The 962541-nt window shown below is 42.2% G+C and overlaps 1 protein-coding gene, 1 long non-coding RNA gene and 1 other non-coding gene across 3 annotated transcripts; all 3 read right to left on the bottom strand.

Moving 5' to 3' along the window:
* Positions 1-80990: 80990 nt before the first annotated feature.
* Positions 80991-623933, bottom strand: LOC124776913 (filamin-C-like). The gene is made up of 21 exons (XM_047252124.1): positions 623880-623933; positions 471786-471910; positions 395826-395956; positions 381575-381788; positions 381229-381346; positions 341760-341947; positions 333439-333594; positions 333173-333301; positions 291860-292078; positions 253571-253796; positions 228241-228363; positions 217557-217661; positions 179979-180238; positions 169910-170138; positions 168502-168633; positions 133004-133180; positions 118140-118292; positions 106263-106401; positions 106081-106160; positions 103195-103362; positions 80991-81059 (listed from the first exon to the last, which is right to left on the bottom strand). Exons 2-21 carry the CDS (start codon positions 471801-471803, stop codon positions 81040-81042), a joined length of 2985 nt encoding a protein of 994 aa, XP_047108080.1. The 5' UTR covers positions 471804-471910; positions 623880-623933; the 3' UTR covers positions 80991-81039.
* Trnas-cga lies at positions 572334-572407 on the bottom strand. Its single transcript has one exon. It is a non-coding gene; the product is annotated as a tRNA-Ser (tRNA).
* A 136-nt stretch (positions 623934-624069) lies between the features above and the next one.
* On the bottom strand, positions 624070-788245 carry LOC124777971. The gene is made up of 3 exons (XR_007015814.1): positions 788179-788245; positions 658966-659086; positions 624070-624132 (listed from the first exon to the last, which is right to left on the bottom strand). It is a non-coding gene; the product is annotated as an uncharacterized LOC124777971 (long non-coding RNA).
* Positions 788246-962541: the final 174296 nt, after the last annotated feature.

Here is a 962541-nt window from a genome sequence, read left to right as displayed (position 1 = left end):
TCAGCATTTGCTGAAACAACTGGCGCATACACCATGACATTTTCCTTTAGCTTCAAAAACGAATTTCAAAAATTGGAACACGAATATCGATATTTCACAAAATAATGGAATTTACGTTTGGCTCGATATTTACAATTTTATTTAAATACCCATACTGGTACAAATTAACAGAAGTGAATGGCGCGATAATAACAGTAAGCAGACGAAACACGAATTTATTTTCAACATGTGGAAATAGATTCTTGACCGACATAGTTGCGTTTTTCCTCGCACTGTTCGTTCCTGCCAACATTACAAGAATAAGAGTTGTGTTACAAAGTGATGTTAAACACAAACATTTAAAAGAAGGAAGTAATGCCACCTAAAAGCTGAAAGCTAAACTCCAGAAAATCACGCCGTGTCACCCTAGGCGGATGCGGCATAGAGGGTCACGGGGCCATCACGCTGCTGCCGCGTCCGCTGGCGACTTCCACACCGGCTGGCGACCGTCAGCAGCTCTCAGTCGGTGTCACGGACGTGACTGCATCCCGTCGCCGTGCTCCCACGCTGAAGGACCTGTGGCGCTACCGAGAACTGAACCTGGACCCGATGCGCTCAACAGTCGGCTACGGAGGTGGACAGAGAGTGACATCATCCTCGGAAAATAAGTACTGTAGGGCACCTAATGACGAAAAACACAAAATTAAATTTACATTTCTACAGCCAGAATAATCCACCTCCGCAGTCCAAGTCCCTAGCCGACGCCTGTGCAATGGTGGTCAAGTCGGCGGTAAGCCGATTCGAATCCCGGAGGTGTAAAGTTTTCAATGCCAGTGTTTGGCTGACAACAGTAAGAGACATGGCTCTTAAATTTTCTGACCACCAGTATTCTCGTCTAAATCCGAAAGTAAATTCCAAGTATCGCTGCAGTGCCTCACGGAGGAGTTGTCGATGACGATCCGTTCATCGGGGTGGGACTGTAAGCTGTTCGACAGGGGTAGGCACCGCGGAACTTAGACTTTCGTAGCCACAACATTAGGGATTGCAGTACTTGTGGACAATGCGTAGCTCATAAGAAATGAAAGATTTCAAGTCAACAGACTCTGGGAATTACTAATAGGGTGTAATAAATTGAAACTGTCAATCGATTGAGTGAGGAAACTACTACGTGTGCACATCGTCCCATTAAGTAAGGAAAAAGTTACTCTCACAGTATCCCACGTCATTATAGCTTACAAACCTCAAGTAGTTATTGATGTAGCAAAAAGTTGCTCGGCAAAAGCCTTCTCTTTCAGAATGGGTAAAAAACGTCGGCACTGATTTAAAGTAGTAGGCTGTGTTATATTTCCTTTCGTTTGCTGAAGGGGTCTACGCATATACTGTGTGGCCGCAGATCGGTACTTGTTGGTAAAAGTAGGGAACTACTTGAGTAATTATTGTACAGTACCCTTCAGTTCGTCAATTTCACAACCACTACTGTAAATAAGTATCACAGCTGAGCTGAGAACGAAAGCCTCTGCAGTGCGTTGTCAGGAAACACAGGTGACCGCTACGGCGCGAGTGTGGATGAATCTCGATTTGTCCACGGCCAATAATGAGTTGTAAGTAAAGAGTTACGCGGAAACACAGTTACTTATAATTTTGTGCATTGTGAGCTGCAAACGGATAGTAAATAGGGCGAAAACATTACCAATACTCGTACCCGATTTGTACCCTCGTTAACTAATCAGAACTGAAACGGACGGAATCCATACACGTTATAAAAATGAACAAATATATGTGTGTGTATATGCATGTAAGTTCTTCGTCTCCTACTAAACCACTGGACCAATTTTACTAAACTTGGTACACGTATTACTTCCTCTCCGGAAAGAATCTCTGTGGGGATAAGAACCACCTACCTATCAACGGGGTGGGGTGGGGGTGGGTGAAAAAGAGGTGCAGCCCACGATGCACCAACGCCCAGTCTTTATTCGATCAGTTTTTGAGAATGAGTGCACTTTGTGACTTGCAGCAAACCTCATACTACACTTCAAACATGTATGAAACTTGTTCTCGCTGACAACCTCTACAAAATCATAAAAAGAAAAAAAAAAGTCTCTCACTACGTTTTCGCTATTCATGCAATGAAACTGCCGCTCGAGGCATGATACTTTAATTTATTACTTATTAACTCTGAATGAATTCGCGACACATTTCTCAGACAGTTTTCACCTATACCACAGGACGTAACAGCAAAATTATGTAAGTGTACGACACGTAGTTGAGAAGACAACAGTGGGACGTGTGGTAATTTGCCGCATCGTGCGTGGCGTTTAAATTTATTATTTCTTTGCTACCTAACTCCATTCACGGCAGTATCCACATATGCCGGTGAATGTACCTACAAAAAATATCACGTAGTTCAGGCGATAAGACGTCAAATACTGAGAGGCACGGAAAACTGCCGCATTACGCACGATGTTTAAATTACTACGTGACCTCTAACTCTATTCGCAACACATTTCGCAGACAGGATGCACATATATCACTGGATAAAACTAAACTAAACTCCTCCTAAAAAGGCCACGAAGGCCCAACGGTACCGACCGGCCGCAGCGTCATCCTCAGCTCATAGGCATCATCACTGGAGGGGCACGTGGTCGGCACACCGCTCTCCCGAGACCGGAGCCGCTACTGCTCAATCCAGTAGCTCCTCAGTTTGCCTCACAAGGGCTGAGTGCACCCCCCGCTTGCCAACAGCGCTCGGCAGAGCGGATGGTTACCCATCCGAGTGCTGGCCCAGCCCGACAGCGCTTAACTTCGGTTATGTGACGGGAGCCGGTGTTGCCACTGCGGCAAGGCCTTTGGCTATATATCACAGGATGCACCTGCAAAATCATAACATTCTATATATCAGGTCAGGAGATACGATCTTATAAACACTGATAGGCGTGAAAATAAAACTGCAGGGTGATTTCGCTACCTGTACAGACGATATATGTGAATAGTATAGCTTGGCGGGTTTTGGTCGAGATAACGATTGTCTCACATACGTGTCAGGTTTCACATCCAGTGTCAGGTCAGGTACTTGGCTCCCTGCCCCTTGGGAAACCACCAGGAACTGATCAATGACACCCAGTCTTAAGCAATTGTGCAATAATGGTCACGTGACATAAAATTGGAGGGAAATACCTCCCTATTTCTCTGAGCCAATGGCAACACAATAAACTGGCGGGAAACCCAACTAACCAATGACAAATCAAGCACTGCTGCCCAATTCCAACTTTTATAGCTCAGGCTGTGTATATTTGTTAGTAACAAATTGTACTAAGGCTGCCGTCACACTGGCACTGGTACCGCTGATAATTGGGACATAGTTCGGAATCTGTGGCCTCAAATCGCAGGTTTACTGCAAACCACAAATAGGCAAAATCTTTATAAAAAATTTTAGGTGTAGAGTACAGTCTCGAAAAATAATTTGTTCGAGTGACAAGTACGGCGTGTCTTGATTAAAGTTATTGTAGTGGATCCTTTTGCGTTTTGGTAGGTGGGCATTAGATGTCTGCAAATTATTATTAGTGCTTACTGGCTTTTATGCCAGTAGGCTGGTGATTCAGTTGCATGAAGTGGTTTGGAAATATGGTGTGTGTACGTTTTTCCACTTTTCATTGCGTTAGTGTTCTGAGTATCTTATTCCAAACTTCATGTTTGTCCATCCCACTTAGGCTGAATGATTGGCATTGAAGGTTAATTGGAGTATGTCTGCACACCTTCAAATAATTCGACAAATGAATTTCGAGCTCTATTAAAAAATTCGATACTGACGTTAAAGATCCAGTTCTGGCTCAACTAAAACTAGAACTGACACTGATATTTGACATTTAATCTTTACAGTAATTAGGCCTATACTATGTTCTGAAAATTAGTTTCAATGTTTTTGTGTGATGTGTAGGATGGTGTATACAATGCCCTAAATACTTATTTAAAAGCTAATATTTTCACTCTTGCACGCCAAACAGAATTTTTTACTTTATTCTATGCCGAATTTTGGAACTATGCTTCCTGACAGAGCACTAAAAGACACTGTAATATTTATTAAAAGCTGCACTCAATCTGAAATAATACTGCCACAAGAAATTTTGTCACTTCCTTTCTCAAATACACTGGGCAAGTGCTTAAATATCAGTGAAGTTTTCAGTGCTAGAATCCGGTTATCTCAGTATAATTCCAGTATTGCATTAATTTTCACAATTTTTAGAACAGAGTGAGCTGCTGTGAAACCACAGTTCTACCTTTCATTAATTAAATGCTCGCTTACTAACACACAATTTTACCCGTGTATCGTACAATAGAAACATCTACTTCCACCATGTAAATTAGACATCATGTGCTCATTATGTCATTGGCAAAACCATTATACACCTAAGTCCTGCCACTGTAGCCTAGCAAACCACACTCTTGGTGTGGGGTTATCATTGAAACTACATGTCTTTGTAATACACATGTTATCTTCTTCAGAGGTAGCGATCCCTCGTGATGCTAGTCGGTAGTGAGTGAAAGAAAGTGACATCACAAAGTTACAGCATTTTTAACTACTGTGGTATGTTTTTTTCTTCTCTCATATATTCGTAAAACTTGTCTGGTAAATCCAGTAACTGAAGACAAGAGTGTACATTACTCGCAACGATCTTTTTGGAACAGATATAGCTCATTTACACGGATCGGCATCTTTTTAATAGCAGACGCCGCTATGCAGCACCCGTCTCCAAACACGGACGAGTTGTAGTATCTATCCCATCCTTGGAGGTTAAAATCTCACCTAACCTCTTCAGCCCCACCAAAAACTGACGAACAATATGAGACGCGCAGCGGCCGAGCTGTCTGCGAGCTCTGGCGAGCCGTCCGCCGACCCCTGTCACCGCCACCATGGGCGAAGCCCAAGTCCTCTACCTCGAGATTTATTTGTTACTAACAATTTAATACTCAGTCATTCGAGGCGCCGCCAGAGACAGCACCCTGGCAGTAATATAGGTCTGTACTCTTTCTCACTATTCCACAATTTTACTTTTTTATCCATATTTATTGCATTTTCCCCATTTTCATATTTTACCCATATTTTCCACAATTTTTTGTTTCATAATTGGTGCACTTGAATGAGTACGGTTCACTGTGGAGCTTTCCGGAACACGGAGAGGATCAGGCAGTGTTTATTTGTTAATAACAAATTACATTAAGTAACATCAAACGAGGTCTTTAATATTATGTGATTCGAGGCACCACAGGTGGCCACACCAAGCAAGACAAGTAAATACTCCCATTGTTCCCCAATTTTGTGTGTTTCAACCCATTTGCGTACTTTCCCCTTTCTTTCCATAATTTTCTTGGTTTATTCCTGCGGCACTCTGCAGCTGGACAGCGTAGGGAAAGGTTGTACACTGTGTTTATTGTTAATGACAAATTTTGTTAAGTCATGTCATTCATGTTAATAACAATTCAATATTTAGTCATGTAAGGTACTAGCCGAAGCAAAACCTACGCAAAGTCTACCCCAACTTTAGGAATTATTCACCTACTTCCGTATTTTTTCCCACAATTTCCACATTTTATGCAATTACGCAGTATCCACCGCACTGTTCTCACCGTCGCGTCGATGTTATGATGCTCTCAGCCAATCACAATGCAGCTTGGGCCCAATTTATTTATCATTGCTAAACCACCATTTCTTTACTAGGGTTTGTGCAACGTTATAGTGTTACGAACGAACCCATACGTAGAAATAAATGATGTCACAGCAAATTCTATAAGCACTATCGATTTTACACCAAAGATAATGAATAAGAAATTCCACACAGCGGTAAACCCCATGCTACAGTTGTTACCACTGCATTACTAGATTGCATGACATCACGTAAATTCTGAGAATTAGCAACTGCTAACCAAAGATGTTACAGGTATACGAAATACCACATCACGACCTGCTAAGCCACCACCACATCACAGTAAAATTCAGAAATTTCCATTCAAAGACGCTGTGTATGTATGCAGCACAGCGCTACAAAAGAGATACGTATCAAGAGAGACAGCTGAATAGTATTTCTGTATCTGATTCTTCTGACATAGTATATGCTTGCAGTCTGTTAGTTCGTCCACACTTCTAGGTGAATTGTGTTCATTCATCGCCTCCGTGAGGTTAGCTTGGTGGTAACACCTAGCAGAAATACTGCAGCTCAGTTCATAAACTATTGCAGAGGCAACACCCTTCAAATTCCGACGCATGGTGTTTGGCTACAAACACTGCTCAACTCCAGCAATGATCGATAAAGTTGTAAAATTACAGGTTTATTTAATTAATCGTATGGTGATTTTATACAATATACAGTTGATATAAGGCAAATGATTTTATACAATATACATATGATATAAGACAAGATTAAACCTTAAAGTTCGTGTTTTTCAACCAGTTAATTAAGCTGGGTGTGAGAGTGAACACGTCATCGGGAATTCCAGGGTATGAATGAAGTGGACAGCGATGGACTAAATGTTCAATTGTCTGCTCTTCTTGATTACATTCACACATTGGTGAACTGATCCAGCCCCATTTATACCTGAAGGTTTAGGTGTTCGTTTTTCCCGCGCGCTGTTCGGGAATGGAACGGTAGAGAGAGAGTATGATTGTGGTTCGATGAACCCTCTGCCAAGCACTTAAATGTGAATCGCAGAGTAGTCATGTAGATGTAGATGTAGATGAAGTAGCTACAACAACCATGTCCAGTCCTTAACCTGTTGAGGAGGCACCAAAGTTTCCTTGGTAGATCAAAACCTTTTGGCTTCTTTGTGGGATCAAGGTGATGGGCTCTTGTTCCCAATGTTTTGTTGTCCATTCATGCTTCCAACTTTCATTTAGATCAAAACCATCCACGATGAGTTGTCCTGCAGTAACACTTGCTGGTCTTCTTGATCGCAATCGTTGATGTGGCAGATGACAGAATTCCTGGTGCAGTGGTAGAGAAGGTGATACAGAGATTTTCTTGGCCTCCCTCAGTAGAGCTTGTTTCCACCTTAAGTGAGGTGGAGGGATGTGACTCAGTACAGGTAACCAGTGGCACGGGGTTGATTTGATGCAACCAGTAATGCAGCGCATTGTGTCGTTAAGTTTTGTGTCTACGTTCTTCACATGTACACTTTCCAACCAGACAGGTGCACAGTACTCGGCAGCAGAGTACAGTTAGACGCAGACGGTCAGCAGAGGTCCCCAGGTTGTGCCACTGAGCTTATGTAGTATGTTGTTCCTTGCAGCAACTTTATGAGAAAGCTTGGTGATGTGCTATTTGTAGCTCAGGGTTCTATCTAGAGTGATTCCGAGATATTTTGGGACAGGATTGTACCTCAATGTTTGTCCATTGAGCAGAACTCTTGGTTTGTAGTTCGCAGCACGATTCGCTAGATGGAAACAAGAGACTTCAGTTTTTGATGTGCTTGGGATTAGTCTCCAGGTCTTAAAGTTAATATCTTCCGTAAGAATTCGTTCACCATCTTCGAAATTACTGCTCTGTTCTACCTGTGCGATGTCATCAGCATAGATGAATTTAGTTGATATTGTGGTTGGTAAATCATTAATGTATAAATTGAATAGTGATGGGGCTAAAACAGATCCTTGTGGTAGTCCATTATTTAGTTTCCGTTTGTGGCTTTTAGAGCTGCCTAGAAACACTTCAAACTGCCTTTCACTAAGCATGCTGGAGATTAGATCCACAGCTTTTCAACTTGGTACAACTTGCAGTAGCTTTTAGACCAGTCCCTGTCGCCGGACAGTGTCATACACGGCTGTCAGGTCGATGAAGACAGCTGTTGATTTCAGATGGCCTTGAAAACCTGCTTCAATATGGGTAGTTATGGCAAGAACTTGATCGGTGCAGCTGCGTCCTTGTCTGAAGCCAGCTTGTTCAGGAGCGGTAGCAGCCTCGATGAACGGTGCTATTCTGGTTAGGACGATTCGTTCTAAAAGTTTGAATGTACAACTGAGCAGTGCTATAGGGCGGTAGCTTTCAGGGCTGTCTTCAGGCTTGCCAGGTTTGAGAGTGGCTATAACTTTCGACAGTTTGAATTGTCTGGGAAGTTTGTTCTCTTTGAGAATGTAAGTGAAGAGCGAAGTGAGCCAGCGTATGCAGTGTGGGCCCATGTTCTTAAAAAATTCATTAGAGATGTTGTCGGGGCCAGCAGCCTTACCGACTTTCAGTTTCTTGACAGCACTTTCTACTTCCGCTATGGAGAAGGGCCTGGAAAGCGGCTAGTTTCTTGGGGCTCTGCGCTTGAGGTTAGAGAGTTTACAGTTTACTGCTCTGGTATGATTCTTGTCTCTGTTTGTCCTTGTGATCCGGTTGACAATGAGGTTGGGACTCAATTTAGGATACGGATTTTTAAGGTGTTGCTTGCCAGTTAGCCCATTCAAGACTCTCCATGCTTTCCTACTTGACTTGGCAAGGTTCATTTCTTTGAGTACTGCTTCCCATTTCTCTCGTCTGTTTTTGTTTAAAGAGAGGAGTAGCTGTGAGCCCACCGTTTGGTTTCCAGAACTTTGGTATTCTTGATATAAAGCCTCACATTCTTGGTTCCGGCCAGGCACATATTCCTTTCTGTAATACCTAGGAATGTTTGACTTAGCAGCTTTGATAGCTAGTCCAACGAATTCATCGTAGTGGTTTGCTGTTGTCTGAAAGTTCTACGCAGCTAAGTTGGAGTCAAGGTCTTTTGAGAATCCATCCCAGTTAGCTCGTTGAAAATTTCGTCTGGGTAGGGGCATTGAGTTCACAAGGGGAAATTTTAAACCAATTTCTGTCATAACAGGACGGTGTTGGCAGTTTGGGAAGTTAGACAGAACAGTGCGAGTGGCGTTAAGTGGTTGATCTAGCTGATCTTTGGGCACAAATACCAAGTCTGGGTTGCAATCCTTATTCCAGCGTGTAGAGTAGAAGGTTCCCTTGTCTTTCACATCAGAGACCAAGTGCATGCTGGTAGTTTTTGCCCAATGAGCTAGTAACTCCCCATTGACATCGACGGTGTCGTACCGCCAGTCCGTGTGATGGCTGTTAAGGTCTCCAGTGTATATATAAGGGTGATCGAAAGCCGGCAGAACTGTGGAGGTCCAATTCACACTTGAGGGCTTGTACAGGTTGACAATTTTTAAGTCGTTTACCTGGATTACTATTGTGTAGATGTGGTTAACGTCTGTAGAATCAATTACTTGCACTCCATTTAGGCTTGACTTCACATAAGTGGCTGTTCCATATTGTGGATGGTGGATAGCTTCGACCAGTGTACCTCGCTGACACCTTTGCAATTAAACGTTGTTAAACAGTTTAAGTGCCAAGCAGTCTCCTCTGCTCCTCCCCATTCTCCGAACCAATGAGAAACAGTATCCCGCTCCTCCTCCAACCATCCATACTCCAATTAACCTTCAATGCCAATCACTCATCGGCAGCTGAGAGGTGTCGTAGCAACGCTAATCTCTGAGTAAATAAAACATTTAGTCCCAGGGATCCACATACTCAAAGTATGGGCATTGGCCGACAGCAATCACGGGAACACATCCTGCGCAAACTGATAAATGGGAGAATATCTGACCTGCGCGTTGTGAGCAGTAATGGAAAAGAAATTCTTACTTACCGCCTGTGATCATGGCGTCCAGAACACTGACACCAATCCACAATTATAAGCGAAACAGAAGCCGAGCAGTGCCTACACACTGTGAGTGAGTCTCTAATCACTGGAAGCTCTTTGATAGGCATACCAGTGTGTCATCAACTAATGCAACCACAGGACACTCAACGAATAAAACAGCCGGAAGTGTTCTTGTTACACATCTCTCTCTCTTTCTAAATACTGAAAATACCAATAATGAGATGCTACTAATCGTTCAGAAATGGTTCAAATGGCTCTAAGCACTTTGGGACTTAACATCTGAGGTCATCGGTCCCCGGACATCACACACATCCATGCCCGAGGCAGGATTCGAACCTGCCACCGTAGCAACAGCGCGGTTCCGGACTGAAGCGCCTAGAACGGCTCGGCCACAGCGGCCGGCTACTAATCGTAGCAGACTTCATCTGCACTGGGAGAATTTATTAAGTCAATTGCACTACGAATGTTCCACAGTAACTTGTATTTACAGTCGTTATGTGAGCCATCAAAAAATGCGTTCTCACTATGTATGTATGTATGTATGTATGTAGTAGTACATTACGATCAATGTATGACAAAGCAGACTACAACAGTTTTTCCGTTGTTGCTGTTGTGGTCTTCAGTCGGAAGACTGGTTTGATGCAGATCTCCATGCTACACTATCTAGTGCTAGCCTCTTCATCTTCGAATATCTCCTGCAACCTACATCTTTCTGAATTTGCTTAGTGTATTCATTTCTTGATCTTTCTCTACGATCTTTGCCCCCCACACGGCCCTCCAACACTAAACTGAAGATACTTCGACGTCTCAGAATGTGTCCTATCAAGCGATCAATTCTTTTGGTGAAGTTGTGCCACAAATTTCTTTCTCTCGCCAATTCTAATTAGTATTTCCTCATTAGCTATATGATCGACCCATCTAATATTCAGCATTCTTCTGAGGACTGAAATGATTCTCGGTATAGATTGGCTAGATAAAGAAAAAGTTATTATTGATTGTAGCCAGGAAGGGGTCAAAATTAACAATGCATCTACGAATTTGGAAATAAAATTTGAGGAAAATGGGAAGGTGTTCGATTCAGAAATTGGTTCTTTATTGTTGGAGATTGACCAAGGGTATGATGGTTTTACAAACATGTATGAAATGTACCATGTTAAGAGGTTAATAGATGAGAGTGACAGGCAAGGGACTGGTTTCGAAGAAATTATGGAAAATTTGAAGGAGATATCTACTGATCAGAAAATAGAATTCCTTGATCTTTTAGAAAGTAATAGCACCGTGTTTTCGGACAAACCTGACCTAGTTAAGAACTTCGAATACCAGATTGAGACATTAAGGCATAAACCTTTCTTTGTAAGACCGTTTTCGATACCCATATCAAAGAGGCAGGCCGTTCAAGTGGAAATAGATAAAATGATAGAATGGGGCAGGTTTATATCGGACTTTGAGAATGTCATGAACATCTTACATCATGAGTCTACTGGGTTCCCACCGGAAGAAATTTTGTTAGCCAGCAGAAGTAAAAGTTTAATTGAGGAAAAGCTAGAGTTTCCGCCTTGTACAAGTTTGTGGTTGAGTCAAAAGAAAAAATTAGTGAGAAAAAGGGCAAAGCAAAAATCTGAATCTAGATCTAAAAGACATGATAAAAACCTGGAAGTTTCAAAATTTAAAATTGGGGATTATGTTCTTTTAAAAACCCACGAAAAATCTAGTCAATTGAACCATGAAATTTCCAAATTTAAATATATTTATAATGGACCGTATATAATACAGAACATTCCACACGATAATGCTTACTACCTGATTTACCCAAAAGCCAAGAGACCTATAGGTGTAAGAAACGTTGTGGACCTGAAACTGTATGTTCCTAGGAGTGAGTGACCTAAGTTCTCTCAGAAAGCAATCTGCAGTTAATGTGCTGTATCTTATGATGAAACTATTTTATTCTAAATGTAACAAATCTTTGTAAATGTATGTATACCAATGCCAGTGTGCTAATGTACTTATGTAAGTTTCAGTTTACCAAATGTACTATAAATGTAAACATGTATGGAAAAAAGGGCTGAAAAGAAAAAGCAAAGGCTGCAAGCCAAATAAAAGATGGGACTGCCAAAAATCAAAGGGGGCAGTACGTGAGTCGTGATATAAAGGACTGCCAAACACCAAAGAGGGCAGATAAATAGTCAAAGGAGAATTGTAAGTGTGGTACAGGTAATGTGATAAAATGATGCGAAATGGACTGTCCAAATCTGAATAATAGGCAGCAAATATATGTAGTGATTTTTATAAATAGTATTGTGTTTATTAGTAAAAAGTGAAATGGACTGACATTCAATGCAAGCAGCAACAAATTGTTTTATAGTGTATATAGGTATTTGTATATGCTTTGTAGTTAAGAGTTACGGTTCCAAATTCTGACTTTATTTCCCTGAGAAATTTAATGATAATAAGTAATTTGCTAATTAAAACATATTGTGATAGCAGGTTGGGCTGTGCCAAAGGCTCTTAAGTAAATGATAGGCAAACATTTCTTGATATATTAAAAGATATAGATATAGGTAGAGATATATCAGTTTAATAAGTCGCGGCTGCAAAATACTAACGCGGATTTTTTACAGACGAATGGAAAAACTAGTAGAAGCCGACCTTGGGGAAGATCAGTTTGGATTCCACAGATATATTGGAACACGTGAGGCAATACTGACCCTACGGCTTATCTTAGAAGCTAGATTAAGGAAAGGCAAACCTACGTTTCTAGCATTTGTAGACTTAGAGAAAGCTTTTGACAATGTTAACTGGAATACTCTCTTTCTCATGGCTACACTCCATGCAAATACGTTCAGAAACGACTTCCTAACACTTAAATCAATACTCGATGTTAACAAATTTCTCTTCTTCAGAAACGCTTTCCTTCCCATTGCCAGTCTACATTTTATATCCCCTCTACTTCGACCATCATCAGTTATTTTGCTCCCCAAATAGCAAAACTCCTTTACTACTTTAAGTGTCCCATTCCCTACTCTAATTCCCTCAGCATCACCCGACTTAAATAGACTACATTCCATATTTCTGGTTTGGCTTTTGTTGATGTTCATCTTATATCCTCCTTTCAAGACACTGTCCATTCCGTTCAACTGCTCTTCCAGGTCCTTTGCTGTCTCTGACAGAATTACAATGTCATCGGCGAACCTCAAAGTTTTTATTTCTTCTCCATGGATTTTAATACCTACTCCGAATTTTTCTTTTGTTTCCTTCACTGCTTGCTCAATATACAGATTGAATAACATCGGGGAGAGGCTACAACCCTGTCTCACTCCCTTCCCAACCACTGCATCCCTTTCACGCCCCTCGACTCTTATAACTGCCATCTCGTTTCTGTACAAATTCAAAAATGGCTCTGAGCACTATGGGACTTAACACCTGCTATCAGTCCCTTAGAACCTAGAACTACTTAAACCTATCAAACCTAAGGACATCACACACATCCATGCCCGAGGCAGGTTTTGAACGTGCGGCCGTAGGAGTTGTGCGGTTCCGGACTGAAGCGCCTAGAACCCCTCGGCCACCACGGCCGGCTGTACAAACTGTAAATAGCCTTTCGCTCCATGTATTTTACTCCTGCCACCTTCAGAATTTGAAAGAGATACAATATGTGGTCAAAGTATCCGGACACCGGTCTAAAATGACTTACAAAGTTCGTGGCGCCCTCCATCGGTAATGCTGGAATTCAGTATGGTGTTGGCCTACCCTTATCCTTGATGACAGCTTCCACTCTCGCAGGCACACGTTCAGTCAGGTTCTGGAAGGTTTCTTGGGTAATGGTAGCCCATTCTTCACGGAGTGCTGCCCTGAGGAGAGGTATCGATGACGGTCGGTGAGGCCTGGCATGAAGTTCGGCGTTCCAAAACATCCCAAAGGTGTTACACAGGATTCAGGTCGGGACTGTGTGCAGGCCAGTCCATTACAGGGATGTTATTGTCGTGTAACCACTCCTCCACAGGCCGTGCATTATGAACAGGTGCTCGATCGTGTTAAAAGACACAGTCGCCATCTCCGAACTGCTCTTCAACAGTGGAAAGCAATAACGTCCTTAAAACATCAATGTAGGCCTGTTTAGTGATAGTATCATGCAAAATAAGGGATGCAAGCCCCTTTCTTGAAAAACACGACCACATCATAACACCACCGCCTTCTAATTTTACTGTTGACACTACACACGCTGGCAGATGACGTTCACTGGGCATTCGCCATATCCACACCCTACCATCGGATCACCATATTGTGTACCGTGATTCGTCATTCCACACAACGTTTTCCCACTCTTCAAGCGTCCAATATTTACGCTCCTTACACTAAGCGAGGCGTCGCTTGGCATTTACCGGCGTGATGGGTGGCTATGAGCAGCCGCTCGACCATGAAATCCAAGTTTTCTTGCCTCCCGTCTAACTGTCACAGTACCTGCAGTGGATCCTGATGCTGTTTGGAATTCCCGTGTGATGGTCTGGATAGCTGTCTGCCTATTACACATTATGACCTGTAATCCCTGACACAGTACTCGTTAAAGCTTGTGCTATGGTAAGTGAGCGGGATTCACCTTATGAGAAAGGATTTTCGCATAGATATCGACGCGTGTACCTTAATGGTGGCAAATCAGACTTACATCCACTCTGTAATAACAATGATACGTCAAGTAAGTTCGAAATGCAATCACACGTCAGGATGGATCAAAAGCAAACCAGAAGATGCTACCAATGTGACAATAATACGGTCGCCAGCCTAATTGGGCATTAACTGAGTTTCTTCCCTTTACAAGTTGGTATATATTCATGTAAAACAACAAGTTGTAACAGTGCATAATATAGTAGAATTTTAGAACCAGAAATTCTATTGAACTGATAGTTTCACGTTCTGTATTGATATGGAAAATCATGAGTACATAAAACTACACTATAATGTTTACTACAAAACTTTGTACTGTCTGTTAATCTGATTAAAATCGGGCGTAGGTAGGAAATTGTACTTTCATGCCACACACAAAATGTCAATTTTGATAAAGATAAATAACATTTGCTAGTCTAATCAATTTAGAAAACTTCAGAATTCAAATGAATGAAAGGGGGGGGGGGCTGAAACTGTTATGATCGCTGTATTTAAACAAAAACAAAAAAAAAAAAAAACAAAAAAAAGATTACTGAATTTATTATTCATTCAAGATTTCCAGTATATAAGTTACTACTCTTTTCATCTTATTTGCTGCTCATTTAAATGCCTTTAAATGTCTCGAAATAGTAAACTTCATTACTATATCAATACTAAAGTTATCTTTCGACTTCGTTAGATCTTCGCTGGCCACGGCAACAGTTGAACATTTTCTGTATCCAGAAAGGCCCGTACAGGACCTGCAACATGCGGTCGTGCATTATCCTGCTGAAATGTAGGGTATCGCAGGGATCGAATGAAGGGTAGAGCCACGGGTCGTAACACATCTGAAATGTTACGTCCACTGTTCAAAGTGCCGTCAATGCGAACAACAGGTGACCGAGATGTGTAACCAATGGCATCCCATACCATCACGCCGGGTGATATGCCAGTATGGCGATGACGAATACACGCTTCCAATGTGGGTTCACCCCGATGTCGCAAACACGGATGCGACCATGATGATGCTGTAAACAAAACCTGGATTCATCCGAAAAAATGACGTTTTGCCATTCGTGCACCCAGGTTCGTCGTTGAATACACCATCGAAGGCGCTCCCGTCTGTGATGCAGCGTCAAGGGTAACCGCAGCCACGGTCTCCGAACTGATAGTCCATGCTGCTGCTAACGTCGTCAAACTGCTGGTGCAGATGGTTATTGTCTTGCAAACGTCCCCATCTGTTGATCGAGACGTGGCTGCACGATCCGTTACAGCCATGCGGATAAAACGCCTGTCATCTCGACTGCTAGTGATACGAGGTCGTTGGGATCCATCACGGCGTTCCGTATGACCCTCCTGAACCCATCGATTCCATTTTCTGCTAACAGTCATTGTACCTCGACCAACACGAGCAGCAATGTCGCGATACGATAAACCGCAATCGGGATAGGCTACAATCCGACCTTTATCAAAGTCGGAAACGTGATGGTACGCGTTTCTCCTCCTTACACGAGGCATCACAACAACGTTTCACCAGGCAACGCCGGTCAACTGCTGTTTGTGTATGAGAAATCGGGTGGAAACTTTCCTCGTAGGTGTCGCCACCGGCGCCAACCTTGTGTGAATGCTCTGAAAAGCTAATCATTTGCATATCACAGCATCTGCTTCCTGTCGGTTAAATTTCGCGTCTGTAGCACGTCATCTTCGTGGTGTAGCCATTTTAATGGCCAGTAGTGTAAGTAAGGGTATTTCCCGTTTAACATACGTCTTTCTTTAATATGGTGGGCAGCTTCCTCTCTAAGTATATAATGTAATAATTTATTTAACAAAAGTTTTCGGTCTGTGTGAACGACTTTAGAATTAACAGTCTTTCGAGTTCCGTGATTTATCCCCTTCAAGTGTGCATGCTCTGATTCGTGACAGGTATATCCCACGCAAATCGCGTATTGTAATAGGCCTACCAGAACCAGTCTGCAGTCCGAAACTTGTACGCTTGGCGCGCTGCCGCATCGGTGATGCATCTCGTAATGGGGCTTAACTGTGATAATGTTGCCAGGCGAGCCTAGATAAATACTACTACATTCGCACGTAAATAGAGACGGACAACTAAGTAGCTAAAATTTTAACAGCTTCAACAACTTTTTTGCGAGACCCTCACAGGTGCGAGGCCGTCGGCGGTCGCCGACGCCTAACGCCGCCACTGCCACGAAACTAATCGTAGAAAAGGCAGATGCCAAGCTGAGAAGACAGATGCCAAGCTGAGATTCGTAGATGTATTCTTCACCAAATTTAGTTCATCCGTGAAAGACATGTTTTACAAACAGTTGCTCGACTGTCTCGAGTATTGCTGATCAGTCTGGGATCCTTGTTAGGTCGAATTCGCAGATGAAGAAGATGTACGGAAGACGGTGCGTGTGGTGACGGGGTCGTTTGGTAGGCACGAGAATCTCTCGCAGATGGTCGACAAACCTGAGTGGTAGGCGGAGGCGCTACAAGGGAGTCGCTGTGCCTCGCACAAAGATTTACTATTGAAATTTCTGAAAAGTATCAGTCGCTGTCGTACCCGCCACAGAACATCAGCACGACGAGAAAACGAGCAAACTACAGCTAATACTGAGCTGAATTACAGTCTGTCTCTGTGTGCGCCCTTCGTGACTGGAAGCAGTTGGAGGCAGCACGATCTGGCCTGGCCGCCGCGACTAACACCTCGGCTCGGCTCGGCTCGGCTCGCTGGTTTCCCTCGCTAGCAATGCCTCCGCCGTCCGACTTTCTCGGTAGCAGGCAGCTCTATAGGCCTATACTTAATAAAGTCTAGGGTTGCGGATGCACGCGGCGCGCGATGCCAGCTCGGAATGTGATACCGCGACCATCTTTAAAGTTGTCACAAAAAAAGTGAAAGTAAAGTAATTGTTAAAAATTGTGATACGGTTTCTGGAACTATTCGCCTTTAAATTTACTTTTTCATGCCTTCGAACATACTCCAGGAACTTCTCCTTCCACTCAGTTGTATTTCACCTCAGAAGTATGCTTTTTCAAGGACTCACAGACTCACGAGATGAAGAAAGTCGCATTTTTTTTTTTTTTTCAGCCGACTTGAGTAAAGGAACAGGTGTGGTCAAGTGAGAGCTGAACGACAGGAACAATACGCGCACTAGTCCTTCAACTGTACGCATTTCTCTCCCAATAAGGATCGTCTGACGCGCTCCGTGACACTGGCCATTACGACGTTTCCTGTTGCATAATTGTCAACATCAGTGAAATTCTACAACAGCCGTGTTACTGAGATCTTATTTTATATATTTTTGAAGGCTACCAGTTTCAGCATTACACTATGCGATCTTTAGGTGGAATGCTGGAACACCCTTCAAAATAAAATAACATCTCAGTAACACAGCTGTTGGAAAATTTCATTGATATTGCTAATTACTTAACCAGCCACTGTTCGCTGTCCACGATGGATCGGCAGAGATTTCCTGTTGTGGGTGGTGAGCAACGATCGCGACGTGTCCCGTGTAGCTGCACAAGTCGAGACACACTTTTGCCGCGAAAGCTTCTCCGAGGAACGCGTTTCGTCGTCTCGCTGCCTACGGTCACACGCGTACAGACGGTCGCTGCACACTTGCCGTTAAGTTTCGTCTCGTGTTACGATCGATGCTGCATAAATATTTTGCACTCCGTCGGTCGAATCTTTTTTAGTATTTCCTTCCACCCATTGAGGCGAGCATGTTTCTGACCTTTTTCAACCCACTGGCAGCAGCAGGCAGCAGCCAGCAGCTGAAACTTCGTACACAGTGTAAAGTGTACGTGGTAGCGCAAACTGTTTTCTGTGCCACTTCGTCTCTGCAGGTTGCATACATTCAGGGCCAAACTTCACCTATTGTACTGTTGATTGATTTACGACTCCCGAGGTCGATTTGTGCCCCCCTGCGGAGGATCTGTATTTTTGAGAAACCCCGCACCCCTACCCCTCTCCTACCATCCCCACCACCCCTCTGGGAACACCCCTCGCCCATATAAGCACACTTCTGATATCAGATGAACTAATTAATTAATTAAATAGATAAATTAATTAACTGCTCCCCTTTGGGAAATACCTCCAACCCCTCATCACCCCACCCCCTACTGAAAATTGCTGGGAAAACGATTCAGTCTCTGATAGAGCAGCAGGATCTCACGACAGGAAATTTAATTACATACCTAAGGATATATTGTTTATTTATAAAATTGAATTTGCAGAAGTTGGATCTCTCTTTGATTTGGTGGGAAAAGCTCATCATTTTCTACTGCTTCGGAAGATGCAGGTCTTCTGAAATACATTGAGATCTTATTTTATATGTTTTTGAAGGCTACCAGTTTCAGCATTACACTATGCGATCTTTAGGTGGAATGCTGGAACACCCTTCAAAATAAAATAACATCTCAGTAACACAGCTGTAACAATTACATAGATCACTTTTTTCCGGATCGCTCGAGGAATACAGATGTAAACAAAACTCGTCACACATAATTATACACTTAAAAACCTTTTGAGCCTATGTTCACAGGCGTGCCAGCCGGGACGCAGCATTCCCACGTGCCGAACACTCTGCAGAGCTGCATTACGCGCCGGCGCCGGTGTCCGAGTTGCCGCAGTACGTCTGCTCGAGCACCACGACTGCTGTCGGCCACCGAACCGACGACCATCTCGTGGCATTAGCACGCCCCAAATGGCTACCTCCTGTCATGTGCCACAGCCTCGAAGAATTCCGAGCAATGCTATCGGCAGAGGGCAACTGGCCACTGAGAGAAGCAACCCTGCATGTCTCCTTCTCCAGTTCCCCCCTCTCCTACCCCTCACCTTCCAGTCGGACAAAGCATCAGGTGGCAGCAACTCTTTGACACAGGTGGCGGCAACTCTTTGAAATTGATACCTGGAAAATTCCTCTCGAAACATTCTCTCTCTCTCTCTCTCTCTCTCTCTCTCTCTCAAGTGGCTACTTCCTGCCCAGTGTGATACCATAATCCCACCGTTGTCCTGAACTAACTAATGAATACCTGATAAACGACCAGGATGTTTTCAAAATATTCTCGCACCCTATCATATTCATTGACTAATTAATTAAATCGATATCCTTTGTGTGTAGACAGTTTCTCATTGCATCCTATCCATGGATACTACAACCGATACATGTACTGTCATTTGATCCTGCAACTGCCCGGTTTCCAAATCCTATTCTTCCCCTATTCCAGATTTTGTTCTCCTTGTCTCCTATTGGTACAATCATGTCATTTGGTAGGAAACCCATTACGTTTGATGTAGCTGAAAATTTCATATTTCAGCTCAATTGCATGCTATGTCATGAAACATTTTGTGGCAGCGATGGACAGATGCATGCCCACAGTACGACTAGCGGAAACAATCTACTGAACAATCGGAAATATGACGTTGTGACTGCATTTTAAAGCACTATAGACTTCCTAAGTTGGTTCTCTCCACAGCATTTGGAAGGAAGAGGAAGGGCCAACTGCACGATAGGATAGAGGCAACAACAAATACTACTGCAAGACAGAGTCTTGTCATATCCATAACTCCCCCCCCCCCCCCTCATGATCACATGTAGTCATTTTCTTTAGACATGTCAGAACACTGTCCGCACTAACTTTACATCCAAACACTTACTTTATAAGCCCGCTGATCAAAGCGAATCTACAACATACTCTCAATTGAATATAATACTTCCTCAATAACTGAATGCTGGTGACACCAAACAATATCACAAGATAGACAGACATGCTCGATTTGTTTTCCTTGCAAGTGGTACCAACCAGCTTGTCTTAGGAAGAGAGACGTAATCGTCTTATAAGTGACCATCTATTGAATACAATATTTCAACTATAATGTTACTGTCACCCTGCATAAAAAGTGGTCCTGGTTCTACAGCCATACACAAGTATTGCTAATGATATCCATGTTAAAAACTACACATTATTTATAAATTGGGGTATGGTATTGCTCCCAAATGATATAGTCTTCCACACAAATACCACAAGATTGAATATAGACAATGATGACGGGAGTGTATAACAGACCGAAAGTGCGGGTGCACGTCGCCAGCGGTGTAAGTTCGTAATAAAATCGCTTTTCTCACCGAATTTGGAAAGTGACTGGTTAAGAAACGTGCTATTAAACCAATATTGGCAATACCCTGTTGCTGCTGCTCTAGATATTTCCCACGATAAAAAAATTGTATTTCTAATGCATTCTACACTCCTGGAAATTGAAATAAGAACACCGTGAATTCATTGTCCCAGGAAGGGGAAACTTTATTGACACATTCCTGGGGTCAGATACATCACATGATCACACTGATAGAACCACAGGCACATAGACACAGGCAACAGAGCATGCACAATGTCGGCACTAGTACAGTGTATATCCACCTTTCGCAGCAATGCAGGCTGCTATTCTCCCATGGAGACGATCGTAGAGATGCTGGATGTAGTCCTGTGGAACGGCTTGCCATGCCATTTCCACCTGGCGCCTCAGTTGGACCAGCGTTCGTGCTGGACGTGCAGACTGCGTGAGACGACGCTTCATCCAGTCCCAAACATGCTCAATGGGGGACAGATCCGGAGATCTTGCTGGCCAGGGTAGTTGACTTACACCTTCTACAGCACGTTGGGTGGCACGGGATACATGCGGACGTGCATTGTCCTGTTGGAACAGCAAGTTCCCTTGCCGGTCTAGGAATGGTAGAACGATGGGTTCGATGACGGTTTGGATGTACCGTGCACTATTCAGTGTCCCCTCGACGATCACCAGTGGTGTACGGCCAGTGTAGGAGATCGCTCCCCACACCATGATGCCGGGTGTTGGCCCTGTGTGCCTCGGTCGTATGCAGTCCTGATTGTGGCGCTCACCTGCACGGCGCCAAGCACGCATACGACCATCATTGGCACCAAGGCAGAAGCGACTCTCATCGCTGAAGACGACACGTCTCCATTCGTCCCTCCATTCACGCCTGTCGCGAAACCACTGGAGGCGGGCTGCACGATGTTGGGGCGTGAGCGGAAGACGGCCTAACGGTGTGCGGGACCGTAGCCCAGCTTCATGGAGACGGTTGCGAATGGTCCTCGCCGATACCCCAGGAGCAACAGTGTCCCTAATTTGCTGCGAAGTGGCGGTGCGGTCCCCTACGGCACTGCGTAGGATCCTACGGTCTTGGCGTGCATCCGTGCGTCGCTGCGGTCCGGTCCCAGGTCGACGGGCACGTGCACCTTCCGCCAACCACTGGCGACAACATCGATGTACTGTGGAGACCTCACGCCCCACGTGTTGAGCAATTCGGCGGTACGTCCACCCGGCCTCCCGCATGCCCACTATACGCCCTCGCTCAAAGTCCGTCAACTGCACATACGGTTCACGTCCACGGCAAACTGGCTGACACTGACGGCGGCGGTGCACAAATGCTGCGCAGCTAGCGCCATTCGACGGCCAACATCGCGGTTCCTGGTGTGTCCGCTGTGCCGTGCGTGTGATCATTGCTTGTACAGCCCTCTCGCAGTGTCCGGAGCAAGTATGGTGGGTCTGACACACCGGTGTCAATGTGTTCTTTTTTCCATTTCCAGGAGTGTATATCTCCAGCATCTGACACATATCCATCCTGCAAGGTTTGTATCCCACCCATTACTGAGACAAACTTTAAGTAGATGAAACTAATTCCTTCTACAACAAAGAAAAACATCAATTTTTTTGTCACACATGCACAATACAGCTTTCCGGAGGTGTATAGCGCCCATTGTTCACATCTGAATATGGTTCAGAAATTATGCCATGCGCACGTTAGTCCTATGAAATGATCATCAGCAATGGAAAATGAATCTTAGAAGGAAACGGACAAATACACGGCTGCGGAGTTTGGCATGTGAAATAACGAGCCACGCTGCATTACGTGAACACAGAAAAACCTCAAGGAGGGGACGCTAAAGATATCTTGAGCTACCTTTACTTTAACCGTGAAAAAAAAAAAATCAAGTCACTTGCAAAGTTTAAGAAAGTTTTATTTACACTGATTATACACACATACAAGACAACTGGGTCTTATGATATAAAAAAGTTACAATTGTGATTCTCTTCCTTAAATGATGAATTCTGCGTGCCTATTCTTCCTGGAAAATTGGTTAATTATATCGTCAAAAGGACATTCAATATCAGGGTGAGTATTGTGAGTTGGGGATGGGAAACTATTGTTGCGTTATTAGTAAAAATATTGTTAGGAGTCTAGTAACAATATTTTTACTGAGAAATTTCTATGAATTACTATTATTAATACTTCACGATCAACTGATCACTCTCACTCTTGACTAATCTTCACACTTGCACTTGCTACAACTACGACGTTTTACTTATTCATTCTTCAGTCTTAATATTTCTGCTTCTGAATGTAACTAGCTTCCTATTCGACGAACAGTCCGTATTTATAACGCTCCGATTCGAAGGGTCTCTGTACAAGAAAACAGTAGAATATTCGCGACTTTTCTCGAACAAATGCCAGACAGAATAACGTATCGAGATCACTAGGAGAAGAAAGAAAAAAAAAGAAAGATTCAAATGGCTCTGAGCACCATGGGACGTAACATCTCAGGTCATCAGTCCCCTAAAACTTAGAACTAATTAAACCTAAGTAAGCTAAAGACATTACACACATCCATGCCCGAGGCAGGATTCGAACCTGCGACCGTATCGGTCGCGCGGTTCCAGACTGTAGCGCCTAGAACCGCTCGGCCACCAGCGGCCGGCGAGATCACTAGAATGGCCGACTTTTGTCGTAGGTATCTCTTAGTTATCTATGTACCAGACAGAAATGTATAAAATACGATGACGCGGACGCGCGTGCTATATACGAAAGTACATCTACTCGATAACTCGATTCAGTCGAATCGACTGACGAAAGAGACGAACGAATAGCGTGCTGGATGAGTGGCAATGAGGGCGGCCCGTGCCCCCCCCCCCCCCCCCCCACCCCCACCCAAATATGCACCCGCCGCTGTGCGCTGTGTATACACAGGGTTTGCAGCACCTCATAAGCCCAAGCAGATATGAAACTGAAGGCTATTTCTGTACAAGATGTGGGAGAGAAATGGAATACTTCACGTACATCTTCATTCGTCTAGAGGAGGGTGTTGAAATAGATTTTCCATCAATGGACTTGATTCATTCCACATGCATTGGAAGTCATCTGCTGACTGTGGTATGGAGAGGTTAGCTGTTAATGACTGAAGGTAGGTAGCGCCCTAAGTCACACACAGAATACTTAATTGTATATGAATCGAACAACAGTTATACCACACAACTGATGTAACCCGAGAGGACAGTGGGGGAAAAAAATTGTCAAATGCGTGAAAAATTAACTGCTGCAACATCTCCCTCTTTCTCTAGAATCCATCATAAGTCTATCATTAAATCATACCTCGTTAAAATCCCTTCATCTACTTCATATCATCCTTTAACATGCATGGATCCATGTCAATTTAGAGGCAGATGGTTCTGTTTTCCAGGTAAGCATCACAGACAGCAGTCAACTTGCATATATCCCAATTACCTCAACAGACATATAGCTGAATGTTGTTAAAAACCATGCAACAACTGTTTTATAAGGTATTTGTTAGCTGACCCTGCTTGGTTACGATTGGTAGCGGGAACAGAGAAGCACGTTGTAAATATTTTTTGTTAGGGCTTAAAACACAAACTGTCTTCCACAGGGTCAAACACGCGATCCATTCTGTACTTGTTTCTTGTAGTCCACGAGGAGGCAGTACAACGCTGTTCAGCCAAGGACACTATAAAAGTCCACAACTTTGTGGTCACATCTGGGCTTGTGATCCGACATATGTACATTTATTACCCAAGACTTGGTGGTCATCCATGTTAAACAATCTCCACCATCCATCTTATAAAAAAAATGACTGTTTCCCTGTTCTTGGTGTTTCCATGTAAACGTTTTCTCGTATTCCTCTTTCTGTCACATATTCGTTCCCACATACAAGATCTTTTCTGCAACAAGCAGAAGACATGCAAGTACTCCCTCATTCCCCCTCAATTTTCCCACATTTTGGCGTATTTTCCCTTAATTTACACATACTTTCCGTCTATATTTGTAATATGGATTTTATGTCACTTATATCCATGTGAACATGATATAACCTCTCGCCACGTATTCTACAATTGCTTTTAAATGTAGAATAGTCGTCAAAACCTAGCGCAAATGCACTATTTTTCCGTAAGTGTGTATGCAGCGCATTATGGTCGCAATAGGATGTGATGGTGGGTCCATCATGCATTAATGCCACGGATAGGGTTCGGAGGTGGATCCACCACACGTTACTGCCAGGAGAGGGTTCAAAGATGGATACACTTCCTACACGTCCATGGTGGTGTCCGAAGATGGATTCACCGATGATAGGTTCCGAGTATGGTTGGGGAGGGGGTGGAGGCCAAGTGAAACTAATAAAGGTACACACACATGCAGAAATATAATGCATTTCCGCTAGTTGTTGACAACTGTAGCACATTTACAAGAAATTTCTGAATACGTGGCGACAAGTTATGTCAAGATCCCATGGGTAAAAGGGGCATAAATCGATAAAATTAAGAAAACTAACGGAAAATAAGTATAAACTGAGGGAAAATGCGCAAAAATACAGGAAAATTGAGGGGGATGAGGGATTACAAGCATGTCTTCGCTTGGTGCAGGGAAGTTCTTATACGTGTAAACGAGAATGTGATAGAGACAGGAATACGAGAAAAAGTTTACGTGGAAGCACCGAGAACAGGAAAACAGTCATTTTTCGTGGGCGGCGATAAGACGGATGGAGAAGATTAACATAGATGACCACCAAATGTAGAGTAATACATTTATATAATATGTCGGATCACAAGCCCTGGTGTGACCCCAGAATTATCTATAACCACATTATACAGTTATAAAGTGTCCTTAGCTAAGGAGCGTTGTATTAACAGCAGGGAGATAGCAATATGGAACTACAGAATGAATCGTGTTTGACACTGTCCAATATTATTTAGGCTTTATAAGCCGAAACAAACAATACTTACAATGTGCTTCTTTGTACTCTCCACCAACCACAACCACGCTGTATCAGCAACAGATACCTTACAGAACAGTTGCCGCATGGTTTTTAACCCTTACCTCACGAGGTGTGGCCTCTCAGACAGCGCGAAAATTTTCGAACTCGCTTTCCACGGGCAGTTGTGGCGGAATGCTTCTATAATCCCCTTACCCTCCTTAAACTGCCGAGCCTACGACGTTCTGTTATCGGTTGCATTATTGCCTTCTGTGTTTATTGTTGACACTTGTTACAGTGCAGGAGTCTCCGAGACCGAGCCTCGTGAACTGTGTGCCAGTTTTCTTCAGTAAGGCAATGTATAGCTCAAAATGTGTTCGCACGAATGTGTTAGCTTTAACTTTCCCGAGTTTGATGAAATTGTTAGTCTGTCTATGGAGGTGTCAGTGATATAGATCGAGAAATAAACGAAAAAGACGACGATTTTACATTAGCTTGTGATTTCAGTTGCGCTATCGAACAAGAGTATCGTTCAGAGGAAGAACTTCAGGAAAGTTGTAATGGGGATCTGCATGTTTCTTCAATGAAATACTTAAAGTGTCTGTTAAAATCGAATGTGTTCTGAGATAAAGAAAAATGTAGTTTCCAGCAATGAATGTCAATTTGACATTTTGTACCTATCGGGTGGAAATTTATGCACAAATTTAAAACTTGGAATTTAGTTTTATTTGGAAATTCGTTTGCTACAGAGATTGTACAATCTTCCAAAATGAAAAATTCAGTATTATAACAGTCAATGTATGTGTATTATTTAAAAGAACCACACAAAATTATGTGCTTTTGTGTGATGAATAGAAAAATAGAGCAGGAGAGGCTTTGTTTAATGCAATGAAATAAACTAGTAGCATTTAAACAACACCTAAATAATAGTAAAAATAAATGTCATATAGCATAAATTTAAAATGATTTTTGTCTTAAATCCCGGTTTAAACATAGGCGTCCCACAGAGCCCACCTTTTGTGGTATGCATTACAGAAAAATCACCTCGTGAGTTAAGGGTTAAAAACTTTCAGCTCTATGTCTATTGAGGTAATACAGATACATACAAGTTGACTGTTGTCTGTGATGCTTTCCTGGAAAACAGAACCATCTGCCTCTAATTTGACATGGATCTGCATTGAAAGATGACAGAAAATGGATGGAGTGATCAGTTGAATGTGGTTGTAATGATTTAATGGTAGGCAGATGACACATTTTAGAGAGAGGGAGATGTTGCATCAGGTCATTTATCATGCTTTTAGTCATTCTTTTCTTCCGCTGTCCTCTTGGGGTACATCAGTTGTGTAATATAACTTGCGCTCGATTTGTATATAATTAAATACTTAGAGTATTTAGACTTAGAGTGCTACCTGTCTGCAATCGTTAACAGCAAACCTCTCCATGACACAGTCAACAGAGGACTTCCAATGCATGTGTGATGAATCCATCAATGAAAAACCTATTTCAGCACCTTCCTCTAGAGGAAAGAAGATGTGTGCGAGTAGTCCATTTCTCCACCATATCTTGTACATAAATCGAGTCTTCAGTCCCATAACTGTGGTGATTCTAAGTTAGTGACAGGGGTTTGTGAGGTACTGCAAACCCTGTGTATACATGTCAGGTGTGCATGTCAGGTGTTGGATATATTTGTCCTGCATTACAGAATTAAGAGTGTTGAACTGCACATGACTAATATTTCACAAACCACATGGCTTTAACATTGTAGTATGTTTAAGTGCAGAACCTGGTAGCCTTTGGGTTGCATGTGTCTATGTTATCCCATCATCGCTCTCTTGCCAATCCCTTCTTGGTACTGACCCCAGACACTAGAACAACACTTTAGCACTAAAAGCACAGGTGATTTATGTAAAATGCTTTAAAATCCATCTGGCTGTCATGCATAAACCACAGGTTTTTCCTTAACCATCTGTTATATCAACACAACACTCTCATATCTACTGTACACCGAAAGGGGTGATAAACTCCTCGACACCCATCTTGTGCACTAGGATGCCTACCATGAGTATGATTGATGTGGAACAGTCTTCATTGAACAGCAGTTATGGAGTCAGCTCACTCTGTTCCTTCACAGGAAGTAGAATGTAGCAGATTTAGAACCCCTCCTACGTGTGGTTAGTTGCAATTTAAGTTGGGGACAGTGTTGCAGGAAGGGATGTTCAAAAACAATGTGGGTAGGTGTTTCAATCTCCAACTTTATACTATGAATGCGAGAATAATGTTTGACTCCCATCCTCATGTGGAAAGATGGCTTGTTGTAATCATTAAGTCTGCACTATGAGCAAAGTGCTAGAAATATGTAGGATAATGTAACTGCATCAGTGTAGGTTGCTCTCTGGTATGCTTTCAGGTATATGTACAAGAATTAACCATGAGTGAGTGGATGTACTGTACGGTCATATTAGTACATTCACAATCTAGTATATGGTACATGCAGAGTAATTGGCGGGTGGTTTAGCGATGATAGAGAAATTGGGAACCATGCTGTACGTTGGTGTTGAAGTTACGGAGAAACTGGTAAAATGCTAAAATTAATCACACTATCAACTGCGGTGCCTGTTACAGTACATTAATCAAGGATGGTTGTAATGCATAGTCATCTGTCTACATTCGCAATCTACGAAGGTAATCCTAAAAGTAAGGTCTCCTGTTTCTTTATAAGTACATAGACTTGTTTATTTCTACAATGGTGTACATCAGTTTACAGCTTGAACATTTAGCTATTTTTCGACATTATCACCATTTCTGTCATTGCATTTTTGTAGACGCTGTAGCAATTTTTGTATGTCCATGTCATACCAGCTCGCCGCTATGCTGTTCAGAAAGTTATGAACCTCTTCTTTCACCTCGTCCTATATCGACAGTGCTTTTTTCATCCCATCTATGTCTGCTGAATACCACATAATGACGGACTGACACCACTTGCTTTAGACAGAGTCTTGGTGGGAGGAACGCCTTTAGGATTTGGCGAGTACTAAAAGAGTGATTGCTTGTATGGCTACAATCTGAGGAGTCGGTGCTCATGGTCTCCTCGAAATGGAATACCTACACATCTGCTACTCCACCACTGCGGAACATGAGATTAATTTTTGGGGCCACCACCTTTGGATAGCTGTTTGGAAATGCTCCACAATGCTGCACAGTTTCCATATGTTGCGATGTGCTCCACATTTTTGTCAATAAGAAACAGTTCTCTGACTATTATTTCAGACATCCTGTGTGTTGTACGAGGAGCATAGTTACACCACGTGATGTCCACGTTTTTGTGAGAGCCAATGGATTGAAACGTGTTAATGCCAAGTTTAGTACTTGACACAAACCTCCATCGTGGAAAAAAAGAAAAGGTATGGCAGTGTACAAAGCTGTAATCACACATTGCTTGGGTGTGTTACAGCAGAAAGGCAATGAATCAAACAGCTATTGAAAGAACAACACAGGGACCCTCTCATGCGATTGATAATCTGTTGGCATTGTTTCAGGGTAAAGTCAAGTGCCGGTGTGACGGTACAGAATGGAAGAGCAGAGAGGGCTGAGAGACGATGTCAGCCATAAGTATGCTGACAGACCTCTCTCTAGGTCGACACCGAGGCAGGAACAGCCTCTGAACAAAGAGAATGTAAGCGCCCCGCTGCCTAGTCACAGCCCGAGTGGAAGACGAGCTTTCCTACGAATGCTACTGCAGTCACTTATGAACTGTATCGTTTTGCTTATATTGGAATTGCATGTACTGAAGGACATTGATTATTTGCAAGTCGCCATTTGCTTGCGACACACCTTGGTGAATACGAAAAGTTAAATATTGTCATTTATCTTACTGTAGTAAACTTCATTACTAAGATTTGCTTGAATTGTTGTCTAGCGGTCTGAGAAAGCAGGTTTCCTAGGTACCCTATATTAGATGAGTGGGCAGGACACAGTGGGTATGGCCTACACTACAGGCAACGAAACATTACACTGGTCTGTGCAAGCGACATCGATCACTGGCCACTTGCTCCAATGGACCAATAGTTGTATATCTAATAGGATGCCAGCTAGCAGATGGTATTTGTTTTCAATATGTCAGAAGAAAGGGCATGGTAATAACTTACTGAGTTCTCTACCAGGCTACAGTAGGAAAATTTTACAGTTCATTGTTTTTGTCTATTGGATGGTAAAAAACAACAAGGAGAGAGAGAACGTTTGGCTGACAGACATGAGAGCATCCTGAGATATGCACATCTGCTTCAGACTCCAGTGCCTGTATACAGTTTGGAAACACATCGCAATGCAGTAGCAGAATTCTCATCATCGTTCTTCCAGTTCCCATAAGATGCGAAATCTTCGTAATTTTCTCAATAAGAAGCACCACTGTAACTGCTTGTACCGTTTTTCTGCTACGTCGGCTTTCAGGAGAAAGCTTCACTCGGCACTCGCCTTACTCACTGTACACAGCTTGCGGAGCTTTGAGAACATGTTCCAGTTGCCACCAAGTGGTCAAAACCTGGTCCTCTTGCATCAGCCCTGCTCCCACTGTCTGTCCGTGGCATGCAGAAGGTGGTACAGCGTTCTCCGAATTCCTCTCAGTTTCGGCTTTAATTGCAACGATCACATGGAGAAAGTGGCTGGGAGGGCGGGGTACATACTGAGGAACAGATACAAGATGCAGAGGGAATGCATAAAACCACGCTGGAGTTTCGCTGTACGTGGTCCTTAGCAGATAGATTCGAACAAGGTGACTCGTTTTGAGGCATGAGAGCACAACAAAAATGACTCACCGGTGGCTGTAATAATTTAAAGACATCTCCACTGTGTGTGGCTCAACATGGGAAACTTAATTCCAAAATGCAGACAGAATTTCTACCAGAAAGCATAACGCTATAGATCTGAAAAGCCAGTGTATGTGTCATAGGATTTTGTAGATTTCTTACGGCTTCAATCTCGTGTGGCATTTTTAAAGTGTTTCCTCACATTGCACGCCATCTACTGTATGTGATCATTCTCAACCAACTATCATCCAGCCTTGCCTATAGCCCCGTCGATATATAGCAGAACCCCTGTTGCAATGGGTACATCACAATGAGAGAGAATGCATTAGAAATAATGTGTGTTGCCGTGGGAAATATCTAGCAGCAGCAATAGGGAATTGCAAATATTCGTTTAATAGCACGTTTCATAGCTGATCACTTTCCGAATTCGGTGAGAAAGGCGGTTTTATTACGAGTATAGACTCTGGCGACGTGCACCCGCACTTTCGTCTGTTAATACACACCCCGTGATCACCACGTATATTCAATATTTCGGTATTTGTTGGAAGACTACATCATTCGGAAGCGATATTATACCCTGATTTATAAAGTATGTGTAGTTTTTAACATCGATATCATTAGGGATGTTCAAATGTGTGTGAAATCTTATGGGACTTAACTGCTAAGGTCATCAGTCCCTAAGCTTACACACTGTTGTTGTTGTTGTGGTCTTCAGTCCTGAGACTGGTTTGATGCAGCTCTCCATGATACTCTATCCTGTGCAAGCTTCTTCATCTCCCAGTACCTACTGCAACCTACATCTTTCTGAATCTGCTTAGTGTATTCATCTCTTGGTCTCCCTCTACGATTTTTACCCTCCACGCTGCCCTCCAATACTAAATTGATGATCCCTTGATGCCTCAGAACATGTCCTACCAACCGATCCCTTCTTCTGGTCAAGTTGTGCCACAAACTTCTCTTCTTCCCAATCCTATTCAATACTTCCTCATTAGTTATGTGATCTACCCATCTAATCTTCAGCATTCTTCTGTAGCTCCACATTTCGAAAGCTTCTATTCTCTTCTTGTCCAAAGTATTTATCGTCCATGTTTCACTTCCATACATGGCTACACTCCATACAAATACTTTCAGAAACGACTTCCTGACACTTAAATCTATACTCGATGTTAACAAATTACTCTTCTACAGAAACGCTTTCCTTGCCATTGCCAGTCTACATTTTATATCCTCTCTACTTCGACCATCATCAGTTATTTTGCTCCCCAAATAGCAAAACTCCTTTACTACTTTAAGTGTCTCATTTCCTACTCTAATTCCCTCAGCATCACCCGACTTAATTTGACTACATTCCATTATCCACGTTTTGCTTTTGTTGATGTTCATCTTATACCCTCCTTTCAAGACACTGTCCATTCCGTTCAACTGCTCTTCCAAGTCCTTTGCTGTCTCTGACAGAATTACAATGTCATCGGCGAACCTCAAAGTTTTTATTTCTTCTCCATGGATTTTAATACCTACTCCGAATTTTTCTTTTGTTTCCTTTACTGCTTGCTCAATATACAGATTGAATAACATCGGGGAGAGGCTACAACCCTGTCTTACTCCCTTCCCAACCTCTGCTTCCCTTTCATGTCCCTCGATTCTTATAACTGTCATCTGGTTTCTGTACAAATTGTAAATAGCCTTTCGCTCCCTGTATTTTACCCCTGCCACGTTTAGAATTTGAAGGAGAGTATTCCAGTCAACATTGTCAAAAGCTTTCTCTAAATCTACAAATGCTAGAAACGTAGGTTTGCCTTTCCTTAATCTTTCTTCTAAGATAACTCGTAAGGTCAGTATTGCGTGTGTGTGTGTGTGTGTGTGTGTGTGTGTGTGTGTGTGTGTGTGTGTGTGTGTTTGAGGTTTACGGGCGCTAAACAGCGTGGTCATCAGCGCCCAAACGCATAAAAACAGGAACAGAGGCAGTGAAGGGACTAAGATGGACAGAAACAAGGAGAACGGCTAAAAGACACAGACCTGACGCAGTTCCACATCCTCACAGACAGAAGCAAAACAAGAGGAGAAGAAACGCACGAAAAAAGGAAAGGAAACACAAGGAAAAGAGAACAGAAACCGAAGGGAAAGAAGGAGGTAATAGTGACTGGCGGACCTCTTACCTAAATCTGGGTGAGCCAGTCACCCAGCAGCACATTAAAACCCTCTCCCTAAAATCCGAGGCAACAAATTGGACAGGACACAAAACCGTAAGACCTTAACCACAGTCGTTGCGTCGTCTTGCAAAATAGAGGGCAAATCCGGTGGCAAGGAAACCACCGCCCTCTGGTCAGAGAATAAAAGACAGTCAAGTAAAATGTGACGGACAGTAATCTGGACGCCACAAGCACTGCAGATTGGGGGGTCCTCCCGCCGGAGTAAAAAACCATGCGTTAAGGGACTGTGCCCGATGCGGAGGCGAGTGAGAAGAACCTCATCCCGCCTGCATGACTGGCAGGACGTACGCCATGGCCGCGTGGTGGCCTTGACCAGACGCAGCTTATTGTCCCCGACTGCCAGCGACTCCTCTTCCCATTGACGCATAACACGAAAACGCAAAAGGGAGGTAACAGCATGGATGGGGGCGGCACATTCAACAACGTGAGGGAGGGAACATGCATCTTTGGCAGCCACATCCGCCAGTTCGTTTCCCCTAATACCCACGTGCCCCGGCACCCAGCAGAAAGAAACCTCCTTCCCCTGCCGTTGCAGGTGGAGTAGGGCATCATGGATGTTCTGGACGACCGTATCCGCTGGGTACAAGTGTTGCATGGTCTGAAGGGCACTCAGGGAGTCAGAACAGATGAGGAACTTAAGACTGGGAACACATATCATATGCTCCAAAGCCCGCAAGATCGAAAACAATTCGGCATCAAAGATGGTAAACGCCGCAGGAAGTCTTAACTTGACGACTCGAACAGGGAAAACAACAACACAACCAACAGAGTCCCCCTGTTTAGAGCCATCCGTAAATACTGGTACATGGTCGGGATGCTGGTGTAAAATATCGGAAAATAAGGAGGTAAAAACAAACGCAGGAGTGCAGCTCCTCCGGTACTCCGACGAGTCTAAAAGGACGCTGGGCCTCTGGAGCAACCAGGGAGGCAGGCGGGTAAAACCTTGTCGTTGGGGGGCCACACGCTCCACACCAAGGGACTCAAGCAAATGCTTGGCACGAATCCCAAATGGTCTCGTTGCCCTGGGACGACTGGAAAAGAGACGTTCCATAGGCGGTCGGGCAACGGTAGGGTGCGCAGGGGAGGTAGGACAGGCAAGGAATTGACACACCCGTCGCACCATGAGTATTTTCCGCCGGATAGCGAGCGGCGGTTCCCATGCCTCAGCACACAGGCTGGGGATGGGACTGGTACGGAAGGCACCAGGGGCCAGCCTGATACCCTCATGGTGTACTGCATTAAGAATCTTCAGATACGAAGGCCTCGCTGACCCATACACGGTGCAACCATAGTCAAGACGCGATCGGACGAAAGCCCTATAAAACTGCAGCAGACGCGCCCGATCTGCTCCCCAGGATCGATGGCTCCGACTTCAAAACATTCAGTGCCTTCAGGGCCCGCACCTTGAGGTCTTTAAGGTGAGGCACCCGCGACAACTTCGAATCAAAAGTGAGGCCCAGGAACCTCACAGTGTCTCTAAAAGGAAGAATGGTGTCCCTCAGACGCAATTCAGGGGAGGTAAAAAGACGTCGAGAACGATTAAAATGAACACACACACATTTGTCTGCAGAAAAGGTAAAACCCGTCTGCGCAGTCCATGCCTCTAATCGCTTTATCGTAAGCTGCAACTGCCAACTAGCAGTGACAAGACTGGAGGAAGAACAGAAAACAGCAAAATCGTCCACAAACAAGGAGCATTGGGCAGGACTCCGGATAGTGGACGTGGTACTGTTAATGGCGATGGCAAAGAGGGTGACATTTAAAACGCTTCCCTGAGGAACACCATTCTCCTGCACGTACAAATCAGAAAACACAGTACCAACCCGATATCGAAAGAGGCGGTGGGAACGAAAGGACCGAATGAAGATGGGGAGACGGCCACGAAAGCCCCACTGATGGAGTTGATAGAGGATAAGGCGGCGCCAAGTAGTGTCATACGCCTTATTAATACCAAAGAATACACCTAAACAATGCTCGTTAGATAGGAAGGCCTGCTGGGTGGCCGCCTCAGGCAGGGTCAAGTTGTCTACAGTGGAACGACATCTCCGAAAGCCACACTGAGAGGGGCTAAGGAGCTGCCTGGTCTCTAGCAGCCAAACCAGGCGACGATTGACCATGCGTTCCAACGTCTTCCCGACACAGCTCGTCAAAGCAATACTCCGATAACTACTGGGATGCGTTCGGTCCTTCCCTGGTTTGAGGAGGGGAACCAAAATCGCCTCCCTCCACGAGTCAGGGTACGTGCCGGATAACCATATCATATTAAAACAATTCAGGAGAACTTCCTTGGAAGGCAGTAACAAGTACTGCAGCATGCTGTACCAGATTTGATCATCACCAGGCGCAGTATCATGAGCCACAGACAGCGCCGAATCCAGTTCCCACATTGTGAAGGGGCAGTTGTAGGGTTCAGAATTTGGAGACCGGAAGTCCAAGTGACCCCTCTCGATGGCAGTGCGGTAGCGGCAGAAATCAGGATCACAGTTAATAGTGGCGGTAGATGCCGCAAAATGCATGGCCAGTGTCTGGACAATGTCTCTCGGCGCCGTGAGAAGACTTCCCTGATGCAGCCATGGCATGACAGGTAGCTGGCCGAGTTTCCCGGAAATCCTCCTGATGGCTTCCCATACTTTCGTAGAACTAGTGGAGCGGGAGATGGAGTTCAAGAACGATTGCCATGACCGTCGTTTGCTCTCTTTAATCACTCGCCGCGCTTTGGCCCTTGCTACCCGAAAGGCCGCAAGATTGTCAGCTGAGTGACGGCACTTGAAGCGGCGCAGAGCTGCACGGCGGGCTCGGATGGCTGAGCGGCACTCAGTCGTCCACCAAGGGACAGGACGCCTCTTGGGAAGACCGGATGACCGTGGGATTGACAATTCAGCAGCATGGGAGTTCACGGCTGTAACATGGTCTACCCATTCGTGGACGTTGGCTCGGTGTTCCAAAACACCCAGTTGGCTGAAAAGTGTCCAGTCAGCTCTGCAGAGGTGCCACCGAGGCGGCACTGGTAATGCCATAGCCTCATCCAGGAGGCGAATCCAAAGGGGGAAGTGGTCACTAGAATGGAGGTCAGCAGCAACCTCCCACAGAGCAGAATCCGCGAGTGCTGGAGAGCAAAAGGAAAGGTCAATAGCCGATGACGACCCAGAAGCAATACAGAAATGAGTGGGAGCACCAGAGTTGAGGATGCACAGTTCTTCAGACATCATAAGGTTTTCCAGAATGCGACCCTTGGGGCAAGTGGTCGAAGAGCCCCATAAGACATTATGAGCATTGAAGTCCCTCAGAAGAAGAAATGGGCAGGGGAGTTGGCTAATAAGGTCTGTGAGAGCCTCAGAGTCTATCGCATCCTGTGGTGGTAAGTAAAGTGAACAGACTGTGAGCCTCCGACCCACAGGAAGGTCAACTGCAACTGCTTGCAAGTCTGTAACGAGAGGGAGCTCAGATGAGGGGTGCATGTCACGGACAAAAACCGCAACACCACCCTTTGCCCTTTCCCCCATCAGATCATCTTTCCGATATACGGTATAGCCCCATAAAGAAGGAGCATCAGTGGCCCGAAAATGTGTCTCCTGGAGACATAAGCACAAAGGGCACTCTCGTACAAGGAGTTGTAATTCAGCCACATGCGTCCTGAACACATTCAGGTTCCACTGTAATATGGGAGCCAGTGATCTGGGTGGCTGTACTTTCACCCTGCCTCTGTGTTTTGGAGGAGAGCCCGTACTGGCCGGAGATTTATTCCTGGGGCGAGAAGATCGCCCCCGGTCGACATCAATGTCCATCAGCTCCGATGACGACCCACGGGAGATGTCAGACAGTACGATGGCCTCGTCATCGGACCGACCCTGACCAGTCTCCTCAGGTGGCAAAACCTTCACCTTCGGCGTCTTTGTCCTGGGGGGCTTAGAATGTACAGCCTTGTCAGCAGTTGGAGATTTACTCGCCTGGGCAGAAGGCGCCATATGGGAAGAGGCAGGAAGTACCCCAATGTCAGCAACCACGGCCTTGTCCGACGTTGTGGAGAGAGCCGCAGGTTTCAAAACAACCGCAGCAGCACAAGTGCACTGGCAAACGCAGGTATTAGTGCTAACACTAGCAACCTCCATTTGCGTAGCAACAGTGGCCATTTGTACCGGTTTTTTCAGAGCGGAAGCGAAAGATGTCGTAAACACAGGAGGTTGCATGGCCTTAAAAAGAGCTTCTTGGCCTCACCATAGGGGATACGCTTTGATGTTTTGATCTCCTGTATCTTCCGTTCTTCGAGATAGATGGGGCAGACCCGGCTCCAGACAGGATGACTCCCAGAGCAATTCACGCACTTCACAGGCGATGAACAATCGGCTACTTCATGGGCAGGCTGACCACATTTACCACAAGTGGCTATCCCATTGCACCCCAACGTAGTATGCCCAAAGCGCTGACATTTAAAACAGCGCATTGGGTTGGGGAAATATGGTCGTACCGGCAAACATAAGAACCCCGCTTTAACATGCTCTGGGAGTCTCGGGCAACTGAACGTGAGAATAAACGAGTTGGATCGACGAGGTCCCATCGACTCGTTTCATAATATTCTGCACGTCAACAATACCTTCGTCAGCCCACTCAGATTTTAACTCTTCTGTGGAGATATCCACCAAGTCCCTACATGTCACAACACCCTTACTATAATTCAAAATGGAGTGGAGCTCGGTCTCGATAACGTACTCTCCGAGACAGGTTGGTTTCTGAACAGAAGCGACTTGACGGGAACTAGAAGTCTCAACTAACAGAGTCCCATTGCACAGTCGCTTCACAGATTTCAGTATTCCTGCAATACCCTCAAGACCCTTGTGGATGTAAAAGGGAGAAACCCTCTCAAAGCTACCCTCCTTCCGTTTAATAATCAAAAACACATTCTGATTAGCAGCATGTGCTCTGTTACGACAGTCTGATAAATCTCTAGCAACACCAGGAGCTGGAGGACTCGCAGCACGAAGTCGCTTTTTCGAAGGGGTGTATTTTCCTACCAGTGGCCCACCCAATCCACTGGTAGGGGGAAATTTAGAGGTCGAAGGGTCCATTGCGGTCCCACGAGCAGCTAGGGAACTAAAGGTCCGCTCAGACAGAGCCCTGCGTGCCTGAGTAAGCCTTATACAACTGGGGTGCGGCAGGTGCCCCAGAGGTTGCCCGCTTGCGACTGTTCCACCCCAACAGCCATGCATCTCATACGCGCGGAGCACACCGTAAGATTGAGGGTTTTTCATAGAGGTTGGCCTTCCTCACAATCCAGGCGGTCAAGCCAAGATTACCATTCCCCGCAGCACACAACATTCCACCGCTGCGCCATACGGTGGTCGCTGAAGCATGTCCGGGGGTTACGGTGACAGGAGACTGGCGGCGCAGACCAGTCCCCAGCTCAGGACCCCGGGGTCGCCAAGCCCGTAGTCAGCAAATGAATGCTGAACCCCTGGGGAGGTCAATATTGCCTCACGTGTTCCAGTATTTCTATGGAATCCAAACTGATCTTCCCCGAGGTTGGCTTCTACCAGTTTTTCCATTCGTCTGTAAAGAATTCGTGTTAATATTTTGCAGCTGTGGCTTATTAAACTGATTGTTCGGTAATTTTCACATCTGTCAACACCTGCTTTCTTTGGGATTGGAATTATTATATTCTTCTTGAAGTCTGAGGGTATTTCGCCTGTTTCATACATCTTGCTCACCAGATGGTAGAGTTTTGTCAGGACTGGCTCTCCCAAGGCCGTCAGTAGTTCCAATGGAATGTTGTCTACTCCTGGGGTCTTGTTTGGACTCAGGTCTTTCAGTGCTCTGTCAAACTCTTCACGCAGTATCGTATCTCCCATTTCATCCTCATCTACATCCTCTTCCATTTCCATAATATTGTTCTCAAGTACATCGCCCTTGTATAGACCCTCTATATACTCCTTCCACCTTTCTGCTTTCCCTTCTTTGCTTAGAACTGGGTTTCCATCTCAGCTCTTGATATTCATACAAGTGGTTCTCTTTTCTCCAAAGGTCTCTTTAATTTTCCTTTAGACAGTATCTATCTTACCCCTAGTGAGATAAGCCTCTACATCCTTACATTTGTCCTGTAGCCACCCCCGCTTAGCCATTTTGCACTTCCTGTCGATCTCATTTTTGAGACGTTTGTATTCCTTTTTGCCTGCTTCATTTACTGCGTTTTTATATTTTCTCCTTTCATCAATTAAATTCAATATTTCTTCTGTTACCTTAGGATTTCTACTAGCCCTCGTCTTTTTACCTACTTGATCCTCTGCTGCCTTCACTACTACATCCCTCAAAGCTACCCATTCTTCTTCTACTGTTATTTCTTTCCCCCATTCCTGTCAATTGTTCCCTTACGCTCTCCCTGAAACTCTGTACAACCTCTGGTTCTTTCAGTTTATCCAGGTCCCATCTCCTTAAATTCCCACCTTTTTGCAGTTTCTTCAGTTTTAATCTATAGTTCATAACCAATAGATTGTGGTCAGAGTCCACATCTGCCCCTGGAAATGTCTTACAATTTAAAACCTGGTTCCTAAATCTCTGTCTTACCATTATATAATCTATCTGAAATCTGTCAGTATCTCCAGGTTTCTTCCATGTATACAACCTTCTTTTATGATTTTTGAACCAAGTGTTACCTATGATTAAGTTATGCTCTGTGCAAAATTCTACCAGTCGGTTTCCTCTTTCATTTCTCTCCCCCAATCCATATTCACCCACTATGTTTCGTTCTCTCCCTTTACCTACTCTCGAATTCCAGTCACCCATGACTATTAAATTTTCGTCTCCCTTCACTATCTGAATAATTTCTTTTATTTCATCATACATTTCTTCAATTTCTTCGTCATCTGCAGAGCTAGTTGGCATATAAACTTGTACTACTGTATTAGGTGTGGGCTTCGTATCTATCTTAGACACAATAATGCGTTCACTATGCTGTTTGTAGTAGCTTACCCGCAAACCTATTTTACTATTCATTATTAAAGCTACTCCTGCATTACCCCTATTTGATTTTGTGTTTATAACCCTGTAGGCACCTGACCAGAAGTCTTGTTCCTCCTGCCACCAAACTTCACTAATTCCCACTATATCTAACTTTAACCTATCCATTTCCCTTTTTAAATTTTCTAACCTACCTGCCCGATTAAGGGCACACACTACTTAACCTAAATTATCCTCTGGGCAAACACACACACACCCATGCCCGAGGGAGGACCCGAACCTCCGCCGGGACCAGCCGAACGGTCCGCGACTGCAGCGCCCAGACCGCTTGGCTAATCCTGCGCGGCTCATTAGTGATACTTGTGTGTGCCTGTAGAACCAAGACCACACGTTATGCAGGGTGACAGTAACAAGGTCGTTGCTATGGTGTTTTTAAGAGATGGTCGCTTGTAAGACGATTACGTACGTCTCCCTTCCTAAGACACACTGGTACCACTTGCAAAATTTTTAGCATGTCCATCGAACGAGAATTTCTGCTGAGTTATGTTTGGTGTTGTGACGTCGCAAGTTATTACGTGACAACATTTATTGCAGTAAGATACGTAGATGTGGAGCCGGTGGCTGTGAGGAAACTGCAGGAAGGCGCCTCAGCTACGAATCACCGCGCAGCTGACGCTATGAGGCCGTGCGCACGGGCTGCCGTGTCACCTAGTACAACCGTATATTCATACCCCTACTAATCTAAATAAATCATAGTAAATAATAACCAATTGTTTTCAATCTTGGTATACTACTTTTTGTTATTCAGTAGAAGATCTCATAAAAGTTACAGCTTTCTATAATAGTTTCGGAGATTGAGAAAATTACCTTCAATCCATAAAACCGATAATTAGTGTGTAAAATTCAGTTAGGAACAATAAGCGTTTGTCTTTTGTTATCAATTGAAAACATAACCAAAGTTCTCAGTGTGTAGAATCATTTGATAGGGATATTTATTTTCAAAAACTTCAATTACTTCGCATTTCGTAGTATGAAATTCATGAAAAATTTATAATTGTTTATTATGTTGTTGTGAGAATAAATGGGAATGAATGAGAGTGTGCATGCGGGACATACATGCAATTTGATATTACTTTCTGTAAAACAATTACGCAATCGGATTGTGGGAAAGCTGTGTTGTACCCACACTGCTGATGACGTATTCCAAGGTGTGATTGCTTTTGTAAGAAGACAGCCAGAATATCAATTTGAAGTGTAATCCGTTTCTAAATTAATTTCAAGATTATTTTTCTTTTCGGTATTTTTATTAAGCATTATATTAATATTTGCATTTTAGAATGACGCAAATTACTTTCTGAAGAGAGATTGGCTTAGCCAAGTTTCAGCTGGAGAATGATCTCGAAGGATCATTCGGATTGGTCAGTCAGACTCATCAGCCAATAAGCTGTTCCCGCATGCAGAAACTTAGGTATGAAAAGAGTGGGGAGGCATGTAGAGAGTCGTCTGCCAGCTACTGGACACGAAAGGTCATGGTAAATGTCGCGGTGCTCATTACTTGTAAAATGAAGAAATATTGAGTCCTCGCATTTAGTACGAGTCATGACTAAAGCTGTCGCAGTTACGAGCATTTTGATGAAAGTTTGAAGCTTCTGGATTGTTTTGTTGGAAAGCTACTAGCGTATGAAGTTACGGCCTTAGTGTAAACTCGGCGTGGCGTATTCTATATTCATTTAAGGGGTATTTGGCGAGCACGTCTTTTATGTAAGACCACTGAATGAGATTGAATGTAGAACTCACAAATAGTGATGAATCAGAGACTGTGAGATCGCAAACATGAACAGGTCGGACTTGTGTAGACTTCTGGCAGCTTTGCGTGTGAAATTTGTTATTTGACTGGGAACTGAGAATGATAGAATAGTACCTCACTAAATGTGGACTTGATAGCCATAAACGTGTGTTATTAAGCAATAAACGTTACTGGTCTTGAAATTTTAGGACGCTTATTTCAGTGAAAAATACGCCATATTACCACCCGAAATCTTGATAAATAGGATCTTTCGGGAACTGTTTCCACCGCTAGAGTTACGTGGACTCTTGTGGGTAGGTATTAGGCGACGTTTTTTTTCAACGCTGCTTGTTCGCCGCCTAGCAGGCACCCACGATTGCCGAGTGAAGGGACGTCGAACGGAAGCTGTACTGAGGTAGGTGGACATTTAATACGAACAGTACGACGAATGTTCGAGACAAATATTTTGCCCTGCCCCGCCGCAATTGGTGCATTAGCGGCCAGGAATAACAATCGGGTGTGCAGGAACTTCAAAAAAGCAGCAGTACGTATGTAAATGAACTTTAGTCGGAAAACAGCATCATTTATTAATTGGCGAAGTATTGAACTTAGTTGCAGGTGTGTGATAGATTCACCATGACCAGATGGCTTATAAAGTATGTGTTGGGATGTGAAGTTTTGATCAGTGTTCCAACATGTGCAAAGAAAGTGAGTATGTTTAGTCATAAGGGAGGTATGTATTTGATGTGAAAAATGGTGATTTCAGTGAATCAATGGCAATAAGGAGGATTGATGAGTTTATGCATACAATTATGTCCACTCATAAGGAGGATATAGATATTGATCTTTCAATGTGAGATTTTTCCCTGAGCCACAGATATCAGCAGGAGATATTTCCTTCACTGTTGAATGTCACCGGATTGGGGCTACAAACGTAACATTTAATTGTAATAATTACAGTGATAAATATGTGACTGTTTTCCTAGGACGACACCGGTTGGTACGCGGGGTACATGGCAGAGGTAGACAATGGTCAGAAGAAACTGATATTTCTGGCTAGAGGCTGTCACGAGCAGCAAGTACAAAGAAAAGTTGCAGCTGGCTGGCTAGTCAGTTCTTGCCCACACCTGTGGGGAGAAGTCGTGGTAGTTGCCTTCACAGCGCCCTCTAGTCAGATAAATAGTAGCAAACTAATACTTAGTATGCATTCGGTTGTCTTCACAATCATGTGTGTTGCAGGTATTCTCCGTGGAAATTTGAGTAAATTCAATATAGTGAGTTTTGGCCATGGACATACTTATAACATCCAAATTACTACCACTCCAATCATCCCCTGATGCCCTCCACAGCTGGGGTGGTGCACTCTGGCATACACTTCCGTCCACAACTGCTGTCGCAGCCACGGTGGCAGAGATTCCCGACCTCTGAGCGTTGGCGGTGTATGAGTGGAAGGGTGCACTGTGTATGCACACCTGGTGGGTGAGCATGTGGGATGTGCAAGTGTTTCAGTAATTTCTGACATCTAGTCATGACAACAGTATTGGGGCTATGTATGTTCTACCCCAAAGTACTGTTATCCAAGATGGCGGTGATGACATCATCCAAGATGGCGACATGTAGACTTGGCAACAGCATATGACGTCATCCAAGATGGCGGCCGTGACGTTAGTTGATGACGCAACTGTCACGCCCCCCTAGAGGGAAGTTTGAATTTTGGCGGGAACATAGGTCACTTGGGCTACCACCACTAATCTAAGCCACCCGACCACCACCACCTGCTGCGAACTGGCGACAAGTTTGAACTTTGGCGGTGAAGAACGGTCACTTGGAGTTTCTCTACCTACCTAAGAAAATTGTGGCAAACAAAGCCCTACTTCCACTAACCTAAGTCACCTGGCTGCCACTTCTTCCTAGGGTTTGGTGGGAAAAGGACTTGACCAGTGCTGGGCTGCTGGGGAGAGGAAGGAGTGTACTTTACTCATTTTGGAACAATTTATTTAGGGATGGAGTATATTTATCACAGTGATAGAGGACACACGCTCTGGCATGCCACACAGCATACAGACCTGCAAACACCTCCTACATAACTCCAGTATAATGCTCTACACATGCCCTTCGTAATCATAAACAGTCAAAAAACGCATTGCACAGCCTACACACATGCAAATCACTCGTAAATAATGCAATACATTTATGTCCAGAGAGCCAAATAACTCGTAAATTGTCAAAATAATAATCCATCTAAAAGACTTTGCAAACATGTTTGCTAATCATCAACTGTCGAAATCATGCACTATAGTTGAATTCTTTTATCTTGGCGGCTCGCGCATGCCCGCCCAGACGCGGGAGATTGCTGCGTTGCCAGTTGCACACGATGCACGCGTCAAGAGAAGCAGCGCCATAGTATAGCATAGTTCGCAAGCTTACGTGTAGGGGGGAGCGCGCAGTTCATGAAGTAAAGCCATCACGGCCGCATTAACCCTTTCGCTGCTACAAAGACGTGCTCCCTGCATTCCGCACTGTGCGCGATTTTGTCACTGCACTGCTCGCCTGTGCAGACCCATGGTGTTCTGACTGCTTTGACACTCTTATCATTCGATTCCACAAAAACTATTTGGCCCAAAAATTTGATTTTTACACATCTTCCTGACTGATACCTTCTCCCCATAAATGACTTAATTTTGTTTCGATGTTCAATGCAGTTATTATGCAGCATTAAATATAGTAAACAATTGCACGAAATTTTGAAGAGTTTGCAGATGTAAAAGTCCATAGAGTATACTTTCCGTATGGTCGATTTTAGTTGCCACAATGTTGAGAATGAAATGTAGACAGGATACATAAATTTCATATAAAATTTACTGTATAACAATATCTCATTTAATTTAAGTACCACATAGGTGTCGTATGTAATATTGAGAAATATTCCATCTTTCACGACTGTAACAAAAGTTTTATTTACACCGGACACGTTTGGCTTTATTTTAAAGCACTTCAATCAATCAAAAGGAAGTAGACAAAATACATTAAATATAACTGGGGACTTCCAAAAACATTAGGACTTGAATATACCGTCTATCAGTGAAGTGCTCTGAGCTATGTCAAATATAATTTTTGTGTGTGGCACACACAAACAGCATTTATTTGCTAAAACACTGATCAGCCGACACAAACGTTGAATATTGTGTTAGCAAAGCACAAAACTACGAAAGGTGACTTGGCAATGGAGGAGACAAAATACTGTCCACTGAAGATGCTTCAAAAGAGAGAAACGCGTCTGGTCTAAATAAGTCGCTTATTACAGTTGCAGAAGAGGAATATATCTCAATACCATAGGTAAAACTGCGACTGTGGAACAAAAACAAGAAAGAGAACATGAGTACCATTGTGTGTGTACCATAACTTTCATTGATTGAAGTGCTTTAAAATAAAGTCAAAACCGCCTGGTGTAAATAAAACTTTTATTACAGTCGCGAAAGATGGAATATTTCTCAATATTACATACGACACCTATGTGGTACTTAAATTAAATGAGATACTGTTATACAGCATATTTTATATGAAATTTAGGTATCTTGTCCACATTTCATTCTCAACATTGTGGCAACTAAAATCGACCATATGGAAAGTACACACTATGGACTTTTACATCTGCAAACTCTTCAAAATTTCGTGCAATTGTTTACTATATTTAATGCTGCATAATAACTGCATTGAACATCGAAACAAAATTAAGTCATTTATGGGGAGAAGGTATCAGTCAGGAAGATGTGTAAAAATCAAATTTTTGGGCCAAATAGTTTTTGTGAAATCGATAGATAAGTGTGTCAAAGCAGTGGGAACACCATGTGTCTGCACAGGCGAGCAGTGCAGTGATGACAAAATGCAGGGAACACGTGTCTGCACCAGCGAAAGGATTAATGAAGAGACAAAGCACTAGAAATTTCAAAAAACTCCATTCAAACGAATAAAATTCGTGAAGTAAGATATTTCGATATTGTTTTTAAATAAAGAAAAATTTACACACCACACAAGGTTTGAACTCATAATCTTTCGCTTATTAGCTCAACACTTTAACCGTTACGCTAACGCAACTCGTCTGGAAATTTTACTCCATAAGGATTCTAATATGTCAAGCAAAATACTGACAAACACTATTGGTATGACTATGAACTACTCATGCTTCGTCGAAGTACAATAGAAAATAAACAAGTACAGCTGTTCTTTATTGTGAAAAAGCGGTTCGTGAGATTGATACAAACACCTTTCCTTGTTATCACCTAAATTAGGAGTCTTATTGCTTGTTTGATTTAATTAATTAATATAATATGAAGCAATTGGTATAAAGAACACTTTTTCCAAACTTTCTATAAAAGAAAGTCTGCTATCAAGACATTGCTTTTGTTCTATTACTTTATTTATGGCTGAACGTTTCTAAAACTGGAGACACTCGTCCGTGCTCTGCACTGCAGTCGAGATCTGGCAACGTCGTTCTCTGTTCATTGGCTGACTGTGTTTTGTGACGTCAGATGCGCAGAACGAACCTAAACTCGGCCGCCAACATAAATGACGCACACTTTAGTCTTTATTTAAACAATTAGAGGCAGCACCACCATCCAGTGTGTTCGCCATGAGGTACGCACTCGAACTGACCTAGTACACAGTACCACCACCAGAGAGAGCTGTTGCTGTTCTGTGATGTAATCCAAAATGGCAGCCATAACATCAGCTGATCACGCAAGTACCATGATCAAAGATGGCGGTAAACAGTGTATTCACCAGGTGGTCTGGACCTAGTACACAGCACCACCACCAGAGGGCACTGTCGTCCGTTTCGTCACATAATCCAAGATGGCGGGGGGAAATGGCGGGAAAACGACCCTACCTGTGCTGGACATAAGTTTTTATTTTGCAGGCAGTCTCCCCATGACAAGATCTAGAGTCCAACTGACCTAGTACACAATACTGCCACCAGAGGGTGCTGTCATCCATCCTGTGACATAATCCAAAATGATAGTCTGGGGTGGGGGAAAATGGCGGGAAAAGGATTCTGCCTGCGTTGGACATGAGTCTTTATTTTGCTGGCAGTCTCTCCACCACGAGATCTAGAGTCCAACTGACCTAGTACATAGTACTGCCACCAGTGGGTGCTCTCATCCCTCCTGTGACCTAATCTGAGCTGGTGGTTTGGAGGGGGAAAATGGCGTGAAAATGACTCAGCCTGGGCTGGGCTACTGGATAGAGTAAGAAAGGAGTGTAATCTATTTATTTTGGAACATTTTATTTAGGGATGGAGTATATTTATCACAATGACGCAAAAACACTCGCCCTGATGTGCTTAGGGTCACAATACACAGTCTGCAGACCTGTAAACTACTTCTAAATATGCGCTCTCCAGACACACAAACAACTCCTAATTTTCCAAAATAATTTCAGCACAGAAATACTTAACGTGCGGTTTTGTAGGAGTTTTCATGATGTCGCACCTTGTATGGACGGAAATTCTTTCCCTATGATGTCGCACCTTGTATGGACGGAAATTCTTTCCCTAACAGAACCTGTTTACGAAAATAGCGCAGAATAACATTGAATGCACTCTTCCCAGCAGTACTAACATGATACTCTTCCTGCCCTCAATATACGCAAACGTTCTCACCGCTTTGTAGAGACACCTATATCCCAGCACAAAGGATGTCTTGCGAATGAATCAAGCATTATGATTGCCTCTTATAGATTTTACTCGCCGAATTACTGATGCTGTTGGTATCGAAGCACTATCCACCTTTCTTTCTTTCTGCATACGGGACTTTTAGTGGCAAAATTATTTTGTACAGATCGCTAAATTGCCCTGACAGTTAAACTCGCAAAGTCATCTACACATCATCAAATACATACGAGACTCACAAGAATATTGGAGCCAGGAAGATATTTACCAGTATAACTACTGTTAAATATTACGATTGCTGCTACAGTCTGACACCGATTGATGTACAGGTAATGTCTCTTCTTGACGACTGTGGTTCTGGAACGAATCTCAGTATCTATAGTGCACATTATTTGCCATGTAAAACATCTCTCTCATACCCTCACGGTTATTGATGTGCTGAAGCTATACGTCCCTCACGATAGGACACCCAGTCATGCTCTCTAGACATGCCACAACATAAACCATAGTAGCTTTACAATGCAATATATACACATTTTACACAACATAAGCCACAGTAAATTTACAGTACAATATATAAACATTTTATACAAATAGTGCAGTTATCTTTTATATCTGTACAGCACCCGAAAAATTATGGTATGCCTACATGCACACTGGCTATATGCCACGATGCTCTTCAGTCCTAGGGAAGCCAGACGTGACATTAAGTGGCAATAAACTATTTTACGCTGATCACCATATTGCACTGACCTTGCAAAGAGTCATACATATCGTCAAATATGGAAAGACTCTTACTCAATTACACTGCTCTTCCACTGAGGACAGGAGATTGAATATTAGAGCGTGAAACCAATTTCCAACCCTGCAATATATCACTGCGTACCATGTCGATGTAGTAAACATACAGTTCATATCCTCAGCCATACAAAATGATCCTGTTTACATCAGAGCACCCTCAGCAGTTCGATGTCGCTCTCAGAACTGTTCTACAAATTCAGGATCGTTTCCCCTCGGCACAAACGCGTTACTGTTTGTGCTCCGAACCTGCTTCCTTGCTTGCTCGCTTTTTTATGCACATCTCCAGACTTGGTGATTACAAGAATGCACTATTTTCGCATGATGCACCATAATATTGTACCATTTTTGCGGTACCTCTTGATACCAAGCACTTGGAAGTATCCTACCGATTGCTAGCGCAACATAATTCCCAAGATATAGACTGGAAATTATTTCTCTACAAAACCCAAACTTTAGTGAGGTGCAGCGTGCTGTAAACCACTAACAAGGACACCTCCCCATCGCACCCCCCTCAGATTTAGTTATAAGTTGGCACAATGGATAGGCCTTGAAAAACTGAACAAAGATCAATCGAGAAAACAGGAAGAAGTTGTGTGGAACTGTGAAAAAAATAAGCAAAATATAGAAACTGAGTAGTCCATGTGAAACATAGGTAACATCAAGGAGAGCGTAAGCTGAGTATCGCCGTGGTCCCGTGGTTAGCGTGAGCAGCTACGGAGCGAGAGGTCCTTGGTTCAAGTCTTCCCTCGAGTGAAAATTTAATTTCTTTATTTTCGCGAAGTTATGATCTGTCCGTTCGTTCATTGACGTCACTGTTCACTGTAATAAGTTTAGTGTCTGTATTTTGCGACCGCACCGCAAAATCGTGCGATTAGTAGACGAAAGGACGTGCCTCTCCAATGGGAACCGAAAATATTTGATCGCAATGTCATAGGTCAACCGATTCCTCCACAGAAAAACACGTCTGATATATTCTATACGACACGACGGCATGTGCGTCACATGACAGGAATTTGTTGTCGACCCACCTAACTTGTACACTTGGCGAATGGGTAAAAAGATTCTTCTACCTTGCCCGATTTAGGTTTTCTTGTGAATGTGATAGTGACTCCCAAAAAACTGATGAAAACATAATAGTTTGTCACATAAACTGAAAATAAAGAATTAAACTTTTCACTCGAGGGAAGACTTGAACCAATGACCTCTCGTTCCGCAGCTGCTCACGCTAACCACGGGACCACGACGTTCTGGTGCTAGTATTGTCCTTGATGCTGCCTATCTTCCGCACGGTCTATATATAAACTGATATATATTTTGCTAATTTTTACATAGTTCCACACAACTTCTTCCTGTTTTCTCGATTGATGACTGTTCAGTTTTTCAAGGCCTATCCACTGTGCCAACTTATAACTAAATCTGAGGGGGGTGCGATGGAGAGATTCCCTTGTAAGTAACTAGAAACAAATAGAGGGAACTGATATTTTCACTGTCGAATACCGATGTCGGTGATGTAACAGAGTCCAAATCACCCCTATAATTTACAAGCCAACTAAGGTCTTTCCCATGTCTAGAGAACAGGCAAGCATGTCTTCCACATGCTAGATGCACACACCACAATCGATCTTCTCTCAACTAGATAAAGGTGCGAAATGTGCAGAAACAGTCAACCAAACAATTTACATGGGAAGGAATAATGGTCCAGTGCAAATGCATCTCCATATACAATCTTCTCACATTTCCACTTGATCTCGAAAGCCACCCAACACATGCTAAGTATTAGTTCGCTATTCGGCGTCTGGAGCATGGCAAAGTTAACTCAGATACGTTCCTACACTCCAACAGGCCTCTGCATTCGGACGGCTGCTGCCGTTGACAGGAAACATGAATCATTCCCACCACAGGCCATGCATACACGGAATTATTCTAGAAAACCAGTCTCATATATGTTTTATCATTATACTTACAATTAAATGTTACACTCGCACTCTCAATTGAATGGCATTCGACAATGAGCGAAGTATCGGAAATACACCCTTCTGAAGACTGTGGCTCTGGAAAAGGAAATATCTGTACCTTCCTTACGACTGGACACAGTCATCTCCTTTACACATGTCGGAACACAAACACATACATTATAAGCCCGATGCTCAAATGCGAACATTTCACGCAACCCCCCCCCCCTCCCCCGCTACTACTAAGTATAATACTTGACCAATAAATGATGCCACACAATGCAAAATAATACTGACCAAAAATCAACAATGGGTGGGCATGTCTTTTAGGTTTTTCTTGCGAGTGCTACCATTGTGTCTTAGAAAGAGGCCAGATGTTAAAAAAAAAACCTGACCGCAACAACTACTGCACGTTACTGTCACAGGCAGTCTTGGTTCTACAACTGCACGCAAGTATCCATATTAAAAGCTATACCCGCTTTACAAATAGAGGTATGACATTACCTCTAAATGCGGTGATTTTTTCCGGACAAATAGTGTGATGGTGATCGTAGGAATGTGTATTATCTGACGAACATGTAGCCCACCACGCAACCTCATGATAAAACTACCATATTTTGAAATTTATTTGGCTAAGGAACGAGATATGTAAGCGGTATTTGCGACTCACCTACACCGCCCCAGATAGATAATTCGGTAGTATTTGTAGTGAATTCTGTCTCGATACCATATCAGAGGTTCCGCGATATATCCACCGAGTTATAGGCAATGGCTGATTGAGAAGGAACACAAACAGTAGTAGTAGATTGATGTGCTGATTGAGGTCGCAAGAAAATGTACACTACCTTCTCAGATCTCTAGTGTTATGCTATCCGCTAGAAATGACGTCCACGATTTGGAATCACGTCTTTCCATTCAAGCACATACCTATTGACAATTCCTTTAATGATTACGACCACCACTCAATCATATTTCTGGCAGTCTCATATCTCACGACGAGTCACCTTCCTCAAACCTGTCTGCTACAGTAAAATTACAACCTGGTTTTAGTCAGTCCCTATACATCTTGGTTCAAATGGCTTTGAGCTCTATGAGACTTAACATCTGAGGTCATCAGTCCCCTAGACTTAGAACTACTTAAACCTAACTAACCTAAGGATATCACACACATCCATGCCCAAGGCAGGATTCAAAACTGTGACCACAGCAGCAGCGCGGTTCCAGACTGAAGCGCCTAGAACCACTCAGCCACAACAGCCGGCTACACATCTTGCAACTGATACAGAAGGTGTCACCCATCGACAAAACTCTTTCCCCAACACAAACAAGCATTGTCAGTCAATCTTTATGTGGTAACCAACAGCGCGCCGCGCCAATGCGTGGATGGGATGGAAAAGACGCCGCCAATGTACCATAGTGATAAGCATCACAGTTGATAGCGCGAACAATTTTAGCAATTTTACAGTAACTTCAACAGCGGCCAATGATGTGGCAGCATGTTTCCTCAATTTCGCTATTATAGCTAAATCATCCGTTCTCCACTTTGCGAGTATAACTGCGAACGTGGATAGATGACTGTGCAGTACATCCATTCAGTGTTAATTCTCGTGTATGCCTCACGGAGCTGTCCGTGAGGCATACATATGCACAGACATACAGAAAACACAGCAAACGCTCTCTGAGTCTGGAGGTGACTGGATACAGTCGAGTACAGTGCTATATTACGGCTCCCGATCAGTGCATTTGGGCTAGGTGTTGATAGCTGTTCTACATTTACAAGCAATTTTAGAACACAGAACGAGATGTTATGTCATGATCGCATGGATAGATCTGACATAAAATCGATAGACTTTCGAAATATGACAAGGGAATAGGTATAAATTGACCGAATATACACTGAAATGTAGGGAAATTGAGGAAGTACTAGCATATATTCTGGTTCACGCCAAACAATTTGTACACGGGAACAAGTATGGGGCAACAAGAGGAATCCGGGAAAACGTCGACATCCAAACGAAGGGAAACAGGGAAGCAGTCAATTTTTTTCCGTCGAGGCATCATTATACTGTATATCAATTGAGGTAATAGTGATAGAAGCAAGTTGACTACTGTATTTGGTGCTTTTCAGGAAGACATTCACCTCTAAACTTACTTGCATCTGCATTAAAAGATAACAGACATTGGACGGGGTGATCGATTGAGATGGAGCTGTAACGAGGTACGATATAATGGTTGACTGATGATGCATTCTAGAGAGGGAGAAGTTGCTGCAGGTCAATTTTTCCACTCTTCAGTCAGGATGCATCAGTCGCGAGGCATAGCCTGTGTTCTACTAATACAGAGCTACGTGTTCTACATGTGGTTTAAAGCACTGTCTACTTGCGATTGTTAACGGTAAACCTGTCGGTCATCAGCGGACTTCCATCTCATGTATGATGAGACGTGACACATTACTCTAAACGAACTTCGATTTATGCGATGTACTCCATTCCCCATGTCGCATGTCGATCTAAAATCGAGACTTCAGCGTCATAACTAAATTAGCGAGAGGTGCTTGTGATGCACTGCAATCCCTGTGCACACATTTGGCTGACAAGTGTGCTGTTTACAGAGTTAGTGGCAGAATGACCTGTAATTTTCACATGTCTGACGCTGCTGCTATGCGTTTATCTTTTTCCTTGTAGGAGGTATCCCCCACTACTGACGATCATTTTATACAGGCCTGATGCACGCATTGTATAATTTCTGAACTGTGATCGGATGTGAACAATGGACACTATATGTCTCTGGAAAGCTATATTGTGCTCGTATCACGCAGAGCAAATGTTTCATGGAAGTAGTTTTTTTCGTTTTACGGTTGTGATGGACTCTGCCTTGCAATGGTATTTGTTGACATCTCTGTATGATCATGCAGTGGTCCTTCCTCCTCCCTCAAATGTAGTGAACAGAACGAACTCAGGAAATCTACAGTGCTTTAAAAATGCAAGCACAGCTTCCAATTTCCGATTGACCAATTTACTGTTGCTGATAGTGGTATCGCAAGCATGCATCTGTCCAGCCCCTCCTGCAAATCGTTTAAGGACATAACGTGCAATTGAGCTGAAAAATGAAATTTTCAGCTACCTTCTACGTAATCGATTTGTTACCAAACGACCTAACTGTACCAGTAACCACCAATGGGAAGCAAGTGGAAAAAAATCCGGAAGGGGGCAGTGCACGGTTTGGAAACCGGGTAGTTGCAGGATCGAATCCTACCACATATAACAGTCCTAGTACCCACTAATAGGATGCAAGAAAAAACTGCTCACACACAAAGGGTATCGATTTAATTAATTGATTAGTCAATCAATCTGATAGAGTGACGGAATATTTCCAAAACATCTACAGTTGGTGACTTACCAGGTATTCACTACTTTGTTCAGAAGAAAGGTGGGATTAGTGTAGATAGATAGATAGATGGATGGATAGAGAGAGAGAGAGAGAGAGAGAGAGAGAGAGAGAGAGAGAGAGAGAGAGAGGGAGGGAGGGAGGGAGGGAGAGAGCATATATTTTTAGAGGAATTTCCCAGGTATCAATTTCAAAGAGTTGTCGTCACCTGTGTCAAAGAGTTGGTGACACCTGATGCTTTGTCCAACTGGAAGTAACCGGAGGGGCGAGGGGGAGGAGTGGGGGGAATTGGAGGAGGAAACATGCAGGGTTGCTTCTCCCAGTGTCCTCTGCCGATGATATTGTGAACTAAGTCAGTGACTGTACAGCATATAGAGCAGCTGTTTCCACTGACCTGGTGTGGGAGAAGTGTGTTTGGGGACCGACTGTGCAGGCGCTGCAACCAGAAGTGGCCACTCGATGTGGCAAAGAACAGTGCCGTGAACAAAGAGGACTGCAGTTGTAGGGATGAGCTGGCTGCCGGTCGGTCCCAAAAAAATTAGTGCAGTATTCTGAGAGACTGTGGTGAGCTGGTTTGGACGAGTTGGTCGGAATTCTTACAAGCAGTGGCCCACGATATGAAGCAGCGACTTGTGGTGTGCTGGCGCCAGGGCCGGAGCAGACGTGGCAAGGGCACGGGGCAGCCTGGAGATGTGGTCGATGTGCGGCCACACAAAGTTCCAACCAGCACGGGTGTGAAGACGAGATTGGAAGATTATTACGGTCTAAATACGTACAGCGAATGATGTTCACGTCGATTTCGAGACAGTATAACTTGTGCGATCGGGAAAAAGAGTGATCCATTTCATTACTTCCTTTCGACGTATTTTACAAGACCTGAATCTTCCGAAACAGGAGATAATGATGAGCTTTTCCACACAAATAAAAGAGAGATCCAACGCCTGCAAATTGAATTTTCTAAATAAACCGTATACCCTTTGCTGTGTAATTGAATTTTCTGCCATGCGATCCTGCCTCGTCTGTCAGAGACTGCGTCCATTTCCCAGAAATTTCCAGAAAGGGTGGAGGGTTGGGGGAATTTTCCAGATGGGAGGGGTCAATTAACTTACCGAGTTAATTAATTAGTCAATTAATTTGATACCTGGTTGTATCGGCGATGTGGTCGCTGGCTACTTTACGTTTCGTTCGTTTTAGGTGAGATGTTGCTGCGAACTAAATATAGCTGATATATATCTAATTTGGAACGAAAGCCATATCTGAGTACAATATGGAGAGAACAGAATTTTAAGTATTTTATTTGTGCGCGCTGACGCCGGGGGGCGACACTCGCGAATACTGCGCGTAACCTGCAGCCCGGTAGCGGGCGTTTCGTGGAAGTACGCGCACCTGTTTCAGTTTGATGAACGCGAATTATTATTGCACTTACTTCTGGAATGAAATGATGAAGAAGAAGAATACATTCCACACCAAGAGTTGCGTAACGCAATAATTGAAAAATCTTTAAGACGAGGCAAGAGAAAAATTTCACCTCGGTTCAGACAGTTCCGGAACCTGTACAAAAATTTGAATAGAGATCAACATAAAAATCTTTTGCGCCCTTTTTACTGCTCACGAAAACCTCACATTGCATTTTGTACCACCATACAGCGAGACCTCCAGAGGTGGTGGTCCACATTGCTGTACACACTGGTAGCTCTAATACCAAGTATCACGTCCTCTTGCATTGATGCATGCATGTATTCGTCGTTGGTCCAGATTGTTCTACTCCTCAACGCTGATTCGGCGTAGGTGCCTCAGAATGGTTGGTGGCTCATGTCGTCCATAGACAGCCCTTTTCCATCTATCTCAGGCATGTTCGATAGGGTTCATGTATGGACAACATGCTGGCGTCTATAGTCGAGCGATGTCGTTGTCCTGAAGGAAGTCATTCACAAGACGTGCACGACTGGGGCGCGAATTGTCGTCCACGAAAACGAATGCCTCGCCAATGCGCCGCCGATAGGGTTGCACTATCGGTCGGAGGATGGCACTCACGTATCGTACAGCCGTTACGGCGCCTACTGTGACCACCAGCGGCGTACGCCGGCTCCACACAATGCCACCCCAAAACAGCAGGGAACCTCCACTTTGCTCCTCTCTCTGGACAGTGTGTCTAACGCGTTCAGCCTGACCGGGTTGCCTCCAAACACGTCTCCGACGATTGTCTGGTTGAAGGCGTGTGCGACACTCATCGGTGAAGAGAAAGAGATGCCAATCCTAAGCGGTCCATTCGGCATGTTGTTGGGCGCATCTGTACCGCGCTACACGGTGTCGTGGTTGCAAAGATGGAGCTCGTCACGGAAGCCGGGAGTGAAGCTGCACACCGTGCAGCCTATTGCGCACAGTTCGAGTCGTAACACGACGCCCTGTGGCTGCACGAAAAGCGTTATTCAACACGGTGGCCTTCCTGTCAGGGTTCCTCCGATCCATAATCCGTAGGTAGCGGTCATCCACTGCAGTGGTAGTTCCCGTCTCTCTGTATCTCCTCCGTGTTCGAACAACATCGCTTTGGTTCACTCCAGACGCCTGGACACTTCTCTTGTCGAAGCCCTTCCTGGCACAAATTAACAATGCGGACGCGATCGAACCGCGGTATTGACCGTCCGTGCACGGTTGAACTACAAACAACACGAGCCGTGTACCTCCTTCTTGGTGGAATGACTGGAACTGATCGGCTGTCGGACCATCTCTGTCTAATATGCGCTGCTCCTGCACGGGTGTTTACATCTTCGGGCGGGTTTAGTGACATCTCTGAACAGTCAAAGGGATTGTATCTGTGGTACAATATCCACAGTCAAAGTCTATCTATCGGTGTTCTGGGAACCGGGGTGATGCAAAACTTTGTTTGATGTGTGTATAATCTGCATCACCCGTATAGTACAAGAACTTGTACTTGCTCACGAATTCTATAAGTTTTTTCTGTTTGCGCGATTTGCAGTGAGTACGAAACGCGCTCGCCGATGCGACAGTTGTGGCCGCCGCCGCCGCCGCCGCCGGCGTGACGTGAGGTGAGAGTGCGGCTGGAGGCGGGCGGCGGGCGGCGGCGTGCGGTGTGGCCGGGCCTGCACAGCACCGCGACGCTGGGCCGGCTGGTACACGCCGAACAACTCTCAATTGAAAATGCAAACGAGGCGTCATTTATTTATCTAATCGCAAGAAAGTGGCTGCTGAAAAAGACGACTTTTATTCCTCGTTCTAAAAATATTTCAATTAAAACAGAAAGGAAATAACAACACGGTTATGCAGATGACCTAGTTTTGATGTTACTACATGCCTCGCATCAGCATAGTGTAATTTCCAAATTCGAAGAAAAATTCGTGTGCACCAGAATGTAGTTCTCCACCTTTATTTGTCCATTTCCTTGCCCTTAAATAAAATAACTAACTTCAATCAAAACAATTATAATGGAATCTTATTCTTTTATTAACAATGCTTTTCACCTTCTCGGTGTATCTTTAGATATCTATAGGTGTGACAAAATAAGGAACAATCAGGGTACGGTTCCAGCATGCACAATTCTGAATGTGAGTAAGGGACTGGCACTGGCCCTAAGATTTTCCTTTTACAACATATTAAAAATAATATGACGAATCTCTGCTACACTGAAGTATAGGGCGAATCGGTTGAAACCGCAGAGATCTAGTTTAAAAAAAAAGACTAATATACCATCTTGCAACCGCGGTTTACAGATATTGTTACTGCTGGTTCATCTTATTCGTCACGTGCTTCAGTCTAGCACAGAGCCGTTTTATAATTTTTAATACGTTGTGAAAAGAAAATTTTATGGACAGTAACAACTAATTTCATCATCCCTACAGGAAATCTGAAGATGCCCCGGAACGGCTAGACACGTTGTTAATAAAAGAAGAAGTTACAACCGAGGCTATTTTAATTCAAATATTCTACATATGGTTGCTGTACCAGGCGGCCTAATAGAGTGAAAGATATTTTTAAAATGAGTTACTGAAGCCAAATTTGGTTGCATTAGTATATGCAGTTAAGATCTAGTTTAAAATGATCAGCTCATTCTTCCTTATTTCAATTATTTTGGGAAATTTCAAAAACTGATGGCAAAAAAACAGAAACTTTGGACATTCGTTTTCTCGAATGAGTTTCAAATTAACTGAGAACAAAGTGTGAATACTGAGTTCTGTCTCTAGAAATTCAGGACGACTGGTCATCTTAATCTAATAATCAAAATTATGGTAGCAGATTTGCACTGTTATACCGATGGATGTTGGTGCGACTGAATTGGGCGGAGAGGGGGGGGGGGGGGGAGTGGAGGCGGGAGGGGGAGCGGTGATATCGGAGAGGCCGGTGCTGTTATAAGAGAGAGAGCGGTGCGACTTTCCAGCTCTCGGCTGGGACGGGTAAGCGCCCAGCAACGGCGCTGAACCGCGCACCGGCCGGCGCAGGATCTGATTTATGCGTGACATTAGCTAAACTGACCATTGACGTAAGCACAACCACGACGAAACAGTCTCTTCCGAATGTGAGGAAGTACCAGAAAATGAATGATGGGATTCTAGGAATTGCTGGAGACAATCCTAAAAAATAAAATACAATAAAATATTCGGGTGTAATTCCCTTATTTTGACAATAGTTCGTCTAGTCGTTCGCTGTAAACAGGCTACATAAGCTGTTCGCGCATTCTCTGTGTTTTAATACTTACAAATTATGAATTATGAAAAACTGTCACATCCGAAAACTGCCATCCGCTTGCGAGCGTCGTATAACAAATAATGACGCGACTAGACTACTTTCTGCCTGCTATAAAATGGATGGAAACACTTCGACGTGCACAGAGCGTACGTTTCACAGAACACGGTGACACATTAAAATTTCAGGCTCACGAAGGAACATTTCCAAGTTCTCTGCAATACAGGACGGAATTATGTGCTTAATTGTAAGGGTAGAGTAAGACGGGCGCCACACGCTTCCGGTTGCCGTTTATTTCCATTTCGTGTGAGCCGCTGGGGATAAAGACTTTCTCTCATCGTCCGGAACCAGTTTTGCGCGATAAGTAACGGAAACGACAGCCTGACTGGGAGAGCTTTCCGGGTTGGGGCAGATACCTGTAAGTGCAGGCGGAGGCGCGCCGCTGCCCAGTGACACACTGCCCCTGGCGCGGAGGGGCCGCCACAGAAGACACGCCGGAAGGGGACTGCGCGCGGCGCTCCCCGTGCCGCTCCTAGCTCAATCGCTCAACTATCTTCTACGTGCGTCTATGTCGAGGTTAACTACCGACGCCTTCGGAACACAATACATAGGGGTGTCGCTGACTTTGAAGTCAAGTATCTCGAAAACACGTGAGGCAATACTGACCTTACGCCTAATCTTAGAAGAAAGATTAAGGAAAGGCAAACCTACGTTTCTAGCATTTGTAGAATTAGAGAAAGCTTTTGACAATGTTTACTGGAATACTCTCTTTCAAATTCTGAAAGTGGCAGGGGCAAAATACAGGGAGCGAAAGGCTATTTACAATTTGTACAGAAACCAGATGGCAGTTATAAGAGTCGAGGGGTATGAAAGGGAAGCAGAGGTTGGGAAGGGAGTAAGACAGGGTTGTAGCTTATCCCCGATGTTATTCAATCTGTATATTGATCAAGCAGTAAAGGAAACAAAAGAAAAATTCGGAGTAGGTCGAATTAAGTCGGGTGATGCTGAGGGAATTAGATTAGGAAAGGAGACACTTAAAGTAGTAAAGGAGTTTTGCTATTTGGGTAGCAAAATAACTGATGATGGTCGAAGTAGAGAGGATATAAAATGTAGACTGGCAATGGCAAGGAAAGCGTTTCTGAAGAAGAGAAATTTGTTAACAGCGAGTATAGATTTAAGTGTCAGGAAGTCGTTTCTCAAAGTATTTGTATGGAGTGTAGCCATGTATGGAAGGTGCTACAGAAGAATGCTGAAGATTAGATGGGTAGATCACGTAACTAATGAGGAGCTATTGAATAAGATAGAAGAGGAGTTTGTGGCACAACTTGACAAGAAGAAGGGACCAGTTGGTAGGGCATGTTCTGAGGCATCAACGGATCACAAATTTAGCATCGGAGGGCAGCGTGGAGGGTAAAAATCGTAGAGGGAGACCAAGAGATGAATATAGTAAGCAGATTCAGAAGGATGTAGGTTGCAGTAGGTACTGGGAGATGAAGAAGCTTGCACAGGATAGAGCAGCATGGAAAGCTGCATCAAACCAGTCTCAGGACTGAAGACCACAACAACAACAACAACAACATCTCGAAAACTAAGATCGATGGATGAGTGTAACAAATGATATGTACAGTGTAAAACTGTAAGAATTTTACATATAGGTTTGGAAATAGTTCGAAAAACTGCCAATAGATGGCACTGTAATAGCAAAATGTAATGCCTATGACGAGTGCGCTGCAGCTCGAGAGCGACCCGTTCAGACGTTAAAACGTGAAAGCAGGTTAGCGTACCGAGGAAGAAGTCGGTATTGTGTACCACATTAAACAACGTGTTTTTCTGGAAACGTGAAAGCAGGTTAGCGTACCGAAAGTTTGTGTATTCCATTGAACAACGCGTTTTTCTGGCACTGGAATACCACTGGTTAGAGCACAGTCGTACGGCAACGAGGCGCACTTTTCAAACACGATTTAAAATTCCAAAAGGTCCCAAAGCAAAAACACTTGGCCAGCTCTTCGTCAAATTTCAAAGGACAGGCCGCGTGGCTGATGATATAGTGGGGAATGTTAGCCCCAGACGAACTGTAGTCACTCCTGAAAATGCTTTTGTTTTAATTATTCAGGAAAATCCGAGGAAATTCGTCCCAAGAAAATCAGCAGAGACTACTTCGAAGCTTTCCGGCATGCAGAAAATACTGACACAGCTTAAACATGTTTCCAAACGAAATCCATAGTTACATGTTGATACCTATGCAAGTTGTGCGACAGAGGGCTGATTTTGCAAACCAGATTCTCAAAATGACTGATATGATGGATCTGGTCTCGGCTGTATCTGGTTCGCCGGCCGGTGTGGACGAGCGATTCTAGGCGCTACAGTCTGGAACCGCGCGACCGCAACGGCCGCAGATTCGAATTCTCCCTCGGGCACGGATGTGTGTGATGTCTTTAGGTTAGTTAGGTTTAAATAACATCAGAGGTCATCAGTCCCCTAGAACTTAGAACTACTTAAACCTAACTAACCTAAGGACATCACCCGAGGCAGTAATCGAACCTGCGACCGTAGCGGTCGCGCGGTTCCAGACTGAAGCGCCTAGAACCGCTCGGCCACACCGGCCGTCACCGAACAGGTGTTTCGCTTCCTCGACGTATACTTCCGGAATACAGCCAGTGTGTCGGTTTAGTGGCAACTTACTCGTGCACGAATGAATTCGCCTCCACATAGTGCCGACGCGGCTCCTGTCGACTGCTTTTTGTGGGCCGCATCGAGAGACTCCGTCCCACTACGCCGGAGCAGCTCGAATCGGCGCCTGCGCGGCATCCGAGTCCATTTCCGTCGCCAGGATACGATGACAAATTCCTGCTAGTGGTGGACGTTTCGAAACATTGTGATGCAGTTTTAAACGTCGGCCGCAGGGAACGAGTTTAATTATGCACACTGATACCGTATGAGCTGCACGACGCCATCTGTTTCGAACCATTTCGATAATTGTGTGTAACTTGCGAATGATATTCTTACAGCTTTCGCAAGAAACGTTCTTTTTGTTGCGTTAGCCTATCGATCTTAGTTTTCGAGATCTTTAATTTTGAAATGGAAGACTCGTTCGCTGGACATCCTGTATAACTGCTTTGTGATGAGTGCAGTAGCATCGAGACTGTCACGTTTGTACTGACACAATGGAACGTACGTCACGCCCGCGGCTTTTTACGAGAGGCCGAAGGTGTGACAATGAAGAGAGAGAGAGAGAGAGAGCTCTAAATAGCACCTTCGCAACATCACAGTGCAGAAGTACAGGGAAGGGGGTTACTGTCGAGATCCCTCCGCTCACTATCCCAACATCGTTAAGTGGCTACACAGCGGAGAGCTCCATCTGTGCTCGCCAGGCACTCAAAGCTGCGCTTCAAAGCACCAGATGCGTCGCAGAAGCTCGAAATTTGGCTCATAAGAGCCTAAAATCTTTGTCTCGGGACGTCGCCCTCCGGAAGGCCGTCACATTGCCTTTTACCCACGTTTCGGGCATCGTTTTTACGCCTCTGCGATGGAGATTAGAATCGCTACGTGCAGCGTCGAAATCGCGCGGTTTCCTAACGGGTGGCTGAGGAAGACGTTTCAGCCACTACTGCCGCTCAGAATCGTCACGGTGTGTCGGAAGGGATGCGCGTCGTGCCGAAGCCTGGGAGCTGTGACCGGCTGTGACCGTACAGCGACATTCCAAAACGAGTGAGGAAGGCGCGCGTGTGCTGCCGGGTTGGCGTGTCTCGTAGCGGACCTCTGCGCTACAGTGAAGCGTGTGTCAATGTCGCACGGCCCTCCCCGCCTCCTGCTCCCCTTCCCCACGCACACACCGGTCACGAAAGAGGGGGCAGAAAAAGCACGAATACCTTTCGTTGCTTCGGATCACGTTCAAATTTCGTAGAATCGTTTTCGACGGCCCATATGGGTTACACCCTGTACATCGTAACAAAAATTGCGGGCGAGCTACACTCGAAAAGGGTGAGGTCACATTCACTGCCTTCGAAGGCCCGTGACGTCCTTATAAGTTGAATCGTCTCTGGGGCGTCATTAGTGTCACAGGTTCTCGACAAGTTCGTCCTGACGCTCAATGCACTTCCAACTGTCATTTTCGACCGCAGAATGAGTCAGAATCGGCGGCCTAAAGAAAGTGGTGGTTACACTGGTCGCCTTTATGGCAGCTGCAGCCTATCATCAGCGGCAGTGCGTCTGAAATATTTTTCGTCGGACACCCTTAACGAAATCGCGTGATTTCGACGCAGCGTGTCGCGGTTCTAACGCCTATCGCAGAGGCGTCAAAAGAATGGTGCAACTGTGCACAGGGTGGAGCTGTGGCCCGCGCTACACCTCGCCTCGCCTCGCCTCGCCTCGCCTCGCCTCACGTCGCACTGTGCAGCGCAGCCGAGCGCCAGCCTGAGACGTTGCGGGCCGCCGGGCCGCCGCCACACTTTCGGGTCCACACACACGCAGATTTTAACCTCCTTCCAATCGGCGTTGCAACGGGAGACAATTACGAGGTTTCCAAACAGTCAGGCTTTAATTGTGCTGCGCAGCCTACACTCCACAGTAACAGGTACGATGCTGCGCACATCACACACCACATATCTTGGCACACAAGCGGCCTCGAGCTGCATCGCCACGCTCAGCGATGTGTGCTGTCGGCGTCTTGCGGGTCGCCGCTTCAAACCCGACCGCCGTCAGTTATTTGTTATTTAATGTTTATCATTTCTGGAAGGTTCTCCAAATATCTCGTGTTCGTAATGTTAGTTTATTCTGTGCCGGTCGGTGTGGCCATTCGGTTCTAGGCGCGTCAGTCTCGAACTCGAATCCTGCCTCGGGCATGAATGTGTGTGTTGTCCTTCGGTTAGTTAGGTTTAAGTAGTTCTAAGTTCTAGGGGACTGATGACCTCAGATGTTAAGTCTCATAGTGCTCAGAGCCATTTTTTTTTGTATATTCTGTAATTTTCCATATTTGTATAAACAGCTCGACGCTCTGTCCGGGAGGTCAGTTCTGTTACGGCTGTACGCCGTGTTCTTAATGGAGGCGGTTTCACGGTAAAGTATCGTGATCGTTTGACGGCCCAGTCTTCGTCGAGTGCGATTACGGCGTGAGACACAGTGGGGTGGAGCCAGCCCGTCGCGGCCGCAGCCAGCCACGGCCGAGCGAGCGAGCGCCGCCGCCCGCCGCCCGCCGCCCGCCGGCCCCGGCGCGCCTCTACCAGCTGCAGAGGAAAACGCCTTCCACTGCAGTGTCTGTAATTCTGTCTGTGTTCGTCGCACGACACCTACACGAGTGTAAGTTAAAAGAGCTGGGCGAACTGGAAGATATTTAAATGGCAACCTGACTCAAAAATGTGTGTACACACGTAGAGAGACGTGTCGAGGGAGATAGGGTTCTCGCAGAGTCGCGCTCCCGGGCGCCACCACCACACCAAAGTACTCACGGCGAAGGCCGATATCGCGCTGTAGTCGAGGACCACACGTACGTCGAGCTTCTTTACGGGTGGCGAAAAATGAGGAGAGTGCGACGCCGGTGCAAGTGCAGGGCCTCGAGCTGAGACTGTGGTAAACGCTTCCGACACGGGAAGGATACCCCGAACGGAGCGCCACGCGGGTCGGTGGCTGACCAGAGGCACGGCAGCGAGCCGGAGCGGCGCGCGCCGTCACGACGGCCGGCGACGCGCGGGCCGAGGCTGTCGTCGGCGTCGCAGCGCGCCCCGAGTGGCTGCCAGAAGGCAGCACGTGTACACAAACTGCTCGCAGACTCGATCCACCCCGTGTCACAGGTCCAACTTTTGCTGCAATCACCAGGCAAAGGAGCGGCTCGTGGAAGCACAGTAGGCCACGGTAGGTAGCGACAGGCGTCACACGGTTGCGAAAGAAGCCTCGGTCGGCACTCGGCGGCTGCGGCTGCTGCGGACGGGGGGCGGCGTCGGCCCTCCGCAGCGACACTCGCCAGCGCCCACTTCTTGCACCCCCTCACTGACTACACTTATCCACGGTGTGATGTCTACCAACACGACAATTCGAACGCCGTTTCTACGACTGCATCCTCTCGTTCCCCTACCGTGGGTCGTTTATTCCGGGCTCTTTTCAAATCAAATCCCACACGAGTCACACTTTTTCTCGTAATTTCTTTTCTAGCCTTCGAGGGCTGTTCTGTGACATAATAGTTGTTAAATTTTCCAAAAGTTGGTACGGTAATGGGTTTTCTGTTCGTGGAAAGCTTTCGGGTTTCCAGCCGAATGGTAGCACTGAGACACTGTGACGTCACGTTTTCGAGAAGAGCTTTTCGTCAGTACTGTAAGCCAGGAATATGTACTCGCACGCGACACATTATTAGCAGAGATCAGCAACGAGCACACTACTTTTAACTCTGCACTTAATTTCAGCCGGTGCTTACATAACTCGTTTAGTCACTACTCGTTAACGACAGCCCGTAAACCGCGTGGCAGCTGTCAGTCGTAAAATATTTACAGGATACTCCTAACGACTATCCTTCTGCATTCGGCGTTTTCGTAAGCGGAATAAGGGGACCGTACCCTAACCGCGAAAGGCATTCCCGTTCCGCAACTTCACCTCTCCCGCACTTCACTGTCGACAAACACCTTCCTCTGGACATTCGCCAAATGCAAATTCTTCCATCTAACTGCCACTGCGTTTGGCGTGATTCGTCGCTCCAAATCACTCGTTTCCGACCGTCCACTGTCCACTACCATTGCTCTTTACAACACCTAGCCTCTCACTTAGCACTGACGACACAAATGTGTGCCTTACGAGGAAGCGCTCGACCGTCCTGCCCCATCCTCTTTAACTGTACGTGCACAGTCACTGTGCTAATTGGACTGCCCGTAGCATTTTGGAACTGCCGATACGGCGCGATTCTGCGCAGCCACCCTACAATGCTCAGTTTAGCCGAAGCCGTTCCCTCGCATTTGCACTTCACAATCACATCTCCAATGGTGCACATGCGCAGCTTTAAAAAGGTCCGAGTATACCTGATGGATTTGTTACGAAGTTGAAATCCGACAAGGATCAGTTGACGTCTCCAGGTCACTGGCGACCCCCGATCCACCTACTCTGCTGTCACTGCTTCTCTGTTGCCAAAACAATTACTGCCCGCCTCCTTTTACTCTGTCGTCACATTTGGTTGGTCAAATCTGCAACACACAGCGTTGTCCGGATACTTTTTCTTCACGTCGTGGACAGCGGGAATAATATTTCTCTCGAGATGTTCTCGTTACGGTTAAATGAACATTAGATCTTTTGTTTGGATGTGTCATTCGTGGCTGGTGTTTATATCCACGTCTCTTTGCGCCGACTATTTGCTTATGGCATTTTCAATTATTGCCCTTCAGTTAATGATTTCATTGTGTGCATTCAGATGTTTTGCATTTACGTTTTTCTTTTACCCGCCGCTCGAGCTATTTAGAAATAATACACTTGCATATTTTTATGACAAACGTGCCTTCGAGCATTGCAGTGCAAAAAATTATTTATACAGTTTTTGTTGTTGCTTTACTAAAGATGTGAGGTAGTATGTTTGACACTGGGCTTCACACGTGACACTGGACTTTTTATAGTTTTATTCTGCAACTCTTGTGAGACTTCCAACGTATGTCACGGTACCAAGTATTTACAGTGTGTCATGTTTTCTGTGAATCTTTTTCAGAATTCACTGATTCTTCACTTTGTGCACTTCCCAACTTGAATGAAACGGTTGTATGATACAAACGTAAAAAAAATACTGCAATGGACAATAGTCTGAAGGCAAAGAATAATGATTTTTTTTATCTTCCATTTTCTCTTACTGATGACACCATGCACCGAGTTTTTCACAACCCTCGAAAATAAATCAGCATTTAACTTTCTGTCTACAACGTCACTGAACAGAACGCAGTAGCCTAGTTTTCCAAATATGGAGCAGGTCTGAAATTCAACATCTGGCATACAATGGCAAACATAAATTAAGAAGGCGTCACCTGGGTTTCAATGTATATAAGAAGAAAAAAAGTTAGTTTGAAAATGGCCACTATTCTTCTTCTAACTATTTAACTACCGATTCTATCTAACACTGCAAATAATTACTGTACGTAACTTTTCACAGATCACCATCGGAGGTCTATATAGGGCGTACTGGTAAAAGTGATACCTGTACGAATATTAGTATAACCAATTTACAGTCCAAATATTCTGATAAATTACAGGAGAGGCTATTAATATATTCTTTCACTTTTGTTTTCAATATTTGCGGTTTCTGTTTTCTTGCCTCACGTCTACTAGAGACATGTTCTACGTCTACGTCTATACGCTGCAAACCATGAAGTGCGTGGCAGAGGGTACGTCCCATTGTACCACTTATCAGGGTTTCTTCCTGATGTATTTACGTGTGGAGCGCGGGAAGACTGATTGATTGAATGCCTCTGTGCATGCAGCAATTATTCTAATCTTATCTTCACGACCCCTATGAGCGACAAGTAGGAGGTTGACGTATATTCCTAGACTAATCATTTACATCTTCGCACGAGTGATTTGTAAGCAATCTCTTTTGTGGACTTACTCCAGTTCCCCAATATTCTACCAATAAAACGAAGTCTACCACCTGCTTTACCGACAATGGAACCTATGTGATAATTCCATTTCGTATCCCTACGAAGTGTAATACCCAGGTATTTGTGTGAGTTGTCTAATTTCAATGTGACTAAAGAAATAGGATATTGGCCTTTCTGGTGCAATTTTGATATCAAATTGATATGCAAATTAGCTAAGTGGATCCATTAATTACTTCCCCCATACCCATATTGAATAGGATTGGGGAGAAGAGGAGTTTGTGGCACAACTTGACAAAAAGAAGGGATCGGTTGGTAGGACATGTTCTGAGGCATCAAGGGATCACCAATTTAGTATTGGAGGGCAGTGTGGAGGGTAAAAATCGTAGAGGGAGACCAAGAGATGAATACACTAAACAGATTCTGAAGGACGTAGGCTGGAGTACGTACTGGGAGATGAAAAAGCTTGCACAGGATAGAGTAGCATGGAGAGCTGCATCAAACCAGTCTCAGGACTGAACACCACAACAACAACGACACCCACCAACCCCCCACCACATAAAGCCCCGCGTTTTTCTCATCCTGCATGTGGGCCCCAGCTCTCTCCCCCTCCCCAACCCATCCCCCTCCACTCCATACGCTATTGGAGAGAATTACGAATATTATCGGGAATTTCGAATTTTGGGAGGAATTTCGAATTTTTGTGGGTATTTCTTTGTTCCAGGGCTCTGCTGACGCCCCCCTCCCCGTCCTCCAACTGGGGATTAGCGGGAAATTAAAAATGGTAATGCCTTTTCTGGAACTCGAACCCTGGTCCTTCTGGACGGAAACCCCAAGTGCACTCCCCAACACATGGAAACTGTCCAGATGCAGTAGAGGAAGGTTAGGTTAGTACCTCATTTATTTTTGTTTGGAAACTGGAGTAAACATTGGTCCTAATCATGTAATTAATCGTGCAGATCAGTTCTAATTACACAACTACATGCACAGCGCTACACAAGGACTACCTAAAATCGCAATACAGCTCAAAATTTGACGATGCTATACAACTGGTGTTATCCTGATGGAAAAAAATTTCACAATACCACTCGAAACTAGTGGCAGACGCACTCAAACTCTTCCCTTTACCTACACGCTGGCGGGCAAAAGGCTGGGGTGTAAGGTATTATCTTTTTTTGTGGGAAATATATTCAATTGACGAGATGCTAGGGCCAGATAAAGGGGAATTTAATAACTGTATTAGCTGTAAGCATGCAGCTGAGGACTGTATCTATCGCTGTTTGACGCCACAGTTCGCTACATGTTCCTGTTCGACAATCGTACTGCAGCCAAAACACGTTACCACAACCGACAGAAAAAGTGCAAGCTGTTCTAATTACACTTTGAAATTGTTGTGAAAAAATCAGCACTCGTAAAGACTGCACAGGTAGTGGCAGTCTCGAACTAACCAATTTGAGGGACTCTTATCCCCCTCCCCTCTACTCACAAAGTCCTGTCCTATCTTGCTGCTGGTGGTCCACAAAGAGATCCTTCAAGTGGCATTAATATACTGTCACCACTCTGCTAAAATCATTCACAGACAGAAAAACACAAGAATAAGACGCTTCTTCCACTATGTTAAATGTATGTGTCAGAACGACGACGACTTGACAAACAGGAATCCCTCCATCTAAAGTGACCGCAGACCCCACCGTATGGCAGCTCAAGCTCGCCACAGTCACTCACCGCCTCGCCTTGAGGCGACGTCCATCGCAAACACAAAAGCATGCATTGACAACTAAACAATAGGAAGTAAATGGACAGCCGCCCCAAGAGAAACTTTTTCACGTAAAAGATAGTGACACGTCCCCACCCCCCTCCCCCCGCTAGTCTGTGGCCCGGCTGCATTGCCGACCTCACACCTCAGACTAGGCATGCCTCTCGTTCTGTGATGGAGAACACTTTTATTTAATGTCAACACATCTCTTATAATCAAGCATCTATTACCAAAGGAAAACACAATCGTGGCGATAATAAGTGTACTCTTTCCACAAAAATAGGTGCAGTCCACTTTCTTTTAGTTCTTACAGGGTACAATACGCATCTCATTATTTTTGAAATCCACCAATGTGCACCACTGCCGATTATAGCTATCACCACAGAATGTCCTAGTTATTTCGAAAGCATCATTGGAGTAAAGAAAAAACGAGAATTTAAATTCCAAAGACAAAAAAAATTCTTTCAGCTTGATGGCCAAATCACACGACCTCACAGCGTCTCTCACATTCAAATAAATGTCTGTAAATAAACTCTCATGCACGTGTGTATTACAAACATTTCATACATATGAAATAACACTAAGGAATACATTTACATTTTTAACGCCATTAGCTGACTTGTTCGGGAAATGTTTATGTTTTATGTTCAACAACAAAATGCTACAATTCAAGAGGACGTTGCTATTTTTTGCGCTATGGCAAGTCGTGTTCCACTGGCGCTTACGAAACAAACCTTGAGAACCTGTCTTGTAATGGAACCTCCTATAATAATTTTACCACGTCTCTCTCTCTCACTTCCGTTACATCAAAACCAATTACCACCTGCATGCTTTTTGTTACTTTTGCCCGCCAAGGTGACCGAGCGGTTCTAGGCGCTACAGTCTGGAACCGCGCGAACCCTACGGTCGAAGGTTCGAATCCTGCCTCGGGCATGGATGTGTGTGATGTCCTTAGGTTAGTTAGGTTTAAGTAGTTCTAAGTTCTAGGGGACTGATGACCTCAGAAGTTAAGTCCCATAGTGCTCAGAGCCATTTGAACCAGCCATTTGATATTTTTGCTCCATAGCTCCCCTCTACTGACATGTCTGTAAACTTTCTATCATGCAGTAGATTCTTGTGTTCTAATTTTGTAAGCTATTTGATCATCACAGCCTGTTTCATGCAATTGGGGGAAAAAATGAACACTATATTTTTGGATTCCACAATGAGCTATAATTCAAGTGGTGTCTGTTTTATAATTAGAAGATATGAAGTATGAAATGACACAGGACTTGCGGTAACACCTATTTTTTAAACATGCCATCGTGACAACAATAAGACAAACATTTGTGATCCCACAAGAATAGATACATCCGATTTCTACTAGTTTTATGAGCAAAATGGGTGTAGTTTTGAGATAACTACCTGCATCCCAACTTTAACCAGTTATACCACTCCTTGTAATAGAACCTCTTACAAGACTTTGCTGCAACTCTCTTCCGATACATCGAAAAAACAAATACCATCCGCACGTTGACATCGAGCATATTACATGTACACATATCCCTCAATTGGAGCACGTGGTCAGTGCTTGAAGGCTTCCACAGATCTTAAGTCTTGTCGACCTGGAGGAAGACCATATCCAACAGACTTTCAATCACAAGAGAGCGTTCCTGTATTGGACCTTCATAAGCAGTTTTATACATTGTTTCTTCAGCTGTAACACATCGAAGCAGGGTACGACTACAGTTTTGTACTCTGCCATACACTTTGTTTTTATGCTATGATTTTGAGATGTGTGTCAAGTGCTAAAATGATGTTAACACGTTTTGATCCTGTCTCTCACAGAAAGTTGAACATTGCATGGTGCGAATTATGCAGCTCCCACAACACACAGGTCGGTAGAAATAAAACACAGAGCCGATGTTTCTCATTGACAAAGATGTGGAAGACATCATAACGTATGGGAACTAGAAGAGTTTGTGGCACTATAGAGCATTTCCAAGAGCTATCTGATGGTGATGACCTATACAGCTAATCTCATCTTGCACAGTGACGGGTTAGCAGATGTCTTGGTGTTCCGTTTTAGCAAGCATTGTTTCCTCATTTTTCAGTCATGTACATGATTACTGTTCCGTTGTTGACCATCGCCGGAAGGTGCCGTTCACAACACATGCCAGGTAGTAGAAATAAAAAGAGGTATTTTTAACTTACTGGTGAAGAAAAAAAAAACCATGTGAAGGGATGAGTGTGCAGCATTGAGGAACATTTCTAAACAACAGTATGAAGGTAATGACCTCTACATTTAAACCCATGATCCAAAGTGACAAGTAGCAGATATCCAGTGTTCCACCAAGGCTCCCTCCATCCCAACCAAGTGGTGTCAGTCAGTCATTATGCGGTAATCAACGGCATACCAGTGGATGGGTGGGTTGGGAAAGACACTGTTGATATGGGACGATGTACTGTAGTACACACTGCAGTTGAAGGTGTGAGCAATTTTAGCAATTTGACGAGTTGTTCCGTAATTTCAACGCCAGCCGATGACACAGCAGAATGCTTCCCAATTTCTGCATCATCGCTAAATCACCCCTACACTACTTTGCAAGTACCATGTACTAGATTTCATATGCAGCTACATGACTGTGCAATACGTCCATTCAACTATATACACCAAAGTATACCAGACAGTGTCCTCTACCAATGTAATTAGGTTATCTACATATTTCCAGCGCATCGATCATAGTGCTGAATGTACGGTGATGACTGTCCATCTTCCTCTGTGTGGATGGGCGCCACAGAGTACACATGCATTTCTTAGATAAAGTCGGAGATTTGCACACCCCTCCCACATTGTCCTTGACCAATCCTCCCTGGAACACCAATCTTACCCACAAAATCCATCCAAAAGCACAGTATCTCTCCAGAGGAGGGTAGCGCTTCTTATTGGTGTATAGTAGACTTGAAAGTGTTGCAGTGATATAACAGAAACGTGTGGTTTCTAGATGAGATGGATGGCGTCTGAGACATTCCATGTAAATCAATGCTGTTATCGAATCTGAAGCATTATTCCACTGTCTCGAGTCAGTACCAGGAAGAGAAATGAGTTGAGAGAAATGAGTGTAAAACATAAACACAGGTTCCTATGGTTACACGATTCTGCACCTAAAAATTGCTATATTGTTAATGACATACGGTTTCCGAAGTATAAGTCGCGCAGAGTGCAACACTCTCAATACTCTAATGCAGGATATATTTGTCCAACATTAGACATACAACCACCCCGCAAGATTCCTTCCCCTATCACTACGGCGGAAAACTTTAAAATGATAAAACTACTTCCTTCTACACTATTATGGTGCCATAAGACCACATTGTTAGTGTATATCCATTGCTCGAGCTGCTTTTAAACCAACTAGAATGAAGACTGGAGACTGCTGTTCTCTTTATTAGATAAATTAAAGGGTTTTGTACATCTTCGTAAGTCAAAAACATACGAATCCTCAATCACACTTCTTGCATCAGTCGTGCTCATAATTAGTAATAGTATCGGTTTTGATGGATGCGGCTATATCTCATTAGGAAATAGAGGGAGAAATACCAGACATGAATATTTTCGACAGCTGATAGATTGAAGTACCACCCTGCTGCACGAAAATGCACACGAAGAAGCAGCATGATCAGTAGCAAAAGGAGATGTAACAGTCTTATTGCTGTTTACAGTAGCATCACCACAGCTCTGGCGGCATTCCCCTTGTACAAAGAAGTCCTGGTCTGCTGTTAGGTGAAAATGAAATGTCATGTGGCTAGGGCCACCCGTCGGGTAGACCGTTCGCCTGGTGCAGGTCTTTCGAGTTGACGCCACTTCGGCGACCTGCGCATCAATGGGGATGAAATGATGATGATTAGGACAACAGAACACCCAGTTCCTGAGCGGAGAAAATCTCCGACCCAGCCGGGATTGACATTCCGTCTTGCTGACCACTCAGCTACTGGGGGTGGACTGCTGTTAGGTAGTGTTGCTTAAGTGTAGGATAATATACCAATTTCATCCTAATGCCACATATCTCGAGTACAGCCCCCCCCCCCCCCCCCACACTCACACACACACACACACACACACACACACTATTGAAGATGATACACGTGACATCAGTCCACTCTCCTGCAGAACACACTACACAATGGCTTAAGTGTGATAAACGCACGGGTTCTTCTCCTTAATACTTAAGGAATAACATTGTTTGTGGGAACCAGGAGTAATTTGGCAATATCTATAGCCTACTCGACTGCACATGTGAGAACACAGTTATGAATTGGGATAAGTATGTTTTGAATGCTTTAATATAGTGCCTCTGTGTAAGACTTACATCACCTTTGTTGGAGGATGTGTTACGAAAACCCATGTATTTTTCAGGTTAAAACTGAATGTAACCAGAGCATAATTTTTAAGCTTTTCTCAATGTTGAGTGCCCGTGTACCCCTAACCCATCTCAATTCCCCACATTTTGTGCTACTTTTTCTCTAATTTTATGTATTCTCAGTTAATTTACGTAATTTGGCAAGTTTTTTTCTCGATTTTACATATTTCATCGTGTTTCCCTCAATTTTATGTATTTCTCATCAATTTCATTTGAAGTATGTGTAATCTCTACTCTTTGTACCCTATCTGTTAGGTATGATTAAAACCAGCCATTAGCTACCCCTCTTATTTCTAATGCTTCTAATTTATTTAATAGAATCTTGTGGTCAAATGCATCAAAGGCCTTACAAAGATCCAAAAATATGCCTGTGACACACTCATCTTTATCAAGAGCATCAAGTACAACTTTTGTGAATTCTACTATTGCTGACTCCGTATTTTTGCCACTTCAGAAACCAAACTACTTTGATTCACTTCAAAGATTGTATTTATTCAGGTAATTCATTAATCTGTCTTTCATAATTGCTTCTATTATTTTTGAGAATGGTGGCAGCAGGGAAAGGGGCTGGTAATTTTCTATGTCTTCTGCATTACCTGGAAGAACAACTTCCAAAATTCCGTAACGTTAAGGACCTCGCTGTAACAGGTTTGAAAGATATACATTGGCAAATTGCACTACATGAAGATAACCATAAGTGCACTGCTTATGTACATGGGGGCAGAAGCTATGAGTTCTGTGCTCTCCCGTTTGGTTTACGTATCAGTGCAGGCATATTTATTTCCACTGTAGATTGAATATTAGGGCCTGAATTGTTAAGTAGAGTCACTGTGTATGTGGATGATTTACTGACTGCTACCCCCAATATGAATATGGAGTCACAGCCAATCTAATGAAGTCACATTTCAGTAAGGAAAGAGTTAACTTTCTTGGACACATAATATCATCTCAAGGCATATTTCCAGACCCTAAGAAGCTCGATGCTATCAGACACTGACCTGTACCTCAAAATAAAAAACAGTTGAAGGCATATGTTGGATTAGTATACTTCTTCAGAAAATGTATACCACAGCAGCTCTTAAGCAGCAGTGCTCTATTGAACCTTCTGCAGAAGAACCATCCCTGGTTTTGGAGCAAGCAATGCTAAACTGATTTTGACAACATTAAAGAAGCTCTTTTGAATTCCATCTTACATCATCCTCACATGACCCAGGATTTTTGTCTGTGTACAGACATGACCTCGCAAGGGCTGGGAGCTTGTTTCTTCCAAATCACTGACATGAATGGGGAGCTTACTCAGGTGAGAAAAGGTAAGGCTAAAACTGCTGAAGAACAACTGATGACAGGTTAAAAAAAATTTTCTATGATTTACCAAGTTGTATTGTTTCACCAACACCACCCAGAGCAGAGCCAGTAGTGTGTTTGTTTACCAGAGGATCATATTAATGACTTTATATTATACACACACAATATTTGGGGACACTATGGCATCTCCAAATGCCTTAGTATGATATGCACTTATTGTTACTACCCAAATTTAAGATGAAAACCTCTGCACATAATACAGAAATGCGTTGTGTGTCCAGGTTTCACCCAAAAGCCAAGGCCCACAGAGGGGATATTTCAGGAATTTAACAGATTTAACCAGACTTACACCCTTCACAAACACACAAGGTGGATCGAATATGCCACTCCATTCGAGAAGCTGTTAACAATTTCCCACATAGTTAAACTGGCTTTACACCTATGGAATTGCTGTTTGACAAAAGACAAGTAGATGATTGAGAAAAACCTATACCCAAGGTCTCTTGGACAGAAATATTGCATGAGGAGAAAATATATTGGACACTGGTCAGCACTGAAGAAAAGGCAGACTATATTCCATGAGGAGAAAATACATTGGACACTGGTCAGCACTGAAGAAAAGGCAGACTATAGAAAACAATTGCATGATAAGAAGCTAGGAGGCACTGTAGAGTATCATATGGAACAATAGGTACTCCTCAGAAAATCAAAAAAGTATAGTAAGTTGAATTGCAAGTGGCAACTGTTGAACACAGGGCCATTTGTTATATCAAAAGTCACTCACCCTGAAGCCTATAAGCTGATAAACAGTGGTAAGGACTACAGAACTAAACACAATTAAGCTGAGGAATATATAGACACACATACAGAGGACAAAGTAAACACTATCTACAGAAAATTAGCTACACATCATGATACTATGTACAAGATATTTTACATTTATAAAAGTGGCTATTTAGACACTACTCCAGAAGGGGATATCTACATGAGGAATAAAGGAATATAAATTAAGTCTCGAATATACTACAATAACAGGATTCTGCCCTGCCTATGACAACACTTTTCTTTCCAGGTGCAGAAAGGTAAGCCAAAATGACAACCACAGTACAAAGATGTGTGCTCGTACAACCCAAAAAATGATAAAGAATGAACTGCATACTGCCGTAAATTGAAAATATGAATATTGGAAGTGGGATGCATTAGTAGCCAGTCAGCAACTATGCATTTAGTTTTAAGTTACTGTCCTTCCAGTGAGTGATGCATAGTCATGTCCTGGGTAAAACAGGGAACACAAAAGTAAGCTGTTTGGTACTAAAGCATAATGGCTGCACTGAAAATAAATAATTATATGTATATGTGTGAGTGTGATAGTGTGAATGTGTGTACGAAAAAAAGCTACAGTATGCCACGTGTATAAAAAGGTTGAACTTAGGTCTTGTGCTACCAAATTCAAAGAGGTCAGGCCACACATCATAACCCCCTGTGACTGAGAAGAGCACCAAGCAAGAGTTATTACAGTACATTTGCACACGAATACAAGTTGTCTCAATATTTTCAATAGAGCAATACCATGGAGCAATAGGAAGTATAAGTAACCATTACTGAAGTACATAGTTTACAATCGATGGTGACACTCGTATAACACAATGCTATACTGCTGAATGTATCAGGAGATAGTAAACATGAAGACACGAGTAGATGGTCATGAAATGACACACTCAAGAGCTCTCTCGTGATGAACAAAGGGTAGCAATATTAAAGTAAAAATGAATGCTTCATCATGTTCATAACATTTCCTGTAGACCAGTAGACACACTGTAGTAAATTGTCAGTGACATAGCTGAGCATAGTTATGTAGGCTTATTGTGATTTCTTGTTATGAACCTTTCCTTCCTCAGCATGTGTAACGATGGATACTTGTGTCAGATGCAGTGTATGAATACAAAACTTATGCACATCATGTGATAATGTTGTATGTGAATATTCTGCCAGTACTGGAAAATGAGATTGAAAAAATGATAGTCTGCATAATGTTAAAGTAAGATGAGACTATGAACACAGATTGTTAACAAATGAACATTCAAAAGGGTAATGCCTGAAGCAAAATGTGATAAAAATGATTATGTAAAAATTGAATAATTTCAAGTGACAGAAAATCACCATAAATGAACATAATATTAACTGTTTTGTGTGTATAATTTCTGTACAGTGTTTATGTAAATTTTTATACAATATTTATGTTAAGAAATGTAAATGCCATATGAAAATGTGTATGTACAGACTAAGAAATATGCAAACTCAACATGTCAATATATTTTAAAATGTAAATACTTAGGTTGTCATAAAAATGAAGAAATGTAAAAACTATGTATATTACACAATGTAAAGCTGAATATGTTTTCCAGGACTGTACGTGTGAGTTAATAAGTGTAAATACGCTACAAAAATTTTGTGAAGGCTTGAAATCTGTAATTCTGTGTACTCCCATAAAAATCATGTGCCAGTGCTGGGCAGTAGGGAACATTTATATCCTTGGTGGACTCAGATATTGACAAGACATTCTACCATAGAGACAGTATGGAAACGAATAAAGGCATTGGAGACTTACGTTGAACCCATTCGGGTGTCTCTGGGTTGCTGATACTGTGAGCCTGGTTCAACTACTGAAACATGTTGATTATGACAAAACTAAGGCCTGGGCTGTAAGTGATGAACCTCCTCACCACAACATCAATGATTCCACTATGCACAAGCCTCAGCACACCAAACTGCAGCAATGGAATGAACACTTTTATTGACTGGATAAATAAGCAAAAATGTAGCATGCTCACGGACAGCTCAACTTACTGTTTGGCCACAATAATGTGACGATTTCGCTAGTGCCAGAAGCGGAGAAAATTGCCACTACTAGGAAGATATTCATTTGTCTCCGAGCATTGCCAACATTCAGCTGCCACTAGGTGCTAAGTTGTACTTGAGATGCTGAGAAGTCACCACTGTTCTTGTATCATTATTAATGAATAAAAATCACAACGAAACATGAAACCCAAAAATATAAATAGTACATATTGACGAAACCAGGAAACACTATTCAGTTAGCTAAAGTTAGAGGCCTTAATTTGGATTAAAAGCTTCACAATATTCCACGAACTCTGTGATTGTATGGATAATGTGCCATCCCACAGCAGGAAGTCTGACACAGTGTCTAATAAATATGATTTCAGGATTACGATGTTACAGTGTTTGCTAGAGAGGCAAATAAACTGCAATGTTCAGTGACGAAGGCTGAACTGTTATCTACAATAGAGGAAGACAAACCAGCCATGAAAGTGTATCTCATTGATAAAACAGGTGACAGCAGAGGTCACAAAGTACTGCGCTTACTGCCCTACAACTATGATCTAAATCCAAGCACACTGGACTCACATTCGGGAGGATGACGGTTCAATCCTGTGTCCGGCCATCCTGATTTAGGTTTTCCGTGATTTCCCTAGATCACTCCAGGCAAATGTCGGGATGGTTCCTTTGAAAGGGTATGGCCGACATCCTTCCCCATCCTTCCCTAATCCGATGAGACCGATGACCTCGCTGTCTGGTCTCCTCCCCCAAACAACCCAACCCTCTAAATCCGATATAACTGGCATAGGCCAAAATAAAACATAATTTCAGGGATAACAGTGTCACTGGTGACATGTCAAAGGAAAGACTGCAGAATTTGGTTAATGTTGCTTTTCTTTCAGTTACAGCACAGGACCTCAGTGCAGGAATCTGCAACAGCTCAAGCAAGAGCATTAGATACGAGACGGAATAATGGAAGTGACCACTGATGAAGTTATCATCAATACCACATCCTCAAGTGAGGATGATTATGATGGTGATCTTGAATCAAACACAAATGACAAAGCTCTTTAGTGAACATCATTCTGACAGTTCTTCCAGGCATGCGTAATGCGGTGGCACGACCATTCCCGACGGCCGCTGTGCCAGTTGTAAATTTATTGTGGACAGACAGTAACTGCCGCATAAAAAAAAACAAGTGTACATGCAGCATGCATCATATGAGGTATAAGCTGGGCAATCCTGCAATAGCAGTGGTTTAATTCCAATAATCAAACTACAGACTCTGAATTCTAATGCGCATGTTGACGCAACCTTTAAAAAATTTTGTGAATAGTGGTAGTAATAATTTGTAAAGTGTAAATTAAACAAAATTAGATATATGTATTATGTAATAACATGTTCTGGAAGTAAAAGAGGTAAACTTGGCCACAAATAAAGGTCTCAGTACCGTGACAGGCCAAGAGTTTTAAAGATCCAAACAGTGCAATGCACCACCGCTGTATACTGATGTCCAGTGATATGGATCATGCCAGCATACAGTGGAGGAGGAGGGGGATGCAGTTGTGTAGGGTCTCTAAATGGCCTACACATATCTCTGTATGGCAAAGTTATCATAGGGATGTATGTTTATATCTATATTGACAGAAAATTCAAGAAAGAAAATAGCAATTATTTTATGTAGCTCAATAGCCTTTTTTCACCAAATTCAGTGGCTATTGGTCTTCTCAATTGGTGTGAGAGAAATTCATGTAATTGAGTCCCAGCATTTTTTACTAAGTAAAAGTTCTAATATGAGGAAGTAGCAAGTTTTCATTCTATTACTGTCTTATGTCCTAATTTCCTTCTCCCGATGCAATGAGAACTTGCATTTTTAAATGCAAACATTCGGAGACAAAGTTATTTACAAAGAGAGAACAGCCGTTGCAGCCACACCAGCACTTTTGTACATTATTATTAGGGAGGAAGGACAAACTATCAAGCTGCACACCAAAACCACGAAATTAACATGTATCTAATGTTTTAGAATGGACATATGCCTGTGCACTTTTCTCAGCAGACAATTTTTAGTGAGGCTTCTCAATAATTGCATATCTCTTTCTAACCAACAATATACCCATTACAATGAAATCCAGACCTTTAGCTGCTTACAAATGTTGATAAACGTCAATGGGGACAGTTGAAAATGTGTGCCCCGACTGCAACTCGAACCCGGGGTCTCCTGATTACATGGCAGATGCTCTATTTGACTGAGCCACCGAGGACACAGAGGATAGTGTGACTGCAAGGCACACTCCCTGTGAGAGTCACACTTCCAGCTCACTGTCCACACACACTACATTTGTAGTGCCCCTGCCAACTATACTCATTACTCGCAGCAGTCAATCTACAGATTCCTGTAAGAGTTCGGGCAATGTGAGTGTATCTGCACCGAAGATCATTGCCTGGTAAGCCTTATCTATAGGAAGATGGTATCTTTTCTTTTGGACGTGTCCGGACATGTGTTCACATTGGCTCAGTCAGATAGAGCATCTGCCATGTAGGCAGGAGATCCTGGGTTTGAGTCCTGGTCGGGGCACACATTTTCAATTGTCCCTGTTGATATTTATCAATGCCTGTAAGCAGCTAAAGGTCTGTATTTCAGTGTAATTTCATTCTTCGAGAGCTGCAAGTTCACCGATGGTATCGGTTCTTGAGAATAAGTCCGAAATAACAGATACCATCTTCATATAGATAAGGCTTACCGGCCAATGATCTTCTTCAGTGCAGATGCACTCACATTGCTCAAACTCTTACGGAAATCGGTAGATTGAATGCTGTGAGTAATGAGTATAGTGGGCGGGAGCACAACAAATGTAGTGTGTGGACAGTAAGTTGGAAGTGTGGGTCTTACGGGGAACATGCCAGAGTTAAGTCCCTGCATTCACACTATCCTCTGTGTCCTTGGTGGCTCAGTCGGCCTGAGCATCTGCCATGTAAGCAGGAGATCCCAGGTACAAATCCCGGTCGCGGCACACATTTTCACTGTTCCCGTTGATAAATATCAATACCTGCAAGCAACTAAAGGTCTGTATTTTATTGTACTTTCATTCTTCAAGAGCTGCAAGGTCACCAATGGTATCTGCTCTTTTGGACAAGTCTAAAAGAACAGATACCATCTTCGTATAATATAACCATTAGGACAGATTAAAGGAAGATATCGACACAGGTCAGAAGCAGGCTGCTGGATTTGTTGCATAGAGCTCTAACTGACAAGCAAGTTAACTCACAACTATCCTACAGTCGCCTAGTTCTATTTCACATGAGAACCACAAAAATAAGTTAAGGAAACTGATGCTTTGTATGGAGGTATACAGACAGTCACCCTTTGCTCACTGTATTTGGTAACGGAAGGTGAAGGGAAATGACTGGTACTGGTAGAAGGTACCCTCTGCCACACACCATATGGTAGCTAGTATGTTTGTAGATGTTGATTTAGATACGGGCAGTGCTGACAGAACTGTGGTTGTGATTCCACCACATTAGTCATTGTGAGGCACCAAAGAGAAGCAAGATAATGACATTGGTGAGTGAGAGGTGGTTGTCAATGTTCCACATTATTCACTCATTGTAAAGGAACATAGGGAAGCAAGATAGATACAGTGCCTAAATTACTGTATATACACATCAAAGCACACCCTTCCAAAAGACACACACAATGCATGCAACAACTACTACAAATACACTGAAAAGCAAAAACAAATAAAATGATGACAATAACTACTGTTAGTGGTGGGGTCAACGATCACTGAAGGTGAACAGTCTTTACAATGCACTACTTTTATTTACACAGAGACAGTTGGTTACAAATCACAAAGAAGTTTAATTATTTACAATTGTGAGATTCTCAAAAAGTTGTTTCGAACCTTATCTGTTCTGGGTCGGCATGATGTGGCGATGGCGGTAGAAGCAGTTTGAAGTTGGTGATATTAATCCTATAAGTTCATTCAGTTGTGGCCTTTGCATTAATATATCCTCTTTCCTTACATCCTGTTTTGGCTGGTGGTGGTAATAATTCATTGTAGGCCAGGAAAAAGTCACTGTTTATGCACCACTTGAAGGTCGTATTACATCAGCTACAACTTTCACACACAATAGATTGGCACAGTCCACATGTCATGTTCAAATTAACATTCCATTTGCCATAATTTGCCAATTGTGAAGGTAGACAGTCCATCTGCTGTTTATGGTTCACGATAACAAGGTCCCCACAAAAACAGTCACTAATGTAGCAACACAGTACACAGTTTCCACATTGATGACTTGTGTTTTAGCTTACGTCATATTTTGTTGTCAAGAAAATTAGCAATATTAAATTCACAGCAGCTGAATTCTAAACCGGCAACAGTACTGCCTGTTCATGAGTGCATTCGCACTGCCACAAGCATCGTTCAACAAAAACCAACAGCGTTCACATAATACAATGACCGTTTAGAATGTCCATCATGAAGTCAACTTTCAAACCGTGTCTAACACATGAAAGTCCAGTATTAATATCATGACTGACTGTCACACTGTTCGACCCGACCTCTCTCGTTCCACACTTCTGCCTATTGCATTCCATTTCACACAATAATGAAACTATCTGAAAGATCATAAAAAAAATTTAAGTCCTTACATAAGGAACTCGTATAGAAAACAGCAAAGTAAACGTAGTCACACTTGATGTTCTACAATATATAACCAAATGAAAAATATTCTATGTCATCAGAAATATATCTATCAGGTACAAGGTAGTAAAAGAAAGGGGGAAAAAATATATATATCATTTTAGTCATGGCATCACATGTGCCCCCCATTTTATCATGAGATTTTCCAAAGAACGTCTCAAGGTAAAATGTCCTTGATATGTTCTTTGACTACATCAATTTAAATTTTAAAATTACCTTTCACAACATGTAGCCTCAATAATCCAATATATCATGACAAAGTATGAAACTTATCCAGTAATAATGAAAGAGTATATTACAAACTTCTTATCAAAGAATATCAAAAGTTCCACAATTAAACATGCCATTGGGTTTATGACCCCAAAGAGAGTAACAAGAAATCTACATCTACGTCTACATCTACATCCACACTCCGCAAGCCACCTGACAGTGAGTACCTATATCGGTTCTCCCTTCTATTCCAGTCTTGTATAGTTTGTGGAAAGAAGTATTGGCGGTGTGCCTCTGTGTGGGCTCTAATCTCTCTGAGTTTATCCACAAGGTCTCTTCACCGTGAGATATACGTAGGAGGGAGCAATATACTGCTTGACTCCTCGGTGAAGGTATGCTCTCATAACTTCAACAAAAGCCCGTACCGAGCTACTGAGCGTCTCTCCTGCAGCCTTCCACTGGATTTTATCTATCATCTCCGTAATACTTTTGTGATTACTAAATGATCCTGTAACGAAGTGCGCTGCTCTCCATTGGATCTTCTCTTTCTCTTCTATTAACCCTATCTGGTACGGGTCCCACACTGGTGAGCAGTATTCAAGCAGTGGACGAACAAGTGCACTGTAACCTACTTCCTTTGTTTTCGGATTGCATTTCCTTAGGATTCTTTCAATGAATGTCAGTCTGGCATCTGCATTACCGACGATCAACTTTATATGATCATTCCTTTTTAAATCACTCCTAATGCGTACTCCCAGGTAATTTATGGATTAACTGCTTCCAGTTGCTGACCTGCTACATTTTAGCTAAATGATAAGGGATCTTTCTTTCTATGTATTCGCAGCACATTACACTTGTCTACATTGAGATTCAATTGCCATTCCCTGCACCATGCGTCAAATTGCTGCAGATCCTCCTGCATTTCAGTACAGTTTTCCATTGTTACAACCTCTTGATATACCACAGCATCATCCATAAAAAGCCTCACTGAACTTCCAATGTTATCCACAAGGTCATTTATGTATATTTTGAATAGCAATGGTCCTACGACACTCCCCTGCGGCACACCTGAAATCACTCTTACTTTGGAAGACTTCTCTCCATTGAGAATGACATGCTGCATTCTGTTATCTAGGAACCCTTCAATCCAATCACACAATTGGTCTGATGGTCCATATGCTCTTACTTTGTTCATTAAATGACTGTGGGGAACTGTATCGGACACCTTGCGGAAGTCAAGAAACACGGCATCTACCTGGGAACCCGTGTCTATGGCCCTATGGGTCTCGTGGACGAATATTGCGAGCTGGGTTTCACATGATCGTTTTTTCGAAACCCATGCTGATTCCTACAGAGTAGACTTCTAGTCTCCAGAAAAGTCATTATACTCGAACATAATATGTGTTCCAAAATTCTACAACTGATCGACGTTAGTGATATAGGTCTATAGTCCTACACATGTGGGCTGCAGATTCCTCGACTTGCGCCATAGGGTGGTGGGGTTTCGGGTTCCGCTGGGTAGGTCAGGAGTCCACTACACACAGCAGGTGGCTACACAGGTAGCAGGGGTGTGGCATGGACTGGGCAGTTTTTTAGGTTAGATGGCCTCGGGCAAGTACAGAAAGGGCAACAGCCTCAAAGTGTGTGGGGAAAAGTTAGGACATGCGGGGACCAAGCAGCAATCGGTATTGTAATTGTAAACTGTCGAAGCTGCATTGGTAAAGTACCAGAACTTCAACCTAACCTAACCTAACCTAACCTAACCTAACCTAACAAGCGCTGATAGAAAGCACCAAAGCTGAAATCATTATAGGTACGTAAAGCTGGCTGAAGCCAGAGATAAATTCTGCCGAAATTTTTACAAAGGCACAGACGGTGTTTACAAAGGACAGATTGCATGCAACCGGTGGTGGAGTGTTTGTCACTGTTAGTAGTAGTTTATCCTGTAGTGAAGTAGAAGTGGATAGTTCCTGTGAATTATTATAGGTGGAGGCTACACTCATCAACCAAGCTAGGTTAATAATTGGCTCCTTTTACCGACCTCCCGACTCACCAGCATTAGTGGCAGAACAACTGAGAGAAAATCTGGAATACATTTCACATAACTTTTCTCAGCATGTTATAGTCTTAGGTGGAGATTTCAATTTACCAGATATAGATGTTTAGGATGGGTGGTAGGGACAGAGCATCGAGTGACATTATACTGAGTGCACTATCCGAAAATTACCTCGAGCAATTAAACAGAGAACCGACTCGTAGAGATAACATCTTGGACCTACTGATAACAAACAGACCCGAACTTTTCGACTCTGTATGTACAGAACAGGGAATCAGTGATCATAAGGACGTTGCAGCATCCCTGAATGTGGAAGTAAATAGGAATATAAAAAAAGGGAGGAAGGTTTATCTGTTTAGCAAGAGTAATAGAAGGCAGATTTCAGACTACCTAACAGATCAAAATGAAAATTTCTGTTCCAACACTGATAATGTTGAGTGTTTATGGAAAAAGTTCAAGGCAATCGTAAAATACGTTTTAGACAGGTACGTGCCAAGTAAAACAGTGAGGGATGGGAAAAACCCACCATGGTTCAACAACAAAGTCAGGAAACTACTGCGGAAGCAAAGAGAGCTTCACTGCAAGTTTAAACACAGCCAAAACCTCTCAGACAAACAGAAGCTAAACGATGTCAAAGTTAGCGAAAGGAGGGCTATGCGTGAAGCATTCAGTGAATTCGAAAGTACAATCCTATGTACTGACTTGAGACAAAATCCTAGGAAGTTCTGGTCTTACGTTAAATCAGTAAGTGGCTCGAAACAGCATATCCAGACACTCTGGGATGATGATGGCATTGAAACAGAGGATGACACGCGTAAAGCTGAAATACTAAACACCTTTTTCCAAAGCTGTTACACAGAGGAAGACCACACTGCACTTCCTTCTCTAAATCCTCACACGAACGAAAAAATGGCTGACATCAAAATAAGTGTCCAAGGAATAGAAAAGCAACTGGTATCGCTCAACAGAGGAAAGTCCACTGGACCTGACAGGATACCAATTCGATTCTACACAGAGTACGCGAAAGAACTTGCTCCCCTTCTAACAGCTGTATACTGCAAATGTCTAGAGGAACGGAAGGTTCCAAGTGATTGGAAAAGAGCACAGGTAGTCCCAGTCTTCAAGAAGGGTCGTGAAGCAGATGCGCAAAACTATAGACCTATATCTCTGACGTCGATCTGTTGTAGAATTTTAGAACATGTTCTTTGCTCGCATATCATGTCTTTTCTGGAAACCCAGAATCTACTCTGTAGGAATCATCATGGATTCCGGAAACAGCAATCGTGTGAGAGCCAACTCACTTTATTTGTTCATGAGACCCAGAAAATATTAGATACAGGCTCCCAGGTAGATGCCACTTTCCTTGACTTCCGGAAGGCATTCGATACAGTTCCGCACTGTCGCCTGATAAACAAAGTAAGATCCTACAGAATATCAGACCAGCTGCATGGCTGGATTGAAGAGTTTTAGCAATCAGAACACAGCATGTTGTTCTCAATGGAGAGATGTCTACAGACGTTAAAATAACCTCTGGCGTGCCACACGGGAGTGTTATGGGACCATTGCTTTTCACAATATATATATAAATGACCTAGTAGATAGTGTCGGAAGTTACATGCGGCTTTTTGCAGATGATGAAGTATACAAAGAAGTTGCAGCATTAGAAAATTGCAGCAAAATGCAGGAAGATCTGCAGTGGATAGGCACTTGGTGCAGGGAGTGGCAGCTGACCCTTAACATAGACAAATGTAATGTATTGCGAATACATAGAAAGAAGGATCCTTTATTGTATGATTATATGATAGCAAAATAAACACTGGTAGCAGTTACTTCTGTAAAATATCTGGGAGTATGTGTGTGGAACGATTTGAAGTGGAATGATCATATAAAATTAATTGTTGGTAAGGCGGGTACCAGGTTGAGATTCATTGGGGGAGTCCTTAGAAAATGTAGTCCATCAACAAAGGAGGTGGCTTACAAAACACTCATTCAACCTATACACTTGAGTATTCCTCATCAGTGTGGGATCCGTACCAGGTCGGGTTGACGGAGGAGATAGAGAAGATCCAAAGAAGAGTGGCGTGTTTTGTCACAGGGTTATTTGGTAAGCGTGATAGTGTTACAGAGATGTTTAGCAAACTCAAGTGGCAGACTCTGCAAGGTAGGCACTCTGCATTGCTGTGTAGCTTGCTGACCAGGTTTTCAGAGGGTGCGTTTCTGGATGAGGTATCGAATATATTGCTTCCCCTACTTATACCTCCCGAGGAGATCATGAATGTAGAATTAGAGAGATTCGAGTGCACACGGAGGCTTTCCGGCAGTCGTTCTTCCCGCGAACCACATGCGACTGGAACAGGAAAGGGATGTAATAGCAGTGGCACGTAAAGTGCCCTCCGCCACACACTGTCAGGTGGCTTGCGGAGTATGAATGTAGATGTAGATGTAGATCTGTTCGACGTCCCTTCTTGAAAATGGGGATGACCTGTGCCCTTTTCCAATCCTTTGGAATGCTACACTCTTCTAGAGACCTACGGTACATCGCTGCAAGAAGGAGGGCAAGTTCCTTTGTGTAAAATCGAACTGGTATCCCATCAGGTCCAGCAGACTTTCCTCTTTTGAGCGATTTTAATTGTTTCCCTATCCCTCTGTCATCTATTTCGACGTCTATGTATACAGTAGTAATAATTAATTACCATAAATTTACCTCCTAAAACTGAAGACATATTCGATCAGTTCTTTACCTACAAAATCATATTACACAACACTTTTCATCACAGCTTTGAACATCTTTACTACTGCTTCACACTAATGGCTCTATATCAGCACGTCCCATTTATAGCAATGATTGTTCTCAATCATTAAATTCCTTTACAGATAGTCATTGCATGTGTTTTTCTTATAATATGTCATATTTCTTCGAAGTTATATTTCTTCGAAGTTATTGCTTTTCATCCTATGCTGTAACAACTCAAACTCAATTATCAAATTACTAATTAAATATCTCGTCATATTTCCAAACCTCTCATCCCATCTGTCAGCTTACTTTTTCATTATTTGAAATCACAATACTACAAAATCTCACATGCAGGAACTCCTCTTGAACCATTTCTTTTGATTAAGCCATCAATATTGTAAGTACGTTCTCCATCTTGATGCTGAGTACTACTTTCAACTACCCATTCATCAAATTTACCTTCTAGTCTTTCAAAGCAAAATTATACATTCTATCACAACTCATTCCTCCTGGATCCCAAATGTTACTCTCAACAACAATTCTCATTTTATTCATGCTCATTTTCTTGTCACTGTATTATTACATGGTTTCAGATCTACTGTATTCTTAAGACCAAATTTCTTCTTTGACTTTGGGTAAACCAAATAGAATGCATTTGGGTATGGTATACTTATTACCTCAAATGGACCCTTATACACATGCAAAAATTTTAAATCACATTATTTATCTCTTTAGATTTTTCACATGTCTTCCTTAAGACTAGATCACCTACTTTAATATCAACCTTATTTATTTTCTCATCATGTCCCCTCCTCCTTTCCTCCAACTTTTTTTCTACCAATTCTTTCCTTGTTTTCTTTTTCTCATCCCAACTTAATTCCTCTCTGTGTGGAAAAGACAATTTCTCCTCAACAAAACCCAAAGATCTCTTTCCCTTCATAATCTCATAAGGAGTAAATCCCGTTACATCATGACTTACGCTATTCATTACATCCTCAATATTTTCCACAATATCTCCTCATGAACTATGGTTGTTGCTACATTATGTACAGCACAGTCGCCCATTTTCCCTCATATAGTGCCCTGCAGGGTTTTCTGCTGGATTGTAAGCTGACATATATATTACTGTTATTCCATGGTTGGGGCCTTCCTCCCAATTCTTACTCGTAAACTGTGAGCTGTTATCAGGAAGTATAGCCTTCAGTTTATCAAACAAAACAGTCCTTTTCTAATTTAGTCAAAATCACTTTGCCAGTTGCTTTACACAAAGGATAGAGTGTTATAAACTTAGAGAATACAACCAACATTACACAGATATAAGCAAAACCTCCTTTTGTTTTCGGCAAAGGGCTATAAAAATCCACTGGTGACAATTCCATTAAGTCATGTGGTTTGACGCTGTGCGTGGGAAGTCTGCACTTCTGATTAGTGACCTTTGCTCTTTGGCATTTGTCACATGTCTTAATACAGTTGTTTACTCTCCTCACCATGTTGTCAAAAATTCGCTCGCTTTCAATTTTTATATATATCATCTATGTACTCACTGGGTCAAAACACCTACCAATCCCCTGAATTTTCATTAGTTTGCCTACATAAAACCCCACCATGCACCTTGTAATATTTGGCAATTTATTATTAGTACCTGCCATATCTAAGTCCCTCTTTATCATTTTCCATATTTCATCATGATTCTGATACCTCCTCGTGTACTTACAGATGCCTTCTATTTTCTTTTCTCCCAAAACTCCCTTTATATAGAACAAGTTAACATGTTCCTCACCTACTTCCTGTCTTGCTTCTCCACCTTCTCCGAATGGTAACCTTGCAGAGTGTTTGCTACTTTGTGTTGTGTGCCCTTAAAGTATTTTACTTCAAACTCAAATTGTTGCTTAAACACTGTCCACCTCATGAATCGTGTATGCATCAACCTAAATTTCTTATTAATATAAGAGCTCTTTGATCAGAGTAAATGACAGTTTTGTTGCCCCCAAGGCAGTCTCTGCATTTTTTGAATCCCCAAATTATTGCCAGAGCTTCTCTTTCAGTCACACTGTAATTTCTTTCATACCTCATTAATGATCTGCTTGCAACTATGATCTTCCTTTTTACCATCCCCAAAATTTTGAAATAATTCAACTCCAATACCATAACCACTAGAATCAGTGGTTCTGGGTCTGATGGTGCAAAATCCTATCCTCTTTAAAGGCCTCTTTAAGATGGTTAAACGCTTCTTCATATTAGGACTTAAAATTTGTTTAAGCATGGGTTGTTGAACACTTGTCCAGATACAAAATTTCTATAAAAATTACACAAACCTAGGAATGACTTCAACTGCTTCCGAGTCTCTGAAGGTGAACACTCTTTAATTGCTTTCATCCTTTCAGGGTTAAATTTAATACCGGCAGTAGACAAGATTCTATCCAAGAATATTATTTCTTTTAACCCATATTTTTTAAGCCTGAGGTCATGCCCCTTTCCTCAAAGCTTGACACACCTCATCCAACAATCTACAATGCTATTCCCAAGGCTCAGTGGCAACCAACAGATGACGCTAATACACCATTATTTTGGAACTCAACTCTCATCCTAATACTTGGCTGAGGGCCTAAGTGAACACTGACACACTAATATTTACAACAAATGGAACCACAGTGTATTGGTAACATTTCCCATTTACCAAAAAAGCAGTATATTTTCTATATTCCTTTGCGAGTGGGTCTTGTCAGTACCCAGCTGTCTGATCGAGACAGCTCATATAATTCATATAATAATATTTTTGCAATATTCCATCCATATTGTCAGGGTGATCAGACTTTCTACTCACTATGGTATTCAACATCCTAGCATCTATGACCACTCTTACACTACCATCTTTCTTGCCAACAACTATTAATGGACTATTGTATTCTCTTTTACTTCTCTCTATAACACCACACTCTATCATCCTCTCAATTTCTTTATGTACAGCTTCTCTCAAAGTGAATTGTATAGGAAAAGGTCTTTTTTCAAAGGTTTCAGATCTTAACTTTACCTGGCTTATCTGAAAACACTTCTCTTAGCTCATCCTTCTGTTGCTCACTTAACTCTTCTACCTAGTCCATTTGGATCTTCAACCCTTCTATTGCTCCTCTCTCATCTTCACTACCACCACAGTCTATGTTCAATTATAAATCTCCAACATCCATTCCTATTGGCATCACTCTTATCTTCAAGTGTCCTACTAAATTATTGTTATCTATCACCATACCCTCAAAATTCACCCTCATTTCCATCCCACAATTATCAAAAATGATAAAACCATCCCCACAATTAATTTGTGCTTTGCACTCTATTAACCAATCCATACCCAAGACAATATGCACACTCAGACCAGGCACCACAAAAAGTTGTGTACACCCCCTAGTTCAAATTCTAAAATAATCTGACACTTAACAACTTTCCTCAGTTTACCTGTGAAACATATTATTTTTAAGCCTATCACTGGTACATCCATTGCCTCATTACCATCTTTTATACAATTATAGAATTCTTCAGCTACTGCACTAATTTCACTACCATAGGCTCCCAATTCTACAAAAGATTGCCCAGCTTCAATATCATCAACATCCTCTTCCTCACGTAATAAATCTCCTTCAATATTGCCATGTTCTCAATCTCTACAACATAATCTCTCATTTACATCCTCTCCCGATTCCTTCCAAATTGCTCACAAGCTCCTCTTCATTTCGTTACAAGTAGTCACCCCCTCATTCTTACCAATGATAAATACATTTACTCTCTCCTCTTCTTTTTGCTTATACCATGGTTCATAAAATTTGCAGAAGTCTCTGCCTCAATAATTTCAGAAATTTGCCCTTTTCCTTCTATATTATCTCCCTGCAAACTACTATGTACGAGAAATTCATCTCCTTGCACTCCTTCTTCTTCCTCTTCACTATAGCTACTCTCCTCACTTTCAACACTTTCAATTTGAATTATATTACTTTCCTTTTCTCCATATCCCTATACCCCTTCATATTCTTTAGTTCCTACATACATATGAGAAAACATTTCAATACATGAACCTTCTGATTCTACATCATTTCTACCATTAACTTCAGGTACTTTCCTTCCAATCACCAAGTTCTGACTTTCACACTTGTTATCACCATGATCAGAATTATCCATATTATACATCACTAAACATCTTGCCTCATTATGGCAACTTGCAACACCAGTGGACCCAGACACTTGACTCACCCCAGCATGGGCCTTTACTGTTGTGGGGTATCATTTTCTGCATGAGAATTTCCCCATCTACCATGACCTCTGTTACTACCTCTAAAATCCGATCAACCTCTTTCTCCTATACCTCTCACATTTACTTGATTCATACTGTTAATCTGCTCTCTGTCCTCCTGATACCTCTCAGAATCACTGTTTTCATTAAATGAACAATTTGTTTGCCATCTATCCACATCCCTCACTCTATTCAGAGAATCTTTTACATTGTTGTTATGCCCTATTAGTCCACACCTCTTATTGGGAGGTAACTTCCCCATTAGCACCTCTATAGCATCCCTGTCGCTCCACGTACCATCCAAAGGTTTCAGCCTATTAATCCACCTTCCACAATATTCTCACATACTCTCTCTGTTTCTTCTATGATACCATGGAGTGGTCTTAAAGGCCCCAGTAACATCATTTTGTTTTGCTTTGGACCAGTACTCACCAGTAAAAGCTACATCAAATTCCTCAAAAGTTTCGTATTTATTGGGTGCATCTGCCCCCCAATCTAAACTCTCACCTTGTAAACAAGCACTGGCCCTTCTTAGCTTGTCTTTCTCTGGCCAGTCTGCTGTGAACTGACCTTTTGAACTAATTACAAAGGACACCAGATGTACATTCCCCTTGGGATCGAACACTATATTATTAAAACTACTATTATCTCTCACATGCACCACCACAGCAAAAGCTGTCCTGTACTGTTTTTCTATCGTCCCTACCCCAATCTCAATCACAGAAGTGGCCTCTTTAATCTCTTTCACTTATACTTAGGTTTTTTCCCTGTGTTTCTCAACAGTTTGATTACAATACTCCTTTACCTCAGTCTTTCTTTGTTCACACTCTTTAGATTGGGCTTAATTTTTTCTCCACCCTTTCCTCGAATTTTGTTTGTTTTTCTTTTAAACTGAATTCTGTTTCCTTAAATGTCTCTTTCACATCATCCTTAAACTTTTCAAAATCTTTTCCCATGACGAATCTGACCTCAGAAATTCTCCTTTCCAGTCCCTGCTCAAGCTCCTTCTTAAAATCCTTCAACCTTTGTTCAAATCTCTTGTCTAGACCCCCATGAACCATAGACCTTGCCGTTGGTGGGTAGGCTTGCGTGCCTCAATGATACAGATGGGCGTACCGTAGGTGCAACCACAACGGAGGGGTATCTGTTGAGAGGCCAGACAAATGTGTGGTTCCTGAAGAGAAGCAGCAGCCTTTTCAGTAGTTGCAGGGCAACAGTCTGGATGATTGACTGATCTGGCCTTGTAACACTAACCAAAACGGCCTTGCTGTGCTGGTACGGCGAATGGCTGAAAGCAAGGGGAAACTACAGCCGTAATTTTTCCCGAGGGCATGCAGCTTTACTGTATGGTTAAATAATGATGGCTTCCTCTTGGGTAAAATATTCTGGAGGTAAAATAGTCCCCCATTTGGATCTCCAGGCGCGGACTACTCAAGAGGACGTCATTATCAGGAGAAAGAAAACTGGTGTTCTACGGATCGGAGTGTGGAATGTCAGATCCCTTAATCGGGCAGGTAGGTTAGAAAATTTAAAAAGGGAAATGGATAGGTTAAAGTTAGATATAGTGGGAATTAGTGAAGTTCGGTGGCAGGTGCAACAAGACTTTTGGTCAGGTGAATACAGGGTTATAAATACAAAATCAAATAGGGGTAATGCAGGAGTAGGTTTAATAATGAGTAAAAAAATAAGAGTGCAGGTAAGCTACTACAAACAGCATAGTGAATGCATTATTGTGGCCAAGATAGACATGAAGTCCATGCCTACTACGGTAGTTCAAGTTTATATGCCTACTGGCACTGAAGATGATGAAGAAATTGATGAAATGTATGATGAGATAAAAGAAATTATTCAGGTAGTGAAGGGAGACGAAAATTTAATAACCATGGGTCACTGGAATTCAAGAGTAGGTAAAGGGAGAGAAAGAAACATAGTGGGTGAATATGAATTGCGGGAGAGTAATGAAAGAGGAAACCGACTGGTAGAATTTTGCACAGAGCATAACTTAATCATAGCTAACACTTGGTTCAAGAAGCATAAAAGAAGGTTGTATACATGGAAGAAGCCTGGAGATACTAAAAGGTATCAGATAGATTATATAATGGTAAGACAGAGATTTAGGAACCAGGTTTTAAATTGTAAGACATTTCCAGGGGCAGATGTGGACTCTGACCACAATCTATTGGTAAGTGACCTGTATATTAAAACTGAAGAAACTGCAAAAAAGTGGGAATTTAAGGAGATGGGACCTGGATAAACTGAAAGAACCAGAGGTTGTACAGAGTTTCAGGGAGGGCATAAGAGAACAATTGAAAGGAATGGGAGAAAGAAATACAGTAGAAGAAGAATGGGTAGCTCTGAGGGATGAAGTAGTGAAGGCAGCAGAAGATCAAGTAGGTAAAAAGACGAGGGCTAGTAGAAATTCTTGGGTAACAGAAGAAATATTGAATTTAATTGATGAAAGGAGAAAATATAAAAATGCAGTAAATGAAACAGGCAAAAAGGAATACAAACGTCTCAAAAATGAGATCGATAGGAAGTGCAAAATGGCTAAGCAGGGATGGCTAGAGGACAAATGTAAGGATGTAGAGGCTTATCTCTCTAGGGGTAAGATAGATACTGCCTACAGGAAAATTAGAGAGACCTTTGGAGAGAAGAGAACCACTTGTATGAATATCAAGAGCTCAGATGGAAACCCAGTTCTAAGCAAAGAAGGGAAAGCAGAAAGGTGAAAGGAGTATATAGAGGGTCTATACAAGGGCAATGTACTTGAGGACAATATAATGGAAATGGAAGACGATGTAGATGAAGATGAAATGGGGGATATGATACCGCGTGAAGAGTTTGACAGAGCACTGAAAGACACCGGGAGTAGACAACATTCCATTAGAACTACTGACGGCCTTGGGAGAGCCAGTCCTTACAAAACTCTACCATCTGGTGAGCAAGATATTTGAGACAGGCGAAATACCCTCAGACTTCAGGAAGAATATAATAATTCCAATCCCAAAGAAAGCAGGTGTTGACAGATGTGAAAATTACCAAACTATCAGTTTAATAAGTCACAGCTGCAAAATACTAATGCGTATTCTTTACAGACGAATGGAAAAACTAGTAGAAGCCGACCTTGGGGAAGATCAGTTTGGATTCCATAGAAATATTGGAACACGTGAGGCAATACTGACCCTATGACTTATCTTAGAAAATAGGTTAAGGAAAGGCAAACCTACGTTTCTAGCATTTGTAGATTTAGAGAAAGCTTTCGACAATGTTGACTGGAATACTCTCTTTCAAATTCTAAAGATGGCAGAGGTAAAATACAGGGAGCGAAACGCTATTTCCAATTTGTACAGAAACCAGATGGTAGTTATAAGAGTCGAGGGGCATGAAAGGGAAACAGCGGTTGGGAAGGGAGTGAGACAGGGTTGTAGCCTATCCCCGATGTTATTCAATCTGTATATTGAGCAAGCAGTAAAGGAAACAAAAGAAAAATTCGGAGTAGGTATTAAAATCCATGGAGAGGAAATAAAACTTTGAGGTTCGCCGATGACATTGTAATTCTGTCAGAGACAGCGAAGGACTTGGAAGAGCAGTTGAACGGAATGGACAGTGTCTTGAAAGGAGGATATAAGATGAACATCAACAAAAGCAAAACGAGGATAATGGAATGTAGTCTAAGTCGGGTGATGCTGAGGGAATTAGATTAGGAAATGAGACACTTAAGTAGTAAAGGAGTTTTGCTATTTGGGTAGCAAAATAACTGATGATGGTCGAAGTAGAGAGGGTATAAAATGTAGACTGGCAATGGCAAGGAAAGCGTTTCTGAAGAGGAGAAATTTGTTAACATCGAGTATAGATTTAAGTGTCAGGAAGTCATTTCTGAAAGTATTTGTATGGAGTGCAGCCATGTATGGAAGTGAATCATGGACGATAAATAGTTTGGACAAGAAGAGAATAGAAGCTTTTGAAATATGGTGCTACAGAAGAATGCTGGAGATTAGATGGGTGGATCACATAACTAATGAGGTGGTTTTGACTAGAATTGGGGAGAAGAGGAGTTTGTGGCACAACTTGACAAGAAGAATGGACCGGTTGGTAGGACATGTTCTGAGGCATGAAGGGATCACAAATTTAGCATTGGAGGGCTGCGTGGAGGGTAAAAATCGTAGAGGGAGACCAAGAGATGAATACACTAAGCAAATTCAGAAGGATGTAGGTTGCAGTAAGTACTGGGAGATGAAGAAGCTTGCACAGGATAGAGTAGCATGGTGAGCTGCATCAAACCAATCTCAGGACTGAAAACAACAACAACAACAGTGAAAACAGTAAAATACTCTGAAGTTAATTTGATAAATAAGGACAGTATACTGTAATTTTGCTTGCCAGTAACAGTTAAACTCAGATAAACTTGCATCTAAACATGAATGAATGGAAATATGACGTTAAGTGGCATGTAAACAAAAATCGTGTACTCTAATGTCTCAACTTCAACCAATGGTGAGTAAACTATTTCTTTGTAATTGGTCAGTGTAAATAACTTTAATGGCGGATGCCTCAACTTACACGTCTGGTCACATTTCACAGTACAACACATAAATTCTCCTGCCTAAACTACTGTATATACACATTGAAGCACACCCTTTCAAAAGACACAAACACATGCAATGGCTATTACAAATACACTGAAAAGTATAAACAAATAAAATGATGACAATAACTACTGTTAATGGTGGGGTCAACAATCACTGAAAGTGAACAGTCTTACTTTTATTTGCTGAATGTCTTACTTTTATTTACAGAGAAAAACATAAAGAGATAGTTTGTTATGAAGCAGAGAGAAGTTAAATTGGTTACAACAGTGAGATTCTCAAAAGGTTGTATTGAAACTTATATATGCTGGGTCGGTGCGATGTGGTGAAGGCAGTAGAAGCGGTTTGAAGTTGCTGATATGAATCCTGTAAGTTCATCCAGTTGTGTCCTTGACATTAATATATCTTCTTTCCTTACATCCTATTTCAGCTGGAGGTGGTAATAAGTTGCGTAGCATCCATTTGTCGTAGGCCGGAACAAAGTAACTGTTTATGCAGCACAATAAGTTCAACTGCAAGTTTCACACACAATAGATTGGCACAGTGCACACATCATGTTTAAATTAACAGTCCATTTGCTATAATTTGCCAGTTTGTAAAGTTGAACAATCTGCTGTTAATATTGATGGCTCACAATAGCAATGTTCCCGCAAAAACGATCACTTATGTAGCAACACATTTCACAGTTTCCACATTGGCGGTTGTTGTTTTAGCATACATCATATTTTGTTGTCAAGAAAATGAGCAATATTAAATTCACGCTTTATGTAATGCAGCTCAATTCTAAATGGACAACAATACTGTCTGTTCACAAGTGCATTGTCACTGACACAAGCATCGTTCTACAAAAACCAACAGCGTTCACGTAATAAAACATCTGTTTAGAATGTCCGTCATGAAGTCAAATTTCAAACCATGTCCAACACATGAAAGTCCAATATTGATATTGCATTAAGCACACACCAATACACCCAGTACTGCCACGTTCACACACCTTCCATGATTGACTGCCACATTGTTCGCCCCGACAACTATTGATATCTCTCTCGCTCCACAGTTCTTACAACACTTCTGCCTATTGCATTCCATTTCACACAATACATTTAATAAAACTATTTGAAATATCATAAAAAAAATCTACGTCCTTACATAAGGAACTCGTATAGAAAACAGTAAAGTACACATAGTCACACTTGAAGTTCTACACTATATAACCAAATGAAAAATATTCTACATCATCAGAAATATATCTATGGAGTACAAGGTAGTAAAAGAAAGGGAAAAAAATATTTCGTTATTAGTCATGCCATCACAGTCTGTTAAGGATAACACATAAAGAGCATAGTACAACCTATTTTTGTATACTGCTCAAGTGCTGGATTAAAGGAAGGCAGCGAATCAAATCAGAGACGGGCTGCTAGAATTGTTACTGATAGCTTCACCAACACACAAGTATTAATGGAGATGCTTTGTGAACTCAAATGGGAATCCTCGGAGGGAAGCTGGTGTTCTCTTTGCAAAACACTATTGAGAAAAACTAGACAAGTGCCACCTGAAGTTGACTGCAGAGCATTTGTACTACCACTAACGTAGTTTTTCCATGAGAACCACAAATATAAGGTGTAAGAGAAATTAATATTTGCATGGAGACTTACAGATAATCATTTCTCATGCTCTCTATCTGCCAGAGAGAACAGGGTGGGAAATGCACAGTAGTTGTATGAGGAACCATCTGCCATGCTCTGTACAGTGGCTTGTTACATATGTATGCAGATATAGACATGGAAAATGTTGAGTGAGTGGTGGTTGTGACTGCATCTCCTTATTCCTCATTGTTAGGCAACAAGAGAAAATAAGTTAGGGTTGGTGACGAGTGAGTAGTGGTTGAGAACACATCAAGTTATTCACTCATTGTGAGGCACAAAAGATAGGCAGAATAGGAACACTTGTGAGTGAATGGTGGATGTGAGCACTTCATCTTATTCACTCACTGTGAGGCACCAAAGGGTAGCAGGGTAGGGACAGTGGTGAGTGGTGTTTGTGAGCACTTTATATTATTCACTCACCATGTGGCACCAAAGGGAAGCAGGATAGGGGCAGAGGTGAGTGAGTGGTGGTTGTGGTGGCAGTACTACTACTAATGTAGTGGTGATGGTGGTGGTAGTAGTAATAGTTGTAGTTGTAGTTGTAGTAGTAGTAGTAGTTGTTGTTGTTGTTGTTCCGGTCTTGGATTCATGAAATCAGTAAGAAATTGTTGTTGCATTGCATGTATGCAGTTTTACTTTTTATGAGGCAAAAAGAAAGGTTCCCCAACTGATAGTGAAAGGGTGTGGTTTTTGTTTGAAAAGTGGCCTTATTTATTGACACAGTCCCTTTTTTAAGTCAGTGCATCTGATCCAAAAGTTTTCCAGTGAGAGGATTTCACCACTGAATTTATGTGTGGCTGTGTGTATGTGGGAAGTCAGTTTCGAAAACACTTATTCTTCTGCAATTGTAGCCTCTTCGTGAACCCAGATAATCCCTAAACACAAATTTCTTTAGATGCCGGTATAGATGGACACAAGGGGGCCAAATCTGGATGCTAATTTCTACTTTAATTTCCTTAGTTTTCCAATAGCAAAGAATCTTTCCTTATCATTACGGTGGATGATTGTCTCTTAATAGAATATTAACTGGAATTTTCCCAGCAGACAAAACTGACTTAATCCCTTTTTGTGTGGTACCATCAACATCCACTAAATGCTCTGACTGATGTTTCATTTCTGGTAGACAGTGGAACCATATCTAATCTGAAGTGTTCATAGATGCACAAAATTGAGTTGGTGATTTTCAGAACAATTTGAAGTTTCATTTGTGCATTTGCTTTAGATCAATGTTCTACAATAGCAGCACCAATTTTTGCACAAAGCTTTGTAATAGTTAATTCTTCATGTAAAACGTATCATAGTCTTTCTTCTAATATGCCTGTGGTGCCACTTTTTTTTTATTTCTGTTCGTACACCATAAATTCTGCTTTTTCTCACTGCTACCACATTTTACTGCATTTTGAGATGTCTTCCATGTTGAGAATAAGTCAGCAATTGAACTTAGCTGTGCATTTAATAACTGATAAAAATTAAGGAGTGAACTCCACACAGTCTTCAGCAATTTGGTTTCCATTGCTGGTGAACTGTTCAAACCATATAATTTGTTTTCAGAATATTCCAAAACACACAACGTGACTTCTTTACAAAGAATAAAAGTATTCAGCACGTCAATTTGACATTCAACTATTGTTATAGTGCCATAATTATCAATATAATAACAAACAAAATTTCACTGATATATCAATGCCACCCCAATTTCCAGACCAGAAATGTTCCACCTTTCCCACACCTTGTCCACAGCTTATGGACTAGTGGTTAGTGTCCCTGCCTCTAGATCGCAGGTTCTGAGAACTCTATAATGTCAGTTGCTGTTGCTCAGTTGGCCATAGTACCAATTTGATCATCATATGCCACTGTGATCATCCTGGAGGGGCAGTTTTTGTACGTAGGCTATCGTCAGTATTGGTCACACTTACAATACATACAGACAGTTTGATAATGGAAAGTAGTCACCATTGAGAAATGAAAAAAAAGATACTTCCCAATGCAAATTATGATAGAGCTATAATCATATATGAAAATAGTACCTGTTCCCAAAAGAACAGATATCACTGATGGCCGTGCAGCTGCTCTAGAGTGAAATGATAATTAAATCGACACCCTAGCTGCAAACAGGTGTTGATATACATCATTGGGGTCATGTTGAAAATGTGTGCCCCAACCAGGACTCGAACCCAGGATCTCCTGCCTACATGGCAGACACTCTATCCATCTGAGCCACTGAGGGCACAGAGGATAGTGCGTCTGCAGGGACTTGCACGCTCCCCGTGAGATGCACATTCCCACGTCCACATCACTACATTCATAGTGTGCCCAATAGATGTTTGCCCATCACACTTATTACTCATGGCAGATTAATCTACCAAGTCCCATATGAGTAATGAGTGCGATGGGCAAACATCTATTAGGCACACTATGAATGTAGTGGTGTGGAAATGTTGGGAATGTGCATCTGACGGGGAGCGTGCAAGGGATAAGTCCCTCTGCAGATGCACTATCCTCTGTGCCCTCGGTGGCTCAGATGGATAGAGCATCTGACATGTAAGCAGCAGATCCCGGGCTCGAGTCCCTGTCGGGGCACACATTTTCAACATGTCCCTAATGATGTATATCAATGCCTGTTTGCAGCTAAGGTGGCGATTTAATTATCATTTTATTCTAGAGAAATTGCACAGTCATCAATGGTATCTGTTCTTTCGGGAACAGGTACTACTTTCATGTATAGTTAAAATGTGGCTACCAAGCCATTGACCTTCTTGCGTGAATGCACATGCTATGCCCCAACTCATAAGGGGCCTGGTAGATTAATCTGCCATGAGTAATAAGTGTGATGGACAAACATCTATTAGGCGCACTACGACTGTAGTGGTGTGGACATGTTGAGTATGTGGGTCTCACGGGGACTGTGCAGGGGATAAGTCCCTGCAGACGCACTATCCTCTGTGCCCTCAGTGGCTCAGATGGATAGAGTGTCTGCCATGTAGGCAGGAGATCCCGGGTTCGAGTCCTGGTTGGGGCACACATTTTCAACATGTCCCCAATGATATACACTCCTGGAAATTGAAATAAGAACACCGTGAATTCATTGTCCCAGGAAGGGGAAACTTTATTGACACATTCCTGGGGTCAGATACATCACATGATCACACTGACAGAACCACAGGCACATAGACACAGGCAACAGAGCATGCACAATGTCGGCACTAGTACAGTGTATATCCACCTTTCGCAGCAATGCAGGCAGCTATTCTCCCATGGAGACGATCGTAGAGATGCTGGATGTAGTCCTGTGGAACGGCTTGCCATGCCATTTCCACCTGGCGCCTCAGTTGGACCAGCGTTCGTGCTGGACGTGCAGACTGCGTGAGACGACGCTTCATCCAGTCCCAAACATGCTCAATGGGGGACAGATCCGGAGATCTTGCTGGCCAGGGTAGTTGACTTACACCTTCTAGAGCACGTTGGGTGGCACGGGATACATGCGGACGTGCATTGTCCTGTTGGAACAGCAAGTTCCCTTGCCGGTCTAGGAATGGTAGAACGATGGGTTCGATGACGGTTTGGATGTACCGTGCACTATTCAGTGTCCCCTCGACGATCACCAGTGGTGTACGGCCAGTGTAGGAGATCGCTCCCCACACCATGATGCCGGGTGTTGGCCCTGTGCGCCTCGGTCGTATGCAGTCCTGATTGTGGCGCTCACCTGCACGGCGCCAAACACGCATACGACCATCATTGGCACCAAGGCAGAAGCGACTCTCATCGCTGAAGACGACACGTCTCCATTCGTCCCTCCATTCACGCCTGTCGCGACACCACTGGAGGCGGGCTGCACGATGTTGGGGCGTGAGCGGAAGACGGCCTAACGGTGTGCGGGACCGTAGCCCAGCTTCATGGAGACGGTTGCGAATGGTCCTCGCCGATACCCCAGGAGCAACAGTGTCCCTAATTTGCTGGGAAGTGGCGGTGCGGTCCCCTACGGCACTGCATAGGATCCTACGGTCTTGGCGTGCATCCGTGCGTCGCTGCGGTCCGGTCCCAGGTCGACGGGCACGTGCACCTTCCGCCGACCACTGGCGACAACATCGATGTACTGTGGAGACCTCACGCCCCACGTGTTGAGCAATTCGGCGGTACGTCCACCCGGCCTCCCGCATGCCCACTATACGCCCTCGCTCAAAGTCCGTCAACTGCACATACGGTTCACGTCCACGCTGTCGCGGCATGCTACCAGTGTTAAAGACTGCGATGGAGCTCCGTATGCCACGGCAAACTGGCTGACACTGACGGCGGTGGTGCACAAATGCTGCGCAGCTAGCGCCATTCGACGGCCAACACCGCGGTTCCTGGTGTGTCCGCTGTGCCGAGCGTGTGATCATTGCTTGTACAGCCCTCTTGCAGTGTCCGGAGCAAGTATGGTGGGTCTGACACACCGGTGTCAATGTGTTCTTTTTTCCATTTCCAGGAGTGTATATCAACACCTGTTTGCAGCTAGGGTGTCTATTCAATCATCATTTCAGAGCTATAACCATTAATTTCATTTCATTTCAATTCATCTCTCACCTTCACAGATTTGAAGCTGTATTCCCTTGATTTACTGCCCCACTGTGTCAGTTAAATTATCAGACCACACTGCTTGCCTATTGTTTGTAGATATGAAGTATGTTTTGTATTTTCACATATTGTATTAGCTTGATTTGCATTTTCTTCATTGTTGTGTGTGTAAACTTGTCTGAAAAGTATTTGTACATCACTAGTGATAGTGCATATTTAGCCTGTTGTCAGATGTCGGAAATGTTACATGGTTTGCTAGTAATGGCAATTATTTACTTTGTATGATTTGTATTAAATTTTGCTGTAAGAATGGAATAACACAGAAAAGTTTTACAAATACTGAATATTACTTTTGGTGTGCCTCATATGAGCCAATGGGCTTGCCGCTGTGGTAACAGCGGTTCCCATCATATCACCGAAGTTAAGCACTGTCAGGCTTGGCTTGTACTTTGATGGATCACCATCCAGGTCTGCTGAGAGCTGTTGGCAAATGAGTTGCACTCAGCCCTTGACACTGGTCACAAAAACTGACACTGGCTGGGAGAGCGGTGTGCTGACCACATGCCCTCCATATCTGCTTCTGGTGATGCCTAAGAGCTGAGGGTGACATGGCAGCCAGTCAGTACCATTGAACCTTCAAGGCCTGTTTGGACAGTGTTTGTTTGTTTCTTTGTGTCTCCTATGAGTAAAACAAGGTCTTATGAGAGGTGTATAGATTTCAAGGAAGAATGAACATGATGAGGACCAAAAGCGCCCCAGCACATTACCAGCTGATGAAATCATGGGAAAATTGAAATATATGATTACGAATTATCAGCAAACCACAATGAAAGATGTTGCTGATTATATTGACATATAAACTGTCTCATGACCATGAACTTCTTTCCCTCATGTTTTGGTACATAATGTGTGTGAGCAAAACGTGTCCAAAATTGTTGAATTTCACACAAAAATGGTGGCGAATGCAATTTGCTCACGAGTTACTATGTGAATTCAACAATAACATGGAAGTAATTGCCTGGTGATGAAAAAATGATTTGTGGATGTGAAATTCAAACTAAGGCTCAGTCATCCCATTGAAAGCATTCTGAATCAAAGAAATTGAAAAAGATAGGCAAATGTGGACAAATGTGAAGTACTTGTATCTTTCAGTAGTGTACCATGTGTTGTTGCCACAATGTAAAATGGTCATTAAGGAGTACTACATATAAGTTAATGCCATTTGCATGAAGCAATCAGGGGGAAAAGATTAGATTTTTGGCAAAACAGTTGATGGCAGTAAGGCACCTGCTCACATTTTCTTGGTTATCTTGAATTTGTAGCCAAAAACAATACTGTAATGCTAGCCCAGTCTCCATATTCACTAGACATGATCCCAGGTCAGTTTTTTCTGTTTACAAAAATAAAGAAAACCTTACAGGGACATCATTTTACTAGCATACTTGAGATGAAGAACACATCACTAACAGAGATATGGCTATCACAAATATTGAGTTCTAAAAGCGTTTTGGTTATTGGAAAAATAGCTGGCATAAGCTTACAATATTTAATGGGGGACTAACTTGAAATTGATGGCATTGATGTAAAAGAATAAATAAATCATTTCCAAAAAATAAAAATTCCTGTTATTTCTTTCAATTCAGCCCAGGTGTTGGTCTCCTGTGTAGGTAAGACTTACTGTACATAGACACAGTTAGTGGTTAAAAGGTAAGGCTGCCTCACAAAGTCGGTAGTTTTCTTACTAGCTCATAAACATGTGCAAGAAGCTCTGCAAACATGCACTCAAAGAGCATTTCAAAATGTTTTACACACCAATTAATGGATGCATTCAGTAATCGCAAAGTTATAAAACTGTTGGATAACATTGCAATGAACTACTTCTATCACAACAGATGTGGTTGAGAAAAGATAACAGAATGAAACTTGCATATACCATAATCATTTGTTTCTGAGAGAGGGAATAAAAAAAGACTGACAACACTTACCTGGGACCACTTCTCCATTGAATTTCATCTCAACCATATGACTTAGTGCTTCATGTGGCACAAATGATGCCAGAAAACGTTGGTTACCCAAGTTCCGGACAAAGCTGGTAACGTGGCCACCATTGACTAGAATCTCCAAGTTGCCAGACCCAGCTCCAGAGCCATCAACTAAACGAAAACAAACATAAATCAAACAATGAAAAATCCAGGATGGAATGTAACAATACCAGAGAAGGAAAGTTGGTACTCACCATATAGCAGAGATGCTGAGTGGCGATAGGCACAACAAAAAGATTCACACAATTAAAGCTTTTGGCCATTAAGGCCTTTCTCAGCAGTAGACACAACACACAAACAAACAAACACACACACACACACACACACACACACACACACACACACACACACACACAAAATCACATAGACGCAACTTCTCAGGTTATCAGCCGAGTGGTGGCGTCGTCTTGTTGCAACGTTTCAATGAGTTTCGTACCCGTCATCTTCTGGTGAAGTCAGGGATTTCATGTTTGGCAGCGTGTTCAGAAACAGGGTGGTCCACTTGTTTTTTGGCCACAGTTTGTCGGTGGCCATTCATGCAGACAGACAGACAGCTTGTTGGTTGTCATGCCTACATAGAATGCAGCACAGAGGTTGCAGCTCAGCTTGTAAATCACATGACTGGTTTCACTACTCCAGTCTGGTCACTAACATCACCTATCCCATCAAAAGCAGGGCTACCTGTGAAACCAGTCATGTGATTTACAAGCTGAGCTGCAATCTCTGTGCTGTATTCTATGTAGGCATGACAATCAACAAGCTGTCTGTCTGCACGAATGGCCACCGACAAACTGTGGCCAAGAAACAAGTGGACCACCCTGTAGCTGAACACGCTGCCAAACACGATACCCCTCATCTCAATGACTGCTTCACAGCCTGTGCCTTATGGATCCTTCCCATCAACACCAGCATTTCTGAATTGCATAGGTGTGAACTTTCCCTGCAATACATCCTACATTCCTGTAACCCCCCTGGCCTCAACCTTCATTAGTCATTGTCCTCACCCATCCAGCCCCATCCCTGTTCCCATTCCAGTACTACACAGTCATCATTTCACTGCCACACCCAGTCTTTTAATTTATATTTATTTTTATATTTATTTCTCTCCTTTCTGCTACTTACCCCCTCCTTCCTCTGCACCTTCTCTCCTGACCTCTGTCTAAACTGCTACACTTGACTAACGCCACTCCCACCATACTATCCCTCTCCCTCCCTGCCCCAGCCTCCTCCTTACCGTCACCCAGTCGCCAGTCCCATCATGCACTTGTGCTGCTGTTCGCAGTGTGGTCTCAGCTCTCTCAGACTGCAGATGTGTGTGCAAGTTGCGTTTATGTGAGTGTGTGTGTCTTTATTGTCCCTATCGTGACTCAGAATCTCCACTATATAGTGAGTAGCAACCTTCATTCTCTGGTATTATTTCCTACTCATAATATTGTTACATAACAATGCAAATCGATATGAAACGGAATGGGGACGTGAGGACTATGGCAGGGAAGGTGAATGATCAGCTTTGGTTTATCGGGAGAATTTTAGGAAAGTCTGGTCCAGCTGCAAAGGAGGCTGTTTACAGAATGCTGGTATGACCTATTCTTGAATACTGCTTGAATGTTTCAGATCCCTACCAGGTCAGATTGATGGAGGACATTGAAGCAATTCAGAGGCGGGCCACTAGATTTGTTATCAGTAGGTTCGGAGAAGGTGTAAGTGTTATGCAGATCCTTTGGGAATCCCCAGAGGGAAGGTGATGTTCTTTTCATGGAACACTTTTGAGAAAATTTAGAGTCCCAGCAGTTGAAGCTGACTGCTGAATGATTCCACAGCTGCATCACGGCATCTGAAGTCTGTAACTATAGGCTAAAACAGTTTATGACTGTCTCATAAAATGAGTCATTGTGCCAAAACAAACAATATTTTATCCTGTTCTACAATATCGTGATATCTTATCTCATTGGACTTTTTAAGATTTCTCAATGGTAACAGGAGACAGCTTTTCTGTTACTCCTCATTCACTCACAGTACACTGATGTTGCTTCATCTGTCTTTTTTAAAAAAATTTTAATTACTAGAATATTAATCATGCACTAAAGAGACTACATTCTTAAGGTTTGTGTAGTCCCGACACCAGGGTACTAACATCTTGATCTTCTTCTTGACGGAATGCAAGCAGTATCTTTCAAATCTTCATCTCCATGCGGTAATTGAACTGTGTGATCTTTATAAATGTCTTTACTCAAGATATCAATCACATCTGTTATATATTGGCTCTTTTTTACATATTTTGAAGTGGAAATCTTGCATCTGCTACTCATTTATATCATTCCCTACAGGAACAAAGGACCACACAATAAAATCTATAGTTTTACCTTGTTTAATTCTTAGTTAACAAGGAAGTAGTAAACAGATTTATTAAAATTACTGGCAGCAAGTGTTATAAAACAGAGCTACAGAATGAAGGAAAGTAAGCATTTTCCTAGCAGTGATTCAGTTTTTCTTTGTGATTTTCTAAGGTCACTGAGTTACTGTCTTTTCTTTAGTGTGCATGGTAATGTGATTTCTGTACCGATGATAAGGCTATACTGGAAAGAGTTCATAGAATTAACACTCTATGCCTTTGCAAGCAGTTTAATGCATACTAGATCATTTGTTTCACTTTGCAGTGTAGAATGCACTACAGTGAATTTCTGAACCGTTTAAAGGCTTGTGATTTTCTAAGACTGGGACCCAGATCATGTTTTACAACAGCTGAACTGATCAGCTCTAGTGCATGATGCTTTATAGCATACCTAAAAATAAATCTGCGTGCATTCATGCAGTTCCTTTCACACTTACTTTCAAATTCCACAGGCTGTCCAACGACTCCATTTGGTATTCTGCCAACCTGAATAGCTCGTGCATTGTAGGCATGTGTCCTAAAATAAAAAAAGTCTTTATACAGTTTTTTAACAGACATATGAAAATAAATCAGTAAATGCATTGGGACTGATGGAATAGAAACTGGTCTACATTCTTACCTGAATGGTGATCCAACAACTCTCGAATCTTTTACTCGTATATCAATAACATGTTCCCCTATTTCAGTTGGTGTAAAATCAACAGTCAAATGACTGCCACTTCTAAACAACTTAACTGGAATACTATGTCTCGAAGGTGCTGGAACAGAAATGGTTAGTAATTCACTAAATATATGGACTTAATATTTCAATGGAACTCTGTACAGAGTTGTGCTTTTGGAATTCTAATAACATTTTTTGATAATGGAAATTCCAGGATTCAAACAACAAACAAAAATGAACAAATGCAGATGACTGATTGGGGGATTTGGGGGGGGGGGGGGGTGCACACAAATAATACCTCAAAAATTTATACCCTCTTTCCCTCTGCATGTGTACGCACAATTATTTGTCGCATGTGTTTTTTTGTGTAGGCATATATGAATAGGCCCACTTAAGACGAGAAAACAAGAAAAAGAATGAAAGCTGGTGCAATTTTCAGAGGTGTTACAGGTGTTTACACGCAGCCATAAATCATATGCAGGTAACTGTCTGCCGTCCATCTTTACTGTTTGTAATTACATCCTTGAAATTGTTACATTTTTAGATAAATCTTAAAAAACTTAAACGTGTTTTAGCTGCACTTAAATTTCTTAAACGTATATTATGAAAGATACTTTTGTGTCTCTATACAAATGCAGTCTCAGTCTTCTTAGTTTGTGGAATTCATATTTCTTCATCAGGTTTGAAAATTCTTTGTGGCTGAAGGACATTACTGAGAGCAAAATGTGCAGTCAATATTTTGCTTCACCTGTATACATTTACAAGAAAGTACGCCAGATGCACTGTTAGTCATCAAAGACAGAACTCGTTGTCAAAAGTTCAGATTAAATATTTGGTTGCTATATCTTTGCATATGAATTTTTCATTCTTCAATCTTATGGTCATATACATCATAAAAGTTTTCTTTTGTTGAAGATTTGTTAACTAGGATAATTTGAATTCCTTGTTTGAAGGATGTTCCAGGCTTTAGTAAAAAGTGTGTTTCACAAGAGCTAATGGGACTCGTCCTGATTTATTTGCAGTGAGAAATACATAAATGATTTTCTTCAGAAACAGCACAAAGTAACTTGAATCCATATTCCAAAGTCAAGTTCAGTCCCTGCTATATCAAACTCATGTCTATGACAAACAGAGTCAATGCTAGAAGCACCTAAGCCAAACCAGTAGCACACTCATTGCACACTCCACAGATCACATCACAACTGATACATATTTACTGCGTGCCTTATATGCCAGATTCTGGTACAATCTCAACAAAGAGCACTCCTCATGAGCAGTGCCTTCTGGGCAGTGGTGCTACAGGGACCAACAGTAATGTTGCACCAGCTATTTGGTTTCAATAGTGACATCTGGTGGTGCCACTATACAGGCAGAAAAATAAATCAATATCCACATAACAGAGTACTTGACTGCAACAGTGTAATGAAGAATATAATTCTGTATAAGTACCCAAAAATCAAAAAGTAAGTACAGAATACAGTCTGGCTGTTCATTTGCCATAAAATTTTTATTCTGCACTACTGGCAAGCTTAGACCCTTGGTCATCAACAAATGCACCAACAATAACTCACGAAGGTCAATTGTGGTTTTGCCGTGGTGTCAGACCAATCTCAGTTGTTGAGGCTGTGTTGGCCCTGTGAATGGCCATGGATCAAAACATATCAGCAGTGCAGAGTAATGGATTTATTCCAACTGAACAGCAAGAGCAGAAATGATTTTGTCTTTCATGGAATTTATTGAGGCTGTGATGCCCAACTAGAAGGAATTAACTGAAATATGGAGGCTGCACTGAACATTTTAATAGGCTATGTGAGATCAGCAAATGCAGATCACATTGTGACAAAGCAAGCAGAGATATTTCTACTTCCCCCCTTGTTTTGCCATCTGCCTCCTTAAAATTCATTTTTTTTTTTCAATTTTAACTAATTACCATTAACATAAGTGAGTATAATCTGCATTTTCATAAAATGGCCCTCAGTTTTAAAGAATGTAACACCAGATCTAATTTAGTGCTTAGTTTTGACTGTTCCTAGTTAGTATCTTTTGTTATAGGGTGGGATCAGTAATTGTTTTGTAACTTAAATTCTATTTCTAAATTATAAACAAATATACACTCCTGGAAATTGAAATAAGAACACCGTGAATTCATTGTCCGAGGAAGGGGAAACTTTATTGACACATTCCTGGGGTCAGATACATCACATGATCACACTGACAGAACCACAGGCACATAGACACAGGCAACAGAGCATGCACAATGTCGGCACTAGTACAGTGTATATCCACCTTTCGCAGCAATACAGGCTGCTATTTTCCCATGGAGACGATCGTAGAGATGCTGGATGTAGTCCTGTGGAACGGCTTGCCATGCCATTTCCACCTGGCACCTCAGTTGGACCAGCGTTCGTGCTGGACGTGCAGACCGCGTGAGACGACGCCTCATCCAGTCCCAAACATGCTCAATGGGGGACAGATCCGGAGATCTTGCTGGCCAGGGTAGTTGACGTACACCTTCTAGAGCACGTTGGGTGGCACGGGATACATGCGGACATGCATTGTCCTGTTGGAACAGCAAGTTCTCTTGCCGGTCTAGGAATGGTAGAACGATGGGTTCGATGACGGTTTGGATGTACCGTGCACTATTCAGTGTCCCCTCGACGATCACCAGTGGTGTACGGCCAGTGTAGGAGATCGCTCCCCACACCATGATGCCGGGTGTCGGCCCTGTGTGCCTCGGTCGTATGCAGTCCTGATTGTGGCGCTCACCTGCACGGCGCCAAACACGCATACGACCATCATTGGCGCCAAGGCAGAAGCGACTCTCATCGCTGAAGACGACACGTCTCCATTCGTCCCTCCATTCACGCCTGTCGCGACACCACTGGAGGCGGGCTGCACGATGTTGGGGCGTGAGTGGAAGACGGCCTAACGGTGTGCGGGACCGTAGCCCAGCTTCATGGAGACGGTTGCGAATGGTCCTCGCCGATACCCCAGGAGCAACAGTGTCCCTAATTTGCTGGGAAGTGGCGGTGCGGTCCCCTACGGCACTGCGTAGGGTCCTACGGTCTTGGCGTGCATCCGTGCGTCGCTGCGGTCCGGTCCCAGGTCGACGGGCACGTGCACCTTCCGCCGACCACTGGCGACAACATCGATGTACTGTGGAGACCTCACGCCCCACGTGTTGAGCAATTCGGCGGTACGTCCACCCGGCCTCCCGCATGCCCACTATACGCCCTCGCTCAAAGTCCGTCAACTGCACATACGGTTCACGTCCACGCTGTCGCGGCATGCTACCAGTGTTAAAGACTGCGATGGAGCTCCCCATGCCACGGCAAACTGGCTAACACTGTCGGCGGCGGTGCACAAATGCTGCGCAGCTAGCGCCATTCGACGGCCAACACTGGGGTTCCTGGTGTGTCCGCTGTGCCGTGCGTGTGATCATTGCTTGTACAGCCCTCTCGCAGTGTCCGGAGCAAGTATGGTGGGTCTGACACACCGGTGTCAATGTGTTCTTTTTTCCATTTCCAGGAGTGTAAATTCTGTACTAATTATAAAAATTTGGAGAAACTACTAATAGCATTCTATAAGTAGTTATTTGGCTCTCTTTGAAAACATGTTAGCAAAGCTAGCTCTTAATTAATTCCAAAGTAACTACCAGTTTTGTCAAAAGTATTGTTTGCATAACTTAAACAAACAATTCGGTCTAACCCTTTTAGTACCCATTATTGTGCAGATATATAGAGGCCTGATTTTTGGTCCTGAGACAGTCAGTCCACAGCCGAGTTTTAGACAAGAAACCTGTCTTTGTTAGAACAATAACAATGCATCAACTTAACTGTGAAATAAGTGTAACACAATTAGGCTGTGTATTGAAACAATGACAGTGTCTGTTCAATATGTACCGTTTTATTCTGCAAGAACTGTGAACTATGTGATTAGGTTTATTATTGCTCATAGATATTCAACAGTAAAATATTGTAGCAGTATGCTGATGTATGCCTGCAAACTATTAATGAGGCTTATTAAAAGTTGCCAATAGTTAACTGGCCATGTAACTGTATTATTGGGGGGAGGGGTGTGTGAACAGTGAAAGTAAAGAACTGTGAAACGCGAATGTGCACCTGTTGGTTACATCATTTGAAGTAGTCAGCGTTGAACTTACACTCCCCCCCCCCCCCCCCCCTTTTCAGCCACTATAGCAATGCAGTGCATCGCCACTGCGGACAATCAATGAAGAAATAAAGCAGGTGAATGTCACAATGTATGTAGGTCATGAAAAGCAGCTAACTAAGAACTTGTACCTTGAGAAACTGTTATCTTTTTTGCCTCCATATTCTGTGCTTAGCTTTACTGCTACGATTCTGCTCATGTTTGATCCATGTGCTCTCTATTAGGGTGATAACATTACACAAGGGTACCATTTACGTGTCGAAATTGCGGTTTTCCTTTTAAAATTTTATGATTCACATTATCAAAGTTCATGTAAAAGTCCCTGAGAGTACCAAAAGGATAAGTTTTGTTACTTAATTCTGCTGACAAAACATTTCTAGGTGTCTTATTTGGTTTTCACTGGAAGGAAACCTTCACAGATGTTGGAAGTCTTCCATTATAGATGTTTCCATTATAGGCAAAAAGCCTGTAGCGAGATGGTTCTGTAGTTAGATGTAATCAACTAATCTTTGTTTCTACAGATTCACTTTGATTGAAGACCAACATCTTGCATGACATCATTGTGATCCAGGTCATCATGCTGATGACTGAACAAAGAGTGTTTCTCGTGGAGCATGTGTTCTGCAATGGAGACAAGTTTACCTCAGCAGTAGAAGCTGCATTTGCAGCAAAGTTCCCATGAGTGAAGTTGCCTACCCGGAATGCCATACAGAACCTCGTCACCAAGTTTTGAAAGACTGGAAGCGTTCATAATGCTCCAAAATCAGGCAGGCCTTCCACATCCACATCCAAAGAGAATGTGGCAGAGGTGCAAGACATGATTCTGCAAAGTCCAAAGAAATTGGTTAGATGACTAGCTCAGCAGGCCCACATGTCCATACATTCGGCTCACAAGATTCTGCGGAAATCACTGTACGTGTTGCCGTATAAGATGTAAGTTGTATATAAAATGAGAGACACGATCACCTGCTGCACGTGAACTTTTACAACTGGTCTCTGTCCTTCCTGCAGGATAATGGTGAGGGGATTCTTGACACAATGTTTTTCATGGTTTCACCTCTCTGGTTATGTGAGTAGTCAGAATAGTCATGTATGGACTACGGAGAATTCGCATGAATTTAAGGTGTCCACACTTAATGATGAAAAGCTTGATATTTGCTGTGCAGTGACTCGTAAACACATCATTCGGCCGATCTTCTTTCACAACACCATAAATACAGAATGGTACTGTACCTGCATTGTGGAGCCCTTCCTAGGTGCAATGAATGAGAACAAAATTGAGACTGCCTGGTTCCAACAGAATGGGGCAATTGTGCATGCAGCCCACAAGGTGATGAACTTTTTAAAAGACATCTCTGATGACCACATCATCTCTCGAAGACTCTGGACTCCATGTTCACCCAACGTGGCAACAATGGATTACTTTCTATGGAGTACGTTGAAGGGAAATGCCTATGAAAGCAATCTGCACACCATACAAGAGCTCCAAGCCACACTGACATGCCACATTGGATGCAGAAACCTGAGTAACTGTGTCGTCAAGTTCAAGGGGAACACTTCACTTCCAGCATCTCTTATAACTTCTGTGACTTTAATACAGCAAGTTATGAACTGCATAGTTACTTACTGAACACCATCTAGTTGGCTCTTAATAAATAATACATATATTTAACCCTTGGAAGGAACTTTAATGTGGCAAACAATCCACCGCTAAGTTTCATTAGCTCCATGTGTCCACAATCACTATTATTTGATAACTGCTTGATAAAACTGGAAATATTTCCCACTAGCCACCCATGGTTGATGGCTTGAAGAGCTGATATTTTGGTAGTAGCTGTGTCAAACTCAACAATATTTACTCCTCTCTTTCGGTATCAATTTCCATAATGAAATTATTGTGGAAACTCTGGAACAGGCTGGATGGATAGTTTTGACCAGACTGAACACTTGTGACAATAAATGGTGCTAGTTGCATATTACCAGAAGACCATCCCAACTGCAACCTGTGTGTGTGAGGAACTCTTCAAACCATCACACACTGATGTGTGGCTGGCTTTGCCACCTCCTCCTCCTCCCTTTCAAGGCCATCTGCCTATCCCATCTTCTAAGCAATACACTGAAAGCTCTGTATTTTAGTTCAGAGATTCAGATAGGTTTCTTTTACTGAACCATTCAAACAGAAACATTCTTAACATTAGTGCCAGAATGATAGACATATCATTGGCATTGCCAATACTGTAGTTCCCACCACTGGGGTGTGGTTTGACAATACATCCATAACACATAATTACTGAACAACTTAATTTGAAACTCACTGTATGGCAAATAATCCGCAGATACAAATGAGTGACTTGAAAACATGCACATATTCATGCCTATAGGCACCAATACATATGTGGACAAGGAAAAAAATTCCAGGGTTTTTCCTGGGTGAAAAAACACTTTTTCCATGTCAAGTGACAGTATACTTTCCCTCAGAACCATAAAACGTATCATTCTTTTGCATGGTTAAGGTTTTATGTACTTGCATAGATCTTCCCGGCACTTTAGAAAACAAAACTTCTCCTCCCCCTCCCTCCCCTCTCAAAAAATGCCCATTTAGGAAAGATCTTTGACATGCAGCAATATGTACACTGCATATTTTCGTATTATGGTTTAAATTAATATACTCAGTGTAGCTACAATAAAAGCTAAGCTTTCACATATAATATTAGTCTTTGTTTGCATGTAGTACACTTTAATATACATCACACAAATGTGCCAGTAAAATTTTATATGATGACATAAATGTCTGGTCTTCTGGGCTTGAAATTCTTCTGACATAAGTGGCTGGCCCTCAACATGTTGAGCTTTAAATGAGAATCAAATGCTCTGTAATTTAAGAAATTCAAAACACATTTGCACACATAACATAATTCATCTTGCATAAAATGAAATTTAATTTGAAAGTAATGCATTTCAACCACCATTTACAATATTTTTCTGCGACCATTAGAATTTGCATTAGCAGTTATCAGAGAGCACTAGAAACTAGCATAAGCGCATGTGCGCAGCTACAACAACTAGGGTGCTGACATGTTTGTACCTACATAGCATTAAAAGACCTTACATTATGTGATAAACACAACAGGATACTCCAAGAGCATCGGAATTTCGTAAACCACACTAAAATGCATAATTCGGCTGAAAGTGCACATTCTATGTCCAGATTTACAAAGAAGTAGGCTCCAACCTGATATTATACTTCTCAGTGTGGTTTTTGGTCTGCAGATTTTCTTGAGTACCAGTGCTGTATTATCTCATGTTTGGTTCTTTATTATGGCATAACATCATACCTGCCAGAAGACAATAACAGGCACTTGCACAGAAGTCCATGTAAGTTTGTTTGGACTCAAAACTGTCATGATCAAGGAGCTTCACTTCACCTGACATGTGAATCCTGTGATCTCTTGGTACAAACAATAAGCTTTTGAACAGTCAGAATAACCTACAAAAATCCATTCTTTGCCTTTAAGATTGAACCTTCTTTTGTCTGATGAGTTATCCAGGATGACAACCTTTTGACCAAATACACCAAGATCAGATAGGTCAGGTTCCCTCTTCAGCCACTTCTCATGCAGAACTCTATCAAACAGTCCTGCAGATCTAGTTGGCTGAGTTGATTGTTTAGGCACAAAATGATGGCAGTAGTCTTGACTCAAGCAGCATGCAACATGCCATTTCAGCTAATGAATGATTCTTTCATTTGGTGACACCATTCTGCTGCATTGCGTGTAGAACCATTAGACATCACTACATTCTGAGGATGGAGTCCATTCTTTCATTGCAGTACTCTGTAATGTTGTCTAACTGAAAGAATTTAATTTTATGTCTAATTTCAACTGTGTTTTTAAATTCAGCAAATTTGTCTACAACTTCTCCTTTATTTCAAAGGAAATAGACTTGAAACCAACTGCTATGGTCATTTATAAAGGTCACAATAAATTTTGCATAACATTGAGATGTTTCTCTCATTGGCCCACACACATCAGAGTGGATTAACTCCCAGAAGTTCATTTGAGTTCCCTTCTCATTTGGTGGAGTAACTTGACATGAGTTTTCGATTAAGATGTATAAGGCATTTAATGAGATTAACGTCACTGAATTTTAACTTGTCATATGCTCATTTTTGACCATTCTGATCATATCTCATGAGTTCAGGTGGAATAATCGAGTATGTCAGATTCACATATCACTTTTCATAAGTTTCAGCTTGACAATGGCGAATGCCTTTGGACTATTTTCTGGTAAAGAAAACACATTAACAACCCTATCTGCAAGCACTTTGATTTTGCTGTTAGTATGTCCTATAATTTCATGAGGTTCCTCAAATGTCACTCTGTAGTTGCTGTCCACACCCTTTGCCACAGAAATGAGATTGGTTCTGAGTATTGGCATGTACAAAATGTTTCTGCATTATGGAGTTGACACCACTGGCTGCAGCTGTGATGTGTTCGTCACCTTTACCTGTTACTGTCATCTGCAAGCATTAAATTCTCTTGCATTTTTGTCACATGTGTCAATGTTTTTGGATTGTCACACATGTGTGATATGCATCAATTTATGTTTGTCGTATAAATCGCTAATAACTTCACCATATCTAAGTATTTGGTATTGCAGGAATCTACCTGGTACCTGCATTTGTGTTCCAAAATTCAGCTTCTTTGTAGTAGCTACTTACCAACACTAGGTCACAGCGACCTTAAAACAGGTAATTATGTGATGCAGTGGTTGGCACACTCTCCCTCACAATCAAATTTTCCCATGCTTTTTGCATAGTATACTATTCTCTAAGAACAGATACATTGCATTATTTAATTTATAAAAACTTTGGTTATGTTTTGTGTTAAAATAGTTGAAGAGGAAGTGAGATTTATGAAAAATACTGTTTTATTCATACTGTCAGACGGAATTGATGTAAATTTTGTTTTAGTTTCAGGTGTAAGTTACCCATTGTAGAAAGTTGAGATAAAACATGGAGGTGTTTTCTTAACATATGTAATTATTTAATGATTATTCTTCCCTTGATAGGTACTTAACAGATAAAAACATCAATTAACTCTTTGGACATTATATTCAAATTGAACGTCTGATTAAATATTCTAGGCATAAATTGCAAGGAAACTACATGATCACGAGTATTAAGCCTTCACACCTGTCATTGTTGGGAGACAAATGATACTGGTGTTCTATAATATTTAGTTTGCAATACTTTACCCTTAAACTTAAATGGGACACTTAGCTAATCTGAATGTGATAAATTCTGTCTGTATCCCTACATTAGCAATCCCAAGCCAGAAAGATGTTTGCAACATCATAAGTGGGGAAAAATGTTGAATCCTTTCACTAAAATATTCAGCATCCGTTATGCTAAGAGCAATGTAGACCAGTGTTCTTCAAATTTATTTTTGTATTTCACAGAAACTAGGAAAAAGTTTTAGAGGGCTGGCTAAGACCGAAACAGGACTGAAAACAAATGCAGGTCGCACTTTATCAACTGCATCCAATGGTATAACTTTTTCATGGCATATTTTTTATATCATCAGCATTACTTTTCTCCTGATTTCTTTCCATACATACAATTGTCATACCATAATTTAATGGCTGCGACAATCAAAATTATTTAAGTCTTCACTCTCAACAGAAAATAACACTACTGTTGTGACTTCTGGTCATACCAACTGCCAAAGAAAGATGTGGAATGAACGTTGTGCCACACCGTGATCGATCTGTGTGAAAGCTCTCATATTTAGTTCTGTGTATGTGAGTGGGAAACAATAAAAATGAGGTGGCCGCCAAAAAGGACTTACTAAGCGAGAAACCCTAATATTAAGAAATGTAGTAATGAGATTACACTACTTGTATATTTTAATGATGCATCATTTAGTGTCCTACACAGAATGTAACTTTGTGAATTGTGTACATTTAAAAGTCTTCAGTGTTATTGTATGTTTGCCTAACTTTTGTAAATTTTGTAACTATGGGATTATGCTGTACTCATTTATTGTAGGATGTGTCACTTTTTGCCTTGCACATAATGTAATTTTGTAACTTACATCCATTTAAATACATGATTTTTATATTATTCAAAAGACTTACATTTTATTTCAATAAATAAAATGTTTAAATTACCAAATTGCAAGGGGCAGGCACAGATGGACGTTTTTGGGATGGGAAAGGTCACCATCCAGGCTTCAGGTTTTGAGAGGGTCATGATTCGGTATAGTCATTTTGTGTGAAATGAATACAACAATAACAACAGCAATAATAATAATAATAATAATAATAATAAAGTGACAAAGTCTAGAAATTTGTAAATCATAAATATAAATACTTTATTATAATGTGCGGATCATGACTCAATGCCTCTGACTCCCCTGCTCCCTTGGATGCGCACTTGACAAGGGGAGGCATTTTAACTTTTTTGCCCAGGACAGTGATAATGCTAGAGTGGGCCATGCTTGATGGGATGCAGTTTGACAACACATGCACAACACATAGTTACCAAACAACTTCATTCGAAACCCACTGTATGGAGAATGACACAGAACGACTAACAATTGACTTGAAAACTTGCTCATAAAAACACCAAAGATATTATATGGTGGTAAAATTCTCAATACAAACTATTGTCTTAGCATCATCATCTTTGTCAAGAACTTTGAACCTTTCAAATAACTAAATAAATGACATTTTAAAAAATCTAATCAAACAATGGAAAATCCAAGATAGAATGTAACAATATTGTGAGAAGGAAAGTTGCCACTCACCATACAGCGGAGATGCTAAGTCATCGATAGCATCTTCACAATATTTTAAAAGATTTGAATTTCTTTAATTCCGAAGGTAATTTTCTTTATGTTATTGTCAGTTGCCTACAATTTTCAAACATCTTTATTTTTAATTATTGAATGGCATTAACACTAGACAAAATGTTTACAGTCATGGACAATCAATACAATAGTAAGCAACATCCAGTGATCACTGGTAATGGTAATGATGTGTTTTAACGAATGACAGGTGAAAGCTATGGCACTCATGTTATGTCCAGATCTCTGTGTTAGTGTGAGGCAGACTAATAGTTAAAGAGTTGATTAAACTGCATATAGGGAAAATGTACACCTAGCAACTTGTTTTTGGTCAGATACTGACAAGTTCTGAAGATGACATGAAAAGTATATGAAAAATAATCAAACTGAGAGATATGTAAGTACTATAAATTACATAAAGAGGATTCTTACTGGTTCCAGAAAGAGAGCAGAAAAGAAGTCTAAATGTGAGACAAAATAAACTTAGAGCAAAGGGTTACCTTAATAAATAACAAGAAGATATACAATAAATAAACATCAGATGTTATTTTCTTAGAAGTCGCAGTAACAACAAAATAATATAGCATAAAAATCTAAAAGATTCACTTGTGTTTAGGTGGAAAACATGAGATTAAAGTGTAAGGGGAAGATTTAGATAGGAAACCAGTGTATGATATACTGTCATTTGGTAAGTAAGTACATTCTATATCTTTATTTGGTTGTTGTTTAATATTGGATATTTCTTTCCTTTGTATGATGTTCAAATTATGATACATCCATATTCATTTTTAAAACAGTTTCAACTTAAAGAACTCACATGTGATGTTGACAGAGACATCAGCTAAGTCTCCACCACTTTCTGGTAACTCCATGTCAAAAGACGACTGCCTGTTGACTGGTACCAGCTTTAGAGCATCACCAGTTACAAAAGCTTGTACAATTCCCAGGCCTGTTGGTGAGTTACGATTACCTGAATTAAGCAACATACAAAAATGAGTAATGAGAAAGAGTTGAATGAAAATAAATGTAATAATAAGACTAAGACTGTAGCTAACATGTAGGAAAAAATGTTCATAAAATCTACTGTCCAAAAAATCAGAGATAAAAAAAATTGCTTTTGGTTCTAATAATACATTATGTTTGCTTTTCATTGTTAAAAATGAAGTTGCTCTACCAGGAATTAATAGAAGAATTCATTAATAAAAAAGGCAAAACATTTTATTTAATGATTCATCCGCTAGTTTGTCAGCTAACATACAATGTGCCAACAATGTAGGATAAGACAGACTGTTACCATAAGAAGACATGTGAAACTTCAGACAGGCACAATTAAAAGACACTTACATAAAGCTTTCAACCATTGCCTTCATCAGCAGAAGAGAAACAATCACCATTCATACTCACAAAGTACATCCAACGCACACATGACTGCCTACTCCAGCATCTCTGGCAGGAATGCAACTATTACATGAAATGCAAGTAGAAATCTGTATGGAGTGGAGAAGGGGAAGAGATAGTAGTATATGGGTGGAGAGAGAGAGATGAACACTGTCTGATGGAGTGTGCAGAGACTAGAACACCAACAAGCACAGCATTGGAAGTGCTGGGTGGGTGGATTGGGCAGGTTCTGATCCTGGGTCTTCCACAGGGATATGATACTTGTGGCGAGGGGTCGGGATTAGGAGTGGCATAGGGATGGACTAGGCCGTTCCAGCCCGAAGTTGTACTGGGTGATGAAGGGGACTCTCCTTTGTGGCTGGTTCTTGTGGGTGGTGGGAGGATTGGACTAGGTCTGGGAGATAGTGCCTGTCTGAGAAGGCCATGGTGAGACCCTCAGCATACTGAACAAGGGAGTTCTTGTCACTGCAGATAAACTGTTCCTTGGTGGCCAGGGTGTATGGGATGGATTGTTTGGTGTGAAAGGGATGACAGCTGCTGAAATGCGGGTAATGTTTGTGGTTGGTGGGTTTAATGTGGACAGAGGTTCAGATGGAGCTATCAGAGAGGAGGAGGTCAACATGCAGGAAGGTGGCACACTGGGTTAAGGAGGACCATGTGAAGCAGTAGGGAGAGAAAGTGTTGAGGTTGTGAAGCAACAAAGTTAGGGAATCTTGGACCTGAGTCCAGATCATGAAGGTATCATTAGCGAACCTGTACAAGACTAGGGGTTTGGCGTTGTGGGAGGCTAGGAAGGTTGCCCCTAGATGGACAACAAAAGACAACAAAAAGGTTGTCATAGTAGGATGCCATGTAGGTGACCATGGTTGTACTGAAGGTTTGTTTATACACCTTCATTTCAAAGTAGAAGCAGTTGTGGATTAGGATAAAGTTAGTAAGTTGTATGAGGTAGTGGGTTTGGAGTGTGAAGGACATTGGGAAAGGTAGTGTTGAATAGTGGAAAGACCATGGACATGAGGGATGTTGGAGTATAGGAAGTTGGCAGCAACAGTTACGAGTAGGATCCAGGAAATAAAGGGGTGGGGATGATGGAGAGTTGGTGAAGGAAGTGGTTGGTGTCTTTGATGTGAGAGGCTAGATTATGGGCAATTGGTTGGAGGTGTCATTCGAGGAAATTCTTGCAGTGGGGACACAATAACCTGGTACAATAGGGTGTCCAGGATTGTTGGGTTTGTGGATTTTGGGGAGCTTGTAGATAGTGGGTGTGCAGGGTGTCATACAAGTGAGAAGGGAAATAGATTCAGGGGATAGGTTCTGCAAAGGGCCTAGGGTTTTAAGCAGGGATTGAAAGTTGTGTTGGACTTCTGGGATGGAATAACTCTGGCAGAGTTTATAGGTGGAGGAGCCAGATAATCGGCAAAGGCTTTCTGCCAGGTAGACACAGTGATTCGTAACAACAGTGGTGGTACCTTTGCGGGTACGATGATTAGGTCAGAAATCATATTGAGTTTGTGTATGGCTATTCTCTGTCCTACTGAAAGGTTGGTGTTCTGAGGTAGGATCCTGGTGGAGGATGGTGAGACTGAGGTGGAGGTAAGGAATTCCTGGAAGGTGACGGGTGGTTAGGTGGAATGGGGGAAGCATCACAGTTTGATGGTGATACAAACTGGAAGAGGCAGGGTTAAATGTAGGAATTAGGATGATTTTGGTTTGGGGGATTGGTGGCAAAGAAGTGCTTCCATTGCAGGGACAGGGAGAAGGGCAGTAGATGTTTGACAAATCCAGCATGGTTAAAATTGGATGTAGCACTAAAGTTGAGGCCTTTAGACAGGACTGAAACTTCTGTGGAGCTGAGGGTTTTGATGAAATTGTTAACAACAGCATTACAAGAAAGTTTTGGCTCTGAATTTGGTGAAGAATTGGTAGGGAAGTTTGGGGATATATCTAGGCAGGGTTGAACTGCTATGAGGAGTCGATGAGGAGGAACACGGAGGGTACAATATGGGTTGGATAGCAGTGCCCCGAGGCAGCAGTAGGATGTGAGCAAGTTTGATAGCTTATGGAGATGATGTCTGGAATGCTCATCCAGGTACTGGAGAGCAAGGGATTCAATTTCACAGACCTGATGAATGGAGTAGGGATTGCACAATAGTAGTATCTTGCAGAGGGAGCAGAGGTGGTTCTTGGATGCCTGTGTCATGGAGCTGTGTATTTACAGTACCAGTTTGTGATGGCCAGGGATTGGCAGAATCAGAAAAGGTGTAGGTCATTGTAAAACAAGGGGTGGGATCCACTGAAAGGAATCTTTTTATGGTTAGGCCATTTTGGAGGATGCCATGGTTTAGGCAGCATTTGAGAAACAGGATGTGGGACTGAATTTTAGCCAGGTGAAGGATACTTTCCTGAACTGGTGAGGAAAGATGAAGAAGGGGTTCTTTGTGGCAGGAATGGTGCTAAGGGAAATGGGCAAAATAGACGTTGATGGCTATGAGAGGGGCTGGATAAGGGAAAAGATGCATAAAAAATATATAAAGACATGCAGAAACATACAGAGATGCAAAAATACGCCAAGATACATAAAAGAACGCTCAAATATATAAAAATACAAAAACAAATGTGAAATTGTGTAAAAATGTGTAAAAAATGCACAAAGGCATTAAAAACATACAGAAACATAGGAGAAAAGGAATGATGAGTTATGGGAGTGTGTGTGTGTGTGTGTGTGTGTGTGTGTGTGTGTGTGTTTTGCAATAAGTGAAGACAGAGGTAGGGGGGATGGGTCAGGTCAAGGATCAAGAATTCCTGTGGCACAGGCAGGTGTCGATAATACAACACTAAAGTATGTCAGCGTGAGATATGAGGGGAGGTCAATAGAAATAAATATAATTATCGGAGGAAAGAATCTGGGGCATCAGATGATGCAGCAATACGCATGGTCACGAAGTCTGTGTTGTGCACAGACGATCAGTTTGGTTCGGAAGTGCATGCTGTTTGGAAGGCAGTGAATAAACACAGGAGAGAAGAGCAGGAATGGACACTGAGAAGAGCAATACTTTAGAGAATGGTAACAAAGAAAACCATCACAAGGCTGTAAGTTGGAAGAAAAGCCGTTTGACAAAATCAAGCAATGGAAACTCCAGGTAGGAATATCAACAATGTAGGTAAAGACAGATTGCTACTTACCAGAAGACACATTAAGTTGCAGACAGGCACAATTAAAAGACACCTAAAGCATTCAGTCACAGCCTTCATCACAAAAAAGAAACACTCACCATATATCCACACAAGCAAGGACACCTTTTGCTCACATGACTGCCAACTCCAGCATCTCGGGCAAGCTGCAATCTGAAGGGAGTGGGGAAGAGGAAGGGATGGCAATCTGGATGCCCCACTGTGGCTGGTTATTGTCTGTACACTGAAAGAATTTTGGCCCGCACTGACCAACACTTCCAACCAATTGCCTGTAATCTAGCCTCCCACGTAAAAGACACCAAACACTTTCTTCCCCAGCTCTCCACCATCCCCACCCTTTTGCCTCCTAGATCCTTACTCATCACTGTTGAAACCACCTCCCTATACTCCAACACCCCTCATACCAATGGTGTTACCGATATTGAACACAATGTATCACGAAGTCCTTCAAACTCCAAACGCACTACCTCATACAACTCACTACCTTTGTCCTAACTCACAACTAATTCTCCTTTGAAGAGAAGGCATACAAACCTGTGGCAGAGCCATGGCCATTTACATGGCACCCCCTATGCCAACCTTTTTATGGGCCATCTACGGGACATCTCCCTAGCCTCCCAAAATGCCAAACCTCTAGTCTGCTCCGGGTTCACTAATGATATCTTCATGATCTGGACTCAGGGCCAAGACACCCTGTCTTCATTCCTTCACAACCTTAACACTTTCTTTTCCATCCACCTCACATGGTCCTCCTCAACCCAGCATCCCACCATCCTCGAAGTTGACTTCCTCTTCTTTGATGGCTCCATCCACCTCTCTGTCCACCATACACCCACCAACCACTAACAGTACCTCTACTTCGATAGCTGTCATCATTTTCAAATAAAAAAATTCCTCCCATACAGCCTGGCCACCCAGGGATGGCGCATCTTTAGTGAGAATAACTCCATTGCTCAGTATGCTGAGAGTCACACCAAAGACTTCACAGATAGGCACTGTCCCCAGACCTAGTCTGCAAACATATCTCCCTTGCCATTTCCCCTCACACCTCCAAGAATCAGCCACAAAGGAGTCTCCCCTTCATCACCCAGTACCACCCCAGGCTGGAACCAGTGAACCACACCCTACACTAGGGCTTTGATTACCTGTCATTGTGCCCTGAAATGAGTGACATTCTACCCAAAATCCTTCCCACCATTCCTAAAGTGGTGTTCCTTTCCCCTCCCAACCTCCACAACACCCTAGTACATCGCTATGCCACTCCCAATCCCAACCCCTTGCCACAAGGATCAAATCCCTGTGGAAAATGCAACTGCAAGACCCACCCAATCCCCCCATCCCCTTCCCCCTCACCCCTCTCCCCACCACTTCCTATTCCAGTCCTCTCACAGGTTCATCCTACCTCATGAGGGTCTGGCCACCTGTGAAAGCAATCATGTCATTTACCAGCTCTGCTGCAATCACTTCACAGTGTTTTATATCGCTATGACTACCAAACAGCTGTTCACCAGGATGAATGGCTGCCGCCAAACTGTGGCCAAGAGTAAAGTAGACCATCGTGTGGCATAACATGCAGCTGAACATATCACACTTGATTTCAATGGCTGCTTCACTATCCGAGCCATCTGGATCCTTCCTTCACCACCAGCTTTTCTGAGCTGCACAGACGAGAATTGTCCTTACAGCACATTCTATGCTCTCATAATTATTCCAGCCTCAACCTACAGTAACATACTGTCCCCACATCCTCCACCCAACAGTTTCCACCCCCTCTGTCTTATCATATATTCCCCATTCTCATCTCCTACCCTATTTATTTGTCACCCTCTGCCAATACTCTCACTCATCTTTCCCCACCTTCTCTTTGTTGCTCCTATTTCCCCAATCTCAATTCCCCACTGCAATACTGTGCTTAGCATTCTAGTCCCTGCGCAGTCCACCAGACAGCATTCATCTCTCCCCCCACCCATAAACTACTATCCCTTCCCCTCCTCTGCCCTCTCCATATTGCTGCTTGCATCCCGTGAGACTGCTGCATTCTGGCCTGAGTTGCTGCAGTTGGCGGCCATGTGTGCATGAGGTGAGCTTGCTTCTATGTGTGAATGGTGTGTGTTTCTCTTTTACTGATGAAGGCTGTGGCCAAACTTTTTTTTATAAGTTTCTTTTAATTGTGCCTGTCTGCAACTTAATGTGTCTTCTCACAGTAAGTAGAGCAATCTGTCTTTTCCTACATCATTGATAATCCTACCTGGAGTTTCCATTGTGTGATACAGTGGACCAACTTATATGAAACATGAAAGCTAGAAAATATCTTTATTTTAAATAAAATGTAACTAGTTCTAGAAAACTAACCATGCTAACCTTACATCCATGATGATACAATGGGGAAAGAAAACAGGGTTGCTGTAAAGATGACATTCATTTTAGATTGACAGCAGTTTTGTGGTAATATATAGAATTTGGGATTGTGTACAGTACCACAATGTTCTGTGTAATATCCTGTGTTCACGTATCACATATCTGTAACATTGTTCTGTAGAAAATAAGATACTATGAGGAGTAGCTCTAATGAGTCTCACAGTCCACAGGCAGCACACCTGCATCTTGACCTAGCAGCAGGGCACCAGCTTGCAGCAGCTGTAAATACCTCCTCACACATTGACACAGGAGCTCAACTACCACCAGGAGAACAATAACGTGCCATCACCAATGAGAAGTAATATGAACCATACTATGTGAGATGGTTTTTCTGATGAGCACTTGTGTGTACACGCTCCCATCACTTGCCACTGGCACCACTCTGTCACTCGTCAGCTGTGGTGTTTCGTAGTCAATCAACACAATGTCCCTAACATCTTAGGCAAGGATTTCTTTAATGCATTCCACTTCTCTGTTGTCAATGTCTGTACATGTGGTATCAGAAGTCATCTCACTCTGAGAAATTGGTGATATCTGCACTATTTTTCTATTCCGGCTCCATCAGGTCTCTGCTATCCCCCCCCCTCTCCACACTTACCCTCCACCCATGAAAAAACAAGATATTGCACAAGCTGGACAGATCTCTCCTCCTCCATGCAGACTTTAGAGCCACAGTCATTGGGAAAGTGGTGGTAGTCACCTATCACCCCAACCACAGGGATTGTTTTTGCATCTTGCGATAGGGCATCTTTATTTCAAGTCTGACTTCCCCAAAATATTTTTCAGCATCACCACCATTTGGCCTGTTTTCCAGCAGTTCCTGACACAACACTTGGCCTATATTTCTCATTTACCAAGGAGGAAAACCAAGAAAATCACTATGCAATTTAAAATGAGTACTCCCTCTGCTACAATAAATAGTCTGCAACAGAGTATATAGAACTGCACCTCTTTAACAACCTAAAGCTGAATACCAGGGACATATTATGGGCAAGGACAGTGTGGTCAACAAAGGCCACAGGGTATACCAAAACCAGACTGCAGTTATATAAGAATAGAAGAAGGAGAAACAAGGTCAGTATTTGAGAAGGGAGTGAGACACAGTTGGAGCCTGTCACTCATGTTGTTTAGTTTGAAATTTGAGCAACAGCAAAGGAATACAAGGAGACACTGACAAGGGGAATTAAATCTCAGAGAGAAGAAATAAAATATCTGACATGTGTCAATGATATTATAATTCTGTCAGAGATGGTAAAGGTCTCTGAAGATCAATTGGATGGGATGGATAGTGTCTTGAAAAGATATTATAGGATGAACATCAACAAAAATAAAACAAATGGAATAGAATGTAGTCAGTTTAAATGAGATGATAACTACCAAAATGATATTACAGCAGAAGAAGCGAAGACATAAAAATACAGTATTTCAATAGCAACAAAAGATTTTTGGAAAAGAGAATTATGTTAACATTTAATACAAATTTAAGTTAGGATGTCTTTTCTGAATGTATTTATCGGGTTTATCTTTAAGGAGAAGTGAAATGTGTATGATACACAGAAAAGAGAAGAAACTTTTGAATTTTTGTGCTACAGACAAATGCTAAACATTTGATGGGTGGTCTGGATAGCTAACGAACAGGTACCAAATTAATTTGAGGAGAAAAGAAATTTATGGCATTGCTTGGCTAAAAGAAAGAATATGTTGCAGGACACATCCTGAGGCACCATGAGTTGTGACATTAATAAGAGTGGGGTAGGGGTAAAAATGTAGAGGGAGAGCAAGGGTGTGACTACAATAAGCAGCTCTAAGCGGAAGTAGATTGTAATAGTTATGCTCAGCTGAAGAGTCTTGCGCAGGATGTATTGGTGCAGAAGGCTACACCAAAACCAGTCTTTGACTGAAGACCCATAACAAAAACAAAATAAGATGGTAGTGACAGATGCAACATCACACTCCCCATATGTGGCCCAAATATTCTCGACCTCAGCATTGCTCACCATTTGCATATTAGCCTGGTCTCAGATGATGCACCTCAATTCAATTGCCAGACATTTGAGTCCTATTGTGCCATTAACTATCTACTTTATTCCACTTCTCTTCCAAAAATCCAGAATCCTCCAGGAGGCCAATCATGCAGGAGTCATAACATGTGATCTAAGTGCATACTACACCACACCCATCAAGGGGAAGAGTCCAACTGAGTTACCCCATGGGCACTTATCACAGACAGCACTTTGCCTACTTCAGCCAGACAATGAGCAATTGTCAGTGTGTGAACACATTTCTTTGAACTGCAGGACCTAGTTCTCGTCTGCAGCTTTGGACAATGAACTCACTTGGTACCACTGTTGAGCTCTTGGGTGCAGCTAAGCCTACCTGTGTGGGAATTTAATGGTGCTACATTGACCATTTGAGCTGCTGTCAGTTGTTCATGTCTATCAAACAACTTTCACTGACAGTTACAGAACTGGCTACCAAACAGAACTACGGCAATTCACAGTTCTAGGCAGCCATCCATAGCACAATGGAATGGCCCACTGCCGTAATGTTTTCTGCCAGATTTTGCACCTCCCACTTTGCCCAGTAGCATGTGTGTGGACTGCCTCCTCTGGCAGTGCTTGCCAATTGGTCACTAACTGCTGCTTGCACTTGTATGAATTATCCCTACCTAACAAGGCTCAAAATCATCATCACTGATATTACAAGTGTCACTAATTAATGAGTTGTAGCTGGAACATCCTGAGGAATACCTCTCCAGAACTAGAAATCTTGAAGTACTTAATAAGTAATATATTAACGAAAATAATCAAGTTTTGGAAACACAATGTAATTGGGTAGATAAAAAATTTATTCTCCGAGTGGTGGCAGAAGAACACTCTTATAAAGATATTAAAATCTGTAAGGTTTTGGCAGAAGAGTTAAAGGGGAAAGAAGAGGGGTGAAGGATATTGGCTGGTGACATTTAGGAAATGGGGAGAATTCAGAAAAGTTTCCCAGAACCCAGGTCTGGAGAGTCTTACCAGATGAGATGTGAAGGAAAGACTGATTGCCAGGGGGCTTCCACCCTCTTCCTTCCCCTTCATGCATTCTGCCAGAGGAAGAAGACACTGGCTCTGAGAGCTTGCAGACTTCAATATCTTTATATATGTGTGTTCTCGTGTCACTGCTTGGTGAGTAGATTTTTTGTTTATCCAATTATATTAACACATAAGTGGTTTTTGTAGACAGAAGGATCCATATTTGATAGGCATTTGTTACAAGTTACAGTATCCTTTCTTTAAATAATTATTCTTTTTGCTTATGTTTTTATGATCTTCATCTTGAAAAAAGATGAATTTTCTGTTTAATTTAACCCTTTACATGTTTGTATTCTTAAATAAATTCTTCTTCTTCTTCTTTTTCTTTTTGTCAATTCCATGCAATTGTAGATCATGTAAAATAATCACTAAGAGGAACTATTCTTTTGAATAAGGTTGTTCTTCCTATTTCCCCAGTGCTTTTAAGTTTTTTGCTTTGTTTTGAATTTTCCTCTGCTTTGAATGTATTCTTCAGTTGTGTTCATTTTGCCTAAGTCTCCTTGTGTGCCTTTGTTCCACTGATTTTTAATTTAGGGAGGTTCCTTTAGTTAGGGTGTTGTCTTCCAGTCTTTTCACGTGTCCAAAGAAACTGACCCATTTTCTTTAGTTTGTGACAGAGTTTGGGAATTTTTTGATAGAGTTCTTTCTTGCTTCTTAACTTGGGTAGATGCTATTTTCATGTATGATAGGTCCTATAACTTTTTGAAGGATCATCCTCATTTTATCTTCTTTTTTTCTATATCTCTTACTGTTAAGTGTAGCAATGAATGAGCATTTGTGGTGTTACAGCTGCTTCATGGTGTCTAATTTTCACATCAATGGAAACTGATTTGTCTTTGTAGATGTCCTTGGAAGATTCGTACACCATCTCCATCTTCTAGGATGTGGCATTGTTGGTTTCTTTATTCAGTCTTTTTGTTTGAATGATTTCTCCAAGGTATTTAAATTTTTGAACTTATTAATTTTCCTGAAATCTATTTACAGTGCTCTGGGGGGGGGGGGGGGGGGGGGGGGGGGGGGGGGGGGGGGGGGCTCTGACAACATTCATCATGTACTCTTTTGGATGTCAAGATCAGTAGGTTTGCTTTCTCTGATACTCCTTCAGGGACCTTCATTTGGATGGTAGCTGAGTCTATATTTTGTCAAAAACTAAGAGGTTATTGACAAGGTTCAGGCAGTAAAGCACTTCCCCATTCTCCAAATTTTTTTTTCAAAATTCAGTTATAGAATGCAGTAAGAGTCCATCCTCTTATTGGACTCCTGTTTTGATTTCACGTGATTCAGAAATTTTGACTTGGAATTTTTTTTTACAAATTGTTTAATCACGCTAAGTAATTTACTATCTACTCCAAATTAATGCAGTGTAGAGGATATGGTTGGACAACAGCATTGTAAGCTTTTTTAAAATTCACAAAGCTGATGACACAGTTTTGCCTCACGATCATGTAGTGACCTATTGTTGAGTTGACGTTGAAGACTTGTTCCACACATGACCTTTCTTTGTGAAAACAGCCTTTAGTTTCCCCCGCATGTTTATCAAGTTGCTTTTCCAGTCTTTTAACTATTGCACCAGAAAGAATTTTGTATGTTTCTGTAATTATTGCCACCTGTTTTACCTCTGTTTTGTAGATCAAACGGATTAGTGCACATTTACATTCATCTGATATATCTTCTGTATCCCAGATCAGATTGTCCTATACTCCAAAACCATGTTTTGACTTAGGTCTTTCAAATTCTTCTTGCAGTAACACATCTTCCATCTCATCTTCATCTGCTTCCTCTTCCATTTCTCGAATTTTGCCAAGTTCATTCCCTGGTATTTCTTTGAGATTACAAGGTGAAGAATTTACATTTTGTTTTGCAGGCAGTACGAAGGTCAACATTTCCTTTGGATCATTGTAACTGACCAGTTTTTCACAGTTGTCAGCCAGCAGTTCACAGTTCTTTGAGTTATTCAGTATTATTTCTCTATTTTCTTTAGTGAAACATAAACTCGGGGGCTGATATACCTGTAGCTCTTTATTAAATGTTTTGTAAAAGCTTGTTGTGTTTTTCTTCTGGAAGAATTCTTCAATGGATTTTAATTGCTTCATGTCAAATGATCTAGCATTTCCTTTATTTTGACAGTCCATTTTTCTTTGAAGTTTTGATAATTTTCTTGGGCTTTATTACTGTACCAATTTTTTGGTTGGTTGGTTGATTTGGGAGAGGAGACCAAACAGTGAGGTCATTGGTCCCATCAGATTAGGGAAGGAGAGGGAAGAAACTCAGCTGTGCCCTTTCAAAGGACCCATCCCAGCATTTGCCTAAAGCAATTTCGGGAAATCGTGGAAAACCTAAATCAGGATGTCTGGATGTGGGTTTGAACCATCGTCCTCCCGAACATGAGTCCAATGTGCTAACCCCTGAGCCACCTTGCTTGGTAACATTTTTTTTGCATGACAGCATCCTTCCATCTAGAGCTTCATTACAATCTGCATTCCATCATGTGTGTTTCAGAGAACCGCCATTTCCTAGGCTAAAAGTGTAATACTTCTGGAAATACAATTTTTCTGGAAATGTGCATCCAGCGTTAACTGTCAATTTTGTCTAATAGTTATGCATAAATAAGGGAGAGTTTTGAAGTTTTCTTCTATCAATCTTCTGTACATTTCAGTTTTCAAGTAAGTGTTTGCTCAAGGTATAGACTGGATTTTTATTTTGAATAGCTAAGCTTTACTGTATGGGTAAATGATGATGGCATCCTCTAGGGTAAAATATTCTGGAGGTAAAATAGTCCCCCATTTGGATCTCCGGGCGGGGACTACTCAGGAGGACGTCGTTCTAAGGAGAAAGAAAACTGGCATTCTACGGATCGGAGCGTGGAATGTCAGATCCCTTAATCGAGCAGGTAGGTTAGAAAATTTAAAAAGGGAAATGGATAAGTTAAAGTTAGATATAGTAGGAATTACTGAAGTTCCGTGGCAGGAGGAACAAGACTTTTGGTCAAGCGAATGCAGGGCTAAAAATACCAAATTCAAATAGGGGTAATGCAGGAGTTGGTTTAATAATGAATAATAAAAATAGGAGTGCGGATAAGCTACTACAAACAGCATAGTGAACGCCTTATTGTGGCCAAGATAGACACGAAGCCCATACCTACTACAGTAGTACAAGTTTATATGCCAACTAGCTCTGCAGATGCTCGACTGACATCTCTGCCCAAACTCTTTGCCTTTACAAATGTCTGCTTGTGTCTGTATATGTGCGGATGGATGTGTGTGTGTGTGTGTGTGTGTGTGTGTGTGTGTGTGTGTGTGTGTGTGTGTGTGTGCGCGCGCAGCGCGCGCGCGCGCGCACGCGCGCGAGTGTATACCTGTGCTTTTTTCCCCCTAAGGTAAGTCTTTCCACTCCCAGGATTGGAATGACCCCTTACCCCCTCCATTAAAACCCACATCCTTTCGTCTTTCCCTCTCCCTCCCTCTTTCCTGATGAAGCAACCGTTGGTTGCGAAAGCTTGGATTTTTTGTTTGTGTTTGTGTGTCTATCAACGTGCCAGCACTTTCGTTTGGTAAGTTACATCATCTTTGTTTTTAGATATATTTTTCCCATGTGGAATGTTTCCTTCTATTATATTCATATCATTAATATTTGCTAACTTTGACAAATAAAAATAAATGTAAATGTAGGAGGATTCTCTTGATTACAGGTTCTTTCTTTGAAACAGTAAAAGTAATCAGTTTTCCCAATATCAGATCATATTAACGTAAAGTGACTTCAGTAAATTTTTTTCCATCCCAACTTAATGGAAATTGTGAAAATCTCCTCAGCATTGTGATTTCACTAATGTAAAACAAATAACTAACAAAACTCAACTGCAATAATAAATGCAGCTGTACAGCTATATATCTGGAATTTTCTGTGTTGGGGATGTCCTTTAATATAAAAACATCAAGTCAGGCAAACTATCTGTGAGAATTAAAATATCCATGGGTGTGCTGCCGATCTATAGTGTCCAACGGGCACAATATTTCGGCGATCATACATGTCGCCATCATCAGGTGAACTGACGGACTGAGCTCCTGTGAACGTGCCGGCACAGAGATCCGTATGCTATGGCTGCTCAGAGGGAACTGGATTCGGCCGCGACCGAACCCAGTTCCCTCTGAGCAGCCATAGTGTATGGATGTCCGTGCCGGCACGTTCACAGGAGCTCAGTCCGTCACTGCACCTGATGATGGCAACATGTATGATTGCTGAAATATTGTGCCCGTTGGACACTATAGACCGGCAGCACACCCATGGATATTTTGATTATCAAATACGCCGGGAGAAACTCAAGAATCATATCTGTGAGAAGTAACACAACTTAGTCACTGACCTAAATAATTTTCCAGTTGTGAAGCAAGCAGAATAATACTAATTCCAACTTTTCATAACATACAAATAACAATACATAAAAAAGAACCACCACAGCACACTTGAATGCTGAGGTATTTTTAACGTAAATAAAAGGAAACAATGTAATTCAGGTCGCGTAGGGTTATTGCACACAGAATTTTCTCCAACAATGATTCAGAATGCTCAGAAAACGGAGAGTATGGTATGGTTTCAATGATATGGAACGGCATGATAACGTTGTTATAATTGTTTTTATGACCAGTAAAGTAGAGAAAATAGAAACAAATGGGAAAAAATTCAGAGTTGATGGTTCAGCCAAGTGGTCTTCTGCACTGCAGTCCACAATGCAACCTCTAAACCACTGAAATGAATGAAAGAGGATTATGTGGTTAGCGTATTTCAAAATACTTGCTTCTGTTATATTTATCAATGCACATGGAATAGTCATAGCAGTTTAAAGTAGTGTCTGGTAGATACCAATTTAATACGAATTGCACAGTTACCGCTAGTCGAGCCAAAAGAGGCCACGTACAAGTGATGAATCATTATTGACTGCTGTCAAAATTCACATTCTTAACTGTTCACTGCAAATATTTCCAATGTTCCTTTTCTTACTCTGCTGCCAAGTGTCTATAAAACACCTTTGAACTAATCACATAAATTACGAGTCATCTGCTAAGAGCTGTTATGAAACTGATCATTAAGTACACATGGTAGCCAGTAATTTCCTTATCCTAAACTTCCAGTTTGAAAGAAAGTATATGAGAATCAGCAGCATGGGAATTACGTAGCCACATATTTTCTTGTCATTTCTTGTGTTACTAACAATATTTTTATTACTTAAATTAATATGCGCTAAAAACAAAAGAGATGAATCATAGTGCCACTAACAATTAGAGCTGAACCTAACTTTGAACCATGAATTTTCAACAGTCAAAGATGATCTGACTTCATGGCAATATAATCTAGGATTAATGATTATACAATGCAGATTTCCAGGTTAAGATTGATCTGAGGTTATTTTCTGCCTTAGCCTAAGGTTAAATACTTTATACAGTTGGCTTTCTCTCACACACACACACACACACATACACACACACACAGAGAGAGAGAGAGAGAGAGAGAGAGAGAGAGAGAGAGAGAGATCATATTTAAATTAATTATTGTGGTAAACAAACCACTGTGCTTTATAGCATATTTTCGCACATGCACGTACCACCAGCTAGAAGATCTCCTGATGTGCGCTGACTGTTGATAACAGTATTGTTGTATGTTTCAGCACTAAATGGTGAAGCGACTCTAAAACGGCTGTGGGTTGCATCAGGTTCATCAACGGAACTGGAAACTGGATGGTGAATGGAAGTAGTGTGGTTACCCTCATGTTGGAGGAAATCTGGAAGCAAACAAAATGAGCATAATATTTTAATTTTCAGTCAGATGCATAATAGAAAGTGTATACATTTTGTGAAGCTTGTTGAACATGATGGTTCAGGATTTCAACAACTGCAGTAATTAATTGTAAACAAACCACAGCATCAGTTGCAATTTTACTTTTTAACACTACAGCCAATGAAGCCATTCTCAAGTGGTTATATGAATAAGTACACAAAACAATGCCAAAAAACAAGGTACATATGGAATAAATTATATGAAATGATAAAGTAATAACAAACTTCATCAAAGCAGGGCAGTGTAGTAAAATAAATATCGTTGAATAACAACTCGTCCAAAATTTAATAAGGTAATGGATGTAACACACAAATGCTAGATCCTGGCATTGTAGGTGTACACAGATGCAGATTGGTAAGCAGATGAAACAGTGCTAAAATAGGGGAAGAGAACATCACACAGAGACTCTGTAGAGGCCAGGAAAAATGGACTGGAGGAAGGAAATATTAATGACATAAGTACAATGCTTTGAAAATAAAATAAAATACAATATTACATGTCATTTAAAAGATTTGCATAGAGACATATGAGAAAACATCATAAAAAGAAGTAATACAAAAACATATAGGCCACAGATGATGCTCAGAGAATGTCAACAAAAGAAATGTTGAGGCCAGAAAGTCAGCAATAAAATTATTGTTAATATGAGTAACACAGTATCCCTTTGTGATTTGGTGGTAAGCAAAGGAGCATTTACCTTGTGCATTTTTTCTTCCTGTTTTTGCATGTTCCAAGTATCTGATTTAGAAGTTTCTGCCTGTTTGGCCAACATAAAAAGCTTCACATTCACTACAGTACATTTTATATATACCTGCAATTGCAAACTTTTTGTTGTCAGTTCTAATATGTACAAGTAACTGATCTAGTATTATAGCAGTTTTGAAAACAATTCTAACATTAAACCTGTGGAACGATCCACTAAGATTATATGAAACATTACCCTAGAAGGGAAATGAGACAAATTTTAAAGTTTTGGCACGAACATCATTATATTTCTTGGCTATATTCTGAAAAACTTTTAAGTTCATATGTTTAATGTATCATCTTCTCCAATTTTGGATAGGTCATTATAAGCATTATATATTTCATTACGCAGTATGCCGTTGGGTATGTCTACTGTTAGTTTCCCTTTTAATAGCACTTATTCCATTTGTACTTATGTATCATTATCCAGACAACCACTTAAAATGGCCTCGGTGGTTGAAACTGGTCACAGTGTCAGAACATAAAACTGTAACAGCCACTTTAATTTGTTTCCAAATATATGTGTCTTCAGTAATAAAAGCAAGAAAGAATTCAAGTTTGATGCATAAGCATGCCAGCAGGGTGGCTAGCTGAACATAACGAGTCTGTACACTCCGTGAAATAGTTGTGATGAAGTTATAATCTGTAGCACAGGAACCCATTCCCAGCTGCTTTGTCAAATGTCCCAGAATACTGACCTCCTGTCATTTATTACAGGCTTTCTATCAAACAATGGAAAATCGAGGATGGAATAATGACAACAATGTAAAATCAAACAGTGGAAAATCCAGGATGGAATAGTGACAATATTATGAAAAGGATAGATTGCTACTCGCCATATAGCAGAAATGTTGAGTCGCAGACAGGCACAAAAAGAAGACTGCTAAACAAACGAGCTTTCAACGAAAGCTATCAGCCAAAAAGAAGTTCTTCTGATCTAGCCAACATAAACGCACCTATTCATGCAAACACAACTTGTACACACGTGACCAATGTTCCTGGCTGCCAATACCATACTGTGAGCAACAGAACAGGGTGGGAGAAGCAGTCTGAGTGGTGGGGGTAAGGAGGAGTTTGGGACAGGATAATATGGTGGACTGGGGATGGTAAAGTGCTGCCTTGAGGGGGGGGAGGGGGGGGGGGGGCAGAGAAGGGAAAGTGCTGGAATGGCAACAGGGAAAGTGACAAGTGGGTGATGGTAGTGACTAACAGAGGTTGAGGCCGAGAGTGTTATAGGAACCTAAAATATATTTCAGGGAGAGTTCCCACCAGTGCAATTCAGAAAAGCTGGTGTCGGTAGGAAGGAGCCAGATGGCACATGCAGTGAAGTGGTCTTTGAAAAGAAGAACGTTTGTTGGACAGCATACTCAGCAACTAGGTGATCCAGCTCTTTCTCAGCCACAATTTGTCAGCAGCCATTCATGCAACAGAGAGCTTGTCACTTGTCATGCCCATTTCAAACACAGCACAATGGTTGCAGCTTAGCTTGTATATCACATGACTGGTTTCACAGGTAGCCTTGCCTTTGATGGGATATGTGATGCTTGTAACCAGACTCGAGTAGGTGGTAGTGATGGGAGGATGTATGGCATCGGTCACCAGTCTTGCATCTCGCCTATCACAGAGATATGACCCGTGAGGCAAGAGGTCGGGAGCAGGGATCGTGTAGGAATGGATGAGGATATTGCACAGCTTTGGTTGGCAGTAGAATACCTCGCCAGGAGGGGTGGGAAGGATAGTCGGTTGGACGTCGTGCTCTGTTGCTCGCAATCTGGCCTCGGCAGCCGGGGACAGTGTTCGTATGTGTAAGACTTGCAATTGCGTGAATATATGTGTGTGTGTGTGTGTGTGTGTGTGTGTGTGTGTGTGTGTGTGTGTGTGTGTGTGTGTGTGTCATCTAATTTGAGGAAGGTCTTTTGACTGAAAGCTCACATATTTAGCAGTCTTTTTGTTGTGGCCATCTCAGCATTTCCAGTATATGGTGAGGAGCAATACATCCTTTTCATAAAACTGTCTATATGAAATCAGATAGATTGCTACTCACCACAAAGGGTAGGCACTGAGCAGCAAAAAAGTACATTTAAAAGTATTCTATACAATTGCATAAATTCCTTCTTCAGAGGTATGCTATATACATACAGTGTGTCTCTCCTGAGAATCACCTGGCACACTTTCCCTGGTGTTACAGCAGAAGTTTGTAGTTTCGTTTCTGCATTGCGTAGCTGGAGTCAGCCCAAACAAATAGTGCTCACCACATCGTTCAGGCAACACCTGGTGTTGACAGAAAACGTCATTTTGTTTGTCGTTACAAACAAAATGATTGTTGAAGTGAATTTTACAGGCACCTTCAATAGAGCAGTCACAGGTTAATGTAGTCACACATTTGTTTTATTGACATGTATTAACAGGAACAATAAAACTTGAAGAATAATCAGTACTCCAGCAGTAACAGCACTGCCCTAGCCCACACTAACTCACCAAGCATGGAGTGTTACTGTATCACTGCTGGATTGTTGTTTATTCATTTTTCATGCTTTACTGTAATTGTTAATACCTATTCATAAAATGAATATTAGACTAGACTAATTTGGGAGCACTCTATCAAATGGGCATGTAAAATTTGATCAATCGTTTTTTTATTTTTATTTATTTATTTATTTATTTTTTTTATTTTTTTCAGGGAACAAACACAGGTGTCACTTGAAAGGTGTGATGAGCAGTAACTGTTTGGGCTGCCTCCAGCTACACACTGGAAAAATGTAATGAGTATCAGCACTGTGGGATTTATAGCTTCCTAGCTCCAATAGGAGTGGAGTGGGGAGATGGGCAAAAAGTGTCTTTTAAACCCCTGCAGTACAGGCTGCCCTGCAGCCAATCATGTTGTTTAGAATAGTAGAGGCCAGTTTTGTTGACCTCCTTTGCATGACACGCAACGTGAAACTGTCCTGTACAACACGCCTGATGTCTCGGACTAATATTAGCCTGTTTTACTGACCTCTTTTGGAGGTACTAAACATACAGCATTGCGAGGGGGCAGGGTGGGGGGGGGAGATGGATGTTGCAAGAGGGTGGAGGATGAGCTGGGCAGAGAGATGACAGAGGAGGAAGAGGAGGAGTTGAAGGAGAGGGCAGACAGAGAAGGTTGTGGAGGTGGTGGACAGACAAAGGGGGAGGAGGAGATGTACAGAAGAAGGCGGGGGCAAGATATGGTCAAAGAGAGGAGGTGGAGGATATGGACAAAGAGAGTGAGAAGGGGGAGATGGACAGATAGAGGTGGATAGACGTGGTGGATGTAGACCCTTTTTGATAGTCAATATTAATGGAATAAAATGATGTGCTGTTGCAATTCTTGTATGGGGGAATGTTATTTTACATGTTCAAAGTGACCCCCATTAGCAGCCAAACGACATCGAGCTGCTGAACTGTTGAATTAACTGTGGGTGTCGGTGTCAGCATGATAGACACAAAGGATGTCTCAATGGTTTCTTGCTGCTCATTTATTGTAGCTGACTTCTATTGATAAATATCATTTTTCACAGTCCCCCATAGCTAGTGTCAAGAGGTGTAAAGTCTGGATACCATGGTGGGTACCCAACAGCTGCTCTTCGATCTATCCATTATCCAGGTAGATTCTCATCCAAGTAGGCTCTGACATCTCTGTGCTAGTGAAGCAGAGTGCCATCCTGCTGTAGGTAAAATCTTTCCTTTCCAAACACCTTTTAAGATAGCAGGAAAAATTGATGTTTGAAACATACGGAGATACATGTAACCAATCATGGTACCTTCAAAGAAGAATCAACCCACACGTTGAAACACCACACAACACATTAACACCAAGTAGGTTAACATGTTTGTCCACATAAATGCAGGATTTATAGATGCCTAGTTTATGCAGTTGTAACAGTTTACAGTACTGCTCAGCTTGAACTGCACCTCTTCAGACCAGATAACCATCCCTGCAAACCGTTCATCCTTGAGAAGCATGCTCTCAAACCGTTTGCAGTACTCCATCCTTCGATGAGGGTTGTCCTTACTGATAACGTGCAGTGATCTTGGAATGTACACTTTTCACATTGCAGACTGTAGGATTCATAATATGCTTGATTGTCTTACCCTGCTTTCACAATCACCCTGCCTCACAGACTTTTTAGGTGACCTAGTAAAATGTTGCAACACAGCAGCGCTGGAAGCTGGACTTGTTGATGCTTTTGGTTGGGAAGACTTTTCCTTATGCACATCCTGAACAGTACCGTCAGCTTCAAATTTATCCCAAATACAATAAATTATTGAACACATTGGTGGCTGATTTCCATACACATTACTCTATTGTTGTTGTACCTCCATCATGTTTTCTTACTTCCAATACCAGTTCAATATGGCCTTGCATTGCTCAAATGACAGTCGTACTTCATTCATTGCTGTGCTGTCATCTGCTGGAAAATGTGCACCAAGATCTGTTGAGAAAACAATGGACTATGCTACCACACAAAATTCCAACAATATATCATTTTGTTCCAAATATATTAACTATCAAATAGTGTCTACATTTTTCTGGACCCCTCTGTATGTCTCGGAACTCCCCCAAACCACTGGACCAATTTCAACCAAATTTGCTACACAATGAGCAAACTTCAAGAGCGACAGAACTGTGAGGTTTATAACCTCCTATGTCCAACAGATTTGACAGAGCACTAAAAGACCACAAGGCCCCCGGAGTAGACAACATTCCATTAGAACTAATGACAGCTTCGGAAGAGCCAGTCCTGACAAAACTCTACCATTTGGTGAGCAAGAATTCAAGAAAAATATAATCATTCCAATGCCAAAGAAAGCAGGTGTTGACAGATGTGAAAATTACCGAACTATCAGTTTAATAAGTCACAGCTGCAAAATACTAACGCGAATTCTTTACAGACGAATGGAAACACTGATAGAAGCCGACCTCGGGGAAGATCAGTTTGGATTCCGCAGAAATGTTGGAACACGTGAGGCAATACTGACCCTACGACTTATCTTAGAAAATAGGTTAAGGAAAGGCAAACCTACATTTCTAGAATTTGTAGACTTAGAGAAAGCTTTCGACAATGTTTACTGGAATACTCTCTTTCAAATTCTAAAGATGGCAGGGGTAAAATACAGGGAGCGAAAGGCTATTTCCAATTTGTACAGAAACCAGATGGCAGTTTTAAGAGTCGAGGGGCATTAAAGGGAAGCAGCAGTTGGGGAGGGAGTGAGACAGGGTTGTAGCCTCTCCCCGATGTTATTCAATCTGTATATTGAGCAAGCAGTAAAGGAAACAAAAGAAAAATTCGGAGTAGGTATTAAAATCCATGGAGAAGAAATAAAAACTTTGAGGTTCGCCAATGACATTGTAATTCTGTCAGAGACAGCAAAGGACTTGGAAGAGCAGTTGAATGGAATGGACAGTGTCTTGAAAAGAGGGTATAAGATGAACATCAACAAAAGCAAAACGAGGATAATGGAATGTAGTCAAATTAAGTCGGGTGATGCTGAGGGAATTAGATTAGGAAATGAGACACTTAAAGTAGTAAAGGAGTTTTGCTATTTGGGGAGCAAAATAACTGATGATGGTCGAGGAAGAGAGGATATAAAATGTAGACTGGCAATGGCAAGGAAAGCGTTTCTGAAGAAGAAAAATTTGTTAACATTGAGTATAGATTGAAGTGTCAGGAAGTCGTTTCTGAAAGTATTTATGTGGAGTGTAGCCATGTATGGAAGTGAAACGTGGATGATAAATAGTTTAGACAAGAAGAGAATAGAAGCTTTCGAAATGTGGTGCTACAGAAGAATGCTGAAGATTAGTTGGGTAGATCACATAACTAATGAGGAGGTATTGAATAGAATTGGGGAGAAGAGGAGCTTGTGGCAAAACTTGACTAGAATAAGGGATCAGTTGGTAGGACACGTTCTGAGACATCAAGGGATCACCAATTTAGTATTGGAGGGCAGCGTGGAGGGTAAAAATTGAAGAGGGAGACCAAGAGATGAATACACTAAGCAGATTAAGAAGGATGTAGGCTGCAGTAGGTACTGGGAGGTGAAGAAGCTTGCACAGGATAGAGTAGCAAGGAGAGCTGTATCAAACCAGTCTCAGAACTGAAGACCACAACAACAACAACAACAACTTGTCCAACAGGAGCAGAGATAAGGGCAATAAATAATTTTTTTTCATCCTCTGCCATACAGGCTGCCCTGAACAAGAGGCATGTTACTTGGGAATAGTATTGGCCTGCCTTATTGGCTAGCTTTGCAGCGTAGCATATGGTGCAAGAAACAGTTTTCCCACCTCTGACATGCAGGCTGCCTTACACGACAGGCACGTAGTGTAGCGATAGGAGCAACTTGTTTTATCTACATTACTGAGGCGTTTCCATTGATACATTTTATCTTTGTATATACAAAACAGGATTTATGTATGTGGTTAATCATTCAAATAATGGTACACATACCACCTGCTACATGAGAATGAGCACTTTGGAGGTTAGAACCTCCTAACTCTAATAGGAGCACAGGTACTAAAAATAAAGTGTTTTGTGTCCCTGACATGTAGGCTGCCCTTCATACTGTGTGGGTAGTATTGTCATGCCTTGCAGGTGGTATATGTGCAGATGAGCACAGCTGGGCAGGGAGAGAGGAGGGCATGAAATGGATAGGAGAAACAGGATGTGGATGAGTTAGATGGATAGAGGTGGGAGGATGAGGTGGACAGAGAGAAGGGGAAAGGTAGAGGCAGAAATGGAGAGGGAAAGGAGGAGACATATGCAATACATATGTCAAACTCTTATGCAAGTTAAGCCATGAGGAAGAAGTTACACATGCACAACTCACAACTCACACACTCATGGGCACTGTCATCTACAGACACAAAGGTACTACTGCAGTGAGCAGCAGTCTCAGTTGGAATGAGTGTGGGGACAGAGCAGGAGAGGGATAGCAGGGCACGGATGGGGGCATATGCATTGATGGGCCAGGGACAGCATGGTAGACTGTTTGGCGCAGCATCAGAAGCCTGTGCTGGGGGGGGAGAGTGAGGGAGTGGAGGAGACTGGACAGAAGCAGAGAAAGAGAAAAGACTATGTGGGTGCACTGGAGGAGGAGAGGGTTCTATCAGTGTGCAGGGGGAAGGGGGCTTTTATCATGCAAACAGGGAGATACAAACCAATAAAAGGTAGCACTACAGAAAGAAATTAGTCATCAATTTACAACCATTCACTGTAAAATTTCCTTGAGACATTAAGAATTAACCTAGTCACACCTGTCTAATATATAATGAAAAATGAGCACATCCATTGCCAGCAAGCAAAATCTGTGACATGAAATGTGTAACAATCTTACAGCATAGATAAGTGTGGTTGTTTCAGTAAATAATACCCTCTTTCAAATACTATCTTATGCAACATTCCTAACTGTGTTCTGACACTGGATTAAAGATGAATCTACATCCTTGTTAATAATATACACTCTGAAAAACCAGCTTTACTGTGAATATGTCAATGTAAACTCCATTTGTATTATTCCTGTGTGTATACAGCATGCTTGCAACAATAGGCAGTACTGTTGGCAGGATGAGACCTGAGTTTCTCCTGGTGTATACAATTTTCAAACAACTTACAGGAATTAAGCCAGGTAGTATTAACAGCAACCGCCGATATTTTGGGTGGGAGCACACCCCATCATTTTCAAGGCAAACTGCAACGGACAAGCAATGTACAGGCAAATTTAAATCCTCAGTTCTCGGACTAATGTAGGAAAGATAACACACACACACACACACACACACACACACACACACACACTGAACACTAGTGCAACCAAAGATGACCAAAGTCAGAGATATTGATAGACTATGGACTAGCAGGTGAGGTAACATTGACTATCTACCTCTGTTTTTTGACAAGGGAGAGAGCAGGATTCCAAAAACAGTGTGTGTGTGTGTGTGTGTGTGTGTGTGTGTGTGTGTGTGTGTGTGTGTGTGTTATCTTTCGTGCATTAATCCGAGAACTGAGGTTTTAAATTTGCCTGTACATTGCTTGTCCATTGCAGTTTGCCTTGAAATTGGTGGGGTGTGCCCCTGCAGAAATATCAGCAGTTGCTGTAAATACTACCTGGGCACCATTTTGTGTTTAAGGGATCTCTGGCATAATATGATTAAAAGAGGGGCTAACTCAGCCACAAAACTGTACAGAATCTGACAGGGATTGTTTCAGACCATGGAGGTTTGTTCAGTTTTAATGTTTTTAGCTTCTTCTGGACATTTCTGGCATTGACATGTATAACACTAACTACTGCAGTGGTACAAAGATTAAATTTGGCTGATACTCCTGTCTTTCCTTTGTAAAGTTACATTCAAAAACAAACTTAAGAATATTTGCTTTTGCTTTGTTACCCTCACTTTCAGTTCCAGTCTCATTTGTTAGTGTTTTGACATAAAATCTGCTGCCACTAACAGCTTTAACTTACTACCAGAACTTGTTTATGTTTTGTGAGAGGTTTTTCAATATATTCTGCTACAATAGTCGTCAAAGGTGGAAGGCAACAGACATTGCTCTCCTGACAGCTGAATGAGTTTCATTCATCATCTCTCTATGTATAGGTCAATACTTTCAGAGCTATTATGCAATAGTCTCTCTTTCTTTACAAGTTTCCTTATGTTAACTACTGCCTATCATGAACTGTTGTGCTATGTAGATATCTGTGAAATGCCACACTATTTCTATGGGCTCCTGTCTAGAGCACACTGCCTCTTTATCTATTGCTGAAGATATAAATGCTATAACAAGAACAAACACAGTTTATGGAATATAGTACTTTATAAAGCAACACGTAAGATACAATGAAGTGCAGGAAATAACACTGAAAAATCACTGGTGCCATGAAAAAAAGCACTTGCCTCACAAGGCACTGAGATTACAAGTCACAGAAAACACGAATGATGGCACCGACGTCCATTTTATCGAACGATGATGGTGGCTGCTGCAGCACACGGCAGGCAGGCACTCGCAAGTAGGGACGGAAGTAATGAAGGGGGTGGGATGGCGTGCCATCCTCCTCTCACAACAGGCCGTAGGGCAGGACAGGGAACAGTGCCTCCATAACTACATCCTTGTTGAGGTCAGCAGTCAGCAACAGAGACTTCAGGACCCAGCAACAGAGGTGAAGTCAGGCGCAGTTGAGGCTGCACTGGTGATGGCAGTTTAGGAGTGGGGGTGTGAGGCAGGAACCTCAGACAGCAGTCTGGCAGGGTGCAACCCGTGCTGCAGTGTGACAATGGTTGTGGGGGAGTTCAGCCGGTGGCCAAAACCACGAGCCCAGACAGGCACACCTGGACAAAACCGTTGCAAAGAAGCAGACACCTGCAGGTGCGGCATGGGATGCAGCAAGTAGAAGATGTTCTGTGGATGGTGTCCGTGTGGCATCTCTGCTGGGCTCTTGTCCCCCACTGCATTGAAATGGTATGAACTCAAGAAGGGTCTAAAGCAGCATCAGAGAACCTGACAGTTACATACTTCAGCATCTGAGTTTTAAATTTCTGAACTGTGCATTCAGCCTCACCATTAGATTGAGGATTAAAAAGGGTCCAAATTCAAGAAACAGACTGGGGGCTATTATCAGCAACCATGGTAAATGGAAGCACCTCAATTGCAAAAATCCTAGACAGGGCCGAAATAGATGCTAATGTGGATGGACGATGAAGGGAAACTTGTAATGGGTGTCCACTACAATGAGCAATACTGATTTAGGAAAAGCCCAGCAAAATTGACATGTAGGCACTCCCGTGAGCACTGTGGCATCGGCCAGGGGAAAAAAGATGGCTGCGGGCCGCCTGCTGCTGAACACAGTGAGCACAAGCGGCAGTAACCCACATAATGTCCCCACATATGCGCAGTTCATACACTTGCCGGTGCACCGAAGCTTTGGTGTGAGAACTCCCTCAATGACTGACACGGAGAAGCCGCAGTACATTATGGCATAAGCAAGTGGAATCACAACCTGGGGAGCAAGATCCTCTGTAGCTAACAAAAGAACCCCATCAAAGACAGAAAGACAGTGCTGGAGGGAGAAGTGATTACGCAAGGGATCTGAGGCACAGTCCAGGGCCAATTATGTAGCCCAAAAGACAGGACCCAATTAAGCACAGGACTCGTGGCAACAGCTGATGCCATCGTGACACTAGTGATGGGGAAACAGTCGACTATATTCTGGTTCTTAATTTCTAAGTAGAAAGAAAGCAATTCATCCCAACTGAATGCCAGTCCTGGCGTGTTGTGCCATCGGACGGTAATGGATCTGATAACGAGAACAGGAGAGGAAGAGAGTCCACCCCTGCAAGTGATGCACTGCCTTGTTCAGCATGGAAGCCAAAGGGTTAAAATGAGCAACCAACAGCTTGTCATCCATGATCAATGGAACTTAGAACCATAAAAGAAGACATGAACCTCCTTGAGGAAAAACACAATTACTTAAGCCTTCTTTTCAATATGAGAATACCACTGATGAGTGGGAGTTAAAGTCTTGTAAGCATACGCTATGGATTGTTCAGACCAATTCATATTTGGGTACCGACACTACATGAAGACCGTGCTGAGAGGCATCTGTAGTCAACACGAGATGATGACACAGCTGAAAAGTGGCCATCAACACGGCATGAAGACCGTGCTGAGAGACATCTTTAGTCAATACGAGATGCTGCCACAGCTGAAAAGTGGCCAGACGTGGGGCAGATTGAAGCCTACATAGTCAATTGAGGACTTAAAAAACTGAGATTTGGCAAGATTCCACTCAAGACCTGCAGACAGTGGAAGCTGGGCACAGAGGCTGTCTGCTGTTCTAAAATGATTACGAAAGATTGTGTGTGCGTTAGTGATGCCAAAAGGCAAGTATTGACACCGGTATAGGCTGAAAGGTGTACTGGCAACAGGATGGCACCTAGTGGCCTCATCCGAGGGGAGTTGGAGGTACAGTTCTGACAAATCAGTCTCGAAAAATTACTAACTGCCTGATAATTTTGCAAGAAACCAATCAGGACAAGGCAAAGGGTCCGTACCTATCACGGACTGTGCATTAATCGTTACACCGAAGTCGCCGCAGAGGCGAAACTTACCTGTCGTCTTCTTAATGGTGACCAGTGGTGTAGCCCATTAACTGGAAGAAATAGGTTGAATGACATCAAGTGATGTCAAATGGTTTAATTCAGCCTCAACAGACACGCAACATGACAGGCACCTGCTACGCTCAAAATAAACAGGGGCGGGCGGACTCTTTCGTGGTAATGTGGGCCTGAAAGCTGATAGCACAACCGAGTCCAGGGAAAATAGAGACAAAAAGTCCGAACAGGGGTACTTCAATTTCTGATACAGAACTTGATCTGACGCTAATGGTACCTCATTAGCAATGGAGAAACCATAAGAGTTACATGCATATAACACATACTGGTCTGTGGTATGGGGATGATCCACAACAAGGAAGGTCAGAGAGTGAACAACAGATTTGTAAGACACAGGAGCAGAGAGCTGGCCTAGGATCTGAATCTGTTGTTTATTGCAGTTAACCAACTTCTATGAAACCTGTGTGAGTGGACACCCAATCCCACGTATTGTAGAGATACAATTTAAGTTTATCAGGACTACTGTGTCCATTACATTTGGAGAGGAGTTACACACCAATGCAATGTGGCCTTTCTTCGGACACTTATTGCAAACAGCCCAATGCTTAGTGCACGAAGCATGGTCACATTGAATAAATAGTATGGGTAAGATGAAAGGGGGGCATGTGGCTGCTGTTGTGACATGGCCTGCTGCTAATCAACACTGCCCCGTGCGATGCTGAGACAAAGGTTTTGCTGCATCTCATGACACTTCAAAGGACTGTCCTACATTGAGCTGTGCGGGATTAGCCAAGCGGTCTAAGGCGCTACAGTCGTGGACTGTTCGGCTGGTTCCGGCGGAGGTTCGAGTCCTCCCTCGGGTGTGGGTGTTTGTGATTGGCCTTAGGATAATTTAGGTTAAGTAGTGTGTAAGCTTAAGACCTGATGACCTTAGCAGTTAAGTCCCATAAGATTACACAGTCATTTTTTCCCTATATTGAAGACATCCATAAGTGTCCAATTCTTACACTGAAATGCTTCTTCATGGGCTTTCCATTCCAAGTACAGATGAATAATAACATCAAGTATCATGTGATCATGTGATTATTGTAGGATTTGTAATGGGTACTAGTGAGAAATTTACAGTGACAGCTTAATCCATGCAATTCTGCAGCTCCGGCTTTGTAAGATTGGTTTGAGCATTTCCGACAATGTTAAAATTCTACAGTGTTGCAGTGACAAGCATTCTGTCACAATAACAGGTATACAGAAGCTTACAGATTCCATCAACTGATAAGCTGGCGAGTTTTTGTAAAGGCACAAGTTGACACAATTAACTGATAAATATGCAGTGAAAGCCGGGAAAGAAAGAATGCCCTACACAAGTTTGTGTGAAAAACCCAGAAATGTTGGCACAACTGTGTCTCATAGGAGACCCAACCTTCAGCTGATTCATCATATGCTGCAAAGGGTGACAGTTGCACTGATGGGAGAGTAGCCTGTCGCGAACATGCAAACGCTACTCGATTGAGAGCGGTAGTGAGAGCCTGCTGCTGTTCCGTGAAAGCTTGCTGTTGCGCAATGATATGTTGAAGTATTTCTTCCAAAGATATGTTTGTCGACTGACTGACAATAAGATGTAGAGAAAATGTAATCCCATCCTCATTGCCAAGTTTTCTGCAGCAAGAACACGATTTATGGAATGTAGTACTTTATAGAGCAACATGTCAGATACAATGAAGTACAGGTTGTGTGTAGCACTGAACACACTGACTGGACAACAGTAATACAGGTAAGAGAAGAGACTGAACACTTGTTTGCATCATATAAATAATACTGCTTCTTTGGCTGCCCACAGGAGCATGACAGGGGGACCATCCCATCACCCCTATAAGAGGGCCTGAGAATTGTATGGATGCACAATCTCTGAAATCGCATACATCATGGGTGAAGTTACCTCAATAAATCTTTTTGCTTGTTTCAGTTGTTCTTTATATTTCAACAATACAAGCGCCTCATTGTCACTGAAGCCAGTTTAAATGTGTTTTGTTGCCATTAGGTCAAATACATTGCCATCATGAGTGGCTTTTGAACTATCTGTCCTAAGTAGTTTTCAGAGAATGCATTTAGTGGAGGTTTGTCAGACATCTTGACATGCTTACCACTTTTTGCAAAACTGGAACTAACCCAATTGATTTTTGGCTAATTTAAGCACGACTGATGAATGTACACACTAGTGAAATGAGGTTTTCTCAATAGTTTTTGGTTATATCTAGAGGTGAGTTTAGTGCCTAATAGAAAGGCCTAACTACAGGTTAATGCCTACCCCTAATAATGAGTCATGCCCATGGATTCTTGCATGCAGCTTCAATTTCTGTCTTGGTGGATTTGAGTTCCTGCTGCTACAAACACATCACTTACATTCCATATTAGCTTTTCCTTTCAATATACACTTACATTTTCCCTAAAAATGTCATTGCTCTTAATTTCAGGTTTCAACCAGCTATTTCATGACCTCCTCTACTTTTTAGGAACATTAGACACTACAGCTCTATGATACTTCAGCAGTTAATCACTATGGTTTTATTTTAATTACCTTCCCTTTGAGAGATATTGCTTATGATCTTACACGAATACTTCCAGGTCTCCTACATCTATTGTTATCTGGTTAAATAAGAAGTCATCCCATCCCGAACACAGTCAGCTACCTGAGTAGCAATCTCTGACTTTTATTGCATACCTGATTCACTTATGGGGACTCTAATGTAGTAATAATAGATCCTGTACTTCCTACAGAGGAAACAGCACTCACACAAGAGGATAGTTCTCAAGATACCTGTTATGTAACTCTCAGTAGCCCTCAACCATACACCCACTGGTAGCAGCTTCCAATCTGTTGACATTACTTCCTGCTGCTCCCGAATGTCAGCTAATTCATCCCATGGTCGAGAACAGTATTCACAGAGCAGCTGCACTGTGTATGGTGCTATGTTTTACAGAAGAGTAAACATGTAACTTTAAACTGAGCCTTGTTTGCTAAGCCTGCTGATTCTATTTTAATTCCTGGGTCTGCTATGTTACACATATTAACAGTTGCCTTTAAGATCTGAAGTGACTAACACACAAAAAGAGATTTCTGTTATGACAACAGAAAAACTTGCATTAAAAATGATTTAATGCTATGGTCACTAAAAAATTTAAAAATAGCATTAACACACAACAAATGCACAATTTGCATCCCTATGACACGAGAAAAGTAAAGGTAACACAATATGTCTGTAAAGTAGCTACAGTACTTAAAATGTCAAATTCCAATTTGTGACAAAATATCAACAATTATGGAAAGGATAGATTGCTACTCACTGTAAAGATGACACACTGAGTTGCAGACAGACACAATGAAAGAACACTCAGATTTCAGCCAGTGCTTTCTTGAGAAAAGTAAGGAAAACACACAAACATTCATTCAAGCACGGAATGCCTCATGACCACTATCTCTGGCTCTTCAGGCTAAACTGCAACTGTTACATTGAACAAAAGCAATGAGGCAGAGAAAACGGGATATAGAAAGGAGGCAGAAGTGTGCTGTCTGACAGAGCACACAGGGACTAGGAAGTGGCAAGATGAGACTGCCAGGTGTAGTGTTGAGAGACTGGGCATAAGAGAGGGGAGACATGAAGAGGTAAAGGAGAGAAGCAGAAAATGGGAACATCAGAGGGTCCCAGAGAGCAGTGCACAGTGAGGGTGCGGAGGTGGTAGGACAATTGGGGAGAAAACTGTTGGGTAGTGGGTACTGGGAAAGGCGAGTATCTTAGGTTGAGGCTTGGATAATTTTGGGAGCAGAAAATGTGTTGTAAGGATAACTTCAATCTGCAGAGTTAACAGAGGTTGGTGGTGGAGGGGAGGATCCAGGTGGCCTGGGTTGTGTAGCAGCCTATGAAATCAAGCATGTACAGAGTGACAGTTATTGAACACTGTGAAACTAAATTGTCATAACTTCTGAACTGTTTGCATTAGGGCATTAAAACTGCACGGTTGGCTGTGGAGCATGATGGGAATTAGTATGCGCCATATGGTTCAGTTCAGCAATGAAGCCCACTTTCATTTGGATGGGTTCATCAATAAGCAAAATTTGCGCATTTGGGGGACTGAGAATCCACATTTGCAATTGAGAAGCCTCTGCACCTTCAATGGGTGACTGTGTGATGTGCAATGTACAGTCACAGAATAATATGTGTGATATTCCTTGACGGCACAGTGACTACCGAGTGGTACGTGAAGGTTTTGGAGGATGATTTGATCCCTATTATCCTAAGTGACCGTGATTTCAGCAAGATGTGGTTCATGCAAGACGAAATTTGATCCCATTGGAGCAGGAGAGTGTTTGATGTCCTTGAGGAGCACTTTGGGGACTGCACTCTGGCTCTGGGGTACACAGAGGCCATAGGCATGGGCACTGATTGGCTGCCATATTCTCTGGATCTGAACACTTGCGACTCCTTTTTGTCAGGCTATATTGAAGACAAGGTGTTCAGAAATAACCCCAAAACCACTGCTGAGCTAAAACAGCCATTCAGGAGGTAATTGACAGCATCGATTTTCCAACACTTCAGTGGGTCATGCAGAATTTCACTAGTTGTCTGCGCCACATTATCGGCAATGATGGGAGGCATATCAAACATGCCATAACCTAAATTTGAATATAGTGACATTTACATGTTGAATAAAGTGTGTGCACACTGTAGTTTGTAACAAATTTACTTTTCTTTTTTCACATAGGTCAATAATTGTCACCCTGTATGTTCAGCTGCATATTATACCAAAGCGTGGTCCACTTTGCTCTAGGCCACAGTTCGGTAGTGACCATTAATCTCGATGCACAGCCGGTATATCGATGACTGCTTTCACAGGTGGCCCAGCCTCTGATAGGGTAGGATAAGCCTGTGACAGGACTGGGATAGGAAGTTCTGTGTGGGTGGACTGGGCAGGTCTTCCACCTGGGTCTTCAAAAGGGATATGATCCCTGTGGCAAGGAACTGGGATTGGGATTGGCATAGGGATGGACAAGGATGTTGTGGAGTTCAGGTGGGTGACAGAACACAGCATTACACGGGCTGGGAAAGGATCTTAGGTAGGATGTCCCTCATTTCAGGGCATGATAAAGTCCTGAAAAAAGGATGTGGTTCAGTTGGTTCAGTTGGTTTAGTCTGGGTCGGTACTGGGTGACAATGAGGGTGCTCCTTTGCAGCTTGTTCTTGGGGGTGGTGGAAGGATTGGGGGGGTGTTGTGATGTGGCATGTGCCAAGCCACCTTTGAAAGCAGACTTGTATTGCCCTGCTGCAATCACTGCCAACTAACAGTCTGCCATGATGAATGGTCATCACCACACTGTGGCCAATAGCAAAGTGGACCACCCTTTGGCGTAACATGCAGCTGAACATAAAATTTTTAATTTCAATGGCTGCTTCACAACTAAGGGCATCTAGATCCCCCATCCCCGTTAACCGCCAGTTTTTCTGAATTGTGCAGATGGGAGCTATACTTACAACACACTCCCAAAATGATCTCAGCTACAATCTACAATAGCCACCTCTCACAGCACCCTTGACCTAACAGTTTTCTTCCCCTCTGTCATACCACCTCCTTCGAATTCATGTCCCCTCATCCTCATTGTGCACTGCTCTCTGCCAAAGTGTCCACGAGCCTTTTCCACTCTTTGCTCCTCTCCTTGAAGAAGGAAGATGAAAGAAGATTGGAGGCATTAGAAATATGCATATGGAGAAGAACAGAAAATGTGAAATGGGAGGACTGAGTATGGAATGAAGAAGTATTAAGAAGAGTTGGAGAAGAAAGAAACATGCTCAAAGTCATCAGAAAGAGAAAACAGACATTGTTTGAGGAGGGACTGTTTATTGAAGGAGGGAATAGAAGGGATGATGGAGGGAAAAGGGGGAAGAGGAAAAAGAAGATATCAAATGCTGGACAATATCAAAGGCGACAAATATTCAGAAATGAAAAGACTGGCTATGCACAGACAAAAGTGGAAGAGGCTTAACCCATGACAAGACCTGCCATAAGGTGAAACACCATACTAATACTACCTCTCCTTTTCTGCTCCCCATTTCCTCCTCCCCTTTCCTGATGGCTCCCTGATGCTGCACATGGCGGCTTTGTCCTGCCGCCTTATAATACATGCGTGCTCCACCATGCCCTCCCCCTACTCTCTCTTACCCGTATTGCTGCTTTCATTCAGTGCAACAGTTCCAGTAAGGCCTGAAAGGCCAGAGATAGTGGTCGTGTGTGTGTGTGTGTGTGTGTGTGTGTGTGTGTGTGTGTGTGTGTGTGTGTGTGTGTGTGTGAGAAAGAGAGAGAGAGAGAGAGAGAGAGAGAGAGAGAGAGAGAGACTTGCCTGCTTGAGTGAGTGTGTAGATGTTGTTTCCTTTTTTTCTGAAGAAGGCTTTGGCTAAAAGCTCAGTGTCCTTTTGTTGTGTCTGTCTGCAACCCAACATGTCACCTTGATGGTGGGTGGAAATCTGTCCTTTTCATAACTATTGATATTCCACCATGGACTTTGCGTTGTTTGTTTTTACTACAAAATATGTTATGTGCATCAGTATCCAGTATCCAGCCTGATCTTATTATCCAACTGGGACAAGACAGTAGGTCAATATCTGGTGGAAACTGCATTTTCATAAATTATGAAAACTAACCTTTTACCTGTGGATGCAAGCAGCACATATATTGCACCCATATGCTCTTTCCACTTCTGTCTGTTCATCTCTTCCTCTTTCCCCTGTTTTTCCATTTCCTTCTTCCCTCATCTCTCTGTCCATCTCCTTCTCTGACCTGTCTCTGTCAGTCACCCCCTTTCTCTCTGTCCACCCCCTCCTCCTCCCCCCCCTCCTTATCCGTCCCCTCTTCTCCCCACTCTCTCTGTCCATCTCATCTCCCCACTTGTCTGCCTGCCTCCTCCTCCCCTCTCTCCATCTCCTTCTTCCCCATTCTCTATGTCCGTCTCTACTCCCATCTCTCTTATACTAAAATGTAGACTTTCACGGGCGGAAATATTATGTCCATCATAATTATCCGGGCTGTTATGCCGTGGTCGCACTGCACTGACGTTCTCAAAACACGTGATGTCACGCCACGGCGTGGGAGCGCGCGGACACGGAATTTAGCGGCAGTCAGTAGTGAGCCAGTGGGTGTGTTTGACCTTCCATCGAGCAACGGACCCCCTTGAAGACGTCTCCCGCAGTCGGAGACGAAACGTTGGGAATTGACACAAAATTCATCAACCGACCACAGCATAACAGCCCGGATAATTATAATGGACATCCCATCTCTCTGTCCAGCTCCTCCTCGCATTTTCGCTATTCATCTCACCTTCCTGCTTCTCACTACCCATCTTCTCCCCTCCTCCTCTCCCTGCTCAGCCTTGCTTATCTGCATGTGCAGCACCTGCAACCCATGCTGCTGCTGATGGTGATATTTGGTTTGTGGGGCACTCAACTGCATGGTCATCAGCACCCGTACAAAGTCCCAGTTTGTATACAGTCCAATTTTTACACAATTCAATCTAGCCACTGTCACGAGTGATGATGATGATGAAATGATGAGGACAACATGAAGACTCAGTCCCCAGGCAGAGAAAATCCCCAACCTGGTTGGGAAGTGAACACGGAATTCCGTGATCCAGAGGCAGCAATGCTAGCCACTGGACCACAAGTTGTGGACCCACGCTGATATTACCTGCACAACACACCTGTCATGCAGGACAGCCTAAATGTCAGCGGTTGAAAGCCTTTTTTAACTGTATCTCCACTCTCCTATGGCGGCTAGTGGAGGTAACACCCACAGTACTGATTCTCAGATAGCAAGTAGTATGTGTACCAGATTTGGTTGAAATTCATCCAGTGGTTTAGGAGAAGATGTTGTACATACACATTTACGAGGGCATGCTGAAAAGTAATGACTGAATTTTTTATTCTGTTCTCAATATTGGTTGAGGTATTACATGTCCCACATATTACTCAGTCAAATTGCCTACTTCAATGATGAAACCTGCAACCATCTCCCACTAGCGAGCTCAGAATTGTAGTATGGAACATGGCGATGTTAATGTACTGTTTGTGCTTGAAAAATAGCATTCTATAATCTGTTGCAAAAACTTAAGGAACATCTAGAAGGATTTCATTTTGATAGTGTTGGAGCATTTCAGGCAGAGCTCTGTCACCAAAGTCAAACATTCTACAGTGATAGAATCAACAAAATGGTCTCTCATTGTGGAGAGTAAGTTTATTGGCAGGGTGACTATGTTGAGAAATAAATACTGTGTAGAGGTATGAAAAGTAAAGATGTATAATGTTAACATAGTTTGTTTTATTTAAAAAGATTTAACAGTTAAACTGCTTACTTATGAAAGGTCTCTTGTTATATTTTTTAATAAATATACTTTTGTAAGGAAATGAGATCTTAATGCTTCCATACATCATTTGTTTGTGAAAGCTTACTTCTCCATTGCTCCAACACTGTCATTATATCATAAGTAAAATGCATTTATTTAAGAAAGGCCTCCTGGCACAGACAAGAGGCTTTTCATAAGTAAAAGTAGCTGGACTGGGAATCCATTTTTTTGGTTAATTTAGTTCTATTGTGTTGGTCAAATTGTTTTCTGTTGAAGTTTCCTGGGCATTCACTTCGTATTTACACTCTGACTGTGCAAAGCAAGTTTCATTTTAGTTTTTTTATAAATATTGTTTTTAAAGTGTTCTGTTGCCCAATCACTCTGTGGATCATACAAATTCATTTAACATTTTTGTAATTGTTGGAGAATTTGGACGTATGGCATGTAAGAAAGCTTTTTAAATCTGCGCGATATTGGTGAAAAAAGAGTGAGACAGCTAAAAGAGCTATGATTGATGGGTAAGAGCCCTAGAAATCGCATATAGAGTATCGGCTGCTGATATGGGGACATTCTCCTCACATGACTGAAATTCTACAAATTCGAAAGAAGGCAGTATGGGCAATGAGCAATGCCGGTAGATGAGAGCACTGCTGGCCACTATTCATACAGTTCAAAATATTAACAGTAATTGATCTCTAGATATATGACTAAGCAATGTATGCGAAAAACAATATAGCAGATTTCAAAATGAGGGAAAACATACACCATCATAACACTAGTTGCAAAATAAGATCAGATATACACCTAGCCACAGGCTGGCAAGAATACAGAATCTATAGCTTAAGAATATTTAATAAACTTCCATTTTATGTTTGGTCAGTTCACTTAACTAGCATCAGGAGCAAGCTACTTATTAATTCTTTCTACGATATAATTGAATTTATGAATACAAAATTAATTTACATTAATGTTTAAGGTTTTCATTTTGTGACATCATTGCCTGTATTTATTTATTATTTTATTGTTTAACATATCATTTCTAGGTACTATTTGGAATGTGTAACGCTCATTTAGTTTTAAGGTACTTCTGAAGGAAAACGTAATATGCTATCAATATAAAATGCCTATTCCACGCATGGTTAAAGAAAACATTAATTCATTTCCTGTGAAGGCTAGTCACTATGCTTCCAAGGAAGTCAAGTACTTAGACATAAAGTTTGACTTTAAAATGAGGCATTCTTCATTCAGAGAAAAATACAGTTTAACTGATTCTGATTGTAAATACAGTTATTATTATAAAATTTATGAGGGGCATCTTTGAACTGTGAATTGTTTTATTCATCTCATGACGTGCATTTGCAATCCATTTGTTTTGTGTACAGGAGACATGTAAAAAATTTATAATTCAGTTACAATGATTTTTACACTAATAAATAATAGCACTAAAACAAGTAATAACACTATAAGGACATATCTTGGAATACTTAACACATTGTATTCAGCTCAACTTTCCAGTTTGCCCTGCATGAATTCATTCACTGAGAAATAACATTTCAGTATCAGTGCCTCATGTAGCTTTCTTTTAAATGGACCTAAATTCACCTGCATCAAATTATTCTCTTTTAATTTATTACAAATTTAATTCCCATTTATTGAGGTCCCTGGGCATACAGTCTCAGGCAGTGGGTGGGAAGCACAAAATTTTCTTTGTTTCTATTAAAATGTGAATGGACAAAATGGTTTCCCCCAAATAATTCATTTCTGGTGCACAAACATATAATAATCTCATTTATGTATAGGAATGGCAAAGTTCATATTTAAAATTTTGTAAATAATGGATGACATGGTTCTTTAGTATTTACAGTGCACATATTTCAAATGATTTTTTCTGTATTTTTTAGTATACATACTATGTTTGTGGCAAAAAACAATACCATACCCAATAACGGATTCAAAGTAGCTTTTCTATGCTACTTTTCATGTGTCCATGTCAGTTGCAGTTGATAACATTTGCATTGTAAATGCAAAGCTGCTCAGTTTGTTTGCTAGGAATTATGTTTGCCTGCTAGTTCAAATTTTTATCTACATTTAAATCTAAGAATTTGATTGAGTCAGCTTCTTTTATATTTTGATTAATGTGAACAATCTTAATCTGCTTACATTTTGACTGTTTGGTTCGAATTGCATCATGTGAGTCTTGGATTGTTTCTTTCTTCTACTGAAAAACTGGTGTTCTGAAGAAGGGACGGACCTGGGGAAGGATGATGAGGCTAAGTCAGAGGTAAAGATTTCTTGGAAGGTGATGAGCAGATGGTAGGATGAGATTGGCGGAGAGTCATGATTGGATGCCGGTATGAAAAGGAAGAGGCACGGTTCAGTGATGGAATAAGGGTGGTTTTGGTTGGAGGGATTGGTGGCAAAGAAGTGCTTCCATTGCAGGGATAGGGAGAAGGACAGTAGGTTTTTTACAAGTCCAGCATGATTAAAATTGGGTGTAGGGCTAAAGCTGTGTGGTTGTGATTAAATGGTTAACAACAGTATTATGAGAATGTTTTGGCTCTGAATTTGGTGAAGAGTTGATAGGGAGGTTTGACAAATTAGACAGCACAATTCAATAGCAATTATTGTTTTATCTAAAAGTCTGCATTTAGAAGAATCTTCCCTTACAATTCAGTTATTCAAAAACAGAAATCTTTAGTTGTATCATGAACAAAGCCAGCGAACAACACTACCTAAGAATAGTGTTAATTCTTGTAAACCTATGAAAGAAACAGTTAACAGCCATTTGAGTCAGTCTGTGGGAGGTTGTGATATAAGCAATATCTGCACCTGAAATTACTGAACAGTGTACCACAGACAAGTTAGCACAAAGTACAGTTCATGAAAGGTGGCGAGTTTTATCTAAATTCAATGTCTGAGGGTTTATACAGTGATTGTTTTTCAATGACTGACTGAATTAACAATTAATCTTAAAAACTGTGTTCATTTTCAATAATGTTTTCTGTAAACTGTGGTAATGGTATTGGACTGTGAACTACATTATTTCCAAATGGCATTGGTGTGCAGATCTTTTCATTTTTATATGACTGTCTACTTAGAAGAACAGTGTAACTAGTGACTGTGTTAATGATTTACTTGCCACACACAAACCTTAGTCACCTCAGTCAAACAGTTACATTATACGAAATTAATCGAGTGCAGTACGTGGCTAGCTGTTATCCATGCATAAATTATAATAAATGGGACTTGATCTGATAAACTGTAAGTCATTCAACAACAAAATGCTATTAAAGTATTTGGACTGAAAACCTGGTGTGGACCACACCATTTAAAATAGCCTGATTTAGACAATCACTTTTCAGCCAGGTCTGATGAAGGCACAGCTATCTATTAAGGGCATATTTACACAGGTTATTATGGCTGTGGTTCAGCATCCAACCTATTGTCCAAAATCTAGCATCCATGTCAAAGATACCAACCATTTCCTTCACTGACTCTCCACCACAGTCACTCCTTTAAGTCCTGGATCACTACCGGTCACAGTTGACACTACTTCCCTTTACACCAACACGCCTCATGCCCATGACCTTGTATTATTGAACATTACCTCTCCTAACATCCTTGAGACTCCAAACCCACAACCTCATTCCTCATACATCTTACTAACTTTATCCTAAATCACAACTACTTTTCTTTCAAAGGGGAAGTGTAAAAGAAATCCATGGCACAGCCATGCACACATGCATGCCACCCTCCTGTGCTAACCTGTTTAGGGGTCATCTAGAGATAACTTTCTTAGCCTTCCAAACCTCCAAACCACTGCCTGGTTCACATTCATTAATGATACCTTCATGATCTCTGACTCAGGGCTAAGATAATGTAACCTCATTTCTTCACAACCTCAACACCTTCTTCCCATTCATTTCACTGGGTCCTTCTCAACCCACCTACCTGGACATCAACGTTCTCCTCCCTGATGGCTCCATCCACACCTCTGTTGACATTCAACACACCAGCCATTAACAGTACCTGTATTTTCACAGCTGACATCCCTTCCACATTGAAAAATCCTTCCCATACAGCACGGCCACTTGCCAACAGTATACCTGCTGTGACAAGAAATTCCCTGCCCAGTAGCCTTCAGAGTCAGGCACTCCCCCCCCCCCCCCCCCCCCCAGACCTAGTCTGCAAACAGCTTTTCCTTGCCATATCCCCACACACTCACAATCCTCCCACTACCTCCAAACCCCTGGTACAAAGGAGCACACGCTTTGTCACCCAACACCACTTGTGATGAAGCAAACTGGGATCTCTTTACTTCCTCTCTTGTTTTGTCATCTGCCTCCATAAATTCATTTTTGCCTAATTACCATTAACATGCATGAGTATAATCTCAATTGCCATAAAAAGAAAAGTTTGGCACTCAGTCTTAAGGAATATAGCACTAGGTCTAATTTTGTGCTTAGTTTTGAGTATGTAACTAATTTCCTAAGTTATTTTGACCACTCCTAGTTAACATCTTTTGTTGTAGGGTGAAATCAGTTATTGTTTTGACTTAGATTCATTCTATTGTTGACTTATAAACAAATATACATTGTGTACTAATTATAAACATTGGCAAGAAGAACTACTAGGATTCTTCAAGTATTTATTTGGCTCCATTCGGAAACATATTAGCAAAGCCAGCCCTTTACTAATTCCAAAATAATTACCAGGTTTGTCAAAAGTATTTTTTGTATAACTATATCTGTTAATTTCATTATTTAAACAAATAATCTGGCCTAATTTTTGTGATAGAAGAAACTGATAAAAAGAAGGAATTTTTTCATGTATTCCATTAATTGAATAAGTTACATTTTAATTGTAATTTCTGTCACTTAAACACTGAACAATGAATCGTTGCATTGCCTATTATTGTGAGGATATATAAAGGTCCAATTTTCGGTCCTGAGACAGTCAGTCCGTGGTCGATTTACAGAGGGAATTATGTACTGTTTCAAGTAACAACAATACATCAACTTAACAGTGGAATTAGTGTAACACAAATAGGCTGTGTGTTAAAACAATAACAGTGTCTCTTCAATTTGTTTGATAAATAGTGTCACATGTTCTGTATTATTCTGCAAGAACTGTGAACTGTGTGGTTAGGTTTTTACTGCTCGTAGATGTTCAACAGCAAACTATTGTAGGAGTATGCTGATGTTTGCCTGCAACCTATCAAGGGGGCTCATCACAATTTACCAATAGTGTACTGGTCACATAACTGTGTAATATTGGGGGGTTGTGAATACTGAAACGCAACTGTGCAACTATCAGCTACATCATTTACATTAGTCAGTGTTGAACTTCCACCCCCCCCCTCAACCCCCACCCCCCCATTTTCCAGCCACTACAACAATGCAGTACATCAAAACTGAGGACTATCAACAAAAAAATAAAGCAAGTGCACGTCACACACATTGGACTGGAACAACTGAACCAATTCCTTCAGCAGGGCTTAGGTAATTTATCATCATTCCCTGAAATCAAAGACATCCTATGCAAGATCATTCCCATGCTTCCAAAAGCAGTGTTCTGTCATGCAACCAACCTCCACAACATCCCAGTCCAGCCCTATGCCACTCCCAATCCTGCCCTTGCCAACAGGATCATATTTCTGTGGAGGACCCAGGTGCAAGAGCTGCCCAATCCACCCACCCATTGACCTACTCACCTGTTCCAGTCCTGTCACAGGCTTATTCTACCACATCAGAAGCTGGGGTATCTGCGAAAGCAGCCATGTCATATATGTGCCACTATTGCAATGAACCAATCCTTCTAGATTCTCTCTTTCACGAGTAGATTTTCTGAATTGTGCCAACGGGGGCCATCCTTTCGACACATTCTCTGCTTCTGAAATTATCTCTGCCTCAACTTATTTGCTGTTCTCACCTCCTCCCAATTCATGCCCCCCCTCCCCCCCCCTCCCACCGCTCTCTGTCAATGCACCTACTGGTCTCCCCCACCTCTCTCCTCTCTCTCACCCCCCTTGCTGCGCCTGGAAGCTTTGCCTGGCTAGCATCTGGTCCATGCACACTCTGCCAGGCAGTGCTGATTCCTCCCTGCTCACGCATACCCTGCTATCCCTCCCCACTCCCTGTCCAACTGCTTGCATTCAACCGGAGACCTCTTGTATTCTGGCCAGAATGGCTGCAGATAACTGTCATGTGCACCTGAGGTGCACTTACTTGTGTCAACAATTATCTGTCATCTTTTCTGAACAAGGCTCTGGCTGGAAGCTATATGTGTAATGGAGTTTTAAAAGCAGTGTATAAGAGGTAGAATGGGATGAAGTATACACAGAAAATGATGCTGATGCCAAATTCAATTTATTCCACTGTAAATTTGTCTCAATATTTGACAGTTGTTTTCCTGAAACATTATCCAAAAGCCAAAGTCAATTAAGCCATGGACTACTAAGGGAATTACGATTTCATGTAAGAGGAAGAGGGAAATATATGGACAGGCCAGAATAAGTCAGGATCTGACGTTACTTGCTTACTACAAAAGATACTGTAATATTTTAAGGAAAGTCATTATAAAGTCGAGAAGCCTGTGTGTTCTGACAGAAATTAATAATGTGGATAATAAAATTAAAAACTATACGGAATACTGTCAAACCGGAAGAAGGGGCAGCTTGACAGTGCACAGTGTACCATAACAATAATGCTACATTATGATGTTGTGAGTGATAATTCGCAAGTTGCAAGTATTTTTAACTATCACTTTCTGAATGTAGCAGCAAAAATAGGGCTAAAGGGGTCACCTAAGAAGCAAAAAATGTGTTAAAAATGTCATTCCCCAGGACTTTATGCCTTTAGAAATAGCACCTACATCCCCACTGAAATTAAGGGAATTATAAATATACCGAAAAAAAGAGCTCACGTGGTGTCGATGGAGTCTCTTAACACAAGTTCTAAGTGTTGTTCTAATTCAATAAGTGGAGTCCTTAGTGATATATGTAATGCTTCGTTGGCAGAGGGAATTTTTCCAGACAGACTGAAATATGCAATTGTCAAACCTCTTCATAAGAAAGGAGACGAGAGTGATTTAAATAATTATAGACCAATCTCTTTACTGACTTCATTTTCCAAGTTTCTTAGTTTATGTACTCAAGAGTAGTCTCACATTTAAGTGAAAATAATTTACTCAGCGTGTCACAGGTCAGATTCCGGAAGGGTTACTCGACTGAGAATGCTATCTACTCATTTACCCATCAAATAGTACAAGCCCTAAATAACACATTATAGCCAGTTGGTCTCCCCCCCCCCCCCCACACCCATGAACCATGGACCTTGCCGTTGGTGGGGAGGCTTGCGTGCCTCAGCGATACAGATAGCCGTACCCTAGGTGCAACCACAATGGAGGGGTATCTGTTGAGAGGCCAGACAAACGTGTGGTTCCTGAACAGGGGCAGCAGCCTTTTCAGTAGTTGCAAGGGCAACAGTCTGGATGATTGACTGATCTGGCCTTGTAACAATAACCAAAACGGCCTTGCTGTGCTGGTACTGCGAACAGCTGAAAGCAAGGGGAAACTACAGCCGTAATTTTTCCCGAGGGCATGCAGCTTTACTGTATGATTACATGATGATGGCGTCCTCTTGGGTAAAATATTCCGGAGGTAAAATAGTCCCCCATTCGGATCTCCGGGCGGGGACTACTCAAGAGGATGTCGTTATCAGGAGAAAGAAAACTGGCGTTCTACGGATCGGAGCGTGGAATGTCAGATCCCTTAATCGGGCAGGTAGGTTAGAAAATTTAAAAAGGGAAATGGATAGGTTGAAGTTAAATATAGTGGGAATTAGTGAAGTTCGGTGGCAGGAGGAACAAGACTTTTGGTCAGGTGACTACAGGGTTATAAACACAAAATCAAATAGGGGTAATGCAGGAGTAGGTTTAATAATGAATAAAAAAATAGGAGTGCGGGTAAGCTACTACAAACAGCATAGTGAACGCATTATTGTGGCCAAGATAGATACGAAGCCCACACCTACTACAGTAGTACAAGTTTATATGCCAACTAGCTCTGCAGATGACGAAGAAATTGAAGAAATGTATGATGAAATAAAAGAAATTATTCAGATTGTGAAGGGAGACGAAAATTTAATTGTCATGGGTGACTGGAATTCGAGTGTAGGAAAAGGGAGGGAAGGAAACATAGTAGGTGAATTTGGATTGGGGCTAAGAAATGAAAGAGGAAGCCGCCTGGTAGAATTTTGCACAGAGCACAACATAATCATAGCTAACACTTGGTTTAAGAATCATGAAAGAAGGTTGTATACATGGAAGAACCCTGGAGATACTAAAAGGTATCAGATAGATTATATAATGCTAAGACAGAGATTTAGGAACCAGGTTTTAAATTGTAAGACATTTCCAGGGGCAGATGTGGACTCTGACCACAATCTATTGGTTATGACCTGTAGATTAAAACTGAAGAAACTGCAAAAAGGTGGGAATTTAAGGAGATGGGACCTGGATAAACTGAAAGAACCAGAGGTTGTACAGAGTTTCAGGGAGAGCATAAGGGAACAATTGACATGAATAGGGGAAGAAATACAGGAGAAGAAGACTGGGTAGCTTTGAGGGATGAGGTAGCGAAGGTAGCAGAGGATCAAGTAGGTAAAAAGATGAGGGCTAGTAGAAATCCTTGGGTAACAGAAGAAATATTGAATTTAACTGATGAAAGGAGAAAATATAAAAATGCAGTAAATGATGCAGGCAAAAAGGAATACAAACGTGTCAAAAATGAGATCGACAGGAAGTGCAAAATGGCTAAGCAGGGATGGCTAGAGGACAAATGTAAGGATGTACAGGCCTATCTCACTAGGGGTAAGATAGATACTGCCTACAGGAAAATTAAAGAAACCTTTGGAGATAAGAGAACGACTTGTATGAATATCAAGAGCTCAGATGGAAACCCAGTTCTAAGCAAAGAAGAGAAAGCAGAAAGGTGAAAGGAGTATATAGAGGGTCTATACAAGGGCGATGTACTTGAGGACAATATTATGGAAATGGAAGAGGATGTAGATGAAGATGAAATGGGAGATATGATACTGCGTGAAGAGTTTGACAGAGCACTGAAAGACCTGAGTCGAAACAAGGCCCCAGGAGTAGACAACATTCCATTGGAACTACTGACGGCCTTGGGAGAGCCAGTCCTGACAAAACTCTACCATCTGGTGAGCAAGATGTATGAAACAAGCAAAATACCCTACTAGTAGAAGCCAACCTCGGGGAAGATCAGTTTGCATTCCGTAGAAACACTGGAACACGTGAGGCAATACTGACCTTACGACTTATCTTAGAAGAAAGATTAAGGAAAGGCAAACCTACGTTGCTAGCATTTGTAGACGTAAAAAAAGCTTTTGACAATGTTGACTGGAATACTCTCTTTCAAATTCTAAAGGTGGCAGGGGTAAAATACAGGGAGCAAAAGGCTATTTACAATTTGTACAGAAACCAGATGGCAGTTATAAGAGTCCAGGGACATGAAAGGGAAGCAGTGGTTGGGAAGGGAATAAGACAGGGTTGTAGCCTCTCCCCGATGTTGTTCAATCTGTATATTGAGCAAGCAGTAAAGGAAACAAAAGAAAAATTTGGAGTAGGTATTAAAATTCATGGAGAAGAAATAAAAACTTTGAGGTTCGCCGATGACATTGTAATTCTGTCAGAGACAGCAAAGGACTTGGAAGAGCAGTTGAATGGAATGGACACTGTCTTGAAAGGAGGATATAAGATGAACATCAACAAAAGCAAAACATGGATAATGGAATGTAGTCTAATTAAGTCGGGTGATGCTGAGGGAACTAGATTAGGAAATGAGACACTTAAAGTAGTAAAGGAGTTTTGCTATTTGGGGAGCAAAATAACTGATGATGGTCGAAGTAGAGAGGATATATAATGTAGACTGGCAATGGCAAGGAAAGCGTTTCTGAAGAAGAGAAATTTGTTAACATCGAGTATAGATTTAAGTGTCAGGAAGTCGTTTCTGAAAGTATTTGTATGGAGTGTAGCCATGTATGGAAGTGAAACATGGACGATAAATAGTTTGGACAAGAAGAGAATAGAAGCTTACGAAATGTGGTGCTACAGAAGAATGCTCAAGATTAGATGGGTAGATCACATAACTGTTGTTGTTGTTGTGGTCTTCAGTCCTGAGACTAGTTTGATGCAGCTCTCCATGCTACTCTATCCTGTGCAAGCTTCTTCGTCTCCCAGTACTTACTGCAACCTACATCCTTCTGAATCTGCTTAGTGTATTCATCTCTTGGTCTCCCTCTACGATTTTTACCCTCCACGCTGCCCTCCAATGCTAAATTTGTGATCCCTTGATGCCTCAAAACATGTCCTACCAACCAATCCCTTCTTCTAGTCAAGTTCTGCCACAAACTTCTCTTCTCCCCAATCCTATTCAATACCTCCTCATTAGTTACGTGATCTACCCACCTTACCTTCAGCATTCTTCTGTAGCACCACATTTCGAAAGCTTCTATTCTATTCTTGTCCAAACTAGTTATCATCCATGTTTCACTTCCATACATGGCTACACTCCATACAAATACTTTCAGAAACGACTTCCTGACACTTAAATCTATACTCGATGTTAACAAATTTCTCTTCTTCAGAAACGATTTCCTTGCCATTGCCAGTCTACATTTTATATCCTCTCTACTTCGACCATCATCAGTTATAGTACTCCCTAGCTAGCAAAACTCCTTTACTACTGTAAGTGTCTCATTTCCTAATCTAATTCCCTCAGCATCACCCGATTTAATTTGACTACATTCCATTATCCTCGTTTTGCTTTTGTTGATGTTCATCTTATATCTTCCTTTCAAGACACTGTCCATTCCGTTCAACTGCTCTTCCAAGTCCTTTGCTGTCTCTGACAGAAATACAATGTCATTGGCGAACCTCAAAGTTTTTACTTCTTCTCCATGAATTTTAATACCTACTCCGAATTTTTCTTTTGTTTCCTTTACTGCTTGCTCAATATACAGATTGAATAACATCGGGGAGAGGCTACAACCCTGTCTCACTCCTTTCCCAAGCACTGCTTCCCTTTCATGCCCCTCGACTCTTATAACTGCCATCTGGTTTCTGTACAAATTGTAAATAGCCTTTTGCTCCCTGTATTTTACCCCTGCCACCTTCAGAATTTGAAAGAGAGTATTCCAGTTAACATTGTCAAAAGTTTTCTCTAAGTCTACAAATGCTAGAAACGTAGGTTTGCCTTTTCTTAATCTTTCTTCTAAGATAAGTCGTAAGGTTAGTATTGCCTCACGTGTTCCAACATTTCTACGGAATCCAAACTGATCTTCCCCGAGGTCCGCTTGTACCAGTTTTTCCATTCGTCTGTAAAGAATTCGCGTTAGTATTTTGCAGCTGTGACTTATTAAACTGATAGTTCGGTAATTTTCACATATGTCAACACCTGCTTTCTTTGGGATTGGAATTATTATAATAATAACTAATGAGGAAGTATAGAATAGGATTGGGGAGAAGAGAAGTTTGTGGCACAACTTGACCAGAAGAAGGGATCGGTTGGTAGGACATGTTCTGAGGCATCAATGTATCACTAATTTAGTATTGGAGGGCAGCGCGGAGGGTAAAAATCGTAGAGAGAGACCAAGAGATGAATACACTAAGCATATTCAGAAGGATGTAGGTTGCAGTAGGTACTGGAGATGAAAAAGCTTGCACAGGATAGAGTAGCATGGAGAGCTGCATCAAACCAGTCTCAAGACTGAAGACCACAACAACAACAGCCAGTTGGTATTTTCTGTGAGCTTTCCAAGGCATTTGACTAGTAAAACTCAGGTTTTATGGAACTGAAGGCTATACACACGGCTAGTTTGAATCATACTTAATAAAAGAAAGCAAAAAGTTATTCAGCATAACACAAATAATGTTGGGAGGGTGGTAAATTCTAGTGAATGGGGAGTTATCACAAAAGGAGTACCACAGGGTTCAATTTTGTGTCCTCTGCTGTTCCTTATTCACGTGAATGACCTCTCACTTAATGTTCAGCAAGCAGAACTAGTACTTTTTGGTTCAAATGTCACTGAGCACTATGGGACTTAACTGTTGAGGTCATCAGTCCCCTAGAACTTAGAACTAATTAAACCTAATTAACCTAAGAACATCACACACATCCATGCCCGAGGCAGGATTCGAACCTGCGACCATAGCGGTCGCGCGGTTCCAGACTGTAGCGCCTAGAACCGCTCGGCCACTCCGGCCGGCTGTACTTTTTGCAGATGACACAAGTGTTATATAATAAATTCCATTCCAGAAAAAAGCAGCTGAAGCTACTGTTAAGGATGTCTTTCAAAGAATTATTAAGTGGTTCTCAGAAAATGGACTCTCCCTTAATTTTGAAAAAACTCACTGTATCCAGTTCTGTACACTGAATAGAGTCATACTGACAATTAATGTAGCATGAGAATAGGGCTCAGTTAACAGAGTAGATTTCTGCAAATTTTTGGGTGTTCACATTGATCTTATAATCCTATCTGCAGACAAAGGCTCCACCACCGTAATTGTGAACTACGCGGATTACGTGGCAGAAGGACTCTGTCAGCTGTCAGATTCTTCCACCTACAAACCATGCCACAGTGAGCCCATTCCAGCAATCCAGCAGGATCTCCAGTCACTACACAATTCCTTAGGCCCATCCCAGAACCTCTCCCCAGAGTCCATCTCTCTACTTACCCCTACCACTCCCCGCACTCCCACCTTCTACATGCTTCCTAAAGTCCATAAACGCAACTACCCAGGACGCCCCATTGTGGCCGGTTACTGTGCCCCCCACTGAGAGGGTATCTGCTCTCATAGACCAACTCCTTCAACCTATTACCCGGAACCTATCCTCCTATATAAAAGATACCAACCATTTCCTCAACCGACTCTTCACAGTTCCTCTCCCTTTACCACACGGTGCCCTGCTCATCACTATTGATACCACCTCCCTGTGCACTAACATTCATAATGCCCATGGCCTTACTGCTATCGAACACTACCTTTCCAGACACCCTATGGATTCCAAACCAACAACCTCCTTCCTAGTCTCCATGACCAAAACTATATCCTCACCCACAATTACTTCTCCTTTGAAGGCATTACCTACAAACAAATCCGTGGTATGGCTATGGGCACCTGCATGGCACCATCCTATGCTAAACCTATTCATGGGCCATCTAGGGGAATCCTTCCTAGAAACCCAGAATCCTAAACCCCTCACCTGGTTCAGATTCATTGATGACATGTTTGCTACCTGGATGGAAGGTGAGGACTCCTTATTCGCATTCCTCCAGAACCTCAACAACTTCTCCCCCATTTGCTTCACCTGGTCCTATTCAACCCAACAAGCCACCTTCCTAGATGTTGACCTCCGTTTCAGAGATGGCTACATCAGTACACCCATCCATATCAAACCTACTAACCACCAGTAATACCTCCACTTCGACAGCTGCCACCTGTTTCATACCAAGAAGTCCCTTCGGTACAGCCTAGCCACCCATGCTCATCGCAACTGCAGTGACGAGCAGTCCCTCTCTAAATATACCGGGGGTCTCACTGAAGGCTTCACTGACCACAATTATCCTCCCACCCTTGTAAAAAAACAAATCTCCCGTGCCTTATCTTTCCAGTGTCCCATCACCTCCCAAAGTCCCACAGTCCGGCCACAGAGGAGCATTCCCCTCATAACTCAGTACCATCCAGGACTGGAGCAACTGAATTATAGGGTTTCGATTACCTCTCGTCGTGCCCTGAAATGAGAAATGTCCTACCCTCCTACCGTGGTATTCCGCCATCCACCGAACCTACACAATATACTCGTCCATCCTTACAGGACCCCTGCTCCCAATCCCTTAGCTCATGGCTCATACCCCTGTAATAGACCTAGATGCAAGACCTGTCCCATACATTCTCCTATCGCCACCTACTCCAGTCCAGTCACTAACATTACCTATCACATCAAAGGCAGGGCTACCTGTGAAACTAGTCATGTGATCTACAAGCTAAGCTGCAACCACTGTGCTGCATTCTATGTAGGCATGACAACCAACAAGCTGTCTGTCCGCATGAACGGCCACCGACAAACTGTGGCCAAAAAACAAGTGGACCACCCTGTAGCTGAACACGCTGCCAAACACGATACCCCTCATCTCGAAGACTGCTTCACAGCCTGTGCCATATGGAGCCTTCCCATCAACACCAGCTTTTCTGAATTGCGCAGGTGGGAACTTTCCTTTCAATACATCCTACGTTCCCGTAACGCTCCTGGCCCCAACCTTTGTAAGTCACTGTCCTCATCCATCCAGCCCCCTCCCTGTTCCCATTCCAGCACTAACAGCCATAATTTCACTGTCACAGTCTTTTAATTTTTTTATTTTTATTTTTATTTCTCTCCTTTCCACTTCTTACCCCCTCCCTCCCGCACCTTCTCTCCAACCCTCCGTCTAAACTGCAACACTTCACTGTCTGCCACTCCCACCATACTACCACTCCCCCTCCCTGCCCCAGCCTCCTCCTTACCCCCACCCAGTCACCACTCCCATCATGCACTGGTGCTGTTGCTCACAGTGTAATTTCAGCTCTCTAAGACTGCAGATGTGTGTGCAAGTTGTTCTTGCATGAGTGTGTCTGTGCGTGTGTGTATGTGTGTCTACTGCTGACAAAGGCCTTAATGGCCGAAAGCTATGATTGTGTGAATCTTTTTATTGTGCCTATCGCGGCTCAGCATCTCCGCTATATGTTGAGTAGCATCTTTCCTTCTCTCGTATTGTAACATTCCATTCTGGATTTTCCAGTATTAATGTAAAGTTGATCAACATCCAGAACAATGAATACAGAGACACACAATACAGCATGAAGTCTATAAATATTCTATAGGCTATGGGTTTTGACTACATGTGTCGAATATGATATCTATAACAATAGTAGCAATGACTTGAGTGATACTTACTTGATGTGCTCTCAGTTTTGGATGCGAGATTTGCCAGACTCTCAAGGCTCCCATATGACAGGAGGGACTTTGTTTTGGCAATAGCATCCCAAGAGTCTGCTCTGTGGTTGAGCCCACCAAGCATTGCAGAAACTGTAGTGACAAATATGAAAGCCAAAATTGTACATGCAAAAAATTATTCAATCAAAAGAAGTTAACTTTCAATAAGGTAACAGTATGATACAGTTTTCTAAAGTTGCTTTGTCTCAAAAAAAAAGAAACAACACACACACACACACACACACACACACACACACACACCAACTTTGTGCAAATGCTTTTCCGACACTGTTATACTCGACTCATTAGTTTTTCTCCCTTCACCTTTCCAGATTTTCAAATCTGTATTGTTGCATTCCATTGTTCACTTCCACATTGTGATGTAACACTGGCCGACTTTTTCTTTTAGGTGTACAAAAAGCCAAAACTCACTCTCTTTCTATCCCTGCTCTATTTTCGCTGACTCAGGAACTCCTGGTTTCATAGCTTTGAGTGCCATTCAAATCCTTGTATATGATTACTTTTATGCCACTAGGATGCCACAGTCTGATATCGGACAAGTTTTACTTTTCTGCCAACATTGTAAGACTTGTCAGAACTAAGATAACAAAGATAACTTCTCTCTCTCTCCCTCTCTCTCATGAATGTGAATTTCCCCTAATTCTAATTATAAGATGGTCAATACACAGTGCCCATTAAACACAAAAAAGATGGTGATTCTTCAGCAGAGCATTATTAAAGAAAATACATGAACAGGAAGTGAACATTGTGACGCATGAGGAGGTGTGACATAGCAAACTCATAAGAATGGTGGAGAAAGTAATCAACAAAAATACCAGAATGAGAAATATAATCTGGTGACGAATTATTATTTTGAAGAAAGAGCAGTTTGATAGTTATAGTGACTACAATGTTTGGCTGGTATTAAGACATTTGGATTTCAAACCTAGCAAGCATATGTATTTTCAGATGTTCTGAATGTAATATTCATTTTTTATTGTTTTCAAATATCAAGAGCTCAAGCTTCACAGTGTCTCAAAATACATATTGACTACAATTTCACTGGAAACAGGTAGGAGAAATGTGATCTTCATGCTGTTGTCCAGTGATACTGGGTGAGCCTTCCATTTGTTTTCAACTAGGGTTAACGTCATGATTAAAAGAAATGATAGTCGCTGGGTGTGGCATACAAGAAACATTTTTAAAGAAATGTCTTTTGGATTATAATGTCAAAATAATGATACAAATGCCTCATTTGCACTAAGTGTCATATACAGTACATGCGTATTTCTGCATTTTATTTTTTCATTGAGGTTTCTTTGAATAATATAGTTTATAATCAATAAAGCTATTATATGTCATGTTTTACCTCTCACATTAGATGATGTATCCACTCCTTTGTCATCAAGCAAGTCCAGTGATCCTCTCCTCACTCTGCTGTTGCTGCTTTCAAAATGCCGACTCTGAGTTTCGTAATGGTTACTATTACCATTATATTGTAAAGTTGGACTGTGTATAGGGCTTTTGAATGCTTGCGGACTTTGCCGTGAACTACTTTTGAAGTGTGTTGGGCTATGGATAGGGCTGTTTGAAGCGATCTAAAACAAATAATTTAAACATTCATTCAGTAAATTGTCATAAATTTTGTTAAACATTACAAACTGAGAGGCCATGGTTAATGTATAAAAGTATTTACTAACATTGCAGCCCCATCTGCTGAAGACATCTTTCCAAATAAAAACCCAGGACAGCAGTTGGCAGTGTTTTATGTCTGAAGATGTCTCATGGAGACAGGGAAAAAATTTCAGTGTCTTATGTCTGGAAATGACTCATTCAGGCACGGAATGAAATAGTATTATATACTTACCAAAGCCCTGCTGGCCTTAAGTTTTAATGGAAGGAAACACCAGCTGTGAAAGGCTTCATTGCATTAAAACTTTTCATATACAGGGTGTGATTCAAAAGTTTCAAGATTTAACTCAGAACTAGAAATTTATTGGACATTTGAGTACAGCACACTAAAATTCTTCAAAATAAGATCCTGCAGCATCAACACAGTGCTGCCAGTGCGTCTTCCACTGTTTGTAGCCCTTATGGAAGGCCTTGGGCATCATGCTGTAAAGGGCTCTCGTCAAAGCCTACAGGATGGCATCAATGGAGTCGAATCACTTCACTTTTAGGCCTGTCTAGAGTCAGGGGGAAGAGGAAAAAGTCACTTGGAGCCAAGTCGGGGCTGTAACGTGGCTGCGGCAGTGTTGTCATGTTGAACTTGACCAAAACTTCGGCAGCGGCACACGATATGTGAGCGGGCGCATTGTCATGGTGGAGAATCCAATCACCCTCGATCACCGGGCAGATGCGGCGAACTTGATCCCTCAAGCGGCAGAGCACTCCAGCGTAAAAGTCACCTGTGACAGACTGTCCATGAGCAACAAACTCCTTGTGATTCACTCCTTTACACACAAAACAACAACAACAACAACAACAACAACAACAACACTCAGGTCTGTATTTGTAGACCCAGGTCTCATCACCAGTAACCACTTTTTCCAGAAGGTTCAGATCAACATTCAACTGTCGGTGCATTTCCTGGCAAACAGTCATGCGCTGTTTCTTTTGAACCACCAACAAAACTTTTGGCTCCAGTTTGGCACACACTTTTTACATAATCAAATTCTCCATCATAATCCTCGACACCATACTCTGACTGAGTCCCAGTTCATTGGCAATTAATCTAGTACTAAGGCAATGGACATCCTTTAAAAGTTCCCGCACACTCTCCACATTTTGATCCATTCAGGTTGATGATGGCCTCCCAGAGTGGTCGTCATCTTCAACATTCCCGCGGCTATCTTTGAAAAATTTGTGCCACATGAAAACTATTGCATGGGACATGTCCTCTTCCTTAAAGGCCTCTTGAATCATACCTATAGTCTCCGTGGCGGTTTTGTTTGGTTGCACGCAAAACTTAATTGCACAACGATGCTCCAAGTGCTGCACAATTTTTGCCTCTCCCACTTTTCGACCGAGGTCAATGACATGCACTCACACTGCAAGTAATGCACTCTCTCCAGGGTTCCGGAAGCAACTGCTGCAGCGTCAGTTCTTTCCCTGAGACCCCCCATTACTTTCCCCACCCAGCAGAACCGGTCCACACGCGTTCCCCTACTCAGAAATGAATCAGTCTGGAAACTTCTGAATCACACCTTGTACACAATACTGGATCCTTATTATGCAATGTAATGTCCCTCTGCATTTCAAAGCTTCACACCTGATTTGAAGTTTTGCAATCCCTCTCTCTCTCTACTCAGATTGCCTCAAGGATATGCCTATAATTATAATGTCAGTTTTAAAACTTATATACAAAACAGAAACATTTGTCCTGTCTTATGACCTCCAGGATAACCGGACACAATGCAAGTGAAACAAGTGAATGGCCTTCCTCAAGGCCCTAGGACAAAGACCATGGTATCAATCTAGTTCATCTGCCAATTTCATATAGAAAACACAAGCAGACCAAAGAGTAAATGGTTATCAAAGCTTCTTTTAGACCATGACATTAACATCCTTTTAATACAAGGAACACACACTGCAGACAAAGCACACCTCCAGTCGAGAGGAAAAATCCCAGGGTACGGATTGATTGGTGCCACATATCACCTAAACTATGGCACCACTACCTACGCAAAGAAAAATATTGATAATGTGAAGCTTGTCTTCAGATTTGACAGTAATAATATTCATAACACTGCTATAAAAGTGGAGATTTAACTACCATTAACATAAGCAAACCTCCTGCTGTTTCCTGGCCAGCATATCAGCCTCCACTCATCGGCCACCCTGCCCTGATTGCAGGTGATTTTAATAGCCACCATACTGAATGGAAGTATAAAGAAAACAATGCAAATGGGCTGACTATTATGGAATTGGCAGAGATGCAGAACACGCACCTAATTTATAGCCATAAAGACATGGTATCCTTCAAACCAGCCAGATGGAGTTGGAGACAAATGCCGACCTATGTTTTGTTTCCACCGACCCAAGGGCTAAGCCAATCCTTGTTAACTGTCACATCGTTAGACACTTCCCGCAGAGCCAGCACAGACCAATCTTTCTTGAGGTGGGCATACAGATCCCCGTGATCCTTACATTTCCACTGCCCCAGTGGAATTTCTCCAAAGCTGACTGGTCTGGCTTTTCGAGAGACCTGGACTCTAACATATGATTCATACCTCCTCATCTTGAGCATTACCAAAAATTTGCTGACACAGTTATAAAGACCACTAAAAAACACACTCCTAGGGGTATTAGAAAGCAAGATGGAGTGAAGCTAGTGAATGGCTGCATGAGGACTACAAAAAGAGCAGAAGATCTGAAGTTGCAGATGACCTCCTGCATAGTCTGGATGAAGCTAGGAGGGTCAACTGGAGGAACACCATTGATAAACTGGATTTTAGAAGCTTTAGCAGAAAAGCATGGTCCTTCTGAAAAAACTAGGAGCTAATTCATATGTACCACAAACTAAATCAAGTATTACACTAGACCAAATTGCCAACAACATAGTCAAAATGTCTACAGCACCTGTCGATAAAGAACACTCATGTAAAATAAAGAAAGAACTCAACACATTAAAGAAAAACGGTTGTGAACAACAAGACTTGTCAAAACCATTCACAGTCACAAAAACACTAAAGGGCCTACAAGGCATAAGAAACGGCAAGGTCCCTGGTATCGACAACTTACACCCAGACTTCGTAACACACTGTAGACCTGAAACAAAAGAAGAGCTGACAAAATTTTACTCCCACACACTTCCAGTCAAGAGTTTGGCCAAAAGAATTCAAGAGGGCATAGATCATAGCTATCCTCAAAACAGGAAAGCCAGACAATAAACCAGAAAGCTATAGACCCAACACTCTCTTGTTGTTGTTGTTGTTGTTGTGGTCTTCAGTCCTGAGACTGGTTTGATGCAGCTCTCCATGCTACCCTATCCTGTGCCAGCTTCTTCATCTCCCAGTACTTACTGCAACCCACATCCTTCTGAATCTGCTTAGTGTATTCATCTCTTGGTCTCCCTCTACAATTTTTACCCTCCACGCTGCCCTCCAATGCTAAATTTGTGATCCCTTGATGCCTCAGAACGTGTCCTACTAACCGGTCCCTTCTTTTTGTCAAGTTGTGCCACATACTCCTCTTCTCCCCAATTCTATTCAATACTTCATCATTAGTTATGTGATCTACCCATCTAATCTTCTGCATTCTTCTGTAGCACCACATTTCGAAAGCTTCTATTCTCTTCTTGTCCAAATTTACCGTCCATGTTTCACTTCCACACATGGCTACACTCCATACAAATACTTTCGGAAACGACTTCCTGACACTCAAATCTATACTTGATGTTAACAAATTTCTCTTCTTCAGAAACGATTTCCTTGCCATTGCCAGTCTACATTTTATATCCTCTCTACTTCGACCATCATCAGTTATTTTGCTCCCCAAATAGCAAAACTCCTTTACTACTTTAAGTGTCTCATTTCCCAATCTAATTCCCTCAGCATCACCTGACTTAATTTGACTACATTCCATTATCCTTGTTTTGCTTTTGTTGATGTTCATCTTATACCCTCCTTTCAAGACACTGTCCATTCCGTTCAACTGTTCTTCCAAGTCCTTTGCTGTCTCTGACAGAATTACAATGTCATTGGGAACCTCAACGTTTTTATTTTTTCTCCATGGATTTTAATTCTTACTCTGAATTTTTCTTTTGTTTCCTTTACTGCTTCCTCAATATACAGATTGAATAGCATCGGGGAGAGGCTACTACCCTGTCTCACTTCCTTCCCAACCACTGCTTCCTTTTCGTGCCCCTTGACTCTTACAGTTGCCATCTGGTTTCTGTACAAATTGTAAATAGCCTTTCACTCCCTGTACTTTACCCCTGCCACCTTTAGAATTTAAAAGAGAATATTCCAGTCAACATTGTCAAAAGCTTTCTCAAAGACTACAAATGCTAGAAACGTATGTTTGCCTTTCCTTAATCTTTCTTCTAAGATAAGTCGTTCCAATATTTCTACGGAATACAAACTGATCTTCCCCGAGGTCGGCTTCTACCAGTTTTCCACTCGTCTGTAAAGAATTCGCGCTAGTATTTTGCAGCTGTGACTTATTAAACTGATAGTTCGGCGATTTTCACATCTGTCAACACCTGCTTTCTTTGGAATTGGAATTATTATATTCTTCTTGAAGTCTGAGGGTATTTCACCTGTCTCATACATCTTGCTCACCAGGTGGTAAGAGTTATGTCAGAACTGGCTCTCCCAAGGTCGTCAATAGTTACAATGGAATGTTGTCTATTCCCAGGGCCTTGTTTCGACTCAGGTCTTTCAGTGCTCTGTCAAACTCTTCACGCAGCATCATATCTCCCATTTCATCTTCATCTACATCCTCTTCCATTTCCATAATATTGTCCTCAAGTACATCGCCCTTGTATAGACCCTCTATATACTCCTTCCACCTTTCTGCTTTCCCTTCTTTGCTTAGAACTGGGTTTCCATCTGAGCTCTTGATATTCATACAAGGGGTCCTCTTTTCTCCAAAGGTCTCTTTAATTTTCCTGTAGGCAGTATCTATCTTACTCCTAGTGAGATAAGCCTCTACATCCTTACATTTGTCCTCTAGCCATCCCTGCTAAGCCATTTTGCACTACCTGACAATCTCATTTTTGAGATGTCTGTATTCCTTCTTGCCTGCTTCATTTACTCTATTTTTATATTTTCTCCTTTCATCAGTTAGGTTCAATATTTCTTCTGTTACCCAAGGAGTTCTACTAGCCCTCGTCTTTTTACCTACTTGATCCTCTGCTGCCTTCACTACTTCATCCCTCAGAGCTACCCATTCTTCTTCTACTATACTTCTTTCTCCCATTCCTGTCAATTGTTCCCATATGCTCTCCCTGAAACTCTGTACAACCTCTGGTTCTTTCAGTTTATCCAGGTCCCATCTCCTTAAATTCCCACCTTTTTGCAGTTTCTTCAGTTTTAATCTACAGTTCATAACCAATAGATCGTGGTCAGAGTCCACATCTGCCTCTGGAAATGTCTTACAATTTAAAACCTGGTTCCTAAATCTCTGTCTTACCATTATATAATCTATCTGATACCTTCTAGTATCTCCAGGATTCTTCCATGTATATAACCTTCTTTCATGATTCTTGAACCAAATGTTAGCTAAGATTAAGTTATGCTCTGCGCAAAATTCTACCAGGCGGCTTCCTCTTTCATTTCTTAGCCCCAATCCATAATCACCTACTATATTTCCTTCTCTCCCTTTTCCTACTCTCGAATTCCAGTCACCCATGACTATTAAATTTTCGTCTCCCTTCACTACTTGAATAATTTCTTTTATCTCATCATACATTTCTTCAATTTCTTCATCATCTGCAGAGCTAGTTGGCATATAAACTTGTACTACTGTAGTAGGTGTGGGCTTCGTGTCTATCTTGGCCACAATAATGCGTTCACTATGCTGTTTGTAGTAGCTTACCCGCACTCCTATTTTTTTATTCATTATTAAACCTACTCCTGCATTACCCCTATTTGATTTTGTGTTTATAACCCTGTATTCACCTGACCAAAAGTCTTGTTCCTCCTGCCACCGAACTTCACTAATTCCCACTATATCTAACTGCAACCTATCCACTTCCCTTTTTAGATTTTCTAATCTCCCTGTCCGGTTAAGGGATCTGACATTCCACGCTCCGATCCATAGAACGCCAGTTTTCTTTTTCCTGATAACGACGTCCTCTTGAGTAGTCCCCGCCCGGAGATTCGAATGGGGGGACTATTTTACCTCCGGAATATTTTACCGAAGAGGACGCCATCATCATTTATCCATACAGTAAAGCTGCATGCCCTCGGGAAAAATTATGGCCGTAGTTACCCCTTGCTTTCAGCCATTCGCAGTACCAGCACAGCAAGGCCATTTTGGTTAATGTTGCAAGGCCACGTCAGTCAATCATCCAGACTGTTGCCCCTGCAACTACTGAAAAGGCTGCTGCCCCTCTTCAGGAACCACACGTTTGTCTGGCCTCTCAACAAATGCCGCTCCGTTGCGGGTGCACCTACAGTACGGCCATCTGTATCGCTGATGCACGCAAGCCTCCCCACCAACGGCAATGTCCATGGTTCTTGGGGAAGGAACACTCTCTTAAGTGTAGCATATACACTGCTTGAGCATCTCCTTTACAACAGATTAAATCCAATGATACTGGAATCTCTGTCTGTCAACCAAGCTAGCTTCAGAACCAGTTGAAACTGTGAGGATCAGGTCCTCGCATTAACAATATTCATTGAGTGGGGCTACGAACTGACACGGGGCTATGAACAACACCCAAAAAGTTGTGCGGTTTTCGTTGATTTGACAGCAGCACATGACACTGTCTAGAGATAGGGTCTAACATTTAAGTTCCTAAAAGCTACTAGATGTAAAATGATGACATCTCTTTTAGAGAACATGTTGTCAAATAGAGTCTTGCAAATCTCAAAGGGTGGCTCTTTCAGCAAATCAAAATTCCTGAGTAATGGTATCCCCGAGGATCAGTGCTTGCACGTCTGCTGTTCAATCTCTATGTAGCTGACCTACCAACCACTTCATCCAGAAAATTTATTTACACAGATGACATCATTCTTGCATGCCAGCCTACTAATATGACTGCTCTTGAACAGACTATCACCCAAGATCTGGAATTTATGACTGAATACTTCAGGAAATGGTGACTAATCCCAAGCGCACTTAAAACGGAGACCTCATGCTTCCATCTAAATAACAGGCTTGCTGGAACACCTCTACACTGTGCTTCCTTACAATTCCCATCCAAAATATCTGGGAGTAACATTGGAAAACACCTATCAAACCTGGCTGCAAAACTGAAATCCTGAAACAAGATCCTCCACAAATTAGTGGGAATGACCTGGGGAACTGGTGCAGAGATACTCTGTACCACCGCTGTAGGCTCGGTCTACTCAACAGCTGAATATTGCGCATCAGTGTGGCTAAGCAGCCCGCACTTGGGAAAAGTAGACGTGATACTAAATCAGGTGATGCGAATAATTGCTGCAGCTATTAAAACCACTCCACTCTACTGTCTACCAGTCCTCAGGAACATTGACTGCCTGATACACTCCTGGAAATGGAAAAAAGAACACATTGACACCGGTGTGTCAGACCCACCATACTTGCTCCGGACACTGCGAGAGGGCTGTACAAGCAATGATCACACGCACGGCACAGCGGACACACCAGGAACCGCGGTGTTGGCCATCGAATGGCGCTAGCTGCGCAGCATTTGTGCACCGCCGCCGTCAGAGTCAGCCAGTTTGCCGTGGCATACGGAGCTCCATCGCAGTCTTTAACACTGGTAGCATGCCGCGACAGCGTGGACGTGAACCGTATGTGCAGTTGACGGACTTTGAGCGAGGGCGTATAGTGGGCATGCGGGAGGCCGGGTGGACGTACCGCCGAGTTGCTCAACACGTGGGGCGTGAGGTCTCCACAGTACATCGATGTTGTTGCCAGTGGTCGGCGGAAGGTGCACGTGCCCGTCGACCTGGGACCGGACCGCAGCGATGCACGGATGCACGCCAAGACCGTAGGAACCTACGCAGTGCCGTAGGGGACCGCACCGCCACTTCCCAGCAAATTAGGGACACTGTTGCTCCTGGGGTATCGGCGAGGACCATTCGCAACCGTCTCCATGAAGCTGGGCTACGGTCCCGCACACCGTTAGGCCGTCTTCCGCTCACGCCCCAACATCGTGCAGCCCGCCTCCAGTGGTGTCGCGACAGGCGTGAATGGAGGGACGAATGGAGACGTGTCGTCTTCAGCGATGAGAGTCGCTTCTGCCTTGGTGCCAATGATGGTCGTATGCGTGTTTGGCGCCGTGCAGGTGAGCGCCACAATCAGGACTGCATACGACCGAGGCACACAGGGCCGACACCCGGCATCATGGTGTGGGGAGCGATCTCCTACACTGGCCGTACACCACTGGTGATCGTCGAGGGGACACTGAATAGTGCACGGTACATCCAAACCGTCATCGAACCCATCGTTCTACCATTCCTAGACCGGCAAGAGAACTTGCTGTTCCAACAGGACAATGCATGTCCGCATGTATCCCGTGCCACCCAACGTGCTCTAGAAGGTGTACGTCAACTACCCTGGCCAGCAAGATCTCCGGATCTGTCCCCCATTGAGCATGTTTGGGACTGGATGAGGCGTCGTCTCACGCGGTCTGCACGTCCAGCACGAACGCTGGTCCAACTGAGGTGCCAGGTGGAAATGGCATGGCAAGCCGTTCCACAGGACTACATCCAGCATCTCTACGATCGTCTCCATGGGAAAATAGCAGCCTGTATTGCTGCGAAAGGTGGATGTACACTGTACTAGTGCCGACATTGTGCATGCTCTGTTGCCTGTGTCTATGTGCCTGTGGTTCTGTCATTGTGATCATGTGATGTATCTGACCCCAGGAATGTGTCAATAAAGTTTCCCCTTCCTGGGACAATGAATTCACGGTGTTCTTATTTCAATTTCCAGGAGTGTATATGACGATGCAACATACTTGTAAGAGAATTTAAAAAGATCTCCAGTAATACAGCCCTGCTAGTCCACCAGAACCTTACTGTATTTAGAAGACTCAAATCCAGAAATGGCCCTGTGAAGCCTGCACAGCAACTTTTGAGCCAAAACTACAATGGCATTGAAATCTGGTAAACAGACTGGAGAAACAGAGCCAATCCAAAATGGCATACTTTATTTGAGACACCCAACCATCCAGCGGGCTTTCAGCTCTCAAGGAAAACCTGGGTAACACTGAACAGAGTACCGACAGGTCACCGCTGATGCAGATCCTTGATGTACAGGTGGAACTTGAGACCTGACCCTGGGTGTGACTGTGGTGCCAAAGAACAAACCACAAGCTGTGGAGTGGCTGTAGAGTCTACGTGTGGAATTGTGATTGCTGAAAATACTGGAATCTGAACGTTATGCAGTCTTACTGTTTTGTAATATACTTATACATTTATTGTGATATGCCAATGTTCAATCTACATTATTTCATTATGTTTGTATCCTATATTTTAACTTTATATATTCTCTATTATGCTGTTTAATGTAGTGTGTCATGCCATAAGCTAAATAAATATATAATTGTTCTGTTCCATAATAAATTTTATGGTGTTCATTAATATGCAAAACTGGCACACTTTCTGTCAAGAACTTTTTGACATAGGGGGTACCTCCTGTCCCCCCCCCCCCCCCCCACACACACACACACACACACACACACACACACACACACAGAGAGAGAGAGAGAGAGAGAGAGAGAGAGAGGACATGAATAATATATTAATCAATTACAATACTTACAAATATCTACTTACCTTATTGAAAGTGGGACTTGATGTAGTTCCCGGTTTATATATCGGACTGAATCCTGGTTTATTAAATGCAGTGGGACTGCTGTGGTTTGGACTGCTCTTTTCTCGGTCATGGTGCAAAGCCCCTCCAATAGGACTTGGAGAATTCTGTATTACTGGGCTGGGCCCTCTTCCGTTAGCTGGGCCTCGTGAGGGAGAACTTATACGTTCTTCAGAAATGTGTGTACGGTTCAGGCGATGATCAAGAGAACTGAAGCCGAGTTCTGTGTCCAAATAAAAAGTTACATATTTCAAAATGTAGGTCAAACAATAATTTAAACTCCTGGATGGAACATACCAGATAGCACACTCACAGTGATCATGCAAAACATGCATTTGGATGTGTGTGTGTTTGTTTGTTTGCGTGTGTGTGTGTGTGTGTGTGTGTGTGTGTGTGTGTGTGTGTGTACTGTTGCTATAAAAAAGGGGAAGAACTCAAAAGGTAGTATGAATACTGTTTTATGTTACATGTACCTGTGAACCACACATTGGTTTGCTACAGGTGAGAGCCTGCCTTCCAATTATTTTACATATTTTTTGAAATGTATGTCATAATACAAAAATCAATACTGTGATCAGTGGTACTTATAGGCTGATATTATAGTTAAAAACATAAATGCTTGAATTTGACTTCTACAACACATTAGAACAAACTGATAAATTAAGAACAAAAGTCCTTTCAGAATGTAAATAATTTAGGACTAAACGAGACCACTCACCAAAAAGCAGAAACACTGAGTTGTTGATGGGCGTACACAAAAGACAGAAAAGTTGTTAAAACACACACACACAAAACATGTGCATAAGTGCACCTGTGTCCATACATGTTGCCTGCTGTCTATCTACCCAACAACATGAAGGGGCACAGGTGCACTTACACACCTGTCTCTCTCTCTCTCTCTCTCTCTCTCTCTCTCTCTCTCTCTCTCTCTCTGTGTGTGTGTGTGTGTGTGTGTGTGTGTGTGGTTAATATCAATGAAAATAATCAATATTTGAAAGTACAATGTAATTGGATAGATAAAACAGTTACTCACTACACAGTGGCGGGAGAACACGCATAAAAAAGGTATTACCAATGCAAGCTTTCAGATACAGTGGCTCCTTCTTCTAGCAGAAAGGAAGAGGGGTGAAAGAAAAGGGCTGGTGAGGGTTAGGAAATGGAGTACAGTTCAGAAAAGTCACCTGGAGCCCTGGGTCAGGGTAGACTTACAGAACAAGTTGAGAAGGAAAGACTGACTGTGGGAGACTGCACTGGATGAGATTGGAAAACATGAGTGCTGAAAGGAGGAAGATAAGGTATTATGCAAGACAGAGATTACTGCTAAGACATCATGCATGAGTTAATAAGTGCAAAAAAACTATTACAGAGAGGTGGTTGATGTTGAAAAATAGACAACTCAGGAAATGAAAGATGCAGAACACCAAAATGGAGTGAAGAAAGGAATAGTTACTGGACAAAAATGATGAGAAAAAAGAAATTAACATAAATTAAAGCCAGGTGGATGGTGGTTGTAGTGCCAATTCCCACCTGCGGAGTTCTGGGAAACTGGTGTCTGGGGGAGGAATCCATACGGCACACGCGGTGAAACAGGTACTGAGGTCATGACTCTCATGTTGTAGTGCATGATCTGCAAAAGGATATTGTGTGTAGTCAGGATACACTCTCTACCTACGCCCATTCATCCTAACTAATAACTTGATGGCAGTCATGCTGACATAAAGGTAAAAGACCAAACAGTACTTACATTACAGGTGGTATATTACATGTGTCATTTCACAGGTGGCTCTGCATTTGATAGTATATGTTTTGCCACTTACAGGACTGGAATAGGTGATGGTAGGAGGGGACGTAGGGCAAGTCTTGCAGCAGAGATGGTGATACAGCTAGGAGCCCTAGGGTAGGGAGATGGGTACAAAAGCAACGTAGGGTCTGCAAAGGATATTGCAGAGATCGGGAGGGCAACAAAAAGCTATTCTGGATTTGGTGCACAAAATCTGACAGAATGGACCTCATTTTAGGCATGATTTTAGGAGGTCATGGACTTTTCAAAGTTGCTGATTAGTACCATCAGTAGAAGGATACTGCTGAGTGACCAGTAGTGAACTCGTAAGTGATGTTTTGGAGTGATCAGCAGTATCAGGATTGGATGTGATGGCCCGGGTAGTTACATCCAGTAAAACTGAAGTGAGAATGGTGGTGTATTGCTGTGAACAGTCTGTATCCAAGCAAATATGTTTGCTTCAGATGCCAAAGATGTATTGGAGGGACCATTTGGCATGGAAAGGATGGCAATTGTCAAAATGAAAGTACTGTTGTTTGTTAGCAGATTTAATGTACCTGGCCTTCAGTGAGGATGAGATCAACATCAAGTCTATCCTTAATTTATGTTAGTTTCTTTGGTCTCGGCATTTCTGCACAGTAACTGTTTCTTTCTTCATTCCATTTCAGTTTTCTACGTCTTTCATTTTCTGTCCTGTCTTTCTTCGCCATCCCCTCCCATCTGTATCTCACACAATGCACTTAGCTTTCTGCTCTTATTAACTCGTGCATGATGTTTTAGCAGTAATCTCTCTCTTGCATATTACCCTATCTTCCATCTTTCAACTCACAGGTTTTCAAATCTCATCTGGAGCAGTCCCCAGCAATCAGTCTTTCCTTCTCATATCATCTGGTAAATCTTCCCTGAGCCACAGTTCTGGGTGACGTTTCTGGACTCTACCCCATTTCCTAACCCTCATCAGAACTTTTCCTTCATCCCTCTTCATTCCCTTTCAAGCATTCTGCCAGAACAAGAAACCACTGGCTCCAAAAGCTTGCCTACATAATACTTTTTTATGTGTGTTCTCCTGCCACTGCTTGGTGGTAGACTTTTTATTTATCCAATTACATTAGGTTTTTATGTTTAGTTCGTTATTTTATTTCACCTCTTTATGAAGCTCCAAACGATAAGTGTGTGGATGTAGGGTGCTATATGCGCACTAGAACCTCTGACAGTTGATCTATGACATGGTTGAAAATGAATCATTTTATTACACAGAGTGAATTTACAGCACTTAAGCATAGTTACAATGTCAAGAATACAAGAATGCACTTAAGTCTCTTTCAAAGATCCTCTCCTTGGAACATCACACAGGTTTTGACCTCTCGAAGCTCTCTTATGTTCCAGCAAGTGAATATCCAACCTTTTGTTTTGAATTCTTGTATTTATCATTCAAAATCACAACAATTTTTTAATACAAACAGTATTCACATTTTTAAAAAAGGAAAACACATGTATGCCATTCACAATATTGCATTTCAAAATAAAACCAAATTCTGGATAGCAGAATGGAGCATGCCGTGTCAAACATTCAATACAGAAGAGAAGTTTCCCTTACATTCACACCACATTCAGAAGCAGCAATTTACTCAGTGTCATCAAACCAAAACACAAGCTAATCTTGACTTCACATAGTATTTAACAGTTTGCTTACTACATGGAGATGAACTTAACTTACTTCAAAACGTTTAGTTGGTCGCTGCATCAGCATGTGGATTTAAGGTCTAGAATGCATTGTTTCTTTGGTTTGAGAGCAATGGAATTCAGAATACTGTATGACGCAACCACAACAGATGCAAAAAATTGTCTGAGTGACGAATTTTGGCTATGCATTTATAATGACAACAGTTTAATTAACAATGTAGGAAAAGATAGATTGTTACTTACTGTAAAGAAGACAATTAAGTTGCAGACAGGCACAATTAAATGAACCTTACATAAAGCTTTAAGCAACAGCTTTCATCTGCAAAAGAGAAATCTCACCATTCATACACACAAGCAAGCACATCTATTGCACACATCTCAGGTCAGAATGCAAAGATTATGTGCGATGCAAGAAGCGATCTGGACGGGGACTGGGAATGGGAATGGATAGTGGGGAGAGAGACGAATGCTGTCTGGTGGAGTGTACAGGGACTACAATGTCAACAAGCACAGTGTGAGACTGTAGTGCCCCAAGAATTTTACGAATGTCTGGAGTCAGTTGTGTTCCAGCCACTTTGAACACACGTTATTTTGTAGTGGGTTGTAGCATAAACAGATACACACTGCTGCAGAATGTTGTTTGTGCAGGCTAACCGAGAAAGAAAACCAAAACCAGGCCAACAAGTGACGCGCTTGGCTGTAGCAAAGAAAAAAGAAAAACTTCCGGCCCAGAATTCCATGGACGAATTTCATGCACGAAAAAACATTGGTGATTGTTGTGTGTTGGGGAGAGACAACAGAAGAAAAAAAAAAGATTATTATTAATAGTGACTTGGTCTCGAGCAGACGGACATGTATATTAGTATTGTATCATTGAGAAAAAATGTTATTTAATTTGGAGGAATTCAGTCGTGTGGGAATGCCCTAAGAAAGTGTGGGCTTACTGTTTAATGTGGCAGTGAAATGGTATATTGAATTTTGAATATAGAATATGTTAATAGCAACTGAATTTTGAGAGAGTCTTTATTTGGACTAGATAATAGGATTTTGGAATAGTAGATGAATTTTCACCTTCTTCAAAATACAGAATCTTCGGAGAAGAGTTTGATGCAAGTAAAAGATGCCGGAGCTGCAAGGAAGCTGAGCCTGTATCCGGCATTTAGATAAGTTCACACGGACAGTCCAAGGAGCGCAGCTCTAAGTTTTAGAGAAAATACAACGGGGCACTGCATAATGTGGTGACCGGTAATGAAAGGACCTGTGAAGAAGGTGGAAGATAAATGAAATCAAGTTGAAAAGATTGACGAGTGTTGCCATAGCGACGAGTAATAGCGAACAAGATTCGAAGATATTTATCGAAAATTGTCCTGTTGGTTAGTGGTGATAGAAGCAAGGAAATCGAGTAGAACGAACACCACAGTCAATCCATTAATTCACAAATGCTGCCGCCGCCATTCAAAAACGCTAACACTGCCGTCTACAATGCTGACACCGCCTTCTACAATGCTGACGCCACCGTCTACAACGTCGACACCACTGTCTACAACTCTGACGCTGCCATCTACAAACGCTGCCGCCGCCGTCTACACCAACACCGACGCCGCTGGTAGCAGATTGTCAAGTCACACCGGGTGAGCGAACTTTGACTTTTGTTCAATTGTGCCGTCTAAGACTTGTGAGTAGGGGGTACTTGACTCGACTTAAGGTTACGAAGAATAAGAAGGAAGGGGATAATCAACAATCAGAAGAGCATGTTGGGACAATGCAGATAGGAAACCGAGGACTTAATTTGGGTGAATTAATGAAGTTTATCAAAAGTCAGTTTGAGTCACAGAACACAAGACAAGACGAACTGAAGGCAGAATTAAATTCTAAACTAGATTTACAGAATTCAGAATTAAAGTCTAAATTAGATTTACAGAACACTCAAATGCAACACCTCAAGTTAGACTTGAAGAAAGAATTGTCTGACTCTCTAAGTGAAAGAGTAAATATTTTGTTTAAAGGCTTAGAGGAGAGACAGGAGAAATTATTTATGGGAAATAGCCCAGAAATTAGAGTATGATGTTGACTGGAAATGTAGTAGCCTAGAAACCAGAGTCAACGAAAATTTTGATTCCTTGAAAGATGTCTGCAAGGTCACATTTTATGTGGTTAAACAGGAATTAAGTAACATTAAAACAAATGTACATAAACAAGATAAATAACTCCCATTAGTTCAGGTGCAAATTTCAGGAGTTAGCCCACATTTAGAAACTGTAGAACAAAATCTCAAAGAAAAGTTAACTACAACTGAGTTGATCAATCTAACCAGTATAGAGGAGCAGGTGGATGAGCTAATAGAACGAAAACTGGAAGAAAAATTAAGCGTTAACATTCCTTCACCTATAATGACCTCGAGAGCACAATTCTCATCTAACCTCGGTCCAGTAGCCATGCAGGAATTTGTGCCCAGCAACAGCTGTGGAACAGTGGGTAACACTGTACCGACCTTTGGAAATGGGCCCGTGGTTGCTACCCGTGAGGAAAATGTGGAGCGATCTGGACCCAGGGCCGGGGCCCAGATCATCAAAATTCATCGAGAGGCCTAAACAGGAGTTTACAGGTTTCCTTTATGCACAGAGTACCTACAAAAGAGTGGTTGCTGCAGGAGGAAACGAATGAAATAGCTACAACACCGCACCCTATAATAGAAGGAGAAATAGAGAAACACAAAATAGAAATATTTATCGATTCTGGTAGTGAAGTGTCTCTAATTTCTAAAGAATATTTTGATACATTAAAGACTAAGAATAATTTACCTGTATTACTTGTAACAAGTGTATATATCATTGGAATAATGGGAAAGAAAAGCAAGGTTGTTAAGAACGAAACCTTAGCCAACTGCCAAATAGGTAATCTGAATTTTCGACAACCTTTATTAGTGGTAGAAAACATCAATAGAAAGGTATTGTTTGGCATAGGCTGGTTAACTAATTTCAATGTTATACTAAATTTTGATGAAAACTGTATTTATGTGGGAGAACTAAAGGAGAGGCAGTGCATTATTCGTAACTGACAGAAATGGGTATATACAAACAACTGAACACCAGCGATTACAGCTTACTGCATCAGCTCAGTTGTCTCCAGAGATAAAATCAATGTTTACACCATATCAACGAGACGATTTCAGCTAGAAGGTAAATGAATCAGAAGTATTAAATGCCGAACAGTAGACAGATTTAGTAAAAATTTTGTCCAAGTACGATTCGGTATTCTCAGAGAATCCCGGTATCATTAGTGATTACGTGTGCAAGTTTAAAATTAAGGATGAGACTCCGTTCTTTTGCAAACCTTACCCGATACCTGTGAGCCTTAAGGAAGCTGTAAGAGAAGAGATTAATAAAATGATTGATCAAAATATTGTTGAAAGAAGTATGAGTGTTTATAATAATCCCATGGTAGTAGTGAGGAAAGCTACAGGTGGAGTATGATTGGTGCTAGATGCCCATACTCTCAATCGGCATATTGAGACCGAACGAGATCGTCCCATAAATATAGATGAATTACTCACTAAGTTTAAGAATGCCAAGTATTTCAGTTTGGCTGATTTGACTGCTGGGTACTGGCAAATCTGGTTACATCCTGATTCGAAAAAGTACATTGCTTCTTTGTTTGATGGAAAATCTTACCATTTCAATGTACTACTTTTTGGATTACATGCATCTGTATCAGCATTCATCAGAGCTCTGGATAATGTGATTGGACAAGAGTTATTAAGAGAACTAGTTGTTTATGTAAATGACATTTTGATTATTTCACCTACTTGGGAAGAACATTGTAGGATATTGGACAAAACTTTAAAAAGATTTAAGGAAAAGGGTATCACTTTAAAGTTAAGTATTTGCGAGACAAGAGTTGAAGTTCTTATGCCATATTATAGGAGTAACAGGCATTAAGTCTCACCCCGAGAGAATTGAAGCTATTAAAAACTGTCTATCTCCTCGAAACATTAAACAACTAAAAGGGTTTCTGGGAATGGCAGGTTACTATTGACGTTACGTGCAGGGAAAGAAATGAACAACCCTAGACTACTAAGATTATTACAAAAAGGTACAGCATGGAATTGGGACCAAGATACCCAAGAAGCATTTGACAAACTAAAGCAAGCTCTAGTAGATGCTCGGATCTTACAACATCCAGTAATGAATGAACCTTTTAAGATAGCCACTGATGCATCAGATTATGGAATTGCAGCAGAACTATTTCAAGGTGAATGGGGAGTAGAGAACTATGATCACCGATCTATAGCATTCATTAGTAGGAGCCTAAATAAGCACGAACTAAATTATACCACTACTGAAAAGGAATTGTTAGCAATAGTATGGAGTATACAAAAGTTTCAAACTTTAATATGGGGTTCGGAAATCTACATATATACCAACCACAAAGCTTCATCATTCCTGATGACAAGCAGACTGTTACATAGCTGACTAATGAGGTGGATGTTGTATCTACAAGAATACAATATCAAAATACAATATGTTAAAGGATCCGAAAACATAGTACCTGATGCCTTATCGCATCTACCACAAGATATGACTGATCTGCAGTATACAGAGGGACCTGGAGTAGTTTTTGCAATCAATTTTATAACGGTTGAATGCCCAGCCCAGGAAGTACAAAAACTAGCCCAAGCCATTACGGAAAACATTAAGCATGACCCTTATTTTACTGATATCTACTCTATGTGTATACGAGAATCATTACCAGTAGATAAGAAAGAAACCTGGAAAGTCGTAAAGTATAATTTGTTCTGGAGAAGCAATAACGAATCAAGGTATTGGAGATTATGCATACTCCAAATCACGGAGTCTCAATTAATACAGTACATTCATAGTGGATATGGTCATTTTGGAGTGAAAAAATGTATCGCTCACATGAATAAATGTTATTATTTTAGACGATTAGGCTGTAAGGTAACTGCGTTTATTAAAGTATGTGACATCTGTCAGAAAGTCAAAGAAAATAACACCCATGTAAAGTATAGAACGTATCCTATTATTCCTAAGGCATTACATGATCTCACTGCTGCTGACTTTTTTGGGCCTATACCAAAAGGAAAAGGAGGGGTAGCATATATCTCAGTACTTATCAAATGTTGGTCAAAATACACTCCTGGAAATTGAAATAAGAACACCGTGAATTCATTGTCCCAGGAAGGGGAAACTTTATTGACACATTCCTGGGGTCAGATACATCACATGATCACACTGACAGAACCACTGGCACATAGACACAGGCAACAGAGCATGCACAATGTCGGCACTAGTACAGTGTATATCCACCTTTCGCAGCAATGCAGGCTGCTATTCTCCCACGGAGACGATCGTAGAGATGCTGGATGTAGTCCTGTGGAACGACTTGCCATGCCATTTCCACCTGGCACCTCAGTTGGACCAGCGTTCATGCTGGACGTGCAGACCGCGTGAGACGACGCTTCATCCAGTCCCAAACATGCTCAATGGGGGACAGATCCGGAGATCTTGCTGGTCAGGGTAGTTGACTTACACCTTCTAGAACACGTTGGGTGGCACGGGATACATGCGGACGTGCATTGTCCTGTTGGAACAGCAAGTTCCCTTGCCGGTCTAGGAATGGTAGAACGATGGGTTCGATGACGGTTTGGATGTACCGTGCACTATTCAGTGTCCCCTCGACGATCACCAGAGGTGTACGGCCAGTGTAGGAGATCGCTCCCCACACCATGATGCCGGGTGTTGGCCCTGTGTGCCTCGGTCGTATGCAGTCCTGATTGTGGCGCTCACCTGCACGGCGCCAAACACGCATACGACCATCATTGGCACCAAGGCAGAAGCGACTCTCATCGCTGAAGACGACACGTCTCCATTCGTCCCTCCTTTCACGCCTGTCGCGACACCACTGGAGGCGGGCTGCACGATGTTGGGGCATGAGCGGAAGACGGCCTAACGGTGTGCGGGACCGTAGCCCAGCTTCATGGAGACGGTTGCGAATGGTCCTCGCCGATACCCCAGGAGCAACAGTGTCCCTAATTTGCTGGGAAGTGGCGGTGCGGTCCCCTACGGCACTGCGTAGGATCCTACGGTCTTGGCGTGCATCCGTGCGTCGCTGCGGTCCGGTCCCAGGTCGACGGGCACGTGCACCTTCCGCCGACCACTGGCGACAACATCGATGTACTGTGGAGAACTCACGCCCCACGTGTTGAGCAATTCGGCGGTACGTCCACCCGGCCTCCCGCATGCCCACTATACGCCCTCGCTCAAAGTCCGTCAACTGCACATACGGTTCACGTCCACACTGTCGCGGCATGCTACCAGTGTTAAAGACTGCGATGGAGCTCCGTATGCCACGGCAAACTGGCTGACACTGACGGCGCCGGTGCACAAATGCTGCGCAGCTAGCGCCATTCGACGGCCAACACCGCGGTTCCTGGTGTGTCCGCTGTGCCGTGCGTGTGATCATTGCTTGTACAGCCCTCTCGCAGTGTCCGGAGCAAGTATGGTGGGTCTGACACACCGGTGTCAATGTGTTCTTTTTTCCATTTCCAGGAGTGTATGTGAAACTGTTCCCTATTAAAAAAGCTAAGACACAAACTCTTGTAAAAGGTGTGCAGGAATATTTTACAGTAGTAAGTAAACCAAGGCATTTTCTCTCTGATAATGGACCTCAATTTACCTGTCAAGAATTTAAAGACTTTTTAGCCTGGGAAAGTGTAAGACACATCTTAATATCCAACTATAACCCATCCTCGAACCCTTCAGAAGAGTAATGAAGGAAATTGGAAGATTATGCTGTACTTATTGTTACAACGCTCATACCTCCTGGGAAACTAAAATTAAGGACTTTGAACTTATCCTAAATGAATTACCGCACTTGTCCACAGGAATGACACCCATAGAAACTATTGGCAAACCATTTATAGGAGAACCCTTAATTAAATGTTTTAAATGGCCGGAGCAAAAGCCTACTGATCACCAAGTAATTTAGGAAAAGGTTAGGAGGAATTTACACGAAAGTGCACAACAAAGAGTAGAAAAATATAACGCAGCTGCAAGTGACCCCGAGTACCACATAGATGACTTAGTATTAGTGAAGCAACATCTTCGAAGTTCAGCCCCGAAAAAGGAAACACACAAATTCTTACTTAAATATATATGACCTTATCGTATTCAATCGATAGTCCGCCCGAAAGCCCTATATTTAGTAGATCCTCTGACAGGAGAGGAGAAAGGAATGTTTAATGTTAAAGACATAAACAGATATGTACAAAACCCCCAGGGACGTTGACATTCTGTGTTAATGGGCAGAGTGACGTCCGCCGGTTCCCCGAGTTGGATTCAGTGTTGTTTCTATTTTAGTTTTCCTGCACCAGATTCCCTTCACTTCTTCAACTATTCTGTCATCTATTCTCACACTATAAATCTATAACCGGTTGTTTTCATGTCAGCCTGAAACTACTGTACTGACAACTGGGTTCAGGGTTATCTCATTTTCGAGCTCTGAAAAGGTAATACCCGTAGATGTAATCTACGAAGGCTAGGTCCCCCACAGACTTGACATAAATTTGTCAACGTTGAAACTGCATTTGGACAAGGATATATTCTGCTGAGGAAGCGTGCCAAAAACAGAAGGGTAATCTCATATGTAAGCTCCGCAAGGGTAAAGCCCGGGGAGTGTGTTCCTGAGAGTGTTACCTGGTAGTCTCTGTACTTCTAGACAGAACATTATAAGTGTTGAGGGAATGACATAATTCAGTGGTACATGATGTTTAAATTTTTATAAAATGTTTTGTACCTTTTGTAAAGCATGATGTGATGGGGGAGGGTTTGTACTCAAATTTGTATAAGGGGTGGGTAGTGTAGGCATAGACATGACCAACACTACACAAACACCACACCCTTCATACAGCCCTCGCAAACAAGTGTGACTGGTTCTTCATCATTTGCCATTCCATAGGAGTTGCTAAGATCTTTTCTTTGGGGACTTCTAAGGTGACAGTGAGAACGTCCGTTCTGTAGGAGACGCCAAACATCATACCTCCTCCGGCTTCTCACCTAAGTACTGGTGAAGTGGGGATCCTTGGGAAGGGGGGGAGGGAAGGGTTTCCTGTCTTTGGGGCTATCTTCGTTCTTTCTTTGATCTTAGCAACCAATTCTGTTATTTCCTTTCTTACTTCTCTTTAGAGTACCAATCTATCTTTCTCTCTATCGACATTCATGTACTTCTATTGCTGAAGTCCTTCCCTTTTCCGTGATTTATATAAATCTTCAACTAAGAACCTAAGCTGGCCGAAGAACCAGGACACACGATCACACTTTATCACTCAGACAATTGAAGACAATAAGAAGTGACAATTGTCACGTGTAAGAAGGGGAAGTCAAGGACTAGAGCACTTAGTTATGAGGATGACGGTTGCACTTCTCAGAGGGAATGATGCATTTAGAGTAAGTTAAAATAAACTGTTCCTATGATGCGTTTAGAGTAAATTAAAATAAACTGTTCCTAGATGTGGTAGTACCTTGTAGAATAAGTAGAACTAAGGGAACATAAAGTTAAGCCAGAGAAGAAAAACACTACCAGAACATGTATAAACAGGTGGAGTTCATAAGTTCCTGAGGATAAGAATAGGACTGCGGATCCCGAATAGCCTGAGAAGAAACAATAGAGTAATAAAAAATAGGTGGAGGATAATTAAGTGTTAAAGCTATTGAAGCGATCTGTAAGAAAAAGGAATCAAGGAGGACATGTATGTTTGAACAGGTAATTTTAAAGAGAATTTTATGTAGACGTATAAGCCAGAGCAGTGATTATGAACACTGTTGAGAGAGGATAAGAAGGGCGCAACCAATATTGTTGAAATGAGAGAAAGTGACAGGTAGGCAGACCCGGAGGAAGCTGACCTATACTGTGCGGGCAGGGGCACCAGAAAAGGATTGACCTGTACCATAGTTTTAAGTAAGTGGAAGGGGCGTACCTACCTGTACGCGAGGAAGAAAATTATGTTCATAGAATCATACCTTATGTCATTGATAGATATTGTACCCACAAGAAATGGGAGGTATCATACTTCTAATGTATTGTAGAAAAGTTTCCCCTGGTAACTTTGAATTCTTTTTTCCTTATCTAGAGACGATGCATTCTGAAAGAACAGGTGGTTACTGTTGCAACCATAGAGTAAAGAAGGAAAGAGTTATTTGATGAGAACAACACCTGAAATTTGTGACTGGCTAAGGGGAGGGATTTATTTTGCACGATCCTAAAATAGCCTCGAAGGAAGGCTTATATTTGATTAACTGGTCAAGATTTGTTGTATCTTAAATTGCTTGTGCAACTAAGTCTATTGGTAAAATGACTGACCATCGGAAGGAACAGTAGCAATGAGACAAATGTATTTTTTATTTCTGTGCTAAAGGTTTTGTGTGAATAATAAGTGCAAAAGATATTATATGTTGTATCTAAAATAACGAGTGTTCGAGCTAAGGGGAGGGATAGGTAGTGCCCCCAGAATTTTACGAAAGTCTGGAGTCACTCGTGTTCCAGCCACTTCGAACACACGTTATTTTGTAGTGGGTTGTAGCATAAACAGATACACACTGTCGCAGAACATTGTTTGTGCAGGCTAACCAAGAAAGAAGAGCAAAACCGGGCCAACAAGTGACGCGCTCTGTTGCGGCAAAGAGAAAAGAAAAACTTCCGGCCCAGAATTCCGTGGACGAATTTCACGCACAAAAAAAACATTGGTGATTGTTGTGTGTTGTGGAGAGACAACAGAAGAAAAAAAAAAGATTATTATTAATAGTGACTTGGTCTCGAGCAGACGGACATGTATATTAGTATAGTATTATTGAGAAAAAATGTTATTTAATTTGGTCGAATTCAGTCGTGTGCGAATGCCCTAAGAAAGTGTGGGCCTACTGTTTAATGTGGCAGTGAAATGGTGTATTGAATTTTGAATATAGAATATGTTAACAGCAACTGAATTTTGAGAGAATCTTTATTTGGACTAGATAATAGGAATTTGGAATAGTAGATGAATTTTCACCTTCTTCAAAATACAGAATCTTCGGAGAAGAGTTCAATGTAAGCAGAAGACGCAGAAGCTTCGGGGAAGCTGAGCCTGTATCCGGCATTCAGATAAGTTCACACGGACAGTCCAAGGAGTGCGGCTCTAAGTTTTAAAGAATATACAACGGGGCACCGCAAGACGGCTGTGTGGCAGGGAAGTGGGAAAAAAGGAGAGGAGCAGTGAAAGATGGGTAGGTGCATTGGCACCGAGTGGCAAATAAACAAAGTGGAAGATGGGCATGGGGAGGAGATGATAGGACATAGGGGGTAGAAACTGTTGGGTGGAGGGTGTGGGGACAGTATGTTACCATAGGTTGAGGTTGGGATAGTTATGGGAGTGGAGAGTGTGTTGTAAGGATAACTCCCATCTCCACACCTGCTGGTGGTGGAGGAAAGAATCCAGATGGCTCAGGTAGTGAAGCAGCCACTGAAACCAAGCATGTTATGTTCAGCTACATGTTGTGCCACAAGGTGGCCTACTTTGTTCTTGTCCACAGTTTGGCGGTGGCCATTCATCCTAGTGGACAGCTGGTCGGTAATCATGCCAATACAAAAGGCTGTGGAATGATTGTAAATGACATGGCTGCTTTTGCAAGTGGCCCATGCCCTGATGGGCTAGGACAAACCTGTGACAGGACTGGAAAAGGAAGTGCTGGGTGGGTGGATTGTGAAGGTTTTGCACCTGTGTCTTCCACAGGGATGTGATGCTTGTGGCAAGGGGTTGGTTTTGGGAGTGGCATAGTGATGGACTAGGATGTTGTGGAGGTTGGTTGTGATGGGGGTGAAGTGGGCAACAGAATACCAATTTAGGAAGGGTGGTAAGTATCTCAGGTGGGATGTCCAGTCCATGGTGATACTGGGTGATGAAGGGGACACTCCTTTGTGGCTGGTTCTTTTGAGTGGTAGAAGAATTTTGGGTGTGAGGGGAAATGGCACAAGACATCTGTATGTGAACTAGGTCTGGCTGATGGCTGTGTCCAAAAGCTTAATGAAAGTGTGTCTTAATTGTGCCCATCTGCAACTTAATGTGTCTTCTATCAGTAAGTAGCAATCTGTCTTTTCCTAAATTGCTGATATTCCTTCCTGGAATTTCCGTTGTTCAGTAGTTTAATTAACCACATTACTTCACCTGGTGATGAAACCCAGCCTTCTGAAACAAACAGTGTTGTAACTAAACAAATTCACAATGTTGGAGGTTGAACATACTTTTTATCACTGATCATTCTCCAAGTACGAGTGTCACCAGTTGATTTTCTCGAGGCACTTATATTTGTTTCTACTTGTTTACAGGGATGTGAGATTTTTCCGAGTAGTTGATGCTGATTTTGATTTCATAACTGACTTCTAAACAATTATGACTGATAATAATTGACTGCAAAACTCAATGTATTTGACACTGAGGTAAAATTATTAATTTGTAGATTTGCAGAAAAAGCAAGATTCAAATACTTATCATACTATATTTATCAATAAATAAATAAATCCAGCTATAATTAACATTACATGTCCCAATACTTTTTATCTTCAGACTGTCAAAACAACATTTCTGAGAGTAGCTTCTCCTTCAGTGCACCACTTTGCTGACAAGATAGATAAGATGTTATTCTTCAGATTCTCTCCAATATTGTGTATTGGTTGCATTCCAGATAGTTATTGGGATTACTTTACTCCTTGCAATGTATTTTTCTATGTAAATTTCATGAGTAGCTACTTCTCCAAGCTACAGGATGCCAAAACATATACCAGATTTGTAATACCTGTTGCTGCTAGCACAGATGATCACTAGCATGACAGTTAGTCATGTTAATGATTTCTGGATGCAGCTGTAAAAAATTTTTCAGTCATGCAGAATATTGAATTTCATCAAATGGATATATTTTCACACTTCATTTGAACCATGTTACAATTCTTGCTACAGCAGAAATTAATTCAGGCAGTTTGTCAGTCTTTTCTACAGATCTTTTTGCTACCAGATTGACTATTTGGGCATAACACAAAATGTGACTTTTTCCAAATGCTATTTCTACTCCTTTAACCATATTTGCTCCTGCACAGCCTTCTGAAATACCTTCACAAAAGAAGATGAAGTAAATATTCCAGAATTCAAATCAAGAACCGGTGCCCACACGAGTAACATAGAAGTAAATATCTTCTGAGTGGTGAAGCAACTTAAATCACTTAATAAAAGCAAGTCTTCTGGTCTACACTGTATACCAAATAGGTTCCTTTCAGAGTATGCTGATGCATTAGCTCCATACTTAACAATCATGTACAACCGTTCACTCGATGAAAGATTCATAACCAAAGACTGGAAAGTTGCACAGGTAACGCCAATATTCAAGAAAGCTGGTAGGAGTAATCCACTTAATTACAGGCCCATATCATTAACATCGATATGCAGCAGGATTCTGGGACATATATTGTGTTCGAACATTAAGAACGACCTTGAAGAAAATGGTCTATTGACACACAGTCAACATGGGTTTAGAAAACATCGTTCTTGTGAAACACAACTAGCTCTTTATTCGCATGAAGTGTTTAGTGCTACCGACAAGCACTTTGTAGTGAAATTGCATGCTTGTGGAATATCATCTCAGTTATGTGACTGTGTTTGTGATTTCCTGTCAGACAGGTCGCAGTTCATAGTAATTGATGGAAAATCATCAAGTAAAACAGAAGTGAATTCTGGCGTTCCCCAAGATAGTGTTATAGGCCCTCTACTATTCCTTATCTATATAAATGATTTTGGAGACAATCTGAGCAGCCGTCTTCAGTTGTCTGCAGATGGCACTGTCATTTATTGACTAATAAAGTCATCAGAAGATCAAAACAAACTGCAAAATGATTTAGAAAAAATATCTGAATAGTACAAAACGTGGCAGTTGACCCTAAATAACAAAAAGCATGAGGTCATCCACATGAGTGCTAAAAGGAACTTGTTAAACTTCAGTTACACAATAAATCAGTCTAATCTAAAAGCCATAAATTCAACTAAATACCTAGGAATTACAACTACGAACAACTTAAATTCGAAGGAATACATAGAAAATGTTGTGGGGAAGGCTAACCAAAGACTGTGATTTATTGGCAGGACACTTAGAAAATGTAACAGACCTGTTAAGGAGACTGCCTACACTACACTTGTCCATCCTCCTTTAGAATACTGCTGCATGGTGTGGGATCCTTACCAGGCTGGACCAGATAGGACTGATGGAGTACATCGAAAAAGTTCAAAGAAGGGCAGCACGTTTTGTATTATTGTGAAATATGGGAGAAAGTGTCAATGAAATTATACAGAATTTGGGCTGGGCATCATTAAAAGAAAGGTGTTTTTTATTGCGACAGAATCTTCTCACAAAATTCCATTCACTGACTTTCTCCTCTGCATGTGAAAGTATTTTGTTGACACTGGCATAGGGAGAACTGTCACCATTATAAAATTAGGGAAATCAGAGATTGTACAGAAAGATATAGGTGTTCGTTCTTCCTGCACGCTATACGAGGTTGGAATAATAGAGAATTGTGAAGGTAGTTCAATGAACTGTCTACCAGGTACTTAGATGTGATTTGCAGAGTATCCATGTAGATGTAGATGTAGATGTAGTTGTAGATATAGGAACACAACTCACACACATGACTGCAGTCTCAGGCAACTAAAACCACACTGCAATGCCTGAGACTGGTGAGTAGCAACTTTCATGATATTTATTGCCCATTCATTACAATTCTGTAATAATATGCTTGAAATATATTCAGCAGTGTGTGTTCCTAACAATTCAGGGGTCCCAATAGTAACCATTTCCATTTTGTTGTAGTTGTTGTGGTCTTCAGTTCTGAGACTGGTTTGATGCAGCTCTCCATGCTATTCTATCCTGTGCAAGCTTCTTCATCTCCCAGTACTTACTGCAACCTACATCCTTCTAAATCTGCTAAGCGTATTCATCTCTTGGTCTCCCTCTACGATTTTTACCCTCCACGCTGCCCTCAAATGCTAAATTTGTGATCCCCTGATGCCTCAGAACATGTCCTACCAACCGGTCTCTTGTTCTTGTCAAGTTGTGCCACCAACTCCTCTTCTCCCCAATTCTATTCAATACCTCCTCATTAGTTAAGTGATCTACCCATCTAATCTTCAGCATTCTTATCTAGCACCACATTTTGAAAGCTTCTATTCTCATCTTGTCCAAACTATTTATCATCCATGTTTCACTTCCATACATGGCTACACTCCATACAATTTCCATTTTATCACCATCAAAATAATAAACAATAATTCCCAATTAACCACTGCACTGCACTGTGTCTGTGCAAATATCTGCCACGAGTGTTAAACTGTCCATGTTCTGAATTTTATTTCTGAAGTAGTCCTCAGTAGCGTCAAATTGGCTTTCCAGAATCCTCCTGAATGCATGTCTCAAATATACTACAATGTACACTGCCTGACAATAAAAAGTGAAGCAAGCAGCAGAAATGTTCAGATGTCAATTAAGTTAGCATATGTACACAACAGTAGCAGGTATGTAAATTATTAGAGTGACAGCTCTCTCTGACAGGTAGAATGGCCATGAGAGTGTACTAGTTTTGTTGTACATAAGAGGCATAAACAGTGTCAAATTTTGTGAAATCACTTTGAAGAACACAGGGATGCTGCATACTCAAGAGAGATAGTGTTGTCAGCACCTGACAGAGTTTGAAAGAGACTCACTGTGGGTCTTCATTTGGTAGCCAGCTGGTAGAGTCCTGCAATATCCCCATTTGTGGAGTATTCAGATGTGACAGTGGTCTGAAGTCAGGCTGTGTGGTAATCTGAGGGTAGGCATACTCATCATCAAGATTCCAGTCGACCGTGTCTAATCACCATGAGGGCCACTTGTGTCAGGCACATCGTAACCCTTTTAAATCTGTAGCTGCTACCTACGAACAAGTAACTGACTTCCTGCAGAATACTGTATAACTTCCCACCCTTGCTCAAAGACTAGCACCAATTGCACTCGGTAATTATAAATTATCATTTCAGTTATTCAAGTGTTTTCAAACCTAAGATCACAGGTGAACAAAGGTTTCCTCAAATACAAAAAAATATCTGCTCAAATAAACAAAAGACTTTGTAGCTGTCATTATACACTGCTTGATTCTGGTTTCCATTTCAGTGAATCAGTGAACTAAAAAAATACATTTAGGATCAAAAGATTCACAAAATTTTGTGGAAATGTATTGAATCATATTTTTTCGTTCTATTCTGTTCTTATATACAAACTATATGTAAACTGAATGAGTTATAAAATCTGCCAAACATAAATTAATGAGTTGTTTTGTGGCAAGGATAATGTTTTGATACATTGTTAAATATTTGTATGAAACAGAATATAAAATGCGCTCTCCAGTTTATTAACTCCTGAATCTTCACCTTTTTGTTTCGAGAAGTGGTAGCGTATGGACATATGCTCTGGTCTGTCGTGTCAGTATTGTTAAAAATGTGTATGTCGATCGTTCATTAAAAATGTTATAAAAAGGTATTGGAAAATCAATATTTATTCACACAGTTAAGAGTTTGACTCCTGTCTGTTCATCATTTCACTCACCACAGAAAGGTTCAGAGCAGACGAGAAGAATTTATGCGGTATCCGGAGGAGCATTGTTATAACTTCAATTTTAACAAATATACTTCAAGGAAGACGCAATACATGAAAGTCACAGATCAAGTAAACAGAGTAAGACGTGTGTACACTTTAACAGTCAAATCATAACTGAGTCCGAGTCTAGCGGCCGCTGGCTGGCTGGCCGCTTAGGTGGCAGACAGCGCCGCATGTAGAGGACACGCGTAACTGCACGGCGGCACTTTGAAAGATCGGCGACTCACAACACTTTTCCCCCCTTTGAAGTTTTTGCACAGGTCCTGATGGAGGTGGCCTGTAGATTGCTAATGTCCATAGGTGTTGTTTCACTGGCCGTAAAGTCTCGAGGAGGCGGCTTCCCGTACGGATGGAAGTGTCCCCGATGAAAACGGGTCGAGTTGACAGGAGACGTGGGGGTCGAATCTGCTGGGGCCCCGTGCCCCAATCTGCCTATTGCGACAAGTCCAGTTGTTATAACAGGAGACATGGGCGATGTGTCCGCATCCGTAGGAGAAGGGGGTGAGTAGAGTTGCTCCGAGAGATGGTGGTCATCTGGTTCCTGCATGGGCATGTCTCCTGGTGGCGTCAGTTCTTGTGCTGGTGAGAGGACTGCGTTGTGAGTAATGAGAGATTCCAGTATCCCGAGCATCAGGTAGAGCCGAAGGTGGTGTAGCGGCATCTGGAATAGGCGTTGCCAGCACACGAGGCCGAAGCTGGTCCGCACTGCAACACCCGTGTCCGTCTGGATTTCATACAGGCGTCGGCCACGGTGTCGTAAGATGCGGCCAGGACTCCATTTTGGCCGCCTGCCTTATCCATGTACAAGGTCATCGGAGGTGAACCGGCCAAGTGAAGGCACCCGCGGCCATAAGGTGGAAGACCGCAGAAGATGAAGTAGCGTGCGGGGCTGTCGGCCATGTAAGAGCTCAGCCGGGCTGTGGTCGCCCATGGGGGTGAAATGGTAAGAAGCCAGAAATTGGAGAAGCGCATCAGCAGCAGCAGAAGAAGTCAGGAGTTTCCTCATCTGGGCCTTAAATGTGAGGACGAGTCGTTCAGCCTCACCGTTTGACTGTGGATGGAACGGAGGGGCTGTGACATGCCATGACGGGCACAAAAATCTGCAAAATCGGAAGAGGCAAATTGCGGACCATTATCAGTAACAAGAGTAGAGGGAAGGCCTTCCAAAGAGAAAATGCAAGATAGAGCATCGGTGGTTGCCGCGATGGAAGGTGACATGCAACGGACAATGAAAGGGAAGTTAGAGTAGGCGTCAATAACGAGAAGCCAATAAGTACCTAAAAAGGGTCCCGTGAAGTCAGCATGAATGCGCTCCCAGGGCTTCTCAGGCGAAGGCCACAGTGAGAAAGATGACACCATCTCTAGCCGTGAGGCGGTAACGCAAAGCGTAGTAGTTCCGCAGCGGGTCAGAAGTCTTAGCAGACGGACGATCTGGCCAACACTTCTGAATACAACGTAAAAGCCTGGAGAGGGTGGGGTCAGAACCCATAGCAGCCGCCAGCTGGTCCCTGGTGATGGGGAACCCACCCACAACCCGCTCTCGGCAACATCCAGGTGGAAACACAAAAGTTCATCCCCATCGAATGCCAGATCAGGAACCATGGGAAGGCGAGACAGTGCATCAGCATTCGCATGTTGAGCCGTCAGCCGGAAATGAATCTCATAATTGAAACGAGACAAGTAAAGAGCCCAATGCTGGAGGCGGTGTGCAGCCTTGCTGGGAAGTGACATTGATGGATGACACAAGGTAACAAGTGGTTTGTGATCCGTAACAAGATGAAATTTGGATCCATAGAGAAAAACACCAAACTTATGAAGAGCATAAATAATGGCCAAAGCTTCTTTTTCAATTTGAGAATACTTTTGTTGGGCATCCGTGAGCGTTTTGGAGGCATAAGCAATGCTTTGTTCGGAACCGTCAGAAAAACGGTACGCAAGGACTGTACCGACCCCGTATTGAGAGGCGTCTGTGGCAAGAACAAGATGTTGGCCAGGTCAATAAGTAGCCAGGCACGGGGCCTGTTTCAGCATAGTCTTCAATTTCTGGAAAGACGCATCGCATGACGCGGACCAGTCAAAGGGCACGTTTTTATGCAACAGGCTATGCAATGGCTGAGCCACCAAAGCCGCAGACGGTAAAAACCTGTGATAGTACAGTAGAGCATCGATTATCCGAAGTAATTGGGGGACATGGGTGTTCGGAACTGGTTTGTTTGGATAATCGAACTGTACATGTTTATTTGCCAAAAAGAAGTACTGTACAGTAAATTTATTCATAAAAACAGGCATCTCTTTTAGTATTACAAAGTAACATACAAAGGCAATTTCAGTAGGAATACACAACACGTTTACATTTAAGCATTTTGTATCGTCAAGTTCACTTCTTCAGGCAGCAGCACACAAGTGGTCGTAACAGAGAACAGAAGGTGACTCTTTGCACCGTGAGAAGCTCTTCTTGGGGGCGCGCAATCCTTCAAACTGCGCGGAGCGGCATGCCTCAACTCTTAGCTGGCGTGGCTGTTACTGTGAACAGCTTTGATACTGCCGCTACTTCTACTGCCAGTGCCGAGCCGACAGAAGTGTGCTGATTGTTGAAACACAGTGACTGGCGGCTTGGCCGGCAAGCAGCGCCTTGTGAAGGCCCAATTAGAAGCAATGTTCCACCAGCGGTGGCCCAGTGCGGCGACTACTGTAGGAAACTTGGTTTGGGAGTGAGGGGGATGATGGACGGTATGGTGGGAGAGCAACAGGTGCGAGCGAGTACACAGTTCGGTTAAGCGGTCGTTCGGTTGATCGACGCTCGGATAATCGATGCTCTACTGTATGCTATTTTCCCCAAGAAGGTCTGCAGTTCCTTAACAGATGTAGGGCGAGGGAGGGCATTGATCGTACCGACAGTTTGCTGAAGTGGATGAATACCATCCTGAGAGAGTTGATAGATGCCAGAAAAAATTTTGATTTCTGAAGATTACACTTAAGACCGGTAGTCTGTAAAACATGAAAAAGTGCGCGGAGATTTTGAAGATGTTCGTCAATGGTGGAGCCAGTGACAAGAATGTCATCCTGGTAATTTATACACCCAGGGACAGTGAGCAATAATTGTTCCAAGAATCGCTGAAAGAGAGCAGGGGTGATGGCAATCCCAAATGGCAATCGTTGGTATTGATAGAGGCCGAAAGGCAGGTTAACGACCAGAAACCGCCGGGAAGCAGCATCGAGAGGAAGTTGATGATACGCTTCTGACAGGTCAAGTTTAGAAACATACTGGCCTCCAACAAGTTTAGTGAACAATTCTTCAGGTCGGGGCATAGGGTAAGTGTCGATGAGGCACTGAGCATTTACAGTGGCTTTGAAATCGCCACAGAGACGAATATCACCATTTGGCTTAGTAACGACAACGACAGGAGAGGACCACTCACTGGAAGTGACAGGAAGCAAGACCCCTGAAGCAGTGAGACGATCCAGCTCCCGTTTGACCTGATCGCGAAGGGCCACAGGAATGGGCCGAGCCCGAAACAACTTAGACCGAGCAGTGGGTTTGAGCATGATATGAGCTTCAAAGTCGTTTGCATGGCCTAACCCAGGAGAAAAAAAGGGACGAAAATGTCGTCAACAAGGAATCCATTTGAGCATAAGGGATAGCATCAGAGACGATACTGACAGAGTCATCTATGGAGAACCGAAAAACATGAAAGGCATCGAAACCAAAAAGATTCTCCGCATTACTATGGTCGACCACAAATATGAGAACAGTGCGAACGACAGATTTGTAAGATACCTCAGCATCAAATTGTCCCAAGAGAGAAATCTTCTGTTTATTGTAAGTCCGTAATTGCCTAGTGACAGGTGACAGGATTGGAGAACCCAACTGAAGATACATCTGAGAATTGATGATAGTGGCAACAGAACCAGTATCCACCTGCATGCGTACATCTCGACCAAGTATTTGGACAGTGAGGAATGGTTAGGCCAAGGCTGGGGAGCGTACTGCGGCCACATCGGCAGGCGCGGACACGCCACACGCTTCGTCAACATCGCACAGAGGTTGTATTTTCCCGACGTCGCCCCATGCCTCTATTTGCGCTCCAGCGGCACAAGAAATTTCAAAAGACAGAGCAATGTATAGGACTTCATCTAGAGTCGGATTTGCCAACTGAAGGGCACGTTGCCTAACTTCTTTGTTGGGTGCCGATCGGATAATAGCATCCCGTACCATGGAATCAGCGTAGGATTCTTTGTGAACTTCAGTAACAAATTGACAATTTCTACTGAGGCCGTGAAGTTCAGCAGCCCAAGCGCAATAGGATTGATTCGGTTGTTTTTGACAACGATAAAAGGCAACTTGAGTGGCTACCACATGCGTTTGCTTTTGAAAATAGACGGACAGAAATGAGCACATTTCAGCAAAGGACAAAGACGCAGGATCTTTCAAAGGAGCCAATTACGACAACAACCGATACATTTGAGGTGAAATCCATGAAAGGAACAGAGACTTACATGTTTGTTCGTCCGGGACATGAAATGCCAAGAAGTGCTGTCGAAGATGTTTTTCGTAACCAGATCAGTCTTCCGCTGTCTCATCGTAAGGAGGAAAAGGAGGTAGAGACAACATGCCGTGACAAAATGTAGCCATGTATGTAAGTGAAACGTGGACATTAAATAGTTTAGACAAGAAGAGAATAGAAGCTTTTGAAATGTGGTGCTACAGAAGAATGCTGAAGATTAGATGGGTAGATCAAATGACTAATGAGGAGGTATTGAATAGAACTGGAGAGAAGAGAAATTTGTGGCACAACTTGAGTAGAAGAAGTGATCAGTTGGTAGGACATATTCTGAGGCATCAAGGGATCACCAATTTAGTATTGGAAGGCAGCATGGAGTGTAAAAATCATAGATGGAGACCAAGAGATGAATACACTAAACAGATTCAGAGCATCAAACCAGTCTCTGAACTTAAGACCACAGCAACAACAATCTCACGTACGAGACTATACACAAAAGAATTAATGTGAAGCAATACATAATGTAAATTATGTTTATTGACCTTGAATGTATTAATATTAAAGGTCTGTTAATACTGGTATCAGTTAAAGTTCACCCAGGATTGTGCACAGATTCATAATTTACTTTCAAATCTCTTTCAACTCTTCCTTCCAATTAATTTTTCCTATTATTCAAGCAATTATTAATCAATTTCCATTACCACATCTATATTCAATGGTGACCATTTAGTCGATGGTGACGATAAAATTTTTTGGGATAAATGATTCATATTATTATTATGAGAAACTAACGACATTTTCATTGTAATTGTAAGATGTCCACAGGACTGGTAACGATAAAAACATTGAAGGAGCAAACTAAAATTAAATTCTGCCTACAAATGAGATGAGCCAGAAATGCTGATTTGAGCACTAAATGTAGAAAGCTGCTACACTGTATGCTTACATGGTCGCACTTGGTGCCATCTCTCTGGCAGTAGACTATCTCCTTTCCTTCTGATTAATATCCTTCTCGGAAAGTGCATTTCTACAGAAAAGCTAAAAATGTGTACAGAGTCATCATTAAAGTGCAAGGTAAGTCATTGAGATTCTATAAGACTGTCTCACATAATGATCAGGTTCATTAGTGAATACGCAGCTAAACCTACTTTAATTGAAAAGTACCAATAGAGACAAAATTTTATTCATAATTTCGTTAAAAACTATTCACAATAGAGTCAAAGGAAATGGTCATTGTTGAAAATTCATTACAAAATGCAATATGCAAAGATGTCAGAAACTGAGCTTGGCAACAGTTGAAGGTAACACGCCAACTCGTGAACTGGCTGATGGCAACCAAAGCAACGATGTTGGCATCCTACTATCAATACAGGATGACACTGGCAATATAACTAATCATGATGTCACTTTAATTATAGTCAATGAAACAACTTCTCAGTTCTCACCAGGAACAGTTTTTTGAAGTACTGAAACTGAAAGGCCTGATAGCAAAAATGCCTTTGATTGCTTGCTCATGACACCACAAACGCAAGGACAAGAAACAGTTTGTAAAAACAATGTAAATAGTAGTGAGACACACAGTTTGATACTACTCATGCAACAATTAACACAACAGTTAACAAAACAACAGGAATTTCAGGAAAATGTAACACAACAACTTAAGGGTATACGACAACAGTTTACACAGAAAAATCACGCATTTAACGATTTCAACAATAATATTATTCAACAGTTCAGTGAGGTGAGCAAAAGTATACGCACTGAATTACCTGATGAACTATCCAGGAAGTTGACAGAGCTAGGAAAACAGGTAAAACAAGAAATAATTACTGACATATCCTGCAACATAAATACATTAATGGAAAGAGTATCATCTGTAAATGAGAAACAGGAACAACTTGCAGATGAGTTACAGAACCTTAGTGAAGCATATTTTCAAATTCACAAGATGCAATCCCAAGTGGATGCATCGGCAAAAAATGTGACAAATGCAGTCAGCGAGCTGCAAGACCTGTGCAAAAACTTATCTACAGAAGTATAAAAGTTAAGTCTAAGAGTGTACCGGTTAAGTTTAGAGTCAAAATTTGCCAAAAAATAGAAAGATAAGGTATGTGCAGATGTAATGTAAACAACTGAAAAAGCTGAAGCCAGGATGCTGAATAAAGGCAGTACCCCTGCTGAAAAGATAGTGTCAGAGTGCAAAATTTATCTAGATACAATAGAAGAAGCTCTAAAAGAGAAAGAAAGTCAATTTCTAACTAAAATAGATTCAGGTTTAAAGGAAGCAGAGGAAAGGTTACAAGGCAGTATTGCTAAAACTACTGACATTCCAAACCAACATTTGGCAGAAAACTAATTCATGCTTTTAGAGAAGTTTGATACTTTGACTGGTTACCCACAATATGTGGTTAGCTCATCAAGGGAAAATAGTCAAGGTTGCAGAATGCAACAATGCTTTCTGGCTCCTATTCCTGTCAAGCAAGTGCAATTGCCATGTGCTTTGCCACAGGCAAAGATAAACCTGCCTGTCACTGACAGCGCAGTGTGTTTGTCAACATACTTGAAGATGAGAAATTACGTAGGCATCAACAGTTTCTGGTATTAACCTCTGAAGGGAAGAGAACTAACCCCATGGCCATTATCAGAGCATTTTGAAATGTTTTACCTCATAAGTGGACCAAAGCCCAGAAAAATAGATTCCTTGTTGGATACAAACAGGGTGATATTCTACTACGGGTTACGGACATGGTGGAATGTTGCCACTACCATGTTTGAGAGTGACTTTCTGGGTAAATATTGGTCTGAGGCTATATAAGAGAGGCGCAGACATTAAGTATTGACCTCAGCTCCATTCAACAGCAAACATAGAAGGTTAAGGGGCTATTTTGAAAAATATTTGAATAAAACCAGATACTGGACAGACCTAGTATCTCAAGTAGACATGCTGAAAATTTTAAAGAGCCATCTTCCTGCCCACAGTAGGGAAAAACTCATTTCCATTTTGGAACACAACACCGAATATTTTCTATCAGTACTGGACTCCATGGATTTTATATACAAAGAGAGATCAGCACAACCCAAGCCTGATAATACACCGATAGTGCCACAGAGATTTATGGACCAACAAGGGAACAATGGATACATAGTCCGACACAGATGGCAACCTTACCCCACACAGACCTATGGTAACGGTAACAGTAATCACAACGGCAATGGGAAAAGCCATAAATTCAAGGGCAGATATAAAAGAAATGGGCAAACATTTAACAAAAACAACTACAAAAGCAAGTGGAGTATGGCCAGCCTGTACAATATGAACAGACACAAGCTACCAGCAATGATCAGCTGATTGCTTGGCAACCACAAAACTATTCCAGACAGTCAAATAGTCCACAGGCAGAAAAATTCAGCCAGCAAAGTAATGCACATATGCTAAATAACATACAAAGGCAAAGAGAATTTCCGTTGAGAGTCTCACAGGATACTAATCAGGATACTAATTGGTGTAATCAGATCCATATAGTAGAAGTTACACCTAACCCAGAGACCAATGCTACCATGGGCTGGAAAACTTGAACCGATCATGGTAGGCTCCTGTTCTGTGACCTGTGGGGCAGGGGGGGTGGGGGGGGGGGGGGTGCATGAGCTTGATTGACACTTGCTTTATCAGATACAATCAAGGTAGTGATGTGAAAGATGATCTGTCTCACAGTAATAAGGGTACACAGGAAAACTTGGTCATGGTCAAGGGCAAGGTACAAGCTGCTATTAAAGCCAAAATAATTGCCACTGATCAGAAATCAAAAGGAGCCAAAATTCAAGCCTTAAATCCCATCCAATTAGGACAGTTTTCTGTATGATGCAATTTTTTGACAGTAGAGAAATTAATAGTTGTTTGTTTAATTGGTATGGATAAATTTAGGACATACCAAATACAAATTGATATAGGCAAGGGCCAATGCCATTTCACAGTAAATTATCAATTATTTGCAGTAGATCTAATCAGGGAAAGTACTGATAAGACATAAATCTGAAGTTACTCATGACTTTGAGGTTTAATTGGTAAATCCCATAGTCATGTTTGTCAACACATTCAATAACAAACAGTCGGCAGCAGAGAAGGTAAACATCGATACAAGAAACACAAAGGTAAGTGAATCAAAGTGCCCAACTCAAGAACAGCAAGAAGAACTTAGGGAACTGATACTTGCTTATATATCGTATTTACTCGAATCTAAGCCGCACTCGAATCTAAGCCACACCTGGAAAATGAGACTCGAAATCAAGGAAAAAAAATTTTCCCGAATCTAAGCTGCACCTGAAATTTGAGACTCGAAATTCAAGGGGGGCGAAAAGTTTTAGGCCGCACCTCCAAATCGAAACAAAGTTGGTCCATTGTAGTATGAGACACAATTTAGGCCGAATGAATGACGATACAGCTACAGTAGTTTGGTTCGAGTCGTAAGCTTAGCAGTTAAGCTTTATCAGGTAGCCATTGCTATGCATCAGGCACTCCGTCCATATTTTTACGGGTACCCTTCCTTTTTCATGTGCTTCATCTGGTTTGAATTGATTGCTTATTTTTCATTGATCTGATAAGTGCCGTTCTCTTTGTTGTAGGTGTTTACATCATTCTAAGCTGAAAATGCATTACTGTACTGTGTCATGATTGATTGTCGCATTCTGATAATGTGTGTTTACGACCTGTCGCCGCTCGAGGCATTGCTTGCTTTTGTGCACGCTACCGCCGCTTACAGTTAAAAAACAAAAGAGAGGAATCATCTCATTAGCGAAACAATGGCAAGAGACTGCTATTTGATGTTACTTACACTGCTGCTTTCTTCGATAATGATCAACAAGAACCAAATAATAGACTGTGTATGATAGAAGATGTTCTGAATGAGAATTTAGCAAAAATTTTTCTCCGTTTGAAAATCTTTGCATACGGCTCTTTAGTACATTACATTCTGCACAAAAATTAGTCATCTTAGATTTAAAAATCTAGTCAATTGCCATGCTTCATTTCTGACTGTACCACTATTAGGCATAAGAATAATACGAATATAAATATGACACGATATGTATATTCTTAAGCGTTTGCTGTTGTCTCACTCTAGTTTCATAGTTTATTAGGCAGACAGGATTTAAATGAGATAGCAGCAAACACAAAACAATACATGGCAAAATGTTTATATTCGTATTATTCTTATGGTGAAGAGAATACTGCATGTGATTCACAATATATAAAAGTTCCTATTAGCAACCATCTCTTCTCACAGGTAGGAAAAAATTCAGAACGTAGAGTTGGCCATATTGACAAACATCCCAAACAGTCTTGTCAGTCGGATTTTCGTAGTACATTGAAATGCTGCTACATTCGAAGATGAACAATACGGAATTTGTATTTACTTCGTTGGATAATGTATGAAAATGCAGTGGTTGAAACTAGGAGCAGAGAAAAAAGCTCATCTTCCATCTTTTCTTTTTTTTTAAATTTATTTACTGACTCAGAGGTTTTGGTGCCAGTATTTATCTTTGTCCCTGCAAAGCATGCCTGTGTAGCGCTACATATATTCAATGGCATAACTTAGTTGTGGTGGCACCTACCAACATTTTTCAGAACTTCCGCTTACTTTGCACTCGATTCTAAGCCGCAGGCGGATTTTTGGGTTACAAAAACCGGAAAAAAAGTGCGGCTTAGATTCGAGTTAATACAGTTCATGTATTTGAAAAAATACAAGATATCATTAAGGATTTAGTGCAGAAGATGGAAGTATACCCTCACAAAATTTTTTTTCTACTTCATACCCTATACCATGGACAAAGAGGGAAGCAGTAAGAATATAGATTAACAGGATGTTTTCCCCTTACTGTAGTTCTATTTTGTCCATGAGTAGGGCAGATGGCAAGCTGTGCTTGGTCCTCAATGTACATAACATCAATAAGATTATTGTACCAGTTCAAACACATCCAGACAATTTAGAGGAACAGTTTATGAAATTCCATGATGCAAAATTTCTTACTATAATCGATCTCTGATACTCATATTGGCAAATAAAACTAAATGAAGAAAATCAGTAGTATACCACCTTTGTATGTGGATGGAGGAGCTTCAAATTTCAAGTATTACCATTTGGACTGAATGTAAGTGCAAGTGTATTTATCTGTGCTCTGGACAAAGTGTTAGGGCCCGAACTTGTGTGTAAGGTAACAGTATACTTGGATGACCTTTCAGTTGCCACACCCACTTGGGTAGAATAAGTATTGACCCACTTTTCCAAACGTGGAGTAACAGCAAAGCACAAGAAATCTAATTTCAGACAAGAAAGGTAAAATTTTTAGGACACATAATCTCTTCTGAAGGCATACTGCCAGACCCTGAAAATCTTGAAGCCATTAGGAACTGTCCTGTTCCTCAAAACAAGAGGGAATTAAAGGCATACTTAGGCTTAGTTTTATTTTCAGGAAATTCATCACTAACCAATTTATGAACAGTAATGCTTTACTCAAACTTCTCTGGAAAATCAGACCTTGGTTATGGGACAAGCAATGTCAAACAGATTTCAAGAACATCAAGCAAGCCTTATTAAATGCTAATATTTTATCTCAACCAGTCATGAAGAAGGATTTTTGTTGATGCACCGATGTGTCTTCTCAAGGTCTGAAAAAATGGTATAAGAAGAAGGAAAACTCATCCCTAAAGTAATGAACTTCATCAGTTTCACCTTACCTGAAGCTGAATGTTCATATTCATTTATGGAGTTGGATGGTTTGGCTGTAATTTGGTTCTTTTAAAGGTTAGAATATTTCCTTTGGAGTAAACACACAAAACTATGCTGTGACCATCAGTGCCTATAGTTTCTCTTAACTTGTAAATTGCTACACTGACAGATAGCCAGATAGTGTATGTATCTTCAGTAATTTGATTTTGAAATAGTGTACAAAAAGGAAACCAAAATATAATAGCTGATGCTCTTTCTTGATTACCACAAGGTTCTTTTAGAGCAGGAAGGTGAAATAAGAGCTATGTTGATGAAAGCATAAACCCTCTGATCATACTACATCCACATGTGTAATTACATGGAGCAATTACAGGAAAACTTATGCAAAATAGTGATGAAAAGGTTTTTCACTATTCACAAAGGTGTTCTGTTCCATAGGAACCATCCCGAACAAGAACAATGGCACGTGTGTTTGCCAGAGGAATATCTGCATGATTTTATATTATACACACACAATACTTGGGGCCATTATGGCACTGCAAAGTTCACTGACAAAATAGGTTAATATTGTTATTTCCCCAACCTTAGATGAAGACTACTACAGATGGAAAGAAAGTGTATTGTCTGCCAGAAAACAAAACATTCTAACATCTCCAAACAGATTGAACATCATCCCATTGTGGTTAAAAAAATCTCTAGAAAAGGTATTGTTGGAGGTGGCTGTAACTTATCCCAGGGGTAAGGGGGGAGTAAAGTATATAGTAGTTCTGTATGATATTTTCACCAAATACAAAAAACTGCATGCTATACAGAACATTACAGCCAGTTCAAAATAAGATGAATCAAAGAATATTATTTTGCAAGAGTTGGAAAACCAGAAGTCATGTTAACAGAGAATGCCTCATATTTTGTTGGATGTAAATGGAAACAGTTTGCAGATTCCAACCAAATCAAACACATTTTAGTACCCAAATTTCATCCCGATGTATCTCCCATAGTAATGGTGTTTAAGGAATTCAACAGGTTTGTGAGGACATATATACCTTGTAAACATACCAAGTGGATTGAATATGTTGCTCTCTTCTTACAGGTTGTAAATAACCTTCCCCATACATCAACTGGAGTTACACCAAATGAGCGGATGTTCAATTGCAAACAAGTGAATGAGTCGGAGAAACCTTTGACTGAGATACATATAGGAATTATCACGGCAAGCAGTAATCAAGCTTGAAATCTGGGCTAAATAAAGGAAAGGAATTTATGACAGAAAGCTGAAACATACAACACAATTTTATACAAGACAAAAGGTGTTACTTAGAACACATCCCAAATCCACAAAAATTGGGAAACTGAACCATAAATGGCAAATACTACACACTGGACCATACATAATCACGAAAATCTCCAACCCAGGAGCATACAGATTACTACACATGAATACGGAGAAAGACGAGGGCCTTTACCCACACAAAGACTTGAGAATGTTTACATATTGAAGAAGGGCTGTATGTCCTCTAAGCTGTATATATGTATAATAATATTAGACGTAGGATGCTGGAAAATCACATTCCAGAATTTATGTTGTTAGTTGATAAGGAAAATTTGTGTTTGTGTTTTTTGATATACGTCAAATGTATAAATGATGAGTATATGTAAAAAGGAAGAATTTTACTTTTATGTGTCTAGAGAGGACGATACTCTAAATACAAAGCTTCATCTTGTGCATGGCCCAGTTATAAACAAATAAATGAACATGCGAAATGCATGGTACAGTGCAATGCAATACACAACTTGCCACGACGTAAGTGGTATTGGAGCAACACAGTGCATGCACATTTTGGAGCAAGCTAGCCAACAAACTGCAAGCACGTGCATGCAGACAGGCACAGCTGGAAGTGTTGGAGCGACACAGAGAAATAAGAGAGTCTATACTACAACTATGACTACCTGCACAATACACAAGCACAAAGATAAGCTGAGGGATTATAACCACAGGAAAGGGATGGTAAACTATGAGATATTTACTTAAGCTACAATTCTATATACATTATATCTATATATGCACAATATTTACAACTTTAAATACTGAAATGGCACGCACTAATTACATTTGATAGATGAGAAAAGTCTTGCTGCAGGTAAACAAGCAAGTACAGTATACGTGGCAAATTGATAAGATATTGCACCATGCCTCTAAAACAATTTATCTTTCAGATTTATGAGGTAGGTAGAGATGCACATATGACATTAAATAAGTTTTTTGATAGCATGATTGCACACTGAAATGAATGAATACATGGCTGAATATATGAAATAGGTATTAGTAACCATTGAGCCACTATACACTTATCTATGAAGATTTGGTTTTAAGTTAGTATTAAGATTTTTCTTCCAGGAAATGATGCATTGACACATCCAAAAATGAAGAAAGATAAATGCTTATAGAGTGTTGGATACCAAATAAACATAAGAAAGGACTGCACCACAAGTAAATATAGTTGTAAGTTTATGATATGTATGAATGTAATAGAGTGAAAGTATATGAAGAAGAAAACAGTTGCACTACATCACATGTCATGATGCTGAACTAATAAGGTTGAGTACTACCACATAATTAAGGGGTCAAAACCGAACTACTGTGAGTGTTGACTACCCATGAAAGCATCAGATACCTGAATTACATGAAAATTTTTATGCACATTTGTTACTTATGTAAACATTGTTTTAGGATCACTATAGGTAACATATCATATTTATGATAAAACTCTGTAAACCTCAGCTGCACACACATGCATGCGGATGGATGTGTGTGTGTGTGTGTGTGTGTGTGTGTGTGTGTGTGTGTGTGTGTGTGTGTGTGGGCGCGCGTGCGAGTGTATACCTGTCCTTTTTTCCCCCTAAGGTAAGTCTTTCCGCTCCCGGGATTGGAATGACTCCTTACCCTCTCCCTTAAAACCCACATCCTTTCGTCTTTCCCTCTCCTTCCCTCTTTCCTGATGAAGCAACCGTGGGTTGCGAAAGCTTGAATTTTGTGTGTGTGTTTGTGTTTGTTTGTGTGTCTATCAACATACCAACACTTTTGTTTGGTAAGTTACATCATCTTTGTTTTTGGATATATATTAAAAGAAGCTGACCTGCCTATAAAAATTGATAACCATTCAAAAGGATAACTCCAATCGGCTATGCCCAAACCGGCCAGGATTATCAACCTTCAAACAGGGAAATAAGCTAAGGCACTGTGCACCTCTGCATGATGTCAGTGCACAGTAGGGGAGGGGGGCGGGTGGTAATTGTTGTATTAAATCATATTACATGTTCATTCTTTTCTTTTATATAAGCTACATGTAAACTGAATGAGTTATAGACACCACCAAAGGTAAATTAATGAGTTGCTTTGTGACAAGGATAATGTTTTGATACATAATTAAATATCTGTATGAAACAAAGTAAGAAATATGCTCTTCAACTTATTAATTCCTGTATTTCACACCTTTGCCTCCAGAAGTGGCAGTGTACAGACATATGCTTTGATCCATCACACCAGTATTGTTAAAAATGTGTATCTCAACCATTCATTAAAAATGTTATAAAAAGTTATTGGAAAAGCATTATTTATTTGCACAGTTAAGTAGTCAATTCCTATCTGTTCATCATTTCACTCGTCGCTGAGATCCTGCATCAAGAGGTTCGGTGCAGAAAAGAAGAATTTACACGGTATCCGGAGGACCGTTCCTGCACCGACATTATCACAATCAAGACTAAACACAAAGGGATTAATGTGAAGCAGTATGTAATGCAAAAAGTGTTTTGAACTTCAACGTATTGATATAAAAAAAACATGTAAACTCCATCCACAGGCCCTGCTGGACCCAGCGGTACCGACCAGCCACCAAGTCATTCTCAGCCCACAGGCATCACCAGATGCGAATATGGAGGGGCTTGTGGTCAGCACACCGGTCGTATGTCAGTTTCCGAGATCAGAGCGGCTACATCTCAATCAAGTAGCTCCTCAGTTTGCCTCACAAGGGCTGAGTACACTTCACTGGCCAACTGTGCTCGGCAGACCAGATGGTCACCCATCCAAGTGCTAGCCCAGCCTGACAGTGCTAACTTCAGTGATCTGACGGGAACCAGTGTTAGCACTGCGGCAAGGCTCTTGGCTATTGATATTAAAGGTCTGCTGATATTGGTATCAGTTAATGTTCACCCAGGATTGTGCACAGATTCATAATTTACCTTCAAATTTGTTTCAATTATTCTTTCCAATCAATTTTTCCAATTATTCAAGCAATTATTAATTTCCATTACCACATCGCTATTCAGAAAGCAGTATTGAACAATTAGATACTAGTAGTTCAGTATAGTATTTTCCACTGAATAAAAAGCAAATATTAGAAGCAGAATTAATAGCAACCAAAGGTACAAGTCAACTAATAATGCAGAAACACTTACAGTAACTAGAAATGAAGTGAATTCACATTTATAGAAAGTAGACTCAGTGTCAAATCTTCTGATAGTGAAGAAACTGATTATAATACAGATTTGATAGATGATAAGTCACCACCTTCTTATTAGTGATAATTTACCATATTCAGCTATGACTGAAAAATTATCTCCTATTATTAATCAGAACTTACTACTATTTGTTAGTACTGAGAAGTCGGTATCTTCAGTTATTACTGACAATTTACCAGTGCCTATTATTATTGAGATTTTATCATAATCTTTTACTACTGGGTATTTACCAGCCCCATTTAATACTGAGAATTTATTATGTTACATTATTATTAAGAAGTTATTAACAAAAATTTACTATGTATTGGTATTAATGATATATATTTGCTCTACAAGTGAAGTTTGGTACATCATTAGCTAGCTTTAAAGACTAGAGATCTATTACACATTAATCTCATAAAATTAATTACTTAAACTATGGATACATTATACATGAAATTATTATACAGTTACATGATTTATGATTTGGACACAAGCAGTGTGTGTTCCATGAAAAGAAATATTATTACTTCAAAATTATGTTTAGTATTGTAAAGAAAACTGAGAGAACATGTAGTTTACATCAGACAGTGAGAACAGTTGCTACAGTTGTGCATAATTTTTATTTTTAATAATAGCCAGAACCCTTTGCAATTTGATGGCTGTACATCACATTGGTCCACTACCTCATAGCTCAGGAATGGCAGACATTTCCACTGGAATGCATCTGTGTGGTGTACATACAGATAGTGACCAAAAATTTTACAGAAAGGGACACACAAATACTGACAACATGTATCATTGATATGACATTTAAATACTTGCAAGAATATAATAGAACTGAAAATTATTAAGAAATGTTAATCAAGTGACCAACAGGCCCTGTTCAAAAGTTATGCTACTGAAGTATCTCCAGAATCTTCAAACTGTGGTTGATCATTTGGTGAGTACAAACATTTAGTAGTTTCATAGGTAACCACATTTATATTTTCTAGTATCTGTAGGGGATTGCTACAAAAGAAAACACTGATTGGATAATCATAATGTCATAATGTGATGCCTGGGAAGGCCAGCTAGAAACCAACATCTGTACTAAATAACACACAAGTGAGTACGGTAGTGTGGCTAAGGTGTTTGCTCTGTTGATGTAGTCTGATGAAGAATACAAGTTTATAAGCTGAATTCACTAGCAAAATCTTGTTTATGGGTATATCTACTGCTCAATTCAAAACCTTTTCCATATGATGAGTGAATGTAGTTTCACAAATCATAATTTAATTTTAATGAGTAATGAACACAAGGAGTCTAAAAATTACTAAGTGACATGTTAAAAATACCACTGACAGTAAAATAAAATAGAAAATCTCATGTTAGAGACAGCAGAAATTGCACAGAGTATGTATTTTTCATTATTTTTAACAGATAACTTGTTAACACAGATTTCAAGAAATGTAAACAGTATTCTGATTTAGGAAAACTCAAGAATTTCTGACAGCATATCATTCCATGAAACAGGCAGTATTGTACTTATTCCGAAAAGGGCTGAAAATTGTCACCATCATCATAACTCCAACAGACAAGCACATTTGCCTGAATTCACCAATAACAATGATTTTTTCTAGTGATGAGACCTATCAAAAGTAAAGAGAAAAGCAGTAAAGGATAGTTACTTAGCCTATTTTTTGGCAGATACTTGAGTCTTCAAAATATCAGGCATTAACTATAACAAAATATCACTTAGTGGTTTAACTTTTACAAGCTTTCAGAGCCTGGTATTCATCCAAAAATGTTGGTATAGAGGGAGATCGCATCAATGGTGACAAGCAAAGTGTGTGATGGGAATGGGACAGGCACAAATTTCAGGTGAATTAGGAAATGGTTGGTATCATTAATATAGGAGAAAATTTTTTGTTCTAAGGGTGATCTTCAGAAGAAGATAAAAGGCAGACTGTATGGTTTGGGTGGGATAAGAAGTTCTTTGGATTGTGGTGTAAGTCCTTGTGAGGGGGCTGAGGTGTTTAAGAGGGACTGCAAGTAACTTTGGATCTTAGGAAGAAAGTAAAAGGCTGAGGTGCATGGTTTGGGTGGACTAAGAAGTTCTACGAATAGACGTTTACACCCTTCTGAGGGGCCTGAAGCTTTTAGGAGGGACTGCAGGTCATTACCCATAGTACAAAGATTTCCCTCCTATATTAAAGATTGCATCCATTTCGCAGATCATCTGAAATCCATGCCCATCCCACTCTCACTCCCCAGCAATCATTCTTTCCCTCTCATCCATTCCGGTAAGTCTCCCCTAACCTGTGATTCTGGATGACTTTTCTGTACTGTAATCCTTTTTCTAAACCTCTCCAGTCCTTTTCCTTCATCCCTCTTCCTTCCCCTTCAACTCTTCTGCCAGAAGAAGGAGTTACTGCCTCCAAAACTTGTGAGAGTTAAACATTTTAGTATGTGTGTTCTCTTGACACCGTTTGGCGAGTAGATTTCTTATCTATCCATTCAGATTATATTGTCGATAATTGATTATTTTTATTGATATGAAATATCAGTTAGGATTTTCACAGGAATTGCTAAATAATTCTTTTGGAAAATCATAATTTATAGTACCCAGAATGTTTAACAGCCCCTGAAACATACTTACCAGTCGAAAAGTAACTGTCTGCTGTTGGTCGAACAGAAGGAGTTGGAGGGGTGATTTTGACGTATGGGGATGACAACTTTGGTGACTGACTGTGCTCTCTTTCATCTAATCGAAAGACACAACAAATGATTAACATCATAACATATTTATCAACACTTGACACAATATGATAGATTCAAAGGATGAATGCCTTCTAGATGTGCTAAAGGATCTAAAAATACAATCTTGAAACAATTTATATGCAAAACATTAAAGAGATTCACAAACATAGTTTAATAAAGGGAAACAGATAAAAATCTTTTACGAATGTGTTTTCTTTTCTTTTCCATTAAACTGTCATAGAAGGAACAGAGCAAATGTCCAGCTGAAAGCAACAACAGGATGGGTCCCGTCCACCACATCAGAATCAATGTTGCCACTGGGCAGAGGGCCGCTGCAGAAGACACATGATAAAGCATACTGTCCCAACCCAACAAAATACGCTATGCTGAGAAAGGGTAAAACATGTCTTTCAAAACCTGCATAATAATTACTATGTGCTGAGTCACTTTGCTCATTCAACTGTTATCCTGGGTTTTTAGCAGGTGAGCATAAATCTCAAGTCCTTCAACCATATTCAAATCTACATCTACATCTACATCTACATCTACATACATAATCCACAATGCACCATACGGTGCGTGGCGGAGGGTACCTCACACCACAACTAGCACCTTCTCTCCCTGTTCCACTCCCAAACAGAATGAGGGAAAAATGACTGCCTATATGCCTCTGTACGAGCCCTAATCTCTCTTATCTTATCTTTGTGGTCTTTCCGCAAAATATAAGTTGGCGGCAGTAAAATTGTACTGCAGTCAGCCTCAAATCCTGGTTCTCTAAATTTCCTCAGTAGCGATTCACGAAAAGAATGCCTCCTTCCCTCCAGAGAATCCCACCCGAATTCCTGAAGCATTTCCGTAACACTCGCATGATGATCAAACCTACCAGTAACAAATCTAGCAGCCTGCCTCTGAATTGCTTCTATGTCCTCCCTCAATCCGACCTGATTGGGATCCCAAACGCTCGAGCAGTACTCGAGAATAGGTCATACTAGTGTTTTATAAGCGGTCTCCTTTACAGATGAACCACATTTTCCCAAAATTCTACCAATTAACCGAAGATGACTATCCACCTTCGCCACAACTGCCATTACATGCTTGTCCCACTTCATATCGCTCTGCAATGTTACGCCCAAATATTTAATCGACGTCACTGTGTCAAGCGCTACACTACTAATGGAGTATTCAAACTTTACGGGATTCCTTTTCCTATTCATCTGCATTAATTTACATTTATCTATATTTAGAGTTAGCTGCCATTCTTTACACCAATCACAAATCCTGTCCAAGTCATCTTGTATCTTCCTACAGTCACTCAACGACGACACCTTCCCATACACCACAGCATCATCAGCAAACAGCCACACATTGCTATCCAGCCTATCCAAAAGATCATTTATGTAGATAGAAAACAACAGCGGACCTACCACACTTCCCTGGGGCACCCCAGGTGATACCCTCACCTCCGATGAACACTCACCATCGAGGACAATGTACTCAGTTCTATTACTTAAGAAGCCTTCGAGCCACTGTCATATTTGGGAACCAATCCCATATGCTCGTACCTTAGTTAGGAGTCTGTAGTGGGGCACTGAGTCAAACGCTTTTCGGAAGTTAAGGAATATGGCATCCGTCTGATACCCTTCATCCACGGTTCGCAAGATATCATGTGAAAAAAGGGCGAGTTGCGTTTCGCAGGAGCGATGCTTTCTAAAGCCGTGCTGATGCATGGACAGCAACTTCTCTGTCTCAAGGAAATTCATTATATTCGAACTGAGACTAGGTTCAAGAATCCTGCAACAAATCGATGTTAAGGATATTGGTCTGTAATTTTGAAGGATATTGGTCAGTAATTTTGAGGATCCGTCCTTCTACCTTTCTTATATACAGGAGTCACTTGCGTTTCTTTCCAGATGCTCGGGACTTTACGCTGGGCAAGAGATTCATGATAAATGCAAGCTAAGTAAGGAACCAATGCAGTAGAATGCTCTCTGTAAAACCAAATTGGAATCCCACCAGGACCTGGCAATTTATTTATTTTCAAGCCATTCAGCTGCTTCACAACCCCAAGGATATCTATCACTATGTCCTCCATACGGGAATCTGTGCGAAACTCAAATGGTGGTATGTTTGTATGATCCTCCTGCATGAAAGATTTCTCAAATGTTGCTGTTGTTGTTGTTGTTGTTGTTGTTGTTGTGGTCTTCAGTCCTGAGACTGGTTTGATCCAGCTCTCCATGGTACTCTATCCTGTGCAAGTTTCTTCATCTCCCAGCACCTACTGCAGCCTACATCCTTCTGAACCTGATTAGTGTATTCATCTCTAGGTCTCCCTCTTCGATTTTTACCCTCCACGCTGCCCTTCAATACTAAATTGGTGATCCCTCAATGTCTCAGAACATGTCCTACCAACCGAGCCCTTCTTCTAGTCAAGTTGTGCCACAAGCTCCTCTTCTCCCCAATTCTATTCAATACCTCCTCATTAGTTATGTGATCTACCCATCTAATCTTCAGCATTCTTCTGTAGCACCACATTTCGAAAGCTTCTATTCTCTTCTTGTCTAAACTATTTTTCGTCAACGTTTCACTTCCGTACATGGCTACACTCCATACAAATACTTTCAGAAACGACTTCCTGACACTCAAATCTATACTTGATGTTAACAAATTTCTCTTCTTCAGAAACGATTTCCTTGCCATTGCCAGTCTACATTTTATATCCTCTCTACTTCGACCATCATCAGTTATTTTGCTCCCCAAATAGCAAAACTCCTTTACTACTTTAAGTGTCTCATTTCCCAATCTAATTCCCTCAGCATCACCCGACTTAATTTGACTACATTCCATTATCCTTGTTTTGCTTTTGTTGATGTTCATCTTATATCCTCCTTTCAAGACACTGTCCATTCCGTTCAACTGCTCTTCCAAGTCCTTCGCTGTCACTGACAGAATTATAATGTCATCGGCGAACCTCAAAGTTTTTATTTCTTCTCCATGGATTTTAATACCTACTCTGAACTTTTCTTTTGTTTCCTTTACTGCTTGCTCAATATACAGATTGTATAACATCGGGGATAGGGTACAACCCTGTCTCACTCCCTTCCCAACCACTGCTTTCCTTTCATACCCCTCGACTCTTATAATTGCCATCTGGTTTCTGTACAAATTGTAAATAGCCTTTCGCTCCCTGTGTTTTACCCCTGCCACCTTCAGAATTTGAAGGAGAGTATTCCAATCAACATTGTCAAAAGCTTTCTCTGAGTCTAAAAATGCTAGGAACGTAGATTTGCCTTTCCTTAATCTTTCTACTAAGATAAGTCGTAGGGTCAGTATTGCTTCACGTGTTCCAACATTTCTACGGAATCCAAACTGATCTCCCCGAGGTCGGTTTCTACCCGTTTTTCCATTCGTCTAAAAAGAATTCGCGTTAGTATTTTGCAGCTGTGACTTATTAAACTGACAGTTCGGTAATTTTCACATTTGTCAGCACCTGCTTTCTTTGGGATTGGAATTATTATATTCTTCTTGAAGTCTGGGGGTATTTCGCCTGTCCCATACATCTTGCTCACCAGACGGTAGAGTTTTGAAAGGACTGGCTCTCCCAAGGCTGTCAATAGTTCTAATGGAATGTTGTCTACTCTGGGGGCCTTGTTTCGACTGTGGTCTTTCAGTGCTCTGTCAAACTCTTCACCCAGTATCATATCTCCCATTTTATCTTCATCTACATCCTCTTCCATTTCCATAATATTGTTCTCAAGTACATCGCCCTTGTATAGACCCTCTATATACTCCTTCCACCTTTCTGCTTTCCCTTCTTTGCTTAGAACTGGGTTTCCATCAAAGTGGTTCTCCTTTCTCCAAGGGTCTCTTTAATTTTCCTGTATCTATCTTACCCCTAGTGAGATAAGCCTCTACATCCTTACATTTGTCCCTGCTTAGCCATTTTACACTTCCTGTCATCTCATTTTTGAGACGTTTGTATTCCTTTTTGCTTCCCTCGTTTACTGCATTTTTATATTTTCTCCTTTCATCAATTAAATTCAATAGTTCTTCTGTTACCCAAGGGTTTCTACTAGTCTCTGTACCTGTTTGATCCTCTGCTGCCTTCACTATTTCATCCCTCAAAGCTACCCAATCTTCTTCTACTGTATTTCTTTCCCCCATCACTGTCAATTGTTCTCTTATGCTCTCCCTGAAACCCTGTACAACCTCTGGTTCTTTCAGTTTATCCAGGTCCCATCTCCTTAAATTCCCACCTTTTTGCAGTTTCTTCAGTGTTAATCTACAGTTCATAACCAATAGATTGTGGTCAGAGTACACATCTGCCCCTGGAATTGTCTTAAAATTTAAAACCTGGTTCCTAAATCTCTGTCTTACCATTATATAATCTATCTGATATCTTCTAGTATCTCCAGTTTTCTTTCATGTATACAACCTTCTTTCATAATTCTTGAACCAAGTGTTGACTTTGATTAAGTTATTCTCTGTGCTAAATTCTACCAGGCGGCTTCCTCTTTCATTTCTTAGCCCCAATCCATATTCACCTACTATGTTTCCTTCTCTCCCTTTTCCTACTCTCGAATTTCAGTCACCCATGACTATTAAATTTTCGTCTCCCTTCACTACCTGAACAATTTCTTTTATCTCATCATACATTTCATCAATTTCTTCATCGTCTGCAGAGGTAGTAGGCATATAAACTTGTACTACTGTAGTAAGTGGGGGCTTCATGTCTATCTTGGCCACAATAATGCGTTCACTATGCTGTTTGTAGTAGCTTACCCGTGCCCCTATTTTCCAAATCATTATTAAAGCTACTCCTGCATTATCCCTATTTGATTTTGTATTTATAACCCTGTATTCACCTGACCAGAAGTCTTGTTCCTCCTGCCACCAAACTTCACTAATTCCCACTATATCTAACTTTAACCTATCTATTTCCCTTTTTAAATTTTCTAATGTACCTGCCCAATTAAGGGATCTGACATTCAATGCTCCGATTCGTAGAACACCAGTTTTCTTTCTCCTGATAATGACATCCTCTTGAGTAGTCCCTGCCTGGAATTCTGAATGGGGGACTATTTTACCTCCGGAATATTTTACCCAAGAGGACGCCATCATCATTTAATCATACAGTAAAGCTGCATGCCCTCGGAAAAAATTATGGCTGTAGTTTCCCCTTGCTTTCAGCCATTCGCAGTACTAGAACAGCAAGACCATTTTGGTTAGTGTTACAAGGCCAGATCAGTGAATCATCCAGACCGTTGCCCCTGCAACTACTGAAAAGGCTGCTGCCCCTCTTCAGCAACCACACATTTGTCTGGCCTCTCAACAGATACCCCTCTGTTGTGGTTGCACCTACGGTATGGCTATCTGTATCATTGAGGCACGCAAGCCTCCCACCAACAGCAAATTTCAGCTTTCGTTTTGCTGTCTTCCGTTGCCAGGCCAGACTGATCAGTGAGTGACTGGATGGAAGCCTTCGACCTGCTTACCGATTTTATGTAAGACCAGAATTTCCTTGGGTTTTCAGCAAGATCTTTTGCTAAGGTATGACGGTGGTAGTGGTTGTATGCTTTGCACATCGCTCTTTTTACAGCAGCACGAATCTCTAGTCTCTTCTTCCAATCTTTCTTGTACCGCGAGTGCAGCTGTCTTTGCTTCCTGAGCATTCTCCGAACTGTTCTGTTAAACCACAGTGGGTCTTTTCCATCTGTAATCCACTTTTTCAGCACATACTTGTCCAATGCGTGATTTACAACGAGTTTAAAATTTGCCCATAATTCTTCCACGTCCATCGTACTGGAAGTAAATGAAGTCAATTCATTTACTAAGTGGGATGCTAACAACTGCTTATCTGCTCTTTCTAGTAAGAATACTCTCCTAGCCTTCTTGACAGACTATTTAACTTTTGTAACCATAGTCCTAATGACAACATTATGATCACTAATCCCTGTCTCAACACAGACACCATCGATGAGGTCTGGTCTGTTCGTGGCTACCGGAACTCTTTGGACCTCTATGCAGTATTTCCTTCTGTACTCATATTGAACATGGTTTGTTTTGCTATTTTTTATATGGGTCCCAAATATTTCCTATTATTGTGCTCACAATGTTCTGCAAACTGGATCTCACTTTTACCTCCTTTGGCATATATAATATATCCTACAGTCTGCACACTTTATTTTATAAACACCAGAATTATTAAATTGGTTCTTTTGTGCCACACTCCGCTCATGCCTTAATCTGTATGCAATTTGCTCTTCATTCCAATATGCTACAGCTATATTTTTTCCAGGCAACCAATACAATAATTTCAGTGTGTATAAAATCAAATGTGCAGGTGGGTAATAAATATTACACAGGCTAATGTGGGCTGAAACTTTTAAGATCTATTATAAAGAACACTGTGGGCACGATAACAGAACAGCATTTGGAATATACATAATAAACAACAAACGTGAACTGCAAAGAGCATGCTAATGAATGAAAATAACGTACACAATCCCAAAGAGTTTGAATCTGAATGTTCTAGAATAAATTGAGGGTTAAGCTCACTGGATAAAAATCTGGGAGAACTGTTCAATGAACAAAATGATTCTGCACATAGTAAATATTATGAAATTTTGAAAGATCAACGTATGTTTTGCTATAGGTAGAGAATGCTTCACCACACATCTGCTGTGGTGGTTCACCACGCATTGGCAGAGCTGAATTTGGCATGATGGTGCTACTCTCAGCCTGGCTCTTATAGAGTTCCATTTATGCAGGTTAGTAGAAAAGGAAAAACAGGCTACACACCTAAATTTTTTAACTAGGCTATCTCCCTTTATTAAAATATATTTGTTAATCTAGGAAATTCTCTGTAATGCTTTATGTTTAATGCTCTGAAATTTTTTATGTATAAATTATTTCAGGACTGTAGTTTTAAATCCATCAGTAACACTACACACTTTTGACACCAATCAAATTTCTTTTAAAATTTCAATATAAAGCATCAGCATAGAACTATGGCTTATGGTACCTTACAGTAAAACTGATAGTTCTGTTAAAACTAAATACTCTGCAAATAAAATGAATATATTTTAATTACAAAGAATTTTTTTAGTTCTGTAATATTGCAAACATAGGATCAGAACCCATGCTATTTAAGAGATCTTGATGGGTAATGCTGCCTCATATTAGGCAGTTTGAAATAATAAAAACAGAAATTGGCAGATGGAAAATAAGCCTATTTTAATTTTATTTGCATAAAACAAGCTTTCTGTAAGCTACATTTCTATTAATCGCAGTTGAAAGAAGCAAAATATGCTTGCATACAATGTTTTAGTTTTGTGCTATTTATCCAATTCTTTAAGGCTGTGGATTGTAAAAACTATCAGTACAAAAATCCTATTATATTTTGTTGACTTAAGATATTATAAAGTTGTGAAATATCTTTTTGACCAAAAAAATATTCCTCTATCTTTTACAGCAATACAGTGACACACAGTGATGAGATAAAGCTGGAATGAAGCTCAACCTGCTTACTCTTAGTAATAAACATTAGAACTACTTTGTTATATGCGTTGAGCACTTCCAATCATGCTTTTACAGCAACACAATTTTGGGTCACGACACATCAAAGAAATCTATTAAGAGTGGTAGAGATGTAAAATTACAAAATATATCCTATTACTTAGCAGAAGAAAGGGAAGATTATTGCTATTTAAAGGCCCATCAACAACAAGGTCACTAGAGACAGAGCACAAACTCAAACCATGAGGCAGGAATCATTGTAGCCTTCATTTTAAATGATTTAGGGAAACCATACTAAACCTCAATATGAATAGAGAGACAATAATTTGAATTTTGGTCCACCCAAATAGAGCAACCATGCCTTTAACACACATAATTCTAAGTTGAAAGGAAGATTCACTTTACACGGCCTCAAGTATTCTGCAGATAAAAGAAAAGGTAAAGTGGATAAAAAAAATGTCAATGTCATATGACATTGAGGTAGGGAGGTAGGGGGGTTCAACTGCCAGTTGGAAAGCATGTTCTTCCTCTGCACACATTGGCTTTCCTTGTGGATATGTGAGAGATGTGTCACATGTGTATTTGCAGAGTGTAGGTGAGTGTTTAGGATGCATGGACAGTACAGTGTTACGTTTGAGTTGTGTGCTGACGGTGAGAGAAGGGAGGGTGAAACCTGGTGCCCACAGGTGCCCTGGTGCTATCGAATAGCACCGAGGCAGCTGCTGTCACATGCTCTCACTTTGTGAGATACAACAGAGAGGTCTGAAATTAAATCCACAACATTGGCTCAAATACTGTTGATCAGGAACTTCATGATACCACCTTTCATCCCCTTGCTGGCAAAATACTGGCAGTTGCAGTAGATCAAAAATATTTTAAGGGTTCCAGTGAACTGTGAATCACAGACACTGATGAATCCCAGAGAGTTATGTGCAAGAATTATAAAGTTGCTGTTCGACTTCTTTTTTCTTGCAGTTTTAGCAAAATATTAGAAGTATTTTCCAAGACAATTTTTGACTGATTCTTGACTTGGATTTGCTAGAAATCAGATGCTTGTTAACATATATATGTTAACATAATAAATAATTGTGGAAGTTAATTGAGACACAACTTCTGTGTTCTAATTATTCTCAACCTAGACAATAACACATATTTTACAATTATTTCTTTTCAAAAAATTTGTCACAGTAGTTTTGTGCTACAGTGTAACATTTGTGAAGGCAAATACATAGGACAAAGAAGCAGGACATTTTATGTCAGATACAATGAACACATGAGAACCTGGAAATATGGGAGAAACCATTCCACATTTGCAGAACACCTAAGAGAATATAATGACAAACCAGCCAATGGAGAAGAAGACATGAAAATAATTAGAATAAACAATAAAAAACACCTCCTAATCCTGCAAGAAAACTATCACATACAGAAAACTAAAGCAGAAAGGAAAACCTATTGAATGATCAAGTACACATGCCAAACAATTCATTGTTTACACAAATAGATAAAATAATTGAATAACACTCACAAAGATGATATCTAATATAATAATAATAATAATAATAATAATAATAATAATACCACCAAATACCATAATACTATCACCCAACACCCTTTCACTCACTTATCCATGAATCCCTCCATACAACATTGAAACCAAAAGTCAAATCAGCTGTCACCAAAGATTTCAACCACTCTCTAACAGTTATTACATTCATAGTCAACACTCTCAACTCAAACCACCAAAACAACCGCCTCCCCTAGTTCACACACACACACACACACACACACACACACACACACACACACACACAGAGTTATGAACATCATGAATAGAAGGTGGTTTCGAATGTATACTTTATTAGGTTGGCAACATTCAGGTAAACAAACCGAAGAGGAGGAAAAACATAATGAAGTAGCAATACTTGCATTGTTAAAAGCACAGTGTTCGAACAAATAGCTATATCTAATGGCAAAAGAATAATAGCACACCACAAAAAAGAAGAAACAACATGGTGAACAGTGTGAAAAAGTTCGGAATTGAAAATTCTGCTTATGTTTCAGAAATAAAATGGTAGTGCGGTCTCCAGACCAGATGAGAGAAACTGCAGATCAGAGCAAACCGTAAGTATTTACTTATTTACATACAAAACTTGATGTGAACTGTTTGATAATCTAAAAAACAAACTGTATCGTTATAGATCCCATTGAAGATGCCTTAGATCAAGAAAAAGGTGAAATGTGTCTGGGAAAAATAAATTAAGTTGCAGCAAGAAAAGACAGTTTTATTTACAAAACAAATAGAACACTAGTATCTACATGAAAGACCATTGACAAGATCCAGATTTAGAGTGCTGTAGTTGTCTCCAATGAGAAGTTCTGATACAGCAGGTCACTATTTCTCCACAAGATGGAGCAAATTTGCATCCTGGCTGGCATAGACGCAGCATAGCACAGTGGTTAGCATTGCTAACTGGTTACTGTGGCTTGTCAGTTGAAACCCAACCACCAGCAATTATTTCTTACCTAGTGTTTAACATTTCTGGAAGGTTCTTGAAACCTGTTTGTATATTCCGGAATAATCACTTTTGTATAAATAGCTGGATTCCGGAATATTTGATGTTCGTATAAACAGCTATACTCTCCACCCAGGAATATAGTTCTGTTCCATGAACATAAGGAATGAGCTTTCAGTGGTAAGTGATGTATTTCACTGATGACTCTGCTTTCAGATCTTGACTTGAGTGTGGTGAGTGTGGTTACAAGGTGACATCAGTAAATCCTAATACCGGAAGTTTCCCCCCCCCCCCCTCCCCCCTCTTAAACAACAAAACATTATGCATATTAAGAGAAATGGACATTTGCAGTAAGAGATACATTCGAGCTAGGATTCCTGAGGGAAGGTCAGTGGATCAGTGGAGCATCTTGTCTCGAGGTCAGAGAATAGGATGTTGGTGATAATGTAACTCACATTCATTAGAAAATGTTAATAGATAGCTGGAGGTGGAATTATCTGAGGATTTGCTCTCTGGAAGTACAGTATATACTCCGGTAACCTAATTACTTACCATGTCGAATACTTCGTTCTTTCCAGGAGTCTTGCTGTACATTGGAACTATGGTGGTGCACAGTTGGAGAAATAGATTTGTCTCTTGATCTCTGACTTCCAACACGCAAAGTAAATGGAGATCCTGCATGAAAATATTGATAAGTAGATCTTAAATAAATATGGTATTTTGGTAACTAAAAAAAAAAGTAATAACTTGTCTTAAGATGAAAGCTTGCAGATGTTCCTCAAGATTGCAGTTTTTCCTTGAATGTGTACTGAATAAGCAATTACAGTCAAATTTTTCTATAGTTATCATGTTTTCTCTTTTAGACAAACTTACATTTTCATTTCAAGTTCTTCAAATTAATAATTAAGACGAAGACTCATTTTCATCCTCACTGCAATAGTAATTATACACGATGGAGCAGAGGAAAATAGTGATTTTTAAACCATTAATACTCAGCAGGGAGTGGGAGTATTGATCTTGGGCGACCTCTTGCAGACAGCAGAGACAAGGCAGTTTCAGTCACCATGCAGCATAGAGTATTACTTGTTTGGTGTCGACCAGTTTTTTAAGAACAATGATTTGCTGGTCCCAGTTCAACATGTCCAAACTCTGGAGCAATGTAGACAGAGTGAGAAAAGCAGTTTTCATTAGTCTGAAATGATCCATTAGGCAACAGGCTGTAACACTGGGTACGTAACATCATTCGCTTCATCACACCTTACATGATGATCTCAAATTTCATTCATACAAAATAATGATCATCCATTTTTTGTGCAACACACAGAATATTATGACATAATGGACATCATTTCTAACAATGATGAGCAAGGAAGCCCACATCTATGTGGATGGCTACATTAATGTATAGAACTGGCAATAATGGGCATCAGAAAACCCATGAGAGCTACAATAAAAACCTTTCCAAAGTTCAAAAGTAAAAGTATCACTAACATAGAGACTGTCAATCCCCACTTTTTTGAAGAGGGGGGAATTGCAATTAATGTGACATCTGCACACTAGATCGAAATCCTGCATGTAGAAATGGAAAGGCATCATGTGAACGTCATGGAAATGTGGTTTCAACACTATAGTACCACAGATTACATGGCAAGATCATCCACAGAAGCAGTTCAATGAATGTTTCCTCAACATACCATTTCGTTATTCAATGATGCTCTTCCTAAATCTTGATAAAAATTTTAATTGGAAGGTACACATAGATTACTTAGCAAATAAACTGAACAGCTTGGCATTTGCAATGTGCATTTTGTCAGGTGCCACAAACATGGATACCAGAAAGATAGTTCATCACTGCTACTTTGAGTCAGTTATTCGTCATGGCATAATCTTCTGGGAAAATTTAGCAAATGTCACTAGGCTCCTGGTATTACAAAAGAAAGTAATTAGAAACATGTTTGTTGCAAAAAAATGGGAATCATGTCGACCACTGTTAAAAAATCTGTCCCTTCACTTTACATATATGAAGTGGTGGTGTTCTTATATAAAAATCAACATACACTAGACACTTTCCGTTTTGACCACAACTACAGCACTCGCCACAGAGATAATTTCAAACTTCCAACACATTGTTTAAAACTTTATGCCCAAATGCCAGAGTACATGGGGTTAAAAAGTTTCAATAAAATAAAAGGCAGTAATATATTTAAGATGGAGCTTGGTTCACTGAAAAGGATGCTCTTTACTCTTCTGGTGGAAAAGTGTTTTTATTCTGTCAAAGAATCCATTGAGGACAGCTTCACAGTCTGAACACACGGATTGTATTACATATATTATTTTATGTATTTGTGTAGCTGTGACTTAGAAATGTAAAACATAATGTAAACTTTTGTATTTCTCTTAAAAAAGAGAAAAAAGTTTCTTTTTGTAAATCTTAACATGTCTCCTGTACATCAAATCAAATAAGTTGAAAATTGTATGTAATGAGACGAATAAATCACATATTGATTTGTCGCTTCTTTTTGTAGGGATACCAAAATTGAGAGTGTATGTGAACAACCCAGACACAGACTTGAAAATGCCCATTAATCCAGATGTTGAAGCTGCTTTGAGTGAAATGTAGTAGGCAGCTGTGCAAAGCTTTCAGGGGAGGCTCCAGATTTGCATCCAACAAGAAGCATGTCATCTTAATAATGTTATTTTCCAAACCTACTATACGTATGTAGATTTCAAAAATTCAACTATGTACAATTTTTTTTTGTTTTCATTCATAATTTTTCTAGTTTTACTACTGACAATAAAGTCAAAAAAAAAAAAAAAAAAAAAAAAAAAAAAAAAAAAAAAAAAAAAAAAAAAAAAAAAAACGAGAGCTGCTGCTTCTGAGATTGTTGAAATTAGTAAGCTTTGCCTTGACCTTTAGGCGCATAAAGCTTCTTATGAATAATTATGAATAACTACTTTTACAAAAAATTATGCAATTTAAATCTGAAAAGAAATTTCGGTTGAGACATTTAAAATAATTCTAAACTGACTACATCCTGTTCTGGAAAGATCTGGAAGCTATGTTCATAATACATAACGTAATTTTGGCATGAAGCATGTTACAGTTACTTAAGAGTAGTATGAGATAGCTCAGAGTTGCTTTAGAGTAGTGTCAATAGTGTTGAGGGTTGCTTTCGAGTTGATTCAGACATGTTAAGATTGAGAGTGTGGATTCAGTAGCTCTTGAGTTTGATCCATGTGACAATCTGAGAAATTACAGTCTTTGTCTTGTGTAGAAATGTTGCACAATGTACTTACTTATCAACTAGTGTCATAGAAAATGTGTCAAGAATGTAAATATAAACTGATATGATGATAAAAAAGTAACAATATTCCAGTGGCTTCATATTGCAACACCTTGGACCTATTAACTGGAAAGCATAAACAGGAATAAAAAAGACTCACTAGATGAGATAGGCATAGCAAGATAAGTAACATTTATCTGCTAATATAATGTTTATTCCCTCTAAAAACTATTTAAACATTGAAGCTTTCTGGCAGATTAAAACTGTGTGCCGGACTAAGATTCCAACATGGGACCTTTGACTTTTGCGGGCAAGTGCTCTACCGACTGAGGCAGCCAAGCACAACTCACAACCTGTCCTAGTGTTGTTGTCACATTGACGACACTAGGATAGGCAATTCAGCTAAATAAATTTTATGTCTGTATATCAAGGGTCATTTAAAAGTAAGGAAGGGAACATTATATGTGAATGCTTGTCTGTGATTAAAACAGTATCAGCTGGAATATTGATAGTGTTCTCATTTCAGAAAAGAATATGAAAAATGTTGATACCAAATAACTTTTTCTGCATATTATGGGCCAAAGAAACATAAATTGTGGATATGATGAAGTAATGGTGCAAGTGGGAAAAGTGAAATGGAACCTTAAGTGTACACAGACTACGAGTAAATGAAAACCAAGAAAAATGAAACAAATCATAACCAGAGTCAATGGATGAAAATATAAGATAAGCACAATTTACACAAAAACTACAGTGCTATGGGGAAATATGTTTCTGCATAAAATTAAAATGTTACAATCCAAAGGTCAAATTATGTGGGAAAGGGGTGGGGGGTTCAAATACTTGTCAGTATCTGTCTGACAATAGAGGTGACATTGCTGTGGATAGGTAAGAAAGAAGATAGGGGGTTAGTTTAAATTTAATCTCAAAGAAAGTGAGAGGACTGGACACACAAATTGCCAACTTGAAAATGGAAAATGAAAATAATATTTACATAAAAAAACAATTAAGTTCCAATTTGGTAGATCAAATATCAGAATGGAGGAGAGCGATGGAAGCAGGTTTTAAAAAGTGAATGATAAATTAGACATTGTTGGAAATAGAATTACAGTTATCACAAACTACGTAAAAACTAGTCACAGTCCAATTGTTAAAGAAGAACAATATGTTGTAGAAACTGGTAACACAATCCCACAAAATCATCACTTATCTAGCACTGCTCACATGGTGACAAAACTAAAGTTGCTTCTATTAAAAAAGACAAAACAGCATAAGATCTGCTTAGGACAAATGAAGACTCAGCAATAGTAGCCAATAAGCTTTCTGAATCAGTTACCTGTAAATCAGTATGGAGAAAAGTATATGAAGTTTTCAAACACAAATTTTTTCCTCAAAAACTTTTGTCATTCTCCAATAAATTACAGTGTGACTGGTGGACATTGTAACAAAAAGAATTTTGTAATCAGTTTAGGAACAGTAATTTATATGTTTGGAATAATATTGCAACTCATTAACTGCTTACAACTGTATGATGATAGCAGTGACATGAGAAATAGTTAGTTTTGGTAGGAAATGGCTTAGATGTGCCAATTATGGTATTGCCAACTATAAAGTATTAATACCCTGTGAAAATCTTCAAAGTTGCCTTACAAAATAAAGGCATAGCTGCATATAATTAAAAAAAAGTGGAGGATGGTTTGGTGTAAAATAAAATAGTGGATTATTTTTTTGTTCATTTTTGGAACACAACCTATGACCAGCTTAGAGACTTTTCTGCAGGACCTAACTGTCATTTTGCAGGACAGTGCTAAAACACGTACAGAGCAAGCTGATACTGATTTGTTTGACTGATAGGGCTGCTAAGTCTATACCACCTACTGCATTCCCCTGACTTAAGCCCTCGTAAGTTCAACTCAATTTCTAAACTGAAGGAAACACTTCACGGCATTCACTTCAGAACTGCTACAAATTTGTCGGGCAATGGACCATGCTGCTAGAAATGTCAACACAACTGGCACTGCTAAGAGTATACGACTTCCACATCACTGGCAACTGGTTATATACAGTGCTGGTGACTACTCTGAAGGTCAGTAAAACTTTGAAACACGTATTTATTTTGTACAAGCTGTAAATAAATAGTTGCCACTATTAAAGTTCCAACCCTCGTATATTATTATGCCTCAGTTTTCATGTCAATAAATTTCTTTTCGCATTTATAATTTGTCTAATGGTAATTCTAAACTAACTACATACCCTTGTAGAACGATATGAAAGCTATATTTGTAATATTTAATGTAAGTTTGGCACCAAGCACAGTACAGTTGCTCGAGAGTAGCATGAGACAGCTTCAGAGTTGCTTTAGAGTAGCATCAGATAGTGTGGAGAGTTGCTTTAGAGTTGCTTCAGACATGTTAAGATAGAGAGTGTGGTTTCAGTAGCAATCGATTGCAACACATCAGACCTATTAAATGGAAAGCATAAATAGTAACAAAAAAGACACCCTAGACAATGAGACAGTCGCTGCAAATAAGTAACATTTATCCGCTAATATAATGTTCAAAAATTATTTAAATGTTGACAACACTTGACTAGTCAATTCAACATAATAAGTTTTGCTTCTGTAAATCCATGAACATTTAATAGTGAGGAAGGGAACATTATAAAATGTAGGTTTAATGAATATAAAGCCCTTATGATAAATTATTACTTGACATCAAAGTTGTGGTTTGCTGTACTTTGGACACAGAAAATGATTTAACATTAAATTATGAATCCACTTATTCAAAGCTGTTAGTTCCCTTTACGATACACATTAATTCCCAAAAATGAGAATATGAAAAAGTTTACCTTCAGCTAGAGTTCTAACAATTTTTATTAGTAATCTCCCAATATAAATCATGGCTGCTGACAGCCAGCATATATTTAAAACTACCGGCATGTGCCTATTATTCTCCACAGCTGAGCAGATTACTCTGTCCTTCATATCTGTTATATTATAAGAGGTAAAAAGGGAAAGAAGCAAACAATGTGAAGAGCTATAAACAGACATGCTGCTTTTCTTTTGTGTTTCTTAGCATCCCTGCTTAATGTACTGTCGACTTACTGCCATAACACAGATAACAACAACTAGAATTATCTGTGTGTTGCTGTCATGGTCTTCAGTCTGAAGACCACTTTCATGCAGCTCTCCACACATTCTAACCTGTAAAAGGCTCTTCACCTATGTGTAACCACTGGAACTCACATCTTCTTGAAGCTGCTTACCATAATCAAGCCCTGGTCTCCCACTCCAACTTTTAAATCCCACACTTCCTTCCATTATCAAACTGATTCTGCCTAGATGCCTCAGGATGCATCCTATAAACTGATTCCTTCTTTTAGTCAAGTTTTGTCTTAATTTTTTTAAATCCAGAATTCAGTCCAGTATTTATTCATTAGTTATTTGATATATCCATTTCATCTTCAGATTATTTTGTATCATGACATTTAAAATGGATCTACTTTCTCCTTATCTGAGGTACGCATTGTCCACATTTCTCTTCTACAAAAGGCTACACTACAAACCAATACCTTCAGAAAAGACTTCCTGATATTACCAAATTTCCCTTTTACAGATATGCATCTCTTGCTATTGCCAGTCTGCATTTTGTATCCTCTACTTTGGCCATTGTCAGTAATTTTGCTGCCAAAATGGCAAAAGTCATCTACTTCTCTTAGTGTCTCATTTAGTAATCTAGTTCCTTCAAAATCACATGATTAAATCTGACTACATTCTATTACCCTTGCTTTACTAATTTTCTTTCTAAATTTCTCCTCTGTTTTTTCACAGCTCTCTTAATACACAGACTGAATAAAACTGAGGATAAGCTACAACCCTATCTTTCTCCCTTCTTTATAATGAAAGTCTGGTTGCTGTACATATCCTCAGAGTCTCTCGCAGTGGCACACCTGAATAAAATCTTTTTAATCTACATTGCATGTCACTTCAAATTAAATGTTCATGCTTTTGATAGCTGTCTCTGCCGCCATCATCAGGAGTACAAAACCACTGAGTGCAAAGGCTGGCACAGTGCAAAAGCACCATCTGGGACATTTGAGAGAGGGCTGAAGTGACAATGGATAGGCAGCTGAGATGGGCAGCTCACAACAGCACTCATCTGCTGCAGGACCAGTGATGTGAGGGGGTGCGAGGGTTTGACACCACATTTGAAACTGTTGCTCCCACTTCCCTACAAGTGTTAGGCATCTGTCTCTACTTTGCTCAATTTACAGAGCCTACCCCTGCAGTTTACTCCAATCTTGGCTGCACCCTTTATAAGAGAATCTAAATATGATGATGCATATGCCAAGATTCTCATCTTTTCAAGTGGTATTTTATGTCCATTTTGCAGGCAATGTTAAGTGCAGTCAAATTCTAAAGGTCCCTTTTTTCAGCACATCACATGCGCTTGGCAGAAAGGTCAGCAACAGTGCAAATAGTTTGTACTATGTATATGCTACTGCATTCACATGTGATAACATACATGCCAGGAATTCAAAGACCTACATTGTCTTTAATGGAGTGTAACGTATCTCACATCTTGTAGGTAAGCAGAAACACTGATATCAACCTCTGCAGCACACGTCCTGTCTTGTCGATCACTGTCCCACAAGGGATCCGGCCATCTAGTCCTCGTCCGTCAATCTGATAGACATCTTTCATCAGTGACACCTGAAAGCATTAGCAGTCTCAACCTTACTGTATCCATTTTCTCCGAATACATGTCTCGAATGCCACAATTCAAACTGTGTACTAACACATTTAGGACCACGTCTTCCTATACCGAAAGAGAGCAAAGACAAATGTCTGATGCTCAGACCTGCGACGAGATGCCCAACTCATCTGCCCCGTCGAGCATCTCTCTGTCCATCTGTGGAAGGTTCCAGATGCTCGTATCGCACCTACATTATCTCGTCAATAGTATACGGACACCTATCGGTGGACAGTAATACAGAGTGTGTCCACCCGTAATCTTTACGACAGCTCGAACTCTTCTGGAGACACTAAGAATGTCTGAATGCACGTGGAGGAAAGGCAGCCTATTCTTCAAGAGCTGAACCAAAAAAAGTAGTGATCACAGATGTTTGGGTCTTCAGCAAACTCATTGTTCTGACTCATTGTAAAAGTGTTTCATTGGTTTTAGGTCAGGACTCTGAGCAGGCCACTCCACTTCAGGAATGTTATTGTCTATAAAGCTTTGTCTCACAGATGTTCCTTTATAGCAGGGTGCACTGTCATACTTATACAATCATCATCTCTGAACTGTTCCTCTACTACAGGCAGTACACAATACTGTAAAATGTGTTCACATCCTTCTGTATTCAACATGTTCTTAGTTACAATAAAGGGACAACACCCTAACCACGAAAGACACCCCACACCATAAGACGAGCTGCTTCTTATTTCACCGTCAACTCTATACACGATGGCAAGCAATTTTCTCCAGGCACCCGCCAAAGTAAAACTGTTCTGTTGGACTACCACAGAGAATCCCATCATCAAGTCATCCACATCCAGTGGCATCACTCTTTTGACAACCTCGTGCATCATTTAGAACTGACTACAGAAATGTGTGGCTTATGAAGAGGAACTCCATTATTTTTAGCATCCTAAGCATAGTCAATGTGCTAATGGGACTGCTGGCAGTGCTTTGAATTTCAGAAGTGATTCCTTCCACTGATTTCATGTGATTTTTTACAACCACCCTCTGCAATGCCTGGCAGTCCTAGTCCATCAGCACATGAAGGCCTTCCTGGTATCAGTATAGCTGTGTTCGTTCCTTCACATTTCCACTTCACAGTCATATTACTGACAGTTGACTTAAGCAGCTTTAGAAGGTTTGAGATGTTCCTCACGGATTCATTACTCAGGTGACATCTGACAACCAGTACACATTTGAAGTCACTGAGCTCTCCTGACCGACCCTGCTCCTTTACTGACGACAAAATATTCCCCCCACCCTTTTAAACTGATGGGAACTTTTGATGTGACATCTTGTGGCCAATTCTGCATTACATAGGGGTGTCTAGGTATTTTTAATCATACAGAGCAGTACACTGTACCAGCCCCGGCAGTCGGGGGTTCTTTACTCCTCGTATCAATTGTGCAGTCAGCTATAAAAAGATCGAGTGTTTTATTCACAGTGATGTGACTTGTGAAGCAAAAAGATTTTATTCGGGTATGCCACTGTGAAAGACTGAGGACACATATCTTCCCTCTACAGTCAGAACACAATGCGCAGGGTGTGACTGTTACAAAAACTGCTGCAAAGGGATTCGTATCTGGTGAGTTCTTTACCATTCTTATACAGCTGTGGGGACAAGGATGTAGTTTATCACTTTGCAATACTCGAGTATCACATTTGGACTGGTGCATTAGACAGAATTTTAATGAAGACTAGTCGTACCGTACTGACGTGGATACAACAGACGAGGTATTAGCTCGAGTTAATGGCAAAAATCTAAAACCTACTTGGCTGTCATCTGTTTCTGGTGTAAAACTTTACACCATTTGAATGGTAGTGGGTAGATGTAGCTACAGCAGTACAACAGCATTTGAGTTTGTGCAAGACATTGTCTAAACAATGTAGCCAGATTGACTTGTGGAGGTGTCAACGTCAAGCACAACAAGGTCCACAAACAACACTTAATCTTTTCAACTGAGAACTGGACAATAGCATTGTTGCAGAACTGAGTAAAATGCCTAATTTTTCTCCCCAAAATGTATGCCAATACTGGATACTGTCAGAGAAACAGAGCAGTGGATTAGGCTTCTCTCACATTATGCATCTGAGGATGTCAGGCTACCAAGATGTTACCTAAGCCAACAAACTCTAACATTAACCAGACAGGAGGACTCGGTTGTCTTGCCATCCAAAAAAGGAAATGCCACTGTGGTTCTGAACACTAAAGACTACCACCTGAAGATGCAACATTTATGCGGGGACAATCTGTACTGGAAGGCCAGTCACGATCCAACACAGGCCGTCATCAGATAGATGGCGAAGGAGTTAATCGCCTCTAGTATGCCAGAGAAAGTGATGAATAAATTAATGTTGAGTGCCACCAGATGCACCGGACCTATGTATTGATGAAGACACATGAGAAATGTGCCTCTCTTATGCCCACCGTTTGTCCACCTAGTGAGCAGCAAAACATCTGGCAGGGTTATTACCAAACAAACTGGGACACTGCAAACAGCATTGTCATTCACAGTCATTAGTTGACACCTTCAGGAAAATTAACATAGTCCAAAATGACACAATGGTTAGTTTGAAATCGGTATCAGTTTTTACAAGGGTGCCGGTAAAAGAAACACTACATCTTTTAGCTGAACTGTTTTCACCTGGGATCATCAAGATTTACACCATGCTTAATGACAACGTACTTCTTCTATCACAAAAAATATGTTGAGTCAACATATGGCATAGCAATGGGATCCACTCTCTTTCTGGTGATCAGGAAGTACATCATGGAGCACTTTGTGGAGCAAGCTCTGAACTCTGTGATGTTGCATCCATTTTGCTTCCTAAGAAATGTAGGTGACACATTCCTGATATGACCACACGGTGAAAATCCACTGCAGCAGTTCATCGATCATATTAACGGTGTCTATCCCTACATTAAATCTACTGCTGAGGTGGAGAGGAATGGTAAGAAACTGTTCTTGGATGTTTTACTTGAGTGAAGTGTATAGGAAACCGATGCACACTGACTGGTACTTGAATGCACACGGTTTTCACCATGACGTACACAGGAGAGTGACACTGAACATATTGGAACACAGGGCAAAGATTATTTCTGAAAGTGACCATCTACAATTTGAATTGCATCATTTGAAACATGTCTTCTGGGAAAATTGGTACAGTAAGGGAGACATTGATATTGCTTCCAGTTCTACTGATGAAAGATGTTGTACTGAGCACATCGACATATCGAACAGAGGGAAATTGGGAACTTGGCTGGGCTGAACATTATCTGAAAAACTGACATGAAATACAATTTACATCATGACATTGTGATTCCCTTATAATGGAGATTAGAATAAACTATAACAATTGTAACAATGACCGGGGGTACATAGGAAGCAGGGAACGAGGGTAGGCTCCATATATCAGATAAAAGTAAACACATACTCTCAATGCTTCTACGGAAGCAGGGTTGACAGTTTCAAATGTGATGCTGCCCCCGCATTCCACCTGACATCAGTAGCTCTGCGGTGGGCCTCAACAGCTGTGATCTACCCAGCTTGAGACACTTCATCCCCCTCTGGAAGGTTCCAGATGTTGTTATAAAACGAATGCAAGTGTAACATTGTGCCAGCCCTAGCAATCAGTGTTTCTTTACTCCTGATAATACGGCAGAGAGAGCTATCAAAATCTGGCGTGTTTTGTTCAATGTGATGCAGCTTGTTTCTTTACTCCTGATAATACGGCAGAGAGAGCTATCGAAATCTGGCGTGTTTTGTTCAATGTGATGCAGCTTGAAAACTGAGAAGATTTTATTCTAGTTCCTGTACAAGTAGTTTATGACCTTTTGCTAACTGTGTTTTACTCCTACTGTCAGAATTTAAATGAATGTAGTCAAGTCAACAATGCCAAAAGCTTTCTCTTAATCTACAAATGTTACAAATGTAGATTTGCCTTTTTTTAAAAATATACCTTAAGTTGCTGGTTCAGTAATGCCTACATTTATCCAGAGCCTAAGCTGATCTTCCTGCTCTCATGAACCAGCAACCTCAGTTTATTATCCATTACCTACCCTCCTAAATAAAAGACACCAATAATTTCCTCCACAGACTCTCCACCAGGTGGACTGCTCATCACTGTCAATGCCACATCACTCTACACTAACACCCTCAATGCCAGTGGCAGATACATATGGAGGGCACGTGGGCCATGCGGCCCCTCTTGCAGGGCCGCCCGCATTGCCACCCGCACCACCCTTGCCAGTCGACCCGCACGGTATTCGTTCATTACTTTTGTCAGTCGAGTTGACCAAATCGAGTTATCGAGTGGTTGTACTTTCCTATGTAGCACGTGTGTCCACATCATCATATTTTACACATTTCTGTCTGCCACATAGATAGCTAACACGTTCCTAGAAGAAAAGTTGCGGCCATTCTAATGATCTCGATACGTTATTCTGTCTGGTATTTGTTCGAGGAAAGTGATGAATAATCTACTGTTTTCATGTACAGAGAACTTTTGATATGTAGTGTTATAAATATGGACTATTCTTTGAATAGGAAGCTAGTTTACATTCAGAAGTAGAAATATTAAGACTGAAGAATGAATAAGTAAAAAGTTCTTGTTGTAGCAAGTGCAAGTGTGAAGATCAGTCAAGAATGAGAGTGATCAGTTGATTGTGAAGTATTAATAATAGTAATCCATATTATAATAAAAATTGTTTCCCATACCTAACTCATAATACGAGTTAGGTATGGGAAACTACTGACATGTATATCTCCAGTAAAAGTGACTTTCAAGAAGTATCATATAAAGGCATTGTTACTATATAGGCCCTCTATTGAATGCACTAGAAAGGAATGGAATCAACAATACAAGTTCACAACATATAAATTGCTGGATGACATCATCTTTGGAAACTCGCTCTTATATTATATGTCATAAGGTACATATTCGCTTGTCACTTTCACAGCAGATATTTGTTCACACTCCATAAAAGTCTGGAAGTGAACACTCTGGCAGAAAATGTTCTTGAATCAACCGAGCCACATATATAAGGGAAGCAGAGTCACTTCCAGGTAGTCATTTTGAAAGCTACATTCATCACGATAACATGGAAGCAATAAGAAGGTAACAACTGTGATTATTGGCTATTACTATGGACTTCAGTCAGTGTTGTGATTAGTGATATTAGAAATATGCGAAGTGTGACCGTGTGTGTTTTAGTGCTGAGTGTACTAGTGTTGCATTTTTCGGTGTGAATAAAGTGTTTATTCGAGAATAACTGGCATTTAATTTACCTATGTCATAACAGTATAATAAAATGCATCATTATGTAATGAGAAAAAGAAAAGTAGAAACATCTGAAGATTCTGGTCCCCATTCAGCCATAAAAATGCCACCAGATGTACAAGCAGAGCCGAGCACTTCACTGAAAGTTCCACAGCAAAGTTCACTGACTGATTCCTTTAATCCCATGGATATTGCCAATTATTTGGATATAGTAACATTAGGAAATATTAGTGATGATATAAAACACAATCTTCTCACAGCTCCAAGGAAACCTGAAAAAGGTTCTATCTTTCCTACTTCTGACAAGGGGAAGGCCTCAGACACAGCCAATCGTTTCGGCTCAGATTTGGCAGGTCGCTTGCGTAGAACCTAAAACAAAGGACTCTAAGATATTTTGGGTCAACACCCCCGCGTTTTTGAGAAAATCACCCCTAAAGGTTATGATGAGCAATAGACTCAAAACTGGACAGATCGATAGATAATTGTAAATAGAGCATTTTTCACCATCGGGTATGGGATCCGCAATCGCATACTTTTCCAGAAATCAAGGTAAGAAACTTTTACAACTGCTGCTTCTGTACCCACGTGGTAAATGCCTTTCGCCGACAGCAATGATAGCGTCGCCGGCACGGTAGCTAAGTGTGCTCAGTCAGATTGCTGGCTGGTCTCTGTAATAAAAAAACTGAGTGAACAGATCAACAACGAATTCAACAGATGTCATGTGACGTCTGCTATGACAAAATACAATGAACAAAAAAAAAAACCACACTTGCAAAGGGAATCTGAGAACCCAGGTTCAAATCTCAAAGAAACCTAGCTGATGTTCTTCTTTTCGTTTGTATTTTTCCATATCTCAATTGATAGGGATAGGAGGGTTAATAAGGTAAGTAAATCAATAAGAAGTGATAATAATAAGGTAGGTAAACTAATTTCCCAAATGCCGTGAGTTAGTAAAGTATTAAACTTTTAACCTTTGTCACATGAAAACAACTCCGAGTAAGAGTGCTGCAAATTCCTCATGAGGGGTCACAGATAGCCAACCGCACAATGCTTGTTTACAGCGAGACACAGAACAGAATGCATGCGGGGAGAGTTATCTTTTCCTGGTTGCCTCTTTGTCATATCGTAGTTGTGAACCGGTAAGAGTGAAGGTGTCCAGCACGAGCATTATAGAAGTCAAATGGAAAGAGTTGTTTTCCATCACTAGGCTGCCGTGAACCTCATGGATGCATGTAGTGATTTTTCCATCGTTAATGCACTGAATGAAATACGTTTTGTGGATGAATAGAGTGTTCTTCCATAAGTAACAAATGACGAATACTGTATGTAGTTTGTAGTAATTAGCTCATCTGTTTATGCCGTAGTAACTAGTTATTGTTTGTTGTGTCATATCTTTCAGGTGCATAATCTGAATAATGGAGGATGTACACCCTTCGAATAGCGCTGTAATATATAGTTGGGAGCCTGTCACAGACGATGGCAAGCGGGAAGTTTTCAATGCTGTGTTTTGGTTTGTAAAAGTGTTGCAAGGCAGATGAATTATCAATGCACTACCGGAAGCAGGCAGTTCTGTTTCTTGGAGTTTCAGATTGATAGGAGCGTCTATCGTCGAGCGATTTTTGGAGCTGATGAACGAAATTACTTTTGTTGATACTGAAGTACTATACCATGAAGGCAAAGCAGAAAGTTATTCAGTGGAAGATATCCTGACTGGTCAATCGCAAAATGGTCATAACACTTTTGAAATCTCCACGTCACTGGGAATATGTGCTTCATCTGTTCCCTATGAGTATTAGGAACCGGTTACTATACTCCTTGAGGTAAAAGTAAAGGCGGTAGTGCTAGCCAGGAATCATCCAAATTGGAACTTACAAACACTGCAAAAGATTGGAGCAACAACAGCCCTGAAAAGGAAGACAGACTTGAAATTGTGGAAAAGTGATATCGTTAAAGGAGAGACAAGATACGATAAATACCAGGCGATAAATAAGTGGACATACGACCGATTTGTCAAATCTCATTGTCGTAATGATAATATTTCAGGAGTGGGCTGCACATGCAGCGCTTCAGTATACGGCCAACAAGGATTTCATGTTTGCTGCAACATTATCTTTGGCAATAAATTTCAAATCGGAGTATAAAATTCGTCAACAGCACGTCACTAAATACTTCTCTCATAAGGAGGTACAAAATATAGAAGATATACAGAAAGTGGTGGCTCTTTTCAGCACACAAACGGTGTCACTTACGACCGGTTTTAATCGTGATTACCTGATCAACAATGATCAAACAGGATGCGAGTATTGGGTGAACATTCGACTCATGTTATTGCATAATGTTGGTAGTAAAAACAAACTAACTCATTTGTACACGGCGCAATATGCCATCCCAGCCTCTGGAAAAGTGTTGCATAAGGTTTTCCTGTGTTTACAAGAAACGAATGTTACATTTGGTCCTCAGGTTATAGAAGAGGTCAAGCGTTTAACCGACTAGTTCAAAAATGTGTACATTACCTGCTCCAAATCCGAGAAACTGACAAATTCGATTTACAGAACATTTCTTGACAATGTTTTAAAACCATACATTTCTGATAATAAGTTTTGTCTAATATTGGATTCCAGGAGTGGACAAATTAATACTACAATATATGACACAATGTTTATCGATGGCAAGGGTTATCCAATGTACACAGTAAAAGTAATACCGCCAAACTGCACACCTCTGTGCCAGCCATGTGATGTTTATTTCTATCGTCAGGTTAAAAACTGTATTTACAGGCTTCAGAATTGCAGTGTGCTTCTGGAAACCCAGTGGGAAATGCACAACCGCATGGATGCCATAAGTATTCACAGCATAATTCATAACCAACTTTCAGCACCGATTTTTCTGGCTAAGATATCATATGCGTGGTATGCATCAAAATTAATTACCGAAAGAGACATTTTTAAATGTAAACCAAGTTTGTTTTCTGCCGACTCTTCAGAAGGAACAGTGTAGCTGTCGAAAGATTGCATTCATCAGATGTTCTTGGTGCCATGAGTATATTTGTTTCGAATGTTTATATGACAAGTACCATCCATCCAGTTGTTGGAAGTAAAGTGAGGACATGTAACAGTGACTGGAAGAGCCATTGAAAAGTGACTTGGAGTATCATTTTAGTTGTTTACTATCCCAAGAGGTTTCAGAAATTTATTTGCCTAGCTTATTGTTATCACTTTTATTGATTTACTTACCTTATTGACCCTCCTATCCCTATCAATACAAAGGGAAAGAAGAACATCCGCTACGTTTCTTCGAGATTTGAACCTGGGTTCTCCAATGCCCTTTGCCGTTGCACTATTTTTTATTTCATCGTAGCGGACGTCACATAACATCCGTTGAATTCGTTGTTGATCTTTTCACTCAGTTTTTTTATTACAGAGACCAGCCAGCAATCTGACTGAGCATGCTGAGCTATCGTTGCTGTCGGCGAAAGGCGTTTACCACGTGGGTACAGAAGCGGCAGTTGTAAAAGTTTCTTACCTCAATTTCTGGAAAAGTACATGATTGCGGAACCAATGCCCGATGGTGAAAAATGCTCTATTTACAATTATCTATCGACCGTCCAATTTTGAGTCTATCGCTCGTCATAACTTTTAGGGGTGATTTTCTCAAAATTGCGGGGGCGTTGACCCAAAATATCTCAGAGTCCTTTATTTTAGGTTGTATACAAGCGACCTGCCAAACTTGAGCCAAATCGGTTGGCCGTGTCTGAGGCCTTCCCCTTGTGAGCATAACAAGAGGGGACATGTTGAATGCAGACAAATGTACGATAATCACTCTGAATAGTATCCGTGGCTGGTGTTCTCACAAGTTAAAAAGGGACTTCTTTGCATTAACTGTTAAAATTTTTATGAATAATAAAATGGTTGAAAGAAAGAAATCCATTACCGCCAAGAAACTTGTGACTGAACCACTAACAAAGTCTGCCAAACTTATTTGTTTACATGCCACGTTCTGTAAGACCAAATTGAGGAGCAAATATCCAAGTTTGTGGAATATGCCAGTACATGAAACTACAACATAAAAGTAATAACAGATAAAAATAAAGTGTTTATGAACCCAAAAAATGTCAAGCCACAAGTTTAAGTAAACACAAACAAAAATACAACAAGAATCAGATTAATTTTTCAAGGAATTCCTTGACAGAATAGAAAGAGTGATCCATGAGGAAACTCTTCAGTTTCAATTTGAAAGTGCATGGATTACTGCTAAGTTTTTTGAATTCTAGTGGTAGATTATTGAAAATGGATGCAGCAGTATACTGCAGAACTATCTGCACAAGAGTTAAAGAAGTCCGATCCAAATACAGGTTTGATTTCTGCCGAGTATTAACCGTGTGAAAGCTGCTTATTCTTGGGAATAAGCTAATATTGTTAACAAGAAACGACAGTAAGGAATATATATATTGAGAGACCAATGTCAAAATACCCAAACTCATGAATGGGAAGAGTTATCCCAAAATATAATACCATATAACCTAAGTGAATTAAAATAAGTAAAATAGCCTAATTTTCATGCCGAATGATGACATCAAGTCTTTGAACAAGATCCTGAAAGTGGGCTTTCCATGACAGTTTCTATCTATCTGAACACCTAGAAATGCTTCACTAATCATAAGCCCATTCTGTGAAATTAAAACGCCAAGATTTGTTGAATTGTGTATTAGAAACTGTAAAAACTGAGTCTTACTGTGATTTAGCATTAGTTTATTTTCTACAAGTCATGAACTTATGTCACAAACTGCACTATTTGAAACTGGGCCAGTGTTGTACACAACATCCTTTACTACCAAGTTAGTGTCATCAGAAATTTTAGAGTTACCCATAATACTAGAGGGCATATCATTTTTATAAATAAGGAACGGGAGTGGCCCCAACACTGATCCCTGGGGCACCTCGCACTTGACTGTACCCTGCTCAGACCCCACATCACAGCCATTCTCAACACTGCGAATAATGACCTTTTGCTGTCTGTTGCTAAAGTAAGAGGTGAACCATTTGTGAGCTACTCCCCGTACTCCATAATGGCCAACTTCTGGAGCAATATTTTGTGATCAACACAATCAAACACCTTAATTAAATCAAAAAATATGTCTAGCATTCAAAACTTTTTGTTTAACCCATCCAGTACCTCACAGAGTAAACAGAAGACAGTATTTCCAGTTGTTAAAGGACTTCTAAAGACGAACTGTACATTTCATAGCAAATCGTGTGATCTAAAATGATCACTTATCCTTACACACATACCCTTTTCAATAACTTTAGCAAACACTGATGACATAGAAATAGGTCTAAAATTGTCTAAATTATCCCTTTTTCCCTTTTTATAAAGCAGCGTTACTAGTGAGTACTTTAATCATTCAGGAAACTGAGCATTCCTAAAGGAAAAATTACAAATATGGCTAAGTACAGGGCTAACATGTGCAGCACAGTACTTTAATATTCTGCTAGGCATTCCGTCATACCATGAGAGTCCTTAGTCTTCACTGATTTAATTATTGACTCAATCTCCCTCTCGTCTGTATCACAGAGGTGTATTTCAGACATCAATCTTGGAAAGGCATTTGCCAAGAGAGTTTATGATTCCCTGTAGAAACTAAATTTTTATTTAATTCACCAGCAATGCTCAGAAAATGATTGTTAAATGCTGTACATATATCTGATTTATCAGAAACAGAAATAATTTTACTGCAAACTGACTTTATATCATCGATCTTGTGCTACTGACCAGACTTTTCCTTCACAACTGACCATATGGTTTTAATTTTATCCTGTGAATTAGCTATTCTATTTGCATACCACATACTCTTTGTCTTATTAATAACATTTTTAATCACCTTACCTGTTTGTAATGAGCTACTGTACCTTCTAACATTTTCATACAATTCCCACTTTGTTCTACATAATGTCCTTGTCCCACTAGTCAACCATCCGTGCAGCCTTTTACTGCTAGTACCCCATTTAGAACATTCTAATGGAAAGAAACTCTCAAAGAGCATGAGAAATGTGTTAAGGAAAGCATTACATTTATCATCTATGTTATTGCACTATAAACATCCTGCCACTCTTGTTACTTGACAAGGTTTAAAAAACTCTCTATTGTCATTGGATTAACTTTCCTACATAGTTTGCAATTACATGTGACATTTGTTTGAGAACAAAAGCCTTTTAGTGTTAAAATTTCTGCATCATGGTCTGAAAGGCCATTCACCCTGTTACTAACAGAATGCCCATCTAGCAATGAAGAAAGAATAAAAATATTGTCTATGGCTGTGCTACTGTTCCCCTGCACCCTAGTTGGAAAAAACACAGTCTGCATCAGATCTTGAGAATTTAGGAAATCTACCAAGATCCTTTTTCTTGAACCATGATCTACAAAATTAATAATGAAGTCACCACATATAACTAATTTCTGATACTTTCTATACAATGAATCAAGAACCCTCTCTAGCTTGAGCAGAAATGCTCTAAGGTCAAAGTTAGGGGACCTATTAACAACAAAAATTAGAAGTTTAGTTTCACTAAATTCAACTGCCCCTGCACAACATTCAAATATCTGTTCAGTGCAGTGCCATGATAGGCTATGGACTCAAAGGGAATACTGTTTTTTATGTACATGGCCACTCTCCCACCCCGCACGGAACCCCTTGAGAAACAGCCAGCTAATCCTGGTAAAGCAAACCTCTGAACTGTCAAATTAGTTACTTAATGGTAAAGATTGTGACCTTGAGATCCACTCTCAGCTCAAGTACCACATTGAAGCATAAACACATGCAAAATTATTTTTGGTGACATGAGACAACTGTGAACTTGACACCATAAATCAGTTGTCAAGACAGAGAATGGAAAGCATTAGAGAAAACAGAGACCATCTTGTACCTATAATAAAAACAATCATATTTCATGGAAAGCAAAATATTCCTCTGCGGGGGCATAGAGATGGTGGGAGTCTATTAGAAAACGAAAATGATCGTGAAAGTATAGCGAGTAATGAGGGAAACTTTAGAGCTCTTCTAAGATTTACACAGCGCACATTGCCCAACTAAGCTTAACTGCAAGATATGTTGATGGTGATGGCAAATAACATGAAAGATTATTGGGTTTCATTGACATCCATGAACACAATGGTTGTAGTGGAAATATTGATGATGAACCTCAAGTGAGTCAAGATGAAGAGCATAGTGTTACTGGTGAAGTATTAGATACTACAATTGTAAGGAGAATGGGAAGCCTTTCTCTGTCACTGAAGAACTACTGTGTGGGTACAGGCTATGATGGTTTTTCAGTTAATATGTCAAAATTGAAAGGAACTGAGGCTACAATAAAAAAAGAAAGCAATCAACATGCAAGTAGTGCAGGTCAAAGTCATTAGCTCAGTCTCGCTGTCTCTTGCAGCTGCAAAGTTACAAGTGTGAGAAACTCACTTGATACTATTGAAGAAGTAGTAATGTTCTTTACAGCATTAGCAAGCGGTTTGCAATTTGAAGAGTCAACTAGAACACATGCTGCAGTCACATTTTCAAACAACAGCTGATCTCGGAACAGCCTGCAAAGTTCTTAAAGGAAGACAGTGTTGGAGGGATACAACAACAGCTGCCAAAGCCAATATTCTCCTCCAAGCTCTCTAATTGTGAGTTTACTATCACTCTGTTTACACTGAGTGACATTCTGAGCATAACATATCCAGTCAGCAAAATTTTAGAGGACCCTAGCTTGGACGTCACAATGGCAACAGCAAAATTAGATTCGACACTTAAGATGTATGACGGCATGAAAGCTAATGCTGATAGCCACTTTACTCATGTTGTTGAAGAGGTGAAGGCAGTTATGGAAGAGTTAGATGTGGAGATGAGTGTTCCTCATCTTACAGGCAGACAAAGACACAGGGAAAACTGTGATTATAATGATAATGCTATGACATATTGGATAAGGACTGTTTTTATTCCAACACAACTGACACGAGAGAAAATATTAATCATTTAAAATTCAACATACTTTTGCCCTCACAACTACTGAAACATGAAAGTAAGGATCTGGTACACAAACTGAATCAATGCTTGACTGAGCTACTATTCTTTGAAGAAGAATCACTTTTTCTGATTAAAAAGAGGCCAATGGGAGGGATTCTTCAATACAAGCAAATGAGCATAAACACCCTTAATGGTCATGATTCCATTATGCAAGTGTTGTCTGTTTGTCCTAGATCTGACAATTCTACTTTGAACACACTTTGCAAAATATTTGTTTGTCTACCTGCATCTAATGCTACAATAGGAAGAAATTTTTCAACATTGTAGTGTACAAACACATTGCTCAGGTTGACAATGAAGGAGGATTGACTTAATGGCTTAGCTCTGTTGAACACTCACCCTGATGTTGAGTGCCCTATTGATGAAGTAATTAATCAATTTTCCAGGAGGAATAGGCACATAGAATTCATCATTTAAGGAAGAGAACCACAGCTGTAACTTTTTTGTATCATAAGATGGCATTTTCTTGTGTATGAGTAGAATCAGTTTAAATAAAACTTTCTTAAAATTTTGCATGTCACTTGATTATTTTTTATTATGGTAAAAGTAAAGGTAGTTCAAGATTTGTTTAGCACTCCCTCTTTGAGGTTTTTCTGTATCTGCCACTGCCCAATGTTGCTATTCAATACTACCTTCCTTAATGCCAAACTGACTCCAAATTTACAATCTTCTTCCAGATAATCATGACAGCTATATCCTCACCCACAATTACTTTTCCTTTGAAGGGATCGCCTACAGCTAAATCCAGGGTTCAGCAATGGGCACCTGCATGAACACATTGTATGCCAGCCTAATCATCCAGAATCCCAAAACCCTCCCCTGGTTCAGATTCATTATAGAATCCTCGTGATCTGGACCTGGTTCCTCCAGAAACTCAACACTTCACCTCAATTCATTTCACCTGGTCCTCTTCAACCCAATGGCTACCTTCCTAGATGTTGCCCTCTACCTCAAGGATGGCTACAACACTACCTCTGTTCACATTATACCTGCCAATCACCAACAGTGCCTCCACTTCGAGAGCTGCCACCCATTCCATACCGAGAAATCCTTTCCATACAGCCTAATTTACCAGAATCATCACATCTGTAGTAGAGAGCAGTCCCTCTCCAAAAATGCCAAGTGTCTCACTGATATCATTACAGACTTAAATTACCCTCTCAATGTTGTTCTGATATAGAGTTACTGTGCCTTGTCTCTCCAGTTCACTACCAGCCCCCATGACCCACTGTCCAGGCACAAAGGAGCACTGCTCTCGTGACTCATTACCACCTCAGATTGGAACAACTGAAACACGTTCTCTGACAGGGTTTTGACTACCTCTCGCCATGCCCTAATGTGAGGAATATTGTACCCATTATCCTCACCACCCTGTGGTATTGCCCACTCATCGTACTTATGCAATATCCTTATCCATCCCTACTCCACCTCTGCTCCCAACCCTTTGCTTCACGACTCATACCCCGGCAGCAGCCTGTGCTATACATCTGCCACCACTACCTACTCCAGTCCTGTTACAGATGTCTCCTATCCCATCAAGGACAAGACTAACAGTAAAGGAATCATGTAATTTACAAACTAAGCTACAACCACTGTGCCACTTTCTACATAGCATGACAACTAACAGCCTGTGTGATCACATGAATGGCTGCTGCCAAACTGTGTTCAAGCATCTGTTGTGCTGAACACTCCGCAAAACATGATGGGCCTCCCTTCAATAACTACTTCGCAGCCTTCACCAACTGAATCCTTCCTGCCAACAACAGCTTTTCTGAACTGCATCAGTGGGAACTCTCCCTACAATCCCCTCAAATGGCCTGACCATCAAATTACCCATCTCTGGCAGCAACCTCTCCTTGCACAATGTCTTCTACCTGTTTAAATTCTGTCTGTTAATAGCCTTCAGGAATCTAGTCTTGCATAACCATATTAACCAGTCCCAAACCTCCTTGCAATACTGCCTCTCCCTTTGTTAAATTCTCCTGCTCTGCAATACCTCATTTCTGCATCACATCTTCAAGATTGAAACTCTTCCTCTCCAGGAACTGGAGCATGGTGCACTATGGCACCTCAAAAAACTCACTGACCAATTCACTTCCTACTCCCATCTCAGACTGCCACTATCTACCAACTCTAAAAGAGCCACCAAAGCTCCCCTGCATTCCCTCATAGCTGACAACCCCTCTGTTGCAGACCACCTACATTTACCTCACCCTCAGGAACTCCTCCCACAACCACACAGAATCCAGATTTGAAACAAAGTCATGAATCTGTCCTCCAAAAGGCACAATCGCACAGAAGTATCAGTCCTTTCCAAAGGGCTTCCATATTGCCCCACTCCCAAATTCAATCATGCTGGACTAGTTAAAGACCTTCTCACCTTCTCCCAGTCCCTACAGTGGAAAAACCTTTTTGCTACCAATCCTACCACTCATACTCCATCCAAAACAAATATAGAACACTGACTGACTCAGTTCACTCTTCCACCCCACCATAACCCATCCTCACTGCCCCCAAATGAGCCCCTCTTAACTTTTCAGAATTGTATAATCTTGAACCTTACCTCACAATCATTCGCCAAATACCTCAACATGGAAATCAACATTACATCTGCAAAAAGAACTGCAAATACACAATCTAAAAACTGATCTCAAACTTATAGTCCTACCTGCTGACAATGGCTACACCATTGTGGTTGCGAATCACCAAAATCACCTGGTGAAGGGACTCCACCAGCTGTCACAATCATCCAAGTCCAGAAATCCAGCAGGATCTCCTGTCCCTCCTCAAATTCTTATGCGCATTCCACAACTTCTCCTCTGGCTCCATATCTCCCCTCACACTTACAACTCCCCAAGCTCCTACAGACTACATGCTTCCTGAAGTACATAAATCCAGACATCCAAGATGCCCCATTCTAGCCAGTTACTGCGCCCCCACAGAGTGAGGCTACCAACCACCAACAATATCTCCACCACATCAACTGCCACCCATTCCATACCAATGAGTCCCTTTCATACAGCCTAGCCACCCAAGGTTGCCACATAAAATATTCTAAAGGTCTCACTGTGGTCTTTGTAGAGTGAAATTACACTCCTAACACTCCTTTGTCTGCCTCTGCTCCGCCACTGCTCACAACCACTTGCTTCAGGGCTCATCCCTGTAAAAGTGTAAGATGCAGACCTGTTCCATACACCCCCACCCCCCTTCTCCTCGTTACCACCTACCACCCACTTTAATCCTGTTACAGACATCTCATATCCCGTGAAAGACAGCAGCCATGTGATCTACAAACTAAGTTGCGACTGCTTTGTTGCCCTTCTACATGGGCATGACAACTAAAAATTTGTCTGTCTGCATGAATGACATCTGAACCACCCAACTGCTGAACATGTTGCCAAACATGATGCACTTCACTTCAATGACTGCTTCACAGCCTATGCCATCAACATCCTTCCTACCCAGCTTTCCTCGACTGTGCAGGTGGTAATTCTGCCTACAACACATCCTCTGTTCCCTGCAACCCCCTGGCGACAACCTTCGCTAGTCCCAATCCTCCACCTAACTATCCCTTCCCTGCTCCCACTAGCGTTTTTCCAATCTTTACTCCTCCCTCCTTCCTTCCCACAGCACAGTGTCCAGGCTCTGCATTCTGTGGCCCTATCCTGGCTGCACCACGTCCCTGCATGCTCACACAGGCAGTACAACACCTTGCCCTACTCCTACCCTGTTATCCCTCTGCCTACTTGCCTGATGATTCCTTCTTACCCCCACCACCCATCCTGAATTGCTGCTCACATCAGACACAGTTCAAGTTCACAGTCAGGCTACAGTGATTGAAAACAGTGGCCACGTGTGTGTTCATTGTGCTTGTGTAATGTGTGTTCTTTTTATTACGCCTGTTGCGACTCAACACCTCCCCTATGTGTTGAGTAGCCCTCTACATATTCCTTTCCCCTTTTAACTTTCCCTTCTTTGCTTAGTACAGGATTGTAGTCTGAACTCTTGACATTGAAAGAGATGCTTCTTTTCTCCCCAAAGATCTCTTTGATTTTTCTACATCTGGTATCTATCTTTTCCCTAGTTATGTATGCTTCTACAACCTTACATTTGCCTTCTAGCTCTTTGTGGTAAGACATTCCACACTTTCTGTCAATCTCATTTTTATGTATCTTTACTCCTTTTTTCCTGCTACATTTTCATATTTAATATAGGATCAAACAACCAGAGTTATCTCAGTTTACACCAAGCTTTCACAAATTTCACACGGCATGTAGTCTGTAACAATACTGGGTCTACAAAAATGATAGTTCTCCAAGAAAAAGTTTAACAAGAGAGACATAAAGAGAGACAACGTGCAACAATAACAAAAGGTTGATATCTAAATGAAAAAATGAAATATGAGATAAGTATCAAGTGATTAATAGGAACTGGAAGATGAATTTTCTATGAATACAGAATAAAAAAGTTTTCACATAATTTAACAGTTAAAAATCTTATATCTTTACCTTTAACATCTATTCCATTGAAATAAACATATATTCGATGCTTGCCAGCTTGTTGTGGTACAAATGAAACTCTGTAGATAGAATTTCCAAGGTTTTCAATTCTATGTGGTACAGACCGACCACCTGACACTATATCCAAGCAGATATTTCCAAGACCTCCAGTGCGGGTAGCATCCACAGTAAAACTGAATGGTTGACCAGGATTAGCTCCCTCGAGCCCATGGAGCTAGCAACAATAAAAAGTGTTTTATGAAAATTAAGGTTGTACAAACTACTTAAGCAGAAACACTTCTGAGTTCCAACATGTATTAAGTGTTACATGTGATCGGTATGATAACTGTTAGTCGCAAAAATTTCAAAATTTGCTCTAGTTCTTTATTCATTTATTTAATTATAGTGACATAAATAATTCTGAAGAAATATCTGTGCAACAGTAACAGCCCACATAACTAGCAACAACAAAATGTGTTTTATGAAAATAATGGCTGTACAAACTACTTATTCGGAAACACTACTGTATTTGCATGTGTTAAAATAGCACAGTTCTAAGTGTCAAACAATGGAAAATCCATGATGGAATGTAACAACATTATGAAAAGGAAAGATGGTGCTCACCATACAGCGGAGATGCTGACTTGCAGATATGCACAACAAAAAGACTGTTACAAATAGAACTTGGGTCAACAAGTTTCCTCCATCAATTGTAAGAGTCTATGAAGAAACTGAGATGCTGTGATATAGCATCTCCACTATATGAAACTGGAGAAAATTTATTCAGTGCCATCCATACACAATGCACAACAACTGGAGCTACAGATATCATGCCATTTTCTGTATCTTCATGGACTCTTACGATCGATGGAGGAAACTTTGTTGACCCAAGTTCTATTTGTGACAGTCTTTTTGTTGTGCCTATCTGCAAGTCAGCATCTCTGTTGTTTGGTGAGTAGCATATTTCTTTTTCATAGTATTGTTACAACTCTAAGTGTAACGCATAAGAGAGTTCTAGCATGTATCAAGTGTTATGTGTGTAACTGCCCAGTCCCAACAGTTTCAAAATTTGCTCTTTGTCTTTATTTATTTATTTAATTACAGTGACATAAATAATTCTGAAAAAATATCTGTGCAAGAGTAATCATAAACACAAATAAAACAAACATAGTATTAAGAAAACAGTCTTAATAGCGTTTTTTATTTATTTAGTGCCAACCAGTTTCAGCCTATCACAGGGGCCATTTTCAGGGCAGACGTACTGTGAAATTACAATATATATCTTAGACAAAACTAATAACAACCATCTTATAAGAGTGGATAACGTAAATATTATGTTTTACCCGCTGTTCGACTGCTGGTGGCATCATGCCTACCAAGGTGTGGCAGGAGACTGTAAAGAATCTACCTTATGCCTGGGTTTATATAGCAAGCTATGAGCACAAGCACGCCTCCAGTGGTGACCAATGGTAGACGTTTAGCCTTAAAAATTGAGGTATAAATACATTTTGTGTGAAGTTTACAATTTAAAGAAATCATGTTCATTTTTAAAAAACACTGTTTAATAAAAAAATATAAAAAAAGTATGTGAAACAACTTTTCAATGACAAATTTATAAAAGAATGTTAGTAAGTTACCTTATCTTCATTCGTAATATACTACGGGGCAGGAAACAATTTCCTGCCTGTATTCTATTTTATATATATGAAAAAAACTTTTCTGTCAAAAATAGTTATGAAGTTGCAACAAGTATACATAATGTTGCTATAACAATAAATGCTAGATTTGCTACATTAGATATTAAAAACTTATACACCAACATCCCGGTGACAGAAACAACTGAAATAATTAGAGAAAATTTGTTGCGTCATAACATGCTTAATCATAGCGAATTGACCTCCTTGAGGTTACATTAGGTTTCAATGACTATTCCTCTAACAATCAAATATATCAACAAAAGGATGGCCTAGCTATGGGCAACTCATTACCAAGAACCTTAGCCGACATCTTTGTCAACAATAAGGAAGTCAGATTTTTTAGAGACCATCCACACATATATACTACAAATGATATGTTGATGATATTTTAATATTATTTGATGTTACGATGGATGAAATAAATAATCTGATGGATATGCTGAATGATATACACCCAAAAATTAGTTTTACAGTCGAACATGAACAACAAAAGACTAAATTATTTGGAGCTCACCATCTCCAATGTTAACGGACAACATATGTTTTGTATCTATAGAAAACCTACCACAAGAGATGCTACTATTCATGCTAGATCATGCCATCCTAACAGATATAAGAGAGCTTTCTTATTTTCCATATTAAATAGACTGAATAGGATACCACTAGCACCAGAACAAAGAAAGAAAGAAATTAATATATTGAAGCAAATAGTGATAACTAATGGATATGAATCAACTAGAGTAGAGATACTACTACGTAAAATACAGGCAAGTCAACCTCAGCGATCCGAGAAGAGGATTTTTTCAAAAATGCAATATATGGGTAACATATCTGATAAAGTGAATAGACTTTTTAGAAACTCAGACATCACAAGGGCTTTCTCCTCAAACACACCAAACTGGGAGTCTAGAAACGGTTACAGAATGTATCTCTGCCTACGTAGAACACCACCTTCAACCCATTACATGCAGTCTCCCATCCTTCATCAAAGACACCAACCACATTCTCGAACGCCTGGAATCCTTACCCAATCTGTTACCCCCGGAAACCATCCTTGTAAACATTGATGCCATTTCCTTATACACAAATATCCCGCACGTCCAGGGCCTCGCTGCGATGGAGTACTTCCTTTCATGCCGAACACCTGCCACCTACCTAAAACCTCTTTCCTCATTACCTTACTCACAACTTCTTCACTTTCGAAGGCCAGACATACCAACAATTAAAGGGAACAGCCATGGGTACCAGGATGGCCCCCTCGTATCCCAACCTATTTATGGGTCGCTTAGAGGAAGCCTTCTTGGTTACCCAGGCCTGCCAACCCAAAGTTTGGTACAGATTTATTGATGACATCTTCATGATCTGGACTCACAGTGAAGAAGAACTCCAGAATTTCCTCTCCAACCTCAACTCCTTTGGTTCCATCAGATTCACCTGGTCCTACTCCAAATCCCATGCCACTTTCCTCAACATTGACCTTCATCTGTCCAATGGCCAGATTCACACATCCGTCCACATCAAACCCACCAACAAGCAACAGTACCTCCATTATGACAGCTGCCACCCTTCCATATCAAACGGTCCCTTCCCTACAGCCTAGGTCTTCGTGGCAAACGAATCTGCTCCAGTCCTGAATCCCTGACCCATTACACCAACAACCTAAAAACAGCTTTCGCATCCCACAACTACCCTCCCAACCTGGTACAGAAGCAAATAACCAGAGCCACTTCCTCATCCCCCCAAACCGAGAACCTCCCACAGAAGAATCCCAAAAGTGCTCCACTTGTGATAGGATACTTTCTGAGACTGGATCAAATTCTGAATGTGGCTCTCCAGCAGGGATACGACTTCCTCAAATCCAGCCCTGAAATGAGATCCATCCTTCACGAAATCCTCCCCACTCCACCAAGAGTGTCTTTCCACCGTCCACCTAACCTTCGTAACCTCTTGGTTCATCCCTATGAAATCCCCAAACCACCTTCCCTACCCTCTGGCTCCTACCCTTGTAACCGCCCCCGGTGTAAAACCTGTCCCATGCACCTACTCCAGTCCTGTAACCCAGAAGGTGTACACAATCAAAGGCAGAGCCATGTGTGACAGCACCCACATGATTTACCAACTGACCTGCCTACACTGTGAAGCTTTCTATGTGGGAATGACCTGCGACAAAAAGTCCATTCACATGAATGGACACAGACAGAGAGTGTTTGTTGGTAATGAGGATCACCCTGTGGCTAAACATGCCATGGTGCACGGCCAGCACATCTTGGCACAGTGTAACACCGTCCGGGTTATCTAGATACTTCCCACTGACAACAACCTATCAGAACTCCGGAGATGGGAACTTGCCCTTCAATATATCCTCTCTTCCCGTTACCGACCAGGCCTCAACCTCCGCTAATTTCAAGTTGCCGGCGCTCATACCTCACATGTCATTCAATAACATCTTTGCCTCTCTACTTCCGCCTCAACTGATGTCTATACCCAAACTCTTTGCCTTTACATATGTCTGCTTGTGTCTGTATATGTGCGGATGGATGTGTGTGTGTGTGTGTGTGTGTGTGTGTGTGTGTGTGTGTGTGTGTGTGTGTGTGCGTGTGTGTGTGCACGCGCGCAAGTGTATACCTATCCCTTTTTCCCCCCAAGGTAAGTCTTTCCGCTACCGGGATTGGAATGAATCCTTATCCCCTCCCTTAAAACCCACATCCTTTTGTCTTTCTCTCTCCTTCCCTCTTTCCTGACGAAGAAACCGTGGGTTGCGAAAGCTTGAAAATTGTGTGTGTGTTTGTTAAAAACCAAAGATGATGTGACTTACCAAACGAAAGCACTGGCAGGTTGATAGATACACAAACAAACACAAACATACACACAAAATTCAAGCTTTCACAACCAACGGTTGCTTCATCAGGAAAGAGGGAAGGAGAGGGAAAGACGAAAGGATGTGGGTTTTAAGGGAGAGGGTAAGGAGTCATTCCAATTCCGGGGGTGGAAAGACTTACCTTAGGGGGAGAAATAGGACAGGTACACACACGCACACACACACACACACACACACACACACACACACACACAGACACACACACATGCACATATCCACCTGCACATATACAGACACAGGCAGACATATTTTTCCCACATGGAATGTTTCTCTCTATTATAGAGGGAAACATTCCACGTGGGAAAAATATATATAAAAACAAAGATGATGTGACTTAGCATACGAAAGCGCTGGCAGGTCGATAGAAACACAAACAAACACATACATACATACAAAATTCTAGCTTTTGCAACCAATGGTTGCTTCATCAGGAAAGAGGGAAGGAGAGGGAAAGACGAAAGGATGTGGGTTTTAAGGGAGAGGGTAAGGAGTCATTCCAATCCCGGGAGCGGAAAGACTTACCTTAGGGGGAAAAAAGGACAGGTATACACTCGCGCGCACACACACACACACACACACACACACACACACACACACACACACATATCCTGATCTGGTGTGAAAAAAGGCGAAAAAGTGTTAATTATAGCTGGGCTGTGTTGATCCTGTGGTGAACTTGGGTTGGTAGACAACGATGTGCATAAAGGTTAGGTGGTTGTGTTGCCGCCAAAACACGTTAAAGGGTAGAGAAATTCGGGTAAATTTCGAAAAAACTACGTGTAAATGTATTAAAAGGAGTGGTTTTGTGGTGGCAGATTATGAGAATGAGGCTAACAATTGTCTGACGAAGAAATAATGACGTTAAAACCTGTGGGAAGCAGCTAAAAATGATCAATGATGTGGGAAAAACGGAAATGGAAATAAAGTGAAAGTTATTAGAACTAGCCGAAATGGTTGTTTAATAGGTGAAAGGAACTGTTTGTGAACTAGAAACGGTGGATTTTATAGCAGCGGTAGTGCTGAAAGCGGAGAAAAAAAAAAAAAAAAAATTTTATGGTTTGGAAGTGGGTTACGTATTATTGATATAGCCGGGATAAAATTGTATAGTAGATTACGGTAAAAAGGAGAAGGTGAATACAAAGTGAACCTACTGGCAAAAACAGAAAGAGAAAATAAGACAACAGAAAAGATCCCAAAATGCAACAGTGACAATAACAAACGTGATTATTGCGTTCAAATGAATGATATGAATATAATAGAGGGAAACATTCCACGTGGGAAAAATATATTTAAAAACAAAGATGATGTGACTTACCATACGAAAGCGTTGGCAGGTTGATAGAAACACAAACACACACATACATACACATGTGTGTGTGTGTGTGTGTGTGTGTGTGTGTGGCGCGCGAGTGTATACCCGTCCTTTTTTCCCTCTAAGGTAAGTCTTTCTGCTCCCGGGATTGGAATGACTCCTTACCCTCTCCCTTAAAACCCACATCCTTTCGTCTTTCCCTCTCCTTCCTTTTTTCCTGATGAGGCAACAGTTTGTTGCGAAAGCTTGAATTTTGTGTGTATGTTTGTGTTTGTTTGTGTGTCTGTTGACCTGCCAGCACTTTCGTTTGGTAAGTCACATCATCTTTGTTTTTAGATATATTATTCCTACGTGGAATGTTTCCCTCTATTATATTCATATATATATCTCCTCTTCCCATTACCCACCAGGCGTCAACCTCCACTAATTTCAAATTGCCACCCCCGTACATCACTTGTCACTCAACAACATCTTTGCCTCTGTACTTCTGCCTCAACTGACATCTCTGCCCAAACTCTTTGCCTTTACATATGTCTGCTTGTGTCTGTATGTGTGGATGGATGTGTGTGTGTGTGTGCGCGAGTGTATACCCGTCCTTCTTTCCCCCTAAGGTAAGTCTTTCCACTCCCGGGATTGGAATGACTCCTTACCCTCTCCCTTAAAACCCACATCCTTTCGTCTTTCCCTCTCCTTCCCTTTTTCCTAATGAAGCAACCCTGGGCTGCCAAAGCTTGAAATTTGTGTGTGTGTTTGTTATTGTCTCTATCAACGTACCAACGCTTTCTTTTGGCAAGTTACATCATCTTTGTTTTTAGATATATTTTTCCCACATGGAATGTTTCCCTCTATTATATATATGATGATTACCATTATGTATTTCTTTGTAACTGACGTCCATAAATTTTCTAGTTACATGACATCTAACTATGACCTTAAGACATTTACTTTAAGTTTTACATAGCTTTATCATAATCCTACGTGGCACATAGCGCGAGGGTGTCCTAATGATGATATCCATACCATAAAACAGTAATGAACATAGCTTATACTTCTCTCAGCATAATGTATAGTTTGACAACTACATAACTACTTAGAAAATATTTTTTTTTTTTATGCAACTAACAGGAATATGACAACCGACATCCGTTAAAATAAAAATCAATACATTGTCACTCACTAAATATCGTTTATACATTCATATTATACATAAAGACAAAATGTTTGTAGTTTTGGGTGGACGCCTCTATACACAGTGTGGGCTGCCAGTATCTTCTGCACTACGATGACGGATTCCCTCCGAAGTGTGGTATTGATCCTATTGTTGTCTAGGTGACAGACAGCAGTGTTACAAAGGGGGCAGCAATATTGCACAGCTGCCATGACAACAGGATTCGTAGGACCTGGACTAGACCACAGATAACATCAAAGCAGAGAGGACAGCCACGTTGTGGCTGCCGCCATGGCAACGGAGTCTGTATTACCTGGACTAGAGGGCTCTGTATATACGATTACACGTAGACACACTTCTACTTGTTATGCTATTAAATAATAGAAATAGGATACAAATAAGCACATAGTAAATAGAATACAGACAGGAAATTGTTTCCTTCCCCCATAGTATATTATGAATGAAGATAAGGTAACTTACTAACATTCTTTTATAAGTTTCACATTCAAAAGTTGTTTCACACACTTTTTTTTGTTTATTTATATAACAGTGTTTTTTAAAATGAACACGGTTTCTTTAAATTGTAAACTTAACACAAAATGTATTTATACTTCAATTTTTAAGCCTAAATGTCTACCATCGGTCACCGCTGGAGGCGCTGCTTATGCTCATGTACTCATAGCTTGCTACATAAACCCAGGCATAAGGTAAATTCTTCTTACCTCCTGACCACCCAGCAGAAAGCCCATTCTCACCTCTGCCTCCTGAAACTCCTGTCTGTCCAGACATGGGGACTGCATCCTTCCACCATCCTCCACACCTACAAATTCCTCATCCGTCCTATCCTCTATCATGCCAGTGTTGCCTGAATCTCTGCACCCACCCACTTTTACAAGGCCCTCCAAATCCTTGAACATCATGCACACCACCTTGCCTTCTGTATCCGCCTTCCTTCCCCCACACGGCTCCTATATGACATCATCCCCTTCCCGCACCTCCTCCTTTTCCTCCAACATCTTCGCATCCTTTACACTGTCTGCAAGCTTGATCCCCCTACCTCCTGGTTTCCTCCATCCTCTCTGCCCCTGCCAGTTGCAGCACCTCTATCACTGTATCCGTATCTCCACCTCCACACCCACCATCTCCTTCATTAGGGCAATTTCCGGCACCTCCTCCCCCCCCCCCCCCCCCCCTCCCGTGGATGTTGAACTTCGCTGTGACATATACCCTTCCTTCCAACTGTAACCTGGTCTCGTTCCCCTCCTCCCCAGGGCCCCCTTTTCTTCTCCCCTCCTTCTCCCAGAGCGGATTTTCTTCCCCCCACCCAAGTCCCTGCACCCCATTCTCGCCTCTTTCCCTCCCACGTCCTTCCCTCCCAGGCCCTCTTCGGCTCGCCTCCCATCCATTTCCCCCCCCCCCCCTTCCCCTCCCTCCTTGCACCTGGCAGATCCTCCATTTTGCTCATCGTCATCAGTGTGCTACGTCATGTTGTGTTTGGTGCTGTTGTCCTGTGCATCAAGAGGTGTGATTTTAATTGTGTGCTGGACTTGTACATAGCGTTCCTGTCAGTGATTGTTACGTGCTACGCCATCCGTCGGTACTTTTGTGCTCCATTTGTACTTCGCCTTGTGTTCTTTTAACTGTCCCAGTGTGTGATTTGTTTGTGTACACTGCTTTTTCACGATTTTTATCTCCATTTTACAGTCTTCCATAACGTTCCCCCTTTTTTTTTTTATCTCTATGTACATCATGTTTTCTCCTTTATGTTATTTGTAAATATCTTCTTTTATATGTTTCATGTCTTTTGGCTGAAGAGCAGCGCATATGGTGCTGCCAGCCCACCCCGATGGGGAATTGAAATACAATAAAGGAAAGAAAAAAAAATTATTTACAGTCTCCTGCCACACCTTGATAAACGTGATGCCACCAGCAGTCGACCAGCAGGTAAAATATTATATTTATGTTATCCACTCTTATAATATGGTTGTCATTAGTTTTGTCTAAGATAAATATATTGTAATTTTACAGTATCTTTGCCCTGAAGATGGCCCCTGTGATGGGCTGAAACCAGTCAGCACTAAATAAATAAAAAATGTGGTTAAAACTGTTTTCTTAATACTAAGTTAATTTTATATCAATCACTTTTACTAAACAACCATGTTGTCCAAATATCTACAAATAAAACAGTTACAATTAAATTGGAGTACTGGATGGTGGAGACACGTGCGAATGAATCATGTTCCTGCAAAAAATGAAAATAATAATTGTAAGGAAGGAAAACAAATGGAATTAAGGTAAACTGCTTGGCTTTTGCGGATGATTTCGCAATACTTTCAGAAAACCTGACAGAAGCAGTTACTCAAATAAACATTCTGGAAAAATTAGCAAACAGAACTGGTCTCAAAATTTCAGCTGAAAAAACAAAATTCATGACAAATATAAAAAATGCACCAAAATACATAGAAACACAAACAGGGAAAATAGAGTGAGTAAATAAATTTAAATATCTTGGAAAAACTATACAACAGAATAGACTAGAAAAATCTGCAATAGATGTAAGAATTAACAAAATGGAAAGAGCATATGGTTTGACCAAAAATATTTACAACAAGAAATGTATATCTAGAAAAACAAAACTAAAACACTACACCACAGTGGTACGACCAGAATGTTTATATGGATCTGAATGCCTAATGATGAACTATAAGACGGACAAACTAGAGGTACTGGAAAGAAGGGTTATTAGAAAAATAATGGGTGCAATGAAAACTGCAGATTGTTGGAAAATAAGAAGTAATGAGGAGATCTACAAAAATATAGACAAAGTATCTGAAGTAATGGCCAAACGAAGATTAACCTTTTTTGGACATCTCTACCGAATGGATGGAAATAGACTAATAAAACAAATACTCCTATATTTCTGGAAGAAGAAATCGACAATAGCATGGATTACAGAAGTGAAAAAAGATCTTGAAAGAAACAACATCAAAGAATCAGAAATAGCAGAAAGAAACCATTTTAAAAACAAAATACTAAATTTGGAAGGCTTTCAAAGCAGAAGAAATAAAAAAATCAGGAACAAATGGACAGAAGAAAGGAAGAGACCTCATGGGGAGAAAATGAGGGAATACTGTAAAAATAGGAAAACAACAACAAAGGAAGAAGAGGAGAGGAACTGAAGTTGTTAACGTGATCCTAGTTGGTCAATACAATTGTAAAAAAAAAAAATTGTAAAAGTAAAATGTAGGAACCAAATCATGATGGTAAATGAGCCAATCGCCATTGCATTGAGTGGTGGTATAATCAAACTTCAAAAAGGAAATGAGTGGGTCATTAACTGAACAAAAGTCCTGTTTTCTGTATAAAAACTCAATTGACTAGACTGAAATATGATATGACAATAGATGTTTGATCAGAAAAATTATGGCAGGGATGGTAAAAAGTGAACAATTGGCAGTTATAAACAAATTTAAAATTCTTTCTGTAAGTGAAGAGTCCAAACTGGTAAGTGGAAGTGAACTTCTAAGCTAAACCTGTCTACAGAAACATTAAACAAAGTTGAAAGCCGGCATTAGGGAAGACAAGAATGGTGAGAAACTGTGCATATCATTTAGTGTGCATAGTAATGGAATTGTCAACAAAAATGTATTGTATAGCACAAAAACAAATGTACTGTATTATTTTTGAGGAACAGCAATAACAACCTTGTTATAAGACTTTTCTGAGTAACACAGTTAACTGCTACACAACAGTTATTGTCAAACCAGCAACAGCAACAAAAAATATTATTGATGTTAATCTATGTGATAGAATCCCTGACACCAGTTTCTCATGGCCCTACAGGTGGGAACTGGTGTTACAACACAGCACATGGCCTAAATGTATGTTAATTTCTTCAGTGTCAACATTTCTCTTCAGTAAGTATTCCTTTTCTTTGTTCCCTTTCAGTTTTCTATATATTTTGTTTTCTGAACTGTCTCCCTCCCAAACCACCTGTCTACCATATATAAAGCACTTACCTTTCCACTCTTACTGACTCTTGCACAATATTTTGTCTGTACACTCTGTATTTATTATTCCCCTGTCTTCCACCTTTAATCTTGTCAAGTGCAGTCCCCAACAGTCAGTCTTTCCTTGTCATTCTGTCCAATAATTCTCCCCTGAGCTGAGGTTTTCGATGACTTTCTCTAACTCCCCCCCTATCTCTAAACCTTTTCTCTCATCCTTCTTCCTTTCTCTTCAAACCTTCTGCCAGAGGAAGGAGCCATTGGCTTTGAAAGTTTGCACTTTTCTACAATGTTTATGTGCTTTCTTCTGCTGCCACTTGGTGAGTAGATTTTTATTCATCCAATTATATTATATTTTCAAAAATTGATGAGACCCAATGTTAGGAAAGAGACTCAGCATTTTCATAGTAAATCACAGGAGAGAAAAGCCATCCAAGTGTGTAAAACTTCTCTCTCACATATTCAAAATGGAGCCTCAGGTACCCAAAGCAGAACTAACTATAGTGTACTCAGAGAAATTGCTGTTGTGACAAAAAAAATCATGTTAATGCAAAGGTGAACAGGACTCAAACTTTGTCTGTATTCCAACAAAATATACGAGTGAATCTAATATATTATGTTTATCTGAGCATCATATGACCAACAAAATTCACGCATTACACAGCAAAAATTTTGGTTCACTGCTAATTATTGTAGATCAAATATGGGAAATGTTGAGTCACAGTTTTTGTTACAAATAATGTAGTGTACAAATCACTAGATTTAATCAAATACTGTGTGAAACAGCTCATTTTAGGTGTGTGGTATTGAGGTGAAGGCAGCTAGTGCAATAGTTATTGTGATGGCAATTTACAGGGAACCTGCTGGAAATTTGAACATTTTTCTGAGACACACTGTTAACACTCTTGTCACCCCTATGTAGAAAAACTGATTCATTGCAATAGGTGACTTCAAAGTAAAATTCTTAACAGCAATTAGAAACAAAATAGACAGCGAATATCTGATGTCCTCTTACAATTTCCTATTAGTGTTAGACTCTCCAAATAGCATACAGCAGTTCCAGATAACATAGCTATAGATAAGGGTAGATACAATAATTTAACTGTGAATAATATTTTAAATTGCCTCTCTGACCATGATGGCCTGTTCTTAACTATAAAACAAGTAAACAGAAAGGAAAAGCACATTTCATTTGGAAAAACTTGAGGCTTATAAGCAAAAATACCATGGAAAATTTTAATCACCTTGCTTGTGGACTTGCTTGCAGCTTGTGGACTGGTCTCTTGTACATGTTACTGTTAGTATTAACTCCAAATCTAATACACTTATTAATGAAATTGTAAGTATATTTGAAGAAAGCTTTCCCATAAAGTTAGCTGCAGAAAACATGTTTAAATCAGTTAACATTGAGTAAGTGTTTAAGGAGACCCAAGGGGTCATCAGTCCCCTATTCCCCCCACCCTAGAACAGAAGCAGTACGCACATTCTGTTTACACACAGAGGAAACTTTGTGTGCAAGTGTGTGAAAGGTTATTAATTGTTTGCATAGGATGTACTCAAGGCGAAACATGGGAACCAGCCCAGTATTCATCTATTGGCCAGCACATCAAGGCTGGCTGGCTGGCACACTGACCCCTGCTGTTAATCAACTGGGCAAATACAATCCAGGCCCAGCATACTACCTCATCCTGGAAGCACGAGGCTATCTGAGCAGATTCTTGGATTACTGGGGGCATCAAAATTTCTTGTAAAACAAAAAAGAAGCTTTATGTAGCAGTCAAGAGACCAAATGACCCTAATAAGATTAGGCATTACAAACAATAGAATTCTTAATAAGACCACACATGCAACAAAGAACATATTCCTGAAGGCAGAAATCAGTAACTAAAACAATAAACTGATAACCACTTAGAATTTTGTAAAGAAGGAAACAAGAAAAAGTGCAGTTTATAGAAAATTATAGAAATAAAAAAATGAGGATCATCTCATTAATCATCCAAAAACAGTTGCTAATATAGTCAACAAACATTTCTTTACAGTAACAAAGAATTAGTATCACGAGGTTCCATAATTCAGACTACGAAATTTCTGAATGGCAGTGTACTAGTATTGTACAACAGATCCAAGTAAAAACAGTCACTATATAGGTAACTGAAAATTGTTAAGTCTACATAAAGTAAAAATGGTACTGGAACCGTTAACATATCTAGCAAGTTATTAAAATACTGTTGTAACCATTTAAGCATCGGTGTCCATGGAAAATTTTCCTGAAATATGGACCAGTGGCTGGGGCCTTAAAATTATCAGTTTTGATACAAATGAGTTAGTCAATTTTGATACATTGCCATGTAACAAGAACTAATTTTGGTAGGTGACAGAAAAACTTATTATATCTTAGAGAATTGATGGTTTTCCACTCATTATATGATAAAATGTCTATCCTCCAGATTCCATGGGTAGGTGGAGAGGGGACTTTGAAGGGAGAATTCAATCAGTGCCAGTTTATGGTCCAAACAACAGAAGCCTCCACTGCAGGTGCCAAGATGTGAGGGGAACAGGGACACAGCAACTGTAAGATTTCTGTATAATTATTGCAGGCACTTGAGGCTGAGGGGGCACCATGGGCACTGATGTGCAAGATTTGTATACAGTTTGGATCACAATTGGTAGCAAAAACTAGCACTGGTGAAGTGGTATGAGCGAAAATGTTGTGTGGGGGGAGGGGGAAGGGGGGTTGCACACCATAAGATGCTTGTCTGGAAAAACAGGCTTGAACCAACCCTGAGTGGTATGGTTGCAAACAAAATGCTTTATCACATTTTTGACACATCACTTGAGCAAGATACTATTATACAGTCACACTACTCACAAGTTTTTGTGAACTTTTAGAGAAACTAATACATGCCAGGATTGCTAGGCACCTTAATAATCATAATATCTTCAGCTAATGTCACTTCAGATTTCAGAAAGGGTTATCAACAAAAGAAGAAATATTTGCATTTGCTGCCAACATTTTGGAGTCTATCAATAACCAAATGAATATGGTCAGAATATTTTGCTACCTGACAAAAGCACTGACAGTGTCAGACACCAAATACAAAGCTATGTTACCTAGGTAAAACTGGTGCAGCAAGGATTCATATACCTTCTTAACACAAAGTAGAAAGATGTATTGCATAGTCTAAAAGATATCTCAACCTCATCAGAATGGGGTATCATCACATGTGCAGTGCTTCAGGACTCAATTCTGGGCCCCCTACTTTCTTGTGTTTTCATTAATGAGCTACATCTTTGTACAGAATATTGTAAATTCACCATCTTTGCTAATGACACAGCAGTACATCATTAGAGAAACTTGAGGTCTTAGTTGATAAGTTTTTTAAGGATACTGTGAACATTTTAACACAAATGGTCTTTCCACTTCTTATAGTAAAATGAGCTTTATTCAGTTTCAGGCAATCTATAAAGATGAAGAAATAGGAGGAAAAACTAGGTCGCCAGCATATAGCTAATATGAATACCTGAGAATCCCTGAGCTTAAATAGTGACCAAACGAAACTGATCAAGCCACATCTGCAAAAAACTGAATTCTGAAACTTATGCAGTGAAAACTGCAATACAGAAAAGAAGGAAATGGTAAACTATATTAATAACTATTTTTAAATGTACCATATTCACTAAACGTAAACTTCACAAAACAAAAAATAATACATGCTCCAAGGGTTGCCTGCAGCATGAATATTCCTTCAACAAATGAACAGGAAGTAATTAGAGTGATTAGAAGCTTAAAACCAAAAATGGCAGCAGCTGTTGATGAAGTAGCAGTTTCAATCATAATAAGGACTGCAGTGCAGATTGTAAAACCTTTCGCACATATTGCAAATTGATCCTTTAGTGAAAGTGTGTTTCCTTAGCGACTGAAGATCTCAAAAGTGAGGCCACTATTTAAAAATGGAGACAGACATAAAATATAAAACTACCATCCCATATCACTTCTTCCTGCTTCCTCTGAAATATTAGAGAAACTGATGAAATTGAGAGTCACTAGTTACCTAGACAATAATAAACTTTGGAATAGTAATCAACATGGTTTTCATGCAAAATGAAGCACAGAAACTGCAGTTATAGTCTACACCCAAGAAATAATTAAATATTTGGAGACAAAAAAAAGTGTAGTAGGAATCAATTTAGATCAATCTAAAGCTTTCGATATGGTCTGCCATGAAATCCTCCTTGATAAGCTCGAAGCAGTAAGTATTAGAGGAAGAGTTAAAATGTGGTTTGATTTGTATCTCAAAAACAGATCTCAGATTGTAGAGCTCACCACTGTAAATTCACATCAAAAAATAAGGTTAGTTTCAGAAGCAAAAGAAGGTCCTTTAGTAGTACCCCAGGGCAGCATCTTAGGGCCACTACTCTTTCTCATATGTGTCAATGATTTACAGTTACAATATGATACAGCCAAAATAGTACTATATGCAGATGACAAAAGTCTGATAGTGAGCGACTTTAAAAACTTGTTACAGTCAACTACTGACAAAATCCTAAAAAGTATTGAGACTTGGTTCAGTGCAAATAAACTTACACTCGATGCAAAGAAAACAAATTACATACAGTTTGGTAAAATGATTCAGGATGAAGACATTAATCTAGAACTGGATGACAGACTAATAGAGAGAGTGCATTTTGCAAAAGTATAAGGAATGCATATTGATGAAGTTATGAATTGGAAACACCATGTAAAATTTCTTACACACAGACTTAATCCAGCCTGCTTTGGACTGAGAGCTATTGCAAATGTTTGCACTCTAGAAGGCATCAGAATGGGCCAGCTCAAAATAAAATTTGAAAGACATTTTTATTTTACAAAAATGAGCTGTTTGAATAATTACCCACAGTCCGACACAAGCTCACTGTGGACCTCTTTTCACAGCGTTAGGAATACTTACTCTGCCATCAGTTTATATACTTAAATGTGTACTTTTAACCAAAGCTAATCTAAGCAATCTCCACACAAATGCAGACTGTCACAACTATAACACAAGGAACAAGAATGATCTCCACATAGAACAAGTAAGAAGAACACGAACTCAGAAGCATGTAAGCCACATGGGCATTAAGCTCTATAATGCATTGCCTCAGTACATTAAAGAGTTAAACGACAATACAAATTTTAAATTGGAACTTAGAAAATTTTTAATTGATAAATGTTGCTACTCAATAAAAGAATATCTTGAATACCAAGAAAATGACTTTACAAACTAACCTCCAAAATTTTCTATCTTCGTTTGTTTCGGCTTTTATTATACTTTACCATCTATGGTACTAGTTATATATTGTTACTGAGAAACAAATTACTATACACCATTTATATGGAAAGAAACTGTAAGTTTGCTGTCATTTATTATAGACAATTTCATTTTGTACATTCTATATTTTAATTTCTGTGTATGACAAATCCAATTTTAGACTGTTTCATTTTGTATATTCTGTATCGTTAATTTCTATGTATGACAAGTCCAATATCGTTTGTACAATGACACTGATGCTAAATAAATAAAAATAAATAAAACAAGATCTCATCATCTCAAATTATAAAGGGAGGGCATTAAAAACCTTACAGCCACTGAAGTGGCTCCCCTTCTGCATCAACTCGGGTTTGCATGGATGTCTTCTTTTAGTATCATGACTGTGATACACACTCTTAGGTTTAAAAAGTGGCTTTTTTCCCTTGTGAAACATATCATAGAGAATATGTATTGTGCAATGGATGTGAGGATTTCAAGTCCTGTAGTAAGATTTCTGCATGTGGTTCTAGAGTGGACTTTACTCATGGTTGTTCAGACACTTTTCTGTGCACACAGCACTTTTCTAGCCAGTGGCTGGTTTCCCCAAAATATGATTCCATATGTCATAATGACATGAAAATAACCATAATAAGATGATTTGTTTACACATGAACTTGGAACTAGATCTTTTCTGAGTGGTATGCTTGATAATACCACATTTAGATTTTTTAAATTATTCAGGGCCCTTCTAGCAGATCTGATGGCTTCTCTCGTGTTTTTTTGGAAGACATCATTTGCACCACCAAATATTAAAACAACATCCTTTTTAGTTAGTGAGCCTGCTAGTGTTTTGCAGTCCTGTGCGACTTCATTCATTGAAGCACCCGGCCTAACTATATCAGTTACATTAGCTTGTAGTTCTTTAAACATTTTTGCTATTTTTCGTACGTGACTGTCAGCAAAAATAAGTATTTCGCCTTAAAATCCAATGTGTCCATTTGTATTGTATTTGTGTTCTGGTCTGTCGCTTTTTTTTTTTTATAATGTTCACCTTTATTTGCACTGTTGCTTATATCAACACATTCCATAACACACACACACTTGAGTCTATTGCTGTTGTATTTAGGCTTCTGAACCATTCATTCTGCGTTTCTTTTCCACTATTTACAGTTTTCGTAGGTTTTGTTTTGGATGACCCACGGAATTTCAGGTAACTTAGCAGTTCAGTATTTTCCTTTCGAAGTTTTATTATATCACTCTTTAAAGAATGAATTGCTGATTGAATATTTACGATACATTCTTTTAGATATTCAGTATCAGCTACACACTTCGTACATGGCATATTTTTACCTCCAATGGCTGTATTTTTGTTCTGAGAAACATCACACACTTCTTGCACAGGAACCATTTTCTTTCATTTCTTAAGTGACACTATTACACACAATAAATTTCGGATCACAATAGACACGGAATCTTTCGCATATTACACATTTTTCATACTTTACGTTTATATTTTCAGGCTAACACACTCGCATTTACTTACTGACCATCATTTAAGAAACTTAAGTCAGTTTCTATTGCAAGGGTCATTTCACACTACAGAAGAGCTCCTGTGCAACAATGTATACCTGCAGCACTTAGATAAAATCCCAGATCCTTATTTGTGTGCATTAGTGTTTATAATTATAAACAATAATGCACAGAAAACTCTGGTTGAGAATTTCAAATTATTTAGGATTAACAATATTATGAAAAGGTTAGTGCCTCCTCACCATGCAATAGAGATGCTGAGTCACAGATAGGTACAACAAACAGACTGTCAGAAAATGAGCTTTTGGGCAGCAAGACCTTCATCAGAAATAGACAACAATATGTACGTGCATGCAAAACCACCTCACCCTGGTCCCCAGTACTTTCATGTGGACCAGAAAAGAGTGGGCAGTTGGGTTAGAACAATGTTTATTCCTGAATAATGCATATTACTATAAACATATTTAAATAATGTAAGTCTGCAGGCTTTTGTGGCTGCTGTCACTGAAGCTAAAATCTACTGAAATCTACTGGGTTGTTAGGAGGCATCTTATTTCTCCTTTATGATTGTTGTTTTGATAGCTTTGCTGGGATCTTCTTCAGGATGTCATGGTGTCCACTGTTGACTGAACACACAGTTCAGTTCCTTATAATGAGTCACCTTCCTCTAACATTACTTTCTTTTTATAGAAATAACCCATACCAAGTATACTATAGATTCTTGCATAGGTTCAAATTATCTCAGCTGTATCATTAAAAGAATTCATATGATTTTGTATACGATGCATTATATCCAGGCTAAAATGTATTAAAAATAAATTAATATGTTACAATCAATATGTAATAGCAGTTAAAATTCCTGGAATACTTAAAATTAATATTAATTTTCCAATGTAGCACTAATTATTAAATTTTTTTCTGGATTTATTTATGAAATAATGATACAATTTGGTAAAGATCCTTCTCCTGTCAAGAAAGTTTGTATACTTGTCAACAACAATGTAATATTTGGTGTGATAGAAGTGAAAATTGTTAAGTTGGTGTAATTTAGAAGAATGGGATAAAAATACAAGAAAATCATAGCAACAGGCAAATCTTCATCAGTTATTTGGGCTGCAGGAACCTGTTAAACAGAAATTTCAGCTGCAACAATATACTCCTAGTCAAGACTTTGAGCCATTGACAACAACAATGAGATAATAAAGACAAGTAAAAAAGTTCTTCCTTCATGATCTTACTTTTCTCAAAATTTTTCAAAATTCGTGTGAAGAATGAGAACTGTAATGGTGATCTGTGGGAGGATAAAGACTACAAGTGGTGGCATCAGCTGTGATCTGTTGACTGATAATGAAGTTTTGTCTGTTGCAGAAGAAGGATGGATTTTGGATATGTGTATTTGCAGCTTTTATGTAAATGAAAATTTGGAAGCTTCAATTACTCAATGAAAGAAGACCAGATCTGCCCCCAAAATTTTATCAACAGTGATGAGAATTTCATATAATATCAACAATGATGGACTGGATCAATTGAAAGAGGATTTTACACGTATGATGAAGTACATCAGAAAAGATAAGTACAAACCATTTCTGAAATTAATTCTTCACGTGGACTCGTGTGATTGCTAGCAAAATCAATAGAGGCAAGGGTAGTGGTGATGAAGTGAAAACTTTAGTATGTAGCCTAGTCATGTCTGAATCGAGTGAAAGTGTAGAAAGCAGCGAAGCAGTGAAAACCGAGATTATGCCATTGAGTTTGGCAAAATTGAATGCAGTTAATGATCAGTTAATAGAAATAAAAATGGAGAACAGTAGCAGATTTATATGCAGTCAATGATCAGTTAATGGAAATACAATCTGAAAGCAATGATGAAATGGACAGGGTACAATACCAAATAGACTAACTAAGTAATCAGAGCACAACATAATCATAGCTAACACTTGGTTTAAGAATCATGAAAGAAGGTTGTATACATGGAAGAACCCTGGAGATACTAAAAGGTATCAGATAGATTATATAATGGTACAACAGAGATTTAGGAACCAGATTTTAAATTGTAAGACATTTCCAGGGGCAGATTTGGACTCTGACCACAATCTATTGGTTACGACCTGTAGATTAAAACTGAAGAAACTGCAAAAAGGTGGGAATTTAAGGAGATGGGACCTGGATAAACTGAAAGAACCAGAGGTTGTACAGAGTTTCAGGGAGAGCATAAGGGAGCAATTGACAGGAATGGGGGAAAGAAATACAGTAGAAGAAGAATGGGTAGCTTTGAGAGATGAAGTAGTGAAGGCAGCAGAGGATCAAGTAGGTAAAAAGACGAGAGCTAGTAGAAATCCTTGGGTAACAGAAGAAATATTGAATTTAATTGATGAAAGGAGAAAATATAAAAATGCAGTATATGAAGCAGGCAAAAAGGAATACAAACGTCTCAAAAATGAGATCGAGAGGAAGTGCAAAATGGCTAAGCAGGGATGGCTAGAGGACAAATGTAAGGATGTAGAGGCCTATCTCACTAGGGGTAAGATAGATACTGCCTACAGGAAAATTAAAGAGACCTTTGGAGATAAGAGAATGACTTGTATGAATATCAAGAGCTCAGATGGAAACCCAGTTCCAAGCAAAGAAGGGAAAGCAGAAAGGTGGAAGGAGTATATAGAGGGTCTATACAAGGGCGATGTACTTGAGGACAATATTATGGAAATGGAAGAGGATGTAGATGAAGATGAAATGGGAGATATGATACTGTGTGAAGAGTTTGACAGAGCACTGAAAGACCTAAGTCGAAACAAGGCCCCCGGAGTAGACAACATTCCATTGGAACTACTGACGGCCTTGGGAGAGCCAGTCCTGACAAAACTCTACCATCTGGTGAGCAAGATGTATGAAACAGGCGAAATACCCTCAGACTTCAAGAAGAATATAATAATTCCAATCCCAAAGGAAGCAGGTGTTGATAGATGTGAAAATTACCAAACTATCAGTTTAATAAGTCACAGCTGCAAAATACTAACAAGAATTCTTTAGAGACGAATGGAAAAACTAGTAGAAGCCAACCTCGGGGAAGATCAGTTTGGATTCCGTAGAAACACTGCAACACGTGAGGCAGTACTGGCCTTACGACTTATCTTAGAAGAAAGATTAAGGAAAGGCAAACCTACGTTTCTAGCTTTTGTAGACTTAGAGAAAGCTTTTGACAATGTTGACTGGAATACTCTCTTTCAAATTCTAAAGGTGGCAGGGATAAAATACAGGGAGCGAATGGCTATTTACAATTTGTACAGAAACCAGATGGCAGTTATAAGTGTAGAGGGACATGAAAGAGAAGCAGCGGTTGGGAAGGGAGTAAGACAGGGTTGTAGCCTCTCCCCGATGTTGTTCAATCTGTATATTGAGCAAGCAGTAAAGGAAACAAAAGAAAAATTCAGAGTAGGTATTAATATTCATGGAGAAGAAATAAAAACTTTGAGGTTCGCCGATGACATTGTAATTCTGTCAGAGACAGCAAAGGACTTGGAAGAGCAGTTGAATGGAATGGACAGTGTCTTGAAAGGAGGATATAAGATGAACATCAACAAAAGCAAAACAAGGATAATGGAATGTAGTCTAAGTCGGGTGATGCTGAGGGAATTAGATTAGGAAATGAGACACTTAAAATAATAAAGGAGTTTTGCTATTTGGGGAGCAAAATAACTGATGATGGTCGAAGTAGAGAGGATATAAAATGTAGACTGGCAATGGCAAGGAAAGCGTTTCTGAAGAAGAGAAATTTGTTAACATCGAGTATAGATTCAAGTGTCAGAAAGTCATTTCTGAAAGTATTTGTATGGAGTGTAGCCATGTATGGAAGTGAAACATGGACGATAAATAGTTTGGACAAGAAGAGAATAGAAGCTTTCAAAATGTGGTGCTACAGAATAATGCTGAAGATTAGATGGGTAGATCGCTTAACTAATGAGGAAGTATTGAATAGGATTGGGGAGAAGAGACGTTTGTGGCACAACTTGACCAGAAGAAGGGATCAGTTGGTAGGACATGTTCTGAGGCATCAAGGGATCACCAATTTAGTATTGGAGGACAGCGTGGAGGGTAAAAATCGTAGAGGGAGACCAAGAGATAAATACACTAAGCAGACTCAGAAGGACGTAGGTTGCAGTAGGTACTGGGAGATGAAAAAGCTTACACAGGATAGAGTAGCATGGAGAGCTGCATCAAACCAGTCTCAGGACTGAAGACCACAACAACAACAAGTAATCAGGTTTTGGAGCTAAAAAATGGATTAAAAATCATGAATGAAAATGTCAATGTAGTAGAAAATAAATTTATTATTTTGGAAAATGAGTTAGTTGCATAATCTTCATAACAGCAGAAGAATGTTAATGACATTAGAATTCAACAGGTCATAGAGGAAAAAATGTAACAGAACTTCAGTAGTCTAGATCAAAAAATTTTAAACGTTGCAAACAATATGCTGAATAATGTAAATGTTCTAAATCAAAGAAATTCAGTAGTTCAGGAAAATTTCATTCACAAAAATCTGTATTCAAACAATGGTATTGGGTGGTTCAACATTGTAATCAAAAGTTTTCCATCAGACAATTTACGTCCAGAGGATTTTCTGCACTACTGTAGGGGTAGTTTTGTGTCAGGTGTGAGTGACAATCAAAAGATTAAATTTATTAAAAGATATGTTGAAGACAAAGCTCTCTCTTGGCTAAATCTAAATTTAAGTAAGGGGGAAACATACATTTAGATCAGAGGCTGAACGAGGGAGAATTAAAAGTGAATTTCTGAATTTTCCAAATTATAGGAATAGAGATGGTACATTGAAAAAGTTCTGTTAAAAATCAACTCAAGAAATTAGCACACCTTGACACGCCATTTGACAAAATGACATTAATTCATGCACTAAAAAGGAGATTACCAGAAAGGTTGCACTGGGATTTAGTACACGGACCAGACGATTGCCTTGAACAATTTTTAAGATATGTTGAAATGCTGGATAGGACAGTAGAAAGAAACATGTACCATAACAATTGAAATGATAGAGATTGCTGTGGTAACAACTACAGAAACAGGGATAATGGTAATTTCAATCAGGTTCAAATGGTAATAGAGATAGAAATTTTGAACCTCAGAAAAACAGGAATAATGGGGACAGCGATAGGCAATATAATAGGAGAAACAATCACAAAGGCAACTATTCAGGAAACGGTGGTCCACCTCAATGAAGGTCCACAGTTTTGGGGTGAGGAAACACAACTACCACAGGACCCCCAACGTACACACACATTTAAACAATAATAATAATATTAATAATGTGGCAGAGGTATCTGAAGTCGAACAGAAGGAACATCAGATTTATCATTTATGTTTTGATCAAAAGTTTCAGGATTCTATGTTTAGTTATAGCCCACATCCTTTCGTCTTTCCCTCTCCTTCCCTCTTTCCTGATGAGGCAACAGTTTGTTGCGAAAGCTTGAATTTCGTGTGTATGTTTGTGTTTGTTTGTGTGTCTATCGACCTGCCAGCACTTTCGTTCGGTAAGTCACATCATCTGTGTTTTTAGATATATTTTTCCCACGTGGAATGTTTCCCTCTATTATATTTAATTATAATGATGTAGATACTAATCACAAACCAGAATGTAAGAGTAACAAGAATTTTGATGTAGTGTGTACCAATGATTTCTTCTCTTGGTCAGAGAAAAGTGTTATTGATGTATGTAAAACAAGTGATGACTGTTTTGGATGTGAATTAAGTGGTGTTTGTGATGTAGGTGCTAATAAAAGCTGTCAATTGAGAGGTTGATAAGTATGAAACTGGTAGCTTATTGCAGATGAATGTAAGTGAGGTGTGTAACTTTGATAGTGATGAGAATTGTGATGTTAATGATGTTGTTGATAAAGTAATTTTGGGTGGTGATGATGATGTTTCTGTGGAGTTTAAGAATACTGAAGTTTCAGAGTTAGTTGCTAACACAGGTTAAGGTAAGTGATGTTTGTGATGAAGTAAGTGAGAGTCATGAACTACCAGTCCAGTCAAAGCAGTTTTTCATTACTGTCAAGCAGAGTAATGATCCAAACAGAAAAGGTGAGTTATATGTAAGCCTAGAGAATAACGATGAAAATTTTTTGAAATTTGTTTGGAACCATATTAATTATAACATAGATAAATTTGCAATATGGAGTAAGTTAGCTGTGGTTAGCCAGAATTTGTATCCAAATTGATGGAATGAAAGGAAGAAAGATCTCAGTAGGAAATGCAATTTTGACAGTAATATATTTTGTGTTCCTTCTATAATAAGTGATTTTAACTGTGCTATGAAATCCATTCAGTGTGTTCAATCTTTACCTGACAACATGTACAGGGCTATTACAAATGATTGAAGCGATTTCATAAATTCACTGTAGCTCCATTCATTGACATATGGTCACGACACACTACAGGTACGTAGAAAAACTCATAAAGTTTTGTTCGGCTGAAGCCGCACTTCAGGTTTCTGCCGCCAGAGCGCTCGAGAGCGCAGTGAGACAAAATGGCGACAGGAGCCGAGAAAGCGTATGTCGTGCTTGAAATGCACTCACATCAGTCAGTCATAACAGTGCAACGACACTTCAGGACGAAGTTCAACAAAGATCCACCAACTGCTAACTCCATTTGGTGATGGTATGCGCAGTTTAAAGCTTCTGGATGCCTCTGTAAGGGGAAATCAATGGGTCGGCCTGCAGTGAGCGAAGAAACGGTTGAACGTGTGCGGGCAAGTTCCACGCGTAGCACACGGAAGTTGACGAATAAAGCAAGCAGGGAGCTAAACGTACCACAGCCGATGGTTTGGAAAATCTTACGGAAAAGGCTAAAGCAGAAGCCTTACCGTTTACATTTGCTACAAGCCCTGACACCAGAAGACAAAGTCAAACGCTTTGAATTTTCAGCGCAGTTGCAACAGCTCATGGAAGAGGATGCGTTCAGTGCTAAACTTGTTTTCAGTGATGAAGCAACATTTTTTCTTAATGATGAAGTGAACAGACACAATGTACGAATCTGGGTGGTAGAGAATCCTCACACACTGGTGCAGCAATTTCGCAATTCACCAGAAGTTAACGTGTTTTGTGCAATCTCATGGTTTAAAGTTTACGGCCCCTTTTTCTTCTGCGAAAAAAACGTTACAGGACACGTGTATCTGGACATGCTGGAAAATTGGCTCATGCCACAACTGGAGACCAACAGCGCCGACTTCATCTTTCAACAGGATGGTGCTCCACCGCACTTCCATCATGATGTTCGGCATTTCTTAAACAGGAGATTGGAAAACCGATGGATCGGTCGTGGTGGAGATCATGATCAGCAATTCATGTCATGGCCTCCACACTCTCCCGACTTAACCCCATTTGATTTCTTTCTGTGGGTTTATGTGAAAGATTCAGTGTTTAAACCTCCTCTACCAAGAAATGTGCCAGGACTGCGAGCTCGCATCAACGATGCTTTCGAACTCATTGATGGGGACATGTTGTGCCGAATGTGGGAGGAACTTGATTATAGGCTTGATGTCTGCCAAATCACTAAAGGGGCACATATCGAACATTTGTGAATAACTAAAAAAACTTTTTGAGTTTTTGTATGTGTGTGCAAAGCATTGTGAAAATATCTCAAATAATAAAGTTATTGTAGAGCTGTGAAATCGTTCCAATCATTTGTAACAACCCTGTATAACCAAAGTAATGCTATGATACCAGTAAAGTTGTTAAAACCTTGCAAAAACAGTGCAGCTATAGCATTTCATGAAATAGAAAGTGATCTTTTATATTGAGTGTCTAATAACAGGGATGACGATTCAGATTTTAGATGTCCTTAAATCAAGATTAAGATAGATCAGTGGGAAGATAATTGTTTGATTGATACAGGTAGCTCAATTTGTGATATATAAGAACAATTTAGAGACAAAATCCAGTATAGTAAGAATTTTGTGGAAATGTCCATTGCATGTTGTGGTGTCACCGCCAGATACCACACTTGCGAGGTGGTAGCCTTTAAATCGGCCACGGTCCGTTAGTATACGTCGGACCCGCGTGTCGCCACTGTCAGTGATTGCAGACCGAGCGCCGCCACACGGCAGGTCTAGAGAGACTTCCTAGCACTCACCAAGTTGTACAGCCGCCTTTGCTAGCGATGGTTCACTGACAAATTACGCTCTCATTTGCCGAGACGATAGTTAGCATTGCCTTCAGCTACGTCATTAGCTACGACCTAGCAAGGCGCCATTATCATTTGCTATTTATCTTGTGATGCATGTACCGTCAAGAGCTATGTTCACCACTTATGGATTAAAGTTAAGTATTCCAGCAGCTTCGTACTTTATTTGCTAGTCTCAATTACTTTACCTGTTCCAGACCTCACGCCAGCCTGCGTGAGCTTAAACGCGTGCCTTTCGGCTTCCTCTCATAGTGACTTGGCTGTCTTGCCAAGTCACAACATTTTGGTGATGAGCTAAACCGCGTTTGTACCAAAACTGTTGCCCTGATTTACTTGTGTCATGGCTTCGCCACAATCTCCAGATGTACTGTCCGAATTTTATCGCTTACAAAATCAGCAGACGCAGGCCTTAATGGATGCCCTTGGACAGCTCGTCCAGGGTCTACGTGCTCTGAAAAACAATGCGGCAGCCGCCGCTCCACCGCTACCGCAGTCACAACACGCAGTTGCACCACCTTTTCGTCCTTTTGATGCAGCACTGGAAAGCTGGACGGAGTGGACACGCCAATGTGGATTCCATCTCGCCGCCTACAGAATTCAAGGTAATGAGCGGCAGCCTTTTTTGTTAGCATCCGTAGGCGTCCAGACGTACCGTGTGATAGTGAAATTATTTTCCCGACACGACGTAGCAACTCTGTCCTACAATGAAATTTTGTCTGCATTAGATGCTTATTTCAAAGAATCAGTCAATGTAGTTGCGAAAAGGTATACCTTCTTTCGTACAAAACGTACGGCCGGTCAGACTAATAGGGAGTGGGTTGCAACCTTGCAAGGCCTTACTAGGGATTGTGCTTTTGAGTGTGAATGTGGACTCCCTTATTCAGATACTATGGTACGTGATGCTATTGCACAGAACGTTTCTGATGTTCATATAAGGGAACAGATTTTAAAACTAGTCAATCCCTCCCTTCAACAAGTGATGGACATATTCGATCGGCAGGACACACTGGACTTTGCTCAGGAATCATTTGAAACTTCGCCACCCGTGTGTCAGGTTCACCGGCCGACCGGGCGTGCTGCACGGAACAGTAAACAGCCCTCGCGCCCGTCCGCGCAGCTGCCGCCAAGACCTCAGTCATGTGTGCCACGCAAGCAAGCAAATGCAGTGCTAAAATCATGCCCGCGGTGTGCTACTAGACATTCGCGTGAGAATTGCCCGTCACGCCAAGCTATTTGCTTTTTCTGTAATAAAGGAGGACATGTTCAGAGTGTTTGCCAGAAAAAGATCCGATCGGACACTCACAAACATTCCAGGCCCTTTGCTTTGCGCCGGAATCGGAATCGAACCCCGAATACTCAGGCTCGTGAACCTTCGCCCATGGAAATTCATGTAGTTCATTCCACTCCGCCCAGTGCCACTCTCTCTAACAGTGACTGTGTTCGTCCCACGAATGGTGTGCGTCGACATCACCGGAAATCCTGTCAAGTCGCAAGTGATTCTGTACCAGTGTCAGATCACATTGCACGAGACAGTCGCTCTTGTCGTCAGCAGGACAATAAACTTTTTGTAGACTTGGACATTCACGGCAATGTGATAGCATTCCAGCTCGATACCGGAGCTGCAGTTTCCTTGATCAATCACGACACGTACAAACAGCTGGGCCCACCTCCGTTGCGAGCCGCAAATGTTAAGTTAACTACATATTCAAGTCACGGGCTCCCTGTGTTAGGACAGTGCAGCCTTCTTGCAACATACAAGGGACGAACAAAACTTGTGTCATTGTACATCCTTCATTCTTCTTCTGCAGTGAACTTGTTTGGTTTCAATTTGTTTCAGTTGTTTAACTTGTCTATAGCAAATCAGGTCCTCTCAGTGAACCAGACTGTGCCTTCAGCCAGTGTTTCTCGTCTATGTGAAGAATTTGCAGACATTTTAGCACAGGGCCTCGGTTGCGCTAAGAACTATAAAGCACATTTGGAACTGAAAGTAAACGCGCAACCGAAATTTTTCAGAGCGCGCAATGTTCCCCACGCATTGCGTGATGAGGTCGCAAGAACATTACACGATTTGGAATCACAAGGTGTGATTGAACGTGTGCAGGCTTCTCTCTGGGCATCACCCTTAGTAATTTTGCAAAATCCTTCCGGAAAATTGAGACTTTGTGTGGACTTCAAGGCAACAGTGAATCCACAACTAGTGATTGCAACTTTTCCTTTACCCCGCCCGGAAGATCTTTTTGACAAACTGTGCCCGGTTAAATATTTTTCGAAATTGGACCTAGCAGATGCGTACTTGCAAATACCGGTGGACGAAGAATCCCAGCGCGTCTTGGTGGTTAACACGCATCTTGGTTTGTACCGATTCAAACGATTGCCATTCGGGTGTGCATCCGCCCCTGCATTGTTTCAGCAATATCTGCACACTGTTTGTGTGTCGATCCCTACTGCAGCAAACTATCTGGACGATATTGTGATCTCCGGAAAGACGGAAGAGGAACATTTAGCCAATCTCAGAACATTATTTCAGGTCTTGCGACAAAATGGTCTGCGCTTGCGGAAGGACAAATGTGTGTTTTTTGCTCGGGACTTACCCTATCTGGGCCACGTACTCCATGCCCAAGGCATACATCCCAGTCCAGAGCACCTCCGTGCCATACAAGACTTGCCTTCGCCGCAGAATTTGAAGCAGCTACAGAGTGTGCTGGGAAAAATTATTATCATACATATGTGCGCCACGCCTCTTCCATTTCAGCTCCACTTCATCGCTTATGCCGTAAAGGTGTTCCGTTCGTCTGGACGACGGAATGCGAACGCGCCTTTCGCCAGTTGAAATCGGTGTTGATTTCCAATACTTGCTTGACGCCATTCGATCCCCAGAAGCCCCTTTTGTTGATGGTGGATGCATCGGATTTCGGGATCAGTGCTGTGCTTGCGCACAAAGATGGTTCGCACGATCGCACGATCGCCCTATTGCCTTTGCGTTCAAATTGCTCTTGTCTGCGCAAAGAAATTATTCACAGATCGAGAAAGAAGCTTTGGCTCCCGTGTTTGGTGTTACTAAGTTTCATGATTTCTTGTATGGTCGTCACTTTACCATCATCGCAGACCACAAACCTTTGACATCGCTTTTTCATCCGAACAAGCCTGTACCTCCACGTACAGCACAGAAATTCATTCGCTGGTCTATTTTCCTCTCGCAGTACCGCTACGATATCTTGTATCGGTCCACTGCTAAGCACGGAAACGCCGATGCGTTGTCCCGTTTGCCTGTTGCTGAGGATAGAGCATTCGATTCCTCCGAACTTGCTTGCATGTTCATTGATTCGGAAACCGATGACGTGGTCGAATCGTTTCCGATTGATTTTCGTCATGTAGCTACAGCCACAGCTGCTGACCCTGTCCTTGCTACCATTTTGCGTTTTGTTGCTACGTAATGGCCCTTGTCAAAGTCACGGATCAAGGATCCATTGGTTCGCCGATTTTGTGCTCACAAGGAGAGACTTTTATTCGACGTGGTGTTTTGCTGTTGTGTTCTGATAATGATCAGTCCAGGGTCGTGGTCCCCCGTTCGTTACAGTCCTCTGTCTTACGGCTTCTCCAAGGACATTGGGGTATAGTGCGAACGAAACAACTTGCACGTCTGCACTGTACTTGGTTCAGAATCGATGCCGCGATTGCGAATATGTGCTCTTCTTGCATGGCGTGTGCCGAACAACAATCCGCACCACCGCGGAAATTCTTTGCATGGCCGAAAGCCACTACCCCTTAGCAACGCTTACACATCAATTTTGCTGGTCCATTCTGGAATGCTTGATGGTTGGTTGTTGTCGATTCATTCAGTAATTTTCCTTTTGTTGTCCAGATGTCTTCCACGACGTCATCTGCCACCATCCAAGCGTTATTTGCTATCTTTTGCATTGAAGGTCTTCCACAGACTATTGTTTCCGACAACGGCCCACAATTCATGACCGCAGAATTTCAGTCATTATGCGAAGCCAATGGTATTCAACATCAAACGGTGCCGCTGAACGACTGGTCAGGACTTTCAAGTCCCGGATGTTGAAGCTGAAAGAGTCACATTCTCGGGAGGACGCACTATTGCTCTTTTTGTCCACGTATCGCTCTCAGACCCGAGATGGTCGCTCGCCAGCTGAGTTGCTTCACGGTCGCCCTCATCGCACCTTGATGTCTTTGCTACATCCGTCGCATCAGGTTCCTGTGCAGCAGCAGACACCTGCTTTTGCCCCTGGCGACGTTGTCTACTATTGCAACTATCAAGGTTCACGGCGTTGGCTCGCAGGGCGCATTCTTCGCTGCCTCGGCTGCACTATGTATCTGGTTTTGGGGGCCTCTGGTGAGGTGCATCGGCATCTCAATCAGCTGAACGACTGGTCAGGACTTTCAAGTCCCGGATGTTGAAGTTGAAAGAGTCACATTCTCGGGAGGACGCACTATTGCTCTTTTTGTCCACGTATCGCTCTCAGACCCGAGATGGTCGCTCGCCAGCTGAGTTGCTTCACGGTCGCCCTCATCGCACCTTGATGTCTTTGCTACATCCGTCGCATCAGGTTCCTGTGCAGCAGCAGACACCTGCTTTTGCCCCTGGCGACGTTGTCTACTATTGCAACTATCAAGGTTCACGGCGTTGGCTCGCAGGGCGCATTCTTCGCTGCCTCGGCTGCGCTATGTATCTGGTTTTGGGGGCCTCTGGTGAGGTGCATCGGCATCTCAATCAGCTGAACGACTGGTCAGGACTTTCAAGTCCCGGATGTTGAAGTTGAAAGAGTCACATTCTCGGGAGGACGCACTATTGCTCTTTTTGTCCACGTATCGCTCTCAGACCCGAGATGGTCGCTCGCCAGCTGAGTTGCTTCACGGTCGCCCTCATCGCACCTTGATGTCTTTGCTACATCCGTCGCATCAGGTTCCTGTGCAGCAGCAGACACCTGCTTTTGCCCCTGGCGACGTTGTCTACTATTGCAACTATCAAGGTTCATGGCGTTGGCTCGCAGGGCGCATTCTTTGCTGCCTCGGCTGCGCTATGTATCTGGTTTTGGGGGCCTCTGGTGAGGTGCATCGGCATCTCAATCAGCTGAACGACTGGTCAGGACTTTCAAGTCCCGGATGTTGAAGTTGAAAGAGTCACATTCTCGGGAGGACGCACTATTGCTCTTTTTGTCCACGTATCGCTCTCAGACCCGAGATGGTCGCTCGCCAGCTGAGTTGCTTCACGGTCGCCCTCATCGCACCTTGATGTCTTTGCTACATCCGTCGCATCAGGTTCCTGTGCAGCAGCAGACACCTGCTTTTGACCCTGGCGACGTTGTCTACTATTGCAACTATCAAGGTTCACGGCGTTGGCTCGCAGGGCGCATTCTTCGCTGCCTCGGCTGCGCTATGTATTTGGTTTTGGGGGCCTCTGGTGAGGTGCATCGGCATCTCAATCAGCTGCGCCTCTGTCGTCGCACGGGTTCTGCCGCTCCCCGTCTGCTTTCAGCGACGGTGCCATCCGGTCAGCGCCCTGGGGACCCATCTACTGGCTCGCCTCAGCCCCAGGTGTTACCGACACTGCCTTCCATTTTGCCCCATAGCGACGCGCCGCCGCCGGCGACGCCCGCAGTGGACACGTCGCTGCAACCTCCGGGCGCCTCCCTGGGTTACGCGCTGCCGATCGCTTCCCGTGACCAGCTGTCCTCCGACATGGAACTCTTGCCCGCTCCGGACCACATGGCGTCTTCGCCCATCGGGTGCCCCGACCCGATGGAGGTCGACCCTTCGGCCCCTCCTGTCTCTAAACGGGCGCGTACACCGCATGTTGGCGTGCACCCTGGACTAGGTTTTCAGGCGTTTCCTAGCTCCCCTCGGACCGAATGGCAGGGTGCGGGTGGCACAGCCTCGCCTGTTGTTAGGCTCCCCACCTCATCGCATATGTCACCATGGGGTCCTCTCCACGGCGGACGGAAGCCTTATACCACAACCGTCTGCCGATTTGCAGGGGAAGAATGTGGTGTCACTGCCAGACACCACACTTGCTAGGTGGTAGCCTTTAAATGGGCCGCGGTCCGTTAGTATACGTCGGACCCGCGTGACGCCACTGTCAGTGATTGCAGACCGAGCGCCACCACACGGCAGGTCTAGAGAGACTTCCTAGCACTCGCCAAGTTGTACAGCCGCCTTTGCTAGCGATGGTTCACTGACAAATTACGCTCTCATTTGCCGAGACGATAGTTAGCATTGCCTTCAGCTACGTCATTAGCTACGACCTAGCAAGGCGCCATTATCATTTGCTATTTATCTTGTGATGCATGTACCGTCAAGAGCTATGTTCACCACTTATGGATTAAAGTTAAGTATTCCAGCAGCTTCGTACTTTATTTGCTAGTCTCAATTACTTTACCTGTTCCAGACCTCACGCCAGCCTGCGTGAGCTTAAACGCGTGCCTTTCGGCTTCCTCTCATAGTGACTTGGCTGTCTTGCCAAGTCACAACACATGTGTAAAGGTAAGAGGAGCTACTGGTAAGCAAAGCAAGTATGTAAAATGCCAAGCACTGTTAACTTGTGGTATAGATGACAAGGTATGTGAACATGGATGAATAATGACACCTAATTTAGAAGAAAATGTTCACTATGTCTGCAGATTTTTTAGATTATGTAACTGTGTTTTTTTTACCATGAATGTAGTATGTAAGATCATGTACTTTTGAAGTTCTGTCATATCTATTAACTGAGGAAGATGATGATAAAACTGGGAGATAGGAGAAAGTAGAGACATGATGGTAAAGGTAGATTTTACAGGTTTGAAGTAGATCTTGTGTTGGTGAAAGCCAAAGAGAAATCTAAAGTATTGATCGACCTGATCCAAAAGTATCTAATTTTTGTTTGTTTTTTTTTTTTTTTTCATTGTCATGAATTTAGTATGAAAGATGGTGTGATTTCTAGAGTCCTATTTTATCCATTGACTGAATTTAAATCTATCTGTAGATTCATACAACTATATAACTGTGTTTTGTTTGTCTTGAATTTATTATGTAAAATGTTATTTTTAAAGTTTTGTCTTATCTACTGACTGAGTTAAAATCTATGATACACTATATAGTTGTGTTCTGTAATTTATCTGTGCTTTAGAATTTAATATATAGGAGCCATAAGACTAAATGAGTAGGGCTTTTTACAGTATTGAAATGGGACAATAGTGGGTAGTGGTTTGCGACATCATTTAAAGCTAATTTATGACTATGTTTAACTGAATTTATCCTGAGTGTTGCAATATTGAATCTGATTGGATTTTGAGTTATAGTCAGACTCATGCTTAGCTCTGTTTTGGTACCCCCAGTCATTGCGACTGACTCTCTCTCTCTCTCTCTCTCTCTCTCTCTCTCTGTGTGTGTGTGTGTGTGTGTGTGTGTGTGTGTGTGTGTGTGTGTGTGTGTGCGCCCAAGGAGAACATACAACCACTGATTGAAGCTAAATGCTCCTCAGAATTACTCGTTGCATATAACTGACCTCATTGATATGATTATGCACTTTATTCATTTTGTTGTGCTGGAAGATTTTTTGTTGGTTTTTACCTGGTGTGGTTCGGATTCATGGGTCGATCCCCACATCGTAAACTTAGGCTCTAACACTTATCCATTATTTTGTTCTCTTGTGAGTCAATATATCCTTGAATACTATGGTTTACATGGCTGATTAATTCCTACTCGTGACTGAGTATACTTTTGCTGGTCTGTACCATTGTGAGTTTTTCAAGTCGGCTCACTCATTGTACACTTAAATGAAGGTTTGATGTTATAGATCTTAACTTAAATTTTATAAATTCCAGTAATTTACATTGCCTCTGAAATTATTTCTATAGTTTGGTGGTGTAATGTTGTACCTTTGACCTTATTTGTCTAGTGACAGTAAGTTCCATAGATCTGAAAATCTGAATACCATATCCTGCTATATGCATAGATTATGATTTTTATAGTAGATATTTATCTTAATTTTTCTGTAATATGTTACGTATCAGATGCTCTATACATCTATCTGCTATCCTGGGCACCATTTTGTATACTGCTTGACAAACCTTATAGTCTGTCACAAAATATTGTAAACATTCTGTTTCCAAATTTTTTGAAGAGGATATTGTGAAGAGTCACCCTCCTCTAACATAACCTTTTTCTTTATAGAAATATCTGATACAATGTATAATATCGATTCTTGCATAGGTTCAAATTATCACAGTTGTTTCATTAAAAGAATTCATACGATTTTATACACGATGTATTATATTCAGGCTAAAATGTATAAAAAAGAAATTAATGAGTTAAAATTGATATGCACTAACAGTTAAAACTACTCTTCTTTTAGGAATAATTGAAATTGCACAATGTCTGGAATACATAAAATTAATATTATTAATTTCACAATCTAGCACTAATTACAAAATTTGTTTCTGGATTTATTTATGAAATAATGATATAATTTGGTAAAGATTCTTCTCCCGTGAAAAATGTTTGTAAGCTCTTTTTCTTTGGAAACTCTTTGGAAATTGTAAGTAAGGCAGAATGTAAGTAGTGGTGGGCATGTCTCTGATCGAAGTAGACATTTTTCTAAACTTGTCAACAACAATGTAATTTCTGGGGTGATAGAAGTGAAAATTGTTAAGTTGGTGTGATTTAGAAGAATGGGATAAAAATGAAAGAAAGTCATTATGACAGGCAAATCTTCATCAGTTATTTCGTCTGCAGGAATCTGTTAAATAGAAATTTCAGCTGCAAGAATATACTTCTAGATAAGATTTTGAGCCATCAACAACAATGAGATAATCAAGATAAGTAAAAAAGTTCTTCTTTTGTAATCTTATTCCTCTAAGTTTTTCAAAATTTGTGCAAAGAACGAGAACTTAAATGGCGATGTATGGGAGGGTAAAGATCACAATACGAGATCCTGAAGAGGATCCTAGTTGAGGAGTTGAAATATCAATTGTATAAAAGAAACATGATGCAGCCTAACATCCCAGAAAATTTTACCTTCATAGTTAATTTATTTTTCTGTTACAGAATCTAAGTTCTAGACACTTTAACATGAAACTTATTAGTACCATGTATGAAATACCGTGGAATGTGACCACAAAAATCTTGTAGAACTGGCACTTCCCATTTCCTGTGATAGATTCACAACATGAATCACCAGTACACAAAATATGAAATAAATAAACTGGAAAAAATACAAAACGTGATGCAGAATACCACAGTCTGAAAGGAACTTGTGGTACACATAGACAATATTTATGCGCATCATGAAAATTTAGAAGTCCTCATTACCAAAAGAAACATCTTTTTTTATCAAAAGAAGAGAGTGTAAAGGAAATTGGAATATCTGTAGATATGTTCTACTTATTTCAGCATCACATGGAAATCACAGCTAGAGAAGATTCACACTGAAGGACACAAGCTAACTTAATAATGTAAAGTAAAAGGACAATGAAGAGTCAAGGCCAAGACTCCACACCTTAACTGGCAGTTCTCTGCAACTCTTTGAATGCTGTACCACAAATTGAGATAATTCTAACAGAGCAGGATCTACCAATGAAAAATGTTATTGCAGTTTCCAAGAAACTGATCAGACTCTTAATCAGATACTGAGGATCACTGAAATATTTCTGTTACAAATGAGAGAATTCTATCTCTCTAAGTCAATAACTGAGCATTACAACACACACACTTCCATTGTTCATAGAAAAAAGAAAAAACTGAGGATAAATACAAATTATAACAAAAAAATTGAAGAACACATTTGTAAATTCTGTCAATAGCTGCATGCTAAACTGCAAAACCATTAGTGGTATACAAAATATTCTCAACAGAACAATAAAGCTACATTGCCTTCGAGGCCACACGTACTGTATTTACTCGAATCTAAGCCGCACTTTTTTTCCGGTTTTTGTAATCCAAAAAACCACCTGCGGCTTAGAATCGAGTGCAAAGTAAGCGGAAGTTCTGTAAAATGTTGGTAGGTGCCGCCACAAGTAACTTTTGCCGTCAAATATATGTAGCGCTACACAGGCATGCTTTGCAGGCACAAAGATAAATACTGGCGCCAAAACCTCTGCATCAGTAAATATATATATATATATATATATATATATATATATATATATATATATATATATATATATATATATATATATAAAGATGAGGTGACTTACCGAACAAAAACGCTGGCAGGTCGATAGACACACAAACAAACACAAACATACACACAAAATTCAAGCTTTCGCAACAAATTGTTGCCTCATCAGGAAAGAGGGAAGGAGAGGGGAAGACGAAAGGAAGTGGGTTTTAAAGGAGAGGGTAAGGAGTCATTCCAATCCCGGGAGCGGAAAGACTTACCTTAGGGGGAAAAAAGGACAGGTATACACTCGCACACACGCACATATCCATCCACACATAATTTTTCCCACGTGGAATGTTTCCTTCCATTATATATATATATATATATATATATATATATATATATATATAAAATTTATACAAAAAAGGTGGAAGACGAGCTTTTTTTCTCCGCCCCGAGTTTCGACCACTGCATTTTCATACATTATCCAACGAAGTAAATACGAATTCCGTATTGTTCATCTTCGACTGTAGCAACCTTTCAATGTACTACGAAAATCCGACTGGCAAGACTGTTTGGGATGTTTGTCAATATGGTCAACTCTATGTTCTGAATTTTTTTCTACCTGTGACAAGAGATGGTTGCTAATAGGAACTTTTATGAATTGTGAATCACATGCAGTATTCTCTTCATCATAAGAATAATATGAATATAAACATTTTGCCATGTATTCTTTTGTGTTTGCTGCTACTTCATTTAAATCCTGTCTGCCTAATAAACTACGAAACTAGAGTGAGACAACAGCAATCGTGGAAGAATGTACATATCATGCCCTGTTTATATTAGTATTATTCTTACGCAGATTAGAGATGCAGTCAGAAATGAAGCATAACTGACTAGATTTTTTAATCTAAGATGACTCCAATTTCTGTGCAGAAGGTAATGTACTAAAGAGGCATCTGCGAAGATATTCAAACGGAGAAAATTTTTCGCTAAACTCTCCTTCACAACATCTTCTATCACACGCAGTCTATTATTTGGTTCTTGTTGATCATTATCAAAGAAAGCAGCAGTGTAAGTAACAACAAAGTGCAGTCTCTTGCCATTGTTTCGCTTATGAGACAATTTTATTTATTTATTTATTTTTAATTATTTATTTATTTTTCAATTGGAAGCGGCAGTAGCACGTACAAAAGCAAGCCATGCCGCAAGCGGCGACAGGTCGTAAACACTCATTATCAGAATGCGACAAACAATGCGTGACACAGTACAATAATGCATTTTCAGCTTAGAGTGACGTGAACACCTATAACAAAGTAACGGCACTTATCAGATCAAAGAAAAATAAGCAATCAATTCAACCCAGACGAAGCACGTGAAAAAGGAAGGATACCCGTATAAATATGGACGGAGCGCGTGACGCATAGCAATGGCTACCTGGTGAAGCTTAACTGCTAAGCTTACGACTCGAACCAAACTACTGTAGCTGTATCGTCATTCATTCGACCTAAATTGTGTCTCATATTACAATGGACCAACTTTGTTTCGATTTGGAGGTGCGGCCTAAAACTTTTCTCTCCCCTTGAAATTCGAATCTCAAATTTCAGGTGCGGCTTAGATTCGGGAAAATTTTTTTTCCTTGATTTCGAGTTTCCTTTTTCAGGTGCAGCTTAGATTCGAGTGCGGCTTAGATTCGAGTAAATACGGTAACTGAGCACTCGAAGTGAATTACATGGCCAGAGAAAAACACAGAACATCAGTCTACATATATGGCATAAAAATTATAGTTACCACTTAAAATATAAATAAACAAATAATCTTAATGGACTGGATTTCTTTTTGGGTTTTGGTAAATATAAAATTACTTTGGAGCTCTTATAGTCAGTAACATAATATACCCCACCTTTGCCACAAAATAATATTAGCCAAATTTATTTTTATTAGAAAATTCCTTGTGTGAACATCAAATGTACCCAGTGCTTTGTTAATACACATGCTGCTCCAGTGACAGATTTCATTATGGTTGACCCGATACATATTTTTTCTAATCACTGGTAACATAAGGTCTGTGTAACATTAACACACAACAGAGAATTTTTCCATTTTATAATTGGTTGTATAGATACCTTCACAGCATTTGGATCAAACACAAAGCATGTGAATGGTCCTCCTTGGATATGCTCTCCACCATGGGTCACAGCAATGCTCCACTCTCCTGCTTCATCCGGCTGAAATGTCGCCGTATACACACCATCATTTTCCTGCACTGGACAATCCAAGCTACGGCCAGTGGGAGATCGGGCTAAAACGTCTATTTCCCTACTGCTAGCTCCATTTGAATTTATCTGTAATGGACAATTTACTTCATTTTGGTACAAAAATTTTAAGGTTTTAAGCTGATTAGCAATTCTCTCTTACAACTCATCAAACACAGTGTACATCACAGGTTGAAGGAAACAGCAATCAGCCACTGTTAATAATGCTCTTTATTCACATAATAGTGCTGTTACTAGTTTTTAACTGACAGGTTCATCTTCAGAAAGCTGTTCTTGTTTAGATGCACATTTGTAGATATTTACATTAGCTTTCAGCTCTTTATTACCCACTGTTGTGAAAGTTCCTTGGATTGTTACAGAAATTATATTATGTAAATATTGTGTTACACAGGGAGCAAAATAAATGATGACAAACAATTGTACAAAAATAAATAAATAATATGGCAGAGGACATTACATTAAGATGTTTTGGAAATTTAAATTAATCTAACTGTTGTATTAAGATACGATTAAGTAAGTTATAATATTTTAGTGTAGTGTTCCGTGCTGTGGGACTGTCTGCATATGGTTATTCCCAGTGGTAGTACTGTTTATGTACTGTATGTTTCAAACTGAAAAACTGGTGAATCAAATTTTGAACAAAGGCTGCATTGGCTAACTCACTCTGTTCACACAGGAGATGATGAAGTGATTTGGATTTATGCACACACATTTCTATCTCTCTGAAGGTTTACTTTTTCAATGTGATGCAATACAATAATAATCATTATTATTATTATTTTATTATTATTATAACTTTATTCACCATCACATGACATAAGGGTCATTATTATGAATTTGTAAGTTCACAAGTGAATACACATATGCACTTTTTTTTTAAAACAAAAAACAGTGATACAATAAGATAGGTTTGAAAATAATTCACTTATACACGATGCTTGATTTGCAGGTAGATAGAATTTCACTACAGCAACTATGATTTATTTTCAATTAGTTATTTAAGAAATGACTGAACAAAAAGTTGATGATTAAGTGTTTACATTAAATACATAATGAAGCCTGTACAAAATTCCTTTATTCTGTGCAAAAAAATTATACTCATCTAGTGAGTAGCGTCAGTTGGCAATCAACATTCCTTTACTCGGGGGTTTAAATTTGCAGTAGGAAATGACGTGACTGAACTCTATAATGTATTTTCATGTCTCAGTCCTGTGTACACTTGGTTTCATTGATTAATTACAGTTCTATGATTTATGAGATGACTGATCCTTCTTCTTGTTTATGTAACAGAACATGACGTGAGTCTTTTGGTTTTGCACCACAATTTGTCCTTACAGCTTTCTCCTGTAACTTTAAAAGCTTGTAAAGGACTAGAATGAAATTTTCACTCTGCAGCAGAATGTCCCGATTTATAACTTCCTAGCAGATTAAAACTGTGTGCTGGACCAAGATTTGAACTCAGGACCCTTGCCTTTCGTGGGCAATTGTTCTACCAACAGAGCTACCCAAGCACAACCTACGACCTCTCCTCACAGCCTTACTTTCACCGGTACCTCATCTCCTACCTTCCAAACTTCACAGAACGTCTCCTGCGGTCCTTGCAAGCCTAGCACTTCTGGAAGAAAGGTCTGCTGGAGTTGTAGCACCCTGTACTTCTAACTCATAGTTTATAACAGACGTAATCAATGCATGATAAGCAGCCTGTAGCACATAGGTCTCATTGCTGTATCTGCCAAGCATATTTACTGCGTTTGGGCAGTTTGCATGCCAGAGGGTGAACATGTATATCCTACCGAAGTGTATCTTGTATTTTTATTCCCAGGGACCTTACATAGTTTTCGTTGATAGCTATGTCAGGTCCAATGCACAACTGAATTTCAAAACCTGTCATCTTGTCGACTTCACTGACCATTACTGCCAATTTCTTGGTGCTAACACTAAGATGTTTTTCACTGAATTACTGATTTATTTCATTTGTAATATGGTTGTGCAAGATTTATAATTGGTCATAATATTTATACATCCACACAATAGATGTGTCACCAGCTTGGAGTATGATCTTTGAATCTGGTGTGAAGTATTTAACATCATTTACATAAACAAAGAAAAGAAGTACTTCACATGTCATATCGGTAATGTTAGATCTGTGTGTGCCACTTACCATTCTTAACAGCACAAGCTGCTTTCTCTTAGATATGATTTTATTAGACCATGATCAATGCCTCTGATGCCTATGTTCCACAACTTCTCTTGAAGTACTGTTATAATGACACAGTCAAATGCCTGTTCAAGATCAAGGAATGTGCCTGTAATATACCCTTTGTTCTCAACAGCCAATATTACCTCATCAATAAATGGATTGGCAGCTGCTGCAGTCGATTTGTTCTTAATGAAACCATTCTGATTTTCCAAGATCAGACTATGTTTACTCAAAACTGTGACAGGTCTGTGTGTTATTACCTTTTCAGACAAGATAGAGATTGATTTATTATCTTCTATTTCAATCTGCATCCTTCCTTGAAAGTAGGGGGCTACCTGGGCTATTTTCAACAGATCAGGAAAACTTTCTGGTGGTAAGACCCTGTTAATTCTGTAAGAAAGGAGTCCAGATGTGTTGCAAAGAGTTTTGTGTTGCCTTTACTATGCTTTTTATTTCACTGTTGTCTGCTTGGGTGAGGTACATGCTGTAAGTAGAAGCATTGCCAAGTTATATTTACGGTTACTGAATGTATCACTGACAGATTTACCAACAGAGAAGAAATAGTCACCTAAGATATTTACAATGTTCTATTAGCATTCTGTTATACTACCATTTCGGTTTATAATGATTTCGTTATCGAAATTATTCTTTCCAACTAGGGAGCTATTTATAACATTCTGAATATTAGCAGGAGTACTGCTTCCATTATTTTAGATGTGAGCTACATGTCTACTCCTTGTGTGCACTAGTAAGCAATATTCATAATATCTACTTCATGTTTCTTTCACCTTAACATCTCATGTTTTATAATGTTTCACACTGAAACAGTGTTACTTTTTTTCTTACTTGTACACCTTCACCATCTATCCAGGTACTTTTCTACATATTTTATTTATATGTTTTAGTGGGCACGTGATGTCAAAAAGTAGAAGACACCAACAGAAAAATATTCATAAGTGTAATAGTTAACTTCAGGCCATGATGCACTTTCTAATATGAAGTGGAAGTTTTTGATGGCCTCAACATGTACTGTTCTTTTTGTTATGTATCTTTTCATCTCACTAGCTTGTGGCTTTATATTAGACAAACAGAAATTCCACAGCATGATGGCCAGAGATAGCAAATATGAGAGTGTTTTACAAATAAACTTATCCATGTTAGTGGTAATATTACACAGATAGGTGCCACCTACTTCTCCAGTTGGTTCCTTAATTAGTAAATTTGTGTAATAAGAACTGTAATACAGGAGGAATTCTCACTCTGCAGGAGAGTGTGCACCGATACAAAACCTCCTGGCAGATAAAAACTGTATGCCTGAGTAGGACTTGAACCCAGGACCTTTGCCTTTGAGAGGCAAATGTTCTACAAACTGAGCTACCGAAGCATGACTCATGACCTCTCCTCACAGCTTTACTTCCAACAGTACCTCATCTCCCGCTTTCAAAACATCACAGAAATTCTTCCACAAAACTGGCGGACCTGGCACTGTTAGAGAAAAAGATATTGCAGGAACATGGCTTAGCCACAGCCTGGGGGAATGTTTCCAGAATGAATTTTCACTCTGCAATGAATTGTGCACTAATATGAAACTTCCTGGCTGATTAAAACTGTATGCTGGACTAGGACTCAAACCAAGGAACTCTGTATTAGATGGGCGAGTGCTCTACACTTCTCTAGGGCACCTCCCCCTGAAAGACAAAATCCTGGGTTTGAGTCCTGCTCTGGCACATAGTTTTAATATGGCAGAAAGTTTCAACAGTGGTAATCTTTTTGTGGTGGAATTATTGGGTTAGTGTGTTAATACTGATGTCACCTATTATTATTACAGTTACCCAGTCATTACTATACGTGCACATGGAGGTCTGTATGTACTCAGAATTATACATGTTGCCTTTCCCACCCATAGTTTATCACAGGCAGTTCAGTGACACCTTCAATGCTTAAGGAATTTACATCTATGGTACAGTAGCTACTACCAGTTTTTGTAAATATTGCAGGACTACAACATAGTTTGATTTCCCCACTTGAAAATGAGCTATGATTCATTGTTGACAAGTTTGTAGTGAGAGTTTTTTCTTCAGAATGTCAGTGCTCTGGTATAGCCAACAAATCTACTGTAACACACACGATGGTGTCCAAATCATTGTGCTAACTTCCCAGGTTTCCAAAATTCAGTGGATAATCTTAAAACTGATTATTTCTTTAAGTTAGACTTGGTTGCATAGTCTTTTGTAACACAGTGTTATATCAGTGTCTAAATTATTAATTATGTTACTTCAGTGACAGCCAGTGATCATGTACTAATGGGATGCAGCATGCAGTGAATATTGCATTTGAATTATGACACTTCTCTTCAAATGTGAGCTGGAAACTGCATTAAAAGTATGCCATTTCTCCTTGAATGCATACTGGTATGCAAATAAGAGGAAACAAAGGGTGTTATTAGGAAAGAGACATGTATTAAACTATCATGCATCATCCAACCGGGAACTAATTACATGTGGGGTCCCACAAGGTTCAATTTTAGGGCCCTTCCTTTTTCTTGTGTATATCAATGACCTTTCATCAGTAACATTACCAGATGCCAAGTTCTTTTTGTTTGACGATGATACAAATATTGCAATAAATAGCAAATCAAGTGTAGTCTTAGAAAGATCAGCTAATAAAATATTTGTGGACATTAATCACTGGTTCCTATCCAATTCTTTGTCACTAAACTTTAAAAAAATAGACTATGTGCAGTTCAAAACTTGTAAGAAGTTTCCCACGAGTATATGCCAAACATACGATGACAAGCAGATAGAAGAAGTGGACAGTATTAAATTCTTGGGATTACAGCTTGATAATAAATTCAACTGGGAGGAGCACACCAAACAACTGCTGAAGCATCTTAACTAATCTCTATTTGCAATGCGAATTGTGTCAGGCATAGGGGATATAAAAATGCAAAAGCTGGCATACTATGCTTACTTTCAGTCCATAATGTCATATGGGATTATTTTTTGGGGTAATTCATCAAGCCAAGCTTAAGTTTTCTGGGCACAAAAACGTGCAGTAAGAGTTATGTGTGGTGTGAACTCAAGAACATCCTGCAGAAGCCTGTTTAGGGAACTAGGGATTCTAACTACTGCTTCCCAATATATCTATTCCTTAATGAAATTTGTCATTAAAAATATATTGCTTTTTCAAACCAACAGTTCAATTCATGGAATCAATAATAGAAATAAGAATAATCTACACAAGGATTTAAAGTCACTTACTCTTGTACAAAAAGGTGTGCATTATTCAGGAACACACATTTTCAATAACTTGCCAGCAGCCATAAAAAGCCTAACAACCAATGAAATTCAGTTTAAGAGAAGCCTAAAGCATTTATTGGTGGCAAACTCCTCCTACTCCATTGATGAATTTCTCAGTAGAGCCAACTAATTTCTGCACCATTTCAGTGAAGTAATATGTTCATTGTAAATAAGTGTGTGTGTGTGTGTGTGTGTGTGTGTGTGTGTGTGTGTGTGTGTGTGTGTGTGCGCGCGCGGGCGCGCGTGTGTGTGTAACTACAATCTAACTTCTGCACCATTTCAGTGTAGTAATGTGTTCATTGTAAATAAGTACTGTAGTAGTTCTATTACATGTTCATTACCTTATAAATAAAAAACCCTTTTTTTTAAATTCACTGCATTAGTGTCCGTAAAACAATTCATTCATATAGTGTTCATTAAAAAAATGATGATCATTCTACTTGGGACCTGTGGAAGGTACATTAGCTTATTTGTCTCAGTTGTAAATATTTGTCATGTATTATTGTTTTCCTGACATGTTCTACATCCTGGAGGACCTCCTCGTTACGGATCAGTTGGAATGAAGGTAAATCTAATCTAATGACAACATGACTTTTTAGTGCTGTATCTGTGATATCTAGAAACCAGTAGTGAGTGCTAAAATTATGGTCAGCTGCACTACAATCAACTGAGACAAGGGACACAGCTGTCTGTTTTTGCCTGCACGTGCTTTGATGTGCCATCATTCATTCTGACACTATGAATGCTAAGTTGCTCACAGTACCAGGGCACCAATTTTTTTTCTTTTTTTTTCGAAACTGCATGCAAAATATTGAGCAAGCAGAAAGTGTACGGGATTTTTTGGGTAGCAGTTCACTTTATGGGTCCATATCCAAGTGATCAATCAACTGACCACTCAAGTTCGATCCTCAGTGCTACCATCTTTTTTCCATTTTCCTATTCCCTGAAAATTCAAACAATTAATTCTAAAATTTTAATACATTTAAAGAGTTCAGTTTATATATGTAAAATTAATACATCCAATTTAGTTATGATTACTACCCTTGTAAGTCAAAAGGCTAAAGGTGGTGGTAATAAAAGTAAGTATATGTGGAAATTTAGTATGAAAGTGTACAAAAACAGGTGGATCCGTGGGTGTGATGTTCACAATGTGCTTCTTTGCTTTCTATGTTTGTTATTCAGGAAGAACAATGCATGGGGTACAGGTGGACTGAAAAATATAGGGCACACTAATGCATTACTAAAACAACATAGAGGAGATCAGAAACATACAAATGACATACTTTATCTTAATGCATTAGGTAGAGCTAATATCACAACAATATTAAGTTGCACCTGCCATGACAATGTAGTGAAACACAATCTGTGAGTCAACATTGTAGGATAATGATAAAATTTTGCATGAGCTGCCACTGCGTCATTTAATATATTATTTCCAAGCATATCACTTATCTTGTGTGTGTCCCCTTCCTTCTCCCTCTGACTAAAAATCTAGTTGTTGTGTCTGTTGAGAGATGTGTGCATTGCAAATGTGAATTTTGATATGTTGTTCAAACATATGGAATCCAAATTATCTCTGTACTGAGTAGTATAGGCAACTCTGACAACTTTAATTGTACACTACTGGCCATTAAAATTGCTACATCAAGAAGAAATGCAAATGATAAACAGGTACTCATTGGACATGTGATTACATTTTCACGCAATTTGGGTGCATAGATCCTGAGAAATCAGTACCCAGAACAACCACCTCTGGCCATAATAATGGCCTTGATACGCCTGGGCAATGAGTCAAACAGAGCTTGGATGGCGTCTACAGGTACAGCTGCCCATGCAGCTTCAACACGATACCACATTTAATCAAGAGTAGTTACTGGCATATTGTGATGAGCCAGTTGCTCAGCCACCATTGACCAGACATTTTCAGTTGGTGAGAGAGCTGGAGAATGTGCTGCCCAGGGCAGCAGTCAAACATTTTCTGTATCCAGAAAGGCCTGCACAGGACCTGCAACACGCGATTGTGCATTATCCTGATGAAATGTAGCGTTTCGCAGGCATCAAATGAAGGGTAGAGCCACGGGTCATAACACATCTGAAATGTAATATCCACTGTTCAAAGTGCCGTCAATGCGAATAAGAGGTGACTGACACATGTAACCAATGGCACCTCATATCATCACGCCGGGTGATACGCCAATATCGCAATGATGAATACACGCTTCCAGTGTGTGTTCACCGCGATGTCGCCAAACACAGATGTGACCATCATGATGAAGTAAACAGAAGCTGGATTCATCCGAAAAAATGACGTTTTGCCATTCGTGCACCCAGGTTTGTCGTTGAATACACCATCACAGGCGGATCTGTCTGTGATGCAGTGTCAAGGGTAACCACAGCCACGGTCTCCGAGCTTATAGTCCATGCTGCTGCAAGCATCATCGAACTGTTCGTACAGATGGTTGTTGTCTTACAAACGTCCCCATCTGTTGACTCAGGGATCGAGACATGGCTGCAAGATCTGTTACAGCCATGTGGATAAGATGTCTGTCATCTCGACTGCTAGTGATACGAGGCTGTTGGGATCCAGCATGGCATTCCATGTTACCTTCCTGAACCCACCGATTCCATATTCTGCTAACAGTCATTGGATCTCAACCAACGCAAGCAGCAATGTCGCAATACAATAAACCGCAATCACGATAGGCTACAATCCGACCTTTATCAAAGTCAGAAAATGTGATAGTACGCATTTCTCCTCCTTACACGAGGCAATACAACAACGTTTTGCCAGGCAACTCCGGTCAACTGTTGTTTGTGTATGAGAAATCGGGTGGAAACTTTCCTCATATCAGCACTTTGTATATAAGCTAATCATTTGCATATCACAGCATCTTCTTCCTGTCAGTTAAATTTCATGTCTGTAGCACGTCATCTTCGTGGTGTAGCAATTTTAATGGCCAGTAGTGTATATACCTGATCTTTTGTATGGGGTTGTTACTATTCCTTAAGTTATGAATGATAAGCTGCTATGTTTGTATTTTGAGTGGAAGCTTCTCCCTAAAAATTGAAATCTGGTGTGAAGCTTTACTGTCTTATATATAAGACAGTTAAGCTTCACACCAGATTTTCAAAATTTCAAGAGGGGCTATATCACATCCTATCCAAACGTTTACACTCTGTATCTTCTTTCTGTTTCATAATCAGCTACTAAATAACATAAAAGGCTAACTCTTAGATAAAATGTATGGGTGGCTTATTTATCCCCCAACATCACATGTCCCATCAGTTTACAGTTAATTGTACTAAAAGACACATTTTTGAGAGATCTTTATGCAATGTATGTTAGCTTCATTGCATGCTTAATATTTTTGGTATTTTAGTTTCTAAACTTCAAACTGTTCTGTGCACTCAAATCACAGTGTTTTTGAGTTAGCATCATGAAATGGTGATGTTTCTATGATGTCACAGGTCTTGTGCTGTGGCTGTCTGGCTGGCATGACCAACTGTCATGGTAATTTACAGATGGTATTTGTCATATCGATAACTGTGTTTTACAAAAATATGCATACCAAGTGTTATAGTGCACACAACCCCTCAGCTGCATTGTACTTTGTTCTGTTAAAATTGTGTGCATACCCTAGCCTGGATCTGCAATGTTTTTGTTCTTAATTCATGTTTCTGGGTGTAAGTTCCTTCACTTTCTTCCTAACCACATTCCAAAATAACACCTGATAAATTGCACACTAAATTCTGAATTAGTGGTGTAATGCTACTATTAGTAAGAAAGTAAAACTCACTAAACTCATGCATAATACACTCTCAAAAAAACTTGCTAATAAGGCACTTTACACACAGTCAGCTAGCAAGGAAACCAAGGTAATGGGACTTATTTCGGACAGAGGTATACTTTGCGCGTTTTTTTTTTTTTTTTTCTCTTATCATTTGTGAAACTCCTGCTAGGTGATAATACGTATGTTACCATACTCTAGTACACTCTGGCAAGACATTTGCAAAGTAATTCCACTGATGGATACAATAGCATATGGGAAGGAAAAAAAATAACTCTTCAAAAAACTATCACAACAATAATAATAAACATGGATTAATGATGCATCAAAGCATAGAGGTATAGTGAGACAGGGATTCTACAGTGAAGTTTCAGCAACTTTGTTCATTCCGTTTTGATGTAAACAATGAATCATCAGAGCCTTCGGGATGCCCGCAATAGCAACAGTCCAAAGAAGCCACACCCCTAGTTCCAAAAACATTGTCCAGGATTATTTAAATCTGTGTGGGAAAAATGTGAAATGCATTCTGATAATTTAAATACAGTGATACGTTATTAACAAATTGATTTTAATATATATTTTGGGATAGCTCTGCCTCAGAGTATATATATGGAATTTTATGTAGTGGATTCAATGTGCGCCTAAAATATACCATTTTATCTTGGTATGGATGATAAATGAGCTGTTGAAGTAAACATCACTGGCTGTTAGTTTCCTATAAATTTCAAAATAATGTATAAGGTTTTGCTGGAGATCTTTAAGTCAAAGAAGTTGATTTTGTTATTAGTCTAACGCTGGAAGGTAAATTTAATGTTTTTGTGCTTATCATATGAAAATCCACACTAGCAATGCATACAACTATCAAAACGCATGGAGTAATAAGAAAGATGTCGAAACATATGTGCATAAAAGCAAATCACCACATCATCTCCTCCATGAAGTGACTGCATTAGCCAATGCAATCTTTTGAAAAATTTTATTCACCTGCTTTCTAATTTGAAACATACTTAAACACTACTTCCTTTGACCTTAACAACATGCCAACAGTAATTGAATATGAAACACTACATTCAAATACAACAGAATGCTTAGTCATAAATTAACAAATAGTTAGTTTAAATTTTCAAAAATGTTAATAAGATGTCCACTGTCGTAATTTTTATTTTCTGTACAATTGTTTCTCATAATTTACTTTGTTCTCTGTGTATACCACAATATTTATGTACTATCATTTCTGTAACATTTCCACATGAATTGTATTTTATTCATGATCAATGCTCACTGAATCTAAATTTGTTTACTGTTTATACTCAGTAAATTTTCTGCTGGCACATCACTGTAAACTTTGTATCATTAATGAGAGAGAAATGCTTTGTACCTCTGATATTTGTGATGTTTTAATCTTTGTATACAGTGTGTGTGTGTGTGTGTGTGTGTGTGTGTGTGTGTGTGTGAGATTCTTCGCACTTACGCACATACATTTAAGTACTTCATTCAGTCTTTCAGTCTTCATTATTTTGTGAACACAAGCAGTCACCACTGGAACATAATGACATGGGATTTTCAAAGTAAGTAATCTAAAACAAAACATATTTCCCCTTAAAGATATGATTACATTATGCTCTGTCACATTAGTTACAGTCAAACAGTCCACTTCTCACATCAGTTTTTTCTGTAGGGCACTGCCATACCAAATAACTTTCTCATCAAGGGGAAATAAAGAGCCAAAAGCTAATGTAAACATCAACAAAGGTGCATCTAAACGTGAACAGTCATGTGAAAATGTACCTTGTAGCATGCAATAAACTCTCTGGACCATTTATACTCTCAAATTTATGATCTCATCCTCTTTTTAATCTTATTTGAAATGTTTTAAACTCTGACTGTATGGTAGCAGATGTCATGCTAACACAATTATAAAATTTTCTCTGACACCTATAAATTTAATTTATCTAAAAAAATTCACACTGGAAAAATACACTTAAAATCTGATACTTAATACTAAACTTATCCAACAAACTAAAAATGCCTAATTAAAAAGAGAAACACAAAAAATAATTACTTCGTAAAAATCTTGCAAAATTGAACCTCTCAGATTAAACAATAATTTCATAAAATTACTGTGCTGCAAAAAGATAATTTTTTTTATGAGAATATATATTATCATAGTTGTTTTATCATGGTGTTGAGTGAATTTCATTTTCTGTAAATTATTTTCGACTTAATGTTCTATCCTTTGATCTTAGTATGACTCTATCTTTACTGATGTACTTTGGAACAGTGTTAACTGGGTGCAAGTGGTTTGTGTTGTGTGTTTTCTGGTGGCGAAGAAGGAAGGAAGGACAGAAGGATATAAAGTTTTTCTCTTGTGCTCAGTTATAGGACATATTGTAAATTTCAGCTGCGTACAAATAGAATGTATTTCGCTGAATGAACATTGTAATTGATGGCAGCAAGGCTTTATTGTTGTTGTTGTGGTCTTCAGTCCTGAGACTGGTTTGATGCAGCTCTCCATGCTACTCTATCCTGTGCAAGCTGCTTTATCTCCCAGTACTTACTGCAACCTACATCCTTCTGAATCTGCTTAGTGTATTCATCTCTTGGTCTCCCTCTATGATTTTTACCCTCCACATTGCCCTCCAATTCTAAATTTGTGATCCTTTGATGCCTCAGAACATGTCCGACCAACCGGTCCCTTCTTCTTGTCAAGTTGTGCCACAAACTCCTCTTCTCCCCAATTCTATTCAATACCTCCTCATTAGTTAAGTGATCTACCCATCTAATCTTCAGCATTATTCTGTAGCACTGCATTTTGAAAGCTTCTATTCTCTTCTTGTCCAAACAATTTATCATCCATGTTTCACTTCTATACCTACACTCCACACAAATACTTTCAGAAACAACTTCCTGACACTTAAATCTATACTCGATGTTAACAAATTTCTCTTCTTCAGAAACGCTTTCCTTGCCATTGCCAGTCTACATTTTATATCCTCTCTACTTTGACCATCATCAGTTATTTTGCTCCCCAAATAGCGAAACTCCTTTACTACTTTAAGTGTCTCATTTCCTAATCTAATTCCCTCAGCATCACCCGACTTAATTCAATTACATTCCATTATCCTCGTTTTGCTTCTGTTGATGTTCATCTTATATCTTCCTTTCAAGACACTGTCCATTCCGTTCAACTGCTCTTCCAAGTCCTTTGCTGTCTCTGACAGAATTACAATGTCATCGGTGAACCTCAAAGTTTTTATTTCTTCTCCATGGATTTTAATACCAACTCTGAATTTTTCTTTTGTTTCCTTTACTGCTTGTTCAATATACAGATTGAATAACATCGGGGCAGCAAGGCATATAGACCTATTAAATATGAAAATTACCTACAAATCAATTTGTCATCTATGTTACTCAAAAAACTTGTCAACCTATTAGGTTTGCAGACCTACAAGAGAATCTGGGTTCCAGACATAAGAAATTCAAGCAACAGATTAAAGGAGATCCTCAAAAAACAAGATGAGTATTTTTTCTTTAAAACTACCACTTGACCGGCCAATATTTTTTACTCCATGAACATTTATTACGATTAACATTCATCTAATTGTGTGTAACAAAGGAGGTTGTTAAAAACTGTCGTTCAAAACCAGTACCAGTATCAAATTTGTGAGAATAAACAGCATCATTAACCCTTGAGCTGGCATGCCTGAATATACAGTGTGTCAACACAAATAATATCTTGTACCATTCCATTGCTGCTTTACAATTGTGAGTCCTTAACTGTTCCTTCATTATTGCTTCAGCTAACACAATGCTAAGTTGTGCTGTCATAAGTTCAAGTCACCAGCAGTAATATAAAATTCAACAGTCAGATAGGTGAGAAAAAATTTATGATTCATGCAAGAAAATGATGCAGATTCCAAGTTAATATCATAGCCCCACAATGAGGCAGTTGTATATTAGATAATTAGCAATCAAATAACCATTTGGGTGTGATATGATGCTACATACTTTTTAATGCTTCAAGTGTGTCATCACTGTTGGGAAACACGCGTACCCATCAGAGTGATATAGTGTTAGTTTATTTTATTACTCTTTAATTAAACAGTGATTTAGGTCATATAATGTAAGTTTATTTTATCATTGTTTAATTAAACTAAGATTAAATTGTAATTTTGCTCATACATGTGTACCTCAGTAACACAGCAAATCTCTATGTTTGTATGAAGTGCGCCATGCGCCTGCTCATGTTACAAAAAACAGCACATCCACTCGAAGGTTATTGACTGGTATCTCTTTCCTTCTTTGCGGTAATCAGCCTGCATTTTGTACGCAGCCATGGTCTCAAAACATCAGTTTTTAACAAAATAGTATGGTATATTATCATTCATAAATGGCAAACAACTCTGAAATTTGCAGCTCCTCAACACAGACAAGGTGGATTAAAACACAATTTTCATCTCTTTTGAAAAAAATCTAGTTTTTTTATATTTATTTTTTATTCAATGCTTTTATTCTGTTTAAAAAAACTATCAAAACCAAAAGCAGACAGAAGGTCATACAGGGAAAATTAAATACTTTAACATACTAACAAAACTGAAGATTTTGATGGCATAAAATGAGAAAATAATTTCAATATTGGTGTTAGGAGAAAGAAATAAAAGAAAATTAGGGATATAAATCTTAGACTGGACTGCAGGCGCTATTAGTTTAAGTTCAATCAAATTATCAAACAGGATTTTTATTCTGAAAAGACACAAAAACAACACTCAGTTGAGGTTGCCAGTGATGCCATAATTGAATTGTTCAGAAACCTGAGACAAACAAACTGTCATGTGATCCAAGACTATACCCAGGAGTGTGCCTGTTGTTGTGCTCTTCAGTACAACGACTGGTTTGATGCAGCTGTCCATGCTACTCTGTTCTGTGCAAGCCTCTTCATCTTCAAGTAACTACTGCAACCTACATCCTTCTGAATCTTCTTACTGTATCCTTCTCTCAGTCTCCCTCTATGATTTTTACTCCCCACACTTCCCTCCAGTACTAAATTGGTGATCCCTTGATACCTCAGAAAGTGTGCCACAAACTGATCCCTTCTTCTACTCAGGTTGTATCACAAATTTCTCTTCTCAATTCTCTTTAGTACCTCCTCATTAGTTATGTGATCTACCCATCTAATCTTCAACATTCTTCTATAGCACCATATCCCAAAAGCTTCTACTCTCTTCTTGTCTAACCTGTTTATCATCCATATTTCATTTCCATACATGGCTCCACTCCATACAAATATTTTCAGAAAGCACTTATCTACACTCAATATTAACAAATTTCTCTTCTTCAGAAACACTTTCCTTGCCATTGCCAGCCTACATTTTATATCCTCTCTACTTTGACCATCATCAGTTATTTTGCTCCCCAAATAGCAAAACTCCTTTACTACCTTAAGTGTCACAGTTCCTAATCTAATTCCTTCAGCATCATCTGATTTGACTACATTCCATTATCCTCACTTTTCTTTTGTTGATGTTCATCTTATATCCTGCTTTCAACACACAGTCCATTCCATTCTACAGCTCTTCCAAGTCCTTTGCTGTCTCTGACAGAATTACAATGTCATTGGCAATCCTCAAAGTTTTTATTTCTTCTTCCTGGACTTTAATTCCTACTCCAAATTTTTCTTTTGCTTCCTTTACTGATTGCTCAATATACAGATTGAATAACATCGGGGATAGGCTGCAACCCTGTCTCACTCCCTTCTCAATCACTGCGTCCTTTTCATGCCCCTCGGCTCTTATAACTGCCATCTGGTTTCTGTACAAATTGTAAGTAGCCTTTTGCTCCCTGTATTTTACCCCTGTCGGCTATTGAATTTGAAAGAGAGTATTCCAGTCAATATTGTCCAAAACTTTTTCTAAGTTTACAAATGCTCTAAACAAAGATTTATCTTCCTTTAACCTATCTTCTATGGCAAATCATAGGGTCAGTATTGCCTTGCGTGTTCCAACATTTCTCCAGAATCCAAACGGATCTTCCCTGAGGTCAGATTCTACCAGTTTTTCCATTCTTCTGTATAGGATTTATGTTAGCATTTTGGAACTGTGACTTACTAAACTGATAGTTTGATAATTTCCACAACTGTCAGCACCTGCTTTCTTTGGAACTGGAATTACTATACTCTTCTTGAAGTCTTTGGGTATTTCACCTGTCTCATACATCTTGCTCACCTGATGGAAGAGATTTGTCATGGCTGGCTCTCCCAAGGCTATCAGTAGCTATAAAGGAATGTTGTCTACTCCCGGAGCCTTGTTTTGATGTAAATCTTTAAGTGCTCTGTCAAATTCTTCACACAGTAGCATATCTCCCTTCTCATATTCATCTATGTCCTCTTGCACTTACATAATATTGTCCTCATATACTTCCCCCTTGTATAGAACCTCTATATACTCCTTCCATCTTTCTGCTTTCCCTTCTTTGCTCAGGACTGGTTTTCAATCTGAGGTCTTGATATTCATACCTTATCTCCAAAGGTCACTTTAATTTTCCTGTATGGAGTATTAGCATCTATTTTACCACTAGTGATATACGCTTCTATGTCCCTACATTTGTCCTCTAGCCATTCCTGTTTAGCCATTTTGCACTTCCTGTCAATCTGATTTTTTAGACATTTGTATCTTGTTTCACCTGCCTCATTTACTGCATTTTTATATTTTCACATTCGTTGATCAAATTCAACATCTCTTGTATTACTCAAGGATTTCTGCTTTACCTATTTGGTCCTCTGTTGCCTTCATTATTTCGTCTCTCAAAGCTACCCCTTCTTCTTCTGCTGTATTTCTTTTCCATGTTCTTGTCAATAGTACCCTAAATGCTCTCTCTGAAACTCCCTGAAATCTCTGGTTCTTTCTGTTTATCCAGGTCCATTCCTTAAATTTCCATCTATTTGCAGTTTATTCAGTTTTAATTTGCAGTTCATTACCAATAAATTGTGGTCTGAGTCCACATGTGCCCCTGGAAATGACTTATAATTTAAAATCTGATTCGAAATCTGCCTTATCATTTAATATATAAGCAGTCTCAAACGTTCTGGTGTCTCCAGGTATCTTCCATGTATACAACCTTCTTTCAAGATTCTTCAACCAAGTGTTAGCTATGATTAAATTATGCTCTGTGCAAAATTCTACCACATGGCTTCCTCTTTCATTCCTTTCACCCCAGTCTACATTCACCTACTATTTTCCCGTCTCTATCTTTTCCTACTATCAAATTCCAGTCCCATGTAACTATTAAATTTTTCTCTCCCTTAACTATCTGAATAATTTCTTTTATCTCATCACACATTTCCTCAATCTCCTCCTCATCTGTGGAGCTAGTTAGCATATAAACTTGTACTACTGTGGTGGGTGTGGGCTTTGTGGCTATCTTGGCTACAATAATGCATTCACTATGTTGTTCGTGGTATTTTGTTATTCATTATTAAACCTGCTCCTGTATTATCCCTATTTAATTTTGTATTTATAACCCTGTATTCACCTGACCAGAAGTCCTGTTCCTCCTGCCACCAAACTTCACTAATTCCCACTATATCTAACTTTAACCTACCCATTTTCCTTATTTAATTTTCTAACTTACCTGCCTGATTAAGAGATCTGACATTCAATGCTCCAATCCGTAGAACACCAGTTTTGTTTCCCCTGATAACAATATCCTCCTGAGTAGCCCCGGCCCAGAGATCTGAATGGGAGACTATTTTATCTCTGGAGCATTTTACCTATGAGGATGCCATCATCATTTAACAATACAGTGGAGTTGCATGCCCTTGGGATAAATTACGGCTGTAGTTTCCCCTTGCTTTCAGCCATTTGCAGTACTAGCATAGCAGGACCATTTTCGTTAATGTTAGAGGGCCAGATCAGCCAATAATCCACACTGTTGCTCCTCCACCTACTAAAAAGGCTGTTGCCCATCCTCAGGAACCACATGTTTGTCTGGCCTCTCAACAGACACCCCTCTCTTGTGGATGCGCCTACAGTACAGTTATCTGTATCACTAAGGCACGCAAGCCTCCCTACCAATGGCAAAGTCCATGGTTCATGGGGGTAGACCCAGGAGTAGGATGCTCAGAATAGAAAAAGGCCAAATTCCTGAATACCTTGAAACATCACACAGGATAATTAAATCGGTGGTTCTAATGCACAGGTTCTCTGAACTGGATGTGAACTAATATTGGGTCCACAAGAGATTTGAACCAGAGGTGCAAAGGAGAACATCTACTAAATCTGTATAGGAACCTGCCTGACAGTGGACAACATTTAGTTCAAGAACAGGGATTCCAATACGTGCATAAAATTCAGCTGGAGCAACGAAACTGTGACAGTAATAAATCTGCATCTATGTACACTGATTAGCCCGAACATCATGACCACCATCCTAATATCAGTATAAACCCATCCAGACAATAGCAACATCACCTGGTGAGGAATGACTGCTAGTCAGACACATACACAATGCATACAGCATCAGTCATCATATTGTCCATCTGTAGAATGGGGGAGGTGCGCTATCTATCTGAGTATGACCGAGAGCAGATTGTCAAGTTTTCGAGGAATGCTGTGGAGAGTGTCTTCATCACATGGCAAAACCGATGTGACACCACATCTAGATGATGTGGGGTTCGTTGGGTTCAGCAACCACCCCTCATCACAAATTTCAGACGTCATAGGCTGGGCAGACTGGTAAAACACAAGAGGCAGCAAACTGTGGCAGAACTAACATCAGAATTTAACACCAGGCAGAGTACAAGTGTGTCTGAACACAAAGTGTACTGAACACTCCTAACAATGCATGTCCCCAAATGACCCATGCATGTGCCAGTGTTAACATCAAAAAATCGGCAACTGCCAACTCCTATTCTTGTAACATCCCTACAACATCTTAATCTTATCTTTTCAATGGCCTTTATATGGGCTTCTCTTCCACTAGTTCATTCATCATCTCTTTCCTTATTCTATGCATTTTAGGAAGTCTTATTCTACTTCTTTCAAATTTCATCTCCCTCACCTGCCTTTCCTACATTATTTGCATTTCTGAAGCATTGGAGCATAATATGCTCATTATCATTTCTTGATTTTTGTCATTGCTCCCTACAAGGCTTCATACATACTGCAGGAAACTGTGGGCTTAACTTTCCCTTTCACTTGTCTCCTTGTCATTCCTCCTACTGTCTTCTATTATGCTCCTCTGGTATCTGAAACTTTCCACTTTCTGTAGTATTTGCCCATAACACTTACATCCTTTGCTACTCATCTCCTCATTGTCACCATCACTTCACATGTCCTTGCATTAAATTTCAATCCATATTGCCACATTACTTCCTCCCTTATGTTTAGCCTTTGTTGTAACTCTCTTTCTTCATTTCCTCTCACCATTGAATCGTCTGTGAAGACCTTTGGTTTTACATTTTCATCTTCTATTCACACTGCTGCCCCTGTCATCATCTCATCCTTATACTGATGAAACTTAGAGGGGCTAGTGCACTTCCTTGCTTAGTCCATTTTTCTGTTCAGATGAGTCTATCATCTCTCGTCCTGCTTTTATGCAATATCCACTTCCTTAATACATTTCTGCTATTCTTCTCGCAATCAGCCTTCCAATTCACATTTTCTGAAGGATTTCCCAGGTCTTGCCTCTTTTCTTGCTACCGTATCCTTCTCAATGTCCAGGAACACCATTACTAATTTCTTACAATATTTTTAGTGTCTCTTTTGGAGCTACCTTATACAAAAAATTAGTTTGACCTTCCACATTTCCAGTCTAAACCAATATTGTTGCTCTCTCTGATGTACTCCTATCTTCCGTACTCTCTGTTCCAGATTCTGGTCTTATACCTTGACAGCATGACACATCATAGTAATTCCCCTATCCAATAGTGTAAAGGTTAGTTGCTACCCACCATATAGCCACATGCTGAGTCACAGACAGGCACAACAAAAAGATTGTCACAAAATAAGCTTTCAGCCAAGGAGGCCTTTGTCAAAAGTAGACAACACACACACACACACACACACACACACACACACACACACACACACACACACACACACGACCAGAGTCTCTGGCAGCTGAAGCCAGAGTACAAGCGGCAGCACATGATGGGTGAGGGTAAGGAAGAGGTTGAGGAGAGGAGGGGTAGGTATAGCAGGTTAGGAGTGGGGGACAGTAAAATCCTGCTGGGGAGGACACTGGGACAAGGTGGTGTGAGAACAGGGCAGCTAGGTGCAGTCAGGAGGTTACATTGATGGCAGGGGAGAGGGAGGTAGCGGGAAAGGAGAGAAGTAAAAAGATTGGCTGTGTTGATAGGATAGAGGGCTGTGTAGTGCAGGAATGGGAACAGGGAAGGGACTAGATGGGTGAGAACAATGACTTATGAAGGATGATGCCAGGAGGGTTACGGGAACACAGGACATAGGATGTTTTGCAGGGAGAGTTCCCATCTGCACAATTCAGAAATCTGGTACTGGTGGTAACACACACACACACACACACACACACACACATATACTGTATTTCAGAACTGATAGTATTCAAGGATACGACAGGAATGATGATTCGAAACAAAAAAGTCAAATAAACATGGGCTCTAAAATGCATATGTTAAGGGCTACGGGCAATTCTTGATCTTTGATACTGTGAAACAAATCTCTTCTACTGCAAGTTTTTTGATTCCCATATTTTTGGAAGTGGTAATATGGACCAAAACAAGAAAAATAAGTCCAGTAAACTTGTACTTTAAAATGCATACCTGAAAAGGAAATTTTGGAAATTTGTGATAAGATCTTATGGGACAAAACTCCTGAGGTCATCGGTCCCTTAGCTTACACTTTACTTAATCTAACTTATGCTAAGGACAACACAAACACGCATGCCCGAGGGAGGGAGGGAGGGAGGACTCAAACCTCCGACGGAGGGAGCTGCATGAACAGTGGCAAGGCGCCTTAGACTGCACGGCCTAAACCTGAAAAGTTATGAGAACTTGTTCATTAGAAGAGTTGTGTTTCAAAACAGCAAAAATGAACAAGTGCTCAAAGCTCTTAAGGTATACATTTTAGAACCCATGTTTACCTGAAATTTTTTTGTATCAAAAGATCATCCCTGTCATATCCCTGGACATTGACCATCACTTCTGTCTGTCTGTGTGTGTGTGTGTGTGTGTGTGTGTGTGTGTGTGTGTGTGTATGTGTGTGAGGGTGCGCGCGCGCCCGTGTGCGTACACACTCGGAAAGTTACTTCAAATTTTTATTTGATACACAAATAATTGTTTGACCAGACATATACTGCATATCAATATATTTACACTATGTAAATGGAAAATATTATTAGCAAAAATCTCAAAAAGTTCTTCACTGTTTTACTTCAAATTTTTGCACAATAAACATTCAGACAGACATATGCTACAAATATTTTAAGCATTGGCTCATATTTAGTCAGGTGCAACATGTGCAGCTGCACAGGGCAGAGGAAATTTGGGGATGCCAAAATGTTGCCATTGGGGGAAAACAAAAAGTTGAGTATAATTTAAATTTTGATTGCATCAGCATTCAGGTATTCAATAACTTATTGGCAAAGTGTTGACAAATATTTGTACCTGCCATTAAACTTTATTTTACTACTAGTCGACCTGTAAAAGATCTTCCATGCATGAACAAATTAAGGGTCTGTCAAATGCAGAATGCACAATGTGCCCAGGCAAAGATGTGGTTTCTGTGTTGCATGCTATGCTATAGCATCATCCTGGTCAAACGGGAGGCACGTGCCTGTGCTACACTACCCTTGCCTGACACGTGCAGCTGACAGGTTGTGATTTTCTACAAAGTCCGTGGCAGACAAGAACGTGCAATATGGTGCAAGAAACAGAAATATTGATTGATTTGGTATGTGCAAATTTATTTTATGAATGATATATGACTCTATGGTTAAAAAAATGTGATGAAAAAGATGGCAACAAGGAAAAAAAATTAACACAAATGTACATCAAACAGAGTTATTTTCTATGTTTATAAATAAATGCACAGTTGCATGATATAGTATCAGATGAATATCATAGTGTACAATACAGTTCACTTGAAATAATAATGTGCTTGCACAAACTAGTGGTGGGATTATAGTATAATTTAAGCTACAAATATACCACTTTCACAGTGACAGAGTTTTCAAAACTTGTGCTGTTACAGTGTCTGCTATAGCTGCCCATGTCAATAACCACAAAGATCTAATAATGATCAATAACTGCAAGCAGTAAATTAAAAGCACTTTTCTGTAACAAAAATTATCTGAGCCATTGTTTTTAGGAGACTTTATTCTAACATGCTTTCCATCTCTGTTGCCAGTGCAATTAGGACATTGCCACTATTCCATCAATCCCATCTCAGTTTTCTTCCACACTTCCTCTGTTGGTTAAGGTAAAGATAGTGGTTGTAAAATGTTGCACAGTTCTTCATAAACATATCTGGTTACGCTGAAGACAGTTGTCCTTCCCATGCAGTATTAAAAAGTGATGGTGTGGTGTGAATCACTAGTGGCCAAATATATGTACTATTTGTTAGTAGTAAATACATGAAGTTTGGAACCTGCGAACGTTCATGAACGTCACACAGATGGACAACACTGTAGTCACATTCCTGGACTCTAAGAAGGCCTATGACTCCATAGACAGACAGGTTCTCTTAGAAGAATATGTAATAGACAGAAAAACTAAGACATTCATACAACCGACATTTACAGACACCACATCCAAAATAAATTTTGTTACAGAACACTCAGACCTGTTTGAGGTAGGTACACAGTCAGACAAGGAGATGGTCTCTTACTGCTTTTATTCAACATTTTCTTGGAAAAAATTATCAGACAATGGAAAGAAAAAGTAAAAGGAATTCAATTAGGAAGAACACATGCAAAAAAGACAATCATAAAATGCCTGGCATTTGCAGATGACCTGGCAATACTCAGCAACAATACACAAGAAGCATTGGAATACTTACATGAAGTCTCTGCAAATAAGGTCTACAGATATTGTATGAGAAGACCCATTACATGGAAAGAAAGAAGAACAACCACCAAGCATTGTAAGTAAAATATGGGAAGGTCAACAGATTGTAAAAATTCAAATATCTTGGGGAATACATACAAATAGGTGGATCAAACAAGGCATCCAACATACAAAGAACAGAAAAACTTTAGTAAGCATACAAACTGACATGGACGCACTACTATAAAATAAACATTTCAAGACAGGCTAAACTCAGGCACTACAGTACAGTACAGTACATTTGCACTGTCAGAAGCACTCTGCACATTAGAAACAACCACAATCAGAGCATCAGGCATCACAGAGACAGAAAAAAAAGAACATAAAATTCTCAGACATATTTTTGGAGCAGTATGCAGATGTGGTATATGGATGAAGACCTAACCAAAGAATTATATGACCTCACAGATAGAATCACAGACACGATCAGAAAATGCCATAACATTATGAATAAGAACAGACTCACGAAGAAGATTTTTTATGTAGTAAACAGTTAAATAAAAAAAAACAGTTGGTTTCATGAAATAGACGACCTAAAACAAGCTGGGATCAGTATTGAAATGATAAATGAAAGAGGCACATCCAGAAACAAAGTAATGAACATGAAATTTGAAGTAAAATAAAGGAAGAAAACAGGACAAATATGGACAGAGCAAAGGAAACAGGAACAAAACCACAGAACAAAGAGGTTTTGTGAAGAGAAAAAGAAGGAAACAATTAAAAAATGAATAATTGTGTAACATTCAGGTTAATAATAATAAACCCATCATATGAAGTACAATAATTTGGATATGACTAGAATGACAGATGAAGTTGATCGAGCAAACTGGGAGAATCCACGAGACTCTTACAGCAAACACCAAAAATTAATAAAGGCAAGCAAAGGTTCAGCCAAGAAGTATCAGAATTGGCCATGGGCAGGTCATTTGTAGCTTCTTCATGACACACTGTCACCACATCATACATCATAAAGTGTATAAAAATCAGAGGAACCACTTCCTAACGATGAGGACTGGGAGGAAGAAGCTTAAATGAATCAATAATGTCAGTTCACCTGGCAAAAAAGCCAAAGTGAAAAGTAATAGATGAAGATGTAGCTGCAGTCACAAATTATTAATAAACCATATGAAAATGACAACAATGACAATGAAGAGGAAGAAGAAGAAAAAGAAGAATGTTCAGATGATGATTTTTCAGGGAATTTGAAGGTCAGTTACATTTTATAAACTAAGAATTTTTTTAGTCTGGCTTTGCAATCTAATAATGAAAATGATAAAAATGTTATTTTTTAAATAAATTGCTTAAAAATTAAGGTGTATCTTATACTCTATAGTGTCTTATGGTCCATAAAATATAGTACAGCACTATAAGTGCATGCATAATCAGATGTTGTACAGGTATAGTGCACTGCAAGTACATGTATCATCAGGTGTTTTATATGTATGTTGCTCAGTTCTGCCATCCTGATTTGGGTTTTCCATTGTTTTCCTATATTGCTAAGGCAAATGCTGGGATGTTTCCTAAATCAAGACCATGGCTGATGACCTGTCCTGTTCCCACACACTACCTATCCTATCCTCATAAAGCATGTTATGTATGCTGTGTGTTGTATATTTTGGCCTGTTGATTTGCGTTATATTACATACACAAACCATATATCAGTGTGAGATGATCCTTGGATGAATAAAGATAAGTAATAAATAAAGTAACTAAATGATATATAGTCCTGTGTGAACTCTCTAAGCCCTAACTCTCCTCCTCTCCCTTCAAATGAAAAAGCTCTGTTGATGCATTTAGTTTAAAATTTCTCCTTGAATTTTACATAAATTAAATGTAACTCACATCATCCCTAACTTCTTTTAATCAGTTTCACATTCCATTAATTATTTGCACGATAAATCATAATAATGTGGAATGACGTATTTCATATTCACATCGCAAATTATTTTGTAAAATGCATTCATGCTGACCATTTACAGGTGTTTCTTCTCCTACTTTAAAAAAAAAAAAAAAAGACACATATGTTTGTGAGTCTATCATTCTTGCCCACCACCTTTTACTCATTAGGAGTAATAGAAATACTCCAGTGGAGGAGAAGAAGTTATTAAGGACGAACTTGTTTGGTTTCTTTTCAAATTTTAGTTTGCTGTCTGTCAGACATTTTATATCACCAGGTATGAGAGAAAATTTTTTGATTGTAACTGAGCACCCCATTTTTCACTAAAGACAAGCTTAAAATAGTATAATGAATGTCATATTTATTTCTGGTATTGTAGTTACGCACACCATTATTCCTTTTGAACTGCAATGAATTATCTACAACAAACTTCATGAGGGAATAAGTATACTGTGGAGCAGTAGTCAAAATGCATAATTCCTTAAACAGATGATTGTGGATGATCACCACATTTTATTCTTACAACATGTTTCTGAGCCATAAAGACTGTTTATATTAAAGAGTTTCAACATGTCACCACACATAAACAATTCAACTAGAATAACAAACACCTCCAATAGCCTCATAGATAACATTTTCTCAAATATGTCAGCAACTGACATAGAGGTAACAAACATAGATTTAGGATTGTCTGACCTCAATGCTCTCACCGTTGAAATCCCTTTAAGATCAAAGGAAGATAAAGGTGTAAATAATATTTACAAAAGAAACTTCTCTGTGGACACCTGTCATCAGTTCATAAGTATCTTAGAAAATAAAAATTGGTTAGATGTTATGAAACAAACAAGTACAGATGAGGCATATAGTGTATTTGCATCAATTTATATGATGAACTTTGAGATGTATTTTCCAAAGAAACTGACCAGAATCAGGTCTACTGGACACAAACTCAAGTTACTGGCATTAAGAAATCATGTGAAAACATGAAAAAACTGAATTCAGAGTTGAGGGGGTGTGCAGATACTGATTTTATAGAATATGTAAAAAGGTATAGGAAAATATACCGCAGAGTAATTGCAAATGCAAAGTTACTAAGTAATGATTTGAAAATAAAACAGTCCAGAAATAAAACTAAAATAGCATAGGAAATTGTGAGAAAAGAAACTGGGGTACCTATCAAAGAAAAGGAAATTATTCTAAAAATGAGGAGAATAAAATGGTAGATAAATATGCCATGTCTAATTATATAAATAATTACTTTTTAAATGTACCCCAGACAGGAAGCAGGGATTTTGGGGAGCAGATTAAGATGGAAGCACCCAAATCAGCCAGCAGTATGATGGCAGTTCCAACAATTGAAAAGGAAGTTTTAAAAGTCTAAAGTCCTCACCATCTAAAAACTGATCCTGACCCACCTGATCCTACCTGTGGACAAAGGCTCCATCACTTCTGTTTCAAACCATAAGGATTACCTGGTGGAAGGACTACAGCTGTCAGATACTTCCACCAACAAACCTTGCCACAGTGACGCCATTCCAGTAATCCAGCATTATCTCCAGTCACTACTCAAATCTTTAGGCCCATCCCAGAACCTCTCCCCGGAGTCCATCTTTCTGCTTACCCCTACCACTCCCCACACTCCTACCTTCTACATGCTTCCTGAAGTCCATAAACCCAATCATCCATGACGCCCCATTGTGGCCGGTTACTGTCCCCTCACAGAGAGAATCTGTGCTCTCATATAACCACACCTTCAACATATCACCCAGAACCTACACTCCTATATAAAAGATATCAATCATTTCCTCCATTGACTCTCCGCAGTTCCTGTCCTTTTACCACACGGTGCCATGCCTATCACTACTGATGCCATCTCCCTGTTCACTAACATTCCTAATACCCATGGCCTTACCACTACTGAACACCACCTTTCCCAATGCCTGATGGATTCAAAAACCAATAACCTACTTCCTAGACACCATGACCAACCAATCCTCACTCACAATTACTTCTCCTTTGAAGGCATTACCTACAAATAAATCCAGGGTATGGCTATGGGCACCCACATGGCATCATCCCATGCCAATCTATATATCGGCCAGGTAGATGAAACCTTCCTAAAAATCCAGAATCCTAAACCCCTCACCTGGTTCAGATTCATTGATGACATCTTTGCTTCCTGGATTGAAGGTGAGGACTCCTTATTCACATTCCTCCAGAACCTCAACAACTTCTCCCCCATTTGCTTCACCTGGTCTTACTCAACCCAACAAGCCACTTTCCTAGATGACGATTTTCACCTCAACATCAGTACCTCCATCCAATCAAACCTCCTAATCATCAGCAGTACCTCCACTTGACAGCTGCCACCCGTTCCATACCAAGAAGACACTTCTGTACAGCCTAGCCATTCATGGTCGTAGCATCTGCAGTGATGAGCAGTTCCTCTTGAAATATACCAAGGGTCTTCTCACTGAAGGCTTCACTGATTGTAATTATCCTCCCAATGTTGTACAAAACCAAACCTCCTGTGCCTTATCTTTCCAGTCTCCCACTACCTCCCAAAGTCCCACTGTCTGGCCACAGAGGAGCATTCCCCTCGTAGCTCAGTACCACCCAGGACTGGAGCAACTGAATTACATTCTTTGCCAGGGTTTCGATTACCTCTCGTCATGCCCTGACATGAGAAATGTCCTGCCCACTATCCTTCCCATCCCTCTCACAGTGGTATTCCGCCGTCCACCGAACCTACGCAATACACTCGTCCATCCTTACACAACCTCCAATCCCTTACCTCACGGTTCATACCCCCGTAATAGACCTAGATGCAAGACCTGGCCCATACATCCTCCCACCACCACTTACTCCAGTCCAGTCACTAACATCACCTATCCCATCGAAGGCAGGGCTACCTGTGAAACCAGTCATGTGGTCCACAAGATAAGCAGCAACCACTGTGCTGCAGTCTACGTAGGCATGACAACCAACAAGCTGGCTGACTGCATGAATGGCCAAGAAAGAAGTGTACCATCCTGTTGCTGAACATGCTACCAAATATGATATTCTTCATTTCAATGACTGCTTCACAGCCTGTGCCATACGGATCCTTCCCACCAACACCAGCTTTTCTGAATTGTGCAAGTGGGAACTTTCCCTGCAATACATCCTATGTTCCCGTAACCCTCCTGCCCTCAACCTTCATTAGTCACTGACCTCACCCATCCAGCCCCTTCCCTGTTCCCATTTCAGCACTATGCAGCTGTCATTCCACCACCACAACCAGTCTTTTTATTACTCTCCTTTTCTTTTACTTTGCCCCTCTCCACCCTTCCCCTGCCCTAAATCTAATCTGCAGCACTTCACTGTCTGCTAACTCCACCATACTATCCCTCTCCCTCCCTGCCCCAGCCTGATCCTTACCCCCATCCTGTTACCACTCCCATCATGCACTGGTGCTGCTGCTCGCAGCGTGGTTTCAGTTGCTTGAGATTGCAGTTTTTGTGTGTGTGTGTGTGTGTGTGTGTGTGTGTGTGTGTGTGTGTGTGTGCGCGCGCGCGCATGTGTGTGCCTATGTCTGACTTAACAGCTGAAAGCTATAATTGTGAGAGTCTTTTTGTTGTGTTAATCTGTTACTCAGCATCTCTACTCTATGGTGAGTAGGAACTTTCCTTCTCATAATATTGTTACATTCCATTCTGGATATTCCATTGTTTGATTCATTTAGATTCAGTCAAGGATAAAGCAGGTGGTCCACTTTGGTTTATTGGTAGAATAATGGCGAAGTGCAATCAGTGTACAAAAAAGATTGCTTACAAATTACTTATGTATCCCATTCTAGAATATTGTTCAAACGTGTGGGACGCATACAAGATAGGACTAACAGGGGATATTGATCATACACAGAGAAAGGCCATACGAATAGTCACAGATTTGTTTAATCCATGGGAGTATGTCACAGAGATAATGAAAGAACTGAACTGGCTGACTCTTGATGAAAGTCTTAAACTTTCCAGAGAAAGTCTATTAACATAGTTTCAAGAACAGATTTAAATGATTACTGTAGGTATATATTACAACCTCCTATGTATCATTCACATAAGGATTGTGGGTATAAGAGCAGAATAATTACTGCACTTGCAGAGGCAGTGAAACAATAATTTTTCCCACACTCCATATGTGAATGGAAGAGGAAGAATCCCTAATAACTGGTACAATGGGATGTATCCTCCGCCATGTCCCTCTGGTGGTTTGCAGAGTATAGGTGTAGATGTAGGTATCTCAGAGAGCAGATGGTTATCTGCTCAGTATCTGTTATATCTACAATGTAGGAAAAGACAGATTGCTACTGACTGCAAAAAAAGACATGTTAAGTTGCAGACAGGCACAATTAAAAGACACTGACATGTGCCTGTCTTTAATTATGTCTGTCTGCAAGTTAATGTGTCTTCTTTATGATAAGTAGCAGTCTGTCTTTTCCCATATTGTTGATATTCCTACCAGAGCTTCCGTTGTTCAGTATTTGTTATAGATATATTACCTTGATACTTCAAAAATTATAATGATTTCACTATTACGTTCAGAGTAAACAATTTTGTGCTATTAAAATGATTACAGATGTGACACATTTTTGAAGTTGATGATGTGAAATTATATCTTATTGTGATTAAATATGACATACAACTAACAAAGTGGTTACTAAGTTGGGAAATATAACAATAAACTATTTAGAAAAGATATTTTATTAATATACCAGTAATATTAAATTGATACTTAATGTGAAAATTCTGAAGCAGGAAAAAATTAGACAAATATAAGCTAATCTTCCTGGAAACTGAAAATGCAGAGAGCAAATTTTAAACATGCTTATACTCTGTGTCTATCACTCTCCTTACGAAAAATGCATCTATGGATTTTCACAAAAATGCAGTTTGAATAATGTCAAATTAAAGTTTACAAATTACAGTTTGAAGTAATAAAATAGATAATTATTTTGCAGAGTTTCATTCAGTTGTGCATGTAGCTGTAGGCAAAGCAAGAGCAATTAAGAGGGGCTTTTTAATGGAAGGAAAAATATCTGTACACTGATATTAGTGATTGATAAATTTATAGATATTTGTGCTCTCCTTTTCCAAAAATCATACCGCTGTGTTCCTTCAGAGAAGAAGTTATCAATATTAAAACATTTTTTAACTACTGTGGCTCCAGAAACACATAGCTTTGCTGAGCTGTAAATTATCACGGAATACTAAATTTCTTAACTGCGTTCCCAAGCGCCTTAAAAAGGCCCTGAAAAGGCTATAACTTTCCAAATCCCTTGTAAGGGCCCCTAAAAAGGCCATATTTAAAAGTTTAAGTCCCCAAAAATTGTTTAAAAGCCTTTTTCTAAGTTTCATTACTTGTTCTCTTAGTATACTTGTGGAAAAATGGTTCATGTATGAGACAACAGGCAGGAAGGAAAGCAAAAATTTACTGCCATATATAGTTTGACTACAGAAAGAAAGCAGGTGGATACCATCTGGGGAAATGGGATGTACAGATGGCTGTGGTGAAAGGGCCAATGCTAGCAACTTATGGATGGGCACACCTCCTACCATACAGCAGCCACAATATTTTGTACTCACAGTTGTAACTAGGGTTCACACATACATGATATAGAGTGTGAGCAACAGATGCAGTATCAGAATTTTTTATAGCAAAACATGTGAAATTAGATCAATGACCCCAAGCATCCATTACTGTTAGATCACTGAGCTTGGCAAATTGGCAAATGGCTACTGTTGTGGGTTGGCAGGAGAGCCAATACCGGGTTACAAGAGGAAGCCGAAAGGCACACGTTTTAGCTCACGCAAGCTGGCGTGAGGTCTGGAACAGCGGCCGATTTAAAGGCTACCACCTAGCAAGTGTGGTGTCTGGCGGTGACACCACAGCTACAATCAGAACAGAGGACAGGTAACATGAAAATCAATGTAATATGCTGATACACAAAGAAGAAGTTGCCTTCTTTCCATAATCAAGGCATAGAAGACTTGCCTAATTCAGTGGCAAATTGCTGGAATGTGTGATGTTACATTCCTTCCGCCCATCCACAGTGGTTTTCTTTGTATATCGCTACTGCTGCTAGATTTGGACTAGTAAGGAGGGTACGCGTCTTCATTGGTACTCACCAAATTTTCTGTGTTATGACATAAATAAATGTTCTATATCGTGGGTTGCCTTTCCATTCAGTCCTTTTTCGTCAGTACCCTGTGGATTAGTGCCCTTTTAGTTCTGTAATGCAGATTTTGTTAAGTGCTACTGCCCTTTAGTGAAAATTTAAAAATTCCATAATGGGTAAATGTCTTTCTAATCATCTTTGGGGATGACTGAGAGGAATGCTGTGTAGCTTTGTATGACTCAGCTGTGGCATCACTTACATAGGAGATCGGAGATGCCACGAGGATAAGTGACTATTCTGTAGTGGCAGTAGTTGTCACATAGTATGCTAGAGGCACTGCAGATTATACAGCAACTACGGCCAAGAGAAGAAATACTTTAAAGCCCATGGTGTCTTCAGTCTCCATCTATGCATATGATATCAGGGCAGAATCTACAGCTGAAGAAGTTTGTGATAAGTAGTTAACACCGAACAGCCTGTCAGTGCTCACTGGTTATGGACTTAATCTGCCAGGAAGTTTCATATCAGCGCACACTCCACTGCAGAGTGAAAATCTCATTCTGGAAACATCCCCCAGGCTTTGGCTAAGCCATGTCTCCGCAATATCCTTTCTTTCAGGAGTTCTATTTCTGCTAGGTTCGCAGGAGAGCTTCTGTAAAGTTTGGAAGGTAAGAGACGAGGAAGTAAAGCTGTGAGGACGGGGTGTGACTCATGCTTGCGTAGCTCAGTTGGTAGAGATCTTGCCCGCGAAAGGCAAATGTCCCGAGTTCAAGTCTCGGTCCGGCACACAGTTTTAATCTGCCAGGAAGTTTGACTTCAGATAGTTCCAGATTAGAAAAAGATACCCAAAATATCACTTCAATTTGAGACTATAAACATCACAGGTATTTCTGCAGACAATGAGGGTATTGAGATATCCTGCTCGCAGGATATATGACGAGAAACAAAACAAACAGAAAGTAAGTGAAATCATTCTCATTGTTTTCATTTAAAATACTGATCTGTATAGTTTCTGGTTTGCATAAGCTTTTCTTATTCTGGTATTCATTCTTCGTGCCAGACACCCTATATTTTTTTTCTTTTCTTAAAAAAGGATATCTGAACATTTAAAGGGATCATTTGTATTTTTTTCTGGAAGATGCATGTTTCTTTTCTGCAGTTTTCTGACAGAAAGAGTAGATAGAAATACATTTTTCTTTCTTTGCCATTGTTCTCATTAATGCAAGAATGTAAACGAACTGGCAAACAATCGACTGCAAGTAAAATATTTCGAACTCACATTAAGAGATACCATAAAAACTGTTTTACTTTTGGCATATAAGCATTTTTTTGTCTCAAAACCTACAAATCACCATGACTTTGTGGTTAGATGTAAGGTTCATTTGCTCTAAAACTTTTAATGCTGCAGCCACACCTGCATCTATCATCATAAAGCTTCACGCAATCATATGAAATATGCAAATGTTACCAGCTACCATCACAAATATTGAGGCTGCATAGCAGCTATCACCCCAATGGCGATTACTTTGTGGCTTAGCATGCTAAATATTCCGCTGCGTGGATGGATTAGCATTGCTCATATCGACTATTGTTCTTGGACTGACTACGTGTTCTGACTAAATGAAAAGGAATTATTGCACTACATTCATACATGCATGAAATAATGGTTGGCACAGTTCTAGAAGTAAAAAAACTTGAAAAAATCTTGGAAATTGTATCACAGGCATATTGGATAATTGCAAGATAAAATTACAAAGCCGTTAATATGACCACTGCATTAGCGTGCCTTTTAGCAAGCAAAATATACAAAGCTTCAGCACACACTGCTTCGCCATGAGAGGTGCAGGTGTGGACTACACCTTGTCCAATGGGCATGCGGTAAGGGTTCTGATGCCACGCTTAATAACCTGCTACGTCTAAAATTAGGGCTCAAAACAAACAGTTTCCTGAGTACTTTTGATTAATCAGGCGCACCTCAACAGCAAAATTTGATACCAAGATATTGAGCCACAAAAACTGTGAAAACAGGCACAAATCATTTGACTCTGAAGCAGTGCACACAATATACCTGATTGGCAGCAACCAAGAGCCAAGAAGAACACAGTTGGTTCACATGATGCAAGAACTGCACTCCTAGAAGATGAAACTACTGGAAACTACGACAAAAAAAATTTATGTCGGGGGAGGGGGGGATAAATCTCATTGCCTTCATTTATGGACTGTACAAAATTTTATTTATTAATTCCGCAGCATTGCACGGAGGAATTTGTAATAATTGGACCACATGAACATTGGCTTAAGTCCGGGTTTGAGAAGTTGTGGTGTGTTATAAAAATTTGATGAAATCATCGAACTATATGATCTTTCAGAAAGAGCCATAATAGTAAATGTGTAACCAAATTTAACATTATTGCCATAAAACTGCATATACTTATGTTAGCTAATGAAAATTACATTTTTATTTTCTTTTTTAGGTAAGGTACCTATGATGCTAATGGTAGCAAAAGAAACAGCTGTTGTGAACTTAAAATAGCTTTTTAACCAAAAAACTAAAAAAGAAACTAAAACACCCAATTCTGTAATTTCCAAACAAAAAGAGAAAAACGTTAATGAATCAGTAGAATGAGTGGCTACTCTATCAAGACACATTTTTAAAAATTCAATGTTAAATGCTGAAATAATATGGGCAATAACATGTGTAACTAATAGTTTTTCTTGTAAGGATGTCAGTTATGTTTTTGAGCAAATGCTTGTAGACAGCAACATGGCAAAAGTTTTCATGTGGACCAACTGAGTGTGCATACTTGCTCAGCTTTGGAGTAGCTCCATATTTCATTAATATACTGCATGATAAAATTAATAATATGGGCATTTTACCACTGTGCTTTGATGAAGCATTAAATAAGTCTTTACAGCCAAACAAATGGATTTACACATCCATTACTGGGATGATGTAAACAATAAAGTAGAAACACAACATCTGCCTTCTGCTTTCTTAGGTCACAATACTGCCGGGGATGCTATGAAAGCATTTTATGATCTAACAAATAAACTAGACTCACAAAAGTTAATTTAGATTTCAGTGGAAGACTCGGCTGTTAATTGGAAACAATTTGGTAGGATTCAAGGGAAATTAAATCAAGAGCTCAATAAACAGCTGCTTAATTTCGGTAGCCGTGGCCTGAATGTGATGAATAATGCTTTTAAGGAGGAAACAGAGCACCAGGGTGAAATTTAGATGGTTTGTGCATAGAACTTTACTGTCTGTTCAAGGATTCTCCCTCTTCATCCAGTACAAAAATGCAATGTAAATTTTGTAGCCATAATTGACTTGAAAATATTCCAGCAGCACAGAGGATATAAGAGATGTGGTAGGATGTGAAACACGCAATTTAACAATCCAGGCTCAAAATCTTATGAGACCGTAGAAAAAGCACCAAAATTGCATTGACAACTGTGAAATTTAATTTTTTCTTCTCTTTTGCTAGAATGTTAACCCCATTGTTAGAAAAGTATTAAAACAGTAATCCAATGTTACCTTTTTTTGCTGGGATCTAAGAAGGTTTTTTCTTGACCATTTTTTAAATTTTAATATAATAAAAAAGAATGCACAGATAAACTGACATCTGCAAACAAACTTCCAAAATCTGATTTCAAAGATACATCTACCCATACAAAAATTCATAAAATTGGTTTAGGTTTTTCGGAAAACTTAATAGCAAAAAAACTTACTTTTTAAGAAAAAGTCTCGAAGAAAGATATCTTTAATTTAAGATCTGATTCTCACAATTTTTTTATTTCATAAGTTAAAAAACAAGCTAGAAAAATCTCTAATTAAGTCATTAATGGTCCAAAGCTCATCTTCTTTAGATCCAAGGCAAATAGCATTAAATTGCACTGATTGTCACGGTAAAATAAAATTGGTGTTAAGAAACCTTACAAAGGCTAAAGTTATTAAGAGAATGTGAGTGAAGTGAGCAAGTATCATCTAACTATGTTCTCTTTAAAGCTGTTAATCCTTCAGAGGAAAGATGTGATCCTTTTTAAGTAAGTTCTTGACTCCAAATTCTTCATAGCTGTACAGTGGCAACAAAAAGTTATTGATTTTATCTCATGGTCAAGCAGATGTAGAAATAGGTTTCTCATTAAATAAATACACATGAGTGGAGAATATGAAAAGTGAAACATTTATGGCCCAGAGAGAGTAATAACTGATCACCTAAAATGTACTAGGGGATTAGCTAATTTTGAAGTGAACAACGAACTTCATTTATCTGCTGTTAATGCCAGGCAAAAATGTACAGTGTATTTTGATGAATGGAAAAAATTGAGAAAATCTGAAATGCAAGGTTCTAAAAGAAAAGCACTGTTAGATGAAACAGAAGGATTGGAAACCAAAAAGAGGGGATTAGGAGATGCTATTAGTGAAGTACAGAAATGTACTGATGATTTGGCAGAAAAAACTGAAAATATGGGAGATATGAAATATACACACATCAAAAAAGTTTTCCACCACCTCAGTTCCGAGAGTTCCAGAACCTGTACAGAAAACAACATAAACGTCATTTCTGCAATTTTTATTGCTCATGAAAACTACACTTTACTTGTTGTACCACAATACAGTGAGGCCTTCAGAGGTGGTGGTCATGATTGCTGTACACACCGGTATCTCTAAAATCCAGTAGCACGTCCTCTTGCATTGATGCATGCCTGTATTGGTTATGGCATACTATCCACAAGTTCATCAAGGCACTGTTGGCCCAGACTGTCTCACTCCTCAACGGCGATTCGACATAGATCCCTCAGAGTGGCTGGTGGGTCACATCATCCATAAATAGCCCTTTTCAATCTATCCCAGGCATGTTTGATAGGGTTCATGTTTGGCGAACATGCTGGCCATTCTAGTCGAGCAATGTTATCCTGAAGGAAGTCATTCACACGATGTGCACAATGGGGGCACGAATTGTCATCCATGAAGATGAATGCCTCGTCAATATGCCGCGGATATGGTTGCACTATCAGTCAGAGGATGGCATTCACGTATCGTACAGCTGTTGCAGCGCCTTCCATGACCACCAGCAGCATATGTCAGCCCCACATAATGCCACCCCAAAACAGCAGGGAACCTCCACCTTGCTGCACTCTCAGGAAAGTGTGTCTAAGGTGTTCAGCCTGACCAGGTTGCCTCCAAACATGTCTCCGATGACTGTCTTGTTGAAGACATATGCAACACTCATCAGTGAAGAGAACTTTATGCTAATCCTGTGCGGCCCATTCAGCATGTTGTTGGGCTCATCTGTACCACGCTGCATGGTGTCATGGTTGCAAAGATAGACCTTGCCATTAACGTCAGGAGTGAAGTTGCACATCATGCAGCCTATTGTGCACAGTTTGAGTCTTAACACGATGTCCTGTGGCTGCATGAAAAGCATTATTCAAAATGGTGGCATTTCTGTCAGGGTTCCTCCGAGTCATAATCCATAGGTAGTGGTCATCCACAGCAGTAGTGTCCCTCGTGCAGCCTCAGCGAGGCATGTCATCGACAGTTCCTGTCTCTCTGTATCTCCTCCATGTCTGAACAAAATTGCTTTGGTTCACCCCGAGATGCCTGGACACTTCCCTTGTTGAGAGCCCTTTCTGGCACAAAATAACAATGCGGACATGATCAAACCGCAGTATTGACCATCTAGGCATGAACTACAGACAACACGAGCCTTTAGCTCCTTTCTGGTGGAATGACTGAAACTGATCAGCTGTCAGACCCCCTCTGCCTAACATGCACGGCTCATGCATGGTTGTTTACATCTTTGGGCAGGTTTAGTGACATCTCTCAACAGTCAAAGGGACTGTGATACAATATCCACAGTCAACGACCATCTCCAGGAGTTCTGGGAACTGGGGTGATGCAAGACTTTTTTTGATGTTTGTATTTTTCAATCAAACAGTTTCATAAGATCAGCCAAGGAAAAAAAGGAGAAGTGACAGGAATAAACACTAAAATTAAATCCACACTGAAAGATATGAAAGTAAATTAGAATATATATTTATGATTAATGTGTATATAGATAAAGAAATACTGTGTATATAAAATTAAATGTAGTTATATTTTATGTATTTTAAAGTGGCTCATAATGCCTTTCAATTGGTTTTGCTAAATAAAAAAAGATATTAAGTCAAACTTGTGAATATTTTATTTTGTCTTAAATTTTCAGTTTATTTTCTAAGTTTTCTCCTTGGAATGCATGTATTCAAAGGTCCTGAAAAGGCCCTAATTTTCAGATCAGGAAAAGAGTGGGAACTGTAGAAATATTGGTACCCATTCAATGCACATCCAGATGTCAAGTAAGTGCAGAAAATTGCACAGTGAACCTAATCAGTATTGTGATTTGAGAAAACTCATAAAACACAACTAACAATATTGGTAGACACCTATATTGTCTTACTGTGTTGACCACACACATTGCAGTCGGTCTTTGGCCTCACCAATCAGCCTCCTCCAGCACCTCGGTCCATGTATTCTTCTTCAGACAGCCCCAGCATACTCATATCCTCTCTGACCTGATCAATCCATCAGAGTCGTGGCCTTCCCTGTGGTCTTTTGCCTCTAATATCTTCCTCCACTACCTGCCTGATGATCTTGCCTTCTCGACACATTAAGTGTCCATTCCACTTCAGTCTTCTTCCTTTGATCACTGCCACGGTGTCCATTGACTTGTAAAGCTCCTGCAATTCATGGTTTTTCTTCTCCTCCATTCATCTCTGTCCTTTACTGGCTCAAAAATATGTTTGAGGATGGCACTCTCAAATGTCAAGAGGTGTCTTTCCATCTTTTGGGTGATGGTCCAGGTCTCTGCTCCATATAAGACTACAGGTTGTATTATTGTCTTGTATATCTCAGTCTTTGAGGATCTCGATAGATGTCGGGACTTAACAGCTTTCCCAGAGCGAACCTTGACCTGTTTCCTACTTGTATTCATGTGGTAATTTTTTGGTCTATCTCGTTTCTTTCACTGAGTATAGCCCCAAGATTTTTAACGTCTTTTACCCTTTCAAAGACTTTGTCCTCCATCTTCAGGTGTCTGTCATCGTTTATTCTGCTAACTACGAGGTATTTTGTCTTATCCATATTCAACTTCAGGCCTGCTCTCATTGCCTCTTCCATTAAAGTTCTTGTCATCTGAACCAAGTCTTGCTCTTTCTCTGCTATTAAAACTACATCATACGCATAGGCCATTCTTCTTGCCAGCTGTATTGCTGTCTCTAGGCTTGCTACCTTTCTCAGGGCTCTCTCCAGTACCATGTTAAACAGGAGAGGGGAGAGGCAGTCTCCTTGTCACACTCCAGTCCTCACCTTGGACTTCTTTGATATGTTTCCATTTACTTTCACCATGCATGTTGTCTCCTGGGTGCACATCTGTGTCAGTTTTATAAGTTTTCTGGGAACTTGAGCCCTTTCAAGTTCTTGCCATATTGCTTGTCTGTTCACACTGTCATGTGCTTTTTGGGAGTCCACAAAAGGCAGTGAACATTTTTGCAGAATTCCCAGCTCTTTGCTAGCACTTGCTACATTGTATGTAAATGGTCTTTTCCTTTCTGAAACCTGCTTGTTGGAATCCCAGTACTTTTTTGACATGTGGTGTTAGTTGCTTCAGTTACAACATGATCGAGATCTTATAAGCTGTACATAGTAGTGTGATTCCTCTATAATTGCTACATCTCATTGGGTCTCCTTTCTTTACTATAGGGCAAATGACGCACTCCTTCCGTTCTTCTGGGGTCCCTTCCTTCTTCCAAATTAAGCAGATTAAGTGTTATAGCCTCACTTGTAGAGTATCTCTTCCCTCCTTCAGCATCTATGAAGGTATGCCATCTATTCCTGCCGCCTTCCCCCTCTTCAGCAGTTTTATGGTCGCTCTTACCTCTTCCATGCTTGGTAGTTCATACTCCACCAATGGTACAGTATCTCTGTTTTCTCTATAGGATTCTTCTTCTTCATTTTGTGTTGTAGCACTCATGGTGTTGACATCCACATTCAGGAGGTTTTCGAAGTAGTTTTTCCATTCCTCCACAGATTTCATTTCATCTTTGATTATCTGTCCTTCTTGACCTCTGATTAAGTCAATCCTTGGATCGTATACTTTCTTGAAGAACCTGACTGTCCTGTAAAAGTCTCTTGTATTTCCTACTGTCTGGTCTTCTTCTGCCAGTTTTATTTTACTATTTATGAACTCTCACTTTTCTGTTCGAAGGACTTGTCTTGCTTCTCTAGCTGCTTCCATGTATCTCAACTTTGTTCTTTCATCCTGTTCATTTGCCATCCACAACAGTTTTGCTGCTTTACTCTTGGTGACTGCATCTCTACACCTATCATTAAACCATCCTCTGCTCTTCCTCCTTTTCTACATTGGTTTCAGCACCTCACTTACAGTATCTTTTAAAACTATCTTGATTTTCAACCAAAACTTTTCAACATCATTTTCATCTTCTTCTTCAATGGAAGCAATCCTGTTTCCAATTTAGAGTACATATCTTTCCCTGATATGGTCCTCTTTCAGTAGATCTGCATTTATTTTCTGGTCTGCTTCTCTTCTCCTGCTGTTACCGCTTTCTATTCTCTCTTGTTTGGTTGTCACCACAAGGTAATGGTCTGATCCTATTTCTACACCTCTTTGAGATTTTACATTCTGGATAGCACTTCTCTGTCTAGCATCCACAAGTCTGTGGTTTATTTGGTTCTGAGTCTCTTGGATAGGTGACTTCCATGTTATCTTATGAATGTCTCTGCGAGGAAAGTAGGTACTCATAATTATTAAGTTTTTTGAAGCTGCCAGATTGCCTAATCTCATTCCATTGTTGGCAGAGGAATCATGCAGACTGTGAAGGCCAGCATAAGGTCTCAAAATATCTTCTCTTCCTTCTTTAGCATTGGCATCACCAAGGAAAATCTTCACTTCGTATGATGGTGCATCTTGATACACTGATTCTACGTTTTTGTAGAAACTGTCTCTTTCCCTGTCATCTTTATCTTTTGTATGTGCATGGAATGAAACCAGAGTTATGTTGTAGAATTTTCCTTTTATTTTTATCCACCACATTCTTTTATTAACAGCCTTGAAGTCCATGTAATTTCTCCTTACTCTGTTGGCTACTCCAAAACCCACTCAAAACTGATGTTTACCTTCTTTATTTCCACTGTAGACATAGCTATACCACTTTTCTTTATGCATTTCTTCTCTGTGCCATCTCATTTCTTGCCGAGCCACTATGTCTAGCCTGTACCTATTCAGTTCTTCATCAAGGACCTTCACTTTTCCAGATGAGAATAGTGTTTTTACATTTCAGGTGCCACACTTCACTCTATGTTTGTTCTGTAACCTCCTGGCATTAACCTTTGACTTGCTGGGGTCGTTTCCATTGTTCAGTGCCAAATCTGAGGCTATTTCTTGGTGTTTCATAACAATCATCTTTTTTTATGGTGTCGGGGTGTTGGCCCCACACCCAACTGCCAACCTGGAGGACCAGGCTGTCCCATTTCACCTGGAACACCACCTTTGACCTGTCTGGTTTGGGAGACCCTACTAGTAGCAAATTCATCCCCCAGCCTAGCTCTCAGGATCAGTTGACCATGCAAGCCCCACCCCACCTACACTGCCTCTATTACCCAAAATCAAATCGAGAATTTTGGAGGGAGTGTATCAGAAGTGAATGTTTCTAAAAAAGAGAAAGGACTAACAGTGAACTCACCAGTGAATGTGAAACTGACTACTCAACCATCTCCCTATGATAGAGATATACTTCCATATCCTCCAAAGTCCAAAATACTGAGAAATGTGTTGAGTGATGAATTGTTTACCACTTAAAACAACCATCACTGACTCCTGCCAGGCCTTTGCTCCTGGCTTTAGCTTACTGAAGTCCATGAGATTAGCCTCGCTTTGAATCTGAACATACGGATCTGGCATTAGTGCTTCTTTGTTCTTAAATAAACGCAATACACTAAACTAACACCGAGCTCCCTTACGCAGGCTATGCTTTTGTCAAGCACTATGAAATTACATAAGGTACTCTCGAATGTCTTCTCATGCTGAAGATGACAAAGCTGCTGTGAAACCAATTGTTAAAGCACAGCAGAGTGTATTGTATGCGGTGCTGCGAGTGGTGTTCTGTGACACCAACGAACTGCTGCATTTAGCAGTTGTCGATTAAATTAAGAAGAGTGATTCTGCTACAGTTGTGATACTCCTCATAGCCAGTCTGACAACAATACTTCAGAGCAGTGTGCTCACTATTTGTAACGAGAATGATTCACAAACAATTGAAGTCCATGCTCCATAACTGTGAGTCAAGTATTACACTTTCTAAAGAGAAAATGGTAAACACTATGGTACTGTTCACTACGATTGGCAATGTAATGTTACAATTGGCTAAACAAGAGGTTTATGTGGAATTGTGGGACATCACTTCTAGAAGTGTATAAGAATTCTGTAAAGAATAAGAACTCCAGAGTCCACAGTGAGGGGGAGGGGGGGGGGGGCACCAATGGTAACAATGAGTAGACAAAAAATGAAAAAATTACCTCAGTGCAGTAGTTTACTGTGCAAATAATAGTATATAACTAAATCAGAAATAATATAATGATATACAACAACAGTGCACGAAGAAAAAATTTCATCTCACTAGACAAAACTTTTTCTTGCATAAAAATGCTGTGACCATCTCTAAGCATGAAGCATCACTTCATAATTACCAGAACTTCCACTATAGAACCTATAGCACACGGGTCCATTCCTGGGAATGAAATCTTGGTAAGTTCTGGAGCAGCTCGGATGTTTATGGGGCAACCTCTGACAACTTCACCTTCATTGTATACAATCAGCTGCAAATGCAAAACAAGATTGTAGGTTACAGTAACAGCAGTGGTTTGCAAAACATTTTCAATTATTCAAATATCATTACAAAGTTGGCAATAAGGTTCACCATCATCATTTTAAGCATCTCACATTTGACATTTACCTTATGCATTCCTACTTCAGTAGGTACAAATGTGCCTTTCCCACCATTTGGATTCAGTGTCAGTCTGCATTCCACTTTCCCGGAAGGGCCCAACACTTCTGCTGTCACTTCCTTTGGGTTCACATCAGTTGACAGGAAGTCAAGTTTGAAATGCAACTGAAATACAAGTAGTGAAAAATCAGGTATTTCAGATTTATTTGTTTCTACTAGATAAAACTTAAAAGATATCAACAATCCAGGAAAAGATGGATTGCTACTTACCATAAAGAGTACACACATCAGGTTGTAGACAGCCACAATTAAAAGACATTCACATATAGCTTTCAGCCACAGCCTTCATCAGCAAACACACAACATTAACATTCATATTCACACACACACACTATATATATATATATATATATATATATATATCTAAAAAGAAAGATGATGAAACTTACCAAACAAAAGATATATATATATATATATATATATATATATATATATATATATATATATATATATATATATATATATATCTAAAAAGAAAGATGATGAAACTTACCAAACAAAAGATATATATATATATATATATATATATATATATATATATATATATATATATATATATATATATATATATATATATATAAAAGGATGCACACCTCATGCACACATGACCGGCAACTCCAGCATCTCGGGCCAAAAACTATATGTGAGTGTCTTTAAATCGTGCCTGCCTTCAACTTGGTGTGTCCTTCGTAATTTCAGGCATATTTTATGTTACTACTACTTTTAGTTTATCTTTTCTTCGTATTTAATTTTTTCACACTCTTTTATGTACAGGAGCTAACTATTGCTCGACCATTTCTTATTTCATTTTAGTAAAACAATAGTTCTGTAATCAAAAAATGTGAGAATTTCACCATTGATTACACTTTCTAGCATTTACTTCTTCCACCACAAATAGTGAAATTATTCAGACAGTTAAAGAAGTTGCAAATTTAATTATGAAGGGTGACTTCAATTCAGTAGTAGGAAACAGAAGAGAAGTGGAAATAGTAGAACATGGAAAGAGAAAGAATGCTGTTCAGTAGAATTCTGCACAGAACAAAATTTAATCATTACTATCTCTTGGTTTACAAATTATATACACATCATTTAAGAATTCCATATACACGGAAGAGACCTGGGGCCACTGGAAGGTTTCAGATAGAGTACAAGTATAATGGTACAACAGATATTTCAAAATTAGATTTTGAACCATGAGAGACATCCAGGGGCAGATGTGGATTCTGACCATAATTTATTGATTATAAACTGCAGACTAAAGCTGAAGATGGGAATATGGTAGGAAATTAAGGAGGAAGTGACAGATAGACATTAATGCACAGCTTTGAAGTTTAATATCCCAATGCCAATTAGATACACAGCATAATCAGTTATCAGCATTGACAATTGATAAGTGGACTCATGCCAGGCAAAAACAAGAAGATAGGCATCCATCATACCAGCAGAATTGAGAAAATGGATAAATAGCACAAGGGAAGCAACATGACCCCGTGTCCTGGTACCATAGGCATTATGGTGATCAGGGCATAAGTTGCACAGCTCTTTCTGGATTCCCAAACAGCCTCAGCAGCCTGCAGTAGATTGCAACAGGCCACAACTTTCCTCAAGGGTGCCAGATTATAAATGAAGGTACATCACAGGTACTGAAGAATCAAAGTTAATTAAGACACAGTATTCAAGGTTGTACAAGTTATTAATGACAGGCTGAGTAGATATGCACCAAGCAAGTCTTGCTTGCTCACCTTATTGCACCAGCTGTATGTAAGAGACAGAGAAGCAAACCATTGCTATATGATTGACTCAAGTTCTGATGTAAGTACTTATATGCTACTATACAAGCAGAGTAAGAACACAATGACAGGTCACCTTAATGTGATCGTGAAGTGATAGCTGATCTGGGTTTCTGTAAAAAGTTACGAGTGGAAGTTCATGCTGGCGAATGTGGTTGAGTTGGTATTGGGAGCAGATCTTATTCATCAGCAAAGGCTGGAGATTTAAATCCATTAGGATAGAGATTAAAATGAACAGTGAGGTGATCACAGGTAGTATAGGCAGAGGTGCTTACCTGTACTACTATCTCACCCCATAGCTCAGTTATACCTGAAACCAGACAGGGAGATAGTAGCCAATCTGGTAAGGTGCTGCATGCCAGGGTGCACCATATTGAGACAACATGTCTCTCACAACAACCACATAATTCTGTGGATTTTGTTAAACGCCTTGATAGCTTCAGGTTGGATGAGTCAGATATCATGTGAGTTTTGGCGTCGTTTCCTTGTTTACGAGGGTACCCCTCCGAGAGTCACTAGAATTAATTAGTCAGAAGTTTGATGAGAAGACCACTGAACTTTTTAGGCATGTCTTGACTTCCACGTATTTTCTTTTTAATGGAGAAAACTATGAACAAACGGAGGGTGTCGCCGTGGGTAGCCCACTCTCACCAGTGGTAGCGAATTTATACATGGAGAACTTCGAGGAGGAAGCCCTCTCGTCATCCAAATGGAAACCTACTTGCTTTTTCCGTTACGTGGACAACATGTTCGTCATTTGGCCACATGGTATGGATAAACTCCTTGACTTCCTTACAAATCTAAACTCCATACACCCCAACATCAAATTCACTATGGAGACTGAAACGGAGGGTAAATTACCTTTTCTTGACGTCTTGGTCAAGAGAAGGGCTGACGGCACCCTAGGTCATGGGGTGTATCGGAAGATAACGCACACTGATCTGTATTTGCACACTGACAGCTGCCACCACCCTTCACAGAGGAATGGGGTACTTAAAACTCTAGTACATAGGGCACGCACTATCTCTGACGCAGAGAGTCTACCCCAGGAATTGGAACATCTGAGAACTGTATTTCAAAAAAATGGGTACTCAGAGTGGCAGATTCAATGTGCTCTCCGCCCAACTACTACAGCACAACCTGTGGAGATGAATGAAATCATGAGCGAGGAGGTAGGCACAGCGTTTATTCCATATACAGGCGCACTCTCGGGGAAAATCGCCCGCATTTTGAAGAAACACCGGGTCGGAACGGTGTTTTGTACTTCAAATAAAACTCGTGCACTGGTGGGGAGCACCAAAGATGACCTCGGTTTGAGGAAGGTCGGCGTGTACCAGATTCCATGTCAATGTGGCAAGTCGTATATTGGTCAGACGATGCGTACCGTCGAGGATCGATGCCATGAACACCAGAGGCACACTCGACTGATGTATCCCGGCAAGTCGGCGGTCGCCAAACATTGTTTGTCGGAAAATCACACTATGGAGTACGAACACACGAGGATTCTGGTACAGACGTCGAAATACTGGGACAGCGTTGTTAGAGAGGCCATCAAAATTCGCACCAATGACGACCTCATAAACCGTGACTTTGGCTATAATCTTAGCAAGCTTTGGAACCAGCGATTGGGTTAATCGAGAGTAAATCGAGCAAACGTACAGTTGTGACAACCACGGCGGACAGAGCCATCACTCCAACATCACCTCAGACGCCGTCGCAATCTGTTCCACCGCGCGACCGTGGCGCGGGGCGCGAACAGCGGAGGGAGCGCGCCGCGGGCGGAGGGTATTTAGATTGGCCGCCACCACGACCGAACCCAGTTCCCTCTGAGCAGCCATAGCATACGGATCTCCGTACCAGCACGTTCCGTACCGTCAGTTCACCTGATGATGGTGACATGTACGATCACCGAAATATCGTGCCCGTTGGACACGGTAGACTGGCAGTACACCCGTGGATATTTTGATTATCAAATACGCCAGGAGAAACTCAAGAATCATATTATTTTGTGTATTGTGCTTAGACCCACACCCAGACCGTTCATGTCTGAAATGCTATGAAGAGCATTTTTTTACAGTATCCATAACCTCACACAAACCCAGCACAAAAACCAATGATGGAGAGGCTGGTGTGGGCCAGTACAAAGAAAGAATGTCACCAGTATGCAAGAACATGTGTAGCCTGTCAGCAGTGTGAAGCAGCCAGGCACATACAGGAGGCAACTGGAGAATTATCAGAGATAGCAGGGTGTTTCTTCCAGGTCCACGTAAACGTAGTGGGTCTGCTACAGCCATCAGAGGGGTCCCGTTACATATTTATACCAGTAGACAGATACACTAAATAGACATAGGTGATTCCTAGCAGTGACATCTCAGCAGACATAACAGCAAGGAGCTTTTCAAAACCCAGGATTTTCCATTTTGGCTGTCTAACTCATGTCACAACAGATCCGGGATGACAATTGGAGACAATGCTGTTCCTTGATTGTCCCAGTTGTGCAGTTCCCAACACCACCATACAACCAGCTACCATCCTGTAAGCAACAAGATGGCAGAATGCTGGCACAGAACATTAAAGGTCACACTTCTGTGCTTTGGAAACAGTTGGTCCTCTGCACTGCTGCTGGTCTTATTGGGCCCCCACGCAGCTTGTAAGCCAACCATTGGAGAATCAACAGCAGAGATTGTTTATGGAGAAACATTACGCATGCCATTGGAGTTATCTTATCATTACAGCAACTATCAGTGGAGAAAAAACTCATATTTTCTGCAAAACTACCATATCTGCTGCAACAATTTAAACTCAAAATTTCCAAGCTATGCCCTTTACCAGCATCCAGATTTTGTACATAAGGACCTTAAAAGATGCTCTCACATCATGTTAAGAACAGACACAGTGCACCACTGTTACAACTGCCATATTTGGGCCTTTCGAAGTACTAAAATGTGATGAGCACTGAAAAGCCACTGAAAGTGTCGCTGGAGCAGGTCAAACTGGCACATTTGCTACAACAGATATCCCCATATAGCATCAGGAATCCAATGCCTCGACGTCAGGGGCTTCCAGTCAAAATAGTATTGGAACTGAGCAAACCACCCTGGTATCAATCTCAGCTTGCTGCACAAACCCTCATGTAGCCACAGAGATGCTAGCAGTCTACCCACCGCTCTACCATGGGGAGGCTGTGTGGGAAGCATAGACTTTTAAAGTTTAAAAGTGCTTATATTTGTACAAGGGCGATGTACTTGAGGACAATATTATGGAAATGGAAGAGGATGTAGATGAAGATGAAATGGGAGATACGATACTGCGTGAAGAGTTTGACAGAGCACTGAAAGACCAGAGTCGAAACAAGGCCCCCAGAGTAGACAATATTCCATTGGAACTACTGACGGCCGTGGGAGAGCCAGTCCTGACAAAACTCTACCATCTGGTGAGCAAGATGTATGAAACAGGCGAAATACCTTCAGACTTCAAGAAGAATATAATAATTCCAATCCCAAAGAAAGCAGGTGTTGACAGATGTGAAAATTACCGAACTATTAGCTTAATAAGTCACAGCTGCAAAATACTAACACGAATTCTTTACAGACGAATGGAAAAACTAGTAGAAGCCAACCTCGGGGAAGATCAGTTTGGATTCCGTAGAAACACTGGAACACGTGAGGCAATACTGACCTTACGACTTATATTAGAAGAAAGATTAAGGAAAGGCAAACCTACGTTTCTAGCATTTGTAAACTTAGAGGAAGCTTTTGACAATGTTGACCGGAATACTCTCTTTCAAATTCTAAAGGTGACAGGGGTAAAATACAGGGAGCGAAAGGCTATTTACAATTTGTACAGAAACCAGATGGCAGTTATAAGAGTCGAGGGACATGAAAGGGAAGCAGTGGTTGGGAAGGGAGTAAGACAGGCTTGTAGCCTCTCCCCGATGTTGTTCAATCTGTATATTGAGCAAGCAGTAAAGGAAACAAAAGAAAAATTCGGAGTAGGTATTAAAATTCATGGAGAAGAAATAAAAACTTTGAGGTTCGCCGATGACATTGTAATTCTGTCAGAGACAGCAAAGGACTTGGAAGAGCAGTTGAATGGAATGGACAGTGTCTTGAAAGGAGGATATAAGATGAACATCAACAAAAGCAAAACAAGGATAATGAAATGTAGTCTAATTAAGTCGGGTGATGCTGAGGGAATTAGATTAGGAAATGAGACACTTAAAGTAGTAAAGGAGTTTTGCTATTTGGGGAGCAAAATAACTGATGATGGTCGAAGTAGAGAGGATATAAAATGTAGGCTGGCTATGGCAAGGAAAGCGTTTCTGAAGAAGAGAAATTTGTTAACATCCAGTATTGATTTAAGTGTCAGGAAGTCATTTCTGAAAGTATTCGTATGGAGTGTAGCCATGTATGGAAGTGAAACATGGACGATAAATAGTTTGGACAAGAAGAGAATAGAAGCTTTCGAAATGTGGTGCTACAGAAGAATGCTGAAGATTAGATGGGTAGATCACATAACTAATGAGGAAGTATTGAATAGGATTGGGGAGAAGAGAAGTTTGTGGCACAACTTGACCAGAAGAAGGGATCGGTTGGTAGGACATGTTCTGAGGCATCCAGGGATCACCAATTTAGTATTGGAGGGCAGCGTGGAGGGTAAAAATCGTAGAGGGAGACCAAGAGATGAATACACTAAGCAGATTCAGAAGGATGTAGGTTGCAGTAGGTACTGGGAGATGAAAAAGCTTGCACAGGATAGAGTAGCATGGAGAGCTGCATCAAACCAGTCTCAGGACTGAAGACCACAACAACAACATATTTGTTCTTTGGGTTTTTTGATCTAGTTACTGATTTTTGCTTTGTTAGAAAGTTCTGTATTTGCTTGCAGTTGTTAAGTTGCATTTTTCAAACTGTGTAAATTACAAACCATTTAATTCAAATGCTGGTGAACCACTGAATTATTAACATGTGGATTATGGAGAAAATCTATATACTTAAATGAACTGGTGAGAAAAGGAATTTTGGCACAACTTGACTATATGAAGAGGAATTGTCAATCTGGTACTGGAAGGAAGTATGAGGGATAAAACAAAATATGGCCAAGACTGTAACTCTACGAGTTATCATAATAATGGTCCATTAACGGTAAGTCTAACCAAAAGTAACTGAGGGATAATGTACACTGAAGTGCCAAAAAAATTGGTACAGGCATGGGTATTCAAATTCAGAGGTATGTAAACAGGCAGAATGTGGTGCTGCAGTTGGCAACACCTATATAAGACAACAACTGTCTGGCACAGTTGTTAGATCAGTTACTGCTGGTACAATGACAGGTTATCAAGATTTATGGGAGGTTGAACGTGGTGTTATAGTCGCACAAGCGATGGGACACAGCATCTCCGAAGTAGTGATGAAGTGAGGATTTTTCCGTATGACCATTTCATGAGTGTACTGTGAATATCAGGAATCCGGTAAAACATCAAATCTCCAATGTTGTTGCAGATGGAAAAAGATCCTGCAAGAACAGGATCAATGATGACTTGAAGAGAATCGTTCAACATGACAGAACTGCAACCCTTCCACAAATTGTTGCAGATTTCAATGCTGGGCCACCAACAAGTGTCAGCATGCAAACCATTCAACGAAACATCATCGATATGGGCTTTTGCAGCCAAAGGCCTACTCATATACCCTTGATGACTACATGACACACAGCTTTATGCCTCATCTGGGCCCATCAACACCAACATTGGACTGTTGATGACTGGAAACATGTTACATGGTTCGACAAGCCTCATTTCACATTGTATTGAGTGGATTGATGTGTGCATGTCAGTAGGGGAACGTTAAGCCGGTGGAGGTTCTCTAATGGTGTGGGGCATCTGCAATTGGAGTGATACGGGACCCCTGATATGTCTAGATATGACTCTGACAGGTGACATGTATGTAAGCATCTTGTCTGATGACTTGCATTCATTGATGTCCATTGTGCATTCCAGTGGACTTGCACAATTCCAGCAGGACAATGTAACATCCCACACGCCCAGAATTGCTACGGAGTGGCTTCAGGAACACTGTTCTGAGTTTAAACGCTTCTGATGGCCACCACACACCGCAGACATGGACATTACTGAGCATATGTGTAATGCCTTGCAATGTGCTGTTCAGAAGACAGGCCTACAGGATTCATGGTGTCATTTCCCTCCAGCACTACTTCAGACATTAGTGAGTCCATGCCATGTCACATTGTAGCATTTCTGCTTACTTGCAGGGGCTACACGACATTAGGAAGGTGTACCAGTTTCTTTGGCTCTTCAGCATATAATGAAAATGTTAACTAAATAAGAACAGTTCACACAGAAGGAATGCGTTATTATTTACTAATAATGTTTCTACATGGAGAAATATTGGAAGAAGTTTTGTGCACAGCAGGTGTTATGAAACATAGTCAAGAATCATTACAACATAATACATTACTTACTGCTTTGTTAACACGGGTAGTGTTATGATCACACAAAACTGAGACACGATCTCCTGGTTTTTGGCGTGGTTTAATCCATTGAAAATTTGCAGCATATGCCATTATTCCCAGATGCTCAACATTTCTGTCACACATATCCTTTGCTTTCAGAATTGGTTCCACACCAAGTTTCTCGCCACCTCTAATCCCTGCAACATTAGACAGCACATTAGCTACCAGTTTGAATTTTCATATTTATGGATACATAGAATTTCATAAATATAAAGCAATCAGATGTCATGTGACAAACATCATACATACAAAGAAATGGTTGGCTTGTCAGTGAAATAATAATCTTGTTGAATTTTGCAGCTCTTATTATTATTTTTACCTGTGTTTGTGAAACAAATCTACCGGGTGATCGAAAAGCCAGTATAAATTTGAAAACTGAATAAATCACGGAATAATGTAGATAGAGAGGTTCAAATTGACACCATGCTTGGAATGACATGGGATTTTATTAGAACCAAAAAAACACAAACATTCAAAAAATGTCCGACGGATGGCGTTTTATCTGATCAGAAGAGCAATAATTAGCATAACAAAGTAAGACAAAGCAAAGATGATGTTCTTTACAGGAAATGCTCAATATGTCCACCATCATTCCTCAACAATAGCTGTAGTCGAGGAATAATGTTCTGAACAGCACTGTAAAGCATGTCCGGAGTTATGGTGAGGCATTGGCATCGGATGTTGTCTTTCAGCATCCCTAGAAATGTCGGTCGATCACGATACATTTGCGACTTCAGGTAACCCCAAAGCCAATAATTGCACGGACTGAGGTCTGGGGACCTGGGAGGCCAAGCATGACAAAAGTGGCGGCTGAGCACACGATCACCAGCAAACGACGACACACGCAAGAGATCTTTCACGCGTCTAGCAATACTCTCTCTCTCTCTCTCTCTCTCTCTCTCTCTCTCTCTCTCTCTCTCTCTCTCTCTTTTTTAATAAAACCTCATGTCATTCCAAGCATGTATAATTTTTACCTCTCTATCTACATTATTCTGTGGTTTATTAAGATTTCACATTTATACTGACTTTTTGATCACCCTGTATATTTTTAGAGCACCTCCTCATGAAGAATAAGAAACAAGCATGTATTTTGAGAACAAAGATGGCATGTAGGTACCAGTAACCTTAAACGTGCCAGAGTAATAAAAGAAAGAAGATGTGGTGATTTGCAGAAGGCCTACACTATCACTTATTGTAACTGTAACTAACAGCAATTTTAAAATGGAATTCATACATATGAAATTACAAGGAAGATGTTAATGGTCCATCAACAGTAAACTATATATTTTACACCCCACACTCTTTAGAGAAGAAGGAAATAAAACCAATCAAGAAACACTAAATTGACAGTACAATTTCCAGGTGCAGTTGTTACTACTTGCCAATGACTACTAGAGACAACCTGGATATGTCAGGCACTAGCCTCAATGAAATATAGTGGGATTTACACAAGATTCAGCAGCAGCATGCCAAGCGGGCATACAGCCACTCTTTTCTCATAACTCTGCTGTCTAGCTAGGTGACAGTGATATTTGTATGTGTGTACGTTTCAGTTATGTTGAAGTACTCTGTTCAAGTAATTTTCATTTTTTCTACATGCCTGTGCATTACTCAGTGCCTCTTCTATTACTTAAGTAGTGATCTGTCCTCATATATAGAATACAAAGTGTCTAGTTTGTAAAGCACCAATGACCTTGCTGCAGTGGTAATACCAGTTGCTGTCAGATCACAGAAGTTAAGCACAGTTGGGTTCGGCTAGCACTCAGAAGGATGACTGTCTGGTCTGCCAAGTGCTGATGGTAAGCAAGGTGCACTCAGCCTTTGAGAGGCAAACTGAGGAGCTACATGATTGAAAGTAGTGTCTCCACACACAAAAAATGACAATGGCCAGGAGAGCAGTGCATTGACCACATACTCCTCCGTATCGTATCCAATGAGGCATACGGACTGAGGAGGACACTGTGGTTGGTCAGTACCATTGGGCCATCGAGGCCTGTTCAGATGGATTTTAGGTTTTTTAGTTTACTTTAGTGTTTAAACCATGTACTGCCACAACTTATTTCTCAGTATAGTGTAGACAAAAACACTTTTTGCATTACTTTCAATATTGTCCTATAGTGTGCACTGTCTAATGATGTAAGTTCACATTTGTCTAAGGACAAATTTGTCTAATGATGTAAGTCCATATTTGCAGAGTATTTTCTGTATGGTGCATTTTTTGAATCACTTGTCATGTTTCAGAGGTCTGCTGGATTCTGAAGGAAGCATGAAGAATGACTGAATTCTGTTTCTCTTCAGAAGTCTGCCTCATAGAGGAGCACATCACCCCAACATTGAGATGCAGAATGGCAGAAAAGCAACCTCAAAAGCGTTCATCCTGTACATCCTTTCCAAAATTACATTAGACATTTGTAAAACATAAATCATCTTTCTGACCACTTTATGTAGGTGGCTCAGAACTTGGGGAAGGTTCTAAGTATTGTATACAGCCTTAATATAATATACTAGCATCATCAGATCATGAACATTTCTTCTAATGGGAAGTGGCTGAGGCTATACAGACTAAAGTGTCTGTGCTCTGGTTTGCTATGTATGCTGAACCAGAGGCACACATTGCTGTTGCACTGAATGTTGAGGAGAGGCTCCCTTCGCAGATCTGATGTAGCAGCGAATAACAATGATATTATGAAAAGGACGGATTGCTGCTCACTGAAAAAATGTCACACTGTGTTGCAGACAACGAAAAGACTGTGACAGATTTAGTCTTCAGGCAGAGGCTTCTCTGAAAAGGAAAATGCATACATCTTCACACAAGTAATTACACTTCACACACACACGACCACGATCTCCAGCTGCTCCCACCCAGATGCAATGTTGATGTGTCGAACACAAGCACCAGTATACAGTGGGGCGGGCAAGGAAAAATGATAATTGAGAAGGGCAGAAGAGGCACTGCTGCCCATTGAAGCGGGCAGGACAAAAGCAGCAGTCTACAGTCGGGCAGGGAAGAAAAACAGATACTGGCGAAGCGGAGAAGAGGCACTGCTGCCCAGTGGAGCGGGTAGGACAGAACCAGCAGTCTACAGTGGGGCCGGGAAGGAAAACAGATTCTGGAGAAGGGGAGAAGAGGCACTGCTGCCCAGTGGAGCCGGCAGGACAGAAGCAGCAGTCTACAGTGCGGCGGGGAAGGAAAACAGATACTGGAGAAAGGGAGAACAGGTCCTGCTGCCCAGTGGAGCCGGCAGGACAGAAGCAGCAGTCTACAGCTGGGCGGGGAAGGAAAACAGATACTGGAGAAGGGGAGAAGAGACACTGCTGCCCAGTGGAGTGCGCAGGACAGAAGCAGCAGCCTACAGTGGGGTGGGGAAGGAAAAAAGATACTGGAGAAGGGGAGAAGAGGCACTGCAGCACAGAGGATCGGGCAGGACAGAAGCAGCAGTCTACAGTGGGGCAGGGAAGGAAAACAGATACTGGAGAAGGGCAGAAGAGGGTCTGCTGCCTAGTGGAGTGGGCAGGACAGAAGCAGCAGTCTACAGTGGGGTGGGGAAAAAAAACAGATACTGGAGAAGGGGAGAAGAGGCACTGATGCCCAGTGGAGCGGGCAGGACAGAAGCAGCAGTCTACAGTGCGGCGGGGAAGGAAAACAGATACTGCAGAAGGGGAGAACAGGTCCTGCTGCCCAGTGGAGCCGGCAGGACAGAAGCAGCAGTCTACAGCGGGGCGGGGAAGGAAAACAGATACTGGAGAAGGGGAGAAGAGGCACTGCTGCCCAGTGGAGTGGGCAGGACAGAAGCAGCAGTCTACAGTGGGGTGGGGAAGGAAAACAGATACTGGAGAAGGGGAGAAGAGGCACTGCTGCCCAGTGGAGCGGGCAGGACAGAAGCAGCAGTCTACAGTGGGGCAGGGAAGGAAAACAGATACTGGAGAAGGGGAGAAGAGGGTCTGCTGCCCAGTGGAGTGGCCAGGACAGAAGCAGCAGTCTACAGTGGGGTGGGGAAGGAAAACAGATACTGGAGAAGGGGAGAAGAGGCACTGCTGCCCAGTGGAGCGGGCAGGACAGAAGCAGCAGTCTACAGTGCGGCGGGGAAGGAAAACAGATACTGGAGAAAGGGAGAACAGGTCCTGCTGCCCAGTGGAGCCGGCAGGACAGAAGCAGCAGTCTACAGCTGGGCGGGGAAGGAAAACAGATACTGGAGAAGGGGAGAAGAGACACTGCTGCCCAGTGGAGTGGGCAGGACAGAAGCAGCAGTCTACAGTGGGGTGGGGAAGGAAAACAGATACTGGAGAAGCGGAGAAGAGGCACTGCTGCCCAGTGGAGTGGGCAGGACAGAAGCAGCAGTCTACAGTGGGGCGGGGAAGAAAAACACATACTGGAGAAGGGAAGAACAGGTACTGCTGCCCAGTGGAGCGGGCAGGACAGAAGCAGCAGTCTACAGTGGGGCGGAGAAGGAAAACAGATACTGGAGAAGGGGAGAAGAGGCACTGCTGCCCAGTGGAGCCGGCAGGAAAGAAGCAGCAGTCTACAGTGGGGCGGGGAAGGAAACCAGATACTGGGGAAGGGGAGAAGAGGCACTGCTGCCCAGTGGAGCAGGCAGGACAGAAGCAGCAGTCTACAGTGCGGCGGGGAAGGAAAACAGATACTGGAGAAAGGGAGAACAGGTCCTGCTGCCCAGTGGAGCCGGCAGGACAGAAGCAGCAGTCTACAGCTGGGCGGGGAAGGAAAACAGATACTGGAGAAGGGGAGAAGAGACACTGCTGCCCAGTGGAGTGCGCAGGACAGAAGCAGCAGCCTACAGTGGGGTGGGGAAGGAAAAAAGATACTGGAGAAGGGGAGAAGAGGCACTGCAGCACAGAGGAGCGGGCAGGACAGAAGCAGCAGTCTACAGTGGGGCAGGGAAGGAAAACAGATACTGGAGAAGGGCAGAAGAGGGTCTGCTGCCTAGTGGAGTGGGCAGGACAGAAGCAGCAGTCTACAGTGGGGTGGGGAAAAAAAACAGATACTGGAGAAGGGGAGAAGAGGCACTGATGCCCAGTGGAGCGGGCAGGACAGAAGCAGCAGTCTACAGTGCGGCGGGGAAGGAAAACAGATACTGCAGAAGGGGAGAACAGGTCCTGCTGCCCAGTGGAGCCGGCAGGACAGAAGCAGCAGTCTACAGCGGGGCGGGGAAGGAAAACAGATACTGGAGAAGGGGAGAAGAGGCACTGCTGCCCAGTGGAGTGGGCAGGACAGAAGCAGCAGTCTACAGTGGGGTGGGGAAGGAAAACAGATACTGGAGAAGGGGAGAAGAGGCACTGCTGCCCAGTGGAGCGGGCAGGACAGAAGCAGCAGTCTACAGTGGGGCAGGGAAGGAAAACAGATACTGGAGAAGGGGAGACGAGGGTCTGCTGCCCAGTGGAGTGGGCAGGACAGAAGCAGCAGTCTACAGTGGGGTGGGGAAGGAAAACAGATACTGGACAAGGGGAGAAGAGGCACTGCGGCCCAGTGGAGCGGTCAGGACAGAAGCAGCAGTCTACAGTGGGGCGGGGAAGGAAAACAGATACTGGAGAAGAGGAGAAGAGGCACTGCTGCCCAGTGGAACGGGCAGGACAGAAGCAGCACTCTACAGCGGGGCGGGGAAGGAAAACAGATACTGGAGAAGGGGAGAAGAGGCACTGCTGCCCAGTGGAGCGGGCAGGACAGAAGCAGCAGTCTACAGTGCGGCGGGGAAGGAAAACAGATACTGGAGAAGGGGAGAAGAGGCACTGCTGCCCAGTGGAGTGGGCATGACAGAAGCAGCAGTCTACAGTAGGGCGGAGGGGGAGGAAAAAGATACTCGAGAAGGGGAGAAGAGGCACTGCTGCCCAGTGGAGTGGGCAGGACAGAAGCAGCAGTCTACAGTGGGGTGGGGAAGGAAAACAGATACTGGAGATGGCGAGAAGAGGCACTGCTGCCCAGTGGAGCCGGCAGGACAGAAGCAGCAGTCTACAGTGGGGTGGGGAAGGAAAACAGATACTGGAGAAGGGGAGATGAGGCACTGCTGCCCAGTGGAGTGGGCATGACAGAAGCAGCAGTCTACGGTGGGGCGGGGGCGAGGAAAACAGATACTGGAGAAGGGGAGAAGAGGCACTGCTGCCCAGTGGAGTGGGCATGACAGAAGCAGCAGTCTACAGTGGTGCGGGGGTGAGGAAAACAGACACTCGAGAAGGGGAGAACAGGCACTGCTGCCCAGTGGAGTGGGCATGACAGAAGCAGCAGTCTACAGTGGGGCAGGGGGGAGGAAAACAGATATTCGAGAAGGGGAGAAGAGGCACTGCTGCACAGTGGAGCGGGCAGGAAAGAAGCAGCAGTCTACAGTGGGGTGGGGAAGGAAAATGGATACTCGAGAAGGGTAGAAGAGGCACTGCTGCCCAGTGGAGTGGGCATGACAGAACCAGCAGTCTACAGTGGGGTGGGGAAGGAAAAAAAATACAGGTGAAGGGGAGAAGAGGCACTGCTGTCCAGTGGAGCGGGCTGGAAGACGCATCAGTCTACAGTGGGGTGGGAAAGGAAAACAGATACTGGAGAAGGGGAGAAGAGGCACTGCTGCCCAGTGGAGTGGGCATGACAGAAGCAGCAGTCTACAGTGGGGCGGGGGGAAGGAAAACAGATACTCGAGAAGGGGAGAAGAGGCACTGCTGCCCAGTGGAGTGGGAATGACAGAAGCAGCAGTCCACAGTGGGGCGGGGGGCAGGAAAACAGATACTCGAGAAGGGGAGAAGAAGGCACTGCTGCCCAGTGGAGTGGGCATGATGACAGAAGCAGCAGTCTACAGTGGGGCAGGGGGAAGGAAAACAAATACTCGAGAAGGGGAGAAGAGGCACTGCTGCCCAGTGGAGTGGGCATGACAGAAGCAGCAGTCTACAGTGGGGCGGGGGGAAGGTAAACAGAAACTCGAGATGGGTAGAAGAGGCACTGCTGCCCAGTGGAGTGGGCATGACAGAAGCAGCAGTCTACAGTGGGGCGGGGGGAGGAAAACAGATAATCGAGAAGGGAAGAAGAGGCACTGCTGCCCAGTGGAGTCGGCAGGACAGAAGCAGCAGTGTACAGTGGGGCGGGGAAAGAAAACAGATACTGGAGAAGGGAAGAACAGGCACTGCTGCCCAGTGGAGCGGGAAGGACAGAAGCAGCAGTCTACAGTGGGGCGGGGAAGGAAACCAGATACTGGAGAAGGGGAGAAGAGGCTCTGCTGCCCAGTGGAGTCGGCAGGACAGAAGCAGCAGTCTACAGTGGGGTGAGGAAGGAAAACAGATACCGGAGAAGGGGAGAAGAGGCACTGCTGCCCAGTGGAGCGGGCAGGACAGAAGCAGCAGTCTACAGTGGGGCAGGGAAGGAAAACAGATACTGGAGAAGGGGAGAAGAGGGTCTGCTGCCTAGTGGAGTGGGCAGGACAGAAGCAGCAGTCTACAGTGGGGTGGGGAAGGAAAACGGATACTGGAGAAGGGGAGAAGAGGCACTGCTGCCCAGTGGAGTGGGCAGGACAGAAGCAGCAATCTACAGTGGGGTGGGGAAGGAAAACAGATACTGGAGAAGAGGAGAAGAGGCACTGCTACCCAGTGGAATGGGCAGGACAGAAGTAGCTGTCTACAGTGGGGTGGGGAAGGAAAACAGATACTGAAGAAGGGGAGAAGAGGCACTGCCGCCCAGTGGAGTGGGCATGACAAATGCAGCAGTCTACAGTAGGGCAGAGGGGGAGGAAAAAGATACTCGAGAAGAGGAGAAGAGGCACTGCTGCCCAGTGGAGTGGGCAGGACAGAAGCAGCAGTCTACAGTGGGGTGGGGAAGGAAAACAGATACTGGAGATGGCGAGAAGAGGCACTGTTGCCCAGTGGAGCCGGCAGGACAGAAGCAGCAGTCTACAGTGGGGTGGGGAAGGAAAACAGATACAGGAGAAGGGGAGATGAGGCACTGCTGCCCAGTGGAGTGCGCAGGACAGAAGCAGCAGTCTACAGTGGTGCGGGGGTGAAGAAAACAGATACTCGAGAAGGGGAGAACAGGCACTGCTGCCCAGTGGAGTGGGCACGACAGAAGCAGCAGTCTGCAGTGGGGCAGGGGGGAGGAAAACAGATATTCGAGAAGGGTAGAAGAGGCACTGCTGCCCAGGGGAGTGGGCATGACAGAAGCAGCAGTCTACAGTGGGGTGGGGAAGGAAAAAAAATACAGGTGAAGGGGAGAAGAGGCACTGCTGCCCAGTGGAGCGGGCAGGAAGACGCATCAGTGTACAGTGGGGTGGGAAAGGAAAACAGATACTGGAGAAGGGGAGAAGAGGCACTGCTGCCCAGTGGAGCGGGCAGGACAGAAGCAGCAGTCTACAGTGGGGTGGGGAAGGAAAACAGATACTGGAGAAGGGGAGATGAGGCACTGCTGCCCAGTGGAGTGGGCATGACAGAAGCAGCAGTCTACAGTGGGGCGGGGGGGGAGGAAAACAGATACTGGAGAAGGGGAGAAGAGGCACTGCTGCCCAGTGGAGTGGGCATGACAGAAGCAGCAGTCTACAGTGGGGCGGGGGGAAGGAAAACAGATACTCGAGAAGGGGAGAACAGGCACTGCTGCCCAGTGGAGCGGGCATGACAGACGCAGCAGTCTACTGTGGGGCGGGGGGGGAGGAAAACAGATACTCGAGAAGGGGAGAAGAGGCACTGCTGCACAGTGGAGCGGGCAGGACAGAAGCAGCAGTCTACAGTGGGGCGGGGGGGAGGAAAACAGATACTCGAGAAGCGGAGAAGAGGCACTGCTGCCCAGTGGAGTGGGAATGACAGAAGCAGCAGTCCACAGTGGGGCGGGGGGGAGGAAAACAGATACTCGAGAAGGGGAGAAGAAGGCACTGCTGCCCAGTGGAGTGGGCATGATGACAGAAGCAGCAGTCCACAGTGGGGCAGGGGGAAGGAAAACAGATACTCGAGAAGGGGAGAAGAGGCACTGCTGCCCAGTGGAGTGGGCATGACAGAAGCAGCAGTCTACAGTGGGTCGGGGGGAAGGTAAACAGATACTCGAGATGGGTAGAAGAGGCACTGCTGCCCAGTGGAGTGCGCATGACAGAAGCAGCAGTCTACAGTGGGGCGGGGGGAGGAAAACAGATAATCGAAAAGGGAAGAAGAGGCACTGCTGCCCAGTGGAGTCGGCAGGACAGAAGCAGCAGTCTACAGTGGGGCGGGGAAAGAAAACAGATACTGGAGAAGGGCAGAACAGGCACTGCTGCCCAGTGGAGCGGGAAGGACAGAAGCAGCAGTCTACAGTGGGGCGGGGAAGGAAACCAGATACTGGAGAAGGGGAGAAGAGGCTCTGCTGCCCAGTGGAGTCGGCAGGACAGAAGCAGCAGTCTACAGTGGGGTGAGGAAGGAAAACAGATACCGGAGAAGGGGAGAAGAGGCACTGCTGCCCAGTGGAGCGGGCAGGACAGAAGCAGCAGTCTACAGTGGGGCAGGGAAGGAAAACAGATACTGGAGAAGGGGAGAAGAGGGTCTGCTGCCTAGTGGAGTGGGCAGGACAGAAGCAGCAGTCTACAGTGGGGTGGGGAAGGAAAACAGATACTGGAGAAGGGGAGAAGAGGCACTGCTGCCCAGTGGAGCGGGCAGGAAAGAAGCAGGAGTCTACAGTGCGGCGGGGAAGGAAAACAGATACTGGAGAAGGGGAGAACAGGTCCTGCTGCCCAGTGGAGCCGGCAGGACAGAAGCAGCAGTCTACAGCGGGGCGGGGAAGGAAAACAGATACTGGAGAAGGGGAGAAGAGGCACTGCTGCTAAGTGGAGTGGGCAGGACAGAAGCAGCAGTCTACTGTGGGGCGGGGAAGGAAAACAGATACTGGAGAAGAGGAGAAGAGGCACTGCTGCCCAGTGGAATGGGCAGGACAGAAGCAGCTGTCTACAGTGGGGTGGGGAAGGAAAACAGATACTGAAGAAGGGGAGAAGAGGCACTGCCGCCCAGTGGAGTGGGCATGACAAATGCAGCAGTCTACAGTAGGGCAGAGGGGGAGGAAAAAGATACTCGAGAAGGGGAAAAGAGGCACTGCTGCCCAGTGGAGTGGGCAGGACAGAAGCAGCAGTCTACAGTGGGGTGGGGAAAGAAAACAGATACTGGAGATGGCGAGAAGAGGCACTGTTGCCCAGTGGAGCCAGCAGGACAGAAGCAGCAGTCTACAGTGGGGTGGGGAAGGAAAACAGATACTGGAGAAGGGGAGATGAGGCACTGCTGCCCAGTGGAGTGGGCATGACAGAAGCAGCAGTCTACAGTGGTGCGGAGGTGAGGAAAACAGATACTCGAGAAGGGGAGAACAGGCACTGCTGCCCAGTGGAGTGGGCATGACAGAAGCAGCAGTCTACAGTGGGGCAGGGGGGAGGAAAACAGATATTCGAGAAGGGTAGAAGAGGCACTGCTGCCCAGGGGAGTGGGCATGACAGAAGCAGCAGTCTACAGTGGGGTAGGGAAGGAAAACAGATACTGGAGAAGGGGAGAAGAGGCACTGCTGCCCAGTGGAGTGGGCATGACAGAAGCAGCAGTCTACAGTGGGGCGGGGGGAGTGGAAAACAGATACTCGAGAAGGGGAGAAGAGGCACTGCTGCCCAGTGGAGCGGGCAGGACAGAAGCAGCACTCTACAGTGGGGAGGGGAAGGAAAACAGATACTGGAGAAGGGGAGAAGAGGCACTGCTGCCCAGTGGAGTGGGCATGACAGAAGCAGCAGACTACAGTGGGGTGGGGAAGGAAAACAGATACTGAAGAAGGGGAGAAGAGGCACTGCCGCCCAGTGGAGTGGGCATGACAAATGCAGCAGTCTACAGTAGGGCAGAGGGGGAGGAAAAAGATACTCGAGAAGGGGAGAAGAGGCACTGCTGCCCAGTGGAGTGGGCAGGACAGAAGCAGCAGTCTACAGTGGGGTGGGGAAGGAAAACAGATACTGGAGATGGCGAGAAGAGGCACTGTTGCCCAGTGGAGCCGGCAGGACAGAAGCAGCAGTCTACAGTGGGGTGGGGAAGGAAAACAGATACTGGAGAAGGGGAGATGAGGCACTGCTGCCCAGTGGAGTGGGCATGACAGAACCAGCAGTCTACAGTGCGGCGGGGAAGGAAAACAGATACTGCAGAAGGCGAGAACAGGTCCTGCTGCCCAGTGGAGCCGGCAGGACAGAAGCAGCAGTCTACAGCGGGGCGGGGAAGGAAAACAGATACTGGAGAAGGGGAGAAGAGGCACTGCTGCCCAGTGGAGTGGGCAGGACAGAAGCAGCAGTCTACAGTGGGGTGGGGAAGGAAAACAGATACTGGAGAAGGGGAGAAGAGGCACTGCTGCCCAGTGGAGCGGGCAGGACAGAAGCAGCAGTCTACAGTGGGGCAGGGAAGGAAAACAGATACTGGAGAAGGGGAGAAGAGGGTCTGCTGCCCAGTGGAGTGGGCAGGACAGAAGCAGCAGTCTACAGTGGGGTGGGGAAGGAAAACAGATACTGGAGAAGGGGAGAAGAGGCACTGCTGCCCAGTGGAGCGGTCAGGACAGAAGCAGCAGTCTACAGTGGGGCGGGGAAGGAAAACAGATACTGGAGAAGGGGAGAAGAGGCACTGCTGTCCAGTGGAACGGGCAGGACAGAAGCAGCACTCTACAGCGGGGCGGGGAAGGAAAACAGATACTGGAGAAGGGGAGAAGAGGCACTGCTGCCCAGTGGAGCGGGCAGGACAGAAGCAGCAGTCTACAGTGCGGCGGGGAAGGAAAACAGATACTGGAGAAGGGGAGAAGAGGCACTGCTGCCCAGTGGAGTGGGCATGACAGAAGCAGCCGTCTACAGTAGGGCGGAGGGGGAGGAAAAAGATACTCGAGAAGGGGAGAAGAGGCACTGCTGCCCAGTGGAGTGGGCAGGACAGAAGCAGCAGTCTACAGTGGGGTGGGGAAGGAAAACAGATACTGGAGATGGCGAGAAGAGGCACTGCTGCCCAGTGGAGCCGGCAGGACAGAAGCAGCAGTCTACAGTGGGGTGGGGAAGGAAAACAGATACTGGAGAAGGGGAGATGAGGCACTGCTGCCCAGTGGAGTGGGCATGACAGAAGCAGCAGTCTACGGTGGGGCGGGGGCGAGGAAAACAGATACTCGAGAAGGGGAGAACAGGCACTGCTGCCCAGTGGAGTGGGCATGACAGAAGCAGCAGTCTACAGTGGTGCGGGGGTGAGGAAAACAGACACTCGAGAAGGGGAGAACAGGCACTGCTGCCCAGTGGAGTGGGCATGACACAAGCAGCAGTCTACAGTGGGGCAGGGGGGAGGAAAACAGATATTCGAGAAGGGGAGAAGAGGCACTGCTGCACAGTGGAGCGGGCAGGAAAGAAGCAGCAGTCTACAGTGGGGTGGGGAAGGAAAATGGATACTCGAGAAGGGTAGAAGAGGCACTGCTGCCCAGTGGAGTGGGCATGACAGAACCAGCAGTCTACAGTGGGGTGGGGAAGGAAAAAAAATACAGGTGAAGGGGAGAAGAGGCACTGCTGCCCAGTGGAGCGGGCTGGAAGACGCATCAGTCTACAGTGGGGTGGGAAAGGAAAACAGATACTGGAGAAGGGAAGAAGAGGCACTGCTGCCCAGTGGAGTGGGCATGACAGAAGCAGCAGTCTACAGTGGGGCGGGGGGAAGGAAAACAGATACTCGAGAAGGGGAGAAGAGGCACTGCTGCCCAGTGGAGTGGGAATGACGGAAGCAGCAGTCCACAGTGGGGCGGGGGGGAGGAAAACAGATACTCGAGAAGGGGAGAAGAAGGCACTGCTGCCCAGTGGAGTGGGCATGATGACAGAAGCAGCAGTCTACAGTGGGGCAGGGGGAAGGAAAACAGATACTCGAGAAGGGGAGAAGAGGCACTGCTGCCCAGTGGAGTGGGCATGACAGAAGCAGCAGTCTACAGTGGGGCGGGGGGAAGGTAAACAGAAACTCGAGATGGGTAGAAGAGGCACTGCTGCCCAGTGGAGTGGGCATGACAGAAGCAGCAGTCTACAGTGGGGCGGGGGGAGGAAAACAGATAATCGAGAAGGGAAGAAGAGGCACTGCTGCCCAGTGGAGTCGGCAGGACAGAAGCAGCAGTCTACAGTGGGGCGGGGAAAGAAAACAGATACTGGAGAAGGGATGAACAGGCACTGCTGCCCAGTGGAGCGGGAAGGACAGAAGCAGCAGTCTACAGTGGGGCGGGGAAGGAAACCAGATACTGGAGAAGGGGAGAAGAGGCTCTGCTGCCCAGTGGAGTCGGCAGGACACAAGCAGCAGTCTACAGTGGGGTGAGGAAGGAAAACAGATACCGGAGAAGGGGAGAAGAGGCACTGCTGCCCAGTGGAGCGGGCAGGACAGAAGCAGCAGTCTACAGTGGGGCAGGGAAGGAAAACAGATACTGGAGAAGGGGAGAAGAGGGTCTGCTGCCTAGTGGAGTGGGCAGGACAGAAGCAGCAGTCTACAGTGGGGTGGGGAAGGAAAACAGATACTGGAGAAGGGGAGAAGAGGCACTGCTGCCCAGTGGAGTGGGCAGGACAGAAGCAGCAGTCTACAGTGGGGCGGGGAAGGAAAACAGATACTGGAGAAGAGGAGAAGAGGCACTGCTGCCCAGTGGAATGGGCAGGACAGAAGCAGCTGTCTACAGTGGGGTGGGGAATGAAAACAGATACTGAAGAAGGGGAGAAGAGGCACTGCCGCCCAGTGGAGTGGGCATGACAAATGCAGCAGTCTACAGTAGGGCAGAGGGGGAGGAAAAAGATACTCGAGAAGCGGAAAAGAGGCACTGCTGCCCAGTGGAGTGGGCAGGACAGAAGCAGCAGTCTACAGTGGGGTGGGGAAGGAAAACAGATACTGGAGATGGCGAGAAGAGGCACTGTGTCCCAGTGGAGCCAGCAGGACAGAAGCAGCAGTCTACAGCGGGGTGGGGAAGGAAAACAGATACTGGAGAATGGGAGATGAGGCACTGCTGCCCAGTGGAGTGGGCATGACAGAAGCAGCAGTCTACAGTGGTGCGGGGGTGAGGAAAACAGATACTCGAGAAGGGGAGAACAGGCACTGCTGCCCAGTGGAGTGGGCATGACAGAAGCAGCAGTCTACAGTGGGGCAGGGGGGAGGAAAACAGATATTCGAGAAGGGTAGAAGAGGCACTGCTGCCCAGGGGAGTGGGCATGACAGAAGCAGCAGTCTACAGTGGGGTGGGGAAGGAAAACAGATACTCGAGAAGGGGAGAACAGGCACTGCTGCCCAGTGGAGTGGGCATGACAGAAGCAGCAGTCTACAGTGGGGCGGGGGGAGTGGAAAAAAGATACTCGAGAAGCGGAGAAGAGGCACTGCTGCCCAGTGGAGCGGGCAGGACAGAAGCAGCACTCTACAGTGGGGTGGGGAAGGAAAACAGATACTGGAGAAGCAGAGAAGAGGCACTGCTGCCCAGTGGAGTGGGCATGACAGAAGCAGCAGACTACAGTGGGGTGGGGGGGGGGAGGAAAAAAGATACTCGAGAAGGGGGGAAAAGGCACTGCTGCCCAGTGGAGTGGGCAGGACAGAAGCAGCAGTCTACAGTGGGGCAGGGGGGAGGAAAACAGATACTGGAGAAGGGGAGAAGAGGCACTGCTGCCCAGTGGAGTGGGCATGACAGAAGCAGCAGTCTACAGTGGGGCGGGGGGGGAGGAAAACAGATACTCGAGAAGGGGAGAACAGGCACTGCTGCCCAGTGGAGTGGGTATGACAGACGCAGCAGTCTACTGTGGGGCGGGGGGGAGGAAAACAGATACTCGAGAAGGGGAGAAGAGGCACTGCTGCACAGTGGAGTGGGAATGACAGAAGCAGCAGTCTACAGTGGGGCGGGGGGGAGGAAAACAGATAATCGAGAAGGGAAGAAGAGGCACTGCTGCCCAGTGGAGTGGGCAGGACAGAAGCAGCAGTCTACAGTGGGGCGGGGAAGGCTAACAGATACTGGAGAACGGGCGAACAGGTAATGCTGCCCAGTGGAGTGGGCAGGACAGAAGCAGCAGTCTACAGTGGGGCGGGGAAGGAAAACACATACTGGAGAAGGGAAGAACAGGTACTGCTGCCCAGTGGAGTGGGCAGGAAAGAAGCAGCAGAGTACAGTGGGGCGGGGAAGGAAGACACATACTGGAGAAGGGGAGAAGGGAAACGGCTGCCCAGTGGAGTCGGCAGGACAGAAGCAGCAGTCTACAGTGGGGCGGGGAAGGAAAACAGATACTGGAGAAGGGGAGGAGAGGCACTGCTGCCCAGTGCAGCGGGCAGGACAGAAGCAGCAGTCTACAGTGGGGCGGGGAAGGAAATCAGATAGTGGAGAATAGGAGAAGTGGCACTGCTGCCCAGTGGAGCTGGCAGGAGAGAAGCAGCAGTCTACAGTGGGGCAGGTAAGAAAACAGATACTGGAGAAGGGGAGAACAGGCACTGCTGCCCAGTGGAGCGGGAAGGACAGAAGCAGCAGTCTACAGTGGGGCGGGGAAGGAAAACAGATACTGGAGAAGGGGAGAAGAGGCTCTGCTGCCCAGTGGAGTCTGCAGAACAGAAGCAGCAGTCTACAGTGGGGTGGGGAAGGAAAACAGATACCGGAGAAGGGGAGAAGAGGCACTGCTGCCCAGTGGAGCGGGCAGGACAGAAGCAGTCGACAGTGGGGCAGGGAAGGAAAACAGATACTGGAGAAGGGGAGAAGAGGGTCTGCTGCCCAGTGGAGTGGGCAGGACAGAAGCAGCAGTCTACAGTGGGCTGGGGAAGGAAATCAGATACTGGAGAAGAAGAGATGAGGCACTGCTGCCCAGTGGAGCGGTCAGGACAGAAGCAGCAGTCTACAGTGGGGCGGGGAAAGAAAACAGATACTGGAGAAGAGGAGAATAGGCACTGCTGCCCAGTGGAGCGGGCAGGACAGAAGCAGCACTCTACAGCAGGGCGGGGAAGGAAAACAGATACTGGAGAAGGGAAGAACAAGTACTGCTGCCCAGTGGAGTGGGCAGGACAGAAGCAGCAGTCTACAGTGGGGCGGGGAAGGCAAACAGATACTTGAGAAGGGGAGAAGAGGCACTGCTGCTCAGTGGAGTAGGCAGGACAGAAGCAGCAGTCTACAGTGGGGCGGGGAAGGAAAACAGATACTGGAAAAGGGGAGAAGAGGCACTGCTGCCCAGTGGAGCGGGCAGTATAGAAGCAGCTGTGTACAGTGGGGCGGGGAAGGAATACAGATACTGGAGAAGGGGAGAACACGCACTGCAGCTCAGTGGAGTGGGCAGGACAGAAGCAGCAGTCTACAGTGGGGCGGGGAAGGAAAACTGATACTGGAGAAGGGGAGAAGAGGCACTACTGCCCAGTGGAGCGGGCAGGACAGAAGCAGCTGTCTACAGTGGGTTGGGGAAGGAAAAGAGATACTTTAGAAGGGGAGGAGAGGCACTCCTGCTTAGTGGAGCGGGCAGGACAGAAGCAGCAGTCTACAGTGGGTTGGGGAAGGAAAAGAGATACTTTAGAAGGGGAGGAGAGGCACTGCTGCCCAGTGGAGCGGGCAGGACAGAAGCAGCAGTCTACAGTGGGGCGGGGAAGGAAAACATTCTGGAGAAGGGGAGGAGAGGCACTGCTGCCCAGTGGAGCGGGCAGGACAGAAGCAGCAGTCTACAGTGGGGCGGGGAAGGAAAACAGATACTGGAGAAGGGGAGAAGAGGTACTGCTGCCCAGTGGGGCGGGTAGGACAGAAGCAGCTGTCTACAGTGGGGCGGGGAAGGAAAACAGATACTGGAGAAGGGGAGAAGAGGTACTGCTGCCCAGTGGGGCAGGTAGGACAGAAGCAGCAGTCTACAGTGGGGCGTGGAAGGAAAACAGATACTGTAGAAGGGAGAAGAGGCACTGCTGCCCCATGGAGCGGGCAGGACAGAAGCAGCTGTCTACAGTGGGGCGGGGAAGGTAAACAGATTCTGGAGAAGGGGAGGAGAGGCACTGCTGCCCAGTGGAGCGGGCAGGACAGAAGCAGCAGTCTAGAGTGGGGCGGGGAAGGAAAACAGATCCTGGAGAAGGGGAGGAGAGGCACTGCTGCCCAGTGGAGCGGGCAGGACAGAAGCAGCAGTCTACAGTGGGGCGGGGAAGGAAAACAGATACTGGAGAAGGGGAGAAGAGGCACTGCTGCCCAGTGGAGCGAGCAGGACAGAAGCAGCAGTCTACAGTGGGTTGGGGAAGGAAAAGAGATACTTTAGAAGGGGAGGAGAGGCACTGCTGCCCAGTGGAGCGGGCAGGACAGAAGCAGCAGTCTACAGTGGGGCGGGGAAGGAAAACAGATACTCGAGAAGGGGAGAAGAGGCACTGCTGCCCAGTGGAGCGGGCAGGACAGAAGCAGCGGTCTACAGTGGGGCGGGGAAGGAAAACAGATCCTGGAGAAGGGGAGGAGAGGCACTGCTGCCCAGTGGAGCGGGCAGGACAGAAGCAGCAGTCTACAGTGGGGCGGGGAAGGAAAAGAGATACTGGAGAAGGGGAGTAGAGGCACTGCTGCTCAGTGGAGCGGGCAGTATAGAAGCAGCTGTGTACAGTGGAGCGGGGAAGGAAAACAGATACTGGAGAAGGGGAGAACAGGCATTGCTGCCCAGTGGAGCCGGCAGGACAGAAGCAGCAGTCTACAGTGGGGCGGGGAAGGAAAACAGATACTGGAGAAGGGGAGAAGGGGCACTGCTGCCCAGTGGAGCGGGCAGGACAGAAGCAGCAGTCTACAGTGGGTTGGGAAAGGAAAAGAGACACTTTAGAAGGGGAGGAGAGGCACTGTTGCCCAGTGGAGCGGGCAGGACAGAAGCAGCAGTCTACAGTGGGGCGGGGAAGGAAAACAGATACTGGAGAAGGGGAGAAGAGGTACTGCTGCCCAGTGGGGCGGGTAGGACAGAAGCAGCAGTCTACAGTGGGGCGGGGAAGGAAAACTGATACTGGAGAAGGGGAGAAGAGGTACTGCTGCCCAGTGGGGCGGGTAGGACAGAAGCAGCAGTCTACAGTGGGGCGGGGAAGGAAAACAGATACTGGAGAAAGGAGAAGAGGCACTGCTGCCCCATGGAGCGGGCAGGACAGAAGCAGCAGTCTACAGTGGGGCGGGGAAGGAAAACATTCTGGAGAAGGGGAGGAGAGGCACTGCTGCTCAGTGGAGCGGGCAGGACAGAAGCAGCAGTCTACAGTGGGGTGGGGAAGAAAAACACATACTGGAGACGGGGAGAAGAGGTACTGCTGCCCAGTGGGGCGGGTAGGACAGAAGCAGCAGTCTACAGTGGGGCGGGGAAGGAAAACAGATACTGGAGAAGGGAGAAGAGGCACTGCTGCCCAGTGGAGCGGGCAGGACAGAAGCAGCAGTCTACAGCGGGGCGGGGAAGAAAAACAGATACTGGAGAAGGGGAGAAGAGGCACTGCTGCTCAGTGGAGCGGGCAGTATAGAAGCAGCTGTGTACAGTGCGGCGGGGAAGGAAAACAGATACTGGAGAAGGGGAGAACAGGCATTGCTGCCCAGTGGAGCCGGCAGGACAGAAGCAGCAGTCTACAGTGGGGCGGGAAAGGAAAACAGATACTGGAGAAGGGGAGAAGAGGCACTGCTGCCCAGTGGAGCGGGCAGGACAGAAGCAGCAGTCTACAGTGGGTTGGGGAAGGAAAAGAGATACTTTAGAAGGGGAGGAGAGGCACTGCTGCCCAGTGGAGCGGGCAGGACAGAAGCAGCAGTCTACAGTGGGGCGGGGAAGGAAAACAGATACTCGAGAAGGGGAGAAGAGGCACTGCTGCCCAGTGGAGCGGGCAGGACAGAAGCAGCGGTCTACAGTGGGGCGGGGAAGGAAAACAGATCCTGGAGAAGGGGAGGAGAGGCACTGCTGCCCAGTGGAGCGGGCAGGACAGAAGCAGCAGTCTACAGTGGGGCGGGGAAGGAAAACAGATACTGGAGAAGGGGAGAAGAGGCACTGCTGCTCAGTGGAGCGGGCAGTTTAGAAGCAGCTGTGTACAGTGGGGCGGGGAAGGAAAACAGATACTGGAGAAGGGGAGAACAGGCATTGCTGCCCAGTGGAGCCGGCAGGACAGAAGCAGCAGTCTACAGTGGGGCGGGAAAGGAAAACAGATACTGGAGAAGGGAGAAGAGGCACTGCTGCCCCATGGAGCGGGCAGGACAGAAGCAGCAGTCTACAGTGGGGCGGGGAAGGAAAACAGATTCTGGAGAAGGGGAGGAGAGGCACTGCTGCTCAGTGGAGCGGGCAGGACAGAAGCAGCAGTCTACAGTGGGGCGGGGAAGGAAAACAGATTCTGGAGAAGGGGAGAAGAGGCACTGCTGGCCAGTGGAGCGGGCAGGACAGAAGCAGCAGTCTACAGTGGGGTGGGGAAGGAAAACAGATACTCGAGAAGGGGAGATGAGGCACTGCTGCCCATTGGAGCGGGCAGGACAGAAGCAGCAGTCTACAGTGGGGCGGGGAAGGAAAACAGATACTCGAGAAGGGGAGAAGAGGCACTGCTGCCCAGTGGAGCCAGCAGGACAGAAGCAGCAGTCTACAGTGGGGCGGGGAAGGAAAATAGATACTGGAGAAGGGGAGTAGGCGCACTGCTGCCAAGTGGAGCGGGCAGGACAGTGGTGAGACGGGGCTGCCAGATGCAGCGTGCAGTGTCGGGAGTCTTTGGGGAGGGAGGGATGGGGGTGCTGAAAAAGAGCGGAGCTGGAAAGGGGAAAAGAGTAACATGAATTCAGAGGAGCTGTTAGGATAGGTGATGGGATGAAAACTGTCAAGTGGAGCGCATGGAGACAGTCGGTTACTGTAGGTCAAGGTGGGACAATTCAGGAGCAGAGAATGTGTTATAAGAATAATTTCATCCGTGCAGTTCAGAAAATGTGATGATGGAGGGGAGGGTGCACATAGCCTGGGTTGTGAAGGAGGCATTGAAATCGATCATGTTATATTCGGGTGCTGCCTTGGGCCACAGGGTGGTCCGCTCTGCTCTTGGCCAAAGTTTGGCAGTGAATAACATTAAGATGCCCCAGGAATTCTTCGACGCCTGAAGCTGTGTCTAAACCCTACGAGCCACTGAAGATCTGTGAGGCTCTTGCATTGACTACATGAACATTTGATTAAATACATTTCTTTTCTTCCCTACCAGTCTTATCTTGTAATGACTCCAAACTGATGAGCAATAATCTCGAACTGATCAAATAGAAAGCTGCCTCTTTTGATAGTGAATTACATTTTCTTAGTATTATTCCATTTATTTGCACATTCATTCATGTTCTGTAAATCATACCAAGTAGGGGAACCTTTGGGGATGTAGAAAAACTCAAGTTATAAATTACAAAAATCAAGCAAATCATATAAACATAATTTGAATACTGTATTAATAACAATACAATAACTATAATGCTTAATGCAACTAAATTTAATTGAGTATATCAGGATGAAAGCAACCACTATCAAACAAGTTACTATGTCCTCAGCTATACTCGTAACTGCCGTTTATGTACTGTTCTTGCTGCCGCGGTTTTGCTCCCCACACTAGCCTACTCTGTACAACCCTCTCCCCTTCTGTGTAACTACCGCAACCTATGTGCACTTGGATCTGTTTACATTAGTCTTTCTCTGGAATCTGTACCCACCTCCATCACGATAGTGACAATTCCTTGATGTCCTATCAACTGATCCATTCTTTTCCTCAAATTGCCCCATAAATTTATTGCCTCATCAGTATGATTCAGTACCTCTTATATCCCATTGGTAATTTAATATTTACTTGATTACATCTGTAAAGATTGAGTCCTGTTTACAGTGCTTTAGCACTTGTCACACAGCTTTACAACTGACACTGCTACTTACCTTGTAGCAAACAGAACTTTTCAATGTTTGAATCTAGGTACTCAGACAATTTGTAGAAAGAGTGGTAAATGGGGTACATCTTTAATTTTTTTGTGAATTGGTAGGGATTCCCAATTTCTTGCTTCATGGTAGATGGGATAGTGTTCATTACCTTTACAACAGAGTATAAAACTCCACTGTTAAGGCAAAAACCATGCAAAAAAAGTATTTTTGTGTCACGTACTGTGACTGTGTGTATCACAGTTCAGTGTTTTGTATGGTCAGTCACATAAACCATTAAGGAATAAAATTTTGGCAAGTGAGTGTAAGAATTCCAAGATTTTTAAAAAGATTTCTGCAACTTTAGTGTTACCTACTCTACACAAAATTTTTTCTCAGTGCTTCTGCTGAGCAAACACTTTAAGAGGCATTTTCACAAAGTAAGTTTCCTACATTTTTATATTTTTTCTAGAAAAAGTGTATTTGAAAAAAATATTGTTTATACACTTGTTAACTATTTTTCTACATAATCACCATCTCTTTCAGTGCATGTGGCAAGCACTGGCAGAAGCTTCTTCATGCCCTTCTTCAAGAGCTCTCCCACCTGCACCTCCCTACCATTTCCGAGCCCCTTTCTCCACCTGCTCATCAGCTACAAATTTTGTTCCACTCATGTATGTCTTAAGGAAGGAGAAAAAATGATAAAATGAAGGCATCAAGTCAGTAGAGTACAGGGGAAGGTTCAAAACATCCTAACCAAAAGCGTACAAGAGTGCCTTGTTTGTTAAGGCTGTGTGAGGAAGGATGTTGTCCAGCAACAAGCACACTCATCAGCATTCCTCTTCTTTTGTTTTTAATGCTTCTTTTGAGTTTTTTAGGGTCTCACAATATTGTTGTACATTGACTGTCTCCCCCTGAAGCAGAAATTCCACCAGAATGATGCCTTTTTGGTCCCAAAACACAGAGGCTATAATTTTACTGGCCAAAATTGTGGTTTTGAATCTTTTGGTGGATAGGGAATTGGTGTGATGGCACTGTGATGATGACTGCCTTTTTGTCTCATCCACTCATGTCTCATTTCTAGTCACAATAGAGCTCGGAAAATCGTCACCCTCCAATCTGAGTCGCTCAAGAAACTCATGACCACTAGTGACCAAATTTTTCTCATTCTGCTCTGTCAGTTTTTCTGGACCCATATTGCACACAGTTTCCAGTATCCTAGCATTTCTGTGAGTTTCTCATACAAGAGAGTTCTATAGAGCTGTGGAAACACTGTAGAAATTTCATACACAGTCAACTAGCGGTCTACATGAACTGTTTCCTTGGTGTTTTCCACCAACTCATCAGTCAAAATAATAGGTCTCCCACTCCTCTGTTCAGTGAGAACACATGTTCTGCCTCCAGTAAATTCCTACAGCAATTAAACACACTCACTCTGTTTGTAACAACTTCACTGTAAACCTTTTTTTTTCAGTAGGTGTTATTCCATCTGTGAGTAGGAGGCTCACATATGGCAGGATTTATTACTGACACCATTCACGCAACTGGACACTACGTACTACCATGTTCTTGCAATGTTCACTCTCGTCAGGAGTTCCTATCAACCATTCAGTGTCAGCAACACTCAAAAAATTAAAAAAAAAAATGCAAATCGCTTACTTTCATAACATGTGTCTATTTACATTAAAGACAATATGGAAAGGACAGATTGCTACTCACCACATAGAGAAGGTGTTGTGCCACAGACAGACACAGTGATGAAGAATACTATAAATATTTACTCTTTTGGATGAAGTCCTTCCTCAGAACTAGAACTACCATGCATTCACACAGCAACATCTCACATACACGCGGTTACTGTCTCCAGATGCTACAGTTACTGCTTCTGGATGCTGAGGCCTGATCAGTGATTCGCTCTAGGTGCACTGCTCCACACCGGAAAATAATTCTGCATTGTAACAGGGAGTGAAAATACAGAAAGTAAGCCATCTCCATTTTAACTTGTAAACCAAAGAAATTTTATGTGTGGTGTTTCATGTAGTGTACATCCAACATTTATGTCTACTTCCGGTGCTGATAATTCATGACGGATTCTTGAAAATCATATAACATGAGCCTTTGTCAGATAAATACTTAAACTTACAATGAATCTCCATCCAGTATCTGATCCACCTGTTTTTTCTGAAGCTACTTTTACATGGGCACTTCAGTTTAGGTCATTTAGGACGCGAGCTCTATATTATTAGTGCTTGCCAATTCTATAATTGTGTAATTTTCTAGTTGTTCTCATCTATCTAGCCACAGAATGAATGTGTCATGGATGTAGTGGTAAAAAGAATTTGGCTTTAGTGAAGTCATACTGAAGGTAATGTCTTCATAATTCTCAACTGACAGGATTGCTACAGGTCACCTAGTGCGCTATCCACTGTAACGCAGTTCAAATTTTTGTAATACTGAGTCACATGTGAAATATGATGAAGTTAAATTGAGCTTAAATTATTGACAACAGCATAAAAATGTTAGAGAACGATTTTGCTGTTCTCGATAGGTACCACACGTCTGAGACAATAATGGTGTCAACTTCACCGAGTCAAAGACGTTTAAGCAACTCGTGAAATCAGAAAACTTCTTAGTTCACTTATCCTCATTAAGAATAAAATGACTGGCTTAGTGTTTGCTAATTTTATATAAACATGATGAAGGTGGTCTTTTTCTTGCTTGTCTTAAGAATCTGCATTAAAACACAGACGGTTTATACTCTCTTCTGGCGATAAATATCTGACAATGTTCTGACATCCACTTCATTATTCTTATTGTTGACTGCTTGGATATTTTTCGTACATGACTTGCTGTGGCATTATTTAAATCTACACAAAGTTATTGTGTTCCATTCTCAGAGCTTAGTTACCTTTTATCCTGTTAAGAACTGGCAGTTTGGACATCAAAAAGATTTTGTTCAGTTCATGGCAAATTTAATTTGTTGCTTCACAGAGTATCCTGTAAATCCCTTGCTGAATGATGCCACTATAGTATCCAATAATAACAAACACATTCTCTATTTATCTATATTTTTTTACATTAAATTGTCACATAAGTTGTCAGTCATGTAGCTTGATGATAAAACAAAACCTCTTATTTCTGTTCTTGAAGCAAAGAGGCACACACATTTGACACTCAGACCCCAATGATAGGCATTAATACTTCTTATCTACGAGGGTCAGTCAAAAAGTAATGCCTCCTATTTTTTTTTCTACGTTTAATTGTCAGGAAATTTAAATGCAATTACATAGGTTGAAAACCACAACATTGAGGATCATTTTGTCATTTTTCAATGTAATCTCCGCCCATCTCTACAGTTTTGGTCCATCTTTGAACAAGGGCATGTATCCCAGCACGGTAAAAATCACAGCTCTGCTTCCTAAGCCATTGATGCACGGATGTTTTGACGGCCTCCTCATCTTCAAAATGAATCCCACGATGAGCTTCTTTTAGTGGCCCGAACAGATGGAAGTCTGATGGTGCCAGGTCAGGGCTGTATGGGGGATGAGGCAAAACTTCCCATCCAATTTTGACAATCTCGTCAGAGGTGTGACGACTGGTGTGTGGTCTTGCATTGTCATGCAAAAGAAGAGGTGCCAGGTCAGGGCTGTATGGGGGATGAGGCAAAACTTCCCATCCAATTTTGACAATCTCGTCAGAGGTGTGACGACTGGTGTGTGGTCTTGCATTGTCATGCAAAAGAAGAACATCTGCCATTGATTTTGTTGGGCGAACTCGCTGAAGACGTGCTTTAAGTTTGTTGAGGGTTGTGACGTATTGAACAGAATTTATTGTGCATCCCTGCTCCAAAAAATCAACCAGAATCACACCCTCTGTATCCCAGAAAACTGTTGCCATAACTTTCCCTGCCGATCGCACAGTTTTGAATTTTTTCTTCCTCGGCGAGCTTGTGTGACGCCACTCCATTGACTGCCTCTTTGATTCGGGTTCAAAAAAATGCACCCATGTTTCGTCCCCGGTCACAATTTTTTTCAGAAACTCATCTCCCTCCAAACGGAAGCGCTGCAAGTGTTGGGAGGCTATTGTTTTCCTTGCCTCTTTATTCTGATCGGTTAACATTCTTGGAACCCACCGTGCACAAACTTTTGAGTACCCCAATTGTTTAATAATCGTGATCACACTGCCTTTACTAAGAGAAAAAATGCGACACACTTCATCTGCAGTCACCCGACGGTCACCACGAATGATGTCATCAACTTGCTGAATGTTGTGTGGAGTCACTGCACTCACCGGCCTGCCGCTCCGCTTTTCGTCAGTCAACGGTGTTTGCCCTTCAGCTTCCTTACAACGACGAACCCATCGTCTAACAGTGCTGACATCCACTGTCACAACACCATACACCTTCTTCAGTCTTTCATGAATCCGTATGGGCGTTTCACCTTCTGCATTCAAGAATTCAATCACACAACGCTGTCTCAAACGAACATCGATGTCAGCCATCTTACAAACTTCTGCTGTGCTGCCACCTGTTGACACAGAAAGTTACTACTGCAGTGGATTGCAGAAGAAGGTTTGAGGAATGGCGCCAAATTCAAATTTTTCACTTAACTTAATTTCTTTAAGTAGAAAAAAAATGGGAGGCATTACTTTTTGACCGACCCTCGTACTTCATGTTCATCAATCAAATTTCAGTACTACATTCGTGTCAATATATTTTTGTGCCCCACATTTCGAGCTTCACTATTGTCTTCCTGCTGCACCTAATCCACTTGTGATCTGATAATTTAACTGTTATGAGTCGCCAGTCTTTCAAAGTGCCGCTGCGCAGTTACACGCGTCCTCTACATGTGGCGCTGTCTGCCAGCCGTGCAGCAGCAGCGCCACCTAAGCGGCCAGCCAGCCAGCGGCCGCTAGACTCGGACTCAGTTATGATTTGACTGTTACAGTGTACACACATCTTACTTTGTTTACTTGATCTGTGACTTACATGTATTGTGTCATCATAGAAATATATTTGTTCAACTTGACGTTACAACAATTGGCGACGACGTAGTGAATTTTTCTTTTTCATCATTGACCCACAGTTTTCCATGGCTACTTTAGAGCAACTATTGCAAGGTCTCATAGAACAGGAAACGCTTCTCACATCTGCGATTCGTGATTTCGTCGCGGCATCCAATGCGGGGCGTCTCTCGTCATTGTCTCTACCTCCTTTTCCTCCTTACGACGAGACGGTGGAAGAATGGTCTGATTATGAAAAACATCTTCGACAGCACTTCTTGGCATTTCATGTCACAGACGACCAAACATGTAAGTCTCTGTTCCTTTCACGGATTTCACCTCAAATGTATCGGTTGTTGTCGCAATTGGCTCCTTTGAAAGATCCTGCATCTTTGTCCTTTGCTGAAATGTGCTCACTTCCGTCCGTATATTTTCAAAAGCATACGCATGTGGTAGCCTCTCGTGTTGCCTTTTATTGTTGTCAAAAACAACTGAATCAATCCTATCGCGCTTGGGCTGCTGAACTTCATGGCCTCAGTCGAAAGCGTCAATTTGTTACTGACGTTCACAGAGAATCCTATGCCTATTCCATGGTACGGGATGCTATTATCAGGTCAGCGCCCGACAAAGACGTTAGGCAATGTGCCCTTCAGATGGCAAATCCGACTCTAGATAAAATCCTATCCATCGCTCAGTCATTTGAAATTTCTCGTGCTGCTGGAGCGCAAATAGAGGTATGGGATGATGTCGGGGAAGTACAACCTCTGTGCGCTGTTGACAAAGCATGCAGCGTGTCCCCACCGGCTGACGCAGCCACAGTACACTCCCAAGCGCAGCCTCGGCCTCACCATAAAAAAACCTCTAAGAAACTGCAGCAAAACCCACGGCAAATTCCTTCATGTCCACGGTGTTTTATTAAACATTCATGGGAGGATTGTCCCCAACGTTGGGCCGTGTGTTATAAATGCAAAAAGAAGGGTCACGTGTCATCCGTTTGCAAATCCGACCGCATACCTGACGTTCATGAACATGACGCTGATTCTGCTTCTGTGTTGTCTGTCAATGGTACTTCTTCCATTTCAGGGAAGTTATTCCTCACTGTCCAAATCCTTGGTCGGGATTTTCGCATGCAGGTGGATAACTGGTTCTGCTGCCACTATGATCATTTCTCAGATGTATCTTCAGTTGGGTTCTCCAATCCTCTCACCTGTCACTAGGCAATTACAGACGTACAATAAACAGGAGATTCCTCTCTTGGGACAATTTAATGCTGAGGTATCTTAATATAATCTCTGATGCTATTCCTTAGGCTCAACTGGATTCCTTGTCGACGACATTTTTGTCCCTTTTTTCTCCTGGGTTACGCTGTGCAAACGACTTTGAAGCTCGTATCACACTCAAACCCACTGCTCGGCCAAAGTTTTTTCGGGCTCAGCCCATCCCTGTGGCCCTTCGTGATCGGGTCAAATATTACCTGGATCGTCTCACTGCTTCAGGGGTCTTGCTTCCTGTCACTTCCAGTGAGTGGTCCTCTCCTGTCACTGTCATTGCTAAGCCCAATGGTGATAATCGTCTCTGTGGCGATTTCAAAGCCACTGTAAATGCTCAATGCCTCATCGACACTTACCCTATGCCCCGACCTGAAGAATTGTTCACTAAACTTGCTGGAGGCCAGTATTTTTCTAAACTTGACCTGTCAGAAGCTTATCAACAACTTCCTCTCGACACTGCTTCCTGGCAGTTCCTGGTCCTTGACATGCCTTTCGGCCTCTATCAATACCAACGATTGCCATTTGGGGTTGCCACCGCCCCTGCTCTCTTTCAGCGATTCTTGGAACAATTATTGCTCCCTGTCCCTGGGTGTATAAATTACATGGACGACATTGTTATCATTGGCTCCACCACTGAAGAACATCTTCAGAATCTCTGCACACTTTTTCATGTCTTACAGACTGCCGGTTTTAAGTGTAATCTTCAGGAACCAAAATTTTCAGTCATCTATCACGTCCTTGGGGTTTCAACTCTCACGGGATGGTATTCGTCCACTTCAGCAAACTTCCTCGCCCTACATCTGTTAAGGAACTGCAGGCCTTCTTGGGGAAAATAGCATACTATCACAGGTTTTTACCGTCTGTGGCTTTGGTGACTCAGCCGTTGCATCGCCTGTTGCATAAAAACGTGCCCCTTCACTGGTCCGCGTCATGCGATGCGGCTTTCCAGAAATTGAAGACTATGCTGAAACAGGCTCCATGCCTGGCTACTTATCAACCTGGCCAACATCTTGTTCTTGCCACAGACACCTCTCACTATGGGGTTGGTGCAGTCTTTGCGCACCATTTTTGTGACGGTTCTGAACAACCCATTGCCTATGCCTCCAAAAAGCTCACAGATGCCCAACAAAAGTATTCTCAAATTGAAAAAGAAGCTTTGGCCATTATTTATGCTCTTCGTAAGTTTGGTGTTTTTCTCTACGGATCCAAATTTCATCTTGTTATGGACCACAAACCACTTGTTTCCTTGTTTCATCCATCAATGTCACTTCCCGACAAGGCTGCACACCGCCTCCAGCGATGGGCTCTTTACTTGTCTCGTTTCAATTTTGAGATTCATTTCTAGCCGACAGCTCAACATCTGAATGCTGATGCACTGTCTTGCCTTCCCATGGGTCCTGATCTGGCATTCGATAGGGACGAACTTTTGTGTTTCCACCTGGATGTTGCTGAGCAGCGGGCTGTGGACGGGTTCCCCATCACCGGGGACCATCTGGTGGCTGCTATGGGTTCTGATCCTACCCTCTCCCGGGTTTTACGCTGTATTCAGAAGTGTTGGCCAGATTGTCTGTCCGCTAAGACTTCTGATCCGTTGCGGAACTACCACGCTTTGCGTTACCACCTCACGGTGAGGAATGGTGTTATCCTCCTTTCCACCGACAATGCTTCGCCGCGTGTTGTGGTACCTGCATCTTTGCATGCTTCAGTCTTGCGCCTTCTTCACCAAGTGCACTGGAGTGTCTCTCGCACAAAATCTCTGGCACACCATCATGTGTACTGTCCCGGCATCGACTCTTAAATCACACACATGGTCGCTGCCTGCGGCCCTTGTGCATCACAAGCCGCCGCCCCGAAGTCATCTTTGTCACCGTGGCCTTCGCCTGAGAAGCCCTGGGAACGTATTAATGCTGACTTCACGGGACCCTTTTTAGGTACTTATTGGCTTCTCGTTATTGACGCCTACTCTAACTTTCCTTTCAATGTCCGTTGCACGTCGCCTACCACCGCGGCAACCACCAATGTTCTAACTCGCATTTTCTCTTTGGAAGGCCTTCCCTCTACTCTTGTTACTGATAATGGTCCGCAATTTGCCTCTTCTGATTTTGCGGATTTTTGTGCCCATCGCGGCGTCATGCATGTCACGGCCCCTCCGTTCCATCCACAGTCAAACGGTGAGGCTGAACAACTGGTCCGCACATTTAAGACTCAGATGAGGAAACTCCGACTTCTTCTGCTGATGATGATGCACTTCTCCAATTTCTGGCTTCTTACCGTTTCACTCCCACGGGCGACCACAGCCCGGCTGAGCTCTTACATGGCCGACAGCCCCGCAAGCTACTTCATCTTCTGCGACCTTCCGCCTCACGCCGTGGGTGCCTTCACTTGGCCGGTTCACCGCCGGCGAACTTGTATGGGTACGGGGATATGGCAGGCAGCCAAAATGGAGTCCTGGCCACCTCTTACGACACCGTGGCCGACACCTGTATGAAATCCAGATGGACACGGGTGTTGCAGTGCGTCATTCGGACCAGCTTTGGCCTCGTGTGCTGGTAACGCCTGTTCCGGATGCCGCTACACCACCTACGGCTCTACCTGACGCTCAGGATACTGAAATCTCTCATTACTCTCAGCGCAGTCCTCTCACCATCAAATCGGTGCCAGCACAAGAACTGACGCCACCAGGAGACATGCCCATGCAGGAACCAGATGATCATCTGTCGGAGCAACTCTACTCACCTCCTTCTCCTACGGACGCGGCCATATCGCCCATGTCTCCTGTTATAACAACGGGACTTGCCGCAACGGGCAGACTGGGGCACGGGGCCCCAGCAGATTCGACCCCCACTTCTCCTGTCATCTCGACCTGTTATCATTGGGGACACTTCCGTCCGTACAGGAAGCCTCCTCCTCGAGACTTTACGGCCAGTCAAACAACACCAATGGATGTTAGCAATCTACAGGCCACCTCCATCAGGACCAGTGCAAAAAATTCAAATGGGGGAAAAGTGTTGTGACTCGCCGATCTATCAAAGTGTCGCCGCGCAGTTACTCACGTCCTCTACATGCGGCGCTGTCTGCCAGCCATGCAGCAGCAGCGCCACCTAAGCGGCCAGCCAGCGAGTGGCCATTAGACTTTGACTCGGTGCTGATTTGACTGTTACAGTGTACACACGTCTCACTTTGTTTACTTGAGCTGTGACTTACATGTATTGTGTCATCATAGAAATATATTTGTTCAACTTGAAGTTATAACATTAACCACATAAATAATCATACAAATTTCTGGAGTGCATGAAAGTTACTTTTATTTCCAAAAGTGGAAGACAGGATGACATTAATTACAGCAAACTTAAACTAAAAAGCACAGCAGTTCTATATAATGGAAAGATAAAAAACAAAACATGTAAGAGTGTTCACATGTATCCCCTGCTACACATATGTACCACTGACACAAAGCCCCGTCACCCACTCCCCTTGCAGTGCAGAGCACCTGGGGTATCTCGCTACTTGAACTTGATCTGCTGACCAGCTACTGTGTAGGTCAGGCGCAGTCGTGGTGGCAGCGATTGAGGTTGCTGCAACTGTGTGTCCCACAACTGTGGAGTGAGTTGCCTTGTAACTGAGAAGTATGATTCAGTTGCTCTGGACTGGTCATGCCTCAATGTGTTAGCGAGGTGTCTGAGATTGCTGAAGGTAAAATCCATGTCAGTTTAACACATTCAGTTGATACTTTCAATGCAATTGTACAGCACAGGGAACAGGCAGTGTACGGTAGCCGTAGTGGTGACATAGCTGAGTCTATTCACAGTACCACATGCGAACAGCTGTGCAAGTCTTTGTGTACAGAGACCTGATGAACTGTCATGGTAAAAGGGGGTGCGCAGCATGTATTGGTGCATTGGTGCTGTAACTGTTGCACAAATTGTGGAAGTTTCCATGTCTGGCAATAGTTCAGGTACTAAGTAGTGTGGCAAGGTTTGTAACGGCTCACCATAAATCATCACTGCTACGGACAAACCATATATACATGGTATATATACCATATAGTCAGCATAAGTTTTCAATATGGCGGAAAGTGAAGTTAGCAGATTATGTGAAACATCTAAGAAAATAGTAAAACAAATGGACAAAAGTGAGATTTGTGGATTATGGTGTGGGAACTTGTTTCACCGTGAATGTATTGAACTTACCAACAGTGAAGTTCACCTGGTAAATAGTTCAAAAGGAAAAATTAAGTTCTGCTGTGATGCATATGAAGTCAGTTTACACAAAAGACCTTTGAAAATGGCCTCTACAGCAAAATATCAACAGCTTGTTACTGGAACCAGTCATTGCAGCAGTGATGAAAAAGTGAAGGTAGGTGATGATATAACAACAGTGATGAATGCAAAAGATCTGATATGCAAAACAACTCACAAAAACAAACCTGTAAAGGACGTGGAGTTGAACTGCTGGAAACTGAAAACAGTGCTTGTGATGTAAATAATGTGAAAAACCACTAGAGATTAACCAGTGCAGTTGAAGATTTAAAAAAAAACAGTAAATCAACTAATAAAAGAAAGTTCGAAAATGAGAATGTAACAGTAAATCAACTAATAAAAGAAAGTTCGAAAATGGGAATGCAACTCAGTACAGTAATCGCCACAAACTGTAGATCAGGAAAGCTAGCATCACATCTGACATCATCATCTCGCAAAAAAAGTGGAAAACCCCAAAAAAATATCACACTGATTGCTAAAAATAGCAAACTAAATGTCTAATAGCAAATCTAGGGTCGACTGCTGAACCTGTAACACACGGCTCTGCTTCATTTATTCAAAATTCAAATGTAAGTTCATTACAACCTCCTGTATTACTTGAAAAAAAAAAAAAAAAAAAAAAAAAAAAATAACTGAGTGTGCAAACGAAAAAAAAATTTAACCACAATAGGCGAGTTGGAACAAATAAACGATAGTGAATCAATAACCCACAATGTAAACCAGAAACTCTGTTTGAATACTACCAGTATTTCCTAGAAAACATTGCAACAATGACAGATGCATGTAACAAATCGGAACAAACAAATAGGCCTACCATTAAAGAGCTTACAGTCCATGAAGCGACAGAAGATCGATGTGTTAGCAATACTTCTTTGAACATTTCGAAAATTGGAGCCAGTATAAATGAAACCAGTCCTTACATCTTCACCAGACCTTCAGATGAGAAACCTTCACCCAATACAGATACAATTTGGCATGATCTACAGCGTAGGAAAAGAACTTTTCGATCTACACATCAGCAAGTATCATTCACTACATGAAAACTACAAACCAACAACATACACAAAACGAAGCAGAACGAGTCTGCACAACCAAAAATGCTGTATGCAACTTCACTAAAGAAAAGTGTAGAGGAAGAAAGACCTCCAGCATCTACAATAGCATCAGTCAGAAATTCAAGTACTACAGAAAGAAAACATCAGATAATAGGCACTGGTGGAGAACAAGAAATGCTATATGGTGAGAAAAGAGCATGGTTTCATTTAGGAAAAGTGAAAAATGGCACAACAACTGAAAATATAACCAAATTCCTTGAGAAAATCTTTCCAGGATATAGCATCTTTCATGCAGAAAAACTGGAAACAAAGAGTGTGAACAGCAGCTTCAAAATTGGTGTGGACTTCCATCTAAAGGACAAGGTGATGGACACAACACTATGGCCAAAGAATATTGTTGTCAGGCATTTTTTATTCCGGACATCGACCAGTGCCCCAGTAAAATAGTGCCTGAAATAAAAACCCAAGGCCCCATAATATCTCACAGAAGTAACAGTAGAGATGATAGTTATATGCCCATAGTTATAGCAGTTGTTAATATACAGTGTTTAAGAACCAAGGTGGACCTTCTATCATTCTTTGTAGAAGGAGTCAAATCAGATGTTTTATGTATCTGTGAACACTGGTTAGATGAAGCAGAAGGTGACTATTACAGAGCCATTGAATATTTGGACATTGTAAATTCATGGTATCGAACTACTACAGTTCATGGTGGTGTATCTGTATATGCAAGCAAGACTCTTAGTGTAAAGGAAATAGACTTAAAAAAATTTTCCACAGACCTAGATCTAGAGTTAGCTTCACTAGTGTTAATAGATATTGACCTTATTATTGTCTCTGTGTACCACTTACCAGATGGTAATTTTGAAAACTTTATTGCACAAATGGAAACCTGTTTGTCCTAACACGCCTTAAATCTAAAATTGCACTGTGTGGAGATTTCTACATACATATAGGTGATGGAAGCACTAAAGAGAGAGTCTTCATGACTTTTGTTGCAAACTGACTGCCAACAAGAGGTGATGCCTGCCTAGACACAGTTATCACTAACCTAAATATCTGGGACTATAACATCAGTATAGTTGAACCAATGATTGCTGACCATAGTGCATTAGTAATGGAATGCTCAAGTCAACTGCAACCAAGCTTATGTCACTCCAGTTACACATTTAGCAAAAGGATCATAAAAGAAGAAAGACTAAATGATCTTAAAAAAAATCCTGTCAAGTGTAAACTGGCAGCAAAAAACTGCCAGTGCTTCATTCGAATGTCTGTTCCAATCATTAAAAGCTAAATTTGATGATTTATTTCCAGAAATCCACAAGAAGTATCCTACAGGCAGAGCTAAAGGAAGGGACAAACCTACTACAGGGAAGATGTGGTATACCCCTGAGCTAAACAAATTAAAATGTATTGTGCTAATTTTCAGGGACCATATGAAAGCCGCTAGAGATCTCTCATCACTGTTACTATGTAAGAGCCAAACAAATTCACAGAAAGCTAGTGGAGGAGGCAAAAAAGAGATATAATGACAGGTTCATTAAAGAGGCTCACAATCCATGCAACACAGCTTGAAATCTGGTAAACGAGTGCAGAAAAAAGCCCACCTCAGCCTTAAATCCTGGTAGCCCTGACGCCTTCAATCAGTACTTTGTTAGGATAGTGAAAGACACTATTAATGAAATACCTGACTCAGGCTTAGTCCCCACAAGTCACATGAGAAATATAACCAGTGGCACTTTTGGAAACTGGAAGGAAGTGCACCCTAAGGATATCGTAAAAATAGTTAAGTCATACAAGAATTCAGAGAGCGAAGATATCTACGGTATGTCTTGCACAGTGCTGAAGAAAATTATTCTAGAGCTTGCTCAGTCATTATCTATAGCAATTAACAAATGCTTATCCTCTGGTACCTTCCCAAAATTTCTTAAACTAGCGCGGACAGTACCAATCTACACAAAAGGTGACCTGTGTGAAGTGTCCAGCTACAGACCAATTTCTGTCATTCCTATTCTAGCTTAAGTTATGGAGTCTGTTATGAAACTCCACTTACAGAATTATTTTGAAGTAAATAAGCTCTTCCAGGACACAGCATAGTTTTCGCAAGAGAAAGTCAACGTTAACGGCAGCACTGGACTTAACCAGAAATATAAGGCAGGGATTCGAAGACAGAGGAAGTGCGACACTGACACTCTGTGATCTTAGCAAGGCATTTGACTGCATTCCCCACAAGATACTGCACAATAAATTGAAGTGTTACGGTGTCGGAGGTGTTGTTCTGGCAACTTTTCAGTCTTATCTGGGAAGCTGGAGACAAGTGGTACCAATTCATGGAGCAACATCACAAGAACAAAAGCTGGAACATGGAGTACCCCAAGGGTCTGTCATAGGGCCTCTCCTGTTCCTTATTTATGCCAATGATATGGGTTATAACAACAATATGCTACAGTTTGCTGATGACACCACCCTTTTTGCCAAAGGAAGAACTGCTGCAAAATCACTCCAAGAAACAGATGTACTCTTCCAAAACATTAAAGAATGATTCATCAAAAATAAAATTAAAATGAATGAAAAAAAAACACAACTTCCGATATGCACCGTTAACAACATCGGGAGAATATACTGCAAGCTGTCCAAGTACGAGAAACAAAATTTAAGTCTGCTGAGTACGACATCAGCAAAATGTTGCATGTCTAGGAGGCAGTTTTTAGACAAAAACACATGAATAAAAATTGAAATAAACCAAATAGCAGGATAACTGCAGCCCTCTAGATGTATGTTTCTTATGGTCAAGGCTACTAAACACACTTGCACTGGGCAGTGTGCATTTGAAGTCCTGCATGTTGGGCATGGGCACCAGATACGTGCCCAGAATTGTTCTCGCGTTCAAAGGCTGTGCCCTCCATGTGCCCTCCACATGCCCTCTTTTTTGTGAGCCAGGGGTAGGGACAGCAAGTAACTCCAGAGTGTAACATCTAAGAAATCATCTTCTTCTCTGTCAGTCATTCTGGTGCTTTTACGCATGCGCATAGTGAGACAGGTTGTCCTGCTGTAGTGTGGATAACAGGCACTGTATTGTATTTGACATCACTGTGGTGAATGCTACTTGCAACTGTACTACTACTACTACTACTACTACATCTATCTCTTGTAAACCACAGTGAAGCACAAGGCAGAGGGTATGTCCCATTGTATCAGTTGTTTCCCATTCCATTCACATAAGGAGCACAGGAAGTAAGATCATTTAAATGTATCTGTGCATGCTGTAAATAATCTAATCTTGTCCTCACAATCCCTATGGGAGCAATATGTAAGGGGGTGTACTATATTCCTAGTCATAATTTAACGCCAGTTCTTGAAACTTCGTACATAGACTCTCTCATGATAGTTCAAGTCTACCATCAAGAGTCTGCCAGTTCAGTTCCTTCAGTATCTCTGTGACACTTTTCCATGGATTAAACAAACCTGTGACCATTTGTGATGCCCTTCTCTATAAACATTCAATGTGACTATTTTTGATGCCCTTCTCTATACACATTCAATGTCCCCTGTTAATCCTATCTGGTATGGGTCTGAGACACGGGCACAATATTCTAGGATGGGTCACACAAGTGGTTTATATGCGGTCTCCTTTGTAGACTGATTACATTTCCCATAACTGAAGTCTGCCATCTGCTTTACCCATGACTGAGCTTAAGTGATCACTCTACTTCATATCCCTACGAAGTGTGACACCCTGGTATTTGCGAGTTGAGTGATTCCTGCTGTGACTCACTGATATTACCGGCACAGGACACTACAATTTTTTTTTTTCATGGCGTGCACAATTTTATGTATCTGAACATTTATGGCAAGTTGCTAACCTTGGCACCACTTTGAAATCTTATCAAGATCTCCCTGAATTATTTGAATTATTATGCAGCTTCTTTCAGACAGTACTTCATTACAGAAAATGTATCATCTATAAAAAGTCTGAGGTTATCATTAATATTCTCCACAAGGTCATTAATACGCAACATGAACAGTAAGGGTCCTAACATACTTCTCTGGATTACATCTATATCTTTTGATGGCTTTACAGCTGAGGTAACTTGCTGTTTCTTCCCTACCAAAAAATCCTCAGTCAAGTCACAAACATTGATTGACACCCCAACAATTTATTTTTGATAATAGGCATTGATGTGATACAGAGTCCAATGATTTTTGGAAATCAAGAAATACTGCACCTACTTGACTGCATCGATCCAAGGTTTTCAGTATGTCACATGAAAAATCACCGAGTTGGGATTCATGTGATTGATATTTTCTGAATCTATGTTAGCTGGCACGTATGAGGTCATTCTGATCCAGATACCCCATTATGTTTGAACTCAGAATATGTTCTAAGTGTCTACAAGAAACTGATGTCAAGGAAACTGGACTGTAGTTTTGTGGATCACTTCTATTACCCATCTTGCAGATGGACATGGCCTGTGCTTTTTTCCAACTCACTTAGTGACTTACTTTCACAATCATCAGAAATCATCCACGTTACAGTTGTGATAAGTTTCTTCGAGAGGCTTGCATTCTCTATCCTCTGTGACACACCATAAGCTTGATGGCCTCATGCTCCTGTTATGTATTGTTGTCCACTAAGCATAGCAACTGTATTCCCTGCAGTCCAACATATGCTAGGAAGATGGCACCTAATACACGTTTGGACACATCGGCGATTACGGAAGACCACATGAACTGACTGTAGAAACCAATTTCGACAGTGCACACCTTGTATCTGTAAGTGTCGATCGTGGAATTATTAACTGCCATCAGCTGTGGTTGAACATCCTGCTTGTCATGCAGTGTGTGGCTGACAGGAAGTATGCTGAGATCTGAGCCAGTGTCTACAAGTTATGTCATGCCGGTATGCCTATCTGACACTTAGTCTTTTCTGCACTGTCATCAGGGTTTCTTGTTGCAGTGGTGTCAGTTTGAACTGGTTGGTGCCTTGACGTCTCTGCTGCATGTGCAACTGAATTCTCAGTGCTTCCACTGTGACCCCAAAGTCTCGAATTCCTTTAGAAATGCTCTATGGGCATCACTGTGTGATGGCAATGCAGTCTGGAGTTGTAGCCTTGCATGATTTTGGCTGGCAGACGTCAGTTTTGTCTGGAAGGTCTGCCAATGTCATTGTACTTGTTGCAGGTGGCTTGTGTGTTACATAGACTCTTTCTGTGGCCTGCAGTAATTTGTTGAGTGATCTATCGTAGACTCTTTCTGTGGCCTGCAGTAATTTGCATCTATCATAACTGCAATCATGTGGGGTGACCAGCTGCATGGTCTCATAGTTTATCCACATAGATAACAGCACTTAATTCTGGGATGTACAAAATTATTTTCATTTCTGAAAGTGGAAGATACAGTGACATTAGATAATAGCAGACTTAAGCTCAAATAGCATGAACATCTATAACATAGCAAAGACAAAACACAAATCATGTCAGAGGATTCATGTGTACCACCTGCTTTTCTTATGATGCACAAGTATACAAAAACATATCACTGCAACACCTTATTATATTTATATATTTACTTAGTTTATGTCCACATTGGAGCATTACAATAAAGCATTATACAACTGAGTCTACAATGATTACACTTAGATCTTAGCAGTCAACAATTTCTTCCTTTCCCAAAGTTTCTCCATTTAGTGTAATCTGGTGGCTCGATCTACTCCAGATATGGCATACTTGTTCCACTGTGATGTTTGGAATGTCAGTCAAATGTACTTGTTCTTCATATGCAGCTGTCCTCTCTTAACAATAAGGGCATTCCTAGTAGTTCGAAGACTTGACACTAAATTCTGAATCTTACTTTTCTATATGCTGTGCATTTCCATAAATGCCTTATAACAGACTACAACATCTACCATGCCATCCCCTATTTGTCCTTGAACTCCATCCTACAGGTTGCATTGTTAAATCTTTCTTCATTACCTGAGATAAGCCACCATACTTTTTTCTTTTCTTCGTTAGTTGCTGACCTCCTTCCACACTTTCACTACAGGCATTACTTAATGACACACATTCTGTACTTTCAAAGAATTGCAGACGCTTAAGTGCACTATACAAAGACCTGCACACAAGAGCTTAATGTACCAGCAATGCACATAAGTACAACAATGTTTGACAACAACTGTTCACCAGGGCTGCAACCTGTATCATTATTTAAAGGCCAGCACTTAATGGACTAAGCCTTTTATTTCCCCATTTCATATGGACTGAACTCTTTCTTTTCCTGTACTGCATTTTTTTTTCAAACATCATTTACAGAACAACTGAACTTGCTTTTACCTACTTACTACAGAAGGAAATTTTGGGTCTGTTTCATATACTGGTGAAACCTCAAAAAATGAAAAAATGGACTCAGCTCATTCTTTTCCTGGACCCTTCAATCATATGTCCCATACCTCTTCTTTTTCAGAATTGATACATCAGATACTTATTACACCTACCACTCTAAACATTAAAATGTGCATCTCACTTCCACCTTTATCAAGTACTCAAGTTTTCTGTTTCCTATAAAAGAACTTGAAGTTTTAACATATTCTGGTGTGGTGTGTGTGTGTGTGTGTGTGTGTGTGTGTGTGTGTGTGTGTAAAATGTTGATGAACTCTTTCACTGGATTTAATGGCGCAACACTAAGTGCCTCATATGAAAAAATAATAACATGAGTTACAACCAATGATTTGGAATTCTTGAGGTAGTTTTCATTAGTAATTAAATGTGGATTTCACACTAAGGTCTTCCTACATGGTTCACTATAGGTCCTAAATATTGGGATGACTTTATGGGAGACAGATAGTGAACAATAAATCCAACAATTTCCATTAAAGAACAAAGGCTGCATTAAATTCTGTACTTGGGTAACTGTTGAAATGCAACATCAAGCAGCTGTATTTGTGCCACAATCTGTGACATCATATCACAAGTAATAAACCAGCTAGTTGTTGATGAAAATTTTGAATTTATTTTTAAATTGCTTACTCATTAACATTAATATGTGGCATATGCAAAATGAAAATCTTGTATCATGAATGCTATACTCACCTTTGCTGAGATTATTCTCCCAAGAGCTGGGATCTGTTGACATTGTCTCATATCCTGGCACAGGACCACCCAGTGACCTCACTATGGAGCAGAGTACAGTTCCATCATTCCAGTCTCTCTGAAATTAAACGTGCAGAGTTCAGGAATCTCATCACACAACTAAAATGAACCAAGCTGAATAAAATCAGTGCAGAGTGGTCTCCAAAAAGACAAGTCAGAAAGCAATGAAAGTGGAAGGAGGATAAGTAAGAAAAGCAAAATGAAAGTGGCAGTTTTGAGAGAGAAGGGAGGTGAGAAATATCATATCAAAATTTAAATACTCCAAATGCTTTCCAAACATACTCACAGTGAAATTCCGCACGTTAAGTTCAGGTACTTGACTGTTCACCCATCGCAGGGTAGCATGATATCCTGGACTGTCCTCTTTCATGAAATATGACAAATACGTCATACCTGACAGTTCATCAAGGAAAGGAGAAGCTAAATATTCTGGTTCAAGGACCATTGGTATCTGGAACTCTCTTCTTGCTATCTCCATAGCATTACGGCAGTTTTCAATGCTGTAACATAAATTAAAGTTGCTTCTTGCAAAATAGTTTTTATTAACAGATTATACTTACTTAGCTGGTGAATACATACTACAAACATTTAATACGAACTCTTTTAAAAACATCTTCAAATTCTAACATATTTTGTTGTTCTGGCCTCCACTGAACAGATAGTGCAACCCACTCCCATTTGAATTTGCTCAGTGTAGTCAATACATAGTCCTCTTCCTCTACAATTTTATCCCTCCCCCCACTCCATCCCACCTCTCTCTCCCCCCCCCCCCCCAATTCCTCTCCCCCACCTCCATCACCCAACTGATCATTCCTCGATGCCTCAGGACATCTCCCACTGTAATGTTACAAGTTGAGACCACTTCACCACGTATTGAGGCCCTTACATGAAGGCTCGCATGAGGTCAACTAAAAGAGAAAGAGATCATCAATTAATTGACATCAAACCAATATTCCTACAGAATATTGATTCCTTCATTAGAAATAACACTCTGGTGTATTTCATTTTTTTAAATATTAATTTTATTTTGATACTTATATCCCTTCCCTCTCTGCCAGACAAAAATAAAATAGTAAAGAGACAATTGTAGTCAGGCTCCTTACATACTGCAGAATGGGATCCCAGAAAGTGCTCTATGATATGACCAATGTAAGAGAATTTAGCAATTTCTCTGTAATGGTGACATCTGTTAGAATCTGAATAAAATTTAAACAGCTCCTTCTTCAAAGAGGTGTCTTGATAAAGATGGCTTCCTTCTTTGCATTGGTTGGCACCTATCACCTATTCAGAATAGGAAACTTCTGAGAAATGAAAGAATTATCTGCTTTCTTTGTCCCAACAGGCAGAACTAAGCCACTACCTTTCTCACAAGTTGTCAGGAGACCTATTGTTTAGTAATGAAGGTTTACTGAAGGCTGGTCACACAGGGGCCACTAAAGTTTTGCTGTAGCTGCCTCATCCCTGATCTGCCCACGTGAAAATTAGTAGTCGCATTTATATGACGTGCTTGGAAGATGCCAAATTCACATTTGGTTACTGGCACTCGATGCTTAGTCTTGTTACAGTTTTGCTGTTCATTATCTCAGACAAAAACTGTAACAATGCCAGCATTTTAATGCAGCAATAATAGGAGCATTGTAGCAGGCTTCTACATGCTGCAAGCCACCACTGACATCAGACATTGCAATCACCTCCCTTTGTCAGCTTGACCAAACTCTCATTAGCAAAATTATCTCTCTGGCTTTCCCCACATCTATAGAGTAGAGCTTGAATTTAGTTTCCAAGGTAATGGCACACTGTTTAACACTTTGTAACCAATACTCAGCTAGTAATTTACTAGCACTGCTTGATTCACTTTAAGTGACAGTATTCTGCTGTGAAATCTTGACTGCAATCATATTGTTGTGAAGGCTGTTCTCAGCAATGTGAAAGACATAGGGTCTATTATATGAATATTTTAGTGATAACCTTTGTCTTTATGTGTTGTAATCTCTGAACACCTCCTCAGTTTCTTAACTGATCAATTTAGAACCCCTGCAAATAGTGATGAATTCAGTCACCTTATGCAGTTGAAACTAACACTGGAAATTGTAAATATTTTCTCATGGGCAGGGTATGACATGGAGGCACTTCCCTCACCTCACTCAAAAGGAGTGAATCTCTGCTGAGCAAAAAGCTACCAAACAGTTACACCATCACTCACTTCCTTCTTTTAGAGGTACCATAAATTTCTCTTTTTTTCCCCAGTTTGATTCAAAACCACCACATTAGCTGTCCGAATTTGCCCAGCCAGCCTTCAGTACCATTTCAAAAAAAACTATTCTCTCCTAAGCTAAACTGTTTATCATCAAAACTTCACTCCCATACAAGGCTACATTTCAGAGGAAATTTATTTTAAATGTTAATAAATTTCTCTCATGGTATTGCAATCTGCATTTTACTTCCTCTCTACTTTGGCCACAGTCAGTTAATTTTCTCATAGATGTCTATTTCCTAATTTAATTCCCTCCGAATCACATGATTTAATTTAGCTACACACCATTACTCTTATTTTACTCTGGTTGATGTTTACCTTGTAACCTCAAGATGTTATCTGTTCCATTCAACTACTCTTCCAACTCTTATGCTGTCTTTGGCAAATTTACAGTGTCATCAGCCCAACTCCTTTCTAAGGAAAGGCTACAACCCTTCTTACTACCTTCTGAACTACTACTTCCTTTTCATGCCCTTAACTGATGTAATATTGTCAAAAACTTTATATAAGTCTACAAATACTATAAATGCAGCTTTGCATTTCCTCAGTCTAACTTTTAAGGTAAGTCAGTGCATCAGTAGTGCTTCACACATTCCTGTATTTCACCAGAAGCAAAACTGATCTTCTCTGTCGTTAATTTCTACCAGCACTCTTCTAAAAATAGATCAACTCAGTATTTACTGAGCATGAGTTATTAAACTGATAAAGTAATGAGCATGCATGTCAGCAACTGTCTTCTTCAAATAATAATTATGTAATTATCAAAATCTGAGTTTTTCATCTGCCTCAGGTATCTCACATACCAAGTGGAACAGCTGAAGGATTCAATAATTCTAAGAGAATGTAGCTACTCCACCACAAACACTCAAAAATCATGTGTTCCCCATAGTTGTAAAAATCTCTCTAGGCACTGTAGAAAATAGTCTATAGTACTTTTTATTTCATAAATGAGAAGCCTGATGTGCTAACCAATTTTGATAGTTGTTCACAGCCTATAACACTTGGTGTGTAAGCAAGCAGCTTGCAAGCTCTAATATTAGTAGTAGACAATAACAGACAACAACCAATTTCTATTGTAATGTTATGTGTAAGGACTGCTCCATTAAAATTTAACACATGCCACACACATTTCAACAGCACATAACCTGCAGCACATAACTTGCAATCGGTAGCAACACGCTGCAACCCCTATCAGTCGAGACATCAGCTTTACTGTGTGTATACAAAGAAACAAGTACACCTGCACATACACTAGGCTTTAATTTTTTGACTTGGACATATTGTCCCACATTTAATTAAAAATAGTTCCCATCTCCTGGTTGTGACCTATGTTTCCAAGAGGTTACCCTTCATTGTAAGGCAGATACCGAAACATGAAATCCTCTCCCAAAAACATTACCAATTAGGACTCTCTCTCCTCCACTAACATCTCACTCAGTATTTGGCTGAAAAGTCCCTAATTCTATAATGAGTCTTTGCTAGAACATCCCATTATACCTAGGCAGTAATAAACAAAAAATATTCACCCTTCCTTCAGGGACCACACTAGCATAGGTATTTGTAAGTGTATGCATGTGGGGGAGGGGGGATGTTAATCTGTTAGCTTCAAAAAAGATATTTTTATCACTGTTTAGTTTTCCGAATATCTTGTGTATGCATCTGTCAACCACTAAATGCCTCAACTATATGGTGAATGGTTATATCACTTCTTATACTGTTTGTCTTCCACACAGACCTTTCAAACTGTATCAAGTTTCAAAGAGAAGAAGAAGTAATAAAGTTGGTACTTCTGTGGGGGAGAGAAATAATTAATAAAACAAGGGACTGACCCAAAAAGATGTCAATAGCAAAAATCCAAACAGCAAACTAGTATGGTGGTAATGAGACCAGATGTTTCTTGTATTCCTCTCTTAATTTACACTGATTAGCTAAAATATTACAATTCTTTCCTGCCACCAGACTGAATGTCACCTGGTGTCATTGTGGCCATGAGAAATAGTCAGAAAATTATATACGCAGAGCAGAGATGAATGGGGTTCACTCAAGTGATAAGGGCTGCAAATGGGGAAATCCACTGGCAGAAGTGACTCTGATGAACTAAAGATTGTTATAGCCCGGCACCTGTTTCACCTATTAAGGTTGACATAATATCTTCACTTATTTTCTTTTGAAAATTCTGATGTTAAAGTTTCCATATTAAGCACACATCTTGCAAATTATCAGATTGCTAGAAATAAATTCACTCCACAAAACTTACTTATTCATTTTGTTGACCTGGTTGCAATGAGCTAAATAGTTTCATCAGAAATGATAGCAATCAAAAGTGACTGCAATTACAAAACTTCATACCTCCGTCCACAGAAAAAAATCTTATGAGCTAATAGGGAAATATAAGTATAGCTGAACTACCATAAATTTCCAGGATCTTTTGGTATACTTCTGATTGTCTGATTTTTCTGAATATATTGACAACCATATTAAGGAGCCTTAGTCCCTAATCAAAAATATACTATATTTTATCACAGAAGATGGATCTCATGTTCATAAACCCATGATTCCCACTGCATAGGCATAAAATAGTATTCCATAGCCTAACAGATACTGCTCATGAGAAACAGTATACAAACAAAATATAATGACAAAATCAACAGCTGGTAAAAGATCAACTTTCTGACCAAGGAATTTGTAAACTATTATAAATTAACAAAGTTCAGTGATATCCTGGAGTGAGCCTTTATAAGGCTAAAGCTTGCATCATTTCAGTCAGTGTCCTATTAGGTTTCTGTCATCCTGTTTATTTTGCTATCAGTCTCCAGCTGGTACAGCAAGTCTATTCTTTAGCCCAGCATTGGAAGCCTTTTGCATCTATGTTTATAAAAACTGGGTTGAGAGCACACGTTTTATAGTAATGAGTAATAGACAATCAGAATGTGTATTTCGGGTCAGATCAACTACAGTTCTGTGGCTTTTTCTATGTAATTGTGAATATTAATAATGTGGAAAAAAATAGATTGCTACGCACCATAAAGAATACATGTTAAGTTGCATACAGGCATAATTAAAAGAACACTTACATAAAAGGTTTCAGCCACAGCCTCCAACAACAAATGGGAAACACACACACCATTCATACACACAAGCAAGCACATCTCATGCACAAATTATCGGCAACTATGGCAGCTCCCTTAATCGGGCAGGTAGGTTAGAAAATTTAAAAAGGGAAATGGATAGGTTGAAGTTAGATATAGTGGGAATTAATGAAGTTCGGTGGCAGGAGGAACAAGACTTCTGGTCAGGTGACTACAGGGTTATAAACACAAAATCAAATAGGGGTAATGCAGGAGTAGGTTTAATAATGAATAGGAAAATAGGAATGCGGGTAAGCTACTACAAACAGCATAGTGAACGCATTATTGTGGCCAAGATAGATACGAAGCCCACACCTACTACAGTAGTACAAGTTTATATGCCAACTAGCTCTGCAGATGACGAAGAAATTGAAGAAATGTATGATGAAATAAAAGAAATTATTCAGATTGTGAAGGGAGACGAAAATTTAATAGTCATGGGTGACTGGAATTCGAGTGTAGGAAAAGGGAGAGAAGGAAACGTAGTAGGTGAATATGGATTGGGGGACAGAAATGAAAGAGGAAGCCGCCTGGTAGAATTTGCACAGAGCACAACATAATCATAACTAACACTTGGTTTAAGAATCATGAAAGAAGGTTGTATACATGGAAGAACCCTGGAGATACTAAAAGGTATCAGATAGATTATATAATGGTAAGACAGAGATTTAGGAACCAGGTTTTAAACTGTAAGACATTTTCAGGGGCAGATGTGAACTCTGATTAAAACTGAAGAAACTGCAAAAAGGTGGGAATTTAAGGAGATGGGACCTGGATAAACTGAAAGAACCAGAGGTTGTACAGAGATTCAGGGAGAGCATAAGGGAGCAATTGACAGGAATGGGGGAAATAAATACAGTAGAAGAAGAATGGGTAGCTTTGAGGGATGAAGTAGTGAAGGCAGCAGAGGATCAAGTAGGTAAAAAGACGAGGGCTAGTAGAAATCCTTGGGTAACAGAAGAAATATTGAATTTAATTGATGAAAGGAGAAAATATAAAAATGCAGTAAGTGAAACAGGCAAAAAGGAATACAAACGTCTCAAAAATGAGATCGACAGGAAGTGCAAAATGGCTAAGCAGGGATGGCTAGAGGACAAATGTAAGGATGTAGAGGCCTATCTCACTAGGGGTAAGGTAGATACCGCCTACAGGAAAATTAAAGAGACCTTTGGAGATAAGAGAACGACTGGTATGAATATCAAGAGCTCAGATGGAAACCCAGTTCTAAGCAAAGAAGGGAAAGCAGAAAGGTGGAAGGAGTATATAGAGGATCTATACAAGGGTGATATACTTGAGGACAATATTATGGAAATGGAAGAGGATGTAGATGAAGATGAAATGGGAGATACGATACTGCGTGAAGAGTTTGACAGAGCACTGAAAGACCTGAGTCGAAACAAGGCCCCCGGAGTAGACAATATTCCATTGGAACTACTGACGGCCGTGGGAGAGCCGGTCCTGACAAAACTCTACCATCTGGTGAGCAAGATGTATGAAACAGGCGAAATACCCTCAGACTTCAAGAAGAATATAATAATTCCAGTCCCAAAGAAAGCAGGTGTTGACAGATGTGAAAATTACGGAACTATCAGCTTAATAAGTCACAGCTGCAAAATACTAACACGAAATCTTTACAGACGAATGGAAAAACTAGTAGAAGCCAACCTCGGGGAAGATCAGTTTGGATTCCGTAGAAACACTGGAACACGTGAGGCAATACTGACCTTACGACTTATCTTAGAAGAAAGATTAAGGAAAGGCAAACCTACGTTTCTAGCATTTGTAGACTTAGAGAAAGCTTTTGACAATGTTGACTGGAATACTCTCTTTCAAATTCTAAAGGTGGCAGGGGTAAAATACAGGGAGCGAAAGGCTATTTACAATTTGTACAGAAACCAGATGGCAGTCATAAGAGTCGAGGGACATGAAAGGGAAGCAGTGGTTGGGAAGGGAGTAATACAGGGTTGTAGCCTCTCCCCGATGTTGTTCAATCTGTATATTGAGCAAGCAGTAAAGGAAACAAAAGAAAAATTCGGAGTAGGTATTAAAATTCATGGAGAAGAAATAAAAACTTTGAGGTTCGCCGATGGCATTGTAATTCTGTCAGAGACAGCAAAGGACTTGGAGGAGCAGTTGAATGGAATGGACAGTGTCTTGAAAGGAGGATATAAGATGAACATCAACAAAAGCAAAACAAGGATAATGGAATGTAGTCTAATTAAGTCGGGTGATGCTGAGGGAATTAGATTAGGAAATGAGACACTTAAAGTAGTAAAGGAGTTTTGCTATTTGGGGAGCAAAATAACTGATGATGGTCGAAGTAGAGAGGATATAAAATGTAGGCTGGCAATGGCAAGGAAAGCGTTTCTGAAGAAGAGAAATTTGTTAACATCCAGTATTGATTTAAGTGTCAGGAAGTCATTTCTGAAAGTATTCGTATGGAGTGTAGCCATGTATGGAAGTGAAACATGGACGATAAATAGTTTGGACAAGAAGAGAATAGAAGCTTTTGAAATGTGGTGCTACAGAAGAATGCTGAAGATTAGATGGGTAGATCACATAACTAATGAGGAAGTATTGAATAGGATTGGGGAGAAGAGAAGTTTGTGGCACAACTTGACCAGAAGAAGGGATCGGTTGGTAGGACATGTTCTGAGGCATCAAGGGATCACCAATTTAGTATTGGAGGGCAGCGTGGAGGGTAAAAATCGTAGAGGGAGACCAAGAGATGAATACACTAAGCAGATTCAGAAGGATGTAGGTTGCAGTAGGTACTGGGAGATGAAAAAGCTTGCACAGGATAGAGTGGCATGGAGAGCTGCATCAAACCAGTCTCAGGACTGAAGACCACAACAACAACAACATGGCAGCTCCAACCCAAGTTGCCAGAGTTGGCAATCATGTGTGCATGAGGCATGCTTACTTCTGTGTGTGAATGGTTTGTGTGTTTCTCTTTTGCTGATGATGTGTATTTTAAGGAAGTTAGCAGTCATGTGTGCATGAGGTGTGCTTACTTGTGTATATGAATTTTTTGTGTGTGTGTGTGTGTGTGTGTGTGTTTTTCTCTTTTACTGGTGAAGGCTGTGACCAAAAGGTTTATGTGAGTGTCTTGTAGTTGTACCTGTCTGCAACTTAATGTTCCATCTTTATAGTAAGTAGCAATCTATAATTTCCACAGAGTGGATATTCCTACCTGGACTTTCCATTGTTTAATTGTGTGCGAAGCAACATATGTCCACTTCACCTATCCTGTATGGAGTTTTACTTTTTGAAGAAATATGAATTATGAAACTCCACATATCTCCATATTAGCTACCAGTGTGTAAACTTGTAAGATACCTTGTCATCACCAATAGGATCTTAGAAATGTGATATTGGTAACCTTCCAGTTTTTAACTTAAACAGAAGCTTTTTACTACACATTTTAAGGATTAGTCATACAACAGCACTTTCAGGTGGTGACCCAGTCAAACTGTGCAGTTACTGAGGCTTATTCCACAACAGATAGGACTAGTTTATGTGACAAATTCAGTGGAAATCAGTTAGAATAATTAATAATTCCATATAAATGGTTTTAAGAACAGTTTACAAGAGATAGCTTGGGATGAAATTTATAATGAACAAACATAAAATTTAATCTGTTCCATGAGAAATTCAGATCATGATTTGAAAATAACTTTCTGCAGAAGCTAATCAGGAAAGACATTGAACATCCCCGTAAAAAAAAATGGAAATGTATGTGTTGGCAAGAAAAAGTAGAGACACTGCAGTATTTTCACACTACAAAAACTACTCAAAATGACTAAGAAACATCATTAAAAAATCAAAGGCTATGCACATTATGTTAGATATCAGTTATTCTGACAACAGACTTAAGGTTATGGTATGTAATGAAGCAAGAGGCACTACAACCAGGCACAGAACAGGATACAGAACTGACTGCAAGGGAGGAGGAGGAGGAGGAGTGTTTAACGTCCCGTCGACAACGAGGTCATTAGAGACGGAGCGCAAGCTCGGGTGAGGGAAGGATGGGGAAGGAAATCGGCCGTGCCCTTTCAAAGGAACCATCCCGGCATTTGCCTGAAGTGATTTAGGGAAATCACGGAAAACCTAAATCAGGATGGCTGGGGACGGGATTGAACCGTCGTCCTCCCGAATGCGAGTCCAGTGTGCTAACCACTGCGCCACCTCGCTCGGTGACTGCAAGGGCTTTAAATGATGAGTCACAGATATATTTAATAACCATTTCTTAAATATAGTAGAAAATATTGGGACAAATTGTTCAAGAGGAAAAACACAGCAGTATGTTGAAAAAGCAACTCTCATAAAATTCACTTCTATGAATGTATCACCAATTTCTCCTTCTGAAATTAAGGAATTATATATTCTCTCAAAAATAAAAAGCATCTGTTTTTGATGGTGTTTTCCATACAGTACTAAAGATTTGTTTCCATATAATAAGCCCTGTCTTACCTGATAATCAATAACTCAAGGCATTCAACTTGTTTCACAACTGACATAATTTTCCAAAATTTTTGAGAAGATTATTTACTCTGTAATAGTATCTCACCTGGTCAACAAAACTATTTTCAGCGAGTTATTCTTCTGAGAATGCCATTTACATTTACACTCACTAAATTTACAAACATTAAGTAACAAAATAGTGCCGGCTGGAATTTTCTGTGACCTATCAAAGGCCATTTGACTGTGTGAGTAACAATATTCTAAGATAAACTGAGGTTTTATATGACTGTTGGTATAGCCAACCTGTGGATAACATTATATCTAACCCAAAACAGCAGAAACTTGTACCTAGTAATGCAACAAATGTAATCAGAGGACATCATTCTGGCAGAGGATAATTCGTGTATAGGGTTCCACAAGGCTCAATCTCACGTGTGCTAGTTCCTCCTATACATAAATGATGTTTTATCAAATATACAGCAAGCACAACTGGTTCTTTTTTCACATTCAACTAGTATTGTAATCAATCCAAGCATACATATAGCAACAGAAGAAATAGTAAACAATGATCTTAAAAGTATAGTTGACTTGTTTTCTGCAAATTGTCTCACCTTCAATTTTAAAAAGATGCAGCACATTCAGTTCTGCACATCTAAGGGCACTACAATATGTGTAACACACAGTGAGGAAATAATAAATACAGTGGGTCTACAAAGTTCTTAGGTGTTCATATTGATGAGAATTTAAATAGAAAAAAGCACATTTTGGAATTCCTAATACAACTTAATTCAGCCATGTTTCCACTTAGACTCATTGCAAATCTTGGAGACATACAAATCAATAAGGAGACATGTTTCCATATTTTCTCTCAATAATATCACATGGAATAATGTTCTGGGGTAGCTCATCTTTAACAAAAAAGTCTTCATGGCTCAGAAACGTGCTGTAAGAATAATAGACAGACAACTGTTTAAGGAGTTATAACGACTTTATTATGAAAATGATAGATTGCCACTCACCGTATAGATCAGATGCTGAGTCACAGACAAGCACAAAAAAAAAAGACTTTATACATTTAAGTTTTCAGCCAAAAAGGTCTTCTTCTAAAGTAGAAAACACATACACACACCAACACACACACATTCATGCAAGCACAACTCAGACACACATGACCACTGTCTCTGGCCACTGAATTCTGGCTCCTTCGATTTATTCAGGTTCCATCTTTTTGGTTTTTGGTTTCGATATATCTGTCTTACTATTACAAAATCAACACAAAAACTTCCAGTATTCCCAAGCCTCTTCCACGTGTACAACCTTCTTATAAATTTCCTAAACCAAGTGTTAGTAATTGTTAAGCTGTGCACTGTACAAAATTCTACCAGACAGCTTATTCTATCATTTGTTTCCCCCCAGCCCATATTCTCTTACTATTTTTCCTTCTCTTCCTTTTCCTACAATCAAATTTCAGTCCCCAACCACAATTAAATTTTTGTCTCCCTCTACTAACTGAACAATTTCTTCTGTCTCATTACAGATTCAATCTCTTCATCATCTGCAGAGTGGGTCGGCATATAAACTTACACTACTGTGGTGAGTGTCGATTTTGTGTGTATCTCGGCTACAGTGATGCATTCGCTACAGTTACCCCAGTTTGATTTTGTGCTGATAACCCAATTCTCACCAGACCAGAAGTCCTGTTGTTCCTGGCATTACGCTTCACTAATTTTGACTAAATCTGACAACAACCTATCCACTTTCTTTTTAAATTAAGGGGTCTAACATTCCACACTCCAATCTCTAGAATGCTGGGTTTTGTTTTTACTTATGACAACATCTTCCTGAGTAGTTCCCACCTTCAGACGGGAATGGAGGGAAGATATTTTACCCCCAGCATATCTCACCCTAAAGGATGCCATTATCATTATGCCATACTGTAGAGCTACATGCCCTTGGGAAAAATAACAGATGCAGTTTCCCCTTTCTTTTAACTGTTGCCCCTAGAACTGATGCCAATCTTCAGGAACCACTGGTTAGTCTGGCCTCTGCACAGATACCCTCTGATGTGGGCCACAGTTCATGAGAGACTACATGAACACTATTGTGGACCTCTTGTACGCCTTCATGTTTGACGTATTCACTGGCGGTGATGTTGTCTTCTGGCAGGGTAGGTGTGTCACAGTGGCACAGTTGTCATATGGTGGTTTGAGGATGCAATAATAAACGCACTTCAATGTCTCAACCACTAAATTCAGTGACAAAATACATTTGGGACACTAGCTGGCACAAGCTCATGTGCTCACAGATCACCTGCCTCTAAATTACAGGCACTGCATGACCTACGGGAAGATGTAGGGTGCCATGTACCTCCGGATAGTAACAATTTTTTAGATCATTGCTGTACTGCAGTATAAAGATGGACCAACATGCTGCTAAGTGGCCATTATGTTTTAACTCAATAGTATATATTTTTAATGTTGCTTTGATTTATTTGTGGCAAATGCATGCATAAACATATATTTCCTGGTTCCTTTTTTTTCCATCTTTAGAACCAAACAGAGAATATCTGGTTTTCAAACTCAGGTAATTATTATTCATTTGCTCATAATTCAGGAAGATTTAACACTGCTTCTCTAGGAAAACGTGTGTAAGAGAAAGTTTCTACTCACCATATAGGAGAGATGCTGTCTTACAGTTAGGCGCAACAAAAAGACTCTCACAATTATAGGTTTCAGCCATTAAGGCCTTCGTCAACAATAGACACAGATACGCACATGCACATTCACTCACACAAATGCAACTCACACACACGAGTGCAGTCTCAGGAGTGTGGTTTCAGTTGCCTGAGACTGCAGTTGTGTGTATGAGTTGAGTTCCTTTGAGTGTGTGTACATATGAATGCGTATGTGTGTCTATTGTTAGAGGTTAGATTAGATTCAGTTTTCATTCCATAGACCCAAAAAATGAGATGATTCTCAAGGGTGTGGAACATGTCAGAAAGTATAACATAAAACATTTGAATGTAATACTTATTACCTTGATCATTTGTCAAGAGATTGTCAAAATAGGTGAAAACAATGCGGTAAACTGGAACAGCTAATATTTACATACTTAACATGCTGTCAGAATGAAACATTGTTATGCACTATTAATAATTTATCATACAAAAAATAACAAATCTTGATGTTGTGACCAAGTGCTGTCAAAACTGAAATCTAAAACGACATTTTTACTTAAACTGGCTTAACAATCACTGTTAAGATATTCATGTATAGAATAGAAGGAATCACCTACCATAAAGTCTTTCAAAATCTGTTTAAACTGTGCTTTATCTGAAACCAAGTTTTTAATGGTTGCTGGCAATTTATTGAAAATGTGTGTTCCTGAATATTGGACCCCTTTTTGGACGAAGGTAATTGATTTTAGGTCTTTATGTAGATTGTCCTTATTCCTGGTATTGGTACTATGTATTAAGCTATTTGTTGCAAAAAAGGATATATTACTTGCAGCAAATTTCATTAAGGAATAAATATACTGAGTAGAAGAGGTTAGAATACCAAGTTCCTCGAACAAGTTTCTACATGATGTTCTTGAATTTACAGCATAAATGATTCTTATCACACACTTTTGCACCCTAAAAACTTTCGCTCGGTTGATAAGTTACCCCATAATACGATCCTGTATGACATAATAAAATGAAAGCAAGCAAAGTATGCAAGTTTTTGATATTTATATCTCCTACATTTGACATCATTCTCACTGCAAATACAGACTCGTTTAGGCACTTAAGCAATTCTGTGATATTCCCTTCCCAACTGAATTTATTACAGAGTTGTAAGTGCAGAAATTTAACAATGTCAACCTCTCCAATCTGCATGTATTCGTATGTTATACACATGCTGGAAGGAAATCTCTTACAACTTCTGAACTGTATATAGTGGTTCTTCTCAAAGTTTAATGTCAGTGAATTAGCTTTAAACCATTTATTAATGTCAGTGGAAATTTCATTACCAGCTATTTCTAAATTTGTACTTGACTTGCTACTTATTGCAATGTTTGTATCATCTGCAGACAAAACAAACCTAGCATCTGGTAATGTAACAAAAGAGAGGTCATTAAAGTACACAAGAAATAGCAATGGATCCAAGATGGAGCCTTGAGGAACACTGCATGAATTAATTCCCAGTCAGATGAAGACTGACTCCTTACTGCACAGGTATTTTGCAACGACAACCTTTGTTTCCTGTTAGGTAGATAAGACTCAAACCAATTCGCAGCATTGCTGGTGACAACATAATATTCTAATTTACTTAAGGGAATGCTGTGGTTCACACAGCCAAAGGCTTTTAACAGGTCACAGAAAATTCCGGTAGCCTCTAATTTATTATAAAATAAATTAAGTACACTCTCACTGTAAGTGTAAATAGCTTTCTCTATACCAGAACCTTTCAGAAATACAAACTGTGACTTGGACAATATGTTACGTTGACGAAGGCCTTAATGACTGAAAGCTATAGTTGTGAGAGTCTTTTTGTTGTGCCTCTCTGCAATTCATCATGTCCACTATATGTTGTTTCTGTTTGCATCTTATAATGACGGTACTCCATTTTATTGTAAACCTTTTGTGTACATCTCAAATTTATATTGGGCTTCACATTTTAATAAGAAATTATGTACACTGCATATCTTACCTGTCTCTTGGGTTTAAGCTCCTCCAGTGTGGAAACAGTCCTGGTTTGCAATAATCCAGAAGAGCACTGAGGTAGATTCCTGAATTCCAGTCTGTGGTGAAGTTGCTTATCCTGCACTCTGGGAGCACTGCCTGTCAATAAAACCATGTTCCCTTGTAAATAACAAGTGAATTTGTACACTGTAACAAAACTTGCCTACAGTGCTTTTTTTCCTTCCATTTGGCACTTATCAGTACAGAACAACAGAAATGAATATAATCAAGCTCCAACATTTCAAATTTCTCTCTGAAACACTTATAGCAATAGTTTTTATACTTGCTGCATACTTGTCTCTGCATTTCATTGTGTGTTAGAAAACTGGCAGCAGCACTGTTTACTGTTATTACGTTCCTGCTTTTGGAGAACTGAGCATAGGACCCTACATCATAGAACTCTACATAAGAGAAATCTACTGTTTTGGCCACAGATTAACTTCACTGTATAACCTTAGGAAGGAGTAAAAAATGATAAAAAATTAAGTTATTTACGAACTAATGAAAAATTTTAGTACACAATAAAGACTCATCAATATGTATTGAGTCATCAACTGTACAGCTCCAAATAAATTTATAAAAGTAAGTGAACTCATTGGCTCCTATGGCAAATCAGATACATTACTGAACTCAAAAGCCATACAGTGGCAATACCTGCCAACCAAAGTATTACAAACTTTTAACACAAAATGATCAATAAATCTCACTTCCAGTAACTATGTCAAAACATTTTGAAATATTGTTCCTCTAATGACATATTCTGTGTGAACTAGTTCTTTGTGTGTGTGTGTGTGTGTGTGTGTGTGTGTGTGTGTGTGTGTGTGTGTTTCTGAAAAACAACTGTTTATGTTCAAACAATGTCTTTAAAGCTATCTTGTCAAAAGTAGATGTTACAAGAATTGTGGCTGTAGTACAACTATAAAATTTATAATGTTTATAATTTATAACAGCAACCAGGCACACGTATTGTTTCAAAACATTTGTTTAAATCAAACCTTTACTGGTTTCACATTTATTACAAATCAGTTTCCAGAACTAGTAATGGTTTAATTTAAATAAAGTGTTTTAAACCATAGTTGTGGCTGGTTGATGTTGTAAATTATATTTCTGGTAAGTGTCTTTTTACCTCAGCAATACATGAGTGTCTCAATAGTACTATAATTCAAATGGCAAATAACAATTAACAATACATATAATTTTAGATTTATGGAAAGCTTTTCACTTCATTGATCACAAAAGCCACTGAGGAAAGAAGGTGAAACCAACTGCAGGTTTTAAATCACATTGAAATCAATAATAACTGCTGTTTGTGGTCCGAGGTCATAACTGGATTGGGAGAGAGAGCTGAGAAGACCAAGAAGTTTCAGTGAGGCTCACCATCTACATTATTGTCACAAGAACACATCATGGCCCTTTGGTTCTTACACGAGTAGTAGAAGTGTGCAAAGCACACAAGGGATGTTTTAGCTTCAGTCCAGGTACTGACAGCAGTGGGAGACCCCAGAGTACCAGTTTGAGATACATAGATATTGTCTCCATAGGTGAAACTACTACAATCCATAACGATCAACAGCGATAGCAGTTGCTATAAAGTTTCAGAATTGAAGCAGTCCTAAAAAGCAGTGGAGCTCATATAATACTAGGAACAGGAAGCTAACTAAAGCCCAACTAAAGCCCAAAATTGACAGTAATGAGATTTTAGAGTTGGATCTCAACATATATCGAAAGGATAGGCTAATGGATATGCAGATGATGTATTTGTCACAGCAGACAAAAAAACTCAAATTCACTAAGATATAAACTGTGGGTGCATACATCATTTTTTGGGCAAGGCTCAGTATCAATGATAGGCATAAACTTTTAGTCAAAATTTTTTCTATCAACGACTATGCTCACCCTCACATGTAACCGAAAACTTTACAGAAAACCTCAGTTTGCTATTATGTATTATGGCGAATTATAAAGTTTTTGTTTGGAGAAGACTGTAACTATCCAACAGTAAGTTGGAAAAATTATAGTTTTGCACGTGGTGGACATGACAAGACCACTTGTGAAGCATTCCTAAATGCCTTCTTTGAAAATGTAGACCATCAGAACAGAAGTTCAAGAGCCCACACAAGAGGGAAATACACTAACTGGCTCAGTCCAAAGCTTTCAGTTCATCATGTGAGGAAAGCACGAGTGGGGTTTCACACGATCGATATTTTTGGAATCTGTGTTGGCTGGCATGGAGGAGGTAATTTTATTTGAGATGCCTCATTATGTTTGAGTTCAGAATATATTCTAAGCTTCAACAACAAATTGGATAGTGGTTTTGTGAATCACATCTGCTACCCTTGCTGTATGTAATTGGGTGTGACCTGTATTCTCTTGCGCCTACTGGGCACAGACTTTTGTTTGAGGGATCTGTGATACATTATAATCAAAAGAGGGGCTAGCTCCACCCAATTTCGGTGTAGAATCTGATAAATATAGAATCTTATCATAAAAAGCCAGAATTAGGCATCCCTCCAACTGAAGACTCCATTATTGTTCTGGAGGCCACAGTCTTTGAATAATCAAGATTGTTGTTGTATACAGACCTTTTCTCTGGAGTGAGTTATTTTGTTGATAAATAACGTTCAAATACCTACTACCCATTTGTCACACCAGCAAGAAAATTAATGCTTAAAGTTTTATAAGTAACAGAAAAAAGTAATAAAATTTTCTAGAATAAGTGTGAAAACTGTTATTGACACGGGAGGAATATATTCAGTCATTTGAAGTAACTTATACGAGGACTGGAACTTAAATAGTGGCAACTATTTATTCAGAACCGATACAAAAGAGTTACATGTTTGCACCTGTTATTGTCCTTGAAAGTAGTCACCAGCATTGTGTAGAACCCATTGCCAGTGATGTGGGGGGCATAGTATACCGTTAGCAGAGCCTGTTCTGTCGGTGGTGCGAATGGAGTGACCTACTGATTGTCAAATCTCTAGAACAGTTCTGAAGCAAATGCCATGAACTGGTTCCTTCATCTTAAGTCTGGGGAGTATGGTGGATGGTACAGTACTTCCCAGTCCCATCAACCAAACAGAGCAGCCACAGTTTGCACTGTATGCACCAGTGCTGTCGTGCAAAATTACGGGTGGGTCGTGCACGAAGTGTCACCGCTTCTTTCGCAAAGCTGGTCGCAGGTGATGCTCCAAAAATGAACAGTAATACCGTGCACTGACAGTCTGCTGTGGAGGAACATAATGCATTAGGATAACACCATTACTGTCACACATGAGAATCACCAACAGGTGCAAACATGTAACTCTTTTGTATCAGTTGTGAATAAATAGTTGCCACTATTTAAATTCCAACCGTCATATGTCAGGTTGTATAGTTTTGTTATGGCTTGCTATCTAATTTTCCCTGTAGCCATGCATGCTCCTACAGCCTCACATTTCTCATCCAACCATTCCCCTTTCTGAACTGTGCACATGGTAATTCTCTCTGCAATATATCCTACATTCCAGTAACCCCTCTGACCCCAACATTTGCTAGCCCCTGACCTCTACTAACCTGTGTCCTTCCATGCTCCCAAGCCAGCACAACACAGCCTTCCATTCCATCAACACACCCACTTGTCATTTTCCCCTTCTCTCTTTTTCCAATCTGCCCCACCAAACTCCCAACTGTACCCAGCAGCCCCACATTCTCCCTGCATGCTCCCACAAACTGCACTGCACCTTCCTGCTCCCACCCACAACTCAAGTCCAGCCACAGTGTCCAGAGACAGTGTGTGTGTGTGTGTGTGTGTGTGTGTGTGTGTGTGTGTGTGTGTGTGTGTGTTTTGTGCTCATCTGTGTTTTCTTCTGTCAGAGGTCTTTTGGCTGAAAGTTAAAATGTACAGCAGTCTTCTTGTGCATGTCCGTGACTCTGCATCTCCTCTATATGGTGAATAGCCTTTCTCATAATACTGTTGTCGTTCTTCTTTGGTCATTTAGCACATTCTGTCAATCTCACTTTTTGGAATCTCTATTTCCTATCACTTGCATTAATTGCTACATTTTTATATCTTCCCTTTTTGTCAATTAGACTCAATATCTTATGTGTTATCCAATAATTTCTCCCTATTTGATGCTTGGCTGCCTTCACTATTTCATCACTCAAAGCTACCCATTCATCTTCTCTAGCAATTTATTCCATATGTTTCAGTCAATTACTGTTTACTCCTATCTTTGAAACTCTCAAGAAATTCAGTTCTTTCAACATATTCAGGATCAATCTCTGTAATTCGCCCCCCCCCCCCTGTTTTCTCCCTCCTTTCAGCCTCTTTCGTTTTAATCTGCAGTTCATAAACAGTTAATGATGGTCAAAGTCTACATCTATCGCTCAATACTTTTTGCTACTTAAAACCTAAAGGTCTCTTCCACATACTCTAACTTCTTTCATGACTCTGAAACCAAGTGCATTAGAACCTCGAAAATTGCTCATGCTTGGGGATCTGTCAATGCTGGGTTATCAAATATGCTGGATTTTTGAGGTCATTTTTAAAAACTTAGTTTAAAAGGGGGGTAAAAGCAAAATGAACTTCTTATTAATCTGTAGTCCATATGACAATTATACAAATAGCTGAATAGCAATGACTTTACTGAATAACTATTAAACAAAAACACACAGCACTCATGCTAATTAAAGTGCTGTAAATTTAGGTCTAGTGAATATAGTCATTGGCACTAGTACGAAGCTAACAAAGCAACTGGCATATCTCAGTGACAATACAATCACTCAGTGAACCAGACAGTTGTTAACTGACGAGGCGTCACGCCGAACTAAAAATACGGGATAATAGTGTTGCCACAGACTGCAGTCGTGTGTGTGTGTGTGTGTGTGTGTGTGTGTGAGAGAGAGAGAGAGAGAGAGAGAGAGAGAGAGAGAGAGAGAGAGAGAGAGAGAGAGTCGTCTATTTTTGACGAAGGCCATACTGGCCGAAAGCTAATTTGTGACTGTCTTTTTGTTGTGCCTATCTGCGACTCAGAATCACCGCTATATGGTGAGTAGCAACTTTCCTTTTCATAATATTGTTACATTCCACCCTGGATTTTCCGTAGTTTGAATACGGGGTGATTTCTGGTGAGTGCCGAATTATCGGCTGTATAATCATAAATACTCTCTTGTAGTGTCAAAATTGGACAAACGTCAGTGAATTGTATGCTATGTGCAAAAAAAGTGTCAAAAGGTGTTAAAATATGTGTAGTGGCACAAAAATGGTATCATTCTTGTTGTTTCGCGGAAGCAAATCTCGGTCAACATAGGCCTACATGTGACTGTGGAACTGAGTGCAACGGTCTTGAAATGTGCAACGCTGGACTCGAAATTAGTGTGAGGGAAGCACTGCAAAGTGACTTAAGTAAAGCTAGACAATATGCAGAAATGCTGAAAAGCTTGATCGACTATATGGAACTTCCCACAGATGCGCAAACAGGCAAACGAGAGTGTGTATATATTAGGCCTGAGAAAATCTCACGACCTGTCTTAAATACCAATGGTTCAAATGGCTCTGAGCACTATAGGACTTAACATCTGTGGTAATCAGTCCTTTAGAACTTAGAACTACTTAAACCTAACTAACCTAAGGACATCACACACATCCATGCCCGAGGCAGGATTCGAACCTGCGACCGTAGAGCTCACGCGGTTCCAGACTGAAGCGCCTAGAACCGCACGGCCAAACCGGCAGGCTTTAAATACCAATGTTTTTCGTGTTCCACTAATGAATAAATACTGTTCTAAATGCAGACAGTTCAGAATCGCGGACAAAAAATCTCAGTGTAACAGGTAACTCCTCAGAAAAGATCTGTTGAACAAATAAGTGCCAGCAGAAACATGTTACCATCAAATACCATTAAACGAAAAAATCGTGTGAGAGCAACTTGTGATAAAACTGAATACGAGGCAATAAAGGAAACAATGAAGAAGAAGGAAGAAATATACATATTATCGACGAGTCATGGTAAGGGACTGGCTAGAATCATGTCTGATATGCAGTCCGATTATAAAGTGACTGGAATTTCGAAACCTGGTGCTCCTCTACGGGAAGTGTTGAAAAACTGTGAAAGTGCCGTGAAAAGCGACGTCAACTGTGTCATAATCGGAGGAGGAAATGATGTCTATAAAAACGAAAGCACCCTTGCTGTAAGAACACTGAAAGAATCGCTAGGAAAAATTTCACAGGCGGAGGTATTTGTTGTAAACATTCCCTACAGACACGGCTTAACAGAAGACTCATGTGTAAACAGAGAAATCGTTGCAACAAATCGGAAATTCAGGAAGATTTGTAGCGGTTTTGTGCACACAACTTTCATTGAAGCAACGAGTTCAGTAAGAGGGCATTTTACTAGACATGGACTACACAGAAACAATCTAGGCAAGAAAGTGCTGGCCATAGAAATTCTGCAGGTGATAAAGACAGCAGGCGTATATAAAAATAGCACTATCTGCAACAGGTTTTTTGCCAGTGACAACAGAAAAGAAAAGTGCACCAACAGCATATGAGGAAGAAACATCTACAGATACACTCTATGATGAAAAAATTACGTCTGTCCAAACATGTAAAGCCTCACAGTCACCAGTGACATCATCAGTAGCAGCAGTGGAAAAGGAAGCAACAGTAGCAGTAACAGCAGAAGTTTCACCAGCAACAGTAACTACAGTGCCTCTAAAAGGAGAAAAAGAGAACTGCAGCAGGAGAAGCAGCATCAAGTGTTACGAGTAGACGGAAAACAGCACCTCCAATCCGTCTAAATGATTTTTTAGTGGAAGGCAGCAACATGAAGAATCCCACGAGATAAGTAGTGTAACAAATTTCATAACACCTCACCAAAACGTTCAATCTAAAATAAACAAAATTATGCTCTTAAAATTTGCTATCTTAATGTTCTAGGACTAATAGATAAAGAATTTATTGTAAACAGTTTTGGACTAGATAACAAATTTGATATTTTTTTGTCAGTGAACATTGGGTTGGTTACTGAGAGCGTACTTCCAGTTGTCAAACTTGATAACTATAATGTAGCAAATAGTTACTGCAGAAAATTGCATAAAGAGGTGGTATGGCAATATATATTAACCAGTCATTCAGCTGCTCCATTGTTAAGTTGGACCTAGATTATTTGTGTGAGGAACAGAACATTGAAGCCACTGGTATAGTTATGTTTTAAGTTAGTAATAGTATCCCTTTACAGGTCACCTAAGGGTATCATCAATGTATTTCTAGAAAAACTGGACATGCCGTTAGATGTACTAAGAGGGACCATATGGTTGCATTATGACACAGTAATTGGTGGAGATCTGAATGCAGATTTTGATATAACAACACATAAATGTACTGTGACTGAGTTGAAAAACCTTCTAAGACAGTGCAATTTGCACTCAATAACAGGCCCACAACAGATGAAGCATGTCTTGACAATATTTTTGTCAACTTTAAAACTACAGGAGAATCATGTGATGTTACAGCGTTTCCATTTTCAGATCATGACTCTGTATCTTTAAACTACACAAGTAGGTTCTGTATTGATAAGAATAATATTCCTAAGCCTGTCCCAAAAGTTATAATCACCAGATCTGTCACAGATGACACAATTGTTCAGCTCTGTAAGTCCCTTCCTGAGAGAGACTGGTTCAACCAATGTCATGGTGACACAAGTTATAGTCTTAGTGCTGATTTGTCAGGGACACTATTAATGTAAGTCCCTTCCTGAGAGAGACTGGTTCAACCAATGTCATGGTGACACAAGTTATAGTCTTAGTGCTGATTTGTCAGGGACACTATTATTTGAGAGATTTTTTAAAACATTTCTGACGCAATTTAATGACAACATCCCCATAAGGATATGCACATTAACTGACAAAGGCTTTACAAACAGGGCTACAAACAGACAAAATCCAGGGTACACTAAATGATTATCAAATATGGAAAATCAAGTTATGGTGTTGCACAATATATGCAGCAATCAGAAAACAGAACATGGCAGATTAGCCTATATAAAATGCAGGAATGAGTATAAAAAAGCCACTGTGGAAGCCAAAAAAGCATATAATTTCAATACCACTGATAATTCCACAAATAAGTGCAAAGCTGCATGGAAATTAATAAATGGTGTCGCTAAGATGTAAGAAGAAAAGCATTAATATAAATCCCCAAAAATTCAATGATTTCTTTATTAAATCTGTTGAAGATGTAGGAACTACTATAATCAAACCTGATATCAGTTCATCAGAGTTACTTTTTAAAAATGTTTGCAGAACACCAACAGGCACGTTTATGTTCTCCGAGGTCTCACCTAGTCTTATCCTAAGCATTGTAAAATGGTTGAAATCCTCAGACAGTGTAGACACAGTGTAGATATATATGACACATCCTGTAATATACTAAAGAAAGTAATAGACTATATTGTGTACCCCTTAACATTCTGTACAAATAAATGTATATCTGATGGATATTTTCCCGAAGAACTCAAAGCGGCTAGGGTAGTTCCAATATATAAAAAGGGAGATATACTCACCTTCCAGTTACAGACCAATCTCCGTAGTCCCAGCCTTTTCTAAAATACTGGAATGTGTAATTTACCAACAGCTATCTGTTTACTTTGAAAAATTAGGAATAATTAGTGAATCTCAATATGGTTTTAGGAAAAAGTCGTCTACTGTGGATGGTATAGACTTTGTCGTCAAATACTTACATCAAGTATTTGAGGATAAGGGCTATGCTCAACTCACATTTTGTGATCAAAACAAAGATTTCGACTGTGTAAAGCATAAGCCACTCCTAGAAAAACTGGAATTCTATGGCATTAGACATAGCAGCCTTAAATTAATAAAATCATATCTTCAGAATCTTAAGCAAGTTGTTTGTGTAGGGAAAGAAATGTTGGGTATAGAACAAGTCAAGTTAGGTGTTCCGCAGGGATCTGTACTGGGCCCCTTTTTGTTCCTAATAATGATAAATGATCTGCCATCATTTATCAAGTCCACCACTGTATTGTAGGCAGATGATACAACATTTCTTCATGCTAGTGATGATTTCAATAGCTTTAAAACTTGTGCAGCAAAGACAATTGAGCAAGCATCCTATTGGTTCAAGGCAAATGGATTCTTGCTGAATGATAACAAAACAAAACATAGCAGATGGTTTGTAGTCTTAGAGATAAGCTTCTGTCAGATGATCCAAGTTATGTCAAATTTTTTGGGGTATACATAGATGATAAATTATCTTGAGGTCAACATATACAATATAGTAGTGGTAAGTTGTCAAGAGTTATTTACCTGTTAAGGCGACTTATGGATTGTGTTCCTGAAAAATATGTTAGAACACCCTATTTTTCATAACAACATATGGAATTATTTTGTAGGGGAACTCTAGCTGTGTACATGACATATTAATACTGCAAAAAAAGCTATTAGGATAATTACTGGTTCTGCATATAAGGCACACTGTAAACTATTGTTCTGCGAACAAAAAATCATGACTGTTATAAACTTATACATATATTATGTTCTAATTTATACAAAGAAGAAATTGCCAGAAACAAAAACCAGAAAAAATGTACATAGCCACAATACAAGAAGGAGTAGGTGGCTCTATAATCCTTACCACAGATTGTCAAAATCACTCAACAGCTATGAAATCATGGGGTACAAATTATTTAATAATCTTCCTCAATCTGTTCCAGAATTACCTAAACAATTATTCAAACAAACGATTCATGACTGGCTAGTCCTCCATCCATTCTATGATATAAGAGAATTTATCAACAGTAATACAATACTATAACATTAACAACTAACCTGTTGTTTCTTTCAAACTATTAATTGTATTTTAGTATGTATATGATGTTGTCTATTGCTGTAATGGTCGAATGACAATAAAATTATTATTTTTTCTTTTCTCAGACGTTGTGTCTGGTTAAACATGGAAAGTGACACGGACCTTGATCAAGCGTGACTTCTTTTTAACTGTATGGTATATGTTACATTGCATTTAGGAACTTTCAGGTAATTGAACATGTATCAATAATTACAGACTTCTGTAGTTGTACATATACATTTGGATGTAGCTGTATTGTGTTGATGTACTTGTGGATACTGTGTGGTGTGACTCCTGTAGTTGATAGTATAATTGGTATAATGTCAACTTTATCCTGATGCCACATGTCCTTGACTTCCTCAGCCAGTTGGATGTATTTTTTATCCTGTTTTCTTTTGTATATATGTTGTATTGGGTATGCATATTTCGATTAGTTGTGTTAATTTCTTCTTTTTATTGGTGAGTATGATGTCAGGTTTGTTATGTGGTGGTGTTTTATCTGTTACAATGGTTCTGTTCCAGTATAATTTGTATTCATCATTCTCCAGTACATTTTGTGGTGCATACTTGTATGTGGGAATGTGTTGTTTCATCAGTTTATGTTGTATGGCAAGTTGTTGATGTATTATTTTTGCTACATTGTCATGTCTTCTGGGGTATTCTGTATTTGCTAGTGTTGTACATCCACTTGTGATGTGATCTGCTGTTTCTATTTGTTGTTTGCAAAGTCTGCATTTATCTGTTGTGGTATTGGGATCTTTAATAATATGCTTGCTGTAATATCTGGTGTTTATTGTTTGATCCTGTATTGCAATCATGAATCCTTCCGTCTCACTGTATATATTGCCTTTTCTTAGCCATGTGTTGGATGTGTCTTGATCGATGTGTGGCTGTGTTAGATGATACGGGTGTTTGCCATGTAGTGTTTTCTTTTTCCAATTTACTTTCTTTGTATCTGTTGATGTTATGTGATCTAAAGGATTGTAGAAGTGGTTATGAAATTGCAGTGGTGTAGCCGATGTATTTATATGAGTGATTGCTTTGTGTATTTTGCTAGTTTCTGTTCGTTCTATAAAGAATTTTCTTAAATTGTCTACCTGTCCATAATGTAGGTTTTTTATGTCGAGAAGTCCCCTTCCTCCTTCCTTTCTGCTTAATGTGAATCTTTCTGTTGCTGAATGTATGTGATGTATTCTATATTTGTGGCATTGTGATCGTGTAAGTGTATTGAGTGTTTCTAGGTCTGTGTTACTCCATTTCACTACTCCAAATGAGTAGGTCAATATTGGTATAGCATAAGTATTTATAGCTTTTGTCTTGTTTCTTGCTGTCAATTCTGTTTTCAGTATTTTTGTTAGTCTTTATCTATATTTTTCTTTTAGTTCTTCTTCAATATTTGTATTATCTATTCCTATTTTTTGTCTGTATCCCAGATATTTATAGGCATCTATTTTTCCCATTGCTTCTATGCAGTCGCTGTGGTTATCCAATAAGTAATCTTCTTGTTTAGTGTGTTTTCCCTTGACTATGCTATTTTTCTTACATTTGTCTGTTCCAAAAGCCATATTTATATCATTGCTGAATACTTCTGTTATCTTTAGTAATTGGTTGAGTTGTTGATTTGTTGCTGCCAGTAGTTTTAGATCATCCATGTATAGTAGATGTGTGATTTTGTGTGGGTATGTTCCAGTAATATTGTATCCATAATTTGTGTTATTTAGCGTGTTGGATAGTGGGTTCAGGGCAAGCCAGAACCAGAAAGGACTTAATGAGTCTCCTTGGTATATTCCACGCTTAATCTGTATTGGCTGTGATGTGATATTATTTGAATTTGTTTGGATATTAAGTGTGGTTTTCCAATTTTTCATTACTATGTTTAGGAATTGTATCATCATCATCATCATCATCATCATCATCATCATCATGACACATTCACACTTACTAAACGAGATTTGAAGAAATATACTACTCTCTTTGGATTTTCTTCATTTCCTTTATAAATTCTACCTGGCTACAGCCCCAGACTGAGCAGCTATATTCAAGTATCAATTGAATGTGACTTTCTTAAAGCAAACTCCTTCGTGAGATGACTATGTACACTCCCTGAGAGTCCTCTCTCTCGGTGGATCCGAGTCTAACATCTCCCATGGTTTGCATACAGTACATAAGTAATGCAATATCAGCGAATTATATTGGGAACCATAAATGTTATGCTCTAAATTGTTGCAACATTTACTTCATAATTATATTTTCATATCAGTGCAGCGTGCTGTCCACTGGGCCTGATCACGTAGAGGAAGAGGATATGTAACCTATTGTGTACATACGTAAATTTAACTGGGACACCAGAAACTGTGTGTTACAACTTTTCTGTAATTTCTGTTTTATTACTTTTATTTTCAAAGTAACTATGTATGAACTTATTAATACTTTCATGCTGATATGCAGTGTGTTGTTAAACATATAGAGGTTAAATTCCAATAAAGTTATATGTAACAACAACAAATTTAAGAAACTTTCTGGCGGATTAAAACTGTGTACCGGACTGAGATTCTAACTCAAGACCTTTGCCTTTCACAGGAAAGTGCTCTACCAACTCCATGACATCTGTTCAAGCTCATCGTTTATACGTTCACTCAGTATTTTATTACAGAGGGGAGCCAGATCTCTGACCGAACACCTGAGCCACCGTGCCGGCTCCAACTGAGCTACCCAAGCGTAACTCATGACCCCCCCCCCCCTCTCTCTCAACTGTACTTCCGCCAGTACCTTGTCTCCTCATCCATGATTTGAATCTGTAAAACAGGTTTTGAAAATAGAACATTCATTTGTTTTCTTGTTTTGATAATGGGCTAGGTAAACACATCCCCTTGTTAGCCAAAAATTGGCTACTGCCTCCTTCCCTTGTTTATTCTTGAGTGCTCCATATATTCTTGTACGATTGCCTAAATTTTCGCTTTTGAATCGCTTATTAAGTCTGTTATATGGGAAGTCATAATTGTTAGGTGAATAAGTTGCTCAAGAGTGCTAGATGGAATGAGTTTCTTGTTAACTTGTATATGTATTCCTTTATGGCCAGCAGTCTCGTTTGTCCTTCAGTTTCAACATTTCACTGACAGGAAACAGCAACTTTATTGAAATTTCTTAGAGCTTTTACTACTGATTTTGACTTGGTAACAGGCATGTGTGGATTGTGGCATTCATTCTGCTAACATTTATAGAGCACGTGTTGCCAGTCATTGCTGATTATTAAGATCAGGCACTGTCAGAGCAGTCCCAGTAGGCCAGGCTTCAAAATGAACCTGTAAGGCTTTGAAACTGGTCGCGTAATAGGTGCTGCAACTGTTGACAGAACCGTTAATAAACGCTTTAAGGAGTTTCATGTGTGTCAATTTCTACTTCTGGAGGCACCCATTATTGATTTATTTCTGTCCATGATATAGAGGGTGATTATAATTATAGTTAAACTTTCAAAACGCTGTAGAAATAAAAGCACTGGTCAGAATGACGTTAAATCGTAACGGAATATTATCGGAGAAGGGGAAAACGTATGGCAGAAGGGAAAAAAAAATAGTGTGAAAACTGATGAGTAGATGTCGCTGTATGTGTGAGAATACGTAAATGAAAACACTCGTCATGCGTAGGAGCCATTGAGTTTGGCATAAACACGGCGGGTACGCGACTTTCCCTCCTTCCGCGTCTGCGATGTTCGCCATGGCTGTCTCAATGCAGGATCGCGCTGTGCTTGTAAGGCTGTAATACAAGAATGATCACTGTGTACACGTCGCTCTGCAGAAGTTCCGGACACTGAAGGGTTTGAAAAAAGGCGTTGGTCTGATGACTGCCTTTGGTCTGGAGAAAATGATATGGAAAGACGGGTTCTTGCAGTGTGCAACCTGGTAGAGGGAGGAAATGAAATGATTCGACGTCAGTGGAAGCAGTGGCCACAGCAATGCAGGAGGAGACGAGTGGTGGTGAGCAAACGTGTAGTGCACCGAGAATTGCACGAACATTGTACGTATCCCTGAGCACGGTGCACAAAGTCCTACGAAACATCCTTCTTTGCTATCCATTCAAAATTACCCATGTGCAGGAGTTGCTTACTGTTAACCTGTCAGCAAGAGAGACTTTTGCTTTAGAATTTCTTTCTCGCACGGAAGTGGACAAAGATTGGCCGTGGAAGATTTTCTAGACGGACGAAGCTCACTTTCTTCTGTCAGGATACATCGATACACAGAACTGTCGAATATGGGCAACGGAAATTCCACACGCTAATCTACGTGTGCCACTTCATCTTGAAAAGGTGACTGTGTGTTGCGGGTTTACGGCATCATTTATCATTGGGCCACATTTTTTAGAAGAGACAGGTGCTTCCGGTCCTGTCACCTGTACCGTCACTGGCAAGCGCTACGAGTGTCTTTCGCGGAACCACGTCATTCCAGCTCTCCAACAGCGTGGATGTGATCATGCATCATGCAAGATGGCGCACCTCCGCACATTGCAAAACCATTTAAGAAGCTGCTGAAGCGCCATTTCCCTACGGCCTATCCGTCCCGATCGCCTGATCTTAATTTATGTGACTTCTGGCTGTGGGGCTATCTGAAAGATGACGTGTTCAGTGTTACGATTGTAAACTTAGCTGCATTGAAGGCATGCATTGCACAACACATTCTGAATGTGACCATGGAAACAGTTGTGAAACATGCTGTTTCTCGATTTCGACTTGTTGCAGAAAACGGTGGACAGCATATTGAACGCGTTTTGCGCCAGTCACACGGAAATTAATAATCCGATTTGATTTTGAATGATGCTTTTCATGCGATTTTTGGCCTTAGGACAATTAAAAACCGATGTGAGTGATGCTTTTTATGTAGTTTTTGGTCTCTGGACAATTAAAAACTGATTTTCCCATCCAATGTGATATAGCCTAGCCGTGGTGGAGGAGCTTACGTAACTAACAGTATCACACCTGTACACCCATGCACACTGAGCAGTACAGTTTGTTTAACGTCAAACAGTCAAACGTACACCATAGGCATTGTTGTATGATTCATTTGTCATTTGCAGTCGGCCAATATTAAATTATAATGCTTAAGCGCCATCTATTGCAACATTTTGTAGCTATTCATTTTTCTTCTGCCATATGTTTTCCACCTTCTCCGATAATATTCCGTTGAAATTTGACGTCATTCTGACCAGTGGTGTTATTTGTGCAGTGATTTGAAAGTTTAATTTTGATCACCCTGTATATGAAGGCTCGTACCTACGGTTGTTGTTCAAAAGCGGACTAAAGGGGTGAGGGAACGGTGGGAGCGATCGCCCATCCCGAGAGTTGAAATTAAATTAAAAACAAATGGTAATGTTTGTAATCTGCACCAAAGTTAAGCACGCGAATTTTTGAGTCATTTAATTCAGTATCCCCCACGCCACCTTACTTTGTGCGTCCGAGAGGATGTACCGCCTGGCCTGTACCAGGGACTTGTGCTCTCCCTCCTGGTGGAATTGTGCGCCCCCCGCTCCGCCGCAGTTTGGACGCCTCCTCGTGACACCAGCCCTCAGCCCGCGCGAGCAGCAGTGCGTGCCTGCCTGCCTGCCTGCCTGCCTGCCTGCCACACGGCGCTACCCTGCGCCGGCTCTGCGCTGAGCGCGCCGGCCGCTACTGGAGAGAGTACCGGCTCCTTTGTCGCCGCTTTAATCTGCCGCGACGCCGCCTGACGAGCAGGATGCCTTTCTTTTACTTCCCTTTCCGAAAAAGAGACTCGGAGAGAGGCAATTAAAAAGTAAATCTTGGACGCCACTACTTCTCGAAGGAAGACTTGTTAAAGGTTTATTAAAAAGGCGGCCAATTTACCCGGCGGTGTGGCGGCTACAACTGGTAAACACATACGTGCTACCTCGAGGCAGCTAATGTGGCTCTCTTTTTTAGAACAACAAAAACATTTTGTCGATATTGTTACTGGTCATGTGTGATTCCCACCACAGATTCACTTTCGTTGACGTTGGAGCAAATGGAAGATCGTCAGATTCATTTGCGCTCAACAACTGACAATGAAACTAAATTTCCTAAAAGAAGGCACTTGTACGTAGGCTGTGATTACTTTCCTCTCGTAATAGTTAGTGATTAAGGCTTCGGTATGTCATCTTTCTTACCACGTTAATACGGGGACAATTTCTTTCCAAAGAGTCTACAGATCCAGTCTCTGTACGGCTAAAAGATATGTTGAATGTATTTTTGGAATTCTTCCTAAAGAGTGCAGTCTTTTTGCTCGGTCTTCGAATGTATCTCCAGAATTTGCTGACGATATTGTACTGAAGCGCCAAAGAAACTGTTACAGGCATGCGTATTCAAATACAGACACATGTAAACAGGCAGAATACGGCGCTGCGGTCGACAACGCCTGTATAGGACAACAAGTGTCTGGCGCAGTTGTTACATCGGTTACTGCTGCTACAATGACAGGTTATCGAGATTTAAGTGAGTTTGAACGTGGTGTTACAGTCAGCGCACGAGCTATGGAACACAGCATCTCCGAGGTAGCGATGAAGTGGGGATTTTCTCGTACGATCATCTAACGAGTGTACCGCGAATATCAGGTATCTGGTAGAACATCGAATCTCCGACATCGCTGCGGCCGGGAAAAGATCCTACAAGAACGGCATCAACGATGACTGAAGAGAATCGCTCAATGTGACGAAGTGCAACCCTTCCGCAGATTGCTGCAGATTTCTGTGCTGCGACATCGACAAGTGTCAGCGTGCGAACCATTCAACGAAACATCATCGCTATGGGCTTTCGGAGCCGATGGCCCACCGATGTACCCTTGATGACTGCACGACACAAAGCTTTGCGCCTCGCCTGGACTCGCCAGCACCGACGTTGGACTATTGATGACTGGAAACACGAGACTTGTGACATCACTCGTTTCAGATTCTATCGAGAGGATGGACGTGTACGAATATGGAGACAACATCACGAATCCGTGGGCCCTGCATGTCATCAGCGGACCGTTCAAGCTGGTGAAGGCTCGGGTGTGGGTCGTGTGCATGGGGGTGATATGGGACCCCTGATACGTCTGATACGACCCTGACAGAAGACACGCATCCTGTCTGATCACCTGCATCCATTCGTGTCACTGTGCAGTCCGACGGACTTGGGCAATTCCAGGAGGACAATACGACACCCACGCGTCCAGAATTGCTACAGAGTGACTCCAGCAACACTCTTCTGAGTTTAAAGACTTCCACTGGCCACCAAACTCCCCAGACATGAGCATTATTGAGCATATCTGGGATGCCTTGCAAATGTTGTATACAAGAGATCTCCACCCCTCATAATCTTACGGATTTATGGACAGTCCTGCAGGATTAATGATATCAGTTCCCTCCAGCACTACTTGAGACATTAATCGAGCCTACACCACGTCGTGTTGCGGCACATCTGCGTAATCGCGGAGGCCCTACACGATATTAGGCAGTTGTACCAGTTTCTTTGGCTCTTCAGTGTATAAAAACTTGCTGTGTGTTGCACAGTTTAGTTCGTGATGGGGACTGATACAGATTGGAGACACTTTGAATACGTGTATGGCACGTCAACAGACCCAACACAAGCGGGAAGAAAGGTGAGCGACGCTCGCCGAGTGTCGTCTTCTCTCAAGTAAGTTTGTAGGCTGCAACCTAAAACTTTTATTTTCAGCTGTTTATCTGAATATGCCTCTCACTGCATTTTGTATATCGATAAATGTTTTACGGCTTAACAGATGAACGGGCATTGACTTCCATCTCTGGTCAACAGTATGACCTATGCGACAGTACTACCAAATAACAGTGAGCAGCAATTCCATTACGTCACAAGCCGACTGATAACACGCGGCGTTACCCGCTTGGCCGGTCAGCAGCGCCGCGGATCCGCGTCGTATGAAGGCCGTCCGCTTTACTGCTACTGCTGCTGCTGCCCCCCCGCTTCTACTAGCTGACGTCACGTGCCGACTTTTCAGTCGCCGAACCGAAGCTTGGCCGGTCAAATGCGCCACCGAGTGGCGTTATGTGTGTATTATGTTGACCAGTGCTTTTTGTGCCTACATTACTTAATTTCGGAATTAATGTTGGTAAAATAACATTATTTGAGATTACTCACAAATTTTTACACTTTATCGTCCATATTTAAAGAAATTTAAAACTTTTTGATCTAAAATCAAAAACATTTTTGCAATTGTTTGATATTTTAAAGTATCATAACAGATTAAAACAGTAGTTTTTGAAGGAATTTTTCCTTAACTTTCAAGGGGAGGACCCCTGGATCTTCTTTCTCTTCTAGGCAAATGTTTCAGTGGAGAGGTTTCTTGAGATAGCTTGAACGGCTGTTCTAGACACAACAAATATTACGTATCTTATAAATAAATTGATTCTGTATATAAGTTCGTTAACTGCTGCTTGTATTGCATGTATTTCAGTGTGAAAGTTTTTCATACGTTCCCCGGGAGGGGAATAATGAGAAAACGGATTTCAGTGCACTCTGGCTCCAGCTGTATCATTAATCTGTGTCCTTATACATTCTGAGCCATTGTGGTTTCGGGTATTCTTGCTGTAGCGCCTTTATAGCAGTTGTTTTTCAAACTTTATCTGGAGGTTCCTTGTTAGTACTGTACTCCGTTGTCAACTGGTTCCTTTATGTTCATGTAATGTAATGGACTGAACATTTTTTTCAGAGTCTCTGTATTTTCATCGATATCCAGGCCGTTCAGTATCTTTTTATATGATTCTGTCGGTGTCGCTTGTGTTTTTAAGCAACTCGTAGGGCAGATTTGGGTCCAGTATGTTTTCTGTGACATGTTCATTTTGATGAATGTACTTACAACTTGTTTCTTTATTTCTTTTGCAATGGAAGGGTTTTTTGTGTAAAGTTCCATGGGAATAGTTGGTGTAGTTTTTATCACCTCTGTTATGAGGTGAAGTGCTCGATTCTGAATTTTGTTTTAAATGTCTATCTGTTTTTGTGCTCTGGAACTCAAAATTTCACGCCCACAAGTAACAGCAGGTTTAACTAAATCCGTCCGAACAGGCCTCGACAAGCCCATTGGTACCGACAGACCGTCGTGTCATCTTCGGCCGATGGGCATCACTGGATGCAGATACGAAGCCCGGCCACTTCACAACCAAGTAGCTCCTCAATTGTCCTCACATTGGTTGAGTGCACCCTGCTTGCCAACAGCGCATCGCAGACCAGGATGGTTACCCACCCATGTGAAGCCACGCCCGACACCACTTCTCTGATCTGACGGGAATCAGTGTTACGACTGACGCAACGCTGTTGGTAATAACACGTTTCAAATTTTGAATGGTTTGCTTTAGCTGTTCTGACGGTATGTCATTTCCTGCAGTTAATCTTTTCAAAATTGGTAACCTTATTTGTATTTCTTAAGCGAAGTCTACCGTGTTGATGAAGCTTAATTTATAATCTAATGCTACACGTAGGTATTTGGTGCAGTTACTCTTTCGAAGCATTTTGTTGTCGATCTTTAGACTGAAGTCTTGTTTTTTATGTCATAAGGAAAAGAACTGATATGTCGTTTTTGATTCATGTTATGTAAAGACTAAGTTTGTCTAAGGACTTGTTAATCGTTTCTTCTAGTTGTGCTTTTCATTTTTACAGTTTTTCTCAGTGGCCCATAATATGATGTTATCTGAAAATGTGCTCCCATGTATATTTTCAATGTTCTTCAGTATTTTAAACTTTGTATAAATAAGTAAAAATAAATGTGTGACAGAATGCATCTTGACAGAATGTGCATGGCATCTATGGTAGAACATCACAAAAATTCTGTGAAATGACACCCAACTGGAGTCTGAAATTTTTTGTGCTTAGTAAGCAGAATCAATAGGCTAACTGCATTAATAACTTGTTTTGTAACTAAAACTCCTTTTCTTGCTGCAACTTGATTTATTTTTGCCAGGCGCATTTCGCCTTTTTCTTGCTCTAAGGCATCTTCAGTGGGATCTATAGCGATACATCTTTGTTATTGTTAGATTATCAGGCAGTTCACTTCGCGTCTTTTTGTGTAAATAAGTAATTACTTACAGTCTTCCGTGAACTGCGTTTCTTCGTATCTGGTATAGAGGTCGCACTACCACTTTTATTTCCGACACATAAGCACAGTTTTGTATTCCAAACTTTTTCTCACTCGTCATCATGTTTCTCCTTCTTCTTTGTGGTGTGTGTTATTCTTTTACCACTAGACATAACTATTTGTTCGAACACTGTGCTTTTAACAACGTAACTATTGTAATTTCCTACTCTTTGGTTGTTTATCAACATGTTGCTAAGGTATTATTATTATCTTTGGTGGTATTATTGTTATTATTATTGTTAACCCTAGGACACCTAAGGGGGGGGGGGGGGTTCGTTGAACCCATAATTTTTTTATGTCCCCTGCTTTTGCCCAAGTAACTTTCATACTACATATTCCCTTTGAGTTATTGTTTGTTGGCTATTCTACGAAACGTTAGTGTCAATATATATTTTATAGAAAATTCCTGAATTCCTGATTTGAAAGAAAAAATAAATAAACTTATTATGGGTCCAACAACCCCCCCCCCCCCCCCCCCCAATAGGCTTCCATGCTATAGAAAATTTCCCTTAGTAGGATTTCGTATTTCTCATCTCTACAACAATGTAAGTTAGTTTCTTGTTGGTTGGTATTCTTGATATTCACAACAATCGGTTTACTTTCAGAGGAAGTGATTGTTGATGTCAGTCAGCTGCTATTTATCTTGTAAACTTGCAGTGAGTTAGTACATTTCCCAACACATAGGCCTCCAGTAACTTTGGTGTCCTACACAGCAAAAACGAAACCAAGTAAAAACTTACTGATGTTGTCAATAATGCACCAAGATAAAGGCACTGTTGGAGGAGAGAAGAATTAAACCGAGATAAATGCATATTATAATTCCACTAAAGGTGGAATTGATACCATTGATCAAATGGCGCGTATGTACACCTGCAAGAGGGGAACAAAGAGATAGCCCCTACCTGCATTTTACTCTCTCATCGACATTTGTGCTATCAATGCAACCCCCATATTCATCCAGCAACATCCAAGAAGGAATGAGAAGAAACATAACAAACGGAAACTTTATCTTCTGCAAGCTGGGATGGAACTAGTGAAATTGCAGGTAGAAGAAAGAAGTGCCAATACAAGAGGGTTATCTAACCAAATTGTTCAATGAATGGAGACTATTCTACAAAAGAAAATCAAAGAAGTGACAACAGAAGCACGTCAGCCTCCTGCAGGGAAAGGTCAGTGCCATATTTGTGTAACAAATGCTAAAACAAAGAAGCAGAAGTACAACAATCTAAGTAAACCAAAACTGTATTGTGGACAGTGTCATAAACATGTGTGTAACACACATTCAGAAAAAATTGTGAAGTGTGTCTCTTGCCTTGAAGTTGAGGACTCAGAGTAGTCTATTGTATATGAACACATCTGTATTTCGTGTTGTAATATGTCAATGTTTTATTCACTCAGACCAATATTTATATCAATTAACAACATTACTAAACCGATGCCTTAGTTAAAATACATAAACCATTTTGAAAGTTGTAATTTTTCGTCAGTCAACTTATTTAATAACTGTGGGCTCGCTGAACTCCCCCCCTCCACACCCACTCCCCCTTAGGCATCCAAGTTAGAAAAAAAGGCTTGGGTGTCCTAGGATTAATATTATTTATCCTCTTTCGGAGCGTTATTCAATTATTTTATGTAAAAGATATACAACTTTGCTCCCACCGTTTGCTGATAGGTGGCGACAACGGAAGTACCTGTCGAAAGAAACAGATCGCAGACGTCAGGCGGTTATGTTGGACATCGGTCAACATAACCTCATTCAAACATTAGTAGATTTGTGTCTGCACCATAAAGTTGTTCTTCATTGAAAATGTCAGTTTACGAGCCTAATTCTCGTCATTTGCGCGAAGTGTTACTGTTTTCTTTCAATATGAAGAAAACAGCGGCTGAGTGTCATCGAATGTTCTCAAGTATGTAAGGTAAGGACGCTATTAGTGAAAGAACGCTTCAAGAACGGTGATTTTAACATCTTAGACATGCATAGTGGTGGAAAAGAGAATGTTTACGAATTGGCACGATTAGTGGAAGTGACACAGCAAGCCATTTCAAAACGTCCCAAGGCTATGGGCATGATTCAAACGAACTTGGATCCCGTGTGTGCTGAAACCATGAGATGTTGAATGGCGTTTGTGTGTTTGATAACACAGAGGCAAAAACGGAAGGGATTTCTGAACCGGATTGTGACGGGGGAAGAAAAATTGATTCATTACGATAACCCTAAACGCAAAAGGCCGGCCGGGGTGGCCGAGCGGTTCTAGGCGCTACAGTCTGGAACCGCGCGACCGCTACGGTCGCAGGTTCGAATCCTGCCTCGGGCATGGATGTGTGTGGTATCCTTAGGTTAGTTAGGTTTAAGTAGTTCTAAGTTCTATGGGACTAATGACCTCAGAAGTTAAGTCCCATAGTGCTCAGAGCCATTTTTTTAACGCAAAAAATCATGGGGATATCCCGGCCATGCTTGCACGTCGAAGGCCAGACCGAATATTCACGGCTCCAAGATCATGCTCTGCATTTGGTGGGACCAGCTCGGCGTCGTGTCCTATGAGGTTGTTAAAACCAAGTGAAACAATCACAGGCGCTTCCTATCGAACGCAATTAATGCGTCTGAGCAGAGCATCAAAAGACAAACGGCCGCCATACAGCGAGAGGCACGATAAAGTGATTTTGCAGCACGACAACGCTCGACCCCACGTTGCAAAAGAGGTTGAAACGTTCAAATGGGAAGTCGTACTTCACCTGCCGTATTCTCCAGACATTGCTCCCTCTGACCATCACCTGTTTAGATCAATGGCGCATGGTCTAGTTGACCAACACTTCCGATCTCATGAAGAAGTCACAAGTTGGATCGACTCGTGGATCGCTTCAAAAGATGAACAATTTTTTCGACGCGGGATTCGTACACTGCCCGAAAGATGGGAGAAAGTTGTGGTCAGCGATGGAAAATACTTTGAATGATACATTTGTAACCTATTTGTTTCATTAAAGCCTTAAATGTTGGGGGGAAAACGGCGGAAACAAAGTTGTACGGTGTAAACAATGTATTGTTTGGCATTTCTACTTGATCATTCAACAGGCCTTTCCTTTCTACTTTGGGTTTTTGTATGTAGTAATTTTCTTGAAGGGTTACTAGGTGTTTTTTATTGTTGATTCTAATTATTTTCGTGTGTTCTTGTCTAGTGGTTGGTTTGTGGTTATGCTCTCTTAGGTGTTCTGCAAATGTGGAGTAGTTTGTCCCATACTTCCAGGCTCTCATGTGTTCTTTGTATCTATGTATCTTTGTGTTCTATGACATCAAATGTTCTACTTGGGGTATCTGCCCTCACAAGTGTTACACTGTAGATGATATGTACCTGCTTTCTGGTATATGTCTGTTTTTGTCAGTTTTGACGTGTATTTTTGTATATAATAGTCTGTTGTGTATGCTATGTTTATTCCCAGTCTTTGGGAAATATTGGTGATTTTATGTGAGAGTTTGTGTTTGTATGTCATTGTGTACCATATAGTTTTTTCTTAGTTGTGCTACTTCGTGTTTGTGTTTGGTTCTGTTGTGTTGTTGTCTTTGGTTTCGTGCTTTCTGCTTTTACTTTACTTTTAATTTTCTGTTTAGCTTTGTGACCATTGTATTGTGCTGTCTGCGTTATTATGTCCAGTTTTTTTTCTTTTTTTGCACTGTGCTGAGTCTACGGAGTATGTCTCGAAGTGCTGATTGCTTTGGCTGGTAACCCGAGAAGAATTTATCAGTGGAATACGCCGAGAAAGTCTGCAATCGCATATGCTTATTGCTTTTTTTATTGCTTTATCCAGGAAGTTATTCTGGTTACTATGTTCTCCTTCAATTATGAATTTTATATTTTTATGTAACTTGTTGATGTCAGTATGCAGTTCTTCAGTTTTTGTTTGTGAGTCATCTATTAAGCAAAGGATGTCATCCATATACCTGAGCAAATATAAAATGTTGTATTCTTTTGCTACTATTTCTGTGTCCAATGTGGTTTAAAAGTAAATAAAAATCATTATTGAATTGGACGTAATTTTGTTCTGTTATGAGCTTTATTAATGTGCACATTTCCTTAATCGGTTCATCAGGGAGTTGACAGGAAGTTTTCAAGTTCTCATCTATGATTTATATTATTTCTGTTACTGGTATGTGGGAATACATGCTTCCTTCATCAAATGGCTGGCTCTGAGCACAATAGGACTTAACATCTATGGTCATCAGTCCCCTAGAACTTAGAACTACTTAAACCTAACTAACCTAAGGACATGACAAACATCCATGCCCGAGGCAGGATTCGAACCTGCGACCGTAGCAGTCTCGCGGTTCCGGACTGAGCGCCTAGAACCGCTAGTCCACCGCGGCCGGCCTTCATCAAATAAGAGGAGTGTTGCTGTGTCTGGGATTATTATAATTTTTATTTGTTGTATTAGCTAAGTATTGTTTTTTTAATGATTCTGTTTCCTTGTACTTTAAAATTTTCAGCCAGTAATTTCAACATGTATCCTGCAAGCTAGTAAGTAGGGGATTTTCTTAAAATTCACAAGAAGATCTGTTTTGTAGATCTAGGCTGGCTTCGGAGGATAGGTGCAATGGGATTAATCTGTGTAATCCAGTATGATGTATATATTTTTCAGAGAGTTTTTTTTTTTTTTTTTTTACTTTTCTCTGGAATCTGTTTGTTGGGACTGATTTCAGTTTTGTAATATTTTGTGAGATGAATTCTTGTGTTTTCTTTTCAATGTATTGTTCTTTGTCTATCAGTACAACTCTGTTCCCCTTGTTTGCTTTTGAAATAACATTTTCATTTTGAGGTTTTCTTCTAAGTTTTCTGAGTGTAGCAGATTCTGCGGTTTTGCTGCTTTTGTGTTATTGTATTGAAGCTCCCGCGAGTTGCCGCGCTTTCGGGGTTTGGCAGCATGTAATTGCGCTTGACTTGCTATGATAGTTTCTGACACGGTGTCGCGGACGGGAAGCATTAGCTGGCGCACATCAAGGGCCCGTTTCGCCTGGTGACCGTGTCGAGAAGAAGGCGCGCCAACATCCAGCTTCTGCAACAGCGACGGCCGACAATCAGTGACTGTCCCCACCTCCTCGATCGACGACTTCAATCAAACCTTCAATCAACCAACAAGGAAGACTAAAAGCACGTAAGGTTTTAGAACTGTATGGCAGACCTCAGATTTTAAAATTTGCCTTTAAATTACAGCAACGTAGCATGAACCTTTGTTGCTCATTGTCCCAATTGCATTACCAAGCAGGGTCCCTTCCTTTTCCGGAATGAACCCGAGTGTCGTTGAAATTAAAACGCCAGCATTAAAGTAATATCATTCGATTTCACTGTTTTAATTTCAAAGTTCAGTTAAGGTATTCATAGCTGGCTACAATATTTAGATTACACAAGCACAAATTAAGAGTGCGAGTTTTGTTACCATATTTTAGCTTACCTGTGACTGCAGCTCAGCTTGGTACGTACTAAATTTTACTATTGTTAACTGTTCAGAATCATTTAATTCAGGTTCAAAGTTAAATCTCTTTTTTCTAAATTGCGTAGATTCAAGTAGCTTTTGAAATGATTGTTGAGGTAGCCCAAGACTAACCTTATTTTACTGAATTTCGTTGTACTTCAGAAACAAAGCTCATTATTAATTTCAGTCACTTAATTAACTTTCAATTTTCCGGTTTTATTAATTCTTCTGCTAAATTAAGTCAGAGTGTAGCAAAATTTATTACTTCTGACAAACATGCAGTTTTCACACAACATGTGCCAACCTTCACTTGCCACGCTTTTAGTGCTAATTATATGTGCAATAACCTTTCTTTTTCAGTTATTATAGTAGTTGTCCATAGGACTGGCGACCGTAATTTTCCCCAAATCTCAAATATCTAATTAACGCCAATTAACTGTTAACGTAACGACCGCACATTTACTTTCTTTATTAACTGTACCCCTTTTCAAAATTAATTTCGACCAGTTTCATTTGCATTTTTCCTTTCATTTACATGCAACCCTTTCCTCCCTCTTTACCGACAGATTGACTTCGGTCACGATTGCTTTTCCCAAATTTCCATTAGGTACACGCGGTTTAATTTTTACTGTCATTAAGGTCGATAAGTGAGGGGGAGGTTACACCATAGCTAGTCCAATGTTGACATTGCTGTCTTCATTACTATCCTCCTTTGTCAAAACACTTTCTGCTTCTATAACTAGATATTCTATGTAATCTTCATCCATTTCTCAACTTACGTTGTATTTTATTCGTTTCTCCAACAGCTGTCTTTCTTTATTACTTAATTGTGTGTCTGCAAGGTTCACTAATGTTGGGTAGAATTTGTGTGTGCGTTTCTCTTGGTTGTGTGTAAAGGTATTGTGTTGTGACTGGATTTTTTCCATTCTTTGTACAGCACTTTTGTGTGGCTTTCGATCTTGTTGACTAGATGGGAGAAAACTGTCATATGGTGCAAATGTGTCTTATATAACTCGTAGTTTAGCTCTTGGTTTGTAGAGTATGGGGATTTGATTTCGTATTTTAACAACATTTTCTGAGCAACTGGCATTGTTTTTTGGGCGCTGGGTGAACTGTTTTTAATCTTTACATTGATTTACTTGCGGAGAAGATCGTTACATTTGAATTAATATGTCAAAAATCCGCCTCAGTAGCGAAATGTTACTGGTCTTTACCCAGGTTTCAGCTACAGTAATCTAGCCTTCTTCAGAAGCATAAAATAAACTAATAGATGCCAGAATAAGGACCGCGCCTTATTCTGGCATCTATTAGTTTATTTTAGGCTTCTGAAGAAGGCTAGATTACTGTAGCTGAAACCTGGGTAAAGACCAATAACATTTCGCAACTGAGGCGGATTTTTGACATATTAATTTATCACAGTTGCTGACAGGGCTACAAAATGTTAAAAATTCTTCGTTACATTTGCATAAGTTGTTGAATTTTATGTGCTGTATGGTTTTATGCACGTTCAGATGAAGTCTTCTGAATTTCCGGTATAGACCACATGGAAATGCCTGGCATGGCGTGAGTAATAAGTTCGTTTGCATGGCCATCCTCCGCAGCAAGCACAGAAATACTTGTTTTGTAAATAAAACGCCTTTTCTTGGTGCAACTTTATTAAATTAAATTAATTAAATAGGTAATTACTTATAGTTTGCAATATATCAATGGAAAGATTAAAAACAGTTCGTCCAGCGCCCAAGAAACGATGCATACTGCGAAGAAAATGTGGTTAAAATACGAAATCAAATCCCTAAAAAAATGGTTCAAATGGCTCTGAGCACTATGGGACTTAACAGCTGAGGTCATCAGTCCCCTAGAAATTATAACTACTTAAACGTAACTAACCTAAGGACATCACACACATCCATGCCCAAGACAGGATTCGAACCTGCGACCGTAGCGTTCGCGCGGTTCCACACTGAAGCGCCTAGAACCGCTCGGCCACTTTTTTTTTTTATCTCATTTTGTTCGTTTTCGTTCGTTGTATCTGCTCGGGGCGGACGTCGCAAGACAGCCGTTTCAGTTCGTCGTTAATCCATTACCTCAGTTTTTTTATTACAGAGGGCAGCTAACCCCCTGACCGAACACGCTGAGTTACCGTGCCGGCTTTATGAGTTACATAAGACACATTTACAACTTGCAAACACCATTAATAATGAGCGTCTTCTCCCATCTGGTCAGCAAGGTCGAAAGACACACAAAAACTGTTGTACATAGAATGTTGCATTGGCAACACGTAGGTAAACAACCAAAGAGTAGGAAACACATAACGAAGCTACAATATTTAGGTTGTTATAAGCACAGTGTTCGAACAAATAGCTTATCTAGTGGTGAAAGAATAATAACACCACGAAGAAGGAGAAACATGGAGAACAGTGTGAAAAATTTCTGAACACAAAATTATCTGTCGGAAGTAAAAGTAATAATGCGAGCTCCAGACCAGATGAGAGGAAATGCACATCACGGCAAACTGTAAGTAATTACTTATTTACATAAAAAACGCGAATTGAACTCTTTGATAATCTAAAAATAACAAAACTGTATCGTTATAGATCCCACTGAAGGTTTTTATAGCAAGAAAAAGGCGGAATGCGTCTGGGGAAAGATAAATTAAGTTGCAGCAAGACAAGGTGGTTTTATTCACAACACAAGTATTTCTGTGCTTGCTGCGACGAAACAAACTTGCATTAATAACGTTTTATTACCATCTGTTATTTTAATATTGAAATTAATTCAAGTGTTGGAATGGTTCATCCATTATGAGAGACTGGCAATAATACAAAACAGTTTCACTTTAACCCATTTTATTTTGAAAATATTGGATTCCAATGTGAACAAGTAGACAAATTTTAAATTTTAATGAAAATATACCAGCCTTCGTTTAGTATCTCCACCAGCAGACATGGGTACTGGAGCAGATTAATGGAGAATGCTATTGCCGTGGGCACGTGCAAATTGTGGTATGGTCAGGGCCACTGACTCAGACGTTTACCTGGCAGTGGTTTGAGTCTGTCCTCAAGCTCATCTCAGATCCCACCCTGTAGACTGACTTGCACACTGCGTTTTGGTTCTCTCTTCTGTGGCTCAGCTCTCCAGCTTTATTGCCCAGCCACCGACGGCTCGTACACTTACACATGTGCTTATACTGACGGTTTCGAATCATCGTCACGCCTCTTATGTATACAGAAGCCATGACGTATGATGTTCATACATGTGGTACGCTTTTGTTTTTTGTTTTTCATGCTGTTTCAATTATTTTAATTTATTTTTATTTTTTTAAATTACCTGGTTGCTTTTTCACATGGCTCTGTATATTCCAGAAAGGATAATTTATAGCTCAGATATGTGAATGTATTCACTCACTCCTCTCAGAAGTGTTACTTTTCAGGCTAATCTTATTTTTTACTGAGTATTTTCCACAGAAGGCCACAGTCATGATGTATTTCTCAGGTATAATCAGCAAATTGTGTACAGAACACTGCAGGTTGTCCTCTGAAGATGCTGCAAAAGCTAAATTATCTGCAAAAACTAAAGCATCTAACTTGGTGTTTATTTATACAGGGTGTATACGCGGACAACGAAAAAAAATTCCCAGCTTTTTCCCGGATTTCCCGGTTAAAAATACACTTTCTCCCGGGTGAAAACACACTTTTTCCGCGTTAGGTGACAGTATATTTTCCTTGCAAAACTTATTAATCCTTTGAATGTTTATGGGTTTATACACAGGCGTTGAATTTCCCGGCACTTTAGAAAACGAAACTCAGGAAAAAAGACACGTTTTGGAAATATCTTTGATGTGCAGCAACATGTGGGCTGCGTATTTTCGTATTGCGAAAGTATACATTGAAATTCCACCAAACACCGCATAGTACTTTCCGAATCATTGAAATAGAGATTGCGATGCGCTTTTGTAAGCCGGTCTAGCTCATGTCACGTGATCTCGCCAGCCGATGACAGCGGATATTCAGAGCATAGGACACGTGATGTAGTCAGCCGACAGCAACGTCAATGTTAAGAAGCACGAACACACAAACACGGGAAGTTAATACTTTAAATTAATATACATAGTGTTGCTACAAGAAAAGCAAAGCGTACACATATAATATTGGTCTATTGGTCTCTAAAGTTAATAAGCTACAAGAGAAGCTAAGCTTTCGCATATAATGTTGATCTTTTTTGCGCTTGTTACACTTTAAGATATATCACACAAATGTGCCAGTAAAATTTTTAATAATGACAAATGTCTGATCTTCAGGGTTTGAAATTCTTCTAAAGGACTCATCATAAAAGAGTTGATTTTTAAATGAGAGTCAAACGCTCTGTAATTTAAGAAATTCATGGTACATTCTCGCACATAGTTCAACTTACGTAAAAGGATATTTACTTTGAAAGTGACGCTTTTCAAAGCAACATTCGCAACATTTTCCCGCGACCTGTTAGAAATATGTTCGTTTCAGCAGTTGCCAGAGAGCGCATACAACAGGCGACACCGCGCTTGCGAAGCTACCATGTCGTAGGAAGCCCGTATGTACGTACGGGTAAAACATTGAACGATCATAGATTATGTCATATAAGAAATAAGACATCAGAGGATACTCCAAGAGCATCGGAATTTCGTGAACGATACTAAAATTTGCGCATTTAAAATGCATACTTAAAGCGCACAAAAAAAATGGTTCAAATGGCTCTGAGCACTATGGGACTTAACATCTGTGGTCATCAGCCCCCTAGAACTTACAACTACTTAAACCTAACTAACCTAAGGACATCACACACATCCATGCCCGAGGCAGGATTCGAACCTGCGACCGTAGCGGTCACGCGGTTCCAGACTGAAGCGCCTAGAACCGCACGGCCACACCGGCCGGCTTTAAAGTGCACATTCATATGTCCAGATTCCCAGTGAAGTAGACCTCGACCTGATATTAAGCTTTTCAGTGTGGTTTTCGGGATGTAAATTTTCTTGTAACACCAGTACTGTATTATATCATGTTTGGTTCTTTATTATGTCATAATGCCATACGTGCTAGAAGATGAAAACGTGCACTTGAAATGCAGCGAACAGTTAAAACTAGCCAGTACTGTGGAATTAAACATTTCGTTTCAAATACATTGACTGCCTCTGCTGAAAAGGTTAATAAACGTCAAATTTCTTTAGCAAACAGACAAAAATAACTTCACTGTTCTGCAAGGCGATTAAGTCTGAAACTAATAACATATTTTCGCCTTCCGTAATTATGTGAATGTATTGTAATTCACTTGATAGCGCCTGGCCACAGATATCCGTTTTGTTTTCATTTTACGTGAGAGTAAACGAAGGAGAGACAGCAAAATCACTAAATGTAAACACGGGTCACTATTAACTCAGACTGCTCTGCGCATCAGCCCAGGATCTACGATATTTGCTAACCGGGTCAACACTAAAAAAATCGAATTTTCAAAAACTGTTCATCTTGAAGCGCACATCTTCCTGAAAAGTCTGAAACATAAAATATGTGTGTTCGAGGAAATGAAAGACATGTTGTTTGGTCTTAAGCATGCCAAAGTGCAGTGCCACAGCTCTTCAGACAGCCTTCTTCTATCGTGTATGTTTTGTAATGGATGCCATCAATCTATATTCAGGACAGTGGAAATTGAAATGTCCTGTGGTGCCTCTCCTGCTCCCATTCGGCCGGTTTGACAGCCTGCCCCCCTTTTAAAAAAAAAAAAAAAAAAAAAAAAATCTCGCAATTAATTGTGGATGGAATTTTTTGTAATCGGGAGAACAAGACCTCTTCAGAAAATATGCACTCTTTATTGCCTATTAGCTAATAACTTGGTGTTTTGTGTGACATGAAATTAAATATAGGGTATATAAAATCAATAAAGAGAAGAGACAAGCAAGAAAGTACACGTTTCTTCAATTCTTAGCTCCTTGCCTTTTTTTCTCTCTAATATTGCTATAGTATACATGGCGAGCTTTCCTTTCTGCGAAAGGATCTATTACCTCATCAAAGGTCGTCAAACGTTTTGCTACATGAATAATCGAAATACTGAAAAAGCTGTTGATACAAATAATACCCAAGACTGGTGTGGTTTCTCGATTTCATTACGTCTATTTTGTTTTTGTCTGCTAGATAAAACAAAATAGGCCTTTCTAATATTGCAGCAATTTTGTAACACACACCAAATAAACGAGACTGTTTTGGCACAAATGGTCATTTTTATAAGACGACAGAATATAATTCACTAAGTACCAATATCAAATGCCTCTTAGGCCTACTACAAGCAAAAAGGTTTATGTTAGGAAACAGTTTCACATTTCAGTCACACACACCACTTTCTCAAGCATGAGATCGAAAAGTAATATTACAAAATTTTTATATAAATTTGGAATCGTCTTATTCTTCCATCATTTGTGTGATGTCCCCGTTTCTTCTCCTTCCTCGTTCTAACAAACAATCTTGTCATCACCAATTCTGTAGCTAATCCTGCCATTGTCATAATTTGTTCGCCGATTAACTTCACAAATCCGACCCGAATTACAGGTTTAGTTATCGCACGATTATTCTCCGGTTAGGCGTTGTTACGTGTTCATACAAAACGTTTTCTGTGTTACTTCCAGAATAGAACTTAAGCGGCTACTAGGCGGGGACTGTACAACTGGTCCTTACTATTGTAGCGATCTGGCTAAAAATTTTCTGAATTTCATTTTCTGGGATACACCGAGAAGATAATACGTAATCTTTCTCACCTGTTATTGCTGTTAGTCGTTTATTTCCATTTTGGTAGTGTGAATCTACGGATTTCGCTAGTAATTATAACAATGCTGATCATTCGCAAACCCAATCAACAACATAATCAGACGGCGACTGACATTCATCCGTTAGGCTTTACTCCGCTCAGCTCGTACAGCCCCATCCCCTTTTGACTGCGGAAAGTTTATTTCTAGATGCGACGAGGATTCTCCTACGGCTCTGAGCACTATGGGACTCAACTGCTGTGGTTATCAGTCCCCTAGAACTTAGAACTACTTAAACCTAACTAACCTAAGGACATCACACACATCCATGCCCGAGGCAGGATTCGAACCTGCGACCGTAGCAGTCGCGCGGTTCCGGACTGCGCGCCTTGAACCGCGAGACCACCGCGGCCGGCGATTCTCCTACCAGAGACATCACGTACACTACACACATTCAAAAATCAACTTATGATTCATTCAGAAATCAAAATGTGTTCAAAAATGTTCAAAAACCAACAGGGATGCATTTCAAAATCACATGAATAATCGATAGACCAACGTGCGCTGGATGGTAAGCACTTTGTGACACAAGCTTTTTTCCCCTCAAGAATATTAATTTGGCGACCCCTCTTACCGGTAGCATCTAGCTGCTTGCTGCGACTACTTGCTCAGCCAACAGCCACATTCCTGAAGCCAAAAGCAGGCGAATCTACTGTTCAAACGCGACTCAACTGCGCATGCGCGTGAGCCCGCTCGTAACTGCTAAAACGAATCAAATGTAAACAGTTGTGACTTTACGCTCATCAGAGGCTATTTGTTGTTATGAAGCATTGCATAGTCTTCCTAAAGCTTTTGACACATTTTGCTGTTGGCACACGCTTGCATGAGCACTGCGTGTCGTTGCATACGGCACATTTCCTTTGCAATTTAAGTTATTTTCGTTTTTTTCTCTCGTTTATGTTTTATTGTTCAAGTATTATTCTGCAGTAGCGGTATACAGTAATATCCTTTGTTAGAGTATTGGTTCTTAACGGTCAAAATTACAAAAATTTAACAGAAAATTAAAACACTGAAAAATTCCTGGAATTCTAAAAAAATTCTAAGGTTTTTCCCGGTTTTCTCCCGGATGAAAAACTTCCCGGGTTTTTCCCGGATTTCCCGGGTCGTATACACCCTGTTATAATTTGGGGGTTAAGGAAACAACTCACCAAAAAACAGAAGCATTGAGTTAAGATGAACACACAAAAAGAAAGAAAACACATTAGCTTTACACACACACACACACACACACACACACACACACACACACACACGTGTCCTGCTGTAATTATGTAGTGGCGCACAGTTTCGTGTTTGTGTGTGTGTATTGGAGGGGGGGGGGGGGGGCGTGTGTCGGCGCGCACTCGTACTCTAGCTCAACAAAGGATTTATCCCTAAAGCTAGCAAGTTTTCTTTCTGTTTTTTGTGTTTCCCTGTCGATGACTCAACGCTTCTGCTTTTCAGTAAGCGGTATCCTTTACTACCAAAGCAATTAGATTCTACCAGAACTTTCCTACTATACTTAGCTTTGGGTTCCAGCTGATCTGAATAACGCTGCATCGAATTCGACTCCACACTTGAATGATTTTATTCATATAAATAGCAACAGGTAGTGAAAGGCCGCTCCTTGTATTTTGACTTGGATTCTGCCACAATATGATAATTTGTTCTCTTTCTTAATAAAGATTAAATTATATATACAGGGTGATTCAAAAAGAATACCACAACTTTAAAAATGTGTATTTAATGAAAGAAACATAACATAACCTTCTGTTATACATCATTACAAAGAGTATTTAAGAAGGTTTTTTTTCACTCAAAAACAAGTTCAGAGATGTTCAATATGGCCCCCTCCAGACACTCGAGCAATATCAACCCGATACTCCAACTCGTTCCACACTCTCTGTAGCATATCAGACGTAACAGTTTGGATAGCTGCTGTTATTTCTCGTTTCAAATCATCAATGGTGGCTGGGAGAGGTGGCCGAAACACCATATCCTTAACATACCCCCATAAGAAAAATTCGCAGGGGGTAAGATCAGGGCTTCTTGGAGGCCAGTGATGAAGTGCTCTGTCACGGGCTGCCTGGCGGCCGATCCATCGCCTCGGGTAGTTGACGTTCAGGTATCATAACTAACCTTTTTCGTAGGACTCTCCGTACAGTTGATTGTGGAATTTGCAGCTCTCTGCTAGCTCTGCGAGTCGATTTTCCTGGGCTGCGAACAAATGCTTGCTGGATGCGTGCTACATTTTCATCACTCGTTCTCGGCCGTCCAGAACTTTTAGCTTTGCACAAACACCCATTCTCTGTAAAATGTTTATACCAACGTTTAATACACCACCTATCAGGAGGTTTAACACCATACTTCGTTCGAAATGCACGCTGAACAACTGTCGTCGATTCACTTCTGCCGTACTCAATAACACAAAAAGCTTTCTGTTGAACGGTCGCCATCTTAGCATCAACTGACGCTGACGCCTAGTCAACAGCGCCTCAAGCGAACAAATGTACAACTAAATGAAACTTTATAGCTCCCTTAATTCGCCGACAGATAGTGCTTAGCTCTGCCTTTTGTCGTTGCAGAGTTTTAAATTCCTAAAGTTGTGGTATTCTTTTTGAATCACCCTATATATATATATATATATATATATATATATATATATATATATATATATATATATATATATATATATATAATGTTTCTAGACGAAACTCTCAACGTTTTGCTATTAGCAAATTCAATGAAAACTAGCCATTACAGCATGTTCTTTCTTTTCGAAAGTCATTTTGTTTCCCACCCATGTCTTACAATTTATTTTTGATAATGTTAGCTAAAATTTTATGTGGTGATTACAATGAGCTTATTCCTCAGCAGTTATCAGAATTTTTCTCGTGTCTCCTTTTTTGAGGATAGGGATGATAACTGAATTGGTCCAGCTCTCAGGTGCATCATCTCGTGATCAGATCACATTTAAGAAGTTCATAAATCCGTCTATTAATGATTTAATTGCACATTTAAAAAGCTACAGATTGATTCAATTGTATACTGAGGCTTTGTTATTTCTTGTTTTGTTTAAAACTTCTTGAAGTTTACACTTAGAGATGGTTTCTCTGGAGTAGTTCCCTGGCTGTTGGTTTGTAAGAGGCTCTGATTTCTGAGACCACCGGTTCTGAAAGTACTGCAACCACTTAGGTAAAGGGATGGTATTCACATGGTCATTCCCTTTTATTTTCTTTTAGCTTTTCAACAGTTTTGAACGTTTGCAATTGGGGCTTGCATATGTCATTTTCTAAATTAGCCTCAAATTATTCCCAACTTTGTGTTTTCCATATATTTTTCTTCTAGTGAATTAGCTTTTCCTATGATATTCTATTTTATCTTCGTGTTTCCCTGTTGCCAGATATTTCATAAGTGCTCTTGTTTGTCCTCTGTAGCCCGTTTATTACCATCATCCCATTTTCTGTCCTTTCTTCCTAAGTCATTTTGTTTTTCTGCCAAGGATTTGATTGCATAAAAAGGCAGGTTCGCATTGCATCCCAACAATCAAATTTTAGACATTCCCAATAGGAGAATTTATTAAAAAAAAACAGAAACTTAATCAGAACATACCACAGAAAACTTGTTTCTAAAACTGCTGCTCAAGAGCTTGCTTTCTTATAACTTTGCATCCAGAATAAGAAAGAAATCAAAGTGTTCTTATGTGTATTTTATACACATTAGGCAACTTGGAGTTCTACTGCAAAAGGTTTGCCTACAATAAACAAGGATTTAAAAAATAAATTTTGTGAGTTAGCTCTCATTTTGATGGAGTCACCGTATCTTTGATTAACTTGGAAAGGAAATTATTTCCACAACATTAACAACTGAAGATAACACGAGTAAACACAGCATATGCAGAGTTGGAATTTTGGAGTAACAATCCTTTTTCCTTTTAAATGTGTCTTACTTTGGAGAGGTAATGTTTACTGTAATGTAGGACCTACGAAGCAGTGCATACAGAAAGTCTTCCAATATCTGAAATTCGAAAAACAAGAAAGTATAGATACTCATGGAAGATATCTGAGCCATCTTTGTTTTGCTGAGGGCATTGCATTTTTTTATCTTTAGTGGAGATAATCGAGAAAAATCTATCCCTCAGATAGATTGGAAGGTGAGAATTTGGTCATGAGTTGTAGAAACCGATGAACGTGAATGTTAAATAAAGGTTGGCCTATAGTACAGCTGAATATCTACATTACATACATAGATACTATGAGCTACACTTTTGGGATCTCAACATTTATTCATGCTTTAATTTCAGCTCTACTTCTAATGTACATTACTTCATAAATGAGTTTGTATTTAACCATAATAATATGGTTATATAATATTTGATGCTAATAAACTCCTTTATCATGTACAACATACGTTATCATTTACATGTAGTTTACATGTATATTTTTACAATAAAACTTTATGCACTTTTGTCAGTGACCACAGAAGAATTTTGCTTGTGTTATTTCTTCAAAACTGCCAGCTCTAGAGAGCAAGTGTATAGGTACGTAAGGAAAAGCCCCAACAAGCTACGAGGAAAATTTAAAACCAATGATGATGATCATTAGCGCGGCCGCTGTAAGCGCCGATAAAGATATATTTTGCTACACCGGAAGGCGGATAACAAATGATAAAAAGTTCCATTCAATTTTTTTTGTTAATAGAGACTCTGACTTTAGTTCTCGAGTGGAGAGGACGTATTTTCGTAAGATGTGTGTGGTAGCCATTTGTGTTGTTTGAATAGTAATTATTATTTGTGCAAAACTACGAAAGTTTTAGTTTCTTCCGCTCATTATCTCAATGTCGGGTCCCCAAGCGGCCTGCATTCGGAAGAAGTAGTTCGATTAAGTACTGTTATAGACAAGGTCAGCATATATATATATATATATATATATATATATATATATATATATATATATATATTCAAGTAATGCACAAATTTTGAATTATATATATATATATATATAATTCAAAATTTAAAACCAATGATAATGATCATTAGTGCGGCCGCTGTAAGTGGCAATTCAAAATTTGTGCATTACTTGAAAATAATTGATTTCTATTAATCTCTTTATTTATGTATCCTTCTTCTTCTTATTGTTATATATATATATATATATATATATATATATATATATATATATATATATATATATATATATGCACATACATTAAATTTGCACAACTGGCGACCTGGTGACATGACATTGAGTAAGCCTTCAAACCAATTGTGTAAATTATTCAAAATTGATTATGACATGATATGAAATTTTTTTGCACGTACTGATTGTTTTCAAATTTTCATGTGCAACATCACGACTGGGAGCAAAATAACCAGAACCGAATATTCTTGTGGAGAAAATCAATTCAAAAAGGAAGCAAAAAGAAACCGGAATTTGCGGAAAATTTTGGAAACACGCTGTTTGTTTCATCGCACAAAAGGTAGGACCGCTACGCAACCGCTAGCTTAGCTATGCTTAGTAGCGTCTCGTGCGTAATAATTAGAAGTACTTTTCCTTAATTTCCTTTCCTAAATGCATTGTAGTGAATTTTTCAGAAATTTTACGTAAGAGTAGCGGGAGAAAAGTTTAAAGTTTCAGAGTCAACATTTTCTGCGTCACAAAAGTTGATAACTAACGCTTGACGACACGTAAATCGTATGTTTAAATTCACAAAATAACATTTTCTGTTTTCCAAAAATTTTAATTGAAATATTCAAATAAAATGGCACAAAAATCAGTTTCCATTATTGTTGACAATGGCGAAAGCGCAATGAGCCGAGATGCCGTACAATTGCAGGATAAAGCATCTGAAGTACCAGCGCCATGTCTTCCACAATTAATCGTATTAAATAGTTCAGAGATGAACATAACCGAAATGACAAGTGCTAGTGAGCTTTCACAGGGCTCTAACTTTGATGATACGTTGATGACAATAGATGAAACTACATCACGTATCTCCGCGAGCAACATTCTGTTCGCACAGGAAAACATAGAAAGCGCAGATAACATGATTTTTGACGACACTTTACCGTCACCCATCACACGAAATTCAAATGTTGATTTGCAGAGCACAGTTGTCAACAACCAAAGTACATTAAATAGCAACCAAAATGACGCACTTGCCGTAATACTTCAAACACTGGATAGTATGAACACTAATTTGCAACCTACAGAGCACAGGATACGCAACTACTTGGGTGAAACTGATACTGAGACACATGTTGTCCACATAAAGTGCCAGCCACAACAAACCAAACCAATGTAAGCACACAGATCGTTGCAAACCCTACAAGCAATGCCAATAGTAATGACAGACCACAAAGTGTAAGTTTATATGGCATGACACCAGAACCAGTAACTACGAGAAATGTAAACAATTATGACAGCTATGTAAACATAGCACAAAGTGCAAACAGTTTGTCCACTATATTTGCTGACGAAGGTCTATTAAGACACTGTCAGTTTCCAACATTTACGAGCGAAGGTAAGAAGATGAATCCTGTTGTGTTTATTAGTGCTTTTCGACGTGTGTTTCGTAGAAATTGGACGGAAGCACAAAAGATCAGGTTTGATGTTGAGTACACCCAAGGTTATGTACTTTTGTGGGCGACCGAGGTAGCTGAGCGTTGTACCACATATTTACAATTTGAACGGGCATTTCTTGACAAATACTGGTCAGAAGTCGTACAGGAGAGACTTAGGCGAGAGGTTTTTAACCCCGCCCCTTTTAATAGCAAATATGGAAGCTTGCGAAGATATTTTGAGAAGTATCTCAACAAAACACGTTATTGGACGAATCCTATTTCTCATGTGGATGTTTTAAAAATTTTAGAAAGTCGTTTGCCATCACACATTCGTGAAAAATTAATTACTACACCTGAGCACGACACAGAATATTTTCTATCCATTTTAAATGCAATCGACCTAATATATGAAGAGAAAGTAGTAACAAATAGGGCGTAAGACAGCCAAACATCACAACAACGTAACTTGAATGGTCAATACAAAAAGCCAGACAGGAAGAAACAGCAAAGCTGGTACGCGCAACTGCAAGGATACATTAACCGTGGTAATGGATACGGGAATGGAAATGGTAGAAACAAGAGATTTAAACAAAACTTTTCGATTAACAGGAACGATTACCATCCACAAGCTAATTTCAATTCCTTCTCTCAAAATTATGCACCGCGTGTAAATGAAAACTGTCGGCCGCATCGGTGGCCGGCGCGCAGCAACAACAATAAAATACAACACGGCGTACCGCAGCCAACCTTTGCGCAGCAAAACCAAAGTGCGGCAACATTTCACAACAGCCATATGAACACACGAGAAAGCATGTTGCGAACTGGAAATGAAACACACACCGGAGAAACAATCACACAGTACAACTGACAGAAGTTGTCCCTTGTACCGAAGTAGATCACACTACACCGCACGAAAACCCGAATCGGTCGTAGTTGAGCCCCATACTCTAGACCTTATAAGCGATGGGGGCACACCAGATTTGCAAACATGTTTCGTACGATTCGATGAACAAGGAGACATAAACGACGATCTATACCAACATGAACTAAAATTGGCGAAAAATACACTGGAAGAACAAGTGCAAGCAGTAATCAGAATGAGAATTTTTGGTGTAGACACACAGTACTTGATACAGGGTCCACAACTAATTTAATGTCTGAAGCATTTTTCACTGAATTAAAAAGACGGAATAAATTTCCTGTTCTGCCAGTGCAAAACTGCAAAGTAGAAACCGCTACAGGCGGCAAAATCAAATTAGTAAAACACCAAGCTCTTATCACCGCGAACATCGAATAATTTTCTGTGCAGTGTAATTATTTAATAGTAGACAACCATATAGTCAACTGCTTCATAGATATGGACACATTTAGAACCTACAAAACTCAAACAGACAAAGGTAATGGTAAGTGTCATTTCTTTGTGAAAGACCAAAGATTTTCTATCAGCCTGATTACCACACCACAGAGGTACGAGAAAGTAAACCCAGAACCCCATGTCACTGTGCAGTGTTCATATCCCACCGTGTATTTTGTGAACAAATGTGATAACGAACACGAGACCGACACTGAAGTTAACCAGGAACTAGTACAACAAAAATTGAACGAATTAAATATTCTAGATGCTATCAACAACAAGAGTTTTCTGACTTACTTTATAAATATGCAAGTGTTTTTAAAAAGAATCGAGGAGTAATCAAAGATTATGAAAATAAACTTAAATGTCTATCCTCACGAAACATTTTGTGTTTGTCTTACCCTATACCGTGGGCAAAGCAGGAAACAGGAAATCAACAGAATGTGCGAATGGGGAACCATATAGCCATCATTTTCTCCAATATTACCTGTTAGCAAACCTGATGGATCAGTACGATTAGTTTTAGACGATAGAGGCATAAACAAAATCCTAGTACCAGTAAGAACAAAACCAGATAATTTAGATGAACAATTGCTAAAATTTCATATGTTGTTGTTGTCGTCTTCAGTCCTGAGACTGGTTTGATGCAGCTCTCCATGCTACTCTATCCTTTGCAACCTTCTTCATCTCCCAGTACCTACTGCAGCCTACATCCTTCTGAATCTGCTTAGTGTATTCATCTCTTAGTGTCCCTCTACGATTTTTACCGTCCACGCTGCCCTCCAGTACTAAATTGGTGATCCCTTGGTGCCTCAGAACTTGTCCTACCAACCGGTCCCTTCTTCTTGTCAAGTTGTGCCACAAACTCCTCTTCTCCCCAATTCTATTCAATATCTCCTCATTAGTCATGTGATCTAGCCATCTAATCTTCAGCATTCTTCTGTAGCACCACATTTCGAAAGCTTCTATTCTCTTCTTGTCCAAACTATTTATCGTCCATGTTTCACTTCCATACATGGCTACACTCCATACAAATACTTTCAGAAATGACTTCCGGACACTTAAATCTATACTCCATGTTAACAAATTTCTCTTCTTCAGAAAGGCTTTCCTTGCCATTGCCAGTCTACATTTTATATACTCTCTACATCGACCATCATCAGTTATTTTGCTCCCCAAATAGCAAAACTCTTCTTTAAGGGTCTCGTTTCCTAATCTAATTCCCTCAGCATCACCCGACTTAATTCGACTACATTCCATTTCATTTCACAACACCAAATATTTCAGCATCCTTGACCTTAAAAAATCTTACTGCCAAATAAAGTTACATGAGGAGAGTAGAAAATACACAGCATTTGTCTGCAATTGCAGGAGTTACGAATTTCAATGTCTACCCTTTGGCTTAAACATTAGCGCAAGCGTATTTATATCAGCCTTGGACAGAGTCATAGGGCCTGAATTGTTCAGTATTTTCGCCTTGTTACACGCAGTAGGTTACACTTACTAATATTGAGAGATAACTGCCAGTCATTACACCACGCATTTATTTTCTGCAAATCCCCATTGATTTGTTCACAACTTTCGTGTGATGCTACTTTCCTGTAGACAACAGCATCATCGGCAAACAGTCTAATGCCTCTGTCAATAACATCAACCAGATCGTTTATGTAAATCGTAAAAAGCAGCGTACCTATTACGCTGCCCGGGGGCACACCTGAAGTTACGCTTGTTTCTGTTGGAATCACCCCATTCAGGACGACATACTGCTCTCTGTTTGTTAGAAAACTGTCTTTCCAGCCGCATATATCATCGGATAGACCGTAAGCGCGGATGTTTTGGAGCAAGCGACAGTGTGGAACTGAGTCGAACGCCTTTCGAAGGTCGACAAATATGGCATCAACCTGGGAGCCGAAAGAGGGCCAGCCGTGTCTCGCATGGCCGCTGTTTCCTAAAACAGTGCTGGTTTCTGCAGATGAACTTCTCAGAGGCTAGAAAGGTCATTATGTCTGAACACAAAATATGTTCCATAATTCTACAACAAATCGACGTCAGTGAAATTGGCCGGTAATTATTGGCATCCGATTTTCTACCCTTTTTATAGATTGCTATGACCTACGCCTTCTTCCAGTCCTGTGGAACTTGCCGCTGTTCCAATGTTCTGTGATAGATGAAGGATAAGAGTGGTGCTATATTTGTAGCACAGTCAACACATAATCTTACGGGGATGTTGTCTGGGCCAGATGCCTTCCAGGTGTCCAACGATCGTAACTGTTTTACAATCCCAGATACACTAACCATAGGTCAGCCATCCTTCCGTTTGTTCGGTAATTGAGAGGGGGAATGGTACTACAGTCCTCTACCGTAAACAAGTTTTTGAAAGCTAGGTTCAGAATTTCGGCCTTCTGTTTATCATCATCCGTTACACTACCCGCACTGCCAGCAAGAGAAGGTATTGAATCAGTAGCGTTCATAGATTTTTAAATACGACCAAAATTTTTTGGGGATATTTTTAGAATCTGTATATAAAATATTTCTTTCAAATCCATTAAAAGAATATCTCATTGACCTTTTGACAGCTGCTTTCATTTCGCATAATTTCTGTGAAAAATTCTCTGCTTTCTCAGCAACTTCCTAATATGTTTGTTGTACCAAGGTGGGTCCTTTCGCTTCCCTATATTTTTGCTAGGAACGTACTTTTCTAGTACGTGGTGGGCAATACTTTTCCCACGGTGAATGCTTGGAGCTGACTATGAAGATACTCATTAATGACATTTTTATTTTTTATTTTTATTTTTATTTTTATTTTATTTTTTTTTTTTTTTTTGCAACTTCCACTGACATTGAAGCCACAACGACATTATGGCCGATAATACCTTCTTCTAGATTAACTTCCTCAAAAAGATCAGGCCTGTTTGTCGCCAAGACATCTAATATGTTCCCACCTCAAGTTGCTTTTCTAGCCAATTGCTCATGGATGTATGTTGAGAGCGCTCCTAGAATAACATCACACGAGCCCATGCTTCTGCCCCCTGTGATAAACGTGTATCTTTCCCCGACAGTGGATGGCAGATTAAAGTCTCCACCTATAACTAATGGATAATTTGGATATTTATTTCCTATGTACTCAAGACTTTCCCTGAAACGTTCTGCGACGTTTGTTGCAGATGCTGGTGGTATACAAAAACATCCCAATACAATGCAGTTTCATTCGTGTAGTAGTGGTAGTCGTTCTCGTTGTCATCTTAGTAGTAATAGTAACAGTAGTGGTGGCTGTGACGGTGGTTGCCGTAGAAGTGCTCGTTACGAACACTGTCGTCGTTGTTGTGGTCTTCAGCCCTGACACTGGTTTGATGCAGCTCTCCATGCTACTCTATCCTGTGCAAGCTTCTTCATCTCCCAGTACTTACTGTAGCCTACATCCTTCTGAGTCTGCTTGGTGCATTCATCTCTTGGTCTCCCTCTACGATTTTTAACCTCCGCGCTGCCCTCCAATGCTAAATTTGTGATCCCTTCATGCCTCACAAGGGAACCTCCCCATCGCACCCCACTCAGATTTAGTTATAAGGTGGCGCAGTGGATAGGCCTTGAAAAACTGAACACAGATCAATCGAGAAAACAGGAAGAAGTTGTGTGGAACTATGAAAAAAATAAGCAAAATACACAAACTGAATAGTCCATGGCAAAGATATGCAACACCCAGGAGAGTGTAACCTTAGATGCGCCGTGGTTCCGTGGTTAGCGTGAGCAGCTGTGGAACGAGAGATCCTTGGTTCAAGTCTTCTCTCGAATGAAAATTTTATTTTCTTATTTTCAGACAATTATCAAAGTTCAGGCACTCACACGTAATCAACTTCTCTCTCCAAAATTCCAGGACATGTTCAGATTTGCTTGGACATATGCAGGATTTGACGGTCTACACACGGAAAAATTTGAAAACGTTAAAAACATATGTTTTGACAGAGCACAGGGAAACTGTGCGACTGTGAAACTGTTGCATTCTTTTTTTGCAGTTTATGTGACAAACTCTTATGTCTTCATCACTTTTTTGGGAGTGATTATCACATCTACAAGAAAACCTAAATCGGGCAAGGTAGCAGAATGTTTTTACCCATTCGTCAAGTGTACAAGTTAGGTGGATCGACAACATATTCCTCTCATGTGACGCACATACCGTCACCAGTGTCGTATAGAATATATCAGACGTGTTTTCCTGTGGAAGAATCGGTTGACCTATGACCTTGCGATCAAATGTTTTCGGTTCCCATTGGAGAGGCACGTCGTTTCGTGAACTAATCGGACGGTTTTGCGGTGCGGTCGCAAAACACAGACACTAAACTTATTACAGTGAACAGAGACGTCAATGAACGAACGGACAGACCATAACTTTGCGAAAATAAAATTTTCACTCGACGGAAGACTTGAACCAAGGACCTCTCGTCCCGCAGCTGCTCACGCTAACCACGAGACCACGGCACTCATGAGCTCACATTATCCTGGATGTTGCCTATCTTGCGCATGGACTACTCAGTTTGTATATTTTGCTTCATTTTTTCATAGTTCCACACAACTTCTTCCTGTTTTCTCAATTGATCTGAGTTCAGTTTTCAAAGGCCTATCCACTGTGCCAATTTATAACTAAATCTGAGGGGGGTGCGATGGGGAGGTTCCCTTGTCAGAACATGTCCTACCAACCGGTCCCTTCTTCTTGTCAAGTTGTGCCACAAACTCCATTTCTCCCCAATTCTTTTCAATATCTCCTCATTAGTTATGTGATCTACCCATCTAATCTTCAGCATTCTTCTCTAGCACCACATTTCGAAAGCTTCTATTCTCTTCTTGTCCAAACTATTTATCGTCCATGTTTCACTTCCATACATGGCTACACTCCATACAAATACTTTCAGAAACGACTTCCTGACACTTAAATCTATACTCGATGTTAACAAATTTCTCTTCTTCAGAAACGCTTTCCTTGCCATTGACAGTCTACATTTTATATCCTCTCTACTACGATCATCATCAGTTATTTTGCTCCCCAAATAGCAACACTCCTTTAGTACTTAAAGTGTCTCATTTCCTAAACTAATTCCCTCAGCATCACCCGACTTAATTCGACAAAATTCCATTATCCGCGTTTTGCTGTTGTTGATGTTCATCGTATATCCTCGTTTGAAGACACTGTCCATTCCATTCAACTGCTCTTCCAAGTCCTTTGCTGACTCTGACAGAATTACAATGTCATCGGCGAACCTCAAAGTTTTTATTTTTTCTCCATGGATTTTAATACCTACTCCGAATTTTTCTTTTGTTTCCTTTACTGCTTGCTCAATATACAGATTGAATAACATCGGGGAGAGGCTACAACCCTGTCTCACTCCCTTCCCAACCACTCCTTTCCTTTCATGCCCCTCGAGCCTAATAACTGCCATCTGGTTTCTGTACAAATTCTAAATAGCCTTGCGCTCCCTGTATTTTACCCCTGCCACTTTTAGAATTTGAAAGAGTGTATTCCAGTCAACACTGTCAAAAGCTTTCTTTAAGTCTACAAGTGCTAGAAACGTAGGTTTGCCTTTCCTTAATCTTTCTTCTAAGCTAAGTCGTAAGGTCAGTATTGCCTCACGTGTTCCAACATTTCTACAAAATCCAAACTGATCTTCCCCGAGGTCGGCTTCTACCAGTTTTTCCAATCGTCTGTAAAGAATTTGCGTTAGTATTTTGCAGCTATGACTTATTAAACTGATAGTTCGGTAATTTTCACATGTGTCAACACCTGCTTTCTTTGGGATTGGAATTATTATATTCTTCTTGAAGTCTGAGGGTATTTCGCCTGTCTCATACATCTTGCTCACCAGATGGTAGAGTTTTGTCGGGACTGGCTCTCCCAAGGCCGTCAGTAATTCTAAGGGAATGTTGTCTACTCCTGGAGCCTTGTTTTGACTCAGGTCTTTCAGTGCTTCTGTCAAACTCTTCACGCAGTATCGTATCTCCCATTTCACCTTCATCTACATCCTCTTTCATTTCCATAATATTGCCCTGAAGTACATCGCCCTTGTATAGACCCTCTATATACTCCTTCCACCTTTCTGTCTTCCCTTCTTTGATTAGAACTGGGTTTCCATCTGAGCTCTTGATATTCATACACGTGGTTCTCTTTTCTCCAATGGTCTCTTTAATTTTCCTGTAGGCAGTATCTATCTTACCCCTAGTGAGATAAGCCATCCTTACATTTGTCCTCTAGCCATCCCTGCTTAGCCATTTTGCACTTCCTGTTGATCTCATTTTTGAGACGTTTGTAATCCTTTTTGCCTGCTTCATTTACTGCATTTTTATATTTTCTCCTTTCATCAATAAAGTCAATATTTCTTCTGTTACCCAAGTATTTCTACTAGCCCTCTTCTTTTTACCTACTTCATCCTCTGCTGCCTTCACTACTTCATTCCTCAAAGCTACCCATTCATCTTCTATTGTATTTCTTTCCTCCATTCCTGTCAATTGTTCCCTTATGCTCTCCCTGAAACTCTGTACGACCTCTGTTTTAGTCAGTTTATCCAGGTCCCATCTCCTTAAATTCCCACCTTTTTGCAGTTTCTTCAGTTTTAATCTACAGTTCATAACCAATAGATTGTGGTCAGAGTCCACATCTGCCCCTGGAAATGTCTTACAATTTAAAACCTAGTTCCTAAATCTCTGTCTGATACCTTCTAGTATCTCCAGCATTCTTCCATGTATACAACCTTCTTTTATGATTCTTGAACCAAATGTTAGCTATGATTAAGTTATGCTCTATGCAAAATTGTACCAGACGGCTTCCTCTTTCATTTCTTACCCCCAATCCATATTCACCTACTATGTTTCCTTATCTCCCTTTTCCTACTCTCGAATCCAGTCACCCATGACTTTTACATTTTCGTCTCCCTTCACTACCTGAATAATTTCTTTTATCTCATCATACATTTCATCAATTTCTTCATCATCTGCAGAGCTAGTTGGCATATTAACTTGTACTACTGTAGTAGAAATGGGCTTAGTGTCTATCTTGGCCACAAAGTGCGTTCAGTATGCTGTTTGTAGTAGCTTACCTGCACTCCTATTTTTTAATTCATTATTAAACCTACTCCTGCATTACACCTATTTGATTTTGTATTTATAACCCTGTATTCACCTGACCAAAAGTCTTGTTCCTCCTGCCATCGAACTTCACTAATTCCCACTATATCTAACTTTAACCTATCCATTTCCCTTTTTAAACTTTCTAACCTACCTACCCGATTAAGGGATCTGACATTCCACGCTCCGATCCGTAGAACGCCAGTTCTCTTTCTCTTTCTCTTGAGTAGTCCCCGCCCGGAGATCCGAATGGGGGACTGTTTTACCTCCGGAATATTTTACCCAAATGGACGCCATCATCATTTAACCATACAGTAAAGCTGCATGCGCTCGGGAAAAATTACGGCTGTAGTTTCCCCTTGCTTTCATCTGTTCGCGGTACCAGCACAGCAAGGCTGGTTTGGTTAGTGTTACAAGGCCAGATCAGTCAATCATCCAGACTGTTGCCCTTGCAACTACTGAAAAGGCTGCTGCTCCTGTTCAGGAACCACACGTTTGTCTGGCCTCTCAACAGATACCCCTCCGTTGTGGTTGCACCTACGGTACGGCCGTCTGTATCGCTGAGGCACGCAAGCCTCCCCACCAACGGCAAGGTCCATGGTTAATGGGGGGGGGGGGGGGGGGTACGCTAGGTATATTAAAAGGGAGGAAAAGGCAATTTTCCAATGTATTTCCTGGCCTCCCCAGTATTAAGGTCCATGATCCGCCACTGATACAATTACATTAAAAGATGACGCTTGGACTCACTGTTCCAAGAATATTGCAAATACGATCTATTACAAAAGAATATGTTCTTATAGTAAAACCTGAAGGCATGATACACCGTAGTTCCACAAGTAAGCCACCAGTATGCTAGAAACATAGTACCAAACAACGATCGATAGTCGCGTTCCAACTGAGTGGAGTTTTCAGTGTCAGGAGTCGCCGAAGAAATTGTGGGAACTAGAGACCGACCAGTGAAGTGCACTGTCTGTTCCTTGGATGAGTAGCTGATTGCAGTGGTTTGATGTTTATTCTTTGTTTTTCGTTTTTTGTTTAGAGCTGTACTTCCGACGTTACTCCAAGTAAATAAATGTCTCTAAACAAGGGAACCTCCCCATCGCACCCCCCTCAGATTTAGTTATAAGTTGGCACAGTGGATAGGCCTTGAAAAACTGAACACATATCACTCGAGAAAACAGGAAGAAGTTGTGTGGAACTAGGAAAAAAATAAGCATAATATACAAACTGAGTAGTCCTTGTGCAAGATAGGCAACATCAAGGTTAGTGTGAGCTCAGGAGCGCCGTGGTCCTGTGGTTAGCGTGAGCACCTGCGGAACGAAAGGTCCTTGGTTCAAGTCTTTCCTAGAGTAAAAATTTTAACTTTTTATTTTCAGACAATTATCAAAGTTCAGGCACTCACACAAAATCAACTTCGCTCTCCAAAATTCCAGGACATGTTCAGATTTGCTTGGACATATGCAGGATTTGACGGTCTACACACGGAAAAATTTGAAAACATTAAAAACATATGTTTTGACAGAGCACAGGAAAAACTGAGCGACTGTGAAACTGTTGCATTCATTTGTTGCAGGTTATGTGACAAACTCTTATGTTTTCATCACTTTTTTGGGAGTAATTATCACATCCACAAGAAAACCTAAATAGGGCAAGGTAGAAGAATCTTTTTACCCATTCGCCAAGTGTACAAGTTAGGTGGGTCGACAACATATTCCTGTCATGTGACGCACATGCCGTCACCAGTGTCGTATAGGATATATCAGACGTGTTTTCCTGTGGAGGAATCGGTTGACCTGTGACCTTCCCATTGGAGAGGAACGTCCTTTCGTCTACTAATCGCACGGTTTTGCGGTGCGGTCGCAAAACACAGACACTAAAGTTATTATAGTGAACAGAGACGTCAATGAACGAACGGACAGATCATAACTTTGCGAAAATAAAGAAAGTAAAATTTTTACTCGGGGGAAGACTTGAACCAAGGACCTCTTGTTCCTCAGCTGCGCACGCTAACCACGGGACCACGGCGATCCTGAGGTCACACTATCCTTGACATTGCTTATAATGCTGATGGAATTGTCAGTTTGTAAATTTTGCTTATTTTTTCCATAGTTGCACAAAACTTCTTCCTGTTTTCTCGATCGATCTGTGTTCAGTTTTTCAAGGCCTATCCACTGTGCCAACTTATAACTAAATCTGAGGGGGGTGCGATGGGGAGGTTCCCTTGTAAGTATATGTTTCTGACCTACATAATTGGTGACCCCGAAACAAGACCGGTTTAAGTTGCAACGTCATTTTTCGGATTACATCCGTTAACCAACAGAGTCGCAAATAATTATTTATAAATAATTGGTGACGTGGTCCTGCAGCTGCAACAAGAGACTGAAGTTTTAAAACAGTCGACGCTGAGAAGCGACAGCAAGACGGACACGACGAGGTCACCAACTCCAGCGATGACTACAGCGCCGCGAGCGCCCACACGCTTCGAAAATTTTCCGCACGCAGTTTCGTTCGTGTCAACTGCGTCGTGCCTACAATATTGGGGGCACCATTTACGCCCTCACAACCGGACATATGGTTTGCGATCTTGGAAAGCATTTTCGCACAACAACGGATCACAGTGGACCGTGAACAATTAGCAATTTGTACCAGAGAGCGACGACAATAGTTTCCGATGTGATCCTACACCCACCGTCCGCAGCTCGTGGTCGTGCGGTAGCGTTCTCGCTTCCCACGCCCGGGTTCGATTCCCGGCGGGGTCAGGGATTTTCTCTGCCTCGTGATGACTGGGTGTTGTGTGATGTCCTTAGGTTAGTTGGGTTTAAGTAGCTCTAAGTTCTAGGGGACTGATGACCATAGATGTTAAGTCCCATAGTGCTCAGAGCCATTTGAGCCTACACCTACCCCATCAACGAGCAGACCTCGCCCTGAAGACTTCCCTAATCACTCGCTGCACGAAGCTACACGAGCAGAGGCTTTCACAAGTGCTTTACCAGGAGAAAAGTGGGGAGAGAAACCCGTCGGAATTTTGGAGACATTTGCGAGCGATAGTGGACTGTTTCGTAATATCTAATGAGTTGCCGCTACATATCTGGCGACAACAGCTCCCGTCTCACGTACAGTTGACATTAATAGCGTACGAACGACAACCATTGGATAAATTCCTGCAAGTAGCTGATAGAACATATGCTACACTGGAGGCAACTACTGTGACAAGCGTAGCAGCGACGAATACGAGCTTCACAACATGTGACAAACACGCGTCACAGTTTTGGTGGAGCCGATGCTGAATTGTGCCGCCGCGTCTTGTCGACAATCACCGGAGATCGCTGGAAACTCCGAGAGTTACGGACCACAATGAGGCAAACTGTCACACAGTTAAAGAACTTGGAGTTACGGACGGACGCCGATAAGAGGACGCGGTCGCCTCGTTCATCCAATCTATGTTCAACAATCAGACACCACTCGAGGTCAAACTACTGCCGATGATATCTGCTGGTACCACAGACGGTTCGGTGCCCGTGCTACAAAGGTCACGAAACCATGTAAATACCCATATGGCAAGGGCAGTTCGAATTAGGCGCCACGGGTTGCGGCATACACAAACGCCGACGACGACGTAAGAAGCGTCAAACTGCAGCAACGCACACATGGACAAACGGCAAAGGTAAGGCCCGTCACGGCATACTTACTACTTTTCCGACGAGTCACGGCACGTAATCGCGTCGGTTTCACGTGACTGATAAGATTTCAGGCTTCAGATTTTTAATAGACACTGGTTCAGAGGAAAGCACCCTTCCAGTTACGGGCACAGTTAAGACGACAATGCGTGAGCCCTTACAGTTGTTACCCGTCAACAACACCAGCATCAAAACGTATGGGCGCAAAGACATGACGATAGACATTGGTTTTCCTATTTGAGGACATGCACCGGGCTGGTGTTATACGAATGTCAGACAGCCCACGGCCAACACTGTTACACCTGGTGCGCAAAAAGGACGGCTCATGGCGCCCCTGTGGCGATTACCCCAGTCTGAACGCAAGAACAGGTAAGTACCCCCTTCCTAATATCCAAAAATTTACCTATTCTCTGCCCGGTGCAAAAGCTTTCTCAGTGTTGGATTGCTGGAAAGCTTTCAGTTAGATCGCAGTGGTGCATACCGATGTTGCAAAGGCGGCAGTTATTACACCTTTCGGCCTGTTTGAGTTTTTGTTTATTCATTTGGTCTTAAAAATGCAGTCCAGACCTGGCAGAGCACTGACGAAGTGTTAAAAGGCTTACCATTTTGCTTTGCGTGTTTAGATGACTTATTAATATAGTCAGCTGATACACAAGTTCATTACAAGCATATTCGTGAAATGCAACAGAGGCTTTGTAACTATGGAGTGGTGCTAAATGAAGACAAGTCCGTCATGCTCAAAAGCGAGGTAACTTTCCTAGGCCAATGGGATCCGACCTTTGCCTGAAAAGATTGCCACATTGCGTAATCTACCAAAACCAAACTTAAATGATTCTTAGGAATGGTTAATTTTTACCGCTGTCATTTGCCGGCAACACCTGCCACCCAAGTACCACCGACGGGAAAGAAAGACGAGAGCAAGCGACTGTCACAATGGACACCAGATGTGAGTAACGCTTTCAGCCTTGAAGACGCAGTGTTGTTTGCCCACCCTGTTCCGGGTGCACACTTGTGGTCGACGTCAGCCAGGTCGCAATTGGAGCAGCACTACACCAAGAAGTGATAGGACATTGACAGCCTTTGAGGGCCTTTTTTTTTTTTTCAGAGAATGTACTGAACAGACAGACAAAATGTATAGACTGGCGATGTAAGAGAGTGTGAGGCATTTTCGGCCTTACCTTGAAGCCCGACCAGTGACAGTTGCACGGATCATAAACCTATCGTGTCATCATTCCGCAACATCAGCAATAAATGTTCCCCACGTCACTTCCGACACAGATAGTTTGTCGGCCAATTCACTACGGGCACACGGCATATTAGAGGGGCAGAGAACATAGTCGCTGATTATTTTTCTCGAGTATGCAGCGTAATAAGCATCTTAATTTACGACGACCTCTCCACAGCACAAGAGAGATCAGGAATTGGAGGAGTTACTAACAGATCGACACACAGGATTGCGGCTGGAACAAACAGAAGTGTCAGGAAGCATGACCAAATTATGGTGCGACGTAACAGAGGCCACGGCCATACATTACACAGCGATTCCACAACGTGGCTTTTGACGGTGTCGACAACTTAGCACACCCAGGTACAAACACGACTATTAAGCTGATAACTGAGCGGTTTGTGTGGCCGTCGATTAAAATGAATACCAGGAATTGAATCGTTCGTGCTTTCAATGCCAGCGTTGTAAAGTAGGACGACATGTTCACGCAGATGTCGGAAATTTTGCAGGTTCGCCGACAAGGTCTGGTCACGTTCACCTCGACATAGTGGGCACACTTCGACCCTCAGAGGATTATAAATACTTGTTCACGGCGCTGGACAGATGCACAAGATGGGCAGAGGCTATACCAGTGACAGATGTAGCAGCCGAGACAATAGCAAAGGCATTGGTTGCACACTGGTTACAAGTTTCGGATGCCCCCTTCATATTACAACAGATCAGTGACGACAATTCGAATCTAATCTATTTAATGAGCAACGGGATGGTGGAAAGGTGGCACAGAACACTGAAGAGAGAGTCGGACAGAGGCGCTACCACTAGCACTTGTAGGTTTACGGACTGCGTACAAGGCGGATATAAGCGCATCAGTGGCGGTGATGGTTTACGAAGAACCATTGAGAATTCCTGCAGACTATCTCACAGCGGCACCATTACAACCACAAACGGAGCTACCACTGCTGGTACAGCGCATTCCTGACAATGTGGCACGGGTGAGAGGGCCACCGGCGTCCCGCCACGGTGAACATCCGGTCTTCGTGCACAAAGCGTTGGCGGATTGCTCGCACGTCATGTTGCGCACAGACGCCGTACGGGCTCCCCTACAACCTCCTTATACTCGGCCCTACCAAATACAGCGACGTAATGCCCCTACTATAGACATCTCGCAAAACTGAAAAACTGTCATGGACCTTACCAACGCCAAGATGCCAGTCATACCTGTGCTCATACCGACACATGAACCGGTCGTCCGTACAAGAGCTGAGCTGCAAGACACGTCAAATTCATGTAGGGATTGGGGGGGGGGGGGGGGGGGAGGAACAAGTAAGTGCATTATATTGTAACAAATAAGCCCTCGGTCACAAATATTAAGTCAAAAATTGACCTAGTTTCGACGCTACAATGAGTGTCGTCTTCAGAATTAGACTAACTGTACTAAAACATTAGGTATATAGTACATTAATAAAATAAAAGTTTGTACTGACTCGAAAAGATGCAGTACTTACAAGTCACATATTAAAAAAGATCTCAGCCGGAAAGGCGACGTCATGAACACTTGTCAGATGGCGAGCCGCTAAGGGCTGCTCGTACTGTGAACAAGGGTTGCAACAGGACTGATGTGCCCACTTTAGAAAGTGTGGGCAAGTAAACATAGTGTTGCTACGAGCGCCATCTAGTAGCCGCAGAAACAACTATGCTACTGTACATTCAAAATTAGACACATGAAATTGTGATGCAGCTGATTCAGGCATAACGTAAGCATTAATAATAACAGGATGAAGTTACATATTTATCTGCTTTAAATAGAGATACATTTTGTACCGCAAAAACCTTAGTTATGATATAAAAGAAAACAGCAAAGATGTGACAAGAAAACAACATTTCGGTAAACTGCATGAGGAAATCTGAATCAAAGATCAAGCAATGGCTTTATACAGTCAAAAAAGTTTTTATTTCGCAGCTGCAGCTGTTCAATGAGAATGAGGCCATCATAACGAGTGAGATGTTTCAAAATCTCCAATTCCTCTGAGACATCTAACCTACACCCCTTCTTTTCGGTATGCAGAATATTGTTATCGCCTATGGCTTTTGGCACGTGTCCAGTAATTAAGAGATGATCGGCAAAGGATGAATTTAGGGGACTGGTTCCGTTCTTTCTCAAAAGATGTTCTTTATAACTGACGGTGAAAGCACGTCCGGTTTGCCCTATATAATAGGAGGAGCAGGTATCGCAGATGATCTTATAAACGCCAGAACTTTCTGTAGGGGAGCGAATGGATTTCAAATTATGAATGAAATTTCTCTTTAGATTATTATTAGTAGAGAAGGCAAAATTGCAGTTGTATTTATTGCACCAGTCCCCTAAATTCATCCTTTGCCGATCATCTCTTAATTACTGAACACGTGCCAAAAGCCATAGGCGATAACAATATTCTGCATACCCAAAAGAAGGGGTGTAGGTTAGATGTCTCAGAGGAATTGGAGATTTTGAAACATCTCACTCGTCATGATGGCCTCATTCTCAACGAACAGCTGCAGCTGCGAAATAAAAACTTTTTTGACTGTATAAAGCCATTGCTTGATCTTTGATTCAGATTTCCTCATTCAGTTTACCGAAATGTTGTTTTCCTGTCACATCTTTGCTGTTTTCTTTTATGTCATAACTAACGTTTTTACGGAACAAAATGTATCTCTATTTAAAGCAGATAAATATGTAACTTCATCCTGTTATTATTAATGCTTACGTTATGCCTGAATCAGCTGCATCACAATTTCATGTGTCTAATTTTGAATGTATAGTAGCCTAGTTGTTTCTGCGGCTACTAGATGGCGCTCGTAGCAACACTGTTTACTTGCCCACACTTTCTAAAGTGGGCACCTCAGTCCTGTTGCAACCCTTGTTCACAGTACGAGCAGCCCTTAGCGGCTCGCCATCTGACAAGTGTTCATGACGTCGCCTTTCCGGCTGAGATCTTTTTTAATATGTGACTTGTAAGTGCTGCATCTTTTCGAGTCAGTACAAATTTTAATTTTATTAATGTACTATATACCTAATGTTTTAGTACAGTTAGTCTAATTCTGAAGACGACGCTCATAGTAGCGTTGAAACCAGGTCAATTTTTGACTTAATATTTGTGACCGAGGGCTTATTTGTTACAATATAATTCTGACACGGTCACTGAACCTTAGCAGCTATGTTCAAAGAAGTGCATTTTCTGTTCCTTGGACGAGTCGCTGGTTTTGATGGTTAATGTTTATTGTTTGTTTTCCGCTTTTTGTTTAGAGCTGTACTTCCGACGTTACTCCAAGTTAATAAATGTCTCTCAGTTATGTGGGCTTCATCTGTGACGAGCAAGATGTTAGGTTCGCCTTTGATGTAGCTCTTTTCATTTAAGCAGGGAGGCTGCATCTTTATGGGATATGAAATCTTCGAGGGGAGACAGGAATTCGGAAAAAATTGCCTGTGGCCTATAGTATGGTACCAACCTCGGCATTTGCCTAAATTGAAAATGGGAAACCACAAAAAACCATATTCACTATTGCCGGCGGACGCGTTCGAACCACCTCTTCCCCTGAATCCACCCAAGCCGCAGAAGGATATAGGTGCCCACTTACAATGACTGACCTCTTTAAACGTTGGCTAGAAGCTATACCCATTACGGACATCTCGGCAGATTCGGTGGCTGCAAACTTTCTCAGTGTACGGATGGTCACATTAGGAGTCCCAACCGTGGTGACAACCGATCGGATACGCGAGTTTGCGAACTTTTCACGAGCCTGCGATATTATGCGGAAATTTCCCGTTTGTGGATTACAAGCTATCATCCTGCCAGCAGTGGCACGGTAGAAAGACTCCATAAAACCCTCAAAGCTGCACTCGTGTGTTACCAGGAGACGTGGACCAAAGCTTTGCCGGTAGTGCTGCTAAAACAAGATACCGATCTAGCACCAAGTCAATTGGTTATTAGCGAGCAGTTTCGTATTCCCGCCGATTCAATAGAAACAGATACCGATCTAGCACCAAGTCAATTGGTTATCAGCGAGCAGTTTGGTATTCCCGCCGATTCAATAGAGCAACGAAATACGACGGTACCTTCCGCTAGCATGCTACAAGACTTCTCACAAGAATTACAACGCTCTACGCAAAAACGTCGTCCATAGGCTCGTCTGCGTCATGGTACAAAACCTACATTTATTCACAAAGATCTTCGTCAGTGTTCACATGTGTGGTTACGAGTAGATGCAGTCAAAGCACCATTGTGCCGCCATATGTGGGAACATACCGAGTCTCGAAGCGTAAGACACATACTTTTTGTCATAGGGCAAGAAGGCAAGGCCACGACAGTATCTATAGAGAGACTAAAACTAGCGTATGTGGCACAGAAGTAGGACACAGTGCAACCTACAACACTCGGAACCACAAACAATCGACAAGGTGGAGAGACATTAACATTCGACAATACAGTGGTCTTTACAAGCGAGGAGAAAAGTAGTTCACAGACGTGTCAGAAGGAAGAGGGCGGAATACAGAAGGCGGGCAGGAAGAAAAGTCGTGCTGCCTCCAGCAGCCACGGGCACAGCAAAGACCCCGTGGGCACCGGCTGTGGTACATTGATCGACAACAGAACAGCGCAAGGAAGTGTTCTCCCGAGCTGGACGTCGCATTTATCCTACGTGTCCACAGGTTCCAGGCGCACCAGGATTACAGAAGAACATTTTTACGGTCGGAAGAGAAGAAACAGCAGCCACATTCTCCAGAGAGTTGATACACAATGGTATCTTCATGCCCCAGATTCAAAAATTGGAGCCTACTGTGGCGACGTATTACAGTGACAATAGTCCAGAGGCGATAGTTGAGACGGCTGAGAAATTCACGGACGTTGTTAATTCTTTCTAATATACTGGTTATTATAGTTCATTGTTTATCGGAGTGAAATGAAATGTCGTGTGGCGACGGCCTCCCGGCGGGTAGACCTGATCGCATGGTGCAAGTCTTTTGAGGTGACACCACTTCGGCGAGTTGCGCGTCGACGAGGATGAAATGAGGATGATGAAGACAACACGAACACCCAGGCCCTGAGCGGAGAGAATCTCCGACCCAGTCGGGAATCGCACCCCCCCCCCCCCCTTACCCCGGCATGACAAGCTGGTGCGCTGTCCACTGGCGGACCTTTATCACAGTAATAATAAAGATTTGGTTTTTGAGTTCGACACGAATGTATTGAGCCACTTATTTCGGAGAGTAGTGAGCGGCTACACAGATATATAGCTATACAAAAAACATAATGAAATTAGCAAAGAAGCTACGAACTAATAAATCTTCTTTTGCTTTGTACGCAAAGATTAAAAGTATAAGACTATACAGGCCAAAAGCGATACACAATTGAGTGCTGGCACAGACTGGAATGTTATATGGAACTGCTGAATGAACTGAAAAAAAGGAATAAAAAGAGAGAGAGGAGAGGGGAGAGAGAGAGAGAGAGAGAGAGAGAGAGAGAGAGAGAGAGAGAGAGAGAGAGGGAGAGAGAGAGCGGAGGGTCAGGGCTGAGAGGAGGAAAGAGTCGATTTATAAGCTCCCTGAGTCTTGGATATTATATGGGGTAATTAATGACTATTATGTTACAATCCTCTTGTTGTAGTTGACCGTGTATATCGACACTTCGTTCATTGTTAAATGCAATATTGTGGTACTAACTGATGGAGACGCATTAAGTTGTTGTTGTTGTTGTTGTTGTGGTCTTCAGTGCTGAGACTGGTTTGATGCAGCTCTCCATGCTACTTTATCCTGTGCAAGCTTCTTCATCTCCCAGTACTTACTGCAACCCACATCCTTCTGAATCTGCTTAGTGTATTCATCCCTTTGTCCCCCTCTACGATTTTTACCCTCCACGTTGCCCTCCAATGCTAAATTTGTGATCCCTCCATGCCTCAGAACATGTCCTACCAACCGGTCCCTTGTTCTTGTCAAAATGTGCCACAAACACCTCTTCTCCCCAATTCTTCTCAATATCTACTCATTAGTTACGTGATCTATCCATCTAATCTTCAGCATTCTTCTCTAGCACCACATTTCGACAGCTTCTATTCTCTTCTTGTCCAAACTATTTATAGTCCATGTTTCACTTCCATACATGGCTACACTCCATACGAATACTTTCAGAAACGACTTCCTGACACTTAAATCTATACTCGATGTTAACAAATTTCTCTTCTTCAGAAACGCTTTCCTTGCCATTGCCAGTCTACATTTTATATCTTCTCTACGTAGACCAGCATCAGTTATTTTGCTCCCCAAATAGCAAAACTCCTTCACTACTTTAAGTGTCTCATTTCCTAATTTAATTCCCTCAGCATCACCCGACTTAATTCGACTACATTCCATTATCCACGTTTTGCTTTTGTTGATGTTCATCTTATACCCTCCTTTCAAGACACTGTCCATTCCGTTCAACTGCTCTTCCAAGTCCTTTGCTGTCTCTGACAGAATTACAATGTCATCGGCGAACCTCAAAGTTTTTATTTCTTCTCCATGGATTTTAATACCTACTCCGAATTTTTCTTTTGTTTCCTTTACTGCTTGCTCAATATACAGATTGAATAACATCGAGGAGAGGCTACAACACTGTCTCACTCCCTTCCCAACCACTGCTTCCCTTTCATGTCCCTCGACTCTTATAACTGCCAGCTGGTTTCTGTCCAAATTGCCCGCATCTCGTGGTCGTGCGGTAGCGTTCTCGCTTCCCACGCCCGGGTTCCCGGGTTCGATTCCCGGCGGGGTCAGGGATTTTCTCTGCCTCGTGATGGCTGTGTGTTGTGTGCTGTCCTTAGGCTAGTTAGGTTTAAGTAGTTCTAAGTTCTAGGGGACTGATGACCATAGATGTTAAGTCCCATAGTGCTCAGAGCCATTTGAACCCTTTTTCTGTCCAAATTGTAAATAGCCTTTCGCTCCCTGTATTTTACCCCTGCCACCTTTAGAATTTGAAATAGAGTATTGCAGTCAACATTGTCAAAAGCTTTCTCTAAGTCTACAAATGCTTTCCTTAATCTTTCTTCTAAGATAAGTCGTAAGGTCAGTATTGCCTCACGTGTTCCAACATTTCTACAAAATCCAAACTGATCTTCCCCGAGGTCGGCTTCTACCAGTTTTTCCAATCGTCTGTAAAGAATTTGCGTTAGTATTTTGCAGCTGTGACTTATTAAACTGATAGTTCGGTAATTTTCACATCTGCCAACACCTGCTTTCCTTGGGATTGGAATTATTATATTCTTCTTGAAGTCTGAGGGTATTTCGCCTGTCTCATACATCTTGCTCACCAGGTGGTAGAGTTTTGTCAGGACTGGCTCTCCCAAGGCTGTCAATAGTTCCAATGGAATGTTGTCTACTCCCGCGGCCTTGTTTCGACTCAGGTCTTTCAGTGCTCTGTCAAACTCTTCACGCAGTATCATATCTCCCATTTCATCTTCATCTACATCCTCTTCCATTTCCATTATATTGTCCTCAAGTACATCGCCCTTGTATAGACTCTCTATATACTCCTTCCACCTTTCTGCTTTCCCTTCTTTGGTTAGAACTGGGTTTCCATCTCAGCTTTTGATGTTCATGAAAGTGGTTCTCTTATCTCCAAAGGTCTCTTTATTTTCCTGTAGGCAGTATCTATCTTACCCCTAGTGAGATAAGCCTCTACATCCTTACATTTGTCCTCTAGCCATCCCTGCTTAGCCATTTTGCACTTCCTGTCGATCTCATTTTTGAGACGTTTGTATTCCTTTTTGCCTGCTTCATTTACTGCATTTTTATATTTTCTCCTTTCATCAATAAATTCAATATTTGTTCTGTTACCCAACGATTTCTAGTAGCCCTCGTCTTTTTACCTACTTGCTTGATCCTCTGCTGCCTTCACTGCTTCATCCCTCAAAGCTACCCATTCTTCTTCTACTGTATTTCTTTCCCCCATTCCTGTCAATTGTTCCCTTATGCTGTCCCTGAAACACTGTACAACCTCTGGTTCTTTCAGTTTATCCAGGTCCCATCTCCTTAAATTCCCACCTTTTTGCAGTTTCTTCAGTTTTAATCTACAGGTCATAACCAATAGATTGTGGTCAGAGTCCACATCTGCCCCTGAAAATGTCTTACAATTTAAAACCTGGTTCCTAAATCTCTGTCTTGCCATTATATAAGTTCTGGTAAAATTTAATTTATTTCCTTTATCACACCGCACAAACATGAACACACTATTATTCAAACTGTGTGCCACTACTATTAAAAAGAGATAAATCCTTCGCTACGCAACCGCCTTTGGCTCACGCAGCGTACACCTTCCACAGCCTCTCAACAACTGCCTCTGCTTGCGACTCTCTGCGCCACTGGGCACTGTCGCTCTCCAAAGAACAACCACTTACAGATACTACACACCAGTACCCTCATGTGGGTGGAGAACAATTATACAATTTGCAACAAGCTTGTTATCATATGGCGAGAAAAATATTACCCGGCTTCAACAGTTGGAAGCAAGAAGGTGCCTAAAACATCAATGTAGGCCTGTGCTGTGATAGTGCCACGCACGACAACAAAGGGTGCAAGGCCCCTCCATGAAAAACACTACCACAAGCGTAACACCACCGCTTCGAATTTTGCTGTTGGCACTACACACGCTGGCCGATGACACCACCGGGGATTCGCCATACCCACACCCTGCCATCGGATCACCACATTGTGTACTGTGATTCGTCACTCCAGACAACGTTTTTCCACTGTTCAGTCGTTCAGTGTTTACGCTTCTTACAGTACGCGAGGCGTCGTTTGGCATTTACCGGCGTAATGTGTGGCTTATGAGCAGCCGCTCGACCATGAAATCCAAGTTTTCTCACCTCTTCCCTAACTGTCATAGTGCTTGCAGTGGATAATGACGCAGTTTGAAATTCCTGTCGATCTCTGTCAGTCAACAGACGAGATCAGCATGTACGCTTTTGTGCTGTACGTGTCCCTTCACGTTCCCACTTCAGTATCACATCGGAAACAGTGGACCTGGGGATGTTTAGCAATGTGGAAATCTCGCCTACAGACGTATGACGTAAGTGCCACCCAGTCACCTGACAACGTTCGTAGTCCGTGAGTTCCGTGGAGCGCCCCATTCTGCTCTCTCATGATATCTAATGACTACTGAGATCGCTGATAGTGAGTTACCTGGCAGTAGGTGGCAGCACAATGCACCTAAATGAAAAATTATGTTTTTGGGTGTGTCAGTATACTTTTGCTCGCATAGTGTAAACTACATTTCTTTGAAGACGTCCATATTGAGTCTTTTATTAATGACTGTGAGACAGTTGCAGCAACAATGATTATGAAAGCACAGAGAGCAAGTGAAAGAATGATATATTGAGTTAACTAAATATGAGTGAAATAAATGTGGCATAATGTCGTATGTAGGAGCTCGAAACATTTAGCTCCGGGCTGACAAAATGAATATCCTTCAACAGGCAAATAGATTAGCAGAACACTTATCAAACAACTCCGTACAGAAGCAAAAATTTAAGGCAGGCTAACTTGAAAAATTTCTGAATCAGTACTAACTGAAGGATTTATAAATATTCTAAACCCCTTACATACCGCTCTCAAAGTAATGAGAAGTCAATATTAGAATAATCATAGTGCGCAGAAAGGCATTTAGACAACCATTCTCTCTGCGCTGAATAAGCCAATGGAACAGGAAAAAACCCTAAGTACTTGTACGCGGAATTGTACCCTCTGCCATGTACTTCAGTGGTTTTCAGAGGATGATATACTTTTTGATGTGGATACACATATCTCAAATGTAAATACATCTCCATAACACAACATTTATTTATTTATTTATTGCTTATTTAGCCTGACCAGTTTAGGCCTAAAGTCCCTCTCTCACATCTGACCAGCAACATCCCATACCAAAGATATTACAAAAAAATTTACAGAAATAATAATAATAATAATAATAATAATAATAATGATAACAGTAATAATAATAAAATTATAATAACTGAACCTGAAATGATAATAATAATAATAATAAAACTAAACTCTTCCCGAAGAGGCCATAAAGGCCCAACGGTACTGACCGGCCGCCGTTCATCTTCAGCCCACAGGGGTCCCTGGATGCGGATATGGAGGGGCATGTGGTCAGCACACCGCTCTCCCGGCTGTATGTCAGTTTCCGAGACCAGAGCCGCTACTTCTCAACCAGGTAGCTCCTCAGTTTGTCTCACAAGGGCTGAGTGCACCCCGCTTGCCAACAGCGCTCGGCAGAGCGGATGGTTACCCATCCAAGTGCTAGCCCAGCCCGACAGCGCTTAACATCGATGATCTGACGGGGACCGGTGTTACTACTGCGGCAAGCCCGTTGGCATAATGATGATAATAATAATAATAATAATACTAATAATAATAATGATGAAAATAATGTATTACATTGGTGTCCAGAATTAAAGCAAGAAACCGCTGCTTCCTCGTCCCCTGTTTAATTCACGATATAACCGTGCAAACTATTAACAGATGTCCATACGATCGTGTTGTACATGGAAGATGGCATTCCAGTCAATGGACAAGCACCCCAACGACGACGCCCACATCCACACTCGCTGTGTACACAGTCACAGGTGATGGAGTGTGGGACAGAGGAGACGGCTACCAGAAGTCTGTGATGGAGGACCACAGGAAGAATTGAAGCAGTCGCAAACTGATGTGGCCCGGTGGCTTAATGTGAACCGTTCTGTTGTTTCTAGGATGCGGCGGCAATTTATGGAGAGCGAAGCTGTATCCTAAAGAGCAGGGCCAGGCCAACCACGTGTGACATCACAAAGAGAGAACCTTTATTTGGTTGAGAGGGCACAGTAACTGGCATCTGACCTCGCGGCATCCACTGGACGAGGCAAACGGCGGCCTTTATTGTCGGAGACCTGCTGTGTGTGTACCTCTGACGCGTCTTCACGGAAGGGAACATCTAGAGTGGAGTCGCCAACATGCCACCTGGACCGTCGAACAGTGGGCCGGTGTTCTTTTCACAGACGAGTCTCGATTTGGTCTGGAGAGTGACTCTCGACGGATTCGCATCTGGAGGGTACGCGGAATAAGGTTTCGTGACCCAAACATTGTGGAAAAGGATCGATATCGAGGACGATCTCTAATGGTGTGGGCAGGGATTGTGTTGACCACTGGAATATCCCTTCACGAAATTGTACAGGTGAATCAGCAAGGTTTAACTGCCGTCAGGCATCGTAACGAGACCTCGGGAGTGGACCTCGCGTGCATTTGTCGCGAGGTGCTGTGGGCTCAGACTCCGTACTGATGGACGACAATGCTCGACTTGATACAGCACGAGCGGCTGACTTTTCTAGGAGAGGGAAGGTGTCGCACGCATGGCGCGGGCTCAGCGCTCCGTCGATTTGAATCCCACAGCGGTGGGGTGCATTAGGGAGACTACCTGCATCCACCAACCACTCTCTAAGATTTTCGAGCAGCTCTGCACAGAGAAGAGGCATTATTGACTCAACGTGAGAGTGATGACGTCATTCACAGCATTCCCCGTTGTCAGGCCTGTATTTCTGCAAATGGCGGTCATACCCTATACTGAGCACATAAGCGGTTGTCTGAATGTGTGTGCAAATCCGTTAAGTTGGAAAAAACGTACATCATTTTTGTCTACCTTTATGCGCGTTATACTTGTTTACGTTCTGTATTCTTTACATTGTTTCTACTTTAGTATCGCCTATTTTTTATTGCTTTATGGCAAAATAAACGCAACCTTCAAAAATTTCCGTTTGGTGCTTTAATTTTGAACATCAGTGTAGTTGACACCGACAATAATAAAGATAATAATAGTCACGATCGTCTGATGATACGAATACGTTACATAGTTATGCGTCAAAGTAGAACTGAACACGTCCTGTGTGAACGAGCGGTAATATAGCAGATCCAAGATAAGTGCAGATACGATTACGGTATATAGCGTGGTTTTATTCTATGCCATCTACATCTGTGCTCAAACAGTTTAGTTGTACAGATTTCATACTTCTTGAACTGTGTCGCACCTGAGTTTGTTGTCATACTACAGGTGCATTCGACAATGGCAATAATGCCACAATGATCGATAGTGCAGAATGTAATATTTGAGGGCACATTCGTCCTAGAGTGACCGAACATCTTTGGTACAAGTGGTGTTGAGTGCGAATGACTAGATGCTCTGTACTAATGCTCTGTTTAATAAGAGTAACCACACGATCCCAGTGTCTTCTCTATCGGTGTCTTACTACCGCCGTGGTATCCCTCTTTCTTCATCAGTGACCCTGTGCCAACCGCTAATATGCCTAAATTCGTCTCCGAGCTCGACCGTGCTTACTACGTAGTGACCGTGTGGCCGTTGTACGTCACTTCACCGAGCACCGTACCTGCATCAACAGATGCCGCTCACAGGAATGCAGTGCACGATCAGTGTGGTCAGTGTGTGAAAACCGAGTATTAGTTATCACTAGCCAACAACGGCGGCATGCAACGAACCCGTTAACTGACTTAAATCGAGTCAATTCCACAAACTCTTTCGAGTGTTTTCTCGATTGTATTTACCTCTGCAATGTCATGTTCGCGTTACTCGCATCTTCTGTGCCACTCAATGTATTTCAAAATTCGCAATCTGCCACGCAACAACCAACCGTGTACGAACAATCGACAGCCATCTTAGACACTTCGTGGACTCAGTGCGGCCACCTATAAATTGATATGTTCAGGAGGCCGTCAGCTCAAAATACCACTTTTCGAAGCGAAGAATCCGACAACCAGCATTTTCGATGACCGATAGAAGTATATGCATCTGATGAGCCAGCCGGCGGGCCACTCGAAACTAACTTATGATACAATCAGAGAATAGGTACAAGACAGCCAAGGCTGTGCTCTTAGAGTGACAGTCGCGCACGCTGTAACAGCAGCTTCAGGAGTTCATGTAAGAGATCAAATTAGTTAGAGAATACCACGACATCTGTGCACCTCAGCCGGCACAGCTCTTACACCGGATGACAGCCTGCAGTCGATCATACTGCTCACGGAGCCGCAGCTCGCCACCATCACGAATGAGGTTAAGAGCCGACTGGACAGTGCGCGGTTATGACTGACAGAATGCTCACTGGTAAAAAGCAACAGCGTCCCGGGATTGGACTCAGTGAAGTGGGCAGCAGATCCCACCTCCCGAGCAGCACGTTCGCAGGCCGACCAGACACGAAAGACCACAAACGCGGCACACGGCAGCACTCCTAGTTGCCTGCGCGGCTACAACGTCGTGCAATCCTAACCGGCTCCAGGTCACGCTTCCAATACACAATTTGTGGACGCTGCACGCAAGTGTTGGGACCTTTGTGAGTAACCAAACTCCACAAGCGGGTCGGAGTAGCAGCCCACAACGATTCACTTCACCGAGTTGCCTCTATCCCACCAGAATAAGTAATACACACACACGCCCGCCTCGGCCTTTGCTTACGGATGTCTCTTCGTCTCGAACAAAGTATCGAACCGATATCTACTAATCGACACGGGCTCTAACGTTAGCTCACTTCCACGCTCCTCCACTTCGACTTCTGTACCTTAAACTGCCGTCGAGCTCCAGGCTGACAACGACTCCGATGTTAGTGTATACGGCACAGTCGCAAGCCCTGTGCACCTGCAGGTTGTGCTCCAGTGTCCGTGGAACTTACCGGTAACCGAAGTGACGGAACCAGCCGTCAGCATCGACTCTTTACATCATCACCAGATCTCCCCCGACGTCTTACAGTTCACAATCATTCGTCACATTCTGGCTGTACAAGTGCAAGCTCTCTCCACCTCACTGTGCCTCCACAGCCGGTGCCTGTCACGCTTCCATTTGACTGCGCCGTGGATGACAATCTCCGCGAATGCACCAAACTTTCGACGAACATCGTCCACACAGACGCAATCATTCCGTACAGAAAATGATGTGCTTCGATGCCGCGGCGCCAGCAGCAGCATACGAGCAGCTGTGCACGGCAGACAAGTAGCGTCCCTCGCGTGACCCCGCCCACGAGTTAACACAGACGCTGCCGGAAGCCGCCGACCACCCCGAGCCCAGCAGGCCGCTGCACACAGGTCCGGTTACAAGTGCTCCCAGTGCCGCCACGTCACGCGCACGTGCACACGCCTGTGCTGTTCGCGACGGAGCCGTGCGTCGCCTGATAACCACGGACGGACATCCAGTTCGACATAACCCGTGACGGTAAGCCTCGGCAGATCTACAACTTTCCGAAGCTTTAACTATTTGGAGCAGGAAATGTTTGCCCTTCAGATAGTTCCCGGACCTCCGGGATCAACTCGTTCCTAAAAAAAGACAGCTCTAACGGACTGTGCAGTGATTACAGGGTCCTCAGTTCTCGAACAGCATATGGCAGCTATCACATCCTCAACATAGTACTCAGCATTTCCGATTGAAAGTGTGCCTACCAACAAATACTGATGCACCCCCCTGACGACATCCAAAAGACTACCATTATACCTTCCCCGTCCGATTAGCCGTGCGGTCTAACGCACGAATACAGGATTGGGAAGGTGCACCTGCACGAATCCGCCCGGCGGACTTGTGTCGAGGTCCGGTGAGCTGGCCAGTCTGTGGATGGTTTTTAGGCGGTTTTCCATCTGCCTCGGCAAATGCGAGCTGGTTCCCCTTATTCAGCCTCAGCCACACTACGTCGGCGATTGCTGCGCAAACAAGTTCTCCACGTATGCGTACACCACCATTACTCTACCACGCAAACGTAGGAGCTACACTTGTCGGGTGTGAGACGTTCCCTGGGGAGGGGGGGGGGGGGGGGGGGCGGGGGGGATCCACCGGGGGCCGCACAATATCCCTGAAAGAGTGGTTGGGTGTGGGGCGGCGGAGGGGTGAAGTGGATTGCGATAGTCGTCGTGGGGTTTTTGTTATGCATATCTGGATGATATTTTGGCATTCACAGAGGATATGCAATTACATGATAGACATATTCAGGAGGTTATCTCGGTATGGTAAATTTTTACCAGTGTCATTTACCAATTACCGCCTAAACACAGGCACCGCTTACGAATACACTGTCTGGCAAGAATACCACAGGAAAGCGGAAGCTGCAATAAGCACCACAAACGACCAAAGCTTTTGGCGACTTACAAAGAAGCTTGGAGCAGGCAGTGTTACTCGCGCACCCCTTACCTGCAGCACCGTTGAGTATTGTTATAGACGCCAGCCAGGTCGCAATTGGTGCAGCCTTGCAACAACAGGTCGGTGCACATTGGCACTCTCTTCGTTTCTTCTCAGAGAAGCTGCAATTCCGACAGACAAAATGGAGTGCTTATGACAGCGAGTTGTCGGCAATATACGAAAGCGTCAAACATTTCTGCCCGTATATTGCAGCCATTGATCATAAACCTATAGTGTCAGCTTTCAGCAACAAAAGCGATAAGTGCTCGCCAAGGCAGTTCCGGCACATAGAGTTTGACAGTCAACTCACCACGGATGTAAGGCACATGACGGGTGCGGAGTATCTGGTTTCAGATTACTTTTCTCGTGTTTGCGGTATGACGAGCACAATAAAAAAATGGTTGAAATGGCTCTAAGCACTATGGGACTTAACATCTCAGCTCATCAGTCTCCTAGACTTAGAACTACTTAAACCTAACTAACCTAGGGACATCATACACATCCATGCCCGAGGCAGGATTCGAACCTGTGACCGCAGCAGCCGCGTGGTTCCGGACTGAAGCGTCTAGAACCGCTTGGCCACCGCACAATAAACTACGAAGAAGTCACGACATCGCAGGAAGCGGATCCGGATCTGCAGACGTTACTGACGGACCACACAACAGGACTACACTCACAGCCGATACTCGTGTCAGGAAGAAGGTTTAAGTTATGTTGCGATAAATCACGGCAGAAGCCGCGTTCATGGTCTGGCACACCCAGGGGCAAATGCCACGATCAAGTTAGTGACAGCACGTTTCGTCTGACCATCAATGAAAAAGGACGCCAGGGAATGGACTCGCGCATGCCTACAATGTCAGCGCTGCATAGTAGGACGACACGTTCACGCGGAAATTCGGAATTTCACAGCATCACCAGCAAGATTAGTCCCATGTCCATCTGGACTTAGTGGGTCCACTCCCAGTACTTGTTAACAGTGGTAGACAGGTGCACGAGGTGGGCGGAGGCCATTCCGATCACTGACATAGCAGCAGAAACGGTTGAAAAGGCGTTTGTTTCTCAGTGGCTAGCTCGATTTGGGTGCCCCCTTCATATCAACAGATCAAGGCCGCCAGTTCGAGTCTAGTCTGCTCAACGAGCTAGCTAATTTATGTGGGTTCCAGCACCAGCATACAATAAGCTACCATCCAGCGAGCAATGGTTTGGTGCAGAGGTGGCACAGGACGTTGAAGGCAGCTCTCACGTGTCATCGGAGAAACTGGACAGAAGCAATACCTTTGTTTCTCATTGGATTACGGACCGCATACAAGATGGACATCGATACCTCCGTGGCGGAATTGGTGTATGTGGAACCACTGAGAATCTCAGTAGATTACCTACCCGCCGCCGCATCACCGATGCCAACGAACCTCCCATCATTGATACAGGAAATCCGTGAGCATGTGGAAAGAATGAGAAGGCCTACGGTATCTAGACATGCCGAACGATCACTTTTCGTGCATAAGGCGTTGGCAGACTGTACGCATGGCACGGTCCGCTCAGGTTCAGTCAGAGCGCCACCTCAGCCTCCATATACCGGACCTTATCGAATAGTGTGACGCAACAACCGTACTACGAACATCTCATAGAACGACAAAACTATTAGTGTGTCCTTAGAGAGGGTAAAACCAGCATGGGTCTTACCATAACTGGAGTATGATGACACTCAACAGGGTGAGAAGGACCAAAGTTTGCAACTCACTACGCATGATGTGGCAGAAGAACCCGTGGCAAGAGAACATGGAACCACAATGCAACAGCCCACACCGGCTCCCTCGTGCTTACAGCAGCAGCAAGTCGTCCGTACGACGGCAGAGGGACGAGTCGAGTGCTCCGCTGTGTGCGAACGTGGGGGTAACCAGTGATGCGTGCTTCGTGTACTCCGTGCGAGGGCAGTGGACGTTCAGTTAGTTTTCCTTTCCGAGTTAGAAAAATTAAGTATTTTGTGCAAAGCTGTATGTGGGTTTAATTTGTTGCCTACAGAACGAACGAAAACGGGAAGTTTCTATTTCGTACTTCGTTCAAAGAGAAGATGGAGATGATGTGTTCAGCAAGTTTCTGCAGCATTTTGCGAGTGAATTACAAATGTGTTCAACAATTGCTGCGTATTATTTTAAAAACTGTTCTTCCAGAGGATAAAGTAGGGGTGGGAAATGCGTTAATGTTCAAACTGATGGCATCAAGGAGCTGATTACTCAACACATCGCGAGTTTCAAATGCTGTTCTGCAGAGAAACCTTTATGTAAGGAAAAACAATTGTTGTATAAGTTATTTGCAACAGGTCTACACGTTATACATTATTATTATTATTATTATTATCATCATCATCATCATCATCATCATCATCATCACCCTGATAAGAAAATTTATCAGCTCTTCACCAATAAGTCTGGTTACGTAAGCCATACATTAGTTGTACATACTCCTACAACTACAAAATTACCGGTGTTGTAATGTGGATTTGTTGTTTCATTTCAGACTCCTAACAGTATTTACCATCCCACCTATCGATCAGAGTAATGTTGAAGTTATTCTTTGCAGCTAATAGCGAAAATGAAGGAGCCCTGTCCTGCAAGTACCACCGTCATTATAAGTTTTTCACGTGTGAGTTTAACCTCGGATTTGGAACACCATCCACAGAAATATTCAATTATTGCGAGGAACGCCAACAACGTTTGAAGTGTGAACAGGACGGGGAGGCGCGCAAGACATGAACACAACGCAAAGAGATTTTATGAGCTCATGGATGCAACTGTAACATGTGATGATACAGCTTGTTTTGTATCTGATGTGATGCAAAATCTGCCTCTGCCTTGTACAGTTTTTGGTGAGGCGTTTTACTATCGCCAGCTCTGGCAGTATTATCTGGCTGGCTATTGTTTGTCATTACGGCCCCAAATTAAAACAAGATAAAACTGATGTGTCATTTTACAGCTGGGCTGAAAATGATGCCATGTGGGCAAGTTCACCGGTCTGCAGCGCGCCATTCCACTGTTTGTCTTAGTTCTGTACTGTAAATCCACAAATAAAGAAAATCTACCTGTTTTGTACTGGCTGTAGCGCGCAAAACAAATTTTGTTACGTTAGCAGTGCTTAGTAAACTTGATTATCTGTTCGATCTCATTATTAATATAACATTCCCTGTGAGGGGGCGCAGCTATTTGCCAATAGACCGAGCTTTTAGGACGGGTGGAGAAAAAGTGGCGTACAATAGAGCAAGCCTTTTCGCTTACAGAGTACCACAACATTTTCAGAAGTGATTGGTGTGTATACATTGTAGGGGAAGACTGGTTTTCATGAAACTGGAAACGTTCTTCCAAGAAACATAAATGTATTTTAACATAAGAGACATTAAAAGCATTGAGGTAGATAGCGGCAAAGTAACTTGCTAAACAACGTCTTCTAGCATAAAAATGTGCTCTCACACACTATTAAAGAGGAGCAAAAACTGGTCAATACTAAAACCAGTAAAATAAACTTTAGGGCATCCAATAAAGGAGAAGAAGTCGGAAGACATTAATTCGCTGTTAAGTAAGTTAGGCATTGCCGAACACCATCACGCAATGCCATTGTCGCAAAAGGTATTGGCACAGAGGGAAACAGATGCAGTGAATGACTCTCCTGATGATGAGCTCTGAAAGACTGTACAACCTTCATGTAACCAACATCTAAACTTAATAAACTGCGTACGTTATTTTTTTGCTTTCTCCTTCACAGACTATCCTTAAAATATTTTTACTACCAAAATTTCTTAACTCTGAGGCACGTGACACTGTTACTACCACTTGTAATAGTGGAGGATTTGAAGAATCAGTGCTAATATCGTCAGTGTAGTTACAAAAAAAGATCACTCATAATGATAAGTATTTGAAAATGAAAACAATAATTCTGGACTTTGCTATTTCATGGATCTAAGACACTTTGAAAATAAACTCTTCAACTGGAGTTCCAGAACCTACTTCCTCCAGTCAGTGGGCTACTCTATTAGTAATAGTGCGAAAGCCATCGAGGAAGACCTTTCTGTGCGACGATTTTAAAGTAACCATAAACGCCAATCAGAGATTGAGACAAATCCTGTTCCAAAGCCCAAAGAATTATTGTCCAAATTAAAAGGAGGAAACTTCTCCTCCAAAACCCACTTTGCGGATGCGTATCTCCAACTTCCCCTTGATGCAGAATCTCAAGAGTTACTTACACTTAACACGCCGCCGCATTATATCATTTGAAATGCCTAATGTTTTGTATAGCAAGTGGACCGCCATTTTTCAACGGTTTTGGAACAATTAGTACCAAAATTGATGGGTGCGTTAAATATTCAGACGAAATTGTAACATGGAGGAACAAGTGCACAATCTGAAATCTTTACGAAGTTTCATCTCGTCACGCATCATAAACTGCTGATCTCCTTATTCAATCTACCAGCAAAGATTCTGGAGAGGATTGCTCACCACCTCCAGCACTGGGCCTTATTTCCTTATTTTTGGCGCACTACCAGTACAAGATTCATTTCCGCAATACGACTGAGGATGCCAACACAGATGCCGTCTCCCATCTTCCCAGGGGATCTGACGGAGTTCAACAATTGTGTATTTCCACATCGACGAAGAAGTACAAGCTGACGTAGATTCTTTTCCCATTACCAACTAATGGGTAGCAGATGCAACCACTAATAACGGGATGCTCCAACAAGGTCACAGTCACATATTTTACGAATGGCCCGAACGACGATCTCCCAGGCTTATGCGGCATTCCATCAGTTCTTTAAAGCCCGCCATCAGCTCATTTTTATCGAAGGAAAATTCTCCTCATTTCTGATGAGACACATCCACCTCGTTCCTTATGTCAGCACGTCCGGTAACTATTGCATCAAGGTCACTGGGGGGTGGGGGTATCCCAAACTACTCTCCTCGCTCGCAGTTTCACTTACTGACCCATGAACCAGGAGATTGAACAACTCACTCGAACATGACTATTCTGCCAAAGCCTGCAGGCAGCCCCACGACATTCATTTGTTTCTTGGCCACCATGTGGTCACATTTTAGTATGGGTAAACATTGACTTTGCTGGGCCAGTGCTTAACACCACGTTCTTGATAGTGGTTGACGTTAACTTCAGATTTCTTTACACTGTCCAGTGCATTGCCACATCAACCACCAAGGCCATCACAGCCTTAGAAAAAATTATTGCAATTGAAGGTCTGCTGCAAGTGCTCCTAACTGACAATAGTCCACAATTCGGTAGTAAGGAGTTTTGTGCTTTTTGTGCCCAGTACGGCAATCGCCACATTCCAACACCCCCTTCCATCCACAGTCTAATGGATAAGCTGAGAAGATGGTCTGCATGTTCAGAACTCAGATGAAGAAATACTTCCAGGATCACTCCACGGATGCATCACTAACTTTTTTTTTGAGCAGTTACGGGTCCACATCCATCAGGGACAAAAGTCTAGCAGACCTTCTCCATGGACGACAGCCCCAGACCCTCTTGAGCCTCCCCATGCTGATGGCACGGCCGGCTTCACCACTGCCCACTTTCCAGTGTTGCCCTGGGACCCTTGTGCGAGTGGAAGTATTTGGTCGGCAATCAGACTGGATTCCAGGAACCGTAACCCAGCACTGTGGCTTAAAAGTCTTCAGAGTGCAGATTCAGGATTGGGAGGTTCTGTGGCATGCCAATCAACTTTATCCCTGACTAGTTTCCCAACAGTCTTTCCCTTCCCCCTATCTGCAGTGTTATTATCAGTCACCTGCTTCCCATCCTATCCCAGCCAGTGTAACACTAGATTAATGCCTTTTGACCACACCCCAGCAAGAGCAACATACAGCAGATGTTGGCCAGCCACAGAGCCTGTCCTACTCACACTATGAGATTTCATCCAGCCACCAACCAATAATAATTCCTGACATTGATGAAGACATGGTGCTGGCTCCTCTTGCTCCGCCTGCTCTGCTGCCGATGTCCACACTATACAACTTTCGCCCCTAGTCTGGGCGTTTTCATCCGTATGCTCCTGTGCCCCAAGACACCAACAATGCTGAGGACTCCGACACGCTTCTCCCTGCACGGCAGGCCGCCTTCACACACTTGCACTTCAACAAACAGCGATTGGCCACCCAGAACGCACAGCGACTGGCTGACCAGAATATACGATGACCCCAGCCGCTGGCTCTGTTAAATGCGCAGCCTTATTTAACACCACCACCGACGTCTACAAGCCAGTTCCCTGTGTGCTGTGTTCTGCTCCACAACTCGGAAGTGCTACACGGCAGAGGACTGTTTTGTGTCTTGGACTGGTGTACCTGCTGCTCGATGATGACTTGGCTGTGGTCTGAACTTAGAATCTGATTGCCATATTGGAATCTCAACGTCAAAGTTCACTAGGCTTAGTATGTCAATAGACTTGAAGTTTTGCAACAGAATTCGACATTCCACTTGCACTTCCTGGACATTGGTATAGTCACTATCAATTTATAGTATTTTCATGAAGTGCTCGACTACCACTTGGCGCTCGGTGACAGAATTATTTGTATCAATGTTGTTGTTGTTGTTGTTGTGGTCTTCAGTCCTGAGACTGGTTTGATGCAGCTCACCATGCTACTCTATCCTGTGCAAGCTTTTTCATCTCCCAGTACCTACTGCAATCAATGTTGTGTTAATAAATTGTAGAAAATAGCACACACATCTACTGAGCTAATAATATCATTTCCGATTATTTCTGATGTCTTTCTGCAATCTCCCGACACTATGACAAGAAACACATTCATAAGAACAAACAAAAGATGCCACCAGTACTTAACTACTCACAGATGGAAATGTGAGCCTTCAGATCGAATGACACATTGCCTTCAACAACTACCACATTACTCTGTGATGCCTCTCAGAGAAAACCACGGCGATTGGTTCCCCTCAACATGCAATGCGAAGTATCTGACAGACTTCACAAGCTCAGCCATCCTGGCACCAAGGTAACAACACGACTGTTTGTGGACCATATTTTATGATCTAATGGAAAAAGGTGACTGTTGCCTCTAGGCACGATGCACTTTACACTGCTAACAAAGCAAAACTGTGCATCACGGTCAACCTATATTAGGCAACTATCCCATCCCGACGGCACCTTTCATTCACATTGACACCGTTGGGCCACTGCCCGAGTCTGAAGGATTTTATTACATTCTCTCTGGCATTGATAGAATGAATTACTGGATAGAGGTGGTCCCCCTCCACGATATATGGCAGACACAATCACACGGACTTTTGTCGAACTATGGGTAGCACGTTTTGGTGTTCCTGACAGTATTACGACCGACTAAGGCAGACAGTTTGAGTCAGCCCTTTTCAATTAGCTTCGCCACCTCTGTATGATCGACCGTGCACATACCATTGCTTACCACCAACGAAGCAATGACCTGGTGGGGAGGTGGCGTCTGAATACGAAGAGGGCCTTCACGCTCCACTCGCCAGAGCAATGTATGGAGAATTCCTTGCACTCCCTGCACCAAATAGTATGACACATCAAAAATCGCATTCACCATACATGGATCCCTCCAGTATTGTGACCCTCCACGCTGAACACTGCTACCAGGTGATGTTGGGTTATGATGCAATTTGACCTGCATCACAACATCCTTATTTGGGACCCTACAAAGTGCTCCAATGCCAAATCCAGACCTTTGACATTTTGACTAACGAGAAACCTACCACTGTCTCCCTTAACACTATCAAACCACGTGGATACTGCCAGAGAACCTCCCCACCGTCACTGGACAACCACAACACTGACACACACAATGCAACAATTAAGTCACCCCGAGAGCTAGACAACGCTTCTGCATATCCGCAAGAACCGAATGATCAGACCACACCTCCTACATCACGGTACGCCTGTACCAGATGACCACTCCAGCACGTCGCCCCCAACCACAGGTACAGCATCTGTCGCACTACTTGTTTCTCTGCAAGACATGGTCCGATTACGTTTCACACCAGCACCGATGACGACGTGTTCAGCCAGCTACGCTCCCAGACGCAGACGCCAAGTCCCTCCCTCGCAGCTGTGCGACACTGGCCGGCGCTCGCGCTCTTGTGTGCTGCACACTTCTGTCCTAGGGTGATCCAACATCTCTGGCATGCGTGGTCGACTTGAGTACAAGTTGGACAATGTGATTGGACAGGTGCTCTGTACCAGTGCTGTGTTTAATCTCATGATCCAGGTGTGTGATCTCTTTCGGTGGCTTACTACCGCCATTGTACATCACTTCCTACACATTTATTCTAACCACACAACTTTTATGAGAATGATGTCATGTTTCTTGGAATTTATTAAAGCTATGGTGTCTGACCGTAGAAATCATTACCTGATTTTAGATGGAAACCTACAAATGTTGCGCGCTTGACTTAACTCAAACACATAGCTGACATCAAATATCTTCATACGTGCATAATCACAGACAAAATGTAGAGTCCTGTTCAAACTATTGCGACAGTCATTAAGATTTTGCTAGGTACAGTTTTCTATTTATGAAATTACAAAAGCATACCTTCAACCAAGCCAGCATGAGTTTCTTTGGTGGGAATTTGGAGCGGCCAATCTGATAACGGACGATGAGTGACCATATCAATCCGAGAATCAGTTTCAGGTTTCCATTTACGATGTCAATATTCCCTGCAAAATAAAATTGTATATCAGATATCTTTTCTTGGTACACGCTTAAAAGTGAATAGACACATACTTATAATATGCTTAATAATGTAATTTCACAACATGCAATGTTACGTTGTCAACAAATTTCGTATGATGATCAATACAACAATCACAGAAAGTCGTAAATTGTAAACCGCACGTTAAGTGTGATATTTTGGAGCAGTGGTGGAAACAACAAACAAGACTGCGACACACCGATGGCAGTCTGAAAGTTAACCACAGTTTTGGGGGAGTGGGCAAGATGGCACCCAGATTTATTTTATTTATTTATTTATTTTTATTTACACGTCAAGTTCTGTAGGATGAAATTGAGGAGCAAATCTGCAACGTCACGGAACGTGTCAGTACACGAAATTACAACATAAAAGTAATAATAGATAAAAATAAAATGTTTATGAACCCGAAAAAAGTCAGTCCATAAGTTTAAGTAAACGCAAATAACACACCAACATCAATCAGCTTAATTTTTCAAGGAACTCTTAGACAGAATAGAAGCAGTTACCCATGAGGAAACTCTCCGATTTCTATTTGTAAGGGCGTGGATTACTGCTAAGATTTTTCAATTCTTGTGGTAGCTTATTGAAAATGGATGCAGCAGTATACTGTACACAAGAGTTAAGTAAGTGCGATTCAAATGCAGATTATTGATCGTGACCGGGCCAAATATCTCACGAAATAAGCGTCAAACGAAAAAACTACAAAGAACGAAACTTATCTAGCTTGAAGGGGGATACCAGATGGCGCCATGGTTGGCCCGCTAGATGGCGCTGCCATAGGTCAAACGGATATCAACTGCGGTTTTTTTTAATAGGAACCCCCATTTTTATTACATATTCGTGTAGTACGTAAAGAAATATTAATGTTTTAGTTGTACCAATTTTTTCGCTTTGTGATAGATGGCGCTCTAATAGTCACAAACATATGGCTCAATTTTAGACGAACAGTTGGTAACAGGTACGTTTTTTAAATTAAAATACAGAACGTAGGTACGTCTGAACATTTCAATTCGGTTATTTCAATGTGATACATGTACCTTTGTGAACTTATCATTCCTGAGAACGCATGCTCTTACAGCGTGATTACCAGTAAATACCACATTAATGCAATAAATGCTCAAAATGATGTCCCTCAACCTCAATGCATTTGGCAATACGTGTAACGACATTCCTCTCAACAACGAGTAGTTCCCGTTTTATTTATTTCCACGACGCGTTTCAGAAATAGTGTCTTGTTTCTCGACTAGGCAGTGCTACTAGTTCCTCCAAAAAAGCATATCACAACAAACACACAAAGTCATACTAACTAACGTAAATCCACTCGATGATGGAGGTTTAAACCTTTGAAACGCGTCGTGGAAAGAAATAAAACGGTGACTGGTAACAGTAAACTTGTTGTTTCATTTAATGTCAATAACAGCCACGGTAAAGCCTAACCTAAAATGTCCGCATCTAAAGCGAGTAGTTCGCCTTCCGTAATGTTCGCACATGCATTGACAATGCGCTGATGAATGTTGTCAGGCGTTGTCGGTGGATCACGATAGCAAATATCCTTCAACTTTCCCAACAGAAAGAACGTGCGGGCCATAGTAAGGTGCTTCGATGACCAATCCACCCGTCATGAAATATGCTATTCAATACCGCTTCAACCGCACGCGAGCTATGTGCCGGACATCCATCATGTTGGAAGTACATCGCCATTCTGCCATGCAGTAACATCGGTACAACATTACGTAGGAAATCAGCATACATTGCACCATTTAGATTGCCATCGATAAAATGGGGGACCATTGTCCTTCCTCCCATAATGCCGCACCATACATTAACCCGCAAAGGTCGCTGATGTTCCACTTGCCGCAGCCGTCGTGGATTTTCCGTTGCCCAATAATGCATATTATGCCGGTTTACGTTACCGCTGTTGATGAATGACGCTTCGTCGCTAAATATAACGCGTACAAAAAATCTGTCATCGTTCCGTAATTTATCTTGTGCCCAGTGGCAGAACTGTACACGACGTTCAAAGTCGTCGCCATGCAATTCCTGGTGCATAGAAATATGGTACGGGTGCAATCGATGTTGATGTAGCATTCTCAACACCGACGTTTTTGAGATTCCCGATTGTCGCGCAATTTGTCTGCTACTGATGTGCGGATTAGCCGCGACAGCAACTAAAACACCTACTTGGGCATCATCATTTGTTGCAGGTTGTGTCTGACGTTTCACAAATGGCTGAACACTTCATGTTTCCTTAAATAACGTAACTATCCGGCGAACGGTCCGGACACTTGGATGATGTCGTCCGGGATACCGAGCAGCATACATAGCACACGCCTGTTGGGCATTTTGATCACAATAGCCATACATCAACACGATATCGACCTTTTCCGCAATCGGTAAACTGTCCATTTTAACACGGGTAATGTATCACGAAGCAAATACCGTCCGCACTGGCGGAATGTTACGTGGCACCACGTAGTTATACGTTTGTGACTATTACACCGCCATTTATCACAAAGCGAAAAAAGTGGTCCAGCTAAAACATTCATACTTCTTTACGTACTACAGAAGTAGGTAATAAAAAATAGGCGTTCCTATTTTAAAAAACGCAGTTGATATACGTTTGACCTATGGCGGCGCCATCTAGCGGGCCAACCATAGCGCCGTCTGGTTTCCCCCTTCAAGCTAGACGAGTTTCGTCTTAGTTTTTTCGTATGATGCTTATGTCGTGAGATATTTGGCCCGGTCGCTATCAATGGACCACCCTGTATGTCAGAAGTCCCAGACTAGAGAACGGGGGTCGACAAGAGATTCGTGAACTTACACCACTTATTGCCCGAACAGCCCGTTTCTGAGCCAAAAATATCATTTGAGAATGGGAAGAGTTATCCCAAAATATAATACCATATGACATAAGCGAATGAAGATAAGCAAAGTGGACTAATTTTCGTGTCGAATGATCACTCACTTCAAATACCGTTCGAATAGTAAAAATGGCAGCATTAAGTCTTTGAACAAGATCGTGATCGTGGGTTTTCCACGACAGTTTACTATCTATCTGAACACCCTAAATTTGAACTGTTCAGTTTCACTAATCGCATACTCATTCCGTGAAATTAAAACGTCGGGTTTTGTTGAATTTTGTGTTAGAAACTGTAAAAACTGAGTCTTACTGTGATTTAGCGTTAGTTTATTTTCTAAAAGTTATGAACATGTCATAAACTGCGCTATTTGAAAAGTGCCAATGTTGCACAAAAAAAAAGCGGCTTTACTACCGAGTACTTCAGTCGTTCAGGAAACTGACCATTCTTAAAGGAAAAATTACAAATATGGCTAAGTACAGGGCTAACAAGTGCAGCACAGTACTTTAATATTCTGCTAGGCACTCCATCATATCCATGAGAGTCCTTAGTCTACAATGATTTAATAATTGACTCAATCTCCCCCTTGTCTGTATCACAGAGGAGTATTTCCGACATCAATCTCAGAAAGGCATTTTCCAAGAGAGTTATATGATTCCCTGTAGAAACTAAGTTTTTGTTTAATTCACCAGGAATGCTCAGAAAATGATTCTTAAATACTTTACATACATCTGACTTAACAGTAGCAGAAATAGTTTTACTACGAACTGACTTTATACCGTCGATCTTGTGCTCCTGACCAGACACTTCCTTCACAACTGACCATATGCTTTTAGTTTTATCCTGTGATTAGCTATTCTATTTGCGTACCATATACTCTTTGCCTTCCTAATAACATTTTAAGCACCTTACGGAACTGTTTGTAATGGACTACTGTAGCTTGATCGTGACTACCTTCTAGTATTTTGATATAATTTCTGCTTTGTTCTACATGAGATTCTTATCCCACTGGTCATCCACCCAGGCTACCTTTTACTGCTAGTACCTTGTTTAGAACGTTCTGATGGAACGCAACTTTCAAACAGCATGAGAAATGTGTTAAGGGAAGCATTATATTTGTCATGTAGGTTATCGGCACTATAAACATCCTGCCTCTCTTGTTACTTAATGAGGTTTAAAAAACTCTCTATTGCCGTTGAATTAGCTTTCCTACATAGTTTGTAATTATGTGAAACATTTGTTTGAGTACAAAAGCCTTTAGTGTCAAAATCAGACCATCATGGTCTGAAAAGCCATTCACCCTTTTACGAACAGAATACCCATCTAGTAATGAAGAATGAATAAAAATATTCTCTATGGCTGTGCTACTGTTCCCTTTCACCCTGGTTGGGAAAAACACGGTCTGCATCAGCTCATATGAATTTAGGAGATACACCAACATCCTTTTTCTTGCACCATCACATACAAAATTGATACTGAAGTCACCACATATAACTAATTTGGGTACTTACTATAAAGTGAACCAAGCTCTCTTTATCTAGCTTCAGCACAAACGCTTTGAAGTCAGAGTTAGGAGACCTATAAACAACAACAATTAGAAGTTTAGTTTCACTAAACTCAACTTCCCCTGGACACCACCTGTTCATTGCAGTGCCGTGATACGTCTACGGACTCAAATGGAATACTGTTTTTTTACGTACATGGTGTGTTATAATAATAATAAAAAAGAAATACATACACATATGAAAAACATTTAAAGGATAATAAAACTGCGTTATTAGAAATGATCGACTTGTACAAATTTAGGGTAATCGGACGTCCTCTCTTACATTTCAATTGTAGATGCAAGCAGCCGACTTCGCGGACACCAGTGACGGTCAAATAAATCAAGAAAATTCTCCTCACTTGGTTCCACTTCTCCTCAATAAAACATATTTAATACTGATATCAAGTCTTCTCGTTTTTCGAAACATATGTGATACAAAACACTCGCAACCCGTCATCCTCCGAGCAGCACATCTTAACAGAACTTGTATATACGAGAGGTGAGAAATAAAATCATGTACAAGAAAAATGAGTGATGTTTTTTTCATTTTTCCGCGCCTTACCGCACATTCATAATTAATTTATTTGCCGACGCTTATGGTCGATCGGTGTTTCATGTTTTGGTTTTTTAATAAATTTCCTGGGGGGATCTTTCACCATGTACCTACACAATGGCCACTCCCCCACTCCGCATAGAAATCCTTGAAAAGCAGCCAGCTAATCTGTGTCCCGATAAAGAAATCCTCTGAATTGTCAAATTATTTAAGTGGTGCTGCGATATACCAGTAATGTCAGAGTCAACATCTATAAGCAGTTCACTAACTTTATCTCTAATACCGTCCGCAGCTCGTGGTCGTGCGGTAGCGTTCTCGCTTCCCACGCCCGGGTTCGATTCCCGGCGGGGTCAGGGATTTTCTCTGCCTCGTGATGACTGGGTGTTGTGTGATGTCCTTAGGTTAGTTAGGTTTAAGTAGTTCTAAGTTCTAGGGGACTGATGACCATAGATGTTAAGTCCCATAGTGCTCAGAGCCATTTGAACCATATCTCTAATACCACTCATATTTTGACGAGATACTTTAATTCCTTCTCTGCTTAGATTCTTGACCTTCTCTGAAGGTGATTCCTTTGCTAGAGGGACTTCCTTTAAGCAGGTATACCTATCAGCTGACTTCAGTCTAAAAAATGTGCAGCTCTAACACGAACTACCACAGGAATTTTTCCATGAGTGATCCCAGCACCATCCACTACGCTTTGCCAGCCTCCCCTTCTCATACCTATTGAGATAAGGGCCATGCCTAGTGAAACCCGATCTACTGATAGACTCAAAAGGTGCCACTGCAACGTGACCCACGCCCTCTGCCATCAGCGCCCTCCCCAGCCCCGTCTTGACGCGCAGTATTAAGACGAGGCCGATCATGACGGTGAAACACATGCACCAAGTGCACATTAGTTCCACCAATTTGAGTAGCTATCTTTACCAGGCCACCACCTACATCACATTCCCTGTCCCCACCCTGTCCTTGCTCCACCCTTCATCACCACCTCACCCTCTTTCGTAAAATTCCTACGTAACTCCCCTATGCTGTCAGTCACCTGAGCCAACCCTGCACTAGGCTTCAGAATGCAGGTGATCTGGTACTCACTCCCCAACACTTCCTGCAACTGTTGGCCCACACCTCTACCATGCGAACCAACTAGCAGCAGAACCTTCTTCTTTTTGTTAGAATTTGCAACTGACTTAGGCCTCCTAACTGCGTAGGACTGCTACATTTTTCCTACACCTACAGCTACAGGATGCTCTTTTCCATTCAACTCTGACAGTTGGTCAAATCTATTACATATACGCAAAACACAACTGTCGGAATATCTCCTCCTAGCTGCCTTCTACCCTACTGCCAGTTCCCATTCCCAGCACCCTTCACCATGTAGTTCTCTTTTGGGTCTTGTAACTTCACCTGAATGGCACAGATTTTATGCTCCTGCTTCTTTCTCCACTTATTTCTGCTACAGATTCTGAGTTCCCAGCATACGATCTCGCTAGAATGCACACTACTTTCACCACTGCATTCCCCCCAATGAAAATATTTTGAACATATTCCACACCGTAACTTACTACTCACAAACCTACGACAAAGCTCACATTTCTCACTCATGGTAAGTTTTTAACAGTTACTGAAAAAACTAAATGTCTACATTACTTAAGTTCAATTACAACAGGAGAGCTATTTAAAGAATAGCAGTCTCGAAATTCTCTCTTTACTAAGCAACAACTCTTATTACTGTTGTTGTTGCTGTTGTCCTAAGTCCTGAGACTGGTTTGATGCAGCTCTCCATGCTACCCTATCCTGTGCAAGCTTCTTCATATCCCAGTACCTACTGCAACCTACATCCTTCTGAATCTGCTTAGTCTATTCATCATTTTGTCTCGCTCTACGATTTTTACCCTCCACGCTGCCCTCCAATGCTAAATTTGTGATCCCTTGATGCCTCGGAACATGTCCTATCAACCGGTCCCTTCTTCTCGTCAAGTTGTGCCACAAACTCCTCTTCTCCCCAATTCTATTCAATACCTCCTCATTAGTTATGTGATCTACCCATCTAATCTTCAGCATTCTTCTGTAGCACCACATTTCGAAAGCTTCTATTCTCTTCTTGTCTAAACTGTTTATCGTCCATGTTTCACTTCCATACATGGCTACACTCCATACAAATACTTTCAGAAACGACTTCATGACGCTTAAATCTATACTCGATGTTAACAAATTTCTCTTCTTCAGAAACGCTTTCCTTGCCATTGCCAGTCTACATTTTATATCTTCTCTACGTAGACCAGCATCAGTTATTTTGCTCCCCAAATAGCAAAACTCCTTCACTACTTTAAGTGTCTCATTTCCTAATTTAATTCCCTCAGCATCACCCGACTTAATTCGACTACATTCCATTATCCACGTTTTGCTTTTGTTGATGTTCATCTTATACCCTCCTTTCAAGACACTGTCCATTCCGTTCAACTGCTCTTCCAAGTCCTTTGCTGTCTCTGACAGAATTACAATGTCATCGGCGAACCTCAAAGTTTTTATTTCTTCTCCATGGATTTTAATACCTACTCCGAATTTTTCTTTTGTTTCCTTTACTGCTTGCTCAATATACAGATTGAATAACATCGGGGAGAGGCTACAACCCTGTCTCACTCCCTTCCCAACCACTGCTTACCTTGCATGTCCCTCGACTCTTATAACTGCCAGCTGGTTTCTGTACAAATTGTAAATAGCCTTTCGCTCCCTGTATTTTACCCCTGCCACCTTTAGAATTTGAAATAGAGTATTCCAATCAACATTGTCGAAAGCTTTTTCTAAGTCTACAAATGCTAGAAACGTAGGTTTGCCCTTTCCTTAATCTTTCTTCTAAGATAAGTCGTAAGGTCAGTAGTGCCTCACGTGTTCCAACATTTCTACGGAATCCAAACTGATCATCCCCAAGGTCGGCTTCTACCAGTTTTTCCATTCGTCTGTAAAGAATTTGCGTTAGTATTTTGCAGCTGTGGCTTATTAAACTGATTGTTCGGTAATTTTCACATCTGTCAACACCTGCTTTCTTTGGGATTGGAATTATTGTACTCTTCTTGAAGTCTGAGGGTACTTCGCCTGTCTCATACATCTTGCTCACTAGATGGTAGAGTTTTGTCAGGACTGGCTCTCCCAAGGCCGTCAGTAGCTCTAATGGAATGTTGTCTACTCCCGGGGCCTTGTTTCGGCTCAGGTCTTTCAGTGCTCTGTCAAACTCTTCACGCAGTATCGTATCTCCCATTTCATCTTCATCTACACTCTCTTCGATTTCTATTATATTGTCCTCAAGTACATCGCCCTTGTATAGACCTTCTATATACTCCTACCACCTTTCTGCTTTCCCTTCTTTGGTTAGGACTGGTTTTCCATCTGAGCTCTTGATATTCATACAAGTGGTTCTCTTTTCTCCAAAGGTCTCTTTAATTTTCCTGTAGGCAGTATCTATCTTACCCCTAGTGAGATAAGCCTCTACATCCTTACGTTTGTCCTCTAGCCATCCCTGCTTAGCCATTTTCCACTTCCTGTCAATCTCGTTTTTGAGACGTTTGTATTCCTTTTTTCCTGCTTCATTTACTGGGTTTTTATGTTTCCTCCTTTCATCAATTAAATTCAATATTTCTTCTGTTACCCAAGGATTTCTACTAGCCCTCGTCTTTTTACCTACTTGATCCTCTGCTGCCTTCACTACTTCATCCCTCAGAGTTACCCATTCTTCTTCTACTGTACTTCTTTCCCCCACTGCTGTCAGTTGTTCCCTTATGCTCTCCCTGAAACTTTGGACAACCTCCGGTTTAGTCAGTTTATCCAGGTCACATCTCCTTAAATTCCCACCTTTTTGCAGTTTCTTCAATTTTAATCTGCAGTTCATAACCATAACTTTTATTACTACTACTACTAAACCACGACTAACACGAATACCACCAAAACTTCACAAAAACTTCCAAAAATTCAAGCCGCCATTGGAACTCTCAACGAAATTAAAACAGTGAATGAAAATTTTTCTAAAATATTTCACTACACACAATAAGAAACGTCAACTGAAAACAACCACATGAAATTTGCTGAACGACTTCAACGCATAGACAACTCTAAAAAACTCAGTAAAACCGTTATTTCAGCACAAACGGCACGAGGCAGCGTTGAAAACTACTAAATTTGATAACTGTATAACAGTGTACAAGCAACTTTATCAGAACTTAATTCAAAAACCGCTACAGCTGGAACTGCACGTTGCGGAATGTAAACAGACTGCTCATATTTGGATGAACGGTTGAAAACTACTAAATTAAATATAAATATTCGAATACAGTGCAGAAACCACTTTGACAGTACTTTACAGCCGCTACAACTGTAACTGCACCCCTCGAGATGTAAATACACCCTCGTGGCAACAAACATGACCTATCACTTTGAAGGTCACCGCCCATTCCTCCCAGAATGAAAGAGTCCATTGATCTACTACAGTACGGCGTACGTCACTTGGTCTCGGCTCCAAAACATGGACTTGTACACTTTCTAATGAAAAGAACGGCATCATGTTATACTTGCGCGAGTGGGATTTATTACCCTAATATGAATAAGCTGTGTCCTTTCAAGTTTCCGCTCTCCAGCAAATTCGAAAGGGGCGTTATTTTAGGTCACACCCACAGGACATCACAAAACTAAGCTGATAACCTGTGCTTCAGCGATATTCCCCAGCACTGTCATAGGCATAGGGCAGATACACACTTCATTTTTTAAAAAAATGCCATGTGGGACCCCACGGTCGCGCGTGCCGCAGCTGCGCTCCTTCCAGGCTTGGCTACGTGTTTGTTGGTCAAGCCCTGGCCACATGTGGGCTGCACAGTGCAGCACACCTCAGTCAAGTACCAGGCCGCGGCAGCGGCGCGCCCTGCACACTTCCATACAACTTGTCTCTCAGTCGCGGATATTTCCAGGAATCGAACGTGACTAATATTGCATCATCTTGACACATTTTCTCCATTGCAAGACCTGTACAGAAATCACTTTTATGCTGCTGTGCAAAGTCCTAAAAATCTCGTCATTTTCCGATAATAGACCGGTTGAGGCGATCATGCGCCACGCCATGCACCTATCCTTTTATAAGCAAAATTATTTTAAACCAAAACTTTACATGATCATTCGATAAAGTGGTCCCAAATTGTGCCAGAAAACAAATATTCAGGTGAAAAAGTTTATTAATTTTTGCATATACATTTACACACAAAGAACAACTCATTCTTTAGTCATGAACGTATGTTCCATGTTTGCAACTAAATGAAACGCAGTCTTTTTTTCACATACGTTATTATGTAGCAATCACAAATATGTTACTATATTGCGTCGTCCCGTGTTTTTCTCTTGCTTTGCAGATCTGAAATAACTTTTCTAGCGTTAAATTATCGCTTGGTGTTAGTTACGATTTCCAACGCTGCTAGTTCATCTGTTTGGTTTTGTTATGTTCATTCGCCCCTAATGCTCCAGATAGCCAGTTTCCAGCATCACTTAACTTTCGCTTTCCACTGTGTGTGTGTGTGTGTGTGTGTGTGTGTGTGAGAGAGAGAGAGAGAGAGAGAGAGAGAGAGAGAGAGAGAGAGAGAGAGAGAGACGGACGGCAGTTTTACTAATTATTTATTCCGGTTAAGTTTCACACATCCAATTGTTATTGGTTTAGTGGCTAATAACATGGTCAGTGAGTTACTGCGTATATTGATTTGGCCGTTAAACAGTTTCCTTTTCATTGCAAGGCCTCTTTGTATACAAAAGTTTTCCTGTAATGTCAGGCGCTTTTTGCAATTGTTGACTCTAATAATTTGCATGTCCTGTTCCATGTGAGATGGTTCATGTCCATGTTTTAATAGGTGTTCAGCAAAGGTTGAGTGGCTACTTTCATACTTCCAGCTTCTTATATGTTCTTTATGCCTAGTTTTGAAATTCCTGCCTGTCGTCCCCAGATACACTGAGTCACATTCTTGGCATTCTAACTGGTATTTATATTGTTTGTTTACTGTTGTTTCTAAATGTGACTGGAGTGTGTTTCTTCAACTGTAGGTAATGTGTAACCCTGTTTCTACAGTATATTTGCTACTGTGTGTTTACTTGTGTTTGCATGTTACAAGTGTACCATTTCACCGAGCGAGGTGGCGCAGTGGTTAGCACACTGGACTCGCATTCGGGAGGACGACGGTTCAATCCCGTCTCCGGCCATCCTGATTTAGGTTTTCCGTGATTTCCCTAAATCGTTTCAGGCAAATGCCGGGGTGGTTCCTTTGAAAGGGCACGGCCGATTTCCTTCCCCATCCTTCCCTAACCCGAGCTTGCGCTCCGTCTCTAATGACCTCGTTGTCGACAGGACGTTAAACACCACTAACCTAACCTCTACCATTTCTTTCTGTTACTGACATCATCTGCATCTACAATCATACTCGCACAAGCCACCGGACGGTGTGTGGACGAGGGTACTTTGAGTACTTCTATCGGTTCTCCCTTCTATTCCAGTCTCGTATTGTTCCTGGAAAGAAAGATTGTAGGTATGCCTCTGTGTGAGCTCTAATCTCTCTGATTTTATCCTCAAGGTCTCTTCGCCGTGAGATATACGTAGGAGCGAGCAATATACTGCTTGACTCCTCGGTGAAGGTATGTTCTCGAAACTTCAACAAAAGCCCGTACCGAGCTACTGAGCGTCTCTCTTGCGGAGTCTTCCACTGGAGTTTATCTATCATCTCCGTAACGCTTTCGCGATTACTAAATGATCCTGTAACGAAGCGCGCCGCTCTCCGTTGGATCTGCTCTATCTCTTCTATCAACCCTATCTGGTACGGATCCCACACTGCTGAGCAGTATTCAAGCAGTGGGCGGACAAGCGTACTGTAACCTACTTCCTTTGTTTTCGGATTGCATTTCCTTAGGATTCTTTCAATGAATGTCAGTCTGGCATCTGCATTACCGACGATCAACTTTATATGATCATTCCTTTTTAAATCACTCCTAATGCGTACTCCCAGGTAATTTATGGATTAACTGCTTCCAGTTGCTGACCTGCTACATTTTAGCTAAATGATAAGGGATCTTTCTTTCTACGTATTCGCAGCACATTACACTTGTCTACATTGAGAGTCAATTGCCATTCCTTGCACCATGCGTAAATTCGGTGCAGATCCTCCTGCATTTCAGTACAATTTTCCATTGTTACAACCTCTCGATATACTACAGCATCATCCGCAAAAAACCTCAGTGAACTTCCGATGTTATCCACAAGGTCATTTATATATATTGTGAATAGCAACGGTCCTACGACACTCCCCTGAGGCACACCTGAAATCACTCTTACTTTGGAAGACTTCTCTCCACTGAGAATGACATGCTGCGTTCTGTTATCTAGGAACTCTTCAATCCAATCACACAATTGGTCTGATAGTCCATATGCTCTTACTTTGTTCATCAAACGACTGTGGGGAATTGTATCAAACGCCTTGCGGAAGTCAAGAAACACGGCATCTACCTGGGAACCCTTTGGGTCTCGTGGACGAATAGCGCGAGCTGGATTTCACACGAGCGTCTTTTTCGAAACCCATGCTGATTCCTACAGAGTAGATTTTTAGTCTCCAGAAAAGTCATTATACTCGAACATAATACGTGCCCCAAAATTCTAAAACTGATAGACGTTAGAGATATAGGTCTATAGTTCTGCACATCTGTTCGACGTGCCCTTCTTGAAAACGGGGATGACCTGTGCCGTTTTCTAATCCTTTGGAACGCTACGCTCTTCTAGAGTCCTACGGTACACCGCAGCAAGATGGGGGGGGGGGGGGGGGGGGCAAGTTCCTTCGCGTACTCTGTGTAAAATCGAACTAGTATCCCATCAGGTCCAGCGGCCTTTCCTCTTTTGAGCGATTTTAATTGTTTTTCTATCCCTCTGTCATCTATTTCGATATCTACCATTTTGTCATCTATGCGACAACCTAGAGAAGGAACTACAGTACAGTCTTCCTCTGTGAAACAGCTTTGGAAAAAGACATTTAATATTTCGGCCTTTAGTCTGTCGTCCTCTGTTTCAGTACCATTTTGGTCACAGAGTATCTGGACATTTTGTTTTGATCCACCTACCGCTTTGACCAAAATTTCTTAGGATTTTCTACCAAGTCAGTACATACAACGTTACTTTCGAATTCATTGAACGCCTCTCACATAGCCCTCCTCGCACTACATTTCGCTTCGCGTAATTTTTGTTTGTCTGCAAGGCTTTGGCTATGTTTATGTTTGCTGTGAAGTTCCCTTTGCTTCTCCAGCAGTTTTCTAACTCGTTTGTTGTACCACGGTGGCTCTTTTCCATCTCTTACGATCTTGCTTGTCACATACTCTTCTAATGCACATTGTACGATGGTTTTGAACATTGTCCACTGATCCTCAAGACTATCTGTACTTGAGATAAAACTTTTGTATTGAGCCGTCAAGTACTTTGAAATCTGCTTTTTGTCACTTTTGCTAAACAGAAAAATCTTCCTACCTTTTTTAATATTTCTATTTGCAGCTGAAATCATCGATGCAGTAACCGCTTTATGATCGCTGATTCCCTGCTCTGCGTTAACTGTTTCAAATAGTTCGGGTCTGTTTGTCACCAGAAGGTCTAATATGTTATCGCCACGAGTCGGTTCTCTGTTCAACTGCCCAAGGTAGTTTTCAGATAATGTACTTAAAAAAATTTCACTGGATTCTTTGTCGCTGCCACCCGTTATAAACGTTTGAGTCTCCCAGTCTATATAGTGTTACTGTTTTAGACTTCTGCGTCCGCTATAGTACTTGTGGAGTTCTGTGGTGTTTGTGTTGTCCACTCGGTTTTCCTTATCTTTAGGTGTGTTTTGATTTTGTGGTTGAGTCTTTGTACTACATCTACGTCTACAACTACATAGATGCTCCGCAAACCACAGTACGGTGCATGGCGGGGAGCACTACTAGTAATTTCTTTTCCCATTCCACTCGCAAACGGAGCGAGGGAAAAATCGACTGCCTAAATGCCTCCGTTCAAAAATGTTTGTGAATTCCTAAGGGAACGAACTGCTGAGGTCATCGGTCGCTAGACTTACACGCTACTTACACAAACTTACGCTGAGAACAACACACACACCCGTGCCCGAGGGAGGACTCGAACCTCCGGCGGGAGCGGCCGCGCAATCACTGCGTGGCGCCTCCAACCGCGCGGCTTATGCCTCCGTATGAGCCCTCATTTCTCGTATCTTAACTTCGTGGTTATTACGCGCAACGTGTGCTGGTGGCAGTAGAATCGTTCGGTTGTCAGTTTCAAATGCCGGTTTTCTAAAGTTTCTCAATATTGTTCTTCGAAAAGAACGTCGCCTTCCTTCCAGGACTTCCCATTTTAGTTCCCAAAGCATCTCCATAATATTTACGTGTTGTTCGAACGTACCGGTTACAAATGTAACAGCTCGTCTCTGAATTTCTTCGAAGTCTTGCTGTAATGCGATCTGACACGGGTCCCAAACACTCGAACAGTACTCAAGAGTAGGTCGCACCAGCGTCCTGTCTCCCTTGCAGATGAACCACACTTTCGCAAAATTCTCCCTGTCACAGTCCTCCCACGCTCGTTCCACGTCACATCGGTTTGCAGCGTTACGCCCAGACATTTGATCGACGTGACTTTGTCACCCAGACACTACTAATGCTGTGCCTGGACACTATGGGTTCGTTTCTCCCACTCACCCACATTAATTTGCGTTTTTTCCACGTTTGAGCTAGCTGCCATTCATCACACCAATTAGAATTTTTGCCAAGCAACTCTGTATCCTCCCATTGTCACTCATCTCGACCCCTTACCGTACACCGCAGCAAACGACCGCAGTCCGCTGCCCACCGTGTCCGCCTAATCGTTTATGTATACAGAGGATAACAGCGGTCCTCCCATACTTTCCTGGACCACTCCTGCAATGGGGCACAGTGTCAACTGATTTCCGGAAATCTAGAAATATGGTATCAGCCTTTTCCCCTTGATCCATGGTTCCCAATATATCATGTGAGAAAAGGGAAATTGAGTTTCACACAAACGATGCTCTCTAAAACGATTCTGATTCGTGGAAATAAGCTTCTCAAGAAGAAAATTTATTATATTCGAACTGAGAATAACTTCAAGGAGTCTGCAGCAATCCGAAGTTAAGGATATTGGTCTGCAATTTTGCGGGTGCGTTATTTTACCCTTTTTATATACAGGAGTCATCTGCGCTTTTTTCTACACGCTTGGGACTTTGTGCTGGGCGAGACATTCGCGATAAATGTAGGTAAAGGACCAGTGTCGTAGAGTACTCTTTCTAAAACCGAATTGGGATATAATCCGGACCTAGTGACTTATTTGCTTTCAAATCTATCAGTTATGCCCGATGGTCAAATGACATCTTTGTACTGTTCTCCTGCGTGAAGGATTTCTTGAACGCGAAATGCTAAACATCAGCTTTCGTTTTGCTATTCAACCCATGAACCATGGACCTTGCCGTTGGTGGGGAGGCTTGCGTGCCTCAGCGATACAGATAGCCGTACCGTAGGTGAAACCACAACGGAGGGGTATCTGTTGAGAGGCCAGACAAACGTGTGGTTCCTGAAGAGGGGCAGCTGCCTTTTCAGTAGTTGCAAGGGCAACAGTCTGGATGATTGACTGATCTGGCCTTGTAACAATAACCAAAACGGCCTTGCTGTGCTGGTACTGCGAACGGCTGAAAGCAAGGGGAAACTACAGCCGTAATTTTTCCCGAGGGCATGCAGCTTTACTGTATGATTAAATGATGATGGCGTCCTCTTGGGTAAAATATTCCGGAGGTAAAATTGTCCCCCATTCGGATCTCCGGGCGGGGACTACTCAAGAGGACGTCGTTATCAGGAGAAAGAAAACAAGCGTTCTACGGATCAGAGCGTGGAATGTCAGATCCCTTAATCGGGCAGGTAGGTTAGAAAATTTAAAAAGGGAAATGGATAGGTTAAAGCTAGATATAGTGGGAATCGGTGAAATTCGGTGGCAGGAGGAACAAGACTTTTGGTCAGGCAAATACAGGGTTATAAATACAAAATCAAATAGGGGTAATGCAGGAGTAGGTTTTAAATGAATAAAAGAATAGGAGTGCAGGTAAGCTACTACAAACAGCATACTGAACGCATTATTGTGGCCAAGGTAGACACGAAGCCCATGCCTACTACAGTAGTACAAGTTTATATGCCAACTAGCTCTGCAGATGACGAAGAAATTGAAGAAATGTATGTTGAAATAAAAGAAATTATTCAGATAGTGAAGGGAGACGAAAATTTAATAGTCACGGGTGACTGGAATTCGGTAGTAGGAAAAGGGAGAGAAGGAAACGTAGTAGGTGAATATGAATGGGGGGGGGGGGGGAGGGGGGGCAGAAATGAAAGAGGAAACGGCCTGGTAGAATTTTGCACAGAGGACAACTTACTCATAGCTAACACTTGGTTCAAGAATCATAAAAGAAGGTTGTATACATGGAAGAAGAATGGAGATACTGACAGGTTTCAGATAGATTATATAATGGTAAGACACAGATTTAGGAACCAGGTTTTAAATTATAAGACATTTCCAGGGGCAGATGTGGACTCTGACCACAATCTATTGGTTATGAACTGTAGATTAAAACTGAAGAAACTGCAAAATGGTGGGAATTTAAGGAGATGGGACCTCGATAAACTGAAAGAGACAGAGGTTGTACAGAGTTTGAGAGAGAGCATAAGGGAAGAATTGACTGGAATGGCGGAAAGAAATACAGTAGAAGAAGAACGGGTAACTTTGAGGGATGAAGTAGTGAAGGCAGCAGAGGATCAAGTAGGTAAAAAGACGAGGGCTACTAGAAATCCTTGGTAACATAAGAAATATTGAACTTAATTGATGAAAGGAGAAAATATAAAAATGCAATAAATGAAGCAGGAAAAAAGGAATACAAACGTCTCAAAAATGAGATCGACACGACGTGCAAAATGGCTAAGCAGGGAAGGCTAGAGGACAAATGTAAGGATGTAGAGGCTTATCTCTCCCGGGGTAAGATAGATACTGCCTACAGGGAAATTAAAGAGACCTTTGGAGAAAAGAGAACCACTTGTATGAATATTAAGCGCTCAGATGGAAACCCAGATATAAGCAAAGAAGGGAAAGCAGAAAGGTGGAAGGAGTATATAGAGGGGATATACAAGGGCTATGTACTTGAGGACAACAACTTGGAAATGGAAGAGGATGTAGATGAAGATGAAATGGGAGATATGATACTGCGTGAAGAGTTTGACAGAGCACTGAAAGACCTGAGTCGAAACAAGGCCCCGGGAGTAGACAACATTCCATTAGAATTACTGACGGCCTTGTGAGAGCCAGTCCTGACAAAACTCTACCGAATGGTGAGCAAAATGTATGAGTTAGGCGAAATACCCACAGACTTCATGAAGAATATAATAATTCCAATCCCAAAGAAAGCAGGTGTTGACACATGTGAAAATTACCGAACTATCAGTTTAATAAGTCACGGCTGCAAAATACTAACGCGAATTCTTTACAGACGATTGGAAAAACTGGTAGAACCCGACCTTTGGGAAGAGCAGTTTGGATTCCGTAGAAACACTGGAACACGTGAGGCAATACTGACCCTACGACTTACCTAGGCTAGGCGCAAATTGAGATGCGTATAGCACGTGTGACGTGACACGACACTACAGCGCGACACGCACGTGCCGCACGGGTCAAGCGGGTCCAGCGCATATTGCGACGCGTACACCATACTTCGCACGCGCCGATTGGCGACGCTCTGCACCGACTGAACCGAAGCGCGCGCAACCTGTCAACTTTCTCAAACGATTTTACAGAAACTATTCTCTGAAAATATATGATTTTTGCCTTACTTGTAGCGTTATATGTCAGCTTCGTGCCCATCACCTCGCTAATGACAATTCTTATTGTGATGTATACATTTTAGTGAGACACTACGCAAAACTCAAAAAGTTTGCAAAGAAAATTAGGGGTCGCTGTGATATTGCGTTTGGTGCGATTTATACCATATGTTGCTGCGTATGAAATTTAGCTAACATGCTGAATTTTTGTTTAGACTTGGGAGGAGGTCTCTATCTGCCTCCAATCTCGAGAAAATGGGTCCTATGAAGCGCGCTCACTTCCGATCTCACGCCCGCGAGAATGAAATACTCGTAACATCTCTCATATCTCCTAAACCGCTCGACACATCGAAACGAAAATTTGGCGAATGATAGCACACAAGGAGGAGAGTGTTCTGTCAATTCTTAAAGACACGGAACTTTCTTATCTATGGCGATATATCAGTACTTCCCTTTTTCTAATTTCACTCCAGTGGCTGTAATTTTTTAAGAGTTATCGACAGCTAGCGAAACAAGACCTTCCTAGTACGAAAATAAACATGAAATTTCTTCTTTTATGTTACTGCAAACCGACACTATGAGGGTTTTGGTAAGCTATTGAGCTCTGTGATTGCCAATTACTTGTTTAATGAGGCACTCCGTGTTTCAGAATTCTGTCGCAATAGCTGCTGTGAGATGAGTTTGGCAAATTACACTGTGACAAAGGAAGTACAATTAAACCAGTCACCAGGACAAATGCTTCTTCGATGGACAAAGGGTTAACAAATCACACAAGAATAGATTGCCAATTCTGTCGGAATTTTGGTAGAATCCCCGCAACCCATCGTATTTTTAACACTAAGCGACTGGAATGGAAACTTACCAAAGTACAGGGTTATTACAAATGATTGAAGCGATTTCACAGCTCTACAATAACTTTATTATTTGAGATATTTTCACAATGCTTTGCACGCACATACCAAAAATCAGAAAGTTTTTTTAGGTATTCACAAATGTTCGATATGTGCCCCTTTAGCGATTCAGCAGACATCAAGCCGATAATAAAGTTCCTCCCACACTCGGCGCAGCATGTCCCCATCAATGAGTTCGAAAGCATCGTTGATGCGAGCTCGCAGTTCTGGCACGTTTCTTGGTAGAGGAGGTTTAAACACTGAATCTTGCACATAACCCCACAGAAAGAAATTGCATGGGGTTAAGTCGGAAGAGTGTGGAGGCCATGACATGAATTGCTGATCATGATCTCCACCACGACCGATCCATCGGTTTTCCAATCTCCTGTTTAAGAAATGCCGAACATCATGATGGAAGTGCGGTGGAGCACCATCCTGTTGAAAGATGAAGTCGGCGCTGTCGGTCTCCAGTTGTGGCATGAGCCAATTTTCCAGCATGTCCAGATACACGTGTCCTGTAACGTTTTTTTCGCAGAAGAAAAAGGGGCCATAAACTTTAAACCGTGAGATTGCACAAAACACGTTAACTTTTGGTGAACTGCGAATTTGCGTGAGGATTCTCTACCGCCCTGATTCGCACATTGTGCCTGTTCACTTCACCATTAAGGAAAAATGTTACTTCATCACTGAAAACAAGTTTCTCACTGAACGCATCCTCTTCCATGAGCTGTTGCAACCGCGCCGAAAATTCAAAGCGTTTGACTTTGTCATCGGGTGTCAGGGCTTGTAGCAATTGTAAACGGTAAGGCTTCTGCTTTAGCCTTTTCCGTAAGATTTTCCAAACCGTCGGCTATGGTACGTTTAGCTCCCTGCTTGCTTTATTCGTCGACTTCCGAGGGCTACGCGTGAAACTTGCCCGCACGCGTTCAACCGTTTCTTCGCTCACTGCAGGCCGACCCGTTGATTTCCCCTTACAGAGGCATCCAGAAGCTTTAAACTGCGCATACCATCGCCGAATGGAGTTAGCAGTTGGTGGATCTTTGTTGAACTTCGTCCTGAAGTGTCGTTGCACTGTTATGACTGACTGATGTGAGTGCGTTTCATGCACGACATACGCTTTCTCGGCTCCTGTCGCCATTTTGTCTCACTGCGCTCTCGAGCGCTCTGGCGGCAGAAATCTGAAGTGCGGCTTCAGCCGAACAAAACTTTATGAGTTTTTCTATGTATCTGTAGTGTGTCGTGACCATATGTCAATGAATGGAGCTACAGTGAATTTATGAAATCGCTTCAATCATTTGTAATAGCCCTGTATTTTAGTCGTTCTCTTGATCTGAGCAGTATTAAAATGACGAGCGTTCCTTCAGGCGGAATGATAGGCACATGCCAGATACTGGTTACTCACCTACGGCTTGCCAAATTGACAATGCGTGATCGCGAATAAAATAGTTGTTATTGAGAAAAATAAACAATTGATCTCTCGCTCAACACAATGGTCAGTGTATTGTCAGCAGCGGAGGATAATGAGCGCGACAGGAATGCACAAGCTAGCCATGTGTGCCTTGTGAGCTGAGTTCGAAAAACATTCTCATGAAAGATGATCTGCCTTTGTCAGCAGTATTAGATATTTGTTATCATAACACTCTTTTAGGATATTCCTACTTTCGTAATAATACCGACCATTTTCTTAGTTTGTGAGCCTGTTGTATAGTTAGTTCATTAATGCTGATAATGTGCTAGCAACAATTGAAATGCTTTTTCACATCACAGAGAACCAATTAAAATATTGTTATTTGTGACTGCTTTTCGACTGTTTCTGGCTTGCAGTGGAAATGTAATGTTCACATATATGTAGTACAGTGTGTCGTATTACATTATTACATACATATCAGAGTAATCACAGAGAAACTTCTATACTTCAGATCTTGGACGCTTTTTACCAGGAGCACAAAGGGATCACACCTGTGGAGATTATCCCTTTCTAAATTTTTGTAACAGATCGTACAGATACGCCAGCATACTAGGCAGCGAGAAGATAACCTTGTATTACTTTCCTACCTTGATTCTTAATCACATGATTTTATAATATTCCTTGCTTCCTTATTCACTACCCTCTGTCCCTTCTTGCGATCTGAAAACATCGCGGAGGCATATGATACAATTCCAGCGGCCAATGTCTCATCAGTTACTGAGGTATGCATTTTTCTTGACAGAAGAAAAACAAAACAAAACAAAACTATACAGACATAAATAACAGAAAAGTATAATGTACTAACGAAGAAAGATGGAGCGTTTAAATGGCGAAAAACGAAACACTACCCAAAGGCAATGAGATTTAGTACACAGTAAGGCAAAATTTATCGTATGGGCAATACTACCACTGCTCATATGCGCCGTTCCGATGTGAGCATATGGCCGGGCTTCTTTTCTGCTCCCCGCCTCAAATTCCCACGGTGCTAGCGAGGCACGCTCAACGAGCGGAGCGAGAAACTGTGCCTCAACCACAACGCCGCGCGACCTGGCGCAGGCGCGTGTCGCGTCCCAGTCGCGTCGCGTCGCTATTTGCGCGGTCCCATTTGAACCTGTGATGTTACAAAAACGCGCGCTGCGCTGTGTCGCGGTATACGCGTCTCAATTTGCGCCTAGCCTTAGAAGCTAGATTAAGGAAAGGCAAACCTACGTTTCTAGCATTTGTAGACTTAGAGAAAGCTTTTGTCAATGTTCACTGGAATACTCTATTTCAAATTCTAAAGGTGGCAGGGGTAAAATACAGGGAGCGAAAGGCTATTTACAATTTGTACAGAAACCAGCTGGCAGTTATAAGAGTCGAGGGGCATGAAAGGGAAGCAGTGGTTGGGAAGGGAGTGAGACAGGGTTGTAGCCTCTCCCCGATGTTATTCAATCTGTATATTGAGCAAGCAGTAAAGGAAACAAAAGAAAAATTCGGAGTAGGTATTAAAATCCATGGAGAAGAAATAAAAACTTTGAGGTTCGCCGATGACATTATAATTCTGTCAGAGACAGCAAAGGACTTGGAAGAGCAGTTGAACGGAATGGACAATGTCTTGAAAGGAGGATATAACATGAACATCAACAAAAGCAAAACGAGGATAATGGAATGTAGTCGAATTAAGTCGGGTGATGCTGAGGGAATTAGATTGGGAAATGAGACACTTAAAGTAGTAAAGGAGTTTTGCTATTTGGGGAGCAAAATAACTGATGGTGGTCGAAGTAGAGAAGATATAAAATGTAGACTGCAATGGCAAGGAAAGCGTTTCTGAAGAAGAGAAATTTGTTAACATCGAGTATAGATTTAAGTGTCAGGAAGTCGTTTTTGAAAGTATTTGTACGGAGTGTAGCCATGTATGGAAATGAAACATGGATGATGAACAGTTTGGACAGGAAGAGAATAGAAGCTTTCGAAATGTGGTGCTACAGAAGAATGCTGAAGATTAGATGGGTAGATCACATAACTAATGACGAGGTATTGAATAGGATTGGGGAGAAGAGAAGTTTGTGGCACAACTTGGCTAGAAGAAGGGGACGCTTGGTAGGCCATGTTCTGAGGTTGATGCCAACTTAGTATTGGAGGGCAGAGTGAAAGGTAAAAATCGTATAGGGAGACCAAGAGATGAATACACTAAGCAGATTCAGAAGGATGTAGGTTGCAGTAGTTACTGGGAGATGAAGAAGCTTGCACTGGATAGAGTAGCATGGAGAGCTGCATCAAACCAGTCTCAGGACTGAAGACCGCAACAACAACAACAACAACAACAACAACAACAATTCAACTGCTAAACCAGACTGGTCAACAAGGGACTGAAGGGATTATCGATTTTGCATACGATCAGAATTTTCTGGGGTTGTGTGCCAGATCTTTTGCTATGTTATGACAGTGGTAGTAGTTGTATGCTTCGCGCACAGATCTTTCCACAGACGCACGCATCTCTACTGACCTTCGCTTGTCGTCATATGTGCGTTCTCTTTTGAACCAACAGTGCAACAGCCCCTGCTTCCTCAACATTTTCCAAATTTTGCTATTACACGATGGTGAGTCTATTCCATCCTTAATATGCTTTTCTGCTTACTAGGCCCTTACCTCTCCGGATCACGATTTACAGCCTACTTGAACGTTGCCCATAATTCCCCTGTGTCCATCATACAGGAACTAAGTAACGTCAGTTCACTCTCTAAGTGAGATGCTAACAACTGTGTCTAGCTTAAACACTCTTATAGCCTTTTTGACTGATTTATTAAGTTCCGTAATCATAATTGATACAATGACATCATGATTGCTAATCTCCGTTTCTATACTGACATTGTCGATAAGATCCGGCATAATAGTAGCTAAAGCGTCTAAGATATTTAGATATTTCATTTGACTGCTACTACCGAACTACCTGCTCAAGACAGTTTTCAGAAAACGTTCTCAAAAGTATTTCACACGACTGCCAGTACACCCCCGGCAATGAACCCATAGACATCCCAGTCTATCTACATCTACACCTGTACTCTGCAAACCATCTTGATAAGCAGAGCAGAGGGTAAGTCCCATTGCATCAGTAAATAGGGTTTCTTTCTGTTCCATTCACGTATGGAGCGCGAGAAGAATGACTGTTCGAATGCCTCTGTGCGTGCAGTAATTATTCTGATCTTATCCTCACGATCCTTATGTGAGTGATACGTAGGAGGTATATTCCTAGAGTAATCATTTACAGTTGGTTTTTTAAACTTTGTTAACAAACTATCTCGGATAGTTTACGTCTGTCTTCTAGAGTCTTCCAGTTCAGTTCCTTCACTATTTCTGTGACACTATCCCACGGATTATACAAATCTGTGACCATTCGCGCTGCCCTTCTCTTGTATACATTCCGTGTCTCTTGTTAGTCCTATCCGGTACGGGTCCAACACGCTTGAACAATACTCTAGGACCTATCGCACGAGTGAGTTGTAAGCAATCTTTTGTCGATTGATTGCACTTCCCAAGTATTGTACCAACAGACCGAAGTCTACCTCCTGCTTTACCCACGACTGAACCTACGTGATGATTCCATTTCATATACCTACGAAGTATTACACCCAGGTATTTGTATGAGTTGGCCGATTCCAACTGTGACTCATTGATATTATAGTCATTGGATACTGCGGTTTTTTTTTCGTTTTGTGAAGTGCAAAATTTTACCTTTATGAACATTTAAAGCAAGTTGCCAATCTTGAAATCTTATCAAAACCTGAGTGAATATTTATGCAGCTTCTTTTGACTGAATATTTATGCAGCTTCTTTCGCGTAGTACTTCATCGTAAATAACTGCATCATCTGCAAAAAGCCTGATTTTACTATTAATATTGTCTGCAATGTCATTAGTATACACCATGAACAGCAAGGGTCCCAACACACTTCCCTGGGGCACACCGAAGTTACTTCTACATCTGGCGATGACTCACTATCCAAGATCACATGCTGTGTCCTCCTTGCCAGAAAGCCCTCAGTCCCGTCACAAATTTCACTTGATACTCCATATGATCGTACTTTTCACAATAAGCGTAAATGTGGTACTGAGTCAAATGATTTTCGGAAATAAAACTTCCAGTATAGCATGTGAGAAAAATGCGAGTTGGGTTTCACATATCGATGTTTTGGTATCCATGCTGGTTAACAACGTGGAGGTCATTCTGTTAAAGATAGCTCATTATGTCTGAGCTCTGAATATGTTCTAAGATTCTACAACAAACCGATGTCAAGGATACTGGGCAGTAGTGTTGTGGATCACTTCTACTATCTGCTTGTAGACGGATGTGACCTGTGCTTTTTTCCAAGAAGTGGGCACGGTTTCTTGTTCGAGGAATCCACGGTAGAGTATAGTTACATGAGGGGCTCACTCAGGCGCAAATTCAGTATAGAAACAGAGTTTCTCAACACTACTGACACTAAAACTTATTTCATTCAGCTTTTCAGTGGTACAAGGATCAAATCCTGGATATCTATAGCCCTAAACTTTGCTTTACACCTATTATGCAGTGATCTCCGTATCTTTAGAAGTGTCTTTACAGTAACTGTATAAGATGGAGATGCCCTGCCATTATGAACCGTTCTACTGGGTACATATCTATCCAGTGCATGGTCAAAAATATTTTTAAACTTGAGCCAGAGTTCCACTACATGCTTCTGCCCTGCCCTGCAAGTTTAAAGTTCCTCTTTGAGATATCACATTATTGACTTTTTATCTAGTTTAATGAACATGTACGTCTTTTTGCTTGTTTCAGTTGCCCTTTGTACTTTGGTAATCATTGTTGCCACAACCGCGTCATGGTCACTGATACCAGTTTCGGTTTGGAGATCCTCAGAGTGTTCAGGTCTATTTGTTGCCATCAGATCAAACATATTTCCATTATGAGTGGGATTCCTAACTATCTGTACAAGGTAGTTTTCGGAGTAAGTATTTAGTAAAGCTTCACAGGCTGTCTTATCACGCCCAACACTAACAAAACTGTAATTTTTCAGTTAATTGTTGGATGATTAAAGTCTCCACCGATGATTACAGTACGATTGGGGAACTTACGTACAAGTGAACTGAGACGTTTCAGTTACATCAGGTGATAAGTTTGGTGGACGATAGAAAGATGCAATTATCATTTTATGTTCACTCCTTATACTGAGTCATGCCCAAACAATCTCACTTGCAGCTTCTTCACTTTCTGCCTAGGCGGATTTGAGTTTCTTGTCTACTGCGACAAATACACCATCCCCATTTCCCATTTGCCTATCCTTCCGATATACATTAAATTTTTCCCCAAAAATCTCACTGCTATCAATTTCAGGTTTGCACCAGCTTTCTGTTCCTAGTATTTCGTGTGCTTCACTGCTTTTCAGGAGCGCTTCAAACTCTGGCACTTTTTTCGAGTACTTTGGCAGTTTATCATTAGGGTTTTAATACTCTATAATCGGTAGGTCAAAGTCGCCTTCAACTAGTATTCCATGATCTACTTTCGCGCTACTGACCGTAGACTTACCTTGAATAATTCTACAACTTTCACAGCGGAACCGCCGGTAAAAACGTCCAACAATTAATTTGGTTTCAGTTACCCCTTTTATACGCGACCGTACAACTTCCCTGTCGCACTCAACTTCGACCTCAATACGGACAATACTTTTGTCAACTGCAATGAACACACCCTCTCCTATGTCCTCTAATCAGTCTTTCCGGTATACGTTCCATGACTCACTAAATATCGCAGAGCTTTTCACTTCTGGTTTCAGCCAGCACTCGGCCCCATAAATTATTTGAGCGCGAGAATAATCCTGGAGGGCCAGTAAATTCAGAGACTTTGTTACGAATACTTCGACAGTTTACTGATCAAATTTTGATAGTCGACGTGTCTTTACTCTGAACATAGTCTGACTTCCCCTGCTGCGTATCGACTAGCGAGTGTTCATCAGAGACTGGTTTTAGCTATGAGTTGAATTGTTAGTGATTCTCTTTCCCACAATTTTCTTTTCTCAGTGGGATATTACAGTATTTAGTCTGTGTAACATGTGTCATAGGGCAACTAATGTTGGTTTTCGTGGACGGCTAGATGTAGCATGTATAATTGTATCTGTGGCTGTTGGCTTTCTGAAGATGTCAAATGTAAGCTCACTGTTATCTCTCTGTATTGTTACATCCAAGAAATGTATTTCCTTTTATGTTTCTTTTTCCACTGTGAACCGGATATTTTTATGTATACATTTTTGTCTGCATAAAGTTTATGGTGCATGTTGTTTCACATACCACGCAGATTATGTCATTCACATGTTTATACAAGTAAACAATTTTGTATCTCTTTTGTGGTGATTGTGTTAAAGAATTAATATCCGACTCAACAAAGAAAAGTAAGAAAAAGAATTACACCCGTGTAGTACAAAGACTCAACCATAAAATCAAAAATAACTAAGGAAAGTGAAACATACAGAGAACGCAAAGATCACAGTTCGACGACGTTAGCAGCAGCATGGACTATCAGTTCGGAGACCATGACTGGAGTTACCCTTGACGCTGCATCACAGACAGGAGCGCCTGCAATGGTGTACTCAACGACGAACCTGGGTGCACGAATGGCAAAACGTCATTTTTTCGGGTGAATCCAGGTTCTGTTTACAGCATCATGATGGTCGCATCCGTGTTTGCGACATCGCGGTGATCCCACATTAGAAGCGTGTATTCGTCATCGCCATACTGGCTATCACCCGGCGTGATGGTATGGGATGCCATTGGTTACACGTCTCGGCCACTTTTTGTTCGCATTTACGGCACTTGGAACAATGGACGTTACATTTCAGATGTGTTACGACCCGTGGCTCTACCCTTCATTCGATCCCTGCGAAAACCTACATTTCAGCAGGGTAATGCACGACCGCATGTTGCAGGTCCTGCACGGGCCTTTCTGGATACAGAAAATGTTCCACTGCTGCCCTGGCCACCGGGCCAACACATTCTCCAGATCTCTCACCAATTGAAAACGTCTGGTCAATGGTTGCCGAGCAACTGGCTCGTCACAATACGGCAGTCACTACTCTTGATGAGCTGTGGTATCGTGTTGAAGCTGCATGGGCAGCTGTACCTGTACACGCCATCCAAGCTCTGTTTGACTCAATGCCCAGGCGTATCAAGCCCTTTATTGCGGCCAGAAGTGGTTGTTCTGGGTACTGATTTCTCATGATCTATGCACCCAAATTGCGTGAAAATGTAATCACATGTCAGTTCTAGTATAATATGTTTGTCCAATGAATACCCGTTTATCATCTGCATTTCTTCTTGGTGTAGCAATTTTAATGGCCAGTAGTGTATTTTGCTTTCTCGGTAAATAAAAGACAACGTGTTTCCGTGATGTTTGTGTGCCTATAAATACATGAATGTCGTCTTAATAGGTAGACTAAATTTACGCTTACGTCTGCTTGCTTGCTTGCGTCACATGCCATCGTACGGTGTGAGGTAGAGTATTGCGTCCCACTATTACTCATTCCTTTTCCTATCACAGCAGCGATAGAATCCTTCTGTGGCCAGCTTCAAATGTCAGTTCTCAATAGTGTTGCTCGAAAAGAACATTGTCTTCCCTCCAGGAATTCCCACTTGAGCTACCTGGGGAGTGTAATCCAACAGCTGGAAAAAAATACACATCATGTAAAGGGTCTCTTATGACTACTTTGATTAATTACCCTATCAATGTGATATCAATGACGCGCCACCAGGTGGGTGGAAGTGAGGGTTAGAGTACCAGAGATATGATTTTGTTGTTGGAGTGATAATACAATTTCCCTGTGCTGCTAGCTTAAGAGACTTCATATGTGATGCAGCACTTGGTTACTTTAAGAGAGTTTGAAAGTGAGGAAGCATCCTGTGAACAGGAGTAGAGCACACACTTAACACTCCATCATGAGCCAAAAATGAGTTTAATTTTCTATTCCCGTGATGTAGGACGTTAAGAAATATTAAGCTGATTACAACAGATTTTTTTGTCTAATGAGAGAAATATAGCCTATTTCATACTGTTACAGGATTTTCACAAGTAACGGTACTTCAGTTATGTGAAAACGCGTGTATGATCCGATTTCTTCTCGAAAGTAACGAATATAAAAGTATATTTCAAGAGGAATTCATGGTGTATAGCCGACAACATTCCTGTCTCGGATTGGGTAAAGTGGATTTTTTTAAACTGGAGGGGTCAGTGTGGAATTTGCTAGAGCCACGCTATACCTGTATGTCCAAGCCGCTGCTGCTCACCTCACAATGTCTGCTGCCAGCTAGTCAGCGTGGCCCTCACAGCGCCCTGAACAGTCTGGCAGAGCGGCAGCTGTACACTGACCGGTTGAATGCTTGGCGGTCACGGCCTCCGAGCATCCGGTATGGCCGGCATGTGGATGCAAAGAGACGACTGGTGACATATCAGATCGTGGCAACTACTACTCAATGGATGGCAGTTTAAGTGTATCTGTTCACAAAGCGCCCTGTCTATATGCTGATGGCAGCTGTGTGTGGCACTGAGTGCTTCTCAATACATCCCAGTGAACTCTTGTCTTGCAGTGGAAAGGTGCAGTGGTATTTATTTGGATAAATGTAGATTTCTTGTTGTTGTTACTATCCTGTCACACAGTAAGCGCTTTCCCCTCCTACTTTTTCCTGGTGTAGCAGAGAGAACTAACTTTGGAATCCTACAGCACTTTAAAAGTACGCTTAGTAAACCTGTTGATGGTCGGGAGTTAATACTGCCACGATGGCATAAAATTTTCGCCGACATTTGAAATTACAACTATAGTTTCGTACAGAACCGCTTCCAATCGTGATGTCAAATTGCCCATTGGTCAATTTGTTGTTTACAATAATGTTATTGGGTGCACACTCCAGTCAAACCCCTTCCCTGTCTCCTGTGAATTGTTTAAGGATATGGCGGAATTGAGCTGAAATTTGAAATTCTCACTACAATTTTCAGCTAGCTTCCACTAAACGACTTAACTGCACCAATGTCCACCAATAGGAGGAAAGAAAAATCCAGACCCGGGAAGAATAGGGTTTGGAAAGCAGGCAGTTGTGGGATCGAATCCCAGACAGCACCCTCACAAAAGGATATCAGTTTGATAGACTGGGGGAGCTATTTTCGATATGTCCTTTCACAGCCGAGCGTTTTTGGAACGGCTAGAGGTCTCCCAGGTATGTTTTTTTTCAGGATGAAGGAGGGGTCAGTGTGGTTTCTGAAGTCACACAACTGCCACTACCTAATTTTTCTGGAACTACAGGACTGTGGGATCGAATCCCAATATAAAGTGTAATGATTTTGTCCTGACTGTGAGAGGAAAACCTATGACATCATAAGAAAGGATGAGCTATTTCACACCAATTTCTGGTCAGTTACAGTAATTAGTCAATTAATTTGATATCAAAAATGGTGCAGGGTTTCAGGAATAGAAAACCACTTAACAGAGCAATAGGTTAAGGGGGATTATAAATTAGGTAATCAAGCACAGTGGGGTGAGAACTGAGCAATAGGTAAAGGGGAGGATGTGACGTGGAACAGAACAACAGATTAAGGGGATTATAAATTTGGCATCAATGCAAGTGGGGTGATTCTACCATTCCATCTTGAATAAATTTGGCAACAGTGCGAAGTGTGGTGCGCCTGATTTTCCCTACAACTAATGCATACCATCAACAGCACCTCTCACTGTGGTCACTTCTACTAGATACACAGCCGCGAAGCGACTGGTCAACGATTGTTTTAAATCACAGCCACAGTTCTTCCCAATGCTCCTCTCCAGAGGTAAATGTTTCAAATTCCTCACTGTGGTTTGGTACTACTGCCTCTTTATCTTGTTTTCTTAAACTTTGTACTTTTTCAGTTGCCTTTGTACTATGGTCATTAATGTTGCTACAACTGACTCATGGTCACAGACATACCTACCAATTACGATATGGACATCCTCAAACAGATCAGGTGTACTTGCTGCATGTAGACATTCCTGATCTCCGAGTTACGGGATGTGTCCAACGTTCGCTGTTATGTGCCCTGCCTGTTAGTTTGGGACTTTTGCTTCCAGATCTCTTATTGTGCAGCGCTCCGCCCTCTCAAAAACCTCAGCTCTGCTGCTCGCGTTTTGCTGTCTGTTTTTTCCAGTTTTCGCTTCTCTACACCGTAATGACATAGCTATAGTTTTTATCAAAGTTCGTCTTTGTGTCTCTTTGGTAATTAACGTCTCTTTATTGTTACATAAAAATGCTGGCTTTATTTTAATGTTTAATAACCTTGGAATAACACACGACTTGTTATTTTATGTCAATTTGTTTAAAATATATTAAGTAGCGAATGTCTTGATCACATTTCGTGTTGGGGCCTATCACCAAAAAGTGTAGTGGAATTCATATTTTACTGTAACAATGTTGGATTATTTGGAAACTTAAATCTGATGGACGAAGATGGCAAATTCGGTCGATTGTGTTAAAAATAGCTTACTCTATTTAATGTAAAAAGTACAGAGTGATCACAAACTCCCATTACATCCTAAGTATTTCATAGACGACAGTGAATTGTTGTTTCTTATTGTCGCAGACACTGATATACATATAAACCATGGCTGAACAGCCCATTTGCACCATGGAGAAAAGGATCGTAGTGAGGACGCTGGCTCACGAGCGCCACCATACAGAGAACTTATTTCACTGAAAGGTGTCAGAAACCTTCCCCACCAAAACCAATATCCTACAATAGAAGAAAAAGCTCTTTGCATTTGTTTGCATAAAAGATAAGCCCCGTACCAGAACGACCACCAATACGACTGGAGACGTTGTGTGGAGGCCGCAGTATCTGTCGAACGTTTGCACAAAAGGCCATTTGCAAGCGGTCACAGGAATTGCGAGTTGTATACTCGACATTACAAAAATATATGAAGTTAATCTGAAGTTAAAGGCATTTAAACCATCGTTTGTGGATGGACTCAGTGATAATGACGTGCAGAAACGCCATCAGGTTTTTGGGCGAATGCTCCATATCTTTACAACTCTTCCTTCAAAGGGGAAAGTGGTTTTCTCGGATTAGTGTTATATCCCACTGCAGAAGCGAGATACATTTATTTATGGAGTAAAGAAAACCCACAATTTACGGAGAACTTGAACACAACCCACCACATGTCACGATCTGGTCTTAGACGGCGGGCTGCTCGGTCGTGTAAAGTTACAGCAGTTAAGACCACCAGCCCAATGTGCTATTGCTGTTAGAGAATATCTCAACCAAGTGTTTCCTGATAAATGGATTGGACGTAGTTCTGTAAATTTGCCAGCACCTTCGGAGTGCCCCCAGAAGTTCTGATCGTCGTCTTCTGACGATGTGTTGTGGATGTTCATTAAACAGAAGGTTGCTGCCAGATTTTACGAGACAGTTTACGAACTTAGGGCTACAGTTCTTCGTGCATTGATTGCCATCACGCCAGTACTGTTGAGGAGAATTTCATATCGTGCATGGAAGGAAATCATAACCTGTCGTGAAAACGATGGTGTGCACACACACACACACACACACACACACACACACACACACACACACACACACTGGAATAAATAGTAAAGAATAGACTACCTCAGATATGACTCCACATTAATACAGTGCGACTGTTCATGAATATGTGGACACGCTATAGTAGGTAATGGGACTTCCGATTACTGTGTATATTCCGAAGCAAAGTTTCTACATCATCGAAGTTTAGGCCACAACAAAATGGAACTTGATGACGATTCAATGCGATGTATTTGCTTATCTGTGATTATTATAGTTACTTTTCCCCATGTACAGATAAACTTTGGCATCGCAATGAACTGTAGATGCAGCCCTGACGTTGAATCTATACTGCGACATATGGATTGGTGATTAACAAAATCCAATTTTTGTAAAAATAATACCGGTAACTAAATTTTGTAATTTTGCAGATATGTTGTGAATAACAAAGAACATACATTAGTCACATTTGCTGCGCAGTCACGGTTGCACGGAAGATAACATGGAAATTGTTGTGGATAGCCCAAATTGAAACGACACGATATTAGAATCAGGCTGGTTAACAAATGTTCGCAGCTCACTACAACTATTGTTTGTAGTGATATTTCACGTGCATCGGTCGTTGCTGGGAGACTGGAGTTGTACGCTACCACTACTGTTATTCTGCGCTATATCCTGAGCTTTCTGGAGTCGCGGCTCGTGACATCACTCTGCCACTGGATAGCGCATGTAGCGATGACTTTTGATAACGACTGAAATGTATTTGAGCTATTGTCAAATTTGTTACACGCTCTGTATCTGTCTGTACCCTTGTCACACAGCAGTTTGTATAGATTTACCGCTTGTGAGCGTATGTATGAGGTTTTATCTGACAAGGGTGTGCGTCATTGCATCACATCCAAAAACCCTTATATTGCTTAGGTCGGGTTTCCTTCCTACCATATCTCACAGCTCCCAGCCTCCATTCATTTGAAGCAGCAGCCAGTAGTGGAGTGCCTATCTCCCAATTCACTCCCAAGTCCGCCTTATAGTTTTGCATTACCTTCTCTATGGTATATTAATTCCTGGTTTGAAGTTCCTCTTAGATATCGGAATATGCTTTTCACAGTTTTTCAGTGCTTTTCCTTTGGGTCTCTGCAATATCTGTTCACTGCATTGGTGGAAAAAGCAATGTCAGGTCGTGACGTTTGAGACGAATACAACAGACTCCCTACTGCTTCTAAATATGGAACATTCTTATCACATTCCACATCTGTCTCATTTATGTTTGCAATCACTCAAGCCAAATTTCCGTAAGATTTTTTCTGTATATGATGATTGATTTATTCTCAATTCTTGTCTCTCTTCATCCTTAGTCATCTGCATTCCAAAATAATGCTTAACTTCTCCCAAAGCATGCACCTTAAACTTGGTTTGCAGCTGTTTCTTAAAAATTCTCATTTGGCTTTCGTTTTCAGTCACAATAGAGAAGTCGTCCACCCCTATTGCCATTATTATTATTATCCCTTCTCTTCCCCTTTTATAGTATATACTGGGATCTGGAGTAGAGTGCTTCATATTCATATTTCTTAGAGTTTTATGTAGGCACCGATTCCAGCAATGTCCACTCTGTTTAAGCCCATAAATACTTTTTCGCAAACGCCAATATTTTCCCTTGCCGATCTGATTTTCATGACTTCTCTCGGTGGAATGACATATTGTATATCACCTCTTCCAATTTCCCATTTAAATATGCTATTTTTACATCCATATGATGAATTGTTAAAATTCGTTGTGCAGCCAAGGCTAAAAGATATCTCAATGAGGCGTACTTGACTACAGGTGAAAAAGTTTCTTTGTAATGTGTCCCTTGTTTTTGCGAATATCTTTTTATTACAAGTCGTGCTTTATATCTTGGTGATGAATTTGCGGGGCTCTTCAAAGTGAATATCCATCTTGTCTGGAATGGTTTCTTATCTGCTGGCATATTTATTTACCCATTCAAAGGTTTCGTTCTGAGATAAAGATTCAATTTCCCTCTCCATCGCTTCTTTCCATTCTTGAGAGATCGGGTCGCTCGTTTCTTCTTCTGTTGTTGCTGGCTCTTCACTAAAAGACTGGGCTGCATACATCTCAAAATCCGGATATTCTTTCGGTTTTGGTACGCCTTACATTGTTCTCCTCATTTTGTTCGTCCTCAAACTCATTGTCATGATAAATAGTCTCCATTTGCCTTTCACTGTCCTCTTTCTGTTCTTCACTTTCTCTTTCTTCACATAAGGTTTCACTCTCGGAACTAGGGGCAGTTAACATAGTAGTTTTTCCCACTTCAGAGTCCTTTCTATTTTCAAAGAATACTACATCTCTGTTTGTAACTATCCTTTTATTCAATGGATCCATTAATCGGTAGCCCTTTGAATTCTCACAATAGCCTACAAAATTATACTTTTTAGCTTTTGGGTCCCATTTTCCTCTCAGCTGTTTTGGAATGTGCGCCATTGCACCACACCCAAAAATCCTTATATTGCTTAGGTCAGGTTTCCTTCCTATCCATATGTCATAGGAGGTTCTATTCCTTAATGCTTTGTAGGTGATCTATTATTCGAATATACGGCCGTTGATACCGCCTCTGCCCAAAAATCGTTTGATAATCCAGCATCAGTTGTTATGCTCCTTGCTTTTTCAACAATGTTCCTGTTAGCCCTGTCAGCAACCCCATTTTGGGATGGGCTGTACCTTATGGTAGTTTGATGCCTGATTCCCGTTTTTGCCAGAAGCGTCTTCAATTTCTGGTTAATATATTCTCTCCCTTTATCAGATCTGATGATCTTAATCCTCTTTCCCGTCCACCTTTCGATCATATTACGATATTCCTCAAAAATGTCACTCACTAAGAAAATAAACAAGAGTATATCGCGAATAATCACCAATATCGTAAGAAAATAATAACTCTCACCTATGGATTCGCACTCCTTCGGTCCACATACATCTGTATGGATTAACTGCAACACCTCTGCAGATTTACTTTTACTAGTCTTACAGGATAGCCTCCCTTGTTTTCCTTTTATGCATATTTCACAAGGGTCCATGGATACACTATAATTCTATGTTCCATTTACCGTATCCCTTACTAAAGACACACTCTTGCTATTTAGGTGTCCAAGTCTGCGGTTCCATAAAAAGCTTTCCGCTGAGTATACAGAATGACTAACATTTCTATGTTTACTGTCAATGACACCCACTTAAAAATACCCCTTTAGTTAGTTGATGTAGTTAACACTTCACCATTTTCGTTGATTACTCTTGCTCCGTGCATGTCAAAAGTGACTGAATTTCCCTTCTTGACAGTTTCGCTACAGACAGTAGGTTAGTCGCAACATTTTTAACATAATGAACATCATGAGCTGTAACCATATCGAGTTCACCAATTGCACTTACATGTAGGTCTAGTTCCCCAGCCAAATGGCATTGGAGCTTGCAGCCATCAACAGTAGATATTCCCATATGAGTCTTATCTTTAACATCATAAATCTTTAACAATATGCACAGACGCACCGGAGTCTAAAATCCATTCCAGTTGACAATTACCCCCATCTCCAAAAGAATAAAAACATGACAGTGCCTTATCTTTATCATTGGTCCCTATCTCTGGACTATCAGTAGCCTACCTCTTTTTCTGTGTGTCTGACTGTGTTTACTTTTTCTCTGCACTGAGATGCAATATGCACCTTCTTCTGACATCTGTAACACATCACTGATATCTTCCGATTCTTTTTTGAATAAAGAGCAGATGCAGTTTCCTTCTCCAATACACGAAGCTCGAAGTACTCTCTACGTCCTGTAGGATTTTCACTTTAACACTGTCGGCCGTGATCAGTATACCTGAGCTTTCCAACCCCATAATCGTAGGAGCATACCTTTCGGGCAGTCCTGCCAACAGTATAGTGTCCCTATCCATTCGTCAGCGATCTCAAGCCCAACGTTTCTCAGTCGGTTCGACGTGGCAATTATTTTGTTGACGTATTCTTACATTTGTCCAGCTGAGTGGTAATTAACTCACGTAATAATCCTACTTTCCTTGTGAGACCTCCATCCGCAAACGCAATTCGTAATTTGTCCCAGACTTCTTTCGCTGTAGCAGCTCTTTCAACGTGAACATAATTCACTCAGTCAACCAGTAATATCAACTTTGATTTTGCTTTCCTATTCTTGCTTGAATAATTCTGATCTGTGGATTTCATTGTCCCATTCACTACATCCCATAGGTCGTCCAAACGCAAATACCCCTTCTACTGCAAATTTCCACGTTGCATAGTTTTCGCGACCCATAAGTCTTTCAATCTGCGGAATTTGTGCCGGGCTCGTTTTAACGGTAACTTTGATCTTTCTTAACGTAAAGAATAATACCTAAGAATAATACAAAAGAGTTGCGTTCGTCTAGAAAGGATAACTCGTACTTTACGCAAGTGCACTACTTGGAACTTTTCCAGGACTTTCTCACAACTGTATTACGTATATACTTATTTCAAACGCATCGCTGAGCCCATACCCTATTAGAGTTGACACAGTTGAATAAGTAATAGTGAGTAAACGACATTTAGTGCCAGTAACTTTATTAGCACTTCCAGGTAAAATACATCGAACACAACAACCAACGAACATTATACACTATTGGCCATTAAAATTGCTACACCATGAAGATGTGTTACAGACGCGAAATTTAACCGACAGGAAGAAGATGCTGTGTTATGCAAATGGTTAGCTTTTCAGAGTTGGCGCCGGTGGCGACACCTACATCGTGGTGCCATCAGGAAAGTTTCCATCCGATTTCTCATACACAAACAGCAGTTGACCGGTGAAACGTTTTTGTGAAGCCTCGTGTAAGGAGCAGAAATGAGTACCATCACGTTTCCGACTTGGATAAAGGTCGGATTGTAGCCTATCGCGATTGCGGTTTATCGTATCGCGACATTGCTGCTCGGGTTGGTCGAGATCCAATGACTGTTAGCAGAGTATGAAATCGGTGGGTTCAGGAGGGTAATACGGAACGCCGTGCTGGATCCCAACGGCCTCGTATCACTAGCAGTCGAGATGACATCTGCATGGCTGTAACGGATCGTGAAGCCACGTCTCGATCCCTGAGTCAACAGATGGGGACGTTCGCAATACAACAACTTTTTGCACGAACAGTTCGACGACGTTTGCAGCAGCATGGACTATCAGCTCAGAGACCATGACTGGAGTTATCCTTGACGCTGCATCACAGACAGGAGCGCCTGCGATGGTGTACTCAACGACGAACCTGGGTGCACGAATGGCAAAACGTCACTTTTTCGGATGAATCCAGGTTCTGTTTAAAGCATCATGGTGGTCGCATCCGTGTTTGGCGACATCGCGGTGAACGCACATTGGAAGCGTGTATCTGGCGTATCACCCGGCGTGATGGTATGGGGTGCCATTGGTTACACGTCTCGGTCACCTCTTGTTCGGATAGGCGGCCCTTTGAACAGTGGACGTTACATTTCAGATGTGTTACGACCCGTGGCTCTACCCTTCATTCGATCCCTGCGAAACCCTACATTTCAGCAGGAAAATGCACGACCGCATGTCGCAGGTCCTGTAAGGGCCTTTCTGGATACAGAAAATGTTCCACTGCTGCAGTGGCCAGCACATTCTCCAGATCTCTCACCAATTGAAAACGTCTGGTCAATGGTGGCAGAGCAACTGGCTCGTCACAATACGCCAGGCAGTACTCTTGGTGAACTGTGGTATCGTGTTGAAGCTGCATGGGCAGCTGTACCTGTACACGCCATCCAAGCTCTGTTTGACTCATTGCCCAAGCGTATCAAGGCCGTTATTACGGCCAGATGTGGTTGTTCTGGGTACTGATTTCTCAGGATCTATGCACCCAAATTGCGTGAAAATGTAATCACATGTTTGTCCAATGAATACCCGTTTATCATCTGCATTTCTTCTTGGTGTAGCAATTTTAATGGGCAGTAGTGTATTACACACATAAAACTCAGAGTGTACAATAGCACCAGAGAGGTCTACATGATGCACTGTCCCGCCATCTCACACGAAATATATTGTTCACACAATTCTAACAGAGGGGACCTTGTGGGCTCGCCCTGCATAATTTTCTTTATGTACGTTTATAGGATTTGGTTGTCTGTGGCTATACATCAGTTTACTAAAAGTGTGCGACACAATTTTAAAAAAGAATAAACTGTATGAAGTTGCCTCTAAACATCAGATAATTTCCGATCTCTGGTAAATGCAAAACAAGATGTAAAAACAAAGTTGGTATTAGCTGAATAAACAGCGTCGAAGTTTCAAATGATAATGGTCCTATGTCAAATCTCCCTGACACCAAACTCTCATTAATACTTCTATTTAAATTATATGGATTTTCTCACATGGAAATAGTAATAAAGGAATACTGAATCATAACTTTCTAATGAAAATAACATCGTTTTATTTTCAGTTATGGGACTCGTGCTGAAATGAAAGTTCCTAGCAAATTAGAACGAGACTAATGTGCTAAAACGTTTCATGAACAATACTGGTGCTTTTCATATGCTCGGTTCTCCATGCAACGACGAAATTAGTGGGCATTTGCAATAAATAGAGAAGATCTAGAATACTCAGGAAAAATGCTTTTGCAGTTGACCAGCAGATCTTTTGTAAAGTCCAGCCTTTTGAATTTTTACGTACTGTACTAGATTCTACAAGATAAGTTACGTGAGGGATGCCGGTCATGATATTTGTTTGCTTTTTCACTTCGATCACTGTGTTTGTCAACGTTTGACGTGACTGTCATTTATTCCACCAAGTACGGAAACATACTCTAGCGCAAGGTGCCCGGTGACGCGCCCCTAGAAAGCTCAGCAGGTGAACGGCGCAGCAGCGGGCGGCGGGCGGCGGGCCGCGTGACCGCCGCCATGTTTGGCCCGGGCCGCCGGGGCAGCGCCCCCGCCCCTCCCCTCCACCTGGCAGCCTTCTTTCGCTGCCGCCTTTTGCGGTCCCTATTCGTTGCCGCCGTTTGCTGTGGTGCCTTCCGACCGATGGAATGCCGCGGATGGATTAATAACATTTCATCCGTACCGCACAAAATGCCAGTGTTTGCAGACGAAAGTCCGAGACGGAAATTAAGCACGTGTCACACAGATATGTACATAGGGAAATTAAGCATGTGTCACATAGATATATACATAGATGAAGAGTGTTGTACGTCTTATGATTCAGTGTTTTCATTGCGCTATTTTCTGCTGAAATGCTCCAGCTAATAACAACTGTTCCTTTAATTTTTAGTGATACGATCGAAGTATGTGTGTGGCAGCAGCTGGGTAATTGGGGCCTAGGGCACCTGCCGTCATCTTTCTCGCGTAATAGAGTAATCGGCCGACCCGAGTGGCGCTAATCGTAGCTGAGCCGTCTGTTTTACAGAGCTGACTTTACAAAATTCGGAAGAAGACAGAGACGTACGGATTCGATGACGATAAGTCAAATTTGCATTACACAGGCGAGCCACTACCTAAGATAGAATGTGTAACTGAGGCAAATCTTGGGCTGCTGCAAGTTGACCACATATTAAATGCGTGCTTCGTGTGTGCTGCAAGATAGCAGAAAAGAGCGCTAGCAACTTACTTACTTCGTCGTAGCAATTCCTACTCCCCTCTACAAAAGGAACAGTGGCGTATAGGGAACAAGAACATTTATTGCGGAGAACTGATACATTAATGACTTCTCGTCGAGCCCACTAGCAAGAGAGTAACTGATTACACTATAAATGACAGCTTCACCGCGACGCTCTATGCAGCACGGCAGAAGGCCGCCGGAAGCGATAGGCGCGGCTGACTCGCGAACCTCTCAGACACTGATCAGCTGATCGCGCCCGTTATATATGCAGTATGTACTGAACGGAAAGAGTAGCTTACGAACGAATGTACGTATACATTCCGCATTGAGTCACAAAATAAATTTACTTAAACTGTACACAATGACGTTTTGCTTGCTGCAAATCCATCTTCTGATATTTTGGCTACCTGCGCTTTCTCCGTAGTTCCCTGCATCTAGTGTCAGCGGGAATAGTGTTACGTAATGGTATACACAAAAAATGCTACGGTGAAAATGGGCTGCTGGTACGATTTTAGTATATAGTTCCAGAGAAACAGACTGCCATTCCTTAAGCCATCGTCACACGGAGTTAGCTAACTTTGACGTGCCACTCGACAAGTTATGTGACGTCACTTCGTGCTAATGCAGGCCGTGGTGCGCACGTCACAGCACGTGACTCTGCAGGTCTCACGAGTGGCAGCAGCCGTCTCGGCGGGGTGCGACTGACTGTTTCAAACGAGTTTAATAATTCGCGATTGCGTGCTTAAACACAGACAAAATTAAGATCTTTGTTGGGCAGCTTTTCAATTAATACAGATCCAGTGGGCCCTGCACGGAGCCGAGTGTTCGCCAAGTGTGGCGGAGCAAGCCGACTACAGTGACGTCACAACTTCGTTGAAGACCCGTATTTCTCGTTGGCCCCACTGTTACTTCACGTTGAGGATTTAGTTCGTCACGTGGAACACAAAAAAAGTTCTGTGATACTTCGGCAACGTGCCAGGTAAAAGTAGAACCCAAAAAGAAGCAAGATCGCTCTTTATACAAAAACCTGAACTTGTGAGACCGTGACGTCGTACTGCATTTGTCGTGTTCAGTCGAAGCCCGTAACTGGTAATACGGCACTTGCAGAAACTATCTTAATCACGTGACTAGCGACACTCGCACCCTGCTTAAAGTAAAGGGTGATTTAAAAAGGAAGAACAGATTTTAACTGTATATTACCGAAAACTATAAAAGACAGAATCACATTGCGCATGTCACTGGACTGAGGAAGGTTCAAACAAAGAGGTATACAATCAGTACAGAGAGGCTACCTATGCATTACAGCGCTCTTGGAGGCTGACGGCCATATTTTGTAACGACAGGAACACGGAATATTTAAATTTGGCACCTGCAACAAATGCCGGAAAATCATGAGGTTTTTGGATCGGAATATAATTCGAAAGTGTTTTTGTTGATCGACATCGTGCCCACAGTACCTGCAGTCTATATTGTGTTAATCGTAGTAATGAAACAGTTGGAATGTCGTACTCTAACTACGTCCCAGCATGCTCGCACGTCGCAGTAATTACGTTTCAGATGCCACTGTGCACGAAATACGCTCGTAATATTTGGGAATTATTTCCTTAAGTGCTGGCAATAAACACAGAAAAAATATCAACTGATAGTAGCAAATGTTATTGTAAGACTAACGAAACTGTGTCACTCCGCGGTAGCAGACAAATTTATCACTCAACATGGCGCCTGAGTTCTCAGTTGGCTTCAGATGTAGCCACTCCTTGGGCAGTGTACGTTGCTCATACAGGGTGAAAAGTATTTAAACCGACAAACTCTGGGAGGTTGTAGGCGACAAAATATTTTTCTCTAATGTCATTTTTTCCTATGAGGAGTATTTAAACCGGTAGAGGAAGATTTCTCTGGCGGCAAAGTAATTAAACCAACAAATACTTTTCCATTTTTTTTATGACCAAGAGACAACACATTAACACAAGCCAATTTCAATTACAGTAGATTTTCAAAACTGCCTCCATTGACACGTAAACAAAGGTTACACCGTCGTATCATGTTCTGCCTGACACGGGCAAAACCCCAGGAGTATCCTGAATTGTTCCTGCTGCTGCTACTATCCGGGCAACCAGATCCTCTTCTGATGCAACAGGAGTTGTGTAAACAAGGTTGCGCATCTCTCCCCACACAAAAAAGTCCAGAGGGGACATATCTGGGGATCGAGCAAGCCATGCTACAGGACCACCTCTGCAAATCCACGTTTCTGCGAACCGTCGGTCCAGGAATCGACGCACACGACGACTGAAATGTGCCGGCGCCCCGTCATTTTGGAACCACATGTTTTGTCTTGTAGGGAGCGGGAAGTCTTCGAGCAATTCTGGCAATGCTCTGGCGAGAAAATTGTAATAGTGCCTACCATTTAATGGCCTAGGTAGCAGATACGGCCGAATTAAACAGTCGCCAGCAACACCGACCCACACATTAACGAAGAACCGCACTTGATGAGCGCTAGTAACTGTGGCATGTGGGTTATCCTCACTCCAAACATGCGAATTGTGGATGTTGAAGACTCCATCACGCCCGAACGTTGATTCATCGGTAAACAACACAGAGGATGGAAATGGAGGATGCATTTCACACTGTTCGAGGTACCACTGCGGAAACTGTGCTCTGGGTGGATAATCAACTGGTTCCAGGTCGTGGACACGCTGTAAGTGAAATGGACGTTACAATTGCTCTTCCATTCGTCTGATTCGTCCCCATGTTACGTACAATTGTATGAGCGCTGATTGAAGAATCCCGCTCCACATACTGCAAGACAGCTTCCTCAAATTGCAGCGTTCTTAACAGGCGACGGCGTCCCTGTCCAGGTAATCTGCTAAATGACCAGGTCTCACGCAGACGTTGCTACATAGCAGCAAAGGTCGTATGATGCGGGATACGGCGATTAGGATATTGTTGTTGATAAACCCGCTGTGCAGCTTGTCCGTTGTGGTGCGCTACGTAGTACGCACCAACCGTATCAGTGTACTCACTCCAGGTGTATCGCTCCATTAGTAAACAGAGACAATGCACTACTACACTGATGGACAGCAGTTGCCTACAACTGAAGAGCGTAATACGCCCTCTAACAACTAAAGATCGTAATACGGCCTCCACTGGTTTAAATAATCCCCATACGAAAAAATGACATTAGGGAAAAATATTTGTTTTGATATCCCCTGCAACCTCCCAGAGTTCGTCGGTTTAAATACTTTTCACCCTGTATAGGCCACTGGGTTCATAGTTTTCTCACAGCTACGCTTTTGTTTGTATGTAGATCATGGCGAGTACAACACAATCGAAATCATTCTGTTTGTTGGAATTTGCGCGAAGTCAATCCACTATTCGAGCGCGACGTGCATTCCGCCGTCGATTCTGCATGAAGCCGTCCCTGCACAAGCAGATTTATGGCTGGCATACAAAATTTTTGGAAGCTGGTTGTGTTGTATACATAAAGGAAAGAGCGCTGAGCGGCTACGCACGTCCAACGAAAATTTCGAGCGCATCCCAGATGCGTTCATCTGGAGCCCTCGGAAGTCCACAAGACGGGTAGACCAGGCATTTCACCTTCCTCAGACAACGGTGTTGAGTGTTCTGCAACGACGCCTGCATATAAAACTTAACAAGTTGCGGTTACTGCAGAAATTGAGTCCGGCGACCTTAGCAGAAGGCACGTATTTTGCGTTTCAGTTTTCCAGGATATGGCAATTTCCGAGCGACTCATGTTTTCAGACGAATCGACGTTTCATCTCTCGGGTAAGGTAAACAGTCAAAATGTTAGAATCTGGGGATCACAAAATCCAAAGAAAGACGAAAGACAAGAAAAAGATGCTTCGTGCAATCTGTTAAATGCATTTCTCGGAATTATTGGAGCCCCCCATTGAACAAAAAGACTTGGAAAACAGGAAGCCGCCTGCCTAAGGCGACCGCAGACCCCGCCCGCCACATCTAGGAGCACGGTCTTCCTCGGCTGTGGGCCGCAGCCAGCCCTGCCCGGCGGATGTGGTCACGGCGAGGCTGGGTCCGACCCATCGCCAACGCTAAGGGAAGGCAAGTTTAGCGGCACTCCCTCGCCCCCGCAGCTACACACAGAACACATACAGCAGACACGCCTCCAGCAGCCTCCAGTTCTGTGCTGGAGGACAACCGTAATTAACGTCAACGCATCTCTTATAATCGAGCATTTATTAATAAGGACAACACAATCGCGACGACAATAAATGTCCCCTTTCCACCAAAATAGGCGCAGTCCATTTTCTTTCAGTTATATCAGCAAAATAGCTATAGCTTTTACATTCGACTGCAGGATACAATTCACATTTCATTACTATGCAACATCTAATGAAGTGTACTGCTGCCGATTACAAATGATCAGAGGCCTGTGCACGTCCACCCTGTTAAAATTGGGGAAAAAAATCCACCATTTTGCTGTGAAAATTATCGATCACCGCAGAATGCCCTCACTATTTTGAAACTGTCATCAGAGTAAAGAAAAAGCGAGAATTTAAACTCTGAAGAAAAACATCTATGCTAAACAATTTCTTTCAGCTTGATGGACAAATTACCTGACCTCAGAGCGTCTCTCGCGTTGAAATCAATGTCTGTAAATAAATTGCCACGCAAGTGTGTACCGGGTGATCAAAAAGTCAGTATAAATTTGAAAACTTAATAAACCACGGAATAATGTAGATAGAGAGGTAAAAATTGACACACGTGCTTGCAATGACATGGGGTTTTATTAGAAACAAACAAACAAGAAAGTATTGCTAGACGCGTGAAATATCTCTTGCACCCGTCGTTTGGTGATGATCGTGTGCTCAGCCGCCACTTTCGTCATGCCTGGCCTCCCAGGTCCCCAGACCTTTAAGTCCGTCCGATTATTGGCTTTCGGGTTACCTGAAGTCGCAAGTGTATCGTGATCGACCGACATCTCTAGGGATGCTGAAAGACAACATCCGACGCCAATGCCTCACCATAACTCCGGACATGCTTTACAGTGCTGTTCACAACATTATTCCTCGACTACAGCTATTTTTGAGGAATGATGGTGGACATATTGAGCATTTCCTGTAAAGAACATCATCTTTGCTTTGTCTTACTTTGTTATGCTAATTATTGCTATTCTGATCAGATGAAACGCCATCCGTCGGACATTTTTTGAACGTTTCTATTTTTTTGGTTCTCATTCCAAGCATGTGTGTCAATACGTACCGCTCGATCTACATTATTCCGTGATTTATTCAGTTTTCAAATTTATACTGACTCTTTGATCATCCGGTATTTCAAACATTTCAGACACATGAAATAACATTAGAGAATACAATTTTTCACGCCATTGGCTCACATGTTGGAAAAACACAATCATTTTACATTCTATAACAATAAGTCATAATTCAGGAGGACGTCACTATTCTGACACTAAGGCAAGTACGATTTTACCAATGCAATGCCACATCACACTGACATTCGTGAAACAAACTATAAGAGCCTGTCTTGCAATAGAACCTCCTCTGTTCTGATACATCCAAAGTAGCAGATTCTTACATTCTAAGTTTGTAAGCAAAGTGATCATCACAACCTGTTTCATGCAATCTGCTCACATGTCGGGAAAAACACTGTCAGTTCGAGCTTCCGCAATGAGCGATAATTCAAGTGGTGTCTGTTTTATAAATTGAGGTTATGAAGTATGAAATAACATTGAACTTGTAACACCTGTTTGTTAAACACGTAATAGTGATGCTAATAATAAAAAATGCCAGATTTCATGAGAATAGATACACCTGATGTCTGTTAGTTTCATGGGCAAAATCAGTTAAGTTTTGAGAGAATTATCTGCATCCGGACTTTAACTCCTTGTAACAGAACCTCCTATAAGAGTTTACTGCATCTCTCTCTTCCGATATATCGAAAAACAAATATTGCATGCATGTTGACATGGAGCATATTGCATAAATATGTATCACTCCATTGAAGCACATGGCCAGTGCTCGAATCGCTTGCACAGATCTGCATACAGTTTTGTCGACTGTGCTGGAGGATGACCATATCCAGCAGACTATCAATCACAAGAGAGGGTTCCTGTATTGGTCCTTCATAAGCAATTTAATACATCGTTTTTTCAGCTGTCATAAATCCAAGCAGTGTACGACTACAGTTTTGTACACTGCCATGCCTTTTGTTTTTCTACCGTGACTTCGAGCTCTGTCGCAGCTGCTAAACCGATATTAACATGTTTCGGTCCTTTGGCTCTCACATAAATCTGAACATCACAAGGTGTAAACTATGCAGCTCCCACAACACACAGGTTCGCAGCAACAAAACACAGAGGCTCGTTTCTCACTGACAAAAATGTGGAAGACATCGCAACATATGGGAACTGGAAGAGTTTGCAGCATTGTAGAATGTTTCCAACAGCTATCTGAAGGTGATGACCTATACAGTTTATCTTATCTTCAAAAGTGACAGAGTAGAGGATGTCATGGTGTTCCATATGGAAGAGCATTTTTTCCTCATTTTGCAGTCATGTACATGATTACTGTTATGGTGTTGACCATCAATGGAAGGTGCTATTCACAACATGCGTGAGGTGGTAGAAATAAAAAGAGGTACTGTTATCTTATTGGTGAAGGGGGAAAATGTGGAGGGCGCAGCGTATGGAAATACGATAAGTTGTCAGCATTGAGGAACGCATCCAAACAACTGTCTGAAGGTGACAAGCTCTACATTTAATCCCATGTTCCACAGTGACATGTAGCAGATATCCAGCATTCTGCCAAGGCTCTCTCCATCTCAACCAACAATCATTATGCGGTAAACAACAACATACCAGTGGAAGGATAGAATGGGCAGGACACTGTTGACATGGGGCGATTACGGTAATACACACCGCAGTTGATAGTGTGGGGTGATACGTGTATATGTAATGTGCTCAATGTCAACACGCAGACGGTATTAGTTTTTTGATACATCGAAATACAGAGAAGCAATAAAATCTTACAGGAGGTTCTATTACAAGGAGTGGTATAACTGGTTAAAGTTTGGATGCAGGTAGTTCTCTTAAAACTACACCGATTTTGCTCATAAGACTAATCGAAATAGGTTGTAATTATTCTCATGGACTCATGATTGCTTTTATTATTTTCATCACGAACGCAAGGATCTATGGTTTCCGATGTATCGGAAGAGAGAGACGCAGTAAAATCTTATAGGAGGTTCTGCTGCAAGACAGGCTCTCATTACCTGTTTTAGGAATGCCGAAGTTTTGAGTGCTACTGACAAGGGATTTCAAATTGATTCCATATTTCTAGAAGGCTTTTGACATTGTACCACACAAGCGGCTTGTAGTGAAATTGCGTGCTTATGGAATATTGACTCAGTTGTGTGACTGGATTCGTGATTTCCTATTATAGAGGTCACAATTCATTTTAACTGACGGAAAGTCATCGAGTAAAAGAGAAGTGATTTCTGGCGTTCATCAAGGTAGTGTTACAGGCCCTTTGCTATTCCTTATCTATATAAACGATTTAGGAAACAATCTGAGCAGCCGTCTTAGGTTATTTGCAGATGATGCTGTTGTTTATCGACTAGCAAAGTCATCAGAAGACGAAAACAAATTGAGAAACGATTTAGAAAAGGTATCTGTAATGGTGCAAAAATTGGCAATTGACCCTAAATAACGAAAAGTGTGAGGTCATCCATATGAATACGTTAAACTTCGATTACATGATAAATCGGTCAAATCTAAAGGCCATAAATTCAACTAAATAGCTAGGAATTACAAAAAATGTTCAAATGTGTGTGAAATCTTATGGGACTTAACTGCTAAGGTCATCAGTCCCTAAGCTTACACACTACTTAACCTAAATTGTCCTAAAGACGAACACACACACACCCATGCCCGAGGGAGGACTCGAACCTCCGCCGGGACCAGCCGCACAGTTCATGACTGCAGCGCCTAAGACCGCTCGGTAGGGATTACAATCATGAACAACTTAAATAGGATGGAACACATAAAATAAGAAATGTTGTGGAGAAGGCTAACCAAAGACTGCGTACTACTGGGAGGACACTTAGAATATGTAACAGATCTTCTAAAGAGACTGCCTACACTATGATTGTCCGTCCTCTTTTAGAATATAGTTGCGCGGTGTGAGGTTCTTACCAGATAGGACTGATGGACTACTTCGAAAAAGTTCAAAGAAGGGCAGCACGTTTTCTATTATCGCGGGATAGGGAAGAGCGTGTTACTGAAATGATACATGATTTGGGTTGGACATAATTAAAACAAAGGCTTTTTTTTGGGGCGGAATCTTGTCAGGAAATTTCGGTCACCAACTTTCTCCTCCGAATGCGAAAATATTTTGTTGTCTACATAGGGAAAACGATCATCATAATAAAATAAGGGAAATTAGAGCTTGTACGGAAAGATGGTGTTCGTTTTTTCCGCGCACTGTACGAGACTGGAATAATTGAGAAATATTGTGAAGGTAGTTCAGTGACTCCTCTGCCAGGCGCTTAAATGTGATTTGCAGAGTATCCATGTAGACGTAAATGTATATGTGATACATCTTCACACTGGTAAACTGGGATTTGACATACTGAACAAAACAGCAACGTCCTCTTGAATTATAGCTTCTTGTTGCCGAACTTAAAAATGATTGTCTTTTTTTATATGTGAGCAAATGGCATGAAAGATTGTACTCTTTAACGTTATTTCACGTGTCTGAAATGTTTGCAATACACATGTGGTTTACAGTTTATTTAAAGACACTGGTTTAAACACGAGAGACTCTGGTCGTGTAATTTGTCTATCGAACTGAAAGAAATTGCTTAACATACATGTATGTTCTTCAGAGTTTAAATTCTCACTTTTTCTTTTCTCTGATGATGGTTTTGAAATCCGAGGATATTTTGCAGCGGTGGTAATTTTCACAGCAAAATAGTGGAACTTCTTTTCTCAATTTTATGCAGAGTGGACATTAATACGCCTCTGATCATTGGTAATCGGCGGTAGTGCAGTTGGTTGGATGTCGCAAAATAATGAAATGCGAATTTATCGCGCAGTCGAACGTAAAAACTATACCGATTTTACTCATAAAACTAAAAGAGAATTGTCTTGGAAAGAGGACAATTATTATCATCGCGATTGTGTTCTTCTTTTTAATAGATGCGTTTATGTTAAATAGAACTGTTGTCCATCGCAGAATAGTGTGCTGCTGGGGGCACTGGAGACGTGTCTACGGTGTGCGGTCTTGTGACACAGCTGCGGCCGATGCCGGGCTGATGCTTGGACTGTAACCTCATCGCAAGCTCGTCTGCGGGGGGGCCTGGCTGTAGGCCGCAGCTGAAGAAGACTGTGCTCCCAGATACGGCGGAGTCTGCAGTCGCTTTAGGCGGAGGCCGTCCTGCTTTGCAGGTGGTCGGTGTACCGTGGGGGCCTCCAGTCTTCCAGAGAAACACGTTTAACAGACTGCACGAAGCGTCTCGCTCTTGTCTTTCGTCTGTCTTTGGATTTCTGCAGACTGGAGGCAGTATATCAATGCCACCACAAGGATCTTTTTGAGAGCGGCCACCAGCAGCGAAATAGAACAGGCCTTTCTAGGCCTACCTACAGTGAGGAGATGGAGGGAGGGAGGAATGAGGGGTGGAAGGGGGAGTAAGACTATCTCCAAGTGAGCACCCATCGAGGAGGACACAGTTGCAACTGCTGACCTTCTGCAATCCTCTGGGGTTGGTTTTCGCGATGATGTTATCCAAACCCGAGTACATGTGTTGCATTATGGCCTGTTGATTACGAGTGCTGTTTTTTTTTTTTTACTCACAACAATTTCGATGTGTAATTAGAACAGTGATTGTGGTAGAGTGTACTGGCTTCAATTGCCTGGGCTGCAGGGTGATTGTTGAGCAGGTGTCTGTAGTGAACTCCAACATCAAACAGCAACAGATACTGTCCTCAGCTGTATGCTTACAGGTAATACACTCAAGTTAAACTCCTGTTTGTCCAACACCAGCATCTTCCAAGTTGAATATCTTATCCACAAAATAAATAAATAAATAAAGGTAGTACATCACACACCAGCCTTTTAGCCACCACCTTGTAGGTGAAGGGTAGAGTTGCGTGCATCTACCACTACCTGCGAGCAGTATTGTGAAATTTTTTCCCAGCAGGATAACAACTGTTGAATGGCTTCATCCATTTTTGAGCTGTATTGCGATTTTAGGCTGTCCTTGTGTAATTAGAACCAATCGTTATGACTAATTATGTAATTAGGAACGATCTTTACATCAGTTTCCAAACAAAAATAAATGAAGTACACTAACCTAGCCTTCCTCTTCTGCATCTGGGCGGTTTCCACGTGTTGGGGTATTCACTAGGGCTTTCCGTCCAGAAAGACCAGGTTTCGAGTCCCAGAAAAGGTGTAAGGCGGCAGCACGAATGGTCAGATTCGCACCTTACACGAGACCTCTACAAATCGCAATGAGAAGCTGAAGATGACACCTAATGTAAATCGACAGTTATGAGAACATTTGCCTATCACCGTGTAATGCAAAGAGGGATGACAGTCAATCGACGGTAATTAACACACCATTTCTATACAACGCGTGTCTTTGAGCGGAAGGTAGAACAGGGAACGCGAGTCGAGTCGCTTTTAGTTTTGAAAAGCCAGCTCCACAATGGTGTACAGAAGCCACACTGTGGGAGTTACGCCAGAAACCACTTAAAGGGATGGCAGGAAGGAGGACAACGACCCCGGGGCAGGCGATTCGAGATGGAGGACCGCCTGTAGCAGGGCATCAGCACAAGGACAGGGAAGAAGCTTTAGAAAACTGTGTTTCGAAATTCCAGCGGGATACGAACAAAACAGTGACGCATTTTCGTCTAGTGAGTGCGACACATGGAAAGGTCAATGTACTTTAGACGTCTACAATGGGCACAAAAAAGGTCCGATTGGCGGAAATACACTAGGAAGAAGAAAATTACTGAAGTTTGATAGAAGGGACGTTGCAATTGGTAGAGGGTCTTTCTACAAAATAAGAGGAACGCTCCTATTGGTCGAAAAAAGTCGTGACGTGAAAGAGGCACCCCAGTGGAGGGAGGCAGTTCTGCCACGAGTAGCTCACGAGAGAAATTTTGGGGGACTCTTCTCTGAACTGGCGTCAAGTGCAGAACGGAGCACTTAACGCTCCGCACGACGCAGAGAAGAAATTTATGTGGACACTGCGTTCACAACTGCTGCAGCAACGTTTAGCTCCTACTGTGGAGAAACGAACCAGCCAAGTTAGTTAACTGTTCTTGCGAGAACTGAGAGGGCACTATAATATGCATGCTGTCCAACCATGCCTGTGTATATCGCCACATAGTAAGACTACGGCTGTTGCCACATAGTAAGACTAGGGCTGAGTACATGTTTTCTCGCATAACGAGAAACAAAGGGAAAGTTTCTGCTGGAAAGTTCAGCAAAGGCCAGATTAGGTTTGTAGGAAATTCAGTGGGTGAGAACTGTCTTGCAGACAGCAGCATGTCACAGCTTAAGGTAAATACCGTGTGCAGAGGCGTAAACTTTGTTTGTTCACCAGCTTGTGTCCACTGTAAACTCGAGCGGCCTTGGGTAATCTTGCGCTCAAATTTGTCACCTGACTAACCATCCACCGTAGACTTGATTGTCATCCTAAATAGTACCGAACTTTGAACCGGAATCGTACGATTTTCGTAGTACTGACCAACATCATAACCTATGTGTAGGAGCAATTTGGTAAAAAAACGTCCAATTAAACTTTCGTATTATTGTGCTTAGGAATAATGTAAAGAAACTTCCAACTAAACGTTCATAATATTGGGCTTAGGATTAATGTTCTTTCAGAGAGTTAATATTTAACATTGTTGTGTATGAAATTATTTCCCTTTTTGATGTTGGCAAGATGCATTTTCGATTGCGCTGTTTTTATGTTGGCGAGTTGAAAACTGTGTGAAAGCTGTAATCTTGCGAGAAATATTACGACATTAAACTTGTCGTTTCACCTCACACAGTTGTTCTCAATTCAAGAATAAGCAAAAACAAGCACCCCAACTCCTTACAAATGGCGAAAGTGCCAGGTTGGCAATTAGTCTGCCTGGATGACAATTAGTCAAATTAGTAATAAAAACAAATTTTTGAATTTTGAAAAATGTTTTTTTGTTGTTGTTTTGTGACGAGGTTACCCAACGTATGTTAATGTATAGTGGACAAATACAGTAAAGGTGTGATCCAAAAACTAACGACGGGGCTAGTGGGTCAGAAATAGTCAGAGGACGAGCAACTTCGGTACGTTGAACCGAATATAGTAATTTTGAACCAAATGGGACATCGCTTCCCACGCCCGGGTTCCCGGGTTCGATTCCCGGCGGGGTCAGGGATTTTCTCTGCCTCGTGATGGCTGGGTGTTGTGTGCTGTCCTTAGGTTAGTTAGGTTTAATTAGTTCTAAGTTCTAGGCGACTGATGACCTCAGCAGTTGAGTCGCATAGTGCTCAGAGCCAACCAAATGGGACAGGTTCCAACAGATGAATGTGTGTAAGTGCGTCCGCACTGTGCACGGAAGTCGGTGAAACGCCACGTGAAAGACACCAATGGGAAAATTTTCATCGAATAGTGACAGGCGACGATGGCGAAGAGTTAGATAGTGTGTTCGCATTATTCAAGCAGCTTACTATGGTCGTAAAGCAAACGAGTGAAACAACAAATGCAGGACTAGAAGATTTGAAAATAGCAACAGATGCGGGAACATCAGGCTTGAAAACTGAAACGGCGATCTAAAGACTAAAAGCAGAAACAAATTAAGGATTAGCAAATTTAAAAAGAGAGACGAATGCCACCTTAAGCAGTCTCCAATTTGAAACTCGCGCGGGGTTCGAAAGAGTCCGCGAAGATCAGCACAAATTCCGAGCAGAAGTCAACGAACAGTTTACTGAAATCCGGAGTGAGGCGAGAGACTGACGCGAGCTGATACAAGCGTTAATGGCTGACCAGAAAAAGGTGCGTTCTGACGTTGACCAGCTGCAGGATGCAGTGTCTTGCGTTAATCAAAGAGTGGATAAGTTAGCACTTAAGACGTCTGGTAAGGCGCAACAAATCGTGGAAGAGCTCAATGTTAGAAAACGTGTCAAGCGAGCCGCATTAAAAGGATTTGACACACGCATTGAAAACATAGTCTCGAAAAATCAGAAACAGTTTGAAGACCTTTGCACAGAATTGAAACGTGTATCGAGAATCGTACGGAAAGTAGTAGTGAGGTGGCGGAATCGGTAGTATCATCCGATGTAGTAATAGACAGTAACCGACAAAGGAAAAAGTCAGTTGTGCAATCTTCCGTAGCAGTAGTAGGAACACAAAAACGTCATTAAATTCCAGTCGTTTATTCACAAGAGGTTGCGTCAGTAATCATCGAAGCGAAACAAAAACAAATAGGAAAGGAACAGCTAACACAGGGGAGCGAAGTAGGTGATGTGCGGCCACACCTGACATGGGAGCGAGAAACGATAGACGCGCGCATTCCAGCAGAGCGGCAGTCGACCCTCCGAAAGCACGCGTGTGACGCGAGAGCGGAGCAAACTGCGACGACACATCTGCCAATTCCACAGTTGCCGAGTTAACAGGTTACACGCCGCACGTCGATGTAGAGCTAATAGAAAGGCAAAGCACGGAACCAGTAACGGGAAATGTAAACGAATCTTTCAATCCGATACACGAAGGAGCGGTACGGTATAGACAACTGCTCACCACTGCGTAGATACGATGCCAAATGGGACGTAAATATGTCAGCTCAAGGCCCAAATGTAGTAGAACGAGAACAAGAAAATATGACACAATTGAAAGAAACGGGTCATGTTGTGAAAACACAAACGCCGTATAGCGGAAGAGAAAAATTTGACAATGATCACTTTTTGACAGTCAGAAACTTCCAACATTACAAAGAAAGTGGGAACGGCTTACATCCACGCACGTTCATAAATCAATTTCAGATCGGTTTACCAGAGCATTGGCCGCTTAGCCATACACTTGACTTCATTTGTGAGCATATGGACAGCGCAATAGCGGAAACCGTGCAAAGAGTAGCGGCGAACTGTCATTCATACGAACAATTTAAAACTGCATTCTTGGAGCGGTACTGGTCGACAGAAACACAAAACAGGATAAAGTATGAGTTGTTGCAGAAAGAGTTTTTCGAAAATTCAGGAGAAAAGAAACCCGTTAGATTTTTCGAAGATATGACAAAGAAAAATCTGTGTTTAGATAATCCATACAGTGATGGCGAACTGATACGGTTGTGCACAACGGAGTTACCGTTACGTTATCAGCAGTCATTGGTTGGTAGGGCAGGAGATAACAGACAAGCATTTAAAGGAATGTTAAGAGAACCTGAAGTCATCTTCAGTGAAGATGACGCAAGAAAAAATCGTACGAGCAGAGGAAACAATAGTAGGGGGAATAACAGCGACCGATCATGTTTTAATAATAACTCCAACGGTAATAGTAACGTAGGAAAAGGTAACGGTTTTGTAAGGAGTGGTAGTCGCCCATCGCAGAACAATAATAACTATGGTTTTGGTAACGCACAGAGGGCAAATAACAATTATGGTTTCGGGGGACCGAGGAATTATAACAGAGGATTTGGTCCTAGCAACTACGGTGGTAACTATGATCAGAGATACAATCCCCGTGCAAACGGAGGCGGAAGGTTTAGAGGTTTTCAGCAACAAAATCCATGTTGTTCAGGTGGAAGTGGAATGGCCAGAACGAAGAAAGGTTGGGAAAATCAAGCTTCAGCGGGTCAAAATATGCGAAATGAACCGATAGAGGAAGTCGAGGTGGGGCCACCAAACGCAGGTAAAAGACAAAATTGACGAGACGAGAGGTACGAAGACCAGTCATAAGTAATTCGATCGAACAATGAAGTCAATTGTATAATCAAACATGTAAACAGACTTAATTTTAATAAGCCAAATTTTGAAGTAGGTTTAAGGAGAGATCGAATACAGACACCAGCAGGCTGGGATTCAATTGACTGAGAATGGACCGACGACGATGAGGAACAGGAGTCAGAAACAGTGAATATCGACAGTAGGACAAAAACTGATGATGATGATGACCAAACTGTAGAAGATGTAGCGCCTTTATACGAAACGGAGGAAGTAATAGTATGCCATGAGGATAAAGCACCAATACTGATACCTAGTTAGAACTGAATTCCCACCAGTAACTAAAGTAAAACATAGACATTCTCTAAATTGGCACCAAGAGATAGGAAGGTTACAGCGTTGAACGTAAAGTTCTTTTCTATATACAAAGGTTAGACAAAAGAGAAAGAAAAGAGTCCACTCGAGAAGTTAGTTGTACTGAATGTCCTGAAATCAAAGAATAGGATAGAGAGAGAAATGAACATAAATAAAACTTTTAACTAGTACTTATATCGATTAATTAAATAAAATAAATTTCGTAAGGAGGTAAATTAATGATGATGATGAAAAGACAGGAAAGTAACAACTATAGTAACTCTTCTGCAAACGAAATGTATTCTGGGGAAAGAATTGAACGTAAGAAGAAAAATAGAGATCAGCATGTGGATAGTTTAACGAAATAGTAGTAGATTCTCTCTTAAAGCTGTAGTGTGAAGGAGGATGAGCAAGTTGATTTTTGTAGAAGAAAAGAAGTGAAGAAGTAGGTAGGAAATAGATGATTAAGGGGGAAGGAGATAGGCATTTTAATTTTTTTGTTCCGTCGAGGACGGTGAACAAAAATAATTGAAGAGATATTTTGGGGAAGAGAATTGAAATATTAAGATAAGCAAGAAACATGTTATTTCGTGGCAGGAGGTAGACCAGTAGGAGCTTAGGTTCACCCAGAAAAGATTTCTATATGGAAGAGTACAATGAGGGAAGATAGGAATGCAAAAGTTTGCGATCGAAAAAATAGGAGGAAGGGATAAGTGCGCAGTTAAAAACAGTGCAACAGATCAATAGACACAGGTGTAGAGGAACCTCAAAAAACACTTTTTTTTTATTGCCCTTCAAAAACTAACGACAAAAAGAAGAGACTGCAGAGAAAAAGACGCTGGAGTCGGAGTCAAGGTGCAAAGTTTTCAAAACAACATGATATACCTGTAGTTAGAAAAAAAGGGGCTACTAACCGTCATCAACATCAATCTCACTCTTACTCTCCATTATGATGAAGATGAGGAAACCATGACCTTTATCTTATAGTAGAATTAAGGTAAATGAAAAAAAAGGGAAAGCTAATTTTTGATAGAATTAATGATACTTTTTGTAAAGTCATATAAAAAATTCATTTAATGTTTGTAAAGTTGATAGTGTACAGTTGATAGCATAATCGAAGGATGTAAGGAAAGTAAGATTGTCACATATTGAAGATGAAGTCGGCAGCATCATTGCGACCACATCGACGACGAGACTGAGGAGAGCGGTTAGGCGTGAGAGGAAGGGACACCGAGCGTGGGTGGCTGGTACGTCAGCTTACGAGATAACAAAAGAAGAGGCCCTGGTGGAAACGACGTTCCCAGAGGATAACTCCTCTGTGGAAAAGTTTGGAGAGATACAACACAGCCTGAATGCAAGCAACTTGTACTCTGAAGTGAGCTTTATTCCTGCGAAAGCCACCCAAAAGCTTACCAACAATGGTTTTTGCGGAAGTGTTCGTCACTTGGCACTTCTATCGCAAGCTATTCAGAGCTGCATATGAAGGGATAAAGAATGTCCACCGAACCGGAACGGAGGCAGACACATCACGGCGAAAACGAGTGGAAGCTTACATTCACCACAGAAAGAAGAAGAAACGCGTTTCTGTAACTCAATGTGCAGAAAGCGGAAACTGTCATCAGACCATACGAAATTCAACATCTGCGTGAAAATCCCTGATAACACACGGGACGGAGCAGGTAAGGGATAGAAGGCTGTTCAGCTTATTTAAATGAACAACCAATTACAATGAGGAATATACAACAACTGTGAAGAAGACGCCATGACAACGGAGAAAAGATAACGATGTTAAACAGGTGTTCAATCCTAACTCCCGGTCCAGAGAAGAACGAAAAGAAGACAGCAAGAAGCACCAAGAACAGAAGACACAACGCAGAAGATTTGGAAGGAAGAAGGGCCTGGACCAGAAGAGATCAAGAAACCTTTTCAAATTCCTTCCTTACATTTAACTACCAACGAAAATCTAATTTAACTGTTCTAACAGCATAAATATTCGATGTTCTTTATGGCAGAATGCAACTCTTTCAGATGGCATACCAAAAAGATAGAAGAGAGCAGCTCGTATGGAAATCTACCGATGAAACGACCCACGGTGAATCGGCATAAGGATTCGACGAATGTGGAAATAGGAAAGTTTTGGCTGCCAAAAAGTTGACCTCCAATTCAACAGCACCATAGAGGCATACGCATAATGGAACAATGGCTACGACGCGTTCGCGACACACTTAGACCTTCAGACCTGTCTCTCAGCCGACTGTCGTTCTGTGCTCGATGGGAACGTGACGAGGCACAGGTGACTGTCATGCCACACTCAACGGAAACGCGGCGAGGCGCATAACCAAGCGTCCGTCATACCATACCCAAAGGAGACACAGCGAGGCACACAGCCGGCCGTCATTCCACGATCGATGGAAACACGTCGAAGCTCTTGAAGAAAAAGTGAACAATGGTACAGATAAGGAGAAAGAACTGTCACAGATTACTATCTAAAACAAGGACAACAACTGAAATTATGATTGTATTTAAAAATATGATAATGTGAATTTTTTGTGTGTTAGTGATAAATCTTTGTTAACTGTGTTATTGTTGCTCATCTTGACATGGCAATAATATTCTCTTATATTGCAGTTTAGGCAACATGTTGAAGTTAATGAAAACTTACTATTAACAATTTTGAATGTAAAATGTTCATAAAAATATATAGGATATATAAACATGAAAGCATTTAGCTATTGCAGGATGTCAATGTAAATTTTGTAAAGTAAAATTAGGTTAAAAAATTCAATGTTCGTGAAAGTCAATGTTGATAATTTTTGGAAGTCATGATGTGTAAAATTAAGATTTCTGGAGAATGTAAATACAGTCATAAATAGGATTATAGCTGTTAAATCATGAGATAGGGTGAGACATAGCTTATAAAGTTTAATTGTAAGTTTAATTGCAAGATGCATTTTCGATTGCACTGAGCCGTCCGGAGTGGCCGTGCGGTTCTAGGCGCTACAGTCTGGATCCGAGCGCCCGCTACGGTCGCAGGTTCGAATCCTGCCTCGGGCATGGGTGTGTGTGATGTCCTTAGGTTAGTGAGGTTTAAGTAGTTCTAAGTTCTAGGCGACTGATGACCTCAGCAGTTAAGTCGCATAGTGCTCAGAGCCATTTGAACCGATTGCACTGTTTTCATGTTAGCGACTTGAAAGCTGTAATCTTGTGAGAAACATTGCGACATTAAACTTGTCATTCCACCTCACACAGTTGTTCTCAACTCTAGGGGAAAAAAAAGAAGAAGAAGAAGAAGGAAGAAAGAAAGAAAGAAAGAAACTACAGACTTCCAAGGGCACTGCCGTTATTAATTTCCCACCAATTCCCAGCTGGGGATTGGGGGGGGGGGGGGGGGGGGAGCGCTCAGCATAGCCCTAGGACAAAGAAATTCCCGCCAAAATTCGAGATTCCTACCAAAATTCGAAGTTTCCGCCAAGAATAGAAATACTCGCCAATAGAATAGGAGGTGGAAGAGGGAGGGAGGTGAGGATGGTATGTAAGGGTTCTGGGACCCACATGCCAGCTGAGAAAGACACATGACGTCATTCTGGGGTGAGGGTGGGAATGGGCTTGGTCGGGGGTTAATCTATCACGTTAATTAATTTGTAAATCAATTTGAAATCATGATTGGGGGTCATGCCCCCATCTCCCTACTACTTGGGGATATTTGCCATCACTGTCTACGTTGCCCAGAGTTTCTCTGTTGATTTGGCGTCTTTTTTTATCCTCATTTGTGGAGATATTTACGTTTATCACGGTAATTTTCTTATTTGCACACTGTAGGCGCATTGTCATTAGCCTGTTGTTTATGGAAGTAACTTTTCTGATTGAATTGATTATCTTCTTGTGTACCATGAAGGACATGTCCAGAAGTGAAGCAACCCTGGCGACTCATTTTTCTGTCTTGCGCTCGAAAATACGGCAGTTTGTTTCGTTTATCGTGCTCTAATGTTATGTCGTGCAGTTTTCCTATTTCGGGTCAGTGTGGTTATGTTGAACGTTTTGTGCCAGCTGTGTGCACAGCGAGTCACGCATAGGAACGCCGGTCACGGCGGAACTCTGCTGCGACACCACTCGTCACAGCCCTCGCGCTTCCTAGGCGTCGGCCTCGTTACGTCACCAGCAAAGTAGCCTTTATCATGCAACGAAATTTTGTCAGCGGATACCGCTGGCATCAGAATTTTATACCATTAACAACAAAGGCACATCACTAAGTGACTGTCAATGTGATGATGGTTGAAGGGGGGGGGGGGGGGGGGGGAATATCATCTGGAGCAAGTGGCAGCGATAGAAAGTCGGTAAGCAAACTGTGTACGTCTACAGTATACTGTGCAAACCACTGGCTTAACAAGAGCTGGAGGACATTCTGTAGCAACATTACAATTTTCTTCTCTATTTGTGAGCAAAGTGAAAATCATCACCTACCCTTCGCCCCAATCTCCCTCACCTTGCTCCCTCTTGACGTGTGCACCACACAGACGACGGTGGCAGCACAACACAACGTTATATAATACCATACAACGGCTCCACAGTCTCCCTCGAATATGCCCAATACGGTTTCGTGACAAACCCGTCTCCGTTCTTCCAGACAGTCCTCGACCGCCTTTCTTACTCTCTCGTCGAGGCCATAGCGACCTGTTAAGATGCTAGTAACCTGCCTAAGAGTTCTGCTGTGATCGCCACTCGGTGCTGTAGGGTAGCTCGACACATTTTGTTAGCAAAATGCTCCACTCACATGCGCCCTTCCCTTACAGCTGTGACGTCTCCGTGTCAGTGTTGCGGTCTAGGGGTTTATCACTAACCTTGTAATTGGTTGTTTCTCGTTATTATTGTGTTGATTTTCCACATTTAGAGATCGGTGTCATTCATTGCAGCAAGTGGATATTTCTTTCCAACCTTTTTGCTTGCATTTTCCAGTGAACATCCATCTACGATGCCTCCCTGCAGTCATCGGCATCGTCAGTTAACGATCCGGCAATGCTGCCGATGTTGGCGGATAAATCATTCGAGTAGCCCTCTAGTGATCTACCTGATGGCACTTACTTCGCCGTCAGGCACGATACAGCGGATGGCGTCCTGATAGCCACAAAACTGATCCAGCCAGTCGCTCCTCTCTGGTATCGCGGCTGCTAGTGTATCCCGCACTACACTGGCGACCGCATTTTGGAAATCTAAGAAGGACATTTATTTCAACATCTCCCATTTGGGACTGTCTCTGCCGGTCAGACATCCTTAAGCCGTGTGCGTCTTTGACTAGAGGTACAGGTGCAGGTCGTTAATTTACTTTGTGCTGTCTGCATCTGCTCCTATCTTCTACTACCTGTCTGCAGTTATCCAAGACTCCCAGCTGCAGCAAGTCTTGCCTTACCCCATCCATCCATTTCTTCCTGGGTCTACCCACTCGTCTGCTGCCTGAGGCAATTCAGTACACTGCAATTTTGGACCACCTCGTTCCTGTCATTCTCACTTGGTGTACAGTCCATTGAAGTCTCTTTGCGTTCATCACTCAGTTGATATTGATCTGCACGTAGTTCTCTTTCTGTGTTGTGGCATTTTCTCTATCCCCGTAGTTGGGTCACAGACTGGTCCGTGTATTTTCCCTAGGATCTTTCTCTCAGATGTATTTTTCGTTGTTGTGATATGCTCCTACATTGTAATAGCAGGTTTAGGGAGTAACAGCACCTGTTTTCCGCCTACAGTCTCTGCTCGTTCCTTCGCCTGATGTTGCTTCACTAAAAATCAATCCAAAATATTTAAATTCTTTCACATGTTTATACCTAGTACAGTTAGCTTTCAGATCTTGGGAGAAGGAGCTTTCTTCCTACGTTCATGTACTCAGTCTCTTCGATGCTAATTCGTAACCCAAACTCTACTACACCGATTCCCGGGTCTCAATATTTCTTTTTAGCTCATCTTGTGTACATTCTATTAAGGCAATGTCATCTGCACAGGCCAAATAGGTAATATTTCCGTTGTTGATTTAAATACCCTCATAATTACGTCATGCCCCAGCTTAGTCTCAATAAAATTTTTAAATTTTTGATAGCGATATCTCGATTACGCCTGTTTCCACCACTGGCGGCGCGGTATGTTTACTTGCGCTAGAGGGCAGTTACGGCACCTTCTCGCGCACGCGTTGTGGGCCTTCTGCGGCCTATATAGGGGCCGCCGCTTGCGCTGGGAAGTCAGTTCCGGCGAGATTGTGCACCAGCACTCTCACTGAAGATGGCGGCCAGTTGGACCGCGGAAATATTGTGTCATGAAGGCGTTATGATCCGGCTGCACACCCGAGAAGAATGTTATCAATTATTACGCCGGGAAAGCCTTCTTAGTCGATTCTCTCCCTGTTCCAAACACGTACGGTGCTTGGCAACAGGATATTACAAATGTGCCTAGACTCGATACAGAACAATTTTGTGGTTTCTCCACCCATCTACACAGCCCGTGAAAATTAACTCCGAATGGACGTACTCTAATATATATTGCAATGCTTTCTTAGTGAGAGGAAATATAAATTATGTGGGTGGTGGTAGGTAGGTCCACGGCAGCTATGCGTAGAATGTACTGACACAAACTGCACCTTGGCGGGCTGAATATATAAAAAGGACGCATTGTGTGTTGGCTAGATTTATAAGTATCGAAAATACGAAAAGGTTTTGTGGAAGTGGTGAAATCTATAAAATAACAAGACACTAGGACTTTTTTAAATTGCAATTACATCCTTTATTCATCGACAAAAATGTGATGGCGGAATCCTATTCTGCTACTCGCCAGTGAGAAAACTACACCCAGCTGGTGCAAGAGTGGATGTTATATACTTGTAATTAATAGAAATATTATGCTGCTTCTTGAACGTAAAGGTACTGTGGCTTATGTTCGGACATATCATGAGACGTATGTGGAATTAACCACAATACTATTCATGTAAAAAAAAAATTATATGTGTGTAGTCGTAAGCAAAGGATAGATTTGATGTGGTGAATTGGGACTTCAACACATTGAGGAGTATATCCGAGCGTAAGGGGTGAAAGATAAATTTTGTAGACAGCTGCACAATACAGCAATACAAGTGTTTAACTGAACCTGCTGTAGTGTACAAACATGACGGGTAATACGGCTGTAAAAAAATGGATACACTGATGTTCTCTCATCAGCACCCATAAGTGTATGGTCGCGTTTCCCTTGTCGCACTATCGACAGTGATGTTGATTACAATGCACCAACCTGTATCGGTGATGTCTTTCCAACCCTTTTGTCGGTGGGAACATTGTTAATTATCACATAGCGCCCAGACGCCTGTACTTAAGAACACTTGTTTGGGAAAGTCTTGGCAGGATACAGCACTTAGCAGAAGTGCTGACTGGAAACCTTAAACGTCATATAATTGCGACACATAGCTGGTGTGAGTGTGGGCATACTGTAATTTTTTCAGATGCTGTACACATATAAATGATAATGGCACTGCTTGTCTGAAATGTGTTTATGTTTCAGTGTAAAGTTACTGTGGCTTGTGTACCAATACGTCCAGAGAATATGACTGTGTGTCCTGTTGTTAGGAAGGTGTAGATTCAGCACATAGATAGCTGTAGGGGTATGAGAGAGATTTTACGTGAAGAATTATGTGCGCTATACGTATTGAGATTGGTTCCAGAACCGCGGCCATCTAGAGGGGGCATTTCCAGTACATCATTTGGTGTCAGACTGCACCATCAATGGTAATATTTAATTGTAGATACATTCATAAATATGTGCCTGGTTGCCAATATTCTTGTGAATCTGCAGACGGTGACAGAAAGCACAGCAGCAAGCAAGCAGGTCGGGGCGGGAAACAGCATGTCAACAGACGCCTTTGTTGTGGGTTGGGGCTTGCCCATCCTTTGTACACAAGTTCAGACAGCACGGGAATGTTTGTGGCTTAGGACAATTTCGCTCACTTGTCCCTCTGGATGGGTGAATAGTGAACTAATATCCAGTTTGCGTTGAGTTGCCTTTGGGACCATTTGTGTCACATGTATACTCTGTGGAAATTTGAGAAGATTCAATAGGATAAGTGTTTCCGTTCGGAGTGCTGATAGTGTTGGAGCTCCTACCACTCCTCTCACTGACTGACATATGCTTCCACAGCTGCGATCACGGGCCACGTCTGTGGCCAGTCCCTGAGCGCTGGCACAGTGAGTACGTGAGATGTAGGAGTGTCTTCAACAATCTCAGTCATCTAGCCGTGAATGGATCGTGTTTCTCAATACTACGCAACGATATTTGTTATTGTTGTTGTTGTTTTTACTGTTCTATCATGTGGCACATCCTTTCCTCCCTCCTCCTTCATCCTGGTGTGGCTGAGAGAACCAGTCCACTTAGGAATTCTATAATACTTTCAAAAAAGAAAATACACTTAGCAGATCTGTAGTGGTCAGGAATTCTATAACCATAACGGTATAAATTCGCATCGAAATTTGAAATTCCAACTATCATTTCATACATCACTGGTTCCAATCACGACGTCAAATAAAAATAGGTTTGGATTATTTAATGAAATTTCTTATCGAGAACATAACACTGTTGTTTATGCACGCAAACTGTTGTGCAGTGTCGATCATTTTTTTATTGTAAATGGTTTTAAACTGTGTACATCAAACAATGTAAATGCTATATTAACGATTTTATTAATATTTGCCACGGCACGTCTTCTGAAGTGCCATTTGTGACATCTTCGAGGTGTGATATTTCGCACCAGATGTAATAACTCCTGAAACAGTCCGTGAAGTGAACCTCGAGAACCGTGCACAGGAAGGCTAGGAAAGTCTAGAGTCCATGGCGGAATGAAATATCTCCTGCTAGTTCCTATGTCATCTTCAAAGCAACTTACAGCTCTCTCTTTCTCTTTGTATGCAACGATCTTTTTTTAAAAGTGTATTTCGAGACAGCTGGCAACTAGTTTTGTGGCAACGTCAATTTGTGTGTATGACAGCTACCGCATCTGCCTTACATCCAATACACCGTGACCACCTGACCGAAAATTAATTATTTACTATCTTCAGAAGTATTTCTGGATCGATCCCTGTCAGACATTTGCCATTGAAGGGAGGAGCTCTTGCATGCACCAGCATTCTGCAGGGGTTTACACAGTAAATGCAGCTTTGTTTGCAGTTCGGTCCGACCGAGATTGGTGGCACATGGGGGCCTGGCAGCGGCACGTCACAGGAGGAGAAACAGAGAGAGAGCACTTGATTCCACAGGTGCTTTTGTTTAGGGATTGGTGCGACATCCGGTCCTTCAGTTGTGGGGCCTGGGCGCGCTGCCCCCAGTGTGGAGAGGCCCAGCAGCCGCACAACCTGCACAAATGGCGAAACATGAGAAAGTTTTTCCGATATGTTTAAGTGACCTGTGACGGTGTAGTTACGCGTGATGGCTGTTTCATGACAGTGTTCACAATAAAAGAAAAACAGCGATTGCTTTCATTGCTTACTTTTGATGTATTTTACAAAACCTGCATCTTCCCAAACAGCAGAGAATGATTAGAAAACTGAATTTTTTATAAATAAACAATATACCTTCTGCTATGTAATGGAATTTCCTGTCATGAGATCTTTCTTCTTCAGCATATAGCCATCAGTTTCCATGTAGGAGAGGGGGAGGAGAGGAGGATTGGAGGTTTAACGGAGGGGGAGGGATTAATGAACTGATTAATTTAATTAATCAGTCAATCATGCTGATAGATTGAGAGTGGGCTATTCGAGTATTTCAGTCCTGAAAGATGAGCTGTATCAGCATAGGGAGGGGTAGGAAGAGGGGGAGGGTTGGGGGACAATAGGTTAAGGACCTGTCAATCAAAAGCATGGATTATCCCCAGGAGGTCATAATCCACTAAGCTGAACGATGGATTAAGGACATATCAATCAAAGGAGAACAATAGGTTTCCCCCTAAACGTAGGCAACTCACACTAACTTACGCACTTTGCCCACACTAACATATGCTCTTCGCCCTACTACTCACAGATCCTGAACATGGTATAGTACAAACAGTAGACACAGGCACTAAAGATAAATTCGAGTAAGACGATATCACAAGGTACAAGGCTGCTGATACGGGTAATCGTGGAGATGGATTCACCTACGGTTTTATTATATGTCGCAGAGCCACTGGCAACTAACTATTTCTATGCCGATGTATAGAACACGTCAATGACATGGTGGGGTGCGGGAGTCTTGATAGTTTTGGCAGTGGTGAAGTGAGTTTGTGATTCGGCAGAGCAAATTAGACAGGAAGTTTCTTATAATCTTTGTCGTGCACCGCCACCACAGAGTAATATTTCTTCCAGTGAAAGGAAAACCATTCGGTCATTGAGGGAAGATAAGGATCTTTTAGTTCTTCCTGCTGATAAAGGTAGTGCCACTGTTCTTTTGTCTCGTGAAGTTTATTTGGCTAAAATAGCCTGTTTATTGGATGATTCTGCTTACTGTAAACTTTGGAGCGATCCTACAGACCGAATACAGGGGAGCTCTCTGCCAAAGGACACCATCAAAAACCTTCATTCAGGGGCGGCAGTACCACCCAGGTTGTATGGTCCATAAACCTGGAACTCCTCTTCGTCCTATCGTTAGTAATTTGGGTGCTCCTACTTATAATTTAGCTAAACATCTTGCTTCAGTCCTCAGCACTTATGCTGAGAAACGTGAACATCATTTATCCAGCTCGGCTGATTTTATTCAACGGCTGAACTCTTTATGCCTTGGGACATTTGACCTATTAGTTAGTTTTGATGTGGGTTCTCTTACCTCTGGAAGAGTCCTTGTTGTTAACTGGTAAACTTTTAGATGATAAAACTACTGAGCTGTGTCGCCATGTGTTGACATCGACATATTTGTTATTTAATGACGTATTTTTTGAACAAATTGACGGTGTGGCTATGGGGAGTCCTCTTTCCCCTACTGTCGCCAATCTTTTTATGCAAGATTTTGGAGCTGCCGCACTCAGGACTTCTTCTCTTCAACCCACATGTTTTTGGAAATTCATGGCTGTCATATCATGGAGATACTATAAGGTTTCAGATAGATGGTAAGACAGAGATTTAGGAACCAGATTTTAAATTGTAAGACATTTCCAGGGGCAGATAAGGACTCTGACCACAATACATTGGTTATGAACTGTAGATTAAAACTGAAGAAACTGCAAAAAGGTGGGAATTTAAGGAGATAGAACCTCGATAAACTAACTAAACCAGAAGTTGTACAGAGTTTCAGGGAGAGCGTAAGGGAACAATTGACAGGAATTGGGGAAAGAAATACAGTAGAAGAAGAATGGGTGGCTTTGAGGTATGAAGTAGTGAAGGCAGCAAAGGATCAAGTAGGTAAAAAGACGAGGGCTAGTAGAAATCCTTGGGTAACAGAAGAAATATTGAATTTAATTGATGAAAGGAGAAAATATAAAAATGCAGTAAATGAAGCAGGCAAAAAAGGACTACAAACGTCTCAAAAATGATATCGACAGGAAGTGCAAAATGGCTAAGCAGGGATGGCTAGAGGACAAATGTAAGGATGTAGAGGCTTATCTCACTAGGGGTAAGATAGATACTGCCTACAGGAAAATTAGAGAGACCTTTGGAGAAAAGAGAACCACTTGTATGAATATCAAGAGCTCAGATGAAAACCCAGTTCTAAGCAAAGAAGGGAAAGCAGAAAGGTGGAAGGAGTATATAGAGGGTCTATACAGGGGCGATGTTCTTGAGGACAATATTATGGAAATGGAAGAGGAGGTAGATGAAGATGAAATGGGAGATATGATACCGCATGAAGAGTTTGACAGAGCACTGAAAGACCTGAGTCGAAACAAGGCCCCGGGAGTAGACAACATTCCATTAGAACTATTGACAGCCTTGGGAGAGCCAGTCCTGACAAAAATCTACCATCTGGTGAGCAAGATGTATGAGACAGGCGAAATTCCCTCAGACTTCAAGAAGAATATAATAATTCCAATCCCAAAGAAAGCAGGTGTTGACAGATGTGAAAATTACCGAACTATCAGTTTAATAAGTCACAGCTGTAAAATACTAACGCGAATTCTTTACAGACGAATGGAAAAACTGGTAGAAGCCGACCTCGGGGAAGATCAGTTTGGATTTCGTAGAAATGCTGGAACACCTGAGGCAATACTGACCCTACGACTTATCTTAGAAGAAAGATTAAGGAAAGGTAAACATACGTTTCTAGCATTTGTAGACTTAGAGAAAGCTTTTGACAATGTTGACTGGAATACTCTCTTTCAAATTCTGAAGGTGGCAGGGGTAAAATACAGGGAGCGAAAGGCTATTTACAATTTGTACAGAAACCAGATGGCAGTTGTAAGAGTCGAGGGATATGAAAGGGAAGCAGTGGTAGCGAAGAGAGTGAGACAGGGTTGTAGCCTCTCCCCGATGAAGTTCGCCGATGACATTGTAATTCTGTCAGAGACAGCAAAGGAGTTGGAAGGACAGTTGAACGGAATGGGCAGTGTCTTCAAACGAGGATATACGATGACATCAACAAAAGCAAAACGAGGATTATGGAATGTAGTCGAATTAAGTCGGGTGATGCTGAGAGAGTCAGATTAGGAAATGAGACACTTAAAGTAGTAAAGTAATTTTGCTATTTGGGGAGCAAAATAACTGATGACGGTCGAAGTAGAGAGGACATAAAATGTAGACTGGCAATGGCAAGGAAAGCGTTTCTGAAGAAGAGAAATTTGTTAACATCGAGTATAGATTTAAATGATAGGAAGTCGTTTCTGAAAGTATTTGTATGGAATGTTGCCATGTATGGAAGTGAAACATGGAGAGCTGCATCAAACCAGTCTCAGGACTGAATACCACCACAACAACAACATGGATGATATTTTTTTGTTTTTTGTTTGGCCACATGGAGTGAAAGCTCTTAATCGGTCTTTAGATCATTATAACTGTCTTCATCCACCCATCAAATTTTCGATGGAAATTAAAGAAGATGGCAAATTACCTATCTTGGATGTACTAATACAAGAAAAGGAGAAAATGATACCTTGGGACATGGCGGATACCGTAAACTCACAGATACGGACTGCTATTTCCATTCTACGTCATCCACCTCATCAGCACATGGGAGTTCTACATACGTTAGCCAAGAGGGGTTATGCTATTTCTGAAGCCGAAAGTTTGACACAGGAACTGGATCATCTTAAGGCTATCTTCAAGTTCAACGGATATACAGATCATCAAATTAATCATGCTTTTCAGTTTGGACCATCAAGTGATCCAGCGCCGGACGCTAGTGAATTAGTTGCTTTTCTACCCTTTTCTGGAAGTATTTATTCAAAAATTTCTAGAATTCTCAGGAAATATAGTATTAAAAGTGTTCATATGCCTTTGGCCAAGACTAGAGCTCTGTTTGGACCTGTTAACGACGATATGAGATTGAGAAAGCCTGGAGTTTATAAAATTCCCTGTCGCTGTGGAAAGGCCTATATTGGACAGATTATTCGCACTGTTCATGACCAATGCGTGGAACATCAGCGTCACAACGTTTACTACAGCCTGAGAAATCTGCCATCGCCAAACATCGTCTCAATGAAGGGCATAACATGTCATTTAAAGAAACGCAAATTGTTGCTCCAGCTTCTCGTTACTGGGATTGTGTGCTCAAGGAATCCATCAAAATACGATTACCTGATGACATGATTAATAGAGATAAAGGTTTTCGTTTAAGCAAGATATGGTACCCTATTTTATCTGATATAAAACAACAACGGTCTGGTTTTCGACCCGCTACATCTTAATTTGCGATTCATCGCTTTCGCCAGTTTCTACCGCCGGCGGCGCTGCAGTTCTTCCCTTCGCATGGGGCAGCTTTTCCGATTCTCGCGCTGGCGCAGCGGCCTGCACCCGGGGTATAAAGGAGCCCCCGTTTCTGTTGTTAATCCAGTTCCGGCATGACTGTGTACTCAACAATCGCACCTGAAGATGGCGGCCAGTTGGATCGCCGAAATATCGTGTAGTGAAGATCATATCCAGCAGCATACCCGTGAAGAGCATACACATGAAGTGAGTTTGTCAAAGGGCTAATTTAGATGAAACTTCCTGGCAGATTAAAACTGTGTGCCCGACCGAGACTCGAACTCGGGACCTTTGCCTTTCGCGGGCAGGTGCTCTACCAACTGAGGTACCGAAGCACGACTCACGCCCGGTACTCACAGCTTTACTTCTGCCAGTACCTCGTCTCCTACCTTCCAAACTTTACAGAAGCTCTCCTGCGAACCTTGCAGAACTAGCACTCCTGAAAGAAAGGATATCAGCGCACACTCCGCTGCAGAGCGAAAATCTCATTCTGGAAACATCCCCCAAGGCTGTGGCTAAGCCATGTCTCCGCAATATCCTTTCTTTCAGGAGTGCTAGTTCTGCAAGGTTCGCAGGAGAGCTTCTGTAAAGTTTGGAAGGTAGGAGACGAGGTACTGGCAGAAGTAAAGCTGTGAGTACCGGGCGTGAGTCGTGCTTCGGTAGCTCAGTTGGTAGAGCACCTGCCCGCGAAAGGCAAAGGTCCCGAGTTCGAGTCTCGGTCGGGCACACAGTTTTAATCTGCCAGGAAGTTTCATATCAGCGCACACTCCGCTGCAGAGTGAAAATCTCATTCTGGGCTAATTTAGATGTTTTGGAGGAAGATGCCATAGGACCTCTGCCCCAAACAAATTATCAACGCACCAGCATTACAAGAGGAAGTGAAACATTTACAGGGATATGATAGAGAAGCAATGGAAACTTTATTACTGCAGTTCATGCACTTTTGTAATTGAAGTGGTCAATCACCAACAATGGCAGTTATACAACAAAGAATACCGACATAGAATACTGCCCCTGTGTACAAGAACCCGTATCGAGTTCTTAAGTGTATGCAACCGATTCTATCAACCAGAAGCTAGCTGGCGGTATTATTGAAGATGAACAAAACATGTTCGAACGCGTTGCATTATGTTAGATTAAGCATAAAATAAAAAGTGACTGGTAGCGGAAACTTGAAATAAATAAGTTTCCCACACAGTCACGGTTTACAAACATAGCCATTATGGCTGAAAATAATTACTGAGTAAAGTGAGTGTCCCTGGGAGGCATCCGATAATTTTGATCCCGAGAAAGTCACCAGATGGCACTAAAAAAACTGATTTTTCAGTGATACCATGCACAAATTATCATCAATGCATATACGATACAAAACATAACACAGGCTGTCGACAGCTTTGGTCAGTATAACTACTTCTCCACAATTTATTTAACGAAATGGTATCATGAAATAAAAGTAGCATCAGAGGATCAATCAAAGATAGCTTTTTCCAATACCGTAAAACGTCATTCGGATTCAAGAATGCACTCGTCACCTTTCAGAGATTACTGGATGGTGTACTTAGGGGATTGGAACCAAAGTAAACTTTGATCTATCTTGATGACATAATAGAGTTTTCAAAGAACAGCAACGGGAAAAAATTATCTTGGGCATATATCTAGCACGGGAGGTGTGAGAACGGATCCATGTTTGGTTAATCAGTTCAGAATTTTTCGTCACTTAAGACAGGTTAAACAATTATTAAGTTTCATCAAACTCTGTAATTATTATTGTCGATTTGTAAAGGACTTTGCTGAAATTGGTGGACCTTCGAACTATTTGTTATGGAAAGTCTTAATGGTCTACTGAATGTCAGACAGCGTTCGATACTTAAAAGTGAGCACTGATACCAGATCCCCGATTCTGAAAAAGAATTTATTCTGTTCAGTGATACAAGTAATACATTTCTTGGATGTGTCCTAGGGCACAATGTAGATGGTGAAGAGCATACTCTCAAGTGTACACATCCTGACAGCTGAACAGAGCAGATTAAAATTATTTCGCGACTGAGGAAAGGATGCAAGCAGTAATCTATGATATTACACACTTCCACTGTTATTTATATATCCAAAAGTCACACTGCTCTTAAATAGTTGCTATGATTGAAGGACCCTTGAAGGAGATTAACAAGGTGGATACTTCATTTGAGTGAATTTGATGAAAAGATAATATACAAGCCACAAAAAAGACACGCTAACGCCGACAGTTTGAGTAGGGAAATTGCAGTTCTAGAAACAGTGGGCAGGAGCATTGCTGAATGGCGAAGGGCTCAAACTGCTGATGATGAATGTCAACAATTCAAGTCGCAACCTTAGTTCGTGACGCACGATGGCTTGTTGTGCAGGATTTCGAGTGGTAGCTTTCTAGAAAGAAGTCTTTGTACAAGAGCATGGCCGTATGTTGTCAGGCCATTGTGCTTAAAGAGCAACTGATACGGGAATTGCTGAAAAATTCTGGTGGAGGACTAGATAACGAGATGCCGTGCAAAACTTCGGGACCTGCATAACTTGTCTGCGATTGATTCGCTTACAACGTCTACTGGAAACATCTAAACCATTTGAAATGCTTGGACAGCACATTTTAGGCCCATTTAATAAAACACCAGCAGGAAACAAATACATATTGACTACAATTGACCATTTCTCATATCATATAGTAATGGTTGCAATTGCGGACCAAAAAGCGAGTTCAACTGCTCAATTAATGGGTTGCTCACATTTCGTATTCCGGACACATTGATTGACCATGGTACCTAGCTCATAGCAGATCTTATGAACCAGTTGTGTCGATTGTTCTGAATTTGCAAGCTGCAAACAAGCCTCTTCTACACTCAACGCAACAGAGCAAAGGAAAGAGTTTATCGCTCAATTTTGAAGATGTTGAGCTATTATGTTAGCAGCAATCATGAAAACTGGGACGTATATATAAATTTTCTAATTGCTCTGCAGAATTCTAAGGTCCATACGGCTACTGGTCTTTCTCCATAAGAGGCAATATATGGAAGAAAAGGCCTTCATCTTTCGAAGTGATTAAGCTGAAGGTTGGATCCGACGTTGAATCAGCAAAAAAATTTGCTAAGAAAGTGTGAGATATTTGGAAACAAGTAAAATGCACAAATACGAATGCCTTAGAACAACAAGAGCCGATGGGACAACGCGATACAGGATTGGCCAATGGGTATTAGTAATGAACCCACATACACCAGAAGGCCAAACAAAGAAAATCCTAACTCAATACCATACCAAGTACTGGACATGACATTACCTAACAATGTTAAAATACAGATGCCAACAAAGATCTCAATTATATATGTAGCACATGTTAGACTTTTAAGGGAACTGTCAATGCATTGCCTCAGACACCAGCAGCATCAGCATTACAGAATGCAAAGCCGAATGGAACAAAGACGACTGATGACCACAGTATGTGTAAAATGCCTTACATCCTTAGAATAGATAAAATTGGAGATTGATGTTTGTCTATATTGCACTGGCTCGTTCTTGTGTAAATTATTAGGAAGTCATACAGCTTTATTTTGTTCTATTTATAGTATGTTCTAAAGTGTTTTTTTTCACTATCGAGGAATCGATACAATGTTGTTGGGTATGAACAGAGTGGAATTATGGGATAGAGAAATAATAATAAACGGTACGACTTGTGGCTTAGCAGGCACACTCACTGGTATGACAGTACTTAAGTCTGAACAACCTATATTTTGACTAAAACATCCTCGGTTTTCCAGCCGCGTCACGTCGAATAAAATCCTCGAGCTTTCGATGGCCATCTCCGCCACCGCCGTCAGGAGCTCACTGACTGCCGGGACTGCTACGGTTTCTCGCTTATATAGGCATGATGACATCATCAGCAGCCAATCAGATCGACCCAATGTGGCGCGCGGGCGTTGGACATCGAAAGAAAGCAAGGACAGATGCACGACGCGGGAGCGGCAGTTTCAAACGTGGCGCCTGCCCCTGGCGCCACATGACGTCACCGGTGCTGCCACGGGCAATAGCTCCGCTAGCAGCCCGGGTCGACTTAAGCGCTCGCGCCACATTGGGTGGATGTGATTGGCTGCTGATGATGTCATCATGCCTATATAAGCGAGAGACTGTAGTAGCCCTGGCAGTCAGTGAACTCCTGGCGACGATGGCGAAGATAGCCATCGAAAGCTCGAGGATTTTATTCGAATTGTCGCGGTTGGAAAACCGAGAAAGTTTTATTCATGTATGCCGTCGCGAAAGACTCCGAGGAAACCTATATGTTACTGGCCCAAGAATCTGCTAGAGTGCTGCCTAACCAAAACGTAACCTTCTCTCACTAGATGAACTACTATCAATGCAAAAAATGGGGAAATTACAGCAGAACAAATGTTACAACACAGATAGACAACATCATAGTATCGCGACTATAAGCACAGCATCTAGCACTGCAGTAGTGGGTCTGATTGTGATTTGTGTCGTCTACTTCTGTTTTTAAAGAAAGTCTATGCACTGCTCAGATTTACCAGTCCACCACGTACCCGGTGATTGGACTGTAAATAAAGCTCAGACACAGTAAAGGAATTAAGTGTAAACTAATAGATGAAGCTCTAAGTATATGAATAATTGTGTTAATGTGGAAGAAATGACTTCTGCAAAGGCCTACGTTATCGCTTCCAAATGTCAACCATCGAAAATAATGTAAATTAACTGTATGGTAATGAAAAAATAACTAAAGTTGTATAATGTGTAACTATTGCCACGAACTATGTAGGATTTGTTTATTACGGGTATTCCCAACTGAAAAATTCGAGAAGAATTTTCTGAAGGAAGAGGGAGCTATTACGTCCAAGGATAGTATCCTTGGCAGACACCAAATATCCTTCCGAGTTCTACCTTAGCAGCTCCTGGAACATGAACCTTTGTGTCGATGACCAGTAGATTGCCGGCTAAGGGGTATGCTGAGCGAGTAGCGGCAAACGAAGAAGCTATCATAGCACAGGGGAATGACTGAGCACTCAGGTCTGTCAGCAAAGCATAATGACATCATGGAAGCCGAGAGATACTATAATGTTAGCGACAAGGCAGAGTTTCTTGAGGAAGGCTACGGACAACACAACAATAGGTATTCAGGTGTGTAGCCAGCAGAGAGGAGCCTCTAAAGATGAAGTTGCGATAATTTGAAGTCTCCAGGAGAGCGGACAGCGTGGGAAAACCCAGAACACGTGATGCCCCACCATTGCACATAGGAAGTGTCAACATAAATACCCCATCCTTCTTGACAACTGTGCCATTCCTGGCTGACGATTGTTAATTGTCGACTGCCCAGCACATAGTCTCAGCTCTTGTCTTGTGTTGCAGCTATCGAGTGAGAGGAGAAGGTACGGGGATCGACCCTCGGCACACCTGGCTATGGAACACGAGTCCGACTAGAAGGACCTGCACTACCAACTTCCGAGGCCACGCTGATGGGGCGTCGGTCCTACATCCCCCTGCAGGTTTGCTGGAGGCTCCATCTGCGTGACGTTAACCTTCGATTAGGTGAGCACCGACGCTGTTCATTCCGTTGTTGTGCCAGACACCAATGCTGCCAGTTCCTGTTTCCTAAACAGGAGCTGAGAACCGTCCCTGCGAACCAGCGAGTACTTCAGGCGGACATGGGGTGTAACTCCTGAACGCAAATCTTCGATGTCCACGAGAGTACTTTGGAGACCGATACAAAGTGCTGGAGGCTGCCAGATTCCACGGGTCGACAGCAGCCGCCACCCGACTCTCGGCTGTGCTGGCGATACTACTGCGTGACGAGCACAATCCGGCCTTCCGCTGCTGGCGAGGCGCAACTCTGCCTGCTGTGGCGCACTGCTTTGGAAGGCAAATGTGTTCTTGCCACTCTCGAGTGTAACTAGGACTTCACAACCGCATCCCGCCCGGCTCTCACCTGTCGACTGTAGGAGGATGGCACTGAACCCTTATAGTTATCACTGTTCAACTTCAGCTTTTCCAGTGCCAGATTGAAAAGGACAGGCGATAATGCATCGCCTTCACTTAATCCTCTATCCACATGGAAACTTCCTGTCGTTTTACTGCCTATCTTAACCTCAGCTTTTGTGTCATATAAGCATATTTCTAGAGGTTTCACCAGTTTATTTGATATGCCAAACTCTGTTGCGGCTTTAATCAAACTCGGCCTATGGATACTGTTGTAAGCCATCTCGGAGCATATGAAAACATTTTCAGCCATACTCGTGCATTTTCTCACAGATTTGTGTTAAGATGAAATCTGATTAGTGACTGATCGTCCTGTCTGGAAACTAGCTTGCTACCTTCTAATTATTGTTGTTGTCATGGGTTTGATCCCTTCCAGTAGACAGTCGCCAGGCCTGGTTGAAGAGACCTATCAGCTCATGTTCTCGCCCTCCCCCTTTCACACACTTGCGCCTCTCAGCTTGGCGCCACAGGATGCCGCCACTAATAGCGATCCTGTACGCAAGTCCTACAGTTGTGGAGTCTTGTGCCCTACACCGGACCTCATACTTGGAGAAGATGCCGAGTTGCGCGGTGTCCCTATAGTTGCCGAATACTGATTTATCTTTCTTTTTCTCTATGGAGCATATCAATGCTACCTTCCATTGCTCTAGTATTGCCTGTTTTGTCCAGATTAACTGAATTAGCTCAGATTCTGGAGCAGAGGCCTTCGTCTACAGGTCTGAGAAGTTCATATGGCACTCCATCCTCTCCTGGACTCTTGGCAAGTTTTCAATCTGTTTTCTTATCTCTTCAATGGTTAATGGAGGATTTTCTGGATTCATTGTTACTGAGTGAATAAACCTATGTGGTTCACTTGGTTCTTCGAAATTTACTAGGTCCCTGAAGTATTCTAACAATCTTTTGCCAATTCTTTGATCTTCCATTAGGTCCATTCCATGGTCATCTTTTATGAATTTTTGTTGGTGGTTTGACCCCCCTTTAAAGCTCTTCAGTTTCCTATACAGTTATTTACCTCTGTTTCCATGGAAGTCTCGATGAGCTACCTCCATGATGTTCCTTACGTAGCCTCAGTATGATCTGCATTTGCTTTGGTATTTTCTCAAACGTTGATTTTCGTTCTTTTGCATATTACTTTCTACCTTTTGTAATTTGGTCCACTGTCTCTCTCAGATACCTTCCTCACATTCCTTACCAAACCACCCTCGTTTACCCTTAATTCGCTTTGGAATTACTTCTTGGGCTGTTTCTTTAACTGCGTAAGGAATTAACTTCCAATTCCGATCTATTTCGGTATTTAAGTTCTCTTCATTCTCCCATACGTCAAAACGGTTGGTCAGTTCGATCTTGAAAGTGGCTCTCACATTACCTACTTTCTTCTCATTTCTCTCATCACGTCGAGTGGTTTATTGCATCGCTTTGCCATTTCTGGATCTCCGGATGGCCTTCAGCACCTCTTGTCATCTTGACATTTGCATCCACTTCTTTATTCTTGTGTTTACGAATACATGTTCAAGTTGGCTCACTCTCTTCCCATATAGAGATACCCAAGTGTCTATATATATTGTTTCCCTGTCGAAGTCAGTACTATTTATGAACATTCCATTTGCAGTGGCAAAATTAGCCAACCCAGTGCCATTATCGTTGCTTGCATCATGTGATCTGTCCTTTCCACTGGTTGCCTTGGTTGCTCCTTCCCCTACTTTTGCATTAATACCTCCCAAGATAATTTTCTAGTGTTTGGCACCACAGTAACAAAACTTCATAACTGTGAGCATGCACAGAAACATATAGTCAATTTCTTTTCGTTGTGAATTTTCACGAAAAGGCCTCGTTTCAGATGCACTGTGTTCTATCAGGAGTTCACTATGTCACACAGATAGGAACAGGTATCAGTGAACTCAGTTTCGGGTCTCTAGTGCACTGTTAGCTGTCGTAGCTGGTGCCTGGGTAGGTCCATGATACCTGGACAGATCCACAATACCTAGGGAGGTCCATGAAACCACGGCAAATCCACAATACCGAGGCAGGTCCACGATATCACGGCAGTTCCATGATACGTGGACTGGTCCACAACACATGGGCAGGTCCACAATACCTGGGACGGTCCACAATACCTGGGAAGATCCACGTACCTGGGAAGGTCCACAATACATGGGAAGGTCTACAATACCTGAGCAGAGTCATGATACGTGGTCAGGGCCACGACACCTGGTCAGGGCCATAATTCGTGGACAGGTTCACAATACCAGAAGTCGCATGGACCTGCCACACCTCTTCTTAGTGCAAATTCCTCCTCGCCATGGATAGAAAGCCACATCACAGCCCCCAACTGTGTAGTTGGCATTTTCAAGCATACCACGAAACTGGACTAACTACTCGTATGTATCAGTATCAATCAACAGGATGATACTCGAATCATCTTTTCTCAAAATACACTTCAGAACTATTACAATGATACATACCACCACAAATTATCCGCTTCAGTGTGCCACTGGTTCTGATTAATTCTGATCATGTACGCGGTCGTCCTGCATTTGAAAGCATTACGACAGTCATACGACTGGTGTAAAATCATACCACTCACATGTACATTTCGTCTTCTATTGCTTGAGTAACTTGAAGGTCTAAAGACATCTTTATTTGAACGAAATAAGCGAATATTTGTGACAAGTAAGTCCTTCATTGACAGAGATTTCAACAGCACTGGGTATATTAGTCAAGGCTAAAATCCGGCAGCAACTAATGAAACCCTAATAAAACGGCAGCTCAATTGCAAACTCCGGTGATTTCGACGCAGGTGCACAACAGAAACTCTTTCCCATTTTTTTTTTTTTTTTTTTTTTTTTTTTTTTTTTTTTTTTTTTTTTTTTTTCCAAACGGCGATTACATTCATCCCACGTCTGTGGCGATATTCATCACAATTGTTGCGCTGCCACTTATGTCTGAATAAATACAGATCGAATGCTTAATCAGTATCACTAACATTTTCACCGTTGTCATTCTGGAATACAAAGAAACAAACATAAGAATATTTTGACGATTACTTTTCCAGACGACTTCGAAGGAAAAGCTAAATTTGTGTATAATACAGTATAATGTAGTGGGACTAAGGGTAACGATTAATGAAAAAGAAATTTCCAAGTCCACCGCTGGCCGCCTCAGTACACATGCAGCCTTGTAGAAGGATAACAATTTTTAAATAGAATTTTTTTTGTAGTTCAGTCCTCACCGTTCTTTTTAGAATATTTTCGATATAATCGTTGGTTCCGGGGAGTCACGTGCTTGGTGACTCACGTAACTTGCACTACAGCAGCAAATTCGCTGGGAGAAGAGACTTCTTACGTAAGATGATGCCATGGGCCACTGAACAGACTCAGAAACAGGGCTGCTTGAATTATGTTCTCTGAAATGAAATGAACAGATCGATGGGATGAAATCTATTAGGATGCAATGGCGTGACATGACTCACATGATATCAGTCAAACAAGGCTGATTTTTGCCGAACCTTAAAGCTGGCGAATATTTCTGTTGCGACAAATCAAAATTTGTGAGGGCCTTCACTTCAAGTCATGGCATCTTCATTGATTTAATTTTCATTGATTTCATCTCATTTAATTTAAGCCGAATGTTTTTTCTGATTCACCAGCCTATAATGTATCGATTAAGTGTACGGCTCTTGCTCTTTTGCGATGTTTAAAATTATGGGATTCGTCCTAACGAATGGTGAAAGATTCCAAATGCGAAAGCCAGATAATATTTTAAATTTTACTTTTCTAAAATATAAAATTGCCTATGCCTTGGCATACACGTTCCCTCTAAAAGAATAATTGTTGTAAGAGAATATATTACAGTGTTGCACACTGAATGTGTGTCACTACATGGAGTCTTATGAACTCTGTATTGCATTATTTGAGCAATGCTGCGCGAAGTCATTTCTGAATAATAAACAAAAGTTACTCTATCACAAAGGTGATAACGCGTCAACTGTAATGTATCGCAGCTGCACTTATGACAAGAATACAGTTGCAAATGAAAGAAAATTAAGTTTGGTCCTTCTCATTAAGTAACGCTGAGAATAAAAGTTCATTACTTTAAAATGTAGGCAACACGGTCAAAACACAAGGGTACAACAACATAGTGACTATAAGAAGACGTCGGAAGATTTTTCCTCATGCGCAGAAGTAAAATCACTGCGCAAGAGCTTGGTAAGAAGATATACGGAACTTTACACATCTTTAATGAAATACGCAGATACCAAAATTGACTCAGGAGTCAATTGTGATGACTTTTGTAACATACATCCAACTTTCCGAGGTGAGTCGAACGGTTGTGTCGGTACTGACAGTGGACACATCACAAGACGAGCCTTCCGGCTGGACTGATGAGCGCCGCCACGACGCCGCCTTTCTTTGTCACCGTCTCCACCTCACCGTCCTCAGTTACTTGTCGGATATATTCCCCTTCAGTTTTCACCGCCAACAGCTCCCGTGCAAGTCATCCCCTGACACCTAAAAACAAGCACATGTCCCGTCTCGCTATGAAAGTTTTCGGCAGACTACTTTCCGCACTTTTCTGGCATTTTATCAATCCACATAATTTTCAGCATCCTTCTGTGAAGTCACATTTCAGACTGTTCGATTCTCCTCTTCGTTAGTTTCCCACAGCCTAGGCTTCACCGCCACACAATACTCTGTTCCTGGCACGTATTCCTAGAAATTTCTTCCTCACATTCAGGCCTATATTTTATATTACTTCTTCCGGCGGAGGATTCTATCTCTTGATATGTTAGCCTTGTTTGCAACTACTTTTAGGTTTATCCGTCATGCGATATTTTCCTTCTAGGCAGTAGAACAATGTTAAGTTTGTCAGTAATCGCATTTCTGATACTCCGTTCTTCAGCGAGCTACTGTCAATCCATGTTACGGATTCATCTCATTTAACGGATCTCGTAATTCTTTGCCACTGATATACAGGACAGCAGTAGTAGCGTATCAGTGGGCATACGGAACAGAGGGGCATATTGTTCTTATCTGAAGGCAACTCATAAGACCCCCGGACACGTGGTGAGGTCGTAGAATCATCCTGCCTCAGCCACGCACCACTATAAGAATTCTGGACAGACAACGAGATAACGCACCGCAAGGCAAGGGCGACCAGTTCTGGAGGGCGAGGGGACTGCGGCCGTCCCCTACATCTCAGAGAAAGGAAAAAAATATAGTTTAGTCACGTGTATTTCATTCACGAAAGTAATTTGAAAGTCGGTATTGCGCAGGTTTTTAACAGTGTAGGATATGGAACTTTTTTTAGGGCTACTTGTAAGTCGTCATTCGTCTTTCAAAATGTTAAAAATACTCCACACTCCCAAATCTAGCCCCCCCCCCTCCCCCCTACAAACTATCCCTTGCCCCTCGCCAATAGGAAACAAGTTACCTTTCACCTCACCTTTTTCCATAATTTCAATTATCATTGCCATTCCGGACTCAATAATGAAAGGATCATGATTGTTTGGGATCAGATTACAGGAAGTTTTTTCTAAGTAATAGCAAATTAATATTAGGATTATTATTAAAAATAATTCTTTTCTCAATCTCTCCCCATCTCCCTTGTCATCGAGGTATGTCCACCATAGTCAGAGGACGCAACAGAGCTATCCTACTTACTTATTTTTAATAATGTCTAAAGAAAGAGAGATTGGTGACGATCTTGCAATTATCGTAAGGAGTGTGTCAGAACTGTCCATTACATAAAACAATACATCCAACTTAATGCTATTCTTTGCATTGTGTAAGCACTTAGATACAGATAGTAACAACCTGAGGGCGAAATATGGCAGCGCGATTCTAAGCATTGTTGTGACACGAGGTGTGTCTGCGAGAGCGGAAGCAGTAGTGTCGGTCGAGAGCTCGGAGACAGAAGACGTGCCAAGCTGCCCTCACGTCGGTGATGGCGGATCTCAACACACTCGAGGCCTCGTTTCATTCATACAGCCAGGACAGATTTACATGGCTTAACTACGCTCCAAGATGGAATTCGAGGTTTGAGTCCGAGTTTGCAATAATCCCATGTTTTGCTTGTCAGTTAAAGAAGCCTCCTTATCTTCCAAATAATAATTATTCTCCACATTTAAATAATATGCCGTGGTTACTAAATGTTAATGTAACTTTGTAACTTTGAAATAATTTGTTAATCTGGCACTCGGCCATTATTGACACATATGTTATTTGTCATTGTCGTTATTAATACACTACTGGCCATTAAAATTGCTACACCACGAAGATGTGCAACAGACACGAAATTTAACCGATTAGCTTTTCAGAGCACTCACACAAGGTTCGCGCCAGTGGCGACACCTACAACGTGCTGACATGAGGAAAGTTTCCAACCGATTTCTCATACACAAACAGCAGTTGACCGGCGTTGCCTGGCGAAACGTTTTTATTTATGATGCCTCGTGTAAGGAGCAGAAATGCGTACCATCACGTTTCCGACTTTGATAAAGGTCGGTTTGTAGCCTATCGCGATTGCGGTTTATCGCCTCGCGACATTGCTGCTCGCGTTGGTCGAGATCCAATGACTGTTAGCAGAATATGGAATCGGTGGGTTCAGAAGGGTAATACGGAACACCGTGCTGGATCCCAACGGCCTCGCATCACTAGCAGTCGAGCTGACAGGCATCTTAGCCACATGGCTGTAACGGATCGTGCAGCCACGTCTCGATCCCTGAGCCAACAGATGCCTGCGATGGTGTACTCAACGACGAACCTGGGTGCACGAATGGCAAAACGTCATTTTTCCGGATGAATCCAGGTTCTGTTTAAAGCATCATGATGGTCGCATCCGTGTTTGGCGACATCGCGGTGAACGCACATTGGAAGCGTGTATTCGTCATCGCCATACTGGCATATCACCCCGCGTGATGGTATGGGATGCCATTGGTTACACGTCTCGGTCACCTCTCGTTCGCATTGACGGCACTTGAACAGTGGACGTTACATTTCAGATGCGTTACGACCCGTCGCTCTACCCCTCATTCGATCCCTTCGAATCCTTACATTTCAGCAGGATAATGGACGACCGCATGTTGCAGGTCCTGTACGGGCCTTTCTGGATACACAAAATGTTCGACTGCTGCCCTGGCCAGCACATTCCCCACACCTCTCACCAATTGAAAACGTCTGGTCAATGGTGGCCGAGCAACTGGCTCGTCACAATACGCCAGTCACTACTCTTGATGAACTGTAATATCGTGTTGAAGCTGCATGGGCAGCTGTACCTGTACACGCCATGCAAGCTCTGTTTGACTCAATGCCCAGGCGTATCAAGGCCGTTATTACGGCCAGAGGTGGTTGTTCTGGGTGCTGATTTCTCAGGATCTATGCACCCAAATTACGTGAAAATGTAATCACATGTCAGTTCTAGTATAATATATTTGTCCAATGAATACCCGTTTATCGTCTGCATTTCTTCTTGGTGTAGCAATTTTACTGGCCAGTAGTGTACTGGTTCATGATGATTCTGAAGATTTAAATAGAGTTAATTAATGAAGTCCCTCCTCAAAAGTTATTTAGTAGCTAACAGGACCCAAGGAAACTCCTTTTTTTAAAAAGTTAATTCTTAGTAACGATAAGCTGCTGCTGCATGCTGCTCCACATTTCTGTAAATCACATGGAAAGAGGCAGTTATGTAGAGAAGTGAGTGTAAAACGTAGGGCCAAAACAGAGACACTCACATACCACAACGTGTCATGTACTATAGTCCAGTAAATTTCGTTGCACAAGTGAGATTCTGTATCACTTGTAAATTCTTGTTCAAAAACGCACTCAGACAGCTTATCCAAATGTTAGTTTTAAGTTTTTCATGTAACGACCTGTTGAGGGCTTAAACGGCAGTGGAACTGTCACTCATACAACACGCACACAGTGTGATGCAGATTAGATTACGTTTACTGATAACTCAGGTTGATTATAGAGTTCTGCAAGGGCAACATTGGCTGTATGTGTGTTACATATTGGTTGCATATACGTTACACTGACCCGAATTTGTGAATTTTATTTACAACTGCGGAATCTTTTTCAAGCTAGCTGCGTCAAGTATGCAGATATTACCTGTCGGTGACAAGAAATTTCGTGCCACACTAGGACTCGACCGCGAATTTTTCGCTTGTAGCAAGTTGTCGCCATAACCACTTTGGATCGCCACATTCATTGAGGCGACTACTTGCGACGAGCGGAAAATCCGGGGTCGAGTCCTGGAATGGCAAGAAATTTCCTGTGTCTTCATACTTAATGCAGCTGACGTCAGAAATATTCCGCAATTGCAAATAATCTTCTTATATGCTACTTGAGAAATTGCACTAAATATTACAAAATTACTGAGGTAATATACTTTGGCGTCAGAATGTGTGACTGAAATACTATACTAAAATGATGCCACGACATTTTCTGTAAGCGCTTCCACCTCCCTTAGCTATATGCTCAATTTTTCCAGCTAACCCTAAATAGCCGCACTTCTATTCGAAGTCATACATAAAATAATTACCGAAATGCAACAAACTACGTACCCCGCATTACTAATGTGTGACATTATTACAATACTGCCCCCAAGTTAACTTGTACCCCCCCACACACATAATATCCTATCTCTAAATGTATACTGTACGTGATTAGCACAATTAAAGGAGAGAGAGAGCGGCTGGGCGGCCGGGCTGCTGCCGGCCCGTCACGGCGGGGAGGCGGCCGCCACGCGCGCTGCAGCCGCCGCAGGTAAACACGTGAGAGCGGCTCGCTGTCCTCCTGATAACAGTCCAGGTACGCAGCCACCCCGGCGACCCCTTCGCCACCGTAGTGAGGCAAAGCGGCAGAATTGTCTTACTTGGCAAATATCCAGTACACATGTTCCGCGTTATCACTGAAAGCGTTAACCACCATGAAATACGTAGGAGTAAGCATCTGGAGCGAGCTAAAGAGTATTGCAGCTTTGACTTCATTTGCAGGAATCGTAAGGGATCGTAATTCGTCGTCTGCGAAAGAAGTGGGCTACTAAAGACCTATTTCACCAATACTTCCCTTCAATGAGTAATTGCACATCGGTCTGATAGCGCTGTATAATTTATTGGGGATATGTGTTTGAGAATAAGATGCACGATAATTCTACACCAGTCATTGTATATGACACAGAGGCCATAGAAATAAGATAGAAAGATCTATGTGGTGGTGGGGGGAGGGGGGGAGTGTGTTGTTGTTGTTGTGGTCTTCAGTCCTGAGACTGGTTTGATGCAGCTCTCCATGCTACTCTATCCTGTGCAAGCTTCTTCATCTCCCAGTACCTACTGCAACCTACATCCTTCTGAATCTGCTTAGTCTATTCATCTCTTGGTCTCCCTCTACGATTTTTACCCTCCACGCTGCCCTCCAATACTAAATTGGTGATCCCTTGATGCCTCAGAACATGTCCTACCAACCGATCCCTTCTTCTGGTCAAGTTGTGCCACAAACTTCTCTTCTCCCCAATCCTATTCAATACTTCCTCATTAGTTATGTGATCTACCCATCTAATCTTCAGCATTCTTCTGTAGCACCACATTTCAAAAGCTTCTATTCTCTTCTTGTCCAAACTATTTACCGTCCATGTTTCACTTCCATACATGGCTACACTCCATACAAATAGTTTCAGAAATAACTTCCTGACACTTAAATCTATACTCGACGTTAACAAATTTCTCTTCTTCAGAAACGCTTTCCTTGCCATGGCCAGTCTACATTTTATATCCTCTCTACTTCGTCCATCATCAGTTATTTTGCTCCCCAAATAGCAAAACTCCTTTACTACTTTAAGTGTCTCATTTCCTAATCTAATACCCTCAGCATCACCCGACTTAACTCGACTACATTCCATTATCCTCGTTTTGCTTTTGTTGATGTTCATCTTATATCCTCCCTTCAAGACATCATCCATTCCGTTCAACTGCTCTTCCAAGTCCTTTGCTGTCTCTGCCAGAATTACAATGTCATCGGCGAACCTCAAGGGGGGGGAGTAGATCTAATAATTCGGGGTCACGCACAGAACAGCAATAAAAGTAAAGATTTAACCCATTGATTATTATTGCACACGTTATGCGAGATCAGATTTAGGATGTGTAGCAGGTGCTAGAAGACGATCCTCTGCAGACTAGGAGGAACCTGTGGTACCAACATGATGGCTGTCCAGCCCACAGTACACGAATGGCTACGGCATGCCTTCAGGAATTGATTCCAAATCGTTGGATTGGATGCCAAGGAACTGTACCTTGGCCCGCCCGTTCCCCGGGTTTGACGCCTGCAGACTTTTTCTGTAGGGGAAGCTGAAAGACGCTGTCTACAAGTACATACCAATTACATCTGATGATCTGCGATGACGTATGACTGCAGTCTGCTTGGGCATCGCCAGCCGGAGTGGCCGTGCGGTTCTATGCGCTGCAGTCTGGAACCGAGCGACCGCTACGGTCGCAGGTTAGAATCCTGCCTCGGGCATGGATGTGTCTGATGTCCTTAGGTTAGTTAGGTTTAAGTTGTTCTAAGTTCTAGGGGATTGATGACCTCAGATGTTAAGTCGCATAGTGCTGACGGTTCACTATCCCACAACACACGTTTACACTCCGTGGACGCTGACGCTCCACCTGACGAAGCCAACGGGGTTGTCAACAGACCAATAGTGCGATATACTTAGCTGTGACGTAAATTTGGCTTCATCACTAAATGAGATACATGACACATCTGGAGTATCTTGTCGTAATGCCCATGTACAGAAGTTGACACGATTCTCGTAACAGTTTCCGTGTAGCTCCTGATGGAGAGAGGTGTGATACCAATGGAACCTATGTTGATTGAGAACACATAGCACACTTGTTCGACTCATGCCAATTTCTTGTAAGATTGTGCGGGAGCGATAATGTAGACCAACTACAACAGCACATTAATTTCTCTCTTCTATCGTCACTTCTCTTACGTTGTCTAGGTGTTACACTACCACTTTCACGCCGTAAAAGAACTAACTGAAATCTTCCTACATGAGCACTTCAGCTTTTTCTAAATTGGTAAATCTCATCGTCTACTCACGACCTATTGCTTGGACTGTCACACACTGACTAGCAAGGAACGCAACTACGCGGGCTGCACTTCAACAGCACTTTCCATTTCCGTAATATTTGCGGTGCAAGTTTTAAGTGATTCAGTCTGTATACGAAGCTATGACAGCTGTGAACTTGGTACGGTAAGCAGTAATAGCACAAATATTCTAGTACATTTACACCCCAGATATGGAGAAAATTTTGAAAATATGTAAACGTATGGTAAATTTGGGAAAAATGGAAAATATGGTTGATTAACAAATAATGAAACTTGATACTGAAAACTGCATTGCAGTCGCTTTCCTCTTCGGTCACTACCCACTTACAGAGAGATAAATCGAATGCATTAGGGCTATAAAGATGAGTGGGAGCTTTAGCAGCTGCTTAGGTGCTACACTGGTCAGCTATTGATAAGATTACACCATGATCGTAACACTTCGCAAAAAAAAAAAAAAACTGGTTAGCATTATGGAATCATGATTTTAGAGCTAAATCTTGTATTTGAGAGACAATACTGCTCTTTGTTGACTTGGACAGTCTTCCACAGTGTTAAAGAGTCCATATTTCATTCCTTGCAAAGTACTATTGGCAAAACATTGAAGTCTGTATCACCCAGTAACAAATGCTATGGAATGTGGGGATAGCACTCCAGGGAAGCATGTACACACCAATAGCCATGTAGTTTCTCATTGCTGTATTCGGTGTATTGTATGGAAAAATATCTGGTTGTTTCACCACACAAACCATCCATAACGTGGCAAATATAATACTTTTTTCCCCGCTTAGGGAAAAGCATTATACAGAAGAATTTTAAGATAAGCACTAGGTACTGGAGTGGGATGACACCACGTGTGAGCTTTATTAGTGAAAGGAGGTATATTCTAGGGTCATGATGTCAAGACGAAACTGCAGTATTTCCCTGCATGTGGGGGAATACTGAGGGATTAAGAGCTATTTACTGGGGAAAATTGGCAAAGAAGTGTTGTAAATATAAAAACACCTATAACTATGTCGTACAAAGTGGACTTCGTTGACTTTAAAGTAGATTATCGCAACATTACCAAGTAAATGACATTTCACATATGGACTAGGATAGAAATCAAGATTTTGTTACGGATTTTTTAAAAAATAGAGATCAAGCCACGACTTTTGTGTGCAACAGGAACACTGCAAAGCAAGCGGTAATGTTACTGTAAACAACGATAAGACTATTATATCTTCCTTGGCTCAGGATCATAACGGTTACCATATTATAAGGTACAGTTTCTAACTATGGAAATGGTTGCGTATGTGTCTGTAAAGTTTTTCTCCACAGTACCACCAAATACAGAGATTCCCGATTTAGGATGGGATCCTGCGGACGACGTTATTCCACAAATGTTAAGAAAATTAGTCTACTTAAGCCATTCTCTATGGCAGTGATCAGCAAACTCATTAGCCGCATGTCAACATTACAACGACTGAAATTTTTTTAGAGGCCAATTTTTCATATTTGCGGTAGATAGCTACACTATGTGATCAAAAGTATTCGGACACCCTCAATACCATAAGTTTTTCATATTAGGTGCATTGTGCTGCCACCTACTGCCAGGTACTCCATATCAGCGACCTCAGTAGTCATTAGACATCGTAAGAAAGCAGAATGGGGCGGTACTCGCGGACTTCGAACGTGGCCAGGTGATTGGATACCACTTGAGTCATGTGTCTGTTCACGATATTTCCGCACTCGTAAACATCCCTGGGTCCACTGTTTCCGATGTCACAGTGAAGTGGAAACGTGAAGGGACACGTACAACACAAAAGCGTACAGGCCGACCTCGTCTGTTGACTGACAGAGACCGCCAACAGTTGAAGAGGGTTGTAATGTGTAATAGGCAGACATCTATCCAGACCATCACACAGGAATTCCAAACTGCATCAGGATTCACTGGAAGTACTATGACAGTTAGGCTGGAGGTAAGAAAACTTGGATTTCATGGTCGAGAGGCTGCTCATAAGCCACACATTACGCCAGTAAATGCCAAACGACGCCTCGCTTGGTGTAAGGAAAGTAAACATTGGACGATTGAACAGTGGAAAAACGTTATGTGGAGTGAAGAATCACTGTACACAATGTGGTGATCCGATGGCAGGGTGTGGGTATGGCGAATGCCCAGTGAACGTCATCTGCCAGCGTGTGTAGTGCCAACAGTAAATTTCAGAGGCGGTGGTGTTATTGTGTGGTCGTGTTTTTCATGGAGGAGGCTCGCACCCCTTGTTGTTTTGCGTGGCACTATCACAGCACAGGCGTAAATAAATGTTTTAAGCACCTTCTTGCTTCCCACTGTTGAGGAGCAATTCGGGCATGGCGATTGCATCTTTCAACACGATCGAGCACCTGTTTATAATGCACGGCCTGTGGCGGAGTGGTTACACGACAATAACAACCCTGTAATGCATTGGCCTGCACAGGGCCCTGACCTGAATCCAACAGAACACCTTTGGTATGTTTTGGAACGCCAACTTCGTGTGAGGCTTCACCGACCGACATCGATACCTATCCTCAGTGCACCACTCCGTGAAGAATTGGCTGCCATTCCCCAGTAAACCTTCCAGCACCTGACTGAATGTGTGATTACGAGAGTGAAAACTTTCATCTAGGCTAAGGGTGGGCCAACAACATATTGAATTCCAGCAATACCGATGAAGGTCACCACGAACGTCATTTTCAGCCAAGTGTCCGGATACTTTTGATCACGTAGTGTCGGTACGCTACTACTAATTTAGAGTACCCCTAAGCTGACTTAAGTTAAAATCGTTATGGTAGATAAATTGTTATTAAATTAATTAGGGTATTTCTGAGCTAATCTTGGATAAAAACGCCCTCAGTCTGACTGAGGTACGTTCGCGGAAGTCGACCACATCCAACTCTCTCCCATCCACTCTTATGTTGTGTACTTGTTTCATCTATCTCCTTTAGTTTATCGTCTCTATATGTCCACAACATCTCACTACATGTTCCTCAATGATCGACACTTCATCTTCTTTCACTCTAAAACATTCCCAAAATTACCTTAAAGAACTTTACTTTTATTAAGCTGTAGAAGTTGCATAAAACTTGATACCGTACTTCGCAACGACATCTTTGCTGAAAAAATTAAGCTGTGAGGAACCCAAAACTTAAATCGTGACAAAGACTGACAAACACCAATGTCAATAATGTCTCCTTCTTGGAAAGTTTCGGTAAGTCACGTGTGTATGCCGTTGTTCTTATATTTAGGTACAATTTGAGATTCTCATCAATAACATGACTTTACCATTTACTATTGATAAGGTTCGTGCTTGAAAACCTACGCCTGAATAAGAAAAGAAAAGCAAATACTATTTTTGTCTTCTTCTTTCGTTCGATAGTTCTCTTCTCCACACTTCACAAGAAGGAGTTACGCAAATTGGTCACAAACTGATATACATACAGGTGTCGATGGTAGTACAAAATTGTAAACTTTGGCAGACGATGGACGGATGCGTGATGCAGCAGCGCAATTTCACCACGCAGCTGGCGAGGACAGTAAATTGAGGCAGTAAGACTTTGTGATGCCACTGTCCGACTATTTGGCTCGAATGGATGAGCCATGGCCGAACAGTGCTAAGAGGGAAGCAGTCGACCAGAGAGACTACAGAACGTGAAGACCGAACATTCGTAAAAGGCCGCTAGAGCCCCAGGATTCCTCATTATCATCGATCCGAAGTGCAACTGGTGCTTCAGTGACCCCAAGGACCAGTAAGAGGCAGCTCACGGAAAGCTTCGAAATGACAGTGGTGGGGGTACGGACCTCACTGTTGCCCACCACAAGACCTGATAACAGGAAGTGACAGTCTGGGGTGACATTTTATTTCATAGCTGGATCCCTTTGGTTGTTACCCGTGGCACCCGTACAACACAGTGGTAGGTCAACGATATTCTACGCCCTATTTTGTTGCCCTTCATGGCAAGCCATCCTGGACTTATATTTCAACAAAATAATGTCTGCCTACACACAGTGGAAGTTTCTAGCGCTCGCTCTTCATGATTTTCAAAGCCTGCCTTGACCAGCAAGGTTGCCAGATATATCCCAAATTAAGAAAATTTGGTGCTTTATGGGCAGCACCCTCCAACCAGCTCGGGACTTTGACGATCTAATTGGAGAATTGTACAGAATTTGGCATGATATTCCTCAAGAGGAATCCATTAATTCTATAAATTACGAATATCAGCACTGTGGGGGTTATATTCTCCTAGCTCCAATAGGAGCAGAGATACAGGCAAAAAAGTGTTTTCAAACTCCTGGTATAGGGGCTGTCCTGCATGACAGGTATGTTGCGTGAAAAAAATACTGGCCTGCCAAAGCAACTTGCTTTGCAAGACAGCCTACATGTCAGAGGCTAGAAACTGTTTTCTGGGCACCAACCTGTACGCTGCCCTGCACGACGTGTGTTGTGTCGCAGTAGTATTGGCCTGTTTTATTGAACTGTACTGCAGGGGTTCACAAACTGATGGGCAGGGCTGGGGCACATTGAGAAGGTTACAGTGTGAGGGGGAGGAGGACTTTGACAGAGGGGGGGGGGGGCAGGGGGAGATGCAAGTGGAATTTTTAGAGGGTGGTGGGCATGTGGAAAAGAGACAGTGGGAGGTAGTGATGAATAGAGAGAGGGGAAGGAGGATGTTGTCTTAGGGAGGAGGGAAGAACATAGTGTCAGAGAGAGGGGGTACCAGAAATCCACAGAGAGAGGTGGAAGAGGAGATGAAGATAAAGAGAGATGGGGGAGAAGGAAGTAGACAGAGGTGGGAGAATTTGGTGGACAGATGGACAGAGCTGAAAGTGGACAGATGGAGGGGAGGAGGAAGTATGTTTAATGTACAGGTCAAACATATATGAGGGCAAAGCCATGGGAAAGCTAGTATATGTATAAACTAGGAGGAGACTGCTAACACAGACGACACGGATATTATGCATAGATGATATATCTGCACTCGAGAAATATTTCTCGTCCCTTGCAACCGTTCGTTAGAGAGTGGGTATTCAGAAACGAATATTAGATTAAATTCAAAAACGGTAGTTCAATTTCGAAGTAATGGTTAGTTAAAATTTTACAAAGAGTAGATATTTGAAATAAACTAACTCAAAGTAGTACAAAGGGAATCCAAGGAAGACATAACAGAGCTGCGTTTTGTTTTGAATATAATATGTAAACCAATGCGCAGCATTGTAAACTCTCTTGAGTCTTTGTTTTCAATGGTGCATGTTCGCAGTCTTCCGTGGTAGTCGGAAGTTAGGGATTATGAGCCTAATTAAATATAATTATGATAACTGGATTGCAGTGGTGGATAATAGATTATTTTGACATATTGGGGCAGAAAATAGTGGACATTATCATACTAATATCTTTGCCGATCGTTGTCAAGGCGATTCTGCTAATAAACGAGACGTGAAAAGACTAAATTTGTGCTGAACAGACATTGAAAGAACTCGAACTTATAATTAATATTGTGTCGTGAGAATTAAGAACCTTAGACACTGTAAAGCTAGAGACATTTTATGATTTATCAGATATCAGGACAGTTTCATGGGAAATCATATCTTTGGTAATAGGAACGCGAAGGAATGTGGTACGGACTGACTGTTATTATACCGAAACGATACACACTGGGGTCAACTCCTCCTCCATTGATTCCCCAGTGCCATCTCTCATTAATTTAAGAAGTGAATTTTGTCAATAAAACAGAATGTATACGAGACTTTCTCCGTGTTTTCTAAATCCCAAAAATCAGCTAGTACACAGACAATTATATCTGTGAATATTCAAGGGTTATTGAGAATAGCTGATCAACCTGTTACAAACAGATGATAGGATTTAACGAAGGCATATTGACTACTAAGGTAATTAAATCAAATTATTTCGGAAACAAAAATTGGAAAAAATAGACTGGAATCCGATTGCTATGTTATTCCCGAGTAATAAATAAAATCACTGTCTTTGGATCCGTCGTGGTTGAAAGTATGAAATATCTCTGCAAATAGAAAACGAGACTGATTTTCAATAGCTAGTTCAAATGGCTCTGAGCACTATGGGACTTAACAGCTATGGTCATCAGTCCCCTAGAACTTAGAACTACTTAAACCTAACTAACCTAAGGACAGCACACAACACCCAGCCATCACGAGGCAGAGAAAATCCCTGACCCCGCCGGGAATCGAACCCGGGAACCCGGGGTGGGAAGCGAGAACGCTACCGCACGACCACGAGATGCGGGCAATAGCTAGTTCACACAATTAGATTCACAACGTCATTCAGAGATGCTTTATGCCCGACCCACACGGCAGGGAATGGTTCTTAACTAGACGGGGCAATATATACGCAAACTTCTGAGATCAGCTCCGCTGCCGAGGGGGGGGGGGGGGGGGGGGGGGGGCGGAGGGCGATGTGTGTGCAGTCGCGACGACGGTGGGTGTCCGAGCATACCCATCAGTCCAGGGCGTTGTGAAGTGACGCAACAGGCATCGAGGTTGTCACTTGTCAACAAATCCCTTCTTTTAGTCAAGCTGTGCCATAAAATTTTCTTTCCCCAATTCGTTTTAGTGCCTTCTCATTCACTGTTCGTCCCACATATTTAATCTTGCGCATTCTCCTGTAGTACTGCAACTCAATAGCTTGTTTTCTTTTCCTACGTCAACTGCTTATTGTCCACGTACGACATCCGTACAAGGTTAAACAACAAACAAAAGAAAAGACGTCCTAACACATTTATATTACGTGTAAAAATATTTCTATTTTTCAGAAAAATTATTTTCGCTGTTGCCGGTCTGCATTTTACATGGTTATTACCATTTCGTTTCTCGAGAAGGCCCCCGTGAAAAACGAATGATCGTAGGACAGTGAATCTTTGTGGAAAGGTTTGTAAGTGCATTTGTTAACAGCTTGCCACGTGTACGTCGGAGGTTACAAACGTTGCTCAGTGTAGCGACCATCTGCGCCCTCGAGAGCCTGAAACCGCTCTGGGGACCGCTCTACTGCTGTGGACCGCGTCCGGCTGCCGCCCAGCAGTCTCAGCCTCGGCAGCGGTAGCTTTTCTTAACAATTTGCGGTGCCGTCAGTCGTCGGACTCTCCGAGTAGCATTTCACAAGTCACCCGGACTTCCGAATCGTGTCGAGGCTAAAGGACGTCCCCGTGCTCCTTCAATGCGTCAATACTCGCGAACAGCGGAGGGACTACCGCAATTGTTTTGATAGAAAATCTATACGACTAAAGGCCTGGTCACCTTGTCCAGGCCCATGCTGACTGTCTGCAACTCTAACGCACGCACGCCGGTGTTCACGTTTCAACGATACGTCGAGACACCAGTCACGGCGCCTAACGGGAAGGCGTGACATTAACACTACCGACAACGTAAATCGTACAGTGCACACTCTGAACGTTATTTTTGCAAGGATGGGTACCCATACGGTAAATAGTTTTGCGTCTACACTAGCTTAACTAGCTAAAGTTTAATTATAACCGCCCTATTTATTCTATTCACTGTTACCACGGTCAGTAATTTTGATGTGGGAATAAAACAGCTCGTCCAGTACTTTCAGTGTCTCGTTTCGTAATGTAATTGCCTCGGCACGACACGAGTTGGTGGGCCTACACTGTACTGGCTGTATAGCTGGAATAACACGAGGGGCAGGCTCCCCTATAGTGTCCTCCTACTGTACCACTTCAGTCTCGTTTCTGTAGAAATTCTAGAAAACTGATGATTCCGCGTATTGAAACTATTAAGATCAACACTTTCAAAGCACTCTTCTAAATCTATAAATGCCATAAATGTGGCTTTAGGCTGGTCGATGTAGCCGAGCGGTTCTAGGCGCTGCAGTCCGGAACCACGCTGCTGCTACGGTCGCAGGTTCGAATCCTGCCTCGGGTACGGATGTGTGTGATGTCCTTAGGTTAGTTAGGTTTAAGTAGTTCTCAGCCTAGGGGATTGATGACCTCAGATGTTGAGTCCCATAGTGCTTAGATCCATTTGAACCATTTTGTGGCTTTAGAGACCTTTTTCCATGCCGTGGCGGAGTGATACAGTAACTAGTGGTAACAATATGAAAGAACAAAGATTATCGGTTGCAACTGAGAGTGCTTGCTCTTTCATAAATGTGAGTTTGTCTTTGTGCAACCTATTTTCGAATATAAACCGTATGGTCTGCAGTGCAAATGGCTCTGAGCACTGTGGGACATCTGTGGTCATCAGTCGCCTAGAACTTAGAACTACTTAAACCTAACTAACCTAAGGACATCACACACATCCGTGCCCGAGACAGCATTCGAACCTGCGACCGTAGCGGTCGCGCGGTTCCAGACTGTAGCGCCTAGAATCGCTCGGCCACTTCGGCCGGCCGGTCTGCAATGCCTCGCGTATCGTTCCACTATTCTGGAGAGCAAGCATTGGGTAGCACCTCATTACAAAAGCGGGTAGCCGCTAAGCGTTTAGAGGGGGCCGCTATGTGATGCAGTCATTCAGAAACGAATCGATGCTGCCGAACCAATGTGTCTGCTGCGTGGTTCAGATCGGACCGTTAAAGTCCGGAAACCGTAGGAGGAACTGTGAAACGCAGTGGGACGCAGGAACATACACGCCTCGAAAGACGGGGGCCGATCCTGCCAGCTTGGTGCAGCTGTGGAGGGGGCAGGGCGGTGGAAGGGGCAGTGGCTGCGTGCTGTGCGCTGCCGCTGCTCGGCGCAGCCCAGCCCAGCCAAGCCGCTGCCACCACAAACACTTGCTCAGTCTCGATATCAGAAGCACCCAGCCGGACGTACCCTCGACACACAGTGTACCGTCTCCAGGGATATCGGCCAGCCGTGTTGCTGGCAGACCGCTGAAACCACTGCCACAGGCACTGATGCCATCTGGACTACTGGATGTTGTAGTCTACAGCGCCATCTACTTCGAGGCGACTGGAGACGGAACGTTACCTGATCTGCCAAAGGAGAGAAGATGCAGGCGACTGTGATGTAAGAACCGCGGGAAGTGTTAATAGAAGTCGCCGGATGAGCACACGAAGCCCGCTGCTTCCGAATAGGAATATCGCAAGCACGGCGTCGGCGCCTGGATCGGACGACGTGAGTCGGTGTGTAGCTAGGGTACCGCTGCCCAGGCAGGGAGCAAGTCGCCGCCGCCGGCGCGGGCCGCAGCCGTAGCTCTGGCTGCTTCTTCACCGTCTTCAAAACCCGTCATTGTAGCAGCAGTAACCGATCTAACAACTGCGCCGCGCACTTGCTACCTCGTATAGGCGTTGCCGACAGCAGCGCCGTACTCTGCCTGTTTACGTATCTCTGTATTTGAATACGCGTGCCTATACCAGTTTCTTCGGCGCTTCGTTGTACATCGTGTACAAGAACCGAGAGTGAATTATAAAAGTGGAAGACCGAGAACGAAGTGCTCGGATTAAATAGGGAGTAAGACAGGGATGTAGTCTTTCGCCCCTACTGTTCAATATGGACATCGGAGAAGCAATGAAGCAAGTAAAAGAAAGGTTCGAGACTGGAACCAAAATTCATCGTGAAAGCATATCAATTATAAGGTTCGCCGATGTCTCTGCTATCCTCGGTGAAAGCGAAGAAGAATTACCGGAGCTGCTGAATGGAATGAGCAGTCTAATGAGTACAGAGTACGAACTGGGAGTAAATCGAAGAAAGACGAAAGGAATGGCAACATTGCCCTTAATTTGAGGAAGACATTTCTGAGAATATACGTTTGGAGCACAGCATTGTATGGTAGTGAAACACGGACTGTAGAGAAACCGAAACAGAGGAAAATCGAAGCATTTGAGATGTGAAAAGACGAATGTTGAAAATTAAGTGAACTGATAAAGTAAGGAATGAGGAGGCTCTGCGTAGAATCGGAGAGGAAAGGAATATTTGGAAAACGCTGACAAGAAAGGTCAGAGTGAAAGGACATCTGTTAAGATATCTGGGAAAAGCTTCCGTAGTACCAGAGGGAGGTGTAGAGCGTAGAAAGTGTGGAGTCTCTGCATAAACTAGGTATTAGTATCAAATGGAAAATTTTTGACAAACATTCATATTTCCAAGAAAGTGACGATCACACTATTTTCGCTTTGAATTCAGAAATAAAATACGATAACCTACATATATAGTGACGTCCTTAATGTAGCAAATTTTATACAGTTATAGTAGTCACTACTGATAACGTAAATAAAGATACGACATGTACGAGAGTTTAATGAAATAAGAAAAGATGAAAGAATTCACATCGGGACTGAAGAAACAACAGAAAAAGCTTGCTAAAGTATCAAAAGAGAGTGAAACAGCGCGGCGCAAGTCTTATCACAGTAGACAACCAAATATTCGGAATCTTCTACCGGAAGTTATTTCATTTTCGAATATCCAACTAAAACTACACAGATTACCTGCCCGGAAACAGCTGAAAATAAATCTTATTTGACAGACAATGTAAACGTTCAAATTAATGTAACACCACGTAAATTCGAAGCTTATTTCCTTACCTGTGACAAGAACACCGACACAGGTTGCGTAACTCGATTTCTACAAGTTTGCTACACCGATTTCGATCATTTAGACATTCCTGAGAAATTACTGGATGTAAACCAACGTACAGCTAACGCACGACGAGATAGACTTGTCGTTTTCAACTCGAGTAAAAAACCTATCTTTGTACAATTACAGTAGCTAAAGATCCCTCTATGACCGCAAGAAGAATGGTTCTGTGAAGTTACTGTAAGACAAAAAGAACTTAAATTTATGATGGTCCCATTACATTACACATCAAAAGCAGGCCCACCGTGCGCAAAAGTAATGAATATGGATAGTGCGTTAAAGTTACTCACAAAACAAGATAAACATCACCATCAAGGCACGAGTCTCAATGTATCAGAGAGTGAATACTTAGATTTGTCGTAGCACGTAGTACATAGCACTTTCGCTTTCGTACTTGAAGTTTCTTTGAGCTTTGAGACATGAAAGAAGAAATGCGTCACATCTTAATAATTAAAAATAAAGACATTCTTCTTGGTGTGTTTTGAAGGCATATTGTTGCAAGATTTATCCTTCATGGAGGAGGTAACAAAACACTGCAAGGAAGATGGTTCAAATGGCTCTGAGCACTATGGGACTTAACTGCTGAGGTCATCAGTCCCCTAGAACTTAGAAGTACTTAAACATAACTAACCTAAGGACATCACACACATCCATGCCCGATGCAGGATTCGAATCTGCGACCGTAGCGGTCGCACGGTTCCAGACTGTAGCGCGTAGAACCGCTCGGCCACTCCGGCCGGCTGCAAGGAAGAGATCAACTTATTACGGGCATGTATGACCAGGTTAAAACGTTGACAGTTTATCTAGTTCGCTCAGAAAAGAATGAAGATATGGTGAGGCATTTTTTTCAGCGTGAGTAGTGTGGCTTTTAACATTAGACTGTTGCACAGCGCACTGCGCACTCTGGGAAGACGGCCGCCCGCCGAACGTCTACACCGGCGGTCGCCGAACAGCGCCGGCTCGGCTCGAGTGTCGACGTGGCCGCAGCTAACGGCAGAATGCAAAAACCTCACCCGACGCCAAGAGCTGTGTGTTTTTCTTCGTCAGTAACAAACAAAACTACTTACAGAGACAGTAGGACTTTAATATGTGCTTCATGTTCATTGACGGTGAATTGGGCAGTGAGCCAAGTAACGTTTGCGCTTACATCGGAGACAGAGTGGTACGTGGCGCGGTCACTCCGGGGAAGACCTTACTGTCTGTCTTCTAGTACTGATAACTCACGAAACGTGCTGTGGCATAAATGTCAAACGGAAGTTGTGCTTTATAGACGCGGTCATACTCAAATGTGATACATGTTTGTAGCAACTCCAACAGACAAAGCTTACAAAGAGATCTATCCATCAGTCAGTCTGCTCATTTCCGTTATGCAAAACTTGGTGCGAGTCTCAGCTGACTGTTCGCTTTAAAAATTATTTCGTTATAATGCAGGATCGTCCCGATGGGAAAGGTGCGTCGCTATATTAGAAAAAAAAAAATACGCTGTTGCATAAAAACCATCGCGTTCAGTGCAAGAAACAATGAAATCGTATTAGTTGCACACAAAACCTTTACAATAGTCTCTCCCCACTATAGAACCCTGGATGGTGGCTTGAGACACCCAATACGCAGCTTCGGACTCCATTTATAGTGGGTGGAGACCAGAAATCCCATCAGGAGACATGACAGACAAAAACGGCAGGGCCTCGATGGGTGTTTCCTACACTATGGTGCACCCCCTGTTTCACTGTATGTTCTAATTGGCACGTTAACAGTGACTGAGTGGGATCACATCCTCTCCCAGTACAGCTCTTCATTGCTGACATAAACGTTAATACTAGACAAATACTTTACGCTAACAGTACGTAGAAAACTGGAGAAGTCAGCTGCGACAAATATAAGAAAATAGTACAAACAAAATCGAAACTACAGAGAGTAAATTACAGTACAAATAAGAAATTTAAACTTTAATAAATGATGTGGAATCTGCAGCGGTTATGAGCATTCCAAAGAAAAACGCGTTTGCTATTATGAACCAACATTCCTCTCCTTGGTTAGGAATCCCGAATGCTCTAGAGGAGCTTGGGTATTAATAACCGATTCAGCTGTATTTAGTCCTTTATCATTGGACCACTACTGGTTTCGTGGCACGGGTGAACATATGATTAAAACATTAGCCCTAATACAGTGAATACTGGAATCCGGCTGTTTTATTCTATGACACACCGCTTTTTAGCGGTGCTTTTGTTCTGACGGAGAACGAATGATGGCTAAAACGGTACCAGCTTTTCTGCTCTGATGTTTTAGTCATATGCTCACATGAAGATGTGGCTTTTACTGTCACGAAACCCATATTGTATTCTATGTTAACCGGGGGCCAAGAAACGACGGAGAGGATCCGTCCCCGCCGCAGCCGCAGTGGTCCACAAGCACACGACGACTACCGCAGTCCACTTCACGCCTCCTCCAACCCACACCGACCGCTCTTTCAGGGTTTAAACGAGACTGGAATGGTGTCTTGAAAAGTGCCGTTTAATATCTAGGAGCCAATACAGATTTAGAGAAGAGAAAGGGACTGTGGAAAATCTGTATTCGCTTGTTATGGACGTAATCTCAGCCATTCAAACGAAAAAAAAGGATGTCGCCGCTTTTCTCGTCGTTGAGGCATCATACGATCACGTGTAGATGGATACAGACTCTCTTCAAAACATGCTGGCGGATTTCTGTATTCCTTCGAGGAATCAGTTGCCTGTAAGCTCAAAGAACAATTGTATCACATTTAAAGAAAACATGGTAGGTTGTTTCTTGTCTCTCAGGGCGCAATTTTAAGCCCTTCTCTTGCATACTCTGTATACTTATGATATAGAGCGAATAATTACTCTCCTGACAACCTTTTGCAGTATGTAGTCGATGTTTGTGTTTATTCAACTGCATACTCGTATCTTCAGGGTAAAATGGATTTGTTCACTGTTATGGAAAACATCGATGAATGGCTGTCTAACGATGGGTTGGAGATCTCGACTGAGAAATCGGTAATCGTACCATTTCGAAGTAGAACGCTGCTCGCTATGTTGATCACGCTACATGCATGAAGTATACCTTTCAGAGAGAATCTCATGCTTGATTCCTTGCAATGATATTTAACTCTGCTTCACCTGTGGCCTCCCATACAATTTAGTGTTGATAAATGCGAGAATCTGTATATATATACTGATGGACGGAAAATTCCACAAGAGGCATAAGGATGTGCTTTTCTGTGACGCCAGTTCCAAATCAGTAAAGCCCACAAACTGCCTAAAAGTGCTTCAGTTTTTACGGCGGAGTCTGTGGAAATTTTGGGACCAATAAGTCTGTATCTTCACTTTCTTCCGAAGTGTTCAACACTGTAGAAGCAAGAAAACAACCACCGTTATATCTGGGACATGTTATTGGAATATGTTCGCCGTAAATGGACAGGGCAGACAATCATCTGCTGTGTGTGGGTGCAGAAGAGGCTGATGTCTGAGTGAAGCGAGCTGCATCTGCAGGAAGTGTTCGCGGTTCGAAATTACCATGTACAGAGCCACGGAAAACACCGTTGGCGAGAGATGTGGAGTGTGTCTCAACAAACGAAAGGTGGATATTAAGCGGCATTACAACCTCTAATTCCTAAAAGATCGTGGTGTACGAGGGCGCATTTGGACCGATCTACCATTTTCACCATCATTCTACCCTGCTTTAATCGCGCCTCGTTTCCAGTACATCTGTACAGAATCAACATTTACGAATACCCTACAAGAGAGTATGATTTTAAGTCAGAAGGTGGTGTAAGCCATATCTTGTTTTAGTGTTCCAATTTTGACAATGAGTGATCGGAATTATGAAGACTTTGATAAGTATGGGTTACTTCCTCCTTCAATTTCTAAAGACATTCGTCTTTATAAAGGATTCATATTTTCGTTCATCAGCGTCACTTATCATTAAACTTAAGAAGTAGTGTGAATTTATAACATAATTGCATCTAGTTGACTTGTCATTCGATTTGTTAAACATTTGTTGTGGGAAAAAAATTGGCGGCTTGAGCTTTCAGTTCCGTAAATATGCATTTCGTCTGAATGATTATGTATTCTACGTAAATATGTGTTTTCGATGACTAAATAAAGTACAAACTCTGGAGACGAAATAAAAGAAACAGGCAAACACATTATAAAACTTCCTGGCAGATTAAATCAGTGTGCACCGACCGAGACTCGAACTCGGGACCTTTGCCTTTCGCGGGCAAGTGCTCTACCATCTGAGCTACCGAAGCACGACTCACGCCCGGTCCTCACAGCTTTACTTCTGCCAGTATCTCGTCTCCTACCTTCCAAATTTTTCTGGAAACACATTATAGTTTATTCGTGACTGCTGGTCACAGTTGTCTGTAAGGCAGCTTCCTTTCTATGGCGACCTGTACTTTTGTGCTGTTGACCTTGGATCGCCGAGTATACACAAAGAGAGAGTTTTAGAAACAAGTGACCTTGATGAGTGCTACAGCAGCCATGTCTGAATAGGTGTGGCGAAGTGAGAGGGGTTGCGCACGAGACCTTGAGAGCCATGATTTCAGGAATCGTTAGCGACAGGATTACAGCCGGCACACATCCTGCCCATTCGCCTCCGTCCACAGTAAGGAACAAGTACAGGAACAGGTCCCGCCCCTTCACCCCCTCCACAGAGACTAAGTGCACCCAAGTATATTCTTTGGGATCTTCCCATAGAGCGCGTAGTCTTTACCGTTCATCGCATGTTTTCAGTCGACCCACGTGCTTTACTACGTTTGTTTGCACATTACAGTAGCGAGCACTGTTTTACCACTTTGCAGTATGTGTGTCTTTGAAGTATCTGTATCTTTTAACAAATTTTCTTGTACTTATTAGCAGAGTTTTGCCGCTTCTACTTGTGCATTGTAGCAGTCTTTGCGTTTTTCTGCGTTTCCCTTGTGACTTTTATAGCGTTTGCTTCGTCGTTGTAATACTGTTTTATCGCTTGTGCTTCTACGTTGCAACAGTGTTTTGAAATGAGTGCTTTTAAGGGGAACACACCGTGGTTCAGGCCGCAAAAAATCGATTCTCGGTTTTCATCATATTTCGATAGATTAAGGTTTTATTTAAGTACTCTGAAAAGGATTTTGCTGAAAAAAAATTTTTTTTTTTCGAGCATTTAAAGAGCATTTTCCTACCACGTGTGTTTATGTGTCACGCCCACTTTTCTGTCACCCACATTTCTGCATATATTTTAGATCTTTATATCCCCTATATTGCACGTTAGGGATTTTTTTCTACTCACGAATGTGTTGGTTATCCTTGGAATGCAACGTTCGGTATTCTTTTGTTTCTGCTTTTTGTAAACAACACGCATTGAAACACGCGGTTAGTTTTCTTCAAGTGTGATTGCGCGTAGTTGTTATACTTACGATTGCAGTGCTTGATTACGTGTGTTTTGTTGTGTTTATTGAAGATGACGAAACGTAAAGGCATTTTCAAGAAACACAATTTAGAGGAAACAAGTTCAGAAAGCGTTCTGTACAAGAGGTTATGTCACCTGGCAACGATGTTTCTAATTGTAACTCTTCAACAAGTGCATCATCAAAGAAGCTCTCGCCATTTTAAGAGAGTTACAACGAATTTACTGCAAGTGACAGGGGGTGCAGCAACATTATTATAAATTTGCGAATATTATCAGATATAATTTCTAAATTTGTACAATGTAGACATTGTGGTGCGTCACAGTGTGAAAATTTGTGAGAGTGACAGTGGGAGAAAAGGCCTAGCAATTGCTTTAGATTTAATTTGCACTAAATGCTCAGCTGTGATTTCTTTTATGAGTTCTTCAAAACCAGATGCAAGCGGCCCTCATGAAATCAACACTAGATTCGTTTATGCCTAACGATCCATTGGCAAGGGCATGGCTGCAGGGAGAACATTTTGTTCAGTGATGAACTTACATCAACCACCACATAAATTTGAAAACTGACTGCAATATTAGAGAAAGCTGTAAGCGAGGTCAGTCAGGAAACCATGAAACTGGCTGCTGGGGAAGCAGTGGAAGGAAATGATGGATGTTTGGATATTACAGTTGCACTTGATGGATGTTTGGATATTACAGTTGCACTTGCTGGAAGTTGGCAGAAAAGAGGACAGACTTCTCTGAATGGAGTGTTAGATGTGGAGATAATGTCTAAATATTGCAAATGTTGTAAGGTCAATGAACATAAAGAACACAACTGTGTGGCTAATTTAAGAGGAACAGGTGGTGGTATGGAAATTCATGGAGTACAAGAAATATTTCATCGCTCCGTAGAAACAAGAGGTGTATTGTGCACCAAATATTTGCGTGATAGTGACAGTAAGGCATACAACAATGTGGTGAACTCTAAAGCCATATGGAGATGCCATTATCATCAAAATAGAATGTGTAGACCATGTTCAAGAACGTTTGGGAACAAGGCAGAGACAACTAACTGTTGATATGAGACGAAAAAAATTAGAAGATGGAAAACTGTTGACCGGACAGGGTCAGTTAACTAAAACTGAAATAGAAATCTTTGCAGGTGGGCAGGTAATTAGGAGAAATAGAGAAAATCTGGAGGCAATGAAGAGAGATGTTTGGGCTATATTCTTCCACAAGTCCTCTACTGATGATAAAGCCACATCGTGGATTGTGACCATCAGGAGAAAATTCGTGGTGCCACTGGAGAATCTTATTCTCACCAGGATTCTCTTCCTGCTGCTGTTATTGCTGCAATTAATCCTATTTTCAGAGACTTGGCTCATCCTAACCTAAGGTAATGTCTGCATTGGCAGACACAGAACCCAAATGAATAATTTGGAACTGCCTTCCAAAAACTATTTGTAGGCATGCATACAATGAAACTAGGAGTTCATGATGCTGTTATTACATTTAATTGTGGTAATAATGGAAAGTGTTGGATACTGAAAAAGCTAGGAATTAATCCTGGTCAAAATATGATCACTGGGTTGCAACATTGCGATAAAATGAGGATAGCCAATGCAGACAGGTCTGCATCTAATATCGCCAAGAAAGGAAGACAAACATCCACGAAGGTGAAAAAGAAAAGGCCACCTCTGGTATTACATTCATTAACATTCCCCCATTCGAAAGTTGATAAAAAATATTTTCTGCAGAAAAAACTTATTATTTTTTGTTAATAAATTTAAAAAAGTATTTCTTAAAAAATGTAAAATGGATAAAGTAGATTTTAGTATAGTTGACTCTATTAGCATCGTGTAACATACAGTAAAAATATTAAGTTCCTGTATCAAATAGATTTGTAAAAAATGGGTCAAATACTTGCCTAAATTAACATGGGTTAGATAGGCAGGATGTGGTCCCCTTAAATGAGAAATTTGAGGAAACGAGTACAATTACCGCAGGTCTCTGAAGCGGTATATTTCTACAGCGAACTTCCAGAAGCTCAACGAAATAATGCCTTCTGCTACAAATAACGAACGTTCGTCTACCTACCAGTGCTACTTATGCGATTAGGATTTTACTTCAGGTAGATTACAAGACTGCCAACAAAATATTCGTGAGGAAGGGCAACAGAAAACGTTGAAATATACGATGTGGGCATTTGAAACTGATTCTAAAAAGTGCTGGATGGATCTTTTCCAATCCGTACACGAATTATGTGTGAAATCGGATGACCTAGAACTCGGCAGGGAAGGCAAATTTTTGACGTCGAAAGGAGAAATGGAATGTGCTACGCTTTCCATTCATTGCTTAAACCACACTAGTCTCACTGCGTTTTTGGGAAGAGTACCGATAATGACATTTGTTTCACTGAAACAATGGTAATCATTCAATTGGGGTTTTAACTTATTTCAAAACATTCGAGAACGATTTCAATTTTTGGGTGAAGCTGGGACACATGCTTTTATCCCTTTGAAATAATCAGAGTTTGTTTCCCCATAGAAAGCACTGAAGCTCTTTTAATCATCTACCATAGAGATAACAGAATGGAATCATTCATAACCATTGAATATTATTATTACTGTTTAGTACTCAACACTACCAAAGCCAACTGATAATTTGAAGTATCAGGTATCCAACTGTATGTCACCTACAACTTGTTCCCAAATTTGTTTTATTCTAATGTCTTAAGTGGTCACAAGAATTTTACAATAAAAGTACGTCAGTGTAGAATTTGTTGTATTTATTACCTTACTCATTTCACATAGTTGCAAATTAGTCACTGTGCTGGAGATTCGAGGTGGAGGCATTTAAATTTTAATTTAATTTTGTGTTGATAGTCAAAGTAAAAGCAGTCTATCTTTACAAGGGGAATCTGTTAACACTTGGCTAGGCTTATTATTCTTTTGGTAGCCTATTCATATTGAATTGTAACGTTATGAATTCTCACACAAAACTTACGCTGTACAGTTTAAAATTACACAGAGCCACACATGTTAATTATGTTGCTATGTGAGAAACGCCTCTTGGATGCAAATCATTACTTCTGCAGTAATGTAAAAGTTTTGTGATTTTTGTTCTGCATGAAGGTAGTGTCATTTGGTAAGTATTTTTACTCTGGGAAACAAATAATTTCATAAAGATTTCGTTCTATGATTGACATAACACAAAGTTAAACTGATGTGAAAGCTTTTGTCCATGTACTCATGAATTATGAGATATGTTTGTATTCTTTCACCTCAAGTATACTACCATAAATAATTAAATATTTGCATCCCAAATTCTTACCCCATGGTAGTCTCATTAGCTACAAAGAAATTAAGCGGTACTCAAGACCCTGTTTATATGATCTACATAGTGCTTGATGTAATCTGGATTACTAAACATTTGGATATTATCAAAATGTTTTAGTAACTGCAAATATACAAATATATACTGCAATATACAAACCTTTTACTTTGGCACTAACAAGCAACACTTTTTTGGCACTTCGAATATCCTGAAGAAGCTCTTTGAAAGGATGTGGCAATATTTGTGTCTGTTAGTTACAATAAATTTCAGAAAATTTTCAAATATATAATGGTGGTAAGTTATTATACACTCCTGGAAATTGAAATAAGAACACCGTGAATTCATTGTCCCAGGAAGGGGAAACTTTATTGACACATTCCTGGGGTCAGATACATCACATGATCACACTGACAGAACCACAGGCACATAGACACAGGCAACAGAGCATGCACAATGTCGGCACTAGTACAGTGTATATCCACCTTTCGCAGCAATGCAGGCTGCTATTCTCCCATGGAGACGATCGTAGAGATGCTGGATGTAGTCCTGTGGAACGGCTTGCCATGCCATTTCCACCTGGCGCCTCAGTCGGACCAGCGTTCGTGCTGGACGTGCAGACCGCGTGAGACGACGCTTCATCCAGTCCCAAACATGCTCAATGGGGGACAGATCCGGAGATCTTGCTGGCCAGGGTAGTTGACTTACACCTTCTAGAGCACGTTGGGTGGCACGGGATACATGCGGACGTGCATTGTCCTGTTGGAACAGCAAGTTCCCTTGCCGGTCTAGGAATGGTAGAACGATGGGTTCGATGACGGTTTGGATGTACCGTGCACTATTCAGTGTCCCCTCGACGATCACCAGTGGTGTACGGCCAGTGTAGGAGATCGCTCCCCACACCATGATGCCGGGTGTTGGCCCTGTGTGCCTCGGTCGTATGCAGTCCTGATTGTGGCGCTCACCTGCACGGCGCCAAACACGCATACGACCATCATTGGCACCAAGGCAGAAGCGACTCTCATCGCTGAAGACGACACGTCTCCATTCGTCCCTCCATTCACGCCTGTCGCGACACCACTGGAGGCGGGCTGCACGATGTTGGGGTGTGAGCGGAAGACGGCCTAACGGTGTGTGGGACCGTAGCCCAGCTTCATGGAGACGGTTGCGAATGGTCCTCGCCGATACCCCAGGAGCAACAGTGTCCTTAATTTGCTGGGAAGTGGCGGTGCGGTCCCCTACGGCACTGCGTAGACTGTGGAGACCTCACGCCCCACGTGTTGAGCAATTCAGCGGTACGTCCAACCGGCCTCCCGCATGCCCACTATACGCCCTTGCTCAAAGTCCGTCAACTGCACATACGGTTCACGTCCACGCTGTCGCAGCATGCTACCAGTGTTAAAGACTGCGATGGAGCTCCGTATGCCACGGCAAACTGGCTGACACCGACGGCGGCGGTGCACAAATGCTGCGCAGCTAGCGCCATTCGACGGCCAACACCGCGGTTCCTGGTGTGTCCGCTGTGCCGTGCGTGTGATCATTGCTTGCACAGCCCTCTCGCAGTGTCCGGAGCAAGTATGGTGGGTCAGACACACCGGTGTCAATGTGTTCTTTTTTCCATTTCCAGGAGTGTATGTGATTCACATACCTTCCCATCCATATTAAAATTTCAGGATGGTATTTATATTGTGTCACTATAAACTTTCAGCACTCATAAAAATCAGAATTTTGAATGCACATACATTTAAAAAAGACCTAATGTCATAAATTGGTAGCCACCCATTAAAATTATTGGTCTGTAGAAGACATTGTTAATGCCCAGTTGCAATGTACATACAAGAGGATGAGTATTACCTTTTGTATGTATTCACTTGTGCATTTACTGGTATACGCATATCACCATAAAGCACCTTCTAATAATCCACAAATACCTTCAAAGTCAGCAGCTGTTCCAAAAGTGGTAGCTTCTATAGAGCAAATGTTGATGCAACTTCCAGAAGACTATTTTAGATCACATGGGTTGTAAGTGGATATTTGGTCAGTTCTGTGAGGGATGTGATGAACACACATATTAATAGTTCATTCTATATCAACAACGCGAAAGGTATACATTTCTTTCACGTTTGCTACGTTCAGTGATCGTGGTTACAGATGAAAAACTAAAAGTCTGTAGAGGTACATGACAACTGTGTGGAAAGTTACAAGTCTGCAAAGTTTGCAAACAAATTAACAGATCTCAGGATAAATAACTTATTATTGTAATCTATGCACATCAATGGAACTTCTGTTATAGTACAATAAATTTGCAGGGCTTTATACATGGCCTCATTACTTCCAGTTTTCCCCTTACTCTTTCTCTCCCTACTCCAGACTGGTACCAGCCAACAATTAAGATGACCAAGGCTGCAGTGGAACCTGTGTTAATTTCAGTTTCTTGTCCCCTGGTTTCCTTAAGTAGAATAACATGTAATAGTGTATGACATCTTTCACTTCTATTTTTATCAGTAGAGTAAAGAATTGTCTTTTCATCAATTTATTTTCTTAAATGCATAAGGAATATACATAGCTACCCATTTGTATTTTTTTTTTGTTATGGTTTTAGGGTGCAAAACTGCTACGGTCATTAGCGCCATACCCATTTGTATGTTTCAATGTTAATTTACACAAGTAATTTCATGTAGTCATATCAAAATGCCGAATTATGAAACGCAATAAATTTTGTCCTCCTGTATATCAATTGGAAAGCCATAATGTACAATTTTTGAAGCTGTATAATATCTCACACGATAATGAGACATAATTATATTTTTATTGAAAATAGACTGGTGAAGATTTACTCAAGGTGGATACAAAATCAACACTTTTGGTACATTGTATTTGGTATGATATGTTACTGTGCTGTTTCAGTGTTTTAGTAAATTATGTAGAGACCTCCACGAAATTTCATACAATATTTGGAAACACCTCTTTAAATTTTAGAAACAAAAGAATAAAAGAGTTCATTTAACTCCTTTACTCCATAATTTTATAAGTAACACAGCGACTGCCAACGGCCACAGCAGAGCCTGATGTCGTTTTCCCAAAAATGTGGGGGTGAAAACCCATTAATCTGCATGCTGCATTCAGTGTATTGTGAATGAAACGTTATAGTGCTCTCCAGATTAATTTCAGTGAGATTGAAGTAAAGAACAAATCACTCTTTACACAGTTACCACTCCTGTTTCAATGCCTAAGTAACTGCTGCAACGTGAGAAACTATATGCTCATACTTTCAGTGAGAAAAAATACTTTAGGCAAAAAAATTCTAAAGTGGTGCAAATATTATCTGACGGAACCAAAGCATCATGTTTGGCAGTATATGAAACCTAGACTAACTCTCATTACTGATTGCACATATTTTCTACAATGTATAAAATCCCTAACTGAAAGTTATTGTAACAGAGGTTCTAGTGGAGGAGGTGAGAAAGCTTTGCTGGTCATGTACAGATGCACTGGAGTAATACCAGATCTCTTCAAATGCTCATGTGCGGGATTGGGACACACTTCCAGTTCATACCTAATGCAAATCAGAGTGTTCCATAGGAACACCCATGGATTCTTTAATTGCTTCTTAGTGAAAACTTTACATCAATTAATGACCAATGGGTTATTATTAGACTAGATTCTGAAAGAGGACGTTTGTAGTAATTTGTTGGACAAGCTGCCAGGAAGTAATGTGAAAAAAAAATAGTTATACTGCTTGACAGAGAAGGGAATAAATTTGTATGGCCAGAAAATTATGATACAAGTAAAGTTGGCAAAAGCCTGTAACAGAAACTTGGGAAATTAAATATTTCATACTAAATCTGTTATCTTAATGCTCTTCATTTATTCATAAATGTGACACTGCACAGCTATTTTAACATTTTTAAGTACAGTCCTTTGCTGTAAGTTAAGTGGAATTGTTACATCTGTGACATTAAAATTACATCTGAAACATTTAACACATTGACTGCCATGAGGCCACAGCAGAGCAGCACTATGAGTTAAATGACTTATTTTATATTAACACCAATTCCTATTTTATTAATAGAACATGAACACAGACTGCATCATCAAATCTTGATTGTGTGCTGTTCATATGAAGCTCGATTTACAGATATATAAAAATTAGTATCTTTCAGATTTTATTTTCATGTTAATTCTACACTTTCAATTGTAAAATGTTATGTCCATAAGAATGGAAATGTCCACAGATGTTTTAGAGATTTAAAATAATACCACCTATATCTCCCATATATCCTGTCATCAGCACTTTGTCAGTGAAACTCCTTTGATATTTAAGTTGTGGAATATCCAATGTCAGAATTCACAGTGCCAATGGCTAACATAAAACAAGTACTCAGTATTTAGGTAGATATCCAATGAAGAAACAGATTTCCGTGTGAAAAAAAATACCCTCAAAGAATAATTTGAACTTAGCGAAAACGGAACTACAGCACAGCTGAGACCTAAGTTCAGAATTCAGACAATACATGTCAAACAACAATTTTGACTGTACTTCCAAAAGGTGGCCAAATTACTTTGTTCTTGATAGATCGATCTGTGCTGTTTCTGTATGTTATTCAATGAGAAGTTCAGCTGAAGAGTTAAGGACGGAAAAATATCTAACACAGCTTGATGAACATACAACATACCCATGAAACGCTGTTGCTTTTATTTCCTGCAGGCCCATACAAGTATAGCTATCACACCCAACAGGCAAGAATTAACTGGTGAAATTGTAAATGATATTTTTCAGAAAATCATTAAATGGTTCTCTGCAAATGGGCTCTCATTAAACTTTGACAAAACACAGTATATACAGTTCCACACAGTAAATGGAATGACACCATTAATAAATATAGACTTCGATCAGAAAACGGTAGCTAAGGTAGATTATTCAAAATTTCTAGGTGTATGCATTGATGAGGGGTTGAACTGGAAAACACACACTGAGGATCTGCTGAAACGTTTGAGTTGAGCTACTTATGCTGTTAGGGTCATTGCAAATTTTAGCTATATACTTCTCAGTAAATTATCTTACCACACCTATTTTCATTCTCTGCTTTCGTATGGCATCATATTCTGGGGTAACTCATCATTGAATAAAAGAGTGTTCATTGCACAAAAGCGTGTAATCAGAATAACTGCTGGAGCTCATCCAAGATCATTCTGTAGACACTTATTTAAAGAGCTAGAGATCTGCACTGTAGCCTCACAATATATATATATATTCACTTACGAAATTTGTTATTAACAATCGGAACGAAATCAAAAGTAACAGCAGTGTACATGGCTACAAGACTAGGAGAAAGGATGATCTTCACTACTCAAGGTTAATTTGGCTCAGAAGGGAGTAAATTATGCTGCCACAAAAGTCTCTGGTCAGTTACTTAATAGCATCAAAAGTCTGACAGATAGCCATGCAGCATTTAAAAGTAAATTAAAAGAATTTCTTAATGGTTACTCCTTCTATTCATTAGATGACTTTTTGGGTATAGTAAGTGGGTAATTTCACCAACCCCACCCCCAAAAAAGAAATATTAAGTGTCTTGTAATATTTTGCGTAGTGTAATATCTTGTATAGATACCTTTTATTAACCTGACATGTTCCACATTATTAAGAAGTGTTGTATTCATGATCTATTGAACAAGTACTAATCTAATCTAATCTGGGACAAACATACACATTACCACTAACAAGGAAGACAAAAAAAAGAACTCATTTGAATGACACTAACAAAATTACATATAGCTCTTGGTTGACAACAGACACTGCAAAGGATACCAACAAATTATTTTCCTGGGATGTTTACAACAGCATGAAGGACATTAATTTATCACATAGCAACAGCTACAGTTCTTCATATTCCATATATTAATCTCATTTACAATGCACAGGGACGATATTGGAAGATTATACAAGCTAAAATTCACCCATTACACTTGAAGGTACTAACAAAGTAACTCATACATGGAAATATCCTACTACTTTCATTAAGCATTTCCACTTTATGGCTGTCTTATATTCTTTAACTGTCAAAAATATTTGTACATAAATAAGCAAAACAACTTAGACGTGTTTGTGTATAATGTTGCTTTTCGACAATTGAGTTAATCGTCTGCATCCTTGGCTTATTACCAATGTAACAGATCCAAGAGCATTATTTTCGCATTGTATGTTGGTTCTGCTGTTTCCCAAAACGAATGTATTATACTAAGTGAATTACTTTATGAAAATTTGTCCTTATTGACATTAACATTTTGTATTGTTGGTGATGTTTTCTATTCATTATGCATATTTTTATTGCTGTAATAATAGACATTTATAATTAACTGACCAATTTAAATTTCTTTTAGTTATTACTGAATATCATAACAGTATATAGCTCTCTCTCTCTCTCTCTCTCTCTCTCTCTCTCTCTCTCTCTCTCTCTCTCTCTCTCACACACACACACACACACACACACACACACACACACACACACTCACACACACACACACACACACACACACACACACACACACACACACACACACACACACACACACACGTATATATCATTGTATCCTTGGTAGAAGTGTCTTCGACTGACATATTGATTGATTTATTGATCCATTTCATCTACAGCTGCATCAGTTATTGTCAAATAAATAAATGTTGTTACGCTATATACAGAGAGATAATAGACAAATGTTCTTCTGTGTGAGATTACATTGGGTTAACATAGAAAACATTATTTTTGTACGTATTCATGTTCTGTGTGAAAGCCAAGTACAACTTCAATTTAGATTTGAAGTGATCAACATTGTCTTGGCACTTTGAACATGTACATCCAATTCTTGTCTTGTATCATAGCTGTGTATTGTATGATTTTGAGTGATGAATGGTCTTTTTGCTTGTAAGTTTTGATTTTAAATACATTATAAGGAAGGGGCAGGATCATTCTTTTTTGAAACAATGGTCTACATGATTTGCAATTACCTATCCCTTCCAACAATCTTTTTTTTCAATTTTGAATGTCCTGATGACACCTCAAGAATTTCCCCAGAACATAATTCCTTATCAGCGGTGAGATTGTATGACTGCATAATATACACACTGAAGAGTGTTGTAACTGGTACAATTTTTTAAATGTACTTAACACAAAACAAGAAGTACTTAATTATTTGTTCATTTGCTCAATATGTGCTTTCCATTTCAAGTTCCATGATTCTTGTTGGAGATAATTCTGGAATGTTTTGTACCGCAGCATTACTGGAAGTTCTACCCATGTGTGTGGTCTTCCTCATATAATTATAGGATGTATTATTGTTTACACATAAGCTTATAGCCTGTGCATGATGGTCAGCCAGTCCAGCTTTAATTACAACTGATTTATATTTTGTTTTGGATCTAATTGTTATTTGGTCTATAGTAGTACCAGAATTATTCATTTCACATGTAGGGGAGTGGATTGTAATCTCCAAATTATTGGCTAATAATATGTTTATCAACTCAGATTTTGAATTGCTTCGCTTATTAAAGTCTACATTTGGGTCTCCACATATAGGAACTGGTTTTTAAGTGGCTATCTGGAGATCTGTATAAACATATGACAGTTAACTTGAATACTGGAATTTCTATGCCTAGTATTTCAAAAACCTTCGTAGTGGATAAGGATTCAACATTGTCTAATGTATTGAATTTTATATCTTTCTTTATGTATATGCAATTCCCTCCGTGTGTAAACTGATTTCTAAATGTTTGTGCTGCTAACACAAAATACCTTATTTTCACAGACTTTAACTCATTTTTTTTCAGGTCGTGTTCAGCTACGCAGTAGATTTCCAGATATCCTCACTTTATTCCTAATAATAATTGTGATGAATAATAGTGACCTGGTGAGATTTAAGTTCGGTCTGATTGTACTTGATTTATTCCTAAATTTAAATTACATGGGAAATCTTCCGTCTCATCTTGAAGCGTGAGTTGGTTTTCTCCGTTGGCCATAAGAAAATGCCTGATGGTGAAAAGAGGCAGTTATCTGTCTCTTTGGTCGTTCTTCTTGTTTGATTGATGTTGATGTGGTTTCTGTTTTTGCTGCAAGGACTGCTAATGGAGGTGTTAATAGGTCCACTATTTATCCTAATTTTGTCTTGATGCCTTTTGGGAATAACAAATCTTGCAGATGACACAGTCGCCTTACATTTCTTCTCACTGGAATTCCTGAACTTCCTCCTATTTCTGGGGTGGTAGTAGTTGATGTTGGTGTTGGTGTTGTTACTGCTGTTGTAGGTGTGGCTTTTACCCTTGTAGAATATGTTGATATGGGGGTCCTTGTTACTGGTACACTTTCAGCTAGTCGTGTATTTTCAATTGCTACTGTTGTTAGCGTTGTTGGTTTTGTTGACGTTTGATTTGGCACAGAATTTGGAGTGGACATTTCCGTGTCTGCAGAGGTGTTTGTTGTTGTCGGTGCTTCAGTGTCTATTTCCTCTTCACTTTCTAATGCTGTTATTATTTCAGAAATCTTTTGGCAGATAATTCTCTTACCTTTGCCATTCATGTGCTTACCAACCTTAGTGTAACAGTCCCTTTCTAAATAATCCACATTTTTATAAAACACATCGTATGTTTCACACATTTCTGTGAACAATTGATTTGCTTTATGTATTTCTGCGTTTAAGCACGACGTAGTAATTAAATCATGCTTTTGTGGAATTCTTACAACCATCACATGTTTCTTTCCCCTGAGTTTTACGAATGATTCTAGGCTATGTGTTGTTCTACACAGGCCATTTTTATAGACGTCGTATCTGCGACGCTTACCATTTTCATGTGCTTCTAGTGGGCGCGTGTGTAGCTGGTCAGAGGCAGAGCTTAGACTATGGATATGCACGGAGGGGATGAATGGACGAGACTTGTTCTCGGAGAAATCCTGACGAGACTTCAGCGCCAGGATTTCATCATACCATTAAACATGTACAATGGCGCAGAAAAACAATGAAAGTACGCAGTATGGGGATTCAGTTCTATATTTATTCCTATTTTATTTCAAAACAGTACGCAACAACCAACTTCTGAAAAATTTTTTTCACTTAGGTTCATATGTTTATCAGACAGTGAAATTTGTGTACATAGAAAATGACCTTTCTGCGTCACAAGAAGTGAGAGGTGCATATTTAATTAAAGAAATTTCAGACACAGCCAGAGTAAATTGAAAGTCTTCACAATTTCGCCACAAACTATTTTTTGTCAACTTCATAAACTTAAAATCAGGATTTGATACGCTAACTATGTCCGCCTTAAAAACTGAAACACCCATTTCAACGTAGCTGACTGCAAAGATTTTTCAACCTCTTCAATAATTGAGATTCCACCGATTACTTCATGTATGCAGTATCAAATGTAGAAAATTTGCTTTAACGTAAGTCAGACCTCGCTTCACATATGTTTATTTGAACGCCACTTCTGCGTCTTTAATGCAATGTGCATTAGTGGTTTCGAAAGTGTATACGACCCAAAACCGAAAAAGTAGCGGGCAGTAACATGGCTCTTTACAATAGAATGAAGCAAACAGATGTTAGCTTCAGTACACGTGCTCGAATTTACGCTCTCTCATCGACTTAAGTTGGTCAAAATTATCGCATTTATCCATATACCCGATCTGGTTAAAGTACGGTGTGATTGTAAAGTTAAATTTGGCAGTACATACCTAAATGCGGCAGCTCTGATAGGTGCGTCTAACAACGCATTTAAAAGGAAAGAAAATCAGCATAAGACTAATTAACGCTGTCAGAACTATCAAACTTTTGTATTTTGTGCGTCTAGTACTTTCGTTGTGGAGGTTATCATTGTATTCACATTTAGACGTATTTCTTCAGCTAAACTACGTGCCGCATGGGCTAAAAATGCCAACTACTTTCAGTTAGGACAAAATTTGTAAATGCTTTTTCGGTCTTTGTCATATACGGGGCAGCGTGTTTATTTACTTACTTACTTACTTAAATTTGTTGCCACGAAGTATACTGACTTGTACCGACATCTACCGAGCCGAACTAGGGCACTCGAGGTAGCTGAAGTTTAAAGACTGTTACAAAATTCGCGAATTCACTATCACGTCCTGCACTTGTGGCGCAATTCATATGAAAAAAACATAAAAGGTGCTGTCGTGCAAGTTATTGCAATACATGCACTGAGGCCAGAAAACTTGTATAATGTGAATTACAAACGTCTAAATGCATGGAGTTACATCGATGAAATCTTTGAAAAATGCATTACTCCCCAAAAGAGCAAAAAATGCAAACATGCAAGCAACACAGACTAGCAGGGGAATCCGCAGCTACTGACGTGGTTCGTTAGCACCACTGCGACCCGCGAGGCAGGCAAGAGTGCCACTTCACTCCAACAGCTACGGCAAACGGTGGCCTGGAAATGTTGTTGTTGTTGTTGTGGTCTTCAGTCCTGAGACTGGTTTGATGCAGCTCTCCATGCTACTCTATCCTCTGCAAGCTTTTTCATCTCCCAGTACCTACTGCAACCTACATCCTTCTGAATCTGCTTAGTGTATTCATCTCTTGGTCTCCCTCTACGATTTTTACCCTCCACGCTGCCCTCCAATACTAAATTGGTGATTCCTTGATGCCTCAGAACATGTCCTACCAACCGATCCCTTCTTCTGGTCAAGTTCTGCCACAAACTTCTCTTCTCCCCAATCCTATTCAATACTTCCTCATTAGTTATGTGATCTACCCATCTAATCTTCAGCATTCTTCTGTAACACCACATTTCGAAAGCTCCTATTCTCTTCTTGTCTAAACTATTTATCGTCCATGTTTCACTTCCATACATGACTACACACCATACAAATACTTTCAGAAAAGACTCTCTGACACGTAAATCTATATTCGATGTTAACAAATTTCTCTTCTTCAGAAACGCTTTCCTTGCCATTGCCAGCCTACATTTTATATCCTCTCTACTTCGACCATCATCAGTTATTTTGCTCCCCAAATAGCAAAACTCCTTTACTACTTTACGTGCCTCGTTTCCTAATCTAATTCCCTCAACATCACCCGACTTAATTTGACTACATTCCATTATCCTTGTTTTGCTTTTGTTGATGTTCATCTTATACCCTCCTTTCAAGACACTGTCCATTCCATTCAACTGCTCTTCCAAGTCCTTTGCCGTCTCTGACAGAATTACAATGTCATCAGCGAACCTCAAAGTTTTTATTTCTTCTCCATGGATTTTAATACCTACTCCGAATTTTTCTTTTGTTTCCTTTACTGCTTGCTCAATGTATAATTAGTTAATTAGTCCACGCGGCGTTCGCCTGCCTACAGCACGGGACGCGGTGGTCGGGGGGGGGGGGGGGGGAGGGGGGGGGGGGGTTGGTAGCTGCACGGGGAGCTGCCTGCTGCGAGGGAGCGCAGAGACCTCTGCCGGCCGCCGGCACGAAGCCGAGTCCGATTACAATCCTGAATCCTCGTCTCTCAACAGGCTGGTTCTAAACTCTGTGCTCGAATTGCGTGATCGTGGCGCCGGTTCTGACGACCACTCAGTTTTCTCGGTCCGTTGTTGATTTTACGCATCTTTCGGTTCGGTGTCGACATTTGATGCCGCTGTTCCTGTACACAGGGGATATGTGCATACCCTTGGAGCAAAGCTGGAGCTCGAAAGAAAAAAATAATCAGATCCGCCGTGTTAGTGCTCCGAGAACAGATAACCCGAGTTACGGTCGGCTGGGAACACGGCAACTGCGACGGGCTTGACGGGCAGCCAACTTAGCACAGGAGTGCTAAGGAAAACAACGCAGGCATCTTACAGCGACTTGCTAAATGTCAAAGTGTAGCGATCGGTTTGTGCTAAAGATGGCCAGAGATAGAGATGTAGGTAAGGAAAGCTTCTATTGATATCACGTGGCTGGATACGGAGCTGTTCTAAATGAACAGCTACGAGAATAAACGGAGGCAAGGGAACTCTGGAAAGCTGACCACCAGGCGACAGGCTAGTGGGCCGCCTGTCGCCTCATACGAGCTGCATTCAAGTTCTAAGGCCTCGGATTTTTTTTCTAATTAACTACTCACCCGAAATCGATGAAACTGGCGTTACTTCTCGACGTAATCGCCCTGCAGTCGTACACATTTTTCACAATGCTGACGCCATGATTCTATGGCAGCGGCGAAGGCTTCTTTAGGAGTCTGTTTTGACCACTGGAGAATCGCTGAGGCAATAGCAGCACGGCTGGTGAATGTGCGGCCACGGAGAGTGTCTTTCATTGTTGGAAAAAGCCAAAAGTCACTAGGAGCCAGGTCAGGTGAATAGGGAGCATGAGGAATCACTTCAAAGTTGTTATCACGAAGAAACTGTTGCGTAACGTTAGCTCGATGTGCGGGTGTGTTGTCTTGGTGAAACAGCACACGCGCAGCCTTTCCCGGACGTTTTTGTTGCAGTGCAGGAAGGAATTTGTTCTTCAAAACATTTTCGTAGGATGCACCTGTTACCGTAGTGCCCTTTGGAACGCAATGGGTAAGGATTACGCCCTCGCTGTCCCAGAACATGGACACCATCATTTTTTCAGCACTGGCGGTTACCCGAAATTTTTTTGGTGGCGGTGAATCTGTGTGCTTCCATTGAGCTGACTGGCGCTTTGTTTCTGGATTGAAAAATGGCGTCCACGTCTCATCCATTGTCACAACCGACGAAAAGGAAGTCCCATTCATGCTGTCGTTGCGTGTCACCATTGCTTGGCAAACATGCCACACGGGCAGCCATGTGGTCGTCCGTCAGCATTCGTGGCACCCCTGGATGACACTTTTCGCATTTTCAGGTCGTCATGCAGGATTGTGTGCACAGAACCCACAGAAATGCCAACTCTGGAGGCGATCTGTTCAACAGTCATTCGGCGATCCCCCAAAACAATTCTCTCCACTTTCTCGATCATGTCGTCAGACCGGCTTGTGCGAGCCCGAGGTTGTTTCGGTTTGTTGTCACACGATGTTCTGCTTTCATTAAACTGTCGCACCCACAAACGCACTTCCGACACATCCATAACTCCATCACCACATGTCTCCTTCAACTGTCGATGAATTTCAATTGGTTTCACACCACGCAAATTCAGAAAACGCATGATTGCACGCTGTTCAAGTAAGGAAAACGTCGCCATTTTAAGTATTTAAAACAGTTCTCATTCTCGCCGCTGGCGGTAAAATTCCATCTGCCGTACGGTGCTGCCATCTCTGGGACGTATTGACAATGAACGCAGCCTCATTTTAAAACAATGCGCATCTTTCTATCTCTTTCCAGTCTGGAGAAAAAAAATCGGAGGCCTTAGAACTTGAATGCACCTCGTATGATCGGGGTGGCGGACGAAAAAAGATGTAGCGTAAAACGGAATTACGATTCTCTAATAAGACTCACGCATTCGTTTAGGTGGCTAAGTGTCAACATTCGACGCAAAATGTCATTTATCATACGTCGGCACACATAAGCAGACGAAAATCACATAATAAATTGCTTCATCTGCACATAAAATCAACTTATATCTGCTGTATTCTCTTCTTAAAATTAACTGTAAAAGAATACCTCCCTTATATGTTAACACAAAGATGGTTATGACAAGTTAGTAATGACACTGCGGAATTGTAACTTTCAATTACGTTCCCTCACAGTGCACCGCCGAACCGTGATACATTCACGATGATTGTAGCTGAACTTCTTTTTCGTGATATATTACAATTCAGCTATCAACTTTGACTTGCAATAAGCAACAGCGAGAATAATCCTATCCTGTACACTCCATTTGCAAAATAAGAGTCGGTTAAGTTCAATCACTGTTGCAAATATTATTTCTAATAACTAATTCTCTTTTCTTCCGCGACTGACAATTTCTATCATTCAGAACTGTATAACATTTCTTTTCTTCTGTTTAGCTGCTCCCTCCTTGCTTCAGCCTTCCTAATGCCATGATCGCTCTCTTCAACCCATTTTACACTGATATATTAATTTATATGGGTCTATCATCCTACAATAAATATTACATTTAATATTTCACACACAAGTTAACATTTAGCACAAGCCTTTTCATGTTTTCTACTAATACGTTTACGTTTACAAAATAAATAAGTACACAAACGATTAACCAAAAGTTCTGTCCCTCGGGGAAACAAATTTACAACATTCGACACAGATTAGGACTGAGCAGTAAAGCCCTCCTCTAGCCCCGATTCTTTAAGGAATCGAATTCCGTTTTTTGTGTTAGTTTTGCACGCATCTCGAACTTTCTGAAGTCATATCTCCTGAACTATGTGTCATAGAATGATATAACTTTGCAGGTCAGTGGTACAATTTGTATGCTGACTGCGCAATATGTTGGGAACGGAGTTGTCAGTAAACAAATAATAAATCTAAACGAAGTATAACTCGTGGCGAAGTTTTACTGCGTGAACAGCGAAAATATAGTAAGGGATAAGCTTCTCTTCTTTAGTTATTTTGCGGGTGTCAGCGAGAAAGAGTTTCGAACAAGTTTGAAGTTACGTGCAAATTTCGTTGGAAGTTGCTGGCTGAATGCTCTCATTATCAAATATTGGATGAATAAAAACTATAATTTGTGCACTCTGGGTTCTCAACTGTAATACTGGTTTTATTTTGTTATACCTTTGAAACAAAATTAATGAGTAGATTACGACAGCATTTTACATTCTTGAATTAAGTTACGAATTACTTGAAATATTGAATATTAGTGGCGAACACAGACGAAAAGTTCTGGTCGAGATCCAGAGGCAGGGACGAAGGGATCACATACGTACAAAGCCAAACCAGTGAAGAGAAAATATCTGCATCTACATCTGCATCATATTCCACAAGTAACCTAATGGCGTGTGACGGAGGGTACTTTTTGTAGCACTAACTGAACCCTCCAACCCTGTTCCACTCGCGAATAGCTCGTGGGAAGAATGACGCGAATTTTCTCCTGGTGGTTATTACGCGAGACGCGTGTAAGGGGAAGTAATATGTTGTCTGACTCGTCTCGGAAAGTACTCGATCGAAATATCAATAGCAAATCTTGTTAGGTCTGCCAACGCAGTTTGCTGTGGTGCCGACTAAACGACACCGTGACGAAACGTGGCGCTCGTCGTCCTGTCTGGTAGGGACCTCAGGTATATGAACAACACCAAATAATGGGTCGAACAAGCGCCTTACAAGCTACGTCCTTCGTGGATGTGCTACGTTTCCTTAAGATTCTTTCTATGAATCTGAGTCTGGCATCTGCTTTCCCCACTGTTTTATATGGTCACTCCGTATAGTTACTCCTAGATATTTTACGCCAGATACTGTTTTCAGCGGTTGTCATCAGTAGTGTAGCTATACACTAGCGGATTTCTTTTCCTATGTACGCACACTTGACGTTCAGCCTGCACAAATCACCAAATCTCTGGAGGTCATTCCGCAATCTTTACTATCTTCTGGCGTTCCTACTTTGTTATAGACAACCGCATCATCGCGAACAGCCTTAAGAGAGCATCCGACGCTTTATATGAACTGCAAACAATAACGGTCCTATCACACTTCCGTTAGATCTGTCGACTTTGTTCTATTAAGAGCGACGTGTTGAGTTCTGTCTGCAAGGAAGTCGTGAATCCAGTCGTAAATCTGCACAGATAATCGATAAGCTCCTATTTTTTTCACAAAACGGCAGTGCGGGCCGGTGTCAAATGCCTTCTCGAAGTCTGCTGGACTGTGGATCTCGTGGAGAGAGAGAGCGAGATGAGTTTCGCAGGATCTCTGTTCGCGGAATCCTTGTTGATTTTTATAGATGAGATTTTCCTTCTCCAAGAACGACATAATTCTTCAGCATAATTCTATAACAGATGGATGTCAACGATATAGGTCTGTAAGAGTGTGCATCTGTCCTAAAGCCCTTCTTAAAGACGGGAATGACCTGCGCTTTCTTGCAAATTCAGTATTTCGGCCTTCTCTCTGTCATCTTCTGTTTCGGTGCCAGTGTCTGGTCACTGAGTGAATGAATGGATGACTTTGACCCACTTACTGATTTTACATACGACCAAAACCTCTTAGGGTTTTTACTCAGATCGGTTGACAAAGTTTTACTTTCAAAGTCATTGAACGTTTCTCTTGTTGCTCTCCTTACGCTCATTTTCGCTTCGTTCAGCTTTTGTTTGTCAGCTACGTTTATACTTCTCTTGAATATCAGGTGACGTTCTCTTTGTTTACGTAGCAGTTTTCTAATACGGCTATTATACCACGGTGGGTGCTTCTCATCCCTTGAGACGTCACTAGGTATTTATTTGTCTCGGGCACATTGAACGATTCCTTTTCCATTTGTTTTCCATATCTTCGTCCTCATCACCGAATGTTTGATGCTGACTACTCAGATACTCTGAAATTCGTATCCTGTCACTATTGGTAAGCAAAAATATCTTCAGACCTTTCTCACCATTATTTGTCAGACCCGCTGTCATAGATACTATCACAACCTTATGATCACGTTCCTGCACGTCAACTGATTTGATAAGTTCAGGTATGTTCGTTGCAAGGAGGTCTTAGACGTTCCCTTACGAGTTGGTTCAAACTATCGGCTCCGAGTAATTTTCGGATAAGACATCCTGAACAATGACACCAGTTTTGATAGCGGGACACTCCCAATCTGTATCTGACAAGTTGAAGTCACCACCTACTACAACGGCACGATCAGGAAAATTACTAACGACATTCCGCAAATTCTGTCTAAAGCCCTCTCTACCACTAGAACTCCTGACCCGGGCGGTCTACAGAACCACCCGATTACCATTTTTGACCGATACTTGACCCAGATTAATACACAATATGAATCCGTGATAACCTTCAGTAGGCGATACTAATTCTGGGACCTTTCCTTGGATGCTTCTGCATTTTACTAAAATCATCTTAATTTTTTCTATCTCTGATCTGCGACGTTCTCTGAGGACATTGTGGATAATTTTATCAGACAAATTGTCTTTGATCCTAAGGGACGGTTTCTCTAACCTAAGAAAGCCCCATGTGCACTCCTCCTCTCCCCTGCTACCCTATTATCCGCTTCCTGTGTGCAGTGCACGTCTGATTTATTAATGGGAACCCTGTAATTCTGTATCCGGCAGCGGACATCCAGATATTCGCTTCGGATAACGTCGCAGAGTCGTCTGAGCCTCTGGTTTAGAACTCCCACTCCGTTCCAACCAGAGGGCTTAGCCCGCAGCCCGCGTGCCTTGCTAATCCCCATCCGCCGAAAGCAGCCGACACGCGCCGCTACACGCAGCCGGCAGGCCTAGCCTACGGACGAGACCCCTGGCAAACACGCCGAGGGCACGCTGGCGTTCTCTCCCGCCTTGCTTACTACTTCCCTGAGGGGATCCACTGGAGCTCCCAATGACCAGCGTTTCCGTCCTCTACACTCGTCCGGAGTGGGCAGGAAAATCGATCGGCCGCTGAGGCGTCTCGTTGTGGCTCAGATTTGCCATCGACCACATCGTACCTGTTGCCAAGACTAATGGCACCTGGTCGAACCCGCACCACTGAGTTTTCAATATTGCAGCCACAGAGTTGGCGAAAGAGGATTCTTGAGAGCTCACAGCGCTGTTGCCAGCTTTTAACTTCGGAGTCGAAACCTTAACGGATGTAGACTGCAACAAGCAGTATGAAGAGAAACCGGATTTTAGTGAGTATTCTGTCAATTTGGAAATAGATGAGAATTATTTCAGGAAAAAGGGGACTGAGAGATGTAATATTCCCATAATATACCGTAGAAAAGGAAATATTTGAAGGGTTTATTGAATATGGTGAGGAAACGGCGTGGATTCAGAGAAATTACTGGTGGTGCAAAGCAGAATAGAGGAGAAAATGGAAGAAATTCGTTTATTAGATGAAAACAAGAAGAGATTTAATAGAGGTTTTGCTTAAGCATAAAGATGTTTTCTATGATCATTCGGGGTCACTAAGGAATTATGTATGTACAGGGTTATTACAAATGGTTGAAGCGATTTCATAAATTCACTGTAGCTCCATTCATTGACATATGGTCACGACACACTACAGATACGTAGAAAAACTCATAAAGTTTTGTTCGGCTGAAGCCGCACTTCAGGTTTCTGCCACCAGAGCGCTCGAGAGCGCAGCGAGACAAAATGGCGACAGGAGCCGAGAAAGCGTATGTCGTGCTTGAAATGCACTCACATCAGTCAGTCATAACAGTGCAACGACACTTCAGGACGAAGTTCAGCAAAGATCCACCAACTGCTAACTCCATTCGGCGATGGTATGCGCAGTTTAAAGCTTCTGGATGCCTCTGTAAGAGGAAATCAACGGGTCGGCCTGCAGTGAGCGAAGAAACGGTTGAACGCGTGCAGGCAAGTTTCACGCGTAGCCCGCGGAAGTCAACGAATAAAGCAAGCAGGGAGCTAAACGTACCACAGGATGGTGCTCCACCGCACTTCCATCATGATGTTCGGCATTTCTTAAACAGGAGATTGGAAAACCGATGGATCGGTCGTGGTGGAGATCATGATCAGCAATTCATGTCATGGCCTCCACGCTCTCCCGACTTAACCCCATGCAATTTCTTTCTGTGGGGTTATGTGAAAGATTCAGTGTTTAAACCTCCTCTACCAAGAAACGTGCCAGAACTGCGAGCTCGCATCAACGATGCTTTCGAACTCATTGATGGGGACATGCTGCGCCGAGTGTGGGAGGAACTTGATTATCGGCTTGATGTCTGCCGAATCACTAAAGGGGCACATATCGAACATTTGTGAATGGCTAAAAAAACTTTTCAAGTTTTTGTATGTGTGTGCAAAGCATTGTGAAAATATCTCAAATAATAAAGTTATTGTAGAGCTGTGAAATCGCTTCAATCATTTGTAATAACCCTGTATTTCGCGTCTTTGCCTTACTTTCCGAGCGTGCATACTTAGCGTTATACCGCAATCTTAAGTGCATTTCGTATAGATTAACTAATTAAATACGTTCATTAGTGTTCTCTTCAAGCTTGCCATTAAAGGTTTTTCTTTTATTTACGTATTCTTCCACTTACCGCAAAAAGATCGTTTTGGTTAGATTCGGCTGTTTAGGCCTAATTTTTGATCGTGCATATTTAGCGTTTTCCACAAATTTAAGTGCATTCGGTAATAGTTTACTTACATATTAGTTTCCAAAACATATTTAGTGTCCTTTTGCATCTGTATTTAATATATTATCGTTATCACTTAGTAAATCTCTTAACTAATTTCCAAACTACCATAGATACTAAGTGTGTGTGCTGCAGTAGAAAAGTTAGTTCAGGGGTTTTGTGCAGCTGTTTTGACAGTTGGTTTCATTGGGGAAATTGTAGTGGCGTGGGAATTGGGGAAGCAAACGAGACTTTTCCATTTTTTGCAGGGTTTGCTCAAGAGATAGGATTATAGCTGAACAGGAGGAGAAAATTAGAGTCCTTCAGGCTGATTTGGACGGAGCGAGGAAGGAACTGAAGATGTTAAGCGGAGAGTAGGGTAAACAGCGGTGGGAAGTGGTAGCTGGGAACAGGGACCACAGAAAGAGGATAGTGTCTGACAGTTTCCCACTTGGCACAACCAATAGATTTGTCTTGCTACCACAGTTAAGTAAGGAAGAGGCTCCAGCAGAAGTAGATGTAGTTAAAATGGAACAGAATCTCACTAGGAAACCAACTGTTTCAAAAAAAGTAGAAAGTAAGAGGAAAGTTCTGTTGCTAGGTAGCAGCCATGGAAGAGGTGTGGGCCAGATTTTGCAGGAAAAATTAGGTGACAGGTACCAGGTCACAAACATTTTCAAGCCAAGTGCATGTCTTAGCCAAGTGGTAGAGGATATAGGTTCCCTTTGCAAGGGATTCACAAAGCAGGATCATGTGATGATAGTGGGTGGAGTGGGAAACAGTATTGATAGGGAGCAGGGCTACTGTATTGAGTGTGACCTGGTGAAAATAGCCTTGGCAACGACCCGTACCAGTGTTGGGCTGGTGCCTGCTTTCGTGCGGCATGATCAGCCCCAGTTGAACCGCTCTGACAGGAGGGTAAACATGGAGTTGGATCAGTTGTGTAGGGCGGCCACTCTGTCACACACTGGATTGGTTCCTGTCGAGGCTATTGATAGGGGGGATTTCACAAGGCATAGCCTACATCTCAATAGGAAAGGGAAGGGTAAACTGGCATGGTTGTTAGCGAAATCCATAAGGGGGGACACTATTACTCTTTTTTAGACTAATATCAGTGTCCAATGAGAAGTTCAGGCAGGCAGGTGCTAAAGAGGTCCAAAACTCACAAATTTCTCACAGCAGGAAAGTAAATAATAATGTTACCATATTTAACCAAAATATTCGAGGATTAAAGAAAAAAGTAGATTCTCACAAAAGTAAAGTAAAAATAATGTTACAATTTATCACTAAAATATCCCGGGATTGAAGAATAAAGTGGATGAGCTCCTGGTTTGTTTAGATGACATGGAATCTTATAATGTAATAGATATACTATGCCTGTCTGAGCATCACATTGTATCTGACATGGAAAAGGTAAATATCGGTGGTTATAAACCAGCTGCACATATGAGTAGAGAGAATAAGGTGAGAGGAGAAGTTGCTATATATGCCAAAAGTTATCACTGTGTAGAAAGCTTAGATACAAAAAAGTTTAAGGTTTATAATTTACATAAAAAACAGCTACCAGCCACATGTGGCCAGTAGCTGTTTTTTTATATGAATTATAAATCTTAAGTACAACAGCCACGTTTCTCAACATGTCGGCTTTCGACAAAATAGCGACAAGAAAGTTTTGTCTAGAGCAACATATAGAAGCATGTGCCTGTCAACTTAAACTGAAGAAGGGCTCTTTCATGATTGTAACTGTATATAGGTCCCCTTCAGGAAACTTTCATTTATTCCTGGAAAACTTGGATGCCTTGTTGTGCCATCTGTCAGATAGGGGAAAGCAAATTATTATTTGTGAGGACTTCAATGTTGATTCACTGAAAGAATGTAATAGGAAGAATGACCTGGAAGTCTTGCTCGCTTCTTTCAATTTGACATCTGACAATTTTCCGACTCAGGTAGTAAAGGATAGCAGCGCATTGATAGATAACACTTTTATAGACCGAGATAGGTTTAAAACCATAAATTCTTGTCCTGTTGAGAATGGCCTTTCTGATCATGATGCTCAGCTAGTAACAGTATAAGACCTAGCTCCATTCAGTAATTCAAAACTACCCTCCAAAGTTGTGCGTTCAATTAATGACTCAACAATTAGAAATTTCAGAGAAAACCTTCAGCAGTTAGACTGGGATGAGGTGTACAAGGAACCCGATGCTAATTTAAAATATAACTTATTTCATGTTACACTTGTAAGAGAATTTGAAAACTGTTTCCCCAAGAAAGTAGTTAAATCGAATTATAAGAAACCATGCAAAAAACCTTGACTTATTAAAGGAATAAAAATATCTTCTAACCACAAAAGGGAACTGTATTTAACAACAATAACGACTAATGACCCAGAAATAGCCAAATATTATAAAAACTACTGTGCTACATTAAAAAGTCCAGAAGCATGTGCATCATGTCTGAGATTAATACCTCCGATAACAAAATCAAAACAATTTTGAATATTATTACAAGGGAGACAGGGCAACTAAGAGTACAGAATAACGACATCACCATCAAAGCGAATGGCAACTTGATAAACAACAAGCCGGAAGTCGAAAACATTTTGAATAATCATTTTTTTAAATGTTGTAGAGAAAATAGGATCTAAATGTTCATTAGAAGAAGCAAGGCAGTTAATGGAAGAGGCCTTACCCACACCATTTGATACAACTGAAATTCCACCCACCTCTTCTTCTAAAATTAGGAAGATAATAGACTCTTTCAAGAATAAAAGCTCACATGAAATTGATGGCATTTCCAGCAGGATAATGAAAGCTTGTTCCCAAGAAATAAGTGGGATTCTTAGCCACATATGTAATAGCTCTCTGAAGCAGGGTATTTTCCCAGATGGACTGAAGTATGCCATTGTTAAACCACTGCATAAAAAAAGGGGATACGTCTGATGTCAACAACTACCGCCCAATCTCTCTTCTGACTGCCTTATCGAAAATTCTTGAAAAAGTAATGTATTGTAGAGTAGCTTCACACCTTTGTAAAAATTAAGTTTAACAAAATGTCAGTTTGGTTTCCAGAAGGGTTTTTCAATGGAAAATGCTATATATACTTTCACTAATGAAATATTAAATGCTCTGAGTAACTGGAAGTCACCCACAGGGATTTTTTGTGATCTATCAAAGGCTTTTGATTGTGTAAATCATGGAATACTTCTAGATAAGCTCAAGTACTGTGGTATGAATGGAACAGTGCTCAAACGGTTTAAATCATACCTAACTGGAAGAGTGTAGAAAGTTGAAATAAGCAGTTCACAAAATATGGAAAAAACTGCTGATTTCTCAAACTGGGGAACAATCAAGAGTGGGGTTCTGCAAGGTTCAGTCTTGGGTCCTCTGCTGTTCTTAATATATATTAATGACTTGCCATTCTATATCCACACAGACGCAAAGCTGGTACTTTTTGCCGATTATACAAGTATAGCTGTCACACCCAACAGACAAGAATTAACTGGTGAAATTGTAAACGATGTTTTTCAGAAAATCATTAAGTGGTTCTCTGCAAATGGGCTCTCATTAAACTTTGACAAAACACAGTATATACAGTTCCACACAGTAAATGGAATGACACCATTAATAGATATAGACTTCGATCAGAAATCGGTAGCTAAGGTAGAATATTCAAAATTTCTAGGTGTATGCATTGATGAGGGGTTGAACTGGAAAAAACACACTGAGGGTCTGCTGAAACGTTTGAGTTGAGCTCCTTAACTGTCAGGGTCATTGCAAATTTTGGCGATATACTTCTCAGTAAATTAGCTTACCACGCCTATTTTCATTCTCTGCTTTCGTATGGCACCATATTTTGGGGTAACTCATCATTCAGTAAACGAGTGTTCATTGCACAAAAGCGTGTAACCAGAATAACTGCTGGAGCTCATCCAAGATCATCCTGCAGACACTTATTTAAAGAGCTAGAGATACGCACTGTAGCCTCACAATATATATATTCACTTACGAAATTTATTATTAACAATCGGAACGAAATCAAAAGTAACAGCAGTGTACATGGCTACAAGACTAGGAGAAAGGATGATCTTCACTGCTCAAGGTTAAATCTAACTTTGGCTCAGAAGGTGGTAAATTACGCTGCCACAAAGTCTGTGGTCAATTACCTAATAGCATCAAAAGTCTGACATAGCCATATAGCATTTAAAAGGAAATTAAAAGAATTTCTTAATGGCAACTCCTTCTACTCATTAGATGAATTTTTGGATATAGTAAGTGGGTAATTTCCCCAACCCCCCCAAAAAAGAAAGAAATTAATAATATTAAGTGTCATGTAATATTTTGTGTAATGTAATATCTTGTATAGACACCTTTTATTAAACTGACGCGTTCCACATCATTACGAAGTATCATATTCATGATCTATGGAACAAGTATTAATCTAATCTTGGAATTTTTAATTCCATACGTGTCCAACAGAAGTACACAACAGATATGATGGAAGAGGAAAACGCTACAACGAGCGTTGCAAATGATGGCAGAGGAACTGACATAACAAATATACAGAGGAACGAAACAGAAGACGAACTGAGGCCGCCATTGTCCAAGAAGAGGAAAGTAGAGATCAATAAAATCATTCTTGAAAGTATTATTAGTTACGGAGAAAGAGTTAAAAAAGAGACACATTACGTGAACGATCACTGAATCCAGAAAACGACGCCTTACAGCAATTTTTCAAGTCAATGTACTTACCCACAAAAGAGACACCAGACGCCTGAGAAGTAGGAGTAAAGAAAAAATTGTTTCAGATTGTATTTGAAACGGAAGATGAAATTTTAAGTATACCAATGGTTCGTCATCATTCGTCGACATCGTCATGCAACACTACAAATAGTCTGTCTACTAGTTCAATATGTTACTTGTCTTCTGTAGCAAGGCCGATCCAGCGATGCAGCAGCTCCATGCTCAGGTACTAGCGTTGACTATCGGCTGGAGAAACATCTCTGGAGCTACGCAGACGCGCGTATACGAAGCACTCGCTAAGTGAAGTGATTAATATTGAAATAAGAGCTAATTTAGTTAATATTACATTTTAGACTAGTAAATATACTTCTCTAGGGTATCTATTGAAGGTTTCGCTATTCTAACCGTATTTAGATCGAAAAGGAAGTATTTCGTAAAATGCCGGTAGTCGCTAGTTTTGTTTAAGTTTCTTAGGCGCAAATTTCGCGCGAGTATAGATTTTCGTTTTTGACTAGAGCTATCGCTTCAAAGTCAAATTAATTCGTATAGAGCTAGGTAGTTAAAACTTTCGGAAATAAATTTAAAAGTTTGTTTACACGAAACTACTGTGGTCTTGTTCCAACATATTCTCTGCTTTTGCGTTAAGTTTGTCTATCAAACCATGTGTGACAAATGGGGTGGTTGCCGTAGAAATCTGAAAGAGGTGGTGTTCTTTGTAGACTGTAAATTATGGTTTCATAGGGGCGAATGTAGCAGCGAAAACGAGGGTAGAAAATGAGGCTCTTCCATGGCAATGTAGGTTATGTAGAAAGGACAGAAAAATCGCTGAACGGGAGCCAAAAATTTGTGAACTTAATGCTGAATTAGAAAACTCGAACTTGGAATTATGTACATTCAGGGAGTAAAAGGAGACTGGGAACTGGGAAAAGGTAGCAAGCAAAGGGCGAAATAGGGAAACACTTGAGAAAACTCCAGTAACTCAATTAGTAAATCATTTTGGCTTGCTATCTGAAGTGGAGGAAGGGCCTCATCCAGATGTAGTTAAAAGTAGGTTGGAGCGGAATATTAGCTTAAAGAAGAAAGATAGGTCGGGATCGAACCAGAATAGGAAAAGAAGAATTCTGCTTATAGGCAGCAGTCACGGGAGGTATGAGGCCAGCAGCTCCAGGAGAAATTAGGTGCAGGGCACCAGGTCCCACGTTTTCTGAAACCAAGTGCTAGCCTTTGCCACGTGACATAAAACCTAGGTCAGCTATGCAGGGACTTTGAGAAGGAAGGTCAGGTAATTATAGTTGCTGGAGCAGGATACAGCCTGTCTATGAATCCAAGATACAGTATTAGGAGTGACTTGGGTAAAATAGGAGCAGAAGCTGAGCACACGAATGTGGGGTTTGTGGAGGTCTTTCAGCGCCATGATCAGCCATGGGTAAACACTGCTGTAAGGTATGTTAACACTGAGCTGAACAGGATGCTCCAGACACTGGCAAAATCTCACATAAATGTTGTTCCAGTAAGAGCTATTGGTAGGTAGGGATACACCACACATGGCTTGCACCTGAATAGGATGGGTAAAAGTAAGTTAGCTTCTCTATTAGCAGAAACTGTAAGGGGGTTCACAGTGACACAAGGGGTGATCCCTGTGGTTAATGGGTCCAGGCAGACCGGTTTTTTAGGTTAAAGCCAAAGTCCAGACAGATGACACTCAAGATAAACAGAATAAAAGAAACTTCCTGTACAGTAAATAGGCATGAAGCTAAGGGCAGTATCAATTTACTTCATCAAAATATCACAGGAATAAAAAATAAAGTAGATGAGGTAGTAGTACATTTAGATGATCTCAAAAATAAAAATTAGATTGATATACTCTGTCTGTCTGTCTGAACACCATGTAACTGTGGGCGTGGATAGTGTCAGTATAAGTGGGTATAATTTAGCATCTCACACTTGTAGATCTAGGATGGATAAAGGAGGAGTTGCCAGTTTCATAAAACAAGGGTATAAATGCAAAACTGTGGAAGTAAGCAAATTTTGTGTTGATCAGCACTCTGAGGTTTGTGCATGTGAACTCAGCTAGGTAATTAGTACTGATATTAGCAACAGTGCACAGGTCTCCATTATGACACTGGGAGCTGTTCATAATGTTTGATTCCCTATTATGCTGTCTGTCAGACAAAAAAATGGTTCAAATGGCTCTGAGCACTATGCGACTTAACTTCTGAGGTCATCAGTCGCCTAGAACTTAGAACTAATTAAACCTAACTAACCTCAGGACATCACACACATCCATGCCCGAGGCAGGTTTCGAACCTGCGACTGTAGCAGTCACTCGGTTCCAGACTGTAGCACCTAGAACCGCACGGCCACTCCGGCCGGCTCAGACAAAAAGAAGTTATTAATCCGTGGTGATTTCAATGTAAACTCTCTAAATAATTCTGATAGGAAAAGTGAACTACAAGTGTTATTAAAACATATAACTTAGAATCAGTGATCAATTTCCCTATATGTATGGCTCAAGGCAGTAGCCCGCTAATAGATAATGTATGTGTACAGAAAGAGGATGTAAAACAAACGCATGCTTTCCCTGTGGTAAATGGATTGTCAGACCATGATGCACAACTGATAAACTTACAAGACCTAACAGGGTGTACAGTTCGGAAACCATTACGTAATAGTGTGAGGTCACTCAACCCACTATCAATAGAGCATGTAATATTAGTAATTTTCGCCTCACAAACATTAATATACGGTCAATAGTAAACACCTGGCCTAAAGTTATCAAACAATTGGAAAGTAAAAGAAATGGACCATCGCATAGCAGCGACACAATCCATTATTCTTTATCTTTTCTGTTCTTGCGCGGTACCTGTAAATCTCTATGTAAAGTCTATAAATCTTCAGGTTCCTTAGGGTTGTTCCAGGTATGACTACATCGCGGGTATAAAAATGCACAGAAATGATAATGTTTCTTCCAAACGATTTCAGATAAATCAATCTGCTGCTCTTGTTCAAAATAATCCAACCAGGTATTTAATGCTCAACTTATGTTATTATAATAGTGTAATAAATCCCTGATTCTATTGACAAGTGGCCCACCAAAATATTCACTTTTTCGACATTTTTCAAAAAAAATATAAAATAACAATTCTTTTTCTTTTCGCCCCCCCCCCCCCCCAAGAGTAACGCTAAAAGTACTACAAAGAAAGCTTAAGAAATGTTAATTGGGGAGATATATGTAATGAGCCAAATACTAATGATAAATGCAACATATTTCTTGATAAATTTATATCTCTTTTTGAACATTGTTTCCCAAAGAAAATTACTAAATGTAACACCACACACTTTTCAAAGAAACCTTGGATTACTAAAGGTATTACAGTGTCTTCAGAAAGAAAAAGAAAAGTTTATGAGACAGCAAGAACCAGTAAAGATACAGAAGTAGTTTTACACAGTAAAAATTATTGTAACATACTGAGAAAAGTTGTAAGGAAATCAAGATATATGTATGTAAGTGATGAAATTAACAACTCTGGCAATAAAATCAAATCAATATGGAATGTTGTTAGACGGAATTAGAAAAAGTAACCACTGGGGTAGGTAATATTACTATTAAGGAGAACGAGATCATCCTAACCAACAGTACACAAGTAGCTAATGTATTTAGCAACCATTTCTTAAGTGTAGGAGAAAAAATTGGTGAGAACAGTTCAAAAGAAAAAGCCAGGCAGTACATGGAAGAGTCTGTTTTGAAAACATTTAGTCAGATTAAGTTCCACCTAACAACCTGTTGTGAAATAAGTAAAATTATTAAATCTTTGAAAAATAAATGTTCTGTTGGAGTAAATGACATCTCCAATAAGATATTAAAACAATGTGAAGCAGTTACAGCTGATGAACTGAGTCACATATGTAATGAATCAGTAACTTAAGGTATTTTTCCAGACAGGTTAAAATATGCCATTGTCAGGCTGCTCTACAAAAAGGGGGACACCACAGATGTCAATAATTATCGGCCAGTATTCCTGCTTACAGCATTTTCAAAAATCTTCAAGAAATCAATGTACTCAAAGTGGTTAGCCATCTCAACAGTAATGAGACACTAAGCAAATCACAGATCGGATTTCAGTAATGCTGTTCCAGTAAGACAGCAATATACAGTTTCACTGTCCACATCATAGACTCTCTAAACAGTAAAATGTCACCAATAGGAATTTTCTGTGACTTGTCAAAGCATTTGAGTGTGTGAACCATGACATTATGTTACGGAAATTAGAGTTCTATGGTATAAATGGAATAGCATATGAGTGGTTTAAATCGTACCTACAGAACAGGAAGCAAAAAACTCCTTTATATGGGTCACGTGATTTAAATAAGTTTGCCATTTCATCTAACTGGAGTGAAATTACATTAGGTGTTCCACACGGTAAAATCATGGGTCCCCTTCTGTTCTTGATGTATGTGAACGACCTCCCTTCCTATCTGAAACAGGAAGCTGAACTGGCGCCATTTGCTGATGATACAAGCATCATTATTAATCTGGTAAAAGAAACTCCAATTGAAAATGATATAAATAAGGTAATTGCAAAAGTCATTAATTGGTTTTCTGCCAATGGGCTTGCTCTAAACTTTGAAAAAACACAGTACATCCAATTTTCTGCTGCAAAAAGTACAGTTCCTTCAGTAAATATAACACATCAACAGAAGTCAGTAGATAGGGTACAGCATACTATGTTTTTGGGTGTACGCATAGATGAGAATCTTTATTAGGAAATTCATATTTTGGATCTTCTAAAGTGACTAGGTTCAGCAACTTTTGCAATCAGAATAATTGCCAATTTTGAGGATATAGAAATTAGTAAGCTAACATACTTTGCATACTTTCACTCTGTGATGATATACAGAATAATGTTTTGGGGTAACTCAACATTTAGCCAAAACGTATTCACTGCTCAAAAGAAAGTGGTTAGAATAATGTGTGGGGTTCATAGTCGTACATCTTGTAGACCTCTTTTTGAAATATTGGGAATTTTTACAACAGCCTCACAGTACATTTACTCACTAATGAAATTTGTCCTCAGCGAGATGGACCAGTTAAAAAACAACAGTGACATTCATGATTATAATACCAGAAAAAAGAAAAACTTACACTATCCTTCACTCAACCGATCTTTGGCACAGAAAGGTGTAAAATATGTTGCTACAAAAATTTTCGACAAATCACCAGTTGAAATAAAACGTCTGACAGACAGCAGTAATACCTTCAAACATAAATTGAAATTACATCTCCTTGACAACTCCTCCTATACCATAGATGAATTCTTGAACAGGAATAAATACATCTATAAATATAGTATATGCATTTTGTGTCATTTAAGGGAATGGGGTAAATAATAGAAATATTAATCTTATATATATTAAAAAATCTTGATACATATGTGCATTTCTTGTGCACTTGACACGTTCCACATCATAACGGCTATCCTACCATGCGATTGATCAATGGAACACTCAACCAACTAAGTAACTTACTCTCCTGATATGAAATGTGAAACTACAGTACTACATTCATTATAAACAGTGTTATCATGTTTGTGATTTTTACATATTTACTGAAGAAAATTGTTTCTCTGAACTTTAATAATTACTGAGACAAAAAATATTTTATTTCAGGTACATACCTTAAACATACAGCTTTTTTTTTTCAGGTATGGGTTGCCTCATAGGACTTGGTTTTCCTCTTATGTCTTTCACTATCAATGTGTGAACACATTTGAACTGGCGTCTGTTTAATCGGAAGTTTTCCCTGAATACTTGATCGGGAACTTCCGTAGGCAACACGTAATCACCATGTGTGATTTTACTATTAATATTGTCCGCAAGGTCATTAATATACAACATGAACAGCAAGGGTCCCAACATACTTCCCTGGGGCACACCTGAAGTTACTTCTACATCTGACGATGACTGTCCGTCCAAGATAAAACATGATATGTCGTCCCTACAACAGTCCTCAATCGAGTCACGAATTTCACTCGATACCCCATATGATCGTACTTTCCACGATAAGTGTAGGTGAGGCATTGTGTCAAATACTTTTCGGAAATCAAGAAACACTGCATTTACATGGTTGCCTTCATCCAAAGCTTTCAGTATGTCACGCGGGCAAAGTGCGAGTTGTGCTTCACGTAATCGATGTTTTCGGAAACCATGCTGCCTAGCGCTGACAAGGTCATTCTGTTCAAGATACCTCATAATTTTTGAGGTCACAATATGTTCTAAGGCTCTCTAGCAAACCTAAGTCAAGTGTAGTGGACGGTAGTTTTGCGGGTCACTTCTGTTGCCCTTCTTGTAGAGGCGTGGGACACGTGCCTCTTTCAAGAACTGGGCACAGTTGTTTGTTCGTAGGATCTACGACAGATTATAGTTAGAACAGGGGCTAACTCAGCCGCAAATTCAGTATCGATTCTGACGGAGATTCCACCGGGGCCTGGAAGTTTGTTCAATTTTAGCGATTTCAGCTGTTTCTCAGTACCACGGACACGAATACTTATTTCATTCATCTTTTTGCTGGTACGAGGATTAAACTGTGGCAATTCTCGTGGGTTTTCCTTCGTAAAGGTACATTTTCGTGCGATCTCTTACGACGGCCTTCGCAGTGCTCGACTGTCCGTGTTCGTCAGCGCACGAGACGTGCGCGGTCTCGGTTTAGCTGTGGCCGACCACCTCACCTCACCGACACTCGACTCGGGCAGCTTTACAGGAACTGAAGAGTCGCCGGCGGCGAGCAAGCGGTGCGCGTCGCGAGGTCGCCGAGCTGAGCTGAGCTCTCCTCTCCCCTCCCCTTCCCTCCCCCCCTCGCCGCCTTTTATACTGACGGGTCTGCCTCCCGCGACGCCTGGTGGTCAGCCTGCATCACACAGCGTCGCAAGGCTACTGTTGATCAGGCAGTGAATAGTGTTAAAAATGAATGTAACAGCCACAGGCATAATACACAAACTAGTAAAACACCATCCTGTGCGGCAAATGCTCCAATTAAGTCATTAAAGTTTATAGACGAGTCAAAGTCTATTTTATAACAAGTATTCCTAAGTCTGTGCGGGTTGAAGAACACACTTCAACCTCTCTAATGTTCAAAACGGTCTTTCTGCCTCTGTTAAACACATTGGCAGGGTGCAAAGTATTTTCAGAACAACAGAGACGTTTTGGAAAATATTGTTCACTTCATACTCCGATTCCTTATATACTATTAATACAAAGCGTGTGTAAAAAAATTTATACGCACTAAAGACGTGGAGGTAAAATAGGCTCTCACTCGGATCTGCAGGTGGAGGCTACTCGAGAGGATGTCTCGCCAGGAGGTGTTACAGAACTGAGAAGGGAAATGGATAGGCTGAAGTTAGATACATTGTGAATTAGGGAGAGGAAGAGCAGGACCGCTCGTCGCAGGAGCACAGGTTTACAAATGCGGGTGATGCAGGAGCCGCGCGGCCTGACGCCCTGCTTCCCGGTCCCCGGCACGAGTCCGACCGGCGCGGCGCATTAGTGCCTGCGGGTGGCTTTTACGGTGGTTTTCCATCTACCTCGGCGAATGCGGGTTGGTTCCCCTTACTCCGTCTCAGTTACAATGTCACGGCGATTGCTGCACAAACAGTCTCCACGTACGCGTACACCGTAGCTACTCTACCATGCAAACATTTGCGGTTACACTCGTCTGGTACGAGACGTTCCCGGAGGGGAGCTGGTGGGGGGGGGGGGGGGGGGGCACTGGGAGCCGAACCGCACAATAACTCTGGATTCAGTGTGGGACGGTGGTAGTGTGGGTGCGCTGTTGTGGGGTTGTGAACCACTGAGGGCTATGGCGGGACGAAGCTTCTCCGTCGTTTCTAGTTTCCCGGTTTAATACATGCATACAGTGCAAGAGTATATATAATAACGAATATGAAATCAGGAATGCCTGTAGCCTGCTATGAACGACACAGCGAACGGATTATAGTAGCCAAAGTTGTCCTCAAAAGGTAGTTGAGTGGTCAGCGCGACAGAATGTCAATCCTAAGGCGCCGGGTTCGATTCCCGGCTGGGTCGGAGATTTTCTCCGCTCAGGGACTGGGTGTTGTGTTGTCCTAACCGTCATCATTTCATCCCCATCGACGCGCGAGTCTCCGAAGTGGCGTCAAATTGAAAGACTTGCACCCGGCGAACGGTCTACCTGGCGGGAGGCCCTAGTCACACGACATTTATTTAGTAGCCAAAGTACGCACGAAGCCATCATACCGTACAGCTACAAGTGCCAACTAGCTCCATAGATACTGACAAGACTGAAAATACGTATAAGGAGATAAGAGAAATCATTCAAATGACTAGGGAGCGCGAAGATTTAATTGTGATGCGGGTTTGGAATTCGGTAATAGGAAAAGGGTTTGGAATTCGGTAATAGGAAAAGGAAGATAATGAAAAATATAGGAGAAAATGGACTGCAGAAAGCGAATGAAAGAGGGAGCTGTCTGGTAGCTTTTTCCACAGAGCACAATTTAAAAACTGCTGATACTTAGTTTAAAAAATAACGAAAGAATGTTGTATACATGGATGATAGAGGAAAGTGTCAGATAGATTGCACAATGATAAGACCGATTTAGAAACCGGATTTCAACCCGGAAAATATTTGCAGTGGTCCATTTGCACTCTGACCATTGTTATTGTTTGTCAACTGCAGATTAAAACTGAAGACATTGCAGAGAGGTGGGCCAGACCCAAACTTCCATATGTCGTCAACCATATATCGCTCACTGATAGCGGAATGGTAAGTAAGGTGACCGCTCGTTATAAGCGGGAAATCCGGGCTCGAGTCCCAATCCGCCACAAATTTTCATGTCCTCATTCCATTCTGCTCCATTCTGTAGTCCTTAATTCGAAATGTGGTGCCACAGAAGAATGCAGAAGATTAGATGGGTAGATCACATAACTAATGAGGAGGTATTGAATAGAATTGGGGAGTAGAGGAGTTTGCGGCACAACTTGACTAGACGAAGGGATCGGTTGGTAGGGCATATTCTAAGGCATCAAGGGATCGCCAGTTTAGTATTGGAGGGCAGCGTGGAGGGTAAAAACCGTAGACGGAGACCAGGAGATGAATACACTAAACAGATTCAGAAGGATGTAGGTTGCAGTTCACAAACAAAGTTGGTTCAACCAAAACTAAATCCGGATTGGAGTATTTATAGTAAGGGCAGGTTTGTCGCCGATGGTGGCGGTGTATTTATTACAGTAAAGAATTTGTCAATACTTAGTGAGGTTATCACTGATTCCGAATGTGGATTAATCTGGGTGAAAGTTAAGCATCAATGGTTCGGTCGAAGATGGTAACCCGATGCTTTTGCAGACGACTTGCGCCAGGAACTGTAGTGCTGGAGGGCTTCAGTGAGAACACAGAAATTCGTGAAAGAATTCCCTGATCGTGCTGTGACTTCAACCTGCGAGCTACAGATTGGGAGAGTCATGCTATCAAAACTGGTGCCTGAGACATTCGTGTGGCATTACTTGTCAGACAATTACTTCGAGCAGATAGTTAGAACCAACTCATGATAGTAACGTCTTATACCTCCTAGCAACAAACAGAGCTGAACTTCTCGAATCAGTTGACGTAGACGAGAGTATCAGTGGTCATTAGGCTGTGATAGCATTATATGACTACGTGTATTACAAGGAATTTTAAGAAAGGTGGGAAAATATTTTTGCTTAAAAAGTGTGACAAGATACAAATTGCGGAGTACCTGAGTAGTTAACATCAAAATTCATCAATTCAAAAGCATCGTTCAAAATGCCTTAGGAAAGTATATTCTGAGCTAGGTCTTACAGAACCACCGCGGTTTGATAGCAGTGTTAGAAAACTGCTACGTAAACAAAGACCATTTCATCACAGATTCAACATCAGCCAAAACCTAGCTGACAAACAACAGCTGAAAGAAGCGAAAATGAGCGTAAGGAGAGCAATGAGAGAAGCTTTCAATGACTCTGAAAGTAAAATCAGTAAAGGATGCGAAATCATCTATTCAGTCACTCAATGACCTTGATGGCACCGAAACGGAAAATGGCACAGAGAAGGCCGACATACTGAAATCAATCTTCCGAAATTGTTTCACCGCGGAGAATCACAATACGTTCCCTCCTAACAATTGTTGTACGAACTTCCAAATGGCAGATTTTCAGATACCTAATCGCGGAAAGAAAAACAGCTACAATCGCTTTGTAGTGGAAAGGGACTGGAGGCAGATGAGATACCTGTAAGATTCTACAGAGGTTATGCAAAAGAACGTGCTCCCCGTATAGCAGCAGTTTATCGTTAAGTCGCAGGAGCAACGAAGGGTGCCTAGCGACTGGTAAGGGGCGCAAGGTCTTCCTGTTTTCAAGAACGGTCGTAGGACATGTTTACATAATTACAGGCCTACATCTGTTATATAATTACGGAACATATTTTGTACTGATGTATTATGACGTACTTGGAGAACCAATTCCCCTCTATAAAAATCAACATGGAGTCCGTAAGAAGAGATCGCGCGAAACTCAGCTCGCTCTGTTCTTTCATGAGATCCCCAGCACCGTAAACAGGAGCGCTCACGTTGATGCAGTGTTCCTTGACTTCAGGAAGGCATTTGACACCGTCCCGCACTGCAGTTTAGTGAAGAAAATACGAGCGTACCGAGTATCGACCGAGATTTGTGACTGAATTCAGGACATCCTTGCAGGTAGAACTTAGCACTTCTCTCTTAACGTAACAAAATCGATAGATGGAGGGGCCACTACTGTTAATATAAATGATCTAGTAGGAAGCTCTTTAAGACTGTTCACAGACGATGCGGTTGTCTGTAGGAAAGTAGCAACGACAGCAGACATAAGGACCCGCAGAAGGCCGATCAATGTTGATGCTCCGGCAGTAGATCCTCAATGCATATTGGACATACATAGGCAAAGAAATCCATTACTGTACAATTACTCTATTGATGACAAATCACTGGAAACAGTAAGTATCGTAAAGTTTCTAGGAGTATCTATGCAGGGCGACCTTAAGTAGAATGACCACATAATACAAACAGTACGAAAAGCACATGCCAGACTGAGATTAACAGGAAGAATCCTAAGGAAATGTAATTCATCCACTAGAAAAATGGCTTCCACAGTGCTTGTCCTTCGATCCCCGAGTACTGTTCATCAATGTAGGACCCTTACCACTTAGAACGGGTAGGAGAAATAGACAAGATCTGACGAAGAAGAGCTCTTTTTTAGTCGGGGGATCGTTTAGTCGGCGCGAGAGCGTTACAAAGTCCAGAGGCAGACGCTGAGAGAGAGGTGTTGTGCATCACCCCGAGGAGTACTACTGAAATGTTGAGACAGTACTGTCCGGGAAGAGACGATCACCATATTACTTTGTCCCACATACGCCTAGCGAATGAACACAACGAGGGAATTCGAGAAATTAGAGCTAATACATAGGCTTACCGACAATCATTCTTGCCACGAGCAATTCGCGAATAGAATAGGGAAGGGGGAATCAATCAGTGGTAGCACGAGTAGCCTCCGTCACGGGCTGTGGTTTACGGGCCATCGATGTGGATGTAGAACGGGTAGCTTCGAGAGAGGAAATGATGAAGGCGGCGGGGGATCAAATACGGAAAAGGACAACACTTGGCAGAAATCCTTGGATACTGAACAACACACTGAATCTAAAAGATGAAAGCAAAAGATATAAAAGTCCAGCAAATGAAACAGGCAAAAGGGAATACGGACGTAAACGAGAGCAAGTTCAAACTAGCTAACAAAGAGTGGATGGATGACAAATACAAGGTTGTAGAAGCTTGCATGACTAAGGGCAAGACATCCAGCCTATAGGAAAATTAAAGAGTAAACTTGTGTAGAGAAGATAAGCAGCTGTATCAATATAAAGTGCTCAGATAGCAAGTCAGTACTAAGTACAGGAGAGAAAGCAGGACGTTGGAAAGAAAGTATAGGACGACTACTTAAGAGGATGTATCAGACAGCCGAAATATCCTCAGACTTGGAGAAAAATGTGATAATTCCTACTCCAAAAAAAGTAGGTGCTGACAGGTGTGAAAATTACCGAAGCTTCACGTTAATAAATAATGGCAGCAAAATACTGCTCGAATTATTTGTAGAAAATGAAAAAATTGGTGGCTCCCGATCGCGCGGAAAATTTGTATGTATTCTGGAAAAGTGTAGGCACACGTATAATGTTAGAATACAGGCGGCAGAAAGACAAAGCTACATTTGTAGCATTTATACTCAGAGCAAGCTTTTGACAATGTTGACTGAAACACACTGTTTGAAATTCTGAAGGTAGGAGGTATCAAACACAGGTTTTCCACATGTTGCACAGGAATCCTAAAGCAGGGAAGAGCTGAGGACTTGAAAGGGAACGGGAGAAGGAAGAGAGGGTTATGGCGTATCTCTGTCCTTATACACTGAGCCAGCAATAAAGGAAACCGAGGAGGAATTAGGAAAAGGACGATCAAAATGTAGACTGGCTGAACAAGCAAAGCCTTTCTAAAAACGAAGATAAATTTGTGAACAATTGATATAAGTTTAAGTCTCTGGTGTGCAGCCTTGTAGGAGAGTAAAATGTGGACGGCAAGCAATTCAGACACGGATAGAATAGAAGCTTTTTATATATGGTGCTACAGAGGAACATTGAAAATTAGATGGGTATATCGAATAACTGATGAGGAGGTACTGAATGTAACTGGGCAAAGAAGAAAAATTTGTGACATAACTTGACTAAAAGAAGATATCATTTCATAGGACACATCCTGAGACGACATTAGTGTAGAAGGCAGAGGCAATAGTGAGAACAGACTGGAAACCGTGGAGTGGTTAAGGGAACACGGCGAACGATAAAAGCCAAAACACATCTTTGGACGTGAAATAATGAAAACGTTTGTGCTGCCACTATTCGGTAATTGCACGTGTTTTGCAGCATTCCTGCTATAACTGTTGCATAAAGATTAAGAAACGAGATAACATATCACGCACAGAAATCAGCAAATGTATTGCTAGGATAGCACTTTCCACCCCGAGTTTTCGACTCTGCACTAACTGCACAGTATTGCCACAGGATATGCATGTCGATCACGTCATTACAGTGTTGTCGAGGTGCCACTTTGTACCGGAAATATATGCACGAACTAATTTCTCTAGAAATTTATTTGAACCTCTGATTTGTGAAAAACACCGCTGCCAGGTTTGAGTGCTCTCTGTTTGACATGAGCTGGCCCGAAGATGGCGGCTCCTGGCAGCAAGTGTCTTTACGGTGGTTGTCACTCCGCAAGAAATCTCGTGCAGGCCGAGAGTTGAAGTACTAATCGACGCCTGTAAATACATCTAAGCGCACGCAGAAATAGCCGAATCGAACTACTGACGCATTTACTGGTGAGGTTAAATAGGGTTTGTAATCCGGAATCTCGAACCACTATTCGGTGAAACATTTTCTAGTAATGGGGAGGCAACAGGACCGGGACTCAACCGCAGTCAAGTTTCTATCAGAACGTATATACGGTTTTGTAGCCGTGGATCCATCTTATTATTCTCGGCAGATATATGTTCCACATCCGACAAGTCTCCAAAACTGACGGTATCTAGGAGCTCGAGGCAATTCAGAAGAACTGCCGTTGTGATGCAGAGTACGACGAGTCGCCTGATGCAGCTGCGTCCCGTGTCGTGCCGTGCTGTGCTGTCAGTCTCTGCCTCCTCCCACAGCTGTGACGGCGCTACACTCGCCTCCGTCACCAGTTGGACGATTCCTTCGCGCCTCAGCGTGTTTCCTGTCAACTTTGCCCTTCTTTCGGTCCAGCTGTGACGTAGAGCTCTTTTTTTCTACGATTCTCATTTAGTACCCCTTCGACTGCTTTTCCATCTATCTATCTATCTATCTCGTTCACTCTTCTGTCACGTCGCATTGGCAAGCTTCATTCCTCTCGTTCTCTCGACTATATAATGAGCCACTACTGTCGGTTACCGACTGTTCCAGATGCGTGACAGTGACACGAGGAGGCGGAATCGTGGAACAGAGGCGCGCGGCCGTGAGAAGCGCCGGTTCCGGTCCGCCCGCCACCTTCCTGGTCTCGCCGGTCCACTGCCCGCACCACCAACTACACTGGGCGCCACGATGCCGCAGTATTAGTCGAAATGGGCCTCGTGTGTCTCCCTATTGGTCCTTCGGGACGACACCCTCGCCGCGCTCCCGGGCGGCGTCGCCAGCCACGCACCGGCACGCGCTCTTCAGTGGCCGCCCACGTTCCGCTTATACCTCTTACCGTAGTCACCTCGTAGTCTACAACTGCACGGCAAGTTGTAAATTTTTTCCCGTTTTGTTTTCTTATTTTAGGACCTGAAATCCTTCATAAATTCCATCTGGCGTTGCGAACGTGAAGTGGACCGACGAGGTCTCTTACTCGTCCAAGTTGCCGCGACAAGGAAACTCCTGGAGAACTGCCGTATGGGGGGATGAACTGCCGAAATAAAGAAATAATCGGGACCAGACCGGCTTGCATGCGAAAAACTGAAGATGGTGAAGTGTGAAGCCCAGCAGTGGGCGTTAAATGGCTTCTGAGGTTGACGATAACGTTGACGATAAGGCGTTTCTGACTTTCGAGACCACGTCCGCTCCCACCGACTATGTTCCTGCGCTCTTTGCATAGACTCCTACACAACACACAGCTAGCTGTCTTAGGCCTCCCACGAGTTTGTCCGCGTCGTGGGTCTCGCGAGCAAACGTGTCCTACCCATCAGCAGTGCTTCGGTTCTACGCGGTCCCTGCACGTGCCAGCCACATTTCCTACCTATGCGAGACTTGTTGATTTACTCTCTGATCGATCTTCGATTGCCACACGAGTTGCCTCCGCAGCCGTCCGTATCTCCCACTATGCCAGAGACCTACCTCGAGATTGTTCGTTTAAATACTAGCACTTTCTCATCCTCCGTGTTCGTGGCACTCGATGTTCGATATAACGTGAGCGGAAGTAGTGTTGCACTGCGTTTCACGCTTTACGTTGCAACTACTGCAGAGTGTCCGTGATGTTATTATCCACTTCATCGTGAAGTACGTTCTGGAAGTGTCGCTGATCCGCAGTTCAGAGCTCCCGTCTGCAGCGCAGCGTTGTGTGCTCCGCACCGGTCCTCCGTGCAGCACCGGCACCCCCGCCTTGCCACATTCCTCGCGATCCCTAAGCTGGAGACAGCACACAGGTAGCACAATTGTCACATTACTTCCGATACCACTTTTATAAATTTACACGAGCGAGTCTGGGGACAAGATGTTCTCTGACTACATCTCTCACACTTTTGTACGAGCGACAGCAAGTGCTTACGGTCCCGGCAGCCGGTCTCGGGACTCTATCGACGTCTGTGTCATCGCGCGCGCTTCCTGAGGACTCCAGACGTAGCAACAATACTTCAGAATACGTCCCACCAGCGTCTCGTACACGGTTTCCCTCCCCAAAACCCTTCCGAGACAGCAATATTTCCCGCATTTGTGATTTCAGAGATTTCAGACGGTCTTCGCAATTCGTATCACTTCGCAGCACTGTTTTCACATTCGCGGGCGGCGCGTGAGCTGCTCGGCTCGCGTCCCCACGAGCCTCTTCCAGTTGCGCGCCCTTCTCACGCGCTGCAGGGAATGCCGACCTCGGGACACTTCGTTCCGCCAGTGTCGAGAGGCCGACGCGACGAGCGAGGGACGAGTTGGCTCATTTGTCGCGCAACGCATCGCTACGGAAGGTTCTCGTGGACGACGACGTCAATGTACTGCACGCACCGCTCTGCCACTGCATACTCGGCCACCACTCTTACGTGTACGCTTCGCGGGTCAAGTTGGGCCTCTGCCTCATCTCGAAGCTGGTTTCCCAGCAGAGGAGTCAGCTGGGCGGCGCGGGCTGCGCACGTGGCAGCGGGCAGCGCACCAGCCCGCAGCCCCGTCACACTCTCTGTCCTCGCGCTGCTCCCTGCCGCAACACCTGTTAGGCACTGTGTGGGATCGAAACGTACGCCATTATCGAGTTGTCTGGTCATACGTTCCCAGAAGCTGTACTTGGTTTAGTTCGTGTCGATTAAGTTATTATTGCAATGTGTGTATTTCGATTTAGTTGCAGCGCTCGGGGAAGAAGCCCCCTGGTGGTCGCACCGGAGCTCCAACAGAGACGCGCCGGCCACCCGGCTCGCGGACGGACTGCCACCGGCCGCGCTGGCGCTCTCTCTCTCTCTCTCCCTCGGCAGCTGCAACTACGTTACACAAATGCTCGGCTAGCGTGCAGAGAGTGATTTGCGATCCCGGAAACGAATGCGCCATGCGCAGTTTATTAGACTCTTCTCCGAGAGTCGGATGCGTAACTACAGGATAGGAGGTGGGAGGCGAGACGCAGTGGCCTGCCGGTCTCCGCCCACGGCCGCTCCGTCTCCTGCGGCAAAAAGTAAACCTCGTCACGAGGCCACGGAGGCGACGCGACGGTCGACCGACCGCCGCGCGGCGCCGTCCAGCGCCGTTCGTCATCGGATAGGGGGTAAGGTGAGGGGCGCGCGGTCACCATATCACTGCCCTAGCTGTTGTCGACGTTTCGACCTCGAAGCCGCCGCGTGTGAGTCGGGCAGCTCGTCAGCCGTCGTCGAGAGGCCGAGTGCAGCACGGTCCAGCCCTCCCACCGAGGGAGAGAACGCCCCGCAGTACCGGGAATCGCACCCGGGTCGGTCGCACGGAAGTACTTCACGTCGACCTCTCGGCTAGTGAGGTGTGTTCCTGAAGTAACACGGTGCTACTAGAGCCGCCTGCTGCCGGGTTGGAACTTGCTACCGCTCGTGGGGCCCTCCACCATGGCGCCTAACCTTACACCCCTGCAATAACCAAATAAACGTACGGTACGCCATTATCCACTGAACTGCCCCGAACGGGGCTCCCGAAGGAAAGAGTGCTTCGTGACCGACACGGAAATGCAAAGCTACTCGGGTCGTTGCCTTCGATGACATCCTCGTACTTCGTATCAGAGTTGCTTTAACAGAAAGGTGTGTCGCAAAGAGGGGCAATTTGTAGAAGAATAGCAAAACATTAAATCTCAATTAATTTTGAGCAACAAAAATATTATTACCACAGTTTCTTTCTATTTTATCCTCTATCGTAGGCCACGACGGTTGGTGCCTACGAAATAAACATTTCTGAAGTAGGGCCCATACGCCGTATCCATCTAGTGAGCACTTTGGCAGGCGTCACTTACTCTAGATCTGCAGGTCGTTTCTCTTTCACTCGATTTGCTTCTTGGGATTCGCTTAGGTTCTGCATCTCCAGGTTCCATCTCAGTCATTTTCGGTATGAGAGAAGAAACTGACTAATGTGGCCCCTGGTCCTGAGAATTCTGACGAGGTGTCGCTTGCTAAATGGAACGAGAGACAACCTGCACATAGTTGTCTGTATATGGTTGCTTAAACGAAACAGGGCACCACCAGCATATAATTCTGCCACGGTGTGGCCGGTTACATGGAACAGACACCACTAGCAGACGGTCTTTGTACCAGCAAAGGTGTACAGTCGACACTGGATATTATTAAAGCAGCGCACTGAAACCATAGTGGTGCAACCGCGGCGTACAGTTGCTGTAAGAATTGCAAACCAACCACTGCCACAAGCAGACGACTCATTAGACGTCGGTGACTAAGTAAGTGGGTCACGTGGGAACGTTATTAATGCTTTTCGGCAACAGAAGACTGACAACCGTCGGAATAGGTCCAAACTAACGGGTAGATTGTACGAGTATCAGTCTTCACAATTAGAATTTTTCGCTTTGTTTATTTCCAGTATAGCTCGGAACTCGTTTCAGAGCACACATGACGCACTCTAAATTAGAAAAGACTAAATTGAGTGGTGGTCGTCGTCGTCGTGGTAAGTTCCTATGGGACCAAACTGTTGATGTGATCGGTGCCTAGGTTTAAACACTACTTAAACTAACTTACGCTGAGGACAACACACACACACCCGTGCCCGAGGGAGGACTCGAACCTCCGACCGGATGAGCCGCGCGAACCGTGGCAAGGCGCCCAAGACCACACGGCGACTAATTTGGGACGTAGTGCAGGACTGCACAGGCGTTTCAGTTCCACACTGTGCTGCTGCCCGAACCACGCGGCAGTTCCTACCGCCCCTCGTCTTCGTCTCTCTCTGCCTCCTGCCTCCCTCGGGCAGGGAGGTCTCTCCTCAGTTGGGTCTTCGACCTGCTCGAGATTCTTACGACTTCACGTGCCAGGCGAGCAGAAGTCGGCGTGATATCCCTCACGTGGATATCCAGAAACATCAATCAATGCCAAGCAAATAACTGCTCGCATAAGGCCAGATTTGGACCAGTGCGTTATTGACTGGCTCAATTTCAGAAGCTCTTTATCTCTAGTAAATCATTTTTCTGAAATTGTAATCATTTGTTTGTCTGCATCACATCCACCGACTACCGTCACAAGAAAAGTGGTTCAAATGGCTTTGAGCACTATGGGACTTAACATATGAGGTCATCAGTCCCCTAGAACTTAGAACTACTTAAACCTAACTAAGCTAAGGACATCACACACATCCATGCTCGAGACAGGATTCGAACCTGCGATCGTAGCGGTCGCGCGGTTCCAGACACGGCGGGAGAATTTTCGCTGATAGTTACTCTCTGGGAGTTACGTGAGTGTACTTTCTGTAAGTGTCTGAGAATCCACTGACAACAGATGTCGGAATTGTTTACAGGCGGCAGGGTGAAAGTCTCTGTAAAAGCTGAAAGATCGCGTTCCCGAGATATTCCGTCGTAGGTCTGTGTATGAAGTAAGAGGTCGCGATAGGTGAGCCCTGGGTTGCAGCTGCAGAGGCACACAAAAAACGTGTTCGTGTTGGATAAGTGTGTGGATTAGGCGGCGGAATCATTTTGGAGCACACAAGTATCTCACTGCAGAGCTTCTGATGGAAGACCCACAACAATATCGAAATTTCACGAGAATGACAGCAACGAAGATGAAAGTAAAACTCCTTATAAAATCGACCCAAAATTGCCAAGCTATTTACTGTTATGCGTGAATTGATTACTGTTGAGAGAGACTGCTTGTGAGAATAAGATTTCTAGCATCATGTACGTTTATTCTCTTAAGAATTTTGTAACTCCCAGCTGCGATGAAATAACATTACACCAAATTTCATCTTAATACCCATACTCCTTAAGAGCCATATAAGTGGAACATCTGATAAATGAAGCATTTGTGGACATACATTAATTTGAACGGCCGGCCGGAGTGGCCGAGCGGTTCTACGCGCTACAGTCTGGAACCGTGTGACCGCTACGGTCGCAGGTTCGAATCCTGCTTCGGGCATGGATGTGTGTGATGTCCTTAGGTTAGTTAGGTTTAAGTAGTTCTAAGTTCTAGGGGACTGATGACCACAGCAGTTAAGTCCCATAGTGCTCAGAGCCATTTGAACCATTTGATTGTTTTTACTTGTAAATTTCTGAAGGTCTGTTCTTTGTTCTTCAACATCCGACATAATAATGTAATCAATAAATGCCACGCCACATAAAATTATGGTTATAGCTGAATTACTTAAATGACAGTTCTTCGAGCTTTAAACGGTTACCTTCAAACACAACTTCACTTCTAGCTCTACGTTAATTAATCTATATTATAAAACTACTTTGCCTTATTCCTTCAATTGCAGATAAGTCGAAGAGATAGAAACTGAAAAGTCTGGATCGGTGTGGTAGGGCAGTTGTGCTGACATTGTTACGAAAAAAAATTGATACGTTACGCTGTTACCGAGTTAATTAGAATTAAGTTTAGCCAACCAGGCCGTTGGGCGCACAAATTCGAGCTGCCCGCCCGATACAATTAGCGTCAGTTGCTCTCAAAGCGTAGGAGCCGACAGCGCACGAGACTGCTCAACCTATGTCTCGAGTTCGACCCTCACTAGCGTCCCACGTCCAGTTTTTGTATCACTCTGCTGTTCAGTCTTAGGGAACCAAAAGAACGCGGAGCGGGGTGGCCGCACGCTCAGAGGCGTCTTGCCACGGTTCGCGCGGTTAGGCGGGAGGTGAGAAAACTTGGATTTCATGGTCGAGCGGCTGCTCATAAACCACACATCACGCGGCTAAATGCCAAACGACGCCTCGATTGGTGTAAGGAGCGTCAACATTGGACGATTAAACAATGGAAAAACGTTGTGTGGAGTGACGAATCACAGTACACAATGTGGTGATCCGATGGCAGGGTGTGGGTATGGCGAATGTCCGGTGAACTTCATTTGCCGGCGTCTGTAGTGCCAACAGTAAAATTCGGAGGCGGTGGTGTTATGGTGTGGTCGTGTTTTTTATGGAGGCACTATCACAGCACAGGCCTACATTGATGTTTTAAGCACCTTCTTTGCTTTCTACTGTTGAAGAGCAATTCGGGGATGGCGATTGCATCTTTCAACACGATCGGGCACCTGTTCATAATGCACGGCCTGTGGTTCAGTGGTTACACGACAATAACATCCCTGTAATGGGCTTGCCTGCACAGAATCCTGACCTGAATCCTATAGAACACCTTCGGGGTGTTTTGGAACTCCGACTTCGAGCCAGGCCTCACCGACTCACATCGATACCTCTCCTCAGTGCAGCACTCCGTGAAGAATGGGCTGCCATTCCCCAAGAAACCTTCGTATGCCTACGAGAGTGAAAGTTGTCACCAGGACTAAGTGTGACCCAGAACCATATTGAATTCCACCATTACCGATGGAGGGCGCCACGAACTTGTTAGTCAATTTCAGCCAGGTGTCCCCTTATGAAAATCCAATATCAGAGTAAAAGTTGGTACGGTTTCATCATTACTTACATAAATTTACAGAGCACTCATTTCAGCTTCGTGTCTTACATACTAAAGTAAGTTAATTTATCTCGTATTCCCACTCAATAAATTGGTTTTCCGTTGATAATTTAAGAAGGAGGTAGCTACATGAAAACATTTACGATATTTTCTTATGATGAAGTGAACCTAATTCCAAAAGTAGAACACACTAACTTCAATATTACGCGCTTTTAAGTTTTCGAGAACACGATTTTTTAACAAACTAATTATCGGATCATGCTGTGGCTTACAACCTTTGATACTGGCTTAGTTTTACATAACCTAGGCAAGTTTTGTAACAATACTTAAGCTTTTAATTCCACGAAAGATTAATACGCAATGTCTTTGATTTCCATGTTCACGGCATGCCCCAGGCGCTGCTACCTTGACTTTGGACAACCGATAGAGAAAAGTCAGTATCTCACTCGCCACATCAGACACGCCGGTAAGCAGCTGCCTATCCGCCGTGAGTCCTGTGCAAGTCCCAAAAATCCCCGTAAAAATCGCCTTTGAAGTTTTCTGAGGTACATTTAAATCACGAAAGTAAGACAACGTCTTGTGATGGGCTCTGCAGCTCACTAGGTTCCTTTGGATAACTGTAATCAGTCAATCAATGGATTACTTGTCTGAATCTTGCTACGTCTCTTTTCTTTATTTTTTTTTTTCGTTCGAATACCTACTTCAACCACACATATATAAAAATGAATCTCTCTCTCTCTCTCTCTCTCTCATCGTAGTTCAGGAGATATAACGTCATAAACAACGAGATGTATGAAAAGCTGACACATCATACATGACGTTTAAATTACTTCTGTGCTACTAACTGTATTGACAATAAATTTCGCAGACACTATCCACATATGCTGCTAAACGCATCTACAAAATTATATCATGGTGCCACACATCGATCAAGAGATATGGCGTCAGAAACATGCAAACTCTATTTGATATATGTTTCACAGACCATATACACATACGCTGCTTAGTGTACCTGCACAAATGGGCTACATCATTTATGACAGATAGCTCAAGAGATACCATGTCTTAAATGCTCAGATGGGTGAAAAACTTTTACATCATGCACTAAATTTTAATAGATTTATTCTTCACTACTAAGATACTCCTATGTCAAGTCAACTTGAGAAAATCCCTTACACCTGCTTTTTACAGATTTGAACTACCAAGTGCAAGTGGCTGTAGGCAAAAACAATAGCTGTAAAGAGGCCTTGCATGACACACGTGCCAAATCGCCGTTGTAGACACGCCAAGCAGCTGTATTTCTAAATCGGAATAGTAAGCGTATTTCTTCGTACGACTGTTTCACGATTTCGAAGTAGTTTTCACAAATATATGGAAATAAATTTTTTCGACATTACACTAGAAACACATTTCATGTTTTGTTACCATATCTAATAGAAAACTGGGAAAATGAGAAATCGGCCAATGTCACGTTTATCAGCTATTTAAATATAAAAGTCATAAGCTACCTAATTATAATTTTTTGTGAAAATTGCACGTCTTCTTATTTGCATTTATAAATTGAATGCAAAATCCCAGTTTTAATTGCAGATATAAATTTTCAACTATCGATATTTTTAAAAGATTGTAAATAAATTTGTATAGTTTCTTTAGTTTAAATATTCTTTATTAAAACAAAATTTTTTAAGATAACGGTAGTTAATACGTAATTAGAGGCAAGAAGGTGCGGATTTTCATAAAAAATTACGATTAGGTATGTGTCAGTTGGCATATTTTTGATCAATTTCATATCTAAATGGTGTACGGATTTGAACTGAACGAAACAATGAAAGTAAAAGAAAGGCTGTTGGACGGTTCGAGCCAGCGACCGATTCTACGCCCCTGTGCCATTCTTCGACACTACCGAATGAGCAAATGGCCTGTCGTTAAACGTCGCCTTCCTTTTAGAGAATTAAATTTACTCTGAATCTGCGAAGTCGATATCCTCGATGATTTTTTTAGAGTTGCGTGTAACTGATTTGGCTGACTGATGTTTGAGTTCTGAACTTGACACGGAAAGAATACATAAAATTTTAGACATCCAACTGCGGTGTCGTTCCGTCGCCAGCTTGCTGCTACTCGGCCGCCGCCACTGCGCCCGCGCCCCCGTGCCAGGTGCAGCGCTGGCGCAGGTGTGGCAGACAAGAAGCACCGGCCACCACTGTCTCGACGAAAGGTAAGAAGTGTAGCTGTGCTGCGTGCAAACGCCCGGCAAGCGGAGCGGACTCACCGATGTTGACGAGCTTGACGCCGTCGGCGGCGACGGCGGCGAGCGCCGTGGCCACGTTCTCGAGGGCGTGGTGGTGGTTGGCGGGCCGGCGCACCCAGGCGGGCCGCAGCGGCCGCCGCTGCAACGCCTCCACCAGCAGGCAGAGGCGCGTGCCGTCGCGCAGGTCGGCCGCCAGGTCGCGCACCGGCGGCACGCCCCCGCCCCCGCCGCCGCCACGCAGCTGCTCGTTCACCCAGTTGCGGAACGTGTTGGCCTGCAACACCGCCCCCGCTCACTTACTCACTGCCCTCGCAAAAGGTGTATCTCAAAAACATTTAAGCTGAAAACTTGGTACCGTGGAATTTGTTATATTCGTCCCGTTTCTTCATTCCTTTATATCTCAGTTTCGTATTCCCATTTTCAAAATAATGAAAATCGTTAGTTTATAATATCTATTTGGCAAAATAATTTTAAATTTCTTCTCCATACCTAGTGTTCAAATAATCACATCTGGCAATGTCGTATAAAACATTTAATTCTACCTCAAAAAGTTTTTTTAAACGAATTAGAATTGCTTCCATTGTTCAGATTCTTATGCAGACACTCTACTTATAGAGAATAAATTTTTTATAATAAATTCAAAAATTATTCCATACATATTAACAAATTCCTCATCGAACAAAGCGAGCAAATTTCATCGCAATCTATACGAAACGTGTAAAATGAACTCCGCGGTGTCCTTTTCGCGACTAGAGTTTTGGACTCCTTCGACCTTACGTACACCTGGAGACTGAATTCGTCGAAACGTTTCGATTCGTTCGCTCGGACTGTCACTGACTGTGGGTTTTCTCTCCTAGGTCCCCAAAATCTATAAGGTTCGAGTTTCGTACACAGTACTCGATCAATTTTTTATCAGATTTTCCGTCGTACGTTGGAGAATCTATTCCGCTGCCTGTAATGGTTTCAAAATCAAGTACACCATTTAGCACAATTTCGATGTACTTAACAACCGTCAATATGAACGTTATTTTCGGTACCCGTATTAGGAATATTTAGACTATTCTAATTTTTCTCATTCCTGGGAAAAGAAAACATTGATAGCTCTAAATATTGTTCACTTATTGAGAATAAAAAATTATTAATTAATGTAAATAAATTATACAAAACTGCAACCAGTCACTTTTTCATTAATAATGCGTTATTACATTAACCGGTTTTCGAACCCTTTCAGGTTCATCTTCAGATGATTTCGGGAGAATCCGGGAAGTTACATCATTACTGGTAGTAGCATAATGCTGGGTGCTGGTTCTATGGCAGAAAGATGGGTCACACTTTAATGTATCGCAATGACTATAGATTATCTGTCGATATGGATGTGAATTTAGTTTTTACTTACTGCGACAGTATAGGTGGCTTTTTTCGTATCTGTCTGCCTCCATTTTGATGTCCAGAACACTTTCACACGAACTATATTAGTTCACACTTTAACAGTGACACTTTACCAGCACCCAGCATACGCTTTACAACTGTTGCTTATAACAAAGATCTTGACAGAGAGATATGACATAAGCCTACTTTGTACAGAGATGTAATTTGTTGTTCTTTACATGTGTTAAAGACGATATAAGGGCAAGGTTTTTCATCAGAATGGTGATAACATGAGAGCACTAGAGAAAATGATAATAAATTACTACAAGAATAAATTTCAGGTGATCTGTTATATTATTTCTATTTGTATGTTACAGGCAGTTTTTTTAGCAATTATCATGTTTGGCACTAGCATGAATCCCAAGGAATCAATAATACAGAGTTATTGTATCTGCAGTGAGGTGCAGCTGTCTGTATGACTAGGACCTGTATATTTAAATTAATAACAAATCTTTAGATGAACTGTTGGCTTATTTCTGTTGTTACATTAACGTGATCTGGAGTATTATTAAGAGCAGATTCTGTTTATTTTAGCTAAAGGAATATGCATCTGGGATATTGGTAAAGGCAGCTTATGTCTGTTCCAGCTAGAATTAATATGTATAAAGTACTGATTTATGTTAGCAATGGAGGGCTTTAACATTTAGAGATATGGTACATGTCTTATTCTGTGGTAGTATATTACATTGACACCAGTGTGGTTAGGATGTAAGGAGAGGATGGGTGGATCATTGGGTGGGGGGGTGGGGGGTTGGGGAGCTGGTGTAGTTTTTATTGGGTGGTTACTTGTTTTGAACTAGTAGATCTTCAAAGTTCTGAAGGAAAAATTTGTTTCTCAGTTCAGTTTGATCATTGAGTAGGTAGTCAGGTGCTGTATTTGTGTAGACAAATATTTCAATTTCTTCAAGAAGGTCAAGTATTGTGCATTTGTTGGCAAAACGTAGTATTCGGAAATTCTGTTCTATGTTGTTTGCAGAGTGATTGTGTTGGGCAAGATGTGAGGCAAAGCTGGACTTGTTCAGGTTGTTAAGACGGAGTGCATCCATGTGTTCTTTAAATCTTGTTGTGAAGCTTCTACCAGTTTGTCTAATGTAGAAGCTTGGACATGAGTTGCAAGTGAGCTTGTACACACCTGACTTTTGATATTTTTGTATAGTGGTTTTGGTGGTGTGTATGATTTGATTTTGTACTTTGTTGGTGGTGAAGAAACTTATTTTTATGTTGTATGTCTTGAAGAGGTTGGCAATTTGGTGAGAAATCTTCCCTAGGAAAGGCAGGCTAACAAATGTGGTTTTCTTGTTTGTGGGTGGTTGTTCAGCAGTTGGTTGATTTAGTTTTGCTGTATGGATTAGTTTATCTATTATTGCAGGGTTGTACCCATTGGTGGGGGCAATTTCTGTTTCTTTTTGTCTTTCATTTGTGTCCATAGGGATTTTCAGCATGCGATTAACCATTGTTCTGCAGAATGCTTTTTTTATGTTGGTCTGGATGGCAAGAGGATTTGTGCATGGTAACATTGGTGGTTGTTGGCTTTCTGAAAATTTGAAATTTATGCTTCTGATTTTTATTTGGGATTGTTAGATCAAGATAGTTAATGCCTTCTGGTGTTTCATGTTCTACTGTGAATTGGATTTTATTGTGTATTTTATTAAGTTCTTTGGCTAGATTATTTATTTCTTCTGTTGCTCCATTGAACAGAATGAGTGTGTCATCAACATAGCGTTTGTAATAAAGCAGCTTATCTTTTAGTTGTGTTTGGGACCTGAAAAAGTTATTTTCAAGGTTATTGATATATATGTCTGCTAGCAAGCCTGCAAGACTACTACCCATTGCCAGTCCATCTTCCTGAATGTAAAACTTGTTGTTGAACAGGAAGTAGTTGTGTGACAATATAAGTTCCAGGATCTCTATGAGTTCATAGATTTCAGCTCTCCCCATTGTCCCATGTTTCAGTAAGTTATTTCTTATTAAACTAATTGTTTCCTTGATGGGTATGTTTGTATATTGGTTTATTATGTCAAGAGATGCAAATTTAGCTGTGACTGGGATGGGGATATCTTTTATGCTATTGATGAGCTCATAACTGTTTTTAATGGAGTAGTTATTTTCAAATACATATGCCTTGCGGATAATATCATTAAGTTTTTTGGTGATTTTATAGCTTGGACTATTGATAGAGTTCACAATGGGACGTATCGGACATTCTGGTTTGTGGATCTCAGGTTGTGATCTCAGTTTTGGTGCTGAAGGGTTCTTCACTATACAGTGCTTTGCTTCTAATGGTGTCAACAAAGAGTTGCAGTTTTTAAGTCACTTTTTAATTTTATCATGGAATTTGGGAGTAGGGTCATATGCTATTTCCTTTATATTATTCTTTCTGAAGAATTCACAAGTTTTGCTAATATAGTCTGATTCATACATGACAACAGCTGTGTTACCTTTGTCTGCTCTGACAATGAGGGCATTTTCAACTAAAAGTTCCTATTTATGTCACATAATATCTTATGTTCAGTATTCATCTTATTGTACATTTTGTTCTGGTGAATGTTTCTCATAATGATGTTGTTTGCCTTATGAGCTACAGCATTTTGTTCATTGTGTTTTAGTTTAGCTGCTGTACATGCAATTTTTGTGTTAACTATGAGGTCTTTAATGCTGCTTTTATTTGTGACATAAATAAGAAACTTTCAGTTGTAAATGCCCTCATTGTCAGAGCAGACAAAGGTAACACAGCTGTTGTCATGTATGAATCAGACTATATTAGCATAACTTGTGCATTCTTCAGAAAGAATAATATAAAGGAAATAGCATATGACCCTACTCCCAAATTCCATGATAAAATTAAAAAGTTACTTAAAAACTGCAACTTCTTGTTGACACCATTAGAAGCAAAGCACTGTATAATGATGAACCCTTCAGCACCAAAACTGAGATCACAACCTAAGATCCACAAACCAGAATGTCCGATACGTCCCATTGTGAACTCTATCAATAGCCCAAGCTATAAAATCACCAAAAAACTTAATGATATTATCCGCAAGGCATATGTATTTGAAAATAACTACTCCATTAAAAACAGTTATGAGCTCATCAATAGCATAAAAGATATCCCCATCCCAGTCACAGCTAAATTTGCATCTCTTGACATAATAAACCAATATACAAACATACCCATCAAGGAAACAATTAGTTTAATAAGAAATAACTTACTGAAACATGGGACAATGGGGAGAGCTGAAATCTATGAACTCATAGAGATCCTGGAACTTATATTGTCACACAACTACTTCCTGTTCAACAACAAGTTTTACATTCAGGAAGATGGACTGGCAATGGGTAGTAGTCTTGCAGGCTTGCTAGCAGACATATATATCAATAACCTTGAAAATAACTTTTTCAGGTCCCAAACACAACTAAAAGATAAGCTGCTTTATTACAAACGCTATGTTGATGACACACTCATTCTGTTCAATGGAGCAACAGAAGAAATAAATAATCTAGCCAAAGAACTTAATAAAATACACAATAAAATCCAATTCACAGTAGAACATGAAACACCAGAAGGCATTAACTATCTTGATCTAACAATCCCAAATAAAAATCAGAAGCATAAATTTCAAATTTTCAGAAAGCCAACAACCACCAATGTTACCATGCACAAATCCTCTTGCCATCCAGACCAACATAAAAAAACCATTCTGCAGAACAATGGTTAATCGCATGCTGAAAATCCCTATGGACACAAATGAAAGACAAAAAGAAACAGAAATTGCCCCCACCAATGGGTACAACCCTGCAATAATAGATAAACTAATCCATACAGCAAAACTAAATCAACCAACTGCTGAACAACCACCCACAAACAAGAAAACCACATTTGTTAGCCTGCCTTTCCTAGGGAAGATTTCTCACCAAATTGCCAACCTCTTCAAGACATACAACATAAAAATAAGTTTCTTCACCACCAACAAAGTACAAAATCAAATCATACACACCACCAAAACCACTATACAAAAATATCAAAAGTCAGGTGTGTACAAGCTCACTTGCAACTCATGTCCAAGCTTCTACATTAGACAAACTGGTAGAAGCTTCACAACAAGATTTAAAGAACACATGGATGCACTCCGTCTTAACAACCTGAACAAGTCCAGCTTTGCCTCACATCTTGCCCAACACAATCACTCTGCAAACAACATAGAACAAAATCTCCAAATACTACATTTTGACAACAAATGCACAATACTTGACCTTCTTGAAGAAATTGAAATATTTGTCTACACAAATACAGCACCTGACTACCTACTCAATGATCAAACTGAACTGAGAAACAAATTTTTCCTTCAGAACTTTGAAGATCTACTAGTTCAAAACAAGTAACCACCCAATAAACACTACACCAGCTCCCCAACCCCCCACCCCCCCCACCCAATGATCCACCCATCCTCTCCTTACATCCTAACCACACTGGTGTCAATGTAATATACTACCACAGAATAAGACATGTACCATATCTCTAAATGTTAAAGCCCTCCATTGCTAACATAAATCAGTACTTTATACATATTAATTCTAGCTGGAACAGACATAAGCTGCCTTTACCAATATCCCAGATGCATATTCCTTTAGCTAAAATAAACAGAATCTGCTCTTAATAATACTCCAGATCACGTTAATGTAACAACAGAAATAAGCCAACAGTTCATCTAAAGATTTGTTATTAATTTAAATATACAGGTCCTAGTCATACAGACAGCTGCACCTCACTGCAGATACAATAACTCTGTATTATTGATTCCTTGGGATTCATGCTAGTGCCAAACATGATAATTGCTAAAAAAAACTGCCTGTAACATACAAATAGAAATAATATAACAGATCACCTGAAATTTATTCTTGTAGTAATTTATTATCATTTTCTCTAGTGCTCTCATGTTATCACCATTCTGATGAAAAAACTTGCCCTTATATCGTCTTTAACACATGTAAAGAACAACAAATTACATCTCTGTACAAAGTAGGCTTATGCCATATCTCTCTGTCAAGATCTTTGTTATAAGCAACAGTTGTAAAGCGTATGCTGGATGCTGGTAAAGTGTCACTGTTAAAGTGTGAACTAATATAGTTCGTGTGAAAGTGTTCTGGACATCAAAATGGAGGCAGACAGATACGAAAAAAGCCACCTATACTGTCGCAGTAAGTAAAAACTAAATTCACATCCATATCGACAGATAATCTATAGTCATTGCGATACATTAAAGTGTGACCCATCTTTCTGCCATAGAACCAGCACCCAGCATTATGCTACTACCAGTAATGATGTAACTTCCCGGATTCTCCCGAAATCATCTGAAGATGAACCTGAAAGGGTTCGAAAACCGGTTAATGTAATAACGCATTATTAATGAAAAAGTGACTGGTTGCAGTTTTGTATAATTTATTTACATTAATATACAGTCACAGTTCTAAAATATCCATAATGGATAAGCATAATGTATTAATTAATTTCTAAAATAACTCTTGCAATAGCACTGACCAAGTCAATTATCATTTTCATCCGCTATAGTTATTTCTAAATAGTGAACAGTACCAAAAATTGGAATAAATATCACATAATGTTGTTCACGATTTACAGGTGTGCCAAATTCGACTTTCGACTGAAATGGAGCTAGAATATTAGTTTCACAGGGAAAATAACCATCATGTTTTACAAACTAAAATTATTGTTCATTAATTTAAATGGTAAAATTTCGTGAATATTATTACTAATGTTTTTCCATTAGCTGCAATAACTCGAGTACTAAATCCTAACACGCTTCTGCTGCTGTCTTTTACATTCATATATAATTTAACTTCGCTTCAACAGGAATTTCTATTGTTTCTCTGTCACAATACATTTTTCATTTTTTCATGTCACACAGGTACAGTCAGTCTTGTATTGAAAACTGAAGACTTATCACCCAATTGAAGTAACCTAATCATTTATCATTAAAAAATTACTAATTACATAAAAATGGATTAGGATTCTAAGGTAATAATTCCAGAGAAGATATGAGCACATTAACATGGTAAACTTTTACCTATTTAAATTTGATGGGCAATAAATGGGACAAGTAGATGTGGAAAAACAACATCAATACATATTAGCTGCAGGATAGTTAAATTGGAATAAAATCAATCATTTATATATTTGTTCTAAGAGTTTAGATCAACCACATCATCATGAATTTGTAAGAATGTACAAAAAAATTAGAGAGGATATTGTTATTTTAACTGATAATAATGATGCATTTATTCTGTTAGATGAGTGTTAAGATATTTCAGTTGTTTTAATTGATGATTTTAATCCTGAAGATCACACAGTAGATAAAGACTTTTTCGTAGAAGTAGACATAAATTAACAGATTTTTCTTTGTCTCAGACATATTTAAACATACTTAAACAATCAGAGAAAATTTCAGTTATTTAAATATATTTAGACAAGATGACAAATTTAAATCGTCTATACCATGGGTTTATTGGAAGAGAATTTAAGTTTGATGATTTTAAAAACATATGCATTAAATGTTGGAATGAGTATCAGTTAAAATTTTTTACAATATACATGTCAAGAAAATCTAATGATAGCATGTACAAAAACAAAATTAAATTTAACAACATAAAAATAAACATGAATCTTAAACACACATTCTGAACATGTTAAATATGAACACTATAAACACAATAAACATGAAAGCTAGACATGTTAAACATGAACACTGAACATGGTACCATAACTTTCAGAAATAAATTATTAATGTTTTTTATCTTAAATATTGTCAAAATATAATGTGCACAATCCAGAAGATGTTAAAGAACCTAGACATACAGAAAGAAAAAGGAAGACCTAAGAAAATGGAACTAAGAAAAATGGAAGTAACAACTCAGAACAAAATATGAGGACTATAGAAAAGATGATCAAGCTGTTATTGGTACATCTGAACTAGTAAAACAAGAAATCGAAGGCTCATGTGAAAATGTGTCAAAATCTTTTCAAGTAAGGCAAGATGCCGAAAATCCGATGGTTCCATATCATCATCACTATTTACATAAATTTCATCACATACCACCAATTAAACCTTACAATGATCCAAAGTTTTACTATAAATTAATTGAATCAGAAATATAAATCCATTGAAAAGATATGAATATGAGGTTAAAAATAAAATAGAATAAAATGTTAAAAAATAAACATAAGTGATAGAATGACAAAGTATGTTAATGGATTATGATCACCGTAGCCCTGGACCAAACTTAGAAGAAAGATTAGTTAGAGGAGATCAATGTATAAATCCATTAGATGAAGTATGCAAAAAGCATGATATGGTATACAGATATCACAAAGATCTAGAATCTAGACAAAACTAAAAAAAAATTAAAATAAATTCCCTAATGTACAGTTAAATAGTATTGATAATTATTTACTGATTCACAAAAAAGGAAAAAGTGACAGAAACAAAATTTTCAAGCATTTGACAAGTTATACGTTTTATGAAAATTACAATTGTATATTTAAGATAAAAGAAGTATCAGAACACAAAAATTTGCAGGAGATTTTTTTCCAGTTTTTTAGCAGCATTAGAAGCAATTGGTTCATTAGGTGATGGAGTGGCAGCTATAGCAAAGTCAAAAGTACATCAGACAATTTACTGATACAAATTAGCAGAACAAAAAGGACATAACATAGCATTAGAAGCAAATTAATATATATCCTAAAGCATTAAGTTATTTTGCTACAGAAAAACTAAAAATTTTACATTTTCATGGCGCTTTTATGATTGATGAATTATCTAATCACCCAAAAAATTTTGAATGTGGAATAGTCAATTTATATTCTTTGAATCATATTAGTACACATTGGAATGGTTACTATAAACATACTCTGCAATAATAGTTTTTGATTCATTTAACAGTAACATACCGAAAGAATTAGTTAATTATTTTGGAAAACGATCCATACTATAACACAGAGAGAATACAAGGTTTTTATGAATTAATATGTGGTCACTTGTGTGTATTTGTTCCAAAGCTAATGGCAGATACATATAAGTTAAATAACATTTAATGATTTAATGGTGTATCCATCACGCAATATTCCCAAAAATGTTGTAATAAATAGAAATTTTTTTGGAATAAGGTAAACTTGCAAACCACTGGAATAATAAAATTTGGAGAACGAGAAGAAAATAAAAATGAGATTAGAAAAAGTTGATACCTAAAAATTTTAAAAAATTAGTGAAACAATTTCGTAGTGGACTGAGTAACATTTTTCAGATAACAAAAAGTTATATTGATTTTGATGGTGGAAGATTAATAGATGTAAATGATCCAACTGTTGGAAAAGACATTGCTAACTAAGAAATAAATAAGTACTACAGGATCCAAATATACAAGTATTGTAATATCAATAATTTCCTTACTAAAAAGGGGATTGTAAAAGTTTTAACAGATTATTTCTAAATGTCAGATTTAACTCCATACATAAACCAATAAACCAGTCTTCAAAACAGAATGTTTGATGAACTGGAACTGAAATTTAATTTTGCTACTAGTGATGAAGTAGTGAATCATATGTTTCATTCTCAATTAAAGCCTGCAAGAATTATTTTTAGAGCCAATGCACATGATGACTTATCACCTAATGATTTTAAGATATTGTTAAAAAGATATAGCCTAAATATTCGAAATTAAAAGGAAAGATATAAGTAGTATATCTTTAAATCAATCAGTTACAACTGTATCTATTTCAGGGGAATTGGTCAGGTCTGATGATGATAGACTGGAATTATAATTAAATTTTTAATCTATATTAATGGAGAACCACATTTGGTGTTTGAAGTGTAAAAAGTTTATAGAAAAATATTTTGCTCAAAATGTAATAATTAAAACTGGAAGACAGAAGACTGAAGGTATTTGGACAATTTGTTAAATTAAGAAAATTAAATTTGGTGAATGTATGTGGAGAAGAGTTAATGAACTACACAAGCCAATGAGAATTTTTTAAACAAAAAATGTTGTTTTGGTTGGTATAGACGATTTAGGGTAATTAGATTTAGTAGAAGTGGATTCTAGAAACTGAAAATAAAAATACACAAAGGTTATAAATATTTATTAACTGTAAATGATGTTTTTTTCCAAATTTTCTCAGGCTATTTCCGTTAAACATAAAGCAGGTGGGAGGCTTTAAAAAGAAAACTCGTTGCAAAAACTCTGATAAAACTTCCAGCAGATATGGAAACGAATTTTACAAATATCTGGATAAAATTTGCTTCTTCAAGTTGATTACAAGTGGCTTGATTTAGTTAAAAAATGATTTATGAATATAATAATACAAAACATTCGACAACGAAGATGAAACCTACAGAGATAAATGTGCAAAATTTGAAGCAACTAAAACGGTATCGAATGATGATAAACCCAAATTTGGAAAAGGAGATAAAATTAGAACCAGTAAGAAATTTTTGAGAAAGATTATACAACCAATTGGTCAATAGAAATATTTGAAATATACGATATAGTGTTATCTAATCAAAATGCATATAAATTAAAAGATGAACCCAAAAAATGAATTTGGCAGTCCAGTGTCTGTCTCCTCATCTCACAAGTGACGAGGAAGTAGAAGGGGAGGAGTAACTCTTCATGTTCATCTGGCTCCAGATGGTAGCTACTCGTAAGGGCCACTGCCTAAGGTTACTAGTGAAAACTGGTCAATGGTCTCAAAGGCAGAGGAGGAAACTCAAATTCCCAATGGCAGACAGAGCAGAAGTACTACCTCCAGGACTCAAAACCTTGCATTTTCTTGTGGCCTTTGGACTATTCCCAAAATAACTTTTGTCAATCATGGAAGTGCATGATGTAAACTACTTTACCCCAACTGGATGAGCCACCATACATCAGCAGACATTCAGATTCTGGGAAGTCTGCAACACAAGTCAGAGTCTGTTGGAATGTCATCCAAATTTCAACATAGACAACCAACATACTTAGCAACTTTTAATGTAAACTCATTGCTGAAGACTGGAAAACTAAAACATCTTACAGATACAAAAAAAAAAGAACTACAACACACTCACAGCAGCCATTCAAGAAACGCAATACAGACATCCTAGACTCTGAAGGTTTCGGGATATACAAAGGGAAAGTAGGGCTGACAGTGATGAAAACTGTTCCACATCTTGGAACAGCCTTTATACTCGACAAAACTTCTTGAATTCAATAGTTGACTTTCATCTGCCAACAGAATGACTCTCAAGTCTCACATTAACAAGTACAAACAAAATCTACACAATCATAAATGCCCCTGCCCCTATAAATGAAGATAACAAGAAAAACAAAGCAAAAGTGGAAGCCTCTTGAAATCAACTAGATGATGTTATTCAAAAAATTGTGAATAAAAAAATCACCATTCTTCTTGGAGACTTTAATACACAGATTGGAAGTGAACAAAAATTTTAAAAAAGTTCTTGAGGTTATCCTGTCCACAAAAGAACAAACAGAAATGGCACTAGGCTAGTAGAAATTTACTAAGAGCAGGGCTTGTCTGTAAGGGGAGTGACTTTTAAAACTAAAGTGCGACTTGTGACTGTTTTCGAATACTTAAAAGAATCTTGTCAAGCACACCACCTAATTTTTAAATCAACAGCTCTCAAAAAACTACCACAATAAGAAAGATGTGGACATCCCAAACACCAACCTAGGGGAATTTCAACTTGATCATGTGGAATCAAGAAAATTTCACGCAAAGAAATCCTGAATGTTAGGATATTCAGTGGTGCAAACTTGGATTCGGACCACTTTCCCTCTAAAATTAAGTTCAAAATCATCACAAACAGGAACCGCAGCATGAAATAAAACAACGGTCGAAAGTACAGCATCAAAAATTAAATAAATAAATAACCAGATGAATTCATAAAAGCAAGAGAAACAATTCATACCTAAAGTTGGGAAGATATCAAGGAAAATCTCATTACTACAGCCGAATGGATAGCACCCAAACAAAAAACTTGTCTGGTGGTCACTAGATTCTGATGCCCTCATTGAAACGAGAAAACAGGCATGGCAAAACTGACATTTACAGGAAACAGAAGAAAGCAGATTAAATTTCATCAGAGTTAGAAAACTGGACATAAAAGTATTAAAAGGATTACGAAGGCTCACAAGAACACAACTCCTCTCCAAACTGATGAAGAATTTACTAAAAACAATACAAGAAACTATTACAGAACGTTCAAACAAACGTTATCAAGATAGAAGAGCCCCCACTGTCCAATTTCGAGATGTAAATGGGAGCATCGCTCACAATAACTACTTTCACTAGCTCCTAAATTGTAAACCCATCCTTGAAAAACTTGACTCTAACCTGAATAAGAGCGAGAAGCCAGATTTAGAACCACCCACGATTGAAGAACTGCAAAAGGTAATTTCATAACTGAAAAACAACAAAGCATTGGGAGAAAACAGAAATATTGGCCGAACTATGGAAAAGAGCTGACAAAAAAGCAATTACATCCCTTCAATGTGTTTTCAATAAAATCTGGAAAGATGAAGAAATCCCTGCAGAATGGAGAACAGCTGTCATCCACAAGAAAGGCTTAAAGACAGACCCCAATAGCTATCGGGGAATATCATTGCTGGATATAACATACAAGAAGTCCTTTTGAACAGGGCAGACCCGCAATTGGACCAGAAAATTGGAGAATAGGTCATGCTCAGAACAAATTCTAAACCTCAAAAACATTATGACATACCAAAAATCAAGGGCAAAGACAAATGTAATCTTCTCCAATGATTTCAAAAAAATCACATCATTCGATGGTCAGAGAATCTCTATCACCAGTCCTAGAAGAAAAGGGTTTCTATAAGAGAACAATATCATATAATGACTCTTACAAATAAATTTTCGAAAGTTAAATTCATGTTTGAACTATCAGAACCCCTCAAAATAAAAACTACAACAGTGGGATATGCTCTCACTGTTGCTGTTCAATCGTGTGCTTGAGAAAATAATCAGAGAATGGAACACAAATATAAGGAGAGGTGTAAGATTTGGTTGCAAAAAGAAGAACCTTAAAGTATGTCAGGTTGCCCTTGCAGATGACATGGACCCTTTGCTGAAACAATGGAAAAACAACAGGAGCAAATCCTTGAATTAAAGAAACAAGCAGCTAAAACATATCACCACGCATCCTCTTCAAAGAAACTAAAATCATGCCAAACACAAGAACTCACATAAATACCTGAAAGTCCAAGAACAAAAGATTGAAATAGAAAAAGAATTTAAATATCTTTCACAATAGATCAGTTGGAATGCTGGGGGAAGCAAAGCAATGGAATTCAGAAAAAAGAAACTTGAACCTTCCAACTAACAAAAGATACATGCAACAATAAAATCCTCTCATGAGGGTCCAAAATTACACACTACAAGACAGTGATTAAGCCAGAAGCCCTGTATGGAGCAAAAACACTAACCTTGAAATTCAAAGGCCAAATGGAGGAACTTGAGATACAGAAAAGAAAAATTTTAAAGAAAATCATAGGACCAAAATTCCAAGATAATATAGATCAAAAATGAAACTCTCTACAGTAAAATCGAAAACCTTTCAGATACAAAGTGATAAAGGAGCATAAACTTCTATAAGCATCTTCTCAGAATGTACTGTAACAAATTAACCAAACAAATCTTTCACCTTTTCCGTAACTGCAAAAGAAAACCCAACTGCTTTAGAGAAACAGAAAGACCTAGTAGAACTGAAGATTTCAGAGAAATCACTAAACAGCTAAATTAATTACTAAAGATGAAAATATAGGGTTCCATCTCGGGAGAAGAGAGGAAAGGAACATCAGAAAGAATAAAGAATTACTGGGCCCTGAGAAAAGAACAACACATGATCCAACATACCCCAAAAAGCATGAAGCGAAAGAAGAAACAGAAGATGAAATAAAAGATCATTTTTATGACATGAGTAACAGAAAACTAATAATCCACATACTGCATGCATATATACTGTTGATAATGTTTTGATAAAGAAATGAGACAAAGTTTATCATAATGGTTAGAATTTGATAATTCACATAATTGTCAGGTAAATAAAGAGAAAAAATTATTTTTTTAGTTTTATATGGTAATAGAATTTGCTAGGAAAAATTTAAAGTTGTTTGGTACTGATTATCTATTACTTTTGCTGATTGAGTTATTAAATAAGTCGATCTCTATTTTGATATTATAATAAAAGTTAATAAGAAGGACATAATGTCAAGAGTGGACAGAATGCTTTGAGAGTTTTTGCGTTGATTGAATCAAATGCATTTAATACGTTTACTTCATTAGATGTAAAAGAAAATTGTTATGAATGTTATGCAAAATTAAATTATGGAAAAGTAATTGGCTGATCACTTTTATCGAAAAAATCTAATTTGCAGCATTTAGAAGATCTATTATATGATTAATTAATTATTCTTGTGTGTAACCTTCCAGCATTGCTCTCAAGATCTTGTAAAAAATTACACACCTCTCTCCTACACCCCCCTTCCCCCCCGTCACCACTTTCCCTCTCCACCCTTCCCTCTCACTCAGTCAGAGCCCGATACGTCATCATCCATTAAAACTAAACAGCCAATCATGCCCCAGTATTTTAGTATTCATTAAAAACGAAACAGCTAATCAGGGCTTCCCCATTGGCCCTGCTCGAAAGCGTGCAAATTATAGGAATTCTGCACCATATTCAGATTTATCTGAACGACCTGTATTATTTATCAAAACTATGCAGATATATTGACAGTACTGAGTGGCTCTGAGTACTATGGGACTTAACATCTGAGGTCATCAGTCCCGTAGAACGTCGAACTACTTAAACCTAACTAACCTAAGGACATCACACACATCCATACCCGTGGCAGGATTGGAACCTGCGACCGTAACGGTCGCGTGGTTCCAGACTGAAGTGCCTAGAACCGCTCAGCCACAAAGGGACAGTACTGATGTAATTTATAATATTTCTTTATCTGTACTATTTATCGAAAATAAATATGTGCAAAAAAAAATTATGGAGGGCAAATATGTATTGTAACGTGTGAAACTGTTTTACAAGCAATTCGCCAAAGTGGTATCCAGTTTAAAGACTTTCTTTCATCCAACCATTGAGTCATACACAGCTATTATTACTGGAGGAAGCCAGTTCATGACCACATAAATAATATTTTCCAGAACATTAGGGCAGTGTTTCCTATTTAATATCTGTTTTTTAATCTATTTGGATATCATACGAATGTTTTGGAGGATTGCATTGGTGAAAGAGAGAATTGAGAAATGCAAAATGACTGAGACAAATCCACAGAGACGAGGCAAAATTAGACATTTGTTTCGAGTATATATCACCCTTTGACTTTCTTGAGCTTCTTACAACACAAACAGACAGATGCACTACATCACCTGGCACATATGAAGAGCTCCCGAAAGCCTTGCAAAAAGAAGATTACAATAAACCCAATAAAGAATCACAAAAAAGAGGCCAAATTTGTAGTATAATAAAGATTCTTGTAAGCAGGATTTCTGTAAAAAGTGTTGACATGTGCTCTTATCACGGTACTGTTATTATGAGCCAGTTGGATGGGATTTTAAAAAAAGTACATCATTCTCTTCAAAAACTTCAATTTCTACCATATTTCCTATATATTAATGAATATTTAATGAAGAATAATGAGTCTCAGTAGAATGAACATCAAAGAGATAGCCTGAATAAATAATGAATCAATATGTATGGTGCTGCCATAGCTGCTACTTCTTCTCCTATCTCCAGATAAATTATAGCTGACCCGCAGCTCTTCTGTCTGTGAGCATCAAGGCATCAGAGATTTTGCAAATTTTCCAATAAAACAAAAGTATTTATTCATGTTTATTATATCGAGATACTTATATATTTTGATATATCTGAGAGCTGCATATAATCCTTGACGTGTAAGGAAGATATTTACAAATTAAGATTGGATAAGGTATGTTTTGGAACTAAAGATTGGATAAGGCGTGTTTTGGATCTCAACATTGGATAAGGAGGGTTTTGGAAGTGTTATCATGGATAAGGGAAGGTTTTGCAAATATAGCTAAAACTTAATAATGATAATTTTCGTCATTAATTGGAATTATTATCGACGTTCTTTCATTATTTATGTTATTTGAAATCACAAGGTATTTCAATTGTATATAAAAAAATGATATGCCAATAATTAAACTCAGTATCAATCATAATGTAACGAAATTTTCCAAAAACGTCAAGTAAGTGTTGCACGATACACATTACTTTTCCTACAGATTTTTAAAAGCGTAATAATGTGTATCCAGAAAATAATCTAAGTGCCTATTTAACAGCAAATCATTTATATTCTGCAGTCAGTGTCTTCTTCATCGCCACATTCATTTTCCCCTTCATCTAGCTGTTCAGCGAAATCTTCATTCTCTGCATGTTCGTTTTTTCTCAGGCTGGAATACCAGATGAGGTCGTCATTACTTTGGCACGCTTTTACAAACCGTTTCGAAAGTAGTTTATCGATATTCTTTAATTTTTCCGGTTTTAGAGGCACACCTTTCGGGAGTGTACTGAAGGTAATACTTCAGTTTTCTGATGTTTCCTCAAGAGAGAACAGAAAGCACCACTGTCCCATCTATAATTGGCCTCATCTCTAACTAAAACCACAGGCGTGCCTTTCTTGAAGATAAATCTTTTACACTGGTGTAGTCGAAAATGCCATCCACTTTGAGGTTTATTTATTTCAATACACCATGTTTCGAGTTTTGTACGGGGAAATCACTTCTGAGCGTAAGAACAGTGCTTTTACCTCAAACAGTTCAGTATATTCTGCAGGATTCACAATGATATTTCTTCTCTGCACCTTTTCCTCTATTCTTCCAAATACACTGTCTGGATGCAGGAAAGAATGTACAACAACAGGAAACGTTAAATATACTTCCTGATTGTTACTGCGAGATTCAAGCTGCAACCAATACCACACTATTCCGACCATTGGAGAATTTTTATTTTGGCCGGGGAATCCGTCTGCATACAGTTCAACAGTTGTAACCTCTCATAGATTAGAATGGTTCAGGTGGTAGTGCAAAGCAGAAACAGTTTCACTGCACCCTTTGGGGCGTTCATGTACGAACCAGTTATAGATCGTAACCGTTTCTTTCTTCTGAGGATATTTTGACCCACCTCAGCAGATTGTAGGGTTATGTGATATAACTGCCTGGAGTAATACGCTGCTTGATCTGGTAACTTGGGCAAGACCACATTCTTCTGACAGTCGAAAGAAAATTTGATCACCGCTGACTTTTCTTTCTGTAACAGGGCTTTAAAAGCAGCCGCTTTGACCGTATGCACACGAAATTGTGTCACTGCAAATAACTTTTCTTTCGATGATAGGTGGGCTGACTGCATTTTCAGGGCGAGGAACTGACATTCAGAACATACATCAGTAGCTGGTGTCTTGAAACTAATATTGTAATCAGTCACAGAAACTTTTCTGGAATAACCGTATTTCATTTTCATTTCCAGGAGGACTCCTGAATTATAACTTCGCCATAATTTGCGAATATTTAGTTCCGTAGGCAAGTACAATCTCGTGGATTTGCGTCTACAGTAGTGAGAATCGACTGGCTGTAGTTTTTAAATGAAGACTTTAACCTCGTCTCGTATTTTGAGATACTTGGGAAATATCGTGTCACCTCCTCTATTCTCCTTTGGTGACAGACCTGTGCCAAATGATTCCTTATACACTCCTTTCACTCTGTCCTTGCCTATGCCCAGTATTGACAAGAAGGTCTTCTGACAAATCTGCGCTAATGTAGGTCCACTGCTTGCCTTGACTCTGATGAAATACTTGACAGACATGCATTTCCTGGAAATGCTCAGCTTCACAGCTCACTCTCCTTTAGTCGCTTCTGGAGTTGTGTATCTCACTAAGCTCATAATATTCTTGATGAAATAGCCTTACATCTTCCACTTTAAGTTCATTGCACTGGAAGACAGTGCAAGTGGGCATTGTTGGCAGGCATTTTGAACGAAGGATTAAGACTATGGTTTACAAAATAAATCTACCCAACTTCACTAGATTTTATATGGGAAGACTGAGATAGACAAAAGGCTGCATTGAAGAAAAATAGAGGTAAGCGTGTTTACCTCTTCCGTTTAGCTGCATTCTTTTTCCATCTTGAAGGATCTCTTGCCTTCTTCCTTCTATTTATGCCTAATCTCCAATACACATCCATTTTCCATTACTACAGAAAATAAGGTACATTGTTTTACTGAAACTCGAAACACCACTGTTATGTCTTACAAACACGTGCATGTGAGAAACTGGCACGAAATAATCGGGAAAAGTATTGCCAACTGTTTCAATGAATACATAGTGGACTTGGCACTTCATAAACATCATACTAACGTTTACTTCATACAATATTATTTGAGATACATTCCAGTTGTGGTACCACATGTTTGGATAAGGTGGATTTTGGAAACAACATCTTAGGATAATTCGGGTTTTACAAATGTCACCTGAATTTGTGCTATATTTACATGGGGAAAAAACGGGTTTAGGACCAGTTTTCTTGTTGGAAAATATACCAAATAACATGAGCTGTAGAGATAAGGCCGTAACTCAATTTTCATAAAAACTGGATAAGGCGGATTTTGGAACCGTGCGCCTCATATATATAGGATGAATCAGAACTCCACACACAAACTTTCAGAGGTGGTAGTATGGGCGAAAACAAGAAAAGAAAAATTACCAATAAATGTGGGCTCTAAAGTGTATACCGAAGGGGTACGAGTAATTTTTCCATTTTCGCTGCTGTGAAACATGTCTTCTACTAAACAAATGCTTCTAGGCTCTTAAAGTACGGGTTTTAGAGCCGCCCAAGTTTACTAGACTTTTTTCTGGTCTGTACTACTTCGTCCAAAAGTATGGAAAACAAATAACTTGCAGTAGAAGATGAACAAGTGCTCATAGTTTTTAAGGTATGTACTTTGCAGTTTATGTTTGCTAGACTCTCTTGTTTTGGTCCATATTACCAACTCTAAAAATGTGTCGGTGGAGATCTGGTTGGCCTTACAGGGTGAATCATCTAAAATTTGCACCGCAATACTGAGGAAATGAAAAGTATTATTGATGTGCTCTTTACACAGAATGGATTCGTAATCAGGCGCTAATATTGCTAGCGAATCACCAGTATGTAACAATACTTAGAAAGTGTATTTTTAATAACTTGAATACAAATTATTAACGTTCCACTATAACATTTATTAGTTCGTTATGAACCAGCACTCGGCTCAGATAATTTAATGTTGAAAAGATAGTCCATACAACCTCACCCTGAGAATTCATAGCTGTATAAAGAATGCTGTACAAAGATATGTGACATTTTATGACTACATCTATACAAGAAAAGCATGTTGTAATACCTAAAGAAACACTGAACAAATAAATCTTATATTACACTGTATTCAAATATTAAAAGTATATGAGTGTGTAAAGCAGAAATGTTCTACAAGTGAGTAATGGCACAGGCTACTATATCTTATGGACAAACTGGTGAATTTGATGAGAAGACCAAATAAAGGAAGGGGAAGAAAGACGTCTATGAAATTTGGGTATCGAGCAGGTATAACAAACTTATTAGCTAATGGTGAGAGGAGTCATAACTGTTTGCTACTTTTAATAGGGGTGAGTAGTGTAACTGTGTTTGCTCATTAAGAACCGGGCCAGGATTCTTTGGTGTGGACAGAATTGCAAGTAATGTTAGTTTTCTCCCTTTAGTTCCTTTATGGAGGACATCAAATTTCACATAATATGAATGATATTCACTCAGAGCACATTCAAGAAAGGTGGAATCTTTCTTCCTCTATCTCCACCTCCTTTCATGCTCAGTCAGTCTAGTAGTTATAGCCTTACCTGATTGACCCACATATAATTTTCTACACAGATTGCGGGAAATTCTATGCATTCCACTCTATTCAATAGGTGGAATCTTATTTTCACATTAAACAGGAGGTGGGCAACAGTATTCCTAGAACAAAAAGCTGGAGACTTCAGTTTCCTGTGAGGTCCTATCCACATAGAGCATGAGTATTTTTTGTACAAATACATACTTTTTTAAATGGAGGAATACAGATTGATATTAACAAATTAAAAGCAGGGTAAATTAGAATGTCATTCGTGTTTGTTGCAGGAGTCTAGTGCGAGTCGTTTACGCGATATCACATTCTGAAACTTCTCACACCGACACTTGTGTAATACCTGTGGTGAATAACACAAATGCAATCAGTAGTAACGAGACAACTGACGATCTCAGATTGCGTTCAAAATTAGCACCAGCAGTGCCAATACATACTTCCATTCTGGTATGGAACAACTGCTAAACACGTGCCAGCATTTCAGCAATGTCCGAGCAGGCTCCATTAATAGTCGTTGCATATCACTGGGTGTAGCTGACATGTTCTTGTAGACATCGTAGTCCAGCTTTCACCACAGAAAAAAGTCTAGAGATGTCCAATCTGGGGAACAGCCCAGCCGAGGTAAAGGTCCTTTGTGACGAGTCCAATGATTTGGAAACAATTAGTGAAGATGTGCTGTAATACTTCTAATATCTTGTGAACTACGTACTGGACAGACATCACGTTGGAATCACAGGTTTCACCTAGTTTGCAAAGGATCATCTTTTAGCGCCCTTGGAAGATGGTCTGTAAGGAGGCTGCAATACTTGCTCACGTTCAGTGTTCTGTCAATGAAAAACAGACCTATGAGCTGATGGTTCTCTACTGCACACCACAGGTATACACGCAACAGATGCTGACATTCCATCTGAAGAAGCCAACGAGAATCGTCAGCAGACCAGTGGTGCATCTTTCCACAGACACCTGGGCATGACTGATAAATGTGGTTTCATTACTACACAAAAGAAATAGATGATACATTTGGAATATACTGTCATAATGGCCATGTACAGAAATTAACATGATTCTTATAATCATTTCCATGCAGCTCTTGACAGAGAGAGGTGTGATAGTGATGGAACCTATATCTATGGATAATGTGTAGGACATTTGCCTGACTTGCCACTTCCTTGTGCGATTGCATAGGAACTAACTTGTAGATCAGCTGCAACAACAGCAAGAAAATTAATTTCCCCCTCTACTGTCGTCATTTGTTTCCTTCTACTACGTTGTCTAGATGTTACACTACCATTTTTGCACAAGTAGTTGAAGAGATTGATCAATAATTGCCGAGAATGTTGACACATACAGCGTATAAGAATGAGTTGCATGCTTTCTACTGTCTCCACACACCAAAAGTATTCGGGCAAGGGGAGGAGGGTTCGGGACCAAAGTACTGTTATCCAAGATGGCGGCCGTGACGTCATCCAATATGGCGGCCACGACGTCACTCAAGATGGTGGATTTTGGCGGGAATATAGGTCACTAAGGTTAGCTCCACTAATCTAAGCCATCCAACTGCCACTCTTCCTAGGAACTGGTGCCAAGTTTGAATTTTGGCAGTAAAGAAAGATCAATTAAGCTGTCTCTACCAACCTAAGAAAATGGCGGGAAAGAAAGCTCACATCCACTAAACTAAGTCACCTGACTGCCATCTCCTCCTAGGGATTTGTGGGAAAAGGACTCGACCAGTGCTGGACATAAGTCATTATTTGCATGCACCAGTCTTTATTTAAACAATTTCATGTATTACAGCTATCCAGTGTGTTCACCATGAGGTCCGGACTGCCACCAGACGGCGTTTTCATCCATGACGTAATCCAAGATGGTAGCTGTGACATTAGCAGATGATGCCAGTACTGTTATCCAAGATGTGTTCACCACGACGTCTGGACCTAAAACACAGTACCACCACCAGAGAACGCTGTCGTCTGTTCTGTTACATAATCTAAGATGACGGTCCGGAGTGGGGGAAATGATGCGAAAAGGACTCTGCCTGTGCTGAACATAAGTCTTCATTTTGCGGGCAGTGTCTGCACCACGAGATCTAGAGTCCAACTGAACTAGTACCCAGTACTGCCACCAGATAGTGCTGTTGTCTGTTCCATCACATAACCCAAGATGGTGGGGGAAATGGTGGGAAACAGTGTGGTCATCACCAGGTATGGACCTAGTACACAATACTGTCACCAGAGGGCAATGTCATACGTTCCGTGACGTAACCGAAGATGACTGTCTGGAGGGGAAAATGACTCAGCCTGTGCTGGGATGCTGGAGAGAGGAAGGAGTTTATTTATTTTGGAACAGTTTATTTAGGGATGAAGTATATTTATCACACTAAAACAAAACACTCGCCCTGTTAGTGCTTGGGATAACAATACACAGTCTACAGACCTCAAAACTACTCGTAAATAATGCAACAGACATGCCTGCTAATTGTAGACTGTCGAAATAATGCATTCCACAGCCTAAGTACAAGCAAACTACTGCACCGAAATAATTTCAGTACAGACCTGCAAACTGATCCAAAATAATTCAGCACACTGATGTGTAGACACACTCAATACTCCTAAACTGTCCAAACAGTGCATAGCACAGCCTACAGACATGCTCGCAAAACAATGCAATGACACACAATCAATGCGCGCCATCAACATGTGCCACCCCCTGTCCACTAGACCACACAGGAAGCTACAGGCAGTCCCCGAGAAGTGACGTGGCCGTCAGCTATCAAACCACGCACAGGTGCCCATTAACGGTCCTGTATGCATAAGTCAGAGACATCCATACTTGGTACCTGAGAAATTTCTCTCGAAATACGTGTTCACCTAGACACTGTTGTTGACGCGACTGAACAGGAACCAAATCCTATTTGCCGAGTGCGCCACCACCGCTGCGAGCCACTGCTGGATGCAAGCCACCACTGCTGCTTCCAGTGACCCAGTGAAAGATTGTTCTATTTTCAGGTATAAAGTTAGTGTTATACTGTCGTCGAACTCCAAGGCACACTCACACCGGTCTCATATGCGAGATGCCTCTGGGTAACACATGTGCTTACCATTGATGACAGAGTAGCTGGACATGCGAGCTGTGTCTAACCGTGCTTAACTGCCCAGCATGAATGCTGCAACTCGCCAAAGTGCACGAGTGTAGCTACAAACCACCAGAAGCGCATCTAACAAGGTTCTCACTCTTATACTGATGTCACATGGCTATGTAAAATCAGTACCGCGTCAACCTCTAGGAAATTGTATAGTGTCCCAGAAATAAACAAAGCTCTCTTTCTTGGTGTCTCAGCTTGTATGCACGGAAATTCTTGCCCTAAGAGGACCTGTTTACGAAAATAGCGCAGAATAACATTGAATGCAGTCTTCCTCGGAGGCCTAACATGGTACCCCGTTCATCACATGTTATCCTTCCTGCTGTCAACACACAAAACTGTTCCCTCTGCTATGTAGAGACTCCTATATCCCAGCACAAAATAATGTATCAAGCATTACGCTTAGCTCTAATCGAATTTACCCTCCGAATTACCGATGCAACCAGTGTGGAAGCACCATCTGCCTTTTCTTTCTTTCTGCAGACAAAACTTTGAGCGGGAAAAAATACTATTTTACACAGAATGCATGCATCGACAATTAAACCCTGCAAAGTGCCCCTACATATTGCCAAATATGGAAAGACTCGTACTCAATTAGCCAGCCGGTGTGACCGAGCGGTTCTAGGCACTTCAGTCTGGAACCGCGCAACCACTATGGTCGCAGATTCGAATCCTGCCTCGGGCATGGATGTGTGTGATGTCTTTAGGTTAGTTAGGTTTAAGTAGTTCTAAGTTCTACGGGAAGTCACATTACACTACTCTCCCACTGAGGACAGGAGCTTCAATATTAGAGTGTGAAACCGAACTCCAACCCAGCAATATATTACCGTGTACCGTATCAATGTATTAAACATACAAAATCGCCCCTTTTACATCATTCGTACATATACCGTGAAAAGACAGGCAGCGCAGTATGTATACTCACAGCACGAGGGCATCCACGCCCGACGGGTGGCCACAGCACTCTCAGCAGACCAAAGTCACTCTCAACACTGTTCTGCAAATTCGTGCTCGCTTCCCCTTGGGACAAACGCCTTACTGTTCCTAGTCCAGACCTGCTTGCTTGCTTTTCTACATCCATCTCCAGACTCTGGGATTACAAGAACCCGTGTATTTTCACATGGTTTGCCATAATACAATTTTAGCGGTACTTCTCGATATCAAGCATACAGGAGTAGCCTACCGATCGCTCACTGCTACAATATTCCCAAGATATAGACTGGAAATTATTTCTCTACAAACCCGAAACTTGAGCACTTTTCCCGTCTGCGAAGACCTTTACGTGAGAACTCGAAACAAATAGAGAAAAATGATAGTTCCATTCGTGAATACTGATGTCGGTGATGTAACAGATCCCAAATCATCCCTATAATTTACAAAGTCTACTGAGGTGTTTCTCATGTCTAGAGAACAAGCAAAAGTCTCTTTCACCTGCTAGATGCACACATCACAACCGATCTTTTCTCAACTAAATAAAGGTGTGAAAAGTGCTAAGCAGTCAACCGAACAATTTACATGCGAAGGAATACCAGTCCAGTGCTAACACACCTCCATGTAAGTTGGCGGCAGTAAAATTGTACTGCAGTCAGCCTCAAATGCTGGTTCTCTAAATTTCCTCAGTAGCGATTCACGAAAAGAATGCCTCCTTTCCTCTAGAGACTATCACCCGAGTTCCTGAAGCATTTCCGTAACACTCGTGTGATGATCAAACCTACCAGTAACAAATCTAGCAGCCCGCCTCTGAATTGCTTCTATGTCCTCCCTCAATCTGACCTGATAGGGATCCCAAACGCTCGAGCAGTATTCAAGAAGAGATCGTATTAGTGTTTTATAAGCGGTCTCCTTTACAGATGAACCACATCTTCCCAAAATTCTACCAATGAATCAAAGACGACTATCCGCCTTCTCCACAACTGCCATTACATGCTGGTCCCACCTCATATCGCTCTGCAATGTTACGCCCAAATATTTATTCGACGTTGCTGTGTCAAGCGCTACACTACTAATGGAGTATTCACACATTACAGGATTCTTTTTCCTATTCATCTGCATTAATTTACATTTATCTACATTTAGAGTTAGCTGCCATTCTTTACACCAATCACAAATCCCGTCCAAGTCATCTTGTTTCCTCCAACAGTCACTCAACGACGACACCTTCCCGTACACCACAGCATCATCAGCAAACAGCCGCTCATTGCCCTCCACCCTATCCAAAAGATCATTTATGTAGATAGAAAACAACAGCGGACCTACCACACTTCCCAGGTGATACCCTCACCTCCGATGAACACACCATCGAGGAGAACGTACTGGGTTCTATTACTTAGGAAATCTTCGAGCCACTCACATACTTGGGAACCAATCCCATATGCTCGTACCTTAGTTAGGAGTCTGCAGTGGGGCACCGAGTCAAACGCTTTCCGGAAGTCAAGGAATACGGCATCCGTCTGATACCCTTCATGGCGAGTTGCGTTTCGCAGGAGCGATCCTTTCTAAAGCTGTGCTGATGCATGGACAGCAACTTCTCTGTCTCAAGGAAATTCATTATATTCGAACTGAGAATATGTTCGAGAATCCTGCAACAAACCGATGTTAAGGATATTGGTCTGTAATTTTGAGGATCCGTCCTTCTACCCTTCTTATATACAGGCGTCACCTGCGCTTTTTTCCAGTCGCTCGGGACTTTACGTTGGGCAAGAGATTCGCGATAAATGCAAGCTAAGAAAGGAGCCAATTCAGTACAGTACTCTCTGTAAAACCGAATTGGAATCCCATCAGGACCTGGCGATTTATTTATTTTCAACCCACTCAGCTGCTTCACAACCTCAGAGATGTGTATCACTATGTCATCCATACGGGAATCTGTACGAGACTCAAACGGCGGTATGTTTTTACGATCCTCCTGCGTGAAAGATTTCTCAAATGCTAAATTTAAAGTTTCAGCTTTCGTTTAGCTGTCTTCCGTTGCCAGGCGAGACTGATCAGTGAGTGACTGGATGGAAGCCTTCGACCCACTTACCGATTTTACGTAAGACCAGAATTTCCTTGGGTTTTCAGCAAGATCTTTTGCTAAGGTATGACGGTGGTAGTGGTTGAATGCTTCGCGCATCGCTCTTTTTACAGCAGCACGAATCTCTACTAACTTTTGCCTGTCCTCATTCTCCCGATCTTTCTTGTACCGCGAGTCAACTGCCTTTGCTTCCTGAGCATTCTCCAAATTGCTCTGTTAAACCACGGTGGGTCTTTTCCGTCCGTAACCCACTTTTTCGGCACATACTTGTCCAATGTGTGATTTACAATGTGTTTAAAATTTGCCCATAATTCTTCCACGTCCATCGTACCGGAAGTAAATGAAGTCGATTCATTTACTAAGTGGAATGCTATCAACTGCTTATCTGCTCTTTCTAGTAAGAATACTCTCCTAGCCTTCTTGACCGACTTTTTAACTTTCGTAACCATAGTCGTAATGACAACATCATGATCACTAATCCCTGTCTCAACACTGACACCGTCGATGAGGTCTGGTCTGTTCGTGGCTACCAGATCTAAAATATTTCCAGTATGCGTTGGCTGTCGATTTATCTGGTCAAGACAGTTTTCGGATAATGTGTTCAAAAGTAATTCACACGACGGCTTGTCTGTACCACCTGTAATGAGTCCATAGACATCCCAGTCTATACTAGGTAGATTGAAGTCGCCTCCGACTAATGCAGCATGATCCGGGTACTTCTGCGATACAGAGTGTAGATTCCCTTTGAATGATTCTAGAAGTGTCACGGTGGAACCTGGTGGCCAGTAATAACACCCAACAATTAACTTTATTTCCCCTAGCCCTGTTAAACGTGTCCAGATAACTTCATAATCACACTCTACTTCGACCTCAGTAGACACAATATTTTTGTCAACTGCAATGAAGACACCAACCCCTGCAGTGTCTGATCTGTCTTTCCAATACACGTTCCAGCCCTCACTAAATATTTCAGAACTACCTATCTCAGGGTTCAGCCAGGTCTCAGTCCCAAGAATAATTTGCTCACCACACGCTTCCTGGAGGGCAGTAAATTGAGGAACTTTATTCTGAACACTCTGAAAATTTACTAATATCTTGATAGCTGAAGTGTCTTTATACTGAGCGCATCCTGATTTCCCTGCCTGCACGTCGACTGGTGAGTGTTCATCAGGACACCTCGCACTACTGCCTAGCCTAAAAAAAAATCCCATGTGCACGCCACAAGTACTCTGCTACCCGAGTAGCCGCTTCCTTTGTGTAGCGCACCCCTGACCTACCTAGGGGCGTCCAACAATTCCCCACCCAATAGTGCAAGTCTAGAAATCTGCAGCCAAGACCATGACAGAGTCGACGGAGCCTCTGGTTGAGACCCTCCACTCGGCTCCAAATCAAAGGACCCCGATCCACTCTGGGAACGATGCTGCAGACCGAGAGCTCTGCTTGCACCCGCGTGCGAGGCCAGCGGTCTTCACCAAACCCGCCACCTGCCCACTAATAGGATGAACGGGCGAGGCCAGCCGGCCAGCCTCCACATTGACCCTCCGCCTCGAGCGACGCGAACGCCTTGCGGTCCGCCACTCACCCTGAGGTGAGGGCGGCCCCAACGCGCCGGGTACACTAGAAGCTGCCTCGGCGGCTGAGTCAGCGGACGCAGCAAGCGACACCTGGGGTGTCTCAAGCGACGCGCCACACCCTCCGCCGTCGCTGCACCTCGAGGCAGCAGCCTGAAGGCGGCTGACCGTGGCCAACAGCACGCTCAGCTGCTCGCGAAACGCAGCCAGCTCCTCCTGCGCCCGCACACAGCATGCGCACACCCTATCCATCCTACTGCTAATATCTAACGACTCTGCGAATTTATACGCTACGGCTGTCAATAAGCAATATTACTCCTCTCAACTACGAGAATACGCAAGGATTTTATGTAATTAAATATGCAAGCGCACAAACACTCAAAAAGAAATTAAGAATCAAACTACAAAACAAATATGAAAGCTAAATATGCGACTCGCTACTGCAGTGCTGCTGCACTGATACTTCACCAGCGGCTGCTCAAGGCTCACTGAGAGAAAATCTACCATGGGTGGACATGTCTCATTAGTTTTTCTTGCGAGTACTACGACCATGTCCTAGAAAGAGAGGTTTAATCGCCAGATGTTAAAAAAACTCGATCCCAACAACTACTGTATGTTACTGTCACAAGCAGTCTTTGTTCTACAGGTGCACGTAAGTATCGATGTTATAAGCTATACTGGTTTTATAAATCGATGTACGACATTACCTCTGAATGAGGTGATTTTTCCGACAAATACCGAGATGGTGATCGTAGAAATGTCTATTATCAGACCAGCACTCCAGTTACACATCCCCAACAGTGCAACCTCATAATAAAATCGCTGAATTTTGAAAGCGATTCAGATACAAACAAATGGTTCAAGGGGCTCTGAGCACTATGGGACTTAACATCTGAGGTCATCAGTCCCCTAGAACTTAGAACTACTTAAACCTACCTACACTAAGGACTTCACACACATCCATGCCCGAGGCAGGATTCGAACCTGCGACCGTAATGATTGCGCGGTTCCAGACTGAACCGCCTAGAACCGCTCGGCCACACAGGCCGGCTGATTCGGCTAAGGAAAGCGGATTGTAAGAGGTATTTGCGACTCTCTCACGCCGCCCCAGCTAGATATTTCTATAGCACTTGTAACGTTTTCTGTCACGATACCATGTGAGAGGTTCTAGTTGAGTTATGATTGACAAGGATCGCAAACAGTAGTACATGGTGTGCTGATTGAGGTCATAAGAAAATGTACACTAGCTTCTCAGATCTCTAGTGTTACGCTAACTACTAGAAATGATGTCCATGATTTGGAATCAAGTCTTTCCATTCAAGCACATACCTGCATTGTATCCTACTGACAAGCCCTTTAATGATTACAACCGCTACTCAATCATATTTCTGACACTCCCATACCTCAAAACGAGTCACCACTCCCGAACCTGTCTGCTACAGTAAAATTCCAACCTGGTTTTAGTCAGCCCATACACATTTTGCAACTGCTCCCACTTCTACAGCTTTGTGCATGTGATCATTCCAATTTACGTCGGAACTGAGCAGAAGCTGGAGAAAGCCATATCCATTACCTTCTGCACCCCATGTAGAAACAGAATGACCTGAGTTAGTGCAACAGGACCGTGTTTTGACCATTCGGTGGAAATGCGCGCAATGTGCTACGTCTCCAAACTAGATACAGATACTACAGTCCGAAGCAGATCCATTTCCATTCACATCTATCAGCCCAACATGCTATCATCGTTATTCTTTACCATCCAAGAGAGGAAAATTATGAACTATAAAAGCTCCACTAACTTCATCCGCTGTAGAACTGACCTAGATGCTATTACAGGTGCGATGACACATAGCTGTGATGTGATCCGGTGCAGCTCCCCAGAATAGCATTCCTAATGGGACACCCTGTCCATCATCGAAAAAAATGGCTCTGAGCACTATGGGACTTAACTTCTGAGGTCATCAGTTCCCTAGAACTGAGAACTACTTAAACCTAACTAACCTAAGGACATCACACACATCCATGACCTTGGCAGGATTCGAACCTGCGTCCGTAGTGGTCGCGCGGCTCCAGACTGTAGCGCCTGGAACCGCTTGGCCACGGCGGCCGGCTGTCTGTCATCGAATTTACCTGTCAGACTGCTGCTACTGCTGCTGCCTATGTGGGATGATCCTATTAAATACACAGCTTTTGATCCATTGCAGAGGGCAGTTTAAGTTTTAATCACCCGTACTGAGCATGTCTACACATCAGTGTGCTAAATTATTTAGGAGCAATTTGCAGGTCTGTACTGAAATTATTTCGGTGTAGTTGTTTGCATGTGGGTAGGCTGTGGAATGCATTATTTTGACAGTCTACAATTAGCAGGTGTGTCTGTTACATTACTTACGAGTAGTTTGGAGGTCTGCAGACTGTATTGTGACCCGAAGCACATCAGGGCGAGTGTTTTGTGTCATTGTGATAAATATACTCCATCCCTAAATAAACTGTTCCAAAATAAATAAAGTACTCTCCTTCCTCTCGCCAGCAGCCCAGCACAAGCTGAGTCATTTTCCCCTCCAGACAGTCATCTTGGGTTATGCCATGGAATGGATGACAGTGCCCTCTGGTGACAGTATTGTGTACTAGTTCCATACCTGGGGGCAACCGCACTGTTTCCCACTATATCCCCCACCGTATTGGGTTATGTGACAGAACGGACGACAGCACTATCTGGTGGCAGTACTGTGTACTAGGTCAATTGGACTCTAGATCTAGTAGTGGAGACACTGCCTGCAAAATAAAGACTTATGTTCAGCACAGGCAGAGTCCTTTTTGCATCATTTACCCCACCCCAGACCGTCATCTTGGATTACATCACAGAATGGACGACAGTGCTCTAGGTGGTGGTACTGTTTACTTGTCGAGACCTCATGGTGAACACACTGTTTCCCACCAACTTGGATAACGATACTGGAGTCATCAGCTGACGTCACAGCGGCTATCTTGGAGTACGTACTGGATGACAGCGCCCTCTGGTGGCAGTACTGTGTAGTAGATCAGTTTGAGTCCAGACCTCATGGTGAACACACTGTTTGCCGCCATGTTGGATAATGGTACTTGCATCATCGACTGACATCTCCATCATCTTGGATGAAAGTGCCCTCTGCTAGTGGTGGTGTGCACCAGGTCAGTTGGAGTCCAGACCTCGTGGTGGATGCACTGGATAGCTGTACTGCATGAAATTTTTTAAATGAAGACTGGTGCATGCAAAATAAGACTTACATCCAGCACTGGTCGAGTCCAAATCACTAGGAGGAGGTGGCGGTCGGGTGACTTAGATTAGTGGAGGTGAGCTTTCTTTCCCATCATTTTCTTAGGTTGGTAGAGATAGCCCAATTGACCATTCTCTACTGCCAAAATTCAAACTTGGCGCCAGTTCCTAGGAAGAGGTGATGGTCGGATGTCTTACGTTAGTGGAGGCAGCCCAAGTGACCTATCTTCCCGCGATTTTCTTAGGTTAGTAGAGGTAACCGTGGTGTGATGTATTATCCTGTTAGGAGGTGAGCTGGGGGGTAGGTTAGTGGAGGTAGCCCAATTGACCTATCTTCCTGCTGAAAATCATACTTCCCGCCAAAATCCATCTTGTATGACGTCATCGCCGCCATCTTGGATTACGGTACTTTGGGCCAGAACCCCCCTTGCCCCAATAGTACCAAAAATATGTCAGCTTTCTCTGCATTGGTAAATTCATCGTCCACTCATCATGAACTGACTGACTACCAAGTTGCAGTGCTCTAAAGTAACACACAAGCACACTGTAAGGAAACATAACAACATCGTTCCTAGCAACTATGCAGGTTGAATGGCATAAACAAGGGCCAATGTGGAAATTTGCACAGTAAGATATCTCAAACAACTCGCACTAGTCTCTTGTAACAAACACCACTGACATTATAATTTACCCTACTTTTAGTTTCTTAGTGTAAATAGGCATTGTTCCATTTTAAAAATCGTATTTTTTAAAAAAAACCTTTCTGAATATGATTACAATCTGTGGCTAACAATCCATTCTGTAAAAATCCCATATCAATAGCACTATCCATTTCAGCAATATTTATGGTGCAAGTTTTAGGTGGTTCACCCTGTATATAAATTTAATTGACGTTTATATTATGTTAGGGAAATTCTACAGTTCATATCAACCCAGGACCGAAAAAAATTGGTGCAGGTTTTGCAGTTCACAAGTGCATCACAAATTAAGTCATTCACTTTACATCACATTCAGAAACTTAACACTGTCAATAAAACCAGGAAACTATGGATACACACTGATTAACGTGCACACACCAACAAACGACTACAACAGAAAAGATCCACAGGTGATAAAAGACTTCTGGGAATGTATGGGAGAAATCACAAACAAAATTCCTGAACATCACAACATTCTATTAGCTGGCTTCAGTGGCAGAAAAGGAAAGTAAGATAGATGAATCACAGGCCAATAAACTGTTGATAATAGGACCAATGAAAATGATGAACACCTCAAATATGTCAAACATATTTCCAAAAACACGCATAGAAAGTAAAGACATGAAAATCTTCCCAATAAAACGCTCGGAGAATACCAGATGGACTGTATTGCTATCTGCAGGACGAACATGAAAGAATCCTTCATTATAAAAACTAGTCAAACTTCCACGTATTCCAAATCAAAGTAAAATTTCGGCATACAGGAAAGAGTCAAGAGTAACCCAAAGTTTCCAGACTGGTGTCGAGTATCTAGAACTCAACGAGAAGAAAATCATTGTAGAAATCCATAAGGTGGATTCCAGTTACTGGTCTGAACTTGTGGAGGTAGTGAAACCATCAAGAACATTGGGTCAACACCCGAGAAGGAGACAACATGGATGGTGGAACATCACACATGACAACAAACTGTCGAACATACGGTTAAAGCATGGAATAATTTCAGCAGTCACAAAATCACAGAAAAATGTAAGAATTCGTAGAGGTATAGAAGAATGTCTGAAATTATTCGAAGAGAAAAACTCAACTAAAATAGTAAGAAGTTGTATGAAATAGAAGAATACTTTGCCAAGAACAACATGATAACGAGTGTGCATGATGATGTCAGGCATTTATCCTAGCAAGTAGGGAACCCAAAGGTCAATGTTGTCCCAGAATCGGCACTGGATTCCTATTAACCATAGTTGGAGCATTCCCCTCTATCCTCAGCTTGTGTAACCGGCGTGGCGCATTCTGGGGCGTCCAATCAGTGTCACTGACTCTGCAGCCACGAGACTCTTCTCCGGTCAGATCCACGATTTCGTGAGGCAGCACGGGAAGCGTGCCCAAAACGCGAAGCTTTTCTGGGTTTGATGATGGTTTCAAGATTTTCAACAGAACCTAATCAATTGCTCTCTTAGTTCACACTCCAGGAATCTTTAGCATTCGGCGATACATTCACTTTCCAAATGCTTTAGGCCTGCTGTTTTACTTTTCCAAGGTTCTACTTCGTAAGCAGTGGCGATGAAAGCCAGAACTAAAATTTCTCCAACGTGCAGTATACACTTTTTGGAATCTTGACCTTTTACGTGATCCGATTTTTCTGTTATTCGGCTTCCTATATAAATTTATTTTGCCGAATCTATTGTGTGTCTAAAGGAAGTCATAGATCACATTCAGTACATTCGATGTGCTTTAGTTACTAGCATCATTTTTTAATTCTTATCTCTAATAATGCGATACCGATGATGGAAGAATATACAATATAACATTACAGTAGATATGTTTATAAATCTAAGTTAATTAAGAAAAATTTCAAATGAAAACAAATAATAAAACAAAAAAATTCGCTTTGAAATTTTTCGCCTATGTGTTTTTCTTTTGTGGTTACCTCGTTATGAGTGTATCGTGCAACGAACGGGAAAATCTTGTACAATTACAGCTGCATGCATATTAGCTACAAATGTTATCTCTAATACATAAATGGTATACTTCTAGTACGAAAAGCTATCTGGGCTGTGAATGGCTCAGAAAGTTCCGAGCTAGCACAACTGCGCACACGGTTCATTACATAACGTATTTGATACTACTTATGGAAGTACATTTTGATACTGCAATTATAATTAAGTGTCGGTTATTGAGAGTTGTCAAGTTTCTGTGCAGCAAAGCATAGCACACTATTATTAGCTAGTAAAGTAAATCACAAATACAGATATTATTTGAGGTTCCAAGAATCACAGAGATATGAAAGTGAAGCTTCGGCTCAGAAATGACGGGGACAGAGTTGAAGCCTATCCCCAAAGTTATAAAAGTTCAGGAAGATGAAATAAAAAATTCGTATATGGCAATGATATACTAATTCTGTCAAAGACAACAAAGCATTTCGAAGTGGAACTGAACGGAATGGACAGTGTTTTGAAAACGGATTTGGATATGAATGTTAATATAAGTAAAACACGGTAATAGAATGCAACCAAATTAAATCAGGCGATACTGAGGGAATCAGATTGGAAAATGAACACTAAAACTAATGGGTGAGTTTTGCTATTAAGGCAGCAAAACAACTGATGATGGCCGAAGAAGAGAGGATATAAAATGGACACTGGCATTATAAAGAAAATCATTTCTGAAAAAGAGAAATTTGTTGTTAATGTCTAATATAAGTCTAAATGTTAGGAAATTTTTGGTGAAGGTATTCTCCTGGACCGTGGCCTTGTATGTAAACGTGAACTGTAGGACGCTCAAACATGAAGAGAAAACAATGTCTGAAGTGTGGTGCTGCGGATGAATGCTGAACAGCAGTTGTAAACAGGGTAATTAATGAGGGTGTACTGCATCGAATTGGGAGGAAAAACTTGTGTCACAACTTGATTAAAAGAAGGGATCGTCGATTTGGTAACGAAGAGCAAGGCACAATCAGACGGTTGTTAAGTTGCAGTATTCATCGAGAGGTGAGTCCTGTACAGGACACAGTGACCGCCGCACCCACCTGTATCTCGACCCACAGGTCCTCGCGGCCCTTGATGGGCATGCCCTTGGCGGCGTGGCCCTCCGGACTCCGCGCCACCAGCCCGATGTGCGAGATGCGCTCCGTTGCCATCGTTCGTCTTCTGAAACACAACGCCACATTACGTCACACTGTACACCAATGGCACTAATACAGCAGTTCCCAACCTGACAATTATTCTCCCTGAGGGATAAAGTGGAATTTTCTGAGAGATGAAAACAAAAGGATTTGATTGTATTATTTTTAAAAGATCAGAACTATTACAACTATTTCGTAAGACTGTGATACTGTTACGTTAGTTACCAATAACTACATTCTTAAATACTAGCAAAACACATCGCACAATTTGCTGGAGCTTAAAGGTAGTGCAACATCTTTGTCACATAATCTAATCAGCACACACATACTTTATACCGTGCGTCTATGACACTAAAATTGAGACATATATGTCAGATATAATTAAAAATCTAATGAAAATGCCTTCTCCAAGCCGTAGGTATACAACACACAAATGAACAAACTGCCAGCACAACACAGAAGTAACTATGTAATAGCCACAACACTGCAATAGGGCTCAAGCGTATAACGATTATTATTGTCGTTCTCGTTAGTGACAGTGCTGATACATAAAGCACTGACAGCCTAAAGTCTTCCAATTTTGTGCCATTTCAGAAGTAAGGAATCCAACAATCAAGTGATTTACAAATGGGGGTACAGAGTAAGGGTGGCGCGAGCGTCGCTATGGAGAGTAGTGATGCAGAGGAAGCATGTTTCGTAACAAGTGTGTACTCTCACAGTGGACACTTGGCTTTATTTTCTGAGAAGCGTGTGCAAGTAAAAAGAGAGAGAGAGAGAGAGAGAGAGAGAGAGAGAGAGAGAGAGAGAGAGAGCAGTAGGCGTACCAATTGCCTCATTGAAAGTTAGTTGATGGTTTAACAAAACACCAACATAAACTCAACAAAATTTATCTTCCATCATTTTAAAAATAAAAGTGGCCAAAGAAAATTCGTTCTAAAGCTTTGTGAGTCACTGTAGTCGCTAATGGGGAAAAGGGGTGGGGGGGGGGGGAGTGAGGGGGGAACCAGCTAATATCTGATTGCACTCAGGAGTAATGGTGGGGACCATTGGTCTACTATTTTTTTTTTTTTTTTTTTTTTGGTAGTTCATCATTATCATCTTCAGTAAAGTCAGCGTAGTGATAAACAACAATAGTTCAGGTATACATGCCGACGTCGCAACCAGAGGAAGAAGAGACAGAGAAAGTATATGAGAATACTGAATGGTAATTCAGCACATAATGGAAGATGAAAATATATAAGTCATGGAGGACTGGAGTGCGATTGTGGGGGAGGGGAGAATATGGGCTTAGTATTAGGATTGAGAGACGTGAGAGATTAATTGGGTTCTTCAGTGTACATATTTATAGCGAATACTGTGCTCAGGATCACAAAAGGAGGAGATATACCATAAAAGGTAGGGAGATATGAAAAGATTTCAGTTGGATTACATCATAGTCAGGCAGAGATTCACAAATGGAAAGGCCTACCCAGGAACAGATATAGACTCAGATCACAATTTACTGACGATGAAGAGTAGGCTCAAGTTTTAAGAGACTAGTCAGGAAGAATCAATGTGCAAGGAAGTGGGATACGGGAGTACTAATGAATGGAGAGACACACTTGAAGTTCCCTGAGGCTTAGATACTGTGATAATGAATAGCTCAGTAGGTAGTTCATTTGAAGAGGAATGCACATCTCTAAAACGGTCAATCATATAAATTGGAAAGAAAACCGTAGGTACAAGGAAGGTACCTGTGAAGAAACCACGGATAACTCAAGAAATCCAGAATGAATTTTTCACTCCGCAGCGGAGTGGGCGCTGATACGGAACTTCCTGGCAGATTAAAACTGTGTGCCGGACCGCGACTGGAACTCGGGACCTTTGCCTTTCGCAGGCAAGTGCTCTACCATCTGAGCTACCCAAGCACGACTCGCGGTCCGTGCTCACAGCTTTAATTGCACCAGTACCTCGTCTCCTACCTTCCAAACTTCCTCCTGGAGGTTATGGGATTAATAGACTTGTACATGACAATTTGTGGAAATTAAAGGTATTCGGACACACAAGAGCGAGGGACTTCATCATATTTCAAACCATCCAACGTAGAATAATTCTATTTACTAAAGTTGTACCCAGATGACAGGGCTACATGTCACCTACACGAAAATATTTGCTGCGTTACAGGCACGGACGGCAATAGTTAGCGATTAACAACGGTTTTACACTGCGTGCCGGAGCGCGGCAGGCAACTTTTGACAAGAATTGGGCGACTCTCCTAGCGCAACGAACTTCACTTATCGCGCAACAAATCGAGCGATTTGCTGCCACAAAGCATACGCTAAACAAACTACTATGAACTTTGAAACTTTATCTAGAAACCGAATAAGAATAAATAATTTTAAATAAAATAAACACTGACACTATTTTTAAACCAGTTCAGAGAGGATACAAAGGTTATCAGCATTCTGTTGTTCACATGAGAAATATTTCTGGCTGTACAGAGTCATGATAATACAGACACATTTAACAGTTTCTACCATTTCTGATGAGATATACTGACTGTTAGGATGGCAACTGTGTTGTCTGCAAAGAAGAGTGATAGGCAATTTGATATAAGAAGTTTTTCAGGATCTATTGGGAGGTGGTGATGTTGCATTTACTGAATTGTAATATTTACGATTATAGCTACAAAGTGTTATTTACATGGAAACAGGTGGACGAAAACAGAATAAGGAATTGTTATTTGAATTTTATATTCAGATGAAGACAGTGAATATGAATATTGTTGTTGTTGCTTTGGAGTTATCAATGGATCTACAGTGTGATTCAAGCAGATACTACGACATGTTACTCTTTGTGCGTGTGTGGGGTTGCTAGCTAAGAACTGTGCTTTGTCTCACTGAGTCTGCTTCCACGTAACCTTCCACAACAGTGGCCATTTCTGCAAATAGCGAAAGAAAGTTTGGTCATTTCTGACAAGGACCCTCTTCCACTTACTTTTATTGTGCAAATTACTACCGCCATGTGTGTCTGTGCTTGTGATATGTAGGCCTTGTGTGATATAAACACTCTAACGTACCTGCTGTGTGCTACAAAAGCAGTAAAGTTCACCAATACTACCTCAATAGAAAATGTGACACATAAACTTTCAAAATAGCCCTGTGCAGAACGTTCTCATAGACATAATGAAAAATTGATAACCTACCAGTGGCGAATTTTGAATAATGTTATTATTTTTGAAGTAGTTTGAGGTAGGACTGCAGTACTGCGCAGTTAGGAATGATTTTTGTATGCTAGTTAATTTGCTTTGAGCTGAGAGAAAGACCGGCCCACTTCCTGAACCATGTATTAATATATTCATTGATTAAGCTGTTTGGTTTTTATAGAAATTGTACCCTTTTTAAATCACTGTTCACTTCAGACCACTGTTATGTGTGAAGATCGCGCCAAGTTTTACTCTGTCTTTTTGAGTACATACTTTATTCTAAACTCGTTGTCTTGGAATATCATTTCATAGGAATAGTTACTCTCGTCCCCACACTGTTTATCATTACGCGTTAACACATGCAACAGTTTGAATATATATTTGGAAACAGAAATCTAGCCTACCCGCTGCCTGCTTGGTGGTTTGCTTTCGAGAAATCTGCAACGATGTTTTCAAGACGCGGGGTAAGTGGAAATTTTGATTAGGGCCAGATAACTGTTTTACTTCAGTTACTCTTTTAATATAAAGGCAAGTTACTTTCAGAACAGTTACAGTTCGGTTCAAATTAGGTTTTGTTTAATCAAAGGATAAAAGTTGGATAACAGTTTGTGGGGACATAGTTTTGGAAATACGTAGACTCTTATAGATTGGGAGGTAACTCGGGCTAAATTTAATAAACAAACAAACGCAGTTGGTGGTGGGGGTGTTACAGAGGCCGAGACGACAGCTGTTGATCTTGTAGGAAGACATTCCAGAATGGGCCAGAGAAACGATGCTCAAGGGTTCTGTTAGCTGGTGAGCAGTATTTGGACCACGGGGTCCCGGGTTCGATTCCCAGCCGGGTTGGGGATTTTCTGTGCCCGGGGACTGGGTGTTCCTGTTGTCATCATATCATCATCATCATTCGTGACAGTGGCTAGACTGGACCGTATAAAAATTGGGACTTTGTAGGGGCGCTGATACCGCGCAGTTGAGCGCCCCACAAACCAAACATCATCATCATTAGCAGCAGCAGCAGCAGTATTTATATGATGGAGGTGCTGGAACAATTTTAATATCAAATTGATACGCAAATTAATTAAATTGATCAATTAATTACTCCACCACCACTCCCGGATGACGCCATGAGTTTTTGCAGCTGGCACATGGGTGCCCCCCCCCCCCTCCCCACCCATCGTATTGGCGAGAATTCTGAATTTTCGAGGTAAAAGCGAATTTTCACTGTGAAATTCAATTGTCAATTCAGAGGTCATAATATTAGCGGAAATTCTTGATGGAAATTGTTTATGAAACACGATTGGTGGTAGAAATGGAAAAAAAATTCCGAGGACGGGAAATTGGGGAATCATGCACTGCAGAGAACATAATTTGCTTACTCTTATTTACATTCCGATCGTATTGCATATTGCAGTGGCTTTGCCGGGTGCTGCTGTGGCTTATTGTTTTACTTTCCTTTTTCTAGATATGCATTTGTTGATGTAAATATATTTTTTGTCAAACCATACGCTCTTTCTATTCCAAGTTTGACACTTGTGGCAAATTTTTCTACTCTATTCTGTTGAATAGTTTCTCCAAGATACTTAAATTTATTTACTCGCTCTATTTTACTTATTAAGGTTTCTATGAAAGTTGATGCAGTTTTTTTAAAAAAATTGCAGGAATTTTGTTTTTTCTGTTGAACTTTTGAGTAAAGTTCAATTTCCATTTTTTTTTCGGAACATTTATTTGAATAACTGCGTCTCTCAGATTTTCTTAAAATATTGCCAAATCGTCTGCAAAAGCCAGGCAGGGTACTGTAATTTCATTTGTTTTTATTCCCAGGTTCAATTTAGTGATTTTTACCTCCTAATTCCAGAACCATACAGCTGTTTCCAGAATGCAATTGAACAGTAAATGTGGTAAGGCAGTCCGTTGCCCAATACCAGTTTTTATTTCAAATGGCTGAGAGACTTGTCCCATAAATGTAACTTTAAATATCTTATTTGTTAGAGTTTGACGAATTATGTTTGCTAATTATTTTGTTCCAGCACCCAATTCTACAATGATTTCCCCATTCGTTCTCCGTCTATCGAATTAAATGCTTTCTCGAAATGAATAAATGATACTATTATAGGTTTGCTCGTTAATATTCTTTAGTGAATTATCGATTTTAAGTACAAAATGTGTTCTGTACAGGAGCTTCCCTTTCGGTAACCAACATTTATCGCAGTTGTTTGTCTACAGTTTCTAAACATCTCTCGAAGAGAATTTTTGGTAGTATTTAGTATGTCAGAGGCAGAAGCGACGCTTCTCTGTAATGGTTGAAATTTTGTTTGTCTTCATTTTTATGTAGCGGGTGGAGTATTGCTGTTTTCTACTCTCTCGGATTTATTTCAGTTTTCCAAATGTTCTGAAATAGCAACTGTAGTTCATTTATGACGTCGGTTTCTGGCCATTTCAATGATACTGCTGTAATGGAGCTAACAGCTTTAAACAATCAAACTTTGAATACACTCGTTGTTTAACTATTACGGTACATTTTAAAACTGTACCGAATGTTGAAAAACACAGGAAAGAAGTGAAATTGCCGAGGGGCCACGCAGGCTGTGGGACAGGGCGGCGCGTGCGCGTCCCAGGGCAGCCACGTGCCGCCGCACGCAGGAGACTGCCACGGGGGCACCAGCGCTGCTGCACCCAGCCCTGCCTGCCTGCCTGCCTGCCTGCCTGCGTCTGCACGCCGCACTCACTCCTCTGGCTGCAAACTCGTCTCACGCTCATTTTCCGTGCCGATCGGGCTTTCCGCGATTTCTCGATCGGCAACTACTTCTACAAACAATCTTGCCTTACTTTAGCACTGTTCGCAAACAGTATAGTAACGGGCAGAATTTTGTCAGCTGTAGATACTTAGATGATCAGGAGAATTTCCTATCGCAGCACCACATTTCAAATGCTCACAATTTGCTCTTCTTTAGATTTTGCGAGACAGTCCACGTCTCACTTGCATAATTATAATGTGTGCTCCAGACAGACATTTCGGTTATTTATTCTCCTTCCTATATCGTATCAGCAACTGACACCAGGAGAGATCTGTCACTGAAGAAACCTTCACTTACAGTCTATTTCTGACACGTACTTTGTTTCAGCCATCCCGCGCCATGTTTGCTTCCTAGTGAGGAGTGCGCGGCCGTTCCGTGCCGTGCTGCACCTTTCACGCCAGCCTCCTGCCTCTACCGTTACGCCAACATCGTACGCCACTTGCCAGAAGCGCCGGGTCCGCGACGAGGTATGGGGGGGAGCGGGGGGGGGGGGGGGGGGGGGGGGGCGAGCAGGTGTCGCTGCGCCGTCGCGCTGTTTTGGTGCAGACCGCCACACTGACGTCTGCCGGTACACTACTGCCCAGCCAGCCCCTGAGCTAGGTCAACAGCTCAGAGTGCCTGGTGCCTGCATTACGACGCACCCACACCACACAGGTAACGGGACCAATTCAAACTCGGTACAGTTTCCTATACGGTAGGTGAGTTGCTGCGGCGCACGTTGCTCCATTCGCCTGCGTTCGGCCACATCTTCCACGACGACAAGCAGCTTCCTGTCAGTGCCTCCCGTTCCGCAACCGGAGATATTTAGTGACAAATGCGGATAACGGTGTGCGTGCACAATGTCTTACGAAACAGTACTTGTCGTGTAGCCTGTATGCACAGAAAGGCCCGTAGCGCAAACGCCTTAGAGGCCCTAAGGGTACACTAGAAAGCCCGCCACTCTCGCAACAGACGGCGTTTACGTAAGGCAGCCGGGCTCTCTCTCTCTCTCTCTCTCTCTCTCTCTCTCTCTCTGTCCTCACCCCCACCTCCATCTCGCTCGCTCGCTTTCTGTCTCTCTCTCTCTCTCTAATAGAGCGACCTACGCATCTGAGGTCTTCTCTTGCGTCGTTTCTCATCAACAGAGCACAAATTCATCTTTTCTCCCACAACATCCCGCACCGTACCAAAACACATTTGGATGTTGCGTTACTTGTTCACATTCTGTTGCGTCAGTTAACAGGCCAAAGTCCACGACACAATCGTCCAACTACCCAATATTGTCACGACACCCGAAAGTCTGTGTCCAGATACCGACACGCATTCAAGAAAGAGAGACACCTGTAAACTGCAAGATGGGAAGATACCTCTGTATTACTTCATTCACTCCAAGACACCAGCCCGGGCCAACAGGCGCCACAAGCAGTGACTTACTAATCTGTTCCTTGTTAACGGTAGCCTCGCTGTACCTCGTCACGTGATGTGGTTCCTCGCACTGCCGCGTCACCACTTCGCCTTTCCAGGCAATAGGTATTGTTGCGTTCTCTCAACGAAAACTACAGAATTCGTTTCGGTAGTTGGCCGAGGGAGTCAAGATTGGTCAGAAGCACTTTCATTGCGTTTCGTAAGAACAGAAGAATTGGTGCGTCCGAATTTCTTGCAACTTGGGCTGTAATAGGTTAGTGCTTTTCATATAACGTACTATTAGTATTGCGCATGCACGTTACTCATAAGTTGGAATTTTTCTCCTTCAAGATTACAGAATAGGAAAATTTATTTTCCTTATGATCTGTTACTTCAAAAATTAGCAAGTCGGCAAATAAGCACGCATCGTCCCAATAGCTAGAATGAAAATAAAGTGAAGACAAGTGAAGTCATATGGCGATGAATAATTTGTTACCCCTTATCCATAATCAGACACGAAAGAAGTAACTCATGGAAATTACGACAGATGTCAAGTGTCAGTTCTTTGAAATGAACAGCCGCAGTGCAGTAAGTTAATATATTTCGACTAGCATTAGTAACTATCGATGCCCGGGTGTGTATTTATTGCATTATTATGTTACTCCATGTCCTTGTTCTTCCTCTCTCCATTGTCTTCCGCCCCACTCTTTGACCGTTTCATTTGCGTCTGTTGTGAAATTCGGCCTGAAATTCAATTTCACGCGGCTCAATTATTATGACTTCATCTCCTGAACAGTGTATCCTACAGTCATATAATTTTCCGCTTACGTACAGTGGAATATCAGGAAACTGTCTGCGAAGTGTGTTGCAAATAAAGTTAGAACACTGACATCAACAGTTAGTTTCACGTAATCGTTCTTTACAGGCTGGATCGAAACACGTCCGACGGTAGAAAAAGACTGTCTGGCAGTGAATATAGGAAAAGACGGGCGCTGACGGAAGATGACGATAAGAAGGAAAAGGATGCACTACTACGATATTTCAAGCCAAAGAGAGAACGACCTAGCAGCGGCGAGGGTCGAAAAATACATCCTGAAAGTATAGAAACTAGTGGAGTTACTGCAGCTACATCTTTATCTTCAGGACATGACCAGAATGTTGACGAACACAGTACTGCGACCACCGCATACAGTAGCAATGCTGACGGTGGGCCATCCACAACATGTTCAACACACCTCGTCTGGACTCAAAACCTGCTTTGTAACGAAAGCTCCGATTTTAAAAGATCAGGCAGAACTGAAATTAGGTGATCCGATTAGGAAAATACCGGAGGAACATCAGCCGAGGTTCTCACCACCGGAGAAGGGATTGAAGGCGAGCCTAAACTGGAAGACACAATTGACTCAGATCCCGGAAGATGGCCGGAAATTATTACCGACTGCATTCGAACGACTTTGGTCATGCGAGGTCCTCCGGAGCGCATTAAGGAAGCTGAAGAATGTCCTAAAAATGCGGACAACCGGCGTTTCAACCCTGTGCACTACAGCTACTCTTTGAATTTAGAAGAAGCAGATAGACATTGGCTGTTGTAATCAAAGAGCAAGGATGCTGTGTTCAGCTTTGGTTGCAAACTTTTTTCATCTACAGCAGAAATTGCAAAGAACGGTGTAAGCGACTGGCGGCACCTTGCTTCGTATCTCTGAAGCCACGGGAAGTCTACCGAGCATTTGAATGCTGAAAAAGTCACGAACTGTCGACGCCCATCATCAAAGGCTTCTGAATACCGAAAGTGAACATTGGAAAAATGTTCTTGAGCGCTTAATAGCAATAATTCATTTCCTGGGTTGGCAATGTCTGCCTCTGAGAGGAAGTACAGATGCACTCTTTCAGCCTGATAACGGAAACTCCTTGAAACTTGTTGAATTATTCGGAAAGTTCGACACTGTGATGATGGAGCACCTGTACAGAACAAAGCAAAGCAAGGTGCAACAAGGGTCATCATTATCTTGGAAAATAAACACAGAATGAAGTAATTCATCTTATTGGATCATCTATAACCAACAACATTCTATTAATGATGAAATCTGCAAAGTATTACAGTACAATTCTGGGCTGCACACCAGATATTTCAAAAGTTGAGCAGATGACAGTTGTGCCACGTTTCGTCCAGGAGACAAGACTCGACAGGGTATACGATGTCCGAATTCTGAAGCATTTCCTGGGATTTCTTCCAGTGCCCGATTCTTCAAGCTCCACTTTGACGCAGGTCGTAGTCAAGTTCTTGGAAGATAAAAAAAATCGTATTGTGTAATATGAGATGGCAAGGATACAACAATGGAGCAAACATGAAAGGAAAGAAGTCTGGTCTCCAGAAAAGAATTTCAGATATGAACAAGAGAGCATTTTATGTACCATCTAGCAGTCACTCATTGAATCTTGTTGTAAACGATGCCGCTATGTCTTATAAATATGCTGTTTCCATGTTTTCGACATTGAAAAGCTTGTATGACTTCTTCTCGACCTCCGTTCGACGTTGGGATGTCTTGAAGTATCTGCCTAACCTGTCGCTGAAGCCACTGGGCGATACTAAGTGGGAAAGTCGCATCGATGCACTTGCTCCCCTGAGGTTTCAAATTGGAGGCGTTTATGATGCACTGGTTCAGATACCAGAAGAATTCGATGGCATGACCGCTCACGAAGCAACGTCACTTGCGAATCAAACAAAAAATTACACCTTTCTCATTTCTCTGGTAATCTGGTACGACGTTCTGCAGTGTAATCAGTAATGCCCTCCAGACCATTGACATAAATGTTTCTGAGGCCGTGGAAATGCTTGAAAAAACGAAAGCATATTTTGAGACCTGCAGAACAGAAGAAAAGTTTGTGTCTTTCTTGACGGATTCCAAAGAACTGGCTACAGAATTAGAGCTAGGCGGTCTAACGTTACCACGTATAAGAGTTTCCCGGCGACTAAGTAAGAAGCCAATACACTTTACCTATGAAGGAAGACAATAGAAGACCCAATAAAACGTTACAAGGTTGAATTCTACTATTATCTTTTAGATATAGTAACCACATTTTTGGGTAAGAGATTCAATCAACTGAAATCTCATTGTGATTATTTTGATTTTCTCTACGACATCAGCGAGCTGAAGAATGCACCTCCTGACAGCCTGGACACAAAGTGTAGAAACCTCGCAGCGATTTTGCAAGGTCATGAGTCAAGCGACATTGATGCACTGGAGTTGAGGGAGGAACTGAAAGTGCTTTCAACATTGTTGAAACAAGGAATAGGTCCAAAAGAGACTCTGAAGTTTATAGGAAGACATAATTTTTGCCCTAATGTTAACATTGCTCTGAGAATTCTCCTAACACTCCCAGTGATAGTTACGAGTGGAGAGAGGGGTTTCTCAAAACTGAAATTGATAAAGACATACTTCCGATCAGCGATGAGCCAAACTCGTTTGAATGATCTTGCTACAATATCGATAGAGCACGAGCTTGCAGAGGACTTAAATTACACAGATCGTGTGAAACAGTTCGCACGAGCAAAAGCCAGGAAGGTTCGATTTGTCTAGTATTTTTTTTTTAAATTTTTGTATTATGATCAGTGTCTTGGTTATTTTCTGTGTTGTTTCTTATTTTGTTCAACATTAAATAGTTGCTGTAAATATTATTGTTCAAACCAAATTATCGTTAAATCGTAAATATATTTTGTTTTCCGTTGAATATATTATCTGTTCACAACCACTGAAAAATGTTTATTTATGTCAACTGTACGTTCATGCCGCGCGGGATTAGCCGAGCGGTCTCAGGCGCTGTAGTCATGGACTGTGCGGCTGATCCCGGCGGAGGTTCGAGTCCTCCCTCGGGCATGGGTGTGTGTGTGTTTGTCCTTAAGATAATTTAGGTTAAGCAGTGTGTAAGCTTAGGGACTGATGACCTTACCAGTTAAGACCCATAAGATTTTACACATATTTAAACACTTTGTAAATTCACAAGGCTTGTTAAAATTAGCTAGATTTCTTCGATCAGGTTTGACTCCATTTTTGAGCTGGTGCCCAGCGACTGTTTTGTACAAATCTGTGGAGAATGTCAGCAAACAGTCGCAATTTTTGTTTTTACTTTCCAGACCTACACAGATTTCGGGCACGGTGTGGCTATTCTCACTGCTTTGAGTTATGTTTACATCTATACCGTCATGCTGAACGTAACTGTCAACATAACGGTTTAGATGTAAGCACATATTAAAAGCTTTGCGACTGGCCACTCAGTGGCCGAAACCTAGGTAGATCTGAAAAGTAAAAAGAAAAATTGCGATTGATTGCCGACATTTCCTACAGATTTGTTTAAATAAAATTCCACAAACGTTTTGGAAAAAAAAAATATTCAGGGGGGGGGGGGCTATTTAGCAGCTCGCACGGGGCGGCACTTGGGCTTGCGCCGGCCCTGCCTCCAGCTCAAACGTCCATCATTTTGAATCTTCTCTCGCGTAACGCACACACGCCCACTTCTGCCGCGCTGACCTGGCCTCGGTGCCGCGGGCAAGATCAGGCAGGTAGAAGCGTTCTCTGCACACGCCAAAGGCTGGGCTAATCCGTTACTTCCGGCTGCCGACTCCTCGTCTCCGTCGTTCCAGGCAGCTGTGGTGCACTGCGAAACAATTCCACCCTGGACTAGACCCGCCAGTTAAAAAAAAATTACTTCACCCAATCCGAAGCAGCGATGTTGTTGACCATACCCCTCGAATTTCTCACGAGTAAAGTAGATTCCTCCCCTTTGTACGAGTTATTTTCGAAGATAGCGGCAATCAACAATACATGCTTATTCACGTCGTTAAAGTATCGTTGCTTGTTGTGAAAATACCGTACAGGACTATGGCATAGACTGTATTCCCTCCAAGTATTCTTTCATCAAGAACAAAAACATCTTTTTTTTATCTATCACTTCATGCATCACGGGCTAGAATATTTAACTCATTTTTGGCTCATGACGGAGTGCTAAGATCTACCACTGTCACAGGACGCCCCCTCACTTTCGAACTCTCTCTTACGGTAACCACATTTCTCGCCACATACCAAGTCGCTTAAGGCAACAGCGCAGAGAAGCTGTAAATGTAAGTTTCATACTACGTATGAATTTATACATTCGGTAATACATATGATTTTTTTGCGATGATTCTCTCTCCCTGTATAGATGAACGATTGAAATATCATTAAAAGATCGCCGCAACGCAAAAAACACATAGTGAAGAATCATATCTGTGGTGCCCTAGACATCGCCTACACCCACCAGACGGCATGTGACTGATACCAAATTTATAGGCTAATTAATTAAATTGGTCATGAGAGTCACTTTGCCTCTCGAGTAGTCGGATTACACTCCACCAGGTAGTTGAAATGGGAATCACTGGAGGGAACACGATGATCTCTTCGAGGAACACTACTGAGAACAGACATTTGAAGCTAATCAAAAAAGGATTCTACCGCTGGCAATATACATCGCACGTCAGGACAGCGCTATTAAAAACACGATCACAACGACTAAGTTGCCGTCGCCCTGCACAAAAAGCGGTCTTGGTTCTACAAGCACACACCATAGTCGCTTATAGTGTAACGCTTTCTGGTGGAAATTCTATCAGCGATTTGGAATCAAGTCTCTCCATTCAGCCACATATTTGCTTTGGATCCTATGGGGACGTCTTTTAATGATACAGCCACTGGCGAATAATATTCGTGCCACTCTCACATCTCGGAACGAGTCACTTTTATCGAACCTATCTGCTACAGCAAAACTCGAACGTGGTTTTAGACAATTCCTTTACATCTCGTAACTGTTCCTCGGTCGGCCTCCCTGCAGCTTCGCCCATGTGATCGCCCCAATTTGAGTCGAAACTGAACGGAAGTCAGAGAGCGCTATACCTACCACATTCTGCAAACCGTGTAGAAACAAAGTGAGCCGAGTTGCCGGCCGCGGTGGCCGTGCGGTTCTGGCGCTGCAGTCTGGAACCGCGGGACTGCTACGGTCGCAGGTTCGAATCCTGCCTCGGGCATGGGTGTGTGTGATGTCCTTAGGTTAGTTAGGTTTAAGTAGTTCTAAGTTCTAGGGGACTTATGACCTAAGATGTTGAGTCCTATAGTGCTCAGAGCCATTTGAACCATTTTGAGCCGAGTTAATGCGACAGGACCGTGTTTCGACCACTCGGTGGAAATGGAAACATGTTGCTGTAGACCCGCCAACAGTGTACGATGTGTGAGGACAGCGCCAAACGACCCGCTCCTGCAACCGTCGGTAGTATAAAAGACAACACTAACAGTTACGGTGGTTTTTCTTATCAGGAAGAATACCAAAACTCAATGTCATACAGGTATTGCAGTCCGCGCGTCAGGCAGGCTCCATTCACGTCTATCACCCAAACATTATACCATCGCTATTCTGTACCATTCAACAGAGAAAAATTAACAACTATAAAATCTCCGCTAACTTCATCTCACAGAACTCGATAAGTTTTTTACGGTATCTCTCTCTTCCGATATATGTAAAACAAATACCGTCTGCGTGCCGGCGTCGAGCATATGTGGTAATTCTATTAAAAATACAGGTCGGAGCAGGTGGCTAGTGATTCAAGTCGCTCGCACAGAGCAGTGTAAAGTTTCATCGCCTGTACAGTACGGGAAACATATCCCACAGACTTTCAATCGCAAGTGAGGGTCCCTGTTTTGTTGATTGATACAATGTTTTGTGTCTCCTGTAACATGCTTTGTACACTGCCATACTTTTTTTTTCTGGCACGGCTTCTAGGTCTGCGTCAGGTTCTAAACTGACATTATCATGTCTTGATCCATTGCTTCTCACAGAAAACTAGACGTCGCACGGTGTAAATCATGTTTCTGCTGCTACAACACACACACACACACTGGATGATTTTAAGTAAAAGACAGGCACAAAATATGGAAACTGGAAGAGTTTTGCAGCGTTGCGAAGCATTTCCAAACTGCTGACCGAAGGTGATTGACGATCTCTACATTTAAACTCATCATTCACAGTGACGGGATAGCTCAAGGCTGTGTGTTCCATTTCAATTGATTACTCGTACTGCAGTCACTGTTTCGGTGCTAGCCATCGCCAGAGGGTTCTGCCGCTCCACCAGGACTCGTTCTCCATATCAAACAAGCGACGTCCGTCAATCATTATGTGGTAATCAACTGTGTACCAGTAATCGGATGGGATGGGAAAGACACCGTCGATGTACTGTAATAATAAGCATTTAAGCCGATAGTGCAATCAATTGTAGCAATTTCACCGTAATTTCAACACTGACCAATGACACAGCAGCATGCTTCCCAATTTCTGCATCGTCGCTAAACCGCCTCCCCCGCCCCCATTACTTTGCGAGTACCATTGAAAATGAAGATAGATGATGGTGCAGTACGTTCATTCACTGTTAATTCTCGAACATATACCTCAAAGTATACCAGACAGCGATGTACATATTTCTAGAACTTCGAGTATGGTGCGCAATTTACGATGTTTCCCTATGTGGATGTGAGTCACAGGACATTCTCGCATTCTTAGAATAAAGTTAGAGACCGAAAGATCTGCTCGCATTGTCTCTGACCAACGCTCCCCGCAGGACTGGCACCGATTTAACCTACAGCTGACCAGGAGCAGGCCGCGACATTCCGCCGTGCAAGCTGAGTCTAGCTGCTGTCCCACTCCCATCCAAAACCTCAACATTTCTCCAGATGAGCGAATGTCGAGGAGGTGCTAACCTCATCGGTATATAGTAGATATCAAACTGTTGTGATGCTATAACAGACGGTTTTTGTGCACGATGGAGCACCAGACGGAGAGAGTTTAAAGCATTTTACGTAAATCAACTGCGCTATCAATTCTAAAGTATTGTTCTATTGTCTGGGGTAAGCACCAAGAAGGTATTGGTAAGAGAGACACAAGCACCCCGTAAGGCTACACGGTTCTGCACAATGCTGTGAATGCGAAACGTTACGTGTGTGTAATTTGTAGTCTCCTGGGTGAGCGTGCCAAGTTTCCGTCACTCCTCACAGATAGTGTAGCTGCAGGGAAGTCTCAAAATGGCGTCTGATGTACGTTGCAAGCACACTTCTCACTGCGGAGAAAGAAACTGTGGGGAGTATTCACAAACGCATGTGCAACGTCTACGGAGAGCATCAGCTATCGACAGAAGCAAAGTTAGTCGCTGGGCACGGAGGGTGAGGTCATCAGAAGGCGGTTAGGCGGAGCTCCAGGATTTGCAGCGGTCGAAGAGCTCTTCCACGGCTATCACACCTGACGCGTTGCAGCGAGCTGATGTCATTCGCGAGGACAGGCGCATTACGGCTCGGTAGGTGGCGCTGCACACGTCAATCGACAAACGAAGTGTGGATGCAACCATCCACACTCTTGGACATTCAGAAGTGTGTGCAAGATGGGCCCCACAGTATCTAACGGTGGATCACAAATCGCACAGAAAAAACATTTGTCTCGGTTTGTTGCAACGTTATGAAGCTGAGGATTATGACAGGTGATGAAACCTGGGTTCACCAATTTGAGCCCGAAAGAAAACGACAGTCGATGGAATGGCGTCATTCTCACTCCCCACAGAAGAAAAAATTCAAAGCAACTGCTTCCGCCGGTAAGATCATGATCACCGTGTTCTGCGACTCCGTAGGTGTCTTTCTCATTGCTGTGATGCCATTAACTGAGAAGCACATGTCAACACATTAAGAAAACTCGAGCCGCGCTTCCAGCCGCAGCATCCCACGAGATGTTTTGCTGCAGTACTATAACGCTCGACCCAAACAAACCTGAGGACTGCAGAACACATCACAAAACAGGGTTGGGCAGTGTTACCCCATCCACCCTACAGTCTCCACCTAGCCCCATCCAACTACCACTTGTTTGCGCCATTAATGGAAGACATTTTGAGCACGACGAGGTGATTGACACAGTGAAGCACTGGCTCCGCCACCGGGACAAGGACTGGCACCGACAGGGCACGCACGCCACTGTTTGGTGCTAAGGTTACGTGGAGTGGAACAGTAGGGTGTGTAGATGAAACACTATTCTTTCGTGTGTGTAATTCTCATTGTGTTCCACAAAGAAATGTTGAAGGAAAAAAAAAAGATACATTACTTTCTGGGCAACCCAACGCTGTTACTATCCCAATGTAAGAAATGTTTCTCCAGCGCATGACGCACATTCTCCTTGCTCGATTCTCTACTATGAACATGGTGATAAATTGAAAAATGAAAAAAAAACTACTTCCTTAACACATCGATTCTTTGTGATACATGCACAATACAGCTTCTCAGAGGTGTATAGCTCCCCACTATTCACATCTGATGACGGTTCAGAAATTATACTATGCTCGGATCTGTCCTATATAAAGAGGTCATTAGTAACGGAGAATACATCCTACAAAGAAAGAGACAAACGTATAGCTACGGTGTTTGACATGTGAAATTACTTGTCATGCCGCCACTAACTCCGTAAACACATCTGTGAAGCAGATTGCAGTACCTCACAAACACCTGTCGCTAACTTGGAATCACCGTAGTTATGAAACTGAAGGCTCGATTTTATGCCCAAGACGCGCCAGGGGAACGGAGTAGGTCGCATAAATCTTCGTTCGTCTATAGAAAAGTTCCGAAACAGGATGGACATGTTTTATCGCACATGAGATGGAAGTCCTCTGATGACTGTGAGGTTCGCTGTAACGATCGCAAGTAGATACTGCTCTCAGTCACACACAGAACACACAGCTGTGTACGACTCGATTGCAGGTTATGCCACACAACTAACGCACCCCGACTGTACGACGGGAAAAAATGGTTAAGTGACCTTCAGCAACAACTCCCTCTCTCTCGAGGATGCATCGGGTCATCAGTCTACCATTAAATCGTACCTCGTTACAACGCCACCTCAACCAATCACTCCATCCACTTTCTGTCATCCTTTAACGCAAATGCCAGTAAGTTTAGAGGGAGACTGTTCTCCTTCTTCCAAGAAGGCATCAAACACAGCAGTCAACTCGCGTGTATAGCTATTACCTCAACAGACATACAACAGAATGTTGCCTCGACGAAAAAAATGACTGGTTCCCGGTGCTTGCGTATCAACGTTTTCGCGCATTATTCTTGCTGTCACATACTCATTCCCATGTACAAGAATTGTTCTGCACCAAGCAGAAGACACGAAACTATTCTCTCAATAATAATAATAAGTTTATTGCAGCCAAATAGCCATACAAATTCAATGTACAGTGATAATAATAAGATAAATTAGAAATTTCACATATGATTTGCATAGTCACTTATTGCTCGTCTCCTTTTAATACAGAGCTCTATATTGAAACGTCTGCAAATTTGGTGACACAGTTTACACTCGCACATTTCGTTTGTGTTCATGATATGACGTGTTGTTTCAAATAAGGTGGTGGAAACCATGGACTGCCAATCTGGTGTTCACGTGTCTCATTTCCAAGTTTTCCTTTGTCCATGTTCGGTCTATCATGGCACCTGTGCTGTAAAATTCTGGTGGTATGTCTTCCCTTTTTTTCCTTCACTGTTTTAAGTAGACTTTCCAAGGCGCTGCTATTGGGTAGCATCAGGATTGTCCGAAGGTCTTCAGTGAGGAAGGCTTCCCTCGCCAGCAGGTATAAAAGTCTCGATCGTGTTGTTTTGGACACTCCTATTGCTTTCTTTATATAGGTCGCCTTCACTCTTTCTAGTGCTGTTAGGTTGTTCACTGTAAGATGTGGTCCAATAATTTCTATGCCGTAGGTCAGTATTGGAAAGATTTGGCTCTGAATAGTGCCATTGCTGTCTCTAGGCTAAGGGATCTGATGTATTGTATTTCATGTATTGCCATTATTGCTTGTATTGCTTTCCCTGTTACATGTTTCGTGAAACATTTTGCAATTGTTTGTATTGTGATCCCTAGGTACTTCTAGTCCGGTGCAATCTTCAGTTTTCTCTCTCGTATGAAGATCTCAGCAGATGCTGGTGTTCTTCCTCCATTTCTGAGTACTATCATTTCTGTTTTCGCCACATTTATTTCGAAGCTGTGTTCGACACACCAATCTTCCATATCGTTTATCGCTTCTTGTAACTTTGCAATATTTTTTGCACCTATTACAATATCGTCTGCATATGCATATGAGACTAAACCCTCCCTTTGTGGTCTTCTTACAATTTCTTCCGCTGCAAGGATAAATAACAGAGGACCCAGTGGTTCTCCCTGCAGTACTCGGTTTGATTGGAGTATCGGCTACGATAGGGAGAGATTGTCTGATATTCTTACTTCGTTCCATTGCAGTATTGCGCTTATAATTCGTGACCAGATTTTTTTTTCCAGGGTTTCTTCTAGTTTTTTGGTCATTAATTTTCTGTTTATAAAGTCAAAGGCTTTTGTAAAATCTATGAATACTACGTAGAACTTTTCTCTGTCTTCAAGGGCTTCCCATACGCTCTTTAGAAGGAGTTCTATTGCTGTCAGAGTTGATCTTCCCTTCTGAATCCCATTTGGCTTTCGGGGAGGTGTTCGTCGATTATTTGCTTTATTCTTTCTGTTATTATTTTTGTGAACACTTTGAAAGGTAAGTTTTCTAGGGCTATGCCTCTGTATTTGCTAGGGTCCTTGGGGTCTCCTTTCCCTTTATAAAGCACTTTTGCTGTTGACTGTCTCCACTGTTCCGGAATGGAGGCTGTTACTATACACTTATTGTAGAGTTTTGTCCACATTGGCGTTAGTATTTGGGCAGTGTCTTTCAGATATTCGCTATAAAGTCCGTCAGGGCCTGCAGCGTTTTTACTCTTGGTGCTGTTAATGGCATCTTTGATCTCTTCCGTGGTCAATGGGATCCAATCCGCAGTTGTTTGCAGCATTGTGTCCTCTCTGCCCTCCGTTCTCCCTCTTAGTCCTTCCTTATTCAGTACGTCGTCGAAGTGCGTCTCCCATATTTTCATGTCTATGTAATGTGTTTCCGCTCGTTTTCTGGGGCGTAGCATAATATATGGGTATTTTGAGGATTCCTCCACTAGTTTCTTTCCTTCTTTTGCCCAGAAGGATCTCTTCTTTTCCTTTAGAGCTTTCTTATAGATGCTTCACTTTTCGGCGTAATTCCTGAGGAGTATAGGGTGCTCTGCGCACTGTTTTAGTTGATGTAGGCTTCCTAGTACATCTTTTCTTAGACTGTAACACTGTGTCGAACCATTTTTTTCGCTCTTCTTTTGTATCTGGAGTTGGCCGCTTGTCTTAGGAGTTCTCCTATCGCTTCTGTTGCTTCCTCTAGTCGCGAATTGTCTATTAACATTTCGATTTGTTTTATATGATCGGATTCTGCTTCCACTTTCCCGACGTCTATTGTTCTCGAGAGTGCTTCCTCCTCCTCTTCTTGCGTTTTTCGCCATGCTCCTTGGATACTATTTCCAGAGGGATATGTTTCCGAAGTGGTGTGTGGACTGCAGTCCAGAGAAGTGATATATTACCCCTGATTCGTCACCTATGAACGCAATGTCTATTGTACTTTTGCAGTTGTGGGAAATATATGTAGGTATGTTGGAATTGTTTAACAGGATAAAGCCTTCTTCCTGCAACTTTTCCACTGTTACTTTTGCTTTGTAATTTTGTACATCCATTCTGCAATTTAAGTCTCCAACAATAATTAGTGGTTTATTATGTTTACTCTGAGTGATCAGCTGGCCTATTTCATCTATTATATCAATGCATGTTTTGTTCGGTTGGAAGTATGCTGATATTATTATAATGTGTTTCGTTTCTGTCAGGAGTGTTTGTTCTTGTTTGATAGTTGCAGTTATTGGCGTTAATTCCTGTTTTATGAGCACAGTTATTCGTCTACTGGGTCTTCCTCTGTCGCATTGTTTTGCATGGAGATGAGTACAGTAAAATTCTGGGTGTTGCCAGTCTTCGGTTAAAAATATTTCTGTTAAGACTGCTATGTCATATCCCTGCAGACAGTCTGTTGGAGCTATGTTGGTTGCACTTTTTAGACCTTCTATACTCTCTCAATTCCCCCACATTTCGACGTATTTTCCCCTCAGTTTATAAGTAGTTTCCGTCATTTTTCATAATTTATCGATTTTATATCTCTTCACCCATGCAATCACGACATCACTTCTCATTCCGTATTCTAAAATTGCTTGTAGTACAGTTGCCAACAGCTAGCGCAAATTACTATTTTTCTGATCGTGTGGCTTAGTACAGCACTGTACTCGAGTGCATCTAGTCACCTCCAAACACATATTCTACAGACGACGCACGTTTGCTCTTTTTTCTGTACGTCTGTGTTGCGGAAGGCTCCCATGACCGAGAGTGGACCCGAGTTAGTGTTCGAGTGTGGATCTGCCGCGCGTTATATCCGTCGCGATGTGTGGACATCCGTTAAGGTGAATAGGAGGAATGTTCGAGTGTTTAGAGCTGTCTCCGACATTTAGCAATGACAGCTTATTGCTACGGACTCGATCGTGGTTTAAACGTGACTTGTTAGTGCTTCTCAGTACATCGCATTGGAATCTGTCTTGCAGTGGCATTTGCTGTTGTCACTACCCCATCATGCAGTAGACCTTCCTCCTTCTCCTTAAGCAGCGGAAAGAAGCAGCTTAGGGGTTATATGGTGCTTTAAAAACCCAATGTCGACGTCAGATTCGGGTTGACAGCGATCTCCGGCATTTAGCCATGAACAGCTTATTTCAAATCGTCGTCGTGGTTTAAGTGTGTCGTGTTTAGTGCTTCTCGATACATCGCACTGGACTCTGTCTTTCAGTGGTCTCTATTCTATCACGCAGTAGAACCTTCCTCCCTCCTTCCGAATGTAGCGCAGAGAACCAATTTAGGAATCCTATACCACTTTTCAAACCACCATCGCGTTTGCGATAGTATAAACTAAGCGTACTCAGCGTTTCCAATCGCGATCAGAATAAAAACCGCCGCGACTGTTTATATATTCGATGCTACGATCGATTTCCTAACAAATTATTTAAGTAAACTATATTCCATACACCACCATGTATCCTGTAAATTGTTTAAATAAACAGTTTATCACACATTGCAGTCTATTTCCCGACAAATTATTTAACTGAATAAATGAACTTTATTCCGAAGACCACCCTGAACCGCGTAAATTGTTTACGGAAACAATATTCCACAGATTCTCTAAATTGTTTAAACAAACAGCAATTGATTTACTGACAAGTTCTTTAACTGAATAAATAAAAAATGTTCCATACTCTGCCATAAATAAATAAACAATATTCCACACATTGTGTAAATATTTTAAACAATATTCCATACACTGCAACGGAATTCCCTCCAAATGACCGATCAACTCAGTGTTTTCCACGGCAATTTTCGGGAGAGGAAGGACTGGGGGGCTTCGCAGAGGGTACATTTAATTAATAGATCGATTTCAGTAATTGGCAAATAAAACTGATATCAAAAGTGTGTTTGCATCGGCGAGGGGAGTGCAGGAGGGTTGGAGGTGTCCTGAGGGGTTGGGAGGAGAGAGAGAGAGAGAGAGAGAGAGAGAGAGAGAGAAGGGGGGGGGAGGCTGGGGGGAACAATAGGTTGAGGATCTGTCAGTCAGAAGGAGGGATTATCCTCAGGAGCTCATTGCCTGTCAGTCAGAAGGATGGATTATCCCCAGGGGGTCTTCATCCTCTTAGCAGAAGAATAGGTTACGGATATGTCAATCAAAGGAAAACAATACGTTTGCCGCAGAATGTACTCTTGCCCCTGATGTAGGTATCCCGCACTAACACATTGCGCCAGCACCCTTGTTGCCGTACCAGTTGCAGCTACTGTTAATTGTTCCAAATCTGTTGCGATCGCTTAAGATTTTATATTTAAAAGCCAATTGAAAAATTTTCTAATTTTAAGGTGTTTATTAACATGCACCTCCGCTGACTTCAGATAGCCTACCTGTTAATGTTTGACAATTTGCTTAGTTTCTTAACAGTTTGAAAGATCTTTTGCTGATGACGATTGATAATCTCATTTCGTTGTTAATATTCGATAAGTTGTTTAAATTCTTACTTGTTTTTGAAAGCTGTTTTACTGACATCATAAAAGGTTATTCACGATTTCAACTGTTGAAGCTGCTTTCTTGCCTTCTGGCGCAACCATGCCACTCAACAGCGTATTAAGCCGCCTTAGGGTAAGTACACCCAAGTTCATTTAGTACATAAATACATTTAACAATAATGGAGTTGGCAAAATAGCTGGCTGTTTATGCAAAACTAAATAAACAAAAAGTATTCCTCAATTACAGTACGGGCAGTTATGTCGGAAGCTATCGTTCCCCACAGAAAAATTTAAATTTTCTTTCCTTAACTCTTTTGCTGTGGCTCATTTAGAGTCGAAACATATTTTCAACCGCCACAGTACCTGCCTCCGCATCTGACATCGCCAATCCACACCTGTCTGGTGGCGCTCGAGTCAGAAGTACGCCACTTGGAATCCCAGTGATCAACGAAACTGCCACTGCCAGTATTTGGCCGCTGGTCACCTGAATGCAGTGTGACACGGAGTGACGGCGGGCCAGGCCCCGACTGGCGCCCAGCCTTCTTCCCTCATTGCCTGTCTCACGGACACAGCAGTAGGCCTACACTCCACATACATACCGTTACAACCGCCCGCACCTCACTTTGCCTATAATACACGCGATTTTTTGAAAACTAATTAAGCCATCAACGTAACCCTTTTTGCACATTAGTTACTGATTCTCGGACAACACTTTCTGATTTTTTAGAGACATAATTACGTCTCTCATAACGAAAGTCCTGCAGTCTGCAAATCTTCTTAATATATTTGATATTGCGCATGGAGCAGCTTTTTCTGAAATTTGAAAAAATAAAATGGCGAACGTTTGCAACAAAGACATATTTTTGTTGTATCACGTTTTTTCAGTAACTAACGATTACGTTAAAACTGAAAAGAAGTTTGGGTATTACCTCTACGAACATGTCCGAGAAGTAACTTCGCCAAATTTCTGGAAGATGTCTTTATTTGTGTGTCCGGAATCCATTCCGTCTATTTCAGTTTTAACTCCTCGGTTGAGGGCTTAATGATGACCGAATTTCTTTAAAAATCGGAAAATGTTGCCCAAGACTCAATAAATAATATGCAAAAACATTTACGTTGGGGCCTTCATTATTTTTTTAAAAAGAATCGTAAAAATGGCCTGTATTACAGGCGACTCAGGATGAAGGACCCTTAACAGAGTACTTCCAAGCACAATACATTTGCTCCGGGAAGGAAAGGTGCCTGTGGGCGCGAAAGATAGGGAAGGCCTTACCAATTAGGTTGTTGGACCTCCGCTTCGGGGTCTCCCAGTCCCTCGTGCCACCCAACTTTAACTTAAAGCGCCACGGTTACTTCGAGGGATTGCAATAATTTACCACGGGATATTCTCACTCATTCACAGAGAACATAATAAGACTGAAATACTAGTTTGATAAATCGCAAATTTTCCAATAATATGAAAATGCAGGTAGTTGTGAATTAAGTAACAGGAATAAGATTCAGAAATAAAATGCGGCCCAGCTGTATCTGTACACGCCAGCCAAGCTCTGTTTGACTCAACGCCCAGGCGTATCGAGGCCGTTATTACGGCCACAGGTGGTTGTTCTGGGTACTGATTTCTCAGGATGTATGCACCCAAATTGCGTGAAAATGTAATCACATGTCAGTTCTAGTGTAATATATTTGTCCCATGAATACCCGTTTATCATCTGCATTTCTTGTTGGTGTAGCAATTTTAATGGCCAGTAGTGTATTAAAGTTAAGAGATTCTGATTTTTTTGCGGGTGATCTTAAAATATCTGCTGAGAAATACATAGATTTACAAGACTTGAAAATGTTTTGCCGTAGTGAAGTGCAAGTGTATTTTGATCGTCTTTTGCCTTAATCCACCATCGAAAAAGCACAGGACGTTTTATAGAAGATTATTAAATGATTATATGACGTAATTTGTTGTAACATGAATTTGATATCTTGTAGTTACCTGCAATATGTTATGGACTTCTTGTATTTTTCCTCTGTACTACCTGCCTTCGTAATAAAAATGCATCATATTATTGTAAATCCTATTCAGATGGGTATAACTTCAGCAGTATTCTTTCTCTGAAAGATATATTAAGGTCTAAAACAAAAATGAAAACTATAACTTGAAAAACTATTATTTTATGAGTCTTGTAACCTTAAATTTTGTCTCCTGAAAAAAATAAGAATTGTGACTTATCAGGTTTTTCCCCTGGATTCTTCAGCTGTAATTGGTGCAGAAGCGACTTCTAGATGAAAGAAAATCAAGGCAGTGAATGACGTTACATTATAGACGACTTCCATCAATCGAGACTTTGATTCCTTGGCAAAAAATATTTTACAGGAATTACGAAACAGTTCCTTGTTTATTCCCTGCAGCACTCACAAAATTGCGAAGTGTCAATTAGATGGCGAAAACAGAAATTTTCCTTAACCAGGCACACCTGATAAACGAAAAAATAATGCTTTCAGGCACTTCACAGTCGTTACTAGGTTATTTCGGAAGAAACGGACCGGAGTAAGAAACTGCTCTGCATGCTGTGCTGCCTGCCAGGCATACTTGGTAAAAGTGGTAAAATTTGGTGATGCAAACTGAGAACGCAGAAATGACTGACGTTTAACAATACTGTTCCATATAAGCCCTAAATGACAAAGAGCTATCAGAAATTAAATATACTGTCCTACAAGTTTCTGAAAATTGCTTTACATTGTTGGAAATTTTTTTATCGAGTGGTCAAACCACACTACTAATTCCGGGTGGAATCCGAATTACATTAACAGTCTTTTCGTCGTCCTAAAGACAGGAGTGTCGTTACGTTCAGGCCACGAGTCCAGCAAAGGTAATGAATTATTTTCTGCAAATAGTTTCGGATGTAACACTGAAAATTATTCTTTCCCATTTCTCCAGATTTTGCTGCGTCGATTACAAGATTTTTGCAAGTTAACAGTACTTTTTGAAATTTTTGGCCCTAATTTGCCTCGATGATCTTGACGACAGATACGCAGCTGCGGAAACGGTAATTCGCTGATACTTATTACTGGCACCTGCCACAGCATTCGCCGACTGCACAACACAAGCGACTCTTGTGAAGTGCGTCTTGCACGGAACCTGACTGACTGGCTTGCCTTATATGTAACATTTTAGGGGGTAACAGGAAGCTTCTTGATCACGTTAGTTACGAATTTCTCTGCAGTATCACCTAGTAATGAAATTTCTACATGTTTACTTGAGGCAAACTTGGTAATTTTGGGACTTACTTTTACGTATAATTTTTTGAACTTGTTTGACCAGGTTGAAGGAACCTGGAAATCAGTAACGTCCATCTGACCTGCATTGCAGAGCGCCCAGTCTTGTCGACTTCCACTGGCTATCACGAGCAGTTCTAAATCTTTCAAATAGGTCTTGTTTCACAATTTTGTACGTTTCATTTTGGCGCATATCTTGTACTGCTTGTAAGACTTTCCGCTATTAAACAATTCATGTTCAGATTTTACGGAAAGAAACCTGCTTTGCAACACGGTTTAAGCGCCAAGTTTAAGCGTTTTCTCCCTCCTTCGTTTAACCAAAAAATTTACAGTTTTTTCTTAGTCACTGAAAGCTGTTATTGTACACGTTCTCGGTAGGCTTCGACGGTACTCCATTTGTGTTCCAAACTTTAATTAGCACAACACTCATCATTCTAACCACGTTTCTAAGAATCGTCCGAGTTATTTGCTGTCTTCCAGTGTTCCCACAATTTCTAATGAAATGTCGCCATGACTCGAATGACTGTCCAATAAATTAACTAATAAATAAAACCGAAGTAGGTCATCAAAAGAAGGCGATTTCGGTTGTGCACCACGTTCTTCATATTTCATCTTTGCAACGTTGAAAAGGTGAATTGTATTCCACATTATAGTGAGACTCTGGAATCTGTACGAAGAAGTACGCTGCTAGCATATATGAAGGTGTGGGAGTCACCAGAAGAACATATGTGAAAGCACAATGAAACGCAGCATTATTCTGAGGCGACGTGCGCACGGATAATCTGCTTTATTCTTTGATTTTTATAAGTATTCTTTGTACTGACTTATGTTTTTCAGTTGATTGGTGTTCGTGCTTTAGTAAATAAAATGTTATTGCTTGACTACTACGTTGTATATCTTTAGTAGACGGAGATAAGCTGTAGTTGACCAAAGTGGTGACCCCGTATATTGAATTCCGTTTTAGAAGAGCAAATACAGCAAATACAGCACCGTTCGGTGTATTCTACCGCAGAGCCGGCGCGTCCGGGCGACACACAGAGTACTACGGATCGGCGCAATGCTTTGTTAAAACACATCGAAGATTTACGACGCGATATTGATAGACCAGGAAAATGGTGCTTTGAACTTTTCTATTGCGTCCAGGAACACCACGGCATTGTAAACGAAGATACCAAATTTATGATCGTAGTGCGCTCGACGGTAAAACAGCAACTATCAGCGCAGATATAATACTCCGCCCGCCCGCCCGCCACGCACTTTGAACAGTAGCTGCTTGAGCGGCCAGTGGAACAACGTATCCGACAAGCACTACATGGAGAAAGGGGAGGAGACATGTCGCCTTCGGAATTTTGGCTGCACTTGCGACGCTTAGCCGGTGATAAACCGAGTTGCCAGAGGCAGTTAGAACGGCTGTAGTGCTTTCTAACACACGCGATATTTCATCGTTGCTCTCACTAGCCGGCAAGACCTATGCCTCGTTAGATGGAAGACAAACGTCGTCTCTGACGTTCGGACGCAGGAGTACAGACGTTCAGGAAGCTGCAGCGACAGAACAACGCCAGCAAACGGACGTTCATTGGACGAACTACGAAATAACATTGACGACTTGCGTCAACAGATATCGACGTTGCTGGGAGGCAAAGCAGCCGCACACAAGAAGAGCAAGGAAGATGTCAACATGTCTAAGGAACGTATCTGCCGGTACCACCGTCGCTTCGGAAACAAGGCGACGCGATGCACATCACCTTGCACTCACCAAATGGCGGCAGCGGCCTGCGACAGGCGCCGCCGGTTGCGAGTTCGAGCACCAGCGCCTACCACTGCGAGGTGAGCGCGTTGACGGGAAGCTACCGGTGAGTAACCTTTCTTCTTTGCCTGCGCTGTCCCACCGACTTTTTGTCACAGACGCTAAATCCGGCCGCACTTGTCTAATAGACGCAGGCTCGGACGTCAGTGCACTGCCTGTTGGAAGTCGTTTCCTTCATCTCACAGCAGCAAGCCAGACTTCAATAATGACTTATGGAAAATGCCAGATAGATGTGGACCTCTGTTTCCAACATCGTGTACCATGGACTTTCGTGATTGCCGATGTGTCAGACGCAGTATTGGGTGCGGATTTCTCGTGTATCACGCGGTTGAAGTAGACGTTAGCTCGTCGAGCATCCGCCGGGGTAAACAGAGCGTTAGAGGCACCGTAGGACGAGGTCCTCTGCCCACCTTCGATGACAGACAGGAAGTGACGCCACACGTAGCAAACTGCGAACGCCGTGTGCGCGGACTGTTAAGCACAAGACGGTCCATCACATCAGGAGTACACTCGGTCAACCAGTATCTCAGCGCCCGCGCCGGTCAGCTCCTGATCGTTTCGCTGCAGCGAAGGCAGAATTCGAAGAACTCTTGCGCTCGGGAGTCGTCCGTAGATCCGACAGCCCGTGGTCACCACCCCTTCATCTAGTAAAGAAGGAAGACGGGACCTGGAGACCGTGTGGAGACTACCGAGCGCTCAATACCTGTACCATTCCCGATCGCTATGCGAAGCAACATATTACGGATTTTACGCACGCGCTGGCAGGCGCGACCATTTTTAGTGTCATCGATTGCCAGAAAGCATGTCACCAGATACCGATAGCGCCCGCTGATATACCGAAGACGGCAGTCACGACACCATTCGGCTTATTCCAATACCTCCGTATGCCGTTTGCGGCAGAAACTTGGCAAAAGTTTGTCGACGCAGTACTAAGAGGTTTACCGTACTGCTTCGCATACCTCGATAATATATTGGTCTTTTGGCCATCCGAGAAATTGCACGAACTGCATCTAAAGACTGTTTACCGACGGATTGATGCATACGGCATTTCGGTCAGTCAATGTAAGTGTTTACTTCGGCGACGTCAGGTGCCATTCTTGGGATACTCATCAGCCCACTGCAAGATAAACTTGCCACTATCGAAGAGATGGCTCGCCCCGTTGATTATCATCAATTTCGCCGGTTCCTTGGAGCAGACAACATCTGCCTAATGCGGCGGCCATCCAGGCACCTTTGACGTCAGCACTAGCCGGCAAGGACGCAGTGGGCAAACGACCTTTGCAATGGTCACCAGAGATGTTGATGGCATTAGACGAGACCGAGGCATGTCTACGTCAGACAGTGATGTTGACACATCCGGTTCCTGTGGGTGCAATTTGGCAATTTATGACGCTGTCAGGCATTTCCGGCCAGTAGTGAAAGGCAGGCCATTCACGGTGTGCACAGACCACACGCCAGTTACTTTCGCCTTCAGTAGCAACACGGATGGCTGCTCACCACTACAATTTAGACAATTTGAATTCATCGCCATCACGACAGACTTGCAGCATGTAAAAGGAGATGAGAATGTCACGGATTTCCTGCCACAGTTGGAATCAATCACTCTGGCTATTGACTACAAGGGGTTAGCTGCTGCGCAACAGACAGACGAACAACTCGCCGAATTCCGTTGCTACACTACATCCGGGTTACGGCTGCTGCAAATACAACCTGCTGGTCAATGTTTGCGAATTTGGTGCGATGTATCACAGGGAAAACCGAGACCTTTTGTACCTAAGAAATCTCGACGGCAATTATTTGACAGCATCCATGGGCTGGCTCATCCGGGAATAAACGCCAGCATCAAACTGATGACTGACAGATTTGTGTGGCCCAACATAAAGAAGGACTGCCGTAGTTGGGCAGAAACGTGTTTAGACCGTCAGAAGGCCAATGTCGGACGACACGTGCACAAAGCGGTTGGAGACTTCCCACTTACGACGCAACGTTTCACACATGTGCACCTGGACCTCCTCACTGCAGTGGACCGCTTCGCCACATGGTTGGAGGCCGTTCCATTATCGGACATTTCCGTGGAAACGGTGGCACGGGTATTTCTTTCTTCATGGAACGCACGTTTCGGCTGCCCTTTACAACCATAGACCAGAGCCTTCGAATCGACGCTGTTCTCAGAATTGACCAACCCCTGCGGTTTCCACAATCTTGTACCACGGCTTACCACCCAAGAAGCAATGAAATGGTGGAAGGCTGGCACAGAACGTTAAAAGCCGCTTTAATGTGCCACGCACAGTCTTGGTCGTCAGCATTGTCACTGGTTTTGTTGGGCCTTCGTACAGCATTAAAAGCAGATTTAGGAGCACCCACTGCAGAATTGGTTTAAAGTGAACCCTTAGAACTGCCCGCAGAATTCTTCACCGATCAAACCGTGGCACGACAGAGCGAATTGCCTTATGTACTGAAAACGGTGCGCGAGGATATGGCCAGACTTCGCCCATCCGCCGTCTCGAGACATGGGGCGCTACCCACGTTCGTGCACAAAGATCTACGATCATGTACACATGTAATGCTATGGACAGACGCTGTCAAGTCACCGCTGCAGCCCCCATTTTCTGGACCCTACAGACTTCTCTCCCGGGATGAACATACCATGCATATAGATCAAACTGGGAAGACCCAAGTGGTATCGTTGGAACGCGTGAAACCAGCACATATGTTACCGACCGAAGAGGATGTACACGCTGAACACGACGTGTCACCTTCCACATTACTGGACACGGATGACACTGTCTCGGCGCCACAAGAAGAAGTAGAACCGTCACTGCCAACACCGGAGGCTGAAGAAGTTGAAGCAGTGCCTTCAGTACACACGAGTGCTGGACGTCGGGTGACTTACGTTTTTTAGTTGATTGGTGTTCGAGCTTTAGGAAATAAAAAGTTATTGCTTGATTACTACGTTGTATCTCTTCAGCAGACGGAGATAAGTTGTAGTTGACCAAAAAAGGAATCACAAAGAAAATTCATTCAGTTTTATCTCAACTGTTAACACTTAGCGATACCGCAAAGGCAACGGCTAGCTATTACGACGAATATTAAATGCGTTGAAAATTCAAGAGAATAGTACAGTGAGCAAATGTGTCGGAGTAACTATCAACGGAAACTGAAATTCGCTTTACAAATTACGATCGCGTTGTGTCATATTGTCTGTCTGCCGGTGCGCCGTCAACTGATGTGCCTGCCGTGTCGCGCTTGCGCTGTCTGCTGCAGCTGCAGCAGGGGTGTACAATTCTCCAGCTGCCTGGCAGGCTACAAATTCAGCAATTTTCAGCTTTTTGCAATGTGTCTTAGCTGCTAAAATTCTGTCACTGTTTCTTGCGGTGTATGCTCCCTGTACAAAAACATTTCATGGCAGGTCTGGATGTGTCGGATTGGACAGTGCACTTGTAAACCTAGAAAGACGGACAGTGGCTATCCAGCCGCACGAACTTTTTGCGAGATATCGTGTACGAATACGGCAAGGTGCGTCTGGCTTGCTATCATCACATGACATCAAGCAGAAAACATTTTGGGTTTACTCATCAAGTTAAGCTAAAGGGTTTCCCGTTTCAAAAGCGTGTATTACGAAATATTTTGAGGTGTCTTGGACAGTCCTGTTCAAACAACAGGGGTATTAATTATTTATCGCTTTTCATTATATCTGTCCGTAATGGCTGTAGTTGTAAGTTGACGAGATCAGTACAAGGAATATTCATCAGGATTCAAGGTCATTCGTACTGCGGCACATAGGTGTGATTTATTTAGGAATTCACAATTTCAATAGCTTGCCGACAAATATAAAAAGCTTACGACTTTTCCTTTGTGGTGGACCGGAACCGTGTAAAATTCCTTCAAATAAATTTGCGATGTTTGATTGTAAATTTATTTCACACGATCACGACTTGAGGTTTTTAGCCATTCTAAAGTACAAGTTGATATGTTACGGAATATCCGACCTGCGAAAATGACACATCATCGTCGACAAACAATATTTCTCGTCCTATAAACCAGTCATCGTATTATAGGCTATGAGTACACATCGAAGATACGTAATGCACAATGTGTAAACATTAACAAACTGTCAATGTACAGATGTGATGAATGGAGCTCACAGCAATGTACTGGCTGACAAATACGCATTACAGTTACCAAAAATGTGAGTATCCACAACGAACTGAAATTTCGTACAAAAATGGGAAACATTAAACAAAAAATTAAATACTTTTTTCCCTTCCAGGGACTGAACAGCATTAAAGATGTATACAGTACATGTATTTTTTCATTCAACAATATTGCATTTCGCATATCAGTACCACATTTTTATCAATATTCACACGACCAGTATCTAAAAAGAAAAATGTGGTACCAGTCGGTCCAGCCAACCCAAATGAAGTTGCGAAGTGTTTTTACGTCTATGCAGCCAAACCCGTGTAATATTAGGAACGTCCATTGACGATGCCTTTCACACGAAAGGTGATGAGGGTCCGAGACGTTTAACTGTCAGTACAGGCTGTGTGCGGCGCCTGCAGCTCGTGTTCGCCCAGCGGCTGACGTCACGGTCTCCGTAACGGCGTAAGGCGCGCTGCGTGCACGCGGGTCGCGCGCGGCCAGCCGCGGGCGTTGAACCCTCGACTCCGGCCTGCGGGCCGTTGCCGGCGCGAGACGTTAAACAACTTCACTGCGGCCGAGACCGAAGCTCTGTGCCCACGAAAAACGCCTTACACCTTGGGCCGCTCACGTTGCGAGGAGGAAGGTAACAGTAGATAGCAGAGCTGCAATGCGTAGTGGGATAAGACCGAGACAAATATGTAAACAAATAAATAAAACACTGCTGCGACGACATAAATTGCGAAATCCACGACAAATTGTGCAATAAAGTGACTAAATTGTTGTGGATTGGCAGGAGAGCCAACCCAGGAATATTACAGGAAGCCGAAAGAGCACGCGTTTTAGCTCACGCAGGCTGGCGTGAGGTCTGAACAGGACAGGACAGGGAAATTAGACTTTAGTAAAACGGACGTAGCTGGTGGAATACTTAACTTTAATCCGTTAAAGGTGAACGTCGGTCTGACGGTACATGATTAACAAGATCAATAGCAACTGATAATGGCGTCTTGCTAGGTCGTAGCAAATGACGTAGCTGAAGGCTATGCTAACTATCGTCTCGGCTAATGAGAGCGTATTTTGTCAGTGAACCATCGCTAGCAAAGTCGGCTGTACAACTGGGGCGAGTGCTAGGAAGTCTCTCTAGACCTGCCGTGTGGCGGCGCTCGGTCTGCAATCACTGATAGTTGCGACACGCGGGTCCGACGTATACTACCGGACCGCGGCCGATTTAAAGGCTACCACCTAGCAAGTGTGGTGTCTGGCGGTGACACCACATAAATCGAACATTGGGTTATCAACAAAAGTTTCCTTCCTCGCTTCGTCATCCTTAGGGCAGATGTAGAGTGGAAGCCCTAGTCTTCCCTCTGCCCTGTGCTGGCTGGCTAGCCCTGAAGCTGCTGCTGTTGCAACTCGGTCCATCTTCGACGCCAGGCAGCGCTCCAGACCAGTTTTCACTCTTTACGTCTCCCTCCCTTCTCTGTAACGTGCGCTGCGGTGCCTCTTCTGGGTTGCAACGTCTCCGCGGTATAATACAAATAAAACCCAGTCAAAAGTGTTTCCTCGTTCTCATCATCCAAACTAGCTTTCGTTTCCCTCACATTTCCAGATACACTTCCTCATTCGTTAACCTGTCCATGCATTTCACGTTAGGCATTTTTTGGACAATCTCACTAGAAAACGATTCTTATTTTTCATTTCCTTTATTATTCTGTACGATTCGTTGCTATATAATACCACATCCCCGACAAAATTAAGTGAATCTCTTTTTTAGTTCTAGCGAAATTCTTTTCGGTGTCAACAAATCCATCATAATTAACGTTATCCCGGCCTCCCTCTACAGTTACAGTCACGAACGAAACCAAGACAACCACTACTGGCACAGAAAACTCCCAAGTTACGCCAAGTTCAAAACTGCTTGAGGGTATTACTGTAAATATTATTACTGCAATCAGGACATTTTCTTGCCTCAGTTTTATTAACAATGACCAATGAACGCCGCATGTTAATAAGTTGGTGGTCAATCCAAAATGTCGCGCAGCCGCAACTGAGAGCAGAACTCGAGACGCGCAGAGGTACTGCAGTCTAGCACTTGGTGCCAGCAACGCAATATAAAAATAAAAATTGCACAGTCCACGTGAATCTTAAACTCACGACTCTCCACACACCAGTTGCAACAATTTAGTATCATAACCACTACACCACGGCGCTGCTCATCTTCTTGTCTGAAATTATAGAAAATACTTTTCCATTTATAGGGGTTCCATTTATAAGGGTTTTTGGATTTTTGAGCCGAATTTTAATTTATTACGGAACTCACATTATCGTGTAGTTAGTTTTTTATTTTAAAAAATCTGGTCCAATATCTGTTAATTTTTGCACTCAAAAATAACAATAGAACTCAAATAAAAAGTAAACATTTACTACTACCAGGAATCGACCAGCTACTTGGTAACTAAAGGACTTGTACATAATAGGAAACCATCAAATGCAACAATTACTGGCATTTTCTAACCTCCTTAGAGGAAAACAAAAACAGAAGGTTTAGCAATACTCCATCAACAGACTTCTGCTCTAGACTGTATCAGGCTCTGAACTTGACTCCAGTATTAGACTATTCGTGACTGTGTCACAGAAGGGGCATTGTCAGACCTGTAACGATACTTTAGAATCAGTAGACACACGGATTTCTGGTGAAATCTTAACGTGCAACAGTTTTCACCAGATGGATTTATTGTGTTGAGTACATGGAGGAACCACAACAGAGGGGTACCTGCTGAGAGGCCAGACAAACATGTGGTTCCTGCAGAAGGCAGCAGCCTTTTCAGTAGTTGCAGGGGCAACAGTCTGGATGATTGACTTATCTGGCCTTGTAACACTAACCAAAACTGCCTTGCTGTGCTGGTACTGCAAACGGCTGAAAGCAAGGGGAAATTACAGCCGTAATTTTTCCCGAGGGCATCCAGCTTTACTGTATGGTTAAATGATGGTGGCGTCCTCTTGGGTAAAATATTCCGGAGGTAAAATAGTCCCCCATTCGCATCTCCGGGCGGGGCTACTCAAGTGGACGTCGTTATCAGGAGAAAGAAACCTGGCGTTCTACGGATCGGAGCGTGGAATGTCTGATCCCTTAATCGGGCAGGTAGGTTAGAAAATTTAAAAAAGGAAATGTATAGGTTAAAGTTAGATATAGTGGGAACTAGTGAAGTTCGGTGGCAGGAGGAACAAGACTTTTGGTCAGGTGAATACAGGGTTAAAAATACAAAATCAAATAGGGGTAATGCAGGAGTAGGTTTTATAATGAATAAAAAAATAGGAGTGCGGGTTAGCTACTACAAACAGCATAGTGAACGCGTTATTGTGGCCAAGATAGACACAAAGCCCATGCCTACTACAGTAGTACAAGTTTATATGCCAACTAGCTGCGCAGATGACGAAGAGATTGATAAAATGTATGATGAGATAAAAGAAATTATTCAGGTAGTGAAGGGAGACGAAAATTTAATAGTCATGGGGGACTAGAATTCGAGAGTAGGGAAAGGGAGAGAAGGAAACATAGTAGGTGAATATGGATTGGGGGTAATAAATGAAAGAGGAAGCCGTCTGGTAGAATTTTGCAGAGCATAACTTAATCATAGCTAAGACTTGGTTCAAGAATCATAAAAGAAGGTTGGACACATGGAAGAATCCTGGAGATAATAGAAGGTATCAGATAGATTGTATAATGGTCAAACAGAGATTTAGGGACCAGGTTTTAAATTGTAAGACATTTCTAGGGGCAGATGTGGACTCTGACCACAATCTATTGGTTATGAACTGTAGATTAAAACTGAAGAAACTGCAAAAAGGTGAAAATTTAAGGAGATGGAACCTGGATAAACTAACTAAATCAGAGGTTGTACAGAGTTTCAGGGACAGCGTAAGGGAACAATAGACGGGAATGGGGGAAAGAAATACAGTAGAAGAAAAATGGGTGGCTTTGAGGTATGAAGTAGTGAAGGCAGCAAAGGATCAAGTAGGTAAAAAGACGAGGGCTAGTAGTAATCCTTGGGTAACAGAAGAAATATTGAATTTAATTGACGAAAGGAGAAAATATAAAAATGCATTAAATGAAGCAGGCAAAAAGGAATACAAACGTCCCAAAAATGATATCGACAGGAAGTGCAAAATGGCTAAGCAGGGATGGCTAGAGGACAAATGTAAGGATGCAGTGGCTTATCTCACTAGGGGTAAGATAGATACTGCCTACAGGAAAATTAAAGAGACCTTTGGAGAAAAGAGACCACTTGTATGAATATCGAGAGCTCAAATGGAAACCCAGTTCTAAGCAAAGAAGGGAAAGCAGAAAGGTGGAAGGAGTATATTGAGGATCTATACAAGGGCGATGTACTTGAGGACAATATTATGGAAGAGGATGTAGATGAAAATGAAATGGGAGATACGATACTGAGTGAAGAGTTTGACAGAGCACTGAAAGACCTGAGTCGAAACAAGGCCCCGGGAGTGGACAACATTCCATTAGAACTAGTGACGGCCTTGGGAGAGCCAATCCTGACAAAACTCTACCATCTGATGAGTAAGATGTATGAGACAGGCGAAATGCTCTCAGATTTCAAGAAGAATATAATAATTCCAATCTCAAAGAAAGCAGGTGTAGACAGATGTGAAAATTACCGAACTATCAGTTTAATAAGTCACAGCTGCAAAATAATAACGCAAATTCTTTACAGACGAATGGAAAAACGGGTAAAAGCCGACCTTGGAGAAGATCAGTTTGGATTCCGTAGAAATGTTGGAACACGTGAGGCAATACTGACTCTGCGACTTATCTTAGAAGAAAGATTAAGGAAAGGTAAACCTACATTTCTAGCATTTGTAGACTTAGAGAAAGCTTTCGACAATGTTGACTGGAATACTCTCTTTCAAATTCTGAAGGTGACGGGGGTAAAATACAGGGAGCGAAAGGCTGTTTACAATTTGTACAGATACCAGATGGTAGTTATAAGAGTCGAGGAACATGAAAGGGACGCAGTGGTTGGGAAGGGACTGAGACAGGGTTGTAACCTCTCCCCGATGTTATTCAATCTGTATATTGAGCAAGCAGTAAAGGAAACAAATAAAAATTCAGAGTTGGTATTAAAATCCATGGAGAAGAAATAAAAACTTTGAGGTTCGCCGATGACATTGTAATTCTGTCAGAGACAGCAAAGGAGTTGGAAGGGCAGTTGAACGGAATGGGCAGTGTCTTCAAACGAGGGTATACGATGAACATCAACAAAAGCAAAACGAGGATTATGGAATGTAGTCGAATTAAGTCGGGTGATGCTGAGAGAGTCAGATTAGGAAATGAGACACTTACAGTAGTAAAGGAGTTTTGCTATTTGGGGAGCAAAATAACTGATGATGGTCGAAGGAGAGAGGATATAAAATGTAGACTGGCAATGGCAAGGAAAGCGTTTCTGAAGAAGAGAAATTTGTTAACATCGAATATAGATATACGTGTCAGAGAGTCATTTCTGAAAGTATTTGTATGGTGTGTAGTCATGTATGGAAGTGAAACATGGACGATAAATAGTTTGGACAAGAAGAGAATAGAAGCTTTCGAAATGTGGTGCTGCAGAAGAATGCTGAAGATTAGATGGGTAGATCACATAACTAATGAGGAAGTATTGAATAGAATTGGGGAGAAGAGGAGTTTGTGGCACAACTTGACAAGAAGAAGAGACCGTTTTGTAGGACATGTTCTGAGGCATCAAGGGATCACCAATTTAGCATTGGAGGGCAGCGTGGAGGGTAAAAATCATAGAGGAAGACCAAGAGATGAATACACTAAGCAGATTCAGAAGGATGTTGGTTGCAGTAAGTACTGGGAGATGAAGAAGCTTGCACCGGATAGAGTAGCATGGAGAGCTGCATCAAACCAGTCTCAGGATAAAAGACCGCAGCAACAAACACATGGAGGAATGCACTAAACAATGCATATTGTTAATAAGTCTGTATGGTTAAATTCAGCAGCTCACACGCGTAGTAACATAAGTGAGCCATGTCATAAAAATATTTTTACAATTTAAGTTCGTCTTCAGACAGCGAATGGTGACTGATTGGGAAAGGATGCAAGCGCCTCTCTTCAGCCCACAGCGTCCTCTATCAGGCGGTCGTCTTAAGAGGTGCTGCGAGTTACCAGGTGCAGGCAGGTTCATGCGCCGCATCGGTGAGAGGAATCCTAGACAACTAACTAGAAGGAAACACATACTCATTTCCGTGCAAACTAGGTTCAGCTCTTCCGTAGAGCCTATTTTTACCGCCAGTCCACGATTTACATACGTATATGTCCAGGCTGACGCATGATACAGGCGTAGACTCACTAATTCTGCAGAGATAACGCAGATTATTGTGTTATTTTATGGTGGTCCGAACTCTTGGGCATTGGAACTTTACAAGGTGCACACAGTATCGTGCTGTCTCTCGTCAGAGTTTTTAAACAGCACACATGCTCCGAGAGCCAGTGGCAGAGGGCAGCCCGCCTAATTCGCGAAAAAGCGGATCGAGTCTTTTTTTATTGTTGAGATGGGAATCCATCCAGTGTTTACACACGCACGTTATTGTATAAATATAGACAAACGATCGTGCACACGTATCAGGTTCTTGCGTTATTTAAAGCGGGTCTGAATTCATTATCGCATTATGTACGACAGCACTGTGGGTACAGGGAGAGGTGACGATGTTATCTTGTCACGTTACAAAACTGGCGTCAGGTTAGCTACTTGGGCTCCTCGATGCCCCACTCCCTCTCTCCTGGGCAACCACCGGGATTTGATTGAGATCACCCAGAGGAATCATCCAGCAACTGTGTGACTTATGGTCAAGATCATCCCTCACTCCCCTTATTCCTCTCCGCTTTCATTTCCTCTGGACCAATGAGAATCAAACACCTCAACCTGTACCTCCCCACCATCATTCTTTATATCTGGGATACTTGGATGGTGTTCACTCTGGAAAGCATAGGGAGAAGTTTTAGGCAATGTCTATTTGTTGATAACAAATACATTAAGCCACATAATTTGAGTTCTATTTGTTGACACCAATCTCATATTACATCAATTCGAGGTATCAGAAGAGACCACACCCAGGCAAATATGTGAGTACTTTCATTTTTACGTCTTTTTCCATGTTTTTTGCATTTTTCCCTGTACTCACAGAGCTATCCTACTGCTGTACGTGTGTAAGATGATCGCGTCATCATGAAGTCTAGGCCTCTGTACGATTCCTACTTTTTCTCTTACCTTACACAAAATGTGTGTTGGCTATGAAAGTCGGTTTTGGGAACTATTCTTCTAAGTTAGTGCATTACAACATTTCCACAAGCAATAAAAGATTCACTGCCAGGACGTGTGGCCGGTATCCTTAAAAACCACGTTGGTTGACCGTAACTTACGTGACTTTACTCTTTGTAGGAAGCAGTGTGTCGACCACTCTTGTGATTAATCAGTCACAGTTTACTGTACATGCGTACAGAAAAAAATCTGTGGTAATTCCTATGGGACCAAACTGCCGAGGTCATCGGTCCCTAAGCTTACGCACTGCTTCATATAACTTAAATTAACTTATGATAAGGACAACACACACACACACACACCCATGCCAGAGGGAGGACTCTTACCTCCGACGGCGGGAAGCCGCGCGAACCGTGCAAGGCGCCTAAAACCGCACGGTTACCCCGCGCGGCTGCATACGTACAGAAAATGTACATTTAATGGTGCCGTCACAAGAGACAACATGACAACTTAGTTCATATTTATAACGTTGTTTCTTCGTACAATCTACTTAATAAGTTCATTCTGTATGGGAAAGCTGTGCTACCATTAGTCGTACGTCGTTCTTGGGATTATTGTTCGTATTTAGACGTTCTGTTCACATGTCCACTAGACGGAGGCGCACTGGCCGCCTGCGACGGGCAGACGTTGCCACTCATCGGTTCGCGCTTCTCTACTGGTCGCGATGTAGCCCCTCTCTTCTGAACACTGTATTAGTAATCACGAGCGAGACTACGGAATTGGACCGTTTCACTAGTGACACATAATGAGGGTATTTTGTGATGCACTTGTCAGGTGCGGCTGGCTGGTTGGTTAATCCAACTTTATAGGGCTTCCAGTTTGGCCAACACAAGCCAAGAATTAGCATGAGGAATGTTCCGTAATCGCTTTCACTGTGGAAGAATTGAACTTAGAGAGTGTTGTTCCATCGAACCTTATCCTCTGAAGTGTCTCACCTACAACGAGAATTATGTGGCCATTCCATGTAGAACCGCTCTGGCTGGATGCGCCGAGATATTTTTCGGAAGTTCCTGATCGCAGATGGTGTAACCAAACAATTTTAGATTTCGCCTATGTGTGAGATTTGTATCACATTTCGTTGAAAGAAATCTGACAACCGTCTATCTGCTTTCCAAAGCGGTTAACAACCATTAGTATTGGGGCACAGCGGTTCTGGCCCAAAGTACCGTTAGCCAAGATGACGTCATCCAAGATGGCGGCCGTGACATCATCCAAGATGGCAGATTTTGCTGGGAAGTTTGAATTTTGGCGGGAAGATAGGTCAATTCGACAACCTCAACTAACTGAACACCCCTCCCCCATAAAAATGGCTGGAAGTTCAAATTCCAATGGGATAATGCATCACACGTTGGTTATCTCTAATAACCAAAGAAAATCACGGGGAGATAGCTCACTTGGGCTACCCCCACTAACCTACGTCATCCGACTGACAACTCTTCCTAGGAATTTTGGCGGTAAAGAAAGGTGACTTGGGCTATCTCTACTAACCTAAAAAAATGGCAGGAAAGAAAGGTCACTTAGACTGCCTCCACTAACCTGTCATCCGACCACCACCTCTTCCTAGTGATTGGTGGGAGAAGGACCCAACCTCCACTGGGCTGCTGGAGAGAGGAAAAAGTCTACTTTATTTAGTTTGGGACAGTTTATTTAGGGGCGGATTTTGAGAGAGAGTATATTTACCACAGTCATACCAAACACATGCTCTGACATGCCACACAGCCTACAGTCCCGTAAACCACTCGTAAATAGTGCAATATATTTATGTCCAGAGAGCCATACAACACATAAATCATCAAAATAATAACCCATCTAAAAGACTCTGCAAACATGCTTGCTAATTGTCAAATGTCGAAATAATGCACTAGTCTTTATTTAAACAATTTGTGGCACTACCACATCCAGTGTGTTCACCATGAGGTTCAGAGCCCAACTGACCTAGTACACAGTACCACCACCAGAGGGCGCTCTCATCTGTGACGTAATCCAAGATGGCCACCATGACGCAAGTACTGTTATCCGAGATGGCTGCAAACAGTGTGTTCGACACATAGTAAGGAGTCCAACCGGTCTAGTACACCGTACTGGCACCAGAGGTTGCTGTCATCCGTTCCGTGATATGATCCGAGATGACAGTCCGGGGTGGGGGAAATGGTGGGAAAAGAACTCTGCCTATGGTGGACATAAGTCTTTATTTTCACACGGTGTGGTTGCCACGAGGTATGGAGCTAGTACACAGTACTGCCACAAGAGGGTGCTGTCCTCCCTCCTGTGATGTAATCCAATTTGGCTGTCCGAGGGGGGGGGGGGGGGAATGGCGCGAAAATGATTCAGCCTGCGCTGAGTTGCTGGAGAGAGGAAGAAAGGCATGTACTTTATTTATTTTGGAACAATTTATTTAGGGATAGAGTATATTTATCACAATGATACAAAACACACGGGCTGACATGCTCGAGGTCACGCCACACAGCCCACAGATCTGTAAATTACTCCTAAATAACACTCTGCAGACACGCAAATAACTCCTGACTTACCAAAATAATTTCAGTACCGACATGTAAACTCCTCCTAAATAATGCAGTACACAGATGTGCAGACACGAAATCAACTCAAACTGTCCAAATAATGCACAGCGCAGCCCACAGAATCGGCCACAAAGTAATGTAAGAGGCGCGCAGAGAACTCACGCAGACACCACCCGCCACCCCTGCCCACTAGAGCGCACTTGACGCTACCAAAGCCCCGTCACATGGCGAACCACACACAAGTGCCTGTTCGAATCCCGCACACATGAGACGGCGACATCCCTTTCATACTTGGTAAGTGCAATAATTCCTCTCGAAATAATTGCTCACGCAGGCACCACTGCTGACGCGACCAGACAGAAGCGAAGACCTATTTCCCAAGTGCGCCGTCGCCGCCGCGAGCCACTGCCGGACACGAGACAGTGTGACCCATCACTCTCACACCGGCGTTGCCTACATCGACCTGGTGAAAGTTGCTCCTATTTTCGACTATACAGGTATAGTTCTCCAAGTGTTATACTAACGTCACAGAACTCCGACATGCCCTCATGTCGGTCCCACATGCGAGGCACCTCTGGGCAGCACGTGTGTTTTACCATTGCTGATGCAATACCTGGGAATACTGACGTCACTGAATAGCACAGGGCACATTGTTCCTAGCACGACATGCAAGATGCATCTAACCGTGCTTAACTACCCAGCGTGACTGACACAACGCTCCGAAGTGCACATTCATAGCTGCAAACCATTGCAAGCACATCTAACAAGTTTCTCAATCTTATACTGATGTCACATGGCTATGTGAAAAATAAAACCCGAGTCGACTGCTCGGAAATTGTATAGTTGCAAAAGAATGTCTTGTGAATGAAACGAGCATTGTGATTGGCTCTTATCGAATTTCCCCTCTGAATTACTGTCGTCGCGGGTGCGGAAGCACCATCCACCTTTTTATTTCTCTTTGCAGACGAGATTTTCAGTGGTTATTTTACACAGATAGGCACACTGCATCGACAATTAAACCCTAAAAAGTGATCCTACATATAGTCAAATACAGAAAGACTTATCAATTACACTACTCTCCCACTGAGGACAGGATATTGAATATTACGGTGTGAAACCGAACTACAACCCAGCAATATATTACCGTGTACCTTGTTGATGTAGTAAACATACAATACAGCGCCTTTTACATCATTTGTACATGAACAGCCAAGACAGACAACACCGTATATACTCCTCGCAGCACTAGATATCACACTTCGAGGTCGGCGGCCATCCATCCCCGCCGGGTCACCAGAGCGCCCTCAATTGATCGAAGTCACTTTCAGAACTGTTCTACACATTTGGGCTCTTTCCCTCAGTACAAACACGTTACTGTTTCCGGTCCAAACCTGCTTGCTCGCTTGCTTTTTTCTACACACATCTCCAGAATCTGGGATTACAAGAACACGTATATTCGCATGGTTTGCACACAGCAGTAGCATACCAATCGCTTACGCAACATAATTCCCAAGATGTAGACTGGAAATTATTTCTCTACAAAGCCGAAACTTTAGCGCTTATGCCGTCTGTGAAGACCTTTACGTGAGAACTCGAAGCAAATAGACGCAAATGATATTTCCACTCGCAAATACCGATGTTAGTGATGTAACAGATTCCAACTCATCCCTATAATTTGCAAAGTCAACTAAGGTGTTTCTCATGTCCAGGGAACAAGCAAACATCTCTTTCAGCTGCTAGATGCACACACCACAATCTACGTTCCCTCAACTAAATAAAGGCGCGAAATGTGCAGAAGCAGTCAACCGAACGATTCACATGGGAGGGAATAACGGTCCAGCGCAAACACACCTCCATACTGAATCTTCTCAAATTTCCATGCAATTACGAAAGCTGCCCAATACATACTTATTATTAGTTCACTATTGTGCCATCTAGAGGATGGCAGAGTTAACTCAGCTACATTGCTGCGTTCCAACAGGTCTCTGCACTCGTAAGGGTGCTGCTGTTAGCGGTTAACACGAATCATTTCCGCACAGGTCACTGGCACTGCAGGCCAAGCACCCATACACAGAATGATCCCACGAAATCGTTCACGTATATATATTTTACCCCCGTACTTACACAATTAAATGTTACCATTGCGGTCTCGGTTGAATGACACTCGACAATGAGTGCAGTAGCGGAAACACACCCTGCTGACTTCTGTGGCTCTGAAAACAGAAATATCGGTACCCATCCTCATGACTTGACATACTCTTCCCATGCTATCACAGTACTCCACGTCAAATCTATACCTTCCTTACAACTGGACATACTCATTTTGAATTAATCACCATAAATTTTAATGTGGATGATGGAATGTTTGTGAAGCATAATTATTACTTTCATTGAAAAAGTAATATCAGTGCTTCATTCAAGCCTAATGCTGAAATTGTTGGACCAATGATTCATGATCCACATTAACTTGCATATATTACAAATTTTTTATACCGTACAGGATTTACAAATAACTGTTCTGATGAAAATGATAATTTGACTGACTTCAATGGTGCTACTGTAACAGTTATTTCAGAAATGGCTTAATAAGCTTTTATCCTTAATAAATAAGGAACAAAACAGAGAGCTATCTGTTCTGCTCATTCCCTGTGAATGCGAAATTAAAAAGTAATTTAAATATCCCTTAAGAGCACAGAAGTTAACATTCTTCTAGGAAATGGATGCCTTCATCCTAATTATGCTCAGTTGTACATGAGTTTCAGTACTGCTGCAGCTGTGGTACAGATTATAATGGAAAATTTAATAAAATTTAATTGATAATTATGTGGTACACTTAATTGATTTTATATCAATAAAGAAAGGAAATAATATTATGCCTACAACAAGAGCATCCCTTTATTTCATCATCAATTTTGTTGAATTTGACTTAATCTCTCGATGATAAAATAACTATGGAAGGACATATACTTAGTAATGGTACAGTACAAAGTAAGAAAAATGGAGTTCTTTATTCACCGAACATGATTGTTGGTTTCTTTATCGACTATAAAGAAATTTTCTGCGAAAGGTATCTTACTGTAATTTTTACTTGGAGTTCCAGTGCTGGAGATGCTCTTCTTGGATGACCTGACTCCAATGAAGCTGGAGTTGAAAGAAAAGATACACTTCCAAAAGAAGGTAAATATGTTGTAAGATCTATAGAGATTCGTGTACGTCTTTTCAATATGTAGATTACGTTAGCATTTTGAATTTGTAAAATCGGTTAATATTTGGCTCAGTTTCTGGATGCTGGCTGGCACGAGATATTGCACAACTCCAACCTCTAGCGGGCCTCATAGCTGAATGAACTCAGAGACAGCGAATAACAAGTATTCATCTGATGCAGCCAAAAGGCTGCTCTGTGATAACAAACCACAGTTTCATGGATGGCTTTAGTTGTCAGGGCTAGTTCATGAAACTGCTAACAGACATATCGTTTTTTGTTCTTGAATCAACATCGTTCCTCAAATACCAGCTACATGTATGGTTTGTGAACGTTATTTCCTTGCCCTGCATGGCACAGCTGACTAGTTATAGGGTTGGTATGGCTGGCTAATACTGTTATTTGCTGACGCAACCACTGCTTCCACCCATCTAAAAGAAGAACATGGCATCCACTGTGAGCAGCTCTACCATCTTCACAAATTGTCACCAAGATGCTGCTAAGAAGAAGATGGGTGGACCACAATCAGCAGTCAAGTCGCAGTCCAACAGTGATGGTCACAGAAAAAAAACAGTGAGGTGAAATGAAATAAAGAGAGTACCATTAGAAAAAAACCTCACCCGGTTTCTTTTGAAATGGCGCTGAAAGGTTTTGCTGTTTAAAACTGAATTTAAATTTTGTTGAGTGTACACGAAGGAATAAATAACGATAATTAATTTGATGATTTAGAATTTTCCTTATTTTGTCTTCATTTTTTAAATTAATTGTAGTGCCCTCAAAATGTCCATTACTTTCAACTAAAGTTTTATTTCGTTCTACATCGATTTTGTTTGCACCCTGTTATTTTAAGTGCATTCAAAATTGGCTTGGATTATTATGTATAATCATAAGTGGGTACGTTGAGTGCACTAGGCTTGTTTTTAAAGCACAACCTTTTTCACAAATTAATCAGATAAATTATATCATCTTAATTACTTTAATTCTATAAATATAATACAATATAATTAATATTTAAAAAAGGTTGTGCATTAAAAACATGCCTAATGCACCCAACGTACTCACTACTATTGGAGCTCAGTTCGAAATGGGAATCATCACTGACGACTACTCCAGTCAATGTGATTCCAGGACCAAAACACTGTGGACTTGAGCAAGTTATGAAGCCCTTTCCCTTGAATAAATTATCCAATGTTTTCTGAAATGGCAATCCTTTGTTTGTCTGTACATGTATGTTACATCTACCAATCTCCGTCCCAATTGCATAATTTCTTCGTGGCACATCGTTTTTTTTTTTTTTCTCTTCTTAGAGTGTATGTTATGAGTAGGGCCCAGATTTTTCTGTTTTTCTATAAAATGGATTGTAGTCCTTAACTTCCTGGGAATAGTACTTTTTAGGTTCAAACAAACTGTTTGAGCCTTTTTAGGAGTCTTTTAATGACAAATATGATGTACACTGATAACATAAAAATTTTATTATAATTTTAAAACAGTTATTCTAGTTCCTTGTGGTAAACAAACATTTAGCTATTCCTTATATACAGATTTAGTGATTTCTGCGCAAACCATGACCTTGTAACAGGAGGGAACTTGTTTCCTCATTGGAGATGTCATAAGATAACATGGGTATCCCCAGATCATATTACAGAAAATCAAATTGTCCACAGTACCCAGGAAGTTCAGGAGGAGTCCGGAAGATACGCAGAATAAAAGAGGAGCAGACGCAAGTAGCGACCACCATCTTATTACTGCCAGTTTCCGAATGAAGATTGTGGCTTCCAGAAAGAAGTTTGAGCCAAGGAATAGAAGATTCGATGTAGGTAAACTGAAAGATCCACAGATAGCTGAGGGCTTCCAGCTGGAACTCCGGAATAGATTCCAGGTGCTGGAACCGGAGATGGATAAGGATAAAGACATGGAGGAAATGTGGACACAAGAATACTTTTGTGCAAGTGAGTGAGAGACAACTTGGCTTTAAAAATCGCCTGCAGAGAGATTGGATGTCCGAACAAACCTGGAGGAAAATCACCCATAGAAAGGAGGCCAAGGGAAGAGTAAATCAGAGCAGGACCAGGCAACAAAAAGCACACGCCCAAGCTGATTATAAAGCAGCAGTTAAGGAAGTGAAAAGGAATGTGAGAAGAGACCACAGAAGATGTATAGATGAACAGGCTGATAGAGCAGAACAGGCAACGCAGAGGGGTGATGTGAAAGAACTATATGATATCACTAAGATGCTCTCAAAGAATAGCTTCCAGAGGAAGCGACCAGTAAGGAATAAGAAAGGGAAGATACTAACTACACATGATGATCAAAGCTCTCAAAGAATAGCTTCCAGAGGAAGCGACCAGTACGGAATAAGAAAGGGGAGATACTAACTACACATGATGAACAATCACGTAGATGGAACGAACACTTTAAAGAAGTTCTAAATAGAGACCTTGGTGGAGAGGTAGAGGACAAGAACAAACGGAATACAATGATCCTAGTCCCAGCATTGGTGTAAACGCACCCACGAAAGCAGAAATTCGGATAGCACTGAAGCAGATCAAGAATGGGAAAGCACTAGGACCAGATAATATAACATCTGAGATGCTGAAAACAGACTTGGACACCACTGTCGATGATGATGATGATGATGATGATGTTTGGATTGTGGGGCGCTCAACTGTGCGGTTATCAGCGCCCGTACAAATTCCCAACCTTTTCTCAGTCCAGTCTTGCCACGTGCATGAACGATGATGAAATGATGAGGTCAACACAAACAGCTAGTCATCTCGAGGCAGGTGAAAATGCCTGACCCCGCCGGGAATCGAACCCGGGACCCCGTGCTCGGGAAGAGAGAACGCGACCGCGAGACCACGAGCAGGGGGCACCACTGTGGAGTTATTGTACATCCTCTTAGAGAAGATATGGATAGAGGAGAAACTGCCAACAGATTGAAAACGAGGTATTATCGTGGAAATACGCAAAAAAGGAAATGTTACTAAGTGCAACAACTAGCGGGGCATTACCCTATTGTCAGTACCGAGTAAGGTACTTTCGAGGATCATTTTAAACCGCATTAAGGATTCTGTGGAAGCACAACTGAGGAGAGAGCAGGCGGGTTTTAGAAAACATCGAAGCTGTGTGGACCTTATCAATACTCTCAGAATTATTCTGGGACAAAGTGCGGAGCGGCAACACACCCTCTACCTTACCTTCATTGTCTTTGAAAAGGCTTTCGACTCTGTCAGTCGAAGAGTCATGTGGGATAGTCTTGCAAAATACGGCATTCCAACAAAGATTATTAACATCATCAAGGAAATGTATGAAGACTATGAATGCCAAGTACTACATAATGGAGACCTAACAGCCTTTCCAAGTTAATTCGGGAGTACGACAAGGGTGTGTTCTTTCGCCAACACTATTTCTTTTGGTGTTGGACCATGTGATGAAGACAGTGATGGGGGGGACGAAAGAGAGGTGTAAAATGGGGGATGCGGGATAGGGTCGAAGATCTAGATTTCGCAGACGACATTTGCTTAATGGCACAACGATATCGAGATATCGAAGAGAAACTGGCCAGTTTACAGAGAAAGGCGGAAGTTGCAGGCCTCAAGATAAATGTTCGCAAAACCAAAGAAATGCGGATAAATTCGACCATCACGACTAGGCTGGCCATTAATGGCGAGGACGTAGAACAGGTCCAATCTTCCCTCCATCTCGGAAGTATAGTGACGACTACAGGAGGCGCTGAGGAGGACGTCCGTAGTCGCATTCGCATAGCAAATGGTGCGTTTGTATTACTGTGCCCTGTGTGGAGAAATAGGAACATCTCAAAGAAGACCAAAGTCCGGCTTTTCGATAGCAATGTGAAGGCTGTTCAGTTGTACGGTGGGGAAACTTGGAAGGTGACTAACCACATCAAAAACCAGCTCCAAGTTTTTATCGAGCGCTGTCTCCGGCGTATTTTAAATGTGAGATGGCCAGATATAATGACAAATGAAGATCTTTGGAGGGAGACAAATCAGCAACCAATCAATATACAAATCAAAGAAAGAAAATGGAACTGGATTGGGCATACATTGAGGAAACCAGATGGAGCTACTGAAAGGATAGCTTTGGATTGGAACCCTCAAGGAGTTAGAAAACGTGGTCGTCCCAAACAGACGTGGAAAAGGACGATCGAGAGATAGGCTGCAGAGGATGGGAAAATCTGGAGTGAAGTGAAGAGACTTGCTAGAAATCGTACCAGGTGGAGGAATTTCGTCATGGTCTTATGTTCCAGAGGGAACGACAGGAACTAAGTTAAGCTATATTGGCACTAAAAGGTATGAATTAATCAATTGAGATATTTACTCGTGCTACAATCAGCGTCTCTTTTCACAATATTTTAATGAAAAGTCTTTCACTAAAAAAGTCTTTTCATATGTCATTCACATTAAAACACTCACTTGGGATGTGTTCTTATGTATGACCACTATCCGTGGCCTAACAAGTTTGTATTACGTTTTTAGTATTTCAATACCGAATTAACCACCCTGGTAAAATTCGTAAAATGAAACTAGGCTCAGAAAGAAGTTAGTAGTGCATTTCATCGACGCAATTGCTCGTGGCCCACAATACAACCCACGTTCGAACTTCTCCCCCTGAATAATGAGATTCCTCAGAAGAATATTCCTCAATTTAGTGGCGCATGCCTTACACTGAACGACGTATTTCCTCTAAACACATCACGTCTACTGCTTATTTAGAGGTAGAGATGCGTACTCTAAGCACCAAATTGCAACAGGTAGATTTTGAAAGTGAGCTCTTAAAAATGCCAAGGCTGTAACATTCTTGTCATTTTTTAGGGCCTCTTGGCTTTTATAATAAAAGCTGATCCATTAGAGTCGAATCTGTCAACCACCTCTTTGACTTTTGGTAGTGTTCGGCACAATATGAAACTGCGAGGAGCCAGTTTCACCAGCGTGTGAGTAAGAGTTCAAGCGCGAGGGGCAATGTTCGGAGGTATTTCGTTAAATGACTGAATGCGGGTAGGAGCTTTGAACAATACTTTGTTAAAAGAAGGAATGATACTGTTAACCGCAGAAAAATTATTTCTGATCTCTTCTGCTGAACGGTGTAGGCCATGGGCAAGGCAGGTGCAATGGATCATACCTCCATTGTTGCTCCCGCTTTTAACATACACTGATTGGGCCAAAACTTTATGATCACTGCCCACCGCGAGACTGGATTCCTCCTGGTGGTGATGCGGGCACGTGGCGCAGCAAGGAAAGAATTTATGTGGAAGAGAGACGAGTGGGCAGTCATTACAGCGAGGACACGCGCCGCAAAGGCGGAAATCCATTGCTGTAAGCCGATTTGACAAATGGCACATTGTTGTGGGCGGTAGCTAGGAACGAGAATCTCTGAAACGGCAAAGCTAGTCGCCTGCTGGGGTACTACTGTCGTGAGCACCACCTATGGGAAGTGGAGGAAGGACGGTGTTGGACGGTGTTGGACGATGTCGTCGTCGTCGAAGTCGTCGGCTACCCCGCTGTGTAATCCAGGGTAGGCAGGAATCTGTGGCAGATCTGACGACAGGATACAATACCAGTGCACGCACAAGTGTTTCGGAGCTCACAGCTTAAAGACGGTGCTCCATATCACACGATCCCTACGTATCCCTGTGCTGACCCAACGACATTGTCGTTACGATTGCAGTGGGCACAACAGCTTCACCGAGTTCTTACCGTGGATCAATTGAAACGTGTCGCCTGTCAAATGAACCCCATTTCCTGTTACGCCAAATCGACCGCTGTGTCCTTACGCGCCATCGTCCAGGTGAATGGCTGCACGAAATATGCACCACGCCACGGATACAGGCCAGTGAGGGCAGAATTATTTTTTTTTCAAAAAATTCAATGTTTTTTTTTTCAAAAAAAAAAAAAACAATGCTTGGAAACAAGCGTTCAGTTCATAGTGCTGTGGAATGTGGAAAAAAACCGCAAATTAGCATTCATAAGAAGAAGACCACCACCAAAAATGCAACAGGAGGATAATACGTAAGAAATTGTCCACGCAACCTGCCACTGATGATGCCTTGCAGAAAATAAAGGCGAAACGCGTATGGCACTAAAATTGTGTTTTATTCAGTTGCTGTCAGACGGTCCGTAAGTAAAAATTAACAACATACCGTAATAAACGTCTTGTTCATCACCTGCACTGCTGAATCGTCTTGTGCAATAAGATCACTAAAAGTAGGCTTCACTTGTCTATTGGGTATTATGACCTTATTCTCGCACGAATGAAAGTATGAGACACGCTAAGGCATAGACAGTCTTATGGGGCCATTCTTGGCAAAAGAATCCTGGTGTTCGGTTGTGAAGAAGCCGGGAAAACCATGTGCGGAAATGGAATTGATCTGGACGGAACAGGTGACAGTTGTAAACAACTGCCGGCCAGTGTAGCCGAGCGGTTCTACGCGCTTCAGTCTGGAACCGCGCGACCGCTACGGTCGCAGGTTCGAGTCCTCCGTCGGGCATGGATGTGTGTGATGTCCTTAGATTAGTTAGGTTTAAGTAGTTCTAAGTTCTAGGGGACTGATGACTCAGAAGTTGAGTCCCATAGTGCTCAGAGCCATTTGAACCATTTGTAAACAATTCAAACAACTGTACACCATACAGGTTGACATCGGAATCACAAAAGAAGAGACGAAGGTATTCCCTGTTTTGTTTGTTTTCCTCCGAGACAAAAGTCGATTTACATTATTTGTTGTTGTTGTTGTTGTGGTCTTCTATCCAGATACTGGTTTGACGCAGCTCTCGATGCTACTCTATCCTGTGCAAGCTTCTTCATCTCCCAGTACTTAGTGCAACCTACAGCCTTCTGAATCTGCTTAGTGTATTCATCTCTTGGTCTCCCTCTACGATTTTTACCCTCCACGCTACCCTCCAATGCTAAATTGGTGATCCCTTGATGCCTCAGAACATGTCCTACCAACTGACCCTTCTTCTTGTCATGTTGTGCCACAAACTCCTCTTCTCCCCAATCCTATTCAGTACCTCCTCATTAGTTAGATGATCTACCCATCAAATCTTCAGCATTCTTGTGTGGCACCACATTTCGAAAGCTTCTATTCACTTCTTGTCTAAACTACTTATCGTCCATGTTTCACTTCCGTACATGGCTACCCTCCGTTCAAATACTTTTAGAAACTACTTCCTGACACTTAAATCTATAGTCGATGTCAACAAATTTCTCTTCTTCAGAAACGCTTTCCTTGCCATTTCCAGTCTACATTTGATATTCTCTCTACCTTGACCATCATCAGTTATTTTGCTCCCCAAATAGCAAAACTCCTTTACTACTTTAAGTGCCTCATTTCCTAATCTAATTCCCTCAGCATCACCCGATTTAATTCGACTACATTCCATTATCCTTGTTTTGCTTTCCATAATATTGTCCTCATGTACATCGACCTTGTATTGACCTAAACCCGGATAAAATTTGGAGGGATGCCCTTGTTACGTAACTATCGACAGAGCATCTCCGATTCTTGTGGCTTCGTTTTATCGTCGGAAAACCTGCGACTAAAACATTTCTGGCCGGAACCGCCAAGCTGACGTCACGGGTGGCCACGTGCTCGACACCGGCCTCCGGCCGCTGGTGGGGACGGACGCAGCGCGGGGCCGTCGCAGACTGCCCGCCCGCGCGTTCCGGATCGGGCCGGCTGGTGCGTTTAGTCGCCAGACGCACGACTCCCGCTCCCGGCCTCGGCCAGAACTTTCAGCTGCCGCCACACGAGAGCGTCGAACCCGACATAAGAAACCAGGTTTGACGCTCGAACAATGCATACGCTTCCGTGCAAATTTAATCGCATTTTACGTTTACAAAACTTGGCCGATTCATCGTAGCGTAGCATTTCACGAGTCAAAAGACGAACCCAATAGTCGAGTTTGCTCAAAAATATTCTACCGTTTGGGCGTGTAGGTCTAGGAGCGCGGCAAAGCGGAGTGGGCGTGTGCGCGGAGACGGCGGCCGCAGCCGCAGCCGCGCTGCGTGGCGAGGAGGGGCGCGGAGGGGCGGTTGCGACACCGGGGCCGCCGCACGTGGCGGGAGGAGGCTGCGGCGCCGTAGATCAGCCACTGCGGTCCAGCGAGGACGGGAACGTCCGTCAGCTGCAGTGCGGCAAGCCAAAGTGTCGTGACAAACAGTAGTGGACTGTAAACAGGTATTCGGGCTTACAGATTTAATCAATAGCCGTTTTATTTGGTAAAGAGCAATGAAATCGAGTAAATATTACGGTGGCAGTACAACTATAATCAGCGTTCGTTCACTACTGGTACAACTGAGAAAGGAGCAGCTTTCTTTCAAGTACCGGTTTTTCTTCCAACTTATAAAGTTACATTATCTTCCAACGAGCACAAATGGCACGAAGGTGTAGAGCGATTGATACGAAATTTCCTGTCAGATTAAAACTGTGTGTCGGACTCCGCTGCAGAGTGAAAATCTCATTCTGGAAACATCCCCCAGGCTGTGGCTAAGCCATGTCTCCGCAATATCCTTTCTTTCAGGAGTGCTAGTTCTGCAAGGTTCGCGGGAGAGCTTCTGTTAAGTTTGGAAGGTAGGAGACGAGGTACTGGCAGAAGTAAAGCTGTGAGGACGGGGCGTGAGTCGTGCTTGGGTAGCTCAGTTGGTAGAGCACTTGCCTGCGAAAGGCAAAGGTCCCGAGTTCGGGTCTCAGTCCGGCACACAGTTTTAATCTGCCAGGAAGTTTCATATCAGCGCACACTCCGCTGCAGAGTGAAAAATTCATTCTGGATTTCTTGAGTTATTCGTGGTTTCTTCACAGGTACCTTCCTTGTACCTACAGTTTTCTTTCCAATTTATATGATTGACCGTTTTAGAGATGTGCATTCCTCTTCAAATGAACTGCCTACTGAGCTATTCATTATCACAGTATCTAACCCTCAGGGAACTTCAAGTATGTCTCTTCATTCATTAGTACTTCCGTATCCCACTTCCTTGCACATTGCTTCTTCTTGACTAGTCTCTTAAAAACTTCAGCCTACTCTTCATCGTCAGTAAATTGTGATCTGAGTGTATATCTGTCCCTGGGTAAGCCTTACCATTTGCGAATCTCTGCCTGACTATGATTAATAATACGGCGTCATTAATGTATGCATTGGTGCATTCCACATCCCCGAAATTCGCCCTTCTATGTATCATCTAAGGAACACAATCAGTTGTGTCAGCATTATTATCTTCAATAAGCGAGACGGATCCTGTAAGAAGACATCAACATTTTTTCTTTCTGATGAGTAACACTCAAAGTTCTGCTCTGAAAGTGACGTGGCTGACCTCTCTTTGATTTCGTTATTTAAAAGACAGGGGAGGGAGGGAGGGGGGGGGAGAGAGAGAGAGAGAGAGAGAGAGAGAGAACTTCCGTGCACGCCACACGTACTATATTACCCGAGTAGTTGCTTTCTTTGTGATGTGAGAGCTCCTGGCAGGCCGCTGTGGCTTAGAGGTTGTAGGCGCTTCAGTCCGGAACCGCGCTGCTGCTATGGTCGCAGGTTCGAATCCTGCCACGGGCGTGGATGTATGTGATGTCCTCAGGTTAGTTAGGTTTAAGTAGTTTGAAGTGTAGGGGGCTGATGACAGCTGTTAAGTCCCATAGTGCTCAGAGCCATTTGAACAATTTTGAGAGCTCCTGACGTGGGGGGAGGGGGCGGAGCAGCCTAGAATTCTCCACCTGGGCACAGAGGTCGTCGCAGAAACGTAAACGTCCCACTCTCTGGTGCAGACCTTGGAGTGGAAGCCAGAGGAGCACGGCCTGCCCTCGACACGTCGCCACAGACGGCGAGCTGAGCCCACGCATCCAGCCGCGCCTTCGGCAGCCCGCCGCGGCTCCCCCCGCCCTCAGCCCTGCCGACTGCCGGCTGACACGTGCTACCCGCGCCTCTCACCACCTGTTGCTCGGCCGTAAGTGGGCCGCCTTTACTTTCGTAGGGTGCGGTGCTCAGCGCGACTTCCACGAATTCCATTTTCTGTAACGCTTCCTCGAATCACATTTCCAATTCCACCAGCCTGTCCCTTCTTTCCGTGTGAATCTATCGTAGGCATCTTAATTCACCAGTTCTGCCTATACCTCTCATTCGTATAATTTTTGCCGTTATTCTTCGACGCCACTTTTCTTCTACATTTCCTCGTTTTCGGACAGTCAAAATCTATCTCTGGGATCGCAGTTTCAGAATGTCTTCCAAAATCCTAGGCAGCAGTATGACAAGATCACTATTTTCGTGTCAAACAGATCTTTATACGCCAGGCACAGTCTCTGTTTTACTTGCCTCGCCTAACTTTAATTGTATAGCAAAAAGGTTTTCTCGTTACGTCGTGCTCAACGTAAAACGTTCGAGTGGGTAACATTATTTGGAATTGGGGGGGGGGGGGGGGTGCTACCCCACTCTGCATTGTTGCCAGATGTATCCGAGATGGCGCCGATGACGTCATCCAAGATGGCGTCGTGTAGTCGTGGCAACAGCGCATCCAAGATGGTGACCGTGACGTCATTAAAAATGGTGGGAGGTTTGAATTTTGGCGGGAAAGTGCAACACCCTCCTTCCCCAGAAAAATGGCGCCAAGTTCGAATTCTAGCAGGATACTGCACCACACCTCGGTAATCTCTACTAAGCAAAGAAAATTGTGCGAAGATAGGTCATTTGGTCTACCTCCACTAACTAAGTCACCCAGCCGCCATTCCCTCCTACGAACGGCCGCCAACTTTGAATTTTGGCAGTAAACAAAGCTCACTTGTAGTTTCGCTGCTAAGATAAAAAAAATCGTGGGAGAGAAAGCACACTTGTACTAACCCGACTGCCTCCTAAGGTTTCGCAGGAAAAAAAGACTTTTCTTTATTATTTAACCAATTTCAGGCAGGTCTGTTCGCCAATGGGTCTGGACTCCAACTGGCTTAGTTCACATCGGTGCCACCAGAGGGCGCTCTCGTGACGTCAGATCATGACGCAAGTACGGTTATTCAAGATGGCGGCCCCCAGTGTGTCAACCACGAGCTCTCGAGCCCATTTCGTCGCCGCAGAGGGTGCTACCGTGACGTCACGTGGTGACGCAAGTACAGTTATCCGTGATGGCAGCAAGCAGTGTGTTCACCACAAGGTCTAATACTCAGTACCACTAGCAGAGGACGCTGTCCCCCGTTTCATGACGTAACCCAAGATGGCGGGGGTAACTGGCGAGAAGACGACTCTGGACACAAGTCTATATTTTGAACAGTCTCTCCACCATGAACCATGGACCTTGCCGTTGGTGGGGAGGCTTGCGTGCCTCAGCGATACAGATAGCCGTACCGTAGGTGCAACCACAACGGAGGGGTATCTGTTGAGAGGCCAGACAAACGTGTGGTTCCTGAAGAGGGGCAGCAGCCTTTTCAGTAGTTGCAAGGGCAACAGTCTGGATGATTGACTGATCTGGCCTTGTAACAATAACCAAAACGGCCTTGCTGTGCTGGTACTGCGAAAGGCTGAAAGCAAGGGGAAACTACAGCCGTAATTTTTCCCCAGGGCATGCAGCTTTACTGTATGATTACATGATGATGGCGTCCTCTTGGGTAAAATATTCCGGAGGTAAAATAGTCCCCCATTCGGATCTCCGGGCGGGGACTACTCAAGAGGATGTCGTTATCAGGAGAAAGAAAACTGGCGTTCTACGGATCGGAGCGTGGAATGTCAGATCCCTTAATCGGGCAGGTAGGTTAGAAAATTTAAAAAGGGAAATGGATAGGTTGAAGTTAGATATAGTGGGAATTAGTGAAGTTCGGTGGCAGGAGGAACAAGACTTCTGGTCAGGTGACTACAGGGTTATAAACGCAAAATCAAATAGGGGTAATGCAGGAGTAGGTTTAATAATGAATAGGAAAATAGGAATGCGGGTAAGCTACTACAAACAGCATAGTGAACGCATTATTGTGGCCACGATAGATACGAAGCCCACGCCTACTACAGTAGTACAAGTTTATATGCCAACTAGCTCTGCAGATGACGAAGAAATTGAAGAAATGTATGATGAAATAAAAGAAATTATTCAGATTGTGAAGGGAGACGAAAATTTAATAGTCATGGGTGACTGGAATTCGAGTGTAGGAAAAGGGAGAGAAGGAAACATAGTAGGTGAATATGGATTGGGGGACAGAAATGAAAGAGGAAGCCGCCTGGTCGAATTTTGCACAGAGCACAACATAATCATAACTAACACTTGGTTTAAGAATCATGAAAGAAGGTTGTATACATGGAAGAACCCTGGAGATACTAAAAGGTATCAGATAGATTATATAATGGTAAGACAGAGATTTAGGAACCAGGTTTTAAATTGTAAGACATTTCCAGGGGCAGATGTGGACTCTGACCACAATCTATTGGGTATGACCTGTAGATTAAAACTGAAGAAACTGCAAAAAGGTGGGAATTTAAGGAGATGGGACCTGGATAAACTAAAAGAACCAGAGGTTGTACAGAGATTCAGGGAGAGCATAAGGGAGCAATTGACAGGAATGGGGGAAATAAATACAGTAGAAGAAGAATGGGTAGCTTTGAGGGATGAAGTAGTGAAGGCAGCAGAGGATCAAGTAGGTAAAAAGACGAGGGCTAGTAGAAATCCTTGGGTAACAGAAGAAATATTGAATTTAATTGATGAAAGGAGAAAATATAAAAATGCAGTAAGTGAAACAGGCAAAAAGGAATACAAACGTCTCAAAAATGAGATCGACAGGAAGTGCAAAATGGCTAAGCAGGGATGGCTAGAGGACAAATGTAAGGATGTAGAGGCCTATCTCACTAGGGGTAAGATAGATACCGCCTACAGGAAAATTAAAGAGACCTTTGGAGATAAGAGAACGACTTGTATGAATATCAAGAGCTCAGATGGAAACCCAGTTCTAAGCAAAGAAGGGAAAGCAGAAAGGTGGAAGGAGTATATAGAGGGTCTATACAAGGGCGATGTACTTGAGGACAATATTATGGAAATGGTAGAGGATGTAGATGAAGATCAAATCGGAGATATGATACTGCGTGAAGAGTTTGACAGAGCACTGAAAGACCTGAGTCGAAACAAGGCCCCCGGAGTAGACAATATTCCATTGGAACTACTGACGGCCGTGGGAGAGCCAGTCCTGACAAAACTCTACCATCTGGTGAGCAAGATGTATGAAACAGGCGAAATACCCTCAGACTTCAAGAAGAATATAATAATTCCAATCCCAAAGAAAGCAGGTGTTGACAGATGTGAAAATTACCGAACTATCAGCTTAATAAGTCACAGCTGCAAAATACTAACACGAATTCTTTACAGACGAATGGAAAAACTAGTAGAAGCCAACCTCGGGGAAGATCAGTTTGGATTCCGTAGAAACACTGGAACACGTGAGGCAATACTGACCTTACGACTTATCTTAGAAGAAAGATTAAGGAAAGGCAAACCTACGTTTCTAGCATTTGTAGACTTAGAGAAAGCTTTTGACAATGTTGACTGGAATGCTCTCTTTCAAATTCTGAAGGTGGCAGGGGTAAAATACAGGGAGCGAAAGGCTATTTACAATTTGTACAGAAACCAGATGGCAGTTATAAGAGTCGAGGGACATGAAAGGGAAGCAGTGGTTGGGAAGGGAGTAAGACAGGGTTGTAGCCTCTCCCCGATGTTGTTCAATCTGTATATTGAGCAAGCAGTAAAGGAAACAAAAGAAAAATTCGGAGTAGGTATTAAAATTCATGGAGAAGAAATAAAAACTTTGAGGTTCGCCGATGACATTGTAATTCTGTCAGAGACAGCAAAGGACTTGGAGGAGCAGTTGAATGGAATGGACAGTGTCTTGAAAGGAGGATATAAGATGAACATCAACAAAAGCAAAACAAGGATAATGGAATGTAGTCTAATTAAGTCGGGTGATGCTGAGGGAATTAGATTAGGAAATGAGGCACTTAAAGTAGTAAAGGAGTTTTGCTATTTGGGGAGCAAAATAACTGATGATGGTCGAAGTAGAGAGGATATAAAATGTAGGCTGGCAATGGCAAGGAAAGCGTTTCTGAAGAAGAGAAATTTGTTAACATCCAGTATTGATTTAAGTGTCAGGAAGTCATTTCTGAAAGTATTCGTATGGAGCGTAGCCATGTATGGAAGTGAAACATGGACGATAAATAGTTTGGACAAGAAGAGAATAGAAGCTTTCGAAATGTGGTGCTACAGAAGAATGCTGAAGATTAGATGGGTAGATCACATAACTAATGAGGAAGTATTGAATAGGATTGGGGAGAAGAGAAGTTTGTGGCACAACTTGACAAGAAGAAGGGATCGGTTGGTAGGACATGTTCTGAGGCATCAAGGGATCACCAATTTAGTATTGGAGGGCAGCGTGGAGGGTAAAAATCATAGAGGAAGCCCAAGAGATAAATACACCAAGCAGATTCAGAAGGATGTAGGTTGCAGTAGGTACTGGGAGATGAAAAATCTTGCACAGGATAGAGTAGCATGGAGAGCTGCATCAAACCAGTCTCAGGACTGAAGACCACAACAACAACAACAACTCCACCACAAGATCTAGAGTCCAACTGACCTAGAGCACAATACTGCCACCAGAGTGTGGTGTCATACCTCATGTGATGTAATCCAAGATGGTGGTCTGGAGGGGGAAAATGACGCGAAAATGACTCATACTGTGCTGGGCTGCTGGGGAGAGTAAGGGAGGAGTGTACTCTATTTAGTTTGGAACATTTTATTTAGGGATGGAGTATATTTATCATACTGACGCAAAACACTCACCCTGATGTGCTTGGGACCACAATACACAGTCTCCACACACGCAAACAACTCCTAATTTGCCGAAATAATTTCAGTACAATGGCAAACTGCTCCTAAATAATGCAGTACACAGACGTGTAGACACGCTCAGTACTCCTGAACTGCCCAAATAACGCATAGCACAGCTTACAGACCTGCTCGCAAAATAATGCAATCAACACGTGCAAGCACCCTCTGCCACCCCCTATCCAAAGAGCGTACAGGCAGCCTGAACGAAGTGACTCGGCCGTCAGCCATCAAACCACCCACAGCTGCCCTTAAGCATGAGACCGCGACATCCCTTTCATACTTGACGCCTGAGAGATTCCTATCCAAATACCTGTTCGCCTGGACACCAATGATGACGCGATCGGACGGGAGCGAAGACTTATGTACAGAGCGCAGACGCTGCAAGCTGTGCTGTGCTGTGAACGTGTGTGGCCGACGCCGCTGCATTACGCAAGCCAGCGCGTGCCATTGCTCTCACACAGCTGCAGGTGAAAGTTGGGTCTATACAGTTTCTGTTATATTTGACGTCACAGAACTCCAAGGCGCAGTCCCCATACTCGAGACACCTCAGGCCAGCACTGTCTTTACCATTGATGATAGAATAGCACAGGCTGCTCTCCCCCCTAACACTTGTAACGGACCCTGCGTGATGTGTTCAGCCGTGTGTACCCGCCCCAGCATGGCTCACGCCATGTCTCCCGGCAAAATGTATGCGTGCCATCTAACAACGTTCCCAATGTTATCCTTACGTCACATTGCTTTGTAAAAAAAAGTAAGAGCCAACTCGACCTCTCGGGAATTGTATAGTGTCCCAGAAACAGTTAACACTCACTTCGTAGATATCTCAGCTTGTATGCACGAATATTCCCTGTTTACGAAAATAACATCGAATGCACTGATTCTAGCGCTCCTAAGGTGTTACCCTTCCAGATTCCAACAAACGCAAACGCTCCCTCTGGTATGTAGAGAGAGACTCCGTTATCCCATCACAAGGGATGTCAATCAATCGAGCACTCTGAGTGGCTCTGATCTAGTTTACACGCCGAATTACTGATGCCACCGGTATCAAAGCGCCATCCACCTATTCTTTCAGGGGCTTTCTGTGGTAATTTTGCAAAGATCGCTATATTGCAATGAGAGTTAAACCCACAGATTATCAAATACATACGAGACTCACAAGAATATTGCAAGCCAGGACGATATTTACCACTGTAACTACAATTAAATATTACGATTGCTGCCACAGTCTGACACCGATCAATGTACAGGTAATGTCTCCTCTTGATGACTGTCCTTCTGGAACGAATCTCAGTATCTGCAGTGCATATAATTTTCCACGTAAAAAATCTCTCTCATACCCTCGCGGTTATCGATGTGCTGAATCTATACATCCCTCATGATAGCACACACAGTCATCCTCTCTAGTCATGCCACAACATAAACCAGAGTAACTTTACAGTGCAATATATACACATTTTACACAATGTAAGCCACAGTAACTTTACAATACAATGTATACACATTTTACACAAACAGTGCAGTTATCTTTTATATCTGTACAGCACCTGAAAAAATTATTGTGTGCCTACATTCATATAGCTGTATGTTACTATGCTCCCAGTCCTAGGGAAGCACCGTCAGCCTTTTCTTTCTTTCTTTCTGCAGACGCGACATTCAGCGGTAATAAACTATTTCACACTGACCACCATTTTGCACCGACAACTGAACCTCATGAACTTGTCTCCAGATCATCAAATACTTACTAGACTCGCAAGAATATTGGAGTGTGAAACCGATCACCAAGTACCTTGTCGATCTAGTAAACATACACTTCATTTCCTCCACCATACAAAATCACCCTTTTTACATCAGCAGGCTGAAGTCGCTCTAAGAACTGTTCTACAAATTCTGGATCGCTTCCCCTCAGCACAAACGTGTTACTGTCTCTGCTTCCTAGCCTGCTCGCTTTTCTATGCACATCTCCAGACTCGTGGATTACAAGAAAACAGGTATTTTCACCACAATATTATGGCCATTTCCGCGGTACTTCTCGATATCCAGCACTAGGCAGCATCCTACCGATAGCTAACGCAACATAATTCCCGAGATATAGACTGGAAATTGTTTCTCTACAAACCCCGAGCTTTAGCGAGGTGCAGTTTGCTGTAAACCACTAAATCACCCATATAATTTAGAAGCCAACTAAGGTTTGTCTAGAGAACAGGCAAGTATGTCTTCCACATGCCAGACGCACACACCACAATCGATCTTCCCTCAACTAAATAAACGCGAAAATGTGCAGGAGAAGTCAACCGAACAATTTACATGGGAGGGAATAATGTTCCACTGCAAAAACATACCTCCATACACAATTTTCTCAAATTTCAACTTGGACGCCCAACACATACTAAGTATTAGTTCCTATTCGGTCGTCTAGAGGATGGTAAAGTTACTCAGATACATTCCTACACTCCAACAGTTCTCTGCATACGGACAGCTGATGTCGTTAATGGGAAACGAGAATCAGTACCACAGGCTATGCATACATGCAATCATTCCGGAAAACTGTTCACATATAAAGGTGTTCCATTGATCGTGATCGGGCCAAATATCTCACGAAATAAGCGTCAAACGAAAAAACTACAAAGAACGAAACACGTCTAGCTTGAAGGGGGAAACCAGATGGCGCTACGGTTGCCCGCTAGATGGCGCTGCCATAGGTCAAACGGATATCAACTGCGTTTTTTTTAAAATGGGAACCCCCCTTTTTATTACATATTCGTGTAGTGCGTAAACAAATATGAATGTTTTAGTTAGACCACTTTTTTCGCTTTGTGATGGATGGCCCTGTAATAGTCACAAACATATGGCTCACAATTTTTGATGAACAGTTGGTAACAGGTAGGTTTTTTAAATTAAAATACAGAACACAGGTACGTTTGAACAATTTATTTAGGATGTTCCTATGTGATACATGCACCTTTGTGAACTTATTTTTGAGAACGCATGCTGTTACACCATGACTACCTGTAAATACCACATTAATGCCATAAATGCTCAAAATAATGTCCATCAACCTCAATGCATTTGGCAATATGTGTAACGACATTCCTCTAAACAGCGAGAAGTTCGCCTTCCGTAATTTTCGCACATGCATTGACCATGCGCTGACGCATGTTATCAGGCGTTGTCGGTGGATCACAATAGCAAACATCCTTCAACTTTCCCCACAGAAAGAAATCCGGGGATGTCAGATCCGGTGAACGTGCGGGCCATGGTATAGTGATTCGACAACCAATCCACCTGTCATGAAATATGCTATTCAATACTGCTTCAACTACACACGAGCTATGTGCCGGACATTCATCATGTTTGAAGTACATCTCCATTCTGTCATGCAGTGAAACATCTTGTAGTAACTTCGGTAGAACATTATGTAGGAAATGAGCATACATTGCACCATTTAGATTGTCATTGATAAAATGGGGGCCAATTATCCACCCTCCCATAATGCCGCACCATACATTAACCCGCCAAGGTCCTGATGTTCCACTTGTCGCAGCCATCATGGATTTTCCGTTGCCCAATAGTGCATACTATACCAGTTTACGTTACCGCTGTTGGTTAAAGACACTTCATCCCTAAATAGAACGCATGCAAAAAATCTATCATCATCCGGTAATTTCTCTCGTGCCCAGTGGCAGAACTGTACACGACGTTCAAAGTCGTCGCCATACAATTCCTGGTGCATAGGAATATGGTACGGGTGCAATCGATGTTGATGTAGCATTCTCAACACCGACGTTTTTGAAATTCCCGATTCACGTGCAATTTGTCTGCTACAGATGTGCCGATTAGCCGCGATAGCAGCTAAAACACCTACTTGGGGATCATCATTTGTTGCAGGTCGTGGTTGACGTTTTACATGTGGCAGAACACTTCCTGTTTCCTTAAATAAAGTAACTATCCGGCGAACGGCCCAGACACTTGGATGATGTGACCCAGGATACCAAGCAGCATACATAGCACACGCCCATTGGGGATTTTGATCACAATAGCTATACATCAACACGATATCGAACGTTTCCGCAATTGGTAAACGGTCCATTTTAACACGGGTGATGTATCACGAAGCAAATACCGTCCGCCCTGGCGGAAAGTTACGTGATACCACGTACTTATACGTCTCTTACTATTACAGCGCCATCTATCACAAAGCGAAAAAAGTGATCCAACTAAAACATTCATATTTCTTTCCGTACTACACAAATCTGTAATAAAAATGGCGGTTCCTTTTTTTAAAAAAACGCAGTTGATATCCGTTTGACATATGGCAGCGCCATCTAGCGGGCCAAGCATAGTGCCATTTGGTTAACCCCTTCAAGCTTAGCAAGTTTCGTTCTTTGCTGTTTTTTTCGTTTGATGCTTATTTCGTGAGATATTTGCCCCGGTCACTATCAACGGACCACACTGTATATTCATTCATTATACTTACAATTACATGTTGCAATCCCGGTCTCAATTGAATGGCATTCGGCAATGAGCGAAGTACCGGAAATACACCCTGCTGAAGGCTGTGGTTCTGGAAATAGAAATATCTGAACCTTCCTTACAACTGGTCATACTCTACCATTTGCTATCACAGTACTCCAAGTCAAATCCACACCTTCCCTACAACACGGCGTAGCCATATCCTTTCCACAAACACATACTTTATAAGCCTGATGCTCAAATACATATGTATCACGCACCCACCACTACTAGTAAGTATAATGATGTTGTTGTTGTTGTTGTTGTTGTTGTGGTCTTCAGTCCAGAGACTTGTTTGATGCATCTCTCCATGCTACTCTGTCCTGTGCAAGCTTCTTCATCTCCCAGTACCTACTGCAACCTACATCCTTCTGAATCTGCTTGGTGTATTCATCGCCTGCTCTCCCCTCTACGATTTTTACCCTCCATGCTGCCCTCCAATACTAAAGTGGTGATCCCCTGATGCCTCAGAATATGTCCTACTACCGATACCTTCTTCTAGTCAAGATGTGCCTCAAATTTCTCTTCTCCCCAACTCTATTTAATACCTCCTCATTAGTTATGTGACCTACCCATCTAATATTCAGCATTCTTCTGTAGCACCACATTTCGAAAGCTTCTATTCTATTCTTGTCTAAACTATGTATCGTCCACGTCTCACTTCCATACATGGCTATACTCCATACAAATACTTTCAGAAACGACTTCCTGACAAATCTATACTCGATGTTAACAAATTTCTCTTCTTCAGAAACGCTTTCCTTGCCATTGTCAGTCTACATTTTATATCCTCTCTTCCTCGACCATCATCAGTTATTTTGCTCCCCAAATATCAAAACTCCTTTACTACTTTAAGTGTCTCATTTCCTAATCTAATTCCCTCAGCATCACCCGATTTAATTCCACTACATTCCACAATCCTCGTTTTGCTTTTCTTGTTGTTCATCTTATTTCCTACTTTCAAGACACTGTCCATTCTGTTCAACTGCTGTTCCAAGTCCTTTGCTGTCTCTGACAGAATTACATTGTCATCGGCGAACCTCGAAGTTTTTACTTCTTCTCCATGGATTTTAATTCCGACTCCGAATTTTTATTTGTTACCTTTACTGCTTGCTCAATATACAGATTGAATAACACTGGGAATAGACTACAACCCTGTCTCACTCCCTTTCCAACCACTCCTTCCCTTTCACGCCCCTCAATTCTTGTAACTGTCATCTGGTTTCTGTACAAACTGTAAATAGCTTTTCGCACCCTGTATTTTACCCCTGCCAACTTCAGAATTAAAAAAAAACGTATTCCAGTCAACATTGTCAAAACTTCGTCCAAGTCTACAAATGTTAGAAAGGTAGGTTTGCCTCTCCTTAATCCATTTTCTAAGGTAAGTCGTAGGGTCAGTATTGCCTCACGGGTGCCTACATTTCTACGGAATCCAAACTGATCTTCCCCAAGGTCGGCTTCCACTAGTTTTTCCATTCGTCTGTACAGAATTCGTGTTAGTATTTTGTAGCCGTGGCTTATTAAACTAATAGTTCGGTAATTTTCACATCTATCAACACCTGCTTTCTTTGGGATTGGAATTATTACCTTCCTTAAGTCTGAAGTTATTTCAGCTGTCTCATACATCTTGCTCACCAGATGGTAGAGTTTTGTCAGGGCTGGCTCTCCCAAGGCTGTCAGTAGTTCTAATGGAATGTTGTCTATCCCCAGGGCCTTATTTCGACTTAGGTGTATCAGTGATGTGTCAAACTCTTCACGCAGTATCATATCTCCCATTTCATCTTCGTTTACATCCTCTTCCATTTCCATAATATTGTCCTCATGAACATCACCTGTATATAGACCCTCTATATACTCCTTCCACCTTTCTCCTTTCGCTTCATTGCTTAGAACTGGGTTTCCATCTGAGCTCTTTATATTCATGCAAGTGGTTCACTTTTCTCCAAAGGTCTCTTTAATTCTCCTGAAGGCACTATCTATCTTACCCCTAGTGATATATGTCTCTACATCCTTACATTTGTCCTCTAGCCATCCCTGCTTAGCCATTTTGCACTTCCTGTCAATCTCATTTTTGAGACGTTTGTAGTCCTTTTTGCCTGCTTTATTTACTGCATTTTTATATTTTCTCCTTTCATCAATTAAATTCAATATATCTTCTGTTGCCCAAGGATTTCTATTAGCCTTCGTCTTTTTACTTACTTGATCCTCTGCTGCCTTCACTATTTCATCTCTCAAAGCTACCCATTGTTCTTCTACTGTATTTCGTTCCCCCAGAAACTCTGTACAACCTCTGGTTCTGTACGTTTATCCATGTTCCATCTTAAATTCCCACCTTTTTGCAGTTTGTTCAGTTTTAATCTACAGTTCATAACCAATAGACTGTGGTCAGAGTCCACATCTGGCCCTGGAAGTGTCTTACAATTTAAAATCTGGTTCCCAAATCTCTGTCTTACCATTATATAATCTGTCTGAAACCTTCCAGTATCTCCAGGCTTCTTCCACGTACACAACCGTCTTTCATGATTCTTGAACCAAGTGTTAGCTGTGATTAAGTTATGCTCTGTGTAAAATTCTACCAGGCAGTTTCCTCTTTCATTTCTTATCCCCATTCCATATTCACCTACCACGTTTCCTTCTCTTCCTTTTCCTACTAACGAATTCCAGTCACCCATGACTATTAAATTATCGTCTCTCTTCACTATCTGAATAATTTCTTTTATCTCATCATACATTTCATCAATCTCTTCGTCATCTGCGGAGCTAGTCGGCATATAAACTTGTACTACTGTGGTAGGCGTGGTCTTCGTATATATCTTGGCCACAATAATGCGTTTACTATGCTGTTTGCAGTAGCTTACCAGCATTCCTACTTTTTTTATTCATTATTAAACCTACTCCTGCATTACCCTTTTTGATTTTGTATTTATAGCCCTGTATTCACCTGACCAAAAGTCTTGTTCCTCCTGCCAACGAACCTCACTAATTCCCACTATATCAAACTTTAACCTATCCATTTCCTTTTGTAAATTTTCTAACATACCTACCCGATTAAAGGATCTGACATTCCACGCTCCGACCCGTAGAACAACAGTTTTCTTTTTCCTGATAACGACATCCTCCTGAGTAGTCCCCGCCCAGAGATACAAATGGGGGACTATTTTACCTCCGGAATATTTTACCCATGAGAACGCCATCATCATTTAACCATACAGTAAAGCTGCATTCCCTTGGGAAAAATTACCGCTGTAGTTTCCTCTTGCTTTCAGCCGTTCGCAGTACCAGCACAGCAAGGCCGTTTTGGTTAGTGTTACAAGGCCAGATCAGTCAATGATCAAGACTGTTGTACCTGCAACTACTGAAAAGGCTGCTGCCCCTCTTCAGTGTAACACTTCGTCAATAAATGATTGCCTACGATACAAAATAATACTGACTGAAAATCAATGATCGGTGTGCATGTCTCTTATGCTCTTCTTGTGAGTCCTACCACCTTGTCATAGAAAGAGTGACGTAATCAGTCAGATGTTAAAGAAAAAACCCGATCCCAACAACTAATACAAGTTACTTTCACAAGCGCTCTTGGTTTTACAGGTGCAAGTAAGTATCCATATTAAAAGCTATATCCTCGTTACAAATCGTCGTATGACATTACCTCTGAATTAGGTGGTTTTCTTTTTCCAGACGAATAACGTGATGGTGATCATAGGAATGTGTAAGCCCATGATGCAATCTCAGGATAAAATCAATGAAATTTGAAAGTGATTCGGCTAAAAAACGTGGCATATACACGATATTTGCAACTCCTTCACACCGACCCCAACTAGTATTCTGTCTCGAGACCATATCAGAGGTTCTGCAATAAATCTGCTGAGTTATAGGCAATGACTGACTGAGAACGAACACAAACAGTAGTAGCAGATGATGTGCTGATTGAGGTCGTAAGAAGAAAAATGTACACTAGCTTCTCAGATCTCTAGCGTTAAGCTGTATGTTAGAAAATGTGTCCATCATTTGGAATCAGGTCTTTCCATTCAAGCACATAAAAGCATAGGCTCACACCCACAAGTGGATCATATTTCAGGCACTCATTTCTCTAAACGAGCCACTTTCTTCGAACCTATCTGCTGCAGTAAAATTCAATCTCGTTTTAGTCACAACCTACACGTCTTACAGCCACACCCATTTCGACAGCTTCGCTCATGTGATCGCTCCAATTTAAGTCAGAACTGAGCAGAAGTTGGAGAAAGACATATCCAACACCTTCTGCACTCCATGTAGAAACAGAACATGTGCTACGTCCCCAAACTAGATACAACTACTACAGATTCGCGTCCATTCAAATGAATCAGCCAAATATGATATCATCATTAATCTCTACCCCCAACATAGAAAAATTACGAACTATAAAAGCTCATACGATTTAGAAGTCACCAAGACATCGATGCGGGTGCAATGATGCGTAGCTGCAGTGGACATCCAGTGCGGAGGAAGAGATTTCACAATACTTCCCCAGAATAGCATAGCATGCTGCCATGCAAGCATTTATAAGGGGTGTACCCAGTCCCTCACATCAAACTGCTACTGCTACTGCTGCTGTCTGTATGACATGATGGTATTAAATATACAGGCACCGCAGAGACCACTTTAAAGTTTGATCACCTATAATCTAGATGAATGATCATATGAGACGCTCCCTCTGTCCCTCCCCCACAAAATGGTGGGAAGTTCAAAGTCCATCAGGACAATGCAACACACCTCTTCTAACCTAAGAAAATGGCGGGAAAATAGGTCACTTTGGCTACCTCCACTAACCTAAATCATCCGACCGCCACCTCATCCTAGGAACTGACTGGAAAAGGACTCAACCTGTGCCAGACATAAGTGTTTATTTTGCATTCACTGTTTATTTAAACAATCAGAGGCATACCACCATGAAGTGTGTTCACCCCAAGGTCCAGGGTCTATCTGACCTAGTACACAGCACAGCCACCAGAGGGCACTGTCATCCATTCACTGACATATTCCAAGATCGCCGTCTTAGGTGGGGAGAGGGGGGGGGGGGGGGAAATGGTGGGAAACAGTGTGGTCTCCATGGGGTCTGGAGTCCAGCTGACCTAGTACACAGTACTGCCACCAGAGGGCACTATCGTCCATTCTGTGATGTAACCTAAGATGGAGGGGAAAATGATTCAGCCTGTGCTGGGCTGCTGGAGAGAGAAAGGAGTGTACTTTATTTATTTTGGAACAACTTATTTATAGATGGATTTTGGATCGTATATTTATCACACTGATACTAAACACATGCTTGGGATCATGCCACAGAGCCTACAGACCTGTAAACTACATGTAAATTACCAAAATAACGGTCTGCATACAAGTAAAATTTACCGAAATAATTTCAGTACACAGCACACAGGCATGCAAACTCCTCCTAAATAATGCAATACACTGATGTGCAGTCATGAACTCAACTCGTAAACTGCCCAAGTGACGCATAGCACAGCCTACAGACCGGCTCGTAAAATATTGCAACAGACACTCAAAAAATGCGCGCAGGCACTGCCCGCCGACCCTCTCCACTGGACTGCACAGGTCGCTACCGCACATGCTACCGGAAGTCGGGATGCACTGGCAGCCCCTGCGAAGTGACACACAGATCAACGTTCGGGTCCCGCAAGTATGAGGTCCCGACAACCCTTTCATAATTGGTACCTGAGAAATTCCTCTCGAAATACATGTTCACCAAGGCACGATTGCTGGCGTGACTGGACGGGAGCGAAGACCTATTTGCAAAGCACGCCGATACCACCATTGGACACAAGCCAGGGCGAGCCATCACTTTCACTCCGCTGCCGACGGCATGTGAAAGTTCTTCGAGTGTTATACTGACACATGTCTATCTACATAAGCACCAAGTCATCCTCCGGACCGCGCACGTGCATTTACCATTGATGGCGCGATGACACATAGCTGCAGTGTGGGTCCAGTGCCGAAGGAGATGTTCCAATGTTTCCCCGAATAGCACAGGTTGCATTGTTCCTTGTGATCCTAACGGGACAGCCAGTTCATCACTGATTTACCCTTCAAACTGCTGCAGCTGCCTGTGTGGGAGCACCGTTCGCCATTGTTTTCTGCAGACGAAACTTTCAGCGGTAAAATAACTTTTGCACAGATCGCTAATGTGCACTGACAGTGCCGGCCGGCGTGGCCGAGAGGTTCTAGGCACTACAGTCTGGAACCGCGCGACAGCTACGGTCGCGGGTTCGAATCCTGCCTCTGGCATGGATGTGTGTGATGTCATTAGGTTAGTTAGGTTTACGTAGTTCTAAGTTCTAGGGGACTGATGATCTCAGAAGTTAAGTCCCATAGTGCTCAGAGCCAGTTTTTGCACTGACAGACCCCACAAACGTTGTCTACAGATCATCAAATACATACAACCCTCACAAGAATATTGGAAGCCAGCAACATATTTACCAGTGTAACTACAATTAAATATTACGATTGCCGCTGTAGTATGACACCTATCGATGTACACGTAATGTCTCCTCTTGACGACTGTGGTTCTCGAAGGAATCTCAGTAACTATAGCTCACATAATTTTCCACATAAAAAATCTCTCTCATACCGTCGCATATATCGATGTGCTGAATCTATACATTCCTTACGATAGGACACAGACTCATTTTCTCTGGTCATGCCACAACATAAGCCACAGTAACTTTACACAGCAATATATACACATTTTACTGAAACAGTGCAGTTATCTTTTATATCTGTACAGCATTCAAAAAAATTATTGTATGCCTGCACTCACACCGGCTATATGTCACGATTCTCCTCAGTCCTAGGAAATTATATGGCAAAGTCTTAGATGCATCGCTTCTCGAAGGTGCTGCATCCTGCCAAGATTCTCTCAAACAAGTGTTATGAAGGACAGGTGTCCACCACTATCTGTGATAATGAATACCACACCGGCGGACGTAATGCTGGGAAAGACATCACTCACATGGGTTGGTGTACTGTAATCAACATCAGTATCAATAGAACAACAAGGAAAATGCGAATTCATTCTTCCTCATGTTCCTGATGTGGCACCCCATCCATCACAGGTCCCTGCTTTCAACATACGCAAACATTCACACCGCTATGTACAGACTCCTATATCCCAGCATAAAAGATGTCTTGTGAAGGAATGGGGGATTATGATTGGCTCTTATCGAATTTACCAGCCACATTACTGATGCCGCCAGTGTGGAAGCACCGCCCGCCATTTTTTTCTTTTCTTTGTGCAGATGAGACTTTCAGCGTCAAAAAACTATTTTACACTGATCGCCATATTGCACATACAATTAAACCCCGCACAGTGGCCAACACATCATCAAATACAGAAAGACTTAAACTACACGGCTTTCCCATTGAGGACAGGACTTTAATATTAGAGCGTGAAACCGATCTCAAAACTAGCAATATATCACCACATACCGTGTAGATGTAGTAAACATACCTCTTGTATCCTGCGCCATACAAAATCATCCCTCTTACATCATTTGTACATATAGCGCGAAGACAGACAGCATAAGCATATGCACTGTAGGTATACTCACTGCATTAGATATTTCCCTGCGAGGTCGGTCGGTCATCCACTCCCGACACTTGACCAGAGCACCCTCAGTGGATCGAAGTCACTTTCAGAATTGATGTGCAAAGGCTGGCTCGTTTCCCCCTCGGCACAAACGCGTTACCTGTTTCTAGTCCGCACCTGCTTGCTTGGTTTCTATGCATACCTCCGGACTCTGGGATTACAAGAACATCTGTATTTCTCAGAGGTTGTAAAGAGTTTCAGGGAAAGCATAAGGGAATGATTGGCAGGAATGGGGGAAAGAACTACAGTAGAAGAAAAATGGGTAGCTTTGAGGGATGAAATGGTGAAGGCAGCTCAGGATCAAGTGGGTAGAAATCCTTGGGTAGCAGAAGAAACATTGAATTTAATTGATGAAAGGAGAAAACATAAAAATGCAGTACATGAAGCAGGCAAAAAGGAATACAAACGTCTCAAAAATGAGATTGACAGGAGGTGCAAAATGGCTGAGCAGGGATGGCTAAAGGACAAATGTAAGGATGTAGAGGCATATATCATTAGGGGTAAGATAGATACTGCCTACAGGAAAGTTAAAGAGACCTTTGGGGATAAGAGAATCACTTGTATGAATATCGAGAGCTCAAATGGAAACCCAGTTCTAAGCAAAGAAGGGAAAGCAGAAAGGAGGAAGGAGTATATTGAGGGTCTATACAAGGGCGATGTACTTGAGGACAATATTATGGAAGAGGATGTAGATGAAAATGAAATGGGAGATACGATACTGAGTGAAGAGTTTGACAGAGCACTGAAAGACCTGAGTCGAAGCAAAGCCCCGGGAGTGGGCAACATTCCATTAGAACTAGTGACGGCCTTGAGAGAGCCAGTCCTGACAAAACTCTACCATCTGATCAGCAAGATGTATGAGACAGGCGAAATGCCCTCAGACTTCAAGAAGAATATAATAATTGTAATCCCAAAGAAAGCAGGTGTTGACCCGTGTGAAAATTAGCGAACTATTAGCTTAATACGTCATCGCTGCAAAATACTAACGCGAATTCTTTACAGACGAATGGAAAAACTAGTAGAAGCCGACCTTGGGGAAGATCAATTCAGATTCCGCAGAAATGTTTGAACACGTAAGGCAACACTGACCCTATAATAGGTCTTAGAAGATAGATTAAGGAAAGGCAAACCTACGTTTCTAGAATTTGTTTAGACTTACAGAAAGCTTTTGACAATGTTGACTGGACTAGTCTCTTTGAAATTCTGAAGGTGGCAGGTGTCAAATACAGGGAGCGAAAAGCTATTTACAATTTGTACAGAAACCAGATGGCATTTATAAGAGTAGACAGCCATGAAAGGGAAGCAGTGGTTGGGAAGGAAGTGAGACAGGGCTGTAGCCTATCCCCGATGTTATTCAATCTATATATTGAGCAAGCAGTAAAGGAAACAAAAGAAAAATTTGGAGTAGGAATCAAAATCCATGGAGAAGAAATAAATAAATTGAGGTTTGCTGATGACACTGTAATTCTGTGAACGACAGCAAAGGACCTGGAAGCGCAGCTGAACGGATTGGACAGTGTCTTGAAAGGAGGGTATAAGATGAACATCAACAAAAGCAAAACGTGGATAATGGAATGTAGTCAAATTAAGTCGGGTGATGCTGAGGGAATTAGATTAGGAAATGAGACACTTAAAGAAGTAAAGGAGTTTTGCTATTTGGGGAGCAAAATAACTGATGATGGTCGAAGTAGAGAGGATATAAAATGTAGACTGGCATTGGCAAGAAAAGCGTTTCTGAAGAAGAGAAATTTGTTAACATGGAGTATCGATTTAAGTGTCAGGAAGTCTTTTCTAAATGTATTTGTAAGGAGTGTAGCCATGTATGGATGTAAAACATGGACAATAGACTTGGCCACTGTTTCTATGTTTCGATACAGTGTATCGATACGTGGAACTGTTTCAGTGTTTCGGAACGGCTGTGGTTCACTGTTTCGAAACAGTGGTGTTTCATTGCGCCCCCGTCTCGGATAACCGGACCAGATTCGATCTCGAGCCAGACACAGAAACTGTATCGTTGTTTCAAAATAAGGCTGTTTCAGTCCACCTGTGCTTGTATCGAAACAGTGATGTTTCATTCCGCTCTGTGTCGGACGAGATTCGGGCTTGGCACAGGTACTGAAACAAGACATACATAACAATTCATGAAACACTTTCAAGAGTGTCGAAATCTTTTTGACAAGCAATAGCGTGAAGCTGAAGATATCCGAAAATAAAGTTTCGTTTCTAGCTGACTGTCCTATTACGAAATGGCGTAACATCTGCTTTATAAACACTAACCAAACAATAAAACAACGCATACTATTCACATTCAAAATAATAAATATGTGAAAATCATTCAGTTAAATTACACTTTTTTATAACATACGCTTCTCTGTTCATGTACAGTAATCACATTAAGAAACGCAAATAAGCCTACAACATTTTGAATAAAAAAAGGCGTAGAGTGACAGTTATTAGACATATACATAAATTTGATGTAGGTATAATTGCAAGCAATCTGTTTGACGTATCACTGATAGTGTAATGGTGAACAGGAAAGGTTGGGAATCATGGTGAATTTATAGTAACGATTCGAAAACCCTTGAAAGACAAAAATTTTTTCTGTTATACTTCGTTACTTATTCGAATTATTTGGCGTTATTTGTGAGTCTATAGTCACTGTGCCTATTATCCACAATGATTCCCTTTGTGTGGATGGAAATTAGCAGGATGGGTATATTACCCATACTAACAGAATATGGGAATCCCAGTAGCATGTCCGTTGTTTCTGCAGTTTGCTCCCACTTCCAGTTCCGTTTGTGGTAGTTCTTGTCTTCAGCTATGGCTGTCCTCAGCCAATTGAAAAGTATGGAAGTCACACGATACGAAAGCAGCGCATTTGCTGCAGGAAATACGAAACTGCCAAGACGCCTAAGTGATAGTTTCATGCTTTCTGCGATATGATTAGCACTCTCGCACCTCATTTGTGTTTATGTGGACATACTTATAGAGTAGACATTCAAGATGATAAAATGTGTAGGTTTATTAGATTACAAAACACAAACTGTTTCACTGTTTCGAAACAGCGTATCGAAACATTACATTGTACTGTTTCATTTGTTTCGAAACAGTTACGTGTTTCAATTTGCCCATCTCTAATGGACAATAAATAGTTTACACAAGAAGAGAATACAAGCTTTCGAAATGTGGTGCTAAAGAAGAAAGCTGAAGATTAGATGGGCTAGATTACGTAACTAATGAGGAGGAACTGAACGGAATTGGGGAGAAGAGGAATTTGTGGCTCAATTTGACTAGAAGAAGGGATCGGTTGGTAGGACAAGTTCTAAGGCATCAAGGGATCACCAATTTGGTACTGGAGGGCAGCGTGGAGGGTAAAAATCGTAGAGGGAGGCCAAGAGATGAATAGACTAAGCAGATTCAGAGGGATGTAGAGTGCAGTAATTACTTGGAGATGAAAAAGCTTGGACAGGATAGAGTAGCATGGAGAGCTGCATCAAACCACTCTCTGGAGTGAAGATAACAACAACAACTGCACCATTACAATATGAACCCAACAGAACTGATCTGGAGCCAAGTAGTGGGTTTTGTACCGAGAAGTAACAAGACTGTTAAGCTACCAGACGTAGTGAAAGTAACGCATGGAGCTTTTTCACTCGTCACTGCCGAACGCTGGCGTGATGTAGACCGGCTCATCATAAAAGAAGAAGAGAAAATGCTGCGCCTGAGAGGCTTCGTGGATCTTGTTGTTGATAGGGTCGTTATCAACGTAGCACGTGACACGTCCAGAACTGAAATGTATTGCTCGGATTCTGTTAAGGAAGGAGCTGAGACATTACCACACGACGGACTGGAAGAAACACCTTCAGTGGCTTCAATATTTAACAATTCGGTGAAGTCCTTTAGTACGCCGTTACACACAGCTTATGCAGAAAAATTATCCTGTGGTTTAAGTCAAGAATTTTCATCATTCTTGTTTGTAATTACAATAGTACGTTAGCTGAAACCGATAACGTGTTGCGGTTTTCGTGTATTCGTCTAATGAGCGCGTTGTGGTAGATTTTTCAGTGCATTATTTCATTCTGCTTAAAAATTAAATGACATTCGAAGCTGTATTGCTGCTCTGCTCGTCTCTTTTTACGTGTGAACTGCAACTGGCTGCCGGCCGGTGTGGCCGAGCGGTTGTAGGTGCTTCAGTCTGGAACCGCGCTACCCCTACGGTCGCAGGCTCGAATCCTGCCTCGGGCATGGATGTGTGTGATGACCTTAGTTTTAAGTAGTTCTAAGCTCTAGGGGACTGATGACCTCAGATGTTAAGTCCCATAGTGCTCAGAGCCATTTGAACCATTTTTTGCAGCTGGCCACGGCACCGCAGGCTAGCTGTACCAGCTGACCGGCCAGTGCTGTCCAAGTTAAATGGGTCGATAAAGCACAGCACAAAACGTGCCCTTATTATCGTACTTCACAGTACTCGAGACAACTTGTCTGCAGTCCCACACGAAACGGAAATCGAATGAGGTTCCAGCAAACGCGGAAAAATACACAGTGCAATGTTTACATCAGGTTTATTATTATGAATAACGCAGAGGTTGAAAATACCGCTTCAGCTGTAAATTTCTGTATTTTCATACAACCGGTTTCAGACTGTCGTGAGCCCATCCTCAGGTGTCTTACTGTAAATAGCAAAAGATGGGAGATAATTTTCACATGTCGCAACATACATAAGAAACAAAAAAATTCCCTAAAAAGTTTTAAAAACATTTCGAAACCGCCGGTCGGGCTAGGTGCTGCGAAACCTATGCCAGTGCGCAAGTGGCCCCAGACAGTACTACGGACGACTGCGTGGGTAGGGAAATATACAAATGATATCACGACACTTACGCTGTGCTGTGATCTCCGAGCGCCGCGTGTACCATTTTTTATGTAATTTTTTTTCTTCATTTTAAATGTAAACCACTAAATTCAAATTGTGAACTCTGGTTTACCACTTTGCCTCCTCGTTCGCATCTGCTACCCCCTGTGCTGCACTCATAGGTAGCACACCGCGCCCGGTACACACGGCGCTCGTGGATCGCAGCACAGCGTTTAAGTGTCGTGATATCATTTGTATATTTCCCTACCCACGCAGTCGTCCGTAGTACTGTCTGGGGCCACTTGCGCACTGACATAGGTTTCACAGCACTTAGCCCGACGTGCAGTTTCGAAATTTTGTAAAAAGTTTTTAAAAATATTTAGGAGAAAAAATTTTAGTTTTTGTTTTTGTGTGTGTTGGGGCGTGTGAAAATTATCTCCCGTCTTTTGCTATTTCCAGTACGACATCTGAGGATGGGCTTATAACAATCCGAAATCGGGCGTGTGAAAATATAAAAATTTACAACTGAAGCGGTATTTTAAACCTCTGCTGTAATGCTCAGTTGCGGATGTTCTTCCGACAGGATCGTTCGTATGATGAACGGATTATAGTCTAGCTGCGTGTTGTACTCTGGCTGGCGTTCGTCGAGTCGGCTCAGCGTTTGACGCCCAGGAAGTGACGTCAGCGCCGCGCCCGCCGGCTGCACAGCGTACTCGGTCCCACTCTGAATTGTGCGACGTACCGGGCGGGTGTCGGTAGCCGCGTGGTCGGTCCATCTCCTCCCTACCCTGATTACGTTTCACCACCCGAATGCGCCTCAGTGTTGAACAGGAGCGTGGACACCGACAGGCTCTGTTCTTGGCTTCCGATATTGGCAGCACCGTGGCGATGTGGTGTTGTCGGAAAATTCAGTTTCTCCACCAGTAGGCGGCGAGCAGCATGAAATTCATCCGGTGAAGGATATCGTCTCGAGCACGTCTCTGGCTAGTTCATAGATTGTAGTGGAGCATCTAGGACTCAGATTCACTACAATATCGTAATCTATGAATCGAGTGCTATTAAAGTGAATGCCGTCGATTTCACTGATCAACTCACGACAATAACTGGATCTAGCGTGAGGCTGTGACGCAAAGCTCGGTCCGTAATCATCGAACGTGTCCTTGTTCCGCCACATCCACCTAACATGTTGTTAAATGCTGTGTGTTCACATGAAATAAATACGGTTTCTTGCAACATGTTTATGAGCTAACGAATACGCTTATCTCGCTTCCTCCCTTCTGCCGAATGCTTATCCCCCACTCAGCAGACGGTGTCGCCGACCTGACCCACTTGCTCCCTGCCTCTCTCTAGCCCAACCTGAATTTTCCTGGGGCAGTGTGTGTCAGTTTTAATAATTTCTTTTCTAATTTCTACCTCTTACTATTCTGTGCCGTAACAAATGTTTCATCTACATCTACATCTACATTGATACTCCGCAAGCCACCCAACGGTGTGTGGCGGAGGGCACTTTACATGCCACTGTCATTACCTCCCTTTCCTGTTCCAGTCGCGTATGGTTCGCGGGAAGAACGACTGTCTGAAAGCCTCCGTGCGCGCTCTAATCTCTCTAATTTTACATTCGTGATCTCCTCGGGAGGTATAAGTAGGGGGAAGCAATATATTCGATACCTCATCCAGAAACGCACCCTCTCGAAACCTGGCGAGCAAGCTACACCGCGATGCAGAGCGCCTCTCTTGCAGAGTCTGCCACTTGAGTTTATTAAACATCTCCGTAACGCTATCACGGTTACCAAATAACCCTGTGACGAAACGCGCCGCTCTTCTTTGGATCTTCTCTATCTCCTCCGTCAGACCGATCTGGTACGGATCCCACACTGATGAGCAATACTCAAGTATGGGTCGAACGAGTGTTTTGTAAGCCTGATATGCTCGAAGGACACTTTCTAATCATTATTATTGTAACTAATATCTGCGGTAACTACACAGGATTAAATAGACATTGCGATCCAGTTTGAAAACCCCTACTGTAATGTAGTGCTGCTGTTTGCTGCTGCTGCTGCTCAAAACGACTTTTTCTGCAATATTGCGAAGTTAGTGGCTACTCCTCTTGCTGGAAGAAACAGTGCTGAAATAATTATAATAGCAGCAATACCAAGGAGAAAGCAGAGGCTTTAAATAGTAGGCTGTTACCGATTCTCTGTGAGGCATCATACAGATACACAACTGAGAGTATTGCGGTCCAGCAGGAAAAGACCGTGCTCATCCTTTAGCTCCACAACGCGACGAAGCAATTTACCTCGAGACAACCGACGTACCTCCGTGTGCAGTAGAAGTAATGTAGAACCCACCTCCCCGCAAAGAATGGAAAATACCCTACTGTCTAAAGGTCGTGCTTTCATAAAATTTACAACACTGACTGCATCGTTCAGCTCTTTAATGACTTTCTGTTGTATTACTTTATAAGCCAATGCTTTCCTATGTATTATGCAATGTGCGAATTTTGCAGAAGGAGAAACAGCACACACTTCCTTGAATCCATCTTTAGTTTCAGTAAATGCTGCCGCCGAATAGGTACACTTCCAGAACTCTGCAAAACAGAAACTCCTCGTGCGTTTCATTTTCATAACAGTAGACTACAGAAAGAAAAAGCTGGGAAAGATTTCCGATATCAATAGTTTCTTCAACTTGCAGGGCGATATTGGGCTATCATTAAGATGTGGTAGCAATTGATCTTTCACGTCAGTGCCTATTGCGTCAATATTACGAGCCAAGGTTTGTTCTGACAGTGATATCGACTTGAGACTCTCGCCAAACCTTTCTCCGTGCATTATTTCGCATATTTTGACGAGAACGAGAAGAAGTAGTTTCTCACCAATAATGAGTCGTGATTAGGATTTTGCAGTTAAGTAGGACACATCTAGGGATGCTCACACCTCTAGGGACGCTCTTAGGGCTTTATTACGAACTGATTCTTGTTTTTTGAGGAATCTGACATTTCCTTTTAGTTGTTGCTCTTGATGCTTAAAAAGTTAGATGGATTTACTTACCTGGTCAGCGTTTTTTGTCTGCAGGTGTCTCTTTAATTTTACAGGCTTCAAACTACCGTTGGCTAAAATCTCCAAACAAAGTACACACTGTGGTCGTATCTTATTATTCAAAAGAATGGCGGTAAAGCATGTCATATAGCCTAATGAACTTGATATTTAAGCACTTTGGTTTCGCGTTTAGAACTAACGTTGCTGATGAGAACAGAAGATGATGCGAAAGAAGAGTGTACTTTGATTGAATTCCATTATTTTCCTTACCAGAACTGCATACTTTCCAATGACAGGAGGCATTGGGTGAAATACTTCCACGGGTTCTCTTGTTACCACTGCGAACGAAACACTTATCCTTTGGAATGGCAGAACTTTTATCATTTTTACTTTTGAATGCATTATGGGAACAGCAGTGATCAATGTCTTGTAAATAATTACTATTAAAACCAGTCTTGATCGTGATCAAGACTGGTTTTAATAGTAATTATTTTTTATCATTTTATTTCAAATCCGATTAACCACTTTCTTTGAACATGCACTAGACCTCAATGTGTGACTTACTATCTTTGAAGTGAGTTCGGAAGCCTGGCTGTAGCTAAAAATCTGTTCTGGTAGTGAGCGCTACAGGGAAGTGGCGGGAGACCACACTGTCAAACGGCTTATTGTCATTAATGATTTTTAAGTGTTTAGTAAGTAGGTAGCCCTGGGGTGATCGGCAACAGGGGCTGTGCGATGAAATACACTGCTGGCCACCGTAAATGCAACACCCTGAAGGAAGGATCCATGGGTTTGCAGCGATGAGATATGCAACTGATTAGAATTTCAGCGCAGACGCACATCACGCGCGCCTGTGGCGCCACCTCACAGCGCCATTTAAGGCTTGGCGATTTCGACGAGTGTACGTTCGGCACGTGTGTTTACCTTGTGGTTGTTTCACAAGACGATCAGTTATGCCTCGTAGACAACAGCGAACATCGTTTGATCAAGTATCCGAGTTCGACAGAGGAAGGATAGTGGCTTACCGAGATTATGGATTATCATACAGAGAAATCGCTAGTCGTGTTGGACGAAACCAAACAACTGTAATGCGGATATGTGACCGTTGGATGCAGGAGGGTACGACGGACCGACGTGGTCGATCGCATTCACCTCGGTGCACCACTGCACGTGCTGATAGGCAAATTGTGCGCATGGCAGTGACGGATCGCTCAGTGACATCCCGAACCATAGCACAGCACATTGCGTCTGTAACGCATCATCCAGTGTCTGCGCGTACCATTCGACGCCGTTTACAGCAGAGTGGTCTGTCCGCAAGACGTCCATTGCTTCGTCTACCATTGACGCAGAACCACAGACGTCTCCGTCGCCAATGGTGTGATGACAGACGGATGTGGACGGCAGAATGGAATGAGGTTGTCTTTACTGACGAGGCATGCTTCTGTCTGCAGCACCACGATGGTCGCATTCGAGTGTGGAGACACCGTGGAGAGAGGATGCTGGACAGCTGCATTATGCACCGCCACACTGGTCTTGCACCGGGTATTATGGTATGGGGCGGTATTGGATATTACTCTCGCACGCCTCTAGTACGCATTGCCGGTACTTTAAATAGCCGGCGCTACATATCCGAGGTGCTGGAGCCAGTTGTCCTTCCTTACCTTCAGGGCTCGGCCACAGCCATATTTCAACAGGATAATGCACGACCACACGTGGCACGCATTGTCCAAAGGTTATTCGTCAATAACCAGATTGAAGTGCTTCCCTGGCCGGCTCGCTCTCCGGATCTTTCGCCGATAGGAAACATGTGGTCCATGGTTGCTCAACGAGTGACCCAGATTACATCCCCGGCTGCCACACCAGATGATCTTTGGCAACGTGTGGAAGCTGCTTGGGCTGCTGTACCCCAGGAACACATCCAACGTCTCTTTCACTCTGTTGTATCCTAGCCAGTAATGCCAACCGAGCCCGCTGCCAAAAGGTTGGCAGCATCAAAGTACGGACGCCGTCCGCATAAGCAGCGCCAGCGAGACAGGAAATCGCCGCAAGTCTGCGCGCGCCACCGCTGGCTTCTGGCTTCTTAAGCGCTGGAGTCGCGAGCGCTAGGACAGTTCTGGATTCGCCGCTCAGTTGTATACTCGCCACCGAATTGTGTACTTGCTAGTCAGTTGGGTGTTCATCGCAGCAGAGTTGTTTGTCGTCAGCCGACGCTGACCTAGCCGCTCCGACTCGAACTAGACAGATTTCTGTAGACACCGAGTTCACTACTGTGTTTCTGTATCTTCAGTAATAAAGATAAGTACCGACTTTTATTTAATCAGAGTGTTTGGGGTTTCATCTTTCTGTTTACTGTTCCAGCGGACCGGTCGGCCCGCTATTAAAAGTGTGGCGGTGACTTCGTAAGCCATTTCTACAGCCAAGTGTTTGTCGCTACGAACACCGCCACAAAACACTCAATGCCGAGACGTGTGGCAGCGGTGATCTCCAACAATGGCGGCTACTCTGGCTAGTGATTCTGGCAGGAACCACATGTGACAGACGTCTGTAAACGTGATCATTTGATACTTGGTCAACATGTTATCTACAAAATAAATTTTGATGTGCTACCTCTTGTCTTTCTTGGTGTTGCATTTACGGTGGCCAGCAGTGTATTATTCGCAACATTTCTGAACACTCCTGCAGACGTTGTCAACTGGTCAGTTCTTACGAAATAAGGCAGCAAATTACGATGGAGGAGCTTTCTAACTTGGTTCGTGGAAATAAAAAACTCACGCTACGTATACCTGTTCACGGGATGCATTTTTCTTACATAGTAATAAAATAAATATTTCAATGAAATCCGGCGCCCCACTCTGTCGCACCACCAGGGGAGCGCTGAGCAGTACAACCGAGCCAGTAGCGGGCTGCACCGTCCGCACTTCACTTCCCCCCACCCGTCCTAATGCGGCAGTCATGTGTCCAGCTACTTGAAAAAGTTAATGCGAAGTCTACGTGTCGTGTGCAGTAGTGCCAACATACTGTCGTGCAATTATAGTTGTGTGGCAACGCAGTCAGAGTGCGGCAATATTTTTATTCGGTATTCCTCCACCGCAAGTGTGTGTGTCTGTCTGCCCAATAATACTGTGGCGGCAGCAGCAGCTTGGCATTAACAGCAGCGATAACTGGAGCAGGTGGCATAGCAGAGGATCAGACTGTGTCTAGAACAAATTATGTCACTTGAGATCTATTACGCCAATCACCGAAAATTTAATTTATTTATGCATAGCAAAATTCTATAACAATAGATTTTCAGCACCCAGTCGCAGTGTTGCTTCCAGCATCAGCAGTGTAGCTGAGACAGTAACGATCTGCTCGTCAACAAAAGCTTTCGCACGAGTACGCAATAGTGTAAGCAGTTGAAAATATTACCGTTGTGTCGGTCGCAATGTGGCAGCAGTGCTGTGGGCAGTTAGTTGAAACAATTAAGTAATGTTCCCCTTCATGTCGTGAGCGACAATTCCAATACATATCTATGTAGGTAAAAAAAAATAATTGTATGCGTTCTGGATTAATAATGCCACGCGAGCACCGCATTATTATTCGGTGCTCCCCCATGCAGATCGCCTGTTCGACAAAACTGTGATGGCAGTAGCCGTGAATTACTAGCGGAATATAGCAGTACACACTAGCTAACGTGTAAGGACGCTGTGAAGCAACGTTGCTTTGGGCAGCAGCAACACAACGTTGTGAACATGGCGCAGTGACAATATAGTTTACTTATGCACCAGCACGCATTGGCGTTGAAAAGTTAATTAATATTCTCCTATCTGTCGCGACAAAGAATCCCCTGAGAATTCAACCGTCATTGGAGTATGTTAAAGAAAGGGAACATAAAAGCAAGGCGGAAAGGGCAGTAAACGGAGGAAAGTGAAAAAAAAAGTGGGTTGCACGTGCAAGGTGGAGGAAACAGCAAAATTAAGAAATAAAAACAATGAAGATGCAAGAAAAATGTAGCGAAGGCTGAATAACGAACTGTGTAGAGAATAAGATGATGATAGGAAAAATGGCTAAAAGAGGAGTGTGGCTCAGTTGAGGAACTGGAGAAGATATGATTTACTGACAACATAGGATCAAAACAGGGTGGAATGTGCTACTACGAAAATTCTCAGTGGAGATGAAAATGTAGTGTACAGAGATCGCGAGGAAATCCTGAAGAGATGTGAAGACTGTTTGAAAGAGCTATACGACACAGATTACAAAACCAATTACTTTGGAACTTGAATTGGTGAACAGTGTTCATGACGACGAGAAAGGACCAACAATCATGAGGGAAGAAGTACAGAGTGTAATGGCCGCATTGAAAAATGAGAAAACGGTAAGTACCGGCACAATATCAGGAGAGATACCAAATAGAACGAAGTGGTGTAACAGAAATATTGAGGTTATGTAACAAAATTATGACGGTGGTGAATGACCAGAGAACTTTCTGACAACACTAATTATTCCAATACCAAAGAAACAAGGAACCAAGAAATGCAGTGAGCGCAGGAAAATTAGCCTCTATTCACATGCAGCAGGAATTATGTTAAGAAGCAGAAACAAAAGGCAATGGAAGAGAATCTGGCTGAAGAACAATTTGGTTTTAGACAGAATACAGGCACAAGAGATGCAATAGGACTCGCGATTTCTGAGAGACAGGTTTATTGAAAAGGAAATAGTTCTGTACATGTGTTTTACAGACTGGGAAAAGGCTTTTGATAATGTTGCTTTGGATAAGCTTGCAACTAAAAAGAGGGGAAAAGGGAGTAGAGTGGAAAACCACACGACTGATAAACTCATTATAATGAAATCAGGAAGCAACAGTGAAAGTGAGAGGAGAAAGTACCAACTGAGTAGAACTAGGAAAAGCAGTAAGACAAGGCTGCTGTCTGTCTCCCACATACGTAGAAAATATGACTGATCACTGTCCACTAGATGACATGGGGATAAAAATTGGAGGAAGAAGAATACTGTGTTTGAGGTTTGCAGACGGCATGGTCCTCCCAGCAACAAATCAGAAGGAATTGAAAAGTATAGTGAATACCATTGAAGCTAGAGAAAAGTTTTACGGAATGAAGTTTAATATCAAGAAAACAAAAGTAATGGCTCTGGGGAGAAATAAAAAGGTAAAGATAGTGCTGAATGGAGAAGTACTATAATACACTCCTGGAAATGGAAAAAAGAACACATTGACACCGGTGTGTCAGACCCACCATACTTGCTCCGGACACTGCGAGAGGGCTGTACAAGCAATGATCACACGCACGGCAGAGCGGACACACCAGGAACCGCGGTGTTGGCCGTCGAATGGCGCTAGCTGCGCAGCGTTTGTGCACCGCCGCCGTCAGTGTCAGCCAGTTTGCCGTGGCATACGGAGCTCCATCGCAGTCTTTAACACTGGTAGCATGCCGCGACAGCGTGGACTTGAACCGTATGTGCAGTTGACGGACTTTGAGCGAGGGCGTATAGTGGGCATGCGGGAGGCCGGGTGGACGTACCGCCGAATTGCTCAACACGTGGGGCGTGAGGTCTCCACAGTACATCGATGTTGTCGCCAGTGGTCGGCGGAAGGTGCACGTGCCCGTCGACCTGGGACCGGACCGCAGCGACGCACGGATGCACGCCAAGACCGTAGGATCCTACGCAGTGCCGTAGGGGACCGCACCGCCACTTCCCAGCAAATTAGGGACACTGTTGCTCCTGGGGTATCGGCGAGGACCATTCGCAACCGTCTCCATGAAGCTGGGCTACGGTCCCGCACACCGTTAGGCCGTCTTCCGCTCACACCCCAACATCGTGCAGCCCGCCTCCAGTGGTGTCGCGACAGGCGTGAATGGAGGGACGAATGGAGACGTGTCGTCTTCAGCGATGAGAGTCGCTTCTGCCTTGGTGCCAATGATGGTCGTATGCGTGTTTGGCGCCGTGCAGGTGAGCGCCACAATCAGGACTGCATACGACCGAGGCACACAGGGCAAACACCCGGCATCATGGTGTGGGGAGCGATCTCCTACACTGGCCGTACACCACTGGTGATCGTCGAGGGGACACTGAATAGTGCACGGTACATCCAAACCGTCATCGAACCCATCGTTCTACCATTCCTAGACCGGCAAGGGAACTTGCTGTTCCAACAGGACAATGCACGTCCGCATGTATCCCGTGCCACCCAACGTGCTCTAGAAGGTGTAAGTCAACTACCCTGACCAGCAAGATCTCCGGATCTGTCCCCCATTGAGCATGTTTGGGACTGGATGAAGCGTCGTCTCACGCGGTCTGCACGTCCAGCACGAACGCTGGTCCAACTGAGGCGCCAGGTGGAAATGGCATGGCAAGCCGTTCCACAGGACTACATCCAGCACCTCTACGATCGTCTCCATGGGAGAATAGCAGCCGGCATTGCTGCGAAAGGTGGATATACACTGTACTAGTGCCGACATTGTGCATGCTCTGTTGCCTGTGTCTATGTGCCTGTGGTTCTGTCAGTGTGATCATGTGATGTATCTGACCCCAGGAATGTGTCAATAAAGTTTCCCCTTCCTGGGACAATGAATTCACGGTGTTCTTATTTCAATTTCCAGGAGTGTATTTGCAAACCTCTGAATACCTCGGAAGGAGAATAGAAACGGACTGGAAGAGTAGGACAGAAATTAAAACCAGAATAGCAATGGCGAAAGAGGCGTTTTATAAGAAAAAGGAGAATTTTCTGCAGCAATATGTACAAACATTCAAGAAAAGGTTAGTAAAAGGTATCCTTCAAAGTGTCCTCTTGTGCGATGCTGAAACGTGGACACTGAAGAAGAAAGATAGCGCAAGACTGCAGGCTTTTGAGATGTGGACATGGTGGAGGACGGAAATAGTAAATTGGTTGGACATAGTAAAAAATGAAGAGCTACTGAGAAGAGTAGGAGAGTAAAGATGTAATAAAATGATGGAAACGAAAGTGGACTGCCCACGTATTATGAATGAAGGAGGGGTTTATAAAAACGGTCTCAGAAGGAAGTAAAGAGGAGACGAGGGAGGAAGACAGCAGTTCACGGATGATCTGAGGGGCAGCAGCACATGCACCGGGATTAAGAAGCAAGCAACGGATCGCATGAAATGTTTATGCAAAGGACCTGCTAATATAGCAGAAAACTGGCGTTAACAGCAACGCCAATACACACACGATAGTGCAGGTCCAAAAAATTAGGAAAAATTATTGTAAGTGGGCGCAATTAATACTGTAATGTGAGAGCAACATTGTTATTCAATACTCCCCACTGCAGGCAGTCTGGTGGACAGTACTGTGGCGGCAGTAGCCACACTCTTGCCAAGAAAAGGACGCTGTGTACGCTGCACAGGAACAGGGAGAGAATCAGGTAGTGTCTATTTCTTAACAACAAATTGAATTACTTGATTTCCATCACGTCACTCGAGAAACCGTCATACCTGTTAAGTACTCGCACAATTTTTGTACATTTTTCCAGCATATCATCGGCGTCATGATGCTCACAGTCAGTCGCAATACAACATTTCTTTACCATGATTCTAATAGAAAAAAGTAGTCAGATAAACAAGTCTTGCTACGTCTTCCCTGGGTTGTCGTCGTCGTTGTTGTTGTTGTTGTTGTTGTTGTTGTCTTCAGTCCAAAGACTGGTTTGATGCAGCTCTCCGTGCTACTCTATCCTGTGCAAGCCTCTTCATCCCCGAGTAACTACTGCAACTTCTGAAACTGGTTAGTGTATTCATCTCTTGTTCTCCCTCTACGATATTTACCGCCCACGCTTCCATCCGAGTACTACATTGGTGATCCCTCGATGCCTCAGAAAGGACCCTATCAACCGATTCCTTCTTCTACTCAGGTCGTACCAAAAATTTCTCTTCTCCCAAAACTATTCATTACCTCATCATTAGTCATGTGAACTACCCATATAATCTTCAGCACTCTTCTTTAGCATCACATCTTAAAAGCTTCTATTCTCTTCTTGTCTAAACTGTTAATTGTCCATGTTTCACTTCCATACACGACTACGCTCCTTACAAATACTTTCAGAAAGGGCTTCCTGACCCTTAAATCTATACTAGATGTTAACGAATATCTCTTCTTCGGAAACGCTTTTCTTGCCATTGCCAGTCTACATTTTATACCCTCTCTACTTCGACCATCAGTTATTTTGCTTCCCAAATAGCAAAACTCATCTACTACTTTGTCTCATTTCCGAATCTAATTCCCTAAGCATCACCTTATTTAATTCGACTACATTCCATTATCCTTGTTTTGCTTTTGTTCATGTCCATTCCGTTCAACTGCTCTTCCAAGTCTGTTGCAGACTATGACAGAATTACAATATCATCGGCAAAGCTCAGAGTTTTTATTTCTTCTCCCGGAACTTTCTTTCCTGCTCAAAATTTTCTTTGGTTCCTTGTATTGCTTGTTCAATGTACATATTGAAGATATCGAGGATAGCCTACAATCCTCTCTCACTCTATTTTCGAATACTGCCTCCCTTTCACGCTCCTGCATTTTACACATGCTACCTCCAGAATTTCAAAGAGAGTATAACAGTCAATATTGTCGAAAGCTTTCTCTAGGTCTAGAAATGCTACAAACGTAGGTTTGCATTTTCTTAACCTATCTTCTGTGAGAAGTCGTGTGGTCAGTATTGTCCCATGTGTTCCTACATTTCTCCTGAATGCAAACTGATCTTCAGTGAGGTCGGCACTATAAGTTTTTGCCATTCTTCTGCAAAGAATTGGTGTTAGTATTTTGCAGCCGTGACTTATTAAACGGATAGTTCCATAATTTCCAAACCTGTCAGCACCTGTTTTCTTTGGAATTGGACTTCTTATATTCTTCTTGACGTCTACGGGTATTTCGCCTGTCTCATACATCTTGCACACCAGATGGAAAGAGTTTTGTCATGGCTGGCTATCCCAAGGCTATCAGTAGCTTTAACTGAATGTTGTCTACTCCCGGGGCCTTGTTTCGGCCTAGGCCTTTCAGTGCTCTGCCAAATTCTTCACGCAGTATCATATGTCCCTTTTCATCTTCATCTACGTACTCTTCCATTTCCATAATATTGTCCTCATATACTTCCCCCTTGTATAGATCCTCTCTATATGCTCCTTCCACATTTCTCCATTTCCTTCTTTGCTTAGAACTGGTTTTCCATCTGAGCTCTAGATATTCATACAGGTGTTTCCCTATTCTCGAAAGGTCTCTTTAATTTTCCTGTAGGCAGTATCTATCTTACCCCTAGTGAGATAAGTCCCTACATCATTACATTTGTTCTCTAGCCATCCCTGCTTAGCCATTTTTCACTTCCTGTTGATCTCAGTTTTGAGACGTTTGTATTCCTTTTTGCCTGCTTCACTTACTGCATTTTTGTATTTTCGCCTTTCATCAGTTAAATTCAATATCTCCCTCTACTGTATTTCTTTCCCCTGTTCTTGTCAATCGTTCCCCAATGCTCCTTGTGAAACTCTCTACAGCCACTGGTTGTTTCAGTTTATGCAAGGTCCCACCTCCTTAAATGCCCACCTTTTTGCAGTTTCTTCGGTTTTGACCTGCAGCTCATAACCAATAAATTGTGATCAGACTCCGCATCTGCCCCTGGAAATGTCTGAAAGTTTGAAAGCTGATTCCGAAATGTTTCTTTTTTTTTTGTCATCAGTCTACTGACTGGTTTGATGCGGCCCGCCACGAATTCCTTTCCTGTGCTAACCTCTTCATCTCAGAGTAGCACTTGCAACCTACGTCCTCAATTATTTGCTTGAAGTATTCCAATCTCTGTCTTCCTCTACAGTTTTTGCCTTCTACAGCTCCCTCTAGTACCATGGAAGTCATTCCCTGAAGTATTCCAATCTCTGTCTTCCTCTACAGTTTTTGCCTTCTACAGCTCCCTCTAGTACCATGGAAGTCATTCCCTCATGTCTTAGCAGATGTCCTATCATCCTGTCCCTTCTCCTTATCAGTGTTTTCCACATATTCCTTTCCTCTCCGATTCTACGTAGAACCTCCTCATTCCTTACCTTATCAGTCCACCTAATTTTCAACATTCGTCTATAGCACCAAATCTCAAATGCTTCGATTCTCTTCTGTTCCGGTTTTCCCACAGTCCATGTTTCACTACCATACAATGCTGTACTCCAGACGTACATCCTCAGAAATTTCTTCCTCAAATTAAGGCCGGTATTTGATATTAGTAGACTTCTCTTGGCCAGAAATTCCTTTTTTTGCCATAGCGAGTCTGCTTTTGAGGTCCTCCTTGCTCCGTCCGTCATTGGTTATTTTACTGCCTAGGTAGCAGAATTCCTTAACTTCATTGACTTCGTGGCCATCAATCCTGATGTTAAGTTTCTCGCTGTTCTCATTTCTACTACTTCTCATTACCTTCGTCTTTCTCCGATTTACTCTCAAACCATACTGTGTACTCAATAGACTGTTCATTCCATTCAGCAGATCATTTAATTCTTCTTCACTTTCACTCAGGATAGCAATGTCATCAGCGAATCGTATCATTGATATCCTTTCACCTTGTATTTTAATTCCACTCCTGAACCTTTCTTTTATTTCCATCATTGCTTCCTCGATGTACAGACTGAAGAGTAGGGGCGAAAGGCTACAGCCTTGTCTTACACCCTTCTTAATACGAGCACTTCGTTCTTGATCGTCCACTCTTATTATTCCCTCTTGGTTGTTGTACATATTGTATATGGCCCGTCTCTCCCTATAGCTTACCCCTACTTTTTTCAGAATCTCGAACAGCTTGCAACATTTTATACTGTCGAGCGCTTTTTCCAGGTCGACAAATCCTATGAAAGTGTCTTAATTTTTCTTTAGCCTTGCTTCCATTATTAGCCGTAACGTCAGAATTGCCCCTCTCGTCCCTTTACTTTTCCTGAAGCCAAACTGATCGTCACCTAGCGCATTCTCAATTTTCTTTTCCATTCTTCTGTATATTATTCTTGTAAGCAGCTTCGATGCATGAGCTGTTAAGCTGATTGTGCGATAATTCTCGCACTTGTCATCTCTAGCTGTCTTCGGTATTGTGTGGATGATGCTTTTCCGAAAGTCAGATGGTATGTCGCCAGACTCATATATTCTACACACCAACGTGAATAGTCGTTTTGTTGCCACTTGCCCCAATGATTTTAGAAATTCTGATGGAATGTTATCTATCCCTTCTGCCTTATTTGACCGTAAGTCCTCCAAAGCTCTTTTAAATTCCGATTCTAATACTGGATCCCCTATCTCTTCTAAATCGACTCCTGTTTCTTCTTCTATCACATCAGACAAATCTTCACCCTCATAGAGGCTTTCAATGTATTCTTTCCACCTATCTGCTCTCTCCTCTGCATTTAACAGTGGAATTCCCGTTGCACTCTTAATGTTACCACCGTTGCTTTTAATGTCACCAAAGGTTGTTTTGACTTTCCTGTATGCTGAGTCTGTCCTTCCGACAATCATATATTTTTCGATGTCTTCACATTTTTCCTGCAGCCATTTCGTCTTAGCTTCCCTGCACTTCCTATTTATTTCATTCCTCAGCGACTTGTATTTCTGTATTCCTGATTTTCCCGGAACATGTTTGTGCTTCCTCCTTTCATCAATCAACTGAAGTATTTCTTCTGTTATCCATGGTTTCTTCGCAGCTACCTTCTTTGTACCTATGTTTTCCTTCCCAACTTCTGTGATGGCCCTTTTTAGAGATGTCCATTCCTCTTCAACTGTACTGCCTACTGCGCCATTCCTTATTGCTATATCTATAGCGTTAGAGAACTTCAAACTTATCTCGTCATTCCTTAGTACTTCCGTATCCCACTTTTTTGCGTATTGATGCTTCCTGACTAATGTCTTTAACTTCAGCCTACTCTTCATCACTACTATATTGTGATCTGAGTCTATATCTGCTCCTGGGTACGCCTTACAACCCAGTATCTGATTTCGGAATCTCTGTCTGACCATGATGTAATCTAATTGAAATCTTCCCGTATCTCTCGGCCTTTTCCAAGTATACCTCCTCCTCTTGTGATTCTTGAACAGGGTATTCGCTATTACTAGCTGAAACTTGTTACAGAACTCAATTAGTCTTTCTCCTCTTTCATTGCTTGTCCCAAGCCCATATTCTCCTGTAACCTTTTCTTCTACTCCTTCCCCTACAACTGCATTCCAGTCGCCCATGACTGTTAGATTTTCGTCCCCCTTTACATACTGCATTACCCTTTCAATATCGTCATACACTTTCTCTATCTGTTCATCTTCAGCTTGCGACGTCGGGATGTATACCTGAACTATCGTTGTCGGTGTTGGTCTGCTGTCGATTCTGATTAGAACAACCCGGTCACTGAACTGTTCACAGTAACACACCCTCTGCCCTACCTTCCTATTCATAACGAATCCTACACCCGTTATACCATTTTCTGCTGCTGTTGATATTACCCGATACTCATCTGACCAGAAATCCTTGTCTTCCTTCCACTTCACTTCACTGACCCCTACTATATCTAGACTGAGCCTTTGCATTTCCCTATTCAGATTTTCTAGTTTCCCTACCACGTTCAAGCTTCTGACATTCCACGCCCCGACTCGTAGAACGTTATCCTTTCGTTGATTATTCAATCTTTTTCTCATGGTGGTTACCCCTTGGCAGTCCCCTCCCGGAGAATGGGGGACTATTCCGGAATCTTTCGCCAATGGAGAGATCATCATGACACTTCTTCAATTACAGGCCACATGTCCTGTGGATACACGTTACGTGTCTTTAATGCAGTGGTTTCCATTGCCTTCTGCATCCTCATGTCGTTGATCATTGCTGATTCTTCCGCCTTTAGGGGCAATTTCCCACCCCTAGGCCAAGGGAGTGCCCTGAACCTCTATCCACTACTCCGCCCTCTTTGACAAGGCCGTTGGCAGAATGAGGCTGACTTCTTATGCCGGAAGTCTTCGGCCGCCAATGCTGATTATTTATCAAAATTTAGGCAGTGGCGGGGATCGAACCCGGGATCGAAGATGTTTTGATTATGAATCAAAGACGCTACCCCTAGACCAGAAATAGTCGGAAAGTTGCCGATGTCTCCAGCTCTCTTCCACGTATACAGCCTTCTTTTATGATTCTTAAGCTATGATTAAATTACGCTACGTGCAAAGTTCTACCAGACGGCTTCCGTTTTCATTCCTTTCCCCCATCTACTACTTTTTGTTCTCTTACTTTTTCTACTATGGAGTTCCAGTCACCTGTGACAATTAAATTTTTTCCTCCCATAAGTATGTGAATAATTTCTTTTATCTCTTCATAGACTTGCTCAATCTCTTCCTCAACTGTGGAACCAGTAGGCATATCAACTTGTACTACTGTGGTGCGTGTGGGCTTCGTGTCTATCTTGGCTACAGTAAAGCGTTCACTGTGCTGTTCATAGTAGCTTAGCAGGGTTCCTATTTTCTTATTCATTATTAAACTTACTCCTGAACTGCCCCTATTTGATTCTGTATTTATAATACTGTATTCCCGTGACCAGAAGTACTGTTCCTCTAGCCACCGAATTTCACTTAATTGCCACTATATGTAACTTTAACGCATCCATTTCTCTTTTGAAATTTTCTAACCCACCCGCGCGATTAAGGGATCCAACATTCGACGCTCCAATCCATAGGTTGTCAGTTTTGTTTCTCCTAATGACGAATCCTCCTCTGTAGTTCCTGCCCGGAGATCCGAATGGTGTTCCATTTTACCTCCGGAATATTTTACCCAAGAGGATGCCATCGTGTTTTAATCATACATTAGAGCTGCATGCCCTCGGGAAAAATGACGGCTGTAGTTTCTCCTTGCTTTCAGCCCGTTCGCGAGACGAGCACAGCGAGGCCGTTTTGGTTGATGTTACGAGGGAAGATCAGTCAGTCGTCCAGAGTGTTGCACCTGCGGCCGTCCTTCACACGCACTCAGTCCGTCAGGCCGACTCCTCCGCTCCGCCCACGAGTTCCGCTGCAGCCGTAGGCACACCGGCGTGTCTCCCACGGGAGAAGCATTTTATTTAAACGAAACACGTGTGTTTTGCAGCGGACGAGCTGCTTGCAGGGGGAGAAGTGGCTGGCTCGCTCGGAGCGACATACGGGCCTCTGCAGGCGCTGCTGGAACCCTCAAAACACTAGGCCAGAGCGGAGGTTCAAGTAGATAAAGACGTGCTGAAAACCGCCCTGTCCTACTAATATCATACAGTTTAATTATGAGAAAATCGGAGAAATTATATACTTACAAGCATTAACTGCTCGCAGTCTTTCGATATCCAACATGACACAAGATGGACATCTCAACTTTTTGTAGCTACTGTCGGTTCTCCAGCTGTACATACATACGTATCTGCTTGTACATTTATATTATGTTAATTTTGGAAATTTGTGGTTGCAGTTACTTGTAAAATATAGTTCTGTAAGCCATAATAATTCTGTAAGGCTATCCGCAACCTCAATATATCCGTGAAAACGTTGGTCAATAACCTGCACTAGAACTACTAATCACACTCGCTTTCTTCACGGCGATTAAAGCTAACCTCTACGAACAAACTAGAGACAGGAAAATTTCGGTTTGATGCAAAAAGCAAACTGTAATTTCTCTTGTTCACCGGTTACCTAAAACTACCCTCACACTGGCTACACGAACTGCCGTGGCACCGGCAGGTCGGCGAGCACTGATAGCTACAGGCTATAGGCGACACGTGCACATTCCAAATGAAAAACGAACTATAGGAGCAAATAAAGTAGTACGCAGCAAAGTATTAGAAATAAAAAATACACCTAAATAAACTGATTGAATTAAAATATTAATCACACTCATTTTGATAAGATTTAGAAATACTAAATTTCAAGGCATGTACGCAGGTTGGAGCCCACAGCCTTCTAGACATGAGAAATGTATTTATCCACGTTACATTTACTGTAGTCCTCACGATCTTGTTTACAGATTAAAAGAAAATTGCTACTTAACAATGCTTAAATAGAGAACTGACAAAAACATTAAAGCAAAGAATATGCGGGAAAAGACATTGCAGCTCGTCGGACAAAGAAGGTCTCCTCAGTCGCTGCCCGTAGCTGGTGCTTCCCACATATTTATGACTTTCCATCACCAGGCGCAACGATGGGTTGCCTCGAAATGGTTCGGCCTCATGTAGGAAGCTTATCTAATGTAGACCGATCTCTGTGATGATGATTGTCTATGCGACGCCGAATCGCGTGTTTTGCAAAAGGATTCGACAGAGTTCGGTTAGTGCTGCGTACGAAAGGTACGCATTTGGGGAGCATCGATCTGTGTCTGCTATGCCGATGAGCCTGATGAAGTGAAAAATAAAAAGAGCAGGACCAGGAATCGGCATCCAAAATTCTCGACACATCGAGACGGACAAGAAATTGTAAGTGGACTGACTAATTGTTGTGGTAGTTTGACGACAGCGGAAAGTTTGGTGGTGACGTCGGACGCTCCGACGAGCAAACCAGCAGCAACGCGCGACGCGCGGCGCCAGTCGGACTGTGGTGTGGGGTGGAGTGGAGTGGGGTGGGGTGGGGTGGGCGGCGTTCGCTTCGGCGCCCCTCTCGAGCCGCTGACTCGGGCGCTGCCCCCACTTCCTCTCGTCGACCCAACATTGAACAACGAAATGCACACCGCTTCACATGCCGACTCTATTCTCTTTCTATTCCTGTTTTTATTCCTATGTTGGCCTCCCGACACGTGAAAGCACGCCCTCCAGTGAGCTCCCGCCGGACACCACTCAAGTCGCAAGAGGTCGAATGCACGCTGCAGGCCGTCTGGCTCGGAGCTGCCCTCGAAGTAGCCGATCTGGAACAATTCGTTGCGTCAACATGGCGCCGCCTGCTCCTCAGACTGCTGCTGCAGATGCAGATGCAGCACACCAAACAGGACGCTCTTCCCTCTCGGCAGTGCCACGCGGCCGTCCGGACGCCGGTCTTGTTGCGACCGTACGTTTTCGTGACCACCACTGCCAGCAGACATGCGCGGTGGCTACGTGCGTGCTTGACGAGTCTTTCTGCAACATCGCGGACGGAATATCGAGCTTCTCGTCGTCCTATTACAGGACCTCGTTCAAACTCAGTGGGGTGTTGATGACGGCGACTTTTTCACTTTATGTGCATTCTTCACTAACATCAATTCACCACGTCCAACCTCAAAGGTAATTAACGCTGACGACCGTTAACGCGAGTATTTAAAGCAAACCTGATGTCCATCCCCGTAGTGGCCCCAACTAGCGCCACTCTTACGCGACTGGCACGAAATTGCAAGAGACGTCGTCTTTCAGGTGTAGCAGCAAGCCTACCAGCTACCGTTTATGTCTCACAACTCCTCCTTGGTGTTGCCATACTTTTCCTTTCTATATATACATATATACGAATCCTCAACAACGTGCACCGCAAACATTACGAAAACTAGAAGTGATACTGATGTGTGGTTTTCGAAGAATAGATTGGCAGTTGGGGGCTCGTACTGTTAGCCAATAAACACGTTGTAATAATAGTGAGAAAGCGTATTTTTTGTGCAAACATACACTTTATTAAATGGAACAGTGCCTATAGATATTGAAAACTAATTGTAGGGTAAATTAGAATGTAAGTGGCGTTCGTTGTAGATTTAATGGTCGAGCAGCTCCTCAAAAGCCACACACTTCTGTTGTCAGTCCTGCGCAAACTTGAGGTGACTGTGGGTGACTGGAAAGAAGTGACGAATCACGCTATACAGTGCGGCATTCCTGTTGTGTGGGTTTGGCGAGTGCCTGCCAGCGAGCGTAGCGCCAACAGTGAAGTGCAGAGGCTGTGGGTGACGTCACCGTACGGGGACGTTTTTCGTGGTTACGGTGTGCTGCCCTCAATGAGCTTAAAAGAAAGCGCTTAATGCAGAAGGCTACACGAACACGTTTGACAGCGTTATGTACTGCGTACAGTCGGAGAACATATCGGAGAAGATGACTGTGTCAGCACGACAACGCACCCTGTCATAAAAAAAAAAATAAAAAATAAAAAAAACTGCTGAATGGACTACCGCCCCCCGTCTTTGGGACGACTTACAACGTCGACTTGGTTCCAGAGCCCAGCCTCCTCCAGTACCTGCTGCCTTCCCTGTACAGACTGTCAGATGTCGCCAGAAGAGTTGAAGCCGTCGTGTAAACGTCCACCAAGTGGCGTACGGACACTTTTAATGAGATAACGCACTAACATATGCGTGCGAAAAACTAGCGTAGTATTGTTTGATAATGCAACGATTGTTGCTTTTGACTGTTCCCTGGCCGTGCGGTTCTAGGCGCTACAGTCTGGAACCGCGTGACCGCTACGGTCGCAGGTTCGAATCCTGCCTCGGGTATGGATGTGTGTGATGTCCTTAGGTTAGTTAGGTTTAAGTAGTTCTAAGTCCCATAGTGCTCAGAGCCATTTGAACAATTTTTTTGACTGCTCCAGCGCCGATACGCAGCAAATGATGCACTTCATTTTTCATCAAGTGTGCATATAGTTCAGTTCCGTTGCGTTGTAACCATTTCATTCAAAACAAATATTTGTATTTCGATGAAGAAAAAGGAAAAGAGGACGTACAGCACAGATGCTTCTGTTCTCGGAAATAAGATACAGCCATTGTTGCGTGTGTCAATATCCATAGTTTCAAGCAAATGATTAGCTTTCTGCTAAAAGACAACTACGTAACGACATTTGTGAATCTGCTGGTAATAATTGTCTGTTACACGGTTTTTTTGCCTTCAGTGACTTGTGCTCAGATACTTGGAACGTCGATTGTACTCATTTTTGCAGATAACCTTGATCTATGATAGAACAGACACAAACTATGTATTTTAAAATCATTTTAATATAAGGAGACATACTTTCATTCCAAGACACAGTCTTTCAGTGGATGGAAGTCTCCTTGAAGTGTCAGGGAAATGCAAGAATAATAAGAGATCGATACCCGAAACGCACTCAACAGGGTCACCACTACATGTGTGAAACAAAATGAAACGAGCTGACCTCTCGCGGGTTTCGACGTATGCTCGATTCCGTCGGGCGAGTTCTCTGAAGAGCTGAGCAACAAAACGCAAAACTAATTTTCTTACGAAATAACGGTCACTCTTCTGTGCTTCGAGTCAACGTGCACTAATGTTTACAATGGGGAGCACCTCACAGGGGTGAAACTCCTATAGGAACCTCCGGTAATACGGCGACGCTTCATTGCCAAGTGACTTGGCGCGCTGCAACGTTACCAAATGTTTCATCATCTCGTTTTGTTAATGGGTGATATAAAGTCCTCCACATTAGTTTTTGTTGAATCTCGATTCACAGCATTCTGTTTCTATTACGACTCGGTGTGTATTTGTTGCACTCTTTGATTTGCATTGCGAACATATTGCTCGTAATCTGCTCGATTTTTGTTTGCTTGCTAATGTTGTGTGGAGTATATGATTCCACACTTGTGTTTATATATATTATTATTATTATTATTATTAGTCGTAAAGCTCCCAACATGGAAGACGCTAAGTAAAGATGGTTCACTTCTGGGGCTTCTTATTCTTCTTGTTTGCCCACCAGGTCTTCATTCTTTGCGAGAATTCAGCTTTTCTTTCTTCGCTCCATTTTGTTCCAGTTCTCGGCGCTTTTGTCTCTGGTTTGACCTCCCATTTGTCAACTTTAAGTTTGAAATTGTTTCTTTTGTTCATGTCTTCAGTAGTAATGTTGGCTAATTCCAGATCTTTCTTTACATTTTTGATCCATTCTCCTCCATTAACAAGGGATGCTACGTATCTTACTATTTTTTTGTAAGTCTGTGATCGGGAAGTCTCATTATGTGGCCATAGAATTTTAGACGCCTCTTCCTCATGTCTATCTCTATGTTAGAATATTCTTCAATTTTATAATTTTTCTGTAATCTATACCCCTCTTTGGTCCATCTTGGTCCCAGAATTTTCCTAATGATTTTCCTTTCCTCTTTCTTCAGGTTTTCCATATCTGTTTTCCTTTTAAGTGTCAAGGTTTCGCTGGCATATAGCATTATTGGTTTAATTACCGACTTATAATGTTTAATTTTTGTATTTATAGATAGACATTTTTATTGTAAATGTTTTGGACCAGCCCTAGACCCCTACGAGCTTTTAATATTCTTTCTTGTTGTGAGTATTTTTCAGAAATTATCTCTCCTAAATATTTAAAGTATGGTACCCTCTTAATTTCTCCATATTTGGTTTGTAACTTAGAAATTTCTAGATTTGTTGTTGTAAACACCGTTTTCTCAAAAGATATTTGTAGGCCAACTTTTCCTGCACACTCTTAAGGTTTCTATCTGTTTGACTGCCATTTCACTAGAATCTGCCATTATTGCAAGATCGTCTGCGTAGGCTAAGTAGGGGATTTGTAGGTCATCGTTTTTGGTTCCCAGTGATATTGGTTTCCAGTACTTTTCTTTTTTGAGTTCTTTTTCCCATTCTGCCATGACTCTATCCAGAACTAAGTTAAATAACAGAGGTGATAATCCATCACCTTGTCTAACCCCAGTTTTTATCTCAAATGATTTTGAAAGTTTTCCCATGAATTTCACTTTGCATTTTGTATTTGTTAATGTCTGCTCTATGATGTTCCGTGTCTTCTTATCCAGTCCTTGTTCTTCAAGAATTTTAAATAGTGTGGGTCTGTGAATTGAATCATATGCCTTTTTAAAGTCGACAAAGACATACACTGTAGGCTTCCTTCGCATTTGTCTCATCCTTGTAATCAATTTCAAGTTTAAAATTTGTTCTGGACATGATCTGTTTATATATATAAAGAAACTGGTTTCGTCCTGTAGTGTTCTGTGGGCATTCGTTCCTGCCTAACGAATCGATCTAAATGCGTAGTAAGCAAATTGTTCGTATTTTACTTTATTTTAGTTCGTACCCGTTTTCCGTACTCTACGACATCTAATGGAGAACTTGAACCGTTCCTCCTCGCCCGGTTTCTCCGAGCCCCCGCGAGGTCTCGTCACGGCCACGAGCAGAGATACCTGGACTCGTCACAGACAGACCACGCGACGCATACTCCTCGCCAAATGTCTGACGATTTCCAGGCCCTGAATACGCTATAGAGCCAAATAAGTTTGGGCAGCCTCGCCTAGACCCGCCAGACGGGGTCCGAACGGCCCCTTCCACTGCCCTGAAGCCGAGTGACAACCTACAAAAGCTGCCGCTGCCGCTTCCGGCCACTCGACTGGACAGGACAGTCAGTCACCACACCGCCACCCGCCGGTTTAAACATCCCGTCCCTTCTGTAAGCAACACAGGAACGCAGTCCAATGAGGGCAAGAGCAGATACGACAACACCACACTCGAACTTTCTATTAAGCAAATTCCATTTATTCTTCTTCAATTAACCCTCGTAAGTCCGCTTCATTCGTTAGACAACGCCTCCAGAGAGCCACATGCTTCACAGTAGGCGGTCCCTTACTAACAGCCCGCGCTGACGTCGACACCCACCTCGAAACCAGCAACGGATGAAGACACTTGCGACGCGCGCGAAAGGGGACGCACTTCCCAACTTTCCACATCGAGAGAACAATCTTACTGCCAACTTCCGAAACACCCCTCCACACCGTCTCCCCCCCAAGGAGCTCAAACTCGTCTTCTGCACAATATCGGTGCTACCGGCCGATTCCTCGATTTAAGTAGCTGCCCACACACAGCTCACGTTACTTCTGCTTGCTGACGTGTCGGCCAGTAAATCCCCACTCGTGCTCACGCTCAGAGCGCAGCTGCAGCCTGTGCCGACACTTCCACAAGTTTATTTCCCAGGAGCACTACCAGGAAGCGCCAGGAAGCAAAAGGATATGTGGAACACAATATTACAGACGCGTGCAAAAATAAAGCACAGTACGAATAATATCGAACTGTGACCTTGTCGGGATTCTCTGAGATGGCGGTGTAGAAACGAATTAAAAAATATATTTCATATAATTACTTTGTGCAATACTGCCATATAGAAACGTGATTGGAGACCCTAGCTGTTATATAAAATAAATTGTTGTTGCTGTACAGAAACCAGCCACAAATTGGCTTTAGATCACTTTATTCAAAAAGCACCGTTACCGGTTTCGAACTTTTTACATTTCATCAGCAGACGGTCTTTTCAGCCTTTCATCAACATAGATTATACATTAGTTTCCTGTGAGTTGCCGTAGGATAAACAATAATTTACAAATCACAAACGTGTGAACAAAATAGTAGCGCCACATAATTGTGCTGGACTGCAACTTGTGAGAAATGTCCATCTGGCGCATTTTGATTAGCAGTTTGCCTGCAATGAAATACATTCTCAAGGATGTTTGTATTTTCACAGTAACAAACGTTGCACTGCTTTGTAAACCACTTTCGTTCGGGCACAAAACGAATTTTCAATATCCACCACATGTTTTACGAAAACAACACACACTTTGCAAAGTACAAAGTGTCAAAGATGCTACAATGCATTGATACAACGAAATGACTTTTATGGGGAAAGAAACAAAAATTACCGTTATATTAGGTTGAAATATAGTTTTATATTAAATCTAGGGCATTAAAGGCAGACAGAAAAGATAAATACGTGGAATTTTGTGTATTATAGCACTTGTTTTCTACAACGATAGAGATACTAACTTACAACAGTCAGTATTATCTATGACACTAAATACTAATAAATTCTAATGTGTTATCATCATCGATGTCCAAATAGCACATAAGAATTCACACACTTCTTGCCTACACCTGTATCTCTATCGTTGTAAAAAACAAGTTTGTAGTACTATAATGTTCAAAATCCCATGTATTCGTCGTTTCTGTCTGCATTTAATGGTCTAGATTTAATGTTAAACTCTATTTCCACCTAACATAACAGTAATTTTTCTTTCCTTACTCCCCCCCCCCCCCCGCCAAAAAAAATGCACTCAACTGTGTATTTGTTTTCATGCGTTATAAAACAAAACATGTGCTGCATATTCAAAATTCGTTTTGTGCCCGAACGAAAGTGGTTTAAATGAAGTGCAACGTTTGGTACTGTGAAAATATAAACTTCCTTGAGAATGTATTTCATTGTAAGCAAACTGCTTATACACATGCGCCAGATGGGCATTTCACGTACGATGCATTCCAACACAAATATGTAGCGCAACCATTTTCGTTACACGTTTGTAATTTGTAAATTATTGTTTATGCTAGGGCAACTCACGGGATACCAATGTATAATCGGAACTGATGGAAGCATGAAAAAACCGTCCGATAATGAATTGTAAAAAAATTGAATAAAGTAACGTAAACCAGTTCCTGGCTGGTTGCCCATCAACAGTTTATAATTACTTTTTATGTAGAACACAATTACATAGAACTTCTTGCGTCCGAAGTAGTTGGTACGCCATATTTTTCGTAACACTGTAAGATTGATTCCACAGTCCCTGACAGCAGCCGATCCACTGGCCCGACATCAGCGAAAATACTCTTTCCACAGTGGTGTTGTATGCGGGAACAGAAAACAAGTACGCGCATAATTTTAGCAGCTGGCATTTGCGTTCTGGAATTTCGATTTCCTTAAGAAAGTAAATCCACTAAATCCAATTTCCTTCCACGGAGTGTTTACACTTCCATTAGTGGGAGCCAAGCTTAATTTCTAAAAGCTCTTCATATAGGTTACATATATTCCTGAAAGCAACTGTCGCCTAAAATCTTCACACTATATATATATATATATATATATATATATATATATATATATATATATATAATCTTCAGTCATTACCAGATCTGGAGTTTCAGATAGCGTCATCCAATCAAATAGTTGACATTTATTAAAAGAAATGCCTTTTTTCTCTAAGAAACCAAGTGCTATGGTACAGAAAGTCATTGTCTCAGCTTCAAATTTCGAAATCAAATTAATTATTTCTTTGTTACGGTTCTCAATCTTTGATTCGTACAAATTCAACTTGGTTTGCATGCCAGTAAAATTAGCGGGCTCCCTTTAATTTCTTATTTCAGCTATCGAGAATTTATTCCTCTCCACATTTTTCATATTTTTTTCACACAGAGGAAAGTTTGACTGCAGAAACGTGAAGTAATTTTCACTGATCCGACTACTGAAAAAATCTGAAATTATTTTAGGTGGCCTAGTATCGGCGTCGAAAAACTGTTTTAATGGAATGCAGTGCTTAAGAATTCTCTCACCCGCCATCATTAACGACAGCCATATCGTAAGAGTCTAACGACTGACATTAATGTATAAGCAGAACACTATCAGCTTCTCTGTCCTTACCGTGCGTAACGAAAAATAATTAAATATTTTCATGAAGATTATTTCAATGTCGACAGTTAAGACTCCTGCGACGCTCGTTATAATATTGTGGAGATTGTGGAGCGCATTCAATTCCTTCCTTCCTATGCCGTAAAACGAAGCTTCTTCCAATTGTTTTATGCATTCGGACACGGAGTGTGGCGCGAGAATGTTTTAACATTTGCTGTAGCTTTGGTCCTGGCTGTAGACTGCTTGACGACTTTATAAACTGCTGTTAGTTCTTCAGCAACAATGAGTAATTCCAAGTCTTCCTGGGTATCTTCTTTGATCACGAATGTAGAAATATGCCTTGATGACGATGGTACCGCGAATTGTGTGTGATTCTTCGTAGAAATGTGATGCCTCACATGTGTCGTAACCCCGTGAGTTGCTGAGATGAAACACAATGCTTCCTGGTCTGTACGTCATTTCTTGACAAAAGACGACTCTTTTGTGCAGTCATCCTTAGAGACACTTTCTCTTTCCATGCTTAGGCATTTTATAATCTACACTCCTGGAAATTGAAATAAGAACACCGTGAATTCATTGTCCCAGGAAGGGGAAACTTTGACACATTCCTGGGGTCAGATACATCACATGATCACACTGACAGAACCAAGGCACATAGACACAGGCAACAGAGCATGCACAATGTCGGCACTAGTACAGTGTATATCCACCTTTCGCAGCAATGCAGGCTGCTATTCTCCCATGGAGACGATCGTAGAGATGCTGGATGTAGTCCTGTGGAACGGCTTGCCATGCCATTTCCACCTGGCGCCTCAGTTGGACCAGCGTTCGTGCTGGACGTGCAAACCGCGTGAGACGACGCTTCATCCAGTCCCAAACATGCTCAATGGGGGACAGATCCGGAGATCTTGCTGGCCAGGGTAGTTGACTTACACCTTCTAGAGCACGTTGGGTGGCACGGGATACATGCGGACGTGCATTGTCCTGTTGGAACAGCAAGTTCCCTTGCCGGTCTAGGAATGGTAGAACGATGGGTTCGATGACGGTTTGGATGTACCGTGCACTATTCAGTGTCCCCTCGACGATCACCAGTGGTGTACGGCCAGTGTAGGCGATCGCTCCCCACACCATGATGCCGGGTGTTGGCCCTGTGTGCCTCGGTCGTATGCAGTTCTGATTGTGGCGCTCACCTGCACGGCGCCAAACACGCATACGACCATCATTGGCACCAAGGCAGAAGCGACTCTCATCGCTGAAGACGACACGTCTCCATTCGTCCCTCCATTCACGCCTGTCGCGACACCACTGGAGGCGGGCTGCACGATGTTGGGGCGTGAGCGGAAGACGGCCTAACGGTGTGCGGGACCGTAGCCCAGCTTCATGGAGACGGTTGCGAATGGTCCTCGCCGATACCCCAGGAGCAACAGTGTCCCTAATTTGCTGGGAAGTGGCGGTGCGGTCCCCTACGGCACTGCATAGGATCCTACGGTCTTGGCGTGCATCCGTGCGTCGCTGCGGTCCGGTCCCAGGTCGACGGGCACGTGCACCTTCCGCCGACCACTGGCGACAACATCGATGTACTGTGGAGACCTCACGCCCCACGTGTTGAGCAATTCGGCGGTACGTCCACCCGGCCTCCCGCATGCCCACTATACGCCCTCGCTCAAAGTCCGTCAACTGCACATACGGTTCACGTCCACGCTGTCGCGGCATGCTACCAGTGTTAAAGACTGCGATGGAGCTCCGTATGCCACGGCAAACTGGCCGACACTGAAGCGGCGGTGCACAAATGCTGCGCAGCTAGCGCCATTCGACGGCCATCACCGCGGTTCCTGGTGTGTCCGCTGTGCCGTGCGTGTGATCATTGCTTGTACAGCCCTCTCGCAGTGTCCGGAGCAAGTATGGTGGGTCTGACACACCGGTGTCAATGTGTTCTTTTTTCCATTTCCAGGAGTGTATGTTAAAGTAAGTGGTAATTACTGGTAAGGTCTTACAGGACCAAACTGCTGAGGTCATTGCTCCCTAAGCTTACACTTTATTTAATCTAACTTAAACTAACTTACGCTAAGGATGACACACACACACACACACACACACACACACACACACACACACACACTCATGTCCGAGGGAGGATTCGAACCTCCGGCGGGGAAGCCGCGCGGACCGTGACAAGGCGCGGCTACACCGCGCGGCGTTAAAGCAAGTTTATTAGATGGTAAACAGACGACAATGACGCTTTAGTCACCCAAGTACACGTCGCTATACACTGCACGCCTATGTACCAGCAGTAACATTACTAATTTTCACTCGTTGCTCGTATTACGTTTAGAAAGAGTCGTCTAATCAAATCGCTCTTCAAATGGTAACTGCCCGATTCATCCGGTTGACACTGCTTAAATAGCCCCGAACTACTGGAGAAGTCTGGTATGTTTTGGGATGATGGCGCTATATCTGGAAGGTGCTTGCATCGTCGATACAGGATACGCAACATGCAACGCCATCTATGACACGACCTTCTCAACATAAAACTTGTTGACACGAATAAAACTGAGGCTGCATTTGCATGTTGCGCTAACAGATGGCGTTACTTCAGTACTTGAGCCAAACTCGGAGCAGTATTTTGCAAGATCGGGACAAAATTGGATCTTGTCGGAGAGTCGGGAAGAGAAGGTCGTACGGTGAGGGTCCCGATGTATGGGGACGGGCAGCAACCCTGGCCTGGCCCCAAACACTGTGTGGGCGAGCAGACAAGGGGTCAAAGATGGGCGAGGGGCAACAGGGTGCGGGGAGCTGGGAGGCTTACAACAATACGTAGAGCGTCAGATACTCTGAACGCCTCCTGCGTCACATGCACGCCGTCTGCCTTCGGTACAGAGCCGTGAGGCGCCATACTGGCTTTCGGTTGAAGCCCGTATGTATGTGTGTCCTTTCTGGGCACCAGCGAATTGACGATCTCTCGGAAACCCGTCGTTAATCGTACGATTCGTTGTACTAAAATGACGAGAAACGCCGTATTCGTGGTCAAAGAATTATTGTAACTTACGTGTTTTGAGAGTAAGCCGTTTGAAGGTAAGGACCGGGACACTAAGTATCTATCAAAAACGCACTTGTCGGTGCAATTAGTCATAATTAAATTCGAGTTAGTAACATTGGTACGATTAAACTTTTCAGGAGATGTAACACGTTACGTATAGGCTAGTTACCAAATAGTCGAGGTCGTTTTAGGGCAGAGAGCAGTGCCACAGATTCGGAAGGAAATGAGTGACGTGTTGGTGGTTCGCATCCCACTACCTTTTTTTACTAACCCTGGCGTTTTTAATAAGCTCTCTTACTTATTAGTTTAATTTAAGTATATACTATAACACTGTATGTTATATAAATACGAGTGCGCTCTGTTTGAGGTGTGACTCGGTTCGACTGGCTTAATCCACAGGCGACCTTGCACTACTTGCAGTAATATATTTTGCCCTTTTTTCTTTTAAGTTTTGTGTTCCATATCTTGTAAATATTCTGCTACTGAATAGGTACAGTCGTCAAGTAAGAATGGCCTTAATGTTTTAATAAAAAGTGGGAATAATGAAATGATTTTCCCTAGTAGACAACTGTTGTAAAGTTGTTTCGCAATGTTAGTAATCGAACTCTCGTAAGCCGACGTCCTTATTGACCAGACATGGTAGTTGCAGTTTTACCTTATAGCATTTGCACAAAAATTCGGGTTTTTATTTACGTATACTACAGACAAAACAACCTGTACGACTTAGGAAATGTACGTTTTAATAGAGCCAATATAGGAATCTTACGCTCGTCCGTTTCGTAAACATTGTGATTTAAGAGCTAAATACAGCCGTCAACTGCCGCTGGAGCGCGTTGCTAATCGCGTATACCACGTCGGGGTCCACGTACCGTATACACAAGTCGAGTCGTTTCTGAGCATTCCGCAGCAAGTTAACTCGGCAAGCTCAACGTTAACGTTCAAAAGCACGGCCCGTGTGCCGACGGCTTACGCTATGCTACGTCGAGAGGCGAAGCGGAGAAACTGCTGGGTGACGTCACTGTGACCGCAGCGGTGTGGAGGGGACGCGGACCGCCTAGCGCCGGCTCGTCTCTGCAAACTGGTCTGTGGAGCTCGTGTCATACTCTGACTGTCTGATAAAAAAAAACACGCAATCAAATTGTATCACGAACTTGCTGGTGGGGGGCGGAAACGAACCGCCCCTATTTACACGACTGCAGTAGAATACCGTGGCAGGCGCTACAGAAGGGGGGGGGGAGGGGGGGGGGGGCGTGCAGAGCGCCGGCCGGAGGGCAAGGACCGTTCCAAACTCAAGTCTGCTCTCGTAGTTTTTGTAAATATTAAGTGGGGCCCTCCACGCCCACACCTGTGTGGTGACCATTCAAAAACATCTACTCTCACCTCTGCTTTGGTTAGTATCTAAAAATAATTTCGCTGAAAATGCAATAAAAGCAACGATTTATTCTCGCTTGGTTTGTCAGCCATTTGGAACTTTCACAGAAGTGTCACGAGTGGCCAGTTTTGAGTAAAACCTACATTTCTCTTGCTGCGATGTTGAAATTTGCTTCTTTCGCCAAAACACAGCTGAGTTTACAGTCTCACGTCACTAACACGTCGTGAAGATGCAATTCCGAGAGAATTCGGAAACAGTGGTTTATTAAGGAACTGCATAAAGGTAACGTCAACAGCTTATGAAAAAGCACATCCACAATACCAAAATAAATGTGCAATGTTTTCACGTATGATATTACCGAGCGAGGTGGCGCAATACACTTGACTCGCATTCGGGAGAACGACGATTCAATCCCGCGTCCGGCCATCCTGATTTACGTTTTCTGTGATTTCCCTAAATCGCTTCAGGTAAATGCCGGGATGGTTCCTTTGAAAGGGCACAGCCGACTTCCCTTCGCATCCTTCCCTAATCCGATGAGACCGATGACCTCTGTTTGGTCTCCTCCCCCAAACAACCCAACGTATGTTGTTCCAAACCTCACGGCATTTTACATTTCTCCAGATTTCTAGGGTCCTTAAAAGTCTCATTCTTTCATCGAAAAAGTCTCATTCTTTCATCGAAAAAGTCTCATTCTTTCATCGAAAAAGTCTCATTCTTTCATCGAAAAAGTCTCATTCTTTCATCGAAAAAGTCTCATTCTTTCATCGAAAAAGTCTCATTCTTTCATCAAAAAAGTCTCATTCTTTCATCAAAAAAGTCTCATTCTTTCATCAAAAAAGTCTCATTCTTTCATCAAAAAAGTCTCATTCTTTCATCAAAAAGTCTCATTCTTTCATCAAAAAAGTCTCATTCTTTCATCAAAAAAGTCTCATTCTTTCATCAAAAAGTCTCATTCTTTCATCAAAAAAGTCTCATTCTTTCATCAAAAAAATCTCATTCTTTCATCAAAAAAGTCTCATTCTTTCATCAAAAAAGTCTCATTCTTTCATCAAAAAAGTCTGTAAAATGTGGAATAACACGGCAGATAACGAAGTTTATCATAATAGCCACATGGCAAAACACTCTCCTCTTTGCGTGCTAACATTTGCCAAAATTCCATTTCGATATGTGAAACAGTTAATGACATATGAGGAATGTGTGGATAATTCACTCTAGCTTTATCGCTGACGCGCTCGGTCGCAAATGTTTGTGCTACATAAGGTCAAATTTCTCGAGATTAATGACAGACAGAGACCTTCACCCAAGTCTAAAGCGAAATTCAGTGTTACCTAAATTTTATATGCAGCAACATATTACATAATATGCACCAAAGTAAAAATCATAGCGACCCCTGTTTTTCATTGCAAACTTTTTCCATTTTCGCTCAGTGTGTTACTCAAATGCAAATATTACAAGAACAGGAATGCTATTGGGGGTACACCCAGTGCTCCCAAAAACTGTACCTAATGGCCAGCACACAGCACTGCACTTCCTAGTAGTTTCGTGCCTTAACAAATCAGTATGTGTGTTACCTTCAAAGTAACAACAGTGTTTATCCTTTTCTCGTTAGCCGGCCGATGTGGCCGAGCGGTTCTAGGGGCTTCAGTCTGGAACCGCGCGACCGCTCCAGTCGCAGGTTCGAAACCTGCCTCGGGTATGGATGTGTGTGATGTCGTTAGGTTAGCTAAGTTCTAGGGGAGTGATGACCTCAGATGTTAAGTTCTGTAGTGCTCGGAGCCATTTGAACCATTTGATTTTCTCGTTATTTAACGTTTCAGGTACAGGTGCACTCCAGTGTAGAATAATCGGTATAAGAAATTTCAGAACTAAGATTCTTTGTATCTGTAAGTATGATGTTTAAGTAGAGTATATTTATACTCACTTTAAACGAAGAAATAATGACAATGCTATTTACGAAACTTAAATTACTTACTGTTTTCAACAATTACAGTGGATACTTGAAGACTATCAGTAAACTGACTTTTTCTAGGTGAAAGAAAACGACATCCGCATGCTCTTCAGTTCAGATTCTGAAGGACTTTACTCTGAAACCGATAAAGTCGATGAACAGAATTGTGTCATTCCAGATTTTAAAAACAGAGAGGAACCTGAAAATGAATAAGAACTATCAGACGCTCTTCCACGTCAAATTCTGAGTCCGGCTGTGCCATTCTCCGAACCTGATAAAGATAATCCACCTGACCGTCTTCAGTGTTCTGATTCACCGAAGGCGAATATCGCAAAAGCTTCAAATAAATTCTATGGGAAAAATGAGTTAAAGTGGACCGCCGAAAGAGAAGTTCATCGCACTCATAAAAGGAATCTTGTAGTGCGGTTACCAGGGGACAAAAACAAAGCGAGACATGTAAAGAGCGCACTGGATGTACAGAGCGCACTGGATGGTTGGCACTTGCGCTTTACAAAAGAAAATTTAGATTTGATTACAGAGTGCATAAACAAATAAACTGAAGCTCAGAGATCTAAATACAAAAAAACAACGGTGATAAAAATTACAATGATGCAGCACCTAAAGCTTTCATACACCGAAAACATTGCTTATATTGAAACCCACGCTGTTGCAGGACCGATCTGCAGCGCTGGAATGATGAAAGGGGGAGGTGTCTTTACAAAAGAGCTTTTTGACACAAACAGTGAAAGAGGAATATTTCCGGTAAAACTGTCTGAAGTGCGTATCAGATTCTTAGCAAACCGTCTCAGATTTGCTGACAAAGACACTCGGGTGCAGAGAAGACTGAGTGACAAATTGACCCCTTTCCTGGACGTACTTGCGCGCTCCATAAACAAAATAATAATAATAATAATAATAATAATAATAATAATGTGTGACGAGGGCCTCCCATCGTGTAGACCGTTCGCCTGGTGCAAGTCTTTCGATTTGACGCCACTTCGGCGACTTGCGTGTCGATGGGATGAAATGATGATGATTAGGGCAACAGAACACCCAGTACCTGAGCGGAGAAGATCTCCGGGAATCGAACCCGGGCCCTTAAGATTGACATTCTATCGCGCTGACCACTCAACTACCTGGGGCGGACTATAAACAAAATGAAAGAACTAAACGTACTTTTCGACCACACCACAACAGACGAACAGTTAGTTGGATTCAGAGGCAGACGTCCATATAAAATGTATATTCCTTCCAAACCAGAAAACTACGTGATACAAAAACATTTTATGTACTCGATGCAGAAGTGTATCCAGGTAAGGGATCTACACCAGATAATATACCTGTGGGGCTCGATACTACTGTGAAAAACTCAATACTTCTTTTCATGGAACCAACAGAAACTTAATTGCGGACAGGTGGTTTACACCCATAGCAACAGTGAAGAGTCTTTTAGAGAAGACAGTGGGTACGCTGAAATCTTTCCTCACATTAAGGACAGACAGCCAAATTCTACAGTGTTCTGTATCAAATCTACAGTGTTCTGTTTCTGTGGTAACCTTACTCTGTCAACTATGCTTGAAAAAGGATTGAACTATGTGCTGGAGAACTCTCGGAAATCATTTAGTTTCATAACCCTGGCAAAGGTGGTGTTGATACGCTGGACCAGTTATGTCATTCGTATTCTCGTGCTAGGAAAACGCTTCGCTGGCCTCTCTGGCTATTTTATAACTTATTAAACGTTAATGGATACAATTCTATGTTACTGTCGAGAGGGGCTCTGCAGATAAGGAAATATTTCGGAATTGAACCTAAAGAGGCTGGCTACAGATATGATGCGACCAGACATATTAAGACGTTTTGAAAAACCAACTTTAAGAAGAGAACTCCGTCAAACCATCAGTCTTATTTTAGATCCGCCAAAGGACGACGAAGCCCAAGGAGTTGCAGAATCGAAATTGGGGTGGTGAATTTTCTGCCCTAGGGCTCGAGACCGAAAATGTGTTATTTGTAAAAAAATTATTTGTTTGGACCATCGACGAAAAGTGTAATTTTTTCTTAAGTATGATTTATGTTTATTATATTTTTTTGAAACAAAAAAAAACATTTTTAAAAGTTCCTGTTTATTTGGATATTTCTGATTTTATATACTTCTTTACGAATTCCAATCCAGTACTCTTACAATGTAAAGTACATGACAGAAATTCCTTTGTAATTCTGAAAATAATAAGTATTTATATTGCCATTTTTATTACAAAATTATAACAGTCGCTCATTTTGTAATATATTACGCCAACCAACAACAGTGATACGACCGCATGACATACAGAAAACATCGCTAATGACAATATCAGTATCGACATATCGATAGTCAAATCGAACACAGCCTTGTTTTGGCCGCCATCTTATGTTCTGCACTGCTGATTTGTTTTGTATAACGTGCTTCAAAGACACCGTTGGGAAGTATGTGAATAGTGGTGAAGAAGTCCAAAAAAGCCATGAAATAGCGCTGCCTCAACAAACCACGAGAAAACTGCCACGCCACAAGAACAAAGTCAGTGATAGTTTTATAAAATTTTCATGCGAACGAAAGACCAATACACAAAACGACATCCTCTCTTACTAGATTATTCTCTCTCTCTCTCTCTCTCTCCACAGGATGATCACAGAAGTCATATAAAGAAGCTTTAATAACTGTATAAACACGTGTTAAAAGTTTTTGTAATGCCAACATAGCTTGATGGCGAGGTATCTTCTCGAAACATTTAGGTAAATACGAGGGGTGTTTGAAAAGTCAGTGCAAAGTCCGAGAGATGGAAGCACCAGCACGTATCAAGGTCATGTTTAGTTAGTAGCATCTTTCGAAAGAATGCACACCAAGTTTCAACCATATTGGTCTATTTCATTGTGTTTGGCATTCGTGTGAATCAAGGGAGTCGAGTGATTGTCAAAAAGTGGACGAAAAAGAATTTCGTGTGGTGACTAAACCTAGCTTTATGAAAGGCAAAACGCCTCAGGAGACTGAAGAGGAGCTTGATAACAGTGATGAAAACAGCCACTCCCCCCCCCCCCCCCGGGGATGATATATAGCTTGACGGCGAGGGGTGGGGGGAGAGGACAAAGTTATAGGCTTAACATTTAAGTGATAGCGTTCTAAAGACGTAGCAGCGCTATTAATATTTAAAATTTTTCATGAATAGCTAATATATAATTAAATAATATGCAGGTTAAGTACTAAGCTGTTAGGCTAAGCCTAAGTTAATTATATTGAAAATGAAATAATTTTATTGCATGAAAAAAAAACATATTTACATCAAACTAATACGCCGAGGCTTTTTTTTTACAGCATATCTCTTGATGACGTCATCAATAAAATGTTCTGTTGGCTAGTCGTTCACATCAGTTGAAATCTTCACAAAAGCTTGGGGCGTTTCCTGGTACCATCCTATTCCTTAATTTTGTAATCACCCTGTTCATTGTACTAAATGACATTTCCACATCGCACAGTACACATTCAGCGAGTGTCCATAGTACTTCGTAGCCGATGTCGGCTCTTAGAATGAAAGAAGCAACATCAGAAGACGTAACGTGTAATTTATTACTAACAACGTACCTAAAAGAATGCAAGTCTGCAATAACAGCATCGACGTTTGTAAGTCCCAAAATCAAGCATGGTTCTTTACAATCAGTATCACTAAGCTCTAGAAATTTTTTAAACCTTTCAAAATATGCACTTAGTTCTATCACTTTTATTGCCCTCTCATCAAACCGTTGCTCAATTTCATCAATCATACTTTTAACAAATTTCCTTGCGCTTTTCATAGCAATGAATCTCCTCCTCTACGTTCGTGAATGATGCAATTGTTTAAAAAGGAGAACAAACAGCTTCAAAAAGGTGGGCAAAGGAAGAAAAAAAGAGGACACATCAATGTTATGCTCAAGATCTTGGCCACCTGTGCAAGAAATTTAACATTTCAGTAACAAAGCAACATGCATTTCGTTTTATAGCGTTTAGGCAGCCAATAAGATTGAGTGTTTCTGCCGGGAATTAAAACTAGTTGTCAATTATTACTGATAGTCAGATGGTGGTTAACTGAGCAATATAAAAAAATTAAAAACATTGACTGTGGTGACAATGTGGCGTCAATTGTTTTGATATGTCAACAACACGGAATTGTTTACAAAGCGAAAAACTTAAAACCATTCAACTCCCTTCATTCGACGCACCGCTACCAACATCTACAACTCAAGCAGCAGCTGACGACATGTAAACTGCACTTTAACCTTCCTAATAAAAATAAACTGAATGACTATGAAACAATGAAATAAAACCATGACAGTTAATCTGTCGAGTTATTTCTTACCTTTATTGGCCACTGAGACGTACGTTCCAGCTCCTCATATCTTTCATTCCGCTTCAAATTCATTTCTCCCTTTCTTGAAAGCAGGATATTTGCAGGAAAGTACATCAGAAAATGTACAATTTCGTTTAGGCATAGCCAAATATTTTACGTAACTCACTAGGTTAAAAATTACACTCACAAATCATACGTGCACTACAGGAAGCCAAGCCAATACAAAGTGAAGATACGTTACGAAAATTTTAAATAATCGATATTTGCATTCACTTGTAGGTCGATCAACGATAACATCGACGATCCTGGTGCCACCTACTAACACCGCCTTTGTGCGTGTTTATCATGAAGGCTGTGCCAATAGTTCATTCTCCCTTTAAGAAAGGAGTAATAGAACGGGACAAATTGTAAATTTAACTGTATTACGCTCAACTTTGCGAAAAAGCCGGACACTGTAAAATCCGCCCGGACTCCGGACAAAGAGCTAAAAAGGAGGTCATGCCCGGATTAATCCGGGCGTCTGGTCACCCTATGAATAGCACACCCTTAACTTCTGTTGCGTCCTCCTGCAGTTTTTTTTTGTTTTATTAAGAATTTCATTTTCTGCACATCGCAGTCACAAAGACAGTCGATGTATCTTAAATGTTCCAGACGCAAGTAGATGGATTTGCGAAATTGTAAGTGATTGTCTCTGCAGAACTTTACGTAAGTTTGAGACTGCATTTAACGTACCGTCTAAAATCACTAAACCTACAATGAAATTGGAATTCATCATTTGTAACAAGATTCCTCCAGCTAAACTTGTTAAATCCGCGCCATCATTGTGTATATGTTTACATACCATTATAATGGACTTGCAGGTTAGAAAAATAGCATGAACTGTGCGATACGTACTTAACCATCGGATGTATCAGCTTCGGGTATTTTTAAAACAGGTTGCTCTGAAACACACTGAATTTCATGCAGAACATTTTCTCGTTTGGAAAAACCATGAAAAAGTTTGTAAATGTCTTTAACAACATGTAATGTGCGTTTTATAATGGGGTTTATTCCTAGAGTTGGTGGCAGCAATTGACAAAACATGTGCTCTACAGTGAATGTATGGCAGCTTATGGCCCTTCCTCTCTGACAACCGAGCGCGGACTCCTGATATACACTCCTGGAAATTGAAATAAGAACACCGTGAATTCATTGTCCCAGAAAGGCGAAACTTTATTGACACATTCCTGGGGTCAGATACATCACATGATCACACTGACAGAACCACAGGCACATAGACACAGGCAACAGAGCATGCACAATGTCGGCACTAGTACAGTGTATATCCACCTTTCGCAGCAATGCAGGCTGCTATTCTCCCATGGAGACGATCGTAGAGATGCTAGATGTAGTCCTGTGGAACGGCTTGCCATGCCATTTCCACCTGGCGCCTCAGTTGGACCAGCGTTCGTGCTGGACGTGCAGACCGCGTGAGACGACGCTTCATCCAGTCCCAAACATGCTCAATGGGGGACAGATCCGGAGATCTTGCTGGCCAGGGTAGTTGACTTACACCTTCTAGAGCACGTTGGGTGGCACGGGATACATGCGGACGTGCATTGTCCTGTTGGAACAGCAAGTTCCCTTGCCGGTCTAGGAATGGTAGAACGATGGGTTCGATGACGGTTTGGATGTACCGTGCACTATTCAGTGTCCCCTCGACGATCACCAGTGGTGTACGGCCAGTGTAGGAGATCGCTCCCCACACCATGATGCCGGGTGTTGGCCCTGTGTGCCTCGGTCGTATGCAGTCCTGATTGTGGCGCTCACCTGCACGGCGCCAAACACGCATACGACCATCATTGGCATCAAGGCAGAAGCGACTCTCATCGCTGAAGACGACACGTCTCCATTCGTCCCTCCATTCACGCCTGTCGCGACACTACTGGAGGCGGGCTGCACGATGTTGGGGCGTGAGCGGAAGACGGCCTAACGGTGTGCGGGACCGTAGCCCAGCTTCATGGAGACGGTTGCGAATGGTCCTCGCCGATACCCCAGGAGCAACAGTGTCCCTAATTTGCTGGGAAGTGGCGGAGCGGTCCCCTACGGCACTGCGTAGGATCCTACGGTCTTGGCGTGCATCCGTGCGTCGCTGCGGTCCGGTCCCAGGTCGACGGGCACGTGCACCTTCCGCCGACCACTGGCGACAACATCGATGTACTGTGGAGACCTCACGCCCCACGTGTTGAGCAATTCGGCGGTACGTCCACCCGGCCTCCCGCATGCCCACTATACGCCCTCGCTCAAAGTCCGTCAACTGCACATACGGTTCACGTCCACGCTGTCGCGGCATGCTACCAGTGTTAAAGACTGCGATGGAGCTCCGTATGCCACGGCAAACTGGCCGACACTGACGGCGGCGGTGCACAAATGCTGCGCAGCTAGCGCCATTCGACGGCCAACACCGCGGTTTCTGGTGTGTCCGCTGTGCCGTGCGTGTGATCATTGCTTGTACAGCCCTCTCGCAGTGTCCGGAGCAAGTATGGTGGGTCTGACACACCGGTGTCAATGTGTTCTTTTTTCCATTTCCAGGAGTGTAGAACCACTAAAATTAGCAGCACCGTCGAAAGAACAATTGCTGTACATATGGATTCAGCTGAAGAGCTTTTGAACTCAACGAGACATAAAAACCTTTCCTTCACTTCAAACGATGGAGACGGTGCAACATATCGCACTACTAAAGACGGTTCACTTTGGTTGGAAACGTTTGTAGATTCGTCTGCCATTCATGCAGAAGTGTTTCATCTTGAAAGTCTAAAGACTCTCCCAAACAAGTCAACAATTCTGATGCAGTATACTTACTAATATATGTGGACCTTTCGCTCTGAAATTTTAACCACTTTTCAAGATTAATGTCGCTTTTAGAAATGAACACCACTCCTGTTTTCTGTAGAGCTTCGATATCGTTTTTTTTAAATGCATTTCACACAATTTTCAGAAAGCCCCACCCCGCTCGTGATCAAAGTACAACCAATTGTACTTACACTCCCATTTTTGCTGATGCTTAATCTCGCGTTCAGTACTTTGTTTAGAACTGCAATTTACGGATGGGCCAGAAATAGCACATTTATCGTTTGAAAACTGTGGAAAAGAAACTGAAGACTTGGTAGACCTACGCAATTCATCGTCAAATCACTAGCACTTCTTTCAGTAGACTCACACTCGTCTTTGTCTTTTGCAATACAATGTCTTTTATTAGAAAAGAAAAAAATTAAAGTTTGTTGTTTCGACATTGTATCTCGGCACTAACACTTCTTTGTACGTTATAAACTGACAAAGACTGCACGTAGTACATAATCACATCACACTTCCATAGTAACCTGTCGACTAACTGTTACAACCTTTCAACAGTTTCAACAATGCATTGAGTTTTTATACATCAGTGAAAGCTTAGATAATATTCGTAGAGCAGCGTTGCCAAACGTCCCACTCATGGTGGAATGTACCGCTTCTTCAAGCAAAAATTGTGTATCCTCATTGACACTGCGAAAATCATTGTCAAGTGTACACAAATATTTGGTTTGAACTTTGGACTCATCGATTAGGAAAAATCTATATGGGCATTTGAAGAAATGGCTGGCGGGACAAAGATTTTATTCAAACGAGGAGGTGATTGCAGCAACTAATAGCTATTTTGCAGGCTTGGACAATTCCTATTATTCGGAAGGGATCAATAAATTAGAAAAGCGTCGGATGAAGTGTGTTAGTCTAAAAAGAGACTATGTCGAAAAATTAAAACGATTCACCCCAAACACGTATTAGTTTTTATTTTTGCACGGACTTTTCAAAGGCCTCTCGTACATGATGCAGATTTCGTCAAATTTTGTGGCCGGTAGCAGTATTTGGAAACCTTTTCACACAGGCGATAACAGCTGGCGCCGCCGCAGGACGCCTGCGGCTCTCTTGCGACTGTGCGCCAGCTCAGGGGGCTTCACGTGACCACTCTGACACAGCAGCAGCCAACACACAAAACTAGGCGACAAACTGCGGTTCTCTGCCAGAGAGAGGTGGTGTGCATCAGGAAGATTCCTAGAGTATTCGTTCCACGGAGTGTTTTGAGACAACACACTACGTACTCACACAGACGTTGCAGGAAATGAGCACAGCAGGAAAAGCGAAGAGGTGAGACCTCCGCGACAGACTACGGCCGTTCTTCCCACACAGCGTTCGTGAATCAAACAGGAGAGTGGCGGGAGGGGGCGGACCACGAACGCAAAATCGTCAGTGCTGCCTAACGTACGTAACCCCCCCCCCCCCCCCCCCCCACTGCACTCTAAGGTATTTCACAGAGTACAGATGGAGATTTAGGATAACACTACATGTTTCCTTTAATTTTTCAGGAGAACTCTGCGTGCGCCCCATCCTCGTATGTTCTGTGTATGTATCGAACTGGGGATCTAGCAACGCCGTAGCCGTCAGTTGTACACAGCCCCACAACAGGCTACAGCAGTCCACTCACCGCACCGCCGCCACACACAGAACCCAGGTTTACTGTGCGGTCCGGCCCCCAGGGAACTTCTCACACCAAAGGAGTGTAACCCCAATGTTTGCGTGGTAGAGTAATTATGGTGTACGCGTACGTGGAGACAGTGTTTGCGCAGCAATCGCCGACATAGTGTAACTGAGGCGGAATAAGGGGAACCAGACCCCATTCGTCGAGGCAGATGGAAAACCGCCTTAAAAACCATCCACAAACTGGCCGGCACACCGCACCTCGACACTGATTCGTCGGGGACTAGCACGCCTTCCCGCTCGGGAAGCAGTGCGTTAGATCGCAAGGCTAGCCGGGCGGGGGCAGGCATCCTCATGTTAGCGGCACACGGAGACCACCGAGTGAAATTCGGCAACCGGGTCCAACTGCTATCTGATTGAAAACTACAATTTTATTCCATTTTTTCGAGTTATCTTTTTTTTTTAAATTACACTGTAGGAAATACTGCAACCAACCACAAGCTGACAAGTGAGCATGAACAATATTGTCAGTAGCAGTGGGAAAAGTGCACGTCTTTCATCACAGTATGTGAACGGTGAACGTTATTGAAAATCTGGAAAAGTTCTTGACCGATTCACTTCAATTTTTTACACCATTCTCTAATGATCACTCGTACATGGGCGACGAAACGTTGTTACCAAAAACCTCGAAAAGTGTTTGACAGACTTCAGATTTTTACACGATACTCTAATCAACATTCGGAAGGACGGAGGCTATATATATTTTTAATGCTACTAATATATAAATATATAAAAATGGTTCAAATGGCTCTGAGCACTATGGGACTTAACTTCTGAGGTCATCAGTCCCCTAGAGCTTAGTACTACTTCAACCTAACTAACCTAAGGACATCACGTACATGCATGCCCGAGGCAGGATTCGAACCTGCGACCGCAGCAGCAGCGTAGTTCCGGACTGGAACCGCTCGGCCACTGCGGCCGGCGGAAAATTTCAAGTACATATCGGAGCTCTCGGACCATTCTCAGAGGAGGAACAAGTATTTTCAGACTGTGAACTTCCGGTTACAGTAAAATGTGTTAATTCCGCAAGCATAACATTTTGGAAAAAATTTTGATAAAACAGAAGTAGTGCCACTTTGGGGAACAGGTAGGTCGTAAGTACCCATTAATATACAACAAAAAAGTTGTAACAATACCGATTTTTAAAATACGGAGATGAATTCGCCCTAGCATCCAATGAAACTCTACATTTGTGTACAATCCATGTGCACGTGAGGCTCCGGAAGGGCAAGTCACTGCACAAAAAACGGAAACAAAAGAGTCCTGTAACAGACTATTATAGCTTGCATATTCACAGGAGTTATATGAGGATTTATTTGCTCGAACCAACATATATTTGTACTTCAAAGTGATTTTCTAGAGCAGAAATTACTGCGCTGCCGCTCTTTATTAACTTATTCACTGTCGAAGTGGAAACGTGTAGTTTGAACGGAGTGTTTAGAGAGAGCGGAATGGAACAGCTCGTGGCGAGGATTTGTGGCGCAGCAGGGCCACGCGCTGGCCGACGTGCGACAGACAACAGCACTTTCTCTTTTGGGAAATATAGCCCTGCAAGTATTTAGCTTTTCTCCGCGTAACACTGGCCCCAGCTGTCCGTTACACGGCGTTCTTTCTGCGATCGCTTGTGCTTGTGTCTTGACGTCCGTAAACTTTCAAACATCGATCGGACACAAATAACAACTATTTTTAGGTAAACGACTCTGTGTGGTTGAACAAACCCACCACTGTATTTTAAACTGACTTCTATTCGGCTTTATACGTTCGAGTTGGGCTACTAACTTTGCGACTTATCGACGGATGTAAATCGCTGATACCAAACACGGCATTTTTTTAAAAAGTCTTAGCAATATGCAGGATCCTCCGTCTCCTAACCTTTCCTCGATTTAATTATTTTTTATCTTTCGTCACTTTGAAAACAGGAGGGTTAATTTTAAGGAATCGTCTAAATGTAGTTGGTGATATTGGCTGGCATCCGGATGGTCGGGAACCCCTGGTGTCGAGAACAGAGCGGAGGCGGGGAGCAGCGGGGCGACGGAAGCAGGGACCACAGTCACACACCGGCAGAGCAGGGGGAGGGGGGGGGGGGGGAAGTGGGCAGGCGGGAGCCTGACTGCCTTCAGGACGCGCAGTCGCCCCAGACTGACCACGCGGAAAAATTTCAGGTCGGCTAATATATTTTATTACGCACTCAACTCGTAGAACTTTCATTTTCCTGTTTCTGCCTTTTCCAATATGCTGTAGCGGTAACCATTCAGACAGATGATCACTTTAGTTTTGTACCACCCCGGTTCCAAGAACTCGGGAAGAAAGATGTTGATTGTGGATACTGTATCACAAACACAGTCCCCTTGACTGTTCAGAGCCCCAAAGATGTAATCAACCGTGCACGAGCAGCGCCTATTAGAAGCGGGGATCTGACAGCCGATCAGTTCCAGTCATTTTACCAGGAAGGAAGTACACGGTTCGTGTTGTTCAACCATGCCTAAACGGTGAATAGCGCGGTTCCATCGCGTCCGCGTACTTTGTGCTGAACGCCTTAGACCCACTATCCAGCGAGTGCAGCGAGGTGGAGGGGTTGGGTTGTTTGCGGGAGGAGACCAGACAGCGCGGTCATCGGTCTCATCGGATTAGGGAAGGCTGGGGAAGGAAGTCGGCCGTGCCCTTTCGTGGGAACCATCCCGGCATTAGCCTGTAGCGATTTAGGGAAATCATGCAAAACCTAAATCAGGATGGCCGGACGCGGGACTGAACCGCTGTCCCCCCGAATGCGAGTCCAGTGTGCTAGCCACTGCGCCACCTCGGTCGGTCAAGGTGCAGGTTCCCTGCTGTTTTTGGGTGCCATTGTGTGGCGCCGACGCACGCCGCCGGTGGTCACGGAAGGCGCCGTAATGGCCGCACTGTACGTGAATGCGATTCTCCGACCGATAGTGCAACCACATCGGCAGCATACAGGCGACGCATTCGTCTTCGTGCACGACAGTTCACATCCCCATCGTGCACATCTTGTGAATGACTTCCTTCAGGATAACGGCATCGCTCGACTAGAGTGAGCAGCATGTTCTCCAGACACGAACTCTTATCGAATATGCCTGCGACAGACTGAAAAGGGCTGTTTGTGGACGACGTGACCCACCAACCACTCTGAGGGATCTACGCCGAATCGCCGTCGAGGAGGGGACAATCTGGTCCGACAGTGCCTCGATGAACTTGTGGACAGTATGCCACGACGAATACAGGCATACATCAATTCAATTTTCTGTACACGTTCCGGAACTCTCGGAACCGAGCAGATGCAAAACTGTTTTTGATGTGTGTAATTCGAGGGTCGTGTCCCTATGTGGCAATTTTCTTATTTTTAATTTTTACACTTACACCGCAAATAAACGGAATAAAGCTCAGTAAACTGTGATTATTGACAGTTTCATCAAAAGTGAGAAAATGAAGGGTGAAGGAAAATTTGAGATTGCGCGTAACTTTCCAGGAACCGACTGTAAGGCGTACACGAGAACCTGGAGTATTAAAATTAGATACGTTTATTACTGTACAGTTCACGACTTACACGTACTGCGTGATATTTGTCGTAAAAATGGGGAAGCAGTGGTGTGAGGCACCGTGCAGCAGCCGAGAGCGGCTCCGAGGTCAGAATGGAACTGGCCGAGCACGTGCACCCCTGTGACTGCGAGGTTTAACTACAGCCCCTCCTCGGAAAATTGCTTGAAGAGTCCTCGTGGCCACTCCTTCCTCGAAAACTTATTTGCAATCCAAAATTTTCCTTTGCTCTTCTTTTTCATGCCTTTTACGAATATATTAGTAAATAGAATATACTGCGACATTATTTCGGTTTGTTTGCAGTGTACATAATGTAAAATTTGCACACAAAAAAGGTTTCTGCACAGGGACTGCACTCGGCATTCTGCAGCCTCCCCTCCCACCGACCCTCGGCTTCCCGTTCTGTACCCACACCGCTGCCTGAATAACGGCTTAATGTGCCTCCCGACGCTCGCCAATTTTTTTTTTTTTTTTTTCTAAATGGTTGGCCACCTCGAGCTCCCACTTTAGTCATTTTCCTGCCAGGGCAGTGCAGACTCACAGACTCGTCGGTGAGGAGTGCGCGCCGCCGCCTCCTAAGTGAGCGCCGCTCTGGGTTCACGAGCTCTCTGTCTGTCTCTCCTCACAACTCTGGCAAACCAATGCAACGGCTAAGCAACTCGGTTGTCCTGGCTACACCATTCAGAAATTGAAAATTTGTGACAGCCACGTCGCTCATTCACTTGCGGCGCGGCGGTGACTACTGCGGTTGTACCTGTACGAGCTACGCCGAGTGGGTGAGTTGCACTGCAATGGCCGGCGAGGCCGACTGGGGTGACGGGGGTGAGCGAGCTCCAGTCTGCCGCCTGCGCCCTACAAGGTGTCCGGACATTTGCCACGGTTCTACCTGCTCCGAAGGGTTGGGTCCCTTGTCACCCCCCCCCCCTTCCGCCCTCCTCCACCTCCTCCTCCTCCTCCTCACCCGCCCGCCCAGTTTGCTTTCCAAGTTCCTAACGTGACCATCAGTAAGGAAGTTATTACAAGGGCAGGCCTCCTGCTCGTTAGAAAGGTTACGCGTATCTTAAACAGAGGGAATCTAAAGAAGGTGTTGTTACATGGATGTGCTTACGCCGAAAAGCGGATCATTGCAAGGGAAAGCTGCTTTCGAGGAACGGAGAAGTGTTGAGCGTATTAGAACATCTCTGTGGACCACTTGACGATGCAGCTCTGAAAGTGAGAAAGCAAGTGGAAAGAGCGAAGAGAAGGTCTCGAGAAGAAACTACACAGTTATCGGAGATAAACGCGGATCAAATGGGAAATCTACATAATAAAGTTCATGACTTTGTTACGGTGATGCCCAATTCAGAATCTATGAAGAGAACCGTGCGTCGTCGATGGAGTCAAGAGTGGGGGAACCGACAAGAGCCTACGAACTCTTATGAAATTGATCTTCATGAAGATCTATTAAAAATGGGACATGGCAGTAGATTAGAGGTGAGATTAATGATTTTTAGTGGAAGCAAAGGAAAAGAAAGTTTAAAAACATGTTCCCATTTTTTTATGGATGTAACATTTAAGAGATGCCGCAAGCAGTTTGCACAGATCTACACCATACACGTAGACTTTGGAGGCCCGATTAAAGAAACAAACATTCTTCCTACTGTATTTGCACTGCTCCCTAATAAGAAGAAAGACACGTATGTTCGTCTGATAAAACAGGCAGTCTCTGAGTGGTGTCCTAAACAAGTAAAGATGGACTTTGAGGCGCCTGCGAAATCGGCCATTCGTCAAGTTTTTCCCATAACTGAAATAAATGGATTCTATTTCCATATGAAGAAGAGTTTATGGAGAAGAACTCGAGTTCTCGGTCTAACTGAGGAGTACCGCTAGAACGAGTATTTAAGACTTCACGTCAGCATGTATGCAGCGCTGGCAGTTGTAAAACCGGAGGACGTAAGCAATGGATGGATTGAGATTCATGCAGAAGCTCTTGATACCGGAAGGTTCTCTCAATTTTTTCACTCTTTGTGGATAACTGGCTAGAGAAGGAGGATATCGCAATAGAAATGTGGAACTGTTACGGAAAAAGGAACCGAACGACGAATGTTGTTGAAGGGTGGCACAACTAAATAAATAGTATTACTGGAAACCCTCACCCTAAAATCAACTATTTTCTGGAGTGCTTGAAAAAGGAAGCAGAGCTCACAAATGAAATTGCAAATGAATCTTGAAGGTAAGAAGAGGAAGAAGAAGTACTTGAATCTGGACGACAGGATAGAGAGAATCATAAAGAATTATGAAGAGACTGGCAACATTAGGCCTTGCTTGAAAGCCATTGCCCATATTCAGAAACTGGACTAAAATACGTTAAAAATAATGTTTTAAAAACTATGAAGATCACCGAATCCTCGCAGGTTACTGACATAAAATTATTAAAACATTGAAGCAGCATTATCGGAGCTAATATGAAGTTGCAATTGTAAATAGAGTGTACATTAGTTCAGCGTGTTTACGCTGATTTTACACACGCCAGAATGGTAGATGGTCATTTATCATTTTCACGGTCCAAAGCCTGTGCAAAGTGTGATGCGAATCAGCCTTTAATGTAAAAATTAAAAAGTGTTTCAAGCCTCACAAAAGTATCCCTATTGTTGTCACGTTAAAATAACTTTTTTCTGCCTTCCAATATTATGGCCATACTATTAAATAATAGTGAGCTCTAAAATAACTTTCTGAAGCTTCAGAATCGCAACTATCACCTAAAATATCATGGTTTGTTAAACTGATAGTATACGCTTTCATAAAAGAAAATGGGAACTGAACCTTTGAATTGCACCTAAAATTGACATCCCAAAACTGATCTGATGCTAAGGTAGACAATTTTGGCACTTCAAATATTTTTTATTTAAGTTTAGCTACAAACATTTATAGTAGATGTAAATCTACTTAAATACATTTAGATATAGTCCTTTAAAAATTAAAATTTCTTACTAAATTGTGAATTATCTTTAAACAGGTCAGTAAAAGCAAGGAGCTTACTACTGAAAATTGTTACTAAAGAACATCAGAAAAAAATGTATTAGACCTACTTTTCTTATACATTAGAGACTTTTTGAAAAGATATTTGATCATTTCCTCTGTCACTGACAGTTTAATTTCAGTTGCTTTGCAACACCTACTTCTAAATTATGTTTGCAGCTGTTCTCATTTCGAATTCCGGAATATTTACTTCGTCTTCTTTGGTGGAGGAATTTCGGAAAACGCATTTACTAACTCCACTTTAGTGGCACTGTCTCAGTAACATTACCGACGCTGTCGCGCAGTAAAGGTACTTACTTACTGAGCCTTTCCGCTGGTTTACTTAACATGGGACCAGTATCTCTTTGGATTTTCGGCCACATTTCTAGAGCGAGTTTCGTTGTGGAAACTATTAAATGCATCTCACATTGAAATCCGCACCAACCTTCGAGCCTCAGTAAAACTTCACCAATCTTGGAGATTTTGCGTTCGTCTAAATTATACGTGCCTTTTGCGGTGCTCCTGCAACAGCTTTCTGTCGTGTTTTGTGTACCATGGGGGATCAGTTCCGTCTCTTATTAATTTATTTGGTATGAATATCTCGAGTGCTGTTGATACTATTTCTTTGAACTTAAGCCACATATGGTCTCCATTTACATAGTTTGGAAGGACTGGAGACTATCTCTTAGAAAGACGTCACCTGAATTTTTAGCTGCTTTTATAAATAGATGTATTTCGCGTTTAGTTTTGGTGAATTTCTTTGTTACGGAAGTGAGCCTCTCTACGACTGCGTGTTCACTAATCCCTGTATCCGTCGTAATGCTCAGGATTATTTGTGGCTAAGAGGTCAAGTGTGTTTTCGTAACCATTCATTCACAATTTGAATGGCCTCGTCAACTAATTGTTAAAACTAATTTTTAAATAAGCATTTAGAACAATTACGGAAGTTGTTTTCTATTTGCAATAGGGTATGAAAATGTATTTTTGTCAACATGCGGAAGGTAGATTGAAGTAACTGCCAACTATAATTGTATGAGTAGGGTACCTATTTGTGATGAGACTCAAGTTTTCTTTTCTTTGAACTGTTCAGCAACTGTTTCATCTGAGACAGGGGGTCGGTAAAAGGAGCCAGTTATTAATTTATTCCAGTAGTCGAGTATAACCTCTGCCCATACTAAGTCACAGGAACTATCTGCTTCAAAGTCGATTGTGAGCTTACATTATTTTTTCCTTAAGTTGTCCTTTTTTCTGTTGTAGCGCAGATAATTACAGTTACGGCTTTTCCCCCCAGAACCTAAGATGCTTTCTCTGTGACGCTGTACCAGAGCTAAACAATGTAAAACAATAGCGTACGTTACAAGCGTAGCATTCTGTATTACTTCATTTCCTTATTTCTAACATTTTAAAATTGTAAGTCGACTTTAGATGACATGTCAATCATAGGTGCTCTTATCTCTATTTAGTGAAGGTGTTTTCAGTTGTTTTGAACATTGTCCCGCTAGACTTTATTAACTAATGTTTTTAGAGAGTAAATTAATATGGAGTATGTCGTTCTTCTTTTCAAACATTCACAAACCCATTTATTCTTTCACTATTGTCTTTTGGGTATGCAGTTGTAGTAATTAAAGTAGGCACAAATGCAGTGATAAAAAAGAAATGATTAGCGTACATTTGCATTCTCGTTTCATCGTTCCTTTCTTGTTGCTGCCATGCCGCTGGACTGTTTCTATCGCAATCAGTAAGCGTGAAAGGAAGCTACCGTACAGACAGAGGAATCTATATTTATACTTGGCAGGACTAATTACATACTGAGATAATCGTCGGTATTGCTTTCGTTTCCCAAAAGATATAAATATTTCGATTTCGGAAAAGAAGCTCTGTATTTGGCCAGGATGTCGAAGAAGAAGGTCCCTTACGTACTGGTTGTATCGAGTAAGATGTGGAGACGGAGGTCTGAAAGCGGACAGGAGTAGTACGGGGAAGGGCGTCCCTTACCTGAGGGATCGCTACTCAAGCTACCTGGCGAAGGGGCAAGTGTGGCGAATGTCCGGCGTGGCAAATGTCCGGCATTCCCCTACACCACCTGTCGTGGGGAAGAGGACACCGTGGCATCCCAAACTCTTGTGCGTTTCTACTGCGACCACTGCGAAACGCGAGAATGTGTGCGCAGCTCCTGCGACAGAAAGTGAACTTAATGAAATGAAATCGACAGGCAGCGCCTTTTCACGGATCTCGCCACAAGGCAATGCGATTTACTCTACGGACACCTGCTGACTCACACCGAATGTAGAATAAAAGCGGGCACCTCGTGCGGAACTCTCGTTTGTCCTTGGGACCTTCTTACACCGGAAACAACAGATTTTCCCTTTGGTGGCAATGGAACACGTGACGCCACCGATCAGCAGGCGAACTGGCAGTTTCACAGAGCTTCGCCTGCCTCTTTTAAACTGGAGCATAGACTGTTTCACGAACTAGGCGCTTGCTACATTTTACAAATGCTTTTCAAACCCACAGACAAGTTGACGACGGCATATACAGGGTGTAAATTTTAAGTTGACACACCAGAATAATTCGAAAAATAAGCTTCACCCGAAAAAATGTGTAGAATCCAGAGTTGATTATTTTCGAGGGGGGAAGGGGGGGGGGAGAACTGCTGGTGCCAAAATTAGCCCGTCACCCCAGCACCCTCGTGCTGGCGCGGGAGGCAACTTCAAAATTTGAAACCCCTATTTTTCATTGCAGAATCAGATTCTACCTAAGAAGCTACGTGCATTTTGTCTTAAACATTTGTTTCGATTCTTCGTAGTTGGCGCTGTAATTCAAGAAAATCCATGTTCTCATTTCTGCGTGGAAAATGGTAACGGATAAATAAAATATACTTATTTACTTCGTAAACTTTGATTCGCTAAAACTAAAACTCCCCCTCTTGTATGCCCATCATTTTAGCAGGACGTCTCTGGGACGACGGCCGTTTACTATCGTGACAAAAAATAAAAACACCTACAGCCGTCGTTATGATTTTATTTTGTCGCTACCAGTTACGACGCTTCATTGCGTGATCTTCAGACTGTTTTGATGCGGTACAGGTTGATACGATCCCCATGCATGACCCATCAGTTGTCAGCATTACTGGATTCGCAGATAATGTGTCAGCACTCCAACCATCGACGGTCAACTGACACGAGAAGCATTCAAATACTGTCACAAAACTCTCCCTCTCTCCTGATAGGGCGCCGGCGGGGTGGCCGAGCGGTTCTATGCGCTACAGTCTGGAACCGCTCGACCGCTACGGTCGCATGTTCGAATCCTGCCTCGGGCATGGATGTGTGTGATGTCCTTAGGTTAGTTAGGTTTAAGTAGTTCTAAGTTCTAGGGGACTGATGACCTCTGCTGTAATGTCCCATAGTGCTCAGAGCCATTCATCCCCATAGGGTGGAGTTTGAGAGAGAGGAAGTAGTTTTACAAATCTTGACCCATTTGACCAAAGTTGTTTGGGTCAACATTTGTAAAACTTTAATTCCTCTCTCTCAAACCTCAACCTGTGGGGAGAGAGGGAGAGTTTCAGTTTTAGCGAATCAAAATTTACAAAGTAAATAAGTTTTTTTTTTCATTTATCCGTTACCATCTTCCACCCAAAAACGAGAACATGGTTTTTTTTAATTACAGCGCCAATTACCAAGAAGCAAAACAAATGTTTAACACAAAATGTAGGTAGCTTCTTATGTAGAATCTGATTCTGCAATAAAAAATGGGGGTTCCCATTTGAAATTTTAAAGTTGCCTCCCGCCCCACCCCCACCGGCTGGGGTGGCGGGCTAATTTTAGCACCAGCAGATGCCCCCCCCCCCCCCCCCCTCGAAAACAATCATCTCTGGATTCTACACATTTTTTCGTGTGAAGCTTATTTTTCGAGTTATTCTGGTATACACACACACACACACACACACACACACACACACACACACACGTTTTACAAACCGTGTCCAGCGTGGAAGATTTCCCCAAAAAGTCGAACTGCAGGGATGTCTGAAGTTAGTCGCGAAGAGAGTAGCCAGTGAATCCTGGCTCCCCCTCACTTCCGTAATTTACTTGGCAAAGAGACACAACAGGTAAAACGACTATACTGTTTCGTAATTCTGAGAAATAGTTCCGAAATGCAGTAGTTTTTGGTGAGTAACGTTGGCACACCGTGGTCGCGAGCAGCCCTGGGTGTGGCGCGGTCTGCCGCGCCGCGCCCAGCGCCTACGCTGCCTCCCACTTGCGTCACTGCACGCGTCCTCGCCGACTGGCAAACAACTGCCAAGTAAGGGCAGCTCTCGGTGTCGTCGGTCGCACGTCGGGCAGTGACGTATAGTGAGCGCCAGCAGCTACGTCGGTACCCGAGCTACCGGTCGAATTCCACGATGAAGCTCCCCAGCGGCTAGCAACAGAATGCGAGACCCTGGGCGCGGGCGTGCTCTCAGCGCTAGTGGAGTGTGGACAAACCTCGTTGGGCGGCAGCAGCAGCACACGCCTCCGACCACCTGACGCTCAACACCGCACCGTGCCTAAGTACGGACTGAGCAGTGAGCTGGCGGTGCGGCGGCCAGGTGGCAGGTGGCAGGTGGGCCGCGCAGTTCCCGACCCGCCGACAGAGCGCACCACCCTCCGGTAGGCAGCCACCGCGGCCGTGGCCTTCGGCGAGAGCCGGCCGACTGACGGCTCACCTACCAGCCAGCTTCCGCGACATTTTCCCGTACGAATCCCCGTCCCCTCTCTAACCCCCCCCCCCCCCCCACTTTCTCGTCGTACATTTCGCACGTTTCAGTTTTCGCCATTAATAGCGGTTACCACTGTACACAAACGTTGCACTCGGACACCCGTCTCAGCTTGGCGCTCCGAAAGGTCACTCCTGCCGATCGGGTCTTAATGGCTTGTGTCCACTAGGAGACAACTTCCGCAAGTAACTCGTGCGAGCGCTTGCTGACGTGTTTGCACTGAAAGAAAAACTTGTGCAAGTTTACTTCCGCAAGTCGCTTCGGTAAGTTAATTTCAGAAATTATTTGCAAGTTCTTGCGGAAGAGCTGCGTCGTGCAAGTTTACAGTGTCGTGATTAAAAACATTGCACCCACCACCGCAGTAGCATTATTATTATTGAACAAAAATCGTTACGAAAAATGAAAATAAGAAAAAATGCGAATGTTTGATTGAATAAATGGATTTGCAGGCGTACATATTTAAGTTATCGAGAAACACTATCGTACGAAATATATATCAGACGAGTTCGTTCAGATAGAAACTTCCTGAGAACGTCGTATTTAGTTTCTGACGTCATTTGTCTATTGTGCAATCAAATATTCGGTAAGAGGATACAAAAATGCGCCAAGGTATACGACCGACAGATGGCGTTTTAATTACTCTCCTATTTTTGTGTGCAATATTTATCGCTTTTATTAAAAATATAATGCATTTCTGTTGATGCTAACATTAAGAAATCAGCTAAAACTTAAAGCCGACTTCACTGTCATTCTACTTTCCATTGTGGCGAAACAAAGCAACATGTAAATTAATTTCGCTTTTCCTCGGTTTTTGAGACCAATTGTATACGTTTAGGAGTTCCAGTTGCACTTTTGTTTATCCCCATTCTTTTCGACGCTGGCCATTTCGTACCTGTATTCAACACACAAAACGTGGTCAAATTGGGGAAAACTTCCAGCAGCCGGCAAGTTCAGTAAGCATTTGCTGTAAGATCATGTAGACAGAGAAGTGAGTAACTACAGAATTGGTATAAAATATCACATATACAGCATAGCACTAGAAATTACATTAATTCCAAGTAAACTTCATGGTCCCTCCGCCACACACCGTCAGGTGGCTTGCGGAGTATGGATGTAGATGTAGATGTAGATGTAATCTCTGCACAGTTACACACTCAAAACAGTCCATATGTCACAACTTCTTACTCTGTATCCTTTGTGTGTGACTTATAACTGGATAGTAGGGAGACAAGGCCAATGTTGCCCCAATCCGCATTATTGCCATATTTATTCAAGATGGCGGCGATAGATATGGCAATGTCGCAATGACTTAATGGAAAGAAGATCAAATTTTGGCGTCAAAATAGGTCAGTTTCGCTACCTCTACTAACGTAATCCCTCCCCCACTCCCAACTGCCGCCCCCTCCACCCCGTCCCACAGAAAATGGCGGGGATGGAAGGTCACTAGGGCTACCTTCCCCAACCTAAGCAAATGGCAAGAAAATAGCTCACTTGGGCAAACTCCACTAACCTTAGCCATCTGACCTCCACCTATTCCTTGGAATGGGCGGGAAAAGGACTCGACCTGTGCTGGGCTGCTGGACACGATGGACGTAAGCCTTTATTTTGCATGCAGTGTTTATTTAAACATTTTGAGGCAGTAGCTCTGTTCTGAGTGGTCACCATGATGTCCAGATTCCAACTGCCTAGTACACAGTCTATGATCAGAGTGCACAGTCTTCTCATTTCGGTCGGGGGGGGGGGGGGGGGGGGGGGATGGCGGGAAACGGACTCAGTCTGTGGAGTGTATTTGAGGTTGAGGTTTGTTGTGGAGGAGGAGACCAGACTGCGAGGTCATCGATCTCATCGGATTAGGGAAGGAAGTTGGCCATGCCCTTTCAAAGGAACCATCCTGGCATTTGCCTGGAGCGATTAAGGGAAATCACAGAAAACCTAAATCAGGATGGTTGGACGCGGGATTGAACCATCGTCCTCCCGAATGCAAGTCCAGGAGTGTATTTATTTTGGAACAATTTATTTAGTGACGACTTTCATGTACGTTATTTATTACACATTGATACAAAACACTCACTACATAGCCTACGGACCTGCAAATTGCTCGTAAATTATCGAAATAATCCAGTACATTGAAGTGGAGACACGCAAAGAACTCGTAAATTGTCAAAATAATGATCTGCAAACAAACTCACTAATTCTAAACTGTCCAAATAATGCATTGCACAACAAACAGACCTGCAAACTAAACGTAAATTACCGAAATAATGCTTTATAGCACTCCGTCAACACGCTTACAATGCCTAAACACCCGAAAATAATGCGCTGCACAAACACTCACTGTACGTAAAAATCGATTTCGACCTATCGTCAACCGAGACATATCAGCGAACTGCCCTCAACAAAGGTTCCAACACGAGCACACGCCAACGCCGCTGACTCCGTACGCGAGCCACCGCCAGAGAGACAAACGAAGGGGCGCGAGCCATTGCTCTCAGGCTGCTGTAGCCTACAACCTGCAGGTGAAAATCGCGTCTATTTTCGGGTATATAATTAGAATTCTTTGAATGGTATACTGATGTCACTTGTCTGTGTAAATAAGAGGCAAGTTACCCACTGGACGTGCACGTATTCATCTAACCACCATGGCTTAGGCATACCTGATAGTCCAGCACTGAGAGAGATGTTTGTATAGCGGCTCACCCTCACACATGCAGCTAAAAGGTTCTCAATGTTACACTTACGTCACATGTCTATGTAAATAACTACCAAGTTTTCCTCTGAACGCGCTTTAGAAATGTGTTGCAGTGCTTCCCAGAATAGCACGGGGTGCATTCTCCCTGGCGATCCCAATGGGACATCCCATCCCACACATGAGACGCGTTGGCCGTGCACCGTGTTTACCTGCCCGGTACGGCTGACGCAGAAACGTGAGATGTGTGCGCAGCGTGGCTGGGATTTTCGGTATCCTACAGCTTCTGATCTGGACATATCCTAATGCTGCAATGTTAGATGAGGGACTGCATCACCCCTGAGATGGATAGTCTGCTTCCACTTGACATTGAACACCTGAACATAGAATACAATACCTTACACTCAGAATTTCCCATAGATACCTTGCCACCCCATCTTGTTCGAACCAGCCTGTAGAGGCTCCTATGTTGCAGTACAAAGGATGTCTTGTGAATGAATGGAGCAATCTGATTGGCTCTAACTGAATTTACACGCCAAATTAATGATTCTGCCGGTGTGGAAGCACTGTCTGCCTTTCCTTTTCTGCAGGCGAGTATTTCAGCGGCAAGAAACTATTCTGTACAGATCGCCATATTGCACTGACAGTCAAACCCCGCGAAAGTGGTCTACAGATCGTCACACACATCCCACGCACTCACCATGCCACAGTGCAGCGCTGACGGAGGAAACTGCCGTCGTAAACGCGGCCCACGGCTGCCGCCGTAGAAGCCAGCTGTGGCCAACCCCCCAACCCCAGGAGGATCCGAGTGCTAGGAGTTGGAAGGCTGTCAACACTCCCAGTGCAAGCACTAATCATATTGAATCCTCTCAAATTTCTGTAGAAGGCGACTCGACAAATGTGTTCCCGAAGGCGACTCGACGCAAACTGGGTATTAGTTCACCATTTGCCCATCCAGTTGAGCCACGAGCCAAATCATCACAAGTCGAAAGCTATCTCGGACTTCTGAACCAGTGTACAAAGGACGGGCAAGCTACCAGCTCGGAAAAAGGCGTCCACTGAGATGCTTTTTCTGGCCCTGGCCTGCTTTCTTGTCACTGTGCTTTCTATGGCCATCACCAGACTCACAAGAATATTGGGAACCAAGCACTGCAATTAAGTATCAGGATTGCTGCTGCAGTCTGACACCGAGCAATGTAGTGGAAATGTCTCCTCTTGATGGCCATGGTTCTGGAACTAATCTCAGTATCTATAGCGCATATAATTTTCCACATAAAAAAGAATCTTTCACGATTGTAACATGGTTCTCCCTTGCACGTTCTATAATTGAAGCTTTCTGTCATGACTGTAATGCCCATCAAGAATTAACAACGCAGGAGATTCTTGTGGCCTTAGGAATGAAGTGGTCAAACCGCTCTTAGAAGAGCTCAGTTTGAATCCAGCCTGAAGGATGTCATTTACCAACTGTTCCAGGTGGTGCTCCTTTCAGTAGAGTATCAGTCCAGTTCTTCCTGGGGAAGATCATCATTGGTGGTATGAAAGTACTGCCAGCACTCATACAGCATATGACAGTCACCAGGGACCCTCGCTCTTCTCATGTGCGGGCACCTACTTGACGTTTAGCTTTCAGTCCAATTATATGTGATATTCTGCTCTGCACGACAGAGCGCCCAGTCTCGTCCACACTGTACACACGATCAGCACTGTAGGAGTGTTTACTGTACTCAGCTTTCAACGTCTAAAACCTTGTCTACAGCTTCTGTCTTGAACCCGTTTGCTCTCGAGAATGAGGTCCCCATAGGTTTGTGAATTGTCAGTTTATTTCTGTGTCATCTAAGAAAAAGGTCAAACCAAGCTCTACCTGCAGCATTTGAAGTAAAAGAATGATTAATATTATTTCTTTTCGCTAGCTGATAAGCCATTCTCTTGACATCTAATCTGGTAAGGCCATAGAAGCGATTATCCATTTCAATGAGATACTACACCAACTGTTTCTCAATAGCATCAGGCAGTATAGGCTTACGTGCAAGTCTCAAAGAAACACAGTCTTCAGGTGACATATCACTATGCACAAACTATGCTCTTCTTAAACCCATCTGCTTTTCCTTTAAGGCTATTATAGCCTTAATCATGTTTTCAGCATCCCACTCCTTCATAATAGGTCTCGGTTTCCGATCAGTTAGCTTTCGTGGCATCTAGAAACAGACGCAAAACTTATTAGAAGTAATGTATTTGATGTTGGTATTGTGGAAACGTTTCCACAATGCCATCGTATGTATGCTTCCACATTACCTACACAATGGCCATTTTAAATTTCGGTACATTACATTAAGCAACTGTCCATTTTAAGGTTGACAAAGCACTGCTAAAACCTTCTCTGCACCTCCCTTTATAAGCTATCAGATGTAAAGAAAGGTAACCGCAAAGTATGTAGATAAATATAATAGCACAACTTACCTCGAAAAAGGTTTAGAAAATGCGCGAACGTAAATTGCACCACTGACACGGCGTCTGTTGCTCTGCTGCCTGCTAACCCTTTACCGTGACAAAAAAGGAACAATTGCAACAATTTGTGGCTGCCAAGCTAGAGTGCAGCGCTCTGCAGGCCAGGTGCTAGACGTTTCCACATTACCCACACGCTTCCACGTTTATACCCCTACCTCTACCATTTACGCGATGCTTCTCGATATCAAGCACATAGCAGTATGTTAACGATCGCTTGCACAGTATAATTCCGAAGATATAGACTGGAAATTATTTCACTAGAAACCTGAAACTTTAGCGAGATGGAGCATGCACTGAGTAACTAGAAACTTATCCCATCTGCAAAGACCTGTACCTGAAAACTCGAAAGAAATTGAGGAAAGAAACTGATATTTCCACCCACGAATACAAATGCCGGTGATATAACAGATTTCAAATCATCCTTATAACTTACAAAATCAACTAAGGTGTTCCTCATGTCTAGAGAACCAGCAAATCTATCTCCCACCAGTCTTTCACCTGCTACATGCGCGCAACATAACCGATGTTCCCTCAACTCGACAGAGGTGCGAAATTTGAAGAAGCAGTCAATGGAGAATTTACGTGGGAGGGAATAATGGTTCAACGCACATTGATTCTTCTCAAATTTCCACGCGATCACGAAAGCTTGGGGCGGTGTAGCGATTCAAGGGGTACCAAATTTGTCATAAAAGTCTGTAAATTACTCAAGTAATATTATTTATAAGTACAGGTATTTCGTTCATTCCAAGCAAGAGCCGTCCGCGGTGGCCGAGCGGTTCTAGGCGCTTCAGTCCGCAACCGCGCAACTGCTACGGTCGCAGGTTCGAATCCTGCCTCGCGCATGGAAGTGTGTGATGTCCTTAGGTTAATTAGGTTTAAGTAGTTCTAAGTTCTAGGGGACTGATGACCTCAGATGTTAAGTCTCATAGTGCTCAGGGCCATTTGAACCATTTGAAACAAGCAAGTATTAATTCGCGACGTCATCGTCCAGACATGAGTTGACAGTAATCTGAATCCGTTTTAGCAAACTAATATTTTTTTTCAGGGATAAAATTTTATTGATTATGAAATACAAGTTCTTGAAGTTTATTCAGAATAGGAAATGCCTAAGTAGTAATTGAATGACGTAATTTATCTGCTTAATATAAAGGTGTTTTGATTCTTGCATGCATGTAAAAAGTGTGGATTTGTGTGTGGCCTTACACTTAGACGAGTTACCACTTAGAGTGCTAAAAGAGCGCGTGTACAGTTCTCTGACCTGTGCGGTGAATTTCATTTTGTGATTTTGAGCCGATTAGAGACAAATCCAGTTTCATTAGGGCTTTACGTGAGATAGACACATCACGTTATTACAAAAAGTCGTTTAGCCCATCAAGGAAAATTGAATCTTGCGCGCTCGATCACTGTACTTACAATTAAATACACTACTGGCCATTACAATTGCTACACCAACAAGAAATGCAGATGATAAACGGGTATTCATTGGACAAATATATTATACTACAACTGACATGTGATTACATTTTCACGCAGTTTAGGTGCATAGATCCTGGGAAATAAGTACCCAGAACAACCACCTCTGGCCATAATAACGGCCTTGTACGCCTGGGCATTGAGTCAAACAGAGATTGCATGTCGTGTACAGGTACAGCTGCCCATGCAGCTTCAACACGATACCACAGTTCATCAAGAGTAGTGACTGGCGTATTGTGACGAGCCAGTTGCTCGGCCTCCATTGACCAGAAGTTTTCAATTGGTGAGAAATCTGGAGAATGTACTGGCCAGGGAAGCAGTCGAACATTTTCTGTATCCAGAAGGCCCGTACAGGACCTGCAACACGCGGTCGTGCATTATCCTGCTGAAATGTAGGGTTTTGCAGGGATCGAATGAAGGGTAGAGCCACGAGTCGTAACACATCTGAAATGTAACGTCCACTGTTCAAAGTGCCGTCAATGCGAACAAGTGGTGACCGAGATGTGTAACCAATGGCATCCCATACCAACACGCCGGGTGATACGCCAGTATGGCGATGACGAATACACGCTTCCAATGTGCGTTCACCGCGATGTCGCCAAACACGGATGCGACCATCATGATGCTGTAAACAGAGCCTGGATTCATCAGAAAAAATGAGGTTTTGCCATTCGTGCACCCAGATTCATCGTTGAGTACAGCATCGCAGGCGCTCCTGTCTGTGATGCAGCGTCAAGGGTAACCGCAGTAATGGTCTGCGACCTGATAGTCCATGCTGCTGCAAACGTCGTCAAACTGTTGGTGCAGATGGTTGTTGTCTTGCAAACGTCCCCATCTGTGTTGATCGGGACGTGGCTGCACGATCCATGCGGATAAAACGCCTGTCATCTCGACTGCTAGTGATACGAGGCCGTTGGGATCCAGCACGGCGTTCCGTATTACCCTCCTGAACCCACCGATTCCATATTCTGCTAACAGTCATTGGATCTTGACCAACGCGAGCAGCAATGTTGCGATTCGATAAACCGCAATCGCGATAGGCTACAATCCGACCTTTATCAAAGACGGAAACGTGATGGTATGCATTTCTCCTCCTTACACGAGGCATCACAACAACGTTTCACCAGGCAACGCCGGTCAACTGCTGTTTGTGTACGAGAAATCGGTTGGAAACTTTCCTCATGCCAGCACGTTGTAGGTATCGTACTGGCGCCAACCTTGTGTGAATGCTCTGAAAAGCTAATCATTTGCATATCACAGTATCTTCTTCCTGTCGGTTAAATTTCGAGTCTGTAGCACGTCATCTTCGTGGTGTAGCAATTTTAATGGCCAGTAGTGTATTACAATAGCGGTCTCTATTGGACGACATTCGACAAACCATGTGAAAATACAAGTGTTCTTGTAATCATAGAGTCTGGAGATGAGTGTACAAAGCAAGAACGCAAGCAAATAGGTCGGAGCCAGAAACAGTGACGCCTTTGTGCCGAGGGGAACCGACGCCGCCTTTCTACAACACTCTTCGCAGTATATGTATGAGTGACTAGTGGTTGCCACTGTGTGTACTGTCGTGTGGGAAGTACAGATTCATCACATAGATAGCCGTAAGAGAAATGATAGCCGGCCGCGGTGGTCTCGCGGTTCTAGGCGCGCAGTCCGGAACCGTGCGACTGTTATGGTCGCAGGTTCGAATCCTGCCTCGGGCGTGGATGTGTGTGATGTCCTTAGGTTAGTTAGTTTTAAGTAGTTCTAAGTTCTAGGGGACTGATGACCACAGCAGTTGAGTCCCATAGTGCTCAGAGCCATTTGAACCATTTTTGAAGAAATGATAGATCTTTTATACGTGGGAAATTATGTGGACTATAGATACTTAGATTAGTTCCAGAACCATGGCCATCAAGAGGAGACATTTCCACTACATTGCTCGGTGTCAGACTGCAGCAGCAATCCTGATACTTAATTGCAGTGCTTGGTTCCCAATATTCTTGTGAGTCTGGTGATGGCCATAGAAAGCACAGTGACAAGAAAGCAGGCCAGGGCCAGAAAAAGCATCTCAGTGGACGCCTTTTTCCGAGCTGGTAGCTTGCCCGTCCTTTGTACACTGGTTCAGAAGTCCGAGATAGCTTTCGACTTGTGATGATTTGGCTCGTGGCTCAACTGGATGGGCAAATGGTGAACTAATACCCAGTTTGCGTCGAGTCGCCTTCGGGAACACATTTGTCGAGTCGCCTTCTACAGAAATTTGAGAGGATTCAATATGATTAGTGCTTGCACTGGGAGTGTTGACAGCCTTCCAACTCCTAGCACTCGGATCCTCCTGGGGTTGGGGGGTTGGCCACAGCTGGCTTCTACGGCGGCAGCCGTGGGCCGCGTTTACGACGGCAGTTTCCTCCGTCAGCGCTGCACTGTGGCATGGTGAGTGCGTGGGATGTGTGTGACGATCTGTAGACCACTTTCGCGGGGTTTGACTGTCAGTGCAATATGGCGATCTGTACAGAATAGTTTCTTGCCGCTGAAATACTCGCCTGCAGAAAAGGAAAGGCAGACAGTGCTTCCACACCGGCAGAATCATTAATTTGGCGTGTAAATTCAGTTAGAGCCAATCAGATTGCTCCATTCATTCACAAGACATCCTTTGTACTGCAACATAGGAGCCTCTACAGGCTGGTTCGAACAAGATGGGGTGGCAAGGTATCTATGGGAAATTCTGAGTGTAAGGTATTGTATTCTATGTTCAGGTGTTCAATGTCAAGTGGAAGCAGACTATCCATCTCAGGGGTGATGCAGTCCCTCATCTAACATTGCAGCATTAGGATATGTCCAGATCAGAAGCTGTAGGATACCGAAAATCCCAGCCACGCTGCGCACACATCTCACGTTTCTGCGTCAGCCGTACCGGGCAGGTAAACACGGTGCACGGCCAACGCGTCTCATGTGTGGGATGGGATGTCCCATTGGGATCGCCAGGGAGAATGCACCCCGTGCTATTCTGGGAAGCACTGCAACACATTTCTAAAGCGCGTTCAGAGGAAAACTTGGTAGTTATTTACATAGACATGTGACGTAAGTGTAACATTGAGAACCTTTTAGCTGCATGTGTGAGGGTGAGCCGCTATACAAACATCTCTCTCAGTGCTGGACTATCAGGTATGCCTAAGCCATGGTGGTTAGATGAATACGTGCACGTCCAGTGGGTAACTTGCCTCTTATTTACACAGACAAGTGACATCAGTATACCATTCAAAGAATTCTAATTATATACCCGAAAATAGACGCGATTTTCACCTGCAGGTTGTAGGCTACAGCAGCCTGAGAGCAATGGCTCGCGCCCCTTCGTTTGTCTCTCTGGCGGTGGCTCGCGTACGGAGTCAGCGGCGTTGGCGTGTGCTCGTGTTGGAACCTTTGTTGAGGGCAGTTCGCTGATATGTCTCGGTTGACGATAGGTCGAAATCGATTTTTACGTACAGTGAGTGTTTGTGCAGCGCATTATTTTCGGGTGTTTAGGCATTGTAAGCGTGTTGACGGAGTGCTATAAAGCATTATTTCGGTAATTTACGTTTAGTTTGCAGGTCTGTTTGTTGTGCAATGCATTATTTGGACAGTTTAGAATTAGTGAGTTTGTTTGCAGATCATTATTTTGACAATTTACGAGTTCTTTGCGTGTCTGCACATCAGTGTACTGCGTTATTTCGATAATTTACGAGCAATTTGCAGGTCTGTAGGCTATGTAGTGTGACCCCAAGCACGCCAGAGTGAGTGTTTTGTTTCAGTGTAATAAATAAATTATGTGAAATCCATCATGAAATAAATTGTTCCAAAATAAATAAAGTACACTCTTTCCTCTCTCCATCAGCTGGAAACAGCTATTTTTCCCCAGACCTCCATAGCACAACAGCAGCCTCTGGTGGCAGTACTGTGTACTAGGTCAGTTGGACTCCCGACCTCATGGTGAACACATGGGTTGGAGCTACTGCCTCATATTGTTTAAATAAACACTTCATGCAAAATAAAGACTTATGTCCATCCTATCCAGCATCCCAGCACAGATTGAATAATTTTTCCAACAATTCCAAGGAAGAGGTGGTGGTCGAATGATTTAGCTTCATGGAGCAAGTGGCCTATTTTCCCACCTCTTTCTTAGGTTAGTGCCGGTTATTAGGTTAGTTACGGTTTTTCCACCAAAATTTGAAGTACCCGCCATTTTCAGGGGGAAGGGTGAGAGCTGACCTATTTTCCCGCCAGATTTGAACTTCCTGCCATTGCGTGATTGTGACGTTGCCATATCTATCGCCGCCATCTTGGACCCACCGTCTTGAATAGAGTTGGCAACAATGCAGAGTGGGACGACGCTGGCCTGGTCCCCCTACTCTGGATATCCGCTTGTTGCAGAAACAGGTCAATTCTGACAATGTCCGTTGTGGTGAGCTGTCGAAATAGGTCCATCACAGATGTAGGTTGGGGGAATTTCTGCTCTGATCTAGGCCTTAAGAAACATGCAGCATTGTCTGTCATAGTGTGAACTTCCTAGTATCACACGGTTGAGTTCTGCAGTCTCAGTTGGGTGGAGTTCACAGTATGAAGATGGCTGAACTTTCATCCTATATAAATGTGACCCAGCCAGATGCGCGTTATAATATTGGTATGCCGTCTAGATGGCTCGATTTGGGAGAACCAGTTCTTTCACGGAATACTCGCCTGTACTGCGGCATAATGTCTCCCTTTGGACTGCTGTGCGCTCTCCCACGCTTGTGACTACTCTTGATGGACCATCTGCTTTACGCCAGCAACAAAATCTGTACGTGGAAGGCAATTCTGATAAGGTTGGCCATCAATCACGCTTTGTTTCGCTAGGTGGCACGCCACCTCGTCACATGAGACGCCAGACTGTCCCTTCATCCACAATAACTGGACACGTTTATTTTGACTTTCACAGCGACAGATTAATTTAATTACGTAGAGCACATGGAGCCCCACTGCTGCTTTTCCAGGTTTTCCAGTGCACTCCTCAAACCGTGATAATAAGGAACAGATTAACTACATATTGATGGGCTTCCTTAATTTCAAGAATTTTGGCAGTAAAGATGCTGGCTTCTGTCGGCATCCTAAACATAGCCCAAGATAGTGGATCATCGCAGACGTAAGCGATACCGGCGCCATCTCTTGTTTTGGAGCTTTCAGTGAATATTTTGACCGATGAGGCCAATGTTGATGCAATCAGATGGGAAACTCCAGTAAAAGTAACAAAAGTTCGATCCGACCCTATGGGCTGATAGAGAAATGTGGGCTGGTGGTTTAGTACATCTTATTTCAAGCAAAATGCAAGACGCGGGACGAGGGGCATCACAAATCTTTGGTGCACGAAACGTTGAACTCCTCCTTCGAATCCTATCGATGTACCTGTTGTCCTCAATGAAGCAGCTAAGATTTTGGAGAGGGTGATGAACTGTTTGCGCTGCTATACTAAGGACAAATTTCTGAGCCAAGATGTTCCTCCGGAATTGTGGGGGCACGCCACCAAAAGCACATTTATAGGTGTGGATTTCATTGCCCCAACACAGATACGTATGGCACAGTACTGCAAAAGTATCGAACTTGCTTGTAGAGATGTCAAGGTATTGCCACATAACGTGCACCCATAACCCGGTATAAACTGAGTCATGGCACAGTAAAGAGTAAGCAGGACTGTAACATCAGTTCTCCACAATATACGAAATACCTATCGCAGGATGTTGAGTGATTGGAAATCAAATATTCCACATGACTTGCCCATGCCAGTCTGCTGTCGACACAGAGTCCAAGCTATTTCACTGAGCTCCTTACAGTAATAACAAAAGTCCCTCATCGTATCTTGGGCGTTGTTATTGTCTATGGACAACCGCCGAAGGTTTGGTATCTGCCAGATTCTGTCCCCCCCTCAGGAGACACCGCCTTAACGAAACACTGTCCGTGTGGGCGAGGGGGTTTGTGTGATCCAATGAAGTGGAGGGCTATACCGGCGGTGGTGTAACTACCAGCAGGGCCTCCCAAGCCGGATAGGTCTCCATAGAGGATCCAGACAAAGTGTGTCTCACAACATCCCTTCTAGTGTCCTGTCCTGTCCTGTCCTATCCTATTCTGTTCTGTCCCCTCCTGTACACTCCATTCCTTTCCTTTTCCTCCTTGTGATTGTGTGGCAGCAGGATGCCCTGTCCCCTGTGAACAGTGGAAGATCCTTGGAAACCAGGACAACGTTGATGCACATAGACCTTACTGCGAAGGGATGGATAGTGTTCTGTAGTCATGGTGAAGACAAGCTATCTAAGGGATAAGGCTCTGAAATAAAACCTTGGCAGGTGTGCAGGCCGTGAGGTGGCAGCCCCACCAGCACACTCGGGGGCTATGGGCTGATAACCCGCACCACCAAAAACAACACATATCACAGAAACTAAAAGGAGAAACAGCCTGAAAAGGAAAACCCGTATCGGTTTTTGGAATGTAAGGACGTTGAGAAAGGCAGGGAGGCTAAGACAGGTTGAAAAAGAGATGGAGAACTATCGAGTAGATATATTGGGACTAAGCGAAGTAAGGTGGCCAGAATCTGGGGAATTCCAAACACAAAATGGTGGAGTGTTGCTGTATGCTGGTCAGACAGGTGAGGACGCGATGCATAGGAATGTTGTAGGGCTCTTACTATCTAAAAGCAGCAAGAAGAGCTTACTGGAGTGGTATCCAGTCTCAGAATGGATAATAACCGCACGCTTTAAAACAAATGTGCGATATGTCACTGTAATTCAATGCTAGGCACCTACTGAAATATCTAAAGGAGAATTAAAAGATGCATTTTATACAGAGCTTAACGGAGTCCTTAGACAAACAAATTCTAGGAACATAAAAATTTTAATGGGTGACTTTAAACAAAAGTTGGTTCAGAAAATGAAGGGCTTGAACATATCACGGGCGTGCATGGAATGGGGATCAGGAATGTAAATGGTGAAATGTTGATAGATGCATGCGCTGAACATGACCTAGTCATTGGAGGCACATTGTTTCCACATCGTAACTGCCATAAGATAACGTGGGTTTCTCCAGACCACGTTACCGAAAATCAAATAGACCACATAGTCATAAGCCACAAGTTCCGACACTCTCTGTTAGATGTCAGAAATAGAAGAGGGGCAAACGTTGGTAGTGACCACCACCTAGTTTTGGCGGAATTCAGACTGAAGGTAGTGGCAAATAGAACCAAGCTCAATCACAGGTGCAAGAAAAGAGATGTGGCAAGATTAAAAGACCAACAGGTCAAAGAAACATTTGCCCTTGAACTACAAACCAGATTCCAGGTCCTCTCTGAAGAAAACTTTATGGAAGAGGGAATTGAAACATGCTGGCAAAAAATCAAAGACAGTTATTTAGATGTGGGAGAAAAAATCTTAGGATTTAAGGCACATCAAAGGAAGGAATGGATCTCTGATGCTACGTGGAATGAAATCAGCCACAGGAAAGAACTAAAACTTAAGTTAAATTTTTGTAAGACAAGAGCGCAGAAGAGCGAAGCGCATAAAGAATACACGGAGGCGAACAAAAAAGTGAAAACATAGCTACGTCGAGATAAAAGGAAATGGATAGAAGAGCAAGCAAAATTAGCAGAAGAGGCAGCAAGACAAGGAAATATGAAAGAGCTCTACAATATTACCAAACGGTTGTCAATGAAGAGCTTCAGATATGAAGGACTAGTTAAGAACAAGGATGGGGTGATGCTTACAACTCAACAGGCACAGCTACAGAGATGGGAGGAGCACTTCAAGGAACTGTTAAATTGTGAAGACAACCAAGAGGAACAGGTAAGAGATGTTCCAGAGGAAGTCGAAGAAGATCAAGATATAAATTTGCAGTGCCCCACAATGGACGAAATTAGGATTGCCTTGAAAACACTAAAAAATACAAAGGCCTAGACAACATAACACCGAAACTCATAAAAGCCGATATTGAAAGTACTGTTAAAATGCTCCATCCTTTGCTGAAGCATATTTGGCTTGAAGAGAAATCTCCAAAGGAGTGGAAAAATGGTTTGGTGGTAAAGCTCCCAAAAAAGGGAAATTTGTCAGACTGTAACAACTGGCGTGGTATTACATTGTTGTCAGTGCCCAGTAAGGTCCTCACCAGAATTATTTTAAACAGAATTAAAGAATCCCTTGAAAAGCGACTGCGTAAAGAACAGGCCGGCTTTAGGGCACAACGCAGTTGTACTGACCTTATTAACACTCTTAGGACCATTTTAGAGCAAAGCGAAGAATTCCAAGCAACCATGTACCTGGCATTCATTGATTTTCAAAAGGCCTTCGATTCCGTGAAACATAAAGTGGTCTGGCAGGTGTTGCGGAAGTATGGCATACCACAGAAGGTCTTAAACATCATAAAATATCTATATGATGGCTACAAATGCTGCGTACTCCACAAGGTAAATATGACAGAGCCCATAAAAGTAACAACTGGAGTCCGGCAGGGTTGCATTTTGTCACCAACACTTTTCTACTCGTTCTAGACTCTGTTATGAGAAGAGTCACAGCAGGCAGGAGACGAGGAATCCAGTGGGGGATCCACGAACGTCTGGAGGATTTGGATTTTGCAGACGACATAGTTTTATTAGCTCCAAGGCTGACTGATATGCAAGCTAAATTAAACTTGCTGAAAGAAGAAGCAGAGACTGCTGGTCTCAAGATAAAGACAGGCAAAACAAAGGAAATGAGAGTAAATTCAGGGAACATGGAGGTGCCATTGTTAATAGGTGAGCAGCGGGTGGAGACTGTCAACTCATTCCTGTATCTGGGTAGTATAGTGGTGGAAGATAGTGGAGCTGGAGATGACGTGAAAAACCGCATTAAATAGGCAAATGCTGCCTTCATACAATTGTATGCAATATGGAAAAATAGAAACATCACGTACAAAACAAAAATCCGTATTTTTAATACAAATGTGAAGGATGTCCTTCTGTACGCCAGAGAAAGATGGAAAATGGATAAAAAGATAACATCCCAGTTACAAAGCTTCATAAATAGATGTCTTCGACGCATCATGAATATCTGGTGGCCGGAAAAAGTATGTAATGAGGAGCTCTGGCGAATAACAAACCAGATACCTATAGAAGACCAGATACGAGAGAGAAAGTGGGGCTGGTTGGGGCACACCTTGAGAAAACCAGATGGAGCCATCGAGAAAAAAGCATTGGAATGGAATCGCCAGGGAACAAGGAAGAGAAGAAGACCAAGGGGCACATGGAAGAGACAGTGGAAGGGGAAGCAAAACGAGTTGGCAAGACCTGGACAGAATTGAGGCAAATGGCCAAAGACAGAGACGGATGGCGAGTTCTCCTGGATGCCCTATGCCCCCGTAGGGGCCAAAGGAATTAAGTAAGTAAGTAAGTAAGATTCTGTCCAGTTTGCACATCCACGTATACAGCGTGCACGCCGCTCGATCCAACCACCTTAGCGTCATCCTCAAGCAGAGAGAAAACGCGCTCATGCAGATGTCATCGGTGTACATTAGGATTTCTACTGGAGGACAAAAATTGTGCTAAGATCTGACAAGTACGCTGCATAAGGAATAGGACTTAAGATGGAACCTTGTGGTAGTCCTCGGTAGATTAGATGTGGTCCATGCAAGGTTTTGTTCTATTGCCTGACATAGATTACACGTTGTTGTATGAGAGAGTAAGGACTGCAGGTAATGAGGTCTGGCACACCCATTCATTGAATCTTCTGTACCAGGACGTTCACGCCGACCCTTGTGGCCGATCGGTTCTAGGCGCTTCAGTCTGGAACCGCGCGACCACTAAGTTCGCAGGTTCGAATCCTGCCTCGGGCATGGATGTGTGTGATGTCTTTAGGTTTAAGTAGTTCTAAGTTCTAGGGGACTGATGACCTCAGATGTTAAGTCCCTTAGTGCTCAGAGCCATTTGAACCATTTTGAAGGACGTTTACGCCCACACTGTCATACACACTGAACACATCGAGAAACAGTGCCGCCAAGTAACCATTAGAAGCATAAATACGTTCTGTGTCGGTAGGTAAGAGACTTAGGCTGTCTAAGGTGCCTCTTCCTTTCGCAAGCCACTATTGAGAACGGGGCAGAAAAGCATTCCTCTCAAACCACCATATCAAAGTGCGCTTCAAGAGCGATGGGACTGTATGAACTGCCCCAAATCAGGGTCTTTGCCGGGCCTGAGTGTGGAAACATTTACGTAAGTGCGCCAATCGTCCACGAAGATGCCTAGTTCCCGTAAACAATTGTAGATGTCGAGCAATACGGTGTAAAGCTTCATCCGGCAAACTGGCCAGCATTTTTTAGTGTATGTCCTCATACCCTGGAGAAGCATCCCTGGCGCCTTTTAAGACGCTCAACAGGTCTGAGAATTGAAGTCACTAATAACTGCATCGATCCCAGGGACGAAGGACAAGCAGTGTTCGTGGTTGGCAGTGATTCAGGGATGGCCAATGGGGGCGCGACGACCCTTGTGACCCTTTACTCAACGCAGACCTTTCTCGGAATCTGCGTGTGGTGGGCAAAACCGATAGCAACGGACTTTCTCCGGCGAACGTCTCAAAAAACTGTTTCCAGAACTGTTGCTTCGAGAACAGTTCATTAGCGGTGGCCACCTGTTGGTATTTGAGAAAATTCGCCCAGGTGCGTTCTCTTTTATAGATACTGTAATTTAGCTTTCGTTTAGCAACTTGACTTTGCCAGTCCTGATTCGATCATGAAACTGAAAGATCGCTCGGCCTCAGGATCGGTTTGACGTGGCATTTGGAAAATACGGCCGTCTCTTGTATTAGGGAAATGAACAGATTGTAATATTAGTCTGCGGGCCCTTGCAATAAACCTGTGTGCATTCCGTGATACATGTTTTATACTCCTACCAGTCTGCTTTGCACATGTTCCTCTTCGATGCTGGTATGTGTGGACCTGGATCACTCTCATTTAAGTTAGTTATTCGAGTAGCAAAATGAGCACACCCCAGTGGGTGGAGGCATACTCCTACCTAAATTCTGATGTCCAAAATATCTGGTCCGTATCTGCCGTTCACATCGCGCCTCCACAAAACATGAAAGGGGTATCGAGCTGATTAACCAATCTATGTCACACATCAATTTCGATTTTGGTTCTCAGAAGGCTGTGTAGTGCTACTATAGAGAGGTCAAAAGTCTTGAAGCCTTTTACACGTGTGTGTGGTCGACGTATCTTGCAGAAGCAGGAACTGAGGGTCTAACGAACAGTGCAACTCCGTGGTTTCCGTTGTGTCTGTCTTCCCAAAAAATGTAGCAGTCTGGGAATGCGAACAATGACCTTTCTGAGACAGCTGCAGTAAGTACACCCTGTCAATGTAATTATCTTTGCAGGGTTTTCCTGTTGGAAATGACTGACCTGGTGTTCCATTGTAGACTTTTATAGAGATATTGCTGAATCAGAGTTTCCAGTAACCTATGGCGTATCACAATGGAATTGACTGGTCCTCATGAGCAAGGCAGGTTCTACCCCAAAGTACCGTTATCCAAGATGGTGGTGATGACATCATCAAGTGATGTCAGTTGATGACATCATCCAAGATAGCGTCAGTGACGTCAGTTGATGATGTCATCCAAGATGGCGACCGTGACATCAGCTGATGGCGAAAGTACCATTATCCAAGATGGCGGGAAAGTACCACGCCGCCCTGCCACGCAGCCCCTACCACATCTGTCCTGGTGGGAAATTCAAATTCCGTCAGGAAAAGGCAACCTCTACTAACCTAAGAAAGATCACTTGGGTTACATCCACTAACCTAAGTCATCTGACCGCCACCTCATCCTAGGAACTGGCGCCAAGTTTGAATTTTGGTGGGAAGATAGGTCAATTGTGCTACCTCCACTAACCTAAGTCATCCGACTGCCACCTCTTCTTAGGGATTGGAGGTAAATTTGAATTTTGTGGTAAAGGAAGGTCACTGGGGCTATCTCTACTAACTTGAGAAAATGGCTGGAAAGGAAGGGCGCTTGGACTTACTCCACTAACCTAAGTCATCCGTCTGCCACCTCATCTTTGGAAATGGCGGGGCGAGGACTCGACCTGTGCTGGACATAAGTCTTTATTTTACGTGCACTGTTTATTTAAACAATTAGAGGCAGTATCAGCATCAAGTGTGTTCACCACGAGGTGTGGGTCTAGTACACAGTACCACCACCAGAGGATGCTGTCATCCCTCCTGTGACAGAATCCAAGATGGCGGTCTGATGGTGGAGAGGAAGGGCCTCATAACAGGAAATTCAGGGGTATATTGTTTATTTATAAAAAAATCAGTTTGTGTGGGTTGGATTTCTCTGGCTCATCGTTTTCTGCTGTTTGGAAATGTATAGGTCTTGTAAGAAGTAATTACATGGAGCAAACATAATGCATAACCTAATGTTCGACACTGTACTCCGGGTGTCGACAGAGTGCTCAACATTAGAGCCCTCTGTTGGCACTTACCCTATTGTTCTGTTAAGTGGTTTTCCACATCACCACCATTTCCTTAATCTATTCTACGACCTTTGATACCAAATTACGTAATTAGTTATGTTCTCAAATCACTTTCTGGTACACTTTTCGAATTTCACATGCTTTTGAACGCCATTTCTGGCGAATGGGCCACCCTCCCTCAGGCTAGCGGGTTAGGGCTGCAGCAACCTGGTTGCTTGCAGCACCCAATTCAGTGGCGTCTCCTCCTCCACCATCACGTCCTCGCTGATCACGTGAGGTACAGCACACAAACCTGTCCACTTTGTCACAGAACTCCAAAGCACGCTCACACGAATGCCATACATGAAATGCCTCTGGGTGGCACGTGTGTTTACCATAGCTGCTGCTATACCTCTGGGTACTGATGTCACAGACTGCGCTATAGAAATCTGTTCCAGAATAGCACAGGCTGCTTTCTCCCTAGCAAACATAACAGAACATGTGAGCTGCATCCAGTCGAGTGTACCTGACCCTGACATAATGCCACGAAGTTCGCGCGTGTAGCTACAAACTGTCAGAAGTACATCTAACAACGTTCTCAATCTTATACTGATGTCACATGGCTACATAAAATCAGAACCGAGTCGACCTCTCGGATATTGTATAGTGTCCCAGAAATAGTTAATGCTCGCAAACTTGATGTCTCAGCTTGTATCGCCGGCCGAAGTGGCCGTGCGGTTAAAGGCGCTGCAGTCTGGAACCGCAAGACCGCTACGGTCGCAGGTTCGAATCCTGCCTCGGGCATGGATGTTTGTGATGTCCTTAGGTTAGTTAGGTTTAACTAGTTCTGTTCTAGGGGATTAATGACCTCAGCAGTTGAGTCCCATAGTGCTCAGAGCCATTTGAACCATTTTGAACTTGTATCTGCGGAAATTCTTGTTCTAATAGAACCTGTTTACGAAAATAGCGCAGAATAACATCGAATGCAGTCTTCCTCGCGCTCCTAACGTGGTACCCCATCCATCACATGTTACCCTATCTGCTGTCAGCACACACAAACGTTCCCACCACTAAGTAGAGACTCCTACATCCCAGCACAAAAGGATGTTTTGTGAATGAATCGAGCATTATGATTGGCTCTTATCGAATTTACCCATCAAATTAGTGATACCGCCGATATCGAAGCACCATCTGCCTTTTTTTTTTCTTTCTGCAGATGAGACTATCAGTGGGAAAAAACTATTTTATACAGATCACCATACTGCACCGACTATTAAACCCTGCAAAGTACCCTAGATATCGTCAGATACGGAAAGACTCTTACTCAATTACACTGCTCTACCACTGAGGACAGGAGCATGAATATGAGAGAGTGAAACCAATCTCCAACCCAATAATATATCACCGTGTACCATGTCGATGTAGTAAACATACAATTCCTATCCTGCACCATACAAAATCATCCCTTTTACATCATTTGTAGATATACCGCGAAGACAGACAGCATCGTATATACCCCTCGCAGCACTAGATATTTCCCTGGGAGGTCCACGGTCGTCCATGCCCGACGGGTGACCAGAGCACCTTCAGTGGACCGAAGTCACTCTCAGAACTGTTCTTCAAATTCGGGCTCATTCCTCCTCGGCACAAACGTGTTACTGTTTCTGGTCCGGACCTGCTTGCTTGCTTGCTTTCCTACACCCATCTCCAGACTCTGGGATTACAAGAACACATGTACTTTCATTTGGTTTGCCATAATCTTATACCATTTTCGCTGCACTTCTCGATATCAAGCGCACAGCAGTAGCCTACCAATCGCTCACGTAACATGATTCCGAACATATAGACTCGTAATTGTTTCTCTACAAACCCAAAACCTTAGCGCTTATCCCAACTGCATGAAAACTCGAAACAAATAGAGGAAACTGATATTTCCACTCACGAATACCCATGTCTGTGATGTAATAGATTCCAAATCGTTCCTATAATTTACAAAGTCAACTAATGTGTTTCTCATGTCTAGAGAACCAACAGACATATCTTTCACCTGCTTGATGCACACACCACAAACCATGTTCTCTCAACTAAATAAAGGCCAGAAATATGCTGAAGCAGTGAACCGAACAACTTACATGGGATGGAATAACGATCAGCGCAAACACTCCTCCTTATGTAATCTTCTAAAATTTGCATATAATCACGAAAGCTATCCAACACATACTAAGTATTAGTTCGCTATTCAGTCATCTAGAGGACAACATGGTTAATTCATCTACATTCCTACACTCCAACAGGCCTCTCCAGTCTGACAGCTCCCACCATTAACAGGAAACGTGTATCACGCGCACACATTTCACCGGCGCTCTACACAAAGCACGCACAGGTAGAATGTTTATCCTGAGAAATCGGTCACATATATATTTTATCCCTGTGCTTACGACCAATTGTTACAATCGCAATCTCAGTTGAACGACATTCGACAATGAGCGAAGTATCGGAAATACACCCTGTTGATGGCTGTGGCTCTGGAAATAGAAATATCAGTACCATTCTTATGACTTAACATACTCTTCTCTTTGCTATCACAGTATTTGACGTCAAACCTATACCTTCCTTACGAGTGGACATAGTCATTCCCTTTTGCACATGTCGGAACACAAACACATACTTTATAAGTCTGATGCTCAAGGCGAACCTATCTCGCACCCGCTACTACTAAGTATAATAATTCGTCAATAACTGATCGCTGGCAATACGAGATCATACTGACCAAAAATCAGCGATGGGTGGACATGTACCATAAGTTTTTCTTGCGACTGCTACCACCGTGTCTTAGAAAGAGAGATTTAACTGTCTTACAAACCGCCAGATGCTAAAACTCCCGATCCCAACAACTACTGTATGTTACTGTCACAAGCGGTCTTGGCTCCACAGGTGCACGCAAGCATCCATGTTAAAAGGTATACTGGCTTTATAAATTAAAGTATGGCATTACCTCCGAATGAATTGGTTTTTCCACACAAATACCGAGATGCTGCCCACCAGAGTGTATAGTATCAGACCAACACGTCGCCGATGGTGCAGCCTGGTAATAGAATTACCGCATTTTGAAAGCGATTCGGCTAAGGAGCATGGTATGAACTCGGTGTTTGCAACTCCTTCACGCCACCGCCACTAGACATTTCTCCAGTATTTGTAACGCATTCTGCCTCGATGCAATGTCAGAGGGTCGGTGATATATCCACTAGGCTATAGGCAATGGTTGATTGAGAAGGATCACAAATAGTAGTACATGGTGTGATGACTGAGGTCATAAGAAATTTACACTAGCTTTCCAGATCTCTACTGAACCATATTTCCGGCGCTATAATATCTTGAAACCAGTCACCTTTCTCGAACAGTAAAATTCCCACCACTTTAGGCAGCCCCTCAGAATCTACGCTACCATCTATGCAGCTTAGGGCACGTGATCGCTTCAATGTAAGTCGGAACTGAGTAGGGGTCAGAGGAAACTATATCTACCACCTCCTGCAATACGTGTAGAAACAGGCGAAGCTAAGATACCACAACACAACTGTGTTTTGACCATTCGATGGAAACAAAGCCTGCTCCTGCAACACGAGGTAGTATAAAACACAGTATGGGAACTGGGGGGAAGGACATGGATTTTGCTACTGCATTGTGGTGCTTCTCCAAACTACATACAAGTACTACACATCTTTGGACTCAGTGAGCGGTAGGATAAGAAAGGTTAGAAGCAATTTATTTTCTTTGGTACTTGTTACATCTTTGCAGTACCTGTTTACCTCAGTATACAGTGAAGTTGCCTGCTATAACATAAACAGTAACAAACCTCTAGATAATATTCGCTGTTCGGAAGGCTGGTCTCTCTTAGAAGCTTCTCAGGCGTTACTTTCGACCTTATAAAGTTGTAAGACAGTTGTCTGATGTTACTCATCAAGATGAAGATTTCGACCCCGACACAAGACGACGAGATATCAGAGATACGGTCCACGTCCTTCGAATGGAGCCCTGTAAGGATCCTGCAACCCATGGTAAATTCAAAGCCCCAGCGACAAGCGGAAAGATGACGAAGAGTGTAGCGGCAAAAGAAGTTCTAAGAAGATCACCGCCAAGGTGAGAATCAGTCATCAGGAGTGGGAGTATGCAGGACCGATGACTCGTTCCCGGACTAGGAGGACGTAACACCGAGACGCTGTTTTCTTAAGGAGGGAGCAATGTCGCAGAAGGAGCTGAGTAGCACTGTTGCATGGAGGGTCGTGAGTTCAAAACTCACCCGGACTGTACAATTTTAATTTATATATTCGGTTGGAATATATTCTAGAAGTATCCACAAATATCAAGATTCATTGTACTGGAATGTTGTGTAGCTGTATATACGAGTATATTTATGTGTTCTGCCAGGAGGTAGTTCGCTCCGCGATCTTGTATGTGCAAGTGCTGAATAAACCTTCGTTAAGTGAAGTTAGTGTTCGTCATCATCTAATTTTACCTTCTTCTACATGACAATATTTCAAGAGGAAGCTGAATAAACTTAAAATAAGGAAACATCCAGACTAGAGGAAGGGGGAGTGGCAGCTAGATCATGTCTGTACAGATACAGATTTTCATAAGGAAATATACAATGTTAAACTCTTGAGAGGAGTAGACACAGGCTCAGACCACTACTTAGTTAAAACAAAATTCACTCCATTGAAGAAAAAGAATGAAAGAACTAATAAAAGTATGAACCACACCAGCTAATTAAAATGACAAATACCAACTGATAACACAAACCATTAAAGTAACAGGTAATCTAGAAGAACTGGTACCAAGTTTCAAGAAACAAGCCGAGAATCTAGCTCTCTTGACCCACGAAGAAAACACGTATGGTGAACTCTGGGATGTGACAAATTCCATGAAGAAAGACATCAAGTATGGTTAAAGTTCCAAACCCAAAATACAGGAGAAAATGCCATCAATCTCAAAAATGAAAGGAAGGAATTCTCACAAAACATTAGAAGGATTAAGAGAGGATTCCATAAAGGTATAATAAACTCTATAGAAGGTAATTGCCCCAAAACCAATGCCAGGAACTACTACAAAATCTTTAGAAAACAACTAGAACAGTATCAGGCCCTGAAGCTAATACTGAAAGATGTAGATGGAAGAATGGCACACAGTAACAAAGAAAATACTGAAACCATGTCAAAAGCATTTAATAAACTTTTGAATTGTGAAGAATCCAAAGAACTCTTACAAATCGACGTAAATACCCCAATTAAAACTGAACCTAACAAATTAGTTCCACCAACTTTTCAACAAGTAGGAAGAGTCTTCAAGGAAAAAAAAAACTACAAGGCATCTGGAGAAGATCAGTCTTTTGTTGAAGTGTGGAAATATTCAAGTGACTCAGTCAAGACCTCCTTACACAAGGCCCTAACAAAAATTTGAATAATGGGGAACAATTCCCTAAGCATTGGGCCATGGCCATCATACATCCACTACACAATAAGGGTTATAAGAATAATCCAGACAACTACAGAGGACTCTCTCTCCTAGACTGCACATACAAGATTTTGTCCAAGATCCTACATGAATGAACCATTAAAGTAACAGGTAATCTAGAAGAACTGGTACCAAGTTTCAAGAAACAAGCCGAGAATCTAGCTCTCTTGACCCACGAAGAAAACACGTATGGTGAACTCTGGGATGTGACAAATTCCATGAAGAAAGACATCAAGTATGGTTAAAGTTCCAAACCCAAAATACAGGAGAAAATGCCATGAATCTCAAAAATGAAAGGAAGGAATTCTCACAAAACATTAGGAGAATTAAGAGAGGATTCCATAAAGGTATAATAAACTCTATAGAAGGTAATTGCCCCAAAACCAATGCCAGGAACTACTACAAAATCTTTAGAAAACAACTAGAACAGTATCAGGCCCTGAAGCTAATACTGAAAGATGTAGATGAAAGAATCGCACACAGTAACAAAGAAAATACTGAAACCATGTCAAAAGCATTTAATAAACTTTTGAATTGTGAAGAATCCAAAGAACTCTTACAAATCGACGTAAATACCCCAATTAAAACTGAACCTAACAAATTAGTTCCACCAACTTTTCAACAAGTAGGAAGAGTCTTCAAGGAAAAAAAAAACTACAAGGCATCTGGAGAAGATCAGTCTTTTGTTGAAGTGTGGAAATATTCAAGTGACTCAGTCAAGACCTCCTTACACAAGGCCCTGACAAAAATTTGAATAATGGGGAACAATTCCCTAAGCATTGGGCCATGGCCATCATACATCCACTACACAATAAGGGTTATAAGAATAATCCAGACAACTACAGAGGAGTCTCTCTCCTAGACTGCACATACAAGATTTTATCCAAGATCCTACATGAATGAATCAAGGAACTACTAGAACTGGAGTTCGAGGAATACCATAGAGGTTTTAGACCATGGAGAAGCTGTGGAGAGCAGATCATTAGTTTAAAATTTATTATGACATACTACATGGAACGGAACAAACCACTTGCAATAAAATTTGCAGATTTTAAGAAGGTCTCCGTAGACCTGCAGCACTAAAAATTTTAAGGAATTTAGGACACCGTCCAAAACTAATTAAATTAATAGGCCTTACTCTAACCAACACCAAATCAAAGGTTAAGTTTAGAGGCGAGATTTTTGAGCCAATCCTTACAAAAACAGGTATGAGACAAGGTGACTGTCTATCACCGTTACTGTTCAACTGTGCCCTGGCTTACATGATGAGAAAATCGTACAAGGATAACCCAAAGAACGTTAGAATTGGAAGTGATAAAAATAATATAAATATGAACTGACTGGGATTTGCTCATGACCTTGCTCTCCAAGCCCACAATGCTCAAGAAACCGACCAGTTAAATCACTACAAGAAATAGCACAGAAAATTGGCCTCAGAATATCATTTGAAAAAACAGAGATTATGCTAACGGACCCATTGCTTGCAAATAAAATCATAATAGGAAAACAAGAAATCAGAATTGTGGATAAATTTAAATGCTGGTGAAATCGTACTTACAATCTAAATGAGAAACCATCATGGCATGAACAAATGCCAAATTAAAACATTATATATAAATGTTACACAACCGAAAATAACTTACGCAGCTGAAACCATCTTCAAAACACCAAATACTGCAGAAACAGACAAAATACCAAACATATAAAGAACAATAATTAGTACATGCATAACTAAACAGTATCAAGTAAATGGACATTGGAGAATGGATTCAAATGAAACAGTGAACAAGAAAATAGAACCAGTAACGAACACGATCAGGAAGCAGTGTATCTCATTCTTTGGACAATGGATGAGAACACCAGAAAACAGTATTGGTAAGTGAATAACTGAAAATTGAGGAATAGTAAGAGCAACATTCAATTGATCACAGAAATAAATGAAGATGCACGAGAAAGCAAAATTACAGCAGATGTCGTAAAAAACACAACAGATAAAACCAGAATTCTGCAAGACTCACAAACCAGTCTACAAATGAAGGGCTGTTGGAAGAGTGATATCAGACGAAGAAAGAAAGAACATACCTAAAATAATGAAGAAGTATTGGGCAGAGAGAAGAGGAAAACACCTTTCACATATAATAAATTATAACAATCCCTGTACAACTACAGCACTGTTCAATTTCTAACTGAATTATTATTGAACTATATTGTGTCACTGAATAATAAGGCCTGTATAAATCTTTGTATAAATGACTAGAGTGGTTCAATGGGGACCATAATAAATAAATACATGGGTCGATCATAATTAAACTTAACTTTTCAAAACGCTGTAGAAATAACACCACTGGTCAGAATGACGTCATATTGCAACGGAATATTATCGTAGAAGGGGAAAATAAGTGGCATAAGAAAAAAATAGTGAAAAAATTGATCAATAGGTGGCGCTGTATGTGTCAGAACACGTAAATGAAAGTATCTGTCATGCGTATGACCCATAGAAGCTGGTATAAACATGCCGGGTTCACAGCTTCTCCCCCTTTCGCGTCTGCCATGTTCGCCATGACTGTCTCAATGCAGGATCGCTCTCTATTTGTAAAGCTGTATTACTAGAATGATGACTGTGCACATATCGCTCTGCAGAAGTTCCGGACACTAAAGCGTTTGACGAAAGGTGTTGGTCCGATGACTGCCGTGGGTCAGGAGAAAATGAGTCTGAAATTCGAAAAGACGGGTTCTTTTGGTGTGCAACCTGATAGGGGGGGGGGGGGGGGGGGGTGAACGAATTGATTCGACGTCGGTGGAAGCAGTGGCCAGAACAGTGCAGGAGACAAATGGTGGTGTGCAAACGTGTAGTGCATTGAAAATTACCTGAACATTGGACATATCCGTGAGCACAGTGCGTAAAATCCTCCAAAATGTACTTCTTTGCTATCTATTCAAAAATGTGCACGAGTTGCTTCCTGTTGACCTGCCAGTAAGAGGCCGTTGCTTTAGAATTTCTTGCTCGCATGGAAGTGGAAAATGATTGGCCGTGGAAGATTTTGTGGACAGACGAAGCCCATTTAGATCTGACAGGATATGTCAATTGTCGAATATGGGCAATGGAAATCCACACGCAAATCAACCAGTACCACTTCATCCTGAAGAGTTCACTATGTCGTGCAGGTTTACGGCGTCATTTATCATAGAGCCATATTTTTTCGAAGAGACAGGCGCTTCTGGTCCTGTTACCTGTACCGTCACTGGGAGAGCTATAAGTGTCTTTTGTGCAACCACGTCATTCCAGTTCTCCGACAGCGTGAATGTGTGGGTGGGATCATTCTTACGCAATATGGCGCATCTCCGCACATTGCAAAACCAGTTAAGCACCTGCTGAAGCGCCATTTTGGAAATTTTAGAATTATCAGCCGCCATTTCCCTATAGCCTGGCTGTCCTGAACGCCTGATTTAAAACCGTGTGACTTCTGGCTGTGGGGCTATCTGCAAGACGTTGTATTCAGTGTTCAGGCACGCAATGAGCAACGCATTCTAAATGTGACTCTGGAAACACTTCGATCAGTTGTGAAACATCCTGTTTCTGGATTTCAACTTGTTGCAGAAAACGGTGGACAGCATAATGAATATGTCTTGCGCCAATCACACGGAAATTAATAATCCGATTTGGTTTGATTGATGCTTTTTATGCCGTTTTTGGCCTCAGGACAATTACAAACGGATGTGAGTGATGCTTTTTATGCTGTTTTAGGTCTTAGGACAAATAAAAACCGATGTCATTTATGCTTTATATGCGATTTTTGGCCTCAGGACAATTAAAAACCTATTTTTTCCATACAATATGACCTTTGGTGTGGTGAATGGGCTTACGTAATTAATACTATCACACCTGTACACCCATGCACACTGAGTAGTACAGTTTGTTTAACATCAACCTGTCAAACATACACCATAGATGTTGTTGTATGATTCATTTGTCATTTGTAGTCGACTACTAATAAATTATGATGCTTACAGTAGTATTGGGACAAGGGGGATTCTGACCCAAAGTACCATTATCCAAGATGGCGGTGATGACGTCATCCAAGATGGCGGCCATGACGTCATCTGATGACGTAATCCAAGATGGCGGATTTTGGCAGGAAGTTTGAATTTTAGCGGGAAGATAGGTAAATTGAGCAACCTCCACTAACCTGATCCCCTCCCCCCAGAAAATGGTGGGAGGTACAAACTCAATCAGGATAATGCAGCCTCTGCAAACGTAAGAAAAATGGCGTGAAAGAAAGGTCAGTTAGGCTACCTCCACTAATCCAAGTCATCTGACTTGGCGAGATGTTTGAATTTTGGCAGTAAAGAAAGGTCACTTGGGCTAGCTCTACTAATCTAAGAAAGTGGCGGGAAAGAAAGGGCAGTTGGGCTACCTCCACTAACGTAAGTCACCTGACCGCCACCTCATCCTAGGAAGTGGCCGGGAGAGGACCCAGCCCGTGCTGGACATGCCTTTATTTTGCATGTACTTTTTATTTAAAGAGTTAGGGGCAGCACCACCATCGAGAGTAGTCGCCATCGGGTCTGGAGTCCAGTTGACTTAGTTCACAGTAATGCCACCAGAGCGCACTGTCGTCCGTTCCGTGACGTAATCAAAGACGGCACACTGGGGTGGGGGAAAATGGCGGGAAACAGTGTGTTCGCCACAAGGTCCGGCCCCAGCACACAGTACCGCCACCAGAGGGCGCTGTCGTCCCTCCCATTACATAATCCGAGATGGCGGTCTGTCGATGGAGAGGAAGGGCCTCATAACAGGAAAGTCAAATGTATATTGTTTCTTTATATAAAAAATCAGTTTGTGAGGTTTCGATTTCTCTCGCTCCTCATTCTCTGCTATTTGGAAATATGTAGGTCTCGTGAGAAGTAATTACACGGAGCAAACGAGTGCGTAACCTAATGTTCGGCACTATACTCTGGCTGTCTTAACCTAATGTTTGACCTTCTGATGGCACTTAACCTATCGTTCTGTTAAGTGGTTTCCCGTGTCATTGGCCGCGGTGGTCTAGCGGTTCTAGGCGCGCAGTCCAGAACCGCACGACTGCTACGGTCGCAGGTTCGAATCCTGCCTCAGGCACGGATGTGTGTGATGTCCTTATGTTAGTTAGGTTTAAGTAGTTCTGAGTTCTAGGGGGCTGATGACCGCAGATGTTGTCCCATAGTGCTCAGAGCCATTTGAACCATTTGAACTCGTGCCATCCCCATTTCCTTAAACTATTTTACCGCCTTTGATACCAAATTAAGTAATTAGTTTTAGCCTCCCACCATTTTCGAATTTCACATGCTTTTGAACGCCGTTTCTGGCGCATTCGTCTTTGTCACCCAATCCCTTGAACCATTTTACTGCATTTTACATGAAAAGTACACAAATTAACCTAGTGTTCTGCACTTAACCTGCTGTTCTGCTCCTTGTCACCCACTCACGCACTCCCTCCCCTTAACTACTTAACCGCTAACACCACGCTGATATAAAAAATTTATGCAAATTAATTAAATCGATATTTTTGACACGTATAGGGTAGTTTCTTTTAATTCGCAGCATCCTGTTGGTTGGTGAAATCGATTGAATACAGTTTAAACGAAAGACCGCTAATGAAAAGCACACCCCACCACACGGCGCCCGCCGCTGCCAGTGCCCCCTGACCCCGTCCCCCGTGCCTGCCGCGGCCACAGCCGCCTCAGCACCGCCCTGCCTCAGGGCTGCGGCAGCCGGCCTGCCCACACCAGCCCCACTCCACACTGTCTCCTCCTCCACTGTCACGTCCTCGCAGTACTTCTCGCTATCGAGCACACAGCAGTATCCTACCCATTGCTCGTGCAACATAATTCTAAAGACATAGACTGGAAATTATGTCTCTAAAAACCTGAAATTTTAGCTAGGTCGAGTGTGCTGTAGACCACTGAGTAACAAGAAACTTATCTTGTCTGAGAATACCTTCACGTGAGAACTCGAAACAATTACACGAAATTGATATTTCCACTCACGAATACAGATGTCAGTGATGTAGCTGATTCCAAAGCATCCCTGTAATTTACAAAGTCAACTAAGGTGTTTCTCATGTCTAGATAACCGGCAAACGCGTCTACCACTTGCTAGATGCACACACCACAATTTATCTTCTCTCATCTAAAAAGAGGCGCGAAATGTGCAGAAGCAGTCAAACGAACAATTAACACGGGAGGGAATGACAGTCCAACGCAAACACACCTCAGTATTCAATCTTCTCGAAATCCTCGCGATCACGAAAGCTATCCGAAACATACTAAGTATTAGTTCGCTATTCGGTCGTGTAGAGGACAATACGGTCGAGTGATCTACATTCCTACACTCCAACAGGCCTCTTCATTCGGACAGCTCCTATAGTTAACGGGAAACGTGAATCGTCCCCACACAGGTCACTAGCACTGCACGCCGAGCACGAACAGGTAGAATCGTCATCCTAAGAAATCAATCACACATATATTTTATCCCTGTACTAACAAGTAAATGTTACGGTCGCTGTCTCAGTTGAAAGACGCTCGACAATGAGCGATGTATTTGAAATACACCCTGTTGACGGCCGTGGCTCTGGAAATAGAAATATCAGTACTATTCTTATGACTTGACGTACCCTTTCCTTTCCTATCACAGTATTTGACGTCAAACGTATACCTTCCTTACGAATGAACATAGTCGTTTCCTTTTGCACGTGTCTGAACACAAACACATACTTTATAAGCCTGATGCTCAAGGGGAACCTATAACACACCCCCTACTACTAATACTTCATCAATAACTGAACACTGGCAATACGAAATAATACTGAGTCAAAATCAACGATGGGTGGACGTCTCTCACAAGTTTTTCTGGCGCGTTCTAGACCGCTTGTGACAGTAACATACAGTAGTTGTTGAGATCGGGTTTTTTAACATCTGGCAGTTTGTAAGACGATTAAACCTCTCTTTCTAAGACCTGTGTCTTAGAAAGAGAGGTTTAATCGTTTTACAAACTGCCAGATGTTAAAAAACCCGATCCCAACAACTACTGTATGTTACTGTCACAAGCGGTCTTGGTTCTGCATGTGCACACAAGTATGTTAAATGCTATATCGGCTTTATAAATCCATGTATGGCATTACCTACGAATCACGTGATTTTTCCAGATAAATACCGAGACGGTGGTCGTAGAAGTGTATATTATCGGATCAGCAGTCCAGTTACACGTGGCCCACGATGCAACTTCGTCATAAAATCACTGAATTTTGAAAGTGATTTGGCTAAGGACCGTGGTATGAAACTGGTATTTAGACCCACTCACGCCACTGTCGCTAGATAATTCTCCAGTGTTTGTAACGCATTCTGTCTCAATGCAATGACAGAAGGTCGGTGATATATCCACTGGACTACAGCCAATGGTTGATTGAGAAGGATCACAAACAGTAGATGATGTGATGACAGAGGCTGTAAGAAATGTACACTAGCTTTTCAGATTTCTAATGCCACTCTATCCGCTAGAAATCCTGTCTGGGATTTGGAATCAAGTCCCTCCATTCAAGCACATACCTGCGTTGGATGCTATGGAGAAGTCTTTTAACGGAAATGGAAATGAGCATTTGGCGTCATTGGCCGGGAGGTCCCTTGCGTGGCTGGTCCAGCCACCTTGGTGCAGGTCTTATTACATGCGACGCCACTTTGAGCGATCTGCGCTCAGGATGGGGATGAAATGATGATGAAAACAACCCAACATCCAGTCCCTGAGCGGAGGAAATCCCTGACCCAGCCAGAAATCGAACCCGGGCCCGTAGGACGGCAATCCGTCACGCTGACCACTCAGCGATCGGGGTGGACAAGTCTTTTAATGATTACATCCATTACTGAAACATATTTCTGGCAGTCTCATATTTTGAAATGAGTCACATTTCTCGAACCTCTCTGCTACAGTAAAATTCCACCCTCAGTTTAGGTAGTCCCTATGCATCTGGCAACATCCCTCTCAGACTCTGTGCTACTATCCATGCAGCTTTGCGCATGTGATCCTTCCAATGTAAGTCGGAATTGAGTCCAAGTCAGAGGAAGCTATATCTACCACCTTCTGCATACCATGTAGAAACAGGTTAAACTGCGACAGGATTATGTTTTGACCATTCGATGGAAAAGGGAACTGAGAGAAGACGAGGATTTTTGCTACTGCACTGTGGTGCACCCCCAAACTACATACAAGTACTACAGATCCATGTCCATTCACATCTACATCCCCAACATGGTATCTTCGTTATTCTGTACCATAAATCAGAGAAAAATTGCAAACTATAAAAGCTCAACTAACTTCATCCGATAGAGAACTACTTAAGATTTTTACCGCATCTTGCTCCCCCACATATCGAAAACAAATACCGTATGGGTGCAGGCATCGATCACACGTGACGATCCTAGTAAATATACAGACAGGTATCGATCCAATGCACAGACCAGTTCAATCACTTGTACTCTACGAGGACTATACTGTAAGTCGCAAGAGACGCCCCCTGTGGCCCTGTCTCGTTGTCTGAAACATTAATTTTTTTCTGCTCTAAAACTCTTTGTGCACTACCAAACACGACTTCGAGGTCAGTGTCAGGTTCTAAACTGACATTAAGACGTTCTGATCCACTGCCTCTCGCAGACAAGAAGAACATCACCCCAAAGTACCATTATCCAAGACGTCGCACTGTGATGCGATTGACGTCATTCAGGATGGCTGCTGTGATGTCAACTGATGATGCAAGTACCATTGCCCAAGGTGGCTGCAAAGTGCCACGTCCCCCCACCAAGTCATCCTGGCAGGAAGTTTGAATTTTGGAGGGAAGATAGGTCAATTGGGATATCTCTAGACGTCGCACTGTGTAAATCATATTGTTACTGCTGTTACCATAACACACCACACACACTGCATGATTTTAAATAAAAGTCATTTACAACATAAGGAAATTGGAAGAGTTTTACGGCGTTGGGGTGAGTATCCAAACTACATTTAAACTCATCTGTCACATGGACAGAATAGCTGAGGCTCTGCGTACCATTTCGACTGATTCCTCATACTGCAGTCATGTATGCGATCACTGTTTTGGTGCTGGCCACCCCCAGAAGGTGTCACCCTTCCATAAAACTCTTTCTCTAAACCAAACAAGCGCAGTCAGTCAATCATTATGTTGTAATCAACAGTGTACTTTGGACGTATGCGATGGAAAAGACACTGCCGATGTACTGAAATAATAAGCACCACAATTGGTACTGTGAACAATTTTAGCAATTTAAAATAATTTCAACACCGACCAATGATGTGACAGTGTGTTTCCCAATTTCGGTGTCATAACTAAACCACCACATCTCCACTTTACTTTAGGGTCAATACCTGGAAGGTACTGGCAAGAGAGAACATAAACATATGCACAACTAAGGCTGCAACGTTCTGCACTTAAAACAGGCTATGATGTTAGATCACTTGCGTCTCCGACCTATCAGTCATATGGAATGTAGCGCTGTTAATATTCCAATGTAAGAAATATATCTCAAGTGCATGATACACAGCCTTCTTCTCAGTTTCTCTAAGATAAACTATGTTATCGAACCGTAAAACGAGAAAACTACTTTAAAACATTTGCTCTGCGTGATACGAACACAATATAGCTTTCCGGAGATGTATAGCGTGAACTGTTCACGTCCGATCATGGGTCAGTAAACCCTATCCCTATAGCTTTATGTATGTATATGTCTATATATAAAATGCTGTGCATGCCTCAAATGACAGTACTTTTGCTGAAGATGAGTGCTATTAAGGTGGCGAAGTTTAACATGAGACACAACAAAATATATAGAATGGTACATGGAATTACGCCTATCATACAGCACGAATTGGGTTATGGGAGCAGGAGGCACATGACCGTGTCTGCTTCCAAAGATATATAAAAGACATGTCTAAAATTATATCTCCTGTGCTTGAAGAAAAGCACAGACATGGCATGTGGTTGAAAAACTGTACATTGTCACAACGGGAACAGGTTCCAGAAAGAAGAACACAGAGGTTGTGAGGTAAAAAATCATTTATTTCTCATCCGACTTGAAAGTAATTTTACATTTTCATAAGCAGATACAGCAACACTTTTTTCATACATGTTCTTGAGTCAATGGAGAGAACAACACCCATAGAATTTCAATTAAAGATTCTATACATCCATGAGATCTTCTCCTTCCCCTTGACGTAGACGCTAGTATCCATGTGATCAAATAATTTAAGCACAGTCACCATATCTTCATAGGGTATGCCAGGATCATCCCGGTAAATTCTATGGTAGAAATGTTTTAACCTCTTTGCACTCCTCCGTGTATTAGCACACTTGACATACTTGAAACACCCTGGCGATGCAATGTTTGCTAATAATGTCTCTATTATTCCAGCATCTTGTGTGTACGCTACAAACGCACCATCTTTAAATATCAACTGTCTACGCTCACCATCATAGAAACCCTGAGCATCTGCTATGATGTTCAAGCCTTGAGACGTCGTTGTGAAATTCTCTAGGTATGGTGCAGCAGCTGTTCATTTATACAGCTCGTTGCACAACACTGGTGAGTTGGCAGTAGTTGATCACACGGTCATGTAGAATTAGAGCATACGTAGCACTGTGTTCTGGGAAATTTGTCGATGATTCAAATTCAGTTCGCATACGTAGCGCTGTGTTCTGGGAAATTTGTCGATGATTCAAATTCAGTTCGCACATCTATAGGTCCAGACTTAATTATCTCGTTTTGTTTCGAGCAGTCTATCATGATGATCGGTGAAAGGTCCTTCAACTTACGTGGACTGTGAAGACACCCTCCTCCTTCTCCTTCAGCAATTTCATAATACGAAGAACAAAACCTTGCATACATATCATACGCTAGACTGTATACATTTTGATTTCACTGCAGATGTAAATTGTCATATGGGTAGAATTCTGAATTGAGGTAGACTTCGGCATTAGTTAAGCTGCAGTTGTCGAACACGGTGGAATCATTTGCTATATTACCTCTTGTATCAGTCTGAAACGCAAGTATGATGACTGTAGGTGTCTCTAGATGGGAGGAGGTTTTAATAGCCCATGTTTGTCTGCTTGCAGTTGGTATTGGTGGGTACTCGAAAACCTCCCACGAGCGAAATATCAGTGTCAGAAATGTGCCGGAATTCAGGACTTTTAAAAGCATCAAACGCTCCTCGTCTGATACACTGGTGTGAGGCATTTTCCATATTATCTTGCTGATTGTGTTCATACTCTCCTCTTGAGCTGCTTGAATGTATGAGTTATTGTCCATCGGACTCCGTACCAGAAAGAGTTCCTGTTTAGCATTCATAATAGTCTGTCTCATGGCCTCAGTGTGTCCTATAAGCATTTGTATAGGTATGCACGCAGTAAATCGCTTGTACTCTGCACCTGTTCTATCCTCAGGATCGTCTATGAACCATCCCGCAGTTTCTAAACCATGCAAATCTGCGGGTGATGCAGAGACGTATGTTTTAAGGGCTGATGTTATGTCGACATCGCGTGTATGGTCGATCTCAGACTCATTCAGTTCATAGCGCATCTCTTGGAACAGGAATGCTAAAGCGTTACGTGTCAGCTGGGATCCCACTGTATCGCTCCCATCGGTTTTCTTGAATGAGCCCTCTAGATGCATGAAACTCTTGCATAGAAGCGTGAGAGGGTCTTGGTGCTGGATGACAGTCCTAATTTCATCGTTCTTGTTAAATGTGGTTGAAGCGTAAGGATTATGGGAGAAATACTCCTGACGTATAATTTTCACATCATACTCTACTGGACTGGTTATACTGAGTGAGGAAGTCATTGCTCCGTTTCAGGCCAATTGATTTATGAAACTCGTAGCTTCCACGTGTTATGACTTTGCTTTTCGGTAACGAAGTGGCATGCTGTGGATTGCGTACACTTGTTTTATACCACACGCCCATCCTGCCTTAGATGTAATCGTACAATGATTTCCTCACCACGAAAGTCACACGCAGCTCCAAGTAGTCCAATGTCTGAGCTGTCATTGGAAGGTAATTGCATTGGCATGGGTCTCAAAAGTCTTATACCTCGTTGCAACTGAAGCGAAGAATCCGTAAATAGTCTGAATGAGAGTATCGTTGAGATAGGAGTTCGTTGCAATGTTACACTCGAATCGGATTGTGCCGACGAGAAGTGTGTCCACAGTCCGATCTGAGTTGCAAAATTTACTTGGATATTTCTTCAAATCCTGCCCTTTTGTGAAACTCAGCAGGCGCCCTATTGAACCTTTCTGGTTACAGTCAATCGTTGCATTTACAGTCCTTATCTCAGATTTAAGTGTATTGATGTTTTTCACGTAGTTCAATACCTTTTCCAGACTGTTTTAAGACTTCGTTTAAATCGTCGATATCGTATGCACCCGGTTCTATTTCCACAATATCTTTTTCATCATTAAAATCCAGATGCAGTTTGTTGTTAGTCTCAGTGATATTTGGGATGCTGTTGTACGTCTCCAGTCCAATCAATGCAAAACTCCATTCACCAAAGCTCAAATCAATTGGTGGGAAGTAATTTGCATCAGTACAGATGATCTTTCTTTTAACGTCAAAGTGTATCACATTGCATCTGAACCTCAACTGATGAAGGAATGTTTAAAGCTCCTCATTATATAGCATGCTTCTTCTTCTTTGTGAACATCAAGAGAAACATGATGCATAGATGTCCACAGAGGTGTGTGTTAAAGTCCTGATAGCGTCGATAATTCTACAACACACGTCTTCTGTGAGTGAAGTCACAGGTCACCAAATGAGTCGAAATAGTAGACGGTATCCGCATTTTTCGTAACATATGATACCCAACGGGTGTCAGGGTCTCCAGCAACATCTAAATTCACAATGCCGCATTCACCAGTTTCCCACAGTCTTCAGTAATGTATCCCGCATAGACACACCTTGGAATCTTGGTATTAAATGCAACAAGTTTACTGTTACACGTCACCGTTTTATTTATCTCCAAGACGCGTTTCAAAGGTTTAAACCTCCATCATCAGGTGGATTTACATCAGTTAGTATGACATTTGTGTGTGTGTTGTGTTACGATTTTTTGGAGGAACTTGTGGCACGGTCTAGTGGAGAAACAAGACATTATTTCAAAACACGGTTTTGGGTTTCTCCTGACAAAAAATTAAACTTATATCTAACGGTAAACATAAAATAAGTAAAATAGTGTACATCCAGTGGTCACGGGTTCCTTTCGATGTCATAACACATCACATGTATACTGTCATATTTGTAAACAAATATGGCGTCTGGAAACTGCTGGATGCAAGGTCCGTATAGCAGAAGAGAAGAAATTATCGCAAAGAACAAAGAATATACATAGTAACAACATTATTGCAGAATAATTTTTAAAGGATTTGGAGGTGTTTGTTTATAGTGTCGAATACATGTGTTGGAATAAATACTTCAAGTGGCATATAGATCCGATTTTGACTAGTTAAAATAGGTTAAACTTCATACTCGTTTATACAGTCAGGTGAAATGTTCGTGCTTCACTCCGGAACCGCGCTGCTGCTACGGTCGCAGGTTCGAATCCTGCCTCGGGCGTGGATGTGTGTGATGTCGTTAGATTTAAGTAGTTCTAAGTCTAGGAGACTGATGTCCTCAGATGTTGAGTCCCATAGTGCTTAGCGCCATTTGAACCATTTTTGAAATGTTAAAATTGCTTAAACTTCATACGTGTTTATAACAATCAGGTGAAATGTTACAGACTTTAAGTACAATAATTATATTGGCTACAGCGGCAAAACTATACATAATCAACAATTTTGATTGGGGTTAATAGATATGAAAGGCTGGAGCCAGAAGGAGAGGAAGAGAAAGAGAAAGTGTGTGTGTGTGTGTGTGTGAGAGAGAGAGAGAGAGAGTGGAAAGCGTAATTGTACGAGAGCAAACTTTACATTGCAAGGAGTCTTAAGGTTATATCTGTTACATATATTAGCTGCCTAAAGGTTGGGATAATACATTTGTTAGTGCTTTAAAATATGCAGATGGATGTACAATTTGTGCCAGTAGTTGATGTACCTATAGTTTCAAGCTGACAAGGGGTACAAGCTGCTGGTGTGATGATATAGGTAAATGAGGTCAATCTCTTGTACTCTTGGCGGCTGTCATGGAAACGTGACTAAATATTTATGTAAACATTAAGGTGTGTGTGTGTGTGTGTGTGTGTGTGTGTGTGTGTGTGTGTGTGTGTGTGTGCAATTTTAATGATGTAGGCAGTTGCTGAAAACAGAGATGATACTATTGTAAATATTGTCATTCTTGTCATTTAAGATGGATTCAGGTTGTTTTGTTTGGTGTTTGTATATTTGGAGTGCTTCAAGGATGTCTAGTTTCCTGCCTTTTGGTTGTATGTGTAGGATGCTGATACTTGTGTCGTTAACGTGGTGTTTTATTTCAAGCAGGTGGGTGGCTATTGCTGATGTGTGGTATTTTTTGTTTTTTAGTGCTGCCATTTGTTCTTTGAATCTAATCTCAAATGATCTGCCTGTCTGGTCTGTGTAGAAGCAGTCATAGTCCAAACATTTAATTTTGTACACACCTGTGTGATGAGGTGGATTTCGTGTGACGATGTTGCGGGGTAACTTCTGTCCAATCTTGTTGTCTGTTGTAGAGGATATGCATATGCCTTTTCGTTTGAAGACATTGGCAATATGATATGAAATGTTACCTCAAAAGGGGATTGTATGGAATATGTTATTTTCTTTTTGTTTTTTGTGTTGTGATTGCTTTGCCATTATTGAGTGTTTTAGGGTGTCTATTATGGAGATGTTATAACCATTTGCAATAGCTGTTTGTTTTATTATTTCAATTTCTTGATCACATTTGTCTTCAGAGAGTGGTAGTTGGATAGCTCTATTGATCATGTACCGGAATGCTGCCGTCTTGTGTGCTGTGGGGTGACAAGAGGTGTTGTGGATTGTAGTATGTGTTTTTATGTTTTCATGGGAGTTGTTGAATAACTGGTTCAACTCACTGGTGTCATTTTTAGTCTTTGATTAAAATGGTGGTATCATATACATATCTGTAGTAGTAGATGATATTTTTGAGGAGGTGGTGATTGGAATTCAGGGTTTTGTCTTCTAGCTAACTTATAAATATTTCTGCTAGCAATCCGGAAAAATTTGGGCCCATTGCCAGACCATCTGTTTGGTTGTATATTTTATTGTTAAATTTAAAATAGTTCTGTGAAAGTGTGAGTTCAAGGACGTTCATTAGTTCAGTAATGTGAATTGAAGGGGTTTTTGTGTGTTTATGTAGTTTGGCATTGTTTATCTGTAGTGTGGGATCTATTGGCACGGAGGAATAAAGGTTTTGTATGTCAAATGAGGCAAGTACTTCTATGTTTTTCACATATTGTGTGAATTCTGTTGTGTTTTTAAGTGTTCTCTCATTATTGAATGTGTATGCTTCTTTCAGAATGCTGAAGAGCATTTTATTCAGTTTTGATGTTGGGCTATTCCTACAGTTCACTATTGGCCTGATGGGGGTCCCATTTTTGTGGAGCTCATTGTTACAATGTTTCTTGCTTTTCGGATGCTGAATAGAAAGTTGATGATGTTTGAAATGTGTTTAATCTCTTTTTGTATTCTGCCTGTTGGATCTTTATGTATTTCTGTTATGTTGCTGGTTAGGAAGAAGTCTTAAAGTATTTTTCTATATATGTTGCTCTGTTCGTTACAACAGTTGTGTTACCCTTGTCAGCTTTTGCAATTATTGCATTATTCGTGTTTAATTTAGTCTTAATGGTACGTGTAAGGGCTTCCTCTCTTTTCTTGTATACTGGGAATGGTTTTGCAATTTCCTTTTCAATGATGTCGTTAATTTTGTGGCAGGCTGCTATTCTGTCATTGTGCTTCTTAAAGGCGATGGTTGAGATCTGTGTGACGCTAGTGATGAGCTTTTCTTGGTTCTTTTGGTCCAGTGGAGCTGGAACGTTGTGTTTTAAACCTTTGCAGAGTAGTGCCTCTTCTTCTGCAGTGAATATTATGTTCGTGTCGTTGAGGAAAGGTGTGTAGAATGTGTTTCCTTCGGCTGTTTTGGTTCAGTTTGGGAGGTAATTGTTGTTTTATAAGATTGGCTAGTTTTTTCTTCTGTGTAGCTTTTGTTTTCTGTCCGATGAACTCGGTGTACTTTTTGACTTTTTTGGTTATGGAATCATATTCTAATCTATGAAACAACTTTCCCAATTGTAATTCTGCACTATAAAGCTGTGTGTTTAACATTTGTATTTTATATAAAGTTCTTTCAGTTCGTTTATCACCCAGAGCTTTCGTGCGTTTTGCAATGTTTTCTTTGCAGTTGTCGTGTTTGTTTTGATGTCAATGTTGACATAATTTGGAAGGACGTTATTTTTGAGACAATTCCTTTTGAAGCTTGGTATGTTGAATTTGTTTCTAACAAACTTAAGAAGATCAGCATTTGTGAGCGGTCGATCTGGTAGGACCGCTAATGGGCCTTTTTTTTTTTTAATTGATGAATTGGCCAAGTCCTTTTCTGTACGGTTTCAAGCATAGTCCTTTTCCGATGGCTGGGGCTTCCATCATGTGGTTATGTCTTCTTGTCTCTTCTAACTGCGCCTGGGAATTTTGCGCGTTCTTGACCGTTCGAGCGATAGCTGCAGCATCATTAGCGAGGGTACCTACCGCCGACAGAGCGGAGAGGGCCGGGATGAGAAATGGGAGAAAACCGCCAGATGTCTTGGGTATTGGTAGAACTCGAGGTGCTTTAACCTACCCTCTTCTTCTACTTCTTCTTCCCACACCTTTCTGCTTCAGTGTGTTTTTAACTGCATACATCGCTGTCAGGATACAGTTCTTCAAACACCCCTTGTCCTTCTTCTTGTTTAGTGGACAATGTGCAGCATTCAAAACTCGCTCGAAATTCATCACTCGTAGACCCAGTTTAATTTTTCCTCGCATGGTTTTATCAACTGCAAATGCAGCAATGCGTTGACCTATACCAATATTCTTTCTTCTCCGTATCGCCTTAGCCTTATCAGCTAAAATCCCGTCTGCAATGTGACGACTTGATAGATCTTTATTTGCACCGTATGCAATGTCGTCTTCCATACACGCTTTGTCGAGCAGATTAACCCCCTTATCACCCCGTGCCGACCGTTTCTGAAGTTATGTCCCAGCTCCGCAGTAGTTACACCCAGGGATGTGTAATTCCACAGGCAGTTTGTCTATAATACCACCACCTCCTCTAATGCGTCTCCTAGCACGCTACTGCGGTGGTTGTGGACTATGCGCCCACATTATATAGCAAATCGTCGGCATCAATCCAACTGTTTTGTGCACCAGGAAAACCAAGCCATTTGACTAGTGTTTTATTTCCCCGACGTCTTATGACTCTCGCCCCGAGAGAAACATCCGGTTCTGAGCTTTTCTGCAACTCCTCGGTGTAGAAGCAGCCTGCAGTTCCTTCACCTTTACTATCCTTCAATATATAAGTTCTAGGATTCGTTCTTTGCACCTTTGAAACTATAAATATCTCTGTTGACCAGTTCGGTAGGTACAATTTCTCAAATGCCGTCTTGTGTTTTGAGATACGTACCAAATCACCTACATTAAATTTCTGACTGCGTGGATTGATCTAATTTTAATTGTGGTATCTTTGATTCGATTATAGTGAGCAATCATTTCAAGGAGGATATCTGTCCATTTGTATGAGCCTCGAAGGTTAAAACGCATCCACATTCGACCTTTTATCGTTCTGTTCAGACGCTCCACGATGCTTGCCCTCAGGTGAGTGAATGTTGAGCAGTGATGTATTCCGTATCGCTTCATCACGGTCTTGAAATTTTTTTTTTACAGGCAATGCCCAGGCAAATTTGGAGTATGCATCAATAGCCATTAAAATATATCTGAATCCATTATTCTCATGTGAATGTTCCCTCATATCTACAAGATCAGCTTGTCATAAGTCATCCAAACCTTTAATTGTAACATGCCTACTACGCGGGTATGTTTTGCGTGCTGGTTTGTGCAGTTCTCGAACTACTGTCTCCATACTTATTCGATGATACCTCTCTCTCTAAGCTCAGAGATTATTGAAACAACCTCCTTCGAATGAGCTGTATTACCTGCAGCAACTGATACCATGAGCAGCCGTAGTCGATCTATTAGTTTCGTTGGGGACATCATAATATACATACTGCGGGATTCGATTGTTCACTGCTTTATCCTCAATGTCAATACCACCGCCGCTGCTTCTTCTGCTGTTGTTGTTGTTTTCGCCTTCAGGTATTGGTTTTATATTTCTTGTCGCTCAGGCTTTTCGTGATCTTATGTACACCAGTCATGTGCAGTATTTCCCGGTACGTTTCCCTATCATTAACTGAATAATTTATAGGGTTTTTGGTAGGTCTTAGGAAAATAAGATTCATTAAGCCAGGTGTTCTCTCAAACCATCTATCACCAATCTGTATTGTCATCAGTTACAGTTATAGGATGTGTACCCAGCATGTACGGTCTTCCCCTGCTAACGCCGAATGTTCTATCTATCTGACCAGGGGCGTGACGGATAATGAATTAGTCAATGATAACACCATCGTTATCGTGTGTTTTTGGTTTTGATGAGACCTGTCGGAGAGATTCAGTAACCGCCTTAAAGGTCTCTCTTAGTGTTTGCTGTCGATCCATATGCCCTAACCTCAGCAACCGTAATTCCTCACGAACTTCGTGTAATTTCTCCGGGCTTGAATCACTTTCTGCTTCGTTGACATCTCGGAGTATACACTACTGGCCATTAAAATTGCTACACCAAGAAGAAATGCTGATGATAAACGGGTATTCATTGGACAAATATATTATACTAGGACTGACATGTGATTACATTTTCACGCAATTTGGGTGCATAGATCCTGAGAAATCAGTACCCAGAACAAACATCTCTGGCCATAATAACGGCCTTGATACGCCTGGGCATTGACTCAAACAGAGCTTGGATGGCGTGTACAGGTACAGCTGCCCATGCAGCTTCAACACGATACAACAGTTCATCAAGAGTAGTGACTGGCGAATTGTGACGAGCCAGTTGTCGGCCACCATTGACCAGACGTTTTCAGTTGGTGAGAGATCTGGAGAATGTGCTGGCCAGGGCAGCAGTCGAACATTTTCTGTATCCAGAAAGGCCAGTACAGGACTTGCAACATGCGGTCGTGCATTATCCTGCTGAAATGTAGGATTTCGCAGGGATCGAATGAAGGGTAGAGCCACGGGTCGTAACACATCTGAAATGTAAGGTCCACTGTTCAAAGTGCCGCCAATGCGAACAAAAGGTGACCGAGACGTGTAACTAATGGCACCCCATACCACCACGCCGGGTGATGCACCAGTATGGCGATGACGAATACACGCTTCCAACGTCCGTTCACCGCGGTGTCGCCACACACGGATGCGACCATCATGATGCAGTAAACAGAAACTGGATTCATCCGAAAAAATGACGTTTTGCCATTCGTGCACCCAGGTTCGTCGTTGAGTACACCATCGCAGGCGCTCCTGTCTGTGATGCAGCGTCACGCGTAACCGCAGCCATGGTCTCTGAGCTGATAGTCCATGCTGCTGCAAACGTCGTCGAACTATTCGTGCAGATGGTTGTTGTCTTTCAAACGTCCCCATCTGTTGACTCAGGGATCGAGACGTGGCTACACGATCCGTTACAGCCGTGCAGATAAGATGCCTGTCATCTCGACTGCCAGTGATACGAGGCCGTTGGGATCCAGCACGGCGTTCCGTATTACCCTCGTGAACCCATCGTTTCCATATTCTGCTAACAGTCACTAGATCTCGACCAACGAGAGCAGCAATGTCGCGATACGATAAACCGCAATTGCAATAGGCTACAATCCTCCTCACACGAGGCGTCACAACAACGTTTCACCAGGCAACGCCGGTCAACTGCTGTTTGTGTATGAGAAATCGGTTGGAAACTTTCCTCATGTCAGCACGTTGTAGGGGTCGCCACCGGCGCCAACCTTGTGTGAATGCTCTGAAAAGCTAATAGTTTGCATATGACAGCACCTTCTAGCTGTCGGTTAAATTTCGCGACTGTAGCACGTCATCTTCGTGGTGTAGGAATTTTAATGGCCCCAAGTGTATTAATCAGACATCTCCGCAGCGTGAGGCTTTATATATCTGGTCATTTTCTTCTTCCTCCTACTATGTACCTGCTCCCCATTTTCAACAACAAGGAACTCTACATCTATTTTCCCCTCAATGGCCTCGACCTTTTCAGGTAAGTCGGCTACTTTCTTACCGACTTCATTAACTAATTCATTTAACGTATTCACCATTCTCAGAAGAGTCTGGTAATACGTCTCTAGTTCCTTGCGCATATCTCCAACTTTATGCACAACAGCCTAAATTTCGCATCCATGTACAGGCGAATGTTCTGTCTGAGTACAGCCATTCTCTCGGGTTGAGAGCTAGGCATACGCGCGAATTTGTCCGTGGTGCAGCGTAGACTGATGGACTAACCTCTCTTACCGTGCTGTATATGCGGAAACTCTAGAAAGTTTCGCCTCTACCTACCATCACTCAGTCATCTTGTTTTATCAATAACGAGAATCCCATACTGTGAATGATTCCAGCAATCTGCATGTATCTTTACAAAATCATTGAACGACATGTCATTTCCGACATGTGCCTGATAAATGTGTTTTAAATTTAGATTGCCTTGTTTGAAGGCTATAATGAGGTTTGCATTATCCCTAACCAACTGCTTCGGGATTCTGGAATATGTCTGGCTTAGATAAAATACATCAGCACTCATATGACGACTGAAACAGAAATATTTTCGAATTTAGTCTTGGTTTTTCACAGCAACAGTGTTTAGCTTTGTTTTTTCAGGTGGGGCGATATCACCACTTTCACTGAATGTCGTGTATGTAACGCCATCTACACCGCGCAATATCTCCTGCAGTAGCTGATACTTGGGTTGAAACAGTGTTTTTGAGAATACACGAACATTCTCAAATCAGACTCCATCTACATGTGTCAGCAGAGTCATGAGGACATTAGTCTTCCCACAATTTGATGGACCTACCATAATTGCCCATATATTATCTGGAAGGAGAATTCCGTTCTTCTTGTTCTTCTTCAGGTCTTCTTTTGCATCTTCACAGGACCAGTCACTGACAACAAAGTCCTTGTGATGAGGATGTTTCACCCACCCTGCCATGATACTAACTACGCCAGGTGCTGACAATTCTCGATGAATGGACATGCCTCAATTGTTTCTCCTAAAAGTGGTACCATTGTGTCTTAGTAACGGAGATATAATCGTCCTATAAGCTACTAGCTATTAAAAACACGATCGCAACGACCATGTTACTGTCGCCTTGCATGAAAAGCGGTCTTGGTTCTACAGGTACGCACAAGTATCGCTAACGATATCCATGTTAAAAACTATACATGCTTTATAAATTGAGGTATGGTTTACTTCCGAATGAAGTGGCCTTTCACACAAATACCGCGACATTGAACATAGATGGTGATGACGGAGCGTGCATTAACAGACCCAAGTATGGGTGTACACGCCAGCAGCGTAAGCTTCTAATAAAACCACTCTTCTCACCGAATTTAGAGAGTGATTCGGCTTCGGAAGTGGTATTAAGCTGATATTTGCGACCCCATCATGTCTCTGCTAGGTATTTCCCACGCTAACAAGCAGTATTTGTAACGCATTATATCTCGATACCATGTAGACAGTGTAACAGGGGTTCTGTGATATGTCCACAGGGTTGTAGTCGAGGGACGATCATGGTCGACTGAGAATGATCAGATGAAGTAGATAGTGTGCTATGTGAGGAATCACTTTAAAAATGCAACAGTTGATTAAAGTCATAAGAAATGTACAAAATCCAACATCTCGTCAAGTCCTCTAAAATAGCTTATAAATGTAGTAAAGTTGTCAGCATCTAGCGCAAATGCACTATTTTCCTGTATGTGTGTGAACCTGTGCCAGTTTCACGTGGGGAGCCCCTGCTGAGAGCTTACTGGTGGTGAACCAACCTTCAGACACGCCCTGGACTTTAGCGAGCAGATTCACCTTCGAATCCTATCCTGTCCCTAACGCGTTGTGGATCCACCTCCGGACCCTATTCGTGGCCATAAACCATGGTGGATCCACCACTATAATGCATGATAGATTCAGTTTCAAACACTTCTTCATGCACCTCTGAACCAAATCCCCGGCCGTCGGCCCCTATCCCTGACGTAGCACATCGTGGTCCCATCTATGAGTTCTGTCCCGATTCTATCTTGAACCCAGCCTGTGCCATGGAGGGTCCCCACATGAAACCGATACAGGAGCACACACACATACAGAAAAATAGTGCATTTTCGCCGCATGTTGACACCTGTACTACATTTAGAAGCAATTTTAGAGTAGGTGGTGAGAAGTGATGTATTGATCGCATGGATAGAAGTGACATGAAATCGATAAAATTGCGCAAATTGTCGGATCGCCAAATGCGGAGAAATTTAGGGTGAGAGAGTTGGTATTTGCGTGTCTTCTGCTTCGTAAAGGAAAATTCTTGTACATGGGAGGGAGTACATGATCGCAAGAGGAATACAAGAAGAAGTTGACATGGAGGCACTGGCAACCACGGAAATAGTTATTTTTCGTAGACAGCGATAAGACGGCTGGAATAGATCGTTTAACATGGATGACCACCAAGTGTAGAGTAATAAATTTATATATGTCGGCTCACAGGCCCAGGTACGATCCGAAAGTTATCAGCAACCACCTTGTGGATTTATAAAGTGTGCTTAGCTAAAGAGCGATTATCACCATCTGAGGAACGCGTTATAAAACTACAGAATGGTGCGTGTGTTTGACCCTCTGCAAAACTGTTTAGATGTTTTAAACCCTAACAAACAGTGTACACAGTGTTCTCCTCTCTACCAACCGCAACTATGTGGTGTCACCTGACAAATACCTTGCACAACAGTTCTGCATGGTTTTTAACAACATTCTGCTGTATGTCTATTGATATAATAGGTGTACATGCCGCTTCACTGCTGTCTTTTAGGCTTTTCTGGAAAAGAGAACCATCTGCCTCTAAATTGGCATGGATCTGCGTTAAAGGATGATAGAAAGTAGATGGAGTGATCGGTTGAGAGGGGTTGTAACGAAGTATGATTTAATGGTAGACTGATGACGCATTTTAGAGAGAGGGAGATGTTACGGCAGGTCATTTATCACGAATTTAACCATTTTTTTCGCGTTGTGCTCTCGGGCTACATCGGTAGTGTTTTATAACTTGCGTTCGACTTGTTACAACTGTGTGTTCTGTGGGTGACTTCGAGCACTGCCTACCTCAATCATTAACAGCAAACCTTGTAATATTAGTAATTTTCGCCTTACAAACATTAATATACGCTCAATAGTGAACGCCTGATGGCCTAAAGTTATCGAACAATTGTAAAGTAAAAGAAATGAACCATCGCATAGCAGCGACAGAATCTATTATTCTTTATCTTTGCCGTTCTTGCGCGGTGCCAGTAAATCTCTATGTACATGTATCGATTAATGGTATAAAAAAGAATTCTGTTGTTTTCAAGACAAATGAGGCTTTTGGCGCCTCACCTTTTACTGTTTGTATTCCATGAGAGGCGGACGCGGACTTGCTGCGTTCCGCAACTGTTATTTATATTCTATGTGTAAATATGGAGTGAAAATGCTAAATGTTATTTCTTTTTCAATCAGAAAGCATGTAGTTTCTGGTAACTGATTACGAACAGACAGCATCAAGAGGACATTTTGACTGTTATGTATAAAGTATTTAACCACAATGGTCATCTATTGTAATTTGGTATGAAAAGGTACGTAGCATTAAAAAAAAGTGTGTTAAAGATAAGTGTGCTTATTTTCGTAAATTAACTTTGATGATTCCATCTCCTTATTTAACTGAATGATAATTATTTTTGTGTTAGTTCATCATCAGAAATTACGATCACGCTGATGGGCCGAACGCAGCATGAGGCAGAAGGAACATTATCGTTTTCCTATTATTTCTGAACCAATTTCTTTTGTGTAGTGTTGCATTTCTTTTAAAGTCTATAAATCTTCTGGGCCCTTAGTGTTGATCCGGGTATGACTACATCGCGACTATAAAAAAAAAAAATGCACAGAAATGATAATGTTTCTTCCGAGCGATCTCAAATATATATATATCAATATGCTGCTCTTATTCAGGTATTTAATGGTCAACGTATGTTATTAAGCGTAATAAATCCCTGATTCTGTTGCCAAGTGGCCCACCAAAAATATTCACCTTTCCGACATTAAAAAAAAGTAACAATTCTTTTTATTTTCGTCCCCCAAGAGCAACGCTACACTTGGCGCCCGAACAGGGACTTGATCAAAAATCATTTCATGTATGTGTTTAAAAATTTTTCAGTGCTTGTTCTAGTAATTGTTTCATTTTTTCATGTGGATGCAATTCAACCGAGAAAGAGAAGTGGGAAAACCTTTTAATTAATTCAGGAGAACGATTGATGAAATTACCAAAAAACGCGAGTATCCAGCCGTATCACCATCAAGACAGACATAGTAAGTGAAATTTTTATACGCAGTAGCCAAACTTTCGTAGTGACGTTGCATCTTTCGAGTTGATCAGAGCGTCAACCTGTCTTTCCTCGCCTTGAAACAGCTTTATTTCAATTTGTCCATAGTCCATTCTTATATAGTTAAATTCAGTGAAAGTGTACCATTGTTGTCAGTGCGTAAAAAAATTACGATATGGCGGATAACTACGCTCAAAACTGGTAAAACGTGTGATATTTCATTTGTTTGTAATTAGTAGGAACCATCTTGTCTTCTTGGCGTACATGAACGTCAGTTGTTACCCAGAGTTAAAATTTCATCTTAGGTCCCAGTAAGCCATAGCACTACGTCACAGACAAACGACTGACGGCAGTGACAAACAATATCTGTAGCATTTTGACGTTTGACAAATAATTCATGAACATGGCTGACGGTAAACAGCGCACACAAACAAAACCAGACGACAGCGGTGATGCGAATGGACCTCACTATCCATTACGATCACGCGCGATAGGCACACGAGCGGAGGCAGAAGCAGCCTCGACCGAAGTTTTAGAGGCTGGTCCTAGTGTGCAAACTATTCCCGCTTTTGAAAAAAATGACTTGGCCGCAATGATCGAAGCAATAATGGAACGCAAGTTCGAAAGTCAAAGACAGAGAGAAGCGCAAAGACGGGAACGTGAAAAGCAGGAAAAATTAGATGAAAAGGCCCGCGAAGAAAAAGAGAAGGCCGAAAGACGGCATAATAAAAATCAGGTCCTTACAAATCTGTGCAACTCAGTAAAAGCAGACATAAATTCAGTAAAAACAGAAATAAATTCAGTAAAAACAGAAATAAATTCGGTAAAAACAGACATAAATTCAGTAAAAACAGACATAAATTCGGTAAAAACAGATCTGCAAACGGAGATGAATGACCTAAATACACGGTTAAATTCGGTAAAGGCCGAACTAAAGGCAGACATAACAGCTGATTTAAATACCCTGTTGGGTAATGTCCAAAGCCAAATTAGTAGTCAGATCACGACCATGAGGCTAGAAATTGACACACAAGTAGAGTCAAAAATAGAGGATATTTCAAAACGGTTAGATGAAAAAATCGAAGCAGCCAAGGGAGAAATAAATTCAAAAGTGATGGAATATCAAAAATAAGCTGCGACCTTAAAAGAAGATTATACTGCAATCTCTGATCAGGTCAAAGGAGTTAAAACCGCAGTAGACACGATCGAGAATGTTGTTGATGATCTTTCCAAACAGATTGAGACTCTTAATGTAGAGGATCAAATAAAGAATACTGTTAAGGCACATGCTGAAGCATTGTCCGACCACTACCAAGAGTGGATTAAAAACAAAAACGGATTCATAGAAAACAAGGTCAAGAACGAACTCAGGGAAACAGTCAAAAACGTGACCTTTGAAATATTGGCAGCCCCTGGAAAAACAGGAGACACGGTCATGTCAGAATTAGGCCAGATAAGACGAACGATAGCTCAAGATTTACCTGAATGGCGTCAACAGACAGTTGATGAAGTTCGTACACTAAAATGTCAAATTGAAAATTCCCCACCTTCCGTGTCAGGAGAGTGGAATAATTCACCACGATGTAATGAACAACACCAGGTACATTACCGTTCACCATTTGATAACGCTCAAACTCATAGTTCTATAGAAGCACAATTTAACCAGAGTACCAGCCCATCCACTTTTGTCAGTTTGATGCAGGAGAAAAGCGTGATCAAACATCGTATTTTTCCGACCTTTCACCCACAGAAAAGAGAAATTCATCCTATAGTGTTCCTCCGAAATTTTTCAGGAATTTTCCCGAATAGCTGGAGTGACCGCCAGCGAATTCAGTTCGTTAGTGGATTTATTGTAGGCGATGCTGCCTTATGGGGAACCGAAATGGTCGACTCTTGTAAAAGTTACAAAGAGTTTGAACAGATGTTTTTAGCTAAATTCTGGAGTTCTGGTGTGCAGCAGCGCCTGAGAAAAGAGGTTTACAACGCCGAAGTGTTTAACAGTAAGCGCGGTAGTTTGAGAAGATATTTTGAAAAGTATTTAGCGAAAATCAAGTTCTGGGATTCGCCGATCACCGCCAATGACGTTATTATGATTCTAAAAACTAAGCTACCGATTGCGATCAGAGAAAAGTTAGTAAACGTGTCTGAGGACGATACGGACACTTTCCTATCTGTGTTAGACTCGTTAGATCTGATTTACGAGGACGCTAGAGTTGATGTTGGCAACGCCCACTTCAGTGCAGGCGGCCAGCACAATACAGAATACGCAGGCAACAATGGTGGCCGAGCGAAAGCGCGTCACAGCGACAGCCAGTACCAACCCCACAACGGTTTCAAAAATAAACACACTACGTACTCCAACAGCAAATACAAAAATAAGTACAATAACGGCCAGAGATACAATCCAATATATAATTCGTCACTACCTCAGTACGAAAATGCACATTATAACACACAGCCCCAGCAATATGGAAACACGCAACCGATCAACGGTACTTATCAAAACGATCAGTCTTGCGATTCAAATCGTCAGTGGAAAAGAAATAAATGGCATAATCAAGGTGGAGACCAATGTACACCTTTCAGTAACGGTTACAATCAACACAAGCCACAGCAAAATACCTTCCAGCCACAAAATATACACTTCACGCAACAAGCGAACGGACCTTCGGGAAGTCTGAAGCCTAAACGCCCGCATAATACGCAAATTTATTATGCGCAAGCGAATACGCCAGGACAACAAGATCCATTTCCAACCGAGTTCGTACCACAAAACCAACACCAGTTCCAGACGGAAGAAACATTAAGAAATATAAATCAGCAGGAAAGTAAGCGTCGAGCGGAAAATTAAAAGCAGCACCTTTGAGCCTCCTAGAGGATGCTGCAGGTTTGAATGGGGGCACCCTGTCCCTTAGTCCACACGAAATTAAAGCAATTAGGTATGACAAAGAGACAAACTTGCGGGATGATCTAGTAGCAGACACTGAGACGAAAGACAATGATGACGTATGGGACGAACAAGTTCAAGCTTCCATAAGAGTATCGATTGCCAACATACCAGTAACAGCCATTGTAGATACAGGAGCTAATATAAATGTCTTATCTTTATGTTTATTTAAGCAAATATCCTCTGTATGCAAGGTTTTATCACTTCCAATTCAAGGTTGCACCGTATCGGGAGCAATTGGTCCACTAACACAACGTGTAAATCTTCAGACTCAGCTTCAAATCCAGATACAGTCTATTTCAGTAACGTGCATTTTTCTTATTGTTAAAAACCTATCAGTGCCATGTATCCTGAGTATGGAATTCTTGAGGCAGACGAAAGCTAAAATTGACATCGAGTGTGGAATCTGTACTCTAGTAGCGAGCCAGCAACAAGTAACTGTGAATTTGTTAAGAAGTAAGGTGAAGACAAACTTTGGGGTGCTTCAAATAGCAGTACGGCCATGGACTAAAAGACAACAGTACAGTCAGACAGAAGACATGACAGATCTTGAAAGTGTTAATGACGATGAGTATAAAGACCTAATTCCTGGTCAGAATGAATTATACGGTAAAGCTAGTCAGTCCATTGAATTATCCAAACAACAGAAGAATGAGCTTTACAATTTGTTAATAGATTACGTTCAAGTATTTTCTAAGAAACCTGGACTAATAAAAGGCTTTGAATACCGAATGGATGTCCTGCCCCATTCAACCTACTGTAGAACAAGCTATTCCATTCCATATGCGAGACGCGAAGCTGTCAAGTGCGAGATCAGGAAAATGTTACGCTGGAATTCACCTTATTCGAGTCCTTTACTGTCTGTACTAAAATCAGATGGTAGCGTAAGGCTAGTCCTAGATGCAAGATTAATCAATAAAATTATAGTACACATAAGAACGAAACCAAAGGCTCTTGAAGAGCATCTGCAGAAGTTTCATGGAGTTAAGTATTTGAGCACCCTTGATTTGAAAAGCAGTTACTGGCAAGTAAGACTTGCGCAGGAGTCTAGGAAGTACACTGCGTTTATATTTGCAGGTAGATCTTACCATTTCAAAGTTGTACCGTTTGGACTAAATGTGAGTTCCGGAATTTTTATTTCTGCCCTTGACTATGTACTAGGTCCTGAACTTTTAGATGAGGTAACCGTCTATGTGGATGACGTTCTTGTAGCATCGAAAAATTGGGAAGATCATGTGGCCCTTCTGCAAAAGATATTTCAACGATTCAGAGAGTATGGTGTTACAGCAAATCTTAAGAAATCCAAGTTTGGAAAAAGTGAAATTAAATTTTTAGGACACATCATCACCCCTGAAGGAATTAAACCCGACCCGGAAAAATTGTCTGCTATAAAAAACTTTCCAACCCCTGTTACAAAAAGGCAACTGAGAGGATTTATCGGTCTTACGTCATTTTTCAGACGTTTTGTTCGCAATCAGGTATTGAACAATCCCGCTCTTCACAACCTTTTAAAAAAGAATTCACATTGGAATTGGACGCCGGAATGCCAAGACGGATTTAAGAAAATTAAAGACAGTCTGGTTAACAGTAACATTCTCCATCATCCTCAGATGGATAAGGAATTTTGTATTACTGCAGACGCTTCCTTTGTGGGTATCGGCGCTTGTCTTTTCCAGATTCAGTTAGTAAATGGACACGAGCAAATCCAAGTGATTAGCTTTGCGAGTCGAGTGTTATCAGAGTGTGAGAAGTCTTATTCGGTTACGGAGTTGGAGGCACTTGCCGTAATATGGGCTTTTAGGCGATTTAACTATTATATCTATGGAAGAAAAATTAAAGTCTATTCAGACCATCAAGCCTTATCAATCCTCCTTACATGCAAGTTGCAACACCCTCGTCTTACTCGATGGTGCTTATTCTTGCATGAATATGACTTTGACATTGTCTATATAAAAGGTAAAGATAATGTTATAGCAGACGCACTTTCTCGCTCACCTGAGGGCTTACCAGAAACCAGCGAACTGGTGGAACAAATGTCTAATTATAAAGTTTTGTTAATGAAAGATCCAATTCACAGAAAGTATTTTCTTCAGTTATGTAGGCAGATTCAGATTCTTCAAAATACAGATCTAAAATGGAAAAAGGTTATACAAATTCTTCACGAAAATCCAGCCCACAAGTTGTCCAAGTTTTATAAAGTTCATAACCAAGTGCTATTTCATAAGACGTCTGAGTCATCTGAGAGGTGGTGTGTTTGCATCCCTCGAAATTTTATTGAACATCTTCTGTGGTACACTCACATTTCATGGGGTCACTACGGACCAGAAAAATGTAAAAGGAAAATCCCGACTTACTGTTATATTCCGAATCTACACCAGAGAATCCATAAATTATTGAGAAACTGTGTCATCTGTCAAAAGGCAAAATCCTTAAACATTTCCACTTCAATCCCACTAAGTCCAATAATTGCTGAAAGGCCAAACCAGCTTCTTAGTATTGATTTGGCAGGTCCACTACCCACCGGTAGGGGAGGCGCTAAATACTTAGTAGCAATCCCGGCCAATTTTTCTAAGCACATAAGACGGTACGCAGTAAAATCTTCTTGTGCAAATCCAATAATTCGTCGCATTGAAAATGATTATTTCCCACGATTCGGGGTTCCAGAATCAATCTTGTCTGATAATGCTTCAAATTTCACATCACGCCCGTGGCGTGCATTTCTTGCTCGCCATGGAATCAAACCAATTTTGATATCCCTGTTTCGACCGCAATCGAATCCGACAGAAAGAATCTTCAAAGAATTTAACAGATTTATAAGGACGTACATTCCGAATAAGCAATCTAAGTGGGTAGACTTCGTAACACCTTTCGAACAGATTGTAAACCACCTTCCTCTTCTGTCGACCGGATTCACGCCACATGAGTTAATGTCAAGATCAAAAGAAAGGAATGAATGGATAGACCCACTTCCAAAGTTACAAGACAACGAATTGGACCTAGACGCAAAAATCAGGCAAGCTCTCATATCATTGACAACGTATGCTAACCTCCGAAAAAAGGCATTTGATAAGAAGGTAAACAGAGTTATAGATTTCAAAGAAGGAGAAAAGGTATTAGTCAGGACTCACTTTAAACCATCCTTGTTGTTAAAGAAGAATCGTAAGTGGCAACACATTTATGAAGGTCCCTTTGTGATAATGAGGAAACCACACATTGGTAGCTATTTGTTATCTGACCCTGCCACGAATAAAATCAAAGGATTGTTCCACCATCATGATTTAAGAAAATTTTATAACGCCAGGAATTAAGTTAATTTAAGCTATAAGAAAATTCTAAGGTATTGGAGATCAGAATTAACCAATGAGTAACAAGAACGGAACTGAACTGACTACAGACGTTAACCGGTGCTAAAAGGAAACCTTATGTATTAAAACGACGCGTCTGGAAAATAAAATACAGAATAAGTTGTAGACAAGTATTTACATGAATAATCTTTATGCCAACAGGAGGACATGTCCTAGAGGCGATTTTCAATTTTAGTTATAAGTTAGTATGTAAGAAAAATGATGTACTCGAGAGGTATTAATTAGCCCCGAGGTACTAAAATGAGGAAAGAGGAAGGAGCGAATAATGCACTTCTCTCGCTAAATAGTAATTTGAGAATGAGCAGGAAGGAGCGAATAATGCACTTCTCTCACTAAATAGTAATATGAAAATGATGATTATATGTGCTTAGTATTAGTAAGTGAAATTTAATCGAGGACAAATTAATGACCTGTTTTAAAAGGAAATACTTAAATGTCCAGACAAAATAAGATTCTATTCCATGAGGTTATTCCCTATTTTCAAATGTGACGTAAATAAGGCACCACCTGCTAGCGCAAAACAGTCGGTAGATTTAACTTGTAAGTTCCAGCACAGTGCTGTGTCAGCAATGAAATAACATCTCTTTGAAGAAAACAGATATCTAGGATTAAGCATGACCAGATTGATAACGCAGTGCAATTGTTCTAAAAATGCCTTAAGTAAAAGCGTGATGGAATAAAAAGGAAGTTTATTATATAACGCAAAGTAAGATGAGTCCAGACTATAAACAAGCTGAGTAAAAGAACATATGAGTAACATGGTTTATTATGGCAACTTCACGGTACTATTGAGCATTAGCGATACTGCAAATTCACAAGCTAGCAGCAAATAGAATAAGAATCTCGCCCAAGCTTCACAGGTCGCGACAGCAGCAAACAACATTCTAGTGAGAGGCTTATATATACAAATGATAATTAACACCCAAATGCGTAATGCATAAACTTGGCTTAGTCTAAGAAATGAGCAAAGAGTAGTAACCAAGCTGCAGCAAGATACATATTAGATATAAATGTTTGAAGTGATAGATTTTATTTTAAGTGCGCACTGCAATATTTATTGTTTTCTCTGTGATTATGTGATTATTGAATCCCTCTCCTAAGTGCAAATCCTTTAAGAACCTTGATCCTACCCACTCCTCAGGATCAACTTGTAAAGATGCACGTGTGCTTGGGAAGTGAGGCACTACATATAAAAATGAGTAGGTTCGCGACGCGCAAATTGCTTTGTAATGCGTAATGTAAATTAAATTTTCGACCTGGTTGAGGAGTAATTTAAATTCTGTCGACGATCCGCGAGTAGACCTGCTTTTCCCACCTTTTCTTTTTCGACTCTTTGTATTTCTACACGAAATTCAGAGGCGGAATTGCTATTTTCAAATCTGTCCTCGAACTTTCTTTAAAGACAAGCACATACGAGAAAAACTTTTGACATAAATGAAGCTCCCCTCACAAGTCACTAAATCTAAATAAGACGAGCACTAAAAAAAAAAGTATTGGGCCTACAAAATGAATAAGTAAGCCTGATAAAGATTACTATGAATGAAATTAATTTGTAAAGGAGATTGGAATGGATTTGGTCAAAGAAAAAGGCCTTATAATAGCCTACCTGTGACCGTAGGCATAAATAAAAAAAAGACTAATTAAGAAACAATTGTTCTGATTCAAAGTGGTCAATTAGATTATCTCTCGATTTAAATGAACTCTTGTAAATATTAGTATGTAAATCAACTTGTAACACCGTGTGATGTTATGAAGCGAGAATTTCTTTTAATACACCGTTCACGCAGACTGCAAGTGAAGTTTTAAAGTTCGACGATTTTCAGTGGCAGTATTCTACTGCACCATATGTGTGAAAAATTCGTTGATGTGTGCAGTGTGTAATAATCAGTGTCATTCCACACATGCAGTTGCAGCGGTAGCTACCACTTACCTGTGAATCCGTAACTGGATAGTGGACAGGAAGTGATGTGAGGCAGTTTCGGTGGCAGAAGCTCCCTCCAGCAATCTAAAAAGCACAAAGCCACGATCCGCCGAACAAAAGCGACGCACGGCACCTCAAGCGCGAAATCAACGCTCTGCAAGAAAGCTCCGGTCACGTGTGCGCGCACAGACTGAATTTCAAGATTGCTCGCAACAGTGGAGGCGGACAGCCACCACGTGACGAAATAATGTAAACGTTCAACCGCCAACACAGTTGCTGTGCGGTACATTCTGTAGCAAAAACATTCACACCCAGTACTGAAAACATTTTGTATGTATCATAAACCTTCCGAGAGACTCTAAGATAGAGAAGTTAACGTAATTATTATAATGACTGATTGTACACAGAGACAAGTCACAAGGTCACCTCTGAACACTGTTGAAATGTAAACTTTAATGAGTGGTCACGATACGAATGAAAATAAGCACACGAAAATACGTCAAAGGATCCGATCCTTCCCATATCCCATCCCACATGTATATAAAATTAGTTTTGTAAGCTATTCTAATATAAGATATTTTATCTGTTTCATGTGTGAAATAATTCGGAGAGCCACACTCGAGCCCTGAAAGTGAAAGATATGGACTTCCTTGTCGAAGCCATCACCAGTGGACGCTCTACAATCCAAGTCTATCATAAATAGTGTATGTGCGACGAAAATAAATGTATAATTAAATGCGACGACGGACAAGGCAATCAATCGACAAGACGATGACAATATAATGAATACTGTCAAAGCAGAAAGTTGTGTACCAGTTGCGATAGTCAAATTACTTTTGCAACGATGAAAAATGAAGTGTGACTCTATTTCCTTATAAATTTTGTAAATATGTGTACTTATAGCCTTAATTTTAAGAATCATCAAAAAAGACTGAATCCATGCAAACACTGACAGAAAAACAGAACAAATTCACAATGATCCACCGCCAGTAATTACAAGTTGAAACGTTAATTCTTTTATTATGGAATGAATATGAAATGAAACTTTTAATAACCTGTGTGTTACACCCGAAAATTATAAATATTCCAATGGGCATGAGGATGAAAGTAATACCTTCGGTATTCCTTCCCTCCTCATGGGAGGCAGTGTAATATTAGTAATTTTCGCCTTACAAACATTAATATACGCTCAATAGTGAACGCCTGATGGCCTAAAGTTATCGAACAATTGTAAAGTAAAAGAAATGAACCATCGCATAGCAGCGACAGAATCTATTATTCTTTATCTTTGCCGTTCTTGCGCGGTGCCAGTAAATCTCTATGTACATGTATCGATTAATGGTATAAAAAAGAATTCTGTTGTTTTCAAGACAAATGAGGCTTTTGGCGCCTCACCTTTTACTGTTTGTATTCCATGAGAGGCGGACGCGGACTTGCTGCATTCCGCAACTGTATTTTATATTCTATGTGTAAATATTGAGTGAAAATGCTAAATGTTATTTCTTTTTCAATCAGAAAGCATGTAGTTTCTGGTAACTGATTACGAACAGACAGCATCAAGAGGACATTTTGACTATTATGTATAAAGTATTTAACCACAATGGTCATCTATTGTAATTTAATATGAAAAGGTACGTAGCATTAAAAAAAAGTGTGTTAAAGATAAGTGTGCTTATTTTCGTAAATTAACTTTGATGATTCCATCTCCTTATTTAACTGAATGATAATTATTTTTGTGTTAGTTCATCATCAGAAATTACGATCACGCTGATGGGCCGAACGCAGCATGAGGCAGAAGGAACATTATCGTTTTCCTATTATTTCTGAACCAATTTTTTTGTGTAGTGTTGCATTTCTTTTAAAGTCTATAAATCTTCTGGGCGCTTAGTGTTGATCCGGGTATGACTACATCGCGACTATAAAAAAAATGCACAGAAATGATAATGTTTCTTCCGAGCGATCTCAAATATATATATCAATATGCTGCTCTTATTCAGGTATTTAATGGTCAACGTATGTTATTATAATAGCGTAATAAATCCCTGATTCTGTTGCCAAGTGGCCCACCAAAAATATTCACCTTTCCGACATTAAAAAAAAGTAACAATTCTTTTTATTTTCGTCCCCCAAGAGCAACGCTACAACCTCTGCATACCCAAGTCAGCACAGGACTTCCAACGCATGTGTGGCGCATCGTGTCCATAGATGAAAAACCTATTTCAACACCTTCCTCTAGATGAACCAAGACCTATGTAAAGTACTCCATTTTTTGTACCACATCTTGAACATAAATCGAGTCTTCAGTTTCATAACTACAGTCATTGTAAGTTACTGACAGGGGTTTGTGAAGTACTGCAAACACTATGCGTACATTTGCTTGACAGTTGTCCTGTTCATGGAGTTAGTGCAGCATGACAAGTAATTTCAGTGTCAAACACTGCAGCTATGTGTTCGTCTGTTTACTTGTAAGATGCATTTTCCGTTGCTGACGATCATTTTGTAGGACTGATGCGAGCATAGCAAAATTTCTGAATCGTAATTTCATGTAAACAGTGGGCGCTATACACCTGCGCAAAACTATAATGTGCATGTATCACAAGCAATCTATACTGTTCTTTGGTGTAGAAGGAAGTAGTTATATCACCTTAAAGTTTGTCGCCGTAACGAGTGGTATGGAAAACATGGAGGGTGGATGTATACCAGATATTAGAGATATATGTCCTGGATTAGAGTAGTAAGAGCACTGCAATCCACATGAGTAATATTTCGGAAACCAAATGGCTGTAACATTATAGCTTTAGGAGTGCGTGTGTTTATGTTCTATGGCCATTTCTCTCTTGCCAATACTTTCTTCGTACTGACCCCAGACAATACTACAGAATTTATAGGGCAGTTTCAGCTACACCTCTTATACACGACCAGCTGACTTCACTGTCGCGCTCAACATCGACCTCAGTACAGACAGTATTGGTGACAACTGCAATGAACATTGCCCTCCAATGGCCTCTACTCTACCTTTCCTCTACTCTATCGTTCCACGACTCGGTAAATATATCAGAGCTCTCCACTTTGGGTTTCAGCCAGCTCTCGGTGCCAGGAATAATTTGAGCTCCAGAATTTTTATGCGGGGCAGTAAATTCGGGAACATTGTTACGAGTACTTCGACAATTTACTGATAAAACTCTTACAGTCTGTCTTATTCAGAACGGCATTTACCTTCGCTCACTGTGGGTCGACTGGCGAGAGTTCATCAGTGCACCTCAACCTACTGCCCAACCTAAAAAACCATCACGTGTGCTCCATAAGTTCTCTGCTACCCGAGTAGCTGCTTCTTTTGTGTAGCGCATCCCTGACCTATCAAGGGGAGTCCTACAAATCGCCACACGATAACGCAGGTCTAGAAGTCTGCAGCCAAGACACAGAGTCGACGAAGCCTTTGGTCGAGACCCTCCACTCGGCTCCAAATCAAAGGACACCGAACGACACTGGGAACGATGTTGCAAATTGCAAGCTCTGCTTGCACCCCACGCTCGATGCCAGCAGTTTTCACCGCCTCCATTGGCCTCCTATACGAACTGAAGATCGCCTCAGAACCCTTGCGACAGGTGTCGTTGTTGCCGACACGAATCACAACATGCAGTGACTGCTCCCTGCTCGCTGGATAGCCGCAGGCAAGGAAACCTCCACGTCTCGGATGAGAGCCCCTGGCAGACATACCAAGCGCACATTGACTTTCTTTCCAGCCCCGAATCCTAACTACCTAAGTGGCTTCAAAACGTGCCTGACGCTGGAGCTCCCAATGACTAGTAAATCCCTCCTCCCACGGTTTTTCTCTGACCCCGCTGAAGGAGCGGCTGCCCGTCCACTGGTAGGGTGAACGGGCGAGGCCAGGTGGCCAGTCTCCACACCGCGCCTCCGCCTCGAGCCACGCAACCTCAACTCGACTGTCCGTACTCGACTTCACATTCAGCTGTTCGCCAACTGTGGCCAGCTCCTCCTGCGTCTGCACACACCGTGCTCGCATCCTACCCATCCTAGCAAAGAGACAGAAGGAGATAGATGTGGAGGGAACAGATGAAAATCAGTAGAGCAGAACAAGCAGATGGACGCAGGTGGAAGGGGCACGTGGAGAGATAGAGAGAATGGGGAAGAGCAGACGGATGGAGAATTGGGCAGGAGATGGACAGAGAGCAGGGGGTGGGGGAGGTGGAGAGAGGGAGGGGAGAGGAGGCAGGCAGGGAGTAGGCCATAGAAGACAGAGTGAGAACGAGGCTAGCGACTACAAGAATTTGTATAAATATACATACAGTATATAAACTTTACATTTATATTTAAATGCCTCAAATATTTAAAAAAATAAATAGCCTTTGTCCATCCAAATTTTTATTGTATAAAAATGTGAAGTCTGGCTGTCTGGTAGGAAGTCCATTACGTTGGAGGTAGCTGAAAATTTCAAATTTCAACTCAGTTTCATGCTATGTCCTTGAACAATTTGTGGGAGGGACTGGACACATGCGTGCCACTATCGGAAAAAATAAATTCGTCAATCAGTAACTTCACATTGTGATTGGGTTTTCAAAGAACTATAGAATTCCTAAGCAGGTCCTCTGCACTACATTGAGAAGGAAGAGGAAGGGCCTACTGCGTGATAGGATAGAGAAAACAACAAATACAACTCCAAGACAGAGTCCACTGCAATGCACTAAACAAGACTCACTTAAAGCAAGATCCAGTTGAGAGTAATAGTTGTGGCTACATGTCGGAGATCACTGAAACACTCGCCCATTCCGCATAGTCGTGGCCCGATGTCCACACGCAGTGCTCCAGGCCAGATGTCATGCCGCCACGAACGCACGTGTCAGTGATCGCACCCGGTCTGCAGCTGGACTCGACTCACTGTTGAGGACCACCGGACGTGGAGGGTGTCCGGGATGACCGGAGTGGTTGGAATTCTCATGTTATCGACACATCCAGTGCCGACACTCGCAATATCGAATCTTCTCAAATTTCCACATAAAAACCGGAGAATACCCGCAATACACGTGATCACAAAGGTTACCCAACACATATTAGTTCGCTATTCACCTGACCAGACGGCGTTTATAAGACCATCACCAGGACATGTCCCCACAGCTGCAGGCAAGAACCGACTAGCCTGCCAGCCAGGACTTTCCTTTGTACCCACGATTTGTGACAGCCTTAAGCCGGAAATGTCAATTCTTTCCGGCCACGAGCTACCTTCACCACACGCCCTGCATGAAAATCGATGTTGTCCTAGGAAACCAGCAACATATTTATCACTGTAATTACTACTAAATATTATGATGCAGTCCCAATCTGGTAAGATTCGACAACGAGCGAAGTATCGGGAATACCTCGTCTCGACGGCTGTGGCTCTGGGGCGAACGCCATGTTGAGATGTCAGCATCTATCCGTATCTTCCTTACGACTGGACATAAGTTTACATGTAACATCTTTCATCCCCCTTACGGCTACCTTTGCACTGAAATCACAATTTTCCACGTCAAGTCCATACCTCACTTACGACTGTACATAATCATTTTCTTTGCACATGTCGGAACACTGACCACAGTAACTTTACACTCCAACACATGTTTTATAAGCCTGCTGATGACAGCGAATCTGTCACACAACTCCTACTAAGTCTAATAATTCGCCAATAACTGAATGGACATGCTTTATAAATCAAGGTATGATATTGCTTCCGAATGAAGTGCCCTTCCACACAAATATCGCGACATTGAATGTAGACAGTGATCACGGGAGGGGGGGGGGGGGGGGGAAGGAGACAGTGGAGGGTGTATTAACAGACCGACAGTGCAGATGCACGCTGCCAACATTCTAAACCGATACCATGTGCACAGTGTTAACAGTAGTTCTGTGACATATCCAGTGTTATAGGCGGGGGAATGTTCCTCGTTTCAGAGCGGTATGAGAGCGAAGCAAACCCCTGGTGAAGGAAACCGTCCTTCAAAGACTCAACACTTTTTGTCCCATCTACTTCATGCAGTCGTCTTCTACCTCTGTCCACATTAAACACTACCGACATTTTGGTAGCAGTCATCCCCACCGTACCAAAATCTTCCTCCAGTACAGCCGAGGCTCCTGTGGAAGACATCTGTAGCGATGAGAACTCCCTTGCCCATCCTACAGGCCTTCACAGACAGACTATACCCCCCGAACCTAGTCCACCACAGATTTCCCGTGTGGTATCCTCCACATCCCCAATCCTCCCATAAACACCAGGAATCAGTTACAAAAGAGCACCCCCTCGTCACCCACTATCGCATTGGACTAGAACAGCTGAATCATATATTTCGTTGAGATTTTGATGATCTCTTATCCTGATCTAAATGAGGGACACCCCAACAAGGTTTCTTCCCACCCCTCCTACAGTGATGTTCAATCGTCCACATCCCTACGCCACTCTCACTTACAGCACCTTCTCACAGGGACCATATATCCTTGTGGCAGAGCGAGGTGCAAGACCTTCCCAATCCTCACACCCAGCACCCCTTATACAGTCATGTCACAGGTTTACTGTAAGCCATCAGAGGCTGTGTCACCTGTGAAAGCAGCCTTGTCATCTACCAGTTTTGCTGAAAACACAGTTTATCCCTTTTTTTTTGACATGGCTAGCAACCATGTACAAGGATGAATGGCCACCAACAAACTACTCTCAAGAAGAAAGTTGACTACCCAGTGGCACAACATCCAGCTGAGCACAACATGATCAGTTTGAATGGCTGCTTCACTACCCAAGCCTTCTGAATCTTCCCCAACACCACCAGAATCTGTGAAATATGCAGATAGGAGCTATCCTTACAACACATGCCCTGCTCCCCTAATCGTCGTAGCCTCAATTTCAGGTAACCCACTGTTCCTGCAAACTCCATCCAATAGTTTCCCCTTCCTCCATCCTGTCAAATTCTCCCAATTCACATCTTCACATCAGCTTCTGTGTGTGTTACCTCTCCCACCAGCCGCTATAATTGTGCCACCCCTCCTCCCCGCATTCCTGCCTCCCTCCAACCTGCCAGCCACCTGCCGCCAGTCTGTCTCACTGCCTCAGGCCTGCCTCCACCTCTACCCACCCAACTCAACACTATCCCCACTACAATCAGTCCACGTGATGCAAAATAGCTTTGGCGCTGTTAGACTAGGCAGCACTATGTAAGGTCATGGACATGTGTATGCGTGTGTGTTTGTGTATTTTACTCTTGGTCATGAATAGGTTACTCTGAAAGCTAGCAAGTTTTCTTTCTTTTGTGTGTGCCTTTTGACAACTCAGTGCTGCTATTTGGGTTAGTGATATCCTTTAATCCTAAAGCATTTACGTTCTACAAGAACTTTCGTACAACATTTATAGTAGTACAGATATAAATATGACATTACAGTAATAGTAGCGGTGTTGATATGAGCAGGGAAGGCCCATGAGATCGAGACATAAGAGGGCCAACTTTCCATCTACCACTCATGATGGATGGGGTTACGTTAACATAACGCAGTCATAGCTGTACTGGCTGGACAAGCCACTGGAAATACTTTGTGAGCAGAACCTAACCTTTCTGAACCACACTTCAGAACCAGACCTGATCGATTCTCTGAACCAATTAATAGTGGTACAGGAGGGGTGAATTTCTGTGGGGTAGTTACTACAGCATGTTAAACGATCTCGAGAAGGGCAGCCATGGTTAATCGTTACCTCATATGTCGCGATATCTAGCACTGTAGTCACTCTAACTGTGCTTTGCATAACCTTCATCTATTTGAGGCAGAGGGCCGCCCAGTATAAAGCACTGCTCAGCCCTTCTATGTTGGCGTGACTAGCATCCATCCACGAGGATGAATGGCAACCAACAAAGTATTGTCAAGAATAAAATTGACCACCCAGTGACACAACACAGATCTCAGTGGAATAGATTCCTAGTTTTAAAATCAGTACGATGTAGTAAAGAAAATCTGTATGCGACAGAATTTAAGAGGGTATAAAGCCACAGAATAAGCAGTGAATATTTGCAATTCGCCAAGGGTGTGGGCTTTTTCTGAATGTGAGAAGTGTAGAAGTTCAGTGTGATGAAGGGTCTAGAGAAACTAATGGACTGCTAAGTGGGGTAGATGTAAGCAAGTGAATAGCGTAAGGAGGCATTTAACATGTAAAGGTTAAAGTCAAATGCGATCTCTTAACTTTGAAAACTGTACCATCGGATGTTTTGTAAAGGAAACTTGTATATGCAACATAGAGTGGGAAAGGAAGACCCGAGGAGCCAGATATTCATCTCGGAGGGGGTAATGTGGGGCCGCTACCAGGTTAAGGGTAAAATTTGCGAGAAGGTGTTGTAGAACACTGCATTAGCTGCTGATGATCGGTGAGTGTGGCATATTGAATTCAGTTTAAGACAGCAATCGTTGTGAGACAGAGTAGCATCACTCAGCATAACTTGTTGCTTTGGCCGGAAGATACGGCGCAGGTGAGGTAATGTCTCTGTCTGCTCTTGCCAAGTATGTGTCCAGGAGTGGCACACTGACATAAGTGCATTGCTACCTGGTATAAATAATCGTGGATTGTGTAGCAGAGTCATTCAGAGTCTGGTAGTACTGTCAGGACACAGAGACAACACGGAACCGCCAGCTGCAGTCGCAGGTTGGCGACCCCGCTAGGATAGATGCCTCCACCCGCAGCACTTTGTGCCCTAGTGCAGTAGACCTGCCGGCTCCCTGGCACACTCTGGCCACAGCAACCGCCAGTATAGTGAGCACGTCTCTCGGTACCTAGTGCCTAATGCAGTCGTTCATCGGAGAGGGGCTTCTTCTGCAAGACTGTACGTACCACTGGCCTTGGTGCTGTGGCAGGTGTCAGCATAGCAGGGCACCAGCACATGCTGCAGCCAGGTGGACAGATGCTGGCTGCCAGTGGGCCAGTTTCACATGGAGTGTCCCCAGAGCCTACTGCTGGTGAATCCACCTTCAGAGACTGCCCAGACATATCGTGGGTGAATTAACCTTCAAACCCTATCCCAGTCTTAACACGTAGTGGATCCACCTCTGAGCCCTATCACAGGTGGATCCACTTACGAGTATCCTGGCCCTACCTCGAACCTACCCTGTGCCATGGTGGCCCCCCTCGTCATCACTTGAGCAGAAGTGACGTAAAATCGGTGAAATTACTAAAGTTAACGGAAAATACGTATAAATTGAGGCAAAATACGACAAAATGCGGGAAAATTGAGGGAGAATAAGAGAGTACCCACATGTCTCCTTGGTGCAGGAAAATTCTCGTACGTGGAAACGAATGTGTCACAGCATGAGGACTATGAGAGCGACATGAAAGCGCTGGGGACCAGGGAAACAGTAATTTTGCGTGGACAGCGATAAGACGGCTGGAACGGACTGTTTAACGTGGATGGCTATTTGACCGTCAGAAAGGAGGGTGGTAGGCACGTTTTCGGCGTCTATAGAAAGACACTTGCTCCGACAACATCATAGTAGCGACGTCGCACCACCCGGCACACCATAAAAGAGCGTACTTTCATGCAATGTGCAACAGAGCCCTCAGATTGCCACTATAGGAAGATGAGTTGCAGAAAGAACTAGGTATTATTAAGCAAGTAGCAGCAGCTAACGGATACAGGACACAAGATGTTACACGTATGTTTAACAAGATCAAAAACAAATCCGCGGGCGTCAGTAGCGATTCTAGGAAAATTAAAGTTAAGACGAAGTTTGTCACCCTGACATACAAAGGGCGTGTGTCGGAAAGAATTGCTAAATGCTTTCCAAAAAACATCGCAGTGGCATTTCAGAACGAAGGACAAATGGCACATAGATTAAGACATAAACCAGCAACGACGAAACAAATGAAATACAATAATTCCGGAGTACATAAGATTAAATGTGCTGAATGTGACAGTTATTAAATAGGACAAACAGGGCGGAATTTTGAAATTCGATACAGGGAACATTGCAGTCATAGCAATCGAACAGCATTTGGAACACATGTAAAAGAGAGTAGACATGAAGTGAGTAATATAAATGAACAAATGGAGGTGCTACATAAAGCTCCAAAAAGTCTCTATCTCAACGTGCTCGAAGAGATTGAAATATACGCACATCAAAGAAAAACCCCAGGCCTACTACTTAATGAGCAAAGTGATTTTATGCACAGGAATTATTATGAGGTTTTTAAAGACCTGTTTTAGGCTTACTCTTGAATGCAACAGCACGCTCCTGTAAGAAGCAGCTGCAGCGGAACGGTCCTCAGCGTACTGGCGGCGAGGTGAACTGGGCGCGGCACAAGACGACTCGGCGTGGCGTTGTATACGTTCTGACGTAGGGAAATCCACTCCACCACCAATCAAAAACAAAGAAGAGCAAACGCACATTTTCGGAAGAATATCTACATTTTAATTATATTTTATGTTTCTTTATAAACAAATTTTAAATTAATGGAAAAATTTTTCGTTTCATGGTCCACTCAAAAAGATTATTCATATGTTATTACCTTAAAAATTGTTTTATTAAAAAGAATATTCGCCATTAATGTATACGGCGAAATAACAGATACACAATTGTTATAGGTAGAGGGCACTTTTTACTATTACCAATCAGGTTACTCTTAAATACTGCGCTATAATGTTTTAACAGCTTGAAATTAACTTTACTTATGACAGTGAACTGTGTGTTCTGTACGGACAAGTTACTCTGTAACTACAACATATGGTATGTTGGCATTTAATACGTTCCAAAATTTCTTTTTGTAAACTAAGATATTTTTATCACTAACTGTATCCCTCTTATTAATTACATTTTTAACATTGTCTAACAGATCTGAAGATGGGCAGCTAGCCCGAAACCGGTAATTGAAAATAAAGAATAGCGATCGAAGACTGAAACGCCATATTTTACAAATAACGTCATCGGTTGCATAATTGGAGTGATTCTAAGTCAACAACAGGAGTTTGTGAGGTACTGTAATCCCTGTGTATACAACTGCTTGACAGTTGTTATGTGTGGAAGAGACTGTCTTCTGTTCACTGAGTTACTGCTGCGTGGCATGTAATTTCACATGCCAAACTTTGTGGCTATGCATTTGTCAATTTCCTGTCGTTGTTTCTGTAATAATTTTCCATTCCTGACGATCATATTATGGGACTGATGCAGACATAGCATAATTTCCGAAATGTAGCCAGACGTGAGCAGTGGTTGCTATACATCTTCAGAAAGCTATATAGTGCATCTATTACAAAGAATCTATATTTTCTCCCTTTGTTGTAGAAGATGGTAGTTTTATCATCTTAAAGTTTCTCACCATAGTGACTGGGATAGAAAACTTTCAGGATGAATGTATATCAGGTGTTGGAAATATATTTCCTGCATTGGAGTATTAACAGCATTGCGTTCCATGCAACTAAAATTTCGGAAACCACACTGCTTTAACATTACAGCATGTTTAAGTGCACAATCATGTAGCCTTAGGAGTGTGTGTTGGTGATCTACGATCGTTTCTCTCTTTCCAGTACCTTCTCAGTATGGAATATAAAGACTACAATAGTACTACATAATTGATAGTACTAATTATTTATGTTAAATGTTTCAGACTCCTTCCATCTGGAGCTTCATCATGCATAAACCATACGTTTCTTCTTTTTCAAACTGTCTGTTATATCACCACAACACTCTCAAATGTACTAAGCTCATATCTACTGTACCCCAATAATGAGTGCTAACCTCCTCGGTATCCATGCATCTAGAGAGGTCGTGTTTAATTGGATGGGTCATGTGAGTAAGAGTGGTACGGAATATTCTTCACAGACCAGTAGTTGTGGTAATGCAATGAGCAATAGCATCGATCGGTTGTGCAAGTTTGAAACATGTGTAATGTTATGCTCTTTCCAAAATCAAAATATCGAAGTGTATTGTTAGCGTGGAACGAGGAATGCATCTCATTCTGTTCATTCACAAGACATCAAATGTAGTGAGTATATTGTCCTCTGGTCAGTTCCAAATTAAATCGGAGACCGTGTTGCAAGGAACGTTGGTTAAAGAAAAGAAACATTTAAAAGATGCATCGCCTAGTTTTGCTCAGGATCCTTAGCTGACAGATTCAACAAAGAGAATTTTCGAAATAGAGGGCAGAATGCTGCTATGGTTATGATTTCTTTGTTGGGGTGGTAATCATCAAAGGTGTTGGTGCGATCTTTCACTCTCAGACTTTTCCTATGAATGCGATAATACTTTGTGATTCCCATCCACATAGAGGGAGATGTCCAATTCTAATAAAATCTGACCAAATTTATAAAGTGTTTTGGCTAAGGAACGTAGTTTTTGCGCCACTTCTCCGCTGATGGCTATTTCCTACGCTAAGATACAGTATTAGTGTCATGTGGTGTAGGCTGTGTAACAGAGTTTGCGATATGTCCACACGTGTGTGGCCCTGCCTTTTATTTCAAACATCCTGTGTGTTGTGAGAGCAGCTTACTTTACAACATGCGATGTCCTGCATTCTGTGAGAATCAGTGGATCGAAACGTGTTAATGTCAGTTTAGCACCTGACATAGACCTCAAAGTCACGATAGAAAAACCAAATGTATGGCTGTGTACGGCAAAAAAACAATGCATCAAACTGCTTATGAAACAACAAGAACCCTCTAATGGGAATGACAGTCTGTGGGATATGGTCTTCCTCCAGTACAGGCGACAAAACTAAAAGGTCCGTGGAAGCGACTCCCATCACTGCCCGCCTGCTCGCATGTACATTTAATGGAATCACCACATACGGCCTATGTGAACATTCAGACGGTATTTGTTTTCGATGTATCGGAAGAGAGAGCCGCGCTAAAATCTTATTGAGTTCTCAACCAGGTGATGTTACCGAAACTTTTATAGTTCTTAGGTTTATTTCGTTGAATGTTACAAAAAATAATGAGAGAGAGAAACAGTGTACTGTCAACGAAGTCTCCCACGCGGCTAGACTGTCGTATTTCTAGCCTAGTAATCATAAGAATACGCTAAAGGTGATAGACAGGGGATGCTTATAGACAGTCATTTGATAACAATTTATTCTAGGCATTATATTTGCGAATTTCTTTGTGCAGTCCACGTATACTCTGCACGGTTGCGAATTTCCCCCTGTACGTTAGAGTGTGCTATTTTTCTCGTTGTGATAGCTCTCTACCTAGTCATTGGCAGCTAGAGAACTAGAGTCTTCTAGCTAATAGAACAGCGCTGTCGTAACGTTATGGGTTTTTAAGGGAATTAGCAAGAGTCTGTGACTGGACGGTGGACATTCTTACTTGTCGAAATAAGGTGGATTCAAATGTTATGTATCGAAATCTGGAAGATTCGTGAGCATACAGCAGGTAAGCGATACTCTGAAGATAGGGGAGTTGCGAGGTGAGCTCTATACTGCCTCTTCTAATGTTGTGGGCTAACGTATTACAAGGTCTCACATTGTGTCATGCTGTGACTGCAGTGAGAAAATTAGAGGCTAATATGAAGGTTTTTTCTGAGAGACGATCAGCAACACAAGTTCCATCTTTTGTGATATCTTAATACATAGAGTAAATTCACATCTAGATCTGTAAATATACTTCGCAGGCCACCGCACGGTACCTCCCGGAGGGTACCCTGTACCACTACTAGTCATTCCCTTTCCTATTCCAGTCGCAAACAGAGAGAGGGAAAGAAAGACTATCTATATTCCTACATATGAGCATTAATTTCTCGTATCTTAGATTCGTGGTCGTTACACGAAATGTATGTTAGCAGCTGTAGAATCCTTGCGCAGTCAGCTTAAAATGTCGGTTGTTAATAGTGTTCCTCAAAACAACATCGCCTTCATGCCAGGGATTCTCATTTGAGTTACCTCACAAGTTCTTATCAGCTTTTATCTGTTATGTCCTTCATCGCAGGAATAGAATATTAAACTCATTACACGAAACGAGCCAGAGTATTAACCTGGTAGTAGAGCATATTTGAGGTGTATGGACAAGAGCAACTGGGAAACATGGATTTTTTAAACGGTGGTGTGTATGGCGAGTTGGAATTCCAGTTAGAACCGTATGTCAGAGTTGCAGCTGCCTGTCTCGCAGTGATCACAGGCAGTAGCCTAGCCTTGCCTGAGCAATGGTTACAAAGAATGCTCTGACCGCAGCTGTGGGGGTGGCATTTCAGTGGGCGAATAGTGAACTGGTCAGTATGCCGGTAGAGCGGTGACAGAAGCATGAGAAGACTCAGTATGGCGAGTGTTTTCGCTGGGCGAAAATGTATGTAAATAGATTGATTGACAGGTTGACGGTCATGGTGACAGTCTCTCCAGGCTCTGAGCATCTGGTATGGCTGGAGATGTGAACACAAGGGCCAGCATGGCTTGTACAGATGTGGTCTCTGGTCCTCTCACGGGATGCACGGTAGTTGTCAGATGGTGTGTACGACCACGAGTGTGTGCGATAGAAAGGTATTTTTTCGCCAGATACGTTTAGTGTGAGGTGGAAATATCGTGGTGGTAGAGGGTGCCTGTGTTCTCAAACGTTGGTGCATACAAGACCTCGGACATATTTAGTGCTAAGATCTATTTGTTGTGGAAATTTAATTACTTGATTTGCAGTCTGTTTGTGTATGATTCTCAAACGTTGAAAATATGTTTCATTATGAATAAGAACCATTGTAAGGTGATTGTGAGTGTTTTAAGTGATCTATTTGACTCATGTAAATGGTTAAACAATTAATTTGATAGGGCAGTGCAAACGGGCCTTTTCCAGCCATTTTTGGTGTTGCTGTTGCTGCGATCTCACACTTGATGTGGCACAGCAGTGCAGAGGGTGGAGGAGACTGCTTGTATAATCATATGTTCCTCAGGTATTACGTATTTATGACGAGGGGAGGTACGACTGGTTCTAAGCTCGTTAGCCAGTATCCATACATCATTGTGAACACATGTGCAGCTGCCACCACTGTCTCCTGATAAGATCTATTGGGGTTGATTTTGTGGTAGTTGTGTTATTACAATGATTTTTCTCAACTTCAAGAGCATGTGTTGCACTGTGGCTTGTTGTTTATGAGTGATATTTTTTTGTACAACTATTTCGAGCACCCTCTGGTGGCTGTATTGTGGATAAAAGCAGTCGTCTTCATACTTCGAGGTGCGATCAGAAGAAGTGCAAAAGTGGGGGCAGGAGGGAGCGGCGGAATGTGGCAGGCAAACCAACACCTACAAAAATAAACAAAGTAAATGAATAAAGACTCTACCTTACACTCACCCTCCCCAGTACAGATAAAGTCTTTTTCACAGCAGTTTCCAGGTGGGGAGGGGAGGGAAAAGCTGGGGAATTTCTCAGAGGGATATGGGTAATTAATTGATCAATTTAATTAATTAATGAATTAATTTATATAAAAAGTGTGCTTGTATCAGCGAGGGAGAGGAGGTAGGTTGGGGATTTCCCAGAGGGTTGCACGAGGAGGAGAGGGTGGGAATTTCTTGGGATAGATTATGCAGAGGGGGTAATAAATCAATCCCCAAGCGGTCATAAATCAATTTAACAGAACAATAGGTTTGTCTGTGAATGTATGCTCCCTCTGGGTGTATGCAACCTGCAAAAACAAAATGTATCAGTACGAACTTTGTTCCACTTCTTACATGACCTTAAATCATAAGGCATGTCATGTGCCTTGCACTGTCTAATCACTAAAGGTTCTTTCTTTCTGTCAACTGCACCTTTACTTGCCAGGTCAAACACCAATAAATTTAGTACCCCATCCACCATACTTTAAATGATTTTTCCTGAGTGACATGGACGATAGACTTTTGGTAGAAAGTTATACTTTTACATTAATTGGTATAGTCATCTCTACGACCTTATGCGGTCAAAAACTGCTTCGTTTTTCAGTTCAGTGTGTTGGGATTAGTAACCAATATCCACTGGGCCACACGATATTGTGCTAGTTTTCCCATGCACCTATTCAGCTAGCAGTTGTTCCTAGCATTCAAGAGCCTTTGTGTTTGCTTTTTGGACTTTCATCCATATTTCTCGTATTCTTCTTGCAAATTTCTTATTGATTCATAATGTGAGTCCAACAGGGCTTAAAACCTCAAAGGGGACAACATCTTCTTCCTGTACACCACCTCAAATGGTGACATGGCTTCTCCTATATGAGTCTTTGAGTTGTGCTTGCAGTCCACATATGAAAGTTAGTTGTCTCAATCATTGTGTCTAGCATTCACATAGAAGCCTAGCATTTTCGAAATTATGTTATCGACATATTCCATTCTATCATTGATTTGAGGGTGAAATGGGCTTGCTCATAACTTCCAAGCATGTAACGCACTGTGTAGCTGTTTCATAAGTTCTGAAAAGAAATTCACACCCTGATATTTGCCTAAGGTATCAGGTACTCTAGACTTCAATATCCAACTGGTAACTAATGCCTGTGCTACACTATTGGTCTGTTTGTCCTCAATTGCTATCATTGCTAGAAACAATGAACAATTGTCAATTACGATAAGCACATTCCTCCCTGCAGGTGTTTTGTTGAATGATCCGAAAATGGCGAGCCCAAGCATTTGGAATGACTTCGACACCTCTGGTAACTCCTACAAAGGGATTTTGTGATGCAAAATATTCACTCTGTGTGCACGTGGTACACGCTCGTTCACATACTGATCCACATTACACTTTCTGTTGCTCTACCAAAACCGTTCTGCAATATGTCTATCTGTTGCTTGCAGTGGTGCATCGGAAACTACTTCTGGACTCCCAGGAAAGGTTCCAAGCAGAGGCCGTTTGAAGCGTTACTCGCCTGGAAGAGAAGTCGGCATGGTGCCTGTTGTATTCAGTCCCGATGCAGTTTCTGTGTTTCTTCTTCTGTCATGGCATGGGACAGTTCTTTCTTCTCATACAGGCCTTCAGTGTACTCTTTCCACCTACCCGCTATCTCCTCTGCATTTTATAATGGAATTCCCGTTGCACTGTGAAAGTTACCGCCCTTGCTTTTAATTTCCCTCCATGCTGTCCTCTGAGGATACACGGTGATGAGCCTGTTGTAATGCTACCTTTTAGAGAGCTGGCAGGACCACGACACGTGGTCGACGTCTTGGGACTCTGCACAACACAATCTAATATACGATAAAGGGTGGCTGTGACTTAAAAGCCTGACAATTTTTATCCTCTGTCTTTTCTTGCTGCCATTTTAACACACATTTGCCCTTGTTCAGTGTACTCAACATGGTTAATTTGCGACTTAATGTGTTTCCTACCTGGCTTATGGATGACCTGATAATCAAATTCACTTCGTTTGAGAGCCCAGTATGTTAGACGACTAGATGGTTCTTCCAGACAAAGCAGCCATTTCAGTGATGTGTGATCCATTAGAACTTTAAATGATCTACCATACAAGTAACACTGGAAATGTGTAATACCATACATGACCGCTGACATTTCCTTTTCAGTTCTTGAGTAGTTCCACACTGCTTTATTTCTCCTGTCCCTTCATAATCTGACTTTGAATACAGTAGACTGCTACACTGGAAGCGTCACGTGTGAAAATGAACTCTTTTACAGAATTGGGAGAATCCGGTGCTGGACAGGAAATCAATGCCTACTTCAATTCTTCGAACACTGGCTGACTCTGCTGTGTTCACTGAAACTTTACACACTGTTGAGTAAAATCTGTTAAGAGGTTCCTCTATTTTCTGTGAAAACCTTGACGAATTTAGTATAGTATTCCATAAACAGATGAATGACTATATCTGTTTCGATGCTCACGGTGTTCAAAAATTTTAAATTGCTTCTCTAGGAGAAGGATCAGTCTGCTCACTACGTTCACAAATTACACGCTCCAGGTAGTTACATCAAGTTTGAGTATAATGGCACCTGCCCATGGTCAGTGCCAAACAAGCTGAATGTAATCCACTGGAAACACGCTCTAATTGTTTCACACATTCTGGAATATCTTCTGGAGAACTATTATGTCATGTAAATAAACCACGCAGATCTTATTCTTTAACCGCCTTAAAACTCCATCCAATAACTGCTGAAAAGTAGCTGAAACATTTTTTTAAACCAAAAAGCACCTGATTATGCTGATGATTATCTGTGTGATTCTCTAAAAGCTATCTTTTGTCTATCTTGAGGGGCTACTTCTAGCTGTTGATAACCACTTTTAAGATTCATTCATATCGAAGTCTTCTTCCTCCAACACTTCCAGAATGGCTGTCACTAAACTTTCACTGAGCCGTGTGACTCGATCAGCGATATTCCCACCGTCAGTGTGGGTCGTCTTTCCGGTGGTGTGCGCAGAGCGCGCGGTGGCGCCACCTACCGGACCGACCGGGGAGCGAGGGGTAAGCTCTAGCAAGTAGCGACCATTTCTGCTTTGGGACTCCTGGCAGTAACGTCGACCTCAGAGGGATGTCGTGCGGTTAACGGGCACAGGTTGCCCCCCATGGGCTGTTGCCGGGGAAATGTATCGATACAGGGGTTTTCGTGGCCGATTCATTTGTTAGTGGTGGAAAACCTGTCCGTTAATTTGTTATTGGGCTGGTATTCAATGCAACGGATGGGTTTGGTGTTAAAAAAATCTCTCTGAACCCTACGGGACTTAACGTCTGGGGTCATCAGTCCCCTAGAACTTAGAACTACTTAAACATAACTAACCGAAGGACATCACACACATCCACGCCCGAGGCGGGATTCGAATCTGCAACCGTAGCAATCGCGCGAATCCGGACTGAAGCGCCTAGAACCGCTCGGTCACTTTTGGTGTTAGATTACGCCAGTAGGATGTTTCATTTTCGGTTCACACCTGCGAAGAACTTTAGTTTGTGTTCATGCCAGGGTAGACCGAGTATAACAATATATCTGTTCAGGATTCTGAATTTGGGCTCAGTCATTTGCCAGTTAGTCAGGCAGAGGAATTATTGGCGCTTCTGAGTCGTTTTGCTGATGTGCTGACTAATAAGCTCGGTGTGACGGATAAAATTCGTTACCATATCCACTTGACCGATGAGGTCCCAGTTCGTCAACGACTGTACGGACTGTCAGCGCCGAAGATGGGGGCCTTGCGCCAGGTAGTTGGAGGAAGAAGTGATCAGGAAGTCGACCACTCCCTATGCTTCTCCGAAGTTTTTGGTGCCTAAGGCAGGGGCTGGGTATCGCCCGGTAGTGGACTATAGACGATTAAACCAGAAGGTAGTTTTGGAGTCGGTGCCATTGCCCTACTTGAACCATTGTTTTACCTGGTTTTCAGGGGCATAGGTCTTTACCATCCTGGACCTCAACCAGTCTTACTACCAGATTCAATTATCTAAAGAGTCTAAACGTGTCACTACACTTAGCACGGACTGGAACTTTTATGAGTTTAATCGGGTGCCATTCGTGTTGTCCACGGGCGCGGCACTCCTGTCTCGGCTGCTAGATATCATCTTGGGAGGTGTTCGGTTTGTTTATAATTATCTTGACCATGTGGTAGTATGTAGTCCTACGTTTGAGGAGCACCTTCAGCATTTGGAGCAAGTTTTATTCCACTTGCGGGAAGCTGGGTTCACGGTCAAGCCTTCAAGATAAGTTTGGCACGCAAGGAGATTTCGTTTTTGGGTCAGTTGCTCTCGGCAGGGGGCATGAGGACTGACCAGGGGCGAACGAGGGATCACCATAAGTTTCTGCCTCCTAAGACTAAGAAGGGAGTGCCCGATTTATAGGGATGGCTAATTTCTTCCGTAAATTTGTACCCCATTTTCACAATTAGCTGCTCCACTACACCAACTTCGGAAGAAGAACGTGGATTTTCAACGGGGGGAATCCTAGCAATCTGCATTTGATGCTATTAAGGAGGCCTCAGGTAATCCACCCGTGTTGGCTGTACCAGATTTTGGTAAGCGTTTTATTGTTCAGACAGATGCATCCAATTCTGGGGTGGCAGCAGGATGATGATGGTGAACGTCGTCCGATAGCAAACGCATCCAGGACACTCTCGCCTGCCGAGTTAAAATATTCTGTGTACGAATGGGAAGCGTTGGCACTACTCTTCGCTTTAGAAAGGTTTTGTTTCTCCCTAGAACATAGACATTTAGACTTGGAGACCGACAACCAGGCATTAAGCTGGGTACTGGCCCGCCCCCAGGAAAACCGGACGTATCGCCCGGTGGGCAGTCCGCATATCTGCCTCCAGTTTCAGCGTAAACGTATAAGGGGAGCGGAAAATTCTATAGCGGACGCGCTGAGTCGGATGTTTGAAGAGGGACAGGAAGGAGACCAGGATACTACTGACATGGGGAATGTAAGTTTCGTTATGGGTGGTCTAACTGAAGTTCCGGAGTTGTTTGGCAGTTTGAGAGAAAAGCAAGACCCTGAGTGCCATAAAACAGCAGCTCCTGGAACAGAAGCAGGCGCCCGGCTGTAGCATAGAAAAGGGCATCGTTTGCTTCCAAACTAAGAGCGACGGAAGGGTTAAGATTTGTCTACCGAGTGAACTAGTCCCGACGATTTTCCATTATTTCCATAATTCTGTGGTGGGAGGCCACTTGGGAGTCGGCAAGACTATTGCTAAGATTCGGGAGCATCTATCCTGGGCGACATTGTATAAGGGCATTCGTAGATTAGTAGAGCAATGCCACGTTTGTAAGGAGTCCAAGCCCAACTCTAATGCGAAGAGAGGGTTGCTGTTATCTACCAGGGAGAATGCACCAATGGACAAGGTGTTCATTGATTATATCGGATCATTACCGAGAACGCGGAATGGCAATAGATGTATATTGGTAGTGGCGGATGCGTTCACACGCTTTGTATGACTCATCCCTAGTAGTGGAATAACAGCAGGTTTAACCATTCACCATCTGACTAACATTTTTTCGATCTTTGGTCCACCGAGGTCGCTTGTTAGTGATAATGCCCCTGTTTTCATGTAGTAGTAGTATAGAAGATTTTGTTTCGAAAGTGCTATACATCATGTCACTACTATTCCCTACTACCCGCAACGTTCATTTGCGGAGAGAGTGAATTGCAGTCTTAAGGCCACTCTCATAGCCTTCCACCAGAAGTCGCAGCGAAGATGGGATCAGACGATCCCTTGGTTGAACTTAGCCTTCAACTCCGCCCGCCACGAAGCGAGTAAAGCTGCCGCCCTCTCCCTGATGCTCAGTTATCCTGTGAAATCTCCACTCGCCAATTTGTGGTCCATCAATTATTTACTGCCCGAAGAGGTGACCAGCGGGCTCATTCAGCAGAATTGGAAACGTGCCAGGAAAAATATCGAGCTCGCACACCGGAAACTAGCGCAGCGCTACAATGACGGGCGCCGTCCATTTAAGGTCCAGCCCGGGGCGACAGTTTTCCTGCGTAATTTTGCGCCAGGGGGGCGTGGGAAAGACAAAATCTCGAGCAAGTTATCATCACGTTTCGTGGGACCCTACCAGGTGTTACGGGTCTCGAACCCAGTTAGTTTGCTGGTTCGGAATAGTCGGATGGGGAAAACCTCACGCGTCCACATCTCTCAGGTCAAGGGAAGGAGCTGCTAATCCTTGTCTCTTGTCTTGGACGAATGGGGGAGGGTGAGACGTGTGGCTCGATCAGCGATATTCCCGCCGCCAGTATGGGTCATCTTTCGGGTGGTGTGTGCAGAGCTCGCGGTGGCACCATCTACCGGGCCGACCGGGAAGCGAGGGGTAAGCTCTAGCAAGTAGCGACGATTTTTGCTTTGGGACGCCTAGCAGTAACGTCGTTTGGGAATTATGGCGGACAGTACAGGCGCCGTGCGAGGCAGGAGGAAGAGCACATCTGAAAGGGGCTGTTTACCGGGTGACGACGCCGTAGCGAATATCGCCGGCATGAAAGGAGTCACGTTACTGGGAAGCCGTTGGTGTATTTCGCTTCCTACATGTCTTCTAGCACCGGGGTCTGCGGCGGCTGGCTTCGTCGGACAAGCAAGAGGGCGAGGGCCTTGCTTGTGCTGTAAATTATGGCCGGAATCGACTAATGACTTCAGTGGTGTTGACTTCATTTTTTTGGCCAGCCGTTGCTACTCCTACTGAGTCTGTCCTCGAATGTGTTAATTTCAAGTTGCTTAGTACGCAAGGTGCTAGTGAGAGCTGTATGTGATGTGATGATTAACATTTACTAGGGCCTGGAGTGCTGATACATTCTGTTTGTGGATTGCTACTGTCAGTGTTAACCGCAACTGGCCAGTGAAAACAGTTTGGATGGTACTTGTCTAAGTGCCACCTGGTTATTGTATTTATATCACACGACGGAGTTAAGCTGGGCAGTTGCTATAGATATACATGGATAAAATCTTCCCTGGATATATTTTGCTGCGAACTGCAATAACATTACTTTACGTTTCTGTCTGAGGTGATAGTGTGTCTGAGAGATACGTGTCTAACTCTAAATGAGTAGTTTCATAAATTCTTACAAGTTACTGAGAGGCCAATTGTTATTGTATGTTTAAATAGTTTGAAACTGATTCTATTAATGAAAGTACAAGAATTCCTTCAATGACACGGGTGGATATGGTAATTACAGTAAATCTGATTTAATCACAGATTTAAGTGTGGCTATTTGCTGTAAGCCGCCTTGTGTTCTGCGCCGGGGGCGGTCTCCATATACTGTTAGCCTGCACGCTAGTTACTTGCATTTGATTTCGTTTTATCGGGACTTGTGCTGTTTGTCTTGGTAGCGGGTGGGGGGTCCTGGGTTGCGTTCCGCTTGTGCTGTTGCGTATTTCCCGCCCCCTTTGCCCGCGCGTGCCGGCTGGCCGTGTATCTAGTTCGCTCGCGGCTCAGTGTATAATTGGCCTTACGCACATAAGATAATAGATTTGTGCTGCTTAGCTGATCTTCGCCAATAGACTGATTAATTCTACAGATGATGATCTGTAACGAATTATTGTATTTCTAGTTACTTAAGGCAGATGTCAGTCTGTTGCAGATACCCGATAGTTCTGGCATTTTTCGTGCCTATTCGTGACCGTTGCTGCTCCCGTTTGGGGGTCCATGCGGAGCCTGTATTGGAAGCAGATGAGTGGGCGGGCGTCCGCTTCTGGGCGTAGTTTGTTGAATCCCTCGAGGTTGCTTGCTCACATGAAAATTTATATTTTATATCCTATATTGTAGGGTGCCTGCCATTCAAGTAACGTGGTTGTGTGCCATGGTATCTGATTTGTTGTTGCCTGTACTCTGAATTACTTTGGTAATACCAATCACTGCAGTAACGAAAGACAACATTTCCTCGTTAAATTTTAGTAAATTGTTCTTCAGGTTGATCATAGTTTTTGAGTAAATAATAACTAAATGTGTAATAGGTCATGAGTGCCGTAGTTTATGAATGTTTAAATTTTGGAGTAACTTGCTCTCACGTAAATGGTAATTTTAAAAATGTGTTGATGGTTTTATTTGTTATTTGTCTTGCTTAAATGTGCCAAATAAATGTTCAGTGCAACTGTCGATGGTGAATGCCTGATGTGTCACTTGATGCAGTCCTACCACCCCACAGCCTATTGTGCTGAGCTTGTGTCCTTGTGTAAAAGTTGAATTTCATGCTGTGCTGACACATTTCATTCACCTCTGCCAAAGTTATCTGTGCTAACTGAAACTATAAATTCTACATTCATATTACTCACACACACTATGTTTGTGCGCACGAAACAGTGTGAATCGTCCAACTCTTCATTGCTCGAGGATGGCTCAACCACATACAAAACCCCACAGAGCAAATCGGAACTCACCAAAACCCGCACCACACCTGCCAATATTTTCTCCTGTTCGTCAATTTTTAACCAACTCATCTGCAGTTTAGCTGGGATCATTTTCATGACAGGTGAAGCTTGTGACATTGCTTCATTTGCAACTGTATTCCCCAATTGAAACAGAGATTTACTGAGCTCAACCGTGCATTAAAAAAGATCACTCCTAGCATGATTGTCGAGAAAATCAAGCCCGAGAATCTCTGAATATCCTCCACCACCACATGCTCAGAAAAATTTGCTTGCCCAGACCATGTACCGTCATATCCAGTGACACAACGCTGTTACCGCAAACTCGACATGACTTACGTTATAGTGGCCCACGTATCCTCCAGGCTGATAATGCACATGTACACACCAGTGAACTTTCCTCAACATTATACAGGTTTCTCTGTTAAACGCAAGTTAGGCGCATGAATGACTGCTTCGGCTGACGCACCGCACATTGTAGCAATGTTGTTGTTGTCTTCAGTCCTGAGACTGGTTTGATGCAGCTCTCCATGCTACGCTATCCTGCACAAGCTTCTTCATCTCCCAGTACTCACTGCAACCTACATCCTTCGGAATCTGCTTAGTGTATTCATCCCTTGGTCTCCCTCTACGATTTTTACCCTCCACGCTGCCCTCCAATGCTAAAACTGTGATCCCTTGATGCCTCAGAACATGTCCTACCAACCGGTCCCTTCTTCTTGTCAAGTTGTGCCACAAACTCCTCCACAATTCTATTCAATACCTCCTCATTAGTTACGTGATCTACCCATCTAATCTTCAGCATTCTTCTGTAGCACCACATTTCAAAAGCTTCTATTCTCTTCTTTTCTAAACTATTTATCGTCCATGTTTCACTTCCATACATGGCTACACTCCATACAAATACTTTCAGAAATGACTTCCTAACACTTAAATCAACACTGGATGTTAACAAATTTCTCTTCTTGAGAAACGCTTTCCTTGCCATTGCCAGTCTACATTGTATATCCTCTCTATTTCGACCATCATCAGTTATTTTGCTCCCCAAATAACAAAACTCCTTTAATACTTTAAGTGTCTCATTTCCTAATCTAATTCCCTCAGCATCACCCGACTTAATTCGACTACATTCTATTATCCTCGTTTTGCTTTTGTTGATGTTCATCTTATATCCTCCTTTCAAGACACTGTCCATTCCGTTCAACTGCTCTTCCAAGTCCTTTGCAGTCTCTGACAGAATTACAATGTCATCGGCAAACATCAAAGTTTTTATTTCTTCTCCATGGATTTTAATATCTACTCCAAATTTTTCATTTGTTTCCTTTACCGCTTGCTCAATATACAGATTGAATAACATCGGGGACAGGCTACAACCCTGTCTCACTCCCTTCCCAACTACTGCTGCCCTTTCATGCCCCTAGACTCTTATAACTGCCATCTGGTTTCTGTACAAATTGTAAATAGCCTTTCGCTCCCTGTATTTTACCCCTGCCATCTTTAGAATTTGAAAGAGAGTATTCCAGTCAACATTGTCGAAAGCTTTCTCTAAGTCTACAAATGCTAGAAACGTAGGTTTGCCATTCCTTAATCTATTTTCTAAGATAAGTCGTAGGGTCAGTATTGCCTCACGCGTTCCAACATTTCTACGGAATCCAAACTGATCTTCCCCGAGGTCGGCTTCTACCAGTTTTTCCATTCGTCTCTAAAGAATTCGCGTTAGTATTGCGCAGCTGTGAATTATTAAACTGATAGTTCGGTAATTTTCACATGTGTCAACACCTGCTTTATTTGGGATTGGAATTATTACACTCCTGGAAATGGAAAAAAGAACACATTGACACCGGTGTGTCAGACCCACCATACTTGCTCCGGACACTGCGAGAGGGCTGTACAAGCAATGATCACACGCACGGCACAGCGGACACACCAGGAACCACGGTGTTGGCCGTCGAATGGCGCTAGCTGCGCAGCATTTGTGCACCGCCGCCGTCAGTGTCAGCCAGTTTGCCGTGGCATACGGAGCTCCATCGCAGTCTTTAACACTGGTAGCATGCCGCGACAGCGTGGACGTGAACCGTATGTGCAGTTGACGGACTTTGAGCGAGGCCGTATAGTGGGCATGCGGGAGGCCGGGTGGACGTACCGCCGAATTGCTCAACACGTGGGGCGTGAGGTCTCCACAGTACATCGATGTTGTCGCCAGTGGTCGGCGGAAGGTGCACGTGCCCGTCGACCTGGGACCGGACCGCAGCGACGCACGGATGCACGCCAAGACCGTAGGATCCTACGCAGTGCCGTAGGGGACCGCACCGCCACTTCCCAGCAAATTAGGGACACAGTTGCTCCTGGGGTATCGGTGAGGACCATTCGCAACCGTCTCCATGAAGCTGGGCTACGGTCCCGCACACCGTTAGGCCGTCTTCCGCTCACGCCCCAACATCGTGCAGCCCGCCTCCAGTGGCGTCGCGACAGGCGTGAGCGGAGGGACGAATGGAGACGTGTCGTCTTCAGCGATGAGAGTCGCTTCTGCCTTGGTGCCAATGTTGGTCGTATGCGTGTTTGGCGCCGTGCAGGTGAGCGCCACAATCAGGACTGCATACGACCGAGGCACACAGGGCCAACACCCGGCATCATGGTGTGGGGAGCGATCTCCTACACTGGCCGTACACCACTGGTGATCGTCGAGGGGACACTGAATAGTGCACGGTACATCCAAACCGTCATCGAACCCATCGTTCTACCATTCCTAGACCGGCAAGGGAACTTGCTGTTCCAACAGGACAATGCACGTCCGCATGTATCCCGTGCCACCCAACGTGCTCTAGAAGGTGTAAGTCAACTACCCTGGCCAGCAAGATCTCCGGATCTGTCCCCCATTGAGCATGTTTGGGACTGGATGAAGCGTCGTCTCACGCGGTCTGCACGTCCAGCACGAACGCTGGTCCAACTGAGGCGCCAGGTGGAAATGGCATGGCAAGCCGTTCCACAGGACTACATCCAGCATCTCTACGATCGTCTCCATGGGAGAATAGCAGCCTGCATTGCTGCGAAAGGTGGATATACACTGTACTAGTGCCGACATTGAGCATGCTCTGTTGCCTGTGTCTATGTGCCTGTGGTTCTGTCAGTGTGATCATGTGATGTATCTGACCCCAGGAATGTGTCAATAAAGTTTCCCCTTCCTGGGACAATGAATTCACGGTGTTCTTATTTCAATTTCCAGGAGTGTATATTCTTCACGAAGTCTGAGGGTATTTCGCCTGTCTCATACATCTTTCTCACCAGATGGTAGAGTTTTGTCAGGACTGGCTCTCCCAAGGCTGTCAGTAGTCCCAATGGCATATTGCCTTGTTTCGACTCAGGTCTTTCAGTGCTCTGTCAAACTCTTCACGCAGTATCGTATCTCCCATTTCATCTTCATCTACATCCTCTTCAATTTCCGTAATATTGTTCTCAAGTACATCGCCCTTGTATAGACCCTCTATACACTCCTTCAACCTTTCTGCTATCCCTTCTTTGCTTACCACTTGGTTTCCATCTGAGCTCTTGATATTCATATAAGTGGCTCTCTTTTCTCCAAAGGTCTCTTTAATTTTCCTGTAGGCAGTATCTATGTTACCCTAGTGAGATAAGCCTCTACATCCTTACATTTGTTCTCGAGCCATCCCTGCTTAGCCAGTTTGCACTTCCTGTCGATCTCATTTTTGAGACTTTTGTATTCCTTTTTGCCTTCTTCATTTACTGCGTTTTTATATTTTCTCCTTTCATCAATTAAATTAAATGTTTCTTCTGTTACCCAAGGATTTCTACTAGCCCTTGTCTTTTTACGTACTTGATCCTCTGCTGCCTTCACTACTTCATCCCTCAAAGATACCCATTCTTCTTGTACTGTATTTCTTTCCCCCATTCCTGTCAATTGTTCCCTTATGCTCTCCCTGAAATTCTGTCCAACCTCTGGTTTAGTCAGTTTATCCAGGTCCCATCTCCTTAAATTCTCACCTTTTTGCAGTTTCTTCAGTTTCAATCTACAGTTCATAACCAATAGATTGTGGTCAGAGTCCACATCTGCCCCTAGAAATGTCTTACAATTTAAAACCTGGTTCCTAAATCTCTGTCTTACCATTATATAATCTATCTGATACCTTCTATTATCTCCAGGATTCTTCCATGTATACAACCTTCTTTTATGATTCTTGAACCAAGTGTTAGCTATGATTAAGTTATGGTCTGTGCAAAATTCTACCAGACGGCTTCTCTTTCATTTCTCTCCCCCAATCCATATTCACCCACTATGTTTCCTTCTCTCTCTTTTCCTACTCTCGAATTCCAGTCACCCATGACTATTAAATTTCATCAATTTCTTCATTCTCTGCAGAGCTAGTTGGCATATAAACTTGTAGTAGTGTAGTAGGCATGGGCTTCGTGTCTATCTTGGCCGCAATAATGCGTTCACTATGCTGTTTGTAGTAGCTGACCCGCACTCCTATTTTTTATTCATTATTAAACGTACTCCTACATTACCCCTATTTGATTTTGTATTTATAAACCTGTATTCACGTGACCAAAAGTCTTGTTCCTCCTACCACCAAACTTCACTATTTCCCACTATATCTAACTTTAACCTATCCATTTGCCTTTTTAAATTTTCTAACCTACCTGCCCGATTAAGGGATCTGACAGTCCACACTCCGATCCGTAGAACGCCAGTTTTCTTTCTCCTGATTACGACGTTCTCCTGAGTAGTCCCCGCCCGGAGATCCGAATGGGGGACTATTTTACCTCCGGAATATTTTACCCAAGAGGACGCCATCATCGTTTAACCATACAGTAAAGCTGCATGCCCTCGGGAAAAATTACAGCTTTCAGCCGTTCGCAGTACCAGCACAGCAAGGCCGTTTTGGTTAGTGTTACAAGGCCAGATCAGTCAATCATCCAGACTGTTGCTCCTGCAACTACTAAAAAGGCTGCTGCCCCTCTTCAGGAACCACACGTTTGTCTGGCCTCTCAACAGATACCCCTCCGTTGTGGTTGCACCTACGGTACGGCCATCTGTATCGCTGAGGCACGCAAGCCTCCCCACCAACAGCAAGGTCCATGGTTCATGAGGGTAGGAGTTGTAATATAACTGATGACTATTGACTCGTCTTCCATTGTTTTACCGAAAAAGGGATTGAAAAGTGTGGCTACAACAACATCAAAATAAGAGGAAGATACCCCCAAGAGTGCGTTATTTTTCTCTGACTCAGACTGTGATTGTAACTGAACAGCCTCCAGAGCCTCAAATCTGCGAAGAAGCTCCTCATAGTCTTGCTTATGGTGAGAGTTTTCACCTGTTGACGCCCGCAGTTGCTCTACTAGAGCACCAACAGACTCTGCAGTAGTACAATTCTGTATGCTTTACCTGTACTGTAATGAATACCTAGAAACACATGTTACTAAGTAAGGCACCCAAATATTAAAAAAAAACACTACAAATTCATTTTTTGGCACATCATCTCTCATTTACAATCCGAAAATAATCTCGATCCAAATGACCAATATGTCTGTACTTAAGATGTGTGGTTGCTGCAGCCTTAGTGCACAGAATCTCGTGTCCCGCAAGATTGCAAAACTGACAACTTTCTGGTACTAGATTATCATGTCTGCCATTACCCTTTCCCTCCCAGGGACGTGGTGAGAGGGCTCAGTGCCCAGTGAACCAGACGTTCAGCCTGGGAAGCTTCCCTCCCGGCTGTTAAGAGGTGGGGGGAAGCCGAGCGTAAGTATTGTGGCTAGGCAGGTTCTGTTCCAAAGAACCGTTATCCAATATGGCGTCGATGAGGTCATCCAATATGGCGGCTATGACGTCAATCAAGATGGCGGATTTTGGCGGGAAGTTTGAATTTTGGCGGGAAAGTGTGCCACGCCCCCCTCGTCCAGAAAAATTGCGCGAAGTTCAAATTTCAACAGGGTAATGCATCACACCCCCGTTCTCTCTACTAAGCAAAGAAAATTGCGGTAAAAAGTAATTGTCTTAATTATTTAACCGATTTCAAGCACATGTGTTCTCGATTGGGTCTGAACTGCAGCAGGCTTAGTTCATGTAGGTGCCACCAGAGGGCGCTCTCCTGACGTCAGGGGATGACACAAGTACCGCCATTCGAGATGGCTGCACCTGATGTATCCACCAGAAGCTCCAGAGCCCAACTGGCTTAGTTCGTATCGGTGTGACCAGAGGACGCCACCGCGACGTCGGGTGCTTTCTCTCTCGCACTACGCCAGCGGCCCCCGAGCGCGAGGCTGCTGACATCACAGTTCCCCAGCCTGGACCTTTATACTCACACCAGACATAGGCTTCCATAAATGTTATAACTAAACTAACACTCTCATCGCCCATCTAACCTATTAATTACCCAAGTACTTCATTCCATTTCACTTTTAATGTACGACTTCTATATTCAATAAACAAATAACAAATTTCATATTTTCCCGCTAGGGGCCCAGCGGTCCTTCATGACGTACCAACCCCCCCCCCCCCCCCACCTCTAGAATACTGCTCTCCTATTGGCTACTGCACTAGCCACGTGACTCTAAGTCATAGTCTATATAAACCAGGCGACAATGCAACTCACCCTTACTCTGCTTCTATACTTCGTTAAATACGTTTGTCGACGTCAGTCAACTTTTCTATATTATGCAGCCTACAGGCAGCAGCAGCAGCAAACGGGCTCGTGTGGACCAAGTTCCATTACCTGTTAAGTACATATGAGTGCTGCAAATGATTTGGACCACTCTCTATAAAGATTGACTGTTCACGTGTTGTGTGTGTCTACGTTCTGTGTGTTACGTGTTATATCTGTTTCGGAGTGCTCTCTATACCGATTGAGCTTCCACGTGCTGTGTGTCTCTATGTTCTGTGTCCACGTGTTACGTGTTATATCTGTATTGGACTGCTCTCTATAAAGATTTTATGTGTGTGTGTGTTTGTGTCTATATGTTATATCTGTTTTGGTCCGCTGATTTCTGTGTCATTTAAGTCACTGCACTTCTTCTTCTACAGACATTTTTATTTCCATACTCGATATTATACGCAGTGTTTTCCATCTCTCCAGATTACGTCCGTCCAGAACTAGAGATGGAGAGGGCGCAGGTGCAGCTCCAATGTAAGTACATTTCTAATAAAATCATAGTTCCTAAAATTAAATAATTTCTTCTAACATATATACTCGTCTTCCGTGTGTATAGATTGAGATTTCTTATACAGATTCTTTTCTTTTCTTTCTAGAAGATCCTGATTCCGCGCATAGGGAGGGGTGTGTCGAGGAAGGTGTGCCAGGTGGGGTCAGATGTCGGCTGCTGCAGAGGACAGACAAGTTATCCAATTTTTAGAGGAGGAGGGGGAAATCGCTCTGCCCGACTGGTTTGGAGACCTTGTCGAATGTGGCAATGAGTTGCTCAAACCGTGGAGCCAGAGCGGAGAAGGTGAATAGTTTTGAACATTAACATTATTATTTATTATTTATTGCTCTTTTAAATCTACATCATTAAACTTATATTTTTTCTTTTGTATTTTACGGGTATGTCACACGGCATAGCCCGTATACCTAGAGTGGTGGTTGAGGGGGGGGGGGGGGGGGGGGAATCTAGGGCGCACAGCCGGAAAGACGTGCGGCGCTCTGTGTAGCCCCGATCAGGGGTGCGCGAGAGGCGGCGGCAGCAGCGGCGTCACAAGGCGCGACAGCTGCGCCCCAGCCCCTTTGGCGCCCCTGGGCCACGAAGAGGAACAACCGTCTCCCACCCCACAGGCAACGCAGCCCGGCTGCTCCAGTCGGTTGTCACCGCTTCCACCTCCTCGAGCAGCTCCCCCTGCCCCCTCCCAGCAGATGTTGACACGCCGTCGCCAGCTCCATCTTCTACCGGCTGGACCCCGACCATTAGTAACAGTACCATTAGTAGTAGTATTTATCCTATGGCTAGCGGTAGCTCTCTCCCCCGTAATGACCTCCTTAGAATACTCAGTAGTTGCTAGGGCTTTTGAGGGTCGAATCTCATTCACTAGAATTGAGAATCCTGGCAGGAGGTATCGCGACCCTGTCGGGTTTTTAGAAGTGTGCCTCCCTGTCTTGGAGACTCAGCTCCTCAAAGTCCCAGAAGATCCGGATTTAACGCCATTAAATGCAGCGCAGTATTATGCTGCGAACTGAGTCACCTAGTCCGCAGCTCGTGGTCGCGCGGCAGCGTTCTCGCTTTCCACGCCCGGGTTCGATTCCCGGCGGGTTCAGGGATTTTCTCTGCCTCGTGATGACTGGGTGTTGTGTGATGTCCTTAGGTTAGTTAGGTTTAACTAGTTCTAAGTTCTAGGGGACTGATGACCACAGATGTTAAGTCCCATAGTCTTCAGAGCCATTTTTTTTTAGTCGCCCACCTAAACATCAGGGTGGCGCAAAAACAACCACTCTGCACTATATATGGGGTGATAATGGCGTTATTTCTCGAAGCACATCCATTGCTGAGTGGTATCGAGAATCCACTTTGAACGCTATTAGGGCCCGACATTCATATACGTGTCTATGATCCAATAAATGGAGGGTCAAGTTACATTAAACTCCCTAAGGATATTGAGAAAAATCGCGCGTGCATAAATTTCAAAATCAGTATGATAATGCTCGTTTTGCATTGTCAGTCCTGTCTTGTGAGAGAAATTACAATTACAAAGATCATCCCGAGCATCCCGGTAGTTACAAAGTCAAAGATATTAGGAGACAGTTTAACTTTGATCGTATAGAGTTCCCTGTAAAGATCCAGGACATACATAAGTCTGAGGCTCAGAATACCGGAATATCGTTTCACGTATATGGTCTGGAGAAGAAAAGCAAGCCGGATGACCAGGACAAGCACACCGTCGTCGGCCTCTTCCATTTCTCAAAATTTGCAGGTGAGCGAGATTTGCGTGTAAACATGCTGCTCTTCTCTCAAGGTTATAAGTACCACTACGTCTGGATCAAAGACATGTCCCGACTCCTCTCCACCCAACTATCAAAAAATTACCACATAAAGGATATTTGTTTAAGGTGTTTGAATTATTTTTCATCTGAACAGTTATTAGCGATACATCTATTAGATTATACTTCCAAGGATGTGGTACAAGGAAAATAACTTCATTACATTTCAAAATGCTCACCACCAGCAGCATTGTCCTTTTGTAGTGTACGCCGACTTTGAATGCCTGCTAGCTCCTGATACTCGTTGTGAAGGGAGTCCCCTAGCCTCAGACGACTTCTCCTTCAAGCAATCCCCCTGGTTGAAAGAGTATATCGAACTAAATACCGAAAAGTGTCATTGTCATTAGAACCGAATGGGAAGGGCGTTATGACCTGAGAAAATGTATAGCCAGGCCAAATTTTAAGTGGGCCACCATCCTCAATGAAAACCTTTTGCTTTCCAGATGTCGAAGACTGCAGTAGAGTTTATGAAGCCCATCTATTTGGGGATGTGTATACTGGATATCTCCAAATTCTACATGTACCGATTCCACTATGAGTTTGTGAAACCTCATTTCGTAGAACCAAAGTTACTTTATATGGATACAGACAGCTTTATCTACTGGATAAAGAACTGCGATCCATATGAAGTAATTAGGTACAATGGTAAAGAATGCGACATGTCTTCTTATGTGGTCGATAATCCTTACAGTATTATTCCTCAGAACAAGAAGGTTATCGGTCTCATGAAAGACGAGTCGAATGGTTTACTAATTGTAGAGTTTGTAGGATTGAGGTCCATAATGTATGCATATCGTACAATGGTCGGGGGCACTCAGAGGCGGGAGAAGGGTGCTAGATGCATGGCATCTCGTGTTCTTACGGTTGAGGACCATTTGCAATGCCTGTATGGTCGCAGCGTTCAAGGCGCTCGTCCACACATGCTTCAACAAACTAGCATTCGATCACGAGGTCACGAGATGTACACTGTGCTACAGTCTAAAGTCGGATTGTCTCTTCATGACTATAAAAGAGTCGTTTGCGAGGATGGGGTGGAATCCCTCCCATACTCACACTATTTACTTGAAACGAAAGTAGGGGTTAGGGACACTGGTTGATTAATACAGAGGGAATGAGCGTGTGAATGCGGTGAATGGGGGGCTATGCATGGAAATAGTATGGGCCTTTAATCATAGTGTAAATATCAGATGAGTGTGTTATGTGGTGTGTATGAGTCTGCATGCTTCCATGTATGCCTGAGTGTGGAATGAGTGTGGGAGCCTGTGTAAAGTGTATGTCTGTGTAAATATATGTTCATTATTTTGGTAAAGAAAATCATAAAAACGAAAAAACAAATATTAAAACTGAAAAATCATTTAGAAAGAAAACTCTCTGTGTATGTAAATATTTTTCATCCGTATTACTAGTTAATATATGAACGAAACCTAACCTTTCGCACTTCATTTGTACCTGTATATGAAGAAAAAACAAGGTTTCCGCACTTCATATGTGCTTCCGCGTGAGTGGTTATAGATTACATTTTAGTTGTAAGTTTCACCCACCGCTAGCCATCCAGTCAGAACTAGTTTTATGTATGTGAGTTCCACCCACTTAAATTCTTTATATATGTTCACTTGCTTGTTGTAGTGGAACATAATTAGAGCCATCGACTTCAAAGAAAAATACAGGGTGGTCCATTGATAGTGACCGAGCCAAATATCTCACGAAATAAGCATCAAACGAAAAAACTACAAAGAACGAAACTCGTCTAGCTTCAAGGTAGAAACCAGATGGCGCTATGGTTGGCCCGCAGTAGCAGACAAATTGCGCGAGAATCGGGAATCTCAGAATCGTCGGTGTTGAGAATGCTACATCAACATCGATTGCTCCCGTACCATATTTCTATGCACCAGGAATTTCGTGGCGACGACTTTGAACGTCGTGTACAGTTCTGCCACTGAGCACAAGAGAAATTACGGGACGATGACAGATTTTTTGCACGCGTTCTATTTAGCGACGAAGCGTCATTCACCAACAGCGGTAACGTAAACCGGCATAATATGCAGTATTGGGCAACGGAAAATCCACAATGGCTGCGACAAGTGGAACATCAGCGACCTTTGTGGGTTAACGTATGGTGTGGCATTATGGGAGGAAGGATAATTGTGCCCCATTTTATCGATGGCAATCTAAATGGTGCAATGTATGCTGATTTCCTACGTAATGTCCTACCGATGTTACTACTAGATGTTTCACTGCATGACAGAATGGCGATGTACTTCCAACATGATGGATGTCCGGCACATAGCTCGCGTGCGGTTGAAGCGGTATTGAATAGCATATTTCGTGACAGGTGGATTGGTCGTTGAAGCACCATACCATGGCCCGCACGTTCATCGGATCTGACGTCCCCGGATTTCTTTCTGTGAGGAAAGTTGAAGGATATTTGCTATCGTGATCCACCGACAACGCCTGACAACATGCATCAGCGCATTGTCAATTCATGTGAGAACATTACGGAAGGCGAACTACTTGTTGTTGAGAGGAATGACGTTACACGTATTGGCCAAATGCATTGAGGTTGACGAACATCATTTTGACCATTTTTTGCATTAATGTGGTATTTACAGGTAATCACACTGTAACAGCATGCGTTCTCAGAAATGATAAGTTCACAAAGGTACATAAAATGTTCAAACGTACCTACGTTATGTATTTTAATTTAAAAAACCTTCCTGTTACCAACTGTTCGTCTAAAATTGTGAGCCATATGTTTGTGACTATTACAGCGCTATCTATCACAAAGCTAAAAAAGTGGTCCAACTAAAACATTCATATTATTTTACGTACTACACGAATAAGTAATAAAAAATGTGGGTTCCTACTTTAAAAAAACGCAGTTGATATCCGTTTGACCAATTCAGCGTCGTATGTTAACTTGCTTGTTGTTGTGGAAAATGTTTAGAGCGACTTACTTCAGAGAAATATATATGTTGAATTGCTTGTGGTAGTGGAAACCACTTCAAATAAATACCTTCGCCTTTAATTAAAAGTCTTTTCCTTCTCGGGTGGAACTTCATTAGCGATAGCATTGAACGTGTAAGATAGTGTAATAGCTTGTAGTACCTCTATATATGGTGGTCCATAGACAGTGACCAGACGAAATATCTCACGAAATAAGCATCAAACGTAAAAACTACACAGAACGAAACTCGTCTAGCTTGAAGGGGAATACCAGATGGCGCTGCCATAGATCAAACGGATATCAACTGCGTTATTTAAAATAGGAACCCCCAGTTTTTATTACATATTTGTGTAGCACGTAAAGAAATATCAATGTTTTAGTTGGACCACTTTTTTAGCTTTGTGGTAGATGGCGCTGTAATAGTCACAAACATATGGCTCACAATTTTAGAGGAACAGTTGGTAACAGGTAGGTTTTTTTAAATTCAAATACAGAATGTAGGTATGTTTGAACATTTTATTTCGGTTGTTCCAGTGTGATACATGTACCTTTGTGAACTTATCATTTCTGAGAACGCATGCTGTTACAGTGTGATTACCTGTAAATACCACATTAATGCAATTTATTACTCGAAATGATGTCCATCAACCTCAATGCATTTGGCAATATGTGTAACGACATTCCTCTCAACAGCGAGAAGTTCGCCTTCCGTAATTTTCGCACATGCATTGACCATGCGCAGACGCATGTTATCAGGCGTTGTCGGTGGATCACGATAGCAAATATCCTTCAAATTTCCCCACAGAAAGAAACCGGGGATGTTAGATCCAGTGAACGTGCGGGCCATGGTATGGTGCTTCAACGACCAATCCACCTGTCCAGAAATATGCTCTTTAATACCGCTACATCCCGCACGCGAGCTATGTGCCGGACATCCATCATGTTGGAAGCACATCACCATTCTGTCATGCAGTGAAACATCTAGTAGTAACATCGGTAGGACATTACGTAGGAAATCAGCATACATTGCACCATTTAGATTGCCATCGATAAAATGGGAGACAATTACCCTTCCTCCCATAATGCCGCACCATACATTAACCCGCCAAGGTCGCTGATGTTCCACTTGTCGCAGCCATCGTGGATTTTCCGTTGCGCAATAGTGCATATTATGCCGGTTTACGTTAACGCTGTTGGTGACTGACGCTTTGTCGCTGAATAGAACGCGTGCAAAAAATCTGCCATCGTCTCGTAATTTCTCTTGTGCCCAGTGGTAGAACTGTACACGACGTTCAAAGTCGTCGCCATGAAATTCCTGGTGCATAGAAATATGGTACGGGTGCAATCGATGTTGTAGCATTCTCAACACCGACGATTTTGAGATTCCCGATTCTCGCGCAATTTGTCTGCTACTGATGTGCGGATTAGCCGCGACAGCAGCTAAAACACGTACTTGGGCATCATCATTTGTTTCAGGTCGTGGCTGACGTTTCACATGTGGCTGAACACTTCCTGTTTCCTTAAATAACGTAAGTATCCGGCGAACGGTCCGGACACTTGAATGATGTCGTCCAGGACACCGAGCAGCATACATAGCACACGCCCGTTTGGCATTTTGATCACAATAGCCACACATCAACACGATATCGACATTTTCCGCATTGCTAAACGGTACATTTTAACACGGGTAATGTATCACGAAGCACATACCGTCCGCACTGGCGGGATGTTACGTGATACCACGTACTTGTACGTTTGTGACTATTACAGCGCCATCTATCACAAGGCGAAAAAAATGGTCCAACAAAAACATTCGTATTTCTTTAGGTACTACTATATATATATATATATATATATATATATATATATATATATATATATATATATATATATAATAAAAATGGGGGTTCCTATTTAAAAAAAAAAAACGCAGTTCATATCCGTTTGACGTATGGCAGCGCCATCTAGCGGGCCAACCATAGCGCCATCTGGTTTCCCCCTTGATGCTAGACGAGTTTCGTTCTTTGTAGTTTTTTCGTTTGAAGCTTATTTCGTGAGAAATTTGGCCCGGTCATGATCAATGGACCATGCTGTATACACACACACACACACACACACACACACACACACACACACATATATATATATATATATATATATATATATATATATATATATATATATATATATATATGTATGTATATATAATGTAAATGCCAATCATTTTTCTGAGCAAAATGCTCATATTTGTGAATAATGTAATATCTTATTTTTCACCAAAAAAATGTAAAACTCAATCATGTATCTGTAAACTGTTATAATGTGAAAACTGAATGATGTATGGGTAAAGTGATATTTCGCAAAAATTGTTAAAAAATTCTGAATTCAATAATAATTGAACTTATTTTATTGTAAAAACGCCAAATGTTATTATTTCAATCCTCAGTCATCATTATTTTTATTAAAAGATGATAAATGTATTTCTGTAAAGGGCGTGGGTACATCCACATTGCACTGCACATGCCTATGAGGTATGTTGCTTTAAAACAAGGATTTCTGAATGACACGCTTTGGAGTATGTCCGACAGTGCACGCATCGCCCCTGAGATGCCACTTTGAGGTCCGGCGGCCACGCGCACACGGCTGGTACATGGCGCATCGCATCTGAGCTGTCACTCTGAGTGGCTTCGACGCAAGTGAGGTGAAAGCTCGTCTATTACTGAAGCAGGTAACCTTACTCATCAGGTGAAACCGCGCTCAAAGGCTGGGGTATGTGCCTCAGGCAGTTCCAGTGGAATGTGTCTCAGGTACAGTATAACCAATAAACTTACTTGCTACGGATGTGGGTCTCACAGAAAGAAAGAAAACAAGCATTGTTTTCGAACAATAAAATTATTTATTTCTCATCCAACTTAAAAGTAATTTTACATTTTCATATGCAGATACAATAGCACATTTTTGATAAATGTTCTTGTGTCGATGGATAGATGGACATCCGTAGAATTCCAGGTCTTGAATAGAAGCAAATTTAAATATACGTCGCATCCAGGAGATTTTGTCCTTTACCTTCACATAAACTATGGTGTCCATGTGATCGAATAATTTAAGTGCAGTCACCATATCTTTATATGGTATGCCAGGATCATCACAATGAATTCCATGATAGAAATGAATTAACGACTTTACGCTCTTCCATGTTTTAGAGCACATCACTTGCTTGAAGGGTCTTGGTGATTCAATATTTGCAGTAAAATTCTCTATTATTCCAGCATCTTGTGTGTACACTAAAAAGCAACATCTTTAAATATGAACTGTCGACACTTGCAGTCATAGAATCCTTGAACATCTGCAATGATGTTCACTGCATGACACGCCATCGTCAAATGAACAATGCACAGGGCAGTACGTATTCATTTATACAGCTCGCTGCACAACACCTGTGAGCGGACAGTAGTTGATTACACAATCGTGTAGAACTAAGGCATACGCAGCAGTGTGTTCTGGGAAATTTGTGGATGATTCAAATTCAATTCACACATCTGTAGGTCCAGACTTAATTATCTCATTCTGTTTAGAACAGTCTATTACAATTATCGGTGAAAGCTCTTTGACCCTACATGGACCTAGTCCACCCCCCTCCCTCTCCTTCAGCAGTTTCGTAGTAAGAAGGGCGAAACCTTGCATACATGTCATACGCCAGGCTGTATACATTTTGATTCCATTGCAGATGTAGATTGTCATATCGGTAGAATTCGGAATTGAAGTAGACTTTGCCATTAGTTAACATGCAGTTACAGAACATGGTGGAACCATTTGCTGTATTACCTGTATCAGTCTGGAATGCGAGTATAATGAATCAGGGTGTCTCTAGATGGCTGGAGGTCTTAATACCCCATGTTTGCATGCTCGCTGTCGGTAACACTGGGTACTCGAAGATCCCCCGTGAGCAGAATGTCAGTGAGAGAAATGTACCTTAATTAAGGACTTTTAAAAGCTTCAAACACTCCTTGTCGGATACACTGATGTGAGGCATTTTTCATATTATCTTGTTGCTTGCGATCATATTCTGTCCGCAGCTCGTAGTCGTGCGGTAGCGTTCTCGCTTCCCACGCCCGGGTTCCTGGGTTCGATTCCCGGCGGGGTCAGAGATTTTCTCTGCCTCGTGATGACTGGGTGTTGTGTGCTGTCCTTCGGTTAGTTAGGTTTAAGTAGTTCTAAGTTCTAGGGGACTGATGACCATAGATGTTAAGTCCCACAGTGCTCAGAGCCATTTGAACCATTTGATCATATTCTCTTCTTGAGCTCCTTGAATGTGTGAGTTATTGTCCATCGCACTCTCCACCAGAATGAGTTCTTATTTAGCGTTCATAATAATCTGCCTCATATCCTCAAAGTATCCCATAAGCATTTTTAGAGGTATGCATGCAGTAAATCGCCTGTACTCTTCAACTGCTCTATCCTCTGGCTCGTCTATGAACCATCCTGCATTTTGTAAACTATGCAAATCTGCTAGTGATGCCGAGACGTATGTTTTAAGGGTTAATGTTATGCCAACATTGCGTGTACGGTCGATCTCAGAGCCACTGAGTTCATAGCGTATCTCTTGGAAGAGGATGCTAAAGCATTCCTTGTCAGCTTGGATCCCACTGTATCGCTGCCGTCAGTTTTCTTGAATGACCCCTTGAGATATATGAGATATATGAAACTCTTGCATGGAAGCATGAATGCGTCTTGGTGCTGCATGACGATTCGGATTTCACCATTCTTGTTAAACGTGTTTGAAGCGTAATGTTTATGAGAGAAGTATTCCTGACGTATAATTCTCTCATCATACTCTACTGGACTGGTGATATTGAGTGACGACGTCATTCTGCAGCTTCAGACCAACTGATTTAAGAAACTCGTAGTTCGCAGGTGTTATCACTTTGCTGTTCGGTAGCGAAGTGGCGGGCTGTGGAATGCGTGCACTTGTTTTATACCGCATGCTGATCCTGTCTTAGGTGTAATCGTACAATGATTTCCTCACCATGAAAGTCAAAAAGTTGATTATTCTGGTCCACAATACGCAGCTCCAAATAGTCCAATGTCTGAGCTGTCACTAGAAGATATATTGCGTTGGCGGGGGTCTCAACAATCTTATACCCCATAGCAACTGATGGGAAGAATCCGTAAATAGTGTGAATGGGAGTATTGTTGAGATAGGACTTCGTTGCAACGTTACACTCGATACATATTGTGCTAACTGGGAATATGTCCACTGTCTGATTCGACTTGTAAAATTTACTTGAATCCTTCTTTAAAATCTGTCCTTTTGCGAATCCGAGCAGGCGCCCTATTGAACCTTTCTGGTTAAAGTCAATCGTTGCCTTTACAGTTCTTATTTCAGACTTTGCACGTAGTTCAGTACCTTTTCCGGACTGTTGTAAGACGTCGTTTAAATCTATTTCCAGAATATCTTTTTCACCATTAATATCGAGATGGAGTTTATTGTTAGTCTCGGTGATATTCGGGATGCTATTGTACGTCTCCAGTCCAATCAATGCAACACTGCATTGACCTGACACTAAAATCAATTGGCAGGAAGTAATTTGCATGCAGTACAGATGGCCGTCCTTTCAACGTCAAAGTGTACGACATTGCATCTGAACCACAACTGATGAGTGAATGTTTAAACATACTCCTTATATAGGGTGCGTCTCCTTATTCGTCTTTGTGATCGTCAAGAGAAACATGATTCATAGATGCCTGCAGAGGTGTGTATTAAAGTCCTGATAGCGTCGACAGCTGTAGGGTACATGTCTTCTGTGAGTGAAGTATTGCTGTAATTCTTTGGGTGGCTGGAGGTCACCAAATGAGTCGAAATAGTACACTGTCCCAGCGTCTCTCATAACGTACGCCACCCAGTGGGTGTTTAGACCTCCGACAACATCTAAATTCACAATACCGCATTCACCAGTTTTCCACATAGTCTTCGGTAATGTATCACGCATAAACACATCACGGAATCTTGGTATCTTGAATTTATGTCTAACAAACTTAAGGAGGTCTGTATTGGTGAGCGGCCGATCTGGTAGGACCGCTAATGGTTATTTTTTTAATTTATGAATAGACCAAGGCCCTTCCTGTACGGTTTCAAGTATAGCCCCTTTCCAGTGGCTGCCTCTTCTAATTGCGCTTGGGAGTTTTGCGCGTTCATAATCGTTCGTGCTATAGCTGTAGCCCCACCGGCGAAGAAACCTACCGCTGAGAGCTCGGAGAGGGCCAAGATGAGAAAAGGAATAAAACCGCCGGATGTCTTGGGCATTGGTAGGACACGAGGTGCTTTAACCGATCCTCTTCTTCTTGTTCGAGAATCTTTCTGCTTCATTGCGTTTTTAGCTGCGTATATTGCTTTCAGGATACAGTTCTTCAAACAACCCCTCTTGTTCTTCTTGTTTAGCGCGCAACGTGCAGCGTTCATAAGTCGCTTGAAATTCATCACTCCTAAACCCAGCTTAATTTTTCCATACATGATTTTATCAACTGCGAATGCTGCAATGCGTTGAGCTATACCAATATCCTTTCTTCTCCATATGGCGTAAGACTTATCAGCTAAAATTATATCTGCAATGTGACGACTTGATAGATCTTTATTTGCTGCGTGTGCAGTGTCGTGTTCCATACACGCTTCGTCAAGCAGATTGACCCCCTTATCACCTCGCACCAAGTGTTTCTGAAGCTTTGTCCCAGGTCCACAGTAGTTATACCCAGGGATGTGTAATTCCACTGGTAGTTTGTCTAGAACACCACCACCTCCTCTAATGTGTCTTCTAGGGCGCATGTTACGCTACTGTGTTGATTGTGGACAATGCATGGTCATTATATCGCAAATCGCAGTATCGATCCAACTGTTTTGTGTAGCAGGAATACCAAGGAATTTGACTAGTGCCTTATTTCCTCGTCGTCTTATGACTCTCTCCGCGAGAAAAACATCTGGTTCTGAGCTTTCCTACATTTCCTCAGTGTAGAAGAAGCCTGCAATTTCTTCACCTTTACTGTCCTTCAATATGTAGGTTCTAGGATTCGTTCGCTGCACCATGAAAACTGTAAATATCTCAGTTGACCAGTTCGGTAGGTATGATTTCTCAAATGACGTCTTGTGTTTTGAGATACGCATGGAATCATCTACATTAAATTTCCGTTTGCGTGGATCGAGCATCTTAATGCGAAAGTATACGGTATCCATTAGGCCGTTATCACAAACATCGATTGGTCTTATTTTTATTGTGCTATGTTTCGTTCTATTATATTGAGCAATTATTTCTGGGAGGATATATGTCCATTTATATGAGCATCGAAGGTTAAAATGAATCGACATCCGACCTTTTATTGTTCTGTTCAAGTGCTCCACTATACTCGACTTAAGGTGAGTGAATGTCGAGTAATGATTTATTCTGTACCGCTGCATCACTGTCTTGAAATACCTGTTGTAGAGCTCACCACCATGATAGGTTTAGAGATTGTCTGGGCATCGATTCGTTCCTGTCTGCAGCAAGCGTTCAAAAACATCAGGGACATCTGAACCGGTTTTTGTTTTGACGCGTAACGCCCAGGCAAATTTGGAGTATGTATCAATAACCATTAAAATGTATTTGAATCCATTATTGTTATATGAATATTGAAGCATATCTACAAGATCAGCTTGCCACAAGTCATCCAATGCTTTAATCATGACATGTCTGCGAGGGTATGTTCTGCGTGCTGGCTTGTGCAGTTCTCGAACTTTCGTCTCCATACTTATTCGAGGATACCTCTCTCACGAAGTCCGGAGATTATCGAAATAACCTCATTCGAATGCAGCAGCTGATGCCATGAGCAGCTGTAGTCGATCTATTAGTTCGTTGGGGTCGTCATAATATATACTCTGCGGGATTCGATTTTTCACTACTTTATGCTCAATGTCAATACCATCACCACTGCTGCCACCGTTGTTGATGTTTTCGCCTTCAAGTATTGGCTTTAACGTGGTTTTTTTATTTCTTGTTGCTCAGGCTTTTCGTGTACACCAGTCATGTGCAGTATTTCACGGTATGTTTCCCTATTGTAAACTGTATAATTTATAGTTTTTTTTTTGGTAGGTCTTAGTGAAATAAGATTCATTAAGCTGGGTGTTCTGTCAAACTGCCTATCACTGATCTGTATTTTGTCTTCAGTTACAGTTATGGGATGCGCACCCAACATGTACGGTCTTCCCCTGCTAACGCCGAATGTTCTATCTATCTGACCTGGAGTGTGACTAATAATGAATTCATCAATGACAACACCCTTGTTATCGTGTGTTATTGTTTTTGCTGAGAGCTGTCGGAGAGATTCAGTAACCGGCTTAAAGGTCTCTCTTAGCGTTTGCTGCTGATCCATATGACCTAACCTCAGCAGCCATAATTTCTCACAAATTGCTTTACGCGCCTGAATCACTTTCTGCTTCATCGACATCTCGGAGTATACTAATCAGACATCTCCGCGGCTTGAGGCTGTATATATCCACTCATTTTCTTCCTCCTCTTAGTATTGTAATAGGATGACCAGAGCGGGTGATGTGGTCGGGATTGTAGGGCGTGGCTGGGTAGAAGAAGGTGGCTGTATTTAGCAGTCTTCCTCTTTATTGTTGGTTCTTCCAATACATTTTCCAATGGCTCAGCCCCACCGCTCGTGTCGTGGTAGAGACGTGCTGATGTGTGCTGCCTGGGGAATATGACGCCGTGCTCGGTCAGAGGCTGCCCAGGTGGTAGGAGGTTAGCAGCATGAGGCCCGGCCTAGCTCGCCTCCAGCAGACGCTGTGGCTCTTGACGACACAGGGAGTCGCCGGTGCAGCAGGGGACAATGCCGTCTGCCGATTGGTCCTCGGGGACAGTGACACTGATGACGACGACGTAACAACGACCGAACGCCCAATCGGTCGAACTGATGCCGAAGTCCAACTCTGATGCCCTTAAACAGTGCAGACCGCTGCTCAATCCGCCGGTTACGCGGCGACGTGTTTATTAGAATGTTCTCGATGAGTTGGCTAATGCAACTGTGCCACACGCAGCCCACACCTGCGTAATTCTGCTAATGCTGCATTCTGGCTGTTGATGGCTGCTGCGCACATACACAGATACCGACGCTTGTTGCAAAACTGTGTCCCTTGCATAACGCGCCAGCCAGCCTTCGTCCGCCATCTGCTGTGAGGCTGGCACATCGCGCACTGAAACACACTAAATCACAATTTCGCACCATATTTCCTAAAAATAACCCCTTGTCCTCAACAATTCCTCCCTCGTACGAAAAGAATTCATCCCCGAATTCAACCAAAAAGTCAAAACAACTACAGTTCACTTTACACACACCACAAAATGCTATTGATTCACTATTTACACTGTGTTCATTCACTTCTATCCTCAGTCTAATCTTTATTCATAAACATTACTCAGTGTTCTACTGCAGTGCCTCACAACTGTTCAGTGATTTTGTCTGGACCTTTAGGTTAAAGGTTGGAAGGGGCGGGATTTGGGCTACCTTCCTTTTGAGCCGATAGTACACTAATCCTACGACAAAGATAAAAATACAGGAGGTGGTGGTTGATGATCCAGTAACTAGTAAGTGTTGCATATGCTCATTACAGTACTCATACACTTGTTGCAAAAAAAAAGATGTTCCATAGTTATATGTCCATCCTGAGCTGCTAGCATTCGGTCCAAAGAGGCGAGCAAAGTCGGGTTTAATGTGCTATTCAAAAGAGTGAGATTTTCTTTCGTGACGAATTGCACCGGTTGGTCGGGTACATAGATCAACGCGCGTGTTATGCTCACGATTGTAGCTCCAGTAATCATGGCTGGTAAACGGAAAGTTGGCCCTGAAACGTCACACTGTATGCTGTTAATGAACAGTTCCTGCCTGTGCGATTCTATTCTTTGCGTAGTCCCTTGCTTACCCTGCTCGTAACAAACACAAATAACAACTGTGTTTTCCATTACTGAAAATACCCAATGTGGACCCACTTGCTGAAAGAACAGCACTGTGCCTGCTATAATTTCCTTAGGGCACTCCGCGACTGGTTCTTGACAGCGGAATAGAGAATACCCACAAGTTTTGGGAACAGTGTGTAACAATTTCGCGGGGTAGATGGTAACTGGAGCTGTTCGACAACGCAGCAAGTTTAGTGCAGAGAGGAACGCATGAGCTTGTCTGCTACATGCCGCTAACAGTATTTCCCGTACGGTTAATTGTACGAATTTCTGCAAAATTTCCCACTTCACTGGATACGTATGCAAGGCGTAACATTCAAATTTACAATCCTTACATGTTAATGGTATTATGGTATGAATTCTCAGCAGGGTACCCGTGCACGTAGTGGTAACAGTGGCCATTTTGTAGTACAGGGATAAGTGTTCGTCTGTTAATGTCGTCAGTAGCTCCAGGGATGCGGGCAATTCTGATTGAACTTTCTGTAATCCTTCCTGAAGTTGTTCCGAAGGTAACCGTACTGGTGTTAGGTGCCCGCGCATTGCGTGCAGCAAAGCCCCCTGTAGTTCCGTGGCTTCTATGCATGCTTCCGTAATACTATCAGCAAGAAAACGGAGCAGCTTACCGATTATCAGCTGTGAATCGATGTTATCCAACCGGTATTTGATTATACGCAAGCCGTGATTGGTTGTGTCGGCTGTGGCCTTAATGTGGGACATCAAGGTTGCGGCCAAAGCTCGCAATTGGCGCGTATTATTAACTACATCTTTCTCCAAACTCTCTAATTGTGTTGTGTGAAGATCTAGCATTCCCTGGTTGCCATTCACGTTATCCTGTACCTGCCGTAGCGTTTCATTAATACTTTTAATATCTTCCGCGTCAGCGCTTCCAAAAACAGTTTTTAGGATACGGCCACCTGTGTCTAACCATCCTCTTTTCCTACGAATGTGCAGGATTAACCCTGCAGTTTGCTGCAACTGAGTTGTAAGCATGCAAAAGCTGATCGTAGTAGCTGATATTCCCCCTGTGTGTCATTAATCCTTGACTGATTAGCCACCATGGAATGAAGTTCATTAAATGTATGCTCTAATTTACAGATTTCGCCGTCAACCGCCCAAATATTACAGTCCACCCTTAAGGTCCATTGATGTCCGGACGCAATTACGTCTGCTTGTCACGAGAACGAAAAACCACTTGATATAGGACGTACCTTCGAGGCTTCAGCCAAATTGCAACATCAAAACAGAATAACTATCCTGAGAGATAGTGCACACCTTCCCTCTTCAGAACAACCCATGACGCTGGAACTGCTGGTCTTACCAGAACGTCACGCCTCCTGAGAAACAAAAGAAAAACAACTCACTTTAGCTCTTCCTTTTTACTCGTGGCCTAGGAGCATAATAGCATGTCTGATCGCTTCCACAATGAACTTGGTTCTCTTGTTATACCTACTCCTTTCTTATTCTTTTTCTTAGATTCATCTTTCTCTCCACTAGAAGTTACTGCAGACAAAGAAGGAAGTTCCTCAAAATTGCCCTTGAAAGGCCTAATTCGGCTCACATGCACAATAGTATGGCGAGTTGGAAGCTGTAATTTTAGATTCACCAGCAATGTTATCTTGATAACCTGGAAAGGACCTTGATGACGGGATACAAATTTTTTCGTTTTGCCTTTTGGCACATACGGATTAATCATCATCTCCCATTGTCCTACATGATATTTGGGTAAAGCCGCCTTTCTATTGTGAACTTTGTCCTGTCTCTCTAACGCTTTAGTGTTCATTTTTTTCACCTGCCGCCAGATTGTTTTCAACTTTGTTGATAAATCCTTAACAGCCGAAATATAGGTTCCTGGTGGGGTTTTGATCAATTCAAACGGAGATGGCATCTTCCGACCAAACAGTACTTCATATGGAGACAATCCTGTACTTTCATGCACTTTTGAGTTATATGCCGTGGTTGTTGTTGTTGTTGTGGTCTTCAGTCCTGAGACTGGTTTGATGCAGCTCTCCATGCTACTCTATCCTGTGCAAGCTTCTTCATCTCCCAGTACCTACTGCAACCTACACCCTTCTGAATCTGCTTAGTGTATTCATCTCTTGGTCTCCCTCTACGATTTTTACCCTCCACGGTGCCCTCCAATGCTAAATTTGTGATCCCTTGATGCCTCAAAACATGTCCTACCAACCGATCCCTTCTCCTAGTCAAGTTGTGCCACAAACTTCTCTTCTCCCCAATCCTACTCAATACCTCCTCATTAGTTACGTGATCTACCCACCTTATCTTCAGCATTCTTCTGTAGCACCAATTTCGAAAGCTTCTATTCTCTTCTTGTCCAAACTAGTTATCGTCCATGTTTCACTTCCATACATGGCTACACTCCATACAAATACTTTCAGAAACGACTTCCTGACACTTAAATCTATACTCGATGTTAACAAATTTCTCTTCTTGAGAAACGCTTTCCTTGCCATTGCCAGTCTACATTTTATATCCTCTCTACTTCGACCATCATCAGTTATTTTGCTCCCCAAATAGCAAAACTCCTTTACTACTTTAAGTGTCTCATTTCCTAATCTAATTCCCTCAGCATCACCCGACTTAATTCGACGACATTCCATTATCCTTGTTTTGCTTTTGTTGATGTTCATCTTATATCCTCCTTTCAAGACACTGTTCATTCCGTTCAACTGCTCTTCCAAGTCCTTTGCTGTCTCTGACAGAATTACAATGTCATCGGCGAACCTCAAAGTTTTTACTACTTCTCCATGAATTTTAATACCTACTCCGAATTTTTCTTTTGTTTCCTTTACTGCTTGCTCAATATACAGATTGAATAACATCGGGGAGAGGCTACAACCCTGTCTCACTCCTTTCCCAACCACTGCTTCCCTTTCATGTCCCTCGACTCTTATAACTGCCATCTGGTTTCTGTACATATTGTAAATAGCCTTTCGCTCCCTGTGTTTTACCCCTGCCACCTTCAGAATTTGAAAGAGAGTATTCCAGTTAACATTGTCAGAAGCTTTCTCTAAGTCTACAAATGCTAGAAACGTAGGTTTGCCTTTTCTTAACCTTTCTTCTAAGATAAGTCGTAAGGTTAGTATTGCCTCACGTGTTCCAACATTTCAACGGAATCCAAACTGATCTTTCCCGAGGTCCGCTTCTACCAGTTTTTCCATTCGTCTGTAAAGAATTCGCGTTAGTATTTTGCAGCTGTGACTTATTAAACTGATAGTTCGGTAATTTTCACATCTGTCAACACCTGCTTTCTTTGGGATTGGAATTATTATATTCTTCTTGAAGTCTGAGGGTATTTCGCCTGTCTCATACATCGTGCTCACCAGATGGTAGAGTTTTGTCAGGACTGGCTCTCCCGAGGCCATCAGTAGTTCTAATGGAATTTTGTCTACTCCCGGGGCCTTGTTTCGACTCAGGTCTTTCAGTGCTCTGTCAAACTCTTCACGCAGTATCTTATCTCCCATTTCGTCTTCATCTACATCCTCTTCCATTTCCATTATATTGTCCTCAAGTACATCGCCCCTGCATAAACCCTCTATATACTCCTTCCACCTTTCTGCCTTCCCTTCTTTGCTTAGAACTGGGTTTCCATCTGAGCTCTTGATATTCATACAAGTGGTTCTCTTCTCTCCAAAAGTCTCTTTAATTTTCCTGTAGGCAGTATCTATTTTACCCCTAGTGAGACAAGCCTCTACATCCTTACATTTGTCCTCTAGCCATCCCTGCTTAGCCATTTTGCACTTCCTGTCGATATCATTTTTGAGACGTTTGTATTCCTTTTTGCCTACTTCATTTACTGCATTTTTATATTTTCTCCTTTCATCAATTAAATTCAATATTTCTTCTGTTACCCAAGGATTTCTATTAGCCCTCGTATTTTTACCTACTTGATCGTCTGCTGCCTTCACTACTTCATCCCTCAGAGCTACCCATTCTTCTTCTACTGTATTTCTTTCCCCCATTCCTGTCAATAGTTCCCTTATGCTCTCCCTGAAACTCTCTACAACCTCTGGTTCTTTCAGTTTAACCAGGTCCCATCTCCTTAAATTCCCACCTTTTTGCAGTTTCTTCAGTTTCAATCTGCAGTTCATAACCGATAGATTGTGGTCAGAATCCACATCTGCCCCAGGAAATCTCTTACAATTTAAAACCTGGTTCCTAAATCTCTGTCTTACCATTATATAATCTATCTGATACCTTTTAGTATCTCCAGGATTCTTCCAGGTATACAACCTTCTTTTATGATTCTTGAACCAAGTGTTAGCTATGATTAAGTTATGCTCTGTGCAAAATTCTACAAGGCGGCTTCCTCTTTCAATCCTTCCCCCCAATCCATATTCACCTACTATGTTTCCTTCTCTCCCTTTTCCTACTGACGAATTCCAGTCACCCATGACTATTAAGTCTTCATCTCCCTTCACTACCTGATTAATTTCTTTTATCTCGTCATACATTTCATCTATTTCTTCATCATCTACAGAGCTAGTTGGCATATGAACTTGTACTACTGTAGTAGGCATGGGCTTTGTGTCTATCTTGGCCACAATAATGCGTTCACTATGCTGTTTGTAGTAGCTAACCCGCATTCCTATTTTTTTTATTCATTATTAAACCTACTCCTGCATTACCCCTATTTGATTTTGTATTTATAACCCTGTAATCACCTGACCAAAAGTCTTGTTCCTCCTGCCACTGAACTTCACTAATTCGCACTATATCTAACTTTAACCTATCCATTTCCCTTTTTAAATTTTCTAACCTACCTGCCCGATTAAGGGATCTGACATTCCACACTCCGATCCGTAGAACACCAGTTTTCTTTCTCCTGATAACGATGTCCTCCTGAGTAGTCCCCGCCCGGAGATCCGAATGGGGGACTATTTTTCCTCCGGAATATTTTACCCAAGAGGACGCCATCATCATTTAATCATACAGTAAAGCTGCATGTCCTCGGGAAAAATTACGGCTGTAGTTTCCCCTTGCTTTCAGCCGTTCGCAGTACCAACACAGCAAGGCTGTTTTGCTTAATGTTACAAACGCCAATAGGGTATCCCAATTGTTGTGTTACGAATTTACATAATAACTGAACATCTTAGCTATTGTACGATGAACTCTTGGTCCGACCATTAGCCTGTGGGTGTAACGCACTCATTCTCAATTTCTTTACATGCAACGACTTGCATAACTGTTTCATCAGATCAGACATAAAGTTTGTCCCTTGATCTAAAATTATTGTTTCAGGTGTTCCGAATTTCAGTATCCCATGATGTACCATGGCGTGAGCCAGTTTCGGCTCGCTGGTCCGGAATAGCTGTCATATTATTGTTAAAACATAGTGATTACCCACTGGTGTTTGCACAAACGGTCCCAAGATGTCTAAGCCAAGTAATTGAAAAGGTCTATCCACTTCCGGTAGTCATTGCAACACAATTTTCTGATGACTCAGTTCCACCCGTTGAGCACACGGAATGCAATTCTTTACGTACTGATCGACATCTTGCCTACACGTTGACCACCAATAACTCTGGGCTACCCTCCTTTCCGTTGCTCTTCGAGCCGAATGACCAGAAAACATTGAACCATGTGCTTGCCTTGAAATTTCGCTTCGCAATTTTTCTGGTACGACTATGCGCGGACCGTTCCTAGTTTTATAGTGCAATATCCCGTCTTCCACGATGAACTGTCACTGCGAGGTAAATCGTTGACAATCTGTGTCAGCAGTTTGTGCCTCCTCCCATTCGTTCTCATTTACTCCTGTGCATTCCATGGCGCATACTTTACGACTCAGACCATCCGCGTTTCTGTGCGATTTACCCGGTCGGTGAATCACTTCACAATCATACTCACTAAGATGTAAAGCCCGCGTAGTTAATCTACTCATTGGGTCTTTAAGCCCTAACAACCACTTAAGTGCTGCATGGTCAGTAATCACCTTGAAACATCGTCCATACAAATAACACCGGAAATAGGTTATTCCGAAAATTAATGCCAATAACTCCTTCTCGGTTGTTGAGTAATTTTTTCTGCATTGTTTAGCTGTCTGGAAGCATATGCTGTCAGATGTTCCTGCCCATCTATTTCCTGAGATAATACCTAAAGCAAAATTGCTAGAGTCACAAGAAAATATAAACTGTTGATAAAATCTGGAAAATCCAAAACCGGACTAGATGTTAACAAATTTTTTAACTTTTGAAAATCCTCTTCGTATTCCGCTGTCCAGTGAAAATTTTCTCCCTTCTTCAACAACTGCATGAGGGGCCTTGCAATTTCCACAAATTTTGGAATATATCTCCTGTAAAAACAGGCGAGATCTAAATAAGCCTGCAATTCTTTTACTTTTGTAGGTGTCAGAAAATTCATTACCGCCTCTACAAGTTTTGGATCCATGCGGACACCCTCCTGTCCTATAATATGACCTAAATAACAAAAAATCACATCTTTCCATATAAAGAGTTAACCGCGCTGCTTCCAGATGATCGAAAACTTCGCGCAAACGGCGCACATGTTCTTGCACATCCTTTGAGAATACAATTATGACATCCAAATATGCCATACACTGATTAGGTTTCAGCCCTCGTAACACGCTATCTAGTAACCGTTGGAAGGTTGCCGGAGCATTTTTGGGTCCGAAAGGCAATCGCCGATACTGAAAATGACCTGTAGGTGTTGAAAAGGCTGCCTTTGATCGGTCTTCTGGGCCGACCTCCAACTGGTGGTACCAGCTTCGAAGATCCAAGGTCGTGAAGTACCGACACTGACCCGAATTATCCAGAGTTTTAGTGATATTAGACATTGGGTATGCATCTGATATAGTTTTTTGATTCAGGAAACGATAATCACGACAAAAACGATATGCCTTGCCCCCATCAGGTGAGTTTTTACCAACTGTTATGACAGGAGGGGACCACAGACTACTACTGGTTTCTGTTATACCATCCCTAAGCTGTTGATTAATAAATTCTTCCATGACAGGCTGTAAACGTTTTGGAACATGATATGGATGTTTATACACAGGTGCTTCATTCCCAATGGGGATGTAATGCTGAACTAACGATGTAGCGGGCAGTGGACCATGAGAATTAAATAACTCTTTATATTCTGTCAAACGGTTATCCATGACTTCTCCGTCTTGCCCTTCTAAATGTGCTACTTTACCACTCAGTGCGGACCAGCCTACGGACTCTCCCGGCATTGTGTAATCTGCTGCGATATCCTTATCCAGTTCATCTTCCCCCATTATCTCCAGATTTGCTATTACGCTACCCCGTACTAACTGCACTTCAAGGCCAAAATTATCAATACTGACAGGCACAACCTTTTTTCCTTCTATTTCCCGCACGTAGGATACGCTGCGGCGCATAAAACACTTCATTTTATCCAGTGGCTCATACTCAGACAAGGGTTCAACGGCACACAACGAATTTACCGGCATGCTAGCTCCAACATCTGCTCACATTATTTTCCCTGTACCCTTTGGTCTGCACTTCCTTGCAATCGCATCTAATGTGTCCCATCCGACCACATATGAAACATTTTATTTCTGCATTAAATACTGCTTTCCTATCCAGCATCTTTCTTACTGCTTCAATTTCCTCTAACGCCACAACGATTCCGACTGCCTCATTGAGAGTCTTAGGGAATTCCATCCTAATCTTGTGGCAGGTTTCGGCTTGTATTCCCCACAAAAATTCGTCTAGTGCCCTCTGCTCAGCTTCCTGCAAAATGGCTTCATTAAATCTATCTGAATCCGTTAGCTCGTAGGTATTAACATTAATTTTTCGAATTCGATCTACTAAAGCTTCTATTGATTCCCCATTCCTTTCATACATTCTATTCAATTGTTCCCGATAATATATAGACCTATTGTTCCTCCGACACCTTTCCAGCAACCCTTTTTTGAATATTTCAAATGTCTGAGCATCCCTTAATTCTTCATGGCATGTAACGTACGCTCTGGCATCACCAGTTACTTTCAACTTAGCCTTCTGGTGGCGGTGATAAGGACTAAACCCACACCACATGGTGGACAGACATCATCACCTGATGTCAGGAGAGCACCCTCTGGTGGCACTGATATGAACTAAGCCAGTTGGAGTCCAGACTCAGTGGAGAATACATGTGCTTGAAATTGGTTAAATAATAAAGACAAGTACTTTTTCCGCCATTTTCTTTGCTTGGTAGAGATAACTGGGATGTGATGTATTATCATGTTGGAATTTAAACTTCACGCCATTTTTCTGGGCGAGGTAGGAGTGGCATTTTCCTGCCAAAATTCAAACTTCCCGCCAAAATCCGCCATCTTGATTCACGTCATCGTCGCCATCTTGGATGACGTCATCGCCGCCATGTTGCATAATGGTTCTTTGGAACAGAACCGGCCTAGCCCCAATACTAGTACAGTCCACAACGGGGGAAAGCAGTGACGGAGTGAGGTGGTTTTGACTGCGTCGAATATCCAACGACTGAAGGAGTAGGAGAAGGAAATACTCCTCAACAGTCAAGACGGTGGAAGAGACACTGACCCTCTCTGTTGGGGTTTAATTAACAGAACACAAAAAACTCTCGCTGGCCAACAGCTTCTGATGGATGAGCCAACAAGAGAAGGGCACTCTTTTGCGCTGGAGTCAGAAAACTGGCTCCAAAGGCGGATGAACTGCAGAATGTGATCAACAGCATAAGGATGAGGAAACAGGCTGGACACTAACCTCATTAGAGATGCAGAATGGATATGTCCTTGTAATCACTATGGCTATGCTTGCAGCTAAATTAGCATCTGGAGTAAGCCCCTCAATCGGACCTCCGGGAGGGGCAGTTACAAGTGCATAAATAGGAAGATTGAAAAATCGAGATAAAATCAAAATTGGAATGTGGAACGTAAGGATGATGAGCCAGGGAGGAAAGATTCACAATGTGATAAAGGAGACGACAAGAATGAAAATAGATGTATTGGGAATAAGCGAAATGCGATGGCCAGGAACTGGAAACATCAACATAGATGATCACCGAGTTTACTACTCAGGTACAGGCAATGGTATGCATCAACTTGGAGTTGGAATCATACTGAACAAAAGAATAGCAAAATCAAATCAAAGCTAGACCAGTTAACTTGGACATTATTCAAGTCTACGCACCTTAGGAAGACAAACCAGATCAGGAGGTCGGCAATTTTTACAATAGCATTAAACAAATTCTGAACAAGCTAAAAAGAGAAGACCTGAATATAGTCACGGGTGACTTCAACACAAAACTTGAATCGGGAAAAACATCAAACTCCATTGAATCATTTGGTGTAGGGCAGGGCTTCCCAACATTTTCAACTGGCGGAGCCCTTCATCAGTCGAAAATCCATGGCGGACCCTTAGTTAGTCAAGAGCACAGTAACTTTAAATTTCAGAGGGAAATCGATGAGAACTGAAAGTTTCTTATGCAAGTGCAACGTTCCCAAAGACCCCCCCCCCCCCCCCCCAGAAGTATCAATAGTCTTTGGTTTAGAGGTGAAAGAAAACAACTTGAAATTAACGATCCAATTTGAATTCCCACTGTATCCAGACACTTACTAGTGGATTTACTCCCTTTGTTCAACGCACTATAGCCTGATTAAAATTACTTTGTAATAGACATTTCACACGTTGGAGCTGTCTTCCTCCAAGAGCAATCAACGTCACATCCAAACTGTTCGCTGTTGACAAGCTGCCACTTGTGGTCTGTTCACTTCCCCTGTTTGGCTACTGTTGTGTAAGGAGCATGCATATTTCGTAACAGTCGTGAATGTGTGTGGTTTTTCGTGAAATCCAAAGAAAAATGTTCAAATGTATGTAAAGTCTATGGGACTTAACTGCTGAGATCATCATTCCTAGTCATACACAATATTAACCTAAGTTTAACGTCCACTAAGGACAACACACATACACACACACACAAACACACATGCCTGAGGGAGGACTCGAACCTCCGACGGGAGCGGCCGCGCAATCCACGACATGGCGCCCTAGACTGCGCAGCCATTCCGCGAGGCTGTGAAGAAAAGAGGCAGACCCATGATTCGGGATACAAACACATCATGAAAGAAAAGAGGCCAAGGAATTGCCTTTAAAGGACTATTGTGACGTCTGTTGTGCAATGTGTGAGAATACATTCACCCAGTTTACATGCGTTTCCAAAACCGGATTTCGTAAGCCTATGTCCCAGTTCTGCTTTTGGTTGGCCAGGTCAACACTTGTAACCTCCTCACAAATAATATGAATAATATTCACATTCAGCGTAACCTACCAACAGTTTATTATTCCGTAACCTATGAATAATAAAAATGTGACTCACTTATAACCTTTCAATAATTGACTGTGAATTTAAACTGGTGTATTTTGGACGTCAGCAGCGCTGCGTCATGGCCCTGAAAGATCATTCTGAATAAATTGAAAATTCTTACCTCAATAAGGTCGCCGGATAACGTGTATATATCTGCTCCTATAAGAAATTTTTCTGGCACAGCTCAGTGCAATGCTGGCCGATAGATTTGTCATGTATAAAAAGAAACAACTTATTTTTCTTTACAATAGTCAGGATGACCATGGAGTGGAGAAATGAGTAAATTCTTTACATTGAGATGAATGACTGTCAAAAGTTAATTTTTATGAGAAAGATTATTATTAAGGGATTTAAAAAAAACATTTACGTGGGACATGATATAACAATAGTACATATGCGCGAGGCTGCTTTTACCTTATACTACAACGCTCAGGCACTGCCATCGCTCCCCCACGACCGGCCCAGCCAACTCCATACACAAGACTGCTCGCTGCTACTACTACTACTACAACTGCTACACAGTTCCTGCTGCATACAACACTGCTCTTTGGTCTGAGATTCTCTTATAGCTTACATATCGCAGGCAGCGCGAGCAATCCATCGAAATTACATTTGCTCGAGTGCGATAGCAATAAATTCCTTACTCTTGACCTCTTACATAACCCTCCACTGGGGGGGCAAAAATTTGGCAGCGATGGTGAGTCAATTGGACTTGCCATCAGCAACAAATTTTTCTATAATCCATTTAGTTACTAAGTCTACAGTCACAGAGTATATACATTATTGATAAGTGCTGAACATATTAAGAAATGAAATAAGAGTGCACACGCACTGAGTTCAGAACATATTAAGAAATGACAAAATGTATACGCAATGAGTACAAAATATATTAACAAATGACATAAAGTGCACAGGCATTGTGTAAGTCTTTAGCATTTCTTACAAGAACTGAAGACATCAAGAAATGAAATAAAGTGCACACGCACTGTATAAGTCTTTAGCATTTTACAAGAACTGAATACATTAAGAGATGAAACAAAGTGCACACACACACTGTAAAAGTCTTTATCATTTTTACAAGAACTAGGAAAGTAATGGGAAGGATAGCATCATGGTTGTAGCACAGTGGGTTGCACATAATTGCACTGAAAGTCCAAATCCTTCTACAGAAGCACGACACCAAGTGAGACAATCTGAAGTTTCTTCCCTGAAGTATTTATCAGTGTAGCCTAGACACTGAAATGTTGTATTAATATTGTTTGTTATTATTTTGGTAGTACATTAGGTACACCAAACAGTAGGACCATAATAACATCTCCATCATTCAAGGTGGTGGACAGCTTGATATGTCACCACCACATTCTTGTAGAATCCATACTCTTACATCAGTGTAAAATTAGTGCAAAAACCAAATATAGTGCTCCATGATCATGTGGATGGACAGGACATACAGATATTGCAGTAACTGCTGGTAATTAGGTCAGAATGTGAAGGACATTAAGTCTTATGCTAGTCATCATTCAGAATTACACTAGTATATCAATCGATGTGAATAGTTATTGGCACTCATTGGCTATTTACTAAACATTTATATACTATGTATGAAGTATTACAGAACAGTATTCATAAGTCATCTAATTACAGTAGTTATTGGCATAGCATTTATGCAAAAGTCATCTTATTACAGTAATCATTGGCATCATAAGTCATCTCATTACAGTAATCATTGGCATTCACTTATGCATAAGTCATCTCATTACAGTGATCATTGGTATAGCATTTATACAGTATTACAAAACATCATTCAGTATTATTGAGAAGTCATCGCTCAAAACAAGAGTTATTGCATGTAGCATCAAGCTGCTAGTGTTTATGTATGATATCATGTAAGTGATATAAGACATATTTAAAATGTAAGACATTGTAACTATTACTCAAGGTGTTTAGTCCAATAGTACATAGACATAATGGAATCAATACACAGAAAAATTTGCATTATATTTAGGACTAGAAATATATCTTAAACTTGTAGCATTATTTAGTTGTATACTGGTAATAGTTGGGACTGGTAATAATTTTTTTTGTGCTAGCAATGCATTGCTGAGGCATGAAAACATTTACTTTTGGCTTATTGCTGGAAATAAGGATTAATAATGTCATTCGTCTTGAATCAGCTGTAGCAAGGTTATGAAACAAGTACAGTATTTGTGATCACTTTCATAAATGATAGACACAACTGGGCAAAAAAAAATGCAAGTATTAGAACAGGTTTCATAATTAAGTGCTTATAGCATATTAATCTCATGAAAAGCTTCTCCTGGAAAAAATACAAAATGGATTATTGAACTGAAAGAAAAAGTGTATATTACGGTGAAAACTAGTAAACTTCGAATTAACAGGTAATGAAACGCATATTCAGTGTGTATGTGCTCTGGCTGTCTTCCCCAAAACATTCACTCATTATACTATGCGACATAAGACATACTGTCAAAAGGAACTGCAACAAATACTTAAATAACTACATAGCATTAGTTAACTAATAGAAAATATATAAACTTCATCATTACCATCATCTGCAAAGAAAAACTTCATTATTCATATTACCATATTCTTCATATAACTATTCATCATCATTTATTATCATCTGCAAAAAATTGGCACTTCATTATTCATTATCCGTATTACCATTTACTTCATACAACTATTCATAGTATAATCATTCCATGTAGGCTTTCACGGCCGGCGTCTTTATCAGTAAACTCTTCCGGGCTAAGTTGCCGTGGTCGATCTGTAGAACTTCTTCTCCCTGACGTTTCGTTCTCAACTACGGAGAACATCTTCCGAGGTGAGTCGACGACTGGCTGCTAGGAGCTGGGGCTGCCGCTTATATAGAGATCGTAGGGGGCGCCACCACACGTCACATGGCGTCGATGTGCAGCTATCTCTGGCTATCGTCTGTTCTCTCGATTGCAGGCAATCGATTGTCACGTGATTGATGCAACGTCGACCGCCATATCTTATCCAATTTTAATCCTTCTTCTTTACGATTAAAATTGTATTGATGTTTGTGGATTTCAATTGCCTCTCAATACATACGTGTATAATAGTGCGACGTCCTCGCTAGCACGCTTGTTTCACCAAATTTTATGTCGTGATCTCCATCCTTAAAAACATGTTCCGCTACTGCCGATTTGTCGATATGTCCCAAGCGACAGTTTCTTTTGTGCTCCGTCAACCGTGTATTGATGCTTCTTTTGGTAGTTCCTATGTAAACCCTGCCGCAACTACACGGAATTTTATATACCCCTGGGGTGGCTAGGGGGTGACGAGCATCTTTTGTTGATCTTAGGCATAGTATAGTTTCTAGCAAGTACACAATTCGGTGGCGAGTATACAACTGAGAGGCGAATACAGAACTGTCTTAGCGCTCGCGACTCCAGCGCTTAAGAAGCCAGAAGCCAGCAGTGGCGCGCGCAGACTTGCGGCGATTTCCTGTATCGCTGGCGCTGCTTATGCGGACGGCGTCCGGACTTTGATGCTGCCAACCTTTTGGCAGCGGGCTCGAGTGGCATTACTGGCTAGGATATAACACTCCTCCCCCCCAAATCGCCGCACCGTCGTTGAATAATGACGTGGCGAGCGTCGACGGCGGGGGAGGGGTCTGGCCGCAGGCGTAGCGGACGAGACCGGGGCGGAGACTGTTGTCGGTGGCAGTCCCCGGTCCGCACCCCAGCAGTGGCTGCGCGGGGCCTCGGGAAACACCGACTGAAAACCGAGGTCAGGGTGCACGCCTGTGACCACGGGCGCAGCTTCTGGTACTGGACGCGACGGGGCGTCGGGACCCACGGAGAGAGGCAGCGTCTCCTGACGCTGCGTCGACGGCTGCTGAGTGGGCGCCGGACAAGGCGCTGCGGTGTCAGACTCCTTGGGGGTGCCCAAGGAAAGCGGCTGCAGAACAGGCTGCACAGCCACCGCTTGGGAAGGCGGCCCGGCTGAGGGGTCGACGTCCATCAGCTCCGAAGGCGGTGGCGACTGAAGAGGGACCGCAGGCGCCGGAGCGACCACCTGGGGCGCTCCCGGATGAAGCTGCGCGGGAGGCATCAACGGGACGGGCTGTCGGCGTGGTAGCGGCGACGGCTGCTGCTGCTGCTGCTGCCCTGGGGCGGCAGCGAAGTCGGAAGGCGCGGCTGGAACCCGCCGCGGACCAAATCTGTGGACAAAGAACGAGCGGCAGAATCCGGGCGGCCAGCGCGGCGCAACTGGTTCTGATGCCTCCTGTGCACCCCAGTAGCACCTTGAACAGTATAAAAACCACGACCCTGGACACTTATCACGGTACCACGTTCCCAACGACGGCGACCGTGATAAACTCTGAAAAAAACGGCGTCGTTGCGCTGAAAACGCGTGCGATGCTCAGAAGCGGCGGGTCGATCCGGGGGGTGCAACAACCGTAGTAGGGTGCGATGACGACGGCCGTGGAGAAGCTCCGCAGGCGAAGGGCCGTCGCGTGACGTGGTCCGGTACGACAACAGGAACGTGATGAGGGCCTGCTGACGAGAGTGCGTAGCACGAAGGCGGTCCATATGATCTTTGAATGTGCGTACAAAACGTTCCGCTGCACCATTCGATTGAGGGTGGAACGGCGGAGTAAGAACATGGCGAATGCCATTGGCAGAACAAAAACTTTCAAATTCAGCAGAGGTAAATTGTGGACCATTGTCAGACACTAAAACTTCTGGAAGACCCTCAATACAAAAAATTGAAGTCAACGCCTGTATAGTTTGTGCAGACGTTGTAGACTGCATGGGCACAACAAACGGAAAATTACTAAATGCATCTATCACGATGAGCCAACGAGAATTCCAATATGGAGCAGCGAAATCAATATGTACTCGCTGCCAGGGACCGGCAGGGCGTGCCCACTCAAAATAGCGTTGAGGCGGAGCAGCTTGGTGTTCGGCACACGTCGAACAATCTGTAGACATCTGCGTAATCTGCTTATTAATGCCGATCCATGTACAATGACGGCGGGCAAGCTGCTTGGTGCAGACCACTCCCCAATGACCTTGATGCAACAAGTCGAGGACCTTGGATTGGAGCACTTGGGGAACCACTACAGGAAACTGGTCATTCTCGGTGCGTAACAGCAAAACTCCGTGCGAAACAGACAACAGATGACGTTGCGGATAATAGCGACGAACCACAGGATCCGATATGTCCTTTGCCTTGGAAGGCCAACCACGTTGAACAAAACGTAATAGTAAACTCAGATGAGGATCCGTAGCTGTCTCACGTGCCACCTGACGATAATCAATCGGAAAATCCCGGAGGGATTGATGCTCATCGGCGTCAATCTGATGGCAAGAGTCTTCAGAGGAATCGAAGACATCATCCGCAGCAATCGGCAATCTAGAAAGCGCGTCAGCGTTTGCATGCTGAGCTGTAGGGCGATACAGTATCTCATACTGGTATTGTGATAACAAAAGAGCCCAACGTTGTAGTCTCTGAGCTGTCCGCTGAGGAACTGGTTTAGACGGATGAAACAGTGACGTCAGGGGCTTGTGATCTGTGACTAAATAGAATGGTCTACCATAGAGGTAGTGATGGAATTTTGTGACACCGAACACAATAGCCAACGCTTCCTTGTCCAATTGGCTATAATTACACTGAGCTTTGTTTAGCAATTTAGATGCGAACGCAGTAGGACGTTCGGTGTTACCGACTCGGTGAGACAACACAGCACCGAGGCCGAAAGAAGAGGCATCATAAGCTAACACCAGAGGCTTGTTAGGGTCGTAATGGACCAGACAACGATCATTCAATAAAGCCTCTTTAAGCTGCTGAAAGGCTGATTGGCAATCAGCTGACCACACAAACGGAACATTCTTACGGCGGAGACGATGCAACGGTGCAGCAATCTGTGATGCATTAGGTATAAACCTAATATAATACGTCAATTTGCCAAGAACTGCTTGCAATTCATGCAGATTGCGAGGGGCGGGCAAATCACGAAGAGCTGCTAAATGTGACTGGGAGGGATGAATGCCTTGAGCATTAACAACATGTCCCAGATACTCCATCTCCGTAAGGAAAAATGAACATTTATCGATGTTGCAACGTAGGCCTGCCTGAGACAACACTTTAAACAAACACTCCAAATTACGGAAATGTTCAGCAGGCGTCCGACCGGACACAACAATATCGTCTAAATAGTTGCAACACGATGGCACATTAGCCAGAAGTTGTGACAAAAAACGCTGAAAAACAGCTGGAGCTGACGCACAACCAAAAGGCAAACGCAGAAAACGGAACAACCCCAACGACGTGTTTATGACAAAATACTGTTGTGATTGCTCGTCGAGGGGCAATTGCAAATATGCTTCACGGAGATCAATTTTGGAAAAGAAACGAGCTTCCCCTAACTTATCCATCAGCTCGTCCGGTCTAGGCAAAGGGAAAGAATCAATGACAGTCTGAGGATTAACTGTCGACTTAAAATCAGCACACAAACGTAACTTGCCAGACGGTTTCTTTATAATAACTAAGGGAGAAGCCCACTGGCTCGCTGAAACGGGTTGAATAACACCGTTGTTTTGCCAACGACGAAGTTCATCTTCTACAGGTGCCCGGAGGGCGTGAGGCACTGGACGAGCACGACAAAATCGAGGCTGAGCATTATCTTTTAACGTAATATGAGCGGCAAAGTTCGCAGCACAACCTAGTTCGTCTTTAAATATGTCACTGTATCGTTTACACAAATCGGTTATGCTGTCTTGAGGAACAACAACAGAATTAATTTGCAACACATTGTCTTGGATAGACAGGCCAAACAAGTCAAAACAGTCTAATCCGAAAATGTTTACACTGTCTGTAGCGCGGAGCACTGTGAATGAAACTGTTTTTGTATTGCCATGGAATGTGGCTGGCACGCTACATACACCTAACGCAGGAATTTGTTCTCCACTATAAGTAGCCAAAGAATGTTTTGCCGCTGAAAGTTTAGGGCGGCCGATAGCCGCATATGTAGCACTATTTATGAGAGTCACAGACGCACCAGTGTCTAATTGAAAATTGAAGGTCTTATCCTGGATGCGTAGCTTCACAAATAGTTTATTACATTGTCTCTGGATCGGTGCAGTGGAGGCGGAAGACACAAAATCAGCGCGTTTAGCGCGTGTTCGCTGCTTACGACAACTCGTGGGTTGGACGGGTGGAACAACAACTCCCGCTTCACTTGCAGTCTGTACATTACTTTTTACAGCGTTTGAATTACGATTGGGTCGCATAGCAGAGGGCTGGGTGTTTGGCTTATTGCGAACAAGTTTATTACCCACACGAACCGTGGAAGAGTCTTTAAACGCGACCTTCTGGGCGGGCTGGCTTTGAAGAACATGAATATCCATGGGCTGGGCAGCACTAGAATTGTTCTTGCGTTCACGCAAACAAACAGTCTGGATGTGTCCTTTCCTTTGACAAAAGTGACAAACCGCGTTTCTTAACGGGCAACGTTCACGAGGATGAGCAAGAACACACTTAGGGCAAGACTTAACTCTATCATTTTGCACACGCGGCTGACGAATGTGTTTAACATGACGCGGTCGGCTAGTGTTTACAGTCTGACTCTTCCGGTGGGGCCGCGGGCGTGACATAACTTGCTTAGCACAGGCAATTTGAGAAACACATGGCTGATCTAACTCACACTCAGCATAGTCAAAAGTATCTTGGGCTTCAATGATGTTCATCACAGTCTCTAATGACGGGTCAGGCAACTTTAAGATAGCAGCACGAATACGAGAATCTGCAATGTTTTGAGTAATAGCGTCTCGTAACATGACATCACTGTAGGAAGCTCCACACACACACAATTAAATCGGCACTGACGGGTGAGGCCCCGTAAATCTGTTAACCACTGTTTATTAGATTGATGTGGCAGTTTCTTTAATCTGAAGAACTTGAATCTGGCTGCTGCGACTCGAAATACGCAGCAAGCTTGTTAACAACGACGTCATAGTCTAAGGCTTCTGGCTGGGATTCCGGAAACAACTTACAAAGTAGTCGATAGACTTCCACGCCTGCAGTGGAAATTAAATAAAGCTGCCGCTCAGTACCTGTGATTTTGTAGACTGTCATGTGCGCCTGCAACTGCGCGAAATATTCTCGCCATTCTTCTCTCGATGCATCAAATGCACGGAAAGGTGGTGCTGCCTGTGCTTGTTCCTTTTGTGTTGGAGGATTAGCCGCTTGTTTGGCGATTGCTTCCACCAGACTTTGTATTTGCTGACTCTGTAACAAGATCAACTGTTGTAATTCGGCAGACATAGTGAACACAAATTAAACCAGCCCCCAAAATTTTATCGCTATAATTAGTATAACCAAAAACAAGTTGAACCAGCCCTGCACACGAGTTCAGAAGCCCTCGTCGCCAGTTTTGTGGCGGTGTTCGTAGCGACAAACAATTCGCTGTAGAAACGGCTTACGAAGTCACCGCCACACTTTTAATAGCGGGCCGACCGGTCCGCTGGAACAGTGAACAGAAAGATGAAAACCCAAACACTCTGATTAAATAAAAGTCGGTACTTATCTTTATTAATGAAGATACAGAAAAACAGTAGTGAACTCCGTGTCTACAGAGATCTGTCTAGTTCGAGTCGGAGCGGCTAGGTCAGCGTCGGCTGACGACAAACAACAACTCTGCTGCGATGAACACACAACTGACTAGCAAGTACACAATTCGGTGGCGATTATACAACTGAGAGGCGAATACAGAACTGTCCTAGCGCTCGCGACTCCAGCGCTTAAGAAGCCAGAAGCCAGCAGTGGCGCGCGCAGACTTGCGGCGATTTCCTGTATCGCTGGCGCTGCTTATGCGGACGGCGTCCGGACTTTGATGCTGCCAACCTTTTGGCAGCGGGCTCGGGTGGCATTACTGGCTAGGATATAACAGTTTCTTACTTCTAGCATATTTCATCACTAAAATTAACATGTGTAGTTCTGTCTGGCAGCCTTCATCAATCGCCTCGTATTCTGAAAGAAAAATAATTAGTCAAGACTGCTATTATACAGTGCGTATAGTATATTCTTGTTAATTCTGATCCATTTACTCTTCGTGACAAGGTATTGCATTTTCTTTCTTTCATTATGACGGTAAAATTTCCATTTCATAGTAGAGCACTGTGGTTGTATAATTTATTTCTTTTACACGTCATTGCTCTCTGAAAATGATGAATATGGATTAATATCTTGCATTTAAATCATATACCCATTAAATAAAAGCTTGTTTCTAGTGATATGACTAAGCATACAGCATAGCATGACAGAAAACGGCCGGCCGAAGTGGCCGAGCGGTTCTAGGCGCTACAGTCTGGAACCGCGCGACCGCTACGGTCGCAGGTTCGAACCCTGCCTCGGGCATGGATGTGTGCGATGTCCTTAGGTTAGTTAGGTTTAGATAGTTCTAAGTTCTAGGGGACTGATGGCCACAGCAATTAAGTCCCGTAGTGCTCAGAGCCATTTTTTTTTTTTTTGGCAGAAAACGTATTAGGTCAGAAACATAGACAGTTTTCAAGTACGAAAATGCGCACACAATATCATAATGTAGTAGCAAAAAAATGTAGAATAGTCAAGATATTGAGATATCATAAGGCAAAAATGTTAAAGTCAAAATGTGTTTGTTACATCTTAAAGATTTCATAGTGCATACAGAGAAAAAATTCCACTTTCGATAGGAAAACAATCATACATACACAAAAAAATGGAAAATGTGCACGGTCTGATCTATAACGACATGAAAAGCGATATGCTAACCTTACCTTACCGGACACTTGCCAAGAAAAAATATGATCATCATCAGTAAGTGGTCATACAAACATCTGGAAATGGCATTACAGTATGTTCATTCAATAAAGGGTTTAATATTGGAGACATGGTAATTGCCTTTGCTTTTTCTGGTTCTCAAAGTTTCGACGTGTACTACATTGGGGTGAGGAGTGCTGCAAATTCTATATGGACCTGCGTATAGAAGCTCAAATTTACTGCATCTACTCTTTCCTCTGTTGGATAAATAATGTGTGCGTACTAATATCTTCTGTGCTATGTGAAAGACACGGCGTGTACAAACCTGTTTTTGCTGTCTTCTCCGGCGCTCTGCGGCACGTTGGTGTTTTTGAGCGCAATGTCAATTATTTCATGGTGGCGTAGTCGACGAGATGTAGGAAAAGATATTAATTCTTTAATTTTGTTAGGTGGTTCAACATTTTTCAATATAACAGTCGGAGATAGCATAGTAGATTCATTTGGTATGGAGTTAATTACATCCTGGAATGAGAGTATGTGTGTATCCCAATCAATACGTTTTTTATGGCAGTATATTCTACATAGTTTACCAATTTCTTTCATTAGTCGTTCAGAAGGGTTCAAAGAAGCGTGATACCTGGATATATAGATCGGAGAAATGTTTCTGGCTCGTAACATACGTGTCCATATCGCAGATCGAAATTGTGGTCCATTGTCGGAAATTACTTTCAATACATGTCCTACATGAAATAAAAAATGTTATACAAATGCATTCGAAATAGATTTAGCAGTAGCTATCGTAACGGAGTGAAGGTAACAAAATTCGAAGTGAGTTCAACAGCGACAAAGATGTAGCAAAAACCTCTATTAGTTCTGGGAATCGGACCAAAAATGTTTACAGTGGCCATGTGTCTCAATTTAACGGGTACAATGGGATGTAAGGAATATGTGAAGTCGTGTCTAATTTAGCTTTCTGGCAGATTTTACATGACGCTAAAACTCGTCGATTACGTTTCTCCATGTTGGCAAAATAACAGTTCTGTCTCAGTATAAGAAAACATTTTCTGGCTCCATAATGTGCGTAACTTAAATGAGTATACCAAATTAATTTGTTAACAAGTTCGTCAGGAATGCATAATAACCAGTTGTTGCTGCTAGGGTGAGAGCGGCGAAACAGAATATTATTGCAAATAGTATAATGGTTCCTAATGGTAGCGTTGTTCCTATCTTGCCAAAGGTGTTTAATTTCTTTCCATACGTTGTCTTTGCTCTGCTCTTGTGCTATGTCTCGTAATGAGGACGAAATGAAATTTTCAAATGCAACTTGTTGAATATACATGACGCTAACATTTGCTTGGCAGAAGTTGGTTGCGATGTCTTGCTGATTGTTGCTGAGAGAACGGGATAGTGCATCTGCTACAACATTTTGTGTACCGGGAATGTCAAAAATTGTAAAATTAAATTCCTGTAAATAAAGTTTCCATCTGCTTAATCTGTCATGTGTAAATTTAGCGGAAAGTAAAAACTGTATAGCTCTATGATGTGTGTAAACGGTAGTATGTCTCCCATAAAGAAAATGCCTACATCTCGTAAATGCCCATACAACACATAATGTTTCAAGTTCTGTAACAGAATAATTGCGTTCAGCAGGTGACAGAATGCGACTTGCAAAGGCGATGTTTTTAATGACTGTAGAACCGTCTTCTTCAATTTCCTGAAAAATGTGTACGCCTAAAGCGGTGTTAGAACTGTCGGTGGCAATGGAAAAATTTCTGGTAGGCTCTGGGTGTGACCAAAGTGGTGCATTTAACAAGGCATGTTTCAGATTAACAAATTCAGACTGTGCTTGGCTATCCCAGGACCAAATAGCGTTTTTACCCGTCAGTTGGCATAATCTAGGGGTGTCTAAAGCAGAGTAATGAATAAATACACGGAAAAAGTTAATTAATCCCAAAAAGCGGCGTAGTTGTTTCTTCGTCGTTGGAACAGTAATGTCACGTAAAGCTTGAAGTTTTTCCGGGTCAGGCGCAATGCCTTCTGCTGAAATTACATGTTCAAGAAATTTTATGGAAGTTTTGTCAAAGTGCGATTTCCTAAAATTAACTGTGAGTCCTTGTGCACGAAAAGTTTGCAATAGTTGTTCCAGAATCAAACTGTGTCCAGACCAGTTAGCTTCTGCAATAAGGATGTCGTCTACATATGTTGCGATTCTGTCTTTACGTTCTGTGGGAAGTATACTATTCAAACCGCGAATAAATGCTGCTGAAGAAATTGTTAAACCGAACGGTAATTTGCAAAACTGGTAACAGCCACCAAAACAGAGAAATGCTGAGTACTTCCTGCAGTTCGGATGGAACTGAATTTGCCAAAATCCCGATTTCAAATCTAATGTGGAATAAATAGCAGTACCATGAAATTTCTGTAGAAGTTCTTCTAGTGCCTGTGGGAGATCTGTTTCATTAATAATAATGTCATCGATGTGACGCGAATCAAGTACGAGTCGAAGTGAACCATCCTTTTTCTTAACAATATGGAGCGGGTTTATATACGGACTAACTGCCGGTTCAATAATACTTTAGTCTAACATAGCTTGCAATTCTTTCTTAACTTGTTCTCTGTATATATAAGGAATAGGATAATGTTTAGCTTTAAATGTGTCATGCTGTTTAACTTGAAATTCATACATGAAACCGGACATAGTACCAGGGATGTTGTCAAAAACTGGAGCTTGCTGTAAAAGAATATTGCGTAGTTGAGTGCGTTCGTCATCGGTATTTGCGTTGCTCTGTTTCACTTTATCAGAAATCATTTGCATAATGTCATAGTCGACTTCGTCTGGTGTATTGTAGTTGTGTACGTACGTATCTGTGAACAATGTGGAATGCCAGTCTATGTTACGCGATGTCGAAATGACCTGTGCGCGATTAATTGTTTGTTCTTCTGCAGATAAAGAGTGCTGAAATTCTAAAGCCAGTTGTACCTTTTCATCCTTTAACATTAAATAGGAATTTTGAAAGTCAATAATTGCGTCATGATGTCCCAAAAAATCGTACCTAAAATAACGTCTTCTGTCAATAAGTGAACAATCCAAAAATTTGAGTAGGACGTATGACCTGCAATACAAAATGATAAATGTGTCTGTAATTTTACATCTACTCCTGTACCAGATACTGCTCCTTTTACTTTAGTTTTGCCTAATGGTAACGTAGGATAGGTGTTCTCTTTCTTACATTCGTTGAATGTTTCTTCATTTATAACTGACATAGGAGACCCAGAATCAATTACTGCTGAAAATGTGGATGACCAATCTTTACTTCAATGACAGGGTGGGAAATGGTTTTTTGTATAACTGGTTTTTCATGCAAAAATGTGTCTCGGATGTCGTCAAAAGTATTAACATTTTCGTGAACAAGATTCTGAAGTATTGCTTACGTTGCTGGAAGATGCAACCTGTACTGTATCTATTCAAATTCTTTCTGACATGCTGTTATTTGCGGGAGGATGCTGTGGCATTTCAACTATTTGTACTGTTCTGTTATTTCTTCCTGACGTATTAGGTTCGGGATGATACCGACTGTCTGGTTCATTCATGATAATCTGCTGTTGCGGATGATTCTGCTGCTGGTAAGACCGACTGTTGACGCTGAAAACTGTTCTCATTACTTTTACGTCTGTCATAATAGTCGTTGCTATACGGCGCGTTGCGATAGGAATTGAAATGATGTGTTTTCTGTACGTAGTTATTTCCTTGTTGCTGTGCGTTACTATTTGTCGGAGCCGACGCTGTACGTGTAGGCGGCGAAACATTAAAGCTTGGTTGACCTTGTAAACCACATTGTTGGTTAGGTATATGAACCGGCTGGTTTTGTTGCTGTTGTGGTGAAAATCCTCTATTGTTGCTAAAATGTGTCTGCGATCGCTGAAAATTTTGTACATACTGATGATTAAAATTTTGTCTGTTATTAAAATTATACTGGTATTCCTTGTCATTTCGGGAGTGTCTAATGAAAACTATCACTTTCGGTAAAACTTGTCATGTCAAGTTTTCTTTACTCATTCTAAATCGTAGACAGATCGTTAGTTGAAGAGTTGTTTTGACAGATGTAAAGAATAGTAAAAGAGAAGGCAGCAGTGTAGAAAACTAAAGATGAAATAGCACTACTACGGCTCGGGCCCCTGTGCTCGCTACGGCACATATTCATTGAAGTGTAATGGTAATGAATCCCCTGAGGTCTCTTACGCGCTGCAAATAAATTTTAGTTTCTACATTACAGGCAATGCCGGTGAACATTCAAAAGCAAATTGTTGTATCCAGTCCAAAGCATGAATCTGTTTTCTGTCATTCTTAAATTTCCTAACGGATAGAAAGTGCTTGTAATCAAAGTTATCGTCTCTACATGACTGAGCAGGTACAGGTTTGTGTAACAATCTGTTTGTCTATGACTGTTCGGAATCTAAGACACGTACTCTCTCTAAATTACCTAAGTTTCACTGGCTGTGTGAGTGTGACAAATGTTTGGAGAGTGGCGTATGCTGTGTCGTGTTAGAGACTGAAACATCTTTCATTTCTGTCACTTTAAAACGTTCGTCAATTTGGCTGTTCTGTTGTTCAAATCTCTTATCGACTTTCGCATCCAGAGTGTGTGAAAGTTCTGCCGACATTAATTTAAACTCGTTGCGTAAATGTGTTGCGTTTCCTGAACATTGTTTACCAACCGCATCTCATCTCTTAAGTGATTTTGTTGTGGCTGCATGTGTACTACGTAACTCTACACTATTAATCCTAGGACAAGCCTTAATTTTCTCATGCAATTGTTCTTTAGTATCATTACATTGCACGGTAATGGCTGTAATCTGTTCATTAAGCTGTTCAATAGGGGTGTCAAGTTTTTCATTAATTTGTTTAAACGACCTGTCGTGTTTTTCATTCGACTGTTTGAAACTTTCATTGTTTGTTCGATTCATTAAGGTTGTCGTGTTTTTCATTCACCTGTTTGAGATTTTCATTAAGTTGTTTATAATTGTTGTCTTGTTTTTCATTCAGCGTAACCTTCCAACACTTTATTATTCCGTAACCTAGGAATAATAAAAATGTGTTCAATAATTGACTGTCCGCAGCTCGTGGTCTTGCGGTAGCGTTCTCGCTTCATGCGCACGGGGTTCCGGGTTCGATTCCCGGAGGGGTCAGGGATTTTCTCTACCTCATGATGACTGGGTGTTGTGTGTTCTTCATCATCATATCATCATCATCACTGACTCGCAAGTCGCCGAAGTGGCGTTAACTTAAAAAGGACTTGCAATACGGCGGCCGAACTTCCCCGCATGGGGCCTCCCAGCCAACAATGCCATACGATCACCTCATTTCAATAATTGACTGTGAATTTAAACTGGTATATTTTGGACATCAGCAGCGCTGCGTCATGGCCCTGAAAGATCATTCTGAATAAATTGAAAATTCTTACCTCAATAAGGTCGCCGGATGACGCGTATATATCTGCTCCTATAAGAAATTTTTCTGGCACAGCTCAGTGCAATGCTGGCCGATAGATTTGTCATGTATAAAAAGAAACAACTGATTTTTCTTTACAATAGTCAGGATGAACATGGAGTGGAGAAATGAGTAAATTCTTTAAATTGAGATGAATGATTGTCAAAAGTTAATTTTTATGAGAAAGAATATTATTAAGAGATTAAAAAATTACATCTGCTCGAGTGCGCTAGCAAAAAATTCCTTACTCATTGACCTCTTACACACTTCAAAATCGATTTTGGAAATCTGCTTTTATAAAGTCGTTTTCCAGTTCCACAATCGATTTTTGTGCCCATGTAAACAGCTCGGAAAGTCTAGTTATTTTTACGTCTTTGCGTATCTACTGAACGGCAACTGTCAGTCCATAGCCAGCAGCTAGCAGGCGGCGTTGCAACAGTGCACTGTCAGTTGGTAGCTGGCAACCGGCAGGCGGCGTGGCAACAGTTTAGCCACAGCTGACAACTTCAACTATATCGTGGCAGTCAGCCTCGACTGTAAACAAATTAGGAAAACAAACAAACAGACTCTCTTATTTTTATATAAGAAGACAAAGCATTTCACAGAACGTAACACTTTTTTTCTCAAAGGAAACAATTCTGGCAGAGGAGGTTTACCTTTTACAAGGTGGCACGTGAAAAGTCCTCATTTGTTTACGCTCGTAGCCAGTTCCCACAATATAGGGTCAGAGTTATAACAAGTAACTGTAATCGAAGTATAGGTTCAAATGGCTCTGAGCACTATGGGACTTAACATCTATGGTCATCAGTCCCCTAGAACTTAGAACTACTTAAACCTAACTAGCCTAAGGACATCACACAACACCCAATCATCACGAGGCAGAGAAAATCCCTGACCCCGCCGGGAATCGAATCCGGGCGTGGGAAGCGAGAACGCTACCGCACGACCACGAGCTGCGGACGAAGTATAGGTAGGCCATATTTTTAACTGAGAGGACAGAATATATTATAAAGAAAAGAAATTAGCTTTAGAGATCATTTTAATTTTCGTAACAAAAATATCAATGCCAACAGAATTCATTTAATTTTTATTTAGTAAACGACAGAAGACAGAAACAAAATTCCTACAGAGTTATAGTTCAGGTACGTTCACTGAGCATCTACGACGAAAAATGTTTTCTTCTTTACTACAGATGTGTCTATAGGAATAATAATGGAAACCTAATGCGATGGTTGAGGGTGCTTCTACTGACACAATTTTGAAATGTTGGGTTCAATTCTTGACAATTGGAGATGGATGTCTGGTTCTGCACCTAGACAGCTTCGGTACTTACTGTTGGTTTTGTGGGCAGCATAGATCGAGAATCCAGATTCACACATGTATGTTGTGTCAAACGGAAGAAGTACACATTTTGCCTTTTCAACAAGGGGTAGTATTTCTTGTTATCCAAACGGATCCAAAAGTGTGAGTAACCGCCAATGTCAGAACTTGATTTCAAGGTAGGGTCTGTGGCAATTTCTATCAACAACTCATTTGATGATAGATGATAGAATGTTAGACTTTTTGGATACAGTGAACGGGTTGACCACCCATTCGTATTTCTGCAGCTTCTCATCTTCCGCTGTTGGGGAAATAATGCTCCAACAATAACATCAAGCTTCGGAGATGTTCCAGAATATGATGAAACAAATTCTTCCCAAGCGCCAATGTTTTGAATTTCAAAAACTCCTTGAGTAAAGGAAATCACTCGACCTCCCCCTCCTCGACACTCTCTGCCAAAAAACTGACTTTCCTCTTGAATGCTCGAACTTTGTCGACAGCAGTGACCTTTGTTTCACTTTGCACTTGGAGTGAAATATTCATTTCGTTCATTTTGGAGAAAATATCTGACAAATAGGTAAGTATACACTGCCAATTTTCGTCATTAATAAGGTCTGCTAATTTGGTGTTATGCTCCAAAAGGAAAGCTAAGACTTCCACTCTTAATTCGTACAACCGAGAGAGTGCATTCCCACGTGAGAGCCACCTCACTTCTGTGTGGACAAGCAAGAAACGACGAAGGCTTCCCGTATCTTTACACAGTATTGTGAAAAGTCTTGACTTCAACGGCCTTGTTTTTATGTAGTTAATGATTTGAATGGATTCGTCTAAAACTTTCTTGAACGGAACAAGCATTTGTTTCGTAGCTAAAGCGTATCTGTGGAGAGCACAATGACTACTGCCGCAATTCTTGGCGTTTTCTTTTATTTTCGTTATTGCTCCGACTGTAGGACCCGTCATAGCTTTTGCACCATCTGTGCACACATCTATGCAATTAGACAATGAAACTCCTTAGTCCTTAAAAAAATCATCCAATAGACGGAATATTTCAGCACCTGTTGTGTTGGCAGGTAGTGGTCTGCACAAAAAGAGGTCCTTTTCAAAACATCCAGAATATTCATAATGGACAAAAGCCAATAAAATCGCTAATCCTGCAACAATAGTGGATTAATCTATCTGCAGAGAAAATGAATTTTGTTGGATGAGAGAAAGAAGAGTGTCTTTCACATCACGTCAACAATGCGTCTCTTGACAGTATTATTTGATAATGGCACCGAAGATACAAGCTTTACTGCCTTTTCGTCTAGCATGCAAGAAACAATATCATTAACACACGGCTTTATGAGATTTTCTGCAATGGTATGAGCTTTGCTTGTTTTTTCCACTCGATAACTATCCAAGAAAGAAGCTTTCAATGAATTTTCATTAACTGCTTTTGAGTTTTCATGAAATGCTGAGAAGCAGCTAGTTCAGCACTCTTCCTTTTGAAAAAATCGATGTCTTTAGCCTGAAAATCCAGGTGAGTACCTTAAAAATGACGGCGCAATTTAACTGGAACCATTGAACTGTTCGGAAGGACTCGCGCACAAATTATACACTGAGCTTTACCCTCCTTTGTCTCCATAAAGCCCATTTCTAAATACCTTTTGTTGTACTTACGCTTCTCGGTTATCCCACTTCCACAGGATATAGCAATCAATGGAGTACTTGCAGCGTTTTCACATAATAAATCCGGCTGTGGAGCTTCTTGTGATTGTTCTTCCTTTGGTCGTCCTCCCTCCTCTTTCATTTCAACTGGAAATTTTCATTGTTGTGAAGGTGATGGAGAAACTGCACCCTTCTTCAATGATGCTGACTTCAGCCACCGATCCATGTTAGAAGTAATAAACTGGTCAAAAATCGACTTATGAAATAGGTAGTGCACTGACAAAGCAAGTTAAACATTCAATGATGCCTGCGGCCGCATACGTGCCAGCGAGCGCTGTGATTGGTCGACAAAGCTCGCTCCGCACGCTTCAGCGCATCTGGCGCCGTGAGCCGGCGCCGGCGCGCAAACGATCCCCGTATTGTTGCGAAACCGTCGATCAGCGAAGCCGCATTCTCCGGCGCTAAGCTGTGTATGCGTTCTCACTTAGGAACCGCAAACGCTGCTTGGGAATACGACCTGACATAAAAGTACGATAAAAAAAATAGTGACGAATTTGATTTTCACACTTTTATTCAATAATTTTCCTTATTATTTTACACGATTTGGTGAAAGGTGGCCGCGGACCCCCTAGAAAGAGCCGGTGGAGTCTTAAGGGGTCCGCGGACCACACGTTGGGAAGCCCTGATTTAGGGGATAGGAACACCCGAGGAGATAACTAGGAAGTATTTGCAGAAACAAATTGACGAGTGGTGATGAATGCATGGTTTAAACTTCCACCACGTAAGTTATACAAATGGAAATCGCCCTTGGATAAACCAGGACAAATTTTGAGCAATCAGATTGATTTCATGCTAGTGAATAAGAGATACAGAAATAGTTGTACAGATGGCAGAACATATCCAGGAGCAGACATACAATCAGACCATAACCCACTTGTAGGAAATTTCAAAATCAGAATGAAACATGTTGTCTCCAAAATATCACGAAAATACGACCTGAGAAAGAAAGATACTACCTTACAGCAGACAATCAAGATAGCCCTAAACAACAAATGGAGAGACAGTGGGGATGACACCACCGAAAAACTCACACACTTACAAGAAGCGGTACAAGGAGTCATACAATATTTCAGACCGGACCTTAGAAAAAAGAAAACTTGGATGACAGGTGAGATTTTGGACCTCATGGAAGAACGGAGGAAGAAAAAAGGTAATTTGGCGGATTACAACGCGATACAGAATACAATCAGAAAAGAAAATCAGAGAAGCCAAAGAGAAGGAAAAAAACTGAATTATGTGCAGAAATTGAGCTTTATCAGAGTAGGTACGATGATTTTAACGTGCATCGGAAGGTCAAAGAGGCAATAGGAAAATATTGCAAATCAAACAGTGGGAAGCTACTAGATGACAGTGGCAACCTGATAATCAACAAGGAACAAAAAACGAGAGCGTGGGAGAAATATCTGGAACAATTATTCAAAGATGACCAGAGGAGACAAGAACCAGATATATTAGGCACAGAGGGGCCAAATATCGTAGTAAGTGAAGTGGAAGCGGCCATATATCAAATGAAGGAAAGGAAAGCAGCTGGGCCAGATGGCATACTAACAGAATTCCTCAAACTACTCAATAAATAAAAAGTAAAAATGATCACAGAAATATTCAACCATATTTTCTCGTCGGGCAAAATCCCTCCAAAATGGCTTACATCAGAGTTCATAGCTCTACCTAAGAAACCGAATGCCAACGTACGTGGGGACTACAGCACCATCAGTTTAATGAGCCAACTGCTAAAACTGTTCCTCAGAGTGATCCACAAGCGGATATACAATATTTGTGAAGACCAAATAGTGCCCAACCACTTCGGGTTTCTACAGGCAGTTGCCACACGAGAAGCAGTATTTAGTGTACAAGTATTGTTCCAAAGATGCAGGGACATCAATTGTGATGTACTTGCTTGCCTCATTAATTATCAGAAGGCATTTGATCGTATGAAGCATGAAAAAATGATAGAAGTACTAAAGGGAACAGAAAATGATGGGAAAGATCTAATAATAATAGCCAATTTATACTGGAACCAATCTGCAGTCAATCAGAACAAGTGAGAATACGACGTGGCGTCAGGCGGGGCTGCATAATATCACCGATACTCTTTCACCTGTATTCAGAACACATATTCAAAGAAACCTTACTTGGCATGGAAGAAGTAATCTCAGTGAATGGGGTCACATTCAACAATTTTCGCTATGCAGATGACACCGTGGTGTTTGCAGATAAAATGGAACGGCTGCAGAAGCTGATAAACAAAATTTCTGAGAAAAGCGAGAAATACGGCTTGGACATCAACACAAACAAAACAAAATTTATGATCATCAGCAGGAAGAACATCCGAGGTGTGAATCTGTACATCAATTGCACAAGCATAGAGCGAGTTCCCGCATCTGGGCACCATCAACGAAGCGTGAGACAACTCGCAGGAGATAAAGTGTCGCATCGGAAAGGCGATGAGTGTTTCCACTCGATGAGCTCAACCTTCAAGAGTCACGATCTTACCGTGAACACAAAAATGTGGCTCTTCAGGTGCTATGTCTTCTCAGTTCCCTCGTACGGTGAGGCAACATCCTTTACAAAGGCAACCACTGCCAGACAGCGAGCCTTCGAACTCTGCCTATAAAGAAGAATATTGAGAATATCACGGACTCAAAAAGTGACAATCGTCGACGTTCTACGTCGAGTTAACAAAAGCCCAGAGCTGATCAACATCATCAAGTGTCGCTAACTACAATACGTTGGCCACTTCTCTCTCTCTCTCTCTATTCGTTTAGTCGGTTCCGACTCTTCGTGACCCCATGAACCAAATCACGCCACTTTTTCCTGTCTTGCACTTTCTCCCGTAGACCTTCCAGGTAGGAACACACTGCTTCTGTGATGCCAGGGGTCCGGCAAGGCTGCATACTGTCACCGTACTTATTCAATCTGTATGCAGATTGGCCACTTCATGAGGAATCAAAAAAGATACGAGCTGCTTCAACTTACACTGCAAAGAAAAATTGAGGGAAATAGAGACCTCTGGGACGAAGAAGAATATCCTGGCTCGACAACCTTAGATCTTGGTTTAATATTAGCTCTGAAGAATTGTTTCACTTTGAAAATGATAAAGACCGAATAGCCGTGACGATCGCCGACGTCTGAAGCGAACAGGCACGCTAAGAGTAAGAAGAAGACCGTTACCCGTAACTAATAATAGGTCCACGGGTTCGTGTGGCTTCACGAACGTGACTTTAACCATAATCTATCCAGTGCTCAAACAAATCTAACAACTGAGAACAGACACACAATCAAACATAAACGAAGCGGAACTCACCGCACCACACTGTGCTGAGCTGATACTGCTGAAGTGGAGATTTGCTAAATACCACTACCCGCACACAATAAACGGAGTACATAACATTTACCTCTCGACAGCAGACTACAGCGCCGAGAGTTAACCGCCAGTCTTTCTGCCACCAAACTGTAGTGTCCGGACGTCGGACGAGCACTTCTCGTGTAAGCCAGCCATCCCAGCCGACTGCGGATGACACCGGTGCCCCGGCAGCCATCCCAGCCGACTGCGGATGACACCGGTGCCCCGGCAGCCGTCGCCCTGGCTCGTCGGCTAGCCGCCGCAGCCGCCCACACCCACGGTCCCGACGTTACACGTTCCACGTGTCCGCGGCCAGCCGGCCAGGACGACGGCCGCTCGCATCTAGTCGGCCTCTCCCAACTCCGAGGTCAGGCTGGCTGCACAGCACCTTCTCGCATCGCTCAAGTTTTCGAGTCTAGCAGCTGCTGTGCCGCGGGGACAGAACTTGACAAGTCGATCAGCACGCACGTCTCGGTTGCGGTTTCTCTGAAACTCGAGAGAACGTCATTCTCTCCCGTTCGAGACAGACAGAATGGCAGCCTCTAGACTGTGCGAGTTTTCGGCAGAACACGAGTACTCCGAGTTGCGTTACTTCACTCTCGGTCACTCTGTGCAGGGTGTTTCAAAAAGGACCTTAAAACTTTGAAAATTCGTATAAATTAATTTATAGTACGTACAGAGGTATTTGTAGTGTCAATTTGCCTCGCGTAGTTCCCTAGTGCCGAATCGCGCGGTAAGCAGCGCTAGCGGCAGTTGCGTTAAAGATGGTTGCCTTTACTGGGCCCGACCCCTACAAAATCGACCCGGCGTTCATCTCGCGAACTACACATCCCACATACGACTGTTTGGTGTGTGTTGAGAAATCGTTTGCATTTGAAACCGTACAGATTGACTATCGTACAAGCAATAAAAGACTCTGATAAAATCGCTCCCAAGAACTTCCCTGAGGATATGTTAAATCGATTACGTGAGGACGGACATTTCTTGGACAAAATCATCTGGGGCAGTGAAAATCCACATCAAACATTGCAACATGTTGGTGACAGCCCTAAACAGAACATTTGTTGTGCCCTGAGCAAGAACAAAGTGTACGGCCCCTCGTTTTTCCGTGAGAGAACCATCGACGGGACAGTATACCTGGATATGTCACAACAATTTTTGATACCACAGATCGATGAGGATAACCATGCGAGATGGTGCACCACCCCACTTCCTGGCTGACATCCGGAATTTCCCCAGTGACCTCTTTCCAGGTCAATGGACTGGCTCTGATGCGCCAATTGCTTGGCCCCCACGTTCCCCGGGCCTGACACCACTCGATTTTTTTTATCGTGTTAGCGCCTCCTGTGCCGGCTTCTCTACATGAACACAAAGCAAGAATTTACGCCGTCGCTGAGAAAGTTACACCTGCAACGTTACAGCGAATTTGGGAAGAAATTGACTTCCGATGGGATGTGTGCACTATAACCGACGGAAGCTACAACAACATCTAACACTAAACCCAGTTCTATATCTTCTTTCAATAAATTTATACGAATTTTTAAAGTTGCTAAGTCCCTCTCGAAACACCCTGTATTGTGGCGATAGCTGTTGTATGCACTTCCCCCGTGAGCGGTGTCACGAGCACATTCGGCCAGAGTGTTGGACGTAATGTAGGCCGTACTGCCCAGAGGCCTGCTTGTTTAGGACACCGGGCCGAGCTGGCCTCTACCTCCCACCAACGGCCAGAAAAAAAAAAACTTCAAACAATTTTACAATTCGTGCGCCGAACGTTTTCAGCGTGCAGTACTTTAGTAAGATCCAAACACTGTCGTGAGGAGTGGCTACATCTTATGGCTTGCACGAGGGTAAAAATTCGTTTCGAATATTCCGAGTCCCTCACCAACGTTACTGCGGGAATGCTAATATTGCTTTTGTGACTTTCCACTAGTATGATCACAGGGCTTTCTCGATTGAGCTTGACATGCTGGAAGAAGTGCTTCAGAAACTCCAAAAAAAGCTCTTTGTTGTATCATCGAGAGCGTGATGGTCCTATAATTGACCCACGTGTTGCACCATGGAACATAAAATCCTTGCAAAAAATAGCATGGTATCGAGATCCCTGCAGCAATCATTGTCACACTCACGCCTCTTCCCGAGATGCGACAACTCCTATTTGTTTACACGCCTTTGGGACTAGGATTTTGTTGGGAACGTGGACTGTTGACGTTCCAGTCTCATCCATCCTTGAAATGGTTCAAATGGCTCCAAGCACTATGGGACTTAGCATCTGAGGTCATCAGTCCCCTAGAGCTTACAACTACTTAAACCTAACTAACCTAAGGACATCACGCACATCCATGCCCGAGGCGGGATTCGAACCTGCGACCGTAGTAGCAGCGCGGTTCCGGACTAAGCGCCTAGAACCGCTCGACCACAGCGGCCGGTCATCCATCCTTGAAGAATGTCGTGATAATACTTCCTTATAGTTCTGGAAAGCAGCTTTCACTGTCTTGCGATTGAAGGTAATGACTTGAGCAAGGCTTGTTCCTTCTGGCTATTTCAAGGAGAGATCATTGGAGTACCCTGTACGAAAATCCAGCTTTCTTCTCAGTTTTCGAAGATGGAGCAAAATTTTCGTTGATGGGCACAGCATATTGGTACGACAATTGCCTTTTAATCATGGTGTATATTTTCAGCTTTATTTAACCAACAGTCGTTCATCCTCCCTGTTGAAAACTTTTTCCACAGCCATTTTAGGTCGGTATACAAACGTTTCCTCTCCAGGTGCACTGAACTATTTTAAGTGAAAAATCAGTGTAGATTTTAACTTTTTTGCTGGCTTTCCTGATGGCTGCATCTCCCGGCCTTACAGCTCTCACTGCTTCCCCCATATCTTCTTTCATTATTTTTTTTCTTACTCCTGTCTTACTTCTTGGCATTCTATAATTTAGAAATATTAAACATTGTTATTGACTGAATATAAGTTTATGTTGTACCTTTGACCTGTCACACGAACATCAAACTTAGTGGTCAACGGCACACAGAGAACCACAAGTCAATGTTAGGGTATGTTTTAAGTTCAAACTTTTTTTACAAATACTACTCACATTTCACTGTAATATAGATAAATAATGAATAATTTAAAAGTAAAACAAATTTACATGATAAAACAACATTGAGAGGCACCCACATGCCTTGCTCATACTGTGGCATCAAGCAGTCAGGCCTGCAAGATGAGTGGTCTGCCAAGCGAGTGGATTCATTCTTAATTTATCGAGTAACATGAACTCTCGTACTCACAATTTAAGTTACAAGTTATCCTCCTATATGATTAATACGCAACGGAAACACGCATCTGACCTATCAGTAATTTACAGAACTCTGACTGTACACTACGCACTGGCAATACCACATTTTCTTTTTGTCTTTTATTTAACGGCTTTTGTCAACACGTGGCCACCGCACTGAATATGAATGGCGCACACATTATAAACTCGGGACATTATGACAACATACAATTCGAAGGAGAAGTCCACCAATCTTTTTCTTTTCACTATCTTATTTATTCCGATAAATTCTCTAACCTAAACACACAAATTCTACAACCTACAACAATAACACATGAGAAATTCCGCCCAGTGGGCGTGGCTTTACATTAGTGAATCTCTATATTATGGCCTCGTAATTATTTAACTCAACAGTGCACTTTCTGGATAGGATGGTGGATCTTTTATTATACCTCACACTTCGACTCTCACAATCATCATCACTAAACTTTCCTCCAGACCGAGCGGTACCGAAGGAACAAGCATAACCCACTAATCTTTTGAAACTACCTCGCTACTCTCCCATGCAAACCACACATACCCAAATTACATGACATACAGCACACTACAACATGAAAATACTACACAGAGAATAGTCACATTATCACTTTCAGCTTTCCCACTTCAATTAATATTTATCCCAGTTTCACACGACACTGCCCCACTTTGTAATTCTACTTTCCTACTATGAACTCTGGAGATATTTGCACGTCTTCCTGTGCAATGCAAGCCAAGTGGCGTTGCTGGATAGACGGCCGACTCACCTTGCTTCTCTCTCAGAGTTTGAATCAAGCGTCACACGGAATCATATCACGCAAAGCAATATTAAGAACATCACACACACGGGTCCTCAACTGATACCATGGACGAGTACTTCTCTTTATCCTTTGTCTCACACACAAATTGAGACTCACACAGTACTCACCACGTGGAAGTACTCGTCTCTAATTTCAAGTCCTGCACACGCCATTTCTTAAATATTTCAACTTATGGTACACACACTATTTCTTAAATATTTCAACTTATTGTACACACGCTAGTAATTCAGCTTAACTTAAGCACACAGAAGTATTTCAACTTATTGCTACACGTGGTTTCATTGTGACCGTTGGTCACTTCCGAAGATTCCTACAATCCCATTAATATTACCTGCCTGACATTTAATTCTCCCCACACAAGTTCCTGAAATAGAGAAATTAATATTTCAAACTACTCTTAAATATTCCACATGCATACCATGTCTCCACTCTTTCGTCATTACGGAGCACAACTAAAACAGGTCTTAACAGCACAAGATCCAGCGGCAGAGTGCTGAAACATGGCCGTTCTCTAGGTCCTCTCCCATCTCTGTCGAGGTGGGGGAAGCACCTTGCTATCGTATTGGTCAGCCACATTTCAGGCGCTCAAAGCTCTGGTAAATTTCATCTCTTTGGTCCCACCAGAGGTGGCCAAAGGATCGACTCAAAGATGATCATATATTCACATTCACTATCTGCGGTTAGCAGACGACCATACATTCATTCATTTCACAGATCTCACCAAACTGGATGTAGGGATTTACTTTGTAGGAGTGCACATGTGATCAATTAAATAAATAAATTGTCATTCTTTCCCACACTGGTATCCGGCTTCGCTGTATTAATTGAAATTGAGTTATTTTACAAAAAAATGTGTTGTTCTGACAAAAATAATGAAATATGTTGTACCTATTTTCAATGTCGGGCGGTACTGTACCCTTTCAACATATTAAAATGTGGGTATAGCTCGTACTTTTCTGGATGCAAACGGATGACTCTTATTTTACAAATATACTTTAAAAAAGCTTTGCAAAAACATGTGCACATGCTGCAGCTATGGGAAAACTGTGAACTAGAAAAGGTGGTTCTTCTGTTCATATACATATGGTCCAAAGGCCACAGTGTCCAAGGTACAAGGTGGTCAAAGGAAAGCAACTTTCCCTGCTTCTTGCAGGATGTTTGTATTACAGATGAGTTAACTTCGCTTGTGTTCGGTACTGCCTAAAATACAGCAAAATATAAAAAAATTTAAGATAAAGCTCTACAGCAGAGAGTTAGGTGGATGACGTGTGCAGGTGCTAGGCAAGGTCCACGGCCCCTCATTGGATACAGATAATGTGATTCTTCATACAGTACCTTCTGAAAAAGACAGTTTTAAAACTGTGTAAACCCTGTGTTTTGCAACTGATTTGCTTTTATTCCCAGTCCTTTGAAATATGATACTTAGTTGATAAGTTAATTTTGACCTTATAGAAAACAGAGACACGTATGTCGCGGAGTCAATAATGGCACCACATAGACTGTATAGCTGTCCATTGAAAAAGCGTAACTGTTTACAAAGTACGTGGAAAAGCCAGTAATGGAATGACCCAAATAGGAAGTGGCAGACGTGTACATTTGAACAGGTACTATAAAGGACGCCACGACTCCGTTTGAGGATTAAACAGCTTAGCATATTTTTATGCCGGCTTTTGCGTGAATTCAGAAGAATCCGTCTTGCACAATTCTTTTGATGGTCTTTGTCGTGTTTGCGAACTTGTACCAGTCGTATTAAACGGGGAAGTGTGTGGCTACAGTGCCGGCCATGGGGTGGGGCTCTGAGCAGGGGGACCAGGGCCGGCGCGCAGGGCGGCAGGTTTGTTGGGGCGGCAAAACCTTACATTTTAATATGGTTGCAAAAGGACGAATCAAGCAAGACAATGAACATTTGGAATAATTGAAGAAGTGCGGGAATAAGCTGGAAATACAAATCATTCGTAAAAGCTAGTGTCTTACAGGAAACCGTCTACGGAAACAGATGACAAATGAAGCAATGTCTTCCAAGTTTTGCAACTTGCGAAAGCAGCGTGCAACAGCTTGAAAGAACTTCATCAGGACAGTATTTTACACTTCCATCCTGTCATTAAGGCAGCAGAAGAACCTGAGAAATGTGGCACTGAGATAAAAACTCCTTGAACAACTAACTGCCGTAGAGAAGAATCGAACTATTACCCCACCTGAGTCACTTGAAGAATGCTTTAGAGTGGCAGTCTGGTTTCCATTTCTAGGTTTTCTGTCTAATGAACTGGCCTACAGATTCCCCAGAGCATCCCTTGAAGCCATTGATCATTAAGAAGGTAATACCAAAATATATTTCTGACGGGTCCACTGGGGAAGTGTTGAAAAGCACCGAAATATACAAAAACGATTTGTCATGTTTCGCAGCTTTGGAAGGGAAACTGATGATCTGGAATCAGTTGTGGAAGGAACAAGACCATAAGCCACCCTCTCCAGCAGAAGCTAATAAAAGTTCATCTCGTACTCCAAACATCACAGTCCTCTTTCAGCTCGTAACGATTCTGCCCATCACTAGAGGACTGCAGAAAGATCATATACTGCGCTGTAACGTACAAAACCCCTGTCTTCACAGCACCATGGCAGTCAAATTTACAGCAGGAAAAGTGCTAGAAGTCTTCTGTCGAAAATTTAAGGCAAGACTGAACTTGCAGTATATTTGAGGGTGCAGTATTTTTCAGGTTGATTCTTATCTCATGGAAATCAAGACCCATGCTTCTTGACAGAGCGTAGGAGAACGATGCGGGAGACACGCACCGCCGTACTAGATGGTTTGCTGTTGCCTTCCGTAATGGGGCTGAATGATGATGATGAAGACGGCACAACAACACCCAGTCGTCTCAGTGCTGGTGAAAGTCCCTGACCCCGCCGGGAATCGAACCCGCCACCCCGTGCTCGGGAAGCGAGAACGCTACCGCGAGACCACGAGCAACAGACTTGTTACGTGTGTGCCTATATAAAATGTTTACTTAACTTGTTTTCCTGTAATTAAACCAGTAAAATTTGAAAAAAAAAACAGTTCATTTGATTTAAATTTATTACAAACAAAAGCAAAACGAGGATAATGGAATGTAGTCGAATTAAATCGGGTGATGCTGAGGGAATTAGATTAGGAAACGAGACACTTAAAGTAGTAAAGGAGTTTTGCTATTTGGGGAGCAAAATAACTCATGATGGTTGAGGTAGAGAGGATATAAAATGTAGACTGGCAATGGCAAGGAAAGCGTTTTTGAAGAAGAGAAATTTGTTAACATCGAGTATAGATTTAAGTGTCAGGAAGTCGTTTCTGAAAGTATTTGTATGGAGTGTAGCCATGTATGGAAGTGAAACATGGACGATAAATAGTTTGGACAAGAAGAGAATAGAAGCTTTCGAAATGTGGTGCTACAGAAGAATGTTGAAGATTAGATGGATAGATCACGTAACTAATGAGGAGGTATTGAACACAATTGTGGAGAAGAGGAGTTTGTGGCACAACTTGACAAGAAGAAGGGACCGGTTGGTAGGACATGTTCTGAGGCATCAAGGGATCACAAATTTAGCATTGGAGGCCATCGTGGAGGGTAAAAATCGTTGAGGGTGACCAAGAGATGAATACACTAAGCCGATTCAGAAGGATGTAGGTTTCGGTAAGTACTGGGAGATTAAGAAGCTAGCACAGGATAGAGTAGCATGGAGAGCTGCATCAAACCAGTCTCAGGACTGAAGACCACAACAACAACAACAACAACTGTAAATGTAGTAGTACAGTTGTCAACACCTAGCACAAATGCACAATTTTTTTCTGACCTGGCAGTATAGTATGGCCCTGTACTCGAACACGTTCAGCTACATATTCTCCAGTTGTAATGAATTTGCTGTTTTCTACGTGTCCGTATATCGCAGAGGATTCACAGGGAAGGCGGAGCGGCTTCAGGTCTGTTGTCAGCTACACGCAGTCACAAACAAGGAAGGCTGAGGTTTTCTGAAGGGATAGGAAGTAGTAGTGGGACAAGGGGGATGCTACCCCACATTCCATTGTTGCCAGATGTATCCAAGATGGCGGCCTTGACGACACGGACAGACCCCTGAGACGTCATACCAGATGGCGCTGTGACATCACAGACACCCCCTCAGTGACGTCAATCAAGATGGCGGTTTTTTGCTGGAAGTTTGAATCTTGGCAGAAAAATGGTGGGGTTCAAATTCCAGCAGGATAATGCAGTACACCACTCTTATGTCTACTAAGCAAGGAAAATGGGTGGGAACGAAAAGTATTTGTACAAAATTGTTAAGGCTTTCGTGGCCACTTGTTGACAAACTGCCTATTGGCTTCTGTCTTGGGTTCTTCGGCCGACGTTCATCTAATGATTTTTCTGACGTTTCGCCAGCACGAGTGGCTGGCATTGTCAAAGCTTCACCCTCCATTGCCGGTGGTGAACTGGAGCCGAGCTTGCGGCTGCAGACTATATGTACCTGGCGCGCCAATGTCCGAGGGCTTCTCCGCGGTCATTTCCGGTGCGGTTCTCCTCTTGCTACCTGCGACGGTCGTTCGCTGCAGTACGGGAAGCCAGGATCCGTTTACCTTAAGGCTTTCCTCTTTCTTGTTGAAACTGTTCGCATGTTTTTGTATTTCTACAGCTTCTCTAAACAAGTGCGTGTGATAGTGCTTCTCTACAGCCAGAACTTCCATGTCAGCGAATTTTATTACGTGGTCGGTCTCATTCAGTGCGTGCTCTGCCACAGCCGATTTCTCCACCTGCCCCAACCTGCAATGTCATTTATGCTCTTTGATCCTGGTGTTAATGGATCGTCGGAATGACTGGCTTCCCGTACTGCAGCGAACGACCGTCGCAGGTAGCAAGAGGAGAACCGCACCGGAAATGACCGCGGAGAAGCCCTCGAACGTTGGCGCGCCAGGTACATATAGTCTGTGGCCGCGAGCTCACCACCGGCAATGGAGGGTGAAGCTTTGACAATGCCAGCCACTCGTGCTGGCGAAACGTCAGAAAAATCATTAGATGAACGTCGGCCGAAGAACCCGAGACAGAAGCCAATAGGCAGTTTGTCAAAAGTACTTGTCTTTATTATTTAACCAAGTTAAACCAGGTAAGAAAAGGGGTTCACTATACTTTCAACTACCTAGCTTCAACTATTTTTCAAGGTCCAGACCACCACCTCTTCCTAGGAACCTGCACCGAGTTTGAATTCTGGCAGCCGGGCGCGGTGGTCTAACGGTTCTAGGCGCTCAGTCCGGAACCGTGGGTCTGCTACGGTCGCAGGTTCGAATCCTGCCTCGGGCATGGATGTTTGTGATGTCCTTAGGTTAGTTAGGTTTAAGTAGTTCTAAGTTCTAGGGGACTGATGACCACAGATGTTAAGTCCCATAGTGTTCAAAGCCATTTGAACCATTTGAATTCTGGCAGTAAAGAAAAGTCACTCCTGCTTTCGCTACCAACCCAAGAAAATTGTTGCAAACGAAGCTCACCACCACTAACCTAAGCCCCCAGGGCGCACCCTCTTCCTAGGGGTTGTAAAATGACTCAGCCCACACTAGGCAGATGGAGAGAGGAAGGGGTGTACTTTATTTATTTGGGGCCAATTTATTTAGGGATCGAGTATATGTATCATAGAACACACACTCTGACATGCCCCACAGCATACAGACCTGCGAACTACTCCTACATAACTCATGTATAATGCTCTACACACACGCTTGCTAATTGTAAAGCGTCAAAAATAATGCATTGCTCAGCCTACAGACATGTGAACCACTCGTAAATTATGCAATGCATTTATGTCCAGGTAGCCAAACAACTCGTGAATTATCAAAATAATAATCCATCTAAAAGACTCTGCTTGCTAATCGTCAACTGTCGAAATCATTAACCAGCCTATTTTAAAGAATTAGAGCCAGCACCACCACCCAGCGTATTCTCTTCTGAGTCCAGAGCCCACCTGACTTAGTTGAGTGTAGTGACGTCAGGTATGAGGCAAGTAGCAAATCTAAAATGGCGCCACCTAGTGTGTTCACCACGAGCTCCAGACCCCAACTGTCTTAGTACATTTCCTCGCCGTCAGAGGACGCCACAGTGACACCAGCTGATGACGGAAGTACAGTTATCCATGATGGCGTCAAACAGTGTGTTCTGCATGAGGTCTAGTACTCAGTACCACAAGCAGAGGACGCTATCGTCCTTTTCATGATGTAACCCAAGATGGTGAGGGAAAATGGTGGGAAAACAGCCTGCTCTGGGCTGCTGCTGCTGGGAAGAGTAAGGATGGAGTGCACTCTATTTATTTTCAAACAACTTATTTAAGGACGGAGTATATCTATCACCCTGATACAAAACATCCACACTGATGTGCCTGGGGGCATGTTGCACAGCCCGCAGACAAGCAACCAACTCGTAATTTCGGTACACAATAGCAAACTGCTCCTAAATAATTCTTCACACTGATGTGTAAACACGCTCAGTACTCCTGAACTGTCTAAATAGCGCATAGCAGGGACTACAGAGACGCTCATAAAATAACGCAATCAACGTGCACAAGCACATTCCACTGGCCCCTGTACAGTAGAGTACACAGGAGGTAGCGAAAAGTGACACATCCATCAGATGTCAAACCACACACAGCCCCTTCTCGGCTTCTGCAATCATGAGGTGGTGGCACCCCCATTCATACGTAGCACATGAGAAATTCCTATCAGCTAGACACCGATGATGACGCGATCGTACATACGGAAGATGTGGCTGTCAGCTGTCAAACCACGCACAGGCACCCGCCCGCGTCCCATAAGCGGTGGCATCTCATTCATACTTCATTTCTGAGAAATTTCTATCCAAATCGTGTTCACCTAGACACACGTGCTGACGTGATCAGGCGAGCTGCCCCAAAAAGCAGGCGAAAGTTGTATGTAGCCACCGTTGTTGACGCGACCGGACAGGGGCGGGGGATATTCACATAGCATGCACTCCAAGCAGAACCGCTCACATGGGGCGTTCCGCGCTACTCTCACTCTAACTGCAGTACGGCGAAGATGCTACAGAATTCCATTCCACAATAGCAGAACCTGCTTTCCCCTTAGCGATTCTAATGGACCATAAGTGACGTTTGACTGACGCTTCACCAAGTGTAGCTACATACCACTGCAAACCCATCTAGCAATGTTATCAATCTTATACTCAATTCACATTGCTATCTAAAATAATAACCAAGTCTAACTCTAGTAAATTCCATAGCCCCCGGAAATTCTTAATGTGCGCTTTTGTACTAGTTTTCGTCTTCTCTCAGCTTTTATCCATGGAAATTCATGCCCTAACAGAACCTAGTTACGAAAATAACGTACAATAACGTCCAATGCAGTCTTCCTCGTGGGCCTAACCCCATCGCATTATACCAATCCTGCTCTCAACATACGCAAATGTTCGCACAGCTATGTAGAGGCTCCCATATCCCAGCACAAAGCATGTTGATGAATCCAACATTATCATTTGCTCTAATCCAATTTACTCGCTCAATTACTGATGCCACCAGTATCGAAGCACCATCCACCTGTTCTTTCTCGGACTTCCAGCGGTTATTTTACATAGATCGCTAAATTGCATTGACAGTTAAACCCGCAAAACTCTCTCCACATTTTGAAATAGATACCAGACTCACAAGAATATTGGAAGCCAGGAACATATTCACCAGTGTAACTACAATTAAATATTACGGTAGCTGCTACACTCTGACACCAATCAATGTACAAGTAATCTCTCCTCTTGATGACTCTGATTCAGTATCTACAGCGCATATAATTTCCACATAAAAACTCTATCTCATACCCTAATTGGTATCAATCTGCTCAATCTATACATCTCTAACGATAGGACACACAGTTACCCAATCTAGTCATGCCATAACATAAAACATACTATCTTTATGGTGGAATATATATATACAGTTTACACACTGTAAGGCACAATAACTTTACAATACAATATATACACATACCAGACTCTCAAGAATACTGGAGCGTGAAACCGATCACCACCTCAGCAATATATCACGAAGTCTTGGTTCTACAGGAGCACACAAGTATCCGTGTTAAAACGTATATCCTCATTACGAATCAATGTACGCCATTACTTCTGAATGAGGTCGTTTTTTCTGAACAAGTACCACGATGATGATAATAGGAATATGTATGCAGCCTAGGGATTAAATGACTTAGCTTTGAAAGTGATTCGGCTAAGGAACGTGGTATGCAAGCGCTATTTGAAACTCCATCACACCGCACCCAACTAGATAATTCATTAGTTTTTGCAACGCATTCTGTCTCAAGACCATATCAGGGGTTCTGCTATATATCCGCTGAGTTATAGGCAATGACAAAGTAGTAGCTAGCCGAAGTGGCCGAGCAGTTCTAGGCGCTACAGTCTGGAGCCGCGCGACTGCTACAGTTGCAGATTCGAATCCTGCCTTCGGCAAGGGTGTGTGTGATGTCCTTAGGTTAGTTAGGTTTAAGTAGTTCTAAGTTCTAGGGGACTGATGACCTCAGAAGTTAAGTCCCATAGTGCTCAGAGCCATTTCAACCATCTTGTGAACAGAGTAGTAGTAGATGATGTGCTGATTGAGGTTGTAAGAAGAAAAATATACACTAACTTTTCAGATCTCTAACGTTATGCTATATGTTAGAAGTTACGTTCATTCAAACAGATACTCACACCCACAAGTCATTCATATTTCACGCACTCTCATATCTCTAAACGAGTTACCTTCCTCGAACCTGGCTTATACAGAAAATTACAACCTGGTTTTAATCACACCCTACACATCATGGAGTCGCACCCATTTCTACAGCTTTCCACAACTGCTCGTTCCAATTTAAGTCCGAATTGAGCAGAAGTCGGAGAAAGACATGTTCAACACCTTCTGCAACCTGTGTAGAACCAAATGGAGCTGAGATACTGCGAAAGGACTGTGTTTTGATCATTCAGTGGTACATCCCTAACCTAGATACAAGTACTAGAGATCCATGTCCATTCGGGGGAACTCGCGAGAGTGACGTCTTTCGATAATTGCCCCAGCACTTATCTAAGCATTAGGTTGTGTCATGAGCAGCAGCGGCAGTCGACGCAGAGCAGTCTCTGAGCCAGCAGCAGCAGCAGCAGCCGTCCTGACGACAGCAGCGGCGCCAGCCGGTCCCTCGCAGCTCCAGTGGGTCCCAACAGCCCAGCAGCCCAGCGACAGCAGTGGACACGGACAGCCCATCACTGCCCCCCTGGCAGCGGCTCTTCATCCACTGCGGTCGCCCTCCCACTGGCAGCAGCGGAGTGGGGCTTCGGCCCCAGTAGCGTCTTCATCTCCGTCTCCGTCTTTGTCTTCGTCTCCGTTTTCATCTCCGTGAGTGACCTGTTACTGTCTTTGTTCCTAGTTTGTCCGTGTCTCCTGTCCTGGTTTTTCCTTTGTCCCCCTCTTCCTCATCACCATGTTAAGACCCACCACCATTGCAACCACCACAGCAATCATCTACACATGTCCATCTGCCGCCACCACCACAATTACTTGGTGCACCCAGTCTCCCCCCCCCCCCCTCCATTCCATCACCCCGCTTCTCACCCTCCCCACTCCTGTGTCCTTCATCGCCCCATCCACGGCTCCTTCCCACTTAGCCTCCTGCTCTGATTCCTTCCCTCCATTCCCCCACCCTGTTTCAAACCTACCTGCAGCCCCCACCAGGATGGTGGCCCGCAGGGCCACAGCCCACACCCAACTGTCGCCATCACCGTCACCTTGCCTTCACCGTCACCATCACCATCACCGTCACCATATTCGGCTCCGGCACAGGCACTGATGGGACCTGACACCTCCCGCCATCTTCCGGTTGCTCCTGTTCCCCACACCTCTTCCCACCCTTCTTTTGCTGTCAAGCACCCCAGCGGCACCCACACCTCCTCATCTCCCAAAAAGTCCCAGCCCCTTCCTCCTCCCGCCCTCTGGATGCCATGGATGTCTCCCCACCTGCCTCTTCTGCCCCCTCCTCTTCCTCCTCCTCCTCCTCCTCCTCCCACAAATACCTCCTGTCCCCTCCCAATCCCTCACTCCTCGAGGCCCGGAAGCTCACCCTGCTCCTCTGCCAACACTATCCTGGAGCCCCCATCTCTCTCCTCACCTCCCCTAGCCCCCCACCCTTCATTCTGACATCCTCTCAAGAATCCCCATCACCCAATTTGGTCCCAATGCCTCCCTCCTTCGCCATCCCCCTCCCACCAACCCCAACCCCCACGTCGCCCGCCGTGATCACTTGGTTCAGTCTGACGAACGCGGAGGAGGAGCTGCTGGCAGAGATAAAGGCGCACCCCTACCTCGACATATGTGCTGTATACCGGATTTACAGTCCTGCTGGCCCCACCCGCTTTGTGCGGGTGTTTTCTGAACACGTTACTTCTATCGTCCTTCTCCTGAAGGAGGGTGCCCTTCTTTTCCATTGCCGTTACAAAGTTGACGCCTCCTGTTCCCCTCCTCAATCCATTCACTGCCAGAGGTGCTTGAGTTACAACACACACCCTACATCTGAGTGCCGTGAGGCCCCATCTGCCTGCACTGCAAACAGGCACACTTCCTCTGGCAGTGTCCCAACTTCCAGTCCCCTCCTTCCTGCAACACTTGCAACCTTCCTCACCCACCTACTCCCAGAAGTGCAAGGCCCTGAACTCACTATCCCTGTCCGCCCTCTGGGTGCCCCCACCCCTCCTGGCAACTCCCTTTGTCCCCCCCCCCCCCCCACTGCCGAGGACATCATCAGGTTTGTTACCATCGTCCTGCAAAACGTCGATCCATTCCAGCGCCCCCACATCCTCCAGCAGATATCCCTCACCACCCAATCCGTCTTCCACCTTAATACCTATGCCACCTACTCCCATAACCAAGCCCACTTCACCTTCTCCCATCTCAACACCCTTGTCTAAGTTCTGTCATGGTGCGACAGCACCATATCTTGTTGAACAACATCCGCTCCCTTCCTGTAAACAAGAACCTTATCTTGCACACCTTCACGACCCACCACGTGGATGCCTTCCTCCTCAACGAAACCTTTCTCCAGTCCCAACATACCGTACACACATCACCCTACCTCCTCCACCACTCCGATAATCCTCTCCCGATAGCATGTGGCAGAGTAGCCATTGGCCACCACCGCCAGATCCCTGTTCGTCTCCAACCCCTTGTTCCCAACCCCAACCCCTTACTCCTTACCATTACCTGCACCACCATCTATGTCTGCCCCACTGCCCCTATTCCTTTCGGCTTCCTTTCCCACATCGACTGTACCTTCTCCTCCTACGTGATTGCCGCCGACCTCAAGATCCGTAGTTGTTCCGCCGCCCAGCTAGTGCTGTGGCATCGGTTCCTCTCCACCCTCCAAGATGACTCTTTTCCCATTCCCCAACACACCTGCCCTGAATCCAATACCACTCCTAATGTTGTCCTCTCCTCCCCTAACCTCCTCGGCCACATAGCAGTGGACGTCCTTGATCCAATTGGCAGTGACCATCTCCCTGTCCTCCTCACTGTTTCAGACAGTCGTCGCCCCTGTCTCGATCCTAGCATCGACCCTCCCCCAAAATATGTCCTTGATTATTCCTGTGTCGACTGGAATGCCTACTGGGATACCCTCACTACCCAGGTCAATAGCCACCCCCTCGCCTACCATCACCCTGATGACGTTATCTGTGCCACCTCCTTTCTGCAGCAGACCTTGTCTGAGGCTGTGGAGGCCCACATCTCTACTGTCGCAATCCATCCGCACCACCCCACTTTACCCCCACAGGCCATCCTCCTCCTCCGTGAATCCCGCCATCTCTACTGTGCCTTCCTTCACACACGTGACCGAGACACACTACGACGCCAACGGCAACTCCAGCAACACGTCCGAAACTTGCTCATGGCTAACAAGGGTACCTCCCCATCGCACCCACCTCAGATTTAGCTATAAATTGGCGCAGTGGATAGGCCTTGAAAAACTGAACACAGATCAATCGAGAAAACAGGAAGAAGTTGTGTGGCACTATGAAAAAATTAGCAAAATATACAAACTGAGTAGTCAATGCGCAAGATAGGCAACATCTAAGATAATGTGAGCTCTGGAGCGCCGTGGTCCCGTGGTTAGCGTGAGCAGCTGTGGAACGAGAGGTCCATGGTTCAAATCGCCCCTCGAGCGAAAAGTTTAGTTTCTTTATTTTCGCAAAGTTATGATCTGTCCGTTCGTTCATTGACGTCTCTGTTCACTGTAAGAAGTTTAGTGTCTGTGTTTTGCGACCGCACCGCAAAACCGTGCGATTAGCAAACGAAAGGACGTGCCTCTCCAATGGGAACCGAAAACATTTGATCGCAAGGTCATAGGTCAACCGATTCCTCCACAGGAAAACACGTCTGATATATTCTATACGACACTGGTGATGGCATGTGCGTCATATGACAGAATATGTTGTCGACCCACCTAACTTGTACACTTGGCGAATGGGTAAAAAGATTTCTTGTGGATGTGATAATCACTCCCAAAAAAGTGATCGCATCGGGCGGACGGACGGACAGATAATCATTGTCTGAAAATAAAAAATTAAAACTTTTCACTCGAGGGAAGACTTGAACCAAGGGCCTCTCGTTCCGCAGCTGCTCACACTAACCACGGGACCACGGCGCTCCAGAGCTCACATTACCTTAGATGTTGCCTATCTTGCGCATTGACTACTCAGTTTGTATATTTTGCTAATTTTTTCATAGTTCCATACAACTTCTTCCTGTTTTCTCGATTGATCTGTGTTCAGTTTTTCAAGGCCTATCGACTGTGCCAACTTATAACTAAATCTGACGGGGGTGCGATGGGGAGGTTCCCTTGTAAGAAACGCTGGGACTGGCGACAGACATGCACCCACCTTAATGCTACCCTACATACCAACTCATCTAAGTACTGGTCAGCCTTCCGCTGTCTTACCGTATCTAAACCCCCCCCCCCCTACTACCCTCTCCATCATGATGACCACCCCTTTCCTGATAACCTCAGTAAGGCCAATTATTTTGCTTCTTACCTTTCCGATATCCTCCCTGACGATCCCCAGTTCGATTACTCCCTCTTCCCTGATGTCCGCGGTCACACTGACAACTCTGCCCCTCCACTCGCTCCTGGCTTCCAGTACTTGGAGAACATTACACACACAGAACTCAATGCCCCGATGACTACTCAGGATATCATATCTACAATCCGCACGAAACGCAACACTGCTCTCAGTCACGACCGTGTTACTGTCACCTCCGTGAAGCTGCCGCCTCTTTCCTTCTACACCCTAGCCAGGCTGTATAATGTGGTCTTGTCCACGGACCTCTACACGACCTGTGGAAAGCCTCCCGGATCCTGATGTTCCTCAAACCCGACAAACTGCTATCTGCTGTCTCCTCCTACCGTCCCATCAGCCTTAACTTGGTCTTCAGCAAGGTCCTGGAATCCATCCTCACCTGGCGCATCCACCAGCATCTTAGCCAGCACCACCTCCTTCCCACTACCCAATGTGGCTTTCTCTCGTCCTTCTCTGCTGATGGCCTTCTCCTTCACCTCACTCACCTCCTCTCTGAACAATTCAGCTCCCGTCACTCTGCCATCTTCCTCTCCCTCGACCTTGAACGTGCTTACGATCGTCCATGGCATTCCGGTCTTCAAGCACCAAACCTTTGCCCTTCCTATTTTACACACACAAGATGCGACAGGGGCGATCACATAAATCAAAGCTCGTTTAGAGGAGTGTGTTAAGTTTCTTCACACATGAGATGGAAGTCCTCTGATGACAGACAGGTTTACCGTTAACGATCGCAAGTAGACAGTGCTTTAAAACACATACAGAACACGTAGGTGTATACAAGTAGAATACAGGCTGTCACGTGACTGATGCATCCAGACAGAACACTTGAAAAAAAAATTGACCTCCATCAACTTATCCTTCTCTAGAATGAATCTGTCAGCCATTAAATCGTACCTTCTTATAACTCCATCTCAATCGATCACACAGTCCACTATTTGTTTTCCTTTAACGCAGATGGAAGTAAGCTTAGAAATGAATTGTTCTCTGTCATCCCAAAAAGCATCAAATACAGCAGTCAACTTGCTTGTATCACTGCTACCTCAGTAGACATACAGTATAATGCTGCTTCAATGGGAAAAAATTGACGGCCTCCCTTATTCCCTTTGTTTCGATGTCCACATTTTTCCGGATTACTTCTGTTGCCGCGTACTTGGCCCCGTATACAAATTGTTCGGCGCGAACCAGAAGATAGCAGCGCATTTCGGTCTATATTCGATCAATTTATACCTATTCCCTCGTCATTTTTGGCAATTCTATCGATTTTAGGTCAGATCTATCCATGCGATCACGACATAACATCTCGTTCTGTGTTCTAAAATTGATATAAATGTAGCACAGCTGCCAACTCCTAGCCGAAATGCACTGATCGGGAGGTGTAATATAGCACTGCACTCGACGTATCCAGTCACCTCCACATTTGGAGAGCGTTTCCCCTGCTTTGTGTATGCCTGTGTACATGCACGCCTCGTGGACGGTTCCCAGAACCCGCAGTAGACCTGAGTTAGCGTTTGACTGTGGATCCGCCGCATAATCGGTGTTGAGATGCGGATCCACAATATGCCACGCATGGGATAGGGTTTGGAGGTCGATCCGTCATGCGCAACGTACGAAGCTGCGTTAGGATGCACATCCACAATATATCACATCTGAGTTAGCGTTTGCGTGTGGATCTGCTGCGGACTATATAAACGGAGCTATGTTTGGAGACAGCTCCACCACTCTCCTGGGGTGATTGATTTGAATGGACGTGAATCTGTAGTACTTTTATCCAGTTTGGGGATGACCCGTATTGTGCTCTTTTCCATCGAATGGTCAAAACACGGTCCTGTTGCAGTAACTCAGCTCGATCTGTTTCTACAAGGATTGCAGAAGGTGTTGGGCATGTCTTTCTCCTACTTCTGCTGAGTTCGGACTTAAATTGAAACAAGCACTTGTGGAAAGTTGTAGAAATGGGTGCGACTGCAAGATGTGTAGGGTGTGATTAAAACCAGGTTGTAATTTTACTGTAGCAGACAGGTTCGAGGAAGGTAACTCGTTCAGAGATATGAGAGTGCATGAAATATGATTGACTTGTGGGTGTGAGCCTATGGAAGTGTGTGTTTGAATGGACGTAATTTCGAACGTATAGCGTAACGTTAGAGATCTGAAAAGTTAGTGTATATTTTTCTTCTTACGACCTCAATCAGCACATCATCTACTACTACTCTGTTCACAAAATGGTTGAAATGGCTCTGAGCACTATGGGACTTACCTTCTGAGGTCATCAGTCCCCTAGAACTTAGAACTACTTAAACCTAACTAACCTAAGGACATCACACACACCCATGCCCGAGGCAGGATTCGAACCGCGACTGTAGCGGTCGCGTGGTTCCAGACTGTAGCGCCTAGAACCGCTCGGACACTTCGGCCGGCTACTACTCTGTCATTGCCTATAACTCAGCGGATATATAGCGGAACCGCTGATATGGTCTCGAGACAGAATGCGTTGCAAAAACTAATGAGTTATCTAGTTGGGTGCGGTGTGATGGAGTCTCAAATAGCGCTTGCATACCACGTTCCTTAGCCGAATTACTTTCAAAGCTCAGTCGTTTTATCCCTAGGCTGCATCGTTGGCTGATAATACGTATTCCTGTTATCACCGTCATGGTACTTGTTCAGAAAAACGACCTCATTCAGAGGTAATGGCGTACATCGATTCGTAATGAGGATATACGTTTTAACATGGATACTTGTGTGCACCTGTAGAACCAAGATTGATTGTGACAGTAACATGCGCTAGTTGCTGGGATCATTTCTTTTTCTTTAACATCTCAATGATTACGAGTCTCTTTGTAGGACACAGTGGTAGGACTCGAAAGAAGAGCTTGAGAGACATGCATGCCCCTCACTGATTTTCGATCAGTGTTGTTTCATATGGTAGGCAATCAGTTATTGACGAAGTAATATACTTAGTAGTATTGGTGGGTGCGTGATATATTCGCATTTGAGCATCAGGTTTATAAAATATGTGTGCTTGTGGAAAGGAGACGAGTATGCCCTGTTGTAGGGGAGGGGGGGGGGGGGAGGTAAGGGTGTGACTTGGAGTACTGTGACAGCAATGAGTAGCTGTATGTCCAGCTATTTCCAGAGCCACTGCCAAAAGGAGGGTGTATTTCCGATACTTCGCTCATTCTCGAATGCTGTTCAATTGAGGGCGCGATCGTAACATTTAACTGTAAGTATAACGATAAAGATATATGCGACCAGTTTTCTGGTATGATTTCGTGTAGGCAAAGTCCGTGGTGGTAATGACTGACATCTCCTGTTAACAGCAGCATCCGTGGGATTGCAAATGCCTATTGGATTGTAGGAATGTATATGAGTTGACTTTGCCCTTGGCTAGACGGGCAGATAGCGAACCAATACTTAGTGTGTGTTGGGCGGCTTTCGTGATCAAGTGGAAATTTGAGAACATGGCCTGATTGTGAGGAGTGTTATTCCCTCCCATGTAAATTGTTCTACTGACTGTTTGTGCACATTTCAGGTCTTTATTTACTTCAGAGAAGATCGAATGTGGTGTGTGGAAGATACGTTTGCTTGTTCTCTAGACATAGGAAAGATCTTAGTTGGCTTGTAAATTAAGTGGATGATTTGGAGTCTGTTAGATCAGCGACATCGATATTCACAGGTGGAAATATGATTTTTCATGTGTTTGTTTCTAGCTACTCAGTGGTCTAGAGGATGCTCCACGTAGCTGAAGTTTCGTGTTTGTAGAGAAAAGATTTCTAGTCTATATGTCGGGAATTATGTTGCGTTAGCGATCAGAAGGCTACGGATGTGTAATTGATATCGCGAAGTATAGAGAAAATGGTATAATATTATGGCGAAAATAAGAGTGTTCTTGTAATTCCCGAGTCTGGAGACATGCATAGAAAAGCGAGCAGGCATGGAAGCAGAGACAGTAATGCGTATGTGACGAGGGGGGAAACGATCGCCAATTTGTAGAACAGTTCTGAGAGTGACTTCGGATCGCTGATGTAAAAGGGGTGACTATCTATGGTGGAGGATGTGAACTGTATGTTTACTAGATCGACACGGTACTTGGTGATATATTGCTGAGGTGGTGATCGGTTTCACGCTCCAGTATTCTTGAGAGTCTGGTATGTGTATATATTGTATTGTAAAGTTATTGTGCCTTACAGTGTGTAAACTGTATATATATATTCCACCATAAAGATAGTATGTTTTATGTTATGGCATGACTAGATTGGGTAACTGTGTGTCCTATCGTGAGAGATGTATAGATTGAGCAGATTGATACCAATTAGGGTATGAGATAGAGTTTTTATGTGGAAATTATATGCGCTGTAGATACTGAATCAGAGTCATCAAGAGGAGAGATTACTTGTACATTGATTGGTGTCAGAGTGTAGCAGCTACCGTAATATTTAATTGTAGTTACACTGGTGAATATGTTCCTGGCTTCCAATATTCTTGTGAGTCTGGTATCTATTTCAAAATGTGGAGAGAGTTTTGCGGGTTTAACTGTCAATGCAATTTAGCGATCTATGTAAAATAACCGCTGGAAGTCCGAGAAAGAACAGGTGGATGGTGCTTCGATACTGGTGGCATCAGTAATTGAGCGAGTAAATTGGATTAGAGCAAATGATAATGTTGGATTCATCAACATGCTTTGTGCTGGGATGTGGGAGCCTCTACATAGCTGTGCGAACATTTGCGTATGTTGAGAGCAGGATTGGTATAATGCGATGGGGTTAGGCCCACGAGGAAGACTGCATTGGACGTTATTGTACGTTATTTTCGTAACTAGGTTCTGTTAGGGCATGAATTTCCATGGATAAAAGCTGAGAGAAGACGAAAACTAGTACAAAAGCGCACATTAAGAATTTCCGGGGGCTATGGAATTTACTAGAGTTAGACTTGGTTATTATTTTAGATAGCAATGTGAATTGAGTATAAGATTGATAACATTGCTAGATGGGTTTGCAGTGGTATGTAGCTACACTTGGTGAAGCGTCAGTCAAACGTCACTTATGGTCCATTAGAATCGCTAAGGGGAAAGCAGGTTCTGCTATTGTGGAATGGAATTCTGTAGCATCTTCGCCGTACTGCAGTTAGAGTGAGAGTAGCGCGGAACGCCCCATGTGAGCGGTTCTGCTTGGAGTGCATGCTATGTGAATATCCCCCGCCCCTGTCCGGTCGCGTCAACAACGGTGGCTACATACAACTTTCGCCTGCTTTTTGGGGCAGCTCGCCTGATCACGTCAGCACGTGTGTCTAGGTGAACACGATTTGGATAGAAATTTCTCAGAAATGAAGTATGAATGAGATGCCACCGCTTATGGGACGCGGGCGGGTGCCTGTGCGTGGTTTGACAGCTGACAGCCACATCTTCCGTATGTACGATCGCGTCATCATCGGTGTCTAGCTGATAGGAATTTCTCATGTGCTACGTATGAATGGGGGTGCCACCACCTCATGATTGCAGAAGCCGAGAAGGGGCTGTGTGTGGTTTGACATCTGATGGATGTGTCACTTTTCGCTACCTCCTGTGTACTCTACTGTACAGGGGCCAGTGGAATGTGCTTGTGCACGTTGATTGCGTTATTTTATGAGCGTCTCTGTAGTCCCTGCTATGCGCTATTTAGACAGTTCAGGAGTACTGAGCGTGTTTACACATCAGTGTGAAGAATTATTTAGGAGCAGTTTGCTATTGTGTACCGAAATTACGAGTTGGTTGCTTGTCTGCGGGCTGTGCAACATGCCCCCAGGCACATCAGTGTGGATGTTTTGTATCAGGGTGATAGATATACTCCGTCCTTAAATAAGTTGTTTGAAAATAAATAGAGTGCACTCCATCCTTACTCTTCCCAGCAGCAGCAGCCCAGAGCAGGCTGTTTTCCCACCATTTTCCCTCACCATCTTGGGTTACATCATGAAAAGGACGATAGCGTCCTCTGCTTGTGGTACTGAGTACTAGACCTCATGCAGAACACACTGTTTGACGCCATCATGGATAACTGTACTTCCGTCATCAGCTGGTGTCACTGTGGCGTCCTCTGACGGCGAGGAAATGTACTAAGACAGTTGGGGTCTGGAGCTCGTGGTGAACACACTAGGTGGCGCCATTTTAGATTTGCTACTTGCCTCATACCTGACGTCACTACACTCAACTAAGTCAGGTGGGCTCTGGACTCAGAAGAGAATACGCTGGGTGGTGGTGCTGGCTCTAATTCTTTAAAATAGGCTGGTTAATGATTTCGACAGTTGACGATTAGCAAGCAGAGTCTTTTAGATGGATTATTATTTTGATAATTCACGAGTTGTTTGGCTACCTGGACATAAATGCATTGCATAATTTACGAGTGGTTCACATGTCTGTAGGCTGAGCAATGCATTATTTTTGACGCTTTACAATTAGCAAGCGTGTGTGTAGAGCATTATACATGAGTTATGTAGGAGTAGTTCGCAGGTCTGTATGCTGTGGGGCATGTCAGAGTGTGTGTTCTATGATACATATACTCGATCCCTAAATAAATTGGCCCCAAATAAATAAAGTACACCCCTTCCTCTCTCCATCTGCCTAGTGTGGGCTGAGTCATTTTACAACCCCTAGGAAGAGGGTGCGCCCTGGGGGCTTAGGTTAGTGGTGGTGAGCTTCGTTTGCAACAATTTTCTTGGGTTGGTAGCGAAAGCAGGAGTGACTTTTCTTTACTGCCAGAATTCAAATGGTTCAAATGGCTCTGAACACTATGGGACTTAACATCTGTGGTCATCAGTCCCCTAGAACTTAGAACTACTTAAACCTAACTAACCTAAGGACATCACAAACATCCATGCCCGAGGCAGGATTCGAACCTGCGACCGTAGCAGACCCACGGTTCCGGACTGAGCGCCTAGAACCGTTAGACCACCGCGCCCGGCTGCCAGAATTCAAACTCGGTGCAGGTTCCTAGGAAGAGGTGGTGGTCTGGACCTTGAAAAATAGTTGAAGCTAGGTATTTGAAAGTATAGTGAACCGCTTGTCTTACCTGGTTTAACTTGGTTAAATAATAAAGACAAGTACTTTTCGTTCCCACCCATATTCCTTGCTTAGTAGAGATAAGAGTGGTGTAATGCATTATCCTGCTGGAATTTGAACCGCATCATTTTTCTGGGGGAGGGGGGGCGTGGCACTTTGCTGCCAAGATTCAAACTTCCCGCCAAAATCCGCCATCTTGATTGACGTCACTGAGGGGGTGTCTGTGATGTCACAGCGCCATCTTGTATGACGTCTCAGGGGTGTGTCTGTGTCGTCAAGGCCGCCATCTTGGATACATCTGACAACAATGGAACGTGGGGTAGCATCCCCCTTGTCCCATTACTGGAAGTATGCCTAGGAATAGCGTAAGTCTTGCCTGGTGTGCCGTGGACTGGTAAAAGACCTGGAGCCACACTATCGTCCCTATGAACCCATTGCAACAAACAGATATATAGAAAATAGAGGAAATGCATTGCAGCTGTAGAATACATGGTTGGATGCATCCGACTACAGTGCCAGATTATACCACCGTATCAGAAAAAAACAGTACATTTGCGCTAGGTGTTGACAACCATACTACTACATTTACAGACAATTTTAGAATACATGCCGAGAAGTGATGTCATGATAGTGTGGGCTGAGGTGACATAAAATGAGATATAAATTGAGGGGAAAAATGTTCGCTGAAATGCGGGAGTACTTGCTTGTATTCTGCTTGGCGCAGGACAATTCTTGTATGTGGCATCCAGAAGACTGTGACAAACAGTTGACATAGAAGCACCGAGAACTAAAGAAACAGTCATTTTACCGTGGATAGCGATAAGATGGCTGGAACAGAATGTTTAACATGCTATGTGTCCTTAGCTAAGGAGGAGTGTGGGACTGCAATATTCAACTATGGGATGGTTTGGATGTTTGATGACCTTCTGCAGAACTGATTATGTGTTTCAAACACTAACAAACATTATTTACAATGTGCTTTTCTGTAGTCTCCATCAATCACAACCTTGCTGTGACAGCTAACAAACAGTTGCTTTAGGGCAACATTCCACTGTATCTCTATTGAGGTAATAGTGATACACGCGAGTTGACTCCTGTCTTTGATGATTTCCTAGAAAAAAGAGAACCATCTGCCGGTAAACTTACTTACATCTCCATTAAAGTATGATAGAAAGTGGATGGGCTGATCAGTTGGGATGGAGTGTAACAAGGTACGATGTAATGGTAGACCGATGATGCATTCTAAAGAGAGAGAGAGAGAGAGAGAGAGATATTGCTGTACGTCATTTAACCATTTCTTGCCGTTGTTCTGTCGGGGAGCATCAGTTGTGTAGCTAAACCTGAGTTCAAATCACATATAACTGCGTGTTCTGTGTGTGTCTTAGAACAGTATCTACTTGCGATCGTTAACAGCAAACCTTTCAGTCATCAGAGGGCTTCGATCTCATGTGTGATGATGATGATTAAACATTTCCATCCTGCTTCGGTGCTTTCTGTAGATGAATGCAGATTTATGCGACGTACTCCATTCCCCCATCGTGTTTTGGGCATAAAATCAAGCCTTCAGTTTCTCAACTACGGTAATTCTAAGTTAGTTACAGGTGTTTGTGAGGTACTGCCATCCCCGTGGACACATCTGCTTGACAGATGATCTGTTTACAGGGTTAGTGGTGGTGTGACATGTAATTTCACATGCCAAACAGCGCCTTATGCGTTTGATTCTTTCCCTGAAAGAGGCATTCTCCATTACTTATGATCATTTGATGCAGGACTGATGTGAGCATAGTATAATTTCTGAACCATGATCGGACGTGAACAGTGGGCACTATACACCTCTGGAAAACTACATACTGCATGTATCACAAAGAATCGATGTTTTATGGAAGTAGTTTTATCAATTTACAGTTTGTCGCCATAGCTTATCGTAGAGAAACCTGCAAGGAAAATGTATGTCATGCGCTGGAGAAATATTTCTTACATTGTGATAGTAACAACGTTGCATTCACCACGACCAATACACACATCAAAAATGTTTTGTATCACCTCGGTTCCGAGAGTTCCGGAACATGTACAGATATTTCCTACATTGTGATAGTAACAACGTTGCATTCCCCACGACCAATACACACATCAAAAATGTTTTGTATCACCTCGGTTCCGAGAGTTCCGGAACCTGTACAGAAAATTGGAATAGAGATCAACATAAACATCATTTCCGCCCTTTTTATTGCTCATGAAAACCACACATTGCATGTTGTACAACCACACAGCGAGACTTTCAGACGTGATGGTCCAGATTGCTGTGCACGACGGTACCTCTAATAGACAGTACACGTCCTATTGCATTGATGCATGCCTGTATTTGTCGTGGCATTCTATCCACAAGATCATCAAGGCACTGTTGGTCCAGATTGTCCCACGCCTCAACAGCAATATGGCGTAGATCCCTCAGAGTGGTTGGTGGGTCACGTAGTCCATAACCAACCCTTTTTCAATCTATCCCAGGCATGTTCGATAGGGTTCATGTCTGGAGAACATGCTGGCCACTCTACTCGAGCGATGTCGTTGTCCTGAAGAAAGTCGTTCACAAGAAGTGCGCGATGCGGGCACGAATGGTCGTCCATGAAGACGAAAGCCTCGCCAGTATGCTGTCGATATTGTTGCACTATCGGTCGGAGGATGGCATTCACGTATCGTACAGTCGTTACAGCGCCTTCCATGACCACTGGTGGCGTATGTCGGCCACACATAATGCCACCTCAAAACAGCAGGGAACCTGCACCTTGCCTGAACTCGCTGGACAGTGTGTCTAAGGCATTCAGCCTGACCAGGATGCCTCCAAACACGTCTCCGACGATTGTCTGGTTGAAGACATACTCGTCACTCATCGGTGAAGAGAACATGATGCCAATCCTGAGCGGTCCTTTCGGCATTTTGTTGGGCCCATCTGCACTGCACGCATGGACTCTGGGAGTGAAGATGCACATCATGCAGCCTATTGTGCACAGTTTGATTCATAACACGACGTCCTGTGGCTGCACAGAAAGCATTATTCAACATGGAGGCGTTGCTGTCAGGGTTCCTCCGACCATAATCCGTAGGTAGCGGTCTTCCTCTGCAGTAGTAACCTTTAGGTGGCCTGAGCGAGGCATGTTATTGACAGTTCCTGTCTCTCTGTATATCCTCCATGTCTGAACAACATTGCTTTGGTTCACTCTGAGTCACCTGGACACTTTCCTTGTTGAGAGTCCTTCCTGGCACAAAGTAACAATGCGCACGCGATCGAACCGCAGTATTGACCGTCTAGGCATGGTTGAACTACAGACAACATGGTCCGTGTACCTCCTTCTTGGTTGAATGGCTAGAATTGAGCAGCTGTCAGACCCCCTCTGTCTAATAAGCGCTGCTCATGCATGGTTATTGACATCTTTGGGCGGGTTTAGTGACGTCTCTGAACAGTCAAAGGTACTGTGTCTGTGATACATTATCGACAGTCAACGTCTATCTTCAGGAGTTCTAGGAACCGGGCTGATGCAAGCCTTTTTTTATGTGTGTAAGTACAAAACCACACTGCTCTAAAATTATAGCGTGCTTTAAGTGCAGAACAGTGTAGCCTTATGTGTGTTTATGTTCTCTCTTACCAATATTTTCTTGGTGCTGATCCCAGACATTACAACTTAAGAATTGAAACTTCCTGGCAGATTAAAACTGTGTGCCCGACCGAGACTCGAACTCGGGACCTTTGCCTTTCGCGGGCAAGTGCTCTACCAACTGAGCTACCGAAGCACGACTCACGCCCAGGAAGTTTCATATCAGCGCACACTCCGCTGCAGAGTGAAAATCTCATTCTGGAAACATCCCCCAGGCTGTGGCTAAGCCATGTCTCCGCAATATCCTTTCTTTCAGGAGTGCTAGTTCTGCAAGGTTCGCAGGAGAGCTTCTGTAAAGTTTGGAAGGTAGGGAGCGAGGTACTGGCAGAAGTAAAGCTGTGAGTCGTGCTTGGGTAGCTCAGTTGGTAGAGCACTTGCCCGCGAAAGGCAAAGGTCCCGAGTTCGAGTCTCGGTCGGGCACACAGTTTTAATCTGCCAGGAAGTTTCATATCAGCGCACACTCCGCTGCAGAGTGAAAATCTCATTCTGGAAACTTAAGAATTGATAGCGCAGCTCATTTACGTAAAATGCTTCAAACTCCATACGCCTGGAGCTCCATCATTTAAAAAACCACCCATTTCTTGTTCTTAACCGTCTGTTACATCATCACAACAGTTTGATATCTACTATACACCGATAAGGGCTGTTAACCTCCTCGGCATTCGCGCTTCTGGAGAGATCTTGTGTTCTTGGATGGGTGCACGACAGTAGCTACAGACTCGGTTCACAGTGTGCCTTCACGAATCATGTAATTTAGTTGCCTACTTCTGGTCAGCCGCAGATAAAATCGGTCCCAGTGTTGCAGGGAGCGTTGGTCAAAGACAATGCGAGGAGATCTTTGAGTGGCTAACTTATCCTAAGAATGTGACAATGCCCTGTGACTCGCACCACATAGAGAAAGTTCGTAAATCATGCTATATGATCGAAATGCTGGAAATATGTATACCAGTGTCTGGTATACTTTGGCGTATATTTTCGAGAATTAACATTGAATGGATATACTGCACGGTCATCTGTCTAAATTCACAATGGTACTCGCAAAGTAGTGGAGGGGTGGTTTACCTATGGTAGAGAAATTGGGAAGAATGCTGCTGTGTCATTGGTCAGTGTTGAAATTACAGTGAAACTGCTGAAATTGATCGCAGTATGTGAAGCTTATTATTGCAGTACATCGACAGTGTGTTTCCATCCCATGTGTTCACTAGTATGCGGGGTGGCCGAGCGGTTCTAGGCGCTACAGACTGGAACCGCGCGACCGCTGCGGTCGCAGGTTCGAATCCTGCCTCGGGCGTGGATGTGTATGATGTCCTTAGGTTAGTTAGGTTTAAGTAGTTCTAAGTTCTAGGGGACTGATGACCTTAGAAGTTAAGTCCCATAGTGCTCAGAGCCATTTGAACCATTTGATTACCACATAATTATTGACTGACATCGCTTGTTTGATATGGAGAAGAAGTGTTGGCGGAGGGGTAACATGTCCTGGGGATGGCTAGCACCAAAATAGTGATTGTGTACATGATTGCAATACGAGGAATCAATCGAAATGGAACACAGAGTTATGAGCTATCCTGTCACTGTGAAGGATGAGATTAAATGTAGTGATTGTCAGTCACCTTCAGACAGCAGTTTGGAAACGCTCCACAATGCCACATAACTCTTCCAGTTTTGTTATGTTGTGACTGTCTTTTATTTCAGTCACCCATTGTATGTGTAGTGGGAGCAGCCACAGCAACATGATTTATACCATGCGATGTCTAGTTTTGTGTGAGATCCAATGGATCGAAACGTGTTATTGTCAGTTTAGATCCTGACACAGGCATCGAAGTCGTGGTGGAAAATAGTCTGTGGGATACGGTCCTCCCCCTAGAGTACAGGCGATGACACTTTACACTGATCTGTGCAGGCGACTGAGTGGATCACTACCTGTATATTTAATGAGCCCGGCGCATATGCTTCATGCCGACACATAGATGGTATTTGTTTTCTACATATATGACGAGTTCTCTGTCAGATGAACTTAGTGAAGTTTTTTATAGTTTGTAACTTTTTATTGTCTGTTGGGTGGTACATGACATAGAGAATGTTTGGGTGACAGACATGGATGCACCCTGACCGCTGCAGATCTCCTCTGACCTGCAGTACTTGTATGTAGTTTGGAGACGCACCGCAATGCAGTAGCAAAATCCTCATTCTTCTCCCAGTTCCCGTACTGTCTTTTTACACTACAACCTCGTGTGTAGGAGAAAGCTTCGTTTGGTGCTCGCGTTAACATATCGTACACGGATGGTGCAGATACAAAAACACATCACCATTTCCACAGAATGGTCAAAACACAGCCTGTCACACTAACTCAGCTTACTCTGTTTCTGCATGGGTTGCAAAATGTGGTAAACAGCGCTCCCCGACTTCTGCTCAGTTCCGATTTAAATTGGAACAATCACATGCACAAAGCTGCAGAGATAGTGGGGAACAGTCTGAGGAACAATTACAAGATGCATAGAGACTGCCTAAAAAACCACGCTGGAGTTTTATTGTAAAAGATAGGTTCAAAGAAGGTGACTCGTTTCGAGATGTGAGAGTGCCACGAACACGATTCACTAGTGGCTGTAATCATTATAACACTTCACCATACGATCCAATGCAGGTATGTGGTTGAATGGAAAGACCTGATTCCCAATCACAGACATCATTTCTACCAGAAAGAGTAACAGCATAAACCTGAAAATCTAGTGTACATTTCTTACGACCTCAATGTACCATTGCACTTTTTTATGTGATTTGTTGCATAGCACACCATCTACACTATGTGATTATTCTCACTCGACCATCACTTATAATCCAGTGGGTATATCGCAGAACCTTTGACATGACATTAAAATAGAATGTGTTACAAATACTGGAGAAATCTGGCTTCATACCACGTTCCTTAGCCGAATCACTTCCTAAATTCGGTGCCTTCATTACTAGCTTACAGCACAGGTGATGTGCACCTGCACTGTCACTCTATTAATATACACCCCACCGATCACTGTCTATAGTGAATGTCGCTGTATTTGCGTGGAGAACCACTTCATTCAGAAGCAGTGCCACACATCGTTTTATAAAGCCAGTATAGTTGTTACATGGATACTTGTGTGCCCTGGTAGAACCAAGACAGTATCATAGTCTTTGCAATCGTGTTTTTAACATCTGGTGGCTTGTAAGGCGATTACATCTCTCTTCCTAAGACACACTGGTACCGCTCGCAAGAAAAACTTCTGAGACATGTCCATCCATCGCAGATTTTCCCTAAGTATTGTTTTGTATTGGCAGCATTCGGTTACCGGCGAAGTATTACACTTAGTCGTAGTGGGTGCATGGTAGGTTTGCTGCGATCAGTCTTGTCATAAAGTACGTGTGTTTTCTGACTTGTGCAGAGAGAAAGACTATGTCCTACCATAAGGAATTATAGATTTGACATGGAAAACTGTGATAGCCGCAAGGGCAAGCAAAGGTTTTTTTTACTTGGAAAATTATGTCCAGTCATAAGAATGGTACAGATATTTTTATTTTCAGAGCCGCAGTCGTCAGGAGGGGTATTTCCGATACTTCGCTCACTGTGGAATGTCGTCCAACTGAGGCTGCAAATCGCAATATTTAAGTGTAAATACAGTGATAAAATATATGTGGTTGGTTTCCTAGGACGATTCAACCTGCGGTGCGGGGAGTACGTGGTGGGGGTGGCCTGTTGCGGGAACGAAGGACGTTTCCGGCTTATGGTGGGAGCCGTCTGAATGGTGAGGCCGGCTGGGCATCAGGAATGTAGCTGACGTAACCGTGTCGGCCTCTAGACGGCTGAATTGCGAACTAATACGCAATATGTGTTCAGAAACCTTCGTGATCGCGTGTGCTCCCCGTGGAAATTTGAAAAGATTCACTATCGATGTGTGTTAGCGCTGGCCAGGTATGGCCTCCCATGTAAATTGTCCGACTGACTGCTTCTGCACGTGTCCCGTCTTATTTGACTGAGAATACGTTGACAGTGGTGTGTGTTGTTTGCATCGAGATGGGGGCAGACAGGTGGAGGCCACATTTGCTGGTTCCCTAGACGTGAGAAACAACTTTCTTGACTTTGTAACTTAGAAAGACGGTTTGGAATATCTTATATCACCGACGTTGGCATTCGCGAGTGGAACTGTTTCCGTTATTCTTTGTTTCGAGTTTTCACTTAAAGATCTTCGGAGACGAGATAAGTTTCTAGTTCTCAGTAGTTCACAGCACGTTCCACCTCGCTGGACCTCGCTAAAGTTTTGGGTTTCTAGAGAAATAATTTCCAGTCCTCATCTTCAGAATTATGCCATTCGGTGTGGTGGTTTACCGAGCGAGCTCGTGGGAATTATATACTGCTGCGAAGAGTATATACGATACACGTGCTTATGCCGTCTATCTTCGCGGTATGTGTACAAGTGTCTGGTGGTTGACAGCTATATGCAGGACGCAGTAGTGATGATTTTGTATGATGCAGGATACGAATTGTGTTTACAACTACATCAACATGGTATGTGGTGATATAGCCGCGTTGTAACTGACGAAGTGTCTTTCCATATTTCATGATCTGTAGATTACTTTTGCAGGGTTTAACTCACAGTGCAATATGGCTGCTATACCTTTTTTTCAATCTGTACAAAACAGTTTAGCCGCTGAAAGTCTCGCCTGCAGAAAATGGTGGACAGTTCTCCCAGCAGCAGCAGTTTAGCAGGTAAATGAACACTATAAGTGCCACGTGGGTCATTTTTGACCCACGATAGTTTTTCGAGGGTCGTAGCCCGCTCAGTAATCATCACAGGACCAAACGCTCCCACGACTTTTCATCATTTGTGGGGTTGTACAACTCACCAAAATTTCATCCTCCTAGCCCACCTAGGAGTATGAAAAATTTGCCCGTCATACTAGTAGTACCATGTGGGTCATTTCTACCCATAAGTATTTTAACGCTATTTGATATCAGTAAGTCCTGTTTTCAGACGCTAAATAGTTTCTGGGCGTGCCTCGAAGTTATTTACGAGATGTTAGAGTGTATTACGATACTTTGGGCCAAAAATAACGTGAAATACAAAGTATTCGGAGGTCGGAGGATACTTTATATCAGCTCGACTTTCCGTTTTCTATGGACTGGCGACATGCAGACCTACGAAGTGATACTCTGAAGCTACAGAATAACATATTATTCAGTGGGGAATGCCCCCATCTCCTTCTACAAAGCTGACAGTTCTCTTATACGACAGCAGATGTCAGGCACTTCACCCTTACGGAACGTCACGACTGACAACTACTTCTCCTCCATGAAACTGGCAGACGAGCTGAAACAAAAAGGAACAACTTTAGTTAGCGCTCTTTGGACATCACTCGAGGAGGTTCTTCCTGCAGTGCGGACTGGGGACAATGCATTGTATGCAACACACTGACAAGTCAACTGACAATCATCTCACAGCATACCAATGGAAAAAGAACTCCTGGAGATGGATGTTGTCTGTGGATATGGTGTCACAGACACAGTCCCTTTGACTGTTCAGAGGTGTCACTAAACCCGCCTAAAAATGTAAACAACCACGTATGAGCAGCACCTATTAGATGGAGAGGGTCTGACAGCCAATCATTTCCAGTCATTTCACCAGGAAGGAGGTACACGGCTTGTATTGTCTGTAGTTCAACCATGCCTAGATGGTCAGTACCGCTGTTCAATTGCATCTGCATTGTTACTTTGCATCAGGAAGGGCTCTCAACAAGGGAAGTGTCCAGGCATCTCGGAGTGAACCAAAGCGATGTTGTTCGGACATGGAGGAGATACAGAGAGACAGGAACTGTCAATGGCATGCCTCACTCAGGCCGCCCTAGGGCTAGTACTGCATTGGATGACCGCTACCTACGGATTATGGTCGGAAGAACCCTGACAGCAACGCCTCCATGTTGAATAATGCTTTTCGTGCAGCCACATGACGTCGTGTTATGACCCAAACTGTCTGCAATAGGCTGCATGATGCGCAATTTCATTCCTGAGGCCCATGGCGGCTTCACCTTTGCAACCAAAACACCATGCAGCGCAATACAGATGGGCCCAACAACATGCCGAATGTACCGTTTAGGATTGGCACTAAGTTCTCTTCACTGATGAGTGTCGCATATGCCTTCAACCAGACAATCGTCGGAGACATGTTTGGAGGCAACGCGGTCGGCTGAACGCCTTAGACACACTGTTAAGCAAGTGCAGCAAGGTGAAGGTTCCCTGCTGTTTTGGGGTGGTATTATGTGTGGCCGACATATGCCACTGGTGGTCACGAAGGCCGCCATAACAGCTGTACGTGAATGCCATCCTCCGACCGATAGTGCAACCTTATCAGCAGCGTAGTGGCGAGGCATTCATATTCATGGATGACAATTCGCACCCGCATTGCGCACATCTTGTGAATGACTTCCTTCAGGACAAGGGACATTGCTCGACTAGAGTGACCAGCATGTTCTCCAGACATGAACCCCATCGAACATGCCTGGGATAGTTTGAAAAGGGCTGCTTATGGACAAAATGACTCACCAACCACTCTGAGGATCTACGCTGAATAGCTGTTGAGGAGTGGGAAAATCCGGACTGACAGTGCCTTGATGAGCCTGTGGGTAGTATGCCACAGCGAATACAGGCATGCATCAATGCAAGAGGACGTGCTCCTAAGTATTAGGGGTACTGGTGTGTACAGCAGTCTGGACCAACACCTCTGAAGATCTCGCTGTATGGTGGTACAACATGCAACGTGTGGTTTTCATGAGCAATAAAAAGGGCAGAAATTATGTTTATGTTAATCTCTAGTCCAGTTTTCTGTATAGGTACCAGAACTCTTGGAACCGAGGTGATGCAAAACTTTGTTTGATGTGTGTAGTTGACCAAATGGCTAGACACTACAGTGTCTGAGATGGCAGCCACCAATGGCCTGTGCATGTCTTTTGCAATATTCTTGAGTTTGCCATGATCAACGCTCACACAATTTTTAAGTTACTTACTTCTAAGAAGATTTCAAGTCGGGACATTATCCTCAGAGTAGTAGATGAGCTCGCTGCCCTCTACATACTGCAGACAGGAGCCAGTCTCCCCTTTTAGGCACTTGATACTGGCACTGGCCAATATGGAAGTACAAGGGCTTGTCAGGTTTCCAGCAGACAACAAAAAAATAAAGCGAAATAAAACATCAAGAGTATGCTTCAAGTGCAACATGTATGTGTGCGCAAGCTGCCGAGCAAAATGTCTTGTCGAATGTCTGAATCCCAGCTCAGCTAATTCTGCCAAGTACTTGTTCTTAAATGTTTCCAAATATTTAGAATTATAGGCTGAAGTTATTTGTTCTTATGTTTTAGTTCCTTGACTGCAATAAGCAAGAGAACACGCAAAGCATTTTAGTCTCCTGCTGCATTTTAGAATCTTTCACAAATATTTGGTACCTATCTTATTTTTCTGTGAAAGTAAAAATAATATCAACGCTCACATAATCAATATATTTTGATTCTGTTTCAATCTTTCTATAAAGAAAAACATTATAACACTGTTTTACTTACTTGTTTTAATGACGATGGATGAAAGTTTGTGGAATATCTTCTGTAAAATTTAAAATAAAAAATTTTTTGTTTAACTGTGTACTATTCATTTTAGAGACATGTTGCCAACATGAAGACACTCAAAACACCATCCAAATACAAACAAAACGATGCTTTTCTACTGTGAGTCAAAACTGACCCACATGTTACTATTAGGGGTAGGGCGAAGTCCAGCATTTCTAATGTTAAGTAAGAGCCAATCACAATGCTCCATTCATTCACAAGACATCTTTTGTGCAAGGTATAAGGGCCTCTATAGACTGGTTCGAACAAGATGGGGGAAAGGTATCTACGGAAAGTTCTGAGAGTAATGTGATGTCGTCTTTGTTTATGTGTTCAGAGGCAAGTTCAAGCAGACCATCCATCATCCGCCATTGTGGCTTTAGAGCATCTCCAGACCAGCAGTTGCAGGACATCGAAAATTCACCGAAAATACCAGGATAGTGCATCAAATTCTGTTTGTGAAATTGTTCCGATTTTGCCCTTAGACACCAGTATGTGCTTCGAGAAGTGAGGAAAAAATAGCTCCCTGACTCCAACAGCAGCAAATATAAACTATGCCCACTCGCCGTTTCAGAAAAGTGATGAACACTACAGCAGCTGTAGGATTTCTCTCTCTCCGGCATCGCCTTCAAACAAGCAGCTAAAACCGGAAAACTAGTGAGTGTCGTGTTTAGAGTTACAGAGATATCTATTTTGACTTCCAAATGTCATCATTTTTGCATGTAGAATCAGATATTGTAGCTGATATCAGTTGCAGGATGTTTCCTACATAAGCTTGTCAAGTGTCTCAGGGAGGTTTCACGAGTTACATCAATCTGATTTTAAAGTCCATGTTCGAGTGTAGTAGTATACATTGCAAAATTGACACAAACGTTGTGCAGCGATATTTTTGCAAGTGCATTTAGAGCCATATTCAATTAGATTTAGTAACTCCTGAAGTAGCTCATGCTCAAAGACAAGTGTATTTCCCACAACAATGCACCAAGTGTCTCTGGGACCGTTTCACAAGTATGCCATGATCTGTTTTTAGAGTCTGTGTTCAAGTGTAGTGGTATACATTGCAATATTGAAGCAAACTACGGTGCGCTCCCTGGCCGTGGCGTAAGCCATCGTGTGGACTTGGGACAGGTAGCTCAACTTATTGCCTGCCCAGGTCCCTGGGCCGGTTGGAAGATGCTGTGCGCCAGTACAGAGTGGGTGTACGTTTTGCCTCTTGTGCTTCAGGAGACTGACTGACTGGACTTCTATCGAATGATCTACAGCATACTCATTTATCACTATGAGATTCAAAGTGTAACATAGCCCTTATTCATCTTCACCAAATATCAACACTATTGACGCAGTCCTTAGATGTTAATACACTTATCCTTCTCGAGCAAAGACGTCTCATCCATTGAATGCAGTATACAATTACATCTGTCCTCTCAGTCCAGCATCTAGACACAGACGGTCCTTTTCCCGCCATTTTCCCCCAGATCACCATCTTGGATTACATCATGGGAGGGGGAGGGACGACAGTGCCTTCCGGTGGTGGTGCTGTGAACTAGGTTAGTTGGACTTTGGATCTCATGGTGAATGCACTGGATGGAGCTACTGCCTAATACAACTCAAATTATTTAAATTAGCAATGCATGCAAAAGAAAGACTTGTGTCCATCCTATCCAGCAGCCCAGCACAGACTGAGTCTTTTTCCCACAAATTTCCTGATAGGGGAAGGGGAGGGGAGCAATGCATACAAAATAAAGATCTATGATTGTCCTATCTGACAACTGAGCACAGGCTGATTCCTTTTTCCGCAAATTAACAGACAGGGAAGGGGTGGGAGTGACAGGGGGAGGGGGGGAGGGGAGGGGTTACGTTAGTGGAGGTAGCCCAATTGACTTATTTTCCCGCCAAAATTTGAACTCCTCCATGACGTCATCGTGAGATTGCAATATCTATTTTCAGCATCTTGGATACGCCATTTGAATAAATTTGGCAACAATGCAGAGTGGGGCTGTGCTCGCTTTGTCCTACTACTAATACGGACACACTACAGGGTTATTACAAATGATTGAAGCGATTTCACAGCTCTACAATAACTTTGTTATTTGAGATATTTTCACAATGCTTTGCACACACATACAAAAACTCAAAAAGTTTTTTTAGCCATTCACAAATGTTCGATATGTGCCCCTTTAGTGATTCGGCAGACATCAAGTCGACAATCAAGTTCCTCCCACACTCGGCGCAGCATGTCCCCATCAATGAGTTCGAAAGCATCGTTGATGCGAGCTCGCAGTTCTGGCACGTTTCTTGGTAGAGGAGGTTTAAACACTGAATCTTTCACATAACCCCACAGAAAGAAATCGCATGGGGTTAAGTCGGGAGAGCATGGAGGCCATGACATGAATTGCTGATCATGATCTCCACCACGACCGATCCATCGGTTTTCCAATCTCCTGTTTAAGAAATGCCGAACATCATGATGGAAGTGCGGTGGAGCACCATCCCGTTGAAAGATGAAGTCGGCGCTGTCGGTCTCCAGTTGTGGCATGAGCCAATTTTCCAGCATGTCCAGATACACGTGTCCTGTAACGTTTTTTTCGCAGAAGAAAGAGGGGCCGTAAACTTTAAACCGTGAGATTGCACAAAACACGTTAACTTTTGGTGAATTGCGAATTTGCTGCACGAATGCGTGAGGATTCTCTACCGCCCAGATTCGCACATCGTGTTTGTTCACTTCACCATTAAGAAAAAATGTTGCTTCATCACTGAAAACAAGTTTCGCACTGACACATCCTCTTCCATGAGCTGTTGCAACCGCGACGAAAATTCAAAGCGTTTGACTTTGTCATCGGGTGTCAGGGCTTGCAGCAATTGTAAACGGTAAGGCTTCTGCTTTAGCCTTTTCCGTAAGAATTTCCAAACCGTTGGCTGTGGTATGTTTAGCTCCCTGCTTGCTGTATTCGTCGATTTCCGCGGGCTACGCGTGAAACTTGCCCGCACGCGTTCAACCGTTTCTTCGCTCACTGCAGGCCGACCCGTTGATTTCCCCTTACAGAGGCATCCAGAAGCTTTAAACTGCGTATACCATCGCCGAATGGAGTTAGCAGTTGGTGGATCTTTGTTGAACTTCGTCCTGAAGTGTCGTTGCACTGCTATGACTGACTGATGTGAGTGCATTTCAAGCACGACATACGCTTTCTCGGCTCCTGTCGCCATTTTGTCTCACTGCGCTCTGGCGGCAGAAACCTGAAGTGCGGCTTCAGCCAAACAAAACTTTATGAGTTTTTCTACGTTCTGTAGTGTGTCATGACCATATGTCAATGAATGGAGCTACAGTGAATTTATGTAATCGCTTCAATCATTTGTAATAGCCCTGTAAATAGACACTTTTTTCGACAAATAAAACATTTATATGTGTTCCACATTG

This window comes from Schistocerca piceifrons, chromosome 2 (genome assembly GCF_021461385.2).
Source record: "Schistocerca piceifrons isolate TAMUIC-IGC-003096 chromosome 2, iqSchPice1.1, whole genome shotgun sequence".
Lineage (NCBI taxonomy): Eukaryota > Metazoa > Arthropoda > Insecta > Orthoptera > Acrididae > Schistocerca > Schistocerca piceifrons.
Note: the sequence above shows the minus strand (reverse complement) of the source record. Positions and strands in the feature narration are given on the sequence as shown.

Coding starts and splice junctions, on each gene's coding strand:
- LOC124776913 (XM_047252124.1), bottom strand. Junction 333,302..333,438: donor CTGAAGTAGGAATGCATAAG/GTAAATGTCAAA, acceptor TTGCATTTGCAG/CTGATTGTATACAATGAAGG. Junction 118,293..133,003: donor AGGAGATCTTCTAGCTGGTG/GTACGTGCATGT, acceptor TGCTTAATTCAG/GTAATCGTAACTCACCAACA.